This window comes from Pempheris klunzingeri, chromosome 1 (assembly GCF_042242105.1).
Source record: "Pempheris klunzingeri isolate RE-2024b chromosome 1, fPemKlu1.hap1, whole genome shotgun sequence".
In the NCBI taxonomy this organism is placed as follows: domain Eukaryota; kingdom Metazoa; phylum Chordata; class Actinopteri; order Acropomatiformes; family Pempheridae; genus Pempheris; species Pempheris klunzingeri.
Window position 1 is genome coordinate 19387543 of NC_092012.1, and position 852500 is coordinate 20240042.

An 852500-nucleotide genomic window follows, 5' to 3' on the forward strand; every position below is an offset into this window, starting at 1 on the left:
ACACACACACACACACACACACATGCCGTGCAGATTGAGCAGTGTTTAGCAGCTTGGTCCCCAAAGCCCATTTTGCTTAAAGCTGGAGCATATTCTGCTTTAGGCCAATATGCTGAATGGCTGCACGATAGCTTATCGAGACCTCTGCACTACTAATCATTGAAATGATGGGATAATATGAATGTGCGCACAATATGTGTGTGTGTTCATAATGTATGTGTTTGCATGCACAGAGCATATGTGTGTTCTAGCCAACCGAATGTCTTCACTAGCTGGCCATAGACCAATTCTTCCTAAACTGGTTACATTACATTTAACTCTTTAGTCCTCTTGTTGTTTTCGTGATGCGCTTTGTCTCATTTTGGAAAAGTCATTTACTGGAATCACTAGTGACCGCTCAAAATTATTATACAGGCTGTAGTCCCTGGGTCACATATTCTCTTTAATCTATGTGTGAACACAAATCTCTGTCTGATCTGAAAAACAAAACTAAACTTGAAAAGCAAAAAAATCTAGGGTTGATATAGACTTCCTGGGTCTCTCTTGTTCCTTTTCTCTCGTACACAGTCAATATACACAAAAATCTTTCTGTCCCTCTGTCTCTCTCACAGATGCACGCACACAGCCTATCTATCTGTAGTCCAATCCCCAGCCTCAGCGTCCCCATTGATTGTGTGAGAACAGAACAATAGCCCAGGGTTTGGAAATGGGCTTCCATTGATTCTAATTAGGGAAACATTAAATAAGATTTACCCACAGATACTGCAGTGTGACTGGGATTGGTTTGGCTCAAACGACCCTGGAGCTGGAGCTGGAGGGAAGAGGATGGAAAGAATATATATGTACAAGTGTGTGTGTGTGTTACAGAATTGGGGGTGGAGAGTGTTAGATCAATACACAACTCATCCCCCCCAACTCTGTTTCACTCTCTTTTGCTGTTTATCTCTATCTAGCTGTCGCTCTCTCCACTCTTCCTGTCTGTCTTTTACAATCTGTCCATGGCTCTATTTCTACCTGTCTGTCTTCTCCCGTTTTTTTTTTTGTTTTGCTTTGCTTATTTCTCTCTCTCTTTTCCTCTATCCCTTGCCCCTCTCTTGCTCCTCTATCCTCTGTTATTATTCCCATGCTTGATTAGTCAGTGGATTAATTTGGAAGCAGGGTATCAGTCTGTTACTAATGGGCCATAGAGATCTCATCACCACATGTCACCATTACCAGCTGAGCTGTTTGGCTTTCAGTATTATCTTTCCCTTCTGTATGTATCAGCGAAGCTTCTCAAGGCTGTGATACAAAAGACAACGTTTTAGGCTACCTGGATCACCAACAGTAATCACCTTTAATCACACCTTGAAGCAGTTTTAAACTGGAAACGTTTCAATAATTTTCAATCTTTTGTCAAGTGCTTTTTCATCTTTAGTCCTGCCAAATTACTGGAATCAAATCAATTATCTATGGCTTGATAGTTGAGACATTCCAGGGGACATCATGGTGTTGTAGTCAAGCATCTTCTTATTTCATATTGTTTCAGGAGCATATTTTGATATGAAATAAATACTCCAAACAGCTATATTATCCGTGTTAAATGCTATATACAATATGATTAAACCGTAAACAGAATGATGTCAAAACTTGACTTTTGCACTTACTTACATTACTTTTCATGGTTTTTAAAGTGTGTTGTTTGACAGTTTAAATGGTTTAATTACATTTCAAGATTTTCTATTGTGTCAAACAAGTTTAACAGTCTACAATACAGTATTACAATATAAATATGTGTATTGTTGTTTATTTATTTGGATCTCCATTAGCTGCCACTGTGGTAGCAGCTACTCTTCCTGGGGTCCTCACCAAAACAAAAAAACCTAAAACAAGAGAAATCTCAATCAGAACAACAAGTAGATGTACAGTATACATATATGTATTCAGTATGTATATATGTATTTACAAAATACTGTCTGTGTATTATGATAGTATGGAGTATATCGAAATGTACTGTGTGTTGATTTAATACAACATCTCTCTGTTTGCCTTCTAGTCTAATGGTCATGTCAGCTGCTTTTATGCTGAATGGGGAAATACCTTCAGACATATGTGTTATCTAGCAAGCCATGTTATCAGGGACTTTGCATATGACCTTTCATATTTTTGCACCAGTTGGTGTGGAACAGCTTGTAGCCTAATGCAGCAAAAATTCACCATCTCTCTGTCTCTGTGTCTTTCTCCTTGTCTGGTGGTCATGTCAGTTGCCTTTGGCTGCCTTGCAGATAACAAAATCGTCTCTCACCTGCTGGTGGCCGAGCCAGAGAAGATTTACGCCATGCCTGACCCAACAGTACCAGACAGCGACATCAAGGCCCTGACTACGCTGTGTGACCTGGCGGACAGGGAGCTGGTGGTCAACATCGGCTGGGCCAAACATATCCCAGGTAGGAAAAAAGAAACTGCTGAACCCTGACTTTCACGCTGAACCTAAGCGGACTCCATGTTGACACTACCACACACACATACGTACATATATTCTGTTTTTTTCTTCAGTTCCAGAGTATAGAAGATTTCATACACACACCTATGCACATATGCAGGATGGACACACAACCACACATGCTGTGTGAATTGGCAGAGAGAGTTAAAGGTTAGAATCAGCTGCAGTTCAGGCACACTTACAGTACACCAAGTGCTAAGGTGTGACCTTTCACCCTAATCCACGCACCCAGACAGTTTGAACTCTTGACTCCTCCAGCTGACCAACCAAATGCTGTCACTGGTTTCACCCCTCACCTGCCCACCACACCACCTCAGACCTTTTGAACCAAACAATCCAATCCCCTTTCCTTCGACACGTGTGTGCCTGCAGTCACATAACCATGTATATATATATATATATATATATATATATATATATATATATGACAAAGCCCTTTGAAACCTGAACTGGTATTAAAAGCCACAATCACAAAATGTCATACGAATAAAGAAGAATAAGATAAGTAAAACTAGAGGTAATTAAGAGTTTAAGAAAATGTCACATTCTAATGATGGAGCAGTGAATATCTTTTTGGATTTATGATATGATATGATCATGATGGGATTTTTTGCTATAAACAATAGAATGCAATGTCTGCTTTAAATTATAGTGCATCAGTGTCACTCTACAGCTTCATCGCTAAAACCAGAGAATCTAACCTGATCTCTTAATCTGTTCAAAATTGGATCTGGACTACAAGATGCAAACATTTAAATAATGGCAGATGCACAAATGAGCCAGAAAAGGAGCAAATAAGAAGAAAAGGGAGGAAAAGAACAAGATTGATAATGGCGAATGCATCTGGAGGTAGAAGCTGAAAAGAAGAGGAAGACAGGAAGGGAGACGTATGAGAGGAAGAGATGAAAGCTCTAATCTGGTTTTGGTTTTAGTAAGGGAGCCTGCTGTGACAGCAGTGAGGAGGGAAGAGTAGTGTCTCAGATTAACACAGATTTGCACAAAGATTAGTCCCATTGTCGGCTGGGAATACGGTTATAGAATAGAATAGAATTGCCCCCTGTTGCCACTGATCAAACACTATAGGGGGTTGTAAAACTATAGGGGGACTCACCAGATTAGAGGCATAAATACCACTCAGTCATGCTGCGTAAATCTATACCAATAAAGTCAGTGGTGTTGGATAACAGGAACTCCAAATGATATATATTATATCTTATCAATAAATGTGAAAATAACAGAGAGAAAGAGAAAGACAAAGAGAAAGAGAGAGAGGAATATACATTGTGTCTTGTTAGTGTATTGATCTATGTGCTGCTATATGGAAAGTAAGTAGACATATATATTGATCCATATACCAAGTATAGCTCTTTGAATATTTATTTTTCACTTTAGAAACAACATATGGCCTAACTCCAATACTGTCTCCTTTCCTGTAATCTCCCTGTCCTGCGACTTTATTGCTCTCTCTTTTAATCCATTTTTTTCTCTCCATGCTGTCTCGGTCTCTCTCTTCACCCACTGAGTTCAACAGACACACACACAATAAGAATTTACAGACACACACCAGCATACATATAGTGTATGGTTAATGTTTTGTTTTGCATAGGGCTCCCTTTTTCCTCTGCACACTACTTTTACAAGTGAATGGACTGAGTGAGCCAGAATGAGTGTGTGCAGCTTTCTGTGTGCAGGGAGCGAAGCGCAACGATTGCTTGGCGGAGGAGAGAAGATGGTGTGATTAGATGAACGAGAAAGGCAATCCACTGCTCACAGAGAAAGATAGAACTCTTCATCTTCCAAGTGTGTGTGTGTGTGTGTGTGTGTGTGTGTGTGTGTGTGTGTGTGTGTGTGTGTGATGTGAACACTTTATGAAATCCTCATTGTTTACAACACTGTACACTGATCTAATACTCTCTCCCTCACACATACTCACACACACACACACCCACACACACACACACACACACACACACACACACACACACACACACACACACACACACACACACATACATGTACACACAGAACGTGATCTACTGTTCACTCAAGGAGGAAAGGATTGTCAGAAAGAAATACGCCTCCTCAACATTCTTTATCAGGCTCATACACACACACACACACACACACACACACACACAAAAGGCAAACAATAAAGAGTCTACAATGACTTTAGTCTTGAATACAATAGGATAGACCTGTTAACCTTTTTGGAGCCTTCTTGTTCCACATCTTGTCGTGTGTTTGCGTGTGTGTGTGTGCGTGTGTGTGTGACTGACTCTGCAAGGTGTACATGTGAACACACACATGCACACGTCTTTGCTCGCCATGGTACAGTAATTTTTTTAATCAAATTGATGGAGAGAGACAGAAACAAAGAGAAAAAAGACAGGCAGAGAGAGGGGAGGTGAAGCCAATTTATGCTTCATGATATGGCTGCGCAGCGCTGCATACACACACACACACATACGCACATACACGCACACACAGGCTGCTAACAGTGGTAACAACGTGTCAAGGCGAGCGCCAGGCAGCTAATTTGAAGTCATTAGATGTCTGCCGTACTGGCAACAATTTGTTACGCTCACACACGCACAAACACACACACAAAAACACATCACATACACACACTGAGTTAAGAGCCGTCTGCGGATAGCGAGGAGGCTAAATTGTAAACTAATTTAAACATCACTCAGCGTTAGAGAGGCTGCCTGCAAGACAGGCCCCCGGATAACAAGGCTATGGTACCGGTGTGTGTGTGTGTTGCTAGTCGTGTTTGACACACAGACTCGCCCAACGTTAGAGACTTGTGACAACACACACACACATACACACGTATCTCTTTGATTGGTTCTTTTATTCTAAAGCCTATGTGTGTGTGTGTGTGTGTATGTATGTGTGTGTGTGTGTGTGTGTGTGTGTGTGCACTCATTTCCATACTGATATGGCCTATATGCAAACATTTGATATGTCATTAGGAGAGGAAAATGAGGTTTCAGAGACTGTGTGTGTGTTTCCCAGACGGAATGGGACACTATCAAGCACGTGCACCTCACACATGCACATGTGTGTGTCAAAGAGAGATGAAGCGCATGCAAACACATAAACACAGACAAGTACTGGAAGCCTTTTTGCTGATTCAAACTGTGGGCAACACATACATAAGGTGATCCACAAATACAGACATGTTCACCCGCTTAGAATATAAAGCACATGGGCAGTGTACCGTCACACTCAGGAAATTGTAGACTTGTAGAAATATCGTGAGAGTTGTCACTCAGAGGCCATGAAAGCCTTTGGTGTCCAATAATATGGATTAGTGAAGAGAAGATCTCATTTTAATAGCTCTCAAAGAGACAACTCCAGTGGCATATTAGGCCACATGTCATAGCCAAGTGTGTGTATTCGTGCGTGTCTGTGTGCTTGTGTGTGTGTGTGTGTGTGTGTGTGTGTGTGTTGAAGGAGGAACGAGGAGCGGCCAGGTGAGAGGAGGAGGAGAACAGCAAATATTTAAACAGGAGTGAATGAGTGAGTGAATTAAAAGAAAGAAAGGCCATTCAAAATGAGCCATTTATCTGTCTGTAGAATTAGTCTTTTCATCCTCTCTTTTCTGTTCTCTTACTCCCTCATCCTCTCTCTCACTCTCTCTGTCTCTCTCTCTCCCTCTCTCTCCATAATAACTAAATGACTACCGGGCAGTCATGCCAGCAGCTCTTATCTAGAGTCGCGGACACAAAAGGGAAAGACAGACAGGCGAGCACTTGACTTGACGAAAGAGCAAGGAATGAACAAATGAATGAATCAACGAACGAGAGCCAGAACCTATAACACAGTCTATTTTACCAGAACCAGGGGCCTTGCCATTAGTGTTTTTTTTTTTTTTACAACCCCCTCCCCTATTCTTTCTTTATTCAAGAAAGAAATTGCTCTCCGGCTGTCCCCCACTTCCACTCCACTATTCTCTGGCGTCCCTATCTCCTCTTACTTGCTCTTTCTTTTCTTTAAGTCTTTCTACCTCTCTTCCTCTCGTTCCCCTTTCAATTTTGACACTCAGGATAAGCGCTCTATGTGTCCGCAGTAACGCAGTATGATTGAGCTGTAAAAATGGGGATAGGGAGGTGGAGGGGGGTTGCTGTCAGTCTATTCATTTAATCTGTCTTTATGGAGATATGAGAAAAGGCATTTGGGTTATGGTGGTGATGGGATGCTTCATGTTCTGCATCTTTCTGTCTGATTCAGTCATTTATTGACCTGAACATGTATGTTAAAATACCCCATGTGATGCTGAAAACATGAATGAGGTCTACATGTAGGTCTGGAGGACTGGTAGCCTCTGTCTCCTGTCGGTGAAGGTGACTGTCAGCACACCTCCATAAACTGTGACATTTCCTGCCACCAAGAAGATACTGTTTCCACGTCTGTTTCCACTGTTTTACTTTAGCCGTGCTTTGAACAACCCTCCTCCCGTTCTGTGTTGTAAAGCAATCCAACTGATTACTATGTAAAATTCAGTTTAAAGGCCTTTAGAGATGGCTATTCCTCTGAGAGATTCATTTCAAAATCAGTCTCATTCTTTTTTTTTTTTTACTTTTCTGTTTGATAATCATGTTATTAGAAATTATTTGATGTCCATACACATAGTGAGCGCGATTCAAATAATCTATTATTATATTTTGTCATACTGTGTGTGATGGAAAATGGAAAATGACAAGGGGGGTAGGATGAAAGAGAATAGAGAAGTGAAGACTGGATGGAGAGAAGAAAAGTGTAGGAAATGGATGGAGAATGGACAGCAGGGAGGTCACATACATTACACCAGTATAGCATACATACTCCCAAAGAGCCTTTAACACAATACTATTCTGACCCTATGGCTAAATGCCCCCCACCTCTTCAACCTCTCTTGTGGCCTCTCTCTTTCTCTCTGCTCTTCTGTCTCTCTCTCTGGCTCTCTCTCATTTTCTCCCTCTCTCTGACCTGGCCTCCCACCCTCTCTCTCCATGGTATCCTTAACCTCTTCATTATCAAGTCAACCTCATCTCTCAGCCACTATCCCCTCCCATGCCCCCCAGCTCCCCTCTGCTCTCATCCCCCCCAGCCAGCCATCATCATGGTCTTTCTCTTTGGTCCTGTCTGTCTATACGTGTTGACAGATAGCAATCAGGGTTTATTAGGTCAAGATTCAGCTTTAGATTTTGAACCTGCTGTATGATTGACTGCTGATCGATCAGGTCGCTCATTCAAATCTGCCTTTTTGCAAACAGTACAACATACTCAGTGAAGCAGCCAATAAGACAGCCCTCCTTAATCTTTGCTCCTCCGCTGTTGTTCTGCTGTGCTCTTTCTCTTTTGGTCATGTTATAAATGGTTTTCACTTAGAGATTTAGTCAACCAGTGGAGCAGTTAGTCATTCAGACTGCCTGACAGTCAGTCAGTTAGTTAGCCAATCAGTCAGTCAAGTAACAACACAGCCAGTCAATCAGCCAGAAAGACACCCAGTCAGTCAGCAAATATTGATTAATAGAAGTGTCCTGCTCCTTTTAGCAAATCAAATGTTGAGTCTCGGCAGCCATGGGGAACCTCCACACACATGCGCGCGCACACACGTGCACACACGTGCACATGTATACACATGGATACACACATCCTTGACTCTGAAAGTGCAGCTCTCTAAATTAACACTGACACACATTATAACACTTCACAATGAGTTCCCAGAGATGCAGAACAGCACCGTTTACGTGTGCGTGTGTGTGTGTGTGTGTGTGTGTGTGTGTGTGTGTGTTAGAGGAATGTAAAAGCCCAGACTGGTGGTGATGTCACTCCACGGCCCTCCTCATTAAGTCTGGTGTTGTCATCAATCAGCAAAGAGCTTGTTGGGCTTTGGGTCAGAGAGTGGTAAATCAGAGGAGAAACATCTCTCCACCACCACTCACACAAACACACTCACACACACTTTTTGATTTTCCAGTTGTTAAATCAATGAGCTTTATCGCCATAAAACTTCTGAAACAATATTGCCTCCTTCTGCCCTGGTTTCTTCCTCCTCTCTGTGGTCTTCGCTGTGCTTCCCCCACCTCATCTTTCAGTCTGTCTCTCCCTCTCAGTGCCATTACCCTTTGCAATAAAAGCCTGGTCTAGGTGTACACATGTGCACGTAAACTCATGGAAACACAGACACGGAAATACACATGGACACACACACAAACGCACAAGCAGACTTGCCCTCATTCTGTCGGCTAAGGCTAGCTCACCTTGACAGTCACAGCATGCTTGGTGCCTTCTTAAAACACTCAAACATACTGTGCATTCACAGTGTATACACATAAAAACATTTCCATGTCCAAACACAGAAGATGACATTGTCATTTTGCACAAACGTATACACACATATTGAGTTTTTAGTTTCAAATTGTTGAAAGTTTAAAACAAAGTTTAAACAATTTTTAGAGATATTCATATCTACTGCATTTTCTGAAAATTATTACATGAAATAGTATACTATATAATAATAATATTTTTGTAACATATTCCATCCAGTAAATTCAGGTAAAGATGATATGAAACATAACACACAGCACTGTGACATCTTTGGTGTGATATAACTCATTCCATGTTTTCCAGGATATATTATATTTTATGAATTTATATATATATTCACCTCCTAAACTCATAAATATGACTTAATTAACATCTGATTTAGATTTAGAATCAGAATGTGATTTAGCCCACTGTCTCTCTAGTACACATCTTTATGTGTTTCCAGATACTGTTGATTTTCTCTGAGCTTTGTTGGCCGTGTTTGATTTCCATTTCAGCTCATCGCTGAGCCACATAACACATTTAGAGGTTGATGTCTTGGTTTCAAGAATGCGTATTGCTTATGCGCGAGTGTGCGTTTGTGTCTTTCATTGTCCACATTCGTGCATAAGAGACATCTTATATTCCAGTCCACCACCACCATGGTTTCCTCTTGCAGCCCATACAAACAAACACACCCCTGTTTGCAGATGAAAACAAATATTGATGAAATCAAATTAGGAAAAGAATATTTGATATCTGAGCTTAATGTTTGGATTAAGTTGGGCTTTCTTTATTGGATTAAGCCTGTGGGTATTGGAAGCATGTTATCAATATGAGAAAGCAGAGGAGAGAGAATATTTTCCTTTTGCTGTGCGTTGCTTTTCTTCACTCTTGTCTATTTTACTTTTTTTGGATTCACTTATTGTCCCTGTATTTGTTTCATTCTAGTGTTTTTGGTTATAATAACATGAAATCAGTCTATTGGAAAGAGGATCTATTTTTATCTAGACAACAATGGGGAATGATTTTTTAAAAATAAAAGTCAACAAAACGTTTTGTGAAATGTACCTACAATATGTCGCACAAACACTGCAACACTTGCTGATTTAACAAAAGAGAGTTTTGTTAAAAAGAACAACTGAGTAACACAACACAACTGAGCGTGAGTGAAGAGGCATGAATATGCTATAATGTACTGTAGGAGTCACTACAGGATGCAACATTACACGGTATGTAAAATGTAAAAGAAGAAGAGAGAGAAAGCCATTAGTGTATCCATTTACTTTGTTTACCATGTAGTTTTGTGAAAAAAGTTAATTATGCCAGATTCAATGTTTTGATGAATACACACACACACACACACACACACACGCACACAAACAAATGTACTTACATATTCAGCGTCTGAGGGCACGTTCAGTCTGTGTTGACTCTCCTGTCTGTCCGATGCCCTGTGTTTGTTTTGTCATCACCTTGTTGACAGTGTTTCCATGACGATGTTTCTATGATGACACACAGGTTCAGGTGCCTGCTTTAAAAACACACACTGTTTTATATACACACACACACACACACACACTCAGCACAAATATTCACACACACCGTTATTACCTCTATCAGGTCACACCTTGGTGGTGACACACACCTTATGCCTTGACAGTGGAGCAACCTGACACATCATACGGACAGACATACACGCACTGCTGTCACTGTATGTGTCACAGCATATCACACCTGAATTTGAAATGGAAAAATAAAAAAGACAGAAATCACCTGAAGAGTAGTGGCAGCCTATGGTGGTGGAGCGGTGTGCAAAAAGAAAATATGATCACATCATCAACAGCAGCTTTAGTCATTTCAAGACTATTAGTAAGTGAATGAAGTACATGTACCTGTAGGGGTGTCTTTTGTTTTTTTTGCAAACAGTTTCAGATTACAGCCTCTTATTAAAAATAATTTTAATAATTATTATTATAATTCTAAAAACTAGTCATGACAGCCATTCAGTGGATAGATGCTCAAGTAAAACTGAAAAAAAAAACACAAATATTGAAGTCATGAGATTTGTGCTTAGTAGCCCATCGCTGTTTTTCTTATTAGTTTGATTACATTAGCAAATCAAATTCATTTGTCTATCAGCCTTTGAGACACAGCCTGCAATCTGAGTACACTGACTAATCTGCATCAAATAATGTCTGTCACACACACACTCAAAACACACAGCAGAGGGAAGCTGCATACATAAGCATGCACATGAGCATGCATACACAAACACATACATCATAAACACACCCACGCACACACAAATGTACAAATTTAAACACACATACAGCCACTTCTAAAGTAGCACTAATACACAGTGAATGTGCACAAATCAACACACACAGACGTGCACAGTTTTATAATATGTGACATCAGACGAGCAGTAACAAATAAATCAGCGCACCATCTGAGCCCATCATCATCTAAGTCATCACTAGCAAACAGTCAGCTTTTACCACTTTCAATTTGCTTTTGTGTTTGTGTGTGTGTGTGTGTGTGTGTGTGTACGCGTGTGCATGCATGTGTGTGTGCCGGAGAGAGAGAGAGAGAGAGAGACCGAGAGAGATGATGTGATGTGATGTGATATGATATGATATGCTGGCGGGGCATAAAGATAGATGATCATAATTACGTACAGGCCAAACTCCATTTCAAATCATCATCATCCTATTCTATCTGTTGGAGCACACATGTACACACACACACACACACACACCAAAAGCAATACAAGGAGTTCACACACACACAGATTCACAGACATCCCCACCCACATATCACACACCTATGCATGCAGCAAATCTAGTGGAAGGAGGGACAGGCTTGTCATGGCATCACATTATTTCTGTCGGTTCATGCAAAGTTCACAGACAAGCATGAAATAGTTATTCTCTCTCTCTCCCTATACTCTCTCTATCTACCTTTCCACGCAGTTTCTGTCTATATCTCCCCTTTTCTCCCCTTTATCTATATATTTTGTCTTTTTCTTATTCACTCTGCTCCATCACTCTGTTTCTCCGCCTACCATTGCTCCTTTACTTCTTTCCTCTCAACCCCATCATTGTTCCTCACCTCCTTCTATTTCTCATATGGTTTTTTTTTCTGTTTACTCCTCACTCCTCCTTTGTTTTACACTCTTTCTATTTCTTGTCCTTCTTGCCTGATGCTGTCCTCTTGTTCTCTCTTCCACCTTCCCCCTTTATTCCACCACTCTCTCTCTCCCATCCTCCATCCATCGTTCTTAAATAACAAATAACAGTCCAGTGGATTCATCCTTTCCATCAGGGAATAAGCAGGTGGGAAAATAGGATTGGAGCGTGCCTGTCACCACCTGGGGACGACTTATGGTCTGTGCACGCAATACACTCACGCAGGCAAATTATATACATACACACACACACACACACACACACACATATAATGTATGTACGTATACATATGTGTGTGTTTGTGTGTGTATGAAACACCTTCCGATAGGCAACCGTGTGGCCCAACGATATTGAAAGTGAAATGGTTTTAATAATTGACACCATCCATTAGTTTGTTAATGTTTTTTGGGTTTATTTACATGTCATACACACCTCAAACATGGTCGGAGTACACATCACTAACTCACAACAGCTAACATCTATGAAGTGGGCACATGGGAACAAACACACATTTGCATTGTGTTCAGTCTGAACTCATTTTTAGGGATCCTGTGCCTCCAACACAGAAAGTGCAATAAGATGCCTTATGATTAAAACTACTGTATAACCACCACTCCTCAAAGCAACAGGCCTTTACTACAGGAGACATGTTGAAATAATGTGTTACTGTTGTGCTATTCAGTTAGACATGTCACGCACTTCCTATCCAGTCAAATATCTTTTCAGTTGTTCTGGTGTCTTTGTTTTGGCTCAAGTACTTTTTCAATAACGTACATTATATAGTGTGCATGCATTTGTATCCACAACACTCCATCCTTGTGTGACACTTCCCACCTACTATGTGGCGAAGGACCATGTTAGTGGTCTAACTGCTTCACACTGCACACACAAAACACACATGCCGCAGTAATAATGTGTGTATTTTTGTGTCTATTTAATCCTGATGGGATGTTTCATCTGCAGGCTGCTATCACAGCTGGCTGCCTTATTGTCTGGGTCAGACTGATGGGTATGTGTGTGAGTGTGCGTATTTCTGTGTGTGTGTGTGTGTGTGTGGTCTTGCTTGTATTCATTTTCAGTTTGTGTTCCCTATTAATCTGCATGCACATGTTTATACCTGCAACTGTTTGTTTGCCTATGAGAGCATTCACATTTTCTGATATATCTAAAAACTATATACCTACATAAACAATATGCACATATGCAAGTGTGTCTCGTGTGTATGTGTGGATGCTGTCCATCAAGCCACACACACACAGCCGTACCAAACCATTGGCTTGGTTGCTGATGATGACATATGAGTTCCTGGCCTTGGTAATGGCTGTTAAATCTCATAATTACACGCTTCTTTATTGCAATGCATAATGACCCCGCAGCACTATTGGACAATTAATTAAGATTTTCAGCCCAGGCTTTCTCAGGCCCAGATGAGGAAGTGGAATGAGTTCTAATGTTCTTGTCTTCGAGCTAGGACATTAAGGCATTGATGCTGTAGGAGAGAAGGCTCTCTGTGTGCATTCGTTTTCATCTCTGTCTTTATTAGAGTCTGTGCATGTGTCTTTCTCTCTCGTTCTGTCCGTCCTCTCTTTCCTCATTGCTCCATTGTGGAGCCTTCCTCTCAATCCTTGTCCTGGATGATGATATTGGAGACCATATCGCTAATCTGTGAATGGTAAATTAATCCCTGTGGAGTTTCTGCGGTCCTCTCTCTATGGAAAGCTACGGGGGATTAGAAAGATAGAATCAACACAGTCTCATAATCTCATATACAGACACCAGACCTGGACAGGGACCATTGGGTTTTGTTTTAAAGCCACAATCAGCAGGTTTGAAAGAAAGAATCTGACTCACCCCACAATTTATTTTATTTGAACCATAATAGTTTCATTTGTCATATTTATGCTTTGGTTTTAGTGCAAAATGGTGTTTTTGTTGTTTCTAAAAGAAACAAAGAATTACTGCCCAGTGGCTGAGATCGCAGGGCAGCCCATTAGCTGATGCTTGGACTATGGATTTTGTCTTTTCAGGAGAATATGTTATGGCAGGATATTGTTCTGAAAAGGTAATCCACCAAGAGATCAATAGACTGTCACAACCCAGTTAATTGAACAAGCAGGGAAAATGAATTAATTACAGAATGGATAGATGGATGAATGGATGGATGGATAGATAGATACATTTAAAGCCTTTGTTTGATCAGGATCTTGGCAATATTGTGTACTGGGTGCTGCATATGGCTTGATAGAGACTCATTCTTTGTGTGGAGTCTCTTCAGACATGGTGTAGTGTTTCCTAATGACACTTGTGTATAAGTGGCAAAACCTCATCAAAACAAAACAGTCCGAGTCCTGATAGCCTTTTACCTGGATGACTAAGAATTTAGGCATACAATTATTCACATTATGTCCTCTTTATTCTTTAATTTACATTACAGTTAGTGCGTAAGCTTCTTCGTAAGGTTTGTGTAGAGGCGGTCCCATTCCCTTACAGATATATGCTCACACACACACACACACAGTGGTCATCCCTGCCTGCATCAGCATCTTATTGAAGGTGGGAGGAGAAAGGATGCAGAGCTAAAGGATGAGAAGAAGATGTGTTGACTGAGTGAAAGAAAAAATAAAAACTGGGGTATCAAAAATAATGTTAAAAAACAGAAATCATTGCTAAATTTGCTACTTTACTTAGTGTTTATTTCACCAAAACATAGTCAAGCAGGACCATTGTCACTTGAGCTTTCCTCTTGACTCAATATAGAGTCAGGAAGACATGGCCCCAGTGGAGCTGTGGCACATGCCCACACACTCATTCACATACACTCACTCACCCACACACTCCTTGACATGGCCCCGGTTGAGCTAGAAGTGGTTAATTAAAATGTAAATATTGATATTTTATTATTTGAAATGCCTCGACTGTAATGCTCTTAATGTCACTCCATCTGTCGTCTCCACAGAGACTTGGGGTTGCCCCCGACGACCGGTAGCCCCCACCCAAGCAACCCTACCACAGCAACAGTTATAGCACTCAATAACCATCTCCGTGTCGCCGCGTCTCCATTTTGGGTCTAATTAAGTGTTAAATATTAGCACCCGCAACCACAGAGGCAGCACACACCACACATTCACACACAGAGAATACAGCACGCAACCCTCCTCTCCACCTCTGTCTCTCTCCCCCTGCCTGTCTCTTTCATACACACACACAGACATCAACACACACACAGGCACTCATCTCCACTACAGCAATGGGAAGATTTTAAGTGTTAATCTTGCAGTGCTGCTGATGGTGTCTAATGTATGCAATTAACAGTCAGCCAAGGCTGAGGGTTTGGTAATTAGCTGGCTGTTCACACTGATTAGAGGCTACTGCAACCCTATGACTGCTCTACTCTCCCTGAGGCCGCACAGAGAAAAAGGGGGAATGTGGTGGAAGGAAAGGGGGAGGGTGGAAGGGGGGAGAAATAGAAAAAAGAGATTTTAGCCAACAATATGAGCGGGGCTGAAGGTGAAGGTGATTACACATGCTTGTGTGTGCAATATGAGCATTAAAAAAGTGACTGATCGTGTATCAAATTCAGTCATGTATTTTTCACAAGAATGCGTCCACTATCATCCAGTTTGTCCTACTTAAACACAGACACAACAGAGTCGACCATGCAGGTATTTTGACAGTAAACTAAGATTAACTGTCACCAAATCGAACCTAAACAATCTTCAAAAAGATTGATTTGATTAAACATGAAACCAGTAACAAGTATTGGTCATGTCAGGATTTCAACAAAGGTTTTGAAAGACCCTTGTCATGTTTTAAGGCATATTAAATTAATTGATTAAGAATAATCTACTTTGAATCAGAGGTTTCAATAACCTTTGGTAAAAATGATTAAAATTCCATCTGCCCCTTTCTCCCTCATTCAAACATCCAGAATTTATCTAGACGCAAGTATGTTTTATTTCAAATGTTTAAATTCTCAGTATATGTGCACTGGAGGTTTCACATTTCCATTACACTTTTATAGGCTGCATAATGGACCGTGATTGGCTTCCAAACAACAGTACTGCAGTTGTGATGTCACAACATCGTCTTCATATGCACATATATTTAACTGAAGAGCACAGAGAAGTGTTCCTCCTTCAGCAGATTAATTTGAAAACAGCCTTCTAGTGTCAAACGCTGCACATGCATCATTCTGCACAGTGAAGGACAAACACCCAAATGACCACACTGAACACATTTTTCAGTGCAGGGGAGTTATTGTATTCTGTTACAGTAGTGTAATGTGACCGGAACTGTTTTTTGTCTTATACAAAATAGTTCATCCTAACTTTAACACACAAAAAAATCTGACCACAAACTGTCCAGATAGGAGAGATAACAACAATAGGAACCTGGCTCATGTGAACAGCAGGATATGGAGCGTAAACATGGTGCCACATTGGCTTCAGTATCCACAGAGTGCAGAAACTTACTGGTCACATCATCAGAATTCATCTCTCTCTTGCCCCCAGTTCAATTGGCTTGAATTACAGCAATGGTTGCCCAAGAGGTCAGGTTACCACTGTTCCACTGGACGCAGTCTCTTTAATCTTTACACGCCCACTGGAGTTATGTGTCTGAAAAAGAATAACACAAACTCTCAGCTTGAACACACAGATTTGCATGCAGAAAAATTGTGGACATGCATATACAGACATATTTCCAAAAATAAGGAGTATGGATGAGGCAAAGGGGATGATGGGAACGGACAGTGATCCTTTTCTGTTCTGTTCATGTCTTCTCACTCACACACACCTATGTTTTCACACGTTTTCACATGTTAAAGTTGTCACATAAAGTCACATGTTAGATTTTTCTGTCAATTTGAAATGAAATGAAATTTTATTTCATGTAGTATCAACTCCATTTGACACATGATGTTTTCTATCAGCCAAGTGGCTATACATTTGTGTGTATGAGTGTGTAAAGAGGGTGTGTGTCCTGTGTGTGAGTGTGTCTTTAAGCCCCTCTAAATTAGCTGGTTCTCTGGGTAGATTTGTTTCCATTTCGTTGCGCATCTCTGTGTAATTGGGTCAGCTGGTGGATGTGTGTGCATGTGTTTGTGTGTGACAGCATTTGCCAGCGTGCTTGTTGTGTGCGTGTATCTGTGTGTGTGTTGTTTCAGCTCGGCCAAAGCCATCACAGGGGGTCCATGTTCATTTGGGCCGGCGTCTGGCCGTATGGTACAAAACAGTTTGAGATGTGCACACACAAACACACACTCAAAAAGCATCACAAGGGAGCACTTTCGTTGCACAGCATGCAACAGTGTGCACAGCAACACAAATTTAAACACAAAGACGCACAGAAAGTGGTATGAAAGAGAGCACTGGAGCCACGTAGCACAGTGTGCATACAGAACAAACATACACACACTCACATGCAGGGCAGCGATGTGCTGGTGACTGTTGGAAACTTCATGTGTCCTAATGCAATCTCTATCTCAGTGGGCCAGTGGACCTGTAAATCTGTCCCCTGCCGAACACAATGCGTGTACATGCTGCACATAGACAATCCACTATTATCCTCTCACCTACGATGAGCAACTAGACGATCATAAAACAGTTTACATCACTGTTGCCTATACTTCATGCCATGCCTGCTAACCAAAAAGATTTGGCACACTATATCAAAATTGTAAGAGGACATTGACTATTGTTGTATTTACTCAATGTACAACTTTATAACCGTAGAGAAGAAACAGCCATTCCTCTGTGTATCAACAAGGGAATCAAATCTGGTGTCATTTCATCTGTGGGTTTCTGTCAGTTCTCATTTTTATTATTACATGACTTGTTGGACACCACATTGTCTGCAATAGTAACACACCATGTGCCTTTTACTCATAATGAGGACCTCGAGGCCAGGATGCCTCTCATAACTGTTCTTAGTGAGAATTCACTTTTGCTGTATTGTGTTACATTTCTCTGACAATGTGAGAAGCTTTTTCTTGCAACTTCAAGACTGATACTCTTGCTAAGTGGGTGAATCTTTCCTGTATAATTGTTGAGACAGACTGAGAAGTTTCCAGTTAAACGTGTCCTGGGGCCATGATCAAATAGGACAGAGCACAGTGTCAATGCTAACAGAACAAGCAGGTGCTCAAAGAGTGCAAGGCCTGCCACAAGTGTGCAGATGGGCTGCCATATGTATTTTATGATATCTGTAACCTTTTTGTAGTCAGATAGTCAGCTTTACACACATAGAAAAAACAACATAAAAATAGAATAGCCACGATGCAAGATCACTAAAAGTAGACCTACTTTTTGAGACAACCTTTGGAAGATTTAGAAGGCAAATGACCTAAATGTGGTTGACAGAAGATGATATGACAAAGAGGCCAAGCAACTCAAATGCCTGTTAAACACTGATTTTCCTTCTGGGTATTAGTATTTTGGTAAATTGCTGAGCCTAACTTAAATAGTAATAAAACTCCATTGTCAACCAGCTTGCGGGTACTGAAAAGGTGGTTAAGTTGCATACAACATAACTGCAATATAAGTCATATGTCCTTGATTCAATTCCTGCAAGGGACTTTGCATCTCTCTCTCTCTCTCTCTCTCTCGCTCGCAGACTATAAATAATTGTAAAAGAAGTTTTGCTTTGGAGGCTTGAATTTTGGAGCTGTAATGCAAGACCAACTGCCTAAGCCCTGTTGGCCTGTCAGTCCAAGCTATAGACAGGGGGTTAAGTTAGTAGTTGGCTCATTCGGATCAAATGTAGTCCAGCAACACTGACACACAGTCTCCCTGGAACACACTCTGCTCCTTGGCATTTTGAGTTGTCAGTTCTGATTTTCTGAAATTACACTGAGCTAATGCAACAGTCAAAATGGAAAATCAGTGAAAAATCAACACTTTCAAGGTTTCTAAAATAACTAAAGTCCTGTTCTCCTCTGCAGTGACAGAATGTGAAGACTAGTTGCGTGTTAATAACTGGACCCAGATCAGCTTTGCAACATGTTTTCATACCTGTCAGATTAAGACAGACACACACACACACACAGAACAGCCTGCGTTGATACATCAGTTATTGCAGATGTACATAGGTACTATCATACTATCATAGACTTGCATGCACATACAAATATCTTCACAAATGTCCCAAACTGTACACAAACAAGTGCACAGGTACTCATAAGCATCACACTTGGTTCTCACTGGCTCCCATTTGCCCTGTAACCACAAGAAAACAAATATAGGCCTCCTGGATATGTGTGTTCGTCTGTGTAGCAACTGGGGCGTGAGAGAGGGCTATCCTGTGTGTGTGTGTGTGTGTGTGTGTGTGTGTGTGCCTGTGCCAGACTGTTGTGCGGTCTCGGGTGTAAACGTGCAGTCAGGACTCATTTGGCAGACAAACAGGCCGCAGGGTGGCTGGGGAATCGACGTGTGTTTGTGTGTGTGTTTGTCTTTAAGCGTGTCTCTGATAGAGCAAAGGGAAGAGAAAAAAGAAAGAGCGCGAGAGCAAGCAGTAGAGGTTAAGTCTGCATGACTGCACTGCAGCCTCTTTCTGTCAGACCAATGTATGGCACATGCACACACATACACATACCTACACACCCTCTCTCGCTCCCTCTCTCCATCACTTCATCCAATAGAGTGTCCTAATATTTTAGCAAACACCTAAACAAAAGCACACACACCAAATATATAGTTTGGGTCATTAACTTGACCTTGTGCACCTGCTACATACTGGGCTGGACCCTGTCTAGTAAAACTACTAAAAGGGAAGCTTATAGACAGCACTACTAAATGGTTTTGCCAGATAAGCTTAGTGGGAAACATAGTTTTGAAATATCTGTGCAGTTACACATTTGTAGTGTATAAAGGACATTTGTGAGAGAAGCGGCTGCAGCTTCATACAGTCACTTTAGAGACAGAGAGAGGTGGTAGACTTTTGATGAGCAGATCTTCCCTCTCTCTGGCCCCTTAGACTTCTCCAAGTCTGAGGAGGAGCCTTGTTCTCAAAACGTCAAAGCAAATAAAAGCCCTTTTAATGGGAGGTGTGCAGATCTATCCATTTCAACTGGGATGGGCATCTCGATCATTTTTTAGAACAACCACTATACAATACGTGGTGCTCAGGTACCACTGAGAAAAGCTCAGCTAAAGCCTGCTCATGCCAAAGACCTAAGCATGTATCCGATAGTGGTATCTAGACAACACATGGCTGCACTTCCAGGTCATGTCCTGTTGCACTTTTCTAATCTTTAAAGTTTATATTAATATGTGTACGCAAAGCTTTGAACTTTATTTTCATTGTACAGTACTGTAAGTTCAGCTCAGCACAACAAACAGCCCACAGCCTGCACAGCGTCCCCACACACACACACAAACACACTCGTGCTCCCACACATAGTATGAGATGCCTTATCAACAATGGGCAGAAAGGAAATGTAATTAGAGCCAAATAAGAAACCTTCTTTTGTCAAGTGAAATCACAGGTATGAAAGAAAGGTCTCCACCCCTCCCACCTCCACCTCCGCCACCGTCTCTGCTTCTAACACTGCTTCTGCTTTTTCTTTCTTCCCTCCTCCATCTCACTCTTTCTCGTGCTCTCTCTCTCTCCATCAATACCTCTCTCTCTCCATCATCAGCACTAAATTCCCATTGATGTTTCTTTTCTTCTGCTGTATCGATCGCTTCATGAGAAGGAGGGGAAGGAGGGAAGGAGGGAGAGATGGCGTTATCTGTTAATTAATTTGTCCTGAAGCTGGCCGCCTATTAATCAGACAGATAAGAGGCATTGGATGGCTGAACAGCGCAGACAGGCTGGTGGGGTGGGGAGGGGAGGGGGTCGAGGAGGCACACACACACACACACACATACACACAGAGGGACACACAGATAGAGACGCACATGCAGAGACGCCCAGAAACATATGTATGGGAATGTATGCATACACAAAGAATACAAACATGCTGATGAAACAACAAGTCAGCACACTCAGTACAATTATGCATATTGTGTTCAAATACACAATGTAAGTATACACACATAAAATGCTTTCACACACTGCTCTGACTTACACACACAAACCGCATCCTGATAAAAATCATTGATGTACCTCAATAAGAAACCTGCACTTTCAGCTCAATAAATTAATCACAGGGGTTTTAATTATTGGTGTTTCCTTTGTGTGTTTGTGCACGTGTGTGTGCATTTCATGCGTAATCAGGAGGGAGATGGTTGTTGATGGGAGGTATATGCAGACTCTATTACCAACATACAGCTAGTTGTGCAGATGGTTTGAGTGACATGTTCATCGTTTGTTTGTTTTTTTACCTTGTTTGAGCTTGTGTGTTTTTCTTTCTGTGACTCTGTCTGTATGCGAGCGAGTGCCCCCTTCTTGAGCCATGTGTACCCCCACTTGCCCCAGATCAAATTCCACCAAAGGGACGTGCCTGAACCTTCCGCACTGCTCCCAGTGCACCAGAGTGCTGAACACACACACACACACACACACACACACACACACAAAGACAAGTTAAAACACGCACCCAGTGACACCATTAAATGATATTAACCCCTCGTTCTTGTCCTCTTCTCTTCAGTTGACCCCAGGGTTTGAACAGATTCAATAAGTGTGTGTGTTAATTTTAGCCATGCCGGTGCTTATTTCCCCTGCTCACGATGAGTGGTGAAGTCCTAAAGACCCCCTAAAGACATCTGAGATGTGTGTGTGCGTGTGTGTGCATGAAGACCCCCTTAAGAAATTCACCTCTAATCCCTTCTGATGATTTCATTAAGTAGAAGACGACACTGCCAGTTGGCAACGATACTGCTCCCTTCACTGTGCCGTGTGTGTGTATCAATCATAACGATCTGGATTCATTCCAGTGTGTTCCTATGCATTTATGTCTATGCATATGAGATGCTGTGTGTGTGTGTGTGTGTGCGCGTACATGTTTGTGTGCGTGCAGCAGCAGTGTCTTTCTACTGTATACCGTATATGTGTGTGTTCGTGTGTGTGTGTGTGTGTCGGAGATGTTAACAGTTGTAGATAGAATGAATTAGAACACATTACAAACAACAATAGCCTGCAACCTGGACATAATGAGACGCCTGCCATTACCCATCAACACACCGTGAGATAAGAGCCCCAAACGCACATGAATACACACAAACACACTAACACACACTGTCACACACCTACCATCTCAAGAGGAGGCACATTGCAGCAGATGTTGTTGAAAAAATATCTTCCTTCTCATCTGCCTGCCTCTCCTGGCAGGATGCTCCTCTCAAACACACACACACACACACGCAAACACACACTGGAGGGCTGCAGTGAGGTCTGACAGGTGTCCTCACATGGGCCACTGTCTTTGCCTTTCTTATGAAGGCTTGCGCACACACACAAAACGCACACGTAGGCAGACAGGCAGGTGTGAATGGACAGGTGTGTGAGGAGAGGACAGCTGTGAGGAAAGGTGTGAGTGGGCAGGTGTTCCATTAAAGAGATAGACAAACAGAAAGAGAGACAGAGAGGGAGAGACAGCAAGCAAGAGTTTGGCGCAATTAAGAAAGAATGAAATTGAAATTATTTATAGTATATAGTATAGTATAGTACAGTATAGCATAGAAAAAGGACACATTCATTGAGAATGTGACAGTGCAAGGACTGTGAGCAAAAAAATCAAAAGGCCACTGGCAAAAATGTGAATCAGAGAGAGACCCAAACAGAGAGGAGGTGCAGTCAGAATGAGGCGCACAGATGGTCAGTGGTCGACAGACACTGGCAGATAAAAAGGCATGGATGGCGACTGGAGAGACAGACAGATATAGATGTAGGCAAATAGAAAGACATGGATTGACACCGGAGAAAGCAGGAGTTTTGGGGCCATACCAGCAATTAGTGTGTGTGTTTGAGCGGAGCAGCAGCGATGGCCAGCATTGATCCATGGAGGCTGTGTCAGGGGGAGATAAGGCCTGCCTCTCCCCAGAGAACAGCCCTGGGCACAGGGGAGAGAGGAAGAGGAGGAGGAGGAGGAAGAAGAGGAGGAGGAGGACTGATCAACTGGATGGATGAAAGCTGGGCAGGGGGGGAAAGGGATGAGAGCCGATTTTGACCCTCTCACTAGCTTCATTCTCTCCTCTTCATTCCTTATGCTCGCCATTAGTTTTACTTTTAAATGCCAGTGAATGTACTTCACCAACATCATCTTTACAAGAAAAGGCCTTTTTTTGCATAAAGAACATCGCATTACATTTTTTATGCACAGTAAAATCATAGTTAAAAACAGAAAAGAATATATTTTTGATTAACAGTCGTTTCTCTTGCTTTTCTTCCCTTTGTCAATCTTCCCCAGGTTTCTCTACGCTGTCTTTGGCAGACCAGATGAGCCTGCTGCAGAGTGCATGGATGGAGATCTTGATCCTTCGTGTTGTGTACCGTTCACTGTCCTTTGAAGACAAGGTTAGTGTCTTTGGCTTTGTGTTTGTTCTCTGCTCTGCTGACATATACATATACACATGTGTTTGCAACTTCTCCACCTCTCTGCGTTTCTCTTAGTTGGTGTATGCCGAGGACTACATAATGGATGAGGACCAGTCGAAGCTAGCTGGACTTCTGGACCTGAACAATGCCATCCTTCAGCTGGTTAAGAAATACAAGGCTATGAAGCTAGAGAAGGAGGAATTCGTCACTCTCAAGGCCATAGCTTTGGCTAACTCAGGTTGGAAATTCTTCACTCTCAGCTGATGTTTGTGTGTCTGTCTGTGTTTGTGAGCACATGACTGGTGGAGAAAGAGTTAACCCCAGGAATCCCCAGTCCCACGAGACTCATTTAAACTGAACCATCAAAGGACTGATTTCAGTGTGTATAAACACACACACACACAAACACACACATAATTGTAACTTTCACACACAGACATTTTTTGCACTTGTCAAACCTTCCACTTTCACACATAGTTGTCTCATCAATAGTCACACACGCCTACAGTTATTTTACACACCCATACACGCACATAGTCACCACACAAACACACACATACACGTCTTCAACCTGAAGCCCGTCCCCACACAAAGTGGCGATCCCTTTTACAATTAGCATAGTCGTCTCTTCAGATGCCTGTTAAATAAGGTGAAATCATTAGAGCCCAAAGTCTGTCGATAAAGCCCCCTCTCTGATGTGTCCAGCTCCATCGACAGCTGACTGACACAAACACACACACGCGCGCACACACGCACTCTATCACACACACACACACACGCCTTCTCCCTCCCATGACCCGTCTTTTGAACTTTGTCTTGGAAGCCGGCCAGCTCTTCAGTACTCTTTAATTACAAGGGGGGAGCTGTCAATACAATGTGTTTAAATGGGAGAATGCAAGGGGTGAGCTTTGAATAGGGAGGGACGGACCTTTTGTTCTGATTCTTCCACCATCAACACTCACGCACATAGACCAACACATTCACACACACAAATACACTCCCACTCTTTTTCTCAAATACGCCGATTTCATCTCTCTGACACATACACAAACACTATCAAACACATAAGATTACTGTGCACCTAAATGTGTGCTAATGAAAAATGTTTGCAGACACGCATACAGTACATACTGTCATGCACATGCAGAAAATATTGACATGTTGTTTTCCTGTGGGCTATATGTGACAATTGATCTCTTAGCTCTCCCTGTGTGAGTGTGTGTGTGTGTGTGTGTGTGTGTGTGTGTGTGTGTGTGTGTGTGTGTGCGTGCGTGTGGGTCTATAAATGTTGCTGACTGAAAGTTGAGAAACCTGGCTGGTTCTGCCGGTAGTTTAAACGTCGGTGTATCAGAGTTCAAAAACATAAATGAAATGTCCAAAGTCACAATCAAAGTGAAAAGTAATAATGCAGCCAGATATATCAGGTACACCCACAGTCTGTTGCAATTCAAAACATCAGTGTGAAGCTTATAATGTTGAATATTGTTGTCACTGTGTGTTGAACCAATCAGGCCAACTAACAATTATTTTCTTTATCGACTAATCTGCCAATTAGAAACAGCTTGTTTTGTGCATTCAAAAACCAAACATATTTATTTTACATAGATATAAAACATGAAAAAGAGCTGGAACCAAAGAATGTTTAGTGATTTTAATGAACACTTTTTATTAAAATTTGAAAATAACTCCTGAGCTTTCAAATAGTCCTTAGTGTGTGTGAATGCATCACCGTGGTAGACTGAATTGCACAATCCAGTTTAGCAGGACCATCAGAGTAGGTTTGAATCTTTTTAGCTCACGATTCCTGGTGTTTAAAAAAAAAGGTGCTTAATTTGTAAATGAGGAACACGAGGTGCTGCTCCCGTGGGTCAGGGGGAGAGAAGAGTCACAGAACGCATTCAAAATCCCAAGTACCTGGAGCACCCTGGACAACGCCTCGGTGCTCGCTATCAACAAACAGTGTGTTATTTATTGCCATTTATTAATCAGAGCATTCACAATAATCAGGCTAAATCAGGCAGGGAGAAGCTGTTCATACTGCATTTTTCTGTCAATTCAATAGGCTCTAGTGGCAAGAAAGTACTGTTTGTGGGGGGTAGTAGAATTAGGGCCAAAAGTTCTACTTCTTTTCGACAGCGAAAAGCAAGCATGCTAAGAAAATGGAAAGAACTAAGTGACGTGTTCTGTCTGTCTGTCGACTGAGCTGTGTTTCAGGACCACGGAGAGCGCCACACCTACTAGCACTCCAGGTGTCACTGTGTGACCTGACCTTCTCAAATCTTTTGTCTGGTTTGGACAAATTGCAGCCAATATTCCAAATAAGAGTTTGGATCAATGAGCAGAAAAAAGAAAACATAATTTGACAATCATGCAACAAAAAGCAAGACTGTCAGCGACACCCCTAATATCAGACCTAATGTACCTTCATTGTCTTATCTGTTTTGTTACTGTCAAGCTAAAGACAGATGAAGTGCTAGATAGGTAGATGACTAATTGTCTGAATTTCAAACTAAAATACATATTTATGTTTATTCTGTAGTTGTAAAGTGTATGTTGGTCTCTCTGAAGCTGACATCTCTGTGCCACTTCGACATACTCAATGAAAAGACTATCCAGATTAATCCAGAGAGTAACTATCCATCAAAAGTTTACCTCAATGTTAAGAAAACTCACATTTGAAATAGTTTTTCTTTTAACTGATTGAAATTGAAACAGCTGATGCCCAAATAAGAAGAGCTTTGCATCATTGTCCAGATTCTCTAACTGCTCTTTAAGACAACAGAATGCTAGCATTAGCATTTTGAAGGGCACTGACACTAATTAATTCACAGGATGCTAATCGTCTGCATTAATGAAGCCCAGCCTTAAGAAATGTTAGCAAACGTGCCCCACATGTAAAGACGGCTAAACTAGCCATGGGAAACAGGAGGCACGTGTGTGTGTGTGTGTGTGTGTGTGTGTGTGTGTGCACATTGTTAGCTCCATGTCAACATGTGTGTTTTAACAGCCTTTTGTGCTGGTGCTCATTAACGTCTGCTGTTTTACTTGTGAGTGTACTGCGGGTCACAGCACAGGCAGCAGTCATGCCAGCTTAAATTCTTAACACACAGTATTAATCAAAAGTAATGTGAAACTCATTAAACTTCATTCAAACGTATGGATATCATAGTCTGTACATCAGGTAAACACTTACTGCATAATCCAAGAATAAAGAGGACAAAGGAAATGTGACCACCAGAGATATTTATTCTTTTGTACATTTAGCTCATGTTTATTATATATTTGTCACTTAACAAAATATACTCTGCAAAGTTTATGATATGTTTTCATTTAACAAGCAGAAGAAGTTATGATATATGTAGATTACATATTATGTTGTTTTTATATGAACACAAATGTAATGAACATTCCTCCCTCCCGCATACAACGTTCTCATCAAGCAGCAAAATCAGGCCAAAGCTGACCACCCACTCTTGTTTTAACGGGGAAAAAGTAAAAAAAAATTTGACAACCGATACAAGCTGACTTTTCTATTGATCGCTGTAGAATCCAGCCCACTGACTGGTCTGGTCCTGCATACTGATACATGCATTACACCCTATAGATCCAACACTGTGTATTTGATTGTGTTTGTGTAAGTGTGCACATCTTTGTGTGTGCGGCCACATTTCATGTGGAATTTACTTTTAGTGTAAGTTCATACTTTCTTCGACACGTGTGCTTGTATTCAATGCACGTGGATGGTGTGAGCACGCGAAAGAAGTCTGCTGTGAGAAGTATTGGATGCATCGCAAGTCAGCATGCTACGTTTACAGAGCCAGTGCTGCTCTAGCAAACAAGCAGTGACCCTTCACAAAAAGATGGGATCACATATGAAACGCTTTAATTGAATCAAGCTATCACATTGAACAAACACACACAGACGTACATGCACACATCGCAACATTCCCACTGAAGTCTCAAATTCTCTGGAGTCTAAACTGTGTATTATTCACACATAGGTGCCCTAAAGAGATAGTGAATACACTAAAATGTGATAAAGGCTCATAACAAAAGCTGCCCACTAGGGTTGTAGACTGGCACATCGTTTGTTCTACTCAGAGACACACACAGTGTTTTTGAGAGGATGTAGGTCCCCTCTACAGATCTAGTTTGTGTGTGAGTTAAAGTGTGTGTGTTGGGGTGTGGTAGCCTATCAATAGTTGCCTTGTGATTATTATTTAACATGCATGTAGTCATTGATCGGAGACATTGATCGGAGGTTGGGAGCTAAAGGCCAGCTCACATTAAGACTTTACCTCCCTAAGGGGCAATATGGAGCATTATCATTGAGGGACATTCTCAGCCTTCGCTGCCACATACGCTGAAACACACCTCACATGCCAGCTCAGAGAGAGATTACAGATTCGTGGAGCCATATGCTTCTGCGCGCACACACACACACACACACACACACACATACACACACTCAGACTCAGGTGCTGCTGCATCTCTCCATCATTCTACAAGTCTATTTCTTTTTTCTCCGCCCACTGTCTTTGTCTGTCCATTCATCACACCCACAGATCCACACTTTAAAGTCAGCGAAGGGAACAGCCCTGCATTAAAAGCCTCATTCCTGGATTTAGTGTCAGCTAGACAGTGTAGGTTTTGAATTTACATTACAGAGCAACAGAGTGAAGAGTGTTGAATTTTACCACATTCATAATCATACTTTTAAAGTGCAGAACGTTTTGCAAAAGTCTCCCCTTCGGTCTGCAGTATGAAACACTGACGTTTTTCACTGGTTTGTGTTCAAATGCAAATGTATAGAGAAGTATCAAATCACATTTCACTACGCTGTAAAGAATTTCAGCAGCATGCAGGCATCACCTCTTCCTTTGGGGGCTCAGGCACTGACACAGACTGTTGTAAACATTATCTGAGAGAGTTGTAGGAGCTTTCTCCACTGTTGCCTGTCTTCATTGCTTGAAAGGCAGGCACTGCACAGTAGGCAGCTGTGCCTGTTTTAGCTTAATACAGTTTTTCATTTATGCAGATGCATCGTCCATTAGCATTACTACTATTAATACTAACAGATAAATCAAGTCATAAAGTATATAACTAATATACATTTCATGTCCAAATTTAGCCAAACATGAGAACATATCTTTTTGTTCACATTTGAATTCCAGTCATGCATTTTTTCCCTTCCCTCTCCAGACTCCATGCACATTGAAGATGTGGATGCCGTGCAGAAGCTCCAGGATGTGCTCCACGAGGCCCTGCAGGACTACGAGGCCTCCCAACACCAGGAGGATCCCCGCCGGGCGGGCAAGCTGCTCATGACTCTCCCCCTGCTCCGCCAGACCTCCACCAAGGCCGTGCAACACTTCTACAGCATCAAGCAGGACGGCAAAGTCCCAATGCACAAACTCTTCCTGGAGCTGCTGGAAGCCAAGGTCTGAGGACGGCAGAATAGACGGAAGGACAGCTAGACACCAGTCTGAATCACCTGAGCTTCAACTCAAACTCTCACTTTGAATGACCTCTTGCTCTTTTACACGCACACATACGCACACACACACTCACACACGCACACGCACACACACACACACACACAGACACACCAAATAACGTCCCTGAAGTACGTCTGCTGACACGCCCTCCCCTCCTATGAATAAACAAGTTACCTAAACCTCTTACCTGAACCCCGAAACCTCGACTGTCTTTGACAACAGGGCGCTCACTCGACCCTTTGTTTTGGGGAAGATGCTGACAGACTGATACGACCCCCCTGTTACCAAGGGAAGATAAAATTTCCTTTTAAAACTATTAACAATCACTCAACAGTTACCACGGTGGCTCAGAACATTGAAGATGGCAAAAGTCTTATGCAGTTAATAACAATTAAGATGTTGTTAATGACAAACGCTCAAATGAGGACACATTGAAAAGAAACTGAAAACTCTTCATTTTAGTCCTGAGAGACTGTAAGACTGCACTCGTGTCTCCTTTTCCCTCCCTCTTTGCCCCAACAGAGTTTTTTAAGTGTTCAAGAAGAAGACGAGTGGGGAAAAAATGAACACTAAAGAAGTATTTAAGACGCTTGTTGTCAAATTACATGTATAATGAAATTTGGATGGATGGACAGAAAGAAAAGAAGAGGATTTGCCCTGCCAAAGAATGGAGCTCATCCATTCAGAGGATGCCAGCAAACTTTACTGTCAAAACCCCAAACTGTTTCCGGTTTGATCTACCAGTGGCTTTCAATGCTGGGCCTCCAGAGGCCTGCTGGGTTTCTGTTTCACCAGTTATTTCATTTTTTTCTGGTTTTAATGAAAACAAGCAGGGCTCAGAGTTTTAAGGACCAGGATTGCAAACCACTGCTGTAAACACTTTCTCCTTCTCCCTAAATTCAGCTCCTGGTTTCCCATGACTCCCCTACTTCAACCACGACTTTACTATTTGCTGTATTTGTTGAGGCCCGGTGACCCTGGCCTCCCAAACCTGTCAGTATTACCATAGTATTAGTGTTTGCACACTTGACGTGGCTGAAAATGCTTTCAAATATTCAAACTACTTGAGGTGGGATTGATTGACAGAGTTTATAAGTGAAAAATACTCCATAGGAATAACACAATAAGACTTGATCCACTCTGTCAAGGACCGATTCCTGCTTGTCCAGCTGGTTAGTGCAGCCTCAGTCCACATTCTCTGTGATGCCATTTATTCTGTCAAGCACTCCTCTTGTGTTTGACCGTCTGTTTGAAACATTTTCAGCCGCTTACTGGTCCGGGTTTGTTGCTCTCCACTCACCAGTCGGTAGAGATTTCAGTCTGTCAACGTGCCATTGAGAATAGTCCAGCCCATGCTCATCACCCAAATTCTAAAAACTGCAAAGTGTCACGTCAGTACTACCCTCCTTGCTCCGTTGCATCCAGCTCATCTCTTGCATCAGTGCGGAGATGTTGTGATGATGTTGTGATTCATTCATGGTGAGGGAGCTTCAGTCACTCAGTGTAATACAGACCAGAGGGAAAGGTGTGCTGACAAAACGGACTGAAGAACAACTATTGTTGCTTTCAAACTCCTTATTTTTTTCTTTATTTCTATCTTGAAAATAATCTTAGAGATGAAACCAGTATTAGGGTTGTAAATAACTGTCATCCTGTATATGACATATAACACGGCTTTGTTTTTGTTATTAATATTGTCTTCTTAAAACTGAATCAATCAATATGTCTTTCCTTTTTTCTATCAGCTTGACCACTTTCAGCAATTATCATATATATATAAATATAACAAGTAATAATGTATTAACAAATCAGCGTTTATCTTAGAAAACTCTGAGCAATAGTGGTTTTTAAAGGAGGGGTTTGTGCATATGGACTAAGTCTGCAATATTAACATTACGTGCCAGTCTTAAATTTGGGAGAGAGAGGACGGGGATTTGAGGAGAGTTTGTAGCTTCTCTTTCTCTCTGTGTAACTTGCCATAAGCTATCAGATAACAGTCAATATTTCCTTTGTTAGAGGCAGTTAGGCAGGAACAAATATGGACCAGAAATATGAGGACGAGATGGTAATGCTGCTGCTGTGTGAGGAATGATTAGTACGGGGGCTGAAGAAGTAACACACGCAGCGTAAAACTAAAAGATCCCACATCCAGTTTGCTGAAGTTTGCACCTTTCTTGTCAGCAGGCTCTTATTGCTGTCACTTTTAATCTGATTCAAACAACGCACTTCTTTGTTTAAAACCAACCGTTCAGTAATACGCAGTTTTTGTCTTTAAGGTGTGTGTTTCTTCAGCCACGAGGCTGAATAACCTGGTTCAACCTGAATCTGTGCTGAGGTAAATGGTACTGAAAAACAAAACGTTTATCCAAATAAGAAAGAGTGACGGCTTCATGTCAGCTCGCTGCTCCACTTCTTGTCGTCAAACACTTTGTTTGTAATGGTGTAAACCAACAATCCTACAATCTAAATTGTTCAAATTGATAATAGACAGTGAATTCTATAGGCAAATCCATCACAGGCAGCTTTACTGATATTCATAAATTAGTTTCTCAGCTGCTGATATGTCTGCTGTCTAGTATTTTTGTTGTGCTTCCACAACCTAACCTGTAAATGTAGTGGACATGCATTTTGTGAATCGAGCCCACAACCACGCAGACTTCCTGTGGTCTTTGTTTCAGTGAATTCCAGGCATTTTGTAAAGTCAGCATAAAGGGACAAGAAATGGAAAGCTGAGTTTACTGGAAACTGTCACAGTCAAGTGAAGAAACACTGATGTCTTTGTTATAGCAAGATTGTATCCTTTATGGTTGGCTGATCATAGCTTTAACAGGTGAAGACAGTCGACGGAGTTTTTAATTATATCATTATTTATGTGATTTCTAAAGCCGAATAAAAATGCCAAAATGTGGAATCTAGCTGATGGTGTTATCTCATATAAAATGGCAACTTGTCACAGCTGAGAGTGCTGCGGTTTAGGTGTAGTTGGTCTCTAACATCACACGCTCTGTATCAAACATCAGTATTATTAGTAAGGGGTATTTTCTCAGCCTTCTTAAACATTGTATATTGTAAATTATACAGATTATAATTCTAACATAAGACATTTTATTGGAAACAAAATCGAGAAAAAAAAACAGAAAAAAAAAATGTAGTTCAGCCTCGATGTGTGTTTCATGTTTGCTGTTTTTTCTAACAAGAAAAAACGGTTTCTTTTGTTCTATCTGTTTTTGTTTTAAAGTCTTGCTTCTGTTCGATCCTTTCCTCCTCTGTTGAGTCCTCCAAGGCGTTGCTGTGTACTTTTTCTTGTGGTGATTCCCGTTCTTGTGCCGTGTGCTTCTTCTTTAGACAACACAGAGTAGAGTAGAGGCCATGTTGTCTGTCTGTCGGATCAGTCCGCTGGGGGTCTGGGCACCGGATTCTCTCCCAATGAACCGCACCGGATATAAGGCTCTTCTTCTAGGAACTTAACTAGACCACCAAGATCAAATTACAGTATTCATCTTTAACAAACTATACATAAATAATTAAATATTTAGTATCTAAATGAAGAAACACCATACAAGTATTTAAAAAGGGATCATTTGTGTAACTTTCCTGTAGAATAAACAATATACTGTATATCTTTAGGTTTAAATAACGATGAAATGAAATGGAGTAATTCAGAACTGTAGGTGACTCTTTTTTGATAAACTCGCTGTACATAACTGCCTTCCATACAGCTCAGCTCAGTCATTATCTTTACTGTTTCAGCAGTCAAATAGAGAACAAGTGAAGATGAAAAGCTTTGTTTTGTTTTGTTTTTTTCCTCATTGTTGTGTCCAGTTTTCTGCTCATTTCCAAGAAGATACCTCGCTTTCTGATCTAAGAGGTAAAGGTTAGGGTTGATGGGAAATGTTCAAGAAAAAGCTCGACATGTTTAGTTTGCACTTGCTGTTTCTCTTCACCGTGCACTCATTACCTTATGGGACATGTTTCTGCTTTGGCCCCAGAATTAAGAACAAGATTTAAACTCAAAGTCTCAGCGTCCTTTAATGAACATGTTATTATACCCATTGTACCTCTTTGTACACATTTATAGATTTTTAGATTCCGCACTGCTAATAGCATAAATTCAAAGGTCTTAAACATTAACATATAATGTTTTTAGAGAGAAAATATGCATAGAAATTATTTCACAGGTGCATAAAAGATCTTTGTAATCTAAGTCCCCAATGACAGTTGAATTTCCTATCGTGATTGTAACTTAAAACACCATCTCATTGTCAGGAGATGGTATTTCTTATCATTCACTGTACATTAATCTACAAACAACTTATGGAAGAAAGGTGCTCTTTTCTTACTATTGTTTCTCTTCTGTTACTGTTTTTATTTATTTGTCAGTTGTCAAACCAATCCTCTGTACTTCTGAACAACTCAACGCGATGAAAGATGTTACACGTCTCCCTGAGGTGATTACGGCTGAGCTGGGTTTGTTTAATATCCATGTTTTTTTTTAATGAATTCAGTCACATTTCTGCTATTGGCAAGTACTGATAGATAGGAGTTTTTTTCCAAATGTACTTGGATATCAAACAATCAGTGTCAATCAAGTAATTCATTGAAAATGTTGGTCATGGTCAAGTGGGTCCTGCAGAAACGATGCTGAATAGGAGCAGGACTGCTGTTATTTCACATGACTAAAAAAGAATAAATCCACCAGCTAAAATCAGGGGGGAGATTGTGTGATTCTTTCAGATTTGATAGAACTTGCTGCTCATAGCCAAGATATTATTTAGGTGTACAAGACAAAAGTGTTTTTTCCTTGAACTTGTTTTTTCTAGTTGAAAAGCAATATTTTGATGACTGTACAATGACGAGACAAGAGTTGCACTTGTTTGTGTTGGGTCATACATTCAAATGCTGTTGTAGCTATTAAGATTATTCTGCAGCTAGTGTTACCATATAAATGACAACAAATCAAACTGGTATTTTCTGTGAGGAGCATTGGAGGACGGACAGTCTGGGTTTTTGCGGAGCCATTGATAGAAAGAGTTTGACCTGGTTGCACTTTGGGCACCACATTATCGCCCTCATCTGGAACTTAGATCCATTAGCAGCAAATACTCTGTGTAACAATAGTTTAGCCGGAACAGGAGGTTATTTAGTCATAGCAACAAGCAGGACTGTCCATCTATGATGGCTGCCCCTGAAATCTGCCAAGGCCAAACTGGGTCTATCTACAGCTCTACAGTGTTTAGTCATTTAGTTGTACTTAATCCCCAAATGTAACTGCCACTTGTGCTGCAGCTAAACCTGCAGGCTGAATTTGCAAATGCTGAGAAAATATTTAAGGGAGAGAGAAAGACAACACATTTGGATACAAAGGATATTCAAAGGTAAAAAGGACCCTAGCGTGGTGGAGAAGAGTTGTGTTCGAGAGAAGACCCTGTAGTGTTATTAAAACATGTCTGTAGATCTTAGATGTGCTTCACATCAGTAAATGAAAAAAAAAAAAAAGAAACAATAACCTGTATATTTTTGTGACGTGTATCATACAAGTGTGCTCCAACAAATAATGTCCATTTGTGTAAATGTATTTATTTCACATTGTATATATTGTTCAATGCAAAAAGAGAGACCTATGATTCTGTAACTTAAACTACTATGGGTTGAAACATTACATGTGTTACTCCAGACTATGCCTTTCAGGATTATTACAGTAGAGCAATATCAATTAAAACCAGGCTTCCAGTTTTGACACCTGTCTTTTGTCTCTGATTTTTACACACATTTAGTTTTCCAAACAATAAACACACAATTTACACATTAACATTTAGTTCACAGCACCATCAGGTTTTTTTTGTCTATCAAGCTTTACTGAATTCAAACCTCAAAACAAATACACAGACCTTTTTCAACTACCATCTTTTCAGGCTAAATAAAAGGAAGGACAACAGTGAATAATGGATGGAAGTAGTGAGAGTAGAGTAGAGCTTTAATGTCCAGTACGGCTTCGTAACAGCGGTCAAGAATGAACAAAATTACAATCCATACAAATATACTTACAATATAGACATGCATACATGCATGAAGACAAATAAATGGGTTAGCACCAACGTCATCACAGGAAACAACGAGAGAATAAGAAAAAAGACAAAGGAGGAGCACCGAATCACATCCACACACAGACACTGGCTGAATCCCATTTTGTTTAAAAAGCCAATTGCAGGTGGAATAAAAGACCTCATATGTGGAGAGGGAGGAGAAGAGAGGGAGAGGAGGAGGAGGAGGTGGGAGGAAAAGGAAGTGGTAACAGCTTGCTCCAGTGGGTGGCTAACTACTGTCCATTCTGAATGGCCAGATCTCCTGCTCTTGCCAAGGGCACTAAACACACACACACACACACACACACACACACACTGGCGTAAGACACACTGTGTGCAACATTAAAACGAAGAGATCCTACAAAAGCATAAGCAAACATGACTAGAAGTCAACAGAGGCTTTTCAGACTCCATCTCTCTCAGTCATCCCATTCTTTCTCTGGTTCTTTAACTGCTGTTTTAAATAATTTGGCTTTGCTCTTCACTATTTTCACTTCCTGTTTCCTGTTTTTTCTTTCAGACTTGCCTATTTCTTGCTGTCTCCCCATCCCCTCATGTCCCCATTTTTTTCTTTTACTCTATTCCCTCTTGCCCTGTCAACCCCACATACTTCCCTATGTCTTCTCTCTGTCTGTCCCCTAATAGCCAGCAGCAGTAAATGGGATGCAGAGGCCAGATATTTAATGTAGCAGAGAGCTGTGAAGCGTTTTAAGAAGCCTTTTTCTAACAGGGGGAGCCCTGACCTGCAGGCAAATATTTTTCAACCAGATGACATAAGAAGATATTAGCTGAAAGAGTGCAAGATTTTTATTCATTTTTTTCTCCCTCTCTCTTTCTACAGATTCTCTCTCTCTCTCTTTTCTATTTGGGTTGCTGCCTGGTCACCCAGCCCTCTGCACATACGTTTTATTTTACTTGCTTGCCTTTTGGAGTTCATTTATTTTATTTTATCTTTGATTCATTATTATGATACGATAAAAGCTACTTGAGCATTTCAGCTGCTGAGGGGCTCTTATCGTTAACCTTGTGGAACGCTTGTAAGAGTGGGCTCCACACGCTGCATCGCTAATGGCCAACTTAACTCCTCTCTTCTCCTCCTCCACCTTCTGGCTCCATCTCCATCTCTCCTTCTATCTCTGTCTCTCTCTGAGCATCTTTCATCCCTTTATCTTGCTTCTCTGCTATCTTTTTGTTTCTCTCATTATCTCCTACTCTGTTTCTCTTTTTTTTTACTCATTTTTCAAATTCGAATACAAATTTGTTGTATTATGTTTTATTTACAAAAAAGAAAACTCAGCACAGGTCTATTCTCCTCTGTATAACTGGCTATTGAATGACACAGCTTTTTTGTGGCTGTTGTCATTGTTGATAATTGGGATGAGTTTGGTTTTTTAATGATTTAAAACTCAGCCGTCTGATAAGTCACCATGGGAAATACATCCTTAGTAGATGTTATTTTGGGGGTCCCGCAGGGTTAATTTTTCGGCCCCATTTCATTCTCCATTTACATGCATAAAGTTTCACTGTTATACTAATGACACACAGTTATAGCTTCCCATAACACCTAATGACACCATTAGTCTAGACAGTCATAGAAGCTGCCTCGCAGATATGAAGTGTTGAATGTTACCAATATTTCCACAACTTAATGAATCCAAATCCAAAGGATAAGGTCATTTTCTATTCAAATAACTCCATTACATTCATTTACTACAAATGAGGCACACTTCCAAAGAAAATTCATTAACAAGAGGGATGTATGATTTGATGGACATTTGATCTTTGATGAACAAGTAGACAGCATTTGGAATTTAAAAATAGCAGCCTGTGCACAGATGCATCTTTGCTAATTGTAACCAGCTTGCAAACTTAAGTGCCCTCATTAATATTGTTGTACATGGGCTCCTGAAGTAAGCTAAGCTACTTCAGATGTGTGTAGGAGAAAATCACTCCATATGACAAGGAATCCTCCCCATTTTTGAGTCTTTACTTCAGCAAGTGAGTACAGAACATACAGCTATTACATCTGTACTGGCCATTATGCTGGCTTGAGGAGGTGACTATTAAAACTAGCATCTACTCTGAACGAGCACAGAATTCTTATTTACATGTCCACTGATATGGAGTTGCATACATGTAATCGTGTTACTATTTGTTTTTGTGTAATGTAATTCTTGTCATTTCATTGATAATGGTTTCCTGCGATGTATGATCTTAATGTTCATTGTGACAGTATGAACTGCTATGGAGTGTTGAGAGAGAGCAGAGGAAGAACACGTATATCACTCTTCAAAATACAGTACTGAGTGCTTATTGGTGCACTTGTCATTGGTTGTGTCTGTTCTGTGACGGTTCACGTGGAGAAGCCTTTGTCACGTCCAGTCTGCTAAAGGACAGACAAGCATCAGACATATGAAGAAACCAGAGCTTGTTGGACTTTGGCCTGTTGTCAGTTGGGTATACAATGCAAAACTTGCAGCATTAAAAAAACTGAAGACAATGCAGCTCCTTTCAGTTCTGGGGAGAGATCCTGTAGCTTTGTTCAGAAATGTGTGATTTAAAAAAAAAAAATGTGGAGCATATACTAACACAGTTACACAAACAATCTGCTTCATTCAGACCTCATACTGGAGTCTGATTTCATATCAAATGTTCTCCTCCTAATATGGTGCCAAACAGGGTCAGCCTCCAAGGGTGACCATATCTGTTTTAGGCGCTGTGACCTGTAAAGTGCTAATGTGTGGCAGCTTCACACTGATGGTGTTTCAAAGGCCTGTTTTGGGGCTATTTAAACCCCCTTGTGTGTGTGTGTGTGTGTGTATATATACCTATATATATTTATATGTGTGTTTGTGGGTGGATCTGCGTTCATTTTGGCATGTGTGATTTATAATTCCACAGTTTTGTTGGGTCCACATGTGGTCATATGTAAGCTCTATTTGTATGTGTCTAAATTTCTATGTGCCTTTGTGTGAGTGTGTGTGTGTGTGTGTGTGTGTGTGTGTGTGTGTGTGTGTGTGTGTGTGTGCACGCGCACGTGTGTGTGTGTGTGTTATCCCTACATCCCCTTGTATCAGTGGTAGGGTTCCCTTGGGTTTCACAGGCCTAGTGACATGGACTCACGGTGGTAATGGCCTTTCACAGCACCTAGCTCCCCTGACACACACACACTCACACCCAACCACACACACACACACACACACACACACACACACACACACACACACACACACACAAACATTAAGACAGAGATAAGAAGAGTAACACAGTGCACACTGACAAACAAACTAGTGCACAAATATGGGCACAGACGGGGGGAAATACACAAGAAATATATAACATATATATTGCTGTGTAAGTAATACATTCTATTTTTCTATTTTTCCTATTTTCATCCTGTGCTTTGTTTCTATTAAGGCAGCAAATAATATCCAAAAAAAGAGGAGGAAAGTAGAAAGCATGACAAAGGGATTGAGAAATTACTTAAAAGCAATGACAAAGAGGTCATGAAGAGTAACTTTCATCTCTCCCACGTCAATCTCTCCTTGTTTTGCCTTCTCTCTTCTTTACATTTCTTTCTTTTCTCCTTGACCTGTGCTCTCCATTGACCCTCACTCCATCAAACTGCACATGGCCTGCTTAGCTTCCATGCTTACTGGCAGATCAGTCTGCTTGTAATTCATGCCATCTCATTTGTGCAAACCTTTGATGATTTATTTCTACCATCTTCTCTCCCTTTACACTCTTTGTCTCTTTATACTCTACGCCTCTTTCTCATTCATTACTGGATCTTTCCGCGATTCTTTTTTGTCATTTAATCTTTTTTCTTATTCACTATAACTATAAATCACCTGTGTTCACTTGCCTCACTGCTATCTCTCGTCTTTCCATTTCCCCAACATCCTCTTGTGTCATCCCATTCTCCATCCTTTCCTCTCTCTTTTCCCATTCTGTGCCCATCCCTCTATCTCACAGGGTGTAAAGTGGCTAACATGGCTGCGCACATCTGAGCTCCATGTGCGAGCTAAAAGAGGGTCAGCTGTCTATTTGCACTTTTAACGTCTTAACTCTATACGATGGCCCATTTATTCTCCCTCTCTCTCTCCCTCTCTCTCACTTCCCTTCCTCTTTCTGTATCTATTGCTGCCTATCTCTCTCTTAGGACAGTAAATGTTTTAACTCTCCATTCTATGGGCCATTCATTAAGTTAGTGTACTTTAATAAATAGTCTGATGTGTCACTGGCCAGTGAATTAGTGGCACTTAAAATCACCCACTAGTGGCCAATAGATAGCTGGAAGGTTTGATATGCAATGGCCACTTTTCCTCAGCAAACCAATTAGTACTTGCCAGGGCCGATATGTACATTAATAACATGTGTGTCAGTATTAAAGCACAAGCAATTTCACTAACTCATCTCTGTTTACAGTGTGTCAAGACACAAGAGAAATTTCTGACCTTAAGTTCTGAATTTTTAATAAATATTGCTTAATTTTAACTTGTGAATACAGAAAATATTTTTCACTCATGCATTACAGTAGTAATGGGATAGATTTGTTCTGATTTAACAGTGAAACACAATGGTGTTACATCTGTAATACATTCACAGTGCACACTGGTACACTCACACGGAGTGTGAATGAGCGGAGTAGAAAGTATGGAAGGCCGTTGGCCCCCCACTTTACTCCACCTGTCCCGCATTCATTTTAAGCTGTGGATGATTGTATCCCAGTTTCAATCAGTCATTCTAACAACAACAACTATAATAAAAAAAACATGATGTGCATTAGCACACACAGGCGATGGAAGCACTGCAGAGTGGAGGTCCACCACCGGCTCACGAATCTGCCCATAAACAGTATTTATTGGAAATAAAATCAGTGCTGTTTGAGATTGTCTTCTTAATTTACATGCTCATGTGTCTAAACAGAGAGCGAGAAAGACGAGCACACACACACACAAGCAGGCAGAGAGACAGAGAGGTGTGGGTGGGTGCTTACTTTCTTACTTTCTCTCAGGAAGTGAGAGGGTAATTGGAAGACACAGGAAGATTCCCTTTGGGCCATGCTGGATGTTTGGCTGCAGGGACCAGTGATGGTTGAACCTGTTTATCGAAATGACAGGATCTAACTTGCCTCACAAAACCTCTGTGATACATTTAAGTCAGCATATTCAGTTGTAGAGCTTCACTGTTATTCTCTCCCCAGAATCGAAAAAATGACCTTTTCAGTGGCCAAGATTACGAACCAAGATTTTTAGAAGTTTCATCCCAACCAATTTTTGGCACATTGAATAAATCTGCAACAGTTCACTTGTTTTTGCCAAACTCACTTCTGTATGTTCTTCTGCATAATACAGGTTGATGTGTTTTTTCTTTTTTTGTAAACGTGGGTGTCTCATTCTGTTTAATTCTGTTGTACACCTATGCAACCAGTGATATGTGGTTTATTCAGACTCTTTTTAAGAACATAAATAAACAAATTCTGTGCATTTAGTAGGTTGATTCCCGTGGGTGAATCTAACTGATGATAGTTGCTGATGTGCCCCAAGCTAATAATATAGCCTTGACAGGGGAAAGGTGATTGGCATAGACAAAATGTGTGTGCACGTTTGGCTGTATGTGTGCGTGTGTATGTGAGAGTGGATGATTATGTGTATGTGCATTGTCAAGAGAGGCAGGAGGTTAATTCAATCCTATAGAAACGCAGCATGGAGGGGATTGGACAGCACAGCCCTGAGGGTGTCACTGGCCTCAACCCCAATAGGGGGCAGAAAGCATGTGCACACACACACACACACACACACAATATGGACCCTGTGGCTTCAGGGTATAAAATCTGAAAAGCCAAGGAAAAGCCAAATTGTTTTTATATCTAGTTTCTGGTGCATTTCATTTAGAGCCAAGGAGGATAAATGATGAACATGGATTAAAATATATATATCTATTTATAGAAATGCTGCATAAAACAAGGACAAGAAAGAAGAGGACATTTAGAGAAGAGTGGTGATGGAGGACAGTAAGAGGGATTGAGGGCATGGGGAGGGGAGAAGGGAACAGAGTGAATGAGGGAAAGAATGAGTGGTGCCTGTGGAGAATGGGATGTGTGTGTGAGGGGTATGAGCGGAGGACAGAAGTGACCAAAATAGAGTATGGACAGTTGGATGACGCACATGGCAGGGAAAAATGGAAGAGGTAGCCTAAATAAATGCAAGTACGGCAAAGTGCATTTTCAGTCAGACTGGCATAGTTGCCAACTAAGCATGCTGCTTGTGTTTTCTTTATTTTTCTTAATTTTATCTTTATTTTTTCATCACATTGGGCTTCAAATGGGCTTCCACATATATATTTGGTCCAAGCTACTGTACAGTTTATTAAATCATAGACTTCAGAGAGTAATGCTGAAAATGTTGGTGTTTGTCTGTTGATTAGTATGGTTTGGATAGTGACAACGAAAATACATTCAGATTTGTAGGCTTCATGTTTTACTTTTTCACATATCCTCCCTTTTCCGCATGAGCATCAACCAATTCTGCATCTTCCACAGGATGGCCTATGAAGGATACTACCATATACTTCATAATGAGATACTACCATATGTCATTGTGGAGCAATCTGCTGAGAATTTAACTTACATGTATCTTTGAAAGATGATATTTAAAGGGTATCCTGTGAGGTTTTTGGTTTTTAAGGATTCAAGGATTCAAGGTATAGTATAGTATAATTTTCTTACAACCTGATGTGTGTTGTGCACACCAGCAAGGGCATAGACCAGCGTGTATCCTTGAGGTTCCCTTTTGGCTTTTGTTCATTTACAAGAAAATTCCACAATGCACCTTTTAACTCATATGCTCATGCTAAACATGCTTTTATAGGTGCACACAAACATGTGCGCGCACACACTGAAAACAAATCTGAAATCAGTGGCAGCCAAATGATGAGCTTGCACTCACCACTATGCTATTATTCAGGAGTTAAAATCGCTCGGATGAATCAAGCCTACAATAGATGTGTATGTGTGTGTGTGTGTGTGTGTGTGTGTGTGTGTGCACGTGTGTGTGTGGGTGTGTGTGCACGTCTGTATGCATGTGTGTTAACATTTCCATATGGACAATCTAATATTGTATTTTGTTAAAAAAAAACACATAGCCCAACCATCAATTTATTCCACTTTTCCTAATCAGCAGCGAGGCCAGGGATGTCTCCATACATATTCATGCTGCACTGGAGACAAGAGAGACGGTACATTTACAGCCTACATTTACCATATTACCCTTAATGTTATTAGACCAGCAAACACAATTTAGCCAAATATAAGTCATACATAAGTAATTTAGAAAATGAGACAATATTAATTGCGCGATCCTCATCCGGTTTTAATCCCGTTTGTGTGATAGCACTTCAATCTCTGGAATTGAATGCGCCCGGCTGAATAAATTAGTACAATCAATGTATGACTAGATTCTCTGTCATGTGGACACACTCTGTGCAAATCTATGCAAATGTCTTGAGAGGAGAGGATAAGAGAAACTCTTCTTGGCTAACAAAGCCCTTGATGATCATGGTCTGTCTGACATAGTGGTGTGATATCATTTTCACCTTCTCAGAGAAAAAGAAAGAAGTAAAAGGATGATGATGGATGCTGAAGAGAATGTTCCAAACTCTTCTCTGCTATGTTTGTGAACGTTTGCTTGTCTACAGATGCACAGGCTACTTCTGGCTGTCACATGACTAGTTTTTCTTGATGCATATACAAAAACACAATTATTTTATTGGCTACTGAGGACTGACTCAGTCTGTTTTCATGGGTCATTTTTATAATTTTTCAAATCTGTACCATTATGACCTTCATTTAACAGATTCTCTGACTTCGTCCTCCACTTCATTTTCTTCTTCCTTCCTCTCCATTCAATTTCATTCTCCTCCTTCTAACACCTTCCACTTCCTTTTCTCTCCTTCCCTCTTTTGGTTTCTCTTTTTTTCCCGTCTCCGCTCCTTACCTCCCTACCTCTATCCTAGCCCCTAGCCACCTCCCCTCTCCTCCTCTCCCCTCCCATCGCTCCTCTCTGCCTGGTATTGATTAGAAGGCGAACCTCTAATCTCCTTAAGGTCATTAGGAACACTTAATTAAAACCTAGTTAGAATGCCTTTGTTCAACCAAAGCAAATTGCAGCTGTTCAAACGCGATTAGTATGATAACGTAAAAACTTGTCGGCAGGGAAAAATATAAGAGAGGCTCTTTTTTTGGTAGAAATGTCTACTCAATTTAAATGCAGAGCGCTTAAGCACACAGTAGAAGTCTTAACTATTGTATACTTGAACAAATGATTCTGCTGTGTGCTGTGTGTGTGTGTGTGTGTTGAAGGGATTGTTTGTATTTTATGAAACTGGAGGAGTTATGCATATAACTGGCTTAGGTTACCAGAGAAAACTGTAAAAATGTCATGTCAATGTCACATTTGACTCAAAATGGCTATTTCACAGGCCTGAAGTACAACAAATAAAAAGGCAAAAAAGACCAAATCAAATATTTAATAAGATGTACAAGATTTGTTGGTGACAGTTTTTTCATTTCCCATGTGCACATAGTCAGTATTATACACCCTCACTTTCTGATTCAGCTAATATAGACATAGAAGAACATTTATGCATATAAATACTTTTTATTTATATCATAGGGCATTCACAGGAGCTATACAATACATAGTTCAGTTTGCATACTCACAGACTCCAATTTACGGCAATTTGTAATTCATGGTTAATTGTTACCAGGGCCCAATTAATAGCACACATAGCAGCGCATCCCTGGTGACTACCATTAAATTGCTGACAGGGAAAGACACCTTGCCGGCTCCTTTGCCTCTCATTTTGGCATTCCTTTCAATTAAAGGGGCTTCCTTTTAAGTATTCTTGAAAATGAGCTTCTTCATTTCAGCTCTACATATAGCTACATACAGGGACCATCAGTAAATACTGAGCTGGGGATGGCTGATTTCAGATCTGCTGCCCCATCCTCCTTTTGTAATTTCATAGAAGATATTGAGGGCATGTTTAATTGTAATTGTAAATGTTTTATTATCTCTGTCAGGCTTAAACCTGGAGGGGATCATGAATTTGGTTGTGTGTGCGTGTGTGTGTGTGTGTGTGTAGCCTATGTATCTGTCTGTCTGCAACTAACCTTAAAAAATACTGCACTGATCAGACTAATAGCTGTCCATATTTATACCTGCATGCTGAGTGGCCTCATTGAGTGTGACTGTTGACTTCTCTTCACCGGCCGATAGGGACCACATGTGAACTGCTTCAGTGAAAAATCATACAGCTTTCAGCCAGGCTAAAAACAAGCCTTACCTCATTTGTTAAGGGCCACATTTTAGCTTTGTCGTGGCTCCAAAAATTGACAAACCGTGGAAAAGTTTGGTCTCATTTGAATCTGAGCATCTGCACATTAATTCCATACCTGATAATTTATAATCCATTAAAGCAATGCACAATACGAGATACATAAATTCCTGTTTCTGTTGTGTCATCTTCACCATCATTTTGACAACAAGTTTTTTAATATGTTTATTGAAGCAGTTATAGTATACGGTATATACAGCTTGAGTTCACAATTGCAACCATGTCAGAGGGACCAAAGGTTCTAACAGAGATGGTACAGCAAAGAAACAACCATGGATGTAATATATGAACTGGACACTGAACACAAAGATGGCACTTACTCTGTCCATAGACTGTATATATCTTTTTTACAGTCAATGCTTCTGGGGGTTGTGTGGCTCAATGAATACGCACAGTGGTGTTCATGCCATCAGGCCTACATTCTTCTCCTCTGCATTCAGACCAAAAATACTCTGATAACCATCTCTGTTTAAACAAAACACTTTGATTAAACTTTTTTCCATCCATGGCAACTGCCAGTGAATATGCTCTGGTTCAGTCAGAGACTGTATCAAAGAAGTGAACGTAGCCACTGTGAAGTTACCCGTTGGTTTGCGGGCCAGTTCTGCTTTACTGGTGTCACCATCTTGGTTTCATGGCTGTCACCAAGAAGTTGTCAGAAGTTACACTTTGATTGGTTAGTCTCAACGTAGTCCCGCCCTAAAGCATACCCTGTTATTCTGTCTATTTTACTCTAATTTGGACCATAATTTAGTAAATGAACATCATGCTGTACTGAAGAAGACTGAACCTATCAACTGAGACCATGAACTCATTAGGAAAATGTTTACTGGGGTAATAAATCAAGCCAGATGCAGGCTCATTTTCTCAATGACCAGCAGAGTTGCCCCATGCTGGCCATTAGAAGGAATCCAGGGTTGATGCACCTCCGCATTAGCTGCACTTTTCAGACCCAGAAACTATGGTCACTCCTTTATGCAGTCCATGGGTTCAGTTCCTCTCATTCACAGTCATGTAGGAGGACTTGTTGTGATCTGTGGTGTTTATTGTTAGTAGAGCAGTGTTGAGTGTGAGACAGTGTTGCCATTGACTCGCACATAAAGGAATTGATTCTATATTTTTCATATGGCAAAAATCCCACATCATATTTCTTGACTGCATGTTCATACCCACTGCAGAGTTCAAACTGCCTGCTCCTGCGAGAGTTGTGTTGGGTCCCACTCCAGTACAGCTCTGTATTGTAGACACCCCACTTTAGAGTCTTTTCCTGCATCTGTGTCACTTGGCTTTCACCACTGCCCTGCCCCTTTAGGACACTAGCTGCACCTCAACCAGTTATTTCATCAACCCAGTGTAGTCCAAAGCAAGTTAGCATCCAAGCTTACAACAACAAGAGGCTGAAAGTCGTTTCTTGATGGTCAACCTATTGTTGAACCAACAAGCAACTGTATTGAGCAAAATAATAATATCTTTTAATATCTGAATTATATTAAAATACAGAACAGCTACTGCTCAGCATTAGACAATGTTAATGAGTGTAACGTTGTAAAGCTAAATTATTCATGCCCTGCACAACATGTCTGCTGTCTGTCTTCACACGACTTTCACAATGAGGTCACCACTTAGGAGACAGGAAGTGTTTAGCATTTCATACCATTGTCACCTGGGATGTATGAAGACAATAATGAGTCATCGTATGTTACTGGACTATCTTTGGTGGTAATAAAAGACTAGAACATAAATCTATCTATTCTACTGGGTGCACTTCTAGTTGATCAAGTTTTTGGTTAATGGTTAATGTTTGGCTGTTTTACTGTGTAAGTTTTTCCTCTGTTTTAGTCTCTCTCTCTCCAAACACACACACACACACACACACACACATACAGAGAGAGAGAGAGCTGAATCATTTGTTCAATATAAGGTAGTTAAGACTTCCACTGTGCTTAAGCACTCTGCATTTAAACTGAGTAGACATTTCTATCAAAAAAGAGCCTCTCTTATATTTTTCCCTGCCGACACACACACACACACACACACGCGCACACACACACACACACACACACACACACACACACACACACACACACACACACACACACACACACACACTAAATAAAACAGACATGCTGTCTCTATCTGTAAATTAGTATATGTGTCCATCTGTCCACCTGTCTGTCTGTCTGTCTCTGTCTGACGGTCCATCTACTGTTTTCCTCCTCACGCGCTCTTTGGCCGGAGCACATCACCGTTGCCTAGCGACGGCAGTAGCGTTCCTCTTTTCTGTGAGAGCCACTTGTCTGAAACCCAGACGGATCCCACGTAGGTTGGGGGTAAAGCATTACTATCAGACAGGGGGGGGTAATTAGACAATTCAAAGCTTCCATTAAAGCCTTGCTGTCGCGAACAACACTCTGTAACAGATACAAAACGGATATGTCGCACAGTTTGTTGTCACGCCGCCCCCGGGGCTCTCAAGTTTCCGCTCCTCGGTTCCCTCCAGTTTAACGGTGCATCATCAGAACTTTGTGCCCAATATCCTGCCGCCTCGAGCGCTGCCGGACAGATGGCGTCTCGCGGTAATCTCCTTAGGACCGCGTGCGGCATGTTCTGAATGAGAGAGGCAACACAGAGAGGAAAAGAGAGGAGCTTTGTCAACTCCACTTGTCTTGTCACTCAGTTTCTCTGTCGAAGCGTTTGCTGGAACGACGGACAAAATAATTGAAGTCATGTTTGGAAAGGACTATTTTTTCTTCTGGAGCCGTGTCTGCTATCGCTGACAGACAGGTGTGTGTGAGTGTGTATGTGAGTGTGTGTGTGTGGAGAAATACAGGTAGCTTGTTTTGCTCGACTCATGCCAGAGCAACAAGTTGAATGTATCTTGACGCAGCACTTGTGATGGAGATAGAGCTCTGTGCTGGGAAGCCACAACGACAGGTAACCACACGCAGCTAGCAAATATTTTAGCATGTCACAGTATCTGCATAGATTTACAAATTTGTACGGCATATATTGTTAGATACACCGTGAGCTTCCCTATTTTCTAACGGACACTGCAGGCGGGAGGGTCCAAGTAATTCAACACTAGGGGTGACTGCACTGCTGGCATCTTTTTTGTGTCAAAATGTGAAATTGAAGCTGATAAGTATTGTAATGAAGAGAGCTTTGGCCTAAGCCTCAATTTCCAACAAACTTATGTGAAAGCCCGTCCAGCTGGATAAAAACCTGGAGGCCAGATGCCAAAGGAAAAAGGGCATGTTTAATTCAATGGAAAATGAAGAAAAGGGGAAAGCAATGTAGCAGTATCAGTTGAGCGGTGCCTCCATCAAGCTGTACATGATAGTGTAGGCTTTGGCTAGGAAATAGCCTGCATGGCATTTCACTCTCCTCAGATTTGTCTCGTGTTGGATTTTGGTCTGACCACGTCTCTCTTTCCTTCTCTCCTTCTCTCTCTTTGCCTCTCTAGATTGTGAAATCCTACCTATCATGTGAAGGCTTTGGTTGTGGTTTGTGTGTGGGTGTTTGTGCGAGGGACAGAGACAGTGTAACAGAGAGCTAAGCTTCGTAGCCTCACCCTAGGGGCACTGGCCTGTAAAAAATGCCCCTGTAACCCTGGAACCATGAAACCATGACAGTCATCACTTATTCAAGCGCTGCTGGAAGGCTTCCGAAAGAAATCCAGGTTCTTGAACATCCCTCCGCTTCTGGGAATGTTCCGGAACCCCTGTCGGAGATTCTAGAGCCTCGGAACATGCTGGGCCCCATGAAGAATCCGGCTCTAGAATCTTGTGGGGTCAAAGGCCAAAAGCGGATTGAAGAGAGGGGCGTCGAGGAAGAAGCAAAGGGAGAGAAAGCGAAAAGGAAGAGACAAAAATGGGGCAGAGGAGTCAGTAGAGAGAGGATGAGTAGAAGAAGGAGAGAAGAGCAGTGGAACTTAAGGAATAAAGGCAACAAGGAAGTCAGAAAAGACCTAAAAAGTGGAGTAAAATGTCTGGAAGTAAAGGATGAGAGGAATACAGATGTCTCTGGGATTCTGTCAGCTGCAGAAGGTGAAATCGAGAAAAGGGTGGGGAAAAGGAAGAGGTGGCCTGTTTTTCCATGGCTATTTCACCTGTTAAACATCACTGAAGGAGAAGTGAAGAAAGGGAATAACATGATGAAAGGGATGAGGTGGCAGCATATCATCCTCTGGTTAGCTGTCCTCCTCTTCAGTCTGTGTCCAAAACCTGCTTCATCACAGGTAAGAGTAGCTCTCAAGAGCCAATTGTAATTTCTTTTGTTGAATTGTTATCAGACAATGTGCTGCACATGAAGTATTTAATGAATATTAAATAGGATTTCTTCACAGCAGACATTTTGACTTGTCATAGTAGGAAAAGCAAAGGTGTTACTAGAAACGGTAGACGGCTCTGTCTTGTTCAAGTGTCTCAGTCAGTAATGACAGTAAATGTTACAGTTTGCCAGCATGTACAAATATCACAACTGTTAACTGAAGAAGCTAAATGGAATTAGGCCATCATACATTTTATTATTTACACCTTTGCTATTATTGCTACTTTTATTTACACCTACTGTGAAAGTCAACATGTTGCCAGTGAAAATGGCCTAATGGGAGCTACACATTTCTGTTCGTCTAACAAATATGTCAAACTATTTTACATTTGTTAAAAATTATACCTTTTTGCCCCACAAAACTATGCCTTTTTTTTTTTATAGAAAATGTCTTAGGTGGCTGCTGCTACAAATAAGTAAAATTACCAGGAGACCCACATTAGATAGAGTGCTAATGCAAACCGTCTCCATTCACAGGGAAACTTCCCGCGAATGGAGAACATTGCTGCTTTCAAACCCGTGTCCACCTATCCGGCTCGCTCCACCTGTGGGGTTCCAGAGCGCAGCAGCTACTGTCAGTCACCATCCTCCCAGACTGAACTGATGACATGTTATCGGGCCTTCTGTGTCCAGGAGTGTCCCTATAGATCCTCCACTCCTCCATATGCCCCACTGCTACTACCTGCACACTGGTAGGTACATCCAATTCATAGTAATGTTAATAATGTGTTTAAGAAAGCTATATTATAAATCGCGACCTCTGACTTTTTGGTCCATGCAACATAAAAAAAAATGATGATACCACAATAGTTCTCTTATAATAGATCTGGTTCTGTCATGTGGCAGTCTTGCATGTATTTGCAAGGGATATAAAACCCTTTTTAAGTTTTTTGAGAGAAAATATTGATACATTTATTTTTTTCACCAGGGGTACTTGTGTAACTGAAGACAAGAATGACACTCGTCCTGGAACCATCACCAGTTCAAATGGGGTTTCTGGTGGATCCAGTAGTGTGCTGTTTCAACCAGCTCGGGATGGATGTCTGGTCTCTCCCCCGTCACAGACACTGGGAGCGTTGGGTTCCCTCACCCTGGCTTTGTGGATAAAACCAAGCTCTCCTGGAGAGATGTGAGTGTAAACATATAGATAGACAATAGATGGTATCTTAGCCAGCTATTTCTCTCTGAATAGTCCAGTAAACTCCGTGCAGACTGAGGTAAATTTGCTCTATCTCTACCTCTAAATAACACTGGTTGTCTTATTTAATTTTCTGTGCAAAGAAGCAGAGGCCAGATACGTAACAGCTGTACGTGAGTGCGAGGAGTTGGCGTTTTCTGTGTGAATGTTTGACAGTTCATGCAGTAACTTTGATATGTTTAAAAATCAGATAAACTACCGTGGTTTTACTCATCAGTGTGTGATTCATAACCACACAACTAGAAATGCTTAAAAATTGTGTAGAATTCTAATTAGCCAGGGATAAGAGGTATAGGTAATTGTTGGATATATTCTGATCTCAGTGAAAAAGATGAGCCCAAAAGACACATCAGACCTCACAGTTTCATTCTGCACAGCCAATCACACACATGATGTTACGTATGATTACATTAAATTAAAAAGGCACGTTAACAGGTGGCAAAGAAAAGGCAGTCGACCAGATGAAACGTCCAAAGGGCTAAAGCAGTCAGGCAGTATTTTACAGGCAGCAGATGGTCATTGGTGTATAGGTATAGGTGGGCGGAAAGTAGTGACGGCTGGTGGGCAGGTGGAGAAGTTAGTTTCCACAGCACAGAGAGTATCTGTGAAATACCATACACATCACAAAACAAATGATGGAGGAACTGCATACAGTTTTTATTTAAATATTCATTTCAAATTTCGCTCAGAATGCTCAGAACAATGTCCTACTGTGACCATGTCCTCTCCCTTGCTATAATGCTCCTTGTTTTTTTCTGTCTCTTCTTAAATCCTTCTTCACATGTTACAGTTCTTAGAGCTCTTGTAGAAATTCTACTTTATGTGAGAAGAAGGGAGAGAAGAAGGCACGAAATAACAATGTATGAATACAGATGCAGTTGTTTCAGTCTTGTGGTATTATGAGGCCATACTGTATATTTTAAAATCTTTGGAACCCCAGTGGCAGAAAAGTGGGGAAAAAAATCCCAAGTATGGGTCGCAAGAACATATTTCATCACACTGATGAAATATATCTCCCTGCTGGAAACACACCGCTGCCATGATGTATAGTCAAACGTAAAAGGCATGTGATATTGATCTAATAACAAGGAGCAACCAGGTCAAGTCTGGTCAGGTCAGTATCAATATCAGGAAATGTTAGCCAACAACTGGCTGTCATGTCCTACTTAGACATGTTGTGTGTGAGAGACAGGGGATGAGAGTGTGCTGGTATGTTTCAGGCAAGGCTGGGATGGTGCAGAGTTACACACACTCGGATCAGCTTGCAATCACACACACACACAAACGCACACAAAAAGAACATGCACAAACAAAAAGAGATCAGTTGGCTTTGCTTGGCAACCCTATCTCTTCCAGCATACAGCAGCACTCTCAGATTGCTCCAACAACATGGGATGCTTCGTCACAAAACTAAAAATAGCTTAAACATGCATGACGTCCTGTGTTATGCTAATAATGGCTAATGTGAAAATTAAAATTTGTGTAAATTACTTGAGTGTGAACTGATGTAGTGAAATCTTATAATGTGATCAGAAATGGTTGTCTCCATCCAACATTTTGAATAAGCTATTATGGTTTTGTTTGAATATAGTCTGTCAGCATTCACATATTCTGCAATGTGAAAAGATAAACGTGCCTGATAACTTTGCAGTGGTGACCGGTCTGAAGAAAAGCCTAGCACAACAATAGACAGGCTGCATGTGTGCTCTAGTAACTCACTGGGCACTCATTTTAAATGTTGCTCCCAGTTTAGTTTAACTCTGAAAAGGAGAATCAGACAGATCAAGTCACTCCTTTTAAATTTCATGCTGTGATTTTGTTTGTGAAGTTGTCTGTCTGGGGATTCAGATGACAGACAAATCTTGTTGTCTTGGACTGGCGAACATGACACCTGTATGGGTGAATGCATCTGAATGGACGTAATATCTCTCCCTCCTCTACCCCTCTACCTCCCCTCTCTCCCTCTCTCTCTTTCTGTTTCTGTCGTTGGCTATCAGTCTTTTGTTGTAGAGACGATCATGGCTGCCATCAAAGAAGCCAGATGAAAGGAGGTCTCTATCCTCACCTCTGTCCATCTCTCCTCACCCCTCTCTCTTTGTCTCTCCCTCTGTCTGTGATTTCACATCCCTCCCCTCATCTGAACAATGAACACTACCACCTGTTCTTACAAAATGTAGTGTTTTACTGTTGTTGAGTGTTTTTTTTTTTTTACCTGTGTTTTACTACACAGGAACTTATGAAGTTATGCTCATATTATTTGAGGATTCTTGTTTTGAATAGGTATCCATTTTAGATTGGTGAAATGCACTGGACGTTTCCTTCATGGACAACTTGTAGTAAAATGCACATAATTACACAGATAATGGAAGGCCTTATTTGTTGTTGTGCTTTATTTGAAAGAAAAGCTTGAAGTTTTTTGATAATTTGTCTTTTCCCCAACCACCAACCCAGTTTGCCTCAGCAATGTGTTAAATCAGTAATAGATGAAACTGAATAAGCCAACTGAAAATTGACAATGTTTCTCTTTTACAATCTCCTATGATAGAAAACTGAATATATTTGAACAGTTGATTGGGCAAAACAAGCACTTTATATTTGTTAACTTGGGTTCTGTGATGGGCATTTTCTGACATTTTATAGACCAAGTGGTTAATGAATAAATAGAATATGCAGATCAATCAATAATGGAAATAATGGCTAGTTGCAGCCCTGAATTAAATCAGCATCCTTAGTTATAAATCAAAAGGTAAAGCACTTTTGAGACAAGATGTATTTTCAGTCCAGTAAATTACAATTATTTACTTGTTATAAGTAACCATTGAGTATTTACCTTTGTCTTGCACCTATTTACTTTTCTTTCTACCTCCTTGTCTCTCCCCAAAGGGACACAGGCACTCACATGCATACATATGGTCTTTTTCACATGCATATACATCTATTTGTGATTTATGGGGTATGTGACTCTGGGTTCATAAAAGCCATGATTTCCCATAAAATGTCAGTGATGGTGGTTAATATGACACGTGGAGGTTGTGTGTGTCTGCCTGCACCCAGTGTAGCAGCTGAAAGCTAGCAGTCATGTAAAATATTAATATTCCATGTGTAAATGTCACAATGAGAGACTGTGTGTAGTGACTGTGTGTAGTGGTGCTCGACTCCATGGGTTCTGGAGGCCACTCTTCCTTCTGTTTTCTGAGTTAAGTTTTACTATTTATCACTGGGAAACATATAAATGGCCTTTCTGAACTGTCTCTTGTTGTTTAAAGATGTGTGTTCTTTATTGTGCATTTGTGTTTGTTTCTCTCAGGATGCTGCTGGAGAAGAGCTCAGGGGAGCACTTGCTTTTTTCTGTGACAGTGTCTGAGCAGGCAGTCAACCTTCGGTATGGCCAACCCAGCAGTCAGACTCCTTTGATTGTCAGCTTCAGAACAGAGGGGAGGCTTACGCTTGAGAGGTGGACACACCTTGTTTTACAGGTAACAAATCTCAATCCCGATGTTGGCATGAGAGAGAGCTGCCCTACATGCCATAGTCTGTCACTATGAGAGGCCCATCATTATTAGCATGTATGTACATGTGCATTCATAGGTGTATTTGTGTGCATGAAATTCAATCATTCTCTCTTAGACACACCACCAGGTTTGTGTTTAACTGTTATCATATGGCTTGTGAAAGTGGAATGGTCTCTTTTTATCACAGACATGCAGTCTCTCTAGCTTCTTCCCTGTCTGTGCATCTCTTTCATTCTCTATCCATCATTTTCTCTTCTTCTCTACGAGCTGGTGGTAATTATACTGGCAAACATCTGCTCTGGCGCAGCTGCTGGGGCCAGGGGCACGCACATTACATCAAACACACATACACAGAAAACATCTCAAAAACTTGTATGTCCTGTATGGAAAACTAACTGGCACCCAGGAAATCTTTGAATTGTACTTATTTTTAGCTGTAACCAGCAGCTCTATGGCAAGCTCTGTGGGCTGGTTGGTTGGTTGGTCCACACAAATTTCCCCACCCTTTGGCAGCCACAGTTTTTGTGCTAGAAGTCTGAAATTGGCCATTGAGGTCAAGTGTCCATGTGTGTAAAAGTATGCATTTAAATGGGCTAAAAAGGGACATGGCCATAGGAGAGGCCTAGGCAAAAAGGCGCTTAACTTCTTAACAGATTCACACAGCCAAACTTTAATTGGTGATAGTTTGCTCAGCCCTTACACTTAAGCCACGCCCCCTCCATAACTCATAACTCTTAACTGTTTGTCGTAGACGCTCGTGGGAGGTATCATTGCACATCATCAGCACAGAGTAGTTTAGAGTGTGATTTTCTTTGGTAAAATACATAGAATAGAAAGAATTTCACATTGAAATCAGTATGCAGTATTGCCATGCATCAAAACAGTGTTCAAAAAGATTAAACTACTTCAGCTTTTTCTACATTTGTGCATTGTGCAGGAAACAGTATTGTGCAACACAGTAAAAGAGCATAGTTGCAGTTATTGCGAAGTCACACTTTTATTTATTTAATCCATTCAGCTCTGGTTATTCTATGATTCTATGGTTAATCGTTTCTAATTGGCGGCTCTTTGAATATTTTTGTGGATAGCAGCACTTTGTTATCTTGTGATTCAGAGGGTGTTTTGGTACACATGGAGATCCTGTAGATAAAATTTGTTACATTTGGTTTCAGTATCAGAATATGAAGGTTGACAAATAATTGTTTGCAAAATAAGACCTGTTCTATAGCTGTGGATCAGTGATATTTGATTATTTGACAGCTAAATGTTTCGTCTGTATTATTTTTGAGTGCTGAACACAAAGATGAAAGTAAGTAAAAAGAAAAATATGAAAACCAGTGGTGTATGTATTATGACAGTGTATATTTTTCTTTGGTGTTTTCTTTCCTTTTTTATTTCTTCAGAACCAGTTGACCTACAGTAATGTAAGTGGTACATCAAATAGAAATTTTAGAAGGCATTAAAAGTTAGAAATACAAGGCTGTCTTGGACAAAAAGAGGCTTTCATTAGCTCTGATCATTCTAAAATGGCAACTAGTGAAGTGGAGAGACTTTTGAGGCCCCAAATGAATCTGTGCGTCTATGTGTGTTTGTGTGTGTGTCTCTGGTACGAGTATCATTTTACAGATTACTCCATTGGACAATCTTTCTCTTTCAGTGTCTCTGAATAACACCCGGCCTACCTGGGTTGGAAACATGGTCACCATGACCAGCCTTTTCACTAGTGTCAGTATATATGTATATCTATAACCCTAATGATGATTGCAGGTGAATAAACAGATCAAATACAACAGGTTAATTACTTAGATTTAAAGATTTTGGTGGCCTTATTTTTAAATTGTAGAGAGAGCCAGGCTAACTGTTCTCCTGCTTCTAAGCTATTACTGTCACTTCAGGGCTCTAGGTTAGAAAAGCACCAACATGAGAGTAGCAATCTTTTCATCTCAGTCGTTGTGAAAGATGCAGGCAAATTTTCCAAATTATCAAAGTAAGACACTAAAATATTTCAAAGTATTACAGATAAGTAAAAGATTTTAAAGAGGAAACAAGTGTGGATAGCTATGAACACTTGCTTTTATTGTGTCACACAATACTGTTTCCTTTGCACAAATGTAAAAAGTTGAAGCAATTTAATATAAGTTTATTGTTGTGATGCAAAATGATGTGTAGTTTTTGAGTGTGGAATTCTTTCTATTCTGTATATTCAGCTCAAGAAAATAAATAAGAGAAATTTGAATTATGCTTGTTATTGATTCCTTTTTTATTTGTTAAACTCACTCTTTCATGATTTCTGAATTCTTAAATGTAGTAAGCACAATATAGTTTCAAAAGACAGAAGGGAGGGGCCAAATACAGGTAGATAAAGGAATGTACTGTATATCAAGTGCAGTTTGATTTAAAGCACGATTCAAGGCTACAGGGGTAAGTTATATATGTTGCCCAGCACAAATGATTGTGCCTAGCCAGAAAATCTAACTTGACAGTTTAGTTTACTGGCTGCCTGATTGGTGTTGATGCCTGCTACAGTAATCTGGCAGTCCAGTGTGTCATTTCTAAATGTGGTGTTGCTGATGGCTCAGTTGCTTGCAAGTGTGTGTGTGTGCAGTATGGGTGTATGCCCTGTAGAGATCAGATTTTTCTATGTACACTATCTATATATATTTTTTGTGTCCATGCAGGCATGTGAAGGTGTAAGGCTTGTAGGTATTTTACTATAAGTGTGTTATGTTGATGTGGCTTAGAGGTGTTTTTAAACTTTGTGTGTCTGTGCATTCTTGTGAATCAGTCAGCCGTTTAATGGTATGGTGATGTGATCTGCTTTGACCATCTAGAAGAAAAACATAATCATCCTTGACACCTGAACACTATTCGCAAGCTCACGTTTTCATGCGTGCACACATACTTATCTGCTCACTCTCTTGCTCATACACACAGATACTCACACAGATACACACTCATTCACAGTTCAGCTGTAATTTGTAGCAGACTTGTCAGCCACAATACAGACATTACCCTATGAAGGAGCTGGGTAATTTAGAAATCTTTCTTGCACACATACAATAGACACACAGACACACACACACACACCAGTCAGCTGTCTGTTTGAAAAGATCAAAACAGCAAAAAAGACAGTCAAAAGGAATACGGGTTTCCAAGTGCCAGAAGCAATTCACACACACTGACACACACGCACACATGTACACACACGGTGCCAGGAGCAAGGTGCTGTAGGGATGCTGGTGCTCCCTAGGTAGTTGTCTTATCTGATTATGGTAACGATGTAGAGAGTAGTGGAGGAAAAGGTAGCCTGGGGGAGGGAGGGACTGACAGAGGGGGGGATGGGGAAAGTGAGGGAGGTGGCTCAGTGTGGTTAAGTGATGTTACGAAGTCAGTTTACTGTAGGACTCACTTTCCTGTACGCCTCCACTGAATTTATTATTAATTGGTTACTCTTCTTGTCTTTAGAAAATTATCTCTACTACTGGATGCAGGAGAGATGGTAACAACTGCTGGTACAGTGGCTGATGATCAGTGTGTAAATAACATAAGTTGTTCTCTTGGTGGGTGTTTTTTTTATCTGAAGTGTTTCACATTACCGGACATTAGTGGGCACTGACACGTTGTACTCTGGTTTGGTTGTGTTGGGAAAATAATGAGCTGCATGTGTTGTTCCCATCAAACTACGACCATCACTCTATAGTGGGACGACACATAATCATCTGTGCCGGCTAAATCATTTTTAAATCAACTTGAGGATATTTTCTTTTTGTGTGTGAATCTTAATTTTGTCTTTTTTTTTTATTTTAATATTTGCACTATTATAGTGAGTTGAAGATGTACTTTAAGTCTTAGGGTCAGTCTAGAAGTAGGTGTTAGTGTAAAGACGGACAGAGAGATAAAGGTAAAAGATGGATAGAAGAGAAAATAAGGCAGTTCACAATTTAAATAGCTTTGGAGTACTATCTTTTGGAGGACCACTGATTGACTGTGTGCCTGGAGGACCCCCAGAGGGGTCCGTCTGTTAGTGCCTGAGCAAATCAGCATTATCGGATGAGGCAGTGGCAGGGACAACCGGTCACATCGGTCCCATCATGACCCAACACAGCAGCATGAATGCTCAACAGTCGTGTGCACACACACAAACACACACATCCATTTATGCATTAATTGCAGAGATTGAACTAGTGACTAAATATTCTACAGTTTGTTCTCTAGACCCTGACAGCTCGTCTGCTTTGCTCCTCTGCTCTTAGACACTTTGGCTGCTAAAACTTGTACTGAATGCCATAATAAGCTCACTGAATGGTTTCATGGACAATTACACTGGACGATTCTGGCCTGTGTATATGTCTGTATATGGGCTGGTCTGGTCTTTGCAGATGGCAACTAATTTGCACTGACTGATCCAAGCCCACCAGAGTTTCTATCACTTTCTTTCTTGCATAGATGCATGTGCACATGCCTCACCACCCCACTCTAACTGAGTCTGGTTTTGTCTTTTTTTCTCCTTGCATTCTGACATCCTCTTCTTTGTCCTTGATGTCTCTCTTGCAGGCTCTGCTTTTTCTGTTATTCCCATTCTCTTCTTCCCTCCCTCTGCCCTCCTCTTCCTTACATGTCCTCACCTTTCCTTCTGTGTTTGCTGTTGGTGTGAACCGGTCAATGTATGTTATCCAAACTGGCTCACTTTCCTCAATCCTGACCTTTGGCAGGCTTTGAGAATGCTCGGGAACATGACCATCATGCCCATCATATTAACTGGATTAATTAAAGTTAACGTTGCTTATAGTTAAACCTGCTGTTGCATCAATTTCAGATTTGAAATTCTCACATTATGCTCATTTTAAAGTACTTGGAGGTCCTACTAGAATACGTATACATGGTTTAATGTTCAAAAATTTATTTACATATTATTTTTCTCACTGGCTGCTGCAGCAGCTGTTTTCTCTGTCTGCACTTACTGGGAGCTGGTGCGGGTGAGGAAAAAGCAATGGTGGGCAGCGAAGTGTATTCAGGAGGTTTTCAGTGGGCAGAGACAGTCAGCCTGCTGAAAGGCCGCATGTGTTAAGAACGGGGCTCAGAGACAGGGTGGACCCAAAAGCACAAAGCGAGAACTCACAGTTTAACAAGCTTTTAATTTCACAAGATACTTACTACTACAGACAAGATACTTACTACAACATGGCATGGAAAACTATGGCTTGGTTCTGAATACTATAGACCATTGACACTCAGACAAGACAATCTGGCACAAGACAAAGGGAGACGCAGACTATATATACACACAAGGTAATGGGGAACAGGTGGAGACAATCAGGGCGGGGCAGACAATCACCAAGGCGGGAAAACACACAAGGGCAGTTTAGTTTTCAAAATAAAACAGGAAGTGAGAGACGAGACAAAACACAAGTGAACAAAACCAACTTAACAGACACGACGAGCCATGACAGCATGAGGTCACATGATTAAGAGATTCCTTTCTGACATCATAAGGAGAGCCAAATCCAAATGGCAATTTCACATACATTATTGAAAGATGGAGCAGGAGAAAAAGATCATGTGTGCATACACTTAGGACACACGCTTATATTTAAGACACTAAAAAGTGCATTATTGCATAATATGGGACCAGCTGTGGACCAAGGGCCTAAGTTGGACATTTACATTTATGTCTGACCAATAGTCTTCCATGAGTTTCCAGATGTGTCAGATCTGTGTTGTGGCAGATTCCTTAATCAGTGTAAAGTTAAGATATATGTAAATCTTTACTGCAAAGTAATAAAGTGACATTGAAATTTGACATGAGGAGATGAAATTGATATAAGGACACGTCAATTTATTTTGCAAATGACTGATAACATGGTCATGTAGCTGAAATTGAGCTCAATGGAAAGCGTTTATGCATTTGTTAGTGTTTGAGACCTTCTGGCCAAAAGGCAAAATTGTAACACACACACATGCAGTCACACAAATTCTCATATATCTATGTCATTGCTTTTTTCTTTGTTCCACCTGGAGTGACAGGGACAGATTGTGATACAGACTGGAAGTGAGTGTGTGTGTGTGCATGTACATGGACAAGTGTAATTGCATGGAGGCACTGTTTTGTGCATGTTTCTGTAGGCACTATATGTGTGTTTGCGTGCGTGCATGTGCACTGACAACATGTATATTTATGTGTGTGTATGTGTGATTGTGTGCATGTGTGTGAAGGTGAGGCAAGGTTGTTATGTAGGGGTGAAGCGGACACCTCTATGGTAGCCCTCTGCCTGCTGGCACAGGAGGCGAAAGGGCACGGGACTGGCATCAATTACATAGTGAGAGAGAGAGAGAGAGTTGTGTGTGTGTGTGTATGTGGTGGAGACTTTACTGACTTTAAATTCATTCATTTATTTATTTATTTATTTTACATCAGTGTTTCATGCCAGTGTGCCGTCTGGACCAGCTTGATAGTGAGAGCAAGGCACTAACACGGGCAGGGTTAGGGGTTTCATTCCCACTGGAGCTGTGAGATATGAGTGCTAAAAATGTATGCAGCAAGGGTGCTGCAAGGTGCTTTGGATAAAAGGATCCACCAAAGAGCATATGTTATGTTAACCTGCCCTTTCTAGAAATATCCATGCTAAAGTAGAAGTTGCATGACAGGAACAAAAAAAAAAATCCCCCTTTTGGGACCACTTGAAATCGAGTCACCTTAAAATAATGATTTTAGGGAGTAGGGGGCGGGTCTCCGACTTCACCCATTTCACCTGAGAACCCGAAAAAATGTAAAAGGATTTTATCATTTTGAAGGTATTTGCCTGGGTCTGTAGCAAAAAGGAAAATGTCATCAGCATAAAGCAGAAGTCTGTGTGTGGAACTTCCAGTCGTGACGGGAGAAACCAGCTAGACTTGCTGGGTCCCACAAACACGTTTAAGATGTGAGGAAATTATCCTGTTAGTTAATGAATCTGCTTGAAGTGCTCTTTAAAATAGTTTCACTCATTTTGCCCGCCCAAATGCCTGCCCATGAATGCTCTCTAGCATTTGAAAACGATGACTTCATTCTACACAATCAAATGCTTTTTCAGCATACAATAAGTGAATTGTAACTCTTGAATGCCCTTAATACATCAGTCAGACGTCAAACATTATCAGAGGTAAATGTATTGAAAATAATCCAATTTGGTCAGGGTCAGTGATTATAACTCTACTGAGGTGTTTTAAGTATTTTCGTATCTAGTGATATCCGAGAGATTGGTTGGAACCTTTTTCATTTAGTAGTTTCTTGTCTTTTTCAGGATTAAAGATATTAGAGCCTGAGATAAAAATGGGAAAACATTCCTCATTTGAATGCCTCGTGAAAGGTCTCACGCTGATCTAGTTACAAAGTAGGGAGGTCTAGCCCTTCCATGAATGAAAGAATTTCAGTCTTTGGGCAAGATGAAGATGTAGTATACAGCTCCATATAAGATTTTCTACTCTACATTTATCTCAGTTGACTTTGTCAAGGGAACCCTCCCCTGAGACTGGATGACAGGGTTAGGGCCATCCAGGGTTATGGCCATGAATTATTGTTGCTGAATGTAATGGGCCAAAAGTTTCCTTATCTTTATTCCCAGATTCAGTTAGTTTTGCCTCAGTCTGAACAGTCCAGATTTGGTAGTATCTGATTATACTCATGTTTTAGCTTCAAATTATGTGGGGAATTTTTTTTTCCTTCAACCTCTTCCACTTCTGCTTTCGCAGGTTATGTTTTTTATTATGAGATGAAAATTAAATTGCATGTCCCCTTATAAAAGCTTTAAGTGCTTCCCAAGTTGTGTCTGCTGATGGGGCAGAAGCAACGTTTGTTTCAATGAAAAGATCAGTTTTCTACACGTCCAAATTATTATTCTGTTTATGGGGACCAGGTTTAGCGTCACCCCATTATGACCCGATGTTACTATATTAGTGATTGTAGATGACAGTGTAAATGGATGTATTGCTGCAGCTAGTATGCATTAACAAATGAAAGGATTTCATGAATGAAAGGAACACTATAGCCCTTTTAATTTTGAACCAATACTGCATCATATTGTACAGGTACAGATATTGAAACTGTAGTGATAGGTGTATAATGTTGCTGGTATGATGTCAATATAACTATCAGAGTCACTGTCTATTTTTTCTGGGAATCATTGTCTTTCCCAAAAAAATAGGCGAGACTCAGACTCTCTAGATTAGTGGCAGCCGAGCTGTGCGGGAGCTGCACTGAGCCGCGCAGCTCACGCAGGCTGTGTGGCTGCTCAAACCTCTTAACATAGACACAGAAAAAAAAACAGGTTCTGTGGTGCACACACGCTGCTCAGGCAGGCAGTATGTCCCCAGGGTAAGCTTTCTCAGTAGGATTGAACAGGTGCCACACATCTACAAGGCTGAGGACAGAACATAGTTTATTAACTGTAAAAAGTGATTTTCAGAGATTTTGATTTACTGGGGGCACTTCTGTCTGAAACTATATCCATAACAGTAGTCATATCCCCTGCCTAAATGATCGCTACCCATGTCAGTCAGTTAGCATTGATTAGCATGGAGCACCATCATTTGCAGTATATGTATTTGCTCATATTAATTTTCTCCCTTGGACTAAAGCAGAATAACAAGAATCCTCCCCTCATCAAAGAAGAAGACTTTGCCTACCCAGTCTTTACATATTGTTTTCTTCCTCTCCTTCACAGACATATGAGAGTCTGTAAAAGGAAAAAAATAATATACCTAACGGACTTTAAACTGAAAAGTATCTCATTCTTTCAGATTTCCCAAACTATTAGAATTCCAAATGGCCAGGCACAAATTATTGCCATGAACAGGCATTGCAATACTGTATAAAAATGTATAGTTATATGTGCTATCAATGTACAGATGGATATTACTGCAAGTTGTCAAAAAGAATGACCATCGAGGAGTTAATTAAGCATAATGTACAGTGAGCCAGTCATTACTGCAAAACAAATCCTGACAGGGTGATGCAAGATTCTGATGTGAAGTGGAGGGGTCCTGCATCATCCTGAAAGGTCATGGGAGTGTCATTAGAGTTGTCAGTTCCTCCTCCGTTACTGATGTGGCTTTGTATGTTTCTCCCAGGCTTTGTAGCTCACATGATATTGATATAGATGATATATATGTTTTAGGAATATGAAAATGTTTGCAATATCTCTCCAACATTTCCTGATGGACTTTCCCCATTCCCTTTCTGGTGTGTGACCCCTTTTTTTTTTGCAGAACTCTTGTTGATTATTTTTAGAATTTGACTGGCATGTGCCCTTCTGCTTCCCCAGCATTGCTACATAAGGGTTTTAGCTACAGTTGGACAAGTGGTGAATGAAAAAATGCCGACTCCAAATGTAGCTGTCGGATTTACCGTGTCACATGACTGTCCAACCTGACATCCATCGAGATAATTTTGCTTTGTTTCATAAAGAGATAAGAAAGCACTGATCTCAGCCACCTATACTTTACTCTACTCCACTCTATACTGTTACTGACGTTTTTAGACAGATTGGGTGTCAGGTAACCAGAACCTGATCAGAGTCAGAAACTTCAAGCAACAACATGGTCCAGATTCAACGTGATACCTGATACTTTATCAGGACTGTTTGAAGTCTACCTGGTGCATTTAAGCCTTCTAACTAAATGTTATATCTGCGTGTTTCTCTCCTCTTGCAGTGTGATAATGTATGTGCTCCTCCTCTCTTGTATGATCTCATGAAAGTCTTGGTTTTGTTAAATGGGACCCCTCTTTGCTTTCTGCACAGAAAGAAAAAGTCTTAGAGACTTATGGTTTGTATTAAAAGGTTTGTGTGTCACCTTATATATGTCCCCTCTCTCTCTTTTCCTCTCTTTGTCTTTTGTCTCTGCTTTTTTTCTTGATGATGATTTTCTCTCTCTCTCTCTCTCTCTCTCTCTTTCTCTCTGCCTCATCTATCTCTCATTCCCTCCCTCCTCTCATTGTCTCTCCCCCTCCACCTTCTTTGTCCTTCCCCCTTTCCCTCTCATTTTCCTTGCGCTCTCTCTCTCTCTCTCTCTCTCTCTCCCCCTCTCCATCTCCCTGGGGACAATTTTCTTTTCTTAAATAAACTGTCATGGCTAGTGTTAAAATATGGGCCTTACATGGGGTGAGCACGGCAAAGCAAAGGCATGGGCCCTGGGCTGGTATAAAACATGGATAATATGCTGTGAGAGGTAATTGTATCTTTTAGCACTGAGATGAGTAGAACAAATGTGTCTCCTCTCCATCCTCTCTCTCTCTCTCTCTTCCTCTCTTTTTTCCTTTCTACTTCTCCGCTCCCTATCACTTCCTTGACACACTGCAGCCGTGCTAATATGATAGAGAGAATATTGGCTGTACATCAGAGCTTCTAACCGTTCATAGTGGGTAAGGGCAAGTATAGAGGCCTAAAGAGGGTGAGAGAGGCTTGGAGAGTGAATAACAAGAAAAGGGAGAAAGATATCGGAAGAGAGAAGAGTGAGAAAAAGGGAGAGGAAAAAGGTGACAATATGCCTGGAGATGCAAAAGTGGAGAGCTGGGGATGCATAAAGTCACATTACATTTCAGGATTTCACTCAGTTTGGTTCACATGTGGAGGACAGGAATATCTTGGGGTATCCAACAAGCTGTTTCAGTGTCTTCTTTCCTTTTCAGCCCTTCAAATTGTGATTGTATGTTATGAGTCCTAACCACAAGGTCGGCAGGACGGCCTACTGTTGCATTTCTTTAACATATTCATTGCTTCATTCTATTTGCTCCTCCTTTCCTCCCCCAATATATTTTGTTCATCTTTATTTGAATTTCTACCACCACTTCTTTTCCCTCAGTGATATCAAGAACCATTTTGTCACATCACTTCTATCTTGCTCTCCAAAATATCTCTCTTTCTGTCACTCTGTCTTTCCCATGTATCCCACTTCTCTTCTATCAACACCAGTGTCTTTCTCTGATTCACCAGCCTCCCTTCATCACGTCTCTCTTACTTTCTCTTTCTTCCTGCCTTCCTCTCTCACTCCTTTTTTGACCCTTCCCCCAATGACAGCTTACTGGCTGCGGAATGAGGCGTGTTATCAGTGAGTGGCATGTCAGTCACAGGGCAACACATCCGGAGGAGAGCGTCTGCGTGGAGAGAGTTTGGTGAGGCGGGATGCGTGAGGGCAGAGACGGGGAGTTGCGGATTAGAGGAGGTTAAAAGGAGAGGAAGAGATAGGTGAGAAAAAGCAGACAAGCATGAGAGGAGCAACAAGAGAGGGGAAGGTCTGAGAAATGAAAACAAAAGATGGTTGAGCAGAGTGTGAGAGGAGGCTGGAGATGTGGGGATGCAAAAAGGATGTAACCCGAAATTACAACGTTGTGTCAGAGGGCTTTACAATCTATGCAACACGTGACACCTTCTATCCTTAGATACTGACTTTCGATAAAGCAAAAAGCACAGGACAAAAAAGGGACAAAGCTCAGAAAAGCAACAGAGGAGGAATCCCTCTTCCAAGATAGACAGATGTGCTGTAGGTGCTGTATGCACAGAGCAGACAGAAAAGAGATTGATGGGAGGAAAGACAAGCATGTGAGGAAAGTATCCAACCAGAGAGGAACAAGCAAGGGAAGGACACAAGATGTCAGAAGAAGGGACGGAGAATATAGGGGTTAAGTTGACAGAATGAGAAGAAGAGAAAGTATTTCAAACAACCGCCATGTGCCGTCAGGAGCAGTAGATTGATATGGAGCTTTGAGATGGAGCCAAGTCTGTATAAAGATGTGCGCACAAGCAGTCTCTGATTTTTTTGTTGTTTGGGTAGCCAGAGTCCCATATCATCCAGCCGATCCTGCGACTGGACATTAGCTAGAAGCAGCCTTAAGTACAAGCCGGATTAGTTTAGCTCTGATCCCGGCTCTCTCTCCCCTCCTTCTGGAGAGATCGCCTCTTCCGCTGTGGCGCTGAGGTCTGGCTGGACGGGAGATGTTTTGGGCAGTGATGAATCAACGTCTGCTTTAATTCAAACTAATTCAAATCACAGGTAATACGTGTTCCAGCAATAAAGGTGAAAAATTGGCTAATTCCCTAAGACATATACAGTAAATAACATTAAGTGTCTGCATAGAGCCTTGCGATGCTTTAACACTTAATGGACTGATTGGACAGCAGTAAAATATGTATCTAGAACTGCTTTACACTATTAGTCATCCCCAAGGTCCCTCTCAACTACTGTGACCTCAAGCTGTCACTGGCAGCCAAGATAGCCCTTTTCCACATATAAATAAAATGTTATATTAAGTTTGATACTGTCTGTAACATGTCAGTTGTTTGGATAATCCCAGGCTGTTAAGTATAATGAGAATTATTCAGGTACATTTCTGTGTGTTGTTGCAAAACTCTCCTGGACCACAACAAATGGAAAAGCTTTCGCCTGAAACTGCAGTATGACAGCTGTCTATCTGAAATACCCCTAGACTGAGCAAATAATACTCCTAGGAGGCAGATAGTTATTCACTCTCAAATTTTTGAACAACACCCTACAGGTTATAACAAGTTTTGGATATACGCGGCGATATGATTGGTGATGTCGCTTTGTTTTGATTGCCAATAACATTACTTTCAAATACAGAAGTTAACTCCTTTTTTTTATATATACCTGAAAATTATGCCAGCAAAATAACCACAGGAAGTGTTGCTGCAGCCCATTGACACGAAATTCCTCTCCTTACCTATTAATACCTATTAAGGAGGTCAGGACACAGATTTGTCATTTGTATTTGATTCAGAATTTTAGCATGTTATTACACAAGACTTCAAAACTGACTTTTCCTTTTTTCACTTGTAAAGACAAGAACAAATGGCTGTTCATTTTTCTTGCTGGTTACAAAAGTAAAAGTTCTATACTATATTGTTACAAGTTATTATTGGATTAATATTTTTGTATGACTGGAACAGCAAACTTATTCATTCATATTTTCTCTACCACCCCTTACTTTTGTGACTCACATCTACAAAGTGAGCTTAGAAGAAACACTACTGTCCACACTGTGTACTGAGCCATGGCTTGGCAGGAGTGTGAAAATCGAGAAGAGCTTTAGTCAAAATGCCAGTCTACAGATCACTAAAAGCTTTCCCACTCAGGGTTTCCCTGGGCTTTTAGAGAGGCTTAGGTGGTAACATTGCCAGTGGGCTGGGTTTTGCACAGCGAAAGGGTGCTTGAAACTCACTAAGAGCACAGAAACCTTTTGGAACAAAGTTAAAGGAAGTTTAATAAGGAAAAGATAACAATGCAGGTTTTTTTTCTCTTAGAAGAAGACATATAAAATATATTTGGGTACATTTCCTTCGATAGGCAGGAAAAACACCAGTACCAGCGCTCTCTATAGGTGACGATACAGTACATAGACAATTTTATAGCCATCAGTTTAGTCCGATAAAATTCATTAAATAACTGCAGCTAAAATGCTGTTAGCGTCTGTTGAGTTGTTGAGTCGTGGCTTTGCAGGAATGTTGATGGAGAAAACCGTAGGCAACCAGGCCAGGCACTAATGGAGCCATGAATGGTGGCAGGGACCACAGGTGATGCAGGGGTTAGATTCAATATCCAGGCTAGCCCAGGTCTGAACCCTGCTGAACCCATCTCTCCTTCCAGTTTCCACTACAATCTTAATGTGACGGAGAGCTTGAGTTTGCAGGACAGAAAAGCAAAATGGCAGGAAACAAGCAGAGCAATGATAAACTGGTGTGTGTCAAATTACTTTTCTGTTGCTTAGGTTTCCAGAAGTATGGAAAAAAGTTGTATCTCAGTTATTTTCCAGATAATGCAATCACAGTTGTTGAAGGAAGATTTCATTTTAGCCTTGGTTTTATGGGTGCACCTTGCACTTCAAAATATGATTATGCCCTCACAAAATACACATCCTCTGTATCAACGAGAGGAGGATAGGTAAAGTTTTAAGTAGTAATTTCTCTCCTCTGGACTAGTTATCAATGACAAAGAATTCATTTTTTCTCCTCCATTCTCAAAGAACTCTGAAGTTACACTGGCTAAGAGAGACAAAGAGAGGTAGAGGGAAGGAGGAGGTAAAAATACAGATGGACGGGGAAAGGGAAAAACGGAGGGAAAGTGTTTGTGAAAGCTAACAAAGGGAAGTTGGCTGTGTTTCAAAAGGGCGCGTGGCGGCTAAGGAGGATGAAGCGCTTCAGGATTCATTTACATCAGGCCTGACAACTGCCTCACATCTCCCCAACAGCCACACAGCTCTGGCTTAGAGATTCCTAAAGAGGGCCCTTCTTCTAGCTCCCTCTTTTACACCCGCTCTCTGACTTTTCTTTTTCTCCTCCTGTCTCTTTTTTTTACTCTTATTCTCTCCTGCGCTCTCTCTTCTGCTCTCATGCGCTCGCCAGTCTTCAATCAGCCATCATGAAAGTGTCTGTCTGGGCGTCTTAACTATCCTCTGAGAGGCAGACACTTGTCTGGGCTTGCCTTCATCCCCTAAAGGCGTTTTTTGACTTGGACTTATTTCCCTCCTCACACCTTTTCAACTTCCCTAAAGAGCTGACAACAAGTGAGAGCGACAGGGCAAGATAAACATGAGGGAAAGAGACAGGAAGGGAGATGAGAGGGGGAAGTTGTCGACTGAGAGGGAAGAGAAAGTAAAGATGGTTATGAAAAATAGGGAGAGAGAGGGAGCAAATGAAAACGAGGTGAGGGAACTCAAAAGCAGGAAAAAAGGTGAAGGAATCAAATGACCTCATGAGGAGGAGAAAGGACAAAGCAGTGAGGACCAGAGCAGAAGAGAGACGAGAGAGATGAGGAAGGACGGGGGGGACTGTAGTAAGACAGGGAGAGTCACGTTTATCAGTGGTCCCACAGTGGGTTTCCCAAACACAGGATTTGGAGATGGGGTAAAGGGAGAGAGTAGGACAGCACACACTAAAGTTTTTTGGTGGTGGGGGGAAAGGGTGGGGTGCTCTTATGGAAGCATCTTTCCTTTTGCTGGGTTTGATGTGAAAGGAAGGCTGCTCCTGCTTTGACGGTGTTGTCTACTGTGCAGTTTTTAATATTCATGCAGCAGATCGGGAAAGGAGAGAGGAAAGGAGTGGAGAGGAGATTTTTGGTTAAACAGAAAGCTAATTTGCGGCTGAGGCAGTTTAGCCTGAGGCTCTTTCTGCTACTGGGGAAATGAGCTGGAAGATTAGCCGAATGTATAATTCACACACACATGGTCACACTCTCACATACACACATATGCAAAAACACACCAAACACTTTCATAGACAGACGCACATATACACACACAGAGCAGCTGCCACTCTCTCTGAGACGTTGTGTGTTACAGCAGTAACCTGCTGCTTGGCCTTTTGTGCTGCAGCTGCCCCTCAGGCCGCTCCTTTACATGGTTCCACTGTGGTGCTCAGTGACTGTTAATGGTATCCAATGATGCTTCATGTAAATGTTGATTTATTCATTTATCATCATGTACATCATTCTAAAACCTGCCATACATAGGTGTTCAGAAAAAACAACATGCTCTATGTGACTGCTCAGGCCTTATTCACCCTAAATGGTCACACTGCTCTGAAAAGGGAAATAAGGTGATGTGTTGTTTATTGTAGTTCATTCTGATTTGTTGGCCTAGTGTAGCATTCACACTAGAATGACGCTTTTTTATTTGCTCCCACAGAAAATACAGATGGTTGACTGTATGAAGCTAGAAAAACACAAAGTAAATACAAAGCATGAGTTAATTCTGATAAATGTAGGCTTATGTCTCACTCTGATTGAATTCCAGGTCCATGACAGACGTGTGAGTCTCTTCCTGGATGGCCTTGAGGAGGATGGGACACCATTTGACACACATTCTCTGACTGCCAGGCTCCCTGATATCAGTGAGGATGGTGCCATGTGGGTGGGACTGAGCTCCAATGGTAAAGATAGCTGTACATATATATATGCTTTTGTTTTTTATATTTTGACATTATTTTAGAGATGCATTAGATCCAGATACTGCATTAAATATCTTAAAATCATAAAACAGTTAAAATAAACAAAGAATTGAGTCTTACATTCAATTAAAATGTGGATCAGTTCCAAAACTTCCAGACCAGGAATCATCAAGGATCAGTTATCAGTGTTTGAAAACTGCAGCTAAAAACTGAACTCAGCTCTTCCTGCATTCCTCCCCCCTTACAGGTACCACTGTCTGTTTTTTTCCTGTGAGTGGAGAAAAATTACCTTTCCAATTACCTTTTAGTTTATCTCGTCTGTCTATCTAAATATGGTGTCAATGACCACTCCACCTTTATTTTCCTACCAGCTTTTATCCCTCTTCAACTACACGTCTGTGATTGATTGGTGGTGCCTGAGAGCCATCTCAGAGTCAATAGGAGAGAAATTGAGAGAAAAATGATATCCGTTCATCTCCAGGGTGATAAACGAGTGTTTTTCTTCTCGTTTATCAGGCATTGATCCCTAGTTCACTGCAGGTAGCATCTGATCAGCTGAAGATCACATCAGTGGTGGTGATCAATACAAGTGATTGGCGAGAGAGAGAGAGAGTGTGTGTGTGTGTGTGTGTGTGTGTGTGTGTGGCTGAACCTGGGGGCTGTGTCTGGAATTCTGATCAGTGGATTGATTATGCGAATGCTGATCAGATGTATTGATTAACAACCATGTCTGTTTTTGGAGGTAACTCTGCCACCTACTGCTACAGAAAATTGTGCATCTGATAAATACAGCAATAAGTTGTCAAGAGCAGAGCTTTAACTGCCAACCACATTTTTGAAGTGGGCGATTAGGATAGCACGGCCTTTTGTGATGTGCTTTTCACTGAAGTTGATGTTGACAGCAATTGATCTGAAATGTGTGGACAAAACAATACATGATAATGCCAATTTGTCAATTTTTGACAGCAGATCAGTTTTACAGTTTTATGAAATATACGTTTGACTTCTTGGTGAGGTAACAGCCTCACTGTGCGCTGTTACTGTATGAAAAAGTATGTGTGTAGTGCAAACCATTAAATTACATTGCTAATGTAATGGTGGAAACAGCCCAATAAAAGGCCATTAAAAAAGCTCAGTTTGTTTGGCTGCACTGTAAACAGGTACATCAGTTGCTCTTGTGTTGTATTTTTATTGTAAAGTGCTTTGGATAAAAGCTCTATTATAAATTCTGACACAGTAGTTGCTTAAAGAGTTTGCTGTCTCCAGAATCCTCAGAGCTGTAGTACAAAAGAGAAACAGGGGTCATGAACAACAAAGGTCACTGGCTTGGAATCGATCCAGCGACATTGCGGTTATGTGGCATTCAGCTACCAAACTGAACCAGGCTGTGCTCCAAGGGATTACAACTTTAGAAAAAATATTAAAATCATTTTAGATATTGAGAGTGACAGGGCCAGTTAAGGACAGAAAGAAACAAACAAGACAGAAAGCACAAATAATTCCCAGTTGCCTGTATAAACTGTTTTAACAACACAAAAACACAGAGGAGGAAACTGAGAGCGATGGATGACAGAAATTGAAACACAGAGAAAAAAGACAGAGACCTACACAGAGAAGAGAGAATTAAGGCTTATACCTTGCATCATCCCAGTAACAATAGGGAGAGTGCTTTTCAGAGGAAGGCATAATCCCATTTCCACACGCTTAAGAAATCCTGAGCCAAAGCCTAAGGCTGCACAGCCACACACTGTTCTAACACACTTACATCCCCTAACACTCACTCACTCTCTCTCTGTTTTACACACACATACAACCCCCCCCAACCCCCCTACACACACACACACACGCTCACATTGTAGATGGGCCAAACATGGCAAAGCCTCTCTCAAAGGCAAATACACACACTCATACACTCTTTTTCTCTAAAGTAAGGATGTGTTTTAGAATACACACGGTAAAGCCTCTCACACACTCACACACACACACACTCGCAGACAAAGCTAGGCATGGCAGGGGTTCTGTCGATGCTTAGAGACGTTTATCTGTCTTCCAAGAGTTGTTGTCAAACTAGACAGAAGTTTGTTGGACACTAAAAATACTTCAGCTCTCTTTGGACCAACAACAATATCTGTGTGGGTCTCTTATGTTCTATCCAACATTGTCACGTATGTATAGTTGTGTGTGGAGATGTACTGGGGACTTGACGTCATTCATTTCTGTGTTTGATGGTGCTTCTTGTGTGCAGTCCAGTATCCACATGTGTCTGGACATTGTGCCCATATGTTTGAGATATCTCAGTGTATGTTGGCTTGATACAGAGACTTTGATAGCTTGGCATATTTGATGTATGTGGCATCTCTTGTCTAACATCTTTACATTTTCCTCATTGGAGATCCTTTTCTCTCAATCTCAGCAAGCCTTTATCCGAGTTCTCTCATCTTGTTTTCCTGTGAAAATGCTGCTCGTCACTTTTTAGCCCAAACTATACATTCGTTAACGCTAAAGAACACAATTAATCTATTAGTGGATAAGCAGAAGATTAAACTGCAACAGTTTATTATTATTTCAGTCATTTTTCCATCAGAATTTAGAGATTTCCTGCTGTACTCCTGTGGGTTTGGTGCTGATATTCAGACAGCACAAGTATTTTGATCACCTTGGGCTCTGGAAACTTGTGATGGGTATTTTTCATACATTTCTGACATATATAGACCAAATAAAGTATCAATTTATCAACTGCATTCGACAGATGAATCAATAAAGAACATAATAGTTTTTTGCTGATCTAAATCCTGCAGAATATCTGTCCCAAACAAACCAAGGTTTTGGATAAAGAACAATGTATAGGCAAGAGTTCAGTTCACTTAGACAGATCTGTTGTGGCTCTGGCCTCAAACAAAGCTCATGAATTGTGCTTTTAAGCCTCAATGCTCTCTAGTGGAAGCAAATGTAGACTGTGGCTGATCCTGTTTGCCTTTGTATCATGAACTTGGCCATTATAAGCAGCTGTGGGCAGCCTCACTTAGCTGGTATCAAGAAACTGATAAGATAATCTACTAAATACTGTGAAATCCTCTCACTCACTGCCTTCAGTACAAACCCATTAACACCTTCTTTATGTTCTTCTCCTCTCTTTTCTTCTCCCCAGGGTCTAATCAGTTCATTGGGTGGATGCAGGACTTTAGATTTTATCCTGCCACTCTGACCAACAGGTGAGTTGGATAGAGTAAGGCAGATAGAGAGACAGGTAATGAATGAATCAAAAAAGGACTAAAGGAAATGTTGTAAGGGAAAATGTTCGAAGGAAGAAGGAAAGGAACTGTGACTGACACAGCAAAAGGAGGAGAAGTGATAGTGATAGATTAAATAAAAGGAGGAAGGGATAGAAATTAAGGGGGGAATAGACAGAGATACTGTATAGATTAAAGCAACAAGGGAAGAAGAGCAGTCCATAGACTGATAAAGGGAAGATGGTAGAGAAAGACGGGGAAGGCTAATCGTTGCATCTTAAGATCCATACTGCTTCCAGAGGATTTCCCTGAGAATTCAATACAAGGCAATTAGTGTTTTGCTTACCAGTGATGTACTGCACACAGTAAGGACCAGGAGCTTACAAGTTTCTCTCATCAAGATTAGGGTAAAACAAAATTAAAAATTGAATTTCCAAATTATGTTTTGATTTCCACTTTGCACTAAATGTTCAGTCAAAGGCCCATCAACAGGTTAGGTCTTAAAACATAGATGTGTCATTTTGGCCAAATATAATTTCATTAAAAAATAAGAAGAAGCAAAATCATTAGGTAATGTTGTTTATGCCATATGATAGTATATTGGGCCTTCCTCATCCCACTTTACCATGTAGTTCATTTCATTGTCACATTTAGTCTGCTGTTTACTGTTTTAACAGAGAAATAGTGGAGGTGTACTCGGGGGTCCTGCCTGAGCTCCATACCCAGTCAGAGTGTCGCTGTCCTCCCAGTCACCCTCGAGTTCACCCTTTAGTGGAGAGGTATAGTATCATGAGATGACTTCATATTTATATATAGTAGTGGACTGTGTTTTCAAACATCTCAGTATTATAAATATTTCTGTATTTTGATGAGCCTGCCTTTTGTGTTTTGTTATTTTTTTGTTTTGTCAGTGACTCGCTAAAGCTTGACCCTTTACTGTTATCCTTCAGAAAAAAGACCGTCCTCCTTTGAACACCAATATTCTCACGTTTACTTATTTTACCAGTTAATATACCTGAAAACTTCACTATTAACAGATACTGCATTCCCAATGGTATTGAGGACATCACCAATGACAGAGTCTTAAGACTCAACCTTAATGCCCATCCACTCAGTTACATCAATGATCAGGACATGGGCACCACTTGGCTTTCTAAGATCATGACAACACAGGAACTGGATCAAGGAGTCACTTTAACCGTGGATTTAGCTAATGGACAATACCAGGTAAGGCAGATAATAATACACACATGCAAACAAGCTCATACACATTATTCCATAAAAACAGCAAACAGACTATGTGCAACAGAATCACTTGTACCCTGTGGATGAAAGACAGCTGCCATTAAAGTGGGCTAGTAAAGAGCCTTAGCTTTGATCTTCACAGTGGACACTGTGTTTTCTGACATATGTTTGAACATCTTTGGACACTTTCCCACACTAAGTCTGTGTGTTTTGCAAGATGCTGAGCACACATTTGACTCAATCAGACTGCTTGTGCAGTTAATTCTTGATTGTCACCTTTCATGCAGGTTTGCAGCTTTTACACAAAACCACCAAACTGCAGAATTTTCTGTAATTTGACATACTTTATGGAACACAGTTGTTGATGAAAACTGGTGTCTGCAATATTTACTCTAAATATTCAAAAGGAGTTGCATGCATAGTGGTGTAAATTAGAATGCCTTTATTTGGTCATCTTATGTGAAATTACCTGCTCATTCATTATTAGCTATGTTGGTTTGAACAGACAACTAAATTGGGTCTTTGTTGAGTGTGCACTTAAAATGCTACAATACAAACACTGTACAGTATTATCTGTTTGCACCTGTGTGTGCAGTGGACAGTAGCTTCATCCTCTTTCGAAGCACTGCAACACTGCAATGAGAGAGAGACAGGAAAGCAGAGAGAGAGAGAGAGAGAGAGAGATTGCTGGATTTGGGCGTCAACAAGGGGGCCGTCAAAAGACTGGTCCCTCTTCTGTCTGAAGTGTGTATGTGAGTGTGGGCAGGATTTTGGGAGCTGTCCTGACGTGGTAGCTCAACTCAAGTCCCCAGATAAAAGACACTTTCTGAAGTTCAGGGTATGTGTGTTAGTGTGTGTGGGGGTTTGCGCAGTGGTGGTGGCTTAATGCGCTCCCTGCTGTGTAACCCAATGTCCCAGCCCACACTGTAGCGGGGCAGATAACACTTAACACACACACCCACACCTACACACAGACATGCAATATGTATTATGTGAAACTGCTTGTGTGTGTGTTTGCGTAGTTGTGTGAGGTCTGTTTTCACAGCTGTTTTCACCTAAAGCCCTCAATTTTAATTTTAATTTCTCTATATGAGTAAGAACTTGTGAGCACACAATCCGTCATTAAATGCAGTTTTTGTCAAAAGGCAATAACAAATATGTTGTAATGAATTGTCTATACCATACACACATGAGGGGGCAGAACATTTGTCAGTAAAAATACCTGTTAATTACTATGGAATTGAATAAGTAAGTCTTACAGTGTTATCAAATCCTGAACATTTCAGGCTTCACCATGGTAGGATTTATTGTATGCATGTTGTATTGCATTACATTGTAAAGGTGTATCTGTATTGCAAATCTGTTTCTATTCATGCTAACTTGTACCACTCTCTCTTCCAGGTATTCTATGTTATAGTTCAGTTTGGTGGCATCTTGCCAGAATCAGTTCTGATCCAAAGACGGAGGCATGACTTTACAGAGCTTGAGATTGGCACCACAACAGAACAGCCGTGGTTGGACTGGCAGTACATGGCCAGAAACTGCAGTGTGTTTAAAATGCAGACCAACGGGCCTTTACTGACTCCAGACTCTGTCAACTGTCTGCAGCTGCCTAGGTTGGTATGATCTGTGACCCACGGGTGTGCACGGGTGTATATATCAAATGCATATATTTGCTGTGAGGTTACTTTTGACTGGACATCAACTGGACAACAGCAAATTATACTAAGGTAGTATGACTAAGCAGGGAATCAGGGAGGGCAAACATATTTAGTGACTTGCGGGACATTCCGCACTGTTGTTCAATTCAAAATATTCATTTTTTACTGTGTCATCAGTCAGATAAAGATAAAAGATCTCTGGCTCCAGATTGATCATCCCATTTGAAACAGCCTTGAATCATCTGTATGTGAAAAAGATTAAAATAAACTCCCCTAATGGTCTAATTCTGTTTGGGGCGTTCATCGCAGTTGCTGAACCACATGTTCTTTATATTGTTGGGTGGTCATGGCCTCTTTAAGGCAGAAGTGGTTACATAGAAATTACTGTCAAGACTAAATAAAGAAATATATTAATACAATTATGCATAGATGGTTTGTGTGTGTTAGTGCATATACTAATACGCACAAAACATAAGTCAAAAGAAATCAGACACGTATCCATTGCACACTAATATGGTTAACACACAGACTCACACACTGGCACTCTCACTGTAAGTAGGTTTATAAAGCTAGCCACCCACAGCGCTGCCTTGGCACATGACTGGTAACAGGCTCTTGATTGGCACGAGATAGAGGACTGGGCTTGGAACATAGTCTTAACATACACACACAATCTCCCACACTAAATCTTGGCATAGCTGTGTGTATCAAGGCCTTAGTTGGCACTAGATAGAACAGGTATGAATAGATCACAGATCATGTAGTCATTGCTTATTTTTCACTTGACTGACAAATGATATCACATACAACCTTTCCTGGCACAGTTATACGTATTAGTTAAATTGGCATGAGAGCAATTGAACCTCACACTGGCAACATACTAACACATTAGTGGTTGATAATTATATCAAAAAGAGCACTATCTTTGATCTTGCAAGATTTATGTTTTTTATCTCACAAGATTTATTTAAACCCACAAGAGACATTGCCACGTCTGAGCCCACTGGAGTGTCTGGCAAGATAAATTCAAGCATGCCTCTTCTCATACGAGTCACAGTGCTGCTCCAGGAGTGCTGTTAGTGATCCTTTTGCATCCTGTCTACATGTACAGATAAACAACTAAAACTGCTATTTTTGTCAGATGAACAGCATTGCCCACAGCAACAGAAGGCAGGTGAGAGGTGGAACAGAATGAATTTAGTTAGAGATTGATCTATGGTTAACATTTAAATTGTTCTCAATTTACTGCTAGAGTCTCTTTTTCCATAGCTATAGCTATAACAGAAAAATGAAGCATGTGTGGTGCTCCTGCTGTATAGTAAATTGAACAATTACAGCTGTAATATCACAACAAAATGTCCGCAATAGAACCATTGTGACTTGCACTAAATTGATGTTGTTTACATGATTTTGTTTTGTGCTTTGGGTTTTGGCTGAAATATGTGTTGCATATAAATATCCTTATATGCATATGCATATATTTTTTGTTACAGCTTTGAATAAGTTACTTGGATCTTTTATAGTCGGTTGAAACTGTTCTCCTGCAATATTCTTTGCACTGTTTCACTTTTCAAAGTAGCCATTCTCTCAAGTTTAACTAGCTAATTAATGATTAATGTCAATTGCACATCACAGACAATTTTTTCACATATGTGACCCAATCATTTGTGTTCAGGAATCATTCAGTCATCATTCAGAAAAGAACAAAAAATAACAGTAGTTGCAGGATTTTGTTTGGTCTTCAGTAAGTTTTAATGTTTCAAACTGCAATGTTTCTCTCAGGAAAGTGGTTAACAGTGTCTATAAGTGCTTGAATAAGTGTCCTAAATAAGTAGCCTGAACACATGCATGGCTGTGTGCACCCATACATGTGTTTATGTGTGTTTGTAGTGTCATCAGGTACAGTATGTTTCAAACAAATATCTATCACCTTATCTACGAACGCATAAGCACACAGACAGAAACACTAAACACATACTTACAGATACTCACGATGAACTGCACCCAAATGGACTTCAATGGACACTTGTATACGTGCACATTATATATGCAACAATATATGTCATAGTGTGCACACTACGCTTTATGTATGCCAGACACACATACATGCACAAGAGAAGGCCTGGTCTTTTAGCATTACCTGAGGACAAAGAGGAGCCTCCAATAGGAACATAAAAGGAGAAAAATCTGATAGCAATCTATCAGCTCATATCACATAAATCACATAAATTACGAAGTTGAGATGAGGCTGACATTTTGTTCACAATAAATAATAGTCCTCTCCAACATGATCACTAAGCATACTTTCTTTATATTTTCTTCAAGTATTTGTTCTTGGTTTAATATGTGTTTATGTCTCTTGTGTTCCAGTGATGTGTCTTACTCAGGAGGTAACATCACGTTCAGTCTGCTGACCCCAGAGCCAAACCTGAGGCCTGGATATAATGACTTCTACAGCACTCCTGCCCTGCAGAAGATGGTGCATGCCAGCCAAGTCAGGATACACCTGAGTGGGCAGTACCACACCAGAGAAGCCGGGGTGAACGAGCAGCACAGATATTATGCCATCAATGAGATCACCATCAGTGGCAGGTGACAAGTTACAAATATTTGTCCAGAAATCTCTTTTAGAAAGTTGTTGATGGTGTTTGAGTTGCTGCCGTGAAATCTGGTTTCATTTGGATATGTAAAGCAGTGTAGAACTCTGATATGTCTTATCTCAAATATAGACAAATATAGCTCTTGTATCTTAAATGTAGATTTGTTATGTGATATTATGAGATATGTGATATTTCTAAACTGATATTCTGACATAATCTTGCATAACACTGAATTTACGTGTTACAATTTCACTAATTAATGTAGGGGAACCACCATATATAGCTTAATTCTAGTTTTGTTAGTTAACAGTCACTCCCGTCATTTGGCAGCATTTTATTTAAGCTGTGTAATTGGTTGAATGAAACCCTTTTCCAAATGTGTGAGCACAGTTTGACATCTAGGAAAATATTTTGATGGAGACTGTTGAGTTTCAGCAGTGGTTTTTGAGAGTAATTTTGAACACATCTCTTCATTAGACTGACAGAGAGAGTTTTTCATGACTGTGGTAATTATAGGATTATGCAGGAGGCAATCATCTCTAACTCTTTCTCTCCCTCCCCCTCTGTCTAAGCTGTTTTAATTAGTAGCTTGTTACAGTGAAGTAGGAGAAACAGAGATTTAGAGCTGCTGAAATCTCATCTGTGCATTCTTCATCCTTCCCTGTCTCCCCCTCTCTTTCATTCTACTCCCATCTCTCTATCTCTTTCCTCTTCATTCTTTATAAAGCATATAAATAGGCATGTTGGCAAGAGAGAATACAGGGACAACTTGAGCATATATGACCACTCATAAGTGTTTGCAGTGTTGCAGTAAACTTGAATATAGGAAGTTGTTTTTATAGCCCAACCATTATAACTTGAAAAAGTTTTTCAAATAGTTTTTTGTTTTTCTTTTTGTAATATGAAAAAACTAAATGTCAGCAAACGTTTGATAAAGATCATTTTTCTGTACATTTATGCAGAATCCCTGAGAGGCAAGTGATCCATTTTAATAGGTGATATGGACATCAGAGCGCATTACTACCTCATGCTGTAAATAGAACTGGTAGCGTTATTTTAATAAACACCTGATGTTTTGCTCAGCGTTTGGCTACTGGTCACAGGGTTGGTGGTAGAGGGCTGCATTGGGACCCATTTGGTCCCATTGGACCCAACACAAATCTCACGGGAACAGGCTGTTTAAACTTTGATGTGGTTAGGACCAAGCAGGATTTTTGATGCAGGTTTTTTGAGGGATGGCAATTGCAGAAATTAATTCCCTTACGTGTGAGTCAATGATCACACTGTCTTGAAATAACTGCTGTTTTATAAAGAATAAACACCAGTTTAATAGATCACATATAAACCAGGTCCTGTTGGTTGTGACTGTGAAGACTGAAACCAAGCATGTTCACTGGCATTGTCATGGATACACATACAAGGTACAGAGGCTCATAGGGACCAAACAGGACAATCATTCGGCCAACTGATCTTCAAAAATCAAATCAAAGTGGTTTATTTAAATTCAGAGGAGGAGAACAGAAATTATTTATGTTATATGCATTAGAGAACTGTACTGGGATCCCTCGGGTCCCATGAAACCCAGTGCAAACCTCGCGGAAGTGGGCAGTTTAAACTGTTTAAGCTGTGAGTGGGAGCAGGTGGTAATAGTCGGAAATCCAACAGGAAGAGGCAGTTCAGCGCAAAGCTCTACTCTGTGGTTTAATCTCCTGCGTCTTCTATTATGTCAATGCATCTATTGCAACATCAAATACTAAAAAAATATGTACATAGTTATAACAAACTTAGAAATAATTAATATAAGACCCTTGGGATTGAACCACAAACCATCTGAGCTAAATGCCATGAATCTCATGTAGAGCATGCATGACTGGTAGGCTACCACAAATCAGAAACACTGCACAAAAACACGTTGATATGATTAGAAGTAGAGAAAATATTCCATGCTTATCTAGAAAATGTATCAAGAGAACAATAGGTAAAAGGAAACACAAAGGGAAGAATGAAAAAGAGAAAGCAACTGAATATCTGAATGAATAATTAAGTAACTGCCCTGCAGTGCATATGTGTGTGTCAACTCTTGTGTACCTATCCAACAGTGGACGTTTGCATTGTTACACATTCGCCAACAGAAGATTGGCAGGGCAACAAGGGACATTTTGGAGGTCTATTGTTGGTGTTGCTTTAAATCACGCTAAAATCATGCCTATGGCAATCTGGTGAGTTTATATTCATTTTAGCCGAAAGGGGACATGCCTGTGTGTGAGTATAAAAGTTTATACTCAAAAATTTATACTCAGCACCGCCTCTGCAGGCTGGAAAAGGGAGTAGTAGTGTGAATGCAAACCATTCATAGTGTGAATGGCTTGGAGCAGAGGAGGGGTGTGGTGGAAGGAGGGGGTATTTACATACTGAAAGAACTTCTTAAATATGACTACTAGCAGCGACAGCATTAGCTGGCATTGTTTTCATCATGTGAGTCTATGTGTGTGTGTTTTTTGGCATTTTATTTGATAGTCAACAGTAGATATTGACAGGAAACAAGGGAGAGAGGGGATGACATGCTCCATCAGGTGAGCTCCAAGGGCACATCTGTCTCTGAAGAGATACTGTCACCATGATAGCAATGCAACTGTGCATAATGCAATGCCAAAATTTTACAGGTGTGTAGTTTTAAAATGGATGTGGTCTGAGCAAGGACATCATTGGCCCCCCAGTATGTGTCCCTGGCCCACACATGTTTTATGTTGTGGATAACTAAATCCCACTTTCCTACTGTATTCCTGCATTGCACATATTTGTCAGCTTTGTCTAAACTGAGAATGAGTGAGATATATAGACACACACAAGCAGACAGACAGAGACAGAGAGAGGTGGGGATGGATATTCTGGCTAATCAGGAGACACAGGAAGATTCCGGGGGGGCGCGCTGATTGTTTGGCTGCAAGAGCAAGTGATGTGAAGTTATTAAATACAATACACAATTTTACAAAAAGATCATTTGAGTTACGGTGAGTCTGGGAACCTTTATAACCAGAGGATCTCAGTCACCTCACAAAACCTCTGTGATACATGTAAGTTAGCACAATAAGTTGTAGAATAGAATAGTTATTCTCTCCCCAGAATCACAAAATGACTTCTTCAATGGCCAAAATTAGGGACCAGGATTTTGGAATTTTCATCATAAACAGTTTTTGGCATATTAAGTAAATCTGCAACCGTTCACCTGCTTCGCCAAACTCACTTCTCTCAAGTCATGTATGTATGATACACACCAATTTGGCATCGCGGCTGGTGTGATCTCATTGCAAGATGATTTTTTGCTACAAACTATATTAGAATGAAGGGCTACAAACAACACAGGGACATAGAACCATCTTAAAATCTAAAAAGGTAAACGCTCAGGGTCAGCAGTTAGACCATAGACCATTAGACCATTTTAATCAATTTTAAAATTCACTTGTAACCTCAATATACTGCTGTAGGAATGCAGTTCGTCTGTTAATACTCATAACAGGTCCACCAGTACACAATGGTCTGTCTAGAGTGATAGTCTTCTGTTGGCAATGTAGAAATGTGTGTGAGAGAGAAGGAGAGAGGGAGAGAGAGAGAGCTGTCTGCTACCTGTTATGTTGTTCTGATAATTCTCAGGATGATATTTATAAATGTTGAATGGGAACTTCCTAATGGTACTACTGCTGCCCCGTGGACGAGGGATAGAGGAGGTGGCAATAGAAATTGAAGGAGGGAGAGCTGTTGTTTCTTACCTTTTTCATTTCTTTTTAATGATACTAAATAAAACATTTTAAATATCAGTTTGTACAGTGCAGTTTTGAAGACCTGTATGTTTACCTTTCTGTCTGTCTCTCTGTCGTGTGGTCAGATGCGAGTGTCACGGCCATGCAGACCACTGTGATACCAGTGTGACCCCCTACCGCTGTCTCTGTCTGCCTGAGAGCCACACAGAGGGAAACAATGTAAGTAACAAACATGGGCTCACAAAAACGTACAAACCATTTTGTAACGGTAACTTCATTTGTGAGTGTGGTGGTTCACCTCACACATTCTGTTTTAGCATTTTATACAGTATGTGCTGTGAAGAAATTAGTGGGTCATGTTGTTCCACCTATTTTGACACAAATATATGTATATGCACTGGTTATATACACTGGTTTGCCTTCTCTGGGATTCCCAATTATTAATCAGGCATTAATCAGTATTAGATCCAAATATTTAGCTTAGATGGCTCAAATCACATGGAAGCATGTGAGAACACACACACACACACACACACACAGACGAAGCACCGAGGAGTCCACCAGGGGAGACTCTCCTCATGGTCTTAATTAAGCAGTTTCCTTCTTAACGACACAGACAGGACTTCTCTAATGAATTATACACACACACACAAACAGATTTAGAAACCCTCTCCTGTGTTTTTCTTATTTTTGTCAGCATCATTTGTGACTTCCATACTGTTGGACATGTGATGCATACCAGTAGTATCAGGTGCTTTTGCTTTGAATCTGACATTTTGTTCAATAGACAGTTATACCACGGCCATCCTACCAAATAAGGCATTATACTGTATGTTGTTAAAGTTACGTGCTCCAGATCTCAGCAGTTTTTCATTAGATTCACAGTAGGTAAAGTTCTAATAAGCCTGAAAGTCCTCACTGGTTTTACATTTCTAAGGATGACAACTAAATGTGGTTTGTTTTTATCTTAACAAAATGCTACAGTTGGGGAGGAAAAAGCCTTTAGTTGGTCAGCAGTGAAAAGTTCAGTATGACTGCTCCACTTCACTGTAGCACAGGATAGCCTGCATTATTCACTACTTATGTATCATTCATACACCTGTGTCTGTGTATTAGTGTGTCTGTATGTGTGTGTGTGTGTTTCAGACAGAGGACATCAGTGGAGAAAGTACAGCTGTCAACCAGCAGCTGTTCAATTGCTTGTCTTGCTTACTCTTGAGCTTGAATAACAAACACCCTCCTACACACACCCTTGCATTTAATAGTGTTTCTCTTACATTAAGTCCAGACTAAAATAAAAGTTATCATAGAAAACACACACATACACAAAATACCTGAGCATTGTCAAGTATATGCCACCATCCAGACTAATGCAGAAAAATATCTCTCTGCCTCTTTCTTTTTCTCTTTCTCACCCACTCTATTTCTCTTTTTATACACAACTTTTCTCTTTCCTCTCTCTGGGTCCCTGTCCCTCCTCCATCTACTTCTCTTTGTCAGTCTCTCTCCCGCGCTCACACTCTGTCTATCTCTCCCGGGTTTCAGTTTAAATAATGTCTCAAATCGACTAGAACAATGACATTCCCTCAGCATGCATCTCTAATCAGCTCTCTTTCTCTCTCTGTTTGTCTTTCACTTCATTTCACTCTACTCCCCCTCATTCTTTATTGCCTCGCTTTCTAAGTATTTAATTCATTCATGTTTGTGTCTGTTTCTCATGTTTCATCCCTCTCTTTCTTCCATTTTTCTTACTGTTTCATGTCTTTTCATCCTCCTGATCTGTTTCTTTCCTTCTCACTCGTACATACAGGGGTTCTTTTGTGTCAGAGAAGCAATGGAAATAAGCAAAATGAATATATTTGTGTGTGCGTGTGCGTGGTTGTGTGTATGTTTCATGTAAATTAATCTCTACCAGAGTTATGCTTCTGTGAAAGACATTACGGTGTAAAGGAGTGTGTGCAATACGTGTATGTGTCAATACAAATTTCTTTTTGTGTGATCATGTGTGTGAATGTGTGTCTGTGTGTGTGCCTGTGTGCACTTTTCTCCCAAACCTGTCCATGTCATCTCTCTGAGTGAATATTCAGGACCTTTCTTCTGTCTCTGTAATATTGGAGCATAAAAGGCTGTGGGGAATATTAGCGTTTAATATTGCATGCGTTCTGTTGACTTGGATCGGCCTAGCACCAAGACGGATGTTGTACTAATCTGCAGAATTTCCACAGTGACATTAAAGTGACAGAAATGCTCAGACATGTGTCAAGATGATCAACGGGGGCCTTGGAAGACACACACTTAAAATCTCACACACACTTAAACACACGTGCACACAAAAGCACACACTCTCCCACTTTCCCACTCTGTCTTTTGATTTTTTCTTATGTGCACTCTGTGTCAGACTTGATCTCTCATTCTGTCACTCTGCCTCTGTACGTCTCTCCACAACTGATGGATTCAGTCATGTCTGAAAGCTATATCATACATTGTACTGTACATCACGTCACACATTCTGTTTTCAGTTTTACAGAATCTCCGCCATTTGACCGTCCAGAATAGCATTTTTAGGGGATTTAATGTTGTCTGATATTAGTGTTACTCAAGCTAAAATACATCATCTTGGTAAGATGCTAAAACAACCCACACCACCTTTCTTTTAAGTGTCAGTCTACACCCTAAGGCGCAAGGGATTGTTATATCAGGCTGTGTGCTGGAGCCTGATTTGACTGTGGAATTGACATCATTGAGCAAATTGTGTAAGTCTGTAAGTGTGTGTGTGTGTGTGTGTGTGTGTGTGTGTGTGTGTGTGTGAGAATGTGTTTATGTGAGCTGCCACAAGAATTAAAGTCAAGCAGTAAGATTAAATGTTGGTGTAGGATAAGATAAAAACTATTCGAAGGTTAGGATTATGCAGAGGTATTTAATTTGTAAGAATTTACATTTGGTGTGGATATATTGTATATACAATCTGAAATGGAGACTGCATGTGTGTGTCTGTGTTTGCATCTGTGTGTGATACAGATATTGATGGCTAGTGACGTTAAGTAGCAATGTCCAGGATCTCTGTTGCTAAAGCTTGCCTCAGCAGCAGATTTTCACCTACGCTGGGGTTAACCGGGTTAACTTCAGATACACACAACACGGGCATGTACACACACGCGCCAGTGGCATGACCTTTCCAGTGAGAGCGTGAAATTGGTCATGGCATTTAGGATAAGATGAGTTGCCCCAGCAGATTAACAGACACACACACACACACACACACGCACGCACACACACACAAACACACAGATGCTTGTGACAGGCCATCTGAATGTCCACATATCCATTAGAGTAGGCTCCTCACTCAGCAGGTTTTGTCGAAACATTCAGAGTGAAAATAAGATGTTATCCTCTCAACCATGCACACACACAAAGACACACGGCCATATTTTTTATGCATTGAACCAGACTTGCAAAGAAATATTTGGCAAATTGTGTACAAGGTATAGAAAATGTTTTTCAGCTGCAAAGTAACAGCTTCGTCATTTTATAGATAAGCAAATAGCAGATAGCAAATAGTCACATAACTGTGCACAAATGCTGCTTTCATCAACAAAAAAATAATGTTCTAAATGACATCAAACTTATCAAACTTAAGACTTTGAGACCTAAGTCTCAAAGTGTAGTTTAGATATAGACAAGAGCATGTTTGTAATTCAGAAAACATATCAGTCTGTAGCATCTCACTTTGTCACAAGATGACAGTGTGTTCTGCAGTGATAGTTGTAATAGATTACTGACGGAGGTGGCTATTTTCAGCAGAACAAACTGAATTACTTAGTTTTCTAATGTTTTACAGGTACAGTATAGTAATCCAGAGAACTAGACATTTGCAGAAAGAAAAAAGCAATAGAATTAAAACCATGTACACTCAATCTATAGTATGTGCGATCCTTTTTCGCTGCTGGTTCTATGTGCAGATGATGGAGCGCCATCAAAACCTTTTGTATGAAGAAGAGAATGAACGCGTGTAGTTTTCTTTTAACTCCCAAACACCGGTCCCTCGACTAATTAGCAGGCTGGGAGAGAGGGAAGGTAACGCAATGTTGAATGAAAAGAAAAGAGACAGAAGAAAAAATCCTCTCCCTTTCATTTGGTATGGTAATATTTCCTGCTCACATACTCACCGTGGCTATGAGAACAAGCAGTTAGGGGACGGTAGAGACAGGGAAGCGAGTGAGGAAGGGGAGAGGTGGGAAGCCCAGAGAGATGTACAGAGTGATTTGTTTTTCAGAAAGAGAAGGAGACAGAAGAGTAGGAAGGGTGGGAAGATGGAGGAGGCACAGAGGTAGAAGAGACGAAAGAGGAATGAATAGAGAGGGAGATATGGGAGAGGAGAACTTACTACATCTCGCTCTTCAACTCGTCCCCAGCGGATGAGACGAAGAGTGAGATGTAGTGAGTGCTTTCTGTTCAAAGTGCAGAAAGAAAAGTACCTTTGATATGTGAAACGTTCTGGGGCACAGAGCCGCAGACAGACAGGCAACCACAAAGACAGATGGGCAGAAGGGGAAAAGCAGCACGGACAAACAGAGAGCCAGGTAGTTACTGTAGGTGTGACATCAGATAGATTTGAAGCCAAACAGCATGACAGACAGGCGAGCAGCAGACACACAGAACAAACAGGAACATGCAAACATCCCAGCACTCCCGTGGAATTACATGTCCCAAGACACACTCTCCTGTGTTCCTGTGTGTGTGTGTGTGTGTGTGTGTGCGCGTGTGTCTTTTGCGCTTTTTTCTTTTTGTCTCGTGTTTGTGTATGTTGGTATGTGTGTGTATACATGATGTCTCTAGAGAATATCCTGCTGCTTCATTAGATCCTGTTAATAATCACCCAACAGGGAATAGTGCTCTATTCACACACGCACGCATGCACACACACACACGCACGCATGCACACACACACACACACACACACACACACACACACACACACACACACACACACACACACACACACACACACACACACACACACACACACACACACACACACACACGCACACACATTAAGATATGCAGACCAGATCTTTCGTTCTTTGGAGAGATAATGCATTTGTCTTCTGAAATCTACTTTGTAAATGAGCAGACAGTTCACTTTTCCCTACTGTTTTCAAAAATTCCTTTGTTAATTTAATCATGTTTGGACAATAACAAACAGGGACAGCAACAAAATTCAGTGATAGTGTTACAGTAGGAGACTGTGACTCAGTTATTTAGAATCAGTGAAATGAGGAATAATTACATACCAAATACCTCAAATATAGTAAGTTGAATGTGGTGTACACATGAATGATGTTGGATCAGTTAAATAGAGAAATATGTAGTGATCAGTTGCACAAAATTGTGTGAGGACTATGTGACTGTGATTGGCTGTCCAGTTTTCAATCCAAGACCTGTACAAGACCTTAAAGATACCCTGTGGAGTTTCTGACCATTAATACAATGAATCACTGTTTTGTTAAAGTGGGGTCACTGTTTTGTAAGTACATAGGAAAACACATGCACATCCACAATGCAATGTGCATTCATACTGCTGGTTTCACACTAATCCATAATCACCAGTTGGTGGTTGTAACATACAGAGAGGCAAAGCACGAGCAAAGGCGGTGAAGAAATTGACTGGAAGCTTGCAAACATTTGTTAGACCGCACAGATCTCAAGGATACACACAATGCATTTTGGTGAGAAACACTGAGTATAAACATAAACTCGACAGGGCACTATTGACAGAAAAACATTTTTATGGTATAAGTCTTGTCCTGAGGCCTTTTGTCTTCTTTACATGCTAACATTATTTTATTTATGATCTTATTGTCCTCTCTCTTTCTCTATTGCCTTCTTTCTCCACCCCATATTCTAATTCAAACACTTGTGGATTGTTTTCTCTGTCTGATACTTGTCTTTCTGTCTCTCCAGTCTTAATCTTTAAACCATTATTTCTGCTCACATCGGTTTCCTGCATTTTCCCTACCTCATCTCCCCTTTTTTGATTTCGTATACAAAGAAGGAGCCTTTTCCCCCTATTTCCATTTACACTCTCCCCCTCCCCCTCTCTTCCCCCTGCCATCCCCCCTCCTCTTTGTGTCATACATAATGGGCCCAGTGCAGGTCTGCATGTGCCACACGTGGGAGGAACTCCTGTGTTTTTTAATACATTTTTAATCCCGCCATTTGATGCCCCCCTTGTCCACCATAATTTGTACTGACTGCTGAACAAAATCAAAGGGCTTGTACTTGCTGCTTCTCGCCTCTGCTGCTCTCTGCTACAAAAAAATGCATTTTTTATATCACTTTTTTCCCTTTCTCCTCCCCTACACACACACACACCTTGGTATGTTTATTTTAACATGAAAGTGGGCCTGTGTGGGAGCCCTGGCTGTTGCAAGTCACTCCTCATTAGCGGTCTGATTTCCCTGTGCTGTGTGTGTGTGTGTGTGTGAGTGTGTGTGTAAATGTACTGGCTCTTTATTATATAGTAGAGAATACCTCTGTGCTTTCTATTCAGTTATGTGTATTATTCAAGTCTCTCTTTAGGTTTACACGGGCCACTGATTATTCTTTTTATATTTTCCCATCTCTCTCACTGTGTGCTTTTATAGAACAAAGACAGAGAATGAGACAAACATTTCACTTGTCGTGGGACCATTTTTATGCACACAAATACACACCAATTTCAGTAAATGCACAGTTTATGTAATTTTTTGTATTCCATTGCTTAATATAAATGGTTGTATACATTCTATACATTCTTAATTTTGTTTTTACCATGGCTGAAATTGTATTGAAATGTATGTGTTGTATTCTCTCAGAAGTTTGTCAGAAGCCCCTTTGTAATGCCAAACTTGCTTACTGTTTTTCACTCCTCACATAGATGTCCAGTTTTTTAAACCTACACCTATAATTACACTATAGATAAATAAATGTACTGTATTTATGTATGAATATATGTATTGATATACAGTATGTAACCATTCTTTACAGTGTCACCAATGTGCGCCGCTCTACAACGACAAGCCATTCAGGTCAGGTGACCAGCTCCAGCCTATGAACTGCCGGTCTTGCCAGTGTCACGGGCACGCCCTCTCCTGTCATTACGATGTCGGAGCCGATGACCAACCAGATGAGCACTACCGAGGAGGAGGAGGCGTTTGTGACAGCTGCATGCACAACACCACGGGTATGGTGTTCGCAACATCACCTAGCTAATTATCTTTTCACATTTTACAAGAACTAAATAAATATAGTAAGAAAATACTTTTATGTTTCTTAATCAAACTTAATGTTAAAGCACTTTGAAACAATTACAGACCAGATGTCATAAGCCTTCAGATGTTCATTTCAAGATGTTGCGCTTGAAAATATAAAGTGTGTGTGCTATTTTAGTATTTTTAGTCAGCCATGTAGAGACAGATGATAACCGTAGAAGTGAGTGTATGATTTGTGTGAAGACAGATACTGACAAATACAGTTTTACAGAAGTCTGTATTACATAGCTCCAACAAACACTGCTGCTGTAAATGGACTCCTTGAACATTACATTTTTAGACCCCTTCAGTGTAAAAGGAACGAGAGGGTTGTGGGTTTTTGTCTATTATGAAATTGACTAGATGACAGATGATGACAGCTGTCATTTAGAGGATGGTTATGTAGTATTTCATGCTTTAGTCATTCTTTGAGAATGAGACAAACAAGGTTGATACCTAGAGTTGAGAACACGAACGTCTCTTAATCTCTGTGTGGTTTCTGATTATTCCTTTGACTTTTCTCGCTCTCTGCCTCACCCTGTTTCTGTCTCTCTCTCGGTATCAGGTAAAAACTGTGAGCTGTGTACAAGTGGGTTTTTCAGGCTGGAAGAATCTGATCCCACTTCAGTTAATGTGTGTCAGCCTTGCAAGTGTCACACTGCTGGAACAGTTAATGGCAGCATGGAGTGTGCCCAGGTACACACTAACACAAACAGCAAATTGTTGATGACCATTGAAACCCCCGTTACTCCAATTTTGGTGATTCAAATGTCAAAGTCAACTGAAAACCTATTTTTCCTCTCTTCCTCTGGGTTTCTCCCCTTCAGGTAGGAGGTCAGTGTCAGTGTAAGGCTGCAGTGACAGGTAGAAAATGTGCAGAGTGTTTGCCTGGTTGGTATGGTCTTAAAGCCTCAAATCCGAACGGCTGCATCGGCTGTAACTGCAATGACATTGGCATCATCAACGCGTCAACAGGAGAAGTTACCAGTTGCGACCAGGACACAGGACAGTGTCAGTGTAAACCTCATGTCACAGGTAAACACACCACTGACAAACACTGGAGAAAACTTTTTACAATTGTAACATTTGAGAGTGTTTTGAGTTGCTGCTGTCCAATTTTGCACTGCACTTCTCAGACACAATCATTTGTGTCAGAGGAGAACATAGAACAGGAGAGTGCTTCACATGGACGTTTTCACCAGATCCCACCCATACAATCCAGGAAATATGATTGTGGAAGAGGGCTAAATTAAGATGAGGAATAGATAAAAGTAAATTAAGGGCAATATCAGAAATCTCTTCAGACCTTGGTATTTTACCACAGCGGCACACCTCCCGATTCCAAAATCCCTTCTTAAAATAGTTTCTCCTATAAAATGTCCCCAAGTACTTTGTTGATAACTTGTGCTTTTCATTGGAACAGTTACTCTGTTAAATTGTCCAATAATAGTGTCTTAATTAATACATAGGCACAGCTGCGGAGTGGATATACTGGGTGCACAAAACAGGCATGTGAATACACACAGATGTACACACGTACACAGATACACACACACACGCACACACCCATATCCCAAAGTGTTTTGCCAGCCAAAATAAACAGGCTTTTCTGCTGGCGGTGCTTCCAGCCGTTGTGCTTCTCTTTGTGATAAATGGTTTCACTCTCTCCCCTGTGTGTCTTTGAAGAGCAGGCTCGTATGAAATGCAAAACCGGCCAACGCTCCTCAACTCAACGCATCATGGTTATTGCTAAGCCTCGCTATCAAGGGCCCATGGTTGTGCGTGTGAGTGCGGGCATGTCTATGTGAACTTGTAAATGTGTGTAAATGTGTCTGTTTATGTTTATATACATTTAAGAGGGAGAGTTTCTGGATGTGGGTGTTTGTTTTTGCCTAACTATATAAATTGTATGATTGCGTGTGTTCATAAATGTGTGTGTCTGTTTGTGTGTGTGCGCGTGCGTACATGCCATCAAGGACTAAGCTGGTATTTAATTCTCTAATTCAATGCCAAGTTGATTAAAACAAACTGCTGCAGCCCCTTGTATTTTTCACACTCCTTCTTACAAGACCCACTTTCGTTTTTTTCTGTCCTTGTTTGTTTGGTTGCTCCCACAGGTATTTTTCAGAAATGAGATTTGATTATGGCAATTTATTACCGCCAAGCTGATACTTTGAGTAGAGCAGTGGCAGGCACGCTTCAGAAGGACGGAATTGAAATGTGTGCGCACAGACACAGATACACACATGCAAACACACACGCACACTCATAACAAGGTGCCAGAGTGCAGTGTGTACATAATAGTGTTTGAAATGGTGATGCATGAGCCTGTTAACCAGCTGGCTACTGATAAAAGGCCTGGGCCATGTCCCGGAAACACACATACATATGCACGCGTGCACACATGCACGCACACCCGACACAAAATTACCTCCTTTCTGTCCTGATCTAATATCTTCTAACACATTCTTTTCTCTAATGTTCTCACTTTCTTTTCTTTCTTTTTTGTCTTCTGGCTTCTTTTTTCTTCTTCAATATTCTCAGTTGTTTCTGTTAATGTGTTTGTTGGACCTTGTATTTGAATGTGAAAAGACACATTGCAAGAATAGGATATGCAGATGCCAACTTGTTTAGGTCAATGTCAAAAATTGAAATTGTCATCAACTGTTATCAAAATTGGTCTAGAATTCTTTATAAATTCTATTGTTTTATTTTTAAAAAAAAAGTGCAATACACTATGGCATTGTTAGCTTGCATATTTACCACCAGCACACTAAGATGTGCACGAAGACTTCAACACACACTTGCACACTTATCATCACTGCACTATTATGAAATATGATCTATGGAGAGAAATACATTCATATCTATAGAATCATTAAAGTGGGAAGACCAGGGGAAATGCCAAATGTCTGCCCGCACACTGAGTAGGACACACACTCACTCACTCAGACATACACTCACATGTACACTAACACAGATGTACAGGTATGCTGTCATGAATGTACGTGCGCACACGTACACACACCCACATACGAACACACACTCCCTCATAAACGGCTGTGGTGACTGCGATGCCCCAGGCATCCATTTAGGGACAGATTGCCTGTCATGGAATACGTATGGCATATTCAAATAAGCCCGGCTCGCTCACACTGCATATCATAGCTTAGCTAGCCTTATAGTCTAGCACTGCTGCTGTGGCCATAAAAATTTCCTACAGTGTGATCAGTTTTGGTGGTTGTTATAATGTAATAATTTTACACCAAACACAGACAATTTAAGAAATACTTGAATATACTTAAATATAATATCAGAATATAATAAACCTGAATTTGATTAAAAAAAAAAAATGAGTACATAAATGGATAAAGAGCAGAAACTGAAATGAAACTGTTAATACAATAATTTCACATATGATGGTAAATGTTTAAAGTGTGGAAGGCCTTAAATAGTCACAGGTAACACATTGATATGAAACTGTATTTTTGCATTCTTTCATTTTCAAAATCTTGTGAAACCATTTAATAATGAATAGATGTATAAAGATTTTCACACAAACAGAAATAAACTGTTCTGTTTAAGTACTTAAAAGCCAATCTCATGAACAGAGCTCAACTTTTCTTGTTTTTACACCAGATAGCAATTCAGTATTATTTTTATGCTCCCCCATCTATCTTTCTATCCCTCCATCTTCCCTTTTTCTTTCCCTCCATTCTTTTCTTGTAGTTGTTTAATTTATTTATTTTCTTGCTCAGTGAAATTAAGTGTTTGGCCTTAGGTGAGTGATCCATCATACGGAGAGGGCCTGGCCCTAATGATGGCAGTTTTATACACTCACCCACCATTTCTCTCGCTCGCTCTAACTCACACACACACACACACACACACACACACACACACACATACATGCATGCATACACATACACCTGCAAACAGAGAGGCTAAACGCTAGTTGCTGAACAAGCGAGCATCAGTTCACTTTTGTTAATTTCTTTTTTTGTTCTTTCAGCAAGTGTCTGTCCACTCAGAATTTCTATAAATGCCTCCTCTCTTTCTCTCTCTCATGCTTTCTTTTCAGGTCTTTCCTGTGACCGCTGCGAGTTTGGTTATTGGAATCTGTCCCACCCAGACGGCTGCATCCCATGTGACTGCGACCCCCTAGGCTCCCTCAGCCCGTTCTGTGAGCCTGACGGGGGGCACTGTGAATGTAAACCCGGGGTAGGGGGGCAGAGCTGTGACTCCTGTGGCAGGGGTTCATATGGTTTAAGACTGGAGGGATCTTGTGCCCCCTGCAACTGCTCACAAGAAGGGACAGTACCCGGGACTGACTGTGATCCTCACACAGGACAGTGTGTGTGTAAGGCAAGTTAACTAGTATACATCTTTTTGTCTTTTACATTACATTTTTATTTTATAACCACAGGTGTCTTTGCCATAGTCGATGTATTCAACAATTAGCAAGCCACCTAACTGGAAAAAGCAAAGACAACCTCTTTCCATCATCATGCAATGGCACTGGTGGCTAGTGTATAGTGGTTACATTCTGACAAAATACATGATGAGGATATGAATGCACATGGCACACTCATCACAAAATATTTATTTGTAAACATCGAACAAGAAATAAAGGTTAGATGAAGGGATGTAGAGACTTTTCATGTTTACTTTGAATCTAAACCTTGAGAAAAGCAATCATTAAGAGTAGAAAAGATCACAAAAAAACGACAGACAATGCCAGCGTTAGAGCCAAAAGGTAAAGATACAGTCAGACTATCAACTTTTAAGTTGCTGACCAGTTCAACAGCTTGTTGTTGTTACTATAATGCGATCATGACACTTCACAGATAGTTCATCCAGCACACAGAATTATCTTTCTTTAGCACATCCTCCCATCACGTGTGCACTGTACATCCCTCTCTCTGTCAGCACTTATGCTTCATCTTTCTTTCTTTTTTAGGAACATGTGGAAGGCCGTCGCTGTGACTCTTGTCGTCATGGTTACCACACCCTGGAGCAGCGAAACTCCTTGGGCTGTCTGCCGTGTGCATGTGACATCCATGGCACTGTGCCAGAGGGCATATGTGATATGTGGACCGGACAATGCCCATGCCGAGAGGGGGTGGATGGAGCACAGTGTACCAACTGTGCCCACAACTACTACAACAGGAGTTTACACATTCAGAGTAAGAAAACATGGAGCTGAAGCTTAGTTCCAGTGTTCACTACACTGTTTACAAAGCTTAAGTTGTTGAGAAACTTCAACAAATGACTTACTATATATAGTTTGAGAAGTAGTGTCACTATTGTTAGAGACAGTATAATTACTGTAATTGAAATATAATCGATTTTATGTAACTAATGTGTTTTCTATACAGACACACATGTTGCCTGTATCATTCAAGGATTTTTCCAGTGGAGATATTTTGTTTTTGTTGTTGCTTCTGTGTTGTTTTGTAAGTTGAGTCATCATCATCAGAAATCGCATTGAGGGAGAGTCCTCATTTTTAATGTTGCCTTGGCATACACAATAAAAGCAAACACAATTAAAATTGAATAGCAATAAAGGAGAAATAAATGCTATATCGATAAAAGCAAACACAATACAATAATAGAAGTTATTAAATGGCAATCAGCAATTAAGTCATGGAATTGTCTCGGCAGAACTGGTACCGCTGGTACCGCCTTGGTACGGTAAGATTTTAATCTATCCAGATGCCTATTTATAATAATTGTGCACTCTCTCAACTATGATGTCACCAACAGAATGAACCTCAAAACAACCAAAGTCAGTGCCCCATGTCATTGAATAACAACATCCATTTTGTCCTAACACAGTTCAATTCAATTTTCAGTTCAATTTCAAATAATATAGGTGTTTTTTACTGAGGTTGAATAATAGCCGTAGACTTAAGGTGTCGGGAGCCTACACAGGAATAAAGGACTGTGTCTGCGTAAAGATGAAAGTTAATATTGTACAATGAGGAGATATGACTGATTATATAAATGGTGAACAAGGCTGGTCTAAGGACAGAACCCTGGGGAACTCCCTTTGTAATGGGGAGAAAGGAGGACTGAGTATCACCTAACTTTTCACTGTGTTAAAAGCCTTTGTTAGATCAATAAACAGAGCAGCACAGTGTTTTTGTTATGTAAGGCTGAGACTGTACCGTAAATAACTAAAGAACTAGCTCAATGATGCTTTGCTTGGGCCTAAAGCCAGACTGAAACAGAGATAATATAGAATAAGTGGATAAAAAAGATTTCAACTGTTCATTAGCCAGTGTCTGTTTAGGAGGAAGAAGTCTAAATCTTTTCTACACTTGTTGTTTTGTGTCCCATCAGATGGGTTGTCCCAGGGCTGTGTACCATGTGTCTGTGACCCCAAAGGCACAGTGACGGGGACAGTGTGTGACAGCACCACAGGGCAGTGTGTTTGTGTCCCTACACGCTATGGACAGGATTGCAGTGGCTGCCGACCTGGTGAGTGTGTTTGTATAAATGGCTAGATGGATGCATGGATGATATATAGATCAAGAGGAAATTTAAGGAATGATTTGATAAATAAATGAGGTGGGTAGGTTACTGAGATTGTTAAGAAGAATGGTTGGTTCTCCAAACTTTTAGTATTTGTTCCTTGTGTGTGTGTGTGTGTGTGTGTGTGTGTGTGTGTGTGTGTGTGTGTGTGTGTGTGTGTGTGTGTGTGTGTGTGTGTGTGTGTGTGTGTGTGTGTGTGTGTGTGTGTGTGTGTGTGCGCGCGTGTGTGTGTGTTTTGGCATGTGGGTTCTGCCAGATCTCCACTCAGTGATTGTTCTGTTTATGCCAGGTCTCAACAACAGAACCATACAGGGGAAAGATTGCTTCTTCTTGTTCGTCTCACTTTGATTTTGGTGTGTGTTACCTCATGAATTTGTATGTGTGTGCGTGTGTGTGTGTGTGTGTGTGTGTCTGTGTGTTTAACCTTATGGGACAAGAGGTAACAGATGTTGTATTGTGTCAGTAATGGAGAAGGACCAACAGCATAGTCAGGTTGTGAATGGATGTATTGATGGAATGAGTAACAGAGGACACAAGATAATAGTTGTTATCTCACAAATACCCCTAAAATCAAATAAAGGCAATTCTCAGTACTGTTATAAGGTAACAGAGATGTACAACTTTGCTAGCATGTCTGATTAGTATTGTTCCATTATTTCGTTGCTTTTGCCAAGCTCCATTCCTAGAAATTGCTCATGATAATTTCCTCAATTGCCAGTTCACAACATGGTATACTTGCCTTTGAGAATTGAAAAGTGGCTAAATAGAATATCTAATTTGTTTATTAGCTGCTGTTAGCCTTGAGAAAAACTGAATTGATTTATACTTTAGAACCTGGAGTGCTTAATGTAACCTCACACACTTATTGGTGTTGGTGTTATTGGCTTTGTGTTAGATTTTATTACAAATAGTGGCAAACAACACCCCCTAATTCTTATTAGGAAGGACATAAAATGGTTGCCTCAAAATTACCAGGATGCTTGCTAATAGTTTTTACAATGCTTATGCTGTCCCTCCAGTCCACTACATAGCGTATCATTTTATGCACGAAGGAAGGAGGAAAATAAATAAGCAAAAAAGGGGGGAACTAAGAAACAAAAAGTACACTTATGAGTAGATGAAACGATTACTAAAGTGATTGACAAGCAATTTGATTCATAATGTTGCTTTTTTGGTTGTGTCCGTCCAGGCTTCTACCTCTCTCCAGAGCAGAGTATGTGTGCAGAGTGTGACTGCCATCCAATGGGAGCATCACAGCGTGGCTGTCAGAGCCAGACAGGACAGTGTGTTTGTGCCCATCCCTCAGTGGGAGGGCGGCGCTGTGACCAGTGTCGCGAGATGTTCTTTGGATTCAACCCTGGTCTGGGCAGGTAACGCACAAGTCAATCACACACACAAATGAACACCATATCTGCTGGATGTACATCCTGTAAAGGTTTTATCCATTAATTGCACCACCTGCACACACACAAACACACACATGCAGGTGCACCTATGAGCAAACACACCAGCAGGTGCAGTCTCTGTAAAGACAGTTTACAGATTGGTTGGCAGACATATAACTTACACGAGTTAAGAGCCGCTCTGACCTTTACCACTCATGTCTCTACCTGCAGGCTATCTCACACATGCACAGCCACACACACAACTTAAAACACACAAACACAAATGTAACTGTACATGTTACATCCTGTGCAAAACTGATACACACACCCGCATGCGTTCCTCTCAACAGGGTGTCATAGCAGATAGATGATCCACATACAGTTTGACTAGTGGTTTACTGTGTGTGTGTGTGTGTGTGTGTGTGTGTGTGTGTGTGTGTGTGTGTGTGTGTGTGTGTGCATGTGTGTGTGCGTGCGTGCGTGCGTGCGTGCGCGTGTGTGTTAGCTGACCTTGCCTGATAGTTATATTCCCTAGTGTTCAGGCTGTGGCTGAGATCTCCTCACAGCAGAGAGAGATGGAATGATGGAGGAAGGGAGAAAAAACAACAGAGTGATAAAGAGTTTACTTAAAGAGATCAAGAAAGGAAGGACAGCACTGGGAAGACAAGTGTGGAATAATTAAAATATGAGAGAAAAAATTGAGATGGCAGTGCCCTTACATGAATAGATAGTAATCGTGATGAAGAAAGAAAAAAACAGAACAAGAGAATGATAGGAAAAGATGGTTAGACGCACAGATCTTGTGAAAGGCACGCATTAAGTTATCGTCTGTACCTGTGCAGGGAGTTTGTACTTTGTACTCTCTCTCTATGTTCCTTTCTTCACTTTTCCTGTCTTGTTGTCTTTCCTTGTGCAGGAAAAATGACAAATAAAGTTGTTGGTTATTACAGCTGAATGCTTTTCTTGTGCCCAGAGTCGCTCCATAATAAGGATTTCTTCATCTAAATGTCATCAAGTAATTTATCCATCCCTGTTAATCAATAGGCTTTACACAAATGAATTTACAGATACACACACACACACACACACACACACACACACTTAAATCAATGTGTGAGCAGTTGGCTGAAGATGTAGTCCTGTGTCTGTATGTGTCTCCATGGAGAGCTGGGTCGAGAATTGCTGACCACAGTTCCCTTCATCAAGGGGAAATATGATGGTAATTTTGTCTGGAGGGATTAAATATTGGCACATACACACATTCACTTACACACATAATTTTATAATAAGGGATTACGCATGTAATAATTGAATGCTCTAAAACGTACAATAACATACAATTTGTGTTATTGGGACCTAAAAATCTTTCATTAGTAATTTCTAAAGTTATTACATGACATATGACAATTTTATGTTAATTTGCACATAATTCCTAGCATGTCACTGCTAAATGCTTGTTTGTATTAGCATGCTATATCTCACTAAATACACTCAAATGACTCTCTTTCACACACATATGGTACTTTGAGGCTGATGAAAAAGGGGAGAATGGGTGCGATGTTGGTGTTTTCTTTCTCCTTGGGAATGGAGTGAAGGTCGAGTCACTATGGCATTTGTGTGTATGTGTGTATTTGTACCTGTGTGTTTTTAAATGTGTGTGTGTGTGAGCACCAGTTGACAGGACAAATTTGCGACTCGTTAAGAGACTGTGGCTTTTCACACAGCAATAAAGAAGGTGTAGTGGTGTGTGAGAGAGCATGTGAGCACAGTATGTGTAAGAAAGAAAAACACATGGATGTGTGTGTGTGTGTGTGTGTGTGTGTGTGAGTGATAGGGTTTATACAGTGTTACTCTCTATGTCACTGCAGTTTGTGTATATGAGTGTGAGCCAAACATCTTCCAACAAGCAGATTGGGTTGCACATGTGACTGTGTGTGTATTTGGGAGTGCGTGTGACTGTGTGTAAAGGTGTGAGGTGGCTGGCCGGATGATCACCCGTTGCCCAGCCCCAGTGAGGGTAACACCACACTTGTGACCCAGACACATACACCGTCAGACCCACACACACACACACACACACACACACACACACATATATATGCACACACATACATACTTTGACAGCTCTGAGGGGGAATGCAGTTTCTGTGAAGTTAGTTTCACAGCTAGGTGGTGATGGTGGGTGGGATAGTCGGTAGTGAGGGTCTCCCTCACAGTGTTAAGGTGAAGACCCAACACCTTTCAGACACACACATAACTAGTTGCAGTTATCTTTGAACATTTGCACACTAATACAGATCCAAAATGCATTTTATTTCTGTATTTTTGGCCTACCATGCACACCCAAGCATTTACTACATGATCCTCAATTAAAGCAATATTTTTTCCACTATGCAACTATTTAGCCACAAAAACAAGGATACAGTGTGTCAATGACAACATCTGTGTGGTGATTGGTTTATAAAACGCTACAAATCTCACAATGTCTGTAATTTGTTTAACAACCATTAGCTATTCAAATAATTTGCAATGGAATGACTTATGTGTCGAAACCATTACCAGAACCTTATAAGACACCATTTTGATAAAAAGATAGTACCTTTTAATTGTTTTGATGGTGTTTTCAACCAGCTAGGTGTACTCTATCAACTATCTTTATGATCTTTCTTTTCCCTTGCTTGACCAGATGCCAGCCATGTGCATGTGACCCAGTTGGCAGTATCAATGGTTCATGTCATGCAGACTCAGGGGTGTGTTTGTGTAAACTGCTGGTAACTGGAGACAAGTGTGATATATGTCAACCTGGAGCAAGTAATTTCGACCCCGAGAACCACTTTGGCTGCAGCAAAGGTCTGTTTTACACGCTAACACACACACACAAGCACAAATCCACACACACTGACTTAAAGGCTAGCTGTTTCCCTCTGTTTCCAGTTTTAGCGAAGCTAAGTTTAACTAAGCTAAGCTAACTATCCACTGGCTGCAGACATTAGAGTGTCTTCTCTCATCTAACTCAAGGGAAGACGATGTATGAGCATATTGTTGGACTATTGCTTAAAGCAATATTCGGTCTATCAGTGATCTGAAAACTAATTCTATGCTGTCAGGTTGATTTTGAAGGGTGGGGGTGCTGACTTTTAGCTCAATTACACAGAAACAATATGCTCTAACTGTAAAGATTATGTAATTTAATCTGTTTAGTTGTCTGTTTATGTCAACATTTACCACCATTTAACTCTCTTCTTTTTTACTATTTTTGTCTGTGTAGCACCCTTCCAGCAACCTGTACCAGGAGGTTATGCTCTTAGTTATTCTTCCATCTATCTCTCTTGGCATCCTCCTGATTCCCCAAACTCAAACAAGCTCAACTACACACTCATCAGGAATGGGCAGTCAGTGTATAGCATCCAAAGAGGCTATCCTTTCAGTGAGTATTCCCACAGGATTTCAAACAATTTTAATCTCCTTCTTACTGTTTCAAATATACATGAAACATTCTGTTGATTGTGTCTCCTACCACCTCAAGCTCTTTTTTCACCCCACACCTTTCTTCTCCGTTTTCTCAAGGCCCTGAATCATTTGAAGATACTGGTTTATTTCCCTACACCAACTACTCTTACTGGCTTGTAACAGCTAATGTGGCCGGTGCCACTATAAGTGCATCGGCCTCATACCAAACTTTAAGTGCACCACCTGAAGCAGAACAGCTCCATTTAAACCTCGTGGGTCGGCCCGGTCCAACCACCGCAAGCTTTAACTGGAGCACACCTCGCAATAACACAGGCCCAGTGGAAAGGTAAGTAAGGTGGGAGAGGAGGGAAAGCTTTAGAGGCAGAGCTCCCGGCACTCTGGTCAGCAGATATGCAGAGTTGGACTGCAAGTCAACATTCAGATTTAGTCACACCCCAATTAGTGAGAAACAATTTTAAGTTGCTCTGCTATTAGTCTATGTTGTGGTTCTGACTGAAGCTGCCTGCCAAAAATATTGTAATCATCAATGCAAATTGTTCTTATAGCACATCAGTACAGCTTGAGGGCACAAAAAAGTAGTAGTAGAAAGATTCAACAGGTCACTATGATAAGTGACCTATTGAAGCTTCTCTTGGAGGTACATTTTGTTACTAAAGATTCTAAATTTTCAGTCCCTTCAAGCAAGATAGAGTGAGCTTTCTGGCAGTGAAAGGAAAATGAGGAGAAGGAGACTTAGAAACCTTCACTGAGGTTGAGCCCATGGTAATAATTAAGTGAGAGACAGAAACCAGCAGATGTAGAGAGCAACCAAGTGAAGGACTTTTGGTTACAGGACGTAAGAGTGGGAAAATGTATAATTTCCTGGAAGGCCATGAAAGATCAATGGGTGTGCAATATGCACAGTTGGTGGGGAGTTAAGCTGGAAAGGGGGATGAGGGGAAGGAGGAAAGGAAACTCGCACAATTGTTTCAAAGTCTAGTTCCCTCCAGGGTACAATGATAAAAAGTAATACCTCTGAATCGCTGCCTACCATTCAAATAAGGAACATTGGAGTGTACAGGTACATGGTGTTTTAGGCCCCAGGTCCCTGTGACATCCCAGCAATAGTTTTTAACTGAACCATGTCACACTATGGCTTAGTGGAGTTATAGGGAGAGATGGAAAAGTTAAGAAAAGAGGAATTGATCATCACAGTTTTTTTGCCTTCCACAGGTTTGTGTTATCCTCCACGGAGTCATCAAGTGGAGCAGAGCCTGTCATTCACTACACAGGCTTATCTGCAGAGGCTGTGGCAAGCAGTCTAAAGCCCTTCACCCAATACACTGTAATACTGGAGGTAAGTGGGGAAAACAGTCGGTGTTTTTAGTGCCTGCATCTCTTTGTAAAATATAACCGAAATTTAAAGACACGATTCTCATTCCCAATATAAACATAGATATGTTGCCAAAGCATATATTCAGCATGTACAGCCTACAAAATGAAAAAGACAAAATCCTAACCTTGTCTACAGGCGTGCTCCTCTGGGGGCTGCACTTCTACCCCACCACTGTCTCTTCTGACAGCCTCTGCCCCCCCACAAAACCAACCCTCACCTACAGTCACCGCTGCAGGACCCCATACACTGCATGCTACGTGGGAGCCCCCCAGTCAGCCAAATGGTAGGACCCCAAACACAGACATAAATACTGCACAGTACATGTTACATGTTACACAAACTGTACACACATCACACATCCACACAATTAAGATTGAATGCGTGTATAAGTCTGAAAATATGCATGTTTAATATTAAGTGTATTGCAGTTACAGAGATATGAAAATTATTAATGTCCATGTCAGAATGAATAATACAGTAGAATCATCACACTCACAACATGTTTTTAACTAACATGAAACACTTTCCCAGTAGTGTGGCTTTTAGGCTTGTGTCAATGGAGAAGTATAAGAATCAGCGAACACCACAACACACACTCACAGAGAAATACACACTGAAGTGGAACTGCCTTTGGTAAATCCAGAGAGCTTTGTAATGGCTCTAAGGCTCAGTGTCATACAAAGCCCTGTAACCTGGATTTCTCTCTCTGTTTGTGTCTTTCGTTTTTTTTTTCCTTCTCTGTTAATCTGTTTCCCTCCCAGTGGCATGCTAAGCCTTGTTACACTCTCTCTCTGTGCCTCCTTCCGTTCATTTTCTCTGTCATCACTTTTAAAGAATGGCTGATATTTCTCTCAAATGCACCCTCAGTCCTGACCTGTAAGCCCCAGCCCTTTTGATCTTGGTTTGTTCCCTGACTTGGCCAGCTCTGTCATTTATCTGGAACTCAGCTGATGTGATCCCAACTAGAATGAATGATTCGATATAGAAAACGAAGGGTTGAATGTCAGGTGCAGATGTATGAGAGTAAAAGTAGTCTTGTAAATGAGCGACCGAATGGCAGAGAGAGAACGTACGGAAGCCGATGTAATCTTCACCAAGTATGTTTTATTTGTAGTTTACACCGCTGAACAAGTAGTTCAGGTGCAAAACTGAATACAACAATTAATTTGAGTTGAATGTACAGCTAAACTAATTTAGTCGTTATGCAGGTAACAATGTGAATGATGACAATATAGATACTGAAATTCTTTTTGTTAGCACGCTGTAGCCACATGTTCCATGTGCTAACATAACTTGGCCACAGCGGTCTGAGCTACACAACTAGGACTACATATCTAATGTGCTGGCAGGAACCAACAGAACTACAGAAACTAGAATGTGCTTGGCCAGTGCTCTAGTGCTTTCAGACAGACACGGTTCTGTTTCCGGCTCCGGCTCCGTTCTGGAGTCTCAGAACCATGGTGCTTTCTGGCGAACCAGCCCGTGTTCACACCAGTTTAAGCGGAACCAAAGTGGGAGGACGTTACTCCGCGTTACTCAGGCGGAAGTAAACACAACACCGGCAAAATGGCGAATCGCATGGATTATCGGCAAATTTTCGTTGACACGCCCACTGATGATGTCACGGTTCGCGAGGAAGAACCAACTATTTTTTGGTTCCACCTGAGAACCAACGTTTCAGGTTCCGAACCAATTCTTTTTCAGTTTGAATGCGCCGGCCGGTTCAAAATTACGTACAACCGGAACCGGCACGGAGCCCTGCCGGTGTGAAAGTGCTATTGCTCTAATCAGTGTAACATTATTGATGGTTGTTGGCCTTGCATGGACTTTTGGAAGAACAGACCTATCAGCAAAATCACATAAATTACTTGATAATGCAAGATTCACTATTTACTGTCCATTTTCCAACATTTGATATATTAGTAGAGCGGATTGTCAGTAGTTCTCTTAAGTAACCAAGAGGGTTAACTGTTAGCTAGTTTACAGCTTTTACATGAGGATTGAAGACCAGCTTGAAAAGAAAATAATGTGAGTATAAGCAATAAAGGCTGGCATGGGTGTACTGTAAATGGAAGGAAAAGGATACAGAGAGAGCAGGGTAAAAAGATTCCACATTAAGCCTCTCAATATTATTTGATTTTATTCATATTTAATACTTATAACAACATTTGGACACTCATCCATTCCATAGTGGGTCTGTAAGTCTCTTATTGTATTCTGGTGCTGCCTGCTCTGTCCTCATTCTAACCCAGCTCTGTCATTTTCCTATTAACAAGTGGAATAGAGCATGAGAGATTAGGACAATAGCCTGGTTCCCACCAGAGAGCTAAACAGGACTAGTCAGGACTTAATCATTATCAGCCTGTTTTCTACTACTGGCCAAACACTGGCCAGGGCTTTCTCATTATTTGTGGTGTTAGAGTTTTCTCAAAATAACATCACTGTATTGAACAAAAAAGTATAAATTTTAGGATCCTGTTGCCAGAAGGGATGAATATTAAGCAGAGCTACCGTTTCTAATGCACACTTGATGCTTTGATTCTTTTATCATAAACAGGCTGATTTGGCACAGGGGCACTAACCCAATAAAAGAAAACTGGTGCAGTGTTTGCCTGACAATTCCTGTAGCCACAAATGGTGTCTTCCTGATTTAATTTGAGTAATAAGTGTTTATTGAGGAGTTCCTTCATTGAGGCCATCAGTCCTAATCTCTTGCACACTCACCCCTGTTCATTTTGGCTTTCTGTACAGGTGTTATCACAAGGTATGAGGTCTTTCAACGTGGACCAATGGAACCACAGAACCTTTCAAGCCCTGCTGTTGAGAAGAGTGTGTTCATCAGCTCTGGTTGGCTGGATCCAAGTGCATCCCCAGAAGCACAGCTGACCAACAGGAGCACAATCTTACCCCCTGAGAGCAGTACCATTATAGCTGATCTGCAGGCGTTTTCCACCTATCAGATTAGAGTTGTGAGCATCAATATTGCAGGAAATGTCACGTCAGGATGGACCACAGCACACACCATGGAGGGAGGTTTGTATAGCTTGCCTACATGTATTGTCATTATTTGTTATTCAGTCATGCAGTGTATCTCAGTTCAGTGAAATGATCAAGTTACAGTTCAAATTTTAGTTCATGGTGGTAGCTATGATAGAGATGGGCTGTGTTGATATTTTAAATAATCTTTTACCAACAGAAAGGGGGCTTTCCCCATGGATGATATCTTTTTGTTCAGGTGTCATTAACAGATCTCGTAGACTCATTGCCAATTTGCAACGACCATGGCTACCACCATTTTCTAAATTGGAGCTTCTCTCGTGGCCATTACATGCTGGCCCCATAAAAACCCCCACACTGCATCCATATTCCCATTCCAAAACTCCTAAGACCTCTTTTCAAAATTTAAACTAAACATATTTTTCTTAACATTGGAAGTTATGGCCTAAATTTTGCTTCCTCTAATGTAAATCTAGTCAGCTGTGGTTGTTGTTTTGTAGTGAGGGAGGTAGGCAATTGAGTAAGTAGTAGAAATGACTAGAAATGGCTTTTGAAAACTCTAGTCCTCAAGCAGAAGAAGTTGTAGTTGTATGCAGAAATAATGTAATACTGTTTGGGCTGAACACTGCCTACCAGAGAACTGTGCTGATGAGTGTAATAAAAAAATAAATTGCATTAAATAAAAAACACAAGCATTTGTCAGGAGGAATGTCGAGAAAGGAGGGGAGGAAGGAAATACAAACTGCATGTGGGGGAGGGGAAACTCATTAAGGTATTTGAATTTCAAATAGATGATATGGCTCATTAGGACTAAACGATTGCCTCCAACATCACTCTAAGCTATGTGTCTGGATAACAAGCATATGATAACACCATTTTAAACGTGGAGTGTGTGCGCGCATACATGTGCTGTGAAAGAAAGAATATGACTGTGGTTATGTCTGCCATGAATCGCATTTCACAGCATATTTCACAGCTAGATGCCATCAACAGTGGAATAAAAGAATCCTTCTCTCTAATCTGTCGTGTAATAGTGGCTCTCACAACCATAGAAGCGAGGAACACTTAAATCCATTAAATCCACAGAATAACCACTCGGTCTCGGTTGTAATGTATGTCTTTCTGTGTAAATTTGTATTTTATTTTTAATTAACTTACTGTAAAAGGTTCCTTTTTAATTCACAAGGTGGCAGTCACAGGAAACCTTTACCAAAATATTAAGAAATTACCCTCAGCAGTCAACACCTTTACATCTCAGAGATAAGGAGGTTTTACTTCAGATGCAAGCAATCTAAGAGACAAATGTGTCCTTTTAGACTCACTACTTTGCACTGGTTTTGAACAAAAAGCTAATCTAAATATACAGAATTCAGCTTGTGACATAAAACCATATGACAAAATGACAACACAAAAATGGCATGTTATCACACACATTCTTTCACAGTTATTGCATAGTACTCCCCCTCGTAGTGTGTGATGTGTACATTTACACGTGTATATTTGTGTGGCCATGTTTCCAGTTCCAGAGTTTATAGCTCCTCCAGAAGTGTCTGCAGTGTCATCCACCAGTCTCAAAGTTGTGTGGAGCTCTGCTGAGGGTCAAGGGATCATCGCCAGAGGGCAGGTCACAGAATATAGGGTCAACTTGCTTACTGAACAGACTAACAATCCCTATGCTCCGCCAGTTGTTAATCAGGTAAGACATATACACCCATATACATAATGAGTGCAGAAAAAACAAGAGGCTTACCTGCAGCCTTGAATTGAGCGATAATAATGCAAATGGCTAGAGGTCAAGGTAGAAAGGCTCTATCGTAATTCTTTTTTAGGTAAATGCTGTTGGATTAGCTCATCCTCAGTACCGCAGATGTTTCACTATGTTTTTACTGTGTAGAAAATGTTCCTTCCTGCAGCAGCAGAAAAGTTTTAGAAGCAGAATGGTGACCCAAACACTTTTTACTGGCCAGACTATTTAATGAATTGCGGTGGTCTCAAGGTCACAATTACCAAAGAATTAACTGTGCTTTTTATGGGTTGTCAGCTCATGTCAGCAGCTACTACATACATACACCGTCAGAGTGTATGTGAGTGTGTACAAAGTTTGTCAGTGTATATAACCAGCACGTCTTTCTTCTGTTTCTCTTCTCTTTTCTGCCATAGCTTTATTCTCCCTATTTAAGTGAAACATTTGATTTGTCACTTTAGATTTTAATTCCAACTTTATCTCTCTTTCTCAGGTCTTGCATAGTGTGGGACCATCGTCACCGCCGGTTTATTTAGTGAAAGGATTGAAGCCTTACCAAACATACAACTTCACTGTTACACTTTGCACAAAGTCTGGTTGCATTACCAGTCTGCCGAGCACAGGACGGACCCTACCAGCAGGTAAAATAAAAGGATATGCACACAAACACACATAGATTCAAACAAACATGATGTACACACGGCATCACAACAATGAGCAGTTCTATAGAAACCAAACATACAGATTTAGAAATTCATGATCGCAGTTCAGTTACATAATGACTGTAGTATTGAATCATTAAAGTGTGTGTGGTATTCTCTTCATAACAACTGCACCATGGGCCTCTGACGTATGCACACATGCCTCGAAAAGCACACAGTCAGTCAGTCTGTACTTGAGTGACGACAGCATTGCCTGTGTTAACCAGAGGGGATATTAATGGTGCGTGGCAGTAAAAACAATTTACTGTTAATTACAAGGAGAAAAATGTGGCGTAGCACACATGTCCTGCTGTACAGTGTCTCTCTCTCTCCTCTCTCTCTTTTAGATTTATAACCATTATGGAAGTAGAATGAATTAGCTGTATTTAATAACTCAGGCACAAATCTACCAGACTAAGATGAGCACTAATTGATCAGTGCAGGATTACATAGACACACACAACAATTTTTATTCAGTGTCTTTGTCAGTCTGTTTCTCTCTGACAGTCTGTTGCTTTCTGACTATTTCACTGGATCAATCCTCTCTTCTGTCTCTACCCGCCACTTTCACTTGAACACAAAATAGCACATGGCAGCAGAGGAACATGAATCACTCTGCAATATACATATTGAGCACACACGCACTCTTGACCCTCCAACACACTTTTCCATCTGTTCATTCATGGTCTCTATTCTTACTGCTCATTTTATGTTTTTTTTTCCTGTTTTGTTTTGTTTATCCCTTTAGGTGAGTAGACAATGGGTGCACTGAGTGGTTGTGAAAAAAACCTTTCATCTATAAATACTTGCTCAGGGATTTGAGCTTTTGAATGTTCTCTAAACAGCTACATCTGTTGACATAGCGAATATTTTCATTTCATACAATTCTAAAAAAAAGTCCTTCCGTGTGTTTATTGTGATGAATGATACTTCATATTGTAATCGGTGGACTTTTTAAATGTATTTTTAATGGCTACATCTGTTGACACAGTGACAATGTTTATTTCAAGTGATTCCAAAGACTTCTCTTGACTGTAATACAGTACAATACAATATGGCTTATTGTACCCAGTTGACTTTTTGAATGTATTTTTAACAGCCACATCTGTTGCAACCATTTTGTTTCATCCAATGCCAAAGATGTCCCTTGTTTCAACTATAAGAAATGATAATGGCATATGCCGTTTGGCAGATTTTTTTTTAATCTCAAAACAATTTGCATAGCGTGAGCTACTCCAATGGGTGTTGAGCTTCTGTTGTAGCTCCACTGTATCACTTTTTCTCATTCGTTTAAAGAAAGGCAGTGAAAAAAGGGAAGGTTGAAAAAGAAAAAGAAGATATACTTCTGCAAGACCCTGCAAAGCTTATTAATTTAGATCAGTGTACTTCCGGATCAGTTTGGCACTATGGAGGCAACCACAACAACGGAGCACACATCCGCGGGAGAGGTGCCAGATGGAGTACGGCCCTTTTGAGAAGTTGTTCAGTCGCCTGAGATGTTTTGCTTGCCTTAATGACACTCCTCTGGGATCCAGCTCCTTCAACACCAAGCACACATCCTCTTTCCTCACACGTAGTCCAAGTTCTCATAAACATACATCCACTGGTACCAAAGAAGTTGTCCAGAGTACTGGAGTTGGTTGCCAATGAATTCAACCAGGACCACCAGGTCAGAGCACGCTTTGCAACAATAGTGTCCCCTTGAAGTATCGTCCTCAGGTGTCTATCATTTATGTCAAAGCCACGCCTACTGCGAAGCACTGATTTAATGTCTTTACATTTGAAGTCAGTCTCAAAATACAATTCTACACTCTCCCATGAGTGTGTGTGTGCTCCATTGTTGTGCTTGTTTACATTGTGCCAAAAAAAGGACATTGACCTAAATGAAAAAGTTGTGCGAGATCTTGCAAAAGTTAACGTGGAATTTAATTTTTTCTCCCTTCCATGTCCCTTTGCGGACCCCTTACATGTTGGAAGTTTACAGAAAATATTTTCCCTTTTTTCCCCCTAACGTATTAACAGTAGAGAACAAATGAGCTGCAATCATCAATATTTGTTCTTTTCTAGAGAAACCCAGATCTCTTTATACTTTGCATCTTACCCTGGTGAGAGAAATCCAAACCAACGTTAGTCTTAAAAAAAACATCTGAAGTCTTAAAAAGATTTGAAGAACAACTTAATACTTCAGTGGATTTGGCCAAAATATATCAAGAAGTTATTTAAATCTGGTCTTATGATAACAGATTACATGAAATCAATATTGTGATATCTCCTGAATGAGACTGTTAGTGGAAGAAATGATCCTCACATTAAGTGTTACACCTGGTAAGGTGTTGTTGAGTGTGGTAGTGATGCACTGATAAATCTACCACACGTAAGGCTGGGCCATTAGAGTCAGCTACCATCTGCTGTAAGTGAGCCGACAGCATCTGCGAAACCACTGGAGTTACACCAAAGCACATGACTGAACATTAGCGTGCATACTGAGACAGACGTAACGACACAACGAAAGAGCTCTCTGTCAATGTGTGCGGATGCATTGGCGATTGTTTCAATGTGTGTGTCTTTCCACAAAGTTATCGATCACGGCGTAAAGTGAGTGGCTAATCAGGGGCTGATGGTGATGTTTTATGTATCCTACATCCATAAAGACTTGTTCTACAAGACATACACACAGAGAGACATACACACATACACACTCACACTGTAACACCACTCAACAGAACAGGAACTTTATTGATTTACGCATAATTGGCCTGAGGCCCTTCTTGAGGAGAGAAATATGCATGGCAAGGGATCGCCATGTCAATAAGTGGTGTGCTTGTGTGTGTGGTGTAACTGTACGCTAAGAGCCTGTTAAGACATGTCAGTCGCTGTAAAAACAGAAAACACACACATGCTCAATTGCTCCTGGGAGCTGGCCCATGATTTAGCTGCTTCATTACCATGTCGGCAGCTAAAATTAACCTTTCTGGTGGACTGTTAACCTTGTGTGTGTGTGTGTGTGTGTGTGTTTGAGCATACTTATGATAAGGCAGGTGGCTTTCGTCAAACTGAATGTGTCATAGTGTTAAGTACATTTCAGTGAATTAACAAGCAGATACAATAAATGAATACACGACACACAAAGAATACAGGTGAGCACATTAGAATCCCACTGATCACCAGGGTGGAAAGCTGTCTCGTGTGACACAATACACTCCTTCAAACATAAACACACAGATACACACACGCTTGTCTGTCCGTTGAAGTATGTCGAAGTTTTTCCTAATATGCAACAGTGGTGTGTAGAAGGTTGTGGTCCAATTTTTATTCTGTGGTGAACTTGTGACCGATCCGTGGTGCCCTCTACCCAGTATGTTTGGGGCACTAGTTACAGATAGTTGCCTGCTTCTCTACTAATGCTGTAAATGATTAAGTGAGCAAAGAAAATGAGTTAATGGAGGAATGACGTCTTCTGTCATTGCACACAGGATAAAGAGACAGGTGTTCCACAGACTGGTACATAGTAGTGCAGCAGTTTTAAAAGATGCAATCATGCAATGATATTTTTGTAATTTTACCATAAAAGAGTATTCGTTTTTTTCCGTAACGCTTTAAAACCCATTTAAACTTTAGCTATAAGAAAATTGGTGAATGTTCATACATGCAACATAAGAATAACTGTGCTTATAAAAAGGGTTCTTGCTTATTCAATGCCACTTACATTTTTAACTATTCACTAGTCAAACACAGACACAAAAGTGCAGTCTGAAGAACTAGAAGTACTATGAATTTTTTTTCTACCATGAAAATCTTCTCATCTCCACCACAACTATAGAAAGGGAGTTGGAGTAATCTGGAATGAGAAGACATCTATGTTTCCTTGTTTCCTTGTCATTTTAATTCTCGACTAATTAATTAATCTTTGTGAAATAAAGTACATACACTCCTGAGTGTTAACTTATTGCAGGAGCCATCATAGGTGACAATAGCTCCTCCAGAGCGGGTGAATCAGTTATAATTCCTCCTGTAACATTGCACTCACAGTCAGACACTCCAGTTCACTGAGGTCAGTCCAGTTTGATCAAACCTCAAAACCAGCGGAGCGTGGGTCATTTTGCCGCTGGGTTTCACTCAGAAGCCCAGGAAATCTGGCCTGCCCTCTGATGCATTTAGAAGGCTTTTGCTGCCTCATGTACAGATACTTGTCCACAAGACAACTGTCTCCAACTGACGGTCACTTACAAAGACTTCCCATTTTAGAAATTCAATGCCATACCAAATTCTCTTCTGCAATCTTGAAATCACATTTTTGCAGTTTCTTCTACCTGTCTACTTTCTAACCATCGGCATCTAATAGATGGGAGCAGCCAATCCAAGCCAATCCCTGGCATATGACCCCGCCCTTTTTTGGGTGAAAGCAGACACTCTAATTTGACTGTTAAGTACAAACTCTGAGATTTTTGCCAGTTTAATAGCACGACATAAGAATATTAGCTTTTAGGAGCTGATCAACAATCATAGCTGTTACATAGAGAGAAAAAAAGAAATAGAGGGTGAATAATGTCCTTTCAGTCTGCCTCCATCAAGGTGGACTGACGACCCCATCCAATGACCCACTGTATGTATTGTTGCAATAGTTGGTAATGAACAATGCTTTAAATCCATTGCTTAATTTAATCTACGATGAATTTGATTCTTTATAATTTTATTGTCATGGTACAATTGCAAGATTTAGACAAACTTTGAACTTGGATTATTATGTTGATTATCATTACATAAAATAACAGGTAGATGCAGATGATACTTGGTATCTGTGTTTCAAGGCAGTGATAATGAGTTATCATTAGCTGTTAGTTAATTTAACCTTTTTGTTACAGGCTAACATTAACTGTTGACTGTATCATCATTAACTAACCTGCCATGAGGTGTTTGCCACATGCATACATGTTTAGACTAGCTGGAGTTGCACCGTTTTTATTGACCCATCAGATTCTGACCCACTTCTGATGTCTAATACACCAGTTCCCGCAGTTTCCTCTTCTGTATGGATGGCCTGAGGCCACAGATTCCTTCTTTACCTGTCCTTCTCTCTTTGGGGAAGTAAAGAAAATCATGACTTGGGCTAAACCAAAAACAATAATTTGTTTTCTAGCACTTCACACATCAAAGAAGTACACCACTGTTTGAGATACTGTGTGTGTGTGTGTGTGTGTGTGTGTGTGTGTGTGTGTGTGTGTGTGTGTGGCACAGTCAGTGTTCTAAATGTCACCATAGCTCAATTTCAATAGACTGGTAAGCTATCGATTGGCAGTAATTTATGGTTTGATGTGCCAAGATGAGCCGCCTAAGACAAGCTGTCCACTTCCCTTTTAAGAGCTCTATTAGAGCTCACACTAAAGATGGTCCACATGTGTGTCACTGAGAGCTAATTTACTCCTACCCCAGACCATTTAGGCCATTACTGAAACACACACACACAGAAACACAACGATGGAATGACACTTAATGCGCACACATGTTTCCCATCTCCACACCAGTCCATCACTTACTATGTTTCTCTGTCCATTCTTATACATCTCTTCTCACCATATCAGCCAGCCTCCAGTTGATTTATTTATGATACACGTTGAAGCTGTGGCTCCAGCAGCTCCCAGTGTGTTTCAAAGGGACATTTAATTTAACATCTAAAGTGAGAGAAGGAAATTAAATTGACCCTCTGTTAAATGAAAGTGTGACTTTCGTACAGTCTAGACATACAGCAGGTATGACAGAAATGAGCTACAGACATGTTTCTACTGAAGAAAATAACACAGGATCAGGACCACAAAATCATTTTATTAATGAATACAACCACAACATCCGAAGTATGGTAGGTGTGGTATATTGCTCTAGTGTTTATATATGCTCACATTTTAGATACATTTAACAAACAAAACACTGTGTTGTGAAGGCAGCTAACAAATCCATCTCGTGAAAATCTGATTGAAACACTAGGAAAGTTCTTATTTGCTGTGAGTTTGCATTCACTGTCATTTTCTCCCCTCAGCTCCAACAGGTCTGTCTCCACCTCGATTACATCCAGTAAATGAAACCACTGTTGAGATAGACTGGGATCCTCCAGCCCAACTCAATGGACCACACCCACTATACCAGGTCTGTTAGAGCACTGACTTACATACAATATATGGCATTCGGCATTGTTTTTTGATTCCTTTTATTATGTGTGTGTGTTTTGACAAGATATTCATACCCATACACAGACATACAGTATGTCTCTGGCACTATTTTAGGTTGGTTGGTCTGTGTGTCGGTCCACCACTTTGGCCCAGATCTATTAGATGACTATTAGATAACAACTATTGGATGGATTGCTATTTATAAGTTTGTACAGGCATTCAATGCATGGTATCCATAGGATGAATCGCAATTACTGATGGTGTATATATTTAGCAGAGGTTGAACGAAGTAACAAAGTAAGTTTTGACAGCAGTGGCTGATTTTCCTAGAATAGGTACTGGTTTTATAGTGTTATATTCTTCTTGTTAATGTTCATATTATTATATATGACTTTTATTTCTCTAGGTGGAGAGGACAGACGTCTCGCTATCTGACCCACACAGTCCTGTTGTCAGAGGAACCAGATTCTCAGGAAACAGTTACTACAAGTTTCCCAGTGACACCCTTCCTGTCAACACTGACTTCACAGGTAAGAAATTACATCAAAGAACATGCAGATGTGCATCAAAAAATGGATGGCATGTCCGTCTGCATTCCTATATACTGTGCAATGTGAGTAAGTGTGCACATGCGTACCGACATGCCTTTTTTGTTGGTATGTTTTTGTGTTGTTCAGTGATCACATTGCAGTCTCACACTCTCCTAGTGACATTCCTTTAAAATGACTTCCCCAATCATCTTAAAGGACAATTATCTTTCTGTTTACCAGCATCATTAGAGGGTTGAGCTGCACAGCCAAACATGTTCTGCTTCATCTGAGAACATCACCCAGTCTGACGCTCATAATTAATGACTGCTGATACTAATCAGTGGGATTTGAGCGGGCAAAGCTCTTCGATGCCACTTGAGATTACTTCACTGTCCTGCACAAACCTTGTATCACCAGTTATGTCTTGCTGTATGGACACAATGATTAAATTTGGGTCATAGTTAAACCCAAGCCATATTAAAACTTAAAATTAACATCTGTGGGAAAAACTGTTTTCTAAAACTGGTGGCAAACTCCTGACTTTGTGCAGCTGAAAGTTGTCATCTGTAATCCATATGGGACAACGATCAACTGTAGTTGAGTCAACAAAGCTCTCTGTGATGGTCACACAATCTTGTTTCATCTAAAAACCCAAATATGTTTGCCACTCACAAAGTAGGAATCCATGTAGTGTTCATTTTATAACTGAAATATGGAAGCTCACAGGATTTGAGTGACCTGTAAGTGGTCTTTGAGATGGGAAGGTAGGAAAAGAGAATTTCGAATCAAAAGAAGGTAGAAACAAGTTGACAAAAATAGAGGAACAGGAGTGATCACTGCAAGAATCAAAAAATGAATGTAATGTATATATGGAGAGGCAAGCCTCCCTAAAAGATTTTCAAATTGCAATAATAATCTAAACTTATCTGTTTATTAGAATAAGAGTATGACTGATTTTGTAATTTTGATCAGAGGTGAAAGCAAACCATATTTTTACCATGTTTTTTGTAATTCAGAATCTGTTCGATTCTGTTTTGTTGGGCAATCAATCAGTCATTCAACATAACCAGGCTTCCGCATGGCCCACACTTGTCATTTTCTTGATTGTATTTGTTTTATATGGACATGCTCATCGTTTTACGTAGAGCATACAAATCTTTAATTACATTCCATTTCAACAAAAACTTAATTATCAGAAAATCTTTTATTATTTACTTTGAGATTATATATATAAATGATTGTGTGTTCACCTCTTCTAGTGTCCTCTTAACTTGTGTGTTCTCATGGATAAGAGCAGCCTATGTGTATGGATGTGGCTAAAACAGAGCACGCACACTAAACAAACCTTTTCTGGATTATGATTTTTGAAGGCCGCAGATCAGATTTATCTTTGCCATAATTATTTCACCTCTCTGAACACTTTGTCCTCTACAAACTTACTTCCATGTGTTTTTTTATTCCAAATTAACTGATAACTCTTGATGTTATAATTTCCTCTGTATTATTTTGGGGCTGAATGGTGTGACAGTGTGTTAATGCAGTAAAGACCCATTTCAGGGTATTGTTACAACTGTCTGACCTCATACTATTTATCTTTACTCGTGGTGCCCTCTCTGAACAACAAATGATGATTTTTGACCTTATCCGTGCTCCTTCAGCTCAAAGGTAAATACATGTGTCTGAATACTGCCAGTAAATAGATGAAGATTTTTGCTATGAAGGGGTGCTTCTCATCTCCTCCACTCTCCTCCTTCATAAAGGTAATGGATCAGACAATCACTTTCAGACCGGATCTATTCTGGACCATGAATGTGTCGGCAGTCCTCAAACCATCGCCCTTTTACAACCATCAATACTAATAGCATCATCTACAGACAATTATTCCCATCGAAGCGCATGGAACAGCGAACAAATCAAAGCCAAATTGGATTATGAATGTAATGCAGTGTAATGCCCCCTCGAGAGTCAATTGATCACAGAGGAGAGACTCGTCAATCGTTGATGTCTTGTGGAAACCTAGTAACTCCAACAATGACAACTGTAAATGTTTTACATGGGTCTAATCTTTGTAAAGTCTTATCTTTGGTCAGATTTTACATTGTAAGACTGCATATTTCATTTGGAAAATATCACACAATAACTTTGATCATACATTGTTTGGAAAATGTTTTTTTTTGTGTTTAGAGATAATTTGACATAGAAGGTTTTTATTTTTTCAACAGGATCACTGATGCCTCAGATGATCCTGATGGGCTTTCTGTAGGAAACAGCAGATCATCATTTTAATCCATTAACATTATGCACCATTCTAGGATTTTAATCATTTGTTTCCATAAATCGTTCTTTCAGGTTCTTGCAGCGCACTTTCTCATTTCCTAAGCATGTGAATTAAGGGCGCATCTATGAGCAGAGCTCATTTTAGCTCAATCTTAGTTAAGATTAAGATTTACCATGTAAAATCACATGATATTTGCCCTTTCACCTGTAATTTTATGGCCACTTTACTTAAATTATTTTAGTCAAATAGGTTGTTTTCCATGTGCAATTATTGTGATAGAAATGGATGTTTCCATAAATGATAAGTCTGCTCACTTATGATTAATGATGCGTCTTAATGCTGAATGAATTTAGGGCACTAGAGGTCAATATTTACCACACTGAATCTTACTTTAGATAAAACAGGATTATAACTATATGCAATCATGCTGTGATTATGAGTACCCTGTAAGTGCTTGTTTCCATAAATGCATGTTAGTCCATTCATCTTATCTGTAATGCTTCTGTATCCAAAGCCCTACAAAGTGACTTTCTACTCTCCTTGTTCATCTTTGAATTAAGGACTACGATGGAGTATGATATTCTTTGTAAAATAATTTAAATGGATACTATATATATGTATATACATATATATATATATGTATGTATATATATATATATATATATATATATATATATATATATATATATATATATATATATGTATATATATGTAGTCCTTGCACCTGATTTGTAGTTCTTCAGTATTTGAGCCTGAAATGGGCTGATTGGAATGATGATAGCCTGCTCATATTTTCACTAATCCAGATGTATTTCTACATCCCACAGTAAATGAAGAGAGATGAAACATCACAAACATAGTTAAGGGAAAAAAAGAAAAAAATGAATGGAGGAACAAATAGACTTGGATAATTTCCAGACACGTCTAATACAGTACATTGCTGCAGCACCACTGCAGAAACTGAGCAGGAAAGAGGGAAATGTTAAATGATACAAATTATTTTTCCTTAATTAATATGATTGATTGCCAGGCATTGACGTTGAGAGGAGAGGGGGAGAAATGTGTGAAGGGAAAGTTTGCACAGACATCATTAGTTTTTCCCCATTTAAAGATTAATCAGAAGAGGCTGGGCTCTTTAATTCTGTCATTTGTATATTTAATGGGCTGGTGCAGAATCTATGGGTGTAATTAGCTAGCTGCCGCGCTCTCATTAATACGCCAGGCTCTGATTAATGCCAGCACAGAGCTAACATGACTGGAGTTATTCAGGTTATGTTGTGTAGATGATTGCACACAACCTCCACTGTTTACTGAGACAGAGAGAGGAGAAACAATACTATAATGCATGAAACAATACTACCTAATAAATAAGATTGGACTTAAAACTGAAGATGGCTGAGTATTGCTACTTGTTAATGTAACATATTGAGGAATATAACATAAAAAGTCTGTATGGGCGGGGGGTGGATGGTCAGCACATTTGGTATGACCAATAAACTTGTTTATTTATTCATTTAAAACAGCCCTTCATTATGTTTTAGACTCAGTTTGAATAATATAACTCTCTGACTTAACAGCTCTAGAGTTGATGGTGTGAGTATAATTGGTTTAATGCACTTAGGCCATAAAATGTATTCTTTACAGTACATTAACTAATATATCACTTTCAGATTTTGACACAACAGCACTGTCAAACAACACAGGTTATGGTCTCTGAAGGACTCTGAAAGGATTCCTTTTTCATACTTTTATGTTTTGGCCATTTTACAACATGTAAAATATTCCCTATGATTTACACATGCCATGATTTTACATCACTAGCTGTGAGACCTAAGGATGATGAAGTTGTTGTAGTGGTCCCTGGCCAAAATTTCCACAACTGCAAAAGAAATATGTAATGAGCAGATTGCAATTGTTGAGCACAATTATCTTCCATGGGGATGATTTTAATAACCCAATGAGGTTCTTTTGGTTCAATTTCAAGCACTTCTGGTCTTTCCACTATTACTCAAACAAAAGCAACGTTGTGTTTTTTGCATTGTGGGGCATAATCAACATGTTGCCTCCATGGTCCACTCATGAGGCTCAAGACTTTTATTCTCACTGAATTCACATTTTTTACGAGCATTGAATAGTGAACCCTGGAGCCCTAGTAATGTGTACTTTTTTAAATGTGGAAAATATTAGGCCAGTGTTTAAAATGACTACTGTGGGGAGGACAAGTTGCTGTTTTGAAAGAACTTTATTATACACTACATGAAATTTAAATTTAATGTAATTGTAACTGACTAGATTGTCTTTACTCTTTTCCAATCAAGTATTTATCAACTGTAACATTCGGCATTGATTTGTAGTACCTGTGAGGAGTGGAGGCTTTTTGTGGAAAAAGTTTCTATATTAAGCATGTGTGTTTCTGTGAGGCTTTGGTGTGCACACTCAAGTGCACAAGTGCATGCTGGTGTGTTGTGTGAGAGAGAGAGAGAGAGAGAGAGGGAGTGTGTGTGTGTGCTTTCATGTACTCTGCTGTATGTGTAACAGAGACACCTGTCATGATGTGTGCTCAGGTTTGTCTGTTGATGATTCCAAAGTGGTTGTCAGTGTGAAGTAGCACAAGTCCTTTGGGCAAATCAGAAGGAAGTAATGCTGAGCACGAGCAGTGTCACTTAGGTGCTGCACATTTGGACCTTGGTCAAGCATGTGTTGACAGTGTGTCTCTCCATTTCACAACAGTTTAACACACATACTGTACATGATATGCAAGCAAGAACATTTGTCTATTGCTACTTTTCTGGTATATCTTCCAGTTATTATGACAATAGTGTTCAACAAGATGTTCAATTCTTTGTAAAACAAAGATCAATTCAGGCCATGCATATATACAGCTACATTAATAGCAACTTTGACCTCTCTGCCGTTTCAAATAAGGTCAGAAGAACTATTTCAACTATCGCACACCATTACTACTGTTTGGCAACTGTGGGGCTTGGATTGGACCACTTGAATAATTTATCCAAAGTGGTTTCCTCATAAACACTGCATGACATCACATTCTGTAGTGCTGGGTTTATCTTAAGACAGTGGACAAAAGCACAATGCACTGCAGCAAAGTCTAGGATATTGCACATTATTGCTTTGAATGAAGATACACCAGGATATAATCACCATTTAATGTCTCTGACTATTTCATACAGCTGTTTTGTATTCTATGCAATGAACAGCATATGAACTCTTGTGCTAATGAGGCAGGAATAATACTTATGCTACTTCTCCACTGTCAATTCCTGTGAGTTTGTGTTAGGGTTGGGCTGTCCCCTGTGCAGGACTGGTTGTAAGTGTGTACTGTCTGTGATAGAATATGTACCTTCCATGTCCACTATAGAAAGCACAGTTTGATGTTATCTGCAGTCTGTTTTACAATGGAAAACCCTCAACACCAGAGTTAGCAGGTAAAAGAGTGGGGAAAGTAGGATACATGGGAAGGAGCAGAGTAAGGAGTGAAAGAGGTGTAAAGAAAATTGAAGATGCAGGGAGAGAAAACATTCAGATGAGGCAGTGGAGAAATGGAGAATGAAAAGGTCAAGAAAAAAAGAGGAAGGTTACAAGTGTAGGGAAGAAAGGGAGGTATGAGAGATGCCGTGACACAGGAGAAGGTTAAAGGGGTATAATGTAATGTCAGGTATCTGTCATGACTTCACTCATCTCTGTGGTGACAAGGTCATGAATGTAAATGACAGATGCTGCCTTGATGTACAGAATGCAAGTCCAAGTACTACTATTTCCATGTAGACTTGTTTAAAAATCACTAACTGAGGTTTTTGTGCACTGTTGGTATTCAATGCACACGTGCACTGCCGAAATGGGACAATTTTAAGAAGAAAGTGTTACATGCTTCTTAGATCTAAAGGGGTTTTCACATTTTGTCACATGTATGCCCAGTTTATCTGTTAAATCACTGGTGTCTTACACTGAAATGGAACACGCAAACCTTTGATACCATGTGCTACATCTTAATATGAGATGATATTTGGCAAAAGTAAAAAGACTCTTAAGCCCCATGCGGACTGGATTTATTTCTCCAAGGGAGGTGTGGTGATTTTAACATCACCTGTGCTGGTTAGTGATTGTAATCTCACGTAGAGCACGTAGTGGGTAATTTTCCTCCCCAACCCCGGTGGTAATCACAGCTGTAATTACAAACTATTTATCGGCAAAATCTCAATCTGTAATTTAATTGTTTTTCCTTTCTTACCACTCAATGTGAAATTTGACTTTTGTGTCAAAGTAAATCAAAATATTTTTCCTAATCTGATAAAACACATGGGCCTTTTTGGTAACCAAAATGATAAAATCAAATTGTTGACATTTTGACAAATTATTATATAATTACAAGTATTCCCAATTAGCTTTTAGCAATTACTGTTTACGATGTTCCTATGGGTTTACATGCAGCTGCCACTAGATTACTTAGATACTGAAGAAAACTTGAGAGCTAAAACAAGAAAGCAAGTTCTGAGATTTGTTATTTCTACGCAGATTTATAGAAGCTTATTCGCGATGGGTATTGTAGATGATCGTATCCTCTGGAAGTTTTTGTCACACTGTATAAAATCAGTGTCAACACAGATCTTTGCTTCACCTCTCTCCCTCGTCTTCAACTGTCCTTCGATTATCTGGGAAGGATTTTGGCTTTGTCTTGTAGGATGTCCATGTATATTACAGCCTATTCATTGATTTGCATTGGTACACTGGCACAACATTTCATGCATCATTTCTACCATCTTTGCATCAGTAAGATCCAATTTACTATCCCTTCTATTAGTTAGGATCAGTTCTCATTTCTATCACCACTTCTTACAAGGGAGTCAGAGAGGAAACAGTGAAAGAAATGTATTCAACATATATTCAGCAACATATACTGACACCCAAATATGAACCTCTGATCCATGTAACTGCTGCTACGGCTGTTGCCAGTAGTTACTATGACACTATTTGTGGTCCTAGAAGCTGTAGGATCATGGAAGGTTTGTAAAGTTTTTAGACTATATGAATAAGATTGATTTGAATTGATTTGAAGTGCAAATCACGATCTTTTGCTATATATCAATACGGAGCATAAAAAAGATCCAGTTAGAAATGGACCCAAGGTAACACAGAAAGGGTATTTTTCATTCAAAATAGTGTGAAAACTAGGAGCTCTGAAACGGCTGATCTGTATTCATCTTGAGTTTGCCATGTAACTGTTTGACTCCTCTCCATGTTAAGTGAATTCACACACTAATTATTTTGCTAACACTGGCTTCTGATGAACCCTGGACTTCCACCATTCAACTCTTCAGATCTTCCCACACTTCTTTTCCCTTCAGAGACTGACAGAGCTGAGGAAGCGTGCGCATACTCACAGGCACACACATAAAATGCATGCTCTGTGTCGCTATGTGGATCTGGTAGTGGATTAAGATTCAATCTCTGATCCATAGTAACATGACAAGACAGCACGCTGGATGAATTCTGTGTGTGTGTGTGTGTGTGCGTGCGTGCGTGTGTGTGTGTTAGAGGTCCTGCTGGTCTAAGAACCCACAAGTTTCCCACATTGTTGAAGCTTTGATTCACAGTATGCATTAATAAGGCAACAAACGAAGCACCGAACCATTTACCACAGGCAGGACAGCTGTGTTGGAATGATACAGTAGATTCAACTATTTGTTCAGTTTTCTCACATCCCAAATCCATCATCATTCCAGTTGGTGGTTTAGAACTTTATATAGGCTTTATGATTATCAAGTCGTATTGAAGTTAGCCACAAACTTTCATATAGAGCAATGTTGTAACTTGAAAATACTAAAGCCTGTAATATTTCTCCTAAATCAATTATCGCTGGTATACTGATATACGGACTTAAAGACTGGAGCACAGAATTGTCAATGCTTCCATTTATTGTGTTAAAAAAAAATCTGGATCTTAAAGAGACCATATTCACTCATTCAATTATTTTATCTTTCCTATAATATAGAATATAATATTGTGGCTTAAAGAGATAAAAGCAAGAGATTACAATTGAGAGCTTTTAAGTGTGAAATAGGTCTGTCTACTCAGGATAGTCTTCTGACATTCATGTTTTCCCGAGAGTATCTTAGTGGTAAGATTATCGTAGATGGTTGGCTTATAGTGGAAATGAAGTCAGCTCAGAGCTTTGGTGCAGTTGGGAAACAGTGAATTTGATCACATTCCTTCTTTTTTTACTTGTAAACAGACATCATACCTGTACATCATACCTGGCCGCAAAGTTTGAAGAGAGCAGTAGGCGTTACGTGATTATCCTAATGTTATGACTGAGGGTTCTGCACTTGGTGTGCAAGTGGTGCTTAGGGGGTTAACCATGCACACATTTCTTCAGACAGTCTGGAGGGAGAAGGAAGTAGTGTGCATATATTATCTCTGTGTTAATTCCTGTCAAAAATTTCAAAGCAGTTTTTATGACTTGCTTTCTCACGTACTTAAAGTGACCTGAAAATTAAAGACCTTGCACATGCAGAGATGGTCCCTCTTTTTAGGTTAGATGGTAAACGTGGGGTGCAGTCTGATATCTAAATGGTCAGATTTAACACTGGGACACTGCAGGTCCCTTATTGAGTTACGCCTTGATAACAGCTGCCACAACTAACCCCCCAGGGGGTCTGGCAGAGTTTAAAAGGTTTAACTGCTATTCAAAGTCTTAAAATGGTCATACTAAATGGTCCCTCTTTATACTTTATATCAAATATTTTACAACAATAAAGAATCTGCCATGTATTGAATGTATTGCTAGATGCTCAGCCCATGTTGAATTAGTGCCTGAGAACAAATGTAAGACGATTGAATACTTTTCTCTCTCTCTCTCTCTCCTTCCTACTGTCTCCACATACACTTGTTCCTGGTCTCACTTTACATCAGGTGTTGAGTTGAGTTTCAAGACCCTGGCCCCAGATGGCCTGCTGCTCTGTGCCTTCTCTCCAGGAAACCAGGACGAGTTCCTGGCTATTCACATCAAAAATGGACGCCTTTACTTTTTGTTTGACCCACAGGTATGTATATTTTTTTTTGCTCTTTTTAAGAATGTGAGCGCAAAGAACTGATATTTCAAGACTGATATGCATAATAATAATTACAAAACAGTTATGCAACCTCAAAAGAGTTCGGTATGCCAGCTGGTCTGAATTGGTTGTAATTTGTTAGTATCTGTCTGTATTTTGGGCCAGCATGACTTCTGTAGTGAGGAAACAAATACAGCCACAGGCAGCAATGATTGAGCAAAAGAACAGTGAGCAAAAATGCAAATGACTTGAGAGATTGAAATGATGACATCATTTTGACTCTGCAATATTGAGAAAACATAAACATGATTATTAAGCATCACCTTGTCGTAAAGGAGTGTCATTTTATGTGCCTGAGTAGTGTGTGGAATTTGCAACCCACCTGCTATGTCTAGTAATTTATACACAAATACTGCTGCTTTGTGAGAAGTGTCATGAATCACACTGGAAAATTCAAAGATTCAGACCGTGTGCAGGATGGCAAAAGTTGAATTTGAACTCTTAACTTTTGCATTAAAAGACAGCCACCTTATTAAATTCGAATTCTTTTATTCTTATTTTACACATACTGGATATCTGAGATTTGTCACAGGAGACTGGGCATTTGACAAAAGAGCACAGAAAGTGGCTGTCAACTTTTAAACTGAAAGAGTTCACTACAGATGGGCAGAGTCAGGAGGATGTACCACCTTGTGTGCATCTACCAACCCACTGGCTCCTGGGCCAGGAAGCCAAACCAACCCATAAGCAGAAGACAGAGAGACAGGATGTAACAAGACTTTAGAGAATCACAACAATAACTGTTAAGGATATAATTCTGAAGAAAAACACACATCACCTTACTTTTCCCAGGTGTATTGTCAAAGATTTTGGTAAAATTGGTAGGTCTTGGCCATCTGGGGATTTGAACCGTAGACTTCTGAATTCCCCAGAGACGGTGAATTACTAACTGCGTCATCAGGAGCACAAGCTTTTCACACACCTTTTTACAACTGAGTCTTTTTAAACATACTGTATAACACAACAAAAATCTGGAAAAAGCACAAATTGTGAAATTTGTTTGAAATTAGATGATATAGAAAATATTGTGCATACAGTATTAATCACAGCAAGATTCAGTGCATACGAACGAAGACTTGTTCAGATATAGATGTTAAAAATTGTTTTTATTTTGAAGTATACTGCTGTCCCTAGTGTCCAACAATGTCTCTCTCTCTCTTTCTTCATCCTCCCCTCTCTCAGTCTCCCTCTTTCTCTCTATCTCTCTTGCTTTCGCTGTCTCTTTCCCATTTTCTCTCTCACTTGCTCTCATCTAATAAATGTGATCGGTAGCCCCTCATTGGTTTCTGTCAGGGAGACAGGGAGAGGGGAACAAACTTTGAAAGTGTGTCAACGTTTGAATTGGACTGCAATTAACTCATTCCCTGCAGTCACCACGCGTGAATACCAATTGCAAGCTAATTAAGCTTTGCACCCCTGCACACACACACACACTCACACTCACATTCACGTACACACACACACACACACACACACACACACACACACCGCCCTGCTCCCCTTATCCATCCATACAGACACATGTAGAGGGGTTAAAGAGTCAACGACTTCGATGATGAAAGTGATGATGGGAGATGATTACACATACTTCCATGAGGCCACCAACTAATTACACACTCTAACAAACACACATACACACTTTCCTTCCTCATCGCTATCACTATTCAATACATATTATCAAAAAGACTTCATCAAAATGTAACCATGGGATGTATCTATGCGTGCAGAGGGGTGTATGTCACTGAATAGATCCTTGACTTGTGGTGATAATGTGGTAATGTGTGTTGCTGGATGTGCGATGGAGTCGATGTGTGTCTTGTCCAACTGGGTTGATTTCTTTGTTTAGGCTAGTTTGGGGTAATTAACAGTAGGAGTGGTGTCACGGCTTATTAGTGTTCCCCTAGATACATATAGCTGGGCCCATTACTTCCCCCTATTAGCCTGTTGAGCTAGCCTAATGGGATTACTAGTGCAAGGGGGGTAATTTAGCATGACATAGGAAAGTGATATGCTCATAAATATGTGCACATGTGAGGTGCCACACACACACATGCACACATAAGTACATTGAAGCACATGCACACTCAAAACATTCCCATTCACAAGTAGACGGGGAAGACCAAAACACTGGAGTGAACTTATTGTCACAAACTATTTAACACACACAAATACAGTTTACACTCTGTTGCAGGTGGCAGTCTCAGTTTACAGAGCACACAGTAGCTGCTCTGTAAGTAAGTACAGTGTCTGTCACAGGCTGTAATGCTTTAATGCACATGTGGCACTCATCACACACAATAACACTAGCTAGTTAGCTGTCACTGTCTACCCATCCACTTAATGGTGCTCCTTAAATGTGCATTTACTGTACTGTACTCTACAAGCTGACACCTCCCTTTAGGAAGCTGCACTTCTGTTGTTCTATTATTTAAGGGATCCCCTTTTCTCCTTACCACTTATGAAAACACATACTCAAACTTATCTTTCATACTTGGTTTGATATTTTGGTCGGCCTCCATCTCTTATTTACCTAAATGTAAAAATGGTAGATTGACTACACTTGTAGTCTTCCTTCTAGTCTGAGTGGCATAAGGCCTCTCCCAGGGGTGGCAGCCTTTACAGATTAGGAGGCGACTCCAGGGAAAGGCACTGTAAGAGATCAGACACTGTCTCCAGGTCCTTGTTGATTCTCTCCATCCGTACTCAACACTGTCTTTAGTGGCAAGCTTGGCAGAGGGATTGAATGGGCAGCTTTATAAAAGTGGTTTTGTGCTTGGCCCACACTTGACAGTTGGCAACAAATGACCATAAGACCTTTGAGATCATGAAAATAAGCAAGTTTTTATTCATCCATATCTCTCTCTTGGCTATTTTATATAAATATTTCTACAATTGGAGTTTTTTAAAAGATGTATGAGTGACGAACCCCCCTCATTCTGTGTCCTTATCTTTTCAGTGTCCTTAAGCCATTGCCCTCATACACACAAATGCCCAAACACACACTCTTACCCTCTGAACTGCATACTCTTACACACAGTATATATTCACACACACACACACACACACACAGTAACACACACACATAGATGGGCTCACATTCTGTAGCGGGCTGCCAAGTATAGCTGGGAAAGCCGCAGGGGCAGCACTTTGGATAAGTGCTATTTATTTGGTGTGTGTCCATCAGCTTCCAGCCTCACATACTGTATATTAAGGTGGTTTGGCATTTTGGCATTCTCACACAGTAACAGACACACTCCACAGCCGAGTGCTGTACATCTCAAGTGCAGGCTACAGGGATGATGCCACCATCATCCATGGGTCTTTGCAAAGAGTGTGTTTCATCCAGCCATTTACTTTTTACGCACATAATGAGTGACATGGCTTTAGCTAATGCTGCACTATATTTACTAACAAAGTGAAAGTGACTTCCTTGTATCCACTCTATAGATGCATGTATGGTGTGTTGTTGTGTAAGAGAAAAAGACTGGTAGTGGGCTATGCTCAGAGTGTTTCTGCCCAGCAATTATGCTCTAAATGCCTTGCTCAAGGGCACCACAGTAGTAGTGTCTGGGAGAGTTGAATGCTGCTTCCACTGCCAGTTTTTCCCAGGCAGGGGATTCAAACGGGTGTGTTTGTGTGTGTGTGTGTGTGTGTGTGCGTAAAAGAGAGAGAGAGAAAGCGGCAGAGAGACTCCTCCCATGTTGTCTTGTTAAGTAGAGCTGTCTAGCATTGGTAGTAAAGATGTCAGAGGCTGATATACTCTGGCATTCATACATTTATTGATCCCATCATTAAATCTTCATCACTGTGTGTGTCTGTGCCTGGATATATGTTGTCAGTGTGTTTGTGCAAGTGTGCACGTACCTGTTACTCTTGTTTTACTACATTACTCTTTGCCTACTTGCTAAAAGCTGATCACAACAATGATGTCATACTTAATAGGTAGCAAAAAGCCCTGTAACAACACTTTGATGATTATACGTTCATGTCCTTTGAGGGTGGTGTGTTGTGTGATGTGTGTCATCGATCCTTAATGTCTAACCTTGTTTGTACATCAGAGGGATAAGGAAGCAATAATTTGAAATGTTACAAACTAATAATTCAAAATGTTACAAAGTAAGCATGTTTGATTGATTTAAAGCCAGAGGTCATAGATTTACTTTAGTGATTACTGTAAGACACAGAGTTGTGAGACCTATGGACACAGTTAGGAAGCAAGTATAAGTCAACTGGATGTCTTCACAACACCATTAATGTATAGGTATTTAAATTCTTGCCTGTATTTTGGGTTTGTGTGTGTGTGCGTGTGTGCAGGGCTCCGCGGTGGCTGTGAGAGTACAGGGTGATGGAGGGCGCCGCTACAATGATGGACAATGGCACCACATCATAGCAACAAGGCGAGGGGCCGTGGGAACAATCGTTGTAAACAATCAATACAGAGGTAACTCTTCTCATATTCATACTGACCACTGTGTGTATCTGCCTTGTGTGTGTGTTTGTGTGTGTGTGTGTGTGTGTGTATGCGCGTAAATGCAAGCGCATGTGTGCTTAGATGTGAATAGTGTGAAACTGACAAGTATGTGTGTGTATGTGTAATTGTATGTATGTATGTGTAGTATGTATGTAAATCCCCCAACTCCGCATGGAGGTATTAGCCAGGTTAATCCCAGCCACTCTGGGTCTGATGAGAAAATTACTGCCTTACACACACACACACACACACACACACACACACAGAAGCACACGTTCTGTATGTTCCTTAGTTGTTCTTAAATGTGTTATTCATTTTCTTTCTTTCTGGTTGAGTCTGGACAGAAACTACATGAGTATGATCTCTCTCTGAGTATGGTCTCACCCCTCTGCTGTCTCTCTCCTTTTTCTCTCTCTTTTTGTTTACCCCGTTTGTGTGTTCTGTCATTTTTCGTCCACTAAACGCTCTGATTTCATATTTACTTTGATCCCCACATCATTCTGCACTTTTGCTTTGCCCCACCACGTTACCAGGAAGTGCGTCAGCCTCCAGTGGCAGCACCGTTATTGGTGAGAACACGGGGGTGTTCATTGGAGGGCTGCCTGAAGACTTTACTTTGCTAAGAGAGGATTCAGGTAAGTCCATCTTCACCCACTCGCTTGTCAATTTTGATGCGTCATTTTATTTTTCTTTAACATTTAAATAGATACATTTTGGCCACCTGAACTTGGCTTGGTTGTTTATTTTCTTTAATATGCTGTATTGATTCTCAAAAGGGAGATGTAATTTTACCAAAATTCCCTCCACTCTTATAAGGCAGGTAGTGCTACTGTCCTGGGTTACATAGTATTGTCTAATTTTCTGTTCTCCTCAAGTATGATTTAGGAATGGATATAAATCGTAAGCCTCCTGGTTGAGGTCCAGCTTTACTAGAACCAGACTAACTTGCTGCCTTCATATAATTTGTATATTCAGGCACTGATACGTGGTAACTCCTGGTCATTAGTATATGTACTGGATGGCAATTGCCACTGACGACTTCAAATCAAAACTTTGGTATTTATTCTTGTCTGTTTCACCAGGTGATGCCCGACTAGTGCGAAAGGGTTTCTCTGGTTGCCTCAGAGACGTGAGTTTCAAGGTGACTGACAGTCCCTCAGAGGAATGGAAATCTCTGGACTGGGCAAAAGCCACAGAGAAGGAGACAGTGTATGAAAGCTGGGAGGGATGTCCTGTTCAAATTGTGGTTGGAGCCCATTTTCTTGGTCATGGTAGGACCTCATTGATTGTTACTGAAAATGTAAATGGTTAAAATGATTTTTTGTTCGTTCAGTTTTTTTGTTTCACTAGGACAATGAATTACTACATGCTACAAAGAGCAATGACTATTAAGGTTAAATGAACATTTACATTGTAGCACAACACTTCATACTGCCATATAGAAACATCCCGATATGCAACAGGATGTTAGAACTGCAGAGAAAAGCTCTGTGGGGTCTTTTTTCATGTTAAGATATAACCACAAATGAAAGTTTAGTATCCCTAATACACTGGCAAAACTGTATGTCTTAATAAGATGCTTGCTGCTAATGTTGGGGATAATGAGGTTGTTGTTGTTTCATGTTGATAAATACGATGATGATAAGTTAATTGGTGTCTGTGTGAAAGATCAGATTCATCTGTGCACTTTTTCTCCATTATTGCTTTGTAAAAAGACCTGCTTTTCCTGCCTTGTATTCACCTTTGAATATATTGACAAAGCATTTTAACATGTCACACGTTTTAAAGGTGCAGTGTGTAGGATTTAATGGCATCTAGCAGAGAGGTTGCAGATTGCAACCAGCTGATTACCCCAGGGCTCACCCCTAGGAGAAGCTACAGTGGCTGTGGAGGATTCATGCTCCTCCTTTTGCTAACTAATAAGTATGATCCTCCATTTTTCAAAATGTGGGTTCTCAAACTTCTAACACCACAAAATGGCGTTCCACTTCTTGCCTCTTCTTCCAGCCCATGCATTGGCACCACCAAATTCAATCAGCCTCTTCAAGGTAAAAGCACAAAGGCCCTGTTTGTCTACTGTAGAAGTATAGCGGTGCAACATGGTGGACTCTGAGAAATAGGACACTCTGTATGTAGATAGAAAGTGTTCATTCTAAGCTGTTCATTCTAAAACACAACAACTTTTAGTTTCAGGTGACTATACAGTACTGAAAACATAATCACGAATAGTATATTCCATTTCCACCAAGAGATCCCTCTAAATCCTACACACTTCCTTAAGAGTGACTCTAAGGGGCTTTCCTTCCCTTTGCTTTGCAATGAAATAGCATGTTAAAAAGTATTTCCTCCTTGTTTCAGGTTACTTGGAGATGGGCAAAGATGTATTCGATGGTGGACAGGATTTTGACATTTCTATGGATTTCAGAACAGACCAGCTAAATGCACTTTTACTCTTTACATACAACACACAAACTGAAGACTACATGCTGGTAAGATGCGTTTAAAATTACTGTTTAAATGGTGGAAATACTCAAACAAAACAATTTAAAGACAAAGCCTTGTGTTCATTGGTGTGTGCTTTTAGGTGGAGCTGGAGGGCGGTCTCCTGTCTTTCACTCTTGCCTCTGAAGGTCATGTGACTGAACTCAGCATGTGGGCGGGGCTTAGCTACTGTGATGGAGACTGGAAACAGCTTTCAATGGCAAAACGGGGCTCGCTCATCTTTGCTGCGGTCAATGACTGGGCTGAGGAGACGAGGGTAGTGGGAGGAGCAGTCAGGCTGAGAGTTGATTCGCCATTATACTTGGGCGGTGTGCCCATGGAGCTCTCACATCCTGCCCTGGACAGTCGAAGTCACAAACACGGTGAGATATATGTATGCACTAAATAGTATTACTGCTACGAAATAATATTACCCCATTGACCCAATCAAATTGCCAGTTGTTCAACCAAGAAGAGGTGTTTCATTTGGTCATGACTGGCACAGTTTGTCAAACATAGCATTTACTTGTTTGTTGGCTCCTTGTTCTTGGTTTTATTGTATGGAGTTAAACAAGTGAGAGTATAGGTAATTGCAGGTCATGTTTGCTTTGACCATATCTTGGCCACTTCTCTATCTGGCCAGGGCACCATTCAGTTGCTAGGCTTAGTGATTCTAGTGTTATTTGCTCACAGTATCTACACTGGTGGTGTAAGTGAAGTGTAAGTTCTTTTCTCACATTCCTCTGTTCTCCTCTCCTCTTATTCTTTCATTCTCCTATTCTCTGTTCTCCCCTTCTTTTACACTCTCCTCTCCTTTCCTCTTTCACAGGCCTCGGAGGTTGCATAAGGGGTCTTACCATACGAAGTGATGAAACAAACCCCCCCGTCAGTCAAAGTGTTAACCTCTTTATTGCCTCCCGCCGTTCTGTCAGAGTCTACTTAGACGGTTGTCCCACCAGTGAAAGCCGGTACAACTGCAGAGGAAATGATTCAGTGTTGGTGTATAGTGGGAGGACGACACATGCCACAGATTATAGTCTACAGCCGTTCACTGGTAAGGACGCACAGTATACTATACATCAATACAGCAACACAGAGAACACTGAAAAACGAAGCATGGAACGCCAGCACACTAATACTTTTTTTAAAGTGAAACAGCGTCTCAGTGATAGAACTTTAGAAATCTTGTTTGCATATGATTTCAATGCTCTGGCGACGACTGCAGATGGAGCGGGAAATGATTTTCTACATTGGAAGCTCTATCACAAACTCTCAGAATGCTTATGGTTTGCATTGATTATGGTTGCTCAAATCAATCAAACAGAGAAACCACAAGGAGCTCTTATTGAGTAACAAAGGATGTAGTCATGAGAGGGAGAAATGCAAAAAAAATTTTGTGATTTTGTGTTTATACCTCTCGCTCTTAATATCATCTAAACGAGCAAAGTACAGGTTTTCTTCCATCTCATCCATTCTGCTTTTCACTTCCTGCCCTACATCTGGATGTCACGCCTCTTTGGAATCACATAATCACATAACTGCAAACAACTATTAAAAAATGGCATTTAATCAAAGGGGCACTCAAGTCTGAGACCTTAAAATTAGGAATATAAAAGTATAGTATTTATCAGATTGGAAAAAATGTGATAGAGACATTCCTTATGCACCAGGTTATATCTAAAATATCTAGATAGCAACACAAGTACAATGTCTGCCTATCTGTTCTTCAGATTAAGAAGTCTGTGCCTCAGTGACGTTTTCATCCCAAGAACACACAAATAAATCATTTAATGAGTCAATTTGTTTATACAGGCCTACCCACCCTTTAAGTACAACAAAGAATCTCACTCTTCAGGCTTAAATATACAACTAGACTTTCATAAATCGACTCGACTTTGTTCCACCCGCTGTTGTAAGCGATGTAATGTAAAAAATCCAAGCTAAGTCGGATAGAAAAAATGGCTTAAATGTTGGCGAAAAGCTACTTTGTGCAGTTTCAGAAAAGATGTCACGTCAGTAAGTCGTGTAGCTACACCTTAATTTCTCTTATTAAAAGAGAGATGGGAAATTGTATTTGATAAGATTAGCATTTATTATTCTTTTTTACCTAAGTAAATATGACAACTACTGGTGCTAATGATTTTAGGTGATACAGAGAAATGTGATGCATCTTTTTTTGTGCATATTTTTCAAATGCAAATACAATTTATCTTAATGTAAGAAATCTGTATCTCTGTCCCATGTGCCTCCCAAACCCCTACTCGTATGTGCAAAAACACGTACACACACCTTTCAAGAGTACTTGTACAGGTTAGTGGCCTTGGCTGCAGGAGGATGGGCAGCAGGACCTTGGCAGAGAGGACGCACCCGAGCCAAAGGTAAAACGTCTCTCATGTCTGTGGCAGTGATCAGCCTGTGTATCTGTGTATTATCAGACCTATATGTTTACAGCCAGATATAATGATGAAATCATAATAGTAATACACACTCACACTTAGGCATGGCCTCACACACACACGCACTCATAGAAGTGCAATTGCAATACACAAGCACACATTATGCCACAGTATCGTTATTTCTTTCTATCTAACCTCTATCTGACACAATCTAATGGTATGAGAGAAAGTGTGTGTGTGTGTGTGTGTGTGTGTGTGTGTGTGTGTACGAGAGACTGTCTTAGAATTACCATTTCACCAACAAAGTCACTAACTAAATGTATGATTTTGCTCCAATTTATACATTTTTGCCTTTCTGCAACATTCAAGGAGGAAGTATTCCCTCTGGTTGACTTTGTTCTATAGTGTTTCTCTTTGTTCTGAGGAGATTTGGGAAGTAAAACCACTGCTATGTTATACAGTATGTGAGACTGATCCAAAGCCAGTGATATTACATGTGCCTGGCGGTATGAGAGATTGATAAGGCCTCTTTAAAGGGCATCCCAGTAAAAGGCTGTTAACCCAGAATGGCCTGTGTGGTCCCTTGTGTAATATAAAGCTGCTCGTTAGTAGTGAACGATACACTGGTAGGTCTCAGTATACCATGCTGTGACCGGAGAGAGGAATGAAGGAGAGGGAAGAAGTGTTAAAAACATTAAGAACTGAGGGGAAAAAGAGGAGGGAGGAGGACAAGGACTGAGAGGAAAGGTGGGAGGAGGGAAGAGGCAGAAAGAGTCAAAAAAGGGGAGTAGAGGATGGGAGATAGACAGAAAGAATGGAGGGTGTTGGAGGAGATGACGAAAGATGCAAGGTGAGTGGGTAATGAAAGGAGGAAGAATCACAGGAAGACAGGAATTGCAGAAGTGGAGAAGAAAGGTGGGAATGTTAAGGAAAAAAGTTATTGATCAACAGAAGATAGACAAAAAGGTTGTAGGAGATTAGAGCGTGAAGTAGCTCCTCGATGCTGCATTATTTTATGACCTAATATACTGTACATTTCTGTGCAACACCAAAAAGCACAGCAAAGTGGAATGAGTCAGATGAAGGCGATAAAAGGTAGAAAGGACCTACATTTATAGGCATTTATAAACAAACCGTAAGCTGCTGTACAAATGATGGTTGCTACACTAATATATCTGGTACCTGTACCTGTTTGACCATTTTAAGAGTTTGCACTGACAGCCAGTCTACTCCTGGGCTAAATCCAGAAAAAGTAAGGGCGGGGGTGTGTGCAGATCAAGATGGATATCTGGATGGAGACAAAATGAAGGTGGTTGTAAGGCAGTGAGATAGACAGATAGAGAGGAAGGGAGGGAGGGTGGAAAGGAGCTGGACCATCCTGAACTACTGAGGGTGTCAGTGAGAGAAAGAAGGGGAGTGCTAGAGAGAAGGAGGGAGGCTGATTGCTGTGAAATATAGCCCAGAATGAATGGCTGGCTGTATTAAATCAGTGCTGAAAAAGTTACTACTCTCATAAATACTATTTATGCTAATGGTGAGGTATGATTTACTGGGCCTATTAAAACACAGAGAGATGGGGGGGTGCTTTTTCTTTAACCTCATGTGCTCTCCACCTGTTGTTTTTTCTTTTTTTCTTTTATATTTTCCTCTTTTGCTTTTATTTGATGTCTTTCTTTTGACATTTGTTCTTCTTGACCGGATGTCTTTCTTTCTTCTTTGGCTGTTTTGTTTTCATTAGTGTAATTATAAATGAATAATTATAGTATGTGGTTGTTACCAGTCATGACAACATGGTTGAACATGGTTTTCTCCTTGTGTGTGTGCGTGTGTGTGCGTTTTATATGTCTGTCTCTGGACAGACTTTATCAACATGATATCTCTCTCTCTCTCTGTCATTCAGTGCCTGGGTCTGTACCACCTCCTTCCAACTTGCAGAGCTTGAATGGCTTCAGTGCCAAGGTGAGCTGGGAGCCACCCACTGGTGACATCAGAGGGCTGATTGACAGATATGAGTTGAAGGCCTACAATAGAGACCAGCCAGAAGTACCACCTATCAAAGCCATTTACCTGGCCAATGGAAATTTCACAGGTAAAGCATTTGATAGTCTGAATTATTTGTACATGCAGAACATATATTAGATATAAACATTCAGTTGAAATACTTACTGTATACCCTCAGAAAGGGGCGCCAGTGACATGTTGGAGGAAGATAACAAACAAAAATGGAGAGGCAACCCTCTTCTGAATAACAAAAATAGATTCTGCTCATTATGTGTCAGGCAAACATCAGTCAAACATCACAAGTAGCATCATTTGAAACATACTGTAGATAATAAATGATAATTTTAACTTAAGTTGCCACCATTTTCTATTCCATTGTCCTATTTGATATATTGTAGCTGGTTTTGTGCCACCTTCTTGTGGCCCTTAGTGAAAACACATTCACACTGCTTTTTTCCCTCACTTTCTTTCTGTCTCTCATACAAACACACACACACACACACACACACACACACACACACACACACTGTCCCAGGCAGCCCTGTTAATGTCTCCTTGGCAAGTCCCCAGCTTTAGGAGACTGTCTCCATTTGGAACAAGACACTCAGGACTACCCCAATGATGTCATACCCTGGCATTGCTCCTTTTCTCTCTCTCTCTCTCTCTCTCTCTCTGTTGCTCACTTTTTGATCTTCCCTCACTTCATCTTTTATGATGATGATGATGTCTGCGTCCGTTGCTGCTATTCGTCCCTCCTCTCATCCACTCCACCATGTCTCCAGGCAAATATGAAGATGAGCTCTCTGTCTCCGTCTTTCTCAGTGTCTCTCTCGTTGCTACCCATTCCCTCCTTCTCTCTTTGCCAGACATTAAGTCCATCGTGATAAGGCTTCTTGTTAATTTATGATGGCCTCGACACCTGACTGCAGAATTACACCTACGGCTAAAAAACACAGAAAGCAAATGAGGGTGTAATGGCAGCGGAGTGGGGCCCTGGCCCCTAATTGAATTAAAAGACACGGGTAACAGAGAGAGAGGGAGAGAAAGGAAGAAAGAGAGAGAGAGAGAGAGAGAAAAAAAGAGATACAAGTACAGGGTGACTGGATACAGAGGGTGAGGAGAGCTGGAGGGGGTGGAAGAGAAGAGAGGATGTGAAAGAGTGACTTAAGAAATACGTAAAGGAGTGGAGAGGGCAGAGACAGCTAGGACAAAAAACATCAGAGGGAGACGACTGAAGCTTTACAATTAGAAAAGACCGTCGTTGTTTGCCAAATGCTGTAAGTTTGCATAGCAACAGTGGCACACAGATACAAGTAAAGCATTTAAATTGCGCTACTGAAGAATGTTGATATATACCTCAGCAACAACATTTTATAGCAGGGTTGGTACAAAAGAGTGTTAAAGGGTAGGTTCACATTTTTCAAGTCTATGTTAAAACAGTACTCACACACGAACTTGCATTAATTCTAAGGTTCAGCTGAAGCTAATGTAAGGCTTCAGGAGACTAGGGTTATCAAGTGGGTATCCTCCAAACTGTGTTTTCTGCCTCACTCCCCCCTCTGACATGTTCATGCTCTCATCCTGTCCAGGTGTGCTGACGGGTCTCACCCCATCTACTCGATACATTATCACTGTAAGTGCCTGTAGTCCTGTTGGCTGCACTGAGAGTCTTCATAATGACAATGGTGATGATAATGATTTGAGATCGAACCTCACAACCCCGGAGGAAGGTAAGGCTCTAAAGCACAAACACACATACGGTAGACACAATGTGCATGAAACTTCTGTCTTTCTGTGTTCCTCATCAGTAACATTAATTTATGATTTTTTTTCTGCAACAAGACACACTCAGACACTCTCATGCTGTCTCCTCAGTGATGTAGATTTTTAGCTCTTAAGAAGAGAGAAGAGGCAAGGCAAGAAGAGTCAGAATAGAATAAACTGAACAAAGAAAGGGAGAAGAAGAAGTATGATGGCTGGATAGGGCATGACACAAAAAGATTAAAGAATGAAGCAACTGAGTGAAAGGCAGATAGTCCAGAGTAACATTTTTCTTATCTGAGAGTCATGGAGAGAAGATTACATGTATAAGAGAAGAGGAAGAGGAAAAGAGATTTTTCTTCATATGTTAGTCGCTACATTAATCTGTGTTGGACTAACTGGCCTTGTTGGGGAGATAATGTGACGGCAGGGGTCAGTGCAGAGACAGCACAAATCAATCTGAAGTAAAAGAAGAAAAAAAACTGATTACTACTGAGTGCAGAGTTAAGACATTGAACCATACAGGAAGACGGGCGCAGAACTTATTAAGTATTAAGTATAAGTATGCTTTGCCAGTCTATGTTTCAAAAAACACCAAATCTCGTATAGACACTTTTTTACTCACTTTTCCGTAAACACAGACACATTTATTTCACTCTTCACCAGTTGATTGAGGGAGTGTCTCTTTTTCTTCATATGTAGCATTTTAAATCTGTAACATTTGATAAGCTGTATAAAATCCTGACTCGTCATACGTAATTTAATTGTTTAGTTTAATGTGCTGTATATGTGTTATAAGTAATATTTTAATGTTGGATATAGTTGTTGCATTACTATTAGGAAATTACTTTCCTTGTGTAAATAAATAGATAAAAATGTAGAAATAAGGATAAAATGATGTATCACTTGCTTCCATTTACTTATATCAAATTAGTATATCTGTGGTAATTTAGCAATATTATATTTAATTTAATATTTAATATTATAAACAAATATTTTAATTTTCTTATCATTTCAGCTCCAGATGCTGTCTCTCCTCCAACTGCAGTCTCAACCCCCTCAGCTCTGTATATTACCTGGGAACCTCCAGCAAGGTAATACACAATACACAGTCTCACCAACCCATCTGCTGTCTCACATCCAAACCACTTTTTTTGTGGGTCACCATTATATTTTTTTTGTTAAGTGAAAGCTCTAAGTTTCTACATAAATGAGTAGACACTTGATCCTCAACAACACATTTTGAATTCATTCTGTGTTCTCTGACCTACAACTTCAAGAGATTACGAAAGGCAGCAGCGAAGTGAAGACTTGTATTTGAGTCAAGCATTCATAATGTAATGTACAATAATGACATATTGGCATACATATTTTTTTACCTTGAAGATGAGCTGATTGAACAAAACAAAGTTTAATATCAAAGTAGTATATGTTAAATATAACATAATAATATTACCCTCATTTAACTTTTTTGTTCCACAGGCCCAATGGAGGCATTACAGAGTACCTCCTCTATCACAACAACCAAATGGTCTACAGGGGGAAAGACAGACAGCACAACATCACTGGTAAAGAGGAGTGTGTGTGCGTGCGTGTGTGTGCGTGTGTGCGTGTGTGTGTGTGTGTGTGTGTGTGTGTGTGTGTGTGTGTGTGCGTGTGCGTGTGCGTGTGCGTGTGCGCGTGTGCGTGTGCGTGTGTGTGTAGTGTAGCTGAGACTGTGGAGGGATGGGGCCTCAGTGTAAAGAGAAGGAGAAGAGTGAGGAAAAGCAAAATGGAGTGGGGGATTAGCATTTGAAAGAGGAAAGAGCATCTCAGTTCTTACCAAGGGAATAGCACTTTGAAAAAGAACCCTAAACACGCGCACACACACATGAAAATGAAGCAGCGGAGAAACAAAGAGCACTAAACATTAGCGCACATGCATCCACACAATTTGCTTTGAAAGCTTACACTAAAGAGACTTAAAGAAGGTACGAAACACATGTCACACCACTGAGACTAGAGTGCTGCACCAGGATGCAAATACATACACACTCACGCACACATTGAGATACACAAGTGCAGACACACTCTCTCAATAGAACATGTACACAGACTCACATACACAAGAGAGTCACCCTATATGGCATTTTATATGAACAGAATAGATTAGCAAAACATCACACTGCCCAACAGTGTGTGAGTGTGTCTTTGTAAGTTAATGAATGCATGAGAGCACATATCATCCATGCTGGGTTAATAATGCCAAGTGTCTGATGTTCACAGTGATTGGAAGGATTATGGACGTGGTAATTATACAATATGTGCAAGAATAGATTGTGTTACAGAGGGTGAGATTGCAACAGTGAGACAGATGGAGAATAGTTTTTAGGCAAACATATTCACTGAAAGAGAAACAACAATTAAGAAACAGAGCTAAAGGGAGAGGGGGATGAAGGAGGAATATATCTGTAAAAAAGAAAGAAAATTCAGGGGTTAAATTCCTTCACAATAACAAGTTGTGAAAGCAACTTAAGTTCATGATGTAATTTAAGATTTTGTGTTTTGTATTTGAGCCATGGACAATATTGAGCTATCATTGTGTGTTTGTGTGCCAGTTTTCATGCCTCTCCGTCTCTTGCTCTCCTTGTGTGTATGTGCGTCTGTGTGTGTGTGTTTCAGGTCTTGATGTGTATTCCACCCATGTCTTTGTACTGAGTGCTTGCACTTCAGTGGGCTGCACCAACAGTTCACAAGTTACTATGCTGACCTCTCAGCTTCCTCCTGGGCCTCTACAAGCACCAGCTCTTACCCTGCTCGACTCACGGACTGTTTTGGTGGAGTAAGTGTGCACATACGTTCATTTACATGTGTTGTGCAAATGTTAATACACATACATTTTCAAAGACCTGTCATCAGTAAATGATCCTGTCAGGTCCATGTTGAGTGGTACTCATATATGTGAAGAACTGAAGCCATTTTAGTTATTTATTTTTATTTTTTTTGGGAACAGTGCCAGCTGTATGAATATGACAGGACTACAGTGCAGTACAGAGCATTCATGTGTGCTGCACAAATACAGTCTGAGTGTGTCACTGATGATTTTAGCAAAACATTTACTCACAAATAAGACAGAAAAGAGAGAGGGAGAAACAGAGCCAGTGACCTTCTGCAGTTGTGTTCACCATGCAGAATATTCTTCTGCACTTGACCTTTCACCCTCAGAGGGAGGGGATGGAGGAAGATAAATCTCTGCACTTTTTCCATCGTGCTCATGTGCAAATGTTCCTGGTTTTTGTGTGTGTGTGAGTGTGTATATGTAAGAGTCAATCTGCGTGAAAGCCATTAGTGTCTTGACTGTCACTTACAGTAGGACTCACCGCAGGAGGGCACAGTGCCACTCGTGTGCATGCACACGCACGCACACACACACGCGCACACACACACACACACACACACACTTAAACAAGGGACGGAAGGTGACTGAGAGGATGAAGAAGGAATAACATGAAGGCACACAGTGTCTGAGAGATAAATGGTGTGTGTGTTGTTCAGATGTGATGATCTACACAGAAAACACATACATATCTACCTGAATGTACTGTAGGAGTAGTTTAGTGACGAAGAGGCATTGAACCATCAGGCCTCACCGGGCCTTGTCCTTCTCTTAAAACTGCTCAGAATAATGTAGAAGGAGAAAATTGAAAATACATCTCGTCTGATTCACAAAACGTGTACAGGCCACTAATTTCTTCTAATTTATAAGACATCAGGATTGATCCTAAATTTAATGTGTCTTAAAGGGATGCAATCTGTCATCCAAGGAAATGGGAACAGAAGGAACAATATGCCTCCTAAGTTTAATGACGCTGAAAGAGAAACATGTGGAAGTGAACTAATGTTTGAAAAATGAATATTATTTAAAAAAGGAGTAAGGCCACAAAACATAGTAAGGATTGATGCATATCAATTTAGCAGTGGTTGTGACCACATGTAAATTTTCCTTTTATCCAGGAATTCATAAAATAAAAATATATTATAATTGCATCTCCAATGAGGCCTGTAATAGCATACAAAGTAAACAAGGTTCATTTTTTAAATCTGTGGTCTAAAGACACTTGACAGCATGAAAGACAAATTACTAGATGTAATACATCATCCATGAGAATACTGCTGTCTGCAGAACAGGGATATGTATCATACCCTGATTTTTTTTTCTGCTATATATTCACCAGGTGTGGGAAGCCTGCGTATTGCCTTGTTAGCACATTGGTAATAGGCTGAGGTTGAGAGATCATACTTGGTCAATACCTCTCTATTGTGTCTGTGAGAAAAGCTGAGAAGGAGAGAGAGAGAGAGAGAGAGAGAGAGAGAGAGAGAGAGAGAACTGAAAAAGCAAAGAATAAGAAAGTGCACAAGATAGAGAAGAGGAAGAGGAAGATAATTGTGAATTTTAAAGGAAAGAATGCAGGGAAATGTTAGGAGTGGTTTAAAAGAAAGTGAGGAAGAGTATGTGTGTGAGAGAGTGAGAGACTGTGAGAAAGGTTGAGGGAGGCTGCAGGATGCGAAGAAAACAATATCAGCAGATTTATTCCCTGACCTCACCCAACACTACCTGACACAAACACATTCAAACACAAACAGACACAGCTGCAAACATGGCAACACTGTCGGGCATATGCAGAATATATAGAAAACCTGATGGGACACATGACATGTTGAGAGGTACAATTCACCATACCAAGCTTATGAAACAATCCTATTCCAAATTCTTTATTTTTGTCTGATTGTTTTCTATCTTCAGTACTTTGAAAAGGCGCCAACGCTGTTTTGTTGAGTGTGCACCGTAGAGAACAGCAGGAAAGGTCAGAGGTATGGAAGATGCAGGAGACAGACTGTGATGCAGAATTTAAACCTACTACATCTTAAGTGCATGGTTTTCAATGTAACATGCTGAGAAAGCACTGGTCTGTTTCACACTAATTTCATAACACACTTTTAAAACCAGTGGTTTTCTAGAACCATTACCGCAGTGAATTATGATACAGATTATTACAACTCCCCTTTGATTTAGTTTTTCAAAAGTGGACATACATCACACTGCCAATCGACAGGATATAAATCTTATAATAAATGTGATAGATTAGCCACAGTGGCTAATTGTGTGCTAACACACACTCATCAGTCATTCAAAAACTGGATTTTAATGGGAGGAACCAAGAAGGGAATCCATCACTTTTCAAAATGGCCTCCCTGTGCTACCATGCCAGGAGGGTTGACTTACTCTCTGGGATTTGTAAGACTTGCGGAACTATTTATAAAAAATGTTGTAGTGCTCCTTTATGTAGGGACAATTTATTTGATGTGTTATTCTCAAAATCTTTGGAAAAAAGATGAGATACTTTGAATTTTGTATGAAGTGTGTTTGTGCGCAACTTTTTACACTAAGTGATTGTATCATAACTTGAATATGTATCGAACAATGTTAATAAAGCTAACAATAATGTTCAACTTGAAAAGGTGGATATGAGTGGGCTATTAAGGCACATTCAGGAGCTCCTACAGTCCCTTATTAGAATACATAAACAATTGTACAACACCAGTTTAGCATTAATAAAGCAGCCCAAACATTTTGATGTGAATTTTGTTGCTTATAGGTTTAGTATGTATAGCTAGGATTAGGTCCATATTGCCCTCTCCTTCACAGTTTGTAATAGATAGTTGGCAAGTTTCTATTTATAAATGCTCTCTCTTGTCTTCTCCCTCTCTCTCTCCTTGTTGGGGATGACCTTCTTGTTCTAAATATAGAAAAGGAGACACCTCTACCTCACAAAGGAAACTGTGTGCCCGGTATACGTGCTGTCTAAGAAACCTAAGCTCTTGGCATTGTGCTTCCATCTACTTGCACAGGAAAACATGTGTGTGCACACACTGACAGGCAGATACACAAACAGAGCAATCTGGTGGACAAAAGGCCTGCCAAGGAAGCCCACAGATACTTAACTGATACTTAACTCTGTCTCTTGTGCAATCTTATTTTAATCTGTCTTAATAGTGCCATTATACAATAAGTACCTGTGCACTGTATCGCCAATACATAAAAACAATTTAAAGAATTAATTGAATATTTATAAGTTCTACAGTCAGTTGATGTATGCAACCAACACAATTCAAGCAGTCCTGGTAACAACATATATATACACAATATATTTAAAGTAGCTGTTTGCTTTTTAAATTCTATATTGTATATAGATAAATATATAATGTTTAAATATTTATTGTAATATAAGCCACAATTAATAAAACTTATTAGCCACAAGTTTTCTTCACATGCACCCCAACATGTCAACCAAAATAGTGATGTGACTCTTTTGTGTTTTTTAAGTTTTTTTTTCTTTTTCTTTCTTTTTTTTTTTTATTTTTTTTACCAACAATAGGTTCTATATAAGAGTGGCAGAAGCTCTTTACACCCCTTTACTGCAGTTACCAAAGCTAATTCCATATAATGTGAAATCTTACATGGCAATAAACCTGGTTGTCATTCTTATTCTGATATTAGACAATAATTATACAGGAGAAAATACTTTTTGTCATTAAAAAGATGAAATAATGCCAGAATTATTGTTAATCTGTAAATTAACTGGACACTCCAGCTCTTTGGTATATATAGTGGAATAAAAAGTAAAATGTTCCCTTTTGAAATGCGGTAAAGGTCAGAAAATGAGATATTAAAGTAATCTTCTGGCCCCTGACATCTGAACTCGAGTACAGTACTAGATTAAGTGTATTTTGTTACTCACATCTCTGCTGATTGTTCTCTCCTCTCCAGGTGGTCACGTCCCTCTCAGGTCAATGGCGCTTTGGAGTTCTACTCCATCTTCCTGTCACATGATGGTGCGGAGCCTGTGCTAGTCTATAACAGCTCAGAACTTTTTGAAGACCACACCCTCCGCAACCTAACCCCTGGAACAGCTTACACCATCATCCTCGCTGTGAGTCCCCTAGTCTTTCATGTTTTTGATTTGCTTCATCACATTCATTCCTACATTAATGTGTTGGGTTGCGTGTTCATGTCAGGCCTGCACAGGAGGTGGGTGCACCTTAAGCCCTCCCAGCCAGGCGCAGACTGAGGAGAGCACCCCAGAGGGTGTTCCTGCACCGCTGGTCACTCCTTTGTCCCCACATGCACTCAACGTCAGCTGGAGACCTCCTGACACTCCGAATGGTGAGAGGACACACACTTATCTGGCACATACAGATGGTCAAATATACATAAACACTTATCACCAGTGACATTTAGAATAATGTTAAAGTTGATTTAAATACACGCAAACACACACAAGCTTTCAGTCCTCCACATGGCAGTGTTTTTTAATTCTTTAGTGGAAGCTAGTGATTTGATTTCAAACTAATGAGAGGTAGAACATGTAGAAAAGTTGAAACATTAACAGCATGTGATATCAGTTAAGCTGTGAAATTGAATACAAGGTGTCAGTATTTACCATAACCCAGTCTGTCACAAATATAAAGACCTGTACCACTGCACAGGTGACTGAAACAGGAGAAGATTTTGCTTTGTGCAAAGGTAATCAGATAAATGTGTCAGTGATAGGGATGAAATAGTTAGAGAAAATGAAGACAGGAAGGGAAACCAAAAGCAGAAAGCTTAAAGGACTCAGAGAGGGAGCGAAAAGAAACAAAGACGGGGAAGAGAACATACAATTTTAGACAGAGAGACGGAGACCGGGAGCGAGAGGGCAGTGCTTCACCAAGCTCCTTTAAGTGGATGAAAAGTGCTCCCTTTTGACTGAATAGAGAACTGCAGGCTGGAAGCACATGGACTCACAGTGGATGCCTTTCTCTCCTAGTGTTCTCTATTCTTTTTACCTTCATCTAGTTTACCTGCAGCCTGTTAGAATCTTTTACACAGAGCTGGAACAAGATGTGTTTCATGTATATTAGGCATGAATTGGCTTGAAACTGTCTATATAAAAAAAAATGCAACTATTTTCTGTGGACAGATGTTTTAGAGAAAAGACAAAGTTGTCGACAGAAGAGTTTCCTGCAAAATTCAGTTTTGGAATGAAAAACATGAATCAAAATTTCCTCAGAGTTTAATTACACAAAATATATAGTGTTTATCTCACTGACAGAGACCACCGCGTGCTGCATCATCATCATCATCATATACTTCTATCTGAAGTGCTGGTGTCATATCAACATTTGCCTCTACTTATTGCTCTACAACAAACCTCTACATATTGCATATAGTCTAAAATAGTGAAAAGGAAGTGTTCACCTTGAGCTCCATTTTAACTCTCACATTTCTCCTAAATTCACATCTGTTTATTTGCCTATTGTCTGAGTATGCATCACTAACCCATCAACACTCTAGGATCTACTGTGTGCAGTTATTTATCTTCATTAAAGAATAGATTTGATGGAAATGTACAATCTAAGTACAAAGTGCATATTTTCAAAAACACCTTCAAAAGGCAATGAGACATGGAGCACCCCTGTATCTCAGAGGTTGAAATTGTCGACCATGAACTGCAACGTCCCCAGTTTGAGTCCCCCAGGGACCATTGTTGCTATCTCCCTCCCTCTCATTTCCTGCCATCGTTCCACTGTTTGTAATAATGCCCCAAATATTTTAAAAGCCATGAATAATATGACATTTCAATATTCACCGTCATCACATTGCACAAACGTCAAGCAATCAAATGTCCCTGTGTCTCGACAAAACTTTTAAAGGTACAACACATCTTAAAATAACCTAAATATACCAAGTAACATTGTCTACCACGTACTGCACTGAAAATGTTGTATTTTTTTTTACAAATAAAACATGAACATGAATTATCAAATGCACATCTTATGAAACCAAATGAATTTAGTGATGAAAACCATCTGAGGATTTCCCACCCCATTTCACAGTCTCCAACTCACAACGCACTGCCACATATTATCAAATGTTACTGCCGTGCTCGTTAAAATATGTGTAATTCCATAATGCATGTGTGTGTAATGTGAATCGTGTGTGTTTTACGCTTAATGCCACATGAGTGCATTTCGCACCATAAACCCTGTGATGTGTGTGCATATTAGCCTGGATAAATTACTTAAAGCTTTTCTCATCTGATGACAGAAATTTATAACAAGGAGACACTTAATCATGATTACCCGATTATCTCATGCTTAAAAAGCTTTAATTTTTGCTTAAAAGGGGAGAGGAGCTCAGCGCCTTTTTTTTTCATTTACTCTCTTTTTCATAAATGGATGGCAACAATGACGATGATGATGGTGATGGGTTCCAGAGGAGTGAGATTCTGTGTCTCTCTCTCCCTCCTTCTCCCCAATTCCGCAGGGATTTGTGGGGGATAATCCTCTCGGGGATTAGGTCGGGGCAACACGCAGACAAAGAGGGGAAATAAGCCTGTTATGCATTCGCTGCTTCATTTCCCAACCTGTCTTTATTACAACCTATACTGATATGGGCTTATTCACACACACAAGCACACAGAGATGTCCGCACACATCTACACACACACATTCTCTCACACGCATGTGATTGGCCACATTAAGAGCTTCCCAGATGTAGTTGGCGTCCGTGGGGTTTTTGTGTCTTCATTTCCGTGATAGGTGTGTATATCTGTATTGAGCAATAATAAAACCCACACATGATTAAAGCAGAATAGACTCGTAGTTCTTAGCACTGATCTTTTGAGCCCCCTGTATGCATTTTTATGAAGGAAAAGCACATTTGGCACCGTACTGTTTCATTTTTTTATTAGGTGGATGTAATGTAATGTAATTATTGTGCCTGTGTATGTGTGTGTGTATGGACACACGTCAGTTCCCTTCTTAGTGTGTGTGTGTGCGCACATGTGTGTATCGTGCATGTAGGGAGTGTCCATGTGTGTGTCTGTAAATGAGTTTGTGTGTGCAGACCTATTTGCACCCACATGTCTGTGTGTGTGTGTGTGTGTGTGTGTGTGTTCATGTTCGCACTATTACTACTGTCCTTTAGAGGGCCTTTATCCTCGTAACGCCTATGGTTACATTTGCGGTTTCAGTGCTGTTTTCATCAGTGGATCACACTAGGACACTCTGACTGGCAGGTGTCGAGCCCCTCAGTCAGTTTTCATTTGCATTGTAATCCAGTGACCCAGACTGCATCCCAACATGGCAAAGCTCACTTTGTGATTGGAATTCCTCTTAGTCTGCACATAGTCCTACAGTGTTTGAGTGACCAATGCGAACAGTGGGTGAATAACATCAGAAAATAAATATGTGGACATCTTTAGAAACAAATTCTGACAAGGATGCCAAAGAACATACTTTCAGACCAAGACACAGTCATATTTTTTGTTTTATAGTTAAGCACTAGTGTTATGATGTTGTATTTTGAATGGAGTAGTGATGGATGTGGTTCATGGCAGAGAATTAATGCAACACATTGATTATGTTTACACGCAACAACAGTTATGTGCTAAGCAGAGATACTCACATACAGCAAACTCCTTTTGGATAATAAACACCAAAATGTGTTTACAGTGACTCAGGAAAGCTCCAGTCATCAGTTGCCTGACTAAGATGTCAAGATTACTGTGGCATGAAAACAATTTAGGCATATCATCATTTAATTTTCTTCTTCTACATGTCATAATGAGATGTTTTCCTTTGACAGGTATTATAACCAGCTATGGCCTCTGGCTGGATGGAGTTCTCATTTTAAACTCTAGTTACTCCCAGAGGTCCTTTGTGGTGGAGGGACTCTCTCCATGGAGCCGACACATTCTCAGGCTGCAGGCCTGCACAGCTCGGGGCTGTGGCAAGGGACCAATGGTCAGTGGATTCCTTACTCGTGAACACACAAATTCATTCATTAATAAATATTGTAAACTGCAGATAGGCATGCTTTATAAGTCATTGCTGTATTGCTTGTCTACAATTGTTCTCTTTCTTTCTCTGTTTGTTTCTGAGCTTATGTCTCTTACTGCACAGTATTTTTTCCACATTAACTGTAGTTGCTGCTACAAAAAACACACTTTTTTAGTATACAACATTTTAAACTTAGTATGTACAGCAGCAAATGTAAAAGCTTCATAAGATCCTCAATCCTCAGATGAATCTTATCACATCAGCTGTTGAAACAAAGCAGCTAAAACAGCAAAACTGATTGAAACCCGCATTTACAAAGTGTACGTGGGCTGTGTGTGCGTGTGTGTCTGTGTGTGCGTATGTGTCACTGGGCGTCATAAAGGTGATCGATTCTCTCGGCTCAATAACGAGGGTTGGCGTGGCGACAGTGACATTTGGTAGGAAATGCCACTCCATGCTCAACGATGTCTCTGACGACAGGCCATATTTTGGGGCATTTTTCCAATACGGACGCCATGTTTAGTCAAACACCAGGAGAACAGCTGACACAGCAGAACAAGAGAAGAGGAAGATGGGAAAGGGAGGGGTAAGAACAGGATGAAGGGGAAAAGAGGAAGAGATGACAGGATGGATGGGAAAAGGAGAAGAAAGGAGTTTGGGAAAGAGGGAGTTTAGGGATAAAAGACTGAAATGATGAGGATAGACTAAATGGTCAGTGGAAAGTGAGAGATGAGGTGAAAGTGAGGATGCGAAGGGCAGCAGAGGAGAGGTAACAGGAGAGTTAGACGGGAGGAAATGGGACAGAAGGAGAGACGAGGAAAGGAGAGGAGTGAGTGGACTGAGAGAAAAGATGAGAGATATCAGGAGTGAAAGAGAAAGGATACAAAGCAAAATGCAGATGTAATGTAGAGCTGTTTTGACTTTTAACCAAAATTGGTTTAGGTATTATATTTTAACACCTTCATTGATCCACTCAGTGTGTTTTATTTATTTCTTTAAATTAGGTGGAGATGCGGACATTACAGATGGCCCCAGAGGGCCCTATACTACTGGAACTGACCAATCAGAGCTCTCGATCACTCCGAGCCCGTTGGACAGCCCCACCAAGGCCGAATGGGAACCTCAGCTACACACTGTACTACAAAAGCAAAGGTAATTTACAACCGTGGTGGTTGCAGATCAGGCTGTCTTGGAGGTGAAGTGGACCCAAAAAGTCAGTAAAGTCTGCCTCCCTATAGGTCTCATTTCTGGCAGGCCAGTGCCTTCAAATCTTCATCATAAATTGTTATCTGTAAAGCATGGAAAATATACTGTCAGGCACTTTACAGAATCTGTAAAGTTTGTTGTAAACTTAAGGGTTCACTTTATGGTATCTCACCATCTCAGACCAAAACAAGACTAAAAGTCAGACATGAAATGGGAAAGTGAAAGAAAGAGTAATCAGATCAGAGTGGTACAGAGAAGACAAGTTTTTTTTATATTGCCAGTAAGACAGGAGATGATATAGGAGTCCAGATCGAAACAGTGGCATGAAGATGGAAGGAAGAACAAAGACAAGTTGTGGTAAACAATAGTATACAGAGAGGTGAGAGATGAGAAGCTCATATTCCCATCGATGTATGAGAAAAAAAGGAGAGCTGGACATGGAAAGAAAAGGGCTAAGAAGAAAATTGAACAAGATGAGAACAGGAGCATGGGGAAACAGCAGAACACACTCTCATTCATCCTTTAACTTACACATATTCACCAAGTCTCTCTCTCTCTCTCTGTCTCTCTCTCTCACTCTCTCTTTCTCTCTTTGCCACACACACACACACACACACAGTCAGAGACTTTGATCTGCACCTCACAGAGGAACAGACAGATTAAAATGAGTGGAGAGAAGGATAGAAGAGGTGTGGAAGAAAGAGAGAGATGGTGATTCGCTCTAGTTACCCGCAACCCCTTGTTTCTTTGATATACACTGCCTTCATCAGTTCACACAGAACTGCTATGTGTTTCGTGTGTGTGTGTCCGTATGTGTCCGTGTGTCCATCTAAATATATTGGGTAGACTTACACAGTGTAATTTTCTGATCCTTTTTCTTTGACTATCCTTGCATAACCTCAATATGGAGACCTCTCTCTTTTGATCACTCTCAGTTAATCTCAGTCAGTATTCCTCTCTCTTGAACTCTCACTCATTCTCCTCTATTCTCCCTCTGTTGTCGCATGTGTCTTTTATGAATCATTTTTCTGCCATCACACTGATTACTCTAATAAATAAACGTGCCATGAAATCTGTCTGTGCAAGACATCACCGTCTTCCTTCTCGATGCTTGGCCTAAAACCTTACATGTGTCTCTCTGCGTGACTCTCTCTGTCTCTTAGATGGTGACGGTATGTTGGATGGGAGTACAGCAACAGGCAGCTGGTTGTCTGTGACCGACCTACAGCCTTACACCAACTACAGCTTCTGGATCAGTGGCTGTAACACACAGGGCTGTGTTGAGAGCCTGCCACTCAGTGCTACTACACCCCCAGCAGGTACACACATCCAGAACACAAACACAGATACAGTACAGGGTCTCTTACCCGCTACCAGACTACACCATTGACACATGATTTTCAGTAGGGAAGTCTGCACATAGCCGCCATTTAAATCCATATGCTTTGATCAGATACATACTGAAATGACAAATGATGAAGTGACTCATTACACTCAATAATATTTAAAAAAGAAGGTGAATAGTTGGGGGGTTAAAATAAGATATTTTGAGAGTAACTGCTATTCTGACATCCAGGCAAGTGGCACAATTGTCCAGTAAAGTAGGAATATTACATATATACATATTGATAGGTATTGTAGGTAATCATGTTTTTACAGTGGTTTCAGTAAAAAAAGTACAGTGTAGAAACAATTAGTATGATACAGCCCTCTGTGATGAATCTTTACAGAGAAACATTCCTGTCATTGTGTCACTGAATGACTTAAGCATGGCAGTCACATGGCCAAGGATAGGAGTTTGATAGGAGGGGTATGGCCTCTGTTATAAAAAGGCACCTTTGTCCTCCATTGAATTTTGTATCTTCTGATATCATTTTAGCTTTGATTCTAACTCTACACACAGGGCCTGAGCCACTGTTTTATCTCATTACTGTGATTTTACTTGCTATTCTTGTGAAAAAGAAAGGTTATAGCTTGCTATGCAAAAGAAAAAAAAAACAATTATTCAATAAATAGCTGTGACAAACACACACACACACACACACATCATTGACTTTACTTAAAGGTCTGAACACACATTTCTGATTTACACAGCATTTGTGTATGTGCTGTGTGTGTGTTTGTAATTGTGTAGAATCAAGGCTGATTGTGCATACTGATAAATGTCAAAGCTGATCAGAGCAGTCTGGAGTTAATAGTAACCAGGCAGCAGAACACACACCTATAGGCACATTTTACCACTTCAGGTAATGTCAACGAAAGCATTGAATATATACGCATGCACATACCACACCCATGTCTCAGTCAGAGAACAACAAAGGACAGACTTTGGAAAGTTCTACTGTTCAAGTTCAAAACAAAGGCATAAGAAAGTATAAATTTTAAATACCAGACGTTTCCTCTCTTTCTATCTCTCTTTCTACCTCTGTGCCTCTGGCATCTCTTTAGACTTCTTTAAGGCAAACTGTCTTGATGCGTCCTTGTTCTATGAAAGAACAGAGAGAAGATAGTGGAGCAAGAGACAGAAGAGCAGAGGAGGAGGAGAGCAGAGAGAGAGAAGTGAACATAAAAGTGCATAGTTTAAAACGATTAGTGACACCTCTGATATTGTACCTGCTAACACACCATGAAAGAGACACAGGCTCACCAACAGTGTGTGTCTTTGTAATGTATGTTTTTTTGTGTGTGCGTGTGTGCGTGTGTGCGTGTGTGCGTGTGTGCGTGTGCGCGTGTGCGTGTGTGTGTGCGTGCGTGTGTGTGTGTCTGCGTGTGCAATGCAATCCATGTATTACTCGTGTTGTGGGGACATAATTCTGTTTACACAGTCACATTGTGAGTACTAGTCCTTTTTGGACAAAATGACAAAGTCCCCACAATGTAAATAAAGATAGAATTGGGTAAAGACGGGGGTAAGGGCTTTAGCAAGTAGCATTTATAGTTAAGGTCATTAGCTTGCTAGTTTGAGACTTTGACTGTGACCAATGGTACAGTACATATGAAACTAAAAAGAAATCTGAGCTGAAATAAATACTGAATATATGTAGGTGAAGCTTTATCATGCTTCAATAGTCTTTTGTTTCTTTTTAACTTTTCCTGTGACTTCATTTTTTGTTTTTATGCTTTTGTTTCAGAGTTTTCAGTTTAAGTTTTCAGTTTCCCTCTTTAAAAGATTAAGAGATAGGTCATTGATCATTAACTCTTTAGCCCCAACACCTTACATTCACACAGACACAAATGCACAAAAAGAGATGAAATGAGAGAAATTAGATTAGAAAGGCTAGCAACAAAACTGCATCAAAACAGAGTTACAGGTTGACCTTTAATAAAAACACACAAATCACACAGATGGACAGACACTGGAGCTATGAGTGCTTGTGTCATATATTAAATGTGTCACTGCTGTTTTTCTGCACCAGTGTTAAGAATTTTTTTTAGGCTTTTTTCATATACATACACTCTGTGTGTGTGTGTGTGTGTGTCGGTCGGTCTGTCTGTCTGTCTGTCTGTCTGTCTGTCTGTCTGTGTGTTTAGCCATCTTTAGGATAAGATGTCTTCAGCAATCAGTCTTGTTGTAGTGAGAAGAGAGTAGTGTGTTTGATTGAAGGGTCACTTTATACATCGGAGGGCCTACTCTTATTTCGCATAGTCAACACTACAGTCACTCTCATTTTCTCCTTTTTGTTGTCCTTGTCTCTTTCTTATTCTGTCCCTCCTCGCATCTTCCCTGTTTCTGTTAAGAGCTTGGCTATCGTACTGAATCAAGATGTTTTCACTGATTTTCCAACACTAGCACAATGTTATCATGCTCAGCTGGCAAAGAGGGGCACTATTGAGAGAGCAGGGTCATAACTCTGTGTGTGTGTGTGTGTGTGTGTGTGTGTGTGTGTGTGTGTGTGTGTGTGTGTGTGTGTGTGTGTGTGTGTGTGTGTGTGTGTGTGTGTGTGTGTGTGTGTGTGTGTGTGTGTGTGTGTGTGAGAAAGTGAGAGAGATGTTGTACTGGTTGTATATCAGTAAATCTGGCGGCTCTTTGTGGCACTCTCCCCTTTTCTCTCTTCACTCCTGTCTCGTCTTTCCACAATCGTCTCCTCTTTTTATTATCCAAATAGAGCCTTTCCTAAATAGAGGGCATGTGTCATTAGGTTGCAGTTTATCAATGAGATTAATAATGTAAACTGACAATTCTAATCTATTTTTTCTTGACGCCTTGTTTGTTTTACTCCTCAACTGTCTTTATTCAATCACTCCATCTCTTTTCACCACTTCCATCCTTTCCTCGTCTCCTTCCTCTCTTCTTCCTCTTACTATCTACTCACTTTCTCTTCATAGCCCCAGATGGGTTGTCACCTCCATTGTTGGCCCATGCAACTAGTACCAGTCTGAATGTTTCCTGGTCCAGCCCTGCCCACTCCAACGCACCAGGCCCACTCCGTTACAGCCTGCAAATGAGGACATCCCTTCAGAGGCCTGTGATAAGGTGAGAGAGAGAGCACAGTCACAGAAGATTAACAAGAGGACAACTTACGTCAGGTGTCCACGGTAAATGCAAGTGGTTCGAGACAGAGATGTGGTAATAAACAGCAATGAAGGAATGACAGAAACACGCAACACTGTCAGACACTGTCACTGTTGGAGACAATACATATCGCATATATATGCACCTTAAAAATGTGTACACAGACATATGCATACACATGTACATACAAAGGGGTGCATTATACAGCACAGCTGAATATGTCACATCAATATGACAGACCATCAGAAAAAACGAGGAAATGAGCTGGAGAGACGGGGGTAGAGTCAAAAAGACAAAAAAATCAAAGAGCAGGGCAGAGGGAGAGAGAGAGGGGTAGAGAAAATGTGATAGAATAAAAAGAGAGAGAGGGTGTGCATCTGATATGTATTCATTACATGCTTCCTGACAACAAATTGCAATTTAATCCAAGAAGAGGAGGCTCTCATTCTGTGGTAATAAATAAATGACTAGCTACATGTATTATATATCAGACAGCCATGCCCTCCTCCTCCTCTGCTATGGAAATCTCATTGTTCCCTGATTTATTCATTCATTCATCCCTTCTATCCATCTGATGCTAAATGGTCAACGGTCCCTCATTTATGACAATATTCTCTTACTTTGTCCTAGATTCCTTTGAATGATTATATGATACGGGATCAGGACGACATGGGAATATGATGAAAAGCTATGGAATATTGTACATATTGCCAAGATAGTCACTTGTTAAGTGACTATATGAAACTTGTCTCTTGATACTTTTACATTACACTTAAAATTAATTTAACTTAAGAATACATGAAACAGATACATGTTGTTTTCATGAAATAAAGATAAACATCCCGTCTTATATGAGATGAATTTTGAGAGTGAAAAATATATAATGTAGACTAATCATATACAATACACCAAATGTTCAATAAAAAACTGTTCGGGTAACATTTTCCTACTGAACACTAAATAACTACGTTGACGTTTTTCAAATCTGTTTCAGCTTCATTTTCTCCTCGTATGTACAATATAATGGGCTAAATGGCCAAAGAATTCTTTAATAGTCTATATTATCAGCAAAACGTACAGCTCTGATTTAAGCACTCTATATATAGTGTAACAAGAACACGCAGTTAAAATGCCTGAGTAGCAAATGTCATTGTAGCCATGGTAATCACTATGTGCCATGTAGCCGTTACATCAGCTGACCACAGGAACTGTTACTGCAGAAAGCACACTCTGGGGAGCTGTCCAGTGCTGAATCACCCTGATGGGGCATTAAGAGGCAAAACAAGAGATGGCGGATAAAGTTGAAAGAGAAAACATTTGGGCTGAAACACTGGAAATCAAGGAGTTGCTGAACGTTAAAAATACACTATGGCCAGAACAAATGGCATCAAAATCAACGGTGAATGCACTTTGTGACTAGAGGTGATAAATGTATTCATATTTTTGTCATTAAAGTGTAAAGAGATGATAAGCAGACAGATACATATACTGTATGTGTACTCTGTGTTTTCACTTCATGGTACTGGTTGGTTCAACTGTCTTTGCTTTTGGTACAAGGTACTTTGCTTTCCACCGTAGATGGTCCCCATCAATGTAGACCGAAGGCTTCACTGGTTGCCCTAGCGACGCCACATGAAACAACTGGGACATCATCCTCAACATGACAAAAGCACATACAGGAACAGTGGAGGTGTCAACCTTCCTGCCTTTATTCACCGACAAACTGTAACCTTCACTGTACATTTTCTCCTAAACTGACAACTTCACTGCTAACCTTCCCCTCTACTCTGCTTGTATTCCACATTTTCTGCCCCTTGCTCTTTCACTGACTACCTCACACTTGCTATACACCTTACACGCTGCCCTGTTTCTGAAAGGAGCTACACTATTCTTACAACAGAGGACATTGAAGCGTTCTTTGATACATCTGCACTTCGTCAGGTTGCCATGGTGTGGTTTTGGGCCTTCCATTTTTTTAAATCTGGGTCGATTGAATTAAGTAAAACTGCAGTCGCCGTTGACAGCAGCTTGGCTATTTGAAAATCATGGGTTTGTGCAGGATGTGTCGTGTTTACCTACTAAGTTTATTGGCGATATTCTCTTTCCAATCAGTCAATGCAAAGCCAGTCCAAACCAGTAGAGTTGAGTCAAGCCAAGTCGGTACCATAGCGGTGGAAAAGGGGCTGAGGACAGATTGGTAATAATCAAGAACGTTGCGTATGGAGTGCTGGAGTACAGCTTTAGTTCACAGAAATATTAACTAGCAGGTACTAGATCTCCATTTGTAAAGTGAATCACTTGCTGTCCCTCTTTAACCACCTGTTCGACTTCAGCACAGCACATTTCGACCAGATCCGAATGTTTGTCAGTAAATGTTTTTTTGTTTCTGTCCATCATCTCATAGGCTAATGGAAAACGCAACAGATACCTTTTCCTATCTCGTAGAGGGCCTGTCACCATACACCCAGTACATGTTTAGAGTGGTGGTTTCACACACACATGGGCAGACAACCGGCCCCTGGGCAACCCTGCGCACCATGGAGGACAGTAAGTACACATACGCATACACACAAGGACATACATAGAATTATGTAATATGTAATATATGTAATATGTATGTATAATTAACTTTTTATTCATAGATGCATGTATTTAAAAAAAACAGTTCCAGTGCACACAGACAATGCAAAAACAACAAAAAAGAAGTAACCATGAAAAAAAGACAAATTATTCCATTGGTGGCCATAAATATATTTGTTGTTGAGTCACTGACTGCTGTTGTGTTGGCTACCTGTTGGCAGTGGTTGTTGGCATTGTTTTTTTCACACTGAATTGTGCTGCCAGGGTGCTTGTGTCAGCAGTCCATCCGAGTCTTGCAAGTGACTGGCTGGCAGGTGGCTGGCAGCAGCTGGTTGTTAGTTGGCCTCTGCCATCAGTTGGCCATCAGTGCTGCTGAGTCAAAGTTAAACTCAAGGAGTCGGACAGATCTCCTGATTTTAGGTGATGATCTGAACAATAGCCTCACACATTAAACATATGGCGTGTGGTGTTAAAACGGAGCCTCTGCCCAGTTCTCTTTTATTCTCTGAAAGTCTCCAAGGTTCTATTTTATAAAAGTGTATTAATTTCTTGCTGTTGGTTGGAGGTGACCAAAACAATAAGGAAGAGTGACAGAGAAAGGGCGTAAAAGTGAAGAAGGTGTTGGAAACATGGACACAAGCAAGATAGGGTGAAACAAACTGACAGAGTGAGATTTGCATACTGTAAGGTGTGTGTCTGTGTGAGTGACCTAGCCAGTGTCATTGTGGGCTAATTGCTGTAATAGAATCATATTAGCCACTGGAACAGCCTCCTCAGTGCAAAGTTATAAATTAATTAGTACCACGCTATTATCACATACATTATCATTAAGCAGCTGAGATTTGCATACATTGGATACATGCGCATGTACAGACGCAGAAATGTGGATGTACACATGTATGCGCAGAGTACATACACATACCCATACGCATGGACACAAGTGCAGTTACACACACAGATGAACTCACACACCCATTCAGACACACACAATTGCAGACATTTAGGATGCATTAAATTATGGCCCTCTGCTTTTCTCATTGCTATGCAGAATTTAATTCCCTCTAGCAAACACACAGACACACATACACACACCCTCTCAAACAGAGTGAGAGTTTGTTACATGCTTTTCGTTGTACTCCATAATTCTAGATAAGGTAGAAAATAGTCATGTCTTTGTTTATGTGGACATGCGTATTTTCATGTGCGGAAGAAAACGTGAATGTCATTTTTTTGTGTATATGTGTGTGTGTGTGTGTGTGTGTGTGGACTTAAATAGATGTATGCCTTCGGTCACACCCCATTCTTTTCAGGCCCCCCCATACACACACACACACACACACCGAGAACATGTGTCATGCTCACACACCCGCTTGTCCTCCTTATCAATCACACACCTCCTCATGCTCACCAGCAATAGCACGCGGTCATGAAGTTTCATGCAGACAAACTCATTCTGAACAGCACATACACACAGACACACTGATAGTTAAAGTATAGGTGTAAAGAAAATTCTTTTAACATTTTTCTCTCTTTTTTTATACTTCCAACTTTGTTTTCTGTTCAGGTGGAACTGGACAGGTGGAGTTGAAGTTGAAAAAGCCAACAAAAAACCAGTCTGCAAACACATCAGTCTGTTTTCACTTGTGTCGTAATGATCTCAATCAATTTCTCACAATTAAGTGTCGGGTCTTACAATCCAAAAGTCTTCCACGCATGGACATATAGTACATATAGTACAGTAGAAATTCTGTTAACATAATAATAGAATACATGATAGGTATGGAAGCTTTTAATAAGAAAGGATTTAAACCAGTCATGGGAGAAAGCCAAGTGTGGCCAGATTGGATTTCTCTAACACTGATGTGTAATTTGTCACCATAAACCCATCCTCTCGTCATCTTGGCAGTGACAGGAAAGGCTGCATTCCCCTCCTAATCTCCTCTCCCGCACACCTCAGAAAATGACAACCTTAGCATGCGCCTCATTCAGAGTGATTTCACTGAGAGTAAGTCCAGTAGTTCCGATGTGATTTTTGTTGTCTTAGTTCAGTGCAGTTCATACGGTATTCACTCTTAGAGACACAGGCATGTACAGTCTTGATCTGAACACACAAGCTCACACAAGCATTCATACACATAGTCAAGTGACATATATATAATAGATCTTAATATACATGCTAATTTTTTATATTGCAGTCAAGAGACCCTCCTAACCTGATCTATGTTTGTAGGTGTGAGCTGCCAGGTTTTCCACTTCGTTACAAAATTGTTCTGTATATATTACACTGTATGTTGATATGGACCCGCATTATCAATATATATTAGGGTATGTTTTCCCCTCATTACAATACCTCCTTCTCTTTTTTTTTTATCCCTCCTTCTCTCTTTCTTTGATCCTTTTCATATATTTTTCTTTTTTCTCCTCCTTTTCAAACTTTTTCTTCACTCACTCTTTTTCCAACTCTGTCTGTCTTTTTGTCTTTTCATGTTTGAGCACAGAATGGGTTTCCCCTCTTCTATTTGACAGACTACTCCTTAAGTATTTACAAGAGAGAGAGAGAGAGAGAGAGAGAGAGAGAGGAGAATAGAGAAAAGGGGAGATGAGAAATAGAGAGCAAAGGTGAGAAAAGAAAAGGGTAGAGTGAGGATTTGAGGAAAAAAGGAAAAGAGAAGAAAAGAGAGGGCTAATGACAGAACAGAGAAAGAGAGAGACCCACGCTTCCTCCTTTCCTTTTTATCATTCCATTAAAGTTTTATATCCATCTTTTTAATGTAATTTGGTCCCTATGAATTCCTGCCGCTGCAGAACAGACAGACGGCTCCTGTGAACATAAACTCTAGCCGTGTTGGACAGCTCCCTTTCCTCTGTCTACTCCCATGTTCACACCAGCTAAGTGATCTAAGAGAGTATGTGTCTGTGTGTGCGTGTGTATGCATGTGTGCGTGTGTTTGTGTGAGGAGGTGTGTGTATGTGTGTTAAAGAGTGTTATAGAGAGTATGAATAAAGCACTGTTTTGACAAAATGATCTTAGCCAAGCAGTCTTAGCATGTGTTTGAGTGTGTGTGTGCTTGTGTGTGTGCACGCATGTGCGCATGAGACAGAGACCAAGAGCATTATAACACTGCTGTTTTGCCATATTAAACTTAAAGCAGAGAGTGAGAGAGAGGAAGTGTGAAGGAGAATAATGTGACAGAAATGAGGTTAGAGGTAATGACAGAACACAAAGAATTCATGTTATTTAATGAACGAGTGACTCCATTAATAAAATAGTACTCTACTGTATTTCCCAGTATGCCGTTCAGCTAGCTGTCCCAAGGAAATATTGAAGTGATGCGAGCATTATCCCACCTTTATTTTGCATATCAAGAGGTAACTAGAATATTTGATGTATACTTTTATAAACTCATTACCTGAACATGTATTTACACATAGCTTTTTGATTTATTTTCTTTTAAATATACTGTCAGATCAGATCCCAATGATTAGTTTTATACACCCAATATATTTCCACATTATATTTTAAAAGCCATATACTTTGCAACTTTTTTCTCTTTCTATAGTGTATGGATACATCACAAGGTTACCTGGAATTTCATAAATCACTCCAAATAGTCAGCTTCTGAAAAGCATATTGAAGGTGATTGACAGTTCAGGTATCGTGATGGCCAAGTACCTTAAAGGCTAATGTACATCTCATATACTCACAATGTTATGGATACACATCAGGCTCATGACCTTGGTCATGCAGCATCCTCTTTTTCACCTCCTCTTCAGTGTCTTCTAAAGCAGAAATGACATTAAATAATCTGTAGAAAAAGTAAAGATATGAATTGCAATGTAAATTCTCACAGTATTACTTGTCACGTTTTGACACCATGCCGTAAGCATCTTGATTACTGTGAAGCTCAGCTTTTGTCCTCATTATGACTCCTAGGAGCCTCCTCGACTCACCTTCAAAAGCCCCGTCACCCACATACACACATGTCCACAAACACACACATGCACACACAGAACCCTGCGCGAGGCTAAAAATAATACCCTTCCTCTTCTCTTCACATGGATACACGCAGATGTACACACTTAAATCTACATGGGCCCTTACTTCACACATACATACACACAAAAATGCACAAGAAGCTGCATAACGTATAAACCCACAAGTACACACACACACACACACACACACACACACACACACACACACACACACACACACACACACACACACACAATTTCCTCCCTCCCCCTCTCCCAGCCCATGTCAGTTGATTGTGTTATTACTATGCTAACCAAATCCTTATAAATGTGATTTAAGGCTTGGCGGCCCTGCACTCCTGTTTTAGCCTTCTGCTACTGTGTTTTACTGGAGAGAGGAGGAGGAATAAGGGTGGGCGGTGTGGAGGGAGGGATGAAGGAAGAGGGAAAAGAAAGAGGGGAAAGGCATGGGGGATGAAGAGGTCAAAGAGATAGGGGGTTAGAAAAGGTAGGAGTGAGTGGGAGACCAGAGGAAAAAAGAGCAGTTGGGAAAAGGACGATGAGAGATGGAAAAACAAGAGTTGACCAGGAAGGAGAGGAACAGGCAAAGAGAGAGAGAGAGTCAGGCAGCCAGAGAGAGAGAGAGGAGTTGCTGCGCATTCCCTCAACACTCGTTCGCTCCTATCCAGAGAGCAGTAAAGCGTCAGTAAAATAAAAAAAAAAGGGAAAAAGCATCACCTGCATCTTAAATGAAAATTTCAATTGAAAAACTTAACAGCCCTTCAAATTGCAGAATTTTACACGCGCCAGTAAAGCCTAAATAACACTCAACACTTAGAGGGAGAGGGGGAGGGGAGGCGGGGAGGAGAGAAGGAATGGGGGGTGACAATGGGGGTTACTTTGGGTGTTGACGGGGGCTGGATCAAGGTGACTGGATTGTGTTTTGTGGTAAAAATTATTTACAATTCAGGACTTTTATCTGCGAGCTGTCTGTGCATCTCCCTTTAATTTCATGTCTGTTGATGGAACAGACAAACAATTGGATCACTCAGACAGAAATTAATGCAGCATAGCAGACAAGAATATAGTCAAATAGACAGAATGATGCACAATGTCCAATTAGACAAGCAGGTAGAGAGACGCCCCAACCCTCCGCAAAGGCGAACAAGAGTGCAGTGAGGCACACAGACAGACCGGCAGATATGCACATAGACAGACAGGGAGACGGGCTCCTTGGTTATTCGTGGGGTTCAGTGGACCTTTGGTGGTAATTGAATCAGTGTGAGTGCTGAGTAGAGCTAGCATAAAAACCTGTTAACCCAAAAGGTCAACTCTCTGCATTGTTTATTTAGCAGGGAGACTGAGGAGAGAGGGAGCAAAAGGGGGAGAGAGACTGAGACACAAAGCACGAGTAACGGAGAGAGACAGAAGAAAATGAGAGAGAGGTGGTGGGGGAGAGGGAAGGGGTCAGAGAGAGAGAGGAAAAGAGAAGGAAGAGACAGACAGAAGGAGAGATGTAGATAGAAGGAAAGATGGGTTGTTGGTGGGACCACTTGTGATCTGTAAAATCAGCCAAGCTTTACATCACCATTTTAATACTGTTGTTTATTTGTGTGGGAGATCGAAAAAGTGTGTGTGTGTGTGTGTGTGTGTGTGTGAGAGAGAGAGAGAGAGACCACATTTTAATATGGATTACTATCAAACAGTTTCAAGCAAATTTGTTTCAGAAGATTATTGATAAAAAATAGTGCTTGGTGTAATATACCCTCAGGGTGTTTAAACCATGAGAGACATACTGAAGTAGGGCTTGCTAATATCCAAGTTAAGAATGAGACAAAATATTTGCCTTGTCATGTGCATTACACTCAGAGACATTTCAAACTTTCTGGAGAACTAGGGCATCCTGAGCCAAACACTGAATGTTAGTTGACATCTCAGTCTGTGTATGAAGTAAGGCGTATGACTTAGTGGAAGGTCTGCAAAATACACACTTTGTTATACACCGCTGTCTTGTGTGTCTGTGTGCTGACATGTATACACATATACATGCTTATACACTTTATCTCTAATACACATGCACGCATACTCTCTACCACTCATCTTCTTTCACCCTCTCTCTCTTTCTCCCTGTCTCTCTTACACACACACACACACACACACACACACACCGCCATCTGGGAAAGCCGTTAGCGGTTAGCGGTAGCACTTAGCGACGCAGCACGCTCCCTCAGTCCGCTCAGTCACCTTGATCTGCTTGCCCTTCACACAGCACCATTACTGCTATACTGCATCACTGTGGGTGTGTGGGTGTGTGTGTGTTGGGAAGAGTGTGTGTCTATGTATATGGACATGCATCTGTGTGTGTCCATTATAGAGCAGTACTGTGGGATGTAAATGCCGGGGGAGGAGGGAGGAGGGGGGAGGGAGCATTACCTTCAAATGAGCTACCATGGAGTGAAATATCCCTCTGACTAGTCTTGTGTAGGTTCTTAGCCATGCATGGACATGAACAAATCATGTGACTGCTTGTATGTCTGTGGCCCTTTCATGTGCATCTCCGTCCACCCGCATTCTTCTAATGCTAGTGAGGATCATTGTGCCTTCTGGACATAAGAGTGTAAGCTACTGTCAGGCATTGTGAGTGGCAGTGAACATGAGTAGACCCAAATTAGGAATCTACTAACTCTGAGCCAAAAGCTGTTCTGTAAAAATACTTTTCTCCTGCCCTGAAGTTTAGTACATGCCACAAGGTCTTCTCAATTATCAGTTTTCCTATTTCATCAAAAGTAAAATATATGATATATATTATGCCCAAATGTTCTCCCTCCATGCAAGTACTAAAATGACAGTATGAGTCATGTGTGTGTGTTTGCATGCACGTGTGTATTATGTATTTGTGCATGTGTATATGACAGCTACAGTGTTCCCAGCAGCCCAGCCGGGCCGACACTTCACCTTCTGCATTCTATGCTAAAAGATGCACACTTACATTGAAATAGTCGCAAGTACTGCATGAATCCATAAATACGATGTGGGTTAGCTCAGGGGGGGGAAATTGAGAGAAAAAAGAGTTTCCGTGTTAATCCCTTAGATAGGGGTGGCAAAATCACTCTTTGTCCTTCTGATGTCATTCTTGATGTTACTTGTCAAATAATGCTTTAGAACAAATCCCCCTTCTCTTTTTTTCTTTCACTCTTTTATAAGCACACATGAAGAATACATTTATCTCTTACTTTTTTCCTTTTCCTCTCCCTGCCTCTTTATCTATTTCGTTCTCTTTACCTCTAGGTCCAGGACAAGTGGAAACTCCAGCTGTATCAGGGCTCCATCCTCGAAGTTTAATGATTACCTGGGCTCCTCCCTCCCAAACAAATGGCATCATCACCAGTTATACCCTCTATCTTTGGCCCAGCTCAGTCTCTTTTTTAGATTTCAAACACAGCTCAGTCTCCAGCACCAGCGCGACCCTCAACTCCAGCTCAGGTCCCAACCCAAGCCTTTTGCCCTCTACTGCATATGTCTACTCAGGCTATAACCTCAGAACATCCAGTCCCAGCACCCCAGGCTCGAACCACATCACCATGTCTACTGTTAATAATAATAATGTCAGCTCCAGCACCATCCAAGGCATTACACCCAACTTCTTCCCTAGCCTGTTCTCTAGTTTGAGGCCTGGTATCACAGAAGAGTCTACACGTGGAGGCAATACAAGCCAAGGCCCGGGTTCCATTCCATTACAACCCACTGAATCTGGTGCTGCCATTGCAAACCCAAGCCCCGGTCTTTTTGTATCAAATCCAGAATACATTACAACCAGTTCTAATTCTGAAAATGTTCTAGAACAAGACCTTTTCCACAGACCCATCTCTGGTGTCTTTAGTGCAGCTTCAGATTCAAGTTCATCCGCTCTATCAGTCACTGTTCCAGGGAACACCACGAGCTACACTTTCCTCGACCTACAGCCATACCAGACCTACAGCTTCCAGGTACAATATATTACAGTGATACTTTAGTAGAACACAATTCTGTATCATATAGTGCAACAGATGTTTAAATGTTTAGAAAAAATGTTTAAATATAGTTTTAATGTTGTGTTTTTTCTTGCTGTTTCTACATTAAAAGTTACTGTAGCATAGCAGCTGAAAGTCCCACAATTAGAGATTATTGACTGAGAAATAAAAATAGAAAAAAGCATTTTAACAAACAGTTCTATAGCTATTAATTAATGTTTTGTTGACTGAAACTGCTAGCCTAACAATGACAGCACTAGACAAACTCTGAAAATGGTCTCAAAATTGTTCATCTAGGTGAAGGCATGCACCAGTGTGGGTTGTTCATTGTCTGGGATGTCTCAGCCTTTCCGTACCCTCCCCGCTCCCCCTGAGGGGGTTCCTGCACCTTACCTTTACTGTGACACGCCCACCTCTGTTCTCTTGTCTTGGGGTGCACCGGAGAGGAGCAATGGACCACTCGAGCGGTGAGAAATGATCACATGCATAAACTTCAATCCCGCTGTGATGCCCCTGTTTGTATACATTCCATTGTATCTTCTGTGGGGCATAGGTGGCTGATTGAGCGCAGAGTTGCTGGGACCAAACAAGTCTCCACAGTGGGCCATCTCCCACCAGACCCTCCCCCTCTTTCCTTTCTGGACTCTTCATCAGCTCTCAGTCCCTGGACTAGCTACCAGTATCGACTTGTGCTACATAATCAGGCTGGCAACACCACAGGTAAGCACATAACAATGGGCTTAACTGAAATGAACTGAAATTAAATTCAGTCCAAGCTGTCCAGCCTTAAGGCATTTACCACTTTGTGTCAGACTTTAAGATGAATGCTTCCCCCCGTCGTTGTTTCACAGTAGGATCTTTAACCACATATTGCTACATTCTGCAGGACCCTGGGTCAATATCACCACCAGACCCTCTCGGCCGGCTGGTCTTAGTCCACCGAGGGTGAGGGTCTTGGGGCCAGAGTCACTTCAGGTATGGGCACCTTTTTTTAGTTGACTTCTCTCTGGTTCACTAAAAACCTCTATGGAATAAGAGTACCAGAGGTCTGAGATATGGCAGAGGCACACAACTATAATTTAAGTCAAACATGCTACTATTGACAGTGAATTCAATATCTCCTGTTACATTCAACTGATAGAAGGTTTTAGAATCTCAGAATGAGCTTCTAGAATTTAAAAAGTGTTCAAGTTCTTTAAACGGAAAATAAACAACAGATACAATGTAACTTCATTATGAATTTCTTCAGTCACTTAGAGTAGAAAAGACAAAGCAATGTCACACTGATTCTTCTGTCTTTCCTTCTCGGAATTTAATGAGAAACGAAAACATTCAACTCAAGGTCCCCTTCAGAAAATGGGAGGGGCTGTGACCCTGTCTGAGGCAGCTTCCTTCCTGTCGGCCATTTTGAAGGAGGGGCCAGAGTTAAGTTCCACCACTGGCTAATCCCACATCAAGGCCTATCAATGAAAGCCACTAAAACAATATTGTATGCATGCACACACACACAGATGTACCCGCACACACATGCACTCACAGCCCTGCACTAATGCTAACTGCAGAAAAATGCTAATGCCTGTCATCATTTCAGAACCGCCCCTGTCATCTCTGCAACGGCACAGCTTTAGGGGTCACAGGTTCGAGAAGGAAAGTGTTCCTTCCTGGTTGTTGCTAATTGGACAGACAGGCAGGCCGCTTCCTGGTTACCAATTGACCTTGACAGCACAGAGAGGATTTTGAGTATCTCCCTTCATTTTCTAAATGGTTCCTTTGTCATATCACTTCTTGCTCATGGAGGCATTCGCTCTGTCCTAACCATTATACCATTTTCTTTTCAATTTGCTTATTTTGCATGTGTTCTTTGGTTGATAAACTGGTCAGAATATCAAAACGGTGCCAAAACCTACTGTCTGTCTGCTTTTCTGATATTTAAATGGCATCTCTGTAATTCACACGCTTCATCAGACTGTGAGTGGAGTAGTGTGTGATCTGTCTGTGATACAGTGAGGGATGAAGATGAGCACATTGATGTTGTAATGCAGGTTTTTGGATTGGACTATGATGGTAAATTAGATGCAATAAAGCAAAATGACATCATAGATACAAAATGAAGGTTTTTTGATCACGCACATTTGTTTTGCTTCACATACTCTACCAGTGTTTAGAGGTTTAGAGACCACTGCCAATGTATATATCCGCTTCTGTGTTAGTGTCACAGCTACAAGTGCTTAGTGTCTCATTCTCACACTCATGAGCTCTACCACAATTGCTGGTAGTTAGTTATGTTGAAGTCTCATTGATGAAACTTGAGTGAATTAAACTGTCAATTTGATTTTAGTCATCTCCAGATTTGTGACCCACCATAAAAGTTTCAATTGTTTAAACTCAAACATTTGATTGACTTGATCCCAAATCCTTAGATTTTGTTTGCAGGATGACATTATAAATCTACCTTCATATGTAAGTGATAACGGTGATGTATGTACGAATACATTGTAGAATTTTATTGTGAGCTGCAGAGGTTGGCACTCTCATTGCCTTTGAGTTTTTTTCTGATTATAATAGCATAGATGCACCAATACACACACACACATACACAATGTCCTTACACACACACCTATTCTCTCTCACGAGCAACTTCATCATCTGTATCTCTGTCTCACTCATGTACACATAAACACATATACAAACATACACACACACACACACACACTCACATACTGTACTGGCCTTAGCCCCAGTGCTCTGTGTCAGCCCAGGGTCTCTGCTGTCTTCACCATCTCCAGATTACATCAAGCTATTCAATCTGTAAATGACTTCCACCACAAAGCACACCCAACACGCACTTTGGGAAATGAGCTACCTAACTCAACATGACCCTGCCCATATGTGGTTGTGTGTGTGGCTCAAAGTGTGCGTGTGTGTGTCCTGCATCACCTCACAGTGTCACTTGTTAAATGAATATCAAGGTTGCATGAGAAATAATTATTCTTGACGTTCATTCATAATACTCTCATCAACACTGACCACTTAATCACCTAAACTCATAAGTCTCAGCAAGCTCTGAACTGATCACTTATGGTACATGACAGTTTGTATCCATAAGTGTGTTAGAGCGCACAGTGAATGAACACAGCCGTGCGTGTGTGTGTGCACGTGAGTGTGTGCGCGCATTTTTTGAATTTAACTGACTGTAGCTGTGTTGTGTGTATGTGGATGTGTAAACAAAATATTTATTGTATAGAGGTCTATGATTCAAACGTGTAGAGGTGTGTGTGTGTGTGTGTGTGTGTGTGTGTATTACCATTTGTGTGTGTGCCAGTTACCTTCATCTTCACTCTGAAATGCTGACAGACTGAACTGTTTCCAAATCAGATGCAGTGCTCAACAACAGCAAGCTTTTGTTTTTGCATGCAGCAATTCCATTACCAGCAGTTTTCATTATTTTAGCATGGTGTTTGTGCATGTGCGCGCGTTTGTGTGTGTGTGTGCTTTTGTGTGTACCCTGTTTTAAATTTGATGAAAGGAATCTTCTGCTCAAGTCAAAGTCAGGTTATCTTTCCCCCCAAGAGAGATGAACAAACACACACACAGTGACCATTCTAATGCTGGTGACAGTGTATACTCACATTGATACTACCTATGTGATAGTGCTGGTAGCACTCAGCTGACCACATAACCATTCACACACTGATGTAGATGTGGTCTGCACATGCACACACGCACACGCACTATGGCATGACTTCCTGTAGTTCATCCATCTAAAAGCTTTCTGCCGTCCTCAGCATGCGGAGAACATTTAGAATGCTCAGCCAACCAATGAGATGGTATTTCTGGGATAATAACAGGACAGTCAGAAAGGATTAAGTGAAGTAGGCCTTTAGCTTTCTCTGTACCACTCTGATTTATATGAAAACTGTATTTTCAATGAAAATCCCAAAACTTAAATCTAGCACACTTATGTTTCAGGTCACATGGTCTCCTCCTCTTATTCCCAATGGGGAAATCCATGGCTATGAGATTCGCCTCCCAGAACCCCGCGTCTTCCATGACAGTGGCGATGCTTCTGAGCTCAACGTTACAATAACAGACCTCACTCCATACACAAACCACAGCATCACTGTGTTGGCATGTTCCAAGGGTGGTGGATATGTTGGAGGATGCACAGAAAGCTTGTCCACTCACGCTACCACATTACCCACAATCCCTGAAGGCCTTGCACCACTGTCCATAGTGGCAGTCAGCGAGTCTTTCCTGGCCATTTCCTGGGAACCACCAAGCAGGCCCAATGGACCTAACATCAGGTAACATGAGTATTACACAGAAACAATGGCATAGTGTGACAATACCCAGATGTTTTCTTTTCTTACCAAGGATGGCACAGTTATATGGTATGAGTCTTAGACCACTGGCTTTAGGTGGTACTCCACATTACTGCCTGTAAGTTAAAAGTATATTGGTCAGAAGTTGTACCATCACATGCAAAGTGTCTTGTGTTTGTTTCTTCCAGACAATGGGATTTGAGCTTAGGAACATACAGTTGGTTTGTAATGAGGATCCAGCGCATTACAGTGCATGGCCAAGTGAAAATTCAGTCAGTACATGTTAAGGAAAATTATCTGGCTTGGCTCATTGGCACATCTGTTGTCTGAACCTGTGTGTACACAAAGGAAGTACAGAAAATACAAAATGGCATAAGAGGGTTAATAAGATGTGTTTGTTAAGTGGAAATGATACAGTAGTAGAAAACTTTTATTATTCAGAATGTACAACATGCAAACATACAAATATCACCATAGAATATACAAAGTATCCATGTCAGATTTTACATGTCCACAGCAGCAGTCTCAACATGATTCAGTCAGCATTCCCAATATGGATCAGGCATGCATAACTGCTCTCAAAATGCACAGAACCAAATTAATTGCTTCTATTGCGTTCTGATGGTTGTTGGAAATTAACCAAGTGACAGAAAACTGATAAAAAGAGAGTATGTAATAATTCTGTACAAGCAGAAATGCAACCAAATAAGCAATATGTGTGGAACCCAATCTGTGTAACCATCATAACTTTACATAAACTGTATCTACCTTGTGTTTTTATTCATGAGCTCTAGCCCAAAGTTAGAAAGCAGGTAGCCAAGACTGAAATCTGCAGCATGTTATTCTGGAGATGTTCAATTGTTGCTGAAAAACTTCAGCAAACAAGCAGATAGGGACACGTTAACAAGCTGCTAACATGAGTGCCCTGGTAATGAGCTAAGTGTTGCATTTTTTAATCAGTGTTTTTTCAGTCCTAATGCACACTCTGGTCCGTTTTGTTCTGTCCTGTTCTACTCTGTTGGAGATTAGGCCTAAAATAAAGGTCCATTTTTCTGGCAGGCGATTAAAATGCATGAGCCCTTCTCTCTGTTCTGCTCTGCTCAGCTCTGTGTGTTTGTCTAAGTGGGTTGGTTAAAAGGCGGCATTAAGCCCTTCTCTTCTGATTACAGCAGAAATTAGCATCACTGTGGGGAGAGGAAAACACAAACCCTGCAGAAAAAAAAACAACAGAGGGAGGGGCGTAGGGAGGGAGGGGTGAGATACAGTGAATGCAAAAGAATAGAGATGATGAAAAACAGCAGAAGAGGAGGAAATGAGCGATAAGGAGAAGAGTCAGTTGAAAATTATGTTTGCAAACGTGTGTGTGTTTGTGTCTCTATATATGCACGTGTATGCAGGCGTGTGTGTATTTCCATGTGGCGTCAGTGTGTGTCTGTGCGCTCATGTTGGTGCATTTGTGAACATGTGTTGTGTGTTAATGCATTCCTAAACATCCAACCATGTGTGTGTGTTTTCTTTTATTCAAATTTCCCCTTCAGATACAAGTTGCTCAGACGTAAAACCCACCAGCCCCTGGCCATCACCACAGTCCCCACGGTAGCAGCCATGTCCCCTCCCCCCACTGAAGATCTCCATCGCTGGCTTCATGTTTACTCCGGCACCAAATTGTTCTACCAAGATAAAGGCCTAAGCAGGTGAGATTACTGAAATGAGCTCTAGAGCAAACGCCGGCGCCGCAGCTAACCGTGTGTGCAGAGCTGATCGGCGAGCTGCTGCTGATGCCGATCTTTTAATACCGCTCAAAGATACATTAAGCAAATATCCCAAAGAATTAAATTGTTTTTCACACAGCGTCCCCTAATCTCAGTTTGGCACTTGGTGGAAGCAATTTTTTTCCCTCTATGCTTGCTAAACGGCTCTGGGTGTACTCTTCGGGTTGTGTCTTTACTGTGTTTTATTCAAGTAGTAAACTGACAAACTTTTGAATGTGTCAGCACTTTTCTATTTGTAGGATTTTTTATTGGTATCCTAGAAAGTAATTTATGAGTAATTCATATTTGTTGTAATAGAAATCACCATATTACCAGAATTAGCAGTAATTTTAGGACTTTACTTATTCAATTTATAGAACATTATGTCTGTTATTTCTCTTCGTTTCACCAGTGGGATATTTTTTTTCTTTTTCTTTAATTAGATTTTCAGTGTGCAAACATACAAAAGACAAATAAAAAAATTTAAAAAACATGAGAAATTAAACAAGTAGAAATAAACTAAAAAAATTGACAAATAATGTTAGAAATTAAAATGCTTCTCAGTAAGAAGTCACCAATGTCCAACTTCCTCCCACCATAAAGTCAACATAAAGCGAGGCATGTAAATCTTCCATCCTGCTCCGAGCAGAGGAGCATTTCAATTATCTCCTAATTCACTTCATTGTCCCAAATGTGTGTCTTGCCCACCCAATCAAAAGTTAAGGGAAAAGAAATCAGAGCTCCACCAAGAGCTTGTCTATATTAGCATTTATTTTTCAATTGTTGATAAAGGAATTTACTTTGGAATTATTGTCTCTCAACAGATTCACCCGTTACCAGTACCAGTTAGTGGTATATAATGACGTGGGCTACTCCTCAGGAGAGATTGCTTCTGCGGTGACCATGGCAGGGGTTCCCCACCACCTGCCGTCGCTGTCTTCCCACGCCATCAATCACACTGCTGTACAGGTCAACTGGACACAACCTTGTAAGATTACCCTCTCTCTAAAACACACACAGTCTGCCTAGAAAAACTCTTCCATGGGTTTATATTCTATAAAGATTGTTCTTTGACTTGGCAGTTACTAAAAAGTGAAACTCAAAATCATATTATTTTCAACTGCTCTCTCTTTCTTTACATTTCTTTTTCAGCATTGCAAGACCTACAGGGAGAGGTGGAATCTTACTTTCTGACAGTAGACTCTGCCCAGTCAAGCCATGTCTCGTCTTACCCCCCTGAGATCATCTCCACGGTGATAAGTGACCTTTGGCCCAGCACCACATATCTGGTGTCATTACAGGTGTTCAACGGAGCACATAATACAACCAAAGCAACAGTTAATGTCACCACTGAGGATGGAGGTTTGTGAATATTTTTGAGATTTTTGAACCTTTGGTCTTTGAAATTGGTTCAAATGTGCCTCCTTTTGCCAGATATATGTATGAGGGTGTCATAGTCCGCATAGGTATATATCTGTGTCATGTACAGTGCGTAAAATTCACTACATCCACAGAAGTGTCTGTTAATGTGCGCTTCTCTGCAACTCTCTGCTTCACAGGAGATGTTAAACACATCATGTAGTGAGGCATTTAATCAATACAAAGTGTGTGTGTGAGGCAGATTTAAGGTGTTGTAAAAAGCTTGTTGGCACTACACGCAGACAAACACATTCAAACTGCGCACACAGCCGTACACACAAGCTTCTACCTGTCAAACAAGACAGCAAACATGGCTGGTCCCATGCCTTATGTAGGCTGTAACTGTTACATTTTACAATACAGTTACAATACATTACTTTAGAGTTAGATTAGATGTTCTATAATTCTATGGAAAATAATCTATACTAAAATAAGTTATATCATATCTGTCTTTTCATGTTCACCAAAATATGCAGGGGCATCATTACAATACACCTCTTTAATAGAGCCACATCTGTTCTCGTAGCTTTAGCAGTGTCCTATATAATGGGTAACATGATCAACTGAGACTTTATCTGGATGTAAAATCTGGAGCTTTGAGAGAGTGTATGAACTAGAATATGGGTAAAGTATATCAGTTCTTGGATCTACTGGTATTTCCCTTTTCAGGCAGGGTCAGCTTTTACTATCTTTAGCTATGAATTGCACAGGCTATCCAACTGTCATCAGGACTTTTCTCTCTATTTTCCTCTCCAACTCTCAGCCCAGTCTCTCTGCATTTGAGGGTTATCTTTCAAATCACTCTGTGTAATCATTATGTCAGAGTCCGCTCACTCTGCCCGTTGTTTTCTTCCTGTCACCATTTCCCTCTCAATTTCTCTTTCTGACCATCTCTCTGTCTTCTTTTTCCCCCTCGCAGTTCCCCATCTTTTTCAGTATAATCATATGTCAGAGGCCTCTCTCTTTCCCTCTAATCTGAGCAGTATAATAAAAAGTGCATTAAAAACATTAGAAAATCATTAGGTGCTAAAGGCAAAGCACGGCTCGTTTAACTGAGAGGGCTCTGGAGGTAATTTCATTATTTTACAGCCATAAGAGTGCACACACACGCACACACACTCACACACACACACACACACCAAGGCCAAATATATTTTAACTAATGCAGCTCAACCCTACCAACCATCCTAACATGGCCTGCAATCTATAGGGCAATGCTAACATCAGGACTAATTGGCAAGAAAAATGTGTGTGCGTTTCTGTGTGTGCATGACTGAAAGAGGCTCAGTGTGCAGTATTGCGTTGATAATGCCATCCTGCAGTAAATGAAATGTAGAGCAGTAGGTTGGGTTTAGGTAAGTACATTGGCAGCAAATGAATTGGGTTAACTTCTCTTAGCTGAGTGCATTTTCATTTAGAATAATAGATGGAGTCTGTATGATTTCCTCTCTCACACACTCTCTCTCATTCCCTCGTGTTTGGTTCTCTGTCACACTTTTCTACTCCTAATGTGATCTCCATTGTCATTTAAAGAAAATGGCATACAGTTAAACTGATACTATTCTGTGTTCTTTCTCCCACTTTTTGACTTTAAATTTTGCTCACTGGTATTATATCCTGGTTTTTCACAAATTATCTCTCACTTGTCCTCTATTTGTCAGATTTCCTCATGTCCTCTGCTGTCTCTGTCATTCATTCCTTCCTTTTGCTTTTATCTGTCACTCATTTGCTATAGGTTACCATGTTATATTAATCGCCATATGCGTTTGGGTTATTATTAATGTCCTTTCTGGATGCGCTGAAAGAGGTTTTCTTGGAGGAGTGACCCAAGTGAATTAAAGGAACTAAGGGAATAGGATGGAAAGGACAATGAAAAAGAGCAAGACAATATATAAACACAACACAGAAAGGTAGAGGCTCTCTCAGAGAGATTCACTGTTACTTATAAGTGATACAGATTCAATTTATTATGAGAATGCACTCAGCTAAAAGAAGTTAACCCAGTTCATTTGCTGCCAATACACTTATCTGAATCATTTAGATAGCATTATCAACACAATACTGCACACCCACACACATACAGACATATATATGTGTGTGTGTGTGTGTGTGTGTGTAGACTTTGACTCTTAACTTTAAAAGGAGCTTGTACGATACTCAAAAAAATATGACCTAATTGAGAATGTTACACGTCTGTTATAAAATGTCATTAGTGTCCACCGGGCACCTCGTTGTTTCAACACATAACATAGCATAGATGAACAATGATCACTAAGCAGCACCACTGAAGGATAGTTAAATGCTGAGGCAGTCTATGTGTTAAAGCTTCCATGTCATGTTGAGAGCACTGATTTCACAACAAGTATGTTTGAAGACGACCATATCTCCTGTCTTCAAGCTTTGTAAAATATTCTGTTGCTCTTTGAGAATGAAAACGTTTTGGATCTCTCATCCTCAGAGCCAGACGGGATGTCCGCCCCAGAGGTGGTTCCAGTTAACAGCAGCACAGTACGCGTCCTCTGGTCCCCTCCACTGCGGCCCAATGGAGCAGTTACTGGTTACTACATCTACGTTAATGACCGTCTTCATGGCAGTGTAGACAACAGCTCAGGGTCCTACCTGCTGGGGGACCTGCTGCCTTTTACTGTCTACAACGTACAGGTACACACACAAACAAAGGCAGACGTACACACCCAGACATACGCAGACACATGGACGTGTCCATCATGTTCTTGTCTGCTGTGCTTCTTTGTGTATTTCAGGTGGAGGTGTGTACTGTATATGCATGCGTGCGGAGTAATGTCACTCAGACAACAGCTGTGGAGGACCTGCCTGCTGACTTAGCCTCGCCACATGCACAAGTGATCAGTCCCAGGTAATACAGAGATGTACTTCAAATATTTTTCACCTAAAGTTATTCTTTAACTTTATGCGTGTTCACACTACTATTTTTCTGAGTGAAAATGTTTATTTATTTCTAGAGCGTTGCCATTATTCCAAGTTAATAAAACTTTACAGGCTTTGGTTTGAGTGTAGTAATCGTTAATGTTTATTGGCAGTGCTAAAGGTTGGTTTGCAAGTTTGACACAACAGAATCAATAGAATTTACTCTGTAAGCTGGCACTAACAGATTTAATGGTGGAGCTCATTTTTTGTCTCATGAAGGCAGCACAAGATGTGGGCTACGATAACACTGCATGAAATTGTAATTTTACTCAGCACTAGTAACCTGTACTTCAGTATAAAATTCAGTTGTATTTTAAAACCAGATTCTGGAACTATATTTACTCCCACTGGAAGTGATTGAAGTCTCAGTGATTGTATTCCATCTTCAGTAGTCCATCAAGACTGAAATACTGAATACAGTATTGAGTAATGATTACTGATAAACCATGTTTAAATGTTTAGCATACACTAATGCATGTAAGTAGTCTGACTATATAATTTAATCAGATTACCTCAAAATTGCCTCCTAACATCTAAAATATTCAGGGTAAACTGACATTTTATTTACAGTCAGTTTAATTTAATGACATATTAACATTTTCTGTAAAAGTTAAATGTTAATAGTTGACCTAAATGGCAGTGTTGCAAATCCTACAGTTGAGACGAAGTGGTGATTTATGGCTTATTTTCTGGTCAGGAGACTGTGGAAGTCGTAACTGTGTGTGTTACTACTCAGGTCTTTCCCCTGCCAAAGATGTCAGAGATAAAAAAGAGGAAAATCAATACTGAGAAGTGTATAAAGATACACACACCCTGACACAGTAACTCAACTTTATCTGGCATTAACCATGCATGCATGTGGGTTTTTGTGTATTCCAGTAGTGTAAAAGGACATACCCATCTTTCTCTCTCTCTCTCTCTCTCTGTCAGGGTGGTGAGGCTGGACTGGTCCCGTCCAGGCAGACCCAGTGGGATCATGCTTGGCTATGAGGTCTTAAGACGGACCCTGAGGTCATGTGCCACTGGGTCAACAGGTGTCACATCCTCTGTGGGGGAAGAGTCAGGAGGTGCAGGTGGTGTAAGGTTCACATGTTCCTACCTGCAGTGTCCTGCCAGTCATGGTGTGTGCGGGACGTCCTGCTTCCATCCTGACATTGAGGTGATTATGTTCTGGTCATTTGGCACTTTATTTGTTTTGCATGAGGGTGGATGTGGAACATTTTTATCCAGTTGTTTATTGATTTTTTTTTCTTTCTTTTCTTTTTTCTTTCGGTTTGGATTTGTCATTTCACCTGGATGTGAGAGCCTCTTCTAACTATAACTTCTTATGAATAATCATTAAAACCTTCTCCACTGTACAACAACAACAACAACCATAACCCCCGGCCCATCCATGTTAACGATCACAACATGGACCAGACTAAAAACTCTAAATATATCCCAAAGAAATTTTCCCAAAGATGTTCTTTGTCATTTTAGGTGACACGCTGGTGTATGCTGAAGTGTACAGTTTTCTTTTTTTAAGTTTGGTTTTAGTTAGATATTTGATGCTATAAAAAGGGAGTGTCATGATTGACAGCAATCCTAACCCACAAATGAGTGGACATGACTTTAATACTGCGATTCCAGCCCTGATTACTAGTGCGCAGACTCTGGCTCCAAATAACGTCACTCATGTAAGATGGCAGCACCCGTATCCAGAATATTTTAGCTTCATTTTTGTATAGTGGGAGGAAGTTGAGACAAGTCATCCATCTTTTTTTTGCCTTACACAGACAAATAAAGACCCCCAGACATATAAACAATCTCACATTTCCTCTTCCAAGCGCAAGCTATTTATGTGGGATGTCATCCTCTCAGTGATTAATTTCTCTAAACAGATTAACTTGTCATCTGCATTCACTTGCATCCTTGTGTCATTGAATGCCAGCCAAGTTGGCACAGTGAAACCGTTCGCCATACATTTAACCCCACAGTCCCCGAATGGCACAAACAATAACAACGTTGAAGCTCATGCATACATATACAAGCGTTCACATAACTTAACATTTTTGATAGTGGACATACTTGGAGCCTACAGGAATCCGCAAATATTTACTGACATACACATCTATATGATAAGTACAAGTTTACAACGCAGAAGAGACGTGTAAATCCAAAATATCACTGTGTTTCAGTAGCGCCTTGTGCCTGTAATTAAGTATGCAGCATACTGACTCCTTATGTTACTGTTGACAAGACACACAGATGGGGCTGTTCCAAAGTAGGGGTTTTGGCTTGATTTGTTGGTGTGAACTCATCAAAATGAAGACATTTCTCCATCCAGGCTATGTGTATTGGTATTGTGGTTGTGGCGTACGTTTGTGAAGAAACCCCTCAAACAATCATATTTAGGCACTGTAGCCCTGCACAGGGACATTTCTCAAAATGGTTAAATTGCCTCCTCTTTGGCTGATACTACATACTTTCACTGCACACACTTAACTGTGTATGTGTGAAGTTTGTTTGCATACTTTCTCATATGTGTGTGCACTGGTGTGTGTATGTGATTGTATGTCAACCAGGTTTGCTGCAGTGGACTTTTGTACACCAAGAAACCACATCATCATTGCTGTGAGGGCAGTTACCTGAGTTTGAGTAATTCCTCCAATCCAGTCTGCTGCAATGGCAAACTGCTCCCAGCTCTCCCTAGCCACCAGTGCTGTGGAGGATACTATGTTAAATTAAAAAACAGTGAGTTTAAAACCTCTCCATATGTTTCTACTGTCATGGATTTGCTCTTTTCTACTTGACTTGAGTCTTTTCCATGTTGTTCGAGTGTTTCCTTCATCTGTCCTTGTCTTTGTAGATGAATACTGCTGTCCTGACCACTCACAGCGCCGGGTCTCGGTGGGGCTGGGTGACAGCTGCTGTTGGGGGGTTCCTTACTCCATGAAAGGCGGCCAGCTCTGCTGCAGTGGGAGCCTCCATGATGGCTATGGAGTCCAATGCTGTGGAGGCCGGATTGTAGATAATACACTGGTGTGTTGCGGTGATGCTGAGAGGGGGGAAGTACATACATATGTTCCAGGTGAGTGAAGGAAGCACACAGCTAAACATCCACTGTTGTTAGAATATTTTCAAGTTATGTTAAAAGGGAGAAATTTGAAAGATTTTGCACTGCATTAAGTTTTTATGTCCAACTATGAGAGCACACTGTGTGAAGTTTGATGGACTGGTGGGTCTTCTTGATAAAAAAAAAAAACCCAACTTTTTGTCCTTTTATTTTCCTTTTTTAAAATCTTTTATTTTAAAATCCAATCAACAGAAACCCAGTTACTCTGACCCAAAAAGGATTTTGCCAGAGTTTAGCCCCTGATGACGTCTTAATGTTTAAGGGGGGAAAGCAGAGAGTGAGAAAAAAAGATAAGAGAGGAGAATAAAGCAAAGTGGGTAGAGATAGACACATGGTGTAGGAACGTGGGGTCGTTTCCCTTTCTTCCTCTCCCGCAGTGTCCCAAAGCACCCGGATACCATGGCACAGATGGGACTGTGTGAGGGTGTGGGTGTATGTGTGTGTCATTAGACATCTTTGTCATGGCAGATGATGATGAAACACACTCGGATGGCACCGTTGAGGGCACTGCCAAGCACACAGCAGGACAAATACACACTCATTCGCTCCCCTGCACACAAACACATACACACATGCACTGTCACACATATAGACATATTACATGCACCCACACGTACACACAAGCGCACACACAGAGTCAACAGGGTGCCCTCGGCAGGGTTCGCTTAGTGTTGAGTGCCAGAGACAGACACGTGGACTCTATTCATCACACATAAACAATGGCCCCATATGGACAGGCCTATAGTACTCCATTAGCCTATCCACACACACAGACACACAGTGACACACACACACAAGATCCTTACCCACACAAACATACATGCATGCCGACAAAAAAGTTCCTGGAAAGAAAGTCCGCAGAAAAACACTTTTATTACAACATTTTTGTTTATTTATTACTCTCCCTTATTATATAAACCTTTGTTCTTGCTTTCTTTTTTTTCCTTAAATTGTCAATAAGACTCTCGTTTAGAGAGCTTGTCACTTGTCAAGTGCTGATCTCAAGTACGGAGTCATGCTTGTTAATTTGCTTCAACATGTAATCTGAGAATATTTTACTCCGTCAAACTGTTGCTTGTTTCATCTCATCGGTTTCCTTTTCTTCTCCTCCACTAAATCCTATTTTCTCTTCCAACTGAGCAGATTATATGGTCATTGTTCATTTGAGATGGCCTCCCAAGGAGTGCATATGCTCCCCACCTCCTCTTCCTCTCCATCTCCTTATTTTTATTTATTACACCTTTATTTATTACTCCTTTTCTCCTTTGCCATCTTCTTTGTTACCTTTCCTCGACTTGTTTCCCCACCTCCTCTGCTTCTTCCTCTGGCCTCTTGCTCCTCTTCTCTCCTTCCACCACCTTTTCCTCCTCCTCTCCTGATTATCCTACTCCCACCCCCCTCCTTTCCTTTTTGTGCCCCCTTCCCATCCACTCATCAGTCATTAGCGTTAGCTTCCCCATTGAGAACATATGGTATGATGGATCGTAGGGCTAGCGGCGCTAGCAAGGCTAAGGGCCATTTGCCGGGTGCACTGCACTGTTGGGGAGCCCTGGGGCCGGCTATGCAACCTCGACCCCACACGTCTGTTTCAAGACACTCACACACACACAACACACACACACACAGCAACACCTATTATAGGATAGGCTACTTAACCTTGGCACCACTCAGTCTCATTGCTGCCTCTCACCATGTCCAGGGTTTTGTATTTTTAATGATATAGTGAGAGACAGATTTGAGAGTGAGAGAAAGAAAGAAAGAAAGAAAAAAAGAAAGAAAGTTCAAGCAATTGACAACTGCAGATTACAGTACTTTCAAATAAGATGCACTGTAAAAATGTATACAAAATACAACAACAAAGGGAAAGACATAAGAAAAGACTACAAATAGAGTAATTTTACAAACAGTAGTAGAATAAATGTACTCAAATGCGCCAATATTGTAGTAATAAAAAAAATTTACATTGGAAGAAAGAATGCAAAATTAAACAAACAGTGAAGACAGAAAAAAGAACGAACAGAAGAAAAAAAGACTGAAAAAAAGTTTTGAAAAAACGCATCAGATAAAGGAAACTGAAAAAAACAGAGAAAGAGGAGGAAAGTGAGAGAGAGTGAGAGAAAAAAACAGGAGAACAGAAGAGTGGTGAAGAGCTAGATGGAGCAGATTAAAGGAGGAGTGAAGGGTATCCCATTGTGCCCAGCTGATAGACTAGGTTAGGCTGATGTGATTATGGGGTCCCTGAAGTGCGATCTATCACACATTACCGTCCACACTGTCAACAACCATACACACACACTGCAGGGGAACAGCAATGCCAGTAGACAGCCGTCTGGCAACAGATACACGTACCGGCTTGCGTGCACATGTGCACACTTAGATATACACACACAAACGCAACAACACACCAACAACCACACATTCTCTCTCTCACAAACATGCAAGTGGATACACACAAAATTGTACACTCGTCCAAAAATACGCAGCACACATTTGTATGTGTGTTCAAGGCTGGACTGTTTGAAACAGGAAACAGTATAAATGAGGTAAAATAGAATCAGGGTCAGAAATAATCATTCCATCCACCCATTCATCTGTGAACCTGTTCAGCCTGCACTTTTTAAGTTTGAAGAGTATTTGAGATCACTTAATTGATACTTTTAAAGAAACGTATCTCTTTTTTGTCTTGGTTTGACAGTGTTGTGCTGTAATGAAAGAGAGAGGACAGTTTTTCCTTTACAGTGCAAATGTGTACCTGAGTTGTATCTGCTTAATTGATTTGTCGTGCTGTTTAGCTGTTTAAACCTACTTGTTTTGACTTTAAAGATTTGATTTTTAATTTCAAGCTACTATGAGTTTGTGATTTCTGACTTGGGCACCCCCTAGTGGTGGTATCAAAAAGACATGGTGGCAGAGGACAGCCATACAGACTGATTCTCCTGCAGACATCTAACTGAACCGAGTGGGTTTCTCTAATTCTTTATCCGAATGTTATGAAACTTGTCTCTTGTTAATAGTACTTCGATCTCATCGACCTAAAGCACATCTGACAGGACCGATTTCCATTTTAAACAGTACAGCCACGATAATGGCTTGTACCTGACTTGTGCTTTAGAGCATAGGTGCTCTTTTTAGGCTTCAAGTCTATTATGAGCCTCACTACATTCATTGTGTAACGTTTCCTGCCTCCACATGTCTTACCTGGTCAACGCTTGCATACCACCTTAAATGGCAGGCCTAGATCTTACTCTGGCCAGTTTTAGTCTTTTGGGTACTATTTTGATGATCTATAATCCTTTCTTCAACATTCCCTTGTTGTTATACAATAACACAAAGTCTCCATGCTAAATCCCTCCCTTCTGAATCTGCCAGTTTGTTTGAACAGCTTTCATTTCACTTTCAAGTAGATTAAATACTGTTTGTTTTTGGACAAGAGTGCCTCAGTTTTCTTGCAGCATTTCCTCCTGTGTTGCAGGTTCAAGACCAACTTTTAAGCTCTTCATTTGCTCCTCTTTTCTGCTTTCTGTGAGTTTGTATGTAAGATGTTTAGCTAAGACTTAGGTGAGATTAGACAGTGTTTAAAGGAACGTGTGTGGTGTCTTTGGCCTCCCGTTGCTCCCTGACTCTCACTAAGTCCCCTGCCTCACTGTGCGTGCTCCTCTAATCATTTCCCCTTCACACTTTATTTTATAGTCTACAGTTCCTTAACTCTTCCATCTGCCCTTCAACTCCGCCTTCCCCATCCTTCAATGTGGGTTCTTGGGTGCTACCATAAATGCCCTCCCCATCTCACTTTTTCTTAAAGTAAGCGAATCTTACAAAGGTATGCATTTCTTTAACTCCTTCCCTTACTCCCTCCCTCTGTCCCAGCCCAGCAGGCCCCATCCAAACGTTCAAGGACAAATCTGAATATCCCTTTTCACCGTTTAAGTGTTAAAAGCCTGGCGGTGCCGGGGTGTTATCTTAACGCGCCTTGCTGTGCCATCATCAGAGCGCGTGATGAAAATGGCTGTGATGATGCTAAAAGAAAAAAAGAGGAGGGGGAGAAAAAGTAATAATCAAATATGTTTTTCAAGGGCACAGTGACCATTTGCTGGAGGGAAATTATCCCAGTAGTTAAGCAAGCTCACTTCGAGCCCGGCGGAGTTGTGAGAGTGGATGCGTTTGTGTGTATAAGTGTGTGCAAGTGTGTGCAAGTGTGTGCAAGTGTGCATGGTTTATTAGTCCAACTTGGTGCATGGATACTTCACTTTCTGCATGTGGCTGTCTCTTTCTGTATATGTATCTGAATGTGTTTGCATTTCCACATGGGTCTTGATGCAGAGAGACACACATCCCTCACATGTCCTTTAATTGTCTCTGCCAAACGATTCTCATCACTTTCTGAGCGTGTGTGTGTGTGTGTGTGTGTGTGTGTGTGTGTGTTTATCATTGCCAAAAGCCCCTCATCAATGATGGGTAGCAAATGGCCAACAGTATTGCATTCCAAACAGCAGCGTCTGGCTGCTTTAGAAGATCGAGTACTCTCTGAACACAGGAAGACATTTCTCTCTCTGTTAATGTATTTATGATGATGGCTTTTCTATTAGGTTTACTTTAATGACTGGCAAGAATAAAACCAAAGGCTGTCAGGAGCACATTGATGAGGACAGTCTGCTGTGTGTTTGTGTGTGTGTGTGTGTGCGCGCGCATTGATGCATTTTATTTGCCTTTGTGTTAGTCTCTACATGTTTTTGTTACACAATGTCGATTTATTAAAAGTTAGCATTGAAAGACATAACTTTCAGGCAGCTAGTGGATTTAGTTACATTTTATTCAACTAACAGCGATGTGTCGTGCTTTGGTTAAGGAATTATGACGAGCTGCTCGTTCTTTTTATTCACTTCACAACAATGACCATGAAAAGATATAGGATTTCAGTATACAAAAAGAGTAGCTTTCCAAACGTAATTCTATATGGTGTTTGAAGCAGGTAAAAATGTTTGCATGGAAACATAGTCAGCCAAACTTTGTTTGCACTAGATGCACCAAAGGCTGGCCAACACTTGTTTTGAGCACCCTGGTGCTACATGGGGCCTCTACCACACCCCTAACTCACCAACTCCCAGATCACATTGATGACAGTGATGGATAACCTGAAGGAGGCGGGCCAGGGGTCGTCTTGTTGTCACCTACAATGTCTCTGGTAGGGTTGAGGGCAGGATTGGTGTAGGCAGAATGTATAATGACTGGATAGTTGAAAGCATGTGGAATTTCCTGTGTGGTGAATGCGTCTGCTCTGGACATCAGTCTGCTGTAAAACATGCAGTGCTCTCAGTGCTCTTACATCTCTATAATAGATAAACATGTTTACGTGTCTGTAATTGACAAAAAGGGTTATGTCTGTCATCATCTGGCTTAAACTAATGATTCAGTATAAACCTCTGTGGCTCAGTACATGTGATGGATATGTTTTTGATAAGTGCAAAGACAAAATGTGAATTATTATACTCACTGTTTTTGATGTTTCCACAGTAGACTACAAAACACACTATGTTAGGTTCTTCACTAAAGCAAATCTTACTCATTTCATCTCACATCTTTTAATTGTTTGTCCTGTTTTATCACTTTGTCAAACTCTTTTAAGTGTTCATTTCTTTATCACTTCCTCCATCCTCATCTCGTCTCTCTGTCCCTCTCTCGCAGACACTTTAAACACACACATGAGCAGCTGCCTGCTGCGTCTCAGTTTTTAGTGAATCCCTGTAGAGTGGTGAAAATATAACTGCCACCAAAGCATTTACCTAAGCTCAGCACACATATACCCACACTCAGACACTCAAAATACATAAATGCACGAGTGTACACACACACACAGACACGCACACGCACACAATGTCACACACATGCCCAGCTGGTAATGTTATTGAGATAAAAAAAAAAGTCAGAAAGACAAGAGGACAAGCAGTCAGCTGGGAAAAGAGTAGGTGTGTATGTGTGTGTCTTTGATTATGTGTGTGCTTGCTTCCCCAACATCCACATGTGTGTGTCCACAGGGGAACACTGTGCACTGTGTGAGAAAGTCAATCCACTGTGATTTCATCTCTCGACATGACATATAGTCTGGCCCCTCTGGAGCACAAAGTGCGCGCGTGCGTGCACACACACACACGCGCACATACACACACACACACACACACACACACACACACACACACAGGCACACACACTGCAGGAATAGCTGTGTACTTGTTTGTGTGCACGTGTGTGTGCACATGTGTGTGTCATTGTGTGTGTGGAGCCCAACCAGTACCGCATTTTTGATGCTGATACCATTTATTGAGAGTTTGATGTGAGCAGATGTTATTTTTTAATGCAAACATGTTTAATAAGAATCCCTTACACTGTATTTGGTTATTTAAGAGTTGTCACAAAGATATTGAGCTGGACTTCACTGAAAATGAATTCGTATTGGAGACAACTATGAACAACATACAACAAAAATATATCAGTGTTAGAGTTGATATTAGAACTGTAGAATGAGTTGAATATCTAAAAAGCAGCCAGTAATTAAAACAGCTTTACAGTGTGGATAAGTGGATAAGCCTCTTTAATGAACATAAAATATAATCTTCATTGTCAAAATAGACCTTCACTGATCTTTATATGTGAATATCCTGTATATGAGTATATATCTTTCATAAGCAGGTACTTTTTGTTTCTGTCTATGAGATGCAAGCAACAGGAAAACTTTATCTAAATATTATTCATGTTAACAGATTAAACTCAAATCAAAAATGCATTTTCAAACATATCTTTGGTGTTTCTTTTCTGCAAAAGTTATTGGCCAACATATACGCAGATGCCAATATCAATGTCTATCTGTGACGAGCTAAAATTGCCCTAAGCAATAAGCCATAAGTACATCAGTTTATTTCTGCTGCAGTATGTGTGTGCGCACGTATGTGTGCCACCAATCTGTGTCTATGACAGCTTCAGTGTGAGTGTGTGATCGCTGGTATGCATGCACACAAACTGTGTAGATGTGCAGTTGCTCTGCACTTTGAGCCAAACCCCTTGTAATATATTCAGGTATTTAAAAGTGTTTGGCTTGTTTAAAGTTGTGGAGGGGTTTTGGTCTCCTAGAGAGCTCGGATAACCCTAATCCACAACACACATTTTTATCAGTAGTTCATTGGCAGGGCTAAATATTGACTTATCATTAAGTGGAATGACTGAAACCCTAATAATAATTCACGTTGTCTAAGCACCTTGTGTTGACGCAGCGCTCCCGACGCTATTAACGAATGTATGCAAATCCAACGTAAATCTGAAGATTAGGGCTGAAGCATTCTGCGATGCAAGAGAGAAAACAAGAGGTGTGTGATAAAATGTTGTCAGCGCATACACGCACATGCATACGCATGCACAAACACACACAGCTTATAGAAAGGAAGAGAAAATAGTAGGTGTGTGTTTGAAAACGTTAACACAAATGTACAAGCATGTCACACACACCCATTCGCAGATAACGCTCACAAAGACAGGGATTGGATTTCTGCTGAATGGGTGATAATACAATAGTGAAGTTTAGCTGCTGAACAGTAAACAAATGACATAGACCTATAAACTGAGAGGATGCGGAGAGAGAGATAGAGACAGCAATAGTGGAAGGAAAAGGAGGTGGAAACAAGAAGACATGAAGATGATGAGGAGAATAGAGGGAGGCTAAAGGGGTGAAAAACGAGAGGCGAACAAATAGAGCAAATAACTATAGAATTGTGGTTTAATAGTCAAAAAATGACATCATGTCTGATTCCTATCCATTTTTCTTTTACCTCGATTGAAAACATAATGAGATCAAGGACGGATGTAAAGGAGAATCCATAAGAACCTAGGAAAAGATAACAGTGCTTTGTTGTACACATGTTCAACAAATACAAAACTAAAAATATTTTACAGTATAGTTGTATGATTTACAGCTTGTTGTTTTCAATTCTATCTTGAATCAAATATAGCATTACATGAAATGTATCTATTTCAACATTCATCTTAAAGGATACCTGCAGTATTTTTATACATGGGCCCTATTTTTACACATTTATATTATAAATTATTATAAAGATATACTGTAGACTGCACGTACATGTTGATTGTTTGTTTTTTTGAATTGCTGGGTGGTGCGTTGCTCTAAATGTTGCTGTCGCAAGGACTTGAGGGATGGCATTATCTCCTATCCATTTCGTAAAGGATGGTCCAGTGTATGGGCTTATTTCTCTCAGAAAAAGTGGAATTAAGATACAGCAAGAGAAAAGGAGGAGGTCAGAGAAGAAGGAGAAGAAGACAGGTGGAGATATGAGGTCAATATGAGGGAAGCACTGATACCAATACTGGTATTGGATATTGTGTTTAATACTGACTCAAATAGCTGGATTGAGAATCGATGACAATGGGTCGACCCACTGGCCGATCTGGTCGGGTCAGTTCTGTTTGTATCTAGGAGTGTGCACTACATTATGTGTCAGCAGCGCACCGATAGACTCGCTCTGATCAGATCTCTGAACAGAAATGTCTACACACTTCTCAGGGTTAGTCGGCTGTGCTTTAGCATAGTTTACTTTGAACAAGCCAGCCTGAGGAAGTTCCTTTACAGGACCAAAACACTGCGACGGCTTGTTCCAACAGAAACCCGGCCTAGTGACGGTACCTCCGTGCTTACTCACAAGCTAGCCAAACTGGTTTTATGTCAACCAACACTAACGTTACTTAGCTTAGCAGTGCCATGCATGCCAAGCCTAATCTTGTCTCACACATAAAACAATGGTCCCAGTCTTTTCTGCACACAGTGATTAATTAAATTGAAAAATTTGTATTGGTGCATCCCTAGTTGATATAGAAGTTAGGGATGCAAGAAAAAGAATGATTATAGAAAGAACAGGTGGAAGTTGAGAAGGTCAAGTGATGAACTTTGAATTTCCTTGGATCCTAGAATCAAGATATGCAAAGAGTCTGAACAGAGGCATGCTGAATGATACCATGATGGTAGGGAGTAAATGGAGGGGAGGCAAATGAGTAAAAATTGTGAGTTGTAGAGGGCCCAGTGTCCGGATGGAAGGGAAGAGTAGAGGTGAGGATGCTGAGAGGACGAAGGATGAGTGGAGAGAAGCTATTTTGGAAAAGTGTTGAGCTGTTTATTTGCGCGTCATTGAAGCTGAAGTAAGGCGCTGGGGGAATTGGCCACCAAGCCCCCGCTCTGCAACAGCTGCCGCTGCTAAGTGAGTTACTAGCCGTCAGACTGCCTTTATGTCACACAATCACATACACATACACATGCATTTTCCTGTCACATGTTGCCTGTGATGGATGCAGTGAGGATATAATGCACTGCAACAGCACAGGAGGAAATATGTGCCATTCTACACTTTTGGCCTTTAAGTGAAATGATTGCTTAAATGAACAGCATTTCATGAGCCAAAAGAGTGAATGCTGATTAGGTTGTTAAACAATAAGTTATTTATCACTCCACAACTAGCTGCAGCACCATTAAAGGGTGAGGCCATGATACAAAGCAATGACTTAGTGTTTAATGTCTGCTGTCAAATAAAATGGGCAACACAGCTGGGGGTAGATAGTGCCACAGATCAGCATGTCATCAACTGTTAGGATAAATTTCCTAAATACATCGTGAAAGTTAGATTGGTTTAACTCTGAACTAGATAATCATAAAAAACCATGGGGTTCTTACAATATTTCAGTCTGATTCAAAATGAGGAGCTTTTAGTATCGGACTCTCTCATTAAAATATGATTTGTCTTTTTTCCAGCAGCACAGTTACTGTATTTTAGTCGAGCTGCGCCATGCCATGCCATGCTATGCTCATTTGTATTTCCAATGTATCCTCACAGCAGGAGGTTAGTTTGCTAACTCAGTATTATTGCAGGACCCTAATTCATTCAATCCAAGACATCAGAGTGACCAGATTGGTTCAACTTGTGTTATTGGGAGGGCCTGTGGAGAGAAGGCACCGTGTTTACTGTAGATCTTCAGCTTTTATCAGTTATATAGCTCCCACATAAGAGCTGCTAGCAGTTTAGGCCTAACCTTAAGTTTTATTTAATTTCCATTCTACATTAATAAAAAGCTTTTTAAGATATTCATCAGTGTAGAGTTGTAAATACAACCTCAGTCGTTCAAGTAGAACATTATTTTGTCTATCAGGAAGTGGTGAGTTTTTCTACCTCATATCTGCAGGCAACAGTTTTAATTTGTCAATCATTCTGAATTTATTTGAATTTGAAATATAGGGCGCTGGAGAATAAGAGGAAACAGCTTGAAATTTGATATTCAGCTGCAAAACATTTACAGGGAAATGGAGTGATAGCATGTATTTTAAATGTCACCTTGCTGCTGAAGGTGAAGTGGTGGCAGAGAGACATCACCTATCACTGTCAGAGATGGCAGCTCTCAGGAAAACACACTTCCTCTCCCCCTGCACCTTTTTGACGGCATAGCCTGAACATTACTGCTGTACGAAGAGATGAATACAGGAAAGGAAAAGAGGCAGGGAAGAGGAGAGGAGGATGTATATGAGAGTTGATAAGGGACGATGCAGACTAATATTCAGAAAAGCCTAAATACTGTGTCTGTACAAATGGAAAAGCAGGGATTGAGGAGAGGGGGTAAAGGGAGTTTGGAAAGTATAGAGGAGAGACAGTACAGTCCAGCATTACCTGAATATCTTTACAGTACACAGGAGGGAAGGAGAGCATAAACCAAGAGGAGGTGAAAGGAAGGGATTGAGGAAGGAGGAGAGTTTATGGAGGGAGGACAGGAGAAAAGACAGAAAAAAGGTGAGGAGGTGTATGTGGAGTAAAGAGGCGGAATAATAGGATGAGTAGTATTAGAGGACAAAAAGAGGTGATGAGGAAAAGAATAGAAAGGTCAATTTTTCTTTGTAATAGAGAGACATACAATAATTTCAGATATCACTGTTGAATGTAGAAACAGTGAACAGCATGAAAATAGAGTTGATGCCAGGAACCCAACAGAAGCTTGTCCTCATGTGTTTGATGCTGTGGGAGGACTTGGGGCATTTATGGGTGGATAGTGTCACTGAAATCATGACATCCTCTGTGATTCACAGTGTTTCCTAAATAACCATTCATTGATAAACCAATACATTTCTTAGGGCACACCTTGGATAATATATATATATATATATATATATATATATATATATATATATATATATATATAAAATATCATGCGCGGTAAAATTACATTTCAAGAACTTAAAACAGGTTCATTGCAACAGACACTCATCAGTTTTAGTTTACAAATGAACAGTGGAAAGTCCATCCATCCATCCATTTTCTATACCGCTTATCCATCAGGGTCGCGGGGGAGCTGGAGCCAATCCCAGCTGACTTTGGGCAAGAGGCGGGGTACACCCTGGACTAGTCGCCAGCCAATCACAGGGCCGACACATAGAGACAGACAAACACTCACTCTCACACTCACACCTGCGGGCAATTTAGAGCCACCAATTAACCTAATGTGCATGTCTTTGTTGCATAAAAATCATTTCCTGCTACGGTAAAATTCAGAATGAAAATGTTTATAGAACAGTAATGTGATGCTTCTTTTCTTGTCTTTAGGTTTCATCTGCTGTGGTCAGGAGTATATAAACTCATCAACCTCTCTTTGCTGTGTGGGAATTGATGGATATCCCACAATGCACCCCGCTGGCAACGCCACAGTGACATTGCAGTGCTGTGGGTCAAAGGTCATACGTCAGGAAGAGGAATGCTGCAATGGGATTGGCTATGACCCACAACGACACGTCTGTGCTGACCGACCCACACCTGGCTTGTTAATACAGGTGTGTTTGTGCTGTATGTGAGATAATGTGTGTGTGTGGTGCGTTCATCTGTATGTGTGTCTGTGTTTATCTCTGTACATGAGAAAAAAAGTCCTCTCTGCTATTCATGCCGTGTTGTGTTTGCTAAGGCGATGAGGAAATCTGTCACTGTCTGTAAGTTCAAAATGTTCTCTCACACTTTCTTTCGTCTCCACTGTGCAGTTCTGATGTTGTGCCACAGGCCCACCACATTTTCTAAGGTTTAAATGTCCATTAGCGGTGTTTTAAAAGCAGGGCAACTTCTAGCAGTCTGTTCTTCGGCCACCACATTCCAGTATTGGTATTACTGTTTTGCCACCATTTTTGTGACACATTTGCAGCTAACTTATGATCAGCCTTGAGTTTGTATTTTATTGGTCTTGTCTGTATTTTGTATCTGTCTTTCCTGCATATCACTGGAAGTGAAACCGCATCATTCCTCCTCTTTCTTTACAACAAACTTTAAAGGACAAGTGACATAAATTAACCACAAAAACTTTGCCATATGTAAAAAGGTTGATAACAGATAAAGTGCACCTATAGAAGAATGTATTTGACAATAAATACAAATTCATAAGTGACCTCCACGCTAAAATAGAAAAAATAGAATAGAAAGAAAGATCCAGTGCTTAAAGGTCCAGCTGATGTAGGTAGGTCTCTCTCTCTCTCTCTCTCTCTCTCTCTCTCCATCTTTCAAACTCACACTCATTGTCACATCAGGAGTTGGGGGACTGGGCCATCCTCCATTTATCAACTGGGGTCATGTGATGTTTGTGTGTTCCTAAGTCAGCAGGAGATAGGCACACGCATACATACACACACAGACACGCACACATGGGGACAAAGGGTAGGACTTCTCATTAGCTCTAATGATGTCATTAAGGACCATGCACACCACACACATACACACAAACACATATGTGGCTACATTGTGCATGTATATGACAGACGCCTCATCATTTTCATGTAAGATAATGGTTAACTTTTAGATAAGTGTCTGTGGTAATCATCTGTGCCTGTCTGCAGTGCTTTTTACTGCTCTGTCACTATTTAACTCCTCTTTATTACCATCTCCTCCTTTCCTGTCCACTCTCTCCATCTCTCTTGTCTCTCCCTCTGTGCAGCACCGGTGTTTGCAGGGCGCTGTGTGTCCTGCCGCTGCAGCATCTACAGCTTACTGTGGTTCTTGTGACCTCGATCCATCTATGACTGCCTGCACATGGGTCCTGTCTGTAAACACACTCCCTGACGCACCGTCCACAACATACTCACCTTCCATCAACACTACACATGAAACTCTCACTATGGGCCTGTCCACACATGCAAACACAAGTAATAACACATACAAAATGGCAGACACGCACAGCCACTCACACACTGTGAATCTGCAACTTGAAGATAGCCTGTGCCCGTCGCATGAGGAGGTAGTGTACAGCGGAGATGCCAACAGATACACCTATACAGGTAATCTGTCTGTTTGAGTGTGTGTTTGTGTGTCTGTGTATGTTCAGTGGAAAAAGAGGCTGTAGTTTAGGCTATATACTATAGTACCATAGTGCTTATCTTTTTAGCTGCTGCATTTGAAACTATCGTTTTGCCACCTCTTTGAAACAAATTTTCCTGTTTCATCATCTGTCTTTATAGCAGATGTAGTATCCTTCAATTCCTCCTGTACCTCTTCGAAGTTCGACTAATTCCTGATCAATCCAACATGCATGTTTTTCAACCCGTCGTTTTCCCATCACTACTCTGCACTGTAGTCTGGCTTTAACATGCTTGTTAGGGTTTGGAAGGGCACACGTTCAGGTTTCCTGAGTGACGTCACACAAGTTGTTTTCTCAGACCTTCCTGAACTTTCTTTTACATTGTGTCGTAGTTAAAATATGATGACAAAATTATGATGATAAAATTAATCAGCTCAATCAATGTTGGCTTTAAATAGATTTTATTCTGATAACCTTTTCTCTGGTGTCAGCATGCCTCTTTGTGCCTAAAGTATTTGATTTTTAAACATTTTGACCACTCATAAAGTATTTGCATCACTGCTTCTGATCTATGACTTTGCTGGAAATAAGGACTCCCAGATCGGCCATCTGAGCAACTGTGAAGAATACCCAATGCAGACTACAGCCATCTGTGAAACACACCACTCATTGAAATTTTGAGCCTGCAGAAACTAATTCTGCATTTACACTAAATATGTCAGCCGCTGCTATCAACGGGCTTTAGAGACAGATGCCCTTCCACACACTCACGCACACACCAAGACAGCTGTTGCAGTGCACAGTGATAGCTGTAACGTGGTAACTCTCTCTGTGCTGTACACTTGTGTGTCATTAAAACTTAGGGATGGGCGTTTAAATGCCATTTCAACATTCTCCACTATTTATCAGCCCAAAGGGAGTTTGAAGCGTGTATGTGTGCGTTGGTATTTTGTGGGCGTGTATGTCCAGATTTTCAGTCTGTCCACACATTATTTAACTGGGTAGTTGCGTATGTTTAATCAAGACTAATTGTGGTTTTGTGTGTGTAGGGGTGGTTGTGCACTTATAATTACATGTGTTTTGTGTGTATTTGTGTCCAGTTAGTTACTATTTAAGTGCACCTCTGTAGTTAGTGTGGTTCTGTGTGGTTCTGGTATTTTGTGTATGTATGTGTGTTTGTGTGTGTGTGTGTGTGTGTGTGTGTGTGTGTGTGTGTGTACATGTGTGTGTGGCATGGGGTGGTTAGGATAAGAGTTTCTAGGCAATGCTGTGACACCATCTGGGCAGAGGCACATAAAGCTGTCGCCACCCACCATACACCAGATGTTTCTCATGCACACACACTCTCTCTCTCACACACACACACACGGTATCATGCTACACTGGGGAAAAAAACCTAAGGTACATCACACACAGACATCTCCGCATGTACAATGAGTGTAACAAATATATAATATATAGTCCACACCTAAATAATATGCATTCTTTTTGGAATCAGTTCCTCATGAGACACAGACAGTTTTTAGGGCATATGTCTATGCACACACATTTCAGCGTTCTATTTACTTGTGTGTGTCACTGTGTGTGTTTTGCAGCTTCAGTTATCACAGTAGTAAAGACAAGAGTCCCAGACTGGTGGTTAAAATGTAGTCTCATTTACAGCAGCAGTCCCTTAACGCTCCTAAAAATAATGCACGTGTGTGAGTGTGTGCAAGTGCATCTGTATGTATATATGCCGCTGTATGTATACCTCACCAGAAGGGTGGTCACAACCTGTCTCCCAGAATGCTTCAGTCACAGCCTGACGTTTACAACTATGCACCAGTGATAGTGTATATATTTGGTGTATGCTCATATAATGTGTGCTTACATTGACACGTTGACATTTCAGACATATAATGTTATTTTAGATGAACTTACTGCCATGTTTTATGAATGGCATATAATACACATCTTGTATAAAAAGGTTGCACTAAAGATTATCAGGCACAAATCCATTAAAATCATCTTCACATGCTACTGCAACTTAATCCCATTTACCAAATGCTTATTTAAGTTAAAGAAATACACCAAAGAAATCAAATAACATTTCTGTTAAGTGGATACAGGTCTCTTTTCTGTTTCTCCCTGCAGTTTTTTCATTTTATTAAAATGTCAGTTTCAGATAGAATTTAGAACATGATTGTTTGTATATTGGAATAAGGCCTTTATACTATGTGTGCACTTACAGTATTAATCACATGGAATTAGTTGCAAAGTGTTGCGATGTTGGTAAATGAGCCAAAGTATTGACTTACTGACAGATTTGTTCAGATTTATTTATTTATTTTTGCATATCTCTTGCCCCGCTTCTTCTGTCCATCCCACCTTCCTTTACTCCGTAACAGACTCTGATCTGGAGCCCTTCAGCACCTATGAGTACAGAGTGAGGGGCTGGAACAGCTTTGGACGAGGCTCCAGTCATGCTATAACTGTGACCACCAGTGAAGACAAACCATGGGGAGTGGCTCCGCCCCGCTGGAGTCGCTTAGTTCAACGAGATGACATCATCCAGCTGCAATGGCAAGCACCTGCCAGGCCTAATGGTGTGTATGTGTGTGTACATATGTGTGTCACTAAAAAAACCTTCTCCGCAGATGTGGTTTAATTGAATTCAATAGAGGGGTGTTAATGATTAATGCGAATGTGGGTGTAAAGATTAAAAAGGAAAAATGTTCTATTTAATATTGAGAAAAATTACATTGATATGGACATTGATTACCAAAATGCCATTTGCCATACCAAATGCCTTTTCCATTTTACCAGGGGACATCACCCACTATATTATACTGCGGGATGGACAAGAGCGGTACCGTGGTGATGAATACAGTTTCACTGATGTTCGTGGGATCAAGCCTCTCCAGGAATACAGTTACCAGCTGAGGGTGTGTAACCGGGCTGGCTGTACTGACAGTCCACAGGTACGGCTGCACGTGTGTTTGTGTATCACAGTGTCATGGCAACATTTTCTGTGTTCAATCACAGTATTAGCTCATTAGCAGTTTGTGTGGCTAACCTGGTGCTTATCTGTCCCACCAATACAATACCCAGTCAGCATCAGTTTTGGAGTTTTGGAAGTTTGGACCATTCCAAGCTGATACACTGACCTGGGTTGGTCTGTCTACTCCTAAAGTTAGAAATCTCAGAAGTAGCTGTTGAGATTACCAATAAGTGACAGGCACTGAAAAGCAAAACTTGCAATGCTTCATATGGTATATGGTATATTGTAGTCATTTGTTAAAAAAAAAAAAAAAAAAAAAAAAAAAAAAGCCAGTCAAATAGTCAACTAGATACTTACTGGATTCCTATTCTGAGCTATTTGATTGTCTCCGTCCTGCCAGCCGTCCACATAGAGCTCTCTCTCATTCACACACCAACACGCACTCACACCTTCCAAAACTGAACTGAAGCAACTCATTTCATAAAGACATTATTCCGCTGTATGATTATCTAATGGCTTCTCTAAAGATGGACTGAGCTTCACTGAACTAAGTACCACTTTATGCTGTAGTTCAGTTCACTCCTTCAATTTAGGTTGAACACCCTCAAAAAAAGCTTCGGTAAAAAGTGTGTTGGTGTGTGTGCATGTGTGTGTGAAAGAGAGAAAGGAATCAGAGAGAATGTTGCTTTACCATATGTCGGTATATTTCTAATGTTAATATTGTCAATTTCTTGTTTATGTTTTTTTTTTCCAAAACTCTGCTTCTTCACCACTTGACCAAATCATAACTCATCAATAAATTTGCCATAATATTGAACAGTGTGCTGGAGCTGCTGTTAGTGGACTCATCCCTTATTCTCCTACACACCTGTCTGAATACAAGTTTGTAAAGATGTTTTGTTCTGTCAAGGAGAAATTGAATGGACTTGCAACCTCCTGCTTCACATTGGGTAAACTTACAAGAGCCACCTTGCAGCACTTGTCTTCTGCAGGTGACCGCTCATCTCATCCATTGTTCAGCCGGTGGCCTTTCACATAAATGCCATTTTACCCCCTTGTAAAAGCCTCCTCAGATGCTGATTTCTAAACGTTGTTTACATCCTAATGCAGCTAGTCAGTTGTTCTGCAAGTGATATTTTACTAATTCTAAACCTCTGTGCGACCTTAGTTGTTAAGAAATTACAGATTGTGATGTTTCCACACTGTGTGAACTCTGTACAGTTCCCATGGTAGAACAAGTTTTTATTTAGCCATGTTTCCGCTCCCCCCCCCCTGTATGCGAGGCTCTGGATTTGCTGAGCCTACCTGATGTTTGTGATAGCGTCCATAATAGCTTCACACAGTACTCTCCCCTGCTATCTCTCTGGCTTTAGCCGAGCTGATATCACCACAACAATTAATTTCTCCGGCTTAGAGGTGATGAAAGCTCATGTTGAAAACTGTCTTTCTGGCTTTTTTTTAAAGCTAATTTAACATCTCATTATTTTGATGAGCACATTCTTACATAAAGACGAAGCCTGTAGATGTGTCACTGGAGGGATGGATGGAGGCATAGTTGGTTGAACTGGTTATGAGGGGTTGATGGATAAATACATGATGGATGCATTAATGTATAAAGTAAATGAAGGCTGGAGAGAATGAAGACATGGACGAAATAGGAATAGATGAATGTAGGACAGTGACAAAAGATGGAGTGGTAAATGATCAGAGAGATGAAGAGAAAGACAGAATGTATCAACATTATTGTCAGCTTTCCCATGTATGTATTGTGCATAGTGACTCTGTTGTAGGCATTCTGTTTTTAAAGTTTGTAAATGTTTTGTATTTATAGTATATGTTGAATATTATTGTATTTGTCACTCTGGGTTTCTCAGTCATGTTACGTCACGTCTGGCAGGGTCCCATACCCTCGGTCAATACATATCATTGGATATAGGCTGACACTTGTAAGTAGCCAGTGGTCATTTAGCTAGTAGCGTTTAGGGTCATAATCATGTTGTAACTTTTTAGAGCCAATGCAGCCAGCCTGAGAAAACCGTGTGTCATAACAGGTTCATTAGTACTTAGCTGTGTCATATGCTTGCTCCTCACACTAAAGTGTTGGTGTTAGTGTATACAACCAAAATGTGCACCTAACATTTCTAACAGCATAAGCCAATAGTGTGACTCGATCTCCCATAGCAACAATATTTCTGCACGGAAGCCGACCCCTGGATCATCCTAGCTGGAATTTTTTTTCCATTGATCTGAGAACTACACGACCAACAGGAGAACTCTGTATACATGCACATGCCCTCCTGAAGCCATATGCAGTTACGCCACAAACTCAATCTCTGTCCTCCATGTTCTCTCTGTCTACCTGCCTCTCTCACACACATACATACAGGTTCAACAGCAAGCACACACACTCCCAGCTGAGGAGAGGGAGTGAGTTGGATTAGTTTGTACACCAGTGAAAATTGGCCAAACAGTCCCAATTATGGGACAACTTGGGCTAACCTAATACACCACTGCAATTACTTGGCATCAGCCCCCCCCCACACACACACGCACACACAGGCACAGACAAACAAACACATGCACACACAAACGCACACCTGCTGTGACAACAGAAGGTGCTGATCTAATACGGTTGGTCACTTAGAGAGGGAGGAAGAGCGATTGGTCCTCCTCTGTCTTCGAATCCTTTTTGTCCTGTTCTCTCTGCTATTTGTCTGCCGTCATTCCCCTGATCTTAACGCCCCACTCTTCAGTTTCTCCTGTTGTGTCTTTCCTTTCTTAATCTCTCTTATCCTCACTCCTTCCCACTGCCCAAGCACCAGTTTCTCTTTTACAGCAGCTATCATCTAGTGTCCGACGTTCCCCCTTCTCTCTTTTCTGTATGTCTCTCACAATCCCATTTTCCTCAGTGCTTCTAAGTTTCCATTCCTTTGTGTACAGAAAGAAAGTTTACATAAATAGTATCCTAGCAAGGCATGCTTTCATGTGTGCAGCTTTTTATTACATGTGAGGGAAACGTTAGCATCTATGTCTGTATATGTTTCATACATATAAAGTTGTTCTACTAGTAAGCTAGTTGCACCCCAAAGAGAGCCTAGATTATCCACATTTGGCATACTGTTCAACTCTCGGTCCAAATTTCTCTAAGTCAGCAAAATGAAGTAAACTTTAAGTTTACTGTATTTAGGGTACACTTACAACCAGGTGGTTATGTGGCTTTTATTTTCTTTATGTTTGAACAAAATCTTGACAGACGTCTGAGTTAACACCCCACTGAAGCACTCACTGATTGATACTACACTTTCCCTGCATCTTCCTTATCTTCTTATTCTCTGCCGCCTTTGATGTTTCCTCTCTTCCACCTCTTTGTGTTTGCGTGTGTATACGCTCATGTACCAGTGTGTGTTTATGTGTGTGCACGTGCGTGTGTGTGTCTCCTTAGTTGTAGTAGCAGTACTCTAATTGCATAGCATTGTGTGGGACAGGTGGGGGAAGTGCTAGTGACAGTCTATTAAGGCAGGATATCCCTGTTGCCATTAGCAGCAGATTGCCCTGTGATTCTGTGGTCTGCACATTCTCCTAGCGTTCACATGGGGCCCACAGATACTACACTAGGAATTTACAATAAGATGGTCACTCACAACACTGTACTAAAAAGCAGGATTTTTTTCTTTGCATGGCCTGAGCCTAACGGGGATTGCTAATTGTTATCTCCGTCAGGCACAAGTCTGGAGGTGATCATGCATTTTGGTCAGGTGTGTGTCTGTCTGTTCAGAGCTAATCTCAAATACTGCTAGACTCATCAGCTTAATATTTGTTTCTGCACATTCATGCCTGTACAGTATGCTAAACGAACTCTTGTGGTTGTGGTGATTCACAATTTTAGAGAAAAAAGTCATCATTGAATGCTGACTCCCCACTTCTCTAAATCCAGTACAAACCCGCCAGTAGGGGCCCCAAGTGATCAACAAGTGCTTCGGTTTGACATCACAGAGCAGAAGGCATTCATGGCTCTCGGCTAGGCTAAAAATTCTCTGCTGCAGCCCACATTTTGACCTCTGTCGTTGCGCAAAAACTGACATACACGGAAAAGTTTGGTCTCATTTTGAACCAGAGAGACAGCAGATTAATTCCACAACTGATATGTTATTATCCACTAAAGTTACGCATGATATGACATGAATCCCTGTTTCTGTTCTCTGCTGTTCCCTCTTTGATGCCATCTTGACTGTAAGCGATACGGTTTTAACAGATAGTGTTTCCCCTAGCTGTGCCCTCCTCAGTAGGATTAGGTGTAGCAGAAATCGGCTGGTAGAGACCTGCACTCTACTCTGCTAGTTTTGTTATGGTTTTTCTTTTTATAGCAGTAATAGTTGGTAATACTATTCTTTGGAAGCCCAACATCCTGTCATAATCAAAGTGCTTATTGCAGGTTCCAGTGTTGGTTCTTTGACATGAAATGTTAAAGTGATGGAGTACGTGGAGTAGGTGAATTAAGACACGATATACATGCTGCTGTCAGAATAGGTGACAGAGTAGTGTTTTAAACAGAAAACCTCCACTACGGAGGAAGAAACTGCAGGCCCAATTTTCATGAAATTTGGTGGAAGTAGTAGTCAGGGTGTCGGCCAAGGAAGAACCCATTCAATTTTGGAGCTGATCTGGATTTGAATCACAACAATCAGTTAATAGCAGATCTGGACTTTTGGCCTTGGCAGATTTCTGCACTCTATGAGTGCCCTTCTAGTACTGTAAATATAACTATATAACATACTTTGGCCCTTGCATTCAGCTAGTTTTTACACCAAATTACATTGTTCACATGGGTCTTCCCCATGTGTCAAAGGGCTCTAGGAATAAAGTATATAAAGTTAAAAAACATATGAATATGGTAATAGTACATTCATTATGGACAAATACAAGAGCTTATTATGGTGTTACCTGTATATACTATTAAAACATGGTTTTCTCCTGCAGGTTGTGGACAGTTTGTGTCAGTGAGCAGGATGAAGTTTGTGGCTGTAGGTTGTAACATAGAAATGTGTTGCTGTTCACGTTTTAGCCATCTTTCTGTTTTATTTTCTTGGAGATAAATGAAGTCACAAGCAGACAAAGAGAAGCCTTGAATTTGGATGCAGTCTTTTTATTGGGTTGTGATTGTGTTAATTACATCCATAAATGATCACAACAGAAATCCATCTGTCATCCACATCTTTTACATTCTGTAAAATTATTTTATTTGTATTTTATATTTTTGTGTTGTCTTCTGTTTGTGTCTGTGTTTTTGTGTGTGTTTAGGTGGTGGCAGTGACAGTTCAGGGAGTCCCAGAGGGTGTGCAGCCTCCAGTGATAACAGCTTTAAGCCCCTCCTCCCTCCATGTGAGCTGGTCTGAACCCACTCATCCAAATGGGATCGTACAAGTGTACCACTTGAACCAGACTGGTGTCGGAACCATATTTACACACAACGATGGGCACAGAAATTATACAGTGACTGGTAAGATGCACAGATTATGAAATAACTCACTTCTCAACTAATTTTACTTCCTCACCCTCTCTCCTGTTTACTGTTACTGTTCTCCTGTCCTCCTCCAGTTGTCCTCTGATTAACCTTCCTTTTCCATACTGTATTTTGCTCTCTCTCTCTTTCCCTTTCTTTTCTTACTCCTCATGTTCCTGAACTCCTCACTTCTTTCTCTGCCTTCTTGCCTCCTTACCTCTCACTCCACACATTCTTCTTCCTCCTCCTCCTCTTCTCCTCTCCTACCCCTCTGTACTCCTCTTCCTCTCTGCCGTAGCTGTCCACACCTCTTCTCTCCTCCCCCTCCTCTGTTTTTCCTTTGCCATGCATTTATTTATGTATGCTGGCTTCTGGAAGCCATCTAATGACTGAATTTACACTTGATTCTCACCACCCTCTCCGTGGCCCAGTCCATTACTCAGACACTCTGACAAAGTTTACAGACACACAAGGTAAGGCTCACACACCTATAAACACACATGAGAAAAACACAAATTAGTACACAAACAGCACAGCAAAAGTAGAACCAGTGCTTGTCTTAATATTGCAGATCAGCACAGAAACATGGTGGTGTCAGGGCTGGGTGATTTGTGGGTCTTGTTTTATCTACCCTGAGGAGGAGCTGTGTTTCTGGCCCTCTGCCATCAGTTACAACACACACACACACTTACACATGCAGACACAAACACTTGCATGAAGCGTTGTAAAGCAGAAGTTTGTTTTGGAATGGAACATTTAGAGACACAAGAAAAAAAACATTAGAATATTATCATAGTAGACATACTTACCCACTTCTGGATTTTGATTAGTTCAACTTTTTAAAAACTGAGTTGATTTTTATGCATTCGTTTTTTATGTAAAGAAGAACCAAGTGATGACATCTTTTGAAGCTGAAATTCAGTGGCTCACAGCTCCTCTGTGCTCTGTCTTGGACTCGAACCAGACATCGGCTTTGCCAGTAGCCAGTAGACTATTCCCACGGTGCCTGTGGTTGGCTTGTATGGCCAGGAGTTGTGTGCGCACGAGCATGTGTGTTTGTATGTGAAGGCATGAGGCAAAGCAAACAATGCCAAATAGAGATGGTAATGTGTTGTAATACTGTACCAGCCCCATGTGCCAGTGTAAGCAACCAGCATGCATGTGTGAAATTCCCCTGTCCCCCTGTGAGACACTGGAAAACCCTGCATATTCAGCCAAAACCACTATTGGGGCAGTCACTCTCACTCTCTTTATCTTTCTTTCTCTCTCTCTCTCTCCCTCCCTCTCTGGTTTCTCCACATTGCAGCTGCCTTTGCTGCAACACATGTATGTGCTAAGAATAGATTCCTGTGTTTCGATGTATCGCACTCCTGTGTTTTAACAGTAGACACTTGTTATTGTAAAACAAAAGACTCAGAAATGGATCAACTTTTTATGGCCACTACAGATTCATTAAAAAAAGAACCTTAGTGGTCCTAAATTGCAGATCAGCTCAGAATAGTCATATTTACTGTTTGTTTAATGACTTTGAAAATGGGCAGTAGTTTTCATTTTCACATATTATTATTATTATATATATATATAGATAGATAGATAGATAGACACCACTGAACCACTGAAATAGTTCCATACCACTATGTGCACATGCATATTGAACCAATATGGGGGGGACTGAGGTGGGGAGTAACCTTAATAGTAAAATTAGATAAAGAAGTAGAGATAAAGATTTACGCAAACCAAGGGACTGCAGATACACAGAATTTTTCTTTAAAAGAGAGTGAAGGAGAAAAGGGATAAGGACTGGGGCAGATGAAAAGATGGATGGATGTATCTAAGTGTTTTCAATGAAATATGAACAGAAATAATTGCTGTGCTACTCCCTCATCCTTAATGTTTAATACGCCATTATTCATCTTCTCTGCATCTCTGACGGTTCTCACCAGTGTTAGAGACAGACACTCTGAGCGCTCACACTACTCGTTTACTCAAACCTCTGAAACTGGAGAAATGTGCTTTTTATTAGCTACAAAGATGCAGATTTTTATATTGAATCACTGTTGCAGTGTTGTAACTTATTTGATGTAATGGAGCCTTTTCAAAATCACGAGGAATTCATTCATTAAGAAAAGCTCATATAAAGTCATATAAAGATAATATAATAATACTAGTGTTGTCATTATAATTATGGAACAGTTACAGTAAAACAGTCATTCTAACTGAGAGTACCTGTTGCTTAATAATAAAGATATACAAGCACAGTGTTGTATACATTGTTCCAAAATGTCACCTCTTAGGCATTAAAAAAGAAGGACCCACTGATTCAGACATTTTAGACATTTGTGGTTTGCTTCAGTCCAAAAACATACTTTTACATCTTGGAGACAATGCCACAAAAAAACACATCTGTAACACTGCCCTCCTATAAATGGCATTTTGTCACTTCTGGCTGAATAGTTAACAGTGGGGCACTGAATCACTTCATTGTAGTCCTGCAATCAGTGTTAGTGTTACAAATAGTGTTGTTGATACTAACTGGTGTTAGAATGAAAATTCCCAAAGTAAGCAGCTGTCTCTATGATGCCTGAATCTAAAATTGTAAAAAACTCATTTGTTGCTTCTACCATTTCCTCTTTATCAATGATTTGCCTTAGGAAAAGCAAGAAATAGACTCCTTATTAATAGCATTTTTAGTCGTACTGAAAAGTGACACTTCATAGAAAGAATTAAGCATTACTTTACAAAGACACCCCATGTGAATCGATATTAAGTATTGCTATCATTAGCTCACAATGAATTATTGCCTGCAATTATATAGATTATGGCATTAATCATGTGTTTAATTGGTCTTTTGTAGGCTCATTATTAATTCAGAGCAGCAGGGAATAGAGTATGTTCTTTTATTTATTAATGTGTTTCCCCCATAGTCCATGCTCTGATTGGCCCCTGGTACAGGTACAGACATGTAGACAAGGGAAAAGGAGGAGAGGAGCTGGACTGAACTTGTCTTTTCATGTATCCATCCTGAATCTGTCTTTCATGAGAAGTGTCAATGTTACAGTATATAGAAAGAGTCTTTCATCTAACTAGTGACTACAACCGCACTCCAGCTCCTCATGAATTCTGCTTCCAACTTTTAAAACTAAAGCAAAGGCACAGGAGTTAGCGTTGTCAAGAGATGCATTCAATATTTGCATGAGAGATGTTTTTTGATGTTTTCTGGCCTTGTCCACACTGAGATTTGTGTATGTGTGAGTTCAAGTCAGAATGTGTGTTCTTATGTGTTAATCCGTGCTCGTGCAGTTGTGTGTGATTGCTGTGCATATTTTGCATATGTACTGCATGATAAGTTTTACCTGCATGGTTGCTTTCTTAGGGTTAGCTTGCTCAATGTGTGTGTGTGTGTGTGTGTGTGTGTGCCTATGTGAACTTGATCTCATTGTTCCATCCCAGACGGTCTCTGCATTAGGGAGCCACAGACAGGAAGTCAAACTCTTAATAATTTAGGAGAGGTGTTATCAAAGCTCTCCTCTCTCTCTCTCTCTGTCTCTCTGTCCGTCTCTCTGTGTCTCTCTGTCTCTGTTCTTTTTTAGTTTTTCTTACCGCTTCTTTTTTTCTCAACACTTCTAGCCTTTCTTGTCTTACGCTTCATTGTACCAAATCTCTTTTTCCTATCTTATTATTTCAGCCTCTTCCAGGTCTTTCTCAGCCGTCCTCACGTTTCTCTCCCCTCTTATTCTCCTGCCTGGCTTTCCCACCTTCTCCCCATCTTCTCTTTCACCTCACCATCCCATTTCCTCTCTCTCTCTCTCTCTCTCTCTCTCTCTCTCTCCTCTCTCTCTCTCTCTCTCTCTCTCTCTCTCTCTCTCTCTCTCTCTCTCTCTCTCTCTCTCTCTCTATGTGGTATATCAGGTATCTGGCGTGGTATTGCGGCCTGTGCCCATCATCCTATCATATCCTCTAATGCAAACAGGGAACGGCATCCTGTCAATAAAATACAGTTTTAAATCAGTTATTTTTACTGCACCACAGCAATACACACATAAACACACACACACACACACACACACACACACACACATAACAGAAATCCACAACATCAGTCTCACAATCCTGTCTCTTGCCCCTTGTCTCTTTCTCACAAACAGTCTTCTTTGACTTTTTTGTTGAATGTAAGCACCAACTCTTTACGTCTTGCACAAAAACACACTGATCTCCACTGTGTCCAGCTCTTATGATGACAGTTACAGCCTTGTCTCACTCTGTGTTAGTGAGCCGCTGGCTGCTCACATCAAAATGCCCTCCACCCATTTTTCACTTCCCGGTGATCACTGTTAAAATGATTGAAGCTTCCTCTGTCTTTCCATAATCAAGCACATAAGCACACGTGTGTATGCGCACATACAGGAACGCACACACTCTCTCTCCCTCTTTCTGCTGCGCACTTACAAACCATGGTAGACGGTCTGCAATTCCTTCAGCAGACCAACACTGCCCTCTTCAGGGGTTAAAGGTAATTTGAAACACACCAAGACACATGGAAGGTGCCTGTGTGTTTACATCCATTAGCACATGCACATTTATTGGGTGAAAAGTTTGTTTGTTTTGTTTTATCTTTAAAATAACATGAGACGGAGCGGTTTGAGACTCAGGTGTTGCATGTCTGTTCTGGTTTCTGACCTTGTGGTTCCTGTGGTTTCTGACTGTGTCGTACTGCTTTCATGTCATAGAGAGCAGAACTGATGAATCAACCTTTACAGGCACGTTCTCTGATGAGTCCACTCTGCTTCTTGACCTGAGGTCAGGCTGCAACTACAACACATACGCAACACTTCAAAGCACTTTTACTGATCTCGTCTGTGTTTTTTTAATTTTCATAATCTTTGAAGCGATTGGCACATAACTTCACTGCCTCACAAAATTGTCTATGTGTGGTCAGCGTTCGATAATACAACACAGTCATTTTCCCCTTTTTCTAGCCCCATTCGTCTGTCTGTACAGAGGAAAATGTGGTGAAGGGTTACTGCTTTATTCAGTGTTGCAACAAATGACATCACTTGCAGTGTAGATATCATTCATTATGCTAGAGTGGACACACACATATACACACGCTTAGTTGCACAGTTAAATAGTGTAACAGAGCCTTACGCATCCACCCTAGTACTTTCGTATGGCTGGCAGATTTCCTTTATTTAACCCAAACACAGGGCAACATTGTGAGAACATTTGCACACACACACACACACACAAACGCACACACACTCAAACACACACATTGATCAGAGGTTGGGTTAAGCGTGGCAGGCTGTGAGGCATGTTAAGCAGGCTAAGCAGTAGAAAGAGACGTGAGGAAACCGCGGTGAAGCACTCCGCTGTGCATTAGACTGTTTGTGTGTGTGTGTGTGTGTCTGTGTGTGTGGGTACTGACGTGCATATAGCAGCTGAGATACACAATAGGGTGTACTACTCTGTCTCCAAATATACACAGTTGGAAACACCAATAGATCATTTAGATTATTAGCTAAATTACATTATGAAGGTGTTGATTTTACATATAGTACAATTTGGGTTTTTTTTTTCATTAAAATACAGGTGTGATGCTCATTTGTAATATCAGTGACATTGAATTCAAGCTCAAATCTGGTGGTTGAGAGTCCTGTAACGTCTATTTGCCCTTCAATACTAAACATACAGAGGGAGAGCTATTAAAAAAATGCTTATATATTGTAATTGCTTTTCCTGTCTGTTGAGGATTAGCTTCAAGTATACATTTATGCAATGACAAAACATATTATTAGGTATGAAAAAAATAATCATGCTGTAAAACAGTCATTGTATCTTAAATCTAAGATTTAAGGCAGAAATAAAGAATTCAACACACCATATTATACAATGCCAAACCCTGTTTTTGCAGTCATCCTTTTGAAATAAAGTAATTTTCGAATTTGATTTGTAAGCTGTTGTATGCTGTCAGCTAAGTGGATGACCATAAAACATCCAGTCAACCCCCATGACAACATTAAGGATTTGCATCAATCCATTCATCCTCATCCATCCAGCTTACATCAACTACCAGGCAGAGAGTATATCAAAAGGTTTTCAATCACCACAAAGTAATTCTAACTCAAGGATAACTTTGTTTAGGTAAATGTAAGATTTTTGGCAACTTCCAGTATTTAAATCTTATTATAAAAGGTTCAGTATCACACCAGAAACTGATTTCCTGTGGTTGCAGTTAAAGGACCACTCAGTCACTATATGATTTCTTTTATACTGCATAGCGGGTGCCTATAAATAAATCATGTCTGGACGCTGTAGCCTAAACGCATACCGAGGTATCATAATTATCATAGATCAAAAGCTGATGACATTACAGCGTTGGACCGGTCCTATCCCATGTCAGTTCCGCGGCTGCCCATCTTTACGTTGTTTCATTATTGAGTTATGGCATGCATAATTTAACACCGACAGATATGGATCCATCCGTTGAGAGACTGTGGAAAGAACAGAGGGAGGGAGAGTGAAATGGATAGAGAGAAAGGGAGGGGGAGAAAACAGTTGGGAAGAGAGCTAGTGATATGGGCTGAGCAAGCTTTCCTCTTTCTTTTTCTTTTTCCTATATTTTTCATTTTGTTGTTTGCCTTCTCTTCCTCTTTATCCCCTTGTTCTGTATATCACTCTGCCCCCCTCATGTTTAGAAAAACTCATCTGCATAGTTTATTGTAATGAGAATAAAAAAGGAGTCAAGACGAAGGAAAAGTGTGTGTGTGATTTTCCTTCCTGCATGTCCTTATAAGTGCTGTGATTTCATTAATACATGTCTGTGTGCTACAGGTTTGCAGCCGTACACAGACTACAGTTTTGTGCTGGTGGCCTGCACAGCTGTCGGATGCGGAGCCAGCTTACAGTCCACAGGACGCACCCTGCAAACCTTCCCTGCTGGTACACACACACACACACTCACTATCACATTTTAGGAACTCTCTGATTTCATGTAGTGATATTAATTTACAAATCAAGCCAGAGCTAAAGTAAATACAATACATTTGCACAATATTTGCATATATATTTTTGCTGTTTGTTGAGAGATTTCTTGCAAAAAATGTTACATAATTGATTGTTATAAAATTAACCGTAAAACTTCAATTGATTGTTGGACCCATAAGATATCAGAATTTTAAGAACTTGATTCTAATTTTGATGAGTAATGAAATTCAGCAACATTTCTTACATTTTGTAAATTGTTCTTATAATTTATTTTTGTCTGTGGCTTCCTTGATTTCTATGTTTCAAAGATTTTTTCTCCTTTCCCTCTCCGCTCCTCTCACCTCTCTGTTCTCCTCCCACTGCCCTCCTGTTTTGAATTGAATCCTCCCCCTCCTTCTTTGGTCTGTCTCTCCCTCTCTCTCTCTCTCTCTCTCTCTCTCTCTCTCTCTCTGTCTCTCCATCTCTCTCTCCCTCTCTCTTTCTCTCTCTGTCTCTCCTCACTGTTGACTACAGTGGGGCGAAGCCTTATTTTGTTGCCTGACTAAAATTACATCATGAATTTTTATTTATTAAAAAACTTCAATCAGGAGGATTTTTCCTTCCCTTTTTTCATCCATTTCTCTCACCTCCTCTCTGCCGTATATCTCGTCTCTCTTCTGTTTTGATCATCTCCTTCCGCATCTCTTAACCATCGTCTCCACTCCACTCTTCTTTTAGATCTTGTTTCTCCTCCTCTCAAAACCTTTGCATTTATCTCTTTTATTAGGTTTCAATATTTCTATTTTGTTTCATTTAAAGATCTCATTATTTTCCTCTGTGCACATTTGGACCGTTCTATTTACCTCATTTACCCCCGTATCTATTGCATCTTTCGTTTTTCTTCCCCACACATTCAATCTCTTTATTTATTCGTTATATGGATGCCCTCTTTCTTCTTTTTAAGCCTGTCTCCCTTACCCATCCCCACTCTCCCTTATCCTTGTGTCTCATTGTCCACTAAATAGTTTTAATTAAATGTTAATTAAACTCTCTTTCTGCACACAGGGAAATGGTTAAGTTTTAGTTAAGTTTATGTTGCTTTGCTTTTGGTTAGTTTGAAATAAGAAAAAGGAAACGAGAGAGACGCTCTCTTCCTTATCTTCTTTCATGCTTTGCATCTCTAGGTGTATGGTCAAGGCCCAGACACCTGATAATAAACATATCTGCCGTGGAGCTGTACTGGGATCAGCCATCCCATCCTAATGGACACATCTCCCAGTACAGACTGAACAGAGACGGTCACACTATTTTTACCGGAGGCCACCGTGACCAGAATTATACTGACACTGGACTCCTGCCAAACCGCAGGTAGAGAGCATGCACTCACACACTTTACACACACATGAATGCAAACGCGTGCGCTCGTATGCGCAAGTCACCTAAGCATAAATTCACTTCACTTGTAGCTTCATAGTTAATCATCCATTTAATTCCTAAATTTCCCTATTTGAGTGTGCAAGTGTGTGTTTGTGTGTTTATATCGAGGTCACCCTGTTTTAAAAGCTCTCCTATCTCCGTCCCATCCGTGTCTCTCTCTCAGGACTGCACTCCGTATATGTCTGTTTGTGTCATTTAATGAGCAAATATTTGACATGCCAATGACAGACGCAAACATTACCGCACACATACACACACGCATTAAAATCACAAATCAGATCTGGCTTTTGCTTACAGACAGCAGTGGAGCGTGGATTTTATTTATCTGTTTATTTTCATTTAACCTTTATTAATCTGTGTCTTTTTTTTAAGATGGATTTTCTGTTTTAATTATTGGAGTGTAAAATGATGCCCCCTCTCCTCCGCTTTCTCTCTCTCCTGTCTCCCTCTCTCTTCCCTCGGCCTTCTCCCTCCCGAGACATTTTCTCTTTACCCCAGATAGAATTCTTGGGATAACACCCTGCAGTACTCCAATCCCCCCATGTGTGTGAAAGAGAAAAAGAAAGGAAGGAAGGAAGAAGATAGGACTGTGTGTGTGTGACGTTTAATTTTCCCTAATTCCAGATAGTCTGCCAGAAGGCATTCCCGTCCTGACCCTTTGCTTCTCGTCACTTGTCTCACTTCCTATTCACTTCTTTTTCCTCTCACCTTCCCTCCCCTCCTGTCTTCCCCCTCTTACCTCATTCCCTTCCTCCTTTCCTTCTTTTCCCAATTTAGCCGTGCGCCAAGAATTACACAGGGAGCACCATCCCCATTATCCTGGCAGTCTTGTGTGTGTTTTTGCCCATTTGTGTGAGTGTGTACCCACGCATGCCTTTCTGTGTGTGCATGTGTCTGTGCGTGAGACTGCTCAAAGTGGCCATTGATTATTTATGACAATGTTGATTAGCTGTCACTTTGCTTCGGCTGCCCAGGAAGTGTCTAAGATGACGAGAGAATTAACCTATTCCCTCTGGCTGGCCCCGCAGGACACACACAAACACACACACACACACACACACAACCACAGCCAAACAGATGCAAATGCCCCACTCACCGATTACCTACCACACACACACACACCATTTTACTTTTGATATCCCAAGGCGGTGTTTACATTTAAGTAAATATCTTCAAGTGATGAAGTGTTTAAATTCATTCTCCCACTGAAACCGTATGCCATGATAAAACTCCCCATCTCACTCAGGCTCTGCCTCACTCTCTTCCTCTCATGATTTTTTCTTTCTCTTTCTCTCTTAGCTGTAGTTGGCATCTCTGAGAGGCATATTTATTTATTTTGTCTTCCTCTGTTGGCCTCTTTGTGCGTGTGTGTGTCTATGAGAGTAACATATGAGTAGTTTTAATACCTTCTCCTGACTGCGTTCTAACCCACTGCAGAGGTGCTAATGGCCTCCTGTTTAAAACACTCTGTGCAGGAACAATAACCCAACACCACCGCCTATTAATGCATGTGTGGCAGAGTTTATAGCAAATTAAAGGCTTTTAATGTTAAATGGTGGCCCACTTACACAGCTAATGTAGGCTTTAGCACCAGCCAGCCACACGCTCTTAAAAGGGAAATCTATCTTATGATGTCATGGCCGAGGGAGGTAGAGAGAGGGACGGGAGAGGCAGTGGGACAGATGAAAGGGAGAGAGTAAGGTGTATGACGGCGAGGGAGAAAGAGGAAGAAATACACCTCAAGTATATGAACTTACACACACACAGGCATGTGTGCACAGAATACGCATACGTTTGGACCTATTTGCAGGGGCTCCTTGTAAGAGGTCACAAGTTTTTAATATAATCATTAATTACAAGTGACAATGACATTGTCAGAAACAACACAGCCTAGTTGTTCTTAGTGCATGCTTGTAGAATAACTTTTTTTTTGATGAAGCGGATAATAATTTGGGAATGTGTAATATATACTGTTTTGTTTGAAACTGTCCCTTAACACTGTCTTTCCACGTATTCTTTCCTTTTTCCTTTACCCCTCATTTCTCGTCTTTTATCTCTTTGCTGCTCTCTCCACACCCTTCTTTACCCTGCCATCTCTTCAGGTACATGTATGAGCTGGAGGCCAGTACAGGAGGTGGGACGGCTATGAGTGACAAATATGTTATACGAACGCCAATCTCATGTCCCACTGGGATCCCACCTCCCCACAATGTGACCATGTCAGGCCCCCACTCCATCTCTCTTGCCTGGAACCCTCCTGGTGAGTAGTTATGTAAATGGTTAGATGGATGGAAAATGGTTTTGATTGGAGAGTAGTTATTTTGAATAGTAGGATCACAGATTAGACACTTTGTTTATGTCTGTAAATGATCACTTATATGTACTGAGGTGTGTTCTGTAGTACCACACAGTACTTAATCACGTGTATCTCAGCTTGCTCTCTGAAAATAAGTTCAAAAGCCTGTTCAAAAGTCAAAGATGATTTGTGTGTGCTGCTGTTTCATTTCAAAATCTAAATATTACATACAATTCAAACATTAAGACTCAAACAGTTTGAATAATTAAAACAAGTCGAGACTCCATTTTCTGTTTTTAGGAGCACTGATTCTTAAATGACAACTTTAAAACGAGAATTTATAGTTGGGAAACATCTCCAGAACCCGTGGCTCCGTAAACTTTAATGATTGCACAAACTTAACCAACCAACCAACATCTTAACCAAGATGTTAGTGGCATTGTGGGTAATTACATAGTCAGTAAGACTATTCAGCAAAACATTTTATCACAGAAGGCCTGAGACTAATCCCTAAAGATACACTTTTCACACTGCAGTAAGAGCTTTTCTAAATAAACCCAAAGAATAAGTAGAGATTTTCTTGTGATCACTACATTACTGCATTAATTGGGAAAAGAGTTAACATGATACATACAGAATCCTACTACAGTTATTTCCCAGATAAATGTTACTACGTGAAGTTATTTCACAATAACTAAAACTGGCCAGAGAGAAGATTTTCCTTCACGTGAATCACTTCTTCCCCTGATATGAGGAGATAAAGTGAGGGGTCAGACTGAAACAAAAACCCTGGGTAGTTTTCCATTCACCTTCTGGCCTCTCAAGACCTGGACACACATACACAGGTTTACATGAGCATACACTGAGGGCTGAGTTTCATGCTTATGGGGCAGTGATTGTCTGCCCTAACCCATCTATCATTGACTATTACCCTCTCATTAGGCTGATTTCCTATCTCAGAAGCTGCTTAGAGTGCCAACTAGCAAAGACACTTCACTTTGTTTTGTGTGTGGGTGTGGGTGTCTGTTGTTTCTCTATATTTGTGTTTATGCATGCATCTTTATACCTGTGTGTTTGTTTGAGTGTGTGTGTGCGTGTGTGTGTGTACGCGCTAATGTGTGTGCGTGCACGTCACTGTGGAGACATTTCCATAGGCAGGCCTATTCTATCGTCATTATGGGCTGATTTTAAAGGTGAGGAAATATCGGCTGGGTTCTCACGCTTGGTTAACTCCCTGAGCCCAGAGTCTGGAGTGTTTTCGACTTGCGTGTATAAGTGTATGTGTGCGTACCAATCTCTCTGACAGTGTGTCTGTCTGTGTGTGCGTACATGCACATGTGTTTGTGTCTTCATATGCATACATTGACTGCCAAAGCACTGACGTATGGCTATTAAAACGACATTTACTCTAGGATCAATTCCTCCGTTGTGGTGTTTGTGTCGGTCTTTGTGTGTGTGTTCGGGACAGCACTTTGTATGTGTGCATGGTTTTTGTTGTATGATAGTTTACATGTGTGTATTTGTAATTGTGGGCATTGTGTGCCAGAAATACATGATGGTAAATAACAGAGCTTAAATATAACAGTGGCGATTAAACCTCTATGGCTGCGCAACATACTGATCAAATGAGATGCATTAAGACCCTTTTTTTGTGTCTGTGTGTCTGTGTGTCTGTGTCAGTGTCTGTGTGTGTGTGTGTTTGTCTGTCTGTGTGTGTGTGTGCGCACGCCCTCACATATAAATATCCCTGTGTATGTGTTTGTCTGTGGACTCTGTGAAGGTGTGTTAATGCAGCCAAAAGTGTGCTCATATAAAAAGCTCCATGTGCTGAAGTCAGAGGTGTGTGTGTAGGTGCATGTGTGCATATGTGAGTTGGGGGGTGAATAATTGAAGTCTTTCATTTGTCTGGTAATCAGTTCGTTCTCGAGATATCCAGAGTTCATGAATGTTGAATAACCCATCACAATACAGTTGGCCTGAATTATGGAAAAACCTCCGGTGAGAATATTAACAAAGTCTAGGTGGGTGTGTGTATCTGCGCGGGTGTTTTTGTATGTATACATTTCTGTGTTTTGTCTGGCTGGGAGACCACAATGCCAGGATTTTGAGGGCAAAGTCAGTCAGTTATAAGACAAAAGTATGAGAAGATGTAAGCATACTTGTAGGATTTTTTTTAAATGCAGGTTGCAACTTGGTGCAAGACTTCCCTGAGTGAGCCTATAAATAGCGAATTTAAATCAACAGAGTTATGGTGTTATTTGTTTTCTGTAGTATTGTGTGTCAATTTTATTGTTTTTAGGCTCAGTGCTCTTTTTTGCAATTTGAGGAAGGCAATGTACCTTCTGAAGTTAAAATGTCATGCCCCTGTTTTTAAACATGGTTTTCTGGGCACCAAGAGGCAAATGTAGGTTATTCAAGTGAAAATAACTTCATTCATTAATATTTATATCTGTACACTGTCATTGATTTGGTGGCAATTAAAAGGAAAAACTTTTTCTACAGGTCCTGTCTATTAGTAAAACCTAACCCTTGTAGCACACTCTATAACACTTCTTTTAGCGTCAGCTTGATTTGTCCATTTGTGAAATGTAAAGTTTCATCATCCAGCTTCTTTGTTTCATTTCTAAATGGCCTCCAAAAGACATAACTAACTAAAGGCTATTTTCTGTGTCTCACTCAGCTCAACTCAACAGCAGTCAGCCTGTGAACTACAACATCCTGTTGAATCCAGGAAGTGACAGAGCCATAATGCATCGTGCTGGGAAAGATCTGCACCTCACTGTGACAGGTCTAGAGCCATTCACCACCTACTACATCAGAGTGCAGGCCTGTCAAATTGGTAAATATTTGATTACAATTATTTAAGTCTGAAAGATTTACTATCTGTAATAAGACAATTATTTGTGCACCTTTTAAAAGAAACTTGTGTAAATAAAACTGTGTACAAAGCACACTATTTGTGGATAACGTGCAGTTCTATTGAAGGCTTTGCTCTGTAACAAGCTCTATAATCGTGAACACAGTCCTCTTCAAAACTGCCCTCTGAACTTTGCATGAACTTTCACAGTAAGGAAGCCAGTTAGATTCACAGTTTGAGGGTGGGTAAAGCAGCTAGATTCATTCTCCGTAGCCAGTAAAGATGGCCAAACAAAGTTAAATCCAGAGAATGCTAAAGACCCCTTGTTAGATGCATCTGATCATTCCCATGTACTGCATCACGTCATGTGAGGGCTAAGTAGACCTATGATGCCATCTGCGGCTTACCAATCATTACACAGAGATATTTAACTGTATCAAACAACCTTTTCTCTGCTGGTTTAGCATAGCCCAATTTAGCTTGAAGGTATATTATGTATCTCGTTTGTTCCATAAATGAAAAGAAGCAAATGCACTGAAGACATGTTCTTAGAAATGTTTGGATGTTTGTGACAAATTGCTCCTGTTTTGCCCCCTGTAGAGGGTTGCGGGGTAGGAGAGGGTGTGCATGTTCGGACTTTAGAGACAGCCCCAGAAGGTCTGCTGCCCCCCACAGTAAAGGCAGCTGGAGCCAATGTCCTGGAGATCCACTGGTCACCCCCCCTAAAACCCAACGGACGTATAACATCCTATCATATATACAGGTAACATACACACAAAAACGCATATATACTGCATACACGCACAAATACAAAAAGCAAATGGACATGGTACATGTGATACACTGAGACAGACAACCAGTATCTTCTTCATTATGTCCTGATAAGGCCCCCATTTTAGAGGCATTGATGCAATGAGGTGCTGGAATCACTTCATAAATCACCCCACAGATAATTTTACTGAGGTCACATTTAACCTGAAATGAGTTCAAAGGAGCAGCCAAATTTTGCAACAGAGTTATAACTGCTCCATCAACCACTTTTTAATCTATTCTCAAGGTATGGTTATGTTATAGCAACTACTTGCTTGAGCTAAGGGAAAGATGATGGTTAAAAGAAACCATCACTGACCTTTGAAGGAAACAGTTTTAAAAAGTTATCAAGTTCCAGCTTAAGACTTTTTGGTGGGGTGTAACAACATAACAGTTGTAACAGTGATGCCTCATGATAATGGTTGTCACCATTTTAGATTTGCCTGTGTTAAAATGCATCATATCCCTTTCAGGGGATCTGATTCATTGGAGTGACCAGACCATAATGTCCCAAAACTGACAAAATGCATTTATCAATTCATGTGTTGAGATGTTAAGTAATTGTACACATCACTGATATACTCAGCCATTTGTATATTTGTTGCCAAGCTCTTAGCTTCATATATTTTCTTCCAATTATAAAAAGGCAATTTAATTTTGCCCTCAAAATCATATGTACTTCTGTGGAATGAACATACAATGTGTTTTATTTACACGTGACTACCTGTATGGAGCTCTGCAGCTTTATGAGAATGTGTATTTGAAGTGAATGAGTATAGACAAACAGACATAGAAACAACTACACCATACACAAATGTATTTACCTTAACATACAGAAAAGCAGAGAAGTTTTGGTGATTTGTCTTCAGGCAAATGGCTGCTAACCAATCCACACACTGTGTGTGTGCGTGTGCATCAGTGTGTGTGTATTAATACATGCTGAAGGTCGTGGTCTGCTTGTTGACCAAAGAGTGTGTGATCTGTATGCAGGGTCAGACCAGACTAAGCCCTTTAAGTCCTCAGGAAACACACATTAGCATAGCAGTTCACACACACACTGACACACCTAGCATGATCAGACTCAGGCAGACAGGCACTTGTATAAAATAGGAGAATCTCTCTCTCTTTCTCTCTCTCCCACTCACAACCGAGACCCTACGTAATCTCAGACAAAGGGGCTTACCAAGACATCAGGTTGCTTGCATCAGCCAGTGACTTACGTTTAAGATGTGATGTTACATTTTTTATTTCAGTTCCACAAAAACTAAGTATGCTTTTTCAATACATTAAAGTATACTAAAATATATTAAAATACTTTTAGATAGCGTACTTGAGAATACCATTGTTCTTTGTTTCAAGCATAGTTTCAGTGTGAAGTGTTGCAAATGCACAAAAGTAAAACATCAGTATACTTTCAGGTGCGAAAAAAGCCTTAAAGTATGCTGTGAAAATCTTTATAGCTATTTTGGTTGGCAAAAATGCATGAAAAATACTATTGTATCGATTATACAAGCTATTGTAAGTACAGCTTATGTGGTTTCAGTTCTAGGTAACTTTTAGAATACTTCATTTTAAATAAATGAAAAGTATTCTAAAATATTAGGAACATATTTTTAGAAATTATTCCTGGCGCTTATGTAGATGATTTTTTAAAGGAATAAACCATAAAAATTAACCAAGTATTTATTTCATTATAGGCGTCCTGTAGGGACAGAGGAGGAGCTGCTGGTTTTCATCTGGTCCAGTGGGCTGCTTGAATTTTTTGATGCCAGCCCTGCCCTGCGACCCTTCAGCTACTTCCAGTACAGAGTCCGTGCCCACAACTCCAAGGGCTCAGTTTTAAGCCAGTGGGCGTTAGGTCAGACTTTGCAAGCAGAGCCACAGGATATGGCCCCTCCTGCTGTCACACCCACCGGTGAGTTCATTGAGTCACATTAAAACTGGTTAAAATGTTCTTGGATTGAAGCACTGTAACAGTGCCACATGCTGTGCACTTTGACAGGTGCATACTCAGCCCATCTGAAATGGAGTGAACCGGGACAGCCCAATGGTCTCATTTCCCATTATAGACTGGTTTACAAGAAGCACCAACAGGACCCAACGCTCAACTCAACTGCTGTTACTGCTCTCACTGTGGAGGTAAATGCACACACACACTTTGGTGCAGACACACACAGTGAATGCTGGATGATGGGAGCATGCATGCATTTGTCTGTGAGGACATGTTTTCTGCTACTATTTGTGTCTGGTATAATTTAGGTGGAGCTGCACACAGCTGTAAAAACACAGTCTTTGTACTAATAATATGGCTAACATGCACAAAAACACAATCTGAAACATGTACACATTCCTGCACATGCAAGCAGTAACAAATAAATAAAGGCTATATGAAGAATACATATAATGTAGTGTGTGTGTGTGTGTGTGTGTGTGTGTGTGTGTGTGTGTGTGTGTGTGTGTGTCTGTCTGTCTATTGTCATTTGTGATGCATGTGAAGAAATTTGGACTCTACCTGTGGTGCTGGTACCATCTGTTTGCCAGTGAGGGGCCTGAAGACACACAAACACACACTCACTGCCCATGGCCTGCTATTCTCCAGGGCCCTTCCTGCAGTTCTGTACCATGCCTGATTCTCCAACATAGGGAATAAGAATAAGTGAGCCCCTTCAAACCAAATACACATGCACACACACAGACATGAGTAGACATTAACACACACACACATGATGTACATGCACACAAGTACTACTGTTAATGGCCATCATCTAGTCTAAATATGAGGTGGCAGCTCAGTACGCAGGCCAAGTTCATTCAAAACTGCAATGGGATATTCACCAGCAGTGGATCCTCTCTTTTAAAACTCTTAGTCTTTAAGACTTTCAGGACTCTACTTGCATGCAGTAGTTATCCATTTTTAAAAAAAAGGAGAGAGAGGAAGAAACAAAAACATGACCAAACAAGATAAATAGAAATTCAAAGATGACATTGAGGATAAAGGAGAGGGAAGACAGGAATGGAGATAAACACATCGATATACACACACTTAGAAAAAGGAAATGGGCAAAAGCAAAAGACAGAGAGACAGACTGGCAGAACAAAAGCAATACAGTTAATAGAGAAGGTAAGGAAAAAAAAGAAAACAGCAAGGATGAGCGAGACTAAACAAGAGCGTGGACAGATGAGAAAAGACAAGTGAAGGAACAAGAGGGGAGACAGAGTGATAGATAGGGAAAGAAAGGAGAGAGAGCTAAAGGAGTAGAGGAGGTAGAAGTATAGATCTATATTCTGTCCATACGAGTGGCCTCTTCTCCCTCTGTGACCTTTGGCTTGTCACTCATAATTAATACAAGATGTAAATGGAGACCTTTCACCTTCTCATTGATATGGAACACTCTGTGTTTGTGTGTGTGTGTGTGTTTGTGTGTGTGTGTGTGTGTGTGTGTGTGTGTGTGTGAGAGAGAGAGATTGTATGTGTGAGAGGCTCATTGACATGGCATAGACTTATTTTGGTGGCGGTCATTTGTCACACGGTTGCCTTTCCCACGTGCCCCTCATTGTTTACGAATACACAAAGAAAGTTAAAATGAGAAAGTTCTGAACAAACTTGAAAAGAGTAGTCAATATAGGATTTTTAACATGTGACAATCTGTGACAACGATTTTTGATATATTGGATAGACGTTGGGCAGCACGGTGGTGTTTAGTGTTTAGCACTGTTGCCTCACAGGTTCCAGGTTTGAATCCACTAGCCGGCAGGTTTTCAATCATGGGCCTTTCTATGTGGAGTTTGCATGTTCTCCATGTGCTTGTGTGGGTTTTCTCTGGGTACTCCAGCTTCCTCCCACAGTCCAAAAATATGCAGGTCAGGTTAATTGGTGACTCTGAATTGTCTGTAGGTGTGAGTGTCTGTCTATGTGTTGGCCCTGTGATTGACTGGTGGACAGGGTACGTCTCGCCTAATGTCAGCTAGGACTGTCCGATCCTCAAGGATAGGTGGTATAGACGATGGATAGATGGATGGATAGATGGATGGATAGCTGTTTGATATCTTAAAGGCAAAATAATTTGAGGTTTAAGAGACAGACAACAAGCAATCAGTTACAAGGATGACTATGATGACCTATGCTGCAGGGAAGGAGACATTGTGAAACAGAGATAAATGTCCATTAACAGTCATCAGTTAAATGCAGTTTTCCATTATTAGGACCAGCGCAAAATGTCTAGGTTCTTTTCCAGACATTTTTAAAAACGAAAATTCTCAAACTCTCGTCAACAACATATACATGCATACAGATATATATTTTTGTGATATTTATAAATGGTGATAAATAGGGTTTAGTGAAACAGGACAGGGCAGACCTGTTTCTTGAGCAAAGATTACAGCTAAAACATTGGAGAGGTCACACTGAAAGAGATAGTGGGTGGATATCATCGATAAATGAAAAAGCTATAGCACACATGATGTAGCATACGTCCTGGTTCAACTTCGTGGGAGCTGTAGTTTTTTTGAATGCTCATGAATGAATTTTTATTTAGAATTATTAAAATCACAAAGGTAGTAGATTCTTATTTATTGTACAATAAGGCCTTCAAACCACAGGAACATCTTTGTTCTTTCAAAGCCTTGAAGGAGAGATTGGCTCTTTTCTTTTCACTTGTATGCTTTATCCTCACCTCTTCATCATCATTTAGTTAACCCTTTTCTCTCCTTAATATTAACTAATCTACATATTCTCCCCTGCTCAAAAATTCTATGTGGATGTATTCTTTGTGCGTGTGTGTGTGTGTGTCCATTTGATATGTGTGTGTATTGATCTCAGGCTGGGCTGGGAACCCTGCTCTGTGCCAGCTTGGCTGATTAATGGGGTCGTCATGGCAATCGGACGGAATGAGGGTATGGAGCGCAGGCGGCCTGCCTCACTAGACCCCTACGCATCGCCTGGCACACACACAGTCTCTCTCACACACACACACACACACACACACACACACACACACACAAATTCACTCTCCATGCTTTACACCTTTCTGACAGATATGTAAGTCACTCAAACAACCCTGTCAAGTTGCTTCCTTCACATCGTGGTTCCCTTACTCCCCTTTTGCTTTACATTTCCCGTCATACTTTTCTGTCCTGCCTCTTCTCTCCTGTACTCTTTTAAATTTCTTCCTCTTCCTGTTCACTCTTTTTTTTCTTTTTCGCCCACCTCACTTCATCTTTTCGTTCAGTTCTTTTTTTTTTAATACAGGGCAATGTACACAGGGACTGTTTGCGTTTCCTTTCTGTAGAAAGCCCACTGTGCTTCTGTCTCTGGACCACAGGACATTCTAACTACAAAGGATCGCTTTTGCTTTCACCAAATTCTGACCAAGGGCTCTACCTTTGTTTCATGCACCTGCCCTCACCTCATGCCACCCTACAACCTCTCCTTTCTTCTCTTTCTTCTACCTTTCACATTTCTTTCTTTTTCCCTTGTCTTTTTCTAGTCACATCCTTTACTACCGTCCACATTCTGCCTGTTCTCTTGTTTTCTCCCTCCTCCTCCTTCTCCTCATACCCCACCCCCTCCTCTTATGGTCCAAGCCCTGTTTTCCTCTATACCCTCCCATTCTCTCTCATTCCTCTCCCTACATCTCTTTCCCCCCACACCCTTAATTTCCTCTCCCCTTCTTTTCCATCTGCCCTCTTCTCTTACCATCTTTACAACCTTCTAATACAGTTTCTACCTTTAACCCTTCTCTGCACCTCCTCAATCTCCTATCCTTTCCCTTACTCCCACCGCACCTCCTGTCCCTCCTCTAGTCGCTCCTCTCTCCTCCCTTAAATCTGTCACTGATCTTTTCTCCCTCCATCTACTTTTTAAATCCTCCTGCCTCCTGTATTGCCCCTGCCTACCACCTCCCTCTTTCTCCTCCTTTACTCTTCTGTCCTTTCCTCCCTCCCTCGGCTCTTCCAGATGTTACACTGTGGCCCTTGGGATCGCTGGTGAAGTTAGACCACGTGCATACGTTGCATGTGTGTGTGATACTATATGAGGCTTCATATGTCTGAATAAGGTCGCTTGTGTGCCTGTGTGCATGCATAAAGTATTTTTGTTTGTGTGTGTATGTTCAACAATGTGTGCATGTGTGTGGATGTGTGTGTGTGTGTGTGCTGTATTAATACATCCCATTGATCAGAGCAGGACCCCTGACAGTCATCATCCCTGAGAACCATCTGGCCGACGCCTGACGCTCCCTCACCCAAACACAAGCTGACACCCTATTAATCTGGTACCGCCATGCATACATACGTGTGTGTGCGTGTGTGTGCGTTTTAGTGTGTGTGAATGGGTGAATCAGTAAAAGCATTTGGAAGAGCGTGTAACGTGTACAGAAGAGGTTATGTGTAGTGTATGCGTTAACATTTCTGCCATGTCCATGTTTGTGTGTACGTGTATGCATGTGTGTATGCGCTCCAAACCCAAACTGTGCACACACATACGAATGTGTACACACACCGCTCCGCCATCCGCCAACAACAGCCGGCGCTGAAGGGAGCTGAAGGGTGCTTGGAAATTAAGGTTATTACACAAATTGAGCCATATGGTCTAAATATTTCAGAGCTGAAATTTACTAGGCAATAAAAATGGCCCCTACCTCGGTAATGGTGTAAATTACAGCTTAACCACCAGCGCTAATGATGTCCTTCTGTACACCCCGTAACCAACCGTACATGAAGGACACATTGTTTAAAAAATACCCCAGGAAAAGCAAGAATGAAAGAGAGAGGGAGAGAGAGGAAAAGGGAAGAAGGGATGGGAAAAGAGTAGTAAGGATGAAGCAAACAGGGATAAGAGTGAAGTGAAAGAGCAGAGGGAAGAGGAGCGTGAGGAAAGAAGAGAGATAGAGAAAAAGAGAATGATTAATACAGAGAGTGGAGAAAAAGAGAGAGAGAGAGCTAGCAGCATGTTTACAATCTGTTAGTTTACCATTAAGAGCCCGTCAGAGAGCGCAGGACAGCGAGGGCCAGCCGGCGAACTGTGTCTCAAAGCCGACATGAGGTTTTTCTGTGTGTGCGCGCGCGCGTGTGTGTGTGTGTCACCTGCACAGTCAGAATGTGTGTATTCAGACATGCGCAGTTGTGAGACGTATATAAGTATGAACCTGTTATCAGAATATGTGGCGTGTATGCTGTAGACATAAAATGGTCTGCAGGTATGTGAGAGTAAATAGCGATAAACAAGTAACAGTGTTAAACACAAGGCGTGAACACATCAGTATGAATACAGATGCATAGTTTGTGAATACTTAAGCATGCCAATCCATATGGTAACATGTGTTTTAGACTGACACAAGGATTTGCTTGCTTGTTTTCATATTGTGTCAAAATGCAAAGCATTCTTGAAAAGACTGAGAATAGCTCAGCATGCATTTTCCCAATTGACACATAAGTAAGCTAATCTAAAGTACAAGAGAGCAACCTGAAACTTGTAACCTGAAGTACAGGAATTGAAAATGAAAGTTAGCTCTGCTCTCACTCAAAGGAGAAGAGGTAAATGATTCTATACCAAGTATTTGATTACTCACTGGGAAAATGCATCTGCCATGTCAAGTGCAGGACATTGTCCAAACAGTTCTCCACTTACCAGACTGCAACACCTATAAGAAAAGGTAGATCACCTTAAGGAAATAGTTCATTTTTGGAAATTACTTACTGAGAGTTTGACAAGTAGATCGGTACCACTCTCATATCTATAGGCTAAATATAAGCTAGAGCCAGCAGCTCTTTATCTTAGCATACAGACTAAAAGCAGGGGAAACAGCCTTGATTTGACCAAAAGTAACAAAATCCACATAACAGCACTTTGAAAGCACAAAAAGTACAAAAAACAAACTGTGATAGTGATAAGTTGTGGTTTTCCAGGTGGTTATGTGCTGTACTATTTCTTGGCCACTATGAGTTTGCCTTGCACGCTCGTAGTAGCAACAAAACCCTCAACAAGAAAGCAAAACAGCATATTTACCATAATGTCAAATTGCATTTTGTATGAATTTCAGCAAGGTGTTGTCAAAGCCGTGTTTTTCTCATTTGCTTGTGCTTTGTTATGTTTGCATGCTTTATGAAGTTGCAGCCTATTGAGGTGTTTCTGCCACCATAGTTTTCACAGTTATACAAAAAGCAACCCCCCCCCCCCAACACACACACACACACACACACACTTATTGCAGTCATGGCTAGAGAAATGTATTCATCCTTATGAGGTATTTGACATAATGGACTTGGATGGCTATGACTGACCTGTTTTATCCAGGTTAAATCTAAGATAAGTTGTTGTGATGAGGAATCAGGACGGGCAACAGCGTTACTCCTTCACTTGTTGCTTTGAACCTTGTCTTACTTTCCTTTCAGTTATCCTCTTTTGTGGCACTTCACCACAGAAGAGATGGAGCGGAGAATAGAGAGTGGTCAAAGGAATAGGAATGACAAGGCTTTGCCCTTGCTCTCAGTGACACCCTTTAACAAATGAGGGAGACAAAGGATTTGAGGCAAGAGAAAAATGCAGAGCTGAGTACACAGAGGGTGGGGAGAGAGGAATGAGGAGGCTGAGAGGGGAGGAGGACACAGGTGAAGACAGAAAGGAAGGATTAGAAGAGAGAATAAGGAGACTCAGATGCAGAGTTCATTAGGCCCTTGGCCTATCAGACCCCTGAGTTAGAGGTCTCCAGCTCTGATTGGAGGGCTCTCAGCATTCTGCATAAACAGCCAAATAATCAGGCTGCAACAGTCCCTCTTCTCCTTGCCGCTATCTTTCTCTCTGTCTCCTCATCTTTTTCACAACTCCTCCCTCTATCACTCCATACTTCTCAGTCCTCCCTCCATCACCACAGTTCCATCTGGATTTTCTCTATCTCTATCACAAATTACAGTTTTTATGCTATTCTCATCCACCATCTTCGCTGCCCTCCATTCCCTCTTCTCCCATCTCCCTCTCACTCTTTCAAGTGATTTTTTTTTTCAAGTGAGTTTATATTCTCCTGCTTCCTCTACATCCCTCTATCTTTGTGCCCCCCCCTCAGTAATGACAGGTTGTGTGTTATTGTGTGTCTGTGAAGAGGACACGCCATCCAGTGTAGTGCTCTCCACTTGTCTTAATGGATGTTTAGTGCTGCAACCACGATATGATGGTCATCACTTTAGAGGAATGCTGAGTGTGAGAGCTTGTGAGGACTTTAGTATGTTTGTGAGTCTATTCAAGGAAAGTGTGTGTGTGTATGTGTGTGTGTGTGTGTGTGTGTGTGTGTGCGCGCGTGCATGTAAAAACCAGTAACTGGATCCTTGTCAAGTGTTTGTTTTGGAAGTGTGCTGTACTTTTGACTATAGTCTGGAGGAGGCGTTTCTGCCAAGCTCTCTGGACTGGACATGAATGCAGAGTCTTTGTTTTTATATTTGTCTATCTGTATTATGTCCATCCATAGGGCTTAAAAGATAACAGAGATGCCAAAAAGATGGCTAAATTATTGATAAAATATTTATTTGTGTCTGCATTTTGGATGAACAACCTTCTAGTAAGAGAAATAGCACTTTTAGTCGCATCTAATATACATTTTATTTTGTTAATGTTCCAATACTGTTTTTGTTTCTCTTTCACACATGTGAACCTTCAATTATGACTTTATGCAGTACTCCATATCAGTACGAGGCCATTCAACAACATGAAAAATCTTGCCTCAGAAATGACTTCACTTCAACTTTTGTGTTTACATGGTTTGTACAAATTGCTTTTAGAAATATTATCTCATTATCTTTTCTCAGTTTTATTTAATTTGATTTACCAACTACTCAATGGTAAATATTATTTTTTATATTGAACTGCCTTGCCGATGAAATAAGGCTTAGATAAAATTGAAAGCTTGGACAAACACTTGCTCAATCTGTATCGCAAGTGACTCTATTTTAACCACAGTGTTCCTCGCTCGCATGAATTTGTCCACTGGTCTTTGGCCACATCACACACACTCACACACACAAACACACACACTCATATATACACACCAAATTTGCTGTTCCTGGGGTCTAGAGCCGCCAAAGCCAATCATGGCTGTCGGTGTGAAGTGGGCATGCCTGTTCCAGACCCCTGCAGTCCCTCTCTATGTCTGTGCTGGCCACAGACAAAACACATGCCTAATGGCACTGTGTGTTTATGTGTGTGCATGTGTGTGTGTGTGTGTATGTGTGTGCATGTGTCGCACAAACGTCTGTATGTGTCAGGGTTTGTCTAACGCACACTGACTAGCAGGGACACCCACGCAGGGCATTTGCAAACATACACAGGGCAATTGTTCCAGCAACATTGAAATAGGCATGTGCACATAAACACGTACACACACACACACACACACACACACAAACTTGGCTTGAGAGCTTGGCATGGGGCACAAGAGAGCAGCGTGTGGTGCACTGGCTCACCTCAGAAACCTCCGAAAACAATTACAGCTCTCACAGGGCTGGTCAGGGCACAGCTTGTACTAATAGACTGGACGAAAGAATTGAATTGAATTGTATTGTATTGAATTGAGCAGAATTTAATTGAACTGAACTGAACTGAACTAAACTAAATCAAATCAAATCAAATCAAATCAAATCGAATTGAGCTCAATTGCATTGAATCATGTATCGTATCATGTTGTACCACACACTGAAAGAACTAAGATACATTAGAAAAGGTAAAACAGCATGGTGCTTTATTATCTCTCCAGGACTTAATATGACAGAGCAGAGAGGCCAGAGAAGGCCTGTGGAGAGAAACATCCCTAAGGCAGACCAGTTGGACCCCATTCACCTATCATTAGGCATGGTTCTTTCATGTATGTTCTTAGGCACTCACTTAACTTTTACCTGCACGTCTGTGTGTGTTTGAGGGAGAAACAAAGACAAAGAAAGAGTGTGTGAGTGTGTGTGTGTGCGTGTGTGTCTACGTGCATGCATGTGTGTAGCCATATGCTAATGTTGGTCCGTCTCTCTGTCTCTGTCTCTCTGCGGGGCCCAGTGCTGGGGCCTTTGTGAGATAATCAGCATAATTCTTTTGACAAATACACATGGTTATTCTTAATTAGTATCACACACTGTCCCCCCGGCCGCACCATGCCTCTCCACCTGAATATCACACACACACTCAGCTGTGCACTTGCACACACACTTCTAGGGACACATGGGCACAAAACAAGATGCATGCAGATGTGGGCTTGTTAGGACACATGCAAATGCACATAAATAAACACAAATACCAATATATTTGTACCAGGTTCAAGGTGCACACTGACCCTTTTATATAGGCTACACATGCAGAAACACTCACACTATCCAGATGACCCCTGCTGTTGCTTAGCTCACACACCAAAGAGAAGACAGAGAGAGGAAATAAAAGATTGAACAGATTGCTTCCTTGCCCTCAATGCTAAGTTGTGTTGAACCTTGTAAGATCTGAGGGCTCTTTAATGTATAAATTAGCAAGACCTCTTTCTGTCTCTTCTCTTCTTTCCCTATCACTGTCTCCTTTTCTCTGCTTCTGTCTTGTTTACTCTTTCTTTCCTTTACATTTGTGCAAATCTCTCTTGTTCTCCCCTCTGTCGCTCTCTCTTTTGACTTTTTGCTCCCCCTCTGTTCTTTTACATTTGGCATGATTAACTAGTGACTTTGATCATCCACACACATATGCACATGCTCATGCACACTGAGTTTAGGTTGACAAGAACCCTTTGCTTTCACATCTTCCATTGTAGCTTTTCATGTGCTCTTCATAGGTGGACCTGAAAGAAACAAAAGCGGTTTTGCTGCTACAGTATTGGAAAATCATCACAGCTACAATTTTGCTGATACTGCAGCAAGAAATGTTAAATCCTACACTAGAACTCTAAATATTACAGTGAGATCATATTTACCTTTTGCTAAATCGCAATATAGCCCTTGCCCTGAAATTGGTACTGAAACATGATGATATATATGTATATCCAAAATAGAATTAATTTAATTAATTTAATCCATCAGACTGTTTAATCATACATACATACATAATGTCAAATTTTATGTTTGTTATTCATTTTATTATTTCTCTGGTAGCTTTGTGTGTGTGTGTGTGTGTGTGTGTGTGTGTTGCGCATATATTAAGCAATATAAGATAGCGTTAAAGTGTTATTTGTGTAACTGTGTGTGTCTCTGCATATGTGTATGTATGAGTGAGAAATAGTTATTGAGGGAGCTGTTAATGTAATGTAATAGTGGTGTGTTTTAGTGTTAACACCATTTGATTACTGAATGTCTGTGTGTGTGCGTGTGCAGTTAGCAGGCTGAGGTGGTGAATTTTGTAGTGCTTGACTGCTGAGCGTGTGTGTGTTTGTAAGAGAGAGAGAGAGGGAGAGAGAGAGAGAGAGAGAGGAGGCCGGTAATGTGGTGTGTTTCAGTGATAAAGTGTTTGAATGTATTGCCATCTAGAGGCGTGTAGCAGAGTCTCCATGCTCCTATAAAAGCTGCCAGCGCCAGATGCTGCTATTGACAATGTGCATATGTTAACCGCTTTATAGGCCACATGCCTCACATATTTCACTGGCTTTTAAGGTAGAGAGATCTCTCATTCCCGCTCACTTAATCTGTCTCTCCCTTTTGCCACATCTATCTTTTTTCTCTCCCACTTTAGCTTTCTTCCTTTTTTTTTTACCCGTTCACTCAATCTCTCTCTGTCTTATTCTTTGTCCCACACTTCCCCTTCTATCTTTCCTTCTTTTATTTCCTTCATCAGTTATTAACTTACTCACCTCTTACTTTTTTCTATCACTCTTTTCTAATTCTCCGTCCTACGTCACCCTACTTATATATACTTAATTTCAATCTCTTTTTTTCCGGCCCTTATTTTCCCTTCCCACTGCCCTTTTCTCTTTCTATCTCTCTCCCCCCCTGTTTCTCTCTCTTTGAGTCTCTCCCTCCCTCTCTCTCTTAACTAAGAAGTGCTGTGATTTGCAGGAGGATTTAGCTTGTGTCTAGGTGTCTAGGGGCTTATTAATCCTATTTTACTGTGGATGAAAAACACGTTGGCTCCCAGACATGAAAACTGTGAATACATGCATTCTGGTTGTTGTTCAGACAGTTCATCCTTGGTGCCACGCTACGGTGATTTGTCAGGGTTTTCATTTGATTCAGTTTGAATTGGAGCCTTTTTGATCCTCTTGCCGCTGCATTGAAGTGGGTTACCAGTTAATCTCTTTACATATACTTGTTTATGTAAAAGCATACGGTCCTGAACAGACAATTTGAAAATACTGCAGACTCAACACATGACAAAATATAGCCTCCTGTGTTGTACATTCACACAAATATGTTCACACACAGAAAAATCGCTCTCCTAGCTGCTACAAAGCTCACACTCATAAACAAACGAACGAACAAACAGGCAGTGCTACGTCCTGGAGTCTAGTGCTCCCAGTCTACCATGTCAAAGCATGCCAGGGCCTTTTGAAACGACAGTGTGTCTCTTATCAATTAGTAAATGGTGTTCTAACTGTATCACACACACACATACACACTGCCCCTGTGTCTGCCAGGGTGTTGGGCTTGGTCCCACTGCCTAAAGCTACTGGCAGACTCACTCTGGCTGCGTCTCTGTGTGTTTGTGTGTGTGTGATATGAAAGGGTGCATGTGCAACATAAACACTCAATCTGGAAGCTTTGAATTCACCCATAAGGGACGGGTGTCTGCCTACCAGTCTCTCTCTCTCTCTCTCTCTCTCTCTCTCTCTCTCTCACTGCCACTTCTCTGGTGTCTACTTGGTTTACCATGGCCGAGCCTGTATGTTGAAATGTTGATATCACAAATCCCATGTCATGTCATCTTAGCTTGTCATTGTTTCTTTTTCATTCCCCATTTTAATAAGTAATGCACTGGTTTTTATTCATGCAGGATTTGTCTGTGTAACTAATTCCCCCTTGGTGTCTTCTCTTGCTATGGCATGCTAACCCCTTCTCTACTCTTTTTTCTTTCTCTTTTTAATTGTTGCCCAATCATTCATTTGTCTTTCTTCTTTTCTGTCACATATCTCCTCATCCCTACGACTATCTCCCTCTCATCCCTCTCTCGTACTTTTTCCAACTTTTTCCCTTTCCACTTATTCTGTGCACTCTTACTCATTTCATCTATCTAAATATCACGCTTTGGTCTCTCTTTCTCTCTCAGAGTTCAGTCACGGAAGCAACAGTCTATGGTCTTGAACCATACAGTCAGTATAGTCTACGAGTGGAGGCTGTGAACGAGGCAGGTAGGTTGATTATGATTAGTTGCACATTCAAAGTATCAGTGAGATATAGATATAATGTCAGCACCAACCATTGAACCACTCCATTGAGTCTAGGTGTTTTGTAACCCTTCAGGTAGTGTGTCCAGTCCATGGGTCGACATTAAGACCGGGGAGGCTTCTCCAGCTGGCTTGTCAAACTTCACAGTAGAGCAGAGAGAGCAGGGCAGGGCATTACTGCTGAGCTGGGATCAGCCAAGAGCTCCAAATGGAATCATCACGGTACATAAGATCCACATAACAACGCAGATACAACACACATACCAAAGTATATACATAGCTTTGATGTTAATTTTCTGTCTTCTTCCCCTCTTTCCTCCTCTTCAGATGTATAACCTGTACAGTGAGGGGAACTTGGAATTCAGTGGACTATCACGCAACTTCCTGTTTCGTCGTTTGGAGCCATGGACCATGTATAGTTTGACTCTTGAAGCTTGTACCTCAGCAGGGTGCACACGCTCTGCACCTCAGCACATCACCACAGCAGCAGCTCCACCTGCCTCCCAGCCCCCTCCCAGGCCTCTCTTCATTGGCCCAGACCGTGTGTCACTCACCTGGGGCCCGCCCTCTCAGCCCAATGGGCCAATTGGAGAGTATTTCTTACTTGGGAGAAGTCTGGAGGAAGTGGGGAGGGGAAGAAGTAATGAAGAGGGTATTGAAAGGGGAAAGGTGAGTGAAACTTAAATGGGAGTTATTAAATGAAAATAGTGCTACTAATGCACAACTCATTACCCTTAATCATCCAATAATGTCTTCAACAGGTTCTGTTCAGAGAATCATCCCCACAGGACACTGACACTTTCTCATATACTGTGACTGGCCTGCGTCCCTGGACACAGTACGAGTTCAGTGTACAGACTCACAACCCCGCTGGACACACCCGCAGCCCCTGGGTAACTGTGACAACCAGACAGGCCCCTCCTCGAGGTCTAGCTCCCCCAACAGTGAGTCACCTCCAAGGCCAGCCCAGTATGGTGTTGGTGTCCTGGACTCCTCCTTTGGAGCCCAACGGGGTACTTCAGTCCTACAGGATTCAGAGGAACGATGTCAGTTTCTCATTCAGTTTTGACCCTACTGTCCTCAACTACACTGATGAAGACCTCCTGCCGTTTTCAACATATAGGTATTGCTTGCCTTCACTCAAATGACCTAATCTGAATGTTTAATTGTGGGGATTCTAACTAATCACCACAGCATTGATCATTTTCAACAGAGGTGCTAAAACTTTCATTCTTTCCTACAGCTACTCAATAATAGCCTGCACGTCTGAGGGATGCATCATCAGCCCTCATACAAACATCACAACTCTAGAGGCTCCTCCTGCCACAGTGGAGGCTCCCACAGTGGACAGCGTTACATCCAATAGTATAAACATTTCCTGGACAAAACCACTGACCCAGAATGGAGAGGTGACGGAATATGTGCTGAAACTGAACGATGAAGAAGTTTATCGTGGGAGAAACCTGAAAACATTGTTGTCAGATCTGCTGCCACACGTGTCATATCAGCTGGTCCTTCTAGCTTGCACCAGTGGTGGCTGCACTACCAGTGCCTCAACTTCCACTGTAACTGAGGAGGCTCCTCCAACCGGCCTGCCGGTCCCAACTCTTAAGGTGGGTTTGCTTTTCATTTTGGACTTCCACTAAAACCGGTACCATACGTAGGCAGGTGTATAATACCAGAATCTGTAAATTTCAGTCTAGAGATAATCAAAGGAAGCTGGACTTGCTTTTTAACTGTTCAACACCTAACTGCTCAGACAAGAGAATTTAGATTAAATTGAACTTTGCTTCTTTCACAAATTTGCAAAACCTCATCAAGATAATAAAGATGAAGATAATTTCATGGTTCTTGTCATTATTATTTGCATGAGAATTGTTGAGTTTTACATTCTGTTATGCTATTTGGAGCTTTGTTTGATGTGACCCTTGACCTTTCCTTTGAAGGTCACTGGCCCAGAGTCAGTGGAGGTCAGCTGGAGACCACCAGAGCACCCTAATGGTAACATCACTGGGTATGAACTCCGCAGAGATGGTGAAGTTATCTATGTGGGCACAGAGACCCATTACCACGACTTCACTCTTTTGCCAAGTGTTGAATACAGCTACGTTGTCAGGGCCAACAACAGTAAAGGGGCAGTGAGCAGTGTGGAAGCCACAGCAAAGACTCACCCGTCAGCTCCTTCTGGTGTCGGTCTCCCCACACTGACACCTCTGGGACCAAGCCAGGCAAGTCATTCATCAGTCCATATAAGTACCATCAAGGGCTGAGGTGTAGCTTCTTACTATCTTTGAATTGTTGTTTAAAAGTTGTTTATTCTACATGTTGTTTGTCTTTTCAGGTGAGAGTAGAGTGGAGTATTCCAGCCCGTCCTAATGGAGACATTGTGAGCTACACTGTGTATCAAAGAGATCCAGTCCAGCTCAGCATCACTAGCACTGTGTTTACCTCAGACCATAGTGACTTCTCTGACCGACGCACCACTCTTCATGGGCTGGCTGCTTTCCACAGGTCAGTCAAAGCAGATTTTATGTATGGTAAATGTATAGTTATGAAGAATATGTAGTTCTTTTTGTTTTCTGTTTGTAGCAAAGCTGAAAGTTGAAGATTTTACATTTTCACTGCTTATCATTGTATAAAATGGTTAGTAGAACACCACAGTTTCCTACTGCCCTTGTGTAATAAGAACCATAATGAAGGAAAAGATGGGGAGCAGTACGAGACAGGAATCTGCGCTAAAGAAGGGAGCAGAGTGCCATCTTTTGGTATCAAAAAAACCAGCACAACCCAGGGACTGTTGTGAAGTTAATACCAGAGCTAGGCTCACTTCATTCTCATTTCAATCAGTTGATAACAAAACAGGCAATGCATTCTTTCAAAATAGATGGTGGAATTTAACATGTCTTGAACTCTATAAAATGTAACCAAGTACGGTTTTATATTTTTTATTTATTTATTACTTTTTAAAAATTCAAACACTGGAACAAAAAAGATCTGCCTCAGGCACTATTATTAGATTACAGACAGGCAGGCAGATAATCCACAAGATAAAAAGATGCACAACACTGTGTGTCTTTGGAAGTAGACCACCACACTTGTGAAATATATCAAATGCTGTATTTCTGAAGCCTAATATACTAATGCACTTGTCAAAATGTAAATATCTTGATTTGGTGAAAAACAACCTGTCTAACAAACTGTCAGAAGGACATTGTAAAGACTGGTGTTTCAAAGCAAGAAATAGAGAGACTGAGAGAAAGAAAGAAAAGGGAGTCAACCTTGAAGCAGTGGCCGTGTATCTCTAAAGCTCTCTCAGAAAAAGACAGCAGTGTAGACCAAAGACTGTATGAGTGTGTATGCATGGGCAGTTGCGTGTGTCTTTTCTATGTACATGTCAGCGTGCGTCAGTGTGTGGCTATGTATGTGTGAGCATGTGTATGTAGTGATAAGATTCACATAATAAAAGCTCATCAGCCTTATCATCGAAAGATCACTCCCCCTCTCTCTGATGACCTTCTATCCATTTAGCTCATCTTGATCACCTTCTCTCTCTTTTTCTCCCCCTCACTCCTCTCTGTCATCTCCTTTATTCTCCCTTTCTCCAAAAAAGAACAATGTTTTCAAATGACTTACATAATAATGTCAGTTGTAGTTTGGAAAGACTAAACAGACATTTGGTGAGACAAACGTCATTTCAAACATGCTGTTAAATACATGGATTGGATCTCTGTTCCACTCGCTGGTCAGTAATTAAGTATTTGAATTTTACATGTACTTTGTTCTTACAATTGTCTCTCAAACATTGAAAGTATGTGTCTTTATGTGTATGTAGGTATGAGGTGAGGGTGGAGGCTTGCACAGTGCTTGGCTGCTCCTCCAGCGACTGGTCATCTATACTCACTCTGGAGGCTCCCCCTGCTGGACAAACAGCACCACTGTTGGACCTCCAGCCTGACCCTCACACCCGTCTGCAGACCACCTTTCTACTCACCTGGTCCCCTCCAGCTCAGCTAAATGGTAGAGTCCTTCATTACGAGGTGTACCGCAGATTGGGCCATACCACGGACAAACACGATGCAGCAACACTTGTCTACAGGAATATCTCTACTACTTGCAAAGATGAAGCACTCCAGCCATATACTGTATACCAGTACCAGGTACAGCACCCCATGCATTTATGTGTGTTTGTTTAAAAAAAAACAAATTACAGCAAATATCAACTGGTTAGTTCTAGTAAAGTCAAACTGACTGAACTACTCCCATATCCATTTCCTGAATAAAATACTATCCATATCCTTGTCAGGATAAATATTAGAAATGGAAACCAATCCTTCTGTAGTCACTAAAAGCAGAGTAATACTGGACTGTGTCCTGGATTTTATGAGGCATCCTTGAAGTTTTTAACTTTTTATTTATTTGTATTGCAAAGAATGAAAGGGGAATGAAGGGGAGCCACAGAGAGCCAGCAAGTTGCCAAGTGCCAAAGTTTTACAGGCATTCATTTTGATAAACAAGTTTAATATAATATATGTATTTTTAGAGGCAATTAGAATTACAGAAATCCTAAACCTGTGGATTTGATAGTATGATCACAGAACTATAAACACAAAAAGTGCAAATGGGTTCTGCATAAAATGTAAATAACATAACAACTTAAGAATATTGTTCACTTTAATAGCTGTAAACTGTGGTAGCTATAATTACTTCCTCTGTCAGAAATGTTTACTCCTTTTTGTCCTCCACAGTTTTATTGTGATTTGTGAACCTCTTTTGGAGATGAGATCTGACGTGACTGACACACCAGAATATGTAGCCTGTTTTCACAATGAAATGTTTTCCAAAAGTCCAGTCTCACATACAAATATACACACACAGACACACAGGTCACGCACACACCTCAACTGATATAGTCATCCATACACGCCAACATACACAGACATACACACACTAACGCGCAAGCCAAGTAATCAGACAGGTGTTAAATGGTGGGGTCCATATTCATGCTGTTGTGCTGTGCATTGGTACGCTAATTGACAGGCTAGCCCTTTGGAAGCAACAATAACATTAGCATTCCTCCCTGTCAGACATACGAGCCGAGGCCAGAGAACCTGTGTAATTGATTGAGTTTGCCTGATTGTGGTGCCGTCTTTATTTACGAGGGTCCTAATTTATGACAGGAGGAGGGAGGGAGGGAGGAGCTTTGGGAGATGACGGGCGGGCAACAGAGCCATTAATCACTGGGCCCTCAGAGCACCCCACTTCCTGATTACCAGCCAGCCAATCGAATTAACTGTTAGCCCCCTTGGTAACAGAGCTTGTATTGGAAAGACCTTTTAATGGTGACCGCTACACGTCCCCTGAGGATTTCTCAGTGGGGGACTGGGGTACGTGGACAAGGTGGTGGTTTGTGTGGTGGTATATGTGTGATGTCCATGAATACATGTACACAATAGTATTCTGTGTTTGTGTGTGCATTTAAACATCTTTGAGTGTGTGTGTGTGTGTGTGTGTCAGAGACACAGAAGCAAAGAAACTGTATACATTTTAGGATGTATGAAATCATTCATCACACCGTTTCTCTCAATTTTCAATCAGTAAGTTGTATTTTCTCGGTGTCTTCCTGTCTATTTACCCATATATCAGCCTATCCTCTTACCTACCGACCTGTCTGTTCTACAATCTATCTGCCTGGCTTTATTTTTATTTAGCTGTTAATCTGTCTGTGTACCTACCTGGCTCTCATCCTCTCTGTGTTTTAGGCGTACACAAGGACGATAAGTCAGTTCAGTTTAGCACACCACAGTGCAGAGAGAGAAATCATATTAGGCTAATTACACTGGGTCATAAGCTCCTATTGACAGCTTTATGCTTGGTTTTAATTACTGCCCACTTTCACACAACTTAGCCCCTTCACCCCAAGTAGATGCACCCGCCAAGTAGCTCTGTTGGCCTATCAGAGTGCTCAAATCGAGTCCGCAGTCTAACCGTCCAATAAAAACGCTCAAATACTGTCTGGTAGTTTCCTGAAGTCGTTTGTTGCCATGGCGGCTCCTTTGCTGCCATGGCAGCTAACGGCGTATATTTTTATTTTGTGTCTAATAAGCCAAATCACTGCCCAATAGGAGAAGAGAGGACAAGAGAGGAGAGAAAGCAGTAAAAAGTCTGTAGATGATATAAGGACGAGGAGATGAGTTCTACCTTTTAGCACTGGATCAAGGGCAAGGTGATCTGGACTGACTTTAGTTAGAACTTTTTCTCTGTTCTGTCTATGTGGCAAAAACTTTTTAATCAAGCCCAAAGCCTTGTGTCACGTTGAGGCTTTAACTGTGTTGCTACTGTGCCGGGGGAAGAACATGGTTGTTGCTGGGTAGAAATATTTAACTGCTGCAGCGACAATTTTATATGATCGCAGAAGCAAATTGAATTCAAACTCTTTCAAGCAACAAGTCAAGCCACAGTTCCTGTGTAGAATCTACACTCTTCTTTCACCTGATGCTTATACAATTTGGATGTCTTTGCATTCTCTCTACAGCCTCTGTACCATTAATATCATGCTGCATATGTGATTACAATAACAGCAATAGTTTATTGATTGCAGCTTAACAATGTTACAATGAAAGGTGCAGTGAATACATAATTACAGTAGAATTGATTACTAACATATGGACACTTACAGAAGAAATGCAAACTCAGTTCACTTAGTTTTTCCCTCAATATTTGTAAACCACATCCTACATGCTATTCATGATATGCTTGTAGTATTTTTGTAATTCTTTTTATAATTTATTCTTATCAACTGACGTCATTATGATGAAAAAGTGCCAGATTTAGCCAAATGCAAGTTTTTCTCGGCAGATTGATTTTAGAAGCTAAAAACAAAGTATAGTACAGCCATTATTGAAACCAAGAATATAATGTGCATAGTTTTAATGACAAACATGCTTCTGTTTGACCTTTTCCCTATCAGTATGACAGCATGACCTTTACCTAACGCACCCTCTTCCTTCCATCCCTCCTGTCCTTTCCTTCATTCTTCGTCCTGCCATCCCTCCTGTCATTGCCCTTTCTTCATCCACTGCCCAACAGCATAGACAATGGCCCAAAAGGCTGATACTACATAAAAACAGACACTAGACACTAAACTTAAACTTACTTTTGACATTCACATTTAATCTTGTGGTTGTTTAAGTGTTTATATTTTTTAAAGCTTTTCTCTGTTGTCTGTGCCATGTGTAAAAAGTGGATAAGAGAACAGGATAAATACACTATTAGCAGGAAAAGCACAGTATGAGGTGTTGGAGTTGGGATGGGCCACAATAATGGCCAATCACATCAGCTCCTGTCATCCCTTTCAAAAACAGCAGACAGTTTCATGGGCCAGTGGACGAGCCACGGTTGGGGCTAGTCACAAATATTTATGTACTATACCCCAAATAAATGTACAAGGGCAGATGTGCGTCTCCTCTTTTGAGTTTAATGGATTTATGTGTGATTGCACACAACTCTGCACACAAGACACAAGATACTGTTTTGACTCAAAAGTTGTCCTGACATCTTTTGAGAAACACCCCGGGAGGAATCACGTATTAGTCTGTATCATCGTACCGTATAGTATGTGTTTGTTGTTTAATTAGATATATTCTACAATAAGGGATGAAAGCATGAGAGGGTTTTTTGTGATGTTGGAGGTGTAGGTGTGTATCTCCACCAAGTCAAGCCCAAAAGTTACCACTAAGACGTGTTCTGTGCAACCGGAAAACACAATTTCAGTATAATCACTAACCAAGCAGGTTTATCTGGAGCGATGAGATCACAAAACAGAACAGATCAAAATTCCTCCTGGTTCCTCTCCTTGTGCCTTGTCCACCCCCTCTCCTGTCCTCCTCCTCCCCATTCCCAGTCTCTCCATCTTCCATTCTTCTTTCCCCTCTCCCATCTCAGTCCATCTGTGCTGTCACTTAGATCAATCAGTCTGATTGATCACAGCCTAATTGACTATTATTGAGGTTAATTCAACTCTTAACACACTTGCATGCACACGCATACACGCACAAAACCTGCTATCAGAGCTACAAGCAGCACATCACACACACACACACACACACACTGACACACACTTTCAACAGTAAAGCTCAGACCCATCCATCTGCCTTCTGCACTACTTCTGACAGGCTACAGATGACTTACACATGCAAATCTCCACCCTGCTTGACCCTGTGCTGTGTACACGCTCTAATTATACCCAACACAAATAAGATTACTGTGTGTGTGTGTGTGTGTGTGTGTGTGTGTGTGTGTGTGTGTGTGTGTGTGTGTGTGTGTGTGTGTGTGTGTGTGTGTGTGTGTGTGTGTGTGTGTGTGTGTGTGTGTGTGTGTGTGTGTGTGAGAGAATAACTCCTTGATGAAGGTGAAAAGTAATTGTCATGCAGATATGTTAGTGTTGGGTTGCATGTTGAAAAGGTTTTGCTCTCAATGTTGATGGTAGTTTTGATGGATGGTCCAATGAATTGACTTAAATCCTTTTGGTGGTCTGGTGGACACTGGGTAATTAAGAGAAGCTTTCATCATTAAGAGTTAATAAAATGCATCTAATGTTGGAAGAAAAAGTTGGTCTGTCTCTCACTTTGTGCCACATGTTCTTTCTATTATTCACTTTCATCATATTATTGACTAATAAGTGTTTTGGACCGACAGGTGTGGGCAGTGAATTCAGCCGGTCATTCTGCCAGCACATGGACCACTGGGAGAACAGGACCTGCCCCACCCGAGGGTGTAGGCCCACCTATTTTCCTGCATGTTTCAGCGACCACAGCTGTGGTGAACATTCATCCTCCAGCCCGACCCAATGGGATTGTTAGCCTTTATAGAGTGTTCTCACTGAAACACGACAACCACACTCTGGTAAGAACATAATAATACTTTTAATAATTCACTTGACCTGTGTGGAGCTTCTTGTTTGCTTTCCGAACTGTCCTCCAGTCTAACTACAGCTTCCCTTTTATGTGATCACTCACTACTCATTCCCTCCTCTTCTTCCTCCCTGGCCCACCCACTTTATGTTTTTGATTATTACGGACACCCAAAACCTAAACTCAAACCCACACTGTCCCCTCTCTGTAGCTCTCAGAGGGAACGTCCCACCAGCAGACACTCCATGGTTTACGTCCTTATACCCGGTACTGGGTAGGAGTAGAGGCCTGCACCTGCTATCAGGTAATAATATTATATGTAGTGTTTATTCATTCTGTCACACTTCTGTATTTCACTGTACAGTGTTCTACATTTCTAAAGTTTCTTTTTTGAACATTCAACAGTGCTGTGGTCAGGGTCCACTGAGTGAGCTCCACACCCTGGCTGCCCCCCCAACCCACCAGCCTCCTCCCCGCCCTGTCACCTTAACCTCCCGCTCTGTTCAGCTGGAATGGGACGAGCCTCTGGCACCTAATGGAGTCATTGAGAGGTGAGTAGAAAACATCGAGTGCACATTGTTCAGTGCATTTTCAACATTGGAAAAACTATTTGCACATAATGAGTAAGACAGACTGCATGGACAGATACAGAGATTTTAATCTCACACCCGCTCGCTAACTCTCTTCTTCTCTGTTTCCAGCTGTGAGCTCCATCTCAGATCACCTTGCCCGCAGCCGTCCCAGCCTGTGCCCCTCCCCTGCATTGAAGGACCAATGGAAATCTGCTTCTTTGGCAAAAGGCGGAGCTACAATGTGACAGGTGGGTCTTTATGACAAGTCAAGATATTTTTAGAATACAGATTGTGTCTGTCTGTCTGTCTGTCTGTGTTGTGTGTATTTTTTGGGTGAATAAACAACTGAGCTAATCTGTGCAGGTCTGCAGCCATACTCCGCCTATCAGCTGAGAGCTGCCTGCTTCAACAACATGGGCAGCACTGCCTCTAACTGGACCACTGTTACCACACTCAGCGAAGGTAACAAACATATCCAGTCCCTCAGCCCTAACCAGTCATAAAAAACATAAAAATACACGCATCCACACTCTCTCTCTCTCTCTCTCCAGCCCCCCAGTATGTGTCTCCTTTCTCAGTGGACAGTAACCTGACAGTTATTTGGCTGGACTGGGCAGGGTCCTTTTCCCTTAACGGCTACCTGAAGGAGTACAGTGTGACTGAGAGCCAGCTGAGGGTCTATACTGGCTTCTACAGCTATCTTCATATTCCACGCACCTCACAGAAAAGTAAGAGCACACAAATAGATATGCACTAACTAATTCATACAAGGTGGTAACAGAGAAATACACACCTTTTAGGAGGAATGTCTACCTCTACAGACAATCAATACAGCACACACAATACAAATAAATAATCAAATCTGGTGTATCTGCTGCTGAATAGGCTAATGCAAAAATAAATGAATACATAAAAACACACTTAGTCTAATTTAGTTTAACAGTATTGCGAAAAACATACCAGTCTTTAGCATAGGTAGTTACTGTTAAAGCATAAAATATTGTTTCAATTGATTAGCTTTGGCAGAACAGGCCATATAACAATAATGAGCAATAAGCTACTGATATCATGAATCTATATCATATTTAAGTGTCTTCTTAAGTTCAGTCTACAAATTTCATTCTTAAATGTTGAATACCCTATTTGATTGGCTGTCAGGTTGGTAATGAGGATGAGCCAGGCTTTTGATTGAGGGGATGAAGGGATGAAGTGATGAGTGTTTGAGAAAAATGAGATTCGCCATGTCAGAATGAATTGTAGTTGTCAGGTGAAAGAGTTTGAGTGTTCTACCCTTCCTTCTAAAGGACGTGTCTGTGTTCCTTTATGCGAAGGCATCTGAACCAATCTGAATCTGACTTATATGCTCAAAATGAAAGTCAAGCCTACATAACAATATTTCAAAAATATTTTCTTTTGCTCTCTCTCTCTCTCTCTCTCTCTCCCTGTATTTGCTCTTCTTAGCTCTGTCATTTCAGGTGACTTGTACAACAAACAGTGGTAGTGCCAGTACGCCCACCATCAGATATAGCCCTGCCACAGGCCCAGGTAACACACACACACACACAGAACTGCAAGAATCAAACCAAACCTGTACCTCAATATTCTTCATGTCCACGTCCTCATTTCAATTCAGTTAAACTTTATGTTTTGATGTTTTGATTAAAAATGTTGACAAAGCTTATGCAGTACATATGCAGAGTGATTCTAAAATTGACAATAAAGTTGAAATTAAATACAACAATTTTACAAACAGCCCATGGAATGAAACCTATAGTGTAACTATTAACTTGTGTGTTACTGTGTCCCTGCAGGTCCTCCTGAGCCTGAAGACAGTGGTAAACAGGGTGTCAGCATGTCAGCAACACCAGTTTACTCTGAGCTGTGGTTCATCTTGTTATTATCCCTGCTGGGTCTGTTTCTGCTAGCCATACTACTGGGCATTGTGCTACAAAGGTATTTTAATGCAGTATGCAGTGTGGAAAAGGCGTGAATTGAAAAGAATAACATTTGTTCTCCTCAAGCACTCTGCACGTATTACTGTAAAACTGCACTTAGACATAAAAATAAGCATACCTGAAACACAAGGTAATTCATTCTAAATAAGAGCAAGAACGAAAGGGTGTGAACGCTTCCCTCCCTTCCAGGGCCCTAAGGAAGAATCCTTCAGCCAGAGAGCGCCCTCCGCTGGTCATGCTACAGAAGACCAGGAAGGCTGGAGAGATGTACATGGTGAGAGGAGCAGAGACACAAGTGTGAAAGGGGGATAAGACAGAAAGAGGTAGTCAGGTTTACAAAGAGGTAAGGGCAAAAGAAAAGTCAGGCAGCAGAGGAGGAGAGGTGAAAGGGAAGGGAGATCGACTCTTTTGGATTTTGTTGGATTTCTTGAAATCATTTGATAACTGAATCAAAATTCTTTTCTGCAGATTGTAGATAATTTAGAAACTCCTGTCTTTGCTGGAGCAGCTGTGTCTTAATGTTGTTCCACCAGAGGGGGCTGAAACAACAACTTTTACCCAAGTTTTTCTTCAATTGACTTTTAAAAAGGAATATTTTATCTGATATATCCAAGTTTGCTCCAAGAGGAGACATCAGCCTTCGGTATCTTTATCTTCAGTTTATAACTTTCTAATCATTTAAATTTCCCTCCTTTTGCTTTTTTCATTCTCTATCAATTTTTCTTGCTTATTCTTACATACCTGTCTTCTCTGAGCCCCTTCCTTCTATAAACCGTTTTCTCCATCCTCTCCTGTCCCTCAGAGGCCCTGTCCTGAGTTCTGCTCTAAACATCACTCCAGCTCTGTGCTCCTCCCTGATCGCCCAACAGTAAGAATATTTTCTACATATACTGACAAACCCCTAAATGTGTATCTTATTGTCCCCCAACAGTTTGACACTGTAGCAGACTGTGTTGAGATCAGCAACGTTATACTTAAAAGCTACAGTGTATACACTGAGGTACGGGTCTGTGAATATGTGTGGGTGCCTCTCTATGCATGCCAGCTCTCTTTGTGTGTGCATGCTTTGTGTGTGTGTGTGTGTGTGTGTGCGTGCGCGTGTGTGTGTGTGTAACAAGTTGAGTTATATTACAGTGATTGGTTCATCTGGGTTTGTGAAGGTAAGACATGTTAAATCTATACATTGTTGACGTAATATATGCAATAAGTATAATTATCTGATCCATCCAAATTGCATAGCGTTTTATAGCAGTGACCACAGAGTTCATACATCTGCTGCTGAACCCTTTGTTGTACTTTATCTCAATCTTGTGCTTTGTTTTATGGCTCAAGCGAAGTTGGTTTTGTGTGTGTGTGCGGTGTTATTGTTGATTCTTGAGCATTTGTTAAAAAGACAAAAAAACATGTTTCTTGACTGCTCCTCTGCTGTGCTGTCTAAAGGGCCAATCCTTGCTGAGTAGCGCCCCCTGTTGATGCTTAATATTATTGCAATTACAGCTGATCCACTAAATGTCAGTTTCAACAGTAACTCAGATATGATATTTTAGTGTTGTACATTATTTACATTTCAAATAGATATTTACCTGTAAAGGCAACCAAATTAAGAATATACTTACCTGTCTGTTACTCACACTTAGGCTGCTTTACAGCTTTGAAAAAACACATTTATTGGATGAAAATGTCACTTTCATACTTGTTTGAGTCTCTTCTTGGGTAAAGGGTTGTGTTTTTACATGTTTCATCTTATGCACCCCAGATCATACTATGAATAGTTTACACTACGCTACCACTTCAGAGAATGCCACAGGTTTTCCTTGTTGCCATAGGTTTATGTTCATTTCAGTTCCATATGAAAATCACCCTGTAGTCAGGTGAGTAGTCAGGTAGTGTAATCCACAGCAGTAATATAAAGTACATGTGATTTGTAGTAAATCAGTTCAAACATGTTGAACACTGCTGTGGCCTTTGAAATCACCATCTCAAATCTATTTTTCAGGGTCTGACAGACACAAAGATCGTAAGCAGCGGCTCACGTTTCAGCCCCATGTCTGTCATGAGGGTTCCCAGCCAAACAGACCTCAGTCAAGCCTACTCCCAGCATTCTCTGCACCGCAGCGTCAGTCAGCTGATTGACAGGAAGTCACTGATGATGGAGGAAGGAAGCTGGGACAACCCACTGGGGCAAGATTCTGGACTGGTGAGAATAGAAATATGTTCAATTTGCATATTAAAATTACAATTATAGCACAGTAGAGCCATTACAGTCGTGACAGACTTTGCATATCCTTCTACAGAGTATCACCTTAGCACCTTTGCTCTCTGTCACACATTTTAAAAGGACTTATAAAATGCCTAATTGTGATCTCATGTGTTGTCTTTCAGTATGTGGAGGAAGATGGGTTTGTGGACGCCATCAAGGCCTTAAGTTCTGTGAAAAAGGAGCACACTATGTTCACTGACACTCATCTTTAACACAAGATCCCAACATCTAATCAGGTGTCACAGTCTCAAATCTCATCTACACTGTTGCCCATTAAGTTGGAATAATTGTTCAATACCCCCAATTTTGTTAAAGCCTGAATACACAGTTTGCAAAGGTTAATTGTGGTTTAAGTTTCACTGTGATATGTTTGGAAGAGTTTGATCAATAAAGTTGAGAAGATATACACTTTATTTATCAAGAATAAATCATATTGTCACAATCATTTCATGAGAAGAGGTAAAAAACATTTTATTCCAACTTTATGGACAACAGTGTAGTTTCAAACCAAGACAGAAAAACATTCATACCTGATATTCGGTCTACTGGTACACATGGAAAGTTATTTAGACTATTTACAGTGCTTGATTTGTGAAATAGGAAGTCTTGAAAAATACTTTCATATAGTTAATCCATTGGTGACCAATCCAATTTTGAAAATGCTTTGGGTTGAACAGCTGTTATGTCATTTTGCCCCTCTGCATGTGTAACTCCCTGTAGGGACGAGCAGTCTTAACTGTAGTAGAGGCAGGATCCAACACCCAGACAGGCTGCGAGTTAAACAGCTACACTGTATTGGCTCCGTAGCTTGAATGGATCCATTTCTGGATGGTAATTATACAGTTACATTATATCATAAATCCTGCTTAGATGAAGAACCATTAGAGTTGTTAAATGACTCACAGCAAACAGACTGATTGATTCACTGTCTCTGCTTGCCAACTGTTAGTAGTCTAGTTATTCTGGAAAATACAGACAGATCAAATATAGCAGGTTTGCCACCAGTCTACAAATAAGTAAACATAAAATGTTTCATTCAACTCTTCTGCTTCGACAGTAATTGTGCCTAGTAAGTTTACGTATTATCAGCAGCAATAGTCCTTTAGTCGTAAGAAGACACACAACCGTAGTTTTAGTTTTGTTACCAAAATGCCAACTGTGTTTTTTAATGTGTTAAATGTGGCTGGGAATCACAGATGTGCCGTCTGATTGTTGTGTTTATTTGACATCGAATTTGAAAGCCCAATCTGAGATTGTTTTCTGACTGGATCAGTTGCTGACACGATGTTCACTGCTATTTACATTTAGAAGGAACGGGACATTAGGAAGTCGAGCTTTGTTTAGCTGTAGTGAAGCTGAATATGTGGGTTTGATTTCTTACTTTAGCTGATTTTCACTGAACCAATATCACAATCAGCTGAAGAATGAAATCAAATCTCTGTAACGTCCTGCTTCGGTTTTATAGCAGGAATAAAATATTGTTTATATTTGGATTCCACAGATTGGGCTGTTTTAATGTTTAGAAGCTGAGCAGCGTAGAAACAGTATTTATCAGAATAAGATGTTGAATTTCTGTGTCATGTTGAAGGGTTTTTGTGTATAAAATTGAAGCCTACTGTAATGTTATAAAACCTTTTCTTTTTTACACTGGCAGTATTATTTATGGTTGTTGTATAAAAAAAAAAGTCTTATTTATAGATGATTCATTGATCAATGTTTGTGTTTTTCTGGGAAATTATAAAAACGATGGTCAAGAAAATGTTTTCTACTCGTGTTCTCACATTTTGTTCACTTGAAACGTGTTTGAAATATTAACACATCAAGTGGCTTCAGACATTAGTGTCCATTTCCTGCTGCTTATCTTCTATTCTCCTGTCCAGTACCTACAGAACATCTGTGGAACTTAAATGTAAAGTTTCATGACAGGAGTCGTGTGATCTTGTATATGCTAGCAGTGTTTTTAGATAGATGCAACATTTATTTCCCACTTCTTTACAGTACAAAAATGTTTTTCAAAAAGAGCCAAAGACGATTTTAACAGTTTAATATTGTTTTACTCCATCGTGAACAGAGATGTCAAAAGCAGCTGCTCAGAATTTAAGACACACAAACGTACCAATTGCATGTTGAATGCATTATCAATGCATGAGGACATAAAAGCGCCACAACAACAAAGGACCAAAACTTCACTGGCGATACATGAATATTTGTTCCATGATGAGGTTCATATTGTGTCTCAGTTTAAACATTCATTTAAACTTGCAGAAATACAGTTATGAGAGCAAAGTAGTTTGCATGTACAGTTGACACAGTGTGTGTGTGTGTGTGTACAGGAGGGATCAACACTTGGGGAAACAAATGAGCTGTACTGAAAACTAGATTTTACACCATGAATGAAGTTGAATTTGTTCCCCTCAGAGACGCAGACTGGTCATGGTGATCGAGCTGAACACAAAATGCCATTTTAGTTCTTTTCTGCTGAGATGGTAAAACACAGATGTGCCATCAGCTGGACAGAGACCGTCATCACACGCAGTCACACACACACACACACACACACACCGGCACAAACACACACAGGGTCGGTATCTCCATCAAAACTATGCAGCAGTAATTTAGCTTTGCTCCTGCGTCCCTTCAGGGGACATCAAGGCAAGTTTGAAATTAACAAACTGGCAGTAACAAGCGTGCCCTCGCTCAAGGACATCAGTCTGACAAGGGCACTTCTAAAACATTCACAGCCACATTCACAGCTATTGTCAACCACGGAGGGAGGGGGGGGGGCTGTGAAAAGAGCTTGTGGAGTGATTGTAAGGGACAGTATGGCCCTGAGCAACACACACACACACAGGGTTTTATTAAACTCATAAATCACAATGACGACAGACGGCGTCTCAGAGAGGAGACTGTCTGAACGGGAAGGTTAGTGAAATGAAAGCTGGGGAGTGACACACACACACACTCACCTCGGTGACGCTCAAACAAAACAAAAATGATGCACTTTGCCAGGGTAAAAACACAAACCACGAGCTAAAAACTCAGCAGTGACTGGCAGCATCAACGGTTTGTCTGAATCCTGTTTTCATAGAACATGTCAGATCTCTGATAATTCATGAAGTTATAATATTTTACAGTTACTGCCTGTAAAACAGTTAATGGTCCCAGAACAATATCATGTTCTACACAATGTGTTAAAACATACATAACAAATGTAGGTTTTAAAGAAACATTTCTGCAAACTGATGCTATATTCTTCAGCTTAGTAATACAGATTTAAAAGGTCTTTTGCAAATAGCTGAATGTTTGTTCTTTTCTTCAAAGTAACCATTTTCCATTAAAATGGGAAAAAAAAACAACAGATAACACAACTTCATTTCATTACTGTCAGTTCACCTCTTAATCTTGCAGGAGTTGACCAGAGGAGAAAAGTCCAGTTTTGAGGTTTTAGTGAACACTGTGGCTCTGAAGGTTCAATGTTGACATTGTATTTGATCATGGGTCATTACTGTAAAATCTGTAAATAATATGACATGATGCAGCATTTCAAACGTACACAACGTAAAACAACATGAAACCGGGCGGACCGAACAAACAGATATGTATCCTTTTAGCTCCTTTTAGCTCACTAGCGTCTGGCTGTAATATAATGTAAACATAGCCAGAGAAGAATGGACAGACAAACAGTTATGTGCTGACATACACTTTAAACTTCATCATTTTTAGAGAAAATAAACACTAGCAGTTACTTTTAATATTAGTCTTAATAGTGCAAGTGCAAATGCAGTTAGGTCCGATAGCATGGTAATACCAATACAGGCATTATATGATTATCAACAGTATGTAATGAACAACAGTGTAGTATCAACACACCATCACACGCATCAATGCATCCATGTTAGGACTTTGTTTATGAGTATGTGTGTCTACTTTCCATACAGTTAATTAGTGTGTTAAAATGTACATCTTTGTACAAGCAGGGGGCCACAGTTCATCGTCTCACGTTAAAACAATAAGCAACGTGATAAAAACTACTTCATAAGAGGTTATATAGCCGCTGGATTGGCAAATCATAAGTTTAGGACATATTCTCTAGTTCTTTTACCTTTTTTTTTTTACTGTCTCTGTTTTTCACAGCTGTCCCCACAATGGTGATAAAAACGTACCGTAGATCAAGAGCTCGCCTGGCTTCTTTGACTTATCCCAAACGAAACGAAGTGGAAATCTTACCGGGGATCTGATTCAAAGTTTAGCTCACTGTGCTAAGGAGGGTTTCTAACATGTAGCTTCCTGAGGTCCTTTCAGGGCCATCACAGTCGTATCATACCGAAGGTGCTTCGTTTTTGTTTCCCACAGAGAAAACGCTCTATGTTTGGCTCACCTTAAGCTACAGATAAAGCTCCCCAGGTGTTGGGAGCAAGGATGAGCTGTCCAGTTTCAATCTATACACTACACGATAGATGTTCATAATTTAATGTATAAAGTGACCACTCTTAAAAGGTCCTTTGATGGTGTAGCTCCACCACAAGACAATTCTAGCCAAAGTCAGAGCGGTCTGGTCCGTTCTGTGGCTCCACAATGAGCTCAGTCTTCACAAGCCTTTGGTCAGAATCCTTTTCAACGAGAACACAAACAGGCTGATAACCGTCAAACGAGTTAAATAAGGCACTGCAACAGTCATCCCAAGCAAAACAAGACACATGGAAATCTTCCAAAGGGAGTAAAGTGATGTAGTGTAGGTCCTTTTGAGCACTGACTTGAGAGTAGTTATATTGTGATACTGTAAAAAAATAAAATATAAATGATTTGTGTGATCTTGCACAGGCACCACTGCTTTGTCTAACGTACCAAATGAGGTCTCCGTATACTGTACACACCACAAAGCATTAAAAACAGATTTTCTTCCTGTATAAGTGTCGTTAGTGTGAATGGGATCGTTTTGACTGATCAGTCTCAGAGAAAAAAAACAAAACTTCCCTCAAACTGTAATGTTCCAGCTCTGTGTCTAATTTGTTTTCAAATTCACATTTCCAAACTGCTGCTTTGGATCGGACCTTTCCCCCACAGACAGTTTGGCTTGTATCAGGAAAGGCGCAGGTGTTCCACAGTCCTGGTCTCGGTCTTACTGTCACTCACTGGGACACACAGTGTCACTAATGCTTTTCCTGCTATGACAAGTCCAAATGTCTGCTGGGAAAAAGGACTAAACACCGCATGTCATGTGCTGCACACAACAACCTTTGTTGAGGAACAGGGAGGCTGCTAATGCTACTGTTGGCCTGTCACCTTTCATGTGGAAACCACTGAGTGTTAGTTTGGCTGAACTGCACATAAACCCCTCTGTTGCATAGTTGTCACTGAGCCGCCAAACAACAAACCCAGGAAGGTTTTACTGCATGCGGGAGCTGCAAAATGACTTCACTGCTTGCAGACTGTTCACGCTTAGTGTCACTGCTTCAACGACAACAATAACCACTGTGTCTCTGGCTGCAGCATTAGGATTCAAGTAGCTGCCAAGTTTCTGGCTGCAGTAACATGTTCAAGGTAAGTAAAACTTACACTAACGACAGATTGCACGTATCGCCAGAGACACTTCACATCATCATAAGCTCTGTCTTTGACAGGGATGTGATCCTTTTGACAAATCTTATTAGTCAATTCATTAGTCAATCACAATAATCTCCTTTTTCTGTTTTATATTATTAGAAATTGAATATTTATGTGATTGGTAATGTGATGTTTTACTTTTTGATAATGAAAACTATTGTTATTTGATGATCTCTGCTCCAAAGCAGATGTTTTGTTTAAGCCTGAATGATTAAGGTCTGAACAAAGTAGTTCCTACCAGACAATAAAAGCACTTTGAATATCTGATACAAGCACAAGCTGTGCCCCTGTTAAATCCATTTGCTTCCATTAGCTGGTCTCACAAGAGAATACTTGGTTAGTGTTCTCTGGACCCTCGTTCTATTACTAGTCCTTATGTACTTGGTAAATTGTGGTGAACCTTGATGAGTTAATGATTCCGTCTACACATCAGTGGCCAATACAACAACACTGGTGCCAACAACACGCTCTTAACAATATCTGGCCTAATATTCCTGTAGTTACTGTATGTGTGTCACTGCGTCGACTGAACAATATCAACACAGGCAGAGGAATCAAATTCAGCGGGTCACCGATCTAAATGAGAAGCCATATTGCTGTCAGATTTGTGCTTTAAAGCGCTGACGTCATGGTCTGCTCAGACAGCCTGAAGCAAACTGAGATGGTTGGAGCTCCAGTTGGATCCAGCAGATTTCAGTGACAGAACTTGAAATCGTTAAAAGATCAAAAACAAATTCATTCCTGCCCTTGGCTGAGATGCTCTTAGTGTTGGGATGTTGTGACCTCTTCCTCGTGTCAGATTTTGTAGTGAAAAAATGTTCGAGTTCCACTGACTTCAATTAAAAAAAGGTTTAAGTTTTTTCAGCGTAGGAAGCAAACAAAGTAAAGGAGACTCATCCTGAGACACATACTCAGTGAAATGTGATAGCATCTTGTGTGGAGGAAGGAAGCAGGTCCTTTTATCCAGTTACATCATGAACCAAACCTTCAAAAAGTGTTTTCCTGCAGCTCGTGTCACATTCCTCCTCTGCTGTGATGTCCAGGCCTCCATCATGCACCCACAGGGCACCGCGACAAGATGGCTCCTCTGACTGGGATGAAAAGAGGAGGGTAGTAGGCCCACTGTCACAGGCTGCTGTCCTGATTGGACAGCTCAGCGCCCAGCTTCCTGTGCCGCGGTGAGGTGGAGGAAGCCAGTTTGGTTGGGGAGGGGGAAGCATTGGAGGATGAGTCGCTGCCACCACCGTCCGATCCAGACGGGAGGGAGGAGAGGTGGGGGACCGGGGGAGCCCTCTTCCTCCCCAGAAAGCCTCCTTCTAGCCTCTTCCTCACACCCCCCTCTGCCTTCACCCCGTCTCCTCCTGACCCCACACCCTCACCCTCCTCAGGTTGTGGGGGCACCTTTCGCCTGACGTCCCCACCGGGAATGGGGCTGTCCGGCGGTTGTCGTGGAGACTCTTGACCGCCTTCTGCCTTCACCCCGCAAACACCCGCAGTCGTCAAAGCTCCGATATTTGTGCTAGAGCTTGAAGTGGTTCGGCAAGCCCAGAGCTCCATAGCCGTGGCTCTCCTCTCACTGTCCTCAGGCCCAAAGTCACAGAGCGAACGGCGGGCGTCAGGGGGCTGGCTGGGGGGCTGGGAGGACGTCTGACCTGTGCTGTCCAGCATACCTCGACTCAGGCTGAAGTTCTGGAAGTCTCTGTGGAAAGATAGAAGGAGTCTGTGAGAAGTGAACAGAAAATCTAAATCTCAGACTTTTTATCAGATTATCACATGGAGGCTGTATTTCAAAACCAGGTGCTTGGGGTGCTCTCTCCTGGTTCTAAAGGGCACCAGAGCTGCATATTTTCCTTGTTCTGAATACCTGAAAGGGGGATATCTAGAAACCTAAATAATCTGCATGACTTGATACCTCTAGCAGCGGGTGAGGAAATATTGTTTTTGTAGCATGGTTTGATGTATCAACACAGAGAGGCAAACGTTATTTCACCGGTAGCTGTGGAAGGACTCAGTGCGCCGGGCGCGGGCCAGCAGGGGGCTCTCTCTGTAAGGCCGCACAGCTCCATACGTAGCCTGACTCTCAGGGATGGGCTCCTGGGCCTGTAGCTGCAGACTGACATGAAGAGCGAGACGGGTTAAGCTATTTTGTGTGTAAATGGTTGTACGGATGTATCAGTGGTAAGCGTGCTCAGAAGGTATGTTGGCTATAGTTGATCAGTTTCTTCCTGTGTGTGTGAGCTTCCTTTCTGACCTCGAGCAGGACTCTCTGAGGCGTGTGTGGTGCAGAACAGACGGGGCGGGGCTAATATTTGGTGTAGCACAGCGTGAGGTGCTCAGGTCGCACTGGTCCAACAGCTGCAGCAGCTCCTCCTCTGTAGGCCCACCTACATCTGTGACACACAAGAGCAGTGTCAGAACGAACACACACACACACACACACACCGTGTTACATCAAAAGAAAAGTTACATTTATTCTCGTCTCTCTCTATTTCCTCACCGTCTCTCTTCCTCTCCTCTCCTTTGTTAGCGGTGTCCATCGCAGTGGTCAGGTCCCACATTTGGATGCTGCCGTTGCCATGACCAGTGAACAGATAGCGCCGAGGTCGCGACCCCATCCGGCTCGAACCCTCACACTCCCGTACCATGAAGGAAGAGATGGTTGTCCCGTCCACTGACTGCACTTCGCAGATCCTGACACACACACACACACACGTTGTGGCATTCAAACAAACAAAAAACTCAAGTACTCAAATAGAAGAACTAAAAGCTTACAGGAATCTTTTGACAATGGGAATGAAAGAGTGAGATGACATAAACATAAACCTCTTTCCAGTGGATGAGAGCCTCACAAACAGTTTGTTGGTGATGGGGATCACCTTCTGTATGAAAACCTGCTGATCGTCTCTCTCTCCAAATGGACCTGAGAGCAGAAATCACAGTGAGTCTCTACTCACACATCAGTCTGCCATCGCACATCTGGATTCATCAAGTCCACCACAGCATGCTGTGACAAAACATTTCCCATTAACCGTTAAAGACTGGCAGCAGTTTTATTCATGTGGCCGGTATTTACTGTCACACAGCCGCTAACACGTGCATTAATTTCATCATCACCACTCATGTCAATCCAAAACCTGTGCCTCTGTTCCAAGGCCACTATCACGCATATTTTCCTCCTTATAAATGTTTCTTCTGACCTTCCCCTCTTAACTCTCTCACCTATATCATTCCCAGAGCAGTAGCTCCCGTGGCTCTCCGTCTCCTCCAGCGACAGTATTTTGAAGGACGCCAGAGGGGTGGAGCCTGGCTGGGTGGAGATCATCCCTCTGAAGCGGGTCACCGTCCACGTACGAACATGGTTGTTGTCCGCGCACACTAACAACACAAACAACCACAGATTTCAAGATCTCAGTCACAGGTAAACACTCGTAACAGAGAACACCACAAAAAATGAACAGTCTGCACTTGTACTGTTGTATTTTTCTCTATCACCCTCTCCAGCTCCCTCTACCAGCAGGGAGACTGTCTATCCAACCCTCCACCTTCCTCACCTGATACCAGATGTTTCTCAGACAGCATAATCTTAGTGACGGGACTCCTGTGCACAGTGAATGTCTGAAAGAGCTGAGGGCCTGATCCCACTGTCTCTGGGTGCTGCACGATCACTCTCACCGCTCCGCTGCTCGTCCCATAGGCTATCTCTATCCAGTTCCCACTCACACCTGACAGCAGAGAGGGAGTGGGAGGCACAACACAAGTACACACAGACGTGTTAATAACAGGTCAGTAACTGTAGTTCATGTTACATCCAAACATGTCTGTTTAGATACATTTTGTCACCAAAGAACTGGTCTACTGACTGGTTTTAGGCGTGAGGTAGACGGACAGAGCAGTGATGGCATCATTCGAAGGGTCGTGATAAAGCTCCGTCACTAGAAGATCATTATCCTTCATCCTCAGGGGAAACTTCTGCATGTCTGGAGAGAAAAAGGAGACAAAATGTTCATAAGTTTGACAGGTTTGATTGTATAAAATCTAGATCCAGTATCCAGTATATTTTTAAGCAATGATCATATAAAGTTATCACAAGAATCCATTCAAACATATGAAAGGGCGATCATTTGCTTACTGCATAAGCATCCACGAAACGGAGGGACAGACAGCAGATAGAGTGAGTGTGTGTGTGTGTGTGTGTGTGTGCGCGTGTGTGCGTGTGTGTACCTATATAGTAGATAGATCCATTGTTGCAGCCCAGTAGTAAGAAGGATCCCGCTGTGTCACAACTTGTGATAGGAACCACATCTTGAACCTGACATAAACACACAAGAGGGTGAAGTCACAGTCAGTGCGGTGCTGTTCCATGTTCCTGTCTTCCTACTGAAGGCACACACACTGTAGATTCAATGAATGGTCGAATAAGGACACACACACTACACAAACATCTAGTGAAAACACTCGTTGACACCCTATAACCGTAATGTAAAGTTCACTCCCTCGCTTAGTAAAACAGTAAAGCACAAAAGAGAACGTGTCAGCCGTACAAACACGCACGCACACACACACACACACGGTCCTACCTGCCAGTGCTGTGTGACGGCATTCCACACTCCAACCTTTCCTGTATGGCTCGTAGCCACCAGCTGGTTCCCGATGAAGAAGAGATCATCCACAGGTACACCGAGGCTGAATACACCTGGGGTGGTGGGGGGAGGAGGGGGTTACTGTCTGACTGTAATCTACGGGCTGGGGGACATTGGCTACAGCCTGAATGCTCAGTCTCAGAGATTGCTGGAAGTCAAAGGGGTCACAAATCAACAAGATGGTCCCCATATGCAAGACTCTTATAATATATGAATTCTGCCTCATATGAGTCCAGGGTCTAAGGACCGTGAAGCCCCTTGAGGCAACGTTTTGATTTGAAATATAGGGATATATAAATAAAACTGATTCAACTTGAGTGAGTTAAGCTTTGTTGTTCTTCCTCTGCTGTATGTCTATTAGTGTGTGAGTTCATTGAACAAAACAAGGACAGACTCGAACCCCCAGTATGTGATTCTTCCGTGACAGCAGACAGCGTTTCAAATGTGGTTGTTGCTGCAAAGAAGCTACAAATTCTAAAACGTGGATGATTCACACATCGTCACCAACACAGCATGCGTCCAAATGTGAAATATGGTCATAATCTGCCCTTCTGTTCCTGAGTTATGGTGATGAATAATGGCCAGGACATTGTGAGGTCGCACTGAACTCCCTCCAGGCGTTCCTGAGATGTCCCGTTCACAAGAATGGGACAGACGTGAGGTCATGCTGACCTTGATCTTTGACCTTGAGTCCACAGAGACATTTGTGCCAAATTTGAAGGAATGACCTCGAGACCCGACTGACCACATTTCAGTAGGTTCACTAGGACCTCTGTTTGCACCCATAGACATAAGCATACATTATCTCTCTGCTCACCTATCTCATTGCCGCTGCCTCCATCTTGGATGCTCCAGAGGATGATGCTGCTTTCAGAGGCGGCGGCTACCATCTTGTCCTTGTCTCCGTGTGGGCCACCCACCACTTTGGCGTTAAGTGCGATGCGTTCAATGGTCCAATCAAGGTAGGGGGAGGAGAATACCTGTTGCCATCCAGAAGATTCCTTTATCCTAGCAAGATAACACACACAGACACAGACACACACACACACACACACAGACAACCATTTAACATAACAAACAGTTCACTGATTTGACTGAACATGTCCAGAGCCAGCTGACAGCTGACATGGGAGCAGGTAGTGAGAAATGTGAGACAGAACACATAATGAGACCATCATGAATAATTTAATGTCTCCCCCTCATGAACCACACAGTTTATGAGAAATGTTTTAACCAAACACGTTGAGGCTTTATTACCTGTAGCAGATGACAAAGTGTGCATAAGCTGCTACTATCCAGTTGTGGTGTCCTGTTATAATCAGCACCTTCCTGGGGTCAACCACAGGACCTGCACACACACACACATACACACGCATTAAGATTTACAAACAGACACACTACTTTCATGCTCTGATAACCACCCTGAATTTCCATTTAGTTTTCACTTTTCATTATTCGTTCTATAATAATAAAATGGAAATGTGGGCAGATATTAACAGTCTAAAAGCAGAAAGCAGGTATGGATCAGCGATGTTTACATCAAATGATATAAAACAACCCTCCAAAATTCCTCTCCATCACTCTCGGAGCACATACAGAGCACAGCTCACTATACTCTCTGATGTCATCCTCAACAGAGAGCAGGCTGATGTGAAACTAGGCTACCTCAGTCAGCTGACTAAAAGGATGTGTCAGGTCGCATTAGCTCCAGCATTAATGCACACAGAAACACACACACACACACACACACATAGATTTGGACATGCACAAACATAGACTATACTCTCTCACTGCCACACACACACACAGATGTGGCACTGTGTCTAGTAATGGCCGGCAGATGAAGTCACTGTCAAAACAAGAGTCACTGCTACGTTTGCTGCTCACTTTTTTATGCTACGATGAAACTTAGACTGAGATGGATTTCTGCACATATATAATCAGATTATCAATATTTATTTGTCTTCAGGCTGGTCACTCACGCAGTCTTTGGTTGTCGGTCATTCCAGGTGAGCCAGAGAGGGAAGGGTGAGGAGGGGGGCCCACACGGCTGAAACCCTCTGCTCCACTTGGACCTGGCCGCTCGTCCGAGGACGAGCCAGAGGCTGCTGAGGGAGGGCTGGACTTCCGGGCAGGGATTGCTGTCAAAGAAAGATGCACTGACATTTATTCATAGACATTTCTGCATGTTTGTATGTATGTTTTCACAGAATTCTGTGACTTGAAAGCGGTTTGTTTCCTTCCTCCAACTGTTTCTGTTTACAGTTAATTGATTTACTCTATTTTCAGTTCATTTTCTGTATCAGTCAGTTTCCCGTCTTTACCTGGGGGCGGCAGGTAACCATGGAAAAGAACACTGCCACACGACGAGCGCTCCAGCTCCTCACACAGCAGCAGGCGCCGTACTGCACACAAACACACACACACAGGTACAGACACAAACACACACACGAAAACTGCAATGAGGCGATGATGACCAGAGTAATATGATATATAGTTTTTAAGATCAAGTGACTACTTACTGTAAAACATTTTGCCACTGATGGATATTATAACAGATTGTCCTTTTGTTCTATTGACTTTAAATGCCATTTCTTTTTCTTCATTTTGTATTTTCTTTGTTCATTTTGACAAAGTGAAAGAGGAGTTACACATGACTGATTAGATCCCGTCTTTGAGTTGGAGTGATCCACTGTAATTGTGTGTAATTACTTTGCATTGTATCAACTGAATGGCTGTGCACATTATTATTATTAGTGATCAGATCAGGTTTCACAAGGGTAACGTTCCCATTGAAGTACACAGACAATGGAGGGAAGTTACAAACACTGAAACAGGAAGTAAAACAAAATCAGAGTACATGGAACTAACAGTAATATGGTTTTGACCCTGTAAACTCTGTGCAGCAGCACACCTAAAGGAGTGATCCCATAAAACTCTGCTTCATGTCGCAGGATACTGATGTTGACACCCCTACAGAGAAAAAAGCAGAATAAGGACTCTGTAAGACCTTGCTTACAACTCAACATAATGACTTCCTAAAAGAAAGATTCAGAGATATTTCTGAATGGTGTTATGACTCCTTACCGCAGGTCCAACTCTTTGGTTCGGAGGAAATTCAAAATTGGTGCAAAAGCTGTAGGGTCTCTGTCAATAAATATCTAGAAGTGGAGGAACATATGTTATGATGCAAATTAAAAACTTAATCAACTATTAAAAGACAAGTAATCCATAAGTAAATAGTCACAATTCAAAATCCTGCACTGAGCTTCTAGCCTAGTGCTAGTGAAGTGACATTAAAGCTCATGTTAATATTTACTGTCAGGGCAGGAAAATCTGGAGATGACGGGGTGATTCGTTAATGGATGTAATAATAACACAACAACACAAATATAGATATAGATCAGTAATAATTTGAATGACAAAAATACAGAGAAAAAATGTAAAATATCCGCTTGTTCCACCTCCTCAAATGTGAGGATTTGCTGCTTTTGCTTTCACACAAAAAGACCCCCCCCCAGACTGATAAATAATCATTAGTCTCAGACAGAACAGAACAAAACAGTGCATTATTCTAAAATTAGGCAGGTGTATAAAATGTTCTGATGAAACACTGACTGTGGGGTGTGGGCCACAGAATTGGTTTAATATGGACTCAAATGGTTTAATATCACATCTTATTACACAGCTTTGATAAATACTCAATGCTGATTGGTCAATATAGCAGACTGTTGCTAGTATTTTGTATCAAATTGTTGATTTCTTTAGCACGGCGCCATGTAATAAGCAGAATAATGTAATGTTAAGTCATTATAGCAAAACAAACCTCTTCAGAATGATTGAAGTTAAGGTTCTTATTGCAATAATAGCCAGCTCGCTGCACATTATTCTGTACTTATTAGTTCTTAGGCTCACACACATATTCTTAGGACCATGCATCATTTTTCATTAAGCTGCAGCACAACAGAACAAACGTCATGTCCTGTCTGCTGGAAGCTTTTACATTTTCAAATGTGGCCTTCAGATACTGTCCTAGTTTTAGAATAAGAAGAAACAAAGGCTATACTCACAGCTCCAGTTTCATCCCGAAGAGTGGATATCCTTCCACTCAGCAAACTGGAAAACACACACACACACACACACACACACACACAGAGAGTTCTCCTGTTAACCTCAGCACTTCTCCATTTCCACTTACCAGCAGTGTTACCACCACCTGAAGTAAACACACAGTCTGCACAGAGAGAAACACAATTACCTGTTGACTGAGCTACAGATCAGTGCTGCATCAGCATGCACTGCAGGCTGTATGAAGAAAGGTTCTATAATGAGTGCACGCTGCAGACAGCCGGGGACAGAGAGACTGACAGGCGAGCAGACAGACAGGTGCACTGGCAGACAGACTGACAGGCATGTGGCACGACTTGGTCAGCTGTTGTCAAACCGTGGGCTCAGTCCAGTGTTTGAGTTTGCTATGTGTGTGGTATTTGCCCCAGTCGGCTGTTTCACCCTCTAGGGCAGGAAACACATCGAGTGTCACCTCAGTAGAAACATGTCAAAAACACACATGTATGCCAAAACATGCTTAGTACATACATTATAATGAATGTTTCCAAAACATCTTAAAACAAGAGGTTACTGTCACAGTACTCACACTGACTGCTGGATGACTAGAAGACTTAACAAACAAAGGATTCAACATTTAGAAGAGCAGCACAGCTGACTTGATATTCTACCTCCCTCCGATTATGGCGGACAGTGAGTGTGATCCCCTGACATTTTCCATCACCAGAGTAGTGAAAGTATGAAGCACGACAGGGGGACGATAATGGAACATCCCTACTTACCATTAATTATGTAATACAAATTTTGCTTTACGGTGTTGCAACTGCACCATGGCATGCTGGGCTGTTGACCTGTTTCTGGTACGACTCCTACATGCAGTAGCAACAGTGGAAGCACAGTTTAATTAGTCTATTCTCAGGGGGCGTCTAGAGAAGTTAAATTCACTCCATTTGATGTTGAAGAGCTCCTGGTTTTAAATATACAATTGTTATAACACATTATACACATTCAGTTCCGTTTTTTGCCAAACACGGTCAAATGCTCCTCATAACATACACTCTGATAATACACTTTAGCTCCTGGTGCTTCGACTGATTCTGCAAAGATCTAATCTGGTCAAGTTGCTATATAGCCGTGCACTTCACAGTGCTGGGTGGCATTCATGTAACTTCTCATTAGCTGAACATGAAGCCATGAAGTGCTGACGTGAAGTGATGTGATTTCACCAACCTTGAGAAGAAAGAGTCTGGGATCCACATCAGAGTCTGTCTGGAGGTGCTGAACCTACAGTAGAAAGACACAACAGCACATTTACTGCAAACACTGTGGAACCAGAGCACCTGTGAACAAAGTGGGAGAAGAGTCGAGCAAATCATGGAGCTGCTGAAGAAAGTCATCACTGCATCGAGCCAATATTATAATAGAGGTGGACAGTGAGTTCAATTATGAAGAAACCCCAGTGCGCCTCTGTGTGTGTGTGTGTGTGTGTGTGTGTGAGTGTGTGTGAGTGTGTGTGAGTGAGTGAGTGAGTGTGAGTGAGTGAGGGAGTGAGGGAGAAAGTGAGTAGGATGAAGTACACAACCTTGAGTAGTGTGTCTACATCCATGGCAGATACCATCACACACGCACGAAGCCAGAGATCAAATCCCCAGATGATGCCCCCGGTCTGAGGAGCAGTCCCTTACCTTGTCCCGCCGACGTTGAGCTGGATGATATCTCCCATCCCGGGCGTTGTATTGTTACCATCCGTGGCCATGATGAGCGAGGCTGCGGGCGGCTGTAGCACTAGAAGAAGGCACTGATCCCCTACAGCCGTCAAGGAAACGACAGCTAGCTTGCTAACGCTCCTCTCTCCGGCTCAGCCGATGTCCCGACTCCCCAGCCTCACAACCTCTCCCTAGTCCCACCTCCCATAAAACATCCGCTACACACGACCGATGAGGACGGTGTCGTTCAGCCTCCGCATGCCGGGCGGAGAGACACGGGGCTGTTTTTATGAGAAAGCAGCCACAGCAGAATCCCCTTCTTTTCCAGCGGGCTTGTTTGCATCACTGCCTCGCATGTAACTAAATCGTGGATAACATCTTGCGCAGGATATTGGCACCGTGAAACAGCTGTACAAACCGTCTACGAAGCGAGGCGAGAGTGTTCACCTCTAGCGACTTCCGGTATCGCTTCAACCATTTATATTGGATCTCTAAGCTCGTGTGTTCATGAAAGACATTTATTTGATACAGCTGAACAGTTTAACATGAACGAGTTTAATGAGTTGCTGAAATTTTAATGTGACATATAGACACACTTCACATGGCTGTGCGCCCTCTCGTGAGCAGCTCCGTCCAAAGCAGCATTACGTGTCTTTGAATCATCTTGTTCTTCGAGCTGCTCAACATCAGAACCACATTTGGGGGCTTAATTTGACTATATTAATGTTGAGACGGCAAGTGTGGTCAAAAAGGACAAAACATCCTCGAATCTCTTCTTGGAGGCTTATATTACATAAAAAAAAAAAAACATTACAGCATATGTTGACTGAAATTCATGTTGTTTGAACTACTTCAATTTGATTAAATTACTTGATACTTGCTGTTGAAACGACGACAATCGTCAACCTCACACTGTGTCCTAGTGTTTTATCGGTGCTTTCCCCGAATATGAACAAACACACATTACTTTGTAGGACGTTAACTACACAGGTAAAACAGAAGTTAAATTTAAAAAAATCTTGCTACTATAGAATAAAAAATTAATTATAATTTTAAATAAAATATATGTCATTCAAACCCCTTGTTTTCCACTGATTTTGATGGCCTAGTAGTAACTTTACGCCGCTGCGTTTTCTGCGCGCAAACAGGCGCTCCTCACGCACTGCCCCGCCCCTCCCACCTCTGCTAGGAGAGGGACTTGAAGCCCAACAACAGATTTAATGACGAACCAGCGTTTTTGTTTTTCGTTTTGCTGCTTTTCCATCATTATGTAGCCAAACCAAGGCCGTTCAGTCGATGGTCGTTTTGTGTTCCACGGTAACATTTTTCTTCATCGCTGCTCAACTTTATGTTAGCTGTTTGTTTATTTACCTTTCATTAGCCTGTTAGCCGGGGAAAGTTAGCAAAGAAGTGGGAGGCTCAACTTCTCTAAGCTAACGCTGGACATTAACTAGCAACAGCAGCCTGCAGCAGCTAAGTTAGCTAACTTGCGATAGCTAGTTAGTCTCTGCGACTAAAGGTTTTAGTGTCCTGTAATAGTTTTAGTGTGCTGTAACAGCTTTTAGGTCCAAGCTACCAGTGAAGCACAGGACATAAGTTCGTCTCTGAGTACCTAGATAGGAAAGACGACTTTACGTTTGAGAAAACGATACTTGAAACGTTGTGGCTAAAGGTTGCAGTCGCCCTCCACCCCCCATCCCTACATGTGTCATTTGTGTACACTCTTCCCTCCTTAAGCTCTACACCGTTGAACGCCAGGCCAGAGAAGAAAATGGATGTGTGACCATCTCAGAGAGAGCAGAGGGCAAGAAAGAGGCTTCCTGTCACTTGTTGCGGCCCTGAAGTCCTGAAGCCTCCCGAGCAAGCACGCTGGGTCTGTCATGATGTCAGAGGCACCAGGGAAAGGAGCTCCAGGGTCAGAGGAAAGCGTGCCAGAGGCCACAGTGGGACACATGTCCACTAACACTCAGCAGGCACAAGGTGGAGCATCGGTGTCTTCGCCTGTGGCCTCCATACAGCCTCCTTCCACCACAGCAACGGAGGATGAGGATGAGAGCGAAGATGAGTCAGAGATATTGGAAGAGAGTCCCTGTGGCCGCTGGCAGAAACGCAGAGAGGAGGTGAGGGGGGGCAGAGACCTGTGCTATTTTTAAAAAAAAAAAAAAAAGGTTAGTATTTTATTTCGCTTATTTTCTCACAAGCTACTTTCTGTCCACTTGTACTTTAGGTGAATCAGCGTAATGTCCCAGGGATCGATGCTGCGTACTTGGCCATGGACACTGAGGAAGGGGTGGAGGTAGTCTGGAACGAAGTGATGATCTCAGAGAGGAAGAACTTCAAACTGCTGGAGGTGAGGCCCTCTGTGTTACACAGTTGGAGTAAAACAGTCAAAGATAGATAGTCGCTCTAGGGATCATGTACTGACTGTCATATGGTCTTGACTTGAGATGTAGTTGTACAGTTCATTGCATATGAAGTTTCTCTGTCAACTCACCTAAGGCGTGGTCAAGATTTCACCTCAACATGTTAAAAAAAAAAGAGAGAAAATATTTTATTGTCCCCATAGTTTATACGCATACACAGGATCAAAAACTAAAAGGGACAGATTGTATAAGATGTCACTTTTTACTATAGTGCACACAAAGAAGTTATTGTTGTGAGAATGACAAAACTCTGAGGCTGCTCATTTCAAGTGCTTGACTGCCTCACAAATTAGTTTTGTAACTTCAGGGAAAATTATTGTTTTGCTTATTATATTTCTAATAAACTATTCTTGACATATTTTAAGGCTCATGAGTTTGGCAGTTTTAAAATATACATGTTTTATATTTTACATGTCTTATACATAAAAGTATTAAGTTACTTCAAAGGAAAACAGTTCGACCGTTTGTGAAAAATATTTTTTAAATGCTCCCCTCCTGTCCTGCTGTTGTAGAGTCGCTGTAGTCTGTCCAGGTTTGTTATCATGATAATCAGTACAGATAGAATACAGAATATACATTGTGTATTATAGGGCTGTAATTATTTTCATTATCGATTAATCTGCCACTTATTTTCTTGATCAATTGTTTAGTCTATGAAATGTTAAAAAAAATAGTGAAAAAAGCTCAATGCGTCATCTTGTGTTTCTTGAAGTCTTGTCTGACCAACAGGCTTACTAATAATAACTAACCTATAAATTGGGTGACTGTTGCAGCGCTAAGGCTCCATCACTTACCTGATAACATCAAGGTGAGGCACACCTTGATGTTATCAGGTAAGTGATGGAGCCCTAGCGCTGCAACAGCTTAAGACAATTATCAGACAGTCTATATAAGAACAAGTGAGAAAATAATGATTACTGGAAAATAATGATTCCTGCAAAAGCAAAATGTATGTATGTGTATTACAACTTATTGTATACATCATGTCATATGTGTTTAGGAAAAAGTGAAGGCAGTATTTGATAACCTGATCCATTTGGAACACGCAAACATCGTCAAGTTTCACAAGTACTGGGCTGACACGAAGGAGAACCGGGCTAGGGTGAGTCTCAGACCTGCCAAAGCATCAACTGGTATCCTTAGAAAAGGAGACATGGGGTCATTATTGAATCTTTTGTCTGTCCTCATACGAAAAGTAACAAAAATAGTAAAAAATGAAATAAGTATTTGTGTCTTTTTATTTATATTTGAATGTTATCTGACCACTAGGTTTTCCCCTAACCTCTTCCTTTCCCTCAGGTGATTTTCATCACTGAATATATGTCGTCAGGAAGCTTGAAGCAGTTTCTAAAGAAGACAAAGAAGAATCACAAAACCATGAATGAAAAGGTAATAAATCACTGTGTGTCGGTTTGCCTTAATGGAATAATGTGAAAATTGTAACCTGCATGTCCTGTGAAAAGTGGCTCTCCCTTTATCACAGCATGGATGAGGGGCAGTTTCCAATGCAAGGACCAATGATCTTGTCAACACGTTAATTGGCATTTGGCTGTTGGCAAAAGAAAGGATTTGCTAATGTGCTGTGTGCCAGATTTCATCAACATTAAATGACATTATGCAAGTCATAGTTTCTCCGTATTGGAGACCAGATAGTAAGCACTCTGATCAGGTGTATGGTCCTACAGGCTTGGAAGAGATGGTGCACACAGATCCTGTCTGCTCTCAGGTTTGTTCCCCCTTTTCAGACATTATGTTTAATTCAACATGCTCACTCAGAAAAAAAAAAAAAAAACACGCTCACATGGACAACAAACAATGTATTTGACTTTGGTTGTGGTTTTTTCTGTGCCGCAGTTATCTTCACTCATGTGACCCTCCCATCATCCATGGCAACCTGACCTGTGACACCATCTTCATCCAACACAACGGGCTCATCAAGATCGGATCAGGTATAGAGTTACACAGGTTTCATTCCAGAGGGTTAGGTAGTGAAGCTGGAGCGTCTTTGATGGAGTCAAATGATACAGGAAATGTCACATAATGGTACAGTGAATTTCCATGATTAAACAGTACCATTGTTTTATGTACAACTGTAAGAGTCTCAGCTGGCACTTTAAATGAACAATTGAGACGTCTCATGACACATAAAATTCTCTCGTACCAAAGTAAACCTCACCTTGTATACGTTAGTGAAGGAAGGTGGTGTAGAAATTGACTGCAATGACTCAAGAACTCTCTCATGCTCTCTATCTGCTCTCTAACTTTGTCATCATAGTTTACACAGTCTAAAGATTATATGGTGTAATTTCTTTTTTTTCTATCTATTTATTTCTTTTCTCTATCACATGCTTTCGTTCTCTACTTTGTCTCTCTGTATATTCCTTTCTCCTGCTTCATCCCTATGTCTCTCACCATTCTCTATCCCACTTCTACATGTTCTCCACGTTTCCTCCTTTTGTCTCGTGCAGTCGCTCCAGACACCATCAACAACCACGTGAAGACGTGTCATGAGGAACAGAAGAACCTGCACTTCTTTGCCCCAGAATATGGAGGTAGACATGACCAAAATGACACTTTTTATAGTTAAATCTGTTATCACTGATATTATATATACAGATCTATTGGAAAAAATCCATACGTTGTTACTGTTACTGAACACCTTTTCTTTTTAACTTCTCTCTCATGTTAGCTGTTGAGGATGTCACCACGGCTGTAGACATCTACTCGTTTGGCATGTGTGCCTTAGAGGTGAGGTCGGTTTTATAACAGATGATAGAAAATACTGAGCGCCCAAAGCAATATGTTGACATGTGTGTTGATGTGTTGTAGATGGCACTCTTAGAAATCCAGGGGAATGGAGAGTCCTCTTATGTTTCTCAGGAGGCCATCAACAACGCCATACAGTTACTGGAGGATCCACTGCAGAGGGTGAGAGACAGAGAGTGGACTATGGGTTTGCATGTTAATGAGTATCTTGAAAGATCATTCCAGATTAAATTCAGTGTGTGTGTGTATAATGTGTCTTAGTGTTTATTTGAATGGCCCATTTGTGCATACAAGATGTTTGTTTTTGTAGGAGTTAATCCAGAAGTGCCTTGAGTGTGATCCCGGTTCAAGACCTACAGCCGGAGAGCTGCTATTTAACCAGGCTCTCTTTGAAGTACCGCTGCTGAAACTGCTGGCTGCACATTGTATAGTCAGTCACCAACGTGAGTCTTTAACGTAGACATACAAATATACTAACACACGGAATAACAGATTTAGTAGTGTTGCTTGTAACAGAAATAAAGTTGTATCAGGATGAAATGGTCATTTAAAAGACGGACCAAATAAGTGACTTGAGCTAGAAAATGTGTGAACTTGTTAAGCAGGAAGAGGTGTTGCTGAACCTTTATCCGTTACAGCTCCACTAATCAATATACAATATTCAGTGTTAACTATGGATCAGATGTAGATCTAACACATATAAAACTCACAGATACAAACTGCACTTGTACTCTCTTAAAATGAAAACTAAAGCAAGTTGATGTTAAAAGGGATTCATCCTCACAGCCAGTGTCAACTTATCAGTGTGTATCGGTTTATTCTTGCCTAGACATGATTCCTGAGAATGCTCTGGAGGAAATTACCAAGAACCTGGACCCCAACCTGGTCATCGCTGAGATGAGAGAGAAAGTTCAACTCAAGTGAGGGTCACAAGCTGGTATCCACATTTTAGCAGCACCCAGTATCAGCTAGATACAGTCCAAATAATAACAGCGGTCATTTAGATACAGTATTACATAATAGTCTTTGTATTGAAGAAGTATTTGCTTTATTCTTGATATGTTTAGAACAAGAAGATGCGTTATACAACATATGTAATGTGTCCTAGTTGCTGTGCTTTTCATTACTTCTTCATTATATTATGTCCGTTGAAATTCTGTGGTTTAAGACTTCAAACTGTATAAACATTGTTTGCCTTTTCCTGTAGGCTTTCGCAGTTTCCTGCCCTAGAGCTTGATAAATTCCTAGAGGATGTGAGGTAAGGTCAATCAATCAAACAATCAATCAATCTTTATTTATTGATATGGATCTATGGGGCGGCTGTGGCTTAGTGGGTCGTCCATCAATCAGAAGGTGGTTCGATCTCCAGCTCCTATGTGTCAACATGTCGAAGTGTCCTTGGGCAAGACACTGAACCGACCCCAGTAGTCTCCTCCAAATTAGATTCCTCCTGAATGAATGATGTGTGAATGAGGATGTAATGTAAAAGCGCTTTGAGTAGTCGAAATGACTAGAAAGGCGACATACAAATACAGGCCATTTACCATTTATATAGCGCCAATTCATAAAAGTGTTATCTCAAGACGCTTTCCATAAAGAGAGCAGGTCTAGACCAAACTCTTAAATTAAGAGACCCAATGATTCAAGAATTCAAAATAATGACGATGAAAAACTCAGCTATAGCTCAGTTGTAGTCTCAGTTTCTCAGATACAACATGATCTGACCACATGGGGGCAGTATTCAGCCATCCAAGGATCTTATTTTTTTTCATCCTCCGCATCCTGTAAAATACACTGTTGCCCATAAAGTTGGAATAAAATGTTTTTTACCTCTTCTCATGAAATAATTGTGACAATATGATTTATTCTTGATAAATAAAGTGTATATCCTCTCAACTTTATTGATCAAACTCTTCCGAACATATCACAGTGAAACTTAAACCACAATTAACCTTTGCAAACTGTGTATTCAGGCTTTAACAAAATTGGGGGTATTGAACAATTATTCCAACTTTATGGGCAACAGTGTATGATATCATCCTAGCATGGTATAATTAAACCTTAAAATCTGTAAAAAGGCTAGAATCAATGTTCTCAGGAGGCATTAACTAAATGTACTGATTAAAAAAAAATAAATAAAAGTAGTTTTTTCACATGGTTTCTTAATTTCACAACTCAAACTTTTCTCTTTTTTTTTTTTACTGTTTTTCCCAACTCCTCTTTCCCATCTCTGTGTTCCCTCTGTTTCTTTACATCTCTCAATGTCTTTGTCCCTCCCTCCCTGGATCAGAAACGGTATTTATCCAATGACGGCGTTCGGGCTGCCCTGTCCCCAGCAGTCTCACCAGGAGACCGTTAAATCTCCCATTGTCGTCCCCTTGGTCAAATCCCCCACCCCCGAGCCTGCAGAGCTCGAGACCCGGCGGGTGCGTATAACAGATTATACTGCATGTTTCAAATGCCAACATTCCTTAATACAGTCACTGAATCAAGATGTATACTGTGCACCTGCTGGAGTAAAGTACTGTTCTGAAATGAAACCAACAGTAGTTGAGAACCAATCATTTAGATTTCCATACTTCTTCTGCAGGTCATTCATATGCAGTGTAATGTTGAACCTGTCGAGGAGGGAGCAAAGTATCACGTAAGTTGCTGTAATAATGTTTATAAGTTGATCATTTACTGATTAACTAATATTTGAACCATTTGTTGTTTCTTAATCATACATAAGTCATAATTTTGTTTGTTGTGTGTTTCTCTCCTTGTAGCTAACATTACTGCTGAAACTGGAGGACAAACTGAATAGACATCTAAGCTGTGACATGTTACCTCGTAAGACCACCTCCTCTGTCACACACTCACTCTGAGAGCTTAAAGATACAGTCACTAAATTTGTTATTGTGCGCCCACATTCTAAAATTTCCACCCCACTTACTGGTGATTTGTTCACTATCAAGTTTCATCACATCAAAAGTGAGCTGGGAGGTTTATGGGGTGCTATTACGAAATACGGGCTAAATATTTTTAGATAACAAGGAGCAACCTTTGACATTTCCAACTAGTCGATATTACAACACTTAAAAGGATCATTTGACCTTGTTGTGGGCGTGTCCTGTGTAGGTGAGATTAAGGGAAGGTAAGAAGATAAGCGATTAGAGGCCATTCTTTCAGGCGTGTGTGGGTGTGTGTGTCATCCAGTTTTATCTCCACTCAAGCACTTCCACATAAAATATCAATACTAGAAACCATACAGTAGTTGCCTCAAGGGATTGGGGAGGGAGAGATTTGTGTGCATGTGTATGACTGTTTTTCGTTTTTATGTGCAGTAATTCTTAGCATCCTTGGTACAATTACATTTGACTAGAGGTGACGATAAATGATACATTAAGATTGTGCCTGTGTGAATTTGTGTGGACTGAAGCATGCAGGAAAGTGAGAGTGAGATTCCAGAGGGAGCTTCAAATTCAGGGATGGCGTCACAATATACAGTATGCAAGACTATTTTAGGCAGGGAGACTCACTGCCCCTTATGTGTCATGAAAACCTTGCACCTCTATTTTGGACAAATTTATTTGGATTGCAGAGTGAAATTGTTTTTCAATGGCCATATAAGCTTTTAAAGCTAAATACATTTTTTTTAAATTGAGGACTTTTATCTCATTACTGAGAAACTAAGACATTAGGAAGGCAGCTGAGAAAAGACCACACAAGACAACTGTTGCAGTGGTCAATGTAGGCAGTATGAGCCACTGTGCACATGCACACACAGGTATGGTAGGCATGTATAATGTTGCAGGCGTGTGGGGAATGCCTGGCCAGTGGAAGACTGCAGCTGACAGCTGTCACCTCCTGTGTCAAAATCTGACCATCTCTTCCCAGGCTTTCAACTCCCTGTCGCTCATTCACACATACACACATACGTTTATCTTTATGTGGACTCCTCTCTGGCATAATACTTTCCCTAGCCCTCTATTCTAACCTTAACCACCACAACTAAATGCATAACCCCAACCCTAACCTTAACCCAATTTTAACTTTAACCTTAAAATCAAGTCTTAACCTTAAAACGGTCCTTTGACATTGTGAGGACCAGTCAAAATGTCCTGTGTTTGTGATCTGGTTCTAATTATGTAGTAAGTTCAAGTACACACACATGCAGTCACATGCACTCACTTGGCTTTATCTCCTCTCTTTCTGTCTCCCCACTGTTTCTCACATTGTATGTCTTCACCTGCACACACATAGCCTAAAACCACTGGCACACATACAGCAACTCCACATCCCTGCACACCTGTACACACTCATGTGTGCCACAGACACACCTTGTCCTCTTTGTAAATAGTCCCTCCTGCCGATATGTGGGGATATTCTTTAAAGCTTTACTTATCAACGTGCCAAAGTCCAGAGTCACACTGTCGCTCTTAAGCTGATGGAGCCACTTAGATTCACCCCTTGGCCTTTTGAGTGGCTCTCCTACTGCAACACATTTACATTGCAAGCTTGTTATGTCATCAAAACTCAATAGTAGCTAGTTTTGTTTGATGATTTTATATCAGACCACAAGATGGAAACAATCAAGGAAGCCTCTCCCTCAGCTCCAGTACCAATCCCCTCATCGTATCGCTGTGGGCTGCTGGTGATTTTTCTTAAGTCAGAGTTGTTGGAGGATCCATGTCTTTACATTATTTCTCTTATCCCGGCCACATTCCTGACACAGTTGGAAAACTGACAGCTAGATTATTAAAGATCAGTCGACCGTGACAACTCCTCTTCTCACCAGGCGGAGAATGACTCAATTTAGGGTGGTAACTAAAACAATCAGTAAAAGAAAACACTTGCATTAAATATTAACCATTCATTGAAAAAAGGAGGGTTATGTAGACATGCAGTTTTTAGGAGAAACTAGGCAACAAAAGTTATGGAACATTTTCCACCAGAAAAGTTTGTTTGTTTTGAATGTGTTTTCATAATGTAAACTCCAGCATTCCTTGTGTTTTCATATTTGCTTTGCATCCTTGCATATCTTTCATTTAGACTTATGTTGATGCCCTTTGTGGTTCAGCTCAGAGTTCAGTTTTTTGGTGTACTAACGTTCCCTCCACCTGCCTCATACTTGAGTTCTTGTGCTTCTTTCATGTAATAAGCCAGAGAACTAGCAGATTCAGAGCAGGAATTATTTTATATAAGAAAAAGTTGAGCAGCTGAATTGTTATATAGATTATTGACTCTGCTGTTAGTTGAGAAACCTTAATCTTTGCTTTTTCCAAAACAGACTTCTTCCTGTGTAATGGTTGAATATTTAGTAGAGAAAGAAGTCCTATTTGAAATGAACTGCCAACTTTTGGATTAAACAGTTACAAATGAGGGATAAGTGTTTAATGAGCAATGGGCGAATCAGGTTTTTTGAACAAATATATGGCTAACCAGAACATGGAAAAAATATAAGAATATTTACTGAGTAAGAAAGTTGTGGCACAAAGGAGAGTGGGCTTAGGACTATCCACTAAACCGTTAAGCCTTTAATAGCAAGGCTAAAGAGGAATATTTAAAAAGCTATCATGTTTTAACAGATCATGCCCTTATGAAGACCGTGCTGGTTGAAACATGCTGGATTTTTAATTTTCCTGCCAGATGAATCTCATTCTGGACTGTGTGTCCTTTTTAGCTGTATTGGATCTCACTTAATGAATGCTTTACAAGTGTCCACAGGAATATAAAAATGGCATCACCAAACAGAATAGGTTTAGAATAGGTTTGGTGGTTTTGAATGTGTGTGTCTGTTTGTGTGTAGGTTGTGTTACATGTCTGTGAATTACTGTTAATGACTGTGCTGCTGTGTGTTTCAGATGAAAATGTTCTAGAGTTGGCTAGAGAGTTGGTGGAGCTGGGCTTAATCAGTGAGGTAGGTGTTTTGCGTGTTAAATAGAGATTCAAATTGACTGTGTGTGTGTGTGTGTGTGGGTGAGCTGTACAGAGCTGCAGGCAAACGTGTGGGTGATACTGGAGGTGCGTGTGCTTTTTCTGTACAAAACTGTGTGAAAATTGACCCCTGACTCTCTTACCTACAATCACCTCGTACGCACTTTCCCTGTAAGACCCTTATGCACACTTACTGTTACATATGTACTCGTGTGCCCACTCACACACCCATGTTTATGTTGTACAGTCACTTCATCACTCCATGTGCCAGAATGTGTGTAGACTTCTGTCTTTATGACTTAATCCTCTTAATGGATTTCAGTTTTATGCATTGTTGAATGTTTGCATGTGTGTGTCTTGACCATAATCTCCATATCGCCACTATCCCACAGATTAGTGTATCTTGTGTTCTGTCCCAGATCGCTGAATATGTTTGTGTTCTCTTCACAGATGGACCAAAGCAAAATAGCCTCTTTACTAGAAGAAACATTCAGCCAAGCTCTTCACTAGCAACGGTTTTCCTCAACCACGCTATTGTCGCCTCACTCGACCCTGTTACATGTTCTCATTGGTTACTCAGACACAGTGACTGTACTTAGTGGGGTTTTTTTCTACTTATCCTTAGGAAGTAATGTGACCAAAAGGGTGGGTTTTTCCTTTGCATTAGGGATTAAAAGAACACACAAAACCGTTAAACCATAAAACCACTTTTAGAGTCCAGGTGACTCCAAAGGAGCCACCTCACATTGTTCTTTTAAGAGGCAAAACATACATATATGTGTGGAATTCTTTTGAATGAGTTGGCTACTAAGTTGGCTGTCGAATTTAATTAAAAAGTAAACGTCATTAATTCTGCAACAGACACTTGGATCACAACAGAACTGACTGAAACACACTTTTTCTCAAAGCCCCTTGTATTTTAGTGTGAGGTTCTTGCATTATGAATTGCCTGGCCGGTTTGTGTCGGGGTGGTCCTGTCTAAGATATAAACAGGACCAACGGAGGCCTTCATTGGAGTCGCACCACGTACTAACTCAGTAGCGAGACTGTTGTACTTAGAAATGGTCAGAGCTACACCTGTTGACCTCCAGCAAAACTATAGGTTCCCCAGAGATCAAGAGATCAAGATACTTTTACAGTATAAGCCAAGTCATTCTTTCTGGATCCTCATTTGACATGGGTCCCCCTCTCATTTGGCTCCCTTTTGTTTTGCCTTCTTATGAAAGAACTTTTGGGATATATTTGAGCAACCTGTCACCTATCAGGTTGAATACATGTAACCGTTTGAAAAGCGGAAGGCAGAGATGTGACTTTCTCAGTTGACTTGATAACAGACAAATATGATTAATGATCATGATTAATATTTTAAAAAGCCTTTCATATAGAATAAAATGTATGTGCTCCACTGCAAATCACATCTTGGGCAGGAATCATGCCAATTCTCTCTGGAAAATGGATACCTGGTTACTTTGAGGTACTGTGAACTCAGTGTTACTGAATTTCTGTTTGTGTGTTTTTATGTTTAGCTCAACTCTTTGCCTTATTCTAGGCCTACGCACATGCTGTACAGTCCTCTTTTCTCAGTTTGTTTTTATTATTTTATCTTTTTTTACCATTCGCTGCTTGTTGGGTTCAGACATGCTACTCTTCCTCTTCATTCATGTGAGAGTTATGTACTGAACTCAGCTGCCATATACTGTAGAAAGAGGACCCAGCCTTTTCCTGATACATCCATGTGAGAGCGTTATATGTATTATTTATGTTACAAGTACTGTATATCGTGTGTTTTTCTTATTTTCCCTTTGTTTACTGTGATTTGACACATAGACCACATTTTTGAGAGTCTGAGCCAACACTCAGCTTTTCCTATTTTTATTGCCATTGTTTTTATCTCACCACCATTTGTTAAAACTGGGACCTAATGGATTGACATTGTCCTTCTCAGAGTGCAGAGGCTTGAGTACAAAACTTGACACCAAACAGGTCTTGTTTAGACTTGTGTTGACATCAGGGAGCTGCCCGTGGCCTTCTCGTGACATTTGCACTCAGTGCTCTGTGGACTGGTGGTACTACTGTGTCTGAAAGCTCATACACTTAGACAGACAGCAAGCGTGCAAAGAAAATAGAACATTCTCAGCATGTATAGGAGCAACAAAACAACAGCTCATTGTACTATTGGATGTAACAAATCATCTTTTCTCTGGCATATTAATGGTATAATACCAGAAGCATCTGGCAACCACAGTGCCACTTTGAAGTACTAATCACTGTACTGTTGAACTACTGTATGAGCTTGCAGACAGAGCTGATGCTGGTTGTAGAGTCATAATGTTAAACTGGTCACCTCACTAATCAGATATCAATCCAATGATCTACATTCATTTTTAAACATAGTCAGGCTTCTTTTGTGCTCCAATCTGCATTTTTGCTCCACATAACGGTTGCAGTCCTTGTTTACTTTTATTTTCCTCACTTTGTATGTCTGTTTGTGAACTGCTATGATTGTATATTCCAAAGATGTGTTTTTAAAGTCAGCCAGGAGAATGTAAAGTGAGCCAACCAATGTGATCACCAGCAGTTCTCTCTCTCTCTCTCTCTGTCTGTCTGTCTCTCTCTCTCTCTCTGTCTCTCTCTCTCTCTCTCTCTCTCTCTCTCTCTCTCTCTCTCTCTCTCTCTCTCTCCAAATTACTGGTGGTGTTGAAACTGGTTATTAAATAATCATATGGAGTGGGCAGCCTGTCACTCAAGGACATGAGCTTTTGGTTATATTTGGATATATTCTTATATTTTATGACAGGAATGTCAGTAAATATGTGTCATTTGAGAGTCGTGTATCTTGACAAAATCTGGAAAGTATGACTGTCAAATAAATGTATGAAATCATTCAGATTTTCTTTTTTCCTTTTGTGTGTCAGGCACTTAAGTGGATTTCGCAGGTTTTGTGATGTTTTTTTTTTTTGCAAGAATAACATAACACAGAGGCACCTCATCGTCCAGTAAGCGGCAGGTGTTTCACAGGTGAGTTTCCTGACGTCATACAGGAAGTGGACAAAGGGACTGTGGGCTTTCTGTTCCGCTGTTGTTGAGCCGTTGCTCCAAAATTACGGACACTGATTAATTCAAAGGGAACGGCGTTACACACAGAGAGATGTGCGCTTTTGGTGAGTGAGTCTCTAATAGCTATACTATTATTCATTATTATTATTGTAAGGGGGAACGGCGCATGCACTAAGTTATATTACAGATTTATGTGTCCGCCGCGAGTTTTCCCTCCACGGGTGTAACTCAGCAGGCCTGCTGGTGGGACAACACTTCCACTTTATACGTTCATGTGTGAACAGAAACCTCTGTTACTCTGATTTATCCTCTAAAGGAAATGAGCAGTGAACCCTCGAAGAGATCAATAATTGTGACGTTTTAAAAGTCACCGATGGCTCCAGTACTTCCTCCCATCTCTGGCTCACTGAGTACACAGGGTCAGTGAGTGTGACTGTGGCCTGTAGATGCAAATCCATGAGGCCATCCCTACGGACTGAACTGTAGAATAACATATGCTCATCACAACCTGCTACCGTCTGTGCAGTGATCCACAGGACGGCCTATTCACGTTTAAGACTTAAAAGAGAAAGACGTGGATAAACCTAAGACTGATTATTAAATTCTTGCAGATGCATTTTGTTATGTTTGCGGCTGTAGCCTAAGATCAGAGGTCCTTTTCACAAGCAGCTCTTATTAAATTTAAAAGCATATGCTGCTTCAATTGTCTAATAATTCAGTTTCATATTTTCATCTAGTTAACAAAATAAAAACCTTTTGATACTGGTGATTAACGTAGGCCTACAGCATATAGATAATATGTATGTGTAAAGTATAAAAGTAAAAGTATATATGAAATCAAGCCCTTTGTAACAAAGGCAGAAAGAAGGCCTTCAGCTAATGAGAATTTGCCCTCTAACATTACAGACACACACAGACTGATAAATCAGCCAGGCAACATGAGTTGGTTTTTTAAACTGTTGTTTCTGCTGATTTTGCTCCTTGGTGACACATCTAAAGTATATATATCAATCATATCATATTGTTAATGTTTGTGTATGTGTGTGTTTGATTACTATTGGCTGACGTGTTATTGGACTTTGTAAACTCAAATGTCAAAAACAGTATCGGCCATTAAAAGTCCAGCATCAGTCGGGCTGTGCCACAGAAAGAGTTAGTATGTAGTGCCATGAGTGCACACTGTCCCATTACTTTATTTGCTTTTGGACATTTTCTCCTACGCGCCTGTCTACAAGAAGCTGAAGGTCTGCATGAGCCTTTTAGTTTTGGGCTTCCACACAGACAGTGTTACAAATGTTATTTTGATACACGCTGCATTAAGTATTTCTTGTATTACTGTCAACCAGACAAGGACAAAGGGCCGAGGAGGCTGATGAAAAAGGGGTTAACCCTAATCCTCGTCGGCCACATTAACTTCATCCTCAGCGCTATTGTCCATGGCAGCATCCTCCGCCACATTTCCAAACCCAACCAGGAGATCACCACCGAATACACCGCAGCCAACATCATCTCTGTCACTTCTGGCCTGCTGGTGAGCCAATTAACACATTCATTCTTTGTTTCAAACTCAAATCTTCAGTGTACAACAAGAAGCTTAAGGATTATAGAACTTTCAATGGCAAGCAAATCTTATTTATCAGAATTTTTTAGCATCAATAATAATGTTGGATTGGCCCCAGTTATTTTCTGTGTTCTATGCATCAGGACAACACATGTATGTTCACCGACAGGAATATCAAAAGGGATTCGCACCGTTGGCTAACTAAAGTGTTGTGTATTTTTCGCAGCAATCAAGACTGAACTTGCCTGTTATAAAAGCTTTTCAAAACACTCACTAGTTGCTGTAGGGCAGGCTTCATTACATTGAGGTATTAGACGATGTTGTTAAAATCACATTTCTTTGAAATGTACTCCATAATAAGTACTCTACACAGGCTATTACAGGATTTACAGGCAATACAGACAGAACAAAAAGATAAGTTACAAAACATGTTTTATTAGCACCACTGTCCACTGGTGGTGTCACTTCCTGTCAGTAGATATAGAATACTTTCTTTCTTTGTGTCTGAAGTCTCTTCAGCCTGGCACCTGAATGAATAATGCAGCCTCACATCCTTGGGGCCAGGATTATTACATGTAGCACAAAACTTAATGAAGCCTACTCTGTGCCAAAGCAATGCCATGCCGATACAATTACCTTGTCATTTGCAATTTACAGAGCATTGCCACTGGGATTATTGCCATTGTGGTGTCAAGGAACCTTCATGTGTTAAAACTGGTAAGAATTTAATTTATTTTCAAACACTTCTATGACTCACTTCAGTCACTCATTCTGTGTCTGTTCAGTAGTTGTTGTTTTTATGGGTCTTTGTTAATGTGTCTCCAGCAAATAGGACTTCTCATTGCGTCGTTCCTGAACACCCTCCTGTCAGCAGCATGCTGCACTGGGCTCCTGTTGGCCATCAGTGTCACTGTTGCTCACAACGGGCAGAGTCTGATGCTGGGATGCAATGACACAGAGGTGCCCATCAACGCTCGGTCGCCTGTCAGTGCCAGATGCCCGTTTGATACAACACGAATCTATGTGAGTCAAACTGTTTGTCATACATTTACTCTGCCTTAGAAAAATGTCAAGCTGCTTTTCAGGCATGAATTTCCATAAAAACATGTTCCACCACATAGTGTGACTTTATTTCACACTTTTTCACCCTTGTTGCCATCACTACCTGTCTCTCAGGACACCACCCTGGCTCTGTGGGTTCCTTGTGCTGTGTTGTCAGCGTTTGAGGCTGGTCTGTCTGTCTGGTGCTTCATCGTTGGACTGGCTCTCAGAGGGTTGGCACCCTGTGGGAACAGCTACATCAAAGAGCAGGTGTGTGTGTCTTTTGTGGGGGCGGGTGGGTGCGCTTGATGGGTGTAACTGTGGTGAGTGTCTATCTGAATCTCCATCAGATCCAAACACATGCAACCTATCCACATGTGTCTACTCCCACTGTGTCTGTCATGCTGTGCTCATCTAAGCCAGAAGAACATACAAACCCCAAATGTTAACACAGACCTTATCCTTCTGTTCTCTCTTCCAGTTGGAGGAGGAAGCTGAGAGCTCTCCCCACAGCCGGCGTCTGATTGGACAGCACTTGAACCCTGACGTCTAGCTGAACAAAAAGCAGGAAAGACACCACACGGTGTAGACAAGCACAGCTAAATCCCACAAGGCATTGCTGCACCTGTATTGAGACTAGCACATTATGGTGTACGGTCAGATAGGTGAGTGGCACAGGAGTGAGATCAGTTTTAAGACGCTGCTTCTTGCTTTGGTATCATATAGCCACATACCATGATCGACAGATGGGTCACCTAATAACTCTATTTGCTTCCATCTTTAAACCAAACAGTTAATCTTGTCTCTGAAGCTGTGGACAGAATACGGTGAGGTTCCTCTCAGTGCATGTGCACCTCATGAAACCCCTCAATGGTAAACACGCGAAAAAAAACTATTTCAGCCGGTGCCTTCCAAAGTGTACATCTTTTTGTGCACGTTTGGATTTAGTGTGCATGTAAGTGTGTGTGTGATAGCTACAGTGTATTCTTAATGGCACTCCATCCGTGACTTTTTGGGTCCAGTGGTACCAACTATGTTATTTAGTATGAAGGAACCTTTGTTTATGAAGAAAGCACATTTTTATATCTAGCAGTAACATGATTATTTTAGCCGAGTTTCTCATCTCAGCAAAAACATATTTTATTATTGTTAATGTTTTTAATATTTGACCCTTTGTCCTGATTCTAAAACACTCCCTGCATCTGAGACACATTCAACAAACCATCCCCATCAGTGTTTCCCTACACATCAGTTTAATGCCCATAAATAACTGTTTCATGTTAGCTGCTTATGCACATGAATGAATTGTAATTTGTAGTCATATAATTCAGATGGTATATGTTATATCATTATACATGTACCACATTGTCCTTTTTTTATATTTTTCTCTTATATCTATCTATCTATATATATATATATATATATAAAAAAAAATCATGGGGATAATGAAAGGATGTTTTTAGGAAAGATTCTCTGAACCTCCTGAATTAGGGATTGAGGGATGCAGGGATTGAGTGTGTTGTGTATGTACAGTATACTATCATTGAATGTCAAGTTGGGTCTTATTTAGAGGTTAAACCCGTATGTGGGCCAGCTGGCACAGACCCCCACCCCAACTCAATGACCGAGAAGATCAGATCAGCCATGAAACGGTTAATCTAGTGCCGTGCTCAATTGTGTGGAAGGGAATCATAGCAGCACTGCTAATCCTGATGCTGTAAGGGATAAATATTGACATAGCGTTGGCTTATACAATCACAACAAGGCTGCTTGGCCGTTTTATGTAGAAAGTGGTCCATTTATACATTTACCACGATTTGTGTTTTTTTCAATGACGGACTACCAAAAAAAAACATAAGCAAATCACTTATTTGTGTGACCAGGATATTCATTATTACTCACATTTGAACTGAAAAACCACATTTAATACAAACCGTAGTTATGATTGACTCCCTCTCTCTGACTGAAAACAATCCAGAGCAAAATGTCAACACATCATATTCCACATGGTGACATGCCGTTGGAAGGAGATAGAAATAGAGAATGCATTGATGTGAATTCATGGCAGACTTTAAAGTGCATTAATCGGGCTAAATGGATAATCTATCATTTTGGATTGTTGCTTCCAAATCAGAGAGATTAAGCTCTTGAAGTAACTTAAGCAGCCTGGTAGGACAGAATTCATGCCATCACTCATTTTCCCCCTGATTCAGCCTAGCTGTTAAAGGTGTGCAACACTGATTGATTTACTGAGTTATTTTGTTTTTGTTTGTTGTACTTTACATTTTTTCATGGCTATCTAGCAGTGTATACATTTAATGTATGATTTTTAATAAAGATTTTTGATATGGTTCCCTTTAGACATTTTCCTGTTTATAGGTTTAGCTGTCCATCGTGTATCAGAGTTCACATTTTGTTTCAGCAAGACTGCCTTCCCCTCACGCAAGGAGTATGTGTCTCTGCCTTCACGTCAGTGACATTAACATTGGTTTTCCTCTCTTCTGTCCTGTGTGGCTCTACGGACACTGTAATGTAACATGGGGTCCCAGATTGGATCGATTTTACCCCAAACTGGCCTTCATGTGACCTTGAGAGTGATGCTGGACCTGTGAGGGTCTGGGGCCTTTGGGTTATCAGGCACAAGAGAGAAAGCCTAAAATGTTCAAGCTGTGTTTAACCTCATTTCTGGCTCAAAATGTAACAGCAGACCCACATATTTGAATGTCAAATTAAGGTGTATATAATGACTAGTACTCGCACATCAACTGCTTTACACCTCCTTTTAACCAGGGAGCAGTCAGACACCACATCAATCTAGGACACAGAACAGCCACTCTGATACACACACACACACACTCTCTTTCCTTACTTACCTATTTTCTGTGTTGTGCACTTGTTAAGGCAAAAACAGCCAATGATAACTAGAAGCATATCTGACTGTTGGTCCACCGCAGTTTTATTAAGATGCCACACACAGGGCGCATGCCGAAGCCCTCACCGTCAGCCCCCCTTAACACACGTCCATCAGTGTGACACATTCACACTGAGCCCACATCAGCGTGCAGTGTGGTCTCTGCGCGGTCACGATCAATCCGCGGCCACGACGTGTCTGCTGAGCGCTGCAGGCAGCGGAACAACGAAGTGCTGCAGTGAGCGGAGCCGAGGAGCCGCTGGTCATTCTACACGGAAAGGTAAAGGACTTCTAATTTAAATATGAGACGGGAACAGTGCGACTAATTCACTTCATTCTCATCGGCGAGCCAGACAGACAGACTTGTGCTACCGACGCTGTGCAGGAATCATGTGTTGATTTAGCGCTGCGGTGACGGACGCGCACGGATCCGAAGATTGATCCGCTCCCTCGGTGTGTGATCCCGGCGCGTCACCGAGAGCGGCTCTCGAAGATGCTTCACTGACGCCTTTGTGTTTTCTATCAAACTAGCCAGGCTGTCTCCTACAGGGAGCTACCGTGGAGGCTCTCCCAGAGGACGCTCACCGTTACTGAGGTGTTTAGCGCAGTTTGACGTTATCAATTAAGGTTTCCGCTAGCTAGCTGCGGCTGTTGCTGCGGCTTTCCGCAAGTTAGCTCGGCTCTAACGGTCGGCCGACGCAGGTATAAATTAAAACTCGATAAATGGACACGCTTCGTGCTATTTTTTTATCTCTATTTGACAGCACCCAGTGTAACTTAAAGTTGACCGTGTAGCCGACCACAAAGACAGCGGGTCTCGGAGTGTGAAACATCGCAGGGGAGCGCTACTGTTGCCCGGCCAACCTCACACAAACATGAGAGCGGGCAGCGTGTGATCATCCGCAGGTGAGCGCTCTCTGCAACAGCCGGAGAGCTGCTGCTGCAGCTGGCTGCTGCTGCCTGTAGCTTTCAGTAGTGGGCCCGACGCTTACAGATGGGGATAATTGCACATAATTAGACAGGTCAATTTAATGCACAAAGGCAGCTTTTCTGAAGTCGTCATCTTTTCTAAATGCCTTTCCACCACCTGATGGGCAGGTGTGGTTTAAATCAGAGCTCTGGGTCCTGACTTGTACAGAAACAAGGGGTGTGGCTGATCAGAGACAATACAGATACAGTGACCTTATAACTTTCCTCCAAGTGAGCCCACTCTGCTTCACTGACCGTTGGACCTTTCTCCTTTGTGTGTTTAAACCTGCAGGACCTGCTTGATGGATCCACTCCAAGGTGGCAACCGAACGTGAAAGACAGGATTTTTAGTTGCATGTGTCTCTGTAACATCACTTATATAGAGTGAGAAAGAAAGAGACACATACCAGCCCAGTCCAGCAGAAGGCCGATGGTGGAGCTATTATCTCAGGGACATGCTTTCAGTTGGAGGAATCCGTCTTTGACCAGGGGATTACCAGGAGGTGGAGAGAAACAATGTAATGTTTGTTTTTGATGAGGCATGGCTCAGATTTTGTGAGACGCTGTGCAGGAGGAGCTGGTGACTGACACAAGGAGCAGCTACAGATGAATGGGGACTCCAGCACATGTGCAGTTCAGGCTACATATACAGAGCATAGCTGGCCTGTGGATTCCTTGCTTTTTCCTCCACCACTGGCACTAAGGATGAACTCAGTTGCTTCTAATGTCTAGTGGGTGATGATAAAGCCATCCGTCTGAACCACTGAGGAGAGATGTGTAACATCAAGATGCAAGCGCCCGCTGGAAGAGGATGTATCTCAAAGACCACAACAATCCGCCGCAGACAACACGCTCCTGTCTGCCTTTCTTTCCTCCTCATCCCTATCTCCCTACTCCTCTTCTCCCTGGTTACACCTGCTCTTTCTATTCACATGGAGTCCATAGAGAGCCACAGTGAGTTTAGCTGTGAGCCCATCAGACTGAGAATGTGCCAGGATCTGCCTTACAACACCACCTTTATGCCCAATCTACTGAATCACTACGACCAGCAAACAGCTGCACTAGCCATGGAGGTAAGTTGTTTGTGTGTGTGTGTGTGTCATCCAGGCGGTACATGCTTTGTGTGTGTGTGTGTGTGTGTGAGAGAGAGAGAGAGAGAGAGAGAGAGAGAGAGAGAGAGAGAGACTGTGCATGGGGAAACTGAATAGCTGCTGCTGTGAATGAGGCGGAGGTGGAATTACATATGGTTTGTAAAAAACTGTACATTGTTAAGTACTAGAATGTATTGCGGTCAGTTTTGAAATTATGACAAGAATCGCACACTAAGTCGCCGTGTACAGCAGGTGCACAGGTTTTAGTCTTGGTGACAAGGTGAAGAAATTGTGAATAACTACAAAGAGAGAGTCTGCACAGTGTCATATTGTAGTGTCATGCACCTGCTAAGAACAAAAGGAGTTCACATACAGTGCAAAGATACAGTGTCAGAAACTAGGGTAACAACTGTAACAACAAATGTTGTCTAATGTCAAAAGATGTGGTATTCTTGTTAGTGTAGCCTGGGTTAATTACCAAAGACAGATTTACAGTTGTATGTACTTCATCAAGGCTGTGTTGTAATTTGAGCTCTGTGTTTAATTAATTAATTATAGTCAATCTACAGACTGACAATGTTCACATCTTCTGCAAACATAACATTACGTGAGCTATCAACCAGCAAATCACCCATATCCTTTATCTTTGAACACAGAAAAAATAGAAAGACCTTGTTTTACTCTGAGAGAGAAATCGATTGCTTCTTTAAAATGTCGTCCCAAAACACATAATCTGAAGGCTATAGTAGGACAAATTGGTTACATAGAGCCATGCTTGTTTGTGAAGTGGCTTTCACACAGGCATGGAATATCAAAGAGTTAACAGGAGCGGTGAAACAGTTGAGAAAAGGTGATAGTCGATCTGTGCTCCTCGTGTTACAGCTCCATCTTCTCGCTGCGTTACTGTTCCAGGCAGACATAGATGAACATGTATGGACTCACTCAAACACTCATGACCTTTCTTGGATGTAATTAGGTGATTATGTGACTGGTATGTTACTGTAAGGGCGTTGATGTTTAAGTCAAAAAGGGGGGAAACTGCTGTGTTGCACACTGAGTGCAACAGTAGATGCACACTATCCGTCTGTATCATGTTACCTCTCTTTCCTACTCCTTTGTTACTCCCCAGAGAAGGAGAAAGACCGCAGAGCAAGGTGTTGCTCAATAACTAGACTGTAATTATGTGTCTGCAGCATGTCTTTGTTAGTATCAAAGACTGTATGGCGCTGTATTTGGGATTTGGACATGTTTGGGTGTGTTTATTGTACATTACTAAACTACTCTAAGACTACCTACTAATTTCCCAACTGTAAAAGAAGACAAACAATAAATACAAACACAGAATTGTTACAGACAAGGCCCAGCTTGTTTAAGTGGGAAAATCAGGTTGAGTTGTTTTAATCTCCAGACCCTTAGATTGTCATGTTCTTGTGTGTCTTCATCCATCCAGATGTCTGTATACATGCATACACTGTGTCCATACTCTGGAGACTGGAGAAGGATAACAAATACAGTCCGTTGAATTAAATCTGCCTCCAGCTGTTCTTAGTAGGCATATTAAATTACCCCTGTTGAAAAGCAGATGAATTCGGACGAGGCCCATGATAGCTGTGCATGTTGCCTGCTAAATCTTGGGGGATTTTTATTTTTAGTTGATGTTGAGTTAATATTTTCCCTTGTCAAAACCAGATGCATGCCAGCCAAAAGATCAAACCAAAAATTTCTGTGCTGCTTGCTGAACAGACTGGGATTATAAAATTATTTCTCATGTCAAAATATGCAGTGCAGGAGGCTGTCGAGATCACTGCCGGCAGTCGCTCCTTTATTCCCTTCAGAAAATAGAAGACTCAAGGAAAACAGCTTTATTTCGGACTGACAGCCATGCATTTTGAATTTGCTCTGTGTCTCGAATGGACGATGACACCCATTTGAGTCATGGTATTCACTAAGTAGATTAAAGACCATGCAAATATTCAGATCCAGTCAATTCCTCAGTGTCATGTCAAAACACGCTGTGTCAGGGATTGTAAGAAGTGTCTGTAGTTGAACTTGATTTGACCCAGATGAAGAAGGAGCCAAGTAACTGACACCCTCAGTCCCTCCAGTCATGGAGGAGACATCTCTCTGAAGATGGTTGAGTAGCAACATGAGCTCTGTTAGTTTTCCTGCTCTGGTCTGTTTTGACCAGGCGTGGTAGTCCTGGTGGGAGCCGTGGAGGAAATGTAATAATATGTCTCATGGGACAGTGGCTGCATAATACCAACCCGTTTGTGTGTGTGTTCACAAATGTTTACATGCATACACAATCCATACACATGTAAATCCATACACGTGTGTGGGGTTATGGGTACTTTTTGTAAGGATTCAGCATTTCCAGATTTCCCGGTTTAATGATGTATTTGCCGTTTGCATTCTATGCCTTCAGGCAGAAAGCTAACATTCCTGTTGAATTAGCATATGTGTGATAATGTCATTAGAAATCATATGAAATTGGGATGTTGTGCTAAAAACCAGCAACCAATCAACAGAAAATCCAAATGATTTCCAGTAGGAAAGACCGAATACGTCAGTTTTATCAGTTGAACCCTCACAAAATAGGAGCTGTGGTCCAGAGCAGCTGTACAGCAGCTCAGCTGGGCAAACATCTGGATGTTCTTTCTCAACAAGTTCAATCTTATGAAACTGAAGTTTGGCACTCAGATGTGTTTAACAGGAGTTAATGAGGTTCAGTGAAATGCAAAGAGATGAGAAGAGAAAGCAAGTTTTGGTTGATGACATTATCAAGTCTGTCCAGCTAAACTGTTATGTTTGGTTTGTGTGACAACATTATGGTCCATGCATATGATTAGATCCTTAAATAAAGAGAAGCCTGATGAGGCCAGTTGCGTTTTCGAAGACCCCTTACAATAGAATATTAAAAAATAAATAAATAAGCAACTGCTGCCAAATTAGCGTGAAGTTTTTCAGATGCCTTAAGGAAACTGGAGCCATTGTCAGCAGCTGCTGTAGTCACATTTCAGGTCATATCACATGATGAATGTTTGCTCTGCCTCAGTGGCAAAGCTTTCGTGCCTTGGCTTTCTTGCAAAATACATCAATCATTCCAGTGAGATGTTGTGTTACTTTCATTTTTGTTTCCTTTAAGTTTCCTTCAAGTCGTAGGTTGAGACATATTAAAGCTCTGGATTCAAAAACATTTTAAAACCCTGTTTCGACTAGGGTGGTGTTGTGCCCTCAGTGAGTCCTCAGTTTGACTGACACTGGAAATATTGCTTTTTCTCCTTTTTTTTCTTTTTAGATGTCAAGCTAAGCCAAAAATGGATTATCCTTCAGTGTGTGTGCACAATTAACATCCCAGGCCACGTTTATTTAGTGTTTGAGTGACAGGCTGAGGCACAGAACAGTATTTCTCTTGTGTGTAATTGCTGAGCCAGGCTAAGGGCTAACTGTACAATATTACAATAGAATTTTGTGTGTGTGTGTGTGTGTGTGTGTATGAGTGACAGGGGAGGGTAACGGTGCCAGCTGTCATCTTTCACTAGTGCTAACTAGCTGCTAATCTCTCGCTCAGTCCCACAATGAAGACATTGATTCCCTCAGACCAACCGCCACCCCATCTGCCATAATAGTCAATTAAACCTGAGGGAAGAGGGCGAGAGAGACTGAAACATAAGAGGGGCAAGTGGAAGAGAAGGGAGATGAATTTGGAATGTGAGATTGTGTGACGAGTGAAATTATTTCTTTTGGAATATGTTTGTGTGTGTGTGCTTGTTCGCTTGCATGCTTTTGTGTCAGTATGTTACATAGGAATATGGTCTGTACTGTCCATCTGCCACAGGGTGTTATGGTTCCCAGAGGATGTGCTGTAGGTTGTGACATTGTTTGAGGTTGAGGCACGTTAGCCACAGGGATTCAGACTAATGACATCACTGGGATTGTGTGTCTGCACGAGGAGACAAGAACTGATCACATGGCTTGAACCTCATGTCAAGTTCTTCTTAAAAGTGAAGATTATTTTCTTTTTTTCCCATAAATAAATGACATATTCATAGTTTATATTAAAGTGACAAATTACCTGATACTTCCTGTCAACAACATACTTGACATGTAATAACTATTAGAACTAATGAATGTCAGCTTGTTTATGTGTGGAGATTCTGGTGCAGTAACAAAGAAAGATGGTCAGAAACAGGGGATGTTTTCATGGGCGGACTGAGCCCTTAAACAAGACTTAAGACAGTTATGAAACCGAGAACAGCTCATTATGCCAATTATTGTTGTTATTATTAACATCATTGTTAAATATATTAACAATGATAATAAACTGGCACACATGATGGGAGAGATGCAGCGCCTGAGGCCTCTGGAGCCCACATGTCTGCTTGGCCAGGGAATTTCCCCTTGAGTTTATGGGCAGATATTTGGCTTTCTGCACTGGAGTTTTATTTAGCTATTAACTGTCTAAGATATTCGAGTTATTTACAACAACATAGTCTGGGCCTTGGTTCTACATTCTTTCAAATCAGTTGCTTCAAAACCTAAATTCTCCTTTTTTGTATTTTTTTAAAATAGATTTGCTCACATCTTGAGTCTTGCAGTCTTTATCATTTGGATCCTGGAGTGAAAGAGATTAGAGAGCCCCTGGTCAGTTAGAGAAAGGCTACAATAGAGCACACTGTTTGTAAAGCAAATAGACAGCAACCATAGCTTTGAATGAAGGGATCTAGAGCTGCCAGTCACTGCGTTTACATGCCCACTAGAAAATCAGGTTATTGAAGAAATCAGGTTTAGGCAGGGACTTTATCAGTGTGTTTACTCACACTGCAATGACCTCATTACTATAAAACCCACCTTTACATGCAGCTGATCAGTAGTTACATCTATTTGTCATCTACAGTGCAATCTCAGTAATATGAGGTTGCACAGTTTGTCCTGCATGTTTCTGCAATTTACAGTTTACTGTTCAGCTCTGAAAAACAGCTCACTTAGACTTTTTAGTTCAGTGTAAGTGTCAGTTTATAATTAACAAGCATGCTTGGGCTGGTTGGACTATGATATGATGTATAGATAGTGCAACAGTATATATTTGGCAATACCATTTCCACCACAGGAGCTATTCTCATGTGAGCTCACAAATCCAGCTGCCTTGCAAGGTATCGTGATTTGGTCAGACATGGAGGAGGAGAGTGAAACTGTAAACACAGAGGAGGAGGAGGAGGAGGAGGAGGTATATCCCACTGACTGAAGTCAGGCTGATATTCATTTGCACCTGTTAACCCTAAAACCTGCAACGCTTGAAATTACTGTTCCCTTAAAGCGGCCACTCTGAAAGAATGTTAGATTTATTTAGATTTAATGTAACTGGTTACTGTTAAAATAGTCAAATGTAATGAAAGGTTATCATGGTTATTATAAACCACTTCTTATTTGAATTTACAGAACAATTACTGTATCATGATATATAACGTTACTGTGATATAAGATGACATATATCGTGATGGTGATTGTGGCCATATTGCCCCACCATCACATGTAATTGTATTGTCTTTCATTCTACTACACAGCTCGTATACATGAGACAGAATGTATGTACATATCCAAGAAACAAGTCTTTACATACATTTAGGAAATCAAGCTACCACAGAGAGCTGGCAGCGACCTCAATACTAAAGTGCATGTAAACACAATCAGGCATTCTCCCTTCACTCAGCAGGGCTCTGATTACATGCACAAGTAGCCATTTGGAAGTAATGTGATGCTAATATGGTAAACTGGAAGAATATAATGCCCTATATGATGCCTTCAAGTAATTAAATGCACCTTTTCTCTTCAAGGTTTTCACTAATTTAATGAAAGCTAACCCTAACAGGAAGGAAGGATTGGTATTAGAGCGCAAGGAGTTAGACACTTCACAGTCTATGTGTGGTTTGACTGCTGATGTTTTTCTAAAGTGACTTTTAGACTTGCACAATGCTAATTAATTTCTCATATTTGGCTATGGTCCAATTAAGACACATTACTGCAGTAATGCAGCCTATTGAGGGCCCCAAGTCACATTTCAAAACACATCAATGTAATGGAGAGCCTTTCTTATCCCACAAGACCACCCTTGTTTTATAACTCCACCTACTGCAGAGAGGACAGCTGGGGGGGTAGACTTTTAGTAAACTGTTTAGTCATATACTTGGCCTCAAAATCACAATTTTCTTTGCTTGTTTTTCTTTGTTGAAATCATTTCATTACTTATTTTATGAATCCAGAATTATTTAATGAATGGAACTGTAGTTAAGAAAGTGAAGATTTTGCTGGAATAAATGATTTGCAGATGAATCTGTGGGAAGAGCAGGAGGGGAGAAAGGACAAAATGTTAAAAAGAGAAAATGTGCAGGGCAGTTGGACAGAAAGAGAATGTCAAAGACAAAATAGAGGGAAATACTGACAGAGTGACAGGTTGTGTAAAGTCTTTAGACCTTACTGTCTCCGGTGTTTGTGTTTCCCTCAGTATGGGGTCCTGTCCTTCAAAATAAAACTGCTCTGTTTAAGAAGAGCCACCCCGGGGCCACCAGGTCCCCACAACAGAAAGAGTTGGTGTGTGCCAAATCTGGAGAGTTTGAGGCTGTTGGGCTTTAGTGTGGTGTGTTGTGTTTTCTTCTTTGTGTGTGTGTGAATATGAAAGAGAGAATTAGCTTTTACAGAGGTGTGTTTTTGTGAGTGTGTGTGATGGCTTGGTCGTGTTTGTGTGTGTGAGTGTGTGAGAGTGTGAGAGTGTGTGAGTGTGTGAGTGTGTGTGTTCGTTCATGGTGTTCAGTGCATCTGAAGAGGCTGATTAACCTATTCACTGTGGCAGAGACAGACAGGTCCTCATTCATTTGAAAAGTTCCCGTTTATTTCAGCTGAACTCTTGATTATCCTGCTTATTCCAACAGAGTCTATTGAAGCTGCCAGCCCAAATGAAGCAATTATTTATTTATGCACAGAACAAAGGCACTGCCTGGTGCTGTTTTTTGGCAGACTTTTCCCATCAGCATAGCTGTTACTGCTGCTTATCCAGCTTCACAATGCCAAGTAAAGAGAGATTTGAGGAAAGATTTTCTGCTGCTCAAATACTGCTCAGAAGCTCGCTGTAAATATAGCACTGTAGGTTTCCATGAAAATATGAAGCAGTTCCCCAACCCGATAACATCATTCTTAGTGTGCGGGGACAATGTACAGTTGGATGCATCACCAGCATGCTTCAGGTGTAACTGCAGGACATCAAAAACATAAAACCAAAGTGACGTCTGCCATGTTTTCAATACAATGATGTAAAATATGCAAAAGAAATGTCACATTTGAGAAGTTGGGACCAGCGAACATTTGGCCCTTTTGTTTGATAAATTACTTAATTATTCATTTTATTAATAGATAATGATGGTTTGGAACCCAGACAGGAAAGTTATATTGCATGTCTGGGATTACTGTCTGAATTATTGTTGATAGATTTCTGTAGATTAGTATGACTAATCACCTAATCAACTAATCAGTTCAGCACTATTTCACGCACCTGTTCAACCCAGCGTCCACCCTGTTCTAGTATCAGTGGTGTATTGATGACAGTGGAGGTCCTTCTTTCTCTCTTCTGTCTTTTTATATTCATGCTGCTCACTCCCTCCAGACCATCCAGATGTTTATGTCACATCTAACTGACTCTGACTTTGGCTCCTCTCTGTATCCCTCCATGGTACCCTTCCTAGGTCTGCCGTGCTATATAGACTGTGTGTTCTGTTGGTCCAGCTCTGATAAAACACATAAATATAGGTTATCCGTGTCTTATGGTCTTAATCTGAACCCATGACCCAGCCTGGGAACCGTGTGTGTGTGTGTGTGTGTGTGTGTGTGTGTGTGTACGTCTAGTGAGAGATGTTTAACCCTCACTGCTAAGCCCAACTTCACACACACACACACAAACACACACATCATTGATCCCCTTCTCATGCAAAGCCACTCAACTCAAGGCAGCTCTAACATTTTCAGCATACTGCAGGCCAGGACCAGCATCAGCATTAAGAGCTCTGGTGCTACTAATTGTGCACTTATCGAGACACATGCAACTCTCAACTCTCCCAAAATAGCTTGTGTATGAATCCATACGGTCGCATGGATTTTTAAACAGTTCAAGTCAGTGCCAATAGAGAATAGCTAGACATGTTTCATTTTGATTTTAGAAAACAATGTCACTTGGATTGTCTGTGAGTAATTTTGCTCTGCTTTATGTCCACATTATTTGCAATTTCTCTATAGTTTGGTAAAATGGAAGAATGCGTTCACAGGATACCAGAGTTGCTCTTCTTGCATGTGGTGCACTTCTGCTTGTGTACATCTATTTCCTCTCCTTCCTCTCCAGCACTGGCCCAGCCCCAGCATCCCACTCACTCCATGACTCACCCAATTAGTCCAAGTCACCCTTCCTTCTCTCTCCAACTTCTAGGATCTGTTAGATATCTGTTCACATTTCGCCTCGAATCTAATCTTGAACATTGATACATCCACTCTGTGATCAACATGGCTGCTTTTATATTATTATCATTATTCTGATTATGAATTTTAACAGATGAAAGAGGTTTAACAAACCTGTCGAGCAGAGAAGCAGTGTATTTTCCTTTTTCCTCCTGAGTGATTGTCTAATGTTGTACACTCAGGAGATAGAGTGGTCACTAAACAGACAGTATAATAATAGAGGAAATTACCAGAGATGGTAAAAAAAATTTTGGTTTGGGACACAAATAACTCAGGTATGTGTGGTTTAACTGCAACCTCAGGAGGGGTGTTTACCAGGAAACGTGTTACCATATGAATGAATTTGTACAAGATTATGCTTTGCAAGCAGTTTTTAAATCATAATTATATAAATATTATTTATAGTTTCAGATTTGATGATTTCTGTATGATTAATGCTAATTGTTGATGCCTCAAATGCTGCAGGTCTTCATCTGACTGTAACAGAGCGCATACGTATGTGCTAAGCAGATGGATATGCACAGGCGGTTCGGATGGTGTTAGGACGTGTGGGTGCTATCTGACTCAGCTCCATTGTCACACTCTCGGCTCCCCATCTACATCTCTATCATTTCATCTGACCCTCTCTCCTACGCCTCTCAGTTTCTTTTGCTCTCACTTCACACTGATAGGACTGCTTTGCCGGGTGAAACCATCCAAAAAGCACAAGGAGCGCACACAATGTGTTTGTGCTGCGTGTGTGTGTGCATATGCGCGCGCACACACACACACACACGTGCTTTACCCTGATCCTCAATGAGACACGTCCCTGTGAGAACCTCCACATTACCTGTTGCCATGGTAGTTAAATAGGCAGAGAAGGAAGGGGGGAATGAAGGGAGACAGACAGGCGGGGAAGGGGAGGGAAATTGGATGATGAGTGGATGTTTTGGACTAAACCAACAAGAGGAGCAGGGAAAGGTCTGGTAATAAAAAGGAAAGAGAGGAAAAAAGATTCACACTCATAGCTAAGCCATTGTTTGAAAAATATAATATAATATGGATGCTAGTTGTCTTTGAAGATAAGAACAGTAATAGAAATATCCGTGATCTCATCTCACCTCACGCTTATCGCCATTTTTCTGTGGCTATTTATGTGAGTATAGCTAGCTAACTGCGTAGAAACATGTCCCCCTACGCCTGCTACGCTTGGTCACTTGTAGCCCTAACTGAGGGAAATAGTCGTCAGTGCAGCATAACACCAGACCTATTTGAATCGTTGAACAAATCACAGATGTAGGCAGCGATTGGAGGGTCGTTCATTCAGAGAGTCATTCCTGATTTTATGTCAGTGGTTCTGAGATTTAGCTGTTGACGAGGTCAAGAGTTTAGAGAAGCATTGGATCATATTGTCTCAGGTACATGTCTTTTCTAAGCAGAAACATTTCTCAATGATTCTCAGACTTAAAAATAATTGAGAAGACTGAGCTTGTGAGAGTGAGTGTCTCTATAAGGCTGGAAATGCAGTAAATGCTGGCTAAATTATGTTGTGTGCTGAATAATATTTGAGAATTAAAAATGTCAATAATGACTCATTGGGAGAAATAAGGTTCAAATGGACGAGATTGATAAGCAGATAAGTGATAAAAGAAAAAAGGGAGGCAAATTGACACAAAATTAGAGCTAAAGCAAAACATTTGAAGACGAGTGGGAGTTTTTGGGAAAAGCAAAAAATAATGGGATATGGTAAAAATGCATGTTAATAATTTGTACTGAGATTATTTAGCAGAGAAATTTAGGAGTAGATAGAAGTTGGATGACTGAAAAGATACCAAGGGATGAGGACAGTGAAGAGTAGGTGTACTGGGTTTAAACCGAGAAGAGAGGAGAGAGGGAGTATACTGATGGTGGTGTTGAATAGTTTTGTTTTAAAATGACAGGATAAAGAAGTAGGGGAAGTCAATGAATGCTGATGTCTGAAGAGAAAAAAGGAGCAAGAGAAGTGGAGGAGGAGGATAAGTACATGTCAGCGTAATTGCCAGGAGTAAATGGGAGGCAAGGAAAATAAGAGATGAATACAGCAGAAAGAAGATAGGAGGAGAGGAGGAGGGGAAGTGAACGTGAAGGGGAATGCTATTAACGGCTTTGTCCGGTCCTCCCGACTGAACGATGGACGGACACGGATAAACGAACAAATGAATGAAAGAGGGAGAGAGTGTGAGAGAAGGGTGCCCCTTTCTTAACTGTCTTTTCAGAGATTAGGGAGGAGAGCATCGCGGTCTGTTCAGCTCATCTATTCATGGACAACGCCTGTCTCTCTCATGAGTGTGTGAGAGGAGAGAAGAGGCAGGCACGTAGCCAGAGAGAGTGTGAGTGTGTCTTACGCTGTGCATTTGTCTATGAACACATTTATCATGTGTGCATTATGGAGCGAGAAAGTAGAAAATGTTACTTGAGATTAAATCTAGCCAATAAAAGAGGAGAAGACAGATGCAGCAGCAAGAAAACAATGGTGCGCCCAGGGAATAAAATAGTAAATAAGATGTGAGCTGGTGCAAGGAGAGAGAGAGATGGAGGGATCATGTAATTGAAATGTGATTGTGGACTGAAATGTTGCACGAGAGAGAGAGAGGGAAAGAGAGAGGGGGGGAAGAGAGAGAAAGTAATTGGCTCTAATGTATGGATGCAATGAGGGGGATGCAGTTAATAGTTTGAGTGCAAGAACGAAAAATAGAGGGATCGAGTGGCAGCACAGAGTTAGAAGCAAATGGGAATATTGTAGTGTCTGCAGAAACACAGAGAGAGAAATGGGGGATTTAGTTGTAACAGCCAGTGGAAAGGGAATGCTGCAGTTATATTGTAGCTAGCTAATGGAGACAGAGCTGATGTGGTCTGACAGCATTTGTGCTGCGGGGCCAGACAGACTGATTTGACAGTGAGTTGTGGTGCGAGAGAGAGAGAGACGGCACAAGAGGAAGAAAAAGAGATCAAGAGGGTGAGGTGACGTGTCCAGATGGACTTGGGCAAGGTTTAGTAGCAAAAAGCCAGATTGTTCTCATCTGAATTCCTCCTCATCTGTCAGAAAGAGGCACAAGAAATGGTTCATTGCATCTACCAGAGCATTAAAAGATCAACATTTTAGCCCTTTATTGTGGGATTGAGGTTACTGATTAGTTACTTTATAGGCAAGAGTCACCATTGCTTACCAGAGTAAACATTTTGCTGAATTTTAAATGCACTTTGCTTTTATATTTCATTATAAATAGCAGCTTTGATTATCTGATTGACTTTAGACTGGTTTTCTGCATTATGATCAAAAGTACTTAAACAAGCACAAAGTCGATAAAAAGAAATCCCTGACAAGTCCTGTGGAGGCAAAAGGCAGCGTTACTGCTTTGAAAACCCAGGACCAGATAAGATATTGCACACATCTGATGTTTTCATTTTATTGAACACCAGAACACTGAGTCTGCAACGAAAGTCAAAAACTTTTTGAAACCGTTGCTGCCAGTTCAGGAACTTTTTCTTTGGAGGCTTAGACCCAACAGCCCGTCACCTTGATCTGACCACGACACAAAGCTGGTGACAGTTTCAGGAAGTGTGTATGTGTATGTGTGTGTCCGTCTCAGGTTCTCACACTCTAAATACTCTTTCTGATCCATTTGACTCCCTAATCCACCGGGAAACCACCACTCTTTTCTCTATTCCACTCCAGTTTTCTCCTTTTTTACTCCCTCCCTCCCTCCCCTCTCCTCCTCCCCCTCCTCCTCCTCCCCCTCTCCTCCTCATACACTTGACAATGTGTATGAGTTTCTGCAGAGTTGGCTAACTGGATTTTCTACAACCACTCTACAACACATCCCCCTCAAATGGACTTATAAATGGACTACTTATATATATATATATACGTATCACACATGCCCCAAAACCCATACAAGTTTTCCTGTTTTGGGTCTGAATCCAGATCAATGCAACTCCACCCCCCACCTCAAAGAGAGGGGGGGGGGGGGGCATAGTGTAAAATGAATGAAATTGATGAGTGGAGCAATAAAAATGTAATTAGTTTAATAATTAGTTGGAGATTCTTATGGTGTCAACATATTTTGTAATTAGACCAATTTTGGCAACATTGGAGAACAAACTGTTGATTGTAAAAGTCTCCAGTTGCAAACCTTGTTAAAATGAGCCAAAACAACTTACTCTCTGATCGTACGATCTACGTATGGTTTCCAAAAGATTTCTCATTGTGTAAGTAAAGATTGTGTGAAAATGGCATGTCATGGGATTGTGGATTTTGTGGAGATCAGCATGTAGTTTAATCCTCGTCCTTAGCGGGATCATCAGTAGGAGGAGTGATGGGCTGCTGATGGTCAGTGGCATCCAAACTTTCAGCTTTGGTCAGCAGTTGCTGTGCAACAGTGCTCTGTCATATTGTCATCATATATATTGGTTTTAATCCCCAACACACCCACTAAACAGGTCACATGGCTCATTCTACCAGAAAAGCTTTGGTGCAAAAAGTTTTCACATGCAAACACCCACTGTGCTTTTTTATGCTGTACGTACTGCAGTGCTTCTGCAGCTATTGGTATCTCTTGTTTGCCAAAAGCGTAATTGCTTGCATTACGTGACTGTTAATCATATGCCCCTTTCTTTCTGCCTCTCTTTCTTTCCGTTTTCCTTTGTTGCTTTTTTTACTTGAAGTTTTTTTTTCTCCTATTTCTTTCTCTCTCCCTCCCCCTGGATTTCTTTGGAGAGACGGAGTAAAGAGAAAGAAACTTAATCCCTCTATTGAACAAGAGGTGGACCAGTCAGGGGCTTTTTTTCTCATTTTCCTCTGTGTCAAAAAACCACCCTGCTTCTCATTCCTCTTCTCAATCCAAATCCTCACAATTGCCTGTCCAAATCACACATTGATTTTGAATTAGAGTTTCGTCCAGCATTGTCTGTCAACTTACCACTGTTATGTTTCAGAATTTATTAGTAGCATTTGTGTTTAGGCAATCTGATATTTTAGCTACTAGAAGTTGTCAAATGGAAATGTGTTATTGGTGACTGTATTTTATTTATTTTAATTTTTTTTATTTTTGAATCCAGTTATTGGCGAGCAATTGAAAATGTCAAGTATAAGTTACTTTATTTTGATACAGTGGGTTTTTTCTAAATATTGTAAACAATAGGTTCAAATAATTGTAATTTGTACATATATACATATGTTTGATGCTAAGGTCATGACTTGATATAGGTGTGTAGGTTTTCCCACACAGGAGTTGAATAAACAGCACTTAGAGCGCTTATAAAGTTTAAACAATAAAATGTGCCTGTGAAATGGTTCTACGGGCTGAGGTCGTGCCACCATTCATACCATTTTAAAGCTATCTGGGGGGGACGTCAAGTTGGAGCATTGCATGATGGATGGCGTTTTGGCATAACATGTTTTGCATGTGGACACTGAATGAATGGCGGATTTTATTTTCTGCATTAGGTAGGCGGAAGTTAAGCTACTTTTTTTTTCTGTACTTTTAGTACATAATTTTGACTGAGAGTCAGTGTGGTCCACCACGGTGGCTTGTGTTAAAATGCAGCAGTGCCAACAACAGCACAAAGGCATTTTTACTGTGAGACCAATGTCACAGAGGGGCTGTGAATTGTTGGAACCACAACTTAGTTAAATAAATGTCATACTGTAGAAAAAATGGGGCCTGAATTCATATTATATGTGAGAGAAACAAGCAGGGAGAGAGAGATTTATTACAGGAAGCTGATGCACTATATTTCCTTTCCTCTTTTATCCTCTTCTCCCCTTTCGTATCTCCTTCTACATCTTTCCATCTTTTAGTAGCAGTCTGCACCCCCAGGCTATTTTGCTAGCTTTTCAGTTTTCCTTTCCCTGCTCTTCCATTACAACTGACTACAAAATGCCAGACAATTCATTCTAGTCCTCCTTGAAACGCCCTCCCCTCCCCTCCCCTCCAATACTCTCTCGTTGGGTGGCACAGTTAGGCCACTTAATATCAATATTCTCTTTATGGTAGGAGATGGGGAGCAATTGCCCTGACCGTCAGAATAATTGCACACAGATATCTGCACACACGCCCTGACTTGTGCACACACACAAGCATTGCAAACTCACACACTGGAAAACACAATAACTGGGACATTCTTGCACAGAATACAAGAACAATGACACACATACACATGCACACACGCGTAACCTCACATGCATGGGAGAAATGGGCAGAATGGGGGCACACAAAATGGGAGTCACTAGGAGTCTTACTAGCAGGAGACATGAAGAAAGCTCCATTCTGCTGGGCAGTGAGACACACTCATGCAGAAAGCAACTACCACTCACTTAAGTGCGGCCTCAGGCTCGTACCAGAAGTATGACTGAGAGAGGTGGACAGACCGGGACAAAAAGATTGTTTTTCAGAGTGATGCCCATATCAGTATTTGTTGGGGACAAGAAAACCTTCAAAGCCTGACTGAGGTTAAAAACTCTTTGCATTGGTCACATGCTAATAGATTTTAATTTTGTCATAATATGTGTGTTGTGTGTTAATGTACTCGTGCTCACGCTACACTGTCAAGTCTAGGATGGAGTGTTTTACACATCAGTGTAACTGAGACAATGTCATATAACTGACATACACACGTGGACAAAATTGTTGGTACCCCTCTGTTAATGTTAAGAAAAACCCACAATGGTCACTGAAATCACTTGAAACTTACAAAAGTAACAATAAATAAAAATTTACTGGAAATTAACCATTGAAAATCAGCCATTACTTTTGAATTGTGGTTCAACAGAATTATTTAAAAAAACAAACTAATGAAACAGGCCTGGACAAAAATGATGGTACCTCTATAAAAGATTGAAAATAATTTGACCAGAGGAACATGTTTAACTCAAGTGTGTCCTTTAATTGGCATCACAGGTGTCTTCAAACTCATAATCAGTCAGTCTGCCTATTTAAAGGGTGACAAATAGTCACTGTGCTGTTTGGTGACATGGTGTGTACCACACTGAACATGGACCACAGAAAGCGAAGGAGAGAGTTGTCTCAGGAGATTAGAAAGAAAATTATAGACAAGCATGTTAAAGGTAAAGGCTATAAGACCATCTCCAAGCAGCTTGATGTTCCTGTGACAACAGTGGCACATGTTATTCAGAAGTTTAAGATCCATGGGACTGTAGCCAACCTCCCTGGACGTGGCCGCAAGAGGAAAATTGATGAGAAATTGAAGAGACGGATAGTTTGAATGGTATCCAAAGAGCCCAGAACAACCTCCAAAGAAATTAAAGGTGAACTCCAAGGCCAAGGTACATCAGTGTCAGATCGCACCATTCGTCGTTGTTTCAGTCAAGGTGGACTTCATGGGAGACGACCAAGGAGGACACCACTGTTGAAAGCAAATCATAAAAAAGCGAGACTGGAATTCGCGAAAATGCATATTGACAAGCCACAAAGCTTCTGGGAGAATGTCCTTTGGACAGATGAGACAAAACTGGAGCTTTTTGGTAAGGCGCATTATCTCTATGTTCATAGACGCAAAAATGAAGCATACCAAGAAAAGAACACTGTCCCTACTGTGAAACATGGAGGAGGCTCGGTTATGTTCTGGGGCTGCTTTGCTGCATCTGGCACAGGGTGTCTTGAATCTGTGCAAGGTACAATGAAATCTCAAGACTATCAAGGCATTCTGGAGAGAAATGTGCTGCCTAGTGTCAGAAAGCTTGGTCTCAGTCACAGGTCATGGGTCTTCCAACAGGATAACGACCCAAAACACACAGCCAAAAACACCCAAGAATGGCTAAGAGAAAAGCATTGGACTATTCTGAAGTGGCCTTCTATGAGCCCAGATCTAAATCCCATTGAACATCTGTGGAAGGAGCTGAAACATGCCATCTGGAGAAGACACCCTTCAAACCTGAGACAACTGGAGCAGTTTGCTCACGAGGAGTGGGCCAAAATACCTGTTGACAGGTGCAGAAGTCTCATTGACAGTTACAGAAATCGTTTGATTGCAGTGATTGCCTCAAAAGGTTGTGCAACAAAATATTAAGTTATGGGTACCATCATTTTTGTCCAGGCCTGTTTCATTAGTTTGTTTTTTTAAATAATTCTGTTGAACAACAATTCAAAAGTAATGGCTGATTTTGATTGTTTAATTTTCAATAAATTTTTATTTATTGTTACTTTTGTAAGTTTCAAGTGATTTCAGTGACCATTGTGGGTTTTTCTTTCATTAACAGAGGGGTACCAACAATTTTGTCCACGTGTGTAATTACCTGTAATGTCACTGTAGCCACTGCAGACTCTTATGAATCTGTTCTTTTTGACATATTCAGTGTCAACTTTATTAGGCACACCTGTACAATCCAGTATAATTCAATATAACAGCTCTGCCATGAAGTTTACAATGTTCAGTGTTTATTGACTGAAAAGATAGTGCTGTAATGGACTATAATATACTGTATTTGTCCAAGCTGAGACTTTTGGGTTTACTGTCACATCATGCTAAAATTAGTTAGCATTGCAGCCAGGCCTTAGCTGAGGACTTTCATCAGGATGCTTAAATATGATTGTGATCAGTCCTATAATCAGGCTCAGTCCTCTACAGTTGGCTACTAAGACATCTCAGTGAAAGTTGTTGTGAATGCTGCACCACTTTCCCATCATTTCTCCAGTGTAAATCACAGGAGTGTTAGAGTCGGCATTTAACATACATAAACAAACATCATTTTATATTCTGAGTGTTGTGGTTCAATTGTAAGGCACGCTGAATCACATCTCAACTGTAATAATCTTCTCCTTTTAATAAAACTAAAATCTCATGAAATGCTCTTAGATTAACCAATAAAAAACTCTCCTTTTCAAAGTCAGGGCTGAAATTTTAATGAAAGAAGATAGAATGACAGACTAAGTTATTTTATGAATCTAGCACATAGCTCAGTCATTTACTATTCCTTCTACACATAACTATATTTAATAGCCTGTCTACTCAGCTATGAGCTTTAGTCCACAGTGGAAACTCGTGGTTTCTGTCTCTTTCTCTGTCCCAACATACTGAGGCTTGCGTGTTCACACACTAGGAAAAAAATGCACGGGTTGTAAATTATTGAATGGAGCTGAGTTGTGTGTGTGTGTGTGTGTGTGTGTGTGTGTGTGTGTGTGTGTGTGTGTGTGTGTGTGTGTGTGTGTGTGTGTGTGTGTGTGTGTGTGTGTGTGTGTGTGTGTGTGTGTGTGTGTGTGTGTGTGTGTGTGTGTGTGTGTGTGTGTGTGTGTGCGCGTGTGCCTGCTCACATGTGTTTCTGTGCAATACTCTAAACTATGTCACACAGCTCATGCACTACTGCACCCATTTACTGGTGGAACATCTCTCCAATGTGCAGATCTAGAGCACAGCAATTGAGAACGATCAAAACATACTCACAAGGCCTGACTACACCCACACACACCCACACACACACACACACTTACTGATGCATGGGTATTTGCACGAATGCACTCATACAGTCTGTAAGCATAGACTGTAGCTTTTGTTGCAAGCAATCAATGTAAGTGTACTGTTTTGTGTCACATGTACACATGTTTAATACACACACACACAGTGTGCAGTGCAGTGCTGTGTGCGATCAAGCCAAGTGTTTTGTTTCATTGCAATAGTCCCCAGTCATTGTTGTCGTGGTTCTGCTCTGGTTTCTCTGTTATCTCTTTTCAAAGCTGCATTGAAAACTCAGCTTTAGTGCAGCCAGATGATATTAACTTTTACATAGCCGAATAGATGCAGGTCACTGTGCACGCATGACCAGTGAACAGCGTACAGTGCACATAGTGTGACTGTGGCTGATAGTCTGCTGATCCATGAGCACATCAGTACAATATGTTATTCATATTGAGTGTGCATGCTGCACAACGGCAGTATGTATCGAAAACATGAAGCTCATCTGAAGTGCAAGAGCTACTTGCACTGTTTCTGCATACTCATTCACAAAGGATATTTTTTTTTAATGTTGCACTGTGCATTCTCAATATTAAAGTCCTAGTTTAATTTCTGTGGAGCAGCATGTTTTTTGCAATAAAGTGATGAATAATTCACCTGTCGGCATGAGCAGAAGGAACTACCACCTAAACTTCATCAACAGAAAAGAGGCTACAGTATTGGTCACAGTCCGGCAATGGATGGTTGCCTCTGTGTTTTTAGAGCTCACACAGAATCCCCACAGTTTGTTCATGGGCATGTCACCAGTAGTTGTTAACGGACACACTAAGGGTGCTTTTTGTCCACTTTGTCCACTCACATTTTTCCAATCATTCTGGGGATTGGAATGGACAGCCTGAGGGTCACAGGCCTGACCCTGACCCTTGAAACATTAGACCACCACTACCGGGGACAGAATCTATAGTCTTTAATGTGTAGATAGCCCTGCTGTTTGTTTGTCCGGTCTATTGACACATTGCTGTGGCTCAACCTTCAGAGGTCTGTCTTTGCTGTGTCCTACTTCAAAGGGATGTTTGGTAATATGATTGCTGCTATACATATTTCATGAGCTTCTAAATATTGATGGACTACTGAGTAGTGTAAGTTGCAGATGAGTTGAAACACATTTGTCCCCTCTCTGACACTCCCTCCATCCTCTTTGATGGCTATTTCAGGTTAAATATGAGCCTTCTCATATGTGCCACTGATAGCATGTGTGTGTTTGTGTGTGTGTTAACATCATGTACACTTTTCTCACATGCATGACAGATTAAATAACAACCTTGTCAAACTAGTTTCCACTGATATTGAGATATAACATGGGAAAGATGAAATATGTTACACTATTTTGCTCTCAGTTAATGTCATGGAGTTGTGTTGCAGGTTCTGACATAAATTAAAAGCTGTCTTTCTGTTTTTCTCCTCTGCAGCCTTTTCATCCCATGGTAAACCTTGTGTGCAGTGCTGACCTGAGGATGTTCCTGTGTGCCCTGTACGCCCCGGTGTGCACCGTGTACGGCCAGGTGTCCATGCCATGTCGATCCCTCTGCCAGCGGGCCAAGGATGAGTGCCACAAACTCATGGAGATTTTCGGAGTAGCCTGGCCAGATGACATGGATTGTAGCAGGTGTGTATGTATGTGTGTTATATTTTAAATCTAACTGCAAGCAGGGTGTTGGAGCGCCTGACATAATACAACTGGTATGTTTACCGAAATGTGTTTTGCATACACAGCACTGTTCAAAAGTCAGGTGGTGTGAGGAAATGCTGTAAAGTAAAAATGCTTTCAAATTTTTATCAGTTTACAAAACAGAAGAAAAATCTAAATCAAATCAATGTTTGCTGTGACCTCCCTCTGCCTTCAAACAGCATCAGTTCTTCAGGTACACTTGCACACAGTTTTTGAAGGAACTCAGCAGGAAGGTTGTTCCAAACATGTTGGAGAACGAACCACAGATCTTCTGAGGATGTCGGCTGCCTCAGATCCTCCTGTCTCTTCATGTGATCCCAGACAGACTGGTGATGTTGAGATCAGGGCTCTGGGGGGGGGCACACCATCACTTCCAGGACTCCTTGTTCTTCTTTATGTTGAAGATAGTTCCCAATGACACTGGCTGTATGTTTGGGGGTCGTTGTCCTGCTGCAGGATAAATTTGGGGCCAATCAGACTCCTCCCTAATGGTATTCATGATGGATGAGTGTCTGCCTGCATTTCTCAGCACTGAAGACACCATTAACTCTGACCAAATCCCCAACTCCAGCTGCAGAAATGCAGCCCAGAACATGTAAGGAACCTCCACCAGCTTCACTGCTGCCTGCAGACCCTCATTATTGTTCTGCTCTCCAGCCCTTCAGTGAACAAACTGCCTTCTGCTGCAGCCAAATGTTTCAGATTTTGACTCTTCAGTCCAGAGCACCTGCTGCTATTTCTCTGCACCCCAGTTCATCTGTTTTCATGCACAGTTGAGTCTCTTGGCCATGTTTCCACGTCAGAGGTCTGGCCAGACTTCTCCAGACAGTAGATCGTGTACCTGGCTAACTGGTTTCTGCTGCTTCTGAGCTGATGGCTGCTGGACATCTTCTGATTTTGAAGGGAAGTAAACATAATGTGTCTTTGATCTTTGAAGTTTCCTTGGCCGACCGCTGCATCTACGGTCCTCAGCGCTGCTCATTTCTTTGTGCTTCTTCCAAAGAGCTTGAACAGCACGTGTTGAAACCCCAGTCTGCTCTGAAATCTTTACCTGGGGGAGACCTTGCTCAGACCTTGCTGATGCAGTAGAACTACCTGGTGTCTTGTTGCTGTGTTCAGTCTGAACATGATGACCTGAGACATGAAGCTGTCTTCCACAGCCTCACCTTGGTAGCAGTTTGGCTGTTCCTCCCCCAGTTTTAAGCCTCCTACAGCTGTTTCTGTTTCAGTCTATGACTGTGTTTCTACCTATATAGGAAATTGATTTGGTATAACTGGTTAATCATACACCTGATTATGATCCTACAAAATCCCTGACTATGTGCAAGTGTACCTGAAGAACTGATGCTGTTTGAAGGCAAATGATGAGGCAAATGAGGCATTTAATTTAGATTTTTCTTCTCTTTGCATTTTGTAAACTGATAAGAATAAACATTTACATTTTATTTATATAATTACATTTTATATTTTTGAAAGTATTCTTACTTTACAGCATTTCTTTACACCTAACTAAGACTTTCACACAGTACTGTACCTCAAATCTGCACTGTTCTGTGCTTGCTGCTTCTGCTTCTCTTTTGCCAACTTCAGCCTTTCTAGTTCACTTTTTTGATCTATCGGTTCAGCTATCTATTATTTAACTACATGGTCTGACTCAGTCGTTCTTTTCCCAGGTTCCCAGATTGCGATGCGCCCTATCCTCGTCCAGAGGACCTGCAAACAGACTCTGACCCCACTGACCAGTCGTCCATGGCTGTCCAGAGAGACTATGGTTTCTGGTGTCCCAGAGAGCTTAAGGTGGACCCAGATCTTGGGTACACATTCATGGGCAGGAAGGACTGTTCTGCCCCGTGTCCCTCAATGTTCTTCAACCAGCAGGAGCTGACCTTCACCCGCTACTTCATCGGAGTCGTCTCCATCGTCTGTCTGTCGGCAACACTGTTCACCTTCCTTACGTTTCTCATTGATGTTACCAGGTTTGAATGGCTTAATGCTTTGACTTATTTTATCAATTTATTTAGCAAGATCACTTCCAAAACAGAATCAATAAATCAATCCATTTTAAAAATAAGAAGAAGGGAGATTTCCTCACAGACATTTTTTCTCCCCCCCTTAGGTTTCGATACCCTGAGCGGCCAATAATCTTCTATGCTATGTGTTATGTCATGGTGTCGCTGGTTTTCTTTCTGGGGTTCCTGTTGGAAGACAGGGTGGCGTGCAACGCAGTCAGTCCTTCCCGGTTCAGAGCTTCAACCATAACACAGGGCTCACACAACAAGGTTAGAGCTTTGGTTAAGTTCCATCCAGTGTCACCACCACAACATCACACATCTCATGGGAATGTTTTAAGAAGCCTTCTTGGGTATCATGCACTGAAACATCTATCCACTTACATGATAGACTCTCCTCAATCTATTTATTTTTAGATACTGTGAATAGAACCAGTTATTTTCACATGATTGATCGTAATGAATTGGATGCACAGGGTTCAGTAGCAAATTGGAACAGCCTTAACATATGATATGATGATATGATAACTAAACTCCAGTAAAATGCTAATTAGATTATTAACTTCAGAGTTTAATTGATTTTAAGTTCTCTAAATCCCAAAGAAAACACAACTGTTAGTGATTCTGACTTCTCCCACATGATTGATCAAAACCTATTGACCCCATTCTCTCTCCCAGGTATGCACCCTCTTCTTCATGGTCCTGTATTTCTTCACAATGGCCGGCAGCGTGTGGTGGGTCATACTGACAATCACTTGGTTCCTGGCTGCTGTGCCTAAATGGGGCAGCGAGGCCATTGAGAAGAAAGCCCTCCTCTTCCACGCTGTTGCCTGGGGGCTCCCAGGGGCTCTGACTGTCACCCTGTTGGCCCTGAACAAAATTGAAGGAGATGGGATCAGTGGAGTGTGTTTCATAGGGCTGTATGACATAGACGCCCTGAGGTGGTTTGTTCTGGCACCGCTCTGCCTCAACGTGGCGGTGAGTACAGTCAGAAGATAAATGAGCGGGTGTGCGGATGAAAGAGTTATTGAGTGGGATGGATGGATGAGTGAACAGATTAATGGATGGGTGGATGATATGATACAAGAGGGGATTGTTGGCTGAAGTTTTGGAGACATGGATAGATGAGTGAATAGGTTGGTGGATGGTTGACAGTCTTTTGGCCTGTGTCAGCCATCCAGCTCTTTAAAAGATAATCATTCATTTTAATTTTGTGTATCTGTCACTAAGTCTATCTTCTTCCTTCTCTGTCTGTCTTCAGGTGGGTGTGTCTCTCCTCTTGGTGGGCATTGTGGCTCTGAACCGAGTGCGCATGGAGATCCCCCTGGAAAAGGAGAACCAGACCAAACTAGTCAAGTTCATGATCCGAATGGGAGTGTTCTCTGTGCTCTACCTGGTCCCCTTGTTAACTGTGATTGGGTGCTACCTGTACGAACACACCTACCGCAGCATTTGGGAGACAACGTGGATGGAGGAGAACTGCAGGCACTATCACATCCCCTGCCCATACAAGGTAATGAGAGAGGGAAGTGAGAAAGTCTCTTTGTGTGTGACTAATGCTTGCCGGGGGGGGTAGATCCAAGGTAGGTAAGGCTTAAAGGTCAGAAAAGATGCCACCAGATTCTCTGCCCATTAACACGGTGCAAATATGAATAGCTTCAATAGTTGTGATCAGTTGCACTGTAACTGTAGACTTAGATCCCCAGATATCACAAGATAAATATGTCTTCTGTCTTCGACCTTCTGTGTGAAAACAGATGGCCTCTCAGGGTCTGCCTGTCAGCTCAGCTGGACATTGAAAACAAATATGCAGACACACTCTTAATCTTGACAGGGTATCCAGCTGTATTCCTGTCACAGCTCATGCTGCAGCATGCAGGCTCCGCCTGATCTCTCTCTATCTCACTCACTCACACACACGGTGTGTGCTGTCACACTGCCAAAAGTTAGCTGGGTGAAGCACTCAGTTGCCCACCGTGTTTTTCTCTCCTCATTAAGACACTGGGACACCTTGTTTGTTCATGAGTGAGGAAAGGTGTGTGTGAGAATAGTAAATGAACCAGGATCAATGAGGGCACATAGTGCTTCCCCTGTGAAAGGACTCCTTAGAGGTGCATATATATTCAAGAATGGACACCAGGTCATTAAAAGATAGTTCTTTTTTTATCCTTAGCCTTATTGTGGTAGTTATCATTTCTATCAGTATGATAATGTATGTGATAATGTACTCACTAAAGTAATTGCAGAGATTTGGAAACAAGATATTGTGACGGCTCCACTGCATGGTTCACTCTGCAGCAAGATTAATGGGTTAATGAGGTATGTTGAGCCTAAAACCAGAGTTTTCAACATCACCAACGTCTTTTTTAACCTGTCTGGATCGCCATAGTAAGTTATGCTGCTCATCTAACCTGCTCCAGAAGAGGTTATGTTCAGAGTTTCATATTTGAATAGACTGTGAAAAGCACAAACAGTTTTTTCCGCCACAGGTAAAGTTTGTGATGTAGATATAAACCTCCATCCATCATTTCTTAAATTCTTCATGGGTCTCCACCCGACTTGTTCGTCTTTACTGAAGTAGGCTACACACATCAAACGGCCCCTTTCATGGGAACGTCCACAGAGTTTGGTGAAGAAAATCTGGGTTAACAACGATAGTGTATAAACATTGTGATACCCATTATCTCTGATTGGGGTTTTAGGTTTTGTGGAGCTGGCTAACACAAAAAAGTCTGGCTATTTGAACTTGCTTCATTGTACAACCCTGAGGGCTGCAGACCAATATTGCAGGGTGCAATGTCAGCTACATGGGACACAGCCGGGCCAGTGTGCCTGATGCATACACAGCAGCAGCAGCAGCTAGTCCTTGGGCAGATGTCCTCTCACCACAGTTTTTTTTGCATTTTGGCTTTTGGTTTCCTTTTGTTTGTTTTTCACCCGTAGAACAGCCATGCAGTTATCCTCTGCTTTGTTCTTGCCCCGTCTGTGATTTCATCAATCAACTTGAACAGTGTTATTCTTACAAGCCCAAATTTTGGCAAACTCAAATCATAATGCACTGAAAAAAACACTTCAATGAGTAGAGGCTATGTGTGTGTGTGTGTGTGTGTGTGTGTGTGTGTGTGTGTGTGTGTGTGTCCGTAGAGCTGGCACATGTGTTGGCTGAGTGAGTAGGTATTTGTGCAGGGGAGGGAGCAGAGCGCTGTATGCATCATTAGCTCAGCTAATACAGCCCTCAAAACCCGCTCCACACAAAGCTACCATCTCTGAGTTGCACTCTGTTTCTCTGTCTCTTTGTCTTTCACCCTCTCTGAGAGAAAGAAATAAGTGTGTGAGAACCAGCCGTGGGTTTCCGTCCCCCCTGCTCTCTCTCTCAGGGCTTGCTCAGTCATGCTCTGCTGCCTGTGCTCTATAACGTCTTTGTAGCGGTTATGAAGAGTGGTGGGAGTGTTGTGTTTTATACAGTCTGCTACTAAATTAATAACCAAATAAATGTTCACAAGGCAGGCACGACACACTCCCCTGTCCCCATAGCAGTGCATACACACATGGCTACAAAGGCTTTTCATCAGTCCCTCGCATAAATCAAAAGATGTCAAAACGTCATGAATTTGTTTGTTTCCATTTTCCCCAAATATTAGAGCTGGGTGCTGTTAGGGGCCCTGTGATTGAAAAGTGTCAGTTAATATGTGACTGACAGACTATATGAGGGGGTGGAGGCAGGTGCAAGTGCTAATGTTACTTGTTAGTGTACATGTGTATGCATGTGTCTTTAGCTGTGTGTGAGAGTTCATGACGAGAGACCCCCTTTATGACCTGTTGTAGCTCTGGAATTTCAATATTGCAACGTGTTATTTGATCTTAACCCAAGGGGGGTTTTGCGTGCAAATGTTTGTGTGTGTAGGAGGATACAATTGCATGTTTTTGGATAATTGAAGATTCTGTGGGCATTGTTCAAGTTCAGTGACTTTATTTTGTCTGTGTGCATGGGTGGTAATGTAGTGAAGGCCCAGAGCTTCTCATTGTATCCCGGAGCCTAAATCTGAGACATCAACAGTGAGCTAGGGGAACATTTGGGGATTTGGGATTTTTTGGGGACTATTAAATGACAGAGTGCATCTTTAAACCAACCATAGTTACTATTTACCAAGGTAATTCTGAACCTTCTCAGCGGCTGTAAACTCCTGCCCTCTGGTGGGAGGTACTTTGTCCTGCATCAGAGTTCGTGGCCACCTGAAGAGATGGCAGTTGCTGCACATCCCAACTGGAGTGCAGCTGCCGAAGCAGCTGGCTTTCTCTAGGATTACCTCCTTCCTCTATCATTCAAACTGACTGACTGAGCTAAAAACACTTGTCAGTGCTGGATACTCTTGGTCCCCTTAATGTGCAGGTCGTTTCAGTGGCATCCTAAGCAGATTATATATTTCCTTACTGTGTTACAGCAGGCTTTCCTCTCACTACATTTCAGGCTGTTTTTTCAACACCCCCTGCTGTCTTGATTGGATGATTGTGGAATTGATATTTAACATGTCTTTTCTCTTTAGGTGGAGCAGACCAGCCGACCAGCCATGGTTTTGTTCCTAATTAAATATCTGATGATGTTGGTGGTGGGGATCCCCTCTGTTTTCTGGGTGGGCAGCAAGAAGACGTGTTTTGAATGGGCCAGCTTCCTGCATGGACGCCGACGCAAAGAGTAAGAGGAGAAACGGAATGATTTTAATTGTCCTGCCTTTTCCCTCCATTGTATCATTTTGGGTGAATGCTTGTTAGGTCAGATTTGTGTGATGGAATTAAAAGAAATTTGTAAGAGCGAATGTACTCCGTATCTGATTATGCTGTTACATAATATTATGCCACTACACTTTATTATCTGTGTGAATTTATTGCTTCAGACAGATGAACCAGCAGTAGATTTAGAATCACTGCTCAGTGTACACTAAGCAGGGTTCCTACTCTTTTTAACAATACATTTCAGAAACAAATGATTTCTAATCAGAGCCAGTAATTCCCATAGATGTTCCCATAGACCACTCTGACCTTTACTGTAGAGAAAAGTTCTTTAATTCGATTAGAATGAAAGTTTGATGACTCAAATGACTGAAATACAAGACTTTTTTGCATTCATTTCATTAAATTAGGCAATACTTCTCTAATTATGCATTCATTTACACATCAGTATAAACCACTTTATTGTGATCGGTAATCAAAAAGCCAATAATGGCCGGAAGCTTTTATCAAGATAATGTTTTTTTGATGTTGGATTTTAGTCCTGCTATTTTTTATTAATATTTTTATGGAAAACCCATTCAGATTATCACTACACTGATACTGGACTTTATTCCTTCTTCTTTTTAGAAATATTTGTATGGATTTTTTATCAGGAGCATTCATGTAATGTGATGCAGTGACTCCAAATCAATACCAGAGATGATTACTACACAAATTATGATTTCACAAATAGAAGCACCTTCCCCTTGTCTCCAGTTGTTAAACCTCTCTCCCCCTCCTGTCTCTGCAGCAGTGGGGTGAATGAGTCTCGTCAGGTGCTGCAGGAGCAGCCAGACTTTGCTCAGTCTCTGCTGCGTGAGCCCAACACCCCGATCATTAGGAAGTCCAGAGGAACATCCACTCAGGTAGGGCTGCAAACACAGCAGATGTTGTAGTATCAAAAGTAATCATTGTAACACTAGTTGTAGAGGCAACAGGACTGTTAGGAGTAGTGTAAGTAGTTGTTGTAGCAACACACAACATGCATGCATGCAGATAATTGTCAGGGTCAGAGAGAACGAGATTTTACTCTGAGCGGACCTCTCATCCTCCTGTAGGGCACCTCCACCCACGCTTCTTCCACCCATTTGGCAGTCCTAGACGACCTCGACGAACCAGTCAGAACTCGCCACGGCACCTCCACCAGGAGTAAGGCCAGCAGCGTCCACAGCAAGGCCAGCTACCACGGCAGCCTGCGCCGCACTCGTGACGACAGGTAGAAATTCATCACCTCCTGTTGACTGTCAACCAAAAGTTGTAAATTATGTTGAAACTAATTCCTCGTCCTCCTCCTCTCTCAGGAGTGATACTGTGGTTTGCCGAGGCACAGAGGCGCACAGTTTCCATGGCAGCATGCCACGTCTCAACCACCCGCTCTCCACTCACAGCAGCCTCCATCAGATAGACAGTCACTCAAGGCACAGCAGCCAGCGAGACGTATCCGAGGCCCCACCCACCCTCATCACCCACGGAACAACAGCAGGTGACAGCCAACCTGAGAATGAAGGCACCAGCGCCTGAGAGGAGGCACGCATTTCACAGGAAATCAAAGCCTTTTAAAGGAAGATTTGCCCCCAGCAGACACACACCCCCCGTGTTTAGTGTGCTAGTGTTCCTCTAGGAACATGGAGAATGTACCAGTGAGTGCTGTGGTGGTGATTTTTGCCATTAGTTTCTAGCTGACTGTTTGTTACCAGTGTGGCTAAAGGCTAACACAGTTCAGCCTGAGACCTCTCTCTCAGTGACACGTCACTGTAAGCTGGACAATCTTGTTTACGTAAGAATTTGAATTAACGTGGCAGATGACTCCTGAATGCTTGACTCAAACGGGCTGAGCCAACAAGAATAAGTCCATCTCAGATGTTTGGTGACATCAGTGATGCTGACATTATTCAGGGATCATTGTGGTTGTAGTGGGTAGGAAACACTGAGGAGAAGCCACCATACTTTATGGACAAGAACACTGATTGTTTCCTGCAGACGTGCTCTGTATGATTGATAAGATCCTGGATTTGGAGGTTGGACGCCAGTGGCATTATTTCCAAACCGTGATCCTTCATCACTTTGCTGGACCTATATGAATATTACTGAATATGTGAACACTGCCGAGTATTGCTTTTGTAACAATCTTAAATGTCTCATAATATTTGACTTATTTCAGTCTCAGTCTTGACTGAGACTCGATTATTTCCAATCTTTGTTTGTTCTGCACTGCAGCTCGTAATGAATAATGTTTATCTTTGTGTGGCTTCAGAAACCGACAGATATGGGCTTAATGTGAAATCGTGGACCTCTGTGGTTTGGTGAAATATTTTTTTATACTGTGAAAATTGTCTGCCTGCTGCTGAAAGCTTCAATTTGTGAGAGTGAGTGAAAAATAGAGACACAAATCGACATATATGTATTCTCACCTCCTGCGGTGAACAGAGAAAGCAAGATGGAGGGAGCCTCCATCACTGTGTTGCCCAGAATGTAAAAGGGTTGTTTCAGAGTCAGAAAGATGGTGATATAATACAGACATGGTCGGGTGAAATGAGCTGGAATAATGCATCTGCACTTGTGCTCACATTTATTCCAGGTCTGATTGCTCTTTGGCCTCCCACAACCATTTTTGCAGACATTTGCGCACAGCTTGGCAGACAGAAAAGCCGCTTTGGAAAAAAGCAAAGTGATAATTTGCTCGGCCAACTGCATGTCATAATCAATCTATGTCATAAAATCCAAAACACAAATGGAACAAGAGTACTGATAAATCTTAGCTGATAACCAGAGTATTGTAATCCAAATTCAGGGACACATCCGTCACTGCATTTAAGCCTCGCAGCTGCGTAGACTAGAGCACAATTTGAAAATGCGAACCAACAGCAGCACCTAGATTGTAAAATCTGTCGTACACGAGGCTGAACGGTTGTTTTTTCAGAGGAAGTCCTTTTTTATCTAATGTCATTTTCTCCACTGTACTTGATATGTACCTAAACTGCTACTGTATATGCTCTTTGCTCGTGTGTATTTGTTGTTCATAGAAATCTGAGTTACCCAAAGAGGTGCAGACAGCTGACAGTAAATCTGTAGAAAAAGAAATGTTCGCTTATTGCGCACTACTACATTTTCTGACATTATTTTACGTTCAAGTAAATGTTTCAGGAAGTGTACATTGTAAATGTATTTCTATCGTTGCCCCAAACCAAGACCCAATTAACCTACCTCACCTGTACCCTCAGCCTTCTCTGGACCTGCACACACACTTACACACACAAAATTGGGTGCTTTTTGTAAAGTAAAAACACAACACAAAAAATTGCTCAGTAAAAATAGTGTGCTTACTTTTGAAGAATCTGAACTTAGATAAAATTTCACCTCAAACAGACTTTAACTCTCTCTCTCTCTCACACACACACACACATACACACACCAGTAGGATATCTGTAGCTGTCTGTCTGTCCTTCCCACAGTTGGCTTTGTGTGTTTCCAGTCTACCTCTTCAGTTGAAACGTACCTAGCTAACTCTCTGGCCTTTCACTGCTGCCTCTCCCCTCCTGTCCGTCGTCTACACCTGCTTTAAGTTTCTCATGACCACTAATCTACCGTCCACTCGTGTGCCTGCATATGTGGTGTACATAGATTTTCTGTCCTATCCGATGACTAATCTGCCTCATGTCTGCCTTCTGCCTCTCCTTCTGTACATGTGCCCACGCTGATCTTTTTTTGGACCTACAGCAACTGTCTGTACTCTTGCAATTCGTGACTGCTCACAAACATTAACCGCTGTGCTTTGACCTCTGAATCTGACATAACAAAGAGATATGCTCGGTAAATACTGTCACTGATAGCTCCTTTTCAGCTGTTAACCATCTCATTCTTGTTAATCTATGGTGATTAACATTGGTTCCTAACAGTGAGACGTGAGGAAGCTCCTTGATTTCTGGTTTCATGTTGTGTTACAGCTTCAGAGTGAACTGCAGTAGCTTGAAAATATTTGACACATTATCAATAATGGTTCAAAAATATGATATTGTGAATTCTGAAACTTGAGTTGTATTGTATGCCTTTTAATTTATTTACAGTTTGGGACTGTAATGACTTATTTTACATGCAGTCTAATAAACCTTTTATAGACTTGTGCCGTTGTTATTCTGTTGATACTGGACATATTTGTTTTTGCTGACCAGTCTTGCTGCCACACCTGCTGATGGTGTCGTGGTTATGGCATCTGAGTACTTCAGTGGAAATAATAAATCCAATTGTGTTAAATGACAGATGTGACCTATGTTGTGTGTCATGCAGAATATAAAATGCTCAGTAAGCTGAAGAGTTTCGATTGCAGTTACAGTTAGTTGTGCTTGGAGAACGTCTGCAGTGAAGAAAACAGGAGGATACAGGAGTAGTTTACATCTGAGAAACTTGACTTTGAATATCTACAGATGCAATGTGATGCTCAAAAGTCTGAATAAATTATTTCTTTATTAGCAGTAGTACACTGGTGGGCAGTTTTCCTTGAGTCCTTAATGTAAATAATCTAAACTTTCAATGATTGTTTCTGTTGAGTTAGTTAGTGTTGTAAAATAAAGAGATTGACTCATAGTTTGTGAAAACCAGTTACTCAGTCACGACCAGATTCCCGATCGTTCTCGTTTGCGGCGGACGATGGCAGCCACGTCTTGCTTGAGCGTGGAGACGCTCTGTTCCAGCTGCTCCGAGAAGTCCCTCAGCAGACGACCCTGCTCATCCACGAACAGTCTGAGCCCCAGCAGGTCCGACTCCTCCTGGAAACAACACACCCAGCCTCAACAGTTAACCATACACATGGACTGCAGGGTTTACTGCTTGCAACTTCATTCCGCTTGGTGCTTTTCCAGGTAGCTAACAAAAAACATATATTAGAAAAACAGCAGATGTCTCTCTGCAGCTCTGATTGTAAATCCCAGGAACTGAAAATGCCCTTCCTGTCTGGTTTCCAGGTGTTTCTTTCACAGCTGGTTTTGCTCTGGTGAAAAATAGTAAGAGTATCTTGCAATGATTGTAAACAACACAATAATTATATGAAACAATGTAGAAAACTTCTAATAAACTGTTGTAAAATTACCATTTAGAAAATGTGTCGCTGAAATGCCCAGACATTAGTGTTTGATCTCATTCCAAATATGAAGGAAAACCTTTGACTACTGTGGTGACTTCACTGTAATCTTCTTAAAACTTCTCTTTAGTTTAGCTGTGTGTCTCATTGTGTATTCTCCACAGCTGATTATCTGTTGTTGTAGTAACGCTCACTAAAGCTGAAGCTGCAGCTGCAGGCAGACGCGGATACTTACACTGGGCCTGTGTCTGCGCAGGCGCTGCAGCTGACCCTTGACGGAGGTCATGCTGTGGTAGAAAACCTTGAGAGCGCGAGCAAACTCTGCATCACAGCTGGGACGCACCGACCGACCACGCACACTCTCCCCACCTGACACACACAGGGAGGAGGGCGTGTGTGAGAAAGAACACATTTATTGGTGAATCTTCACTTTAATATTGGGTGAATGGGAACATCGCACCATGTGACAACTGTTACATCCTGTCTGTAAATTACTTGATGTGTGTGTTATGTATGCTTCAGTCACCATTCCTGGCTGTGTTGAGTTGTTCTCTCAGACCGTGATTTTCTTTTCTCAGCGAAGCATTAACGCTCTTCAGCTCCTCCAAGTCCTGCTGAAGAGCTCTCACTGAACAGCCGAGCTCTGCAGAGTCTACAGGCTGCAACACACACACACACACACACACACACACACACACACACCTATATGAGCACACTGATTAAAATGGTTGCCTTATGAATTGCTCTTTGAATGAGAAATGAGAGCATGTCTGTGCACATAAGTTGCTTGGAATTTCTCGTTAAGTACCGAAAAAAGTATGAAGGAACAAATATTACTGTTCCTGAAGTCTCTCCTATGATTTCATAATTCTCCTGTCTTACAACTTACAAGTTTTAGGTTACACGTGTATCTCTACTTTAATGTTGTATCTTTTTTAAAAGCATGTCAAAGTGAAAGATCATTCCTGACAGGAATACAGACTTCAACATCAGACTCACTGCACTGTCTGTAGGGCCTGCCTCCTCGATGATGAAGATGCCCTCTGTAGTCATCCTCACTGTCTCCAGAGAAGATATCAGGTCACTACAGCCCTCTGAAACAGAAAGCTAACACCTGTCAGCAGCTTTAATCATGCTTAGGTTTACTTTGTACCCACACACACACCCTCAGCCTGCTCTCTCTCACATCCATCCATCTCCTCATCCTCACCTTGCAGGCCCCAGAGCTCCAGCACCACAGCGCTGCTCTGCAGGTAGTCCAGCAGACGCTGGGAGGTGTGGAGGGAGGCGAAGTGAACTCTGTGATCCAACAGGGGGTTGACGTTGTGCCACACAGCCGGAGTGTAGAGAGGCTGGCTGCAGTCAAACAACCTGAAACTAAAATAAGAGCCAACAAAGGATCTCAGAGTAACTCACTTCTGGCTATATGAGTTGTTCCCCGTCTATCATCACACCTCCTACGGTGATGTGAATCATCAATCATTTAAATCTTTGCTTTCGCCCAAACATCAAGGGTGTGTAACCCACAACTGATGAATAAGTGAAGTTAATTGCAGACCTGCATGTTCCCTGTCTCTGCTGTGCTGTAACACGTCTTGATAATTTATTGAAGGAATTCTCTGTGTCCTTCCATGCCTCACCCAATTTGGACTCCTCTATTGCGGGCCTCTCTGATCCAGCGGAGGCCACAACACTGTTCCAGGACCAGCTGAAAGTCCAGTCGTCGACCCAGTAACTCAGACGGGTCGATCAGAATGTCATCCTCCCCCAGAGGGCTGGGAGATGAGAAAGATTATTTACTAATATATCTCTATGTGTTTATTAGGGCTACTCACATTGTGTGTGTGTGTGTGTGTGTGTGTGTGTGTGTGTGTGTCATACAGTCCCGTGGAGGTGCAGGGGACCAGCTGTGCTTGTAGAATGGCCTCCTCTGTGCCCTCTGAGCTCAGAACCTGCAGACAGAGAGAGATAATCAACCAAATATCACTCTGTGTTCACCTACAATATTGTCAGGTGTGTGTGTGTATGTGCAGTGTATCTGTGTGTGTGTGTGTGTATGTGCAGTGTATCTGTGTGTGTGTGTGTGTGTATGTGCAGTGCATCTGTGTGTGTGTACCTCAAGCTGCTCTTCCAGAGGGATACGGAAGGCCAAAGACTGAAGCCAGAGGTGAGCAGTGCCCAGCAGCAGAGGCTCCACAGGATCCCAGAACGGGTCTTTATCTCTGGGTAACGCCGCTGTAGTCAGCCCCTCTGCTCTCTGACAGCAAGATCATAAATAAAAAACAGTTATTGCTTTGAAATGTAAATGCATTAATGGTAGCGCTAGTTAGTGCTGCGAGGCTGATACTGCACATTTTTATTGGAGAGTTCTGGCTCAGTGTCAGGCTCTCTGACTATGGAGTCTCCTGTCCTTTTTTTTGATATTTTCTCTGTATTTTCTCTTCATATATTACTCAATTTAAAGCAGAAACAAGAGAAAAAAGTACATACAGTACATAACACACACGTCAGCAGATCCCACATGCTGTTACTTAGTATTAATACGTTTTGTTTACAGTTTCTGAAATATACTGTGCTGTAAAGTTTTAGGCTTAAAATTGTCTACAAGATGGAAGAAGGAGGAGAAAAAAACAGAAACACAAATGCTGCTTTTTCTGCTTATTTGTAAATCTACATTGTGAAAAACAAAAGCAATGTTCTTTTTATTTCATTACATTGTCTGCGCTCTTTTCAACCTGAAGCTGCTGGTACAGTTCTTCCATCAGGAATTTACGGTTCACAAACTTGGCTTTGGACCACATCCATACCTGGGGAGGGAGAGTGACATTAGTTTAGATACAGACACAAAAACCTCATGTCCGAACTCATCAACGTGATGATGTAGATGTCTGTGTGAGACAGAAAGAGAGGCAGACCTACCTGTTTTCTTCCCATAGCAGTGACTCTGATAACAATCTCCTTCTCCAGATCGTGGCCTTTGGAATCTGACAGCGCCAAATTCTTGATCTCTAATTTAAACTCCACCCCCTCCGGGCAGCGACAGACGACAAAGAGCAGGTGTTTATTGATTGTTAACACATAGCCATGACCTCACAAGACTACAGAAACCAAAAATGTATGTGTGTTGTTTGACTGTTACAGACCATGTTAACCAGAGAGTCATCATGTGCAGCAGGTGGGTGTGTGTTACCTTGTTCAGCTCCTGACTCATCTGGTTGGCCTCAGCCACCATGGGCATCAGTTTGATGTAGTCGTAGAAGACGGCCAGCAGACTGGGGTCAGCCTGACTCGACTCAGCGTTGGACTCACCTAAACCCAGATGCATAAATATGATCTAACAAGTTTCCTTCCACAACTAAACCTCCCTTACTGATCGTCTCTCGCTCACCCAGGGTGATGCCCTCAGCAGCAGCCAGCTCAGACTGGAAGTAGTCGTAGTCGTAGCGGCTCCAGTCATCCCCGCCCCTCTCAGAGGGATAACCGACGAACAGATAGGTACAGTTGGAGCCGAGAATGAGGCGGTCCTAAAGGGAGACAAAAGCAATGCTCTGTGTGAGTGTGTGTACTGTAACACACGTGAAGCACACGTGTGTGCTGAGACCCACCAGGTGCTGCAGCTCAGTCGTCTGGGAGACACCATTGCCATTCACAATGACCTTTGACCCTGGCAGTGGGGTCAGTGTTACCCGGCGCTGCTCATTCCTGAACGCAGCATGACGCTCCTGGATCCTGACACACACACACAAACATAAATGTGCCCGTATGAACTTGAGGATGGAGAAAAAGACTTTCAGTGAGTGACGCCTGCAACATTACTAGTCTTCCAGACAAGCCATTACATCCATTCCATCATCTAACTCCACGTTTAGACGCCATTTTTAGGCTGCAATCTCATCTGATGTGATGAAAACTCACCCTAAGCCCTTGATAGGGATGGATCTTGGGGAAGAGTCACTCAGTCCGATGTCCCATTCACCTGCAACACAAACCTGTGTTAATAAGTAGAAAAGTACACGCAGAAAACTGAAGCTCAGCCACTTTTTACATGTACCCCCCCCTCCCTACAATCTTCACTCCCAATACCCTCCTCTAAAAGATGAACTGAACTGGAGAGTGACAGATCATCTCAGTATTAAGAAACAGGCAGACGCACCCTCCTGAATGAAAAGCTTGACCACCCCCGACAGCTGAGCGTCCTCGTTGATGTTCAGAATGTAGGGATGCATCTGCATCATCCTCCTCTCCTGACAGAGACGGAGAGTGACAGACAGAGAGAACGAATGAGAATAGGAGACAGGAAAAGACGAGTAAGAGCTGACAAGTATCCACTTAGTGCACGCACAGAGATGTTTCTACGCACTGAACCTTCACTGATTGCATTTAAGTACATTAATGTGTTTTCCCACACTGAAAGTACAGACACTACTGAGTGTGTACATCTCTGATTGTGTATTCGGATGTGTGTACCTGTGTGATGTTAGCATACTGTTGCTCCCAGTCCTTCAGCGCCTCCTGCAGGTGTTGTTCCCACAGAGTCTGAATAGCTCTGATCTGGAGCTCATTGTGGGTCAGCAGCTGACGGAGCTCCTCTGCACACACACACACACACACACACACACACACACACACACACGTGTTGACCTCTCTTCCTCTGCTGCCTGGTGATTCTCCTCTAACAGTGAGCCTTACTGGTCTCCTCGCTGGCTCTGCGTCCCTCCTGGCCGAGCCGGCTCAGTCGCTGCAGCAGCCTGGTGTTCTCGGCCTTTAGCTCTTTGACCAGACGCTCGGTGGGGCTCTCGTTCACCACTGCACGGTTCTGGATTCGCTTTGCCCTAAAGAGGTGAGGGAGGCAGGGCCACAATGGGTGAGGGTGAGGATGCAGTACAGTTGAAACCAAGAAGGCCAAAAAGAAAGAAAGGAGAGGGGAGGGAAAAGGAGGCAGATAAAAATGATGAGTGGTTGGTGCAGAAGTGTGTGTTCTTCATCATGGTGGCCTAAATGGATTGTCGTACCTCTCAGCGTAGCGCAAGGTTGAGAGAGACTCCTCGTAGCAGATATCAGCAGGGCTCAGTGTGGCGATCTTCAACAATTGATGTCCAAAATTAGAAACGCCTTCACTGATCTGTGTTCACTGTATATTTACATGTCATTTCTTGACGAGAGAACATGCTGAACGACATTAGTGAATATAGCATAACCATCAGCGTATGTTAACATTGTTTTCTGTTACCATAACAGTGCGACTGTTGCCTCCCAGAGCAGACTGCAGCAGCTTGGTGAGAACTGAGACTCTGTAGGGAATATGTACAACTTTCTTCCCCACTGCCACATCAGCGAGGGCGCTGCAGGAGAGGAGAGGATGTGACAAATACTGATAAATCAAACCGAATGAAAACTTAAGGAAACTAAATCCGGGCCAACCTGATGACGTTGCCCAGAGTGGTGAGGCTCAGGTTGATGGCTGTGCCCTCTTTGAGTCTGTCAGCCTCCGACCCCGACGACCGCTGGCGCTCGCTGCCGGCCAGGTCCACCAGGTTAATGTTGGACTGCTTTGTGATGCTCTCTTTGGAAAAGATCTGACAGGAAGTCAAAACAATGTCAACAGCAAGAGAATGTAGACTGGAACTGAAAAACAGCAAGTGGAGCCACTCACCTGTTTGAGCTGCAGGATAATGAGCATGTGCGAGCGACTACTATTGGCGTTCATGTGAGTGGCAGCGGTGGTTCGGGTCCTGGTTCCCTGTTCCATTAACTGTGCCACCTACATTTTAAAATTGAAACGGTAACAAAGCACGCAGAATAATATATTTCTTATTTTGGTGACTCTATGTTAAGCTCATAGAGTTAAATGTAAAACCTGGACAGTTATCCACTCAGCTCCCCTTCACTGTACATCGAGGCGTTTCTCTCTTTACTGTACATAGTCTAAACCAGCGCTCTACCTGTGGTGCGCTCTCGCACGGGATTGTCCGGAGACCCTCCACATAGAAGCCTCTTTGCTGCTCCTCTCTGACCCTGAGCCCCCCCGGACTACGGGACCCCCGAGAGAGCAGGTCAACCACCTGGAGGTAGAGGAGAGATGCAAACAAAATGGAAGGAGTGCGAGGGAGCTGTAACTTCTCATGTTATATCCAGAGAAAGAAGAGGTGAACCACTGAAAAGAACACTCTTCCCTACGGTTACCTGCTCATTATAGATTTCCAACATACTGAAAAAGACCTGTGTAGACATGAAGAACAAAGACATTCAGGATTTTCACCACCACCAGATTTAGGACACTGTGTGCTGGTAAATGGTGACGACCTGAAACAGTCTTTACCTGACACTGTCTGCTATCCTGGTTTTCTCTGATGGCCTGAAACAGTCGCTCACAGAGTTTAGGGACCAGGCCCTTGTTAGGCCCATAGCCCACCATCGAGTAACTCTTTCCTGAGCCGGTCTGCCCGTAGGCCAACAGCGTGGCGTTGTAACCCTGCACACATCATTTCAGGACAGTCACTCATCGAACACATCTAGAAGCTCAAAATAGCTTCAGCCAGCTAGCACAGAACAAAGTCTGCATGCTACCTGCAGTGCGTTCTCCAGTATTCCCTCTCCCAGGTCCTGGAACACGCTGTCCTGAGAATAGATGATAGGTTTTGATCAAATTCAGCTCACCTGCCATTCTAACTGCACCCTGTCAGGGCAGACTACATTCACACCGTCTAGATTCTTCTCCTGCTTTGCTTTCTGCTTGTTGCGTGAGGTTCACTATGTTCTGTTTGTTGCTTGTAATGAGTGGAGGCCTCAGACCTGGTCAGCATAACGACCCCCGGGCTCTTCGGGCACGTAGAGGCCCCCGCGGTCTCGTGTGAAGCTGCTGTGGGACCAGTAAGCGTAGTCAAAACAGAACGAGCGACGACTGTGCGAGTCACGTGGGTCCTGAATGGTGATGGAGCTCGACACCATGGAGACGATACAGCGGCTGCCTGCATCCCTCTCTCTCTGGATGGAGCACGGAAATGGTGGAAGATTAGAGAAGACGGCTGTTGGAGGATGCATGTTTTCACAGCCACGTTTAATTTAGTGATGTGCTGATGATGAATTCTTCTTTAGAAGTACAAAGATATGTCAACAGCTTTGTACAATAGACAACCAGCTGAGCGTCTGATCACCAGTGGAACAATAGGTAAGAACTTTAAATGATTTTTTATCTGAGGTGCCCCACATTACACAATATTCTCCAAACACTGTCAGCCAAAGGAACACAGCTTCAGAGAAAATAATCAAGCAGCTTTTCATGAATCATGCTTAGATCCAGGTGCTATTAGAAATAATTATTATGACCTTCTCAGAGAACAGTGGCTGAAAGTTTATATACTTTAGGGTAGTCTTATCCTTAATTTAATATTTTAATAAATATTTGTGTATTACCATTTTATTTGTTGAAAAGCAGTGGGAGAAGTACTTCGATATTTTACTGAGTAAAAGTAGCAATTATAATACTACTACTACTAATAATAATAACACTATTACAAGTCCGGCATTCTAAATTTGAGTTAGCTAAAGTTACTAACATCAAAATATACTTACCAAAAGTAAAAGTACTTATTATGTAGAAGGGGACATTTCAGAATGACATGCAGTATAAAATTGTATTAGAATTGTTTATGCTAATTTTAACTGCTTCATGTGCTGCATGGTGGTTTCATCTATAATAACACATCATAATTTATAGTTTTTACTAATAATCTGAATCTGCAATGTAACTGCTGTTATCAAATTAATGGTTGAGGAGTAAAAGGTAGAATATTGTCCTCTGGGACATCGTGGAGTAGGAGTACAAAGTAGCATTAAATGGAAATATTCAAGTAAATATACATATGAGCATTCAGTCGCCATACAATCAAATATCAGACACATTAGTGCTGGTCAATGCACTAGTTTATATACTATTAACAGTTTTGTCATGTCATTTATATTTTTAAGTGGTGGGGTCCATCAGTGTACATATACTGTAGTATATAGCAGCATATACTAGGTAATATGTTAGTGAGTGTGATACCATAAGGATACAGCACATTATGATGCCTGTACTTTAGGAGATAAATAACAGAAAATTGGATGACCACTTTCAAAAACTACATTGGAAATACTCTCCAAAGTGACTGAAGACTCACCTTGTTGAAGGGCCGGACTCTGACGGCCACTTTGACGCAGTCCTTGCCGTGCATGTCCGAGGCTTTGGCCCTCATGGTGGCAGGGGACCAGGCTCACTGAGAGATCGGCTCCCTCACGCAGAACACAGGACTGTGTCGAGTTACTCGCTGACATCAGGTCAGTGTGACAGGGACTACGGTTTCATTATTGGCCTGTTAGGAAATGCCTCATGATGTTTTACTGAAAACATGATGGAAAAAACATTTCGTTCTCTTACCGAACGGTGGATGTGACCCCAAGTGCTTGAGTCTAAATAAAAGCAGAGGCAACAGCGTGTAGTAGAGGCTGCTGTAGACTGAAATGAAATATTAACAAGCAGCATGACTAGTGATGGGTTATTTAAAAGAGGTCACGATCATCAGCATTTAATATATGAAGAAATGCTATGCTTCTGCAATGCTTTACTTTCTTTGATGGTGAAGTAGAGCAGTGGAGATAAAGCCGGTTTCACTTTCAACTTGTCTACAACCATAAATGATTAAAGAGCCCCGGGAAACAGGAGTCAAGTTTTAACAGGGTGGTTACACATTTAAGTCAACATTTCAGTGACCTTCTCTAAAACCAAGCTTCACCCTCACAGCTTCAGTTCTGATATCAACCATAACCTGACCTTAGATTTAAAGGATTCCTTTTCAAACTGGAAGCTGATGAAGTTTGATCTGATATCTGAGGCGCCAACAGGATGAGGTCTCAGCTATTTGTGAAGGATAATTAGAGGCTTGTAGTTTCTTTCAGCGGTTCACTGCACACCTCAGACACACAGAAAGAAAAAAGGCTTTGTGGGTCCAGTCACTCCATCCACCTAGCAAACTAACAAACACATGCACCCAAGGCAGTAAAATGACTTGAGACAATCATTCAACACCAGAGGTAGAGAAGTATTCAAGCTTTACCATATTTATCAAAGAGCAGTCATCAAAAATAAGACATTCTACATACATTCATCAGAAAATAGCCTATTGTGTCAGATGGTGGTTGCCATAAATTTAAACAAGCCTATGAACATTTACCGAAACAACTGAACAAGTCCAAACCGCTGTGCAAGTCTTTTTTGTTTCTTTCACACTATACAACATCCCCATGATGTTAAAAAAAAAAAAAGTCCAAATCTGATGGCAATAGTGTACAAGTCTGTGCCTCTTTCACAGAAAATCCCCCAAATCAATTGAAATTTTAAGACTATGGCATAGGCAGTCTGATAAGATGATCAAATGCATTCCAGACACTTAAAACTTCAAAATGAACATAATTCTTTAGGATTTATTTATTAACTTTATTTGGAACATAGCAAAAAACTATATACAAATTTATCAGTAGAAATCTTTTGTCTCCACTGGGTTGGGTGCTTTTCTTCTTAAATAGAAAAAACAGCAGGCCTCGAAATCTTAAAAATAAACACCAAAAGAAATTAAAATACAAGAGAATGTAAATAAAACCTCTTCATCAGAGGCAGGTTCAGTTCAGTCTCTCTGGTTTGGTTAACGGGAGCTTCTAATAACCGACTGATTGCTTTCCCTTATTCCATTCTGTCCCCAGAGAATTAAGCGGATTACGAGGAGCGGCGCAAAATGTCCAACACAAAATGGTCACAGATACAATATCAAGTGAAGTCGAGTTAGTACGAGCGGAACATGTAAACTCCAAAAATATAGTCCTCTCTCACACCGCTGTCCATCAGTGTGTTTTGTCCCAAAAATATATTTTCATGCCTACATTGCTTTTATTTTATTGTCTTACAGGGAATTCCGTCTACAAAGACGGCCGCAGTGTTGTGAGGCATTTGAGGAAATAGAACCATCATGAGTTTATGCATCCATGTTTGTTTGACAGCTTCTGAGTGGGTTCAGATCTTCTGGTGGCTGTCTGAGGTTCACTGGTTAAAACCACCACCAACCTCCTTAGAGCTTCTTCCTCCGCGTGACGGGTTTTGTGAAAACAGTGTCCATTATGCGTTTGCGTCGAAGGTTCATGCTCGAGGTTGGGGCCTCTCCATCCTTAATCCTCTTAAGTGCTCGCGGGCCTGGATCAGCTGGACTGGGCGGGGGCGAGATCAGGTCCACCTCAGCTACAGGAGGAGGCTCAGAGACTGCTTTGGATCTGGAGGGGGAGGAAGAAAGAAAACTTGTGATTTAGTGACAGTCATACAAAAAATTCTTCTGGTCCATACAGTATTTCTTAGGGAAACAGGATCTTACTTGGCTGTTCGTTTGCCTGTTTTTCTGGTCTTGGACACACCCGCTGCTTTCTCCACTTCCACATGATCTTCTTCTGAAGCCATTTCATCCTGAAGTAAAAAGAAAAAGGCAAACATTAGAATGATGAAAATGCTTTTCAAAGTCATCTCGTTCATTATTTCTCCTTGGGGGGGATGGGGGGTGAGACGTGGCTCGATAAGCCTCTGTCATTCCTGTCTCCTAAAAAGTCTGCTAACAGACAGAAAACAGCTGCATGAGCACAAATAGAGAGTTAAGAAAATGTACCTAGCTGATGGGATTCCATGTTGGAAGAACCGACATACAGACTAATGATTTCAGGTTAAAAATGCAAACTCGGCCTCCTCCATAATAAAAGTGTAAAGCCCATAACAGAAGCACTTACATGAGGAGCAACAGAAACGTCTTTGACAACTCTTCTCCTGCTGCGAGTGACAGGCGCCTCAGACTCTTCGCTGGGCCCGGGGGACTCTGCTCTGCTAGCTGCCAAGCAGACACAGCACGGGGTTTAAAACCAGCATGGAAAAATGGGTGTATGGACGCACAGGTAAACAGACACATAGCACACTCACCTCTTGTTCTTCGGCGAGAGGGGGAGTAGATGAACGAAAGCTCGCCTGGACTAGACTCGTCGTCTTCAGCTTCCTTCACAGGAAGCTGTGAGTGCACCTCCTCCGCTGAGGACTTCGTACTCCTCTTGCTGCTTCTTACCATCTTTGTGACGACCACTCGTCCTGTGTAAGAGTTTACGTGTTTATACAATGAAGCTTTATTTTACAGCAGATAGATAAAATGTTGTGTAAATGACGTGTTATGATCAACAGATTACAGGACTGTGTGTATTGTTCATTACAATGAGTAAACGTCAGAGCGTCATACTACCTTCCTGCTTCTCTTCCTCATCCTTCAGTCTCTTGATGAGGGCGTCTGCGACAGGGGTTTCAGAATTCACTTCCAGCGGTGAGTCCAGCAAGGGATGGTCTTCCTCTGGGTGATCCCAGAGTTTGCTTCTTGTCGGCCGACGGGAGTTTGTGTGGCCAGCGTTAGTGTTAAGTTCAGGCTCAAGTAGAACTTCATCTTTTTCTTTTATGGTTTCAGGAACTGCCTCTCCTCTCATCTTCCTTGCACTCTGAGGAAGTGACACAGGAACCAGTTTCACCTGTGCATGTTAAATGTCATCAATGATCAACAGTGGATGGAATGGCTTTGCCAACATGTAATATGGAATAACATGTAATGGATGAAATGGGTGAAACGGACAGTAATTTGATGAATATTCGACAAACAACTGTCCATAAAATGACTGACAAACATTCTCTTATCTGCCAAAGTTTGAGCTTACTCAGAAAACACAACTTTAAAAAAAGAAGAAGACATGTTTGAGTTCTTACTTGTGGATAAAGATTTATGGTCATCTTTTTGGACTGTCGAGTCGTCCTGCCAGGGCTGGAAAGTTGCTGTTTTTTGTTCTCTTCCTCCTCCTCCTCGTCTTCCAGGAGGGCCGGCTGCGTTTCTGATGATTCTGCCTTAGTTTTCCTGGAGCTGCGTTTGACAGGGGATGCAAAGACCTCCTCCTGGTCCTTCTCACCTTTCAAGATCTCTAACGGTCTCGACACCATCTCAATGCTAGTATGTATCCTTCTGCTGGACCTCCTTGGAGTGTTTCCCTGAGTGCTCCTGCTTTTGGCCTGTGTGGGGGTCTTGGAGCTGGTTCGTCGAGTGACCTTTGCATCTGTAACCTCATCTGCAGGCACCTCCTCACTCTCACTCTGGGTCCGTTGGCTTGCCCTTGTTGAAGTGGCCCTCTGGGAAACCACTTTGGAGGCTGATGCAACTGTGGTATCATTATCCATGGCCTCTCCCTCTTCCACCTCGACTTGAGGAGGCTCGGGCTGAGCGTTGCGAGTACTTCTCCGAGGTGTGCTAGCTCGGACTTGGACATCTTTGTTTTGTTTACTTTTTCTAGGTGTGCGACCAGGCGAGGCAGGGACCACGGTGCTCGTTTCTGCCTCCTCTACTTTCTCATCCTCCTGTGGCTCCTCTGCTTCCTCGGAGAGGGGAGAGATGAAGGTAACTCTCCGCCCTCTCGTGGTCCTCCGTGTTGGGGTGGCAGGAGCTTTCTTTTTCCTCTGAGAAGTGGGGGCCTCTGGCACAGGTTGTTCCTCTGGCTCACTATTTGTCTGCGTCACAGGCTTCTCTTCCTCAATTTCTTCATGTTGTCTATGTCTTCCCCTTGTTCTGTCTTCTGTTTCTGTCTGAATTTCTTCCCCGTTATCTTCTTCTGGCTCTGCTAAGGCTTTATGGTCCTGTTGTTTCTCCTCCACAACAGTCTCTGTCTCCGTCTCTGCGATGTCTGCCATCTCTGTGTCCATATTTACAGGCCCATTCTCCTCAGGCTTGTCCTGGTGGTCCTCAGGCTTGTCCTGGTCCTCAAGCTTGTCCTGGTCCTCAAGCTTGTCCTGGTGGTCCTCAGGCTCGTCCTGGTGGTCCTCAGGCTCGTCCTGGTGGCCCTCAGGCTCGTCCTGGTGGCCCTCAGGCTCGTCCTGGTGGCCCTCAGGCTCGTCCTGGTGGCCCTCAGGCTCGTCCTGGTGGTCCTCAGGCTTGTCCTGGTACTCAAGCTTGTCCTGGTACTCAGCAGGTGCTGGTTTTTCCTCCTCTTCTCCCATCTCCTCCTCAGCAGCATTCTCTGCTTTAGAGTCTTTATCATCCACATCTGCTGGGAGTTCTCCCTCAGGAGGTGGCTCAGAGGCTGGAAAACCTGCAGGTTCTTCAGCCATCATTCCTAACTCTGCATCTCTCTCTTCTTCAGCATCCTCAGTTTCATGGTTTGCCTCATTTTCTTCAGTCTGTAGGTCAGCTTGGTCAGCAAGTTGTTCAAGTTCTGACTCTGCTGATCCATCTACCTCAGTTTTATCCAAACTGTCCATCTCTTTCCTCTGATCCTCTTCAGAGGCTTCTCCAGACAGGAGAGGATCCTGATCGTCTGTGCCCAAAAGAATAACCTCAGGTTTGGCCTCAGGTTCATCACTAGCCTCCGCAGCTGGAGACAGGGTGGGAGGGTCGGAGGATTGCCCATCATCCTCCATGGGAAGCGTGTCTGCGTCTTTATCCCCGTCCTCGTCCACATCCAGCATCAGAGAGAAGCCACTGTGGGTTTGAGACCTCGGGTCATCTGGCACAACGGTTTGCTGAAGCTCAGGAAGTTCAAGCTGAGAACTAGCAACCAGTCCGTCCTGTCCTTCCATTAGCTCCAAGGGTACCAGGAGAGTGGTGGAGGGTTTGAGCTCCATGTATGATGATCCTTGCTCTTCATCCTCCTCTGCTTCCTGCCCTCCTTCATCTGCCCCGAGTCTCACCATCACCACCTCGCCCTCCATGTCCTCCTCTACCATCTGTATTGCAAATGCACATAAGAAGTTATTTGATTAATCAACAAATTGCAACCCAAAAAAAAAAAAAGAAAAAAAAAATCAAGATTTAGTCTATAAAAATGAGAACGTATTAAAATGTTCCAGAATCCAAGGTGACATCTTCAGATGGAGTAAAATAAAATATAAAACCATGAAAAATAGTAAATAATTACATTAAAAAGGAGCTGGAATCAGAGTTTTGAATTGGATTAGCTGACTAATCATTTCAGCTGTTTGTTACCTTCATCTCTGCTCCGGGTGTGATGAGAGAGAACTCTGCAGCCTCCTGCTCTGACAGACTTGGCAGAAAGTGTGTGTGTGTCTGCTGGACAAAGACTGGACTGGGTTGGAGGGGTGGTAGCCTCCCATTACCCTGCACCTCCTCAATGATCTCCACCTCACTACCAGAGTCCTCCTCCTCCTCCTCCTCCTCCTCTTCTTCCTCCTCCTCTTCCTCAGACTCATCCTCATCATCTTCTTCTTCCTCCTCCTCTGACGCAGGGCTAGAAAGCTCCTCGCTGTCATTTACACTTACAACAGCTAGGAGATGAACAGAAGGTGGAGGAAAAGTAAGCGCAGGTGTGTGGGATAATGAGTAAAAACAGCAGTGTAACAGTGACAGCGGTGGTGTTAAAGTGCATGTGTGTGCAATCTCTCTCACAGTGGGAGTCTGTGCCAGTTGGCTCAGAGGATGTCACAGAGGCAGTAGATTTTTGGCTGGTGAACACTGGAGGAGCTTCAGCAGCTGCCTGCTCCTTCTCTTCTACCTCACCGAGTGACTCACTGGGAGAAAGCAGAATAGAACCGAAAGGGCCAGTCAATGACAAACAGGGCTACACAACATTTTCAGCGAATAGCCACACATCTAGTGGTATGGTAAAAGTATAATCATTGGCAAATTCTCTGGGAGAATAGAAAACAGACTGTGTCCTACATTATATTTTCACCTGAAACCATTACACTAATTCACATCAGTGACTGATTTCTCAAGATCTACAAACTCTGGGATCCTAAAGATTCCTCGATCACTGAAAAAATAAATCCTGCTGTCAAAAGACACTTTGCTGAAAGTTTCAACCATTAAAGAACAAACTGCTAATCTTTGCAACATGTAACTTAGCGTTACAATTCAAGTGTTTTCATTAAATTACACACCTCCAAGATATGAATTAAAATAAAGGTTTTTGAGAGCAATTCACTTTACAACAACAGACAAAGAAATCTTGACATTAACATCAAATTTTTAAACAGAAAAGGGCTCATACCTGCTGAAGGATATCTGAGTCTGTGATGCGTTGTGGATTCCCGAGCGGGTGAGCGGAGGAGACAGATCACCGCCGAATAGGTGTCTCTGTACAAACTCTGTCAGATCTGTCAGACAATACAGATAAATCACCTACTGTAGTATCACGTCAATCATCATAACCTTGGCATGGTTGGGTAATGTCACGTTTCAACCTACACTGATAAGAGTTTCAGAAAAGCAACGTGTATTCACAGTACCTACTTTAAAGTTATACCTTTTACCTTCAGTGTTGCGTATATGTTGGCTAACTATATCCTCTAACTTTTTACAGTATAAATGCATTAATTAAGGATGGACCTGTTGATTGTTCCAGCTCCTCTTCTGGTTCATATGTGGGTTCAGATGGTTTCAGAGCATCAACAAACTCTGTGAATTCAGTTGCATCTGACTGGACGTCCTGTTCCGTGGCTTCCGCTGGTTGGTCCTGAGATTCAACCTCAGCGCCGGAGTCAGTGCTCTCAGTCACCTGATTACAAACTAGTGGCAGACAAAATGTGACAAGTGACATTTTACACACCTTTTATTTCTAAAAATTCAAATATCAGTAGTAGTTGCGTAAAGCAACCCACCTCTAACAACAACTTTTGGTGAAGCATAAAGATCAAATTCTGCAAAAGAGTTACCTTGAATATGACTAGACACGTCCTCTTGGTCATCAGTTGGAGCTTCTTCTTCTTTGCTATTTGTCTCAACATCCTGTTCATCCTCCCTTTCAGGCTGAACTTCCTCTTCGTTTTTAAACTCATGTTCAAGTCCAATCTCCATCACCTCCTCAAATGTTTTGTCGTCCTTCACCTCCTCTTCCTCCCTCTCTACATCCTCTGATATCAGGAGAGGGGTTTCCTGAGCGGTTGATGAGGGCTGTTCCTCTGGTTCCTCCGCTTCAGTTAAATCCTTGATGTTTATCGTCACTACCTCCTCATCTATCTCTGTAGCTGCATGTCCCTCCTCTCCTTCCAGCTCTGCTGAAAGTGGTGCATCGTAGAACTCCAGAGTGGTGTCAGTGGAGCGGACAGACGCCTGGCTGGCGTCAAAGCTCAGGCTAAGTTGTGCCGTTTCTGCATCTGATGGTCTAGTCTCTGCAGCCACTTCATGGATGGAGGTTGACTCGCTCTCAAAGCATCTCAGCTGTGGTGAGGGAATACCCCCTTCTGGAGGCAAGAACTTTACATGAGGTTGTTCCTCCTCTTCGTCTCCATCCTCCTCCTCCCCAGCAGGCTGTGAGGACCAGGACTTACGTGTAGCCTTGGATAGGGTGGAGCCTCTGGTCAGCAAGCTAATCTCACTGTCTGCTGCCATCTAGAGTGGAAAACAATTTCAAAGAAGATTGGAAAAATGATTTTTAAAATTAATCTAATGTGCTTTTATGTGTGAGCTGGTTTCTCAGCATCTACACACCACTCCTTGCTAGAGCTCAGTCTTACCCCGTTAGTCCATCGGATGCTCTTCTCTGGTTCAGGAGATTCCGCCTCTTCGATGAAGGTGATGCGGCTCTCTTTGCTGCGGAGAGGGGGGGTGATGGAGCGTCCTGGTGAAGCAGAAGGGGTGGCGACGGGTGTGGGCCTCAGGCTGCTGCGCAGGATGGACTGGGGAGTGAAGGCTGAGAACACAGGACCAGAAGCAGCCAAGGCCCGGGCTCGCTGATGGAACCAAAACATGAAAATACCAAAATGCTCAATTATTAAGAAAATAACTGTATGCAAGCAACATTTATGCACAGATTGGACTTATTTGGATGTCCAGACAAGGATTAATTGTAATAAAATAGAATAGATTAAAATAAAATATCAATTTTTTTTGATTACATCAAAACAAATAAAATTCCACACTGGCCTTCTTACCTTGACCACCTGTGGTGTTTGTAGCAGACTGAATTCAGGGGCCTTGCTCGTGCTCTTTGGAGAAACCCAGGAGCTGGGAGGTCTGGGAGGGCTGAGAAGAGGGCGAGGGGTCTGACAGGAGGGGTGAACCACTAAGTCCATCAACCTGGGGTCACATTGAGGATGAGAAGGAATGCAAAACACCCATAACTTTAAGATGCCATTTTTTTTAAAAACAAAATTCTGGTGTGCATACTTGAAGCTCTTAATATACAGTGCTTAACAAATGTATTAGACCACCACCCAGTGTAAGGTGTTTGCCTCTGCTGCCCTAAATTAACAGTATTGCTGATTACCAAAATATTTTTTTAATTTCTGTAATGGTTAATCCACCAGTATGTGTAAGCTCTTTAATTGAAATGATGTATTTGAAATGATGCAAAAGGAATCTGGAGTAGTAGAACTGATGGACTGGGCAAGTCAAAGTCCAGACTTGAATCCTATCGAACAGATCTGGGATTTGTTGAATTAAAAAAAGAGATCACACACAAATTTAATCCAAAGCAAGTCTCTGGGAACAGCGAGGAACTAACTCAATAACAAAAGAGACAGTCGAAAAGTACATGAAAACAATCAGGGCCAAGGAGGTCAAACAAAATATTGAGATTTTTGGTTAAAATATGTGAATAAGGACTATTTAGTTGTTGAAGTTTGTTATTTGCTTAATAAATAATAATACAATGTTTAATTTGAATTTTGACAGATTTCTAAAATATTTGTGTTTTCTCGTTTTTATGACAGGTGGTCTGATACATTTGTTAAGCACTGTAAATATTAACATTAAAGTATTTGTTTCAAGTACAATGTACTACCAGCAACTTATGTATGTAGATGGAACTTTTGTAAGTATACAAAATGGAAAAAAAAAAAAAAAGCAAAAGCTTTCCTTGTTCCATGATATGGTTAAACACAGAGGTACTGTTACTGTGAGACTTAATTTGAAAAAAAATTAACATCAGTAGTGTATCAGTAGTGTGGAAAGTTTATTTATACCCTATAAGACGTGCTTTGCTCTGATGCTTAACCAAAGGTAATGATTTCAGAGATAATAACTGAGTTAATTGTGGTCTGGTTAAAATGTCCAAGTGCCAGAGGAGCAAATATGTTTCCTTTTCTGTTCAAACCAATATGCATGTCCGGCTTAGCTTGGGCTAACACGGAGCCCTAATGAAAGTACCTTGACTTTCGTTTAGAGGTCATGGTGATGGGAGTTCCTAGGAATGGATCAGGAAGGGCCATAGAGGAGGGCTTGGGGCTCTGAACGTCAGCCATCTTGGGGCTAAGAGAAACAAAATGTAAAAGTTAGAAAATAGTAATAAAAACAAAATACTAAAATAAAAAAAATGTAGTTTTAGTATTTTGTGCTCACCTCTTGGCTGGGGAGGACAGTGGAGTAGCTCCTTTGCCTAACCACACCTCCTCAATCTTAGTTAGGACATTGTTGATGAAGCCAGCTCTGGACATCACCTTCTCACTGGCAGAGCGCTTGGTGATGGTTGACAGCGGCTGCGGCCGAGCAACTGGAGAACAGTGTGTATAGATTTATTTCTATTCGATAAATAAAGCTTTTTAAGCTGCTCTTTGTTTTATTACTGTGCTTTTATTTTCATTCAATCCAGATGCATTGGTTGCAAGCATCAAATGAAAGCAGTGTGTAATATGGAGCCATATTTTGGAAAAATAACAAGACTGGAGCATACTGTGTAAGTGATTTATACAAATGAGAATGTTTCTATCAACATTTTGATACCTTTTCCCTGCTGTGAAAACATGTTACCACTGGGGTAAATTGTAACAGGCATGAATTCAATTTGACCAGATCTTTACCTTCTCTGTGGATGCCGTAGGGATGCTGGTAGGGCTTGGCTCTCTCCATCGCCAGTTTCCTCTGGACTCTGGGCAAAACCTTGCCATACTGATCCAATATAGAGTTCCTGGTGTTGGATCGTTCTTTAAGCTTTGGGTCTCTCTCATTCTAGAAACAAAGAAACAAGAGTAGGTGGTTATGAATCTCATGGGCTTCAAGTATCTGATATATCTATCTAAATAATCGCATAGTGGCAGAATATTCATGTTTGTATATTGGGGTTCACCGCTTCAATGTCTAAATGGATAGCAATTCATTAGTAAATCTGATTCTGAATACTCTAATACATATCACCTACTGTATATCAAGATAACGCTGTGATTATTAGTGTAATAATTTGTGTGTGTGTGTGTCAAACATACCACCAAGTTCATTTTGAGGCTGTGGTTGAGCTGCAGCGCAGGAATGTAGTTGGCCTGTTGAAGGTAATGAACCATCAGCAGTTCTCTATTCTGGAGACCCCCTGTACCCTGGAGAAACTTCTCCAAACATTCCTGAAACACAAACCCATGAAATATGAGTTTTAGGCATGGAATTCATAATCCAAACACACAAAGAAAGATTCATCTACAAGCAGAACAGTGAACGGTTAGGATTTTACAAACAATCTCTCATCTCTCCCCTACCTGCTCAGTGAGGCCCAGAGGCAGTTTGAGCAGCTCCTTGATGAGGCCCAGCTCCTGGCAGCTCTCATACAGGAAGCCAAGCAGCTCATCCATGTTAAGGCGATTAGAGTGCTGCCGCAGTAACGACCACGCCTCTATGAGACACCTAGAAAAAGGGTACACAGCCGAGTTGATAATGGTAGGATAAGACGTGAAAGTAAACTAATCAAACTGTGGCACTGGATTTCCAGAATGCTTGTTTCCTAAAACAAAGACATTTTCTTGTCCATTTTTCACAGCTGCAATACTTTGTCGTCAAGTATTATTGAGTGTGTGTTTATATTTAATGTTTCTACTGGTATTCTTGCACAAAGACAGACATCTCCCTTTGCTCTTACCGGTTGTGTAGCAGTACAGACAGGCAGAGTTTGGCTTGGGAGGTGGAGGAAATAGGGGGCTTTGTAACGTGGAAATATCGTAGTGCCACTGAGTGTTGGCCCTGGCACATCAGTGCTTGCAGAACGCGCTCATGCTGCCATTCAAACTGACACTGGGAGGCAGCTGGATGCAGGAGGAGCTCAAATGAACTCTGATCAGGATAAAAGGAGAAGGTTGTATCATAAAAGGAGTCACAAGAAGTTGTAATAGTTCATTAATGTTTACACTGTAGTTATTGGTTTCTACAAATACTGATTTTCTATTTCCCTTCAAATACAATAGGGCTCTTATACCTTGTACAACCTCTCTGTAACTAAGTTTACATCTTAGGAAATAAAAAGTCAGTCAAATGAATCAGTCTGTGTGTACCTGGTGGTCATGATGGTCCAGCAGCCAGAGGCCTTGCACTAGTTTTACCAGTCCAATAGGAATCGCAAAGGCTGTGGGGAATGACTCCACTGATGCCCCCTCCTTATTGGGGAAAGAGTACATGACATCCAGCAACAGATAAATCACCTGGGACAGCAGGTCAAGGTTCATACATGGATGAAAGAGGCCTAGAGGCCTACGCTTCATCTAGGTTATCACTGGGAGTTTAAGATTTTCTAGCATACTACACACAGGGGGATTATTCATTAAAAGGATACAATTGCATGTTTGGCAGCTTCATCAATGTTGTCCAGTAGATAAATGTCCAACAAGGCCTGTGGATCAATAATATAAAATCAATTCTTTGCACACTGTAAGAGCCACAGATGGAAGCGTGATTTGATAGAAAGGTGGTTACAAAATAAATGAATTTTTACATGCATAACTTCAATGCTTACATGCAACGTTGGTGGTGGGTAGTGCCCCGCCCCACCCTCATCTCTTTTCCACAGGTTGGTCAAGCGCTCACCACACTGGCCTACCAACCCGTCAATCATCAGGCAGTCTGCACACCACTTGCCCCTGAAAAGACGACAGGAGTGTCAGCATTAGATCAAATGGTTGTCTGCCATTTCAACATCTTATAGACTAAACAATTGATCAATAAGTAACTGAGATATTATTTGTGAAAATATTGGTTTGCTGCAGTACATATGTAAGATTTAACTGCTTTCAAGCAAATACTACTGACTTAGCCAGTCTGTTGAGCTCCTCTCTGCGTATAGTGTAATAGTTGCTGATGACTGAGTGAGTGTAGAAAGGCCTGGAGATCTGCAGAGCGTCGTAGTCTGCTGTGGACAGCAGTTACAACACATGGAGAGAAAAACAAAACAAATAAATTCAATACAGTGATATTTAAACCAGGAACCAGACAAATTTCTGCAAATTCTAATGAATATTTGTTTACAGCATCCATACTTACATTTAACAGGCTACAGCTATTGTGATTCCCCTATACTCTACATTGCACAACACCTCTAGTTTAAGAATATCTTAAAGGTCAATGGTGGCAGTGATCTCAAGATATTCAACCAGCTTTCAACTTGCTCACTCCCTGACTCTGAAAAAAATGTGTGCTGAGAAATCTTGGGTAAGGTTTCCCAAACCGTGTTTACTCCAGCAGTACTTTACCTGATCCTTCAGGCAGTAGACCGGTTCGACAGAACCAGAGCACCACCTGGGCGTACTTGGAAATCAGGCTGGACACCATGTTCTTGTTCATCAGACCCACCAGGCCTACGCAGCAAAAATACAACCAGAAATCAAATCAAAAACTACAAATGAGTTAAAACCGCAACACAACAGCTTCTTGGTTTCTAGATGTGGCTGATCAAAGGACAGTGCATTAAAGCTCAAAATATATCAAACTATAGAGCTGTGAGACACTCAATATTATCATTTCACTGGCAAGAGTGTTTCATTACAGTTTAGCATGAATGGTAATTAAAACGGTGTTTGTGTGCTGACTGAGCCACTTTCCACTGACATCACAGGGAAACATAACACTTGAACATGTGATTGAATCTGTGTGGGTACCGCACCTTTTTGTGTGAGCTCCTGAGCTTCACTGAGCAGACAGTGGAAGATGGTGCTGAGGTTACCGAGCAGTCTCTGGCTGTGCTGCAGCAGCTGCATGGTCTGAGGGTCTGTGAAGTTGGATGAGCTGTCAAACAGCGGTGCACCTGGGAAACACACACATGGCAGGAACACATACACAACATAAACGCATAAACTGAAACGGGAAATCTACATCTCTTGAATAATAAATAATTTTCAATATCAACACAAGGAAAGCATTTCCTATCTTTAGTAAGAAAGTAAGTAGTAAGTAATAATACTGTGCTGTTAATAATACTAGTCATGTCATCCACCTGAAGGGTTAATTCACCTTACAAACAAGTTATGCAAACATAGCTGATATAAAACAATTTTAAATGTATCCCTGGGTAGCTTTTTTTAACTTCTGGTCTGTCTAAACAACAATCTTTATAGTTCAGAATGACATTAAAACATACAGATGCCATCCAGCTCCTCCTTGGTCTGGACTACTTTGTTCCAGGCCCAGTCCAGGATGTAGCGCAGGTTCAGCGCAGAGCCTGGTTGTTCTGTTTAAGAGGGACAGAATCACCACCATTAATGTTGACTGCAGGGCTGGTGGCTGCAGCATGTATATGCAACGGCTGAGTAAAGAATTCAAGTGGTATGTGTTAGTACGTGGGTGGCTAAGTGGGTTTGGGCGAGCAGTTACAAAAACAATTTGACAGTTATTCTAAGTGTCACTCCTCACCTTCTGCAGTCCACTGCTTAATACAGCCAGTGATCAGTCCCAAAGAGCTGGTCTCCACCGCTGTGGACAAAATGGCATCCAGCTGTTCCTCCTAAAGGCCAACATTGAGTTACATGTCCAATTTACTATCAAAACTTCAGAATAATATTTAATTTTATTCTGTGTTTTGTTTTATATCACAGATTTTCTTTGGCTCTGGACACCAAGTTGTCAGCCAAGTATGTGTGTGTACCTGAGAGAGACTGGAGGCCTGGGTGTCAGCCAGGCGAGATGAGAGTAAGCCGGACATAAGGCAGCGAGAGTAGCTGGTGGAGATGATGTCACTGGAACAAGGAGCAGCTTTCTTCAAAAAGCTCAGGGTCTGATGTTAATAACAATGGTGAGGTGTTGTGAGGTGAAGCTTACTTTCCATTTAAAACATAAAACATCATCACATATTTAAATCATATGCTAAACCTTAGTGATTTAAAAAAAAAAAAAACAAGAACACACAAGGAACAGGCTATGTCTCTAATACTGAAAAAGCTTGTTTACATTTATATAGTCTCAGTCACATAATTACTTCTAATAATCTGCATTTGGATTTAATAAAATTAATAGGTAAGGTGAAAGTCTGTATGAAAAATGAACACAAGAAAATTACCTCTTTCTGATACCCAGAGCAGGTCAAGTGCACAATTCCAGAGTTGAGTAAGCAGGTAGCATCTGTAACATGAAGGGAAAAACACTAGCAAAGTCAATCAACCTTATTAGTGAAATGATCACAGACAAATTCCTAAGAAATTATGGTCCTTAAAAAAATTGTATCGAGATTGTTTTATATGCAGTGTCTACACCTACCAAAGTTATATGTGGTGGGGTTAAAGTACTGTTCTGGTGGGGGGCAGGTGAAGGGCAGGCCCCTGCTCAGGCTGCGATCGTGCACCACCACATCCAGGAGGACGTGTGCAGACACCATCTGCACCACCGGGTCCAGAGACCAAACTGCCAGGTAGGGACAGTTTTGCAGAGACTCACCCATTCTGACAACACACAAATGAAAAATGAAATGCTGTGTCACAGTGAATCAAAAAATCATTACAATTACCCCTGGAAAAGAGGACACAATGAGTAAGTCATTTCCTGCACTGTCATTTTGTCAAACCACCAACAAGGATCAGACAAACAACATCTACGCTTATCTATTATTCATGTCTCGTTCATAAACACAAAAATACTAAAATCATAAAAATTACACTTTTTATATGGTTTCATTAGTACCCAAAGTGTCTGCTTTCTGTGATCGCTCTACTTGAGTCATTAAGATGGTCAGTGATGGAGAAACTCTCATGCATATACATGTGATTCTTTTTATCATTATAATGTCTAGAGCCTTCTCTATCCATTTGAAATGAAAAATGGAATAGCTAATGCTATTCCATGTTCTTCAGTTATTATGAAATCTTAACTGGCCACCTTCACAGTCAAACACAGTGCATAATACTGGAAAGGGTTCCAGAAGATACAAAAAATACAGTTAAATGATCAGAAAGTTGAGAATTTATTTTCAATTTAAGAACCCAAGAATTCTCTTAAACAGTTGCAAAATCAGTCTCCGCTGTACCTTAAAGAGTCTGGCATTTGTGCATGGTACCAACGGTTGATGTCAAAAACCCCGATGTAGGTAGATGGAGTTCCCTGACCATAGGCCTTCACTTGCCAGCTGAAGATAGACACACTGGTGTCTGGAGACGCAACTGAAAATGAGAATTGTGGGTGAAGAAAATAAATACAGGTAAGAAATAAGAGGGGGTGTAGATACAGTATAGAACACGAGAGACAAAGGGTATGACTGTTCCCCATTATGCCACAGAAAACGGTTCAATCACAGCACACAATGGTAGTTTTAAGATTCCATTTCTCTACTACAACAACACTGTCTATCAAAGCACTAAAATGTGACTGAAAATGTGACAAGCTGCACTAATTAGTTCCCTACATACTCATGTCTTCCCAAAGTGGTCTCAGCGGAAGCAGGCTAACCTTCATTCATGCTGTCATCCCTGTCAGGATGGGTTCTGAACTTCTCGATGGTCTGGCAACTCAGCAGGCGGGTGTTGGTGGCCTGCGCCCTGAGAGGAAAAGCTGTGCCACTTAGCTCCTGACTGTAGCGCTCCTCACAGTACTCCAGACCCTGAGTGACAAAGTTAAAGAGAATAAACCAAAGGAGGTAAAAAAAAAAAAAAGATTTGCTGGGACTGACACATGTCCAGCACTGTAAAGAACTTTAATTATCTTAACCTACAGACCTCATAGAGGATCTTCCCAGAGACTAGACACTTCCTTTCACTGAAGGCCAGCTGAAGCAGGCGGAGGCTGACCATATCTCCCTCGCTGTATGGGAGTGAGAGGATAAAGGCAGAGGAAAAATAAGAGCTGGGAAACAAAAAAATACCCGACTTTGCCTGAATGGAGAACTTCTATGCTAGACTTACAGGTCCTGAGAAGACTGGACAGCCCAGAGGTAGCAACAGTTCCTGGGGTCATTTTCTGGCTCCTGGAAGGTGAACGTATGCACGGGCACCCTGCCACCCTCTAACTGGGAGTGGTATCTATGCATGAAAAATTATACAAAATACACATGTACAGTGATTTGAAGAATGTTGAAACAAGAGTTTTATCAGTGGCATAAGATTACATTACAGCTGCATTTTAAATGCAAAAAAAGCACAGACTCTTGTAATGTCTTCCTACTCTGTGCATTTTCAACTACTGTTGATAACACAAGTAAAGTTGTTTCGGTCATGTGAGCAAAATGACATTTCTATATTGAGAGTACTACATGACATATGGTAATGGGCTTATTTCAAAAGGAAATGCTATCGTGGATTGAAACCCACACATCCTCCCCATTTTCACAAAACATGGAAGTCAGAAGAAATGCAAAGACTCACTCCTTCTTTAGAGCTTTCATGTTCCACAGCTGTAAGTATCCATCAGAAAATCCCACTGCCAGCTGGTTGGTCCTGGAGATGTACTGCAGAGCTGTGGCTCTGACTCCACTGGGTGCATTCAACTGGAGACAAAGATGTCTTCCCTGTCTGGTGCTGACTTCTCTGAGCCTGGGGATCTCTGCAGGAGCTTTGGTCACTACCTGCAGATCTGAGAAACAAAGAATAAATATAAAAAGAGATGTTTTAGAAAGAGATATAACATCTAACATGAAGGAGGGGAAATAATACAAGCTCTCTTTTACTATTTACTAAAGAGGAGAGGTGTCTAGAATGAATCAGTAGGTATCAGCATATAACCACGTTTTTTCCAAAACGTGTAATAAATTTTGCATTTTACAAAATAAGGGAAACTGATAACTCTTAACCTTATTTAGAAGAGGAGGAATTAAGTTTGTAGGGGATGGAGGGCAAACACAATGAACATGCACATAAAGCATGCACACACAAATGAACGCATCCTCACCTGAAGCCTCCAGTTCGCTCTGGCTGCAGGACAGGTCGTCGAGACAGAGGTCCACTAGCAGAACATGACCGAGATCAGTTACCACAGCAGCAATGCCAAAGAACCAGCGCAGGCTCTGGTGAAGATGCTGGGTTGAAGTGCTTGCTCCGCCATAACTCACTAACGGCTCAATAGCTGAAATCTACACAACAGAGAGGGTTGAAAGAAGAAGAAAAAAAAACAGTCGATGTTCAAGTTGTGATGAACAGAGCAAGCTTTTAGTATGCAAAACTCTGCTCAGACATTTTGTGTATTCTAATGACTCAATCAATCAATGGTAGAAATGTTGCCTCAAACCAGTGCCCCTCCATGATTTTAGCATTTAGATTGAACACATAAGACTCCACCATCAACTCACCCTGCCTGGTATGACCACAGCTTTGACCACCCTTGACAGTCCCAAGTCATAAAGACACAGCACGCTGCCCTCCGCTTCCTCCAAACCAACCAGCAATCCAGATCTAATAAAATAAAGCAGTAAGGATACGCATGTGATTCTGATTGTCGTCTATTGCTCTTCGCAAGTTTTAATTGTGGTTAGTAGTTTACTCTTTCCAGTGATCAAGAGCTACATCAAAGAGTAATAAAGGGATGGATATTGAGACAAAGCTCAGACCTTTTGAGCCAGCTGAAGTCCCTGGCAGCTAGGATAGTGGGCGGGTGCTCGCCTCCACCACTGAAGCAGTATGCAGACAGTCGCTCTCCTGTCACTGCATGGACAACCTCCAGATGGGGGCCACAGGCCAGCCAGCCCAGCCCACTGCGACCTTCACACACAGACAAGGAAATGAAAGGTTAGGGGGTTAAGACCTTGACTATCACAGCACTAGGTTCCATTTTTAAGAATTAAACAACGATTAAATGATCAAACAGTGCTCTGCAGCCAGTTGTATGAGCTGCAGAGCACTAAGAGCAGAACAGAGCTGCTAAGTAAATGTTTGAAACTACAGTTTCACTTTTGTAGTGATCACTTTCTCATTGGACAGGTGCTCCACGAAAAATGAATTTTGTTAACTATGAATTAGCAACACATTAATCCCAGATGTTAGACGGAGACAAAACAATGATAGTGAAGAGATTTGTTAGAATCCTTTTCTTAATAATTCTTAGACAAATCTAAAGATGTCTCAGCTGTTTCTACTGCTTTAAGTAAAAATGATGAGTGAGTCATGTTCCCCACCTGGGTGTTAGAAATACTCCAGTGAGAGTTAAACCTTTGATTTGTTACAGAGGGTGGAAGGAAGAAAATATCCATTTACCGAAATCATGGGTCAGTAAAAACAGGCTTACCAACAGTGAACTTCCCATGTAGGACAGAGTCTAAGGTGATCTCATCCTCCCCCAGAGCATCTGTAGTCACTCCTGGGAAAGGCAGCAGACTGCTGGTGACTTGGGCAGCCAGGTCATGCATTGTTCACTGTATGAACAACAACACAGGACATTCAGTATGTTAGACACAGCACTTAGTCCATTTACCCTTCACCAATATGTACCAAAAAGCACTGCAAAATTATTGCTAAATATTATTGCTGACAAATATCATTTTATTTTGTCAGTCCTGCCCTTGATACAATCTCCCCAATTAAACATCAACAAGTCAAAGTAAAATGACACCTTGTGAAACACTCTTTCTAAAGCCCTCCTACTCCATTAATCCACTTCAGGCTTTATCTGCTCAGCGCGGTTATACAGTACAAAAGAGGTCTTTCTTTCAGTCCACAGTTGCACCCCCAGTTGTCAGGAAATGTACTGTCAGCAAACCTGCCAACAACTGGTGCTGCAACTCAATTTGCATTCAAACCTACACCAAATGACATGCTGTTAGACATGTGTTCTGATTAAGTGTCAGAGTAAAGCAACGCTTAAGTCATTGGTCAAAGAATCCCCTGAATTGACCTTAGAGGAAAAAAAAAACCTACTCCAGACAAACTGACAACACCAATACATTTTCAATGTATAGGCCTAGAACAACAAAACAAGTAAAACATAACTGTACAGGGAAAAGAGACTCAGTCAGTGGCACCGTTAGGAGTTCCCTTTCAAAGACCTAAACAAAAAAAATTTCACTTTTCACAGGTCTTTAGTGAAAGATCCACAAATCCATCAAGACCCAAAGAATTTGGACTGACCTGCCTGCCTATATCTTAAACTCACAAAATTACTATCATATGAAAATGTGTTCAAAGTTTTTTAGAAATACATTTACATATGTGATGTCTATACCACTGGTATTTGAATGATAAGGTTTTACCTTGTGTTGATTTCTGATTACCCTTATTATTACCATTATTGACCCAAGTCTGTAAATGTTTCTGCTGTACCTTTGTTTTGTGCTTTGTTAATGCACCAGTGCTCCAACTAGATTATATTATCTGCAGCAGTGTGGTGCGTTCAAGGCCAACTCAATCTAAATGAAAATTTGCCAGTCAATTTCACAGTGTGCAAAACTGGGAACAATACTGCCCCCAATGACCATAATGGAAAACACAGTGGATTCAAGTGAAATCCCGCGCAACAAGCCTGTCACTACGCAGCCACATGCCACGGCGTGAGGTTTGACATGTAGATGTGTTACAACAATCACCACCTAAACAAGCCCAATTTATGCTCATTAAGGCATCGCCACGTCGTTACAGACTGCAGGCAGAGACAAAGATTTCATATGAAGAAATAAGATGAATCAAACAACAAAATCAGCTTCACTGAACAGGTCTAGAGCTCACATGTGACTGCCCTCAAAATGTAACACTCACAACGTGTTTTGAACCCAAAACAACATGCAAATGTTATCGTCAAACGTATGAGGGAAGGTTTAATTAGACGTTATAGATATTTAATGGTCAGTTAACGGGCTAATGTTAGCTCGTTAGTTAGCATATGAGAGCATTGATTAGCTTCGCCCGCCGCAGTAGTTAGCGTTCAGTTAGCTTGACAGAATGTAAACAAACAAACGATCGCTTTCTTTGTACAATGTAATAACACAGTGCTATTAAACACAGCCCACAGTGACTACATATCAAATATATGATCATGTTATTTGGTGTTGAATAGGGACTGCTTTACACACTTTCCCCTGCACATTAGCTGGTTGCCCAGTTAGCTTGCAAGGTCACGCAGGATTACAGTGTATCCGAGTTCACCGTTAAAGTTAGGCTAGCTAACCTAGCTGTAAGCATACATGAGCTTTAGAGGTGTCAAGTTATTTCACGTTGTCACTGCTGTTCAGTTATCGGACTTGTGCTAAAACGAACTGACTACAACAGTGATCAACATCTACTCTTAAAGTTCGTTTAATTATCTAAAACAAACTAGCTAAAACAAAATCAGGGTGGCTAGCTGGTCTAGCCTGAGTCGCTACTTTCGCTAACGTAAGCTACAGCGATTGCTGGCGTTAATGTTAATGCAGTAAAGCAGTGTGTGCGTTGGTTTTTCCGTGACCCACTTTAGGGCTAACAACCGGGAGTAACGTTAATACTTTACCAGCGCCAACACCATTCTATAGACTTGTCTATACTTGAACGTGGAGAATTAGCTAGCTTGGGTACAGGTAGTTTAGTGGTCTTGCTTTAGCTGCAACAGTGCAACGTAATATAACGTTAGAATAGTCCGGCAATACGAAACTAACTAGCTTGTAGCTACTGGCAACATCCCGCTAACCCACAGTGGGTCTTCGTCAGCGATAAATCCCGTTCTTAATGTAAACCCTCCTGAGAATTTAGCTAGCATGAGCGAGTTTAGTGAGCTAGCCCAGTTAGCTCTCCCAACTACGCTGGAAAACGTGATGCAATGTGCAGCTAGCTGCTACCAACGTTAACGGTACACTACCTGTCCGACGTTGACGGCTTTATCACAGCCACAAATGTTATGTTTTCTTTGACGAATCTCCCGATTTCTTCTCTCCTCTGTCATAATCCGCTCCTTTGAAAAGTACAACTCACACAGAGGGCTTCAGTTGGGTGTCACACACGAGATGCTCCCTCTGACTTCAGGCTTCAACACCTCAAAGCGCCATTTCCACTGTTGGAGAGTGCTCCGTGCACTGCTTCCTCGGTGGTGGTGACTCTGGCAGAGCAGGCGCAGCGGCGGCATACTGCTGCCCCCCTCGGTGTGGGCTGAGTTTGTGCGTAAACACATCAGTTATTTTGGGGGCTGAACATTTGAACTTGCCACATCTGCTACTCTCAATGCTACTTTCCCACGATCACTTGCCAGAGTGGACCTGCACATGTCGGCCTCTGGTTTATATCAATACTGGCTCATAATCAGTCAAATGATCTCTGGATCTTTCAGCCCTTGTTGAACCATTGCAAAGTGTTCTGGTGTGCTTAATATAGTCAGTCAAATGTATGTAAATTGTTCAAACCAAGTACAATGTCTCATTGGGCTTAAGGGCCCACATCAGTGGTTTACAACCCAGCTCTAATACTAGGAGAAAGACATGGAAATAATGCAAAGGACTGTGGGTCACATATTGTGGAAGAAGTTATTTTTGTGTTATTTGTGTACATAAATGTAAATCTCCACTGTCTACAAACCATACAAAAGAAAAAATAGCCAAGCCTCTTGCCTTTTCTGTAGTTTCCTGGACTTAAAAACCTGATGTTTGGATTTACAGCCAGTCCCTTCTTGTGTAGGAGACTTATTAGTTAAGGTCCACGCCCTGTAATAATCCTCACATCTCACCGTTGCACAGCAATCAAAGATCTGTGATACAACTCCATTCACTAATCAAGTTTCAGCTTTTCTGAGAGATCAATGACAGAAACTGTCTTTATCATTGTGATGGTGTTGACAGACAGAAGATGCTGCTCAGTAGTTTGGTGGTATAGCAGCAGATATTCTTTTACAGCAAACAGCAGCAGAGTGAAAAGACTGTGGCTGACACATCATCTCACTGTTTTTCAGATTTTGGGTAGCAAGGTGCAGAGGATGTTTTTAAAAAGATCTGTAAGAGGATTTCAAGTGTGAGGTGGACCAATGCTGTTCCAACAGAGAAAGGATCTATTTCAGATGCTGGAGTTTAAGACTGACTTTTAAGATGACGAAATATATATTTCAATATGTCAAAATGGGCCTATTAACTAATTTTGCCCCCGAGGCCTCCTAGTGGTTGTGCTGCAGGGTTCATGTATCAACTGGAGTATGATGTTTTCAGTAAGACTCATATTAGACACGTCTGTTTTTTATTTGGTACTTGTCCATCCTGTAGTGTGTCAAAGTCTTTACTGCTGGACAAAATTATTAATAGATCTTTTTTTTGTAAAACATGCGCACAGACATACAGAACACAGCTCATTGATGTACAAGATTAACTCTGAGGCATTTGCCAACTTTTAATTTTCAGTACTCAGCGTTGGGTTTAAAAAAAAAAAAAAAAAAAGGGCAGAGGAGTTGAAATAATGTGATATGATTTGTCATTGATTATAAGGCATAATATGTTGTTACCTCTAAAAAAACATTTAGGGAAAAAAATCAATACAAAAATAGGTTCATTTTTACCATACAATACAACACACTCACTCTAACTGATGGGGTCTGACAATAACCCCAGCGCAGTGTTCTGAGGCTGTGATTTTTTCCTGATCTGCTGCTCAATCATCAAGTCAAACTCTTGTCTTTCTCTGAAACGAAAAAGAAATGGGGAAAAAAAAAAACAGTCAAAGATCATATTCAGCATTAAGTGTAAAAATCATTCTATTAAAATGATAACTCTTGGATTTTAAACCTGGAGCCTATTTTTGTATATTGTGGGTTGGAAATGACTGATACGTAGAACATTTTTTGAAATTGGTCCACTAGATTGCCTCCAGTGGCTGCAAATTTACCTTTCGGGGCAACTGTGCCTAAAACATTAAAAGTGCTTGTTTTTGCCACAAGCTAAGATATTTGGAATAACACCAAATGTCTGACAACGTTACAGTAAATATCCCTATAGACCTGTAAGATTCTATCTATCTAACCATAAGCAGCTGTTGTATTGTGCTATTCAAGCCCACCAGACTCCTTTAACAAAAATAGTAATTTTACATCACAGAACACAAGAGTGGCTGGTTTACTGCTGCCTCGACCAGTAACTTTGTTTGTGTTATTGTGTGTTACAAAAAACTGTAATGGATCTGAACCAAGCCTTTAAAACATCAAAGTCATAACAACACGAACTGAGCAATTTAACGAGTATTTCTGGTTGAACTAAAAGGATCTTACAGGTCTATCTCTGTAGCGGTTCTTTCTGTAAATGTTGTCATACATTTCCAAAAAAAAAAAAACGGTGGCAAAAGCAAGCACTTTTAGTGAACATACTTTGATCTGGCCCCAAAGGATTACAGCTATTGTAGTTAGTGCGCTGCCTGTTCTTGGCTGCAGCTGGAGGAAATCTACTGAACCAGTTCCAAAGGTTTGGACTCATCCTTTAATGGTTTAACTCATCCAATTCGTACCTGTTACTTATCCCTCGTCCTTTTAGGTACTTCTCTTCTGCCTTTTTTACCGAGACATTGTCCACCCCCGCGATCGCGTAGATGATGGCCTTCATAGGAGAATGAATAATAATCTTACAATACGTGTACCACATCAACAGTGAAGTGCATACCAGAAAACATACCATATGCTACAATAAAATAAAATAAACAAGCTCGGGACGAGCTTGAACGTACTTCAGGAAGCAGCACATCCAAGACAAATGGGACATGCTCCATGGATTTCACCTCATCCAGACACGAGGAGGAAGCCACAGTGGTTGTGTAGAGCCCATTTAGGTACCAGTAGACTCGGTCCAACTGCTGGTCATCTTCCAGGTACACGTTCACCACTCGTCTCCGATTGGCACTCAGAAAGGAGCGAAGCCATGTGGACGGCTGCTGCCTGCGGATCACAGCCTGTAAGGAGAGTGATACAGGGATGGGTGCTTATCTTTACCATCTTTTAGTACTATATATAATTCCTATTTGAAGGACTAGCCACGTTTAGTCAGACGTATTAATTCCTAACATTGAAATTTCACTGTGGATGCCATTTGTTTCTCTTGCACTCATCAACAGCAGCAAGTCCGATGTCAAACACAATAACCAAAATGATTGCTTCACCCATGTCTTGTTTGTTTTAGCTTTGCACACCTGGGCACACCCAGGGTTTTGTAAAACCAGCTGAGTCCCTGCATTTTATTGTATGATATACAAGTATATTTCCTCCAAGTAATCCACATCAACTGGTACAGAGAAAGTGCTCAATCCAAGAACTACAATAGCAATAATACAACACAACTGGCTCCATTTATCATACCAGAAGGCGTCCTTCCACCTTGCGTTGCTTTACGATGAAATGGACAAGCTTCTCATTGGCGCGATTGTGGGCAGCATGACTCCGGTCTGGCAGCAGCCTCTTTGACCTCCTGCTGACCTCCTCCTGCTGTTCACTGAAGCTGTCGTCCTTATGATCGTCACACAGCGCCTCCATCATCGAATCACTGGCGATGGTAAGTCTCTCTGAGGCTGCCTGCGGGTACTTCCTCCTTACTGGATAACCTGGAGTAGTTAAAGAGCATCGTCAGGACAAAATAAGGCTGCAGGTGCACTTGAGTTTTCACTCTGCTGTGTCATGTTAAAGAATGTTGTGCAGCGAAACTTACTCATGTCATGAGCAAAGTACTCGATGAAGGAGCCGGAAAATGAGCCGCATGCTACAAAGACAAAACAGGATTAATACTGCTAAGAATTCAGTGGTATCAGAATGCATGTAAATATCAGTGTCCCTTATTTGTTTGTCCACATAATACTAACCAATCCGTATTCTGTAGTCTGTTATGAGCTCCATGGACCACACAATCGCAGCATCATACTTTTCTTTGGCTTTACACTATAACAAACATAAGAGACATAAATAGTCTGCCACTATGTCAGGAAAACATTATTTTTAGTTTGAGTGGATAATTTATGGGCGATTCTTACCACCAGTTCATCAGCTTCTTCACAGTCATAAGGCTTCAGGGTTTTCAGAGCCACAGTAAACCTTAAAGAAAATGAACACATAACTAAAAATGTTATTTAGGAAACAATGTTTAAATATCTCTTAAATAGAAAGTTTACTGAAACCAACTCAGACTATACAGGAATTTTTACTATCATATGCAGATGCACAAGATGCCAGGATCTTTTCATTTTGAGACACCATTGTTGGTGAGGCCCTTCAGCCAGGAGTTACCTTGAAGATCAAGGTGTGATCTGCAGAGACTCACAATATTTAGTAAGATCCTATGCACTCTAAAACTGAAGAGGCATTCACCAACAAATCACTGAGAGAAAACCCATTCTATTTCATACCCTTTCTTTTTGTGTAGCATTGGGTCATCAATGAAGATGATGCTGGCTTTTTTCTGCTTACGGTTCACACTTTTTACCTGCAGAGAGAAAATAGGCCAGATTTCAAACATTAAAACCACTAAGGCTTTTGGGGTTTGCCATTTTCCCCAATTAATGTTATCTACCTCTCATATGAAGATTTAAACTGAATAGCTGTATTTAGTTTAAGCCAGTGATTGAACAAAAATGCTATTCACTAGTTAAACCTTTACAAATGTGAGGATTTGCAGAGTGTCTGCGTCTTAGCAGGACAATGTGTGTTGTTCCATCTTAAAACTTTGATAAGCATGTGCTTATGAGAAATCAAAGATCCACACAGTTTTTCTGTACTCACCAATGCAGGCCAAAATGGACAATTTCTAAATTTGTGCCACACAAACACTCCTTCTGTAATAGAGGGGGGCTCTGAAAGACAAAAACAATCCACTTGAAGTACACAGTGTGTACACACCAGTCCTTATCTAGTCCTTATAAAGGGTTATTTGCTTTCAGTCACTGCAGTCTCTCTCACTTTTGTCCACCTGCACCAAGAAACTTGGTAGATCCTCCTCTTCCTCATCACTTTCCTCATCTTCCTGGAGGGACAAAGATAGCAGCTGGTCCTCATGATGACTCAGTTCTATTGATAGATCTGAAGACAGCACAGACTCATCTTTGTGGGGGAAGGAGTGGGGTTGGGGCAGCAATAACACAGATTTAGAGATGATCAGTTTAGTTTTTTTTTTAAGAACGTGAGCTGCTCTATTAGTAGCTATCCTTGCAAATATAAATCCACACAGCACATTTTTATGCTTATGATTTTAAGGGTGATGGCGTCTGAAAAATGTTTCAAATTTCTCTGCATGAGACAGACACTAAGAAAACACTACCTTGCTCTGTTACATCAGACTTCTCCAGTTGAAATCTTGGTCTAGAGCGTTCAGGTGACTGAGTAGTGGAGTCCCTCTTTAAATTCCCTGTCTCAATCTTCCGCGTCCTGCCACGTCGGGACTTGGCTGGCCGACCATTGGTATTAATGCAGGTCTGCGTTTCCTCCTTTGTCACTTTTTTTCTGACTTGTCTTGGCTGGGAAGCATGACCCCTCCCACGTCTGCTTTGAGATTTTGATTTGGAGCATGGTGAGTCCTTCTCTGCTGTCTACAACACAGCAGATATTAAAGGAGTTCAAAGAATATAACAGAAAAATCTGTGGGCTAAAAATGCAGGCACAATACTTATCAGCAAAAATATGATCAAACACCTTTAACTGAGTGATGAGTTCAGCGTACTCTAGCTCCACTCGTTTCGCTCCAGGAGGTGACTGGATGTCTGTGGAGGAGCTGCGGACTGGTGTGGAGGTCAGGCAGGTTTCTCGTGTCTGTCCCGTTTGTCCCCTGTGTCTTTTTGGAGTACTTGGAGAGGCAGTAACAATGGAAAAATCATTATCTGGCCCAGCATCCAAAGCCCCTGCTTGCAATGAAACAGTGTCTGAGGTGTCTTTCTCTGTAGGTGTAGGTTTCCTTTTTCTTGTTTTCCGACATCCACCTGAAAGATAATTAACAATTATATCATCCTAATGATTTACAGACGTATATGTTCAAGATTTAGCTGAAACCTTTTCATTCCTTACAAAGGTTAGAAAGTGAAATAACAAGATTGCATGTTGGGTTACCTTTCATTGTTGTATGACTTGGTGTAGACCTCTCTCAGGAAAGATTTCCCCAGAGTTCATTGGATCAGAGGTCTACTAAAGTGTCAAGATGTGACACTTAGCAGGGCTGATTTCTTTCACATGAGGCCTGTCTTGACAGGCAGAAGGTTTGCTGTGTAGAGAGAGAGAGAGAGAGAGAGAGAGAGAGAGAGAGAGAGAGAGAGAGGCAGAGTAAATTCACGAACAAACAGGAACATGCCTTGCAAATGAAAGCTGCTAACTGGTTCACTAATCTGATCTCAACTTGTTCATATCTTTGACAGATGTGTTCAAGGTGGCACGCTGCATTTACAACAATGCCTCTCCTCCCTTCTCTTACTGCAAGCTCAGCTAAAATTGTCCACTGACGTCGTGCAGTTACTTAAACAATAAAAAGAACATAGCACATGTACACCATGCTAACCCTGATAAATTTTAGCATTTTACTAGCTTATTCTGAAGTGACAACATGTACAGCGAGCTAACACGGTAGTCGTTGAGAGCGCCAGTTAAAGGCTAACGTGTTGCTAACAAACAAGCTGCATCATGACATCATTTGTGTAACTAGGATGCTAGTAAACAAATAAAATAAGGAGCAATGAAAGCAGCGACTGCTGTTTATTGCTCACACACATTACGTGACATGACAGAAAACATCGACGCTACGTTTGCACGGTTTGTCAGTTAGCTGACGTTACAGTTGTTCTTCAGTGCAACTGCACAGTTAGCCTCAGTTAGCCTCAGTTAGCCAAGCTAGGAGATGAAGCGACTGTCAGGTTTCACCTCAGGAAAAAACGAAATAGCTACGGACATAAGTACAAGTAGATGCTCACTTTGAAATCTGAAGCGTCCAGTCGTTTGTTTTGACGGTTAACAGCCAGCTTTAGTAAAGACTTCGGGCATCGTCGTGCCACACTTTGACTGCTCCTCACTGGCAGAGAAAGGACTTCAAATTTACGATAGAGCACGTAACATTAAATACGACAAGAAAACCAAATTATCGCATGTATAATTCATGTGCACAACTAGCAAAGAAACTCAGGCTACTTTCTTCTTCTTCTTCTTCCTTTTCTTCTTCTTCTTCTTCTGGTATTATGGTGGTCTGTAACCATTACCGCCACCTACTGTACCGGAGGATAACCTTTATCTTTGGCCTTTTCTTTTCTTCTTGTTGATTTGCCTAACGGATATTCTCTCTTCTTCAGGCTTTTAAAAATAAACCCAAGAGCTAAAAAATCCCTGGTGAACTTGAACTGCCAACAACTAATAAATGCCAACTTATCTCTGTTTAGTTTTGCTTTCACCTCCCACGTGCTGTTGAGCTCCGTCTCTGCCTGTCTTTCTAACTTTCTCTTATCATCTCTTGTGGATTCTGTCCAATACAGTGCATATGTTTTACATCATATGGTACACGTTCGATCAACATTAAACTCACAAATATTTAAAAATCTATTTATTATCTATCTATTTATTTTAAAAGAAGTGTAGTTTAAACCACATGCCCAAGCCATTCTGTGTGCTAATGCACACTTCTTTTCTTTTTGGTCTACACCTTCAAATGCAGGGACCAAGCAAAACATTCCTGTAAACATAATGTATTTCCTCATGGTAAACTCTTTGCATGAGTAATAAACCTAAAACTACTGCTATATCTGACCACACAGTTTTCAATGGTTTAACTTGCTCTGTCTTGCTGAAACACCAAACTTTCTGCAATCACTTTCGCTGAATATCTTGGTATTATTTACTCAAATGTGGGAGTGTTGATTTTAAATTCAGGCCAGTAGAGGTCCTAATCTCATGATAACTTTTGTTCACTGTATTATACTCGTGCCTTTTTTATAAATGTTGACTTGTCATGGTGGGTGGGCACAGGTGTTATTAATAACATGAACAATGGCTGTGCTCTATTCTATAAGTGTCCTCATATGTCATGACAGTGTTACCAGGACCGTGAAACCAAAGCAGCTAAATGGATTTCAGCCATTATTAATTGTATCATTTGCATGTGTGCTTTTTTTTCCTCCTGTAATTTGTCTGTGAAAAAAGGTCTGTGAGAGAAGACTTGTTACCACAACATGTGTGAAACAGTCCAACATGCTTTTTAGCTGCAGGGTGTCAGTGTGTCTCCAGCAACAACCTTATGACAACAGTAGAGGTCACTGTGTATCCACTCACAGCCCGCTCTCTTTTACAATGAAACAGTTCCTACAAATATTTCAGTGATTTTCTTCAGGGGTGTCTCCTCCATTACAAGAGGACATTCGAAGTAGATTGATTTGGATTGCTTTTCGCTCTTCCGAAGGCTTGGCTCTTAATCATATACCCTTACATTTTCCTGCATAACTTTTACTTGACTTGGCATAACACACTCAATCCAATCAAATGGCCAGCCAGTTGACCATTTGACTGAGGTTTTCACAGACAGAGATGACTGCAGGCCACTTCTCCAAAGGGCATATGGCTCAAGACAAACAGAGTTTATTGCAGGGGCCCAGAATGTGTTTGACTGGGTCATTGCACATACTGAATGTCCAGAGATTAGAGACATCATGACACTGATCTGTTGCCTAGTTTGTTAACATCCATGTCCAGTCCCTGTCTCACTTCTGGCAACATGCTTCTGTAACTTCATCTCCATCCTCCTCGTCCCTAAAGGCTTTTATATTATCAGCAGCCCTCTCCATTAAAAGAGGGAGTGAGTCCAAGCTGCGGCCAACACTGATGCCAGTACCCCCCCTCATCTAGAAAATTCAGACCACACTCTAAAAATGAAGTCAATGATTGAGTAGTTTAGGTTTTTCAATTATATTTCTACTCAGGCACCAAAAACCTCAACACCCCCACAGAAAAAACAAACAAACACCATCTTCTGTGTGCTCAATAGTAGCTGGAGCCCTGGAAGTGTCCCTTCATATAGCCCAGTTCAGCACACAGTCCTCATCATCATCCTAACAGCATCCCTCAGTCACGTAACATACCTCCGTCTAAAAAGTCCAGTTTCCTCACGTGTAACAGGCAGCGGTGTACCTGCTCAGCTGGAACCTCTGGGTGTGTGTTGGCCTGTGGCTGACGAAGGGCAGGGCGGCCCCGCCCTCATCCAGATGTGCGCCTCTCCTGTCTCTCCAGTCCACTGCTGGCTGCAGCCGAGCGCGGAGCCTCGGGGAGTCAACAGGAGGGTGCGAGCACGAACACTTGAAGTGAGGAGCTGACCGAGCTTTAGCCGGGCTCTGCACCAGCCAGACCCCACTCGATCTAATGAGTCGGGGAGCCCATGAGGCGGAATTCGCCCCGGGGTGCTTTTGTGTCACCTGGCCGGCCTCAGACGCAGAGCTTGCGGAGAGAGGAGAGTGTGGAGAGCGCGCTGCTGAGCAGAGAGCCTCAGTGAGCGCAGAGCAGACTCTCTGCTGACAGGGAGCGGTCTGCTCTCCCGCACGACCTGTCTCAGTCCTCACTTCGGTTTTCAGAAGTGATTCGAGGGCTTTTTCTCCAGGAGCAAAAACCGTCTAGGATTTTGTTTTGTCTCTTGGCGACGGAATGGGGATGTAACCGGTTTCCACATGCGTTTGGAAGTGGCGTAAGGTTGCCTCCAGATTGAGAAGAGCAAACTGCAGGGGCGTGTGGTTAATTGCTAGAATAAGGTCTCTTTTTTGAATGTGAGGCAGCAGCCACAGCAGCAGCAGCGGCAGCAGAAGAGGTTCTTTATCCTCACCTCTCCTCTCCCCACTTCCTCTCACCTCCAACATGACTTCACTGTCGGGGACCAAGGAGAGGTCTGTGAGCAGCCGGAGCAGAAAATATGGGGTAGGTTATTCATTCCAGTAGCTGAGGGATGGACACACCTCTGTTACCTATTAGCCCGAACACACAAACTTATCCATCCCGATTCACTGATGCATGTAGGCTGCTTCATCTCACACCGCCCGTTCATTTTAGTGGGAAGCTGTAGTGTTTCAGCCTGCCGTACAGATTAAACTCATGCTCAGCAGACCTGTTTCCTGCTGTTGATTGATCACATTTCACACATCACCTCTCACGGTGTCACAACAGTGGCATGCATTTTCACTGATGGATCTCCCCCATCTCTTAATTATCACTAACTGAGGACCAAGCAGCTAAATTGTCAAGCATTATACTCACACCTGTGCCACTGCCTACCTCCTACAGCCTAATTAGTGTTAATTTATAACGCAGAGTTGGCTCACATTATACCCACCTCCTCACTTGCATTCCCACCTATCAGCCTACTCACTGCTTTCTTATTATAGCCCTTGTGAGGGATTACAGCCGCTACAGTACCCAACCTCTTCAGCCACCACCACATCAATGGGTCTGTTCTCCCTGACTGGATTTACCCAGCCGCAAAAGATCTAATTTTCAACTCCTTGTGGCTCATTTGATGTTCCCATGTGGCTGTCTGAGCAGAGAGAAATAACACAGGTCTCCACACGAAATCTGACTTAATCCTGTTTAGACGATAAAGGAAGCATCCAGTATGTTGACTGGCTTGACTGAGGTTGTAGCAGCATCACAGTAAATGTTCAACGTTTGCTTCCTGTTCGTGTGTTTTTAATGCTCTGACCTTTAATTGAATGCCCCAGACTCCTTGTCTACCCAGCTGCAATGACCCATCGCCTGTGCGTGTTATTGCCATGAGATACTGTGACTGTCTGCTGTAAGTTTAGGCTCTAACTTTCCAAAACAACATATGCATGGATATTGAAGCTGAGAGTCAGTTTTTTTTTCTCAAACAGAATAATTTCTTTTTTATTCTCCCTAGTGAATTTCAGATACATCCCCACAAGTTAACAAAGCTGGTAGCATACTAATATGGCTAGATGCATACATAAAATATTTAGACTTTTAATTTGCATGATACATGACGTGTGCCCCTCACCTCTTTATTCTCATCCCATCTTGTGCAACCTGTTGTGTGCACTGGGATGAGTGGAATGTTGCACATATTCACACAACATAGCTGTTTCCATGGCACACATTCGACATGTCAAAGCAGGAAAACTCAGGTATAATTAGGAACAACTCTAATATGATATTAATGTCGGCTCTGTTCTATTTATGTATGAGTCATACCAGTGAGCCAGCAGGTATAATAGCAGGCCTATCAGTCAACATTTGTATTTGTTTTTTCAACCTTCCACAGGTGCCTGACACTTCGCCAACCAAATCTGCCTCCTTCTTCCCGGACACATGGTACCGTAAGGCCTATGAGGAAACCCCCCGCTCCGGCACACGCCCAGCCCCGGAGGGAGCCGGCTCCATGCCAAGCTCCACAGGCACCCCGTCCCCCGGCTCGGGAATCTCCTCACCAGGGTCCTTCTCTGGATCCCCGGGGACCATCTCTCCAGGGATTGGGACAGAATCCCCAGGCTCTCTAGGCGGCTCCCCGGGTTTTGGGACGGGGTCACCAGCCTCTGGCAGTGGAAGTTCCCCTGGTAGTGAAAGAGGGATTTGGTGTGAGAACTGCAACGCTAGGTTGACAGAGCTTAAAAGACAAGCACTGAAACTGCTCATTCCTGGACCTTATTCTAGCAAGGTAAAGGCTGGATTTTCTGCTTGTCCTTCTGTCTTATGGTGTGTATGAATGCATGTGTGAATCCCATTGCATATGTTTTTGCATTACCTATTCTGTCCCCCAGCGATGAGTTGGCTATGCTCAGCAGCATTGCCTACAAAAATAACTTGTTCCTTCATTAACTGTGGCATTTGGGCAGTGGCACTTATTAACTTGGTTGCTGATGAAAGACTGGGCTTCTAATCATTCCCTTGCTTACCGTGTTGCTGTGTAGCCAGAGTTATTGTTCTCATAAATCATAAGGATGCTGTAATTTGTCCAACCCTCATTGGACCAGCTGTGGAAAAGAGCCAAGAGACCAAACTGCCTTTGGGATTTAGAATAATTATTGTATCTCAAGCTGGTTATCAATTACTAGCAAATAATGAAAACCAAAGTAATAGATGAGACTATCTTGATTTTTGTGTTAGAGTTTTCCAGGTTACCAGATTATTCACCAAAATCAATGATTTCACTTTGTACTATATTACTTTTGTCTTTCTGAGTGAATTAACATGATGGATTATTGAAAGACATTGATCACTTAGAGCAGATATTAATCCATATAGATTGCTGCCTTTTTTCTAATTTCCTTTGACAGGGGATTTCTGTTTTTTTCTGCTGGTGATCCATATAATCAATTTCAATTCCATTAGTACAGTGACTCTCAACAGGCAGATCATAAGCCCCAGAGTGTTGTGGGTTGATTTACAATATACAATCAAATCATAGACTAGACATATTTATCATCATGTATATAAATATGTATATGAATATAAATATGCATATATGTATCACATATATATGTACCATACATATATATATACAGTATATACACACACACTCACACACACATACAACACCTACTAAATATATATATACTTATTAAACGGTGTTGTCACATACTGAATAGTTTTCAACAACAGAAACGACAAAAACTGGAAGCATGGCTTTGCACAACAGTCATTTGATGTCACTTGAATGCATTTTGGTTTCGACATTAGTCTGGCTCGTAAAAAAATGAGTGGTTATGCATATAGAAGGCATGAAAAAATCTGCACATGTTGCCTCTGGGTTTGATGTTCTTCTGCTGCAGTTGACTGGATTTTAGTTATGAATACAGTGGGGCCACGCATCAGACTTCAGTTAATTGGTAACAAATAAGCATCCATTATGCACCATGGGACTAATAAAGTGCATCCAGCAAGACAGAGTCAGATATAGGGCTCCAGTGGGATAGAGAGACTTCGTGTACAGCCAGTAAGACAGATACAGAGGTGGAGACAGTGGGTTCTCAGTAGCCCAAGAACATGACAGTTGGAAATTGTTAGGAACAGTTGGAGTTAATGGGGACTGTCGGTGGGTAGACCACTAATTAAAATGTTATTTGTGAGGTTGGGTTCAGTTCCGGCTGATTAAAGCTTCCCCACTGTGGTTAACTTTATTGCAGTGTAGAATATGCACATGCACATAACTTACAGTATTGTAATTGGTATGGGGGTTGTGAAAAATGGATCTGCATGTTCTGTAGGTCAAGTAGAGAGCGTTTGTAGAAGCTGAAGATGTGAAATTTGGCTAAACCCAGTACACTAGGTACACAGTACACAATAAACTATGCAAAGTAAAATCAGTTGTAGGGTTATCAAAAACCAAAATATCAGCGTTTGGCTCCAGGATTTTGTTAATTGAAAATAGGCTGAGAAAAATGGTGATTTTAGTGTCTTTTTCTCTGTATACTCGACAGATTCAAACTCAAATGTATGAATGAGGAAATGGTTGGAAGAAGTGGGAGTGGGAAAATCAGTAGCACTTTCTACGCAAGTGTATACTCCACTGTACATGCAGCACGCTAAATATTCAGAGGTCTGAATATCAAAGGAGTGAACATGTGCGCCTGATATGTGCTCTTAAATGTGTTTCCCTGTGGTTCTGATCAAGCTCTTTCTCCTCAGCCCTCACTTGTGAGTCAACTGACTCAGGATCAGTGGGTGGATCCAGAGTGCAGGGTTTCTTTAATGAATGAATTACATTGTGAGTGTTAAAAGTAAATAATAGTTCAATCATATCTCTCACTGTACTTGGTACATGATATAACAACCTAGGAAGGTGAACTCCCCATTGAAATGTGTATAGTTAGCATGCAGCATGTCCATCTCTCAGTCGTTACCAGTGATTACCCACAGTTTTTGATAACCGGTTGAGTGACAGAACATGCAACACTATTACATATATGACGCATCTTTACAGACAAGCTGTTTATTTATTTTAGTTATTTTCTGCTGTACGCCAGTGAGCAGCAGGTGAGTTAGCCTGTTTAAAAACGCCTCTGGAGACATTACTGAAAAACCGAACAGTGTTGTACGGCCATTTAGCTGTTCAGGAGTTCCTGGCTGATTTTCCTTCTTACAGTGTGGCTTCTTTCTCATACTTCTTACAAGAGTGAAGTGACCTGTTAGGTGTTTTGTCTTGGGGAAAAAGCTGAACTCATGTCCTCTGTGAAGCAATGTGACCTAATAATCCTTCTCCTTCAACAAATGTGCCAGAGCAGCACTTAAGCTTTGTGTGTGTGTGTGTGTGTGTGTGTGTGTGTGTGTGTGTGTGTGTGTGTGTGTCCATGTCCAGGTCTCTTCCTGTTGTGCTGTCAGCATGTAACCGATGTTATTCCCAGTGGACAGTGGGACATATGTGACCCCTCACAGCTAGAATAAAAGCACATATTCACCAACTGATGATACCCAACACACACACACACACACACACACACACACACATTCACATACACACACATACACCGCTGAACCGTGTAGACTTGTCTCTGGCTATGAATACATGATAGGTCATGCTTGACCCATGCACACACACACACACACACACACACACTTACACACAGGACTGTTAATACTATGCTAATGATGACCTTCACAGGTCTTACTGTTGAATATTTTGCTGTTTGGATGTCTGTGTGTGTGGTCATTTGTGCTTTGTCGGGCATTTGTGTGGCAGTTACAGCATTCTGTGAATACAGAAACATGTACACACACACACACACACACACACACACACACACACACACACACACACACACATGTCCATTCTACCACTATCTGTAAACTTCAAGACATGAGATTGCAGCAGACAAACCAGTGTTTGTGTGCATTCTTGCACTTGTCTGATGGATAAGCAACCATTAGTTTTTTTGTGAGGTGTTTATTTGCTCTCCATTATATCATTCATTCATTGATTAATTCTGTGAAAAGTGGTCTGCAACCTAGTGGCTCTAAGAAGACGTGGCAGTTTACAGATGAGGAGATTGAAGGAAGATAGAAATGGACTGAGAGAATTATTGATGGCAGGCATAAAAGACAACATAGCATCTGTATTTTTTCTGATGGGACTTAAATGTTATCCTCAAATTAAACTGGAATCCAGTTCAGGTCATATTGTCCATATACCTTTAGTACTTTTGTTATTCAGCTGGATAAAGGAGAGAGGAAGAGAGAGAGAGAGGCAGGTCATATTGCCGGGGGCAGTAGGGGCGGGTGTGTGGGGCTAAACAGTGTTCTGTCGAGGGATTAGAATGAGCATAGAAGGTTTTCAGGTTTAGACACATGCAACCATGTAACTACAGCACTCAAAAGCACATCTGGCTACACAGCTGTACTCACTTAAAGCTTGTATCCCTGCTCTAGTGGTGTGTATTTCTCTGTGCCTGTCTGTGTGTGTGTGTATTCATGCCTTATATTCACACCCAAAGCATCATAAATGGATGCAGGGTGATCTGTTTTTGGTTGGTCCAGTTCAGCTCAGGAAAGTGGGTCACTGTGTGTGTGTATGTTTTAGTCACCAGCAAAGTGTCTGTTTCAGATCAGCTGAAAGTCAAAACCTGTATGTTTATAAAGTGAAACATATACAGCTGCACTTCAGACATTAAAATGGGACCAAATAAGGACATGTTTGTGAATATATTCACTCCCTGATAGCCTCCTACCAGCAACTTGAGATTGATTGAGGTTGATTTCATCTGTGCTTTTTTAAGACTTTGAACATGTTCATTGAAGAACAGAGTGCTAAGGATTGTAATTGTAAGAGTTGAGTTTTGAGTATAGATATGTGTATATTTACCTGGAGTGTGTATATATCTATATAGTACATAGAGTTTAGAATTGAATGCACATTACTAAGAGTGCTATGGCATATTGGGAAGTCATTTAATTAAATATGCTGTGAAAAACACCCACATTCTCTCAGTTAGATGCAGACTTACCACTGACTTTATACAGCTTAGCCAATCAGATCCTTTTAACACCCAACTCAATCATAGATCCCCACATCAGGACATGGTAGTGGTACATCTGACCATCAGATAAACTAGACACTGAGGGTCATTTGTCTGCTGTTTCAGATACCTTTTCCAACCCACAAAACAAATGGGGTTGATACCCGTTTGGATGTAATCAATTTAACTAATCCCAGTCACTAGATGATTTTGACCCAAGGCCAGTAATTTGTCTGTAATTAGTCTACTTATCAGATCAGATGCTGGGATATTATTGCTCTGCAGTCTGTCCTCAAAGGGATGTATTTCTGCATACAGGTAGCTCGCTTTCCTATAATAGCCAAATCCCATAACACTAGAGAAGCAGGCCTCCAGTAACCACGGCAGCTGGTGTTGCCACGGCAGCGACATGTGACAGATGTGAGCCGCATACATATCTCCATCAACGTTAATGGGCTCCTCATAGCTGTGTGCATGTTGTTGAGAGGCAAAGAGAGGGTGAAAATATATGGAGTTCACGTGAAAAATAGCGCGCCTTAGCATGCATGTGTGTGCTTTTGGCAAGCGGTAAGAGGGAATATATGTATATATAGATACAGTAGTGTGATAGTGTGTGCACAGGCTTGTGTGTGTGTGTAAAAAGAGAGGAAGAGAGAGTGATCATGCCCTCCTGATGCCTTTCAGGTGTGAAAGACATTACCATATAAAGAGGTGACTTCATCAATAACAGCTAGACGCTGTGGATGGATGGATGTGTGTGTGAGGGGAGGGAGGGCTGCTGATGCAGGCTAAACTGAAGAGCTTCTCACTGGGTTTATGTCAATTCGACCCCCCCAGGTGCACACACTTAAAGACCATCTCAGGATCAAGTATTACTCATTGTGCACTCTATTTCAGTTCAATAACTTTATTTGTATTCATTATAAAAAGAAAACATACATAATTACTGTATACATTGATTTATCCTTAAACCCACAAAGCCCCTGTGCAATTTTATGCAATACAGTTCAACAGTCCTGTGTTAAATATAACCTACATGGACTTTATAGTGTTCAGACTTTACAGAGGAAGATAGAGTCATCCAAATGAGGCCAAGATGCCTCGTTGATGAGATGGGTCAGGAGGCTGGCAGAACTCCTTCAAGCTAACAGATGGGCCTATACGTAAGTGTGGAAATACCATCTTGGAGCAGCAGAGATCAGTGATCAGCAGGTAGCTCACTTTATCTAAATGGAGGGAGGGGGGTCTTCAAGAAATATTACATTAAATATGATATATAATATCATATTTAATGTTAAAAACATTTGGTCTTTTCAGTGCTGTTAATCTCAAATGCGTTTTAATTTGTACAGAACACTTGCAGGGTTGAAATTGATTTCTGACCATGTACGTCACATGTAAGCACCACTGACCAGCCTTTTTCAAATAGATTCTATCAGTGAGGTAATGTACAATGTCATGAAGTACATGGTATCTAATGAGAAACATAACAGTGACTTCCCATCTACTCCTGTCATCTACATAGTTGACAGATCTCAGCCATTGGAGCCCCTTTGGGATGAGGTGGAACCAACATAAATGCGCTGCTTAAGATCCTGCAGGAACAAATTTGCATCCGTCGAGTTCCCGGTGGAATTTTTCCCAGCATTCATGCTCTCTATTGCTTGAAGAACAAGCACAGTCATCGAGACAAAGGGGTCCAAGCCAGTCCATCAGTTAGATGGACTTGAGACCAGCATCTATGCTCGCCCCCTCTCCTGCTCTCGCTCTCCTGTCATATTGTTCACATCTCACTCTCTCATTTTGCATCCCTGCAGATATTGCCACTCAGAACTAACTTACAACCTCTCTCACACACAATCTCTTTTTCTCTGAATTAGGCTCTGGAGATAGGAAAGAGAAGGAGAGGAACAAGGATTTAAATTTAGAAGAGTATACGGAGGAAGAAGAGAAGAATAAGGAACCGGGGGGTAAAATGAGTAGTTAGAGGAAATAAGGAAGAGCGTTTTCCCTAATAATGCTATCATTGTCATTACAGTCAGTGATCCAGAGCGGACACTCTTAATTAGACTCACCACCGCACCCAGTCAGAAGGCTGCCACAGTCAACACACAGTGGATGTGTGTAACATGTATCTCTATAAAGAGCAAGAGAGGCTTAAAAAAAGCCTTGCCAGTGCCAAAGGACAGCAGATGACGAATTTGAGTTTGCTAGTGTGCATTAGTTAGGAAATTAAACACAAAGACACACATTATTAGATCCAGCAGATGGATGTGAAAAGTGTTTGCACAGTGGGTGTCTACCAGTTGGCTTTATTTTGACACTTGAACTGCACTCCCCGCTCGCTGGCTAATTTGAAAAGAAAGACAGGGCATTAGTATGGTGGATGTTTGGAAATGTTTGCATTGCTCTGTTTTCTTACCAGGGACTCACATTTAATGAGTTCTTGCTAAATTAAGATTAGAACATACATATGTTAGATGTGGCTTCCTGGTGGTTCCTATCTTTCTATACTGTCTTCTGCCAAACAAGTGGCAAAAATAAAAAAGATGTATTGTTTTACATTTAGTGGATCTCTGGATACAGCAATTCACAGACTCCACAAAAACAAACATACACACCACTCCTGTACACCAACAACACATTTCAATAACAGGCAAATCACATGCATGAGTGAACACACATTGGCACACAACAGTGTGTACAGACACTCACACTATGCACACACCAAGGCACCCGGAGGTTCATGTGAAAACACACAAAATAAGACACACTGGCACGTGTGTATGTGCACTACTACACACACGTACACTGCTGGATGGTGGTGAAAGTGGCAACAGCACCTGCTGCCATGAGGTCCGTAGCTACCATGGCAACTGCCTCTCCATTACCTCCACAATACAGAAATAAATAGAGAGCAGCATACAGTAGTTATGCATCCCCTTTGTCTGTGGTGATACAAAGTTTTAGATTCTATAGGTGCATTTTATCGTACATATAGAATATTGCATTTTTAAGCTGTGTATGTGCATAGCTGTCTCTCTACCTGTCTGCCTATTGTCTGTCTATCCATCCATCTGTCTGTCTGTCTGTGTGTCAGTTATGCAAAATGTGCTGTGCCTGTTCAGATGCTGTTTTTCCTCAGACTTTTAAAAGTTTTTGTTTCCATCATCCAGAGCCAAGATGAGGAGTGAAAATGTCCCAGTGTACCAGTAGCTGCAGGTGCCAGCTCCAGCACTCTGTGACACTGTGAAGTCTCGCTTGCTGAACGGTTTATTTGAAGACCTGCTAACCACACTTTTAGCATTAGCCAAGCTGCTGTCATAAGCTGATATATCACACAGAAGCATGCGCATGCACTCACGCAAACACACCTCATACACATGCACGGACCGTCAGAGGCTATCACATAGTCAGATATAACACATCTATCTTCAGCATCTCACTCTAGGAAAATCTCATGACAGGCTGAGGTGTGACTGACAGGGATGACGATGTGTATGTGAGTGTGTGTGTGTGTGTGTGTGTACGTGTGCATGTCTTTGCTTCACGTTATCTTTGCAAAAACTAGTTTGCAACTTTCAAAGTAAAGGCTCTTGAAAAGTATAGGGCATTTTGGTTGGGCCTTATTTCTTTAAGGGACTGTTTTAGGGTCAGGATTTTCATGTTACATCAGATACGGACTCAGTATGCATGTTTGCATGTTGGGGTGTAAATATACTGTGTGGTTACATTTTTTTTGTGACAGTATTAAAAGCACATCATAGGGCGAAAAAGGGATTCTTAGCTCATTGTCGAATAATGAAACTTTATTTATTCAGCACATTTGCATACACACCAGTGCTCAAGTCATAGGGAAGCTATAAAAAATCAATAAAAACACACTCTCTGCCACCTTGATTAGTCCAGTGAACAGCTGCTTCAACGGTCAGCCTGCTGCATAAAAAGCCAGGTGTTTCTGTGAGATTTGCACATGCATTTATTGGATATTGATGTTCGGATGTGTAGCAGTGTGGGGTGAATATAAAAGAAGGGGTGAAGTCATCTTGATACAATACAGATGAAACTAGAGAAGCATGAAGCGGTGCCCAGAAGAAGAGGGATCAAGTTGTTTTCTGTCAAACACACACATACACATACATACATACACACACATACAGCCTCCTGCAGCCTTGTTGCAGGGTAGTGCTTGTGTTGGCCAGCTAGTTTATTTACAGAGTATGAGCTCACTTATGTGTGATACTGTGAACACACACTACTGTCCCATCATAGACATTTAAAGGGACACACTGGTGTTTCAGGGTCTGCAAAAAACATATGGTGGCCTTGTGGGCTGTTTTAAACAACCTTTGAAAATTTACAAGAAGTTTTATAGTTTTAGTATTTTATAATACTATACTACTAAACTACAGAGGGACGATGTTACCTGATCTGTATTCCTTTTAATGTGTTCCAGTGTGATTTTGTAAACAAGGTTTAAAGGTTTTTCTTTTTAAATGGTGGGTGTAATTTTAGAGCACAGCTGTTATTAGTATTTAGTATTTAGTATTTTAAATTCTATATACCTCGTAGCTACTGTATTAGAAAGTGAAATGAGAGACACGGAAAACAGAGAGGAGGACAGGAAGGAATAGAAGGAAAGATGAATGTGTGGGAAGAGATGACGTAGTCTCCTTGACAAAGGTGCAGTGGAATTGTACACTCTCAGTGTGCGTGTATGTTGCCGTGTGTGTGTGTGTGTGTGTGTGTGTGAGCTTACTGTGGCAACAGACTAACCTTTTAGGGTCAAAATTCGAGCCAAGGCTCTGCCAGTTAGTCGTTCATGTTTTACAAGTACTGTAATGGCATTCCTGTTCTAAATACACTGCACTGCTGGACAGCAAATTTGTATGTGCTTGTGTGTACATTCCTAGCTTAACTATATAGGTTAAGAGGCTGGCTAATGCCAAAGATAGGACGAGAGGAGAACTCTCCTTGTGTGTGTGTGTGTGTGTGTGTGTGTGTGTGTGTATTTTAAGCAGCACTGTGAGTCTATTGTGTCAGAGCATTGTAAAGGGCAGGAGGTGAAACGAGAACAAGGTTGACATTTAAGCTGCAGTTTCCAGTCCGGCTCCATGGCAGACTTTGCTGCAGTAGTTGTGGTCCAATTACAGTATATTAGTATTTTAAGGCATTAATTCTTTTATGGGGCTTAAATATTAGAAATATTCTAAAAAAAAAACCCTGACTTTGAAGTCTATCGCTCGGTCAGGTTTGTGGTTACTTTCTGCAGAACGTATCTGTCTGTGATGAAAGCGAAGCACTACGTTCTGTAACACCGTATGCTGTTGTTATAATGTTTGAATAAAGTAAACTGATTCATGACAAAGAAATTTTTCATAGATGAACTGACCTCTGCCAGGCTCTCTGTCTTTCCATTAGTCTTCACTACCTCACCCCATACTGAGTAATAGACAAAAATATCATTCACTTTCGCCTAATGAATATCATCCATCTCAGCCCAGCAGCATCTCCTCTATCCGCACACCATTCCTCTCCCCGTCAACTCTTTTCAACAAGATGGAAGAGGAGGAACATAAAATTAAGATTAGAAAGGAAAGAAAGAAAACTAGTCAAAATAAAAGTTTAAAGAAAAGGAGAGGCAATAATTCATAACGGCTACACAGAGGTAGCAAGGCATAGAAGGAAAGAGATAGTGTGTGTGTGTGTGTGTGCGTGTGTGTGTGTGTGTGTGTGTGTGAGAGAGAGAGAGAGAATTAAATTGGCTGTTTGTTCCCAGTCTGTGCTTCAATCAGACACAGAGAATAGCCTCTAGCCGTTAAACTTTCCAATTACCCTGAGCAGATGGAGCCTGCAGGGCTCGATTTAGAGGGTTTGAAATGGTTGTTGTTGTTTACTGTTATCCGCTATTGACTGTACACCAGGATACATACAGTGTCAGAGAGGGAGTCATACCAAAGCTGGGCTCCCCCTCTTTAATCTTTACCTACACATATCTCTGTATCGCTTCTTTTTTCAGTCTCCCTGAATGACCTGTTGGACCTGCTGACCAAGCAAAAGCAATATCTGATCATATCTGATCTTCTGGAGTTGTAGCAGGCGGTAATGCAAGCTTGTGGCCATACGGTTGTCGTTTTGAATCCAAGTGAAACCTGGATGAGTAAGTCTCTGTCAATAACAACTGTGCTCTTGAGCAAGTCTCTAAAGTCTCTAGTACTCCCTCTGAGTGGCCAACAGTGATCAATCAATCAATCAATCTTTATTTATATAGCGCCAATTCACAACAGCGTTATCTCAAGATGCTTTACATAAAGAGCAGGTCTAGACCAAACTCTTTAATTAGAGAGAGACCCAACGATTCAGGAATTCAAAATTAAGGATTCAAGAATTCCCACATGAGCAAGCATCAGATATTATATTGAGCAACAGTGGCAGGAAAAACTCCCCTTTAACGGGAAGAAACCTCAAACAGACCCAGGCTCAATGTGGGCGGCTTCTGTAGGGGTCCGCGTTGGGTGGAGGTTGGACAGAGAGAGAGACAGAGAGACAGAGAGAGAGAGAGAGAGAGAACACAAACAGCAACCAACGTACTAGCAGTGACTAGTGCTTTACAGAGCTCTCATGTATGAAAGAGGGCTACTGTGTGATTATGAAGCCTGGAAAAGAGCAAACACGCTCAGTTGACTTTCATGGCTATAGGACTCTTAAAAAAGTGGTTTAGTTTTAGAAGCTTGCTTGATGATTCAAGGTTTAAGGTCTATGTTAAACCACATAAAAGCTCTTTGTACAGGCCTGGAGGAACCACCTGACAAATTGTCAAAGGTGCCATCAAACGTGGAGTTTACTGCATTACATGGTTTGTTTTTTAAAAAGGTTTTTCATGTTTCAGGATGCTGCTAAGCACTGCTGTATGCTGTAGACTCTCATCATCAATAATCCATTTAACAATATTTAGACCATAGTCTCCTAGAGGAAAATAAAATTTAAAATAAAATACCTTCTCTGTCCAGCCTATTCCTTTCAAACATGACCGAGCTCAGTTTCACATCAATATGAGATAATTTTCGATCATTCTCTCATACTTCTCTCATACGTCAGCTCCTGAGGAGCAGCTTTCCTCTTGCCTCTGCCTGATTCTAATTTAAGATCTTAAATACTTTTTTTCCCCACTTCACAGACTTTTCCTGAAATAATCACATCTTCAGATAACAGGAAAATTCAAAATAAAACCTGATTGACTTGAAGAAAAGACTATTGTGGGCAGCAAACTTTTTCCACTGGGCTGATGCCATGTGCACAACCTGGCACATTTAACTTTACTTTCCCATTACAAGATGAAACATGTAGTTGTATAATCAAATTCTGCAGTAGTTCATGGTTGACAGACTTCTTTTTTGCCTGATTCTGAGCCAGGAAAAACCATGACTGAGTTTGTATATTTGAGTTTGTGCTTTTGTGTGTGTTAGGGTATGAAAACTGTTTGTGTGCACTCACCTGTTTCCTTTTGTGTGTGCACACATGTGTAAGCGGTAGTTGTCAGGCAGATCTTTACCTTCAGTTCCTCCCCTGTGTGCCTCACTAACCTTGGGATGGAAGGATACTGGAGGGAGGAACGGATAGATGGAGAAAGAGGAGGAAAAAGGGGGAGCAGGGGAGAACTGAGAGAGTGTGTGTTCAGGTGTGGGATACGGCAAGATGGATTACCCAACCCAACAGGCAATTTATCACTGTCAGAGAGAGAGAGGGAAAGAGAAAGTGGGGAGAGTAAAGGAGAGAGGGGTGAGAAAAGTGAAAACGGGGAGAGAAGAAGTGAGACATAGAGAGGAATATAGAAGAGAAAGGATCAATGGAGGGAAAGATAGATAAGAGTTAAGAGGAGGACAAAAAGGGGGATACATAATAGCTGTGACAAAGAAACTGAAAGTATGATTCATACTTTGATTTATGTACAAACAGGTTAAGATATGATTTAACCCCATCTGTGAAAGTGTGGTCCCTGAAGCATATGGACTGTACTTCATGGACTGAAATGCCCTGAACTATTCAGTGATTTCTGTATTGTGCAAGAGTGTGTTTGAGTCTCTGTGTAGTTAGTAAATCTACCTCATTTGCTTTGTACTTGATTGCATTGGACAGACCACTATGAACAGGTATGGATCCTTGTGGTTCAGTATGTGGAGCAACATACTAACACTTGGTGGTGTAAAACCTTCTGAAATTTCTCACTGGCAATAATTAGCACCTGGCATTTTTCTCTCAGGCCCTGATATAAATAGACAACATATTTATAGTGAGGCACCAAGGTGATTATTCAGACTTTGACTGACTTTAACACATTTAAACTCAGTTAATAATGAAGGCAAATGTTTCTCTGAACATTATTTGGTCACTCAAACATGTATACGGACCTTTCTGTTGAGAGTTGTTGGAAACAAAATCACAAATCACAATTTTTATTGTGAGCAGAGCGTGGTGTTGCAGGATTAAGCCACCTGTACATATATATATGTGAAAAGAGGCATTTCCATAGACTACTTTTGCACTTTAATTAACTAGAAATGAAGCCAAGTTTGCCATCTATGTTCAGGCGCCAGACATCTAGTTAATTGGCAGCTAGCTAACACACTGAAGTAGATTATTTTCACATATAGTTTTGGTAGCAAATGCTTCATTTACAGTGAAGCTCTGATGCAGATGGTGGGCTGATTTAAAAACGGGCAGCAGAATTTATATGCAGTTCATTTACAGTCAGGCTCCACCACGGGTAGCCAGATCATTTAAAAACAGGACCAGCAAGCAACTTCCACATAAAAATAAGCAGTAATTTAAACAACTACTTCATTTAGAGCTGGGCACAAGATGTAGATGGACAGCTAATAAAAACCAGGCTCTCTTCCAGCGAGGTAGCTTATTTACATTGTAGCAGGGGGCTCGTCTGTAGACGTAGCACTGTGCAAGCTGGGACAAGACCCGTAGTTCAGGCTGTTAATGGGAAGGCAGCATTATACACTCATAGTATATTTACACAGATACATGCTTTTTTTCCCTTGTTACATTTGCATGATAGCATGAGAGAGAGAGAGAGAGAGAGAGAGAGAGAGAGAGACAGACAGACAGACAGAGATCTGTCCAAAGCATCTGTTTCCAGCATTTTTTATCCCCTTTGATTGGGTTTAACATCCCCCATACACACACACACTGATCATGCACTGCTATTTTTGTACATATGCGTGTGTGTGTGCAGTGAGGAAAACACAACTTTGGGGAGCAGGATGACCAATGAGCACTTAACCCAAGATAATCCATGGCAATGTTCAAACAGGCAATTAATTATAGTCATCAATCCCAAGCAGTGGCTGCATGAATGTAGCCTGCACAGACCGACGTACGTCACCAACATGGTCTGAGGAAGCGCTTCAAAGACTCTGTGAGGCCTCTTTTAAAGACCTTCACACTGACCCTGCTTGACTAGAGTCGCTTGCCCAGAGGCATTCAAAGAAGTAACATTTCAAAGGGTACTAACGTCTTTGAAGACCAATACACCAAAGCATGTGAAGCCACTGTCTCGCCCACTGGGTGAACAAAACCTGCTGTCCTGCACTCACTGCAACTGAGAGTAAGCTGACTGTCAAAGTCGGTCCTCTTAATTCATGGATAAGTGATAGCAATGGTGTGGAAGCACGTGCTTGTACGTGTCTTTACACATAAAACAGTGGTGTGTGGGCGCTAACATACTGCATAATTACCTGCCTGAAACTGCAAAGTGAACATTTAGAGACTTTAGAGAATATCAGAGTGTGATCAGTGTGAGCTTTAGCAGTGAGAGAAAGAGGTTCACAGAGAGACCAGTTTGAGTGCATGTGGGTACCAAAAAATCACATCTGACACCTGTATTATTACTGGTAGTGCACACACAGCATCACACAGCACACAAAAGCTGCATAAAAATCCACATATAAATATTGTACACACAGACACACTCTCCACGCAGTCTCCAGCGAGACAGAATGCAGCAGGTAATTTACATCCCCTATAGCTACTTTGTTGTGTGTGCTAATTAATTTCAGCATTGCTATGGCAACACAAATATTCTAATGCATTTTTCTTTGTTATTAATATAGCGTGTCAACATCACAAGGGAGTGTGTGTGCATGTGTGCAAACATAAGCGTGCGTCTGTTCATCTAAATGTATGCATAAGCGACTTTATGCGAGCGTGCATATGTACAAACATTTGTGTGTGTGTGCGCGCGCGCATAATAGGTTACCACTGTGTCCTAACCAATCTAACTCTTACACCCATCATTGGCTCATATGAAGGAATGACCAATTAAAAAGGTGATTAAAGGAGACATACTTTAGAGAAGGAGAGAGAAGGGGGTGGTAATAAATGAGCAAGAGAGAGAAAGAGAGAGAGAAGCCTAGCTTAATGTCTACACTCTCACTAACATGCTATTGAAAACGGCTTCTGCTTTGGGTCATTTCTGCTGTGTGCTACAGAAACACTAATGTGACTGTTAGCCAGCTTTTACACTCATACTAGTTAATTCAGTGTTTACTTAATAAGTGTATGCTGCACCAGGTCAGTGTGTGTCTGTGCGCGTATGATTGATCGTCTGAGGATGAAGCCAACTTTTGATTTCCCTACTTCCATTCATCTTTCCTCACACAATCCCTCTTCTTCCCTTTGTCCCCCTCCTGCCTTCATCCTGACAATCCTTCCTCTCTTGATCCACGTCAGTGGTCAGACCTTTATAATAATGAAGGCTCAATAATGTGATGAAGCTTTAATCGAGATTTTTAAGGTCAGTATCACAGATTAATTGTGACATTGTTCCATTTTTTTCTTATTACTAGTTGATAAAATTCACAATGGTTTCCTGTTCTTAAACATGTTCAGATAAATTAGAAATGGAATTTGGTGCATAACAATGTATTTGATTCGTTTAGAGGTGATTTACATTTGAATTTGCAGTGAACACGCCCAAATAACAATAAGCCTGTGGCTATGTGGTGGTTAATTAACAAAAACTAGCATGAGTGTAAGATCACCAACACATCACTTGCTATAGAATTGACACGACTTCAAGGTTCAAGGGAAGTGAGGTGAATGTCGGTACGTCCTCTGCTGATGACAGTTTGGCTGAAAGAGTCACAGTAAATCAGATGTGGAAAGAGCTCTATTTCCTTAGGAATGTCTTTTTCACCTATAAAAAAGGGCTTCACTTCTGTAGTTGGTTCTACACCAGATGTTCAAAGACATAAATATTATGGGCAGATTGTCAGATGAAAGCCTTTGTGTGTAGCCTTTGTCATAGGTGGAACTTGAGCTGGCTGTCTCCAGATGCATAATCTTGTCTCGAGCTGACAGAATCACATCTGGCACTAAATATTACATACTTGAATGCTGAACATGGACATATCAGGTGCCCGAAATGTCTGGAGCATGAGAAACAAACAGAGAGAGAGATTGAGAGCGACATAGTGTTTTTTTGTAGAGAAAGTCAGGGAGACCTGTGCTTGACCTCTGTCAGTGTAACATTTGTCCAATACAGTATGTGTGCACATCAGTGTGTTCAGTGTGTGTGTCTGTGATGCCATTTATAACCTCTGTGTTATTGACCTTGCTCTTGCACACACACACAGACACATGCTATCATTCTCCATCACGAAACCATTGTGCGTGATCATGGGCCACCTACATACTTGATGGACACACACACACACACACACACACACACACAATTTATAGTATTTTCTTCTCAGTGTCTTGCTGCTGGTTTCCATTTTTCATCCTTGCTTTATCATTCTGTCACACTGGCGCCTTCTACCGTGTGTTTGTGTGTGTCCTGTCAGAGCAGGTGCAAAGAGACCGTCTGCATCTCTTCTGCATGGATTCACTGATCCCCAACCTGCTGAGAAATGCATGTGTGTACAGAGGAGCACGTAGTGGGGAAATGAATGAGGAGAGAGATGAGAGTTAAATGAGTGTGGGGGGAGGAGGAAAGGTTTACCTTCCTTAGCCACTCGTCTGAAACTGATTACACACACACACACACACACACACACACACACACACACCAATAAACCACTGTCATTCTGGCTATAACCAACTAAGAACGTGTTCTCTCCTCTCCTCTCCTCTCCTCTCCTCTCCTCTCCTCTCCTCTCCTCTCCTCTCCTCTCCTCTCCTCTCCTCTCCTCTCCTCTCCCCTCGGATCTGCCATCTTTTCCTTTTTCCTAATTTTTGAGTGTCACACTGTGAAGTGGTGCTAAATATAGCAGAAGTGAAAACAAGGAATGACAAAGGAAGTGGGTTGAAATCATACAATTCAGTGTCAAAAGGTTGGCATGTACCCAGTAAGACAGACGGAGTGTGTGTGTTTGTGTGTTTGTCTATTTAAGTGTGTGTGTGAAAGGGATGTGTCCTGTTTGACAGCCTATTTTCTTGAACCCTTTACCTGCAGTGCGCACACACGCACACGTACACACACACACACACATACACACACACACACACATGCATGCACACTGTAAGGGACAAACAGGGCTGAGCTGTCTTTTCTTATCAAATCTCAGTAATAGCATCCTCCTGTGTCCAGTCTGCACACACACACACACACAGGCATTGCTACAAAGACTGATTGTCAGCCCACTAAGAGTCGCTGAGGTCACTGTTCAGTTAGCTTGCCGCCGTTTCTGTCTCTCTACTTCCTCTCACTCACTCCATCCTTGCACAGTGGAGCTGAAGCTGTGTTTGTCTGTCCTTGGAGGAAATGAATCACACACACAGCCTATCTGTGGTGCTGAGACTGATTGAGTCACTCACAGAATACTGATGAACTCAGAGGTGGAGAGATGCCTGGAAGAGACAGTTAGATGTGATGAAAGATGAAGGAAAGGAGAAGTAAAAAGGTCCACAATGAGACATTCTCATTAACTACAGTTTCATTAAATAGTGTAATGATAATAATAATCCTATTGTACATCCGATACTGTAAAAATACCTTTAAAGACTTGGAAAATAAATTTGCTTCCAATTAGATTCCCATATTAAACTCTATAAGATTGTTTGCCTGGACTGAACTCTAGCTTGTCTGGCAACATAATACCACACTAATGAGAGAGAGACAGAGGGAGTGTGTGTGTGTGTGTGTGTGTGGGTTTGGACCAAGGGAATATAAACAAACTCAAAGTTATGCTGTTCCACTAAAAGATGAGCTGGAAATAACAAAAAGGAAGCATCAGCGGGAAGAGGAATACAGAAACAGGGTCAAAGAGGGGGCACATAGAGAAAGAGTGTATGTGTGCATCTGTGTGTGTGTGTGCGTTTGTGTGTGCGTGTGTGTGCTGAATATATATACTTTGTACAAGCATTTATTATGCTAAATGTTTGTGTGTGAGCGTGTGTGCGTACTCAAGCAGTGTCCATGCCCAGTAGTAGCAAAAACTCCCCACTCTCCCCCACCCCCGCTGCTCCCCTGCTTTGGCTGCTCCCCAAATCTCAGCTAATTTGGAACAACAAGGCCCTCATCTCAAGGACCGTACACTGTGTCCACTTCATTGATCCTTTGCTCGCCTGTCTGCTATGCGTGTGTGTCTGAGTGTGTGTGCCGGAGATACAGAGGGGTTGAAAGAAGCCCAGAGAGAATTTGCACTAATTTTTGGCAAATATCTGACTTCTCCAATTCTCTCTAAACAGAAAAAGCAGGACTTCTATTTGGCACTGATTTGAGGATTGCCTCACAATTTCTTCACAGCAGTTCATTTTATCTATCGCAGACACATTTTATGATAACTGACATGAACAGTCGGTAAAATGAGACTCTTGCATTGCTGGTAAATTGTACACAGTGACTGTGGCAAGAAGATCAGATGTTATTTATTAGGAAAAAGGATAAACAGATTAAACTGAGTAAAGTTGCTTCTTTGTGAAACCTTTTACATAAATCTTCACTGAATGTTGCTAAACAAATCCACACTGGATTTAAAGACATCCATTAATAACTGTGCAGAATATTGTCCCCCGTTTACGCTTGTGTGTTCCAGCTGTGTTCCATATTTGTACCACGATATGGAAAATCACACTGCTTCCCTCTAAATCCTTACACACACACACACACACACACACATAACCCTTTGAGCTTCCGGGTGTGTGTGAATTGGTTTGCACATGTTGCAGCACTTTCTTCCTTCTCTTTCTTTTTGTTGTTTGATGGTGCATTATCTGTCCCACTCTCACGGGCAGGTGACCAAACGTAGATGACATTTCATATTTTCTGTGAAGCTACGATAAAGTAAAGCAATTGTCAGCCATCAACAATAAAAGTTTGGTATCAGAAATGAAGAGAAACAGACTCTTTCTAGAGTGAAAAGCATGCAAACATGTTATTTTTTTGCATGTGTGTGTGTGTGAGAGATAGAGGGAGATAGAGCGGGCCAGAGAGAGAGACACTAGCTTATTTCATGTAGCCCGGAGTGTGTGTGGTGTCTCATGCAAGCCAGGAATATGCGTGTACGATCGCCCACATGTGTGTACAGTTTGTATATGTTTAAAAACTATGTTCAATCCGTTATGCTATTCAGTGTTCCTGAGTAACAAGGTAGCCTTTATTCATAAATATGCACACACATACACCAACACACTGCTCAGATACTCGCCAAGGTTTGAGCTCCTGCCATGCCTGCGTGTGTGTGTGTGTGTGTGCGTGTGTGTGTGTATCTTGGGTCTTGTGGTTTGTTGACATAGCCTAGCAGGCAGATCTCACATTGAGAGGTTGTATTTTACTGTTAGATGAAATGTTGCTTTGTGTGGACACACTTTGGCACACTCACTCTCCACACACACAGACGGTATATTGATTGAGGAAAGGTAACAGGCTTTTTATTGATAGAGGCCTATTGGCAGACAGTATGTTACATTCACCCTCTTTTCCTTGCCAACAGGCTCATTATGAGCTTGCGGGCCACCGTGGAGGCTGACCACACACACAGATTAAGACAATCTACATTTTGGTCGATTTTTGGGCAAAAATTGAAACACATTGGTTGTTTATATATAATTGTGAGGCTGTGTTGTCATTTTGGAATAGGACCAACAACCAATTAATCATATAAACCCATGTAAATCGGATGCATTTCCAGTATTTTGGCAAGAAAGCTGCCTTTCCATATATCTGATGCGCTGCTTTCTACCTGTCAGTCACTCATCATTTACCCACACGTCCCTCCATTTTTTCATCTTAATGTCTGATTGTCTAAATCAGCTGAGAGATAACCTGTGTCCATCACATGCCTATTGATTGGATGCACATACACATATACAGATGCTGCATCTCTATAACTCACGTATTGATTAAGCTTCACTAAACAAAGAGTGCCTACCCATCACTTTGATTAATACTGTACATGCCACAGCCTCGTCTATGGCATGATATACTGAGATATTCATATAAAAGTCCCATCCTGTTGAACAGCTGTTTACAGTGATGTTTTTGCTCTTTCTGGATCAACATGTGTCATTAGTGATCATCTTTATTCTGACATTACATCATAAGTTAGTGTTTAAGCTGTTTTCTAGTTTGTTTTGTGCTCTGAGATCAATCAGGTAGAAAATGCAGCTGCAGTAATGGAATATTTACCACTTTTCACCATTCACCATTTTTTTGTAAAGATAATGAATGTTATGGCTCAATTTTTGAGGTGCAGAAGCACTTGGTAAAAGTCGTTCCAGAGAAAGCAGTTTCAGAGAAAATATTTTGTGCCTCTTGGTGGGAGAACTGTGCACAGAATGAAGAAAAGACGTTTTATTCTTGTGGAGACTGTACATGTTCAGATAAGTTCTTTACTGTCTTAGCCAAGTTAGAATAGCATGAGATGGTTTTTACATGGAGCCATACAATGAATTTGCTGTAACTCACTCACTTATACAGAATACCTACACAGATACCTGGCTTTAATGTCACAGAAGACGTGGGCTGGCTGAAAGCAGGAGGGTAATTACAGTTGTAAAGTGAGCTGGCACCACCTACCACAGATGTTTTGTTGAAGTACAGGGCTCCTAAGCAGATATTCACTCAGTAATGACACACTGACACTACATCTAGACTTAAGCTCACAACATCATTTTAATCCCTCCATTAGTCTCAAAGGCCTTGAGTAAAGCCAGACTTTTATAAGGAAAAACTGCCTCTATTTAATGACTTTTTGTTAGATAAAGTGCTTAATGCTTTGTATGCTTTGTGGAAAAATCTGAAGAAATATTTGCAGTGGGGTCAAATGAGGTTTACACAGATCTGTATCAAGGTGAGTGCGTGTGTTTAGCTTGTTAACTTTGATATTTAGAACAAGGAATCATGGCTGGAGATTTAGCACAGCTTCTCTCTGTGTGACTGCCTCCAATTAGTCTGGAGAAATATGTGCACATGCACACACACATAACGCATACCTGTACAGGCACATTCATCCATGCAAACAAGCACAGATAAGTGTGCAAAATAAACTGGACAAATATCCTGATTTCCACACAGAGGAAAGAACACTAAGATCGCTCACACACACACACACACACACACGCAATCACACAAATTCACCAGACAAGCACTGACAGAGAGACATATGAAGGTAGAGAAAGTCGAGGGTGAGAAAGATACATTTTGTGTTTTTTAATGATTCTGTTTTTCTGTTTATATATTTTATCCAAAATGGCAGATAATGCATTTGTTGATTTTGTCATGTTTTATCTCAAAAACTGTTTAGCATCTGCTATTTTTATTTGGGAGCTTTTGAGAACCTACAAGCCTGACAGTCTGCACTCACTGGTCAAATGTTCTGCATGCCACATTGACATGTGTGGCCACTCATTGCAGGTTCACATTGTCTATTTAGAGTCGATTCTAGTAGAGGAACACATCTGTGGATGTGGTGAAGTGCAACAGCTGTAGTTGTGGGAGTATTTTAGATATAATATGATAGTAGTATGTTTGATATTTTACACAGGTAAAGATCGTTTTGAACAACCTCAGGCTGTCCACTGTGTTTTCTTTGAATAAATCACCAGTTTTCCAAACTGAAATTTGTACAATTTAGTTCTTAAAAGTTCTCTATACAACATTCAGAACATTAATATAGTATTAAGCTATGTAAAGATATAGTAGAGTAATGGCAACCAGAGCAGGTGATGAAATCACACTCACTCTGTGTGAGTCATAATCTGAGCTTCATTTGTTTTGGACCTTTGCTGAGCCGAAAAACAAGTCAGAACTGCTGCCCAGCGACGGGCTCAGCTAAGCTACTGAGCCAACACAGTAGCACAAAAGCTAGTAGAGGCTGTCAGTCAGCAGCTGTGTACAGAGGGAATGAAAGACGCGACCATGGAGCCATGGTAGTAGTGGCGGCGGGTGGAGGGGAGAGGGGTGAGGGGCAGACGACTGAGATGCTGAGATATCATTTAGAGAACCAAAACCTGCAAAGGTGTAGCGTATTGTAGCGTATTGACAGTGAACTGGATCAGGACCAATGATCCCCATAAAGTACACAGATATAAATGGCTGACTTGTAATAAAAGTGTTTACATAGTGAGACCATGCAAGTTATTGAGAAATGTAATCTGTGATTACCACAGATTTGTGATGCTACAACAATATGATGAAGCTGATCCTTCATTTGTTGGGCTGTTGTTGTCCTGCCTCGCTGTTATATCTCGCTGTATATGAGACCAGCGCTGTGACTAGCTGACAGTGTATTTGTTAATAATCACCCAATGCTCTGATTTATATTCCTCAACCAGCCCTTTTCACTTCCTACTCAGTGCGGTGTTTTGCTGTTGTTTTTCACTAAAGTGCCCTTTTGTCCTCACAAATCTTGTTTCTGCAAGTAGGCCATTAGCAGTTAGTGTCATACTTTACCAATTCAGCCCCAGAAGAACAGAACAATGGGTTTTAAAATGAGAAGATGAACAACATGTGAGTGTGAAAAAGCTCAAACTGTCACCGAATGTTTATTTGTTGAGTGCTGTTTCAGTTACAATGATTACAACCAGGATTCTCTAAGATTTACTTTTAATGTTTTAAACTCCGTTCTCAGACATGACTGAACAAAAGACATGTCACAGTCACTGAGCTGTTCCCTGAGATTTTATTGCCTTTTTATGGGAAATAAATTTGGTCATTTGTCTTCCCTAGAAATTAATAGTCAAACAATTAACCTAATGTATGAAGAAAAAAATATTAGCCGTTGTTTTATCTCTTATTTTCTGAGTATTTACACTTTACAGATGATTCAAAGATCCGACAATAGAAGCTATAAGATGCTCTCAACACACAGGCTGCACTGTAGCAAAATTCATGCTGAGAAAGAAAAAAAGGAGAGTAAGGCCAGAGGCAAGAGGTTTTCATTGCTGTATTTGAGGACTCTGCTTGCTGCCAGCTTCTGTGACACTTTCACCCTTTAAACCCTAAGCATATTGTGTGTGTGTGTGTGTGTGTGTGTGCGCGCGTGAGTGTGCGTATGTGCTTGTGTGCATTTTTGTGTGTGTTCTTGCTTTTGCATGTCCTTCTCTGGGTGTGTGTGTATCTCTCTACACATTTTTCCTCAGGCGACGTGGCAATGATTGTTGGATTTTCTATAAATATTCGCATGATTTGCCCAACATGCCTAGCATCTCCTCTCCTCTCCTCTCCTCTCCTCTCCTGAAAATCAAAACATGCTGTTCTAGCTTTATTTTGCTCTCATTCATTCGCTCAGACACCAGCCTAAATCCCAGCTTTCTGTTTCTCTCTCTCTCCTTCCAGGATCCTTCCTTCTCTCTCCTCCTTCACGATAAGCTTCAGGTGCCCAACAGTTCTCGGCGGGCGTGGAACGAACGTGACAGTCGTTGTGATGTCTGCGCCACTCACCTCACTCAGCTTAAACAGGAAGCCGTGCGCATGGTCCTCACGCTCGACCAGTGGGATTTATCTCCCACCTCTTCCCCTACAGCCCTGGGTGGACGATATGGATCTCAAGGACCTCCGGGTCAGATGGGAGCATCCGGAGCGCCAGGAGGTCCTGTATCACGAGAATGGCCCCCTCCTTTTCTTCCTTCCTCCTCCTCTTCAGCTGGTGCTGCGGTTTCGCATCCTCCTCACCCGTCCTCCCAGTCGCCTTCCCCAAGCCCCAGCCAGACCCCAACACCCAGCCCCAGCCACGGACCATCCAACCCTAGCCATGGGAGCCCCTCGGTAGGTCAAACATCCAGCTGTGCTCCTGTAAACCCACAACCTCAAGGCCCAGGGCACAGACTGGGGTCCAAGCCCAGTTCCCTGGGGCTTGGAGGTGGGATGGACAGAAGGAATGGGTCCTCCAATTCAGGAAAAGCTGGTGTGCAACAGCAACCAGTGACTGGAGTAAACAGCCCTGGCCATAACGGTGCTAACAGCAGTAACAATGGGAGTGCAGCAGTACTGAGTACAGCAGCTTTGCAGGCCCATCAGCACCTGAACCGCTCTAATGGAGGAGTTACACTCTATCCATACCAGGTAAGTCACCTGTAGAGGTGTTTGTGTGTGTCCATGTGTGCATGTCTATGTGTTCTTAATGATATGGACACATTTTACACCAAAGGTAGACATTCATTTTGATGTAAAAAATGAGCTCCTTGGAACCCAGTAATTTGCCAAAGAATCATCATGTTTTTAGATTCATTCAGTCATAGTTATCTGTACATCAACTGGCACATTGACATTGGCAGTTTTGTCTGAGGCGTCCACTAGCAATGACAAACATTTGTTTTTCCTCAATGGTGAAAGAGCTCATTTAAACAACTTACTGAAAAAAATGGTTTCTTAGTAGCTTGCGGGTGTCAATTAAAATCTTAAATTGCAAAGAGGTTTTCCACCAAAATAACTCCCCACAAGGACACAATAACCAATAAAACTTAGAATTCTGGGATTTCATAACCATATCTCATAGAGACAGAAGCAAAATATCTCCTTCAGCTTGATGGAGGCAGGACACAACATATTTTGTTCACTCGATGCAAACCGTAAGAGTGACTCAAATTGAAAATGAGATAAAGAAGAGGTTTCAGGAGGAGACAGGAAGAGGGGGAGCGTGAGTAGACTGGAGAGGAAGATGTTAGGAGGGAGAAAATGCCTCAGGTGACATGTGGTCTAGAGGTGTATGGAGGGAGGCAGGAGAGCTGAGTGTGTGTGTGTGTGTGTGTGTGTGTGTGTGTGTGTGTGTGTGTGTGTGTATGTGTGTGTGTTAACGTGTGTATGAACGTGTTTTACAGATGTAATAATTCATACAGTGATAATTAGGACTCTGGGGACTCTATGTCACACACCCGCAGTACCCCTTCACTCTTTCACTCTCTCTCTCTCTCTCTCCTTATTGCTTATGCCTCTTTCTTTCCTTCTCCCCTATTATTTCTGCTGTCTTCCTCACACTTTGTCTGCTTCATATTCACCCCGTCTTCTTGTTCCCCACCTCTCTTTATATTTTTATTCATCCCGTGGCTTGAATCAGATACAGAGACGGAGTCGCACAATCTCTTGAATTGTTTCATTATCTTGTGCTACTGGTCAGAATAGACCTACAATAAACTGGGCATAAGAACTGTTACATATTCTGGCCTGTCTTTGTAGAAGAGGCAGTGAAAGTGTTCAAATCTGAAGGAGCTCTATTGCCAAATTTCAGTTAAGTAAATAATTAAGAATGATTTTTTTTCAGTTGTTTTTCCTTTTCTACTGTCTAAAAGGAATATGATGGAATGATATTTCATATCCAAAAGGTCAAAGGTAAACATCACTGTGACATCATAATGTGCAAAAAAGTATAGTAGTAAAGTATAGCATCAATATGTGTGTGCATGTTGTACAAATGCTGCATTTCTGTGTTCTGTATTTGAATTTGTGTAAAATGTTAGTGAGTGTTTGTGCTGTGACAGTAATGGTGTTTCAGCAGGAAAGGAGAAACAGAGCACGATAATAAATCACCCTCATTTAGACTCACCCCTGAGAGAGGAAGAGGAGGGGGAGGAGCTGAACTGCGAGACGATCAAAAAACTGGAATGAAAGTAGAAACGAGAAAATGAAGTGAAAGAGAAGGGAAGACAGCATGAAGAGAAGGTTCAGAATAAGACTATAAATACGAAACATTTAATTCTAGAGACATCGTTGTATACAGACACATTGCTGAGATGAATATGGCAACCTATACTTTGCATTTTTACTTTGAAAGAATTGGATTTTATTGGAGATCTGCTTAACTGCTGCACAACACAAAACATAAAAGACTGCCGTTGGTGTTCTAGCATCAGTGGAGCTTTCAGAGGGTCTTATAATGGCAGATGATTGAATGCAGAGCAAATGAGAAATCTCCTTCCACATGTTCACGCTTTTCAGCAAAGTGAAAGAGAAATAAACACGTGTGCAGCGACTGCAGAGAAAGTCAGTGGATTTCAATTTGAACTCTGCACAAAGAATCAGCAGGTTTATGGGAAATGTGGTCCTCAGAAATCCCACCAAAAGCAAACATTGGAATGGTCCTATTCAGTTTAGTTATTTCTAATTTGCAAAATCCATATTAAAGTCACCTTCAGAGGCAGCACAAAAGAAAGAAGAAGAAGGCAGGATGCAGAGGTAGACAGAGAGCAGAAGCGACCTGTTTGCCAGTGTAGCGGACATTAAAGTCTTGCTGGCTCAGCAGTCTAAGAGGTGACAACCTCCACATATTATATTTATTAGGACTTTTCTTTTTGGTCCCACAAGAAGTATACGACAAATGAAAAGTGCTGATTCAGTCAGAACAAGGAAGACTGATTATAAGGGACCCTGTGTGAATCTCCCAGGTAGCTTACTGGGATCAGTGAGCCGATGAAGGCCACAGATATTTTCAAATGGATTTAAAAAAATAATAATAATACAAACAGAATCAAGTGCAGTAGCATCAAACACATCATAATGAACTATAGATGTCCATCGCACAGTAGTGGATATGGAGATTAATAATCTTGGTCAGTCAGTCTGCATTTTAAATCAAGTTCTCCATTCAGACTAATTTAGGATCCATCTGGTTGACAGATGTTTATTTCCTGAGCCCCTTAACAGACCAAGATGGTGGTTAGCGTGAACTAAGGGTCCGAGCTTCAAAAGCAATGAGTGATGTCAGCCAGCAGCAGTGTACTCACTGATGTATCATCCTTTCATTTGCTCAAAGAAACAGCCCAGAAACCCTTTTCCATATACTGTATCTTTTAACTAGCAGAACTTGCTAAGTTAAATCAGGAAAAATCAAGTTTAGATCAACTGCTTATTCACTGTTTTAGGCTTTTTTTTGTGTTGGTTTTGGTGATGGTGGTGGGGTGAAGAAGAGATAGATCACTCTCACTCTCACTCTTCCTCTCTCTCTCCAGCATGAGAAAACACATCTAACATTGTCTCATTGCCCTTGCTCTGTCCTTCAAGCAGATAATTGAAAACAGGTTTATAGAGTGTGGTGTGTGCCTCTCTGTGTGCCTCTGTGTGTGTGTGTGTGTGTGTGTGTGCGTGCTGATTTCAACAATGGTTAGATTAGCTTTCCTAATTCACAGTGTTTGCCCTGTTTGTTTTGCCTAAGTTTTAAGACTGTCCTTTAGGATTAATTAGGGCAGTGATGAGGGACTAAAGGTTAGAGAAGCTCTTGATCGGAAGGTCATAAGTTCGATTTCGGGACCAGCAGAATAAATGGGGAGTGGGGAAAGGGAAAGAGTGGCACTTGTCCCCTTACAGCTCCACAGAGTGTCTTATAAAGCACCCCAAATGATATCACTTGAACTGTCCAGCCGTTTGATTATAACTTTTTGATTTGGTTTAAGTATACATTCAGACATAATAATCTACCACAGGTACACAGAGTCTCCCTTCCCTATGAGTTCCTCTGTGACAGAGCAGTAGACATGCTCAGTTGCCAACAGAGAGGACAGCAATAAATTGTAGTTGTGTATTGCTGCATAACTACATAAAATGAGAGCATGATAAGTGCATGTAACAGCCATTTGGTAAGGTAATGAGTATTTTGTAGTATGTCTATGTTTTGAATCATGATAGTGTCAGAAAATATATCTTATTATCTCTGATATTCCATAAAGTCATCTGCACCTCTAAGTGAAAGTAAAGTGAACATGAAGATATATTTCTTCTTGTCATCATTTTCTTTTATTTGTCTTTGCCATTCAATTATTCATTCAATATGGAGCCTTAAGGCCGTCACTAATTTGATTATACCATAAACTGAAAACTATGTTGATATGAATCATCAGATATTCAATCCAACCTTCCTCTGCCTCACCTTTGCTCTCTTTCTTTATATCTATGATACTTTATCTACAGTGTATATCATTTACTCCCACTCTTTTATTTCTTCATCTCCTTGCCTCCACTCTCCCAACATTTTGTTTCCTTGTGTTTCACATACAGTCTCTCTCTTTCTGTAATGCTATCACTAATTTAAAACAAATAAAAACCCTTTTCCATTTGCTCACTTACTTTTGTGTACCTGGCCCCATTTTCTCCCCTACTGTCAATCTGAAAGGGCAGGCTTTCTCCCTCTGTTCCTCCACTCTACTGCAGTAAGCATTTAGATTGTTTTACAGATTGTATCTATCCCCCTGGTACAAGCAGGCAGGACCACACACATACATGGACACACAAACACACAATTTCTCTTTTCATCCTCCTCATATGGACCTGGAATTTAAGACACAAAGTCCATGTTGGTTGGATGAAGCGTGTGGTTGGGAAAGGATGGAAAAATAAAATAAACCTAAGAGAGACAGATGAGGAAGGTGAATCCTTGGGAAATGACGTTTGTGTTTTAATGAAGATGAATGAGCCAGCTTTTACCCTTTTGTAAGAGCAGAGAAAGAGGGATGTGGATGTGTAGAGAAAGAGGAGGGTTGAGTGTGACGGAATAAGTGTGTAAGTGTTTTTTTATCCTGTCTTTCTGTGGTAATCTGATGTTACATTCATCAAAGTCCCCCATTTACACATACTAGCTCAGGTGTTCTATGAAAACATGATCAGATGCTGTGTTTTTATTGATTTGCTGCATTATTTTCAACACAATCCTTTTCTCTCTTGCTGTGATGACCTAATATTCCCATAGGGATCATTAAAGTTTCTTTCAGTGTAATTCAATCTAATTCATGATTAAATGCAAAGACCTGTATGTATGTCCTGTGGGACAATTTAATTGAGATAAGTGTATCAGCCTCATATGAACAAACAGAAACAACAAAAACAGAATTTACTTCACAGACTACATCACCCAGAATGCCATCCATGTAAATGCATTAGCCAGGTGACCATGCAGGAATGCTGTTCCAAATAGGTATCATCATGTTATACATCTCATTACTGTGTGCAGAAGTTCAGATGCAGAACTAATGGCAGCTCACTTGCAATAGCTGGTTTGATGCCATGAAGCATAATTACCCATCAGCACACTGCTGCTTTAGACACAGAGAAGAAGAATCAATCATGTGACAGTATAAAATGAATGACGGCATGGTTATTGCATTTTTTCGTGACAATGGGAGGTGCAGCTGAGGAAAACATAGTATATAGTCTGTCCAGCCCCTGTGGTCTGAACTGCCAACAGCCACATATTATTCAACCACCTTTACTCCTGTTTTATAATAGCTCTCTGTGGGGACTTTTCTCCTACACGGTGCAAATAGTTTTCCTCTTCACATTTATCAGGATAAATGAGCAACCAGTGCAAATGCACAGGTATTCCATGTAGCTCACTGAACCTTTATTCCATACGTACACAAATCCTTTAATAATGCAGCAGTAGCCAGCGAAGTCTGAGCATTTGAAATGCATGTAAATGCACAAGGAGAATGGTATATAAACTATAGAGGCATCTAATTTACAATAGGTAATTTATCAAGGCAGTGTGCAGGGTGCTTGCACCCCAGGAGCCCTTAGCAATAAATATACGCACAGTGGAGCTGATTTACGCACACATACACACAGGTGCAGAGAAGTGCATGCACGTCTGTGCACAATGACACGCACAGACAATCTCACAATAGACATAAATGGTCGCCGATTTACTCTCACACAAGCATTAGTTCCTTTATTGGAGCGTGTGGTAATGATTTAGGTGCTCTGTTGTCTGGCTGTTGGCAGCACATAAAGAACTATAATCAATAATCCATATCTATTTCACGTATGGGGCGGCGACACACACGCAGAAACACACATGCCTCTGCACACACATCTGTGCACACAGCGACAAACGAATGCAACACACTCTCACACAAAGCAGTTGAATGTGCCAGTGAAATGCTTTTCACACACACATACAAGCAACAAAGCTATAAATCTCTCATTTTGGTCACATTGACAAGAAGGAGAGATTAAGAGATATGGGTAAAATGTGCTTCCTGTTATATATGTTAGCATCAAGGGTGTATATGAATTGAATGAACAGTTTGGTCCCTCCTCAAACACCTAAATGTATAGATAAGTCCTTTGGCATTGTGACTGCTAGCTTTGCATGCAAAGATAAAGTTGCTGCATGTATACTATACATCTGATGAAAAAGTAAATCACACAGGCCAGCAAATTTCATTTCTTTACAGTGTTATAAGTTTAAAGGTCTCTCTCTTCATCCTCACAGTCCTCCTTCCCTACATACTATCTAATAAAGGACAAAAGCAATGAAGGATGATCCAATAATAAAGGACACATAGGAGTAGCTTAAGATGGCAGAGCAAAGGGACAGAGAGAATGAAATTGAATAGGTTAGAGGCAATAATAAAAAGAAGTGGAGAGAGGGATAGAAAAGAAAGGAAGTAAGGGTAAAAGAGTCGGACAAGGCACCAGGTCAAACAGAAGAAACTGAGGCAGTAGGGCGTGTTTGTTTCTGTCTGTCTATCCTGGGACTCAGACAATATTCAGCTGTTGGTTCACTGTGATCACTACAGATCTTATCTGCCGCAGGAAACACACACACACACAGCACAGACCTGAACATGCTTTTGAACAAATATGACTTATCGCTCATTATTGAGCGATAAGTCATCGCTGTTGTTATTTCAAATGATGAATATAGATATCAGAAAGGAAATATTTTAGTTTTTTGAAACCAAAATTCTATCAGAATACATAAGATCTAGAACAAGGGCAGAGCTATACTGTAGTGTGTGTGTGTATTTAATGTGTTTATCATGAAGGACATGAGCATACAGTTGGCATTATCAAAGATAAAAAATACTCTCATCACATCTGTCTCTGTGAGAGCAAGAAAACAGAGGAGGACACACACCATACCACTTCACTGTGATCTCAGGAGTAAACATTTTGACTCTCTCTGTCTCCCATCAGATCTCCCAGATGGTCCCTGAGGCATGCAGAGAAGGTTTGACTGAGGCTGCCCTGAACCGCTACAACACACACTCTCCTTCACACACTAACTCAACATCGCACACCCACTCTCCCTCTCACACTCCAGCTGTGACCACGACGGCGCCGACCACCACCACCTCTGCTGCTGCCTCCTTCTTTGCCAGGTAAGACACATTCACATCAGAGCACCACATACACATCATGTCACCCTGTGGATGCATGTCAGGGAGATCAGCTAACTTCCTGTTTGATTTGATCTATCTTTTTTCTTTTACAACTCTTTATTGTATTTGACTAAAATATCATCTGAGAATGATTTAAAAAAAAATTATAATAAAATAAAACACATATATATATATATACACACACATACATACACACACACACACAGATATATACACCACTACTATAAAAAGCAGTAGTATGTAGCATTTGCGGTTCAGAAAACAGCCAGTGTGACTGAATGAGACAAAAAAGAAGAAGACTGAATCACACAAAACTCATATGAACACTGTGGTACTGTAGTTTAATCCTACAAGGATTACCTTTGCAGGACTTAGCGGCATTATAGGGACTCGAAGAATCCGTAAAAACAAGTTAGTGAGGTGTATCTTACTAGCTCATTTGTGCAAGATTAATCCCTGGGTTTAGTTCATCCTTGGTTTGAGTTTGAGTCTCCACATACCGTTGTGCTGACAAGTTGTCTAATAGAGCAGAGGGACGGAAAGAATGAGAATACAAACAAGTAGATGTTATGAGATGAAGATGATGGAAATATGGAATAGGCCTATTATTATATTACTTTGCATAAGTGTACTTACTTACTACATACTAGTGTCTCCAGTCGTCGATGAGCTGTGCAATCAAATGTAGAGAAATGCAGAGCGACACAACATAAATAAGACACGGGTAATATAGATAAATTATTGATGAATAAACATGGCAAGCTCAAAATGAATGAGTAAATTATTCATGGGTAACACAAGCCTATGAGTGTGTCACAGCGTCTGAGGTGTTGCTGAGACATCCTATCTAATGAGCTGCTTTAAATCACATTGTGAATGACACAGATGGTTTTCCTCCTCACGTTCACCCATACTCTACTCTACAAGTCCTGTCTTTTTTCCCTTGTGTTAATGTAGCAGACATAGTGCTGTCTGTCTGTCAAAGCGCCACTGACCAGGCACAACTCGTAAATTGTGTGGGAACACAGGCAAACACACATGCACACACTCTCTCTTTGGCTTTCTTTGTATGACCCCCCCCCCGAACTGTCAGGTAACAAGGCCATTTTACACACACACACACACACATCTGGTTGACATTCCAAACATACAGCCAGCTGTCTTTTGAGCGGATTTATGAGCATTAACCTTCTAAGTTAAAGAACATGGTTTGTTTAATGGTGCAGGTGTCAGTGTCTGGACATGTGTGTCGACATGTGTGTTTGTGTGTGTCTAGCTATCAGTCTCACTCTCCTGTTTTAGGCTGTATAATTACTATTGATCCTCAGTGTTGTGATATGTAATCTCCTTTTAACATCCCAGTGTGTTTGTTTTGTTTTCTGTTCAAAATTTCACCAACACACATGCACAGTTTGTCTGCATTTTTCCTGTCATTTGTGTGTGTATGTGTGTGTGTATGTGTGAAGTAGGATTTCAATTTAATTGGCAAGAAAAAACACTCACCTTTTATTTTTGACTCTTAATGCGTGTACATGTGTGCATTTGTCTGTGTGTGTGTGTGCGTGTGTGTGTCTGTGTGTGTGTTTATGGTCGATGGAAGCAGCCATGCAGTGCTGGTAAATCCCATGGCTGTCTTGGTCTTTACTCTCAGACGTGGACTGCATACAGACATTCTTATTACACATACACACACACACACACACACACACACACAATCTCCCTCTTGCTCACTGTCTGCACACAGTAAAATCCCTGTGTCCACCACATCTCCACACCTGATCCCTTTCCTGTTCCACCTCTTCCTCTTTCTATCCCTTCTCTCATCTTTCGTCTTCAGGTCTCTCCTTCCTCTCTTTGGTTGCCTCTCTCACTCTCTACCTTCCTCCACTACTTTCCTCTCTCACTATTGTTCCGTCATACCTCTCTTTACACAACAGTTTCCCCATCTCCACACTGACCTTTTCTTTACCCCTGCTAATGTGAATGAAAGTAATATCTTTCATTAGTACCAATCATGTCGGTGAATATGTCACACTTGCGCAGTAGCTCTCCATCTTCCCTGTGCTGCAGTGGCCCTCTGGGGACGCTGGGTTAGGGGATAGAGACATGCTCTACATGGCTGTATGTGTGTGTGTGTGTGTGTGTGTGTGTGGACGCTCTCCCGCGCTGGGGGAAGGGAACTTCTATCTGTGCAGGAATTTTTTTACTGCATGCTCCAAGGATTGGATTTTTAGGGATTTGGCCATGTATTTGTGTGTGTGTGTGTGTCGCTGGAGGTTGCAGAGTAAATGAATAGGTCCCAAGTGAATCAGTGAATTGGGAAGGTGTCGTTACATTGGATGGAGGATGGGTGTGAGGTGGGGGAATACTGTCACTTTGTCTGCCTCTATTTACCTCTTGCTGCCTCCCTTTTCTTTAAAAAGAAGCATTCCATGGAAAAACCAATTTAACATTTAAACACCAATCATAATGGCTGATTGATGATTTAAGTAGGTGGCCTCTGGTAAACCAATTACTATATCAACTGGCTGATTGCATTAGGACCACATTTTCTCTTAGTTTTTGGTCACATTCAATTTAAAAGTGATTGAAAGCTTTTATTTTGACAGAGAAGAAGAAGCCCATTTGCTCTTCAAGTGGTTGTTTATAGAGTTACTGGGAGGGCAGCAGGCAAGTGTGAATCTGACTATTTTATCCATGTATTACTAATTAATTTATATCTTATTATAAATTGCTTAATGGAATGAACAAAGGGTGTAGAGCACGCTGCTTTCATGATACACTATTTTCACATGGTTCAGACAGATTAGTAAGCAGCTCAGTTATCTACAGTAGCACATGTGATACCTTGTGATATGTATGTTCGAATACATGTAAGCCAGAAGTATCATGTGACCACTTTAACGCCACATTGAGGACAGTAATGTCTTATTATTTCATTGTTGAGGCGTGTGTGCACCATTACATTATAGCATGTGTCTGGTGTCGTTATAGGAAGCAGGAAGTGTCTAAATTGGAGGGTATGTGCACATGTCGATACATAGATAGTGTTACTAAAGCCAGTCTCCTGTCCATGCCAGCCTTGACCTGACCTCCTGCGACACACACAAACACACAAAAACACACTCACACAATCACTCTTAATCTATCCCAGTATCTCCCTCCACTGGCAGCCTGTTAAATAGAATGTAATTAGCTTCTGAGCCAACAACACAGCCCAGAGACACCAGTCATAAATCAGCTGTGTGTGTTTTGTATGTTTGTGTCAAGTGAAAGTGTTTGTAGTTGTGTGGAAGGAAGAGGGAAACAAAGCATCAGCATGTTAGTAGCTGGACTATTTGTGACCTGTGACGCTTTTTAACAAGAAAGAGAGACATGGCACGACTTAAGGGAAGAGAGGCGAAGATGGATGAAGGGATCAATACATGTAAGGAAGGCTGTATGGATGGTGGGATGGATGGGTGGACATATGGAGGGCAGAAGGCAGGCAGCAGAGAATGAAAGGGTAAAAATAATGAGGGAGAGAGGAACAAAATGGAGAGGATGGATGAAGGGATGTTTGTAGAGTGGGAGGGATTTAACACTGGAAGAATGGGGAGGGAGACGAGTGGGGGAATGGATGAAGGTAATGTGGGAAGGAGGGAAAATAAAAGGATGGGGGTGACAGTGGAAGAGCTGAGGGATAAAGAGAGAGAGTAGATGGATGGAAAACAAGTGCTCTTCACTTTAGGGTTAGATTGGAATAGATCCACTTGGCCAAATCCCAGGCCACTTGTCATTAAATGCTACCAATTAGATGGTATGTGTGTGTGTGTGTGTGTGTGTGTGGGGGGGGGGGGGGGGGGGGGGGGGTGTCTACTATGCTTGAATTGAACCATAGATTAAACCAGTCAGGGTGAGAGCACATAATAAGAGTAATATTAGATATACAGTGGTGTGAAAAAGTATTTGCCCACTTACAGATTGCTTCTGTTTTTGCTTTATTGTCACACTTACATGTTTCAGATCATCAAACCAATTTTAATATCAGACATAGATGACCTGAGTAAACACAAAAAGCAGTTTTTAAATGATGATTTCATTTATTAAGGGAAAAAAGCTATCCAAACCAACCTGGCCCTATGTGAAAAAGTAATTGCCCCCTTCTTGTTAAATCATGAATTAACTGTGATTAACCACATTTTTGAAAGCTGAGTTCAATTTCACTTGCCACACCCAGGCCTGATTACTGCCAGAGCTGTAGAATCAAGAATAGACACTTAAATAGACAACATGAAGTAGGCTGAAAGATCTCAAAATGCAACACATCATGCCCCGATCTAAAGCAATTCAAGAACAGACAAGAAACAAAGTTATTGACATCTATCAGTCAGGAAAGGGTTACAAAGCCATTTCTAAGGCTTTGGGACTCCAGCAAACAGTGAGAGTCAATATCCCCGAATGGAGAAAACATGGAGCAGTGGTGAACCTTCCCAGGACTACCGGCCTACCAAAATTACTCCAAGAGTGCATCAACGTCTCATGCAGGAGGTCACAAAAGAACCCCAAACAACATCTAAAGCACTGCATTTGCCTCAGTTAAGGTCAGTGTCCATGATTCAACAATAAGAAAGACACTGGGCAAAAATGGCTTCCATGGGAGAGTTCCAAGGTGAAAACCACTGCTGACCAAAAAGAACACAAAGGCACATCTCACATTTGCCAAAAAAACATCTTGATGATCCCCCACACTTTTGGAAAAATATTCTGTGGACTGATGAGACAAAAGTGGAACTTTTTGGAAGGTGTGTGTCCCGTTACATCTGGCATAAAACCAACACAGCATTTGGGAGAAAGAACATCATACCGACAGTCAAACATGGTGGTGGTAGTGTGATGGTCTGGGGCTGCTTTGCTGCTTCAGGACCTGGACAACTTGCTGTACTTGATGGAACCATGAATTCTGCTCTCTACCAGAAAATCCTGAAGGAGAATGTCCGGCCATCAGTTTGTGACCTTAAGCACAAGCGCACTTGGGTTATGCAGCAGGACAATGATCCGAAGCACACCAGCAAGTCCACCTCTGAATAGCTAAAAAAAAAACAAAGTGAAGGTTTTGGAGTGACCCAGTCCAAGTCTGGACTTAAATCCAATTGAGATGCTGTGGCATGACCTTAAACAGGCCATTCATGCTCGAAAACCCTCCAATGTGGCTGAATTAAGACAATTCTGCAAAGAAGAGTAGGCCAAAATTCCCCCACAGCGATGTGAAAGACTCATCGGCAGTTATTGCAAATGCTTGGTTGCAGTTGTTGCCGCCAAGGGTGGCACAATCAGTTATTAGATTTAGGGGGCAATTACTTTTTCACATAGGGCCAGGTTGGTTTGGATAGCTTTTTTCCCTTAATAAATGAAATCATCATTTAAAAACTGCTTTTTGTGTTTACTCAGGTCATCTTTGTCTGATATTAAAATTGGTTTGATGATCTGAAACATGTAAGTGTGACAATAAAGCAAAAGCAGAAGAAATCTGTAAGGGGGCAAATACTTTTTCACACCACTGTACATACATGAAAATGGATGCATTCTGAAATTGATGTGGCTGATGTATTTAAAGGATTATAAAAGCAATCACACACAAAAATAAAGCTAATACATGTTTTTCTCAGGGTGCAAATGGCATCTCTGGCAGCAGAGTAACCATGCATGAGTTCATCACAGTTCTCATGCTAAAAGCATCAGCACTTTTTTTTAAAACAATCTACAGTGCATGTATCTTTATGCTATGAGGAAGGTTTTAAGGATTCAAGTAATATAATAAGAAAACTGGTAATTGCTTTTGATCGCATTTGCTGCAATATGAATGTAAGCTTAGCTTGCACACAGTGGAAAACCAATTAGTGGCCTTCTAGTGGAGCTTTGTTTCATACAGTATATGCACTCATACACACATTCACAGTCACAGACACACCCCCACACGCCGAGATTCACACACAAATCTCCTGGGAGAGCCAGTCAAATGGTGCAACGCTTCGTCGTTCCTTGGGTCACTGAATCCACATCTCTCTTCTCCCCCTCCCTCCTGCTGCACTGTCCCTCCCTCCCTTCCTTCTATTTCTCTCACTGACTCCCCCCCCCCCCACTCTCATTTCTGTAACGTGCTGCAGTTAATTGAAAGCCAATGGTGTGAGAATATGGGTCTTTGACAGAGAGTGTGTCAGGGCGCAAGGTCTTCTCTCCCTCTTTTTGAAATCATAGAAATATATGTGAGGGTAGATTAAAGCAGAACAGAGCAGGAATCCCTGCCAGAGCACTTTTAGAGGTCTTTTATTTTTATCATATTGTTATTACTGCAACAGCGTATTTCAGATTGTCAGGAAATCGGCTCGTTTGTGACTTGTGGCTTCATAAATCCCAAAGAAAGAATTACATTGACACAAATATTTTTGCTATTGTTGTTGCTTTGCTGACAATAAATCACTTGAAGTATTCACTGTCTGCAGATTTACTGTCTCTGAGATCACTCACACTTAACCTCCCTTCATCTGTTTGCTCAGCCATGGTCAGAGTGTATTATATTCATGCTTTTATCATAATGAAAATAATGTATTAGTAACTATTCATCTATATGCTTGGTGATCAATTACAACACAACAATTGCTGACATGTGGTCAGGCTAACATCATGCAGTTAAATTCCACCATAACAGTCTTGACATAGACAAAAAGCCACAGTGGGAGAAAATTATAGCATTTGGGAATGGTGGAAGAAGTACTCAGATCTTCATCTTAAATAAAAACACCAATACCACAATGTTAGAATACCATTACTAGTAAACCTAGGGGTCGGGCCCCCCAGGCAGTCACATGGTAAGTCTGACAGTTTTGAGATGATTAACGGGAGATGAAAGAAGGAAAACAAAGTTTTGATACACAAATCTGTTTTCAGAGTTTGGACTTTTCTCAACTCTTGGTGAGCTTTATCACTGCAGGCGTCCATCAATCAACGTCAATTTGAAAAGTTACAGCACCTGTCAGTAGTGAAAAGTGAAAAGTATGATATTTCTCTCAGAATATTGGTGGACTGGACGTAGCATTAAATCCAAGCTCATGCTCAAGTGAAGTACAAATATCACAGAAATGTTCTTAAGTAGAGTACTTAAGTAAATGTACTTGTTTTCCACCACTGGTGCTTGGTAATAACTGTCTCCTCTTTATTATCAATTCTGTCATGTAGGTTAAAACAGAAAAATCAGTCAATTATATAAATATGTGTGTGGAATTTTTGCTGGGGAGGAAAAAAAGGGAGCGATAGAAAAGGGAGGAGAAAAAGTTAGACACCAAAAATGACGTGAAGTGCTGTTGTGCTGAGAGAGGCAGAGAGGAAGAACAGAGGGAGCAAAGAGAACAGAAGGAGAAAGAGGAGAGATTTAGAAGTTATAGTTAAAAGGAGAGAGTGAGTGAGGAGAATCTGAGTGCAGAATAGATGGAGTATAAATAAATATAATTTTTGGTGGGTGCTTTTGAGCTGAATGCCGTGGGGACTTGAGCAGCAAGAAAGCAAATGAACCACTCCCCATCCAGATGTTGCTACATATGTAAACAGCAGTGTGTGTATGCGTGTATCTGTGTGTGTGTATCTGTGTGTTGACGGGTGTGTAATCGAGTTCTATTCTGCAATTTGCCAAGGTTGTACTGTGGAAAACTACGGGTGTAATTATAGACCCATGCATGCGTTGCGCTGATGTGCCACCACCGTCCTGTCCTTCCTCATCTTCTCATATTTGTCCATTTAAACTATTTAGTATTACTATTACTATTTATTTACTTTATGACAATGTTTGTACAGTGATAAATGGTTGCATATATTCTTCATTTCTCTCCTCGTCTCCTTCCTTCCCTCTGTCTCTCCTCTCTCCTCTCAGAGCCGCGCAAAAGTTGAATTTAGCGTCCAAGAAGAAGAAGCAGAAGACAGCTGTGGTCACAGCTCCGGTGACATCATCATCATCGTCATGTGACCCTCCTCTGTTCCCCACCAATTTTAGTGTCGCCCTTTTGATGGCCCCTCCCCCGGCTCCACCCTGCCTTCTCCGTGCAGCCAACAAAATCAAAGATACCCCTGGGCTTGGAAAGGTAAAGGTTACATATGTTTTAATTGGCTGTAGTGTTGAAGGGAAATCCACAAAGTCTACCGTAGAACATATAGTTGGGATTTAGAATTAATTCATGCAAGTAAGACTCAAAGACTGTCCGAAATATACTTGTGGCACTTGATCAGAATATGTATGTGCTCGTTTGGAAACACTTCTGGATATTCATTCACTTTTATCTCTATCTTTGGAATTTGGATGCCTGGTTTTGGCTCCTGACGCATGATGTATGTCAGTGAAGTACCCGAATCGCTGTTGTTTTCCCCTGAAGTTAGTTGAACAGATTACTTTTCAACTGTTCGGCAAACGTCTCAACTCAGTCAGGACTGTCTCGGATACATTTGACATGTTATGAAGTTTGTTTATATGAATTTCAATTCTGCCTCACCCTCTTTGGCTTGATTTCAGTACAACTCTTAAAACATATCTGTGTCATAGTGCATGAAATCCACAAGAAATCAAGTGTTTTATTACTTAAAAATTCAAATCCAGTCTCAGTGACATTAGGTCCACTTAAGCCCTTTGACGCCAAATTTACTGTTTGTTAATTAGTTTTATGTTTTGGTTTAAGTTGTTGTCATTAGTGTAGGCTATTGGGGTTTTTATTTTATGTTGCCTACAAAATAGGCAAATATATATTCATTTTGTGGCACTCATGTTATGAAAAAAAGTTTTGATTTTGATTGTTAATTTTATTTAAAGTAACTATAGGGAGCACAGGTTTCAGTGATTTTGAGTGATCAGCAACAATCACTTGTTGTCGATCAAATACATTTTAAAGTGATTTGGCTTCATCACTGGCATGCTCTGAAATATTGTAGTAGTTGTGGTATTTTATCATGACCTTGGTCAGTTTATCTGAATGTATGTATGGGTGTGCTTGTGTGTGTCACCCCTGCCGTACCGGAATGCAGCCTAGCGGTTACCACGGTAACACATCTCAGGCTGACAAAAGTCATCTGTCACCGTTGTTGGTGAAATGTGTGTGTGTGCGTGTGTGTGTGTGTGTGTGTTGTGGGGTTCATGCTTCTCAAGTGTGTGCAATATTGATCGTCCATGTAATGAGTTTTTAGTGCCCCCTCCTCCACAGTTTGAGTGAAAGGCTCACTGACTGTGCATATGTGTGTGTGTGTCCTCACTGATAGAAAAGGAATGACTATGGAGGACAAACTCAAACAGACATCAAGCAGCACTGTCCATTACCAGGGAGGGAAAAGGTGGGGTTCCTCCTGGGGTCCCTCCTGGGGTCCCTCACAACATGTCCTGCAGTATTTTTGTATCCCTGGGTGTGCTTATTATGTCTGTGAGCTCTTGTCTGTCTGTCTGTGTGGACTGGCATGCATGTGTGACAGTATACAGTTTTTTGTCACTAAGTATTTTTTTTTCTTTTTTGCCCAATTGTCAACAGTCAACAGTGAAGAAACAGACAGACAGACAGACAGACAAAGGGGGGAGATAGGGCCATGACATAGTACATGTGCTGTAACTATTCATTTACCGAGGTACCAGTGTGTGTGTGAAACTGCCTTATGTGCCATTTATATTAACTACCAGATGAATGGATGAACCCATCCACTCATGTCAGATTAACTGAATTCATAATGAGAAGTAGTGATGTTACTTTGGGAAATTAATCTAGAATTTTCCAGAAACTTTTTCAGACAAAAAAACTGTATTACACTTCAGATAGTTACAAAGATTAAGAGAATAAGTAGTCATATTCCAAGTCCAGGTTCAATCATATTTTGTTTATGTTTCATATTTTATTTTTATTTTAATGCAACTGATTATTTCATGTGTTTTCCTACTTCATCCCCCCTTGAGTCTCTATCTCCGCTCCTCTCCATATGGAGGTGACAGATGTCCCCTCAGTTGTCAGGGAGACAGATTCACACACACATATTTAGAAGAATACTCACACACATAACAGCCAAATAAAACTTAAAATATACACCCCTACACGAAAACAACAAAAAACAGTATACATTATAAACCACATACACAAAAGCCATCTTCATGCAGTCTGCCTGTCTCTCATTGTGTCTCTTTATAGCACTTTGGCTTCTGCTTCATTCCACCACCATCTTCTGTGATCTTGTGAAAGAAGCTTGTCTGGCTCATCCTACTGTGTGCAAATGCCTGCTGCTACAACTGTTTAATTACAACTGTCAGACACTCTTTTGTACACAGTCATGTTTTGATTTCTCACAGTAATCATTGCAGTCTGATCTGTGTTATGGTGGTGCTTTGATTAAGGTGTCCAGTCCTTATAGCTACGTACCGCCCTTCTGTTGTCCTACTGGCTGCCTGCCCATCCTGCTGATTCAACTGTGACAAATGGAGAGGAAAAACAGAACCGTATCTGAAAATCTTGAAAGTTTAAACAAAATCTGTAAGCACGTCTGTATTTCATTCTTCGAGGAATAGCTTTACCTTATTTGCTTGCTTGTTATGTCTGTTAAATATGAAGCTCAGTGTAGATTAAAAGGGGAGAAAACAGCTTATCTGGAATAGAAATAGCCTTGAACTTATTAAATGACAACTTGTTGTTTTCACACTTCAGTTTTTGTATGCATTAAACAAACATGTTAAATAAGTGAACTTTATGATTTTGTTGCCTTTGGACAGATTCAGGCTAGCTGCAATTCTTGATGCTAAAATAAGCTAACCCTCTCTGGGCTGCAAATTCTTGAATTCTGAATGCTAATTTTTAAATTCCCTGTTACTAGTCTTTCTGGTATACTTGATGTTAAGTGGTGATTGCTGTGGTTTACAAAGAAATGGGGAATAAGAGAAGGAGAGGACATGGTACCAAGGCAGCAAGATATTCTGGTATTTGGAACATAACAAGCTGCTCCTGTGAAATCAATTGAAGCTTGCCAAGACCTAATCAAACACACACACACACACACACATGTGCGCGCAGGCGCAGGCGCACGCACACACACACACACACACACACACACACACGAAAACATATGGGAAGAAAATGGCTGTGGTGACATTTCTCCAGTAAAAATGTCACCTGCAGTGGGGGTCGGCCCCCTGCTGAAATGGCATTTGCACACATTCACACTCACACACACTTGCATGCACACAGGCTTGCATGCTCACAAATTCATAGGATTATAGTGTACAATGAAAGATGTCAAGGAAGAGGCAAAGCCCCCAGTGGAAGTGTGTACGATACATTACATCCTGCAGAATACATGGGCTTGTCTGTGAGTGTGATGGGGGGGGTAGTGTTTTCCTGGATGTTAATATGGCAGAAAACAGATTGAGCCATCACAACTAAAGCCAGGGGAAATCCACCTGCACAGGTCAAATGTACCGCTGTGTTCATGTGTGTGTGTTACAGAGAGAGAGAGTTCAGCCTTCTCCCATCTTGGGATGTCAAATTAAACAGAATCCCTCAGTGGATCTATGTGACTGCTGTTTGTATCTCAAGCTCCCCTCTGTTATTCCTATACACAGTGCTTCTCTACATGTTATTGGTAAGCTCCGTCTCACTTTAATCAAATCAGCCAGCTGGGAGCCTTCCATTCAGACTCCTGACTGCAGGGGGAGATGTGTATCAGTCAAGGACATTAAGCTGTGTATGTATTACCTCTTACAAAACCAACTGCAGAGTTACACAGATATACAGTAGAGACTGCAAAGGGTACATATTTGGAGCTACCATATATAAGGATGTGAAAAATACTAAGGATTTCAGTGGTTGAGTAAACCTGACCTCTGTAATTAAGAAAAACGTGGTTGCATTTTTGCAGATTGAATGATTGGGTCCAAAATGGGTTTTATCCGCTATGGGCTTCATGAAAGTTCACAAACTGAAATCAATGAGTGTTTTTCAGCATCAGTTGAGATAAACTAATGCCTGTATGGCTGCTCAACTATGGAATTACAATTAGTTTTCCCTGTCAAAAACTGCATGCTCTGACTGTCATTTGACTTTACAGGAAGACTGTGGCTTTAGGAATGGAAATGTTCTGCCTGTCTGTGGACATTCATGCTCCCCTCAGGATTAATTGTAGCAACTTTGGTGATTCCTCATTTCAACTAGCACCATCATCTGGTCAAGTTTTTAATTTGTCCAATACAGTATACCAACTTTACTTTATGACAAAATACCTGCAAAATGCATGGCCATAGACACTACATAGAGCGTGAGCATGAGAAATAATTTGTTTGCACCTTTTGCTTGATTCGTGCACATATAAACAGATAAACATTTGTACAGAGAGCCAGCACAACGGACCAGTTCTCCTCGAAAAACAGCCTGTCCTTAGTGGCAGCCGTCACTTAGACACATTGTTGGGTGCGGTGGTTAGCACTGTTGCGTCACAGCAAGAAGGTTTGGATTCAGACAGGGGTCTTTCTGTGTGGAGTTTGCATGTTCTCTCACACTCCGGCTTCCTCCCACAGTCCAAAGACATGCAGGTTAGGTTAATTGGTGGCTCTAAATTGCCCGTAGGTGTCATTGTGAGCATGAGTCGTTGTCTGTTTCTATATGTTGGCCCTGTGATTGACTGGTGACCAGTCCAGGGTGTACCCCACCTCTCACCCACTGCCAGCTGTGATTGGCTCCAGCCCCCAGCGACTGGATGAAAAGGACTCTACCAAGGTTCAAACACCAGATCCATGTCACCAACAGGCACAACAGGGTTAGACAAAGTGTTACAGTGTCATCTCTGATGCCTTTCTGATGCCTGGGATAGTCATAACATGATTTCTTTAATCTTCAAGTATCTTCAAAAACTGAAACACAATGAAACAAGAGCTCGGGAGATGAACCACTAATCTCCCTAGACTATGGTGAGACTGAGTGACTGTTTCGATATTACGGACTGGTCTGTGTTTCAGGAGTCATGACTTAGATGAATGCACCAGCACTAATATGTCTTACATCCATTTCTCAGAAACTGCATTCCTTCCAACACAGTGACTGTGTCTAGCAACAACAAGTCATGGTTCAGCAGAGAAATTAAAATGTGATCCAGAAAGAAAAACAATGCATCTATGAGAGGCACAAGGCGGAAAGCTAAGGCCAAGTACAACAACAAGCTGGAGAGCAAGTTCTGGGACAAGGACAGCAGAGGTGTGTGGCAGGAGCTGCATCAAATTACCAAATCTAAGGTCAAATACTCAGCCTGTAATGATGACAAACTACAAAACTCCTGGATGAACTTATCAAATTCTACTGTTGATGCTACTAGGAAACCTGCAGATCCTGATCTTGTGTCCTCTTTAAACTTTAAAATGTTGTGCTGCTGAAGTTGCTTCAGCTTTGACTGGTATTTTTAAGAGGACTATCAACTGGTGTGAGGTACCAGCATGTTTCAAATTTGCAGTAATAACTTGTGTGTTTAAGAAGCCCATTGTTAGCTGTTCAAACAACTACAGGCTTGTTGCCTTAACATCTGTTGTAGTCAAAGATATTTGAGCATATAGTATGTAGACATCCATACAGAGCCAGTAAGGTCGTTGGATGATGTTGTACGTCTCCACTCCATCTTGCAGCATCAAGAGGCACTCGCCACCTCCACTCAGCTACTGTTCATACATACATGAACTATAGCTCAACTTTTCATACAATCATACCCACGAGGCTATATAACAAAACTTTTGCAGCTAGGTCTCCATGTATCTGGGACTTGAGCCTGTTAGTGGGCAAAACACTGATTGTCAATGGAGGAAAGCTCACCAAAGCATGTCTATTTCTACCATTTGGGAAACTTGTGTCAAGGGTTGCAATGTTAAAGTATTACAGAGCAGTAATAGAAAGTGTGCTCACTCTCTCTTTAAGAATACGATATGGCAATTAGAGCTCACGAGGTAAAACTGACAGAGTTGTATGCACAGCTTAAAAAGTAATTGGCTGCTAACTCCCCACCATCTCTGATTTATACCACATCCGCATTCAGTGGAAAGGTTGTAAAATTTTTAAGGACTCCTCACACCCAGCCAACGCTCAATTCAATCATCTCCCTTCAGGTAAAAAACTCTGCAGTGTGAAGACCAGAGCATCTCACTTCTGCAATAGCACTTACCCGAAAGCAATCCACATCCTAAATGCTTCACTGGCTGTACAAACAAGCACATGCACCTTAATTTGTCACTTAACGGGCATGGACCATATGGTTGCATTAACTACATTCATTCTAATTGTGTAGTATGTTTTTACGGTCACTTCCTGTATGTACTGTGTGGTTATATGTTTATTGCTGTTGACCACACCGCAACACCACTGAATCTTGAATCTTGACATGTTCTTCTGTAAGCAGTGTGCTGCACTTCGTCCCCAGTTCTGATCTACATACAGTTGAACATATCTGAGGAGGGATGAAAAATATTATTAAAAAAGTTACTAAACTAAGGGGAGCTTTCTCTCTCTGCAACCTGTCTCTTTCTCATCTTTCTTATCTAGTGTATGGATAAGTTTTATCTTTTGACTTACCATCCTTTTATCCCTTCCCTCTCAGCCCTTCTGCATATCTGAATGACAATGAAGGACTGTGGGAGTTTTTTTTTCACCTCTTTTATCTCTGCAGACACACACACACACGCAGACTCACAGATTGCGACTTGACCTTGGGGGAAAAATGATACTATGACAGCTAATCAATTTTTAATAGCAGCCACGATCCCTCTCAGGCCACAAGCTGTGTGCGTCTGTGTCATGAGTGAGCATGTGCAAGTGCATTTTCCACGGGCATTTGTGTCTCTTCATGTCTATCTGGGGGTCTGTGTGTCTTGTATCTAAATGAGTGAGTGAGTCTGTTATGGGAGAGCCATAGCCACTTTGTTCCACCTTGTAGCTGAAATATTAATGCTGTCAGTGTTGGCAGGGCTGCAGTATAATACACACACACACACACACACGCACACAAACTCTTTCCTATTGTATTGTGTGTGTTTGTGTTGGTGTTTTGCTTGCAGTGTGTATGATTCTGTAAACGTAGTTGCATGTTGTTCACAAAGAGATTCGTTTGTGATTTGGGGAAATATAAATGAAATTGATGTGACTTGAATTTGGAGTTAGACATGTTAACTGCATAAATCTATTGTTCAATCCAAAACATTTTACTCTTGATGGATCGATTTATAGCATGAAATGCTCATGCTAAAAACTCATACTCATGTTAAAAAAAGGAAAATATTTATAAAATACATTCAAACATAAATAAATCTATTAAAATATGAATAATTTAAATATTGCGTATTACATACATATTACATTTCTAATATATATGTATTTATTTAGGATGGACTCAAAATAAACTACAGTTCCCATCTTCATTGTAGTAAAAGGACACCTTACCCAGTGCAACAGTGCAGCCTATTTACTGTAAGAGCTTAACAAGAAAGGTCTATATGTCTATATGTAAGTGACATTTAATTTTGTATGTAGGCATGTACATAGTGAACTTACAATGCTTTGTTATTGTTATTTCACCATTTCTGGTATAGAAGAGTTCATTTAGGTCATTTACTGGCTCATCCCTGGTGAACTACACGTAAATTCAAACCTCAAAGTTGCAAGATCTCTGCATCTCTTCCAACTGAGCAGCCAACATGGATGTTACTATGAGCTGAGCTGGAATTAATAAATTAGATAGAATTAGAATTGATCTGAAGCCTAAACTTGCTATTCTCATATGGTATTTGTACAGATCTCTCTGTACATGCGTTTGCCCATATGTGTATTTCTGCAGTCTTTGGGAACCAATTAGAGCTCGGCCTCCATCTCTTATTGATTTTCCAGCCAATAGTAATGAAGCACTGCTGTGAGGGACTATTGAACAATCTTCTCTCAGCTCAGGGTTGGTTGTTGCTGTTTAGCTGAATTCCTTTACTTAAATTGGCTCAAAGACTTCATTGTGTCAGAGTGTGGTGTATAGTGTGGAGGAACAGGAAGCCCTATATCCAAGGGAGCGGATTAAGGGTCAGGTCAGCTTCTCAGGAAAGAACCATGACTCCTTGCCTCAACATCTGCCATAGCATATAGCCTTTAACACAGAAATGATCCCTCAAGCTGTTCCAGGCGTGATCAGCAGACCTACGTGTTGGACACAGTGGTTATGTCTTTTAAAGTAGACATTTTTTGTATGTTGAACACAATAATCATACATGCACAGACACACTTTACAGCAGAAGACAGACATCGATTGTTCTCCAAAGCAATGAGAAGTTAAATATTCACACAGAGACATGGGGAAATTCAAAGAAACACTCACTTCTCTGGCATCTCATTTTCATTCCCGTTTTTTTTTCTCGGTCCACGTTTCAGCAGCTCACCACCTTGCATCAGTATTCACTGCAGCATGAAGTGTGAATGGAGAGGAAAATATAGGATGGATAACAGGAAGAGCCTGTGATTTGTCTGGTCATTTGTTCACAGGAAGGGAGAGACAGTGAGGCCAGGCTAGGAGCGAGATGAGACAATGAGAGAGAGAGAACGGAGGGAACAGAGGGAAAGGAGTGGGTGGACAGTGCTATCGAGCAATGAAAAGTTTCTGAAACATTAAAGAGAGTCTGAATATGGGAAAGGTCTATAGGTGTTGTGTAAGTACAAGAGAATATTGGAGAAGAAAACAGGCAAAGGGAAATTGGATCTAAAGAAAGATGTGAGATCACTGTGATAGTGCTGTTTTTGTATCTGGAGAGTTATTAATGACCTATTTCTTTCCCACGATTTTCCTTCATCACTCTTTTTGACACAAACACCTCCAACTCCTTCTTTTTCTTCTTTCTTTTTTATTAGAAGAACAAAGAGTCCATTAGCCATGCTTTCTTCCGACATATATGTGCCTGCATGTCATAGCGGTTGCAGCACTTTGCCACATGTATTGATTCACCAGTGGAAGTAGGCCAAGGATCCTCTGAGAATAGTATGGGTGTGGGTTTGATCACACACACAGATGTGCTATTACACAGCTGAGTTGGACTCAGGTTTAAACTTCCAGCTCAATGTTGAGTGTCACAATCAAAAGGTGAGGTTTTTGTTTGTTTGTGGAGGCCAAATTGAGTGTAATTGTCAAAGCCAAATCAAAATATTACATTCTCTTAAACACAGCATGATTGTGCTGAGCACCAGTTTCCCTGATGTTGTTTGGTGGTCATCACCGCAGAGCTTTGATGGTGTGAAAAAAGGATAATTGAGGTTAATGGCCATGTGTATGACTCTTGCCATTTCACACACACCCTCTATATTTTGAGAAACGGACATGAAATCACATTATGGCCCCATTTATACCTCAAATACACACACAAACATACACACACACACAGATATACACACACACTCGCAACCCTCTTACCTCTCACACTCTCAGATATAAGGAGGAAATGGGCTCTCATGGGGGGAGACTTTATGAGTTACGCCTTGTAAAGCGTGCAACGGTAAAATCCTTCCCCCAGGCTCTTACTGATGTGATGGGCTCTTTTATTGGGGTCAGGAGAGGGCGTAGCACTGAATCTAAGTGTGTATGTGCGTATGTGTGTGTGCGTGTTTGGAACTCTTGACCTGACATTAAGCCTTTCTATCGTAGGTTTCACAGGTCACCAAGGTGACTTACTGTATTTATTGTATTCGGGTGGCATCTTTATCTCACAACTCTCAACTATGGACACATTTTTAAATGTGCAAACACATAAAATTAAGTTCATCTGAGAAAGACTTTAACACAAACACTGTCTCACTCACACAATTTACTGAACCAACTCTCTTAAATGGCCTATGGTCATTTAATGATGCAACCAAAGGAAAGCCTATTAATGTGCTGTATTAGGTGTGTGTGTATGTGGCAGAGAGGGAGAGAGACATGCATATAAACAGTAAGAGCATACAACATAGTAAGAGCACTTAAAATGGTATTTGCCCTTGTGCTTTTTCATGGTAGTATATTAGATACAACAGAGTTTTATGCTTTTATTTTTTCATAAAACACTTATCATTCTAGGTGAGTTTGATCAGTGTAACACAACCTTGTTCTGTTTGCCTTTGGCTGTCTTCCAGGCCTTGGAATTATTTATAGCAAGATATTACCAGATAGGATGGAATTTTTTTCATCTTGATCTATTTTGAAAATTGCTTTATATTGTATATGTATGTTATTCATATGATGTTGTAGCATAGTAATGTGGCGGAGGATAATAATAATATTCCAATTTACTTGAGAAATAGTCAAACTAAAACATGAATATACTATGACAGACATTATGTGATCCAAAGATTAGTTTTCTTCCTTGTCAGTAATTTTTATTCATTTACCCGTTTTTATTCATGATCACATTCCTGATGGGTTGCTGATGGGTCTGTGACTTAATAGATATGTAGTTCGATGTTTTTTCTTTATTGTGTGAATTCTCTATCTCCGAGTGCAGAGGGGTTTGAAGTGTTTTGGGATTGCTGTGCAATTCGTAATCCCATGGTGGTGTTTAACTGGAAGTGCAGTGTAGAATCACACTTCAGATGATGATTCATCTGTGCTAACAAGCACAAACAGACCAAACATGTCTCCCCCTCTCTCCCCTTCCCTCTTAGGAGCCACATAAACACAGCAGTCTTTTTATCTGCCCTGCACCTCTGAGCCCTGTCGACAAAATCCTACCTTATTTATAGAACACATGACAAAATAAGGTTTTTATTAGGTAAGGTTGACTTTGCATAGATTTAGTAACTGTAAAATGATCCTTTATATTCTCAATCTATGATACATGTCAGGTTTTTATTCTAGCAGATACAGTATACTCTTACTCTATTATCCATCCATCCTTTGATTCTCACTACCATGCGTATGCTTTCCAAGGCCTAGAGGTCCAGAGTGGATCCCACCATGCACTGGGAAGAGGCAGGGTTCACACAGATGCTGCATCCTCGTCATTCAGGGTTTGGATCCTCTAAAAGAATCCATACATTTTGTATCCTTTGGAGAACTGAGGGCCAGAATGAAAGTGTAATGCTCAAATGACACTCATGTCTAGCCTCACATGGGGCCAAAACTAATGATTTCTGCATTTTCTGTCAACGCATAAGGAATGTAAGGATGCGAAATTGCACATCTTCTGCCTGTCAGCCTGTGTACTGTATACTGTTGCCTGCTTTGCTCTTTATAGGACATTAAGCTCTTTGCATCTGTGATGACTTAAACTGTCTTGTCTGAAACAATTTACGTATTTCCAACAATTTACGTAATTCTCTGCCATCAGCATTTCAAGCTGTTTTTTCAAGCCAATTTACCGTGAATTTCCTCTGATTCCACAGTCTAGTCATTATGTTATGTTAAATGACAAATTTCACAGGAGCTCAGCTTGTTACATCCTTGTTTTAACATTTTTACTTTGCAGACCCACATGATATTTTCAGAACCGATACATGTCACGTGCACCAGCATCTCAGACTAAAACAGACTATTCCTTCTCTACAACCGCTCAGCCTAACAAATAAACAACTCTGTTAAATTCCAAGAGAGTAGTTTAGCCCAGCCATCACTGCTCTCCTCCTCCTTCCTCCCTTTCCTCCACAGCCTGGCTGAGAGGGTTACAAATACCGCCAACAGCAACAAACCCGACCATGTCCTCCGTGGTTTCTCCGGTTCGTGTGTAGAGTTGGTGTGCTACTATGTTAGCCCTGTGTTAGCTCACTCACTGGACCTAATCCATTTCTGTGCTGCAGCCGTGTGTGTGTGTGTGTGTGTGTGTGTGTGCTGGGCTAGTTTAACTCCGGGCCTCACATGTATGTGCGTGAGAGTTGCTTTATGGTACAACTCAGGGACTCACATGCATACATGCAACATACTGCTAATGTTAATTAGCATTAATGTTATGAATCCTGCACAGAGAACATTTAAAATTATATTTCTGTAACATTTTACATGACCTGACAACCTGCACCAGAGTGAGATTCAACTTTTGAAAGAAAACAGTGATAAAACGTCCATTTGGCTGGAGCCAATCCCAGCTGACATTGGGCGAGAGGCTGGGTACACCCTGGACTGGTCGCCAGTCAATCACAGGGCCGACACATAGACAAACATTCACTCTCACACTCACACCTACGGGTTCAAACCACAAACCTGCCGGCCAATGGATTCGATCCTCAATGGCAAACAAATGTGTGGGTGTATAGCCTCGGGGACTGCACACAGCTCTCCAGGAGACCTGAAGTGAGCAGCATGGTAACACAACCCCCAACTCTAAACAACACTAGGACCTAAGGTTATCAAGCCAGCTAAGAGCACACAACGTGTAGATAAGACAACTCCATTAACTTCATTACAAAACCTTCACACCAATTTTAGTGTAAATATCAAATATATTTTCTAATCAGGGCGGCTCAGATGAGTCTCTGAGGCAGTTGGTGTGGTTAAGATGGAGTCCATACTGCACTCATTGCACCTGTCACTCTGTACCAATCCCCTGCTTTAACCAAAACTTTCTTCCACTTGTAAGAAGGGAAAATCTGGGGTAAATCTTCTTGATAATCATGTAGTATGTTGCAGATCTAGTAAGAGAGGAAGACAGATGGACTGAATCCATGGTATTGTCAATGAGAGATCAAAAGTATAAGAGAGATAAAGACTAATTCACCCCAATCAGCCAGAGGAGGAGACACAGAGCCATGATAAACTGCTAGAAAGTACCTCAAACTTTAAATAACAGCAAAAAGGCTGTTAATATGTTCAAATGTTCTGGAGCTCACTCAGATTCAATGACGCAGCATTTTGCTTCCTCTGATATCAAAGAAAACAACAGCAGCTGTCAGGCGGTAAATTGCTACTGCTAACACTTTGTGACAGGAGTGGGAGGAAAGGGAGAGTGAGGAGAGGAGAGGAGAGAAAAGTGAAGCAGGATTCCTGCTCTTCAGGCTTTTGATACGTGGCAGTGAGCTGAAGGTAGAGAGGAGGTGTGAGGAGCCAAAAAAGAAGGGATTGAGGATGGAGGGAGAAAGAGATAACAGACGAGTGGCAGGTAAAGGAGGAGAAGGGAAGAGGGAGGGAGAAAAAGCATTTAGGTTGAATAAGAGGATGAGAGGGAGAGAGTTCATGTGCATATTCATGGAAGTCTTAAAAGAACGGAAAAGCTGAATATTGTGACTCGAGGGGGGTATTTTGTCGCGGGTATGGTGCATGTGACTTCAGATACTTTCTAGTAACAATCCCTCAGGGTTGTCAGGTCGGTTCATAGTTTTAAATTGGGTAAGTTAACTCTGGAAATCTTTCAGTGTGAGAGGGTAAGAGCCAGCAGTGATGGCAGCATGGCTGAAGTCACAAACAAAAGCACCAGAAACCAAAGCTTCATCAGCTTTACTCTGCTGTTTCACCAGTGTCTGAATACCTGTTCTCTGTGTCTTACCCTCAGGTGAAAGTGATGGTGCGTGTGTGCCCAGTGTCTCAGTCGGATGCTGCTGAGTCCAGTTCTTTCCTTAAAGTGGATCCCAGGAAGAAGCAGATCACCATCATGGACCCCTCAGCCAATCAGACACCAAGCGCTGCGTCCCAGAAGAGGGCGGGAGTCAATCAGGTCCCTCCAAAGATGTTCACCTTTGATGCTGCGTTCCCTCCTGATGCATCACAGGTCAGAGAAAAGATTGGGAGTTTAGAAAACAAAGGACATTCATTCATTCACATGATTCTGATATAAAAATGGTTGCAGATACACATGAAAAGCTGGACTTATGCCACATTATAGTGGAATTGCAACTTTGAGGCTGATCAACAAGATAGATAAGTTAGATGTAACATGTATTAACTTCTGTCTACGGGCTTTAAAATGGTAAGAATGTAGATCTTTCTAACAAAAGGCAAAAGCACAACACCAATGTTCAAATGGATTAAGTGTACCTATGTGTTCAGGTATTTATGCTCTTCCTGACCCTCCTCCTTCATCTTTCTTCGCTCCTCTCTCTCTGTCTGCCTGTTGCTAGGCGGAGGTGTGCGCAGGAACGGTTGCCGAGGTGATTCAGTCGGTGGTGAATGGAGCAGATGGCTGTGTCTTCTGCTTTGGACACTCCAAGCTGGGTAACACTCACACACATGCACACAGACTGCAAAATCCGAGCAAATGTGGCTTGTGAGTCATCTTCAGTGTGTGTGTCCGACCGTCAGTGTGTCAGTCGTTTGGCTGTCTCTCCACTCTCGCCCTCATCTATCTGAGAAAGAAAGAAGAGGATTAGTGTCTGCTGATGCTGAAAGCATTCTCAGTCTGCTCTGTCTGCGTTTCTGTCTTCCTTTCTCTCCCTCTAATCCCTCTGAAGCTGGTTTTTAGAGAAGCTGTCTTAAAAAGGGTCAGGACCCCTTACTGCACACTGCAACATGTCTGAACCCACACACACGCACACAGACATGTTCTTCAACCCTGGGTCAGCCCCTGTTGTGTTTATCCCTGCACATGCAAGCAGCGTTATCCGTCTTGGCTTGTGATCTTCATACATCCAGTTGGAGTCCCCTTGAACTGCTGGCAGAGGACAAAAGCAGAGAATTTAAATGCTGCAGTTCAGCAGGGAACACGTCTGTATTAATGGCAGAGCCACTTACTGGAACAAACAGTAATGAAGTTTTATGTAAAAACCAACATACAAATTGTGTTTTCTTGATGTGTTGCAGGGATTTTGTCTCTTGCCAAATCTGTAGTAAAAGAAAACTTTCTTATAGATTTATTATAAATTAAGGTTTTGGTCTCTGCCATGTGGCTATTCGGTTAAGTTTAAGAATTTCAATTTGCTTCCCTTTTAGGCTTTTTGTATGTTATTGGACCAAATGTATTAAATTCTGATAACACAAAGAGTCAGAGAGTGTTTTGATGTTCAAAAAAAGCATTCAATGTTGTAAAGGTGCTTCTTTACTGATGCTTGTGTATTAGAAAAATCCTCAGTGTGGGCCATTGTTAATCATAATACTGCAATACTGAGTGCAGCCACTACACCAAATTGTTCTCATAGCACAGTACTGTTCCTGGGGGTGTGTACACTTTCTACTAAAAATGTGTTTAACACACCTATAATGTGGTAACAAGCCCTCATTGCACAGTGCACACAACTACGGAACACATGGAACATCAACATTTAGCCAAATATGAAAATAAGATTTAAGTTGTAATAAACAGGCATTCTCCTTTAAATCAGGCTCATGTTTTTTCAGGTCCTAACACATATTAAAAGTAGATTGCCTGAGAGTGGGTAGGGGGCAGAACCTGTCCACTTCTCCCTCAAAAAAGGCCCACAGATCAAACAAACAGATCCACATACAATCTCCTAAGACACTAAGCCCAACATGATGTTCATATCAGACAGCTCGTCTAGATCAATATTTTGCATCTCACCATGTTTACATGTTTTCAATCAGCTTTCAAATATTGACACATGAAAATGCAGACTGTGTCATGATTCATAATGATGATTCATACTGTATAATATGACTGGAAGCGATATGCCACCAAAACTGACCTCTTATTGTCAGCGTTTGATTGTGTGTGATGATAGACACAGTTGAATCTTCTGGCCTTAATACTGCAAGTGCTTTTATACGCCTGAGAAATCCATCAAAGAGAGTTTGCTCTTTCAATCAATTTTACTGTTTTATTAATGCTGTGGAGCAGCTCTGACCTTGCTGGATTCAGTTTAAGCAACTGCTGCTATAGCAGCAGATGAGATCATTCTTTGTGATATAGCTCACCTAAGGCCATGGATCTTAATGAGACTGCATTATAATGGCATTACCTCTCTCCTAATTAAAATGGGCAAAGTAACGCAAGGAGCTTTTATCTTCAGCCCTGTGGCCTTTGGCTGCAGACATATGGGGAGTCTACTTATGTACTAACACGCACATTTTCACAAGGACTAACCAGGTTTTCATTGAATAGGAAAAATTAATAAAAGTAATTATGGATATAAATGGAAATAAATGGATGGATGTAATTGACTGGCTTTAAGTCATGTCTGATGGATTTTGTAATTAGGTGTTTCAGCCTTAGACGGATCATCTTTTAAGAATAATAAGTGTGTGTCTGTGTAAGCTTGTGTCTTTGATCTGATGATACAGTGCTGCCTTGTTCTCGCACACTCTCTCAACCTGTTCACTGTCTGATTGACAGCATGGGCAGCTCTGCTCGATGAGACCAATTACTGGGAATACACATCAACTACACTGACATGGACACACACACACACAGACACACTGCTGTATCACCTGTAGCACAGTGTCACTTTATTGCTGTGTTGTCTTAGTCAGTGGATCTGACCAGGTCTTGACAGCTTGTGGTTGTAAGGACAGACGGACACACTGTAGAGCCACATATAGGCACTTAAATAACAGGATGTGTTATTTAAGACTCTCCCACAGAAAGGGTGGCAAGAGCCACTATGACTTAGGGAGTCCATCTGATTTGTTAAGTAATAACAAATCAACGCATAAATCAGCTAGTTCAAAGATAATGACCCAGTGTCGCTTTAAGCAAGTTATATTAATACAGCTGATTGCAAAGTTTAATGAATTCTTTAACATCATTTTAGGTTTTATCTAGAACAGTTTGGGCATTTTGCGCTAGAGAACCTTAAAACGTATCATTTGAACACCATTAAACACTATTATCATGATATAAATCTTTCCTGACACTAAATACAACCCTTTTTATTGTTTGTTGCACATGTTAATTATTATTTCCTTTCTAGTTTTCAGAACATTTTTGTGACAAATGATGAAATGCGTCTTTGTTTTGACAGTAGGTATAGACACCCCCAGGAAACACTGAGGGAGAACAATGTACAATTACAGTGTAGGTGACAGCCCCCCCCCCCCACGTCCGTTTCTCTGAACAAATCTGAGCACATTTCTCTAACCTGCATCACACAAGTCAGGTATTTGATGTCCTCTGTTTCTGCGTAAATGTTTGAGACAGCATGATTGTTACGTGTGACATATGGCTTTGTTTTGGAGAGTGTTTGATCTCCAACTCCTGACAGACAGAGCAGGTGTGTGTGTGTGTGTGTGTGTGTGTAGCTCAAAGGGACAGATCTTGAGACTCCATGCTTACATACATGTTCAGGCACTCAAACACACGTCTATTCATACAAAGCACTTCTTTCCTGAGAGTCTTTTTTTGATTATGTCCTGTTTGATATATCTCCATGTTTTTATGTTCACCCATGGCCTTTTCATCTGTCTCTTCCAGGTAAATCCTACACTATGATTGGCCGTGATGACTCGCTCCAGACTCTGGGTATAATCCCCTGTGCCATCTCCTGGTTGTTTAAGCTCATCAACGAGAGGAAGGAGAAAACAGGAGCACGCTTCTCTGTTCGTGTCTCTGCAGTCGAGGTCAGTGTTACTGACGAGACCTCAATTTGAAGCGTTCCCTGCAGAGTTAAACAGATGCCATCAGTGACACAGACGCAGTGCTAGCAGTGTTGTACCTGACATCAGTAACTGGAATATTTTTAACTGTTGAATTGCCACTACAAGTAATGACTTCTCTAATAAGGTTTTAATGATTGTTTGCTCTGACCAGATTTAGTTATACAGAAAATGTGTGTGTGTGTGTGTGTGTGTGTGTGTGTGTGTAGGTCTGGGGGAAAGAGGAAAACCTCAAGGATTTGTTATCTGAAGTAGCTACAGGCAGTTTACAGGATGGACAGTCACCTGGAGTCTACCTGTGTGAGGACCCCATCTGTGGCATGCAGGTACACACACACCCACACACATCACACGCATGCACACACGCACACACACGCACACGCACGCACGCACACTGGTTGTGTTTAGTTTGAGTTCATGTAATGCGGCTGCTGTAAATGAAATCCTGTGAGTGTGTGTATGAACCTCAGGCCTTGCATTGATATGCTTTTTTTTTTTTTTAGCCTCAGGCAGTTCTCTGTTGTCTGCACACCTGCAAATGGACACTCACTCACCTTGGAGCAGCAGATACAACATAAGAGCTTAAGATGCTATTAGAATCCCCTTTCTTCTAAAATAAAACACCAGATTCAGGAGTAGCTGGCTAAGTGATTCATCTGTTTTACATAAAATAAGGTCACTGCTTCTGACCCACTAAGTCAGACACAAAGAAACACAGTGTGAAGTGCAAAAGACTTGAAGTCACAAAAATAAAAGAATAACGAGAGAAAAAATGTCTGTTTATATTTATCGAATTCACTGATGAGTATGATTCAGACAACTGAGGGCTGCTTACATGAAATTAAGTCTTATCACTATTATGATTATTGTTATCATTCATTGTAAGGTGGCAATTACATTGCAGTCTGAATGGTGCGTGTTTATCGAAGAGCGCCAAAAATGACTGAGTGACAGATGGTGAGCTCGTGTGTGTGTGTGTGGCTGTGGTTGTATGTTTATAGGATTATAGGGTCTGATACAAGAACATCTGTGTAATCCTTAACTAATCTGACATAATCTCATCAGTAATGATATCCTGCGCTACCACACTCTCTGCTTCTATCTCTGTCTCCCATTCCTGCAGGCAAATTAGGAAGTACTTTACTTGAATATGTCAAGTCAGTCACATACATGCAGAATCTTCATAGTACAAAATATTATCAGTGTTTGGACACTTCTTGGTAGGTAAACAGTTAAGATTAATACCGTAATTGATACCGTTCCTCTTATCTGGCTCTTTGTTCTTTATTATATCTATATGGGGAATATTCACACTTTTTTTTTCTTCCCTCACATTTTCAGCTCCAGAACCAGTCTGAACTCCGTGCTCCAACCCCAGAGAAGGCAGCCTGGTTTCTGGATGCAGCCATAGCAGCTCGCCACAGTAGCCAGCGCCCCAACACCACCGAAGAAGAACATAGGAACTCACACATGCTGTTTACATTACACATATACCAGTACCGCATGGAAAAGACAGGCAAAGGAGGGAGTAAGTACTAAGTTTGTTCTTACACTGTTATTGCTTTAATATCTGTTATAAGATTATCAGTAACACATCAATACTTAATCAGAAATGATACCAGTACAGCGACCTCTTCTGCTGCAGATACTACACTATTAGCACTTTCGTTGTCATATCACACATTTCCTGCTGTAATTCCTACGTCTGATAATCACAGTAGAATAAAAGCAAACACAAACATGCTGTTTACTATTAAACTATTGTTGTATAGTCCTTGCTTTGTCTTATATGTAAACGCAAGGACTGAGTGCACACAATAATGATCTATCTATGTACCTATAGTAACTATGGATGAACAGGGAGCTTTAGCAGGTGAAGTACACACACCTATCACAGCCTGTGTTTAGATGAATTCTCACATGCCTTCACATCTACGTAAATAACTGGCTGATAATGACGCAGGGGTGGTGTGAGTTTATATATGTGTAACTGTGACAGATGTGAGAGAGTAATGTGTGTGTGTGTGTGTACTGTGTGTGTGCTTGTGCATGTACATGTACGTATATATCACATGCAGGCAGTCAGGATGTCTGAGGATGACATAAAAAACTAATGTGGGAACACACACTGTTTCACCACATGACTTCAGCTATGTTTGGCTGACATAATTACAATCTTAACCTTTAGAAAACTAGTTTCCCATTATGTTGCTACAGAATTATGAAAAACAACTCAAGCTACAACCTTTGGTCCTTTTTGATCTTAAATCTCATGATTCATTTAGGAAATTGTAATTGTTAATTTGAATATTTCCTTGACTTTATCTGACTGTATTCTTTTCATTTCTCTGATGTCTTTCTTCCTCCATTTTGACCCATTTTTTCCACTTTGCTAGTGTCAGGAGGTCGCAGTCGCCTTCATCTGCTGGACCTGGGGAGCTGTGATGTCAAAGTACTTGGAGGAGGAGCAGGAGGAGGAGGAGGAGGAGGAGGAGGTGGTGGGAAAAGCAAGGAGAGCTCTTCACCCAGCTCTGCCCCTCTATGTCTTTCTCTATCTGCCCTTGGCAACGTGATCCTGGCCTTGGTCAACGGGAGCAAGCACATCCCATACAAGTAAGGTGGAGTATGTAAGTGGTTGTTTGTGGGAGAGGAGAGGAGAGGAGAGGAGAGGAGAGGAGAGGAGAGGAGAGGAGAGGAGAGGAGAGGAGAGGAGAGGATGCTTAGATGCTTTGAAGAAATTGAGTTAGTAAACAAAGAGAACAATACTAGAAGGCCAGTTAACAGTTTGAAGATAGAAGTGTGCAGAGGAGTGCAGGCTGAAATGAGATCTCTTAAGTTGCTTCAGATTGGGGGACTTAATGTTATAAACAACAACAGCTGCTGTTACATATTCATTGCGTTCACTTTGCTGGTTAACTGACTGGCAATGAGAGCAAAGGAGAGAACGCAAGAGAGAGGAGGAATGTAGAGATAATACAGACAAAGACTGTAGCCAGATGTAAACGGTAAGGAGGTAGGAAATAAGGGAAATGTAATGGGAAAAAATAATAATGTCTGTAGTAGCGATTACTATGCTCAGGCAGTGTACACTAGGTACAGTATTAAAGACCAAACTGTAAATGTCCTCATTTTACCTTTCCCTCTATTTAATTCCCCTTGTCTTCCCCCCTTCATCGCCACTCTTCTACTCTCCTTAAGGCTGTGTAGCTCTGTGCATCTTGCTGGGTTAATTTAATCACCAGCTTTTGCATTTACATTGCAAAACAACCTGGAACCTAACGCTGCAGCTGCAAGCAAAGCTGTGCTGAGTCTGGTTTGGCACTGGTGACTCAGAGTGCTGTAGCTGTGAGGGGATTTGGACTGGTTTAACAATGTATGTCGTGTCACTGCCACTTCTCTCCAACCAAGGACTGAGAACAAGTATGTGACTTTGTGCCTTAGACAGACTTAGACAGTCACTACAGAATCACAAATCACTGAGCAAAGGCTGTGGAGCACAACTGAGCTCACATGGATGTCAGTTGTTGAGATGTGTGTGTAACACCAGCTAACATTATTTAAAACATTTGTCTTTTGGTGTTTTTTAGCATCAAGTAGGCCTAGCCATTGGCTCATTGATCTTCTTCATTGGAATATAGTACAGTACAATAAGGTAGCCTGCATTTGGTGATACAAACCAAACTGCACCTCCAAAATTAAAGAAACAAGACCAGAGTCAACCAGAAGCTAGCAGCTCTGTGAGATTGTACTTAATGTAAGTACATTGTTGCTTTGAGCTAAATCGGATGTCAGTATGCTAACGTGCTAGCATCATCTGGGGATCATGAATTCCTGTAAAGAATTTCATGGCAATACATCCAATGGTTGCTGAGATATTTCAGTCTGAAGCAAACTGACCGACTGACCCACTGACCGACTGACTGACTTACAGTTACAATCTCTCTTGTGGTGTGACAATATTGGAAGCAATGACAAAACCAGATATGTGTCTTAATGTAGTTTGAGTTCAAGAGCTCATTAATTTCATCACAGTTACTGTCTCCCAGTACTTCATTACTTCTGGGATAAGGTCCCATCCTGCAGTCCTGTCCTACATACAGTTGCTAACTGGTGATTCGACCAATTGATTAGTAGAATACTAGACAATATCATGTTTTGTAGCGTCCCAGTTCAAGAAGAAGGGGCAGAGAGTTGCGTCTCACTGTAAAAATGAACTCTTTGGCTCCTGCCCAGACGAGAATCCAAGAATCCCATTGTGATGCCAGACAGACAACAGTCTTGCAAGATCCATGTTACAACAACATGTAGAGGCTCTTCCTACTCTCACTAAACATCAACCTTTTTTTAAATCAGGCTCTCTGTACAGCTTCCTATCTAAAACCAGACCACTTCCCATCTAGGGGCAGTCTCTGGGCAGTTGTTCTATAACTGAATATCCCAATAGACCATTGCAATTCCTAATATTAGCAATATAAGCATAGAAATTCCAGCAAAGTCTAAATTTGTCTTAATTTACTAGTTCAGTCATACACAGGTATAAATGTGGGAGACCAGCGTGTGGCTTCTTCAGGTGCGATCCTTATTATTAGCTCCTTGTAATAATGGTGATCTAGGAATTTCATTTTCATTTCATTTATTATGGCCTGGTTTCGATCACAGAGAGCATGTTACATACAGTAGTCCTCCCTGGTAAAAAGCGGTAATAAATCTAGCACAGGCTGAAAGCACTTGAATTAACATGCAAATGAATACTTCATGAGTCATGAATTTACCTACATTAATACCAGGGAGAGATATAGAGAAGTAACGATGGATCGAGGGAGAGATAGGAGGGTTTGTTGAAGCCTGAGGCTGCAAACGGAGAAAGAAGAGAGGAGAGGGGAGGAGAGGAGTAAAGCATCGATGAGAAAGAGGAGGTCAAGATAGGAGTGTGTACATACGTGTGTGTGAGTGTTGGTGTGTGGGGTGTGTGTGTGTGACTGTACACGTATAGTACGTATGTGAGACATGCCTGCAGGCTGTGTTTTTAGAAAAGGGGGACAGCAGCATGAGGTATTGGGCCACAGAGGAGCTTTGCTCACTGTCAGCCTGCAGGCCTCAACATACACATACACATACACATACACACACACACACACACACACACACACACACACACACACACACACACACACACAAAAGGCTATGAATGATTGCAGTAGCCCACCCAGGAGAAAGTCTTTTCTTAAACACACAGCCTACTTTTAGTCTCCCATCTGCTCGTATCATCTCTCTGGGCCATAGATCGTCTCCCAATATTAGACTATATTATATCCAGAGTGCTTCTTTTAAGACTTTGTCGGCTTTAATCTGGAAAATCTACCTTCCATGTGTTTTAGCAACACTAATCAATAAACATAATCAATACTGACATTCATATTTTGAATCTTTTAGCTTTATTGATATGACTATATTAGTGTAGCATCATTATTAGAAAGACTATTAGTGGTCTCTACAACTTGTAGAAAATATTTAATGGTCTTGTGACCCAAACAAGCTAATAATAATCCTTTGTCAAATGTCAGCTATGTGTGGGCGTTTGCTGGAAAATTGACCAGAAAATTGTCACGTGTGAGTGACTGTGCTTTTTTTTTAGCGCTCACATCTCGGTGTATGTGTGTTACCAGGGACAGCAAGCTGACCATGTTGCTAAGGGAGTCGCTAGGCAACATGAACTGCAGGACCACCATGATTGCTCACATCTCTGCCTCACCCAGAGATTTCTCAGAAACCCTTTCCACCATCCAGATTGCTTCCCGCGTCCTCCGCATGAAAAAGAAGAAAACTAAAGTCACAGTGGTGAGTTTGAATCGAACCTTGTTGCTTCATTATAACTGGGAGGTAATTTCTCTTTCGCTCTTAAAACTAAAACTTCAGGTACATTAAGTTCAAGATAAAGACAACTACAGTCATAACTCTCTGTTAATCATTGTCCATGTGAATTTTACAATGAAGCATACACATGTAGGTCAAAATCTTGATATTCCACTGCATAATGTTTTATCTCCCTTTTATCTTGCTTTGTTTTACTAACTACTTACTTTTGAATGTACTTACTTTATTTTGAATGTTGACGCACTTTTGTATCATGCCCGTAGTCCTACTGATTTCCTATCCCACCTTTCACTTCTCATGTTCACTTACTTCAAAACTGCTCAGCTCAAGAAAAAGGTGAGGTCAGAGCTAAACTCCACCGAGAGAGAAGTGAAGTCACAGGATACCTTAAAGTGGCAGTCTGTGATAGAAATAGTAAAAACTAAATGAAATAAAAGGTCTTATCTTGAATCTGTTATGTTATTTGAAGAGGGTGCATGTTGGTCCAGGATCTGTCTGGATGTCATCCTTTTTTCTCTCTTCTCTTTCCCATCTCTCTCCAGTGTGAACTGTCAATTAAAGGCTAAAAAAAAAAATCACTCTCTGCAAATCTAAAAAGGGAATATTTTCTCTCTCACCACCCGACTCTGCCTCTTCCTCGCCTGTCTCTGTCTCTCCTCAGCAATACACCTCCAGCTCCTCTGGAGGAGAGAGCTCCTGCGAGGAGGGTCGCATGCGTCGTCCGACCCATCTGCGACCTTTCCATCACCGTGGTGACACTGACTCTGACCTCCCGTTGCTGCGGCTGTCCAGCGACCCTGACGAATATTCAAGCAGCGAGCAGTCATGTGACACAGTGATCTACGTGGGTCCGAACGGGGCTGCGGTGTCAGACAGAGAGCTGACGGACAATGAGGGACCACCTGAATTTGTGCCAATCATTCCCGCTCTGCTTCGAGGTAAAACGTCAGAGCAGCATCAAACACAAAGTCACAGTCAGGCAGCTGGAGCCCAGAACAAGGTAATTTAAATATATTTACATTTTCAGTTTAGACATTCAGCAGTAATCAGAGGAATATTTGTTGTAAAGAAAGCAGATGACTTACATCTCTGTGATTTCTGCTCCAACAGGTGCAGTCTCAGCCAGAGGACCAGCCCAGTGGCCCCTCACAGCCCCTGCCTCAGCCCCCGCAGTCACTACTTGGGCAGCCGTTGGCCCCCGTCCCAGAGGAAGGAGCTGAGTGCCTGAAGTGCAACACATTTGCTGAGCTACAGGAGAGACTGGACTGCATTGATGGCAGCGAGGAGGTGATGAGGGTTTTCAGTCCTTTTTGTTGCTATGATGAAAAGAAAAGGAAAGCTGTTCTGTTTGTGATGGGATCTGTACTTTGGTAAACTGAAACTTTGTTTGACAAGTTGAACACTATTCAAAAAGGAAAAAGGGCTTTTCTGTATCTACTTAGAATTTTCTGCATGTGCCTTCATAATGTTTTTGCTTGCTACCACAGAGTTTGTTGTGGCAGTTTACCAGTTCATCCTCATACTAAAAAGGGGGTTAAACCCACCAGGAGTCCATGTTGTCAGTTGCGGTTGTCTAAAGAAGGAAGGAGAACAAACGAGAGACCCGGCTGCAGAGCTGCAGCAGGTGGGGGAGGGTGAGGGCGCGCATTGTTTTGCTCTAAAATTATGAGATATTCGACTGGTCCCCATCTGTCCGATAGAGGTTGCAGAAAATCCTCCTGTTGTTTTGGTATGAGGTTGTAATTTTCTCTTTCAACAGGCATATGCTTTCAGTTGCGTTATGAGGCAATACATTTGAAAAGGCATTGCCTTGTTATTGTTTAAATGTTTGAACAGGACCCTGTTCATTTGCATGATACTAATGCAGGTTGTTAGTAATGCAAGTGATCTTGTTTATTGTCATCCATCACTACTGAAGAGTGACATAAGTCAAAGGCATTCCCTCTGTCAAAAATCTCAGGTACTCTATGAATAAGTCTCTGTCCCATTGTTCAGGTGGCAAAGTTCCCCTTTGAAGAGGTTCCAGCAAGCAAACAAGGTGCCAAACAAGAGCCATGCCCATCTTCCTCAGTTCCTTCTGCTCCTGGTGCTGCTGCTTCGTTGGATACAGAAACCAAAACAGGTTAATTCCATGATTACATGCATTATATACACTGTTGCATTCCAGCATCTCTTACTTTTTGGACCCCAAATCATTTGTGACCAAAACCGGCCGTCGTCCAGTTTCATAACTGTAGTTCTGTAAATCAGCATCAAGCCAAGTCTTTAACAGTTCTCGTAAGCTTTGGTCTGTGATTTGGAAAACATTGCTCTGTCCAACATCTCCAGACTCAGCATGTGCTGTAGGAGGTGCAACGCAGTCCTCCTTCTCCTCAGCAGCAGCAGCAGCAGCCACCAGGAGGAGGACCAATGACCAGCAGCTACAGGAGATCAAGGAGGTGGTAGAGGAGGCGGAGTTGGCCCAGACGATGATCCACAGCCTGGCTCAGACTACTGGTTCAACCATAGTCACTAGTGCTAGGAGTGTTACAGGAAGTAGCAGCATCACCTCTAACCCCCTGCACAGGGCCAAGAGCTCCCAACTGCATGACAGGTGAGGAATGGTCCTGTGTGAGTTTTATTTAAGGATAGAACTTTTTCTTGCAAACATTGCCATTATTTAGAAAGTATTTAGTTGATAAGATGTCTCCTTTATTGGCTCTCTAAACAGCCGTGAAAGTCTGAACTTGGGCAGTAACACCGATGCAAAGGCGCGTCCACTAGGCTCACCGCGCCTCGGCATCGCCAGCCTGACCAAAACTTCAGATTACAGGTACACATGCAAACACACGGGCACTGTGGGCTTTTTCCTATCACTAACTTTTCATGAAAAATAAATGGGAAATGTCAAAAAAACTGCAAATATTGAGACTAAAATATCTTCTCTCTAGTTTTTCTCATATTACTAAATAAAAAACACAAGCAGAAACAAAGAAGTTGCATGTGGGCTAATAACCTAAATCTGAAAGAGGATACCAGCACCAAAGACCAATTCCATAATGTTTGATCTCTGCATTCCTCCTCAGGCCCCCGTCCTCCCCATCCCAGCGGTGTAAAGTGTACACCCAGAAGGGCGTGATGCCAGCAACACCCCCTCTGTCCTCACACACTCTGGCTCAAGACGGCCAGGCCACAGACGCTTTGACCTCAGACAGTATGCATCTTTCAACATGTTCATGCTTTAAAATTCTGCTTATACTGACTCCTTGAATCACATATGTAATATTTCTGATGATTAATATTTTAAAGTTTTAAACTAAATTGAATTATTTCTAGCATTTTTACCTCTCTGTCCTTTCTTAAGCATATCTTTTTGATGTACATAACTTGTGTGAAATATAGTTACATCCTGAGTTACCTGAGCACAACACAGTTTATCTGTATTATAGCCAGTGGTTTGAAATTGGCATCATAGTGTGAAGCCAAGTTCCATGTATTCTGTATTTGGACAACAAACTTAAGTACAAAGCCAAATGTGTGTTTCTGATTCTGCAGACAGCTTGGCTGCAGACAGTGGCAGATCCTCCACAGAGTCCGTGCTGTCCAGGACTTCTCCTGTGGGCATGAGCCCACAAGTGCGTGAGCCAACTCCGTCTCTGTCTGCCAGCCTGGGCTCAGCTGAGACGCTCTGTGACGATGACGTCCCACCGATACCTTTGGACACGCACAGGGATGGTGAGTTGCAGTAAAAAAAAACACACTGCTATTTTTACTCAAAGAAAGGGCTGTGATGCAAAAAGCTACATGAGTCATATGCAAACCCTCAGAATTACGATATTATATATATACATGACGTATATACGAAATATGTCCCACACTCAGCAGGAGGAAAATGAACAAATGTATGTACTCTCCTCCACCTGCAGTATCTGTAAAAGCAGTCGGACCGCTCATGCTGGGGGACGATGAACTGGTTTACACTGTGGCCTCTGGAGGTGAGGAGGACCTTGATGCCACAGCTCTGATGGACAGTCAGCACCTGACCTGTCGTCCAACGAGCATCATCAGCTTCAACAGCGACTGTTGCTCTGTCACTGCCCTCGCCTCAGGCTCTCAAGTCGGCAGCATCATCAGCGGTACTGCGGAGGATGGGCCTGTGATGGATTATCACATGACTGCAGGTCATGCATCAACCTCAGGGGTTACAGAGGTTGTTGCCATGGCAGAGGTTAGTGTTACTTTGCATGTACAGTGACGAAGATAATTTGGCATGTGTCCTAAACTAAGGCCTATGTTCACACACTGGCAGATTCAATATGATTTGAATCCAGGTCAAATGTCTTCCTTTTTAATACCTAATTGAAATTTGCATATGAAGCAGATTGTTTTTCACAAACTTTCACAGAATCAGGATGCATACAGTTACATTACACTTTGTTCACTATGTCGATGAATAACAAAGTATTTAAGTATTTATCCAAGAACTGTTTATGTGACAAAATCCTCTTTAGCTGCCAGAATTTCAGTAGAGTTTAATGAAGATGACAGCCTTTTCGTACCACTAAATCTTGTATTATGTACAGTAACTATATTATGAAAGCCTAAATCTTGTATCATGTAAACCACTGTTCTTTTGGATATCAAGATGCCAAACGCAATTGAACTGTGTCCTGCTTTAGGTGGCCATGGCCAAGCTGCGGATAGAAGGGGAAGCCTTAGCCACAGCGATGTCTAACTGTGGCTCACCCATCTCCTCCTGGATGAGTGATCTGAGTGTGGGCAGTGAAGCTGACCAGTCTCTCCACAGCTTCAGTCAGTCCCAGAGCCAGCAAGGGGAGGCCCTGGCTGAACCCGAGCCCAACCAGAGCCTTTCCTTTGGAGTGGAGGGGCTGAGTGGTTACGAAAGCTGTGGCAGCCCAAGAAGAGGGAGTCTGGAAGGAGAGGTGGTGCTGTCAGAAAACACAAGCGACAAGGGAACTCCAACCAAAGACAGGCTGAGGAAACTGCCTCCCGCCATGGCTAAAACTAACATCCAAACTCTGCCAGGACCTGGTAACCTCTCTCCGTTCAGGACCACCATCAGTGCGTACCCATGTGTGGCTGTCAAACCCATGGTTATGCAGGAATCTACCATCCTCTCTTCACCTACGAAGACCAGCTTTATGAAAGACCAAGGCAAAAGTAATGCACCACTATTAGCTTCTATTTCCAGTGAGATGAGCTTTGAAGACCCCTGGTTAAAGCGTGGGACGGAGGAGGGGAGGTCCAGGGAGCTTGTGTGTGAAGTGAAGTCAGGGAAGAGGGAGGTAGAGCACCGGAGCCTCTGCAGGGATGGTAAGCAGGGTCGGTCTGGAATAATAATCTCCTGCTTTTCTGAATAGCATGATTAAGTGCTGAGGCTATTTAATAGAATCAATTTGGGATGGATAGTTTTCATATTATGATATATATATTCTTTGATTTTGTTTTTTAAACTATTCATGAAGATGTCTGTAACTTTCCTCCAGCGCTTTTCTAGTTTTAATGCTTGCTCTCTGAGCTCCACCTTTCCCCTGATGATAAGAACTGAAATGTTAAATGTAAAAAGTTGTTTCAAAGCGAAAGATTTACAGGATTCTTAAATTAAGTCAGTGTTGTTTATTTTTTTGTTATTCTTCCATCACCAGGTGGGGATCATGGCGGCTCTAGTTCAGGTGGTGAGGTCGTGTCGTCTCCAGATTCCTTTAAGAGAGTGGTGGATGGCTGTGAGATGGTTGCTGTTGTTGCCCAGGGTGAATGCTTGACAAGTATCTACAGCCCAGATATCCACCGAACTGCCAGTCTTCCCCGCGGCTGGCACCGTCTCAACCGCCACGATGGCTTAGACAATGGAATCGAGTACTGTAACCTTGGCGTCACCACTTCAACTCCCTGCAGTCCCCGCGCCACACTTGACCGCAGAGGATCAAATGGAAAACAGGGCTTTTTCTCCCACAGGAAGGGTGGGATCCCACCACTGCCACCAGTACGCAAATCCAGTCTCGACCAGCGGAACAGGGCTGCCAGCCCCCTCCACCAGCCCAGCCATGGAGTCTCATTACTGGGCAGCTCAGCAGATGATGCAGGGTTATCTGGATGTAGCTCCATAGGTGCCACCAGACAACGAGGCTCCAGCATAGATAGCAGTAGACTTTTCAGTGCCAAGTTGGAACAGCTTGCCAACAGAACCAACTCTCTGGGTCGCGTCCATAGTTCCCACAGTGGTTCCCACCATTATGACTGCTTCTCTCTGGAGAGGGGAGGAAGCCTTAGAGGGGGAGGGGGAGGAGTGAGGGGGGACACCACCATGCCTCGCACTGGGCGCAGCCTCACCCGTGCTGGATCAGTGTCTTCTCCCTCTGGAAGTGCTGTTAGCCCCAGTTTCAGTGCCAGTACCAGTCCAAGCAGCGCTCCACAGTCCCCAGCCAAAAGCAGTCAGTCAAAGATCTCAGCAGTCAGTAAGCTGCTGATGACCAGCAGTCCCAAGGCCAGGAGTCTGTCTGCCTCAAGCACCAAGACTCTGAGCTTCTCCACCAAGTCTTTAAGCCAAGCTTCAAGCCGCAGCTCCAGCCTTCCTCCTAATGGAAAGGTAGGAAGGAATATTTCTTCACCACAAATTAATTCAATACATCTTTAGCTGATGTAAACCGTGTGACTGTGCTCATCAGACAAAACTAGATTAAACAGATTAAAATCGACTGTTAGACTTTTTGTGAACTCTCAGTTTTACACAAGAAGAAGCACATTCATTCATTACTCAATGCAGGTAATTCGAGCCGTTATGGCCTCCATTTGACCATCGATCCACCTCAGCCATTTATCTGTTTCCTCAGCCCCAGAGCTCAGTCCAGGGCCCTCTGCAGCAGCAGGGACCTTCCCCTGGATCCTGGTCTACCCAGTCTTTGAGCCGCAGTCGTGGGGGAAGCCTGGCTGCCAAACTGCCTCTCCGGGCTGTCAACGGTCGAATCTCAGAGCTCCTCCAGGGAAGTGCAGGCTCCCGTTCCAGGGGTCATGCCCAAGGAGGAGGCACAGATCCAGGGGAGGAAAGGGGAGCTGGGTGGGCAAGGTTAGCCAGTTTTTCTTTCTCTATTTTACATTCCAAACATTCAGTAGGACATCCTAAACAAAGAAAATCACACCAAGTGCAAGATTCATAGAGCAGTTCACATACACTGAGTTAATTACATGACTTAAATGTAATTCCAAAGTCGTCTAACAGGCAGTACAGACATTCATGTGTTATGCAAGAACATCATCAAAAACAGAGATAGCCTAAAAATTTCAAAAGGTTTGGGGATCCTAATGGTCTGAGGTGCAAGTTGGAAATTCAGTAGTTCGATTTCCATTTTTGTTGCCTGTCGCTCCTGCTGCTCTATACTGTTAATCACTCTTTACTAATTCTGAAAATACTTTGTTTGTAGTTTAAACTCATTTAAATCCTATTTTCCTGTTCTCAGTGGAAGTGGCGCTGGAGCAGGAGCTGGTGTCGGAGGTGGCCAGGGAGAGGAGAGGGCGGCAGTGGTCCAAACGCTGCCCTCCCCTTACAGCAAGATCACAGCTCCGAGAAAACCACACCGCTGCAGCAGCGGCCATGCTAGTGACAACAGGTAGAAGCTCAAGTTCAATAAGAAATACAGAATTTTTATAAAATTCTCTTGATGCTGATTAAAAACTTTTGAGTTTACCTTTAACTGTCATCTTATTTTGCCTCCAACAGCAGTGTACTGAGTGGCGAGCTCCCCCCTGCCATGGGAAAGACTGCCTTGTTTTACCATAGTGGTGGCAGCAGTGGCTATGAGAGCATGCTGAGAGACAGCAGCGAGAACACAGGAAGCACCTCCTCTGCTCAGGACTCCCTCAGTGAACACAGCTCAGCCACCACATCCTCCAGACGGAGCTCCAAGAGCAGCAAGAAGAGCAGGAGCAACACAGGTCACCATTTAATCTATTATCTAATACTGCCTTAATCAGTACAGGTGCACCACCCCTTCATTTAGATGACCAGTTTTATTTTAGCTGTTCTTAATATGTAATAATTGTTTCGCACGCATTGTTAGCTTTTAGAGCCAAAAAGCACCTAAATAATTCTTGTAATATGAAAACCATAGAGGTGAAAGCTTTGACAAAAAGTGATCAGAGGACTGCTAAAGCTTAAAAGGCAGCTAAGATACAACTGATGAATGAGAAAGAGAAAGAGAAAGAGAAAGAGCAAGTGAAAAAGCACAACGTGAAAGCAGCAAACAGACAAGCGAAAAGTGAAGAAAGCTGTGGTTGCAGAAGGAGTCAGGTAGGAAAGGTGACCCTGACCAGCCATCTGTGAAATGGTGCAGGGAATCCAGCGGTGTGAGCTGTAATGAATATATATTCACCAGATATTCACCAGAACACCACACAGAGAGGTTGCTAATCTCCCGCCAAAGTGCACTCCATTGGGTAAGCATGAGGATGAATAAGCGTATGAAATTAGATTGGACAGAGGTTGCTTTTCCCGGTGTGTTTAAATCGGAGTAACCCTTTCCATCCATGTGTGCAGGGTGAAGCCTCACCTCCTGCCTTGCAGCATGAAGTCTGGATTTACTCTCATTTTCCTTTAACCACAACTGATTCTGTGCTTCCAAGAGAGCCCTCGCTGTCAAACTGTCACAATACGACACAAAAACAGGACAGATTACTGTGTGTTTGTTGCACACGCTCAGGATGAGTTCAACACTTCAGTCCCAATTCAGAACGACAAAGTATAAATAGTAAAAAGGAAGAAAGGGCAGATGTGTCATAGACTGAAAGGACAGAAATGTTAATCACATCTCCAGCTGAGTCTCTCTTTGTGCTTGTCCCTTAGATTAGATTCACAAGCTCTCTCTTAATTTTTTTTTCCAAGTCTCTACCTCTCCTCATCTTTTTTTCATCTATTCTTCTCACAAATCTTTTTTTTACCTCGTCCAACTCGCTCCCTTTGCACCTTCTCCTCCCTTCGGAATCTCACTCTTTCTCTGTCCCCTTATATTCCACTTCTTACAATGTAATGAAATACAAATGTCTCTGCTTGACCTCTCAGTGCCACACAGAGACTAAAAGACAGCTGCAACCTTATTAAAATCACCACTTTCTCTCTCTCCTCTGTCTCCCGGGCCTTATCTCTCAGTTCCTGGTGAATCTGATAACTCTCATTCCTGTCGACATGGGTGGCAATTTCTATGCAAAGCGTGTGTGCCCGTACGAGTGTGTGTGGGTGTGTGTGTTCATTCTGGCATAGTGGACAGATTAAAGAGTGACCCGCCGCTCTTATCTGTGAGCTTCATGGACAGCAGCTAAACTTTTATCTGGCTTCACACTTCATTATCTGTTACTCATTCCGTTTTCTGCTTTTACAATCACTCAATATTTTTCTTTTGTCCTTTCCTTTCTGCCTCTCTTCAGTGATTCATCCATGTCCCTCTCTCTCTCTTTTCCATCATCTCTTTCTTCAGTACACAAAATCCTGGTGTCCTGTTTTCACCTGTGAGACACCTATTCTGATGCAAGGCAAACTGTAAAGAGTAAACAAGTAGGGACGGAAGATCGATATACCGTTCTCTGATATGAGAGTGGTATCGTTCTTCTCACCTAACTAAACAAAAGCAAATGCGTGTATTTCTAAAAATCATAAACTATTCCTTTAATGGTATAGACATGATGGAATGTATTTTGCAATAAAGAAACTTGATCTTGATCTTCTTAGTTGATAATTGTATGGTGAAGTGGTGAATGTTTATGGTAAAATTTTTCCTGTAACTTTAATGAAGACTAGCCACTGACAAAATGCACAGCTCACTGCAACACAGAAAAATAGATTATAAATAGAAGAGATTAAGAGCCACAGTATAAAGCACCGAATCTGTTCCCATGTGTGGAACACTTCTTATTGTCATCTCATTTGTTCTTTCAGGCCTCCAGCGTCGTCGTCTCATCCCAGCACTGACCTTGGACTCTTCCTCCTCCTCACCTTCTCACCGCTCCTCCAAACAGGCCATCACGTCCTCTTCTTCCTCCTCCTCCAGCCCAGGTGCATGCTGGGTAGATGGGCCACTGGGACCCCCAGCGCCCTCAAACCTCCGGGGTGCGACTGCAACGACAGAAACCTTTGAGATCAAGGTGTACGAGATAGATGACGTCGAGCGACTGCAGAAGAGGAGAGACAAAGGAGGGACCAAGGTGAGAGAGAGAAAGTAGGCGGGTGAGGCAGGGGTGAGAGGTGGGAAGGAGAGGCAAACCTGAACCACATTGCAGCTGTGATGGTAGAGAGGGTCAGCCATTTATAGTGGGTTGGTGTTTTGATCTCCTGTCCAAATGTTGCCGTGTGCTTACAACTTTGGACTTCAGTTTGTGCATCAGATGTCTACAGAGAATGTCTACAGTCCCAAAAAGGATTATTCGCCACTGATTTCCCACAATGTTGTGTGTTTCTTCATTCAGATGGGTCTAGTTTAACCAGAGGCTAAACGAGACATGTAAGGTACAAATCAGGCTAGAATTCCTCATCATGAGTGGATAAAAGTAACTCATTCACATACAATACAAAAGTGAGGGAAGTGGAAAAAAGAGGGCTTGAAAAGGGGTGTACTAGAAAAGGAGCGAGTAAAAACAAATAACAATGTGGGGGAAAGTAATTGGGAACAAAAGAGGGATCACGGAAAGCAGATAAGGGTTAAAGGCAGGAGAAAGTGTGCAAGGAGAATATACTGCATGATGGGGAGGTGAGGGAGGATGAGGAATGGATGTGAGGAGAGAATTAAAGAAGGTGGAGAGCCAAAGAGCATGAAAAGAGGCCCAGAGGGCAGGAGGCATATTGCGCTCAATGTCAATGAAATTGATTTGAAGAATAATAGTCGTGTGAGACATTAAAAAGCAGTTAGTGTTCTGTTGGACACTGTTGCTGGAGGAGAACAATAGAACAAGAGGCATGTGAAACCAAGAGATCTGAGCCACTGTAAGTGTCAGTAAGGAAAGAGACTCAAGAAAAACCGTTGTGGTTTTAAAATACTAACAGTTTAAAACAGTGAGGACTTTCACAAAATGAATGAATCAACATTAGCACTACATTCTGTATGGATAGTGAGCTTTTTTCAATAAATTTACATTCTATTTCCCTCTGTGATCTTTTTGAAAATGATTAAATATTCCCAAGATTTAGCAGAATACAGAGCGGTATTGTAAATTTCATGAAATTGTTGCAAATTAATGCACGATGCAGGTTTGAGGGTTTCTACTCTGAAACCCTTATGTATTCAGGGGAGGGAGCATTGTGAGCTTTGGGAGAGAGGGTGGGAGAGAAAGCCATGAAATATAGATTTTCTCTGCAGCGGCCTTAAGGAAGCCACTTAACCCCCGACTGCTCCAGTGAAGCTGCTCAGTGTCCGAAAGTACTCGACTGTGGTCACACTGAGTCGATGAGGTGTGAATGTATGTAACTGTCTGAATGCTAAGCAGGCTGCCGCTGGGGGGGGGGGGGGGGGGGCACATGTTTCACAAAACACTCCTACAGATTAATAATGGTGAATAAAATCCATGTCTGCCTGTCTGTGTGTCCCCTCCCTGCGTGTCAGGAGGTGGTGTATGTCAGCGCCAAGCTCCGCCTATTGGAACACCGTCAGCAGAGAATCAGTGAAGTCAGAGCCAAGTACCAGTGCCTGAAGAAGGAGCTGGAACAAACCAAACAGTACCTGATGCTGGAGCCACACAAATGGACCACCGAGTGTAAGTAGGACCCTGGTGTGTGTGTGTGTGTGAGAGAGAGAGAGAGAGAGAGAGAGAGATGGGATGTATAATGTTCTGAACAGGTTACAAAATAAGTGTCAATTACGAGATGATTGATTAGAAAGACAAACATTATCAGTATCATAAATTATCAGGCACATTTGTTTCTAATTCTTCTTTTCCAAATTTTTCAAGAATAAGGCTGGTGTTTTTCTATATTTCTCTTATTGTCGGCAAATCCAAAGAAAAGACCAAACTCAACAGAGCATCAGACTGTCTCTATACTTTCTGACCTCCCTACCCTGTTTGTGACTTGTGGCCCCCCAAGATAGTTCCATTAAAAAAAAGTCTCAGCAAATTCATAAATCTGCTCAGTGATGTAATTTTCAGTAAACATTTAGTGAAAATAGTGCATTTCTTAAGGACAATTTTAACACACAATTAGTGCTGGGCAGCCAGCATGTGAGATCAAATCAAAATAGAAATTATATCAAGTAGTGCAACATTATGGCTGACTGATGTGTTTCTAATAAAAATAGAACTCTATGGCACAGAAAAATAAATAATATCAGGTACAGACACACAGTCACCACTTGCTAGTAGGATCAATTAATCTTTGGTTTCAGTCTTTTGATGAAATTTGTCAACAATAAGAAAAATATAGAACACCAGACTTATCCTGTATACTGTTAAAGCACATGTATCAGGGTTTGGCAAGGTGTGTCACATTTTTCTTTACCTGTGTGTCCAGTTGAGCTACAGCAGGCCTACGAAGTGGACTCTCTGGAGTATTTGGAAGCTCTGGAGACAGTGACGGACAAACTGGAGACCAGAGTCAACTTCTGCAAAGCCCACCTCATGATGATAACCTGCTTCGACGTGTCCTCAAGACATCGGTAGACAGATGGCGGGATGGAGAGCTGGAGGATGAAGAGGCATTTGGACTCAGATGTCGTTATTTGGACCCTTTGCCCCCTGATTAACCAAACACCTTTAGAAAATATCTCCTAAACAAACGTCTTATCGGATGTCTGGCTGGTTGGAAGGAGGGATACAGGGATGGACTCACTCGATCCTGCATGTCATCCTTAGTCTTCTCTAGATGTAAGTAGGCAAAAGGACAGATGGAAGGAGAGATGGAGGGATAAAAGGAATACAGTAATCTAACAGGCCAACAGACAGATGAGTCCAATTTTTTCAGATGAGTCAGATTTTTTTCTCGGGGCTTGGAAGCAACCATAGAAACAGACAGTGAAAAGCATCTAATGGATGAGAAACTTTGAATCAGATAAATATGGCTGCCTAACAGGAAGACAGATGGTTCTGAGTCTGAAATAAAACATCAAACACAGCAAAGTTAACACAGTTTTCCGGAGAAGAAATTAATTGGATTGCCGAGACACCTCTTAGACTGAGTCTCACATTTAAGAAAGTGTGGAGGGGAAAGAAGTGGGGAACAAAAACTGACATTTTTTCAAACAAAGAAGAAAGAGGAGAGGAGAAGAACAATTTTTCATCTCTCATCGTTTCAGAAGAGCAATTTTTAGAGTTCACGCAGTCGAGAGCCTTTGGCTGTAAATACAGAGTGCTTACTACAGAATGGCCTGGTATTGTGCAGTCAATAAAAGAGACTGACCAAGAGAAAGAAAGGTGGACAAAGAGAAATTATTTAGATAAGTGCCTTGTGAACATTTCAACAATACCAATTCTCTTTCTCTCTGAATTTGTGTACATGCAGTATGGTGCTAGCGTAGAAAAAACAACACAAAAGATCAGTGTCCTTGGAAAATCTTTGAATTTATAGCCATTTCTAAATGTGATGTTTTTCTGTGGGTCAGTGTTTCCTTATATCATAAACAAACTAATACTGTGTATGTTTGAATGGTGTTTGGTACAATGATGACAGATGAGACTAAATTTGAACTGGATCCCCAACTAAAAAAAAGTTGCAGACCTACAGACTATGGAGAAATCTAATTTAAAAAACCATCTATGATTTTTCCAGGACACAGAGTTGTGTGTGTTTAAACAAAGAAAAAAAACACTAAAGCTAGTTTCCTGTGGTGTCATTCTCACCTTGACTTCACTCACAAACAGAGCACATCTGAAATTTGACCCTCTGGGGCATACGTACAGCGTATTTTCCCTGACACAGGCGTGATGGCTTTTTCATGTTCACAAAGCAATGAGACGTCTGCGTCACATACTGTAAGAGTGGAAATGAACATGCTGATCTCTGATCCAGTCCAGTGACCTGACTGACTGTCAGACTGACTGACTGACAGGCAGACTGTCTGTTATTTGTATCTGTGTTGTTCTGCTATTCTAAAAGAAACTGAATGATTCGTCAATGTGTGTGTTTTATAATAAGGTATCGTTTTTTATTTGAGTGCAATGGGACCATGTAGAGAACATGTATGATAGCAGGCTAATGGAAACAGATTAAAGAGATATTTAAGAGTAAATTGCGAAGAGGACACGGGTGCAGGAGAAGCCAGTGTTAGATGTCCTTTTTTGAAGGCCTGTATCATTGGAACAAAGTAGTGACTTTAGACTGAAAATGCTCACTTGGGACCTAGATTGCAGTTACTAATGGCCTATTTAAATTGTTCTAGCATTGTCTTTTATTGAATGGATACAGGCATTACAAAGGAAGAGTTCAAATATATCAAGGAAAAGGAGAAGAGAACTAAAGAAAGAAAAGGATGATGACCAAATTAAGAGAGAAAAATCTCTGCCTGGTTCCATTGTTTTGGACGGATAGCAACACTTTATGATTTGTTAATATTATTATCTATGGTGCTTGAGATGTTTATGATCTAAATGTTTGTACAAATATAAATATATGAAAGAGCCTGTTTCCCTCTGAAATACAGAATACCCCTCGAATGCTTCTTCTGCATCGCCGTCTTCACGTCAGTTGCTTTCAACATCATCACTCTCCTCTGAACGCCTTTTGCTTAGCAAGCAGAGAGCATTCTGGGAGATCCTGTTTGTTGTCTGAGAGGTAAAAGCAGGAATAGACAACGACTGACTTCACAGGAGTGGAAATGCTGTTACGATATTGGTATGATTTGTCAAAAGCATTAAAGTGCTAAATTTATAATAGATCAAACTTAGTTTTCATCTCCACCCCTGGAGTGACATGGAGCCAGGAACTGACTTTAAATGTTATGTCAGTGTAAAGAGGTAACAGTCGTTCATTTCATGTGGTATACGCCTGCGGTGACAGCCACAACATAACCTAGTGGGAAATGATCCCAGACACTAAGATGCTTTTGACAGACTGGACCCATGAAGCATTTTCACAGGAGTGAAGCGTCCCTGTGACATCTCTGATCGTCTCAGCTCGCCGTGCCAGTCATGAATGAAGGTTTATTTATTTGAGCTCAGGAGAGCAGATTCACTTATTAATCTTCTTATTTATTTACACCTTATGATCTTAAAAGTTACTATGCATTTAAGAAAAAGAAAAAAAGAACTGTACATACTTTGCTGAGCCCATGTCATATATAAATATATATACTGTACACATATCATATATTCGCTCATTTTTATTTTATATATTTTCTCTTACTATTTCAGTTGCTCCTGTTGTTCCTGTTGGAGATTTGAATGAGTTTGGGTTTCCTAAAGCATTCACATCAGCAGTTATGCAATTCCAACACAACTTGAAATTCAGTCAGTTGAGTACCATTGAGTACAATTGAGACCGGAGCTTGATGATGTTGTTTTAAGTGAAATGCCAGCAGACTCTACAGTATTCACATGGATGTTTTGGGAAGCCCAACCTCTGGATGAGCTAAACGGCCTGCGCTTGTTTCCAGATTTAAGATGCTGTGTGTGAGGTTTCTTCCTTGATGTGTCACTACCAAATCTACTGTGGTAGCGCTCTATAATTCTAGCAATAATTGTGCCAAACACCTGGTGTTTTGGTGGCCCCATATTGTTTATAGCTAACATAATAGTTCATGTAAACTCTTCAGGAATTTTTCATGGGAGGCAACCAGGCTAAAAGACACGCACTCACTCATTATGAGGTGCTTTAAATAAAATTGTTCACCAAATGCCATCTGTTACATCAGGTTGGAGGGCAGCAAAAAGCACATCAATAAAATTGACGTTTGTGTTTATACTGCAGCGTTTAACAATTACAATGTGTTATCTTGACACCTGACACATAGCATCTTTCAGTTCTTGGGGAGTTTTGTGTGTTTAAGTGTAGGTCAGACCACATTTTCCAGAGACAGATTTTATCAGGAGCAGTGAGACACTTCTGGGTCAGCGGCTGAAAGGTTTATGCATAACTTATTAAAACCAGTTTGTGTGTTGTGTGTTAAAAGTGCCAATCTTAGGTAGAAGAATGAGTTGAGCAGTTATGACACATGATCAGTTTCCATGATTCAGGACCATGACTATAAGGTCCTCTGCAGATTTACTTTTAAATCTCAGTTTTACTGTTTCTGAAAAATGTGGTCTGACACATTGTGTTGGTGGAAGAGCAAGATGGAGGGATGTAAATAAAGACATGTATTGAAAGAGTTTCACATCTGATTCTTCATTCTTTCAACACAGAACAGTCAACAAAGAACCAGCCAGATGTCAGTTGTTTCTTCAGGGATTTCTTTGATTTTGAAATGATCCAGTTATTTCTGCCAGATGTGGCAGAACCATGTCATCCTTGTCTATTCCGCAGAATCTGGGAAAAGCCTGATCAACTCAGAGAAACTGTTTCCACTGCAGCCTCCTGTCTCAGTCAGCCGACTTTGCCAGGAAACTATTATCCCATGATAGATGCTAACAAGTGAGATATCTTTCACAACAGTTTTCCGCATAAGTTTGATAAGTTTCCTTCCACAATCAGCTCTCTTATAAGCACTGCTACTATTAAACCTGAATGCACAATATTCTTACTGGCTGATGAATGAATTGTAGGTAGATTTTCTAAAAGAGAAATATAGTGAAGCATTCTGGAGAAAAATCACTTCCAAACACCATTGTCAGTGTCTTAATTCACTTGAGGGGAGGCCTGTCTTTATTCTTTAAAAACACACATTGTTAACATGTCCTTTTACATGTGGTGCCTCAAGGAAGGGTGCTAGACTTTTAGATCATGTGCCTGTTTCATACCAGATATCACTTAGTTTTCTATTATGTGCGTGTGTGTGTGTGTGTGTGTGCATTACTAGCCTGCAGGCAGCTTTCTAGGTGACATATTGCCCTGTTGAGCTTGCTTTGATCACATGCACACAGCAGGGAACAGGAAGGTGGAGAAGAAAAGAATGGGAGAAAGAAGGAGAGAATAAATGAGAGAGGAGAATAAAGGCAGTAAAAAGGAAATGCAAGGAAAGAGGGAGACAAGTGAGAAAGACCAGGAGTGAAGGATTACATTTTAGTGGAGTGGGAGAGGAGGTGAGTAGGAGCAGCACCACTGCAAGAGAAATAAGATGGGTGAGGTTAGGGGGGACAAAATAGGGAGACAAGTGGATTCAGTGATAAAAAAAAAAACATTTAATTTGTTAAATATAGCACAAGAATAATCTCCTTGGTACGTTTTGATAAATGTTTTGCCATCATCTCTGACCAAATGGGCTATTGCTCTCGTCTCTCACTCGCCTATCTGCTAGCTAATTGCAGAGACAGAATTTAATTCCCCACCCCAGATAGCGAGACTCATTTTCTTGCTAAAATCCAAAGTTCCATGCACTTGTTGTTCCTGAGTTGTTCCTGGAAGCTAATTTGAAAATTCTTAGGCCCACTTGGTTTTTCTCTTGAAGTGATCCTTTGTTTTATTCAAGCCAACTGTCTTGGTACTTTCCCTCTCTAACTGCCCTAAAACAGCCATTTGTGAACACGTGCCTGTGTGGATTTAGGCCACTTTAGTATGTGCTGAAAAAAGAAAAATGGCTGAACACAGTGTACTTCTATTAAGAACTAGTAAGTGTATTTGTCTATCCTATTGATCACCTCTTGAATACTCTCCTCTATTTCTCTCTGGTCTGTTTGACTAAAAAAAACAACTTCAATTTGCAACAGAAAACAAAAGCAGAAAGCAAACCAATGTGGTTGAAATACATTTCCTTGTTTAGCCCGTTATTAAAATACTACAGCTAATGTGGTGAGTTAATGCCCATCTCCAGAAATACATTTAATCATTGTAATTTCGGCTAACAGTAAGACTAACCTTTAACAGTAAAAACATTTGAGCAACTCTAATTACAAGGCCAAAGTTCTACAGTCGTACATGCAGCTCTGTGAGGCTGCACTAAGGCACAGCAGTGCTAAATGCACCAGCACACCAGCATTACTATGCTCATCAGTTCACTTTTGCACATCTGATTACTGATATTTGCTGATAAGCACTAAACATAATGTACAGCTGAGGCTGACAGGAGCATTTTACAAATAATGGAAAAAACTGAAATTATGAGCTGATGATGGAGCTCGAGGAAAAGTTCAGAGATAACCAAAGAGATTTTTGTTTATCCTGAGGGGGACATGAAGGTCTGGTCCCAATGTCGTGGCAGTCCATCAATAGTTGTTGAGATATTTCACTCAAAACTACGTGTGTCTGCTACAGAACAAGTTAACGGATCACCAAAGTCAGTTTGTCCCTATTAAATTTCAATTTCATTCCTTCGTTTTTCAGTAGTGGATTTAGATTTGGATTACAGATCGCATAATTAAGTAAAGGCACAATAAGAATGGACAGGACAGATGTGAAGATAAAGAGGGTGGGAAAGAAAAGACTAATGATAGTGGGGAGAGAGCAAAAAGAGTAAGGTGGTGCAGAGGGAGACACAGAGGGGGAGCGTCTCTGAAATTAGAGTGAAAATTGAAAATGGGGGACAATAAATGGTGGGAGGGTGAGTGAATGAAGATGGGTGAAAACCTCTGTGTCCTTCTTTGATTGGCTCAGGCTGCCTGCAGAGACACACAGCGAAACAGAGAGATGAGACGCCAACGTACAGTGAATTTAATTTGAAAGCCTTTGGGGTGTGAGAGGGACAGAAAATGGGGGAGAGAGACTGTGTGCGACAGAGAGGCAAAGGGTTATGGTTAAACGATAGTAAATCTAATTCGATGGCCGTTAAGAGGTGAGAGTGGAGAGAGTGAGACACAGACAGAAACAGAGCCAGTGAAGTGAGTAATGGAGGTAGAAACAGCAGTATTGTACAGCAGGACACACTCTTCTACCGACCATTCAGTCCACTAGTGCCATTACTGCACTATTACATTCAATCTTCACTTTCATTTCATTCAATCATCCCAAGATACAATTAACAGAAGCCATATCTCTTTTCTTTCACACATCCATCCATTTTCTGCCACTTATCCAGGCTGGGTCACGATGGCAACAGGCGAAGCAAGCTAGTCCAGACGTCCCTCTCTCCAGCAACTTTTTCCTGAGGCATTCCCAAGCTAGATGAGATATACTGCCTCCCCACTGTGCTCTGGTCTTCCCCGCAGTCTCCTACCAGTTAGACATGCTAAGAAACCTCCAAAGGAAGGTGCCCAGGAGGCATCCTAATCAGATCCCTGAACCACCTCAACTGCCACCTTTCAACACATGCAAAAGAGCAGCAGCTCCACTCGGAGCTCTGTCCTGATGTCTGAGCCCAGCCACCCTATGGAATAAACCCTTTTCAGCTGGTCTCATTCTTTCAGTCAGCTTGTGACCAGAGGTGAGAGTTGGAACATAGATCGACTGGTAAATCAGATGCTTTGCCTTCTGTCTCAGCTTCGTGTTCACCACAACAGTCCGGTACAAACGCCTGTGTCACTGCTGAGGCCGCACCAATCCACCTGTCGATCTCCTGCTCCATTTTACCCTCACCTGAAAGAGGGCCACAGATTGATACACTTATTGATACAGCAACTCACTCCCAACCTGGAGGGAGCAAACCACAGTTTTCTGGCAGAGCCATGGCCTCAGACTTCACATTCAATTCCAAACCACCGGCCTGATGAAGCCAACAGAACCACATCATCTGCAAAGAGATGAGATGCAATTCTTAGATCACCAGACCAGACACTCCCCCTCTCCTCGGCTGTGCCTTAAAATCCTTTCCATGAAGCTGAAAAACAGAATTGGTGACAAAGGACAACCCTGATGAAGGCCGTGCCCACTGCAAGTGTGTTAGACTTTCTGCTCAGAGTGCACACACTTAGTGGGGAGAAAAATTAAAAGAGCATGTTGCTGCTGCCAAATTTCTGTAATTTAATACTATTGAACACACAATAGTTCACTATTGAATTATCTAGGATGGATGAAGGATTTAGAGTTTCCAACATGTCGGCTATTCCAGTACTGAGAGAACAAAAACTGTCAAAAAGGCAAAATATTTGCAACCTTAGAGGAAACATATTATCATTTTAATCCTCCCATAACCCACAGAAACACAGAAACACATACACACACATACACACACACAGGTCTTCCCGTTCAGAGGAAATGCTGTCATCAGTTTGCAAACGGTAGAATTTTGGGATTAAGATGGGAAGTGTGTGTCTGTGTGTGTGTGTGTGTGAGAGAGAGAGAGAGAAAGAAACACATTATCACATTCCATCACAGACACACTCTCAGAGTAACACACAAAAACATGGATTAGCATGGGAAGTGTGTGTGATGGATATGTATAGAGAAAAGATGGATGTTTTGAAAACTTGACTTTACTAAAACAACAAACACGCATGCACGCACACACTCATCATTCATCTAGATGGTATGTACAGATTACACACAGGAGGCAGAGGCCTACAGCCCCCATTCTCTCTCTTTCTCTACACCTCTCTTTCTCTCTCTCTCACACACACACACACACGTGCTTATTAGAATCTTACTTTGTACGTCAATATGTACGTTTGGTACAAATGGATCAAATGTACAACATAAACTTTTTTAATTAGTGAGTGGAAAGTAGGCTTTTCATTTAGCGTCATCATCGGAACAAATTTCATTTTGTCCAGTACTTAACTTGACATATATGACCGGATACCTGAAAAACTAGACATTCACGTTGAATTTATGTTTATTGTTAAACTAGCTTAAAGCTCAAAGAACTGCAGTGCCTTAATACAGCATCAGAAGTTTGCATGGCTGTAAAGATGGTTGTCTTAAGCTGGGTATAACAAAGCTTAAGTAATTCCATTCAGGTTTTATAAGTTTTCAGGAGAAATTAAGGTCAAAGTAATTTTGTCAAGATAAACTCTGTCAGAAAATTAAAAAACCAGATGCTGTGGAAGATAATCAGATTACAATTAGCTAAATTTCTATTTCTCCACTTTTTGTTCATACTATCAAAATCCTGAATACATTGACAGCATCAAGACTTTAAAAATACAAAGTTACAAGAGTCTAGTGGCAGGTTGTTATTTTTAATAATTTTGGCTGCGTTTAACAGCAATCTCAGCATGACATTCTTCCATCTTCATCAATAGATCAGAGGTCATCGGGTGGTCGTTACCGTGGGAGAGCTTTATGATTTCATAGGCCTGGGAAAGGAGAAAAAAATAACACGCTTAAAGAGTGTCTTAACTGACATTCCTGCTATTGCTAGATCAGATTGGGATGGTACCATACCGTAGCTGTTTAAAAAGGAAACTTTGGCTAACTACTGTAATGTAACTTGTGTCTGATCACCTGTTTTGTTACATGTGTTACAATCACCTGATTGAATGTGTCCAAAGCATCCACAGTATGTTCGAGGTAATGTTGCAGCTTTCCGACTCTCATCAGCTGGACTCCATGGACTGGATGGGGATCAGGGTAGTATTGTCTTAAGAAAGGAGAGAAGATGAAAACAGAGGGAGAGGCATGGGTAACAGCTAATGTTTTCTCTTGGCCCTGTGAGTAGTGTAACATTTACACAGATCTCTCAATCAATGTGTCTAAATGTTATTGATATTGCATTAAGCTCATGGAGGAGCAGTTAACACTTAATCTTATCTGAAAATAACCAAACAGAGACGTATAAATCATAAGCTAGTGGCTGTAAGGCATAATTTATCCACTGATCCATTCATTTTCTGCTCCTTGTCTAGGCCCAGGATGTCAGACATCCTTACACCCAGCCCCGTCCTCTAGCTCCTCCCAAACGATCCATCATGACCTACCACCAGAAATGCAGAACCACCTCTCCCTCCCTCTGGTTATACACAGCTGGGCGGCTCCTATCAATAGTCCTGTCACCTCTTATTTCTATAGTACGCCTCACAAGACACCCACAGGGACACGAGACAAACACGTACACTGGATGACCAAACTCCCATCACCCCTCTGGTATCCTTGCAGAAGTAAAGATTGGCCCAATGTTGCAGGATGGATTCCACATCCCACCTCATGAATATGAGGTTTAACAATCATCCTCAGTCTCCTTTTTAGCACCTTGGCATAAGCTTTCCCAGTGAAGCTGAGCAGTGTGATGCCCCAGTAATTGGAGCACATTCTCTGGTCCCATTTTTTAAACATGGGAACCACCGCGGGCACTGTCCTTGAACTCCACATGACACGAAAACGACAAGATGACATTTTGGAATTATGCTGGGTCCGCAGTTAAGATTTTATTCTGTGCAGCTTTATGAGTAATTTATCTGACAGAATAATGTGTAAAACCCATGCATACTAGACTCCTGTAACACTGACTAGTAAGTGATGTTCATGTCTTTAACTCTTTCTAGGCAGCCATAAAAAGCAAATTAAAGCAAATTATGCATTATTTGATGAAGTTCAATGAAGTTCACTTCTAAATGAGAGTGTACACTGGAAGTGGCAAACTAAAATGAAATATGCTTTAATTTGCCAATTTCCTCTGTGACTCTGAAGCCTGAAGTAACCTACTGACATCAACAGAGTGGACGTCAGATCAACAAGGCAGATTTGATTTGAAATTTGTCTGGCGTCCCAAGATTGCAAACATATTTTAATTAAATGGACAAGACCATTAAAATATGCATTGCCAATCCATGTCTGTGTGCAAGTGTCAAGTAAGGTTAGATGAAAATAAGGAAATGTCTTTACAAGTATGTACAAGTGCGTATTATGAATGTCTCCATTTTTGCCATCTAAATATACCCGCCTGAATATGGGTGTGTCTCTGTGTGTGTGCATTTTGGATGCTAGTCTGTCTGTAAGTCCACTTCTTTACATTATTTGGCATGCGAGCTGCTGCATTTAATTCCTTTCCGTTCCAGTTTCTTTACTTTAACAGACACACAACTGCACAACTGATACTGCACATCTGCCGTGAACATGTAGTCATAAAAACACATACTGTATATACTCATACCTCTTGCATGTATTGTACTATGACAAGCATGTATACAGTGTATGTGCACTGTCTTATTATGCATGAATACACTGTTTATTATCGCCAAAAGAAACATATGAAGACTGTCACCTCACTTTCCCTAGAAGCTAATCTGCCAGTGACAGAAACGATACAGAAAGAGCGAGTCTTACTTGACATTTTTTGATGCCAGGGTTTTGATCACTGGTATGTATCCATGGTGACAGAGCCAGAGTTCTGATCATCCTGATCAATGATTTTTACATCAAGATACTCCCACAACCCTGATAGAGGGGGCATACACACATGCACAGCATGGAAAACAAATGGTCTTTCATTTATTAAACTGGTTTGAAATGCGCTAATCTAAAAGGCAAATAATTATGTGATAACTAAATTTGTATCCATTTATATGCACACAATCATACAAATGGAATAGGATTGTTGCTTAATGATATACATTGATGCTTAATAACTTCTCTGCATACAGAACACCCCACATTAATGTATAAACATGCATGAGACACACACACACACACACACACACACACACACACACAAAGAACTGGGACATTACTAGTCCTAGTCCTATAAAAATAAATACACACTGAGGACATTTAGGAAGCAGCTTTGTTGTCAGTAAACACTGGAGTTCACAAAACGCTCATTTACCCAACTCTACTTGTCATTTATCCTCTTTTCTTCTTCATCCTCCGCCTCTAATCTCTCCTTCCTTTTCCTATTTCACATCTCCTTTGCTCTGCTCCTACCTGTTTATATTTGTGCTTTTTGCCCCACTGGCTGCAGGGATTAATGTTGGTGAAGTCTGTTGGTCGGTTGGTTCCTTTTCTCCTCTGCTGCGCTCCATTCATTCCCTCCCCTTCACTGTCTGTACCTCTGCTGCCCTTTAAAATCTTCTGGTTCCCTGTGCTCTCTCTCTCTCTCTGTTGTCTCTTGATAACACATACAAACAGTTATATAATTTTTTATGTTATATAACTGCTGTAGGACAAAGCGCATTGAGACACAAAGACTTCTCCATTTTAACTCTCCCACTCCATTTAAATTTTGTGTCTGGCTCATTCCCTCTCAGTGACACTCATTCACTTACAAGCAAAAAGAGCTGTAAGCAAACACAGACATGTGAATGCTCACATACAGACCAGCATTGATGTATAAGCATGACTGCACACAGGGTCAATTACAATCCACTTCACCCTGATGTATTTCACTTCTCTGCAGAGTAAATGCACCACACAAGGGTTCAATGCTCTCAATACAATATCACATGTTCACAGAAACCACACTGCATCTGCTGCTAACGCAGCACTGATCTTTAATTGTTTTATGTGTGGACTGAAGACAGCAACTTTATTACACCAAAAGTTTTTCACAATTTGACTATTATATTGTATGTTTTATGTGTATTCTGTATGGCGACCTTGTGAGTTTTGAAAGGCGCCCTAAAAATAAAATGTAGTATTATTATTATTATTATTAAAAAGGAAAATCTGTTTTCTGAAGTGGGTGAAATCAAAATGAATTAACTTATAGTGGCCACAGTCAGAGTCACTGAAAACTCTTCAGCTTCTTTGATAATTTTCCAGCAGAGTTTTCACTCATAATGCTAATAACCCATTTGTTCACACCTTCAAGCCTAACTGAACTAACTGACAAGCCTACCAATTACAGGGGTGGTCCCCGATCCTGTGGTTAAAATTGAATCATTAAATAGGAAGTTCAAAGACTAAACCAACAACATTAGTCCTCCATGAATAATAACGAGTTACAATATTGATTTAATTACGTAGCCAGTGATTCAAGCTGCCATGACATGCAAACACACACATCAACACCAATCTCCAATTATAATTCCTCTTTGCATATAGAAAACAGCACAGCAATTAAAATAATTTCATTAACTTGCTGTCTCGTGAATTCTCCCGCCTTTCTTTCCCCGGCAGAGTAAATTGAAGGGAAGTGCGGTCTCCCTGTATGCAGCTAGTTAGAAAGCCATAGCTCTTGGCTATGAGTAAGAAAGGGGGCAAGAAGGAGAAATTAATAGTTGAGGAAAAGTGCTGCATTTCCAGGCAAATGCAGTGGAACTAATGAGGCTCTTGTTTGGAACAAAAGATCCACGGCCTGCTGTTAGTGAGAGGGAAACATGGATTATCTGGATAAGTAGAAAAACGCAAATGGAGAACAAAAACATGGAGCAAAGATTAACTTAAGTATTCTCCTTAATTGTATTTTTTTTTCTGTCCAATGCAACAGTAATTTCAGTTCTGTGTTTCCACTGTTTAGAAAACTTAGCAAAGCCATACATTTGTTACCAAGACTAAGAACATTTGGATGAGCTTTAAATTGCAGTTTAACTATTTAGCTGACCCTTCTTTCCAGAGAAAGTTTCTATTGATTTGCTGAAATAGTATTTTCTCTTACTCTCCATTAGTGCTGCTCTGTAAATCTTAATGGGATGTCAGGTCTTCTGTGTTTGGGATGGTTACCCGCTGAAATAAGGACATAAACAAGAAGTGTGTTGGAGCTTTACTTTACGTGTTCATGCCTTCACAGAATACTCTTGTTGATACTCAGACACCTCCATGTGCATGTTTTCATTAATGTGAACGTGCATGCATTTATGAATGTGTGTGTGTGAGACCGTCTATAGCAGTGAAATATGTGCAGCATGGAGACATACAATAAGCCTGCCGTGTAAAGCCTGCAGCAGACGCGCATTATTCGCTCACAGGCGCACGGAAAAATCTTCTCTATACATCACAGTCTGAATAGAGCAACCGAAAAGACCTGCAGAGAGAGTGAAAGAAGAAAGGAATACAGAATGAGGGGAGGAACAGGAGAAAGATAGAGATAGAGAACTCCTGCAGCTATCTTTCTTCCCTGCCATCTGAAGAGCCCAGAGGAAGATAGGAGATGAATATGGAAGATCCTCCTCCCACTCTCACTATCTCTCACTATTTTGTCCTGAATGCTTTCCTCTCCTTCTCTTTCATTCTTTCTCTTTCATTGCTGTCTCCCATCCCCATTCCTCTGGTCCTCTTTTTGTCCATTTTCCTCATTTTATATCATTTCCCCTCTTTCCTTGTGATTTTGTCACTCTAATTTTATTTCCTGCATTTTTGCCTTCCATTCCTCCCTCCTCTTCCCTCTCTCAGGGAGCCCTCCTCTGCCCCTCTCTCTCATTTTTCATTTATCACCTCCCGTCTCTCACTTCCATCCTCCCCTAACCCCTGTCTGTGCTCTCGCCCTAAAACCCCCACAAGCATCCCTCTCTTGGGTTTCACCCCTGCTTCTTTGAGACACACATTTTTCTCACTTTCTTTCAACTGACACCAATCTCTCCATCCCCTTCTCCTCATCACCATCTCTCTCTTTCTGCTGCTCTGTGTCTGGTTATTTATTGATAGGCTGTACAGTTTCTCTCCTGTGGTATCTGTGTGTGTGTGTGTGTGTGTGTGTGTGGGAGCACAGCTATGACACTAGAGCTCTGCCCTTTGTACAAGATCGATTAGTCTTAAGTCACACACACACACACACACTCGCGTTCGCGCACGCACGCACACGCACACACACACACGCACACACACACACATACACACACACACATTATTCCTATCGATAGGAGTATTGTTGAGTTTGAAAGATAGAAAGAGAAAAACACAGCAGAAAAAAGAAGGTAAGGATGTGTGAAGACTGGAGGTCTTCATCCAGAAAACAATTAAAACTGTTGATGCAATTTACTGTAATATGACATGAAGAACAAAAACTTATTCAGAACTTATTCAGAAGTTCACAATTTGTTGTTTTTTTAGTATGAGAAGTGCATCTATTAGGAGATTGTCTGTCTGCTAATTATGTGTGCTCTTGTGTTGTCCCTTTCATCTACTCCAGTTCCCATGTATTTCCCTGTCTTCTTTTTCTTTGTACTTTTTCTTTTGTGCACACTATGCACTCAACTTTTCTATTCTCTCTATTTCTACAACTGCTCTCATTGTAACATCACCACTTTACTTCTCCTTGTATTCCTCCTCTCTGCTCTTTTACTCCCTCTTGCCAAATCATTATCAAATCTTGTACTTTTATAAAAAAAAAATGTATTTTTTGTTCTAGCTGTAGATCTGATACTGAAGATCACAGCATCCTGATTGAAAGGCTCAAGCAGTGGGTGGGTGTGTCTGGGAGAGCTCTGGACTGGTTCTCCTCCTACCTCCTACAGGAGTTTTTCTGTCACTTGGTCCCTACACGTCCAAATCAGCTGCTCTTTCCCGTGGTGTGCCTCAGGGTTCTGTCCTGGGCCCTATATTATTTGCCTTGTACATGCTTCCCTTAGGAGATATCATCTCCAGGTTTAAGGGTATTTCTTATCACTGCTACGCTGATGACATCCAGTTGTATATCTTTTTTAAACCTGATGAGAAAACAGCTGTCTGTCTGCCAGTAAGGACAGGATGGCAAATAACTTTTTAAATGCAGACAAGACTGAGGTCCTTATCATCGCCCCAGATAGTGTAGCCTCCAAGGTTGCACAGTGTATTGGCCCCCTCTCTTCAGCTGTTCAATCCAAGCTTAGAAATCACATCAGATTATTGACCAGGACATGCTTCTTTCATTTAAGAAACACTGCCAAACTTAGGCCCATTGTTTCACAATCTGAGCTTCAGATGATTATTCACGCTTTTATATCGTCCTGGTTGGACTATAGTAACTCCCTTTCCATTTGCCTCAGCAAGTCATCTCTGGACCGCCTACAATTGGTCCAGAACGCAGCTGCAAGGCTGTTAACCAGGTCCAACAGATCAACTCACATGACACCCATCCTATCCTCCTTACACTGGCTTCCCATCAAATTCAGGATTCATTTTAAGGTACTTGTTTTTACATATAGAGCCCTGCATGGTCAGGCACCAGTGTACATCTCTGAGCTGCTTCATCTATACATCACTAGTGGGTCCCTGACCAATGTTTACTGTCAGTCCCCCACACTCGACTAAAAATGAAAGGTGATCGTGCGAAGTGTTGGCTCCAACATTGTGGAAGAGCCTTCCTTTAGACATCCCATCTGCAGTCTCAGTCACTGATTTTGATTGGGGTGTTTTATTGTGTTTTTAGATCTGTTCATTCTTATGGGTGATTGTTGTTTCTTTAATTGTTTTTATGACCCTATGGGATCTTATTGATTTTATTATATTTATCGTTTTTATTTTCTTTTACTCTTGTAAAGCACTTTGTTCTGTGAAAAGTGCTATACTAAATAAACTTTACTATTTACTTACTTACTTAGCTTTAACTAATTTAGGCAAACTAAATGATATTGGCTTGTCAGCACAGATATCACACTGCATCTAAAGATTTAAAGACATTTATCTGGGTAGCTGGCAAAAAATACAGCTGAATTTTAAGTTTAATTAAAACAGGCAGTCTGCATATTATATTTTGTCAAATATAACAACAATTTTTCTAAGATATGCAATAGGATTCCATTAACAAACTATTTTAAACAAAATTCTGACACATACTCAGAAACCAGCACCCCCAGTCCAACAACCACCAACCAAGCACTGAGTACCACAGATTTAAATGTCTAAAACATCTAATCTGTGATGTGTCAAAGCAGATAACTTCAGTGGAAGAGACCTCAACCTGCTGCAACATTTCCACGTTAGTCATGACTTGCAGAGTTGTAGTTGCTTTAGTTTCCTGTATTTGCATGGCATTTCTGTAACCCGTGTGTGCTGTTGTGATGTGCTGTCAAATTTGTAAATGTCTTTCTTTACTTTGTACTCATGTTTTATTTATTTGACGCATTTGTGGGAGTGGAGAGGATTTCCTCATTTGTTTGTGTTTTGCACATTTGCTTGTAATTTCTAAAGCTGCAGTGTGTCGCACTCTCTCAGCCACCACTGATTGCAGTTATAAACCCTGAAATCTTCATTTAGTCTCATGCCTTCTATCAGGCCTATTGTACTAGCTTTCTAAACAACCCTTTCAGAGCTGTGTTTTGCTTCCACAGAGATTACAGGTCAAAGATTCAAATCCAACGCGTTGGAAAATCTCCTCAGTCTTTCAAGACTCAGATCACTATGATATACCAAATGTGTTCACATTAACTTGCTATGCACCTCCAAGATCTCTGCAGGTAATCTGTCTGAGAATGCTCCCCTCTCTTCCAGAGAATTAAAAACCGATGGAGCTTGTTCTAAAGTAACATAAAATGGTAACCTTGTGATGACTATGAAGACATCAGGATTGAGTAGCAGCCCAAATATTTAAAATAGCCACATTAGTAGAGACAGTATTCCAAGTCTGTCTTAACTAAGGGAGTTGCACTTCGGATGCACTCTGGATGAGTTACTGCTGTCCTTTTCCTCACATTGCTGCCTGCACTAAATCGGGAAGGAGAAAATCTCTCAATCCCAAGCCATATCCACATGTAAAGGCAGAGGAGGATTTTTCTTTTAATCTGAGAACATATAAGCCACTAATGGGTGACAAATGGGTAGCAAATGGTTCATTAGTTACAGAAAACAGAAAATAATTATTCTTGGTTGTGACGCTTTATATGGCACTGTAAAAAAACACACCACATACTGTACGCATACATATTCACGCACACGCACAGACGCACACACACAGAGTGACTCACCTGTACACCGGAAGTGTTTTCTCTCCATAGCCCACAGCTTCCTCCCAGTGTCCCAGGTGAATGGAAGCATCCAGAGCCATGTCTGTCACTCTGAGTTTATACAGATTTTCATCGGGCACGTCATCACCAACAGATGATAACAGATGACTGCAGCTCTCTAGCAGTGCTCGCCAATCTGGAAGGTGATTTAAGGGAAAGCAGCATTTATACTGGACACCCATAACATCTCAAATCTCCTTAGAGAAATGTTTATCAGTATTTATGAAGACAACCTTGTGCTTTGAGGATTATGATGATTAGTTGCATAATTGTTTTTTATTATTATTATTACATTCACTTGTTTCATGATTAAAGTCATTAAAGACCAGATTTACTGTGTGTACATGAAAACACAGGACGAATTTGCACTGCACCTCAATTCAAATTTAATTTGAAAGTACCTTTATATACCTTTATAATTTTTAAAGTCTAATTTACATAGTAAATCAGGTCCTAAGTCTCAATTTCCGTCCATTAAAAATTCTTGACAACGCTACTTTAGTACATTTGCATATTACAGTGTGATCGAAGACTGGAGTGTCTGAACTCCTAAAACATGGCTTGTCTGACCCAGGCTATCACTCAAACACACCATTCACAATTACAATTTGTGTCTTTGCATGCTTAATAATTCATTCTTTGATTGCACTTAATTTGTAACTTGATTTATATGCACTACCTAACTTAAACTACCAAACTGATTCTGTTGACTGATGCATTTGTGTGTTTTGGACACAACATTCAATACAGCAGTGAATTAACCCTATTTCAAAGCAGTCTATAAGGATAAAAGCATGTCAGCCACCAAGACCTGAATCTCTGAATTGTGTAACATTTCTTTCAGTCACAAAGCGGCACACGGTGCTCATGAAATGTTAATATTGGAGAGGAGAGGCGCCAACTTATTTAATCATCACCCAACAATACAGTAGATGATGGATGATGACGGTGCTCAGAATTCACCGACTGTAGTGGATCTTGAAGGTAAAGGATACCAAACTCTGCTTTCAGTCCTTCCAGTCTGGGTAGAGCCTCCTTCAGCAGGCGCCATGTTGATCCTTTGCCTGACAACAGGAGCTCATCCTAGCAAAGAGAGAAGAGGGAGCACCAGAGCACCCAGTCTGACTAATAAGGCATTAATGTCTGAATAAACACACTGATGCTCATACTTGACCCACACGCAGGTACACACAGCACCTGAATGAGGAGTGAATGGGGAATAAAACACCTTGTATAGTAGTTGTCAAATTCTGAACTCTCAGTAATCTGATGAGCGAAAAACAGGCTGGTTTAAATATAATATAGTCCTGCCTAAGCAACAGTTACAGATGGTAACATGCCTTTAAATGTCTGAGAATGAAAAATGTAAACTAAAGATATATTATCTACTAATAAAGTCACTTTTTTATTTCATATGCGTCTTAACACATGCACAACACACCATCGACTGGGTTTGATGTCAACAGTCATCTGTCGCCATGACAACTTTGGGTCACAACCCAGCAGCCCGCCATCATCTCCTGAAGATTAAAGAGAAAGTGGAGTGTGTGCGTGTGTGTTGTATGCAGAACAAAGGTGGGTTGACTAATATGGATGCCACCATCCGGGACAGTCAACTATGTGCTCTCTCTTACCTTATCTCAAACACACACACTCACACACATTTTTAGTGATGCTGTGTTGTGTTTGAGTGAGGCCAACGCGTCATATACAGTACAGCATATAGAGAACAAAGCCAGAGGCGGAAATGAAGACAGACAAAAAAAAAAAAAAAGAGAGAGAGAAATGAAAACATACTGAGTGAAAGAAAGAGAGAGACAGTGAGATGCTGGAACAGAAAGATTGAGCGGATTGAGATGGATGGAAAAGAAAACTGCGGCTGAAAGAAAAGATAATTTTTCTCATTTTTCAGGAGGTGGTCAGAGAGGGAGACAAGGGCAGAGAGAGAGAGACAGAGATATGAGGAGAGGTGTGCAGAGGTGGAGCGTGACGGAGTGACGGAGAGGAAGAGGAGGACAGCAAGAGATAAGAGAGAATGTGAGAGTGAAGGAGGAAAAAGGAGGAGAGGACAGGAAAGGGTACACTGTAACACGTTATGCACAGATACACTCTGTCAAGCCAACAGATGCATGGCTGAAGCGTGTGTGTGTGTGTGTGTGTGTGTGTGTGTGTGTGTGTGTGTGTGTGTGTGTGTGTGTGTGTGTGTGTGAGAACGTCTGGTCTTGTGAAAACCACAACTGTTAGATATTTCAAGCAAGAACAGTTGTTACAAAGTTAAAAGATTAAGAAATGTGGGTTTGTTTAGATTAGGGAAGAACTTTATACAGACAAAAGCATATGGGAGCGTTTGTGTGTGTGTGTGTAGCTTGAGAACGGCCTTAAAATAACAATGGCCATGTTCATCTTCACACCAACGATCCAATCATAGGCTCAGACTGTTACGCATGAGAATCAGTTAAGAGAAGTGGAGCGCTCTCCTACTTCAGCAGGAGGATTACAGGAGGAAGGTTTAGCCACTCTCACATTGCGACATACCAGTGACACACTGTAATCTAACTGCTTGATGGTATATGCCAAAAAGCTTTGGCACAGACAGTGTCATCTGTATTATTTCATAATATACACCTTCAACGTTATCAACGCTGTCTGCGCTGTCAGTAAAACATTTATTTCTGGAAACAATACATCTTTGTATGTAACTCTCTATCTTTGTGCTATATTTAGGCTGGAGTATAAACAATATGTAGCATAGTTTATATCAAAGTGTGTACAACAGTAGAGTGAAGGGAGAGAGATTAGTTATGATGTGGAATAGCTGGAAAAAATGATACTGTAACATAATTTTTCTGGACTGTGCTCCATAACAAAGAAACAGGACTATTGATTGGATGCTTTTATAGGAAACATCTTAATCAGATACATGCCTTAACCTGAGCATTGTCCCTAGTTGGGTCATTACGTACATGTCATTTAACCACTGACACCCTGAAAAATAAGCAGTGAATGTGACAAAGTAATATGTGTCTCACTTTGTCTCCAGAGTCACATCGCTGACAGTGGCAGGTAAAATGGTACTGGTCCCCCAGCTGCTTCTGTCGATCTTCAGTCAATGACAACGTCTCGATGTAACTTATAGTCAGCTGAAAACAGAGAGAACACTTTTATTTGAGATGGAATTTGTCTAATTTGTTTTGCCTTTTTGCTAATTTACTTTGGTGTATTTGCAGCACGAGACGCCATAGTTAAATGCTTGTTCAGTAAGGGAAGATACATCATTTGAATTTCAAATTCTGGATATAGACTATGGTGGGGAAATAAATACTGTAGGAGTAAAACGTGTGTGTGTGTGTGTGTACTGTATATCATCCAGATGGCATGGTTGCATCTCATTACATATACTCAAGCGGGATGGAGAAGTACAGAAAATGAGGGAAGACACTGCCAAGTTGGGAGGTGCCGCCCTGCTTGTGTTGCACTGATATTTCAATACGTGACAATTTTGAGGAATACTTTAATGATATTAAATTCATTGTACTACTATCAACATTTATTAGTACTTACACAATAAAATTCAGACAATAACCACGGTGATGTTATGCCCATGGAAAACATCTCTATCAAATAATGCTTTATTCAAAACAGCCTAAGGCAGTGGCTTCTCCATCAATAAAAACATCAATAAATATTGCTCATAAAGAACTTGAACATAAAAGCAGAAGCAGCATCACAGTCAATAAAACCCAAGTTATTTTCCATCTTGTTAATGTTGTGGAGGTGCAGAGTATTCTCTCTTGCTCATACCTCCTCTTCAGGGTTGATATCCCGTACAGCTCTGAGCTGTAGTTTTGTTCCCTCAAACACCATCACACAGTTTGGCCCACAGTCATGGTTTAGCAGAGATAAACTGGAAAACAGCAAACAAGACGATGAGGGGAGGGAGAGAGAGAGAGAGAGAAAGAGAAAGAGAGGAGAAGAGAGAGGATGAGGAGAGTGAGTGTAATGTATCTGGGATTAAATCTTTAACATTGAAACCCTTCCTGGCAAATCTGGTGTGCTTGTGTGTGTGTGTGTGTGTGTGTGTGTGAGAGTCTCTGAACCATGCTGACTGGGAGCTCTTCCTCTTCGCCAAAACACACAAATCAGCACTTCTCATTTAAAATCTGTGGCACACTAAGAAAGTGAGGACTGAAGATTGACAAAGGTTGAGACAAATTTTAACTCATGACACAGCTAGAGACTGATCCTGCTGAGCCACCACCTGCCACATGTCCAACTGTTTGGGGGGTTCTCAAATCACCAAGACCAGTGTTGAATGAAATGGTAATTTGTGCCAACATATTGAAGAGAGAAAAAAAACACATGTTGAGTGACATATTTCTCCTCAAGATCGCCATCCATCTATCGGCAAGTTAGTGTGACAGCTGTGGGATACCCAGCGCCTTTTAACCTTGTATCCAAAGTGATGTTAGGGGATTAAATATCACCTGACTTCTCATAATATGAATTCTGCGCAAATTCCACTAAGACTGAGAGTTCAAACGATCCAAACACACACATGGATACACACAAACACGGATAATTCCCTGCACGGTATGACAAAATGAGCACTCTGCTTCTGTCATAACAAATGTCACTCTTCATTTCTTTCGTCGGTCTCTCTCTCAGACTCACACCAACACAAATAAATCAGCAGAATACCGGGAACTCCACTCCTGTGACTCATTTTCCAAATTTTTTATAAATACAATCAATCCCCCGACTCACCCGCACGCCCACTGAGTGACAGTGTCAGTATCAAAACACTGATGCCATATATGATTGTTTTTATCTAGACTTGACTGAATGCCTGAAGGGAGCTGTGCTTTCACATAATGGGGAGTCATTCAGAGAGTGATAAGTAATAGAGATATCTGCAAGGCAGATTTTATTAGAGAGAGGCTGAATTGTTCAAATCCTGGTGTTTGTTGACTGAAATATTCATGTACTTCTGCTGGTACAACATGACCTAATGACTAGTAATACACTGCAATTGTAAGGTTTTCAATGAGAAATATACTTGATCATAAAGTGGAATCACTGCCTCTGAACATTATATCTTTTATAAAGGTACGATTTATTCGATTGTTAGATTAGACTGTGTTAGATTTAGCTTGTTGAACCTTATAAACTGGCAACTGATTGTATTACTCCTAGAACTGTTGTCTGATATACATCGAAATAATTAAAAACTAAAAGCATGTAACTGTAGTGAATTGTGCCAGTTTTCAATGGTGTTTGTGTTATATTTGTGCTGAGTCTGTACTTGATGTGCATCTTTCCTCTGCTGTGACTGTAATTGTCGTGAATGTTGTCATTAAAAAAAGAAGTGTTTTAAGACCTCTCTGACCTGTAAAAAGATGTTTACTGTCGCTGCACACATGGCTGGGAAAAAACACTGAGAGGTTTGTCTGTTTTTATGACCCCCTCCATTACCGCTGATGTCGTTTATCATATTCAAAGAGCAAAACAATGACTGCGAGAGATAAAGACTGAGTGTGTGTGTGAGTGTGTGTGTGTGTGTGTGTGTGTGTGTGTGTGTGTGTGTGTGTGTGTGTGTGTGTGTGTGTGTGTGTGTTGAGCCTCCATCAGTAACCCTCTGGCTTTGTTCTACAGTGGAGAAGTTGCAGGTTGAATATCAAATAGATATCAAGCCCTCCAAACAATGCTTTTATCTGATGGAGAGCAGCTCATTAGCATACTAATTAGGTTAATTAACTAAACCACATCTCACATTAACAGTGTCTGCTCATAACAATAACTCAAACTAACTGTTGCTGCACATAGCAGGATAGAGAGTAAAATATCACATGGGTGTGAAGAGTGGAGACAGAGCTGGACTATGAATTGATATTTAATGAGAGAAAGACCAAAATACCTCCTTGTCTTTGTTACACCTTCATGTGTCTTTATTTTGCTGAGAAATGTCCCCCATGCTTTGTTGTGCAGAAGTGGTTCAGCACTGCACTAATGCAGCAGATATCATTTACAACTACAACTACAACAACACTAAAAACTATGGATGACTGTAGTGCACAACTTTTCCATGGCACATATGGATACTTGCTTGGAATCTATGTGGGACAAGAGAGTTTTTGAACGCTTCTGCTACACAATAACATTTGCTGTGGGGTCAATACATTTCATAGGCACTTTAAAGTTTAAAGTGGAAGAACACTAATTTTTATGATTATGTGCTCTGAGACAACAATTGGGATCCCGGCCTATATTTTCCAAATTATTCTCCTGACTTTACATTTCAATGGTTTCACGGGTTTTACCATCATTTCTTTATACAGTAATGCATGAAATTGTTATTGGTTAACATCACTGATAGCCTGCATAGAAACAGACTATCATTCGTTTGAAGATCAATACTGTTCTCAATATTTTTGATCTAAAAATATAAAAGATTTTTTTGTTTCACAGATGACACCATTTTGTCATGTAAAACCTCGGAAGCTGCATTTAAACCATAATGTCTCAGCAGGGCAGAGACTAATAAAACTCTTGGTTGAAACAGACAAAGGCTCTCGCATGACACCTTTCAACTGTTTGCAGCCCGTACACATCTCTCAGGTCTTTGTATCATATCGTCAGCTCATCTCCTCTTCCTGTTTTCATTCCAGGGTGTCTCTGTGAGGATTTGGCTGCAGCTACACATGAGTTCACGGCACTCTGAGCTGATATGAACGACAGCTTTGGATGAAGTGAACAAAACTCTGTGTTGTCAATCCAGCTGTGAATCATTTTGCTCTCCATCAACAGCTCTGAGGTTGGGACTTTACATCGTATTCTCAACAATTAGGAAAAACGGAGGGGGCGACAGAGACAAAGACAAGATGAACTTAGTGGAGACAGAAAGGAGAATTAGAGAGTCAGCACATTTGACATACAGTAGAGATATAAAATGAACCGAAAGTGATGCAGTGAACAGAGGTGAAGCCTCACCAGTGAAATCCCCCTCTCTTCAGCAAACCCTGTGGTTGCTAGGCAACCCAAAATATGAATAGGCAGGGGACCATCCTGCGAACGGGCCCATCATTTATGGATGAGTTATGACACAAATCGCAGACACACTGACACACATGGCTTGGCTGAGCTTTAGTAAAGCCGCTGTGACCATCTGACATCTCAACACCGGCCAGATAAACTGGCTGAGATACCTGCAGTGTGTGTGTGTGTGTGTTTGTATGTGTGTGTGTAGGTGAGAGTGTGTGTGTGTGTGTGTGTGTGTGTGTGTGTGTAGGTGTGTGTAGCAACTCTAACAACATGTGCAACGACATGCCAAATCCCACCCCATTCACCCAGGAGTCAATACAAGGATTACAGTGCATCCCACGTTCTGTGTGTGTGTGTGTGTGTGTGTGTGTGTGTATGTGTGTCACTCCCACATGCCAGACAAGAATCACATATCAGTTGGAGTAAAACCTCGTATTCCTCCATGTGTTCTCGCCTCACTCTCTTTCCCCACACAGCATTATAATATTCTGTCAACATTCATTTTCAAGTTTTCACCTCACAACAAAAATTCACTTATTTTCTTCCTCCCTTCTTCCTCTTACTTCAAAGAACTGTCAGGAAAATAGCGAGCAGAGTGGAGAGGGTTTTGAAAGTGAGCGGGTAAAGGATGGGTGGGGTTGGTTGGAGTGCAGTGATCTGGCAGGTAATTCAAGAGCCACATTTAAATTTTGTGGCATTTGTGAGGGAGAGAGGTACCATCTATCAAAAATCATGAGCTAAATTGAAATTAATGATGCCTTTTAAATGTGTGTATGCTTCGCACATTGCCGTGTGTGTGTGTGTGTGTGTGTGTGTTACCTTGGATACAGCCCAACTCCAATCTCTTGCAGCTCTCCGTCACTGATGGTGAAACAATTACACGTCACCTTAAGGAGAGAAAGAGGATAAAAGAGTGGAGACAAGAGGGAGAGATTATTTGTGAAATTGCTTCAGGGAACCAACAATACCTTTCATCATATGTTCTGAACAATTTTACATATCTTTGGCACCTGCAAAACCCCACTGGCACTGCAACTGAAAGATGACATGCAAGGTCTTTGCTTTGAGATGCACAGGACTGGGTTGCATAAAATTATCACCTGGTTATTTTTGACCCAGGAAAATTCTTTCTTTAAAAGAAAAGGTTTTTGAAATAAAGGCACGTCTGTCATATTTTCAGTCTCCAAAATCTTGTATGAGTGATAATGTATAGTGATTTTAAAAAGAGCAAGTAAGTCCCTTTTGCTTTCTCAAGGGCCTGGAAAAATGAGACAGTGAAAGGAATTTGAGAGGAAATGTTTAAAGACAATATTCCCTTGGAAACTCCACCAAAGAGACAGATGGAAGAAGATAACACTGAACAATACACACCCAGTAATTCCTTTGGAATAGAGCTGATGTGAAAGTCATTTACCACATTCACTTCAACATGATAGATGTATGAGAAGTGAAGGACATGAGAGAAAGGAGCAGTGGAGGAGAGCAGGGAAAATGAAATAGGCTGTGGGGATAGTTATGGCGCTCTGTCAGAGCACCACTGTGCTCCACACTGAATATAAATATAGATCTGAGCCTTAATATCATAATTATGATATTGTCACTTATAGTCAGTGGTAAACTTTTAGGAGTCTTTTATCACAGAGACAAAACTGAGTAATAATTTGAATAGAATGAAAATGGTTCATCTAGTTGTAAGAAACTGCAATGACATGATTTGTTGGACATCATTTACATCCGTCTTTATATGTTGAGTGCAGCTCACTAAACCTCGAGCCCTAGTGTTCCTTTTTATTAGAGGAAAACTGTCCAAATAGTTATTATCACAACCAGCTCAAAACAAATTTGACTTGCCCAGTTAAATAAAAAGTAGCCCAATCGAACAGGAAACTTCCCAGTCCGGCCTCACTGGTGACGAGCCCATTGGCCTCAGCGGTGCACTGTGCACACACGTTAGCATGCTGACTGCCTGTACCAAGATGGTGAACAAACCTGGTAAGCATCACACCTGCTTAGCATCGGCGCGTTAGCATTGCCATTGTGATCTTATTAGCATGCTAAATTTTAGCATTTAGCTCAAAGCACTGCTGTGTCTACCTGACAGAGCAGCTGTGGACTCTTAGTCTAGTTCTTCTTAGCCTGTAAAACCAAGAATGTTCAGTGTCACATTGTCAGGATATTAAATGAAGATTATATACTTTTATGAGTTTTATTTTGAAACAAATTAGGCACTTAAAGTACACAAATGTATCCAAATCCTGAAACCCTGTTTAAAACACACAAGCACGACCTACCCAGCACTTGTTTATCACAAATCTTTACAATCAAATATCCGATCTCATCCAGCTAAGAGTTCAAACACAAATAATCAACAGAGAGTCGAGTATCTTTCCTCCTAAATATACAGTACAAGGCACTCAGTTTGGCTTTATCACAAATCTACAGTGTGTGTATAAACCTCCCACAGTGCATCAGGGTGGTCTGCATGATTTAAAGGACACATTTTGGAAACAAATGAATGAAAGAGTCAAGAGATATCGGAGGGATTTCAAATGAGGATGAGACACAGTTTTTTTCCTTTCAACAGTGTTGGCACAGAGATGGTTTAAATGATAAAATGCTTGAAAAAGTTGTTGAAAGGAGAACGACAGAAGTGATGAAGGGAAAACAGCAACAACCACACTAAAACATGAATTAAGTTAACAAAGAAGTGAAAGCTAAGAAAAGAAAGAATAGAGGAAAAAAAAGCACCAAAGTCTTTGATGTGTCAATTACTGAGCTGGTGCTGGTAAACAAGTGTGTTTGTGTGTGTCTTCTTGCATGGGGCAGAAAGCAGATTAATAATCAGAACTTTACTAATATTAGTATTCAGGCTGTCAGATAAAGAGGCAGACAGAGGCATGCAGACAGGGAAGGTAAGATGCTCCCCGTCCTCCTGATATTCACAGCACAATCACAACTCTGCAAACTGCAAAATGACTCAATTTAAATCTGCAGTTGTAATAAACACCATCAGTGACAGGTCTCATGTGAAATGAGGATTTTTACTTAACTTATTCATTATAAACAGGAGAGAGTGTGATTACAAAGAGACAAACACACATTTATGAATACTCACACACACATAAATTGTTCTTTCTTCACCTCACACACACTTATACACACAGAAATTGTTATTCAGTTGCACTCACAGACATCCATCATCTGTGCCGTAAAGCATGTGTTCAAGTGGGGGAGGCAGATGCACCACATAATATAGCAATATGTTATATACCAAGCGCAATGCATCAAGATACAATATCAGATGGTTAAGATGAGCGTAGGTCCAACATTTACTGCATGTTGTGACATTTCTGAGTAAACTCGATTCCTTTGCTGTCAATAAACTAAAGCCAAAACAAAAAAATCAACTAATGGATTTAAATAATTTTTCAAACCAAAATGCAGAAAATGCAGAAGCGTCCCAGATGTGAAGATTTATTGCTTTTCTTTGTGAGAGTAAACTGGATATCTTTGGGTTTGGGACTCTTTGGGTCATACAGAACAACCAATCCCAAAATGTCACCTCAAGTTTTAGTGAGCTGAGAGGGATGCTTAATTAATCGATGGTAAAAATAATTGTTAGTTGTAGCCCTATTGATCATGGATTTATTTTCTGCCGATCAACAAATCAATCAACCTCTAAAACTACTGAATGCACACTGGACTCATTCATATGAAGCTGCTGACACATTTTTCTGTGACACTAAACAGAATGAACAACTAAAGCAAGCTGAAGAGGCCAAGGCAGAGGACATGCACTGACCCACTTAGACCAACTGGAATCGCACAACTTGGTGAGAGAGAGAGAGAGAGCAAAGAAAGCCTAACTATGTTATATATACACATCAAGATATATATATATATATACATTGCTAATGTCATACATCTGTCACCTGTATGAAAAGGGCTTTGTGAGTCGCCTACAGTTTTCACCTTATTAGGCAAAGGCAGCATAGGCTAGTGACGGCAGGGACGAAGGGACGGCTGTACAGAGAGGACAGAGAGGATGGATTTGAGAAGAGGGAGCAGGTGATGAAGTGCAGAGAAAATTTAAACAAACAGTGGTGGGGCACTCAGCTGGGCATAGATCTCTCTGTATGACACACACACACACACACCCGAACACAAACACACCACCTCCCTCTCAGGGGATGAGAATCAATCTAGCAGAACATCCACATCTGTAGAGCCTGCTGGTGGGTGCCTTTCCTATCCCAAACACACACACAAACACACATACACATCCATATGCAGGCCTCCCAGCTTCACACAAACATGGTTCTTATGAGTCAGTTCCTGTATGTTTCTATCTGCCTCCCACAGGTTCCTCTCCTCTTTACCTGACTCCCTACCTGTCTCTTTACCTTCTTTTATTTCTGCTTCTTCCTGTCTGGATGAAAGTAAAATACAGTAACTGTATCAAAATCTTTCTACAGACGCAGGAACTCCCGTCAGCAGACCTTGAACGTGATCTACTGTGGCTGGTGTCACCACATTGAAAAATGTACGGATAAACAGACACCTTAAACACTGCTTTGCTGTTTGGTGATAGCTGATGTCAAAGCTAAACTGTGGCAAACACAGGCTCAGTCAGGAGAATACTTTGTACAAGTCATAAGAGTTACAGGTAGGTCTAGTTAGCTGTTAGAACATGAGCCTTTCTTACTCTTTCCTTACACTGCACTTTACAGAGGCTTAAGACTGAAATGATAAAGTCATTTATCTATCTATCTATCTATCTATCTATCTATCTATCTATCTATCTATCTATCTATCTATCTATCTATCTAGCTTTAATAGAAATTTGCTAAAAAGGCTTATTGCTTTGGAGGCATTGCGCACTTGCAGAGAAACAGCACATAGTATAACACAACAGCTGGGCGAGCATATCATCCATCAGTAACCATGGTGACGGCTGTTTTCCTCTTAAAATGAAAGATGGGTAGGGCCTCCCACTGTTTACCTGTTTATTTATAACCTCCACATTAATAAAGGGGATACTCCACAGCTCAGAGTGGGTTTATATGAGGTGAAGTGCCAGTGAGGAGGGAGCAGTTTGGGAGGAGGCCAGTGAGCGATGTTACAGTCTGGAGGGCTACTGCCTATCCATCTAGAGTGAATGAATTGTATTCCTCAAAATGAAATCAAAGGAGGTCTCTAGCAAATAATAAAAAAGAAATTCTTAACAGCAGGTTCTTAATGGGGATTACAGGCCTGATATGATTCAGCTCCAGCCATACGCGCTGTGGAGAATTAAGCAATTACTGTACAAAAGATACCAAAGCGTGCATTTTGTCTGGAAGGCTTCTTCTTCAAAATGGTGGAGAAACTGTCAGTCCCCACATCCATTCATTTGTTTGCTCATTTATTTTTCTGCCCGTCACACACACTATTTCTGCTGATTAAATTTGGATGAAACTTGTAGGAATGATGAATGTGAGATAGAGGAACAGAGGCAAAGACAAGCGACTGAATGAAGGGTGTGGTGAGCAGGCTGTGATGTGGAAAATGGAAAAATAAGATCAAAAACACCCTGTCTCCAAAATGACATCTTTCGAGAGGAAAATAAAAGACAAAAAAACTGAACTTTTTCATGCTGATGATACATTTTGGACTTCATACTGTTGGTTCTGAAAAGAGCAGTAAGGTTTAGGGTAATAAACATGTAACAAACAGCTAATAGCTGTTACACAGACACAAGTACAAAGATGAATTTCAGCAAAAAGAGAAATTATTTCAAAAACTAAAGAGTAAATAGTCATGTGCATAACTGCATATTCTTGTCAATATTCTCACACCTGTACGGCACATCTACTGCAGCCTTGTCTGTTACTAAACAAGAAAGTTGTAGAGGAAGGCTATGTAAATATTTTGGGCTAAAATATAACTTCCACATCAAACTCCCAAAACCATATCTAACATCAAACATAACCAATATTTTCTTTTCTTCAAATCTTCAAGTCCGCGTTTTTCCACGGCACATACAATCCTCAACAAAAGATTACGAATATGGATGGACAGACAAAACGTATCACTTGGCCTGGAATGTGCACTGCTTTCCTTTATCGTCCTAACACCAGCTGTTGAGGCTCTATAAACTTGACTGTTTCATAAAAACTGTCAATCTCAGCCATTCTTTAGGTCCTGATCTTTGTCCCTCACAATCAAAATATTCACATGGGAAGCGTCTCAGACTTAGATAGATGTGATTAAATCAAAATCAAACCTTGCCCATCCATCAGTGCTAGTAAGAAGACTGGTGGTTAGGCTAACCTGTGCGCTAACAGTAAGCTGCAGTCAGCTGCACTGTCTGTGCTGACATTAAGTATTCAGGGAGGGAGGGGCAGATCAAAATGATTTCAGTGACATTTTGAAACAAATTCGGGTGGCACATCTCTAAGTGGATGGATGGGGGTTTGGGACGTGAGGAGCGGGAGGTCCTGTCATCTCATATCGGAGGCATTTGATTGGTTTGCTTTGTCCTGTCATGTCAGTTCAAAAAACTTGTGACTGGATGGTTTATGTCTTTAATGTTGCTGGAATCGGTTCAATTACTGTCAATCTAGAAAAACTACAAAGGACACAATCAAAGGCCTCATCTGTGTCTGTGTGAATGCGGGTGTGTGGCATGCGTGCACTATTAGTGCTTTGATAAAGTATTTATGACCTAATGATGGTTCTTTCATCTCTCAATAGACAGGCAGACAAACATAGACAGAATTACTGAGGAAATATAAAGGGGGAAAAAATGAGGCTAAACATCATCTACTCACATGTACACTGTTGTGCACACGTACACACACCCAAGAGCAATGTTTTAGATTAATGATTATTGTTATCTCTCTCTGTCTCAACTACCATTTTTATTTCCAAACAGTGCACATGATCAATTCACAAAAAGCGTGTATAAGCAATATCAGAAATATCACTGACTGGGCAGTTTCCCTCAGCTCTGCAGAGTATTTTAGCATTTTTCAGCTTGGCATGCCAAACATCATGGACATCGCACATGTATATATGTGCATATGCTCCCTGTAATGAGGGTGCATACACTAACACTCCATAAAGATTATATTTTTCTGTAATGTGAATCTACATCTTCATAACCACCAGCAGTGTGGTTGGATGTGTCTCTCAACCAGCTGCTGCTGGACACACTGAGTTCATTGTTACGTTATTTTCTTCATTAACTGAATGGAGGCTTGATAAAAGAGTGCCCCACTGCAGTGCAGACTGGTGAGTCTCTAGGTGTCCTGATGAGATGACACTTCAGGAGCAGTCAGCTAACTGTCCTGCACCAGGTGTGCGCCGAAAGGCTCTTTGGATGTACTGGACAACGCAGACAGAAAGCTCCTGTTAAGAGCTTCATTATTCATTATTTTATGACCTGAGGTCTAACCTTGGTCCACAGTACCATCTGAAGGACAAGCTCAAACTAAATCAGTGTCCAAATCCACTGCGACATGACAGCTGACAATGCAGTTAACCTTTTTTTTTTAAACTCAGTACCCTGTGTTGCACCTGTACCTGCAATGCATTCACACAATTCAAAGTCAACATATTTCTTTTTAGTTCATTTAATTTCATTTTAGTGCATTTCTCCCAAACGTCACACTAAACTACAGCTTCGATATTTAACTGCCAGGCTTTATTTTTGCCTGATTGCTGTCACTACACTTGGTTTGGTCTTGCTATATAGGTAAGTAGGAAGGAAGTTTGTGTTAATGTGTGTTAAACAAATATTGTGTTGGATACGAAATAACCCTTTAACACACCAAAGTCACGTAATAACACAAACAAACAATCCAAACAAGCCAGCGGTAGACCAGCACCACCAGGGGTCTGGTGACAATGTAACGACTTTAAACAGAAAGGATTTTACAGGTCAATTTCTGTAGGATCCTTTCTGCAATGTTGCCTGACAATTCAAATAACAATGAAGTACTTTGATGGACATGGTTGCCCCCGAAGATTACATTACAGTCATCGTAGGTCACAGGTAGCCTGTTCGTGGCTGCGATACACTGGACCAATTCCAAAACTTTACCATTCTAAGTTATCCTTTAAGATGCCAAAAAGGAACCACAAGGTACCTGGTATGAGTAAGACCTTTGGTGCATGTCATGGCTCCATCAACAACGTTTTCCACATTGCTCTTTGGAACCTCCATGCAACCTGGTCCTGGCCAAGTTCATCCAAAGACCAGGATCTGTCTGTCACGTCATTGCTCTTTAAACTAAGTGATCTTCAAATTAGGCAAATGTCAGTTACCTTTCACAACCTACTACTCTTCAATAGAAGCAGTGTAATAGAAAAATAGAAGACAGGAAAGGAGGTAATACTATGTGTATGTATATGATGTATATGTCTTTATACATACATGGTGCACGTTATTTAAAAATGTACCGATCTGCACGCCGTAGTGCTACGCTTGCCCATTGTTCCCGGCTTCAAAATAAGCACACACACACAAACACAAACATCCATAAACCCCAAGAGCCCGTCTCTGTTTAAACAAGCGTAAAACAGCAGAACCACCTCAGGAGGGCATAGGAGTGAAAGAGAGAGAGAAAGATGGGATGAGCAAAGTACAGAGGGAGGGAAAGAGAAGAGAAATAGGGAAAGAGAGAGAAATAAAGGTGTGAATAGACAGGTGGAAGGAGAGAGTTAAGAAGCAGCAGGAGGGTAGGAGGGAGAGAAGGAGGGCAGGAAGGAGGGAGTAACAAGCTAAAAGACAGAGGAGAGGGAGGAAAGACTTGATACAAGGGAGGAAGGGGCGGAGGAGAGTGGAGCAGAAGTGTGTTTAAACTCGTTACTAAACTTGTTAGTGAAGTTGCCGAGCGTGAACAAGGGTAGGCGGGCTGAATTAGAGAGGTGCACCCTGGGAAAACATCGAGCAGAATATTGAGTGAGAGGCCACAGAAGGAAAAACAGATATTAGCAACAGCTTTGAGAAGTGTGGCCCAGAAACCAAATGGTTTCAGACCTAAGTCCTTCAGAGAATACACCAGGATGTTAATAACCATAATGGTCAACCAACCAAATCAGACACAAGAGCACAGGCACCAAAATCTGTGTCTGTAGTCAACACATTACTTACACTGCGGAGTGATATTAGGCGACTAGCACTGTCTCTTAAATGGACAAACTTTGACAGCTTGGAAGCTAAATGGTTAAATAGTATGATGGTAAATCCGGGCATCTTTTTACTTTGGTTGTTTTATCACAAACTAAACCTTGCAGTAATCAACCATCACAATATAATGGAAAGTTAGAAACAAACTCTAGAGCTAATAACCTGTGACCTTGGTCAGCCTTATAGGAACCTTACATCCAATAGCCAGATCTGCAGTACAGTATGTCAAGCACTGGACAATAACACGATGAAAAGCAGGTTACAGCTGTTAAACCTCTGTGGTTCCATATACATTCATAGACCTGATAAGAAACTTTGTGAATATGGTGTCCATTCCCAATGGTTATCATAGCTTCACTGAATGTGGTCAGTGATGTGGTCGAGCCCCAAGGCTACAAGCTGACACAACAAAATGTGGAGAAAATGTGAAGTAAATTCAGCTTTTAAAGAGTACACGGGATCATTATAAAACAACGTGTATGTTGGAGTAGACATAAACACAAACACAAACAGTACACTGCATGAGTGTGAGTGTGTGTGTCACACAATGACAAGCAAATACTATGTGGTGCATGCACACAGAACTCAAATTTCTCATGCTGACACACACACACACACACACACACACACACACACACACACACACACACACACACACACACACCATTAGCCCCAGGCTGTGTGTAATCGAACACGAGATTGCCTTTTGCCTTCTAATGACTCATTTCCATGCTGATACCCAATCATCTCTGAGAGAAATAAGAAAAGAAACGTGATGTGTTTTTGTCAAGTTGGCACATTTTCAGCTGATGTGCTACTAAGCTGCCGCTGCTCTGCTCACACATACTGTACATCCAGACCTCAAGCATGGAGGCAGGTTACAGTACAGCACTGTGCTAAAGTCTACGACAGGTGTGAAGAAATGCTTTAAAAGAAAAATACTTTCAAAAATATAAAATGTAATTGTTTATTTTTATCAGTTTACAAAATGCAAAGTGAGTGAACAGGAGAAAAATGTAAATCCGATCAATATTTGGTGTGACCTCCCTTTGCCTTCAAACAGCATCAGTTCTTCTTTACACTTGCGCATAGTTTTTGGGTCGTTGTCCTGCTGCAGAATAAATTTGGGGCCTGATCTCCCTGATGGTATTCATGATGGATGACTATCTGCCTGTATTTCTCAGCACTGAAGACACCATTAACTCTGACCAAATCCCCAACTCCATCTGCAGAAATGCAGCCCAGAACTTGTAAGGAACCTCCACCAGCTTCACTGCTGCCTGCAGACACTCATTATTGTTCTGCTCTCCAGCCCTTCAGTGAACAAACTGCCTTCTGCTGCAGCCAAATCTTTCAGATTTTGACTCATTAGTCCAGAGCACCTGCTGCCATTTCTCTGCACCTCAGTTCATCTGTTTTCGTGCATAGTTAAGTCACTTGGCCATGTTTCCACGTCAGAGGTCTGGTTTTTTTGGCCACAGTTCTTCAATGAAGACCACTTCTGGCCAGACTTCTCCAGGCAGTAGATCGTGTACCTGGCTAACTGGTTTCTGCTGCTTCTGAGCTGATGGCTGCTGGACATCTTCTGATTCTGAAGGGAAGTAAACATAATGTGTCTTTGATCTTTGAAGTTTCCTTGGCCGACCGCTGAGTCTACGGTCCTCAGCGCTGCTCGTTTCTTTGTGCTTCTTCCAAAGAGGGTGTCTTGTTGCTGTGCTCAGTCTGAACATGATGACCTGAGACATGAAGCTGTCTTCCACAGCCTCACCTTGGTAGCAGAGTTTGGCTGTTCCTCCCCCAGTTTTAATCCTCCTACAGCTGTTTCTGTTTCAGTCTATGACTGTGTTTCTACCTACATATGAAACTGATGATCATTAGCACCTGTTTGGTATAACTGGTTAATGATAGACCTGACTATGATCCTACAAAATCCCTGACTGTGTGCAAGTGTACCAAAGGGGACTGATGCTGTTTTGAAGGCAAAGGGAGGTCACACCAAATATTGATTTGATTTAGATTTTTCTTCTGTTCGCTCACTGTGCATTTTGTAAATTGATGAAAATAAACAATTAAATTTTATATTTTTGAAAGCCTTCTTACTTTGCAGCATTTCTTCACACCTGCCTAAGACTTGCACAGCACTGTATATTATTTATATCAAATGAAGCATGGAAGCATTTTGTAAATACATCTGTAAATCATCCAGTAAAATTATGAATTCTGATCAGAATGTGAAGCAGTTCTTTGATCAGTGATTAGTAAATGTTACACAACACTAACTTGTGTTTTTATATTAAATCATAGCAGAGTATGGCCTAAAGGCAGAGCACAGTATTCCTGCTGCTTACATACAGGCATGACCTGAGAGGTCGATCTAGTTTCTGCATCTTTCCACTTCATCTCTTGTTTTCTCCCTCCCTCACACTGCTGATTCTCTGCATAGCAACAAGAAAAGAGACTTACATAAAACAAGCAAGCTAGAAACGGAAAACACAAAAAGAAAAGAAAAGAAGAGCAAAGTTTAGCAGACAGTCAGTGAGCAGGTTTAATCAGAAGAATAGAAGTGGGTAAAGATAAAAAGAGCAGGTTATTGTTTTCAGAGCAGTATTCTTTGTAGGAAATCGGTTCTTACTGCTTGACTGCTCTGCTGTAGTCTGAATCAAAGGGTGTTTCATGGGGGAATAGTTTCTGTTCCTTCCACTCTGAAGGCAGCAGTCAGTCAGCTCTAAATGGGTTTTCCTCTCTGCATTTGGCGCTCCCATAAATTCTCACAACTAAAACATCCTTTAGATCCGTAACCCTGATTTAAGGGAGAGGTAATCCCAAACTACTGAGCGTACATAAGTGTCAATCCCACTTTATGTTTAACATTAGAAGTAGATTCACTTCTACTTCTTATTTATTAAAAATGTAAAATCTCTAATTACAGAAGATTCATATTGAGTTCCATCCGCAGGGATCAAAAGCTCTGTTTCCATAAAGATCTAGCTTTATGAGTTGAGTTTGTATCCTTGGAGACCCATTAGCCATTGGGGCAATGTTTAACACAGTCCAGAAGGGCATGTTAAGTCATGATGAAAACTACCTTTTAACTGGATGAGGTTTCAATTTTGCATTCTCTAAAACTGATTCACGTTTATGTCCCATCTTGTTCCTCATTCATTTTCACAAGAAGAGTCTGTACTGTAAATTTTTGTAACGTTGTAATGTTTGATTGACAGGTGCTGCCCCCAGGAGACTCTTATACACATGAGTACGATGTCAGCTGTGTACAGGGATTGGGCCATTGGCTGTATGCATTACAGAGAAAGCCCCAAGGCATGCAAATAGTGAGCCTGGACACATTTTTGGGAGCAAACGTTACAGCAGCAATAAAGAAATGCTTATCCTAGTAAAGGTCATGTGGTGCTCCAGCGACTGCTGATTGCATCCCAATTAATTTTCAAATTCTGGGCATTTCATCATGACATGGTACACTGCCATAATTGCTCACGGCTTGGCACTAGTCATAATCTGATGCTCACCGCACAATTATCGCCACTGCTGAGTTTTTGCAGAAACTTGTTGTTGAAGCCTGCTGTTTATTTGTATCAGCCACTGCATAGTGAAATAACACTGGGCCTATACTGGATTTTAATGTGTAAAAATAACAACGTGCATCACCTTAATGCTTTGGCTTTGCTCAGAGCAGACCTTATTTACATTGCCATGCAGGACAAATGTACAGAGAGTATCTCCATGGAAACTAGAGGATACCAGAGTGTGTTTTATATTACTCTGCCACACAGATTGATACATTAATGATCTATAATTACAGAAACACCTGGATATCAGATAAGATACATTTTTACGACTATATAATGTGGACATTATGCTAGATGAATGCATCTTCTGTCTCTCTTCTCTTTCTTTCTATTGTGTCATTTTTTTGCTTTCCTGACTGTTTGCCATCAGATATTCTACCTTCGAGTAAAAGATAAGAGCACATGTGTTGTCATAGACCTAAATGATGAGTCAAATATCATATGTTAACCTTAAGGCTTTGAATATGAATGGAACAAGCACAATAAAAGAAACTGCTGTATTTTTGTTGATACTGTGTTGCATTGTTGTATTGGATTTCACTAGAATATCGGGTGTGACCATTTATTCATTTGTTGCTTAAGGTCTTGATGTACTGATGCAGTAGAAAACAATAGACTAATGTCATTGAGGAAACCGTAATAAGTGATAAAATTCAAGAATCTTGAGAGATGTATGCCCATTACCACTGTCTTTTCTCTCAATACCCCAGTGTAATTATAAGTACACACCCTGATGAATGTTTTCACATAAGCATTAACCTCTTCTAGTACTGCTCTCTCTCTCATACACACATAATCCCTGAGGTTCTAAAACTACAATTAACTCCCACTCTGAGATGACCATCAAGTTATAGGCCAAATTCTTCAGCCAATTATCTGTGTGTATACCACTGTGTCTTTGTGTGTGTGTGTGTGTGTATGTGTGTGTGTTTATGCATTTATACACTGTGTATCTCTTCCTTTGAACAGAGCAGGTTGTAAAGATAATGATGTTTTTATGGCACGAATACTGTTTAATCAATAGTCATCCTAATAATGACACCATACCCATTACAGCTGTGTTTAAGAGAGAGTGAGAGAGACAGAGAGAGACAGACTGAGAGAGAGAGAGAGACAGAGACAGAGAGAGACAGAGAGAGACAGACTGAGAGAGAGAGAGACAGAGACAGACAGAGAGAAATAAAGGGAGCCACTGTTGGACAGGTGAGGTTGAGACACTTCTTCCTAAAGTGTAAAACATTCAATGAAACAAGGAACATTTACTTCAGTAAGTGAAATGCTTGAGTGCAACTCAAACATTGGATAAATTCTCTCCATTGTTTTCCCAGTGTTATGGTGATGGATTCCCAGGTTAAGTGTAGAGGATTAGGGGATTTGAAGTTATCTGCGTGTTGGCAGAGATAACTAAAGAACAACATGTTTTTGGTTTCTAGTAATCAATAGCTTCCAAACATTTTCCTCCCTCTACCAGTCTCTTTATCCTTATTTACTCACTGCAGATGCTGTTATCTACGTCTCCTATGAATGAACAAATACTGTAGAACCTGCGTTAAACAGGTGCCTTAGTATTTCTTAAAAACAGTCTGTACAATCCTCGTGTTTCATCTGAAAATATCTTCAATCTAGCATTAAATTCTTGTTTAAACCACATTTATACTGAATAAATATGCCGTCAACCAAGAGTGAAAAGACTGGTGAATGTGCTCCATCCAACCTCTGACTAGACAAGTACTAAGATATGGTCTGTCTGCCAGCTTTCTACTGTGGTATTACATAAAAACCTGCCATGATTCAAAACAAAGAGGTAACATGGCAATCTGATACATCATGCTAACAACACGACATAGTGGAATGACTTCATCTGCCAGTGAGCAAAATGTTTGATCTGTGTGTGAGTTTTGTGTCCTGAAAGGTACCTGCTCATCATGTAAATGCGGTTTAAAGACTAGTTTTACCACTTAATGAGAAAATAACTTTTCTTAGCCAAGAGGTTGACTGTTGAGATACAGAAGCAACATTTCATATTCCTACTAATAAGATATGAGTTAAGATTTGTTCAGTATGCAAGTGGTAAATTGACTGATTCTGGTAACTTCAGTGATTAGCGTGACCTTTTATCATTCTCATCTCTGTGAGCCATGATTGTGTGACTTTTAAACAAATTATAGCAGAATGAACTTATATCTAGAATAGTGAAACAGTCAATGCTACTCCGTCAACTACAGCTCATTGTGCTTGTATATACGTGCATGCTGTCTCTCTACACTCACACATACCCATCTGTGTGTCCTTCACAGAACAGAGACTCCTAATTTAACTGCTGTCATTAGCATAGGCACATGCAATCAGGGAATTAGCATAATAGTGTGAATATGAATAGGCTCGTCCTAAAGAAAGGACAAATCTCAAAATGGATCTTAAAAATATCATTTATCCATGAATACACAACTTTAGTACAATACAGATCTGATTTAGCTACATAATTATTCTTTTTTTTAATAGATTTTGAGTTAAATTTGAGAAATGTGACAATGAGACTTAATGAAATCAAATCTAAACATCTACTGAAACTCTCTTCATTCCTTTGTGTACAGTTTGTGTGTCCACATACACTTCTCTTCATTGTGACCTTGGACCCTTATGTAGACAGTATGTTTGTCCTTGTGACTGCCATCCACCAGCGTCGATGCACTTTTCACATGTGGGAGTGGGAGTGTCCTCCATGTGTGGATGTGCACACAGATACCAGACTTTGTACTGCTGCGTGTGAGTGTGTGCATGCCTGAGCGTGACATGTACAGAGGTGTAATGTAATCTGCTTTTGATTTAAAGCTCATGTTTGTTTCTTATAATGATAAAGTAGTGCCTTGGGCTGTGCACGTGTACATACTGTATATGTGTGTGTGAGAGTGTGTGTACACTTCAGTGATAAAGTAGTGCCTAGGCCAATGGAAATTACCGTCATCCATCACTTACAGTGCACATGCATGTGTGCTTGCACGCGCACACACACACACACACACACACACACACACACCCTTTGAACAAGACAGACAACAGAATGAGGAGACGAGGAGACACTGATACAGAGGAAGTCACTGACTGGAGTGCAGCACTTTGACAGACTCCTGGTGGGTTAAAAAGCCTCCAAAACAACACGTACAGCCACAGGCCTTGTGAATTTAAAGCTATCAAGTGAAACACTAATGACTAATGAAGCTCATTGAAACAACATTTAAACCACGAGTCTCATAAGCTGTGATGTTAAACTATCAAAGACAGAACCACTGTGAATGTCAAAGCCTGTGCTTACTTTAATTAAGACAGAACGCAAAACAAAAACAGTTAATTACAGGTAGTGTGAACAAGTAGGAGGTCAGTGGAGTGAGGCGAATGAAGGGAGAGGGATGCATCCCTCTTCATTCCTTGGGAGGAAATCAGGCCAAGAGTTATTGCCAATTTATTGGATTATTCAAGCGTATTCAACTCATAATTACACAATCTTTTGGAAAACTTGAAGCTTCTGCTGTGTTATTTTTGACTGAAATTTCTGGAGGTAATAAGAAAGAAGGTTTTTTAACTCTCAGGGCAACTGTTTTGTTCCACAGCAATCGATCTGTGTTGTTGTAGGGTCTAACCCTAACCCTAACCCTAAGTAAATTGTTATTTTGTCCTTTTATCAATCAATCTGTCTTTTTGATGAATCACTTGGTATATAGAAATAATAGTGAAAAATGCTTAATCACTTCAAATATCTTGTTTTGTCAGACCAACAGTCTTAAACACAAAGATATGTCACTATTCCTATTTCAGAAACTGGAACTTTGTCAATTTTGACACTTTTGCTTGAGAAATTTCTTAAAACAATTAATCAATTATCAAAAATAGTTCCCAATCAGTTCTGCGTTAGCTTTAGTAAAGAGTATTTTCCTTTCAATCTACAGTATCACAGCTGACACAAAACAACCCCCATTAAAACCTGCATTGAGGGACACACAACTGAGTATAAACACTGCTGCTGCCAAAAGGGGGATGGATTATAATAATAGTTATTCAAGGGATTTTAAATTGTACAAATTAGTGTTTTTAAAGTTATAGTCCCATTAAATTGTCCTCAAGTGTCCATAAAATATCCACAAAGACAAAGCCATGAGCAGTGAGTGAAATACTTTTTAATCCTTAGATGATCTACAGGCCTTTTGTTTGCTATTTTACGACAAATATAGACCCTTTATTGTTGTGTAACTAAGGAGCCAAGCAGCAGTTCATTATTCATTCACTGTGTGTGTGTTGTCTATAGAAACACTGTCCCATGTTTAATTCATATTATTCAATAATTCATTTATTTATTCCCACTTATTTATTAAACTCCACAGAACAAATACAACAAATAGAACTAACCTCTTACTGATTGTTACCCTGGGAGAGAGAGAGTTATGTCAGCACAACAAAAACACATGCACGCCCGCAAACACACGCAAACACACACACACACACACACACACACACACACACACACACACACACACACTTGAAGTAGTTAATTAGTGAAACTTTGTAGATGATATTTTTGTCTCAGGAACAAACCAGGAGCCCCAGGGGCAGAGAAAAGAGTTGGGGTAGACAGAGAATATTCCAAAAAGAAAGATGAGGGGAGAGAAGGAGAAAGCAAGGACAGATGATGAGAGAAAATAGAAGCAGACCAAGACAAACAGAAAAGGACCATGAATGAAAGAAGAATGTTTAACTTCAATTTGCTGTGAAGTTACACTGGAATTATTTTAGCCCATGATTCATTGCGAGTTCAACCAAGACAACATCACTATCCAAAGATTTGCTTTTTTTTAAATCAATATTTTGTTAGTATGTAAAAACACAAGTGAATAACTTGTGTTTCTAATACTCTCAAAATTACAGAATAACAATCACAGTCAGTCATGTGAAAGATTCCTGCTGAATGCATTTGGTCCAACTTCCCTTTCTCTCTCTCTCTCTCTCTTTAGCAAATGGTTCATTGGCTACAGAAAACAGAAGATCATCATTTTTGGTTGTGACGCTTTGTATGATATTGTAAGAAATAAAACAACATACTGTATGCATGCAAACATGCACAGATGCACAAACAAATTCTCACACACACACACACACACACCCCGTGGCAATGATTTCAACTACTAGGACTACTGAGACTGCAGTACTGGCAAACTCTATTAACTCAAAATACAATTCCTGCTCAAGTTACATATCATCAGACAACCAGGGTGCAACCCTGCAGATTGTCCATCACTCAACAAAGGAAGCTACAGAAAAGTTGTCATGACTAGAGAGAGAGATGAAGGAGACACACAGAAAGAGAGGATAGACGGACTAGAGAGAGAGAGAGGGATGTGACAGGTAGTGAAAGGGAAAAGACAAAGAGAGAATCAAATAATGAACACACACACACACACACACACACACAGGTCTGGGGTTGAAGTCAACAACAGCAGGTGACTGTCTGGAGGCTAGTTTATACCCTCAACTTCAAACAGCATGATGAAAATATCTCTCACACACACACACACACACACACACACACACACACACACAGTCATTCCTACAGGGAGGGTTGGGTGTATACCTTTCGCTCGCTGTGGTCAGACAATAACTCTTCAGTCTCAGTATCACAGAGTCACAGCTTCCATCCTCTTACAGAAAATAAGGCCATACATCTCTCTCTCCATCTGCTGCCTTTCTCAAAATAATTAAGCTACCTGCCAACTTGGTAAAAGCTTTTACCCAGAACAAAGCACTCAAAGTGCACATATGATTCTGGCAGCGGTTTGGCTTGGTACTCAGAGGTCTAGTCTGTCCAAAATGAAAGTCAATTGAGGATTCGTAATGCTCGGTTTGCTTTGTTGTATAGTATAGCACATAGGATAGAGATCCTAAAAATAGAAATCACTAGAAAGCCTGTCAGAAGATCAACCAGTGTGTGTGTGTTGTACTGTGTACTGGAAGATGTTTTCTGCTCGGTGGAGCTCACACACACCAGCTGTACATGGCACTGAGGTAGCTGCCCTGGCTAACCCTGTCATGTTGGGAAAGTGTGTGTGTGTGTGCCTTAGTAATTCATGGTGACAGTGTTTTCAAACTTCGGACAGTGATAAAGACAGTAGCTACAAAGAGCCTGAGGAGAGAGACAGAGAAAATATAATTGATGAGTCAGGCAGTGAGAAAAGTGGAAAAAAGGAATTAAGGGTAAAAGATAATGAGAGAGAGAGAATACCTTCCTCCACATATAACTGGTGTCTTTGCTTCACTGCTTAGCAATGTGTGTGTGTGTGTGTATGTGTGTGTGTGTGTGTGCCTATCTGATTTATTGATTCACAGATCCCCTTAAGGAATAGGATATTAATGGCGACCTCTACAGAAAAGTAGAGAGGGAGAGAAAAATAGTGCAAGGGAGATGAAGAGAGATAGATAGATATGTAAGGAAAAAGGAGATATAGGTTGATAGATGAGTGGTTTAGACACACACACACACACTAACTAAATATTCTAATTAATAAAGCACCATTCCTGCTGCAGAACCTCTGCATGACAACACAAAGCATGTTCACTGGACTACCACGGCTGAAATTTAGGAGGAGAAGGAGAGGTCTTCCATATAAAAGAAATCTTCTAACATCAAGAAGAGCTCGTACAATGATGAAGTAAAAAAAATAAAAAGCCACTACTATTGAAATCATTTCAGAATGATGGGGTTCAGGAAACTGTTCCTCCTGTATTCTGCCTTTGTAGCATTTCAAATACTAACGGAGCCTGAAAGAGAAATATATAAAGCAGAAAAGCAGAAGGCAGGAGCAAAGTGATAAGAGAGGTGGTGGGAGCAGCAGTTGGAAATGATTTGCACATCTGTACAAAAAAATATGTATAGAACTACATCTTGCTCAACTTCTTCCCCCATTTCCTCCTTCCTAAATCAACTCATCTCTTGTTCTTCATTCTCTCTCCCCATCCCCCTTTCCTTTGCCTTTCATCAGCTCATTGCCCAGTCCTTCAGAGAGGTGCAAGCCCATATGCGATGGTATAACCATGGGATGATGAAAGGATGAGGGGGTAAAGAGGAGGTGGGGGATGGAGGGGTGATGGCAGCTAAAAGGGTGTGGCGAGCAGAGATTGTGATGTGGAATAACAGATCAAAAATCCTCTAATCTCTGAAATGTCAGCTAACAGGGGGGGGGGGAACCCACCCACAGACTCAGAGAGGGGGAAAGCTATTTTCATATTGATGATCAGGGAATTTCATACCACAGGTTCAGAACAGGTTTTAATGAAGTCCAGGGTTCGATACTTCTATATTGCACTTCAATAAAGCATGAGGCAAGCAAAGACGATTACCTGTTTGTCTGTCTGCTCAATCTTAGATACTGCTTTGACAGAGTTTGGGAGATTGATACATTTAAGCACACGGTATTTTCTAAATTACCTTGATTGGCCCAAGCAGGGGTTACCCTGGTTTTATACCCATCTGTTACAGCTGAAAGCAGGATGCCAGAATTTCAGGTCAACAAGGTGGTATATTTGTCAGTAATTAGCCCATAGTGGAGTGTCTCATTACGAGTACTGGGGAATTTTCATTTAATGGTGGCTGTTTTTTTCTCCATCCCCTCCTCCTCCTGCTCCCTCGTTTTATCCTCATCCTCCTGTCCTTCCTCTTCGCCTTGTCCTCTCTCTATGCCCTGATCTTCTTTCTCATCCCTGGCAGAAACAGTCTGTGTTCCCTCACCTGTGAAACTAGGCGATGTCCTTGACTTACAAGGACAGTACAGCAGTGTGTTTGTGTCAGCATGTGCGTTCTGTAAAAAGGAGCACATTGTATGAAAAACAGCACATAACGCACATTTTTGTCCATCTGTCATGTCACTCACGCCGTCTCAGACAAGTCAGTCAACATCAGTGTGACGGTCATTATTATCTCTAACATGTCTTTAAATTGGATTACATGTAGCTTGAAGCTAATGACATTTACACGACTGGCGAATGCACCTGAACACCCACAACAAGTTGATGAGCACCTTGCCTCGGGGGCTGACCATTCATCAATCTATCACCTCCTTTAATCACAGCATGAGGACTGGTCCATCAGTGGACACTGCACACATGACAGAAATGTTCTCATTTGGATTGGATTATCGAGATCTGTCATTATTTGTCAATTCACAAGAAAAGCCTTAAGCACGTGTACCACAGGCTGGGATAACTGGGTGAAAACAGATCAGCAGGGTTAAGGTGTGAATATAGCCTAATCCGAAACACATTGGACTGCACTGGGACACAGGACTCTGTTCATACTACATGGGGTGGTCACATCCACACATTTGTTGGTGTATACGATTTGTGGACATGGGCAAACTATGTAATTTACAACAAATAGTCCCCGGCAGCTTTGCTGCCACACAAATGCATAAAGTATTAATTGAGGGAGATAATAAAAGTCTGGAAAATTCATGCAACAGAAACAGGCTACACATGCACAACTACATGCGAGACAAAATTGTGAAACCACTTTTAATTTCACAATTTAAGCAAAGCCTTTTGTTTTATTGCCATGTCCCAGTTTATTTTAAAGGTACTTTCAGCCACATTATACTCGCAAAATGCTTAAAAAGATGCAGAAGCCAGACTTGCCGACGCGGACACAGCTATCACTAGTGCAAGTAGCAAGATAACACGTAGCACAGAGGATCCTGTGGTTCTTTTGAAAAGCACTGAACTCTCTCCTGCTTTACTGGGAACACTGCTGACCACGACCATCAAAAAGGAGATAACACAACTGAGGTCTGAACTACTAGCGGAACTTCACAAGTCCCAATACTTTTTGAATATGACCTTAGACAAACATGAGACCAGGGCCCAGTTGCACCAACTTAACTAAGCCTGGTCCTAAATGTTAAGTGCTAGATTGGTCTTAACAAAGACCATGAGTCTTTAGAGTGGTTGCACAAACCAAACTTTGGTCTAGTCTTAATGACACCCAATATTAATGATGCGCATTCATGTGAATGCCCACTGTTGTCTGGTGGCGTGCGTTGCTAGGATACATTAACAATCTCCCACTGTCTTGCTAATTTGTAGCAGCTCATTCACAGCAACGATCCGAAGAATCAGAGAAACAGCCAGTACAAGACCTGACTGCCAAGTAATGGTGCTGTAACAAATAAGGAAAACATTGACATGAATCAACGATTTAAAAGAAAAGAGTAAATTGATTTAAGTCCTGAAACAGGCACAGAGCTTGGTTAGCTCTGCTTTCTGCATGATCTGTCCTGATCACTGTGTCAGCACCTTAGACACTGATTTCTGTCTCGCTCTCCTCCCTTCGATCCTCATCAGGACAGATGACCGCACTTAAATACATCAACGTTTTTTGTTTATTTTATTCATAACCTTCTATTTCACTTGAGTGAATGACCTTTATTTTTTTAATTTTAACTTAATTTAGCTGTATCCTGCACTTCCCAAGTTATACATATGCATGTTTACACACCTGTGCAAATATTCATCTTAAATTTCCAGATAATTTTAGGCATGGAATGAATAATTCAGAATAAATATTGCATAGAGGGAATTATTGAGGTTTAAATGGGGAGATGATCATAACATGCAAGCCTGCTGCTCAGTTTTGGTGACACCACAAGGTTATTTTTAAAATTGTTATCATTTAGACTTCAGACTTTAACTGTGGCTTTAACAGAGAGAACACTCTCAGTTCTCTCACTGCTTTTCTTACCCCACTGCATGTTTTCTGCAGTCCATCACTCTTTGAGTCAGTTATATCTTCATTGACCAGAGACTTGTCTAAAATTAAAGAGAAGCCAATGACACAAAAGGTCTGGCAACTGAATCCCATCCTGCTGTCCATTTTAATTTCTAGGATAAACTTCTAGCTCTAAAACTAAGACAACAATGTACAAACAATTTCATCCCTCAGATCAGCTCTCCCAGCCAGGTGTCCTTATCAATACCTTGAATATTAATAACTGTTTCAAAAACTATCACTCTAAACTTCATCAGTCAGAATCAGTCTCTTTTAGATACACTCTATGACAACCTGTCTATCCCCTCCATCAGCCAAGACATTGAATCCCAACTCAATCAGCCTCTCTCTTTAAATGAAGTAGAGTGGCAAGTACCAGGGATCTGATGCTGATATTTTTTTAAAACCTTTTCAAGTATAAGACCCATGCTTGATATATACAGTATAATGAGGCACTTAAAATCGGTATACTGCAACTGTCCCTCTGTAAAGCTTCCATCTCTTTGATTCTGAAGAGGGACAAGGATCCACTTGACTGCTCCAGCTTTAGGCCAACAAGCCTGTGCTCAGTCAAAGTCCTGGCTAAGGTTCTGCAATAATGAAGTCCATCCTACCAAAGTTATACAACAACAATTAGATGGATTTTATGAAAAACAGAGAGTCTGTCTTCAATATTAGATGGTTATTAAATGTTTCTGATTCACCTTCCACTGCAGGGTCAGAGGAGATCCTTGCCCTTCTTCATGCTTGATAAAAGGCGTTCGACCATGTTGACTGGGACTGGGATCTATTAACCACTTTTTGTTTGGTCTTGTGAGAGCTTTATGACTTCCAAGCTTCTGTATACATCTCCCCTCACTTCCATTCATACTAACGGTGTCTCCCCTCCTTTGCAATGCAAAGAGGGACTAGGCCAGGGTGCCCTTTATCTCCATTGCTTTTTGCCCCCGCTATCGAACCTCTGGCCAAAGCAATGTGGGTGAACAATATGATTATGGGTATCACCAGGGGGGACTGGAGCAAAAAACCTCACTCTATGCGGATGATGGCATTCTTTACATATCAGAACTTGCCATATCACGTATCAAGTAAATATTAGCAAGAGTGACCTGTTTCCTCCAAATGCTGCTGTCTCTGAAAGGCAGTGCCTTCAGGATGTGGCATAAGGTATTACAACATTTGAAGATATGTATATAGATAAAACATTTGCCTCCTCCTCTCAATTTTCCCCAAAATTTAAATTCCCCAAAACTCACCTTTTCAGAATTTTTTTTTTCATGTGATTTTGCAAATAAAATAATAAATTCCTCATTCATCTGTACCCATCACAGTGTTATCCAACAATTTTTGACTTCTACAACATTTTAAACAGTCATTGACCCTTTCCCGCTCATCACTCTCCTTGTCCTCTCACCCAGAAATATTCTTCTCTCTAATTCCCAGAAAGATATCCTCATCTCCATCCTAAATGCCAAATGGTTGATTCTCGTGGGCTCAATGTCTACTCAAACACCTTTTCACATACACTGAATGAGAGATTTAAGGAGTTGTTTGCATTTTGAAAAGATTTGATATACATGACAAAGGAGGGCAGTGAAGTTTTATTTTATTTGGAACCTATTTATTTCTTCTCTCCCACCGCCACCGGCAAGCTTCCTCCTCTACTAACTTCTCAAGTCTAATGCACTCTCAGCTACCCCCATCAACCTAAATCAACTTCACATCACCCCATCTATTGTTATATGTTGTCTTCTCACTTCCATGAAAAAAATAAAAACGTGTAGTGAAAAAAAAAGAAGCCAAACATGAAATACCTTCAAGGATAGGAGAGCTATATTAGAATACATTTTCATACCAATAAACCTGAAGTTGTTTATTAAAGCATTTCATATGGGATCCTCTCTCTCACACACACACACACACACACACACTGCATACTCTAGGGGTTCACAGTAGGAGTCAATTAAAGGAGCTCCCCACTGTAATTACACTGTGTTAGATATACTGGCCCACCGGGATAGGAGTGTTTGTGTGTTTGTCCTTCCTCCTCCTGTCATCTTCCCCTCCCACTCATTTACTGAGTCTTCATCTCCACCTGGGGGCGTTTCCAGGGAGGGGCTCATTATATGCTAAATTCCCCTTTGGTCTAGCTAACTAAGAGGTGAAACACGGAGACTCTTCTATTGCTATGATCCTTTTAACTGAGGTGGAACACAAAATGAACGAATGGAAAATAGAAGAAAAATCACTGAAGGAGTAATTTTCAAGGACAGACCAATCAGAGGAGTTAATTTTGATAATTAATTCTATTTACCAATTATGATTATCATTTGTGTCCTGATAGAAAAAAGGCAAAACAGCTCAAATCCTAACCATGCACCTCCTCTCGATCAATCTGCCTCTTCTTCTTTCTTATTCTGTTCCCTTTGGTTCAGAAAAACTGCTGACATAACTGAACCTGCTCTGATTCAATCAATACAAAAACACTATCTCATTCCAACACCGGAACGCAAGGACACTTGTTTGGAAAAAGAGTGCTGATTGACACACGTTTTAATGTGAAAGCTTTGGTACCAAGGTAGCAATACAAATTTGCATAGTTACACGGTTGTGATGGCAAGGTAGGACAGTGAAGGAGAATCCAAAGTGTTCATAAATGCTGGATAGCAGCTGTATTTTGGTGTAGAGGTGCCCTGATATAGACATCAATTTATCACATCGATCACCTCTGTCACTGTGCCTACAACTCTCTTTGCTTCTTATAGTTTTATGGCTAATGCTGCATTATGTTTTTTAGTTTACGATGTTTCACTTGCTGTTGAGTGTATACATGCTGCTTTTCACACGGTGCAAACTAAAACATGACATTTTTCAAGTCATGTGCAATCTCAATGGGCCACTTTGGTTACATTTTGAACTGAAATATTGGGATATATTCAGAGAGATACAGCAAAATTAAGTCGAAACAGATGCAAACTGCACAAAATAAACAGCTTCCAGACAATTCTTTAACTTATTTTGCATTGATGTTTTTTTACCCATCAATCTTCCATAGAAGCTAAAACAGGACAACAAGAACAACAACAATCATAATACTAATAATAATAATGTGAGTATTCGGCTCATATCTTAAGCTAAATGGTTATCTAACTCATTATTTCATCAATGATATGATTATATTCAGCTTAATCAAATTCAGCAACTACAGCTCCCATGAGACAAGTGAGCTGTGAAATCTCATGAGAGCAACTAGTTCTTCATAATTATATCTCTGCTAAAATGAGCTGTGATCAATCTATTAGCAAGTACATTATAGATATACATTAGCTTTGAGGAGAGGAGAGAAGAGGAGAGGAGAGGAGAGGAGAGGAGATAGTGAGGCTAGTGAGCAGTAAGGATGACAAATTGTTGGACATTACAGAAAACAGCAAACGTGTGCAGATTCCACACTGAGGCTGACTGTGTGTTTGTTTTGTCTCTCTCTCTTGTTCTCTTCATGCCAATTAACTGTTTCCATCTTTCAGAATAATCCAAAGCTGACATTTTCCCTCCATTGTAAATAATGTGAACGACTACCATAGAATTTCATTAAATGAACAGTTCAACATTTTGAGAAATACATTTATGTATGGATGAGAAGATTGATTGTGTTTGTACACTAAACATGAACAGCCAGCAGTGGGTTAGCTTAGCACAAAGACTGGGCAGAGATAGCCTAGCTCTGTCCACAGGTAACAAAAATCACCTACTAGAACACATAAAGCTCACTAACTAATTATTAACATGTGTTGCCCCCGCCCCAGACCAAAACATTAATTTTTACAGTTTTTTGTACAAATTAAACAAATGAGATATAACGTGGAAATCAGTGAGCTTAAGAGCTGGTTGGTTATTTTGTTACCTTTTCACTGAGCCATGGTAGCTTTTTCCTCCTGTTTCCAGACTTTATGCTAAGCTAAGCTAAGCAGGCTGCTGCGTAAAGACATGAAGGTGGTATCAACCTTTTTTTATCCAACTCTCTCATCAGCATGAAAGTGTATTTCCCAGTTTTTCAATTTTGTAATATTATCTTTGAAAAAAAACAGCTGACATTTTTTGTTGATATTTGTAACTCAGCATTACAACATGACTTACATCAGTAAATCAAAATTTTTATGTGTGCAGGAAACAGGCAAATGAGATGGTGGAGAGACTAAAATGTGTGTGTGTGTGTGTGTGTATGTTAATGTGTATATGTGTTTCTGCATCTGCACTCAGTCTTATTTGTGTTCCTGATGAGCTGCTGATGTTTAACAAGAGGAAGCACAGCATGAATGCCCATTAAAAAAGGGAGAACAGAAGCCACAACTACAAAATGCAACTGAGCTCTTATCTCTGCAGCCACAGTGGGACAACAATTCAACACACATAAAACACAAGCAGACTCATGTTTATTTGCTGGCCCCTGACTCTAAAAATAATCTTTCCCATAATGATGTGCAACAAATGGGCTTTTGTGGTTTCAAAGTTTTCAATGCACATTTGCACTTTGGAAGATGGCAAAAACACAAATGTCACAAACACACACTGACAACTTAAAAGTCGGTGAGGTGTGTCTCAGTGTCCCTGAACAGAACTGAAGGTTTAGAGTTTGACTGTTGTTAAGAAGTGGAGACAGAGACGGGGAGATGAGAGACAGATGAGAGGGAGAAGGAGGGAATGAACCCTGAAGACACTCATTTATATTCAGGATGGAAATAAAAGGATTGATGGTTAAGCATTCTTCAGCTGGATACTTAACAGGCTTCAGTGTCTTTGTTTCACAAGACAGCATTCACAGAAGCTTTACATAACACGTTAATGATCCGCAGAGACAGACAGGAGAGCAGGGAGAGATGGGTGGATGAGTGCATACTTCAATCTGTGATAGCACATGAACCTGAACACCTTTACCGTAGCTCACTGAGGCTCTGACACAGCCAGTACTAACTCTGAAATGTTACATTTCACTCATTTGTAATCAGCTACTTTTGAAGTTGATCCTGTGTTTTGACCACGCTGTGGAGGGAAAGAGCGAGAAATTAATAAATAAATTCAACAAAGTATCACTGTAGTTTTTTTTGTTGATCTGGTACTTACAACATTTTTTAAATTGTATTGTATTGTATTGTATAACCCTTGTAGTCATGGTGACTGGTGTCACTTTAACTTTCTATGCTGCTACTGTAACACCAGAATTTCCCCCCGGGGATCAATAAAGTATTTCTATCCATCTGTCTATATGATGATTTGATATTGAAGAAGTCATTGATATGGTCAATGATGATGGCTCCCTTTGTTCCTGCAAAGATATCATATAGAGAACCTCAACTAAAATATCTGTATCTGTAGACTACACATTTTTACACATAATTTCACTGCACACATACATGCGCGTTCACCTGGTATGTGCACACACTCATCAGGCAAATTTTAAGCTGCTTCATGCATTTCAGCATGTATTAAAAATGTATCTTGAGACATGCATATTTAACAAACAATTTTAACAAACATTAACAATTAACACTAGCAATTTAAACCAACACCAACAGAGTGGAAGTCAGTTTAGGCTTTATTTTTCAATTTCTCTTAGGCTAAGGCCATGTCCACGCTGAATTCATACATTCACTTTGTAACTGCAACACAGCAAAACAATCATGCACACTGTCTCCTATACTCACATAAAATCACTTCTGTTTTCTCCCATTGACCTGCCAATAATTGTAGTGTGCAAAGACCTTGTTGAAATTTGAACTTTTTTAAGACACTTTCAGTCTTGCAGTTATGATGCACACCTATGACACACCTATGAAGCAGGTTGGCAGTAAAAACCAAAAGGCCAAAGCCAGTTTTCCACCATAAATAAACCATAAATATGTAAACTGTGTCTTTGCCAGTAAACATACACTACTCACAAAAAGTTAGGGATATTCGGCTTTCAGGTGAAATTTCAGGATGAACCTAAAATGCATCCTAAACTTTCCAGGTGAACTTAATGTGACCTTCTCTAAACTTTTGAATGCACATGTCCAACTGTTCAGTACTGTTTCAGTACTTTTTGCACAAGTTGCTGTTCTCTAACAAGAAGCTTAACAGCAACATTCACAACAGGTTTGATCCATGAATCGACCAATACATTTCCTGCTTCAGTTAGAATTGGTATTTAAACAGTCCTCCTCATCAAGCTGTTCACATTCTGACATCATGAGACCAAGACGACACCTAACAATTGATCAGCAGCACCTCGCCATTGCGAGGCTTCAAACAGGAAGTCCTCAGACGGAGGTGTTCACTGAGCTTAGAGGGTCACAGAGTGTCATCAGGAGGTTGTAACAGTGATACAGAGTGACTGGAAGAGTCACAGAAAGGAGAGGAGTGGACGTCCTTTGGCCACATCCCAATTTATTGAGACACTGAAAATATTTTGTTGTGGTATACCTACCACTGTTGTTAGATTTTCTTTCAATAAATTGTTTAAGATGAATAAAATTACCATTGCATGCTTCTACTTAAATGCCCTACTTTCATGATATAATATCACTGTAGCATTCACTTTTTACATTTTCAATATATTTCACCTGAAAGTCGAATATCCCTAACTTTTTGTGAGTAGTGTACATACATAAGCTGTGAAGTGCAACAAATAACCAATAAGGGCTGCCATCAGTGATAAACCAGCCATCTGGAGTACCTGCACTTTTCCCAATGGGCCCCTCGAACTGTTATAAAAAGATTAAAAAATGTCCCATGCTGTGTGATCTTGCATTAGTCTTGCCAGCCGGCTCCAAACAGATGTGTGTGTGTGTCTGGCAGGGATAGTTTTACTATATGCCTGTAGGAAATACTAGAATTACCATTTTAGCATGCTGTATAAAAAATGGGATAAATGAGGGCACACACAGAATTTGTATATTGACCTGGACATCTATTAAAACAGCTCTGTAACCTTTTGGATGTATATATCTGTTTGCACCTGTTTCAGCCCCTGTATGTAGACTAAACGATTAAGGGCATAAAGTTTTCTTAAAATATTTAAAAGTTTTGATTATGTAGTATATATACAGCTGTGTGTACAATATTCAGTTGCACTCAAAATTATTAAGCCCCTTTGCAAATTAGGTGTATTTGGCAACATTTCCAAACTATCAGCTGTGTTCAATGAACAATTCAAACAAGAACAACTGAAATAGCTCAACACAACTAATATGAGTTGTAGTTCTCCAAATTCAGCACAATTTGCCAATATGCCTTTTAATGACTATAGCAGTCTCAAAATTATTCAACCCCCTGAATAGAATCCCTCATAAGAGCACTCATTTGAAAATCAGATGTTGTCTCAAGCACAATTGATGCAGCTAATCAAGAGCCTCATTAGTTACATCAGCTGTGCTTCAGATAGAACACATCACAAACTCATACTGGCTACAGGTTTGCTCACTATGTTAGAAATATGGGTAAGTCAAGAGAAGTGTCCAAAAAGTTAAGAGAGGAGACCATTGTCTTGCACAAACAACGAAAAGGATAGAAAAAAAGATAGTAAAGGCTCTAAATGTTCCTAGAGATTCTGTTGGAAGCATAGATCACCAGTTCAAAGCTAAAGGAATACTGGCTGCACTACCAGGACGTGGCAGAAAGAGGAAACTATCAACGGCTGCCATCAGATTTCTGAGGAGGCATAAGGCCAAAAACCCTCAAGTGACCGCAAAAGACCTGCAGCAAGACTTGTTGGCAGCAGGCTCTGAGGTTTCAGTGCCTACAGTAAGGTGAAGACTAAATGCTGAAGGCCTCCATGCCAGAACTCCAAGACATACACCACTACTGACCCAAAAGCACAAGACAAGTCAGCTCCAATATGCTTGAAGCCATATAAATAAGCCACAGACGTTTTGGGATTCTGTTATGTGGAGCGATGACACAAAAGTGGAACTTTTTCAGGTCTATGGATCAGCGGTATGTCTGGTGGAGGAAGAATGAGGCAGATGCTGAAGAGAACACCCTGCCTACAGTGAAGCATGGTGGTGGCTCGGTGATGCTCTGAGGCTGCTTTGCTTCTTCTGGCACTGGAAACCTGCAGCGTTTGGAAGCATCAAGGCTTGGCTTCAGAAAAAGTCCTGGAAGATACTGGAGTGGCCGTCACAGTTGCCTGACTTAAATCCCATAGAAAATCTCTGGTGGGATTTGAAGAAGGTGGTTGAAGCAAACCAAAGGATATTAGAGAGCTGGAGGCTCCTGCCCATGAGGAATGTGCTAAGATTCCTCAAGACCGCTGTCAGAACCTGGTGTGTGGCTGTGCATCACGTTAGCAGCAGGACATAACAGCAAAAGGTGCTCTACTGGGTACTAAACATGCTTGTCGAGAAGGGGTTCAATAATTATGAGACATTTTGCGCTGAATTTGGAGAAACCACCTGTAATATTAGTTGTGTTGAACTAATGAATTGATCATTGAACACAGCTGAAAGTTTTTAAATTTTGCCAAAACACCTAATTTGCAAAGGGGGTTGAATAATTAAGATATAAGATAAAAGATATATACATCCAAAGGGTTACAGAGCTGTTTTAATAGATGTCGAGGTTATTGCTTCCAGGCAAAATAAACTGTTTTTGGCCTTTGTATTTGGATTTCTATCTCATTAACATTCAACCTGTAAAAGCTTTATCAATTTATGTGACATCAGTATTTCAAATACTGTGCATGTGTTCACTTCACTCACTGATAGCCACTTTTTAAACAGGTTAAGGGTGACACACACACACACACACACCATAACTACGTTAACAATTAAAATTGTGGGCCATGTAATTCATGAAGGCAAACATCACCATTGGTATTTACTACATGATCATATTACATCCTACTATTGCTACATGAGCCATGTTTAACCTTTTATCACAAAGGTGAGCACCTGAAACCTTGTTACAGGTCAGGAGAGGGTTCATGATCCCAGGCTGGAATCCATGTGCTGATCCTTCCCAGGTCATAGTGCTGTGAAATGGGAATAGTGAGATAAACCTGGTGGAACGTATCTCTGGAGGACACTAGGAAATTAGACAAAATACACAAACACTCACACGTTGGTATGTTATCAGCCTCTATCCCCGTTTCCATCTCTCTTAACCACCAAAAGACAATAATTACTGTATATGTAGGAGCGACAGAATTGATGGCAGAGAGCGAGTGTGTGGGAGGATAAAGGCGACGAGGGAGATACTGGCTGTCACAGCTGGAGCCAAAAGCTGTTCATTAAGCCAACCCCACCCCCAACTCACACACACAAAACATTAGAACATACTAACAATGCATATACACATGCCTATCTACTGCAACATATTGCTGCTCAAATCACTGCAGCAGAATTTAACGCCAACATCCAGATTTGTATTCAAAATTATTCAAGTTTTTAGCCGTTCCTCCCCAATGTCTTCTTGGTGTCCATATGTAGAGCCTTCCCAGTTTTCTACTCTTACCCGCTGCCAAGTCTCCATTCCCTCCATCCCCTCCTCTTTTCTCGCGCCCAATTTTAACACTTTCCCTATCACCGTCTCCCCGACAGTCTCCATAACCCTGTCACTTCCCCTTTCCCATCTTCTCCAGTTCCTTCCTCATCCTCTCGCCTCTGTCTGTTTCCCTCCTCCCTTCTTTTCCCATCTCTTTTTCTCCAGTACTCTCATTTCCTAGCATTCTTTCCTCTTCAATTCTTCATTCTTTCCTCCTCTTCACGTCTTCCCATGAGCCCACACACATGCAGCCAATCCAAGTCAATTAAACAAATGGTTTTATTCTCTCTTCCTAATATACTGTCTGTGACTGATTCATGATGGACTTAAAGTCATTACACTAAGCTTTATGTGTGTGTGTGTGTGTGTGTGTGTGTGTGTGTGTGTGTGCGCATATGTGTGATTTCGTAAAGCCTAAGCTAATTAGGTAGCGCCCATGGCACTGCCAGCTACAATGGCAGACGGGGGAAATGTTAAAGAGATAAGACTGAACATACTAAGACATACACACATGGATTATTGTAATGACTTCACACACCACATACAGCACACATGTGCAAAGACACAGGAACATGCTTATGTAGGAGGGCACAACAAATTTTTTTTGTCATTTTATTTATTGCATTGATATTTCTAATGTTTTTATTATTTTTCTCATTCCCTCTTTCCTTGACTGCATTTCTTCCTTCCTAAGTGACTCATTCAGGAAGAAGTTAGCTGTACCGCTGCATATGATATACTTTAACAAGTTTGGAGAGTGATAACTTTTCCATTTGTTAAGGTACGTTGGTTTGATGGTGTCTGCAACCCATTTAGCTGCTAAACAGATGGCCAATAAATATAACGGAAAGCCGTGAGAATAAATTACTCCTACGCACAAACAAGAAGTTACACTCGCACATCTACAACACACACCTGTATACACAGAGAAATACACCGACACACAGATGTACACAAGTTATGTTACAACAAATTCCACACACACAAACACAAATTATGACAACCAAAAAATGAGAGAAAATTGCATCTACACGCACACAAACGCACATACGAACACACGAACACACACTCATTTCTGCTCGTGTAATTGAAGCCAAAACAGTTTTCAGCAGGGGTGTAAATTTATTGGCTCCACACTCACACATGACATCAGGTGTCTGCGTCTGCGTGTGCGCGCGCGTGTGTGTGTGTGTGTGTGTGTGTGTGTGTGTGTGTGTGTGTGTGTGTGTAGCCAGTGATAAATCGTTTCTGTACATAGGTAATAAACAATACAACATACTTTTCCATAGGGACTCATCTTGCTTCCAGCATGGTCAGATGAGAGGTGTGTGTGTGTGTGTGTTTTTCCCAAGCGCCCCAGTTACAGTGACACTCTCATACACTGCTACTCAGTACAGCTACTTCAAACCTTTTATCGAGCACAATATGTACTCCCTGTTCCCATGATTCATCCACTCCTTCCCTCCTTTTCTTCATTCTTCTTCTCTCACCCATTTTACTGCATCACCTATTTCTCCACCTTCAGCCTTTAGTCTTCACCACCAAACCCTCTATGTCTCTGAGATTCTACCTTCTTTCCTCCTTGCGTTAAGTTTGTTTTACATATCATACCATACATACATTTGTGAAAACTACAACATTTTGCTGTAATTAGGATTTCAAAAAGTTTCTATTGATAAACTTTTGTTCAGTCCAACTTTTGGGACCCAACCAGACTGACAAACACTGCCAGAGACAAAGACCGAGCTTCTTCATGAGATAAGACTCAGCAACACAGTTATTGTGCAAAGTCATAGATTTTATTTACTTCCAAGACTGAAACTACTTTGTCACAGGCATTATCTGGAGCCATTGTCCTGATGAATGCACACACAGAAAATTGTGAAAGAATCACAATGAACACCTTGCTGAGCGTGTTCTCCAGAGGTGGCATGTTATGTAGCTCATGTGCCAGTCATCCTTTTTATTCTCCTGAAGCTGCTGAATCATATTCTGTTACATGCTCAAACTGCATATCTACTAACACTTATCTTGTCAGACTGTGGACCGTGCACTCAATTCGGTGCACCAAGTATGCTTAGCATGAATGTATGCAGGAGCTTGCTACAGTATGGATTTTATGAATCAGTATATCACCATCTTAATCACTACATGGTGCATGTTATGTTTTAAAGCTTTACCAATGGCTTTTGGAGGTCCCATAATTCAAGACTCTAAAAGTCAAATGCTGGCATTGGCCTGTTAAAAAACTAGGCCTGTGAGGTGCCTTTCAAAAGCTATATATAACTCTCATATCAGGAGCTACAGTTTAAGAGACTTGGCCTCACAGCAAATGGGAAGAGGGAATGTCAGTGAAGTAGAGAAGTGATAGTCAGGCAGCAGAGTGCAAATGAACAAGGCTGAGAGTGCGAGAGCAAGACAGGAGGAGCAGGTTCAGAGCGGACAGAGTGTGTGTGTGTGTGTTTTATGGGGTAACATGTCGGTCATGTAAGGGGTGTGTGTGAGAAATGGGTCTCGGTGCAGCAAGAGCTGATGCAGCATAACAATAAGTTCACACACGCACTCGCAGGCTTGTAAGTGCACACAATGTGAAGAACGCACACACCCATACACACAAATGTAGACAAAGACGCATTTAGGAAGGAATTATATTAGGATCCGTAGACAAATGGATATATGCATGTAGAAACACACATACAGTAAAAATGTACAGGTATGTAATTGGTCATACATGCTGGCTTAAACACATGTGCACACAAAGAGATCCACAAACACACACACACACACACACACACACACACACACAGTCCAGAGAGGGGAAGTTGCTTGAGGGAAGCAATAAAATGTGCTGCGGCCAGATCTCATCTGTCACTGCTTATTGCACCACCACAGTCTGACCAGAACAGACACACACACACACGCAAAACCCTACTGTAGACTGAAGTAACACACAATGGACCAGAACCTGGTGCAGGCACACACAAATCCCACTGCAGTCTATCTGCATCACATAGCTACACACACACACACACACACACACACACACTGCAATACATACAGTAGATGATACACACAAAAATACACACTTCCTCCCTCCTTGCTTCTCTTGGGTATAATAAGAGCAGTAATGATGCTGTGGCATTACTTTATTGTGTGTGTCAGTGTGCACGCATGTATGTGTTTGTGTAACACTGTGCTGTGGAGGGAGTAGCTATCAGCATAAAGAATGGTTTTATAGCACAAAACACTCCCCCACTGTAAAAGACTAGACCTCCAACACACACACACACACACACACACACACACACACACACACACACACACAGTAATGACCCATTTTGTTACTTTGTTAAGCACACTGAACGTTCCAAGTACACAATAATAAACTCCTCATTTGTTATATACTTGAGCCATTAAAGAGAGAGAGAGAGAGAGCATAAGGGGGGAGAAGGAAGAGAGGAGAATGAAGAATGAGAAAGGGAGGAAGAGAGAAGGCTGCATGTGCAGAGATGAATAATGAGGGACATAGAAGGAGATATAAGGACAGACTGAGGTAAAGTAGACTTAACGCAGAGATACATGGACAGTTAAAGCAGGTGAGAAAAAAACAGAAAACGATACATGTCTATGCAAATAATGAAGGGCTGTCTTCTCTGCTGGATGAGGGAAGTGGCTGCGTTGCCAGTGCAGGATGCTGTCCATGCAATCACAGTGCCCCCTATTGGCAGTTTAGAAAACATCACTCTTGAAATTGGCAAAACCACACGCCACACAGGGTCTCTCCATTTTTGTTGCGATTCATTTCACATTTTGGTTGAGTCTGTCTCCACCCTGGCTACGTAGGGGTTAAGTGTTTGCAGCTTTGGACAAGTGGGTGTAAAATGGGGGTGGGGAAATTAGGTACATGCATGTGTGTCCCTGCTGATCTTAGTCATTTACTTTAAACACTGTTTTACCAATTCACCCAGCAAATGTCCACGATGTGAGTCTATGTGTACATGTTATGAGGTTTTTACTGGTGGCTGGATGATGGGGGACCCTCTCTGTGTCGCTCTTCCTGTGTGCAAGTCAATTTGAGGATATCATCTCATTCTAGGCATCCACAGTAATATCTACAAACTACTACTTAACTTGTGTGCGTGTGTCCCACTATCAGACATCTGTAAACACGCCGCACAGTGGGGTTATTTGAGAAGCCAAACCATGATAATGGTGACCAGTCACAGTTCTTGTGGGCTCTATATTGTGTTTCCATAGACCCTAAAGATACATGGTTACCTTTTAGAGGATCTGCACATCAGCTCTGGTAGAGCCTCCAAAAGTAGCTCTTCAAAGCCAAAATCCCTGCTTTCACTACGTATGCTCACAACAAAAAGTGATTTGAAGATTTTGAGTCAAAATCTACAACATGTATCAATAAAATAGCAAGAAATGGCGTGAGAGAGTGAGACAGAAAGAACAGAGGCAGAGACAGCAACCTATGGTGTGCCGTTAGCTTCAACATTGTTAGTGTGAGTCAGTGGCCAGTACATTACACTGTGCAGTGCCAACGTTTCTCTATCAGAATAAGCTTTACAGCTTCAGTAATAGGATTATATGGTGTATGACTCCGGATCACACCTCAGTGTCTGTTTGGGGGGGGATTTACCCTACTGACCATAATAAGTCATATGTCTGTGTTTTCACTCCAGAATGACTGTGCTTAAGGCTACACACAGACACACACGCATGCACATCAAAAGACAAACATTAGAAAAGATGGTCAACTTTCACCTATTTCACTTAAAGAGCACTCATCCTGTGTGCAATTTTCCTTTAGTGCATCTTCTACGGTTCAGCTCCCAGCCGGGTCTGTTTGTCATTTACAGCTACAGTTAAAACACTGCAGACATTTTGTCACACTAACTGCTAAATGATGAAAATCTCATTCCCTTGGCTCTTGTTTTTGAAATGTATCACCCGATGACAATTAATGTGAAGTGACACGTTCATTTTCGCCAAGTGACTATCATGAAGTTGCCAACCTCGTTGCCAGTCCTCCAATTTCTGTCCACATTTAACATCCTGACACACTTTGTACATTTCCTGCTCCCTTTTAATCTCTTTCTCTCTCTTTGTATGACTTCCCCCTCTCTTCTCCCGTCCTCATGCCTCTGTTCCTTTTGTTTTTCTCTCACACACTCTTCTTCTGCCTTTCTTCTTCTCTTTAATCCACTCAGTGTTGTTCGTTCTTCATCACCCTCAGATTGGAGCAGAATTCCCCTCTGAATCGTGAAATGCATTTAATCAGCAGCTTTCCAGTTTTCCCAGCTTCACAATCCAATCCACGCGCACGCACACACACACTTACACACTTTCCTTTACTTTCTCACTCCACCTCCATAAGATATTATACTACTATAATATATTACTCAAAAACATGGAAACAAATCCAAGCAAAACGTAACATTTTGACCTGGTGGTGATGGCAGTTCAAAGTCAGGAGATCACCAAAGTTAGTTGTCCACTTTATCCAGAAGAGAACATGTATGTCTGAGCAAAATTTCATGGCAGTCCATAAAATAGTTGTCAAGACATTTCAGACTCCACCACCTCATGGTGGCTCTAAAGGAAAATGGATGGATCAGCAAAGTCATGGGGTTTCACCGTCTGGGGATGATGAATATCTGTACCAAATACAGCCAATATCTATGGAGATAATTAAGACTGGATCAAAGTGGCGGGCCGACCCACTGATAGACGATGCCATCCCTATAACCCTGTCATTAGTTAAGGTGAGAACACGTGTCAGCGGTTTATTTTGTACAAACACCCAAACCAACCTCTGATCTTTAAGTTAAATGCAAAATTATGTTTTGGAAATTTTACTGAGGAAAAATTTGAAAGATGAAATAAGTTATGTGTTGTAGTTAATTGATGAGTATTGCTCATTAGCAGCTTTTATGTTTGTTTGATGGAACACTCTTAGCTCATTCGGCTGTCTGCTTTCAATTAATACTCACACTCATCATCATTGTGATGGGACAAGCACAACACACACACACACACACACACACACACACACACACACACGCTGGAATTCAAACACTTTGGAGCAATGAAATCTTAAAGAGGAGTCATACTAGTTAACAGATAACAGGTAGAGAGAAATCCAGACAAACACATCTTTGCACGCATGACTATTTGCAGTTTAAATTCTAATGAAGGCAGCTGGAGTGTTTTAAGAGACTAAGACCTGAGGTTGTTCTGGGAATCCAAACATATACACACACACACACACACACACACACACACACACAGGGACCTAATCACAGATGCTGGGAAGATCTTAAACATATGCTGGGGTCCATCCAAACACAGCAGGGGATGCTAAACGCATAAACAGTTTCTTGTGTCTGTCTGTCGGTCTTTTTGTGCGCGGGCAGGAATATTTGTACTTGTGTATTTGTATTTGCGTGTCCATGAGTGTGCTAAGGCTTTCATGTGTCTGTGTACTACATACAAAAGCAAACACGTGTGTAATAACATTGTGTCTAAATACATTTAGCCCACCTTAGCTAGAAGGCTGAGTGGTTCTCTGCAGGAAGGAGGCAGTGCTGATGTCATTTCCTGTGCCAGGTCAGGCACCTCCTGTTGTAGGTACAGCTCTAACATGGATGCTAGTTGAGCCAGGCCTTGTTTCTTCTGCTCAGACATGGAACTCAGGTCTGTAAAAAATTATTTTAAAAAAACTCATTGTCTGGATAGAGCTTAAATATGGTGGGGAGACCATTACTGCACTGGCATTAAACACACATGTTCACACACAGTCTTACAGACTTACGTGATTCATGCTCCTCCAAGGTGTAGAGCTCCTCATTGCTGCTCTTAGATGGACTTAACTAGAGGGAAAAAAAGATTTTGTATGTTATTACAGTTTTACAGGAATATTTTTCTGCTATTGTTACACATTAGGGGTGGCATATTGTTGCTGTTTGGATTCCCTTGAAAAGGAAAAAATTTTCAGGTACTGAAAAAAGCAGCTTTGTTGCTTGATGACAATGGATGTTTTAAAATATGCAATGGTCTTCAAGAGGTTTTTCATGAGTGCACGAGCAAGTGGAATTTTCCTAAACCAACTGAGGTGCTTTTAATCTTTCAGTAGGAGTAAACACATGGACTTCCTGAAAAATCTGTTCCAAGGTTTCCATTAAACAACAGCAGTGTACAGCTCATCACAACTAACAAAAGGAAATTCACAGTGGGCAGAGAATGAACACAAACTTCATCATTCCACAGATTTTCTATGGGATTTAGGTCAGGGCTTTTCACTTGGCCACTCATCACTACATCAACTTTAACATTATGCTGCTACCACTATGCTTCACAGTCGAGACGGTACTGTTTAGCTGATGGGCGGTGTCTGGATGAGAGGAGAGTGCAGAGTCTTAGTAACCAAGTTTTCATTGGTCGGTTGACCGCAGTAAAAAACAAACAACTCAAACTCCACCCCAAAGCTAAGCCTTGTCAGAACCTGTGTGGTAGGACTGTGTATGAAATGCTAGAGGGTATCTAATTCGACACAACCAATAATGAAATTAATATCATAAATGTATAACAACTAATGGCTTGAAGGACTACTATGGGAAAATCTACCAAATACTTATTGTATATGTATACAATAATGTATATGTTATATTTTGGTTTCATCAAACCAAAAACCTTTCTGCCAGTTTGTTGTATGATCCTTAAGGCGTCTCTTTGAAAACTTTACACAGACTTTAGGACTGACATTTTTCAGAAATGGCTTTTTTCTTGCCATCCGTCCACACAGGCCAGAGGTGTGTAATATCTAGTATTGTTGTGTGATGAGAGTTGCCCCATGTTGGACATAAAACCAATCCAAGGTTGCCATTGGATTCCACATAGTCTCTCTCACCAAACGTCTTCTCTCCTGGTCAAGGTTTCCACCTTCTAATAATATCTTACCAGTGCTTCAAGCTACCTTCAAAGCCTTAGAAATCTTTTTATATCTCCTCATGTGCACCACAGACTTGTTTTGGGCAATCTCTGGAGCCCATGCTGCTGTGGAACCATCGTAAACAACTGTTTTTATTCATGTCACGTTGATTATTGTGATTCCACGCAGGAGTTGGATATTGGCTTATTGTATGATCTTAAGGACATATCGTTGTTCCTGTGATAGTTTAAGTGATGCTTATCAGTACCTTACAGGTCAAGTCAGTGTTGATTTTTACTTAATGTTTGAAAAAGTTTATAATTTGTTTTCCACTTTAAAACAGCCAACTATTGTGTGTGAATTAGTACATTTATTGCATTTTAATTCCATGCTATAGGTCAACATAATCTGAACATTGTTTAAGGGTGTGTATTCATTTTCTATCCACTCTGCGAAAAGCCATTTTTATCCTGTCTTGTTTTGTGCACATTGTACACATTTCAGTGACTAATGCTGAGAAAGTCCAAAAACATACCAAGGCAAAGATAAGTCTTGCAGCCAGCCGCACTGAATCGGTGGGAATTCTGGGTAGTAGGCGTTGCAGACATTTACACTCTCTCTTATGGCCAGACCATGCTTGTTTCTGCAGTAGAAGGGCATTAATTAACAAGTTGACACATATGCAGACATGAACACACAGGCACCTAATCACAGATGCTGAGAGGATCTTAATCATATGTTGGGGTAAAGAATACCTGGCAGGTGACATCGCAGTAGCGAGCCATCTTGCACTGAGAGCATCTCAACAAGGTGTCCCGTCTAGACAAAAGAGGAAAGAAAAACATCAGTTAATTCTACACAAATTGTCAACTGAGCTTCCACAGAGAAAATCCTGTCATTCCAACTTTGAAGAAAGCAAAATCGATCAAAGTCTGATTCACTTTTCTTTTAAAAGGCTCGCAAAGCCAGAGGAAGAAAAGAGTTAGAGCTTTTCTCAAGAAGTGAATGACTCAGTGAGCTGGAATAGGACCAATGTTTTAAATTTCTAACATCACTGATGTCAGACTTTCATTTCTGTTGCACCATTTCAGTGTTTGAATAAATCTGCTCCACATACAGCACAGTTTTGGTCATAGTTTAAGCATCACCTCTGTATTTTTAAACCAGGTACCCTATTTTTACATATTTTGGGTTAAAAACAACTAGTAGGTAAAAAAAACATTTCAGAATCAGAATCAGGTTTATTGCCAAGAAGGTTTTCACAATACAAGGACTTTGGCTTATTATATTGGTGCATAATCAAGAACCATAAATATAAAATATAAAAAATATCAAGTACATAAGATATTTACAATACAGAATATGAGAGAAGAAAATATACTAAAATAATGTACACAATATCTGTTGGGTTTTTTTTAATAAAAGACCAAGATAAGCAGTGAGAGGTGCCTATACGTTCAGTAGTCAGATATTGCACAGATAAGTCAAGTCAACGATTGCACAGATGCTTCAAATATTGTTCGGGTAAGCAGACAGTGTATCTGAGTCAGATATTGGATCAATGGAGCTTCCCAACCATCACATTTCCTCGGTCGAAGGATATAGACTGAAGGTCTCTCTTTATAAGTGAATGTGGAGCCAACCCGGGGGAGGTTCGGGGGGGGGGGGGGGGGGGGGGGGGGGGGGGGTCCTGGGCCTTGTTGATGAGGCCAGTTGCAGATGGTAAAAAACTGTTCTTGTGGTGAGAAGTCTTGGTCCTGACGGACAGCAGCCTCCCTCCAAAGGGAAGGGTTTCTGTCACAATGGTGACAGTGGTGATACAATCATCACCACTGTCTCTACAGCACTGAGCTCCAGATGGTCAATCTCCCACCTGCACGCAGACTCATCCCCCTCAGAGAAGAGTCCAATGAGGGTCATGACATCTGCAAACTTCAGGGAGAAGAGTATAGGGGAATTTTTGGGGGATGTTGCCACAGAGGAGTTTTGGAACAACACTGCAATGCTGTTTGACGAAAACTCACAAAGCACCATCAAAGTGTTTAGACTTTTCTGACCACATTTGAGTTGGATCAACTTGCTTGAACCTGTAGAAGGTGGCGCTATGACTGTAACTGAATATTGACATGTAGATGTCTTTGGGCTAGGACTCTCATCAAACATATGTAGTTTGGGGCAGATTTGACCATTTACACTTATTAGCTATAGAGTTATAGACCACTTCCTGTTTCATATTGAAACATAAAACTTTGAGGCCTCACAGATGCCACGGTGTTTGTTATTCTACAAAACCACAAGCTCGTTTTCATCATTAAGGTCTTCTGGGTGACCAAACTTGAGGTTGATCTGATTAACCTCATCAAATTATGACCCTTCAAAAAGGCCAAAAATACCATAAAAATCCAAAAGGGCTGACTTCCTGTTAGGTTTAGGTCATCACACCAAGAGTCTTGAGAAGATACACATGCCTACCAAATTTGGTAGATGGTAAAGGTCAAACGTGATTCCGGGGCTTGAATTTAGTGGCTGCAACGTAATCCTTTGGGGCAACTAGCCCCAAAATACATTAACCTACTGAGGCAGCGGCAGACCAGCAACTCCCATGTTCTGCCATGTAAAATTGCCATATATGTCAATGAAGTCTGGTGGCTTTGAAGAGAGTCATATAACAGCCTACAGTCAGACACTTCAAATAACAGTCAGAGTCTGTCAGTGGCAAAAACAAACACTTTTAGTGGGCGTACTCTGATTAGGACCAATTCCAAAACATTTTGTACCTACTTATTCATTTCAAACCCAAAATATGCAAAAATAGGACCCAGCTTTAAAAATACGCAAGTTACCCTTTAAGATGCTACAGAACCAAACATATCCACTCAAACATCCATTATGTTCCTGTCATTGTCTTGACCTTTTCCCATGTAACAACCTTGTTCTATCCTTTTGTATTTGCTGTATTAAGCTGACAGTGTGCATCCATTATCTAGTTTTATCTACCTACCCATCTTCTTTTAGATTGTCTAAGAGCAATACATTAGACACACTCTCTTCACTGTCACAGCCTGTTAGTATCACAGTTTGCATGTGTCGGAGCGCCTGTGTGTGTTTATGCCTGTTTTTGTGTGTATATGTGTTTCCTGCCTCAGTGGTCTGCTGTGCTTGTCAGAGTGACACCGCTGTCCTTTCCAGCTTCCCTGTCAGTCTGATAACAAGCCGGACTACAGCAGTGTCTGTCTGCTTCATGTAGCCAATTACAGCCAGTGGAAACTGCACTAAAACGCACGCACGCACGCACACACGCACACACGCACGCACGCACGCACGCACGCACGCACGCACGCACGCACGCACACACGCACACACGAGACGTGACTCACAGGAACTCAGAGTTTGTATACTTCAATATGATCCATACAGATGATATACATAGTTATTGTGCCTCCAATATATTATATTCTAACAGGGTTTTTGGAATATTTGCCTTTATTCAACAGTAGAAATGGTAAAACAGATGAATGGATTGGCCGATAAAAAAAAAATAAAAAAAACACAGGACTGTACCCAAGTGCTCAGAGAGTAATGAAATGATGTCAAAAATATTCTAAAGCAAAGACAGAGTTGTAGTGGATTCTGATTTGTTGTCAAACATAAAATGTAAACCCTAGGAACACAGTTCATTGCTTTAGAAAGGCAAAGGAAAGGAATTCTAGATGACAGACTGCCTTGAGTTACAGAAGCTAGTGATATAGAGGCAACAAAGGTCGCCATCTGACACCAAGCTGTGGATGTTCACATTACATGGTCTGTGTCAGCATCCACTCGATGATGAAGATGAGCCAAGCAGCAGGTTTTTCAAGTCTATTACCTTGCATCTCAGTTCCGTAACAGATTGGTGGGCCATGTGTATCTATACAGCTTGATAATGTCATTTTACATGCTTTAGATGCTTCAGTGAGGCACATCTGCCAGATGCTCAGTTTCACAACTTTGATTTCCTCTGATTAAACAACATGCTCATATGGAAAGTCTCTCTAATTTAGATGCACAAGTATCAACGACTTGCACCTCAGAATGTTTAGTATCTTGCATCCAATTTTTGTGTTTGTGGATTTCTCTGCATCACTAGTGTCATTCCAGCATTAGAGCATAGGTGGGGGGGGGGGGGGGGGGGGGGGGGGTTGGAGGAGGAGCCCTAGGCTTGTTTGGCATGAGCTCATACACAGTAAGAAGTCACTCTGCGTGGTTCATCATATGATGAGAGCGCGGCAGAGAAAATGATAGAATACTGCTAATGAAATCTGACAATGAATGGTATTATGAGCTTACACACACACACATGATATGAGGTAATGGAGAACATGTTATGATGGGTGTAAATACATTAGCCCAGAGCTTATCGTACTGAATATGGGACATCTGATTAGATTGGACATACTTATGAATGCTGTAGATGACATTATAAGAACCTTAAAGGCAAAAGCTATAGCTCTGACAGACGGCTGTTGCCTGTTAACATTTGCGACAGAAGTCAAGTGTTTCACATGATTGTCTATCAGTGTGTGACCAGACTGGATTGCTGTGTTTGGCTCAGTGCCCCCAAAGGCTTTCGACAAGCTTCCCCTTTTCTGTTTTCTTAATTTACAGCTTTCCTCACCGTCCTTCTTCTCTTTTCCTCCCATACCTCTTCTCTTCTGCCACTGTGTCTTATTTGTGATGACCTTTCCAGCCTGCAACCTCATGCTAAATTTATAGTCACCCCCTGAGACAGAGGGCCATGAAAACACAGCTATTCCTGTCATGTTGAGAACTACCAGAAACAGGGAAGCCACCCATAGTTTAAGAAACGCATGCCTGCAGTATGAGACACAAAGCAATAACAACAGATAGGAGCAGAGCAGACCTAAACACAGCCAGGTTCTGTGTGTGAACATAACTCAAACACGAAGCGTCTGGTCACATCACATGCTGCCATCCATTTTCCATGAACCCAGACAGTGAGGCTGATGCTGACCACAACCCCATCTTTACCATACTTGTTTCCTGTAGCTTAACTTTGTGGGAAATGCTGCCCCTCAGGAAGCAATAACATACTGAAAGAACTATAATGTATGCTCATATACAGCATATGTCCTTTTTGATATGAGATGGATTTTGTTAGAAGAAGGCCAAGGCCCACAGTGCTTTTTGCTGGAGTTCGCTATACTATTTTAAGAGACTAAGATATTGACAAGCTGAAAAACATGCACTCAGTTGAACGTTGCTTGGCAAATGTATCTCATTTTTGTAAGCAGTAATAAAAATGATATCCTGCTTACACAGAATACCCATTCAGTTTCAACTCTATAAAAGGAGAAATAATATTTATAATTACTGATTATAGTTCTCTAGTCTATTCAAGTCCAGAGCTCCTAGCTGTAGCACTCTACTAGAGGTCAATCGACTATATTGACCTATAGTCTGGTGAACGTGATATCAGCTGATCAATCTGCTACCGATTTTTCGGCTTTTCGTGAATCTTCTGGACATATTCCAGTATATGCAACCACTGGTTGGTTGTGGAACCTTTGGCAACTTTATCCTTGACCCGGCAGCATCCAGTACCATGGCTCTACACCAGTTCAGACTCACAAAGCCCCTCACTGTTAGAATCCTCTGCCCAAGCTCACTGGAAAGGGGTGTCCTGACAAACCCTCCAGACAGAGCAGGCCAGAGACCAAGCAGGAGCAGGCACCTCAGGAAGAAGCTCAGGAAACAGCGACAAAGAGGATCATCCGTCACCCCCAGCCTAACACCCCATACAGTGAAAAAACAATTCAACAACCTCAGCCAGGTTCCTCTCCTCAGCACCCTCATTAAGAACCATCCTCAGTGACCAGGTACATCATGGGAGGTTACCTTGTACAGTGTAGCACAAATCTCACTTGGGAAGCTAAATATCAGGATGGAACTACTCTGCCAGACCCTGGATGACAGGAGTCCTGCCCCATGAACGATTAATCACCCGCCTCCCGGACTAAGGCAGTCCTAGTTAGGAAGGATTACGTTGATATGGAAGGATTTCTTAACCTTTAAGTGGGACATAAAGTAACCAAGATTGAGCTCCAATAACATTACCTGAAATTCAGCACTTAGTGTGTTATAATATTTTGTTATAATGTTATGTCTGCTTGCCACTGAAGTTTAGGAGCTGGTGTGTAAGACCCAAATATGTTGTTGGAAAAAACTGAATTTAATTATTTACTGGTTTATTTAGGAAAGGCACTGCTGTTGTCGTCAGGTGTTTGACCCCAGAAGGGCAAAGGGTTGTGACTGCTGTGGCACTAAAAGTCTAAAAGTCGTTTGCAAAGCTCTAAGTTGTGTGTTTGGTTTATCGACAGGAACTGAAAGACGGGCTCCAAACAATAAAGGGCTTCTTATTCTTCAACCGAAGAGCAGTCTTCAGATTCCTATTCCAATCTGTGTGAATGAAGCACACAGCAAACAATAGGGAAGATCAAAACTAGGACTGAGCTCCTATAACGGAGGCCCAGAGAACAACTGCACGCTGAGAGCAAACCCCTCACTCACAAATACTGGGAGTACACCAACAATGCTGCTAACAGATCACCACAATCAGACGCCTGCTAACCACACTGCTGGATCACCTGCCACTTTTGGGAATAGTGGTAAATGTCTTAGCAGAATCACAACATCAGAGAAACTGCAAGATAGACTCCCCTCAGCCAAGTAGCTGCAATCGTCAGAAACGTTCTTGTTAATCCAAGGAACATCATAGCATTTATGATTATTTTACTCTGTTTGTGTTTTTGTACACATTCCTTTGCACCTTTTGGGGGTAAAAACCAAAAAGTTGTGTCTGTTTGTTCTCTTCTATTTCCTCACTCAAGGCTTCATCAAGAACTCTTCAGTAAGGCCCCTTACATTCTCTAACAGGTAGAACTGAACAGGTAGAACTGCTAATCTTTGAGGGACTGACATTAGAGATGTTAGGACAGGACCGCTACATAGAAGACGCCTAGAATGAGGGGTGTACGTGCTTCTGCCCTTGGCTTTCTGTCAGATCCTGATCTGACCTTCTGCACATACTGACATTACTAGGCTCCCACAGGGGAGATGGGTTGTCCAGTGGTCACAGACACTGGAGACAAGGTGTTCATTCTCACTCACAAGTATCACAGAGTGCACTACTACATTGTGTAAATCCATGTCTACTGGAATTCCGATTCAGGGAGTAGTTTTAAGTAATATGATGAATCCAAAAGAGCTGGAAACATCACAACATAAAAAAACACCGCAAAAAGATGTTCTAATGACTGAATGGAGACACGTGCACATTTTTACCATGAAAGACTCACATTCAATCAAAAACTCAAAGAAGGGATTTTGTTATACAAAATTTTGTATATAAAGCGTTAATGTAAATCATATCTGTTGTTTTCTCGGTTTGTCAGTATGAAATACTTCCAAAAAAAAAAAAAACAGTGTAAAAAGGTCGGACATGAGGCACAGAAGAAATTCTTGACTTTCAATGAAAATCACAAAACTGGCACTTGATGAGTTACATAACTGAGTGTCAACACTGTTTTCAAATAACTGAATTGAATATTTCTCCTCAGTAAGGGTTGTCTGACACTCATGCAGCCATCAGAAATGTCAGAAATGTCTAATAGTCTATAGCTCCATTAAAAACAGCTAAAACACACTTTCCAACATTTTCCCTTGAGTCTCGCAGTTGAACAGTCGAGCCAACTGATAGCTTACTGTTCGTCATTTGGGATTATTTCATTCACAAACACCCACACACATCCTGTACATTTCACACACATTATTTCTTGATTCAAATACACAGAGACGACTCTGCTCTGGCCTCTAGGCAATAACTAACAAGAGTTCGAGAACATACGCTGCTACATACGCACTGATTTAACGTAGTCCAAATATAGATGTGGACAGCAACAACAGAGCAAGGAGGATCAAAATTAACAGAAAAAGACGGCAGGAAAAAAATCTACAGAAATCAGATATATTAGCATCCTCAGTCCTCGTCGCTTCATCAGTATGCAACAGAACCATGCTTTCTTGTTTAATAAGAGCACTCATTTTCATACGGAGATTATGATTCCTCCTGAGAAGCGCATCTGTCTCATCTTCGGCTATGTTCTCTTATCACGTTCCCTCTTTTCCTCTGTCATCTCACTCCCTCTCTTCATGCCTTTCTTTCCCCCTCTTTCTTCCCCCAGCCTTTTTTTTTCTGCCCCTCTTCTCCCTCTGTGTCTCTGTCAGATGTTGTGTGAAGTGATGGTCCTCTGGATGGCAGGTCCATGGTTGGACTGCGGGCACAGTAGAAAAACTCATGAATAACATTAGATGGGTTTCATTAGGAACATGCACAAGCTTGAATTAAAAAACAGACACTCTCACTCTTTCTCCCTCTCTCTCTCTCTCTAGAAGCCCTCCTCTTCCTCTCAGTGTCATATCATTTGTTCTTCCCCCCCCCCAACATAGTAACTCATGCTCATTCACTCTTTCACGCCTTCCTTCTATTATTAGTATATCCTGCACACTAGAGGTGGGATAATAATCAATTTGTCTAAATAGCTTGATTCCAAAAAAGTTATCACACCACCAACAACCACCCAATTTGTATTATCAATTCATTGTTTAAGCTGTGTACATTTCATTTTAAATGGAATATCTTTGGGTGTTGGATCATAGTCTGTGGCCATGATTCGGTGCTCCTATTTTTTCATTCCACAGACAGTGAGACAAAAAGCACAGAACCATTATACACAACATAAGGTCACTAATTACAAGAACATGATGCCCCTTTCTGCGGTAGATAAACCTTTGTTTTATTTTGCTCAAATCAAATAGAATAGGCCTCTACATAAGCTTAAATGTATTCTGTAGAAGTGGTTATACTGTACACAAAGGGTAAAACTGCACTGCAATAACGAAACAGGTAGGAAATAAACGAGATATTATATAGATAAGTCACTGAACTAATACGACAATAAAATTGCATTTTCTATATGGGTACCTGCCTAGTAGGTATAATGTGCCTATTTTTTCTTGTCTTCCTCCTCAAACACCAGTATATTTATTGACCTTGCAAACATGCAGCAGCCATCAACTCCTGAAAAGTTACTCAGTTTTTTATTTAAGAGACATAAGACGTGAGCAGATACAGATAATATGAGTGAAATGAGTGGAGAAAAGAAATGAGGAAGAGGCTCTAAAAGAGAGAAAAACAAGATGAATAAAGGGCCTAAAAGCTGTCACCACACAGTAGAACGACTTCTGCATTGATATTCAAGATGTGTGCACTCACATGTGTGTCTATGTGGTCAATTTTGTTAAGTCTATGCTATCAGACACCTAATTAGGCCTACCTCAGCATGTCTCTGTTGGTTGGTGTGTGTGTGTAGTATGGTAATTAATTTCCCGGGAGTATTGGCTGCTGTGCTGTACACATGAGAAAGGTTTAGTTCTGCGCTGTGTTCGTGTGTGTGTGTGTGTGTGTGTGTGTGTGTTTGTGTATGTTAATAATTAGCGGGGTCCTCTTTTCTGGGCTGTCCGGTCGTGCCTGAGTGAATTTTCTCATTTCCAGGCTGAGTGGCCAACACAGCATGGTACAACTCACTCCCACATGACAGCTAATGGTGTGCGAATACACGTATGTAAAGTAAATTACTGACAAATATTAACATAAATCAACTGCTACATTCCTGATGCCTTCAGAAAGGTTGAAGACTACACTTTCATGTTTCACAAGATTCACACACCCCTCTGCCTGGTCTGCTTGAACCACTTCTTGTTTCTGCTGCCTGCATAGTTTGTTGATAACATGAAACAGGTCCCTCTCCAAACTGCTTGACAAATTAGCTCTTCCTCATGCAGGAAAGATAATTGCAGCCTAAACCCTGTCTCTGCCAGCGCTGCTACTGCCGTGCATTACAAAGTAAATGTGAGGGTATGTAAGCACTAGTATTCAACAAATGACCAACGCTCCCTGAAGAGGCGCTACTGCCATCTAGTGCTGCATCTACACGACGGTTGTTCAGTCTGCAGGACTACAACACTCAACACGCTGCAGGCATCCACAGCAACACATTAACACATGAGTTAAGTGTAGAGTGGTGACTGGCATGTGAAGCACTGCCGCCAGCGCGCCCATGCGTGTGTGTGTGAGTGTGTGTGTGTGTGTGTGCGTGTGTGTGTGTGTGTGTGTGTGTGTGTGTGTGTGTGTGTGTGCCCACATGCGTGATAGAGAGAGATGCCAGCTGTGCTGCATCCACAGCCATCCTGGAACCCTTGCTGAGTCGTTAATGTTTGTTTAGAGGATGATTCATTGACACCTGAGGGGACTTATGTGAGACAAGTCTCCTCATGGCTTTATTATAATGATGATACATGTGCACACTCAGGCACGCACACACTCTCTCACACACAAAATGGCCAACAGGGAACATCTAATCTTGAAAAGAAAAGCATTTTTTTCATTTTTCAGAATATATGGTCATTCTTTGGTAATCAACTTTGTCTTTCAAAATTCTATAAATAAAATATAAGAATACAATAAAACAAATTTCCATGTTTTCAGTAGAACATAACATGTAACGATGAAAGTAAAAGCTATTCTTTCATACTAGAACCTGCTGTAAAGAGAATAAACCTGGAGAAACACGAGCAGATGTGGTTTGATAACAGTTAAAAGCTTGACAGTTGAATTTCAAACAACCAGAATTTAGATTTGACTGAATTATGCAAGTAAAAACAGAATTAATCATTTGAGTGGGCCGTAATAAAGACAAGAATAACTTTCTTGGTGTAGAACTGATCTGTGCTATTATTTCTGAGATAAAAGAAGTGCGACTGCAGGCGCCACAAGAGCCCTGTGAATGTCACAGAACTTCAGGATTAACATCACAACCAATAGTTTTCTGACAAGTGTTCTGTCTCACCAATACTCGACTGAAGGAAGAAACCTCATTCAGACTGGTTCAGACAACAGCGATTCACATATTTTCCGAATGAGTTAATGAAAGAAAGAAATCATGTGTTAGTGGTTTTATTTCAGACGTCATTCTGAAAACTAATGCTGTCCACAGGGCTTCAGTTCTGCTTTCATTAGTTTTTTTAGCTTTTTGCCTTTAGGTTTGTGAAAGACATGAGCATTTACAAATAACAGATGCACTGTGGATTAATGCAACTCTACAGGGGGACTTTTCATTTTCTCCAAATTATAGTGGGAACAAACACACACAGACAAACACTGGAGCTTTTACACTTGCTGGCAAAATACATCGACTTCCATTAATTATGTTGCATTAAGCCAAACCACCCCAGAAAAATTAAATGTTCATCCTCGTGAGGACCAACATTAAATGATTTATAGAGATGTACGGTCCTCACAAGTAGAGTTAGAAACCATACACACAGATGTTTTGCTTGATGAATACCAAGCATTACACACATGGGGAGGCGTGTTCCCAGTTTACAGCAAATCACTTGGTTTGCAAATGATACAGCTGTGTGTGTGTGTGTGTGTGTGTGTGTGTGTGTGTGTGTGTGTGTGTGTGTGTGTGTGTGTTTTCCCAACACCAGGATGTTTTGAGACACCTGGGTATCTAACTACAGGAGGCAGGGAAAACTAAAGGGACATGGAAAACAGAAAGGAGGAGGAGGAGGAGGAGGAGAGAAGCAGATGCAGGAATGAGGGAGGAAGAGGAGAGCCAGGTGGAATAAAACAAATGTGTCTGAACGATGAGGAGCTGGTGGAAGAGAAGAAGGGTGAAGGAACACAGGAAGAATGAGGGGAGAAGGGGAAGCAGATAGGAAGAAAAACTGCAGAAAGAGCAGAGAAAGGGAGGAAGATATAGATGTCAGATGTAGCAGATGGGAGGATAAATCGGTAGGAGGAAGAGGAGTGCTGACTTGCCTTTTGAACTACTTCCCACCTCTCATCTGCTCCCGCTCCTCTTTCTGTAGGCTCGTCTAACTGCATCTAAAGTAGCAATCTGCATGCTTCATATACCCCAGCTTCCTCATGCGCTTATCAGTGTGTGCACGAGTGACGGAGGGTGTATGCACGGGTAGGAGATAAAATGTGAAGGAAAACGTGTGAAAATGAGTAAGAGAGATGGGGTGGATGTTTGACAAAGAGACACAGTTTGTGCCAGAAGATAAAGAGAGAGAGTGAAACGAGAAAATAACTGTATTCCAACACAATCCACCGTGTGTGTGTGTGTGTGTGTGTGTGTGTGTGTGTGTGTGTGTGTGTGTGTGTACATATGCACATGCTTCTGACAAACACAAGAATGATGAGTGTGTAAAACAGAGAGGAGCTCTCTAAAGGTGTGTTCAGGCGAAGCATGAAGCAAATTTTAGATACAGTATCAATGAAAAAATGAGAGTGGGCACAAACGGGCGGTGGTATGAGCTCATCCTGCTGACTTAACCTGCTTCTTAAAAAATAGGTATGACAGTGGGGAAAATGGCTGTGGCACACTCACACTCTCCATGCATTCATCTGTTGGTTGATCTCAAATACTGATGAGAAACTTAACAAAAGTTGCATCTCAGCCCTGTGGTTCCAAAACATAAAAGGTAACATATCACCGATGTCTGAGGTCTCATCTACGGTTGCCTTGTTTTTACTTTTGTCTTGTGTTCAGCTTCCGTCTAGCAGGCATTTACATCCAGCTGAATTTAGAACAAACCTCTCAAGTCAACTGCCTGTCAATAGTTTTCATGTTCTTTGAAATAACGAAGACCCCGTGGAAATTGGTTTATCTAGCTTTCAATCAAAAGTTTCCCGCTATAAATAAAGCAAAAGTTTCAGATGCTCTGTTTTTGTTGTTTGCACTGTTCTGCCTGTGTGCGGTCCAAAGAGACAGTGAGTGAGAGATTGGTGTCAAATATAAAGACTTCATCTGACAGAGATAATGCTGCCTTGCCCCCGCTGCCTAACAAATGCAAATACACACACACACGGCCTGATGGAAAAGAGACACACATCTAAGGTTGTCTCTGTGTCAAAACCAGATAAAATTCCACCAAAGCTGTGTGTGTGTCTCTCTGTGTATTATCTGTCCGATAGAGACTGTGCGTCGCCTCTCCTCCACCTCCATCTTCCCCTGGAACTTCCTCATCTTCCTCAGTTCCACTTCCACAGTTTAAAGGCAAATGTTTAACTGTCACTGTGACTCAGGTTCTAAAGCACAATTTGCATTGTAAAAATCATTTGGGCCACAGTTTTGTTGCTTGATGATGGGAAACAAAGCTGCGTCATATTCGGTTTTCAGCTATGCAAATGACCAACAACAATCAGGAAATGAGAGAAAGTGATGGAGGAAGACGTTCCTCCCACCACCCTCATATCATTTTCAGCTCTAACACTGGATTTTGTTTTCACTTCAGCTGCCTATATGTGCAGTTTGCGACACGTTTCAGCCATAAATGGAGCACAAACCTTGAAGTCACTCTCTGCTTGTCATTATGTTTTCACGGGATAGAGGACACCTCGGTGACGCCGCATCCTGCCGTGGGCCACAAAATACTTTACGACTGCAACATTAAACACAGCAGGCGCGTGAAATCATCAGACAGGTGGGCAGCACAATAGGATTAACGTTATTAGATATTAATATACATGAATGAATTCATGATATAGGCACGAGACATCCAATGAAAACTACCGCTGACATTTCAAACGGACTGCTGGGATACATGATTAGCTGGGAAGCCCTGACACCAAAGAGATTGTTACGCCATGTTTTCTAATTAATTAGCAAGCAACGTAGATGCATTTCAAATACTGATTTACTTTGCATTTGTGGCATTTGAAATGTTGAGGAACTGTGACTATAAAAAACGCGTTTCTTTGTTTTTCTATTATCTCTCCTCACCCTCTCTTAGCTCTCTGTGAGTCTGAGAACCTCTAATAGTTGTTTGTTTGTTGACCTCTGGCGATTTGAATCCTGCTGAGATGAGGTGTGTGTGTGTGTGTGTGTGTGTGTGTATGCGCTCCCTCAGCGTTTATCACTCATTACTTACATACAGCCTTCAAGGCCTGTAATTAACTTCAGCTTTGATGCCCCCCACCTGCTCATTTCCTGCACACGTACACACACATAAACACACGTGTGCAACCCAAGGCAGAGATTGGTCTCAGAAATGTGAAGTGTGTTTTCCTGTTTTCACTAAAACACAATTAGTCTCACAGCATGACTGAGTGTTGAAGAATGTGTTCGAGCCAGCAAATGTGTATGAGTGTGTGTTTATTTGTATGCGTGTGTATCTCATTTCAAGAACAACAGAGAGAAGTACTTTATATCTGAATGCACACGTGTGTGTGTGTGTGTGTGTGTGTGTGTGTGTGTGTGTGTGTGAGACCTACTGTATGTTCTACAACTGTTTTTGTGGCACGAACACAATCTCTCACTGATATCAAATCAATAAAAGATGTATAACCGACATTCTGACACTCAGGTTGATGGCCGTTGGACACAAGCCCAGCAGATGTAGCCACGACACTAATTCGATATCTCAAAAGCACGATCCTAGTCTGCACAACTTGGCCTTTGTCTTATTCCACACCCACCCCTCAATTTACCCCAAGCACAAAAATAATGGAACTCAGTGGAGGCACAAACACTCTAATTTATTATTGATTTCTGGTGTTATAACTCTATCTTCCTGTGTGAGAGGGTGAATATGTATTTTGAGATATTGAATAAATGTCAAGTTATAATGTTCAGGCTTGTAGCCAGGAGAACTGTGTGTGTGTGTGTGTGTGTGTGTGTGCGCGTGTGCGTGTGCGTGTGCGTGTGCGTGTGTGCGTGTGCGTGTGTCTGTGTCTGTGTGTCTGTGTGTCTGTGTGTCTGTGTGTGCAACCTTGTGAAATCATTCTGTCATCTTTTGGTACGGTGGGTTTAAAAGATAATGTAGCGACAAAGACACAGAAGCAAATGAAAACAAAACCATATTGGCAGTACTGTGATGCTGTGATGACTGGAAAAACAAGGACAGTGACGTTGCCCGGTATGGCGCAGCCAGGGCCCCACCCTGGAGCCAGGCCCGGGGTTGGGGCTCGCCCACGGGGCCCGGCTGGACCCAGCCCGAAAGGACGACGTGGGTCCGACCTCCTGTGGGCCCACCACCTGCAGAGGGAGCCGTAGGGGTCGGGTGCTATGTGGAACGGGCGGCAGTCGAGGCGGAGGGCCCCGACGACCCGGGCCTTGAAAACAGCCTCTAGCTGTAGGGACATGGAATGTCACCTCGCTGGGGGGGAAGGAGCCGGAGCTTGGGCTCTGGAACCCAGCTCCTCGAGTGGGGCTGGACTCTCCATTTCTCTGGTGTTGCCCGAGGTATGCGGCGACGGGCTGGTGTGGGCTTGCTTATAGCCCCACAACTCAGCCGCCATGTGTTGGAGTTTACCCCAGTGAGAGGGTCGCGTCTCTGCGCCTTCGGGTTGGTGACAGGTCTCTTACTGTGGTTTCGGCCTATGGGCCAAACAACAGTACAAAGTACCCGGCCTTCTTGGAGTCCCTGGGAGGAGTGCTGGATGGTGCTCCAACTGGGGACTCCATTGTTCTACTGGGGGACTTCAACGCTCACGTGGGCAGCGACAGTGAGACCTGGAGGGGCGTGATTGGGAGGAACGGCCTCCCCGATCTGAAGCCGAGCGGTGTTCTGTTGTTGGACTTCTGTGCTAGTCACAGATTGTCCATAACGAACACCATGTTCGAACACAAGGGTTTCCATCGGTGCACGTAGCACCAGGACGTCCTAGGCCGGAGGTCGATGATCGACTTCATTGTCGTGTCATCTGACCTCCGTCCGTGTGTTTTGGACACTCGGGTGAAGAGAGGGGCTGAGCTGTCAACTGATCATCACCTGGTGGTGAGTTGGATCTGCTGGCAGGGGAGGAAACCGGAGAGACTCGGCAGGCCCAAGCGTATCGTGAGGGTCTGTTGGGAACGTCTGGCGGAACCCGCTGTCGCCATGGTTTTCAACTCCCATCTCCGGGAGTACTTCTCACAGATCCCGGGGGAGGTTGGAGATATTGAGTCCGAGTGGACCATGTTCTCCACCTCCATTGTTGGCGCGGCCGCTCGAAGCTGCGGTCGTAAGGTCTCTGGTGCCTGTCGTGGCGGCAACCCCCGAACCCGGAGGTGGACGCCAGAAGTAAGGGATGCCGTCAAGCTGAAGAAGGAGTCCTACGGGGCCTTGTTGGCTCGTGGAACTCCTGAGGCAGCTGACGGGTACTGGCAGGCCAAGCGTGCTGCAGCTCGGGCGGTAGCGGAGGCAAAAACTCAGGCCTGGGAGGAGTTCGGGGAGGACATGGAAGAGGACTACCGGTCAGCCTTGAGGAAATTCTGGCAAACCGTCCAACACCTCAGGAGGGGGAAGCAGTACTCCACCAACATTGTTTACAGTGAGGGTGGGGAGCTGTTGACCTCGACTGGGGATGTCGTCGGGCGGTGGAAGGAATACTTCAAGGATCTCCTCAATCCCACCGCCAGGTCTTCCGTTGAAGAGGCAGAGGCTGGGGACTCAGAAGTGGACTCGTCCATCACCCAAGCCGAAGTCACCGAGGTGGTCAGAAAGCTCCTCGGTGGCAGGGCACCGGGGGTGGATGAGATCCGCCCTGAATACCTCAAGTCTCTGGATGTGCAGGGACTGTCTTGGTTGGCACGTCTCTGTAACATCGCCTGGCAGTCGGGGACAGTGCCTCTGGAATGGCAGACCGGGGTGGTGGTCCCTCTTTTTAAGAAGGGGGACCGGAGCGTGTGTACCCACTATAGGGGGATCACACTCCTCAGCCTCCCCGGGAATATTTATTTTAGGGTACTGGAGAGGAGGATACGGCCGATAGTCGAACCTCGGATTCAGGAGGAACAATGCGGGTTCCGTACCGGTCGCGGAACACTGGACCAGCTCCACACTCTCCATCAGGTGCTCGAGGGTTCATGGGAGTTCGCCCAACCAGTCCAGATGTGCTTTGTGGACTTGGAGAAGGCATTCGACCGTGTCCCTCGTGGCATCTTGTGGGGGGTGCTTTGGGAGTATGGGGTCCGGGGCTGTCTGGTCCCTGTACGACCGGAGTAGGAGTCTGGTTCGTATTGCCGGCAGTAAGTCAAACCTGTTCCCGGTGCATGTTGGACTCCAGCAGGGCTGCCCTTTGTCACCGGTTCTGTTCATTATTTTTATGGACAGAATTTCTAGGCGCAGCCAGGGACCGGAGGGGGTCCAGTTTGGGGACCTCATGATAGCATCTCTGCTTTTTGCGGATGATGTTGTCATGTTGGCTTCATCGAGCCGAGACCTCCAGTGTGAACTGGGGCGGTTTGCAGCCGAGTGTGAAGCGGCTGGGATGAGAATCAGCACCTCCAAGTCCAAGGCCATGGTTCTCGACTGGAAAAAGGTGGTTTGCCCTCTCCGGGTCAGTGGAGAGTCCTTGCCTCAAGTGGAGGAGTTCAAGTATCTCGGGGTCTTGTTCATGAGTGGAGGAAAGATGGAGCGTGAGATCGACAGGCGGATCGGTGCAGCGTCTGCAGTGATGCGGTCACTGTATCGGTCCGTTGTGGTGAAGAGGGAGCTGAGCCAAAAGGCAAAGCTCTCGATTTACCAGTCGATCTACGTTCCTACCCTCACTTATGATCATGAGCTTTGGGTCATGACCGAAAGAACAAGATCACGGATACAAGCAGCCGAAATGAGTTTCCTCCGCAGGGTCGCTGGGCGCACCCTTAGAGATAGGGTGAGGAGCTCAGCCATCCGGGAGGAGCTCGGAGTAGAGCCGCTGCTCCTCCACATCAAGAGGAGCCAGCTGAGGTGGCTCGGGCATCTGTTTCGGATGCCTCCTGGACGCCTCCCTGGGGAGGTTTTCCGGGCATGTCCCACCGGAAGGAGGCCCCGGGGAAGACCCAGGACACGCTGGAGGGACTACGTCTCTCAGGTGGCCTGGGAACGCCTTGGGGTCCCACCAGACGAGCTGGAGGAGGTGACTGGGGCCGGGGAAGTCTGGGCATCTCTGCTGAAACTGCTGCCCCCGCGACCCGACTCCGGATAAGCGGTTGAAGACGGATGGATGGATGGATGGATGTGATGCTTTAAGCTAAATGCTGACATCAGCATGCCAACATGCTCACAGTGCAGGTATAATGTAACCATGGTCACATTTCAGCATGCTAATATTCAAACATTTAAAAAAAAAAAACATTAAAAAACAAGGCTAAGGAGAATGTCAGTATCACAGGTATTTAGTCATAAAACAAAGTGTTAAACAAATTGGGATTCTGACCTCATGGGGGCGCTAGATGAAAAGTCAGAGGAGATTACGAATCATCTTGGGGGGGGGGGGCTTGAATGTGTGCAGCGAATTCCATGACAATCCATCTAACATTTGCAAAGATATTTCAGTAACAGCCAAAAATGTTTCTGGCGCTAGAGGAGACTTCATCAAGGGGAGGACCATCAAATTCAGGAGCCGTCACCCTCTGGACACCGAGGAAGTGTGGAAAACATTTCACAGACTTCAGTAGTTACTGACATGTCTCAGTCTGGACCGACTGACAGACCCACACTGGCATCCCTACAGCTGTGAAAATGCTAACGTTAGACTGAGATTCAGGGCGACTCAACAGCCAAACAGCAGCGTGGTCAATCATTCATTATCTATAGAAATGACCCTTAGAGGTCATGGGGGGGCTGCAGCCAACCCCAGCTGACACTAGAGAGAGGTGGGGTACCCTCTGGACCGGTCCCCAGTCAGGCCCGAGGCTGAAACACAGAAGCTTGGCTCTAGTGGAGTTCCAAATCTCCATATTAGTCCTACCAACCTGCTGCTGTGTGGAGGCTGTTTTTACAAACAAACAAAGGCCATTATGACTGCTAGGCTTCACAGTAATAGTGGAAAGATTGTATGTATAAGAAGCATAAAAACAATTAATATTCAAGACTTAACACCTACAGTGGTTATGGGGAAATTACTTTTTAAATAAACACAAAGACACATTAATGTCATGTGAAATTACACATGCAAACCGAAGTGCACATCTGCTCATTGATACATGCTCATCCTGCCTCACACTCTGGTTTTAAATGACTGACAGTCTGTAAATGGAGCAGCTGGGCGACTAAATTCAAATTACATTAAATGAACAATACCGCCCTGCTGTTGATTCATATAGCAGCAATTCTCTGTATTTACATCCCTGCAGGGCATTTGTTAGCTATTCTGTAGCCAGAGAAAACGACTAATCTTACATTCCAGTAATGGAAAGAGGAAACACACTCACAGACAATTACACACAGCAGCTAGTATCTCATTGCAGCAGTCTACTGCTGTCCACAGAGCAGCTGAGGGTGAAGCGCCTCTCTCAGGGCTACTTGGACAAGTTGAGGGTAAACAATTATTGACTTAATTATCAGTGGAGGAAGTGGATGTTCTTCACATCTACATGCACTGATCACAGTGCTGTTTCATAACTACATGCCTTCTGAAACTGAAGAAATGAGAGAATAAGAAAAGTGCATAGATGTGTGTGTGTGTGTGTTTTTTAAATGAACCCAGCAAACAATCCCCCAGCCAAACATGTGCACACATGCAGTAAATATATACAGTATGCGCCATCCTCAGGCAACATACGCAAGGCTGAAGCTATTCACAAAACCATATCTGCTATTGAATCCTACTGCCAATATTCAGTCTGTGATACATACAGCTGCTGTCCCTGCCAGCAATAACAAGTGCCTGAACAAAATTGTCAGAAACAAAAGTCAAATCTTATAAATGCCTATTCTAACTAACCAACAGTAAAAAAAAGAATATTATGAAAGTGAGAAAAACAAGGAAATGTTCATACTTGAGAAGCTATAACCAGCTAATGTTTGGTATCTTTACTCCATAAGTGACTAATGGTATCGAAACAGTTTCAGCTGAGCACTAGTACCAAACACACAGACAGACAGACATGCTTACAGTATGTCACAAAGACACAGATACAATGATTTACATCCTGTAGGTCAACGTTGTGTGCCAGCTCTGACTTCAGCCCTTGTTTAAGGTTAGGAACACTCCCACCCTTTCCATTTCCATTTTCTCCTTTTGTTTTCATCCGTCACTCTCTCTCTTTGTCCGATACTGAAATTATATTGTGAATTATTTTATCAGTGTCCTCACCTACACTCATCAAACATCTGTCACCCTTAATTTCTTGTTTCCCTTGTGTCTCTACAGTCTACAGTCAGACTGGGGTGTCTATCTGCCGAACCTTCCAGATCCTGTACAGCCCTGATCCCGAGTCTAACATGACAACATATTGACCAGAGTAAAGATACCCCATAATGCAGACCTCTGATAGTTTACACCATCAGATATTGTGCTGCACATACCTTAACTTTTGAGCTCGCATTCATCTTTTGATCTAGTGCATACATAAAGGCCACCCCAGTCTCAGACGTGAATCCTTTCCATTGGACGGGAGGATACATTAAAGAGTGTACGCTCACTGCGGAACTCATCATGCTCTCTAATAAATTTTACATTCATGTGGAAATCAAAACTGGACATGAGCTACATCTTTATGTTCTCCCAGAAGTTATCTGCATTAACTACTCTCATTAATCATCCTCCTTTTGCTACTGAGGCTTCTATACATACTGTACAGTGGGGCAAAAAAGTATTTAGTCAGCCACCAATTGTGCAAGTTCTCCCACTTAAAAAGATGAGAGAGGCCTGTAATTTTCATCATAGGTATACCTCAACTATGAGAGACAAAATGAGAAAAAAAAAAATCACATTGTCTGATTTTTAAAGAATTTATTTGCAAATTATGGTGGAAAACAAGTATTTGGTCAATAACAAAAGTTCATCTCAATACTTTGTTATATACCCTTTGTTGGCAATGACAGAGGTCAAACGTTTTCTGTAAGTCTTCACAAGGTTTTCACACACTGTTGCTGGTATTTTGGCCCATTCCTCCATGCAGATCTCCTCTAGAGCAGTGATGTTTTGGGGCGGTCGCTGGGCAACACGGACTTTCAACTCCCTCCAAAGATTTTCTATGGGGTTGAGATCTGGAGACTGGCTAGGCCACTCCAGGACCTTGAAATGCTTCTTACGAAGCCACTCCTTCGTTGCCCGGGCAGTGTGTTTGCGATCATTGTCATGCTGAAAGACCCAGCCACGTTTCATCTTCAATGCCCTTGCTGATGGAATGAGGTTTTCACTCAAAATCTCACGATACATGGCCCCATTCATTCTTTCCTTTACACGGATCAGTCGTCCTGGTCCCTTTGCAGAAAAACAGCCCTAAAGCATGATGTTTCCACCCCCATGCTTCACAGTAGGTATGGTGTTCTTTGGATGCAACTCAGCATTCTTTCTCCTTCAAACACAACAAGTTGAGTTTTTACCAAAAAGTTCTATTTTGGTTTCATCTGACCATATGACATTCTCCCAATCCTCTTCTGGATCATCCAAATGCTCTCTAGCAAACTTCAGACGGGCCTGGACATGTACTGGCTTGAGCAGGGGGACACGTCTGGCACTGCAGGATTTGAGTCCCTGGCGGCGTAGTGTGTTACTGATGGTAGCCTTAGTTACTTTGGTCCCAGCTCTCTGCAGGTCATTCACTAGGTCCCCCCGTGTGGTTCTGGGATTTTTGCTCACCGTTCTTGTGATCATTTTGACCCCATGGGGTGAGAGCTTGCGTGGAGCCCCAGATCAAGGGAGATTATCAGTGGTCTTGTATGTCTTCCATTTTCTAATAATTGCTCCCACAGTTGATTTCTTCACACCAAGCTGCTTACCTATTGCAGATTCAGTCTTCCCAGCCTGGTGCAGGTCTACAATTTTGTTTCTGGTGTCCTTTGACAGCTCTTTGGTCTTGGCCATAGTGGAGTTTGGAGTGTGACTGTTTGAGGTTGTGGACAGGTGTCTTTTATACTGATAACGAGTTCAAACAGGTGCCATTAATACAGGTAATGAGTGGAGGACAGAGGAGCCTCTTAAAGAAGAAGTTACAGGTCTGTGAGAGCTAGAAATCTTGCTTGTTTGTAGGTGACCAAATACTTATTTTACCGATGAATTTACCAATTAATTCATTAAAAATCCTACAATGTGATTTCCTGGATTCTTTCCCCCCATTCTGTCTCTCTTAGTTGAAGTGTACCTATGATGAAAATGACAGGCCTCTCTCATCTTTTTAAGTGGGAGAACTTGCACAATTGGTGGCTGACTAAATACTTTTTTGCCCCACTGTATATAGCCCACAGTAATTTACCCTTCAGTCACCTTGCAGCGCCTGCAGCAGAAATCAGAGCTCTAACTTGTCTCTCCTTCCCAGTCTCATTAAGTCCAAATACATCTGTGTAGCTTGATGAAGTTGGCTGCAGTAGAGAAATCTGCAGTGTTTCCATTTAGCATCCAGCTGGACAAACATCACAAGCAAATGAGATGTAACAGAGGACGCATCATCACATCAAGGTACATACAGAATGTCTATGAAAAAGCCGTGGGAGATGGGATGATTACTATATAAAATCAATTGACCGACTGTTTATAGATCAAGAGATATTACAGAGATAGCACAGTAGCATGGTATAAAAAGATTGGCTCTTACAGCAGACAAAGTTACATCTTCACACAGTATACAGCACTGTGCATAGGTCGAAAGGCAGTCTTGGAGAAAGGCTGTAAAAGTAAAAATGCTTTCAAAGATATTTGAAAGATATTACTTGGAGAACGAACCACAGATCTTCTGCCTCAGCTCAGCTGCCTCAGATCCTTCTGTCTCTTCATGTGATCCCAGACAGACTGATGATGTTGAGATCAGGACTCTGTGTGTGTGTGTGTGTGGGGGGGGGGGGCACCATCACTTCCAGGATTCCTTGTTGTTCTTTACACTGAAGATAGTTCCTAATGACACTGGCTGTATGTTTGGGCTTGTTGTCCTGCTGCAGGATAAATCAAACGCGTCCCTGATGGTATTCATGATGGATGAGTATCTGCCTGTGTTTCTCAGCACTGAAGACACCATTAACTCTGACCAAATCCCCAACTCCAGCTGCAGAAATGCAGCCCAGAACATGTAAGAAACCTCCACCAGCTTCACTGCTGCCTGCAGACACTCATTATTGTTCTGCTCTCCAGCCCTTCAGTGAACAAACTGCCTTCTGCTGCAGCCAAATCTTTCCGATTTTGACTCTTCAGTCCAGAGCACCTGCTGCCATTTCTCTGCACCCCAGTTCATCTGTTTTCATGCACAGTTGAGTCTCTTGGCCATGTTTCCACGTCAGAGATCTGGCCAGACTTCTCCAGACAGTAGATCGTGTACCTGGCTAACTGGTTTCTGCTGCTTCTGAGCTGATGGCTGCTGGACATCTTCTGATTTTGAAGGGAAGTAAACTTAATGCGTCTTTGATCTTTGAAGTTTCCTTGGCCGACCGCTGCGTCTACGGTCCTCAGCGCTGCTCGTTTCTTTGTGCTTCTTCCAAAGAGCTTAAACAGCACGTGTTGAAACCCCAGTCTGCTCTGAAATCTTTACCTGGGGGAGACCTTGCTGATGCAGTAGAACTACCTGGTGTTTTGTTGCTGTGTTCAGTCTGAACATGATGACCTGAGACATGAAGCTGTCTTCCACAGCCTCACCTTGGTAGCAGAGTTTGGCTGTTCCTCCCCCAGTTTTAATCCTCCTACAGCTGTTTCTGTTTCAGTCTATGACTGTGTTTCTACCTATATAGGAAATTGATGATTTGCACCTGTTTGTTATAACTGCTTAATGATAAACCTGACTATGATCCTACAAAATCCGTGACTGTGTCCAAGTGTACCTGAAGAACTGATGCTGTTTGAAGGCAAAGGGAGGTCACACCAAGTGCTGATTTGATTTAGATTTTTCTTCTGTTTGCTCACTTTACATTTTGTAAATTTACAAACATAAACAATTACATTTCATATTTTTGAAAGCATTCTTACGTTGCAGCATTTCCTCACATCTGCCTTAGGCTTTTGCACAGTGCTGTGTATCTGACTGACACACATTAAGGAATATGAATATTACAGAGGTAATGAAATCCTTAAAGGGAGTTTTTGACACAAGGACCCTGTCTCAACATCACGTATCAATATAGCGGGACCCGCCTTGAGGCTTCCCTCAGTTGATATTGTGTTTTAATTAGTAGTGCATAATCCTCATTCATTTGGGCCTTGCAACCAACCCTTCTACATAAAGATCACCTGTACAGAGCAGCAGCAGTGTTGGAGTCTCCACATTAACATTGATGGATTCAGTTTCACTAAGAGCTGTCACGTGTAATCATCACATTTAGGGGGAATTTTTACTGTTAGATCTTTAAAATTGTGAGATTCAAATACAAGCTTATCAGCACACCACATGGATCACATAGCAATGAAGTGTCCCTCTGAAGCCTTAACAGAGCAGCAGTGCCACCTAGTGACCAGTTGAAGAACCCAGCTGCACCTACTGATGTACATTAAAGTAGATGAATTCCTTCATCTACTGCAGGAATAGGGAAAAGGATCGACACATCTCTAGCATGAACTGTATATAAAGGCTATAGGACACATAGAGACTAACAGGGAAGGGGGGGGCTAACATATCAGACATGGATGTGGTGTGAATAGGATCTACTTCACCTGCTCACAGTGGCACAAACATGTCCTTATACTCTACAGTCTGTAAGCCATCTGCCCGGACACTGAACATCACACTACCGAGCAATTTCTACTCTTCGGGGCAGGATGTGCTGCTAGTGAGTGAGAGGACGTGCTGTCCTACCGTGTGAAGCAGTGCTGGCAGACATGTCTGGACAGTTTGTTGGACACACAGCACGCCAGCGGCTCTGCGGAGAACACCAGCTCTCCTCTCCTGATCCTGGCTGTCGCCCGAACACCGTTACCTTTCCCCGGACTGACAAAACGCTCCAGCTTCGGTGCCATGGTCGGTTCTGCCTCCACGTGAAGCGGCCACTGTTTACATCCGTGAAAGAGCCGTGACGCGCACGGTGCGTCATGGCGTCACCAGCATGTACACGCCGTCGCTCTTCGTTCACATGTGAACTGTCGGTTTTTCTTTTTCTCTGCTACTGCAGTGAGCTAGCGGATAAGTGAGTAATAAGATCAATAGTAAGGAAAGTGCAATAAGAAGATATTTAGAAAGGGCACTTAATAAACAGGGATCAGAACCAGAGCTGTCCTTGGACTGCTGTTCTCAAACCAAACTCTGTATGATTAACACAGTGAAAGCAACACATTTCAATATTCTTTAAAAAATACACCCAGCAAGGCTTTGGTTGGCTGCACTGTACTGTAGGTGTTCATTTTGACTCATAGAGTTCTTGTAACTTTTTGAATTTTCTCAAATACTTAACTGATATAAGAGAGACAAAGACATTTTGATTGGACTACTCTGAGTTTAATCTTCCTGCTAATAAAATGACTGAAACATTAAAACTTTCACATACATACATCAACATTTAAAAAAAAAACGTGTAATCCTTATTATCATTCCATCCTTATTATTATTATTACCAACAGTAGTTCATCCAACAGTCCTGCGGTGTTCGGTTTTTATTTTAGAGAGATGACTTTTGGAGGATGTACCATTCGCTTCTTTTCCTCAGAACTTTTTACAGGAGAAAAATTAGTCTTCACAGTTTAAGCTAATCAGCAAACTGACAAACTATGATGGAGCCACATCACATTCACTGAGCACGGGTAACATGGCGTGACCTCTGTCTGTCTAAATCCAGATGTTTCCTTACCCCTTGGACATTGAAGAACATTGCACACATTACAAAAACATTCTAATTATTTATTTACCAATTCATATTAATATAGATCATTTCAATTCATTTCAAAATGATCTAATTGAATAAGTACATCTGTTACATCAATTCAATTCAAAAACCACATCTATTGCATCTATTACTACATTGGACATCTATTATAGGCAACTACACATCTTTGACAGAAAATGCCCGCTTACATGTAAAGACTTATTTTGTCAATCTGATATTTCAGAGCACAAGATTAAGCTTTCATGCTCAACTACAGCGCAACTGTAAAATACAAAACAATGTACATATTATACCAAGTAGGTCAAATACACACTAATAATAACAGAAGACCAAAGGGATGCCACCATTTTGAGACACTGCAGAGAACTTTACAGAGTCAGTCCTGTTTCCTTTGCTGATGCCTGGTTGCTGTGATGAAGTCTTGGAAGCACCACATGTCTGGGTGGATATGAGGGGAATCATGCCATAGTCACAGAAGATCCAAAGGTGCTGAAAGAGTCCTCATCTTCAGCAAGACAGGGAGCCGTCCTACCCAGACAAATCACAACACGGCCATCACTGCTCTGCTACTAACTGTATACAGTGGAGATCGAAGGTTTGGGCACCCCAGATAAAAAATTGTATTAATATGCATAAAGAAGCCAAGGAAAGATGGAAAAATCTCCAAAAGGCATCAAATTACAGATGAGACATTCTTATAATATGTCAAAATATTGTACTGCCCCCTTTGGAAAGCTGAGACCTGACAGTGTCATGGATTGTTCACAGTCATCGTCTGGAAAGACCAGGTGATGTCAATCTCAAAGGCATTAAATGCCCAGACTCATCTGACCTTGCCCCAAGAATCAGCACCATGGGCTCTTCTAAGCAGTTGTCTAGAACACTGAAACTGAAAATAGTTGACGCTCACAAAGCAGGAGAAGGCTATAAGAAGATAGCAAAGCGTTTTCAGATACCAATATCCTCTGTTCGGAATGTAATTAAGAAATGGCAGTCATCAGGAACAGTGGAAGTTAAAGCAAGATCTGGAAGACCAAGAAAAATATCAGACAGAACAGCTCGCAGGATTGTGACAACAGCAAGTCAAAATCCACGTTTGACTGCACGATCCCTCCAGAAAGATCTGGCAGACACTGGAGTTGTGGTACACTATTCCACTATAAAGAGATACTTGTACAAATATGGTCTTCATAGAAGAGTCATCAGAAGAAAGCCTCTTCTACGTCCTCACCACAAAAATCAGCGTTTGAAGTTTGCAAATGAACATATAGACAAGCCTGATGCATTTTGGAAACAAGTTCTGTGGACCGATGAGGTTAAAATAGAACTTTTTGGCCGGAATGAGTAAAGGTACGTTTGGAGAAGAAAGGGCACAGAATTCAATGAAAAGAACCTCTGTCCAACTGTTAAGTATGGGGGTGGATCAATCATGCTTTGGGGTTGTATTGCAGCCAGTGGCACAGGGAGCATTTCACGAGTAGAAGGAAAAATGGATTCAATAAAATTTCAGCAAATTTTGGACGCTAATCATCATCTGTGAAAAAGCTGAAGTTAAAGAGAGGATGGCTTCTACAAATGGATAATGATCCTAAACACACCTCAAAATCCACGGTGGATTACATCAAGAGGCGTAAACTGAAGGTTTTGCCATGGCCTTCACAATCTCCTGACCTCAACATAATTGAAAATCTATGGATAGACCTTAAAAGAGCAGTGCGTGCCAGACAGCCCAGAAATCTCAAAGAACTGGAAGACTTTTGTAAGGAAGAATGGGCGAAGATACCTCAAACAAGGATTGAAAGACTCTTGACTGGCTACAAAAAGCGTTTACAAGCTGTGATACTTGCCAAAGGGGGCAGTACAAGGTATTAACTCTGCAGGGTGCCCAAACTTTTGCAGACGCCATTATTTTGTTTTCTGTTATTTTGACAGTGTAAATGATGGAAATAAAATCTAACTTTTTTTGACATATTATAAGAATGTCTCATCTGTAATTTGATGCCTTTTGGAGATTTTTCCATCTTTCCTTGGCTTCTTTATGCACATTAATACAAATTTTTATCTCGGGTGCCCAAACTTTCGATCTCCACTGTAAGTATATGTGGGTGGTCATAACATCTATGTCTGATGTCCAGTGGGGATCTATTAAACTTTTGCTGTAAGACATCTTGAAACCTTTCTTTTCTTTAACTGGCATATATTTTTGTGCCTGAGAAATGCTGGAAAACCCCACATTCTCTACAAATGTACCTTGTCCTGGCCCGATCCTGTTCCTCCATTTCTTGCAGCTCCTTTTTGGACAGCTGGTTGACAAGCGCCATGCCGATGCAATTTCCCAAAATATTGACAATAGTGTTGCAGCGGTCTCTGAAAGGCACGAATAGCAGTAAACTACAATGACAGCAGTTGTTGCAATCCCTGCCAAAACCTTTTTTGTGTGAATATCTGACTTGAAACTACAGGTTAAACCTACAGCAGCCATTCTACAACCACCAAGACAGAAGCTTCCTTCGCAGGTAAACCGACTGCAGTCAAAACAAAGAAGGTGATCACTGCTTCTGTCGACGGGATCTCTGCTGTTCCTAAGCTGGACACCGCTGCTATCACGCTGCATCGCAAACACACAGACTCTTCAGTGGATTTTTGAAGAAACTGTACCATGATTTTCACAAGTAAATAAATATCCCATATGGTGTACTTTTTTACCATTAACACAGACATCGTTTCTATGCTCATTTCTGTGGAATCTGATTGCGACTTACCCGATGGTGATGATCTGGATCAAGTTCAGATTGATGTCGTTGAGTTGGGCAATGAAAACCACTGCCATCACCTCATAAAGGGCAGTTCCGTCCATGTTGACATTGGTCCCAATGGGCAGCATGAAGCCAGTGATTCTGTGGTTGATCTTGTTTCTCTTCTCACAACACTGGAGAATGAGCAGCTGTGTGGCAGAGCTGAAAACACAATGCATCCTTTCTCAGTGCACTCATCACACAGCAGAAATCAGAAAAGTAAAATACCCATAAAAAATGTTAATTGCTGTTTACCATTTGGCAGCTTTGATGATAAATATAAAAATAAGCTGACGATGAACACATAGAATCAACATCAGGCAGCTCCACTCACCGGGACGAGACCAGTGCACTGCGTAAAGCAGGAGAAACCCCCTTGATGACTGCCCAGGGGTTCTGTCTCGCCCACAGCAGATAGACCATTGGTAGAACTATTACCCCATGAATCATGAGTCTGAAACACGCAATGTGACACACAATGAAGACTGACAACAGCAAACACAGCAGAGGTAGGAGACTTAACGTTGGTATTTTTTAGACTGGTTTATGGATGAAACATCTTTTTGTGTTTTGTTGCTTCTGCTGCCGTTAACAGTGTCAGGAAGCATCTCCACCATGTTGACTGGTGTTAGTCACTGCACTAAAAGACATGTCAACCACTTTGGAAGTGATAGCAGGTTTTCATTCTGTGTTTAGACTGTGTGCTGGGCAGGCCTACCACCTGGTTTACACCCCCATCAGGGATTGTGACTTTGAATAGCAGCTGGCAGATAATAAAGATAATAACTCCGGCTCTCATTCACTTATGTCATGATGCTGCTGAAACAAATTGGTATTTTGGTACCAGGGCTGAATGAGAAAAGGAGAACGCACCCGATAACAACCACAGCCATGAACTTTCCCAGTTTGTAGACAGTACCCCAGTCGTCAATCTCAACAACGTAGCTTGCAGACATGAAGAGCACTCCTATTGGCCAGTAGCTGGAGAGGATACGAGAGAATCAAAAAAGGAAGGGACTACTTGAATGGCTTCAAAAATAAAACATTTGGGACGGCCGTCTGATTACTATTACAATATCACTCTCTGAAAGACCTGTTTTGTTTCTCTCATTTGGGAGGAGGGAAATATGATTAGGAAAACACAGTGTTGGAAAGTAAAACCTGAAAAACTATAAATATCTGAAAACCTTTAAAAAACATAAGAAATGTTAACTAAGAGTAGAAAAGTTAAAGGCACTGCCATGTTTTCTCAGTTAGACTCTTCCACACTACACTGTGGGACATGTGCTCTGTTTCTGTTAATTAATCAACACGTGACATCTGGACTTTTCTTCTCCCACATTGTATAATGGATTATCCTGTTTCACTTAACCACAAAATCAGGTTAACCACATATTTTGTGGTCTCGTTGAGGATGTTAAGGAGGTCTACAACGATTTTCCCTCTCTCCTCCATCTTCTTGAGGGTCAGTCCAAAAACAAAGGAGCACACAATCAGGCCCAGCGAGTTGGCTCCATCAACATAGTGGCCATCCAGTCGCACCTCAGTGGCGTTCTGGAACAAGATGTGAAGCTCAGTGAGAACAGCCGTTAGAGAGCTTCACGTATCATCAGTTCTCACTGCAAATGTAAACGTCTTAAAGACTCTTCACAGTGATAAGGGGGAAAAGATTTACCGTTTCCAGGCTAGAATTCAGCACGACTGTTTCAATATGCCTCGTGGTCTCGTACTAAGAAAAAGAGAATGATGTGCTCACATAAATGTTACAGCGAGGAAACGGGTGGTGATATATAACATACTTGAACAAAGAGCATACCTGTTGGAAGCAAACCAGAATCAGGTTCCCTGGTATCATGTTTCTATAAAGAATAAAAACTAGTTGAACACGACCATCTAGCATCGTGTAAATGTTGACACATACAGGAACTTCAGCCTAATCTCAGACAGAAAGTCTCTTTCTTCTCACCGCACTAGATCCAACATGGCATCCACAGTGAAGAACTCTTCCTCCCCATCTGGCTCATGTTTGCCAGCCCCAGGCTTGACCAGCAGCACCAGAATGAACCCTAGAACACAGACTTAGGCGTAAGTGGCAAAACAGGCATGTGTGCCACTGCTGTCCCATATGGGCTGAGAATGAATGAAAACAATTCTTTCAATAGTGCTTCACAACGTGACGTTGCAAAGTTTACACGGTGTAAAACTATGAAAAACAAAAAGGGAAAGGAACAGTTAATAAATTGGTGCATTATTAGTCTCTTTTTTTTTTAGCGCATACGTTTGTTCCAAACAGTAGGACATAACCTTTCTCATGCAAACCTTTGTGTGATTTTCACCTTCTTATTTCACTTAAAAAAACTCAAGTGTGAAATGAAAACAAAATGAGGAAATACAAGATGCCAGCCAGATCTGCTGCTGTGTGTTGTGGCTCTTTAAAAACCCCAATAATAAAACAAAAAACTGACACAACTAAACTTTTTCTGCAAAACAGATCTATGAAAAGTACAAGGATGATAACAGCGTGAAAACATTAAGTCTAACGTATTTGGTTGAACAACGTCTTCATCTTAATCTTAACACATTTGTTGTATTCTGACAAATGGACCTCTAAATACACAACTACAGCTTGAGCATTACCATTCATGTTTTTATAGTTTGACAGTTGCTCTGTGGCTGTTTGTATCCAAAGATAAACTCAGCATTACCTTTTATGATGTGTATTACAAAAAATGTGAATGTAACCAAAAAATAATTTCATGTAATATTGAATTTCTCTTACCTATAGTCACAGACATAAGAGTCGTGAAGACAAAGTACACTGTCGCACGTGTAGCTATTTTTCTGTTTGTGTCTGCGCTCAGGCCACAAACTCCTGAAAAAGAAATAGAAAACGTTACATACAAACCAAAGTCCAGAGGACCAGCAAAGTCACATACTGAGTGTATACTGATAAATCACTGTGGTATAAAGGCATAGTTAGGACAACAGTTTGTTACATTTCAGTAGTAACATGTGGCCTTAGGTATGCTGTATGAAACCTTAAGTGCTTTAGTGATTAGAGATATGATGGATCAGAATTTTGCCCTGATAAATGTAAAAATGATACAATGATGCTAAAAGAGCAACAGGACATGTGTTTGTGGAAGCTTGTCTTTCCAGAGAACTGTATGTCAAGTTACTCTGGATGATCTACAGACAAATGATTCAGGAGGCAGGAAAGAGATTCGACATAACTGTCTTTACTGTACATGGAACACAATTCACAGGTACTGGGCCTAAATCTGCCAAACCACCTTTTCAAATTGGGTGTGTATTACATGGATAACCTGGAGTCACAGTTAACAGACCAAGAAAAACACCTTTGGATTACCTGTTACCACACTCGACACAATGATAGGAACAATAATGAACTGAAGCATCCGCATGAGTATTTCTCCTGGAAAGCCGATGTAGAATTTGTCAAGGTCTGAAAGAGGGAGGTAGGTCTTGACAACAATGCCAAAACCAAGCCCTGTGTGAAAATAACAGAAATATTATAGTTACAGCAAATAAATGGTTTGAAATAACTGAAAAACACAAAACACAGTAATAGAACTTTGAACCTGTTTTTGAGGAAATGGGTTACACCTTGTCATCCTATCATAAAACACATGGTGTGAATTCATCAAGATGTCCTCCAGACATGTTTTATATTTTTATTTTATTTGAATTCCTCCTTCTCAGTCTACTTTTTCACTCATACGTCCATAAATTGCATATTGGATGACGACTGGCTCCCAGACGAGTTGTAAAATCACGCTGATGTGCGCACTTCTTAAACTCACGTTTAAGGTGAGCGCAGACGATTCAGCAGATGAGTCTGAAAACAGCTTTCTAGTATCAAACTGCACATTCATCAGTTTGCACGGTGAAGCTCAAACAAGCTGAAACACAGCATCACAACTAGGGCTGAAGTCACAGGATATTCATTGTCTGATATCTGTTGTCATGCAATTGAACTGCCTATATACAACTTGACAGGAGCAGAGATTTGGTGGGATAAAGTTAACAGACATAAAATGTACAAACAAACATGAGGAAAGAGCTTCAAAACCAAAGGAAAAGTTTTTTGGAATTCACACTTTGAAAGTATAAACTGGCACAAAGTGTGGTAATGTCCCTTTAAACGAGATCATTGTAATTTTCCAAATTATTTACCTTCAGTTCATATTATCTTTTTATATTTTGCTACACATTCTAAACATAATCAGTTGAAAGCTTACATTTTGTATTTTTTGCATTTCTTCAATAAAAAAATATGGAATAAAACTAATAATCCAGCCTCTAATCTTACACCTCTACTGTCACACAGAGTCCTCACATGTTTGCAGTCTGTGCGTAAACTCTGTATCACCATCACCATCATCATCATCATCACTGGGCCTTCATCCTGTAGGCAAGAGCAGCCGTTCACACTGTCCACCAGATGGCGCTGTTCACGTTAGCTACCGTTAGCACAGTTAGCCCACTGCCCCGGCGTCTAGTGCGTTACCCTGGCAACGTCATGTGGCGTTTGAATCTAGTCATTATTAGTTATTTAACAAGGGGTCAGACAAAGGCCATCTGTTTGCCATGTTCACTCAATGACAGGTGCTTTAGCGCCAACGTCTTCCCTTAAAGGAAGAAAAGGTTTGAGTTGACGTACCAGTTAGAAATGACTGTTTTAGTTAATGCAGGACTCATGTCGGCTGTAACATGAGCTACAGCTACCTTCAACACTCACCCAGGCCTACAGCGCCCAGACTGGCCACCTGAAACATGTTCCTGAAGAAGAAGCTGCAGCAGGTGTTGTTGCTGTCAGCTGACCTTTGGTCAGCCTCCGTGTCCTCCTGAGGAGCCTCCATTTTCATGCACTTTCACTAAGTGGCACCGGCCAGCGCTGCCTGTCGAGATGACCTGTGTGAGCCGCTCTCTGCTCACCAGGAGACAGGATTCGAAACTAACTGTTTTTTTAAAACAACAAACACGAGAGAAAAATGATGAGAATCACGTGACCCGCAATCTATGACCCTCAACAGCCCGTCGACCCCCCCAGACCTCAGTCAGTGTCAGCAGCTCACTTTAATCGAGATTCAACATTTAAACATGAGGCAGTTAGTGTGAATGATGTGAAGTGCAGTCCTCAGTTATCAGGTAGTTGGTGACCAGCTTCATGTCAGACAGACTGGGGTTTACACTTCTCTTATAAATGTGTCACATCTCTAAACATGCATGCTGCTGTCAGAGAGACCAAACTGTATTCTACAATAAAGAGGCATGGAAATGTGACCATACACAATGTAATGATCAGTCTATTCATTGTGGTGTCTTAGATGAGTAAACTGGCTCTCAAACTAAATGTTTGGCTACATGACTGAGCCTGCACCGGTGCAGTTTTAAGCTCTGCAGATTTCTAAACACCAAGATTGGCCCATTTCCTCCTAACTGCGTGAACAAGAGCATTGGTCAGTACCACTGTGGAGGAGACAGACTGGAGGCTCACAAACAACTGTTTTCAATGGCTTTAACAGGAAACATGACAGGGAGGCGGTGTTTCTTTAACAACAAAAAATAAGAAAAACTTCATCTTATTACAATCTGTAAGAACAAAGTGAAAGAGTTCATCAAACAGCTCAAAAATCTTTTCATCAACAACTGATTGACACAAAAATCAGGACTTATCATTCATTCGTTTATGATGTTCTGTTAAAAACCAAAAGGGTGAAACACAGAAAAGTATATCCTGAACATTTAAACCATCTGTGTGTGAGGATGACGATGACAGCAGTTGCACAAACCTGCCTGTTTCAAATCATCTTCAGGAAGTGATAGTTGACAATGAATGAAAACATGATGGTGTTCAGATGAGTTAGGTTACAAAGTAATTCTCTGTCAAAGCCTCCTTCAGAATGATGGCGACTGAAGAGAAGAAGAAAATGACAATAATCGAGCAAAGAAAACAAACAAAACACAGATGCGAAAGACGCATCTTTTTTTTTTCTTTTTTTCCTTTAACCACCTGCACTTGACATCCCTCGTATTCATAAATAATTAAAATCATCTAGAGGATTAAATAAGAGGTTTTCTGAGTCATCTGAACCAGCCAGACGACGTGCAAATAAAAACAAGAACCAACCAACAATTCCTTACACCCTGAGAAAACCTCATATCTCAAACCAAGTTTCAGGTTTTTGGGAGCGACACACCATGAGAAGGATAATACGCTTTTAGCTTTAACTGCTATAAATGCATAGCTAAGACACTTGGATCTCCCCTCTTTGACAGAGGTTTGTTTCTGACAGTTAAGACCTTTGTGTGATACATGGTTTCTCTAGGGCGCTTTTATGGCATCTATTACTACAGCTAAGAAAAAGAAAAAAAACATTGGACAGGACACCAGACATTGCAGTATGTTGAAATGACACACAAAAAGTATGGAGGCCTGACTATGGCAAAAAGTAAGACTTGCATTTGCTTTAAAATGATTCTAAAAGATTAAAGCACTGGTGTGAGAGTGAAGCGTACACGCCTTTTTCCTGAATAGCCTTGGAAAAGCTTTTCCATGGAACATAAGCAGCACAGAGAAATTTTCTCTATCAAACCAGGACTCAAATTTCAGCAGATGTAAACAGATTAAACGCATGATTAACAAAAATGACAAATGTTAACTTGAGGACTGTTTAAGAAGACCAAGTGGTGGCTGAAATCATTCTGAGTTGCAATAAAATATTTGGAGAAAACAAATAGAAAACATTGACAATTGCACACAGAGGATGATGCTCAGAATCCCTACGAACAGCAAACACACAGGCAGAAGTGGACTGTCGCGGTGCTTCAAATGATCCTGTCAACATCAAGGCTTGTACCAATAAAGTTCACTGAAAAATTCTTGTTTTCAACACTAGCTGTTTTTTTTTTCCTGATCAAATCATGCCTGCGTTTAGTCTAGAACCCACACAACAAAGCCTGTAGAAATATTGCAATATCATAAAAAAAATCGTACCAGTCCTATGTGCAACATGTTAAACATTCTTCTGACAATATATACAGGGCTGCATTGTGTTATGTTGCATATGCTACACAACGTTAAATCTAGCTCATTAAAAAACCATAAATGGATAGTTTGGACATCAGCAGCTCAGTGCTGATAAGAACCAAAGTTACCCTTAAATCTTGTTTTTTTCTGACAGTATACAAATGCCCCACAAATGACACAGAAAGTTTAACATTGAACTCAAAACATTCATTCTATGGTTGATTAAGACATGATTAAGACATAATGATTTCATTCCGAGTGGTAGATCATAGATTGGTTTGTTCACTTCAAAATTTCATTTGTGATTTAAAAAAGTTGACAATAAAAACAACACAAGTGGTTGCAGCAGTTTGTAAAATGCCCACTGGGGCACTTCCCATTCGTGCAGTTTGTTTGGAGAGAGCGTCTCCATGCCCCTTAGTTGACAAACTATACACCATATAAGATTTTTTGAGTGAGTGAAACTTTGTATCCAGTCATGGCTGATTTATCTACCAGTGACTTCTGAAAGTACCACTGGCTGACAGTGAATGTGTGCGGAGGCAGCTCTCAGCTAGTTCAATGCGACACTTCAGTCACATTAAGAATGACTAAACCCATTTTGGGAATATTTAACCTATTTAATCAGGACAGGGTTGAGAGGGGGTGTCGGTCAGTTCTTCCTCTTCTGTTATGCAGTCTCCACTTTCTACTTATCCTTTCTCTCTCTGCTCTGCTTTCCGTGTTGGAAAGGGACATCTGACCTATGACCTTTAGTCTCAATGAACCCTGGGATTGTATTCAAAGAGCATTAAAAATGCAGTAGAGCAGGCTTACAGATGCCAATCGTTCCTCACCAATCGTTTAGCCAATTAGGCAGCATAATAGCCACTTGCTCCTCATAGTGGCAGGGACTGTAGCAGCTGCCTGGCACCATTACCTCAGAAAACACTGTCCCAGAACCTGCTAGAAGGTAAGGCCAGCAGCTCCACGATGCTGCCAAACTGTTTGCTGCTATGACCCCGGGCTTAACCAGTGTTGGATTTGAGCTATCCCACGTTGTATCTGGCCAATGTAGAAATCTGCATTTCTGGAGAAGTCCTGACAGACCGAGGAGTGCGCATCGCCCAGAGCACAGTAAAGGGCGGTGCCACCCACACTGATCACTACGGTAACCAGACAAAGCAGGAAAAGGAGCAGGCAGGAGTCCCCACCACCAACATCTACAGAGAGAGAGAGAGAGGCAGAGATACGGGGTGTAAGTCAGACAGGAGAAAATAAATAATATAGACTACAGAAACTACAGAATTCATCAAGTATTTTTACAATGTTGCAGCAATGTATTTGTGCATTTGGTGTAGGTTATCTAGCTTTAAATGAACTCTGCCAGTTGTACAACTTGTAGAGAGGCAATTTAGTTGTAGATATGAGTTCTTGGACAGTAGACGATAAACACTCAAACCCACCATGCTCATAGCCGTCATCAGGGACTTTGAAGCGGACCCGTCTTTTGGCAGTGTGTCTGTCAGGTCGGAGCTCTGAGCCGGCAGACATGCTTTCGTTGTCCACACAAACATTACGCTTCTTCAATATGGAGACCAGGCCGCTGGCAGGAGACACCTGAGAGGAGAAAGGAACAAACACAGACATGTTAGGAGGCACAGATGCATATACTGACATAAACATCCTTCCTATTCACACCACTGTGTACCGTTTCGTCTTCTTGTACGAACAACATCGGAACTTGAATCTTTAACAAAGGGTGCTCCTCAGCAGCCATGCCTACGTCTCACAAACGGCATCATTGAACTTTAAACCTCGCTATCAATGCTCCCTCCAGCAGATATCCACAAGTCATTTACAGTCAGTCACACATTACCACTGCTTCCCTATGACAGCAGTTATACACATTAGACAACGATCAGCGGCTCATTGCAAAAGCATTTAAAATACGTATCAAGACTGCAAATGAACTTTGGCCAGGTGGGGGTAGACTATGAAGGCAGGCAGAGTCATATTTAGCAATACTTGTAACTCTATTATTGTTAGATCCTGTTGCAATGATGTGTTCCTGTGAGATGATTCCTTTTTGCCTCTCCACCGATTTTGCCCAAAATGAAGTCATCTGATCCAGTGAGATTTACAACCTGCTCACAAGAAGGAGCTGAGTAACACAAACGACTACCATAGCTAAAACTTGTAGTTCAGGACACTTTAAATGAAAAGGTAAATGGTAAATTCTCATTCTTTCAAAATCTGGCCAAATAGACAAAAAGACTGGTACCAGTCATTTTTAAAGCACAAAATACTACAGACAGATTATTCACTCAGTTGAAATTTTGAGTTGAATGAAAGCGTGCTGGATCAACAAGACAGAGCCTGTGGGCTTGATGCCTTCTTTATTTATTAAGAAAAGCTTCCAATCAGATTTGTTTCACTTCTGCACCTTAAGTAGACCCATTGCAAAGATCCAAAACAGGGGAATTGCGTACTACTTGTGAATAGTATCACTGCTACAATATGGCTGCTCCACATCCTGTATTTGATAAAAACAAGCCACAGCTCTGGTTACCATGTGCCTCAGTTCTTTCTGTCTCTGCTCCATGAACACTAAGTATCTCTCTGCAGCTACCTCTCTTTCATCTGTCTGTTCTTCTTTTTCACAGAGCTTCAACTATGAAAATAAGTCAGTAACCAGCACTTGAGCTCATAGCCAAGTAATAACACAATGCTGAGTAAATCTAAAATAGAAGCAGCTATCAAACCAAACTCGGGAATCTATCCATTCAGAAATAATTCAGAATAAAAATACAGTAATCCTGCTAGATGTTGATAAGTGCATCACATACTGCAAGATATTTTCAGTTCTGCTGCTTCTCTCTCAAAGTCTAATCGCCTCAGTATAGAAGAATTAAATTCAAAATTGGCTTTTATATCCAAAAAGCAACCCATTACTGGTTATCACAGTAATGGGTAACCATTAAGGCTGCTCAACAGGGGACTGTTCTGTCCATTATAGGGCCTAGATGGGCAGACACAGACAGAAACCTTAAAATGGTCCTCAAGTCACCAGTTTGAAGTGTGTTTGTGGTTATACCAGTGTGTTTTGCTGAGTTTAATAGCTATAACGCTACGTTACAAATCGTGCCAGGTTATATGCATAACCACAACCACGACTCTTCATACACACATTCAGGCATTCATGCAAATGCATCAACAAATGCCCAAAAACAATAAAACCTAGTAAAATCCCTGTAATGTAACTTGCTAAACATATGAAAAGTCTGATATGGTTACTGTATTTTACCCATCCACAGAAAAACATGATAATGTACGCACCTCCTCTACAGTGATGAGTTTAGCCATGTCGTCCAGCGAGGCAGCTTCTCTGATAATGTCAACTTGCTCTACTTCAAACTCCTCTTCCTCCTCCTCCTCCTCCTCCTCCTCTTCATCCTTCCACTCATCACCCTGCTCCTGCTGCTTCATAGGAACCTCTTGAAGAAGGTGGGCCTCCTGGTGCAGGCAGGTTTTAGCGCTCTCCTGCATTGAGATTGGAATGCATTTATGACTTACATATCAATATACAATTAAGGAGGCAGTAATCCATTTTGTTGCACTGCTCTCAGTTGGACTGCTACAAAACAATTCTGATCGAAGCCATTAAAACTTATGCGAGACAGTGCCAGCTAATAGTGATGGGTAGGCTGTTCCAAGGAAGGTTTTATATTTCCAGCGACAGCAGCAGTGGTTAGCTGAGATAAATACAGGAACTGAGTAGTTAGAGTGAGCTGCAATGTGAAACCCAACCCTCATCAACAGAGGAACACAATTATGACACTGGTCCTTTTAGTGGCGACAGTTTAACTGACAAATAATTTCAGGAAAGTAGAGTGTAAAATTACTGCCAGAACAAACTAAGTAGGAACTCACACACAACGTAAATGATTGACTTTAAATTTCTTGATCTATTGCATTTCTTTATATTTATCTTCATTTCATATCTACATTCGGAGAACCTTAAGTGACTGTAATGTATACCTGGGTCTCCTCATGTAGCGTCTCAGCCTGGGCTTCCTGGTGCAGCTGCTGTACCTCCACCTCTGCCCCGCTAACCAGAGTCTCCACTGGGAGAGCTTTCTGACAAAACGCTGAGTCTCGTTCCTTCTGCTTCTCCTCCTCTTCGTCTTCTCCCTCATCTTCCATCTCCAAAGCCTCTGTTGCCTCCTCCACCTCCCTCCCCTCTTCTTCCCGTTTTGCCTCCTTTTCCTGTGCTAGACCTAAATCTCCTCCCTGCTGCTCTGCGGGCTTGGAACGATCCATTTCTCCAGCTGTAGAGGGGTGCAGTTCATTTCCTGTGGCTGAAATGGTGTATCCTACCCCTCCTTCTGCGTTTCCTCCCTCTCTGTCACTGCCCTGCTTGTCAGTCAGCTGAGATTCACAGAAACAGTCCCCCCCCTCCAATTCCCTGTCTGGGTCTTCCCTGTCCTTTTCTGACATCTCAGGGGAATGGAGCCCATCAGCCAAATTAATGGAGGGTATGACTGGACGGTTGCTCTGAGAATGGGAGGAGTCTTCAGCTCTCTGCTCCATCCCTCCGTCAACCTGATGTTCTGGATGAAAAAGAGAAACAGAGAGGGGGACAAAGAGAAAATGCAGAAAATAAAGAGTTGGTGAATAAAAACAGCTTTTGAAGGAGTTAACTTAAAGTGACGCCATTAGCCCATGTGAACTTTACTTTAGTAGTAGCCTTACTTACTTTAGTTTATGTCACTGCAATCATATGTGCTGTACAGTGGCAATGATTTATCTGCTATGGGCAGGAAGAACTGCTCTATTAAACCCTCTTCAAATACATCTTTTCAACACAGTTACGCTCACAATGTACAATGCAATGGCAGCTGTTTACATCTGATTTTTTATGCATTCATTGTCTGAAACTAGTGTGTGCAGCAATTAGATTTTTTTTAAAATGACCTACCAACTGGAAAAAAGTCCATCATATTCCTGTGTGTGTAAGCGGCCACGGTTGTTGTGTAGTTTAAACTAATCATCACTATGTCCTCTCTCTCTTTCCTCAACAGAAATGTACACCAAAGCTACTGAGGGCATGCATTTCACACCTTATACCGCTTCCACTCTCCTGTGGTTCATCACTTAGCTAAAGACTTAACTGAATTATGAATTACTCTACTTTCAACTGAAAGCTGTGGTTCAGTTGGCCTTAATGCAGTGGTTTGTAGTTGATTGTCATAAATGTGCACAACAACCAACAACATACATACTTACCACCACTGTGTCACCCACCCACTCACTCACCTGAGGTACATGGAGGCAGTGCACCAACTTCTTCAAATGTAGGCCTCACAAGGTCAAGAGATGCACACTGTACACAATAAATAAATGAAGAAATGAATAGATAAATATATGTAGTGATAAACTACCACATTTACATACAATACAGAGTTAAGAAATGGATGAGGGTTACACCGTTACACATTAGTTCAAATCTAATCAATGAGAACCAGTAGGCACATTAAACTTAATAGACACTTAATAGATAATCTACATCATGACATCAGTGAGTTACATGGAAAGCAATATACACATTCGTCTTATCATTCAGTCTTACACATATATTCACTCTCCCTCTGTCACGCACACACAACAAAATGATGAATGTCTTACCGCAGCATCTTTAGCTCTCGGTCTATGAAGAGAAGAGGGAAAGAGAGACAGAGTGAGATGGTGAGGGCACTGAAGGTCTTTTCTTGGTTTTAGTAAATGAAGACGAGAAAGATGGGTGACCCTTCTCTACTCTCCCAATCTAATATTAGCCCGAACATATTTCCCTGGCTATTACAACGTGTGTGTCAGTGAGACTCCGTGTGTGTGTGTGTGTGTGTGTGTGTGTGTGTGTGTGTGTGTGTGTGTGTGTGTGTGTGTGTGTGCGTGAGTTAAGCAAAGTGAAACCCTAGCAGTGTGATAGCTCAAATGTCTGAAAGTGCAGCAGCAGCAGCAGCACCAACGGGCCATATGTAACTCTCACTGCAGTGCTCACCACACACAAAGACATACATGCTCATAGTGACACAAACAGACACAGACGCACACACTTCACTGCCTGGGAGCATGCAGAGAGTGAATGGTATGGCCCGGTGTGTGTCAGGCAGGTATAGTAAACTGAAGACTTCCTAGTACATACTGAAAAATGCCAACATGGGCTACACTTGAGTAGTTTGTACACTTGCATGAGCACACCCAAAAACAGACACATCACACACTCCTCACCGAACAACTCGTACACACAACGCAAACACAAATGCGGTAAGGATATTAACATATACATTTACGGTCAACTGATTGTGTTGTGAAATCAAGATTTTCTAGAATAGTGCAACAACTTGCACACATCACACACACAAATGTACACTTATTATAAAGTACATTTAAGAAACAGTCTGACTTTTGAGTAAATATGTCTATTTAAATCAATTTGATCTATGCACATCCCTTGCAGAGACAGGTTAAGGAGGAGTAGAAAGACAAAAAAGGAAGGGAAACAACCAGGCTCTGTTTTAAGTGAAAAATAAATATTTCGATAAATCCTAAGCTGACTTATGTACTCTTATCTCGTTTATTTTAGCCACTAAGGAGCAGAATTATAAGAAGAAACACATTAGTGACTGTGTGCAATTTCTCATAGGGGAGTTGCTAAATTTGTACACAATCATACTTTTGTATAAAACTCCTGTTCTCTTGCATGTACTGGAGACTAGTTTGCTCATTAAAAAGACACAACAACGAAATAAGCTAGGCTAACTGAATCCCACTAGATTCAAACAGCTCTGACATAGTTCTTAGGTGAAGTTTATATTGATCTTCTCTGATTAAGACAGTAAACAAATATATTTCTTAGAATGTTGGACAGGATTGTGGTTTAAAATGCCTCCCAGACATGTTTTTGTGGCCATCTTGACGTAGAATAATACACAGTTCACACAGCTATTGTAAGTTCCTCTTGTGATTTTGAGAGCATTCTTGTGACTATATGCCCCCTTTATGAGACTATAAAATTGTCGACTGGTCATTGAATGATGTTTTTGATCCACTTAATTAATCAATTAGTAATTAATTCTCAATTACGACATTTTCTTCAATTGTTTCCACATATAACAAAAGAGCTTCGGGAAATGTCAGCACAATGTCGAGTATTCGCTGTGCATTATTTTTCATGTAGATATTGCGGTAGTCTGTGGATCTCATCGAGTACAGACATGGATACTCAGACATGAGCAATATTCATTTCTCAAGCAACATCCGGCATCCTGTTTTCAAATCACAGCAACAGATGGGCAGTCGAATGAGGCTCATTAGATCCAAACATTGAATAGTCAGTTACTGGGGCTCAAATACAAACAATACAAAATAAAGACGTTCATGCTGAGAGTGCAGACGCACACACACACGCAGACTGACCGACTGTGTGTCTGGCAGATGTGTTTAAGAGTGTCCAGATGTTGGGTTGCCAGGCTGGAGGAAGTCTTTCTACACCGACTCTCTAAAGGAGACAGAGATGTACACAGAGATACAGCATGGTTATAACTATGAGAGAGCTTTTAAGAGCTGAGCTCTGCTGTAAGCAAAACAAATATAAATGCTATTTAGGTCCATAATCCTAAATATTGTCTGATGGAGTTTGCATTACATGATCACTGAACCCACATTAAATATACATTACTGGGAGACACAGTGGCTGCAGTCATAATGTTGGGTAGTGTTATGCTTGATAGCCGTCCATCTTTTACAAGTTTGTAGTCTATAGAAAATTCTTGTGTGTACTGCATTGTCACATTACATTCTTAGCATGTGAATATTACAGACCAAGACATAAAACTTTATTACAAATATTAAAGTATTTTGTGATAAACAAAAACATACACTATGTCTGTGTGAGTGTGAGTGTGAGTGTAAGTGTGTGTGTGTGTGTGTGTGCGCGCGCATGTGTTACCCCAATGTTCTTGTAGTGCATTCAGGTTGTCCAATACTCTCTGGTGGTAGAGTCTCTCTAGTTGGATGCACCACAACGCCCGCTGGTCTGAACATCACAGGTTAAGAAATGCATAGAAATATACACACACACAGACACACACACACACACGATCCATAACAGACCGCACAGACAACAGTTTGCTTTAAAATTGTTATCTAAAAGTCTGTTGGTCTTCTGTTCACAAACCATTAAAGCTGATAGAATTGAAAGGAGAAAAGAACGTGAGACTGAAAAAATTGGAGGACAAAGAGAGACAGAGAGAGGAGGAGAGGAGGAAACAGAGTCAGGCCAAAAGAGATGAAGGGAGAAAGCACTCCAGGATGCAGTCTCTCATGTTTATGGATATGAGCAGCCAAAACACAATCCTTCTTTGACATGGCTCAATGCTTTCTCTCTCTCGCTCTCTCTCTCGGTCCCTCCCTCTAACTAACCCTCTATACATGCATGACATAGCTAAGCTAGCTCCCGCTTCTCTTTCACTCTTTAATTTCATCCCTCTCACTGCATCTGCTTCTTCTGATTAAACCTCTGTCAAAATGTCGGTTTCTCATGCTCGTTCTCCGGCCTTTCTTCTTCCCTTTCCCTTTCCGTCCTCATACTCTCTCTTATACTCACATACTGCAAGTCTTTGAGTGCACTTGTATGAGTGTGTATGAGTAAAGTATTCAGGTTGTATGTATGCACTGTACAGTCACAATCAACGTTTCAAACTGAAGACAGAAAGTTTGTTGCTTACGTAACCTTCTGATGTGTAAACAGCTACAAAGTTCAGCTGGTTAGCATCATTATTATTCCTCATATATTAGCTGTAAATGCTGCGACCTTTCCTTATCTGAAAGTGTATTATTTTGGCAACATACAGTAGTTTTCTTTCCTGTCATGCCAACAAAGCAGATTGGAGTTTTAATCTGAATGTCTATCTTCCCTCCATACATGTGCCTTCTTTCCCTGCCTCTCTACCTTGTGAGCCTCTGGGCGTTCTGTACACACCAACTCAGCTACTGTTGCTTTTCCTCTCTCTGTTTCACCTTGTGTAATTGCCCCTCTTCGTGCTCTCCTAATCTATTCTGTTCAGTATTTTCTCTTATCCCCTTCTCTTCTCACAAGTTCTTTTCCCCACTTTTCTCCACTATCCATTGCATCTCTTGGTCTCTTTTTAATTCTGCTGTCTGTAAAATCAGTGAGGCATAAAGTAACCCACTGTAACTTTACTACGCCTAGTCACTCTAAACCTTCAAAGAGTAAGTGCAGTCTGTGAAATAATACAGATTAAAAACAGTTCGCCAAAGGGAAAAAAGGAATAAATGCATATGTATAGGCTAATAGCAAGGTTAGTGCACGAGAGATAAGTAAGACATTCATAGTGCCAATAAAAAGAAATGCTGCCCCCCATCACTCAACCCCAATATGCACAGACACACACACTGATTTGAATGAAAAGGATACAGTCTTCATGAAGGACAAAGGCCTCAGCAATCTGCAGAGAGAGATTACAACTTCTAATAAAACACACACTTTAAAAACACATTTTCATGCTTTTATCACAAGTTGTGTCACAGAAACTATTGTGGAAACCGTCTCAATAGTGGTCAAGACCAGAGTAAAAATACACAAGATCAGTCAAAGAAAAATGCCGTTTTACAACATACAAAAATACTCCGAAAGTGAAGACAGAAATCACACGATACAGAGCTATACAATGTACTGCTACCGCTGCAATGACTTCTGTAATCATTAACTATGACCAAAAATATACAAACTGATCTCAGACACATAATAAACTTCGTTAGTTAAGCGACTTCTCTGCGTTTAGGAGAGACTGGAGAGACCAGAAGAGTGAGAGTGAAAAGCAAGACAGAAAAACCATGGCAGACACTCTACCTCTCTTCAGCAAGTGTCGCTTTCATGCTGCTCAGCTGATCACAGAACAAGAGAAGTGTGTGAGTCAGACAGAGAGAGGCCGATAGAGAGGCGCAGAGAGAGAGACAGAGAAACAGAGAGAGAGAGAGAGAGAGAGAGAAACAGAGGAGGAGGAGTAAAGGAGGGCACAAAAGGCTCTAGCATTGCATTCCTAATGAAGTGGGGGGTGGTGATGAATGAATGACCTCTACAGGTAGCTGTACTGACATGGCTCAGACGCAAAGTTGGAAAAAGTTTTAGTTATTGTCTGTTTTTTGGACTGTAGTTACACATCAGCAACAGCACCACCACAGATAAGGCACATATGAAGAACAAAATGTGACTACCAACAAAATAAATGCACATAATTTCTTTCAATATCAATGAGAATGTTTGTGGCCTAAAAAACTCAACATAATAAATATGTATGATGAAACGGAATGTATTGCATATCTTTTTGTTATTTGTCTGCACTTCAAAAGACCCTAAGATATTCTCAATGAAGTCCGAACAATCTGTACATTCTTTGGCTCTCCACGCTGGCTTTCGCTATTGCTTCGCCAACAATTCATATCTATGCTAATGGTGTTGGCTTCTTGTCATTTGTGACTATCTGCCTCTTTCTCTCTCTCTCCCTCTCTCTCTCTCTCTCTCTCCTAAGACCAGTTTGCAGTTCATTTTATAATAACTTATTTAGCTTATTTGTTTTATCTTACTTTGATTAGCAGCTACCACTGAACATTGAGTTAATGTATGATTCCTAAACTCTTCAGAGACTGTGACACATATAAACTCTGTTTGGCTCTGTTTGTTAATATCTTCCTTAGTCACTGTCATTGCACCGATAATTCAGCTTGAAGTAGTTCTTTCTCACTCTTTGTGCATACAAATGTACGCCCATAAACACACACACACAAATACACGCGCATCATGAAATGACACTTGACCAGTTGTAATCATTCGGATTCCTGTATACATGCTCTCCTACATTTTTACAGTGGTATTGTGGTGCAGGAGTTTGGATTAATAACAAGAGGTTGTGGTTTCCATTTTGCTTAAGGCTGTGTTTACTGTTTTAGTGAGGTTTGATTCCAGATGAAAACTCCCCCCCCCCCCCCCCCCCCCCCACACACACACACACACACACACACACACACACACACACACACACACACACACACACACACACACTGCTAATGCCACAATTCAGCAAGACCTTATTTGAGTTGCAGGTTTCCACAACACACATTTTTATGAACTCATTAGCCAAAACATTTAACCAAAATGTGGAGCAGAAGCACATGTTTGTATGTCGTGATGGAAATTGATGAAAACTCTCTTTCACTCTCACACACACACCTGTTTGCCTTGAAGTAAGCATAGCTCAGGTGTGCCAGGTGGAGGCATTTGTAAATCAAATTGACAGAAATATTCAAACACCCCATAACATACATGTCCAGTCTTGCACGTCTGTGTGTGAGAGAGAAACAAGCGTTTGTAGTGTAGTGTGCATGAGGCTTATGTGTGTACTTGGGTGCATGTCTGTGTTTGTGTGTAGTGACAGTGGAAACACCCAAGCCTCAGGGTACAAAGTGCCACTCCGATTATGGGGTTGAGTGGATAACAGTGATTTAATGACTAGTGTGAGAGCAAATGTTAAAAGACACTAAAGTGACAGAGAGACAGCAAGAAAAAAATGTTAAAGAGAAGAGTGTCTGTACAAATGAGTGAAACAGGTAGGTTACCTGGTGAAGGTACTCTGGAAGGTGGGTGTCATCTCCTCTTTGTGCCAACTGCTCAAGAGAGTCCAGCAGAACAGGGCTTGGAAGATGCCCTGTGGCGCAGGTGGGGATTGCCAAACAAGTGGCCACTGGAGTGGAGGTAATGTGTTCCCAATTTGAGGTTACAGATCCTGTGGTGAGAGTAGATTCTGTACCGGCGGTCGTAGGCCCTGTGGTGAAGGGAAGGGGTCCTGTCTCTACAGTTGAGGTGATAGGTCCTGCATATGAACCAGCAAATCCTTGGGCACATTTAGGCCCACAGCTGACGACAGGCTCTGTGACTGAGGTAAGGTGTTCTGTAGTGAAGTCAGTATTTTTTGCTATGCTGTCTGTAGCTTCTGTGATAAATGTAGGCCCAGGTGGGCTGGTAAGCCTGGTGTCTGCAGTTATAGTTAGTGTAGCAGGTTCTTTAGGCCCCGTGGTTAAGGTGGGTCCCAGTGTAATGGACCCCACGGTGGAGGCAACTGATTCAGTGTTGGAGTTATGAGAGTCCTCACTGGCATCACTCTGGTTCAGTTCCATTTGACTGGTGGGATACGCAACTTCTGGACCGACCTCTGGAATGACAGGTGACGTAGGCTCTGGACTGGTCCCTGGGCTGAAAGTATATGGAGTCTCCAGCAGACTGCCTAGAGAGGGCAAGAAAGACAGCAGCAAACAGAAAAAAGATGTGAGAGTGATGTGAGAAAGAGAGAATAACTACGGCACAGTGAATGTGCTGAAACAAGATGACTCACAAACAGCTGTCTAAGACTCCTGAGGACACAGGTGTATCACAGAGTTAGTGTAAATCACTGTCTCAATACAATACTGACAATTAGTTTGGAAGCAAAGGTCAGAGGATTAAGTCACTCTCCTACTCACTAAATGTTGAGCAGTTGAAAAGAATCAACCGCCTCAGCTCATTACTAGTAATATAGAACAGGAACATAAATGAGATACATGTGGATTGCTTTAGATTTTAAACTGATTTTGCAGCTATAAGCTAATTACTGTGTTTTGGGTGAAGAGAGTTCTAGAAATCACAGAGAACACCAACACTGTTTCCTCACCAGTCAAATGCTCCTTGTTAAACACCCATTATGCAAGTGCATTAATACTCTCTGTAAGCAGCTAAGAATGTTAACATTTTCGTGGTAATCTATTCAACTATTACGGATATATCTTATTTCTTCATGTGTATGTGAGTGTTTCCAGACAGGGAAACAAACTGTCAATTATGTTTGGGTCACAGCCATCAAAGGCACGGAGCCAGGAAATATACTGTATGAAATATAACATTTTGACTTTTACTTCTCTTCTACTTTTTCTGGTGCTTTTGACTTTCTTTTTCACCCATCCCTCTCCTCAATTTCCTTCCCTCTCTCCAGGCAGCCTCCTTACATCGTACTTGTCCTATTTCACTCCCACAATCCTCTATGATTGTGATGTGATCAGAATGACATCATCACCCCCAGGCAGCCTGACCTTAATCCAAAATGCTGACCAATTTAACAGCCACTAAAGGGATGACAACAGTGAGTAACCCTGAACAGAGTGTTCAAGTCAAGTCAAATTTTATTTATATACTGCAAAAAAATCACAAATCACAACTTGCCAAAGACAAATGAATGTACACATGTACAATGAACTACACAGTACATCATTATGCAAAATGACTATATTGGCATCTTTGTTTCTGTCCACCTTGTGTGGCCTTACATTCAAAGCAGAAAATTCTAAATGTGCATGTACCACCATCACATTTTTAACTTAAAAACAGCAAATGAGATGCTTTGATCATATTAAATATAGTGTTGGCTGTGTTTTTTTTTTGCTCTGTTTCTATGTATTTTTTCCATCTTCTTAGATGATTTTATTTGAAAGTACTTATCAATATGTTTATTGACAATTAATCAGTCTACCAGGAATATGAAAGGGGTTTGACAACCCAGACAATTATCAAGCAACTCTGCAGCACTCCAGAGTCTTTCAGCTCATTGTTTTGGTTTTACTATCGACAAAAATTCTGTGCAGTTCATTCTCAATAGCAATCAACAGCTTAATAACAACTTGATAAGGTCATAAAATGCTCAGCTGTGTGCTTGTTGTGGTGTTCTGCTGCCCCAGATGGCCAAAAGAGTATCACTTCTGGGAAAAATAAGAAGCAAAGAGCTGGAACAGTGAAGGTGTGTGTTTGCGCATGCATGTAATATGAAGTTCCCTACCAGTTTCTGAATAGGAGGAATCAGTCATGGGAGTGTCTGGAGACTGGCAGCGAATGACACAGCTGGATCCCTCTGACTCCTCCTCCTCTTCCTTCATCACCTCATCAGTGTCTTCCTCCTCATCGTCCTCTCTGCCTCTCCCTGCCTCCTTTCCTTGTTCCTCCTCCATGTCCTTTCCAGTGTTGCTGAGAGAGGCTTCCTGGCTGTGCCCACACCCTTCTCCGTCTTCATTTTGTGAGGGAGAGAGACTCGGAGTGTGTGTGCACATGTTTGTCTCGTTGAGATTTCGAGTTTGGGCGAGTTTGAGAGCTTCAGGGCTGGATAGGTTATCACAGAGGTCAACTCCGCCCACCTGAACTTGGGACATTCCTCTGCCCCCCCCCTGAAACTGACCTGGAGATAAATAAAACATTGGTTAAAAACCACACAAATCACAATAATGCCACTAAAGTAAGAGCCCAAAAGAACAATTGAATTCCTATACAGTATGAATGCCAACCACAGCATAGAAAACAGCTCCCAGCCTTCCTCATACTCAGCTTTTACCTGATGTTACATTTACTGTAGATCACATCCAATAAGCAGGTCTATTGTGTGTGTTTTTTTTTGTGAGATTTAGTCACTCACCACCATGATCCATCTGGCACGACCCTCACGTTTGACCTCTCAGCCTGAAGGTCAGCGCGGCCTATTAGACGAGCCCTTCTTTAGGACTGCAGAGATAAGGAGAAGGAGACAGAAACCAGGGCGGTAAGAATTTATTTCAGTATGTTAAACAAAGATAAACTCCACACAGAGGCAGCAGTGAGAGTGATAAAGGCACAGACACAGAACAAGTTTAGCATCATTCCCAAATTGTCAAACAAACCCTAGGGCTTAAGAGTTCAGGGTGCAACAGTCCTACCAACACCTTGTACTGTAGTAGAATGCAAGCAAACAAACGTTATAATGTACATGGTAATAGGACATCATGGGGATTTCAGACCACTTTCACTAATTCTGAAGATACAAAACTGACAAGGCATGAATTAGAAAAACAAAAACAACAAGTCCTAAACCTGTAAGAAAGCATTAAGGATTTAAATTTGTTAATATTAGTTTTACTCCCTAATCAAAGCAAAACCGTGTCCTAAAACTCCTCTGTAAATAACCATTGAAGATCTGCTTGGCTACAAAAATAAAGCTTAAAGGTTAATTCAAAGGTCAAATTATTCAATTAAAATTATAAAAAGAGAGCTTTTCAATGAGAATAGCCTTTGAAGGGATAGCAACATTTTGACATTTACAAGTTGGCTATGGTGCTTTTCATTTATTGTGGAGAGGTTTATGACATGGGAAGAGCAGAAAAGTACAAATTTACCATGAGAACCCAGAGCTAAAAAAAATGACTGAATACCTAAGTTTGCCTACATGTGGCAAACTGATGCATGGCAATATACACTGAGATACACTAAATCAGAAATAGTTTACTTATATTTGCACACATTAGGTAATCCAGAACAGCAAAGCATAAGCTTCCCAAAGGTAGGATTTGTTGCAGAGCTGCTATAATGGAATGCAGTAAACTGTGCAGGTGTACAAACTGGTAAATCAGAGTACATGCCGAATCTGGATTAGGCAACAGCAACTTTGATTTTACTGCCTTACTTGTGTTCACGGTTGACTCAGCAACAAATTGTACACAAAGACTGACAGAATTAAAAACTGTTATGTTATTTTGTCACTGTTGCTCCTTGCAACCAATTACCTCGTCTACCCAATGTACACAGGTGTGATTTGCAAACAATTCTGAGATAATTACTAAAAAATACTGTGTAAAATTAAGTCTATAATACCTCTAAAAACACTGCACTGACTTTGCCCCCTATAACCGCCTACATTATGCATGACAGTGACTTCTACATTAAAATACTGTACAAAGTTTTTTTACATGAAACCTCCAAACGCACACATCCAGGCTAATGAAAGCCCATCTCAGAGGAATAAGGCTGTCCTGGTTTCCTGCAGCTCTCAGCTAATTGTTCGTCCTGTAATCCTGTACTGCCCCATGTAAGACTCAGCCTAAACATTTAAAAGATAAAAAAAAAAGAAAGCTAAGACAAACAAACCCATGTGTGTAGAAGCCTGTCTGTCCATATTCTTATCAAAACTCATTTGTACATGAAATATAGTAATGCACACAAATGCTACTGAGAAATGCCTTGGAGGCCCAAATCAGCACTGAGGACTGCTGTCTCCAAAGGTGGGGGAGAACCTATGGGATGATCTAAGCAATCTTGCCTTCGGGTTGTATAAGCTCTACATACTTTAACAAGAGACGACACCTTCGGTAAATATGCTATATATCAATGGATAGATATTAACATGGCTTTAAGATACAAATACCTTATGAGAGGAGAGACTGTTTTAAAGTTTAAATAGGCCTCTGAGCTCTAATTGCCCCTCTGGAAGTTAAACCAGTCCCAGGCCATGACAAACAAATGTGACATTAAGGCTTAACGACCTCCAGATTACACACACACACAGGTGTTATTGTACCTGTCACACTCTTCCTCATGAGGTAGATGTGGGGTTTTTTTGTACCTACAGTATCCTTTAATGTCCTTCTCCCACTGAGCCATCTGTCCACACAGCCATCCATCCTCCCCTCTCTCTCTCTGTCTGTGGCCTACACCACAGGGGACCATAAATAATGAAGTACAGACGATGGGACAAACTGTGAGGGGAATTCAGCCAAAAGGACAAACACAAAGGTAGGAGGAACAGAGGCTGTCCTGTGAGAGACCACAGCATGGCTGCAGACTGCATGGCTAAAAGAGACCTTCTACTAATGAACGGTGACTAAACTAACAAAACAACAGCAAAGAGCAAGTTAGACAATGAGAATGAGTATTTGCAGAGCTGCACCCTGGTCACACTTGGTGTTGGCTGGTCACCAGTTTAAGCCAGCATGTCACTATAACTGGTTAAACGATGTAGAGCAGGTTAAAGGTGGGAAGTTTGACGCCATGTGCTTAAATATACTTAGATAAGTTGATGGCCCCAAAGTTAAGACACAGACAAGTGACAGAGAGCACTCAGGCAGTGGGAGCACACGGTAGATGTCATTTCCACCAGTGTAGCATGAACATGAACTATTAACGCTGGCTAGTTAGTAGCCTGTCTGCTAATTAACCTAACGCTATGTTAGCTATGTTTTATAAGAAGCTAACATACCTCAACAGTGCCATTAGCTTGGTCGTTACGGTTGTAGCACAGTAACGTTGATTTAACGTTAACGCTTAACTGGCTCGTACTGTTTCATTTAAACTGCTAGAATAAGTCTGAGTGACGCTACAAGCTAGAAACTAACCATTAATAACTAACTACATGTTTATATCTGATGCTACGGCGACACATTAGTTAACGTTTGCTGCTGTCACAGGCTAACGTGAGCTAGCTTTAGCCCCGTACAGTAGACACCTCTGGCCACCACACCGCGGACAAAACCTTAAAAATATGCACCGTAATTTGCTTCACATGAACGCCCTAGCTTTCTAATGGTCAGGCCTTCTGCGGCACAGAACAGCCAGGCGGTACTCACAGCTGACAGGGTGGCTGGGTGGTCAGAGCTCGGGCATCAGACACTTTGCAGAGGATGTTGTTGTGATGGTTGTAGGTGTAACCCACAGTCAGTCAGAGGTCGTTACCTCCGCTGTCATCAGGCCTGTACTGAGAGCTGCGGGGGGAAGTGCACTGTCGCCATCTTGTGTTTCTACACTGTTAGCACGTGGGGAATTTTTGCATTTCTGATCAATACTGCAAATCCTATAATCCAGTGCCCTCTCTCTGAGGTGGCCTATTTTCACTTGGGGTTGGCAAAGCCAGCTGTTGACGCCGTTTTCTGGGAAGCTGTTAGATAAGTCGTGTTACTAGAAGCTTCAGGCCACATTACACTGCAGCACAGTGCATCACTCAGCCTCTGAATCCTAAACACAGTGCTGAGAGAGGCAGACAATCAAATCCACCAATGGTCTTTACAGTAAAATAATTTATTTTACAATCCATATTTTTGCGTAGTATTATTGCTTTGCATGTATAACATGAAAACAGATAACTCAAACCTTCATTACAAAATTTGAAAAGCATGTCACAACCAAATCCCAATCTTTTCAGTGTATAGTCTGGCAAAAACACCCACACTCACATAAGAGCAACGATGGTGCCAGCACTTACTGAAACAGGACTAAAATGAAGTTTTTCCACAGAATACATATCAAAATTCTGATTTAATCATTTGTTTTAAAATTATTTGACATGCAGCTTACACATTCTGCAAACCGTGGCATTTCAGACACACTGACAAGCTTGTGCACTCACAATGAATACAAAAAAAAAAATATACAAGACATGATGCCTATAGAGTGAAAAATGTCCTCTTTCCTGCACCATTACTCCCCAAAAGATGTCCATTTTGAAAGTTAAGCAACACAAGATACATATAGGGATGCGCTCTGTGAAACTGCTGTTGCAACACCCTCAATCACCAAAACTGCACTCTTCTCATTCATGTAGACTACATGCACGTTTCTAAAATCATTCGCGTGACACGGTGCATCCATGAGCTGTTTTGTTAAATTAACAGTTAACCATTGAACTGATAAATACCATAATTCAACCATTTTAAAACCTTTTTTTTTTTCCTCCCACTAGTGTTCACTCGTCTGAGGGAACAGCCCAAAAAGAACCATTTCTGCTGAAAGGTTTGTGTGTTTTTGTCTGAAACTTCAACTCATACGAATCCAAGTTCGGGGACAGCACAGAGGGTCATTCCTGCATTGTTACAAACATTTCCATCATTTCAGTCACTCCTTATAGAATAGAATGATAGTGTGTTTGTCAGGTAACAAAAATATTTCTGCAGTCAAGCTATTCAGCTGCATCCATTTCATGAAATCTTTACTTATTTTTTACGTATTTTTCTGTTTCTGTACCCATGTATGTATCTTCTGTTTCCTGTTTCATTACATCACACCTTATATTATTCTTATATTACACTGTCATTTTATTATACATTTTCTCTTGTACTTAATTTCTATAAAACTATACACTGGAACTGTATGAGTCTAAGTTTTAGCCCCAACCCTCCCTCTGTTTGTTCTCCAGAATCTCCTCATAAAGCCAGCTCTGGATGAACTCCTGACTCTTGTCCATTAGCTGGAAGAGTTGAAGATATTCCTCTGGATATACATGGCCTGTCAGTATGTCCTCTGGCAAGCCCATCTCCGATAATAGCTTCTTCCCACTATCTGGAGACCAGAGACTAGAAAAAAAAAAAAAAAACACAAAAGAGATTAAGCAAGAGGAAAAGAAGGTCAGTGAGCAAGTATGCATCTTTTCCACAAAGAACAGTTCTTTATACAGCATATGGCTGCAGGACAGCCTTAACCCTTTATGGGGCAAGGCACCATATTTGGTAACTTAAGTGGGAGTTCAAAATGCCGCCCCCTTGCCTCACCATGAGGCAGTAGAACTACAAGATTTCTCCAAGCCAATCAGTGACAATCAGGCTACATGACAGACCGGCAAGAAACCATATATGGTAACTTCACTGACCTTGATTTTCACCATAAAATAAAAAATGTGCGTGTGTGTGATGCTTACTTGAGCCTGTCAATGAGCTTGACCTTCCTCTTTGCCAGACACTGTTTGACCATCACCATCAGAGTTGAAGCATTAGAAGGAGTGAGACCTGCAGAGAACAGATCAGCTCGTGGACGCAGGCGCACCAGGCACAGGTGGTCATTGGGGAGCTGGGGGGGGAGTGGAGAAGGAAAGAGGTCATATTAAACAGACAATACCAAATCAACTTTGCATTTCTGCAAACGAGTCTGTTCTCTTCCTCACCTTGCCCTTAGAACCAGCCACACTCTGTCTTGAAGACACCACAAATGACTCCCAGGGCTCCTGCACAGACAGAGATGAGGAGGATGACGACAATAAGACTCGGATCAGATTTGCTCTCTTTACACTGAATGTATTGAAAGTTTTAGTGGCATGATGCCAAGCATTATTATCATAAATGGAACACTGCAACATGCTTTTTTGAAACTCCAAAATAAGTTTCTGTAAAACATTAAGGCCACCCTCCCTCACACTGTACCTTGTGTAGCAGTTCAATGTCACAGGCCATCTGCCAGAGGACACCGAAGGCTCTGTAGTGCATCATATCACCTGGAGGTGACACCAGTTTCTGGTGGAGAAATAATCTGATTATCGATTCATTTCAGTTACCAGACATCTTCAAACTCAACTAGTTAGATTGCACTGTCAGCATAAATGTGACAGTTTTCAGGGCAGACCATCTGCTGCAGCTTGAAGACACACACATACACTCACATTGATGTAATGCATTCCCTAGCCCCTCACCCTAACCTAACCCCAAAATCACACCAGGCACGATCAATCTGCGTCACGTTCCGGCTGTGGTCCGGTTTTGCTCCATAATCAGTGCAATTGTAAAACCCACTGAGAGCATTTCAGAAGTATTTCAGGCGCGGAGCATTTTGTGTGGCCGATTAGCTGACTTGCTCAGATTTTTTTGATTTGGTCATTTTCCTGTGATTTTCGTGCTTCTAACGTGTCAAAACAAGCTACAGTACGTATGTTGTCCATTTTAAATGTGTTTCTTGTCCATATTTTTTGTTTAGTTGTGCTGTAGCTTACAGACAGCTAAAGTGAAAGTACCTTTTCCACATCCAAGGCGAACCACTCGTCAAACATGGTGTGAAAATCTACTCTGACCAATTAATGTCTTGCCTGGTGCCACAGATTATAAAATAATGTTGATGTGATGGTGGAATATACAATTGAAAGTCTGCACATGGGCTTTTATTTTGAAAACTGACCAGATTGTCTTTGCCGTTTGTCTGTCTGACTTCCTGCCTGTGCTGCTTGAGGTGATCTGGCCATGGCAAGCGTAGAAAATAGACCAGGCACCAAACCACTTCTGGGACACTTCTGGGTTTTAAAGCATTGACTAGAGTGGACGCAGTTAGCTCCAGCGGTGGGTTTTAGCCTTTAACAATCACAACCAAGTGTCTAACCCCAAACCTTAACCTAACCCTAACCTTAAAAACAAATCTTAACCGTCTAAAGGCCCTTTGAAGTTGTGAGGACCAGGCAAAATGTCCTCACGATTGTGTAAAAACGAAGTTAGTTTTTTTTTAACTATACAAAGACATGCGCGAGCGCACACACACGGTTATACTCTGATCAACACAATGATACTCATTTCTACAGAAGTTAAAATACTGTTTCTTTACCAGGTATTCCTTCTCGCTTATAAAGAGGTTGAGCTCCACTCTTCCGTATCTGTAGACCGACAGCCGCTCAAACAAAGCATAAACCATCTTCAGCAACAAGCCACGCTCTTTATGCCGGGGCAAGATACCCACCACCTTCACTGGGATGTCTAGAGAGACACACATATGAATACATTACCAAAACACACACTAAACAATGCATAGTGTTCATTCAGTAAGGTGTGTTATTGCGTAAGAGATACATACCAAGTCATTACATTGATGGAAAGTGATTTTACTTTTTTTTTTTTTAAATGAACGACAGTTTGAGTTTTACAAAACAGCAGTGCCTTAGGGTTTGTTACACTGTATGTATATGTGCATTTTTCCCCCTCACCATCAGTCCAGCTAGCTTCTGATATTCCAAGGTCAGAGAACAGTTTGTCAGTGAACATGGTAGGGGGTCGGAGGTTTCCACTGCCAATAGGGTCTAGTTTAAAGTAGTCACAGTGAACTACTTCCAGCTGGCCATCGAGACAGCTTTCCAACTTCTGCAACATGAAAATATCATTTATTTGTCAAACTGCCACATAGGGACAGAGATAAACTGAAGAAATAAAATCAGATAATTAAAACTAGTTAGGTTATTGGTCAATCTCCATTTAAGGATGCAAAAAGTTGTTTGATGCTTAGAGACGTTTGTGTTACCTGTAGATCATGTAGGAAGAACTTATCCCCTTCAAGAGCCACAACTCTCTGAGCTCCAGCGTTAAGCAGAGTCTTAGTCAACACCCCAGGGCCTAAAGAACGCAGACACAAACACAGCCATCAATTTATTGTTCACTGAAAAGAATAATAGAAACTTAGAAATCGCCAAAACACATACATATATTTTACGCTATCGCACTCCAGTCAGAAAAAATGTTTGTTTCACACCAAACTAACTTGTAGGAGAACAAAAATCCATATGCTGTAGAAAGGACACGTGTGTTTGGCACTCATACATACCTGGGTTACATTCGAAGATAATAGCTTTAGCATCCTCGGGTCCTAAATGTTGTGCTACCAGTTTTGCCAAGTCTGGGTCCACTATGAAGTGTCTGATTTTTTTACAGGCCAGAGCATGGCGTACATTCTCCTCTACCTCCCCAACGTCCAGGAAGTCATATCGGCACAGTGGGCGACACTGGCCCTGGAGAAAGACAGAAATGCACACAGGGAGAGAGAAAACAATCAACTACATAAGTGGAAAAAGCTCAGAATATTGAGAATCATTGTCAGAGTTTTTCTCAATTACAAAGTGGTTCAAGTAGCGTGGAAGAATTTCAAGAATGATGCAGTATATTACGATAAAACCAAATGAAAACTGAATGGTTCCTGAGGAAATATTTAAGAACTGCAGCGGTAGACAGTGAAAGAATACAAACAAAAATACTGCATGGATAAGAACACTGCAAAAACAAGGCTCAACCTGTGGGCTACACACAGTTGTTCGGGGCTAAATATTTGGTACTGCTGCAGGGTCAGGGCAGATCTATGTGTTGTGCACCTCAGCAATCAAGGGAAAACTGCTCCATAAGTCAGGGTATCAGACCTTAGTGAAAAGAAAGCTAATAACAGAGCAGACTCAAGACATGCTGGAGGTTTCAAGTCTCTTAACCACCCTGTAAGGAGCTGCAGGTAGGCGCGAGGGAAAAGTGTGTTTGGGCCGTTTTGCTTGACTTGAAAGTGGGTGAATAATTGGAAACGCATCATGTAAATACTACAATTGCCACAGTTCCTTTTAAAGACTAGTGTCTAAGATCAATCAGAGCTTAAACTTTCCTGCCTACCTGTACAGCCACAGCAGACAGCTTCCTGTGTGCGAGTGCCGAGGAGGGTGATGTTCTCTCAGCATGGGGCTGTTGGAAGCCTGGACCAAACGTGGGCCGACCAGGACCAGAGGAGAGAGAATCCAGGCTGTAGGCCCTTCTATGAAGCACAGGCACCCCGCGAACACAGAGGCCAGAGGGACCCACATGGGCCAACACTGCCTTGTGCAAACAGGATCTACTTTTGATGGTCTGACAGCATGAAAAGCGCATCATAAGATCCATCGCTCTACAAATCTGGGTGGCCATGGTGAAACAGTGGGCCTGCAACTGCAGAGGAAGACGGGGGAGGGGGAATAGGGGACCTCTGTGAGAGGTCACGACCTACAGACAACAGGGAGGAAAGGGGAGAATGGATGTTAAGACATTCAAGAGATATTAACTCACACTCGCACTATCGTTCTGGACATTTGGGTAATTTGCACGAGTCCATGAGGTCTCTCTCAGTAACGGTTGTAGTAGCTACAACAGTTGTGTATCTCGTATCCAAAAAGTCAAAAGCATGGCTAAAATTATATATGACAGGTTTTATATGCTCTCTACGCTTAAATTCACATCATGATATAAAAATGTCTTGAACACACAAGTGAGTAAAACATGTTCTCCTGGCACGTGGGGAGTTATACTTCATGAGTTTTGATCATTTAACCCTTTTGGCCTCTCTGCAATGGTCTTCACTGTCCCCCGGCCTGTAAGGCGGCAGACTTTGGTCTCCCAGCTCGTCAAAGAGACTCAAATAGCCTAACATGCAATGTGTTACAAGACGGGGTTGAGCAGTTCTATTATACCGATGTTATAAAAGCTGTTAGCCGAACGGCTAACCGTGCGCTAACGTCACCGACTAAAATGTATTTTATGTCATTTCACCCGGAGAAAGACAGACATTCCTTACCACAGAGTATCCTCTATGCCCAAATGTAACGACATTAATGATTTAAGGATGGCTGCTGGCTGATGGAGGTCCGTGACATTGAGCCCCCAGTGTCCCCACCACACGCAGCTTGTTTTAACTCTCGTGGAGCCATAGGCGACTCTGACTGTCGTCATTGACATGCGACTGCAGCGAGGACCAATCAGAAACTCGAGGAAGTTGTCACGCTAAGATGCTAATTTCAGAAAAATAAATAAATGACATTTTGTGTAGGCCACGCATTATTATCGAAATATGAATTGCTCAAAAAATCAACACAACACACTTTCATGTAATTGTTTAGCTAAAAATCAACGCTGTTGTTAATATCTGTTCGTATTAGCATAACGTTGCTACGGAAGTAGACGCCGAAGCGCTGTCAAAACAAAAGTGCCCGCAGTCCGACTCTGCCTCGCCAGTCCATCAGGGACGTGAAGGTGTGGCAGAGAGCTCCTCCAGTCTGTTCACTGTCACTATGGCGCATGTCGAAACAACCTCTAGCAGGCCGTACCACCTGGTCATCTTCGGAGCCTCCGGGTTCACGGGCCAGTTTGTGGTGGAGGAGGTGGCCAGGACCGTGTCCGAGGGCCCGAAAGGGAACCTGAAGTGGGCCGTGGCCGGCAGGAGCAAACAGAAGCTGGAAAAAGTTCTGGAGCAGGCCGCCGGAGTCCTCAGTATGTATCTGCACAGTCACTTTAGTGTCTAGAGCCGCAGAACAGCCTCACTATTAACCTGCTCGGCTGAGGGAAAATGCTAGTATGTTGTCTTTGGTGAGCTTTGTATTTGATGTTTCAAGAGCACTTGGACACCTTCTTGTGCAAGGGGAAATTGCTTAACTCCGACTCGGGATGACTTATCTGTCCAAGCTGATAGTGATTAGTTTTACATGACTTTGACCCTAAACTCTGACTGAACTCTAAAGAGCCGTAACTCCTATTCAAATAATATAATAACTATTTATCCACATAGTCGAACCAACTGGCAACATGATTTTTTATTATCGGTATAAGTGTTAAATCAGTCATGATAATACTTTGAATTAAAGCTCCAACAGAAATACAGATATAATTTTCCTGATGTGATTGTTATGTGGAATGTATGACATGTGTTTACTGAATATTTTTAGTAAGTCAGTAATTTTCCAGGTTGATGGTCTGTATCCATGCAACCCTCTAAACACAGATAAGTAAGTCCATCAGCAGATCAAAACCAGGGAGCTATTCTGCTCTCATGATAGTAATGTGAGTTTCCAGAGGATTAGATAGTTATTCTGCCGTCCCCTCCTCTTCGGCTCTCTCTTTAGGCAGCACACAACAGCTGATGGAACATAGCTGCTCACTGTGCAGTCCCCATCCACAGCAGCACTCACAAGTTAGCCAGTTCAGTCATTCAGTGAATGATGAAAAACCGCTGTTTGTCTGTGTTTAAACAGAAATGTGCTTTTTCTCCTACAAGCCCCAAACAGTTATACTGGCACATTTAGTAACAGTTTATATAGTTGTTCTATATAGTTCTTAGACCAGTTATGCCACATATGGCACATAAAGCACATTTCCCTTACTTAGAATATACTGTAGCACCTACCGTGTGTGTCTGTGTGCACAGGTAAGCCCGAGCTGAGGTCGGAGGTGGACATCATCGTGGCAGATGTAGGAGAAGCAGACTCCCTGGCAGCCATGTGCAAACAGGCTGTGATTGTTCTGAACTGTGTGGGGCCTGTAAGTAGACGATTCTTCCGAATGTGTGCACCTCTGTTTATCCTCTTTAACACACAGAAGGTAGTCCGTCTCATGAATTTACATCTTTCACTACATTGGCATCACTGTAGATCAGCTTACTCCCATCTTTCTCTTTCCCCCCTCTCTCTCTCTGTCTCCCTCTTTCTTCCTCTCTTTCTCTCATTTGCTCTCTCTCTCTCTCTCTCTCTCACACACACACACACAGAGCTGCCTTCATTCACACAAAGAAAGCTACTGACTTACAGCACACAATATGTGGTATTGTGTTAAAGTCAGAATGGAAAGTAGGTTTCCGCCACTGCTTTGCATCCTGCACATCATTCAGGTTATTGTTTCAAACCAAACTCAATTTTTTGATTCAATTCACATGCAACTCTTCCACTTCAGTAACTTCTGCTGTTGCACACAGCAGCACTTTGCCAGCTTAGTTAAAACTGTGGCACACCGCTGAAGCCAAAAGGTAATGGAAAATTTCAGTTTATTAATCTTGACAATACAAAACCGCTCATCTTTTTTTTTTGTATGTGATAAATGTCATGATTCTGGTTTTACCTGGTGAGAAAGACTACTTTGTATTCTGTGAACCATACGTCTTACACAATATATGAAGGAACAGCAACAAGGATGGTTAATCAGTAAAGCTGGACTAAAAGTTGGTCTGTGTAGTAAAACTTGAGTCGGCCATGTACTGACCAAAGATTACACATGGCACTATAATGAACAAGAGCTGGACTATACAGCTGCAGTGTGCACCAACAAACACTGCTGCAGTGTGTGGAAAGTCAGTGAGGGATCATGTCTCATTGCTACACCAGCAGCAGTGGGCGCCTGAGTAGAATCAAGTGGGATTTGGGGGGATGAGGTGTGTATTAACAGTTGCTGGTGTTGGAGAGATGTGCCTGTCTACACTCTGTTCAGACCAACACAGGGATATGACTTGAACTATAGTTGATGGGTAATTAATTGGCCATCAAGCAAATTAGAGGAGACAGGAGGAAAAAGTGACGCAGTGTATTAATTGGTGAGTGAATATGTATCTCTGTGTGTACAGTACAGGTTCTATGGCGAGCCTGTGGTCAAAGCCTGTGTGGAGAATGGAGCCCACCATATTGATATCTGTGGAGAGCCTCAGGTATGCTATCATTCTATTTATATTTATATATGACTTGGCTGCAGTGTGTCCTTACAGGGCAGTATTTATTTAATTATTTTAACTTCTTCGTTCATCTGGTGTTACCTAAATCTTACATTTGGATGCTTTCAATTAAATACTGCTTGTTAGTTAAGATTAGATAACCCCCCCATCCTTTTATCACTAAGGTTGTCGTCCTCAAAGAAATGGATCATCTAAACCGCAACATGCATAATTACAAAACAGTTATTATCAAAATGCTAAGTGAGAATTTAAATCCTCTTTGTCTACCTGCGTGTCCTCAGTGGCCGCTGCATGGGTGCCGTCTTGCAAATGTCCTAACATTCTCCTTTGCTGCTGTTTGTTTGGATGAAATGGGAGACGTGCTGACTTTCATGCTGTAGCCTGTTAGACAAAATTATCTCTCACTTGGCAGGTTTTCCTCGCTGTCAGATGTCGTTATTTGTGTAATGCAGCATGTCTCGCTGAAACACGGTCAGGGCTCTGACTTGGTTCCTCCCTGAAAGCTACACAAGAATCTCTTGAATAATCATTGTTGAACTGTGTGTGCAGTTTCTGGAGGGCATGCAGTTTAACTACAGCAGCCAGGCAGCTGACAAAGGTGTGTACATCGTAGGCAGCTGTGGATTCGACTCCATCCCCGCAGACATGGGCGTCCTCTACACCAGGGACCAGTTCAAGGGTACGCACATATCGACATGCTCGTAATCACATGTACACAAAGTGACGCATCAAAAATGAACCCCTCTCTCCGACACTGATATGCAGTGGTCCGTTCACTCTCCTTCTGTTGCTATTAATGATTCATTCACCGTCCTGTTAGCTTCTGCCAAAACGTGTGTGTGTGTGTGTTCATGTTCATCCACAGGTACGCTGACTGCAGTGGAGAGCTTCCTGACTGTCAGTGCAGGACCTGAAGTAAGTAAGCATATTACCAGCTTGTAGTTGACTCCTAATTACCCACATTCCTCTTTATTTCCCCCCATTTATGTGGTATTTCATGTTTTTCTCCTTATCTCAAATGTGCCTTTTTTTCCTAACTCATTATGTGTTATTATGCTTCATTTAATTCATGCTCTCTGTGATGCCCTCCTTCACATTTTGTATGTGTGTACGTGTGTGTGTGTCTGTGTGTCTGTCTTCCTCCATCAGGGCGGATGTATACATGATGGCACATGGCAGTCAGCCATCTACGGTTTTGCAGACAGCCAGAAGCTCCAGAGTCTCAGGAGGAAGTTTAATCACAAACCTCTCCCTTCTGTTGGCTCTAAGCTTAAACGCAGGTATGTGGAGTAGTAAATCACTTTAGATTTTTTTTTTCCTAAATGAATCGCATATATACTTTTCCTCAATGGCACTTACACAGCCAGTTTGTTAAAGTAAATGAATTCAAAACACCTTTTACTGTCCTATCCTTGAAGAATAGGTTCACAATGGTGCATAATCCTCTAACCACATCTGGACAAATGGGAAACATCCATTTGTTTCAGGGTTGTTTTCATATCATTGATAATGTCTTCTCAGCGCGCGTTTCTTCATATGTGTGCATTTGTAGGGGAGCACTGTTCTTCAGTGATGAGATTCAGCAGTATGCCGTGCCCTTCATGGGCTCTGATCCCTCTGTTGTGAAGAGATCTCAGCGCTTCCTGGTGGAGGAACATCAGGCCACACCAGTCAGTCTTTGATTTGTTTTGTCTTCCTTTCTTCACATCACACACTTTCTCTGCTCACAGTTTGTGTTGATTTTAATGGTCTTACTTGTAGTGAGGACCCACCCATCCTTCTCATTATTTGGACTGTTGAAAGCTTTTTAATGAAACGGCTTCCTTCAGTGTGCAGGAACCCTTTCTCAGCAGTCTTCTGATTGACTCTAGGTTCAGTATGGAGCGTATGCTGGAATAGGAGGCATTGGGAGCATTATCAAGCTGATGTTTGCTGGCATGATGTTCTGGTTCTTGGTCAAGTTCAGTTTCGGACGCAACCTGCTCGCCAAGGTAAACAAACCTGGCAAGCATAGAAACAGAACACATGACATAATACTGTTCTACATAATACCTAATATTGAAACACAGAAGTGAGAGTCTGCCTGTTGTTTTTACCCACCCTCTCAGCACCCAGAGTTCTTCTCCTTTGGACTCTTCACTAAGGCTGGACCAAGCAGAAAGCAGGTGAAGTCCTGACAGAACAGAAAATGTATCAGGATCTTCTAGTTATAAATAAATGTTAATATGACGTGTTTTCTGATGTGTGTTATGTGTGTATTAGATGGAGGGTTCATCTTTCCAGTTTACCCTTTATGGAGAAGGCTACTCAGAGGGACAAGACCCGTCTCAGGGAAAACCTAACAGCAAGATCCGCACTCTGGTTCAGGGACCAGGTAACTGTAACTGGTTTGTTCTTGATGTAACAAAGAGTGAAAATGAATATACTTGGGTTCCCCCCCATAAAGCAGTTTGGCTTGATGATTGCCAGTTGATGTGGCTTCAGGAGGGAAGCCCAGGTACCCTGTTTAGCATGTTCAGCACCTTCTTTGATGTGTCTAATGGTTGTATAACTGTGTTTCTGTCATTATCCAGAGTGTGGATATGTGGCCACGCCCATTGCCATGGTACAGGCTGCTCTAACGATCCTCAACGAGCCCACGGCCCTGCCCAAGACGTAAGTTATCACTCCTCAAATCTGCTACCTGGCCCGGAGATGACTTTACACCCAAATATAGATACAGCACACAGCATGACCCGTTAAACCAACATATCACTTTGCACAATTTCGTTGCGAGTTCTACCAGATGAGCCAATGTGGGGCGTGTGTTAGGTTTCCAGGTTTTTTTGTTGTTTAGTTTTATGAGAATTAGGTTTTTCAGTCCTTCTAGCCAGTGAATGTAATACAGGCACTGAACTCTTAGTCCCAAAGGGCTGATAATTTATAATTAACCAGGTGACAATTAAATGTGTTTGTGCTGTGTATTTGAATAGAAAGACTAAAAGCAGGGGACGTGGGACTGTGAAATAAAATGATAATATAGAAGCAGTGAAAGTGAGTTGATCTGTGATCATGTTTGATCATCATGGACTAGATTTAGTATGTAGCAAATATTCAACATCATGTCAGAATTTGCTAGTAATCAGAATTTTATGTTTTATGTCGATGCACAAACCATAGAAACTATTTGTTCCACATTTTACAGTGTAGTGGTTCAACATCCATGAATGTAACCTGATCGTGGGGATGACGTTAATTTTGGTTTAAATGAAATTCTTATTTTTATCCTTCATTTCCAGGGGAGGAGTTTATACTCCAGGAGCTGTGTTTGCAAAAACCACACTGATCGACCGACTCAACAAACACGGCATCCAGTTCTCTGTCATCTAAAGTTTGTCCCTCCCTGCTGCATTACTCCAGGTTTCTCTCAGCACTTACTAATATGCATATAACAACTGGGAAGTTTCCAGCTTTAGAGCAGAGTTACTTCATCACGAGAGCCTCGACTAAAGACTGAGCATACTTTCAGATCAAGTTCTAACAGCATTTTCTCTGCATTTTTGGCATTTATCCTTTTCATTTGGTCAGAAACTTGCCAGTCTCCCTTTGGCTTGAATGTACCATTAACCCACTGCTTGGAAGACAAATTGCACAACTGAGGCAGTTTTACTGTCCCTCCTCACTAAGGACCGGAAGAGACCAGTTGTGTGTGAATAGGTTTTGGCCAGGATTTGGTTTACTTGACGTCTTTCAACACAGACATTGAAGAAAATCACACACTAAATTGGAATTCATATTTGTACCTAATTGGATAGAACATGGTTTATTAGCAGTCTGGGTAACCAGGTGATGATGATGTATATTTTAGGCCTTTCATCATACCAGAGATTGGTTAGTGACCGTGTATTCATCACATGATACTGTATAACACATCATGTGGAGAAAAGTAGACACTCCTTCGTGATGCAGTCTGTATGGTATTTACCCATCACAAGTTCATTTGATGACCCGTGTTATTAAAAAGCAACAGTACAGCAGGCCGACAGCTTCTTGGTATTAAGTGTAGTGATCCTGGACAATATTTCCCACGGCAGGGTTTACAGTTGGTGAGGTAGCTTGAGATCAGTGCTACGGATGTAGTGAACTGTATTACAAACACCTGCACGTGAACTTCTACAATCTGTATGTTGCTTTAGACGCACAAGGACATTAGGAAGTAGCACTAACATGGTAGCTGTGTGTGTAAGAGAATAGAAACCTGCTGCGTGTGTGTGTGTGTGCACGTACATGCTTGCCGTTCCTGGCCTGCTAGCTAAAAGTCCTGATTGCTTTGTCTTTGACAGTTAATAGTTGGACTATCACTAAATCATCCTGCTTTTTCAGTGTTTATATTTTTTAGGTTAATGATGCAACAATTCAGCCATCTTTAAATGTTTGCTTGAGCCTTGTCAGAAAATGCATAAAGTTGTTTGTGCACAAAATGGCATGAGTCACTCCGTGAAAGTGTGTGAAAAGTTTGAAGGGTTTTTTTTTTATTTTGAAGTTCTGTCGCTTGTGTGGACTGAAAGAGTCACATCCACAAAGTGGTGTTGTTGATCTCAGTCCCGAGTTGTTTTTCACATTCGAGTGTTCTGGGGTTTTGTTTTGGCGTGCTTTGCTTTGTATGGGCCTCATTAATAAAGCAAACTCCACTAATAGACAGTCTTGTGTCTTTCTCACACGGCTTCTTAGAAACATATCAGTGTTTCCTGACAAGTGGAAGAGGTTTTCAAGATCAGCGGTTCAGTTGTTTTCCATCCATCCTAAATTTTAGAGTGAGAGGTATCCAAACAACTTCTAATTATGTAATGCATCAGGGGTACACTCAGCATGTGCCACTGCAAGAAAATCCTGTGAAATTCCTGTGAAAGTCAGAGCTTGAGCCTCATTTTCACAGGAAGCGCTGTGTTTTAGGTTTTGGTAATTAAAAGAAATCCCTTAGTGCTCTAAAGCATTCCAGAAGTTTTCTCCAAAAAGCTGAGACAGCTTGTGCAGTGGCACAACATTAAATGCAGTGTAGAGGTCAGCAGAGGCTTCCAGTGTAGCCAAGGGGTGAAGGCATCGACCGTGAACCACAACGTCTCATGTCTCCTCCTCCATTTCCTGTCATTGAGAAATGCCCCCAAAAATATGAAAACAACAAAAAATCTGAAAAATGATTGCTACACATAATACCATTAAATATCTAGCACTGTGATGAAACACCTCAATTAGAGATCATCTGATCAAACTATACAAGATCAGCTTCTTCACTGACTCTTCTCTCTGCTGAATGGCCGGCAGCAGCATGATTATTAGTCATTTATTTGTTAAGTGAGTTGTGCCTTTATTTTGAAAATATGTATGAAAATATTAATGGTAAAAATAGTAAAGGTTTGTTATAAAGTTATAAAAATGACAAATGAGTCATGAATGGCTGCAGAATTCATCCTGAGCTCTCCACTGAAACCGTCATCAGTCAGATCAACTGCATGTGAAGCGCTTGCTGTGCAGTGAGGACAGCTTGTGCCACAAGTTTTCCCCTGGAAAGAGAAGGAGTGAGTGACATGCTGGTTAAATGACAGCTGAGCAGCACGGACGGCACTGCCGTAGAAGGAGATGTCAAAGCTTTCAGGTCAAGATTCACAAGGTGAAGTTCTTCAAGTTGCTCTCAAAATCTGTGACCATCGTGGATTCTGGAGGTTCGACACCAACTAAGGAACCTCTGAGAAAATGTCCACAAAGCAACAGAATGAATCTCTTTTCAACAGCTCTCGCTACACAACAGATGTGGTCGTGGTGAAAGGTGACACTGGTCCTGTTATGTCCATCTTCCTGCTATGTAGCTCTATGGTGGGCCTCCTAGCAAACGTGCAGGTAGTTTGGTTCATTTGTCATGGAACGAGAGATGCTTCAGAAATCTACCTCCTACAGCTGTTTGTGAGATGCTTGACAGTCTGGGACTGCCAGCACAGCTGCACTCTGCACAGCTTTGAACATGCCAGTGATCGCCTGCTGACATCACAGTGGCCTTTGGTGTGGATCGTCCGGCCCGTCTTCCAGAGCTCATCAGGTAAATGTTTCATGTTTTGACAGGAAGTGATATTTACAGAACAATGGGCCATTTTCATTCTCCAGGGTGGCACCGTGAGCTCTGGCCTGCCGTGTTGGCTTTTTGACTGTTTCACTATGTGGAGGTGACGCCCAGAAGATCTTGTTTGTTCCCACATTATGCATGCCTTTGGTCAGCTGCTTCTCCTGAAATCTGCTGTTAGACTTCCACCCTGTTAGACTTTGTATTTGCAGATGGAAATGCTAACACCAACACAGGCTCTGATTGTCTTCATAATGGATAGTAAAATGACTCTTGCCTTTTGTCACTGCATGGTTATAGAGTGATGACACTGAAAAGATGTTAATCAAAACTATGATTCAAATATTTGATCATTTACCTATTATTATTTACCTTCTTTCTCTTCAGGAGTTTGTTGCCTCACTGTCGACTGTAATGGGACTAAGTGTGTCCAAACACGTATATTACACACATGCTACATTCTCCCAGTTATACAGCCACGACATTTCTGTGATTGTGAGCATATTTTCTGCTGTGCCCTTCTATTCTTGTGAATATAAGCTTGTTTCATCTTGCTGAAAACAGAGAGCAGACACTGTTGTCACTGTGGGGGCTTAGTGTTCGTAGCAATCAGTCTAAACTAAGCCTGAGAAAGGAGACTTTTGTTGTTGAATGAAGAACTGAAGTGATGCACAGGGTATGAAAGACAGAGAACAACTCAACTGCTGATTTTGCTGTAAGCATCCTGTCTTGTTTAGGAAGATGTATTCACATTAAAGGAACATGTATTCACAGATGTTGATGTTTGATTTGTATTAAATGGACCTAAACTAGACTGAATGGTCTGTGTTTGTATTAAAAGGCAAAATAAAACTATTGGGGGAAAAAACTCATAAGCCAAACTGAGTTTTAGGCCCTTTTGGGCGAATTGTGTAAAAGAATATTAATTTGAAGTTAGTTTCTTCTGCAGATTATGGATTTGTTTTGATGGGATTTGTTGTTATATTTACACAGATCCCCTGTCTGTATAAAGATGATCGTGATATTGTATCCTTTGCTGCCAATAACATCACAAGAGAGTCATGAGAGAGTTCATCTAATTAAGACACTCCCTCCTGATGGTGACTCTTCTTTAGTTGTAGAAGAGTGGACCTGCTGTGCTGGTTTCCATGGTGACAGCTGTTATAAATACACACCTTGTTCAAAGCTCAAAGTGAGATTATCATGTCACTTGGGGGGAAAATAACCGTCAACACGACAGGAAATAGAACTGAAATAGAACTCTAAATATAAAAACAAAATTCAAATATTTATTCATAAAAATACAGTCATCTCCTGTACAATTGTTCATGACTAAAAATAGCAGGAAGGTGAATTACCCCCCCCACGTAATTTTTCTTGGCAGTTTCCTTGGTTAAATCATTTGTTGCCATATACTTGAGTGCACACAGTATTGCTTTATGTATTCATTGTTTTCATTCTGTATTTTGGCCAAAGTGCTGGTCTGACCAGCTGTGGCTATCACCAACACATGTGATCCAGTTAAGCTTCCTTTCAAACCAGGGAGAGCCCACTCTGTCGCTCTCCTGCTGTATGAGGTCTGTGTGCTTTCCAAATTCCAGCGTACTATGTTTGCTGTTTGATCTTTGTTGTTCATACGGTCTCTTGGTTGAGCAGCTGGTGAGAGTAGATCAAGTCTTCATAGTGGTATTTCTCTGCTAGAGCCATGATGGAGTCGTTGCACCTGATCCTACTCAGAACCTGCAGCACTTCAACCACTGCAGACCTACAATAGACAGGGACACACATATTAGGGTTATGAATTTATATAGACAACCACTAAATAACCAAAACATTTAAGTCACTTGTGACAACTTGGAAATTCCTGAAGCTGCAGATGTCATATGATGGGACAGTAAGGATGCAGTTTTTATGCTCAACTGCTATCCTCAACTAACCACAAACATACAGCTTTTAATAAATAAAAAGTACTGAAAGTAAGAATCTTGACTTAAAAAGCAATACAATTAAATTAATTTATTTACTTAATGACGCAATAAAGTAAAACTAATTTCACTTTTTCTTTCTTACAGAAAAGTGTGTTGCTTTTATTACCTAGTGTTCGGATCTTTGGGAGGCTGCTGTTTGCAGATGTCATGGACTTTCTGAACTAGGTGGTTTCTGAAGTTGTGGAGCTGAGGCAAACAGGCATCTTCACCTTTGAACCAGGACAGTGGCAGACTATCTGCGATCTGGAGAAAGAGAGTGAGAGACAAGTAATGTGATGTTAAGGAAAAGAGTGAGGGGCAGATGACAAACAAGGCAAGTAAAATAGGCAGCAAATATACACACACACACAACTCACATTAAAAATGAGACATTTACACACCTTTCTGCATGCGTGGGCAGCATTGTTGTGCAGTGTCTGGCTGCACAGGGTGATCATCAGGTATCGGTTCAGCAGTTTGTCCAACATCAGTTCCTTCAACGCAGAGTCAGGAAGCAGCAAATCCCATTTGCCCATGTGACCTAGTAGCTAATATAAAACCAGAACATGTAACTCTCCAGGTGGAAAGACTGAGACAATGTTAAATGTTTTTTAAAAAGCATTTGATAGAGTGGAGTACTTTTATAGCCATCCAGAACTGTTGATCCCTGAAGCGACACTGAGGAGACGACCTGACTTCTAAGAACCTGAATAAAAAAATAAAAAAATAAAACACATGAATAACTGATTTATGAAGACCGTAGAATATTATGAAGTAATATGGCTCCATTTTGGTTGTGTGGCTCGTTAAACAGCCTCGTTAAAGGCCATTGATCGACAACTGTATCTAATGATTGAGCAGGGATACTGTATGCTGGGCAAAGAGGAGGCGTCCTTATCGTAAATGGGCTGAGAAATCATTACAGTGTGTGTGTGTTCCACTGTCTTTGTGACACTGAGGTGAAGTCATAGCTACTTTATCCTTGTTAGTCATTCATGGCATCACTTAACTTTAGCACTTTAACTGAAAAAAAGAGCAAAGAAACTGACTTTCTGGGGTACAGAGGGATGAAGACGTCTTCATCTACACAGCTCCTCAGTCGGCTGATCACAGACTCTATGAATGTCTGCAGGGGACATCGAAACACATCATTAACCCAAACATATTCATATACAGTGTACTGTATAGTGATACACACCCAGTTCCCAGCATGCCAGGTTGGAGGATGCACTTTGTGGTGCCACTGAACCGTACTGTGTTATGCTGGCAGGCTTTTCTATTATTTTGTCCACCTCATTTGTATCAGTGAGGGTAGACAAAATAACAGAAACACCTCTCTGCATAATGCAATACAGCTCAACAGCACACAAACTACATCCTCTGAAATGACCACACAGATGAAGCTACACCTCTCTGAAACAGTTTCAACAAAAACTGAATCTTATAGCCTTCAATAAAGAATAATAAACTGTATATTGTATGTTGACAGGTATGTTTGTCATATCGAACTATAATCGTTTGATATTAGGCATTCTAGAGTCACTGAAGGGCTTATTGATTTTAACATAAAAATTTGTAAGTGTTGGATTTACCTTGATTGGTTTACTCCGTTCTCCTTCAAAGATGGAATAGTCCTCCTTCAGGCTGTGACAAACGTCAGACAGACAGACTGACTGACGACGTGACAGAGGGTCCCACACCAGCTCCACATAGGCTAAGCAACAACCGTGACAAAAATGCAAAGTGAGGGACAGTGTGTTAGTGATTGTTCAGTGGTGGGTGGATATCAAACATGGAATTTCACTTCTGCCTGCTTTTCATTGCAGAAAAGCACCTTGTAAGTAGAGCAGCCAGAGAGACAGCAGGAGGCAAAGAGGATGAGGAAGATGAGGAAAGAGAGGATAAGGACAAGGAATAGGTACTGCAACTACTCCTCCAGGAATTTCCTGGAGGATTTTCCTCCAGGAAATCATGTACAGCCTTGTTGGTAAGCCTCCCTAAACTACAACAAATGAAATTTCATTTTATGAGTGGTGGATTGGTACAAGTCACAGAGAAGGGGAGAAGTCACAGAGCATGCATGAGTGAGTGTGTGTGTTACCTGTTATTTTGGGTAGGACGGTCTTTTCTATGACATTAGACAGTGTCTGCCTGTCTGTGTGCTCTAGCTCCTCATGACCGTGGCCGTGACAAAAGGTCTCCACTGCTGTGAACCATGGGAGGTTTTCAAACTCCCCACTGTCATCCTGAAACACGCACAAATTATGATGGATGCATAGTCACATGTTGTGTATGTATGAAATAGTCTCTGGGTTTGTGTCCATATGTACCTTTAGTGGGTTCCATGCCAGTAGCTGATGTCTTATGATGGGGTTCAACAACTTGGGCAGACAGAGGGAGATGTAGGCACTGTGGTAAGAGTCAGAGTAAGATCCTCTCCATTCCTCAAAGCGGGACAGAATCTTCTTAACATCAAAGAACTCGTCCTGGACGTCAGAAAACACTGCCTGGGACCTGAGCAGGATATCAGCTGGAGAGGGAGCAGAGAGGGAAGGAAAGACCGTCCATCAGAATCCAGACTTTTAGCACAACTTGGCAGAATTTCACTGAACTGTACTGTTAAAATAAAACCACATATATAGTGTTGAACAGATTTAATTCCACCTCACCTGTCATCTTCTGTAGTTGCTCCTCCTCTTCTGCTGAAAGCTGTGTGTCTTCAGGTAGATCAACATCTTCCTCAGCTTTAACACCAGTGTCTGACTCGCTGCAACATGTCAGACAAATATTATACAAACATCTGTGTAAGACTAAAGCCAAGTACCCAGTCACAGACCTTGTAGATACAGCTTTTTATAATATTTTTGATTAAATTCATTTTGTAAGCATTTCTAATGTACTATTACACCAATTATGTTGTTTATGTACAGAATTTATGTAAAAATATTACATGAAAAAAACAAAAGAAATGTTGACAGATGTTTTTAGTACACCCACCTGTGAGTTTCTGTTCCATCACCTGAGCTTCCATCGTTGCTATCTAAATAAGTGGGATGAAAAATCTAGTTAAATGTAAATGTTCCCTTCATAGCCTATTTAGAAACAGTTACACCACCGAGAGTGGCTGCAGGCTGGCTGGAGTAACCATAGCAATGCAGTCAGAGCCTCTGTTTACAATTTGTTGCAGCACTTATGAGCAGGATAATGCCCAAGGAGGTGTCCATTATCAGGAATTAATGGACTCCTTGTCAAACGGTTCTCTACCTCCACGTCGTCCATTACTTCCTGATAATAGACACCTCGTCTGGCACAGTTTGACACAAACAAACGTGCATAGAGACACACAGACATGCAAAAGTTACTCACAGCTGAGCTGCTGCAGCCTGTTAGCCTGCTGCTTGGTCGTCAGTCGTCTCTGCGCCAACAGCCCCTCCGTCTGGTCAGACAGCAGAGTGTGCATGTCCAGTTCCAGTGAGTTAATCTCAACAACCTGTCAACACGAATACATATATTTTTGTTTAATACAAGCTGTTGCTGAAAAAAAAAAAGTCAGATTAAGACAGAAAGCTTTAAATAGAGAGATCAAACAAAAAGACAAAATGTGTTTAACCATTCTTACTATCACTTTATCATTATATGTGACATAAATGTGCACCATGACCACACCATTTGAAATGATGGCTACCAAAACGTGAAGCTTGTCAACCAGTTCTAAAAATATATTGTTGGCCCATGCAACCCTTTCTCACAGGCACTCTGCTGTTTAAATGCTGTCATTATCTTGGAAAGACACAATTTAAAGTTCTATAGTCTTAACTATATTAATTACTAGATATATTTGCTTCTATTTGATAGTTAACAGTGGAGATGAACTAAACCAATTTACAAATGTCTGACCTTCTCCCGTAAACACTCCACCAAGTTGTGGACATAGAGGGTCATGGCTCTGTAAAACTTCAGCTGGTTCTCTGACGAGCTTTCCTCCAGACCCTCCAAGGAGGTTTTAGCGCTCTCGACATCGCTCTCCATCCTCCTCAGCTCCGCCTGCCGAGCTCTGTACACCTCCTTCAGGGAGTTTAGTCTAGACAGGAAAAAATAAATAAAAATCAGTAAGAGTTTGATTACATATGTACTGCTTGGCAATGTAGACACCAGAAAAATGTACTAAATATTGTTACTGCAACATTAAGGCATATTTGATTCATCAATATTTGATTCTTTTGATTCATGAATGAATCTATTATGTCAAACTGATGATGTAGAGAGACATTAAGGCAAATAAAGTTAAAAGAAACTTACTTTCCAGTGATCCTCTTCTTGACCATTGAGACACTGATGGGAGGAAGAATCTTTGGGATTTTGACGCCTGCTGCTCTCTTCTTTTGTCTTTGCCTGCTGCTACTGCTGCTGTAGCTGTAGCTGCTGGATTCACTGCCAGATGGGCTCTGCCAGGAAAAAAAATAAGAGGATAAAGGATATCAAGGCTTGAATGGTCAGAAATGGAACAAAATGGGACAAGAGATCAGTATAGAAAGAGTGAGACAGTGAAATAAACACATTAGACAGAGAGAAAAATATGGGGTACAAAGGCTGCCTCAATCTCTTAATACCAGTTCTCCTGGACATCTCTTGACTCCTTTCCCAATTTGTGTTTCCTCCCAAAGTGCCTGCTCTTCTTCATCAGTCCCTGAGAGGCTGCCATCACTTCCTCCTAGATGACACACAGACATATAAAATAAGAGCACCTCACATTCCCACAGTTTGGTGCAAAACCTCTTCACCCCATCTCCCCTATCACCCTCCTTCTCATACCAAGTTTCTCAGCAATCCTCTCCTTGATGCTCTTCAATCGTGGGGCAAACTCGATTCTTCTCTCGTGATCATCTGACTCATCATCATCATCATCAACAACTTTGTCCTCGTCATCTTCCCGGCTGTAATGATCCGGGGTGCTACCAGCGGAGCTCTGGCCATCTCTTGCCAGGGGAAGGAACTCTTTCTGGGCTCGAGCGGAGCGACGCCGTCTCCGGGCTGCCAGGATCTCTTCAGCATTAGGGATAACTACTGTAAAGACAAATCGATGGACACATAAATGAGGGGTTTACAGAAGGAACATGCTCGGCAGACCAGACCAGATGTGGGTATATAACAGTCAAAACATCTGAGCCAAGCTTTTCACTGCTTAGACTGTCCAAACTGTGCAAGTCTTAAATTATGTATAAGATTACTGTATACACTCTTTACACTCATGTTTCAAGATTACTGTATACAGTAATCTCTCCACATACCAACCATCTGTGGATTTAAAACACGCTAAAGCACATTCACAGAGTTTTTGCCTCTCTGGCTCACACATTCAGCGCACACACCCACAAAAACACCTGCCTGGCTTGGTAGCAGAGCGACTGGAGTCTGAGGCTGAGCTAGCTGAGGGATAACTGGCACCACTTTCATCACTTTCATCGCTTTCATTGTCATCCTCCTCCTCCTCCTCCTCCTCATCATCGTGATGCAGAGAACGTGGTGAAGCCTGACTTTCATAATCTTGCCTGGGAGAACCAGATGGTGGTACATCTCCACCAGCTCGAGCTGCGAGAGAGTAGAGTGATACATGTTAGTGTGAAAAATTTCAAAGTATGACGGCTTACGTTTGTAGGCTGAAACTCCAAATTTATTTTCAACAAGTAAGAGTTTTGTTTAGGCACCTTTTTAAAACCCAAAACGTCTACACTAGACCAGATCTCATTTGTCTTTTCTGACATGCTAACAACATGCTAACCCCCCCACCCATTTTCATAAATCCATAATCCATAAAGTATTTGTTAAAATTATACTGTGATCACCAGAAAATACCCTTTAGGCTAGTGGTAGGTTATTGAAATAGACTGCATTAGTGTTAGGTAGGTAAAGTTATTAAGCTGGCACCATACATGCAAGTAGTGTACTTATACTGCATGTGAACATAATGGACATCTATCATAGTGACCTGCTACTGTGTAAGGATACGATCCACTCATGTACCTACCTGTGCCGTAGGTGGTCTTGGCAGGTGACGCTTCTTTTCTCCTAACTTGGAACAGCACAGCTTTATCGGAGGACTTCTTCAGTTTAAATGCCGGCACCTCAGCTAAGACAGTAAAAACGACCATGAGAAAAAACTTTCTGTTAACCCAAATTGATCCCCCACACCCAACTATCACCCTGTGTGTTTATTAACTCCTTCACCTCAAATTTCCAATGACATACACAGTACAGAGCAGTCTACATGTGGCAACCTCATTACATGACCAGAAACCTAGAAACCAAACACTACTTTTATGCTGGAAGAACACTACCTAGCAAATGCAGAGGTAGGGGAGACAATTTAACTGTTCTGTTAATATATCTATATTCTTTGGAGCTACACTAATATACTACTTGCAATTTAATGCAAATTAACCTTTAATTTCTCTTTTGCCTTTTACGTTATTCTAACGTTGGCTACAAACTGACGTTGAGTAAACGTCTGACTGGGTCCATCTTTAAAAAAAACATTGATTTAAAAACGCCATATTTACACTTAATTACCTTCTTTGTCGTCAGAGAAGCTGAGGATGGAGTTTGACTTTGACTCTTTCTTGCCCTCTTCTCTTTCTCCTGTCACTTCCAACGTCGCCTCGTCTTTTTCCTCACTGTTGTCCGCCTTAACAGGCGTCGCTCCCCGTTTGGAGGTGCAAGAGATGCCGCGGCCCTGGGCCAGTTTGGACGTCTTATTTACCAAAACTGGAGCTTTCTCATGTTCCTCTCCATCTCCGCTGCTCTTCTTCACGTCCTCTTCGTCACTAGAGTCCTCTTTTCTCTGCCTAATGTTCCTCCGGGGCTTTTTATTGAACATTTTTCTCTACCTGCATGGAGATACTGATTAGTTTGTAAACTAGCTTGTAGACGTAAACCGTTGAAGGCACGTCAATGTCGCAAAATGTAACGTAAAGGAGCCGTAATGCACTGTGGGCTATGTAGTAAGCATTTAAGGGCAAACTCATAGACTGTATGGGCTAATTACACTGTAAAGATAAATTAATAGACACGAGTCATTGACAACTTTTAATTTTACATTACTTAGAATCTAAATTACATTATTAGTTAGAACGTTTTTATATATCGTAGTAAACTGTAAGCTGTCCTATCACCTATCACCACCTGTTGTTAGTCAGGACAAATTAATAATATATGACTGTTGGCTCAGGAGATCATCTGTGGTAAAAATGTCAGACAAAATCAGGAGAGTTGAGGGAACATCTGTCTGTCTACATGAACACACACTAACGTAGGAGCAACTCGGTAAGTAACTGAAGTCAAAGAAGGACTTTAAATGAGAAAAGATGCCTGTAGTTCTTGTATAGTGCCATCTCCCTTATCTTCTCCCCATCAATTGTTCTCCTTCTCCATCTGTTCAACTTTTATTCCTCCCAGTCTCTCTCTCCTCCCACTGGCCGGTCAGACGTTAACAGCGCCCCGCAGACACCCAGCCACCGCTCACTCGGTGTCAGCCATGTTGTTGGTGTGACACACTGAGCTGTCAGCAACAGGTCCTCCGAGTAGCACCGCTGCTAAACTTTGACATTTCGCTGTCAAACGGGGCTCTCTGTGGAGCATAAACCTCCACGGTGTGTCTGGGGACCGTCCAGAAGCAGCGGATGATCACTTCAGGCCCCCAGAAGCTCGGAAGTTGGTGTTTTTTTGGCCGAGCTGAGAGAGGTACGCAAGCGAAATCGCTTATCTAAGCAGTGTAAGTTTGATAATGTTTGGTTCGTGTTTCTACACATGGCTTTTAGGGTTCGTGTTAGCTGTTGGACTGTGTCTACTTAATTAGTTTAGTCTGGCTTCTTAAATTCAGGAATGTGAAAGTAAAGTGTTGGGGTGGTGATGCTTCTCTGGTCACCTCCTCTGAACACAACTGGGGATGAGAGTTAGGTTAGCTAGCTAAGTTATGACTTCACTAGCTGTCAGGCACGAGCAGCACCCAGACGAGGCTTACTTCAAGGTGCTCATGCAACGTGAGTGCACAAGTGGAAAGTAAGTTGTAAAGGCAGATTTGCAGGAAAAGTCTCCTAAATTCCTCTCGCTCCAAACTAGTTGTGCAGGTTGCAGGATGGTCTCAGACTGGTTGGTGACAAGTGATCAGGGAATGTTACTCTATCAGTAGATCATCACACAGAGGCGCACTGAAGTTAGTCTGATAGTGAGTGAAGAAGATCTGTAGTCCAACACAGAGCAGCAGTGGTCATATTTGGATGTTTTGATCTATTTTGTCTTATCTCCTAGTGGTTATTTTTTTTACTGACAGTAATACAATATGACGTAATCAGAGCCACCAATAAATAAGCATTAATTCCAACATCATTAAAAGTTATGAGCAACCCAGAATAATGTGTTTTAGCCATCCACAATATTTAATAACTTTAAAATTTAATAACTAATGATGTACAGGGTCAGTCCATGTGTCTGCTTTTACTAAGGGGGGATGAGTACAAATGACTTTGCTTGAAAACAAGGAAGATTTTTGCATACAATCTTTCAAGCATTTTTCTACACAGAAATCTTATGCTCACAAAGTAATCATTGTCAAATACAGCAGCACAGAAGTAACGCATCGTGCCATGACACTTGCATTAGAAGAGGCATCATTATTGATGTCCACTCAAAACAAATTTTGTGATGAAACAGTCATTGCCTGACACTGATGACTGTGATGATGACTGAAATGTTGCACCTTTACAGTGAAGCTTCAATATTTCAACATCATGGTGACCATATTAGAGCATTTCCTTGGTAAATAAATGTAGGTAAGAGATACAGAGAGTCTGTCTCTGATTGGCTGGTGACCAGTCCAGGATGTTCCTCGCCTCTCACCCAGTGTCAGCTGGGATTGGCTCTACCCACCTTATGGATAAGTTTGATGGATGGATGGATGGATGTTTACAGAGGATGAATGTTTCAGTAGAGTGGACAGGGTAATAATTCAGTTTGAAGGGCCTGGTATGATGCATGTTGAAGAGTCTGCCCCAGGACAGGGAGTGTCTGCTGTTTTGTTTAGAGAAGATGATGACAGCAAAATGTTGATGTTAGTGTGTTCATGTTTGCTTACACATTTGGGTGTTAATGAAAATTTGGAGGCTAGGCAAGCTACTTTTTATATAGAGTCTCTGTCATGTAACTCTATAGACTCTTTGGTCTTGCCAACACCAGCTGTTGTTACCTGTTGTTTATTTTGATGCTGAGCATGAGCTTTATTACTGTCCCCTACTTTATTGTAATTATGTTATTATTGGCCAGCATGGCGGAGTAGTGAAAAGGAATAGTGCCCTTCAGCTGATCAGTCTGGGTTTGACCTCTAAGTTTGCAAACTTCCAGCAGGCTGAAGCATCCCAAAGGCGATCCAGCTGCAGGAGTGCTGCTGTGTAGCTGAGCCTCACTTCAGGCCTGTCTAGAAAGGTCAGAGTAACAATTTACATTATTATTACAGTCTTAACATTATCAGTATGACTATTACAAGTTTAATTTAACCAGCCTTTTAACTCCTCCTCCTCAATATTTTCATCCTTGAATCTATAGTGATGAGGAAACGTGCACATATGCACACAGTGCCACCAGAAATATCCTGTTTTAACTCCAGTTTGCACTATAAAGTAACAATCTAGTGTAGAGCACTCGAGTACTTTCTCCAGTCCTGTCATATCTTCCTGATATATGGAGAAATCAGGGTGGGTCAAAGCAGACCAAAGGAGGGAGAGGCATGCCTTGCCTCTTTAGAAAACAAAACCAGCACTGCAAACAGCATTAATCAAATCCAATCTGAAACACTCCAAAAGGCCGTAGCAGCATTTTCTGAACGTATATACGCCACTGAGGTGTTTACGGCAGAGTGGGTGGATGCATTGTGCTGAAACGTCAGTAGAACGAGGCCAGTTGATAGCCATAGGTGGTGGGAAAACGTGAGTAAGGCAGAAAAAATAATTACACTTAAGAGGGGATTGAGAGGAGACTGGGTAATTTTACTGTATATAGAAACAAAAGCACAGAGAGAGAGTCGCCGGGCAGAAAGAGAGTTGTGGATGGAGTTGATGTCATTGGTGTGAGGTCAGTGAGAGAGGCGGCTGAAAATCAATGACTTCGTAGAACAACGGCAGTGCTTGTTTCAGAACAGAGTAGCGATGAGAACAGGTCGGGGTCATACAACTGCTAGGGTATAGATTTAGGGACAGATAGATACACAATGACACACGGAGAGAGAGAGAGAGAAAAAATGACTTTCCAGAAGACAAGGAATGAGGAAGTGGAGGGATTAGAAGAGGAGAACTCTCTCAGGGACTGTTTTCCTCATCTCTGTCTCATTCTTTCGTTCCTTCAGTCAGTGTAAAAGAGTCTGTGCGTTATGCTCTGTTTAATGTACACTTTTCCACTGCGCTGTGCTGCCATGCAAACAGACAGAAGCACTCGGAGAGAGAGAATGCAGGGTTTAAAGCTGCTACCGAAGCAGCTACGGTCGGGGTCAGCCAGGCTATTTATCCAACAGTTTTCTGTGTTGTCTATACTAACGGACAGACAGAAATGTCCCGGTCTGTCAGCAGGGACCAAAGCAGAACTGAAGCAGGTGAGGTCTGACCGACAGAGCCAAGCCATGAATGACATTCTGAGGAAGTGTGGTGTTTCTTTTCCCACCACACTCCAGTAATTCAGCTTTAAGCGGTTTATGTTGACCTTGGAATAAAATGTGAAAGCTGAAGAGGTTTGCAAATTTCCATTGGTGTTATTGACATTTCAACTTGACATGCAAAGGTGTCATTGATAATATAACAAGTGCTCCATTTATCACTAGTTTCAGAGCCGACAGTTTACACATGGTATTAACATGTGATCTGTGTCTGGATACATTACCTTGATAACAACATCAGATCCACAACCCTTTGCATTTCCATCTGGTATTAATATTAAAAAGCATTTTCATCATCTAAATGCAGCCTGGTCTGTAATCACATTCTGGTGGAGGTCAGGATAGCAATGCCACAGTCGGGCATCATTCATCAATAAATCTCTTTTTGTGAGGGACGCTGAGATGATCTAATGTGGTGGACATTATTGTTACTGTAAATGAATACCATTTGTTCTTGTTCTACCTCCTCCGCATGACTGTGGAAGAGCTGTTTCATAACCTACAGGTTGGTCCAATGTGAGTCATATGTCTATTTATGTGTTCAACCATGCCAGTCTATATTCATTCCAAGGAGCTAGTGTCCATACTATACATTTTCTGAGATTATGCAAATTACCAGCCATTGCTGTAATAACCTCCTGTCAATCATGCAAACCTTTATGCAAAAAAAAGAAAACCTTGTGTTGTCACTAAATGTTACCTCCATCTCAATGGGGACGACTGTAATGTTATCAAAACAGTGCATCAGGCTTTCACTCAGCAGCTTTCCTGTATTTCCTGTATTTCACCCTTTTTTTAGTGGTCCTGTGTTACAGGTGAAGTACAAAATGAAGTTTGCTTTTAGGGTAGGTGGAGCCTTCATCAAGGATTTGCATGAGGTTTGCAAAACTGAGACTAGAGGTCAGTCACTTGTGCCAGCCGAGCCAGTCGTTCAGTCGGTCAGTCGGTCACGCCGCTGTCCAGTTTAGCAAGAGTCAGACTCCTGTGTCACTCTGGAAACAGTAAACCTTAAAGTCAACAGTTCCCTGCTATCTTTCATTTATTCATTATAATTCCAACAGTGTTAGATTACCAGATTACACTCCATGACTAGAGCCTGACCAGTACTGAACAGCTGATGCCAGCTTAACGCCCATATGTTGTATTGGCATATAGGTATGTTGGGCAACATGTGCTTACTGTCCTGGTACTGCTTGTATTAGGACTATATTCAGTGGTAATGTGCAATATGCAAAAAAGGCAAAGTGGTTAAAACAGTGTTATCTCTACATACTTAAGCTAACTCCACTATGTACACTTCTGTGCTATGCAACACCTGAGTGGTGTATAAAAATGGTTTAGAAAACAACCAAATTCTTTGATGACCAAATGGATCCCTGCTAAGAATGTGTGTTTATTTATAGTATATACAAAAAGGAATAGGTCCGCACTGGCCAGGCTCCATCACGGTTACACAGTTAGTGCAGAAAACTGTGTTAACTGAGTCCATAGCTGTGGCATTTTTTCCAACTAGTTAAATAATCCATGTCCTTAACTAAATAGTAACCCGACATCTGTGGTCATCTACTGCTGTCTTCCTGTTTCTGTGTTGGGACTGCTGCAAACATGACTTCCTACCAAATGCCTCTTAATGGGAGAAGTCTCATATGAAAACACCCATGCTCCAGTGTTTTTACTAAAGGCTCATTTTGAAGGAGAAGGGGAGAGTAAAAGAGAATAATTAGGGAAGAAACTGGAAGCACGAGCATGACAGAAGAGGCTGAAGTACAGAAGGAGAGAAGGAGAGCGACAGATGGCAGGCAGTAGATTAGCACTTCCTTGCTGTTCTCTGCCCTTGTGAGAGCACTGGCCAGGCCACATTCACAGAACCTACACACACCCTTTATCTCATTCATGTTCTCGTTTCACTAAGCTCACATCAGCAGACAAGTCAGAGATGAGTAATTTTGCTTCCTAAAAATCACTCGTCAATCTGGAATTCCAGTCCCAGCCCTGGCTCTGACTGTGATTTTATATTTTCTGGACATCAAAGCCGTCCCTATGCCAAAATCCATGATCACTTCCTGTCAACTGACGCTGCACGAGGAAATGCTTGTGTCTGTGGGTTACCGGGCAGGAAGTGTTGAGCAGACAGATTGGAATTTCTCTCCTCCTTTTCCTCCTCCGACTTGATCATATGAGACTGACTGGCTGATGGGACAGATAGTCGTGGGGGAAGCAGGTGTTCAGCACGCCAGTAACCAAGTGATTATGAAAGCTGCAGAGCCAACATGATAGTCTGACTCAGTGTCCCCAACTGAGACGCATGAAAGAGAATTAAAGACAAACTTAGATTTGTTTTAGATGTTTACTTGCATTTACAGCAGTGGTTTAAATCAAATGCTTGAAATTAGTCGTCATAAGTTCACGTGTTTATCTGTTCGGTGCTGCGACCTCCTGAAGCAAATGTTAACACTATTCATCCCACGGCAAAAAACTGTTTAATATCTAAACAAGGTGGTCATGTGTTGGCTGTATTTCAACAGGCGGAACAGTTCTACAGTCACAAATGAGACCTATAAATATGCTGGTAACTCAGCATGATATAAGTTACTGGTCTTTAGCCTGTTAGTACGTTTACTATGCTGTGACTGACCACAAATCTCCTCCCAACCATCCCGAGTAATATTAAAGAAACACAGAGAAAAATAGAAAAATGTATAATGGATCAGCAAAGTGTTCCAGCTGACTAGCTAGCTGGCTCGGTCATCAGACCACTTATTTTAGCACATTGATAAAATGTATTAAATAGAATAGAGAAACGCCTTTTTAGAAGTACAAGTTTATGCAACGGCAGCTCCATTTCCACACTTGCTTTGCATGTACATGACTCAACAACAATGGGTCTAAAGCATGATGCAACAAATATTGAGAAAGCCATGATCACAGGTGGTGGTGGTGGTGGTGGAGGGGGGAGGTTAGAGCTGCTTGGATGTGGGTTGGACTGTCCACCACTTTGGTAGTATCTCGACTGCTGTCAGTTGGATTGCCATAAACATTTTGCAAAGACATTCAAAGTTCCCAGTGGAAGAATCCTACTGACCATGGCGATCCTCAGACTTTTCATCATCAGGACAAAATGTTACTTTACCAATATTTTAATTAATGACCAAATACCTGCAAACAAATGCTATTTCCATCAGCCTCAGCTGTATGCCAGCGTCAATTTAGCGTCAGTGTGTTTTGAAGTAAAACCACATGGCGTGCTACAGTCAAACAGGGTTTAACAGCGGATAATTACTGAGTGTTTCTCTTGTTCATGGTAACCCATTGATGGTGTTTGCAGTGGGCTAAAGGATGAACATGAACGCAGCATCTGTAGAGAAGACCATCTATTAAGCGTTGATCTGCTCTCTGGCCACTACAGAGTGAGTGTGGATAGTATTGGAACATGTCCCAGTAGTTTAAAAGCTTTGGGACATGGCCAAGAGTGCTCCTGAGAACAGGAGGAGCCCTGTTTGACTCTGCTGACTGACCAGAATGTGTCTCTCTGTCTCTGTTTCTCTCCTGGTCTGCCCTTTTTTCTCTCCCTCCTCTCAGTGACTCCACGGTCCTGTCTCAGCTGCAGTACTGACTGATGACTGGGCTGTGACTGTGTGTTTTGCAGATGGCTGTGAGCAGTAGCTGAGGACGCCACCAGGAGTTCCCCCTTCGCTGTCTCTACCACCTGCAAATATGAATGGTAAGACCACTGCAGTTTGTGTGTGAATGGGTGTGTGAAGGAGGGGGGGGGGACCAGAAGTGGGCATGTGTGTGTGGGTTGTTTGATTTTGCAGATCTGCTGAGACCGACACAGTGTCAGTCCTAGTGATAATTCCCAGTTTGGTGTGTGTGTGTGTGTGTGTGTGTGTGTGTGTGTGTGTGGCTGCACATGTATCTGTCTGAATACAGATAGTTTTAGTAATGTGTGAGTTCCTTCTCTGGACCAGCTTGCGTTTAGTCCTTATTTAGTACAGTTGTTGCGCTCTGTGGTCATGTTGATGTTTTCTCGTGCTATAGCTCCTGTTTATAGTGCCAGTCACAAGACTAAATGTACAGGAAGTATATTTTGTTATGATGAAGTCAGCTGTCCACTCACTGTGCCTGCTGATGGACTGTGGAGTAAACACTGATGTGTAGTCAGCCATGGCTGGGTAAATACAAGTGTTGTTCCGCCCTTCTGTCCGAACAAAGTGACACAGCAACGCTACGCTTCATTATCACTTTGTCAATAACTCAACTCCTCACTGCCACTGAGGCTGGCTAGATTCTCCCTCATGTCACGTGTGTGTGTGTGTGTGTGTGTGTGTGTGTGTGTGTGTGTGTGTGTGTGTGTGTGTGTGTGTGTGTGTGTGTGTGTGTGTGTGTGTGTGTGTGTGTGTGTGTGTGTGTGTGTGTGTGTGTGTGTGTGTGTGTGTGTGTGTGTGTGTGTGTGTGTGTGTGCGTGCGTGTGTTTGCGCCTATGTGATTTATTTCAACAGTGAGAAGGTAAAACAGCCTGGAGCCTGTTAGAGGAGCAGGTTTGCTCAGTCAAACTCAGATCAGTCAATCCCTCATATCGGATACATTTATAGATAGAAAAAATCTGTATTTATTTAGCAGTGTGAAATAACTCTGCTTCTTCGAACAAGCAGCAGCTGATAATTCATCAAATGATAATGGGTATGTCTTATGTCCGATGCTTCGCTCAGTATTTTACATTTTTCTGTCCTTGTGCCTCCTTCTCTTTCTCTCAAGGTGGTCTAAGCATATGGGCGATCTCTCCAGAGGAGAGGGACAAACATGATCAGAAGTTTGACACCCTTTCCCCATCAATGGGATATGTCTCAGGTGCACACACTATCTCATATATCATTGCACAGACTGTTGATGCGTCATGCTCAGTGATTTCCCTGCCAGTATATTCATAATGCAAGTTCACCATGACACGTCCTTCAGCCATTATCTGTATGAAGCACAGTGATTCCCCAATGCTATAACAATACACAGGCACATGTAAATATAAGTAGCTATGAAAAACACTCAAATATTGTTGACATGGTGAGGCAACGAACATACTGTATATCATTTTTCAGTTTTGAATTCTGGAGAATCTCAACTTTCTTGTGTTTCTCTGTATCTTTCCTGTCTGTCTCTTTCTGTAGGGGAGCAGGCAAGGAAGTTTTTCCTCCAATCAGGGCTGCCTGCCTCAGTGCTGGCTGAGATTTGGTGAGAAACGCACACACACGATGGGTTTTCTGGAAGTATTCACTGAAATCTCTACTTGAAGCCCAGTATCGTGACACTTCTCAATGTCTCTCTGTTTTCTTCTTTCTCTCAGGGCTCTGGCTGATATGAATAAAGATGGGAAGATGGACAGGTTGGAGTTTTCCATAGCAATGAAGCTCATAAAGCTAAAACTCCAGGGTACACAGCTTCCCTCAGCACTGCCAATCATCATGAAGCAGCCTCCAGTGCCTGGTCCGAGCCTCAATAACCCCACCTCTGCCATGACCAACCCAGCTTATGGTACAGTGTTATCATCTACTGCATGTGGATGTCAGTTTGGAAATTAACTGTCTGCAACTGTGAACATTTGTCACAACCATAAATAAAAAAGTAACAACACAAAAAACCATGTACATTAAAAGGTGTAAATGTCATTTTGGGATTTTTCGACAAGCAAATATAAAATGTGTGTGACTGATTGTCTCCATAGATGAGCTCTGACTGTGGCCCCATCATCTAACTGCTTTACCTTTTTGTGTGTGTGTGTGTGTGTGTGTGTCGTAGGTATGGGCTCTGTGTCCAGCATGTCCATGATGTCCGGACCAAACCTCGCCATGTTGACTCCTATCTCCATGGCAACCCCTGGACTATCACCTTTGGCATCAATGACAGGCCTCACTCATTTGGTTCCTACAGCAACAGGCCTGAGTCCTCTAATAGTCTCCACCCCCACCAGGCCCCTGATGCCCACTGTGGGAAACTCCACCCTGCCAAATGGCACCATGGGAATTCTCCAGCCAATCCCAGCTGGACCTTTGGCCACTGGTACAGATGACTTTCATTTCTAACCTTTATTTATGGCTATTCTTTGCTGCGCTACTGTGTATTCATCAGTGCATTAAAAAGAGAGCCAGCAGGAAGGAGTAGATATTCTATATGCTTGCAGCACAGTGCAGGTGATGAAATATTTCTGTAGTCTGAGGAGAAAAGGAATTAATCCTGGCCTGTTTTTGCAGAGTCAGGTGTCTCTGTCTCATCACCATACAAATAGTCTCCCTGTCCTTGACAAGGGTAGAGCTGTGGCTAGATGATAGTATATCACTGACACCCCCCCCCCCCCCTTTCTGAAAACTATGTTGGGGGGGGGGACAGCATCAAGGTTTTATGGTTGTGATAAGTAGCTACAATCAAATGTAATCATAATGTTGCCGATAATTATTGGAAAGTATTTAATGGATATGTGTGTGTGCTTTGTGTTGTCAGGCCTACCTTTCTCTGCATCCTCCTACGCCTCCCCAGTAGGACTCTCCTCTGGTGCTGCCGCTGGTATAAACAAGGCCTCGTCATTGCTTGACTTAGGATCTAGCAGGTAGCACTTACCAAGTTCCCCTTTTCACACTTAGTGCAAAAACCCACTAGACATCCTTAAGTGTGGTGCGTTCAGCTTTGTATTTTTGAGTCACCACCAGTTTGTGTTTCAGCTCCACTTCCTCATCCCCCTCTCTGATGTCCCCCATGGTTACTAGTTCCAGTGACTGGGCTGTGCCACATGCCTCCAGACTCAAATACAGACAGCAGTTCAACAGCTTGGATAAACAGATGACTGGATACCTCACTGGTACGGTGTATGTGTGTGTGTGTGTGTGTGTGTGTGTGTGTGTGTGTGTGTGTGTGTGAATAGTGCGTGAATAGTGCGAGGTCATACAAAATCAAACTATGTGTGGAATGTAGGCGTGGATGTCCATGAACAACAGTCCCTGATGATTTCATAACAGTTGCCTCCCTCTTTCTTTCTGTGTGTCAAGCCTTAGCTCACCCTAGCTAAGGCAAGGAAGTGGAGGCTTTGGGTGTGTTCAGACACACGGGCAGTTTCTCAATACACACACACACACACACTCTGCCAAGTATGCATTTGCCTTTTCATTCTGTTGCTGCAAGCCTTGCCGGACCTGTTCTCTTGAAATAGTCATGATACAGACAAACAACAATTGTACATGCACGTGCACGCACTCACTCTTTCACTATCGACAACTTGCAGATGATTTCATCAGTGTGACTGTGCACATTATGTGCAGTCCAGCACATTACATAAAGGACTTTTATTTTTGAGGTCCAATCTCATAGTTGCTCCATACTTCTTACACAAGGTGGACGAGAGCTGTCAGTACACACTTGACCTCTTCCTCTCTCCACCACGCTCACATGAGTGGACTATTCACTCTCTGACATTTGTCGCTCTTGTTGCCAGGTCAGCAGGTGAGAAATGCCATGGCAACCACGATGCTGACTCAGACACAGCTGGCTTCCATCTGGTGAGAATATCTGTGTGTTTGTATGTGTCTGTACATGTCTTGTGATTGCTACAGTGATGTGTTCAAGAGCCAAAGCCAGAAAAAAAACTTCATTCCAATTTAGCTGGTATGACAATAGTCCATTGTTTTGTTAAGGTAATATGTGTTTGTAATAGTGGGAAATACAAGGAAATAACATTGTTTTTTGTATGCAAATGAACCTTAGTGGCATCACACAGCAGGATCCTAAGAACCTCCTTGGTTGGTCAGCAGACAGTAAATGTGTGCCTTTACACAGTATGTTATAGACCATATGCTGTGTAAGGCTGAAACTAATGATTGTTTTATTTAGTAGTATAGGTGTTGTAATCATGTTGTCCCTATAGGGGGACGTGATGCCAATTTGGATCAGGATCCATGGGTAGCTGAGAAGTTTAGTTGCTAACCTTAACAAGAGAGTTCAATAGTCTAAGATTACTGTGATAAAGAGCTGATGAACACAGAGTTGTAATCACATTGAAGAGATTGGTTCTCTCGGGGTGCAAAATATTTCCTCGTTGTCTTTTTGGTACTTCCCCACCCTGTATGTAATTCTGCTGCATTCAGAGGTAATATTGGTAGTATAAAATCATGTAAGAACCTTGCACCTCCAATTTGTAACCGTCCCGCAGGACGTTGGCTGATGTGGATAAGGACGGCAAGCTAAAAGCTGAGGAGTTTATCCTGGCAATGCATCTCGTGGACATGGCTAAGTGGGGACAACCACTGCCGCTGACGCTGCCAGCTGAGCTGGTACCACCCTCACGAAGGTGGGTGGACACATGTGACTCAATTTATGAACAGCACTACAAATACCCTGCACAGTAAATAATGTGTAGTTAATGTGTATGCTTATTTGATATTTGAATCATTGGGTATTCAAACAACTTATCTTACATCTACATTGCAGGGGAGCAGTGAATGGATCCAGCTCTTCTCTCTATGCAGCTCAGACTGATGACTTGGACATAGAACCTCCACAGAAAGCCAAAGCCAACTGTCAGTACACACGACCCTAATCACAGAGTGTTTGCCTGGTTGTTATTTAACTGCTGCGTCATGTTCAGTCTTGTTGTCTGTGTTTTATACTATATGAGGCCGAAACGGTACCCAGTAACCAAAGATCACTCAGCGCAGTCGATCGGCTATGGCTCACGTCTGTGCAGCTGACATGCAGCGTTGCCAGATGGGAGATGTTAAACTATTTCACCACAGGCTTACAATGATCGGAATTTAAGGAAAATGATCATACACATGTAACAAATAGGAGAACAAATAGACTTAAATATGTAATTTTACAAAATTTTACAAAAGACAACTTTTTGAGACACCAACAAATCCTAGACTGTACAATTCTACCCACGTCTTCTCAGACCTTCTCTAAGATCTTTATTCATTCAAGCAAAGTAAGTGAGAGTAAATTTTTTTGTGTGTTTTCAGATTCTTTCGAGGATAAATTCAAAGCTAACCTAGAGCGAGGGAATGCAGAACTGGAGAAAAGGCGACTGGCTCTGCAGGAGGCGGAGAGGAGGGAGCGGGAGCGGCGCGCTCAGAAGGAGAAAGAGGCACAAGAGAGGAGAGAGAGGGAGGCTCGGGAGGCCGAGGAGAGGAGGAAGAAAGAGGAGGAGAGGAGGCTGGAGCGACAGAGGGAGCTGGAGAGGCAGAGAGAAGAAGAGCGACAGAGAGAGATAGAGAGAAAAGAGGTGAGGTACCTGTAGAAGCTGTGTGTACAAGTATGAATGTTTCCTCCTTGAAAGTTGCAGCAGAGTGTTTTTATATACATCAGTGTCCTTTGTGGGGTCATTCCAGGCTGCACAGCGGGAGCTTGAGCGCCAAAGGAAGGAGGAGTGGGAGAGGAGGCGGCGAGGAGAGCTCCAGATAAAGAGGGAGCAGGAGCAGGATGATATCATCAAACTGAAAGCTAAGAAAAGGAGCCTGGAGATGGAGCTGGAGGCTGTGGTGCGTAGTGAAGAGCATGCACGTAGACAGTAGACATACAGTATGTGCCTCTGTCTGTCCACTTGTTTTATCACCTAACATGCACACATTAAGGAGAGCTTGTAAAGTTTCTGTCATCCTCTCTGTCTGACTCTCTGCTTCTCTCTACCTCAGGGTAACAAACATCGTCAGATCTCAGACCGGCTGCGTGACGTTAACAACAAGAAGAAGCATCAGAAGACAGATGTGGATCTGACCAAACAAAGGATCGAGACACGCCAGCAGGACATTAACAAACTGCAGAAACAGCTGGAGGTGTGTGTGTGTGTGTGTGTGTGTGTATGTGTGTGTGTTCTGTTTTTGATTTCAGCTCAGTTGTTCACGTGTTTTTCTAGCACTGTTCCACTGAAGCAGAGTCGTTTTGTGTTATCTGCCATTTAAGTGTCTGATACGAGACAGTCTGCATTTATGTTTTCCCAAATCTTTTCCTCCAATGATGCATGTCTTGTTCCTTCTGATGCATTTCCTCTCGGTCAGGAGTTCCAGAGGAAGTTGTCCCAGCTGACTCCGGAGCAGAAGAGACTGACTGAGAAACTCAAAAACATGGCTCTGAATAACCTGCCGGGTTTGTATTGATAGATGTCTTAAAAGAACTCAGCAACCACAACAACAACATATTACAGCAGCAGTAGAAGTAGACTGCTGGCTAGATGCTAGATAAAAAAAAAAAAAAAACACACACCACTTGACACAGCGTTTGATCAGCAAGTTGGAAAGTTATGTCACAGTGAATTCAGAATAAATATGCTCTATATTAATGCAGTATGTGGATTTATTTAGTATAATACAACAAACCACTACAAAAATGGAAATATCGAGCAAAAAGCATGAAAATATCCTTATTACTAATGATCTTCACCTGGGAGAGTCTGAGGAGTTTAACTATATTTCATGTGTTTGTAGTATCGACCACTTCCACCCTGAAGGTGAGCGCTTCAGAGAAAAAAGGGACATGTTCGAAACTGCGAGACCAGCTGGAAGCTCTAGAGAAAGAGACTGCTGCCAAACTGTCAGAGATGGACCAGTACAACAAAGATATGCAGGTAAGACTTGATTACAAGTACAATATGTAACATCAAAACTATCTTGGCACGAGTTTACACAACATTTCACCTGGAGCATGTGCACAGGTTTGCCAGCCTGTAGAATGGGTTACATTCTAGTCGTGTCACATTGTATCTTGGTCATATTAAAATGGAGGAAACTAAAGAATAGACACATAGAGTACTTTGTCTTCGTTTCAGTTTGACTGTTTTGCAGAGCTGTTTTGGTAGGCAAAATACTTCACCAGAAACACAAGGTCATTGGTTTATGAATTTGTTCATACATTAATTTTACCTGAGGCCACTAGTGCCTGTGGCAGAGTCTGCAGGTGACACACCAAACAAATATAGACCAAGATTCTCTGCTGGACTGTGTTTTTATCAGTCACATTGCTGGATCTATTCACACCGCAGACAATGTGAAGTGTATCAGTTGACACTGATGATGGTGATGACTGAGTGTGACAGCATGAGCGCCGTCCCTGCAGAAGTGACCTGTGACTGTGCATTAAATGACTGGCAAAGTGAAACTTCAGTACAGAAGTTGTTGTGCTTAGAGACTCAACTTCACACCTTCATATGCTGTTTGCCTACTTTTATATAACTTATGTAAGTTGTTTGCAATTTCTGTTTTTATTACATTCTTACCACTGCAGCTTGGCCCTTGATGCCTCTTCTTGTCTCCTCCTCCAGTCGTTCCTTTCCATCATAACCTTCTTTCTTCTGACACTGATTTCATTCCTTTGTTACCCTTTTACTCTTATTCCCCTCTTCCCTTCCTTTCTTTTGGAAATTATCCCTTCTTCTTTTGTTTTTCCCACGCTGGACTCTACTCCTCCTTCCCCTATCTTCCCTCTCATCCATCTCTTGTCCCCAACTTTACAGTATGTGGGTGCTCAGGACTCAATGCTTCAGGCTGCCCTCTGTCTGCTGGCCTGCCTCCGTAACCTCTTCCTCCTACTAAAGGTTTTCACTTTAGGTCTCTTTTATCTCTCACCTCCTCTCTTCTTTTTTCTATTGGTCATTACTCTGTTCATATTTCTCTGTCATCTTGACCTCTTGTCTGTGCTCATGTACTTTCTATTTTCTTTCTTCTCTCTGTCTCTCACACCCTGCTCCAAATTGACACCCATGTGAATGCCATGTGCTTGTGCATGCTGTGTCAGTCCTTTATCAGCCCCTCATGTCCCATCAGCTCGTTCTTTAGTTCACTCACAAATCTTTCTGTTTGCTACTAAAGTCGTGTTTCTCTGTGTGCATCAGGAACTGAGAGAGAGCCAGAGAAAACAACAGGCGGCGCTGGAGAAACTGCGCAGCATCAAAGAGGACAAACGGCGTGAACTGATTCGAAAGAAGGAGCAGGAAGAGGAGAAGAGGAAGAGGGAAGAGGAGAGGAAACAACAAGAAGAGGAGAGGAGGAGGAGGGAGGAGGAGGAAGCTCAGAGGTATTTTGCTTTCACACAGATTTTTCAAGCTGCTCTACAAATTTCAGTGAAGCTAAAACTGACTTTTCCTTCTTGTTATACAAACTTTTAAAGTGATGTCAATGTTTGCCTCCCTCTCACAGGCGTATTAAGGAGGAAAAAGAGCGTCAGTGGCAGGAGAAGCTGCGGAGGGATGAAGAGGAGCGTCAGAGGAGGCTTCAGGAGGAGAGAGAGGCCAAAAGGAGGGAGGAGGAGGAGAGAGAGAGACAAGCGCTCATCCAGGCCGCCAAGGACCAGGCCGAACGAGAGCTCAGAGCAAAGGAGGAGGCAGAGCGGAAGAAACGAGAGGCGGAGGAGAGGAAGAAAAGGGAAGAGGAGGAGCGGCAGAAGCAAGCGGAGAGAAGGAGGCAGGAGGAGGAGAGGAGAAAGCTGGAGGAGGAGAGGAGGCAACTAGAGGAAGAGAGACGGAAACTGGAGGAAGAGAAGAGGAAAGAGGAGAGGAGGAGGCAGGAGGAGGAGGAGCAACGCAGGAGGGAGGAAGAGAAGAAGAGGCTGGAGGAGGAGTGGAGAGAGGAGGAGCGCAGAAGAGAGAGGGAGGAGGAGGACAGGAGGAGACAGAGGGCGGCCCAGGCTGCCGTCCGAGATGGGGAGGAGAGGAGAAAGCGTGAGGAGGAGGAGAGGAGAAAGAGGGAGGAGGAGGAGAGGAGAAGGAGGGAAGAAGACAGGAGGAAGCTTCAGCAGCAGCAAGAGGAGGAGAGAAGGAAGCGTGAGGAGGAAAGGAAGAGGCTAGAAGAGGAGAGGAAGAGAAAGGAAGAGGAACAGGAGAGGAGGAACGCTGAGGAGGAGAGAAAGAGGAAGGAGGAAGCATCTCGTCAGCAGCCAAGTGGAGTTGGGAAGCTGGATATTCAGGAGAAACTGACGTCTCTGCTGAGAGGACTGGAGGAGAGGAAGGGTAAGACACACACACACACACACACACACACACACACACCTTTTTCGTGTATTAAAGCCACTTGTGAGCCTCAACTAACATTATCTTCCCTGATGTGCTACCTTAGGTGGGCAACCCAGGGCCACACAACACAGGAAGTCAGCGGCTCTCACATCCTACAAAGCACTCTACCCATTCACTGCACGAAACAACGAAGAGCTCAGTTTCAATGCAGATGATGTCATCGATGTAAGATTCAGAAAGCACTCTCATAAGGGTTTGACAAAAGATACTACTGCAACATTCTCTCAGACAACTTATTCTTGTACAAATTTGTCTCTGTCTCCTGTCAGGTCGATGAAACAACAGAGCGGGAGGAGGGTTGGTTATATGGCAGCAAACTGGGGAAGATGGGCTGGTTCCCAGAGAGCTATGTCGAGAGATTAGCCCCATCAGGCGCAGCTAATGCTGCTGCTGCTGCTGCTCCTCCTAAAATGCCGCTCCAGTCACAGCTTTCCAATGCCCTCGAGGCTGCCAAGGCAGCGGGGACAAAATCCGCCTTCACGCCAACGCACTCTCCAAACCCTGCACCTTCGGAGACACAAGGACAGGTGAGAGGCTCACAGAGTGGGACATCTTCTAAAACTGCTTTGATTAGCCCAATATGATGATCATTCTCTGGACCTATACAGATTCTCACTGAACTGTCCTTCTCTCTGTCACCCACCAGCAGGTGGTGGGTAACCTCTTGGCCCAGGCCCTGTGTTCATGGACAGCTAAGACAGACAACCATCTGAACTTCAACAAGGATAATATCATTCAGGTGTTGGAGCAGCAGGAGAACTGGTGGCTGGGGGAGCTGAATGGTGAACGGGGCTGGTTCCCCAAGACATATGTGACACTGCTGGGAGAGGAAGAGAGTTCAGAGTAAGTCTTCACGCACACGTGTTTGTTCCTCATAATCAAACCATGAGGACAGTGGCTTTGTCTCTCTGTAATAATATCAACATTTATAGATTATAAATTTGCTTTGGGAGCGCTTTCTGAGGCCCCCACTGACAGCGTCAAAATCTAACAAGCCACGAAGGCAAATTAATGGCTTAGCTGAATCTTTAAGCTGATACACATTTTGTTGAAGTAGAGTAAATATGTGTGGATTCAGTGGGACTTATACGTTCTGAGAATATCATTATCTTCATCAAGTTTTCTATTTCTAAGTATCAAAATAAACCAGTGACACACAAACAGGACCTGCTGATGCCTACTTTTAATGGTGTCAACTTTCCAAAATGGAACAGAAATTAGGCTAAAAACATGGGACTCAAGTTGTAGACCGCAGCTATCTCACTGACCCTTGTGCTGTCATAGTTCACACATAAGCTCAGTAGTTCTATACCAACGTATGTTGTGGCTGTTGCGATGCCTTTTTATCAGTCTTTTTCATGCATCAGTCTCATGAAAATGTTTGTGTCAGTGAGTGTGACTGAGTCTGAAGGTGTGGTATGTGAGCTATTTAAGCTGCCGGTAGTTCTTCTTCCCTCCTCTGTGATGAGGAATCTGCTGTGTTAAGAGTGTGACACACACTTACAAATCAAACCGCAGCATAGAGTTATACGTACAGTATAATTTCAGACTGCTCCTTTATTTACCAGTCAGTCAAGTTCACATTCCAACCTTCACCTCTGATCATGAGGTTTGGCTAATGACCAAACAAATGAGACTGCCGGTTTAGGAGAGAAGAACCCCTGCTGCTTTCGTATTGAAAGGAGCCACTTAAAGTGTTTCTATGACTCCTGGTATTCTAAGCACATTCAACTCATAGACTCCAGGACCGACCCAGACCATGCAGCAGGGACTGATACCGCTGTCTGACATAAGAATGCCTTGCATCCCCCTGGAGGAGCTGGAGGACATGGCTGTTACTGCTTTGCTTATGTAGTTTGCTGTTTGCCTCTGTTGTGGGTGACTGGATAGATGGAACAGATGAATTAGTGGTAATGTAGTGTACCTGTGTTTACAGCATGAAAAGCTCCCCTCCCGATGCTTCAGAGTCTAGCGACAGCCTGCAGTTTGAGGGTACGGTAAACTTTTTGTCTCAACTTTCCAATGAAATTTTTATTTCCTTCACAATCAGATTAAGTGCCTGTTCATCAGTGTTTACCTGTCTAGATAAAGTCTGTATGTGTATATATTCTTATCCTTTCCAGAATACGTGGCGTTGTACACCTATGAGTCTCCGGAGCCTGGCGATCTGACGTTTAGAGAGGGAGACGTGATCTTGGTGAGCAAGAGAGAGGGGGAGTGGTGGAACGGTTCTATAGGTGACTGCACAGGACTCTTCCCCAGCAACTACGTCAAACCTAAAGAGGCGGATGTAAGAGCACGCAACACATACTGACATACACGGGAAAGGCTATTTTTGTGTAGTGCTTCTAAAGGTTCATAAAGATGATGATTTATATATTTTTTTTTTTCAGACATCAAGCTTGTCTGGAAAGAAGAAACCAGGTACAGAGACTCACATTGGAGCACAATTCCCGATAATGCATTTTGCTGAAACTTAAAGTTGCGCTTCTGTCTTTTCTGTGCACAGAGATTGCCCAGGTGGTTAGGGCCCACTCCTCTACAGGCCCCGAGCAGCTGAATCTGGAAAATGGCCAGCTCATCCTCATCCTCAGCAAGAATGTCTCTGGCTGGTGGCTAGGAGAACTGCAGGTCAGTATCTAACTGCTGCTCACTGTGGGTCCTTATTGTGAAACAGAGAACCACAGAGAACCACAGAGAACCGCAGAGAACCACAGAGTGTCATTGTTCATGCTTGTTTGTTGTTTTCTGGCTCCAGGCTCGTGGTAAAAAGCGCCAGAAAGGCTGGTTCCCTGCCGCTCATGTCAAAATGTTGGGATCCAACAGCGGCAAGTCGACACCAGCACCCCAACCAGGTAACAAACACACACACACACACACACACACACACACACACACACACTCTCTCTCGTGAAACACGTGAATAAAATGTACAATAACTCACGCATCCACTTGTCTCTTAGTGTGTCAGGTGATAGCCATGTACGACTACACAGCTGCCAACGGGGATGAGATGAGCTTCTCCAAAGGTCAGGTGATCAACGTTTTTGACAAGAACAACCCTGATTGGTGGAAAGGAGAAGTCAACGGGTCTACAGGTCTGTTCCCCACCAACTACGTCACACTGACCACAGCGGACTGTGACCCTAGCCAGCAGTGTAAGTAGATCCCTTAAACATCCCATCATGGCTTTGCATGTTGCTTCACGCTGCTGTGACCTAATACTCACCCTGTGTTCATCTATGCAACCTCCATCTACCATCATTGGTATTTTTTCATCCACCCATCTCCTCATCTGGATATCTTTGCTTCTCACTGACTATTTCACCTTTTTCCCCTGTTTTCCCCCTCTTCTTCCCTCCCTCCCCAATCCCTACTTCTCCTTCCCTCCCTCTCTCTCTCCGTCTCTTCTTTCCCTGGCTTCTGTCTCTTTCTCCCTCTAGGGTGGTAGAATGTCCTCTTCCTCCTCCACCTCCTCTTCCTGTCCTACTCCTGACTTCAGAGAGACTCACTATTACACACTGCTCTGAAGGGGCAGAGTGTCTGGACCTGTCTACTAACTTCTCCCATTGAGCTTTTGTGTGTGTGTGTGTGTGTGTGTGAGAGAGAGAGAGAGAAACAGAGAGTGAACAGATGTTTGAGTGATAGGATACAATAAAAACAGGTCCTGTTTGCCTTTTTGAATGAACCAGGACCTGAAACTTAAACTATCTTAGGACTGTCAGTGCAGACTCTGTGAATTGTTGAAAGCCTATGTGCCTTTTTGTGATTTCCTCTCCCCTTGTTTTGATTATGAATTGAAGACACTAAAACCATCATGTGATTGAAGCAGAGGGGTAGTGGGTCTCTCTGTGGCTTGTCCTTCTTCCCTTTTGTTTCTATTCACAAGACACTTATTTTTCCCCTTTAATTCACGCTGCATCAGCCTCTTTTTCCCTTCTTATCTTTTTTTTTTTTCCACTCCTACTCTCCAATTTTGAGAGTTGAGCTTAGATTGAGCCCACTATATGTCTCTGTCTCTCCTCAGAGATGTGTCTATATTCAGACTTGATATGCAAGTTCTTTGTACTAACAATGACCCTGTCAACCCTGTGAATATTTTGAAACGCAACGGATGGTGCGAATTCCATACCGGCACACTTGCACTCGGCTTAAAAAAATGCTTGAAGAAAGGCAGAAAGTGACTTTTTCAATATTAAAGAAGAAGAAGAAATAAATTAACAGATATGTTCAACAAGAACAATGCTCAGGAAGAGTTTTAAATCTTTAGTCTTGAGATACATCTTTAGATCTTTATTTGACTGATGTTTGGAGATGTAGCGTTAAAATTCACCCCCTTTGCTTATTAACTGAATGTTGTTCCTCTGCTGCTCTGAATGTTTTGGCTTATGCAGAAAATGAATGCATGTCTGCTCATAGTGTTCACTACAGGTCACACACAAAATAGCATAGTGATCATCATTGTCAGGACTGTGGATACACTTTCTTCAGGTCAACAAGTGGAGGAAAAAAAGCCCAAACCTATGCAAGCTTAACATGAGCACTGTGACTCCTGTGCCCAGTCTGAACACTGAGGTACACCGACATCAACAAGTGAAGTGAGAAATGCTTTAGTACAGCTCAGATGTCTTGTTCTCACCTCCATCAAATTCCCAGATCCCTGTGATGAATGAACCCTTAACTCTTGATGATGAACCCTCATGTAAGGAAAACAAATTGCTACTAAAGCACTTGCCACTTTTTTTCCTTTCATTTAAGTTTCAGCTTACTGGGCTCAGTTTTTCAGAGGCTGCATCAAGAGTTGCTGTCAGCACAACTGATTCGACTGTAAATATATATGCAGAACATTTGGGGTACAAGATGGTGTAACTATTTTTAAAGATGTGTCTTAATATATTTTCTGATTCTGAAATAAAAAGCAAAAAAATAAAGATTGGTTTGAGGTGACAGAAAGTGGTTTATTATCAGTCTTCACCTCTTAATGTGTGTGTGTGTGTGTGTGTGTGCGTGCATGTGTGTGTGTTATGCAGTGTTTATATTGTCAACAATATGCGCATGATTAAGATGGACAGATATACGGTACATGAACAACCTTTTCAACTGTCTTAGTTACCGGCTCAGTCTGATGCATGGTTAGACAAGCTCGTGTCTTCTTCCCAATCAGACTTTAAAAAAAAAAAAAAAAGGCTTTTTCCTCTCTGAACACGTGCTATCATCCACTGAATGAACATCTCGCCCCACTGCCCTCAGGGCACAGGTACAGGGCTCCGATGTGCAGGAGAGCCCGCTTTGGGAGGAGCCTAATTCCTGCTGTCATAACAGTCCTGAACAACAGACCCCGCTGAGTGTTACTATGGCTGTATGCTTTGTTGGTGTTGTTCTATGTGTAAAGGTAGTGGGAAGTGTCTTGTGAAGTATTGTTAAGTTTGCTGTTGTTGTGTTGTCATGTCTACTGTCTGACTGTCAGTTTGTCAAGCAGAATCAGTGCTGTGAAAAAGAATTTCCCCCCTGGGGACAATAAATAAAGTCTAAGGTCTAAAGTCTAAAGGCTGCGACAGGAGAAACAAAGAATTCCCCTTCCTGTTTTGGTACAAACAGATTTGGTCCAGGAGAATTTGTAGTCTGATACCAGCAACGAGAAGATAAGGGCACAGAAGGAGAAACGATACAAGAGAGACCGAGTACAATCTGACTCTGAGAAAGCGCAAGTGAAGACAAAGACACTTGAGAATCAGAGTCCCGGCAATGACTTTACAGAGCAGATTTCACTTTCTAAACCTTTGGGAAGAGATGGACGATAAAGAGGAGGGAAGAGAGGGAGAGGAAAGAGAAGGGTCAGGGAGGGAGCAGCAGTCAGCTAGTGTGGGACCCTCACAGTGGGCTAATGGGCACCCTGTATCAGGTAAGTGTGTGTGCGTGTGTGTGTGTGTGTGTGTGTGTGTGTGTGTGCTGATCTAGACTAGTCTGTCATGTTTCCCTTTCCATCCCTCTTCTTTTGACTTGCCCTGTGTTGTCTCCCTCCTCCTCTCTGAAAGTCCCAGCAGTGCCTCACGTAGACTTGAGACAGACTCGACAGCACCATGTGCTTTACTTGTCCAAACACCCAGCAGGTGGCAGTACATGCAGTTCTAAAGTGTTGCTGTGGTTTAAGAAATGGTTTGGTTTTGTTGATGCGGGTGCACTGGTTGAATCTATCAATACAAGTAATGTGAATCCCCACTTGTGTGCTCCTCCTCTCCTGCAGGGTGTGCAGACCTGAACAGCCTGGACTCACTGAGCCCCCTGGAGAAGAAGAGACAGGGTTACATCCATGAGCTGATACAGACTGAGGAGAGATACGTGGAGGACTTGCAGATAGTGCTGGAGGTAATGGACTCATATATAGATATATACAGTTTAGAAGAAATTGGCCATGTACAATATATGCTGTGGCAAAACACACACATTATTTTATAAGCATGAGATGTGTGTGTGTGATATGAGGTTGTCTTGATCACATATCTGACACTGCTTGTAAATCCATCATTATTCCTGCCATGGTGTGTGTAGGTTTTCCATAAGCCCATGTTAGAGTCGGGGAGGGTCAAGGATGCAGAGATGGCCATGATTTTTGTCAACTGGAAGGAACTGCTGACCTGCAACACTAAGCTTCTCAAGTAAATATCACATGGGCAAAGTGAATGAGATGCAGAGTGCAGCTGTTTTAATGCTGTGTCTGTGTGGATTCTAAAGCTGCCTGTTTCTGTATATCTACACCTACGTGTGCAGAGCACTACGTGTTCGTAAGAAGATGGGTGGGGACAACATGCCGGTGCAGATGATCGGAGATATTCTGGCTGCAGAGCTGTCCCACATGCAGCCCTACATCCGCTTCTGCTCCTGCCAGATCAACGGAGCCGCACTGCTCCAGACTCGCATCGACAACGAGCCGGACTTCAAGAACTTCCTCAAGGTAGGAGGGCGAGGAGTGGAGATGTGAAGGACAGGATGAGGTGGAGCCAGAAACAGAGAGGGGGGTTTCAAAATTTGTTTCATTTTTTAATTGGTCTGCAGATCTTATTTGATCTTATATTTCCGTTCATAGAACACAGAAATACTGTGCTGCCGTCTCCATCTCTGTCTCTGCGTTCACATACTAGAAGGTGGAAACAAGATTCTTAATGCATTTATCAACATTGTCTGTTATTCCCATCAGAAAATTGCCACAGACTACAGGTGTAAAGGCATGCCGCTGTCCAGCTTCCTGCTGAAACCCATGCAGAGGATCACACGCTACCCACTGCACATCAAAAACGTAGGCCGTCATGCTCATGTGCCCCTCGTTAAGTGGTTCAAATACTGATCTCACTGTGTGTGCAATTAGATAAAAAGAATGTTTTGTCTTTTCATGTCTCATGTGTGTGTGTGTGTGTGTGTGTGTGTGTGTGTGTGTGTGTGTGTGTGTGTGTGTGTGTGTGTGTGTAGATCCTGGAGTGCACCGCAGAGGGCCTAGCTGACCGAGGTCCTCTGAAAGAAGCTCTGGAGAGGGCAGAAGAACTTTGTCAACAGGTTCACTTCTTCACTCACTCATTTCCCCCTCTTCACTGATTCACTCATTTTGGACCAGATTTGTTACTTATATTTTTTTTTTACTGTAGTCAGTGTGGTAAATAAAGGTCTTGCCTCTTGATTTGAATTATGTTTATCTGCCGACTTATTGTGTCAAACAGGTAAATGAGGGCGTGAGAGAAAAGGAGAACTCTGACCGACTGGAATGGATTCAGAACCACGTACAGTGTGACGGTGCTGCAGAGGTAATAAGCTGCCTGATCAATGAACGAATCAAGTTCATTATTCATAGATTCAATGAATTGTTCTTAAGTCACTTTCTTTCAACAGAACCTGGTCTTTAACTCCCTCACCAACTGTTTGGGCCCCAGAAAACTGCTGCACAGCGGCAAGGTGAGGAAAACTGCAGCGTTTGTGAAAGTGGAGGCAGGGAGGGAAATTAACTATTTTTTTTCATTTCACTGAATGAATATTTGAAAATATAAATAGTTAAACAGATGAAATGTGAAACATTAGCGGGTCAGATCCCAGATGTCGTGGTTAGATGTTACAAGCCTCAGAGTGAAACTTTCACGGCAGAGATCAGTGAGCTGGGTCGTCTGAGCAGAAAGCCGACAGAAGCATCTCAGGCGCTGATGATACTTCGCCATGAAAAATGCTGTTATATAAACTTCGACATTTGCTTTTTGCCTTGAGCTGTGTCTTCTCATGCAGTTGACTATGGCAGTTAAAAGTGGAGGGGAAGTGATTCACAAAATTACAAATATCAGAAATATTATATACTTTATGCATATAAATCACTTGTTTCTTTTCAGATGTACAAGGTAAAGAGCAACAAGGAACTCTGGGCGTTCCTCTTCAACGACTTTCTGCTTTTAACTCATGCGGCTAAACAGTTCACCTCGTCTGGGCCTGATAAACTGTTCAGCAACAGGAACAACGTACAGCTCAAGATGTACAAGCCGGTAAGACACACACACACACACACAAACCATGAAGGGTAGAAGGGTCATGGAGGACAAGACAAACGTACATACTCTTGTGTAATTATTTATTAACACACGTGTGTGCGTATGTGTGACCAGTACAACTCTGCCATGCACAGACATGCGTGTGTTCTGAGTGCGCATCCTGAGACTGCACACGCTTGTGCACGTGACTCTTAACAGTCAGGCTTCAGCTGCCAGAAACAAGTGAACACTGTCATCTCAGGGGCAGCAACTGTTCATCGAAATGTGAGCGGCTTTAAAAGCCTCTCACTGTTCATTATTGTTTTCATCGTTTGTGTCATTTTAATTTTTAACATCTACCAGACGCTGCATCAGTTTGTGCGGCTGCTCCTACGGCGCTGAAACAAAGAACCTGACTAAACAGAAATGTAAAAAACCACAAGTTAGCTGACTTGAGAAAATATGCTAGAGGTGGGATTCGTACCACCAACGTTATGTTCACACACAAACTCGTTTTATATTTATAATACTTGTTTTTGAGGCACTTTCTAGTTTCCTATAAAATGTGTTTTTTCCTTGTCATTACTCACTTATGATGCCACGTCTGACAGTGTGTTATCTTTTATTTCCTTTAGCCTGTGCTGCTAAATGAGGTTCTGGTGAAGCTGCCAGATCCCTCCAGCGATGAGCCCATCTTCCACATCTCACACATCGACAGAGTCTATATACTCAAGACCGACAACATCAATGAGCGGTAGCTGCACACACGCGCATACACACATATACGCACTAGGGCAGTGACCGCAGTACCGCGGTCATGTGCTGCCTACAATAGGTTGAGCTCATTACTGTCATCACTGGGGGCATCATTGGTGGGGATACGTTATCGCCATGTTAGGTTACATGTCGCTTTTTTTTTTTTTTTTTACCATAGTAAGAAAAATCCATACCATCACAGCTCTAAAACACAGACAGATTTGGCGTGTCAGGTGGCCTTTATGATTACTGTGTGTGTGTGTGTGTGTGTGTGTGTGTGTGTGTGTTTTCAGGACAGCGTGGGTGCAGAAGATCAAAGCTGCATCTGAAGAATTTATTGAGACGGAAAAGAAGAAAAGGGAAAAGGCCTATCAAGGTTTGTCTCCACACTCGCACAGCCACATTGATGGCAACCAATGTGATGATCTCTTGGTTAACGTGTGTGTGTGTGTGTGTGTGTGTGTGTGTGTGTGTGTGTGTGTGTGTGTTTGTGTTTGCAGCACGATCTGTGAAGGCTAGTGGAATTGGCCGACTCCTTGTAACTATCTTGGAGGCCACTGAACTCAAGGCGGCTAAACCCAATGGTGAGCATGGAGACACACAGGGTGTCCTTAAAGTTCTGTGGACTAGGAAACACATCATGAACTTAAAATGCTGTTGGAGAATCTGTTTTTCATCATCCACTCTCAGTCAGAGGTCTTTCTGTCTTCTCTGTGCTACAGCTATGCTTGTTTCCATAGCGCAGAATTATAGTGCTTTTTATAATGTGTTTTATCTTCTTTAACGCTGTCGAACACGCTTCGTCCACTTTCTTAATTTCCTTCTTTTCTCTCCTCTTCCCCTTACTCCCCTTTTCTATTCCTCCCCTCTTTTCGATTCCCCTCTACTCACCTGTTTTCATGTCCTCCTCCAGGGAAAAGTAACCCCTACTGTGAAGTGACCATGGGAGCTCAGATCTTCACGTCCAGAACGCTCAACGACACTCTGAACCCCAAGTGGAACTTCAACTGTCAGTTTCACATCAGAGACATTTACCAGGACGTCCTCTGCATCACCATCTTTGAAAGAGACCAGTTTTCTCCTGATGGTCAGTTACCTTCTCATTTCTTCCTCTCTCCTTTTCATGTCTTCTTCCCTTGCACTCCCCCATTCATTTGCACTGATTTCAATGTAAAGCTGCCAAATGAAGGGAGAAAAATCAGTAATAGTACCTATACAGAGTTCCACATTGCAAGAGGCTACAATTATGTTGTGGGGCTGCCAAATTACCATCTAACATGATACTCTAGTGCTTTACACACACCCAGCGTTCACAAAGAGGGGATCAGTTAATCTGTAACATCTCTGAAAGGCTTTTTTTGCCTACTGTTTTCCATTTAATACTCTGTAAAATCCCAGATTAAGTGTTCCTTTCTATTTCCTCTGTTCTACCAGACTTCCTGGGTCGGACGGAGGTTCCTGTGGCAACCATAAAGAAAGAGTTTGAGAACAAGGGACCAGTCACACGTCGTATTCTGCTGCACGAGGTTCCTACAGGGGAAGTGTGGGTGCGCCTCGACCTGCAGCTCTATGGCAACAAATAGCCACAGAGGATGAACTGAAATAATAATGGAGTCTTCTACCATGGATATAGTCCACCTGCAGAGTAACCAAATAAAAAAAGAAAAAGCTGCTTTTTGTCACCTAAACAAACTCAGATGGTTCCCCCGACACGCCCCATACTAAGATATATCAAATACGACACCCTGAACTGTTTCACACGTCACGCCATAATATTGTAATATCAGCCAGCACTAATGATACCTCTTCTGATGTCATCTGAATCTTCCAGTAGGGATTAGAGTCTGAACAACATCATCCAAACCCACCAATAGAAGTCAGATCTCCCTTTTTTTCTGCCTTATGACGTCAGATAAAATGGGTAGCATGACTGGTGCAGCTGTTTGCATCTGCACATTATGCACTGTACAAGGAGTTAAAAGGAAGGACCACAGCCTGGCTTTGAAAACAGTGGAGATGCAGGGTGTCCTCAAGCTGAATCTGGGTCCTCTGCTGTTATCATTTTATAACTTTGAGAGGGAGATAGAACTGGACAAAGACTGTTTAGATTCAAATAAGGTTAATAGTACTAATAAAGCAATAAAAGGATAAAATAAAGGGTCTTATCTACTGTGCTGTCTAGACTCTGACAGTTCTGAGTTCCACCAGTTGCTTTTTAAGTATTCAGTGATACAGACACACGTTGCCAAGTCTTGTCAAGGCCATGTAGTGTGTTGAAGTTGAGGTAACAAGTGTTTTTTTTTCCACTTAACTTATAAGATATGTATATGTTGAAGATTTCTTTTTTTTTCGTAAGAGAACTCGATTGATGGTTCTCAAGAGAATCTGCTTCATGGCTGTCTGATCTGTAACGTGACATTATTATAGGGCATCATAAACGGTAAATGACAAACCGCAGCGCGGACTCTGTCGAGCCGCCTCAACGAGAAGTTTGTCAATAGCTCTGGTCTGGAGTCAGTTTACTACTGTAGATAGAAGATCTCAGGATGTGTTGTTCTGGGTCGAGTCTGTGTCACTGTAACAGAGTTGTGTGTGTGCATGTGTGTGTGTGCGTGTCCTTGGAGTGTAGAAACGTAAACATACTTAACATTTAGTTAAGATATAGTAACATAACAAATACTTTTAGCTGGTGGCTCTTGATGCTGCAACTTTTGGAGTGAACTTGTGGCCTTAATGCAAGTCATCTTTTTAGTCTTTCAAATCTGTCAATGGTCTAAATAGATTTTTTCTTTCATGTGCAAAATCGGCCAAGGCCAAGTAGTTTGAGTGCAAAACAATTGTGGAAAAATGACGTGAAAAGCTGCGTTGCTGATTTCCTTCTACACCGTTAAACCTGAATCAGCTTCTCCCTGCCCTCCTTTTCTGCGGGGAGGATTCTGCGGATGTCAATATTTTGAGGCAACACAGATCGGCAGCTTGTATGCTGTAATAAACAGTATTTGCTCACTTGTATTTTTGTTCTGTACACTTTTTACCCTGCCAGAGAAATTCTCAATTCTCTCAGAAGTCATTCTCCAGTCCCAGCCTCACTGACGGCAACATAGTCAGTCTCTGTTGCCTCAAAAAGTTGCCCCCTATCAATCTAAATATCCACCATTAAAACTTAAGGATACAGTGTGCAAAAGCTTTTTATTCATGTTGTGGAGTGACTTTTTGGTGTCATCTGCCTTGTTTTTACTCCATTACATCCTGTTTCTTTTCTAACTCTGAGCGGATGTTGTATTTATTTCTTAATTTAATGCGTGCGTGGCGATCCAAAGGTTTGGAGCGGCTTTGCTTGCTGTGTCATCCATGATAGTCAGTTGGTATCCGCTGGGTTTGTCTTGTGTGACGTCAAATATTAAAAAATGTGTTCACAGGACACGTGTTGATGCTGAAAGGGTTTTGCTAAAACTTAAAATTAGGTCACCAGTCATTTTGTTACGCCTGCTGTTTTGTGCTCTTATCCTATTATTTTTGTCTTAGTCAATCAACAAACTCTTTTTAAGTCTTGTATTAATTTTAATGTTCTTTTTGAATTTGTGGAAAATGTGCAAATAGACTGGACTACCTTCCTCAACTGTGTAGGGGTGTTTAACGTTTGCTTTTTGTATTGTTTTATGTTCTGTTTCCTGCAGCCTTCTGCACTGACTGCTGCTGTGCTAACTGAGTTTCTGGCCTCTCTAACCCAGATTGTCTGTGTGGTCAGCCTGGAGTCTGTAACCTGCTGTTTGTACTCACTTTGGCCTCTTTGTGGCGCTCTCTGAATCAGGGTTTCTTAAGTCAAATTAAAGACATTAAAAGTGAACAAACTGTCAAATTATTGGCTGGCTAAAGAAAAGTGGCATTTAACTCTGTTAACCTACAGACTCTTGCAGCAGTAGGCCAATGAGTGGTGAATGGACACTGAACTTGACATTTAGACAAAAATCTAACACACACAGCACTAGCTTCATGTCATTGCTTTCAAGCACCAGTAATCTGACTGACATTACTAGAAAAAGGCAATGTCTCCCACCATTATGTTACAACAGAGGACAGGCCTTTGCTCTTATTTTCAAATACGATATTTTGTGACAAAGGGTTTATCTCACTACGACCGCTCTGCATTGTGAAACGAGAAAAACATTATTAGGATTTCATTTCATTTTTCAGGTTTCTGTTGGTGTCCAGTCACGGAGTCTGTGAAGTTCAGAGTGGAGCTGTCAGTGCGCACCAATAGACCTCATTAAGTCCTTCTTCACCCTCCACTGGCTCTGGGTGCACAGGAGCAACAGTCATTATGTAACCACACTGAGTGGCTTTGCAAAGGGCTGACAGCAACACACACAGCTGCGTAACTGAGTTGACAAAGTCAGCTGAACTCAACCTTCTGTAGCAGAGTGCTACAGTGGGAGTAATGGATTTAATGCAGTGGGACTGTGGTGTTAGAAATAGTGGTAACTCATGGTAAGTAATTATTGTATCGCTTGCTTAAAAACACATGCGTTAAAGATGTGGATAAACCCCTCAACCCAAAAAAATGACTTCAAAGTTTTTAGTCTTTTAGTTAAGTTTTTACACACCTTGAATTTATGGCTCCAAATATTGTTTTCAATTTTTAGGTGCCAACAAACTCCCAAACGGTAAAATAAGTTAACATGGCCACACAGTATTTAGCTACATTAGTTACATGACTGATTGCAAGAATAAAAAATTTCTGAATGTCACCACCTCTCTGTAAATGCACTGCTAAGAGAAAGCATGTGACATGGATATAATACCGCACCACTCGTAAGACGTGACCTGTGAAAGAAAGAATGTATCTGTTTAATGACTGTGTGAAAGAGAGTTGAAATAAGCGTCTTTGTGTGTTGCATTCATTTCACTTTGTCTAGTCAGTGGAAAGCTCAATCTGGACAAGTGTATGGAGATGAAAACGGGCGGACAGTGATGTCTGCATGTAGTCAGTGTAAAGGTCATGTATGTCTGTATGTATACTTTACACTGTAAACTACAACAAACAAACCTGTGATGAGCATCACCATTTAAATATTTGTGGAGTTAAATTTGAATTGAAATACTGAAAAACTGTTGGACATGCAATAGCATTCATAACCAAATAGTTTGCAGGGTCACATATTTCCCTCACCACATATTTCATACCTTACTGTCAAAAGATTAGAGTTATATTTCACCTTTGTCTTTTAATATTTCATTCATGTATATTTTTTATAGCTTTCATGCAAAAATAAATCATGAGTTATAATCCTATAGGATTTCTCTGTCAAAAAAAAAAAAGAAAAAAAGGTGCAGTTAGTGTAGAGGCAAAGGGTCGTCAGGGAGCTGGTGAGTGAGATAAAGTATAAAAGAAAAGTGCAGTAAAGCAGAATAAGAGTAGTTTACAGGCATAACAAGAAAAAAAACAGAGACAGAAGGGAATAAACACATATGGAGACAGAGAAAGAGAGTATGGAGAGAGAGAGAGTGACATGTGCGTGGAGGATGAGTCTGAGAGGCCCTCCGTTCCACTTGACTCAGTCATGGGGATGATTTGATTATGACCACATGAACAGCTGTCTTATGTAACACACACACACACACACACACACACACACACACACACGCATAAAGAAAGAACTCAAAAATAATGAGCGGTCTGTGTTCTGGCCAAAAACCTACCCTGAGCAAAGGTGGCCGTCAGCAGCAGAGAGACAGAGAGTAAAAGAGAGAGTCCATATCACAGAAACCTCAGAGACGGGGTCAGACAGGTCTCTCTCTCTGTCATCAAATTAAGCATAAATAAATAAAATGCTTTTTATCAGGCATTTGGAACAACTGATGCGTTTTGAGCAGCAGTGGGAGAAGTATTCAGATCCTTTCCTTCTAGCTGCATGGTGGAGTTTCCATGTACAAAAACATACTAACAACATGTTTACATCAAACAGCATATTTACATTAAGTGTTCCTCATTACCACGCACCGTGTGTCTGAACACATGTTCCTTCCTTATAAAATATGCTGTCTTTCTCTTCTGCACTGCTGTGGCTGGCACATCGCTATATTTCTTTGTGCATTTCCACAGCAGGACTGCGTGACTCAAGATGCAAACAGAATGGGGAAGTCAAAGTAATGCTCAGTATTATGAGGGGTCAGAAACTCCACAGGGTGCCTTTAAGTTAGTAAAAGTAGCAATCCTGCATCGTGGAAATACTCCTTCACTTTATCCACCTCTCAAAGTGTTATCAGCAAAATGTACCTAAAGAATCACAATTACAAGTATTCATTATGCAGCTGAATAGTTTTATAGAATTGTACAGTGTATTATATATTATCACCAATGCATTACTGTGTAAGAATTGTATACACCCTAGAGAATTACTGAAGCTTTTTTTTTTAGAAATGAAATGATATAATTTCTAAAACTGCAGCAGAAACAACGTTTGAACACAGCAGTCACCTTTTAGCAAACAGTTGCTTTTTCACACATCCAGCAGTTGTGGAGCAACATCATCATTCATTTGGAGTCTGCTGCTCACCTGTTCACGAATATACACGTCCAGTATTCACTCTCTGTTTTTGGTCTCTACCAGCTCACAAAGAAAATAACTGACTCTTTAGCTACTAAATGCTCGACAGTGTTCAGTGTTCTAGTCGCTTTGTCTGTCTGATGGATGTGCGGGTAGTGTGCAGTGGGAAACACCTGCCTGTGAACAGTGAGGGTGAACTCACTGTTGAGTTCTCAAATGTCTGTAGGTTCGTCACTACGAGCGACCGATTTCATACTGTCACATTGTTTTCACATTGATATTAGATACATTAAATATCATTTATTACAGATTAGATTAGATTCAACTTCATTGTCATAGCATAGAGGTCAAGTACTAAGACAAAGAAATGAAGTTTAGCATATAGCCAAAAGAGCAGAGAAAGCAGTGCAAAGTATGTACAGTACATAAGGATTCAAGGATTCAAGGATTCAAGGATTCAAGGAACTTTATTTGTCATACCAACACACATTTACACATGGGGTGGTACGAAATTACGCTCTCAGGTCCCAGTTTAAGTCACAATAAATATATAGAATAAAATATAAAAAATAGAGGTACTATATAAAATAGAAGTACTAAAAGAAAAAGAGCAGTATAAAATAAGTATACTGGTGTGAACAGTTATGTTACTTTGTTGTATTACAGTTATTGTAGAAATATTGATTAGAGCCACCAAGATTTGTGTCTTCAGATCTTCATGTTAGAAATTGTTGGAAGATTAACTAACATGTTGGTTTTTGTCTGTTCATCATCATCCCTCAAGTACTGCATTTATGTATTGACATGTATTTCAGCACTGACTGGAGTGCATGTGTAAATTCATCAGTAGTAATTATTTTCACCCACAGTGAAGCTGCCTCTGTTTCATTTTACTGGTGGACTTGAACTGAGCCAAGCCTGTCCACACTGAAGGTTCACCCCTCAGCCATTAATAATGAAACTGATAACTAGTGGAGCAAAGATTCTACTGTTATGCACCCAGAGCTGCCACCCAGCATTTGAACTCATGAAACTCCCAGCTCCTGTCCCTTGCTATTTCAGAGATGACTGACAACAATTCCTCACAGAACACACTGTAAAGAGTTAACCGTGTTAATATTTCATCACCCCGAGCAGGAGGTGCAGGAATGGATGCATTATGGATGTTAAGTGGTGTGTGTGTTGTGTGTTCTGTGTAAGCATTGGTTCTTTTTATTTACATGTGTCCGTAGAGATAATGATGAGGTGATTTGTTTTTCCAAAAACCTGAAAAAATAATGGCACAGTGTGAAGTGCTAAACTAACATTTAGAGGATGTTAGCTGAACTCGGAGGGTGAACACGGTAAACATGAGGACTGAGGAAGGAGAGGGGGGAAAAAATGCAGGGTATTCTGATGACTATTTGCAGGTGACCTACTGCTTGTTCTCTCCTCTTTTATTCAGTGATACAGTAACCTCACTGTGGAGAGGCCAAAATACAAAGATGTCTGTTTTCCACCGTAGTCTAATGCTGAGGGCATGATAGAGGCCTTAACAGCCACGAAGGAACTGCTGTAATGTCTTGTATTGTTCCCCCTCCCCTTGTAATTATGCAATCTGTTGAGAGAAGCGGGCTAAAATGTGCTGAGATTTCAGACTGGCTGAAGTACACCCAGTATCACAGTTCTTTTGAGTAATATTAAATATTGTATGAACATTTTTTAACTGGCTACTCTAATAACCTCTACAGAGGCACGAGTGTGGTTGTTGATTCGTACAAGCGTTTGTACGGATGTGAGAGGGGAAAGTGGGGCCGCAGTACAGTGCAACACCCCCGAACACCTGGTGAGGCTGAGCAAGAGCTGAGTGAAACATCAGTGAGATGGATTGGCACAACACTGAGCCTAAAAGCAAAGTTTTAGCTCACAGTTTTAAGGACACCTTAGTGTGGTGTTGTTTTTTCCCTTTCATATACCTGTTGAGAGCTGTTGCCCTGGATAACTCTGCCGGCCCCGGCCAGATACGCAAGACGTTTTTTCAGGCTTTTCCTGTTGCATAACTTCAGCACATAAATAACCTGCCGAGATGACAGGTTGGCTGATAAAATTTTCATAAACGGTGCTTGATATAAAGTTATTTTTAGAAAAATTGTTGATTTAGCTCTAAAACGCCATACTTCCATAAAACTCAGTCAAGCATGCAAGAACACACACACACACACTCATAAGGTCACAAACAGACATGTAATCAGCAGTCTGTGTGTGAACATGCAGTGAGAAGGTGAACTCCCAAACACGATGATATCCCCATTCTCATAGCTTTTCTCTGATAAATTATCTCATATTGTCACATCTATCTAAGTAGATTTTAGTCTGTTTCACCGATTTCTCTATTGTTGATTTCATTTTCAGATATTTTATGTAAAACACGACGTGAAGAACACCCATTTCACATGTAACACATATTTCAACATGTGAATTGTAAGACGTTCAGTTTGCCGCCTCTCACTGTGTCCCTCCCTCTCTCCTTCCTTTACTCTTCTCTCACTCCTCTCGCTGTTGAGTGTTGCATGAAAGAAAGAGAGAGAGAGAGAGAGAGACCAGGAGGGCAGAGGCAGCGAATCTGCATTTACAACTACGTGCATTTGTGTGAGTGTGTGTGTGTGTGCATGCATTCGTGCATGTGTGTGTGAGTCTGTGTGTGTGTGTGTGACAGAGAGAAGGAAAGGGATGCAGACAACGGATTTGGTTGACCTGTCGTGGGCTTTTATGTCACATTTCTGCCTTGAGGACCATGACCTCTGTCTCTCTGTCTGGAAAATAACCTGGAAAATCCAAAATGGAATATCTGAAAACTCTGAGGGCGGAACAACATCCCTCCGGCTGCTTCTGCATGAGAGGAAGAAGAAGGATTGAGGGGAAGAATGAGTGAAAATTTCAATTTGTATCAGCTCAAGAAAGTGAGGAGGAGACGAAGGCTTGCACACGTGGGCCTATCTGACAACTGGAGGCAGACACAGAGGAGTCGTACATATAATTATACTGTTAGTGTTGTTTTTTTTCTCTTTGAGGGCAAGGCAGAGAGCAGAGAGGAGATAATAGGAGAGGAGATGGGAGGAAAGGGGAGGAGAAAGCAGAGGAGGACAGAGTAGAGAGAGAGGAGAGGACCAGAGCAGAGAGGAGGACAGAGAGGAGGAGGAAGGAGAGGGGAGGAAGAGGAGGTAAGAAAGGAAAGGTGAGAAGGTGAGGAGAAGAGGAGGAGGAGGAGAGGGGTGAGCACGCTCCAGATGGGAATTTGGCCTGATATGTAAGTAGAAACGGTGTGATTGCGTGTGGACACCATGATGTTGCTGCTGTTGTCTTTGTTGATGATCATAATGATGTGAAGTGGAATCTGTTGTCTCCACTTTTTGTCTTCCTCCTCACTGGCTTACTCTCCTCCACACACCACTCTTCCTCCCTGTTGACTATCTTCACCCTCTCTCGCTCTAATTCCCTCTGTCTCTCATCTTATTTGTTCTATTTCTGTTTCTCTGTCTCGCTCTCTCTGCTCTCTCTGCAGGTCATGTTAGATAGTAACGGTGCAGCAGCGAAGGGAAAGGCCAGTGTCACATTGCATTAGCATTACACACACACACACACAGGGAGAAATACGCTTAAAGTGTGATGAGAGCGTGTGTGTGAAGCGTGTCTGTGTATCTAATGTGTGTGTGCATGGGTGCTGGTGTACTGGCTGAGGAACCATGTAGTCTTCTAAAGCACATGGACAAAAACAAAGAGCTATTGTGCCTCATAAGTATTTGTCTAGACTGCACAGACACAGAGAGGAAAAGTGAGAGGTGTCTATGAAAAAAGGAGGAAGTAAAAATATCTTGGCCTTGGACTGTTGGCATGCTGGCTCTAGAGGAAAAACAAGACTGATTTGTAAGAAAGGTGCTTGTATTATTGTTTTCTTTGGCTGAAAACTTTTAACTGTATGAATTCCCTCAAAACATTCAGTGCCTCAACTAGCTGCAACCATGCTTTTGGTAATCGTACTCGAGTGTTAGATGAGAGGATTGATACTGTAATACCTGTACAGTACGTGTGAAGCTACAGCCAGCAGCTGGTTAGCTTAGCTTAGCATAAAGGTGGGGCGGTTTTATTTCTAAAGCATGTTTGATACAGAGGAGCAGATTCAACAATAGTGTAAAGCCAAAACAACACATACAACAACAACGATGAAAAAAAAAAGACGAGAAAGATTTTCAAATCATATAAATCTGTTGGGTTCAAAGCGCTTGAGAACAGTAAGGCTTTCAGTTTGGTTTTCAGGTGCAATGACTGGAACATGAGGCAGCTGTTCCAGCGCGCTGCTGAATAATGACTAAAAGGCGCTTGATTAGTTTCTGCTTTGGGCTCCACTAGCCGTCCTCTCTCCTCTGATCTGAGAGGTCTCATAGGGGTGTGCAGCTCAAGCATATCACACAAATATTCAGGGCCAACAAGAGATTTAAAAATTCATAATTTGTAGAGATTTATAAATAAGTTATTTACTTTAAAATCAGTCCTGTGGCCAACTGGCAACCCGTGTAGAGATTTAAGCGTTGGGGTGACACCGGCTGTCCTTTTGGTTTTAGTCAGAACTCTTCCAGCTGAATTTTGAATAAGAATAAAATATGAATAAATAAAGACCGGAAACAGGAGGAAACAGATTGCCCAACTCTGAAGCTAAATAAACAATAAAGCTGGTAAACATGCCATTCACTGAGTGTTCTGTTTATTAGGTACATCTATCTAAAACCAGACAGATAGAAAAAGAGCTAGAGATAACAGAGCCCGGCATGTCATCAGTGTAAACAGCTCCTGTTGTCTACACTGATGGACTGAGTGTGACTGGCTGTAATGAGCTGGCTGCAGCCTGCAGGCCAAGTGTCTCATACTAATGTCTTTACATAACTGTGATTTTCAGCTGCCTGATAGTGGGTTATGGCAGGATTTTTTCACTACGTTCACTTGTAACAACACTGATGTGTTCTCTGCTTGTATTTGTTGGTGAATGTTGTATGGATATAGGCTCAGAGCTCTTTTTACACAAAAACACAAACAAACAAAAACACGAGGCCTGCTAAAACATTCTATAAATACACTAAACTATGAATTATTTGTCATGGCACGATGACATGCTTTTAGCTGGAGCGAACAGTAACCCAAATTGTCAAATCCAAACGACAGAAAAGGAGAGGGTAAGCGGGAGAGCGGGTGAGAGAAGGGCAGTCACGTCCTGCAGCATTTACACACAACATCACAAAATCAGCCTGACAGTCAGTGGATTTAGCATTGCTCTGAGGTTTTGTTGTGTTATGTTGCACTGCAGTGTCATGTGATCTGTTGTCTTGTTGATTCTCGCTTGCACTGTCTGTGTGTATGAACTGCTTTCTGGCTGTTTAGTTAGTTTTGTAACACAATTGGTGGGGTTTTTTTATGCTATTGAGCATGCGAGGAAGAGGCAAAAATGCGTTTCATTGGGCTCATGTTTCCAGAAATGTGACAGGAGAAATGCAGATTTGTTCTTCAGTGTGGTCTCTGTTTTTACAAACAGGTCAAGAGTGCTGCGCATCCTGTTTCCGAGTTTTTCCAGCATCCTTACAACATCCTCAAAAATTAGGCCAGTTTGGTCTTCCCTGAGAGCATCATCCATTTTTTATCTGTCCAAGTTTAAACTCTTTACAGCTTCACGTCAAAAAAGTACAACAAGCAGGGTTTGGCCTCTTTATACTTTAGTTTTAGACTTCACTGTTCGTTTGCTAAAGACTGTGTTTTCATGGGCTGATACACTTACAGTTGTCTGGTCGACCGTCATGAAGTAATTAGGCCTATTTGGAGTCATTAATAAAGGGTTTAATGGGGATGAGGCTCAGTGAAAACACATTCACGCGTAATGAGACGTGTGTAAAGCTGTCAGCTTGGGAAATCATAACATCATAACATAACAGATTCATGAAATTAAAAAAGCTCTGTGAAAAGAGAAAATCAATAGTTCATTCTTTTGTAACAGGATTAACGCTCTCATCTACACAGCTTCATTTTATTTGGAAGAAGATATTCAAAAGTTTTGGATAACAACATTATGAAATGTTTGTGAAGAATGTCAGTAATACGAGTCTTGCTGCAGGGCTTCACAAATCTTCGCTATAATTACAGAGTCACGCTTGAAGCGCAGTTCACAGATTTAAAATGTCACTCATATGTGCGCATATTGCTTAGCTCCAGCGTTACAATCCTGCAGATAAAGACAATAAAAGCTATTCAGGACACAGATTTTCATTCATCTTTCTACCTTTGGGGCTACATGTCTAGACACAACACTCTATACAAATATGTGTTTCTATCTTTACTTCACAATCAAGCTGTTGAAAGCTAATGTAGGCAATAAATGGTGTGATATGTGACTCTAGTTGATACTGTTTACCCAGAGACAAGCACACAGCACATCCAAGATGACTAGAAATACATGTTTGATATTTTAAACCTCAGTGATGACTTTAAAATGAGAGCTAATGCTCCTTCTCATACAGCTGCTCCTCTTACACTGGGCATCTAGTCTGGATGTGAGCTCAGCAGTTAAAGCTCAACGTCTCTCAGCTCATAGACTGTTTGATTCAAAATCAACCCGCTGGAGTCAGCCAGGTCGCCGAAATTCAAGTCCTAGTCAGCACTTTTTCACATTTTTTTTCCCTCTTTTGTCAGTCCACTGAGGTCCATGACATCAGCTTGCCTGTGAAAGAACACCAACATCTGTAATTTGCATTTGTGTGTGTGTGTGTGTGTGTGTGTGTAGCTACATCTTGATATGAATGATGATATTTGCTGCCACCTAGTGGTTGAGCCACCAGTGACAAACTACTTCACCTTGATTCACTGATTATTTCTACTGATCAGTATGATGAGGTAATCAGGTGCTTTCTGCAGGTCCATGAACTCTTCTTTTCCTATGTGGCACAGCTTGGTAGACTATAATGTAGTTCTCTATCTGTGCTTTTCAAATCTTACGTAAATTATCCAAGAATGATGTTATGTGCATAATCCTCTTAAATGCACAGTCCAGAGGATGAACCACGCCAGAGCTGATCTGCATGGCAGCCAAAGAAAAAGTCTTACAAAATTCTCTCCGCTTGTGTACGACGTCTGTCTTTATCTTAATTCTATCTCCTGCTGTTTTTTCCTGCTCTGTGTGAAAAGCTCTTCACAGCTCATTTAAAATCTTGTTTTGTGCCTCCATTTTCATTCTCCTCTATTTCCAGACACGCTCCTTGAGTGTGTAATTTCCCTCTGCATAGAATGCTGTGTTTATCGTTGTATTCATTGTGCTGCAAAACCTTTGAGTGGATCACACATGTTTATTTCAGTAAGTGTTTGCGTGCATATACTTGCTTTATTACTTTGTGTGTGTGTGTGTGTGTGTGTGTGTGAGAGATCTTAAATCGAAATTTTGACATGTGACCTGGGGGGGGGGGGGGTCAGATGCGATGTATAGATTATGGGTTAAGCCCTCAAAGTACTCTATAATTAAGTCATCTCGTCTCCATACGAGACATGTTTCAGCTTTGGATAAATAGGAATGATTGGTGATACATGGGGAGCATATTTCTTAAAGCACACTCCAGTATATCATTTTAATGAGTAGGTTGGTTCCCATGAATGTCACTGACTGTGAGTACCAAACCACAAAAACCTCCAGAGAGCAACAACATCACTGTTGGATCATTTCAGTCCAAGTTACTGTTGCAAAATCATCTGTAGAAATCTGACTTTACACAAAGAAACGGATTATAATGAGTTGTCACAGCCCACTGTTGGCTCAGATCATCTGGGTTTTAATGCCATCATGGTGTTCATTTTGATGCTTCAGGTGGTAATCTATCTGGTGATCTTTTATTATTTTCTACATTGTAGATTTATATTGAAGACACCAAAACTATAAAGGAACACACATGGAATTATGGAGTGAAAAGAAGAGTGTTAAACAAGAGTGTTTATATTTTAGATTCTTCACAGTAGCCACCTTTTTGCTTTGATGACAGCTTTGCTCACTCTCAGTCTCTCAGTCAGCTTCATGAGGTAGTTACACTGGTTTGTTTCACTCTTTTTTGTTCACTACATAATTCCATAAGTGTTCCCTGATAGGTTTGATGTCTTCAATATGAATTTATGATGTAGAAAAAGGTGTGTGTGAGAAGGTGTGTCCAAACTTTTGACTGGTACTGTATCTACACTTCATTAATTTACCCTGCAGGATGATTTGTCACTCATGCTTCGTCTTCCGCCTTTTCTTTCTGCCCTTCTGTTTCACCTCTCTCTTGCTTTCTTGTTTCCTACCCTCTGTCACTTCTTACTTCTGCACTCTGCCCTCCACCCCTCAAACTTACAATCTAGAGGAGTCATGAAGTATGAACCCCACTGACCTCTGCAGGAGAATACACTGGGCTCAACTCAACTGGAAATCATGAGCGCTCCAGCAACAGGAAGTCCAAATATGGAGGTGAAGGTGGTCTCCCAGGAGATGGCATTGCTTAGCAACATACTGGCAGCTTACACCTTCATTGCAGGTAGATCCAGTCAAAAAAACAGTCTTGTGAGACTGTGTGATCGCACTGTAGCACCTCTTGTTGTGCTATAAGATGAAGGAAGTAAGAGAATGGTGCAGTTTTCATGAGTTTTCTCTTTTTTTCTTTCTCTCTTTCTCTCAGATCAACCTGAGAGGACAGCATTGGTGTTTCTGGGCGGTGTCTGCGTCGGCCTCCTTGTCACACTCTGCGCCATCGTCTTCCAGATACACTGTCGAGCAGACTGCCACTATGGCAACAGTAACCACCCTCATCATCGCCACAGGAGTAGGCATCATCACCGTCGCCATCACAGCTGTCCCCACCATCAGCCCACTGACAACAATCCAGACAGCACGGCTGTTGTTACCGCTGGGGGGAGCGGGCCTGCCGGGGACAGCGAATCAGAGGGCTGGGATGACACGTCTGACCTGTCGGCACGGAGACGCAGACGCTTCGAGAGAGCTCTGCTGCATGCCACCATGTTCACATCAGCTGAGGGTATCTCTCACACAGATACACACATGAGAAAACTCAGATCAAGACCACGATCCAGAGTAGAAGTTTACGTCTCTGAGCACTTCTGTCAGACACAAATGCTCATACTTAGAAATGGAAAGTCTTCTCAGTAGTGATGTGAAATTTGATGGTAATGTGATTAGACAGGGTGTGGGTGTGCTTTAACCCCTTTTTTGTGCTTGTGTGTGTTTGTGTGTGCGTGGTTGTGTGTATTGTCAGAGCTGGACCGGGCCCAGCGGCTAGAAGAGCGGGAAAGGATCCTCCGAGAGATCTGGATGAACGGACAACCAGACATCAGCACGGTCACTCAAAGCCTCAACAGATATTACTGACACACAGTGAAACAGGCCCATAGTCAGACGGACACGGACACAAACAGGAAAGCAGATGGATAAAAAGTGAATAAGAAGAAAATTATTAATAAAAAAAAACACTGGATGAAATAACCATAAAGCATCAGCGCTGTCTGCACTGCACCAAAGAGACTCTACAGATCAGACGGTCACTGACAGTGCTGCCTGGAGCAGGAAAACATGTGCTGTGATGGCTCAGTCCTCCAACACAGGACGACACTGTAACGTTTGGAGGAAGATCGCCCTCCTGCCAACGAGTAAAGACACGACGGGCCACTGTCATCAAACATCCAGATATTTTGTAAAGAATGAAAAGAAGTGGACTGAGACTCTTCCTGGAGATTGTTGGTGTGGCAGCTGTTGGCAAGAACTGCACAAGAGATTTTATAACTTTTCAACTTTTGAACAGGTGCTTTCTGTACATAGAGCCAGTGCTGTGGAGGAGGAGCTGTTGATGAGTGTATGGATTCAAATATTGGTGATACTATGTTGTTCCACCCTTTTTTGTTTGTGTTTTTTGTTCATGTGGTATGAACTGGGACATGTTCTCTATATGAAGATGGATTTCCGTATACTGGTATAATTCTGCGTTCTCCAGATACTTTATCTGGAAAATACATACTTAAAGGAAGGTCCCAGACTGGCTGTGGTGGTTGATTCATTATGTAAAGTAAACCCTGACCTGCTGTAGGTGTTGTTTGCTGCAGGCCGTCATGTTTGACAGGATCGTGCTGCCTTCCATTATCTGACTCATGTGATTATGAGCTGAAAAAAAATGAATAAACGTTTTTGTTTTCTGTAAATATTATTGAGTAAAGTCGTTTATCATAATGAAAAGGGGGGGCTCAGATTTCTTCAACAGTTTTTGAGTGTTTTTGGGTTGGACTGTGGTGGGAAACCAGAAAAGACAGTATGTCTGGAAAATGACCTTGTTGGCACACATTGTTGGAATTCTACCAAAATGAACCCATCAATAGCAAGATATGTGTGGTCTAGGCCATCGCTGTGCACAGTCCCTTTCACAGGTTGAGGCAAAAATCCACCCTGAACCCAAGGAAAGGTCTACAGGGGGAACAGACGTGGTGCCACAGGAGGATCAACACTGGGTGTCCTGTACAGGGCCACAGGGCACCGGGGTAAGGCTGGCAGCGCTTGGTAGACAGGGGTTGACACTGGGGTTTAGAGAACCAAAGCACAGCCCACAGTAGACAAGGCACCATGTCAGAGGGCACAAACAGTTCCAGTCCGTCACAAGTTTATTATTCTGTTCACACTGGCCCTCATTCAGAGCACACAGTCCACACGGCAGCATACAGCCAAATGCAGCTACAACACCTCTGAACCACAGTGAGTCTGCAGCAAAACAACACTACAAATAAAACGAATAATAAATTAAAAAAATAAAATGAGGAGTCCCAGCAACAGCAGCCAGACCAGTGCCCTACGGTAAGTGGAACATGCCAATAATGGAACGTATCTCCTCAGACTTAGACATATACAGTGTTTTACGAACATCAGGGACTTGGAGGCTGAGCTGGGCCTTGTTTGTTTGGTTGCATATCAGCCAAGGGACATTTTTATCAGGCATCTCAGAATTACATTGAGGAATTGAACCAAAGGTTTTTCCCCCACCAACCACTAATAGTTACCAGAGATGGCTTTTCCACACATAAACATGACCACTTGTATTTGCTGGAACAAAGCAAGCCGAGTGTGTGTGTGGCGATGGACCCAAACCTGTGAACTTTACCATTTATACTCTGAGGGAATGATGAGTTATTGGAGCCAGACTCCCCCTGGTGCCCATAGGGTGTCTCTGCTCCCCAGACCAGACCTCATTATCCACATGCAGCTTTGAAAGCACAAATGCCAACTGGAAAAGAGCAGGGGGGGGGGTCAGATAAGTAAATACCACGATGTAGTAGCCAAAATCAGGGCAACCATGTATTCATGATAATATTTTTGAAGACTCAGAGGCAGTATATAGTCATAAATAAGATAATAACTCACCAGACCCTATCATCATATGGATACGTTAAATCTCAGCGCTGTGACTTTATTTTTGCTCTATGAACTCCCAGAATTCCCTAAATAATGTGTTTGGTAACTTTAATCTGCAGGTTTTACTTAAACTGGTCCTTCTCCTCCTAATGTCCACAAGGTAACATGTCACATGTTCATCACTGCAGGGAATGTGGATAAATTCATTTAGATTCATGAGAACTGAGGCAATGGTTGCTTTAATGCAGCTTTCCAAACGTGGTTGTCTGTCTGGCCCCACGTCATACTTGTGAGCATCTTTCATCAAGAAAGTCTATAATATATGTTCTTATTGAATTTTTCTTACATGTAGGTGCAAAACTAAAGCAGTGTTTTAAAGCCACTAGAGCAGAGGAGGAGGGAAAAGGACTAATGCACTAATAAAACCCTGAGGTGTGAGGCTGAGAGCTAACTTGACCATTAGATGCTGTTAAAGGAGAATTGAGCCTCGGGTGGAAACAAATGAGCGCTGCTATCTCCCAGGTGCCTGTCTCACCTTCTCTACCAGCGCTGCCGCTTTAACGGGACGGGCGGTGACGTTGGGACGGGGGCCCGGAGCAGACTGAGGAGGCTGCAGCAGCTGAACCGTCTCCCGCCCGGACCAGAGCAGCACCGGCCCGCAGGCCCGCACCCTGTGTCCTCTGACAGCCTTCCAGGTGTCCGTCCGCCATGAGGGACTACTCCGCCACTCCGAGCCACGGGGGCGCGTGCATGCCGTGCTGCCAAGTCTGCGTCTTTGCCTTTACCGCATTCCTCATCGTTGTGGAGAGGACTGCACGTGAGTCCTACCTGGGACACACACACACGCGCGCGAGCATACACAAACACACATACAGTTACACACACACACACACACCTTGCACACTAATAATGAAACTGTAACGGTGTGTCGGTTGGTTATTGGTAATGTGCTAGTATGTGCTCGTGCTGTTGCGTGTTGTTTGACTTTATTGGCGTGCGCGTGCACGTGGGCGCGTGCCTCTGTGGCCACTGTATGTGTGTGTGAGTGTGTGTGTGTGTGTGCTACAGAAACAGTCGCATGTTCCAGATGAAACAGGGGTTTTAGATGCCATACTGTATTTAAACATGTAGAATAATGCAGCATGCAAAGTTGCTCTCACTCTTAGTGCTGTCATGAATAATGGAGTCAGAACAGTCTGCAGTCCTTCCTATTTTTATACGCTGCTGTTATAAAACCTGTCTGCAGCGAAACTGCTGAATCATTCCACAGCTGGTCCATCTTCTAAACTGCATCATTTCAGCCTCTGTGTCATGTTTACTGCATTAAAAGCAAAGCGGAGCCGTGTTGTCAGAATTTCAGCGCCCTTTTTTTTTTTTTTTTTTTTTTGGAGGTGCATGAATGGAGGAGGGGATGGGCGGACCCCAGGATGGGGCCTAGTCTGCCCGGACTGCCCGCCCGTTTGGCAGCTAAAACGGTTCAGATTACATGTGTGGAGGGAGGGAGAGCTGCAGAGCATCGCATAGTGGGATGTGGAGGGTGTGAGGGGAGAGGAGGCTCCACTAGCCCTGTTGTCAATAAACCTTAGATGGGAGGATGAGGAGACAGAGAGGTCATATGAATAACTGCCGACACTCAACAAAAATCACACACACACACACACACACACATACACACATCACTGATCAAATGCTGTAGTTTACCCCTGTTGTAAACACTCCTACTCTCAACGCTGTAATGCAAGTCTGTCTTTTACATTTTCCCAGAAACAGAGCATGCATTGGAGTAATACTGTGGCCGTTATTAGGTGGCTTTTACAGTCATGATAAATGAATGTTCCATTACCAGAATATAAAAATACCTCCTCCCAAGTAAAAGTCCTGCATTCAAAATCTTACTTAATTAGAAGTGTGTGAGTCTTATCAGTTACTCAAACTATCAAAAGTAAACATGCTGCATCATATTGTATTAAAGGACAGAATGCATTCTGCGTTCAAAATCTTAATGAGCAAAGTAACCAGTAACTACAGGTGTTCAGTGATGTAGAGATGTATACATTGTGTTAGAAATAGCATATTGTATATTTCCCTCTGAAATGTAGCAGAAGTAAAGTACAAAGCTGCACAAAAATGGAAATACACAAGTGAAGCACAACAGCACTTGATTTACCTGTCTGTGTGTTTATCAGGCTTTATTACAGTCCTTGAATGGCATCAGAAACAGACTCGCCTGATAGCAGCATCTGATGTTACAGCACAGTCATAAGTGTGTTGTGTGCTTGTTTCCATGTGTGTGTTTTCCCTCTTTCCTTAGTGATCTACTGCTTCGTGTACTATCTGTGGGTGGGACACAACTACTGCTACGCCCACCTTGCCGGCTTCACTGCACTGTTTCTGTTGCCAGGTTAGAGAGCAACAATGAAAACATAGATGGCATAGATAGATACAGTAGATGGACAGATTGATGTTCGTGTTTCATCATTGTATGTTTCTCAGGTTGGGTTCCTCAGTGGCTCAGTTATCTGTGGTACCTGTCCGATGGACGCATCCGCAGGAAGTCTCTCACCTGGACTCACATTCTGCACCTGGGTATCTTCAAAAGGTGGGCTCACTTTATACATGTGTGTCTATGTGTGTGTGTGATGGAGATACGGGAAGAGTGGCATTAAGGGAGCGCCAGAATTACTTTAATTGCTCAACGATCAATAACGCCCAAACCATCAACGATGGTAAAGCTGGTGCACTGGTTGGAGTGGGACAATTATCTGTTGATGTTTGATGATTGATAATGAAGATTATAATGGTGTGTGTCTTACTCCCTCTTTATTTATCTCCATCTTGGGCCTTTACAGGCTGTGGGAGTGCATGAGTCTTCCAGATGAGGATGTGTATGGTGAGATCATGCAGCAGGCTGATGCATCCGCCTTACGTCTGCTTGAAGCCTTGGTGGTCACCCTCCCTCAGACGCTGCTGCAGACCTACGTGCTCATCTGTACTGACATAGGAATCAAGTCTCCAGGTACAGAGACACTGAACGGGGAATATAGAAGGAATGTGGTGTAGTTTGGAGTGTGAGGTAGTAAAGGTAGGTACAGTGTGTACAGTCCATGAACCAGCAAGGTTCTAAAGAGGAAGATACCTAATGTTTTCATATGAAGGCCGAATGAACTATGGCCCAATAGACCATGGTTTGTCCATGAAAGACCTGCATGACATAATTACAGCAAAATAAATTTAAAGCTGTTAAAATCACAGTGTGAAAACTATGTGACAATGTGAAAGGAGTTGCTTGTGGTGATGATCCTACAGAGAATTATCTCCTGAATCTGGAGCTCCCCTCAGCGTTATGGAGCTCTGTAGTGAGCTCGCTTAGCAACTTTACTGTTTTGGTCCACTTTCACTGCTGCTTTCACATAGTGTTGTTTCAGCCACAGCAGGCAGCTGTTTTCATCCAAAAAATCTCTAAAAACCCACAGTACACCACCAGCCCACCAGCAGACAGACACACTTAGCTACTGGCTGATGAACATTTTGATGCATTTAGCAGCTGAAGAGCCAGACATTTCCCTCACGAGCAGGTTGAGACAGAGCTAAAAGAGAATAGTGAACGTGTCTAGATACATGACTCCAAATGAATGATGCTGGATGTGTAAAAACCACCTTGAAATGTCACATTATGTTTTATTCACAACTTGTTTCAGTGATTTCTGCCCTAAAGAAATGTGGAATTACACCCGTGCTCATATATGTTCATAACTGGTACTGCATGGACATCTAAAAGGGTAAAATGCGGCTCAGATATTCTCATCATGGTCCACTTCATCACTTCCTGCATAACATCTACACCAAACAGGATTTATTACACATTAGTGGTTTGTTGGATGAAGTAATAATGGGAGAGCCGGCTCCTTTGATAGTCTGTTCATCTTTCACTACAGCACAACTCATTTACCATGTGAGTGATGTTTTGTGAGTTGTGCCTTCAGCAGATCAAATGTAAAAACAATGATGATCAAATAACTGTTTAATGTGAAAGGTATTGCTGGTAGTGATGAAGCAGCAGAGAATTATCATCAACTGTGTAGTCCCCCTCAGCTCTGTGGAACAGATCAGTGTTTTAGTTTCACGAGCCACAGCTTTACTGTTGTAGTTCACTGTCACTGCTCTCAGAAGCTTAATTCTCTGCCAGTGCTGTCTGTCTTGTTTTTCCAGTGCAGAAGATCCGATGCACAGTATGTGTGCATCATTACAATGTATCAAGGTATTCATATTCCTTTTCCTCTCTGCCTCCTCCCTGCTCTCTCCCCCCTCCAGCCTCGGTGTGTTTTGCTGTGTGTTTGTTATCTCTCTCCTGGGCCTTGGTCCTCTACGCCAGAGCCTGTTCACTCATCAGACCAGGACACCTGCAAATGACCCCCGCTGCCATCCTCTGTCGACTGCTGTGGAGGGTGGGCATATTTAAATAACCTTTCAATATGCACAACGTACCCCCTCAATATATCAGTATTAATATAACGAGCGCCATACAATACTTGTCTGTCTGCAGGTCAGTATGCTGGGGTCTCGATTTGCTGTTCTCATGCTCTTCACACGCATCTTCAAACAATGGATCCTGGGAGTCATTGGTGGGTCTGGATGCTGAGGCTTCATCTCATGGCTCATATTTGTAGAATAGAGCAGTCCATCATGTGCTGGATAAAGACATGAGTGGTGTAGTGGTGTAGGCGTAACACATTGGGAAACTATTGGATGGGTGTTGGTGCAGACACCCTATCTGTGTCCACTTACTCTACTGTCAGGTTTACAGTGAACAATTTAGTGTGCAGTAGTGAGTTTATGTATGTATTAAAGGTTGAATACTTAACTCTTGAATACTTTGTGTGTATCAGGTGTGCATTGGCTGGGTGCAACTTTCTGGATGGTGGCTCAGCAGACTGACATCATCCGTTCAACTACTCGATGGAGAATCTTCAACCTCGTTCTTGGAGCCATACACATCTTCCTCTTCCTCAACGTGAAGTACGGTCAATCCAGATGCCGCATGGCCGGGTTCTACCTGGTATGTCAGTTCATAAGTGCGTGCCAGTATTTTTGGGCAGGGCCTCTGACAAAAACAGAAACACAGACACAAACCGACACTTTGAAACACTAAAAATATTGTAATGGATAAAACAACAAGTAATGTGGTAAAATAAATAAATAAATATATTGTCTAACCTGCAAATGCCTTTCATTGCAGGAAAATTAAATCTGAGACACTATGAGTCACATTAAACACAAGTTACATATGAGCCAGTACCAGCACAGAAAACATGTTTCTTTGTCTTGTTTGAACTGTTTAATTGCGTATCTTAAATGCTAACAATGCAACAGTTGATGATGCAGATTAAGACAATACTAAGACAATAGCTGAATAACAGTCACAAGACTGAGAGACAAACATTGATTTCAGATGTGGGAAAAGGTAACCTCTCCTTCTGTTTATGTTCATTCTCCTTCAGGCCATGTTCATAGAGAACGCCTTCCTTCTTCTGGCCTCCTCGTGGTTGTTTACCATGGTGTCCTGGGATACTGTGGGAATCCCAGCTGCAGTGTTCTGTAGCTTCCTCATTGGTGAGACACACAGCAGCCATGCACTGAATAACATGACCTAGAGTCTACAGCCATGCTAGCTGCTCTGTGAGTGCTGTGCACAGTGGCTCTAAAAGCTAAAGGCTAATGTGGGCGTGCTAACATGCATGCACTGACAATGTTGACATGCTGACGTTAGGCAGGTAAAATGTTTACAGAAAAAGGGAATGACCAAAGCTATGAGGATCCATCCACTGGCGTTATGATTGTCTTTATGATATTTCATGGGAATCCATCTCATTGTTAACATTTCACTCTGTGAGTGTTCGATAGACCGACTGACCGACAGAATGACACGACCATCCCTAGAGCTGCTGGAATGGCTGAAAATCTAGAAGAATATTTGCAAATGCAAACACACTCTTTTTAAATTAATGTCTAATTGTAAGTGTGACTGTCCACAGACTCTTTCTTGTCTTTTGAGATCGATAAACATTTACAAACACTTGCACTCCTCTGTTTCAAGTGCTCCCTTTCTCTCTCTATAGGAGTGATAGCGCTGGTGCTGTACTATCGGTTCCTCCACCCTAAGTCCTTTGAGATTTTCCAGAGTATTCGCCACAGAGGGATAGGGGGAGCCTGCATGGAGCGTGGATCTACACTGTCATTGGAGGAGAAAGTCACACCCACTTTCCAACGTCATGCAACGCTGTCTGGTCTGTTAAGGATCGAAAGATTATCTATCTATTCACTTATCTATATATCTGTCTGTCTGTGTATAATAATCACTATGATTGTTAATCCAATCAGGAGGTGGGACCCTCATGGATCTCCCTATCCAATGGGAGGGCTGGAAACATCACCACTGGCTGCTGATTCGCTTTGCCCTGAAGACAGGGGATGTAGCTAAGATCTGGTCATCATATGGCGAGGGGGGGCTGGCCGGACTGATGGGTCTGTCTGAGGAAGTTCACTCCCCAGATGACTTTTATGTCCCACGGGTTTGTTGTATTCCTTTGTTAAATGTCCTGCTTAGGAAAGTTATTGCTTTTAGTAATGACACATCATTGGAGCTCAATCTTTAAAAACAATAAGAATTTAGTGAGATGTCTGCTTGCTAATTCGGTCCTCCCTAAGTGTGCTGTCTTTTTAGATCACTTACTCACTTAGATTTCTTTTCCTTCTTGTGCTGTGATTTGTCAGAATCCACTTGTTCAACCACCAGCTATTCAGATCTCACAACCAGCTCCTCAGCCCGCTCCGCCACAGGTGACCCAGGCTCCAGAGGCAAGATGTTTCATTTGCCCCTCTGTTAAGAATGCTCTAAGTTTGTAATTAAAGCAGTAATGTAGAGGACTGACAATGGAGACAAATGAGCTCAAAGCAAGACTGCACCACTGGGTTTTCTACAAAGAAAAACCACTGGATTTTTAAAAAAAAGTCACACTTAGACGGCAGCTTTAAGATTCTTATTCATGTGTAAAATGAATGTTTTGATGATCTAGTAGGACAGCATGTTGCAACACGCGTGGTCATGAGAACAAATGTCAGCCAGCTCAGCCACCAGCTTTGCTACTAAAAAGTCATATCTGTACAGAATACTTTCAGTGAGTCTGTCCGCAGCGTGAGGAGGCTCAGCTGTCTGTCTGTCCCCAGGTGAGGCAGGTGGTCCAGCCACCAAAGCCAACTCCATCCAGTGTAGTGGCCCGACCAGTAAGAAAAGCTCCCCCCACAACGATCCAGGATATGAGAAGGTTTCCAGAGATCATACCTGTCCAGGAAGTCATTCTTGAAGAGACTGCAGAAGAAGAGTCCAGCGGTCCACCATCAGAAGAAAAAGGTAGGATAAACGCTGAGCCCTGCTAGTGCACACGCTCCACAGAAAATAGTGTTTAGTCCTGCACCTTTACTCCCAACAGAAGGCTTCAAAGTGCACCTCCCACTGAACATATACACTGTGGCATGAATGGATCCACCAGATTGTTAATACAACAAATTGTGCGTCCTCAAATTCTGACTGTTGTATTGCAGACCAGCAAAGTATATTTATTATGACCGCAGCCACACAGCATCTCCCACTTTTATCTGTCAAGGGAGTGAACATTTTGCTGAGGTGTCTTCTGCTTCATTCACTATACACCTTTGACATGGCTTTGCTTGAATACCCAAACATCACACTGACATCACTTTATAAAGCTGATGTAGCTTTATTAGCAAACATTTGCTCATTTAAACGTCCAGCAGTTAGAGAGCAACATAATCATTCATTTTAGTCATGTTTCAGTCTAATCTTTAAACCGTATCTATGAAATATTCATATTTGAGGCAGACATAGGTGTTAATTCATTCAGTTTTAGGTAAAGAGTGCAGGCTTTTGTATTTTTAAACACAATTTATTTTTAATACAATGCGATTTTATTTTCTAAGGTGATGAGGAGTTTCAGAGTGCTGCTTATGGCTCACCAACACTTTCATCACCGCAACAACCAGGAAGCCTCCGCCACATCGACAGCAACCCTGCGACCCTGACTGAAGCCTCGTCCTCCGTAGGGTCGCTGGACATCAAGACTCCCGGCTGGTCACCTGAGCGGCGCTCCCCTCTCCTGCTTGGTTCCCCTGAGAAAAAAGCAGCAGGTCCTGGAGAGTCTAGCACTACACTGTACTTTAGCGCTGATGCACAGTCTCCTTCCAGTGGGAGCTACCTGGGCTGGGGTTCTGAGTTGTCGCCCATCTCCACCTACAGAAGTCCCTACCGAATCAGGGAGGCTCGTTTTATCACATCCACCCCACGACTGGAGTCTCGAGCTGGAGCTGAAAGTCCAGGCTTGGCCCCTGTTGTGGTCATCCCTGCCACTCCTGGTACAACACCAGGTGGAACCCCTGCTGCTTCTACTCCTGCCACTTCTACGCCTGCCGCTTCCACACCTACTGCATCCATATCTGCAGCTTCAACTCCTGGTGCTGCGACTCCTGGTGCTTCAACGCCTGGTGCTTCGACTCCTGGTGCTACGACTCCTGCTACTCCAATCATACCACTCACTCCAGTCATCTCCCACGCTCGCAAACAAATGGTCCAGTTTGTGGACAGTAGAGAGAGGGCGGTGTAAGGAGGATGGGGGTAAAGGGAAGGGAACAACTGGGTGGGGAATGATGTCTTTTTCAGTTCATTAGTTAAGGATTTACATGAAATCATACATTAACTAACTTAGGGAGGGCTTGGTGAGGAGTTGGGGGGGGGGGGGGGGGGGGTTCAACTCAGTCCATTTGAATCAGTCCAAAGAAAGATTTACAGTCCAAATGATGTTTTTCCCCTGACATGAAGATACAAGGGTTTCATTTGCAGAGAAGAAAGGTGCATGTGGCACAGTGGTAGCAGAGGCCTTGCTTCAGTTAACACATCCAGCAGTGTTTATGGATAGGAGGTCAGTGATGGACGAGGCCCTTGTTGCTGCACTAGTAACTCCTGGCTGGTGGGAACGCCTGCAGAGACGATGGCATGAACAACCTCACATGCTACTGTGAAGCTCCTGTTGGAAGATGAAAGGGAAACATCTGGCAAATTCATGTGTCACAGGTGAGGCCGCCGGAGGAGTTAGCAGCGACAAACACCGCTGTTCAAGGGAATCGGCCGTTCCACATGGGGGGGGGGCATTTTTTCTTGTTTAAAACCATTTGATGAAAACAAATCACCATACACAAAAGAAAAAAAAAAAAAAATCACAGGTGCTAATGAATGTATCGCTTTCATTCATTTAGGCATTTTTAAACTAGAAAGCCTGATGTGAACGCTCTGGTTTATTGAGGCAGCTGTGGTGAAATTAAGAAGCAAACTAATTATTATGGTAGTCATAATTAATACGATAACGCAAAGGAGCATAGTTATTTAAATGGTAGTTGGTTCGCAATGAAGATGTTTCTGAATTAAACAGGTCATTGAACTAGTTTACAATAACTAAACATGCTGTCCGTCTGGCTGCTGAGCAGAATCTCCTGCGACGCCACTCGCCAGTGTCTCTTTTTTTAATTGGTGAGATTAGTCAGACTCAATGAAATATGTTCTCCAAATCCAAGCAAATCTTCCAAGTCATTGATATTATTATGTTAAAAAACGCTTTAGATGATGTTGAACATCCCATCCAGTTTTCATCAAGTCACTCATTCATCCAGTCAGTCGCAGTGTGTACAGTTCAGTAAATGGTTGGTGTTTACACACATTTCTGACACATGCAAGGACCCAGAATTCCTATTTACAGTATGTGAAATAGTCAAATCTGTCTATGTGTGATGTGTCTATCTTTATTTTCATGACACTATAAGACAAGCAAATGACAAAAAGCAAAGGTCCAAGGGAAAAACATTTTATAAATTATATGCTATACTTTCCTTAGCTAATTGTAACTGCAGTAATCACAGCCAGTCAGCACTTTACCACAGAAAAGGTACAGCTAAAGTTAACTGTTAGCCACCAGAGTGACTGTAGCATAATATTCAGCAGACTACACTACGAGTATAACATGAGAATTTATAAGAGAAATTAAGAAATATAGAACAAAAAGGATAATCAGCCGAAGTTTCCATTTTTGCATTCATTTTATTTGTCTAATATTTTTTGAATCTGTCAAAGGCTTGTTTGCTGCTACTTTAGTGAGCAAATGATTTAAATCTCTAAATCAATACACAAACAAAGAATTTAGACAATATCAATATAGACAATATACAAGCACGCTAATACTTACTGACATTTAAAAAAATATTTACAAGGTGCTGCCAAAAAAATCAGAAAGGACAAAATGAAACAAAGAAGGGATACAGTACAACAGACGGACAAAGACATTTTGGTTATTGTCTGTAGAAAGAGGAAATGATAGAGGACATAGCACTATGAACATCTGACAATCACATGTTGATGTTTTTTTAATTGAAAGAAGGGAAGTGTATGAATGATGATAAGATATAATGTATGACTGCCCACATATTGTTATTGACAGGTTTTACTGCAGGTCTGTTACCTTAATTGTTAGCATTTAGCATTGTTTTGTTGATTGTTGTCATCCACTCACTCATGTTGGTTTCATTGAGGAGCACACAGCAAGTACGCTGCTGTCAGTGAAGTTTAAAGGCCCGTGTAGAAACTGTACCCGCCTTGTGAAAGAAGGTAAATATGTACTAGCTACTTTTTTAAAAGTTGGCAACATAAAGGCCTATTTCCCTTTCTGTAGATGCAAATGTATCCATTCACTTGTGGGTTAAATGAGAAACATTCTCAGATGTCGACAGTCCATAGCAGGATCGCACTGCACAAAAGGTTTTGTCAACAGGTATTTGTTCTTTAATTATGTCCCTGCAGATTGTTTTCATAGGGCAGATGTTAGATTGAAATAAAGGGAAATATCCACTAGAGAATAACACTTTACACTTTGTCAGAACCCGACAGCGCTTGATTTAAAGTGGTACGCATGTCAGTAAGTTTTAGAAATAACATACAGTCCAACATTTACTAACGGGGAGAAATCTAATTTTGATGTAGTCTTAAATGAAGCTATACTCTAACTACTACTCAGACATATTTATCGTCCTGCAGCCTATCTGTTAGTTGAACCTCCTACCTCTGTGAACATTTTATTATCTTTAAGTTGTCACGGTGAGAAAGTGTCATTGCTCACTGTGTGACTGAAAACACTCTGAGCCTTTGTTTGACAGTATTAAACATTTTGTAAACATAGCTATGAGGAGGAGAGAAACTGCATCGAGGTAAATCCTGGAAATTATGATATGTTGCTATAAGCATCAAGTTTGGTCAATGTCAGTATTCTGTTATGTTGAGAATATTATTTATTTCAATATGAGAAATCTGATTGTAATCATAGATTGTGTATCAGTCTTCCATGTTTATTTGTCCTCTGTTTCTCTGTTTTTCTTCAAGTATGCTATATTATTTTACTTTCTTTACTCTAGACAAGTATAATAACCATGAAGTATGGTCTGTATCTGTGATAGGCAGTTAAATGGTTGTGCTGCTCATGTTAGGTGACAAAACATGCTGCATTTTGAGAACATAAATGAGGGTTTATGGTGCAAAATGCAGAAGAAAACATGCTTTTGTGTCAAACTGATCTCCATATAGCTGCTGATAAAGGAGTCACTGCATGATACTCATTCATACGGGAATCCACAGAATTGTATTTATTCCTTTAGAGAAAGAAAGCTCTTACTGTAACTGCACACATTACACGAGTTAAGACACATGCTAGAATGTATGTAAAAGCAATAAGCTAGCTAATGAAATGTATGTTAGTGCACTAATGAAAAAATATCCACGCACACGCTTTCCACTGCAGAGATGCCTTGGCTTACTCATCATGAATCAGCGCTTTGCCTTGCAGAGAGACAGCTTCAGCTGTGAGTGTGCTGCTTTATCTCAGAACTATGTGCTTTGCTTAGTGTACCTGATGTGTATAACCTTTGCTTGTGTTTCTAATTTGACTCTTTTTGTATTTTTTAAATGTTCTTTTCTATTTTTTCACATTTACTGTTATGAAATGTGTTGACAGCCACGGTGCAGTGTTTTAAGGTTTCGTGCTGAAGTTTCACGTATAAATTGTTTCATGGACAGACTGGGAGTAGTTTGCTGATTGAGTGTAACATCACTTAGTCGCTGGACGGCCTCCATTTATCAACATGCGTCACCTCATCTCTGCAAGGATTTCCACAGAGCAGCTGTGGTTGGTGGTAGTGAGTCATTAACTGTGCTATTGATGTGACAAAATAAAGCCATTAGTCATGATCAAAGCTCAGAGTGATGTGTTGTATGGATGATTATTGATCAAATCACCATCAGTCACGTTTCAATATTTTTCTATATACAGTAATGAATCCATCATAAACTGAGTGTAGTCACAGTACTACAGCAGCGTCAGCTCTAGTCCAGTGCTGCTGTGAACATACCGTTCTGTTTACACCATCACAGGCCTGGATTAACCTGCTAAAGTGGCCAGCGTATTATCCACCATTCCTCCAACTCCTCAGTACAGTGTGTACAGTATTTCTACGCTACATGGCTCCACGTTTGCTGTGCAGTGCTGTTATTAAACACGACTCATTAGTGTGAATAAGGATTTTGGACCATGTAGAAATGATAAAGGTCACTTAGGATTAACTTGAGTTTGACACAGGACTACGAGATGAGGTAATAAAGCAGAAATCAATTTAAGGTTGATATTTTAGTTGATATTGTGCTTTAATTCAATTCAGTGCAACTTTATTTATCCTTGCAATAAAAACAGTGCAGCTCACCAGGTTAACAAATACGCCCACGGTAAATAAAAGAAGAAAGAAAAAATACTGTTCATTACAAAGCCAAAAACAATATAAAGGGCTTTACCCTTTAAAGCTATATGTGTAACTGGTCATGCTTATATTTATAAAAAAAAATATGCAAAGCAGCAAAGTTGTAATTAAACCAGACTGTTGCTACGTTTTATTCAACTTTATTGCATTAAATAGTAGTTTAATTGAACTGAAAGAAGAAAGTCACCCACACATTGTAGATAATAATGAGACTCAGCTCTTGCACAACTTGTTGGTAAAATAATGATTAAAGTTTGTGTGCTGTGCCAACAGTATTTTTCCCCTCTCATCATTTTGACAGTCAGATGACGGACTAATAAAAGGAAGAGAAAGCAGCATGACGATCAGCATGTTCTCTCTGATCAGTGATCCACAGCACGATGCAGCGTGAAAACAAAAAAACTTGCTGTCACCATCAGTTATGACACATGCAATGTCTCAAATGAACAAAATTAGAAATAGAAGTCACAGATAACTGAAAAGATCAGAAATGTTCCTCAGTATCCTTTTAACAGAATCACTACACATCTATCTATCCACACCAGACTGAAGGCTAACTGGTCTGTTCACTTGTTCAACTTTATGTCAGAAGCCATTAATTGTCTTTATTTCTAATGGGAAATGGACACCATTACAAGATAAATAACAAGTGACCTTTGGACTTGAGTTGTGTTGAGGTATGTGCAGACAGTACAGGCCAGAGACAGACAAGGAACACTTCACACTGTCAAAAGCCTTCTGTTATTGTTCAGAACTGACATTCTCAGGCTAATTGAAAGGCATCAATGATCTCTAAGAGAATGAGCGATAGATGTGCAGATTTCTCCTAGATTTTCACTATTGTCATGGATTATTATTACTAAACTGGGCTCCGACCCAGAGGCCCAAGGAGTCCCCTTAGCTCATCACTTCAATTCAATTCAATTTCAATTCAATTTTATTTGTATAGCCCAATATCACAACAGAGTGTCTCATAGTGCTTTACAAAGTTCACTGAAATAAACAGTCACTTCTCACTGGAAAGTGGGGATGTCCTGATCGTGTTAGCAGGTAGGAAAAAGAGGGGGACCCTGTCTGTGTCTGTGCTTGGTGCTTACTGTCTACAATCAGTCCATGACAATGTGCACTCAAACTTTGATACATATATGAATATTGTGCTATAGGCCTTTAAAACAACAACTAAATTTGTTTGCAGCACTTTCACTTCAGACTTGTTGTGATCAGTGGGAGAAAGTAACTAAGTACTTTTAGTCGAGTACTGTTGTTAAGTACAATTCTGATAATTTCCATTTTATTCTCAGATATATTTGGTTTTGTACCTCTACTCAACTGCATTTCAGAGGGAGATATTGTGCCTTTAATCCAATTTAAGTTTATTAGATGGCTAGCAAGCAAAATATGATCAGTTTATAACTTTGTTTGTTGCAGACCAGTGAAACCAATGAGTGGTCTAATGTTTCAGAATTTTTTATGGGATTTTTCACGCCTAAACTTTTTAGATACTTTCATTTAAATAACAGTTTGGACCTCAACAACACCAAATTATCTAATATTTTACTAAAAGGTTACAGAAAACACCAACATTTTAATAGAAGTCCATGCAAGCAGGTCTTTGTTATTTCTTCTTAATCATCTCACAACCCTTCAGATTTATCTTGTTAACCTTTGGAGGGGCCTGACCCCTCATCTGCCTCTGGACTTAAGTAGAAACATAACTGCATAAGGTATTCAAAACTAGCTCCATTGACTTGCATGTTGATTAATCAGTATTAATGATCTTGTAATGTGAAAATAATATATAATACGCAGAACAATAACTTTTAACTTTTGATGCTTTAAGTACATTTTGATTTTAGTACGTCTGCGCTGCTACCATCTTTCCTGATTATCATGACATAATAGGCGAAGCAGCAAAACAGTAGCAATTGTAGCAAAAATCCATTTCAATTATGATAATAAAAACATAGATTAAAACTATTATAGCATTAAAAAATATATAAAATATGTGATATAACAGAACAAAAGTAAAATGAGATGAACAGTGGTTGTGAGAGAGGCTGGGTTTGAGCACCACCTCGCGGTTAGGTAGAAGTAGTGCAGTTCATGCTGCACCAAACCCCCTTGACGAAAAGTGTTTTTTTACCTTTTGGATCCATATTTAAAATCACTGTTTGTCTGTGAGAACACATCACTGGTTTTACAGACCAGAACACTCACAGACCAGGACAAAAAAGGCAAAAGCGTGCTGCTGACTTTCGATCACATGAGCTGAGCCCATGTGATCGGCTCACGTGGCTCCATGAATAAATTGGGGGGGGAGGACCGTGTATCAAACACACAGCTTTATCAGTCTGTGGGCTGGCAGGGCAGACAGACAGACAGAGGGCACCTGGAACTGGACATTTTCACACCAGCAGCTGACACTGTGGGTAAATGACTTATTTGTGTGGTTTTGTCCTCAACATGTTATCAGACGGTCTTTAACGCTCCACATTAGTTACACGGTGAGTTAGCAGTTAAGCTAGCTAAGTGTGTTACTTTAAGCTACATAAACTAACACAGATAACATTATGTTCAGGCCATATTTGGACTCATGTTGACCTCTTTGGTCCAAAGAGTAGCTCAACTCCTCCTTCTGGCTCAGTGGTGGTTGTTTGTGACCTATTTTTGGCTCCACGGTCAGATGTTTGTGAGGAGACAAGCGTCTGAGAGCAGGTAGAGCTGATTTATCAAACACACGTGTGAGTAACTAACGCTAATGACGGAGAGGATCCCAGACCTGCTGCTGCAGGCTGCCTCTCTCTCAAAGACAGGAAAGAACTTGAGCTAAAACGAGACTGAAACATGATGCCGAACATTGAAACAACAAGGAAATGGAAAGTGAAATGATGTGTCATGGGAGCTGTCCTCTGCTGTAGCTGGACAAAGAAGTGGGTTTGGAATTGATTGGTCTTTGTACCAAATGACCATAAACTTGATTACAACATAATTTCCAGTCCAGATATGCTTCTATCAATGGAAAAAAAAACTGTTGCGTAAACCAGGCCAAAGAATGAGGAAATTAGTTTTATCTGGCAGATTTATATTGCAGTATTACACACAGACAGACAGACAGACAGACGGTATGAAGTCTTGTTGGTCTTTAGTAGTATTAATTTATTTGGGTCAGAGGTCAGAATAAATCTCCAGGACATGGATGTAAGTGTGTGTGTTACTTTAGGAACATACAGGTGGGTAAACTTGACTCTGGTCTTTGTGCTGGAGGAGAGGAATTGTATAATATGAGAAGGAACCTCTCAGAATTATCTAAAGATGTCTGAAACGCCGAGCACATAAAAAGATGATCAGTGTTTTTGAAGGAACAAGCTGCTCCTCCAGCTGAGCTCCACCTGACTGATTGTGAAGATCAGTGGTTCTACTTGTAAAGGAGTTGTTGTGGAACTGACTCAGCCATTTCTGTCGTCTTCTGACACCTCCCACGCGGGAAAACTTTCGCAGCCCCTTAGCCTTTGGCTGCTCTTTAACTGAGCTGAGGTCTTCCTCACAGCCCACCGCTATGACTCAGCAGCTTGATCTGGGCGAGCCGGTGAGTCTCGCTCTGAGTGGTGTGTTCACAGTAATTGACATGAAATTGATTCCTTTAGGGCAGATAGTGGAGCGGTGCAGGTCAGCAGACTGCTGCTTCACTTCTCCAAATCTCATTCAAATCGTTGTTTCTAGTGTGTGTGTGTGTGGTTCAACCACTTCTCTAAAAACTGAACAAATTTTGTGGTACAAATGTGATTTTTAAACTTTCTATGTTTTGTGTAGCATTAAGTGATTCACCCACAACAGCTCCAGGGCATGTTAATCTGTCTATATCAACCTGTAAACATAACCTAGTGGTTAAAATACACTTCCAATGCCCAGCCAAGTGCTTACTGCCCATTTTTCTTAAATTGGACACAATATGATATATTGTAACACTTGCTTATGGTATTGAAGAAGGTGAACACTTGCAAGAATCTGGTTTAGATTTGAAGAAATGGAGTAAGAGGAGTGGTGCAGGGAACAGATGTCATTCTGTAAAGGGGAATTTACTATTTTTACTTTGTACTTTTATTCTCATGATGTCTCACATTGGCCTCAGTCATGTGACACCAAACCAGTTTCTCTGGAAATCGCATCTCGTGTCTCTCAGACTTAAGCGGTTTGCTTTGGATTCTTTTTCTGTAACAGCAGCAGAAGGCACTCCTGAACAGGTGCGCTGAGTTATGTGCAAGTCCACATGAAATTGTTTTACTGGACTGATTTTTAAAGTTGGTGTCTGCTAATCTAGCTTGGAACACCATTTGATAAAATGGATATATTCTCTTTGTGTTTAGCAAAAAAGTCTCCGTTGTCTCTTTCTGTCACAGGCCTGTTCGTCGCTGCTGCTCGCACCTTAAGATTGGCTAACTAATCTGTTGTCTTTATTAGGGTTTGCATCTACATGTTGGTTCACCCACTACTAAAAGAGCACACTGTCTACATTATGATCTCTAATGGGGCCTAATGCTCAGCAGTGCACTTCCCCTCCTGATAATGTAGTCTCATGTACACTGGACTATTAATATAGTTGCATTTTGGATGACATTTTCTGTAGCAGGAGGAACTATAGGTCCATTAGTTGTATTTTAAGTGGGAACTAAAAATGCAAATACACTGCGTGTTTAAAGTCTAAGGTCTATTTCTCATGTGTGCTTGTATATTTAAACCTAAGGAATTGGTTGAGCTCACTGGGCTGTTTGTGTGCCTGCTGATGCAGTGTTTAACCACTGGAAAGCTCTCTGACTAGCATGACTGAACAGAAGAGGTTTTCCCTACTCTGTGACCCACTTGTAGATGCAACCAGTGTGATGTCTAGTCAGACGTGACACTTTTTTTTGTTTTGTGGTTTTTTTTTTGTTTTTTTTTTTTTTTCCTCAGCCTAGCCTCAGAAGTGTATTAGAGTGAGTAGTTATGGAAATGTTTAGTGAGTGAACTGGAATTTATGCAATGAAATGACCATAGCTCAGGTATGATTCATAATGATAATAACAAACTTGTGTAATCTTGTGCTTTATTTTTTTTAAGTCAAAATGTGGCGTGCAGCCTTGATGTTGCTGGCTGCCAGCTTGTCGGTGAGCCTGGCCAGACCCCGTCTCCAACCACTGTCCCACGAGATGGTCAACTACATCAATAAGGCCAACACTACCTGGAAGGTGAGTTGTGTTTTTTGGGGGGGTCTTACCTTTGAAGTTTTATGGTATATTCAGCTAAATCCAGGCTTTGTATAAAGTCTCTTTGAAATTAAATTCAACATTTTGGAAATTTGAACCACTCCAGTTTAATACCAGCGTCACGAGGGTGACCATCTGCGCTCAGACTGCGTGCTCATCCTCTGACCTTTGGCCATTGTGTGTTCATGCACGTTGATGGTAGCTTTATCAAAATGCCAAGCTGTGATTTTTAAAGACAACTGGCTGGCAACAAAAAACATGAAATGCCTTCAGGGAGGGGCCACAGAAAGGAAGACGTACTGCACTACCTGCAGAAAGGACACAGACCTGTATGAGATGAACAAGCCAGCACTTGCCAGTCATTCATAGCTGGCGAAGTCCCCTCATTACTTACTTTTTTTTTACCATGATTATTTAATGCTTGTTAATTTCCAAAGTTGAACAGCTGGTAAAATGAACAAAGTGACATTATACATTGATTGCTGTTGGTTTGAAGAAATTCTGTAAATGTTCTGTTTTGCAGTTGCATGTATAGTAACGATCTGGAATTTTTTGGTTTAGGTGCTTTGAAAGTGTTTGGAAAAGCTCTTAAATCTGTACGAACTCTGTAAATCGTCCTCTTCCTGCAGGCTGCTCACAACTTCCAGAATGTCGACTACAGTTATGTCCAGAAACTCTGTGGAACGATGCTGAAAGGACCTAAACTGCCCGTCATGTAAGTCTCACTTATACTGCAAGTACATACAGTGTCCACTTGTATGTACTTGCAAAAGCAGTGGTTTCAGTGTCCCAGTTGGACTCTCCATCCCGCCTGCTAATGAAGAAAAAGTAGATCAAGTCTGCTGTCATTGTAGTTGTAAGTTGGCACGTAGTATTAATTGACTGTGCCACTTGTTTTCCTCTGCAGGGTCCAGTATGCTGGAGACCTGAAGCTGCCTGAACACTTTGACTCCAGAGAGCAGTGGCCTGACTGTCCCACTCTGAAGGAGATCAGAGACCAGGGCTCCTGTGGCTCCTGCTGGGTGAGGGACAAACTCACTGCTCAAAAGATGTGGCCATATTTAACTGGGATTAATATTTGTTGAAGAAATCCTCTTGGAAATTTTGATTTTATGATGTGATTCTTTTCAATTGATCACTTGTGCACCCACGGCAAGATTCTGCGTTCACCTCTTAGGTCAGCTCACATGTGCTTTGAAGGACTCTGAAATCTGAACAACAGACGACACCTTCTGTCCTAAGATCTTCAGAAAAAGTGTCCCCCCCCAAATTGCACTCCTGTGTCTGACATGTCTTGTTTCTTCTGCTCACAGGCATTTGGCGCCGCAGAGGCCATCTCCGACCGTACATGTATCCACAGCAACGCAAAGGTCAGCGTGGAGATCTCCTCAGAGGATCTGCTGACCTGCTGTGACAGCTGTGGCATGGGGTGAGACGCAGCAATGCTTCATATTCCCCCACAGATTTGCCTACTGTATATGGACCATCATCCAGTATGTAGAGAGATTTGTCTCATAGGCATCAATGCTAATAGGAGTCGACTTGTTTTATAAAATTGGAAACATTTAGATGCGTATTATAAACATGTGCAATGATTTGTAAAAATGCATTCATTCAAACGGCAACTTACAAGACACAATTTGACCCCCGTTAATAGTTATGAGACAAATCTCTCCATAATCCAGAGCACAATGGCAAAACATACCGTTTGAAACTTAAACTACTGACATTTAATGGGAGGAAAGAATGCGTAGTATTATAGTAGTACATTCACCAGTGAATGATCCCATTAAGTGTGGGCATTTGGCATTGAGGCAGGGATGGCTTGGTCGACAGTAAAGGTGGGATAACTGAACTTTTTTTTTCTTAGATGTAATGGTGGCTACCCTTCAGCTGCCTGGGACTTCTGGACTAAAGAGGGGCTGGTCTCTGGAGGCCTCTATGACTCCCACATTGGTGAGTTTTGTGTACAAGAGACTCCTACAGGTGTGTGTGTGGTGTCGACCGTTCTGACACCGTCTTTATCTACAGGCTGCCGTCCCTACACCATTGCCCCCTGTGAGCACCATGTGAATGGCAGCAGACCCCCCTGCACCGGGGAGGGTGGAGACACGCCCCAGTGTGTCTCCATGTGTGAATCTGGATATACACCAAGCTACAGCGAGGACAAGCACTTTGGTAAGGAAGGCAGAAGAAACAGATCTGAGGACAGCGGCTGTGTTTCATTAGGTGGAGCAGGGGGCATTTAAATGGAACGCACATGCCATTGTACACATGAATCCATAAGTATCCAATAAGGATGCACCAAATGCAGAACTGCTGAGATTCACTTCTGGAGTGACCGTTGTTGTTCACTTACTCCCTCGGCTTCCCAAGGGTCCATCTCACCCAGGTGACTTCAGTTCTTTAGTGAAATGGAATGAGGCTAATGATGTGGGCAAACACTGAGGGGAAGTCAACAAGGGCCTGTTCAATAGCTAATGAAACTCAGCCAAACTGTCTGTGCATCATTCATGTCATAACCCCATTAATCACACTTGTATGTACCACAGCTGCTTATGGCACATGTTTATGTCCAGAGATGAATCTAATACACACACACACACACAGCACTGGATCCTAACTCAAAGTGTGTTGCAGGTAAAACGTCTTACTCCGTGCTGTCGGATGAGGAGCAGATTCAGTATGAGATATACAAGAATGGCCCAGTAGAGGGAGCCTTTACTGTCTACGAAGACTTTCTGCTGTACAAGTCTGGTAAGAGCACATGCACCATTTAACAGACACGTGTAGAACATACAAAGGTGGTGCTGAGTAATTAATCTTTTGAGCACAGAGTAAATGCCGTGTGGATTTTTCATAGCAACGCTGTAGAATATTTTCCCTCTTGTTTCTCGTCTCAGGCGTGTACCAGCACGTGTCAGGGTCTGCTGTGGGCGGCCACGCCATCAAGATCCTGGGCTGGGGCGAGGAGGACGGGTCTCCCTACTGGCTCTGTGCCAACTCCTGGAACACTGACTGGGGTGAAAACGGTGAGCAGAGACACATTTTACCCAACAAAGTTAACACGCTATTTACTCTTATATACTTTAGCTCTCCTGTTTACATGCATGATGGGAATATTAGAAACACTTCAGGACTTTGACACATGCTAAATTTATACAGGCTGTCACATTAAAATGGCGTAAATGGGAATGTTATTCAAAATGAGTTCAGGTACGTTTCAGCTGATACATTTTGCATTATGGTACTTTAAATTTAACATGAAGACTTTTCTGCAGCAGGTTAAATACAAGCAAATCAGCCATTCTATCATGCATTGGTGTGTAAAACTTCTTGAACTGTATAATGCAAGTAGCCATTTTGAATGGAACACAAATGCGCACATTTAAAGATGTGTTATAGTTACAAACATGGAATTGTTGGTGCCAGGACCAAGCTAATCTTTGTTTGCTATGTGTGTTTGGTCTCCAGGATTCTTTAAATTCCTGCGTGGATCAGATCATTGTGGTATGGAATCTGAGATTGTCGCCGGGATTCCCAAATAAATTCTAAGGTGAGACGACAAAACGACATGTAATGAGTATTGACCTGTACAGTACAACTCTGCCATCATAAACCAGAGTGGAAAGCATGGACCTGGTAATTATGGCAAGACTCGCAGCTCTAAATCAGAGGTGTTCAGATCCAGTCCTCGAGTACCTGAGCCCTGCAGCCATTTGTTCCTCCCTGGTTGTTAATGAGCCTCACCTGTCCAATGTCCACCTGAGGCAAACAAATCTTATGACCTACTCAAGGAACACAAACAACTCTGGCCCTTTAGCACTGGAATTGAACAGCTCTACTCTAGATTGACTAAATTGTACCACCTCAGTAGCTCCCCTTATGACTCTGTGAAATCCTCAACAGTTTGAGTATAAATGTGGCTTTAAGTCTGTATCTTACCTTTTTTTTTTGTCCTCTTGCAGGTTTGTCTATTCCATAATCACTAGAGGGTAACAAACTCTGCTTGTCTACTCTGGAGCTCTGACTGCATCCAACTGCTTTTAGTCCATATAGCTGAAGCCCTCTGATCACTTGGCATGTGGCTTTTGACCCCAGACAATCTCAAGCAACCTTCATCCTTTTTAAATGGATTAGTGGAGTATAACAAACTATGTGCCTATGCACCAATCACCATTGTTGAATTAAGGTGTGTGTGTGGTTGTGGGTCTTTTGTTTTAACTTTATGACTGAGTTGCTGCGAGGTCTTGTTCCTTCACCTCTTAAGCAAAGTCGATCATAAGGTTGCACTGGAGGAAAATGGCTTAAGACGTCCATTTCATTTAGTCTCAGGTGATTTGATGTTAAGTCACCGTAGAACTGAATTTGTCCCTGTTGTCACATTTTACTCTGCACTGGTGGAAAGTGTGGGCCATTTAGAGCAATGAAAGTCAGTACAGGACCCTGCTTAAAGCAGCAGAGGGGGTCTGTTTGTTTTATTTTTAATGATCACTGCTTTCATTGCCGTTTTATATCGGCATCATTTGTCAGTGTCACAAATGCTACTCAGTGTTAAAATGTACTGCTTGTAATGGGTGCCTGTTAGTGTTTTCAGAGTATCAGAAATGAGTAACTTTTTTTTAATTTAGTAGTAAATGGATTTTTTTAATTGTTTGACTTGATCAAAATATTGTTACATAACTGTTCTTGAATTGAATAAAAGTCTGGATGTGAATCTGCTGTGTTCTTGAATATGAATACTCCAAGCATCAACACTTCCGGCTTGTCAGCAAAAACAAAACAAACGCTTACTCATCATGGTAAGGAAAAGTCTCCAACCTAGTCAGCGGTGCTTCGCTTTACACAAAGCAAAAGGCTCAGTTTACCGAGGCTGAAGTGTTTGGTCTTGAATCAATGGCCTTAATCCAGAGTTCTGCTCAGTACCCGTCGAGTTAACCGGGACACTCCCAAACACAAAACAAACCCACAACGCAACAAGTTTTCAATGTAGAGGAAACTCTAAAGCACAATAAGAGCCTGGGAGAAATAGAAAAAAATAGCCAAGCTCCTTGGTCTCCTGCAGAGATGGACAAGATTGTCCAGCAATGGCGTGCCATCCATCTTAGTAAGTGGAATGAAACAAAAAAACACAGTGGGCTTCTGGAGTGAGATTTGGAAGTTCAGGGATGTAGCTGATATCAACCAGTTTCAGGAACTTCCCATGGCTGCTGTGTCTGTGTTGTCCTTGCCACACTCGAATGCTGAACTCGAGAGATTATTCAGCCAGATGAGTGTGGTAAAAAGCAAACTTAGAAATCAAATGTTGTTGCAGACCCTTCATGCTGTATGTCTGATATGGTCTGAAGTTGTCTGCTGAGGCTTGCTATGAGCACAAGCTGCCTGATGATGTTTTGCAGCTTTTTGGCACATCAGCTGCTTCCTCATTTAAGTCCGCTCCCTCAGTTGATGAACCTGCCATAGAAAGCCTTGACCAAAATGAGATGACCTGCTCTTTCTGTGAGCCAGCACAGCGTGTGTGTGTGTGTGTGTGTGTGTGTGTGTGGAGGGGGGTCTGAAAAAACTAAACAATGGACTTGAATTAGGGCCAGACTAGTTGCCATCATTTTCTCACATTGCCATTGACAGTTTTTTCTATTGTCTCTTTATAATTATGGCAAAAAATGTTCATGTTTTACTGTGACTTGTTGTAGGCTCCTAAGTGGAGCATACGGTTAGAACTTAAACCATACTTAACAAAAACTAAACCAAAAAAACTAACTTAAAAAAAAAAAAACCTAAGTAACTCCGCCAAAGTGTCTCTTTTGGGTCACTTTGCTGGTCCCAAGCCCGGATAAAGGAGGAGGGTTAGACGTATAGCTAGCAATTCCACCCCACATAAGTCTTTTGATTAAATTTGATATTCTGACATTTAACAATACAGGACAAAATTGATTTATGTGATGTGGGTCTAGACAAAGCATTTAAGTCATGAAGTTATTTTGAGAAGTGATGGCCTATTTCAATGGCAAAAATTAAAAAAACAAACAAACCAAGAATCAACAGGAGAAAGTTAATTTGTAATTCTAAACATATTTACGGTGTTTTTTACTCACCTTTTGTCTCCCACGACGTTATTCCTCCCTCCTTCAGCGACCATTACAATTCCATGCAAATAAACGATTATGCAAATTAGCTGATGACGTAATCTGGCGACTTTTAGGACAGCCAATAGCTCCTTTCCTTACTGAGGAGTTGGCAACACGGAAGGTGCCTCCACAGTACTGGCAGTCTGAGACACCGTAGCTGGCTAACCAGCCAACGATGGAGGGGGGAGGCAGGGTTTCGTGGATGAAATATGGGCCCGTCGTGTCCCTGCTTGTGGTTGTTTTGGCCTTGTGGTTCCGGTCACCGCAGAATGACGGACTGGACGACCGGCTGGACACCGTCCTGTCGTCTCTGCTCCGGGCTGAGCGGAAAGTCGGCATGAACAACGTCGTTAGACCGAAAGTGGCTGTCGGTGAGTGGTGAGAGCTAGCAGGCGTTAGCTAACCTACCCTGGTCAGTTATCGATCAGGTCTGAAAGAAGGGCTTCTGTAATAACTGGGATTGAAGTTAGAAAACTGCTACAGAGACACTGACGTTACGCTTAGTTTAATGAGCTAATGGTTAACAGACAGTTAGAAAGTTTACTGTTAAATAACCCTTTGTGGCATAACGACCATGACCACAACTGGCTAATGTCGTGGCTTTAATCTAAAACTAACTTGTGCCAGTTATTAGAAATGATTAAATGTACAGGGAGAGTTAGCTACACTAATGGTTAGTGTGTCATGGTGGTTTTTCAGCTAATGCCGGACCGCACTAGAACAAGGAGGTCTGATCTAGGCTAATGTGTTGCAGCCAAACTCAATGCATAGGAGTGAGCATTACTGAGCAGACACCAGATCTCTGTCCAGATCAGCATTTTGTGTGAGCAGCAGGAACAGTTTGTTCTGAGCAGAGACCCAATACAGCAGGACACACACACCCACAACCCACAGACACTCAGGTCCTACTGTCAGGGCTGTGGGGCTCTTCAGTCCAGTCCCAGCCTGCCCTCCTGTGTTTGAACTGGGGAGGAGAAGTGCGTGGAAATGTGGGCTAGACAGTGCCAATATTAGTGCTGAGAATATGGATGATCTTCACCATAAAAACTAATGTCTACCTCATGTCATTAGTATTGATGGTAGCCTGGTTAAAACCAATACACACATTAGTTTCAGGCCCTGGTCAAAGGTGTCTTTACCGCCATAATCTCATCCCGAAATCTTTTGAACTTCGATACAAACACACAGCTGGTGATCACTTTATCTGTCCAACCTTTACCCAGGTTAACAACAGGCTTAACCACGCAGTCAGCCCGCCGCCACTCCTAATTAGACACAATAACACCACATGTCAGCCTAGTCTCATAATATTCACAGATGGTTTAATCTAATCCTTAATTATCGTTGTTCATTGATGATTCAGGTGGTGACTTGAAGTTAAATCGGTCTACACACTGACCAGTATGGCCCGCTGATTTTTCAACAAAACCACAATAATAGTGCCACTGGTGCTGACCTTATGGTAACAAATATACAGAGATATTTTTTCTTTTAACTACAAATTGTCTGGTAAAAAAAAGCAGATACAGTGAAAAGCAAGTGGAAACAATGCAGTTTGATGTCAGGCTATTGTCAGACTATGTAAAATATTCCAAACTGATTCAAATGTGAGATCGACAGCAAACTTGCTGTTTGGCTGACAGATTTTCTACACATGCAGGATATGTGGGCTGTGGCACAGCATGGTGGCCTTTGTTCAGACTTGTCAGAGAAAGTTTGTGAATGAAAGCTTTGCGCTGACTGCTTGATCCAGCAGCTGAGACTGTATTGACGTGTCAGTATTGTCATTTGAGCAGCCGCAGCGGCTGACAAAAGTCGCAGCAGCTGCACGATGCGTGGAAGTCTCTCCGTTGGGTTTACTAAAGCTGCACACTGGCATTATCTTTCTCTTTGCTCATACGGCTTTTATTTGACTGCCATATCTAGAAAAAAATGTGTTGTCCACAGCCTTCTCCTTTTCCCGCCACCCTTTTTCTTCCCCATCTCAGTCACACACTTGCTTCTGCACATGTTTTTTGTCACATGTATCTCTCATTGTCTCTGCCCCTCTCCCTCATCCACAGGTTTTGGCGGTTGTGTTGACCTGATAGTTGACGGGGTAGCATTGCTTAATAAGATTGGCCTCCCTCCCACAGACCAGCCCCTACATCATAACTACATAGAAAATGAAGTGCAGCTGGCTGAGAGCTTTGCCTACTTCTTTGCACCAGGAGCTGCTGCAGAGTAAGTTTTGTGTGTGCGAATAAGACAGCTAATAATAGTTGTGGTCTAGTTCAGGGAATTAATCCTAATGTCACTGTATGATAATCTAAATACATATGTGCTGGAACATCTTTTCTTACAAATAGTGCAAGAAGACTATGTTTTCTCCGTGCTGTGGCTGCTTCACTTTAAAGATAAGGCGTGTCAAAGTGCGTCTGTGTGACTGGATAAGGGGGGGGGGGGGGGGGTGTTAAGTGGATGGACAGTTTGTGAGGCTTTAGATCAGCCCCGAACAAATTTGAAACTATTTCTTTGTTGCACCCTTCAGGCTACTGTGCTCCTGACTCATTCTCTCTCCCTCACATGCTCTTCCACTTTGTTGCTGCTGATTAATTACGCTATGCTGTTGAACTCGTTTGCCCTGTCGTCTCATTTACTGGTGACTGCTCCTGTTGGCACTGTGGCGCCTGAGAGCGCTTGGTCATTGTCTGGAAGTAACACCTAAAGGCAACAGGCTTTTATCATGGACAGACAGGGCAAAGGGAATGTGTGAGAGAGAGAGAGCGTGAACAACAATAACAAGTTTTGTTAAAAATCTTAATCAGACACAGAGACCATGCCTGTTTCAGCTCAGCAGTTATGTCTCTTCCCTCTTTCTCGCCTGGTTTCTTGTGGAATACGGGAAAGTAATTACTTGATGAGACCATAATTCTGAAGCACTTGAGCCAAAAAATGAGATAAGTGATATGTGTAAAGAACAGAAGAAATGACTGGGTACATCTGCCAAGTGCTAAGCCTAAACCCATCCCTCTTGAAATTAGTTGGAGAGAGAGAAAGTGTGTGTGTGTGAGAGAGAGAGAGAGGTGTGTGTGTGTGTGTGTGTGGAGTTGGGAACAGATGATGTTGGTCCTTTCAGCTTCTTGTTGTTGAGCTGTAGGATTGTTTTTTCTTCTTTGTCTTGCAGGCGTTTCATGCTAAATGATACACTCTTCAGTGAGCTGGTTGAAGCGTCCCGTGACTTACCAGGAAACAGATGGTCAGTAGGTGGCAATGCTCCGGTAATGGCTGGTCGCATGGCAGTTGAAGGCTGTGATCTGTTGCTAGGTGGAAGCTTCAGCCCCGATTTTGCTGATGTTCTGTCCGAGCACATTACTGGTACACACACACACACACCTTCTTGTCATTTTTACTTCACAATAATTTTCTCGCATCCATGAGGTTCTCTCTACCTTTCCTTTTTAACAGCCATCTGTTCTTTTTATTATTTTATCCTCTTCCTCTGCCCTCTCTCCTTTTCATCTGTTCTCCCACCTGTGTCTTTCCAGTTGCAGGTAAAACGGTAGAAGAGCCAGACATTCATCTGATCCTGGAGTATCCATCTGGTGAGAGGTGGGGGAGCTATACCTCACGTAGAGCCAACAGGTACATGTTAGTTGATCATAAAAGGTGAACTGTGTACCAGTGTAGTTAAGCCAGGGACACAGTTATGCACAGTAGACTGGATCTGATGAATTTTGTGAGTAATAAAGCTAAAGTGTTCTGTGTGGGTACGTACTGTACATATGTGTACATTTAAGGCTCTGCAGTGTGTGAGGCGGACTGTTTTTATGTTTTGTAGATATATCATCCACAGTGATGACCACAACCCCTACTTAGCCTCCATGGAAGAGTTTGCTGAGAAACTCAAAGACTTTGAACCAGATCTGCTGGTGGTGGGTGGGCTGCAGATGATGGATAACTTCCCCTTCCAGTCAGGTACGAGGAAACTGGTGACAACATTTTATTTGTTTCATTTGGAGCATCCAGCTGTAGTGTCCGCCACTTTGTGTGGCCCGATTGATATGGGATAGTGGTGAACATTTGTTGTTATCATTAGCTTTTCACTGAACCCTGTGTGAGTCTGCAGAAATAAAAGGTGAATTTAGGTAAGCTAACCTTCTGATCCAGTTATACAAACTATCTAATTATTAGTGATCATTTCACTTTGCCTTCAAAGGAACTAGAGCTGCATCAACACTGATACTGTTTTTAGAGAATATAATGAATATTTCACAAACTAGTTAGTAACTTAAGTGAAGACACTGACTGACAGTTCGGACCATCGTCTGCTCAGCCATGAGTCGGAGCACACTACTGGACAAACTATGTAGGAACACCATTTCTAAATCACTTAATGAGTTGTTTTCTGCATTGTATGCTCTGTCAAAAAGCTGTCATATCGGTACATATTGGAAAACATATACTGATACCTACTGTATATATCTGTGATAGGCCCAAGTCTGGTCTATATCAGTCGAAAGGCCTGGGCCCTAAAAGGAACCTAATGAAACTGTGAGTTTCATGCAGATACAGAAAAGAGTGCTTGAAACGTGAGGTGAAAGTGTGCTATGATAATCTTGTTATGTTGACGTTCGACTACTGTCGCCACAGTCAAGTCTGTCATAGAGGTTGTGTTGAATTTGGTTGAACTTTGCATACATTTAAAATATTTGTGGTGGTTGTTGAAGACAACAGAAGATGAAAGCAGGAGAGAAAAACGGTAGAGAGTCAGTATCACACTGGCAGACAGGTCATAATGAAGAACCCACCACACAGCACCAGACTGTTTGTACAGCACTTCAGCTGTGTCTTATTTCTCTTTCTCCATCCCCTATTCTTCCTCCTCATCTCTGCTCTCACCCTTCCCTTCCATTCTTTACCTTTCATTTCTCCACCTTTCCTGGTCTCCACCCCTTTCCCCTACTTTGTCTCATCTGTCCTCTCCGTTTCCTTCACTTCCTATTGTCTGGCTACCTTTTCTCTGAATCTCCTCTCTTCCTCTCCCGTCTATTCCTTTCATCAATGCAGGCGAGCGGGACGCTCTCCTCTCCCGCCTTTCCGAGCTCCTGTCCTCGTCATCTCCACAGATTGGGGTCCATTTTGAGATGGCCAGTTTTGTAGAGGAGAGTATAATGCAAGACCTTCTTCACTATGTCATCCCCAATGTACGTATGCCTGAACAATTTGATTAATCAGCACATTCATTCACACACACATGTTTCTATGAACGATTACACAAACACAAGGAGTGTGAAACATGGCAACCGCAGGACGACTGAGTGAGGTAGTGTCGCTAAGAGATACAAGATGTCTGAGAAATAATACCAGGTCATTTGAAACTGGATTTGCTTAGTCAGATTGGATGAATCAGTCTGTGATTTAACAGAAACTGTATTTGCCCTCCTATATTTACCATGTTGATTATCTTAGTCTGTTTAATGTCTTGCTGTTTTAGAAAATTGACACATTTTTCTCAGATGTAGTAAACAAAATTAAGAAAACGTAACGTAATTTAGTAGTAAATGTTATCATTCTGGCCCATTTCATCTACAGTCATTACTACTAAAAATGTATTGTAAACCTGATCTGCTAATATGCTGCCATAGAACTCCATGTTTACTCCAAGAAGCAGAGTTGAGCTAAAGGCAGGTCCTGAGTTTAATCTCTCATCCTGATCCTGTTTCTCCAGTCGGACTCTTTAGGGATGAACGAACAGGAGCTTCCTAACCTGCTGAGTCTACTTAAAGGCTCCAACATCACAGTGTTGTCTGACCCAAACCCTCGTGTAGCAACTGTCCTCGACCAGATGAGGGAGGTCTATCGCATTTTGAACCAGCGCTACAAGGATGCCAGCGCAGAGAGTGACGCAAGCAGCGCTAAACTTAAGCCGCTGACTCGCCTCCATGTCCACACGCTGGCCTTTCAGGCCATGATCGTGACACATGGCTCCCAGTGGAAGAACACCATGTCAGCCACCGCCAAGGCCTCTCTCACAGCTAACCGCCATGTCTGTGGCTCTAATGACATTGACCCCAGCAAGGCGAGGCTCATCATGGATGATTCATTCTCCGTTAGCCGGCGGGAGGGCAGCCAGCGTATCCCTCTGCAGGAGTCCAGGCCTGTCAGCTGCTGGGATGAAGACGACTACGAGATCTGTGTAGCTCCGGTGCTGGTGTGCACCGAGGTTTACCAAACTGCAGGTGGAGGAGACAATATCTCAGCTGCTGGGCTGGTGCTGCAGATCTAGAGAAGGACATTATACGATTTGTCTGTGCGTAGTGCAAACAATGTGACTTGAAATGTAATCTAATTGTGATGCAAAGTAGCTGTTGTTGCAAACACAGGTACTGATTGTGAAATTTGTGAATCAGGCTATTGCTGTCACCATAGCAGCTCATGGCCCCGGTGGACCACAAGGAAAACTGATCTCTGATTATTGTTAGGAGTCAGATGATGGACTACAGTACTTATTAATCAGGTTAGACGACCATATGGGCTGGAGGGCATCCTCACTGATTCCATCCCTCTTGCATTAACATAGTGTACATGTAATACATATTTTCAGTGCATCCAGGTCTTTTCATTTTCAGAACCAAATCTTACAAGGAAACACTGCCCTGCTCTGTCCTGCTCTGAAGTCACTGTAGCCCATCATCTGACTCGGGGGCCTCTACTTTCCCTTTTGGTCAGGATGAGATAAAGAGGGATGGGGTTTGGATGAGGTCCTAAAGACACCAGGTTTATAGACACAGGGTTTGTAAGCAAAGCTGCACATTTTCTGCTGTTGGATCATTTCTCCTCATCATTTTAACCTGTGGCTCCACTATGCAACAAACTTGTTCTCAGAGTTGTGTAATTACTGAAACAGGCGAATCTTTAAATCTACAGTTTGAACCAGCAAACAGAGATTGAAGCTGCCCTGCCTCGCAGCAAATCTAATTTGAGGCGAACCGATGTCAGGCTGAAAAGTCACACCCGAGCCCCCTTTTTGATGAGAGGGCTCTTTCCTGCCTCTCCCCTCTCCTATCTCATTCTCTAGGGCTAAGACAGATTAAAAGTGGAAAGCAAGTGGGGCGATCTCCTCTTCCTCCTAGTATATGTGAAAAAAGGTGTGTGTGGTTTGTTTTTAAGATTGTCGTGTGTGTCAGTCACAGTGCAATAATGCAAAAACAATGTTAAAAGACCACTGGTGGTAGCCGGATGTGATGTTCAGAGTTTCCTCTCTACCTCTGTGCTCGTTTTGTTTCTCCTGATCTTTTTCCCCCCTCAACTCTTTTCTGTGCAACTTTGTCAAATCTTTTTTATCATCTGTCATATTTCTTTCTTGTTCCCCTCTTGTCGTGTCATGTATTGCCCTTAAAGGACCAAATAACCAGTGTGGACTGCTGCTGATAACATTGCTGCAAAGGAGAAGCTACTAGCAGCCAGTTGTCACATTCTGTCCCATCACATGGCTGCATGGAGGGGGTTAGCCACAAGAAATTGTAATGGAAGAAAAATTGTAAGCTTAACTTGAAGCCGTGGTTACTCAACATGAATCCCTCTAATCCGAGGAGTTGTGGACCACACAGAAAATGTAATATTTTAGTCTTCATCTTATCTGTAGTAGGAGTAGAAGCTAGATATCTTTCACTTTTACACTCACACGTATGTCCAACTTCCACTACTTTCTGAGTGTCTTTAACTGACATTATTGAGAAAATAGGGCCCTGCCTCTAAATGCCAGCTCCCATGTGAGGGGTTGAAATCACTTTTATTTGTGAATGGAGTTAACTGACTGGACTTAAATGGGAGTGATGTCAGCTTTATGTTTTTTGTTCTCACTTTATGTACAAATCAAACATTCCAGCACAAACCCAATTTGAGTTATTTTCTCCATTCACAGTCAAGTATGTTTTTGTTTTGCATGCAAGTAAGAGTCTTTCTTTTCTTGCTTCCACAGTTTTATGTCTTCATTAGTTTCTTAAAACTTGCTTGTTAAAGCCACTTTTGACTGAGAAACCTGTTTATTCATGTTACAATGCAACAAATATGAGTTTAAGAAGAGCCTAAAGGTAAAGAAATCCCTTTAAATCGTTTGTGTGTGTGTGTCTAGACTGTACTGATTTGATGTTGTTTGATCATGCTGAAGGCAAATGAGCCTTATTCTGTTCTGACTTTTGGTGTTTAGTGAAAAGGGAATGTTTAATACAGACTTTTTCTATTACTGTAGGCCTATGGTTCCTTTAAAAAAAAAAAAAGAAAAAGAAAAGATTAAAGATTATTTTTCCAGCATTTCTGCTTTATTTTACAGTGACAGTAGAGAGGCAGGAAAGGCAGGGAGCAAGGGAGAGATGCAGCAAAGGGCTGCTGTCTTAAGGACCCAGCTGTAATAAGTGGAACGCCCTCTATCAGGTGAGCTACTGGGGCGTCCATGTGTTTTATATTCTGATGTCTTACATAGTGATTGGAAGACAGAAGTAACGGGTCATGTTTTTACTGTGAAATGAAACTGTTCAGAGCAGAACTTGAGCATGCTTTCATGTTTGGACAGATAACCGCGTGTGTTTGCCTCCATATCATAGACTTATTAAGCTCCAGATAAGTCGTGTCATCCATGTACCAAAGCTGTGTTTAACTGTTTCATGCATGTGTAACTATTCAATGCAGAATCACCTAAGATAAAAAGCAACGCTGATGAAGCCATCATTGCTCTGCTTGTTTTCTCATGCTTGGGCTCATTTATTGATGAGGTTCAGGCCCCTCATGCAGTTGTGACTACCATTAGGAGATCGTCAACATGGCTGCTTTGCCACAGCAACGTCATAATTCACCATGACGATGATTGCTTCCTTTCTTCCCACTCCCAACATTGAACATATTTCATTTTTAATCTCATTTGATGGTATTTCATATAGATAATGTTCCTAGGCTTCATCATGTTACTGATTCCTGCTTTTGTTGATCCATCAGCTGCACATCACCGTCTAAGCCTGTTTGATCAATGACCAGATTTCCTGCTGCTTCTGAAACACCACCAGGCTCAGATATTATCAGTGAACAAGGAATGTTCACAGTAGAGTTGTTACAGAGAATTTCTATTACAATTGTGTTTGTCAGACATGAGATTACTTTTAACTTTGAGATGTTAGTTTGGCAGGCTTGTACCCTGCAGCTTGAGGAGGACAGTAGGTATTTACAGAGAACAGTCCCAGACCACCCTAAAAATGTGACCAAGAGCCACTCGCACATGAGTCTGATCTGCTTGGTATTCTCCTATGCAGAATTAAAGATATTTTCCATGTAAAACGAGTCTGTAAAACCCCAAACTCCAGCACTGCTGCAGAGCTTGCACGGTGGCGGTGCTATTTTAGGACTAGCACCATGCCTCAGCCTCTATTCTGAGCTCAGGCTCTGGGGTTGGGACAGCAGCAAGCTCCCTTAAACTCAACTGTTCTTAAAATCACAAGCATGTTCCAGCACCTCAAGCTGGTAAGATTTTGTATTAAATTTAAAAAAAAAGTCAGAAATCAAAGCAGTCGATCCCTGCGCACAAGCAGTCTGATTTACTTATTAACCAAGTGCAAGATTAGTGCATGATGTGTTTTGCATTAGCGAGACAACCTGAGTAAAATCACACGTGTGTGCTGATCCTGACGTCTGACTTCATTTACATGTAGGAGGTGGACTGCATCACTCCACCTGATTTATTCTGTACTTTCCAGTTTAATGTGATTCTGAGCTCTGCCATGTCAAATGCATGGGAGCTTAAAACCACTGTGTGCTATACCAAAATAATGGACTTTTGAATTATATATATTATGCTGCTCCTGCATTGATCGATCAAGTTTGCCACTTTGGCCACAAAGTTTTTGATCTGAATTGAAAGTCAAATCTGGAAACATCAAGTCAAGATTGATCTATGTACATTTGTTTATTATATCAGAACTACAATCCCACACTAAACACACACACTGTGTCTACAAGTCAGGGTCAATGGTCAGCTGGCTGATGAGGTCTTTGTAATAGATGAGGTTCTTCTCATGGTCAGCGAGCGCTGTCAGCATCTCATCCATCTCCTCCTGAGTGAAGAGCTCACCTGGTTTAAACACAACCAGTATGAGATAATCTGCTTTTTGCCATAAAGGAGTCTTTCTTTACCTCCCAAAGTAAAAACTGAAAGCTTCAGCTTTACCTTCCTGCGTCATGTACTTTGTCAGCTCCTCAGGCTCAAGGTATCCTTTCTTTTCTTTATCCAGAACCTGGAAACAGTGAAAGATCTGTATTATCATCAGTAACTAACACTGTGATGTTACAACCATTCTGCTGACAGAACTCCTGCCAAATGTATTGTGTTACTGTGCACTAACTGGGGATGAAAAGGCAAAAGCAAGGCAAATTTACATGTATAGCACCTTTTAGACACAGGGCAATTCAAAGTGCATTACAGGGACATTGAACACAATAAAAACAAGACACAGAAACATTAAATTGCATGTAAAATAAATAGTTAAAGCTTAAGAGAAGAAGACAAAAGCATGTGTATAAATAGTTAAAATTAAAAAAGCTCTATTATTGGAAAGCCCCAGTAAACAATGATGTTTTAAGGCCTGATTTAAATGCGCTGACAGTTTTAGCAGAGCTCAGGTGTTCAGGAAGCTTGTTCCATAGGTGGGGAGCAGAGAAACTAAAAGGGAAAGGAAAGTTGGGGGAGTCTCCAGTTACCAGGTAAATCTGTGAGGGCCAGCTCACCTGTTTACTGCTTCTGAACTACAACACTGGAGAATAAGAGGAAACAGCAGCCGGTCTCACCTCAAAGGCCTGAAGCAGAAGGTCCTCAGGGATGGGAGAGAACCTAACACACACACACACACACACACACACACACACACACACACACACACACACACACGCACACACACGCACACACACATATTCAGTGCTCATTTAATTAAGAATATCTTTAGGTTTTCACTGGTCTTAATTGAAGCTGACATGTTCAGAGGTAGAGGTAGGTATCAGAGGTAGACAAATGGATTGTATACTTTCCAATACACATCTCTTCTGTGACGTACTGCAGTAACTACCTCATTATATTGACTGAATATAAAAGCAATCTGAAAACTCATACCAGCTCTTCAACCCCATTTTTATTTATTCACTTACATACAGAAAGCAACACAAGTGGTGACTGTCTTACTTGTGCTCCAGCAGCACTTTGGTCATGGCTGGGAGGAACTTGTCCAAATGGATATATCCTGCGTGGTCTTCTTCCACCTGGTGGAACAGGACATGGCTGCTGGATTTTCTAAATATCAAAACTGACTGATTTTAATGTCGCCCTAACTGGCATAAAAGGAGATGTCTTTGCATTGATGTCTTTCAGGCATATAGGTAATTCTTTATTTGTGCTACAGCAAATTAACAATAAATCTAAAAAAATTACATTGCAGTTAAAATGACAGGAAAGCCTCAGATGATTAGTTTTCCTGGTTGTTTTATTTATCCAAAATATGAGCAAAGTCAAACTAAAAACTGTTCTGACCTCAGCTGTAAAGTCATGCAGGTCTGCCTGAGTGGGGAAGCAACCTAAGGAATGGATGACGGTGCCCACCTCCCTGGAAAACAAACTTCATGTTAGACTAAACACAATTTGACTGCATGTAAAGACTGTGTCTGATGTGTCTGAGATGTGTTCAGGGGTGTTTTGGTCACCTGGCCAGCCGATATGGCATAGCTCCTCCACTCGTGTGTGTGGCACATGGAGGTGTTCCAGTTTACTTTAAAAAACACTAAAGGACCAGATGTGTGTTTTTCCCATCATTTACTCTGTATATACAGTGGTGTGAAAAAGTATTTGCCCCCTTGCATATTTCTTCTGTTTTTGCTTTATTGTCACACTTACATGTTTCAGATCATCAAACCAATTTTAATATCAGACAAAGATGACCTGAGTAAACACAAAAAGCAGTTTTTAAATGGTGATTTCATTTATTAAGGGAAAAAAGCTATCCAAACCAACCTGGCCCTATGTGAAAAAGTAATTGCCCCCTCCTTGTTAAATTATGAATTAACTGTGATTAACCACATTTTTGAAAGCTGAGTTCAATTTCACTTGCCACACCCAGGCCTGATTACTGCCAGAGCTGTAGAATCAAGAAATCACTTAAATAGACAACATGAAGTAGGCTGAAAGATCTCAAAATGCAACACATCATGCCCCGATCTAAAGCAATTCAAGAACAGACAAGAAACAAAGTTATTGACATCTATCAGTCAGGAAAGGGTTACAAAGCCATTTCTAAGGCTTTTCTAAGGTAAGTGTGACAAAAAAGCAAAAACAGAAGAAATCTGTAAGGGGGCAAATACTTTTTCACACCACTGTATATGTGTGTGTGTGTGTGTGTGTGTGTGTGTGTGTGTGTGTGTGTGTGTGTGTGTGTATTACTGTCTCAACACAGTCAGCTCTTTGATGTGAGACATTACAAGGTTCAAACCCAGCAGATACCATGGAGTAAATTCATTAACCATTTATATCTAGACTTGATAGGATCTGGGATTAATACTGAAGTTGATTAACATTTTGACAAAGGTCCTGTGGAAGATGTTTTGTCAAATGACCTCTAATATTGCTGAAATACTGTGGTGAGCCACAGGGTTCAGGGGAATGTGCTGTTTTTACAATGGTCACCACCTCACTCTGTACTGTTGGAGCTCACCGCACATCCACTGTGTTGTTAGACTCATAGTCAAATAATTCAAAAGCTGCTTTGATCCTCTTTTGGACATCCGACACGGTGGCCTCTGACGGACAGAAGAGAGGAAACCACGGACAGAGACAACAGTTAGCGAGATTTAGCGAGACTTAGCGAGAGTTAGCTTGTTATTGAAGAAATAACTCCAACAATAAAACTTTGATCAGATATCTTTCATCCGCCGAAGCATAACATGGAAGGGAGCTTTTTGAACATGACGGTTCAAACTAGTAGATAGATGTAACTCCCACTAACCTGCACTCTGGTTGTTCTCCGCCATGTTGGCCCACTTGTTGCTCTGTTGCCAAGCAACCCACTGGCTTTGTTAGCTGTTAGTTAGCTAAGCTAGCTGAGGATAGTAATGGACTTAAAATAACATAACTAAAGATACATATTTAATAAAGCTAGGTACATTTTTAACATGCTGCATTGTAGGACATTACCCGTCTTTGTATATATATCTTTGGGCAAAAGCTTGCTATCAATATTTTAGTTTAATAGACTTTAAGTCAACATAACTGTATTCACCCGATCAGTCATCCACAGCATCTTCAACTTTTATATTTTGATAGCGACATGTTACATTAAAAAGCTGTACACTGTAAACTGTACACCACTCTTTTGGGCTTTTGATGACTAATGTGTCTCTTGTTTTACTGTCTCAGTACCAAGAAATAACTCATGCAAACCATTCGTTTCTTTTTGTTCTCTTTGCTCTGACTATTTCTACCACTTACAGTGTAACAGTGTACAGTATTTGTGTTTGTGCCAAATCCGACAAATCTTTGAAACCAGAGACAGGATGGAAGGGACACGGACAAAGAAAGTTTACTTTCTCCAGCTGTACGAGCCGTGAAACAGTTCAAACTAAACAGATCAAAAAAACAAATGGTGAACCATTTCATACTGTAAACACATTCGAGTTTGCAGATAAAGGAGGAATTCAATATCATATTACATCCAAACATTATTTCAATCAGGCCTTTCCTGACCTTTATTATAAAGATGAAAGACGGGTGTGTAAAAGGCTGCGACTCATTAAGCTCTCCTTCAGAGGCACATTAAAACCTTACAGCTTACTCGATCATACGGAGTTGCATACAAAAATGACAAACTCTGCATAATAAGATGTGTTTTCTGAATAACCTAATTTGCTGCAGTAAATGATTTCAGTCATTGTATAGGCTGAGGACATTCTCAATAAGGACCAAATGTAATCGAACTGCCTTCCTTCCCTATCACACTGTCTGAACTGAGCTGTCTGTAAATGAGACCAGCTCCACATGCACTGGAGCACACCTGCTCGGCACAAATCCTAAACCTAAAGTGGGTCAGACACAATAAGGCCAATCAGTGTGTGCATGAAACAACAGACTCAACATTTGAAAAAAATTCAAGGTATGAAAGAAAAAGGTAAAAATATACAATTAACGCAAAGTAAATATTCTAAATCAAGTACATCTTACAGTTTTCAAATTATTTAAATTTAGATGGTAAACTGTTTCACTCAATATTCAAAAAAAAGATTAAAATGTGCAAATCTTTTGTTTTACTAATATGGATAATATTGCATTCTGAATTCAGGTCTTCTGTCTCTTTTCCAGCTCTAGAAATCTTTGCATTCATAATCAAAATCAATAGATACTTGTTGTAGAAAATATTTTCCAATAAAGTGACAGGAATACTTTCAACAGATCCCGCTTCTCATTTATCAGCCGTCTCCACGTTGGACAGCTAAATGAACTCGGTGGTGGAATCTCAGAATTCAAATCAAGAGAAAGACAGTTTGAAGAAGTCCTCTCAGTTTAGAGTATTTACTTTACTCTATCATCAGTCCTCTGCTGCTGGGAGGCAGCAGAGTGATGGTGTGGCCGACCAGCATTCATATCTCTGGTTGCCCCAGATGAACAGGGACCTCCCCCTGTTCTGCTGCAGGGGCTCCTGGGATTTGTTGTCCATGCTGCTCGTCTATTTGCTTTCTGACTTCTTCTTCTCCTGTCTCTGCTTCCTGCTGAGGTTGCTCTTCACCCTGAGGTGGCAACTCTTCCCGAGCCTCCTCTCTCTGCTCTGCTGCTCCTGCCTTCTCCTCTGCTGTCACCTCCTGCTCCTGGGGAGGTGCATTGTTGTTGCCGGAGTCCTGTGACGGGGAGGGTAAGATAAAGTAAACCAAAAATGAAAAGCAAACCAGTGAACCAAAATGAAATACATATTTAATATGTAAAACTACTTCTGCCAACATGTAACTTGGTGGTAAAACATCCAAACTAACCCTGTCATCATGTATACAGTCAAAAAGAAATGATGTTTGGTATTAGGGCATACTTTTACATGTATTTAATAACAGAAACAAAATACAGAAATAGAACAAATACAGGTGCTGGTCATATAATTAGAATATCATGAAAAAGTATTTCAGTAATTCCATTCAAAAAGTGAAATTTGTATATTATATTCATTCATTACACACAGACTGATATATTTCAAGTGTTTATTTCTTTTAATTTTGATGATTATAACTGACAACTAATGAAAAACCCAAATTTAGTATCTCTTAAGACTGATACAAAAAAAAGATTTCTAGAAATGTTGGCCAACTGAAAGGTATGAACATGAAAAGTATGAGCATGTACAGCATGCTCATACTTTGGCCTGAATTACTGCAGCAATGCGGCGTGGCATGGAGTCGATCAGTCTTTGGCACTGCTCAGGTGTTATGAGAGCCCAGGTTGCTCTGATAGTGGCCTTCAGCTCTTCTGCATTGTTGGCTCTGGCGTATCGCATTTTCCTCTTCACAATACCCCATAGATTTTCTATGGGATTATGGTCAGGCGAGTTTGCTGGCCAATTAAGAACTGGTCCTTAAACCAGGTACTGGTAGCTTTGGCACTGTGTGCAGGTGCCAAGTCCTGTTGGAAAATGAAATCTGCATCTCCATAAAGTTGGTCAGCAGCAGGAAGCATGAAGTGCTCTAAAACTTCCTGGTAGACGGCTGCGTTGACCTTGGACCTAAGAAAACACAGTGGACCAACACCAGCAGATGACATGGCACCCCAAACCATCACTGACTGTGGAAACTTTACACTCGACTTCAAGCAACGTGGATTCTGTGCCTCTCCTCTCTTCCTCCAGACTCTGGGACCTTGATTTCCAAAGGACATGCAGAATTTACTTTCATCAGAGAACATAACTTTGGACCACTCAGCAGCAGTCCAGTCCTTTTTGTCCTTAGCCCAGGCGAGACGCTTGTGACGCTGTCTCTTGTTCAAGAGTGGCTTGACACAAGGAATGCGACAGCTGAAACCCATGTCTTCCATATGTCTGTGCGTGGTGGTTCTTGAAGCACTGACTCCAGCTGCAGTCCACTCTTTGTCAATCTCCCCCACATTTTTGAATGGGTTTTGTTTCACAATCCTCTCCAGGTTGCAGTTATCGCTATTGCTTGTACGCTTTTTTCTACCACATCTTTTCCTTCCCTTCGCCTCTCTATTAATGTGCTTGGACACAGAGCTCTGTGAACAGCCAGCCTCTTTAGCAATGACCTTTTGTGTCTTGCCCTCCTTGTGCAAGGTGTCAATGGTCATCTTTTGGACAACTGTCAGGTCAGCAGTCTTCCCCATGATTGTGTAGCCTACAGAATTAGACTGAGAGAGCATTTAAAGGCCTTTGCAGGTGTTTTGAGTTAATTAGCTGATTAGAGTGTGGCACCAGGTGTCTTCAATATTGAACCTTTCCACAATATTCTAATTTTCTGAGATACTGAATTTGGGTTTTTCATTAGTTGTCAGTTATAATCATCAAAATTAAAAGAAATAAACACTTGAAATATATCAGTCTGTGTGTAATGAATGAATATAATATACAAATTTCACTTTTTGAATGGAATTACTGAAATAAATCATGACCAGCACCTGTACAATTGCAAACTCAAGGTACACTTACAAGCTTTTTAGTTTTCTATCATATATTTGATACATTCTTATTTTCATTGTTTCTATGCATACTTCTAAGGAAGTATGTGGACCAGTTGGGTTTTCTTTTTCTAAATTCAAGGTCAATAAACTTTCCTGTTTTAAATTTGTGATTCATCAAAATGATTTGTATCCTGTAGATGTATTTATTAGTGGATACTACATGATGCCTCAATGATACAGTGTGTTCGTGCAGATGGACATGAGTGTGTAAATGTACCGTACCTGTGTGTGAGATAACGGAGGAGACAGCAGCTCGGATGGGGCCAACAGGCCATCCTGGTTTAGGTCCTGAGTGTGGAGTAAGAAATCTACCATAGACACCACCTACACACAAACACACACACAGATATCCACACACACCCCAGTTCAGATAAACAGGTCAACAAGTGAAGAAGACACAAATACAAAGTCAATTCAAACACACACACACACACACAAGCCGCTTCTCCTCACCAGGTCATTGACCTGTGCTCCAGGTGCATGATGGGAGTTATAGTCTGAAAGTAGTTTCATCATCTCCAAGCCATCCAGGAGCCCACTGCGATCGTAGTCATAAAGACGAAACAGGAAGAACACCTCTGATACAAAGCAGGAGAAGACTGACATGTTAAAAACCAAACACACTGGATATACTGCTGTAGTATCACTGCAGAGGATGCACAGTACCAATGTGTATGACCAGTAATGCAAACAACAGCTGTCTCTATATTTAGAGTATGTATATTTGGTAATGCTGATCGAAGGACCAGCCATGTGTCAGAACTCATCTAAGTGTTACACCAGTAGGTGGAGATGTCTACCTTGCTCCCGGGTGCTGATTTCTGGTCCTCCTTGGCCTTCCTTCACAGTGGACTGAATGAAGCCTTGCAGCAACCTGGGGTACACATTTCATTCAATCAGCAAAACATTTAGAGCGAAGGATTAACACTGACTGGTCAGATGTGTTCAACCCTGCAGTGAGTCATGTTATAGCCATTGCTTGCAGATACAATCAGACTGGGAGGCAAAAGCTCAGAGAGGCTAAAGAGAATTGAGATCAGAATCTGATTTTGTAAAACCTCCTTTTGCTATTTTGCTTTATGTCCCCTTTCCTCCTAAGCAGGCTGACTTGCCCTGCATGTACAGAAGTGAGCCTGTGTGATTTTAAACCACAAGAGGGCAGGATTTGGGGCCATTTAAAACATGTGCCTCAGTACACTGGGAGGAGATGCCACCTCATCAAAAAACATTGTGTTGAAGGGAGGGTTATTCTTGTATTTGGAACATCCTGCTCAGGAAGAAACCCTTCACCAACATTTATTGGCTTTCATCATTTCAGTCTCATGCACAGGCCGAAGATTAAATAGTGGCAACATGGTTAAAACATTGCAACATTGTACAACTAAAAAAGTTTACACTGGTACACGAGAATATCCTTTATCTCCATTCAGACTACACTGTGAATCAATCTGCATTGTTTGTCTAGGGAGGTGCAGATCAACTGCTATTCTACACTGCTGGTAAACATCTATCTATTCAAACACACAGTAGACTTAAACTAACACTATGAGTAGTGCATTCATCTGATCAGCCAATGGAAAGCAGCTGCAGCCACATTGTCACTAACAACACCCTTCAAGTACGCTCAAAATAAGTCCTCAAGGTTCCTTAAATAAATTAAACCTGTAATTCATACAGGTGAGCTCATAGTAAGTGACAGGGGTAACAAGGGTGAGCCATTGTTTTTGCAGCCTGTGTAAGGATAACCTATATTTTCTCTACCTCCCTAAAGACATGATATTTCATAATTGCAGCACAGAACAGTGTTTTTACTCATGTAATCTTATCAGTGTATGGTGCAGGCCACATCATTAGCACAACTCAGCAGCCAAAGTCCATGGAGCGACCAGACAGCAGCTGCTTAGCCCACTGAAACAGACTGCAGGTGTGGTTTGCATGTTGTATTTCTGATTTCTGAATAATTACTAGGCCATACAGTAGTTTGACAAAATAATACATGACAGTTAATATCTTTATTCTATGTAATACATACTTTATCATCCTGTGATACAAAAAGTAGAATTTCAGTATTTAGGCTTTTTGTAAGACAAAACTGAATCGTTTTTCTACTTAGGAATGTATGAACCACTACAAACATTAGGAGCAAATAGGAGTAAATGTACAGTTTAAAATGAGCTGGATGTGTAACAGCAGCTCATTGTCCATGTGTCACTCACCTACGGTCCTCCTCTCCAGAGCCAAAGGGATTGGCTAGTGCTGCTGAAGAGGGGTCTGCTGTTTCCTCCCTGAGAGATACATAGATAATAAAGAATAAATAAGCATATTTCTCTAATAAGCAAAGTGAAGAAAAGCGTGGTGATCTACATACATCCTGGCCATTCTGATATTGCAGTCCTTGGTGGTGTGTATGTGCAGTGAGAAAATTCATTTGTTATGACTAGAAATGATGAAGAAAATAAAAACAAGTCTTGCAGCATATTTACCTGACAGACTGCACATGTTTACGCCTTGGTATGAATGAAAAGGAGAGACAATGAGAGTTGGGAGTAGGCAGGTAGGGTTACCTTTGTGTCCCAGGTAGACCTGGTGCAGCCAAGCACATGTGTATGAGCAGGAATGGGAACAGGACACATGGGACCAGCCTGCCCAGGTGAGAATCCATGAACACACCTACAAACACACAGCCATGTCATAACCTCACATCACATCTGAACAGAATACAGTAATGGGGTGGCGCCACGACTGTCGTCATTTATCTGCCCAAATGTTGGAAATTTAGAATAAGTAATATAAAGTAATATAAGTATTAAGTCTTTTCACTCCTTCCTCCTAACCTAGTAGTAATTTGTGTCATCAGCTGTCAACTGGCCAGTTCTTGTAACACCTCCTGTCTACAGACAAAACAGTTATTGTGTGAATGTAGCAGTGCTGCAGCTTCTACACTGATGGTGGACATTATGGTCCATTATGGCAAAATCAATTAAAACCTCTACATCTATTATTAGCTCAGCAGAGATCATCCACACTGTGGACGAGTCCATTTGTCTCCAGTGTTAGATGCACATGTTCCATTTGTGGATCAAAATGCTGGTTAGTGTACTGCACTGCAGGAGCAGCCATGCTAACACTGTCCTCACAGCTACAGTGCCCCCCCCCCCCCAACCAGCTGACACCACTAACCCACTGCAGCAGTGTACAGCCTGCACACACACGCACTGTACACACACAACCATCTCTTTTAAACTCTGCGGTCCTCCTGCTGTCACATTACAGACCTGCATTAGAGTAAACACGTGAGAAACGATGCTAGCTGTGGTTAAACGGTAGCCTCGGCTACGCTTCTACTGACATGCAGACCAGATATTTATATGACCTGAAGTGAGGCGCACTTGACGCCTCACCGAGGTCTGCTCAGAGCGGTGACAGCCTACCTGTCTGCATGGCTCATGTGTGCTCAGTGACAAGCTTCACTTCGGACAAGTCCTCAGGTTCATAGCTGGAGTATCCTACACCCCCGCCCCGCCCCGCACCGCCTCTCTGCCTGCACTGCGCAACGGCGGCTACGGCGGCACGCGCGCTCCCCGGCTGCTGCCACGGAGACCGGAGTGTTTGGGCCAATGACAGGGTGCACGTGGAGGGCCGGAGCTGCTGTCTGTCAGTGAGTTTGCGCAGACAGCCACGTCCTCAACGGCGGGGCGGGGCGGGAGGGGAGGAAGGGGGGGGGGGGGGGGGGGGGATGTTACTTCAAGTAACATCTGCCCCACGGTGGACGTGCAGTGGGGAGGGCAGATTTAACATCCACAGACACCCTCTGACTACACAATGACAAAAACAGTGTTATTTCAGTGTCTCCGTGCTGACCGTATTTGTGAAAATTATGAGTAAAAAACAGACTACTGACTTCACTCAGCACGTTTGATCGCTAATTAGTGATGTATTTATTTTATATAAATGTTTTAATGAATATTAAAGCTGCAAGCAGCGTTGGAGGGCCCTCGCACCTTCGTGCACGTCGGATTGGGCGGCGGCTTCATCCTGTTGCCGGACGCCGACCCTTCCGTGACAAGCTCAGAATTTTCATGTACTTTGGACAGTGCATCAAGGAGTCACTTCAGCATATGAAGTGTTGACTACACCGTGAAAATTTCATGCAAATCAAATGATGATTGGCACAAAAGTCTTACTTCCTGTGGTCGCTAATTGGCATGTAGATGTCTTCAGGCCGGGAGTCTTATTAATCATGACTAGTTTGGAACAGATTGGATCATGTACACTGCAGATACAACAATTTCCTGTTTCATGGCAAACACAGCGTTGCCACAGTGACAGCGTTTGACGAAACCTCAAGAGCATCATAAGTGAGCATCATCCACGTCTTGGGAATGTTTGGACTGAATTTGAGGTGGCTGTAACTAACCTGCTGGGATGGACACTCAGAGAAGAGAACGTATCACCTCCTGTGGTACAATGAGTGTAGTTCAAAATTGTTCAACTCTGCCATTTCTTTTCAAACTGCCAGATTTCTCCACAGAGCCGTGGCACAGGGTAGACGGGCTCTGGCCTAAGTGCTTGCTGCAAAAATGGCCAGATGTGGCTCCCTGGACAGAAAAGAGCACAACGGGCAGGTACACACACTTCACATTGTTTTTATTCATCCCAAATGAACAGTGCTAACACATATCATTTAATGACTCATGAAAAGTAAAGATATATAAAGATATAATAAATGAAAAGAAAAAACAGTGAAAAAGAGAAAACGAGTGGATAGTGGATTGATTGATAAATAGTTACTCCTACAAGACACAAGGGGGCGCTGTGTCCTCAAAAATGCAAAACACCTGAACCCAATAGGGACCCTATTGAAAAGAATAATTCACCGCTTGGTGCTCGGGCCCTAATAAAGAGGTGTGTTCTATTTTGTTGGGCGTTGTACTACTTTTCTCGTATTGATTAGTTAGGGCCCGAGCACCAAGCGGTGAATTATTCTTTTCATTACATACATCACATCTCTATTTACATACATCAATGGAGTCTCAGATGGTTCTAATGTTCTCTGTGTTTGCACTAGAACCTCTAGAAGTTCCTCATCGATCTTTGCAGCTGTTTCCTGTTAATCAGCAGCTGCTGCTGCTTCAGAGGGAGAAAGAGGAGACCGGTGAGCTCACAGACACTCTGCAGCAGCAGGAGTCATAGTGTCACGTTAATTAAAGTCCTGTTTACTTAGTAAGTGTCTGCAGTGAGTTTGCTGCTAATGACTGGACTGCAGGGTCAATAATCACTGATCAGTTTCACCATGTGGCTAATCAGTGGCTAACACGCTGGCTAGTGTTAGCATGTAGCATTAGCATGTGGCCTGTTTGTAACGGGATGTTCTTCAGGAGCAGATCAGGCAGCAGTGATGTTGCTCCCTGTGGTGTCACCACTCTGCTGCACCCTTTGAGGCAAAAATCATCACTTGGTGCCATGAACGCATCACGTGGGAGCGTGTTGCAGTTAAGGGACAGTTTGTTTCCTGCTGAACAAAGTGGAGTTTTGCTCTAATGAAACTTCAGACTCTCTTAAATTAGCTTGAAGACCAAAAGCTCAGGGAAGTATTAATGAATCAGTGGTTTATTGTGGCTGAGATCAGGTGGTGAATCACAGAAAGTTTAACCAGCAGCTTTGAAGTGAGAAATCACAAACTTTATTGTCACATTTAGTCTGATGTTTGCAGGTGAACTTAATCTATAATGTCATTTATTTCCTTTTTACATGAGTAAAGAGCTGTATTTTATTGTGAATCTCTTGCCGTTGCAGGTGGCGTCGTCTCTGGGCTCTAGTGGGGTAGTACGGTACTATGAGCTCTTTAAGATATGATGGAGCCTGACCCTTAACAGTCTTGTAGGTGAGGAGAAGGATTTTAAACTCTATTCTAGATTTTACTGGAAGCCAGTGAAGAGAAGCCAGTACAGGAGAAATATGGTCTCTTCTTTTAGTCAGTACACGAGCAGCAGCGTTCTGGACCAGCTGGAGAGTCTTTAACGACTTATTGGGGCAGCCTGATAATAACGAGTTGCAATAGTCCAACCTAGAAGTGACAAATGCACAGACTCATTTTTCTGCATCATCTACTTTTTAGCAATATTATGTAGATGGAAAAAGGCAGTTCTTTGTCAGCCTGGCTATTGTGCTTAACAGAAATCTAGGGTTGCTTTTATTTTCTTCTATTAATGAGTAGTAGTAGGCGGCTCTGGCCTTACAGAGGGCCTTTCTATAGGTTTTAAGACTATCTTGCCAGATTAAACGGGAGTCTTCCAATTTGGTGGCACGCCATATCCTTTCAAGTTTCCGCGAATATTGCTTAAGCTGTATTCCGAGTAGGAATGCATTTTTTAGCTGTAGGTTGTAATTACTCGTGTCTGCATGGTCTACAGGAATACCGCTGTGAGTTGCAAAAATCTGACTCAGCCTATTGAAATAGACTAGCACTGACTCCTCTGGTCCCTGTTTGCACTCTAACACTTTAGAGTAACAAGCCTGTCCTCTGTAGTGTATGTATTGTATTGCCCATCTCCAAATGAAATGGGTGCGTTGTTTTCAAAGGGGTCCCATGTCCCCTTCACCAAACACCAATCCTGTTTTACGACACATCGCAGGACTCTCTGTGTTTCCACTGTGTACAGCCTGAAACTGTCACACAGTCTCTTTATCTCTGTTATGAATTCTTCTGAATTTGTTTTGGGATGGACGATGCCAGCAGCAGCTTCTTTCACGTCTGCATCAGTCCATGGTCTATACACTCTGACAGTGGGGGGTTGATTACTCTGTCCTGCTCTGGGATTTGGCATTTCTATCATAGGAAACACTTCTGCATCTTTAAGTCCTAGATTAGGTACTGGTGGTGTTGGACTGATGTACTGTAAAGGATTGTATACATTACCACTTCGGCTCCGGTGTGGTGTGTCCACTCCGGACAGAGATGGTTGTGCAGTCATGGATGGTTGAGGCAACTGCTGGGGGGCAGACGACGAGGAGGACGATCCTGGAGGGGAGGACTTTGAAGCGACTTTCCCCAGGAGAGGCCTAGACAGCAGAGGTGGTGGTTGTGGATCCAGGTATGGTGGTAGATTGGGGAAAGGACCCAGGGGTGTGTATTCGTTGTCCTCTCGCTTATCTCGGGCAGAATACAACACAGGATAAAGGTTAAAAGTGTTCTTAGCCCTTCCTGATTCCTTCTCCTTCTCTCTCTGTCTCTGTTTTTCCTCCCCTCTTTTTTTCTCCCTGCAATCTCCTACTTGCAGTTTTCCCTTAAACCCATATTTATTTTGCCATTTTTTCAAATATTTTACATTATTTTCTTTTTTCTGTTTCATGCGCTTCGCATCTCCCTCATACTGGACCACTTCAGGTCCTTGACGTTGTGACACAACCAGCCAGGAAAGCTTAGCAATAACTCTGTAGATCTAGTAACTACGGGTGTTAATCATTCACAAAAAATTTAATAAATTATTTTCCGGGAGTTCATTCCACAGTGCAGGTAGAAGTTTGGGTTCAGGTGTTTTGCATTTTTGAGGACACAGCGCCCCCTTGTGTCCTGTAGGAGTAACTATTTATCAATGTTCCTCCACTCGTTCTCTCTTTTTCACTGTTTTTTCTTTTCATTTATTATATCTTTATATATCTTTACTTTTCATGAGTCATTAAATGATATGTGTTAGCACTGTTCATTTGGGATGAATAAAAACAATGTGAAGTGTGTGTACTTGCCCTTTTCTGTCCAGGGAGCCACATCTGGCCATTTTTGGCTTGTCAAACTTGTCATGATTAATAAGACTCCCGGCCTGAAGACATCTACATGCCAATTAGCGACCACAGGAAGTAAGACTTTTGTGCCAATCATCATTTGATTTGCATGAAATTTTCACGGTGTAGTCAACACTTCATATGCTTCAGTGACGTGTAACTCCTTGATGCACTGTCCAAAATACATGAAAATTCTGAGCTTGGCATGGAAGGGTCGGCGTCCGGCAACAGGATGAAGCCGCCGCCCAACCCGACATGAACGAAGGTGCGAGGGCCCTCCAACGCTGCTTGCAGCTTTAATATTACATTTGTTATTTAATGTATTTTTCAACAAAAATATTTTAACACAAAATTGATGATTTCTTCACAGTAGCTGTTCTTGTTATGGGACCCAGTGATTCCAAATCAATGGGAGACTAAAATGAATCACTACAGGCCACACTGGACACACACACACCTCTTCATACTGGAATCTAGTGCTTCTTTTTGATAAATATTTGTTTGGAAAATTCACCTTTTTTCAACAGTCCTATGACACATTATTACTGTATTAGACAAACACCTCTTCAAATCCAGTTTTAGTGCTTCTTCTACTTTGGTATAAATATTTGTACTATGTGTACTGTGTAGTGATCAATTCTGGTATTGATTTAAGGCAATAGTCTACACAATAATCTGCCCTAAAGCTTAACCTTGCAGGTCTCACAATCTGAAGAACAGATACACTACAAAAAAAATATTCAAATTGAAAACAAAAGATGCAATTGATATGTTCATTGGGACAAAAATGAGGGGTCCTGTACTCCTGATATCTGACCACAAGATGTCCCAGTAACTCTTTATTTGAGCTGATTCTTGTAAGGCGTCCTATCAGAAAATACATCCTCACATCTGCATTATGATTAGGAAGGTCGGGCTAGTAGTAGATTATATAATAACTTTTTATGGAAAAATGTCTTTGGAAAATGTTTTGTTATTGATGGATTATCAGATTTTACTTATGAGGCTTTTACTTTGAGTCTGAATTATTTAGTTAACTCACTGTAATTTAAAATCATCATCAGATGATCCCACACTCTTGTATGTCATCATGTTATGAAGACTGACACACAGGTCAAGGTAAGGCGCCCCATAAAATGTTGTAACTGTGCAGTCTAATCATCATGCTGATCTTCCAGTGGCTCCCCAGGGTGTGTAATCTGTTTTCCGTGAGTCACATCTCACTGATGAATGTTCATTTGACCTGACACATTTTAAATCATTTCATTGGTACCAAAGGGTACGTTTCTCCTGAACACACCCGAGCTTCTGTCTCCAAATAGCACAAAATTCAGGTTCTTATCATAGGTTCTTATCACACGTATCTGGAAGATGGGATTCATCTTACACACACATTAGTTTTTTGTTTTTACCTTCTTCTAACTGAACTACATCTGAGATACACAGATTTGTATCTTTAGAAGACAAATATCACCATGAGTTTCACTGAAGAGTTTTATATGATAGGAATTGCTGATTGGATGACTGTAGAGGGCACTTTATCTTCCTTTCTCCACTGTAACCATCCAAGAGGGCACTTTTCAGTGTTCACCTTCATTTTGGATGAGTTATTGAATCCTTTAAATAACTATTACAACATTAGTATCAAAACCTTTTTTTTTCAATTTAATATTTGCTCATTCACTTTGGCTCCATCCTTTGCTCATCACCTCAGTTGTCTCTTCTTTTATTATTATTATTTATCTGTTTCCCATCTGTCTTCCTTCCTCATGTCTATGTCTCTCCCACCCTCTGAACTGATGCCAGAATTTGCCCACAAATAGCTAAAAGTAGAAAAACTATAGTGAGATGTCAACACAGCAGCATGGTGAACACACACACACACACACACACACACACCATACTCTGGTGGGACTGAAGTTTGCAGCCTCACTGCAGTTCTTCAGAATTAGATTGTATGGGTGAAAAGCAGTGATGAGTGGGCAGGTAGAGAAACAATGGAGGTGCAAAGGGAGAAAGGTGGAGCTGAGATTGAGGCAGAAGAAACACAAAGACAATGTTATTCCGTGTGTGTGGGTGTGTGTTTGTACAGATGTGTTTGAGTTGTAGTTTTACTCAACCGGATGATTGGACTATTACCCATGGAACTGCACATACACACACACACACTGTCTAATCTAAATGAGTGGGAAACGACAGCAGTTCAGAGATTCATTTGTGTGGAAGCAAATGACTGTGTGGCTGAGGGATGCTCTCTCTGACTAACCTGTGCCCACTTCACCTCACATTACAGTAAAACCTCAGCCAGTTTAGCGGACAGTCTTATCATTTTGGGTTGTATTTATATTGTGGCAACTGGAGGCCATCTGAAACATTGTCCAGTGTATTTAGTTGCATGCATTTGAGTTCCGGTGTTTACATTTTTTTTTCAGCATTAGAATACAAGAAATTTGGAGCATGAAGGAGAGCAGAACCACACACCTCACATGTTGTTAAGTATGATTGGATTAGCAGTTTTTAAAGAAATCATGTTGTACTAACAAACCAAATAGGTTATTTTGCTTCGACAAAAGTGAATGTGTTTTGACCAGTTAGTATTTTTGAGCTGTGATTCATTCCAAAGCAAAATCTTGTACATCTTATCTTGTGTTCCTTAGTAACAACCTCAGTGGTCAGCCTGCGTTCACTGTAACCTCAGCAGTGAAGCTTCTGATCTGTCTTTATTAGCGCACTTCAGTTGACCTCGTAACATTAGCTTGTCATGTTTATCATCTGAATCGCTTTATCGCTTCAAAGTTATTCATTTTATATGATGTTAACCTCTCTTCCCACACTGCATCTACAAGGGCTGTAAAAAATGGTCAGAAAGTCCAACTTATTTATACAGTATTTTCTTATACATACATTCCTTTTAGAAGTTACTCATTTCAGAAGTAATAGCAGTGACTGGAAGCATGGCTGTAACATTAAGCCTCTGAAGCGTCTTCACATGCATTTTAGACACAGAAATTCATCAACTCCATCAAAAATGAGTGGAACTGCAATTGCGGAGGACGGAGAGAAACAACATACACATGCGGTTGTTCACACACTTCTAAAGGTCAGGGAGCATTTAGTCGTCCACTGGAGACTCTGGGGCCCAGACTTGTGAGTGGGAAAGACCAGTCACATCTTTATAACCACACGGGAACGAGTAGAAGTCACATAAGCACACAAATTCACTCAAACATCTTGATGCGTGACTTGCAGGGTTTCTTAGCACTGTAGTGGCTCATTATTTCACAGCTGGTTGGTAGACAAACATCCTACTGACACTCACTTACAGGAAGGGGGATTACTCTGTAATTGTTAACATGAGTTGCTGACTAGTATCTGTGTGTGTGTGTCTGCCTGTGTGCGTGCGTGTGTGTGTATATATCTTCTATTATTCACTTGGTGGGGACAGAAAAGTAGGAACACACACAGTGTGGGGCCCACATTATCTTGTAGGGACATTTAAGGTTAAGGCCATGGTCATGGTCAGGGACAGGGACAGGTTAATATTCTTTAGTTGCTCTACATATTGTGGAAATCTGAAGTCCCCACTAAGATAGAGACACATGGTAAGTGTGTGTATGTGTGCGCGTAATGGCAATGCATTTCATTTCATTTAGAAAACTCTTTTCATTCTCACCCACAGCAGGTAAACAGACACAGACAAAGACATGTTGCAGAAAATTGGACCATGTGGCAGCGATGTTGTTCGATCACACCACACAGAATGTGCTGTTGTTGTTAACATGAGTGTGCTGCTGCCCTGACCGCATGTGGGCCTTTTCTATTCTTTGGAATAGAAACACCAGAGTAACTGGCTTAATTAGGCTGATGCTTCTGTGGGATAATGTGGCCTCTAGTCACAGATACTGGTTAGCTGTCAGAGGCATAAAGTCAATGGGCACTTTTAGTTGACCATGAAGCATTCAGTACCTCTGATCCAAAACAGCTGATGCACAAGATCTTTTGAGGTGAAATTTTGCCTTTTGTAATTTCAGCAGTCAGTGAGACAGAGGACAGAGAGTGTTAATGCATCACTGCAGAAAAGGATTAAACTCCACAGATATTCTCCAGTATAATTTACAGTAGGGTGTGAGCCTGAGAAACAAGAGACACAACGTAACAGAGCTTCAGTGGACATCACTTCAGGACCCAAACCCACTGAGTGAATCATAGGAACGCTCCAGCACGTCAGCTGATGATGGTGAGAAGGGTTTAGTTAAATTGGGTTCAAATCCCGGTTTGAACCCGGGGTCTGTCTGTGTGGAGTTTGCATGTTCTCCCGATGCTAGCATGGATTCTCTCTGGGTACTCTGGCTTCCTCCCACAATCCAAAGACATGCACATTAGGTTAATTGGTAACTCTAAATTGCCCGTAGGTGTGAGTGTGAGAGTGAGTGGTTGTCTGTCTGTCTGTCTGTCTGTATGTGGCCCTGCGATTGGCTGGCGACCAGTCCAGGGTGTACCCCGCCTCTCGCCCGAAGTCAGCTGGGATAGGCTCCAGCTCCCCCCCGCAACCCTGACGGATAAGCGGTATAGAAAATGGATGGATGGATGGATGGGCTCATTTGGCATTTGATGACATTGACCCACAACATTAATGTGATACTCATCAAATGTGTCTATTTAGTGATGTCTTTCCCATAGATCTAAATGCAGATCTAACTATTGTCACACCCACAGAGGAGAAACGTTTTCTGTTAGTGTAACTTTTCTTGTGTGGCTCTGCAGGAGGAAGAACCCTAATGTGGCACCCATCGATAGCACCAGCAGTGCGTCGAAATGCCTCATGGCCAGCAAGGCTAGCAAAGCCAGCCCCCACTTCCTCCATCTTCTCCTGTTTGTGGAAATTAATTGCTCTGTGGAGGATCGTCATCATTTCCTTCACGATGTTGTGGATGATCCGACAGACAGTCGCCAGTGGCATGGCAAAGATGTCTGACGTAATCCTGTAGGAGGCTCCACAGGCAAGCCAGTAGACCAGCACCAGCCCCTCAATGTCATGGCTCCATCCGTGGGCCTTTTGCCGGGGCAGCATCTGCACCAGCATGTTGATGCTGTCCCTGGAGAGCCTGAGGGCTGGTTTCATGTCAGCTCCACAAAAAAAGGCAGCGAGGATAGGCACATTGCTGTTTCATTGTGTACATCTTTTCAAGGGACTTAGGTCCTGTTTAAAAAAATTTAAAAAAACATTACACACGTTTGTGTATCTAAACATTGTTCATTAATTGTTATTTGTATTATATATATTCTTTATTTGCGTTTTTACTAGTTCATATTCATATTCAATTCATAATTGTTAGTATTTAGCAGAATTATACTTCCTGACCATTATGATCAGGCGTTTGCTTCTGCTTCATAAGGTTTCTTTCTTTCATTGCTTGATAGGAAGTGTCAGTAACTGACTTACTGTGACACAGACTCATTGGTAATGTTGTTAGTAATTACGCTGTGAAAAAGGCCTGAGCTCACCAATCTTTATGTGCTTAGAATAATATGGATTTAAACTGTCCTACCTGAGGAAGAAAAGAAAGCAAATGTCGATCCAGCAGCCTGTTCGCTCCCACACAGTCCTGAGTATAGTTCTATTCAGGCAGAATAAGTGAACAGCTGTGTGGATGAACTGCGAGTGTGTCATATATATAGAGCATTCTTACCTCTGCTCTCTCCTCCAAACAGATCTGTTGTATGTGACCTCTTCTGTTGCCTGAAACACATGAAGGTGAATTCTGTGGCCACGCTGCTCTATTTTTACTACACTTTTTTCCTCTTGTGGTGTCTACTTTGATCATCATCTCTGTCACTTTTCTAACCCTCTTTCTCTTCCCCTCTCCTGTCCTCACATCCTCACATCCCCTCACTCTTCTCTCTTCCCTGCTCACATCTCCTCCTGGACCCTGACATATTTACTGTAACACCCGACTGCCCTCTGTGTTCATCTCTCTCAAGAGGAACAGAGAGAAAAAGAGGAGAGAAAAATTAGGGTCAAAGGGAGAGTTGTGACCCATATCTGAAAGAAATAAATATAGTTAGCAACAACAGGAGTGGATGAAAAGAGGCTGTGAAAAACAAAAAGTTAGAGAGGGAGATTATTATTGGCAAGAAGGTATGAATAAATTCTGTGGAGACAAATCAACAGCTTCTGATTTTCACAAGTACAACACTACCTTGTTACAATAAAGTTTCAGGTTTGGATCAACAAATATCTTTAAACTTTAAAAAAGAACGAAAATGTATCAACCCTGCAACTTTTGTCTAAACTGGAAGCCGTAGTGATGTCCCAAGATGCATCATCCTTCCTAGTTTTGTCAGAATTGTGTCAGAGATGGACCACTTATAGCCTTTTAGTGTGACAGATTCTGCACTTAACCCGTACAGTATGTGACCAGTGGGTGAAATGACTGTGAACGTGTTCCGTTGCATGATCCCTGACAAAATGTCACATGAAACACACGTACACGTGTACTCTCTCGCATGGCAGACAGCTATTTGATTTGGAGATAGTGCATGTTACAGGTATTTTATTCCCCGCATACTGTGCACAGGCAACAGCACCACAAAGGCAGCAATTTGTAAAATATTTTCGGGAGTACATTCCTTTTCTAAAATTTGACAAAATCACCTGCTGTTTAGTACAAATGGTATTTTCCGAAGGCTGCTCTCTCTTCCCAGCACCAAGTCACGCAACTGCATGGCTCTGTTTGTTTTTAGCATAGCCCAAGTGCATTCACATGCATACTCACACAAGCACGTACACTGGCGGACACACACACACACACACACACACACACACACTGTTCCCATTCAGTTATGTAACAAGGATTACGTTCCACTGTCTCGTGGCCCCAACAGTCAAAACTACATGCGCTATTTTTAACTCCGGACCCCAATATAATATCAACAGACGGTTATCATAATAAAGGCAACATTGATGATCACTGCTGCTCATGTGGACATGTCCTCCTAACACTGATTTTCAGTGCATGGGCCTCCTCTAACAACACCAACGGCCATTGGTGCATTTTAGGTAGGTACTCAAAGCTTTGCAACGGCACAGTCTGAAGCTATTTTAAGCCAGTCAGTGAGTCAGTCAATCAATACAGGCTAGTAAGAAAGTGAACTTGTGAACATTGACTTGTAAAATAAATGTATTCTTACAAAGCTGTACCACATAAGTGGGTTGTTCTGGTAATCATAGCTTCACTGGAGAGGTCTATTTGCTTCATGCAGCTTGATTTGAATACTGACAGCTAATAAGTGTGCCCAAACTCTGTGTGACAAGGATAAAACATTTAGTAAAGACAACATGTTGGATATCATAGACTCAGAATGGGATTACAGAGAAGGGCTAAGAGTTTTGGTTCCATAAACCAAACATCTTCTGTGACCTGCAATGCACACACGCATGCACATGCAGGACAGTTCCATACATGAATTTGTTTGAAATAGTTGCTGTCACATTCCACAAGCTAACTCCTCTGGGGTTCAGGTCATTACAACTGGAAAACCAGAGGAAGCACTAATTCTGTTACAGTGGCTTCACACACACACACACACACACACACAGTCTTTGCTGTGGTTTCAGACTCACACAGGGAGGAGGATGTTTCTCTTACGCACTGGCAACACATAGTTTGCACACACACACAGATACACACACACACATGCGCACAGAGGGCAGTTCCGCTTCAGGGGCGTCTAATTGCAGGCTTGAGTCTCGCCAGAACATGATGTCCTGGGGACCCAGGGTCATTTCTCCACAGGCATCTGAGGTGGCACCACATTGTCAGGACCAATCACCTGTAAGAGCAACTCTTACTCCTGCTTAAATACACCTACATAAACATGCATACATAAAGCGCACACATTGTCTCTCTCTCTCAGACACACACACACACACACATACACACACAGTATACAAGTAAATACAAAGTCATGTACAGATGCACTAACAAGGGCTTTACAGAACCTATATTGTGGTAATTAAAATGGTCATGTAGTCATGGTAATGTCAGAAAAGGTCTGGGGGGGATCACACTTGCTTTCCACCTACGAGTGAGGTTTAGGTTTTCCTCCCGTGTGTGTATCTTCTTAATTCAGACCTCAGTCCAGCTTTTTGCATGTAATTTTCTTCCATCAGTTTCCATCCACCTTCTCCTCCTCTGCCTATGCTCCTGCTTTGTGTACACCGTATAATAGAATTCAAACAACAAAGACAAGCATGTAATGAGCACAAGAGAGGCGCTCACTTGTCAAAGCTCTATCTTGATTTACACTAATAAAAAGGTTCTCAGTCTGTGAAAACATTATGAACTATGAATCCATTTCCATTTACTGACTGGATGGTAGAAATCAACTTTCCCAATGAAGATTATTTTATTTTAGACTGGCTATAGATAGATACTATGTGTCTCTGTATGAGACAATAATGGCTGATAAATGAGTATAAATACAGCTGCACACAATTAGAAACTGTTGCGTGAAGACAGAAGTTAACTGTTGCTGTTTCTCCTTGTTCACTTCATAATTAAAGGACTACATCATAGCCGAAACTCTAAAACTTACAACATTTAACAAAAATACACTGTTTTACCACCGTAGTCTTTTCAAATCATTGTTAAATGAGTTTTGGTTTCATTCCATAGCAGGAGAATATTTGTGTTTTTTATGGTTCAGACAGACAGCATATTATTGATAACAAATGATGGGAAAATAAGCTTGAATGAGTTTTATATTTGGTCACTGCTGTGTAAATTGACTGTGACTAAGTATCAGCATCAGTGATTATCATAAACCAGACTGACTGCTATCATTAAGCAATCAATTTCTAAATTAGCTGCTGCAGCACGAGACACGACTCACAGATGTACAGACACACAGGCACGTAAAACACAACTGAAATAATATTTCTGTCGAGTGTTAGTCATCAGTATTGCTTTGCCCGTGAGACCACCATGTACGGAGCAGACATATAAATGAACTGAGAAATAGAAAATATGGAGATATGTTCACATTATATTAATTTGTACTGGACAAATGTGCTTAAGTATTTTTGACTAGACAATTCGAAAACATGTGATTGTAGCGATGGCGACTTGAGAGCAGGTGAGACATGACACGATCTGGAAAACAACCAATGGGAATGCATTCATTTGAAATGCACCCTTTATTTACCCTTGGTACATGGTTATGGAACTGAAACCTCCAAACATGATGTGGTCCTTTGCATTTTCCAAGTACTTGAACATCACTTAAATGGCGACAGTGCTATCACTGACAGACAGTTAGTAAAGGGGAGGATGGGACAAGTAGGGCTACCAGGACAACATTGGCCCTATTGGTTTGAAACAGGCTGTTGATCAGCATAGTGACTGCAGCATAGTAAAGGTGGAAACCATGGATCACCAAACCCAGTCGATTCACTTTGTTCTGCTCAAACATTCGTGGTCTCTCACAATGTAGTTTTTTCACTTTTCTTTTAAAGTGATCGCATCTCGATTTATACGGTTGTGACGCTCAGTGCTGATTCAGACTGTCTTCAGTTCAGCAGTATGTTTGGTCAGTTGTTAGTCCAAGCAGGGTAACAGTCAATAGTTATGAAGTTAGGATGTTTCCATGGCTTTTGCTGCCTTTTAACAAGTCCATACTCATACCATAACAGACTGTGAATAACAGCTGTGGAGCTCCACTGCTAAAGGCTACCGATTGTGTCTGTGACAACGGTGATGCAGTATAGTCAGTTAAAGAAAAAGGCTTTGTTTGGACTGTACTGACCAGCAGGTACGGCACAATGTAAAAGAACAGGGACCCATTAGGTCATCTGGTGTGCATATCTACCTACACTAAGCAGCAGGTGTGAGGGCAAGTTTAGACTTTCTCACTCACAGGGGAACAGAAACACAGTGCACACAGAATTTAGCATGTCAAAGCAGGGCCGAGGGTGCACATTATACCTGCACACACACACACACACCACATACACTAAACTACATGTGCATGTTAGTAAGCATGCACCCTACAGTGACACGGCAGCACCCACACACTCAGTCAGACACACACGCACAGTATCTATCTTTAGCTATAAATAGGCGTGTAATTAATGTTTAGATGTTGGAGTCATGAGGTGGAAACATGAACATTTAAACTGCTATTAAGTTCTCATCAAGGGCAGAGAGACGAACGGAGAGAGAGGGAGGGATGGAAAAAAAGAAAGAGAGCAAGACCAGTGTAGCATGAGAGATGGATGATGCCAGATCATGCTCATTATTGACTGCGAAATCATAATAACTTTTTGTTATCAGTCAATCTTAAAATTTGACAGATGAGCCCAGAAAGCAGAAAATACTGTAGTTAGAAAACAAACACAAACACGTTGTTCTACTATTGAACACTGTATACTCCCAATCAATCTTACCTCTACACTCCCTGGGCTTCAATTAGTCTGTGATCAGCAGGCTGTGATTCATCCATTTAATTGTTTCAATTTGGTCTCAATCAGAGGGTGCTTTATTACCTGCAGATTCTCCTACAGATGTGTTGAAACTTGGCACAGTAAACTCTGTAAGATTTGTGTAACATGACGTGCCAATTTCTGCACCTCGGTGGGTTTAGACACCTGACACAACACAAACAACCATGTATGTGTGACACTAAGTAACGTCTGAGCTGAACCCCTTCGCTGTATTAACTGAATGGTTGACAGACTAAATAATTCCCTCAGTCACATTTTTGGCTCTTTCTACCACCAAAACACAGCCACACTCCCATGTGATTTTTCTTTATCCTCCTCTGTTTAGAACAGATTCAGATTTTTCCAGAAAAAACCCATAAAATAAGAAGTTTGGATTGAAATTGTAACCATGGCAATAAAGGTTCATATCCTGGAGCAAATATGACGTGGTTGATTGCAGGGAATGAGTCTGATAATAAAACAGCTTTGTGTTCTCTCAGTGAGTCCACAGTACCTATACTGGTCAAACATTTAGAGAGCATTTCGATTGCATAAGTTCCACGCTACAGTATAAACACACTGACCCTACTGTGGGTTGTTTTCTTCTCCAGTCTCCATCTAACACACATCGAATGATACATAATTACTTACCAGGCTTACAATAACCCCATACTGGCCTAAACATGATGAGGAAAAACAAGTGATCAACCCTTACGTATAGCAGGGAGAATCTCAGCCTACATCCATCCATCCAGCAACATCTTCCAAACAGTGGATTTGTGCTCTAGGGCAGTGTTTACCCTCCAAAAGGTCACACGATTAATCTCTGAGGGTGTGACATGATTAATGGAAGACAAAAGAGGTCCGCTATACACCAATATGTGTTTTTTTGGGTGGGACACTTCTGCAAAAAAAACTGGACGGTTTTGCCTCCAACAAGATGAAATAATCTTTTGTTGTTTTGAAAGTACAATGACTCTTTGGTGGAGCTGTTCTCACCTTATTCAACACATGGGACTGGTGACAAGGGTCAAGTAGACACTGACAGTGTATGAGAAAAAGGTTTAGGACGGTCTAACCTGTCAATTATAGCGGAACCACCTCTCTGTAAAATACTGAGAAAAAACTGTATTACTGCCCTCCTCTTTGCCTGTTTCTCTCTTTCTTGCACTAAGTTTGCATCTTTTATTGCGTCGTCTGTTCTTTCCCTGTCCATCTTCATGTTTTTCTCTCCAGTGATTCTTCTCTCATATCTGCCTGAAATCCAGCTGCTCTACACCAAGAAGTTTTAAGTCCTTTAGACGTACTCCAAAAAAAAATCACACAACACATAAACACTTACACTGACATCATATTGCAGGTGCATGTGGGATGACATGGAGGGAGTGGGGGGGTGCGGGGGGTGCGGGGGGTAGACCTATGGCCACATGGTCACTTTAATAGTCGACCACTTTAAGTCTGGTGGAAAAAACTTGTTGTAAAATCACTACATGGTCTATTCAAACGGGCACCTCGCCTGGCTCTGTGGACTTTGGGAACCACCTCCCTGCGTCCTGCACCCCCACCCCTCCCATCCCCTCCTTTCTACACCCCTCTCCTCCTCCTTCCTCTGTGTTATCCCACCGCTGTACCGGTGCGCTCAAAAGCGGGAGCGCAGGCGGAGCGCGGTGGAGTGGATGCTGGAGAGCCGCAGGGGGAGAAAGAGAGAGACAGCTCAGAGAAAGGCTCTCAGCAGTGACATGTGGATGCAGTAAAACAGATCTTGCCAGCGCAGCATCAGCGTCCGATCAGTGCTAAAAGTAGAGGAGAGGAGCAAGAAGAAACACGGAGCGCCTGTTCGTCCCCCCGCTTCAGCACCGCAGGGAGGACACACGCAGGGGAGGAAAGATTCCCCTAAACGCAGTGAGAGCGTCGGATGAGGAGAAGAGGAGAGCGGAGGGCATCGGATAGGCAACAACAAGAAGTGAGTGCCCACAGAGAGCTGAAACTTATTGACAAGTTTCAGAAACCCACTGCTCACTCCAGTGCCTGCATTGTTTTTTTTTTAATCTATAAGCTATTTGTAATAGAATATTCAAAATACATATTTCAGTAAAAATAATGCAGTCATGAAGCTCATGCAAGTTGTTGCACTTGTTTTATTTCTGCACCAAGTGCTAGAGGAGAGATGGAGCACTGATGGTGTGATCTTTGACTCCAGCAGCTCTGAATCCTGCACACAGCACGTTTGTTCTGATCCATTAAATATTCACTCAGCTAAAATATTTCAACTTGTCAGACAACCAAGGCATGTTTCTCAGAAACAGACAAAACATCTGGAGTTCCAGCTGTTACACTCATTCACACTTATTCTGTTATTCTGATGTCTCAAATGATTGCAATTATAACAATACTGTCTTGTGCCATGAAACTCTGTGTGAGTGAACAGTGAAGGAGCTGCCGTGCTTCCAAGGTGACCCCCTGAAATATTATTCCACTTTCAAGTCACCAGCACATGCTGTATATGTTTTGGTCAAACCCTTGCGTGGATGGTAATCAACTTGAGTGCTTCTGACCTTTTTTTCTTTCTCATCATAAAAGGAGTTTATAGGATTTAGTATAGAAAAAGAAAAAAATCGGAATCTTTTAAAGAATAAAAGCATAATCAATGTTTTTTGTAATTTATCTCAGTGCAATTGTGTCACCTGTGACCTTGTCATACAGCAACTGGAGTATGTTGTGTACTACAACACAGAGGTTTATTATGTAATGTAGTTTATTTTATTTTCATTAAAATCACAATTAAGTTCAATTGTTATGCTCTCTGTTGATAAAATGTTCCTTGGGCTGTAACAGTGAGCGTTTTCCGTGGAAACTTCCCTCTCTGCTGTCTGAGTGATCCTGAGCAGACTCCACCTCCTGACCCTCCCAACCCCCCCTCCCCTGCTCTACTCATCCCCCTCTCTAGACACATGGACACACACTCATGCTCGGGCTGGGCAATAGACAGTGGTGGGGCCCTTAGAGCCCCCCCTACCAGATTTAAATGTAATGCTTGTCATCATTATTAAATGATGCACAATAAACAAGCAGCTTAGCTCACTCAGTAGTTGTTGTCTGTGGCAAAACTAATATTTTCAGCTCTGTAATAACTGTCATTAGCCCGTTTTCATGCTTTATTTGATAGTAGACAGTCGACAGGGGACAGAGAGAAGGGATGGCACAAAGGGTCTGCACCCTAACCCTACCAGCTGAGGTGCATATGTGCATATGTGCATTTCCCTCTGATTGTTGTGCACCTCATTGACAGTCAGGCGTAATACTGCATGAACAAAGACCTTCCATATTAGTTAACGAACATGCTCACAGTTGACTGTCAGCTACCAGAGCACTATTTGGATGATACCACCAACTTAACTACTGCGACAGAGCAAAGGGGATGTAATGCTGTGTTATATCAAGTACTGCAGTTGTACCTGACAATGTTTTCCTTTACATTAATGTCATGTCTTTCATTACGTCTGCTATTATTTATGGCTTAAAAGATGGCCTAATGCAAATGTAATGGTATTGCACATCTATAAAGTACACCTCATATGACAGTATATTGTCCAGCCCGGATACACGTTCTCCTTCTCTCTCCTCTCCATACTCACAGTAACTCATTTTAATTCAACAAGCTTTATTGGCAAGAGTGTGTATTATTAAGAACATAAAAGTGAGTCAAAGGTCAAGAGAATCAAGTGGAAGCTGATAGTGCTGCTGTCTCAACTAAAATCTCTCTCTTTCCTTCTCTTTGACTGCACAGAAATCACATCTGAAGAACAGATGCAAAACTGAGTTATTAGTCTAACTTTCTCTGTTTATAACACCTGCCATATTTTGGACACCCCACCTGGTATACAGCCGTGTCACGATTCAGCAGAAATGACAGCACTCCTCTTACACCCTCACACACCTGCTTAAAGGGAATATAAACATGAAAGCAGTTCACTGGCAGCCATCCCCTTACAGTGAAGATGCCCGTGCCCTCCCTCTCGCTCCTCTCGCTTACAGCATACTTTTTATTCTCAACTACTTGCTGTATCTTATAAAAGCACACACACACATTAGACGTTGCATATACACTGCAGCATGAATGGGAGAAAATTCCTGAGGATGTGCTTGCTTCATGTTTTCACTGGTGTTAGGATTCAAAGGCCTTGTTGATGGTTTATTTATAAGGACTTTTAAAAGGGAGCAGAGTGAAGGGACAGGGATGGGGGGAAAAATATTGGGGAAAAAATCTCAACATCGTTTTCTCATTTCCCCTGACAGTGGCTGCTCCAGACTTATTGGACCCTAAATCCGCCACTCACAACACCAAGCCCCGCCTCTCCTTCTCCACAAAGCCAATCACACTGACTCCCCGGGAGGAGAGTGAGGTGAGAGAAAAAAGAGACAGTCCAGCTTTTTTTACTTTTTTATTAAAAATTTTTTTTCATTTTTTCCACAAGATGCTTATTCTACAGTAGGGATAAAACACTCGCCTAAAATGTCCTTTTGGCATTATTATGGGTTATTTCAAGAGACCTGTATCTATGTGGGTTGATTGATCAGTTGAAGTGTTGTAGGTGGTTGCCACAGTGATGAAATGGAAGACGGTGACAGCCATCTTTCTTTTGGTGGTTCTGTATCTGGTTATGGGAGCAGCAGTCTTCAGATCCCTGGAGCAGCCTCATGAAAGGTAGGCAAGTTAAAAATATGTCTAATTGTCTGTCTGCCAAAAATGTTAGTCCTTGTGCTGCAGGATATTATTGCATTCTTCAACACTGTTGATCATAGAGTATGAATACTACATAGACTGAAAGACTACACAGGGCTGTGTTGGGTCAAAGTTATAACTTGAAGGAAGTGGCTATGTTTTTGCAACTGGTAATAAATAACCTGATTGCATCACTATGACATGTGGAGTTCCACAGAGTTCAATAATTGGGCCTCTAATTTAATCTTCATATGCTTTAGGTCAAAATCATGCATGAAAACACAAACTTCTTGCCTCATCTGCAAAGACATAATCCAGAGTTACTCAGCTCTTTCATCAAATTCCTCAAATACACTCACTACATCAATTCTGCAACAAGTAAATAACCGGATGCAACTAAGTTTTCAACAGTTAAATAATGACATGACTGAGAATAAGTAATTTCATTGAAGAGGAGCGTGTAGATGTGGAAATGTGGAGACAAATATTTCTCAGCCTCACTTCCTCTCTCTCCTTCCTCTCTCTTAGTGCACAGCGCTTGGCCATCCTGTCCCAGAAGCTGGAGTTCCTGTCCAGACACTCCTGTGTCAACCAGAGCCAGCTGGAGGAACTGGTTAAGGTTAAACTTACCTCACATGAAAAAAGTAGATTAGTTGTGTATATGTTGTACAGAGTTGTATTTCAGCTCAGCTGCAGTGGTTTCAGCACCATGGACAGCTTCTAGAGCTTCACAGGAGGAGAAGGAGGAAACGTTAAGCCTCAGAGAGTTTATTTCTGGTTTTGTTAGTCCAGTCCTGCTTCCAATTCTAAACTATTAAACCCTTCAGGGGCTCTTACATTCACCTTAATGTAGCTTACCCACAGTCATTTCAAGTCTTCCATCTTTAATTCATTAGACAGTAAAGCACACAAACACACATTTCTGCCTGCACTGCTGCCAGAAACACATACTGTAGCTCAGGAGCACCTGCTGAAACTGTTTCATGATAACATTATTTAAAGGCAGCAAGAAAGCAACACAAAATATGTGTTCAAGTTTGAAACGGTTACTATTTGATAGCTGTTGATCTGAAACACAAATCTCTCTCTCCCTCTCTCTCTCTCCCCTCCAGCAAGTTGTGTCTGCGATCCGTTCAGGAGTGAACCCTGCAGGGACTCTGACCAACCACAGCAGCCTGTGGGACCTAAGCTCCGCCTTCTTCTTTGCTGGGACTGTCATCACAACCATCGGTAGGACACACAACCTGAAGGTCGCTGGTTCGGTCCCTGGCTCTTATGAGTCAGCATGTCGAAGTGTCCTTGGACAAGACACTGAACCCCAACTTGGTCCTGAAGCAGCTTCAGTGTGTGAAAGAATAGTCTCCTCCAACTTAGATTCCTCCTGAATGAATGATGTGTGAATGGGTGAATGAGGATGTCATGTAAAAGCGCTTTGAGTAGTCGAAATGACTAGAAAGCGTCTATACAAATACAGACCATTTACATTTACCATTTACACACACACACACACACACACAACATTCAGTCTGATTAAAGAACTAGTACACGTAGTAGATTTTAGATGTGTCACCCTTCATATGTATTAAGTCATGAATGGAGTAAGTGAATGCAATATGAATGCATGTGAAGAAAGCTGTTATGGTCACTTAAGTAACTTGATCTCCTGCTGTCACAAGTGGAGGTGTTACTCACTGATTGTATATCCGGTCACTGCATATGATTAGACTGGGTCTGAGGGCTGTCTCCGTAGCCATTCAGTTAGTAGACATGTTGTGACATGGTGTGATCTCTCTCAGTCTCTTTTCTTTCTGTGCTCTCTGCAGGTTTTGGGAACATCTCTCCCCACACAGAAGGTGGAAGGATCTTCTGCATCGTCTATGCGTTGCTAGGGATACCTCTGTTCGGCTTCCTTTTGGCTGGTGTAGGAGATCAGCTCGGCACCATATTCGGCAAGGGCATTGCCAGAGTGGAGAAAATGTTTGTGGTGAGTCTGGAGGAACATACACAAACACACTGACATTGTTTCAGGCAATTGTTTGGACGCAGTTATAGTCTGCAGACGACAAGTCAGTATAGGCTACCCTGAATAATTTACATTAAACCAACTCTCAACAATATCCTCACCCACACCAGCTCTTAAATATAAAATTAACAAAGGCTGGCATCTAATTTAACTACCATGCTATGCTCTGATTTAACCAAAGCATGCGGTGAGAGTGGGTGAGACGGTTTAAAGCCTATATCATAGTACATGTAATTATTGTTAATCATTGTTATTATTTTTAGACTCTGAACCTCAGAGATCTCCTTGTTTGAAGCCTCTATTAAAATGACCTCGTTGTGCCATTGTTTCATACATTTTACTGTTGCTTTTAGCGTGAGTCGCCCCAGTGGGAATTAAACCCTGTTGATGAAGTTTTCAGGAACAAAGTCAGCTTGGTTTTTAACTCTTTGTGTCATTAATCTTTGGCATTCGTGGCCTTTAAAACAAAAAAATCAGATTCTCTGCAGGCTAAGCTGCTTTTTTCCAAAGTAAAAATGAACATTGTAAATTCAGCCCAGACCTTACACGTGTGCTACAGTATTTCTGTGTAAATGTTCCACAAGCCTGCACACTTCAGATGTAACGTGAACAAAACCTATGACCTGAATTTACACTTGGCTGAGTGCTGATAACTGATGATACTGAATCCAACTCTGTCAATAAGGGCTTGATTTAAACTTTAAACTGCGAATGATTGTCATCTTAGATTAAAAGCTGACTTTAAATGTAAAGCTCCAGTAGGTCGATCTTTCAGCAGCTGACTCCAGAACTCCAACTAGTATATAGAGTATTGGCGGTTTATAAAGTCAGCATTAACATACTGTAATGAGCCTTCACGTCAAAAAAAGGAAACAAACCTTTTTGTTCAAGTTATCAGATTTTAAGTTGCCTGTTTGAATAATTTGCTTTCCAGTCTTGAATGAAATGAGGAGCAGTCTGAATGTGTAACTTGAATGATTTGCTCCCTCTGCTGCTCTCAGTGCACCCGAGGGACTCCGTAATGAATATTATGATTAACGCTGGTCACAGAGGACAAAAGTTCATTGTGTGCGTGTGTGATTGTGTGTGTGTTTGTCAAAGCCTCATTGCTCTGTGCCCAGATTGTGTGAGAATGCAGCATTATTCCCAGTGAATACTGTGAAGGTCTTTTCTACTGCACCCAGAGGACCAGTTTATGGAACTGGTTACAACGTCTGGCTGTTTCACCATTTCACTTCAAAGATAATTAACAATGTATCTGTAATTTATCTGGTTGAGACTGAAATATCTCTACAACTATCGGATGTATTTTAATAAAACAGACAGTCATGTTCCCTAGAGGACGAATCCTACTGATCCTGTTGAGACACCATGACAGTAATATTTCGTTTGAAGTGATATGTCTCAACAAACATGGTGCACATATTAAAATCCAATTTAGGATTATGTGTAATATTTGTTGTGACCCTCTGACTAAATGTCACTTCATCCAGTACTTTGATTTAGGGCCAGAGCTGTTTGCAGTGATCACAAACAGACCAAACGGATCAGACCTCCAGAGGCTATAAAGTTGCCCAGTTGAATTCCACTGTCATAATGCTCATTTTCCCTGCCTCTCTGTTTCTCTCCCTCAGCACTGGGACATCAGTCAGACAAAGATCCGCGTCATCTCCACCCTGCTGTTTGTGCTGTTTGGCTGCCTGCTGTTTGTGGCGCTCCCAGCAGCCATCTTTAAACACATCGAGGGCTGGTCTGCGCTGGAGTCCCTCTACTTTGTGGTCATCACCCTGACTACCATAGGATTTGGAGATTTTGTGGCAGGTACGAAAAAGCAAGCCGGTGCAGTCTGTCTGCATCATGCCTGTGTGTATCAATAGGTGGACTTCTTTTGGATTGGATATTACAGTCAGTGTCTCTGTGTGTCTCTGTGTCTAGGTGGCTCAGAAATAGAGTACTTAGATTACTATAAACCAGTTGTATGGTTCTGGATTCTGGTGGGACTAGCCTACTTTGCTGCCATCCTCAGCATGATAGGAGACTGGCTCAGAGTCATCTCCAAGAGGACAAAAGAAGAGGTATGAGACTGCTGGTTTCATTTACTCCTTCATTCACTGGCTCTGATTTCTTTTGCAGCATCTTCTTTTCACTTTGTTCTTTTTCTCTCTTCAATCCTGTTTATCTGGTAATACAGATGTTTTGTGTCTCTGTCTCTTTCCATCCGTCACTCTTTCAGCACAGGGACACGCAGGTTATTCCTGCTGCTCAGCTACAGTGCCATATCCCCACCTCAACTTTTGCCCTCTGCTTAACTTGATTTTAATGATAAGGCTGTTTTCTAATCCAATCAGCTGTCTGCTATCCAAACACATGGACACAGTTGTAGGCCATTACTTTGAGCATCTCCAGAGAGAGAGAGAGAGAGAGAGAGAGAGGTCATTTGGACAAGTGTGGTGATGTCCTGATCAGAAAATGAATCTACAAATACAACACAGGTTATGCTAATTAAATGAGTTTTCACAGGAGCTCTTGATTGAAAAACCTCAAGATTTCCCTCCAGAAAGATTTAGATGAAAGGTCGTACATATTAGCCAATCCTTCACTAACAAACAGATTCTCGTGTAAGAGTTTTCAGAGAACAGGTCTTGAGTCTTTGACAAGAACATGAAGACATGATGACATAACATGCTGTACCCATTAGTCGAACATAATTAGAAGAATGATACAGGTGGACAGCCGCAACTGTTAAGTGATGATGCATGATGCAGTGTGTGTGTGTGTATGTGTGTGTGTGTGTGTGTGTGCATTCACTGATGCTCCCCATGGGCTCTCATGCTGAAGTCCTGCTGTGACACTGAAAAATCTTACTGGCCTGTGAATGTGTTAAAATAATCAGGTGCTGTGATATAGTAGTATTGCTTGCAGTATTTGAGGTTTTTTTTCCGCCCACAAGTCACTGATACCAAAATGGCCCAAAGACTCCAGAAGCACTCCAGAAGACTTGGCTGGATTTATTAATAGTCCTGTCCTGTCATAATACTGTGCATGTAACATTTGTAAAAAGAAGTACAGGAGAGAACATAGAATTTGTTCCAAAGGTTTCTTGTACTTGGAAATGTTACTTTTGCTGTCAGAGGCAAAAACATAGTGATATGAGCGACCTCGTGGTTTTACCGTCTGATGCACAGACCTGTCCCTACAGTACTAAACTTAGACTTTTCTTTATTTGATCCCCCATGGGGGGAAATTCCCGGTGTTTTGCTCCATTTTTGTTAAAGCATTTTATGGCCTCATGGCGCAGCAGGTACACTGAGGAAGGTCTCTGTGGTGTAGCAGAGCAGAACTCTACTCATATGAGATTCAGGGGTTTTCTGTAGACAGACAGTGAGGTGTAAAAAATCGTGTAAATTGAGTTGTGCAGACAGTAATGCAATGGTTGTGCTTCCCTAAATTGATTTTTTTCAGAAATTGATCTGAAAATTAGACTCAGCGTGACAGCACAATCAGTTCTTGGTGAATATTATTCTTATCTACATCATGCTGTGGTCCATCAGATATATATGTGTTATTGCTATTTAGCTATTTCAAGGTGTACCCAGCTGTGTGTGTGTGTCATATTTTCCGTGGCTGATTAATACTCTTTTTTTAATTCTGTGTGGACAGAGATACAATGCAATTAATTTCACAAGGCTAAACAGAAAACACACAGGTGTGTCTATACATACTGACTGCCTCATAATGTTATATTTATGGTGCTAGACCACTAAAGGACCATGCCGTGGATTGTTATGTTATAGACATTATCAGCTCGAGAGAAAAAATCAGCACATCATAAAAGGGATTGTCAGAGGTTCTTGAATGCACAAACAATTTTTCATTTTTCATTTTCATATTGTACTGAACTGAATGGAAACCTGTAAAATGTTGTGCTGTAATGCACAGTGCTGCGGACCATTGCTGTTAATAGTTTTCCCAATACAAACAAAACCACTGAGAAGGTCCTTTTAAAGGTTATTTCTAAGTGCCATTCCACATGTTCTCTTATACTCAATTTTTTGCTCCTCTTTATTTCTCTCTATTTCATTTCTTATTTTAGCCATTTAACTGACACTGTCATGTCAAGGTTCACCCATGTGTATCCATCCATACTATCTACTTACTTCCCTTTCTCTCCCCATGCAGGTTGGAGAGATCCGAGCTCATGCTGCAGAGTGGACAGCTAACGTTTCAGCAGAGTTCAAAGAAACACGACGACGTGTTAGCGTCGAGATCTACGATAAGTTCCAACGTGCCGCCTCAATTAAACGTAAACTGTCCTCTGAGCTCGGATTCAGCCCTGCACCTGAGCTCACGCTGCCCAAGAGGGCCGTGTCGGTCAACTTCAACGATGAACGGGACAAGAACGAGAGGGAGGCCGGGCTGCAGGGCCTGACAACACCGCTGGCTAGAAATGGCGGTTTGTTCATGAACGGTTTGGACCCAGAGAGAGGAGATATCTCAGTCATTGAACACCTCCAGTAAAAAGAGGACGGCCAACACCTTTCAAGATGTTCCCGAGGTCTTTTCATTTGTCATCATTGGAGGCATCAGTGCTGAGAGCAGACACTGTTTTTTATTGGCAAATCAAGTAATAATGAGCATGTGGTACTTTGTGACGCTGGCAGGGACATCTGCAGCCCTCTACGAAGATGTAAAGTGTCTGTCACCCAAACCTCTTTAAGATCTTGGAATTGGAGAGGACAATAACTGTACTTTTCCAGCATACCGCACACAGAAAATTTGAATATTTTTGGACCCAATATCTAAAAGTCAGAAGAATGTCCATGATGCCTGTCTGTCTGTGTTTGCAGCACGCATAGATTTTACAAACCAACAATTTAGGATACGTTTTTATGCAGTTTTACAACTCACAGACTATTTTTTATTGGACAGTTGATAGTATAAAGGCAGAATGGAAGCATGGACAGAGAGGAGGGGGGTTACGATGGGACATGATGCTATCAGAGCTTTAAAAGATACAGAGGATGATGTGTGAGCTACAAAGATGGAGGACTGATGGCAGAGGCAGATTATGTGCTGTGTGACTGCAGAATGTGAAGATGCTGGGATATGATGCTTACATACACATTTTATATGTTATAGACATTAGGGGGAAGAAATCACACAAAAAACACGGGGAAATGTTCAGAAACTTACAGTATGTTTTCAGGATGTGCAGTTTAAGCTTTTTGCAATTGGAATCTAAAGCTATTTGCTGGCTAGCAGCCTGAGTAAATGAGGTTACTGGGTAGGAATGACTTATGATTTGCCTGTTATGGTTGGATCATGGCTGGATCACAAACCACTGTAGTACTTTTAAGTAGTACTCATATATATTTTTTTGGCATATTTTAGCGCTGAACTTTGTACGACATGTAGTGTAGGTAAATCATTTACTTTACTTGCTGTTGGTATTAACAGCAAGTATAACCATTTACTTTTCACAGTGGTTTCACATTATAAATTCTTTCCCACCATTTAACAGACTTTTGTGTAACTAACGTCTCAAGCTTGCCTTTAAAGTTGAGGGTGTGTAGCCGCTGATCGGGACCAATGTTGAAGAGTTTGATCGCTGTGGTTGCAGCAGTAGTGATTCTTTACTCTTTAGTTCTCTTTATAATGTTGTTATCTCAACATTTCGCTTAAATGATTTGATGATTTTTGCCACTAACTCTGATTCTAGATGTAGATTTCAAGGAAATGAAAGTACCAGATGGTTCTATGAGGAGATTTGTCAAACCATTGCTGTGCCTTAATCTCTTTACTTTGCCAAACCAAGGCCAAACACAGCACACTAAGGGGTGGACAACTGATTTAACAAGTGTTCGTACTTATTTATGTTATCATTTACAAATTTGTTTATTTCAACTGAGGAAAATTAGGTGTTTCACAAGCCCAATGCTGCTCCAACAAAACCTAATCAGTTGTTCACTCCTGATGCTCTACTGGCCTGGATCCACATGTGGCCATTTTCATCCAATACTTTCTGTTTTCTATCATAATACAATTTGTGTGGCCTAGTGAATTAAGTAGGTTGACTGTTGTAGACTTGACTGTTCACATGTTCTGGAAACTGTAGCAGTCACATATGAATGATGCAGTGCTGCTTTGAGCCAATTAGTCACAGCCATTGACCACTGAAATGTTCATTTATGTGAACATTTCAATCATTTATGAGAATCAAATTGGATATATTGCAGTACTGCTATTCCAGCATCTCCATTTCCTCTGTGCTGACCATCCTAAAGCTGTTACAATTCACAGTGAACTGCATTTCTGACTGGTGCTACCAAATGTGCACAAATGTGCAAGCATTTCATGAATGACGTGGAATTGTACCTGATCTATATCTGCCAGCTGCCATACCTGCGGTGTCCTGGAGAACACCGTGTCTCTAATTTCTCTCTATTATCAGTGTACTGTGTATGACCTCAAGGATTAGAGTGGAAAAATCAAGTTGTATTTTGTTTACATTGTCGACGTATGATGGTTTGATTGGACGATCCACAGATTTGCACACTGACAGATCATGAAAGTTTTACATGTTGCAGTTCAAGATTAGATTAGGTGTTAATGCCCCGCTTTGGCACACACACACACCTACACACACACAATGAGGGTTTTCTTCCACGTGTGTTCGCCTGCCATTGAAAATGCACTTTGATTTAACAGCCTTTGAACATAACACCATGCTCTAGCTCCCCGAGCTAACCAGTCCATCCAATCACAAGGCTGCCAATTTATTGTTATGTGGCATCAATGACAACTATGCGGTTTAACACTCAAACTTTTCTCTTTAACAATCCAAGCAAGAGAATTAAACCCTTAGATTATTACCCACATACACAAGGAGTATGAGACCATTTGAATTCTGATGGCTAGATTCTGTTACAAACTTTATTCATGAACAAACTGATGATTAATCTGGTGAATGTAATGACAAGGGAAAGTAGACATGAGTACAGTGCAGCTTTAAGGTTGACATGGTATCAGTGATGTAATGACAACAGCAAGTGAGTGAAAATAACTTTCTGCTGGTACAGTTCAATTATATGATCGTTTCCTGGATTTTTGCTGATTTCTATCTGAAAGAAATTATTCTTTTAATTCAAGTCTTGACGAGTCTTTCAGGAGCCCATTAAACATCCTAATTGAACTAATAGAAAGTTGGAATATAGATATAGACTGTATGGTTCAGTACTAACACTGAATGGAAAGAGTTGTGTCATTACACTGTGTGGTGGCTGGTTAGTCTGCCTTTGCCTTCTCTCTTTGTTAACAAACATGACGTTGTTACACAATCACTTTATTTAGCTGTGCTAAAATGAAACTAATTCTAAGACTTTTTCATTTTGTGCTAACATGCTAGATACAGTATGTTCATGCTTTTTTTAACGGCAATCACGAAAACTGTATTTTTCTAAACTGTATGTTTGTTCTTGTAGAGTGTTTCTATGCCAATGAGTGAGTCTTGGAGAACACATTGTAATAATAATAATAATGTCTGTAGAGCCTATCTAAACACAATGTAACAAAGATTTTTTGTACATCACATGACTTGAAAATATACCAGATTTCAATTGTTGCTCTGTTTGCTGTGTTTTTTCAATGTGCTCACACTTTGATTGGGAGTTGGTTCTGTGTACTGCGAAGAAGAATATGCGTTACATGATCTGTTGATTTGTTACAGTAACGTTCCCAAACAACAAGTGAGGATAGATCATCCATCCATCCATCCATTTTCTATACCGCTTATCCGTCAGGGTCGCGGGGGAAGCTGGAGCCTATCCCAGCTGACTTCGGACGAGAGGCGGGGTACACCCTGGACTGGTCGCCAGCCAATCGCAGGGCCACATACAGAGATAGAGACAGACAGACAACCTTTCACTCTCACACTCACACCTACGGGCAATTTAGAGTTACCAATTAACCTAATGTGCATGTCTTTGGATTGTGGGAGGAAGCCGGAGTACCCGGAGAGAATCCACGCTAGCAAGCCCAACATGCAAACATGCAAACTCCACACAGACAGACCCCGGGGTCAATCCGGGATTTGAACCCGGGACCTTCTTGCCAAAAATGTTTTAACTCAATAGTTGTTGAATTACATTATACTTGATTAGAAGAGAGTTTACTTGGTTCAGATTTTATTCTGACATTTGGGAAAAAAATGAAAGAGTAACTTACAATAACACCAGGCTGAAAAGAAGGTTTACTACCCAGTCCGGTTTCAATTTCAAGTTTTAATGTGTTGTATCTCTGACCCCATCCAATATTCCCAGTAAGTGTGGCCAGAGGTGTTCTCTGTTGCAACCACGCCAAACAGTGATGTCACGGTGTACCGACACACCCTGGAGTGCACTTCTACATCACTGCAGCAAAGTCAGATTTTAAACCACTGGAGGTAAAGAAAAAAAGATTTTCAGCTGCTGTCAGGTTGCTCTTAGAGGCGTGAGGTGAAGATAGAGGTCAGGTGAATGCCAGTGTTGAAAAACCACTGGAGTTTAGTTTAGTTTGGTAGTATGGCTGCTGATTTGGCCTGCTTATCAACAAGTCAACAGTCTGAGCTGCAGTCTCTGATACACGTCACGCTGGCGATTAAGATACTTAAAAACCAATTAGTTCCCACATGCTGCAATTTGACTCCTTCTTGGAGGCATAACTCAGTCAAATCTGAATAGAAAGACAAGGTGCGTATATTTTTTAGATCCATAACCGGCTTGGAAATAAGAAAAAAAAATCACTCCTTGTAACTCCAGAACTGAAAATCATCACAATTTAAACTTTTCACTGGTGTCAAAGTATTCAGTGATAGTTGTCTGTTTAGCCATGGGTACATTACAAACAGGAAGTGCTAATAGCTAATTTAGCATTATTTAATAATGCAAATTGGCTAAAATATAAAGAAATTTAGGCAAAAAAACAGCTCTCACTGACATCATGGCAACATCATACTTAAGTTAGACTTGAAAACATCTGATTTTGGATGATGAAACCTTTTGCAGGTGTGTTTTGGGTGAACAGCTGTTCAGTACAACATCCATGTGCATATGACCACACTAAAGAGAGCATGATTTACCTGTTAAAGGCCCTGAAAACGTCTTTTCTCAGTTCGCTTCCAACTGTGAGCGATGCATGAAAGATTCTTTTTGTTCTCTGTGCTGTGGTTTGAGGGCTCAGCTGGAAAAGGGTGATGTTGAATAAAATCTCATGACAGTTGGAGGGTTGTTTAGTCGCTGTCAATCAAATCTGATCGAACAGATAAATTTTTTTAAATTTGTAAGTCTAAATTATAACTTTGTATATTTTTTATTTGAAGTTGTAGGGAGATACCTTTAATCCAGCTTCAAAGTTTCACTCAGCCATGTGATGAGCAGCTAATTCTCACCACTGCCAGACATAACTTTGCTTTATTGAATGTTTGGAAGAACATTAATCAGTATCTCCTCCCACTCAGTTCACAGCCGCTGAACCACTGAGTAATTATTGGTGTTTAAACTTCCTGGATGATAGAGTGGCCTGATGAGTGTGACTGGCCTGTGGCAGCAGGTCTTATGGTGCGTGAGGTAAAGTTATCAAAGCAGGAAGTACAGACCAGAATCAACAGCACAGTCAGACAGATACAGCACACTGGCTCATGATATTTTCTCCACTGTAATCATCTAGCCAGCCAAGGTTGAGAGAACAGGGAGCGATGTAGGGACCACGGGGCACGTTACGGTTTTATTAAAATCAATTCTACAAGAGAAAACTGGTTGTTGGTAAAGTTACTTATCGCCTCCCCTCCACTCAAAAATGTTTTCTTACTCCACTTTTTTGAGCTTCTCTGTGCACCATGGTAATGGCTTATTTGCTCTCTTGGGGCCAGTTACATGAGAATATCAAACCCGAGCTCATGTCTCTCTGGTGAAATGGCCACAACCAGCAGCTGGTTACTTTAGGTTTTCTGGTGTTACGGGGGGCTTATGTGCAGGACTATTTCTTGGTCTTGTCATCAGATACACATATCCTCACGTATCATAAGCGAAGTTTTCTTTTGATGGAATGAATAAATGACTGCTCACTAACATGTTACATGTTAGTGAGCAGGTGGGGAGATTTCATTCAACTATAACCAACTAGCTGTTTCCCACCTTTTCCTGTTTCACCTGCTAAGCTAAGCAACCGCAGGTTGTAGCCGTATTTCCCTTACAGACAGTTTTGATCTTCTCATCTAACTCTCTGCAAGAAAGAAGAAAACATGTACATCTCACCTCAGAGGGTGGTGGTTAGAGTCAGACAGAAAGATGTCAAAGTTCAAGACAGGCGCAGAACTCTACATACATGTAGTGAAGAATATCTGCAAAGGTCTGGTCATTTTCTCCATGTGTACTACACTACATGTTTGTTGCCTGTTTCTTAATGTGGGCCACGCCACATTCTCAGCAAGGACAGGACACCTTCACAAAAAAAGTACTGAAAATCAGTAATTACTATTTCCTCTCTAAAAGTGGTGAGGTCATGTCAGTGAGTGATCCACAGTACAAATAAATACGTCTCAGCACCCAAAACCTTAAAATCTCAGCAAATAAAACCAAAGCTATCTGCATGGCTTAAAAAAGAGGTAAATGTGATTTTTCAGCAGTAAAGATCTTCAGTTCTACAGTCTGTGTCTGTGGTTAGTATGTATGTACCAAATCAGCTGATACTTGCAATGTAAATGAATGCGTCTATAACTTCAAATGTCCCTGAAAGCTCACATGCAGCCTCATGCTGCAGAGCGCACTGTTAGTGTGTCAACCATTCTGCCTCCCACTCTTTGACAGTAATTACCCCGAGGGAAGTTAATGTTTCACAACATTGTAACTGCAAAAGTCAGATGTACTGAAGCGTATGTCAGCCTTTATGTGGATTCTATTCTAATGGTTTCTATTTTTAGTTGTGAGCATGAGGAGGTGAGTCTTTGCTAAAAAGGTGCTGTATAAAGCCTGGGGATGCAGAATATTAAAAATAGCTTGTTCATTGTGTGTGTAATTGAATGTTATATCTCCATCCAAGAGGAGGCCGTAGCTTCGGTGTGAAGTCAAGCCAGCGTGGTCAGCTGATCAGGAAGGCTTTTCCTCTCTTTCTCACAATTTGCATTTTCAGTTTAACCATTTATAAACTCTTTTTCAATCTGGCATCCTTTCTTATCTACTGTCTTTTCTCTCCAAGGACTCAGACATGTTGGCAAGTCGCCCCCGACAGCAGCCAGCCAGCCAGCCAGCCAGACAGACAGACAGACAGACAGACAGACAGACAGCACAATCTGAACCACACAATCTTCCACCACTTCAACAGGACATGTGCTTCATTTAACCTGCCACTGACGCCAGGTTGTCACATGCTCACCTAACAAAAACCAAAAAGAACAGAAGTAAACTGATTTTAACGCTGCAGTGATGGCTTGCCGAGCTTCTTTCCAGATTTTGTCGGGCTTGCATGTGATGAATTTGAATGCTTTAAAGCGGCTCTTCACTGAGCCTGTGAAAACACACGTATGACGTTTTCTGTGACACTGGAGGAGCTTTGTCAAATCTGAGAAAATGACTCAAGTGACTTTGCATCAGTTAAGTCAGTTTGGGAGCCACACATTTTTAACAGGAAGTCTGTTACAAACTGGTCGCATTGGTTTGAAATGATTGACCAGGTAGGGCAGAGGGGCTAACGAGAGACAAGTTGCATTGAGGAAAATTGTGGAGCTTAATTCATACTAAAAGTCAGATTATTTGTCTCTTGTGAGTCTTCAGAATTTATGGAACTGCAATAATACATTATTTGAGAGCTTCTATTAAGGCAGATTAAATGATGCTGCAGTGATATAAAAGTAGATAATGCTATAAGACATAAATCTGTCAGTGGGGAAAAGCTGAAAGTTACAGCGCTGCTGTTTCAGTCCATGCCTCATACATTCTTTCTATATAGTATACATATATATATATATATATATATATATATATATATATATATATATATATATATATATATATATATATATATATATATATATATATATATATATATATATATATATATATATATATATATATATATATACACATTCTATATATACACTGTTGCCCATAAAGTTGGAATAATTGTTCAATTCCCCCAATTTTGTTAAAGCCTGAATCCACAGTTTGCAAAGGTTAATTGTGGTTTAAGTTTCACTGTGATATGTTTGGAAGAGTTTGATCAATAAAGTTGAGAAGATATACACTTTATTTATCAAGAATAAATCACATTGTCACAATCATTTCATGAGAAGAGGTAGAAAACATTTTATTCCAACTTTATGGGCAACAGTGTATATACTATATATATATACTTTCTAAAGTATAGTATATTTATAGGTTCTAACAAAAGCTAAAAGCCATTAATAAGAAAAACCTTTCAATCAGGCTACCTGAAGGGTTTTTACACAACTTGGCAGCACAGATTATTCTATTAATAGATGATAATGGACCTAGAAAACTATAGTAACTGATTCATCATTATTACTATCAGTCATTACTGAAGAGTTTGGTTGCACCTTTTTATAATGGATGACTTGAAAGTGGAACTCATGAGGTGCATTGCTCCGTCCGTTTACGTCCTCTCTCCCAATAGAAATGCTCCCTCTTGGTTGTATTTCCACACTGCAGATTACTTACTTTTATCTTTCAAAGTAACTCAAATGCACCACCAACTCTTCTTTTTGTCTCCATCCTGTTCACACAAAGTAAACAACTTCCTGCCAGTGACTCTCCTCTGGCCCTGAGAACGGCTGCTTACACAGTGTTGCCGGGTGAAGAATGGGACAAATCATGCATACAGCAGGGGGATCGACGGTCAGTCAGTCTGTCAGTTTTAAAGACAGAGAGACACACACTCACACACACATACGCAAACACACACTCTCCAGTCTGAGAGCCAGTGATAACATAGCTCAGTGGACCCATCTCCTCATTTCCCGTGTCCTCTTCCAGAGTTGGTTCTGGCACTGCAGCTTCCGCCAAAAACTCCAGCCAGAGACATCAGAGCAGGACAGTATCCGCTCTGAGGTGTGTGACTGTGTCGTCTCCTCGCAGTTCCCATAACCCAGCATGCCCTGCTGCCCCCTCACCCACTGCCGGGCAGGGAGACACCTCTATATGGGTGAATGAACAGACCAGGTGGGTGTAAAATCCTCAGCGATGCTCCAACAGGAGCAGAACTGATGAATATCTTGTGATGTGTCCTCGGTAGGCCTTAGAAAAACAAGAGGTCAAAAGGTCGGCACACATCAATACCTCTAATGCACACATCCATATATCAGAAGAGAAGATTGATGTTATTGATCCAAAGCTGTGTCCCTCAGACACACTGTAAAGGTTCACTCAGAGGAATCCCACTAATCAGTCAGTGACATTTCACATCTGCCACTGCTCCTTTTGTCACACTCAGTGAGCACGAGGACCCTTAATGGTTTAAACTGTGGGATACTGACTGTTCTCATTTAGAAGATGAGGAGCAGACATCAGGTTTGGTCACCTCATTGTGTCATTGTTGTGCTACAGTGACGTAATCCTTAAAGTTTATTCTCAAACCTGCTGCTACTTATATATGACGTCACTGTCATAAATTGACACTTTCTTTTTAACGTGTGTTACTTTAGTATTAACCATCATGAGGACATGGGTTTGTTTCCCACTCTTCTACCAGTCACACGATACCTGATTGTGTCCATTATGAACAAATTCCAATTTGATGTGCTTTGATATTTGGGGTCTGAATGGAGCTGCAGCAGCTGGCGTCTCCTCACCGACACCACTGGTGATTTAGTAAAGTTTAACCGATTGCATGGTGGGCTGGTAAATGATAGATTTACTCGACTCTAAAAGATTGCATGGCTTCCATGCTTTTAAATTGGAGATGTGAATCTTTTCAAAAACATACATTAATCTTTCACTTCATACTCAACTCATGAAATGTGGGACCACTTAGTTTCACGCTGACTTAATAAAATGTATTCTCTCATTTAGAGGTCCAGCTGAAAAATAACTAAAATCGTTCTAATTTCTTGCGTGTGTTACACACAGTGGATAGAGTTAAATGCACGATTTTTTTGCTAGTTTCTGTCCTGGCCTGAGGAACCACATACAGTCATTCATATCCAACATCTTTACTCCATATGCCTCAGGTTCTCCACCCCGTGGTGGCAGAGGGTACTGTGCTCTTTTAGAACTGCTGCACACATACACTTCTCTGCATAATCCATGACTTTTACCAAGTAATCATTCAATAATAGTTTGACCCATGTGTATGTGACAAAGACTCCACACAAGCTATGAAGCAGTTACAAAAGGTTTAGTTAAAAAAAAAAAGGACAAACTATTTGGCATCATTATCTATTTACAGTGATTAGTGAGACTGAAGCAGACCTACATAAGAACCAGAAACTGACAAAACACAGATCTGCTTAAAGCATTCATTCCAAAGTTCAGTCAGACAAAAGTCAAAACAAAAAGGAATGACATTTTTCATCAGATTTGTTTTCTTGACCATGACTATAAAAAAATATCTAGAAAATATGAAACAGAACACAAAGTCTATAAAATCTTAGCTGCCGTTAGCGATCAGGTGCTGTTACAGGACTAATAGCTGGATGAAGCATAGCTGTTAATGCCGTATATATAATCTACTGCTATATTTACACAGTTCAGGGCCTTTCTCACACACATCAAGAACACAGGACAGTGCAAAAGACAATGAAGCAACGGTTATAGTGAGGAGATGAAGTTAGAGGAGATGAAGAAGAGTGGGCCTCCAGGAGCACGATTGTGAGTTAGAGGAACAAGCACTCGTTTAACTTACATTCAGAGACTTCACAAAACAATGGTGGCTTCATTCATTCTAAGACACACGTGACAATTCAAGACGTAGACAGTTTAATTAAAAATAGCTTAAAAACAATGTTAGAAAGCTGTCTCTAGGTTAGTGATGTATTTCTCCACAGTGACCTCTGACCACTAACAGGGAACGCAGAGAGCAAAACAGGTTTCAGTGGAGCTGATTTGACAGGAGACAAACCAAATGACACATACAGCCCATAAAACCCACCAAAATAAAATTCCCACAGTAAGTGGTAGTGAATTTAGATAAAAATAAATGGATTCTTTAAAGTGGAGTGATCAAAATTTTGTATGTGTTTGTGTGCGTTTCTACAAAAAAGAAAAAAATCTATACGTGCAAGACTATAAGTGTGTGTCACTGAACTGATCTACTGGACATGACAGTTGTCTCCTTGTTGTGTTTGCTCTCTTAAAGGTTGCTTCTCTTTCTGTTCTGGTGTTTTCTGTAAACTCAGCGAACGACTCGGACGTTTCTCCTCGCCACTCGGAGAAAGACACTTCCTGTTGGAGATGTCTGCAGCGGGACTCTGGAGGGATATGGGCCCCAAAACCTGTGGAGGAAGAGCAAGATGAGACAAGTGGCGAGGTGACGGCAAAATGACTGACTAGTGGGCCGTTTGTGCATTAAGGAAATAAACCTCAGTTGGAAGCAGCACGCGAATGTAAGTGAACACATGTGACTGAGACATTCTTTCCTCTTGACCTCTCTGACCTGAAACCTCCACTTCCTCTACATCACCTCAGGTTCACTTCAGCTGACCTGACATGATTAGAAGCTGACCCGGGCTGACTAAAGGGTGGGTGGGGTCCAGACATCCTGTAGACATGTCAGGGGCCAGGCGACCTGAACAAACACATGCACCTTAACCTAGAAAGTTTGTGGAAACCATGAACTCTGCTACTCTTGTTAGTACCCTCAGATAGCACCAGGAGCAGATGCCGTCTCCAGTGTTTTTAAAGCGTGGGAAGTGTAGTGCTGCCTTCATGGGGACACTGCATGGACATTTGGAGCCAGTGTGTAAATGAAGTAATTTGCACTGGTTATAAATCTAGTCTAGTGCATCATTCCATTGTGCTTAATAATACACTAATATTAATTTTGTGTTAGGAAATAGTAGGTCTAGCTACTTCTAATAGGTGGATGTTGTTTCAACTGTTCATTAGTATTGTGTCTCTTTTTGTGTAGCACAATACCACAAAACATACTGTCTAATGAGTGTGAGCTCTCCGTTTGTGTTGACATGCAGGCAAACCAAATAAAATGGCCATCAAGCGTATGTTGTATTTGTGTAGCTGGTTGTTGGTGATAAGTGACACAGGCGGTCCTGTGCTCTGTGAGGGGGGGGGCTGCTCACCTTGCCATCAGGTGCAGACGTGAGATCAGTCTGTCTGGCAGCCAGTCGAGGACTGCAGCGCCTCACTGCAGTTCTCCTCATGATGAACGGACTGGCCTCCCCCACAGGAATATCAGCAAACCCTGTGAGGGAACAAAGGATTCACTCATCTGTCTTTGTGGTGTTGAGAAACAAACTCGTGATAAGTGAAAACTAAACTGGAATTCCACCCAGTCGTTTATCATTTTTGCTAAATTGGACAAACGCTGAAGGTTTGCAGTTGTCAAACACCAATAGAAATATGGGCAGAGTATGTTATTGGTTACCCTTTAACATTAATCAGTGTTCTCCATAAAGTTTCAACGTAATCATGCTACAAGTCACTAACATGAGAGGCCAGACTGCTGAAAATCTCAGTAGAAATTGCTGGTGCAGAAAAACTACAGGCGCCCTTTTAGCAGCTGTTGGTGACAGAGTTGTGGCTGCCTTAGATTACCACCCAACACGTACCTCTCTGCACCAGCTCAGGAAGCCCCTCTGGTCTGAACTCCTCATCTTCCTGTTCAGTTCTTGGTTTGGGTGTAGTCACTGCGTTGGCTTTGATCTTCTTTGTCAGGTTGTGCAGGGCCTCCTGGGCGCTGTCTTTATCGGAGATGTCTCGGTGACCCCGCTTCCCTGAAGATGACCCCTGAGGAGACCTCGGAGGTGTTGAAGGAGCCGTGTTCTCAGTGTTGTCATCCAGTTTTCCTTCCTGGTGTTTGGAGGAAGACTTCCGTCCTGAGCATCGGTGGTGAGTACCGTCGTTGGTACGTTGGTTAGCAGTGAGCTGCTCCAGCCGTAACGTCAGTGTGTCATTGGTCTCTTCCAGTTTGTGGACGCTAACCATCAGGCTGCAGTATTTATCCATGCTTTCATCTGCTTCTCTGCTTTTCTCCTCCAGAAGTTTGTTTACTTCGTCCAACTCACTCTTCATCTCCTCCAGCTCTCTGTTTTTCTCTTCCAGTTCCGTCTTCCTTTCATCCAGGGCAGCCTTAAGTTCTTCCACCACCTTGGTTTTTTCTTCTGCCTCCTCCCTCCTCTGCTGCAGGGCAGTCGTCAGGTCATCCACTTCCTTCTTTCTCTCCTCTACATCCATCCTCAGCTGGTTCACCTCAGTCTGCATCTCCTCGCTGCTCTTTACTTCACCTGTAACAAAAATGTGGTTCATGTTAACCAAACGCTTCAGCTGCACTTCCTAGAGATGTTTTCAGAGCACAAAGGAGGTCTGAGTGGAAAACTGACTACTACATGTTAGCACTGAGCCAAATCTCACAGCACTCCTTTTTTAAATCACTAGTAGCAACAACATTTTCTTGTAGTGTTTACAGATCACTGGCTTTTGTCAGGAATGATTCAAATCAGATACATTTTCATTCAAAAACCCAAAGTATGCAAGATGGCTTGAATATTTTCACACCTGAGCCGTTTAACATCACTTGCTTCTCCTGCTCCAGCTGTTTGCAGGTCTTCATCCAAAGACTCATCTTGCTCAGGGCAGAGTCCCTCTCTTTAGACAGACGACCACCATGAGAGGTCAACTCTGACACCTGATACGGGCGGACAGAAAGTGGTCGGATTTAATCATGTGGAAAGAATTAAAATAAATATCATTCTTACTTAATTTCAAGATTTCTAGGACTGAAGGTGACAGACAGGTGACGGTAAACTGCATGTGTACCTGCTCATTGAGCTGTGCGACAGACAACTTGTGTGTTTCCAACTCCTTCTCCAGTGCAGACTGAATAGTCTCTTGTTCTTTTGCAAGTTTCTCTTTCTCCTCTTCTGCTCTGTGTTTCTCGTTCTCCAGTGAAGAAAGAGCTGAAGAGAGGCTCTTTTTCTCTACTTCAATCAAAGAAACAGAAGACTGCAATTCTTGTTTTTCAGCCTCTAACTTCTGTTTCTCCTCCTCTATTTGTTGCTTCTCTTGCTTCAGTGAAGAAAGAGTTTGTTGAATGTCATGTTTCTCCTTTTCTATCACAGAGAGGCTAGACTGGAGCTTCTCTTTCTCATCAGCTAACACCTCCCTCTCTTGCCTAAGTCTTTCTCTTTCTTCTTCTACAGATGCAAGCGTGCAGTGCAGATTATCTCTCTCGTGTTCCACAGAAAACAGGGTTGAGTGCAGTTTCTCCTTCTCCTCTGCCAGTCGTCCATTTTCTTTTTCTATCTCTTCATTCTTTGCAGTAAGAGATGAGATGGATTTCAGGGAGTCGTGTCTCTGACCTTCCTCCTTCTCTAACATTTGCTTTTCTTCCTCTCTAGCTTTTATGAGTGTTTTAAGCTCCATAGTTTCTTCTTCCAGAGCCTCAATACTGCTCCTCAGGTTGTTTCTCTCTTTCTCCCATTCCTTTCCCTGAGAGCGGAGCATCTCTCCCTCTGTCTGCCACTCCCCCAGAGAAGACTGCAGACATGTTTTCTCTTTCTCCATCTCTGCCAGCAGAGACTGCATCCTCTCCTTCTCCCCTTCCGTTTCTGCACTCTTTTGTTCGAGGGAGATCTCTCTCTGTCGAGAGGCATCTAGCTGAGCCTGGAGGTTATCCACTTGTCTCGTTTGCCTCTCTGCCTCCTCTCTCATTCCTTTCTCCAGCTCCTCTACCCTGGTTTTCTGTCTTTCCTCTTCCTCTCTTCTAGCTACCTCTGCCTTCTCCAACCCTCTCTCCAGCTCCTCCTTAGTGGACTTCAGTTCTTCTATCTCTCTGTTCTTTGTCTCCAGCTCTCTCTCCATGCGCTCTTTCTCAGATCTCAGGTTGTCCAGTGTGGCAGAGAGGTCTGCTAGTTTCCTGCTGAGTTCTGTCTTCTCCTCCTCAACCTAAGGATCAGGGGGTGGTGAGGAGACAAGCCAAGGGTGGAGGAGAAATCTGATTAATAATATTGTTTACAACAAGAATACATGTTTTACTATTAGAACATAAAGAAAAATGTGGAATCAAATAGCCAAACAGATGCATATGAATGTACCTTTCTCCTTTCCTCCTCCAGCTCAGCTTTGGCAGTTTCAGCCTGCAGAAAACCATGAAACATATTGGCACTGAATACAAAATCCAGGCAATAAGTTGCAATAGTAAAAGAAATGTTCTACCTCAATGTAAGACAGTTTTAGTGTTTCTACAGTATACCTGTATCACAGCCTCCTCTAGACTTTGCTCTACTTCTTCCTGCTCTCGCTCCAGGGCATCAATGCGATCTTGCAGTGAGTCAGACTTTCTCTGGGCAGCTAAAGGTAAAGAGTCTCATTTAGGCCAACACCAACTCACCAAAATCAAGAGGTTAAGCTAATTCAGAGTTGAAGAGTCACCTTTGAGCAGCTCTCCCATCTTCTTTTTCTTCCTCTCATCTGACTCTATGCGAACCTGCAGCTTTTCAATACCAGTTTTCATCTGCTGGACCTCATCTTGTGTTGAGTTCAGACGAGACGCAATCTCTCCTTTTTCTAGCAGAGAGGACTCTAGAGACTGTGAGAGACGGCACACTTCTCCCTCTAAAGCCTTGAGGAGAAATGGGGGAAAACCAGGAGGAAGAGGATTAGAATTAAACACAATTTGGCCAATGCACTTTGTATTAAGTATACTGAGAGTAAATTCACAAAGACACTGAGTTTTTCATCGTGTTTTGAACAAACAAGACAAAGAGCAACAATAAGTTATAACCCCTCACCTGTATCTTGCAGACCATGGACTCTGTGTTCTGATTGGCTGAGGTGTGGTCCTCCGTGATCTTGTCTAGCTGTCCGATGAGCTCTTCCTTTTCTCCACTCTGTTGGGATATCGCCTGTTCCAGGGCATTAATCTGCTCCAGCAGCTTTGATCAAAGAAAATGGAATAACTCGTCATAAAGAAAGCATCAACAATCAGCGATAGAGGAAATTTTGCACATCTTCCCACACACACACACACACCTGTTGCCTCTCTTTCTTCAGTTTCTCCATGCTGCTTTGCAGGGCTTCATACTCCTTCCTCCCTGCTCTGATGTCGTCCTCCAGGATGGTAATGAGGTTTCGAGTATCACAGTTAGCCTTCTCCAGATTGTGAACTTTGTCTCGCCACTGACCCAAAGACTGGTTCAGGTCGTCTCGCTCCTCAGTGCAGGACACAAGTTCAGATCTCAGCTGGGTTGTCTGGATAAATAGTGAAATTTAGAATAGTCACACACCGATTGGCCAGTGAGCTTGAAAAACACACAATGTTCAATAATGTCTTGCTCCTTGCTCCTCCGTTTTGGCACAAGGACAAACTGAAATGCTGGAGTCTATCTATCGCTTTAATTCCCCAGATACGTGCACAGTATTGTACATTTAGCACTACAGCAATGTGATGTGAGTGCTCACCTCTGTCATGAGTGTTTCTATCTGCTGCTCCATGCCTGAACAAGTCCTCCTCTGAGTCTCCATCTCATCCTTCAGTTTGGTCCTCTCCTCCTGTGAGCTCTCCAGCTCAGACTCCATGCCCAGGATGTGCTGCTCCAGGTTCACTTTCTCAGAGCGCACCCTCCTTAGCTCACTCTCTTGCTGAAGGAATTTCTCGTCCCATCCACCTACAGAGCCGAGGAAAATGGTGAATCGATATCAACATGAAACAGTATAGTGCAAACCTTACAGCTTGTGTATCCCTTTGTAAATCCTGCTGTGCCATCACATTTAAGTCGGTCGCAAATTACCTTTGGCCATCTCCAGTCCTTCCAGCATCTCCATGACGTCAGCCAGCTGGCATTTAGCCGTTTGCAATTGCAGAGTTAATGTCTCCCTCTCCTCTGCCAGCTGAGCCAGCTAAGAATGAGCATGAGTATTAGTACCAGTTATACTTCACCAGTAGTGTGCAGGTGGAATTAATCATTCAAGTAATTATTCAGTAATTTGGCAGTAATTCTTCCTCCTACCTGGTCAGCGAGGCCTCTTTTGTCCTCCAAAGCGATCTTCAGCTTATGTGCTGCTCCATGTGCCCCCTCCTCTGCAGCGCAAACTTTCTTCTCTAAGTCTTGAACTTGGACTTCGAGTTCAGAGGTCAGCTCCATTCTCAGAGTGAGGTCGGAGTTCAGAAGGTCAAACTCAGAGCGCAGGGTCTGGAGTTCATTTTCCCGTTTTGTGATCATTTCCTTGTAGTGGTTGAAGTCATCTTGTAACTGGGACGATTCTGACGCTGATAGACGGATTGAATACATAGAAGTTATTTAAATGTCATTGATCAGGTTTAAAGCAATAATTAATAATGTGAATCAGACTGCAGCAAAAAAAGCATCAAGTGACTCTCGAAGTCGAGAGTGTAATGCTTTTATTGGCCTAAGCAAGTGTCTGTTCTTTTAAACTTTAAAAATTGGATTCCCCTGAAAAATTTAATTACTACTCTGTATTATGACTAGTCAGTGATTAAATTATTTTTGCGAAGTAAGTGCATAACGCAAGAAAACACCATTTTATACTATACTATATATATACTACTATAACACAATTATTGAAACAACAAGCACCATTTCTTTACTCACCAGAGGATTCTGATTGTCTGGAGGACAGCGGAGGAAGCTCAGAGACTTCAGGTTTACTTTCAGGAATATCTCTGGGACTACTGTTGTCTTCAGGAACCTGCAAGAAAGAAGACGCAACAATACGTCAAGCCTGGCCCCCAAGGTCATTCTGTTTATGATATGAAAACATATTCAATGATACTTCTTGTATTCAAATAAAAATACAATTATACAGTACACGGTACACTTGACACATAGAAAGCATATGTCTAAACTCATAATCAAAACTCTAATTGGGGGGGGGGGGTTAAACTTAAACTGCTGTATGCCAAACATCCCAGAAACCCAAGACAGCATCATGACTGAGGGTCAAACACATGCTGTGATAGTTGTTGTCTACCTGATCTGAGGGCTGCTGCTGCTGCTGGCTAGCCCTCATTCCCTCTGCATTGGCCACACAGGTCTCCCTGTCATCGTCCAACTGTTCCTGGATCATCTCCTGCTCAGTGATGTCTTCCTTGAAGACCAACTCAGTCCCACTGCCAGGGTTGAGTGACACATTTACATTTATTCATTATGCAATAAAACACATAACACAAAAAAGCACACACGTGTATTTGTGTACCTGAAAGCGTCATCAGACTGGTGGGAGGGTTCACACAGCTCAGACACTACGGGGATCAGCGGTTCCTTTGCGAGAAGGGACTCAGTATTGGCACTGATGCTTGTATCAAGTGTCAGCTCTACATCAGTCTGTCCTGCTGCTTCTGTTGAGGAAACAGTTACAGATAATCTCATAATAAGAAGGAAGAAGAGGAATTTTAGTCTTCAGTTTCAGTTTACACTCACCACCAATTTCTGTCTCTTCAGACTCCATGTTGCTGACTTTTTCTTCTGGGTTCTGTGTTCCCTGTGATTCTGAGAGCTGCAGTATGAGGCTCTGTTGTTGGCCCACCTGCTCCAGCAGTGAATTATACTGCTGCTGGAACACAGTCAGCTCCTTCTGTAAGCCTGTCAACTTCTGATGCAGCTTTGCCTGCTCTGCTTCAAACTGTTGGCTCCTGCATTGTGATCATAAAAGTGAATGTTAATACTCCAAAAATTGTGTCAAGAAAACATCTAATAGCATACAAAGGCATACATAGACAGTGAAGAGAAGCATATAAAGCTGTACTGTACCTCTCTCTGTTCTCCTCCTCAGTCCTCCTGTCTCTCATCTCAAGCAGCTCCTTCAGCCTCTCCTGCTCCTGCTCCGTGGACAGGAGGGAGTGCTGGATACACTCATTCTCCTCTTTCAGTGAGGCCACTTCCTTTTCATGTCTCATTATGCTTTCTTGTAACTGCAGCTTCTCCTCAGTTACCTCACTGACACTAGATCGAAGTTTGATGTTCTCCTCAGTCAGCTGATCATAGTTCACTTCCAGCTGACGCTTTTCCTCAACTATTTGATTCAAGTTGGCGACTGAGGTATTTTCCTTAGAGGTTAGCTCACTTAGTTTGGCCTCAAGTTGGACTTTTTCCTCATTTATCAGACTGAGGGTAGCATCTACTTGGGCTTTCTCCTCAATGACCTGTCTAAGCGTCGATTCAGCTTCTTGTTTCTCGGCCGCAATTTGATCGATCTCCTGCTTTTCTTCAGTCAACTGCTTAATGTTGGTCTGCAGATCTTTGTTCTCCTCAGCTAGCTTATGTAGACTGGCTTCCAACTGTTTCCTCTCTACATTTACTCTAATTATTTCAGTTTTGACTTGCTCCTTGTCATCTGTTAACTGTTTCAAAGTAGCCTCAAGGTTGTTTCTCTCTTGTAGTAACTGGTTAAGATTATTGTTTTTATCCTCAACTGTCTGCCTGAGAGCTGTCTCTAACTTGACATTTTCCTCTGTGATCTGGCTGAGCTTGGACTCTAAAGTAGCAACGCTCTCCTCCAGCTCGCTTCGTCTGACAGCATCCTCCTCCAGACGAGTTACTTCACAGCTCCTCTCCTCCAACTCCTCCCTAGCTGTGACGTACTGTGTCTCCAGCACAGAGTTCTGAGATTGGACTTCCTCTAACCGGGTTTCCAAGACAGATACCTGAAAAGGATAGATTTTAAAGTTTAGATTTAATCCAATTAGTTATGTTTTCTTCCCTGTGGAGCAACTGGAGTTGATGCCATTTTGCTCCCTTAGACAATTAAAGAAATCTGAGGCACAAAATTATTTTGATAGACTGTTGTGTAACTCAGTGGCTCTACCTGGGCTTTGCTGTCCTCCAGCCTGGCCTCCATGTCAGACATCTGGGTTTGGTTCTGAGCTAGCTGAGCCTCCAGCAACTCTTTGGTTACCTTCAGCTCCTCCACCTGACTGTCAAAGGAGTTCATGGCTGTCTCATTGTCATCCAGGTCCATTTGCAGCATCTCCAGCTGCACCTTAATGTGAAAAATTAAATGAACAAAGCAAATTACACTTACACATTACACTTGAAGATCAACCATTTGTTACAATATCCATAGCAAGCCAAGACTAATATAACTAATATCACCATGCCCAAAGTAGTAACCAACCTTGATTTTGTTCATAGCAACCATCTTCTCCTTCAGGAGATCTGACGTTTTAGCCTGCTCTGCCTCCGATTTGTTCAGCTTCTCCTTCAGACTCTTTATTGTGTTGTCTCTCTCTTCTAAGCCTTGTGAAGCAGCAGACAGAGTCGTCTTCATGGTCTTGATCTCCTCCCGTCGAGAACTTGATTCTGCTTTTGCAGCAGTTAGTGACTGCTTAACAGCTTCAAGCTTCTCTTTAAGACGCCTCTCTTTGTTAAGGGCATTTGCAATCTCCAAAGCGTGACTCTCTGACTCTTTCCTCATCTTCTCTGTGAGCTCCTTGGCGTCACTCTCCAAAGTAAAGATCAGATTGATTTTCTCGGTGAGGGTGTTCTCCAGGTTGGACTTTATTTCAACAGTGGAGGAGTGACTCCTCTCAAGAGCCTCTAGACACTTCTTAAGGTCCGCATGGGACTGGTTGACCATGTCCAGTTCATCCTTTAAGACTGGAAGCTTCTCTGCTGCATCTTTGCTTGCAGTTAACTCTTCTTCTAAGGAAGACATCTGCTCCAGAAGGTTGTTGATCTTCTCAGAGTGAGCCTCCTGGAGGTTCTTCATAAGAAATACATTTTATTATTTGCAAGACGTTCAGCTGAGTGTATATATTACAAAAATATGCAGGACTAAATAAACCACAAAATGTGATACATCCTCTTAAAAAGTGTAATAATTTACCTCAGCCTCTTCCTTCTTCTCTTGAATGGCATTTTCCAGCTCAGCCTTTTGTTTCTCCAGAGACAAAATCTGAGCTTCAGCCTCTCTGAGCTGCAGGTCCTTCTCCTCTGTGTTGCTCCGCAGATCCTTCAGCTGCTCCTCTAACTGTTTGAGCTCTCCTGATTGTTTCTCATTCATCTTTTTGTGTTCCTCTTCATTGTCCGACAACGTCTTCATTTGTTTCTGCAGCTCAGCTCCCAGTTGCTCTTGGACCTTCAGGAACTGACCCATGGAACTGACCTGAAAGATGAACAGAAGATTCAATTATGGTTTTTACTGGCTCAGACAAAAGTAACAAACAATACCTAACATGGTGGAAAAGCACAGTAATACACTATAAAAGATCATCAGAATAGTTTTGCTATTTGCCACTGAAGTTACAAACAAACTCCAATAGAAATGAGAGGAACACATAAAAAGAATAATTAACTGTTTGTCCATTCGAAACGTTTCTGTTCCAGACCATAAAACAGACCTGGTTTTTGGTGAGCAACAGCTCTTGCTGAGCCTCCTCCAAGTGCAGCTTGAGCTGCTCCGTCTCTTCAACCTTTGCAGAAACGCTCTCTTCACACTGTTTCAGCAGGGCTGCCTTCTCCTCTGCCAACCTGGTAGATTAGACACCAAAGACAGAAAACATGCATTGTAAAAGCAAGCTACATTTACTGTTTCCCCAGGGAAACAATGGGGACACAGTATTCATATCATAAGACCCAGAGGCATCCCTACGTATTTTATTGTGACGGTATCCATTAACCTCTTTCACTGCCATCTCATGTTGCACAGTGAAGCAGGGTTCTATCAACACCTCTCAGATGCAGACTCAGCAAAACTTAAACTCAATAAAGTTTGTAAAGCTAGGATTTATTGCAGGGCTGGTATATTGGAAAAGGCAGTCATACAAAATTCTAAACTATACAACAATAATACCAATAACAATATACTCCCACCTGGCATTTTGCTCATCAAGCTGTGCAGTCGCCTGAGCGAGACTCTCTCTCAGCTGGCTGATCTCCGTTTGGCCCAACTCGACCAGCTGGTCTTTGGAGTGAGCCAGATCGCAGGCTGCTTTGTGCTCATCCTGCAGCTCTGTGATGGTCTTCTCAGCCTGCTCAGCTCGACTCATTTCCTTTTGCAACTGCAACTCCAGACCTTTGACCTGTTCGGACAAAGTAGTAAGCATTAGGCCAAACTAGGAAGAAGTTTGATTACAAAGCTTTGAGTTCAGTCAAATTTGAAAAATTGAGTCCAAATATTGTTTATCAGCTGATTCAATTATGAAACAGGAAGGAGGGATTTTAAAGTTCAGAGATCAGTCAACTTAGAAATAAATGTTCTTTGCTCAAACATGATAGAGCCCTACACAAGACTAAGAATCCATTTTCGGCGGAGATCTCTAGTTATGGAAAACTGTTGGACACATCCACGTTCAGCCTCTTGAACTTTGGGACCACACAACATACTGGAAAAACTAGAAAAAGCAAACAATGAAATATCTCACCTGTGCTTCAAGCTGCACCACTTGCACAGCAACATTCTGTAAGTCTTTAGTGTGCTTCAGTCCAGCCTCAGAGTACTTAGACTGGAGCTCCTGATACTGATGCTCCCTTTCCTCCAACTCTGTGCTCTTGTTGAGGAGTTCTCCCTTCAAGGAATCGATGTGAGCAGACAGACTGGCCTTGTCTCCCTCTACAACCATGAGCTGCTTCTGCAATAGTGAACAGACTGTGAGTGCTGAACTACTTACATGTCACAGCAAAACATCAGTGGTAAGCATTGTGTTTTGCCATCAGCCCACAGCCCATCTCCAAAGCAATGAGAATTAATGGTAAAACAAATACAACACGTCCTAAAATGCACAGATCAATTTGGACAAGCAGTTTGGTCTTTATTTACCTTTAGTTCATCTGTAGCCTCGGTCAGTGAGGTGAGACTGTGCTCCAAGTTGCCAATTTTGTCAGTGAGGTCTTTTTGCACAGCCTCAGTTTCATTGATCAAGGACTCCTTCTCTTTCTTCCACTCCAGCAGGGCTTGATGCTCTTGTTTCAGTTCCTTACACTCACTCTGACTTGCAGTAAGATTGGATCTCAGCTCTTGGCTCTCCTTCTCCAGGACTGTTAACCTGTTGGTCAGCTTCTCAGCCTCTTGCCTCTGTTTCTGCAGCTCATTCTGAGATCTACCGTGTGATGAAAATATTTACAATGACAGAAGTTCAATATCATAGATATATGTATAGTCTTAACTAATCACAAACTTTGACTGGACTGTCTACAATACAGTTTTCTACAGTAAAACTATATTCACCTGTCATAATTGGTCTCTGCGTCAGAGAGCGTCTTCTTCACATGTTCCAGCTCCCGGGCAGAAGTCTGAGTCTGCTGCTCCAGTTTAGACTGAAGTCTCTTCAGCTCCTCCACATGCACTTCTGACTTTGCTGAAAAACAAGAAGATACAGGAGTTGAAACTGCGATAACCTCAGATAATTCCCTAAAATAACTGTGCCAATGCCAACTAACTCACCTTTGAGGTCATCTAGTAATCCCTGGGTGCGTTTGAAGTTCTGGTCTGCGCTCTTCTTCTCTTCCTCCAGCTGACTCAAGCGCCTGCTGCTCTGGTCCAATTGGACAGTCACACTGTTCTTCTCTTTTTGCAGCTCCTGGAGGGAGGAAGAGATGTGGACGCAAAAGGTGATGACAGAGACGGGGGAAGTAATGTAGACCAAAAGGGTGGTAGGATAGAATGGGAACCACCTGCTTGTATATCTGAGATAAATACTGACATCAAATTTTACATTTTAGTAATCTGGTTAAAATATTTTTGAATAATTTTTGATACTGTTTTAGCTGGCCACAGGGGGCTTTCAGACATTAATATAAAGGCTATATCAGCAGACTTGTCAATTCACAGGAAATATTCTACTAAAAGCATCCTACCTCCATTTTCTTGCGGAGGTCCTGCTCCTTAGTCTGGCTGGCCTGGAGGCTTTGCTCTGACCTCAGCAGTTTCTGTTTGTGCTCCTCCTTCTCTTTCTCCATCTGACTCTTCTGGAATCCCATCTGACAAGGTGAAAGAGGAGAGAAGAGTTAGGAGGAGAAGGGAGACTTGCAAACCAAGGCAGAAATGCAAATGTAACATATAAATGCCCATAATCCCTCTGAGAGGGTTTAATGACTTTTCTTCCAAGTTATCCAGGCTGATAGCTTTGTGAAGAAAGAATGAAATTGAGTAAATGAATGAAAAGCAGAAAGGTGGTCCAAAGTTACCTTCTCCATGTCAGCCTGCAGTATGTTGCACTCTTTTTTGGACTGCTGGATGTCTTGTGTTAGCTTGGTTCTGGTCTGGTTCAGCTGCTGCTCCACAGCCTGGTGAGAACTCTGCAGCTGGGCGAGCTCCTACACAAAATAAGAGGCACAAACATGTTTACTAAAATGTTTTTGAAAATGCATTTTTATTTCCAATTTTTGGGTACACCGAAAAACATTGAAGGTCTAACTATATTATGAGTTGTTGCACCTTTTGACTGTCTCTCTCTTGGTCCTTGAGTTTTTGCTCCAGGGCTCGTCTGCAGCTCTCAGCGTTGTGCCTCTGACAGCTCATCTCCTCAGAGACTTGTTTTAGCTTCTGTTCAACTGATGAACACTGAAAAGATTAAGCAGAATATTTACATGTTTTCTCACATTTTTTTAACCCATTTTTCCTCCTTTAAACTATGCCATTAAGCAGAGACAGTAAAAAAAACAATATATTCTGTATTAATAAAGTCTCTACATCATAGAAACATACCTTGGCCACAACTTGCTGATGTCTGTCTGTGGTCTGACTCAGCTCGAGGCTGGTTTTGGACAGGTCTCTCTCCCGGTCAGCCAGCTCTTTGCGGGCCTGATTCAGTTGGGTTTGTAGTTCCTGCAGCTTGGACGCCTGGCTACGAATTTCCCTCTCCTGAGTGGACATATTCCTCTCCAGCTCTGACACACGGCCACGCAGCTCTGGATGAAGACACAGTTAAAATTAAAGTTCTGTTACTTGACATGACCAGAATATCTGACTCAAAAGGAGCCAAATACATTTTTCTGTGGTAAAAGTGCAAAACAAAAGGCTACTTAACATTTCAGGGAAACAATACCAAACATCACCCAAGTTATTAATTCCTTAACAAAGTATACACAGTCCACCTTGGTTGATGGTCTTCAGCTGCTCCATCTGTTGGGAGGACACACTGGGACTCTGCACTGCTCTGGAGGTGCTAATTCGCTGACTCGGTTTAATGGGCGTTTCCTCATGAGCATCCCAGAGGGATGCCCCCCGCCTCTTTAGTGGTGTTTCCACTGCCTCCTGGCGGCTGTGGGTTGGATCTTGCTGCTGCCACGGGAATATGGAAGATCCAGCTTGGCGGGCAGCAATGTCCTTGTGGCTTATACTGACTGAGGACTGACTCAACAGCTACAAGAGAAGAGATAAGTTAACATCAACAACTACAAAGAAACAATAATACATAATAAATATAAGTAATATACTCACTTTGACCTGCAGGACTTTGAGTTCAGTCTCCAGCCTTTTTCTTTCTTCTACCTCCTGGCTGTATTTCTCCTGAAGCTCCTCCAGTCGGTTATCTATGGAACACATACACAAACACCATGTCAGGGTAAACCGACAGAAGAAGAAGAAGAAGCAATAAAATGCATAAAACATGAACTTGAGACACAGAAGATGAAAACAAACTGAAATACCCTGCTGTCTGTAGGCCGGGACAGGAGCTGGGGTAGAGAAACTTTTCTGTGGAGTAGTGTAGGGCTGAAGCTCAGAGGAGGAGGATGACAAGGACGAAGAGCCAGCAGGCTGAGAACGATCCAGTTCATTTTGGTACCTGAGAAGAAGGAAAGACAACAAAAACGGCATAACAGTCAATCAAGCATCAGGATTTGAGTGGTTTTCATCAGGTCAAATAGTTTATTCAACATGCATATCAATAGACAGTGGACTCACTTCTTCAGCTCCTGCTCCAGTCGTTCTATGGTCTTCCTGCAGGAGTTAAGCTGACCCTCCAGGTAGCGCACCTTTAGTCAAGATCACAGACAGTTCAAATTACATTTAATACCAGATTAGTATAACCTGGGTTTAAGTTTCCTTAAATTTGCCATTCCAGCGGTTGATTGGGTACTAGTGACTATGAGTTTCTCCATTGGGCAGCTCTGTAGTAGATGACACTGAGCAACTTTCCAATTAATGTGTAACAATCCAGTTATAATGGTCCATGGATATAAAATACTGTGCTTTTCTTTCTGTACATTGCATTTAAAAAAAAAAAAGTTTGTTAGCTTAAATATACACTCGAGTGAATCTGTGAAAAATAATATGGTATGTCAATTATCACTGAACGATTAGTATTGTCCCTGGTACTGAATGAATTTCAAACTAAATAGTAAAACAATAGTAATATTTCATTTACTTATTTCTCACATAAGGAACTGACCTGCTGATCTTTAACTCCAAGGTCATGGGTGACCTTTTGACGGGCTTTCTCCAGAGAGTCACATGACTCTACTAAGGACTGGACCTCTCTTTTCAAAGCAGAAGTCTCCGTACGTTCACTGTCCGCCTGGAGACAAACACTGATGATCAATACTTACATTTACATAACAAAAATATCTTTCATTGTGTGTGCACATTTTTTCTGGGCCACTGCAACAGTAACTTCACCTAGGGATTCAATACAGTTTCATCTATTTAAAGATACATTTTCACTCCATCCATCCATTCCTCTTTTCCACTGACCTTTTGTTTCTGTTTTTGCAGGGCAGCCTCCAAAGAGTCCAGCTGAAATTGTTTCTGGGTCCTTTCCTTCTTCAGTTTGTCCAGCTGGACTTCCATCTCCTGGATCTTCTGCAGGGCTTTCCCTGGAAGTCCATCCTTCCACTCCTCCACCGCCCAGCTCATGGTTTCCAACCTGCCCACACAGACATCTACTTATTTGAAGGGTGAAGACAAAGCCAAGCAGCCAACAATCATGATGACCGATATGATCAGAAATCGTAGGATAACTGTATGTATTGTAAAGAACGCGTTAAAGTCTCTTAATACTAACTAATGTTCACCCCTCTCTTCTCTGCCTAACCGAATAACAAACACAACATAAGCTGTATGTAACATAAGCTAGCTAACGCTAATTAGTTACTGTAACAAGGAACAATTTTAATTATGTAAATATAACTATAATAACGATAATAATAATAATAGTAATAATTTAATGCATGACATTGTATTTGTACAGAGACGTTACATTATAAGGCTAACCTAAACATTGACATTAGCTGGTGAAATGAGCAAATATAATCTAGCTGCGTTACAGTTAATCATAGCTAACGTAACAGCGGCTAACTACTGTTACCATTTTAGTTACAGTGTTATTTGGTAACACCAGCTAAAGTCCACTGAGGTGTTAATGAAGGTTAATTTGACATAAACGCCAATTCATTAATTCATGTGAGTAAGCTAACAGCGCCTGTTGGACTTAACGTTAACGCTAAATCTCACGTTAGCTTGGTTTAACATGGGTTTAGCAGACGTTAATTTGGATTTTAACCAAAGACCAACCAATCAACGGCTGGAAATAATAAAACACAGTGTTGAATGACGCCTGTGTAACGTTAACTCACGGCTGAAATGAATCGTTTACGTGTTAAGCTTTCAGATATGTGCACTTACTTTGGGCGCGACGCTCCTTTATCACACTCACACTGTTTGTGTTGCTCTCGTTGGAAAATTCAAACTCCTCCACAGGAAACCGCAGTTCAGTTTTCTCCGTCCCCATTGGCTAGTTTATGTGACGTCATTAAACGCACACGATTGGTTCATTTGTCTTCCTGACTCAACAGTGCCCCCACGTGGTGAGGCTCATGTGAGACTTTAGATTGTTAAGAAAAGCTCAGGAGCTGTCTGAGGTCTGAGATCTCAGCCTGAAGATGTTCATCTGAGAGTGGCACAGCTTTTAGTTTCCTCATAAGATGACATGATGATACAGTACGTACAGTCTACCAGTATTATAACAGGTCATTTTAAAGATGCTGTATAATTAAACTGAATGCTTTTAGGGGTCAGAAATGTAATCATGACTGCAGTGCTGAGGTTTGAGGGACCGGGGGTCCAGGCTTGGTCTCAGCGTTTTATTTTATGTTTTATTGTGTTGTATGCGACTGATGTAAATTATTTATGTCTTCTTACTGTATGTAACTGTGTGATACATATCTTACGCTCCCATTTTGGCAAAGTCTGCCTTGTAAGAGATATTAGAGAGACTTCCTAGTTAAAAAAGTATATACAGCAAATCAAGTGCCATACTGTCATTTATTGAGTTCCACTGACATGGTACAGAAAGAATCTGAGGCTCAGAGTTTAATTATGCATTCCAACAGAATAACATAGTAAGTAACAAGAAAAAGTAAAGTTCACTACAGAAACGGTGGGAAACATCATCCAGGTGGCCTTTCATCTGGTCTTATACGTGCAGCATGAACATTGATTTTACCGTTTTATCCCTTGTGCCACAGGCTTTGTCTTTCATGTCATCACAGAAAAAACAAAAACAAATCATATGCATTTCCTTCCAAGTCTGGCCAGGAATTAAACAAAGCGTTCCATTCTGGCAAACAGAAGGTTTAGATGTTTTTGGCTTGTGCAAACCTGCCAACAAAACCTGTTTTCATTGTGTCTTCCCTTTGTAAAAATATACACATAAATACATGTAGAACAGAGTTGCTGATTGGTGCTTTTGGATTACCTAAGCAAAGCTGTAAGGCGGGCACCATCCAGATGCATTTTGTAGGTGATAGAAAGAGTCACCTGTGTAGGAGCTGCTACAAATATAACCACAGCCAACTCTCAGTAATGGGCTATCTCTAACCCTCAGTAACCCCCATTCATGCGGTGCATAAAACTGCATCAGTAGTAAACAAGAGGGAGAAGCTACAGGCATGAAAAAAATGCAGGAATCCATTCTCTGACTTTTTGCACAGCGTGAATACTGCAAACAGGCCAACTGTCCACTGACAGAAACTGATAAAAAAGACACAAAATGTGCTTATAGCTTTGCCATTTTGACATCATGTTGTCACAAAAGTTGTATACAATTTAAAAGGCCCAAGTGATGATCTTTCCATTGCCTTATCTTTCAGTAAAGCTTCCTTCACACACTGCATGCTCAGTCTTCAGATCTAAAACAGCAGCAACAGACAGTAAGTCCAGTCGCCTTCACCATGTTTCTACATGATGGTTTAGTCAAACCTGCAGCAAAGAAAAAAAATTATGTTTACAGCCTGTAACTGTGCCTCCTACTTGATTTTGGAGTTGAGGTAATTTCAAACCATTACACACAGGAAACTCTTCCAGCATTTCTAACCAACTTTGTTGTTGACATGATTTCATTAATCACAACATATTGTACCACTGACAGATTTTAAGAGTTTTGAGTACCCATTCCTGCTGAAGGAGATGCTTGCCTAAAAAGTTGCCATGTTGGTAAAATTTCTATATATAACGGTTTGAATAATCTCAGTCTATTTAGCTAACACGAGTGCAAAAATTAACTTTGCACTAAAAAAGAGATCAAAGGGAAATGCATTCCCCTTTTAAAGAAATATTTCCTGTTAAAAATGAAAGGCGTATGAGGAGGACGATATCCCCCCACACTTTATCCAACAGGTATATCCTACCAAGTTCTACAGTATGTTGGTAATCTGCCCACTGCTGCTTAGGTGATTTTATACTCAGGGTAATGACAATCTGGATTCATGCTGCTTGTGAAAAAGCAATAAAAGGGTATAATAATGCATCTCTTGACAAAAGGCAACAAAAGCTACAGTGTTGCGCCTTTATTCCTGAGAGCAATGGGGCTCTGATCCAGGCTCACTGGTCAGCTCATAGTACCAATGTCTTCACTCTGACTTCAGAGGCAAACTGGTCTCAGACCAGCACCCCTGTTTAAGGATAGAGTGAATAGAGAATAAAAGCTGGTTCTTTGTCAGTTAAACCCGTGGCCCTTTTGGTCAACAAGCCTCATATGGAAAAAACAAAACACACATACAAACACAAAACATGAACAGTAAAACATGCAAGACTTTTTCTGGTTCTTTAAAACAAGCAAAACATACTGTAAAATAGTCCAATAAAAACACTGGGTACTCTCTCAGGAATAGTTCTTTGCATTCTCTTCTCCGCTGCTACAGAGTACCTGATGCATGGTCAGTCATCATTTTTTCACAGTTTAAACAAGAATCAACGAAGCCAGAAACTCTGTTGCTGATTATGTGATAGAATCAAAATGCATGGTCTGTGAATAAGTAGTAATGCCCTCCGGAACAACTATTCACCAGTTTGTACAGAAGCCCAAATCATTGTACTACTGCTCTGGAGCAAAGCTGTGCAGAATAAACTGCCAAAGACTTAAACAATGATGAAATAGGCTGTTGATGGGGCTCCAAAACACAGTGAAGGATTTTGCTCATTAGGGACAAATAAAGAAAAGAAAAGAAAAGGGTAAACTTTCACATCAGAGAATTGAGCCTAATCAGCCGTCATGTCTAAGCTTTGTTTCTTGCTGCCTTTCTTAAAGGCAACTTTAAAAGGCAATAATTAAGTTTTTCTTTTTTCCACTGATCCATTTTTAAGTTACAGTATAAGTGACAAATGGGTTTAATGAGCTCCAGCACACAGAAAACAAGATTTCAAAAAGAAGTTCCAAGGTTAAAACTGAAAGTATTTCAGATGCTTTTCTCATTCTAAACATTTTATCTTTCACCTCCTGGTCTGGCAGGTAATGGGCAGCTGCAGACACAAAAGATGATCATGCTCAGCCAGAATATGTTGATGATAGACATGAAAATAGAAACCCTGCCTAAAAGAGGCATGAGGAGAGGGCAACAGAAAACAGAGGTATAGGATGCATGACATGCAGTCGTGACGTATATTTTTGTTGCTTTAGAGAGGTTCCCCAATCCAGTGCCTCTCTTAAAATCTTTCTGCTCCTCCTGCTGCACCTCATTTACTTCTGCTCCTCGATTTCTCGTTTGACTTCTGCTACATAATGGTGATCTTTCCCATGAGCCACCTCCATGATGGCAACGGCCTGAAAAGAGACGGAAGAAAAATGTTTGATGTGCTCAGCTCCCAACACATTTTGACTGCATAAGATATGGGAATGAATGGCCATCAGGTTATTCTGTGGATCAAGCACTTTATTCTTTTAACTTTAGTTATTCTGACTGCAGTTGCCTTTTACAGCTCACTTATCTTCTACTAAAATTTCAGTCCTTACTCTTCTCCATCTTTGGAGCCCACAGAATTTTCTATCTTCCCTTTGCCACGTAATGAAACACCACCAGATGAAATCTCTGTAAATGTACCTTCTTCAGAGCTTTGACTCCTTGTTTCTTCTTCTCCAGCCCAAAATACAGACGTCCCAGTTTCAGATACATAGAGGCCACGTTCAGAGAGTAAGCAGGGTAGTGGACACTGAGGACGGAATATAATTCATGAATAAAGCGAAACCGTGAACATGAGAGGAAACAAGATGTAATCTATAATTAATGTTACATTTGGTTTGGTTGTAGTGCGACAAAAGTTCACATCACACTGCAGGAGTACAACAGCAAAAGATAAATAAAAGATAAAGTAGTGTGGCTGAATGTTGTATACCGGAAGGAAAATATGTTTAGCATTATCAAGCTTGAGAGTGCACAAAAGGAACACAATATAAAATGCTGTTGTGCATATATTCTAGGTGAGGCAGACCGCCAGCCACGACTTTTTACAGGGCTTTATATTCCACCTCTGTACCATATGGTGCTGCTGTATAAGTGATTGACTTACAGGGATCTACTGTGACTACATTACTGCCTCCCTGCAGATCCCCAACAGTTCAACTTACCTATATGGCAGAATGATCTTCTCTCCGTATCGCATGGCTCCATCCCAGTCCTGCATGTAGAGGCAGACACCCATGGCCTGATACATCATGTGCAGCATGTAGACGTTGGTGTCTGCAAATATCGCTCCCATCTTCTCTAGACTAAGCTCACACATCTCCAGCAGCTCACTGGGGGGTGCCAGAGAGTCAAGGAATAATGTGGACAGAGACAGAGGAGGAGGCTGGGGAGTGAAAGGCTGTCATTGATAAAGATAGAAGACAAACTGACAGACTGAGAGGGTTAAATCAGCCATAAACTGAAGAAAAGGATATTCTTGTAGTGTTTGGCTCTCCTGAACTCCTCAATGACATTCTTGGCGTAACGGACCATGGATTGGATTTCCGCTGGCTCTGGTGGAGAACTCAGCTTCCTGATCTCCATTTTTTCTTTGTCCTAGGAGATGGAAAGAAATAACATAGGAAACAAATGTACGATAACATACGACTGAGCCTTTTATCATACAACGCTCTCATACGTTGATGGTGAGAATTGGTACGTAAACACAAGCTGTAATCTACATTTATTTGCCACATTCACACCTACATTATACACATCAAAGATCAAAAGTTTATGAAGAGAGACAAAAGCAATGGTACCTTAGACTTGGTGCTGCACTCAGTACACTGGCATGTGAAGAAGTAGGAATCCAGCAGCCTCTCTCTCCTGTCCTCTGTAGGATAGAGCAGGTCTATGTAACTGTTGAAGATCTACAGAGAGAGGGGGGGAGGAGATAAGTAAAGACAAAAAAAAAACAAACATCCTTTTTTATCAAAATAACGACTGTAATTAGATTCTGCATTTCTTCAGGATTGTATGTTCACTTACCTCTTCTCCAGGGTTTATCTCTTTAACAGCTCTGACCTCAGCCACGGTGCCTTTATAAGTCACTATGACATTAGGACTACAGCTGTGATTCATCAGTGCTACACTGGAGGGAAGAGAGAGAGAATCACAAAAGGTTGAAAAGATGCCTGTGGATACAGAATGACGTTGGGACAACATGATGGTTCATGTATGCTACATTGACAAAAAAAGAAGACTAAAATAACGAGACAAATCCGAAGCAGCAGGGAAACAGACTGAAAACAAAATTGCAAAAAAACAGCTTGACAGGTTAAAGGAAGGGCACTGAGGAGGAGATGTATTTTATTTGTAACTGTTGACAAATACTCTCATTACCAATATTATCAGCAGAGTGAAACACGCTGATAAATGGATGGACTGTTGATGATGTGATAACATGAAGTACTTACTCAGGAAAAACAGCTGATCCCAGATGGGAGAGTTCCTCATCCTCTATGGTAAAACCATTACAGTTAACCTGGAGACACAAAGAAAAAAAAAAAAACAAGAGAGGAGGAGGGACAGAGCACGGAAGACAGAAAGAAAGACATAAACAAACAGGTGGAGACGGAGACAGAAAACAGCAGGGTGAGTAATATGATAGTATAGCTGGAATCACCCTCTACTAACTTGTAGTCTAGCACCCGCCACCCACAGGGGAGGAAATCCGGTAGTGGAGATTAAATGTGGCTGTGAGATACGAAGCCAAAAAGGCCGTTGGTGTAGCGTGGAGAAAAAGGAGACGGCAGCACTGACAGATCACATTGCTACAGAGCTGTAGAGATAAACTGACGGGACTAGTAGGCGTGTGTGATACGGATCCCGGTTTCCCCTCTACATGTGCTCCAGTGTGTAACTGCCAACACAGACCACGAAAGGTCAGTGCTTGTTAATGTGGGAGCCAAAACCTGTAAGTAAACACACCAAGCCCACTATCCTGGATCCTCCCATGAATCCTGGATCTTCTAGGAGTGTCGGAAACTAAAATCAATGAGGTGTCTAGGAAAAGCACCTCTTTAAAAGATCCAGGCACTGTGGATACACCTGCTCAATTGTGAAAAGCTTTTGCTTAGTTGTAGTGCTAAGAGGAGTAAAAGCATCGACTGTTTAGGTAGATGCAGAGCCACAGCTCCGCATTAGGGATTGTATGTAGGAACTAATTCCTGTAAGAAGCTATTATCGTTTTTAGCAATACAAGACTGATCTATTCATTATTATGATTAAGCATCCAGTTTTACCACTATACAGAGTGAGTCTAAAGCCAACCAAAGAAACCTGGAACATCCCATGATCCAAATAAGCTTTGGGGAGAAGTGTCATCTGAGGTTACCTGTGCAAAGAGCTCAGTGAGGGCGTGATCGTTGGGGAGGTCACTGATGTGTCTGGAGTAGAAATGGTGCAGCGCTGCTATGTCTGTCTGGTTCATCTCCTCCTTCTCACTGTCCATCTTATCTAAATCTGGGAAACGCAATGAAAAAAACAGAGACAGATAAGACACCAAAGAAAGAAGAGAATAAACAAAAAGTCAAACAACATACATTGTATTCTGTTTTCTGAATTGAGACTCGATCACATGGCTCCTTAGTGGAACCATTCAGAGTTAGTAAAGTGTAGGATCTGCTGTCGCTATAGGCCATGTGTCATTGCCAGTCACACAGGCACAGTCTGGTGGCAGCAGCTGGCCAATGATTTGCTTTGTGTGCACGAGAGACAGGTGTGAAGGTTAATTCTGTGACAATCCTCTGATGACACATCTGAGCCTGCAACAACAGCTCAGACTAAATGATTATACCAAACGGAGCTGGGAAAACCGTCGGTGGGTGCTCAGATAGAACACCGTCTTGTTTTTTGTGTTTTTACAAATAAACATGTTTATCAATTTGTAAAGTGTATGATTAGGACAACTACATTTTTATACAGCCTGAATACTTTAGAGTTAGTCATCTAAAAAGAACAAAAAAAAAAAAGAAAAATACTGTAAAAATTAGCATCTACAAGCCTCTCAGTATAATCAGTCTCACAGCAGAGGGTTAAGTACCTTGCTCAAGGGCATGGTGGCAGTAGTGTGGGTTTTTTTTTTAAAAAAGGGGAGAGAACATGAAATTACTGCACCCAGAAGCTTGGGATTTAAGTCCCAGTGCTCTGCAGACTTGGAGTGAATGAAAGAGACAGAACCAGGACTGGAGGCTACAGCACAGGATATTAATAGACACACAGCTACAACTGCAGAGACACAGAAAGATCACACACACACTGCGCCATGTAACTAAAAGTGCACGCAAATGTAACTAAATGCTCATGTATTCTCTCTCACTCTCTCACACACACACACCAACTTACGGGATTCAAACTCTTTGAGCAGTAGCAGCTTTTCTGAAGGGGTGCGCTCTGTTGTGACTCTCTGCAACACGACACACATTTGAGACCCATAAGATCATTTTATTCAAAATAAAATGCACAAGACATTAAAACACTAGAACACACATAGAACACAAGTACAGCAGCTGCTAAGCACAACTGGGCGACAGGAGCAACTGGTTTCAGGAACTTTGGTGTTCAATGGGACCGACTCCAGTTAAATTTACAACACAATAACGCTATTTTAACAATGCAAGAGTATAGTTTACTTTGATTTAATTGTTTCTGTTAGGTGGCTCATGATGCCACTCAGACCAACTGAACTGCAATAAAGGAATAGGAGAGAAATGACACCCACGATACTCCTGTGACACCACTCATGCAAAAGGTATACAGATGAAACGGAGAGCAGTTTATTCACTGCGTCGCTGCTCCAGTGAAGGCAGGCATTCATTTTATTTGACTGTTTATCTTCCTCAAAGTTTGTTTAAAGGTCCTAAACTTTGAATCGACTTTCCATTCACATTCTCACAAGGCTCCTCCTCCGAGAGCCATCGGCTCTCAAACACAGGCTGGTCGTTAGAGTCTTCCTTGCATTTGTGCTGGCAGGAAAATCACTGTTGTGACCAATAACATTACTAATGATGTAAGAAATAAAAGGCTGTTTTTCTTCAGTCTAATTTTGATTTCAGTTTAAAATGTGTTTTATTACATTTTTGTAAAAAATTAGAAGCAAATGTTTCACGTCTTTCCCTAAATTTCAGATATTCTGTAATAAGCATCTTCTCTCCGTTTGCTTACTTTTCTCTTGCTGTTTATGTTTGCTGTCAATAAAAAGACGTCTCTGAATACTGAAACACTTCTTATTCTTATTACTTTACCTGTTTCATGATGAGTCTAGCCACCAGTCTGACGGTCTCTGATGGACACCAGTTTTCCCCATACGCACACATAGCTACACACTCCACCTTATGCATGGACCAATCACCTCTCTGCAGAAATATGAACACATACACACAGAAAAAGAGAGATATGATAACAGTGACTAATCCTCTATTACTATAGTAAGTAGTGCCATTTAGCAGAAAACGTGAAATGACAACTTCAAAACACAAACAGAGAGGGACAAAGAGCAGGAAGGTGAGAGTAAGAGATAATTAAAGCAACTTGGAGGATGATAAATGATTTTATTATCATCATCATAAATCATCAGTCAAAGCACTTGTAGCCCAGTCTCTTGCTATCTCTCACAGACAAGAAAACTCCTCGATTTTACTGCAGTGCACCAAGAGTGTTTTGTGCCATGAAAGTAAAACGAGACAGAGGCGGAGGGAGGACAGACTGAATCGTCATAGCAACAACAGCGCGAGCATGTGCTCTCTCAATCTTTTGCTGGAGCTCTGCTGAAATGTTTCTCGGTGTGTGGTCCAGGGTCCCACGGAGGGTCACGAGAACAAAAAATAACTCCCTTTAATTCACTCTGTGGTGGTACTGGTGAAGCAAAAGGATCATCTTTGGCACACAAATGTCACACTGATTAACTTCTGACAATATCCAAAAACAGAGAACCAAAACAGAAAGCAAGCAAATGAAGACTAAAACAGGGCAACATATTTCTATAGAAATGACTGTTAGCAGTAATACATTCACTGTAAGTTCCTTTAGTTATTTGTGGAAACTAGCACACGCTCATACATAAAAGCTGCAAGCTCTCCACGACAATGTATAAAAAGGAAGCACAAAGCACTCTTACCTGACAGTCGACATTGCAGTAGTAGGCCTGCTTACATTTGCCACACTTAAAAAGGTCTTCTCTCCTGTAATGACATGAAAACACACACAAGTTACTCCACCATAGCTGTGACAAATGGACAAGTGTGACTTTACATTGTGTACAACTTCATCTGAGGAGTGACCTTTATCTGCTGCACTTCAGTGGGTGGACATGGAATCAAATAAAAGAGATTTACTAACAGCTAGTTGTAATATGATACCGTTTTATTCTCCTTTTCTGACTAATAGTGAATGAGTCTTTCAGGTTTTTTTGCCCTGTAAGAAAAGGTGGGACACACAAATCCACATCACGTAAGCTCAAACAACAACAGAAGTTATTTAGCTGTGATTCTATTCAGATACCTTATTTATTTAATTCATACACACATTAACATTTGGAGAGCTTCTGACTGTATATTAGCAAAGGCACACACACACACACACCCCCAATGCACACATGCACCCCTGGCCTTCTCATCTCTTGGGACACATGGACGACTATATTTAGCACCTTAACCTTTTACTGCTCCACAAACCTTAACAGCAGCTTCGGTAGGACACTTGTGTGTGTGTGAAAGTGAGTGTGTGAGTGTGCGTGAGGGAGACAGTTGTTTTAACTCTACAGAGTCTCATAAAGAGAGTCAGTGCATGAGATCTCAACAAGACAGGTAGGCAGACTAGAGGGCTGAACCTTGAAAAAAAAGGGCCAGTGCCCTTTTAACTCTCTTTAGGTTTTGACACAGTATGCCTACACACACCTACACATGTCAGTAAACTAGGAAAGTTGTAGGCTGGCCTTTCTAACCACCGCACATCATATTGGTGCAAGAATTGGCTCACCAAACTACCAGCAAATGACTCAAAATCCTGTTCTTAATCTGTCCTAATGATAAAGAAGTGAAGCTTTAAACCTGTAAATATAGAGACAGACTCTGGTGTCACAGGCACTGCAGGATTTCTGTCTCCTGGCTGGTTTTTAAGTGCATAAAGCAGATGCAGGATTTGTAAGGATGAACACTTTGAGGAACAGACAGTGCCTTCATGTGAAAGCAGAAATGTCACACAGTGACACAGAGAAAAGACCCAAGTATGTTATTTAAAAGGATGAGCAGCCTGTTTAAGATTATGTACTGGCACTATATAGGTGAAGACTACAGGAAAGCATGCTCTTACATTTTGGCTTTAAAGAGCACCTCTAAGTGAATGCTGGCATCTCTTGCAGACTGTCCTGCCTCTGCAGTCTGTCTGTCAGGTGAGCTGCTTCCCCGCACTGACCCATTTAAGTCCGAACCAGCCACGTAGGTTTACGTCCAGAGGTTTTCTAGCTAACCTAGCTTAGGTGGAGGGGCTAGCCAGCGTCCGAGTGGACACGCTGCTCGCTTTGCTGCCTTTTAAACCACCAGCCTGAAGCTAAGAGCCACAGAGGTGCTTTAGCAGCAGCTCCTGGGAGAACTGTTAGAACAGTGTTACCTGGTGAAGCAGTGCTCACAGTGCGCTCCCCTCTCATTCACTGTCAACACGTAGGAGTAGGCAGGACAGGCGAACACCAGCTCACCCACCGCGAAGTGCCTCAGCGCCCGCAGGCCTCTGCCTCTCCCCGGGCTCAGGAACCTCTCCGTCCCCTCTATACCTTCGTTCGTCATGGTTTGTTCTGTTTACGGTTCTCCCGTCAGATGCCACCGAGCTCCACCTGTGTCTGCCGAGCAGCACCCTAATCAGCTCTGTGTGAGCTGCCTGCTTCTTCCTCTGCGCTGCTCTGGGCGTCCGCTGTGGCGCTCACCGCCCCCTGCTGGACAGGAGAGCGCACTGACGCGGCGCTGGTGCTGGGTGTAAAGAGGAGGATCTCACCTGCTCACTGCAGGTTCTCCACTTCTTCTCCACTACACTTCAGGGGGAAATCTTCTCACTTCACTGCATTTATTTGACTGCTTTAGTTACCTATCTCACATTTATGCTAGTTTTTAAATCATACGAAGAGCTCATGAAATATGCTATTATGATATAAATGAAACCACCCAACAGTATAGACAAGTACAGCTGAAATGATTAGTCGATTTACAAAAAATTAAGTGGCAGTTATTTTGATAATAATCTAGTCATTTTTAACACAAAAAAAACATTTCATGGTTCCAGTTTCCCAATTGTGAGAATTTGCTTTTAGTAATTGTAATTTATCTTTAACGATTTTGAATTTTGCACTATTGGTTGGACAAAACAAGCATTGTGAAGGTGTCACTTTGGGCTCTGCTTAATTGTGACCGCAATTCTCTCAATTGTTTTTTATTTTTTTATTTTTTACAAACTAACCAGCAGACTCATCCATAATAAAAATAATTATTAGTTGCAGTCCTAACAGTGAAAATGCAGCTTTTACATGAATGCCTCAGTAATAATAATCTAAAGATATAGGTCTAATCTATACTTGCATAAAGGTGATATTTTTCCACATTTGTACTTTTTTCCTTTTAATACTTTGAGTAAATTTTTTCGATTATTATATTGATATTTTCGTTGTTTAGCAGCCTCATGTTTTCACCTGTTTCTCCTTGCTCTAATACATGTTGTGTTTTATTCAGGGACAAAAAATTAACGGAGTACTTTTGCTCAAGTGCCGTACTTAAGTGCAATTTTAAACTGACTACTTATTTAAGTATTACCATTTTCTGCTACTTTGTGCTTCCCGTTCACCACAGCTCAGAAGCAAATCTTCTTCTTGTTACTCCACTGCAGTTATTTGATCATTTTAGTTACTTTACAGATTCAGATGAATAATACAATGTATAATCAATGAATGAAATATGATCGATTACTATAGGTTAAAATGAAATAAGAGGAAGGATAAGCAAGCAGGCGATATTTAAAGTAATCAAAATTAGCAATTGTACACATTAATGTATTACTCATTATAATCCACATTATTCTGAATAAAATTAGTACTTTTTGGTATTAATACTTTTGTATTTTTACTTAAGTAAAGTTTTGATTGCAGGACATTATTTCTACACTGTGATAATTCTACTATTAAATAATTAAAAGACCTGAGCACTTCCTCTACTGCTAATCTCATTGTTGTTTGATTGGCTAATTAAACATTTGGCCAAGAGACAACAGTCAACAGAAAATTATCATTTTTATCACTTGAACATTTACAGTGATGTTGACCAATGTGCATTGTCCCTGAATAATACATTTACAGCACATAGACATTGCTGTTGTACTACAGTGGCAAGAAAAGGTATGTGAACCTTTTGGAATTTCATGGTTTTCTGCATTACTTTGTCATAAAATGTGATCTGATCTTCATCTAAGTCAAGGGAATTGACTAATATAATGTGCCTAAAATAATAACACAAAAAAAATTCTGATCTTTCATGTCTTTATTGAACACACTCATTCAACATTCAAAGTGGTAGTGGAAAAAGTAAGTGAACCCTTGGAATTAATAACTGGTTGACCCCCCCTTGGCAGCAATAACCTCAACCAGGCGCTTCCTGTAGCTGTGGATCAATTTTAGCCCATTCTTCCTGGCAGAACTGCTTTAGCTCTGTCATATTCTGTGGACGTCTCATGTGTATGGCTCTCCTCAAGTCATTCTGTAGCATCTCTATTGGGTTGAGGTCTGGGCTCTGACTTCACTCCAAAAGGCGGATTTGGTTTTTCTGAAGCCATTCTGTTGTTTTGGGTCATTGTCCCGTTGCATTACCCAACTTCTACAGAGTTTCAGCTGATGTACAGACATTCTCACATTATCCTGAAGAATTTTTTGATACACTTGGGAATCCGTCTTCCCCTCAATGATTGCAAGCTGGCCAGGCCCTGATGCAGCAAAGCAGGCCAAATCATGATGTTTCCTCCACCATACTTTATGGTTGGGATGATGTTTTCATGATGATGCAGTGCCCTTTTTACGCCAGATGTAGTGCTGTGTGTTCTTTCCAAATAGTTCAATCTTAGTTTCATCAGTCCACAAAACATTTTGCCCATACCACTGTGGAGTGTCAATGTGCTCTTTTGCAAACTTCAGGCATGCAGCAATGGTCTTTTTAGTAAGCAGCGGCTTCAATGTTTTACGTACTGTAGACTCATGAAGACAGATGTTAGCCAGTTCCAATGATGCCTTCAAATCTTTGGCTGCCACTCAGGGTTGTTTCTTTACCTCATTGATGAGTCTTCGTTGTACTCTTGGGGTCATTTTGACTAGGCGCCCACTTCTTGGTAGAGTAGCCACGGTCCCAAAGTGTCTCCATTTGCAGATTGTTTGCCTAACTGTAGACTGGTGAATTTCTAGTCTTTGAAATCACTTTGTAACCCTTTCCAGCTTTATGTAAATCAACAATTCTTGATCCTAGATCCTCTGAAAGCTCTTTTTGGCGAGGCATGGCTCACATAAACGTATTCTTCTTGTGCGGAGCAAACTCAAAAAGTTTGAGTGGTTTTTATCAGTCAAAGTAGCTCTAGTCCACAACTCTTTTTCTTAACAAGACTCCAGGTATGCCAACACCTGAACTCAAGGGTTCACATACTTTTTCCACTAGCACTATGAGGGTTTTATGGTTGTTCTTAATAAAGACATGAAAGATCAGAATTCTTTTTTGTGTTATTATTTTAGGCACATTATATTAGTCAATACCCTTGACTTAGATGACGATCAGATCACATTTTATGACAAATGAATGCAGAAAACCGTGAAATTCCAAAAGGTTCACATACTTTTTCTTGCCACTGTATATAAATGTATGTATTTTCATTCCTACTTGCTTGTCCATCATAGTTACGTGTCTGTTGTCCTTGTTACTAGCATGTCTAAGTGTTTCTACATCTGCTCTCAGCAAACAGGCCACATTGTGAGCTACTGGAAAAGTCCTTGTATGTTTAAACATACTTGTATGTTTAAACATACAAGGAAAATAAAGTTGATTCAGATTAATAAGAGTGCTGGGCATTAAATATTTACATTAGATCTGTGTGCATTATCATGCAAATGTATGCATCAAGGTTCTTTCCGGTCTGATCAGATCATTTACTAAATAAACATTAAATTTTGATGTACCAAGTTACCAGACAGATATACCTGCCCCTGTCCTATACACCACACTAGAATACCATACTGTAGTATTGTGTCTTTTTCATAGTTAGAGTCCTTAGTTACAATTTTAAAGTGTCATTGCTAAAGCATTCGAGGGTAATTGAGAAAACAGCGTGCTTTCAACTTTGTGGTAAGTGTTTCAACATTACGATGCCCTAAAGTACAAAGCAAGGTTCATTAGGAAATAGTTGTAGCTTAAAGATGATGACTGGCCTGCACAGAGTCCTCCACCCCATTCAGCAGGGCTGGAACAATAACTGTGAGCTACAACATATCGTACAACATCAATGTGCCCCATATCCTGGCATGTTTGTTGGTGCTTATGCATCTATTGTGAGTTTGCTCCACCAACCGCTGAAGCAGACCAAAAATACTCGACACCGTTCAGTTTATATATATAAATGCATTTATTTAAGTTAATCATTTCTCATCATTCAAAGATGAATTTCTGCAGTATCTATAAAACAGGGAACAGTTAGAAGCGCTGTACAGTCTGACAACAAAACTAGGAACCGCGGCTGAGTACACTGTGTATATATGTACATACTGTACACACACTGATGTAGGTATATACAAAAATATACACTTTTACATGTGTGACCCCTCGTGCCATCACCCACCACTGTCATTCAATGAAGACACATTCCTCTTAGAAAACACATTATTACCCGATTAGTTCATGTATTGAGTACGGTTTCGGTCATTACTGGTTGATGAGACTTGTACAGTATAGTGTCTTATGTGCATGTTAAGCCCCTCTTGTGCCCAGACTCATACACACTGTTGGATGGAGAGGCTTAAGCAGCCCTGAGCTGGATGTCTCAGCAGGGCTTTTTCATATATGAGAGAGGGCTCTTCTTCTGTTAATCCTAAGCGGGGATTTGAGGGGTGCTGAGGGGGAAAAGACATCCCTCTTGTTGGGACAAATCGTGACATAACTTTTCTCCCCGTTTAAGGGAAGAGCTGAGAGAACACAAAGCATGACATATACATCCCCTCTCTTATTAAAGTCCATCAAATAAACCTATTGATTGTTTTCTTTAAAAACAGTGAGAATGAATAAACTACTACTAGCTCAGTGGGAAAGACGCTCTTGTTCACTGACTGGTGTTCAGTTAGACGCCCTCTTTTAATGCCAATAATGCTGTCTGCAAGTTTGACAATATTCCTCCTCCCTTTGAATGATGATTTGCTTTAGTGTGTAACATACACAAAAAGGTGGCTCTTTGCAGACAAATGTAAAGACATTAAATAAAGAAAGTGCAGAATGTGTTCATTTTAAAACTGACACCAAATGAGCAGCGAAGAGACGTCTTCGTCCTGGCGTGTCCTACAGGTCTGAGACTGGGAAGAACAATGAGATACACAACATAATGTAGGCAAAGGTGCACCCAGCGCTGAGCGAGGTCTCTGCGACTCATTCTGTATTTCCAAAGACTTTTACTCATTCTTTGTCATACAGAGGAAAAGCAGGAAGAAACTTTGGCACATTGTGCTAAAGATGTAAACATTTAATCACCCAATCAAATAAGCCGCTGGACTACTTAATTATTACAGTCATTTTCTCTGTGTATAACATAAAAATAATTAGAAATAAAATAGCAATCTTTTCATCCTCACAATAATAAGACTAGTTTAAAAAGAAAAGGCTTTAAAGAACATATGTGAATGGTTGTAGCAGACAGTATTGCCATGGTCACTCAGGTGTGTGCAGTTTGGTTCTCAAGCCTGTTCAGTTTCCACTGCCTGGCTGTTTTAGCAGGGCTGAATTAACAGTTTAATAATCATAAAAAGAACCAAGGGCAAAGGAAAATGTGATTAAGAAAGTCTGAAACCCTCTGGTGGTAAACTGTGCATCAGAAGTTAACGACCTTGAGTCCCTTTTTTCCTTTTCTGCTTCTCTGTTTGTTACCTACAAGAGGAGTGAGAATAAAGGGTGCTATCACCACTAAAAGCATCGTGTCACCCTCACTGGCAGGGACAAAGGGCTAGATACTTTGAAAATTAAGACCTCCTAGTTTATTCTCACCTATCCCACAGTGAACAACACAGAAGTATCACAATTTCATGACAAATGTTAATACTGGAGAATTGCTGTGCTCATGAAACACAGTACGATGTTGAAATGACATTAAATTAGGAGGCTACAACATTTGTATGTCCAGCCCATTACCAGACCTGACACACTCTCCTCATACATATTAAGGAGATTAATAAGGAATAGGAATGAGAAAATATTAAAAATAATAGTACCTGCACCAAACTTATCTCAAGAAAACCTAAACTCCAGACCTGCCCTATGAATTCATCATGTTTACATCCATCAGGCCCCTATATGCTGTGGGTCACGTGCTGTTCTCCACCACTGCCTATGATTTTCATTCCACACACACTGTTTGGATGCACTTAATTAACTTGAATTCCATCATTTACAGTACAACAGTTATTAATTCTTGCAGTTTCCAAACAGAACAGCAAATAAACAAACCTGAAACGCTAAATCAGATTTGGGCGCTTGGGTCTGGTCACCATGGCAACACAAAACTTTCCCCCACATGTAGGCTCGCCCCTCGGGCCTGTGCCTCGCACCCACGAGTCCTGTGCCTTGCGGCACAATGCAGCAACCTATCAAGTCACAGGATAGGCTTTTCAACCAGCTGCAGTTTCAGCTGACCTTCTCCCCTTCACTCACTCTGCTCACAGTCACATTACTGTATAAGACGTGTTCAACACCCACAAGGAAGAAAATGGTAGAAAGCAAACAAAAGTGATGGAACAGAGGATGGATAAGTGTCAGACAACACAGCAAACATGACCAGCTGTCTTTGTCAGTTTCTGTCACTCAGCAAAACTGAAAAAAAAGGAGCATTGACAAGTGAGGATGAGAATGTAAGAGAAATACAGAAACAAGAGAGGATATTTGGCATTAAAGAACACTTGATGCTGCAGCTTCTGTCTAGAATGGACGAGGAAATAGGTGTGATTTTTAGTCCATTTCTAATGTACAGTGCGTCTGTAGAGATTTTTTTGCGTTAATATAGTTGCCTTGAAGTTGCAAAGTGATGAGTTGCTCCAGATTTAATCCAAACGATTTCCCCAAAGCTGCACAGTCATTACTCATCAATGACTAAGAGCGGAGAGGATCACAGCAGTTAAGATCAACCGATGCTGAAGCCCAGGAGAGACTCGTGTTGCAAAAGATACACAACAAACTGATACATGTACTGTAAATGGCATCAGTAACACTATCAGGTAACAAAAAACGAAGAGGTGGCACAATTCTGTTTGGTGACACCGAAATGCTGTTTCATGGAGTAAAGTAGCTCGCCAAAATAAACAAGTGTACTCATTTGTATCAGCAAAAGCTGAACAATCCTGCTTGTGCAATCAGAAAAATCTGCTAACCTCTAGCAGAAACAGAGTGAGGACAAACAGTAAAACCTTGTTTGTTGCAGTTTCAAACTTCTGAACAGATGGCTCATCTAACAGGCACAGTGAAGAAAAAAAAAAATATGTTGATGGAAAACATGAGTGACTGAGTGGAACTGTGGGAGATACATGCAGCTAGAAGGAGCTTTTCAGAACATGTGCATGTTTGACTACAGTCTGTCTTTGCCTTTGCATGACATCTGTTCTCAGGCTTGAGTAAGCAAGGTTTTACTTTGTCAACATACAGAGGGACCTCCGATGTCAAGTGTTAGCCACATACAGACACGGGTGTTTCCTTCCTTCCCTTGCTGCGCCAGAGCAGGCAGGGGGATGTGGAATGGATAGAAACAAATATCTCCATCACGTTAGCCCATCTGTAAAATATTATTCTTATGCAGCCAACACCTGTTAGCTCTAGAGAAACAGCTGCAAAATGAAACCCAGTTGTGATCATTAGACAGTAACCTTCCAACAATGTCAACATAGACGCAGGAAAGGAAATTAAAGGAAATTATCTGTCCATGAAAAGATGTATAAACCAATCTGCTCCACAGCGAGCAGTTAGAGAGCAGTGAGAGTGTGTGAAGAAAAACTCAAATTGCTCTTCTGCTACTTCTGAAACACAAAACATCCGTTTGAAATTTGGTTCCATTTTTTTTTGACAAATGTAAATTAAAAAAGACTGATGAGAGATTTTTTTTCCTGTGTATTGTGATAAAGGTGTAGAGGTGAGGAGGCTGTAGCAGCCAACGCTACAGCCTCAACACAAACAGTAAGTCCTGAGGGTGGGCTTCGGGACACTTCCTGATTCCAGGAGCTGCACCTCCAGCCAAACCAGTGTCAGGCCCCCATCCAAAGAACAGAAGCTCCTCCCTGAACCACTTTCCCACCCCAAGAGGCAATCTGTAGGAAAACCTGTGTAGAAGCCAAAGCAGAACACAGCATTCCTCTCTCCACCTTTGTTTTCTCTGTTGATCTTGTAAACCGGTGAGAGTAAACGAGAGGAAAGGCTCAAGGAATCAAGTCCATTTCCTCCCTTCACATCACTCTACGCCCAAACCTCAGCGAAACCACAACCTGACGCCTCCGTCTGCGTTGGTGTGGTAAATCAAAGAGGGAGCACTGGGGAGGAGCGACAACGCCAACATCCGATCCTTTCAAGAACAAAAAAGGTTCCTCTGCAGAGAATTAACAGCAAGAAATAAAAAAAAAAAAAAAACATTAATAGGAAAATAAAATAATCACAAAGTAAAAATGTCAAAGAGTTCTATTTCACCAGCATCAAAGAAACTAACAGAAAGAATTCACTCGTCATTTGCCTCTGTAACCATCAATGAAACAACACTGAGGTATGTAGTTTGGATGGAAAGCCTCTTCATCGCTTTGATCCTCATCGTGATCATCACCGTCACCATCCATCCACCATTTACAGTCAGTTTCTCATTTACTCCATTACGGTCTACATGCCCCTCCCCCACTGGGTGTGGCTCTTTGTTTTTTGAGGAAGGGGTCAGGTGGGAGAGAGGCGTATAGACATGACTGGCTGCACCTACAAGGAAGAGGAGGAGCGAGCGAGAGGGATCCATTAATCCATCAAGTCCGTCTTTCTCCTCGAGTCTATTTCCATCTCTTTATGTGGGTCTCAGAGTCTTTAGGTGTCTCTATCCGATATCCAGCTCTTTCTCGGACTCTGCCCCTATGATTGCAAGTTGAGGGTGAACTTCCACTGTTGGTTGAGGCTCGGGCTGCAGACCTCCACAGTGAGACCGCCCATCCTGGCACTGCGGCTGTCCAGACAGAGGTTACTGCCCACGTGACGAAGCTTCGAGTTGGACTCAATCTGCTCCCATTTCTGTTGAGAACAACGTCACCACATAAATATAAGGAGTCGTGTGATGTATTTTGCAAGAAAAGTTACACATGAGCACTAATCTGTGTAGTAAGATATGGATTATTATTATTATTATAAGACTCTGGACTCACCTGGTGCAGTAATTTACCTCTGTGTATAATTTTTAATACATCTTTTTTTTATTCATACTTTCATATATTTATATTTTACTTTGTGTTTGAAGTTTATTCTTATTCTTATTCTTTTGGAGCTGTGTGTAACAAAAAGCAATTTCCCCCTGGGGATTATTAAAGTAATTCTGATTCTGAAGCTAATAGTAAGCTCTGGTAAACCAATCTGGGTGTCACCTACCTGTCTGCTGTCATTCTCTCGACAGCCCTGTAGTTTGATGAGGGAGCCGACTGTCCTGTCCACCACGGTCAGACACAAGTCCATGTGCTTGACTGACTTATCCTTGGTCAAGGCCCACTCCTTCACAGAAATGGATATAGCATTAGCACAAAACACACCCACACCTCTGCATGCCCACATACTGCATAACCTGCATACAATTGATCACTACACTGTACATTACCTCTGCAACCCGTAAATACTTGAATATTTTTTTTAAATGTCTACATCTTTGCACTATCCTTTTTTGGCACTGGTGAACTGCAATCAAACTCTAATACACTGTTTGTTTCTTTTTCTTCTTAAATTATTCTTCTGTACATTGCCTTTTTTATATTTATTTTTGTCTATGTGGAGGGAAACTAGCAAAGTAAGAATTTCATTGCTCAGTGTTACCACCGTGCTTTTACTGTGCACATGACAAATAAACATCTTGAATCTTGAATCTACTGGTGGCTATGGATGTTCTGAGCAAGCAATGATTGAAGTCCTCTTAAACGGAGACTTGGCCAATATCACGTTTTATCTTGTAACATAACACAGCTAATCTACACATGTTGAAGTACTGCACACTATGTCTCATAAAATCCACCCAGGAAGAGTTACTGATAGCGATCACAGCTTTTGTTTCGTTCTATTTTTTTATACAACTAAGTATACAAAGAAAAAAAAAAAGATAAAAAAGTCCAGATATGAGGAGATTAGCAGATTACAATAGACAAAGGACTTGACATATCAAATAACAATCAAACAATGGATGTCACAGCTATATCAGTTGATCAAGTTTATTTTACATGAAATATAAGAGCAGTGCTGCCCTTTCACATGAACAGGTAAAAAAGAGGGTTTGTACTGTCCTGATTTATACAATAGCAGCAATAGAAAACAGGAGTGAGGTTGGCAGACTTATTTTCAGTCTCTGTGTGTTATGTTATACAGCAGTATAACCGACGCCCACAGGGAGAATTATTGGCTTCTATCAAGACGTGCATCCTCAAACCCTCTGTATTGTACATTTGCATGTCCAATTACACAAGTGTCTTTGTTAGCCGAAGCTGCATTTCAATTTGTAAATTTAGGTTTTAAAAATGAAAAACTACTTTTGCAAGTTTGGTAATATTGTAAAATGATAGGGGTACACTAGACTTTAACTCTAAGTGACACCAGTTTCCCCAGTAAGACCACTACACCTGTCGTTCTATTTTAGGAATAAACTATTTGAGAAAGTGCAGACACCAACACACACTGGTACAAGCTTACGCACTGACACACGCCCACCCACATACTGCAAGATCAATGCTGACGTACTTCCATGTACACATGTTCTGTATGTAAGTTGAACTGTACACATGTTAAGCTTGCAGCAGGACTGACATATAGACCATGTGCTTTATACAGATCTCTCCCCTGTGCTCACACCACAAGAGCCACCACCTGCCACCCCAGGTGTCTACGGAATGTGGATATGACAAGCTGACCTGTGTGTGTTGTCGTAGTAACGCTACCTGGTTTCCCCCAGCGTTGTGGCATTCATAGACGCCCACCACCCCGTCTGCAAAATGACCCAGGGTGTCCAGACAGTTTCCTCCCTGCTGCAAGGCTCCAAATGCTATGTCCTGGTGATCAGGGACTCTGAAGACACACACAAATGCACTGTTGTTAAATTGTACATTAAAGGCATCATGCATGCACTAAATCTATTTTAACATTTTTGTTTGCATGAAGAAGCGGTGCAAAAATAGGAGAATTTAGCCTTTTTGTTATTACACCTGAAATGATACTTCAGTCATTTGAGTCGTATTTAAGTAGAAAAGGTTAGACCGCAGTACACAGCAGATCACAGTCATTACAAACCAAGTCTTCGTAATACTGCAACTGCAATTAAGGTGAGAGGTTCCCAACATGTAATTTAAGTCTTATTACAGAATATTATACACTGTGTCACATCAGGTACCCTATCATATTAGATAAAATACTCTCATTTTCTTACCGCAGTTCAGGGTAGACGTTCTCCAGGTACCATTTGAACGGCTTGCAGCCTAATCTCTTCTTCATCTCCAAACGACTCTGAATACTAAGAGAGAGAAAAACATAGTGACAGACCAAGAGAATTAGAGGTTTCTGTTTCTCCAAACGTGCTGATTGATTGATTGAATTATAGCCCTGCAACTCTGCCGCACTGTAAGGGCAGATAGTGGAGGCCTGGTTCACGTCTGAGGCTGCATCCTTTGGGGAAAATAACAGCTTAGGCTGGCGCTGGAAGAGTGCACTTACAAGGTCACAGAATAAACAGTTTTATGTTTGTCTAGTTGGACTCTATGAATGTGAAAGCACTCATTGTTGTGTAGGACATTCTGTGAAAAGTGAAAAGTGAAAAGTGTGACTGGGTTTGAAGCAGCAGAAAAAGTGTGAATAAATTTCCAACAAACACCAGAACAATGCATGGATCCATCACAGTTCCCCTCCTGAACTGACACTTAGGACGTTGGCCTTTTCTTCCATTTCTACAGAACACTCAGAGCCTACAGCCATGCTGTTTGGGTCCAGCATGTTCTTTTGCTGTGGCGTGTGCTGTCATAATGTAACACTGATCCCTTCAGCTTGTCAAAAAGTATGGCAGTCTTTTGATCAGCGCAAATTAGGCACTTACTTTTGCCCTGTTTTAAGCCTCATTAGCTGCCTCATGTCACATCAAGACTCTCAGCTGACATGCTGGTAATTGCCAATCCATTTAATACGTCCATTCATGGGTCTGCCTTTGTGACTTTATGATCCAGCTACATTATGCTATCTAACTCCTGCAGGGCTCATACTTCACGGTACTTACTTCCCGTAGGGGACGTTTCTCGCTGAGGGGACGGCAGCGTAGTAGAAGTTTTTATACTCATCCATCCACACCTCTGCTGCTCTCCTCGTGTTCCTGAGAGAGGGGTGAGAGAAGAGAAATAAGGGGAGGGTGAGAGAGAGGGAGAAAATGGGGAGAGGTGTGATATGTATGTGGCAGACATGCTCTGTGTGTGTGTGGTAGCCCAGACACATGGCACTGACTTCATTAGATGGACAAAAATCATGCTCTCCAGCTTGTCATTTTTTCATACATCTGTACAGCCATGGGAGGGCAGAGTTTCACTTGTTAAAGAGACAAATGGTAGCATGTGTGAATTTTTCCAGTTATTGCATTCATTGGTCAAAAGTGTGTGTGTGTGTGTGTGTGTGTCGCAAGCCCAACAAACTGTTCACATGATGTCCAGTGACAATTTTTGTGATGACGTAACTCAGTACGGTCAGATTAAGAGAAAAACATAACTTACTCATATACTTTCTCTAAATGGGGTCACTGGGGTCTTTTTTAGCTCATATTTCTTTACATTTTGGTGACTTGGCACCATTAAAAGTGTGCTGGATTAGCTGTACAGTTCCCGTACAGACAGCTGTCACTGGATTACTTTGATGATGAAAACATTTAATGATTCTCAGGCACATTTTGCAATTACAAGGAGTGCCTTTTTTTTCTGGATGTTTATTCACAGTTGGAACTGGATATGATGACACCGTCAAAAATGTCTGTGTCATGTCTGTGTGTTCAGACTTGACTGAGTCGTAAGTCCAGCCTCCGTGAGCTGCAGCTGTTTATTACCTTGGTAAGTGGGCCAAGTCAGTGGGACACACCAAGATAACCAGCTGGAATGCACCTGTCCCTTTCACCTTATGTAGAACCTTTCTTCATCACGAGACAGGCCTCTCTCAACTTTCAACAAAGCTGTGACTGTAAAGAATCAGTATTTTCTGTTCCAGACAGGCACAGAACTTGTACCTGTGGCACTGGTGTGACAGAAGTGGAGCGGATGCTACCGTCACTGCTTTTGTCTGAGACAAATAATTGTCTACAGTGTCGCATTTAGCCTTTTTGTATTCTACAGAAAATGCAAATTCTTACAAACAAGCCAGTGAGGAAACTGTGAGTTGGCTCTGAAACATCAACACAGTGAACTTCTGGTACAGTGAATGTCTCAGTTTCAAACACTTGAGTCGTAGTCTAGTTTTAATGAGGCTTGATGAGAACTAAAAACTCAAATGTTGGAGGGGACACCAGATTCGAGTTCAGTATTTCAGTATCTTTCACTACAACAACTATATATTACTATATATTTAACGTGCAACCAGTGTGAGCCTCTGCAGAAATCTGCATTTCATCCTGATCCGCCTGTCTCCGAGCAGCAGAGATAACGCGCACTAGGACGCGTTACTTTTCTTCACATTGACACCAACATGGTCCTTTCTCCATGTGCAATATATGCAACTGGGATATTTGGGAAATGCTGCTCCCAGAACAATTATAAAGTCATTGGAGCAGACAGCACAGGTGCCGCCTCGCAGCTCCCTGGGGTCACCAGCAGCAGACAGGGTGTCTGGGACTTTATTCAGACTGAAGGGCGAGGCGCTGAACTGAGGATGAAGCTGTTCTGCATTGCGAGTGGCCATTGTTGAGGCTGATACATGAGAGCACCACTGCACCCATCAATTAGTCAACAATATCTTCAATTGTTGGAAACTATTCTTGAGACTTTTGCTTAGTTTATGTAACAAAAGCATAAACGTATACATATCCACTGGAAGGATTTAGCATTGAAGAGGCATCACAAATACCACTCAGCGGTGCTGAGCTGATTTCACGCTCTCCGCGTGGTTGTCTATTAAGTCCTGCATTTCTTGTTTCTTCCCAGTGATTTGACCAGAGAAACCACAGCCACTGTGGATTCCCTGTTATCTGTTTGGAGTGCTTAATCAGGGCCGCGAGGGTTTGTTGAGCTTGTTTTCAGGGGCGGTTTGGAGACCGTTTCAAAGCAGAGATGTATCATGTTTCCCATTATTGATGATTATGTTGTCACATGCATCAAAGCTCTAAAGGGCACTGCATGCAAAAACAGATCTTCTATATTTAAGAAGAGCATTCTTTCCAAATCTCAATCCCATTTTCCCTGTGATGACTTTTTAATTGTTAGTACTTAGTTTTAATTATCCAACACTGGTTTAATTCTCAAAGTTGTAGTTAAAATCAATAATGCATGTTCCAGTGGTTACAACAGCACTTGATACAAAATCAGAAATCATTTCAGTACAAAGAGAAGTCACAGAATGTTGTATGGAGGGAAATATCAACCCCACTATTAATATTAGATACTCGACAAGAATTAATTACTGCTACAGCGGCACAATATATGAACTCCTTGATGTTAGACAATGCCGCCTGGGGTTATGGTTGTCATTATATGATGCTACAGCTTGATCTTCATCAGCAGCTGGAGTTTGCTCACTTGGAGATGTTTTTAAAGGAACAGTTCGACAATTTGGGAGCTTGGACCAAACCAACACTGTGATTAGTAGGCAACCTGCTTTAGCTGCTCAGTCACAGCTGCCCAATAATAACTCACACAGAATGTAGGTGAAATCATGACTTAAAGCTCATCAAAGGGAAGCAGGAGATAACCAGTATGAACTGAGCAAATGTGTGAGCGGGAAATATGTGATGTGATGGAGCCTGGATAGTTAGTGAGTGATCAGCCTTTTCAGTGTTTGTGTTTGTGTTCATGTTTGCGTTCTACCTTGCAAACACAGTCCCACTGCCCCCAGGGAAGGTGTACGGGTGCTGCTTTCTGAAGACGTGGCCAACTCTGCTGCAGGGGATGATCTCCAGACTACCAGCACACTGCCACACACGAAATGAGATCTCTGAAACACACACACACACACACACACAGGTCATAACACTCTCCCTACATTTGTTCCAACAACATGTTTCTATAAAAACATCACAGTTAATCATTATAAGCGCTGAGTAATGTTTCGTTAACTCGTAAATGTTGTTAGTGTGTTGATACTGTCGAGCTCCCTCTCCAGCGCTGTCTGCATTTGAACATGAAGTGAATTTGAAGTGTTGTCAAAATGAGCACACACGTAAACCACTATTTGAATTGTCAATCCAGTTCTGAATCATTGTGCGGCCTCCAGAGAGGAATGAATCATTCTGTTTATTCTCAGCAATCTCCCAACTGCATTGAGACAAAAGTATCAGGGAGACACAGCTGTTATCATGTCATTGTACTGTTTGCATGTGATCTGTACTGTGTACACTGTGGTTATCTTCACTCAATGCAGACTATAATCATTATCACATTATCACTGTCATTTTCTAAGGTCAATGGTAATCTGGAACTCCCACCTTCCCCGCATATGACCACCATATTAATAAAGGATTTCCTTCTTTATCACATTCTTGGCATGGAAACCTTTGATGAGCTCATGAGTTGATCACAGCGCTAGACACATCATCTGTGCTACTTACATATCAAAGCTCAGGAGAGAGTGGAGATCAGAGTATGTAAGTGAGAAATCTGTTGTTTCTCTAGCCAAAAGCACAGCTCTTAGGGTGGACAGAAATGACAAATGTGAAACTGTTTAAGACTTAAAAGGATAGTTTGATATTTTGAGAAACATGCTTTGCTTTTTTTGTTAAGAGGCTGATGAGAAGATCAATACCAACCATATCTGTACGTGAAATATAGACCTACTGCCAGCAGTGGTTTAATCTTAGCTTAGCATAAAGACTGGAAATAGAGGGTGGGAGGCAGCCTGGCTTTGGTCAGAGGTAACAAAGTCAACCTAGCAGCCCCTGCCCATGAAATAGTCCAGTACACAAAACCACAAGTTTAAGGGTTTTTAAGATGAAACCAATAAGATTCATATTTAGAAAATATGTGTTAGTATCAATGTCATCTTACTGTAGCAAGAAATGCAAAGTCAGTGCATTTCCAAAAATGCCAGACTGCTTCTTTAACGCCTCTGGTAAAAGTGAAAGACGCATCTGTCACCTTTAGAGGCTGATAGTCATGGAAAGAGACAGTCGGGGTGCAACACATAAAAACAGCAAAGTGTATTGAAGGTAAATGTTGACAGCAGTTATAGTTCTTTTTCTCCGTCTGCCACTTAACTTTCACTCTTAATCACACTCCACTATTTCAGCCATCAAGATTTTCGATTCCTCTGACATTGATTACTGTGTCACAGTCATCTACTGACCACCATTATCGCTCTGCTACTTTGCACTACACCATCTGCACTGTAGCAGTACTCACCCAGGTTTTCTCCTCCCCATACATCCATCATCAGGTCGTACTTTCCCAGCTGCTCAAAGTACTCCTTATCCATGACGAACAGACCTCCTGCTATCATTGGTGTCCTACAGGGGCAGGGAGAGAAAGAGGGCAGCAGTTGGAGGCAAATGACAAATAAAGTGTGTCAGTCATGTATGGCCACTTGGGCGGATGTGTGAGTGCATCTGTCTTACTTTATGGGGGCAATGGGGTTGCCTTGTCGGGCTCGTCTCTGATCCAGAGTCATATAGTCCCATTTAAACACCAGATTCCAGTCAAAACCTAACAACATAAACACACAGAGGACGAAAGAACAACACCATTATGGCCATTAGTTGGGATTAAGTATCAGTCCGGTTATATAATTAGATTTGGCAGGTTCAGATTAGTTGACTGGAAACATCTGCAGTTGCCTGATTTCACATGTCTGTATGTGTTTGCGTGACAGCAAGGAGAGCCCAACCCCTTAATCTGACAATGCATGTAGGTGTGTCCCAATTTTACACTAGAAAGCACAAAACACACACACACATACATATAGATATGTATATTTATTTATCTATCTATGTGTGCAAAGGGAGAGGTTTAAGGAGAGATACTTTTGCATGTACTAATATGCATAGTGCAGTACATTGTTCTGGCAGCAGCTACACCAGCTAGAGCTAGATGCAAACTGTGTCGCTCTGCTGTTTGCTGCTGAGCAGGTGGTGCACAGTGAGTTTTTAGAGCTTTTGCTGCAAACGAAAGCTTTAAAAAGCTCAACGCTCTAATGACACTATGAGAGTAGTGAGAGTGATCCGCGGCAGAAAAATTGCGGCCGTAAAACCAAAAACCATGAGCTGAAAGAGGCTGAAACCCTTTGCAGAGATAAAAAACATGTCATGTAATGACAAAATGACATGTCTGAGTGTACTTCATTTAGACACTTTATCAGTATGAATGCAATATATATTCAAAATCCAGCATGCAGTGTGTGGAAGACACTTAGTGAAACGGACTACACATGCTGGGTAACTACTTGGCAAAAGTGCTGGTCTTGTCTGTGAGAAATAGCAAGAGCGGCCTTAAGTGACAACTGTTAATAAGTGGAGCACACACAGCTTTGTTGTCGAGCTCTCACTGGACCACACAGGACACTGTATGTGTGTGCACTGTACCTCCTTTCAGATCGGCCGAGGCTCCTACATACTGGAAGTTGTCCATGTTGATGACATCGATGATGGGAGAAACTACTCTGGTCTTGTCCTGAAAAGGAAGGACAGAGACAAAATAATGAATTTGAACTTTTTTCGTCTTTGGAAAAAAAAGAATGGGAACGACAGGATATCTGGCTCATTAATAAATATGTCCTTTGCAGCGTGTTTTTTGGAATTTCAGAGCAGAAGTAAATATTTTCCTCAACCCCAATGACTCATATGTTTAGTTAATCTTCTGTATTTAGTTTCCTGAAGCAGAACGGAAAGTAAAGCAGCTCCGTCTCTGCCACAGCAAATCAAACCCGGAGCTGAATCCCACTGAGCCACAGCATACAGTAGTTCAGAGAAAGCTTTGCTTAAGAGGCCTGAACAACAACAACAGAAACAAGCTATACTGAGATACTGAGTGACTTTGTTAATTTTCACATTTTCATATGACACATTGTGGGGTTTCACCCACACAGATAGCATTTTTCCTCCTTTTTTGCGTGTGTCAAGTGATTTATTATTAAGAAGTGCATCTAAAGCAAAGAAAAACAAAAGTCAGTTCCTTTGACAGCAAAATGTTTGCTGCAGGCATTTATTAACTAGGGAATGACAAAACGCCACTTTTGGGAGGATCAAATGCAGAATCTGACTATTTTTCAGACATATCAGATGAATATTTAAAGAACGACCTCCATTTTACACACTGTGTCCCACTTCAGCTTAGATTTCATTTAATCCCGAAGTTCCCTCTCTAGTCGGTACTAAAAGGCTTCACTTTGAATATCATTGTTAGTCTGTAATAGACTTTTAGAATAAGGATTTTAATTTTTTTTGGTTAGAAAAAAAGGAAACATAAATGTTTTTTACATCAAATCAACCTGCTGTCTTGGATGGAAATCTGAATCCCTCTTGTTGGCCATGAAGAGAACGATCACCTTTTACAGTTCAATACTTCAGTGCTGCTTTTATACGGAAGAGTCCAGACACTCCTGTGTTATTGAAGACATGTCATGCCTTGGGAAAAACTAATTCCCCTACAGTATTGTGTATTATTATTGTGAAGCAATTTCAAGCAATTTTGAAACTGTTTGAAATTGTTTCTTTGTGTATATAGGTTTTTCCTCTGTATATATTATATTATTGCTATTTAATTTTCTATTTCTTTTAACTGTGTGCTTCTGTCTGTCCCCTTTGAGCAGCTGTAACAGCAAACTTTCCCCACTGAGGGATCAATAAACGATATCTAATCTAACACTTAGTCTTAGGGAACATTCAACCCTGAAACATTAACACTATGTTATTGGCTTTTCTGGCTGGTTGGGTTGAAATTAAGCAGTTACAGTTTAAGTTTTTTTTCAGTTTAAGTTTCTTTATATCACAACATAAACATCTGAGGACTGGTGCATTTTGGTGTTTCAGTTTTTTTTAGGCATAATTATGATAATATGTTTGTGTGTGTGTGTGTGTGTGCGTGTGGTTGTGTACCTCAGCCACTCTCTCCAGTAGCGGCTCTAGCCAGTGCTCATTACATTCACAATGAGAGTCCAGGAAGGTGAGCACTGGTGCTGTGGCAGCGTCTGCGCCACGAACCCTCGAGCGCATCAGTCCTGAGGGTTAGAAAACACACAAACTGACTGATGTCGCCCCCAAACAAAAACATGGGATGATTACTTTCATTCAAGAAAGAGCACAGAGACTGTTCTTTGTGGGATGAAACTTATATAAAACTTGCTTCTCTTCCACCAATTACCTTCTCTGCGGTCGTTTCTCAGCACACGGACTTTTTCGATCTTCCCCAGCAGCGCTCCGTCCTCCGCTGCAACACACGCAGAGCACATGCCACACAGATGATACACACACTTCTGTACATACATATGTATTTCTGCACTGACATTATTAGGTTTGTTTGCAAGCGTTACTCACGGTTATCGCTGTAGTCGTCAACCAGAATGATCTCTTTGACCAAGTGACTTGGACTTTTATTCAGGACACTAAACAGAGAGAGAGAGAGAGAAAGAAATAAGAGAACTCCAGCCTACAAATCACAATAGAAAAGTTTCCTAACTGGCCAGAAAACACACCATTCACCTACCTGACCACCGTCCGCAGCAGAGCAGAGCGGGCTTCATTGTGGAAGGTGATGACGACGCTGGAGGCCGGCAGCTCTGACTTCCACTGTTTGTGTCTGCAACTACACACACGAGAAACCACACAATTCAGAATTAAAAAGACAGAACATACAAAACCACAAAAGCCTCGTTGCCTACATGTGCACAGACGCACACATGCACAAACACTCCTACACACATACGCGCACGGATGAATGTGTGAGCAAAGCTGCGAGCTGGAACTGCTTCCTGAACACACTCACTCTGAATATATGAACACAACCAATAGGATTCAGTGCACGCACACTCATAAACATGGAGGAGATGCAGGGAAACACACACACACACACACACAAGGTAATGCTCTGCTGAAGCTGGGATTGACGGTGGGTTTTGTAGACCGCCGGGTAAAAATCCTGTGAGACTGTGTGTGTGTGTGTGTGTGTGTGTGTGTGTGTGTGTGTGTCTCCCAGAGACAAATCCTAACTCCGTCTTAAAAGTGAGGAACATGGGTGATAGTGCGCTACATGAGACAAGGAGCCAAGGACAGGATAAAGAGAAGAAAATGGGGCATTCAACACTGTGGGACAAATTCTTTTCTCAACACTGCAACCAGTCTGTTAAATCCTGTTGCAACTCCCTGCACACTCTATATATACACACATCACATGAACAGATTTGTAAGTATGTGTGTGTGAGGGCGTGTGTGTGAGTTCAAAATAACTATCACCTATAATTTAAAAGATTCAAGTTGGCCTTGAACACATACCAGATGTACAGTAAGTGCTGTTTAAAAAGTACAGTGCTTAGTCAATACACAGCACACACTGTCATTGAACCATCTGTGTACATGGTGTGTGCAGTCCTTTTGTCCTTGTGCCGCATCTGTCAGAGACAGAACTGTGGAAACACTCACAACGCAGCTGCATCAATCTTAAATTGACATTTCCCTGTACATATCTAGTGCTGGCAACTGGCTGAGAGTCTTATATAGCTGGAGAATAAACCTACAAGTTCTTTTGATCTTGTATTGAAAGCACTGATGAAGGGGCCGCATCCTCACAAAAACCAGACGAAGCCGTTTTTTTTTTTTTTTTCCTGAAAAAGGCACAATCAGTGCTGCTGCATGCTGCGCAAATGACACATCACTGGCAGATCAATAGGAGGCACATCCCTGCTCTTTTAGTAGGCTAATGGCTCGAGCTGTCCAAGCCAAATCAATGCATTAGTGACGCCACACCACTGCCTTTATAAAAAAATTGTCTTTGAATCGCACAGTGTGTATGTAGACAGACACAGCGGGAATAAAACCATTGACTGAATCCGATGACATACTGTTGTAAGATGACAGTGCTGGTAGCATTTTCACTTTCACTTCTTTGTGTCTCAAATTGATTTACAGCTAAAGTTACAAATCACTGGGCCTCATGCAAGAACACTTTCTTATTTCCCTAAAGGTCTCTTGTGCCCCCATTCAGACACACCAAACTCACTTAGCTGGAAAAGGTTGCTGTAAAGCGCCCTTCTCAGCCTGATGAATGCCACCTGTTCACGAGGAGGCACGCTCTCCAGAGATTAGATCATTAGCAGCCCCAAACATGCCATATAAGGCTACCTGTTCTGCTCCGTTTGTTGGAACGTTTCATTCCCAAAATTGTTATAACAAAGAGTAAAAGAGTATCATTTTTAAGCTTCAAATTCATTCTGATTAAGGCAGTAAGATTTCAGGACAAGCTTTTCTCCCCAGTGAAGACAGGTCTGGACCATCTGTGAACTTTGTTGGCACCCAAGAGAAACTTAGTACCAGAAAATTGCTGAATGCCGCAATTTATCTTGCATGAGGCCCATTATGTTTACTACACAGACTGGAGAATCACTGCCAAAATGTTCACAAATGTATTCAAATGTAAACAGCAATGAAACTAATACTAATCCTCTTGCTGAAACACTCAACCACTCAGCATGTATCTACCAAAAAAAGGTATCGCACTTGGAAATAATGAAAATAGTGACTTTAAACACCCTAAAAAATATCCACTTGAGATGAAACACACACACACACACACTTTTCCATTATGCTGTCATCTCTCTTCAGAGCAGGTGGAGGCACAACCAGAAAACCAAAGACCACTGCGGGGAGGACGTGTTTCTCTTACTCGGGGTATGAAAATAAATTCTTCTTCTCTGAGAGCAGGTTCAGAGCGCTTTGCAGCGTCCTTGCTGGCTCAGGAGAGACCACAATGTCTCACTTGAAAGCAGCCAACAGTGACAGTAACTATACCACAGGAAGCAAACACACTCAGGCTAGGCTTCACACACTGACTCACACACACCAAATGACAATTTTTGTTTGGTGATGCTCCATGGCTCGAAAAGAGTGCTTAACACTCAAAGTTATCCAGGACCTTTTGTTCTGAAATCATTCTTAAAGCTACACGCTGCTGCTGTCTTCATCTACAGTTCTTCTGTTTAGTTTCAGTTTCAGAGAGCTTTAAAGCTGAACAGTTTGAACTTAAATTTTACAAGGACAGAGATCATTTCAAAGATAAAGCTAGGCAGTTTATTTTCTGTCTGTGACTGCATAATATTTCAGAGAACATTTAGCCAGAATCAAGCCCATGAAAACAGAATATCATTCTAACAAAGAGATCCAACAGATATTGTGCCATGATTTATTTTTGTCTCCTCATTCATCTAACAAGTAGAACAATAGACAGCCATTAGCAGAGGTTTGTGTTATGAATGGAGCAGACAGCGAACCGTCTGCAGTGCTCGTCTGCTCTGCTGCTACTTCCTGGTTTTATCCAATAGATGACAATAGAGGGAGTTACCAAGAGATCTAATCTGGTCTTGTAGCAATTAGTCAAATAGACAGACAGCAAAGGACAGCATGTACACACACAGTCCCTGCAATCACACATGCAACGAAAAGGTTAAGAGGGACAGGACTGTGGTCCAATCCAATCCCATCGGTGTGTGTGTGCGTGTGTGCTAATGACAGACATTTTGTTCAATGGCAGAGATACGTACTGGTCATGTCTTGTGTCGGGCACGGCTCTGTCCATACGCAGTTTGTCGCTCTCCACTTGATTGAACTTGTTCCTGGCGTATGGATCCTGACCCGGTCGGACCACCGTGGCTCCAACGTACAGATCCTGGTCGAAATCCTGCCAGCGGACCTTACCTGGACACACACACACACACACACAGTATGTATGTTAAGCACACAAGTGATACACCCATAAAAGTTGGAGGAATAAACTATTTTGGTGGTAACTTGTATTATTCATCACAAGTGTGGTTTAATTGAGGTGGTGGGTGGAAAGATGGTAGAACTTTAAATATTCTAAATTGCATACCCTGGTTTTGATAAGAACAATATTCTCTGTGCAGCTCCTTGGTGAAAAACTTGTTGAATAAACACAGCATATCCAAAAATAAAAGCATCTCCAAAGATGAAGTTTAAACCCTCACAGAGGCTGAAAGCGTGTCTCCGTAATGAATGGGATTATACATCAGTGGGAATATGAAATGCAGGCAGCAGCCTGGCTGATGCAAGAATCCTTCAGGAGTGACAGGAAGGAAACCTCGCGGCTTCAAGCTCCTGCTTGACAAGGTGGAAACATGGCACCGAGGAAAGCTGACATGAGATTTATGCTGCTTATACGCGAAACTATGCAGAACAGAATTCAAAACAACAAACGAAGACAAGGCGAGACTTTTTTAGCAAAGCTAGAAAACACAAAAACATTTATTATGCACCATGCTGAGTAAGAAAAAAAACAATCCTTCTGAATTTAGTAATTTACTGCTGCCCAAAATATGAGTTTGGAAAAACATTATCAAACCTACACACACACGCACGCAGAGCATGTTGTGTCTGTCTGTCCAGATTACCAAGATCACTGCACACTAAACAGAGAAAGTTGTCATGTTTAATTTCACAGTTTATCACTGACTACTGCGACACAGACACACACGAATAATAATGCACCTAATTAGCCGGGTGCAGCTGCTTTGCTAATGACTTGTGTTAAGCATATGGTAGCGTGAGATTACGCTATCTCTCAGTATGGATGAGTGTGTGCATGACAGGCAGAGGCAGACAGACAGAAAGACAGACAGAGAAACGAAGCCTGCTGAGGAGGAAAGAGCCGGCAAGAGTGTGTGTGTGTGTGTGTGTGTGTGTGTGTGTGTGTGTGTGTGTGTGTGCGCATGTGTCTACCCTGACAGCATGTGAATGTCTGGCATGCTAATTAGAAAGCTTGTGATGATCTGCCTGGGACTGTATGACGGCGCCTCCAAGACAATGCTTGCATGTGCCAGAGTGTGTGATGTCCTTCCTGATATCTCTGTTTAGTGGCAGCGAGCAATTAATGCAGTGAAATTAATGTTTCAACTTCACACTTTGCAAGTCTTCAGCTCAGACTTTGAAAATCTCTGTCTTGCGGTCTCTCCATCAATCCTCCTGTTTTCTTTGTACGCTGAACTCGCTCACAGCAGATTAACGGCCCGCTCTCTCGCTGGGATTACTCATCTAGCTGACATTTTTCCGATACTCTCTCAGGCCACCGTGGCAGGTACACCCATCCAGACCCCGCTGGTGGTTTGCTGCTTTAGCCCCTTTGAGCGTGTACTGGTGAATGGCACGGTCTGTTGAACAGTTTTCACTCTCCCTGTCGTCACTGAGCTGTTTCCACCCACAGCTGCTGCCTGACTGTTTTTGTCTGTTGCAACATTTTCTGGAAATCCCTTAATGCTGTCCTGTTTCCAGCTGAGGGTAACTGGCATGCAGGACTCGCATTCACATCCGCCCCCTTTATCTGTACTGAACCATGAGCCCTCCTCCGCCCACCAGCTCAGAGAACGCCAACGCTCGATGCACACACACACATCTTATTTGATTTGCTCCCTGAAAACGACCCAAATAGACCCTTAAAGACGAACCTAACACCAGGCTGGAAAGCCGTGTTTCACATAGCATCAGCATCACTGATGGACGGATGTAACCGTACCTGACCCTGAGACAGTGATGTCACGGCGTCCTGCAGTACACCTCCACATCACTGCAGCAAACTGAGAAGTTAAACCACTGGAGGTCAGCAAAAAACAAGACTTTCAAAATAATCTTAACACAAAAAGTGCTGAAATGATCACTCAAATAATTGTTTACTCAATCAGCAGGAAATGAATTAGCAAGTATTCTGTCAATTGACTCATCTTTCAATCTGCGCTGTTTACTGTTTCTTAAACGTGGGGATTTGCTGCTGGATCTTTCTGCTTGAATCACTGTAAACTGGATATTTGGGGTTTTCAACTAAAGTTCTGATCAAGCACAGCCTGAGCTTTAGAGAATTATGATATCCATGTTTCACTATTTTCTAACATGTATATACAAAATGTAATCAATAACTGATTAATTAAAAAGAAAAATTACTAGATCAGTTTATCAATAAAAAGTTAGTTGGATCAGCCGAGCTTTGAATGAGAAAGCACTCAAAAGACAAAAACACATGCTCAGGTATTCACTGTAATAATTACTTGGTGCGTTGCCATATAATAGAGTAACAGAGTTAAAAGAGTATTTGAGAACATTCTTGTCTTTTCTCATACAAGTGCTACTTTTTTGAGACGGTCTGGTTGTTTTAAGCAGGTCACAGGAGACGCTTGTGACTATTTCCAATGAAAACTGTTGCTCCTCCACTCTCCTTGCCACCACTGCCACCACGACTTTATCATCCATCTTTTCATCCCTTACTCTCACAGTGTCCTTCCCTCCATCTCCCCTTTCACCACTTTCCCTCGTCTTCGGTTTCCTCCTATGTGTGTGTGCGTGTGTGTGTTGTGGATGTTGTGATACGCCATCGTTGTAATCGTGTAAAGTCACCCTGAAGTTGAAATGCCCCCACTCCAACATTCAAATTGGATTGCGTTTCCACTGCTGGATCAGATAAGAGTGTGTGTTCAGCTTTCGCAGGTCACGGGCTTGTGAAGGAGGGGTGGCTGCTCTGAGTCAGGCTGAGGATGAGAGCTGAATGAGAAATCGCTGCGCACGAACTCGGCTGTGACTTTTCTGCTTTGCTCTGCTTCCACTCTGCACGGTTGGACAAAGTGTGGGCGGAGACGCATAGCTGGGTTTGCGGCGAGATTAAAATGGATCTTTGAATTATTTTGGATAAATTTGCAGCTCCGGTATTTGAAGATTGTATCGCACTGCTGGCCGTGTTGAATTGTCTCCTCTCTCTCAGTGGCTATTCAAACATGGTAAGGCTACAGAGGCTGAGGACGTTCATGTTCTGCTGGTAATTAAGTTCTAAAATGATGCAACTGTGTTACCACATTTCCAAAAAGGAAATGGTTTAGATTGTGGGAGCATCACTGTGGGACACAATGTCTGCCATGCACATGCTTTACAGCTGGGATGGACTTTTCCAGTGGTACAATCACAACCACAAACAATGAGATACTGAACTCTCTGGTCCTGGCAGAGAGTCAAATATCCCGGCTTTGAATATAACCAATTATATTTGTTAAGACACCAAAAAGCATTAAGTTCCTTCACAGGGTGGTTGTAGTGCATGATGGGTAGTGAGGTCTCCTACCTGGTGGCAGAGTCTCCAGGCTGTGAGACTTGTCGTCAGAGATGTGAGCTTTGCTCCTACTGGACGAGTCACTGGAGCCCCAGTCATCCTGAAAAAGACAGAACACAGTTAGACATACAAATTAGCAAAGAGACACACAGTTTAATCTGAAAGCAAGTAAACGGGGGAGCAGCTGCGAGACATCCCATCCAAGACAGAGGAGTTTCAAGTTATTAATGAATTGAGCTTCTTTGCTGTGAAGTTTACAGAACCGTGGAGACAGTCACACTGTGAAACATCATACAGGAGTTTAGTGGAATCAACTAATCTTCGATAAACTTAAGCCAGAACGGCAATGAATTATTCATCCAGTTCAGCCAACTCACATTGTTTCTGGCAGCGAAGGAACTTAAGTGTTAAAGCTTAAGTGGTTTTACAGTACAGGAATAACTTAGTGAGAGAAAAGACCGTGTGTGAACTCAAAAAGCATCTTAGCATTATTAAGAAAACACATTTTTGATCAGGTCATCCAGTAAAGCCTTGAAGTGATGACATCACCGTCACAGTGAGTGCTTTACAAACGTTCACGGTGAACTGCAGTCTGCCTCAGCAGCTGTTCACTCAGGTTGACTCCATTTAGACTCCAGGATGTCCAGTGAACCGGATTCTATTTATGTAAAACGCTGAACAAATAAAGCTTACAAAGCACTCCATGAATAAATCTATTCAAACGTGTTTCAATCATCAATAACTCACTAGTGCATCAGTGGCAGCTGTGCCTCAACATTTTCACAGAGTCACCACTCCTTGTGTCCATATGTGTTACCATTAAAACCCACTGGATCAATACAGTGGCAGGCAGAGCAATTAGCGCCATTCATTCCCTGTGCAGACATTTACCCTTGACTTTAGAAAACTATTGTCTAACTGTCTTATTTGCTCTGTAGTCCCTATTCACCTTCAGCCTCTCCAAAATGCTTTATTGATTTGTTTTCTTTGCTGCCTCCAGAAAACCAATGACGGTGTGGATTCAAAGCCACCACGTACAGTATTTATTTCTACACCTGAGAGACGCGATAAAAAGGCAGAAAACTGACTTTCACACTGCTTTCTTTATGGTTTCTAGGCCTTTGCATTTCCAGTCACAAAATAACTGCTGCCGTTTTCTGTGACATCATTTCACCCTTTCACAGCTTTTCCATTCATCTGCTGCGGACAGCGTGTCAGTCGCTTCTAAAACTAATACCTGTTTTTTTAGTGACAGAAACACAATTACACCCACAACTACTATAAAATCAGTTTCTTTAGGCGCTCATCACAGCTGAGTGTGTGCACAGTCAGACGCCAACGCTCAGTGTAGGATGAAAGCTGTAATGCTGGCTGTATACTAACTGCAGAAAGTGTGAGGGGAAAACAGGACACATTTTCAGGTAAGATAAAACTCCAAATTGATTTCACGCTTTTGCTTCTATGGGCCTCAGTTACTGACATTTTATGATCAACTCTTTAAACTGAAATGTTTCATGGCTCTACATTTTGAGCTGGGTACAAAATCGTCCCCCCTCATGGCTGATCCAGTAGAGATTAGAAACCTGAGGGACCATTTTCACTGCTGTTGAGTGTCTGTAAACAAGCAGCGGGTTTACTCACATTTGCATGTGTGATGTGATTTAGTCAAATATTCTGGGCTGTTGTGGCAAATCCACTGTAACGTGATTATAAGACCTTTAAGCACTGACAGACACCTGATAAAGCCAGCTAAGGTGTTTATTTCTGTCTCCCAGAAGCTGATCATATCTGTCACGTCGTCAGTCTCGAGTCAAACAAATGTTCTGCTTCCTCTTTACATGCCTCGCTGCCTCGCCGTCTACAGGCAGTCCCCTCTTTAGAAACAGTTACATTGGGAAAATGTGTTCGGTAAACTTGAGAAAAGAAACTGTCGACCTTGGCGAGAGCATAAAGACATCAAGGACGGTCAGGGCATCTTTACCTTAATGCTGCACACACACACACACACACACACACACACACACACACACACACACACACACACACACACACACACACACACACATCCACCTCCCAGCAGCACCTTATAGATGAGGAGCCTGACAGCAGAGCAGACGGTCATGTCTAAAAAAAAGCCCTAAAGATTTCACGGTTCCATCATCCAACTTTTCAATGAGCAGAGGTTGTGTTAAATATATGACCCAGACATTAACTGAGTGGGAGAAAAGCGACATCTCATCCTACAGACCTTTCTGGTATTTTAAAGTATGTCATAGCAGTAAAGCACAGGAGTAGCTCATGACATTAATGATGGCTATGACCCATGTAGGTGCCTCAGTAAGTCATACTAGCGAGCCAGCCTGCACTATAGGCCTTTTTCACAACAGATACTGTGCAGAGAAAGAACAGGTGTTACTAAAAGCATTGACAAAGTGTCCCAGTAAGGCATGACAGTACAACAGTGTGACAGTGAGGCAGCATTGGCAATACCAGGACACAAAAACTGAAGCAGCTAAATGGAATTCAGCCCTTGTCGAAGGCATTATTTACACCTGTGCTTTCATTACCGTGACATTTGTCTTCCATGATAAAAAGGTCTTCTCAGCACCCCTACAGCTGGCACTGTCAACGCTACTATTCAGCATTAAAGTCTAAGCTAATGATAAAGAATGAACATTATCGTATTCTAAGTTATTGGTACCAGCTCTGCACAACTCCAACCTGCTGGCAGTCTGCCAAAAGGCTTTTGATACTTTGACATGTATGTGTGTGTGTGTGTGTGATTGAGCAGCTGTTCTCAACTTAACAAAACACAAGGATATTTGCTGACATCCTATCTGCTAGTTTACAGCTGAGTGACGACAGCGTGAAGTCCTGCTTCTTGACTTGTCTGCACTGATTTCCATCATTTAATGTTAAAAATGTTTATATTCTACTTGGGAATTAAAAATCTGTTTCAAGTCCCTCGTCTTTATATGTTTGCTTCCTGTCGTGCTTGTAATGGGGTTTGACACCGGTTGGACATTTGAACCGATACCGGTACCTCTCTCTGTAATTACCCTCTGTAATAACAAAAATGTCATTTTCAGCATTGTTATTTATTCAGAGGGTTTTATTATTTACGTGGAACATTTCGAACAGCCTACAGAGTAGAACCCCTCTCTCCAGGGAGCGTTATCTGATCTGGTTTTGCGACTGCTTCAGCTCGCCATTACCCCAACCGTGTTGGATTGAACAAGCTGCATGAGTGACAGTCTCGCCGTCTCCGTTTCTCTCCAATGTGCACTCTGCTACACTGCTCTCACCCTGATGCACTCTCAGGTACTGACATTTGGTTCAGACTGATTTAACATGAACTGGTGCTCGGCAGTACCGAGGTAATTCTGTGGGTACCCTCTAAAGCACAGAGTTCGGGAAACCCAACTGCTTGGAACAGCTTGTAAATGCCAAATATTTATTTTACGGCAGCAGTTCCAGGTTCCATTTTAGTCATTTTAACTGCAGAAATCCATCATCTTACTTTAGACAGGTAAGGAGAACAAGGTGACAGGAGGGCAAATGAGAGGGAGTGAAAGAGAGACAGAGACAGAAACAAGGAATGGGGGGAGGGAAACTGCTTGAACCCTCATGTAAAAAGGAGAAGAGTGAATTGGAAAAGCAATGGGGGAGAAAGTGCAGCGCATCTGTGATTTATGGGAATTGCAGTCCATCACGGATCGCACCAAGACTGAAAACATTAGGAGATGATGAGGACAATGTAGTGCTTTTACAGACCAGTACACCATTTATCAGCAAATGATTGCTATAAATATGATTGAAAGATGATTTAAAAGGGTAAATAGAGACCAGATGTTGGAGAGCTATTTTTAAAAACTCGCATTGCATGAATGGCTGTGAAATTGGCCCCGGCCTCCATCTGTGTGTAGATATCATCATATTCCACTCCGACAGTATCATATACCTTCTGTATTCAACTTCCTCTACATTAACTCTCTAATTGATTGAAGCTATGTGGTGTCCTCATAGGGTCATATTCAAACCCAAGACTTTTTTAATGGCTAATACGTCTCATCAAAATGTGCATCATTGGCATTTCCACTAGAATTCTAAACAATATTCTGTGAGTTTGTAATGACTGACAGCAGGTGGGAATTTTCTCTTTTCTATAGAACTTGAAATCCAATACTTTGGCACAAAACAAGCAATTGAAGATTCTTCTTTCTTCTGCGCTCTGGGAAATTGTTAAGGGCATTATTTTCTCATACTTTGACAATTTCACCCTCTTTAGTCCTTGCATCTCTCTCCTTTCTATCTCCCCCTCCTTCTCTCTGCCTTCCACGTCTTTTTCATCTCTCACTTCATCTTCATTCTTCTGCTATGTGACTTTGGCAGCAGTCTTTTAGTCTGCCATCTGACAGACTGTCATGACACATGGGGTCATCCTTTACAAAGGCATGTGAGGGGTGGTTTTAAATATCTGTGTGAGGTATAGCTCCGTTTTGTTTTGTTTGGCCATCTTTTAGTCTTGTTTAATCTGCCTTTTTAGGATTTTTCTCCAGTGGCGGCTGCTTTGTTTTCCTGGTTTAACCTAACAACTCTCATGGGTGTTCGCGTCCCTGCAGTGTGTGTTTGTCTCCATGCTTTTATGTTGGTTATGTAAGGCAGCATCAAGCATCTTACAGCACAGAGATATACATATTCATTAAGAAAAGAAAGCCAATTTGGGGGCTTTATGTGTCATGCTGTAACAGGGTGACAGGAAACTGACGGGGCAAATGAGAAAATGGCACGTGACAGGTCATGAGCAGCAATCTCATAGAAACAAAGTACATGCTGTGCCAAAGCACCTGAAGCCAACTAATTGAGGCCGTCACGAAACATTTCAAATATTCAAATTCTAGTCAGATGTCAAAAGAGTGATGGAGCGAATTTTAGACTAAATCTGGCTGTTGCACACGTCACAGCAGCCATTTCTATCTTCTATTTTACAGCTGACTGAACTGAACACATCTCTGGCTCGTCATGTCGTGACTTCACAGGAAGTCTGAGGAAAACAGAGTGCTGCTCCTCTCTGCCTCTCCTCCATACAATGTCTTCAAGATATTTCAGTTTGCCTTCAAATAAAAAAGGCAAAACACACAAATCTTTAAAGAATTTACAACAATGGAAAAAGCACACCATCAATGGAACTCATTTAAATTTAATATTACAAATTAAAATTCTAGGTTGGTTTGGTCTATTTTTAGATGAAGGCTATTAGGGTCAAAACACAACAAAATAAAACTTCAACAAGGTCTCACACCACATTGTTTGGCCAGAGAAAGTAGCTTATTGCTCTCTTCAAAGCCACCAGACTATTCTAGAATGCAAAATGTCATTTCAGACTGAAGGCCCTCTGGGCCACCGTAAGTTTTAGGAGCAATTACCAGTCTTAATAATCTTTTTTTTTCTCTGCCAAGTGAAGGGTTTATGTGGGGCACAACAGAGCTCACACACCTGCTCCTTTCATAATGGGATGGACTTTAAGCCCCCAACAGATCAGACCAAGTCTGTGTGTTTGGTGTGTGTGTTAACACGTGTCAGTTCATATTTGTGTATGTGGGCGTTTGTGAGCTCACATGCCTTTGTGTGTCAGTGTGGTTGCATGCACGGTTATCTGTCTGTCAGTGAATGTGTGTGTGTGTGTGTTTGATGTGGTCTTGGTCGAGCCTCTAATAGTCTGAGTATAATCCACAGTAATCTGATCACATCCACTGATAGATTAAGTCAGATAGGAGCCAAGAGTTCAGCAACACACATGCAGAGTACTCCGCCCCCCCCCCCCCCACACACACACCACCATGCATCTTTACTCACGTCCATTTGTGATAAAGTACAAGTTAACATGGGACTTCTCCCTGCAATAAATTCAAACTCAAGCCAAAACTGTTTTTGAATTCACAGTGTAGATCCAGATTAAACCATGTTTTTGATACAACAAGCAGTGCCAGCAATCTGATTTGCTCTGAAGGCTTAATTCATCACAAAATCCCTCCAAGAGATAAGAGTACTGTGCATGAGGCATCGATAGCAGCAGGGAGGGAAGGCAATGAAACACACTGATGGAACCAGCACACAGTGATGATACAATATGCTGCTGAGGGTAGTCATTACTGAAAACCCTGCTTAAATTAAATGTTACTCTGTTTTGTATTATACTGTTATACTTGTATTGGTTGTACGCCCAGAGACTGCTGAGATTATCTCGGAGACTCGACTGCTCCTTCTGTTTTTCAACTGTGTAAGGTCGCTGCTAAACAAAATTAAATTAGCCACTAATTTATCTCCAAACAAGACGATGAGCGCAGAGCCATGCCAGCGGCTCTGTGAGGCTTTATTTAGGCACAGTGGTGCTTTGAGCGCGATGCTAACAGCAGCATGCTAATGTGCTCACAATGATATCATGCTGGTGCTCAGCAGGTATAATGTTTACCATGTTAAATATCTTTGTTTAGTCTGTTAGCATTATAATTAGCACTAGGCACAAAGTACAGCTGAGGCTATTGGGAATTTAATTTGTTTTGCAGGAATTTTCGCTATATGAAAAGTCAGAGGATCAGCAAAGTTATTACAGTCTACACTCAGCGGTCGCTTTGTTGGTGCACCTGCACAATCTACCTTTAAGAAGTTTAGAATGTTTCGTTTTTGTTATCAATTCATTTAATTATTTGAAGTTTATTATTGAGGTCATGGTTAACGGTGGTGTTGTACTAGACTACATTATATTGAGAGATGTAATTCTTTTCTCCTTCCTACTTGCATACAAGACGGGGGCAGAATAATAGGCGTCCCAAAAGTAGACATTATTGCAGGGAGCTGTATTAGACTACACGAGATAGTACAGGTGTACCTGAGGAAGTGGATATTGCGTGTGTCCTGAGGGGGACAGTAAATGAATGTTTGTATCAAAGTTCATGAAAATCCATCCAATATTTGTTTGTTGTTCGACATTTGACAAAAAAAACAAGAATCTCAGCCCTGTTGTGGCGCTAGAGGAAAAGTCGGATGATCCCACAAGTCAGAGGGAGTCATCCTCTGGGGACCATGAATGTGTGTGCAAAATGTTATCACATCCATCCAATTTATCTTTGAAATATTTTAGTCTGGACCACAGACCAACTGACTGACAGCAGAGGAGAAATACATGGATTCATGTTGTATATCTCAAATCCGACTTTAATCAACACTTTGTTCTAGTGGTTTGGTGCAGGCTTCCACCCGCAGGGCAGCATACAGCAGAGAAAATGTCCTCCAACTGGACAGCTCAGGTCCAAGTCTCTGATCAGAGCCAGGCTCAGTAGCTGAGCCTGACCTTTGACTTCCTCATCATACAGCACTATTTATCCCAAAGGGGATAAAACCACAGCCTTCCTGGGTACACAGGAGAGGGTTTTCAAAACTAAATTTTATAACTATTCTCTGGATAAGAGGAAGTCATGTGTAACACACCTGCCTGGTCAGATAAACATCTAAAATGTCAAAAAGAATGACTTCACCCAAAGCCTGGTGTGAGGGGGCTTTGAACTTCTTCAGATTGAACTGGAAATGAACTCTGTAGCTAAACTTAAACTAAAACTAACTAGACTGAGAGCTGGAGTGGACCAACAAATAATCACAAGGGAAGTGAAGGGATGAAGAACAAAGACAGACAATTCATGTTTCACCATGAAGTCATATGGACACAAATTTTCAGGGGGAATTAGAATTTGGTTATTATATATGAGTCAGAAATAATTTTTGTACTTCCGGTTTCCTCATCTCAGTGTCACTGGACTTTTTGAATGGGTTTTTGGTTAAATGCTTGAAAGGTCTGTTTCTTAAACATGCTTAAAAGATTTTTGTGTTTTGTTTAAGTACATCAGTAAATACCCCACTCTGTGGCTAAATGACACTGCAGAGGCTGTCGGCGATGTTACGCAGACCACAGTCCCTAAATTCTATTTATTGATTAATCCAAAATCCAATAGCAAAATCCCATTGGCATTTTAGTCATAGGACCCGGGGTGATGCTAACTTTCAGACTGGTTTATAAAAAGACGTCATCGCTGCAACGGTTTACACTGCAGGTGCTTTTTTCTTGTGAGCCACATGTTCTCACATGATCTCATTACAGAGGGATCTCACAGTCCATGCGTGATCTCACAAATGACTTGGTCAGACATGGAGGAGGCGAGTGAAACTGTAAACACACAGCAGGAGGAGAAAGCATCCCACTGACTGAAGTCAGGCTGGTATTTATTTGCACCTGTTGGCCTCAGAACCTGCAGCACTTCAAATTACTGTTCTCATTTGGAGCCTTAAAGCTGCCATTTTGACTTTTGTCTTTTATTTTAGAGTCAAGTGTTGTCTCATGTGAGGCGGTTATTCTTGTTTGTATGGAAGTTCCCATTTAAAGAAGATGATTTTGGCCATGCCGCCCACGGCTGGCAGGAGACAAGAACATACCTTCGCATGCTTAGGAAAACAAAGACCACAGAAACACCACTTTTCCAGTAAGCTTCACCTAATTTTCCAGTAAAAACACAAACTAACTCTAGGAGTTTTTGCAGTTCCTGCACTCTTAAGTCCTTTGTTTATAGAGCCAGCCTGTCTATATATGAATGAATTAGTGTCAAGTAGCAACCGCTACAAACAAAGAGTGCCGTGTTTGCTAGAAAACAAAAATTAGATTGCAGCCAACAATCTCTATCTCCAGTACAACCCCCAAACACCCCCAATATATTAGCCATTTGGGATACTTTATATATTTTGTACAAAAAAAGTGACATGCTCATCACTGGGACGGCAAAGGTTAACACTGTGACTGTGTTAATATCCCTGATTCAGGCACCCTGTGGTGATGCTGTCCTCTCTGGCTCGCGTTGCTAGTTGTTTATTCAGGAGAAGAAAAAATCTAGATCAAGACACATTTTCTTTCCTCCTCTTTAATCACAGCACTGTATCCACGGGCCACACGCACACACACATACACACACACATATACACACACACACACACACACACAATCTTCTGGCATATGTTCAACATGAAAGGGGTGTAGAGAAGCTTGTTGCTGTGAGCAGCTCTTAAAAACAGCCATTACTGAGGTGTCATTACACACAGGAGTACAGCGAGGTTCCATGAGAATGTAGACGGAGGGTTTCGGTATTTGCAGGCGTTTTACCTCCCAGCAGAGGTTTCCAGCAATGCACTGTTGCAGCACAACCTGCTGAAGCAAACTGTTTTTGTGCCTCTGCAACTGCAAAGTTTGGGCTAAAACTGTCAAGTTAAATATGGCTGAACCTTCCACCTGTGAGCATCCCCACCTCCCTCTTCCTCCCAACTGTATTTCTTTTGAATGCATCTCATCTCCCATCTGCTCCTTTGTCGTGTGGTGGCATCTCCTCCCGTCTGATTCGCCCCCTCTGCGTCTCCCCAACACATGCCTCCTCCACTGATCAGCCCTCATCTCGCACTCTTTACTCTCGTCTCCCTCCTTTTTTCTTCGTCAGTTACGAACTTAACATTCTGAATGCTTTTTGGTTACTTTCTCAAGGCTTGCTCAGCCACAAAGAGCTGCACAGAAAGGAAAAACAGGCCTGGAAAAGTCACAGCACTGACATTTAACCATGTGGTCCAACAGCTCAAAGGACTTCAAGTGAGACCATGATGCTTTGGGCTAAAGCCGCTTTTCAGGAACTCTGATTTAGACTCTGCTTGAACTCTTGAATTTTTTTTTAATTTATCTAATTGCTCTAGTGAAATACTGCTGAAGGGAAATATCATAGTAGAACACTTTGTGCATGGCTGATTACACTATTGCTATAGCTAGTTGGCAGACGGGAGAGAACATCCCGGTACGACGCCAAGAGAGATGGATGGAGACAGGAAAGTGGAAAAAGGACTGCGGAGACCAGAAAGCAGAGCAAGAGGATGCAATAGTTCTGTAGCATTAGAGGACTGCGTGATCTTTCCCCCGACACCAATATAGTCTTTATGCTCGTGCTTGTAAAAGCACATTCTCAGGTCACCTGGTGTCTGAATGTCAACATTCACGTGAGTTTATGCCTTAGATATATCAAAGTAAACACAATGTGACAAACATTACCGTCTTTCTAAACTGTAAGAAGTCACATTTAATGACTTATTTTCTGTGTTACTTGCGGCTGATTGCTCCACCAGAAACAAACAAATCATTAAAATGGAGTTGACTGGTTTTCTTGGTTGTCATAGCTTTGGGTGATGTGTTTGTGGTTTCCTCTGGGGTTACTTACAATCATATAATTCACAAAGAGCCTTTTAATAGAAAAGGAAATCAATTGCCTCAACGTAATCTGCTCGTCTTTCTTTCAGCAGAGCAAAGAACCAAACAATACGGCATTGACACCAGTCATCCAGCAGTTATTTAGCTGTCAAACATGTTGGTGCAGCTTAGCAGGCAGCCTGTTTACTCCAGCACAATTAAATGTGTACAATTAAAAAGCAAAAATTAAAAATTCATGCTAACAGTATGGGGGAGAACACACAGAGTGAGGGCAGGCAGAGAGAAGAAATCTTGTCGGGCTTTCATCCAGTGCTGTAGCACAGTCAGAGCGAAGCCTGGAGCTGTTCAGTCAACCTCCCCTGGATAAGAAACAGTGCTGCTCTCTGTCTGCCTGTCTCTGACATTTAATAAGGCATGACAGAGGGAAGGGGGGGTATCCAAAACATCACAGAAGTATCAGAAGTGTGTCACACTCTCTCTCCCTTTCTCCCTCCCTCCCACACACACACACACACACACACACAAACACCCCTACTGATGCATAGCTGTCGGAAAAACTTGCTCTGCTTCAAAGGAGCTCATTAGGCAGAGTATAACTTAAAATTATAGCCATTCCATAGTAATATCTATACGAGAGATATTGAGTAAGTGAGTGAGTGAGAGAGTGAGAGAGGAGGGGGGTCTGATTGTAAAATCCACAAGACTTCAACCCTGAAGCCCCTTCAACTTCACTCGGTTGGGAACTCAGACTGCACTGAGCAAACTGTGACAAGTCTCACCAGGGTGTGTGTGTGTGTGTGTGTGTGTTAGTGAGAGAAAGAAAGAGTGAGAGAGACTTGGGGGGTGTAAGACGGCTCAATGGAGCAATTGTGTATGCTGGCCTCCTTCCCAAAACCCCATCTGCATCCTACACACACACACACACGCGCGCACACACACACAGACAAACGCATGCAAAGAAAGATATACACATGCACATACACACACACACACACACACACACACACACGCATGTATGCACACATGCACTTGAACCTAAAGTCAGCCACACAGACAAACCAAACTGTGAACAGTTATCTTCAGTTTGTAGGTTTTTGTTTAGCACCTGTCGAGGTGGGTGATGTCTGAATCAGCCCAAATGAACACGGCCAGTTAGTGAGTTCACTCTTTTGACTTTTAACTGGCAGAAAGCCAAAGTTTCCCCTCACTATCACAGCTGAAATACTGAGGAGACGTTTAAAGACTTGACTGCACATGTGTCTTCTTTACCTGTCGCTGCCTCCACAAAGATTGCTTGCTGCAAAGAAAAATGAACTCTTGATGCTCAAAAAACACCCACCAAGTGGAAAAAATTTCCCAGGAGGAAATAAAGTTTGAAGCTCTTGTTCCGTCTGCTGCAGTGATTTCCACAGCTGCACCTCAACTGGAGGGACGTGGGTGGACTACTGGACACTGTTCCATACAAGCAAACTATAGTTTCTCTAAAGCTAAAATGATTAGCTGCAACTATTTTGATGATCAGTTCATTGTTTAAGACATTTTCCAGGCAACTTCTTGTAAGAATCTGCTGATATCCTATGTGAATACATAGTTAGTTTGGAGATATCATCTGCAAACCATGATTTGCAGACATTTTACAGACCAAACACTGAATTGACAATATATTAGACATATGTCAGTCAGGACACTCACGTCAAGGTTGTAACCATTTATTGCAACAACACACATTTTACTCTGTGGTGCAGCTCAGCTCATTAATCATTGACTGTCATAGCTGCTTGTTGCAGTACTAATTATGTTAAAAATAATTAATTTGATTAGAGCTGCGACAACATATTTTTTTCATCATCCACTAAGCTGTCAATTATTTCTTTTTGAATTAACTGATTAACTGTGTAGTCTATGAAAATAATAAAAAATAAAATATCCCCATCACAGTTTCCCAGAAACCAAACTGATGTTTTCAACTCGACTCTGTTTAAAACCCCAAAGATGTTTAATGGTACAGAAGAAAAAGCTACAAATGTGAGACATTTGAGATGCTGCAGAGTTTGCATTCTCTGTAGGCAGGCCAATCCAGAGTGTGGGCAGAAAAAAAAAAGCACCATGTGCCAAAATTCCTGGATCGATGCACCTTTACTGTACAGGCTCTCATTAAAACAGGGAACTAACTTCTTAAGGGAACAGTGAAAGTACTGCCCAGCGATATAAGGCATAGTATTCAGCATAATCATTACCTACATTTTCTTATATATCAGTATGGGGACTAGTACTAGTAAGTCTTTTACTAGTTAATGAAAACCATCGACATGAGCAGTGAGACCAATGGCCCAAACACTTGGTGTATCCCTTTAAGACGTGCCTGCTGCCCACAGCGACTAACCATCCATTCATCTGTCTGCCAGTTTGTCAGTGATGGTTCAACAGACACAATAAACAGAGCTCAGGTTCATGGTGTCATGGTGTCCGTTACGTATCCATTGTTGTAGCACTGTAGTAATTCCTTTGAAGAAAGAGAGGTCTTTTCATGTTGAGTGAGCAGGGTCAGAGACAGGACCCTCTGTGTTCTGTCCAGGACTGCAAAGAACATGAAAGAGCTTCAAAAGGCGGCAGATAAAGAGAGAGGCAAAGAAAGCAGAAAAGAAAGCTGGACAGTTGATTCACAGTTGTTGAAAGGAGCAGTGATGAGATCTGTGAGGGAGAGAAACACGAGGGCAGGGAGGGAACAGGAGGGGAAGAGCGATGGGACACAACTACGCCTCAGTCGTCGCTGTTATCATGTAAAACTATGTGGTTTTCATCGCCCCACATGCATTTAAAGATGATCCTGTAAGTGCTAAATGAGTTCCACTCAAGGGAATCATAACGCCCCCATCAGGAGGCATTATAGGGCCAAAAACTGATAGTCATCTACAAACAAAATTGGAATGTTTCCATCCCTGAAATCTTTTTTGGAAATGTCAGATTTTTATGTGGCGGTAATGATTATTCAGCATTGTGAAAGCCGCTTATTCCCCACTGTTAGTCAGCAGGAGTTTGAGAATTAATTTGAACAAATTACTCCTGATAATGGGCAAGTTCAGATTCAATTTTCAGAAAAAGGAGAAGGCGCTGCTGGAGACACTAAAAGAGGGAATGCAAAACAAGACAAGGCAAGGGGGAGGAGGAGAGCGTAGCAGGAGAGAAAGCCTTGGGACGGTGAGGATGAAAGATGAAGCAGGGAGGCGATGGAGTGAAGTGCTGAATCATCTGAGTGTGTCAGCAGAGGGAAAAAGTAGGCCAGGGTGGTGGGGTGGGCAGGGTGGGGATGTTAAACTCCCCAATTCAGTTGTACAAACTCTTTCATCAACCACTTGCTTCCTCTCTTTTCTTTCCCCACAAACCCCCCTTCTTTGATGCACCCACCCACCCCCTCCCTGCTAACACTAAATGATTGTCCCCTCTTCCACCACAGCGGGGGTCTGTGATTACCACCAGAAAGGTTCCTTCTTGCTTTAAGACAGTCCGTTTGTTGGGAGGTGCTTTTCTCATGTTATTACGCCAAAATGATTGTGATTTGTGAAAATTGCAGCTCCCGATGTTTTCAAAGAGAATATAATGGGGATAAAATGGAGGGTTTTGCTGCAAGGGAAGGCAGAGAGATCAAAAGGTGTAAATAGCTTTGGGTGAATTTACAGTAATAACGACGCTGAGGTCACCAGTGCTACAGTACTGATAGCTGCTGAAATCGCAACACAGCACCACATACCACCTCATACCATAGGAGTGTGTGCACGTGTGTGTGAGTGTGTGTGTGTAAGTCTATAAATATTTTCTTTCCCATACAAGGAGAAAAGTTTTCTGTAGGGCAACAGAGGAAGGATGCATGGATGTGAGTAGTAGTGGTAGGGAATGTATGCTTTTTTCCTTCAGTGTGTGTGTTTAGGCAGAACCAAAGCCAAGACCCCCCCCTCCCAGTTTCCTCAACATGTCTGCCGTTAAGTGCATGCTGCATACATTTTTGTGTAGATTCAAAGCCAAACGTATTGCCGACGTATGCACACGTACACTTTGCTCTAGACTGAAAAACTCTCAGAAACATAATTAAGTTGTATTCAGTTGTCAAATGAAACCCACTTGCAAATACTTGAGGCCCACTCCCACTCCCACTCCCACTGTTAATTAATGCATGTCGACACACTCCTGTTTGGACATAAACCAGACTTCTTCTGTCCTTGCACCGATAACATCCTTCCCATCACGTCTACAGCAGCCTGTCAGTCTGTCATTACACACTGTGTCTGATGACATCAGCTGGTCAAATCTGAGTGCTGCTATTTAGTCATACATGGAGGACAACAAGACGTAAACACTCACTAACAAATGGTGAAACTGCACAATGTCCTGATAACATCAAGGCTTTAAGTTTAAGAAAATTCAACATTAGTACTTCTTCCTCCCGTGATGCAACTCAAACCATCTTTCATTCAACCCATCCAGTCTGGTAAACTCCACGCCCACGGTTTGTAACACCAGATTTCTGTGGCATATCTGTGGTCTCCGCAAATCGCTATGACATCATCTGGGTCATTTCTCAGCCTTGACAAAGCTCTGCAACAAGCGAACCGATGTGTGTAAATACAGTGTGATGTTTGATGGCCTGCCTCTGGGACAAACACTCCACCTCCACAGAGGTGCCCACGCGGCATGTTGTTTATTCATAAATAGCAGTTTTTGCAGTTGTTTTTTTAGTGCATCTGGTCCTGACTGGTCCCCGATAATGTGCGTGTATGAGGTCGTGTTTCTGTCATAACCACTCCAGGATCTCAGCTTGTATTACGGTAAAATTCCCTAATGTGTTCAACTGGCTGAAGCTACAGAAGGGGAGCAGATGTAAGACTTTTAACAAAAGGCTAATTACATACTCCAACTCTTGTCCTGTAACTTTTCTGGCACACAAAGGAGATTTTTTTTCCCTGTAATGGGATACAGGCCCTTTGAAACAAATTGCTACTCTCATCATGCAGCTCTCCCTGGGGAAAGTCACAGCTCTCACTTTGAGTTATGACCTACAGTTTCAGTAACCAGACAGTGACATATTACAGACCTTAATCAAGCTGTTTTTATGAACTGCTCTGACAGATTAGGGTGTATCCCATTTTAGGGTGTGTTGGTCACAGTTAGATTCAGTTGCCACAAATATTTGGCCGTGGTTCAATTCAAAAGGCTGCTGAAAGAACCCTTATCATTACACGCCAACAGCCAGCCAGTGTATTTATCTGCATGGGCCAGTCCAGCAGAGTTTGTACATACTGTATTGTTCTTCTTCTTTCTTTTAAGCACATTTCCTGTCTTCTTATGCCATGTTGTTTCTTCATTGTGTCTGAGAAATCTGTGCTGAAAGTTCTCCACAACACAACTGTCGTGCCTGAAATCTGGCCACAATGTGTCACAACAAATAAAAGTAGAAATATAATTAAAGATCAGCCTGTTTGCACAGGCTAACTGGCTGGTTTATGATGTACTGCGTTGGCCTGGATGATCACAGATTCAGTGGATGAATTAAATTAAATTTTAACACGTTTGTCATTTTATTTAAATGTGTCCTATGGGCTGCATGTCTGTGGTTTATTTCCCCTGTTGACACTGCGTTTTTCTATTGTAACAAGATTCGATCTCGGCTGACTGAGGCTGTGAGAGGGTGCGGTACTACGATCCTACCATCCAGCATGGCTCTTGTCTTGAAGTTCACCAACACATTGAGTTATTCCGTGAACACGTGAGTCTGCTGGCATTTACTTTCAGCGCCATTTACTTTCAGAGCAATAACTAAGTTTGATTTCATTTCTAGTGTGCTGCTATTTTAAGAACTGTGAGAACAGTGAATAATAGAGGGAGAGTTTAGCAATCTGCTGGCAACAGAAACAGCAGAGACGTCAGTCCAGCCAGAATACAAATGCTCTGGTGCCGCAATCCATCTCCATCCTGCCATTGTAGTTTAGAAAGTGCAATTTCATTTAGCTTTGTTCGTACATTTCAATCAGTCGGCTGACGTGAGCCATGCTCACAGCAGTCAATCCTTGCGCTGCTGCAGTTACACACCGTTGGGCCGATCATTCACAGGCAGGGTGGCGACGGTGAACTCTGACCTGCGCGAACATCACACACGCTGAGGCTGCCATGTTGTTAATGGAAGGCAGCAGGGGGAAGAGTGAGAGGAGAGGCTGGCTGTGCTGGAAACAAATGCAGCTAACAGCAGACTGTATCATCTGTATGTATGTGTTATAATCAAACGGTGCATGTATCCGGGAACGGTGAGGCCAGTAAAAAGAGTAAACCGTCCTCACACTGCCTCCCAAAGTGTGGGCTCAGCTGTACGTAGCAGCAGACTTGGCCTCGTCTCCAGCATGACGTTAGACTGGAAGAGTGTATAACATGCAGTGGAGAGGGCGTGAAACGACTCATTTCAAACCAACTCTCGCTAAGGTGTTAGATGGTTTTAGCTATTCTTGGCCTATCCTAATGGGGTCCGACACAATCACATCTGCTCCACCCCCACCGAGCTGAAAGCACAGATAAATCAAACCTACCTTTTAAGGCAGAAACGCACGCAGAAAAAGACATGAGGCCTGCTGGCCGAAGAGCTCGGGATATTCTGTGGCACCCTTTGTGTAGGTGGTGGTTTCTAAAGCTGAGGGTTAGGGGGACCAAAGTGGGTCACAGCCCTGCTTCTGGAGGGACTGTACATGACAACAAGTTTGTGTTTTCATAATTGGCTCCCAGGGTGACCGGCTGAAATTCTGGCCTACTTCAACACAGCAAACAGACTAAAATCAAAAAATAAAAAGACAAACAGCATGAGAATAGAAAAAAGTATATTTGTGCCAGAGAGAAACACAAAGAAAGCAAATAACCAGGGGAGAAAGAAAGGAAATATAGAGGGGAAAGAGAGGGAGAGGCAGGGGGAAATGAGTGCATTACCATATGGACTGCTGGAGAGAAACTAGGGAGTTTACCATCATCACACGCTGAAATATAGCCTGAGTCAGGGGAACAGGCATTACTAAACACACACACACACCTCAAAGATCATATTTGGACAATTGGCCATTCGTTAAGCATAGATACTGCTGCTATGTCAGTGGAGCTTTCTGCTCTCGCTGCACGTACACAGTTTACAATGATTCTAACTGTGGCAGCTTTACCACTGGAAATGTTTACAGACGTTCAAAACAAAAAAACAAAACAATTGCTCTTTAATTTCAGACGGAGGTCGATAAAAGCAGGCTTCTTATTTCTAGTCTGCAGTTCTCGGTTTTTGCAGACTGAAATAAAAATAATTGTTGTTGGCAGATTGTATCAGCTGTAGCTAGCTAATTATCCTCACATGAGCTTTAGGAGTTGGTTGAAAACAGTCTCCGGCTCACTTTTTAGTGTCTCCAGCTGACTTTTTTTTTTTTAAATAACAAGAACTTGTAAATGAGTGTTAAATATGAACACAATGGCTACGTGCATGACTTGATGCTAAAAAGACACGAACAAGGATGAAACAGCAGTGATGTTGTGGTGCAGTTTAAAGCCGTGTAGTGCAAGTGTTGGAAGTATGATGAGGAGAGGATCTGCCTGTTATTTTGTCTTAAATAATATAACCCTGTCTTTTAACTACTTGGCTTGCATATTTGGACCAGCAATACAGAAGTTAGACTTTTTCTTTATTGTTCCTAGTTTCAAACGGCATATTTCCACTTTAAATATTTCAAGGGGGAAAGCTTTTAGATGAGGACTAGCCAATGTTTTTGGCGAGTGTAAAGCTATCCAAAACACCTCCGTCAGTGTTTTTGATTGGCCCAGTAGCAAAGAAGTGAGCCTGAAACCTGTTTCAGTGTTTGCCAAACTGTTCACTGGCAACGCTGGTATCCCTGACTGGTGCAGCAGCTTATTTGGAGTAACAAAGAATTTCCTACCATAAATCATTGTACATGAAGTCATACAATTACAGCTGGCACAGACTGTACCGTCCTGAGGCAGCAGAACTGGTCTGGTGCTGAGGAGACACATTAAACATAAACCCTTGCTGATAGGAACCTTGGGCCGAGCTCATGTCAAAATGAAGGGTTTCTGTTAAAAAAAAAAAAACAGGCATACTTAACAATCACGTTAAATGTATAAATACATGCATCTATTTTTACAGAACCACCATCCAAGGCGCCTGTCACAGGAGGAGTACGCCATACAGTAGCGGTCTGTTTCTAACACCAGACTAGCGGTGCTGTCTCAGGAGTCAGTGATGTGATTTTCAGGCTTTTTCCTTCGGAATTTCAACCACTAGGACAGACGACTCCTATTCATGCTGCATTCAAGCCACTTTTTTCACTGTTTTTTTTTTAAATATCCAGGTCAGGCACAGTAACTTAACTTGAAGGGGTGAGTGGGAAAAGAAATATTTCTGCCACGCCAAACTGTGTAATAAGTTGATGCATGAACACAGGACAGTCTGTGACACAAACACAAAGGTCCTAAACCTGTTGACGTGTCCCTGGGAGGAGAGGCGAGGCAAGCCCACAGGAAAACCAGCTGAATAGTAAAACATGTGGTCAAAGACACACACACACACACTGGCACTCTAATTATTCATTTTCATTTCAATCCACTTGCATCCATCGTGTCATGACTCATATACTTTCATATACTGGCATGCGATGTTCTAGCAGGCTGACTTTAACCAGTCAGCCATTTTGTCAGTCATTTACTCTGATTCTTCCCTGTTCTAAACTAGAGGCAGCCAGTAGAGCCCAGTCAGCACCTCTGCTTCCTGAAACCCATTTCAACATACTGTAAAAAGACACTTTACAAGCATCTTCTCCTTTATTAGCATTGACCACTAACATTACAAGCTTTACTGTGGAATTTGGTCCCTTTTATGGTCGTTTACGTGCAGTCGGGTGTTCGTTCTGAGTGCTGTCGCAGCGTGCAGGACAGCGTGGGGGGGTCACCAGGGTGGAGAGGTCATGAGTAGCAGCAGTAATGGAAGTCACTCATACAGTAGGTCTATGTCGTGTACTTTAATCAATAAAAGCAACCTTTATTTTACACATTTAAAAAGGTATTGTGTATATATATTAACTATTTTAATTTACCTTTTTGGCGACCCATCAGTCAGAATCAGAAATGCTTTATTTATCGGACGTTGCAGTTGCTCTTTTAACCTCCTTTTTCCCCACTTTTGCTGCAGTTCCTTTAGGCAACATTCAGAGAGCATGTCTGAGAAGCGCTGATAGTGACAGCTGTTCCAGCTGAGAAAAACTGCGGGTTGCAATTACATAAAACACGTGTCTTCTGACTGCATTGCATTCCTGTCTGTCAAGGCTGCTGTCAGTGGAGAAATTGGTTCTATCTGCACCTTCTTCCCCCTGCACAACTGTTCACCTTCAGCGCAAAATGGTGACATGGCAAGAAAGAGGGCCAAGGAGCCATGTCACTTGTATGTGGCCCTTAATCATAGATATCAAGGAAGAGTCAGAGGTGCAGTGGAAGCTCAGCATTGCAAAACCTAGATTTAATAGTAATAAGCCAATAAAAGCATAAAGAAAAAGCAACAATTAAATTGAAAAACACGAGAAAGACAAAGTACATCACTGATATCTGGTATTTAACTGATACTGCGAGTGTTTATGGTGGGTTTTTTCTTACAGGACGACATTTGTACTGAGTAAAGCTGCAACAAAAGCCGGTTCATCATTGAACGGCCACGATGTGATGCAGGGTGAGAAATTAACACCTCCCACCAGACCAGTGTCGAAAAATCTATCTGCCCACATCTCTGGCAGATGGCCAGCCATTATTTGGCCATTTTAAAAATCAGTTGCTGCCGAGTTTCAACAGAGATTGGTCTTTGCTGTGCTGCTGTTGAAGCTGCTCCACAGACAACACATCTGACGGAACGAGCCACAGCCATCCCTTCTCTCTACAAGGCTTACTGATGGATTCATTCATCAGGGAGAAGCCATCACTGGGCAATATTTCAGTATTGTCTGTGATGAATCGTGCTGTAATCAAACAATACAACATCTGGAATCATATTAGAGAATATTATTTCTTGCACTGACCATTAGATTTAACTAGTCTGCATGATGCATCACCAGCACATGCTAAAGTATCATTTGTTATGATTACTGTGATACTATTTTCTAGATGTTGTCAAAAAATGCCAAAAATTCTGTTCAGAAGAGTAAAAAAAAAAAAAGATCTGTGCCTCATTTAAGGTTGAGGCTGATGCATAATGTCAGCACCAGGATTCTGTGACCCAAATGTGACAGATTCACACACGTCTGCTGCAAATGTTTCAGGATGAAGATGAGGTGGGAGGCCGGGATGCCTGAACCTCGATCGGCTCTGTGTTCCACTTGTTTCGTAAGTCGGCAGCAACACACAGCTGAGAGCGGGGCAGATGGGAGATGCAGAGATTTTGTATCCTTCAAGAAAAACAGGTTGCGCCAAAATACTCTCTACAGAAATGATGCATATGCTGATACAGACGGTTTCTTTTATTTGCCTGGGAGGTTAAATATGCCACAGATAAAAAAAGAGCTGATAGTTCCAATGTTAGATCACAGCAAGCACAACTAACTAACTCTACCTATGATTGGCAACTCAAGAGTAAACTGCTCCCCTGATTTTCAAAACACAGGGTGACAGATTTCACTCACTCAGCTGTCAGTGCAGCACTTTGTCCTTCAGGTGGTTGAATAATGACATTAAAGTTGGTTTGCAGGAGCAGCTAAATCAAAAAAGAAATGGCAAAAACCTTGCACTTAGTGAGATACATTTTTCTGCATTTTTATAAAATGTATTTTCAAAAAAAAAGGTGCACATCCTTTTTATAATTCCAGTCACACATAAAACAGAGAGCACTGTATTCCTTAAAGCATTACACAGTCAATCAAATCAATCAAAGTTTATTTGTATAGCTCTTTCCAAGTGCTTCACAGATAAAAACCAAAGGAAATGATTACACAGTCCAGTGGCAGTGACTGGAAGTGTACCAGCTATATTACATGGGTGTTTGTTGCAATTAGACGTGTAATACTGTAATTTTATAAGTGATATGAACGTCCTTCTCTCAAATAGGGCACAGGCAAAACATCACGGCCACTTGCACTCCTTATCGGACCTTTTTGAATAGTTTAGCCTGATAAGAGGAGCACAGATTACTGCTGACCTGAACATTTGCATCACTGTGGAGCTCCGGAGGCGTCAATGTTGTGAAGCAGCTAGCACAGTTTGCCTCTCGGTGACTAATTGAATACCAGAGGGTTGCTCTGTTTTCTCTTGATGTTTGAATAAAAAACAGATATTTGAAAATCATCTCAGCACTGGTCCCATGAACAATGGATATCTTCATCCCTTTCAACTTCTCTGCCAGGTCTGTCTGCCAGGGAAGAAAATCTTCATAAGAGGAAAATAATTCAGTTTAGAGCTCACTCACAGATGCAACATGCTGTTGTGTTTAACCACAATGAATCCACCAATGACCGGGAGGGGTGGATATCTCATGCCACAGATGCTACAGATCTAGTGAAACGGTCTTCTAGCAGAAGAATGACAGTATGATCTGAAAAGATATGCTCTTTTAAACACCAGCCTTTGAGGTGTTATTAACTAAACTGCCTGTTGTGTGTCTTGGCAATGTCTCAGTCTCTATCTGCTGGTATCTACACAGCTGTCTGTCAGCTCATCACAGCCAGTCAGTCACTGGGTTTCAGACCTGGCAGATCAGGGCTAACACTTTCTGACTGGTGGAAATAAAAGCTGCCAAACCTGACACAACCCACCATCCTCCTGTTTTGGATCCAGTCACTCTTTTTTCTACCACCATGTTTCCCCCGTCTCATCATTCTTGCTTCATCTTTCGATCATCCACCTCTTTCTTTGTCCTTGTTGGCCTACATTACCATAAATCCAAGGTTTAATTGACCATTTTCTAAGCTCTGCCCCTTGATTACTGTTGCTATGCCCGTGAAGATTCCTATCGTCACGTGGCACATTATGCAGTCTGCATTGGTTTCAGTGGCAGGTCATTTATTTCAGATAGCAGCCAACTGAGCTAATGTTAGCTCTAATTGGTTGAAATCGTCATCTCAGGTTGACTCTTTAATGTTTCCAGTTGACTTGTACTAAAGAGGAATCCTGTAAAAGGTGTCTTAAATATGCATTTGATGGTTTCATGCTAAAAGACAGAGGTTGAAGCTGCACGTCCCAAGCAACAAGTCAGAGTACACGGACAAGCAGAACAAAGGTATAGATGTGTGCTTTCTTATTTCTTAACAGTACGGTACAAGAAAAAAAGGCTTTTAAGATGAGGACAACTGTAATCTTGGATAACAAGTTAGGCTGGGGCTGCAGGTGTAAACCTCTTTAAATCCAATAAAGTGCAGAACAGAGCAGCTAACGTTAGCCCGCTCTCTGGGACAGCTTCAGCACAGTGGGTGAAATACTACAGACAGTGGCCGTGCTCTCCTGAGCAGGGCTTTCTTCAATGCAACCCCAAAGAATGTAGTATGAAATGTTAATACTGTCACTATTTAGCCGAGCATGCTAACAACTGGATCTCATGTTAGAATAGTTAGCACACTGTTCAATCCGTTCCTGACACTTTGGCTCCTGTGTTTGTGGCATCGTTCCTGTCACAGCCCCCTGGACAAAGTATCAACATGAGAAGAAATCAGAAGCTTGATAGGACTCCTGTGTCTAGTTACGTTCCTGCGACATGATTGGACAATCTGTGTTTTGGGGAGGAGTTTAGCAGACAGTTAATTCCCCAAATTAGCAAGGAAGATTTTTTCTTTTTAATATCTCCCCCTTCTTTTTTGTATTCCCCCTATGTATATGTTTGTTTCTATTTCTATACCTAAACTGCACATAGTTTTATAGCTCCTCCTGTTGAGGTCTCTGTCCACTAGTTTATTATTTATTGTTTGCATTATACTTTACAATACAAATTGAATTGTAGGCTCTATTTTTGTTACCCACTGCTGTTGTAATGTTGTAAATGTCCCCGTCGTGGGACTAATAAAGGAATATCTGATCTTATCTTAAGATCAGGAGGGTCCAGATGAAACAGTACCATCTTCTCCCTCCCACATGTAGCTGTCCCTTGAGCAAGGCACACCTTTCCATGCACACACACACACACACACACACACGTGGAGCTGGTCCAACAGAACAACAGTGTCTCTCTACTGGGACTCCCAGCTACGAAGTTGTGTAACTGTGACGCAGTTTCTTGGTTCAAAACAGTGTTTTATTTAACTTAACCGCAGAAAATGAACCCTTTAAAAAAACAACAATAGTGACACAACTTCTTCTTTTTACAGTCTGAGTCAGTCAGAGGTGATCGTTACTTATAACAAACATACATACACAGTCAACACTTTTTTCAAAAACTATATCTGAAGGGGTTTCGACACCGCTGGATCCCCAGCTTAATTTAAGCCTTTTATTGATTCAGTGCTTGCTCTATGGAACTGCATGTAATAAGTTAGCAATAATGGATCTGCTCCCTGGCTGAAATTACATTGTATTCTGACATTATAAACATATTGAACTGCTGAGGTCTCAAGTGGTTTTGAAGCCACAGGTCTTTTGGCTGGATGATTGTGCCGTAGTTACACAACAGCAGGAACTCTAACACATGCTCTCAGTGGTGAGAGGAAAGCAGTGTGTGTGTGCTTAAACTTGCATATCCAGTAAAAACCAACTGTAAAGATTACACATGCACTGCTGGGCGTGTGTGTGTGTGTGTGTGTGTGTGTGTGTGTGTGTGTGTGTGTACTGAGTGTCTTCCTCCAGCAGACAGTGCAGGCTCCAATGTTGAGGAGCCAGAATCTGGCCTGCTCTGTGCACTACCCACCAAATGACAGGCCACAGACAAAACACTCCAAAAACACAACATCACCCCCTTCACCTGCACTGAGAGTGTGATGTTCAAACATTTTTCTGCTTTAAAAACGACCAAACACTCAGGGCCAGTGAACTCTGCCTGCAACAAGAGACAGATCTATTGATAAAGCTCAGGTTTGAGGCATGAACGGACAGGCAGAAGCCGGACGCCTAGAGCTGCAGATTAGAGAGACTCAGCACACTCATGAGATCTGGACCAGCCAGCGTTAAAAACTCTGAGTCCCAGCTGGGCCAATTCATGTGTGCTCCGTTCTCCTCCTCTTGTACTGCAAGAAAAGCACTGAGCTCACTTTGAATCCTCTTCCACCGACTAGAAGCTGATTCAAACCTCTGGCTAATCACAACACACTGAGAAATACTTGCTACTCAGAGCTGTGATCCACCTTTGGGGGAGAGCCAAGCTCTGCATCAACATGTGTGTATGAGTCAGTCTGGCGTGACTGTCCTGGCCACATGTGTGTGTGTGTGGTTCTCCCACTATTTGATGAAGATAAGATGTTGTTACCTTACATTTGTGCTGCTGTACATATACAGAGACATGTGACACAGGTCAAAGTGGATATTAAATCTTGAGTGCATGCCACACACTGTTTCCCACTTTGATAAATCCAATTACCATCCGTCTGCGCCTTTACTCAAACAGCTGATAACTTTCTTAACGAAGTCTGTGTTTGTTGGTTTTTCCTGTGGTTCGGTGCCACCCTCCCCTATCTGCCATTTAGCTCCCCTCTCACGTTGCTGATTAGCAGGAAAGTAGACTCAACAGTGGGACGATGGTTTCTAGAGGGCTGGCAGGAAAAACCCTATGAGGTCTGTCCAACAAGGAAGACTTTAATGGGGCATCCTGGTGAGCCAGCAAGCTTATGTTTGAAACATTATCCTCCTGTGTACAACAATGCATTTACAGACACAGGTTCGTACTGAGTTTAGCTGCTGGGTGTCTCCCAAGATTTCCTCTTTTTCAACATACTGTGTATGGGAGAAAGAGGAAGGGAGAAAACTCGTCATAAAACTGCACAGAAAGATAATACTAATGTCTATAAGAAAGCATGGGCCTTTTGTAAAGAATTCCATGATAGGAGCAGTTCTACTTTTTCCTATGATTTTACATAAACTGCAACATGAATGGCTGAACTCATCTGATCAAACACGAGGCTGCACATTGTCGATAGTTAGGTAAGCCTCAAGTAGCGCTCAGTGCTCAATCCACAGTATCACAGCACACATTAATAAAAGAAAGACAAGCTTTCACGGTGTCGTAGCTCTAACTCAAAGATATGAGGAACATTTTGTACAGAAGGCTTGCTCCTGACCTCTGGAGACACATGGTGACATTTCAGTCCAAAACAGCTCGCAAGGACTTTGTCATAAATGGCAATGTTCATTTTTCCACAGGGCACTGTGCTCGCTCACAGGCACGGATACTGTGTTCAGAGTGTCTTTAATTTGGCATTACACACTCCACAAGAGAGACACTTTCCCAAATAGGATGTTTTCAAACTGATAACAGTAGAACTGCTGTTTGGGTGAGTGCTTTGATGTTCAGAGCCACAGTATCATGGGTGTATGACGGAGCTGGAGGAGCCAGCTGAATGAATTCCTCTGGCAGAGACACCGTCCTTCAGATTATTCAGAAGTGGGCATTTGAGTTAGCTGTCGTGATAGTGCGAGTCCTGCTCAGGCTGGCAGGCACAGACCTGCCGGCCTCTGACTTCGCCACAGCGCTCGCACGCAGCGATGACACTACAACACGAATCTGTGTGAAGTGTAATGTTGGATGCAGGCGCTATTTGTGAGCAGGAAGAGGGGGCTGAGGGAGTTCTGGCTGAAAAATGTGCTGCATATAAATGACCTCTTTTTGGAATTAGCTGCTTCGAACTTTCTCTGCACTACTAAACGAACATCCGCAAGTCACCAATATCTCAAGTCTAAAGAATGAATGAATGAATGTACAAACTTTTGAATGACACTTTGAGCATAACTCCCAACAAATGGCTGCTGGCAAAATGTTGAGACCTGTTGTATAATTACATACACAAGCTTTCAAGCTCACCTATGTGTTGCCAAGAGAGGAAAAAGGTAAGAGAACATTAGGGAACCACTTTTTCCATATTAAGAGTTGATGGAAAGGGCCGTAGCGCTGAAACAATCAGCCAACCGACAGAAAATTAATCCCTATAAATTATGATTAAATTATGATATATTTTATATGATTTTCAATTTTTTTAAAGAAATACTCCAAACATTTTGGTGCCAGCTTCTCAAATATGAAGATTCACCGTTTTTCCTCAGTTTCTTAACAATGTACTTTGAGTTTTTGGGGTTTTGGAAAGTCAGTCAGACAGAACTTGCAATTTTAAGACATCATGTTGGACTCTGGGAACTCATTTTTGGGCATTTTAAATCTTTAAATCTTTTTTGACTTTAAACAGTGAACTGAACAGATAATCAATAGAGAGTAATCGTTACTGTACCTCCACAGACCACCAAAACAACTAGCTACAAATATTACATTTTGGATTTCCCATATATTTAGAGCAAGCATTTTAAGAGAAGTTAGTTGTAATTTCATTTCAAGGGGTCCGTGGTCCAGAGAATTTAGTCCATTTAACACGAAGGCTTTGTGCGAGTGTCGAATGCTTTTGGAAAATCCACTTGACTACAGTTACAAAGTCTGTTTCATGACAGCAGCGAGAACTTAATAAATGCCACAACTCTTTCAAAGGGACGATGTGAGATGATGTGATGGAAAACAACACTTTACCTGTGCTGCACCACCTTTGTTTAAGAAGATTAAATCTCCCTTTGTGCAAAGACACCAACCAGGTGCAGCCCATCATCCAGGCTCCATATTAATGCTGCATGCAATCCAACACCAGGGAAAGTTGCTTATCATCGAGTGTCACTTTGACCCCCCTCATCAAACACACAACACAAACACACACCTACACACAGCTATCAGCCTAATGGAAAAGTAAAAGGGCTGCCCTGGTTGACTGAAGCACAGCAAACTCAGAGAGACAGATAGGACAAGACAAGAGACAGGTGGAATACACACAGGACATTCTCACACACACACACACACACACACACACACACACACACACACACACACACACACACACACACACACACACACACACACACACACACACACACACACACACACACACACACACACACACACACACACACACACACACACACACACACACACACACACACACACACACACACACACACAAAGCTAGAGGGGTAATGGAGGCAGTGTACTGTGCACACAACCGCCCATGCAGATTACTTCATACATACACACAGCAGTACACACGCTTATATTAGCATGCGCACGCGCGCACACACACACACACACACACACACACACACACACACACGCACACACACACAATGGTAAGACGTCTTCCACATGTGAACACCTGGAGGATATTTAACTAACATTTCACGCTTGATGAACTATTTCGTGTACAGGCCTGGTATATCATGAATCCATGTGTGCACATACACAGCATCACTCTTGGCAGCTGACACCACTACCACTGCTGGCCTACTAGTTTAAGACGGTGCTGTAACAGCATTGACGATGAATGTTGTGTTTCAGCATAAAGACATAACTTTAACACAATTACCAGTTTATTAGGTACACCTAGATGAAATTGGTTCAGTCCGATGGGTCGGTGGAGCCGAATCCTCCCTTCATGAAGGTTATAACGTTCAGTTTGTGTTTGCTCTGTTTCAGAGAGCTGCTGATTGAACTTTGAGGTCATTTTGAAGGCTACTGTTTGTGGTGCTGTTGAATCGGGCTGCAACTAACAAGTATTTTCATTCATCTTTCAGGTCATGTCCCGAGGAAACGTTTGGTCTGTCAGAAAAAAGGGAACAATGATGGTATCTTTCACTAGGGTCTAAGGTGGCTTCTTCATGTGTCTCACATGACATTCAATTTATCATAACTCAATAAAAAGGACAAAGGAGGAGCGGTTTCTTTTTTGAGGAGGTGGAAAAATCATCAACAACATCATAACATTTTTTCCCTTGAGAGATGACCTATCAAGTTAGAAACAGAAAGTTGGACCTCTAAACAGGGTTGTTCCAGGGACTCCTGGCTGCACTAATTCCAGCTTGGTGTAAGTTACCTAACACGGTGACATCTGAACCTGGACATCACAGCAGTAGACTTAAATCTAGGTTTTCCCCGCAGTAGAAGAGATGAACTAGTGTTTTAATCCCCCTTTTAAACAGAATCACGTCCTGACAGCATGGTGTATCAGTGCTGTAACCCGGCCATAATCTGCATACTTCCTGATCTCTGCTCATTTCTCGGAGCAGCAGCTTGTGCTGACGTGCTCTATAGGCTACCAGCCCCCCCTCCGGCCCTGTGAACCAGGCCAGCAGCCTAATATTAATAACAACCACTGTGCATGCTTTCACCTTTATTCTGCCCTCACATTAACCGGCGCCACCGCGTTAAGTGGTCAGCCGGCTGCCCGGTGTGGCCGCGCTGCGCTCCCGCTGCCACGGGAAGGCAATCACCGGCACCGCGGGAGGTCCGAGCACGGCGACCGGCCAGCTCCGCTACCCTGCTGCCCTTGTCTACTCTCATCTCCACCAAATCAATGCCCACTGATACTAGCAGGCCCTTTATCACATTCCTCACAGCATCGGTGCAGCCGCAAAACCAAGCCCCCGAAAAGAAGGAGAGAGGCACATCAGCGCCAAATCACGCCGCTTCATCTTCGCTTTGTCCTGGAAGAAAACATCCGCACGGACGCCGACACGGACCGTGTGACGTTAGCCAGAAAAAGCAGTCGAGGAACGGAAATCCTACCTTTCGACTCAGCGCTGTCCCCGAGTAGAAGTAGTAGGCTATCCCCAGCACCCACAGCACCGCAAAACATAACAGTATCCTCGATTTCCTCCGCATGGCTGCCTCGTTTTTCCGTCCGCCTGCCTGTGTGTGCGGTGGCTCAGCTCAGCTCGACTCGGCTCGGCTCAGCTCTGCTCTGGTCTGGCTGTAGCGGCTCGTCCCGGTCGGCTGTGTCCGTGCAGAGCGCTTCGCCGTGCGGCTTCGGCAGGCTTCGTCAGTCGGCCACGGGGAGCGGAGGGAGCAGGAAGCAGCCAGCCAACATCAACGGGGTTAGAGGGCAAAGGCTAGCCCACTCTAATCCAATCAAACACCGGCTCAGGCAGCCCGGAGGAGGGCCGGGACTGGCAGCGGGTCGAGCCGTGCTAAAGCCGACTAAAGCGGGTGGGGACGGTCCCTGCAGGAAGTGATTGTTGGAGAATTCAGTTATGTGGCTCTGGGAGCTGGGAGAGGATCCGTGATCATCAAGCTACAAGATTTCAGTGTCTGCTGTGGAGCTGCATCTGCTCCGAGGAAACACTGGGGGCGCCACAGACTCTGCAGGAGAAAACACAAGGCTTCTCTCTTTTCCTCTGATTCTGAAGAAGTCCTGCAAAGTTAGAGACACAAACTGAAAGACAGGGAGGATGATCACTTTCGTTTCTTTTCCTTTCCTTCACTTTCCCTTCTTTGTACCTTCCTATCCATCCATTCTTCCATCCACCCTAACACACAACAATCAAACAACATAATATATATTTAGGCGTATTTCTGTTTTATTCAATATGTGAAAAAACAACAATGAAAAACAATACAACGTGTTGTTTTTTATACATCCACATGCTAAAATAATTAGTCCAATGATTCCCAGTCCTGCTCCTGGGGCCCCTCGGCCCTGCATGTCCTCCATGTTTCCAGCACGCCTGATTCGAATGATCAGTTCGTCATCAAGCTCTGCAGAGGCCTGATAACAACCCGTTCATTTTGGATCAGGGAAGCATGTAAAACAGCAGTTGGCCTCCACGACCAGGACTGGGAAACACTGCGTCAGTCAGTTCATTGATTAGGTGATTGGCAGAAAAAGTTCTATTGATGATCAAATAATTGTTTAAAGCAGTTTACAGGGGGAAAAAAGCACATGTTCTAGTTCTAACTTTTCAGCTGTAAGGATTTGCAGCATCTCTTATTCTTTGTGGGACAAAACAATATTGCAGCAAGGTTCATTTAGTGGTTGTTCTGGAGCTTTCAATCATATCGCAACATCTTCTTCAACAGAGGGGATTTCTTGAGGGACTTCTTATCCATAAAATTTGAGAATGAAAGTACATTTTGGACATTAGAAAGAAGCAGTTTAATGACAAGAAGTGTAATTATGAACATGATTATTCCAGAAAAGAATGAGCAGCATAATCAGTAAAGTCACTGACTTGAGTTGAAGCCTCAAGTAGAATGTGAGCTCAGCTTCTCTGCCCGCGATGACTGCTGCACCACTTCCTGTACGGTAAACCAAAAGTGGGTCTCAGCATGTCGGCTGTCCAGTCTGGATCACACATGTTTGCTGATTAGAGGACTTTGGCTGAAACTTCATGTGCTCTTCTCTTTCTGTGGCAGACTAGAACTTGCCTCCAAACAGTGTTTATAACCGGCTACACGTGACATCAAGGACCTGCGATAAACCACTGAAAGACAAGGTCACGTCCAGTAAAAAAACACATTTGAATTTTACCTCGGTGCGTCCTCTAGATTTCATTTTTCACAGTAAAGGATTCACACTGATGAGAGACATGCCCCAACCCCACTGAGCTTCATATTTATGGGATACAAGGTCATGATTGTGGTTAAGCTTGTCATAAGTATGAGAAAGTAAACAATGATGAGCTTGTGAGGAAGGAGAGCAGAGAGAAGGGCACTAACAAAACAGAAAATATCACAATAAATAGGTAACAGTGTTTAAACTTGGCAATGTGTCTATATGTACTGATCACAGTAAGAAGCAGCTTGTTCCCGTAGAATCCACTAACTCTCTGATGCAAAGAAAATGAAGCATCAAGTGTCACCTCATATTGTGGTTGATGGATCGTTTGAGAAAATCTTTAATTTTCCAGTCATTTTGGAGCAAGTCAGCCCGACGCTGCTGAAGCATTTGGAACCACAGTTCAAACAGAAGTTTCTACACCCAGATCAACTCTCTCTGAGGCAGAGCTCAGCCAGAACACCTTGGGGCTAAACTGAAAAGTTCATGTTTGTGTTCAGCGTGGTTCATTCTGCCTCTGACAGTTTTCTTTTTAATGGTGACAAAATATGATTTTGACTGGAGAGCAAAATGCCCTGAAGTCCAAGTAAAAAAAATGCTGTCAATACACACTTTGTGCTGCGCTTCCCAAGAGCGTCCCAGTAGTATTACACACACACACTTATTCATTGCATCTCCCGCTACGGTGGTCTGAAGAGAGACTCGGTGTGTTTATGTTACCTACAGTAGTGTTAAGAGCATGGATGGATGGATGGATGGATGGAAGTCAAACTGAATATAGAGAGGTGGAGGAGTGAGACACAGAAAAACAGATGTTGTGCAATTTTAGCAGCACAGAGGTGAAAGAGGTTTTTATCTTTTGCCCTTTGCCTCGGATGTCATGAATAACTGTTATGAGGGTCTCGAGTTACGCCTAGAGAAGGGCAGTTTCACTTTCAAGACCTCTTCCAGAAATAGAGAGGAGAGGTTTGCTTTTCTTTTAAAGAGAAGAAAACTGCAAAATACACTTAGTTCAACAGAGAGAAAGCTGCTGCTGTTGCAGAGACGATTGCATGGTCTGAGAAAGCTGTCTGGCAGGAGGCCTCGGAGAAAAAGAATGAATCAATTCAAGTTTTATAAACCTATGATGCAGTGCCAGTAAGATAAAGAGCATGTGTTTGTACATTAGCTGAGCAGGAAGGATTATGTAAAACTTGCCTAACTAGAGGAAGATCTGCCAAGAAAAAAGGATTTTTTTTGTTTTGATCTGGACCAACATGTCAGAAATGTCAGTTTGTCAGATTCAGAGACCCTGAATGGTGCATGTATTTTCCAAGTGGGAGTGCATTGATGAATTCTCTATCCCAATGTAATTAGGCTTCACTCATATTTCACATATTATTACATTAAAACATTCACAAAACGCCACATATCACTGGAAACTGAGTAAAAACGCTGCACTACTGCTGTATGCTGCTTTCATAGTGGCACTAAAACATGTCAGAACATTTCTTTACACATTGGTTTACACTATGAGGTCATTGATGTGTCACAGACCTCTGATTTCTGTGGAGAAGCTGGCACAACTGGACCGTTTGGTCTTCACACCCAAGTCCTACAAACAGGACAGATGAGTCAGAATAAAAGTGCTGCAGAAGATGTGTTCAAGCCATTTCCTGCCTGAGCTGTTAACTAAATGCCTCATTTGCAAAGCTTTTAGTGGCAAAGGGCCCTTGGAGGACCCAAAGTTTTATGAACCATCTTCCATTTTCTTTCATTTTGTTTTGTAAAATAAATTTTCCATTTCCAAGCATTTTAATACTTTTTACTGCACCATATTTATCTGGGAGCTGCATCTACTAAATAGGGCGAAGAAGGAATGTCAGTAAAGGTCCGTAAAAATCTTTCAACATGTGACTGCAGCGAGGATTCAAAACATCCAAACACTGAAATACTAAATAATCTGGTTAAATGTGGAATTCTATTTTAGTGCATTTGGTGCATCGAAGCCCCAGATCATTGATTTCATCAAGTGGAGTACTAACATAAATCTCTGTGGATTCTTTAAGAAAATGCTTTTATTCTTTTTAGTACTTTCTTGCATTAATATTTACTAACCATGTCGGTTTAAATGATCAGTTTGCAGCATGAGAACCCTGAGCTGTCGCAGGCCTCTCCACCAACGGCTCAGTCCATCCATCGACAGCAACATAAAACAGCTGTCAGTTCAGTTGATCTAAACATAAAGGCACCAGCTATCTGGGGCGACTGTGCTTCTACTCATTAGACAAATATTCGCTTTCAGTAACTGCACTCAACCTTAAGGTTTGCTCCCTTTTTTCCAGATAAAGAACGTACAGTAAACCCAAAGACATTCACTGTCCTGCTGCAGTAACTCGAGCACAAAACAGCCACAGAAATGTTCGAGCTGTCCTTGAAATCAGTGTGTTCAAATGAGTTGTGATAATAGAAACATCAGCTCTCGTTCTTACGGAGTTTAATCATGTAAAAGTCCAAAAACCCACCCAGTCTGTGTGAGGCTCAATACATTCTATTGATCATTTCCTCCTTTTATTTTACAGTAGCGTCGCTATGACTGTGTTATTTTATCATTTCATTCCAAAGTCCATTCATCTGTTTTTGTAACATTTTATGTGCCTGAAACATCCCTGGTTCTGAATTCAGCTTTGTTGCACCATGATACCCTGTCTAATCTCCTCCTGAAGGTCCTGTCTACACACACACACACACATACAAATAAACAGGCTTGAGACTGCTTTGTATTTAAATTTGACTGTGTTTTTGACTGTCATTACGTTTTGATAAAAAACAAAACACAGCAATATAGAAAAGACAAAGTATAAAACGTACATACAGTCCATCCATAATTTCTTCAGCATCTCATTAAAAAGTTTCTTTAAATCATCATATTAACACTTTACACATCATTTGCCTTGGCTGCAGTGAAAGGTAATTCACACAGTGATCACTTCCTGTACTGACTCCATCCTCTCGGAGCCACTTGTTCCTGCAGTCAGACATGTCCTGTATGTTTACAGCACACGGTGTAAAGTGATCCAACTGTTGGCATCTTTGTGTTTGCAGAAAACAAAAATTAACTAGATATTGTTTATCAGGCAGTGCTATCATGTTCCCAACACACATAACGCACTTATTCAAAAAGGTGTGGGTATAAACAAAATTTTATTGGCCTAGAGCTGTGCTGCTGGCTCCAAGAGCGTCTGTATCCTGGTTATTGTGTTGAGTTGTGTTCAGGTGCTGGATTCAGCTTCTTATTGAAACAGAAACAGATACTCTGTGTTTACATCCTATGGCATCAACTAGCTCTTATGTCCAATTTGCTCACTCCCAAAAGCAGAGTTTACATATAAATACAGTCTTTTCATGGCAAAAAAAAGATGAATTCACTTAAATTGGAAAGTAAAGGTTGACCACGCTTGCTGTGGCAGGTCAGACAGTGTACTTGTCCTCTCCTTGCCTCTGCGCTTTGTGATAATGGGTGTAGCTGCCGTACAGCTCATTGAACACCTCTCTGACTCCCATCTGCAGCCCGGCCGTCAGAAACTTGATATCCTGCTCCATACACAGGTCCAGTATCTGATAGATGCCTTCAGTTAGATGCAGCTTAATGTCTGGTCGCAGAGTAACCTGGAGAGGCAAATGAAAGGGCAGTTTGGAGAAAGGAGAAAGACAGCAGTTCCTCCAAGTCTCATGTCCCACTTCATAACCATAAGCGTCAACTTGAGCAGCATCAAAGGACAGACATCCTCATCTTTTCCTGGTGAAAACTATGGTGATGGAAATGTTAAGAGCAGGACTACAAAGGGACGATACTGATGATCGATTAATATTCAAACATATTCAAAGAGGAAAATTGAGTGGAGGGGTGGTTATACAGAAATGGTATAAAAACCTGGATTTAAACCCCTGAGGGGATCAGAAAAGAACTTTCAACAAATCAACAAAATATCACAGTATTAGTTATTGTCCCCATGTTCAGTCTACTGTACTGTGGATGTGGCATTCTGTCACCACTCCACTTTGCTCTGTGATACATTTGCTTGACTTTGTTTTTTCAACTTAATTATATAGTAATCATTTCATTAGACAGACTCACATTTAAACCATGTTGAGGTTCGAATATGAAGCTAAATACAGAGTCCTCTCAAGGGACCCGGATCCATAATCTGATCCAGTCTACAGAACACAGACACACTTCATATCCATCACCAAGGTTTTCTTTCTTCCTCCAACATCACTCTAATGCACACGTGCGCACACACACACGGCACGATAAACACAATAGACACCTTTTGTGCTCAGTGAACCTGTACAACAAGCCAGGGAAAAAAAATCAATAGTGTCAGGTTATTCATCCCTGTTACATTATACCCCCCAAGGAATAAAGGTGCAACACACTGAGACCTGATGACCGGTACAGCTGTCTGGACCACAGTGCTCAGTCAGACGTACCATCATTCAAAGCATGTGAACACGATGGCCGCTGGCTGCTGCTGACTGTAGCAGTGACACGATTAAATAAAACCCTGCTCACCTAATTACAGGCTTTACATGATGGAGGCAACAGCCTATTAAGAGTTTTGTGCAAACAAAGCAACCTCATCAAATATCATGTGGAGCAGTAGTTTGCCAATGTTTCAGTGGTGGTATGCCAATTGTCCAATTGTACCTGGTGGTGTTATTTTACCTGGATCAGGATTCTGTGACACCTGAAGAGAGCACGACATCTATTTCATGACCTTTGAGCCTGGAAGAGGGTTCCCTGCTCTGTCTCTCTCCCTAAGGTCTCTCCACTTTTTGTCTGTATAAAAAGTTTCTACGCATGTTCTCACATGCATCATTTCCATATTGAAGGCTTTGTGTATCGTGCCTAAAGTCTACATCAGCTGCTGTTGTGTCCATGTCTGAGTGTAATAAACTGAAACTCAATAAGCATAATTACATGAAGCTGCATTTAAAGGGGAAATGCGCTGATATTACATATCAGAGTCTGTTTACAGATGTTGGGGATTACTACTGCACGTGTGACACAACTGTGAACAGTTGTATAAAATGTTTTGTGGCTCCAGAGGAAGCTGTGCCAAGTCTGTGACCAAAATGTTTTGTTGCATTGTGGGTAATGTAGGCAACAGATTTTGTCATGGAGAAGAATGCATGGGGAAAAAAAAAAAAAAAAAGAGTATGGGTGCTTTTCATTATGCGTCTGTGTCTCCTTGCTTCCCTCATTCATGTCCTTTGTTTATGTCTTAGCTCCTCCCAGCGACGATGTCGGAGAGAGAGATGCGAAGATGGAGGAGCCAAATGATATGCCTGTGTTTCCTTGAAGTAAGAGAGGGGGGCAACGAAGCATCTCTGGTTATGCTGCATCAATTCTGATCCCCTTTTTCTTTTTTCAGCAATTTTATAGAACAGTAATGCCAAATCAGTGGAGTGCTCTTTTCATGCAGTTTTCAGAAGAATATTTCAGAAGACAAGCCCTAAAATTCACAAACTGAAAACTGTACCTTTTTAGCTGCAGCTTCGCTCAGCTTTAATAACACTTGGCTGCTACATGGAAAGTTCAGTTCAGGTGAAGAGCCATTGAAACAGTTTTGACACAGAGAAAGAGGACTTAATTAAAATCATTAAAAGCACAATCTAAATCCAATTTTAGGATTATTAGATGACTCAGAGCTCAATCCCAAACATGTCTCTGTCTGCCTGCCTGTCTCTCTGAATTGGTACTTTCATGTCTTCCTCCTTCGTGTGACTCTGCTGGAAACTGCTGAGTCAGGTTGGCGTCGCGTTAAATACAGTCTGAGGAGCCGCGTTCACAAACCAGACGTGACTCACAACGCTGAGGGAACATCCAGCCTACAGCTTCATTCCAGCACATGGAGTTACAGTAATCCTGGACGTACTTGCTCAGATTCATAATCTGGCCAATAAACACACTTCCCATCTCTGCTTCCTAGCGTCAGCATCTCCGTCACTCTGCTCGGTTCAATCTCACCACATCAGTGTGCACCATCCGACAAACCAGGCTGGATCAAAGGATCAGCTGAGATCCTGCTGCCTCATTCATACGTGTGTGTGTGTATGTATGTGTATGTATACCTTCTGCAGCTCTGTGACGTACTGAGCCACCATGAAGGCTGACAGGGTGGTGAAGCTCTCAGCTGTAGCAGCAATGTGAGAATACATCCTCTCTATCAGTCTGGAGCACTGGAGATGAACGTCGCTGTCTGGATCTTAAAAAACAGACATTGGTGTTAATCCGTTAGCCTGTGCACATGTGATAAATGCAGTTTGTCTATTTAGATATCACCCCCAGGTGCACACAGGGCATCATACCCAGGACTCAGTGGTTTTTGTACTTAAATTGCACTATTCAGACCTTAATGTTTTTTAAGCCAAGGCAATAACTCAACCTGGAAGTCATAAATAAATGAGGTTGCCGGAGGACCAGAGAACAGGATGCACAAATAGAAAAAAGGAACACACTGAAAATGATCACAGATTCTTCTCCAAGTTGCTAAAAAAGAGCAGGAACACTGGCTTGTAAATAACTATTTCTGCAGTTTACAGTAGATTTAGACTGAAAAATGAATCAAGATTGTGAGGATTCTCAGACTTAACATTTCTCAATTTCTGGAAAGCTACAACTCTTAGGTAAATATCAGAAGCTGCCAACAGTGAGTGCTTGAGTCCCTACCAGTTCGAGTAGCTTCCAGTAACAGGAAAAGGGGAGAAAGTTCCTCTTAAAGCATCATGATGTCTTTCAAAGTCATTTAACTGAGTTTACATAGTGCAATTTCCTACTAATTTGCTGACTTATTCTGTCAATTCTCTAAACATATCAGATGAATTGGGTTTATTCCATCAGGACTCTTATTTCTTATAAGAATCTCTTATGAGACTTTCTCAACATACAGCTTTACACTGTGCACTGTCAACTACCTGGCTTTCCAAGTAGATTAAACCAAACAATTATCAGCACAGACAATATTAAAATGTTTATAAAATGTAATATTAAAACGTAATGCAAGAAGTCTTCTCTCGACTCTGTACATCTTACCTGTGTCACCGTCTCCCCTCTGCCGGCCCTCCTGCATGATGGATGCCACCAGACGATGGAAAACATTTAAGAACGACGGAGCTGCGTTCAACATTGCCTGGATAAAAACAGAAGTATACGTCACAAAATATACTAACACAGTCAAACCTTTGTCAGGTTAGGACATTCAATTATGCAGTGGGATGAAATGTTCTTTGTTAAGGGCTTCTGACTGACTTCACAACATAAGGCTGCTCATTCACAGCTCTAATAGAGTAGACTTTCACATGAATCTGGCTCTGCCAGATCTACTCATGGTTCCATCTGTCTAATACAATAGATCTGGTGTGGAGAAAGAGTGGTTTACACCCTCAGAACGTCACTTTAAATGAAATTGTGTTGGTTAAATTATAGGGAAATGTGTAGAAAATGTTGAAAGTGATATTGTCAGAGAGGGAGTTAAAGGGGAAATTAAAAAAAAAAAAAAAAGTTTTAGGAACATCAGCCTTTTTTAATTTGGATAAAACAGCCCTGCAATATCCGCCTACCACATCATTTTCACTGCTTGAGTCATAACAGAGCAGCCATAAACTGACAGTCCAAAAAAAATGACTGAGGTAAAAGTTGGATTCCATCAAGAGCTTCGTTTGCATTTCTCTCCGTACCTCTCGCTACAGTGGACTGAGACAAAGAATATAAATGAGGGAGAGATTATGTCATCAGCTCTAAGTGGAGCTCAGTAATGGTTTCCATCAACTTAAACCCGCTCAATGCCAACCTACAACACATGCCAGCTCCCCTACCTCTCCTCTCCACCTCCTCCCTCTGTCCTATCACACCTCCTTTTTCCAGCTCACTCCCCTCTCCTCCACTTTGTAACTAAACTTCCCTCAAGCATTGGATTAAAATCTCCTCTCACTGTTTTTCCTCCATCTACTGCTTCTTTTCTCATCTTTTTATTCTTTATCACTTCTTGCTTTCATTCCTCTATCTTCCTCTATAAATGTACTCTCCTTTCCTTCCCTGCCGTCACTCTGCTCTCAATTCTACCTCTCCTTTACCGCTGTGCTTTGTCCTCATAAACATCTGACATCGGTTAGCTGGTTCTCTCCCCGTTTGATTCACTGCAGCTGTCCTGTTTCAGTTGCTCTCAGTCATTGTTTCTCAACCAAAAGAACTGTCAATGTTTCAAAAAAATGAGAAACTACAGAATTATCACATTAACACCATTGCAACATGAATGTAACTTGTAAACCAAACAAAATGCTGCATGTGGGCTGGAATGTGTCAAAGTTCTACATTTCCAGTGAAATGTCTTTCTGTAAGCAGAAATGTCGCTCTTTTCTTTTTACACTTTGGCTAAAATGCAAGCGCTTCCAGTAAAAAGCTGAAAATGTGGACTTTATGAGGTTTTTGTGCAGCTGCAGCATGACTCTGGTGAGCTGCAATATCCTTTCGTTGAGGGAGACATTCCTCAGGGGCATCCCGTGGGCCCAGCAGAGAGTTAAAGGCACAAACCGCATTTTCTTTAAATCGTGGATTCAAACCAGCAGCCGTCACCTGCAATAAGCTTCATTACACAAGGGGGGAGGTTTGGTTATACACAAGTAATGTTATTTTCTTCATTTATATAACCCGGCAAACGGTAAATTATGCTACAATTAGTTAGCACACTTTCTACAATGATGCAAGTATACGAGAACCCACATAAATTACAATACATTAACCCAATATAACCCACTAATCACATAAAGACCTGATACATGTTATGTTATATAAGAAATGCTAAATAAATAATGTTTTTGGAGCTTTACTACAAAGAGCACCATCTTTTACTGCATTACCTTTGACGGACTGTATTACATATAAAGGTGTTTGTGTTATTAACCCTCTAGAGTATAAATGGTTTGGGCACATTATTAGGAACACCTCAGTGTGATGCAGCATAATTCAACAGCACCACAAACTACATCCTCCGAAATGACCACACAGTTGAATCAACACATCATTACAACCTTTATTTACTGTTGGGCTGATCTCTTACACTCCATTAGTGTTAGCTACATCTGTGCTTTGTAATACTCTCTCAAATACACTCATCCTTACATGGTGCATATTTCCTGTTTTTACCATTTTCTAACGACACTATTTGTGCAAGAAATGTTGCTTCGTGTTTGGTTATCCAATATGTGCTTATACCACTCCCAGTCGCTCTATTCTTTAAATAGATTACCTCATTTTGTTGCAGGGGCAACATTAAATCCCTGATTTTAATCTAATCGGCTCTTTTAAATCTCTCCACTACACCTAAAAGCCTTTGATATTATCACCACCCAAACAAATCACTACTTCCTGTTTCCATTTATCTCCAAAGCTGGCTTCCTCACCCATTCACTCCCTCCCTCCCTCCCTCCCTCCCTCCACCAGCCCCCACTCATCTGCCCCCTCATACCTGAGGATGACACTGGATGATGGCAAACAGCGCCTCGTGAACAGCCAGGAACGCCGATTGGTAGACGAGTGGGGTCAAGTGGTCGAGGGGCACCGACTGGAGCGCTCCAAGGACCAAGATCACATGATGAGGGTTGGTGATGAGCCCCTCCCCCTGGCGCAGCAGTGATGTCATTGACATCACCGTAGGGACAGTGAAGGGAAGGGTCAGAGCGACGTCCTGAGTGGACGCTCTTACCAAGAACTGTAACAAAGGAAAGATACGCACACATTTACAGAGGGAAACATGTTCAGACAAAACTATGACAGCATGGAGTTGGAAAAAAAAAGCAGACACAGACACACAGACACACAGACACACACGCGCAGATCAAGAACTGCTTATTGGAAAAAGGAACTTCTACAAACATTCCACTGGTTTTGCAATATTTATATTTTACAGGCATTACATTTTGGTGATTTTACACTTTTAAATGGGCCTTCTGTCAGTGGAAGAAACACAGAGACAACAGATCAGACAGACAGGTGAAGATAGTGACTGTGGGTAACAGACAGAAGAGCAAGGGTTGCACATGAAAGTAGTGTATGTGTCCGTGAGCACTGTGCAGTATGGTTAAGCAGATTGCTGTGCTGTCTGTCTGCTCCACCCAGCAGGCCTGATGGAAAACACATTGTCCAAAAGGCATTCCAATGGAAATCAGCAGACTGTGATTGTCGTTTGGCTGCTGAGTCACTCAAGATGGCTGTCACATGCACTTCCAGTACGCTGTCACTACAATTATTACTGACGTACGGTCAAAGAGCACGCTGTAAAATACTCCCAGCACGACACCGTCTCCTGCTTGTCTTAACACTTTCTGAGAATTCTTGCTTGATGATATTTCTCTCTCCCACATTTTAAAGAGAGGGTTATCAAAATGTAATTAGAACCATTTTAGTGCCACTGAGAAATACTTCTATACAACAAGTGCACTATCAAGTCAGTTCAATCCAAGGCCTCACATACAAGGCCTCCTCAGAAAGGTAAATACCACCCAGTATTTCCTCATTCCAGGGATTTTACACTAGATATGCATCAGGTGGTGAGATGCGTCTTGGTGAAAAGGGAATTTGTAACATCACACACCTGCACTAACATGGAACTGGTGAAATTATTTCACATTTGAGGGCAGTGCCTCCTGGGTTCATAGAATAGAATTTCCTTCTCAGCCTCAAATACTGTCATGTTTTCAAGACCATTTTTCAACATGTGTGTGTATGTGTGTGTGTTTTTCTCACCACCATAGCAGATATAATCTGCGGTGCAATGAGCCACAGAGCTTTAGAGCAGGGCTCAGGTAACTGACAACAGGACAGCAGCTTAATGATGACGACTGCAGACAGCACCTCCTGGAGAACAGTAAAGGAGGAGAAAACAGTTCATTTGCTAGATGTTTAATGTCACAGCAAATGTGACTCATTGAGAAAAACAGTTTCTAGAGTCTTTACACAAGAAACAACCAAAGTCATCAGGATTGCTGTGGGCCTCACCCTGTAGTTCCCTGCCCTCAGCTTGCCAGTGTCCAGTCGGTCTCTGATTGTCATCAGCAGCAGGTTGAACTGATCTGATGAGCTTTTCTCCACCAGGTGGCGCAGCAGCTCAAACACAGCTGGCTCCAGCTCACAGACTTCATTGGCTGACAGCCCAGAAGCTGAAAGTAAAACAAAGCATGCTACAATCAGGAAAATTATGCGTAACTGAAATACAAAGGCAAGCAGGCATAAATGCTCCTTTGATAATAATGTGTTCAGTGTAGATTAACATTGTCAGAGAGGAAATTATTTAACCTTTTGTTAATTATTATGGTTTTAGTTTGCAGTGTCCTGTGTAATGAGCCTTTTGTTTGGTCTGCTTTGTTTTTTTTGTTAAATTATATAGGTCATTGTTGAGATGTTTGTTCTTAATGTGTCCATGTACCTGACAGCAGTCTGTGCACAGTCTGCAGTATCTGCATGTAGAGCTCATCAAACTTCTTTCCTTCCTTCTTCTCCTCTCCTTCCGTCTTCCTCACTGCTTTGTAGAAAGCCGACAGGAAACGGAGAGAAGAAACCAGGAAGTCCACGGGCCTGTGGGCAGAACTTATTTCTTTGAGGACCTGCTGGCAGAAGCCCTGATAGAGGGTGATATGACTCAGGGTGGGCTGGTTGTCATCCTGCGTGTCCCCTTCCTGCACCGACAGTGAGGACAGTTCACAGTGCAGCATGACGGTAACAACTTCTATGACAAAGGCCTGACCGAGGATGCTGGCTGGCTGGATGACCGACTGACTGACAGTCTGGGACTTCAGGGTGGACTCAACAGCTGGTCCCAGTGAAGCAGTTGTTCTTGCGAGCATTTGGGTTAAAATTTTATCAATTATTTTACTTCTTCCCAGGTTGGAGATCATTGCCTGGGAGAAAGCAGTACTTGACGCCAGCAGGAGATGAACAGACCGAATGGAGGGTCCTGGATCTGGTTTACCTGACACAGTTGCTGAACTGGGTGCCACAGTGAGCCTGCTTGCTTCTTCTTTACTGGTAAGATAGGAGGCAAACTGGTCCAGGTTGAGTCGAACGCTGCTGCTTCTGTTTATAATCAACTGGACCAAGCACCTGATGAAGCCCTGCACTTCTTTGATTAAATCCAACCAGTCAGAGCTGCTCGTGGCTCCAAATCTTCCGTTGTTGCTATGGCAGAGGAGCGAAGACACAGCAGCCTGCAGCAGAGTACCAGCATGGATGAGCTTCAAAACACCGTGGAAGTTATTACTCTCCAGGAGAAAAGTCAGAACCCTGAGCAGCTTCACCAGAAATTCAGCATTATCTCCAGATTCATGAGAGACCGCGACCATCTGCTCCGACTGGCTGGAGGTTGAGGTGAGCATGAAGAAGAGCAGGAGGAAAACAGAGGAGAGATCCTCAGAATTCATCCCATCTGGGTTTAGGTTTGCTAAGATTTGGAGTAAGTTTACCAGTTCCTTGTTCTGTTTGTCAGTCAGCAGTACAGACATCTCTCCAGTCTTTGAGGATGTCACTATATCTTCAACTATACTCTCTTTTTTCACAAGTGTGGACAGAGGCTGACTGACATCTCTCTCTACAGAGTTACCTCCAGTTCCTTCCTCCTGCAGGAGTGTAGGACAAACCTTGAGTACCTGCGCTGCCCTGAGAACACCAATAATCTTGTGTGTGAGGGAGCGAACCGTGGCAGAGAACAGTGGAGGCAACTCTGCAAAAATGGGGCTTTGCAGAAGCTGTGAAGATGCACGGGAGACTGTCAAACAGCCAGGCGACCTGTCTGTTCCTCCGTCTGTGTGTCTGCTGAGAACTGAACTGACAAGTACATCTGCTACGTGGCCCACATCTTCTCCGCTCAGGTAGGGAGCAATCAAAGGCAAATTGGATATGACATGATACCAGTGTGCTATGAGGTAGGAGCCGGCGTTCACACTCCCTATTTGCCCGTCCCATACATGGTCTCCGTCTAGACTCACCTCAAACTCTGTCTTAGCTAAAATAAACTGGGCTGCCCTGTTTAGCAGTGCGGCGGTGCTGGGCTCAGAGAGTAAGGGGGTATCTAAGAGAACTTTCTTCATCTGTTGCAAAGTGAGGAGTTTGAGCAGCAAACAGCTCATGGGGCTGCAGGCTGGGAAAGTCTCACCAGACATTAGACTTTCTAGAGGAGTTAGGGCAGGCGCACGGTCTTCAGTATCGCTTGCAACCTCCGTCTGGGCCGAGTCAAGAGGTGTGTATTTGCTGCAGTGGAGAGAGAAGAGTGTGTCGACTTCCACCCAGGTGTATCTGAGGAGGAGCGCAGCCTCCTGCGTCTTCTCTTCCCACAGTGCTGCCATTTTAGACTCCGAGACCTTCTCCGAATCTTTGTGGTCAAAATTCTTTTTGTCTTTCTTTTGGGTGCTTTGAACTGAACTTATATTTGTTTTTACAGCATTTCTTCCTGTTGACAACACATGTAGCAACTCTTTGACCACCTGTTGCATCTCCTCCATCAGGCCTTGACTCTGCCTGACTGTGGGAACAGGAGAGGCGTTGTCTAGAGTCTTCAGACTAAACATAACAACATGAAGCAGCTGGCCGAGGGAGGATAGCTTCAGAGATGCATCCTCTCTCTCTTGGCCCCCCTTTATTTCTTCATTCTCCCCTTCGTCATCTCCTCCCCCTTCAATCTCCATCTTCTCCGTCTCTCTTTCCTCCTTCACCAAGTCAGGTAGTATATATTTCCTGATGCTCTCCAACACTAACGAGCAGATCTCTAGGCCCTGGGACGGGGGCGTGTCCAGAAGACAAGACCTGAGTGAGGCGGAGATGCCCTCAGACAGCAGAGGAGGTCGGAGGTTTTCCAGAGCCGGCTGGCAGATCACAGACAGGAGCTCAGAGAAGAGGCGAGGCAGCTGACGGAGCTTAGTGTACGTCTGGAGGAGACTGCAAACCACGAGCTGTTGGGAAACAAACAATTTGTCTCAATCAAGCTAAACTTTCACACATCTTGCCATTCTGCATTTATACTTCTTTTTTGGGTGAAATACAAATGTAATTTGGGATTAAATCAACACCTGTCTGGCTTTTTGCACTCGTGCTTCCATGCATTCTGAATTAACCCAGGCTGAGGAGGACAGCTGGTCCAGGTCTGGTTCAAGAATCAGATGGTTGAGACTCAACAGCACCTTTAAACAGCGGTACCATGCTGGGATGCTGCAAGACAAGACAGAAAAACAGTATGACCAAGAAAAGGGTTACATTAAAAAAAAACCACTTTAATTATTCTGAATGTAAACAGAAAATGAAAAATATACCAAGTGGGGTGTTTTCTCTTACCTTGGCTGGGCCTGGTTGAATAGCATTTGTCCTAGGGCTCTGTAAAAGTTGAGTTGGACCTCTCCGTGTCTGATCCTGTCTGCTGCTACATTGTAAATATCAGCTGACAGAGCCTGGCTTAGCAGGGACTCCACAGCCAGCAGAGCCAGGCTCCAGCTCTCTGGGGAACAGGGGCGGGCTGAGGGAGACTTCTCAGGCACCAGCTGCTTTGCATTAGCAGATAAGGGCGAGTATCCATCAAGACCTATGTCCAAGGCCTGGACCAACCTGGTGAGGAAAGAGAAACACAGCATCCTGTGCACTTCCTCACCCTCTCCTCTCCCTTTTCTGTAGCTTTCAACAAAGAATTTAAACAGCAGAGGCAAAGTGTTTGACTTCACAGTGTAGTGTAGGGGCGGCTCACAGTAACCCTGAGCACTCAGTTTGGAAAGCATGACACCGACTGGCTTCAAGGGGCCTCTTGCTCCTCCAGGACCACGTTTCCCAGACTCCTCTTTAGATGGAAGGAGCTCCTCCTTGTAAGTTGTCAGGTGCTCGGAGGGGAAGAGGGACAACTGGAGGATGGATTCTATCTTTATGCGGAGGTCTCTGCACTGCTGCTGACGGAGACGCAGATGTGTGTGAGATGGTGCAAATTCCCCAGAGGTCAGCAGGTGTCTGAGAAGTACCAGTGGCTGGATCAGCTGGTTGGTTACCGTAGTAAAGACTCTGTTAGGATTGGCTTGTTGTCGCTGAACTGACAAATAACATGACAGCGCCTGAAGCAACACCTCAAACAGATTAGCTGAACGGAGGTTTTCCTTTGGCTTGGGAGTGGATTCATTAGCATCCAACTCTCCGTCTACGTCCGCATTTGGCTCCATTTGTGAATTGTCCGAATCGCCAGCAGGCTTAGTTGAAGGACGCTCGGCCATCACTTCCCCTTGACATGTGACAGACATTAGGGGCTCTGTGAGCAATGGCTGTTGTAGCTCACAGCAGGCCAGAGAGCAGAGCTTAACCAGGAAATCGACCATGAGTTCATACTTGGTGGTGAAGACTGATGAGAGTGCAGGAGATGAAAGAAGGCCCCGACACACACTCAGTATGGTGGACACACACACCACCGATTTACAGCCAACACGCACACACTCCTGGAGACGCTCAAGCAGCAGCTAGACAGAGAAACAGAGAAAAGAGGTGTCAGTGAAACCTTCATACATCACCTTATTTAAGTCACTACAGCTAACGCACTGGTTCAGTATGTGATAATGCAGTAGACAATCAGTAGACAAAAAATCACATAAACACATTCTAAATTTGTGGTGGTGTTGTTGTTGCCAGCAGACCTGTGCCATGTTGAGCCTCAGGCTGACAGTCTTGCCCTGCTTGAGAAAAGAGTGGAGCTTCCTGCTGTGGAGCAGATCATCCAGGTAACACCACAGTCCCTCGAGAACAGTCTGAGAAAACTCCACCTTCTGATTGTACCGGCCTGTCAGAGCGTGGGTGCACCAGTCCAACAGCACCTACAGAGGGAACGGGTCAAGGCAGACATGTAGATAGACAGAATAAATTACCACTGTATGCACTTTGACAACAGTCTTAGTCTTCATAGATGATACAACCTTGATCTAAGTTATAAAGTCAAAGTTACTCGCCTCAGTGGAAACACTCTTACACTGAATACAGAACAGGTACAAATACTCAGAGCTGTCAACATCCCAAACGTGCCACCACATTAAAACAGACAAAAGGTCTCATTATCACTCTGTGAAGACACAAACATCTTGTAACACAACTTCAGCTAGTACCTGTTCCTTGTTAGGCAGCAGGCACTGCGTGGAGATCCAGGCAAAACGTGCCAGCTTTAACTTGTCCTCCCACGGAGTCTGAGGACTCTTCAGCTTCAGATGGATACCTGAGTAGATGGCAGCCATCGCTGCAGCTGGCGCTACTGCTGCACTGACCTGAAGAGACGGGATGGAGCAGAGGAGTCTGGGAATACATCATATTAAGTAGTGGTGAAGTATTTATGACATTTAACAGTGACAAACTGCATGGGTGAGACTAGAGAATGAGGTAAGGAAATCTATGTTTGTATGATCAGGGAGTTTTACATTAGTGTACATGTGCAAACACACACCACCAAGTACAGTGAAGAGTCCTCATCCACCACACAGTTAGATAAAGTAACTAAGCCTGAGGACAGGTTCTGCTTTTTAAATGTGGACACACAGTTTATCAGGACGTTTGTTCCACACAGAGCACCCAAAGACACCCACACCAGAGCTGATTCACACACAAATATTTGCTTCTCGTTCTCACAGCTGAGCCCTTGAGCTCAACATAGAAGACCACATCCTGCACACACACGATACACCGATAACGCTTCAAAGACTCTGGAGAGTGCGGGTGTGATGGTCAAATATATATATCTTTTCCATTTTCAGATCTGATGAGTGTGTCTGGCACCCTCAGCAGACTGACGTGCTCCACAGCTAACGACAGCTAGCTACATAGCACACTCTTGCTCCAGTCAAAGTAAACTAATACTGGGCTGTTTCCCGTCTGTTCGCCAGCAAACCACCGCTGAAACCCGGTGTCGCTTGTTTAAGAGCGATCACATGCACTTGTGTTAACTTCATTTATTGGACTTACGACTTTAAACGCTGCACGTGTCTCCTGTTTTCAGACGTGAACGAGATTTGAACTTTCACCCTGCCGGACAGACAGAAGCAGTCGAGAGTCGAGTTAGATGCGCGCTAACGTTTGACTCACCGACTGTGTGCTTTTGGTTTTGCTTTGCTACATTTATGCTCCACTAGTAGCACTTTTAGCCATCATCTTTTAGCCATCATCTTTTAGCCACCGTGGTAGAAATATGTTCAACTTAAGTTTACCGGGGGATTGTTATTTCAGTTCATTTTAAAATAAATGAAAACTCAGTTTTTCCACTAAGTAACTCACTTACTATGGCGCCCTATTCTTAGGCAACATGTGTATGAACTAAGTAAAACAAACACTAACCTGTTCTTATCTGGGTCTAATTTTGATTTTTGCCGTGGAACATTTCAAAACTCATTTACAACACACAGCAAGCTAGGTATGGAGGATCTGGGTTCGCTTGGTTCTGCCTGAGAAAGTTTGCTTATATCATCGGCCATTGAATTCTGTCGAGAAGGAGTGTGTGTACATGCGAGCCAAACCAGGGTCACCTTTCCCCTTTCTGCCCGTTTTGACTCTCTCCTGGGAAATTAGGTTTACTTCTCAGGGTGGATTTGGTGCTAGTCTGGATTTGGTGCTAGTCTGGGTTCGGCAGCTCGTGATTCCACTTGACCCGACTGACAGCCAGATACTGAGCGACAGATGACAGTGACAGGCGGGGTGTTGGTAGCTGCTCGGTGATAAGAGATAAACTGGGAGAAGGAGGCTGTCAGGCGCAGATAAAACGGACAATAACGGTCTGAACTGGACGATGTAGCGGTAAGAAGCTCTACAACTGCTCGGTAATGGACGTGGTGCGTTGACCTGACGGCTGGGGAGCTAAAATGTTCCTCCGAGTGGACAAGAAACCCCTCGACACTTCCAGACACTGAGGAAGACTCTTCCATTTGTTCCAGCTTTACTCCCATTTAGCCAGACTTCCAGCAGCTGACAGTTGGGACAATGCGGCTTTTAATTCGCATGTCAAGGTGCTCACATGGAGGCCATTTGTCGAAACTCAAGCTAACCCAGCCGAGGATGTTGTGGCTGGAGCACCGCCTGACCCTGTCGGCCGCCCTCCGGAAGAAGAGACAGGCGACCGGCGTCAAGACATCAGTCTACCCGCCACCTGCCTCCCCTCTGTCCTCACCCAGGCCCCTCGCGTCCGTCCTGTCCTGCGGTCCCCTCAGAGGTTTCTCCGTCCTCTGCTCACACACACCGACAGGCCGAGCACGGACAGTCACACACACACCTGTTGCCTTTGCCAGCTCCTCGCCAGCGGCCTCCGCGCCGACACCGTCCGGATCAGTGAAGGGCCAGACGGACTCGGAGGGAAGGCGAACACCGACCACGGTCCCCCTGGAGGATGTGAAGAGGATCCTAAAACTCGCTTACCCGGAGAGATGGAGTCTGGCAGGTAAACTGTGTGTGTCTGTGTTTGTGAGACCCCCCTCCTCCATCATATTTACCTGCCCCTCCTGCCCTGCATCACCACATTCACGGCAAAGTAAGGCCTGTCCATCCACCACATATCTCCAGTATTCACTGACCCACTTTCACTTCACTGCTAATAGTGTTGTCACTTCTAATGTCACTGTTGGAAAAAGTGTTCAAGCTCTCAGAATCTGAGTAGACCACAAAAGGTGAAGATAATGTAGGATTGAGATGCTGCACGGAGTTTGTCAAATAACATTTTTGGAGCTTTAAGTGTGCAGAACCACTAATTTGTCCTTCCCTAGATTCTCTTCCACCTTTCCTAATTGTAGGAGGGAATGTGCAAACTGCTGCCTTCCTGCTGCATAATTTTTTAATTTAATTCACACAAATGGAAACTTTAAAATCTCCTCATCAGTTCTACAGGCCTCTGGTCTTGTTTGGAGAGATGTTCTCCTAGACTGAAAACTTCTACAATTAGTTAATGTGTGCTCATTAGCTTGCAAAGGCAGCTCTGCTTCTCATCTGTTATTGACGGTACTTTTGTGGTTTTAAAAACAACCTCAAGTAAGTTTCATCAGGTTCTTTTTGGACAACCCCTTTCAAACATGAATTTGAGGCTTTTATAAATTGTGGCCCTGGGTCTTGCTGTTTTAAAGCCCATCTTCAAACATGGCTCTGAACTTTCTGTTTTTGTCTTTTTATCTACCCCAGCTGCTGTAGGCTTCCTAACTGTCTCCAGTGCTGTAACCATGTCAGCCCCATTCCTCCTGGGTAAAGTGATAGACACCATCTACACCACTGGAACAGACACGGAGACGATGACAGCCTCCCTGACATCGTTATGTATCATGCTGACCGGAGTGTTTCTGTGTGGTGGAGCTGCCAATGCTGCCAGAGTCTACCTCATGCAGATCTCAGGTGAGACGAAGAAGGGGATTAATAAATTCTTCAGGGGCAAATATACAGATGAATGATCAGACAAATCATTCTACACAGTACATACTTGTTATATATATATATATAAAGCTAGTGCTGGGGAACATTTATTTTAGTTAAGCATGAATACTGGAAGTAGGAGAAACAGCCAGCCTGGCTCCGTTGAAAGTTACAAAAAATATAAATACCAGCTTCGCCAAAAGTCACTGATTAACTGAATACTTAGTTTTATTTAATCCATCCACAAACAGAAATGAAAAGTTTTTCTTGGTGACCTGCGGCCAGGCTCAATGATTTCCTGGCAGCCTTACAGTGACAACACTAATGTTTGTGTACGGATTAAACACATGATGTATAATGTGCTCTTTAGTGAACTTTACAGATCAAAGATAGGCATATTGTTGAACGCTGCATAAAATCAGGCAATTGATTAATCATTTACTCTACAATATGCCAGAAATAATATCAATTGTCAAAGTTAACAGAGCTTAAACTAGAATTTACAAAAATGTCAAATGTGTGCAGCTGTCCACATTTATCAAGCTATATTCAGATAAATACTTTGTACTTTTATTGAGCGACTGCCCAGAACAGTTAATTCTCAGCAGAATTGGAATTGATTCATCTTCTGGTGATTAACCACTCAATGTATCACCCAATTGTTTCACTGCAAAAGTCTCTTGTCTCTGTGATGTCTTTTCTCTCCTCTCTGCAGGCCAAAAGATTGTTCGTAATCTCCGTACCTCCGTCTTCTCCTCCATCGTCAGACAGGAAGTGGCATTTTTTGACAGGAATAGGACAGGCGAGCTTATCAATCGCCTCTCTGCTGACACAGCAGTGGTGGGCGACTCGATCACTGACAACCTATCAGACGGGCTGAGAGCTGTTGCCCAGGCAGCTGCTGGTGTCAGTATGATGGTGAGTATGTCCTTCTGATCAGTCCGCTGCGGGCGGTTAGGTTAGGGTAGGTTTGAACAGACATCCATGAAGATGGTGGTGAAATCAGTATGTTGCTGTATTACTGTTGTCGAAAAGACAATCCATTATTTCTCTCGTAGTATATCTGTTGTTGTGACTGTAAACACTGCAATCATTTAACAACAGACTAAGGTGCGTCTTTTTATTGTATTGTGTTGTATCGTTCAGTACAAGGAAGTGGGTGTGATTTTCTTGATATCTTTTGTCTGCCTGTTTCCATTCTACACTGCTGGTATGTGAGCTTAGAGTTTCCTTATGCATTACTGTTTGCAGGCTGTAGGACTGCTGGGGAAACAGGTTTACAAAAGAAACCCTGGTCAGAGTCCTCTGCTTTTTCTGGAATTTTTCTGGTTCCATCTTGGATGATTGCATTTCCAGAAAATCAGTGCATGCTGTCAACAAACTGTCTTATCTTAAAAGGAAGTAAAATGATTTCCTGGTGTAATGGGTATTCAAGGAATCTAATGGAGATAGTTACTGTAATTGCAAGTGAAGGCCACTTGTGAACTCTCCTTCGTGTCCTCATCCTCTACTCCCCTCCTCCCTCTCCTGTCTTCCCTTTTTGTCTGTCAGACAGACAGATGACAGATGTTTTTTTGCATCTCTCTCTCCCATCTTCCAGTTCTACGTCTCCCCCAGTCTTGCAAGCTTTGTGTTGCTGATTGTTCCTCCTCTCACTGGTCTTGCCATAGTCTATGGCAGATACCTTCGCTCCATCTCCAAACGCACACAGGACGCACTGGCACAAGCCACAGAGGTACAGTGCACAGAAACACACACATCAAAGAACTGGCTGAGAAGTAGTTCCTACTGTGGTTTATCATCACATTTCATGTGTTAGAAGTTACCAGGTTTAACAGCAGGTAGCAATGAGACATGGTATTCTGTATGGTAATTAAAACAAGGATACTATGACAAATATAATTGCAAACATGTATCAATATACCCTTTGTTTGCCATATTGGTTTGTAAAACCATACTGTTTGTCTATCTCTTATATAACTGATATAAATGCTGCACCGCCTGTGATAGCGTAATTAAATTGGATGACAAAGTACATTTGTGATGTTGATAATCTGATTTCCAACAGATAAAGTACTAATAAAACTGTGTGTGTGTGCAGTTTGCAGAGGAGCGTATCAGCAACTTGCGGACAGTCAGGGCGTTTGGTAAAGAGCTGTCAGAGATCAACTCATACACACAAACGATAGACCAGGTCTTCAGCCTGGCCAAGAAGGAGGCTGTATTACGAGCTGGCTTCTTTGGCGTGGTAAGTGTGTTAGTCTACATGAGCGTGTCCTGTCAGTGAAGAAAACCAAATCCACAGTTAAGAAATTAAGCGTTGCACAGAGGCTTCTGCATTTTTGCCACCACATTTCAGGGTTGTTACAATACCACCTGCCATGTGCATATACATAGGATGGATGTTTCACCATGAAAAGGTATTATCCAATCCTCCATACAAGGTCAGAGAACATGTAAAACCCTTCTGCGCTTTAAGAGGTTAAGACAGTGTTGAAACAACCTAGTGACACAACTTGGCAACCCTAACGGCTCTTAAACAGGGTTTTGTTTAACACTCGGACGTCTGATCTGTAGGCGTTTTCCCAATGTTGAGTTGTTCCTAAGGTAAGGTGAAATCAAACTTTAATCGCCCACCTCTATTTATGTCGACAATAGTACACAAAATGTTAGAATATCAAAATGTCCATAAAATGTCATAAATCTAAATCTGTTTGCAAATATCATTTGATAGAATAGTATTTGTTATATGGCTATTGTGTGGGATTATATTTAGCTAGGTGTATTTAATAAGTCTGTGGATGGGCAAAAAAAAAAAAAAAGGCTCTCAGTTTCTCAGCTGATCATTTTAGGTTTGTAATGCAAACAGGATATTGAGAGAGAGACTATTGATGAGCCTAGCCAGCTAGCTTATCCAGCAGGTGCCCAGACAGGCTGTAGTCTGTGCTCTGTGAGGAGGTAGCAGTGATGCCAGATGTCTCAGTAATCAAATAACCAAGGGTGCGTGTGTGTTTCAGACCGGTCTCAGCGGTAACATCATGATCCTGTCGGTGCTCTACAAAGGAGGCCTTCTGATGGCCAGCCAGCACATGACTGTGGGAGAGCTCTCATCATTCCTCATGTACACCTTCTGGGTGGGCATCAGCATTGCAGGTAACACACACTCAGGCTTACACACATACATGCACGTGATCTTTTCCTACTATGTGAGTTTATCTTAACTGTACTGTGTGTGTGTGTGTGTGTGTGTGTGTGTGTGTGTGTGTGTGTGTGTGTGTGTGTGTGTGTGTGTGTGTGTGTGTGTGTGTGTGTGTGTGTGTGTGTGTAATGGCTTGTGGCCTGGTGTTTTTCTGTTCGACATGTAGGTCTGAGTTCATTCTACTCTGAGCTGATGAGGGGTTTTGGAGCAGGAACCAGACTGTGGGAGCTGCTGGACAGGAAGCCTGAGTTTCCTCTAAATGGTCAGCACACACACACGAGAGTGTTAACTCAACACATCTGCAAGTACCCACTTTTGTCCTGCACAGACATTAGCTCCTTAATTATTTACAATTGCACACAATTCAAACAAGACCAACTGAAATAGTTCAACACAACTAACATTACAGGTGGTTTCTCCAAATTCAGCACAATATGCCACTTTTAATGACTACTGCAGTCTCAAGATTATTCAACCCCTTCTTGACAAGCATCTTTAGTACCCAGTAGAGCACCTTTTGCTGTCTGCCTCATTCTTCCTCCTCCAGACATACCGCTGATCCATAGACCTGAAAAGTCATCGCTCCACACAACAGAATCCCCAAACTTCTTTACTAGTCACTAGCTACTTTTGGGTCAGTAGTGGTGTATGTCTTGGAGTTCTGGCATGGAGGCCTTCACCGTTTAGTTTTCATCTTACTGTAGAAAGTGAAACCTCAGAGCCTGCTGCCAACAAGTCTTGCTGCAGGTCTTCTGCAGTCACTCGAGGGTTTTTGGCCTTTTGCCTCCTCAGAAATCTGATGGCAGCCGTTGATAGTTTCCTCTTTCTGCCACGTCCTGGTAGTGCAGCCAGTGTTCCTTTAGCTTTGAACTGGTGAACTCCAACAGAATCTCTAGGAACATTCAGAGCCTTTGCTATCTTTTTGTATCCTTTTCCTTGTTTGTGCAAGACAATGTTCTCCTCTTAACTTTTTGGACTCACCCATATTTCTAACATGCAACCAAACGTCATAGTGAGCAAACCTGTAGCCAGTCTGAGTTTGTGATGTGTTCTATCTGAAGCACAGCTGATGTAACTAATGAGGCTCTTGATTAGCTGCATCAATTGTGCTTGAGACAACATCTGATTTTCAAATGAGTGCTCTTATGAGGGATTCTATTCAGGGGGTTGAATAATTTTCATTAAAAGTGGCATTTTGTGTTGAATGTGGAGAAACCACCTGCAATATTAGTTGTGTTGAGCTATTTCAGTTGGTCTTGTTTGAATTGTTCATTGAACACAGCTGAACGTTTTTGCAAAGGGGTTGAATAATTTTGGGTGCAGCTGTATGTGTGCTGAAAACAAGTGTGTTTTGAATAGAATTGGTTCAGAATTGTAATTTAATTCTTGGATTGTTACTAATTACAGAAAAGTGTATGATGGAGGATTTCACATCTACAGTCTTAACCTTCTACATAGTCTTTACATTTTAATATGTATTAAAATAATCTTGTACTTGCTTTATTTATGTGCTCATTTATTTTATTTCTTTTAATTTTACCTTTTTATTTTTACTGTATTAAACCCATCAAGCAAGAGAAACGAAATAATCCCTCTGTCTTTGGGTCCCTTTTCCTCTGCTGCCCTACAGAAGGCCTAGTGCTTCCTGTGGACCAGCTGAAGGGCCGGCTGGAGTTCTGTGATGTCTCCTTTGCCTACCCGACTCGTAAGGAGTCTCCTATCTTCCAGAACCTCAGCCTGCTGGTCCCCGCTGGTACCGTCATGGCTGTGGTGGGACCCAGTGGCTCTGGAAAATCAACCCTGGTCTCACTGCTGCTCAGGCTGTACGACGCTGATGCTGGTGAGAGCTTGTTCTGTCATCTCCCTCACCCAAATGCATCAACCACTGCTTAGCAACTAGACGCTTTGAAAAATGTGATTATTTGGAAGTAAAGGCTCTGTCAGATGGATGTTTTACCCCTGTTTGCTCCAGGTGTCGTCTCTGTAGATGGCCATGACATCAGAGATCTGAATCCCTATTGGCTCAGGAGTCACATTGGAACTGTCAGCCAGGTATTGAATTACTTGTTTGTGTTCCCACACAACACCTCTCACACGAAGCAAATATTAAGAGCCTTTGAGTGAAGACTGTCCCTCTCCTCCTCCCACCGCTCTCCCAGGAGCCCGTGTTGTTTTCTTGCTCCATACGAGATAATATAGCATACGGTGCAATGAACCCAGACGCTGTGACCACAGAGGACATCTACACGGCAGCCAGAGAGGCCAACGCCTATAATTTCATCCAGACTTTTCCTAAGGGCTTTGACACTGTAGTGGGGGAGAAAGGAGTGCTGCTGTCAGGTGTGAAAACTCATCATCTATCTCACTGTTGATGCAAGACTGCTTGTATCTCCAACAGTCAACAGTCTTTTTCTATGTCTGTCCGCAGTAATCCTCTGACTTTTTCACAAGTATTAGACGAAGCCTTTATTTACATACGTGGTGAACTTACTCGTGTTTGTTTCTCAGGTGGTCAGAAGCAGAGGATAGCCATAGCCAGAGCTCTGCTCAGGGTGAGTACAACAGCATGGTTGTTGCACTGTTCATCCACATCAGAGGAAATCACACCCGTGGTCATTCCTGTCATCTGCACATAACATTTTATGTCCATAAACCAGGTACCAGAAACTTCCATAGACTTCATCAGTATATGGTTAATCATTCTGTTCAGTCAGCCACATAATAGCTTTAGTGACAAATGGAGCCAGGATCTCTATTCCAGTCTCAGCGTTTCTCAGTATTTGTAACACTGTTTGTGTTCTCTCAACAGAATCCTAAGATCCTGTTTTTAGACGAGGCTACGAGGTGAGAAGGACTGAGGCTTACAATACTTTCACTGTCACTGTCTCTATCCTTGTAGCTTTGTACTGATGTATTTAGTTGTACTAGTTAAAGACACATCTTGGCCTATTTTGTTGAAGAAGTTTTAAATCTGTCCTCAGTGCACTGGACGCTGAGAATGAGTTCCTGGTCCAGGAAGCCTTGGAGCGTCTGATGGAAGGTAAACTTCTCCGTCTTTGTCTTTCAAATTGTTTCCGCTTATGTAGAATAAACTTAACATTCACTAGTGTTTAATGGTTATTTTCTTTTGAGATTTCTTTGCTTCTGCTGTTTTCATTATTTATTTCCTGCCCTTCTCGTCCGTCCCACAGGAAGGACAGTCATGATCATCGCTCATCGTCTGTCCACCATCCAGAATGCGAACGCTGTTGCTGTACTGGATAAGCGGCACATCGCCGAGTGTGGCCAGCACACAGAGCTGCTAGGCAACAGGCAAGGACTGTTCAGAAAACTGATGGAGAAACAGGCGTTTTTGCAAGAGGAACAGAAACAAGCACTCAGGGAAAGATGAGAGGAAGAAGGAGAAATCAGGAGAGCTGGAGCTGGCTTAACTAGCTTAGGTGATTGGAGCAAAAGGGGGGGGGGGGGTATGGCTTGGGGGTGAAGCTGGATAAAAGCTGGAGGGAAGCAGAACTTTCCACTGGATGACGGATAAACACTTGAGGGAGAACCTTGGAACGCCTCCAGGAAACCTAAAGGAAATGTCCCTCCACAGCTAAAGAGTAGACCTAAGACCTGAAACATGGATCAGAGAATTTCTAGAGATGCTTTATTTTTTTGTGTATATCTAACATGTATAGATATATGATTCTACACTGAAGAAGGAGGATGGAACGAGAGGCTGAGAGTGAAGAGGAGACATGATGAAGACACACTCCTCACACATAACTGACATCACAACCACAGTTTTTGGGGAAAAAAAACCCAAAGCCTCTTTCATTTTGCGCTGTAGGACTCTGCAGCCTGTCCTCACCTCTCATAACCAAACCAAAAACAGTCCACGATGATGTAGCAGAACTGCTAAAGACGAACTTGTTCATGACTAGGTGTCTATCTATTACTGACTTTTTAAACTTGAAGCTTACATGCAGAGCCTTTTACTCCGCATGTAAGTTGAAGCAGGCCAAACCAAGCAGCTGTTTGTGTTGTCTACACTGGGATGTAAAACAGGACTAAACTGGCATATCTTTGAAAACACGGACACATTAATGTATGCAAGATTGTTTTGTGAGTCACAGCTGAGGTGCTACACATCTAAGTAACCTTATTTCTCTTTCTTTTCTCTTGGTCTCAGTGGTTCATGTTTACATTGGGATTTATTCGGTTCGGCCTTTAGTTTCTCTCACTTTGGATTTAATTGACAGCCCTGAAACTGCTACACTTTACTGCCTTTATATGTCAAACAAAATAAAATGTGCAGTTTCTTGGGGGGTTGATTGAGGCCTACTAAACAGCCTCTTTTCTGGTGGCTTTTCTGCTACTCAGGGAGGAAGGACAGGCAGCGTTAGAGGTGGTCGACGTGCCATGATCACCTTTTATCTGATTGTCTTAAATCCTTAATCCCTTCTTCTCTTCATCGTGTCTTTGTTACAGAGTGCAAATCAGAATGTAATCCTAGTCACCATTCTTGGTCTGATCTATAAATGGTGACAAAGCAAAACCCAACATTAGGACTAAACCCTGTGAGTGTGGAGCATTTCTGACTGTATATTCTTCATCACTGTGTCTCACATGACTGTCTCCTCCATGCTGTGTGTTTACAGGATGTGCACTTGGCCAGCATTAAACTCTATCCAAACAGCTCGAAAGCCACATACATGTTAGCCGCAGCGTTGTTGAGCTGGCTAAATATTATAGCTGGCTTGGAGAGCCGCACTAAGAGGTGATGTTTCTCCTCAGTAAATATTTGGATGGTAAATGCCCACTTCACTGCTCTGGGGCAGTCTAGACCGGAGTGTAGCGCCAGACATGCAAATGCCCTCAGCTTGAATCCCCCACAGCTCTGAATGGACTCTGTTTCTAGATTTGAAAGTCTGACAACCAACTAAACCCAACATCAACACTTGTGGTTAAATTCTCCAGTTGGTTATAGGAAAATCATTTAAAAGATGAGTGTCCTTTGTTCATTGAGCTCAGATCTGTGCACTGCAGCTGGGGACAGTTTTATTGGGTGCTAGTTGTCAGATTCTTTTACAACAAGGACTCGTTTTATTAAATCCACTTTTAAAGCTTTTAAAGACATGGTTTTAATGGGCCTAATGAATAACCAATCAAACTGTGGTTATGTGACTCCGATGTTTGCCTGATGTATGAGCAACAAGCACTGACATACAGTACAGGATATATACACATATTTACTAATGAGCACATGCTATTGTAGTCTTTTCAAAACTATATTCCTATTGTTTGTTTCTAAAACAGGGTACAGGTAGTTTTGTGGAGGAGCTCTCCGCCACATTAGTTGGATCAAATATTGGACTGAAATGTCAAGACAGCAAACTTATCTGCATTTCTCTGAAGGTTAATGTTTTATTTGTATGCTTTAGTTGTTTTTTTTGTTTTTTTTTGGACTGGGATTAGAAACTTGAATCATTGTGAATGTATTTTCCATGCGAAGGCAGTGATGCACAGAGACTCTTACGACAGTGGATTTTGGCCCAGAACTGAAATTGAAATGAATCATTCTTGGTGATGTTGAAACAACTGATCGTGCCATGATAAATCAATACGACATTGATCATTAGTATTTAGAGGTGTCATTTGAATTGCTAACCAATGTTGTCTGTGTACGATAGTAATCATTTTCTGGTTATGTCAGTTTAGAGGCTTTATATATTTATTACAGTGTATAGACAATATGTAAGAGCTCTGTTCTGTTATCATATTCAGTACAAGATGATTTATTCTGGACAGATTTCATGTTCTTTGTTTTTTTTTTTGTTAATGTTCTTGTTAATTGACTAAAAGGGTGAATATCATTTTATCATTTATTAAGGATTCCTTAAATGTCACATGTCCCGACTTGTCCTGTGGTTCCTGTGGAAGTAAGTTGGTAATATCACCAAACCCTGCCCATCAAGTTAAATATAATTATTTGAAATGGAAGGAATTGTTAACAAACACCTCACCACTCACTCGCTAAAGTTATAGGCCGAATGTGCTTGGAAGCCAGTTCATGATGGACCCGTGTCTTAATAACAAGTCACAGACTACTGGACGTTCTTTTTTTAACTTGTATGTTATAAATAATATGATCTAAATGATGTATGATAGATTTTTTTTAAATGATTTTTGTGTTTGTTAAATTATTATACTTGTATGTAAAGGTAAATAAAGTGGAATACCATTTTAAATATTTGTGGTAAGTTGTTCTTTATGTTCTATATCCTTTGTTACTGAGCTGTGACTCTGTGTCTCCGTGCAGTGCGGCAAGCTGTCAGTAGGCGGCGCTGCTGCTTCACAGTTTGAGCCTCAGCTAGAGTCAAAAGTGTTCAGCAGTCATGCAGGTTGTTGGGATCAATGTTCATCCAGTCCATCATATCTAAATAAAACTTCATGGTAATGATGTGAGTAATGTGTATTCAGCTGTTGTCGGGCTGTGCTGACAGCTTGGTGAGCTTCTAATGTAAATGGACTCTTCACATTGTTCCATCTGCTGGATCAGGGAGCGCTCCGGCCAAACCACTAAATGAATGCAACCAGTTGATTTTTCCTCCCTTGTGAGAGTTTGTTGCACTTGTGAGGCAAGTTAGGAGTCCATCAAGCTTAATCAAGTGAACATCCACCTATTTAAGGTATTTAGACTTGTGTTCAGAGACACACTCTCCCTTTAGACATGTCCTTCATTGTTCAGTCTTCACTTTTGAGTGTTGAGACCGTTTCAGCGCTCTGTGTGATTATTAAATCCTGAAGCAGCATTCCTCCTTCAAACTAAGCAGTTGGTGACCCCCTCCAGCAGAGGCAGCAGTTGTGCTCCTGTTCTGCAGAGGATGGCTCAGCTGGCTCGTGCAGCTGACCAGGTGGTGCTCAGCCCTGCATGGGTTTCCAATTCCACCTCCATGTGCTGCAGCTCCCCTCACTTTTCCTTCAATCTACCCCTGGCTATTTGAGGAACTACGAGAACGTTTTCGGTCTTTCACAACAAAATGAAGGGACAACCAGTGTGCTGATCACTTCAGAAACATCTCACAAAGCCTTATTGGTTCATCAGATTGGACAATAAATATCATAATAAGCAGCTCAGTCCAAAATGCTCGACCACCATGGTCGGTTGGAGCCCATGCAGAGTTTAACTATAGTCTTTGGAGTAATAAAGCAGATTCTTTTAAGTAAAGTTGTCAATAGGAGACATCCCACCACTTAAAAACAAATTTCGATTCACAGGCACAGTAGCATCGCTGTCAGTGATCGGGGGCCATGCTCCCAGTTCTGCTTGTCTGTAGTGAAAACACTGCTCACCTCGTGTTTTCCTGTCAGCAATGAAAAAGAATCCAAGCACCTTCTTCCACTACAAACTAAATAAATGGCTTTTTACTTCAGAAGATGTTTGGATTGTCTTTGGACAGTGGTGACTAAGAGACATGCTGTCTAACACCTCATATTCCACTGAGTCCTGTTTATCCTCACTAGGAGCATTAGAAAGCAGCATTAGAAAGCAGGGCATGTGCAGCATGTTGCTAACAAACTGAGGCCAAACAGGAAGAGCAATGATGTCCTGAAACTTGATGGGATCATACAATTTGTGCTGCTTGTTAAAGGATATGTTCACACTTGTAAAAGTGTGTCTATAACAAACCACCAATGTGCATTCAGATGTCTGAACACTTGTACCTGTCCATTTACAACCTCCTCAGTATCAGTATCGTCAGACTTCCTTCACTGTATCACCAAAGATGGAAAGCTAATCAGTCTCCCACAAGACTCCAGTGTGTTCTCTCTTTGTACAGATCTACTGTACATGCAGCACAGGAGCCTCGGCCGCTGAGCACACTGCCACACTTAAAAAGGTAGGACGCTCATGTACAGCGAGTGTATTGGTTCCAGCCATTGAATGCCGAGGCTTGTGCTATTCTTACACTTTCTCTGACACTCTCACCCCCTGTGCTCTCATGAGAGAGAGAGTGTGTTGACTGAAATAAAAATCTAACTGACTAGGTAGCAAGGTAGACAACTGGGTACGCTCCTACTAAAACAAAAACAACGAAAAAAAACCCACCAATAGTTTCTACCTGTCCACTTCTTTCCCTTTTATTTTACAGGCTAAAGTACTGACATGTTCACTAGAACACTAAAAAACACTTCTAAAAATCCATTAAGAAATACTCTCCCTGTCCAAAGTCTCCTTCAGCTGGCTGGGTTACGTATCTACCGACTAACTGAAGTCATTCTTTCTGCCACCTGCTGCACACGCCCTTTCACCTCCCTCTTTCTCCTCCCCTTCCCCAAGTAGACTTTCCAGGAGACTCTCCTCCCCCTCGTCCCCTTGGCCCCTCTGACCTCCCCTCCCCTCTCTCTCGCTCCCTGACAACTGCCAGTCCCTCTACATTTTAGGCGTTTCACGGGCCCTCGCATCCAAAATGACTCACAACAAGTACATAAAAGTAGCTCTACCTTGCTCTGCAGCCTCCCCACTCCCTGCCCCCCCTCCCACAACACACAAACACACGCACACACACCTTCATGCACACACTCTCCCGGTCTGCAACCGTGCAACCCTCCCTTTTTTTTACTGGTTCTCCCTCTAGTCTTCGAAGATTTTCCACCCTCCCACCTCTTACCCTTTAATCCTTGACGTATTAATGAAACACTGAGGATTCCCCCCCTACAGCCTGTGTTGCCACAGTGTTGAACTTAAGTGCAGAAACAAAACTCTCAGAAGTCTTCCAGGGCCTTTAAATTACTGCTCAACTGACGACACATGGTTACTAAACTAAATATAGGAGGCATAAAAATGTAACTTTCTTTGCTGACTGTTCAAATTTCTCCTCCACGTGTCCCTTTCCAGAAACTTGTGTTTACACGGGCTGTGAATGTGTCATATCCAACCACCTGAAATACATAGAACTGAAGCTGTCTGTTGTGTGTTGTTGTGTTAACATGTCTCTGCTCCCACATGAATCCAGCTTTAGGTTATAATATGAGAGCACAACATGGGCAGTGTGTTTGTGCCATTTTAAAAGTATTCATCATTTCTTTAATTGCTTTTTTTGTATAGAAAAAAAAAAAACTACATTTTCCAACATCACTTGTTGTGTACATGCCTTGTGTAGTTTCTAAACTGTATTTTGTCTCATTTTGTATTTTATGCCCCTGCAGCATTTGTTGCTCTCAGTAAGGCATCCCCAGTTGTCCCCATATGTCATGTGTCTCTGTCCTTGACCAAATCAATCTCTTTTTTCCACCTCTTTAGATGTATCTTTGTCTTTTTCTCTCCACTCCTGCCTCTGCCATTGCACCATTCTTCCTATGAGTTTATTATAAGCTCCTTGGCACCTCCTCTTCCACTCCTTCTGGCCTGTCACTCTGCAGCACACAAACATACATGTGCATGCATGTACACACACTGAGTATCTTTCTCTGTTTCTCACTCCTACACTCACACACACACACACACACACACACATGCATGTGCACTAGCTCCCCTCCTCCGTTAGAGTTATAATTAATCCAACTGCTCCAGTGACAGGGCAGAGTAGCCCCTGCAGATAAGGTTTCAGCTGTTGGCTGTTTCTGTGGTTCTCTCCTTATTTATTCAAGACTCAGACAGATCTGTGTGAATATCAGGCCATGTGGTCTGCAGAGTGATGATTCATAATGTGTGGATGAAAAGATGTCTTCCACTGGGTGTGCAAGTGTTGCGTAATTAAGAGAGGGGAGTCTAATTTGCAAAGATCAACATCTTTGGTGCACACTGACGATCATCTTTATGACCAGTGATTTATTGATGTATCATGATGATGTGGACATATACACAATGCACAGATACAAGAGGGACAATTTTCTGCACATTACTCCATCATGGCCCCAACTTTATGCAGGTTGGGGTCAATCAGGCCAAAGCATTGAATGCAATCAATTAAAAATAGTCAACTTAAAATGTTATTACTGAGATGCTATGACTGGAATGATGGGGCACTCATGTTTAACTATAAACACGCAGAATGTTCCTCCTCAGGTTTCTCAGTTTATTTGCAGTTATCTCTTATTGATCACCATATTATGAATTGAGCTCTTAATTGGCACTTTGCGGCTGCAGCACCGTTGGCCCGTCAGTCAGTGGTTTGGGTCGTGGCTCCCACTGGGGGTCTAAATCTGTTCAGATGAGGGCAGCATTTTCCCATTTTAAGGCTGGATGAGGCCTACTAGTAGCAAATCTATAACCCTGGTTGGTAGCAACTGGCGTCTCCCCTCGAAAACCCCCCAGTGGCCCGCGCGCTCCTTATACGGCCCTCGAGGTGGGACCGCGAGCCTCAATGGGAGGTCAAAGCGACAGTTCCATATATGGCACGCGCTCTCTTCACGTCGGGGGCGCGCAGCGTCACTCCTGATCTCCTCCTGAAGCCTGATGGATGTGGCTCCCCCCTTCCCATCGCGATGCGCGTCTCCTTGCTGTAGCCCCCACCCACTCCTCATCCTCGTCCTGTCAGCGTCCTAATATGGCAGAGGGCCGGGATGGGGGCCAGTGCTAAGGTTTGTGAATGGTGGAGGTTGGGTATATAAGGTGGACACGCCGCAGTGAGGACTGTAGCTGGTTCAGCAACAGCATTGGTTGGGTCTTTCTCTCCGAGCCGCAGACACACTCCTAAGGTAAGACCCTGCTAGGACTCCTGAAGCCTGAAGCCTGAAGCCATCCAGGTTGGGGACAGCAGACTAGGCCACAGCAGAGCACCACTGGAGCATCTACTGGAGCAGAAGTTAGGCAGGACTTCCAGGGACAGGATGCCCAGGACCAGATACTGCTGGAGGCAACATGGGCAACTCCACTGGAGGATAGGCTAGACTGTAGGAGAGGCCTGCTGCTGAGGGAGAAGGAGAAGAGAAAGATTTGTAAATAGTAGACTGAGAGGTATCATAGGGATACAGTGCTGGACAGGGGAAGCTCTTATCTCAACTATCAGGCGTTGAGATTAGTGGATAGATTGATAAACTGACAGATAGATGAAATAGATTTACACTTCCTGATAGACAGCACCTCCATAGGTGTGACATTGAATCCTGAAACGTTCCTGGTGCAGCAAGACGCAATGCGCCTTCAGACCAATTAAAAAACCAGGACAGGTTACGTGAAGAGATGATAACGAGACAGATAAAGTTTCTAGGGTTACCTGCATTTTAACGCCCTGAGTCTGTCACAAATTAGAGTAATAGATCAAATTCAGATAGATACTTGAAGAAAAACAGTGGTTCAGTTTTAGATCGTTCACTTTAAATGCGACTTTATAGGTTTACGCAGGCTTATGCGCCATGCGTAATGGCCTGATGTCAGTGCGCCATGGATACATTTAGCGCAAGGCACGGGCCTCATCACGTTCATGCTCCAGTAAATGCTCCAGTTGTTTTTTTTTTTTTAGCCTTTTCAGGCTTTTCAATTAAGATGGCCAATGTGAGCTTGGTAGAAACAAAAGGGGGGGAACACAGTTTTAGGGTGGAAGTCATTTCTGTCACATACATTGTGTATTGACACGTGGATTTAGAGTGAGCTGAACTCTTTTCTCTCCCCTTCCTCTCTTACAGAAGCCAACATGTGTGACGATGAAGAGACTACCGCCCTTGTGTGCGACAACGGCTCCGGCCTTGTGAAGGCTGGCTTCGCCGGAGACGATGCCCCCAGGGCCGTCTTCCCCTCCATCGTCGGCCGCCCCCGTCATCAGGTAAATACAGAGAAAATCACAATACAATACAATACAACACTAATTGAGAGAGATTAGACAGAATAATTTGATTAGTGTATTGTAATAATTACAGCCCAGCCACTACAAGAGTTAAAAAAGATATCTAACTGAGGATTTTAACATTCTAGTGTCAGAAATATAGTTTTTGTGCAAGTGGGTGCCATTAGCTAATAACAGCGTGGTATCTTGAGTTATATCATTTTGGCTCCTTTTACCAGCAGCAATGTGGCCTTTAGATCTTTGAGACTAAATTAGTCACAGATGAACTGACAGACACACAATTGCTCCCTGTCTGTCTCTGTGACCCACGCTGTTATTTGGCACATTCACGCAATGGTCAATATGCCGTTTGCGCCACACAGTAAAGACTTTAATCTGGCCAGAAGAAGGTCATACCTCTGTTTGGATTATTTGACGTAACCTTTCCATTATCTTGCCCTCCCTCCCCCCTTCAGGGTGTCATGGTCGGTATGGGTCAGAAGGACTCCTACGTCGGCGACGAGGCCCAGAGCAAGAGGGGTATCCTGACTCTGAAGTACCCCATTGAGCACGGCATCATCACCAACTGGGACGACATGGAGAAGATCTGGCACCACACCTTCTACAACGAGCTGAGAGTTGCCCCCGAGGAGCACCCCACCCTGCTCACTGAGGCCCCCCTGAACCCCAAGGCCAACAGAGAGAAGATGACCCAGATCATGTTTGAGACCTTCAACGTCCCCGCCATGTATGTGGCCATCCAGGCTGTGCTGTCCCTGTACGCCTCCGGCCGTACCACTGGTAAGACTGACAATAACAAACAGCTGTTACTCATGACACAGACGCAGCTTCCTGAGCACACATCATACAAAAAGACAGATGTAACTGATAAAAATATGTGGTAATCACAACACATAATATTAACTGAGCTATTAAACCGACATTACAGCCATTTTACGCACAACTTTTACGCACAGTCGACCAGCCTTTCTGGGACTGTTCATACTATTTTATGGCGCTTCTGATATTTACATTCAGTGTGTGTTTTGTATTCCTCCGCCAAGCACCCACTTATCCATAATTCTACGCAGAATATTTAGGACATTTGTCACCTGAACTTTACTAAACTCGCGCTTTGCCTCTTTTCAGGTATTGTGCTGGATGCTGGTGATGGTGTGACCCACAACGTCCCAGTCTATGAGGGTTACGCCCTGCCCCACGCCATCATGCGTCTGGACCTGGCTGGTCGCGATCTGACCGACTACCTGATGAAGATCCTGACTGAGCGTGGTTACTCCTTCGTGACCACCGGTGAGAAACTTGACCTACCTCACTAACAAAGCACCTGAGAGTGACACTCAGATCATCCGCCTAGATCACTTTTTAGACTTCATATTTTCTTTTAGCAGCAGTTTTGGAACAGTTTGTCATAGATAACAACTAAACCTGGCAGCAACTTGACCAACAATGAAGATTCACGCACCATTTAATGACAGAGCTTTATGTAATTTAATAACAATGCTACAGAACATTACTATTTCAAATGATTAAAATGTTATTAACAGGCACCGTGAAGGGGAGCGTAGATGTATGTGTAAGAAAATCAAATAATTCATTTTTCAGCTTCACCTTAGAGTAACTTCCGCCTTCCAGCCTTCTTTATTACGCACATGATGTCTGATTTCTTGGCTGTTTGTTACTCTCAGTAATAACTCATCAACTTGTCCCCCCACAGCCGAGCGTGAGATCGTGCGCGACATCAAGGAGAAGCTGTGCTATGTGGCTCTGGACTTCGAGAACGAGATGGCCACCGCTGCCTCCTCCTCCTCTCTGGAGAAGAGCTACGAGCTTCCCGACGGTCAGGTCATCACCATCGGTAACGAGAGGTTCCGTTGCCCCGAGACCCTCTTCCAGCCTTCCTTCATTGGTACGTTAGACATTCCTCCATTCTGTCTCATAAGGAACAGCATTAGGGATATTGTGCCAACCTGGATGTCCCCCCTCCTCCTCACACTTGTCGCTCTCACCTGAACAGGTATGGAGTCTGCTGGCATCCATGAGACTGCCTACAACAGCATCATGAAGTGCGACATTGACATCCGTAAGGATCTGTACGCCAACAATGTGCTCTCCGGTGGTACCACCATGTACCCTGGTATTGCTGACCGCATGCAGAAGGAGATCACTGCTCTGGCCCCCAGCACCATGAAGATCAAGGTACACATCACTACAGCAAAAACATTACAATTTGAATCAATTACAATCGAAATAAATTGATAATAACGCACATGAGCCGAACTTTACTGATTTTTCTCCCCCTCCCTCTCCTCCAGATCATTGCCCCTCCCGAGAGGAAGTACTCCGTCTGGATCGGTGGCTCTATCCTGGCTTCCCTGTCCACCTTCCAGCAGATGTGGATCTCCAAGCAGGAGTACGACGAGGCCGGCCCCAGCATTGTCCACAGGAAGTGCTTCTAAATCCTTCAACTTCTCCTCCAGCTTCTTCTCCATCATCTACACCACCAGCCATCTGGAGATCAAGCGAGAAGGAGGATCACCCTCTGCGGCACAGCAACACTCTGCTATCAATGGACTTTCTGTCTGCGCTGTTGACATTCATATGCATTTTCTATTCTTTTAAAATGTGCATATCTTATAGCTGTGTGTTGTCTGTGTTGCACGGAGAGAGGCTGTGAAAATCCACCACTGAACCATGCATCCACCCAAAAAACTTTAATAAAAAAAATAACAACAACATGTTGCCCAACACATGTGAATGTAAGTGTATATACATAATGATAATTTATTAAAGTCCATTATTTGGTATTTTTGCCCCTGGCCTTGTTTTTGTATTAGAGGGGAGTAGCTAAAAATAAATTAAAAGGCGAAATACTGGAATAACTGGTGCCATTCAAAACTGGCCTTTAAACCATGCAAATACAATGCCATCTGCAAAATAAAACACGAGCAAGGAAAAAGGGAAAACTGGGAAAACAACCTTAATCATCATGACAATTAAGTCCAGCCTTAATTGACTCAGCAATACCACTGCATGACGCACTACACTATAAACCCACCAGCTGATGAGGTGCTAGGGGGGAGTTCATAGAAGCCGATGTTGTCGTTGGCACGGCTCCCTGGAGACAGGGTGTCTCTCTCGGTCCCATTAGCCGCTGCTGGGTGGGTGCTGCAGGCTGACGGAGGTAGGCCTAGTGACAGGCACGCCGTCAAGCTCAGACAGTCGGACAGTTTGACTCGCCAGGAATGCGCCTGGGCAGCAGCAGCTCCGCTTTAGACCGAGCGGATCAGTAGCATGGGACACCCGACACCCGGCTCTGAATCCCGTTGAGCTGCCTGCCCTGCGCGGCCATACGCGCACCCCCGGCACCCAGGCCATCTTTAGACAAAACCAGTACAGTGGGGCGCTACCTTATATGTATAGGACCTCGTCGGGTTATCTGGGTGTGGATCAGGGTGTGGGCTCAAAGCACAAAGGAGCGTGCGGGGCGCGTCTGAGGCGCGCACAGCCCCGTGCCCACCACCTACACCCCATTGGCCTGGTATGCAGCCCATAATAAGACATCCCTCATGAGATTTACATGACACCCGCATTTCGCAACCTTCCCAGCACAGGTATGAGCAGACCTATAAAAGACACAGTTAAGCGCATGTGCAGCACCGCAGCCTGTCTAACAAGCAACTGGTTAGTCGACTAAGCTCTTCGATCTGTGCACACAGCCTCAATGTAATAAAACAAATTGTGTTTTTCTCCGTTCTTATCATCTGATAGAAATCATTATCTGTCAAATGGTTCATGGCCGCATTCCCGACCCCCCCCCCCCCCCCCCCCCCGGTCCGGGCCACCTGTTGCGGGTGTGTTTGGCTTTTTAAAAGCGTCTTGAGGCGGGCGGAGCTAATTGACGCAGCCTGTGATTACAGCAGCGCCGTGAACGCCATCTGTCCCGCTCTGCTTCCGTGAAACCCGACCCTGCTGTAAGTAGATTTACTGTACACAAAATTAGACTCTTGCAGCCTTGAATTTGTGTTGTCGAGCCTCGCGCGGTTGTAGATGAGATCCGATGCATTGTCAGTGAGATTTTACCCTTCGGCTGCTTCTGCGAGCGCTGCCAGGCGATTATCGGTAGGCTACTCCATATTACCGTATGATTGACAGACATCTATAAATAACACGGACACGTTTGTCTTTATAATTTAATACGGACAGTTGATGAACCTGACACCCCACGGTGCAGTAGCATGCATGACACAGTCCAAGATGGCGATTTAGTACAAGCTTATTTCTAAGCGTAGAGATAAATCATACATGGTGTTCAGCAGTGAGTGATCACGGTTGTAATCATTTGCAGCAGGTTGAGGCTCAGTCTTGTCCGACAGTTGCTGCGGCTGACCTTTAATTTGGAAAGTCCACCGTCGTTTATCCGCCGGAGCCAATCAGAGAAGAGGATGACAGCTACGTCATCGGGTTTCATACACACACAGCCCCGGTAGCTCCGACGGTCAAAATGTTCACCTGGGGCCATTTTCTTCTTACGGTGAATCCCGATGTCCCAGTTTGTTATTTTATCAGAACAAGACCTTTATGCCCCCCCCCCACCTCCCCCCGCCCAGGAGCCGAGCTAACCCCGGGGGGGAGCAGGAAGTAGGCGGGCTCTCTCGCCGGGAAGCCTCCAGCTGCTCTGCCATTGGCTATAAGTGCCTCCACATTATGGTTTAAATGTCTGGCGGTGCCTCCAACCCTCAGAGACCTGCCACTGAGGAGGACACGGTAGCTCATGTCTGTGAGGAGCCTTTCTAAGCTAGCAGTGTGATGTTTTTTCTTTGGAGCAGATATTAGGTGTCTTATAAGCCTGTTGTTAGTGTTTCAGCTTCGCGGTCTGTTGAAGAGTCGCAAACAAGTCAAGATGGTGACCAAGAGGATCCGCTCGGAGTACATGAAGAAATTCAAAGACCCCAAATGGGAGACTTACACTAAGTGCTATGAGGAGATGCTGAGGTACAGGCTGACCCGCAGGCTGCTGGAGCACACACACAACCCCTGGTTCTGGAGCGGCTCCGACACGGATTCAGACTCTGGGGGAAGAAGTCCCCCCGGGCCCGGTAAGAACCAGGTCCGGTCTGAGACCAGCAGAGACCGGGCCGAGGCGGAGCTGGCGGAGTGTGAGGGGGCGAGGTTGGGCAGAGGCACAGAGCCGGTACCCAGACTTCCTCTTCTGGATGAGGAGGAGGAGGAGGAGGTGTCTGCCCGACTGCCTGCAGTCCACGGTAAGGATGATCTGTAAACATGACGTCATGTGTACATCATGGGCATGTATGCATGTGACTCTACTGTACCACGTGGTGTCATCACCTCCTCTCAGGCCTACAGCTAGAAGGTAGCAGAGAGACCAGGGTACCGGAGGAGGAGAGGGAGGAGCAGAGAGCCACTAAACGCTTTACGGCCCCTTTCAGGGAGCAAGACAGAGGTAATTCAAAGAGGAGGAGTTCAAGTTGATGTGCACTCCTTAGGGCCTTGCAAATAGACATAAGCCCTGAGATACAGTCAGAAACACCGTCAGAATGAAAGAAAAATCTGGGATGGGCAACAGGGTGATGCCAGAGAGAATGGCCTCCCCCAAGTTCCATGGGAAGAAACAAGAACTTAGAGAGAAGTGCAAAATGAACTAACTCTAAGCCAATGCAAGGCCTACACAGCACACTGCACAGTTCACAGCTTCTGAGCGATTAGGACGGTATTGTGCCAGTATGATATTTCATCACAATGATTTGTCATACAAATATGAAGTGAAATCTAAAATGGAAAGTAAGCACGTGTTGATGTGAGAAGGGGGGGGACAGCACCAGGGATTAAACCTAAATCCTTTTTAATACTGACTCAAACCCACCAAGTGTAGGAGGCTTTCATGTCTGAAAGGTGGCTGAGAAAAACATGTTAGTATACCCCCAAGTAGGGTTCTGGAAAATCTCTCTAGCATCAGTACCTAAACTCAGGTATTATACAGGTACTAGTGTGGTAGAAATTAAAATAATGTTTAGCCCTATCAGGATGCATGAGGGAAGGACTCATGCATGCTATTATATAAAAACCTAAACAAGACAAGTGTCGTGTTTCGATCCCTGGCTCCTCCAGTCCTCATGTCGAAGTGTCCCTGGGTAACACGCTGAACCCCACGCTCTCTAGCATAGCTTCAGTGTGTGAATAACTGGTTTCCTCCCGATGGCAGGGTAGGCCACAAAGTAAATTCATGAGATGCATCACAAAGAAAGGAAAGGTGAAAGTTTTATCTAATTGCTCCCTTATTATGTACAAGTGGGTAGAGGTGAAAAATGGAATTACTCTGTTCATTTAATGAATACAAATACTGTCTTTCCTCCTCCTCAAAATGCTGCTTTAACCAGTCTCTTTTCTCTTCGTAGAGAGAGACACAGGAGGACCACAGAGGACTAAACCCTCCAAATCCACAAGACAGTCTTGGCGCTCCCAGCGGGTCAGACCTGCACCAACACAGCAGCCCAGGGAGGACAGCAAGGAGGGCAGACATCCTTTCGCTCTGTACGGTTCAGGAGAGAAGGACGCAGACATCGCAGGCAGGAAGACGCACAATGTTGGCCCTGCGGCTTCCACTAATGAGGTCATCTCTCTGTCAGTCCCTCTGTGTGACAGGATGTGTCGTGACTGAGCCGTGTGAACAGGTACTGACAGTTCCGATTCTTTTCCTGGCAGATCCACGAGTCGGCTCTACGCGCCAAGACCAGGCGGGAGGTGGAGCGTCAGATCCAGACCCAGAGGACCGAGCGCCGGAGAGCCAAGTCTGTCGATCACGACAAGACCAGGAAGTTGGTTCAACCAGAATTCAACCCCTGGCTCACTGAGTACATGCGCTGCTTCTCTGCTCGCTCCCGATAGGACACACACACACACACACACACACACACACACACACACACACACACACACACACACACAGTAGAAATACTTACACCAGGGTGATCCCAGACTAAAGTATGAAATAAAGCCGTTATTGCCTCACCCCTAAAGTTTCAATACCTATAGACACAATAGAGCATACAAAGGCTCCTAAATGTGTATCACTGTCGCATTCAGGGTGTAAACTGACAAAACCTTGAACTTTGAAATTCACAATGTGGCTTAATGTTTTTTATACAAATTAATATCAATATACACCGCAAGACACATTTTACAGAGTAGAGAAGACTCTTGAAAGTAAGTGCATCATTAAAGGGGTGTGTTTTACAGCCATTCTTTGATACAGTCCCTTTTAACCCAGGCTATATCGAATGTGTCCATATTTTTTATAAACCACAGTGGACAATGAGGCCACATGGCAGCAATGTCTTAATAGATAAAAGAGCCAAGCTAAAATGTGAGACCAAGAAACCAAGAAGAATGTCCATACACTTATTGTATACACACAACAAAGCCAAATACACACATCAGATCATCAAGCCAGATGGCTTATTCAGCAGAAAGGTTTTCACATACTTTTGCAGCTTCTTAGGCGGTTTCTTATTTGTGCTGAGTACAAACTATTGTTTGACATACACAAATATGTGTTAAAGACTTTTACGGCTTTGGATTTTTCAGATCACTCAGTGCTGTGAAATGATTGTTGTAATTGTAATAGTTAACGTAACGGTTTATGGGTTGATCCTGACTGAACAGTGAATCACACTCGCTGTACTCACAGTCTGACTCAAAACATTTAAAATCACAGTTGTATGGTGTGGTGATTGCATTTGGTCACGAGCTCATTAACACCTGACTTAAAATAGCCTCATGACAACGTTTGTGTTTGCTCTTTAATTGTGTTAATGTGAACAGTGATCAGTTGACCTGGTGCTATCGCAGTGTGAAAATAGATGAAGGTGACTTTTGAAGCCGTTAGATGACTGTGAACAGTGTTTCTCATATACATCATACATACACAATTACATTCAGCTAATTCAGGTTCTTTTCAAAGCATAACAATCAAAGGTTTAATGTTTCTTAGTCAACATTGTTACTGAATGTGTTTTAGAAAAATGGAACCACAATAATGGACACGAAGCTGAAGCCTAAATAACCACATGGGTACATGTTGCTGATGTACCGTTTACCAGCACACGCTCTGAAGCACGATCAAATCAAACAGCACTTTGAGACTAATTATGTTTGTACAGAGCACCATTTATTTCATGTAATTCACTCATCTTTTGAATTTGTTCGTATGTTCATGTGGATGTATTGAACATCAGACAATGTTTTTTGTGCTCACACAAGGATGTGGACTTTGGATCCTATTTGTAATGGATTCGGTGTTTCCATGACATTGGTTTTCATCATCTGAAATATATCTGAGACATCAGGTCACCTTTGGTTTCCTTGTACCAGCAATCATTACAAAATCAGCTCTGTGCCATAAAGACGTCAGAAAAGGTTTTTTTTTCCATTCCAACTATAGTTGTAGCTGATATTGATGTGAATATTGTGCTGAACAAAATGATGGGCGGATAGCAGGCCTGTGCTTTACGTTTTGACATTTTTCAAAATCTTCTTTTGTTGTTGCAACTCTGAGCTTAGAATGATGCCACTTGCTTTTATAATGCTTTAGTTTTTCAGTGTCTTTAAGTTATACAATGTAATATAGTTCGAGCAACAGATGTTACACTTTGTGCAATATTAGGATTCTTTAATTACTTGCTTTCAAGCCAGTGTTTTTTTTAAATGTGGTAAAATTTGACAATCTTTGACTGCAGGAGTGAAACTAGATCCTAGTTACTTTGAGACCAAGCTTTGTAGTGGAGATCCTCTTAATACGGTGGAGATTCTTGCTTTTGGTGAGGAGATACTATACCTGTCATGTGTTTTTTCATGTTAACTAGTTAATGTATAGCATAGATCCATCAAGCCTAAATATCCATGTAGACCACGATAGTCATCCCACTCAGGGGTAATGAAGAAGAAATACAGATCAGGACCAAAAAGGCACCAGACGTACTGACGTTTGAACTGCTAAACTGTTCCTCACATGATGCATATCTAATGCAAAGGAACTAAGTTACTGATGGCATGAGGGCCGTGAGAATGACTAAATACTGTACTTTCTTTGTTTACATTTTCAGCTTTTAACATACTGTGTACATATTTTATATGGTTAAATGGTGTGCTGCAAAGCTTTTAATACATTGCTTTTCCACCTGTTCACTGTTATCTGTTCATTATCATTATTGTTGTTATTGTTATTATTATTGAGAATATTTTAAGAAGTTGAATCTCTTTAAAGAAAGACACGTTACACCTTAATACAATGGGCCATCTCCAAAGTTGTGAATTAAACAATCAAAAAACAGCTTTTCAAAGACAATGCTGAATTTGTAGTTGTTTTTATTTCAAAAACATATGCTTTTATCATACACAATAAATTAAAAATCCATGATATTCATAATGACAAGAGAAAAACTGACATACATAAATATAAACAATGGACCTGATGACATAAACACAAGACCTGATGTGAAGCAGCCAAAGCCACTATCAGATGAAATCTAATGTGAAATAGTTCTATAGTCTGAAGTGTGCTTGGTTTAAAAGTTGAATCCATAATTTTTAAAAGGGCAAAAATGTAAAATTGAAAACATAAGTGTTGTAATGTTTCAAAACACTAATGCAAAACACATGTAGAACACATGTAGAAACCAAATTGTAGTGTTTCTTGAGCTTTCTGTGGTGGAACTTTTTCGGAGTTTAAACAGGAGACACAAAATATCCTTAGAGACAAATAAAAATCCAGCACAGCAGACACACACATCAGAGAGTGTCATACGCTTGCTAAAACTTGAAATGCATTCAGTTAGTATTACCCCACAGCTGGCAGCAGTTAGCAAGGTACTGTAAACAGGCAACATTTAGAAATGAGAGAAACAGTGTTACGCTGTCAGATCAGTCATTTTACTGAATGGTGAATGCTGAATGTGCCATTGCAAATTAAAAGGTGGTGTAACGATCACACTCCAACTAAGTTTAATTTAAACAAAAAGCCAAATGTATGCTCAGAATACTCAGGCTGCCTCTGTCTTTTTTTAAACAATCTACGAGATGGAACTATAATAACACAGCATTTCCACATGAACGTGTTATTCCACAATGCAATCCACATGAGCTTGTCCCATTCACAAATAAACACAATTGCTGCAAGCAGTACTGCCCATCTATACTGCTCACAAGTTGCCAGTGTATTGTAGCTTAACATGATAGTAATACAGTGGAGCATGAAACAGATGCTGGATATGATTTCTACTTTAATATACATATAATATCTCTTCATAATGAAATACTCTGATATTCTGTTGAGAAAACATGCGTCAGTCTCCATATACAGAAACACTGTACAGTGCGGATGCTGTAGGGGGGCAGGGGGGAAATTTAGAGAGACAGAGACAGGCAGGTAGACAGGTAAGCAGGCGTGTAGGAGGGTAACAGAGAGACTGATGGGATGTAAACAACGCAAGAAAAGTAGGGATGGAGAAAAGGAAGGTTAAGTGTAGTTTGGCGACTTCATTGCCTGGGGGCACTTTCCTGGGAGAGAAGGTGGAAGAAGGGAGTGAAATAGACCCACAGGATTTGCAAAATCTATGGGTGGTCTGATTAAAATAGGTAAATGGGAAGTTCACAGGTAATCAGAGCTGGTTCATGGTGAACTGAGAAGTAGTAAGGGAGGGTTTTAAAACGTGAATGTGGTTAGAGGGGTATTTTAATAATTTGGAAAAATTGTTTTCTTCCCAAGACTTCTACAAGAAAATTGATACCTCACATCTCTGCACTAAATATCAAGCTGAGGCCGGGGGGTGGGGATTAGCTTAGCTTAGCATAAAGACTGGAAAAACGGAAAAGGCTAGCTCCTTCTAAAATTTGAAAAACCAACCAACCAATACCTTTTAAAGCAAACTAACTAGCATGCTTATCTTGTTTGTTTAATTCAAACACAACAGTAAAGCAAAATGCAGACTATTCCTTTAAGCAGTCTCAGTGGAAGGTAGATGGGAATAGTGGCGAGTGAGAAAACAGGAATGCACTACGTTAAACTGGTGTGAGCGCGCATGGGTGGAAAAGTAAGACGAGAGAGAGAGAGAGATGTTACATACATGTCAGTAATTCACATCCTGATTGGAGGGCTGGGGAAAGTTTGGTCCAATAGAGGAGCAGAGTGTTGGTGGTCTCTGGTTACCGTGGAGATGCTCAGAGTTTTAAGCAGGGGGGGGCGTGGCTGGGAAGTCTCTTAGGCTCTCTGCAGGTGCAGCCATGACAACGAAGGTTCAAAAGGTTCTGAAGTTCCGTGCGAAGGTCAAAGGTCAAATAGGAGTTACCATAGCAACCTGAACCCAAAATTCTGTGGGTCCCCCCATGGCTGTTCTTCTTCTTCTGGTCTTCACAAACCTGTATGAAACGCACTAATTACACACACACACACACACACAAAGAGAGAAATGAAACATGAGCACAGGTGTACCGACACATTCGGATTTATCTACCGAATCAGCAACTCTGATCATTTCCGGGGGAAGAATTGCAGAGGCACGACCTACTTCCTGTTTGCAAGCAAAAGGCCGGCTGAAACAAAATCATGTAAATGAAGTGAACCTTGACTAAAAGCATAATTCACACCATAACACTGGGTGACACATTTGTTTATTATGATAAATGTGGCCTCTGTCGTTAACTTTGAGTAAATCCCACATACACTGTCCTGCTGCCCAAAATACATACAGCTCCCAAACTGAAAATAGTCCCCAAAAAATACACTATTTACGTGTGTTTGAGCAGTGTTTGTTAAAAACTACAGTGCACTGCCTTTTTCTTGATGACATAATGAACTCTTTTTAAATGTTTAAAGATTCATGTTTTCAAAAGGAACAAACAGTCACGAGGCCAAAAACCACAGACAAGCTGTTGGAACTGGAAAGTACTGAGGGACTGAGTAATGCATTGGTAGTTTAGGTCTTTCCATGGGATATGATGACAATGACAATGACAAAAATATGCAATGTCAGCCTTATCCTTGAAGTCACTAGTCCTCTTGAATAACCATAATTAACATTTATTGAAGTTTGGACAAAGTTTGAAGAAGCAGCAAAACATGCGTTCTTGAGAAAACTAAAAACGCCCTTAAATTCTCTAAATCTGAAGATGAATGGCGTGAGGAAGTCAAGGAGAGGCTGAGGAGAGCAACACGCAGAATGTCAGGTCCCTCTAGTCTCATGAGCTCTAATGTGAGAGACAGAGCTGCAGACAAATCTTGCTCTGTTGCATAATCCAGCAAAGATATCACCTTATAACGCAGCACACAGTACAAACGCACTGGTCAGTTCACCTTGGCCGTGTATGTCCACTAGCAGCCACACTCCTGCGTGCCCTGTGGCTGAGCACGACGAGGGGAACGAAGCTGTCGTAGCGCGGCGTCGCCATACTGGATACCCGAGCCCATCCTCTCTGGATCCAGCTCCCCTGAGAGTGAGAGGGTGAGAGGAGTTAGAGGGTGGGGTTCATGGTGGGATCTCCACCAACGCTGAAAAGATGGTATATTTTGTAATAGTTTTTTTGAAAACACAGTTAAGAATGCAGCTTATAAGAATCTAGGTAAAGTGTGTTTTCCCTGCTACATCCCTGTGTACCACTGTAGGACTGTGAACTCATCTGCTTTACCACTGATTTCCATTTGTATTTGTTTATCTTGTTGAGGCTCTCAACAGATAGATTTGGGGCTTTGTAAATGATGGAGACACACTTTATTTCTGACTTTAACTCTGAAAACTCTCTATGATTCTCCGCAGCACAGCTCTGGAATCATACTTAAGCCTGCCTTGTTGATCCTGTTAGAAGGGATTTAGATTCGGGGGTTAGGGTCGCGGTTCCTACCTGACTCTATCTTATTGAGGATTTTCCGAGCGCACTGGACAAAGGCCTCTTCAACGTTCTCCCCTGTCAGAGCGCTGGTCTCCAGGAACATCAGCTCTGTAAGCATATGGTATTTAAGTCCCTTGTAGTCTTAACAACACAACAAGTATTAGAAGTTTGGAGAGAAACTATCAAATAATCCCACATCCCACATCCCACCGTTCTCCTGAGCGAAGCGCGAAGCCTCCAGGAATGTGACCTCTCTGTCAGCGTCCAAGTCCTTCTTGTTTCCACACAGGATGATGACGATGTTCTGACTGGCCAGCATCCTGGCATCGCTCAACCATGTGGTCAGAGCGTTGTAGGTCTCTCGACTGCAGTGTGCAGAAGCAGGTTACATTTTAGAGAGGAGAGTGAAGCCAGCTAACAATGATTAACCAGGAACTTGATGCCGAGGCGATCTGAATGTTTGATTGGCTTGTTTACCTGGTGATATCGTAGACCAGCAGGGCTCCTGCTGCTCCCCTGTAATAACTCCTGGTCACAGACCTGACACACACACACACAGATAAACTCCTAGTCACGACGAGAACTCGGTCAGATATTCTAACTTACATTTACCTGGGGGCCAGGAGGCCTAAGGGACCCAGTGGTTTTCAATCATTGGCTCTTATGAAGCACAAAGAGCTTTATGTCACCGCCTTTTTCAAAGCAGACTTTTTTTACTCGTCATTGCAGAAAAAGCACAGTCCAATAACTAATCCCCGGTTTTTACAAAACATAATGTGCAATATAATTTCACCAGATTAAATGTAAATGTTGAACTGAAGGCATCCAAACAATCTGGTTGATGACTTCATCACTTGTTGATATAAAATTCTATGTGTGGCTCTCCAGTCCCCATCTAATTCTCCAGTGTCACAGGAACGGTTTTCCAGTCTTTCACCAATAGTCAGGTGTAGCGAATTAGATTTTCACAGCACGCATGTAGAAACAATGTATGTTCACATGGTCCAAAATGAGATAGAAGGTGAGGGGAATTATTTTTCCAGCTGCTGAGTGACCATGCAGAGTTGTGTTGGGATTTTTCTCTACCTGAACCTCTCCTGTCCCGCAGTGTCCCAAATCTGCAGTTTGACCATTTTGTTGACCACATTGATGATCTTGGAGCCGAACTCCACTCCAATTGTGTGGTTGGATTCATCCTTGACTGGGAAACAAAATAAAACATGGCACGTTGACATTATTATCAAATTACTGCTACGCACAGTACTGGATGGTGAATATCATTTTCAGAATTTCACGCATCTCTAGGGAGACATAGTTGTCTTTGAACTACTTTAAAAGAAAAAAAGCTACTCCAACATGTCATTTATAAGTTTCACTGTGTTGTAGCCCACAATATAGCGTGAATTATCACTTCATTAAGTAACAACCACACAAATATAGTACAAAACTTTACTCATTTCTAACAACATCAAAGTAGTGCACTTATACAAGAGTCTGTTCTTCAACAGCAAATAAGATACAGCGTCCTGGATAATACTTACATCTCTTCTCTATGAACTGGTGCAGCAGGCAAGATTTGCCTGTTCCAGCGTTTCCAATCACCAGGAATTTAAACAGGAAATCTGAGATTGGAACACAGAAATAATATAACATACACCTGACACTACACAAGGTTTGTCAACTGTTACAGCAACCACGAGAGCTTGATCAATACAAGAGCTGGGCTTTGACAACCATATTTAACATGCGTTTGTGTTAAGTTACAAATAGCATCCGTCATGGTTATTGGATTTTAGTATTCAGTATCTCCTACAATACACCAAGACAGAATATAGTATAGTGGTTATGCAGCTATTGGTGCACAATTAAACACACAGTTAGGCCTTATGATGTTTTTAGATTCAAATATGTTCTACAATGTGACATGACTAGTAAAAAAAAAACACCAATCTGACTTGGTGTTTCTGACACATGCACAAAGAACCCAATACATAATCATTATCAGCTATGGTAATATAAGTTCATTCAGTGGGATGGGGGATGTCAGTGACCCACAAGTCAACACGTTTAACCCTGAAGTGTGTGGATGGTGGTGGGACTGTACAGTAGTATCCCTGCTGCATTTCAAAATCATGATCAGCCCTCATAAACCATGGTTATCACCCCAATAGGTAACACCTGCTGTCCTTGTGTTGTGTCTAGCAAACATGAGGATCCACAGTCAGATGTTCAGACCAGCCCAGCACCCCCAGCCCCCGCAGCCCTGTCCCCAGCTGTCAGCTTCCTGCCCACTCCGCTAGCCACGGTGGGATCCGTAAGCGTACAAAGTCGACGTTTTCTCCTCAGCGTAAACATCACTGTATCACCTCTGTGGTATTACTGACGCTGACAAGGCATTTTAAGGCCAGCAGCTCTCACCAGTGGCTCGGTTAGCCTTGTCAGCTATCTATTTACGATGAGAAAAAGCTCCCCCCGACACACCTGCCTCATCCCATCTCTCAGGCTACAGGAGGATGTTAATGGAGGACAGCTCAAAACAGCTTCCTTACCGTATGACTCCGACATCGCCAGGGTGGCGTTTGGACAGCGAAAGGGAAAAAGGGAGATTAGAAGTTGACAGATGTAGCTGTTATAGCTAGCTAAGTAAAGGAAAGTAGTCCTGTTGATGATTTCCGCGGATTCCAGCTGATTTTCCCCTCCGACTTCCCGTACGTGGTTTGTATTTTCAAAATAAAAGCCCCCAAACGAGCCGAGCATTGTAATACTTAATACTACCATAGGGTGGCGCTGTTTAACCAGCCAAGAGTGTTTTTACACAGACTTCTTTCAATATTATTCGAATTTCTCGAAAGTTTATGACTAGCATTACCTTTAAGTATTATCAAAATTTCCAAAAAATGTACTTGTTGTGTATATTATCTAAATAGCGTTACTGATTCAAATACAGTGAGATAATAGCTCACGCCTAACCTGCACTCCAGCCCAGCAGGTGGCGATTAAGTGCCTTAACGTCTGCCAACCGCCACAAAACCATACACGAAGAAGAACACGGAGAAGTGGCTAGTGAGCTAGCCTGGTTGCAGGCTTCATTAAACGAGCTATGGCTGCCGTGCTCCCCGTTAGACCGCCCTGCGATAGCAACCCAGCTACCCCTGGCGCACAATCCATCAAGGTGACTTTTGTATTCTGCAGAAAACACCAACAATAATTAGCTCTGTTCACGGAGCTCTGCGCGGTTGTTCGCTCAGCTAACGGCTAGTTAGCTGTCCAACGGCTACCTCCATTACAGTTAGCGACACTAGCATCACCTCATTGTTTTGTAAAGTGTGCCGAGTGTTGGGAATAAATGACATTTTCTCTGTCGTGCTTACAAATATTTAGGATTTATTTACTGTGCATCTAAGAGCCTGAGCGTCAGATTCTGTAGATATGAGTGATTTGACAGCGGTAATGTTAACCCTTTTCTGTGCCCGCTCCCTCCCTGTTATCAGTCACCGACTCTTCATGCAAGCTCATGCTTTTGTTTTTGTCTGACACCGACGTCATTTTTCCATCTTTTCCACCTGTGCTTCATATAGAAACACTCAGGCAGATTTTGTAATAGAATAGACTATCCTGGCTTTATTAATATTAACTGTGTGTGTTTTTCTTTTGCTCTGTAGGAGGATGCAATAGAAGAGGAGTCCAATGATGGCAGCCAGCCCCCCAAGAGAAGGAGAATGGGTTCAGGGGACAGCTCTCGAAGCTGTGACACCTCCAGTCAAGATCTGGGGTAGGTTGGCTTGATACATTGCATAAAGAAAGAAATTGGGATTGTCAGGAATTTTTAAGCAGTCTTGATAATATAAGGGCTCACAGGTTTTTATGTTATCATATAACATATTTTAACTTTAGTTTTTTCTGGTCCTGGTAGCTGGATTTACACATGTGGATCTCTTCAGTCTCACGTGGACTCCTTTTACATACTTTATTTTGAAATACAATTTCCACAGACTATTATGTGTGATTTGGCTTAATTTCCACCCATAAAAACCTGATGGTCTCCACCAGCTTCCTATCATATTCTCCATGCTTGTAAAGAAATGTGTCATCAACCCCTGTTGTCCCTCCACCCCCCCTTCCAGCCCGACGTATTTCCCAGCAGAGAACCTTACAGAGTACAAATGGCCTCCAGATGACACAGGAGAATACTACATGCTACAGGAGCAGGTCAGCGAGTATCTGGGAGTCACATCCTTCAAGAGGAAGTATCCTGGTAAGACTGAAGTTGTACTCTTCTGTTCATTCTATACTATAATACTATTTGTTTGAGACTTGTATGCTTATTAGTATTATTACTGGAATAATACATTAACAATACAAGTAGGGGCATTTAGAGGACAGACCGGCCTCAGTAGTAGTAGCTATGCATAGTTTTTGTCTGCTGTCATAATGCTGTAATGACGCTTCTGTACTCATGTTCTGATGTGAAGAAGAATGAGGCTGTTCCTTGACCAGTGACGTTTGTTTTTTTGTCACCCTGTAGATATGGAGAGAAGAGACCTGTCCCACAAAGAGAAGCTTTACCTGCGTGAACAGAACGTCATTACTGAGACACAGTGTACTCTTGGTAGGAGCCACACCTAACACTCTCAGAGCAGTTTAAAATGTTTGACTACACTGAACAAACTCTTAACGTTGTCTAAACACGGTGCATTTACAGTACAGGTTGCCTGGTACCTTCTTTATAAGATTTACCTCACAGGGTGCTCGATTTAGTCAGTGTGTGTCTCTTGTTTGTGTCCAGGCCTGACAGCTCTGCGGAGCGATGAGGTAATAGATCTGATGATCAAGGAATATCCCACCAAACACTCTGAATACTCAGTCATACTGCAGGAGAGAGAGCGGCAGAGAATAGCTAAAGAGTACTCTGTAAGTACAGAAGCTAAAGTAATATCCTGGTGCTGATGACTACTGTGGCATTTTATTTTACAGTAAAGCATTCAATGAAAGTCCTCGACATGCATATATGTACATATCTCTTACAGTCTTGGTTGTCTTTCTTAGCAAATGCAGCAGCAGAACCCTCAGAAGGTGGAGGCTAGCAAGGTTCCTGAGTACATCAAGAAGGCAGCTAAGAAAGCTGCAGAGTTCAACAGTAACTTCAACAGGGAGCGCATGGAGGAGAGGAGAGCTTATTTTGACCTCCAGACTCATGTAAGTCCCACCCGGAAAAGCAGATCTACACTCAGTGAGATGCTGCAGGAGTTCAGAGAGCAGCTTTGTGTAGCATTGGTAGTGTTCACTGTAGGACTCTTCTGCGTTTTCTCAGATCATCCAGGTGCCCCAGGGCAGGTTCAAGGTGCTGGCTCCAGAGCTAACAAGGACGGGCCCCTACCCTGTGGCTCTCATACCAGGACAGTTCCAAGACTACTACAAAAGGTACTTTGCACACTTGGATAAATTGTATCCAAATCCTTTTGTAAAGTCAAGATAACAAACCTCTAATTATGGCACCTTTTCCCAAGTGAAACCGTGTTTTCTTGATTCTGCGGTGTACACGTTGGCCCTGACGCATCATTGTGTTGTCTATGACAGATACTCTCCCAATGAGCTGCGATACTTGCCGTTGAATACAGCTCTGTTTGAGCCTCCTCTGGATCCAGAGCTCCCCGCACTGGACTCAGAACCCGACTCGGACGACGCAGAGGATGGCAAGGATGAAAAAAAGAAGAATTCATCTGTAAGCCATGAGGATGTATTACTCTAGCAGCCTGAATCTTTGTCTGATCATCCGTCCGTCCTGGATTAGTGATAGAGATGCTTAATGGTAGAAGTTTACTATGCAACTGTGCAAACAGTTGTGTGAGAGATGTGTCAGAATCATTAACCTCTATTAAACTTGACTTTGATGTCTACATTGTAGCACATAATTATACATTGCCGTTAACTCCTTTGTGCTTTGTCCTCCCTGTCTTCTACTGCTCTACAGGACAGCTCATCAGGCAACACATCCGACGTGGAGAGCCAGGAGGGAGCAGGTGGACAAGGCCCCAAGTCCAAGGCCAAAGACAGGACATCCACGCCGGGCAAAGACGGCAGCCATCGCCATTCTGCCTCCCACAAATCCACCCCAGGGTACAAGGTAGAGGACAAAACCACCTGAACTCTTCTCCAACAACAGCAGCAGCACTTTTCTACCCCCTCCTCCTCTTTCTACTACTACCACTCCCTTACTCCATCCATCCCGCCACCCCTCCCTAGCTTTCTTCACTTTGTTCTACGGCTTCTACAGTTTGTCAGCTTTTCAGCTGGGACAACCTGTTCCACATACACACACACACACACACACACACACACACAGAGTCACACACACACACACACAGAGTCACACACACACAGAGTCACACACACACACACACACACACACACACACACACACACACACACACACACACACACTGGGGGTCCTGTCTTCAGTTTTTGTTTTTATGATTGCCAAGTGGCTTTTTTTCCCCTCTGCGTACCAGACTGTGAGCAATAAGAACATTTTAAAGGAACAATTCACTTGTTTCTTTTTCACTGCACTTTCACTTTTTTGGGTTTTCAGTGAAGACAAATTTGAACTTAAAAAGTTTTTTTCCTTTTGAATGTCTTCAATATACCTCTTGTCTGTCCTCGCTTGTCAAAAAAAAAAAAAAAGATACTTCCAAGACAAGTAAGTGGATGTTTTGGCTGCTAGTTTTCCTTTTTCAGTTTTGAAAAGAAAAGTTTTTTTGTTACCCTGATACAGAAAATATAAACCACATACAACTTGTGGTTGCTTTTAAAAAGTAGTTCATGTTAACACTAGAGAATTTTAATATTTATATCTGAAGTGTAGAGTGCACTTAACCTTATTGTTTTAAGTGTGTATTCGTATAACAATATGCTTTGTTTATACACCATGTGATGTACTGTTAATCTGTTAATACGTATCAGACAGCTGTTTGACATGGGCTTTACTTGTCCCTCCGCTATCTTGGAGAGATGAGGACTTGTTGACCTTGTTCACACTGTTGCTGAGCTGAGCTAGAAGTAGTCTGGATGCTGTCTGTCTGGGTTTGGAGCCCCACATCAGCTTACCTTTCTTTAGCACCCAGCCATGGCATGTCTTCGGTAGTCACTTTGAAATAAATGAGGGACTGTAGATGGATTATTTCACTGTACCACTTCCCTCCAGCCCACTGTGCTAGCCATATTGATGTCTGTTTCATATTTCCAATCCTCCACATTGCAGTACACCTAAAAATATGCTGGTAAATTCCCATTAATGAGAGTGTGATGGACCTGGGTAAGTCCAGTTGAGTTCAGCTCAGCTTGGTGTGGGCATGGTCCTTTTCTAGTGTATGTTTAAAGCAATTACCAGTTTTAGTGTGTTTCAGTTTGTTTTAACTTGACCTTTGTTTGTTAGACCATTTTGCATATACTTTTGAGTCTACAGACACAGCATGGCATGTTTGTAGCCAGAATTCACTAGAGGTAGTCAGTAACATAATATCCCTGGACTGTATCAGTTTGTGGCGGCTGAAAAAGGACCTATAGATGCAACGGTTTTCAGGCATTTCTTCACGATTCATCATGTTGTAACACTGATAAATCATCCAAAGTAAAGTCCCTGTAGCGTTGAAATGTGCCAGTCCCCTTTTCAGAAGGTTCCAGTAGATAAAAGGTTTCCTCCTTTCTAATGACTTTATGTGTCCACAAAAGACAAAAAACTTTGAGTCAGTGATGCAGCTGATTAACGTTACTTCGCTCTGGTCTGGCTACCATTTACAGTATGTGCAGTGGATAATGATGACTTCAATGATTAATAGTGTGGTATTTCATGAACAGCTCATGAATAAAAACTAATAATGATCAACTAAGTTGGAATTAGATTGACTAATTGCCTCTGCAGAAGTATTCTGTTCACAATGTGATACATGTTGCAGTGTACATACATGTTAAATCTCTTTTGCACCATAGATGTGACATGTAGCCCATTAGCCTTTCTGTAGCTTAGACATGCATACATGTTTCATTCAACTACATCACACAGATGCAGTTGCATACAGTAATATCACATGTACTACATTAACATCAACTGCAGCAGATTCTATAGATTGCTGTTTTGATTCTCAGAAGGAGCATCATTTTATATGTCAGACATATTGAATATGAAGGGTCAGAGTTTCAGTTTCACCAGATAATGAACGTTAAGCCCAGGCAGATTTCGGGAACTTGGAGGCACACCTAAAAGGTTAGCATTTGTAGCATTGACCGAAGATCTTCTCATTTATTCACATCATAGACATCACTTGAAAGCAGAGACATAATCACTAACATGACAATAAAAGTAAAAACAACATGTGTTACCATGTGGTCCACTGATCTAAAATGGATGAGTGGATGTGGTCAGTCAGTATAGAGTTCCCATGTTATTGTGTCTCTGTATGTATGCCGCTGTGTTTAAATTATAGATAATGTTTAGAGCTATATGACGCCATACGAAAGTTACTAGATCATATAAAAGCAAACATGCCTGAAAGTGAGAGTTTTTTTCTGTTTATGTAAATATAATGCAGTATTTCTTGTGTTGACCAAATTCAGTTCATTTAGAATAAACATCATTCAAACTAGCTCAGTTCAACCTCATGAATTGCTCATTTTTGTCCTTATGTGTTGGTTGGGCACTGCTTAATGAGAGCATGCCATGTAGCCACAAATACATTTTTACAGTCTGACAGTTCACAGTAGCTGTTGAATCTTAAGGAAGTGATCTTGGTAGAGTATTTATTTGGATATGCGTAGGGAGTATGTATGAAAATGTCCAGCTCCTCCTTTTTCTTATTTCCCTCTCCTGCTGCTGTCTTTCTGTTAGTTTAGCTCTCTGCTTTCTAGTCTTGGATTGTCGTCATCACCAATCTGTGTCCTTTATTGACCCATAGTTCTGTTCCTATATCTGTTTAGTCTAACCTGTTCATGTCAGGGGACATTTTAATGAAGGATGTCACGATCCCAAGTAGTGAAAAATAACCGTACCTGCTGTCCTCAAGGCTGCTTTGAAACAAACTCACTGTAACACACACATTTTTGCTCTAAATACTATTGCACAGACGTTTCTTAAGTTGATCTAAGTTTGAGTCACATTGTTCCTTTTAGTTATGTATAAAGTTTGTTGCCATCTGAATATAAGCTCTTGCTCAGTCCTCCCTGTTTTAATCGTGTGGCTTTCTATAAAAGCATTCCATTTTGACAGTGTTAAACACTTTGCTTTTTCCTATGTGGCATCCTGATTTAAATGTCCTCAGACTTGCTTATCTGTCTGCTCTGGTTCTTTCCTCTCTGACCCCTGTTGAACTGAAAGGTTTGTTACATAGAAAGTAACTCTTAAGATGTCCATATCCATGTCCAATAGCATTGAGCATTCTTACATGATAAATAATGGGTGATGTTGGTCTTTTTTGTATTAAGAACAGCAGCACTGCAATATTCTACCATTTACTGTGCTATTAAGGAAGTCACCACTTGACCACAGAGAAAATATACCTGTCATAGATGACATGAGATCCCTTAAAATGTATTTTTATCTCCTGGTACTTTGCACACTGTTGCAGCTTATTTAGAACAATTCTGTCCAGTGGTCTGAGGCCCAGTAACCTGGTGTCACTCCCTGTCTCATCGACAACAGCAAGAACCTGGTGTTACATTTAAAACTATCAGACATAGTTGGACAGGAGCTTTAATGCCAAGTGATGCAGTTTGTGTTTAAAGTGTATAAACCAGCCTTCGCTAGTCAGGATCAAGTGCTCTTTTTGTTTTTCTCCAGGCGTTAATCTTGAACTTGTTGAACTACTATATTGTCCATGACTACAGGATACTTGTGGGTTTTATAGCATTATTCTGCCCTTGCAGCCTAAGGTCATTCCCAATGCTATATGTGGCATTTGCCAGAAGGGTAAAGAGGCCAACAAGAAGGGCAAGCCAGAGGCTCTCATTCACTGCTCCCAATGTGATAACAGCGGTAAGTCACAATGTCAACTTTAAAGGACAGTTCCTTCTTTATATATGTTATCTTTTGTTCCACTTTAAACCAATTAAATGTGTTCATTCTTGTGTAAATGACCCTCCCCAGAATAAAAGCTTTATTTACATAAGCAGTAATCATATTTTTCGTATTTTCATTTTTTTATGTGTCACTCTGACTCATTTGTTTAACATCAGTGGTGCATCAAATTAATAGATGATTGAAATTATTAGCATTGACTAATCATCTCTAGCATCAGCTGTGTCTTTGTTTTGTAGTCTCACAACAAAACTTTGAAGCTGACTTTAGGATAGATGTGAGTGTCTAGATGTTTGCTGTTTGTAATGTTGCTATGTTAGTGGATAAATGCTCATCTCTTGCTAGTAAGAGCTTAGTGTGATGTGTGGGGATGAGTGGGCCTTTTCACATTGTCTGTTTTTGTGTCTTTTTGTTTTTGTCTCACTTGCTTCCTTATGTGTGCCTGTGCGCATGTGTGATGTTTTTATTTCTGTGTGTGTGTGTGGCTGCATGTCTCTGGCTCTGTGTTTGCATGTTTGCGTCTGTGCACGTTTCTCTGTGTCCATAAACTTTAGGCCATCCGTCCTGCTTGGACATGAGCGGCCAGCTGGTGAATGTGATCCAGACCTACCACTGGCAGTGTATGGAGTGTAAGACGTGCACGGTGTGCCAGCAGCCCCACCATGAGGACGAAATGATGTTCTGCGACAAATGTGACCGGGGATACCACACGTTCTGCGTGGGCATGGACTCTATACCTACTGGTAAATGGATGGACACACACATATAAGCACAGCGTATTGTGGGCAGACAGAAACACAACCTCTTACTCCAGGCTAAGCGGACTCACACACACAACAGTTCCATTACAGTTGCTCATTTAGTTTGGCTGCTTTTTAAAATGTGGTTCTGTTTTTTTCATTGTCATCAATTAATTCTCTCTGTTTCTCCAGGCCTGTGGGTTTGTGAGGTTTGCGACAAAGATTTCACCACACCCAAGAAGAAGGGAGGAGCCAAAACACCGAAGAAGTCCAAGTCGGCTAAAAAATGATCAACGGCGCCATGAACCACAATACTTTGACCAAATTCTACACAAATGCACAAATGTCATTTGTTCAATCATTTGAAAAAGCTGTGCATGTTTAGAAAAAATCATCCAAAGTAAACAGAAGTGTAGCCCCTCTACTAAATGCCAACAATCCAAACACACCTGCTGTTACTCTGTAATGACTGACAGGTCTCTATGCGCAGGCTAACACTAGAAAACAAATGTATTAATCTTCTCCATGAACGCTTTGACATCAGTAAGCAGGCCTATAACTTAAATCGCAGTCAGTCGCACAGATTTCACAGTATTCTTATTTTCCATCTGTAAAACAGATTATACCTCAGACATGTGCTCAAAACAATCCAGATTAGGCATTAAATTCAGCTCAGCGTCTCTGCTCTGTAATGTTAGGCATTGACTCAACTGCACATGCCATACATATGCATCCATCCATCCAAATGTAATGCACTAAATCCTGTGGTCTGCACAGTATCAGTGCAGTCCTGCTCCATGAACGTGATGAATCGAGTCGTGTCTTTATCATAGCATTTCTGCAGTGGTGAGATGTTTCCTCAGAAGCTGTTTCAGTTGAACAAATGGTGCTTTTGATGATGTACTACTGGAACAATCAATGTCATTCAGTTTCTTTCAAAACAAAAGGTTTGTATGTGTTTTTTGTATCTAATAAACTGCAATTGGTATTTTTAATAAACAGTTATTTAATAATGAGGAAGGCCAGTAAGGAGAAATCTTATTTAAACAAAGTCTTGTCTGACGTAATGACACGGTGCTTGTGATCCTGTGTAATACACGCTGACTGTGGTAGACCTCATGGCTTTTCAGGTATTTATGTGCGAGTCTTGATTACTGGAAGTGTCTCACTTTACGTGTATTGATTTTGCTGTCAGCCCTCCACTATTAATTATTTTGCAAAAATGTAACCACTCACTGTAATTACATTGAAAGTGAAAATCCATCAGCTATGACTAGTCAACTGATATTTTTGCAGTCGGCTTGAAAGAAGTTTCTTAAGTTTTTATTTTTTAATTATTTTGTCCGTTTTGTACTGAACTTGGGGAAACAGGTTGTTTGAGGAGTATCTGTTGCTAATAATGTCTTAGCCACTGAATTAAGAAGTGTTTTTTTTTTTCCAATAAAAGATACCTAAAAAGATTCATTGCTTATGTATTGTGTACTCTGTTAAATGGAATCCTAGTTTTGATACTAAAGAGCAAAATGATCTTTACTGCAGTGAAAACAGATGTGTGCTGCCTATGCTTTATGACTATAAAGCTTCAAGTAGTTTTATTTTACATTTTGACAAAACAGTCCCATATACACAGCCATCGCTGCAATAAGAGTGAGTCAGCCTCTTATGACCCCTGAATGTATGAATTTTCAGGTATTCTAATTATTTTTCCACCCAGTGGTGGTTTGACTGTCATTAAGTGCTGTTACCCAGATAATTGAATTCAGATCGCACACAAATTAGCATCACATGTCCTGTAGGTCTCTTTGGTCGAATAATATGCCAATCAGCGAACTGCTAATCTAGACTTGGCAAATATTTAATATCTGCTTTTGACACATCTTAAACATCTTATTCTGAATTGTGAAATATTAGGAAAAGGGTAGACCAGGATCAGATCTTAAACGCTGGTCCCTCTCTCTCCCACTGTGAGGGCTCCTGCTCTACGTCAGACAGCCTATGGGGGCGCTGTGGCGCAGAGTGCAGCTGAACGCGCGGGTGTGATGACTGTAAAAGAAGAGGCTGCCATATTGCAGTGATACAGCGAGTTTACCGGACTGAATCTTCAACACCGTTGGCTGTCTGACATAAAAATGCTTTCCGCGCATACGTTTGGAGACCCTGGGAAGATGAAAGACTATCATTACACTGGTCCGGTAGAGCACCGCTTCTCACCATACGCTTTCAACGGAGGGTGAGTGTGATTTATCAACTGCTGGCTAGTTAGCCTGCTAGCTAGCGTTAACGTTTACATCTAATGGGGCTGTGCTAACTAGCTAACCAGCTTAGATATGCCCACTGAAACTAAACAAAAGGGAAGTTAATGAAAAAGTATGCGATCAGAACATATGTTCTTTGTCCATCTCATAAAGCATCACTTACATATCCTATCTTTGATATGAAAAGATTAATTAATACCACAGTTTCAGTTTCGAATCATTAGCATAGCTTCCGTTAGCCTCACTCAGGGACAACAGTGCTTTTTGTGTTTGGTGTGGTGGTTTAAAGGATAACTTCAGCAGGCTTTGTTGTGTTTCTTTTCAGGACTGTACTAGCTGTTGCAGGGGAAAACTTTGCCATCGTCGCCTCAGACACCAGGCTCAGTGAAGGCTACTCAATCCACAGCCGGGACTCACCGAAATGCTACAAGCTGTAAGTGCACATTGTTACTTCCCGGCAGCAGATCTGCAGTAGGACGACACCATGACAGCTCTCTTTATTGTGTATCTGGCCAGTTTACCTGCTTGTTTCATAGTTCAGTGTAAACCTAATTAAAGCAGTTATTGGTTTAACTAGAAGTGCAACCACTGAAGTCACTACAGCTATGCTCAGATAATAAGGAGATTATAGTTGGTTCCTGCTTGGAGCTTTTTGACCAGCTGTAGTCTCCCTCAGCAAAGCACCAGCTGATGATATTTGTGACCTAAATCACTTGTCATTAACACAGGAACCGAAGCCAAGTGAAGAACATGCTGCTCTGACTGTCACTGATTATTGTGCTTCTCCTTCCCTTTACAGGACAGACACAACTGTCATTGGCTGCAGTGGTTTCCATGGAGACTGCCTGACTCTGACCAAAATCATTGATGCCAGACTAAAGGTGTGCTGATGCAGCAAGTTTTGTTTTTTGGTTTCACTCTCTCTTTAGTTTCAACTGTTCCCACTCTGCTGACTGTCCTGCATCTGTTTGCACACCAGTGGAATGTGTTGATCGTAATGTCTGCGACAGAGCTGATGTATCTATTCAATCTTGCAAATGTTACAAGCACCTCTGTAGTGTCCAATGTCACCACAGTTAGTTAACAACAAGGACGTCAGAGACCTACAGACCTACAGAGGACATCAGGCGTTACTTAATTGTTAATAACATCTGAACCAATGTTCCCCCACCTCTCTCAGATGTACAAACACTCAAACAACAAGACAATGACCAGCGGAGCCATTGCAGCCATGTTGTCCACCATCCTGTATGGCAGGAGGTTCTTCCCCTACTACGTCTACAACATCATCGGAGGACTGGATGAAGAAGGTGGGTACTTCTCAATGTTGCTTGGATTGTTGCTTCATTGTACACACACACTCACACACAGTAAGTTTGTTATCTTTATTATGTCCAAGCTTGAACTTGTATAAAGTTTGACTATGTCTTGACTAAGTGCTTTCATTTGCAATGTTTCGTGTATGTAATGTAGGCAGGGGAGCAGTGTACAGTTTTGACCCAGTGGGGTCCTACCAGAGAGACACTTACAAGGCTGGAGGATCAGCAAGCGCCATGTTACAACCACTACTAGACAACCAGGTAAGTAACACATGCTGCACACTGACCTGTCAGTCCCACAATCCCACTATATCATCAGGTGTGTAGATAATGCAGTACTCCAACTAAGTTTCCTTACAGTGAACAAGGTACATTTATGTTTGTCATTCCTTCTACAGATTGGTTTCAAGAACATGGAGGGTGTGCAGCATGTTCCTCTGACTGAGGACAAAGCGGTTCAGCTGGTCAAAGATGTTTTCATCTCTGCAGCAGAGAGAGACGTGTACACCGGAGACACCCTTCGGATCTGCATCATCACCAAGGAGGGCATCAGCGAGCAGACTATACCACTGAGGAAGGACTGAGGAGGGAAATGCTCCTCCGTCTCTGCTTTCTGCTTTGGTCTGTGTTTTCCACACTCACTATGTTGAAATGGCCCCTTTAACATCAAGCGTCTTGAAATAGGAGTGGTAATCCAGAAGTTGCGTCTTGATTCAGGTTGAAGTGGGGACTATTCCATTTTTTTTATATCCACTTACAATTTACATCCGTTGAAATTGACCCCTTTCTCCTGCTTTATACAATTAGCCCTTCAATTTCTGGTATCATTACATCTTGTATTTGTGGTTGCAGTCTGATTGTAAATCAGCACTCCTGTTCTAAGAAGCTAGGAACGCTCTTCACTCAGCTCTGCCTAGACTCTTCCTCTGTTTTTCCATTATGTTTTGGAAGGATGCATACTCTGCTGTTCTTTTTACATTCTTAATAAATGTAAAGAATTGAAAAGAATGAGTCTTGTTCATTTCGTGTCTTTCACACATGGACACACCGTCTCAGGTAGCTTATGCTACTCACTGTGCTGCAGTTGGTGGGTAGTTTCCTTCAATTGTAGTAACAAAAAACGGGATTGTCCTAAAATTGTGTTTGTTTTTTTTTTAAGATACTGAAATATAGTAGAAGTATTGCTACAGAATAAAGTAACTACAAGTACACTGCTTCTCCAGAAGTAAAAGTAATGGAGGAGTTGTGGCTTGAATGTGTCTCATATCTGCAGCTTTTTGCCTAAAACTGATATCTGTGCATCAGGATAAGAAATATGTTGGTGACCAGATATCGATAAGATGAAATAGTTTATAGTTGATTATAACTTATCCATCGGGAGAACAGTTGAGTTTTATAATGTTATGACCATACAGTCTATGGTTATGACTGAGACTCAACTTTCTTTGAGTTGAACCCTCCTCTGTCATCTTTATGACAATATATTAATTATTAAAATACATTTCACATTTCCATACATCTTAATATTCATATTTCACTCAAATGTTTTAGCTATCTGAATCAGAGCAACACTTTAAATATTTTGTGCATTTTACAATCATTTTCGAGTCGTGTCTCAAGTATTGAATGTGTCATTACTGTAGTTTTCTTCTGTCTTAAGTTATCTAAGGATATCTACATTATACATGATTTTCAGTATTTTAGCAGCCATCTGCAGTATGAGGAGTTGTTTATTACCGCACTATATAAAATAAAGATTTCCAGTGTCAGAGTCCTGACACTGGAAATCCTTTATTATTACAGCACTTGACCTTCTGCATTCCTACATGTGAGATTAGTGCAGGGTTACTTTAGTTTTTTAGCCATTTGCAGCAAATATAAAAAAGATTCTTGACGTTATCCCTTAGTTTGTCACTGGTGAGTTTTAATTCCCAGTCATGTTATTCCTCATTCCTCTATTTCTACAGAGTTCTAGTTTGTCATTATTTAGTTTGATAGTTTTTGTCAATTTTAGGAATACTTCTGCACATTGTTCAAGTACTGAGGACAAAAAGGCCTCACTTATTACTTACTTATGAGCCAATTTAGACCTTGATACATAAAGTGAATTAACAGCAATAATCCACCTGCTTGGAAAGCAGCGTAGGGATAGTATAGTTGCACCAATAAAGACAGAACTGTTTAAACTGTGATATTATTCTGCATCACCTGAAACTGTGAAAATACAGAAGCACAAGAACACTTAGTTATGATATTTTATTTCCTTTTATTAACCCAACTTCATTATCAACTTTAACAATTTTTTAATCAACAACTGTTTTAATAATGCAAGACTCTCTCACACACAAACACAGACACGGGCAGTGTCCTCAGGCGTAGTACTGAAGGTTAGCCTTCTTCTTGGCTTGGACCTCCAGGATTCCCTCCATGTAATCTTCATGGTTCAGCTCCGTGGCCCCGCGGCGCAGCGCGATCATACCAGCCTCCACACACACAGCTTTGCACTGAGCTCCGTTGAAGTCGTCGGTGCAGCGAGCCAGCTCCTCGTAGTTGACGTCGGGGCTGACGTTCATCTTACGGGAGTGAATCTGCATGATGCGGGCTCTGGCCTCTTCGTTTGGCATGGGGAACTCAATCTTTCTGTCCAGACGGCCCGAGCGGAGCAGCGCAGGGTCCAAGATGTCCACTCTGTTGGTGGCAGCAATCACCTAAAGAATAAAAAAAAGTGCACGTGGTTATACTGTAAGCATCATACAGGTGATAGAAAGATAGGAGAGCTCGTGCTTAGTGTGCCCATGTCTTACTGAACATTTTAAAAGTTCTCCTTTTCCTACAAATGTGAATGCTTCATGTGAAGGTGTACCACTGCAAACCACTTCGTTTATTAAATGATGCCGTTCTGTTCAGGCACACACATGCTGTGTACAAAGTCATAAGGTGTTTAAACAGGTTCTTTTTGGTTGGCAGCATCTTTACCTTGACCTGCATGTTGGGCTGAAATCCGTCCAGCTGGTTGAGCAGCTCCAGCATGGTCCTCTGAACCTCTCTGTCTCCTGCCTTCTCGCTGTCAAACCTCTTGGTCCCGATGGCGTCCAACTCGTCGATGAAGATGATGGACGGGGCCTTCTCTTTGGCCAGAGCGAAGGCGTCCCTCACCAGCTTCGCTCCATCCCCGATGAACATCTGGACCAGCTGTGGTCCGGCCAGCTTCAGGAAGGTGGCTTTGGTCTGAGCGGCGCAGGCCCTGGCCAGGAGGGTCTTCCCGGTGCCAGGTGGTCCGTACATGAGGACCCCTTTGGGTGGCTGGATGCCCAGGTTCTCAAACTTCTCCTTGTGGTTCATAGGCAGGACGATGGCCTCCACCAGCTCCTGGATCTGCTTGTCCAGCCCTCCTATGTCGCTGTACTGCTCTGTGGGGCGCTCATCCACCTCCATGGCCTTGACTCTGGAGTCATACTCGGTGGGTAAGGTCTCCAAGATGAGGTAGGAGTCTTTGTTGACACCAACCAGGTCTCCGGGCTTCAGCTTCTCAGCGTCCACCAGCCCGATCACGGGTAGGAAGTAGGTCTGCCGAGTGGAAGTTTTAATGACGGCGCACTTTCCTTTTCTCTGGGAGTCCAGATCCACATTGGCTCCGTCCTCCTCCTGGTCGTTGGGGTCCACATCCAGCAGCTCGATCACATTAGACACGAGATACGGCAGCGTTTTGTTCACCTTTATCTTCTCCGTGTTTTCTTTGATTTTATCCTTCATCGCCTGCAGCTCGTGGGTCACCCTCAGCACCTCGCTCTTCATGATCTTTATCTCGCTGTCGAGGAGACGAGTTCGCTGAACTATCTCCTCTGTGGACATTTTTAACACTTCTTCACCGATTCCATCCTCCACTTCGTCCCAAACTGATTTGTCACTCAGCGACGCCATCTTTGCTCTGCCTGCGCTGAACTGTGACACAGCGGAACATAAAGCTTCCGCTTCCGGAAGTAGCCGAATCACCCAAAGCACAAGACCGAGGATGAAACGAAGCTGAAGCTTAATTAATGCAGTTCATGTGCTGGTTTGAAGTGCAGGAGTGTGAGCGTAAGTTGGTGGTTAATGTACTGTGTCGCACCGGGAGATGTTACAGTGATGTGCAACTGTTTTAGCTCATAAAGTCGCTGCCCAGCACGACGCGTTTGACTTAGTGTTGCGGCTTCATGTTGGCTAACGTTGGTGTTGCTATTGCTACTGCTAGCTCTGCGGCTAACTTCAGCTAGCCTGTGTGTTGATATGTTTCATTTTGAAGGCTATCAAGACATCCTGCTGGAGGACTACTCCGGTGCACATATACTGTTACCCGTGCTGTGCATGCTAAAATATATTAAGCACACATAATTCTTCGGGGGCCAAAATGAATGAACGAGCTAAAGTAACGTTCGTGCTAAATGTGGTGGTTGTATTGGCGCCACCGCTGCAGCCGCTCCGATGTGCATGACATGTACGAGTCCTGAGGAGATGCACCGCTGTTAAAACAAGTACGATTGTGAGAGCGTTTGTCTGAGTGAACCCTGGATCTGTTCATCTCTTCAGACAGGACATAGCTGCCGGAGAGGAGAAGGAAGACACGTGTGTCTGTGCAGATTGCAGTCCGCTGGGGTTGCTGCTGTTTGTCCTGCTGCTGTCCAAACCACACACTCAGTGCTTTGAGGCACCTGCTGTCTAAACGTATCCAGCCTGTGTTGCTTCCTGCTCCTTGGTGGCAGTGAACTAACGTGAGGAGCTGCAGAGATGGACCAAAACAACAGTATACCAGCCTTCCAGGGGCTGGCCTCCCCTCAGGTATCTATAACTCTCCTCCCAACAGCGTGAGCTTGTCCTCAACATATTCAGATTTACCAGGTTGTAGCTGCCCGGCACACCATCTCCCTGAGGGTGCAAAGGTGCCATCTTAAACCTGCAGTTTCAGTATTGTGACTGATTTGTATTCATATTAATACACCTCCTCTGGCCAGTACTGGAGGAGGTGTGACGCTCACATCATTGAAATTGAGTCTTTGATCTGAGCCAGAATCTGGAGCTAAATGATGAGCTAACCAAGGCATAGCTACACATTCTGCACACCTTCTAAAAACTATTTCTGACATTGCTGTTTAATTTCATTAAATGCTTAGAAATAGAAATCCAACTTAAACGTTTGTCTGCAAAGATATCTAACCGGTTTAAAATCAGCCCAGAGTGTTGCTGTTCCATTCACATATCTGTACAGCCAACATTTTGAACCTACAAAACCAACTGACCATTGTCATTTTGATTTTAGTAAAGAAGTGATGCTTGGTGAAATATGTTGTGCCAGCGATGAGTTCATTTGTCAGTATCATTTGCTCTTATTGTGGCGTTTCTGCTTGGTCCCTGTGCAGGGTGCCATGACCCCAGGCATGCCAATCTTCAGTCCCATGATGCCGTATGGCTCAGGTCTGACGCCCCAGCCCGTCCAGAACACCAACAGTTTGTCTATACTGGAGGAACAGCAGCGGCAACAACAACAACAACAGGCACAGCAACAACAGGCACAGCAGGCAAACGCAGGTGCAGCACACACTTCTGTCATCGTCCTCTACTGCCGTTCACTGCATTACAAGCTGAGAACAAATTCTCAGAAATTGGTGCCATCTGAATAATTTCATTACTTATTATCCAAGTGTGAACCATGGTGGAAGTGTGTATCATCAGTTCATATTGCAGAGAAAATTAACCGTCTTCATTCTCCAGGCCTTCCTGGAACGTCTGGGCAGACCCCTCAGCTTTTCCATTCCCAGACGGTAGCGGGCTCGACCACCACAGCACTGCCAGGGAACACCCCACTCTACACCACCCCACTGACCCCCATGACCCCCATCACGCCCGCCACCCCAGCATCGGAGAGCTCTGGGATAGTACCACAGCTACAGTATGTTTAATATCCGATGTGAAGAATTCCAAGTATCGCTTTATGCCACTTGTATCTGGCACTGTTGGAAGTAGTCAAGCTAATACACGTAATCTTCCCATTTATGTAATGGTGCCTTAGTCAGTGGTGGCTGTTTAAGTTAAGCTCACTAACAGATAATCCTATAGGGAAACACAGGCAACGACCATTGTGCTGAAGGTCAATTAGAATTTATTTAGACACTAAACATGAATATAGCAGATTATTCAGAGACTACATGCTGGTGTCATTTCTGTTTAGTCATGAATGTTTTTGACTGCACTGCCATTAATTCCATATATTTAACTTGATTCTTACTCACTTTTGTCTGTTTTTCTGATTTTCCCTATTAGAAACATAGTGTCCACTGTAAATCTGGGCTGTAAGCTGGACTTGAAGACCATCGCCCTGAGAGCCAGGAATGCAGAGTACAACCCAAAGGTGAGACTGCCACACAGCACCATGTATATGCTATGGATACTATGTATATAGCTCAGCCATGATTTTTTTAATTTAGAAAATTCTTATTTATTTCAAACTGCTGTATTTTCTACAAATATAAAGTTGGTTATGCTAATTTTGCACTCACCACCTCTGTTGTAGAGAATTGGGGAGATTTGGGCCTCCTACAGCTTTCCAAACTAACAGGATTTTTACATGTGGCATTCTTCTTACTTTTAGATGTGTTTTTGTTACCTGGAGCTTATTTCTCAACACAATTGTAACATTTTCTTCCAGACCACATGCCAGTGTTGATGCATCATTTTCTCAGCAAACTTTTGACTTGTCACAGCAGGACAAGCATGGGTGACAATTTTGTTATTGATGGCTCAGTTCCAATAAGTGTCCCATATTCTGCTCATTTCCAAGTTTGTGCTCATATTTGGAGGTCCTCCTAGAGCAGGTTTACATGGTTTCATGTTCAAAAAGCACTTTAGTTTTAGCATAGCAGACAGCTGTTTTCAGCCTCTGTCTGATCGCTCTGTTTTAGAAGAACAGAACAATCTGCTGCTTTGCTTTCACCTTCAATATCTCTGATAACTGGAGCTGGTGATAGTGGGGAAAACAATGCCGAATAGCGAGGCAGATTCAGGAGGTTGTCAGCGTGACCTTCAGTCAGCCTACTGAAGGGTTGGAGGAGGTCACATGGTCAACAGGTCCCCTTGTGACATCACAAGCCAAATCTAAACGAGTGTTTTCACAGATATTTACTGTAAGATGGAGCCGGAGGAAAAGGGAGATGACAGTCTTGTACTTGGAGGATCTGTAGACACACTTGGGACCCATTTTTATGTTCAAAAGACATGAAAAAAATGCAGTTTGCATTATATGGAACCTTTTAAGCCATGACAGTGAGTATTGCACATACCAGGACCCCGTGCTTCACTACTCTTGCTCTCTCCATTTCTTGTAGCGTTTTGCTGCCGTCATCATGAGAATACGAGAACCGAGGACCACTGCACTCATCTTCAGCTCTGGGAAGATGGTCTGCACTGGAGCAAAGAGGTCAGAATACAGCTTCTTTGTTGACCTTTCAAGTGCTTAAGTCTATCAGAAAAAGCCAGATTTCAACAGTGGTGTTGTCTGTAGTTGGGATGCTTGACCTGCCTTAACCGTCAATAACATGTTCACAACCTTCTCGTCTTGCGCCTTATCTCTATTACTCTCCATAATATTTGTCCTATTTTCTCCTTCTTTTCCTTTAATCTGCCTCTCGTCGTCTCACCCTCTTTCTAGTGAGGAGCAGTCAAGGTTAGCTGCCAGAAAATACGCTCGTGTGGTGCAGAAGCTTGGCTTCCCTGCCAAGTTCCTGGACTTCAAGATTCAGAACATGGTGGGAAGCTGCGACGTCAAGTTCCCCATTCGGCTGGAGGGATTAGTTCTCACACATCAACAGTTTAGCAGGTAATTTCTGTTGGTTTTGTGTGTTGTGCAGCTTGACAGTAAACCTGTAATATTGTTTGAAAATGGAATAATATTCAGTATATAGGTTTTCAGCTGTATGCAGAAAGCAAATTGATTTTATTGTAATGATTGAACCATTGCTTAATATTACTTGCTAAAATAAAGACATGTGTCTGTTTCAGCTATGAACCAGAGTTGTTTCCAGGACTGATTTACAGAATGATCAAACCCAGAATCGTCCTGCTCATTTTTGTCTCTGGGAAAGTTGTACTCACAGGTAAGACTCGCTCTTCTCTGCTACTGGCTTCGCTTCACTCATTCTTAGGGGCTCAGCAGTTAATGATACGTGTCCCATGTTGTTTCCAAGGTGCCAAAGTGAGAGCAGAGATCTACGAAGCGTTTGAAAACATCTACCCCATCCTAAAAGGCTTTCGCAAGACAACGTAGAAGCTGCAGCTCCTTCTTTTACCCCTGTCCCTTTTTTAACTTTTTTTAAAATTCACGAGTGGCGTCTGTATGTTGACCTCTACAAGTGGACTGCTGTAAGGGCTGTTGTACAGAGGCGTGAGTTTCTTTTTTTCTTCTTTAGTTTTTGTCCCTGTGTTTCAGACTTTTTTGAAAGACATGATTTTTACAGCATTTTGTTGCCGTGTTCCCATCACAGATGATGGTATATTTTACAGACCTCTCCACTTATTTGGAAACGTTCTTTGTTTTGGCCCAGTTATTTTTGGCTTTTCCCGTTGTCATGATTGTATATAAGACTGTAAAGAAATGTAAAAATAACTGATTAGAAGAGAAGCAGTCCAACGAGGACTGTTGTTTTTATTTTAAGCAGTTTTAAATAGTTTTGTACATTGCCTTTTTATTAATTGTCCGCCTGGTCCCCAAGTTGTATCATTACGCGTTCGGGTCTGTCAGCCCGTATTCTTATTAACAGAAATTGCCATGGTTTTAGTTTGAGAGACTGTTTATCCCAAACTGTTGAATGCTCTTAAATTTTTGATTAAAAGAAGTTAACCGAATCGTTCCTGCTGCTGAAGTTCTCATGCAGTTGTTGGTTAGTTTTTCTAGGTTTGTGTCACTTTATTTGGGTTCCTGATACGTTTGTACTTATAAAAACATCAAGAAAAGACGCAGTCTTGTCTTTCACTTATCTTAAATTCACATCTTGCGTCTAACATTCACTAGCACTAAAATCCATCGTAATGGCAGATAATCTATGCATCGTGTTGAAATTATGTATTAAAGTTTTCAAATGTATTTTTTTGCCATTTAAAAGTTTTCTTTTGAAGAATTATATCTGAGCAAATGTGAATCTCTCTCAGTTGTGCATACGGTTTGCTCAGCGACACACTCGCACTTCTTGGTGTGTTTGTGTCTCACCGGCAACTCTGACTGTCGATGTCACTACCTGTGTGTCTGTCAGCCTCCTGACTTCTTCTGTACGGACAGATAAGCTACATTTAGTGTTAATGAATACTTTTCCTTTGGTACTCTTGATTTTTAGCAGCAGACCAGGAAGCCCTGTCACATCTAAACACAACTCTGCTTCTTCTGAAATTGTTAATGTACTGCACTGTGCATTAATAAATGTGTACATACTGGCTCTCTTGTTAAAGCTGCTTCTTTTACTACAGTAACATTTTGGTGCTGTTTAAGTCTCACTGCCAGTATTATAGATATAAGAAAGGCTAAAGACAGTGGTGTGATGGTTTAGGTTCCCCTCATTCACTGCATTTTGGTTTTCTTAAACTATTAAGCAGGTGTAATCAGATTTTTCAGATTATCAGAATCAGATTACTGAAAAAACAGCAAAACTGTAACTCAAATGAAAAGTTGAATTCATTAACTAAAATGCTTTCTTGCTCAATTCAGTACACTCAATGGTTTTGTTACTACAGACTTAACTTATGGTGACTAATGCTTTCAAACTTTAAAAAGATATTGCTGTGTAACTATTTGTCAATTTTAACTGTCTATACATGTGTTACTCATAAATGATTTAGCATTTATCATACTGTAATTGTCATTTATTTAAAGTTCTGGTCTCTCTTCAGACTTGCTATTGAATTAGGGACAACCTGATGGTTTGCAATAATTTTATATATATATTATTTATGCACATGCAAACCATCAGGTTGTCCCAGAATCGGCTTTATTCTACATGCAACCACGTACAATGTTTAAAATATATACTTTAGTTATGGTTCAGCTATGGTTCCATTACAATAACCTCTGTGGGAGATAATGAAGTCTAGTATTTGAACTGTTTACCCAATAAAAAATGCAGACAATCACAGGAAAGCATCTTCAGACAACTATAAAAACTTTATTGTGACATTGTAAGGCACGGGTCGTATCTTATGTTTTCCTGACTGTGAGCTCTATTAGACCTACTGTATAAACACTATGCTGCACTGGTGGGGCAGAAACCAGAATTAGTATCATGGTGCATTGTACTTAACTCCAGCATTTAAATATATGATAGAAAATGTTTGGAAGTGACTGAAAACCATAAACAGACTGTAACCAGAATTTGTGTTTGACTATTTACAGTCATAAAGCTGTTTCATCAAAAGAAATCTGGTGCAAATCCAGAATATCTGCCTTCCCGATACATCTTCAGTCTCCTTGATAGTCTTGGGGGGAGGCTTTTAATTTGATCAGTCCATTAAATGGGAGGTGATGCTACAACACTTCCCTCAGTGCCGAGTCTTCACAGGCATCACTGTGTCCTAAACTCTGTTTAGCAGCAGACAGACATGATGTCGGTTTAATCTGTGTGTGTTCATCTGAGCTGAAGTCCTGCTTCCAAATGAACTCGGGGCAGTACTGGTCGTCATGGTTACAGCTGGCAGAGCATGCGTAGACAGCCAGCGTCCCCCAGTCAATACTGGCTGCTGTCGAGTCCACACACAGACTGTTTAACAGCTGGGGCATTACCTAAAGAAGCACACACACACAGAATTACTGCATATACTGGTCAACAGCCAGACTGTTACCTGTGTGGGAAGAGACAGACACAAACAGTCACTTATATAATTCAGCACGCACGTTTGTTATCTTCCATACTGCTAAGCATTTTTAATTAAATCATATATAGCATGTGGCCACATTACCACTGTGATTTATCTAAAGTTGTTCAACTATCACGTAAATAAGAAATCAGAAACATGTTCATTTACTTAAGCCTGCAAACTTAAGATAAACATGTTGGCATTCAAGACTGTTTGGTGACAAAAGCCAAGGAAACAGCACTAAGATGAAAGAATAAGGACCCAAGTAAGTCTGTGAGAGGACAGATTACTGAGCACTGAACAGACTCAGGTAGTGACTACCTGAAACTCAAACGTCCTCTTGGCGCCACAGGTGCATGGTGGGACATCCTGATCTGACGGGATGTGCTGAGAGGAGACCCACAAGGGAGAGCCCCCACGACTGTAACGCACCACCTGAACATAACAAAGCACTGTGAGATGGACTCAAACCTTGTCTGTCTTGATTCCAAATGAGTATGTGCATTTGTACCTGGTGTGGTTCTGGTGCGATCCTCTTTTTAAATCGCTGGAACACTTTATTGTCTTCAGTCTCTTGCATAGCCATCTCCTCCAGGTCCGTCTCTGCCAGGGCTGAACACAGAACACAAAGTTTGGATGAAGGCTTTAGACAGTGGTGCTGATTGAACATTTATAAAGGAAAAATAACTCATGAGGTAGTTTTGGAGTTAATACTAAAATATGCACCTTTCAGGATTTTTTAAATATATTTAATACAGTCAATGACTTCATGTGACCAGTTGTCAGGCATAACTGAAAGCTTACTGTCTGCTAAAGAGGGACATTCTGCACTCCTTTCCTCTTCTTCAGCCTCCTTTGTCTCTCTATCTTCTTCTGCTTCCTCCTTCTCCTCCTCCTCCTCCTCCTCCTCCTCCTCTGGCTCAGTGACCAGCTCAGACTCGGGGAAGAGGAAGGGAGAGGTTGTGACAATGGATGCTTCTATACAGAGAAAAGACAGAGCAGAGAGATGAAGTCAAGCTGGAAGAAGTATACACGGCAGCTCAGCGTATGGAGGGGAGATGCATGTGTGTAGCCAGCACCTTGGCTGCAGCACTCCCTCTTGTGCGAGTGTTTCCAGTGGAGGGTCTGGTGGGGTTTTCCACAGTAGGTTACAGAGTGACAGCGGGAACAGGCTTTGTTGCCAGGGCAACCACACACCCAACATAGTTTGCCTCCAGAGGCGGGCAGCACACTCTGGTCCTGTTCAGGACCGCTGGGGGGTTCATCCTCTGAGAAATAGAAAGAAAAATATTCTCTCAGGATTCATTTTT

At 41.8% G+C, this 852500-nt stretch overlaps 37 protein-coding genes across 49 annotated transcripts in view; 19 read left to right on the top strand and 18 right to left on the bottom strand.

The window, feature by feature from the left end:
* The window catches only part of esrrga (estrogen-related receptor gamma a), a 71504-nt gene extending 42592 nt beyond the window's left edge, over positions 1–28912 (top strand). The window contains exons 6-9 of one of the 2 annotated variants that reach the window (XM_070827859.1): positions 2244–2426; positions 23321–23427; positions 23524–23686; positions 28651–28912. In XM_070827859.1, coding sequence (XP_070683960.1) covers positions 2244–2426; positions 23321–23427; positions 23524–23686; positions 28651–28895 — 698 coding nt within the window. In that variant the 3' untranslated portion in view covers positions 28896–28912. The remainder of the gene's footprint in view (positions 1–2243; positions 2427–23320; positions 23428–23523; positions 23687–28650) is intronic. The other variant, XM_070827867.1, reaches the window with a different exon arrangement.
* Positions 28913–48053: 19141 nt separating this feature from the next.
* ush2a (Usher syndrome 2A (autosomal recessive, mild)) lies at positions 48054–241732 on the top strand. The gene is made up of 94 exons (XM_070832313.1): positions 48054–48474; positions 48556–48665; positions 49235–49449; positions 49686–49886; positions 53263–53431; positions 69246–69381; positions 72548–72611; positions 73307–73408; positions 73667–73856; positions 75276–75490; positions 77906–78127; positions 82019–82112; positions 88920–89115; positions 89748–89878; positions 90010–90217; positions 93264–93547; positions 94143–94368; positions 95528–95665; positions 96909–97089; positions 99791–99954; positions 100373–100531; positions 100672–100900; positions 101788–101911; positions 102086–102233; positions 104702–104983; positions 106468–106643; positions 107185–107332; positions 113424–113530; positions 113960–114083; positions 123292–123422; positions 127806–127932; positions 128496–128597; positions 129045–129233; positions 130321–130451; positions 130547–130826; positions 131273–131497; positions 132741–132821; positions 134740–134928; positions 136430–136570; positions 137620–137695; positions 138084–138169; positions 139263–139422; positions 143410–143572; positions 143658–143805; positions 147271–147428; positions 148469–148616; positions 149834–149989; positions 152997–153144; positions 155588–155730; positions 163027–163724; positions 164046–164215; positions 164302–164468; positions 164635–164723; positions 167718–168052; positions 169609–169764; positions 170646–170809; positions 170974–171183; positions 173699–173901; positions 174003–174115; positions 175117–175345; positions 176751–176919; positions 177035–177256; positions 188935–189158; positions 190301–190640; positions 193048–193245; positions 193466–193620; positions 198939–199137; positions 205972–206079; positions 207288–207471; positions 209643–209800; positions 212517–212675; positions 213294–213456; positions 215201–215418; positions 215506–215642; positions 227707–227788; positions 227901–228046; positions 228152–228493; positions 228586–228947; positions 229068–229437; positions 229771–230052; positions 230166–230335; positions 231657–231981; positions 236519–236725; positions 236945–237037; positions 237139–237284; positions 237435–237553; positions 237669–237767; positions 237857–238033; positions 238767–238850; positions 239117–239258; positions 239450–239534; positions 240192–240260; positions 241257–241457; positions 241643–241732. Exons 1-94 carry the CDS (start codon positions 48054–48056, stop codon positions 241730–241732), a joined length of 16905 nt encoding a protein of 5634 aa, XP_070688414.1.
* A 6456-nt stretch (positions 241733–248188) lies between these two features.
* On the bottom strand, positions 248189–257585 carry kctd3 (potassium channel tetramerization domain containing 3). The gene is made up of 19 exons (XM_070829774.1): positions 257515–257585; positions 257060–257113; positions 255835–255880; positions 254852–254925; positions 254679–254737; positions 254089–254169; positions 253747–253905; positions 253022–253112; positions 252582–252772; positions 251702–251817; positions 251346–251433; positions 250985–251101; positions 250676–250846; positions 250344–250499; positions 249948–250044; positions 249622–249815; positions 249376–249514; positions 249115–249237; positions 248189–248823 (listed from the first exon to the last, which is right to left on the bottom strand). The coding sequence occupies exons 1-19, from the start codon at positions 257583–257585 to the stop codon at positions 248250–248252; spliced, it is 2601 nt and encodes an 866-aa protein (XP_070685875.1). The 3' UTR covers positions 248189–248249.
* Positions 257586–258737: 1152 nt separating this feature from the next.
* LOC139200891 (nuclear receptor-binding protein-like) lies at positions 258738–269939 on the top strand. Its single transcript, XM_070830060.1, has 18 exons — positions 258738–258852; positions 259273–259655; positions 259763–259885; positions 260959–261060; positions 261258–261347; positions 261644–261684; positions 261813–261907; positions 262427–262510; positions 262648–262706; positions 262788–262886; positions 263035–263167; positions 263554–263644; positions 263932–263982; positions 265015–265150; positions 265315–265368; positions 265493–265556; positions 268571–268626; positions 269094–269939. Exons 2-18 carry the CDS (start codon positions 259416–259418, stop codon positions 269151–269153), a joined length of 1578 nt encoding a protein of 525 aa, XP_070686161.1. The 5' UTR covers positions 258738–258852; positions 259273–259415; the 3' UTR covers positions 269154–269939.
* Positions 269940–271705: 1766 nt separating this feature from the next.
* Positions 271706–276662, top strand: krtcap3 (keratinocyte associated protein 3). Its single transcript, XM_070829763.1, has 6 exons — positions 271706–271804; positions 273047–273231; positions 273919–273978; positions 274087–274284; positions 274438–274572; positions 274784–276662. The coding sequence occupies exons 1-6, from the start codon at positions 271792–271794 to the stop codon at positions 274853–274855; spliced, it is 663 nt and encodes a 220-aa protein (XP_070685864.1). The 5' UTR covers positions 271706–271791; the 3' UTR covers positions 274856–276662.
* Positions 276663–277423: 761 nt separating this feature from the next.
* Positions 277424–307409, top strand: fzd3b (frizzled class receptor 3b). Its single transcript, XM_070829612.1, has 11 exons — positions 277424–277493; positions 278475–279255; positions 298665–298861; positions 300598–300900; positions 301041–301203; positions 301612–301911; positions 302195–302446; positions 305478–305626; positions 306452–306566; positions 306759–306916; positions 307002–307409. Exons 2-11 carry the CDS (start codon positions 278956–278958, stop codon positions 307219–307221), a joined length of 2157 nt encoding a protein of 718 aa, XP_070685713.1. The 5' UTR covers positions 277424–277493; positions 278475–278955; the 3' UTR covers positions 307222–307409.
* A 2895-nt stretch (positions 307410–310304) lies between these two features.
* kif28 (kinesin family member 28) lies at positions 310305–319008 on the bottom strand. Its single transcript, XM_070829601.1, has 27 exons — positions 318934–319008; positions 317567–317758; positions 317342–317392; positions 317094–317246; positions 316958–316993; positions 316717–316836; positions 316428–316535; positions 316196–316350; positions 316005–316116; positions 315787–315854; positions 315464–315606; positions 315242–315363; positions 314928–315018; positions 314690–314750; positions 314380–314503; positions 314163–314298; positions 313965–314083; positions 313694–313801; positions 313489–313581; positions 312891–313031; positions 312656–312726; positions 312415–312549; positions 311985–312151; positions 311774–311868; positions 311301–311433; positions 311010–311143; positions 310305–310463 (listed from the first exon to the last, which is right to left on the bottom strand). Exons 1-27 carry the CDS (start codon positions 319006–319008, stop codon positions 310305–310307), a joined length of 3102 nt encoding a protein of 1033 aa, XP_070685702.1.
* Positions 319009–319863: 855 nt separating this feature from the next.
* ahctf1 (AT hook containing transcription factor 1) lies at positions 319864–340915 on the bottom strand. The gene is made up of 40 exons (XM_070841112.1): positions 340729–340915; positions 338194–338320; positions 337520–337670; positions 337262–337364; positions 336865–337045; positions 336342–336549; positions 335883–335999; positions 335697–335781; positions 335431–335581; positions 335012–335144; positions 334249–334430; positions 334052–334113; positions 333641–333769; positions 333409–333499; positions 333137–333226; positions 332663–332803; positions 332253–332357; positions 331813–331909; positions 331520–331643; positions 331340–331396; positions 331062–331208; positions 330653–330843; positions 330276–330420; positions 330012–330143; positions 329610–329757; positions 329152–329302; positions 328960–329061; positions 327744–327888; positions 327327–327542; positions 326526–327201; positions 326200–326379; positions 325862–325967; positions 325258–325379; positions 324838–325136; positions 322578–324578; positions 322069–322315; positions 321759–321920; positions 321572–321669; positions 321169–321257; positions 319864–321070 (listed from the first exon to the last, which is right to left on the bottom strand). The coding sequence occupies exons 2-40, from the start codon at positions 338312–338314 to the stop codon at positions 320872–320874; spliced, it is 7884 nt and encodes a 2627-aa protein (XP_070697213.1). The 5' UTR covers positions 338315–338320; positions 340729–340915; the 3' UTR covers positions 319864–320871.
* Positions 340916–342080: 1165 nt separating this feature from the next.
* On the bottom strand, positions 342081–352271 carry LOC139199803 (PWWP domain-containing DNA repair factor 3A-like). 3 transcript variants are annotated; one of them, XM_070829089.1, is made up of 15 exons: positions 352254–352271; positions 347760–347857; positions 346909–347035; positions 346498–346781; positions 346127–346394; positions 345769–345909; positions 345592–345662; positions 345219–345295; positions 344847–344907; positions 344679–344754; positions 344528–344578; positions 344182–344423; positions 343557–343778; positions 343341–343429; positions 342081–342524 (listed from the first exon to the last, which is right to left on the bottom strand). In XM_070829089.1, the coding sequence occupies exons 3-15, from the start codon at positions 346913–346915 to the stop codon at positions 342425–342427; spliced, it is 1689 nt and encodes a 562-aa protein (XP_070685190.1). In that variant the 5' UTR covers positions 346916–347035; positions 347760–347857; positions 352254–352271; the 3' UTR covers positions 342081–342424. The 3 variants fall into 3 exon arrangements, with proteins under 3 accessions (XP_070685190.1, XP_070685269.1, XP_070685110.1); XM_070829168.1 differs by lacking the exon at positions 352254–352271 and having other exon boundaries at positions 345769–345888; positions 346909–347059; positions 347760–347983; XM_070829009.1 differs by lacking the exon at positions 352254–352271 and having other exon boundaries at positions 346909–347059; positions 347760–347983.
* On the top strand, positions 350671–428220 carry kif26ba (kinesin family member 26Ba). The gene is made up of 28 exons (XM_070828762.1): positions 350671–350730; positions 352088–352480; positions 375565–376290; positions 383131–383315; positions 391240–391447; positions 404827–405042; positions 405392–405485; positions 408634–408779; positions 409025–409141; positions 410157–410343; positions 411212–411428; positions 414482–414653; positions 415351–415689; positions 415800–415976; positions 416685–416811; positions 417018–417282; positions 417400–417501; positions 417755–417882; positions 418224–418403; positions 418580–418896; positions 419348–420002; positions 420335–421275; positions 421520–421752; positions 422144–422293; positions 422404–422618; positions 424612–424877; positions 426269–426419; positions 427171–428220. Exons 1-28 carry the CDS (start codon positions 350671–350673, stop codon positions 427317–427319), a joined length of 7116 nt encoding a protein of 2371 aa, XP_070684863.1. The 3' UTR covers positions 427320–428220.
* Positions 428221–435776: 7556 nt separating this feature from the next.
* Positions 435777–516449, bottom strand: smyd3 (SET and MYND domain containing 3). Of its 2 annotated transcripts, none has more exons than XM_070831127.1 (12): positions 516277–516449; positions 492220–492283; positions 492000–492107; positions 490349–490406; positions 490078–490232; positions 452268–452335; positions 448212–448314; positions 447440–447550; positions 445406–445493; positions 444372–444546; positions 436090–436198; positions 435777–435914 (listed from the first exon to the last, which is right to left on the bottom strand). In XM_070831127.1, exons 1-12 carry the CDS (start codon positions 516435–516437, stop codon positions 435798–435800), a joined length of 1317 nt encoding a protein of 438 aa, XP_070687228.1. In that variant the 5' UTR covers positions 516438–516449; the 3' UTR covers positions 435777–435797. The 2 variants fall into 2 exon arrangements, with proteins under 2 accessions (XP_070687228.1, XP_070687221.1); XM_070831120.1 differs by lacking the exon at positions 516277–516449 and adding an exon at positions 500857–500931.
* Positions 516450–517755: 1306 nt separating this feature from the next.
* On the bottom strand, positions 517756–524975 carry LOC139202753 (excitatory amino acid transporter 3-like). Its single transcript, XM_070832326.1, has 12 exons — positions 524855–524975; positions 523463–523603; positions 522872–522964; positions 522059–522158; positions 521909–521951; positions 521465–521646; positions 520966–521073; positions 520427–520546; positions 520060–520254; positions 519771–519905; positions 519548–519664; positions 517756–517825 (listed from the first exon to the last, which is right to left on the bottom strand). Exons 1-12 carry the CDS (start codon positions 524973–524975, stop codon positions 517756–517758), a joined length of 1425 nt encoding a protein of 474 aa, XP_070688427.1.
* Positions 524976–525788: 813 nt separating this feature from the next.
* On the bottom strand, positions 525789–544730 carry cnsta (consortin, connexin sorting protein a). The gene is made up of 13 exons (XM_070830805.1): positions 544649–544730; positions 541693–541778; positions 541066–541458; positions 538823–539487; positions 536625–536655; positions 535137–535223; positions 534605–534686; positions 532814–532835; positions 532445–532511; positions 531167–531738; positions 530465–530668; positions 528592–528745; positions 525789–528348 (listed from the first exon to the last, which is right to left on the bottom strand). The coding sequence occupies exons 2-13, from the start codon at positions 541703–541705 to the stop codon at positions 528140–528142; spliced, it is 2499 nt and encodes an 832-aa protein (XP_070686906.1). The 5' UTR covers positions 541706–541778; positions 544649–544730; the 3' UTR covers positions 525789–528139.
* Positions 544731–545115: 385 nt separating this feature from the next.
* tfb2m (transcription factor B2, mitochondrial) lies at positions 545116–551332 on the bottom strand. The gene is made up of 10 exons (XM_070828627.1): positions 551112–551332; positions 550181–550543; positions 549357–549540; positions 549057–549148; positions 548746–548899; positions 548370–548518; positions 547208–547297; positions 546952–547011; positions 546709–546857; positions 545116–546367 (listed from the first exon to the last, which is right to left on the bottom strand). The coding sequence occupies exons 2-10, from the start codon at positions 550466–550468 to the stop codon at positions 546178–546180; spliced, it is 1356 nt and encodes a 451-aa protein (XP_070684728.1). The 5' UTR covers positions 550469–550543; positions 551112–551332; the 3' UTR covers positions 545116–546177.
* Positions 551333–551529: 197 nt separating this feature from the next.
* LOC139203334 (saccharopine dehydrogenase-like oxidoreductase) lies at positions 551530–558700 on the top strand. The gene is made up of 12 exons (XM_070833018.1): positions 551530–551803; positions 552735–552847; positions 553920–554000; positions 554574–554703; positions 554890–554939; positions 555174–555304; positions 555577–555694; positions 555896–556015; positions 556133–556189; positions 556287–556398; positions 556598–556679; positions 557303–558700. The coding sequence occupies exons 1-12, from the start codon at positions 551605–551607 to the stop codon at positions 557391–557393; spliced, it is 1284 nt and encodes a 427-aa protein (XP_070689119.1). The 5' UTR covers positions 551530–551604; the 3' UTR covers positions 557394–558700.
* Positions 558701–561382: 2682 nt separating this feature from the next.
* On the bottom strand, positions 561383–568994 carry gcfc2 (GC-rich sequence DNA-binding factor 2). The gene is made up of 18 exons (XM_070829582.1): positions 568650–568994; positions 568108–568209; positions 567468–567671; positions 566895–567146; positions 566693–566793; positions 566382–566527; positions 565980–566163; positions 565449–565572; positions 565080–565122; positions 564752–564849; positions 564413–564612; positions 564184–564328; positions 563675–563796; positions 563132–563208; positions 562722–562788; positions 562484–562630; positions 562210–562346; positions 561383–561880 (listed from the first exon to the last, which is right to left on the bottom strand). The coding sequence occupies exons 1-18, from the start codon at positions 568954–568956 to the stop codon at positions 561748–561750; spliced, it is 2589 nt and encodes an 862-aa protein (XP_070685683.1). The 5' UTR covers positions 568957–568994; the 3' UTR covers positions 561383–561747.
* Positions 568995–569800: 806 nt separating this feature from the next.
* itsn2b (intersectin 2b) lies at positions 569801–598075 on the top strand. The gene is made up of 40 exons (XM_070828885.1): positions 569801–569819; positions 576355–576496; positions 577531–577623; positions 577938–578001; positions 578114–578301; positions 578566–578826; positions 579265–579370; positions 579483–579619; positions 580250–580313; positions 580964–581101; positions 581242–581330; positions 581772–582034; positions 582141–582290; positions 582444–582584; positions 582807–582894; positions 583233–583372; positions 584636–584817; positions 584940–585748; positions 585855–585976; positions 586081–586338; positions 586458–586654; positions 587748–587803; positions 587935–588101; positions 588205–588235; positions 588321–588442; positions 588570–588666; positions 588775–588969; positions 592056–592177; positions 592361–592467; positions 592580–592763; positions 593007–593105; positions 593276–593359; positions 593521–593604; positions 593690–593752; positions 594175–594324; positions 594945–595063; positions 595359–595441; positions 595566–595649; positions 595979–596152; positions 596500–598075. The coding sequence occupies exons 2-40, from the start codon at positions 576490–576492 to the stop codon at positions 596646–596648; spliced, it is 5667 nt and encodes a 1888-aa protein (XP_070684986.1). The 5' UTR covers positions 569801–569819; positions 576355–576489; the 3' UTR covers positions 596649–598075.
* On the top strand, positions 570696–635922 carry ctsba (cathepsin Ba). 2 transcript variants are annotated; one of them, XM_070829465.1, is made up of 12 exons: positions 570696–570705; positions 628333–628390; positions 631060–631187; positions 631835–631920; positions 632113–632227; positions 632519–632634; positions 633076–633161; positions 633237–633383; positions 633846–633962; positions 634109–634237; positions 634680–634761; positions 635174–635922. In XM_070829465.1, the coding sequence occupies exons 3-11, from the start codon at positions 631065–631067 to the stop codon at positions 634751–634753; spliced, it is 993 nt and encodes a 330-aa protein (XP_070685566.1). In that variant the 5' UTR covers positions 570696–570705; positions 628333–628390; positions 631060–631064; the 3' UTR covers positions 634754–634761; positions 635174–635922. The 2 variants fall into 2 exon arrangements, with proteins under 2 accessions (XP_070685566.1, XP_070685490.1); XM_070829389.1 differs by lacking the exon at positions 570696–570705 and having other exon boundaries at positions 628333–628394.
* On the top strand, positions 604856–611121 carry eva1a (eva-1 homolog A (C. elegans)). Its single transcript, XM_070835335.1, has 4 exons — positions 604856–604899; positions 610008–610180; positions 610322–610678; positions 610916–611121. The coding sequence occupies exons 2-4, from the start codon at positions 610078–610080 to the stop codon at positions 611026–611028; spliced, it is 573 nt and encodes a 190-aa protein (XP_070691436.1). The 5' UTR covers positions 604856–604899; positions 610008–610077; the 3' UTR covers positions 611029–611121.
* xkr5b (XK related 5b) lies at positions 613744–621725 on the top strand. Its single transcript, XM_070836263.1, has 13 exons — positions 613744–613867; positions 615362–615451; positions 615544–615649; positions 615900–616066; positions 617362–617495; positions 617594–617672; positions 617937–618106; positions 618549–618660; positions 619167–619334; positions 619429–619619; positions 619822–619905; positions 620275–620458; positions 621046–621725. The coding sequence occupies exons 1-13, from the start codon at positions 613759–613761 to the stop codon at positions 621723–621725; spliced, it is 2274 nt and encodes a 757-aa protein (XP_070692364.1). The 5' UTR covers positions 613744–613758.
* Positions 635923–637485: 1563 nt separating the features above from the next.
* adpgk2 (ADP-dependent glucokinase 2) lies at positions 637486–646033 on the top strand. Its single transcript, XM_070829281.1, has 7 exons — positions 637486–637704; positions 639397–639556; positions 640500–640690; positions 640861–640957; positions 641154–641290; positions 642383–642519; positions 643044–646033. The coding sequence occupies exons 1-7, from the start codon at positions 637509–637511 to the stop codon at positions 643599–643601; spliced, it is 1476 nt and encodes a 491-aa protein (XP_070685382.1). The 5' UTR covers positions 637486–637508; the 3' UTR covers positions 643602–646033.
* Positions 646034–647248: 1215 nt separating this feature from the next.
* efcab2 (EF-hand calcium binding domain 2) lies at positions 647249–650368 on the bottom strand. Its single transcript, XM_070832337.1, has 7 exons — positions 650344–650368; positions 650053–650137; positions 648879–648951; positions 648534–648610; positions 648146–648188; positions 647529–647595; positions 647249–647432 (listed from the first exon to the last, which is right to left on the bottom strand). Exons 1-7 carry the CDS (start codon positions 650366–650368, stop codon positions 647314–647316), a joined length of 489 nt encoding a protein of 162 aa, XP_070688438.1. The 3' UTR covers positions 647249–647313.
* A 643-nt stretch (positions 650369–651011) lies between these two features.
* Positions 651012–657563, bottom strand: cgref1 (cell growth regulator with EF-hand domain 1). Of its 2 annotated transcripts, none has more exons than XM_070834020.1 (7): positions 657491–657563; positions 656624–656729; positions 656276–656344; positions 654860–654933; positions 654525–654637; positions 654282–654383; positions 651012–652225 (listed from the first exon to the last, which is right to left on the bottom strand). In XM_070834020.1, the coding sequence occupies exons 1-7, from the start codon at positions 657498–657500 to the stop codon at positions 651971–651973; spliced, it is 729 nt and encodes a 242-aa protein (XP_070690121.1). In that variant the 5' UTR covers positions 657501–657563; the 3' UTR covers positions 651012–651970. The 2 variants fall into 2 exon arrangements, with proteins under 2 accessions (XP_070690121.1, XP_070690113.1); XM_070834012.1 differs by having other exon boundaries at positions 654513–654637.
* A 19062-nt stretch (positions 657564–676625) lies between these two features.
* kcnk2a (potassium channel, subfamily K, member 2a) lies at positions 676626–683588 on the top strand. 2 transcript variants are annotated; one of them, XM_070832992.1, is made up of 8 exons: positions 676626–676746; positions 676930–677029; positions 677576–677666; positions 678160–678277; positions 678871–679031; positions 680705–680909; positions 681006–681145; positions 683250–683588. In XM_070832992.1, coding segments are annotated over exons 1-8 (1155 nt in total). In that variant the 5' UTR covers positions 676626–676745. The 2 variants fall into 2 exon arrangements, with proteins under 2 accessions (XP_070689093.1, XP_070689094.1); XM_070832993.1 differs by having other exon boundaries at positions 676626–676727; positions 676917–677029.
* Positions 683589–693475: 9887 nt separating this feature from the next.
* Positions 693476–710821, bottom strand: cenpf (centromere protein F). Its single transcript, XM_070829046.1, has 38 exons — positions 710813–710821; positions 709883–710054; positions 709581–709706; positions 709094–709164; positions 708838–708974; positions 708629–708720; positions 708283–708550; positions 707894–708096; positions 707624–707749; positions 707374–707502; positions 707044–707166; positions 706631–706766; positions 706415–706544; positions 706007–706286; positions 705612–705818; positions 705061–705269; positions 704589–704718; positions 704075–704353; positions 703364–703951; positions 703055–703228; positions 702001–702893; positions 701671–701882; positions 701447–701588; positions 701222–701360; positions 700843–700939; positions 700240–700499; positions 700021–700129; positions 699692–699897; positions 699263–699481; positions 699022–699165; positions 698663–698852; positions 698484–698581; positions 698326–698367; positions 697049–698176; positions 696788–696917; positions 695842–696516; positions 695353–695474; positions 693476–694548 (listed from the first exon to the last, which is right to left on the bottom strand). The coding sequence occupies exons 2-38, from the start codon at positions 710042–710044 to the stop codon at positions 694366–694368; spliced, it is 8559 nt and encodes a 2852-aa protein (XP_070685147.1). The 5' UTR covers positions 710045–710054; positions 710813–710821; the 3' UTR covers positions 693476–694365.
* Positions 710822–711452: 631 nt separating this feature from the next.
* smyd2a (SET and MYND domain containing 2a) lies at positions 711453–721767 on the bottom strand. Its single transcript, XM_070834817.1, has 12 exons — positions 721513–721767; positions 720023–720086; positions 719151–719261; positions 718252–718312; positions 717242–717369; positions 716322–716389; positions 715894–715996; positions 715665–715775; positions 715341–715461; positions 715029–715203; positions 714505–714613; positions 711453–714227 (listed from the first exon to the last, which is right to left on the bottom strand). The coding sequence occupies exons 1-12, from the start codon at positions 721683–721685 to the stop codon at positions 714144–714146; spliced, it is 1308 nt and encodes a 435-aa protein (XP_070690918.1). The 5' UTR covers positions 721686–721767; the 3' UTR covers positions 711453–714143.
* Positions 721768–725516: 3749 nt separating this feature from the next.
* On the bottom strand, positions 725517–777044 carry galnt2 (UDP-N-acetyl-alpha-D-galactosamine:polypeptide N-acetylgalactosaminyltransferase 2). Its single transcript, XM_070845739.1, has 16 exons — positions 776896–777044; positions 747845–747932; positions 744273–744426; positions 741227–741325; positions 741058–741125; positions 740885–740950; positions 740620–740741; positions 739108–739195; positions 738145–738232; positions 737933–738036; positions 736403–736529; positions 733627–733719; positions 732790–732873; positions 732305–732431; positions 730761–730880; positions 725517–730409 (listed from the first exon to the last, which is right to left on the bottom strand). Exons 1-16 carry the CDS (start codon positions 776989–776991, stop codon positions 730254–730256), a joined length of 1680 nt encoding a protein of 559 aa, XP_070701840.1. The 5' UTR covers positions 776992–777044; the 3' UTR covers positions 725517–730253.
* Positions 777045–781163: 4119 nt separating this feature from the next.
* urb2 (URB2 ribosome biogenesis homolog) lies at positions 781164–795712 on the bottom strand. Its single transcript, XM_070832880.1, has 12 exons — positions 795660–795712; positions 794813–794968; positions 794351–794527; positions 793023–794176; positions 792761–792899; positions 790129–792643; positions 789702–789862; positions 789450–789560; positions 788173–788415; positions 785742–785838; positions 784781–784914; positions 781164–782311 (listed from the first exon to the last, which is right to left on the bottom strand). Exons 2-12 carry the CDS (start codon positions 794936–794938, stop codon positions 782114–782116), a joined length of 5055 nt encoding a protein of 1684 aa, XP_070688981.1. The 5' UTR covers positions 794939–794968; positions 795660–795712; the 3' UTR covers positions 781164–782113.
* A 478-nt stretch (positions 795713–796190) lies between these two features.
* On the top strand, positions 796191–807509 carry abcb10 (ATP-binding cassette, sub-family B (MDR/TAP), member 10). 2 transcript variants are annotated; one of them, XR_011585892.1, is made up of 15 exons: positions 796191–797121; positions 797853–798059; positions 798793–798995; positions 799678–799812; positions 800179–800325; positions 801095–801230; positions 801443–801538; positions 802907–803116; positions 803249–803328; positions 803436–803616; positions 803785–803828; positions 804086–804120; positions 804258–804316; positions 804468–805458; positions 805493–807509. XR_011585892.1 is itself a non-coding variant. In XM_070853462.1 (14 exons), the coding sequence occupies exons 1-14, from the start codon at positions 796668–796670 to the stop codon at positions 804665–804667; spliced, it is 2187 nt and encodes a 728-aa protein (XP_070709563.1). In that variant the 5' UTR covers positions 796191–796667; the 3' UTR covers positions 804668–807509. The 2 variants fall into 2 exon arrangements, 1 of the variants encoding a protein (XP_070709563.1); XM_070853462.1 differs by having other exon boundaries at positions 804468–807509.
* A 4306-nt stretch (positions 807510–811815) lies between these two features.
* Positions 811816–815851, top strand: acta1b (actin alpha 1, skeletal muscle b). Its single transcript, XM_070841234.1, has 7 exons — positions 811816–811962; positions 812890–813026; positions 813503–813827; positions 814176–814337; positions 814762–814953; positions 815062–815243; positions 815360–815851. The coding sequence occupies exons 2-7, from the start codon at positions 812898–812900 to the stop codon at positions 815501–815503; spliced, it is 1134 nt and encodes a 377-aa protein (XP_070697335.1). The 5' UTR covers positions 811816–811962; positions 812890–812897; the 3' UTR covers positions 815504–815851.
* Positions 815852–817934: 2083 nt separating this feature from the next.
* Positions 817935–822281, top strand: ccsapb (centriole, cilia and spindle-associated protein b). Of its 3 annotated transcripts, XM_070829539.1 has the most exons (4): positions 817935–818308; positions 818404–818508; positions 819461–819675; positions 819768–822281. In XM_070829539.1, the coding sequence occupies exons 1-4, from the start codon at positions 817948–817950 to the stop codon at positions 819948–819950; spliced, it is 864 nt and encodes a 287-aa protein (XP_070685640.1). In that variant the 5' UTR covers positions 817935–817947; the 3' UTR covers positions 819951–822281. The 3 variants fall into 3 exon arrangements, with proteins under 3 accessions (XP_070685640.1, XP_070685647.1, XP_070685654.1); XM_070829546.1 differs by lacking the exon at positions 818404–818508; XM_070829553.1 differs by lacking the exon at positions 818404–818508 and having other exon boundaries at positions 819473–819675.
* A 1775-nt stretch (positions 822282–824056) lies between these two features.
* rab4a (RAB4a, member RAS oncogene family) lies at positions 824057–828578 on the bottom strand. Of its 2 annotated transcripts, none has more exons than XM_070827621.1 (8): positions 828494–828578; positions 827486–827566; positions 827031–827145; positions 826422–826484; positions 826155–826309; positions 825957–826052; positions 825412–825545; positions 824057–824491 (listed from the first exon to the last, which is right to left on the bottom strand). In XM_070827621.1, exons 1-7 carry the CDS (start codon positions 828507–828509, stop codon positions 825430–825432), a joined length of 642 nt encoding a protein of 213 aa, XP_070683722.1. In that variant the 5' UTR covers positions 828510–828578; the 3' UTR covers positions 824057–824491; positions 825412–825429. The 2 variants fall into 2 exon arrangements, with proteins under 2 accessions (XP_070683722.1, XP_070683730.1); XM_070827629.1 differs by having other exon boundaries at positions 825400–825545.
* A 421-nt stretch (positions 828579–828999) lies between these two features.
* phf10 (PHD finger protein 10) lies at positions 829000–838210 on the top strand. The gene is made up of 12 exons (XM_070827609.1): positions 829000–829116; positions 829607–829716; positions 830069–830199; positions 830470–830553; positions 830731–830855; positions 830991–831140; positions 831256–831365; positions 831522–831666; positions 831916–832068; positions 835860–835968; positions 836565–836753; positions 836943–838210. The coding sequence occupies exons 1-12, from the start codon at positions 829045–829047 to the stop codon at positions 837038–837040; spliced, it is 1476 nt and encodes a 491-aa protein (XP_070683710.1). The 5' UTR covers positions 829000–829044; the 3' UTR covers positions 837041–838210.
* A 591-nt stretch (positions 838211–838801) lies between these two features.
* On the top strand, positions 838802–841332 carry psmb1 (proteasome 20S subunit beta 1). The gene is made up of 6 exons (XM_070851767.1): positions 838802–838980; positions 839331–839438; positions 839805–839886; positions 840186–840315; positions 840479–840585; positions 840723–841332. The coding sequence occupies exons 1-6, from the start codon at positions 838880–838882 to the stop codon at positions 840906–840908; spliced, it is 714 nt and encodes a 237-aa protein (XP_070707868.1). The 5' UTR covers positions 838802–838879; the 3' UTR covers positions 840909–841332.
* A 1238-nt stretch (positions 841333–842570) lies between these two features.
* psmc3 (proteasome 26S subunit, ATPase 3) lies at positions 842571–844261 on the bottom strand. Its single transcript, XM_070832420.1, has 2 exons — positions 843301–844261; positions 842571–843032 (listed from the first exon to the last, which is right to left on the bottom strand). Exons 1-2 carry the CDS (start codon positions 844243–844245, stop codon positions 842694–842696), a joined length of 1284 nt encoding a protein of 427 aa, XP_070688521.1. The 5' UTR covers positions 844246–844261; the 3' UTR covers positions 842571–842693.
* A 62-nt stretch (positions 844262–844323) lies between these two features.
* Positions 844324–849777, top strand: tbp (TATA box binding protein). Of its 2 annotated transcripts, none has more exons than XM_070850536.1 (9): positions 844324–844401; positions 844891–845139; positions 845718–845886; positions 846070–846247; positions 846619–846706; positions 847680–847771; positions 848003–848170; positions 848353–848447; positions 848538–849777. In XM_070850536.1, the coding sequence occupies exons 2-9, from the start codon at positions 845089–845091 to the stop codon at positions 848615–848617; spliced, it is 921 nt and encodes a 306-aa protein (XP_070706637.1). In that variant the 5' UTR covers positions 844324–844401; positions 844891–845088; the 3' UTR covers positions 848618–849777. The 2 variants fall into 2 exon arrangements, with proteins under 2 accessions (XP_070706637.1, XP_070706718.1); XM_070850617.1 differs by having other exon boundaries at positions 844895–845139.
* A 724-nt stretch (positions 849778–850501) lies between these two features.
* The window catches only part of pdcd2 (programmed cell death 2), a 3840-nt gene continuing 1841 nt past the window's right edge, over positions 850502–852500 (bottom strand). Inside the window, exons 5-9 of the mRNA XM_070830608.1 lie at positions 852270–852458; positions 851995–852168; positions 851702–851802; positions 851512–851625; positions 850502–851116 (exon numbers count right to left, since the gene is read on the bottom strand). Of these exons, the coding sequence (XP_070686709.1) occupies positions 850862–851116; positions 851512–851625; positions 851702–851802; positions 851995–852168; positions 852270–852458 (833 nt within the window). The 3' untranslated portion in view covers positions 850502–850861. The remainder of the gene's footprint in view (positions 851117–851511; positions 851626–851701; positions 851803–851994; positions 852169–852269; positions 852459–852500) is intronic.

Excerpts from the sequence above, each read along its gene's own strand:
- phf10 (XM_070827609.1), top strand. The coding sequence starts at position 829,045 with ATGGCTGCCGTGCTCCCCGTTAGACCGCCCTGCGATAGCAACCCAGCT. Across the intron at positions 831,366-831,521 it reads TTCCAAGACTACTACAAAAG|ATACTCTCCCAATGAGCTGC; the intron begins GTACTTTGCACA and ends TGTCTATGACAG. Across the intron at positions 832,069-835,859 it reads AATCCACCCCAGGGTACAAG|CCTAAGGTCATTCCCAATGC; the intron begins GTAGAGGACAAA and ends CTGCCCTTGCAG.
- psmb1 (XM_070851767.1), top strand. The coding sequence starts at position 838,880 with ATGCTTTCCGCGCATACGTTTGGAGACCCTGGGAAGATGAAAGACTAT. Across the intron at positions 839,439-839,804 it reads TCACCGAAATGCTACAAGCT|GACAGACACAACTGTCATTG; the intron begins GTAAGTGCACAT and ends TTCCCTTTACAG. Across the intron at positions 839,887-840,185 it reads TCATTGATGCCAGACTAAAG|ATGTACAAACACTCAAACAA; the intron begins GTGTGCTGATGC and ends CACCTCTCTCAG.
- ahctf1 (XM_070841112.1), bottom strand. The coding sequence starts at position 338,314 with ATGCATGACCTGGCTGCCCAAGTCACCAGCAGTCTGCTGCCTTTCCCA. Across the intron at positions 333,500-333,640 it reads AGGCCTCCAGTCTCTCTCAG|GAGGAACAGCTGGATGCCAT; the intron begins GTACACACACAT and ends GTTGGCCTTTAG. Across the intron at positions 330,421-330,652 it reads TCTGTACTGCTACACAACCG|GTGTCTCATAGAGGCGTGGT; the intron begins GTAAGAGCAAAG and ends CCCTTTTTCTAG.
- ccsapb (XM_070829539.1), top strand. The coding sequence starts at position 817,948 with ATGGTGACCAAGAGGATCCGCTCGGAGTACATGAAGAAATTCAAAGAC. Across the intron at positions 818,309-818,403 it reads CCGACTGCCTGCAGTCCACG|GCCTACAGCTAGAAGGTAGC; the intron begins GTAAGGATGATC and ends ACCTCCTCTCAG. Across the intron at positions 819,676-819,767 it reads CTGCGGCTTCCACTAATGAG|ATCCACGAGTCGGCTCTACG; the intron begins GTCATCTCTCTG and ends TTTTCCTGGCAG.
- abcb10 (XM_070853462.1), top strand. The coding sequence starts at position 796,668 with ATGCGGCTTTTAATTCGCATGTCAAGGTGCTCACATGGAGGCCATTTG. Across the intron at positions 801,231-801,442 it reads GGTGGGCATCAGCATTGCAG|GTCTGAGTTCATTCTACTCT; the intron begins GTAACACACACT and ends TTCGACATGTAG. Across the intron at positions 804,121-804,257 it reads TTTTTAGACGAGGCTACGAG|TGCACTGGACGCTGAGAATG; the intron begins GTGAGAAGGACT and ends ATCTGTCCTCAG.
- psmc3 (XM_070832420.1), bottom strand. The coding sequence starts at position 844,245 with ATGGCGTCGCTGAGTGACAAATCAGTTTGGGACGAAGTGGAGGATGGA. Across the intron at positions 843,033-843,300 it reads AGCCCAACATGCAGGTCAAG|GTGATTGCTGCCACCAACAG; the intron begins GTAAAGATGCTG and ends TTTATTCTTTAG.
- kctd3 (XM_070829774.1), bottom strand. The coding sequence starts at position 257,585 with ATGGCCACGGATGGTAACAATACAACGCCCGGGATGGGAGATATCATC. Across the intron at positions 251,102-251,345 it reads TGGATCTATCTACTATATAG|ACATGCAGAAGTTTCCCCTG; the intron begins GTACACACACGC and ends TTTTCTCTCCAG. Across the intron at positions 249,238-249,375 it reads CTCAGAGAGTCCTGCTCGAG|TCTGCAGCTACAGGCCCAGG; the intron begins GTCAGAAAGGAA and ends TCTTCATGTCAG.
- rab4a (XM_070827621.1), bottom strand. Across the intron at positions 827,146-827,485 it reads CCAGTTCATAGAGAAGAGAT|TCAAGGATGAATCCAACCAC; the intron begins GTAAGTATTATC and ends TTTGTTTCCCAG. Across the intron at positions 825,546-825,956 it reads CCTCAATAAGATAGAGTCAG|GGGAGCTGGATCCAGAGAGG; the intron begins GTAGGAACCGCG and ends TCTCACTCTCAG.
- acta1b (XM_070841234.1), top strand. The coding sequence starts at position 812,898 with ATGTGTGACGATGAAGAGACTACCGCCCTTGTGTGCGACAACGGCTCC. Across the intron at positions 813,027-813,502 it reads TCGGCCGCCCCCGTCATCAG|GGTGTCATGGTCGGTATGGG; the intron begins GTAAATACAGAG and ends TCCCCCCTTCAG. Across the intron at positions 814,954-815,061 it reads CTTCCAGCCTTCCTTCATTG|GTATGGAGTCTGCTGGCATC; the intron begins GTACGTTAGACA and ends TCACCTGAACAG.
- galnt2 (XM_070845739.1), bottom strand. The coding sequence starts at position 776,991 with ATGCGGAGGAAATCGAGGATACTGTTATGTTTTGCGGTGCTGTGGGTG. Across the intron at positions 741,126-741,226 it reads CTGCTGCGGACGGTGGTCAG|TGTCCTGAATAAAAGTCCAA; the intron begins GTAGGTGAATGG and ends CTCTCTGTTTAG. Across the intron at positions 738,233-739,107 it reads CTCGGCCGATCTGAAAGGAG|GTTTTGACTGGAATCTGGTG; the intron begins GTACAGTGCACA and ends TTATGTTGTTAG.
- LOC139203334 (XM_070833018.1), top strand. The coding sequence starts at position 551,605 with ATGGCGCATGTCGAAACAACCTCTAGCAGGCCGTACCACCTGGTCATC. Across the intron at positions 554,940-555,173 it reads CTGTCAGTGCAGGACCTGAA|GGCGGATGTATACATGATGG; the intron begins GTAAGTAAGCAT and ends TTCCTCCATCAG. Across the intron at positions 556,016-556,132 it reads GACGCAACCTGCTCGCCAAG|CACCCAGAGTTCTTCTCCTT; the intron begins GTAAACAAACCT and ends CCACCCTCTCAG.
- eva1a (XM_070835335.1), top strand. The coding sequence starts at position 610,078 with ATGAGCGCTCCAGCAACAGGAAGTCCAAATATGGAGGTGAAGGTGGTC. Across the intron at positions 610,181-610,321 it reads AGCTTACACCTTCATTGCAG|ATCAACCTGAGAGGACAGCA; the intron begins GTAGATCCAGTC and ends TCTTTCTCTCAG. Across the intron at positions 610,679-610,915 it reads CATGTTCACATCAGCTGAGG|AGCTGGACCGGGCCCAGCGG; the intron begins GTATCTCTCACA and ends GTGTATTGTCAG.
- LOC139202753 (XM_070832326.1), bottom strand. The coding sequence starts at position 524,975 with ATGGAGGCTCCTCAGGAGGACACGGAGGCTGACCAAAGGTCAGCTGAC. Across the intron at positions 523,604-524,854 it reads TCTGGGCGCTGTAGGCCTGG|GGCTTGGTTTTGGCATTGTT; the intron begins GTGAGTGTTGAA and ends ATTTTCACACAG. Across the intron at positions 521,074-521,464 it reads GTGGTTAACCTGATTTTGTG|CTACTGGCCAATAGGAGTGC; the intron begins GTTAAGTGAAAC and ends TATCCTCTCCAG.
- gcfc2 (XM_070829582.1), bottom strand. The coding sequence starts at position 568,956 with ATGTTCAATAAAAAGCCCCGGAGGAACATTAGGCAGAGAAAAGAGGAC. Across the intron at positions 567,672-568,107 it reads CAAGACCACCTACGGCACAG|CTCGAGCTGGTGGAGATGTA; the intron begins GTAGGTACATGA and ends ACTCTCTCGCAG. Across the intron at positions 563,209-563,674 it reads AACGGAGTAAACCAATCAAG|ACATTCATAGAGTCTGTGAT; the intron begins GTAAATCCAACA and ends TGTCCCCTGCAG.
- xkr5b (XM_070836263.1), top strand. The coding sequence starts at position 613,759 with ATGAGGGACTACTCCGCCACTCCGAGCCACGGGGGCGCGTGCATGCCG. Across the intron at positions 615,650-615,899 it reads CACCTGGGTATCTTCAAAAG|GCTGTGGGAGTGCATGAGTC; the intron begins GTGGGCTCACTT and ends GGGCCTTTACAG. Across the intron at positions 617,496-617,593 it reads TCTGTCGACTGCTGTGGAGG|GTCAGTATGCTGGGGTCTCG; the intron begins GTGGGCATATTT and ends GTCTGTCTGCAG.
- smyd3 (XM_070831127.1), bottom strand. The coding sequence starts at position 516,437 with ATGGCACCGAAGCTGGAGCGTTTTGTCAGTCCGGGGAAAGGTAACGGT. Across the intron at positions 447,551-448,211 it reads ATATCAACCCTGAAGAGGAG|CTGACTATAAGTTACATCGA; the intron begins GTATGAGCAAGA and ends CTCTGTTTTCAG. Across the intron at positions 445,494-447,439 it reads GATGTGACTCTGGAGACAAA|GATGAGCTCCTGTTGTCAGG; the intron begins GTGAGACACATA and ends TCTCTTTGCTAG.
- ctsba (XM_070829465.1), top strand. The coding sequence starts at position 631,065 with ATGTGGCGTGCAGCCTTGATGTTGCTGGCTGCCAGCTTGTCGGTGAGC. Across the intron at positions 633,963-634,108 it reads CTTTCTGCTGTACAAGTCTG|GCGTGTACCAGCACGTGTCA; the intron begins GTAAGAGCACAT and ends TTCTCGTCTCAG. Across the intron at positions 634,238-634,679 it reads CACTGACTGGGGTGAAAACG|GATTCTTTAAATTCCTGCGT; the intron begins GTGAGCAGAGAC and ends TTTGGTCTCCAG.
- itsn2b (XM_070828885.1), top strand. Across the intron at positions 579,371-579,482 it reads CTTGACTTAGGATCTAGCAG|CTCCACTTCCTCATCCCCCT; the intron begins GTAGCACTTACC and ends TTTGTGTTTCAG. Across the intron at positions 596,153-596,499 it reads AGACCAGTTTTCTCCTGATG|ACTTCCTGGGTCGGACGGAG; the intron begins GTCAGTTACCTT and ends CTGTTCTACCAG.
- kcnk2a (XM_070832992.1), top strand. Across the intron at positions 677,030-677,575 it reads CTGGAGCAGCCTCATGAAAG|TGCACAGCGCTTGGCCATCC; the intron begins GTAGGCAAGTTA and ends CCTCTCTCTTAG. Across the intron at positions 679,032-680,704 it reads GAGTGGAGAAAATGTTTGTG|CACTGGGACATCAGTCAGAC; the intron begins GTGAGTCTGGAG and ends TCTCTCCCTCAG.
- urb2 (XM_070832880.1), bottom strand. The coding sequence starts at position 794,938 with ATGGCTGCCATCTACTCAGGTATCCATCTGAAGCTGAAGAGTCCTCAG. Across the intron at positions 794,177-794,350 it reads TGAGGCTCAACATGGCACAG|CTGCTGCTTGAGCGTCTCCA; the intron begins GTCTGCTGGCAA and ends TTCTCTGTCTAG. Across the intron at positions 788,416-789,449 it reads AGATTATATCTGCTATGGTG|TTCTTGGTAAGAGCGTCCAC; the intron begins GTGAGAAAAACA and ends CCTTTGTTACAG.
- tbp (XM_070850536.1), top strand. The coding sequence starts at position 845,089 with ATGGACCAAAACAACAGTATACCAGCCTTCCAGGGGCTGGCCTCCCCT. Across the intron at positions 845,140-845,717 it reads AGGGGCTGGCCTCCCCTCAG|GGTGCCATGACCCCAGGCAT; the intron begins GTATCTATAACT and ends GTCCCTGTGCAG. Across the intron at positions 846,707-847,679 it reads ATGCAGAGTACAACCCAAAG|CGTTTTGCTGCCGTCATCAT; the intron begins GTGAGACTGCCA and ends CATTTCTTGTAG.
- smyd2a (XM_070834817.1), bottom strand. The coding sequence starts at position 721,685 with ATGACGAACGAAGGTATAGAGGGGACGGAGAGGTTCCTGAGCCCGGGG. Across the intron at positions 719,262-720,022 it reads ACTGCAATGTCGACTGTCAG|AGAGGTGATTGGTCCATGCA; the intron begins GTAAGAGTGCTT and ends ATATTTCTGCAG. Across the intron at positions 715,462-715,664 it reads AGTGCAGCACCAAGTCTAAG|GACAAAGAAAAAATGGAGAT; the intron begins GTACCATTGCTT and ends TCCATCTCCTAG.
- tfb2m (XM_070828627.1), bottom strand. The coding sequence starts at position 550,468 with ATGGCCACCCAGATTTGTAGAGCGATGGATCTTATGATGCGCTTTTCA. Across the intron at positions 547,298-548,369 it reads TAAGCGAGAAGGAATACCTG|AAACTGGTGTCACCTCCAGG; the intron begins GTAAAGAAACAG and ends TTTCTCCACCAG. Across the intron at positions 546,368-546,708 it reads AAGCTCATTGACAGGCTCAA|TCTCTGGTCTCCAGATAGTG; the intron begins GTAAGCATCACA and ends TTTTTTTTCTAG.
- cgref1 (XM_070834012.1), bottom strand. Across the intron at positions 654,934-656,275 it reads TCTGGAGAGGAGGACCGTAG|GTTGCTGCAAGGCTTCATTC; the intron begins GTGAGTGACACA and ends TGTGTACCCCAG. Across the intron at positions 654,384-654,512 it reads GAGCACAGGTCAATGACCTG|GTGGTGTCTATGGTAGATTT; the intron begins GTGAGGAGAAGC and ends GTTTGTGTGTAG.
- cnsta (XM_070830805.1), bottom strand. Across the intron at positions 534,687-535,136 it reads TGCACTACAAGAACATTGGG|AGAGTCGGTGTAGAAAGACT; the intron begins GTAACACATGCG and ends TGTCTCCTTTAG. Across the intron at positions 528,746-530,464 it reads AACTCATCACTGTAGAGGAG|GTGTCTCCTGCCAGCGGCCT; the intron begins GTGCGTACATTA and ends TTCTCCTCTCAG.
- krtcap3 (XM_070829763.1), top strand. Across the intron at positions 273,979-274,086 it reads ACCTTCATGTGTTAAAACTG|CAAATAGGACTTCTCATTGC; the intron begins GTAAGAATTTAA and ends ATGTGTCTCCAG. Across the intron at positions 274,285-274,437 it reads TTGATACAACACGAATCTAT|GACACCACCCTGGCTCTGTG; the intron begins GTGAGTCAAACT and ends CCTGTCTCTCAG.
- cenpf (XM_070829046.1), bottom strand. The coding sequence starts at position 710,044 with ATGAGCTGGGCGGTGGAGGAGTGGAAGGATGGACTTCCAGGGAAAGCC. Across the intron at positions 709,707-709,882 it reads TGCAAAAACAGAAACAAAAG|GCGGACAGTGAACGTACGGA; the intron begins GTCAGTGGAAAA and ends GTTTGTCTCCAG. Across the intron at positions 706,287-706,414 it reads GCAGAGACCAATTATGACAG|ATCTCAGAATGAGCTGCAGA; the intron begins GTGAATATAGTT and ends ATCACACGGTAG.
- kif28 (XM_070829601.1), bottom strand. The coding sequence starts at position 319,008 with ATGAGGGCCAAAGCCTCGGACATGCACGGCAAGGACTGCGTCAAAGTG. Across the intron at positions 315,019-315,241 it reads AGTATGCTAACATCACACAG|GAGAGGAGGATGATGCAGAT; the intron begins GTACACACATCC and ends CGTCTCTGTCAG. Across the intron at positions 312,727-312,890 it reads CTCTGGAAGAGCAGCTTGAG|GTTCTGAGCTCAGAGGGCAC; the intron begins GTACACACACAC and ends CTCTGTCTGCAG.
- efcab2 (XM_070832337.1), bottom strand. The coding sequence starts at position 650,368 with ATGGCGGAGAACAACCAGAGTGCAG. Across the intron at positions 650,138-650,343 it reads GGAGAACAACCAGAGTGCAG|AGGCCACCGTGTCGGATGTC; the intron begins GTTAGTGGGAGT and ends TCTGTCCGTCAG. Across the intron at positions 648,189-648,533 it reads AAAGTGCTGCTGGAGCACAA|GTTCTCTCCCATCCCTGAGG; the intron begins GTAAGACAGTCA and ends TGTGTGTGTTAG.
- LOC139199803 (XM_070829089.1), bottom strand. Across the intron at positions 345,910-346,126 it reads GTCTGATGTAACAGAGCAAG|ATGAGTCTGTGCTGTCTTCA; the intron begins GTAGTGTTTTCT and ends TCCCCCACAAAG. Across the intron at positions 345,663-345,768 it reads CTTGGTGCAGGTGGACAAAA|AGCCCCCCTCTATTACAGAA; the intron begins GTGAGAGAGACT and ends TTTGTCTTTCAG.
- ush2a (XM_070832313.1), top strand. The coding sequence starts at position 48,054 with ATGACAGTCATCACTTATTCAAGCGCTGCTGGAAGGCTTCCGAAAGAA. Across the intron at positions 73,409-73,666 it reads GTTCACCCTTTAGTGGAGAG|ATACTGCATTCCCAATGGTA; the intron begins GTATAGTATCAT and ends CACTATTAACAG. Across the intron at positions 190,641-193,047 it reads CAACAGATACACCTATACAG|ACTCTGATCTGGAGCCCTTC; the intron begins GTAATCTGTCTG and ends ACTCCGTAACAG.
- LOC139200891 (XM_070830060.1), top strand. The coding sequence starts at position 259,416 with ATGATGTCAGAGGCACCAGGGAAAGGAGCTCCAGGGTCAGAGGAAAGC. Across the intron at positions 262,511-262,647 it reads CTTTGCCCCAGAATATGGAG|CTGTTGAGGATGTCACCACG; the intron begins GTAGACATGACC and ends CTCTCATGTTAG. Across the intron at positions 263,645-263,931 it reads AGAGAGAAAGTTCAACTCAA|GCTTTCGCAGTTTCCTGCCC; the intron begins GTGAGGGTCACA and ends CTTTTCCTGTAG.
- kif26ba (XM_070828762.1), top strand. The coding sequence starts at position 350,671 with ATGACTTCACTGTCGGGGACCAAGGAGAGGTCTGTGAGCAGCCGGAGC. Across the intron at positions 415,690-415,799 it reads CAGCTGGAGCCCAGAACAAG|GTGCAGTCTCAGCCAGAGGA; the intron begins GTAATTTAAATA and ends CTGCTCCAACAG. Across the intron at positions 421,753-422,143 it reads AGGGGAGCTGGGTGGGCAAG|TGGAAGTGGCGCTGGAGCAG; the intron begins GTTAGCCAGTTT and ends TCCTGTTCTCAG.
- fzd3b (XM_070829612.1), top strand. The coding sequence starts at position 278,956 with ATGTGTAACATCAAGATGCAAGCGCCCGCTGGAAGAGGATGTATCTCA. Across the intron at positions 279,256-298,664 it reads CAGCTGCACTAGCCATGGAG|CCTTTTCATCCCATGGTAAA; the intron begins GTAAGTTGTTTG and ends TCTCCTCTGCAG. Across the intron at positions 305,627-306,451 it reads CATGGACGCCGACGCAAAGA|CAGTGGGGTGAATGAGTCTC; the intron begins GTAAGAGGAGAA and ends CTGTCTCTGCAG.
- adpgk2 (XM_070829281.1), top strand. The coding sequence starts at position 637,509 with ATGGAGGGGGGAGGCAGGGTTTCGTGGATGAAATATGGGCCCGTCGTG. Across the intron at positions 641,291-642,382 it reads TAACTTCCCCTTCCAGTCAG|GCGAGCGGGACGCTCTCCTC; the intron begins GTACGAGGAAAC and ends TCATCAATGCAG. Across the intron at positions 642,520-643,043 it reads TTCACTATGTCATCCCCAAT|TCGGACTCTTTAGGGATGAA; the intron begins GTACGTATGCCT and ends CTGTTTCTCCAG.